At 44.1% G+C, this 947,113-nt stretch overlaps 12 protein-coding genes, 3 long non-coding RNA genes and 2 pseudogenes across 77 annotated transcripts; 9 read left to right on the top strand and 8 right to left on the bottom strand.

Annotated features, from left to right (window-relative positions):
* Positions 1 to 66,495: 66,495 nt before the first annotated feature.
* Positions 66,496 to 102,034, top strand: LOC134809951 (uncharacterized). The gene is made up of 5 exons (XR_010156849.1): positions 66,496 to 66,767; positions 76,430 to 76,548; positions 98,660 to 98,782; positions 101,662 to 101,791; positions 101,913 to 102,034. It is a non-coding gene; the product is annotated as an uncharacterized LOC134809951 (long non-coding RNA).
* On the bottom strand, positions 67,265 to 88,529 carry LOC107971932 (uncharacterized). Of its 2 annotated transcripts, XM_063810203.1 has the most exons (6): positions 87,994 to 88,529; positions 85,152 to 87,847; positions 80,823 to 80,987; positions 73,647 to 73,756; positions 72,453 to 72,584; positions 67,265 to 69,145 (listed from the first exon to the last, which is right to left on the bottom strand). In XM_063810203.1, the coding sequence occupies exons 2-6, from the start codon at positions 85,500 to 85,502 to the stop codon at positions 68,605 to 68,607; spliced, it is 1,299 nt and encodes a 432-aa protein (XP_063666273.1). In that variant the 5' UTR covers positions 85,503 to 87,847; positions 87,994 to 88,529; the 3' UTR covers positions 67,265 to 68,604. The 2 variants fall into 2 exon arrangements, with proteins under 2 accessions (XP_063666273.1, XP_054540904.2); XM_054684929.2 differs by having other exon boundaries at positions 85,152 to 88,529.
* Positions 88,868 to 92,912, bottom strand: LOC112207666 (putative uncharacterized protein FLJ46235). Of its 2 annotated transcripts, none has more exons than XM_054684952.2 (3): positions 92,803 to 92,912; positions 90,682 to 90,739; positions 88,868 to 90,588 (listed from the first exon to the last, which is right to left on the bottom strand). In XM_054684952.2, exon 3 carries the CDS (start codon positions 90,510 to 90,512, stop codon positions 89,889 to 89,891), a length of 624 nt encoding a protein of 207 aa, XP_054540927.2. In that variant the 5' UTR covers positions 90,513 to 90,588; positions 90,682 to 90,739; positions 92,803 to 92,912; the 3' UTR covers positions 88,868 to 89,888. The 2 variants fall into 2 exon arrangements, with proteins under 2 accessions (XP_054540927.2, XP_063666275.1); XM_063810205.1 differs by lacking the exon at positions 92,803 to 92,912 and adding an exon at positions 90,967 to 91,393.
* Positions 99,762 to 103,872, bottom strand: LOC134809952 (uncharacterized). The gene is made up of 2 exons (XR_010156850.1): positions 103,216 to 103,872; positions 99,762 to 102,629 (listed from the first exon to the last, which is right to left on the bottom strand). It is a non-coding gene; the product is annotated as an uncharacterized LOC134809952 (long non-coding RNA).
* Positions 103,873 to 104,008: 136 nt separating this feature from the next.
* Positions 104,009 to 128,723, top strand: LOC129144073 (spectrin beta chain, non-erythrocytic 5-like). Its single transcript, XM_054684953.2, is given in 43 exon segments — positions 104,009 to 104,632; positions 104,869 to 104,985; positions 106,018 to 106,175; positions 106,560 to 106,695; positions 106,957 to 107,102; positions 107,917 to 108,031; positions 108,124 to 108,234; positions 108,457 to 108,636; positions 109,876 to 110,079; positions 110,259 to 110,408; positions 110,837 to 110,941; positions 111,353 to 111,520; positions 111,986 to 112,135; positions 112,250 to 112,441; positions 112,576 to 112,671; positions 114,473 to 114,588; positions 114,679 to 114,793; positions 115,593 to 115,706; positions 115,846 to 115,967; positions 116,214 to 116,376; positions 116,583 to 116,771; positions 117,010 to 117,087; positions 117,748 to 117,920; positions 119,526 to 119,616; positions 119,758 to 119,904; positions 120,813 to 120,947; positions 121,026 to 121,282; positions 121,481 to 121,667; positions 121,922 to 122,134; positions 122,775 to 122,971; positions 123,092 to 123,296; positions 123,544 to 123,738; positions 124,315 to 124,470; positions 124,733 to 124,938; positions 125,073 to 125,262; positions 125,520 to 125,696; positions 125,782 to 125,883; positions 126,192 to 126,326; positions 126,664 to 126,735; positions 127,140 to 127,226; positions 127,359 to 127,450; positions 127,572 to 127,657; positions 128,552 to 128,723. Coding segments are annotated over 43 exon segments (6,486 nt in total). The 5' UTR covers positions 104,009 to 104,344; the 3' UTR covers positions 128,722 to 128,723.
* LOC129135285 (cytosolic phospholipase A2 beta-like) lies at positions 119,390 to 148,632 on the bottom strand. 12 transcript variants are annotated; one of them, XR_010156823.1, is made up of 30 exons: positions 143,232 to 143,684; positions 142,805 to 142,867; positions 142,212 to 142,307; positions 141,904 to 141,980; positions 138,221 to 138,293; positions 137,781 to 137,917; positions 137,536 to 137,691; positions 137,346 to 137,386; positions 137,168 to 137,210; positions 136,870 to 136,924; positions 136,492 to 136,622; positions 136,165 to 136,248; positions 135,850 to 135,887; positions 134,655 to 134,790; positions 133,859 to 133,995; positions 133,384 to 133,624; positions 133,134 to 133,251; positions 132,724 to 132,846; positions 132,452 to 132,556; positions 132,118 to 132,297; positions 131,673 to 131,839; positions 130,986 to 131,172; positions 130,588 to 130,860; positions 130,061 to 130,107; positions 129,711 to 129,939; positions 126,175 to 129,520; positions 125,992 to 126,067; positions 125,762 to 125,913; positions 124,187 to 124,443; positions 119,390 to 123,546 (listed from the first exon to the last, which is right to left on the bottom strand). XR_010156823.1 is itself a non-coding variant. In XM_063810201.1 (25 exons), exons 3-25 carry the CDS (start codon positions 143,404 to 143,406, stop codon positions 130,649 to 130,651), a joined length of 2,745 nt encoding a protein of 914 aa, XP_063666271.1. In that variant the 5' UTR covers positions 143,407 to 143,485; positions 143,562 to 143,715; positions 148,533 to 148,632; the 3' UTR covers positions 130,349 to 130,648. The 12 variants fall into 12 exon arrangements, 8 of the variants coding, with proteins under 8 accessions (XP_063666271.1, XP_063666266.1, XP_063666267.1 ...); XR_010156826.1 differs by lacking the exon at positions 130,986 to 131,172 and adding an exon at positions 148,533 to 148,632 and having other exon boundaries at positions 119,390 to 129,520; positions 137,536 to 137,667; positions 142,811 to 142,867; positions 143,232 to 143,485; positions 143,562 to 143,715; XR_010156825.1 differs by lacking the exon at positions 130,986 to 131,172 and having other exon boundaries at positions 119,390 to 129,520.
* A 361-nt stretch (positions 148,633 to 148,993) lies between these two features.
* On the bottom strand, positions 148,994 to 172,170 carry LOC112207432 (mitogen-activated protein kinase-binding protein 1-like; annotated as a pseudogene).
* A 1,867-nt stretch (positions 172,171 to 174,037) lies between these two features.
* LOC134810042 (EH domain-containing protein 4-like) lies at positions 174,038 to 178,727 on the top strand. Its single transcript, XM_063811023.1, has 2 exons — positions 174,038 to 174,679; positions 177,038 to 178,727. The coding sequence occupies exons 1-2, from the start codon at positions 174,038 to 174,040 to the stop codon at positions 177,047 to 177,049; spliced, it is 654 nt and encodes a 217-aa protein (XP_063667093.1). The 3' UTR covers positions 177,050 to 178,727.
* A 7,692-nt stretch (positions 178,728 to 186,419) lies between these two features.
* On the bottom strand, positions 186,420 to 684,452 carry LOC749983 (putative WAS protein family homolog 3). 22 transcript variants are annotated; one of them, XR_010156840.1, is made up of 22 exons: positions 683,780 to 684,452; positions 679,517 to 682,778; positions 675,260 to 678,515; positions 672,405 to 674,258; positions 671,559 to 671,782; positions 668,624 to 670,557; positions 571,674 to 571,793; positions 513,390 to 513,461; positions 504,566 to 513,048; positions 451,434 to 451,506; positions 447,841 to 447,884; positions 446,901 to 447,020; positions 405,675 to 407,544; positions 396,505 to 404,523; positions 282,372 to 282,530; positions 273,455 to 273,621; positions 267,603 to 267,698; positions 198,194 to 198,347; positions 194,972 to 195,162; positions 192,853 to 192,910; positions 192,505 to 192,759; positions 191,760 to 192,232 (listed from the first exon to the last, which is right to left on the bottom strand). XR_010156840.1 is itself a non-coding variant. In XM_063810206.1 (6 exons), exons 4-6 carry the CDS (start codon positions 267,610 to 267,612, stop codon positions 196,890 to 196,892), a joined length of 351 nt encoding a protein of 116 aa, XP_063666276.1. In that variant the 5' UTR covers positions 267,613 to 267,698; positions 273,455 to 273,621; positions 282,372 to 282,530; positions 396,505 to 399,299; the 3' UTR covers positions 195,687 to 196,889. The 22 variants fall into 22 exon arrangements, 2 of the variants coding, with proteins under 2 accessions (XP_063666276.1, XP_063666277.1); XR_010156842.1 differs by lacking the exons at positions 191,760 to 192,232; positions 192,505 to 192,759; positions 192,853 to 192,910; positions 194,972 to 195,162; positions 198,194 to 198,347 and adding an exon at positions 213,780 to 226,779; XR_010156844.1 differs by lacking the exons at positions 191,760 to 192,232; positions 192,505 to 192,759; positions 192,853 to 192,910; ... (1 more) ...; positions 198,194 to 198,347; positions 267,603 to 267,698 and adding an exon at positions 213,780 to 226,779.
* On the bottom strand, positions 187,986 to 189,175 carry LOC112207506 (uncharacterized). Its single transcript, XM_063811024.1, has 2 exons — positions 189,018 to 189,175; positions 187,986 to 188,805 (listed from the first exon to the last, which is right to left on the bottom strand). The coding sequence occupies exons 1-2, from the start codon at positions 189,173 to 189,175 to the stop codon at positions 187,986 to 187,988; spliced, it is 978 nt and encodes a 325-aa protein (XP_063667094.1).
* On the top strand, positions 247,024 to 255,734 carry LOC112204040 (beta-defensin 125). Its single transcript, XM_054684954.1, has 2 exons — positions 247,024 to 247,081; positions 255,319 to 255,734. The coding sequence occupies exons 1-2, from the start codon at positions 247,024 to 247,026 to the stop codon at positions 255,732 to 255,734; spliced, it is 474 nt and encodes a 157-aa protein (XP_054540929.1).
* LOC129144074 (uncharacterized) lies at positions 637,172 to 639,924 on the top strand. Its single transcript, XR_010156848.1, has 3 exons — positions 637,172 to 637,378; positions 638,760 to 638,816; positions 639,489 to 639,924. It is a non-coding gene; the product is annotated as an uncharacterized LOC129144074 (long non-coding RNA).
* A 28,262-nt stretch (positions 684,453 to 712,714) lies between the features above and the next one.
* Positions 712,715 to 869,396, top strand: PLEKHG4B (pleckstrin homology and RhoGEF domain containing G4B). 27 transcript variants are annotated; one of them, XM_054684904.2, is made up of 24 exons: positions 712,715 to 712,794; positions 714,985 to 715,088; positions 715,738 to 715,881; positions 759,743 to 759,876; positions 765,089 to 765,210; positions 793,630 to 793,827; positions 820,020 to 821,253; positions 823,809 to 824,018; positions 824,142 to 824,265; positions 825,594 to 825,687; positions 832,284 to 832,370; positions 835,656 to 835,772; positions 836,126 to 836,224; positions 836,853 to 836,992; positions 837,556 to 837,694; positions 842,522 to 842,683; positions 843,589 to 844,415; positions 848,888 to 849,140; positions 850,590 to 850,679; positions 850,761 to 850,991; positions 852,444 to 852,614; positions 853,400 to 853,580; positions 860,705 to 860,866; positions 861,195 to 869,396. In XM_054684904.2, the coding sequence occupies exons 7-24, from the start codon at positions 820,236 to 820,238 to the stop codon at positions 861,512 to 861,514; spliced, it is 4,425 nt and encodes a 1,474-aa protein (XP_054540879.1). In that variant the 5' UTR covers positions 712,715 to 712,794; positions 714,985 to 715,088; positions 715,738 to 715,881; positions 759,743 to 759,876; positions 765,089 to 765,210; positions 793,630 to 793,827; positions 820,020 to 820,235; the 3' UTR covers positions 861,515 to 869,396. The 27 variants fall into 27 exon arrangements, 17 of the variants coding, with proteins under 17 accessions (XP_054540879.1, XP_063666262.1, XP_054540878.1 ...); XM_054684903.2 differs by lacking the exon at positions 712,715 to 712,794 and adding an exon at positions 713,096 to 713,410; XM_054684906.2 differs by lacking the exon at positions 712,715 to 712,794 and adding an exon at positions 713,585 to 713,820.
* On the top strand, positions 727,994 to 734,004 carry LOC107974581 (transcription factor Spi-C-like; annotated as a pseudogene).
* Positions 869,397 to 870,904: 1,508 nt separating the features above from the next.
* Positions 870,905 to 875,618, top strand: LRRC14B (leucine rich repeat containing 14B). Its single transcript, XM_517600.8, has 2 exons — positions 870,905 to 871,803; positions 873,981 to 875,618. The coding sequence occupies exons 1-2, from the start codon at positions 870,905 to 870,907 to the stop codon at positions 874,624 to 874,626; spliced, it is 1,545 nt and encodes a 514-aa protein (XP_517600.2). The 3' UTR covers positions 874,627 to 875,618.
* A 7,350-nt stretch (positions 875,619 to 882,968) lies between these two features.
* CCDC127 (coiled-coil domain containing 127) lies at positions 882,969 to 893,692 on the bottom strand. Its single transcript, XM_001139848.7, has 3 exons — positions 893,547 to 893,692; positions 892,182 to 892,312; positions 882,969 to 883,974 (listed from the first exon to the last, which is right to left on the bottom strand). Exons 1-3 carry the CDS (start codon positions 893,651 to 893,653, stop codon positions 883,313 to 883,315), a joined length of 900 nt encoding a protein of 299 aa, XP_001139848.2. The 5' UTR covers positions 893,654 to 893,692; the 3' UTR covers positions 882,969 to 883,312.
* Positions 893,683 to 934,620, top strand: SDHA (succinate dehydrogenase complex flavoprotein subunit A). 3 transcript variants are annotated; one of them, XM_016952864.4, is made up of 15 exons: positions 893,683 to 893,892; positions 898,979 to 899,065; positions 899,853 to 900,014; positions 900,912 to 901,055; positions 901,376 to 901,540; positions 903,662 to 903,810; positions 906,719 to 906,843; positions 909,321 to 909,489; positions 910,986 to 911,181; positions 912,270 to 912,441; positions 916,204 to 916,322; positions 926,585 to 926,696; positions 926,931 to 927,061; positions 931,513 to 931,626; positions 934,274 to 934,620. In XM_016952864.4, exons 1-15 carry the CDS (start codon positions 893,830 to 893,832, stop codon positions 934,358 to 934,360), a joined length of 1,995 nt encoding a protein of 664 aa, XP_016808353.4. In that variant the 5' UTR covers positions 893,683 to 893,829; the 3' UTR covers positions 934,361 to 934,620. The 3 variants fall into 3 exon arrangements, with proteins under 3 accessions (XP_016808353.4, XP_063667097.1, XP_063667096.1); XM_063811026.1 differs by lacking the exon at positions 893,683 to 893,892 and adding an exon at positions 895,251 to 895,823; XM_063811027.1 differs by lacking the exons at positions 931,513 to 931,626; positions 934,274 to 934,620 and having other exon boundaries at positions 893,716 to 893,892; positions 926,931 to 927,289.
* Positions 934,621 to 947,113: the final 12,493 nt, after the last annotated feature.

Genomic DNA, 947,113 nt, shown 5'->3' on the forward strand with positions numbered 1-947,113 from the left:
CAAATCACTAAGCCAAGGGAAAAGTCAAGCTGGGAGCTATGTCAGGCAAACCTGCCCTCATTCTATTCCTAACTAAGATAGCTACAAAGATAAAAAGCTACATACCTCACTCACAATTTGCCCACAAAGAATTTCCTTTTGGACAAAGGACAGACAGCACTCAAAGTCATCCCTCACCTGAGACAGATGCATATCTGATTGCTTCCTCTGCCCTATTATTTATGTAAAAATGCAGATTCATTGAGCCAGACTAAATTGTGTATTCAGTGGAAGGCTGATCAAGGATTCAAAAGAATGCAACCTTTTGTCTCCAACCTACTTCTGACCTGGAAGCACCCCCACTTCCTGCTTCCAGTTGTCCCGCCTTACTGGGCCAAATGACTGTATATCTTACACGTCTCATCTATCCCTAAAATGTACAAAAGCAAGCTCTACCCTGGCCACCTTGGACACATGTCGTCAGGACCTCCTGAGGCTGTGTCAAGGGTGTGTCCTTAATCTTGGCAAAATAAGCTTTCTAAATTGACTAAGACCTGTCTCAGATATTCTGGGATCACAATCTACAATCACCATGGTGTTATAGTTGACTGCAGCATTCAGTACAGAGACATGCTGTACAGGTTCGTAGCCTGGGAGCAATAGGCTATACTATGTAACTTAGGTGTGGAGTGGGCTACACCATTTAAGTTTTATAAGGACACTCTACAGTGTTCACACAAAGATGAAATCACCTAAGGATAGATTTCTCAGAAAGTATAACATCGTTACGAGATGCCTGAGTGTACTTTAAATGGTCAAAGCCTAGGAGAAAAAAAGAAACTTAACTCTTGTTATGGGTTAATAACAAAGCTTAAGAGAGTTAACATAGTTCATCTAATCGAAGATGCCAATGATTAAAAAACATTATTTTATGCACCATCACAAATAGGTTGCCAATTAAACCGACTTTCTGAATAACACACAAATGTGAATTTACTTCTATTAATGCCAGGAAAGTAAAATGAAAAATAAATTATGGTTTTGACATGTTAAAGCAAATAAGGCGGGGGTTAGCCTGAGGCCTTCCCTAAGCAAACAGAAACCGAACTTGGAGGCATTTGAACTGACTTAAAAAAATTAACAAACCAACCACAGTCAATGCCAAAAAGCTCAGCAGCCAGTTGGCTGTATGACTAGGGACGCTGAGGGAACCATTCCCACAACAGGCGGTCGCCTGGCTGGAGCCACTGAGGAGCCTCACTTAGGGGCCACCCTAAGAGCTCAAAGCCCCAAGCCGATTTCCGTTCTGGTGCTTCCTGCGTGATTCATGAACCATTCCTTTGCTGAAATAAACTCCGCTTAAATTTATTTTACCTAAAATCCTTTTAACAGACAAAGTCCAGTATTTACACTTAAAATACGGTTGTGAAAACTCACATCTACATCTGCTCTTCAATATTTTTCAAGTACTTTAACACTCTAAGAAACACGAGCCACTGGAGCGCAAATAAAAGCAAGTCGTGGGGTGCGCGTCTCCCTGGGGCTCTCCATGTTGCCCTCAGGGTTTCTCCCTTCTCTGTCCCGGATCCACCCCAAACAAACCCAAATTGCTCAAAAATTAAAAAATGAAACAACTCAGGTATGCTGTAATAATGAATAACAAAGCCACTTAATGATGGGCCACTTTGTAAAATAAAATAAATACAACTTGAGAAAGTGGAGCGCGAGGCAGCGCGGCCTCCTCAACACTGAGCCGGGACAGAAAGCTTTTTCCTCACCTTTCCTCGGGCAGCCTCGGGGACCATGAAGCCACAGCTTCCCCAGTCGTTCCTGAGGAGCTGAGGAGAAGGAGGCTGGGTCGTCCCTGGCCACGGTCCCCAGGTGTTCCTATAGAGCCAGCGGCGTCTCCCGAGTGGGTCCTGAGGAGGAGGAGGCTGGGTCCTCTCAGGTGTCCCTGTAGGGATGGAGGCGTCTCCTGCGTAGGTCCTGAGGAGGCGGCTCGGCTCCGCCCCCTGGAGCCGCAGGGCGTCTGTGCCGGAACCCGGGCGCCTCTTGAGGTTCTGTGAGGCGGCATCGCGCCCCCTGACGGCCGTCGCAGGCGGTGCAGGATGCTCAGGTGCTCGCGGTCGAGCTGTGGCCTCGCCCCTCTGGTGAATCTCCGAAGTTCACTGTTCTGACAATTACACGCCATGGCTTTTGAAAAACCAGCTGAGGCCGGGCGCGGTGGCTCACGCCTGTAATCCCAGCACTTTGGGAGGTCGAGGCGGGCGGATCGCGAGGTCAGCAGATCAAGACCATCCTGGCTAACACGGTGAAACCCCGTCTCTACAAAAAAACAAAAAAAAAAACAAAAAAAAATTAGCCGGGAGTGGTGGCGGGCCCCTATAGTTCCAGCTACTCGGGAGGCTGAGGCAGGAGAATCGCTTGAACCCGGGAGGGGGAGGTTTCAGGGAGCCTCCTCTAAACAGAAAAGACCGACCCCCAGTCAGTGTTTTATTTTCCCTGATGACCGCAGGCCATGAACTTATGGAACAATAACGTAATTAGGCTCTTGGACCCAGGGAAGTAGCTCCATGCCACCTGCCCTCATTTGCTGAGCATTTTGGTTTCTCGGATCTGCTGCTCAGTTTCCAGTCTCTTCCTCCCTGCCAATGCTGCCAGCGTGCCTCTTCTGCAAGCAGCAACCGCCTTCCACCTTCCATTCTCTACTCTTTAGCCGTCATCTGGCTGGACTTTTCAGAACGGACTGCAAAGGAGAATAAACTGGCTGAGTCTGAGGGTGCACTCACGTGCAAAGTTGCAAGCTTTAATGTACCCATCTTGGCAGATTTTGGCTCCTTAGAGTTCTTTCTCATTTGGGGATCTCATGTGCCCTCTGATGAGGTGGGCTCACTGACTGTCTGCGCCGGTGGCATCTGGCAGCACCTTGTCACGTGCACCTAGGTAAGAACCTGGCTGCACCTGATGCTTAGCCAAACGGGGAGCCCACAGTTCTGTGTATCAGGTGATGTTTAATCTCTGGAGGTTAATGAACGTGAGGGAGCGATACTGTCTGGGACTGTCCACATATTGCGTCTGAGTCACTGAAGGAAAAGAATGTGGGGTCTGTTTGCTGGAACTGGACACCTCCATAATCACATGCTCCATGAAATGCAGGCAGGAGATCTCGCTTTCTACCTCTGGGATGGGAGTGTGCAGTTTCAGAATGAGACTAGCCCACACAACTGACTCTTTATTTGGGAAAGAGAAATGAAATCAGATGTAGCAATTTAATATACACTAAGATGATATCTTAATCACAAACACTCTTCTGGTTTTTAGAAATGTGAATGTTATTTACACTAGGTTAAAAAACCTGAATATCCAACAGCATGACACCGACTAAAGAAATACTGGCGCACTCTGGAACCTTGCACACCACTTATTGGCATGGGAACAATGGGAACACGCCTATACAAAGATGTGCATGGAAATTAGAAGAATGCAACACTGTAGAACAGATGTGACTAGGTGCATGATCAAGAGCACACAAGACCAAGCCTGCCTCTGCACACACAAGACCGCGCCTGAGTCTGCACCACGTGACGGGACCATTGTGGAGCAAGCCTGGGAGATTCTGATGTAGGCAGCAGAGGCGTCACTTAGGGACCAGACTTCCGTGGGAAACCACCATCTCCTTCCAACCCAGATGCACTTCGTGGGAAACGCGAGCAGATGAAGTTCATGTAGGAGACGAAAGAACTCGCTCCCCAAGCTCATAGGCCTTTGTCCTCCACCCATGGACCGAAGCATCTTGTTAGATGATGGCCGCCCGCAGCCAGGGCCGGCGGAGAACCTGCCATGGAGCAGAGGTCCGTAAAGAACTGCTGACTGTCACTGTCCCTACTTGGGGGCCACTGGGGGATCTGATGCATCTCACTACCCTTTGTAAAGGAATTATTGAAAATGTCAGCCCTCTAACAAGGCATAGGTTGATTAGTTACAGGATTTAACATTTCTATTTTAAAAGGCAACATTGAAGAATGTCTTTACAAAGGCTGTACAAAGCCTGCCATATTCTTTGTCACACAGATTGACTCATGTGCAATGCAGCCATTTAATGAAACACTGGCATTTACCAGATGTAAACTTATTAGCAGACGACAACTAGAAATAATGTGCTGGATGTGCCCGTTTATTTATATGAATATAACCATCTCTCTAGATGCATCGAAAGATACACAACATGAGATCCACTTTATTTCTACAAGTTTATGATCAGGTGGTCAGGACAGGGAAAGAAGAGGAAAAAACTTTAAATCATGGACCTTTATTCTTAGACACCTTTATCCTACATACACAAGGGACATGCATGGTTGAAATAATGGAAACAAGGTGGATAAAAGTGAAAGTAACTTAAACTGCTTTACCCAGGAATGCCCAATTCAGGTGCTGCAGAGAAGAGCATGAGAACCGGGTGTCTTCGGGACAGGCGTGCCTCTAGGAGCAGAGTGGCCGTTCATCAGCAGGGAGGAGCAAGGCCTGGGTCGGGGGACACTGGGGCTGCTGTCCCAGAGGCTGGCAGCGTAGCCCTGAACCCCCAAGGCTTCACTGAGTCTCCCCTCAACCACCTAAACCAGAATAAACTGATGTAGCAGGACTCCTCAAACACTGTGCAGGGTCTCCATGTCCTCGATGGCCCCTGATGAGCCACAGTACCCTCAGGTCCTGGTGAAGGAGCTGGTGCTGCCTCCTGCCTTTCCCCACGTGGGGTCCTGCAGCTCATCCCACACAGCCTCAGATTCCCTCTACAGAACCTGCCCACAGATGTCTTCCGAGACCGGCAATACTGGGAGGCCTGTGGCCCAGACCCAGGAGGAACCAGCTGAGAGGCTCCGTGGAGGTATCGCTGATGGTGTAACCAGAATGAAAATGCCCACTTCTGTTCTGCTCCCTGAGAACAACTGTCAAGCCAGCATGAGTTTCCAGTCGGAACTTTTCCTTTTCTCCCCATGTTTGTCGCTGTTTTAATGGACATTGCCTGGCTATTAAATCCCCCGATGAACTCACTTTGAAAATTATCTATTGCACTGGGCACCCTTTCAGGAATCACTGAGTGTTAATTTTCTCAGTCTGAGTGATAATTTATGAGTCAAACAAGGACAGATCTGAAGCCAGAGGCTGCTCCTGTTGGAAAATCCCTGAGGATGATGTTCCGGGGAAGCCTCCAGCCTTGGGAGTCCCGTGGAACTGAGCCAGCCCAGGTCATGAAGGGAGCTGGTGCCAGACACTGACTGGGGACCTGCTGGCCTCTGGGCAGACCGCTCTGTCCCTGCACCTGGCCTGCCAAGTATCCCTGTGCAGTCATACCAAGTCCTGTGCTCAGAAGGGCCCCAGAGTAGTTTAAAGTTCTGCTGCCGCCCCTGGAAGCTCATGATTTTGAACAACAACAACAACAAAAAACCCACGTTTTCCACTCGGCCCCACACATTATGTGGCCTGCGCAGCTGTCAGGCTGTGGCCACAGTGCTGGCATCTCTCACACAATGAAGGCTGCTGGAGTCCTGGCTGACTTGTTTTGACTCTTTTGTGAGGCCCACACCTAAGCTAAACACTCACGTGCCCCCACGCTGACTCCCCACACTCTAAAGCATGAATCTGCCCCTTCAGCTGGGAGAGGGTCCTCGTGTCATCTGGGTTTTTGGAGAGAAGGTCAAAGGAGCCTGGGTTCTAGTTCTTCAGTAATCAAGAGTAAGGGTCTTACCTGTTCACAGGTCCGCGTGGCTGCTTTACAGAAAGCAGGAAGTGGCCACTTCAGCCACATGGCTGCATTTCCAGCTCAGTCCAGGCAGAGCTGCACCCTGCCTTGCACCTCTGCAGATTCTGAGGGGAGTCCTTAACTGAGCCAGGGCGAGTCCTGGGGGCACTCTGCCCCTGTGGACACTGCCCCTGGGCAGGCCATGAATCTCCTCTGCTCCCACACTCTAGAGTTCAACAGGTCTCAGGGGCTCTGCCTGAGGACTGCCCTTCAACCAGGTATTCGTAATTTCCCCAAGACCCAGGCTTGCTGAGTCACTCAGTTACCTGAATGCCTTTTTCACAAAGGGATGACTGTGCTGCTCCGTCTTCCTTCTTTTTTGTTTGCGAGGCCACAGGGAAATCTGGATCCTCTGGTGAAAAAGCAAATCCAGTTTCTGCTGCTGCTGCTGCTGCTGCTGCCGGTTCTTGTAAATGTCCTCACTTGGTTTCTGGGCAGCAACTTCCTTGACTTGCCTGGGGAGCGGATCTGAGCTGCATTTACCAGGCCATGCCCAGGGGAAGTGATCAGTGTGGGACCGTGAAGCTGGATTTCCCCAGGAGCTCCCTCCAAGCTTCTGGGATAATGATAAGACTCGGGATGAACCAAGGATCTTGAACCATGGGACAATGTGAAGTCTAGACCCAGTGGAGGAAGAGAAAGGCTACGGGAAGGGCAGGCTTCACGTTACTGAGCATCCGCTACCTGCCACACACTTTCACGTGGCCTTATTCTGTGTGTTTCTCACAGCACCCTTGAGAAATAGAGACTACGATCACATCTTTTACATAAAAGAAAACCACCATCCAGGGAGGCGAAGTCCCTTGCTCACAGACTGTCATGTGGGAAGCTCTCTGGATGCAATGATGTCCTCCAGTTGCAGTACCAGGCAAGCTGTCCCAGAGTTCATGGAGCGGAAAGGCTCGAGAAGCAACTGAGGATGCTCGAATCACAGGTTTATAAAATCCATTCGTAAAACACAGCAAGAAGCTGAGGGAAGGAGATGGGAGGGCCGTATGACCTGATTCCTGTGCTGTCAACAATCACCGGTTCTCTTCTTTCTCTGCTAGTCAACCTCACCCCCTCAGGTGTGACCACGAGGACCAGACCTGGGCAAGAGTGCTCACAGCTGAAGGGCTTATGACACACACCGGCTCAACGGGACAGACATGGGACAAGTGTGCCTGATCATGGTGGAGTTGCCAAGAAGCAGCTGTCGCACTGTCATGGGTTCTACGTGTTTCTTGGGCAGAGGACGCATGGGACCAGAATGGGCACCAGGAATGGTGGTGAACGAAGGCCCCATGGTTCTGCATGTTTAGGTGTCTCTTGTATAAAGGCACATTGTGAATTGAACATTTAGTGCCCAGGAGCCTCATGCATATTAAGTATCTCTTGGCCCTTGTGTCTCTTCCTTCCCACATGTGACATACCTGTTCTCTGTAACTATCTATTCTGAACGTATCTAAAAACCATGTCTTGCCTGTGTTATACAAACCACATGCATACTCACGTTCTCTGATGTAGCTGAATGTTTCCTAAGGCCAGGGCACATTTCAGGGTCACATAGAGTGGAGAGAGGGACCAAAATAGCCTTGCTCTGTTTGACTCCCAGCCGAGATGTCTGCTGGGCAGCACTGCCTCTGTAGGCTCTAATAGGGGAAGGGAGTTCAGGGGAACCTCTGGGGCTGGGCAGGCTACCAGAGGGTGTGGATATTTGGGTGGACCCTGACGGATGACTTGGGTTTCCTTGGGAGGAAGTGTCAGGAAGGGCATCTGGGGCTGAGAGCACTGTGTGAGCAACAGAAGGAAGGAAACTCTGGCTGGCTGGGAAGGGATGGTATGGGGGACAGGGTGAGACTTCTGGCCCTGGGTGCTCAGATGAAGACCTGGGGTTGCCTAGTGGCTGGAAACACACACCAGCTGTGGCAACTTGACCTCTGGGATGTGAGTGTGCAGGCAGCTGCTGAGAACGGCTGTGGGTATGGAGATGTGGCTACAGGGAATGGGCAATGGATTCATCTGGGAATTCTGCAGGCAGTGGCCCATAGAGGAAACAGCCTGGAAATGAGACTGCAGATACGTGCTAAAGAGGCTGGAGGAACAGTGACCCCAGTACAAGTTTATGGATTTTATCCACAATCTAAAGAAATGGAGGCCAAATGGCTTTTGAAACTCTAAAATACATGCAGAGGAAGAGTAATGCTTCATGGGAGAGCCAGACTCTTACTGGCAGTGACGCTGCACCGTAGAGCTCCGTTCCTCCTGCCCATGTCTGTGGTTGGGGCTGGGGTAGTGCGTAAACATGACGCTGATGAGGCCCAAGCATTGTTGGAAAAGAATTCAGCAGCTGCCACAAGAATCTTGAATCCGTGGGTGAAGACCTTGACTTTCTCTGGGACCAATATGGTCAAGAACAAAGTAAAATCATGACAACAAACATTGTTCAGTTTTCCAAATATAAGCTATTTTAAATACTCTACATTTACCCTCAAAGACTGACATAACTTAGAATAACTTTTATAACAGCAAGGATGAGAACTAAAACTTAAATTGTAAATACAATTTTATTTATAAAAACAAAGTTAGCTTCAAATATTTTATGAACTAGTAGAATTTTAACCTTTTGTCACATTTCCCAACAAAGTAAATAATTCTTTTTTTCACTTCTAGTCTGTCAGAACAAAAGTCTTAGCTGAAATGGCCAGAAACTCTGAGGCACACTCCGGAGGCTGCTTCCGGGGCACCTCGGCACGGCCGCTTTTCCATCCCGGCCCTCACTTGATGCGGTCCAGCAGGGTTGACATTGTTTGACATGCTTGTTCCCAGTGCGGTAAAGAAATAGCACTTGAATGTAAATTTAATTTCCTCAGCAAGGCCATTTTTATTTTTTTTAATTTCTGCAGAAAGGGTACACTCACCAGCAGTTTTGCCACAAGAGTATACCGAGCAAAGGAGACAGGGTCATTTATAACCTGATGCATCCACCCTACTGCTGTGTCCAGTTTCCAGTGGCTGGAACGGGACCTCACATTCTGTATTTGTCCCGATTGGCTAGCAACTTAGAACTTTTTTAGAGAGGAAAAGGCAGAGGAGAACAAAGGAAGGAGGAAGTAACTTGTGGAATGCTGAAAAAAGTAAAAACACCTTCACATAAGGAAGAGGAACAGGCAATGACCTAAAGCTTGCTTGGACTAGCATAAGCATGCCAGGGCAAATATTTAGGCTAAATTGTGGGAGCTAAGAACATAAAGTACATTGATTTCTTTATTAGGGCTAGCAGATATTTAAGAATGTTAGCACAGGTCTTTGAATAAATTTTGCTTCTAAGAGAAGTTACTATTTATTTCTAATGAGATGGGAAGGAAAGTCTTTGAAGAGGAAACTCTACTTTTTACAGAAGTAGGAACTTAGACTTACAGTTTGCACATTGACAAACTTGTTTTCCTTCCGTACACGAGGGGTTTATGATCCTCTGTTGCAACTGATTTGTCTTATGTAATTTCAAGAGTTACTCGTCAACCTACTTAGTATTCTGGACTTTTTGGGAAATGGCAATTTGCCTTCCTATTTAGTGGGAGGGATACTGAGACTGCACTTTTTCTTACTCCAAGAAGTGCACAGTGTCATTGCAATGTCAACATCAGGGAGATCTCAGCCAGTGTGAAATAATTAGATCGTCCACTCAAAATTCTTAGTTACACCTTTTTAATATTTTCTTCACACTTCTTAAAAGCAGCTTAACAAGAATTGCATTAGTCAGGGTTTTCCAGAGAAACAGAAAAGAGAGGAGATGTCCAGAATTGTCTCGTGTGATTACAGAGGCTAGAATCCAAGGAAGAGTGGCTTGAGTCCAGGGGCAGAATTCCCTCTTCCCCTGGGAGGTCAGTATTTCTTCCTTTAAGGCCTTCAACTGATTGGATGAGACCCACCCACATTATGGAGCATAATCTGCTTTACTAAAAGTATACTGGCTTAAATGCTAATTTCATCTGAAAAATACCACAGAATAATGTTGACCAAGTACTGGGAGAGGCCTTTTCCTTCATCTTTTGGTAAATTGCAATCCCTGGGTATATTCACATTTGAAACTCAAATGTGGGCATTGGCTACTGCAGGCCTTTCCCGGCTCAATGGAGTGCAGACAGGGGAGGCACAGGAGTGACTCCACTGTGTGAAGAGAAGACTGATGAGGGCCCATGTGGCACCTCAGGTAGGGTCTGCACTGTCTGGACTATGGTCAGGCCCCTGCCTGAGCCAGCCCTGCTCTCCAGTGTCCCCAAGGAATCCCTGAAACTAGCATCTCATGGAGGAGATAGATGATGCAGGAGGTCCCCTGTGCCCAGAACAAATGGTACAACAAGGCCCCTCTGTTCCCCAAACTGGTCTCAGCAAACTTTCCCCACAGCTTGGATCTGGGCAGGTCACAGGGCCCAAACCTCATGACCAGCAGTGCTGGACCAGGGGGCTAGAAGGGCAGGTGGAGCTCTCTGATGACATTGTGGAGAGGAGGGCTGCCAGGCAAGGGGTGTCCAGTATACTGTCCTGAGAGCCTCTCCAGGGACAGATGCCCTTAGGGGCAGAGAAAAAGGCAACCGGGGAGACCAGAGGAGTCTGATGCAGATAAGGAGGGGCTCTGTCCACTGATGTTTCTCCACAATGAGCTCTCCCGAGGACAAGCAGCCTGCTTTATAGGCGAACCTCATTGCACAGTGAGAAGACGAAGACTTCGGAACTCAGTTCCCTAGAACCTCTTCTCTCCCTGCATAGTCCGGCCCTATTGGTCCCTTCTGGTCTTGAAGGTCTTTAATGGAAACAAACCGCAAGGCCAAGGCCAGACCTGCCTGCCCTTCATGCCCATCTCTACACAGCAGTTGAGTGTGGACTCTGCCTCCCCTGTCCCCCGAAAAGTGAGTCCCCACCAGCCCCTCCAGGGACACAGTGCCAGCTCTGCAGCCCTCCCATCCGGATCTCTGTCCATTCTTCTGCAGGCAGGATGGGCACTGTGTGGCTGGAGGAAGGCTCCTGATCCACTGCTTTGGGGGAATCTCTGATTTAGCACTCCACAGAGAACCCAACAGAGATCCAAAGCTGAGTACTGATTCAGAGAAAGAACATTTCTGCTAAGCTTAGGGCCTCAGGGAGGACAGATAATTATCTAAAGTTGACAGAACAATCAATTTTCTGGGTCTGAAGTTTACAAACAAAATCCCTCTCCTTTGAAGGCAGATTAGCCATGGAAACACCTTCTACATTGCCTGCCTAAATGGTTTGTCTCTGCAAACAATCTCTCTATTCTTTAAAACAGAATTAGGATAATTTGCATAATTGTTTCTTGTCTCAGAGAAATCTTACCGGGAGGCTGTCTCCAGATAACCAGCAGCCTGGGCTCCAGGCTGGGTTGTTTCCCCACACCAAACCCACAGGCAGCCTTGCGGTAAGGCTCCAGGCTCTAGAGCCAAAGGCTCTAGGTCAGAGGCTCCACCTGGGGCTCCTGCGCCCTCCCTGCCAGGGCGGCAGTGGGAGCCACATCCCTGAAAGCCTCTGGCTTAGGGACCTCAGAATTCCCACCTCTGATAAGGTAATGAAATGAGCCAAAGTTGGTAAAAACCTGTGAACAAACTGGCCTACAGTGGCTAAAACCAGAGGGAGAAAAATAATGTGATAAACCCCCAAAACCAGCCATCCTGGGAAGTTTCAAGGGGCTGCTGCGCTCCTGACTCCTCCCCCACCTCCTGGAGCTGCCCAGGTGAGCAGACAGAGTTTTGAGAGCTGGTACTGAGACTCTGTGCCTGGAGACAGACACTGGGCAGGAACCCTCAACTTTCCTGTCCGTTTTATGCAGTGAGTCAGAAACAGATGCTGGGGAGCAGCCAGCAAGCAGAGGGCTGCCTGTCTCAGAGGCAGGAGCATCCATCTCAGAGGATGCCAGGTGGGGAGATCCTGGACTGTGCCACCCCCAGGGAGGGCACAGGCACAGCAAGACTCTCAGCAGGAGCTCGGGGGTGGAGTAGAGACCAGGGATTCCATAAGACTCCCCACTGCTCCCCATTCCCTAAGGCGCAGCAAAACGTCTCCGCTTCTATGAGGACAGTCCAGACGTCCCCAGCTTCCCCTAGAGCAGACAGAAGGCCTGAAGCCCTGGGAAACCCACGTGCCCACTGGAAGTGGGGAGTAAAAAGACAGAAGGGACCTGTCTGGAAACAAAACCAGTCAAGAACCAGACTCACCACTGCTTCAGAAAATATGGGGAAATGTGAGCGTGAATTTCATAAAGCACAGTCAGCAAGCCACGAGGAGGGCCAGCGTCTGATGGACAGGGAGACTGCAGACCCCAGGAAGCAGCAGGAGAACAAGGATTCCCTCTATGATTTCCCACGGCTGATGCTCCCGACCTGGTTTCCCTTCACAGGTGCTCCTCCTGTGTTCCACACTGGATACTATCCTGCCAATCCACGCCCCTTGCTGGCCTTCAGTGAGGTGGAACTCACCACACTCTGGCCTCTTTCTCCACTTCTCTTGCTACTGTCCATTTGCAAAGATCTCAGATGGCTGCACCATGTGTTCTGACCAGAGAAAGACTGCAACCACCTTTGCAAAGCTTATGACAGCGAGGGAGGTCACGCATGACTGACTCCACCTTACCTCTAGCCTCACAGGCGGGCTGTCCTGCTCATGCTTGGGCACAGGCTAAACTAATCCAGGGAGAAATTTAGTTATAGAACAATACTAGTCCCTCTCTAAAACTAAAGCCCTCCTTCCTTGAGGACCAAAAACGAATGAAAGGCCACGTGATTAGGATTTCGGGAGGAGCCTGAACTCTGCTAAAATGTAGACATAGTTTCCGTAATTCCTTATTGTTCAGAAGTCATATGGCTAGAAGTCACACAATTTGTGCCTTCTCCAATTGCTTCTGTAGATAACAACACTATTGTAGAGCCTGAGTTTGGTTTTTTCAGCTGTTTTCCAGATTTTTGCATTCTGCCAACTGACTGACCCTACCCAGACTCATGGCTCATGACTCAACTGGTCCTATGCACTCCCACCTCCCCATCCAGAGGCAGACTCAGTGAGAGGATCATTTTCTACACCCTATGATTGCATCCCTAACCAATCAACCGCACCCACTCCCTGGTCCTCTGCCCACAAACAATCCTTGAAAAACCCAAACCTCCCATTCTTCTGGGAGACTGATTTGAGTAGCAGCTCCTTCTCCCACGTGGCTAGCTGCATCAATTAAACTGTTTCTTTAGTGCAGTACCACAGTCTCGGTGAATTGGTTTTGTCTGTACAGTGGGTGGGAAGAACCCATCGGGCAACTGCAAGACAGTTCAGCGTGCTTGCTCATCGTACTGGAAATAAAACCTATTTGTAGGGTCAAACGGGCAAAGTTGGCCCATGTTATTCCCTTTTGGGGAGTTATCTGTTGGGTGTTTCTAGCCTGCTGCAAGCTAGGATAAAGCAGAGGTCCTCGTGCCTCTCCTCCAGGACCCCATACAAACACCTTGTCCTCCATGAAGAACCCGGGACCTGCAGCCCTCCTCTCCTGTGACCTTCCCAGTCACTGTGCTCCATGGCCAAGGTGTTGCCTCCTACTGAACGATTCTGAGATGCCTGAACACCATGTGGTTAATCCCACAGGAAAGTTTCACCGTTGGAATCCAGGCCCTGGCAGGAACTCAGAAGGGGGCCTTTGTCAGCTGCCCTCATCTCCCTTTGGTGAGAGAGCACATTAAAGGCCGAGAGTCCATCCATGAGAGCAGCGCCGGGCGACACACGTAACTGCTAAATGAATGAGTGAACAATGAACAAACTCTGGAGGGAGAGTCCTTCGGGGTTGGCCCGGTCTCCGAATTTCCCTGTGCTGTGAGTGCTGGCCCCCAAGAGGGTTGTGCTGGGCCTTCTCGGACCTCCTCAGGCTCAGCAGCGCCGGATCATGACATCACCACTCATTCCCAGCTCTTCCTTGGATAGTCTCTCAAATGATTAGTGCCAACAATCCTTGACTCCAGCTCTGTTTCTTGTGTAATTCAAAATAAGCACAAACCTTAAAGTATATCTGATTATTGTCCCCATTTTAACAGGAGGAAACAAGCACAGATAGGTTTAGTTACCTGTCCAGGAGCACACAGTGAGCATTGGCAGAGCCAACGTATTTTTCCCCAGTCTGACTCCAGAGCTGGGCCTCTACCCAGGGTGCCACACGCGGTGCAATGCGGTGGGGACAAGGGTCTCTTGTGCAATGTGAGGATGGCTGGGGTGAGCCAGGCCCAACACACAGGCCACGTGGAGAGGCCCAATGCGAGGCCACAAGCTGGGGCATCTCCAAGGAAGATCAGCCCCAGACTCCATCCCTGTGCCTCCTGGTCTTCCAAGCCCTCCCCAGACACTCAAGGCATGGGAAGGCTGTGACTGACCATGGCAGGCTGGGTGCTGGGGGCCCAGGGCAGAGGTGGGGGCTGTACCTCCACACAGCCCCCATAGGCAGTGGCCTTGGAGATCTCTCCCTTAGCAGCGGCAGGGCTGTGTCCCTCCCTACACACCCACACTTCTCTCTGGGCACACAGTGACTGGGCAGGCAGAGGGTCTCTTCCTCTTGCTGGCCACTCCTGGTATTTCCCCAGTGCCACTCTCCAAGCCTCTCTGCCTGGGTTTCAGAAGGGAGGATGGTGTTACCGCAGTCTGGAGGCCCCTGTGCCAAGGTCTTTCAGGACCCATAGGATCATCTTGGAGAAGAATCGTCTGTGCACACACAGCCACATGGAGGCCAGATGACCCCGGGTTCAAGAGATGCCTCTAGGGATGCGTCAATCTCCAACGATTTCCCAGTCGTTTCAGAGCCAGGATGAGAATCCAAATGCTTGTTTACTGCAGTGAGCTTTCAGTTTAGTTTCTTATTAAATATAACTATGCATAATAGGCAACCCCATTCCCACACCAAAGCTGCAAGCATATTGCAAGTACCAGTTTATCTGTTGGGTAGGCAGAGGCGTTTAGCAGCATCATTTCAGAAGCGGAAGGAGAGTTTCCCCACACTATCCTGCAGGAAGCTTGGCAGAAGCCCAGATGCACATCCTGGATGCTGCCCAGCATCATGGCAGGAAAACGGGTTCAGAGCCACAGGCTGAGGCCTGGGGGACTCCACAGACAACTAGGACAGTTCTGACATTTGCTTCCCTCTTGACCACCTGCTTTGCCTGCTTTGCAAGGATGGACAGAGAACAGCACTAACATGCATGAAAATGAACCACACCCTGTGGTGGTGTCCCACTTAGCTGGTGGGGTCTACGGTGAGAGAATTGGCATGTATGTGTCCTCGACCAGCAGCTGTCCTCAGGATGGACACTGAGGTCAGGTCCAGAGCAACTAATTGATGTCAGATCTGTGAGTTGCCTCTGATCAGCCAATCTGAGTAGCATGTTTATTAGAACATTTTTGCATTTGGGGGAACCAGAAGTGAGCTGATCTGCATATAGGCCAGCCTTTCTGCATAGGGCACAGCGTATGTGCAGGCAGGCTAGCTTATGTACACACAGCCCACTATGTGCGACGTGGAACAGTCACTCTGCAAATAGAGCAGCTGTCCCCACATGGGCTACTACTTAGACCAAGCTTCTCCAACCTGCAGTCTGCGGGCTGCGTGAAGCCAGACACAGCTTCCAATGGGACCCAACACAAAATCGTAACATTTCTTAAAACTATGAGAATTTCTTCACGATTTTTTTAGCTCATCATCAGCTATCATTAGTGTTAATGTATTTTATGTGTGGCTAAAGACACTTCTTCTTCCAATGTGGCTCAGGGAAGCCACAAGATTGGACACCCCTGATCTAGATGCAAGATGCTATTTTGGAAGATGGTGTTAGTGGTAATTATTTCAATCCCTGGCAGGGGGGCCCTGAACAAGCTACTCCTCTCAGAGTTCCTGCAGTCTTTGTGGGGGTGGCACCTTCAGCTTGTTCTGTGCCCATCAGCGTTATCAGCCCAGTGCTTGGGCACCTGGAAGGCATCTCCTGTTCATTCCAGGCTGCCAGGGTGACAGAGCCTTGTGTTTTGCGATGTACCGATGGTTTATTTTAATTAGGTATGATAAGATGACAAACATGGAGACAGCTGTCTTGAAAGGAGAGTTTATTACTTAAGGTTCCCAAGAGGAGGGGGCATGGCATACCAGGCAAGGCCATGCGGGAAAGCACCAGCTCAGCCAGGAGGCAGCAGGAGTGAGGGGTGAGCAGGCCCAGAGCCTTTATCGTGGGAAGGAGCTGGGGAGGTGTGGTGATCAGCTGAGCAGGCCTAGGGCTGGGCGTTTCAGCAATTTTGGAGGGCTCTGGGCTGCAGGTGTGGCCTCTAGTTGTCTGGTTCCTGGCCCTGGGTGATTTTGGGTAGGGAAATACTGGCCTGGGAGTGCAGGAGCCCATATAGGAGGTGGTTGGAGCCAAGGGCTTGGATTGGGCGGTTTGCACATGAAAGGCACACTCACCAGGGAGTCCCTAGGAATTAGCTACCCCTGGGAGAGGCAGTTCCTTCTCTGGTCAGTGAGGCCCCAGGATGTCAGAGCATCATAAAATACAGAAATTAAAAAAATATGATTAATACAACTTGGAGGAAGCATATGGGGTTTTGGGGATGCCGTTCAGACCTCACACTGGTCCAAGCCTTCTGCCTTCCTGGGACTTCTCCACCTCTCCACGCGGTGACAATGGGCAACAGAGACTGGGCCATGCGGCACGCTTCTTCCCCCGCACCCCTGACCCCACCAGAAAACACCATTTGCCGTGTGATCTCTGGGCAGTGGAGGTCGTACTGTGGGAGGGGCAGCTCTGTTCTTGAGCTCCTTCTACCGGGAGCCCTCAGGCTCAGAGCCCACGTCCCTCCCACCTCCCATCTCCATACCTTCTCCTGTCATTATTTAAATGAGAGTATTATGCAAATGTAATGCAAAAATCGAGTTCAATAAATCTGTTCTTACCCACACAGGGGCAGCTAATTTATGGAGCTCAGACTCAGTCTAGGTTGCTTCTTCGGGTAATGCTGTTTTTGGAACCCCAGACAAAGTAACAGCAACTCCAAGATTTTCACAGAAGCTTCCTTTGATGACTCCAAGCTCCCCCAGACCTGGTGGAAACGCAGACTCCTTGGCTAACGCTGCCATGGGAGTAGAACCCACCAGAAGCCCCCTACACTCCACATGGGGAGAGCTGGGACCCATGCCCTACTGGCTAGAAAGTGGTCCATCCTGAGAGACCTGAGTCAACAAGGATGCCGGGGCTGAGCCGGGCCCTGACGGGCACCCGGGACCTCATGGGGGAGCATCTGAGCAGGGCTGGGATGAATGAGGAGACACCAGCGAAGAGGATGTTGAGAACAATTCCTGGGGAGAAAATTGTGGTCTCATTACCTCATTCGAAGTGGCCTGATCTCGAGGAAGCAGGGAGCAGAGAAACATAATCGGAACATCTCTGGGCATCAGGTTTTCGTACTGACCGTGAAGCACCAAGCGGAAGCAAGCCTCGCGCTGGGAGGACAAGGCTCTCGGCGTTTCCTTGTGGATTTATTTGCTCAGCATGAGTGCCCTGTCAAGCCACCCAAGGGACAGAGCTTCTGGCTCAGGGTCCACGGTTGGCTCAGCACAGGCAGCCTCTGGAGATGAGAGGGAACCAGTGGATACCCTTCTATCCCTGCTGGCCACGAGGAGTGGCAGTGTCCCAGGTGGAGGTACTTAATAAAGAGGTTGCTGATTTTATTTTTCTCTAAATTATTTTTTGAGGAGCTTTTGCATAAGCCCAGGCCCTGGGTTCACACCATCACTGGGGCAGAAGCCTCGTCCCTGCCTTGTCTGATGGGGTCTTTACACCTTCCTCGGTCACTGATGCCGGGTGCTGTTGTTCCTGCTCAGCCAATGTCTGGACTGAGTCCGGAGCCTCATTCCGTGGGCAGTGGCTCTGTCTCCAGGTGGGGCACATGGAGGCCAAGTCCCAGGGCAGGGCCCACGGTGGGCCTGGTCTTACGGGTGGTGAGTCAGCTGGGCCGGCTAAGAGAGAAGAAAATGTGCGGAACCAGGAGCAAGACAGGTGGAGGATGGGCAGGAGACAGGGTGGCCTCCTCAGGTGGAGAGATCTTGAGGGCCATTTCTCACGCCACCTCCCTCCACAAATCTGCCCACGGCTCTCGATAGCCACGCTCTCCAGCACCTGCCCTTTCAAACTCCAGGGCAAGCTCCAGATGTCACCACACTGACCATCTAAAGGGAGCTTGGTTAGCAGTGAATACGTACCCGTGACCCTGTGGGCTCAGGAGACCCCCATGGGGCTTTCCTGCTCCCTTGGGTAGGGGAGGCTCATGCCTGTGGGTCGGCACCAGTCTGCTTCCCATGTCCCTCCTCACCTCCCAGGCCCCTGGCCCCGGACAGGATAGGTAGAGGCATTTCCTCTTTTCTGCCTTGACTCACTTCACAGAGAGGGGCCTCCCCCACGTGCCTGGCCCCACTGCCAACCCACCATGTGCCGGCCTTGGAGTATGGGGGAATGTGCTTTGCTGCCATTTCTGAACCTGAGGGAGCTTATCTTTCTTCTGAGAGCCCTGTTCTAGGTAGGCAAGCTCCTGCATACTTTACTGCCATTTGTTCAAGTTCCAGTTATGGAAGGGACCCTTAGTGAAAAGAGCTTGGTGCTGAGGTGTAATTCTCTGAGCACACTGGGCCTGAGAGCAGCCTTGCAATGACCGGATTTTCTGGCTCGATGAGGCTGTCCCCAAGTCCTTTCCACTGGTCTTGGAAGGGAAGAGTCTGTGTCTCGGCGACAGAGGGTGTCTTTGTGGATAAATGAGGCCTCTTTGTGCATGGCCTGCCCAACAGAGGCCACAGGCCAGAGACATGCTGACCTTGGACACCTTCCATCTCTGGGGTCAGGGCTGGGACCAGAGGAGATGCCGAGGCCAAGACTAAAGCCCCCCAAAGGTCTTCTGGGCAACTCCCCGTTCAGGGCTAAAAGTCTCCCTGTGATCCCTCCCAGAGGGTTCTGCTTGCACCCCCAGGGCCAGGCACAGCCCCCACACTCTCCTCCTCCCCACACCAGTTCCTCTGCCACCCTCATGGGGCCCAACCACTCTCTGCAGCTTGGGGAGTCCAAAGCACCCCCTTCCCTGAGGGACAGGAGGGGCCCCTGAGCCAGGGCCCTCTAACAGCCATCCCGGGGCCTGGGGTCTGTGGAGGGGTCACGTCCTTGCTCTTTCCTTTCTGCATTCCCACTTCTACGAGGAAAGGGGTGGAGACTCTTTCCAGCTCTCCAGGTCTACCTCCACACAGCCTTGGAGGGGCGTCCTGGGGGTAGATTACGAATAGGATGGGGCGCTGCTGTCTTTGTGGAAGCCCAGGCCTCCTCCTCGAAGACCCTATGATCCCGTGTCTGACTTGTAGGTGTCCGTGTCCCCTTCCCCACCAGGCTGTGTACTCCTCGAGGGTAGGGGTCCCCCCTCCAGCTCCTTTCTGGGACCCAGAGCTCACTTCAGGGCTCAGCACAAAGTAGATGGCCTGAGATAAGCAGACAAGTAGATGGCACCGCTGCCAGGCCCACGGGGATCACAGGGCTGCCCACGTGCTCCACGAAACACACAGGCACTGACGTGATGGCAGGGCACCACCAGGGTCTTGCAGGAGGGGACTCAGAGTGCTGAACTACCCCATGCATGCAGTCGTGAGGAAAGAGCTGGGCCTGCTCAGCTTGTCCTACATGTGCAGAGAACACAGTGATCAGAGCTCCTGGCAGTGCCCACCTGTGGTCAGCCTGGAAGAAGGGGGGCCTTGTCCTCGATGACAGTGGTTCATGTGCACTGCTGTTTCTGGAGTCAGCAGAAACAAATCCATTCTTTAAGTAACGAACAGAGGCGCCTCTGCTACTTGACACAGAGCAATGTTAGGTGTTGGGTAGTCAGGGGCCAGGACCTGGGTCTGGGGACTGCGGTGCCCAGTCTAAGACAGAGGCCAGGCTGGCCATATCAGTGAGCAGCAGAAGGCCCCCCAGAAAGCTGTCTCTAGTCCAGTGGCGAGGAGCCCCCACAGGTAGGAACCACCAAGCGCAGTGACCGCGTGCTCTGCTCTCCAGCCCGTGTCAGATCCGAGGGGCACTTTGCAAACTCTCCGAGGCCAGGAGGCCATGCATCCTCTTTACCTCCTGCCCTGGCCATGACTTCCATCATCCCCGATCTGACCCTCACCACTATCAGGCACCCTGAAAGGGAGCGCGTTCGTGGATGGTAAATGCTAGCCCCATGGGCAGGGGCTTCATGGCCTGTGCCATGTGACCCTCCCTGACACAGCTGCCTGGACCTCAGCCAGGATTTTGGACTCGGGGAGCAGGTCATCAGTCACACCCTTGGCAGGACCTGTCCTGGGAGCCCTCTGTGTGTGCGGAGCTGCCTCATTCCCCTGTGAACACAGTAGGGCATCATGGGGTATGACGGCGAGCACTGGGGCTACCCTGGGGCCTGGGCTCAGTCCTGAGGTCAGGCCCAACCTAAGCTGGGCAGCCTGGTGTCAGCTGCAAGAACCCTCTTCACCTTCCTCATTCCTACGTGACTTTCCGACGTAGGCCATCGGGTGGGATGGGGTAAAAAAACACAGGCCCCATTCTACCCCTCTGCTGATCCGCACATGGACATGTGTACACCCAGGCCTCCCTGCTCACAACCATGGCCAGGAAGGCAGGCTCCAGCCAGGGCTCTGAGATGCCAGGAGGGTGTAGAGAAGACAGGTGGCCCTCTGCCCCTGCAGTCAGGCAGCACCTGCCCATCCCGAATGCTGCAGCCAGCTGGTTACGGTGTCTGTTACTCAGCTAGTGCGTTTGCCAGTGCTCTTCAGTGTCACCATCGTGGCAGCCTCTGTCATTGAGAACGGTTTAACACAGGAGAAAGAAGTTGCAGGGCCCTGCCCCGGTAGAGGTCTGTCTTCCCTGCCAGCTTTACCCAGCGCGGCCGTGGGAACTGCAGGAACCAGGCTCCCAGGAGGATGCAGACCGACTGACCACTGCTACCCGGGGAAGAGCCACTTTCCAGCATTTCCTTCCTCCTCCTGCAGCCCTCTCTTACCTTCCTGGGGAAGGGAAGGGATGCTGATGTGCTGAGATGGGGTTTTCTGCCTGTTAGAATTGCTGGGGAAAACAACTTACTGTTTTAGCAAGGAAACAACAGCCTTGTTGTGCAAGTAACACAACAAGTAACACATCTGTCTCATGCAGATGTGGTGCCTGCCTCACCCCATTCTCTGCCAGGACCCTGCAGGTTCGGATGCGCATCAGGGACTGTGGCTCCCACCTTCCCTGCTCCTAACTCTTCTGTCCTCCCAGGCACGCCCCACCTCCAGCCCTGGGCTCACCCCAACCATCACTTCAGGCAGGAGAGTCCCCATTTGTGGCTACTAGTTCATTCATTCATTTAGAAGGGCCCCGGCCATCAGCCACCCTCAGAGCGGAGTGCAGCTCCACCACTTCGGCCAGGTGACCCTAGTCATGTTCATGAATCTCCCAGCCTCTGATCCCACCTCTCTCAGTGGGGCAACAGCACCCGGTGCGCAGGGTGGCGGCCCAGGGTGGCCGTGGAGTGAGTCACTGGGGAGGGCTCCTGGGTCCTGGGCATCTGAACTGGCTGCACTCGGAAACCCCAGTGCAAATGGGGCAGAGCAACAGTGCGTCTGTGGCAATGGTCCTGGGAGCAACGGTACGTCTGTGGCAACGGTCCTGGGCCCACAGCACAGTCCCAGGCATTCACTGAGTTCTCAATTAAATCAAAACCCCCTTCCACAGAAAGCCCCTCTCCACACTCAGAGGAGGCGGAGAGGCTGGAAGTGTCTCTTAATGAACTGTTTACTGCGAAATGCCTTTCACCTTCCAAGCTGCAGTCTTAGAATTAAACCTGGCATTTGAATGCAATCATGAAGAGAGGGGAGCTCCTCTGTCAGCCAGCAGGACACGATGAAAATCCAATTAAGTTGTGCATGTTAATTCCCCTGCCTGCCTGGGCTCATTGCTGGATGAGGGAGTGGGAGCACGCAGTTTTCCATAGTTTATCTGCACAGCCCAGAGGCAGGTGTTTTACCCGCTGACAATAAAACCCAACAGAGCTGTGACCAAGTGGGTGAAAATAGCAAGTCATTAAAAACGAGCATCTTGAATGCCCATCTTTCAATAACGTAGACGGAAAGTGCTGGAATGAAGGGATTAGGGAATTAATTGTATTGAGGATCCTCTCACTAGCAGACCCCAGGGCAGGAAAAGTGTCTGGCCACCTGCCAGGACCATACAATGGGATTATGTGGGCCCCAAGAGAAGGAACCTGGCTGGACAGCCCTGTTGGTTCAGCAAGGAACCAGCCCAGATTTTTGGAACCTGAAAGCACTGAGGTCTTAAATCATGAAACTGAGCTTGAAAGAAAGGCACAAAAATGAGAAAATAAAAGAGAAAGAAAGAAAAGAGAAGGGAAGAAAGCCAGGGCCCTCGTAAGGTTCTTGGTCTTCCGGGGAGAACAGGAAAATCCACCTCAGTTCATTTCTTGGAACTCGATGAGAAAACAGAGGTACTGTCTTCACTTGAATTAATTTTTACATTTAAAATCTGATAGTAAGAAGGAAAGGGTACGTTAGAACTGCAAGAAAATATATGCAGTAACTACAGATTTTATCATCCAGTAACCTGGGACTCTGAGGGCAGGACATGCCTAGGACAGCAGGGTACGAGCACCCTGCAGAGCGGGCTGCCTCCTGAAGGGCCACCCACACCAGGCACGGCGGGGGTGGTCAGGATCCTGTGCCCTCACTCCTTCTCATTCCCTGGGAACTGGCAGGACCATCGCTGCTCTGGGCCGGTGCTGGCCTGGCTCCTCACGAACGCAACACTGCCAGCTCTGTGCCCCTCAGACTGCTGGAAGCATCCTGTAGATCAGAGGATTCTGATCCCTGCCTCCAGGGATGGGGTGTCCACGGCACGTCTCCAGGTATGAACACACACAATTTGGCATGAACACATGCGTTTGGCACTCTCTGGGACTAGACTGGGCAGATTAACAAGGTACCTTTAAACAGGGGTGCCCGACCCCAAGTGTGGACAGGTACTGGTCCGTGGCCTGTCAGGAACTGGGCCGCACAGCCTCCCGTTGGATCAGCGGCGGCATTCGATTCTCATAGGAGCATGAACCCTGTCGTGAGCTGTGCGTGTGAGAGGGATCCAGGTTGCGTGCTCCTTATGAGAATCTAACTAATGCCTGAGGATATGAGGTGGAACAGTTTCATCCCAAAACCATCCCCCCAACCCCACCCTCATCCCACAGTCTGTGGAAAAATTGTCTCCCATGAAACTGGTACCAAAATGGTTGGGGACGGCTGCCTTAAAACACAAGGTTGATTTATAGTAAAGGAGCAACAGGCACTGAAATTCACACCCAGGAGAGGAGCCGTGCGAGCTAAAGGAACACAGTCCGTTCCCGTCCTGCAGGAAGCAATCAGCGCTTCTCAAACATGACTCAGTTCTCACCTAGTCCAGCGGCTATTTCTCCTCCCACTTTCCTGCAGGAACACCGCTGCTAGGCCCTAGGTTTCTGACAGCTCAGCCACTTAAAAGTAGGAAATCCAGCTGCCTAGGACCCATCTTGGTCTGTCCTTCTCTCAGTGTGACCTGGAGGTTCCTTCGCCTTGTTATGTGAATGTTACGATCTCACACCCAGAATGCAGCAAACATGAAAACCTGTCGTTATGAATGTGGATTCCTCCACAAAATAGATGCCTAAATCATGGTATACGGTCTAATTAAATGGAATATTAAAATGAATGAGCTAGAATTTATAAATCAATATAGATAATCTAAGAACAAATTAAATACAGGGACACCAGCAAGATGGAGAACTAGGAAGCCCCAAGGAGTCCTCGTTCCCCCACCAAGACACTGGTTAGCAATAATCTATGGACAGAACAGCCGGTGTGAGAACCCCAGAATCCAATTAGGAGGTTGCAGCACCCCCTGTGAGTGCAAAGCCCAGAAGGGCCACATCTGAGCAGATAAGAAAAAAAGTCACAGCATTTTGTGCCCTCGTGCCTACTGCTCCCTGGCATGATAGGAACCCTCAATGCCCTCAATGCTTGGCTGCTCTCTAGAGAGGGAGAGTGAAGAGTGGAACATGCATCCAATATTCTCGCTTTTCAGGGGGCTGCCCATGGGACTGGTATCTGCCTCACCTGACTCAGAGCACTGAGGGGAACTTGCGGAGCTTGAATGTCAGGTGAGGGGCTGCTGAGAGCAAAGACAAGCACCTTCGCTCAGCACAAAGGATCCTGCGGAGCCACAGACACCAGAGGACAGAGGCCTCCTGAAAAACACGGGCAAAACTCTAACTGGGAAACTACTTACGCAAGCCCAAAGAAGATGCATCCCCAGAAAAGGCTGAGAAGTTCCAGAATCTCTACCTGGGCTGATTAGTGAAAGTACAAAGCAAGTTAACAAAGACTGCGGGAAGCACAATGTATTTGAAATGCCCAAATATCAATACAAGGTCACAAGGCATACAAAGAAACAGGAAACCAAGGCCCAGTCAAAGGAACAAAATATATCTCAGGAAATGACCGTAAAGACACAGAGATGAATTAACTGATCATTCAAGGTAACCATCTTAAAGATGCCCAGTGAGCTAAACAAGAACAGAGACAACTGAACGAATTCAGAATACGACTTATGAACAAAAATGAGATATCAACAGAGATAGAAATTATAAAAACCGAACAAAACAGAAATTCGGAAACTGAAGAATAACTGAATTTTAAAATCAATAGAGGAGTTCAACAGCAGAGTTGATCACGGAGAAAGAACCATCAAATTTGAAGAAAAATTATCTGAAATTATTGAGTGAGAGGAGGGAAAAAAAGCATAAAGAAAGTAATGAGAGCCTGTGAGACTTACGGGAAACCATCAGGCAGAACAATGGAGGTTTTTTACCCCAGAGACGCTGTGGGTTTGATCCCAGGCCACTGCCATAATGTGAATACCACAGTAAGGTGAGTCACAAAATATTTTGGTTTCCCGGCGCATATAAAAGTAATGATTATACTATACTGTAGCCTGTTAATTGTGCAATAGCATTATGTATAAAAAAGTATATACCTTAATGAAAATACTTTCTTTGGCTAAAAATGCTAATGATCATCTGAGCCTTCAACAAGTCATAATTTTTTCATGATGGGGGCTCTTACCTCAGTGTTGATGTCTGCTAACTGATCAGCGTGGCAGTTGCTGAAGACTGGGGTAACCGTGACAATTTCTTAAGACAACAATGAATTTTGCTCTTCAAGGGACTCTTTCTTTCACAAAAGACTTATCTGCGGTATGTGATGTCGTTTCACAGCATTTCACCCACAGTAGAACCTCTTTCAAATTTGGAGCCAGTCCTCTCAAACCCTGCTGCTGCTTTATGTAATATTCTGAATACCTTGCTGTCACTTCAAGAATGTTTGTCTCTACCAGGAGTAGATTCCATCTCAAAAAACAACCTTCTTTGCTCATTCGTAAGGAGAAACTCCTCATTCATTAAAGTTTTACCCTGAGATTGCAGCAATTCAGCCACATCGTCAGGCTCCTCTTCTCATTCCAGTTGTCTCACCGTTTCCACCATCTGCAGTTCCTGCCTCCATTAAAGTCTTGAACCACTCAGAGTCACCTGTGAGGGTTGGGATTAAATCCCTGCAGACTCCTGTTCATGTTGATATTTTGCCTCCTCCCATGAAACAGGAATGTTCTTAACGGCATGTAGAGTGGTGAACTACTTCCAGAAGGCATTCCATTCGCTTTGTTCGGATCCAGCAGAGCAATCACTATCTACGGCAGCTATAGCCTTAAGAAATGTATTTCTTTCTTTTTTTTTGAGACGGAGTCTTGCTCTGCCGCCCAGGCTGCAGTGCAGTGGAGCAATCTCCACTCACTGCAAGCTCTGCCTCCCGGGTTCACGCCATTCTCCTGCCTCGGCCTCCCGAGTAGCTGGGACTACAGGCACCCGCCATCACGCCCAGCTAATTTTTTGTATTTTTAGTAGAGATGGGGTTTCACCGTGTGAGCCAGGATGGTCTCGATCTCCTGACCTCGTGATCCGCCCGACTCGGCCTCCCAAAGTGCTGGGATTACAGGCGTGAGCCACTGTGCCCAGCCAGAAATGTACTTCTTAAATAATAAAACTGAAAGTAAAAATTACTCCTTGATCTATGGGCTGCAAATGGATAGTGTGTTAGCAGGCATGAAAACAATATTAATTTAGTACATCTTCATCAGAGCTCTTCGGTGACCAGCTGCATTATAAATAACCAGTAATATTTTGAAAGACATTTTTTTCCTGTGCATAGTTCTCAACAGGGGGCTTAAAATATTCAGTAAACCGTGCTATAACGAATGTGCTGTCATCAAAGCTTTATGTGCCATTTATAGAGTGCAAACAGAGTAGATGTGGCATAACTCTTAAGGGCCTTAGAATGTTCAATATGGTAAATAAGCATTGGCTTCGACTTAAAATCACCAACTGCATTAGTAATTAACAAGACAGTCAGTCTGTCCTTTGCAGAATTGATGCCAGGTATTAACGTCTCCTCTTCAGCTCTAAAAGTTCGAGATGGCATCTTATTTCAATAGAATGCCGTTTCATCTACATTGCAAATCTGTTGTTTAGTGTAGCCGCCTTCATCAAGCAGCTCAGCTAGATCTTTCGGAGAACTTGCTGAAGCCTCTACATTAGCATTTGCTGCTTCACCTTGTGCTTTTATGTTATGGAAATGGCTTCTTTTCTTAAGCATCATGAACAGCTAACTTCAAACTTTTCTCCTGTGGTTTCCTTACCTCTCTCAGCCTTCACAGAATTGAAGAGCGTTAAGACCTTGCTCTGGATTGGGCTTTGGCTTAATGGAATATTGTGGTTGATTAGATCTTCTACACAGACCACTACAACTATCTTCGTATCAGCAACAAGGCTGTTTTACTTTCTTATTTATGTGTCCACTAGAAGAGCACTTTTAATTTTCTTAAATAACTTTTCCTTTGCATTTATAACATGGCTAACTACTTGGAGCAAGAGGCCTAGCTTTCAGCCTATCTTGGTTATTGACACACCTTCCTCACTAAGCTCACTAAGGTCACTTCCAGCTTTTGACCTAAGGTGAGAGATGTGTGACTCTTGCTTTCACTTGAACACTTAGGTCATTGTAGGGCTATTAACCTAATTTCAATATTATTGTGTCTCAGGTGATAGGGAGGCTCAAGGAGAGGGAGAAAGGTGAAGGAATGGCCAGCTGGTGGAGCAGTCAGAACATACATAACATTTATCGATTCAGTTCACCATCTGATATGGTATGGGCAAGGCGCATGGCACTCCAAAACAATTGTAATAGTAACATTAAAGATCACCAATCACAGGTCACTATAACATATATAACAATAATGAAAATTAAAATTATTATTATAAATTGTACTAAAATGTGACACAGAGACAAGAAGTGAGCACATGCTGTTGGAAAAATGGCACTGGTGGACTTGCTGGATGCAGAGTTGCCACAGACTTTCCATCTGCAAAACAAAAACACAATGTCAGTTGTGCACGGTGGCTCATGCCTGTAATCCCAGCACTTTGGGAGGCCGAGGCAGGCAGATTGTGGGAGTCCAGGAGTTTGAGACCGGCCTGGGCAACATGGCAAAACACTGTCTCTACAAAAAATAAAAAAAAAATCAGCCAAGCGTGGTGGTGCACACCTGCAGTCCCAGCTACTTGGGAGGCTGAGGTGGGAGGATTTCCTGAGCCCGGTAGGTGGAGGTTACAGTGAGCCAAGATCATGCCACTGCACGCCAGCCTGGGAGACAGAGCAAGACCTCATCTCAAAAAAACAAACAAACAAAAAAACCCACAATGTCTGTGAAGTGCAATAAAGCAAAGCACAATAATAAAAGATATGCCTGTGCACACATTATGAGAGTTCCAGAATAGAGAGAGAAAGAGGTGAAGGCCTATTTGAAGAAATCATGGCTGAAAACTTCCCAAATTTGAGCAAAAGAATGGACATAAGCGTTCAAGAAATTCAACTAGAATAAATCCAAAGAGACCCATTATCATCAAACTGTCAGAAGTCAAAGACAAAATAAGAATCTTGAAAACAGCAAGAGAAAAGCAACTCATCAGTACAAGGGAGCTCCCATAAGATTATAAGTGTGTTTCTGAGCAGAAACTTTGTAGGCCAGAAGGGAGTAGAATGATATATTCAAAGTGCTACCAGAGTAAAAACTGTCAGCCAAGAACACTATATCCAGCAAAATTATCCTTCAAAAATCATCCCAAATAAACAAAAGCTGAGAGAATTCAACACTACGAGATATTTCCTACAAGAAATGCTAAAAGGAGTTCTTTGAGTTGAAATAAAAGGACACTAGACAGCAATCCCAAACTACATGAAAATATAAAACTCTCTAGAAAAGGTAAATATATAGACAAATGTAGAATCCTGTACTATCATAATGTTAGTATATAAATCACTTTTAACTCTTGTGTAGAATTTAAAAGATGAAAACATTTTAAAATAATCATAGAACTCTGTCAATGGTTACACAATATAAAAGAGATAATCTGCGACATCAATAGCCAAGTGTAGGGGAATGAAGATGTAAAAGAGTACAGTTTTTGAGTGCAATTGAGGTTAAACTGCTATCAGTTTAAAATGGATCATTATAACTTTAAGATATTTTATGTAATCCCATGGTGAATATAAAGAAAATATTTATAGAAGACATACAAAAGGAAATAAGAAATCAAAGCATGTCACTATAATTTTTTTTTTTTTGAGACAGAGTCTTGCTCTGTCACCCAGGCTGGAGCACAGTGGTGCAATCTCGGCTCACTGCAACCTCTGCTTCCCAGGTTCAAGTGATTCTCCTGCCTCAGCCTCCTGAGTAGCTGGGATTACAGGTGTGCACCAGCATGCCTGGCTAATTTTTGTATTTTTAGTAGAGATGGGTTTTCACCATGTTGGTCAGGCTGGTCTCAAACTCCTGACCTCGTGATCTGCCTGCCTCAGCCTCCCAAAGTGCTGGGATTACAGGTGTGAGCCACCACACCTGGCCTATAAAAAATTTTGAAAGTACAAAGGAAAGGAGTAAGGAGGAAAAAGGGAGACAAAATAGCTATAAAACATACAGAGAACAATTAACAAATTGGCAGTAGTAAGTCTTCCTTACCAGTAATTTCTTTAAATGTAAATTAATTAAACTCCCTAATCAAAAGACAGATTGAGTTGATTAAAAATGAAAAGAAAAAAAAAAAACAAGATCCAACTATATGCTGTCTACAAGAAATAAACAGGAACGCAACAATGGTAAGAGACCTCGATACTCGCCTTTCAACAATGGATAGAAGAAACAGATAGAAGACCAGTAAGGAAACAAAGGACTTGAACAGCACTATAGACCAATTGGACCTAACGGACGTATATAGAACACTCTACACAACAACAGCAGAATATATAATACATTCTTCCCAAGGGCACGTGGAATATCTTCCAAGAGAGACCATATGATCGGCCATGAAACAAGTCTTAACAAATGTAAGAGTTTGAAATTATAGAAAATATATGTTCTGATCACAAAGAAATGAAACTAGAAATCAACAGCAGCAGGAAAACTGGAAACTTCACAATTAGTGAATATTTAAAAACAGACTCTTAAGAAACCAAAGGATCAAGGAAGATACCACAGGGAAAAATAGAGAATATCTCAAGACAAATGAAAACAAAAATGCAACATACCAAAACTTATAGGATGCAATGAGAGCAGTATTAAGAGGGAAATTCATAGCGGTGAAAACTTACATTTAAAAAGAAGATGGATCTCAAATAAACAACCTAACTTTACATCTCAAGGAACTAGAAAAAGAAGAACAAGTTAAACACGAATTAGCAGAAAGAAGGAAATGGTAATGATTAGAACAGAGATAAACACAATAGAGAATAGAAAACAATAGAAAAATCAACAAACTGAAGAGCTGGATTTTTGAAAAGATCAACAAAATTAACAGAAACTCTTAGCTAGATTAGCTAAGAAAAAAAGAGAGAAGACTCAATTAAATCAGAAATGAAAGAGGCCCCTCACAACTGATGCCACATAAATAAAAAATATTATAAGAGAATGTCATGAACAACGGCTATACACCAACAAATTGGGTAATCTGGAAGAAATGGAAAAATTCCTAGAAATATACGACCTACCAAGATTGAATCATGAACAAACAATTATCTGAAAAGACCTATAACTAGTAAGAGATTGAATTAGTCATCAAAAATCTCCCAAAAAAGAAAAGCCCAGGACCAGATGGCTTTACTGGAGAATTCTACCAAGGATTTAAATAATTAACAGCAATCCTCCTCACATTCTTCTGAAAAGCTAAACAAGAGGAACACTTCCAACCTCAATGTATAAGGCCAGCATTATCCTGATACCAAGCCCAGACAAGAAAGCTACAGGAAAAGAAAACTACAGACCGATTTCCCCGATAACTGTTGATGCCAAATCCCCAACAAAATACTAGCAAACCATATTCCGTAGCACATTAAAGGATTACACTCACTGACCAAGTGGGATTTGAAGGATGGCTCAAAATATGAACATCAATCAAGATAATCTGCCATACTGTCATAATGAAGGACAAAAACTACAGGACTGTCTCAATTGATAGAGAAAAAGGACTTGAGAAAATTCAACACCCTGTTATGAGAAAAACTGTAACTCTGCATGGTTGTGTCCTGTTTGCACCCTGAAGTTCTCCAGACCTACTTTCCCAAAGGACCCAACAGATTCAAGCCTCATCTGCAGGAGAATCGAGTCTCTTCCATCTCCGCGGGCCTGGGCAGGTCTGTTCCCTCTCTGGGTCTGCCGTTCCCTTCTGACCAGGGATAGAGATCAGCCTAGAAAGCTGTAAGCTGCACCTGCCTGAGGAACTGAGGTGTGCCCTTTCCCTGTGACCCTTCCCTGAGGGTGTTCCAAAGGCACATGGCAAGGCTGCTTCACCCCAGTCATTCACGGGACCCTGGGCCCTAGGAAGCCAGCTCCAGGCCTCTACCAAGCATCACTGATCCAACAGGCTTGAACACACACCCTCCTTAACTTCCCTCCTTTCTCTGCATTGGAAACTAGGGGAGAGTTATTTGCCTAATTATGCAGGTTGTTTAGTGCCTTTGCGCATCAACATTTAGTGCTATGCTCCTGAGAGGCCAAGTGCTTTACAGCATTTTCTTCAGTATTATATTCCATGTTAATTGCAAGCAGGCCTATTAAAGGCAGGGCTGACTTCACAAACAGCCAGCAAAAGCACAGAGGGGCCGCACTTGGAGGCAGCAGGCCTCAGGCTCATTAAGCAGGCCCAGAAAGCTGAGGACTCCTTGCCCTTGAAAGGCCCTGTGTACAGCCAGCATGCCGGAAAGAGCCTCGGAGCTCCGTGGATTTCAAGGCAAAAGGGAGCCAAACATGCACGGATGCCTCTTTCCTGTGCCTGGGGGTTTGTTTCTTCAGGAAATTCCAAATGGGTCTCATTCCCTGGAATTTCAATTGCACCATTGCTTAGTCACTCAACAGTCATCTGTCACTCACCAAAGTCGCAGAGTGGGGCCTGAGGGTCACTGGTGTCATGGATACACTTGCTGATTTGTGACCCATGTCAGGTCTGGATTACAAAGGGCTTTGAATGAATGACTGAGGTTTTGAGGCCAGATGATAGAGAAAGGCAGCCATGGGGGATTTTGGAGAGAGGCCAGGGTGAACGGTGGGAAGACCAGGCAGGAGAGTCCAAGGGCATCCATGGAAGGGCACCTGGGGTGGAGAGGACTCGTGGTCCAGATGAGGCACCACTGAGCCGCGTTGGCAGAAGCCTGCAGATGGGAGGTCACTTGGCTGTGAGCAGATCCACACCTGGGAGGTGGCAGAAGCCAGATGGGATACCATAAAAATCCACATTTAATTTTTCCATTGGTGAGTGCGCTTCTGGAACTCCCCACACAGCAGCTTAGGAGTGGGTCCATATTCCGACTACTTCATCTCTGGTGTAATCATGACACTCTCTGGCTACCCCAGGAGGGCATGCACCAACATGGAGCTGGGCATAAATTTGAGACTGAGCTGCCTTAGGTTCGAGTCCAGCTCTGAGCCAGCCAGCTGTCCTCAGCAGTGCTCTGGACCCCTCTGCCCTTCAGTTCCTCATTTATAAGGTGGGAGTAATGGAAGCATATCTGAAGCGTGAAGCTGGGGCCTTGTCTGCTCTGAGCTCCCTCAGGATGTTCCAGGCATGTAATGGAGAGAGCAGAGGCTGAGACCTGAGAGCCAATCACATGTTTCCCATCAAGAAGTTTCGACACAGATTCTAAGTCTGAGGAAAAAGGCAAGACTACAGTTCAGCAACAAACTGGGGACTTCAATAACACACTTTCGTTATGAGTAGAACAAGTAGGCAAAAGATCAACAAAGAAATGTGAGATTGGATCAGTTGGCTGGCATCTGCAGAGCATGAGAGCATGCCATCCAGCAACCACATCCGCAGAGCACTCCACCCAGCAACCGCAGAGCACTCCACCCAGCAACCGCATCCGCAGAGCACTCCACCCAGCAACCGCATCCGCAGAGCACTCCACCCAGCAACCGCATCCGCAGAGCACTCCACCCAGCAACTGCATCTGCAGAGCACTCCACCCAGCAACCGCATCCGCAGAGCACTCCACCCAGCAACCGTATCCGCAGAACACTCCACCCAGCAACGGCATGTGCAGAGCACTCCACCCAGCAACCACAGAGCACTCCACCCAGCAACCGCATCCGCAGAGCACTCCACCCAGCAACCGCATCCACAGAGCACTCCACCCAGCAACCGCTTCCGTAGAGCACTCCACCCAGCAATGGCATCTGCAGAGCACTCCACCCAGCAACCGCATCCGTAGAGCACTCCACCCAGCAACCGCATCCGCAGAGCACTCCACCCAGCAACCGCAGAGCACTCCACCCAGCAACCACATCCGTAGAGCACTCCACCCAGCAACGGCATCTGCAGAGCACTCCACCCAGCAACCGCATCCGTAGAGCACTCCACCCAGCAACCGCATCCGCAGAGCACTCCACCCAGCAACCGCAGAGCACTCCACCCAGCAACCGCATCCGTAGAGCACACCACCCAGCAACCGCAACCGCAGAGCACACACACTTCTCAAGTGTGCTGGAGCTTGCTCCAGGAAGAACCACATGTTGGGCCACAGAGAAAGTCTCAATAAATTTCAAAGGACTGAAATCATACAAAGTGGGCTCCATAACCACAATGGAATTAAGTTAGAAATCAATAACAGAAGGAAATTTGAGAAATTCACCAAAATGTGTAAAATAAACAACACACTGTTATATAACCAACAGATCAAAGAAGAAATCACAACGGAAATTAGAAAATACTTTGAGATGAAAGACATTACAAGAAAACCACAGACCATTATCCTTAAGAATATAAATGCAAAAATCCTCCACAAAATACTAGCAAATCAAATCCAGCAACATATAAAAAGAATTATGTGCAAAACCAGATGAGATTTATCCCAGGAACACAAGGTTGATTTGATATCCAAAAGCCAATCTATGTAATACAGCATATTAATGGATTCATACAAAACCACTCTTAGAAGAAAACATAGGAGGAAATCCTTATGGCCTGAGTTTGGCAATGATTTCTTCAATATGGCACCAAAAGCACAAGTGATAAAAGAAAAAAGAGATAAATGACACTTCACTAAAATTAAAAACTTCTGTGCTACAACCAATGCCATTAAGAAAGTGCAAAGATAACCCACATAAAAGGAGAAAATATTAGCAAATCCTCTAGAGTAATCCCCTCTTATCTGCAGGCAATACATCTCAAGGCCCCCAGTAGATGGCTGAGACCACAGAGATTACCAAACACTGTATATACTGTTTTTTCCCATATATATATACCTGTGATAAAGTTTAATTTATAAATTAGGCACAGGAAGAGATTATCAAGGATAACTATAATAAAATTGAACAATGATAAAAATATGCCGTAATAAGACTTATGTGAATGTGACCTCTCTCTATCTCTCTTTCTCAATACCTTATTGTACTGTACTCACCCCTCTAAATACCTTATTGTACTGTTCTCACCCCTCTTTGTTGTGATCATGTGAGATGACGGAATTGCCTCCGGGAGGAGGTGAGGTGAGGTGAGGTGAATCACGCAGGCATTGTGACATTGTCTTAGGATGCTGTTGACATTCCAATGAATGATCGGAAGGAGGATCACCAAGCCATGATGAGCAATGGCTGGATGTCAGGAGCAGACAGTGTAACGACTAAGGAAGGAGCAGTCTATACAGTGTGGATACACTGGACAAAGGGATGGTTCACAGCTGGGAGGGATAGCTTGGGCTGGCGCAAGGTCTCACTGTGCTACTCAGAACAATGCACAGTTCCATGTCGTATTTTCAAGCCATGGCTGACCACAGGTAACTGAAACTGTGGAAACCAAGACACCAGGTAAATGGGACCTGCTGTATCTGATAAGGGACTCATATCCAGAATATGTAAGGAACACTTAAAACTCAAATAAAATAAGGGTTATTAACCCCATTTTAAAATGGGCAAAGGATTTGAATAGGCACTTCTCAAAAGAAGATGTACGAATGGCCAGTAAGTGCAAGAAAAGATGCTCAACATCATTAGTTATTAGGAAGACGCAAATCAAGACCACAGGGTGATGCTACCTCATACACTAGGAGGGTGATTCTCAAAAAGACAGAAAATAGTCTTGACAAGGACTTAAGAAATAGGAACCTTCTTTGGGAAAGAAAATAGTGCAGAAAAAGACAATGAAAAGGCGCTGAAAATGAGTTCAACATAGAGTGACCACATGGCCCAGCAATCCCCTCCTAGGTGTGCGTCCCAGATAATTAAAACCATACATCCAGCCAGGCTAAGGGGCTCATGCCTGTAATCCCAGCACTTTTGGAGGCCGAGGCAGGCAGATCACGAGGTCAGGAGTTCGAGACCAGCCTGACCAACATGAAGAAACCCCATCTCTACTAAAAATACAAAATTATCTGGGCGTGATGGCACATGCCTGCAGTCCCAGCTACTCGGGAGGCTGAGGCAGAAGAATTGCTTGAACCCGGGAGGCAGGGGTTGCAGTGAGCCGAAATCGCACCACTGCATTCCAGCCTGGGCGACAGAGCGAGACTGTCTCAAAACAAACAACCAAACAACAAAAAAGTACATCCAAATAAAAACTTGAACACAAACGTTTGTAGCAGCAACACTCATAAAGCCAAACAATGGAAACAGCCCCGATACACGTGATTGGCGAATGGCTACAGAAGATGTGGTGTATCCGTACAACAGGATGTTATTTGGCCATGAAAAAGAATGAAGTACTTATAAAAAAAAAAAAGAAAAAGAAAAAAGAAATGAAGTGCTGACACAGGCTACAAGGGGGATGAGCCTGAAAACATTATGCGAAGTGAAAGAAGCCAGTCGCAAAAGACCACTCACTATATGTTTACATTTTGAGAAACGTGCAGAACCCACAGATACAGAAAGTGGATTTGTGGTTCTTTAGGGCTGGGGATGGGGGCAGGGCTGGTGGCTGAGAGTAGCTAAAGGGTGTGGAGTTTCTTTTTGAGGTGGTGAAAATTTTCTAAAATTGACTGTAGTAATGGCTGTAGAACTCTGTGAATATACTGAAAACCATTGTACACTTTAAATGGGTGAATTGCATGGTATGTGAATTATAACCCAGTAAAGCTGTTTAAAAAATAGTGGGGGGCGGGTGGAGGGAATGAAGAGAAGGTGGTTAATGGGTACGAATAAACAGTTTGGTAGGAGGGGTGAGTTCTAGTGTTGATAGCACAGTGAGGGGATTATAGTTAACAACAACATACTGTATATTTTGAAATAGCGAGAAGAAAAGATTTGAAATGTTCCCAACATGAAGAAAGGATAGACGTTCGAAGTGATGAACGTCCTAAATACCCCAATTCCATCATTACACATGGCATGCGCGTATCCAAACATCTCGTGCACCCCATAAATATGTAAAATGTTATGCATCAATAAACAATTAAAGGTATAAGCATTGCAGAGTGTCTTCCTGCCAAATAATACAGTATGAAAAGGGAAAAAGAGCAACTTTACAGTGGAGAAAACTGGAAACCTCTGCCTCAGCCACATCGCCGAGGTTGACATCACTGGTGACAAGTCACGCAGACAGCAAGGACCTTGGTGTGATGCTGTGGGAAGGTCACTTTCCATCCTCCCCACAACCCGTGACCCCAAACTAATAACAGGAAAAAGATCAGACAAGTCCCAAATGAGGGACATTCTACAAAATACCCAACCAGTCCTCCTCAAAACTGTCAGGATCACTAAAAATAAGGAAAGTCTGAGAATCTGTCACAGCTGCGAGGGCCCTAAGGAGACATGAGGGCCAACTGTAACATCATACTTTGGATTCTGAGGTAGAAAATGGATATTAAGGGAAAACTGAGGGAATGTGAATAAAGTATGGACTTTAGTTCCTACTACTGTATCGACATGGGCTAATTCACTGTGACAAAGGTACAGTATAATGTGACAGGGTAAGAGTAGGGAAACCTGGGTGTGGAGTATACAGGAACTCTGTGCTATCATCACAATTTTTCTTTATATCTAACAATGTTCTAAAATGAAGTTTATTTTAAAAATAAAAAATAAAGACAGGGGTCCTTGATATCAATAAACCCCATGAAAACACATTCATTAATAATCAGGGAAGCACCTCCCCCAGCACATGTGCATATGACACCCATGCACACACTCAAGCACACGTGCACATGACACCCAGGCACACACTCAACCCAAGCACATGTGCACATGCACACCTGTGCACACACACTCAACCCAAGCATGCATGCATGTGTGCATCTGTGCCCACAGTCAACCCAAACACGTGTGCACCTTACACCCATGACACACCCAACCTGAGCACATGCACACATGCTCAACACAAGCACGTGCACACATGCATACCCATGCACACACAATGCAAGCACATGCACTTCTGTGCACACACATGATGCAAACACATATGCATTGCATGCCCATGCCCATGCAGTCAACCCAAACACGTGTGCACATGCACATACTCAACCTGAGCACATGCACCCATGCACACATGTGCACACACACTCAACCCAAGCACACATGCACATGATACCCATGCACAGACACTATGCAAGCACTTCTGCACATATGTGCATGTACACATGCACTCCATCCAAGCACATGTGCACATAGACACCCATGCATGCTCAACTCGAGCACATAAGCAGATACATACATGTGCACACACACTCAACCCAGGTATGCATGCACATGCACGTCCATCTGCACACTCAACCCAAGCATGTGCACACACGCACACTTGTACACACACACTCAACCCAAGCACATGTGTAGTTGCACGAATGTGCACACACACAACCCAAGCACACACTCAACCCAAGCACGTGCACACAGGCACACCCATGCATACATACTCAACCCAAGCACAGCTCACCAGGGACAGAGGCCCAGGAACAGACTCTGACAAAACAATGAAGAGAATCCAAAAAGCAATTACACTGCCAAGTATTACGCAAACACAATTATCGGAATTGCTAGTCAAAAACGGTTAATAGAATAATTAAGATAGATTGACCTAAAAGCTGATTTTAAATTAACCTGACATGTGCATATACTATCTAAATAATTACTCTTTCCTCTGATTTAGTCTCTCATTAAAATCAGATTTCATTGGGAGAAATTATACATTTGCACCATCATTGGGAAGAACAAGCCATGTTCACTCACCCACTGATGAAAATAGGAGATTATTAGAGGAAGTAAAATGGGAATATATTTTCCTGGCATTCCCTGGCACAGTGTGATCTGTCCCTGTAATAAACCACCGCTTCCTCCTAGCCTGCCACTCGGGAGGTGAGGGAAGCCAGTTAAGATGGCCTCAACTAAGGACCCCAAACCACTAGTGTCTGTGTGTGTCTGTGAAGCTCGCTCACGGGGGAAGGGCCAGTGGGGTGGGCAAGGCAAGGAAGAGAAATGAGCACTTGGAGACACCAGGCAACCAGGAAGACCCAGAGGAAACTCGGTACATCTGCATCGAACACGTCTTCATGGGTGAGAAAACTGCAGCCAAGGAAGGAGAGGGATTGTTTCCAGGCAAACAGCAAGCCCTGGCAGAGAGAGGCAGGGACAGAGGCTGTTTTCAGCATCCAGCATCTCTGTTCAGCTCATGATTTCCTGCCACACCCCAGATAAAATGAACCCCTGTGGGGGTTTGTCTGTGCATGCGTCCAGGGCCTATCCTGGTCTGTATGAACAGACTGGCCCTGCATCCCAGCACAGAAGCCTGGGCTGAGCACCAAAGGCCCCCCACTGCGGGAGGCAGGTCCTGGTCACTGCTCCCTCCACGGCCATGGCTCCAGTGTGCAGATCTCAGCTAGTGTCTAAAACATGAGGGCACTGGGTCACTACAGCTATGGGCCTCCTGGTTCATTGAAACCCTTGGAGTTACCTCGTTAACACTTTTTAAATGGATAGCCACTTCACATTTTTTAAGATAAAGAATTTCCCCATTAAAATTATTGAGATTCAGTAATAACACATTATTAGGATAAGCAGGACATGTAAGATGCTACAAAATGATCTATTACTTGGAGGATTTTAAAACCCTAATGAGAAAAACGCTCACTACCATTTATTCGTTCTCTTAGCCTTCAGCACCATTAGTCTGAGGAGCAGCATAGGGCTGGGGCTGGCTGCATCCACACTCACCCCTCTGATTGCTCCAGAACCTTTTCTTCAAAGAGAAATCTCTGCACTCTGCAGGGACGGTAAGTGGCGACCCTTAGGTAGCTGAAAGCACGGGGAAAAGAGCAGGAAGAGATGGGAACATGGAGATGGAGAACACAGGGAGCAGCACGCTCAACGCAGGTGGAGTCTGTGTCCCCTCCAGCGATAGCCAGAACCAGGACCACCAGGGATCCGACATCACTGGCCCCATCCCGTAGGGTGGGCTGTGGGCAGGGAACAGCTGAATCGCCAGGCCACTCTCAGACCCTTGGCAGACACAAGGAATAACAGCTGTGGCCGCCGCTGTGGCCGCAGTCCCGAAGTTTGGAGAGAAATAGCAGCAAGTAGCAGCACCACTGTCCGTCAGCTTGAGTGCTTCTCGGACAAAGGAAGACAGTTCTCCTGTTTCCCAAAGACTTGCAAAGGCTGTGTGTTCCTCAGGCAGCTACTGCGCCATCGGCCTCTGAGTGATAAGGAAAGGAACCAGGGCTCAAACCTACTCCTGAGTGAGTCAAAGCAACTCCGCACTCCCTGCCAGCACTGAGGGTGACCCCCGAGCCCTGCTCAGGAGCTGTGGGGCCCAAGATCTCCCCTCCGCCCCGTGGGCAGGGAAAGGGCAGCAAAGGCTCTCTGCCACGCCTGTGTTCGGGCTCCAGAACTCTTGGCCTGGTGTCTGGAAGATGGGATTGCTGCCTTGGACAAGCCTCTCCTCCTTGCTTTTCCCTTTTTCCCACAGTGGGGTTTAAGCTAAGGTCCTATTCCTAGATCACCAATAATGATAGCAGATGCCATTTATGAACACCTACTGTATCCCAGTGCTGCTCTCAGTGCTGTACCTGTATTCTCTCACCTCATTCTCTCAAGGGCCCAGTAAGGTAGCCACTTCATTAGCCATCTTTTACTAAAGAGCAGACTAGGCACAGAGACGGTAGGTCACTTTCTGAAGGTCACACAGCGAATGCAGGTGAGAACCAGGCTGTCCACGAAGGAAGTCTGACCCCTGATTGGGCTGTAATCACTGTGCTGTGCAGACACCCTCTCCATCAAGACCCTTCTGTGTTGCACCCCCCACCCCCACCCCCTTCTCTACTTGGAAATGAAGTAGCTTTCAGGGGACTCTTATGAGGCTCCCGCCTCCCCAGGCTGGCCCCACACAGCCCCAAGACAGGAGCCCCCCAGTGGCGCCTTGGTGGGCTTCTTGAGGGTTGCCTTAATCTTCCCCAGCCACCCACGGGAGACACCTGAGGTTTGTGGCTTGTGCCACGCGGCTCCAGGGCCTCCAGCACCCACCTGCAGACACGGCTTCAGCCGGCCCATGCTCCTTCTGTTTCTTTCCCTAGCTTGTTTAGGTTTCATTCACAAACAGTAAAGCCCATTCATGTGACAATTGTATACAGTCATGTAACATCTACCACAGTCAAGATGTGGAACATTTCATTCTCCTAAAAAGTGTTCTCCTGCCCCTTTAGATTCCCTCCTCCAGCTCCCAGCCCCAGGCAGACAGTGATCTGATTCCTGTCCCTGTAACTTTGCCTTTCCTGGAAGCTCATAGACATGGAACAGTACTCTATCTCTTCCACTTAACTTGATGATTTCAAGACTCATCCATGTCGTGTAGGCTTAATATTTTGTTCATTTTTTATTAATGGGTAGTATCTCATAATATGCATATACCGTAGGTTACCAACTTGCCTGTTGATGGGCATTTGGGCTGTTTGCAGTTTGGATGTATTACAAATAACATTGGTGTGAGCACTTGTGTCCACGTCTTTGTGTGGACATATGTTTTCATTTTCCTGGGGTAAATATTTAGGATTGGAATTGCTGGGTCATGTGGTAAGTGAATGTTTTACCTCTTAGACAGTGTCAGTCCATTTTCCAAAGTATTTCCATTTAAAATTCCAACCAAATTTCATGCATTCCAATTTAAATTGTATGTAAATTCCCATTGTTCTATATCCTTGTCAACACTTAGTATTGTCAATCTTTTTAACTTTAGACTGCTTTTAATGTGTACTCTTCTGATGGCAAGTGATGTTGATCATTTTTTCATGTGCCTATGGGTCATATATCTTTTTTATCATGTATTCGTCGAAGTCCTTTTCAATTTTTAACTGCAGTTTTCAAATTATTGATTTATAAGATATCTTCATATATTCTGAGTACAAGCCCATTGTCAGATGTGAATTTTGTAAAATTATTCTGCCAGTTTGTAGTCTGCTTTTGCATTCCCTTAACTCTGTTTAATTTTGAGCAACCTTTTCAATTTTGCTGAATTTGTTTTATCATTTTTTATCATCTGTGCTTTCACATCTTGTTTCTAAAAAATGTTTATTCTAGCCCAAGTCATAAAAATTATTCTGTATGTTTTCTTCTAGAACTTTAAAAGTTCTAATAATTTTCAGTCCATGATCCATCTCAAGATAATTTTGCATGTAGTGGGAGGTAAGGCTTGAAGGTTATTTTGTTTTTCCATATAGATATCAACTTATTCTGGCACCATTTATTGAAACAGCTAGTTCTGAAAGAATTAAATTTTTACCTTTACCAGCAATCAAAGGACTATATAAATGTGGGTCTTTCTGACTTCCCCTTCGGCTCAATTGGCCTCTGTGTCTTTCCTGATGCCAAAACCACACTGTTGTGATTACCATACCTGTATAGTAATTTTTGAAATCAAGTAGCGTGGGCCCCACAACCTTGTTCTTATTTTTCAAAGTTGTTTCTGGATATTTTAACACTTTTGTCTTTCCATGTAAATCTTAGCATCAGCTGTCTCATTTCTTCAAAAGGACCATAAGTGGCACAGTAGTATGTTGATGAGCAAAGACATACAATCGATTTTTCTATGAAAGTTAAATGCTGCAACTTGGCTAAACTAATTTTATTTTTACTAATAGTTTGGTTTTTATGGTGGTAAAATTCACATATTATAAAATTCATTATTTTCACAATTTTGAAGTGCACAATTCAGTGGCATCCAGTGCGTTCACCACGTTGTCGGCTCCAGGACATTCGCATCACCACGAAAGGAGACACCACATCAATCAAGGTGTCACTCTCTGTTCCTCCCTTCCCCCAGCTCCTGGCACCACTAATCCGCGTTCTGCCTCTTTAGATCTGCCCATTTCGTATAACTGGAATCACATAACATGCGGCCCTTTGTGTCCGTCTTCTTTCACTCATCATGTTTTCAATTTCAAGGTTCATCCATATTGTGGCATGTTAGGGCTTCATTCCTGTTTGTGGTTGATGAGTAGACCACACTTTCTCAGTGCCTATGCTAGTTGTTTGTAAGTTTCTTAAGATACTTCCTCATACATGATTCATGATATCTGCATAAAGAGGCAGTTCTTCTTCTCCTTTTCCAATGTTTATGCTTTAACTTTAATGTCATTTAAAGCTACCTGTGTCTCTGTTCTTCAAGTGCAATTTTGGAAGACAGCATGTGTGTGGGTCTTGTTTTCATATCTATTCTGACAACCTCTGCATTTTACCTGAAATCTTTGGTCCACTCGTATTTAAATAAGTATTGACATGGTTATGTTTGGGTCTGTAATTTTATGCCTTGCTCTCTATACATATCCTCCAGTTTCCCCTTTGTTTCTCATTTCTTAACTTTTTTTTAGGGTTATGTGAATATTTAGTGATTGATTTTTCTCCTCATTATATTTTGTGAATATACGTGAATATTTATTGATTGATTTTTCTCCTTATTAAGCTTTTTCAGCATGGTATCACCTCAGTAGTAGAGCATAATCAGTCCTAGACTAATTTAGGCCCCACCCAAAAAAGCTTAAAATCAAGCCTCAAATATATCAAATTGTTTCCAAGTAAAGTAACTTCATCCCTGAAAAGTTTTAAAATAATTTTAGGAGTGCAAAACTATCCAGGATCTAACAAGGAAAAGTACATGATGTCTAGCATACAGTAAAAAATCACCAAGTATGCAAAGAGGCAGGAAAACACATCATGTCATGAGGAATATCAACAAATTGAAACTAATTCACAAATGGCACAGATGAGGGCATTCCTAGACACAGATGAACTGTAGTTATTATCACTCTATTCCACATGATAACGTTAAGTAGAGATATGAAAGACATTAAAAAGTCCGAATTCTAACTTTTAGAGATGAAACCATTTCTGAGATAAAGAAAATTCACTGGATGAGATGATGAGATTAGACAGACACTACAAAAGGAAAGATTAATGAACTTAAAGGTATATAATAGAAACCATCCAAAGTGAAACACAGACAGAAAATAGACCCCTTCAAAAGGAGCAGAAAGCTAATTGGGGGGCAACTTCAATTGGCCTAAAATTCATACATTTAGAGTCCCAGAAAGAAAACAAAGAAAAAAAAACAGAAAAAAAAGGAAGACATAATGACTGAAATCTTTTGAAATTTGCTTTTTAAAAGCTACATATCCCAGTCCAAAAAGTATGAAGTACGAAGAAGGCACATCTTAACCAAACTGCTTAAACTGGGTAAGAACGAGACAATCTTAACAGCAGGCAGAAGAAAAGAGACGTGCTGGGTACAGAGGAACAAAGACAAGGATGACGACAGGTTTCTCCTTGAAAATGAGGCGAGCTAGAGGACAGTGGAACAAGCTCTGCAAAGTACTGCCGGGAAAAGCCTGTTGATTTGTGATTCTGTACCTGGCAACAAAGGTAGAAACAGGGTGAGATATCAAGTTTTTCAGACATATAAAAGATAAAATATTAATCATACCAGCAGATAAGCACTAAGAGATATTAAAGAAAGTCCTTTGGACAAGAGGAAAATGACATTATAGGAGACCCGATAGAAGCACAGGAAGGAAAAGCATGTTTTGCTGGGTATAGAACATGTAGAGAAATAAAATATGTGCCCACAAGGACATGAAGGAGGGCAGGGAATGGAAGTGTGCTGCTGTAAGGTTATTAAACCATCATGATGTAGTGTAATATTATTTGAAGATAGATTATGATAAGTTGAAGGTGCACACTATAAACCCGAAAATGTATACACACACACGCACACATACATATGTACAAACAGAGTTATGGGGAATAAGTCAACAGAAGTGATTAAATGGGATGATTAAAAAATACCCAGTCCAGAAGAAGGTTGGCTAAGAGGAACAGGAAACAAAAAGTAGACAGGATAAATAAAACGCAAATAGCAAGATGGTGGTTTAAGTCCAACCATTATCAACAGTGATGGTAGATGAAAATGATCTATAACCGTTGGTCTAATTCAGTGGCAGTTCATCAGACTTAATAATAAAGCAAGACCCAACTAATTGCTGCCTACCCAAAACCCACTTTAAATATAAATTCACAAATACATGAAAACTAATGGGATTTTAAAAGATACACTGTACTAACACTAGTCAAAAAAAAAGGGGGGGAACAGCTATATTAATATTGAACAATGAACACAACCAGCATTATAAAGAAGGTCATTTTGTACCAGCCTTTAGCTGGGCTTCTTTTATCTGCTTTGGGTGTGTGCAGTTCAGGGCCAGTCGGAAACATGAGTAGAGTCTGCCAAGTTTCCCCTTCTGGACGCTCCCCCCTTCCACTGGCCACAGCTTCCCCAGTTTCGTTCTGCTCCTGTTCCAGGCCATGAAGACTGTGGTCTTCCCTGAGGACCCCCAGCTCCTCATGCCCTAACTACATAGTGCCCAGGCTAACAGCCACGGTCAAAGAGAATGTGCTTCCTGCAACTCCTTTATCCCCCGTGTACACCCCAGGTCCGTCTTGCTGTTCACTCTCCAACACCCACAAGCATCCTGTTTGCATTGTGTACAGATTTTGAAGCTGTTTTCTGTAAGGGAGTGGGTTTGGTGTGATCTTACAAAATCCTTACAGGAAGCAGAACCAGCAATTACCCATCCACTTTTAGAACTGCCTTGTGCATGAACCTTTTGTCCTTTGAGTCACACTTGGAAAAAGTGTAGGCTTCGTCTGTTGCAAAGGTCATGGTGGCTTCACTCCAAGAAACTTGAGAAACAGTTATTGTTTTAAACAGGGCACAACTGCAGTGTCCTGAGGAGCCCTGCATGGCCATGGAGTTTGCTGGATGCAGGATATGGACGGGCTCCTGCAGCGAGAACAGAGACAGAGAGGGAGAGGGAGAGACAAAGAGGGACAGAGAGGGAGAGGGAGAGACAAAGAGGAGACAGAGAGGGAGAGGGAGAGACAAAGAGGAGACGGAGAGGGAGAGACAAAGAGGAGACAGAGAGGGAGAGGGAGAGACAAAGAGGAGACAGAGATACAGGCAGAGAGAAGTGGGAGAGACAGAGGAGAGAGAACATCTGGCAAACGCATTCCACTTTCGGATTCCTGCTCTGGACATGGAGGCCTGCTCTTCTCCATAAGCCCTCTCCCTTCCTTCAACGTCCTCGGGAAAAAGCGAAGCAGACCCTTTTCCCTCCCTCACCCTCCTTGCCCTCCACAGGGGCTCTTTCCCATAACCTGCTGGCTGGTCTCTGTGGCTGAGTTCTGCCCATCCAGGAATGGACTCACCAGTGTCCCAGTCCAGCCCTATCTCCCCTCCACACTCAGGAGCTCCTCGGGTGAACTCGGTGCTGGCCAGGCACTCAGCACCAGCCTCGCAGGCTTCTTCCCAAGACCTCCAGCCTGTGCCCCACCTGCACCCACACCCATCATTCTGCTCCGGGCTCTGCCCAGAGGCCCCCAGTTCCCTGAGCTCGCCCATTCTCTGGCCTTCACCCACACTATGGCCTCTGCCTGGCCTGCCTCAGCTGTGTGGATGCCTCCTCTCAGCATCTAGGATCTAGGCCCATCTCCACGCCGCCTCAAAGATGCTGGGCTGCTGCCCACTGTGAGATAGGAGCCCCCTCTCTGTTCCACACCACCCTTGACAGACACTTACCAGGCCCGTCCACCTCATCTGGTGGGTCGTGTCCGTCCTTTCATCAGATAGCAAGTCCCTCAAGGCCCAACTCCCTGAGCCCCCATCCCCCTCTTTGTCTCTCCTCCAGGGATTAGTGTCACCCCTGATCCCACTCCGGCTTGGCCTCACCCACAACAGCTGGCACCCACCTTGGCCCTCCTGGCTGTGGCCTTGACCCCTGGTGTTCATCCTGGCTCAACCCCTGGCCCTGGTTCTCTTGGTGCCACCTAAACAGTCTACACTGTCTTGTGTTCACCTTTTCTTTAATTATTTGTTTAGCAGAGCAGAGCTGATTTTACAAATATAAATCGGCCGGGCATGCTGGCTCACCCCTGTAATCCCAGCACTTCCGGAGGCCAAGATGGGTGGATCATGAGGTCAGGAGTTCGAGACCAGCCTGACCAACATGGTGAAACACTGTCTCTACTAAAAATACAAAAATTAGCCAGGCGTGGTGGCGCACGCCTATAATCCCAGCTACTCAGGAGGCTGAGGCAGGAGAATCACTTGAATCCAGGAGGCGGAGGTTGCAGTGAGCTGAGATCACGCCATTGTACTCCAGCCTGGGCCACAGAGCAAGACTCTGTCTTAAAAAAAAAAAAAAAAAAAAAAAAAAAAAAATATATATATATATATATATATATATATATATATATATATATATATATCATTGTTTGACCAAATGCAGTGATTTCTCCCAGTTTGAGAAATAACTCTTCTTTATAAAGTCATGTTTTGGTGAAGCAGGGCTGGGTAAACCTGCGCCACAATGGGTGGGAGCCCACAGGAGACAGACCCTCGTCCAGCAGTGTCCAGACAGCTGCATGGAGCAGAACACGCAGCCCTCACCCTAGAGCCCGGACTTGGGTCATGGGGGCTTAGAAAAAAAGAAAGGAAAAGACAAGACTGGATAAGAACCGGGTTTGGTCAAGGAAAGGAGGGGTGGACGTGCAAAGCCCTCCCGTGCGGGAGCCCTGGGACGGGGCACCATCCCACAGCCCCCCGGCAGCCGCCGATCCCCCCGAGACTGGCCTGCACCTGCACATCTGGGGGGCGGGGCCCCGAATTGTCCTGCCACAGTGGCCCCGCCAGCAGGGAGATCAGAGGAAGAAATAAAATTCTCAGGCCTCACCTGGGATCCAGATTCGAGGCCGGAAGAGCAGACTTTGCCGGGGGCACTCACGCAGATCCCCACGTCTCAGGGTACCGCAGTCCTATTACCATAAGTGATCATGCAAAGGTGTGATAAAAGCCATCTGTCATTCATAAAATGTGATGATGCCTTTCTGCAAAGACATAAGCCATCCCAGGGCTCAGCCAAGAAATGGCCATAAAATCCGGCATAATGACCTCAAAGCACACTTTCCAATATAAAGGTTATTCTAGGCAGCTGTTTCCTGATTATTTACGTGCAATAATTTTACACCCCCCAGACTCTGACACGCTCACAGCCTGACGCCCTCTCTCATCAGCAGCACTGAAGCGTCTGTGCGGAATTCTTACGATGTCGTGTTCCCTCAACACCCATTTGGGGCTTTGTCCTCCCAGAATCGGGGCTCAGTCACCCTTAACACAGTTTCCAGTTCTCTGCCTCCCCCCAGTATCTCAGGGTGGTCCCTCCAGACACCTGCCTTACTCAGACGTCTCCTGGTGACCACCCCACTATGGGACAGCCCACAGGACTCGCCCAGACCCCACATCCTGCAAGGACTGTGTAGCTGTCCCACAGCAGACCCCTCCCAGTTCCAGTGTGACCTCGTGGGGCTGTGGCCCACTGGCTGAGTGCACCCACCAGAGCTTCCTGTGGGAACCTGCTTGGGCAATACCCTGGACCCCAGTGAAGGCTTTGACCACAGCCCCTGTCCCTCTGGCTGTGTGCGTCCAAGACAGCGCCCCGTTCCCACCACCAGCCCTGCAAGGGGGCTGCCCTCTTCTCTCTGGATCTGTGAGTCACGCTGTTAACTCCAGCGTTTTGTGGAGTTGCCACCTGAGTCTCACCTGACTGGCACACCTCAACCCACCTCTCCTCCCGTCAGCGTGGTCCTTTGGCGTGGCTGTCTTGGTTGGAATAAACTGCATGCAGGTGTCAGCCAGTCTCCTGTGACAGGGACACTCGGTCCTGGGTCGCACACCTCGGCCTTAGGCCGTCCACCAGGACAAAGAAGGGCCGACCTCTGGAACCCCAGGTTAGTCGCCTGGAAAAGGGAGGAACGGTCACCACGACACTGCCCCTGCCCCCAGCTTAGGGACGTTTCTGAGGTAAACGAGATAATAGTTGGAGTGTTGAGCACAGTCTGGCCACAGAGAATGTGAGAAGCCATTGCCAGTGTCATCATGTGGTAATTGGGAAGTTTCCGTGAACCGCTGCAGCAGGGAGTTTAAAGAAGATCAGCAGAGGCCAAAGACTCCTTAGCGGCAGGGAGGGGAGGGCAGAGAAGAAATCAGGTGGGGGAGGTCGAAGGGAAGTGGGAACGGTGGGCACAGACGTCCCTGAGCCCGGATCCTGGTGGCCCCACGGGGGCCAGGAGGGCAGCTCGAAGGGCCATTGGGTGCCCTCACCCTAAGCCAGCAGCCCACCACCACCCAGAGGCCAGGAGGCCCCCAGAGCCCCCAGCACCCACGGCTCCCTCCAGTGGGAAGAGTAGGATCAGCCCAGAGCCCCTGCTGAGCCTGGACAAGGGGAAGGAAGGGGAAGCTCAGCGTGGTCACCCGGCAGTTTCTCCACTCTGAACCGCGTGCTGGGGGTCACGGGGCTCCCGCTGCTGACGAGGAAGCAGGGCCCACCCCGTCCGGCCTCGGCCTCTGCAGACCTGAGCGCAGCCCCATGTATCCCCACGATGGTTGCTGTCCCTGCGTGGGTTTTATTTTCTCCACTCAGCGTCCTGTGACCACAGAGATGGCGTGAGGTAGGAAGCTGTACAGCCTCAGCACAGGGCCCACGAGAGGAAGTCTCCAGCAGCAGCTAATCCTGGGCGGAGATGACAGCCGGGAGCCTTGGGCTGTTTAAACTCCAGCTGCACGGAAAGCCTCCAGCTGAGAGAGTTTCCCAGAGTCTGTCCCTGGGGTCGAGCCTTCGGGGGCCAGGCCATGGGAGCTGGGTCTTCCTGTGCCTGGAGCCTTGTCCCCTGCGGACCTGCAGTGTGGCCAGATGATGAGTCTTGCACTGAGTAGAACTCCTTGGGCCTTAGGGGGTTCTGCCACCACCCAGCCATCATTGGCAGGGCAGGGAAGGCCGGCCCACACCCAGGTCTCGCTGCCTGGACCCTCTGGGGGAGCAAGCTTTGAGCAGGAGAGGGGCCAGGAGCCCCTGAGGAGCAGGAGCGAGGGCTCAGAGCCTCAGAGAATTCCTCAGCCAGGCCTGTGACAAACACAGCTGCCACTCCTCTTCCAGCCCCACTGCCCCAGCCACATCACATTGGTCCTGGTCACTCGCAGGGAAGGGCACTCACTGTCCAGGGAGAAAACCCATTCCTTTCCTCCGGTTCTCTTCCCCAAAGACATGCAAATACTTTTTCTAGGAATTTTCTAACAGCAATGATGCACGGACCCTTAACTTTAAACTGACCTAGAGGCCCAGGAGAGCCCAATTATTTCTGGCACAGGCACCTGGGCACAGGGTCTGGCCTGGTTCACTCTGGAGTGCCTGAGTCATGGTGGAAATTCAATATTTGTTAAGTAAATTGGCAAAAGGATGAATGAAGAAAGAGAACATTGCACGGTGTGTTCAAAACGTCCGCAGCTACATTCTGCTGCAAGTTCAGGAGCTTGTTCCTAGGTGACTCCGGCACATAGGCTGGAAACACTACACTCACCGGGGGCTCAGCCCCGCACGCCTGTGTGGGGAGGGAGCGGGGAGCGTCGGGGAAGAAGGAGGGGCCCGCCCAGTGAGACTGCGGCCAGGTCCTGCCCACGTGGCTGCTCTGCTGGGATTGCAGCCAGGCCACCTCCCTGGCCCGGACCCCTCAGGGCCTCTGGACAGGGGCTGCAGGCTGCCTCTGGACTCTGCTCCTGGACTGGCCTCTGCTGGACGGCGGCGCCCTGCACCTCAACAGCCAGCCACACCAGGCACGGCCGTCACCTACAGGTGAAGCTACAAATTTAACCTCATATAAGGGAATATAACCATGGCCAAGGAGCGAGGCAAGGCTTTTTAAACAACATGTCAACAGCACAAATCAGAGGCAAGTGAGAACCAAGTTTTAAAAAGATGAATGTGGTATAATCAGCATTAAAGTTTCCTGTTCGGTCCGGGACTCCTTGGACCAAGCATTACTGGGAGGCAACCTGAATGCCCTCGGTGTGAGCGTGGAAAGATGGCAGCTTCAAGGCTGGGCTCCGCAGTGGGGCAGGCCCCGCCCTGGACGAGCACGCGGCCACACAGAGGGTCCTCTCCAGCACGGTGACTCCCGTACCCGTAACAGTCAGGCCGATTCTTCAAGAAAACATACAAACTAAAAGATGTCAAACACAGCAAATTGGCTGCCCATGGAGAAGGGTGGGAACCAAGAGAGGCACTGGCAGGAAAGGGGACCAGTCGGTGAGTGGAGAGAACCTGAGGGTCTGTGGGGCCAGCTTTCCCAGGTGCTAAGGAACAGGACCTCAGATCTCTGAAGCTAAGGGCTGGGGGAGCAGAGGAGGGAAGATGGGAAAGAGGGAGGGAGGAGTAGGGAGGGAGTGGGAGGGGGAGAGGAAGGGAGGAGGGAGGAGGGAAGGAGAGAAACGGAGGGAGGGAAGAGGGCGGAAAAGACAGGGAGGAGGGAAGGAGAGGCAGGAGGGAAGGAGGGGGGAGGAAAGGAAGGAAGGAAGGAGAAGGAGTAGGGAAGGAGAGAGGATGGAGTTAAAGGGAGGAGAAAAGGAGAAGGAGGGAGGGAAAGGGGTGGAGAGGGGCAGGGGAAGGGCAGGGAAAGGGGGTGATAAGAAAGGGCATGCGAACCTGATAAAGCCAGACCAGGGTGTCCGATGTGCATCCATTTCCTCTGATAATAGGCTCCTCCCCAATAGCACAAACAATAAAGAAGAAAAACACAATACTATTTTAGGAATGGAGGTAAGTACGTGAGTGGAGATTCCAGCATCATTTGAAGATGACCAGGCAGCCTGCAGCAGTGGGGACCTCAGTGGCCCTCTGTGAACCCAGGGTCCCAAACACACATCGGGAGACCCAGGAGTGGATCCTGACAGGTACATCACACCTGGAGTGGGAAATGCCTCTCTCTTCAAGAAGCCGTGAAACCTCTTCTTTAACTTGAACTTATGTCAAATCCCAAGAACACTTAGACCATATTCTCCAGCCAAAATCCACAAAAGGAAGAAAATAACAGCAATTGTAGAAGCAGAAACCCTAACATCCTGAATAACAAGTAAGCAAACAAAATGCCTCTTGAACAATTCTTGGGTCAAGTGGGACAACAGAGTCCAAATTTCAGAACCACCACAAATAACAATTATAGAATATGATCTATCAGAACCCGAACAATGTGACTAAAACAGTCTCAGAGAAAAATTCACAGCGATAACAATTACGTTAGCAACAACCAAATACAAACAAGTAAATTATTCATTCAACTGACAAAATTAGACTCAAGAAAATAAAAAGAACAGGAAAAATGTAAGAACCAAGAAGAAGAAAATAAGATGGTAAAAGTGTGTGATTTGAAGCAGGAGACTCAAATCATGCTCGTGTGGTGGGCCTTTGAAATTCACCAGTGAATGAGCCTGTGTCTACCCTAATTCAGGAACCATGGGGACGGCATGGACACACACATGCACACGAGTCTAACAACATGGGAAACAGTTATGACAGAAGCACACACAAGTGCATAATTTACAGATTCCATGCAAATACTTTAAATTCTAAATAATATGGGTGATTATCCCAGGCAAATATGAATTGCCCCAACTGACCAAAAGGAAACAGAAAAGTAAGCAGACTATTATTAACTGCAGAAGAAATTGAGAAATCTATTAAAACCCAGCCCACTCACCTCCGAAATTCTACGCCCAGATAAATCACAAATTCACTAATTCAAAATGCTGGTGCACCAATCTTTACAATATGATTAAAATTTCCTATTCATGAGCATAAAGAAAGAAAACCCTGTGTTCTTCTTAGGATTCCAGCATAATATTTGCACCAAAACATTGAAAAGTTGCACATACACATGAAATGAAACATACCAGCTACGGTAATAACGTCCTCACACATTACTTCATGTGGCAGATTAAAGACTCACACGTGTAACGACCACCTCTCGGCTTCAGTTGAGGTTTCCAAGCACTTTAAAACAAGCTCAATATTAGGAAATCTACCAATATAATTCAATGAAATAAAACATCACAAAACAACCACTTCACCAGGGCAGGAAAGGCAGACAGCGTGAGCCACAGAGCAGCCAGCCATGACGGAACCATGTGCCATCACACTTCTGCCCCTGGGGGACCCCAGAACCCCAGAAATAAACCCTAAACCAGGCCCACCCATCCCAGCAGCGCCCAGGGAGGCCTGGACGGTCACCACACACCCACAGCCACCATGGCAGCAGCCAGCATTCCCCTGCTGGGGGCGGGCAGTATCCGCTCCTTGGAGGGTGAGATGCCTCAGACCTGGGTGGGCCTCATCCATGCACTTCCCAGCAACCGTGCATCTCGGCTGGCAGCCTTCACTCCCAGAGGGGTGGGTACCAGGTTTGGAGGGACGGCATAGGGTGATCCGCAGCTGCCCTGAGGGTGTCCCAGCCTGGCTGTTTACCTGAGCCTGTTCCTTTCCGCAGAAGACCAAAAAATCATGAAATAAGAGCTACAAAGATGGGAAAGCGGCAAAATTCCCATATTTTGCAGATGGTTTGAGATTGATCTGGAAAACACAGAGGATCAACTGCAAGGCTGTAAGAAACAGGAGCACTTAGCATAACAAAATGAACACTAGTCAATAGTCACCGATATCCACTTAGAAAACAGGAAAATAAAGCGGGAAAAATCTCATTCATAATAGCAGAAAGACACATAAAATCCTGATGGTGGGGAATTCAGTGAGAAAGGTAGAGTTGTTGAAGGAAACGGCAAAACTCTCCTGAGGAGCATTTTAGAAGCAATAAATGGAGACTTAGATTTTAGACTAGAAAACGCACATTGCAGAGTTGGGAAGACTGGATTTTTTTTTTTCATTGAGCATCTGTATTTCTATACATGGAAAAGGACCATAAAGTTATTTTCAATGAGTTACTATTATTATCATTATTACTGTTATGAGAGGCGAAATCTTACAGCTGATGATTTCAGGCAGACTCTAGTGCCGGGCGGGCCTCAAGTCACAGGATCCTTCTCCCCCACCTCCTGGCCTGATCCTTTTCCCATCTCTGAGCCTCAGTCTCCTCCTCTGTGAAATGGACACAGTGATGGTAACTCCTTTGTGGCCTGAGGACAGGTGCACACGCATGAAGAGCCCCACCTGGCGGGCGCCAGGAAACCGCAGCTCAGGTCCCACTGTCAGGTGTGTCCTCCGGTGGGAAGGGGCAGGCGCAGGCGGGAACAGCCCCTGCTAGCTGGGGTTCAGCAGGGCCATGCTGTGCAGGGATGGGGACTCCCGGCTCAGGGACCTGCTTCCTGGGTCCTACACAGGCTTTGTGCTAGTTTATAATATGACTTGAGGCAGCCGCCCCCCTGAGGCTGGGAGGAGGCCTCAGGAGATGGGGATCACTGGTGATGCCCGGAGGAGGCAGCTTGCGAGAGAGTGGGCTCAGCAGCGTGGGAAAAGAGGGGCCAGGGTGTCCTTCAGCTAAATTAGCTGCTTTTTCCCAGGGCAGCAGTGGTGCAGCCTTTGGCACCCAGCTTCTCACTGTTGGCACCAAGAGAGCCTCTGGGCAGTGCGGGCTGGTCCAGTAAAGACAGGGGCCTCAGCTCTGGGGCTCAGCAGGCCTCCACTCTTAGCCCCATGCCTGGAATATGAGCTTCCCATGCCTGCCCCTTGAGGTCCAAGGTCAAAGTCAAGGTCAGCCTGCAGACGGTTGGGCTCAGGCTTGCTGGTGATCCTTTCTCACTGGCCACAGGGGAAATAAACGCTGAGGATAGGGCTGCTGTTCCCACTCACACACCGGGGCCATCAGGCCTCCCAGGGGAGACACTGGCAAGAGCGGATGTGATTCTGGGAGAAATCCCTCTGATATCCAGTTCTCGCCTTGCACAAAATAAGGGAAATTAAAGGTTTCAATAGTACTGATTAGACGAGAGTTCTGCACGGCTGACTGTGGTGAGAACATTCCCATGTAAGCTGGCTGCTCTGTTTTCCAGGCCTGATGCGATCATTTGTGCAGAACCGCCTTTAATATTAATACTGGCGGTGGGCCCCGTGGCCTCTCTGACTCTGCCTCCCTGGCCCCTCCACCCTGTGCTGGCATCCACCAAGGTCTGCATCCTGCATGTGTGGGCCACTGTCCCAGGGGTGGGCTTCGAAGAGACCCTGCTCCCCTCCAGGCTCCTGGCAGAGTGCATTGGTAACCCCTCTTAAAGAGACACGGTGGAAAGAGGGCCTCCACCCTCCTGGACATCAGGACGAGACGTAAAGTCTCCATGCTCCTTCAGCTGCACGCAGATCGTCACTTTGCAGATGTGAAAACTGAGGCCCAGAGGGAGAAGGGGGCTGTCAAAGATCACATGAGGAGCCTCACAGGGCCAGGACTGCAACCCTTTTCTCTAAACATACTTTTAAATTAAAGTGTGTGGCATACCCAGGGATTATAAAACACAGATATTATAAATGTAGAGCTTCATAAACTGAAAACACTGGTGTAAGCCATACTCAGATCAAGAAATAAAAAGCTACAGGCCCCTGGAAGTCCCTCAAGTGCCTCTTCTCATCACCATTCCCCAAAGAATAACCACTGTCCCCACTTCTGAGAACATGACATCATCAATTCTGACATCAGGGCTCTGGCATCATGGCTCTTGACCTCATGACATTGTAACTTCCTACATCACGACATCATAACTTCCTACATCACGACATCGTAACTTCCTACATCATAACTTCTGACATCACGACATCGTAACTTCTGACATCATGACTTCTGACATCAGGTCTTGAGGCATCATGGCTTCTGGCACCATAACCTCTGAGATCAGAGTTTTGGCATTATGACATTATAACATTTTTTTTTTTTTTTTTTTTTGAGACAGAATCTGGCTCTGTCACCCAGGCTGGAGTGCAGTGGCACAATCTTGGCTCACTGCAAGCTCCGCCTCCCAGATTCACGCCATTCTCCTGCCTCAGCCTGCCGAGTAGCTGGGACTACAGGCGCCCGCCACCGTGCCCGGCTGATTTTTTTGTATTTTTAGTAGAGATGGGGTTTCACTGTGTTAGCCAGGATGGTCTTGATCTCCTGACCTCGTGATCCGCCCATCTCGGCCTCCCAAAGTGCTGGGATTACAGGCATGAGCCACCGTGCCCGGCCTCCATGATCTGTTTTTAATGGAATCACTTGGTGTGCATTCTTTGGCGTCTGATTTCTTTCACTCAACATTGTGTTTGTGAGATTCATTCATTCTTCTCATTTACTCCCATTGTTGTATTTGATGGTGTGACCAGACCACGGTTTATCCATTGGTGGACATGTGGGTTGTTTCCAGTTTGGAGACTGTCATGAATAGTGTCACTCTGCGTATTGCACATGCCTTTTGGTGAACTTGTTTGTGGATTTTTCTTGGTTATATACCTAGGAGCAGAATTGTTGAGTCATAGGCTAGGCGTACATTTAGCTTTAACAGATATGAAGAGACAATTTTCCCAAATCATTCTACAGCCTCACAGTTCACATCCACTCTGACCAACAGAAGCAGTTTTGGTTGATCCACATCTCTGCCACCACCTGCTATTCTCAATCTTCTATCTGTAGTCATTCCGTTCATTGTGCATTATATTAATTTTCCTAGTTATTACCTGATTCACAGCAAATGTTTAGCTTACTAATTATTAGGTTTTCTGACATTCTAATTTTTGCATTGAAGTCACAAATTTCCATCCAGTTACGTCCTTACCTGTATCCCTTCTGTATCCCTGAGTGCAAGCTCTGGTCCCGGCTCTGCCTGGGAGAGCTTCCCTGGGTGCCTGGAGACCCCTGTCCCCCCAGAAACTGGGTCTTAGATCTGACAAGGAAGTGTGTCCCTCCCTGGGCCCAGCTCCCACTATAAAAGACGCAGGTGCCCATTCTGCCAGGGGCAGAGGGTTCCTCCCCGAGCCTGGGCTCCTGTGGGAGCCTGGGGACCCCTCTAACCTGCCACCATCCAGGGACACATCCCAACTCCACTGCCTGGCTCATGTGTCTGAGGAAGGGAAACACTCTCGTTTCAAGGATCGCAGGGTCCACCCTGTTCTTGCTCTAGACTGGGAGTGGGTGAACTGCCGAGGCACCGGCCCCAGCTCTGCTCCTCAGCTAATCCACCCTCCCTGGACGTGTCCACCCTCTGCTGCCAAAACGCACAATAGCAGCACAGCCTCTCTGTGGCACAGGGCTGACAAGATCCAGTGATGGGGACTCCCCCCAAGAGGAGTGGGCACCTGGGTGTGTGCCGCTGCAGGTCGTCCGTCTGGGTGGGCGCCTGGGTCTCCTCACCCAGCCCTGCTGAATCTGTGGATGTTGATCCTTTAGAAAGTGGCCGGTCCAAAGGGTAGTTGGTGACACAGCTCCAGACGCAGAGTCCCTCACACGACCCACACAGAGTGGCCCTGGGCAGAGAGGTCTTCCCTGGGGCCACCCAAGGGCACTGCCTTCATCTGGGGCTGGGGGAGACCATTCATTGGAGTTGTTTTCTGGGCACCTCCGGAGTTTGTCATATTTTAAGATGATATGAGAAGATCTAATTTATTGTACATATTTTATTTTTATCACAGATCACTGGTTGAATACATCTTTCTCTAGAGATATGTGATACCATTAACCCCTGCTGCAAACACATACAATTATTTCATAAATTCCAATTCTTTCAAGAGTAATCTATGTTTTCCCTGATATAATTGATGATTGCAGTTGTGCCACATGTTTTCAGTGATCATGGCTTCACACCGTGGTTTAATTTCTGACAGGGAATGCCCCTCCTAATATTCTTCTCTTAAAATGGCTCGTGCTTCTTCAAGCTCAGTTGCTTTCCAGATAAGCTTTTGAATCCCATTAGCATGTTTTAAGAGGGCCAAATATAATTTTGTTTCGACTTTATAAGTTCTTAAGTCAGGGGAGGATTAGTCTATTTGCTCATCAGCCTTTGTCTCCAGGGTGATGACATGTCTCTACACAGGTAAATTGTCTTAACCTCAGCAAGCCTGGGACCTTTCCCCACATGAAGCCTCTGCTTTAATACTGTTCTTAATACAGTTCCCGGCTAAGTTCATGTGTGGGTTGTTAGTATTGAGAACAGAACTAAGTTTGTCTGTATTACATTTTCTAATTTGTTACTGACTTTGTAGAGGAAATGTGTTCACTTTATGCATTTATGTTGTCATTGTTTTTACCGTGTATTTCCTTTTCCTGTCGTATTGCAGTGCGACCCGCTGGGTGCATCACTGAAGGAGATGAGACCAGCCTAGCCCTAGTGACTGCACAAGGCAAGAGGCTCCCCTCGATGTAACAGCAGGTGTTGGGAGGGTCTCCTCTCAGTCCCAGTTGGGAGGACTAGGGCTGACCGACTGTGTACGTTTGTGCAGTCCAAGCCATATTTCCAGCACTGCGCAGATTCACTGGGGTCAAAGGGCATGTCCCACCTCTCTGCCTAACCTCCTGGCTGTGTGGCCTTGTGGGAGGCAGGCATGGGTCTTTTCCAGCCACAGACACCACTCCCACTGCCCTTCTAGCCTGGCCCTGAATCCTAGGAATTTCACTCACAGCCAAGCATCAGCCTGGTGGTAAGTCTGGGATCCTTGGTCCAGGGTGAGTGCAGCAAGATGGGAAAGGGCACGGCCTGGCAGCCTCAGGAGAGAGCTGACCCGGAAAACCTGCCGGTGGCCTCGGAGGAGGGTGTTCCTCGGAGGGCAGGGTCGTCCTCTGATGCCGTGCTCAGCCCTGACCCTCCCATGACCCACCTGCTTTGTGCTCACTGGAAATTCCCCAAAATGCATCTCTGTGGGGCTCACTCAGTTAAAAGGGAGCAAGTGAGCATCACGCAGATGGAAGGCTGACACAAACACCTCCCTCCGTTGGCCGTGCTTGGCCGGGGTGAGGACAGTGCTGAAAGCTCAGGAAAGGCAGAGCCCTGGACGGCCACCCTTGCTCCTGTCTCAGGACACAGACCCCTGGATTGTCTTAGCCAGTGGCCTTTCCTTGCACAGGAAACAGGCCATGCAGAGACCCTGGCAGGCCACTGCTCCTCCCTGGCCTGGGTTGCAAGGGACAGGGGGCCCTTGAGGATGGCATTCCTCCTATGGCCCTCGGCCTCAGACCCCCAGGGAGCTGTCTCCTGGCACTTCTTGGCAAGTCCACCCCATGGCCATCTGTGTTGGCTCAAGGCTTTCTTTCCCGTCATTCTTCACATCTGGTGGCCAGGAGTTTTTCCCTGAAGATCTGGACCTGCCCATAGACCTGGGCTGGATTACAAAAAAAGAGGAAGCTGGCAAAATCCGCAGTGTGTCTTTTCCTCCAAGGACATTTTAAAAATACATGTGGGAAAAATCAGAGTTTCAAAAATGGCAAGTGTTACGAAATAAAGTGCACACGTCCTCTTTTCTGCATGAAACAGAAAGCACGTGGTTATTTTCAGCTCCCGGAGCTCCACTGGGAATAGGGTGGTAGAGTTGCCAATGTGTACACAGAAGGGTTCTTTTTTTATCAGCTGCTGAAGGCTCCAAGGATGGAGTGCGATTCTAAAGGGTGCATTAAGGCAAACATTGAGCTAACAGAGTGAAGGCTGCCAGCCAGCGGCGGAGATGGGCGTCCCTGGAACGCCTCCGCTTCCCCAGCTGCCCCGCCGCACTCCCAGGCTCCGCTGCCTCATGCACAAGGTCAGGATGCTGATGGGAAGACCCTGGGTTCCTAAGGAGGATTTGATGAGAAAACGCACAGGAGGTGCTAGCACACTGCCTGCCACACTCAACAAAGGCCACTGTTATTATTGTTGCTGCTATCATTAGTGTTCGTCTGCAGATTCCAGGGTGAAATCGCTTGACTCATTTTTTAACTGTGTATTTTGAGATAATTTTAGGCTTACAGAAAAGTTACAAAAGTTGCAAAAGTTACTTCTCCAGGGACCAACAGCCTGGAGGAGACCCTGTTCCTTGTGGAAACTGGCCGCACACCTCCTGCCTTGCACAAGATGTCAGGGAAGGGCGGTGGCTTTGGAGGCTTCAGGGAGTGAATGTCGACGGGGTCTGCAAGAGCTCCCAATGCCCAAGCTGGAGAAATTCTAGGAACAAAATAAATAATCATAGCCCAGATGCTCCTGGACTGGTGGGGCCACATCCTGACAACCCATCGTAAGTTTAATATACCCCAGGGACATGGATGAAGCTGGAAACCATCATTCTGAGCAAACTATCGCAAGGACAGAAAACCAAACACTGCATGTTCTCACTCATAGGTGGGAACTGAACAATGAGAACACTTGGACACAGGAAGGGGAACATCATACACCAGGGCCTGTTGTGGGGTGGGGAGAGGGGAGGGATAGCATTAGGAGATATACCTAATGTAAATGATGAGTTAATGGGTGCAGCACACCAACATGGCACATGTATACATATGTAACAAACCTGCACGTTGTGCACATGTACCCTAGAACTTAAAAGTATAATAATAGAAAAAAAATACCCCAGGTCAAAATGCATTTAATGCACCTCATCTTCCGGGCATCATAGCTGAGCCCTCTCACCTCAGACATGCTCAGAGCGTGGATATGAGGCTGGCATTGGTAAAATCATCTCACACAGCTCACAGCTGCCTGAAGATGCTCACTCACCAGCTGCCAGCATTTCTGGGGCGGTCCTGAGAGGGTCTGCAGCTGGCGCACGAGGTGAACACAATGCTAAGGACAAAATTACACAAGGAATGTGCAAGAGTTCCACTGTTCACAGTGGGAATCACCTAATTCACACACAACCAGCTTCACAAAGTGAGCTCCAGGCGGCCGGCTGGAGGGACGCGGAGGCCAGCAGGTGGAAGCCAGTGTTTAAAGCCACAGGTAGATGCGGCCTCAGCACCTTCCCGTTTGTGCCGGCCCAGAGGCACTGCCTGAGCACACCACCTGGGGAGGCTGCAGGTCTAACCAGCCTGAAAGTGACCCTCACCAGGCCCTGAAGCCACCACTGGGTCGGGGGCCCAGCCTTCCTTCCAGTGCAGGGGCCCCACCCCAGCCGACTGCAGACTCAGGGTGCAAGCTTCCTCTGCTTGGGTACCCCTCGAGGTCCTCCTGGGCGTCCTGAGCTCCTCTGTGTGCATTTCCTATGCTGTTCACAGTCCTACTGCATGGCCCAGGAGGGAAAGGGAGGGGAGGGGAGGAGGAGAAGGGACTCTCCTTGCTCCCAAACTGCTGAACACTCAGCATCTGCCTCCTTTCTCAGCCAAAGGAAGGCCCTCGCCAAACACTCCTGACTATTGCAGTTGCTGGTCACCTACTCCTGTCCCACTCAATGGCTGCCCCCCATCAGCCACCTGTGGCCCAGTGATCAGCTCACCTCCTGCACACACCATGTGGGCAGCTCACCAAGCCACCCTCCCCACCATTTCCAGGAAGGGCCAGGACTCACAGAAAACAGGCTTGTTTGTGAGCCACGCGGTCACTTACACTTTGCAAAGCGGCGTGGGCGCTTCTATTCTGAAGCATCCGCCGAGGCTTGGAACACACCCAGCTGGCAGCTGTCTGCTCCACTCACTCCTCTGTTTTGGGGAAGGGCCTCTGGCAGAGGGAGTATGAGGCCTGTGGTTCTGACGGGAGGAACAAGGGTGTCTGAGGGACCAGGGAGGAGGGTGGGAGACTGTCAGGGGGACTTGCAGACCACAGTATTCATTTCTTACAGCCCCCGGACAATGTGGCAGCTTGAACAACACCCATGTATTATCACAGTCAGAGAGGGTTGGCTCAGCGGGGTACTCTGCTCTCATAGGCCAAAGTCAAGGTGCCAGTGGGCCGTGCTCTTGTCTGGGGCTCGAGGAAAGAACATGCTTCAGGCTCACTGGGGGCTACAGGACTTCTCCCTGTGGCTGAGGGACAGAGGCCCCACTCCCCTGTGGGCTGTCAGCTCAAGGCTGGCTGCTTCCGCCTTCTCAAAGCCAGCAAGGGCACCCTGAGTCCTCCTCACGCCAAGTCCTCTCTGCCACCCTCTTCCGCCTGCATCCAGAGGACGCTCTCTGCTGTCAGGGCTCCCCCAGAACCCAGGATAACCTCCCTCGTTTAAGGCCAACTGTCCAGAGAACAATGTGCCTCAGGGCGGTCTCTCATCACACTCAAGCTTCTGGGGGTGAGTGCGGGACATCCCTGGGGGCCTCCATAGCCATCGTGAAGGTGGCTTTTCCTGACCTAGCTGGATGGGGACCTGCTGGAGAGACGGGAGCTGAGAGGGGTCTGAGCTGACATGTATTTTTGGAAGAAACCTCTGGCTGCTGTGTTGAGACTAGACTGGATATAGATACAGCTCATGTATATTGTTCATTCACAGAGCACTTTCACCAAACACCCACATTCCAGCATTCCTGAGTGTGGCCTGCTACCTCAGAACAGAAAGCGGGAGAAGGAGAGCTATATCATCATCTTTCTGTCTATCTATCCATCTATCATCTATCTATCATCTATCATCTATCTATCTATCTATCTACCTATCATCTATCACCTATCTATCTAACCTATCTACCTATCATCTATCTATCTATCATCTATCTGTCTCTGTCTCTATCATCTGTCTATCATCTATCATCTATCTATCTATCATCTATCTGTCTCTATCTATCTATCATCTATCTGTCTCTATCTGTCTCTATCATCTATCTATCATCTATCTATCTGTCACTATCTATCTATCACCTATCTATCTATCATCTATCACCTATCTATCTATCATCTATCATCTATCTATCTATCTGTCATCTATCTGTCTCTATCATCTATCACCTATCCTCTATCATCTATCTATCATCCATCTATTTATCTATCATCTATCTGTCTCTATCATCTATCATCTCTATCTATCTATCTATCTATCTATCTATCTATCATCTATCATCTATCTATGTGTCTCTGTCTATCTATCTATCTATCATCTATCTATCTATCTATCTATTTATCATCTATCTATGTGTCTCTGTCTATCTATCTATCCTTCTGTCTATCTATCCATGTGCCTTTCTGTCTGTAGACTGGAGGTGGGTGGGAGGGGCATGGCAGCCATACAAAACAGGTACAGAAGTCACAGGTGACAGTGGCTCCATCAGAGTGCTGATGGTGGAGGTAAGAAATGGTTGTGTCTGGAAAGATTTTCAGACCAGCGCTTCCCAAAAGCCCTCTCCCTGCATCCCCCACCCCCACCATCTCTGACACCTAGCTTTTTCTTCCATAAGAGTCTGGCTTAGCTGTAAACTTCAGGGTAATTCTGATTTACAATACGGCAAAATCCTGTAAGCAAAGATGCACAAAGACTGCAGGCCTGAAATTAGTGTGAAAAGAGAGTATAAAGGGAACACGTGCAGTAAAGTATTTCAACACATTTACTCTGTGCACACGTCTGCAGCCTCAGCCGCGCTTCTGACCTCAGGTCCAGCCACACATCTCGCCCCCGAGGGAAGGATTCAGACCTGGAGCCCTTTTTCTTGAGGAGCTGGGCAGTGGTGGGCTGGACAGCAGAAGGAAGTCCAGAAGCCAGATCTGCACAACGGGTGGGGCTCGGGGGTTGGGGTGGGGGTGAGGGTGGTGGTGGGGGTGGGGGTCGGGGGTTAGGGGTGGGGGTGAGGGTGGTGGTGGGGGTGGGGGTCGGGGGTTAGGGGTGGGGGTGAGGGTGGTGGTGGGGGTGGGGGTCGGGGGCTAGGGGTGGGGGTGAGGGTGTTGGTGGGGGTGGGGGTCGGGGGCTAGGGGTGGGGGTGAGGGTGGTGGTGGGGGTGGGGGTCGGGGGTTAGGGGTGGGGGTGAGGGTGAGGGTGGGGGTTGGGGTCGGGGGCTAGGGTTGGGGGTGAGGGTGGTGGTGGGGGTGGGGGTTGGGGGCTAGGGGTGGGGGTGAGGGTGGTGGTGGGGGTGGGGCTCGGGGGTTACGGGTGGGGGTGAGGGTGGTGGTGGGGGTGGGGGTCGGGGGTTATGGGTGGTGGTGAGGGTGGTGGTGGGGGTGGGGGTCGGGGGTTAGGGGTGGGGGTGAGGGTGAGGGTGGGGATGGGGGGTGGCCCGCAAGCCCAGGGAAGCAGGAGTGGGGTTAGGCACGGAGATAGGGAAGAAACGGGACAAATTCAGAGTGATGCTCCGTTTATGTGTTATTTATTTATGCATTTATTTTGAGCTACCACAGATCACAAAGAAAACAGCCAATGATGGCTCATGAGGGTGTCTCAGGAAGGCCGTGGGGGCCCCTGCACCTTGAGTTGGTCTAAGGTAGGGAGGAGGGAAAGCGATCAGCCTGCTGGTCCCTTTCCATTGCTCAAGACCCTGCCAAGCAGCCCCTGGCCTTTGCCCAAAGTGGAGACGATGGAGGGCTCAGGACGACGGGGCGAGGTGCTCAGTGCAGAGGAGGGAGCCTGCACCCACTGGGGTAGAGCTGATGGCCTGAGCATATGCGGCACCCACGGGACAGAATGCTCTTCCCCCATCCTTGCCCAGGTTGCTGGAGCTGACACCCAGGTGAACGCGGCTGGGACGAAACCGTGGTGAGCGGCCACTAAGTTTCTGTCCCAGTCTCCGTCAGCTGACCCCACCGAGAGCACACACTTACCCAGGAGAGAATCACACCCGGCCCTTCTGAGTGCTGTGGCGCCTTCAGACTTTATTCGTAGCAGATGCCGTGAGGACTCTGCCCACATTTCTCTGTATCCACTGACCATTTTTATGCCCCAGAGCCCCAGGTCTCTCAGTCCCAGCATCCGGCTTCTGAATCTTGCAGGCCCCGGAGCCCCAGGTCTCTCAGTCCCAGCATCTGGCTTCTGAATCTTGCAGGCCCCCGAGCCCCAGGTCTCTCAGTCCCAGCATCCGGCTTCTGAATCTTGCAGGGGCTGCCCTCTGGCCACAGGAACCTCTTCCCTGGGGTTCGCTGAGCTCCTGGAGGGCTACGCTGTCTGGGAATTTATAACCCTCAGACAGTGAATGACAGATAAGACATAGAGCACCTGAGCACCCCCCAAACCAAAGGGCACACCTGTGAGCACTGACAAGCAGCCTCCCAGTTCCTCCATGAGATGGAGCCGGAGTGACCCCCACAGCGTGCGGCCTCCTCCCCACCCAGTACCACCCCCCATTCCCACAATGGGGTTTTCCAGGGAACACATCATTTACACTGCTTCCACACAAATCCTCGTCTTGGGGTCTGCTTCTAGAACCCCAGACTGAGATACCAACCCACAATCACGCCAGTGTTCAAATTCCATTCCCACCCAGGTGCCGAGGATGGCCAGGTGAGCCGCAGAGGACGATGACAGGAATTCTGAGTCCGCCTCAGTGAACAAAGTGGCATGTGGCACACGGTCATGCCACGAGCCTGAGAGCAGATTGCAAAGCAAAGCGTGTAGTGCAATCCAACTTTTGGAAAGAAAAATAAATCCTTTATATATGACGGTGTAATAAAGAATTGAACCTTGCCCAGAGAGACCTGGCCTCTTCTCCCAGCTTCTGAGAGGTGGTCTCTAAGCCACATGGGATGGTCTTGGTTTGCCTGGGCCTTTGGACCACACCAGGAGGCCTAAAGTGTGATTCAGGTAGGGGTTGCGATGAGCTCACCCTCGAGTGAGCTGGAGACCTCCATCCGCATGGGAAGTCAACCATGGGGCCCCAGCAAAGGCTCTGGGACACTAAACTCGGGGGATCCCACCTGGATGCCCCAAGTGACACTGCCCACAGCTCTGTGGGGAAGGACCCTCTGCAGGTGGGAACTTCCTGGACTCCGGCCTGAGCGCCTTTCCCTGGGTTGATAGTCATCTGTGTCCTACCCTTGTGCTAAGTCATGACCATGAGTATATCAGCTTTCAGTGAGTTTTTCTAGCGAATTATCAAACCTGAGGGTGGTCTTGGAGACCCCTACCCTTGTAACTGGTGCAGAATTGAGGACAGTTTTGTAGATTACGGTTCCCTCTAGCCCTGCAATGATGTTGACTGTAAGTACATTAAAGTATTTGTTAGACACTGGAAACTGATATGCAAAATGTAGGAAGTGGATGCCTCTGGGCTGTAGGATCATGCATAAGAGTGTATTCTTGTGTTTTCTATTTATTTTGTGCAAGACACTGTGATTACATACAGTGGGAGCTCCCTCAACCAACCTCTGCTCCAGCAACTCACATAATCTTGGTCAAAATGGGCTGGATGACTCAGTGAGCACAGGGGGCAAGGAGGTTGCTCTCTGCTGGTTGTGGATTTCGTCAGTTGAGATATGACCAACCGGGAGACACTCAGGTTTGCTCCAAACCTGTTGATGCTACCTGTGATCCTTACTAGTGTCAGAGGCATTTGAACCAGAGCGACTCCATCTTGAATAGGGGCTGGATGAAATGAGGCTGAGACCTGTGGGCTGTAACCCCAGGAAGTTCAGTGTTCTTAGTCACAGGATAAGTAGGAGGTCTGCACAAGGTACAAGTCACAAAGGCCCTGCTGATAAAACAGAATATGGTAACGAAGCTGGCTGAAACCAAGACGGCAACGAAAGTGACCTCTAGTCACCCTCACTCCTCGCTATACACTAATTATAATGCACTAGCATGCTAAGAGACACTCCCACCAGTGCATGACAGTTTACAGATGCCATGGCAATGTCAGGAAGCTACCCCATGTGGTCTAAAAAGGGGAGGAACCCTCAGTTACAGGAATTGCCCACCCCTTTCCCGGCAAAATCTTGAATGATCCACCCCTTGTTTAGGATATCATCAAGAAATAACCATAAGTATATTCAGTCGAGCAGCCGACATCACTGCTTTTCCTACGGAGTAGCCATTCTTTCATTCCTTTACTTTCTTAACAAACTTGCTTTCACTTTATGGACTAGCCCCGAATTCTTTCTTGCACGAGGTTTAAGATCCCCTTCTTGGGGTCTGGATTGAGACCCTGTTCCAGTAACACCATGAAACGTAATTCAACATTATGTAACGTATTACATATCAGTGCAAAATGACAGAAAGTTGTTTCTACATAAACCTAGATAAGTGATTTGGGAAATCAAGATCAAGGTAACTTGAGGCTGCTGTAAAAATTGCTTTTGAATTAGGTATAGACAAGATGACTCTTAAAAATGAAAACTAATTGGTGAACGTTTGGAGAAATTCTGGTCTTAGATTGTCTTAAAATGTGCCCAACTTCTTGGTCCACTTTAAAAAATATGAAATTGGATGGCTAGGAAGGAGAGTTAAGCCTGGGGTTTATACTAAAGAAGAAGAACTTCAATCAGCAGACCAATGCTAAATACAAGCTTGTCCCTATATGGAAATATCTAGATTCATGAATGGAGCCAGAAGTGGCCAGATGGTGATGTCGACTAGAGGGAGGGTTGGAGGCCTGGGACTGGGGCGTTGGCTAGGAAGGGGTGGGAATATTCATGAATGGAGAAGTGGCCAGATGGTGAAGACGACTAGAGGGAGGGTTGGAGGCCTGGGACTGGGGCGTTGGCTAGGAAGGGGTGGGAATATTCATGAATGGAGAAGTGGCCAGATGGTGAAGACGACCAGAGGGAGGGTTGGAGGCCTGGGACTGGGGCTTTGGCTAGGAAGGGGTGGGAATATTCATGAATGGAGAAGTGGCCAGATGATGATGACAACCAGAGGGAGGGTTGGAGGCATGGGACTGGGGCGTTGGCTAGGAAGGGGTGGGAGGGCCTCTCTGGAGTCACAGAAGCCTCATGCATCTTGACCAGGACGGTGGATGCATGGCTTACATTGGTCACAACTTGTCAACTTGTATGACTGAAAACTGAACATCACATTGAATTGGACTCAAAGGCAAGACCTGAGGCAAAATTCATGTAAGGAGGGAGTTTGGGCGAAGCTTGAGGACTGCTGCCCGGAAGCGTAGATTCAAGTTGCCCTGAATACACCTCCTATTAGCAGCTGTTACAGGTGGGTTTTTCAAGGGAAAGAAGAGGCTGTTCCAAGTTGTTGACCAAGGATTTATGTTAAGGTAACATAATCTATTGCTTGGCTCTATATTGTTAAGCCGTAGGGTGTGAGTTGCAGTGTCTGCTGCTGCACTAGGTTAACCTGAGGCAACAGCCAGCATTTCAAGAGACGAATACACAGCTCCAAGGCGGGGAGTGGGAAGTCACTGCCACCTCACTTGACTGCCTCTCTGGGCCTGATCGTTTAAAAGGACTTGCATCATCCCTCAGCACAATTTCTTTCCTTTTCTCAATTGTATGAAAATTATACCTCAATAAGTTTACTATAGAAATTAATGAGTAAATATGTATAAGTTTTCAAGTTAAAAATATATGTAAAATATGTTTGCTCACTTTTTTAACCTATCTTCATTGGTTTTAAAAATTAACTAACAAACCATGATGGCTTTGGAAACATGTTCTTCCATTTGTTACTTTCATAATGAAAGAAGAAATGTATTTTAAATAACATTTAAATTTAATTTTTTCATTATCATCTGGGAAGCCCCAGCCCTTTGTGAAAGGAAAACAATGTCCACTTTAGAGTAAAACTTGCTGATGGAAAAACCAGACTCCGTAGAATATTTTAAAGAGGTTATTTCTGAGCCAACAGGGGTAACCACAGCCTGGGAGACAGGCTCCAAGGAGTCCTGAGAAAGGACCTGAGGTCGGGTTGCAGTTTTTTTTTAATTTTTTGAGATGGAGTCTCGCTGTGTCACCAGGCTGGAGTGCAGTGGCACGATCTCGGCTCACTGCAACCTCCGCCTCCCGGGTTCAAGAGATTCTCCTGCCTCAGTCTCCCGAGTAGCTGGGACTACAGGCACCCGCCACCACGCCCGGCTAATTTTTGTATTTTTAGTAGAGACAGGGTTTCACCGTGTTGGCCAGGATGGTCTCGATCTCTTGACCTGGTGATCCACCTGCCTCGGCCTCCCAAAGTGCTGGGATGAGAGGCGTGAGTCACCGCGCCCGGCCGCACTTTGGTTTTAACATTTCAGGGAGGCAGGAGTTACAGGCAAAGGCATACAGCCATGCACAGAAGGTCGGCATTGGTTTGAGCTGAAAGGGAGGGACATCTAAAAGCTGGGGCTTACAGGACATCGGTGGATTCAGAGATTCTTTAATTTGCATTTGGTTGGAGGAGGAAGGTTCTGTCTAAGACTTGGAAGCTGTGTAGCAAGATGATGACCTGCAGGTGTGACTTTACCCTTGCCTGCATGGGTCCTGTTTATAATTTGGTGTCTTATTGCCACAGAGTCTGTCTGTCAGTCTTAAGATCTCCATGACCTCTAATGCTGGTCCATGGTTGCATCTAAGCTGCAAAAGGGAAGGAGCGTAATGAAGCGTGGCGGACCTCCCTTCCCATCGAGGCTGGGAACTCAGCTTTTCAGGTTTCTCTGGGGCCCCTTTCAGTTGTTTAGGGGGCTTAGGGTTTTGTTTAGCTTACCAACTTTTCCTATTAGAAATTTAGCTGAAGTTGAGGTCACATAAGTCTTCTGGAGCATTCCCTAACACAGAAAATGCCCCGCCCTTTAGAATTCTAACAGGACAGAGAAAGTGGAGGCGAGGAGCCCACCCTCTCCAACTCCTGCTCTTACGGGGGCCCCAAGACCCAGAGGAGGGGCCTGCCTGGGCCCTGGGGAGGGCACCCAGCCTGTGCTCCCTGGAAGGGTGGGTTACTCCAGGCAGGCCACTCCTGCTGGCATGGCGATGATTCAGTTTCAGCCCTGCACCTGCAGCCTCTGGCTGCAGCCGGTCTGCAGTGTTTCTCTTTGTTCCCCCTTCCATCTTCCTCGACCTTATGTTCCCATGCTTCCCAGCAGGAGGGGAGGCCCAATTTGCGTTTCCTTTTCTGTAATAAAGCCTGCTGATGGGTGATTGCAGCTTTCTCTCACTGCCAGGGAGGAACTGGGGTAGGCTCCAGGCAGCCAGAGGCACCACTGTGCTTCCGTGGGTTTCCCCGGGGCACCTTCAAGTTCCAGTGTGAGTGCTGTTGAGATTCCGGGCGTCCAGTGCACACACGGGAGACGGCCATTGCCTCCCCTCCAGCCCCAGCCGCGGTGCACAGGGCGAAGGCTGTCTGGGTGAAGGCTATTTGTGAGTGAGGCCAGGGAATGAGGGGCAGAGCTCTGCTGTAAGAGCAGAGCAGGTGATGGAGAGGGTGGGAGGTGTAGTAACAGAAGCAGGAAACTCCAGTCATTCGAGACGGGCAGCACAAGCTGAGGAGTGCAGGCCACCTCTACGGCCAGGAAACGGATTCTCCCGCAGAGCCTCGGAAGCCACCGACCCTGCTCCCACCTTGACTCAGTAGGACTTACTGTAGAATTCTGGCCTTCAGACCTGTAAGGGAATACATTTTGGTTGTTTTAAGTCACTAAGTGTGTGGTAATTTGTTGCAGCAGCCACAGGAAACTAGTATTGTAGTGAAGCCTCAAAACCCCCCTGAAGGGGCTGGGCTCAGTGGCTCATGCCTGTAATCCCAGCACTTTGGGAGGCCGAGGTGGGTGGATCACTTGAGGTCAGGAGTTCGAGACCAGCCCAGCCAACATGGTGAAATGCCATCTATACAAAAAATACAAAAACTAGCCGGGCATGGTGGCACATGCCTGTAATCTCAGCTACTCAGGAGGCTGAGACAGGAGAATTGTTTGAACCCAGGGGGGCGGAGGTTGCAGTGAACTGAGATTCCACCACTGCACTCCAGCCTGGGTGACAGAGCGACGCTCCATCTCGAAAACAAAACAAAACAAAACAAAACAAAAAAAACCCCACCTGAAGGTTTCCAGTTCTGCCAGCAGTCTCCCACCCAAACCCCAGAAGCAGACATTCCATTGCTGTGGGCCATGGACAGGCAGAAGGAAGCACCTTCTCATGGCAGAGGCCTACCCAGGAGAAACCCAAGGGAAGGCACTGCTGGGCTGGCCCCTCTCTGCCAAGGCCATATTCTTTTTTGTTTGAGGCCAGTTTCACTCTGTCTCCCAGACTGGAGTGCAGGGGCACAATCTCAGCTCACTTCAACCTCTGCCTCCCCAGTTCAAGTGATTCTCCTGCCTCAGTCTCCTGAGTAGCTGGGATTACAGGAGTGTAGCACGCCTAGCTAATTTTTGTATTTCTAGTAGAGATGCGGTTTTGCCATGTTGCCCAGGCTGGACTCGAACTCCTTGCCTCAAGTAGTCCACCTGTCTCAGCCCCGCAAAGTGCTGGTATTACAGGAGTGAGCCACTGCACCCAGCATTTGCCAAGACCTTTGATGGCAGGCTTTTTCCAGGTGATCAGTCCTTGTCTGGTCTGGCTCTGCCCCACTCTCCTCACCTAGTTGGAATCCCTAGCTACTTTTCAGTAGAGGAGAGTGTGTACCCCAATCCCAGCTTGGTTCAGATCTGCATTTAACTCATGGAACCTGGCTGCTCCCCAGGTCCTGAAGAAAAAAAACGGTCTCTCTGTGGGTATGATAAAAGATGGGTCTGTCCCCAGGACCCTGTGAGAGGGAAGCCCAATGTCCCACCAGGTTGGCAGGGCTGGGGAAGGGAAAGTGTTATGGCAGCCCCAAGAAAAAAAAGAGGCAGCAGAGGGAGCAGGACAGCACTCACATGGAACTCATGCCACTGCCTGAGTGAGGGGAGGGAGGAGTGCATGCCAGTGACGTCAGGGGGCAGAGAGGCGCAGTTCCAGGGCGGCTTTCCCCCTCACTTCCTGCCATGTTACTCTGATCGCCTCCAGGTGAGCCTGCCCACTTTGTGCCCAGGGGCCTGTAGAAAACCACAGCTCCCCATGGTTATGGCCCCAGGAGTGGGGCAGAGCAGGGAGGAGTCCTGGACAGAGGAGAGGCAGGGGCAGGAGGGAGTGGGCCTCAAACTCCAGGAGGGGGCCCTTCTCATGGGTCCTGCTTTCTGGCTTCTCCTTCCTGACCCCTGGGCTGATCACTTGGGGAAGAACTGAGACAAAGTTTCTCACCCTCAGGACCAAGGGGTTTAATTACTGGGCCCTTAGGGAGGTGTGAGCCCCCTGAAAGGATGCAAGGTTTTGTTTTGTTTTGTTTTGTTTTTTGAGACAGAGTTTCGCTCCTGTCACCCAGGCTGGAGTGCACTGGCATGATCTCACCACACTACAACCTGCGCCTCCCAGATTCAAGTGATTCTCCTGTCTCAGCCTCTGGAGTAGCTGGGATTACAGGTGGCTGCCACCACGCCTGGCTAATTTTTTGTATTTTTAGTAGAGACAGGGTTTCGCCATGTTGGGCAGGCTGGTCTTGAACTCCTGACCTCAGGTGATCCGACTGGCTCCGCCTCCCAAAGTTCGGGGATTACATGAGCCACTGTGCTTGGCCACGATGAAAGGTTTTGTGTGGAGAGCATGTACATGCCTTTCTGGGAAAACAGTCCACAGCTCTTATTCTCAGCAGGCTTCATGGTCAAAAAAGGTTAGAACTCTTGCTACAGAGCTGTGGAAGCAGCCAGGTGAGGGGCCTGCCAAGGGCACTCTGGGCACTACCTGGGCACTCTCGAGCCCATCATCCCCTAGGCAGGCTGCACTGCTTGGTATTTGCAGAGCTGAGGGGGTGGGGCATGTGGGGACTGTGAAATCGCCCTGAGATGACCCACAGTCCTCAGCTGGGAAGTGAGCGCTGCATCTCCTGCAGTGTCCTCCATCCCTAGAGCCATGGGGCCAGGAGAACTGGCCCTTGCAGCAAGTGAAAAGCCTATTATTGATTCCCTCCCTAGCCATGTAGACAGTGAACCAAGACACTCATATCAGGTAAATGCCTTGTTCTCTGTTACCGAGGTAACCAGTAGGCATTCCCAGATACAGCGAAGGTCCTCACACCAAGATATGCACCTGGCCACCTGAGGAAAGAGAAAGGACTATCTGAGGGGATGGGGCTGAGCTGGGTGTGGAGTGGTCCTTGTGGGTCTTGGAGAGTGGGAGGGGGAGCAGCATGAGCCAGGCCTCGAGGCAGAAGGACAACCAGGAGACAGCCTGGAAAAAGTGCTGGACCCACAAGGGCTCAAGGCTGGCCAGAGGGGAGGTGGGATAGGCTGCAAAGTCCTGAGGTCTGAAGATTGGCCCTGGCAGGAAGAAACCAGGTAAGGTGGGGTGTTACCTACACCCTCGGGGCCAGATGCAGGCCAGAGCCAGCCAATTACCAGGCCCTTAGGGAGGTGTGAGCCCCTTGAAATGATGCAAGCTTTTTTGTTTTTGTTTTGGAGACGGAGTTTCGCTCTTGTCGCACAGGCTGGCACCTTTGCCCAGAGCAGGCACCAAGACTTCTGGCTCTGGGTGTGACATCAGTCTGGGTAAAAGCCCCAGCCCCCACCAGGACCACCTACCCCCTAGACTACTTCAGGTGCTGAGCCCAAGCCAGGGGCAGGAAGCTAAACTGATGCCTAGGGTAATCCCAACAAAGTCCCTGGTTCCCCGCAGCTATGGGGCTGACGGGGAATTACAGCCCAAACCCCAGATGCTGGCTCTCAAACTAACACTGAGCCCTCAGTGCCCACAGGGAGATACAATCAGCGCACTTTCCAGATGGGGAAATGGGATCAGAGAAGTGCAACAGCCTTGCCCAATGCCCCAGACCAGGGCTCCAGGCCCACAGTGTTCTTTTGTCACTGTGTTCAGAGGGCAGCAGCTGCTGTGATGTACCCACCTGAGCCTGGCAGCTTTCTCCAACTTTGGAAGCCCAGGAGCATGGCCCCTGTCCACAGATGCACCTGGCATGAGGCATGCCCAGAGGGACAGAGGCAGATGAGTTTCGTCTCCTCCACTGGATTGTGAGGGCCTAGAAGGAGACAAGGGTCTGCTTGAGAAGGCAGTGAATAGCGAGCAGCCTGAGGCAGTGCCCCTCTGGATGGATGCGCAGTGCCTGGATGGAACCTGGCTCAGACAGAGCTCAGTTCTGCAGGTCCCTGAGGCATGGAGAGTTCACAGCTACCAAGTGTAGGAGTCTGGATTCAAAGCCAACGGCGTGACTCCAAAGTCCCTGCCCTAGCCCCTGGACCACCCTTGCAGGCCCATCAGATGCCCAGGCCAGCAGCACAGCCGGCCAAGACCAGGGAAACTTGGGGAGCCTCAGAGCACCCCCAGGTATTCCAACCTAATCCTGGTACCCCGCCTCTCACCACCCTTCTTCCTGCTTTAACCTCAACCCCTACACAAAACCTGGGCCACTTAATGTGGCATCAAACAGATGCCTCAATAAATCAGTCTAATCTTGAAAAATAAAAAGACTTAACAGATATACAATTGCACGTTAGAATGCTAAAGACCATAAACATATAACAACTTAAAGTACATATAAATTCAATATATATCCAATCATTGTAACTATGACACAGTAGAATATTAAAATACTATTTTCAAAATGTATACAAGCTTAATGTTCTATGTATTCAAACTATTTATTCAAAATACAAATCATCAACATAAATTGCCACTAATATTCAGTCCCTTCACAGGACACATGATTCACTGGGAGTTAATTAGCAGCCGGCAGGCAGTGACACACAGCAAAAATGAAAACCAAGAGGTGAAATAGTTCTGAAATAAAGGTTTTAAAGCTAACAGAAATCACTGAATTACTAAGTCATTAGCACTAATTTTGAGCCAACTAACTAATTAATATGAGATGATACAATGTCCTATACTTTGGTAAATACAGACTATGTTTAAACAATGTCTGTAACGTGACTTGTAAAATGCTCCTGGCTTTACAAAGATGTGATTAAGATGTAGTAACACATGCTAAACCATTTCCCCCTGCAGAGCATGTGGTAACTTTCATCAGTCACATTGAGAGTCCAGAAGATAAAGGAAAAGGTCATGGATTTTGCTGAGAACTTACCAGAGTTGAACTCCCTCATTTTCCGTTCCCCAGCATTGGCGGGTTCTGGGACTGGTGGCTGTGGTGGCTCGTTGGTCTTTGTCTCTTAGAAGGTGGGGAATAATCATCATCTTGAAAAAGAAAAAATGGTCATTACTGAAGGAACCATCTTAGGTTACAGCCACCTCTGGGTCAATTCCCAACATTCAAAAGCTGAGCAGGGCTTTAAAGCTATCTTATTAATAATTATTTCTGTATTGCAAACTTCAGCATACTTTTTTCTAGTTACATTTGAAATGTTATTCTTTTGGGATGTGCTCAAGTGAGTACTGCTTTTTCCTCTGCCTTGCTTCATTACTTTTTAGTTTCCTTCATTTGAATCATCATTGTAAGTCTCCCCTTCTCCTCAAATAACTTTCAAATTGCTGCCAAGAACTATGTTCTATCTTAAGGCTTTTGAGAAAAAACTTTCAATGAAGATAGCCTCCTAAAGTTATACAAATATAGAAGGAACGGGATAAAATAAAGCTTAGATTGGAAAAAATATTTAAGATTATACAAAATTCACGTGTAAACAAGGGAAGCTGAGTAATTGTATGTTCAAATACTTTTAACAAGTGCAAAACATGTAGGCTTAAAGAAATAGAGCTGGCCAGGCATGGTGGTTCACGCCTGTAATTCCAACAGTTTGGGAGGCCGAGGCAGGCAGATAACTTGAGGTCAGGAATTCGAGACCAGCCTGGCCAACAGAGTGAAACCCTCTCTCTACTAAAAATACAAAAATTAGGCCAGGAGTGATGGCTCATGCCTGTGATCCCAGCACTTTGAGAGGCCGAGGCGGGTAGATCACCTGAGGTCAGGAGTTTGAGACCAGCCTAACCAACATAGGGAAACCCCATCTCTACTAAAACTACAACATTAGCCGGGTGTGGTGGCACATGCCTGTAATCCCAGCTACTCGGGAGGCTGGGCAGGAGAATCCCTTGAACCCAAAAGGCAAAGATTGTGGTGAGCCGAGATTGTGCCATTGCACTCCAGCCTGGGCAAAAACAGCGAAACTGTCTCAAAAAAAAAAAAAAGAAAGAAAAAATTAGCCAGGCGTGGTGGCACATGCCTGTAATCCCAGCTACTTGGGAGGCTGAGGCAGGAGAATCGCTTGAACCCAGGAGGCTGAAGTTGCAGTGAGCTGAGACTGCACCATTGCACTCCAGCCTGGGTAGCAGAGCAAGACCCTGTCTCAAAAAAAAAAAAAATAAAAAAAAAAAAAAAAAAAAAAAAAAAAAAAAGAGAGAGAGAGGGAGAAAGAAAGAAAGAGGGCTACATTATTTATGAAACAGATACTGTTAACTCAGTCAGCAGAAAGCCTGTGTATGAATGAGCAGTGAGATATTCAAGCACAGCACACACACACTTCTCAGGACAGCTGTCGTGAGAGTTCCATGCTCGTTTCCTTCTGGATACATCAGCAACTCACTCTGCTATGATCCTGCAATACATCTCATGTTAGAATTAGAGACATCTGGGCCAGGCACAGTGGCTGACGCCTGTAATCCTAACACTTTGGGAAGCCGAGGCAGGCAGATCACCTAAGGTCAGGAGTTCGAGACCAGCCTGGCCAACATGGTGAAATGCTGTCTCTACCAAAAATACAAAAAATTAGCTGGGCATGGTGGCGCGCGCCTGTAATCCCAGGTACTCGGGAGCCTGAGGCAGGAGAATCGCTTGAACCGGGGAGGTGGAGGTTGCAGTGAGCCGAGATCGTGCCACTGCACTCCAGCATGGGGGACAGAGCAAGGCTCTGTAAAAAAAAAAAAAAAAAAAAAAAAAAAAAAAAAAAAAAAAAAAGACAGAAAAACAGAAAAAGAAAAAGAAAAAGAAAAAAGAATTAGAGACATCTGGATCAAATAAGCTGCCAGTCTCGCAAAGTGTCGGGTAACATCCTATTAAGATTGCTGCTTACACATCATCTATAAAATACTGAAAATATCATTTTAAGAAATCTTTTTTTTATTTTGAGACAGAGTTTTGCTCGTTGCCCAGGCTGGAGTGCAATGGTGCAATGTCAGCTCACTGCAATCTCTGCCCCCTGGGTTCAAGCAATTCTCCTTCCTCAGCCTCCTGAGTAGCTGGGATTACAGGCATGCACCACCACACTTGGCTAATTTTGTATTTTCAGTTGAGACAGGGTTTCTCCATATTGGTCAGGCTGGTCTCGAACTCCTGACCTCAGGTGATCCACTGACCTTGGCCTCCCAAAGTGCTGGGATTACAGGTGTGAGCCACCATGCCTAGCCAAGAAACCCTTATTTTAAAACAAGCCAGGCGCGGTGGCTCATGCCTATAATCCCAGCACTTTGGGAAGCCAAGGCGGGTGGATCATTTGACGTCAGTAGTTTGAGACCAGCCTGGGCAACATGTTGTAACCCCATCTCTACTAAAAATATATTTAAAAAATTAGCTGGGCATGGTGGTGGGCACCTGTAATCCCAGCTTCTCAGGAGGCTGAGGCAGGAGAACCACTTGAACCTGGGAGGTGGAAGTTGCAGTGAGCGGAGATCACGCCACTGCACTCTAGCCTGGGTGACAATAGAAAGACTCCATCTCAAAACCAAAACAAAACAAAACAAAAAACCACTAAAAAAAAGACTCCATTTCAAAAACAAAACTAAAACCAGAAACACAACACAAATGTAGTACACAAATGAAAATAATTACTGTGTTAAACACAGTTTCATAGAAAATAAAAGACCAATCAAATACAATAAGCTGCTTTTTTAGATGGGTATGTTATTCTTCTTTCACAGCTAAAGAAACAGGCTCAGAGAATGTTATTTGATTGGACCGTGTTGCATTTCTGGACAGTGCATCTGAGATCAGACTTTGTGTGTAACTCCACTAGCCTACCAGGGTGCCTCTCATAAGGGTAAGAAATGTAAATTTGGCCTAATATACAAAGTTGCCAGGGCAGCACTGGGTCAATTCTACATACAGTACTTCTATGTTTATCAAGGGAAACCTTAAGGGAAAGTGAAAATGCTTCTAGAAGGCGACTGGACACCAGCGCCTTTGCTTGTTGCCTTTGGGCTCTTCTTCTAAGGCCAACAGTGACCTGAAATTATTGACTGGCTTTTCCAATCAAGTGGACAAAATGGTACCAAGGTCGCCAACATCGATGTAGAACATCGATGTTCTACAACATTGCTTAACGCAAGGGGAGACGCTCCTGACTCAGAGTGTTTAATTGCTCACCTACTTCTTTTTCTGCCCTCTTGGGCTTCTGAAATGAAAAGAACCCTGGGGTGATACAGTGAGTCAAAGGGGTGCCAGCCGCATCACAGCAAAATAGATTCCTAAAAAATCCCTGGCCTAAGATGACAGCCTTGGCTGGATCAGTTTGAATGTGCTGATAGTGGACATGGTAGAATGAAGGTGGTTGAAATGTTCATATTAAAGAACTTCCACCCAGATTGCAAGAAAACAGGGAGGAATGGAGATGGCAGCACAAGCCCCTACAATAAAAGCAGATGTTTTGAGATCAGTTATATTTCTTCTGACAAAAATTAAAGACAGAAACCAAAGTTTAGCCTGAGACTACAATTAATTGGGCAATAAGCCAGAGGCACATATGGCATAGACAGATTTAAACATTTCTCCCTGATATTAATACAAACACTAAAATTACAAATACATGGATTCCAAATAAAACAAATATTTAAAAAATTTAATGAATAAACACTGGGGTCTACAGTAGTATTTGAAGGAGATCTCACAAACAGGTTTGGTTTTTGAAGGTTAGAACTGGTGGTCTAGAGAATTCATTTCATTCCAGAGAAAGAAAGAGAGGAATTTCTTGGGTTCCTTCAGGAATGCGTCTAGCTTTGCCTCATCTTTGTTTGAACTATGGATACGGCAGAAGAAAACATGAGGATTTCACAGATTTAAGGTGCAAAAAGTCACTGGGTTCTCTAAGAAGTCTGGGATTCTTCTGCTGGAAAAATAAGTTTGTTGAGAAAAAATGAGTTGGAGGAGGCTGTTATTGAAGTGAAGCAGAATTGTTTTTACTAATCTGCTTATTACCCACTCTGTAGTGTGGAAACAAATTATTCATGCACAAGGTCCTCTTACTGTTCCTAGAATGCAGTGGAAAGAGAACAGATTAGTTTTCCTCCCTCAGAACACAACCCCTAGAAACATCCTACCTCAGATGAGATATTGCCTAATTATTTTCAAAAGACAGTGAAACATCATGGATGTAAATGTTTGCTGCAAAATAAATACATGCTAGAAACAGAAGCATCTGGGTCACAGCTATATTAGAGCTACCTGTGTTCCCCTGTCACTGACATTAAAACAAAAATGTCCAATACAATCATTCACAGCATGGGAGAGGGGAAGTTGAAGGATGGAAAGGCCAGGCATAAAAGGATTTCAGAATTTCCGTCCATAAGGAAGTGGCTTTGTGCACTGTCTGTTACTGCGTGCAAGGTGAAATTTGAAGAATGAAAACGTGCAGTAACAAGGGCTCCTTTGTCCAACTCACCTCTCCAGATACCAAGTTTCAGACATGTTGCATTTTAATTGAAAAGTTGATATAATTTTTTTTAAAGAACACTTGCGGTGTTTGAAGTGACAAAGGCTGCTGTGACCAAAAAGCAGGGAAAGGGAATTTTTTTTAAAAAAAAAGCAAACAACAACAACAACAAAAACCCCACAGAAAAGCAAACAACAAACAAACAAAAAACAGAGGAAGAAGTCGAACACCCTGGGCTGTGACTACTTCCAGGAAGGGGCTACAAGAGGCAGTTGGAAATTCTATTTGTTTTGCAACTGTGGGTTTTCCGGCCTGCTTCCTTTCCAAAGTATATTACTCTGCTTTTGATTCATGAAGTTATCCATTTCTGTTTTCTGGAACAGCTATGTATTTTCTTTATCTATCATCTATTTACCATCTATCTATCTATCTATTTACCATCTATCTATCTATCTATCTATTTACCATCTATCTATCTATCTATCTATCTATCTATTTACCATCTATCTATCTATCTCTTTACCATCTATCTTTTCTACCTTTCGCTATCAAGAGCTTGGGTCAAGCAGGATAGAATTCCAGTGTATGTTCACTCTACCATTTAAAACAAGAGCTCTTGTAGGCATTCTCCATCACATCATAAACCTGAGCTTTCTAAAACAGGGTGTGGCAAACTACCATGCACGGACCATGTCTGACACAGTCTGCGTTTGTAAGTAAAGTTGTAATGGGACACAGCCAATACATGTGTTACATAATGTCTCTGGCTACTTTCATGGTATAATGGAAGAGCTGAGTCATTGAGAGAGAGACCATATGGCTTGGAAAACTTAAAATATTTAACATTTAGCCCCCTGCAGAAAATACTTGCTGACTCTTGTTTTAAAAGATCTCTGTTTAGAATGCTACCTATTGCGTTCTGGATAGAATCACAACTCTTTACCACAATCGACACAGCTTCAGCCCTGCTTCTATATCCAGCCTCATCTATTTCTGCTCCTCCTCCTTATTTTCCTTCTGGCCATGCTGATGGATTGTCAGCTTCCCAGATGTGCGAGAATCTCTCCTCCCTTCCCAACATTCTCATGCTCTCCCTCTGCCTCTCAAGAACTTCCTGCCCCATCTCTCATGACAAATCCTTTCTACATTCTTTAAGATGCAGCCCCTTTGCTCCTTCCTTAAGGATGTCTCTCTGGCTCTATTTTGGGTGACGTGCTCCTTCTGCATCTCCCAGAGCCAGCCTGTGTGTGTCAGCTACAACATTTCTTTGCATCTCTGTGTCATATATCACCAAATCTGCCTAAGCTTGCATGAGTCACTGCATGACAACTTCAGACTCCACCAGCATTGTCCCCACTAACCACAAGGCTTAGACATTCGTCCAGTATGCTCGGGGTTGTGGGGTGGTAGCAGTAACCAGCTGGTGACCATCATTTCTTACATCAGAATCAAATCTGTAGATCTCTGCCATTCATAAGTATTTGGAGTTTAAAATTAGCATAAAGATTTTCCTTAAAATAAGAACAAATGGCTTGAGTAGGCTTTTGGAACATAGGATGTTTCCACTGGTTCATTTCTGTGTTCAATATTCCCACATGAATCTAAACATGACTCTGCTCTTAGTAGCTTTGTGACCCTGGGAAAGTCACTCAATCTCCCTCAGCTAAATTTTGTTGTGTGAGTAATGAGGAGAGAGTTGTGATTTGTATTTAGTGAATAATAGCAAACAAAAGGCACTTAGCTTTCCGGAACCTGGTATGTAGTAGAACCTCATGAAATACTAGCTCTGTTGATAAAACTAGACTGAAAGAAGCTTTCAAAGTCAACAACAGTTTGAGGCAGTGAAGGACGTAGAGGAGAAGCTGCTGCTGCAGCCTGTAGCTCCTGGAAGCCCGTTTTGTCCATGATTTAGCAGGAATGCATTACCCTTCCATGAGGAAGCACTGCCCACAGAAACCAAGGCCATTCTTTGAAGACAAACATGTCTTAATAGTCTTTACATTATGTAATAGTGTAATACAAATAATAATTTATTATTAGTAATAATGTGAAATTATTTACAGTACCCTAACCCTAACCCCTAACCCTAACCCTCACCCTCACCCTCACCCTAACCCTCACCCTCACCCTAACCCTCACCGTCACCCTCACCCTCACCCTAACCCTCACCCTCACCCTAACCCTAACCCTAACCCTCACCCTCACCCTCACCCTCACCCTAACCCTAACCCTAACCCTAACCCTAACCCAGGCTGGAGTGTAATGGTGAGATCTGTGCTCACTGCAACCTCCACCTCAAGGGTTCAAGTGATTCTCCTGCCTCAGACTCCGAAGTAGCTGGGATTACAGGTCCCAGCCACCACGCCTAGCTAATTTTTGTATTTTTAGTAGAGACAGCGTTTCATCATGTTGGTCAAGCTGGTCTCAAACTCCTAACCTCAGGTAGTCAACCCACCTCGGCCTCCCACAGTGCTGAGATTACAGGCATGAGCCACCATGCCCTGCTAGGAGTTCACGCTTTAGTTGGGGAAAATATACAATAAGCAAGCCAGTTTTTAAAATGAGAACTGCAATTAGAGTTAAGTGCTACAAAGACAAACTCACAGGAAGATGGGATGTAGAATGATAAGGCTCACAGAATAGTAGGAGAAACTATTGCTTCTTACGATGTTTTTCTTTGTATCAGTGCTCAGCTGAGTCTGCAGTGCTTCAGAGGCAGCTTTCATTTTATAAAAATCTACGATTTCTCCTTCCAGTTGTTTTTTCTCTTCCTCAAGCTTCCTTATCTCCTCCTGTTGAATCATTTCAAGATGCTCGAACTTGTCTTGCAGCTGTGAAACCAATGTGCAGTTGTGACACCAAAGCAGTGTGGCTGAACACCTAAAAGAATATGCTTTTTTCTGATTATCAAACAAACCCAAATCATCACAGTACAGCACGATCTTAATAACAATCTCAAAAACTCAGGAGTAAACACTCAGATATGGAATTTTTCTTTTCTTTCTTTTTTCCTTTTATAAGATGGAGTCTCACTCTGTTGCCCAGGCTGGAGTGCACTGGTGCGATCTCAGCTCACTGCAACCTCCATCTCCCAGTTCAAGTGATTCTCCTGCCTCAGCCTCTTGAGTAGCTGGGACTACAGGCATGCACCACCACTACAGGCGTGTGCCACCACACCTGGCAAATTTTTGTATTTTTAGTAGAGATGGGGTTTTGACATGTTGGCCAGGCTGGTCTAGAACTCCTGACCTCAGGTGATCCTCCCGCTTTGGCCTCCCAAGGACTTTTTTTTTTTTTTAATATAGAGACAAGTTCTCAGTACGTTGCCCAGGCTGGTCTCAAACTCCTGAGCTCAAGTGATCCTCCCACCTCAGCTTCCCAAAGTGCTGGGACTGACTGGATGCAGTGGCTCATGCTTGTAAACTCAGCACTTTGGGAGGCCAAGGTGGGAGGATCTCTTGAGCCCAGGAGTTCAAGACCAGACTGGGTGATATAACACAATAGTAAACTTCAACAGGAGAGAGAATCTGTAAACTTGAATATAGATCTTCTGAAATTATCCAGTCAGAGGACAAAGAAAAAAAGAATAAAAAAGAGAAAAGAAGGTTGGGTGTGGTGGCTCAAGCCTGTAATCCCAACACTTTGGGAGGCCGAGGCAGGCAGATTAAGAGGTCAGGAGTTCAAGACCAGCCTGTCCAACATGACAAAGCCCCATCTCTACTAAAAATACAAAAATTAGCTGGGTGTGGTGGCACACACCTGTAGTCCCAGCTACTTGGGAGGCTCAGGCAGGAGAATCGCTTGAACCCAGGAGGCAGAGGTTGGAGTGCAATGTGAGCCGAGACCACACATTACACTCCAGCCTGGGTGACAGAGCATGACTCTGTCTCAAAAAAAGAAAAAAAAAGAAAAAAAAAAGAGACAGAGAAAAGAAAGCCAACAAGACACCATTAGGCAAACCATTGTCAGGTTATGGGAGTTTGAGAAGGAAAGTAGAGAAAGGAGAAGAAAGCTTATTTAAAGAATGGCTGAAAACTGCCTAAATCATGGGAAAGATTTAGACATCTAAATCCATGAAGCTTAAAGATTCCTAAAGAGGTTCAAACCAAATAGATACTCACCAAGTCACAATATAATCAAATAGTCAAAAGTTAAAGAAACTTTGCAGGTCAGGACAGAATCGAATAATACATTCAAAGTGCTGAAAGAAAAAAACTGCCAGCAACTAATACTATGTCTGACAAAGCTGTCCTTCAGAAAGAAAAAAGAAATAACGTGTTTCCTCGACAAACAAAGCTGAGGGCATTCAGGACCACTAGGTCTACCTTAAAAAAATGCTTAACGGAGTTTTTCAAGTAAAAATGAATGAAGTTGGGAGCGGTGGCTCATGCCTGTAATCCCATTTTGGGAGGCTGAGGTGGGTGGATCACCTGAGGTCAGGAGGTCAAGACCAGCCTGGCCAACATGGCAAAACCCCACCTCCAGTAAAAATACAAAAAATTAGCCAGGTATGAAGGCCACTGAGATCATGCCACTGCACTCCAGCCTGGGTGACAAGAGTCAAACTACATTTCAAAAACAAAAAACAAAACAAACAAAAAAAACAAAACTTGAGGGCTGGCCTTCTGCTCCTCTCCAACCTCCCCTTCTCTGGGCCCAAGCCACCTTGGCTGAGGAGGGGGCGAGGTGTGAACCCCTGCCAGGAACCCCCTGCCCGGACCAAGTACTCGGCCCCCAGGCCTGCGTTCAGTGAGGCCTCCCGTGGCATCAGCATGTTCGTGTGGAGGAATGTGGAAGGTCACTCTGCGGCCGTGTTCCCCTGGTACTCCATCCCCTTCCTCACCCCTCCCTGCAGCCACACGAGGCCCAGCAACCTGCCAGTCACTCAGTGGCCTCCAACCAGAGAAAACAACCTGCCAAGTTGGCAGCTGTTGCTCATGAGCGTTCACCAGGTGGGACAGGGAGTGTTGACCCTGGGCGGCCCCCTGGAGCCACCTGCCCTGAAAGCCCAGGGCCCGCAACCCCACACACTTTGGGGGTGGTGGAACCTGGTAAAAGCTCACCTCCCACCATGGAGGAGGAGCCCTGGGCCCCTCAGGGGAGTCCCTGCTGGACAGTGAGACAGAGAATGACCATGATGATGCTTTCCTCTCCATCATGTCTCCTGACACCCAGTTGCCTCTACTACTCAGATGATGTCAGGCCCAGTCCCTCAGTGCCCTGCGCAAGGAACAGGACTCATCTTCTGAGAAGGATGGACGCAGCCCCAACAAATGGGACAAGGACCACATCCGGTGGCCCATGAGTGGCGGTCATGATCTTCAGCAAGCGGCACCAGGCCCTGGCGGGGCACACCAGGGTCACCCCAACCAGGATAACCGGACCATCAGCCAGATGCTGAGCGAGCGGTGGTACACCCTGGGGCCCAATGAGATGCAGAAATACGACCTGGCCTTCCAGGTGAAGGTGGCCCACTTGCAAAAAGGACCGAAAGAAGTCCAGCTCAGAGGCCAAGCCCACAAGCCAGGGGCTAGCAGGAGTGTAACAAGGGCTCGTGGGAGCGGAGCATATCAGAGACGGGCACTGCCACTGCCACTGCCACTGCCCCTGGGGTGTCCTCTGAACTCCTGTCAGTTGCAGCCCAAACACTCCAGAGCTCGGATACCAAGGAGCAGCTTCTGTGGGGCAGAACGGCTGCACACAGTCAGGGAACCTGGCTCAGCCTGGCCCAAGCCTTCTCCCACAGCGGGGTACACAGCCTGGACGGCAGGGAAATAGACCGTCAGGCACTACGGGAACTGACACAGGTGGTGTCTGGCACTGCATCATACTCTGGCCCAAAGCCTTCTACTCAGTATGGAGCTCCAGGCCACTTTGCAGCCCCTGGTGAGGGAGGTGACCGGTGGGCAGCCCTGCTGCTGCCCACCTGAGCTGCTCATTCCCAGCACATGGCCAGTGAGGACATAGTGAGTGACGAGGAGCACACGGTCATCCATGAGGAGGAGGGGGTGATGTCATTGCTGATGATGGCTTTAGCACCACTGACACCGATCTCAAGTTCAAGGAGTGGGTGACTGACTGAGAGTGGGGACAACTCTGGGGAGGAGCCAGAGGGCAACAAGGGCTTTGGTGAGAAGGTATTTGCACCTGTCATTCCTTCCTCCTTTACTCCTGCCGCCCTTGCTGGATCCTGAGCCCCCAGGGTCCCCCGATCCACCTGCAGCTTTTGGCAAAGTCTATGGTCCCACCCTGTCCTCCTCCTACACATACTCGGATGCTTCCTCCTCAACCTTGGCACCCATCTCCTTCTTACTGGGCCCAGGAGCCTTCAAAGCCCAGGAGTCTGGTCAAGGCAGCAGAGCGGGCCCCCTACGGCCCCTACCCCTGGGGATGGGGGCCCAGGGACACCTTCCAAGGTGACCTGTTTCCTCCCAATGCATCCTGCCACCTTCTGGTGCAAGAGACCTGAAAGTTTGGGCGACCTGGAGCTACCAGGCTCCTCAGTCATCAGGGTCCCTCCCAACACTAAGGCTTTCCTAGGCAGGAGCTGAGCTGAGCCACCCGGGGGGCAGAGCCTGAAGAGAAACTGACTGGGCTTTCGGGGTCAGGGCAGAGGGAACCCCACGGACATGGATCCCACACTGAAGGACCCCACCACACCCAAATGCAAGATGAGAAGATGCTCCAGCTGCAGTCCAAAGCCCGACACCCCCAACTGTGCCATGTGTGATGGGGACAGCTTCCCCTTTGCCTGTACAGGTGGAGAAGCCGAGGACAGGCTCAGGGAACCGGAGACCGAGAAGGCGCTGTCCTCTTCACTGCACGTGCCCTGGACCAGTGCCGGCCCTGATCAAGCAGCTCTTCCAGGCCCACTGCTTCTTCCTGTCCACTAGGCCACAGCCGCCCTGCAGGCCCACTATGCACACATCCTCCCCAAGGTTTGTTCTGCCCCTGCCCTGACTCCCAGCCCTGTGGGGGTCCTGATCGCACCTCACCTGGCTCAGACTCTTGACGCTGCCCTGGCTACCCCACCACTGCCTCTGCCCGAGAGTCACGTGAGGCTGAGAGTAGGGGCAGGGGCAGCAGTGGTGCCAGTTGGGGGGCGGTCCAGTGGGAGGAGCCTCAGCCTCGCGCGCTGCTCCGTGGGACTGATGACTGCAAGATCTTCTGGGCACCTCACGGATCTTCAACTGCAGGTGAAACGGATGCTGGTGGTGGGTGCAGGGCCGCTGGGAGCTGCTGCATGGTTCCCAGAGGCTGGACTGGGGCAGGTGCCAACTGAAGCTGCTGGGGCAGCATGGGCAGGATGTTCTGCACACAAACCTTGGAGAAGATGATGTGTGCATAGCAGGTCCACTGCTGCTGCCCCTGCCCTGACTCCCAGCCCTGCCTGACCCCACCTCAACCTGCTCAGGCTCTGGCGCAACCCTGGCTGCCCTGCCACTGCCTCTGCCCCAGAGTTGGGGCCTTGACAGCCTGGTTGGAAGGGGACACCCCAGCCCTGCCTCAACACCTGGGGGGTCTCCATAACTACCACAGGCAGGTGGGCAACCCCAAAGATCCCAGGACTCACAGTACCCCCTGAGAACATGGACAGTATGTGGGGGTAGCAATGGAGGGCAGGATGGTTATCTTCTCCCAGGTAAAGCCATTTAATCCTTTCAGTTTGGGACGGAGTAAGGCCTGCCTCTTTTTTTTTTTTTTTTTTTTTGAGACCGAGTCTTGCTCTGTCGCCCACGCTGGAGTGCAGTGGTGCGATCTTGGCTCACTGCAACCTCTTCCCACCGGGTTCACGCCATTCTCCTGCCTCAGCCTTCCGGGTAGCTAGGATTACAGGTGCACGCTACCACGTCCGGCTAATTTTTGTATTTTTAGTACAGACGGGGCTTCATCATCTTGGCCAGGCTGATTTCGATCCCCTGACATCGTGATCTGCCTGCCTCCCCCTCCCAAAGTGCTGGGATTACAGTCGTGAGCCACCACGCCTGGCCAAGGCCTGCTCCTCTTATCTATACCCCCTATCCCTGCAGCTGTGCCGGGGGAAAGCTGGGCAGTTTCCCTCCTCCAAGCCCCTGTACATACCATGAATTGTGGGACCTTCAGAGCTTTTCACTTTTTGGAAAATAGCTCCTGCTGGGCTACAAGATGGAGTGTGAAGAGGGCCTTGGGCCACAGGGAGGCGCCTGTGGACTAGGGGGAGTTCATGCACCCCTTCTTTCCCCAGAGGGGCTGGACTCAGGTGAGTATGGGGGTGGGGGCTCCTGCACTTCGACACAGGCAGCAGGAGGGTTTTCTCCCCATTCCCTCTGCACTCCCAACTTGAGCTATACTTTTTAAGAAAGTGATTCACCCTGCCTTTGCCCCCTTCCCCAGAACAGAACACGTTGATCATGGCCGATATTTTTCATTGTGCCAAAAAGTTGCCATGACCGTCATTAAACCTGTTTAACACCAAATAATAAGGAAAATAAAATAAAAAATTCGGGCATGGTGCAGAAACTCACTCCAAATAAATTACCTACCAAAATATATAACGGTGGAAATATTCCAAAATTCAATATTTTGGGATTTATACACAAAAGATAAACAAATTAGAGGCCAAGAGGCTGCCGGAAGGGAAAAACGGGGCCTGGAAAGGCCGTTGTGAGGAATGAGCTGGGCCTAAAGAGGCCACTGGCAGGCAGTAGCTGGACCTGCCGAAGTAGCCGAAAGGCAGGAGCTTTGGACTGGGGAGGCCGCAGTGAGGTGAGAGCTAGCTGGGCGTGGAGAGTCCGCAGTGAGGCCGAGGCCGAGGCCAGGCCCGTGCAGGCCTTTGAGAGTCAGGAGGCCGGGCCTGCAAAGGCCGACTGGAGATCAAGTTCTGCGCCTGAAGAGGCTGCCAAAAGTCAAAAGCGGGGCCTGGGAAGGCCGCCGACAGCCATGAGCTGGGCTGGGCCGAAAGAGGCCACTGGGAGGCAGAAGGAGCTGGGCCTGGAGAGGCTGACTCAAGGAAGTTTTGCACCTGGAGAGGCCGCCGAGAGGACGGAGCTGGGCCCGGGGAGGCCGACTTGCTGCTCTTCCAGGCCCACTTCCAGGCCGACTTGAGGACGACTTGGGCCTGCAGAGGCCGCCGGGAGGCCCAAGCTGGGCCTAGAGGAGCCCACCGACCGGAGGCCGTTTGGGGCCTGCAGATGCCATCGGAGGGCAGGAGCTGAGCCTGGAGAGGCCACCATGAGGCCTGAGACGTTGTTGGGACCTGGAGTCGGCCCAGAGTCCGGCCTGGAGATGCAGCCGGGAGGAAGAGCTGGGCCCGGAGAGGACGCCGGGAGGCTGCAAGTGGGTCTGAGAGGCCAACTTGAGGAGGCCTGGCCTCCGCCTCCCGCATGGCCCAGCTGTTCCTCCTGGCTGCATCTCCCACCTCCCAGCAAACAAGCTCTTTTGGCTCAGCTCCCGCCTGCGTTTGTAGACCCCGAAGTTTCTGCAACCAAGCTCTTCAGACCCACATCCCTTCTCCCAGTGACTGAACAGTCCCAGCTCCAGCGGGAGAAGGGCGTCTGCAGACCCCCACTGTTGCCTCCCAGGGGAGTCTCCAGGCCCAGCTCTCGCCCCATCGCGACCTCCCGGGCCCAAGTCCCTGCCTACCTCCCAGCAGCCCGCGTGCGACCCTGCCCCTCCCTCACGGTGGCCTGTTGAGGCAGGGGCTCAGGCTGACCTCTGTCAGCGTGGGAGGGGCCGGTGTGAGGCAAGGGGCTCACGCTGACCTCTGTCCTCGTGGGAGGGGCCGGTGTGAGGCAAGGGCTCAGGCTGACCTCTCTCAGCGTGGGAGGGGCCGGTGTGAGGCAAGGGGCTCATGCTGACCTCTGTCAGCGTGGGAGGGGCCGGTGTGAGGCAAGGGCTCCCGCGGACATGTCAGCGTGGGAGGGGCCCGTGTGAGGCAAGGGGCTCACGCTGTCCTCTCTCAGCGTGGGAGGGGCCGGTGTGAGGCAAGGGCTCACACTGACCTCTCTCAGCGTGGGAGGAGCCAGTGTGAGGCAGGGGCTCACGCCTCTGGGCAGGGTGCCAGAGGCATGAGTTGGGCATCAATAGGCCACCGTGAGGGAGGAGCTGGGCCGCACGTGGGCTGCTGGGAGGCAGGCAGGGACTTGGCCCCAGGAGGCCGCCGTGGCGGCAAGAGCTGGGCCTGGAGAGGCCCCTGGGAGGCAAGGGCGGGGCCTGCAGAGGCTGTTCTCCAAACAGTGCTAGGCCCGTACAGGCCACCAGGTGGCAGGAAGTGGGCCCTCAGAGCTTGGCTGGAGAAAGTTCGGGGCCTACAAAGGCAGTTGGGAGCTGGGCAGGAGTTGAGCCAAAAGAGCTTGCTTACTTGCTGGGAGGCAGGGCCGGGAGAGGCCGACTTCAGGACATCTTGGGCCTGTGGCGGTCGCCGGGAGGCCTGAGCTTGGCGTGGAGGAGCCCACCGACCGGAGAACATTTGGGGCCTGGAGATGCCATCGGAGGGCAGGAGCTCATCCTGGAGAGGCCACCGTGAGGCCTGGCCTGGGCCTGGGGAGCTTGGCTTGAGGAAGCTGTGGGCTGACCAAGGCCGCCAGGAGATGGATAGGCACTGAGTCCAAAGAGGTTGTTGAGAGGCAGGAGTCGGGCCTGGAGACGCAACCAGGAAGAAGAGCTGGGCCCGGAGAGGACGCCCGGAGGGTGCAAGTGGGTCTGGAGAGGCCGACTTGAGGAGGTTCTGGGCCCGGAGAGGCCGCCGGAAGGGAAAAACTGGGCCTGGAAAGGCCGTTGTGAGGAATGAGCCCCATGGGCCTGAAGAGGCCACTGGCAGGCGGGAGCTGGGCCTGCCGAAGCAGCCGAGAGGCAGGAGCTTTGGACTCGGGAGGCCGCAGTGAGGCAACAGCTAGCTGGGTGTGGAGAGTCCGCTGTGAGGCAGAGGCTGGGCCTGTGCAGGCCTTCGGGAGGCAGGAGGCTGGGCCTTGTCGAGGCCTGCAGAGGCCACCGAAAGTCAAAAGCGGGGCTTGGGAAGGCCGCCGGGAGGCATGAGCTGGGCTGGGCCGAAAGAGGCCACTGGGAGGCAGGAGGAGCCGGGCCTGGAGAGGCTGCCGAAAGGCAGGAGCTTCGCCTGAGGATGCCACAGTGAGACACCATCTGGGTCTGGAGGGTCCACTGTGAGGCAGAGGCTGGCCTGTAGAGTCCGACAGTAGACACAAGTTGGGCAAAAGGCTGATTTGAGGAAGTTTTGGGCTTCAAGAGTCAGCCACGAGGCAGGCACTAGGCCTGGAAATGGCCCGACAGTCATGAGTTGGGCCTAAATGGGCCACTGTGAGGGAGGAGCTGTGCCTGTTGAGGCTGCTGGCAGGCAGGCAGAAATTTGGCCTGGGGCAGCTGCCATGAGGCAAGAGTTGGGCCTGGAAAAAGCCCCTGGGAGGCAAGAGCAGGGCCTGCAGAGGCTGTTCTCAAGTCAAAGCTGGGCCTGTTCAGGCCACCGGGAAGCAGAAGGTGGGCCTGGAGAATTTGACTTGAGGAAGTTTTGGGCCTACATTGGCCGCCATGAGCTGGACAGGAACTGGGCCAAAAAAGGCTGTTGTGAGGCAGCAGTTGTGCCTGTAGACCCAGCCAAGAGAAAGAGGTGGGCCTGGAGAAGCCCCCATGAGGCAGAGGTTGAGCCTGTAGACGCTAAAAGGAGGCAGGAGGTGGGCCTGGAGAGGTCAACTTGAGGAGATTTTGGGCCTTCATAGGCCACCAGGAGGCAGCAGTTGGGACTAGAGAGTCTGACTTGAGGAAGTTTTGGGCCCGGAGATGACGTCCTGGGACAGGAGTTGGGCCTGGAGAGGCCACCGTGAGGCATAAGCTGGATGTGGAGAGGCCAGTGTGAGGCAAGACCTGGGCCTGTCTAGGCTGCTGGGAGACAGGCAGGAATCTGGCCAGGGAAGGTTGCCATGAGACAAAAGTTGGGCCTGGAAAGGCCCTTGTGAAGCATGAGCTTGGCCTAAAGAGGCCACTGGGTGGCAGGAGCTGGGTGTGTAGAAGCTGCTAAAAGGTTGGGAGCTTGGCTTGGGGGGTCCACAGTGAGGTAGATGCTGGGCGTGAAGAATCTGCTGTGAGGCAGATGTTGGGACTGTAGAGGCCGACGGGAGGTAGAGGCTGGGCCTGGAGGGGCCACCAAGATGCAGGAGCTGGGCCTGGAGAGGCTGCAAAGAAGCATGAGCTGGGCCTGGTGAGGTCGACTTGAGAAAGTTCAGGGCCTGGAGAGAAGGCTGGGAGGCAGGAGCTGGGTCTAAAGAGGCCATTGTAACGATGGAGCTGTGCCTGTGGAGGCTGTTGTGAGGCAGTAGCCTCATCTGCGGAGACTGCCGTGAGGTACGGTATGGGCCTAAATAGGCCATTGTGAGTCGTGAGCTTGGTCTGTAGAGACTGACTGGAGAAAGTTCTGGGCCTGGAGAGGCTGCCAGGAGGTAGGAGCTGGGCCAAAAGATGTAAGCACATTTGCATTTATTAGGCACTTTATTTCCATTATTACACTGTAATATATAATAAAATAATTATAGAACTCACCATAATGTAGAATCAGTGGGTGTGTTAAGCTTGTTTTCCTGCAACTGGATGTTCCCACCTGAGCGTGATGGGAGAAAGTGACAGATCAATAGGTATTAGATTCTCATAAGGACAGTGCAACCTAGATCCCTCACATGCACGGTTCACAACAGGGTGCGTTCTCCTATGAGAATCTAATGCTGCTGCTCATCTGAGAAGGTGGAGCTCAGGCGGGAATGTGAGCAAAGGGGAGTGGCTGTAAATACAGATGAAGCTTCCCTCACTCCCTCACTCGACACCGCTCACCTCCTGCTGTGTGGCTCCTTGCGGCTCCATGGCTCAGGGGTTGGGGACCCCTGCTCAAGTGCATCCAAAGCGACCCTTCCCAAACCAGTCTTCACAGTGGTCAAGGGCAGCAACCACTTAGCTCCCAAGGCATGTGCCTCAGCTGGCATTTCGTCACAATCAACAGTAAGTGGCAGCTTGAGTCACTGTGAGGTCACCTACTGGAAATCACCAGCATCCCATTTCCCACTGGCAAAGAGCTCAGCACTGCCCCCTGGGAAACCAAACCTATGCCCAAATCCCATCTGTGTGGGTTTACCTCCTGGGACCCTTCCTAACATATTAGTCAGAGTCCAATCAGGAAGCATAAACCACTCAAAAGTTTAAAGTGGTAAAATTTAATACAGAGAATTATTCATTATAACAGGTGAACAGCATAATGAGGGATTGGCTAGCACAAAGTAAAGAGAACTCTAGAGAATATGGGACTAGCCCAGGCCGGGCATGGTGGCTCATGCCTGAAATTCCAGCAATTTCAGAAGCTAATGCAGGAGGATTGCTTAAGGCCAGGAGCTAGAGACCGGTCTGGACAACACAGTGAGACCCTGTCTCTATCCAAAAGAAGAAAAAAGTTAGCTGGGAGTGGTGGTGCACACTTGTAGTCCCAGCTACTCGGAATACTGAAGTTTGTGCCTGGGAGATCAAGGCTGCAGTGAGGCATGATTATGCCACTACAGTCCAGCCTGGTGACAGAGCAAGACCCTGTCTCAAAGAACAAAACAACAACAACCGTTTACAGACAGAAAAGAAATAGAGCTAATAAGCTGAGGAAAGATGTTGAAATGTGACAAGTAAAGTAATATGAGGTCTTTTGTCTATGTAAAATAATCAAACAAAAAATGACTTACTAAATTATAATACCCTGTGCTGGCAAAGGTGCAGTGAAATGGGCACTTTCTTATACTATGAGGGGTGGTTAAATTGTGTATAAGCCTTCCAGGGTAAAGCCTGTCAATTTTTAAAAATACTGGAGACAGGGTCTCACCATACTTCCATACTGCCTCCTCCAACTCTTGGCCTCAAGCAATCCTCCTCTCTTAGCCTCCCAAAGTGCTAAGATTATAGCTGGGAGGCACCCAAAACCCTGTCGATTTACATCAAGGGTAATGAGAATGTCCATTCACCATGACTCACAGTAATCTTACTTCTGGGGAGACAATTCAATCTAAACAAAAGGTCATCTGTACACACACAGTAAAAATCTGGGAGTAACTGAAGACAGAGTTGGTAAGTGAAATAAGAAACAGTTATAAGAAATTAAACGATGGTATCCATAGGCACCTGGTATAAAAGGTCAGTTGATGTTAGCTGCTACTTTTTTGTTGTTTTGAGACAGGGTCTCACTCTGTCACCCAGGCTGGAGTGCAGAGGCCTGATCATGACTCACTGCAGTCTCAGCCTCCCTGGGCTCAAGTGATCCTCCCACCTCAGCTTCCCAAGTAGCTGGGACTACAGGAACATGCCACCACACTAGGCTAATTCATGTGTTTTTCTGTAGGGGTGGTGACTCCCCCTGCGTTTCCAAGGCCTATCGCAAACTCTTGGCCTCAAGCCATCCTCCTGCCTCAGCCTCCCAAAGTGTTGCGATTACCAGTGTGAGCCACCACACCTGGCCAGCTGCTACTTTTAGCAATATTATTAGTATTCCACTCAATTAAAAATTATTATTTTCAAGGCTATGCAACAGTATGTATCCTACAGCGTAATTCTAAAAACATATACAGTCATTGTCCCTCAGTATACAGAATTAGTTCCAGCCCCCCATCTCTGCATATACCAAAATCCATGCTTACTCACGTTTCACTGTCACCCCTCTGGAATCCACGTATACGAAAATTCCAAATATTAGTTGGGCATAGTGGCAAGCACCTGTAGTCTCAGCCACGTGCGAGGTTGAGGTGGGAGGATCGCTTCAGCCTGGAAGGTTGAGGCTGCAGTCAGCTGCGATAGCACTACTACACTCCAGCCTTGGACAACAGAGGGAGACCCTGTCTCAGAAAAAAAAAACAAAATAAAACAGGTTAGAAATTGTAATCTAACCCTAACCCTAACCCTAACCCCTTAACCCTAACCCTAACCCTACACTAACCCTAACCCTAATCGTAATCCCTAACACTAACTCCTAACTCATAACCCCTACCCTAACCCCTAACCCCTAATCCCTAACCCAAACCCCAAACCCTAACCCTAACCCCAAACCCCAACCCCAAACAGAACCCGAACCCTACCCCTAACCCCTAACCCCTAACCCTAACCCTAACCCCTAACCCTAACCCTAACCCCTAACCCCTAACCCTGACCCTAACCCCTAAACCCTAACCCAAACCCCTAACCCCTAACCCGAACCCTAACCCCCAATCCTAACCCTTACCCTTACCCTAACCCTACCCAAAACCTAACCCAAACCCCAACCCCAAACCACCAACCTCAAACCCCTAACCCTAACCCCAACACCAACCCCAACCGTAATCGCAAACCTCAACCCCAACCCCAACCAGAACCCCAAAACCAAGCCCTAACGCTAACCCTAACAATTAACCCTAACCCTACCCCTTAACCCTAACCCAAACCCTAACCCCTAACCCTAACCCAACCCTAACCCTAACCCTAACCCATAACCCTAACCCTAACCGCTAAACCCTAACCCAAACCCCTAACCCTAACCCAAACCCCCAATCCTAACCTTTACCCTTACCCTAACCGTACCCAAAACCTAACCCCAACCCCAACCCCAAACCCCCAACCTCAAACCACAAACCCTAACCCCAACAGCAGCCCCAACCGTAATCGCAAACCCGAACACCAACCCCAACCTGAACCCCTAAACCAAACCCTAACCTTAACCCTAAACATTAACCCTAACCCTAACCGTTAACCCTAACCCTAACACTAACCCCTAACCCCTAACCCTAACCCTAACCCAACCCTAACCCTAACCCTAAAACCCTAACCCTAACAATAACCCTAACCCTAACCCTGACTCTTATCCCAACCCCAACCCTGACCCTAACCCTGACCCTAACCCTAGACCCTAACCCTGACCCTGACCCTGACCTAACCCTGACCCTGACCCTAACCTAACCCTGACCCTGACCCTGACCCTAACCCTAACCCAACCCTAACCCTAACCCCTAACCCTGACCCTGACCCTGACCCTACCCCTAACCCTGACCCTACCTCTAACCCTGACCCTAACCCTAACCCTAACCCTACCCTAACCCTAACCCTACCCGAACCCTAACCCTAACCCCTAACCCGAACCCGAACCCGAACCCTGACCCTACCCTGACCCTGACCCTGACCCGGACCCGAACCCTCACCCTAACCCCTAACCCTAACCCCTAACCCGAACCCGAACCCTGACCCTACCCTGACCCTGACCCTAACCCTGACCCTGACCCTGACCCTAACCCTCACCTTAACCTAACCCTGACCCTGACCCTAACCCTCACCCTCACCCTAACCTAACCCTAACCCTGACCCTGACCCTAACTCTGACCCTGACCCTGACCCTAACCCTGACCCTAACCCTGACCCTGACCCTAACCCTAACCCGATTGCCTTGGTTTTCTTCTAGGGTTTTTATGGTTTTGGGTTTTACATTTAAGTCTTTAACCCATCTTGACATAATTTTTGCATTAGGTGTGAGAAAGAGGTCTAGTTTCTGTTTTCTGCATATGGCTAGCCAGTTTTCCCAGCACCACTTATTAAATAGGGAATCCTTTCCCCATTGCTTGTTTTTGTCAGGTTTGTCAAAGATCAGATGGTTGTAGATGTGTGGTATTATTCCTGAGGCCTCTGTTCTGTTCCATTGTTCTATATTTCTGTTTTGGTACCAGTACCATGCTGTTTTGGTTACTGTAGCCTTGTAGTATAGTTTGAAGTAGTGTGATGCCTCCAGCTTTGTTCTTTTGGCCTCGGGTAGTCTTGGCTATACGGGCTCTTATTTTGGTTCTATATGAAATTTAAAGTAGTTTTTTCTAATTCTTTGAAGACAGTCACTGGAAGTTTGATGGGAATAGCATTTAATCTATAAATTAGTTTGCGCAGTATGGCCATTTTCAATATATTGATTCTTCCTATCCATGAGTATGAAATGGTTTTCCATTGTTTTGTGTCCTCTCTTATTTCCTTGAACAGTGGTTTGTAGCTCTCCTTGAAGAGGTCCTTCACATCCCTTGTAAGTTGTATTCCTAGGTATTTTATTCTCTTTGTAGCAGTTGTGAATGGGAGTTCATTCATGACTTGGCTCTCTGTCTATTGTTGGTGTATATGAATGCTTGTGATTTTTGCACATTGATTTTGTATCCTGAGACTTTGCTGAAGTTGCTTATCAGCTTAAGGAGTTTTTGGGCTGAGACGATGGGGTTTTCTAAATATACAATCATGTCATCTGCAAACAGAGATAATTTGACTTCCTCTCTTCCTCTTTGAATATGCTTTATTTCTTTCTCTGATTGCCCTTGCCAGAACTTCCAGTACTATGTTAAATAGGAGTGGTGAGAGAAGGCATCCTCGTCTTGTGCCAGTTTTCAAAGGGAATGCTTCCAGCTTTGGTCCAAATTCAGTATGATATTGGCTGTGGATTTGTCATAAATAGCTCTTATTATTTTGAGATACGTTCCATCAATACCTAGTTTATGGAGAGTTTTTAGCATGAAGGGATGTTGAATAATGTTGAGTAACTGAACACCAACATGGCTTCATCTCCAACAGTGAAATTGCTCATATGAAGGTCACCAGTAAGCTCAAAAGGTCCCATCTGCCTTCATTATTTGACCTCTCGGCAACTTTTAAAGTATCAGATCATGCTCTATGATCAAGACATTTTCTTTTCTCACTTCTTGATGACACCACATAAAACTAGTTTTCCTTCTTCTTCACAAACAAACTTTTTGGGTTTCTTTTTTTGTTTGAGAGAGGGTCTCACCCTGTCACCCAGGAAATACATCCAAAATGATAGACTTGAATAGGAATAGTAATTAAAAGTCCAAGACTTCAGATCTGTCAGTAGACTCAAGCCTGGCATAGGTCACTTGCTAGCTGGGAGTCTAGGCAAGATATTTTATTTTTCTAATTCTGTTTCCCCATGAGCAAAATGTGGGCACTATAGTTATCAGTTGGTAAGGAGTTCGACATCTCTGTAACTCTTAATATAAAATATTGGACTGATGATATCGTTTGGCTCTGTTTCCCCACCCAAATCTCATATAGAATTTTAATCCCCACCCTAACCCTAACAGTCATAACCCTATGCTATCCCTAACCTAACTGAAAATGATGAGCCTAACAGTTGAGTGAATAAATGATGATTGATCCTAAAGGAATTAAGTAAATAATTCATTAGAGAATTATTAAAGAATTAAGAATTAATATTCCACAAATACTCACTGTGTCTCAATGGTGCTCCTTGATGCTCCTAGGCTTTGGTTAACCACCCCCGCTTAACCTTTGCAACCACCCCATGGCAGGTCCTAGCACCATCCCCATTTTACAGGTGAGAGGTTTGAGAACATGCCTAGGGTCACACACCTGGGCAGTATCAGGCCTAAATATGAGCAGGCACAGGTGGTGTCAGGAGAGACGCTGATGTCATAACAGTATAAGGAAAAGAAGGAGCAGCAGTGAGCACGGTGTGATGGCCAAACATGCCATGGGCTGACCCCACGTGGATCCAGCCCCACAGCTGGCCAGGATACACTTTCCCTGTCCTTACATGAAGTTTTCACTTCATCATGGGAAGAGCACAGAGCGCAGGGAGAGTGTTCAAACAGCACTGGTACGTACTAGGAACTAAAGATGTTGGCTACCACTGACTCACTGAAAAGCAATCAGACAAAATACTAGAAATAAACCACAGGGACAGCTGGCTTTCTCTTTAGGTGTCAGGCCTGCATGTGTTTCCTTCGAAGTCTGTCCCCTCATTCTGCAAAAGCTCATTCCACCGAGAGAGGGAGCGGGAGCCCAGCCGAGCCCCTGTGCGGACAGCGGGGATGGCACTCGGTGCACGGTGCCCTGGAGTCCGGAGCGAGTGCTCGGGGAGGCAGAGAGCGCTCGGCGTGGGCGGCACCCGCAGGCACTGCCTCCCCAGGCTGCCCCCATGCCCAGGCCCGCGCGGTGCCGGCAGGGCCATTTGCGCAGCCGCCCGCACACGTCCCGCCGGGCGGGCCCTTGCTCCACCCGGACAAAGCGCCCAGGGCCATCCTGAGTCCCTGCAGGGTCAGGGCCTGCGGAATCGCGCGGCCTTTGCCCCACAAAACCACTGTGTGGCGGAAGAGCGCTTCGGCCGCGTCGCCTCGAAACTGGACCCGCACATCTGAGCCTGCGTTTCCGTTTCCCCGAGAGACCCCGGGCTCCCTCCCCCAAGGACAGGAACGCAACGCACTGGCAGAGCTCGCTGATTGGATGGGGGAGAGAAGTGGGCGGAGTGAGCACTAGGAGATCCTGTCATTGGATAAGAAAGAGAAGTGGGCAGGGTGGGCACTGGTAGAGTCTCTACTGGTTGGATAGGAGCGAGAAGCGGGTGGGGCTAGCACTGAGATCCTGCAATTGGACGGGCATGAAGTAGGTGGGGCGAGCACTGAGGAGACCCTGCCAATTGGACGAGAGAAGTGGGCGGAGTAAGCATTGGTAGAGCCTGCTGATTGGGCAAGAGACAGGAGTGGTCGGAGCAAGGACTGCGGAGAAGGCTGCTATTGGATGTTAGGGAGAAGAGGGCGGAACAAGAAGGTGGCGAGCTCTGCAGATTGGACAGGAGAGATAAGCAGGAGGAGCAAGCAATGAATGGAGCCAGCGGTGAAAAGAGCCCTGATAATTAGACAGGGGAGAGCAGTGGAACCAGAATTCGGGTTACGGTCACGGTGACAGCCAGAAAGGAAATTCCAGCACGGATGCCAACCGCGCCAACCCAAAACTATGACCCGAGTCCTAACCCACCCTAACCCGGCCAAAACCGAACACCAAACCCTGACTAAATGCGAAACGCTGACCCGGACCTGGACCCTGACCCTGACCCTGAAGGGGGACATAGAGGAAAGAGATTGAGAGGTTTGCACATTCAGTGACATACATTTTCTTCGTTAGTCGATGTTAGAAAGCAAAGGCTTTTATCTCGAGAAATTTCTGACCTAAAGAATGATGTACAATAAACTGTATTCAACCATTGATCAACATTTTCTAACAAGGTGGAATGAAAATATAAAGTGTGGGGATTGCTACTAGTCCTAATACACTAATCTGTGGTTAGGAAGGTTTATTTTTTTCCCTCCAAACCTAAGCAGTACATGTCTTAAATTACCTTCTAAAATGTACGACTCTTGGAGCCTCAGACGGGCTGGAGTTAGTCAATACTCCACGGCTGTTTGTTGGATGAGTGGACAACAGCATGGCCGAGAGGTCCTGGTGCAAAAAGTCTTCGGCTACCTCAGTTTGAATCCTGCTTCTGCCATCGACCAGCCGTGTGATTCTGTAAAAGTATTTTAACCTCTCTGGGCCTTAGTTTCCCCATCTGTAACTTGAGGGCCTACCTCAAATGGGTTCCTGGTGAAGAGTAACAAGACTATATCCGGAGTAGGTTTCAGTTGCCTTTTCCTCCGTCTTTCCACCCTCCCCTCCTACCCTTCCAAATCTTTTTTTTTTTTTTTTTTTTGACAAGGTCTCCCTCTGTTGCCCAGGCTGGAGTGCAGTGGCGTGATCTCGGCTCACTGCAATCCCCACTTTCCAGGCTCAAGCGATCCTCGTCCTCCTACCTCAGCCTCCTGAATAGCTGGGGCTACAGGTGTGTGCCACCACGCTAGGCTAATTGTCATTGTGTGTGTGTCTGTGTGTGTAGAGGCGTGGTTTCTCCATGTTGACCAGGCTGGTCTCGAACTCCAGGCCTCAAGCAATTCTCCCACCTCGACCTCCAAAAGTGCTAGGACTTACAGGCGTGAGCCACCGCCCCCACCCCCTTCAAATCTATTAAAAGGTGAGAGTCTCGCCAAGGCAATGAGATCGCAATATGATGTTTCCATTTACTTTGGATTATATGTCATTATAAATATTAACAAATAAGACTTAAAAAGGACACCTTCGGGTAGGTCAGACCAAAATACAAAACTTGTCTGTGGGACTGCAGTTTGAGGACAGTGTCTGCAACAGTGTCTGCAGCCGTCACATGGCAGCAAAACGGGGTTAAGCAGTGCACGAGAGTCTGAGTCGACGACAGCCAGAGTCCATGCATCGGGAGGTTCACTCGGTTTGCGAAGGAACAACGGGCACGGCATGCACGTCCCGGGCTCGGCGGGCGGACGGGCCGGGGCGCAGTTCCCCGCGCTCGCCACTAGAGGTCAGGAGGTGACCGCTTCGGGGCTGGAAGACGGGCCCGTCGGGGATTGGCGCAGGCGGCGGGCGGGGCGGCGGGCGGGGCGGGGCTGGAGGCAGCGCCTGGTTACTGACACCTGGAATGACTTTTTTTTTTTTTTTTTTGGCATCAGATTTCCTGTCTTTGTGGGGATGATGGACCCGAGTAAAGATGCCCATTCGGGGTCAAAGGCAGAGCCGCTTCTGCAGCTTCTCAAAGCGTTTTTTGTTTTTTTTTTCTGAGACGGAGTCTTGCTCTGTCGCCCAGGCTGGAGTGCAGTGGCGCGATCTTGGCTCACTGCAGCCTTCACCTCCCGGGTTCAAGCGATTCTCGTGCCTCAGCCTCCCCGAGTAGCTGGGACTACAGGCGTGCGCCACCACGCCCGGCTAATTTTTGTATTTTTAGTAGAGACGGGGTTTCGTCGTGTTGGCCAGGCGGGTTTCGAACTCCCGACCTCAGGTGATCCGCCAGCCTCGGCCTCCCAAAGTGCTGGGATTACAGGCGTGAGCCATCGTGCCCGGCCTCAAAACGCTTTAACAGAAAGACAATCTGCACGGGATCTAGAAGGGTGCTGAGATCCTAGGAAAGGAAGGTTTCCAAACTTCCTGGGGAGTTCCTGCCCGAGTGCCCGTGCTGCCCCTGGGCTGGCTGGCCAGTAAGCCTGCCTCCCAGCCTGACTGTCCCCATCTTTCGGTCCCAGCCCCATTTGCACAGCCTGGGCAGTAGAGAGCCCTGGACTGGGGGGCTGGAGTTCTGGGTTCTTGTCCCAGCTGTGCCCCTTCAGGCCCCTTATTCCCCATGTGCCTAATAAGGAAGTCGTGGTAGGTGGGGGATACAGCCTCTTCTCGCTTTGCCATTCACTTCTGTGTCTTCAGAGAGGCTGTCAAATCTCCTCTCTGAATGAGACCCCCAAAAAAGCAAAGCTAAGAAGATACCCAGAGCTTAACTAGACACCAGGCCTTTTAGAAATAGACCACCTCTTACCTTAGGCCCCCAGAGGGTGCCCATTCTGTGTGGAGAAAAGAGGAACCCTTGCCTCAGCCCCCAGAGGCTAGGGTGGGGTGGCTGAGTTTGGGGGCCAGGTTAGACACCTCTGGGGAAGCCTGAAGTAGCATGGATGGTTTCAAAGCCAGCGGATGAGGTGGCAGGACAGTGACAAGACCCCAGGTCTCCATCATGCACCTGAGCTTACTGAGCCTTCACCTGGTGTCTCTGCTGAGTCTCCGACAGACCAGGAGGGAAGGGACTGGGGGTACCGACCCCCAGAGAGAGAAAGTGGCAGTCAGAGGACCTGGGTTTGAGTCCTGGTTCACCCCTTCCTGGCTGTGTGGCCTTGGCAAACTACTCAGACTCTGGGAACCTGTTTCACCTGCAAGATGGGGATGAGAATCAAACCCACCTTGCAGGGCTGTGAACATGCGTTCAGACCAGTGCATGCAAAAACCTTCACATAAAAACCCTTCCTAAAGATGGGGAGACAAGTCTCCATGAGCAGCAGGTAGCCAGGGACTGTGTAGGGGCTGGGGTCCTGTTTTCCCTGCAACCTGGGAAAGGCCTGATGTGTGGGGCTGGAAGGCCCTGGTCAGGTCACCTGACCTCTCTGGGCCTCTGTTTCCATCACACACTGATGGGCTGAGCACACTGGGACTCTGGCTGTGCAACTCCTTGGCTCTGCATTTGTTCACCCAGCGTTCCTGAGGGGCCCTTGGTAGGCAGAGAAAGTTTGTGGGCTTCAGGCATGGGCCCCAAGATTCAGATACTCTCAAGCCTCCTGGGGAGTCTGACTCAGGGGAGCAGACAGGCCCACCAGCCAGGGTGATTCTTGCTCAGCTCCTGGAGGGTGGAGCTGGCCCCACAGGCCTCCCCAGAGACACGGCCCTGGACTGCCACTGATTACTCCCAAAAGGGACATCTGTGGCGGTAGCGGGACCAAGATGCCACGAGCAAGCACCCGGAGGCCCCCAGTGTGAGCCAGGGAGTGGAGGGGAGGGGAAAGGGCAGAGTCAGGACGTGTAGGAATGCTTGCTTTTTTTCCAAGCACAAGAGACCCTTTTCTCCACCGCAGCTGACCTGATGCTTATGCCGGGAAGGAGGAGGGGCGGGCTCCGTCCTTGAGGTCCCTCAGGAGTAGAAAGAGATCAGAGTGGGAGACTTGGGTCTGAGGTCTGAACTTGAGCCTACACCAGTTTCTCCATGGTGTTTCCATCACGTCCCCCACCTCCTGCCTCGAGCCTCACACCTTCCTAACAAACCCTCCCCTGGAGAGGAGACCCCGGGTCCACAGCACCCCGGCCCCATTGGCTTTCTCTCTCCAGGCCGTTTTAGACCACTCCCACTGCCTGGACTGCTTTTAGAAGCCCCCACTCACCCTCCAAGGCCTTACGGAAGCACCGCCTCCTCCAGGAAGCCTTCCCTGACCTCCCGGCAGAGTCAGCAGAGCCCACGGTACTTGCAGACTGGTCAAGCTGGTCTTGGTATTTCTCACCCCAGTTGGAATGGTTTGTTCCGGCTTCCTGACTAGATGGGAACTCCCTGAGGGCAGGCCCTGTGTCTCATTCACCCCCAGGGCTTGTGGAATCATTGAGTGAAGCATGTGCCAATTTACCCGTCATCAGGAGCCTCCGGGAACTCTGGCAGACTTTCGGCTTGCAGGCCCACTTCTTCCATCTGCCCAGCAGCGAAAGAGATGAGGGATGCAGTCAGGCTTTCTTGGGCTGGAGCAGCCAGTCTTCAAGGTCCCATCCTCCACCTGTCTGTCTGCTCACCACCTCCCTCCTCCGTTCCCACTGTCCGCCAAGGTGCCCCCACACTCCTGTCCTCTCAGCCAGGGCTGGCCTCTAGAAGGGTCTTTGCTCCCAGATGGGCGTGTCCCCTTCCCCTGGGCAGGTGCTGAGGTCTCTTTCCACCACCAGCCTCTTGGGCCCCAGAGGGCTGAGAGCCCCCCACCCCAGCTCCTTGCCCTCCCCGTCCCAGAGTGGCTGAGCCCTCCACGTCCTCCGATCGGGGACTGCAGTGGCTCTGTGTCCAAGCAGGGGTTCTGGATCTCCCCCAGTGTGGGGGCCACAGGCCTTGGTGGCTGCTGGGGATGCCCGGGGCCGGCCGTGCTGGGCGCAGGTGGCGGCAGGGGTAGCAGTGGTGGGTGGGCGTCTGTCGCTGAGCACGGCCCCTGGGAGCTCGCTGGTGAGCGTGTGCCAGCGCTCGATGCGCTTGTCCTTGTTCTTCAGGCAGTCAAACCAGTGCTTCAGGCGCTCCCCCTTGGCGTGGATGCCCAGAACCACACAACCTGCAGGAGGACAGGAGGGGCAGCTGGGGCACAGGGACCCCCAACTCCCAGGCGTGGGGCCCATGCCCCCTCCCAGGTTCTGTGCTCGAAGGCCAGCCTCTCCCACTGCCCACTGGGTTCTGAGCATGAACAGGACCTGACCTCCATGCCACACTCTGGCCCCGTCAGGGCCCAGCCATCCTGTCTCTCTTCCACCAGGGCAGGGATAGGGGCAGGGTGCAGAGGCAGCATCAGGGGTCAAGGAATGGGGGCCTGAAGAGGGGAGAAAGAGCCAGGCAGCCCCACTATGCACAGCCACCAGGCCCACTTGGAATTTGGGGCCTCTAGGGCTCAGAGTCCAGCCCGAGGCACTGCCCATCATTGTCTCTTGTCTGTGCTCCACCACAGAGTGCTGTGTGACCCTCCCAGAACTCCTTCCGTCTCTGGGCCTGTCTCTTCCTGGGGCACAAGGGTCAGGCTGGAGAAGGTCTGACCTAGGGGCAGGTGGTCCGTGGCTCCAGCTTTCCCCATGGACCAGGAAAGAGGGGCTGTGGCCTGATCCAGGACAGGCACACAGTGAGACGGTGTTCCCACTATGCCCCCTTACCAATGAAATCGTTGGATTTTCCAATGTCGTAATCCCAAACGGTGACCTCCAGGGACTTCTTGGCCAGGTCCCCATGCTTGATCTCATAACAGAACTCCTGCTGGCAAGAAGGGAGTGTTAGGGCTGATGCCACGAGGCCTGGGCCTCGGCCGGGGGCCAGGAGGGGTATGAGGTGTAGGGAAAGAGGAGGGACAGGGGTGATCAGTGCTCAGAGTGGATGATGGGTGGATGCTCACATGTCTCGCCCACTTCCCCCTGAGCGCAGGACCTGCGCTCCAGCCAGAGGCTGCAGAAACGGCACCAACAGCTGGAGAGTGAGAGCCGGACCCTGGCTGCCAAGATGTCTGCCCTCGCCTCCAAGGCCCATGGCGTGGCCGCCTCCCCGGCCATCCTGGAAGAGACCTAGAAGCACCTCCAGAGGTGGGGTCTGTCCTCCCACCCACCTGTGTGTCACTCCTCCATGTGAATTTAAGGTCCCACAAGATGGCACCCACAGGACCGGGGTGTCCAGACCTCCTCCCTTATGAGTAGAGTCATTCTGGGATGGGAGGGTTGGAGACCCCATTATGCTTCCTCAGCAGGACCCCCACAGTGCGGTCAGGCGAGTCATCTAGGCCATGAGGTGGGGCCCTGGCGCCCTTCCACTGCCTCCCTTTGTCAGATGGGGCTTTGCTCTATTCCCTGGTCTTGTTCTTCACGGGCCCTGGCTTGGCCAAGGAGAGAACCAGGAGCCTTGTGCTCACTCTGTTCCCACCCTCTCCAATCTCTTCCTCCTCCTCCTAGGCTGGAGCTTCTGCAGGGGCATCTGGCCATCCGGGGCCTGCAGCTGCAGGCCTCAGTGGAGCTGCACCAGTTCTGCCACCTGAGCAACATGGAGCTCTCTTGGGTAGCCAAGCACATGCCCCATGGCAGCCCCACCAGCTATACCGAGTGCTTGAATGGTGCCCAGAGCCTTCACCACAAGCACAAGGTAATAGCCCTCTTCTTCCTACAGGATTACCGACATCCGCTTCCCAGACCTTAGAAACCCTCTGCCCCTACTCAGGTGTCCTGGCCTCTAAGCCCTCACCCCTGGGTATCCCAATTTCCAAATCTCTGCCCCAGCTATTTTGACCCTGGGGGTCTTGCCATGATTGGGTCCTGGAGCCACATCCATGGCTCTGCTCCGGACACCCCTGGGTTAAGAGCAGCAGCCTCTCAAGCCACTCTGTGGCAGGAGCTCCAGGTGGAGGTAAAAGCTCACCAGGGGCAGGTGCAACGGGTGCTGAGTTCTGGGCGGAGCCTAGCAGCCTCAGGGCACCCCCAAGCCCAACACATCGTGGAGCAGTGCCAGGAGCTGGAAGGCCACTGGGCAGAGCTGGAGAGGGCATGTGAAGCGCGGGCCCAGTGTCTGCAGCAGGCTGTCACTTTCCAGCAGGTAGGATGCAGAGAGGTGGGGTTGGGGGAAGAGGCAGAAGTCAGGGCTCCTTGAGGGGCCACCTGTGGGACTCTCAGGGAGGCGGATCAGTGGTGGGGGCTCTGGGCTGGGAGCTGATGGGTGCCCCTATGGGCACAGAAGCCCCTTTGATGCTGGAGAGCAGGGGCAGATGTCTCCAGGGCTGACGGAGGGTCCTGTCTGAGATCCTCCAGGTGAGTTGGCCCCACTCTTGGCAGTACTTTCTGGATGTGTCAGAGCTGGAGGGCTGGGTGGAGGAGAAGCGGCCGCTGGTGAGCAGTCGGGACTATGGCAGAGACGAGGCAGCCACCCTCAGGCTCATTAACAAGCACCAGGTACCACGTCCTGAGCCTCCCCTGCAGTGTGGTCTGGGTGATGATGGACCACGGGGAGAGGGCTGTCACCCTCCCTCTCTCAGAGGCACGGAGCCCTGCTCTTGCTTCCTGGAGACGCAGACAGCCCCATCCCCACTGCCCACCCAGATCCCACAGTGCCCCTTCTTCCAAGGCAACCTGGGCACTGTGATGTACACGCTTTCTCCCTTCATCTTCTTACGAGTCTTGCCTCTCCCTGTGGCCTTGGGGTTTCTCCGCCTCCTCTTGCTTCCTCTCTACCCCACCCCTGGCACTTTTCTCCTCTGTCAAGGTCACCTGCCCAGCCCGCTCCACATCTCCCACAGGTGTCTTCCTCCCAGGCTTTACCCGTCATCCTCTGAGTTAACCCAATGCCCTTCATGAAGCCGACCTCCTCCCACAAACATCCCCTGGCTGAAGGGAGGGAGGTCTCGAAGTCCCCTTCCTCACTCCTGAATTCGGACTCCCAGAACCACACAAGCTTCAAAGCCTGGAGCCCACGGCAGTCCCGGTTCCTGCTGTCACTGAACTGTCCTCCTGTCTGGGCATGTTTCCTGCACAGCCCCAGTTCCAGTGTGTTCTGCGACAGGACCTTCAGAGAAGGTCTTTCTAAAGGCCTGTAGCCTTGGCCTCACGGAGCACCCATCTCCCGGCTATACTGGACAGCTTGTTTAACTCTGCCTCTCTCTTACACATGGATGTTGGGGTCCAGTCTAATGCCTCCTGTGCCCTCCCTTCCTTGGCCCAGATTAGCCAGCATTCGCCTTTCCCTGCTAAATAATGAGCCCTCAGTGGGCACAGACCAGGTGTTCACTTTATGGAACAATAAGTACTTACTCCATCAGTAATGGGTAGATGGATGCTGGGTGGGTGGATGAATGAGTTGAGGTAGATGGATGGGCGTGTGAGTGGTGGGTGAATGGATGGGGATTGGTGACTGGATGGGTGGGGGATGGACAGGTGGGTGGATGAGTCACCCAGGCTGAGCCTGGCATGGGTCCTCATGCATCATAGGCTCTACAGGAGGAACTAGCCATTTACTGGAGCTCCATGGAGGAGCTTGACCAGACGGCCCAAACCCTCACTGGCCCCGAAGTCCCTGAGCAGCCGCGTGTGGTATGGGAGAGGCTCCGGGAGCAGCTGCGGGCACTGCAGGAGTTGGCGGCCACACGGTGAGGACACCATAACCCCTCTCATCAGTGAGTACAGGAGGCCTAGCCACAGCTGACTGTTCCCATGCCATGGCCCAAAGTCAATCAGAACCCATGACCCCAGGCTGTAGAGATGCATTGGGAGAAGGGTGTGTGTTGCTCACCTCTTTCCATAAATTCTTCAGTGAGGCCCCACAACTCCCTGCAGTCCATCTCCCCACGTCCACACCCTCCTCTGCCCCTACACCTGCACTGCTGTGTCTACTGCTCCCTGAATCGTGAGCCGCAGGCTTGGACAGAGACCATGAGTAACCCCAGTTTTCAGACTGGCCCCTCTGGCTGGCCCGACTGGCCCCCAGGGGGGTGGGCAACTGACTTCTGGGGAACCACGGACTGTCACCACAGGGACCGGGAACTGGAGGGGACCCTGAGGCTGCACGAGTTCCTGAGGGAGGCCGAGGACCTGCAGGGCTGGCTGGCAAGCCAGAAGCAGGCAGCCAAAGGAGGGGAGAGCCTGGGGGAGGACCCCGAGCACGCCCTGGTGAGAAGAGGGCCAGGGTCAAGGAGGGTGCCCTGGGGAAGAGCCTATGGGGTGGGGAAGCTGGCTCTGGCGGGGCGGAGGAAGAAGGTGGCAGCAGAGCGGTGAGCCCTGGCTGAGGTGGGGCCTCCTGAGTGGAGCGGGCAGACGCCGTGGCTGTCCAAGCCCACATCACCCAGTTGGGCACTGAGGTGCCTCAATTCCCAGGCTGCTTGACGCCTAACCAGCCGGGGGCTACCCTGTCACCCACTCCCCTCTTCTCAGCACCTCTGCACCAAGTTTGCAAAGTTTCAGCACCAAGTGGAGATGGGCAGCCAGCGGGTGGCCACCTGCCGGCTGCTGGCAGAGAGCCTGCTAGAGCGTGGGCACAGTGCTGGCCCCATGGTCCGTCAGAGGCAGTAGGATCTGCAGTGAGTGCCCAGCGGGCCAGGCCAGCATGGGGTTTGGGGGAAGGAGCTGGGCAGGCAGGGCCCAGAGTGGTAAGAGGGGATGGCATGCTGTGAGGGCCACGCTGGCCCTGGCTGCCCACAGGGCTCTGCAGGGGGCCTAGCTGCAGAGAAGCTGAGCCCGCCACAGGATCTGGTCTGTGAAGGGAGGTGAGGCTGGGTGTGCAGGTCAGAGTCCTGCTCCCAGGATTGAGAGCAGGAGCTGTGGGAAGATGGTGGGGCCAGACATCAGGGCCTTCCCCTGAGCTACCCCAGCTCCTGTGCTCACTCGGGACAGCCCATGCCTCGTGTGGTTCCTAGCTGTCCACTTGGCTGATTTGGATCCACTCCCAGCCTGTGAGCTTTGAGGCAAGGTCATGACTTGCTCATAACCCCTAGCCCAGAGCCTGGCCTGGCAGAAGCCTTAGGAGCTCAGCCAGTTGCAGAGTTAGCGAGGAACGGAGAGATGTGGCCTCTGCCCACAAAGCGTCTGTGATCATAACCTGGGTGACGCACTATGAGTCAAAGCACAGGATGTAAGGAGTATCACAGCACAGATACCATGCAGTGCCGAGCATTACAGCAGCAAAGCACTGAATTCATGGTAAAGCTAGAAGACAGGCTCCCAGGAAGAAGGTGCGTAGGCAGGGCCACAGGCGGGAGAGGTTTTAAGAAGGAGGAGCTTTGGGCAAGTCCCGATACAACTCAGAGAGGAGCGGGCTGACCAGGCCTAGCGGGAGGGAGGAATGAGACGGCCCGGCAGCTGATCCCCGGCTGGTCTTCCACACGCCGTGGGCAGGGCCGCCTGGTCGGAGCTGTGGGAGCTGATCCAGGCCCGAGGCCACGCGCTCCGAGACGCCGAGACCACCCTCAGAGTTCACAGAGATCTCTTGGAAGTCCTCACCCAGGTCCAGGTGTGAGCCGGAGGGGTGGCTAGAAGTGGATACACTCCAGGCTCAGTGCCCACCCTCCATCCCTCATCTCCTCGGCATTCTCCCTTCCTCAGGAGAAAGCCACGAGCCTCCCCAACAATGTGGCACGGGACCTGCGTGGGCTGGAGGCCCAGCTGAGAAGCCACCAGGGGCTGGAGCGAGAACTCGTGGGCACCGAGCGGCAGGTGAGCCCAGCTGGCTGCCTCTCCGACCCAGGCCCCTGCAGCCCCCTCAGGCTGGCCCGCCTGTTCCTCTAGATTTTCCACTCTCCCTCAGAGCCTCCCATGGGCCTACTGTGCATGGCAGGACGTGGCCCAAGGGGGCCAGAGTTCCCAGGTGAGGGATACATCTGCGAGATAATCAGGAGGACATGACACTTGCCTCCCTGTTCCCTGCCCCTCCCGCAGCTGCAGGAACTGCTGGAGACTGCAGGCAGGGTGCAGAAGCTGTGTCTGGGGCCTCAGGCCCATGCGGTGCAGCAGAGGCAGCAAGCTGTGACGCAGGCGTGGGCAGTGCTGCAGCGACGCATGGAGCAGCGCAGGGCCCAGCTGGAGCGGGCACGCCTCCTGGCCCGCTTCTGCACGGCGGTGAGGGCTCCTGCCCCTTGGGTGGCGTGTGTGTGCATGTGTGTGTGCTGCACCATGCATGGGCATGCACGCATGAGGCCCTCCAGCTCCGGAGGGAGAACAAGCATGGACTCGGGTGGGAGAGCACAAGCACACGGGATGTCAGTCTGGCTGGTCAGGGGCTGAGCACATGGGCGTAGCAGTGACACCTTAGGGTCTGGGTCAGTGCCAGCAAGGTGAGTGGCAGGGCAGTCATGCAGCGTCCCAGCCAGGGCTGGGAGTAAGGACTGCCGAGGAAAGCTCATAACTGGAGACCCAGATGTTAGACAGTGACCTCTGGATCTGTCAGTATCTATTTAATGTCTGTCTTCAGCTCCCTGCTGAAGCCACGGGTGGAGAGAGGAGGGCAATATAGAAGCTATGGACAGTGGAACTGCTGCCCTCATGGAGCCCTGCTTCCTGGGGAGATGAGCCCGAAACCCAGAGAATCAGACTGGGACAGTAGGTCCTGGCCACGGGATGTCCCCGGCATCCCACTGTCCTGGGACCTGGCAGACCAGGAGGCCCAAACTGACACTGCAAAAAGGCTTGAGTTTAGGGACCTAACTCTGCTGATTTGCTAGCAGTGTGAGCTTGAGCAAGGCACTTAACCCTGGGTTTGTCATGCACTTAGAGTTTACAAGACTCTTTGTGCCATTTACCCTTCCTTCCTCCGTGCAATGAGATATTTGGACAAGGGCCTGAAGTCCCTCCAGCACCAATCTTGTATAGTTGTACCCAAATCAGCAGAAGACTGTAAGGGTTAAATTAGTAATTCAGAGAACAAGGAGAGCAGTGCAATGTCAAATACCAGGGAAGGCTTTGCCAGGCAAAGGCGGCCAAGGGGCCTTTGAAGAGCAGGTGAAATTTCTTTCCCCATCAAGCAGTCTTGATGGGGCTGATCTCGCTAGCCGCCAGTCCTCTCATGGCCTCATCCAGGTGAGCTCTGTAGAGATGGGAAGGCAGGAGGAACAAAGGGCAGAGATGTGTCGTGGTGAGGGTCTGGCTCATGTAGGGGGTTCGTGGTTCTGGGAGGATCGGGTTGGATGAGAACGGAGAAACCAAGTGACAAAGGGCCACACGTGCCTCACCCAAGGCCCTGACCCAGGTCGGCTTGGGCTGTGTGAGTGGACTCAGGTGGGCTGCAGTTGCCTCAGCACCTGGTTTCCTGCTGCCCAGCCCAGCCCTCACCCGGCTCTCCCTCTGTGTCCCCGGGATCAGGTGCGTGACTACGCCTCCTGGGCAGCCCGCATGCGCCAGGACCTGCAGGTGGAGGAGAGTTCGCAAGAGCCTAGCAGCGGCCCGCTGAAGCTCAGTGCCCACCAGTGGCTCCGGGCGGAGCTGGAGGCCCGGGAGAAGCTGTGGCAGCAGGCCACCCAGCTGGGCCAGCAGGCACTTCTTGCTGCAGGGACACCCACCAAGGAGGTGGACCCCCTCCCCTGGTGCCCCCACATACCCTAGCTGACCAAGCTTGTGCCTGGCCACCTGGTGCCCCGTCCTACTGTGCCATGCTGGCCTCTCCTCAGGAGCTTCCCTCAGGATCCAGTCCTCACCTCACCCACACCACCCTCCCCAGCTGAGGCTCCTCATGTGTCCATCCCCAGGTCCAGGAAGAGCTTCGAGCCCTGCAGGACCAGCGGGACCAGGTGTATCAGGCCTGGGCACGGAAGCAAGAGAGGCTGCAGGCCGAGCAGCAGGAGCAGCTCTTCCTCAGAGAGTGCGGCCACCTGGAGGAGATCCTCGTGCCCCAGGAGGCAGGTCCCCTCCCGCCCTCACACTCCGCTCAGCCTCCTGCTCCTCCTTTCCATTCCCCTCTCTGCTCAGTCCCTTTCCTCCCGCCTCTCTGGCTTTTTCTCTAATATGAGGCAGCTGTGCACAAGTCCTTCCAGGTGGCCATGGTGAAGTGCTGAGGCCCCTGAGCGTCCACTGACATCCCCAGCCCCTATCCCAGACTGAGCCCCGAGGAAGTTGGCCAGAGGCTGGTCATGCTCCCCACATGGTGCAGAGGTTGAGGTGTCGCAGCCTCCCAACCTGGACTCCCACTCCTCACAGCTCCATGCCAAGCTCAGTGGGCACTCCTAAGGCCCTGCCATACCCAGAGTGCCCATGGGCACAGACTGCAGCTGGAGGGGCTGGCTGGCTGGAAGGCTTGGTGGCCTCTTTGACTTTTCTGTGGATCCAGGTCTCCCTGAAAACCAGTGCCTCGGGGAGCTCGGTGGAAGAGGTAGAGCAGTTGATTCGCAAGCACGAGGTCTTCCTGAAGGTTCTGACTGCCCAGGACAAGAAGGTAATGGAGTCAGGAGGCCTGGGTGTGGTCAGAATGTGGTGGTCAGGAGAGAGTCCTGAAGGGGGTCACGGGGCGCTTGGTGCGTTCCTGGAGGCAGTGCTGATAAGCCTGCGAGGCTGGGGGCCTGGTTGGGGTTGACTGAGCAAGTTGTACGTGTGGCTCAAGAAGAGGGCCCAGGGGGAGATGGGCCACACTGCAGAGACCCACACGGGGCATTCGGCTCTGTCCACACCGTGTGGTCCTTGGGGAGCAGACTGGTCTGGCTTGTGGCTGGGAGGATCAGACACCCCTCAGCCATATGGGGCTGAGGTAAGGGCTCCGGGGCCCTCGAAGAAAGGACTGTGAGCCCTGCAGGCCAGGCCCTGCCCCAGCCCAGGGTGGGAGAGCAGCAGCTGTGCCCCTGCCCCACAGGAGGCAGCCCTGCGTGAGCGGCTGAAGACGCTCCGGCGCCCCCGGGTGCGGGACCGGCTTCCCATCCTGCTGCAGCGCCGGGTGAGAGTGAAGGAGCTGGCGGAGAGCCGGGGACACGCCCTGCATGCCTCCCTGCTGATGGCCAGCTTCACCCAGGCCGCAACCCAGGTCAGAGGGCACCCCCAGCCCAGGGCCTTCCACTGGAACCACACTCGACAGTTTTCAGCCGCCTTCACACCGCAACACTGTGAGGCGGAAACAGGTTCGGGGGTGGATGGCTTTCCCAGAGGCTGTGCTGGAGCCCAGAACATGGGATCTAAGCCCCTTTGCGTGGAGACCCCACCAGTGTCCCGAGCTCTAGCAGCGCCAGGGCAAGAGAGGTGGGGAAGGGAGCAGAGCAGCCCAGGGCCCCAGGAGTAGGGGCCACACCTCCAAAACGAGAGCCCACCCAAGGCCCTGCCCGGCTGCCTCCTGCAGCAACCTTCCGGAGCTGGAACCTTCAGGGCTCATTTACCAGGTGCTGCCCGCCCCACCCCTGAGGCCAGCCTCCTGGGAATGGCTGGGGGCTAGGCCTGTGGCGTCTGGGGCCTGAGGCTGCAGAACATTGCAGCATTCATGTCCCACCCCCACCAGGCTGAGGACTGGATCCAGGCGTGGGCCCAGCAGCTGAAGGAGCCGATCCCTCCTGGGGACCTGAGAGATAAGCTGAAGCCCCTGCTGAAACACCAGGCCTTTGAGGCTGAAGTCCAGGCCCATGAGGAGGTCATGACCTCTGTTGCCAAGGTAACAACAGAGCCCTCAGCCCCATGCCTGCCCCAAAGTGTGGCCCAGGGGCCATGTCAGTCTTAGGAGGAAGTGCAGCAGGCAAGATGTCCTGTGTCCCCTCTCTCCCTCCAGAAGGGAGAGGCTCTCCTGGCACAGGGTCACCCTCGAGCCGGAGAGGTCTCCCAGCGGCTGCAGGGCCTGCGGAAGCACTGGGAGGACCTGAGGCAGGCAATGGCCCTCAGGGGCCAGGAGCTGGAGGACAGGCGGAACTTCCTGGAGTTCCTGCAGAGAGTGGACCTTGCAGAGGCCTGGATCCAGGAGAAGGTGTAGCCCCAGCTGGGTGGGGGCTGAGAGATGGGGGGAGGAGCCCTCCCTTGACAGGAGGGATCCCCAGCAGCAGGTGCCAGGAGCCTGGGCTGGTGCTCAGAGCGCTCCCTCCCCACCCTCCGCCTTCACAGGAGATGAAGATGAATGTTGGTGACCTGGGCCAGGACCTGGAGCACTGCCTGCAGCTCCGACGGCGGCTCTGCGAGTTCCGAGGAAACTCGGCCAGGGTAAGGGGACCTTGCTGGGTAGAGGTTGGCCATGCATCCCGCACTGAAAATCCAACTGAGAGCAGGGAAAGAGTGTGGGCTGTAGAGCAGGGCGTGGGCACCATGCCTGCTCCTCCTACGCCCTCGGGCAGGCTCCCTCCTCTCACCCGCCTTCACTCCTTCCTCTTTAGAATGGGGGTAGCACCCACCTCAGAGGTAAGAGAGCACGTGTGTGGTGGCAGGTACGTGAGTCTCTAGCTGTGATAAAACTGCATAGACCTATCCCCCACTGCCCCGCACAGATGCGTACTTGCAAAAACTAATAAAATCTGAATGAGGTCTGGTCTAGTTGGTAGTATTACACCAACGTCAGCTTTGTGGTTTTAATGTTATCATTATATAGGATGCTGCTGTAAGGGAAGCTGGGGAAGGGCACAGGGACCTCTCTGCAGGACTTTGGCAATTTCCTGGGCATGTATAATTATTTCAAAAAATCTTAAAATGATAGGACGTATGCCTGGATGTGGCAGATAATCAGCGCCCACCTTCAGTGTGACTATTTCAGCGTCTCTGCGTCTTCTCTTCACCCCACACCCGCCCCCTCACACATGCACACACCAAACATCTATTTCTCTTATGTGGTATACAGGGAAAAAAAATGGCAAATGTATTGACAATCAGGTGTTAAAGACCAAATGTGCTAACCTTGTCCCCCAGTACATGTATGTATTACTTTTTAAGAGGCGGCAGTGCTTACACCTAAGACATCCCTTGTTAATGGTGGAATTTCACAGACGCTGTGCCAGATGCTGCAGTAGGAAGAGAGCTAGACTCTAAAGGAGCTGGGCTTGAATCCTGGCTCTGCCACAAAGGAGCCAGGTTAGCCTCTGAGCTCTGCTCCGGCATCTATAAAAGGAGGGGAATGTCCTTCCCTGCCTACCTTGCATGAGGCACTTCATAGGAAAGTGCTTTGGAAATTTAAACAAGCTCTACAGATGCCAGAGGCAGGAGATCTGCAACCACACCCTGCGGTGGACCCCTCCCTGTGTGCCTTTAAACCCCATCCAGTGTCCAAGCAACACCAGCCTCAGCTCAGATGAGTCCTGGGGTGGGGACACCCAAACCCCAGGAAGCCAGAGCTCACTGTTCCATTCCACAACCTCCCTTTGCTTCTCTTCAACCAAGAAGCTGAATTTTCATTTTAAAAGTTTCTGTGGCTGGGCACAGTGGCTCACACTTGTAATCCCAGCAGTTTGGGAGGCCAAGGCGGGCAGATCACTTGAGGTCAGGAGTTTGAGACAAGCCTGGCCAACATGGTGAAACCCCGTCTCTACGAAAAATACAAAACTTAGCCAGGCTTGGTGGCAGGCACCTGTAGTGCCAGCTACTCGGGAGGCTGAGGTAGGAGAATCGCTTGAACCAGGGAGGTGGAGGTTGCAGTGAGCTGAGATTGTGCCACTACAACAACAGTGCAACAGAGGGAGACTAGGCAACAGAGGGAGACTCCGTCTCAAGAGTCTCTGTTAGTGAGCATGTGCCCACTCTCCCCCTCCTACATGGTACCCAGTGCAGGGATCCCATTTTCTGGCCTTAGAGATGACTCTGGGGCTGCAGGCTCCAAGCTGATCTTGCTCACTTCACCTGGACGGGGTGACCTCAGGGACCTGCTGCAGTAGAGGAGGCAGGAGGCAGTTCTTCCCACTGCCCAAATATGCAGTTCCTCGTGCTCCGGGGCCCAGGCATGCTTCCAGTGCCTGCTGAGGTGGGAAGAAGGAGCTCTGCGTGGGGGGTGCCAATGCCCTCACCCATACCTCCCCTGCAGGACACAGTGGGTGATGCCTGCATCAGGAGCATCAGTGACTTGTCACTGCAGCTCAAGAACCGGGACCCTGAGGAAGTCAAGATCATCTGCCAGCGGTGAAGCCAGCTCAACAACAGGCCAGTCCCAGGCTGGGGAGAACCAAAGGGCCGGGAAGAGGGGTAGAAGGCCACCTCAGGCTCCACATGACACCACCACCCCTTGGCCAGGTGGGCGAGTTTCCATGGCAACCTGCTCCGGTACCACCAGCAGCTCGAAGGGGCCTTGGAGATACACGTGTTGTCCCAAGAGCTGGACAATGTCACCAAGAGGATTCAGGAGAAGGTACGTGGTGGAAAGAGGTCCCGGTGGGGGCTGTGAGCAAATGCAGTCAGGGGAGGGGGCGCTGCCTAGAGTCTCCCATGCGTCTCCCCCCTCACTGGCCTCTCCTGTTCAGCTGGGTACTTGGAGGTGGGTCCCAGCAGTCTGCACCAGGGACATCTGATGGGCTGGCCCTCGGGATCAACTCAGGACCATAGAAGCACCCATTGCAAGCTCAGTGGGGGATTCCCTGTCTCCTTTCTCCCCCAGATCTGGTCCCCAGATACGTGGCAGCTCCAGAGGCCAGAAAACACACTCTCTGTTTCCTCCCATCCCTGAGGAAGCCCAAACCCTCGGGAGGTTTGCCCTGGGACTGTGTACATAACCACAGAGCTCCGGGCTGGAATCTGGCAGAGTTAGAACCCGGTCTAGGAAGCCCTTGTGTGAAACAGGTGCTGCTGCCTGTGCTGGGCATGCCTGGCTGTTTCCTCTGCTGGCTTCTGCCCTCAAATGACGGCACAGGCCTGTCTGTCCACCTTGCTCTATTTTCTTTCTCGCTCCTCAAGGGATGAGAGTTGAGTGAGACTGTACAGGGAAGCAGCACACACGTGAGGTTCTTCCCTCAGAGGAGACTCCAAATCCAGAGTTGCTCCTCAGAATCGTCCCCCTCACATAAGGAAGAGATCTCTGGCCCTCAAAGTCGGGGCCAGGAAATCACGCTGGGGACTTGCTGTGCACACAGAAGCCACTGGTTGGGCCCTTTGCCAGGAAGGAGGAGCCGAAGCAAAGGCCCAGCAGGTAACTGGCCGTGCCCCTCCTCCAGGAAGCCCTGATCCAGGCCCTGGACTGTGGGAAAGATCTGGAGAGCGTGCAGAGGCTGCTGCGGAAACACGAGGAGCTGGAGCGGGAAGTGCACCCCATCCAGGCCCAGGTGGAGGTGCGTAGCTGGCTGTAGAGCTGGGCCCAGGGCATCTCCTCAGTAGGACCCTGGGCACAAGTGGGGAGGAGGGGCTTTGGGATGCCAGGGTGGCCCAGAGCTCCCCTGCCCCAGCCTCTGACCCCGGCTTCCCCCACAGTCCCTAGAGCGTGAAGTGGGCCACCTCTGCCAAAGAAGCCCTGAGGCAGCCCGCGGCCTCAGGCACAGGCAGCAGGAGGTGGCTGAGAGCTGGTGGCAGCTCCGGAGCAGGGCCCAGAAGCGGTATGAACCCGCAGGCCTTGCCCTCGCCGACCCATCCTCCAGCATCTCAGTCCCCACAGCTCCCCTCAGCCCCTGTGTTCCCCTAGGATTCCTTCTCCACCCTTCAAATAACTGTACTTTCCTCCCAGTAACTCCCAGCCTGTGGGCCCTCCTGTGGTTGAGGGGATTAAGGGACAGAAGACACCAGTGGGCATGGGGGAGAGGGGTTTGAAGGCCTGACGACTAGCTGATGAGCGCTGTGGGCAGGAGGGAGGCGCTGGATGCCTTGCACCAAGCTCAGAAACTCCAGGCAACGCTGCAGGAATTGCTGGTCAGCGCCCAGAGGCTGCGGGCTCAGATGGACACGAGCCCCGCTCCTCGCAGCCCTGTGGAAGCCCGGCGTATGTTAGAAGAGCATCAGGAGTGCAAGGTGAATGGGCAGCTGGCCCAAGCCTTTCCCAGGCTCTCAGCTCTGCCCTGCCCTCCCCTTCCTCTCATCTCCTTGCTCTTGGGCCTCCTGAGTGTCCCGCCCTGCCTATCTCCTCCAGCCTCCCACTCCTCAGCTGCTTCCCCGCCTCTCTCCTGCCTGCTGGGCTGCTTCCAGCCCCCAGTGATCTGAGCCCAGTCCTGTTCCAGGCCGAGCTGGACTCCTGGACAGACAGCATCAGCCTGGCCGGAAGCACTGGGCAGCGACTGCTCACAGCGGGGCGCCCCTTCAGCTCTGACATTCGCCAGGTACTGGCTGGCTTAGAACAGGAGCTGAGCAGCCTGGAAGGGGCCTGGCAGGAGCATCAGCTACAGCTGCAGCAGGCCCTGGAGCTACAGGCAGGCACAGTCCCATCCCCAGCCTGCATCTTGCCCCCCCGAACAGGGCCTGCGCTGACCCCACAGCCTCTGGTCAAGGCTAAGACTGGAGGGGCTGCTGTGCCAGGGACTTCACCACCACTCAGCACTCTTGCCTTCCAGGACCCTGGTTCCCTAACCTGTGCCACTGGAACGGTCACTCCAACTGCAGTGGCTGGACCCTCCACCAACTGTCTCTTGCCTTTTCCTTTGTTCTCAGCTGTTTCTGAGCTCAGTGGAGAAGATGGAACGTTGGCTTTGCAGCAAGGAAGACTCCCTAGCCAGTGAGGGTCTATGGGTAGGTGCCCAGCAGGAATGGGCAGGAGGGGGGAATTACAAGAGCAGCATTAGGGGTCAAACCAGCCAGTGCTGCCTGAGCTCCCTAGGCCAGGGATCCTCCCCTTCTGGGCCATCTCCCCACCCTGGGCCACATCCGTCACTGGGCAGTTACTTACCCGTCATCTAGAGCAGTTCCCATGCAGCTGTGGGCAGGCCCCACCGCGAACACCAAGGAGCTTCTAGAGTGCCTGTGTGGGCCTGACCCATTCTTGCCACCTCACCCCTGCCCTCCTCGCTTCCCAAATGCCTAGAGGTTGGCTTTTCCCGCCACTGCCCCAACCCTGAAGCAGACGAGTATAACTTATAGGAGACCTCAGAGGATAACTGGGGACTAACATGGTCCTCCAGGGAGTGCAGAGGAGGGAGATTTCACCTTACATGAAAAAGCTCTGCTTGCCTCAGAGATTCTGGCTCTTGATCCCTAATCCAAATGCCTCCTCTGGCTGGGAATCACTGTCCTAAAGCTGGAAACAGCCTTGAGGGATGTGAGGGATGTGTTTGGGCGGAGCAGCCGCTCTGTGGATGAGCATTTGGTAGGATGGTTCTAGGTGGGAAGGCAGGTAGCCTGGGATGGGAGGGGGAGGCTCATGGACAGTATTGGGTTCCCCACTCCCACCAGGACCCCTTGGCCCCCATGGAGCCCCTTCTGTGGAAGCACAAGATGCTGGAGCGGGACCTGGAGGTGCAGGCGGGAAAGATCAGTGCTCTGGAGGCCACGGCCCACGGCCTGCACCAGGGTGGGCACCCCGAGGCCCAGAGTGCCCTGGGCAGGTGCCAGGCCATGCTTCTGAGGTAGTGGTGGCTCTGGGGTGAGGGGTGCTGTGGGCAGGCTGGCACAGGCATCTGGCATCCCGGTTCTTCCCTTCCCACCCTTCCACTACTTGGCCCAGGCTCACCAGCCTTGTCCAAGGACTGAGGTCAGATGCCGGGGGTCCCCACCACCCCTGGCCCTGCAATGTGTCTGCCTGTTATGGACATCAAACACCACGTGGAAAATCCCACTTCCTTCTTCATTCAGTTGAGATCAAAGGGAGTTTAAAGAGAGGCTTATGCTAGGAGACCAAGAGGAAATCATCTCACGAAACGGAAGGTCGCAGGGCACAGAGGTCAAGCATCGGCCTTCCAGGGTCACAGCCCTGAGTCCCTGTGCTGCCCACTAATGGCAGGACTCAGACAAGTTCCTCCTCACGGCAGCTGAGCCTCACATCCTGGGCTTTAACGGCTGTGATGAGGACGAAAGCACTGTGCTGGCCCCACAGGCAGGCTAGCAGAAGTCTTAGCTCATCTAACTGAAGTTCAGACACAGATGCATGTGACCTGCATGGCCCATGAGACCCCAGCTCTGCAGTTTTTTTTCCCTGTAAAAGCTCATCAGGTTTGGCTGCTTCATGCAGCTCCTCAGACTTTTAGATCAAGGCAGGTACGGTCAAAAGCCAGATCCCAGACTGGTGGAGGCTTTTGTCCTTCTCAGAGAGCCGATCAGAGAGCCAACCAGCACCCACAAATGCCATGGCTCCTTGTGCTGGTGTCCTGGCGGTGGTCGGGGCCACCCCCTCTCCATTCTTGCAGGTGGACCACACCTGGGTACCTGTGGAGGTCTTTGAATTAACAGAATGCAAACTTTGCTTTGCTGGTCTCTGTCACCACCCCCTCCCCCAGTCACCTTAGGTGGTTCCTGGCAGGCTCAGCTTCCCCCAGCACAGTGCCACCCTGACTTCTAGCCCCTGGCTTCTGCCCTCCTGCAGGAGGCAGATCGTCCCCCTGTGCTTGTGTCTGCCCCAGTTGCCTCCTCTCATAAGGTCACACTGGATTAGGACCCACCCATATGACCTCATTTTCACTTAATTACCTCTTTTAAAGACGCTGTCTCCAAAAACACTTCTGGAGTTAGGCCTTCAACATAAGAACTCAGGGGTACAGGCTGGGTGCAGTAGTTCACGCCTGTAAACCCAGCACTTTGGGAGGCCGAGGTAGGTGGATCATTTGAGGTCAGGAGTTCAAGACCAGCCTGGCCAACATGGGGAAACCCTGCCTCTACTAAAAATACAAAATTTAGCTGGGCCTGGAGGTGTGAGCCTATAGTCCTAGCTACTCGGGAGGCTGAGGCAGAAGAATTGCTTGAACCCGGGAGGTGGAGGTTGCAGTGAGCCGAGATTGTGCCACTGCACTCCAGCCTGGGTGACAGAATGAGACTCTGTCTCAAAAACAAAAACAAACTTGGGGGTACAAAATCCGGCGCATAACAGACACAAATACAGAGGGGGAGTGCAATGTACCTTTATTCCAAAGGAAACTCCAGACTCGGAGTATATTCATACCCGAGAAAGCCTAGGCTGGACGGGCACCCCACCTGGCCCCGGGGGTGGCTCCAGGCCCATAAGCCTCTCCTCCTGGCAGGAAGGAGGCGCTCTTCAGGCAAGCCAGGACCCGCCGCCATCGCCTGGAGGAGCTCCGGCAGCTGCAGGCCTTCCTGCAGGACTCCCAGGAGGTTCGCCTCACTTGGAGAGGGAGGCGGTCATGGTGGGGAAGGAGTTGACCCAGGGAAAGGCCACCCTTCCTCTAGGGTATCCCAGAGGTCAGGGGAAGGGGAAAGCCCTGGACAGCAGGCCTGTCCTCCCCACATGCCCAGGTAGCTGCGTGGCTGAGGGAGAAGAACCTGGTGGCCCTGGAGGAGGGTTTGCTGGACACAGCCATGCTGCCAGCACAGTTACAGAAGCAGCAGAATTTCCAGGCGGAGCTGGACGCGAGCATGCACCAACAGCAGGAGCTGCAGCGGGTGAGGCCCTGCAGGCAGGAGGGTGGTGGGACAGCTCTCCAGGCAGAACACAGGACAGTGCCCCAGAGCTGGTGCTGAACCACAGTAACGTTGGCCAGCGTTATCCAGTACTTTCTGTGTGCAGGCACCTGGCTAAGCGGTTGTTTAGGCAGAAGTGTAGTGAGAAGAAGTTGCTTTCCGGCAGCGGGGGCGGGGGGGGGGGTGCGGCGGGCACCTTCTCCAAAAATGGCACCTTTTCAGTAATTTTAAAGATAACATTTTGATGTGAACAGGACATAGCCACCAGTCCTGTGAGCGAAGGAGTCAAAACATAGCCACTTTGAGACAGGGTCTTGCTCTGTCACCCAGGCTGGAGTGCAGTGGCAAGATCTCAGCTCACTGCAACCTCCGCCTCCCAGGCTCAAGTGATCTTCCCAGCTCAGCCTCCCAAGTAGCTGGGATCACAGGCCCACACCACTACATCCAGCTACTTTTTTGTATTTTTGGTAGAGATGGAGTTTTGCCATGTTGTCCAGGCTGGTGTCAAACTCCTGAGCTCAGGCGATCCACCTGCCTCAGCCACCCAAAGTGCTGGGATTACAGGAATGAGCCACTGTGCCCAGCATAGCACTTTTTAAAACATTCTCTTTTCCACCTGCAAAGGCAGGTCCTGACCCCAGGCTGGCTCCCTCTGATATAAATCACCCTGCTAAGTATTTTATATGACTTATCTCATTTAAACAAAATAACCATTATTTTCTCTATGATACGGATGAGGAAAATGAGGCTTAGGTAAAGAAAGTTGCTCAAGATCATGCAGCTGGACTGCAGGGACTCTGCAGCTCTAGTGCTGGTAGTCAGAGTCAACACAAGTGCCCTGGTACTGGCAGTCCTGAGTCCACAAGGTGTGTTTCATGTTGTGGCTGCAGGAGGGACAGAGGCTGCTGCAGGGGGGCCACCCAGCCTCGGAGGCCATCCAGGAGAGACTGGAGTAGCTGGGAGCACTCTGGGGTGAGCTGCAAGACAACTTCCAGAAGGTGGCCAAGCTCCAGAAGGCCTGTGAGGTGAGGTTGTGCAGGCCGAGGGGTGGCTGGCCAGGCTCCAGGCCACTCCCCTCCTGCCTACCTCACTTTCCACCCTAGGCCCTGCGTCTGCGGCGGAGCATGGAGGAACTGGAGAACTGGCTGGAGCCCATCGAGGTTGAGCTGAGAGCCCCCACTGTGGGCCAGGCCCTGCCTGGGGTGGGCGAGCTCCTGGGCACACAGAGGGAGCTGGAGGCAGCAGTGGACAAGAAGGCCAGGCAGGCTGAGGCACTGCTGGGCCAGGCCCAGGCCTTTGTGAGGGAAGGCCACTGCCTTGCCCAAGATGTGGAAGAGCAGGCCCAGCGGCTTCTTCAGAGGTAGATCCACCCGTGCCCTCAGCTTCTCTTCCCTGCCTTCCTGGAGGGACCCCCACCCCTGCCCTCTTAACTGATGTCTTCTCACTTTCTCCCCTTGCCCATGGTGAGGGCCACAGCTGGGTGATTTGTGTCACTAGGTATCCCTAATACTGACACCCTGGTCCCTGCCTCCCTTGGTCCCACCCTCCACTGCTGCAGGTTCAAGAGCCTGAGGGAGCCCCTGCAGGAGCGCAGGACGGCCCTGGAGGCCCGGAGCCTCCTCTTGAAGTTCTTCAGGGACGCCGACGAGGAAATGGCCTGGGTGCAGGAGAAGCTGCCTCTGGCCACTGCCCAGGACTATGGCCAGAGCCTGAGTGCGGTGCGGCACCTGCAGGAGCAGCACCAGGTGTGGGCCCACCCGGGGAGGGCCGGCCTCGCACATGAGCAGGGCTTCTCAGCCAAGCAAACGGCACTTTCTGTGGCCCAGCCAGGAACTCTCTGCCTGTGGGGGCTTTTGGAATGCCCTGGATTCTTTGGGAGTCATGGGGACAGGGAACTCCTTGGGGACAACTTAGTGGGGTCCCGTGAAACTTCAAGCACAACTGTGGGAGTCCCCCAAGGGTCAGCAACATCCGCATCCTCCTGCCTCCTCCCCCACAGAACCTGGAGAGTGAGATGAGCAGCCACGAGGCTCTGACCCAGGTGGTGCTGGGCACTGGGCACAAGCTGGTGCAGGCTGGGCACTTTGCCGCCCACGAGGTGGCCGCCCGGGTGCAGCAGCTGGAGAAGGCCATGGCCCACCTGCGGGCAGAGGCGGCGCAGAGGCGGCTTCTGCTGCAGCAGGCTCAGGAGGCCCAGCAGTTTCTGACTGAGGTGAGGGGAGTGATGGGCAGGGCACAGCAGGCAGGCCTGGAACACAGGGCGAGTGCGGCCGGGAGGTCACTCCGGGGCTCCTGGCCTGGGCACCTTTCGTCTCCTCCACTCAGTGGTCTCCTGCCCCCAAGGGCTTCCTTCCACATGTTTCCCAGAACACAGCTGCTGGCTGGGTTGGCTTTTGTCTTTTTTCCCTCTAGATCAGTGGTTCTCAACCAGGGCTTTACATGAGAATCACCTGGAACCTTCACTTGGACAATTATACCTCAATTACTTCACAATGGTGAATACAATTGTAAAGGAAGAAAAACTGAAGTAAATAGGCTAATAAATGAAAGGGAGAAACACTGCAAGGAATATTTGCTAAAACTTGGTTTTAAGTGACAAAATCTATGCCTATGAACCAAGAATAAAATGTCTATTTTGCATGGAAAAAAACAATCACCTGGACCCTTTACAAAACACTGCTGCCCTGGCTGTGTTCCGGACCAGATGAGGCTGCTTAGGAGTGGGGCCAGGCCGAGGGAGCATGACAGCTCCCAGGTGATTCCCCTGTGCAGCCAGGCTGAGAATCGTGGCTGTAAATCCTGAGCCCTGGAGGGTGCCCCGGGAAAACGGATCTCCACTCTGTCACCCCCAGCTCCTGGAGGCGGGATCCTGGCTGGCTGAGCGGGGCCATGTCCTGGACAGCGAGGACATGGGCCACAGTGCTGAAGCCACACAGGCCCTTCTGCGGCGGCTGGAGGCCACCAAGAGAGACCTGGAAGCGTTCAGCCCACGCATCGAGCGGCTGCAGCAGACAGCAGCACTCCTGGAGAGCAGGAAGAACCCAGAAAGGTGGGCGGAAGCCACACCATCTGGGAAGGAGCAGAGAGAAGCCCCCTACAGAGATGGCAGGAGACTGCTCCAGCCTGGAAAGGAAGGGCTGCAGTCCAGACTGTCGCTCTCTTCCCACAGCCCCAAGGTGCTAGCCCAGCTGCAGGCAGTTCGGGAGGCCCACGCAGAGCTGCTGCGGAGGGCGGAGGCCAGGGGGCACGGCCTGCAGGAGCAGCTGCAGCTACACCAGCTGGAGCGAGAGACCCTGCTCCTCGATGCCTGGCTGACCACCAAGGCGGCCACCGCCGAGTCCCAGGACTACGGGCAGGACCTGGAGGGTGTCAAGGTGAGTTACTCCTGAGCAAACCTCACGGGGAATGGGCAGAGGCTGAGGAAGGCCTGCCTTGGGATGAAAGGGTTGCTGGGGAGTCAGCAGAAAGGAGCCTGGAGAGGGTGTCCTAGGGAGGATCCCGATGGTTCCAGAACCTGGGCTGAGGGATTTCAGAGCCATCAGAGTCTGCTGAGCTCTTCATGAGCTTTGAGAGCTCATGATACCATCTCGAGTGACCCTGCTGGGCCTCATACCTTTGCAGGTGCTGGAAGAGAAGTTTGATGCTTTCAGAAAGGAAGTGCAGAGCCTGGGCCAGGCCAAGGTGTATGCCCTGAGGAAGTTGGCAGGCACCCTGGAGCGCGGTGCACCCAGGCGCTATCCCCACATTCAAGCCCAGAGGAGCCGCATTGAGGCCGCTTGGGAGAGGTTGGACCAAGCAATAAAAGCCCGCACAGAGGTAGGTGATCACAGGCCGGGCCAAGCTAAGGGGTGTCAGAGTCTTCAAAAAATCCCTCTAAGCCCTCCTTACCACAGGCTTTGGTTCCAACAAGACACACACCCTGCTGGCCTCAAGTGAATGCGCCTTCTCCCTCACCTGCTCAGCTTTCTTCCAGGAATTGGCTGCAGCCCAGGACATTTCATCTCTGTAGGTCCTGGGCTGGGGCTGCCTCCTGAGCTGACCTGGTCCCCCAGCCCCATGAGAGGCACTGCAGGTGGTACTGCCAGGGCCAGCCAGATCCCCGAGAACCGGCCTGCTCCCTCACGTGGACCCAACACCTCGAGTCTGCCTTTCCCTGAGATGCACAAGACCCTCTCCTCTCCCCGCCCTCCCCACCCCCTGGCCTGCCGCAGACCCATATCATCACGTTCACTGAGGGCTGCAGCATGGAGGATGGTTTCTGTACCTGGGGACACATCAAGCCCCATGGTCCTCCTTGTTCAAAAGGAGGTGGCCCAGAAGGCCGTGTCTCCAGGGAGAAAGGAATCCTGGGAGCAGAGAACAGCCCTGACCAGGTCCTTTCTCCTCTCCCAGAACTTGGCTGCAGCCCATGAGGTCCACAGCTTTCAGCAGGCAGCGGCTGAGCTCCAGGGAAGGATGCAGGAGAAGACGGCCCTGATGAAGGGAGAGGACGGAGGCCACAGCCTGTCATCTGTGCGGACCCTGCAGCAACAGCACAGGCGCCTGGAGGTGAGGCCCATGCCCTGCAGCTTGCCTGTCTGAGCCCCCGCCCGAAGGCGGTGGCTGAGGGGATCTGTCTCAGCCCTCCCACCCCAGCCTGCTTCAGCCTCTTCTCCAGAAACCCAGATCCTTCCCCGAGGGGCCCTAGGACTTGGCCCAGCTTGTGCAGCAGAGTGGAGGTGGTTCCTCAGAGAGGCCTGGTGCTCCTGAATACAGAGCATGCATCGGCTCAGTTGGGGGACTGAGGCCTGATCTCATGCTCTGGTTGCAGAGAGAGCTGGAAGCTATGGAGAAGGAGGTGGCACGGGTACAGACGGAGGCCTGCCGACTGGGCCAGCTACATCCTGCAGCTCCGGGGGGCCTGGCCAAGGTGCAGGAGGCCTGGGCCACCCTGCAGGTGAAGGCCCAGGAGCGAGGCCAGTGGCTGGCGCAGGCTGCACAGGGCCATGCCTTCCTCGGGCGCTGCCAGGAACTGCTGTAGGTGTCCTACCTCAGCTGCCGGCTCAGCTCTACCCTGTGGGGTGGGGGTATCCTGGCTCTTGGGGGAGCTGGACCCTCCCTCCCCTGCTCCCCAGCCAGCCCTGACAACAGCTCCCTTCCCTGCCCCACAGAGCATGGGCACAGGAGAGGCAGGAGCTGGCGTCCTCCGAGGAGCTGGCTGAGGATGTGGCGGGGGCTGAGCAGCTCCTTGGGCAGCATGAAGAGCTGGGGCAAGAAATCAGGGAGTGCCGCCTTCAAGCCCAGGACCTGCGGCAGGAAGGACAGCAGCTGGTGGACAACAGCCACTTCATGTCTGCGGAGGTGTGAACTCAGAGGGTGGGCCTGGGGTTGGGCTGGGGATACAGCCTGATTGCCCAGGGCCTCAGGGCCCCTCACAGGCATGGAAACCAGCGGGAAAGGAAGGCTGGGCGCAGGCAGGGAGAGAGGCTGGGAAGGGGGAGGTGCGGGTCTCACAGCCTTCCCTCTGCACTTCCATTAACACTTGGCTCTCCAGCCCTGCCCTGCCCATGGTGGGAGCCCTACCCAAGCTGTCACCCATAGCAGCCCCTCCCCACCAGGTGACAGAGTGCCTGCAGGAGCTGGAAGGGCGGCTGCAGGAGCTGGAGGAGGCTTGGGCCCTGCGCTGGCAATGCTGTGCCGAGAGCTGGGGCCTGCAGAAGCTTCGGCAGAGGCTGGAGCAGGCTGAGGCCTGGCTGGCCTGCCGGGAGGGCCTCCTGCTGAAACCCGACTATGGGGTGAGTGGGGGTCCTGCCCCTTAGCTGGCTACCAGGCTCTGGGCCCCCCCTAAGCTGGGCCTCACCTGAACATGCTTCTCCCCAGCACTCAGTGTCAGATGTGGAGTTGCTGCTGCACAGACACCAGGACTTAGAAAAGCTGCTGGCAGCCCAGGAAGAGAAGTTTGCCCAAATGCAGAAGACAGAGGTGATGACTGCCTCGGCTAGGGGCTGAGGGCTGGTGGGGGAACAGTCCCTCTCAGCCTGCAAATCAGTGTCTCCCAGAGCACTGAGCCCTCACCCGGCCCTGCCTTACCTGCTCCTTTCCCTGGCCAGCTGCGGTGGTGGGAGAGGCACCATTGTGGACTGGGTGTGAGCCTCCAGAGCCAAAGCTGAAAGAGCTAGTGATGGGGAGGCAGGCCCCCTCTGACCGGGAGGGCTGGGGGAGGGGAGGTAGACGGGAACCCAAGGTGTGGCTGGTCTCCCTGACCTGGCTCACCTTGCCCACTCCCCAAGATGGAACAGGAGCTCCTGCTGCAGCCACAGGAGCTGAAGCCCGGGAGAGCTGGCAGCTCGCTGACATCCTTTCAGTGGAGGCCCTCTGGACACCAGGGGCTAGGAGCACAGCTGGCTGAGACGAGGGACCCCCAGGCAGGTGTCCCCATGGGGCTGCAGGCGCCCCCGCCGTGGTCTCCCTGGAGCATGCACTGGGGCTGGGGCTGGGGCTGTGGGGGTGAGGGCCCACACCCTGGAGCCAGTGCTGGGAGCCCGGGTACAGGAGCTGAAGGTCATTAGGAATAAAGATGGCTGTCTACAGCCATACCACCCTGAACATGCCCGATCTCATCTGATCTTAGAAGCTAAGCAGGGTCAGGCCTGGTTAGTACTTGGATGGGGGGAATAGAGAGAGCCGGGGGCAGTGGGTGCCTTGCCCACCTTCCTGAGGGTGCTGGTCCTGACATTTCTGGGCCCCATCTTGCATTTTCAGGATGCAAAGGGTACCCCCACCATGGAGGGGTCTTTGGAGTTCAAGCAGCACCTGCTGCCTGGCGGGAGGCAGGTGAGTGCCTGGAGATTCCTTCTCCAGGCAGCTCCCCACTTGCAGCAGCACTTGAGTGGCTCGAAGAGCCACCTGGGCCTGGCACCCTTGCACTGTGAACTTGGGCAGATGCCACCCCCCACCATGCTGTCCAGGCAGTTTGGCTCCTTGGGACCCTTCCCAGCTTCTGCCACCGCCCCCACCTACCCACCCCCCCAGGAGGTGCTGGGATTCCTCCTCCCCACCTGCTCTTCCCCTTCTGGTTTCCCGTCAGAGCCCCTCTGTGGCTTCCCTTTCCCCATTGGGACTTTGGTCCAATCCACCACTTTTCCTGGGAAGCTCCAGACACACGGTGAGGCGTGGACAGGCCCTAGCTCTGGCTTCCTGCGTGTGGCTCATGCAACCTTCCCGCCTCCTCTCCACAGCCTAGCTCGAGCTCCTGGGACAGCTGCCGCGGGACCTTGCAGGGCAGCTCTCTGAGCCTGTTCCTGGATGAGAGGATGGCAGCGGAGGTACCAGGCGGGGTAGGGGAGATGCAGACATCAGGGTGCTGGGAAACAAGGCAGAGGGGCCCTAGGACAGAGGGACCCCACAGGGAAAAGCTGAGATGGCCGCAGTGACCCCTGCCTCTCATCTCTCCTCAGAAAGTAGCTTCCATAGCCCTCCTTGACCTCACGGGAGCCCGGTGTGAGAGGCTGCGGGGCCGCCATGGCAGGAAACACATATTCTCCTTAAGGTGAGTGGAGAGACATGGACTCCGGCATCGCCCCCAGCAGCCACCTGGCTCAGCGGGGGCTGGAGGCGTGGGGGTCCCCAAAGGGACAGTGGAGTTTGACCTGTGACTGTGTGGGTGCCAGGCTGACCAGTGGGGCAGAGATCCTGTTTGCAGCACCGTCCGAAGAGCAGGCTGAGAGCTGGTGGCGAGCCCTGGGCAGCACTGCAGGTGGGCTTCAGGGGAAGGATGCGGGGAGGGCGGCCAACTCCCTGGGCCCCAAGCTCCTGGGCCCCTAGTGTTTTATGCATCCTAGGGAGGTTTCACAGTTAGCATCTCTAACCTCCAAGAAGTGGGACTTACTGTTTTTTCTCAAAGAATTTAGGTCTTGGAGAGGTTACGCAACTTGCCCAAGATCACACAGCTAATTAGCAGAGATGGGGCCAGTTTTGAACTCCCAGCTGTGTCCTGGTCCTGTTCTGCCCCTTTTGGAGTCTGCCACTCAGACTGCCCCAAGCCCTTCCTGCCACAATCCTCATGGACTGTGTTCCTCCAAGGGCTTTCCAGGCTCTGTTCTGTCTGATCTGGGTGCTTCTCTAACCTTCTAGTCCTCAGACAACTTTGAATGTCACCACCCTCGAGTTGTTTTGCAGACAGTAAGCAAGCCAGGTTCTACTTGGAGGAATATATAGAGACAACCCTTTGGAATTTCTTCCGTGGTCAGCGTGCTCTGCTGAGGCTCCGTGTGGACAGTGTGTTCAGGGAATGTGTCTGGGATCCTAGCTCTGTCGCTGGTTCCCCTGGACTCTCCTCCCAGGAGTCTGTCTTCCCAGAAGCCCAAAGGGATCTTGAGTTGTTCGACATTCCAGAATCCCCCACCTCCTAAGAAAGGCTCAGCCTTTCTTAACTCACCTGTGAGGAGTTTCCTAAGAGGCAGGACGCATGGGGGAAAAACCTGCCCACAAGTGCTCAGCCGGCCCCACACCCCCACGTGGGAAGGGCCTGGCATGGCCAGGCTGCCTAAGGCTGTGCTGAGCCTCCAGAAGCTGGAGGAAGGAGCAGCCAGACCTGGCGCCTGCAGATGGTCTGGGCCGGGCTAACAGTGGTTATTCCCTTGCTCTGCAGCCCAGAGTCTGAGCCCGGAACTCAAAGCCAAACCTGTCAGCTCTCTGAATGAGTGCACGACCAAGGATGCCCGGCCTGGATGTCTACTCAGGTGGGACACCTGGGTGGGGGAAGCAGGGCGGGGAGCCCTGGGCTTCAGTGGCTGGCAGGCGCTGTCCTCTGAAGCCTGAGGTTCTGGGCCTCAGACTTACTCTGTCGGGCTGTAGGGAAATGCTATTGGAACCCTCAGCTGCCCCTGCCCACTCTCAGCTGAGAGGAATCCAGGCCACAAAGCCCAGATTTCCACAGACTCAACAGTGGTCCCCTCCCAGGGCTCACTCCATGCTCTGGTGTGGGGACCCTGTAGACGAAGTTGCCCAGGCTCCCTGTGCCCTTCCTGCTCGGCTGCTTGTGGGAGGAGCAGCCAGGTTTCCCTCTGCCCAGTGCTGAGGGCCTGCCTGGGTTTGTTTCCCACGCACTCCTCACTTTCCTCCCTCCTCTCCCCTCTCCAAGGCACAGCACATTGGCAGGACGGCCAGACCCTGCCCCACCCTTGTTCCAACCCGTTCTCTACCTGGTCCTCCCCTGCTTTCCCCAATCCCCACTCCATGGCAATGGAGAGGGCCAGCACGTCCCGGCCTGCAGGCCAGGGAGGAGATGCGAAGGTGGATGTGCGGGGGCAGGAGGCTCTTACCTGGCTCCTCAGTCCCTCCTTGTAGATCCCAGCATCATTTCGATGCTCAACCCCCCTCACCCACATGTCCTTCCCTTCCAAACCAGAGGGCTTCAGGCTCTCCAGGGGGAGGGGACACCTGAGGTTAGGTGAAAGTGGAGGAGGGACTGGAGACAGGCAAATCCTCCGTGCATAGGCCCCATGCCAGGATGTGCCTAGACGTGCACACGCATATACAGCCGTGTGCCTGGAGGGCTCATACCATGAGGGGTGGCAGCCACGGCTGTGGTCTCCAGTGTAACCATCTGCTCCCAGTCCTGCAGAGCCCAATATATGATTTAGATGATGTGTTGCTGACGGGACAGGCCTTGTCCTGGACACAGGGGCTCCTGAGGCTACCAGGACAGCCATTTTTTCTGCTGTCTCTAACCCAGGGCTGGGGCCGCTAGGCCAGCTGACAGATGTAGAGTTGGGTTATGAAAGTCGAAGCAATTCCGACCCACTCACCCGTCACTGTGGTCGCTGCCGCAGCGCCTGTCAGCTCTGGAATCCACTCCCACGCTTATTCTAGGAGGCTGGCTGGTCCAGGGGAGGGCAGGGGCACCAGTGTTTGTTTGTTTGGAGAAGATTCTGGGGTGGCCATACCCTATTAAATTCATTCCGTTTTCCCAACAGGTCTGATCCGAGGTGAACCCCAGTGCAACACCAAACTTCAGGGGCACAAGCGAGGACACATCTAAGGGACCAGAATGAGACTCAGCTACAGGCAAAAGGGCTCCTTCCCGTGGCTGCTTCAACCCAGTTCCCCAGGCCCAGCTTCTGGAATACACAGTTCCTTCTGGTTAGATGGGTCTTACCATGTGGCAGGAAACAGCCATTGCCTGGCCTCCCCCTGCATTCCTGTCTGGATGAAGAGGAGACGTGTTACGGCAGAGCAGGTGGGCAAGGCCAGGGCTACCCCAGGCCCATGTGGCCTCCTCCTTGCTTGGAAGGGGTGACTCTGAGCACAGGTAGACGCAGATGTGTGCAGAGAATGTGCTCTTCGGAGGAAGAACACTGATGAGCGAGCTCTGTACCAGCCCTTGCCCTGTACAGCCAAGAGCCTAGAATGACATGGCCCTTCTCAGCAGTAATAACAGATGGTCTCAGCGCCTCACATTTGTATGAGTCTGTAACGTATCAAGTGCTCCAACTACTCAAGGTAGCGCAGAAGGGAAAACAGGCACAGGCCGGGGGGTTTTGGGTGATTACACAAATGGGCTTGGCCTCCTTACCCCACTGCAAACTGCTGAGGCGCAAGGGAGCTCCCAGCCCTCAGCCTGGACCCTGGGACAGTGCCACCTGAGCCCGAGGCTCTGAAGCACTGCGTGATGACAGTTCCCACCTGCAACTCAGCAGCCAAGGAATGAATGAGAGTTGGCCGGGGCCCCTGCCACCCTTAACTATCAGTGGGGCCTGCGCTGCCGCCTCCGCTGCACTGCCTGGCGCAGAGCCTCCAGCAGCTGCTCCTGGTTGTTGCAGACATTGTAATGTGTCAGGTGCAGGAACTTGTCCACGTCCTCCTGGCTGTAGGTCACCTTCGTGTAGTGGTAGGGAGAGTCCGATGAAGACAGGTTCACCTCCCCAGCTGCCGCCTCCTCGGGTGGCCGCCGGACCCCTGTGGAGAGAGTGCAGCCTGGCATGGGGAACACGTTGTGGGGAAGATGGGTTTGGAGAGGCACAGGGGACGGAGGAGGTGTGGGGGACTGGGGCAGCAGGATGGGGAGGTGAACAGCAGCTCACCAGGGGCCGAGTACTCCCGGAAGGAGTCGCTGACCAGAGGAAAGTGCAGCACCGCAGGGGCTCCGGGGCAGGTGGGGTCGGAGAAGGTGTGGCACTCCCGAGGCTGGAGCTGCTCTTCGGGGCTGGGCGAGATGGGTGGGAACGGGATCCCCTGCTCCTGGCAGAACCGGCCCAGGAGCTGCAACTGCTGCAGGGCAGGCAGAAGGGGCTTCAGAGGGACAGGGCCCCTGGCATCCTCAACACTGGGGCTGACGTAAGATACACAGGACCTGGGGCTCAAATGCCAAAACGGTCTCCAGTGGGGCCTATGAAGCCAGTCGTTGGAAAAAACTCTCCACACCTGACAGGCCTCGGTGGCAGCTCCTCTGGGGCTAGACGGAGCCGGGTTACTCCCAGCATTCCAGTTCTGACACTGGGAGCCAAAGCAGACTCAGCAGGTGGGCCCAGAGGCCCAGGACCACACCTCGCAGGTCAGTAAAGGGGACCCAGCTACAAGATACCAGGAGAACCTCGCCAGCTTCCCAACTTCCGGAAAAGAATGAGCTCCTCTGGTGGCAAATTAAGATTCCAGTGTCCCAGTCACAGCTCCTAAAGGAAGCTGAACCAGACACTGGACTCCAAAGCCCCTCTCTTCAGGGGACAGGGGCCACCCACCGCCTCCCTGGTGGGCTGCCCACCCTTCCCAACCTGGAAGGCTCCGTGGAGGTTGTAGTCCAATGACAGGATGAGGTCCACGTCCCGAGTGGGCTGCAGGAGGGGCAGGCAGCTGGTATTGAGGAGGTAGCCAACATCCAGCAGGCACAGGTGGGGCTCCGAGGGTGTCAGCTGGTTGGGGAGCCCATCCAGAGTGGTAGCTGGAAGGTTGGGGAGAGCAGCAATTGTCACAGATACCAAGGGTACCAGATTCCTGCTGGAAGGAGAGACTCTGGCCTCCGGTCCCTGCTCTCCTGCTGAACCAACAGCCCTGCAGGTGGGCCCTGGGTCCCCAAGACAAGGAGAAAAAGACCCCTGTTCCAAGTAGTCCAGGGAATCAAGCTCAAAGCAGGAGAATGGGAGTGGACTGTGAGGGGTATCTGGACTGGGGACTCAAGGCTCAGGTGGCCACAGGAGGACTTTGGAGAGAAGCAGGTACCTTTCCATGTAGAGAAGTGAGGATGCTGAAAGTAGTCTTTGTGGAAATGGAGGCCACGCAGGAAATTATGTGTGGCCTGGGCCAGTGGACACCACGTCAGAAGATCGGTGAAAAACTCAGCTATCCTGCCGGCTGTTGAGGGTGGTACTTCTATCTTCAGAAGGGGGACCTGCTCCTTGTCTACACAGGCAAGGTGGGGAAATGGGGACTCCTGCACCTTTATCCCCACCTTGGTGGTGACCCTGGAGGGGGAAGAGGTGTGAACCCCCCGCCCCCTGGTGCAGCCCCAGCTGGCTGCCCCTTGGCACCCTTATGAAGGGGCCGGAGCACTTACCCAGGTTGGCCTGGTTCCTGACCCAGCGGTCCCAGAACTGGCTGGGCTCCGAGGCCCAGTATAAGCTGTCCTGGAGGTTGGCTGCATACAGGTTGCTCCAGATACCTGAAAGAGCAGCCGTGAGGGAAGAGGGCCCCCGACTCTTGTCCCAACCCTACCCTTCCCCATGGCCAGTCCTGGCCCAGGAAACTCTTCTGACCGAGGCTGCCCTCTCACCCAGGACCCATTTTCCCTGCTCGGCCCAGCTTCCCCGGCCTGCCAGTGCCCCTCACCTTCTAAGAAGCAGATGCGGGACTCAGGAAGCCTCTTCATCAGCTGCCCCATAAAGAACTCGGAGGGGATGAAGGCCCCGTACTTGGGGAAGCCGACCTCGTAGGGAGAGAACTCACACCACTCTGTGAGGAGTCCACCCCTCAGCCTCATGGTGCAGAGCCCTTAGGCACCCACACCCCCACCCCGACCCAGGGTTTTGCTTTAGGGCAGCTGAGGACCAGGAGGCCCAGGTCTTGTGGCCTGGGCTTTGTGCATAGGACCTAAGGCCCCTGGTAGGGTGCCGGTCTCCAGAAAGCACGGGACCTGGCTCAGGAGAGGTGGGTGTGACATCTGCAATCTGCACACAGGCCCCGTCTCCCCTTATTCCACCAACTGCAAGGGCACAGGTCTCAGCTCTTGGGCCACTCACCACCAAATTCCAAAGTGGTCAGGCTCTGCCCTTTGGTGTTGAGGGCACAGTAGATGGGCAGAGGGTTCTGGTCATGACTCAGGGCCTCCCGTTGATCTGAGAGCTTGTGATCATGGGGCTGGGGAAAGATGCGTAGAACCTAAGCCCACAGTGGCCTGGGTGCCCAGGGCCTTTCCCACCCTGCTGTCCAGCACCGAGCCCCAGCTCCAGCCCTTGCCCTGGCTCTGCCCCCAGGCCGCAGCCCCCACACCTCATCATGCAGCAGCGCCTCGTTGATGAGGGCCCACAGGTTGGTGAAGCAGCTTGGGTAGCCCAAGCGGGCACGCTCGGCCAGCTCCTGCCGGTACCGCTGCAGCTGGCTGGGGGCCAGCACACCCAGCTTGTTCTTGGTCACCTGGGTCTTCAGCAACTCAGTGGGCCCTGCCAGGTCCTTCTGAGACCACTCTGGGTCCTCGTAAAGGTTGGCCAAGGCCCTGGGAAAAGCCAAGGCCCTGGGAAAAGCCAAAGCCAGAGGGCTGTCACTGAAGGACCCCGTCTAGACCCCACGTGCCCCGGGCTTTCTAGGACAATGGCCTGGCAGGGACCTTCCCAGGGTCCCCTTGAGCACGTTTCTCCCTGGCACATTCATTCTCCCAGCCCTTCTAGTTTTCTCAGAGGCCTAGGAGAACCCTGGCACCAGCACCCCCTGCCACACAGGGTCCAGCATCAGCCTGCCCCCAGCTCACCAGGTGGAGCCCGAGGCCCTGGTGATGCAGGAGACGCAATCCAAGAGGCCCAGTTCCTTCAGGCCAGCCAGCTGCCCATACAGGGAAGTCATTGCCCGGATCCCACCACCAGTGGCCATAATAGCTACCACTGGGATCTGGAAAAGAAGAGAGCCAGGCCTGTAGAGGCCCTAGGGATGGGGAAGGCCAAGTCACAGGAAGAAGAGGTAGCAGGTCAAGTGGCCACCCAGCCCACAGCTAAGGCCTGATCACAGGTCTTGGGACCAGTTCTGAGTCCGCCCTGGGGGCCAGAAACAGCCTTTTGAGTGCCCAGCTCCTCCAGTCCTAAGGGCTCCAGGAAAAAATGGCCCAGGCAAGTTCTGAGCCTCATCTCCTTGCCCTCAGCCCCCGAGCCTGATGCTCACTTTCTGGAAGCCCCAGGGCCCGCCTCAAAATTTTCCCAAATTGCCATCACTCCCCCAGGAGATGGCCCAGGCTAATATGAACCTCCTGAAGCACCCTGGGCCAACAGGCCTCATACCAGATATCTGTCTCCCTCCTCAGACAGGCTAGGCTGAGAACCAAGAAACAGAGTAGGAAAGCCAGCCCTATGAGGTAGCTCCCATGCAGGCTCCAGGTGCCTCAAGCAACACTCTGCCTGTACCAAGTCCCTGCTAACACCAGGTGAGAGGAAGCAGGGTGGGGACAGGCAGCTACGAACTCTGGTCTAGATCGGGGACAAGCAGCTCCAGTGTTCAGCACCAGGAGCTAGGCCCAAGCAAGCCCGGGGACACCCCGTCCAGCCCAGCCCCCAAACCTCATCCTCCTGCAGGTCTCTGTCCAGCTGCAGGGCCTGCCTCAAGGCCGCGGCCACCACCTGCTTCCTCCTGCTCAGGAAGGCCTGCTCCTCTGCACAGGGCCCGAAGCCCAGTCGCATGGCCAGCTCCCTCAGTCTGGCCGGGGAACGAAGAGACTGTGAGACAGCTCTCAACCCTCCCCAGAGAATGGAAAGCCGGGTCTGCCTACTGCCCTCCCTCTTCTCCCCAACCCTCAATGCCACTCCCGTGTCACAAGACTGAAGTTTGACACCTGGGGAGAGTGTGTCCATGTGGACATGCTTGGGAATGCAGCAAAGCAGACTGGCAGGACCCAGAATGCCGTGGCCAAAAGAGGCTGCTTGGGGTCCCAGGTGCAGACAGGCCCCCAGGCAGGCCCCATACCATAGATCCCCCGCTCCAAGTCTCGTGTTCTGTCCCTTACCCACGGAGTTCAAAGCACTTTGGGAGGCTGAGGCAGGCATATAACTTGAGGCCAGGACCAGCCTGGCCAATGTGGGGAAACCCCGTCTCCACTAAAAATACAAAAATTAGTTGGGTGTGGTGGTGGGCACCCGTAATCCCAGCTACTCGGGAGGCTGAGGCAGGAGAATCGCTTGAACCCCAGAGGCGGAGGTTGCAGTAAGCCAAGATCGTGCCATTGCACTCCAGCCTGGGCGACAGAGAGAGACTCCATCTCAAAAAAAAAAAAAAAAAAAGGGCAGGGGGCGGGGCAGAAAAGGACCAATAATCCTGTGTCTGTGAGGTGAGAAGCCACTCTCTCAAGACAGAGGGCCAGGGTGGGCGACAACTCTACGAACATCATTTAAGGTCCAGCCATAACAGCTTCCACCCAAAAGGGTGCAATTTCCCCTCTTCTCTCCCTTGGTTTTCCTGCCCTCTCTGCGCCCCAAACCATGTTACCATTTTCCAGCCTCGCCTCCCTGCGTTTTCCAGCCAAACATTTATCAAGTGCTCCCCGGGTGCCTGGCACTGGGCCGGTCACTCACCCCTCTGACCATAGGTGCTAAGACTCCTCCCGGTACTTCGTGCCCCCCCGAGCGCAAGCCTGAGCCCCTTCAGAGAGCATGAGGATGAGGGGCGGCTGTTTCTCCCCCTCACTCCTCCAGGCCTCCTCCAGCCCCGCGCCCTGGTTGTTTTCCAGGGCCTTGCCCAGTCCCCAGCCAGGCCTCTCACCCTGCTTCTTTTTTCAGCTCCACTCTCATCAGGGGCTCCTGAAAACCGTGAAGGCCCCAGTCACAAAAGGTCGGCCACCTCCACCCAGCTCTGGTCCTCTTACCCTGATCCCCGGCGCACCACCCCCGCCCCGCCACTGTCTCCACAGGCGTCAGGCCTGAAGCAGGGATGCTCAGAGGACACTCCCCAAAGAGCCTGGCCCCAGCACCTGCTCAGGGTGTGACCCACGGAGAAGCGGGAAGCAGGCCCCTCCCTTTGTGGCCTGGGTCCCAGCCCCATCCAGGCGCCTTGCTTCCTTCCCTGGGAGGCCAGTACCTGGGACGTGGGGAAGACAAGACTCACCACTTGACCAGAGGGCAGGGCACTCAGTGGCACCTTTAGTTGCTCCTCAGGGGCATCCTGCAGGGGACAAAGAATGGAGACCTAAGAATCTTTACGCTTCCACTCCTAGCAAAGACCTCACCAAACTCCCGCCGGCAGCCATAGAGGTGTGGGAGGGACGGGAAGGGGAGGCCAGCATGGGCCCACACATGCTGCCAGGGTGCCCACTCTGCCAGGTGGAGCAGAGGTCAGACTGGGAGGAGGTGCAGAGGGAGGGAGGAAGTTCTGGGGGCCCCACCTCGAGGGAGCGAGGCACACTACCTGCAGGTGAATACTCAGCTCCTGCTCCCAGCAGGCTGGGCAGTGGAAGCGGAAGGTGCCAGTGCCCACAGAGGCCTCCTGCGGACCCTCACAGGACCCAGGAACCACAAGCTGAACTCTGTGCTCTGAGGCTGGAAACAGGAACCAGAGCAGAGAGGCTGGGGACGGTATCTCTGCCCACAGAACCCATCTTGCTGCGTGGCCTGGAGGGCACCTCCCTCTCCCCGCTGAAATGGTCTGGTGGAGATGGATCCCCCACCACGGTCCCCCGAGAAGGCCTAAGGGGAAAGCTCAGGCCCCAGGGAGAATTGTCCAATGCTTAAAGGGGGAAGACAAGAGCTGAGAGCCAGGGGCTGTCCCAGTGGGTTGGGGACTCACACTTCTGGTCTCCTGTCTCCTCCAGTTGAACGTGCAAGCAGGAGAGCTCCCGGGCCTGAGTCATGAAGACAGCCCCTCAGACACTAACCCCACCCCCCATTCAGGGACCCCACCCTCGCAGCACCCTGGCTGCTGCTGGTCTGCACTTCATTACCTGGGCCCTTGAGATTGTATTCCCTTAACAAACTGAAATCCCAGGGTCCCCAGGCTGAGGCAGCAGTGGGCCTGTACCTCAAGTCGCCGGCATGAGGGAGTCCCGGGGACCCCAGACCGCCTCCCAGAGCACTGGCACACTCACCACCTGAACGCCATTGCTGACGAGCCACTCGCCACGGTCAGCCCTGGAAAGAGCCCCCAGAGCCCCCTTAGCAGGAGTCCAGGTTCCCACCCCACAGAGACCTGGGCATCCCCCAGGCACTAGTGCTGTCCTTCCCACAAGGTGCTCCCACCCAAACTGCCCCAGGCCCCTGACTCACAGACTCTGCAGGCGAAATTCAACTTCCAGGTGCCCCTCACTCTGGGAAGAGAGCCAGAAGTAAGTTAGAAAGGGTCAGAAGGAGTGCACATATGTCAGTGAGTATGAGAGACATGCGTGTGTGTGCATGTGTGCGCGTGGAGATTTCAACCCAGACACCAGCTAGGGCTGCTGTGGAAACACCGCCTTGCCTGAGGGCTCAGTGAGAAGCTCTCACGCCGGAACTCCCCAGCCCGCAGAGTCCCCGCATCAAACAGTACTGACAACACAGGGTCATCTCCGGTCACCAGGTCCTGGTCAAAGACTTTCAGTTCCATGACATTCTGGAGGGGAAACGAGTGACAGGGCTGCAGGAGGGAGGGGACAGAAAGGTTAGCAGGGCAGCGGCAGTGGCTGGCGAGGATGTGGGTAGAGTCAGCGCTGATGCCTGGCCCACCTTGAGCTGCCTGTGGATCCTGAAGTGAAAGCTCTGGTTCCAGACAGGGCTACTGCTGTTCTTGACCGAGCGTGTCTGGAGCCTGTGGCTGCAGGCCGTGGGCAGCCAGAGAGTCACGTAGCAGTCAGAGGGGGTCACTGCGGGAAGGAACAAGTGCCCAGCGGTGGACAAGAGCCCTTCCCAGCCGCCCAGACCCACTTCCTTCCATCACCTAGAGCCCCATGTGGGTTAAGACTGAGGGGGAGGGGAAGTGGGGGGAAGTGGGGGCCAGAGGCAGAGCCCCAGCTGCCACCTTCCACCCAGAAGCTCCTCTCAGCTCCCTCCTCTAGGCCCTGCCCACCGGCCCACCCGCCTCCACCAAATCCAGCCACAGCACCCTCCTCCTCAGCACCCTCCTCCTCCCTCAGCCCAGCACAGGGGCCAGGGCGGTGCGCACTCACCTAGGTCCTTAGAGGGTAGGTGATGGGCCCGCAGGACACGAACCGTGAGCAGGCAGGTCCTGGACTCCTCTGCCTGCAGAGGTGGGAGAGGGGAGACCTGCTACGGGCTGATGAAGCCAAGGGTGACAGGGGCCACAAAGGAGGCTGGAGCAGTGCCTCAAGGCCTAATCCTGAACCCCAGGCCCATCCTCCATCTCATCAGAATCCTGAATCAACAAGAGGAGACATGATATCTCCATCACGACGCCTGCCAGCACTTACACGATGCTCTGCGCCGGCTCTGGGCCAAGGGCTTTGCATACATTAACTCATTTATCGCACAACCATCTTATGCACAGATACTATTTACGATGGCCCACTCCACAAGGAAACTGAGGCACAGAGAAGCAGTCACTTGCCTGAGGTCCACAATTGGGGTTGGAGCCCGGGCAGGCTGGCTCCAGATTTATGCCTCACACAGACCTGCTTCCACCTTCTCGGGCTAGTATCCTTTAGGCTCTCCACCCCACATCCCCAGCCCACACCCCAGCTAAGCAGCTTTCCGGCTGGTCTTGGGTGGCAGGGGACATAAGCTATCGAGGGAGACTAAGTAGCACATCAGGGCCTTGGGCCCCAGGCTGAGCTGCTCTCGTACCCTCCCTCCACCCCAGTCAGAAGAGCATCCTGGAAATGGGCTCTCCCCTGGGCAGGGGAGGCGGCTCCTAGCTCAGACCCCTCACAGGCTGTCATGTCCTCCAGGTCCTGCCAGGTCAGGCTGAAGATGGTCCCCCGGTAGCTCCCTCCAAACCCATGCCCCTGGTTCTGGGAATGCAGCCTGGCAGGCACACCGGGACCAGGGAAGCCTGTGCCAACTGCTTCCTTTCGGCCTTCCACCTGCCTCCGCAAGGACCCTAACAGGTCAAGTCCAGGGAGCAACCAGGTCCAGGGCAGTGCTGGAGGGCCTCATCCACCAGGGTCAGCCCAGGGCCCTCACACTCCAGGCAACTGAGTCAGAGGAGCATGGAGGAGCCACTTGCTTCCAGGGCCTCAGGGCAGCAGCTGGGAGCCTGAGTCTCCAGGGCCCAAATCTATGGTGCCAGGGAGCTCTGCCAGGAGCCCGTTCCCAGGACAGAAAACACTCAGGACGGATCCCACATCCCCAAGCCTCCTTCTCCCCTGGCTTCTGCCCACTACCCTGGTCTTGTGGTCAATAAACTCCCCTCCCTACCCCTGGAGAAGACCACAGCTCCCATAAGAAACATATTAACTAGGCCCCAGGTAGAGACCAGGGGTCCCAGTAGGGACCCAGGGCCCTGCCAGGCCTTACCACAGCCATGAGACTGAGTCCTCAGGAGCAGGAATGATGGGGCAGTGGCCACAGGATCAAGGACTGTCAGCTTTCTAACCCAGAGCCAGGGATGTGATGTCCCAATTGGTCCCAAGTCCCTCCTACCCGCCGCCTCTGCTCCACCTAAGCTCCACACCCACTCCTGAACCAGCCACCTGTCCAGGAAATGAGGCACCCTAAGCCTATACTAGAGCTCCTGATACCTCTGTGGCACTCGCCAGCCTTTACCAGCTGGGCCTGCCCCACCCAGCCCTGCAATCCCAGCCTGGAGAGCTTGCTGCCAGGGGCTGAGCAGAAGGAAAGCAGGGGTGAGTCCCAGAACAGCAGCCAAGGGAAGAGTGGAGTTCCCTGTCACAGGCCTTTCGAAACTCTGGCACCTGTTGGACAGGAATGCCCAGTCTTGATGGCAGGGCTCCATCAATCTGAGATGAACACCCGGGCCCCCTCACGACAGGCAGGGGAGTGGCTGTCACATAAAACAGCCCTTCAAAGCTAGGGGCTGAGTGGCCAGGGATGAGGCCTGTGGGTTGGCACTCAGGGGCAGGGGGTTCTTCTGCCTCCAGGGCATGGTTTGTGGGGGGGTCAGCGTGTGGAGACCAACTCTTTCCTCAGAGGGACAGCCCCAGGAGAGGCGGGGGCTTCCGTCCCTTCCTGCCTGTGCCTGTTATGGGAGAAACAGGGGTTATCCCCAGGGCACCAGGTCCCACCTGCTGCCCCTGAACTGGGGGAGGACAGTAACCAGAGGAGAGCTAGGAATAGCTCTCAAGGTCCTGGGCCAAAGAGGTCCGGACCAGAGAGCTACAAGACTCAGGTCTGCTTGCTTGTCCCAGGGAGGGGCTGTGGTGGCTCTCATGGACAGCGGGACATGGGCAGCTGACGGCTCTTTGGGCCCAGGCTGGGATCCAGCCCTCACCCCCAGTGAAGGTCACCCTGAAGTTTTTACCTGAACCTTCAGGCCCTCCTTAGACCACAGAAGGCAACTTCAAGAGGGAGGATCAGAACATACGACTCATAAGCCAGGCGCAGCGGCTCACACCTGTAATCCCAGCACTTTTGGGAGGCCGAGGCAGGTGGATCACGAGGTCAGGAGATCAAGACCATACTGGCTAACACGGTGAAACCCCGTCTCTCCTAAAAATACAAAAAAATTAGCCGGGCATGGTGGCATGCACCTGTAGTCCCAGCTACTTGGGAGGCTGAGGCAGAATAGTGTGAACCCGGGAGGCGGAGCTTGCAGTGAGCTGACATCACACCACTGCACTCCAGCCTGGGTGACAGAGCGAGACCCCATCTTAAAAAAAAAAAAAAAAAAAAAGGACATATGACTCACAGCTACCTTTTATTCCACATGTCCTGTGTGCCAGCTCCATGCTGGTCCTCATAGACATCATCTCCAAGCCCACAACAGCCCCGCGAGGTACAGCCATTATTATCTCTTTACTGACAGGACACCAATGCCCGAGACGCAGTGACTTGCCCAACATCACAGCGCTGGGGAGAGATGCCGCTGCACCTGATCCCCACTCTGCTCACCTGTGTGGCAACTTCCTGAGAACCCTCACCCAGACCTGCCTGGCACCTTGAGTCCTTATGACCACATTCCAAGATCCTCCAAAGCTGAACTCAAGCCATGCTGGACCCGGGGCCAGCAGCCAGCATGCACACTCCAGGCTCTCTCGAGAACTGACCCGGCCAGGGAGGGGCTGGCCCCGTCCCCCGAGGCATGCTTGGTCGTGTTCACCAGTGCTCCACCAGTCAAGGCCTGAAGCCTTGGTGAGGGAGTCGAGCAGCTGGAAGTAACTATACTTGAGGTCGTATTCCATGTCATACCAGAAATTCACTGTGGGAAGAACGGGGATCTGAGCATGAAGATCCCTCTTCTGACCCAGAGCCTCCCAAGCCTCCCCCCAGAGGCCCTGCTGGACCTTGGCAGGGCCTGTCCCCAGGCGGCCTGGGCAACTCCTCACCTGCGATGCAGCCCTGGGACTGCTGGACGTGGTGGAACCACAGAGCCAGCAGATAGAGCATCTCACCGGCCCGCACCGTGCAGCGAAGGGCCTGGGCCTGACTCTAACTAGGGTACCGTGCTAGGTCTGGCGCCAAGGGGTCCAGTGGGATCCAGGGCACCTGGGAACACATCAGATGCCAGGGAGCAGCCCCCCAGACCCCCCAGGACTTCAGGCTCTGTCCCTTCCAAAGGTCAACACCACAGGCCCTGCTTGGCTCAGCACTGAAAGGCCTCAGACTCAGGGACTTTTCAGAGCAAGGTGCCACCTCCCCAGATCTTTTGTGCCTGCTCTTCAGAGCCAGGCTTCTGCCCTTCTCCCTCCCTAGAGCCCAAGAACAGGACAGACACCTTCTCCATGGCCTCTTCATCCACCACCTTAAAGGCGCCCTCTTCAGTTAGCTGGTAGGTTGCCGGCGTGTACAGCTCTGGAGCCCAAGGGAGAAGGGTGTGGGGGAATTGCAAACAGCCTGGAACTTGCCAGACCCTCCTCCACCCCAGCCAGCCCTGGGCAGGGGCAAGGGGATCAGGGGCCCTGGTGCACTGGGGATGCCACAGCCACACCTCAGGCCTGGGAACTGGCCTCCCAGGCTCTTGCTGCCTCCCTCCCCCTTGGGCCAGCTGTTCCCCAGCCCCTCCCTGCAGGCCACATCCCCTACCATAGGGGATGAAGGGCCGATCGCTGGGCGGATGGAACAGGAAATGCTTCTCTCCTGAGACCACGCAGTAGAGGTTCTCATAGTGGTCCTTGTGCACTGCCAACAGAAAGAAGGCCCGGGGGCAGGGTATGGAGGGCAGGGGCACGGGAGGAGGCAAACCATCATGCTGAGAGCCCTGCACCCCAAGACGGCCTATGACAAAAGAGAAGCACGCACAGAGCCAGTGGGCTGGAGATGCCAGGGGCTCTGATGGGCATTCTGGAACTCTGCCTACCAGGGACCTGATGCTCACCAGGCCCTGGACTCCTCTTCAACAAGAGGGTAAGTTCTCCTACACTTACCCCCTGGCCCAGCGGGCCTTCAGGGAGGTTTCTTTGGGTCTAGAAGAAACAATGCACCCGCCCCCAATGCCATGGGTCCATTCCCCGACCTCAGCTGTCAGGGGAAACCCTCTGTGGTGCCCGAGTCCTAGAAGCCAAAAGAAATCTTAGAGAACAGCCCAACCTCCACCCAGGGCCATCCCTCCACTCCTGGCCTCGTCTTCCCTCCCTCTGCCCCAACCTGCTGCTTCCCCACCTTTGTATTCCCCTTACACCTACAAGAAGTCACCGCAGCCACCTCCCCCAGCCAGAAGTTCACAGCATCGGGCATCTTTCCTGCAGGGCAGAAGGCAGAGAGCAAGTTAGGAAGGCCAGGCTGGGGAAAGCTGCCAACCAGTGATGCCAGAGCCAAAACCTGGGTGAGCACAGAAGAATCCCAAGAAAGGGGTCAGGGAGAAGAGGCAGAGGTTGGGAAATCTTGGGGAAGGGGTCCTCCCTCCCTGGGGCAGAAGGAAGGACAACAATCTTTGGCAGTTCATCTATGATTAAGTCAAGGCCTGGGAATGTATTTAGTGAGCTGCACCAGATGCTGACAGGACCAAGCCCATAGGCCAGGTCATCACCTAAGGGCAAACAGGCTGACCCCCCTCCTTCCCATATCTTCCCTGTCCAGGGCCAGGACCACCCCACCTCCACTCACCCAGGGCTTCGGAGGCCCAGGGCACATGGGATTCCAGATCAGGCAGCAGCTGGGGCAGCTCGGTGGGCAGGTTGGAGCACTGCTTCTGCACATAGAGGACTCCAGGGTGCTGGGCCCGGCCCTCCAGCACATCCAGCACGAAGCTCAGGGGCAGGCGGCGCTCAGCTGGCATCATGAAGTGATCCCCTCTCACGGCATCCGCGTAACCATCTGGGGTCACGGCCACACTCACCTCTGTGGAGCCCACTGTGGCTCTAGAGGAATGGACACTCAGCCCATGCCCAGATGCCAGTAATCACTGCTCACACCTGACCCCAGGGCAGCTCCCACCTGAAATAGGGGAGGGACCACTTCTGGAGGGCCGGCCAGTGCTGCAGAGCGTTGCGAATGATGCACGGCCTGTTGGGGCAGACCCAGTCCCGGTAGAAGTGGAGCGGAGTTGGGGGTTTGTCCAGGTAGGGCACAGCAAGAGGCACACAGAGCTCTGAGAGAAAGAAGAAGACAGGGGATGGAAGGGCAGATGTCTGCAGCACCCAGTCCCTGCCCAAGAGATGCCCTCCCTGGAAAGGCCGCGCTGTGTCACTGGGAAATGCTCGTTGGTGACCAAAGGACCCTGGACAACCAGGTAATAGAAAGATGAGGACTGAAAAATGAAAGCAGAAAGCATCACACACACACACCAGCATGGGCCATGACCGTCCACGGGGCCAGAGGCTGCTACCCAGCCCATAAGCCAAATCCCCTGTGGGGCTGTGTCTGCACAGTGGACCCTATGCCTTCCCACCCTGGAGAGGCCAGCCTCCTAGCATCTACCAGGAAAGGCCACCATGGAAGTGGCATTGGGAGCTCCAGAATGAGTAAGGCTGAGGCCCCATGGCCACGGGCTATTCTGGGTGTTGTGTGGCTCTGGGAAGCCCCCTTTAACAGTGACATTTACTGAGCACCAGGAATGTGCTCAGCACTTGGCTTGGCTAATCTGGGGCTATCAGGGATGACACAATCATCATCTTAAGAAATTTACAACCTTTTTACCCGGGAAGACAAACTACCAGATGACACCAATGGAGGAAAAGGAAGGGCTCTGCTATGGTTTGGGTCCTGCTGAACAGCATCACCATCTCCAGACACCCAGGGCCACCACGTACACTTCGGCAGGCTGCGTGGTGTGCCGCCTGCGCAGGGGTCTACAGTGGCCCTGTGTCACCTCTAATCAAAATCTTTTTGACTCAGCTTTCTCCTTCACTCCCGTCATCCTACTGGTTGGCTCTGAGTCCTGTTGATTCTGTCTATGTCTCTCAAACCCACCGTCTCCTCTCCTCCGCTGGCATCCACATTCCAGCTACCTCCTTTGGGTCCTCACTCAAATATCACATTGATAAGACTTCCTTCTCCGACTATACTTTCTAAATTTATAATCTGTCCCCCTGCCGCAAATCTTTATATCCCTTTCCGTATTTTTTCTCGTTAGCATTCATCACCATCTGACATGCTATATATTTTAGGGCTAGATGTGGTGGCTCATGTCTGTAATCCCAGCACTTTGGGAGGCAGAGGCAGGAGGATTGCTGAGGCCGGGAGGTCAAGACCAGCCTTGGCAACGTAGGGAGACCCCATCTCTACAAAAAAATTAAAAATTAACTGGACATGGTGGCATGCACCTATACTCCTAGCTACGCTAGAGGCTGAAGCCAGAGGATCACTTGAGTCCAAGAGGTAGAGGCTGCAATGAGCTATCATCGTGCCACTGCACTCCAGCCTGGGTGACAGAGCAAGACTTTATCTCAAAAAAAAAAAAAAAAAAAAAATGAGTGTGGGGTTTGGCCACTGCGCACAGCTAGGCATGTGGGCTGCGGTGGGGCAGGCAGCTTCAGGTGCCAACACAGGCGCTGGTTTCCTGCAAGGCTGCAGCTAGACCAGGTGTACCATAAGCAGCTTCCACAGCTGACACTGGGAAGCATGGTGGTGCCTGGAAGCTTGCAGATACCAGGAACCGCAGAGCCCTAAAGAGGGTGTCAGAACCCCAGCTTGGGGAGCTCCTGGGTCTGGACTCCCCAAAGGGCCGCAGCTCTTCTTTCCTTCTGGTCACCCACAATGTGGCGAGCAAGACGCATGGTTCAGCCCTCTTCATGTTACAGCTCTTTTCGCCCTGCCACTCAGCAGGTCCCAATTCTTGTCCTGCATCCAGGAAGAATGAGGTACACACAGACAAGCAGAGGGTAAACAAGACAAAGAGGAGCTTTACTGAGCCATAGAATAGCTCAGAGGAGACCCACAGTGGGCAGCTCCTCCCCGCAGCTGGTCGTCCCATCGTCTCTTCTGGTCTGGCTGAGTCAGGGGCTTTTTATGGGTCTCACAGGGGAGGACGTCCATGCCTATTGGTCCATGGGCAGCCACGGGTGGGCCGGAAAAAGCACCAAAAGTTCCCATTCCGGTCCATGGAACCGGCAGCCCAGCCCCCAGGCTTCAGGCCTTCCCTGGCTTGAAGGTCGGGCTTCACCGGGACCCGCCACCTTCCACCCAGGAACCTGTCTGCCTCTTGCCACCATTCACGGCACCCAAGCTGTTTGTGCCAAGGGGTGCCTGCAGGCCAGCACTGAGCTGCCCTCAGCCCCTCTCGGCCTCCCTCCCATGCTCGTTGGCACCCAAAGGCCAGAGGGGGCCAAGGAGGCAGGGGGCTGGTGTGTCAGCACTGCAATAGCACCCAGGCTCGGCCTCAACTTTGCTCCATGATCTGATCAGGTGCTGACAGTGGGGAGAAGCCAGACAGCAGGATCAGGCACTTCCAAGCCTGCGGCAGCAGGAAGGGGCCTTCCTGGGTCCCCAAAAGTGCAGACATGCCTGGGTCCACAGCTGCAGCTTGGGAGGCTGCAGCTGCATCTAGGAGAGTGGGGCTCCTGCCTGCTCCTGGCTCCCAAGAGCACAGGGGTGCCTGAGTTGCAGTCCTGGCTTGGGTGGCTGTAATTGCACCTAGGGAGCTCCTACTCTACCAACTTGGAAGGGGTGGGGCTCCCATTGTCCCCAGTTCCCGCCAGCTCTGTGGAACATGTGGCCCCAGCTGCCTCTCCTCTTCGCATTTTCCCCACAGCGGTGGCGGGTAAGGTGCATATGGCATGGCAGCTCTGACCACCCCAAACAAATGAGCCTAGTAGTCCTGTGTTCCGGAAACAGTGAAGAAGCCAGTTTGCAGGAGCAGGGTCTTTGTGCACATGTGTGAGTATTTTTCTACTCACAAGTACAAGTCCCTACAAGTCCCAGTTGCACCTTTGGCAGGGTGCTCGCAGGCTTCTGGGATGTGGCAGGGAGCGAGGTTCAGGCTGCAGCAGAGGGTCTGGGCTTAGGAGCAGGTCCTGCCCAGCCATGTGAGGGTGGGGGTGGTGCAGTCGGCTGCCTCGGGGATGCAGGGAACAGGGGACTCACTACCACCACTGCTGCTCCCAGAGCCGCTTCTGCTGCCCGACTTGTGCCTCCCCACTGCAGCCAGCATGATGACAGCATCTGCTTCAAACTGCCCGCCACTGTCATCAAAACTACTGGACTCAAACAATCCTCTTGCCTCAGGAGGTGGGACTACAGGCACATGCCACCACACGATGGTGTCTCACTATGTTGCCCACGCTGGTCTTGAACTCCTGGACTCAAGAGATGCCTCCCACCTTGGTCTCCTGAAGTGCTAGGATTACAGGCGTGAGTCCTGCACACAGCCTGGGATTCTGAAAATGCATGGAAACTGCCATTTTTTCACCCTTTGGACTTCTGCAATTAGGGATTTGTTTTACTTGCTCACCATTTCCTTTAGAGAATGGCTGCTTTCCTCTCCTGGGGCTTCCAAGTGAGAAAATTTCAAAAGGGATCCAAACAATTGCTTTGACCCCGTAACTCTGCTAAGAATTTAACAAGGCCGGGAGCAGTGGCTTATGTGTTCCACGGCGTTCCAAAACTTTGGAATGCTGAGGTGGAAGGATTGTTTGAGGAATCTGAGACCAGCCTTGTCTCTACTAAAATTCAAAAAAATTAGCCAGGCGTGGTGGCGCATGCCTGTAGTCTCAGCTACTCCCAGGTGCTGAAGCAGGAGGATCTCTTGAACCTGGGAGGTCGAGGTGCAGCGAGCTATGATCGTGCCACTGCACTCCAGCCTGTGTGACACAGTAAGACCCTGTCTCAAAAAATATAAAGAATTTAACCAACAAACATACTCACACATGTGCAGAAGACGCTGCTCCTGCAGACTGGCTTCTTCACTGTTTCCTAAACACATCAGGCACACTCCCACAGAGGGCTTTGCCTGCACTTACCTTCTAACCTACTTCTTCTACTCTACAATGTACTCATTCAGTACACCTGTGGTTAATTGTCCACCTTCTCACTTAGAATGTAACAGGACATAGACTGTAAAAGACAGATTTGTTTTGTTCAGTGATGTATCTCAAACACACTGAACAGAGCCTGGCACACAGAGATGCTGAATAAGTATTTGTTAAATCAATCCTCAAAGTATTCGTTGCAGCATTATTGAAAACAACGGATTGGACATGACCTAAATGACTAAGTGAATACAGCACTAGCACACAGACGTGAAAAAGACTGAGGTAGAGGAATGTGAAATGATCTCCAAGATACACGGTGCAGAAGAGTGTGTTTAGCAGGCTACTATTTGTACAAAAAAAGGGTAAAAAGTCGTGTGTGCACGGATATAAACAATCTTTCTGTAAGAATGCAAACTGGGGCTGGGAGGGAACCTTGCTTCATTTACATTGCGCACCATTGTATATTACATACCCATCACATACACATGAGCCTGTGTTGCTGTTCAGTGGTAAGAAATCATTTAAAAATAGAAAAAAGAAGGAAGGAGGGAAGAGAGAAAGAAAGAAAAGGAATAAAAACCAAGCAGGGGAAGAGCCAGGGACCATCTGGTCAGCCTGCAATCCTCCCAAAGTGCGACAAGGGAGTTGAGGTCGGAGGCGGCGCACGTGGGGGAGGAATCCGACCACCACCTGTGTGCCTTCGATGAGCTTTCAACAAGGGCAACAGCAAGCTGCTCAAGACTGTAGGAAACACAGGGCTTCGCCGCGACCACGGTCAAGACGGCACCGGGCCTTGGGAATAACGTGAACAGAATCACCCAGGAAGCCGCGGGAGCGCGCGAACACGGGAGAAGGGAAGCAGGTTGCCACAGAAGAGCAACCCGAGCGGGGCCTCAGGGCAGTCGCACACACGAGGTTCCGAGCCCCCGGTGTCAGCGGCATCCCAGGGCCCCTCCCGTGTTCGGAAATCGCCGCAGCCTGTGGGAGAGCCACTCACCCCTTGCAGCGGCCGGGTACTCTCGTAACTCGCTCCGCACGGCTTCCAAAGCCGCCTCCGCCACGGCTGCGTCAGCGCCGGCCGAGACCCCGCCTTTCCCCGACGCCCCGCCGCAGGCCACACCCCCAGCACTCGCCCCGCCCTTCCAGAGGCACCCGCCGCAGGCCACACCCCCAGCACTCGCCCCGCCCTCCCCGCCGCAGGCCACACCCCCAGACCCTCGCCCCGCCCTTCCAGAGGCACCCGCCGCAGGCCACACCCCCAGCACTCGCCCCGCCCTCCCCGCCGCAGGCCACACCCCCAGACCCTCGCCCCGCCCTTCCAGAGGCACCCGCCGCAGGCCACACCCCCAGCACCCCGCCCCGTCCTGCCCCTGGACACATACCGGGTTCTGCCACCGAAGCGGTGGAACGACTGGCAGCGCCCGCTTCGGCCTGCCCCACTGGGCCGGCATCCCAGGGTTAACAAACAATTGTGTTTATTGACAAGTTCATACATCAGTACAAACGGGCACGTTAAAAACAGCCCCCCCGCCCCATGCAGCCGAGGATGAGGCGGGAAGCGCCGCGACCTGCACAAAGTATAAAAGTTATAAATAAGGGGCTTTCAAAACAGGGCGGGGGCAAATCTGGAGTGGGGCGGCGGTTGCCAGTGGCCTCAGACACGCAGAAGGGGACGGGGCGCCGGCCGGGCCACGAGGCCCCCCACCCACATGGGGCAGAGGGCAGGAAAAGGGCGGCCACATTCTCACAAACTTCTGGCGAAGGGTAGCTCCCTCCTCGTGAAGGACCTGGCCCAGAGGGCGAACCTGAGTCCCACCTGCGGTGGGCGCGGCTGGTGTGGGAAGTCGGGGCACAGCAGGCACGGGCCCGCCCCCGGCGCCGCGGGAGTTCCAGGGCCATGCGGGTGGCGATGCTAGAGGAGTGGGGAAGGGCCAGGTTTGGAGCAGCTCAAGCGCACTCAGGCTGATGCCCCGGAGCTGGGAACCTTTTGTAACCCTTTTTCTTTCTTTCTTTCTTTCTTTTTTTGAGATGGCGTGTAGCTTTGTCACCTAGGTTGGAGTGCAATGGCGCGATCTCGGCTCACTGCAACCTCCACCTCCACCTCCAGGGTTCAAGCGATTCTCCTGCCTAAACCTCCCGAGTAGCTGGGATTACAGGCACCCACCACCACGCCCAGCTAATTTTTTTATTTTTAGTAGAGACAGGGTTTCACCATGTTGGCCAGGCTGATCTCGATCACCTGACCTCGTGATCCACCCGCCTCGGCCTCCCAAAGTGCTGGGATTACAGGCTTGAGCCACCACACCTGGCCCGGAACCCATTTCTTTATAAGCCTCTGCCTATGGCACAGCAGGGCGGGTGCAGGGGCTTTCGTGGCCTGAAGCTGTGGTAAAGCTGCTCTGACTTACCTGCAGCAGAAGGGAGCAGTAGGGCCCAGAAAAACCTTTCCTCAACTCTTCAACTGCCTCACGACATGGTCCCACTCTACCTCCTAGGGTCCCCTATCTCCTTTCCCTCACCCCTAATTACTGCCCTTTTACATTCTAACTTATCCCCTCACCTCTGCCACTTACCTGTCCCATCTACCACTTTTCTAGTGTCTCCTTTGGCCCCAGCACCTCCCTCCTCTCAAACTCCAGTATCCAGCACACCCGTGGGTGCCCAGCACTGCCTTTGAGGAGGCTCCTTCTACCTAAACCAGGTGTCCTATGGGCCATCTCGTATCAGCTAGGCTGTGGACACCAAGAATCCAGAATCTGGGTTCACTTAGTGTACTGCACCCCTTTTCTGCTCCCTGATAGGTGTTCCACATAAGCCAGGGTGGTGAAGCTGAGGCAGGATGTGAGGAAACCAGGCACACAGCAGCCAGCCAGATACTCTGGCAACCAACACTCAACGGCGTGCTGTGCAGGTAGGTGTGTGTGTGTACATGTGTGCACGTGCATGCGTGTGATCTCATCTGTGGCCGAGGTCCTCAGGAGGTAGGCCAGCGCCCTGTAAACGAGGGATGTTCCAACACAGGCTTCTGACTAAGCATCATTCAGGATGCAGGGAGAAGGTGGCCTCTGGGCTCCAGCAGCCGGCTGGGGTCCAGGGTGCAGGACAGGGAAGAACAAGGGGCTGAGGAAAGGAGGCCAGAGCTTCATGTTTGCCCAGGTGAGGGCTTACTGTTCTGCAGCAACGTCCCACAGCTGGCTCAAGTTCTGGCCAGGAGAGTAAGGGGTCACAGGGAAATACAATGCTGGGCCCCTCTTGGAGGGAGAATGGGAGTGGAATGTGCGGGCTCAGGTCCAAATACAAACTCAAGTCTCCTGATGGCTGGGGACACCCTGGAGGGCCAGATGGCTCTGCCTTTCTGAGCTGCCAGGTATTGGGGAAAACCACCCTGCTCTGGCAGCCAGGGGAGTGCAGCTGGTGTGAGAGGGGAAGTGCAGGTAGAGGTGAAGGCCCACAGTTGGCTGACGGGCACTGAATACCACATCACCTCTCACCTCGACCCCAGAGTACCCTGTGTATGCTCCACCACAGGGAGCTAATCCCTGCAGTAATTTCAAATGGCTTCTAAGAGAGGGCCAGCCCTTCCCAGATTCCTAGATGGGGTAGGCTGCCCTCCTACCTCTCACAGCACCAAGATGACAAAGACCCAAGACCTGTCCCTGCCACTGGAGGGGCTGTGGAGGCAGGAGTTCCAAGGAAGTGAGGCAACAGTCAGGGAAATAAATTAATAAATACAGGCCCCCCACGAGGAGCGGCTGGGAAGGCTGCTTTGCCTCTGAACACTGCTCCCTGCTTTCCACTCCAGGCAGCCCCGCAGGTTTTGGTGAGGGGCAGAGGGGCTGCAGTTTGGAATCGCTGGGGCATTCATTCACTTGGGACAGGCTTCCAGAACTCAGAGTTTGCATTCCATACGCCGTTCCATGGCTCGAAGCAACAGTTCCGAGTATTGCTCCAGCAGGGCCTGTGTCTGCTCGGCTCCCACAGCCCCAGGGCTGCTGCCTGGGCTGGACAGCACTGCCCCAGCCACAGCTTCCAGCTCCTGTCGCACTGAAGAGAAGGTGTCTCTGAGGAGCTGGGCAATCTGACTTTGCTCTGCTGAGGGCATCTTGCAGCCAGCCACCTGAAACAGCACCCCCAGAAGTGAGGTGGAGGAGCCTGTCAACAGACATATAAAAGGGAGGGGCCCCACCTGGGTCCAGCCTGCCTCAGAAGGGACTAGCTGGGAACTCTACCCGCCAAGATCAGCATGTATGGCCAGGGAACATGGGATGCAGGCAGACTCTGGGGGTGACGCCCAAGGAGGAACCCATTGGATTGCAGAACCGTCTACATCTTATAAGCAACTCCTTATGACAACTCCGGCAGAATCTGCTTTCTCTTTCAAAGTTTGGGCCTTCTTGGACTGTCCCCTATGTCTAAGGGGGCCAAATAATTCATGGATATGAAAAAGGATGCCATTAATAATTACACTGGGACAACGACATAAACTGGGATTGTCCTGAGCCAACTGGGAGGTGTGGTCTCTTCAGGCCTCACCTCCTGAGGGAAGTCTCCAGCTCTTAACCAGAAATGACCACAGGTGCCCGGTACAAGAGGCTAGCCTGGCCTCTAACCCCCTCACCTGTGCTGCCCAAGATGTTCTTGAGTGTGCCATCCTGTCAGCACAAGAGCCTTAGCATACTGTTCTGGACATGGTTATCCGAAACACCCAGCACTACTGACGTGCCCGCCCTCCTGCCGGGGGGCACCTAACACCCACCGAGTGGTAGAGCCGCACTGCCTGGCGCACGCTGCCGCGGAGCTCTGCCACCAGCTGCTCACACTGCTCCAGGCTCACCGCTGGCTCCGAAAGAGACGGATACAGCTCAGTGAGGCCCAGCATGTAGCCCTTTCAGGCCTCCGCACCCAAGACACTCAGAGCGGGAGAGACCTAGCCCTCAGCATTGCACCCCCCACTTGCCCTCAGTCCCTTCCTCTTGGCTTCTCTTCCAACGGCCTCCCCAACACCACACAAACAAGGTCCAGAGGAGACGGCCAGCCCCAAGTTCAGAAGCCACTGAATGGGCAAGTGAGTCACAAGGAAATCATGAAGGTTAGCAGGAGGGTCTCACCATCAGGGGTGTGACTTACGGACCTGCGACAGGAGCAGACAGGACAAGAAACACCAGAAGCTGTACCCACAGAAATGGGATAGAGCCAGACAGCGGCCAACAGAGAGGGGAGAGTAAGGATGGGGCAGGAGATGAGAGCTGGGGAGCTGTGCACACCTGAGTCCTGGCTCAGGGCTGCCCCTGGCTTGGTGCATTCCATGGGGTTGGGAGTCTTCTCAGGGGGTGGGGGCTGCAAGTTTTCAGGGCCTTGGAAGAGGCTGCTGACTGGCAGTTGCTGGGCACAGGGGCTGCTGGGCCCAGGATGAGCCTGGCACTCTGTCCTAGGCTTGGGAGTGGTGCCCTCCCCCAAACAGGCCCATCTCTCAGTTGTACTGTGAGCTTTTCCTAGGCCCACCGGGAAGCCAGGCTTTTCTGCCTCGCCAGGGGCCCGGCCTTTGGTGACAGGAGAGAATGCAGCCAGGGTAGGATGGTCAGGCAGTGGTTTGGGGATGTCCAGGACCAGGTGAGCCCAGCTGGGCAGGGCCAGGTTGCTGAGTGGTGAGACTCGGATGGGGGCATGAGCTTGAGGTTCAGCCACCAGGCCCAGGTTCTCCCCAACAGAGATACTGCGGGATATCTTGGCCATGGAACTGGTGGTGGGGTTCTGATAGGAGTGAGGCCGAGACGGACGGCCATCAGCTGGGGGCAGGGAGCCCAGACCATCCTGAGCTTCGATCTCCCGAGACAGCAGTGCGCCTGGTGAAGGGGCCTGCAGACTGGCCTCATGTCTTTCTGCAAAGGAGACAGAGGTATACACAGGTCAGGTGTTGAGGAAGGCATCCCAGGTGCCAACACCCAATCCCGAAGAGCTGCTGTTCCCCTCCACATGCCCATTAAGGGACACCTAGTGGCCAGCAGAGTGGCACATCAGGGCCACACCAGGCCCTCCCTCCTCCAGCATGTACATGTGTTCCATAGACCCTGCACCCTGGCACTGAACCCATCAGGCTCCTCACCCTGTGGCACCAGACTGTGCACAGACTGGGCCTTCTGGAGTCCAGAAAAGGGGCTGGCTGTGGCCACTCTCTTGGGAGCCCAGCTGCTGTCAGGGTTGAGACGGCATCGTGGCAACAGCACAGAGGCTGCCTGCTGGGGGCTGGGGTTGCCAGAGGATGGTTCCACCTCCGGGGGTGCTCCAGGGGGATTGGCACCATTGCCTCTCGGCTGCTCACCAGATGCCTGTGGCACCTGGGCTGGTCTCGACATCAGTGCCAGGCTTGAGGAGGACGGGGATGGTTCCCTACAGGGAGGAAATGTGGGAGAAGGCCCAGAGAAGTCTCAATGCTCCTCCCTGCCAAAATGGCGAGAAACTCATAGCACCAGGGCACTAGGAGAGAACCAGCACAAAGCCAGATAGGGCTGGGGAAAGGCCAGTTAGCCCAAAACCGGGAGTGCAAAACACCCCGCGCATGGAGAGACAGAACACTGGAGAGGAGAGGGCAGGAGCCCTGGGAGGCCAGGAGAGCCAGAGCTGCTGCTGGGGGGTAGGGGGCCTCTGTACCTGAGTGGGCGGGTCTGTACTTGCAACAGCAATCGTGAAGAGATACTCCGAGACTCTGACCTCTCTGGGACCTGCACTGGGGCCCCTACCAAGGTCAGAGAAATCATGAATTGGGGCAAAAACCAAGCCCTTGCCCCAGATTTTCCTCCTTGAGACCCCCAGCCACAGCCTATACCCTGGGACCCTCCTCTCAGGTAGGCAAGGAGGGGAGAAGGGCAAATTGCAGGCACTAAATGCTGGCCCTCTGACCACACCTGGAGCAGCTCCACTGGCCAGAGTCTCAAAGTGCTGTTTTAGAAACTGCTCCTGGTCTGGAGTCTGGGGGCTGCCCTCCTGTAGCCCATAGGGGCCCATGCCTCCCTCCTCTTCTTCCTCTTCTTCATCGCCCTCAGCTGGCTCTTCAAGGTCTGAGGAGATGCCATCCACACTGAGGGGCTCCGTGCTCTCAGAGTCTGGGTGTGGGGAGGGGAGAGAGGCATCGCACTGCACCCATCTGTTGCCAGAACCTCCCCACCCACCTCCGGGCCCCACCCCCCATGGCCCCTCCCTCCAGGCTACAGCCTCACCTTCAGTGGGGTGCTCCGGGCTGGAAAGGCAGCTGCTGCTGTAATCCACAGAGCAGGCACTGTCAGGGCTGTGCTTTTCTGAGCTCCTGCTGCCTGGGTACACTCTTCCCAGAGTTCCCCGGGCTGGAGCCTGCACTTGGAACTCACTGTTAGGATTCCAGCAGGGAGAAGAAAAGGCAGTGAGCAGGGGTAGGCAGCAGCCCCGCTGGACTCCTGCCTGTGATCAGGGTGAGGGATGAGGCAGTGGTGAGCTGGAAGGAAAGCCCTGAGTATCCTGGGGGCCAACCCTCCCTCGACTAAAGAACACTCATAGGGAGGGGAAGACGGGGGCACGAGGTCTGGCTAGGGCAGGATCCTTGCCTGGTATCCATGGTGGGGTTGTCACTCGGCTCCGGGTAGACAATACCATCTTCAATGGGTGCAGGTTCCAGATCTTGGGCAAAGACCCCTTCCTCTTGTGACAATAATCGGATAATATGGGGATAGGAACAAGGTTGGGAAGCCTGAGGCCGAGGGGGCTTTTCATTCTGGGAACACACAAAGGGATGTTAACAGAGCAGAGGTGACAGATGAGGCAGTGGTAGCTGGGGGGTAAGCCCTGAGTATCCTGGGGGCCAACCCTCCCCTTGGAGAAGAGGTGGAGGTGAGTAAGGATGTGGTGTGCACTCATTCAAGGGGAAGCTGAAGGACAGACATCGAGAAGCCAGGCTGGGCTCCAGTTGCTGATGTGAGCTTCTGGATGAACTGTATTAGCACTCTGGGCTGCCAACCTCCAGCTACCACTTAATACCAAGAGTCCTCCAAGAAACCCAGCCCAGGGCAAAGGCCACTTTTGCCTCTCCACCCCAACCCCTCCCCTGCCTATCCTGATGACCAAACCATACAGCCCAGCCACCCCCATCCTGGCTTTGCAGTTCAGGTTACCCATGTGCCACAGGGGCAGAGCAAGCATAGCTGGACCAGTGCTCAGGTCCCAGCTGGTGGCAAAGGCTGCCTAAGGCCCCTTGGAACTCTCTAGAGAGCTGGGAGAAAGCAGGCTCACCTGGCTAGTGAGTGAAGTCTCAAGGGCCTGCTGCCCATGCTTCCTGGGACCAGATGGGATGATGGCCAGCGAGTCCTGGCTAGGGTCCTGCAGGCTTGGGGCCAGTGTTTCCAGCTGCCGCAGATCCAGCATGGATCTAACGCTCAGTTCCACACCTGGCTGAACCCAGCGCCCTCTTCTTCTGGGTCCCGAGTTGGCTGCAGGAGCTGGGTCCAGGAACCCCACGGACTCCTGTGCCTGGTGGGAGGTAGGGGGTGGGGGAGGAGTAACAACAACCACACAGTCAGATCAACAAATATCCACATATCCCTTACTATGTGCCTGGCACACTACACATGCTAGCTTACTTCATCCTCACAGCAACCTTTTGAAATGGGCACTAGTATCATCCTTGTTTTACAGATGAGGAGACTGAAGCACAGGGGGCTTAAGTGACCAGTCTGCGTCCCACAGACAGTAAGTGGCCTGCAGGTTAGTCTGGCTCCAGAGTTCATGCTCTTAGCTGCATTCCGCATCCTCTGGCACAGGAACCCCTAGTCTCAGCCTTCACCTGGTATCATTGATGCCTCAGAGCTGGGGGTCTCTAAAAGTCTCCCACTCTGAGGACAGCCCCAGCAGCAACCACTTACTACAAAGAGTCCCCCAAGAAACCCAGCCCAGGGCAAAGGCCACTTCTGCCTGTCTACCCCAACCACTCCTTTTGCCTCTCTACCCTAATCACTCCAATAGCTGGGGGCCCCAAAGTCCCTTCACAGCACCAAGGACAAACCTATAGCCCAGGCCTGAAACCCCTGGCCCGGTCAGGGTGCTCCAGAGACACCACAGCATCATCACTCTGTGAAACAGTTGCTGACAACGGAAGGTACTGGTGCTTGGGAACTTGCTCTGAACACCTTGATCCCCCTTTGGCCACCCCAGGGCAGTTGCTGAGTTACGGGTCCCCTCATGGCCTTTTCCCTCTAACTATTCTGGAAGTTCTCCGCTTACCTCCTAACCGGGGTCTTTAGAACTGTTTCTCCAGATCTCCGCTCTTTGGATCCTTGATTTCCTGCATTTTAGTTCTAACTGTCTGGCTTAGGGGTCCTTTGTCCTCTCCACCTTGAGCTCTTCTCTGATGATATTTACTTCCAGGCACCAGGCAGCTGAACAAGTGCCCCACCTCCCCAGTGCTGACTAACCCTGTGCTCCATCCACCCCAACTGGTCCACAGGAAGGAAATACCTGGGCTTTCTTCACCCCGCACCCAGGACTGGCCCAGCTGCTTCAACTTCCCCGACAAGGCCTTCCTTGGACACAGGAGTGCAGCATGTGGGCAGACCCCATGCCCCAGTACCCTACCAGGCCCAGAGAGCCCTGTTCTCACAGCTCCCTTCGCCTCCTCTAACCTTGGAAGAACATTTTAACAATGGCGACTCACCCGACTCATCTCCCAGTGGGACAGGCTTCGGGGCAAGGCTGGGCTGGGGACCGAGGCTAGACAGAAACAGGCAGTCAGAGGAAGTGTCTCCTGCCCCTCCCCCACCCCCACCCAACCCTGGAGCCCTGGCCCCATCAGCCCATACCCTGTGTGGCCACAATGATGCCTCAGTTTCCTCAGCTCACACTGCTCTCACCCCACAGTCTCAGAAAAACCATATCTAGCCATCATACCAACTAGGGCCTGTCTGCCCCCACACCCAACTGCCACAGACCCAGTGCCTTCTTGGTACTCTTGGCAAGGACGGGCAGTGCTGGAAGTTCTTCTTCAGTCCCCTCATCTTCTCCCTCCTTGTCACTGTCTGATGAGAGAGCCGGTCCAGGAGACAGCATTGATGGGGCCTGGTGCCTGAGTCCGAGACAAGGAAGGGCATGGGGAGAGGAGACTCAATAGGGGGAGAGGAAGCTCAATGGGGGAAAAAGGAAGAGGAGACTCAATGAGGGGAAGATGAGACTCAATAGGGGGAGAGGAGACTCAACAGGGGGAAGAGGCTGACATCATGGATCCTTGTGTGAGAGGTAAGGTCTTGGGAGACAGAGTTGCTGAATGGCAGGCCCAAAGCATGGAGGAAGTGCAGTGAGGTCCCAGCAAGCCATCTGCACACCCACCCATCACTTGCCCACATTCTGTTCTCACCGGTTGGGTCCAGAAGCCCTTTGGGGAGAGGATGGTCCTTGCTGCTTGCCGCCCCGCTGACGCTGGCGCAACTCGGCCAGACGCTGCCTCATGCTGATGGTCATCTCAGAGCTCAGGCGCCACACAAATATGCAGCTGGGGTAAAGCCACACAGTTGGCTGAAGGAGGGGCAGGTAGAATGGCTAGCGCTATTCGTTCCCCTTATCCATGGATGGCAAGGAGACCAGAGCCACCCTCCACTTCAGGTCAAGCACAGCCAAGAGCTATCCCTGTTAACCCCACTTCCCAGAGACATCACTGAAATGGAGAGAGGGGAGGGCAGGGTGCTGTGGCAGAGTAAGAATCTGCCTCTCAGGGAAGCTGGATTCTGCTCACCTGTCCCCAGACACAGAGATGAGATGTTTACAATCATTACTAAATTTCATGCCAGTGACAATCTCTGTGAAGAACAAAGAATACGGTCTATAAGCCACCTTAAATTCCCAACCAAGTCCTCTCCATCCCCACAGTGGACACGGGGGTTGGCTGCAGGGTAGGGATAGGTAGCTCTGCGGGTCCCAAGAGACTAATAGAAGAGTGAAGTTCCAGGGGTGGAACTCACTCAGGTTTACGCAGGTATCAGCTTCTACTCGGGGATTCAGGCTACACTCACCTGAGTGGCCAAACATGGTGGCCACGCACTCGCCTGAGGAGAAGTCAAAAATGGAGAGATTCTTGTCAGAACAGCTGGTGGCAATGTAGATCCCTGAGGGGTCTGTCTGCACCTGAGGAGTAGCTGGGTGTGCAGCTGGAGGACATGGGAAGTACCAGTCCCTCCCACCCAGCACCACCCTGTCCCCGAGCCCCTGTCCAGTACCCCCTCTGGGTCCTTACCTTAATGAGTGTGCCGTCCTCACCCTGTGACCCTTTAAACAGCTTCTTCTGCTTTCCACTGCTGATGTTAAATATCCTGTAAGAAACATAGTCTCTTTCTCATGAGGAGGCGGTGAAGGTGGAACACGCCTGGGGGATGGAAATGCCAGCTTTCACTCCCAGTCTACACTCTCTGGGAGCTACCCCCAGCAGCAAACAGGCTACCACCTCTTGGGTGAAGCAAAGTACTGTAGGCTCAAGGGGGTACAAAGTCCTGTACAGAACGACAGATGTGGGAACTTAGCTGCACAGAGCTGACCCCGTAGGGCGATGAAGGAATGTGGGCAGAGTCTGAGGAGGGGATGCCCACCGAATATTTCGGTCCTGGCAGCCAATAGCCGTGTACTTCCAGCTGGGCTCCACATCCATGTCATAGAGGGTCGTCTTCCGCACCACGTGGTGTGTCCGTGTGAACTGCACTCCATCTCCAGACTGCAGGGGTGGAGCATGTGGGCAGGCCCACACCCAAATGCCTCACCAGGCCCCAAGAGCCCTACTTGCGCCTCCCTTCACCTCTTGTAACCTTAGGCAGGGAATGGCAGACCCCGCCCTGCCCCGCCCCTCTCAGGAAAGCCCAGTGCCCTCACCTTCTGCGCAGTGCGGAAGTAGATGCTCTTGTCTGCTCCACAGCTGATCATGCAGACTTGCCCAACACTGGCTATGAAGGAGGGAAGCCCAGCTGTTCCCACTGTTCTCACCACATGGGAGCAGCCTGCCTCCCACCTTCCCTCCATGAGATCCCCCATCAAGCTACTCTACATGCCAGGGAAAACCAACTAAATTAAACCTGGAAACCCAGGTTTTCCTGTCTCCTTATCCTCAGTCCAACCTGGTTGGCTCAAGTCCCAGCACTGAGAGTCTCTGTTCCACCTATCTTCCCAACCAGCTCCAGGCCTCCCAGCTGCTGTCCAACACTCCCCCACAACGGGCAGACCCTTCTCATGGAGGTGGGAGGCAGATGGCAGCAGGGGTGAGAGTGGCAGGATGTGTCTCATTCACCCTGCCCGCACCTGCAAACTTGACAGCAGTGATGGAGGATGAGTGTTCGTCCAGCGTCTGCTGTAGGCTGTACTCCCGCCTGGCATCCAGCACATGGATCAGCCGGTCCCGGCTCGCCGATGCTAGCAGTTTCAGACCTGGGGATGAAAGAACTCCATCAGCCCATGAGTGCCCTGAACAGCCCTTATCTGGGCCTGGCAAAGAGCCCCGAGGGAACTGAGCCCCATATCCCCAAGCCATGTGAACCACGGAGCAAGGACAGAGCTGTCTTCCTCTAAACCAGCAAAGACACCAATGATCCAAAGATTACCGACCCCACGTCCAAGAGCCAGGACAGATATAAGTGGCACCGGCAGGACTGGAGGAGACCTGTGCCATTCCGGGCATTCTCCTAACCTGTGTCTGGCTTAGAATACTCCAGGCACAGAATCTCAGAGTCATGGGCCTCCACCTTCAGCATCTCACTCAGGGACTGAAGTTTGTGCATCCTGCAAAGATGAGGAGAGGTGGGAAGAGGCCATGGCCAGGCCGCAGGAAGGACTCACGCCCCCTCCTCTGCTACATTTTCTCCTCCTTTTTCCTTTTTTTGAACTTTTAGGCTTAGAGAAAAGTTGCTGAAAGAACAGAGAGCGTCTATATTTCCCTTACCCAGCTTTCCCTAATGTGAGCATCTTACATAACGATAGTGCAATTATCAAAAGTAGGAAATTTATGTTGGTACAATACTATTAATTAGAGACCTTATTCAAATTTCACCAGTTTTCCTACTATGTCCTTTTTCTTGACTCTAGATCCTATCCAGAATCCAAATTGCATTTAGTTACTTCTCCTTAGACTTCTGTGGTCTGTAACAGTTCTCTGGTCTTTCCTTACTTTTCATGATCTTGATGCTTTTGAAGAGTATTGATCAGTTACTCTGTGGTATGTACCTCAATGTGAGTTTGTCGGATGTTTTCTCACGCCTATATTGAGTTTATGCATTTTTGGTAAGAATACCACAGAAACAATGTCACGTCCTTCTTAGCACGTCCTATTATGGGCTTAATGATGTTGATATGAGGATGTTAACCTTGATCACTTGGTGAAGATGATTTCTGCTAGGTTTACTCATTGTGAAGTTATTATCTTTGCCTTGTAAATAAGTATCTTGTTGCCCAATCTTTTTGAGCCAAACCCTCCCTAAAGTTCTAAATACCCAACTCGGCACCATGAGAGGCAGTCAGTACCCACCCAGGGCCTGGCATTATCTAAGTGTGCCCATACGGTCCCCTGATGCTAGATGCTGTCCATTGGGGCTGACACACACCGAGCGGATGCCCACGCAGGGATCCAACAGGGATGCATCAGCTTTGTCTCCTCCAGGCAGCTCTGTGTCCAGCAGGGCCTGGGTGTTCCCATCCACATAGATGATTTTAATGAGGTCCTAGTGGAACAGGTTAGAAAAGGTGGATGAAGCAGGCCTGACCAGTACAGCTGCAAGGGGCAAGAAAGCTGAGCACAATAAACCCTTGGACCACAGAGCACAGCCAAATGAAGGCTGGAAGGCCGAGGCCTAGGGACCCAGTTCCCAGTAACCAGGTGCAATAGCTGTGGGGATGGGGGCACTGAGGGTGAAGCAGGGCCCCACAGCCTCAGGGCTCACACTGCTGAGGATGTTTCGGTGGAGGGTGGAGCCATGCACCCCGGAGCTCTCTGTGTTCCACAGGCGGATGGTGTTGTCTGAGGAGCAGGTAATAAAGGAACTGGGGGGCAGGCAGGCCTGGTTACTGTCCTTCACCTCGGGGTAGACCTGAAGGGGCCGAGGGAACACAATCAGACCTCCATTCGGGAGCAGTCCTCTGCCTACCCAAGGAGATGGAAGGGAATGGGACGAAAAAGGGAATGGTGGCCAGGACTTAGCCCAGTGCCTGTCACAGGCCATACATAACTGGTATATACCCTTCAACATGACCAAGGGGAAGCACCCACTACATATCAGGCACTCTTCTATGTCTCCCACTTACACTATTTCATTTTATTCTTAGAACAATTAGGTGAATCAAGTACACCATTTTACAGGTGAGGAAACTGAGGCTTGGTCAAATTCAATAACTTGTCCAAGATGACTGAGGCAAAACTAAGGATGGGGCACACTGGGGAAGCCTGTAACATTCAAACTCAGTCCCCAGGATCTATCCCAGGGAAGTCACTGGAGAAACAGGGAGGCAGCAGGAATCTAAGATTATACTTGGGGATCCCTATTTTCTGTCCTCAAAATGGTATCCCAGCTAACCTGGCCAGTCTCCAGCCAGCCAGCCAGCCCACATACCTCCACACTCCAGACGCAGGAAGACTGATACAGAGCCGAGTACACCTTGCCCACTTTCTAGGGGTCCCTCACATCCCAAACATAAATGCTATGATCGTTGTACACACAAGACAGCCACTGATTAGTAGGATCAAAGGTCAAGGCAATGGTGTCTGGATACCTGGCATTCGCCACTCCAGAGAAGAGGCGACTGTAGGGAGAGGACAGGGCACACTGGTCAGACTGAAGGGAATGAAAAGAGAAGCCAATCCACAATGGAAGGAGCAGTGTGTGAGGAGCCCTCCCTGGGCCTGCAGGTTTGGAAGTAGTTGCTTGAGAGAAGAAAGGAGCCCCTACTAGCCATCAGCAGGAACCTGACCCAGCACTAGCTGCTGGGCCATGGTGTTCGGATGAACACAGCTTCACAGAACACCAACGTTAGACAAGATACTTCTATGGCTGTGATGGGGCAAAACAAAAACAAGACTACTCTGTGCACAGATAAAAACAAGATCACCATACAAACCACAACGAACCATGACAATGACCAAACACCGCCTTTCCCATCTACATGACTGCTGGCGGCTTCTTGACCAAATACAGCTTTAGCCCCATACCTTTCCTTCACCTCTTAGATAAATTAACAAGATGTTCCACTGTAGAATTGCCCCTAGTTCCGGACAGCATCCAACCAGAATACTTCAATCCCTTGAACGATTCCTAAAATCACCCAACGCAAACCCAAATCCCATATGTCCCTTCTAACACCCACTTACTGAGACTCTCCACAGTTCTCCATGGGGTGGGGTCTCCTTGGTTGCAACAAGTACCAATAAACCCAAATTCTTCTGTCTAAAGAGGTATTCCCAATAATCTTTGGGGCATCAATACACTCTTCACCTGCTCCCTGAGGCACTGACAAGAAAGACTGGGCAGGGGTAAGGCTACAAATGGAGGAAGGGGGGCCCACGTAGCTCACCTGGCCTCGGTGATGCTAGCAATGTCTGTCCCCAGAGCATGGGGTCGGGGCAAGGTGCTAAGGAAGTGCAGGTTAGAGGGGTTGAAAAGGTGCATGGTGCCATCAGCACAGCCACAGAAGATGTAGTCTTGGCTCACAGAGATGCAGTGGGCCACTGTGGTCTGTGGGCAGAGTGGCTCAGCTCAGCAAGGCCACCTGCCCACTCAGTCTTCTCTCCTCCCCACCCATCAACAGCCACCTGCCAAGAGGAGGGACCGGCCAAGGCAGGGGCAAGGGAAAAGCCACCCAGCTGCCCTGTTCTGAGCCCCTCAGCCCTGTCCAGCCAGGGATTAGGAATCGAGGATTCTTCTAGGCACCAGAGGATCCAGTAGGAAAAGCCCAGTGAAGAGAAAGAAATAGCATGAGAAAGAGAGGAAGGTGCAGGCACCACTTACTGTGAAGCTGTCTATGTTCTGAGCGGAAGAGGAAAGCAGGGGAAAGAGACAGAAAGAGCAGAGAGGAGGCAGTTATACAGATCACCAAGGGCTGGAAACGGGCCAAGCTCTAGCTCCCCCAAGCTTCGTTCTCCTGGGGTCTCCCGTATGCACAAGGGACCAGCCCCTAGTCTGAAGCCCTGGGCACTAGTTCTCCCCTGAGCTGAGACATGAGCAGACCCTACCCCTGGGGACGGAGGTACTTACCCTCAGCTCCACCCACTTGTCCAAAAGCCTTCGATCACTGAACTCACACAGCAGCCCTGAGGACGTGATGCAGAAGGTACTGTCCGCCTTCTTTCCTCTGCCACAGGCCACATCAGTGAAGAGGTTGTTCCGTAGCTCTCCCAGCAGCCCTGAGCGGCCCAGCAAGGGCACAGTGGCATTCACCTGTGGAGGCACACCACTGTTACACCCCCATCCACCCCAGAGCCTGCCCCTGGAAACTAGGCCCTAGGAGAGTACAGGGGACGCCTCCAGCACCTCCTTGCTCTTTGGGCCTACTCCTCAGCCCAGACAGCATCTGGCTCATCCAAAACTTCTGCATGACTGCTGGGAATGCAGAGAGAGGCCCAAGTGGGGCAGAGTCTGCTGGGGTGGGCTGGGCAGGCCCTGCCAGGGGCCTTGGTGGCTACTCCCAGCTTCAGCACCTCACCTCTGAGGTCTTGCTGTCATCGAGATACCAGAATTTGATGTGCCGGTTGCCTGCAGTGACAACGTAGCTGCAATCCTCAGAGAAGGACACTGCTGTCACCCGACTGGACACCTTGTTGGAGGCCACCACAATGTTTTTCTGGAGGGGATGCCAAAGGAAGAATCAAGGCTCTGTCTCTTGGAGCTAAGAAGACAGTGACTCAGAGAATGGAGGAGAATTAGAATTTGTACTTGAAAAAGTGTTTCTTTCCAGAATTTACTGGCCAGAAAAAGAGGGGTAGGGAAATAATCCCTTTCTAGAGGAGCTGAAAAGATTCGTTTCCTGCAGAAGTCCTTGAAGGCATAAAGCTAGCCCCTTCAACCAACATGCTTGGCCACACAGTTGCTCTTTTCTGCTTCAAATAACTTTCTAGAATGAGAATGGTTCAGTGGGGTGGAATGGAGCAGTGCAGGTCAGCAGTCTCTTGCCTCCCCAGCTGACACTTGACCCCTGTGAGGCTGCCAGGCCACCCCACCCAGCCACTCACCTTCCAGGCCCACACGTTGACGATCATGTCATGCTGGTAGCCCACAGAGACAATGTACTTGGCGCTAGGAGAGAAGGCCACACAAGCCACACCATACTTGTGCTCCTGCAGCTCGGCCACCTGGCTGTGCTCTGCCACGTCCCAAACCCGCACGGCAGGCATGTGCCCACTCTGCAGGGAGGCAAGAACTGGAAGTGAGTTCTTGACTTCTCCACAGGCATACAGCCCCACTTCGTCTTCCAGAGCGGGGCCCTCGCCTCCTCAGCTACTAGATACCATCACTTCCCCAGCCAAAAGTCAGGGCAGGGTACAGAGGAAATATGATAAAGATCTGAGGGCGACAGTGATTACCAGGAAGAAAGTGGCCCCCGATTTTAGTCAGCATCTCTGGGTGGCCGTCTGTACTTCAGGTTGTTCAAAGCTCCCTGAATGGTTCCGATGGGCAGCCGGCACTGAGAGCCACTAGCACTCAGGTTATTTCTGCCCCTAGTAAGACTACGCCGCCAGGACAGCAGCGTTCCTCCTGAGCCCAGCAGGGGGCCCCCGGGGGTAAGGAATAGTTAAGGTAGCGGTTTCCAAAGCACGCTTCCTTCACCAGCAGGATCAGCACTCTCTGGGAACTTGTTACAAATGCACATTTCAGACTCCCATCCCAGACCTACAGAATCAGAAACTCTGAGGACCAGCCTAGTGATGTGTGCTTCCACAAGCCCTCCAAGTGATTCTGATGTCCACTAAAGCTTGAGAACCACTATTCTAAGGTACAGCGAAAACCAGGATTTGGTGTCTGTTTCAGAAGCCAAAGTGACAGCAGGCCTAGGACCGCAGCTGTCTGCGGAGGCCGGGACACCTGCCCTCTTTACAGTACTGCCAGCCCTCTTCCTCACTCACCTCTCCAGTGACCAAGTACTTGCCATCAGGGGAGAAGGCAAGGGCAGTGATGGTTTTCCTGCAAGAGATGGGGCAGGCTCAGAGGGGCACCGGCAGCCTGGCCTAAGCCTAGCTCCCTCCCAGCCTCTCAAAAGGTGAGACCAGCAGACACCAATGGCACATGTGGCACTTCCCCATCTGGCTTTAGGACCCAACCAGGTCCCAGCCCCCAGAGCCATAGAGACTCTAGACAGTGCCCTTCTCATAGCTCCCAGAAGGAAGAGGTATCCTGAGGACCCCAGCCCATTTACCTGGAACTGTTGAGGATGTGGTGCTGTTTGTGTTTCCGGGGATTGAACAACACAACCACACACCTGAGAAGATGAGCAGACAACAGGCTCAGCAGCAAACCACAGCTCCCCCAGGAGCCCTCCAGGCCACCCAGGACTTCCAGTCACCCAGCAGAGGAAGCTGGGTAGAAAGAGCTCAGAAGGGCTCCACTGTTTTTTTCCTTTCCTTTTCTTTTCTTTTTTTTTTTTTTTTTGAGACAGGATCTTACTCTGTCATCCCAGCCAGAGTGCAGTGGTGCAAACATGGCTCAGTGCAGCCTCAACTTGAAGGTTCAAGCAATCCTCCCACCTTAGCCTCCCTAGTAGCTGGAACCACAGGCATGTGCCACCATGCAAGCTAATCTTTGTATTTTTTTTATTTTTATTTTTTTTGTAGACACGGGATCTTGCCACGTTGCCCAGGCTGGTCCCAAACTCTTGAACTCAAGTGATCTGCCTCCCAAAGTGCTGGGATTACAGGCATAAGCCACCGTGCCCAGCCTCCACTGCTTTCTCCTGGCAACCTGTTCTTGCTCCTTTTCCCCACCCAAGAGGAACTATCTCTGTAGCCCAATGAGGGTGAAAGGGTTCCCTGGAAGCCTGTCCCCCCAGCCAGGCCCCTAAATACCAGCTCTATCTCTGGCCATACCCACAAAGGGCAGCAGGGACACAGGCCATCCCGCAGCCCTTGTGCATACCCCAGGAAGGGGTGTAGGAGGGAAGAACAAATGTGATTTGGGCAAAGCAGGCCTCGGGTGCACAGCCCGTTCACAGGCTTGGGGCAACACATGTATCAAGCATGTGTGCCTTAAGATGTAAGGCCTCTCACGTGTGCACCCATGTGTGTAGTTGGCAAGAGCTGGCCCCCCACACCCTCCATGTGTTGAATAAGGAAGGAAGTGGGAGGCGAGGCAGGGGCCACACGGCAGAGAGGCTCAGTAAGATGGGGTGGGGGATAGAGATAGCCTGAGAAGGCCTGGGAAAGCCTTACAGTGCCACAGAGGTCCCAAGCCCCACCCTGAGAATCTCTGGCCCCAAGAAACCTGAGAAGAGCCCCCCAACTGCCAGAAGCAGAATCAGGGACTCTGCCTGCCTCACAGAGAAGGTGGGGGCAACCTCTCCCGCCAGGCAGCAAGGCTGCTGGATGGAATCAGGTCCTGCCTTTCCGGAGGCAGCTCTGGAGACAGAAGCTGGGTAGTAGGAATCGGGGGCAAGAAGCCAAAGGCCAGTAGCCAGGCAGCTTCTCTTTAGGCTTCCTGGCTGTCAGCAGGCCCTGGCCCATTGCCCCTTCTGCCTCAACTCTTCATTAGCACTGGAAATAGCAGACAAGAGCAAGCCTGGAGACTGCGAATAGGAAAGGCAGGGAGGAGAGAAAGAGGAGACAGCTACTTCCCCCAGACCTAATTTTCCCTCGTGGGACCCCACTGCAGCCCCCATATCTGAACGCCACTACTGGCTGGAAACTTGAAGGGAGGTAGGTGCAAGTTGCTAGTGAGGGCTAAGCATCTTGGGCTCAATAAACCACTTCGATATGCCAATTTGGGGACACTGGGACCTCCGATGTGACTAGATATGCCCAGAACTGCCAGGCTGACCAACAGCTGTGGAATTCCTGAGTCACATCATTTTCTCCTCTAACCCCTCAACTCTTCCTGTTTTTTTTTTCCTCCTTCTTTCTCCATTTCCTACTCTTTCCTTGTTCCTGTTTCTTTCTCTGTTTTTTTGAGACAAGGTCTCACTATGTTGCCCAAGCTGGTCTTGAACTCCTGGGCTCAAGTAATCCTCCTGCCTCATCCTCCCAAGTAGCTGGGATTACAGGCTCATGCCACCCTGGCTCAGCCCTTCCTTCATTTTTTTTTTTTTTTTTTGAGGCAGGGTCTCACTCTGTCACCCAGGCTGGACTGCAGTGGCACCACGGCACCATCACAGCTCCCTGCAGCCTCGACCTCCTGGGCTCAAGCAATCCTCCCACCTCAGCCTCCCAAGTAGCTGGGATTACAGGCACATGCCACCATACCCAGTCAATTTTTGTATTTTTTGTAGAGTTGGGGTTTTGCCATGTTGCCCAGGCTGGTCTTGAACTCCTTTCTCTTTTTATACCACCTTCTAGTCTCCTGCTTCCCCTTCTAGAATGTCACAGTCAGGAGGGTTTTAAAAAGTATGACAGGCCGGGCACAGTGGCTCATGCCTATCATCCCAGCACTTCGGGAGGCTGAGACAGGCAGATCACCTGAGGTCAGGAATTCGAGATCAGGCTGGCCAACATGGTAAAACCCCATCTCTACTAAAAATACAAAAAAAAGCCAGGTGTGGTGGTGGGTACCTGTAATCCCAGCTACTTGGGAGGCTGAGGCAGGAGAATTGCTTGAACCCAGGAGGTGAAGGTTGCAATGAGTTGAGATCATGCCATTGCACTCCAGCCTGGGCGACAAGAACTAGACTCTGTCTCAAAAAAAAAAAAAGTATGACAAAAGCAAGATGGCTCTGGAAACTCTGCACCCCATCGCTCTTGAGCAGGCAAACGAAAATTATAACAGAGCTGGGAGTGGTGGCTCACGCCTGTAATCCCAGCACTTTGGGAGGCTGAGGCTGGCAGATCATGAGGTCAGGAGATTGAGACCATCCTGGCCAACATGGTGAAACCCCATCTCTACTAAAAATACAAAAATTAGCCAGGCGTGGTGGCGGGCACCTGTAGTCCCAGCTACTTGGGAGGCTGAGGAAGGAGAATTGCTTAAGCCAGGGGGGGTCAAGGCTGCAGTGAGCCATAATCACCCCACTGTACTCCAGCCCACATGACAGAGTGAGACCCTGTCTTCAAACAAACAACCTGCTATGCAGACCAAACAAAACAGCAGCTGAGCACCACATTCAGTCTGAGGCCCACTGGTTTTCAACCTTGTTCTAAGTGATCGCTTCTTTCACAGGCCTACTTAGCACAGTGTAGCTAACCTCTAGTGTTCCTGGGAACCTAACCACCCTCTAATAGAACCTTTGGAAAAATGCATTATTCTCATCCTTCTGGGTACAAATGTGTGCCCTGCGTTATCCCAGCCAGCATGGGTATGTATAGGACTTTCCTGAGCTGGGGAGTGTCTGTGATTAAAATCATAGATTCAATTTAGGAGCAAGCTGGAATCTTTAAGACCTGCTGGTAGAAAAGGAAGGCCACCGGGCTTCTGTGAGTCTGCTGCTCTGTTGATCGCATATGAGCAGCGTTTTTGTTCCCTTGGTGTCTTCTGTTATCTACTTCTGAGCACTGATTCTCTCACTTGGTTCAAGCATCAGTGCACTGTCGCCTTCACCCTAAATAATTTTATTTCCTTCTATAACTGCAGACTGTGCTTCTCCCACAAATATGTCTTGCATCCCCCCTGTATGCCAGGCACTGGATACAAAGATTTTTTAAATAACCAGTAGATAGCATTTTGGACAGCTTTCTAGGTGCCAAGGTGATTCTAAATGCTTCACGTATATTAACTCTGCAGCTCCTGAGGCCTGTGGATACTATTATCAGCCCTAGGGTAGCCCCAAGACACTGTTATTACAGATGAGGAAATGAGGCATAGAGAGGTGAAGTAATTTGCCCAAGGTCGCAGAACTAGTAAGTGATGGAGCCAGGAAGGTCCCAGGCAGTCTGGGTCCAAGGCCCACATTGTCCGCCACTATCTTGTGTGACCATGATGAAGACACGGTTCCTGTGGTTAGAGAATATATAATCTAATGAAAGAGACCAGCCCATCCCTCTGATTTTAATACCCTGTGTGAAGTGGTGCCATAGGCAGCACAGGCAAGGGAACTCAGGATGGGGAGCAGTTGAGGAAACCAGAGTAACCACAGCTCAAATTTGCTGAAAGTTAACAAAGTCTCAATGCCTTATGGATAAAAGCATTTTCTCAGGTAATCACTCAACAACCCGATCTTACAGGTGAAAAAAACTGGAGCTTAAAGTTAAGTAATGTCTAACTTAATCAAAGTTGGCCCAGATATTTTGAAGAATGACTAGGGTTTGGGCTGGCTTTCTAGGCTCAGTCTAGACCATAGAGGAAGGGTTCACCAGGGCCATAGCCCAGCATGGGCAAAAGCAGGGAGCTTGGGTGAGTTTTAAAATCTGTCTTCAGATAAGCATGTTTCAGTTCTGTTTCCTCGACCTGTGGTGCACCACCTAAACATCTATTGGTAACTTTTTGGAATAAAAGGAACTAATACTACTTTAAATGTATTTGATTTGCTTTGTTGCTTGCTAACCAACAGGAACATAAACCTGTCTGTACAATTTCCCCACTCTGGTATTCAGTCTAGACAGTGATCCTCAAACTGCACCATGCATTGCAATCACCTGGGGAGCTTCCAAGTGCAGATCACCAGGCTCAGCCCCAGGGATTCTTATTCAGTGGCTCTGGGGAGGGGCCTAGGAGTCTAAACTTTAGCAAGCCCCTTATTTCATTCCAACACAGGAACAGGCTTTGAGGATCAGTGGTCTCTAGGTCCTTCTGAATCACCGTTTTCCTTTAGCAGGCAGACTAAATGACATGTTGGGAGTTAGATCCACTGGGATTTTTGGGTAGCTAGGTATTTGCCACCTGAGTCCTTCATGACACAAGAATCAAGCCGACCTATTCAGCCTTAGGAGGAGGGAGAGACTCTGACACATGCTACACCACAGATGGACCTTGAGGACGTTGTGCTGAGTGAAAGAAGCCGGGCACAAAAGGACACTTCTCTGAAGTACCTAGAGTAGTCAAATTCATAGAGACAAAAAGTAGAATGGTGGTCACCAGGGGCTAGAGAGAGGAGGGGAGAATTAGTGCTTAATGGGTTCAGAGTTTCAGTTGGATGGTGGTGGTGGTTGTACAACAATGTGACTTATTTAATGCCACTGTGCAGTACACTTAAAATGCTTAAAGTAGCAAAATAATCCTAACTTTGTAGGGGGAGGTGGTAAGCAGACCAACCTCTCCCAGCTTTGATCATTCCTTGCTCTCTTTTGGACACGGTGATTTCTACTCCTTTGATTGTGTTGCCTGATGTGTGACAGACCGTCCTCTTACACCTGCTCAGGGACAGAACAAACACAGCTCTGCCTACCTGTACTTCTCGAACTGTATTAAGCTCTCATTGTTACTTTAACACAAGAAAATATGGATATGTACCTGTTCCTCCAGACATGAGTATTGGCATCACTTATAATAAACTTAAATCTGGCAGCTCTGTTCCTAATAACTTTTGATTTCACTATAGCATTGAAATGGCATCTTTTTTAAAGATACTTAAATTAACTGTTAGGAACTCAAATTTAAGTTAAAGTTTAAACACAAGTGTTGCAATCAAAGGTAACCATTCAACCCAGGCGGCCCTGGGAGGAAGACAGCCTGCATCTGCACGGCTGGGTTGGCACAAGCACGGCAGGGTTGGCATGAGCGCAGCTAGTGGCAGCAGCTGTGTTTCAGTTTGGGTGGCAGGTTTCTTTCGGAACTGACAGTAAGAGGTACTCCGAAATCTTAAATGGGGGTGAGGGGAGGATTGTTTGCCAATTGTGGTTTTGTTTGTTTTGTTTTGTTTTGTTTTTGTGACAGGGTCTCACTCTCTCACCCAGGCTGGAGTATAGTGGTGTGTCCATGGCTCACTGCCTCAAACTCCTGGCCTCAAGTGATCTTCCTGCCTCAGCCTCCCCAGTAGCTGAGCCCACATGCATACACCACCACGCCCAGTTAATTTGTTTTTATTTTTTGTAGAGACAGGGTCTCACCATATTGCCAGGTGGTTTCAAACTCCTAGCCTCAAACAATCCTCCTGCCTCTGCCTCCCAGAGTGCTGGAATTACAGGCATTAGCCACCGTGCCCAGCCTTATCATCACTTTCAATAGCAAACCAAAGAAGCTGATTCTAACTAATTTAAGCAGAAAAGAAAATGTTTTGGAGAATTTTTCACAGGATTAATGGGAAAGTTGGAGAACTAGGCTTAGAAAAGAGTTAGGAAGCCGCCACCACCATGAGTAAATTCTTATTTTCACTGTGTCTTCGTGTCATTTCCCCAAGGTTCAGCACTCCTCTCTGGTGGAAGGAAGTGAATGTCTAACTCTAGATCACATGCTTATGCCCCAGCTTGCTAAGGAATGGGGCGAGGGACTCTCTGCCACACCTTCAGCCTCCACAACCCATAAAGGATACCTCCCGACACAACAGGAAGGGTATTCAGCAAAAGCAACTCACATTCACTCCATGTGCACAGTATTTTCTTTGATCTGTTTCTGAACCTTCAGATACCCCATCTGATCACTAGGAAGACCACGTGGGAGAGTGGTCATGTCAGCATGGTGAATCAATCATCTCTCCTGGAAAAGCAAGTCCCCATGCAGGTCCATCTATGAGTGGCTCCAAAGCATCTTCCCAGCACCCAGAAAACAGCCAGTTCATTCATCCACTAAGGACCTACAATCCTGTGGGCTAGGGCTGTCTGTGCACACGTCTGTCTCAAATGACAGTAGCACTTAGTGTTACCCTAGGAGGCAGTCTGTTCTGGCCTTTCAGGGACAGAACTCAGAGTGAAACCTTGACTATGTGTGACCCTGTCAGTAGGTCTTTGATATTCCTCTGACCTAAACTGGCTGCTGACAGCAATGAAAATAAACGCTGGCCCACATTCCGAGAACTGCCTTTGTCTTCCTTATCCCCAAGGAGTCAGGGAGTGCCGCAGTGAGACAGAACAGAGAAATGAAAAGCATGAACTGGAAGTATCCACGCGTGTGGCGGCATAAACACCACACTCAGGACAGCGGCCTCCTAGTGGGGGGAAGGGCTCAGGGAGGGGTGCACAGGGGGCTTCAACGTTACCAAGCATCTTGTTTTCTTTATGAAAAATGGACCTGAATCCAGTTTGCTTGTTCAGCTATTCCTCTAACACCTGTTCTTCAAATGCATGGAAACCTTAGTCCACAGACCCTCTTTATTTTCACCTAATAGATTATTCACCTCAGATACTTTTTCCTCTGCCTTAGATCCACACCTTCTCCACCCCCACAGCCAACCAGGGTCTCACAATCGATGCTGACATTTTTGTATTTGTGCTATAGTCTGTATCCACAGATGGTTGAGTATTTTGTATTTTAACATTTTACGTGAATGTTATCATGCTGTACATGTCCTTTTGAAACTAAGTTTTTACTCTTGTTCTTTTTTGGAGATTTACCTGTGTTGACAAGTGAAGATCTAGTTCCTTCTCACCACTGTATGGTATTTTGTTATCTAAAGAAACGATACTTGGTTTTAAAACATATCTGAAATAGCAAACAAAGCAAAGTGTCAACATTTGTTAAAATTATGTGGTAGGTACATCAGCATTCATTATATGACTTACAGATGTTTATGTATGTTTGAAAGTTTTCAAAATCTAAAAGAAGAGGGGAGACGACCCCTAGCATGGGGGTCAGGCAGGTGACATCTCAGCACTAGCTGGGCTGGATTGAGACTCTGCTTCTACAACTAGTCAGACTGAGATTAAAAGTCAACTTTGTGGGCTTGGCCTCCTCTTGTTTGCTTTTCGTGGGAATCTGCCTCCCTGGGGAAAGGCCTGAGAGCCTTGACCTTGGGCTGAAGAGTGTTTACGCAGCTGCATGATTTGTGGAGGTGGTCAGAATAGGCTGGACAGAATTTGCTGTGGGCCAGGCCATTTTAAAAAAAGAAATTGGCAAGAGACCATTTTACACAATGGCTGTGATATGTAATGTTAAAAAAATATTCACAATATACCTGAGTTATAAATAGTCCAAAGATAAATATTGATCACAACACTGGCTGGGCCAACCTTTGACCTCCTCAGCACTCTACAAACTTGGGTTAATTGAAGGCGATGCCTCTTCTGTTATGCTTACTGGATACCCCCATGGGATGCCAGGTGGCCTCTGGTTCTCTTTCTTCTCTATCTGGGGCTTTCAGAAAAGTGAGACTTTTCAGAAGTAAGATCTTTTGACCCATGGCCTGTGTTTTTATAAAACCATTGATCAATTCTGCCATCAAGCAAAAGGTCTGTATTAGGTGAAATAAAACACTCATGAGGACTAAATGAAATCGCAGATATGGAAGTCAGCAATTCCCAAAGTGACCATGAGCCCCATTCTCTTTCCTCCCTCCTCCTGTGGAAGGGCTCCCCAGGTCCTTCCCGCCTGGATTCATCCAGCCCATGATTTTCATGTCACCAGGCCTCCACTGCCTCCAGGTTGGAGACAGGGCTCTCTCCCTGGCAGCTGCTGGAGAGCGAGACTGTTCCTGAGCCCCTCATTAAACGTGTCTCCTGCAGCAGTGGCTACACTGACGTGTCCTTCTCTCCACCCAGGCTATGACTTCTGCCAGGTCCTGCAGTGGTTTGCCAAGAGGGTGGACAGGATCATCCTGCTCTTTGACGCTCACAAGCTGGACATCTCAGATGAATTCTCAGAGGCCATCAAGGCCTTCCGGTGCCAGGACGACAAGATCCGTGTCATGCTGAACAAGGCCGACCAAGTGGACATGCAGCAGCTGATGCGGGTCTACGGGGCCCTCGTGTGGTCCCTAGGCAAGGTCATCAACACGCCCGAGGTACTGCGCGTCTACATTGGCTCCTTCTGGGCGCAGCCCCTGCAGAACACAGACAACCGCCGGCTCTTCGAGGCTGAGGCCCAGGACCTCTTCAGAGACATCCAGAGCCTCCCCCAGAAGGCAGCGGTGCGCAAGCTCAACGACCTCATCAAGCGAGCGAGGCTGGCCAAGGTAAGCCAGGAGATGCCTTGCACAGAGGCCAGGGGCTGGGACTCTGCTGTCTCCTCTCCAGAGGCAAGATGGGTGGGAGGAGGCTTCGTTCCAGAAGGCTTAAGGAATGAACATGTGCTAGGTTAAGAATACAGCCTCGAGGTCAGGTGGCCCTGCTGACACCCTAGCTCCTGGCTCTGCACTCCTGGGCAGATGACTAACCCTGTTCTCCAATCTGTACCATGGAGCTAATAAGAGCACTTCACAAGAACTTGGGGTGACAGTTGGTCAGTGTGACAGAGCACTTGGCATAGTGCCTGGTGCACAGGGAGGGGGATCGATCAGTGCACTCACTACATGGTAGCTGTTAGGATGTCAGGATGATAGGAATATAACCAGCCAAACCTGAGAGAGGTGGCATTGGTGAGACCGACAGGATGCTGAGAGGCCACTGCTAGTCCCCGTGCACCAAAGGCCAGTGTTACCACCTGGATCCAGGGGAGCCCTGGGAAGAAGTATGGCTCAGTCTTAGTCTTGGAGTGTGCTGGTTCTGGGTCACCCCCGCATTCTCATTCTGGGCTGCGGGCTGTTAGCCTGCATGCCTGGGCTCCTGGCTCGCCTGCCTCATAGCTGAGCCTTTCAGCAGCCCCAGGAGCGTGTGCCCAATGGGGCAGTGAGAGGTGACCTGCTGACATCCCTCAAGTGACAGAGTCAATTCATGTCTCCAAAGAGAGAAAAGCATATCCCTCCTCCAAGAGAAAATACAGAGAAAAAAATGGCTCTTCAAAAAATATGTGCATGTTTCATAAAATCATTGTCCTCTAATGCTGGAAGTGCCTTTAGAGTTTTATCTAGTCCTAGTGAAGTTCAAACCTGGCTGATCATCAGAAGCAACATACATTCCCAGGCCCTGCCCCAGAGCCTCAGATATAGGGGTGTGCGTGCACTCATGGCTATGTGTGCATATGCATGTGTGTAAACATGCGTGTGTGTGTGTGTGTGTGTGTGTAAAGCTCCCTAGGTGATTGGCTATGTGCCAGTCATGGTGTGGATGCTGCCATGAGTGCCCTGGGAAGGGTGACTACGTGCCTGGCCAGGAGGCAGGGAGGGCTTCCCTGATGGGGACAGCCAAGATGGGGACAATTCTTCCTCCTTCTTGCTGCTCATTAGCAGCCTGTCCTCGTGCCAGTGTGCTCACTGGGCAGCCTCTTGCCTGGGTGAAAACAAACACCTTCCTGGCTGCTGCTGCCCCTCACACAGGACCTCGATGTCCTGTGTCCCTCTCTGTCACGTGTGTCCCAGTGCGTGTGCACGCATTCCTCCCATATGGCTCAGCTAACCTGCAGTGGTGTGGTGCTTGTGTGAGTCATCCTTCTTTATCCGTTCTTCCTGGTCCAAGTGGCTTCCTTTCCAGAACTACAAGCCATTTTTGCTCCAGTTCTGCAACGCAGATGTGCTAACTAGTTTGTAAATCCACTTACGTGCAGCTCTCCTGAAATGATTTTGCCCTCGCCCTTGTCCTGGGCCTAATGCTTGGTAGCAGGAAGGCTGTTTTTCTACTCGGTGATCCCTTGGTTTGTGGTGTTTCCTTTCTCCAGCAGGTACAACTGAACAATCTTCAAGGTGTGTGACACCCCACATTATTTTATAACCAAAGTTGGTGACTTATGTCATAGCCTTTGCAGATTTTGAGATTTTTTAAAACTATTTTTAAATGCTCATGGACATTCCTCATTTACCAGTTATTGGTAAATGAAAACCCAGTAACTGGAGATGCTGCTGTATTCAGTCATATAAATAAATAAGGAGGCCGGGCACGGTGGCTAACGCCTGCAATCCCAGCACTTTGGGAGGCTGAGGCGGGTGGATCACAAAGTCAGGAGTTCAAGGCCAGTCTGGCCAACATATTGAAACCCTGTCTCTACTAAAAATACAAAAATTAGCCAGGCATGGTGGCAGGCACCTGTAATCCCAGCTACTCAGGAGGCTGAGGCAGGAGAATCGCTTGAACCCAGGAGGCGGAGGTTGCAGTGAGCCAAGATCGTGCCACTGCACTCCAGCCTAGGTGACAGAGTGAGACTCTGTCTCAAATAAATAAATAAATAAATAAGGAGCAGAAAGCTCACTGGAAATGCCAAGCGCCTTAACCCATAGAGCTTCCCTGCCATCCTTGAGCCTCGGGCCCTCTGAACGGGCCAGCGCGGCCCGGGTTTGGAGGCACAGAACGCTGCTCTGTATTCTGACACTGTGAATAATGAAAACCCTTGTGTGGATGCGGGGAGTGGGGGACGGTCAAACTTGCTGAGCTTACTTGCAGGAAAAAGGCTTGTGGTTTTTTTCTTCCTAAGAATAGTATCTGGCTTGTTCCTTTTCACAAAGGAAAATGTTTGAAGTATGGGTATTTGCAGCCGGAGCTTCTCAGTGCCAGTTGCTCGTGGGCAGTGCCATGCTGAGGAGCGGGGACAGGAAGCGGGCTCACCCGGAGGAGAAGCCGGACTCAGCATGGCGGCCTTGGCCACTAACTCATGACATTGACCTCACGCCACCTGCAGTTTCATGTTCCACCGCTGAACTTGTTTCTGCTTAAATGGACAGATGCTTACCTGAGTTTTTCTTTTTGGAGTGTTTATATTTTCCAAAAGTGCTTTTATTTTGGTTTATTAACCTTTCTCTTGATCCAGTTTTCCTTTTTCACACCAACTGTTCCAAAGCTCTGTAGTCTGCATTATGTGTGTTTTTTTGTTTGATCCTGTTGACAACTACAGAGTTGGGCATTTTTGTCCTCATTTCCCACCTGAGGGAATGGAAGCTCAGAAAGGTGAAGTTATGTCCCCGAGGCTTCACAGCCTGTAAGCTGCAAAGTATACGTTCAAACCTCGGTCAGTGTGACACCTCAGTCCAGAAAGCAGTCACCTGAAATCGGGAGTGAACAGCAGCTACAGTACCTCCTCCCTTGTGTCCTTGTTTTCTGCACTGATCTGTTAATCTATTTATTCCATAAAAGTCTCCATCCACAGAAACCCTACAAAGTTTAGGTTTATCAAGCTGACACTTTGAAAACATGCAAAGGGTAAGTTTTCAGATGTCAGCTAAGAGATGTCAAGTCTGAGTTGGGTTGTGGGGTATGTTTATTTATAGAACACCATAATTAACCAGGATTCATGGCCCATCCAGATAAAGCAAGTGCGCCGTTTTAATCAAACTCGAAGTGTCATAAAGGTGACATTTTAATAATATGAAAAGTAGATAGATACTGTTCCCAAAGAGCTCTTGAAGTTTATTTCCCTTCTTTTTCTGTTTATATATTTTTTTCACATCTCTGTATTTAAGGAACAGGGAAACTTTAGAGTGGGTTTTTGGTTAGCCTCAAAGATCACTTCTTACAATCTCAGTAGACATCCTTCTTGGAAGACGGCTCACACTCTGAGATGCCAGTCAGGGTTCATTTCATGATTCTTTAAAGGAAGCTATTTTGGGAAAGCCCAAAAAAGGGTTTGGAAAATGTCATTTACTTTTATTCAGCTATAATTAAAATAGCCAAATTAAAGAAATTAGACTCATACAAATCCCAAACAATGCAAGTTCACTATCAGACCCCACCCTTTAGAAGCGTATTGCCCAAGAATAGGAAAGGCTGTCACCCATTTGGAGATCTTTGCTCAACAAAAATGAGGCAACATTTGAGGAAGAAACAAGTAAAACTGAGAAAGAAGAGGAGAGGTCAGTGATTTTCAAGGTTCACTATAGTTCTGTGGAATTTAGCTTATTTCAAATGTAGACTCTTCTCAGTCACATGTGATGTGCAGAGCCTGGCTTTCTTGTCTATAAGCTGGGCACGGTGGCTCATGCCTGTAATCCCAACACTTCAGGAAACCGAGGCGGGCAGATCACTTGAGGTCAAGAGTTCGAGACCAGCCTGGCTAACATGGTGAAACCCCGTCTCTACTAAATGTCATCAAAATGACAAAATGACAGTTTTTCTCTAGGCTAATAACTCAATGAGCAGAAAGGAAAGTCCTCCCTTTTAAATGTATATGAATGTGTATGTAGTTCACACTTACACTCTGACACAGATCTTATTGTGTCCAATGATGTGTGTGTGTGTGTGTGTGTGTGTGTCTCCAAGACTGAGACACATGTACTAAAGAGTGATACTGGCCACATCTACTCTGGGCTGGGAGGGTAACTTCAGCGAGTGCTGGATACAAAAATTACAAAAGAAATTACAAAAAAATTACAAAAAATACAAAAATTAGCTGGGCATGGAGGTGGGCACCTGTAATGCTGGCTACTCAGGAGGCTGAGGCAGGAGAATCACTTGAACCCAAGAGTTGGAGGTTGCAGTCAACCAGGATCGTGCCGCTGCATTCCAGCCTGGGCGACAAAGCAAGACTCCATCTCAAAAAAAAAAAAAAATTCTCCTATAAAGAAATGAGGCATTTTTTGTGCACCAAATGGATTCAGGCTAAAGCGTGTGAGAATCATGATATAATGGATCATGAAGATCCTGGTATTGCCTAGTCCTCGGCAGGGCTCTAAAAATAACTCAGTCAGCAGCCCTGAGCTGCTGTGGATGTGTGTGTGTCAGTGCTTGAGCCCATAAATGGAAGCCTGTCTCTTTGAAGGGTGACCTCAGAGAAGTGTGCAGCCCCCTCCAGTCCCCTTTAAGGCTGCACGGAATTACACGTGCCATTGGTGCCAGTTTTGATCTGAACAGAATAACAAACCCTTGCTCAAGTGGGAACACGTCAGCTGCCCTTCTCTGCCTCTCACAGTCTCACACTCTTGTTACCCCATGGGTTCATCTTTTGGGACTCAGGCTTATTAACTGAATTTTTTATATTATCATAAACCCACTTTATAAACGTGCTGATACCCTGGCTTTAAATACTCTATGCAGGTTTCCAGAGCTGGGCTTCCAGCTGCAGGTCTCCAGCAGGTAGCGTTAAGTTTGCAGATAAGCGTGGCACAGTGTATCACCATGCCTTCCCAGCCCGCCTTCCCCAAACTACTGCCTGATCCTCACATTCCATGAAGCTTTTCATTCCAGCACTGGTCCCTTCCAGCATCCAGCACTTGCTGAAGTTACCCTCCAAGCCCAGAGTAGATGTGGCCAGTATCACTCTTTAGTACATGTGTCTCAGTCTTGGAGACACACACACACACATCATTGGACACAATGAGATCTGTGTCAGAGTGTAAGTGTGAACTACATATACATTCATATACATTTAAAAGGAAGGACTTTCCTTTCTGCTCATTGAGTTATTAGCCTAGAGAAAAATTGTCATTTTGTCATTTTGATCCATTTGATTTCCCCCAGTCATCCCCATTAGATGCCTTAGGGCTTCTGCAAATTTACACAAGGCAAAGGATGACTTGAACAAGATACGAATGTTCAAAAGCCCCCAGGGGTCAATGTAAATTAAACACTTGGAACCCAAATTCATTATATTACTATTTAAATAGAGTTTATTAATTATTTGGTAAGGAGTAACCAGCCGGGAGCCCTCTCTCTCATTACTGTACCTCCAGCTGTTGGTCTTTGGCCATTAGTTGATAAGAAGTTACATTTGCTCCTCTTTCTAGTGAGCAGAGTGCATTCAAATACATGACCTCTTCTATTCTCATAATAACTCTGTGAGATGAATGTTGTTGTCATTTCTAATTTGTGGATGAGCACGCTGAGGCGGAGATCCCATGCCTGGCCCCAAGTTGCTCAGTGGGTAGGCAGTGGTCACGGGGCCTGAGCCTCATCTTCCAGCTCCAGGTCTAGTCCCCCTCTTCTCTTTTGTACTCCTCCTCTTCCCAGTTAGTTTTCTCTCGTTATAAAGGTCAGAAGACCCAAGTGTTTCCACCTCCTTCCCCAGGGACAACCGCCAGGTCTGGCCCTGGGTCTGGCATGTATTTGGAGACACCTTTGACACATAATTGCAGGAGTGATCTCTGGAGGCTGACTGTGGATTTTAGCCATTCAAGCTGTCCCGTCTGTTTACCAGAAGACTTTAGAAAATGACAGGATGCCATCCTGCCAGCAGCTCGCAGTCTTCACCTGCATTCCCACGTGGTGTCCCGACGTTTGTGTGCCATCATTGTGTCCATGTTTGATGTGTGGGGAAAGGGAGAATAAAGGACCCTTCCAAAGCCTCTCAGTGAATTAGGCACGAGCAGAAGTCAAACCTTAAAGTTTTCCAAACTCATTCTATGGGACGCAGTTCATTTTGAATTCCAGATTTTGAACAACTTCAGTAAGATTATTAATGCATACCCACAGGGAGTCATTAGTTCTTTAGGGACAGGAACGAGGCACTTGGATGCTAGTGCCAGCTCTGTATCTACCAACTAGCTGTGTGACCTTGAGTGAGTCACACAGATGTCCTGGAACCAGGAATTAAAGTAGATATTGGGGGGTCACTTCCAGTTTCAGTATTCCATGATGCTATGGATTATAATTTACCTTGTGACTTGATGAATTTTTTTTTCTTTTTTTGAGACGGATTCTTGCTGTGTCACCCAGGCTGGAGTGCAGTGGGGCCATCTCAGCTCATTGTGACCTCCACCTCCCGGGTTCAAGATATTCTCCTGCCTCAGCCTCCCGAGTAGCTGAGACTATAGGAGCACACCACCACACCCAGCTAATTTTTGTATTTTTAGTAGAGACAGGGTTTCACCACATTGGCCAGGCTGGTCTCGAACTCCTGACTTTAAGTGACCCACCTGCCTCAGCCTCCCAAAGTGCTGGGATTACAGGCATGAGCCACTGTGCCCGGCCAACTTGATGAACTTCTGAAAGCAGGTCTGTGCACAGAAGCTGGCCCTGGGTTATTGTTTAGGGTGCACCAGGAAGGGCAGGACGCGGGTGGACATGCAGAGGCAGCGTAACAGGAGACTTCCACAAACCTCGCTAACAGAACTTCCTAGAAGTGGAGGCTGGGACCGAGAGCAGCCGCAGTGTGAGCAGGTCACCTAAGGGTCATGACTCAGGTGACACCAAGCTGGCGGAAGGAGGAGGGAGTTGAGACCTGGCACGAGATCAGCCCCAGGTTTATCAGGGCTGTGAAGGCCTAGTGTCGGGGCCACCTCGGTCATCAGCCAGCAAACACCATGAGGCCTGAGACGAGGGAGCAGGTGACACTCAATTGGTGGAGGGTGTGGCAGGTGCACATCAGCTGAGTTCAGTGCAGGTAAAGCAGGCTCTGGGCACCAGGGAGTGTTCAGGAACAGTGTGCCCAACCTCGGGGGGTGGGCGGCAGGGAGTGGGTGGGGAGTCAGCCAGATGAGCGGGAACTAAGCCCTCCCTGAGCTGGGGCCTGGCGGCTCAGAGGTACCTTACTAATATGTGGTGAGGGGTCTTGGGAAGCCCTACAGAGGCCTAGGCAGCTGCTCCAGGGCTAGGCCCCAGAGCAGGGAAGGGGGTGGTCTCAATAAGAAGCCCTTGTGTTTGGGAGACTGAGCAGCTGTGGGGGCCTCCTGCTTCCCTTGGGGTGGCTCCAGGGTGGGGTGAGCCTGAGCACAGAAGAAAGAGGTATACATAGGTATACATAGAGAACATACTCATAAGCCCAGTCCAGAGTTGCCAGGAAGGTGGAGGCCAAGGAAATGATGCAAGGACAGCTGGTGAGCAGCTGGTTCTCCCTGATGGAACGTGGCAGCTCCTCCAGTCCAAGGGTGCTCCCTCAGCCCTGGCCCTCCCCAGCCCACCCACACCAAGCCAGGCATTCACAGTCGGAGGCAAAGGAGTTGGTATCTTACCACTTGCTCATCACAGCGGTTAAAGCCCAGGATTCTAAATAACGGATCCCAAACTTCGGGTTTCTCAAGTTATCTCTAAGAATCTTGTAAATCATTTCAATTGTCTTCATTTGAAAAATAAGTACATAAACAAGTTTGCTGGTGACAGAAAGGTTTAGCGTCATCTCTCCAAGTCCATCCTCTCAGCGGTAGCCAGGCTGCACAGTGCATGCTTCTGTTAAACGACCCTTGTGCAGATGGGAAGTTGACATTGTCTGACCTCAGCATGTCAGACCTTGCATTAGGTACTTAGGTTAGCATCCAAATCCTCGCAAAATGTTTTTGGCTGTGTCCAGCATGTGTCCACACATGGGCCCTCAGCTGAGCTATGGAATGTATCTGCTTACCCCCTTTATTTAATTTCAACTTCTACAAGATTACAGTAGAAGTCTGTTTTCTTTAATAGGATTTTCCGTTGCTACATACTCATTTTCTTTTTGTAATCACCACTCTGTTTTTCATCCTTTCTTATTTTAGTTACTTACTTGACTTCACAATTACTCTGAAGTTCAAGATATACAAAGTGGCCGGGCATGGTGGTTCATGCCTGTAATCCCAGCACTTTGGGAGGCCAAGGTGGGTGGATCACCTGAGGTCAGGAGTTCGAGACCAGCCTGGCCAACATGGTGAAACCCCATCTCTACTAAAAATACAAAAATCAGCTAGGCGTGGTGGTGCACACCTGTAATCCCAGCTACTCGGGAGGCTGAAGCAGGAAAATCTCTTGAACCAGGAGGTGGAGGTTGCAGTGAGCCAAGATCACGCTGTTCCACTCCAGCCTGGGCAACAGAGCGAGATTCCATCTCAAAAATATATATATACACACCAGGGTCACCCCAACCAGGATAACCGGACCATCAGCCAGATGCTGAGCGAGCGGTGGTACACCCTGGGGCCCAATGAGATGCAGAAATACGACCTGGCCTTCCAGGTGAAGGTGGCCCACTTGCAACAAGGACCGAAAGAAGTCCAGCTCAGAGGCCAAGCCCACAAGCCAGGGGCTAGCAGGAGTGTAACAAGGGCTCATGGGAGAAGAGCATATCAGAGACGGGCACTGCCACTGCCCCTGGGGTGTCCTCTGAACTCCTGTCAGTTGCAGCCCAAACACTCCAGAGCTCGGATACCAAGGAGCAGCTTCTGTGGGGCAGAACGGCTGCACACAGTCAGGGAACCTGGCTCAGCCTGGCCCAAGCCTTCTCCCACAGCGGGGTACACAGCCTGGACGGCATGGAAATAGACCGTCAGGCACTACGGGAACTGACACAGATGGTGTCTGGCACTGCATCATACTCTGGCCCAAAGCCTTCTACTCAGTATGGAGCTCCAGGCCACTTTGCAGCCCCTGTTGAGGGAGGTGACCAGTGGGCAGCCCTGCTGCTGCCCACCTGAGCTGCTCATTCCCAGCACATGGCCAGTGAGGACATAGTGAGTGACGAGGAGCACACGGTCATCCATGAGGAGGAGGGGGTGATGATGTCATTGCTGATGATGGCTTTAGCACCACTGACACCGATCGCAAGTTCAAGGAGTGGGTGACCGACTGAGAGTGGGGACAACTCTTGGGAGGAGCCAGAGGGCAACAAGGGCTTTGGTGGGAAGGTATTTGCACCTGTCATTCCTTCCTCCTTTACTCCTGCCGCCCCTTGCTGGATCCTGAGCCCCCAGGGTCCCCCGATCCACCTGCAGCTTTCGGCAGTCTATGGTCCCACCCTGTCCTCCTCCTACACATACTCAGATGCTTCCTCCTCAACCTTGGCACCCACCTCCTTCTTACTGGGCCCAGGAGCCTTCAAAGCCCAGGAGTCTGGTCAAGGCAGCAGAGCGGGCCCCCTACAGCCCCTACCCCTGGGGATGGGGGCCCAGGGACGCCTTCCAAGGTGACCTGTTTCCTCCCAATGGATCCTGCCACCTTCTGGTGCAAGAGACCTGAAAGTTTGGGCGACCTGGAGCTACCAGGCTCCTCAGTCATCAGGGTCCCTCCCAACACTAAGGCTTTCCCAGGCAGGAGCTGGGCTGAGCCACCCGGGGGGCAGAGTCTGAAGAGAAACTGACTGGGCTTTCGGGGTCGGGGCAGAAGGAACCCCACGGACATGGATCCCACACTGAAGGACCCCACCACACCCAAATGCAAGATGAGAAGATGCTCCAGCTGCAGTCCAAAGCCCGACACCCCCAACTGTGCCATGTGTGATGGGGACAGCTTCCCCTTTGCCTGTACAGGTGGAGAAGCCGAGGACAGGCTCAGGGAACCGGAGACCGAGAAGGCGCTGTCCTCTTCACTGCACGTGCCCTGGACCAGTGCCGGCCCTGATCAAGCAGCTCTTCCAGGCCCACTGCTTCTTCCTGTCCACTAGGCCACAGCCGCCCTGCAGGCCCACTATGCACACATCCTCCCCAAGGTTTGTTCTGCCCCTGCCCTGACTCCCAGCCCTGTGGGGGTCCTGACCGCACCTCACCTGGCTCAGACTCTTGACGCTGCCCTGGCTGCCCCACCACTGCCTCTGCCCGAGAGTCACGTGAGGCTGAGAGTAGGGGCAGGGGCAGCAGTGGTGCCAGTTGGGGGGCGGTCCAGTGGGAGGAGCCTCAGCCTCGCGGGCTGCTCCGTGGGACTGATGACTGCAAGATCTTCTGGGCACCTCACGGATCTTCAACTGCAGGTGAAACGGATGCTGGTGGTGGGTGCAGGGCCGCTGGGAGCTGCTGCATGGTTCCCAGAGGCTGGACTGGGGCAGGTGCCAACTGAAGCTGCTGGGGCAGCATGGGCAGGATGTTCTGCACACAAACCTTGGAGAAGATGATGTGTGCATAGCGGGTCCACTGCTGCTGCCCCTGCCCTGATTCCCAGCCCTGCCTGACCCCACCTCAACCTGCTCAGGCTCTGGCGCAACCCTGGCTGCCCTGCCACTGCCTCTGCCCCAGAGTTGGGGCCTTGACAGCCTGGTTGGAAGGGGACACCCCAGCCCTGCCTCAACACCTGGGGGTCTCCATAACTACCACAGGCAGGTGGGCAACCCCAAAGATCCCAGGACTCACAGTACCCCCTGAGAACATGGACAGTATGTGGGGGTAGCAATGGAGGGCAGGATGGTTATCTTATCCCAGGTAAAGCCATTTAATCCTTTCAGTTTGGGACGGAGTAAGGCCTGCCTCTTTTTTTTTTTTTTTTTTTTGAGACTGAGTCTTGCTCTGTCGCCCAGGCTGGAGTGCAGTGGTGCGATCTTGGCTCACTGCAACCTCTTCCCGCCGGGTTCACGCCATTCTCCTGCCTCAGCCTTCCGGGTAGCTAGGATTACAGGTGCACGCTACCACGTCCGGCTAATTTTTGTATTTTTAGTACAGACGGGGCTTCATCATCTTGGCCAGGCTGATTTCGATCTCCTGACATCGTGATCTGCCTGCCTCCCCCTCCCAAAGTGCTGGGATTACAGGCGTGGGCCACCACGCCTGGCCAAGGCCTGCTCCTCTTATCTATACCCCCTACCCCTGCAGCTGTGCCGGGGGAAAGCTGGGCAGTTTCCCTCCTCCGAGCCCCTGTACATACCATGAATTGTGGGACCTTCAGAGCTTTTCACTTTTCGGAAAATAGCTCCTGCTGGGGCTACAAGATGGAGTGTGAAGAGGGCCTTGGGCCACAGGGAGGCGCCTGTGGACTAGGGGGAGCTCATGCACCCCTTCTTTCCTCAGAGGGGCTGGACTCAGGTGAGTATGGGGGTGGGGGCTCCTGCACTTCAACACAGGCAGCGGGAGGGTTTTCTCCCCATTCCCTCTGCACTCCCAACTTGAGCTATACTTTTTAAGAAAGTGATTCACCCTGCCTTTGCCCCCTTCCCCAGAACAGAACACGTTGATCATGGGCGATATTTTTCATTGTGCCAAAAAGTTGCCACGACCGTCATTAAACCTGTTTAACACCAAATGATAAGGAAAATAAAATAAAAAATTCAGGCATGGTGCAGAAACTCACTCCAAATAAATTACCTACCAAAATATATAATGGTGGAAATATTCCAAAATTCAATATTTTGGGATTTATACACAAAAGATAAACAAATTAGAGGCCAAGAGGCTGCCGGAAGGGAAAAACAGGGACTGGAAAGGCCGTTGTGAGGAATGAGCTGGGCCTAAAGAGGCCACTGGCAGGCAGTAGCTGGACCTGCCGAAGTGGCCGAAAGGCAGGAGCTTTGGACTGGGGAGGTCACAGTGAGGCGAGAGCTAGCTGGGCGTGGAGAGTCCGCAGTGAGGCCGAGGCCGAGGCCGGGCCCGTGCAGGCCTTCGAGAGGCAGGAGGCCGGGCCTGCAAAGGCCGACTGGAGATCAAGTTCTGCGCCTGAAGAGGCTGCCAAAAGTCAAAAGCGGGGCCTGGGAAGGCCGCCGACAGCCATGAGCTGGGCTGGGCCGAAAGAGGCCACTGGGAGGCAGGAGGAGCTGGGCCTGGAGAGGCTGACTCGAGGAAGTTTTGCACCTGGAGAGGCCGCCGAGAGGACGGAGCTGGGCCCGGGGAGGCCGACTTGCTGCTCTTCCAGGCCCACTTCCAGGCTGACTTGAGCCTGCAGAGGCCGCCGGGAGGCCCAAGCTGGGCCTAGAGGAGCCCACCAACCGGAGGCCGTTTGGGGCCTGCAGATGCCATCAGAGGGCAGGAGCTGAGCCTGGAGAGGCCACCGCGAGGCCTGAGCTGGGCCTGGGGAGCTTGGCTTAGGGAAGTTGTGGGCCTACCAGGGCCGCTGGGAGCTGAGTCCAAAGACGTTGTTGAGACCTGGAGTCGGCCCAGAGTCCGGCCCGGAGATGCAGCCAGGAGGAAGAGCTGGGCCCGGAGAGGATGCCGGGAGGCTGCAAGTGCGTCTGAGAGGCCAATTTGAGGAGGCCTGGCCTCCGCCTCCCGCATGGCCCAGCTGTTCCTCCTGGCTGCATCTCCCACCTCCCAGCAAACAAGCTCTTTTGGCTCAGCTCCCGCCTGCGTTTGTAGACCCCAAAGTTTCTGCAACCAAGCTCTTCAGACCCACATCCCTTCTCCCAGTGACTGAACAGTCCCAGCTCCGGCTGGAGACGGGCGTCTGCAGACCCCGCTGTTGCCGCCCAGGGGAGTCTCCAGGCCCAGCTCTCGCCCCACCGCGACCTCCCGGGCCCAAGTCTCTGCCTACCTCCCAGCAGCCCGCGTGCGACCCTGCTATTCCCTCACGGTGGCCTGTTGAGGCAGGGGCTCACGCTGACCTCTCTCAGCTTGGGAGGGGCCGGTGTGAGGCAAGGGGCTCAGGCTGACCTCTCTCAGCGTGGGAGGGGCCGGTGTGAGGCAAGGGCTCACGCTGACCTCTGTCCGCGTGGGAGGGGCCGGTGTGAGGCAAGGGGCTCACGCTGACCTCTGTCCGCATGGGAGGGGCCGGTGTGAGGCAAGGGCTCACACTGACCTCTCTCAGCTTGGGAGGGGCCAGTGTGAGGCAAGGGGCTCACACTGACCTCTGTCCGCGTGGGAGGGGCCGGTGTGAGGCAAGGGCTCACACTCACCTCTCTCAGCGTGGGAGGAGCCAGTGTGAGGCAGGGACTCACGCCTCTGGGCAGGGTGCCAGAGGCATGAGTTGGGCATCAACAGGCCACCGTGAGGGAGGAGCTGGGCCGAACGCGGGCTGCTGGGAGGCAGGCAGGGACTTGGCCCCAGGAGGCCGCCGTGGCGGCAAGAGCTGGGCCTGGAGAGGCCCCTGGGAGGCAAGGGCGGGGCCTGCAGAGGCTGTTCCCCAACCAGTGCTAGGCCCGTACAGGCCACCAGGAGGCAGGAAGTGGGCCCTCAGAGCTTGGCTGGAGAAAGTTCGGGGCCTACAAAGGCGGTTGGGAGCTGGGCAGGAGTTGAGCCAAAAGAGCTTGCTTACTTGCTGGGAGGCAGGCCCGGGAGAGGCCGACTTCAGGACAACTTGGGCCTGCGGCGGTTGCCGGGAGGCCCCAGCTTGGCGTGGAGGAGCCCACCAACCGGAGACCATTTCGGGCCTGGAGATGCCATCGGAGGGCAGGAGCTCATCCTGGAGAAGCCACCGTGAGGCCTGACCTGGGCCTGGGGAGCTTGGCTTGAGGAAGCTGTGGGCCGACCAAGGCCGCCAGGAGATGGATAGGCACTGAGTCCAAAGAGGTTGTTGAGAGGCAGAAGTCGGGCCTGGAGAGGTCAACTTGAGGAGATTTTGGGCCTTCATAGGCCACCAGGAGGCAGCAGTTGGGACTAGAGAGTCTGACGTGAGTAAGTTTTGGGCCCGGAGATGACGTCCTGGAACAGGAGTTGGGCCTGGAGAGGCCACCGTGAGGCATAAGCTGGATGTAGAGAGGCCAGTGTGAGGCAAAACCTGGGCCTGTCTAGGCTGCTGGGAGACAGGCAGGAATCTGGCCAGCGAAGGTTGCCATGAGACAAAAGTTGGGCCTGGAAAGGCCCTTGTGAAGCATGAGCTTCGCCTAAAGAGGCCACTGGGTGGCAGGAGCTGGGTGTGTAGAAGCTACTGAAAGGTTGGGAGCTTGGCTTGGGGGGTCCACAGTGAGACAGATGCTGGGCGTGCAGAATCTGCTGTGAGGCAGATGTTGGGAATGTAGAGGCTGACGGGAGGCAGAGGCTGGGCCTGGAGGGGCCACCAAGATGCAGCAGCTGGGCCTGAGGAGGCTGCAAAGAAGCATGAGCTGGGCCTGGTGAGGTCGACTTGACAAAGTTCAGGGCCTGGAGAGAAGGCTGGGAGGCAGGAGCTGGGTCTAAAGAGGCCATTGTAACGATGGAGCTGTGCCTGTGGAGGCTGTTGTGAGGCAGTAGCCTCATCTGCGGAGACTGCCGTGACGTAGGGTATGGGCCTAAATAGGCCATGGTGAGTCATGAGCTTGGTCTGTAGAGGCTGACTGGAGAAAGTTCTGGGCCTGGAGAGGCTGCCGGGAGGTAGGAGCTGGGCCAAAAGATGTAAGCACATTTGCATTTATTAGGCACTTTATTTCCATTATTACACTGTAATATATAATAAAATAATTATAGAACTCACCATAATGTAGAATCACTGGGCGTGTTAATCTTGTTTTCCTGCAACTGGATGGTCCCACCTGAGCGTGATGGGAGAAAGTGACAGATCAATAGGTATTAGATTCTCATAAGGACAGCGTGACCTAGATCCCTCACATGCACGGTTCACAACAGGGTGCGTTCTCCTATGAGAATCTAATGCTGCTGCTCATCTGAGAAGGTGGAGCTCAGGCGGGAATGTGAGCAAAGGGGAGTGGCTGTAAATACAGACGAAGCTTCCCTCACTCCCTCACTCGACACCGCTCACCTCCTGCTGTGTGGCTCCTTGCGGCTCCATGGCTCAGGGGTTGGGGACCCCTGCTCAAGTGCATCCAAAGCGACCCTTCCCACACCAGTCTTCACAGTGGTCAAGGGCAGCAACCACTTAGCTCCCAAGGCAATGTGCCTCAGCTGGCATTTCGTCACAATCAACAGTAAGTGGTAGCTTGAGTCACTGTGAGGTCACCTACTGGAAATCACCAGCATCCCATTTCCCACTGGCAAAGAGCTCAGCACTGCCCCCTGGGAAACCAAACCTATGCCCAAATCCCATCTGTGTGGGTTTATCTCCTGGGACCCTTCCTAACATATTAGTCAGAGTCCAATCAGGAAGCATAAACCACTCAAAAGTTTAAAGTGGTAAAATTTAATACAGAGAATTATTCATTATAACAGGTGAACAGCATAATGAGAGATTGGCTAGCACAAAGTAAAGAGAACTCTAGAGAATATGGCACTAGCCCAGGCCAGGCATGGTGGCTCATGCCTGAAATTCCAGCCATTTGAGAAGCTAATGCAGGAGGATTGCTTAAGGCCAGGAGCTAGAGACCGGTCTGGACAACACAGTGAGACCCTGTCTCTATCCAAAAGAAGAAAAAAGTTAGCTGGGAGTGGAGGTGCACACTTGTAGTCCCAGCTACTCGGAATGCGGAAGTTTGAGCCTGGGAGGTCAAGGCTGCAGTGAGGCATGATTATGCCACTACAGTCCAGCCTGGTGACAGAGCAAGACCCTGTCTCAAAGAACAAAACAACAACAACCATTTACAGAAATAAAAGAAATAGAGCTAATTAGCTGAGGAAAGATGTTGAAATGTGACAAGTAAAGTAATATGAGGTCTTTTGTCTATGTAAAATAATCAAACAAAAAATGACTTACTAAATTATAATACCCTGTGCTGGCAAAGGTGCAGTGAAATGGGCACTTTCTTATGCTATGAGGGGTGTTTAAATTGTGTATAAGCCTTCCAGGGTAAAGCCTGTCAATTTTTAAAAATACTGGAGACAGGGTCTCACCATACTTCCATACTGCCTCCTCCAACTCTTGGCCTCAAGCAATCCTCCTCTCTCAGCCTCCCAAAGTGCTAAGACTATAGCTGGGAGGCACCCAAAACCCTGTCGATTTACATCAAGGGTAATGAGAATGTCCATTCACCATGACTCACAGTAATCTTACTTCTGGGGAGACAATTCAATCTAAACAAAAGGTCATCTGGACACACACAGTAAAAATCTGGGAGTAACTGAAGACAGAGTTGCTAAGTGAAATAAGAAACAGTTCTAAGAAATTAAACTATGGTATCAGTAGGCACCTGGTAAAAGGTCAGTTGATGTTAGCTGCTACTTTTTTGTTGTTTTGAGACAGGGTCTCACTCTGTCACCCAGGCTGGAGTGCAGAGGCCTGATCATGACTCACTGCAGTCTCAGCCTCCCTGGGCTCAAGTGATCCTCCCACCTCAGCCTCCCAAGTAGCTGGGACTACAGGAACATGCCACCACACTAGGCTAATTCATGTGTTTTTCTGTAGGGATGGTGACTCCCCCTGCGTTTCCAAGGCCTATCGCAAACTCTTGGCCTCAAGCCATCCTCCTGCCTCAGCCTCCCAAAGTGTTGCGATTACCAGTGTGAGCCACCACACCTGGCCAGCTGCTACTTTTAGCAATATTATTATTATTCCACTCAATTAAAAATTATTATTTTCAAGGCTATGCAACAGTATGTATCCTACAGCGTAATTGTAAAAACATATACAGTCGTCGTCCCTCAGTATACAGAATCAGTTCCAGCCCCCCATCTCTGCATATACCAAAATCCATGCTTACTCACGTTTCGCTGTCACCCCTCTGGAATCCACGTATACGAAAATTCCAAATATTAGTTGGGCATAGTGGCAAGCACCTGTAGTCTCAGCCACGTGGGAGGTTGAGGTGGGAGGATCGCTTCAGCCTGGAAGGTTGAGGCTGCAGTCAGCTGCGATAGCGCTACTACACTCCAGCCTTGGACAACAGAGGGAGACCCTGTCTCAGAAAAAAAATAAATAAATAAAACAGGTTAGAAACTGTAATGAGGTCTGTTGGGCAAAATTCCATATAAGCAAAGTATAAATTAATAAAGCAAATCGTGATAAATTAGTACGATTGACTTTCTGGAGTTTCTGACAATAAAAGTAAGGAAAATGCAGAACACAAAGACAGAGAGCAAAAAGAGAAATTAGGAAAGCATTCTACATGTTGAATAGGAAGACACTGGCCATGTTCGTGCAGCGGCAGTATGTCGTGACATGACATACCTTGGAGAGAAGTTAACAGATGAGGAAGTTGATAAAAATCATCAGAGAAGCAAAATACTGGTAGCGACACTCAAGTAAACCATGAAATTTCCATAACTTATGTCAGCAAAGTGGGAATACTGTACAGTGCGTGTTGAAGTTCCTATACAACATTGTTTATCTGCCTTTTGTTTGTTTGTAAGGAATGTAGATACGAAAAGTTCTTCTTGCTGTCAAAAGAATATGTGTGAATAAGTCATTTTAACTTATTCTTCTGTTTTTCTTTTATCTTCCTGCCATCATCCCACAGCCTTACTTTAGAAATTTTTTTTTTAGAAAATTGAACAAGTGCTCCTTGTGGTGGCACATGCCTCGAGGATGGGAGGCAGGGGTGGAAGGGTCACTTGAGGCCATTAGTTTGACACCAGCCTGGCCAACAAAGTGAGACCCCATGTCTACAAAACAATTTAAAAATTAGCCAAGTATCGTCATGTATACCTACCGTCCCAGCTACCTGAACTTACTGAGAAAGCTCAGGGCCTGGAGAGAAGGCTGGGAGGCAGGAGCTGGGTCTAAAGAGGCCATTGTAACGATGGAGCTGTGCCTGTGGAGGCTGTTGTGAGGCAGTAGCCTCATCTGCGGAGACTGCCGTGACGTAGGGTATGGGCCTAAATAGGCCATGGTGAGTCATGAGCTTGGTCTGTAGAGGCTGACTGGAGAAAGTTCTGGGCCTGGAGAGGCTGCCGGGAGGTAGGAGCTGGGCCAAAAGATGTAAGCACATTTGCATTTATTAGGCACTTTATTTCCATTATTACACTGTAATATATAATAAAATAATTATAGAACTCACCATAATGTAGAATCACTGGGCGTGTTAATCTTGTTTTCCTGCAACTGGATGGTCCCACCTGAGCGTGATGGGAGAAAGTGACAGATCAATAGGTATTAGATTCTCATAAGGACAGCGTGACCTAGATCCCTCACATGCACGGTTCACAACAGGGTGCGTTCTCCTATGAGAATCTAATGCTGCTGCTCATCTGAGAAGGTGGAGCTCAGGCGGGAATGTGAGCAAAGGGGAGTGGCTGTAAATACAGACGAAGCTTCCCTCACTCCCTCACTCGACACCGCTCACCTCCTGCTGTGTGGCTCCTTGCGGCTCCATGGCTCAGGGGTTGGGGACCCCTGCTCAAGTGCATCCAAAGCGACCCTTCCCACACCAGTCTTCACAGTGGTCAAGGGCAGCAACCACTTAGCTCCCAAGGCAATGTGCCTCAGCTGGCATTTCGTCACAATCAACAGTAAGTGGTAGCTTGAGTCACTGTGAGGTCACCTACTGGAAATCACCAGCATCCCATTTCCCACTGGCAAAGAGCTCAGCACTGCCCCCTGGGAAACCAAACCTATGCCCAAATCCCATCTGTGTGGGTTTATCTCCTGGGACCCTTCCTAACATATTAGTCAGAGTCCAATCAGGAAGCATAAACCACTCAAAAGTTTAAAGTGGTAAAATTTAATACAGAGAATTATTCATTATAACAGGTGAACAGCATAATGAGAGATTGGCTAGCACAAAGTAAAGAGAACTCTAGAGAATATGGCACTAGCCCAGGCCAGGCATGGTGGCTCATGCCTGAAATTCCAGCCATTTGAGAAGCTAATGCAGGAGGATTGCTTAAGGCCAGGAGCTAGAGACCGGTCTGGACAACACAGTGAGACCCTGTCTCTATCCAAAAGAAGAAAAAAGTTAGCTGGGAGTGGAGGTGCACAACTGTAGTCCCAGCTACTCGGAATGCGGAAGTTTGAGCCTGGGAGGTCAAGGCTGCAGTGAGGCATGATTATGCCACTACAGTCCAGCCTGGTGACAGAGCAAGACCCTGTCTCAAAGAACAAAACAACAACAACCATTTACAGAAATAAAAGAAATAGAGCTAATTAGCTGAGGAAAGATGTTGAAATGTGACAAGTAAAGTAATATGAGGTCTTTTGTCTATGTAAAATAATCAAACAAAAAATGACTTACTAAATTATAATACCCTGTGCTGGCAAAGGTGCAGTGAAATGGGCACTTTCTTATGCTATGAGGGGTGTTTAAATTGTGTATAAGCCTTCCAGGGTAAAGCCTGTCAATTTTTTAAAATAATGGAGACAGGGTCTCACCATACTGCCATACTGCCTCCTCCAACTCTTGGCCTCAAGCAATCCTCCTCTCTCAGCCTCCCAAAGTGCTAAGATTATAGCTGGGAGGCACCCAAAACCCTGTCGATTTACATCAAGGGTAATGAGAATGTCCATTCACCATGACTCACAGTAATCTTACTTCTGGGGAGACAATTCAATCTAAACAAAAGGTCATCTGGACACACACAGTAAAAATCTGGGAGTAACTGAAGACAGAGTTGCTAAGTGAAATAAGAAACAGTTCTAAGAAATTAAACGATGGTATCAATAGGCACCTGGTATAAAAGGTCAGTTGATGTTAGCTGCTACTTTTTTGTTGTTTTGAGACAGGGTCTCACTCTGTCACCCAGGCTGGAGTGCAGAGGCCTGATCATGACTCACTGCAGTCTCAGCCTCCCTGGGCTCAAGTGATCCTCCCACCTCAGCCTCCCAAGTAGCTGGGACTACAGGAACATGCCACCACACTAGGCTAATTCATGTGTTTTTCTGTAGGGATGGTGACTCCCCCTTTGTTTCCAAGGCCTATCGCAAACTCTTGGCCTCAAGCCATCCTCCTGCCTCAGCCTCCCAAAGTGTTGCGATTACCAGTGTGAGCCACCACACCTGGCCAGCTGCTACTTTTATCAATATTATTATTTCACTCAATTAAAAATTATTATTTTCAAGGCTATGCAACAGTATGTATCCTACAGCGTAATTGTAAAAACATATACAGTCATCGTCCCTCAGTATACAGAATTAGTTCCAGCCCCCCATCTCTGCATATACCAAAATCCATGCTTACTTACGTTTCGCTGTCACCCCTCTGGAATCCACGTATACGAAAATTCCAAATATTAGTTGGGCATAGTGGCAAGCACCTGTAGTCTCAGCCACGTGGGAGGTTGAGGTGGGAGGATCGCTTCAGCCTGGAAGGTTGAGGCTGCAGTCAGCTGCAATAGCGCTACTACACTCCAGCCTTGGACAACAGAGGGAGACCCTGTCTCAGAAAAAAAACAAAATAAAACAGGTTAGAAACTGTAATCTAACCCTAACCCAGCGCCTTAACCCTAACCCTAACCCTACCCTAACCCTAAACCTAACCCTAACCCCTAACTCCTAACCCCTACCCTAACCCTAAACCCTAACCCAAACACCAAACCCTAACCCTAAGCCTAACCCTAACCCCAAACCCCAACCCGAACGCGAACCCGAACCCTAACCCTAACCAATAACTCTAACCCTAAACCTAAACCTAACTCTAACCCCTAACCCCTAACCCTAACCCCTAACCCTAACCCCTAACCCTAGCCCTAACCCTAACCCCTAATCCTAAACCTTACTGTTACCCTAACCCTACCCTAACCCTAACCCCTAACCCTAACCATACCCTAACCCTAACCCTAACCCCTAGCCCTAGCCCTCACCCTCACCCCAACCCCAACCCCTAACCCCTACCCCCACCCCCACCCCCACCCTCACCCTCACCCTCACCCTCACCCTCTCCCTAACCCTAACCCTACCATGTGGTAGCAAATTGCTGCTACCACGACAGCATGGCCTGTCTGGGAATGCAGCCAGACCCAAAGAAGCAAACTGACATGGAAGGAAAGCAAAACCAGGCCCTGAGGACATCATTTTAGCCCTTACTCCGAAGGCTGCTCTACTGATTGGTCAATTTTTGCTTAGCTTGGTTTGGGGAGTTCTGACAGGCGTGCCACCAATTCTTACCGATTTCTCTCCACTCTAGACCCTGAGAAGCCCACGCGGTTCATGCTAGCAATTAACAATCAATCTCGCCCTATGTGTTCCCATTCCAGCCTCTAGGACACAGTGTCAGCCACATAATTGGTATCTCTTAAGGTCCAGCATGAGGTGGAGCACATGGTGGAGAGACAGATGCAGTGACCTGGAACCCAGGAGTGAGGGAGCCAGGACTCAGGCCCAACGCTCCCGAGAGGCATCCAGCCCTCCCTGGGCTGTGCCAGCAGCTTGGAGAACCCACACTCAATGAACGCAGCACTCCACTACCCAGGAAATGCCTTCCTGCCCTCTCCTCATCCCATCTCTGGGCAGGGGACATGCAACTGTCTACAAGGTGCCAAGTACCAGGACAGGAAAGAAAAGATGCCAAAAATCCAGGGCTGCCCTCAGAGAAGGGCAACCATGCAGTCCCCGTCTTAGCAAGGAAATACAATTTCCGAGGGAATGGTTTTGGCCTCCATTCTAAGTGCTGGACATGGGGTGGCCACAATCTGGAGCTGATGGCTCTTAAAGACCTGCGTCCTCTTCCCTTGGGCACATCTAGCACAACGATAAGCTCAAAAGGTGCATCCAGCACTTTCTGTTACTATTGGTGGCAGGTTCATGAATGGCAACCAAAGGCAGTGTACGGGTCAAGATTATCAACGGGGAAGAGATAGCATTTCCTGAAGGCTTTCTAGGTGCCAGGCACTGTTCCATTCCTTTGCATGTTTTGATTAATTTAATATTTACAATAATTCTACCAGGAAGCTACCATTATTACCACAACTTCACAAATGAGAACACTGAGGCTTAGAGGGGTTGGGTTGTCCAAGGTTACAGAGGAAGAAAACAGGGGAGCTGGATCTGAGCCAAGGCATCAACTCCAAGGTAACCTCTCAGTCACTTCAGTGCGTGCCCCCTGGTTACTGGGACATTCTTGACAAGCTTGGGGCAAGCCGGTGAGTCAGTGGGGCAGGACTTTCAGGAAGAGGTGGGTTCCCAGTTGGTGACAGAAGAGGAGGCTGCAAAGTGAAGGAGCAGGGGCTCCAGGTCTGACGACAACCAGGGAAGGGACAGGGCAGGGATGACTTGGACCACGAGAGGCACCCGAGTCAGGCAGTCACATACTTCCCGCTGGGGTCTACCATGTGAGGCATGGTGTGGGATCCTGGGAAGGAGACCAAGCCTCATTTCAGGTTGCTCATGGCCAAAGACAGGACCTGTGTACCCGACAACCCCTGGGACCTTTGCCAAAAAAACAGCAAACACCATTCACTCACTCATGTTAGATAAACACTGAGTGAAGTCACTGGAGCCCAAGGACTGTGCGAGGTCAGCACTGCCAATACAAGAAGCTGCACCCCTCCAGCTCGCCTCCCTCAATGGCCACTCCGTGCTCCAGCCATGCTGGCTTCCTTTTAGGTCCTCCACCTCCAGGCTGTAGTTCATGTGCTTCTTTCTGGAATGTTCTTCCCAACCTACCCACTCAACCCTCAGACTTTACCATAAATGTCATTTCCTCACATCTGCCTTCCCTGACCTGAGACCAAGCCAGGCTTCCCATGACGAGCCTCACAGTACCCCATCTCCCCTGAACAGATGCAGTAATAACCTACATAACCCGGGGCCATGATCTATGGCTTTGAATCCTGGCTCTGTCACTTGGCCAGGTCTCTCAGGCTTTCTGTGCCTCAGTTTCCTCATCTATAAAATGAGATGACGGCAGTGCCTGCTCATGAAGTGTGAGTTAATGCACTCAAATCAATGGTGGTGCACGGTTTATATGAATATTAGTGATTACAAAATATTATCAATAGACCCTGTCACAACTGTTATTGAAGAACTAATCATGTATTGCTTATTTAGGTCTTTCTCTCCTGCCAGAATGTGTGCTCCATGGAGAGGTATGTTGCCTTATCCGTGGCTGGATATATAGAGATTCCCACACTGCCTTGCACACGAGCACTGCTGGGTAAATATTTGCTGGCTGCAGGAAAACGTGAAGGAATAGGCCCTCCAGTGGGAGGAAAAGCACGAGTTGTGAGAGCAGAGCCACCACAGGAAACCAGGAGGCTAAGTGGGGTGGAAGGGAGTGAGCTCTCGGACTCCCAGGAGTAAAAGCTTCCAAGTTGGGCTCTCACTTGAGCCCCTCCCACACAGGGAAGCCAGATGGGTTCCCCAGGACCAGGATTCCCCAAGGGGGCTGCTCCCAGAGGGTGTGTTGCTGGGATATCCCAGGACAGGGATGGCCCTCTCATCAGGTGGGGGTGGGTGGCAGCACCCACCTGCCGAAGATGTCTCCAGAGACCTTCTGCAGGTACTGCAGGGCATCCGCCATCTGCTGGACGGCCTCCTCTCGCCGCAGGTCTGGCTGGATGAGGGGCACGGCATAGGTCTGACCTGCCAGGGAGTGCTGCATCCTCACAGGAGTCATGGTGCCTGTGGGTGGGAGCTGGAGCATCAGAGCCACCCACGACCACCTGCACCCACCCACCACAGGGCAGGGTGGTGTTGAGACAACACAGCCCTCATCCCAACTATGCACATAGCTTCAGCCTGCACAGATAGGGGAGGAGGGGACAGAGCATTTGCTGAGAGGCCAGGAGCGCATAGATGGGACTCTGCTGATGCCTGCTGAGTGAATGAGGGAAAGGGCAGGACCAGGGACTGGGGAATCTGTAGGGTCAATGGAGGAGTTCAGAGAAGGTGCAACATTTCTGACCCCCTAGAAGTTGCTTGCTACCTGCCAGGCACCCTTTCCATACATTGTCTCAGTTCAGCTCCCTACCTTGGATAAACAAGAAACCTTGGTTGCGGAGGAAAAAAGAGGCTGGAAACAAAGGGGTAGAAATGGGGTAGTGGGGGAGATTGCCTGATCAACTGCCAAATGGTACCCAGTTCTGGAAAAGCACAAAAAATGTGCACACACCGGTTCTTCCCACTTTAACCCCTGAGGAATTTGAGGCCTGCTCCTGAAACAGACTGGGCAGTGGCTAGTGACTCTAGGTATAGGAGTATCCAGCCCTGCTCACCCAGGCTAGAGCTTAGGGGGCCAAGAGGAAAGAGGTGCCTGTGGGAGTGGAGGACAGGAAGGAAAAACACACCTGGAATTGCAAAGTGAGGGCAGAGTCTATTTATATTGGGTTTAATTAACTCCTCTCCCTGGTGCCACTAAAGCAGCAATCACACTGCAGACAGCACTGATTTGATTGGCAAGAGATGCACCAGGCAGAATATTAAGGGACCAGGCCCCTATAAATAGGCCTAATCATAGCCCCTCGCTGGAAAATGCTAAGGAAGACATTAATCAGGCCTGGCACTATGCCCTAGACCTGCTCCCCTAGGCACTACAGTGGGGCCCTTGGTTGCAACACAAGTAGGTAGGGATGGATGAGTCTGGTATGAAGGGCCTAGGAGATTTCATTTGGGTTTAAAATGCTGTGACCTTGAGTAAGTTGCCGTCTCTGAATCTGATCCTTTCCATTTCCCATTCTCCAAACTGAGAACTAGCACTGCTGAGACATGGTTATTCCCAATAATAATTTGTATATTTTACATAACATACCACACCAACATCTTCACCCAGCTGGAGCCTATTCCTTTGCTTCCCCTGCTGGCTTCCCCAGCCCTCCCTTCTGCCCTCCTCAGGCCAGCACTTTTCAGTGAGTTCCTCCTTTGCATACAGGCTTTCCAGATCTGTACTTGCCTTGAATACTCATCAGAGCCCAGGAGTTACTCCTCACCTCCCACTTATTTTTCCTCCCATCAAATAACTAAAGCATGGCCAGCTGATGCCCAGCCAACTGAGAAACCTAACCCTCTGAGACCACCACACCCCTTTCAAGCATGTTCCTCCCTCCTCTTCTTTGTATTTATACTGACGCAAGTTTGCTGGCTGTCCTAACTTATTTCTGTGCCTCAGTTCTCCCATATGTAAGATCACAAAGGGGGTGAAGATGCAAGATATTTCCTGTGCACATCTTCAGATGAATTTCTTGTTAGTGTGTGTGTGTTTGCTCACACATATGCGTGAAAGAAGAGTACATACACAAATCTCAAAAAGGAGGCAGCAAGCCCGTTCAAGAATGGGACTGAATACACCTGATGAGTGGTTTACTTTCTGTCTGCAAACATCTACTGATCATCTATTAGGTGCAGGCCATGATCACAACAAAGACGAATAAGACACTACACTAGCCAGGGAGAGTCTCAAAAACAACTAAACTCAAATTAAATTCATTCTACTCCAGTCATGAGTACAAAGCTAAGGAGTGACAAATCCCTCTTGGAGTTAGGGGAGTCAGGAAAAAGCTCTTAGCAGAATGTGTGCCTCTCGGCCGGGCACAGCGGCTCACGCCTGTAATCCCAGCACTTTGGGAGGCGAAGGCAGGCAGATCACCTGAGGTCAGGAGTTCGAGACCAGTCTGACCAACATGGTGAAACTCCATCTCTACTAAAAATACAAAATTAGCCAGGCGTGGTGGTGCATGCCTGTAATCCCAGCTACTCGGGAGGCTGAGGAAAGAGAATCACTTGAACCGGGGAGGTGGAGGTTGCAGTGTGCTGAGATCGCGCCATTGCACTCCAGCCTGGGCAACAAGGGTGAACCAGGTCCAGGAAGAAGGTGCAAAGACAGCATTCCAGGTGAAAGAAACAGCTTGAACAAAAAGTGTGTAGGGGAACAGCAAGCGGTCTTGAGTGCTGAGGGTACAATCATCCTTGGGGAAGTACTAGAAGAAAGAATGATAAACAGAGGCCAGTTTGTTAAAAACACTCAAAATTAAAGCTAGGAGTTTGGACTTGTGGCAGGAATGAAATCCTTAGACCTGTGCTGTCCAATATGGTAGCCACCAGGCACATGCAGCCACTGAGCACTTGAAATGTGGATAGTCTGAATTGAGATGTGCCATAAGTGTAAAATATGCACCGAATTTCAAAGACTAGAAAAAAAGAATGTAAAATATCTTATTATTTTATATTGATTACATGCTAAAATAACCATATTTGGGATATACTGGATTTTAAAAATATATTACTAATTTCATCTGTTTCTTTTTACTTTTAGAAATCACATATGTGACTTAAATATTTCTTTTCTTTTTCTTTCCTCTCACTCAGCGTCCTGTGATTCCAAAGAAATGAGTCTCTGCTCTTTTTGGGCAGGAGATATCCTAGAATGGACTCTGACCTAAGCATCAAAATTAATCATCATAACGTTATCATTTTATGGCCCTTTCTTCCTATATCTGGTAGCTTTTAAATGATGACCATGTAGATAATCTTTATTGTCCCTCTTTCAGCAGACGGTATTTTCTTATGCTACAGTATGACTGCTAATAATACCTACATACGTTAGAACCATTCTGACTCCTCAAGAATCTCATTTAACTCTTATTATCAGTGAATTTATCATCATCCCCAATTTTAGATAAGGAAATGGGGTTAGAAAGACCAAATAACATTTTTTCAACATCAAAACACTAGCTTGAGATCAAGCCCAGACTTGGACCTGTTGTCTGAATTCCAAGCTTTTTGTTATTTATTGATATGTTTTGTTGTTTTCATGCAATAACGCAAATCTTAGCCCAAACATTTTGTTAGTAGTACCAACTGTAAGTCACCTTATCTTGATACTTTGTCTTTATGTAAACCTAAATTAGATCTGTTTTTGATACTGAGGGAAAAACAAGGGACTCTAACACTAACCAGCCCGTAGTGTGTGGTCAACACTTTCGTTACTTTAGTATACATCACCCCAATTGTTTGTCTTCACCACACACTTTGGAGTTAGGTAGTACTATCTATTTTTACAAATAAGAAAATCCAGGCACAAAGGGGTTGATTAGCAATTATCTTTTGAAAAGCCTGTAGTGCTCATCTGAAGAAGTGACGGACCACCTCTTATTTAGTGGACAGACAATAACTAGTTGAGAAGACGGGATTTTGTTGGCGGAAAAAAAAATTTATCAAAAGTCGTCTTCTATCGGAGTTTTATGAGAAACCCTAGCTCCTCAGTTCCACAGTGGGTAACTGCAATTCATTCTAGGTCTGCGATATTTCCTGCCTATCCATTTTGTTAACTCTTCAATGCATTCCACAAATGCCTAAGTATTCTTTAATAATGGTGGGGTTTTTTTTTTGCATCTATGAAGTTTTTTCAAATTCTTTTTAAGTGACAAAACTTGTACATGTGTATCGCACAATATTTCTAGTCGACAGCACTGCTTTCGAGAATGTAAACCGTGCACTCCCAGGAACATGCAGACACAGCACGCCTCTTTGGGACCACGGTTCATAATTTGGGAGTGCTCGGAGCCCTTCCTCCAGACCGTTCTCCCACACCCCGCTCCAGGGTCTCTCCCGGAGTTACAGGCCTCGCTGTAGGCCCCGGGAACCCAACGCGGTGTCAGAGAAGTGGGGTCCCCTACGAGGGACCAGGAGCTCCGGGCGGGCAGCAGCTGCGGAAGAGCCGCGCGAGGCTTCCCAGAACCCGGCCGGGGCGGGAAGACGCAGGAGTGGGGAGGCGGAACCGGGACCCCGCAGAGCCCGGGTCCCTGCGCCCCACAAGCCTTGGCTTCCCTGCTAGGGCCGGGCAAGGCCGGGTGCAGGGCGCGGCTCCAGGGAGGAAGCTCCGGGGCGAGCCCAAGACGCCTCCCGGGCGGTCGGGGCCCAGCGGCGGCGTTCGCAGTGGAGCCGGGCACCGGGCAGCGGCCGCGGAACACCAGCTTGGCGCAGGCTTCTCGGTCAGGAACGGTCCCGGGCCTCCCGCCCGCCTCCCTCCAGCCCCTCCGGGTCCCCTACTTCGCCCCGCCAGGCCCCCACGACCCTACTTCCCGCGGCCCCGGACGCCTCCTCACCTGCGAGCCGCCCTCCCGGAAGCTCCCGCCGCCGCTTCCGCTCTGCCGGAGCCGCTGGGTCCTAGCCCCGCCGCCCACAGTCCGCCCGCGCCTCCGGGTCCTAACGCCGCCGTTCACCCTCCGCTGCGCCCTCCCAGAGCGCGGCTCCAGGACCCCGTCGACCCGGAGCGCTGTCCTGGCGGGCCGAGTCGCGGGCCTGGGCACGGAACTCATGCTCACTCCGAGCTCCCGACGTGCACACGGCTCCCATCCGTTGTCTTCCGAGCGCAGGGCCGCCCGTGCTTTCTGCTCTGCAGACCCTCTTCCCAGACCTCCGTCCTTTGTCCCATCGCTGCCTTCCCCTCAAGCTCAGGGCCAAGCTGTCCGCCAGCCTCGGCTCCTCCGGGCAGCCCTCGCCCTGGGTGCGCCCCGGGGCAGGACCCCCAGCCCACGCCCAGGGCCCGCCCCTGCCCTCCAGCCCTACACCTTGACCCGCTTTCCTGCCTCTCTCAGCCTACCTGACCTTGTCTTTACCTCTGTGGGCAGCTCCCTTGTGATCTGCTTAGTTCCCACCCCCCTTTAAGAATTAAATAGAGAAGCCAGACGCAAAACTACAGATATCGTATGAGTCCACTTTTGTGAAGTGCCTAGAATAGTCAAAATTCACAGAGACAGAAGCAGTGGTCGCCAGGAATGGGGAAGCAAGGCGGAGTTGGGCAGCTTGTGTTCAATGGGTAGAGTTTCAGGCTGGGGTGATGGAAGGGTGCTGGAAATGAGTGGTAGCGATGGCGGCGCAACAGTGTGAATCTACTTAAACCCACTGAACTGTATGCTTAAAAATGGTTTAGACGGTGAATTTTAGGTTATGTATGTTTTACCACAATTTTTAAAAAGCTAGTGAAAAGCTGGTAAAAAGAAAGAAAAGAGGCTTTTTTAAAAAGTTAAATATATAAAAAGAGCATCATCAGTCCAAAGTCCAGCAGTTGTCCCTCCTGGAATCCGTTGGCTTGCCTCCGGCATTTTTGGCCCTTGCCTTTTAGGGTTGCCAGATTAAAATACAGGATGCCCAGTTAGTTTGAATTTTAGATAAACAACGAATAATTTTGTAGCATAAATATGTCCCAAGCTTAGTTTGGGACATACTTATGCTAAAAAACATTATTGGTTGTTTATCTGAGATTCAAAATTAAGCATTTTATATTTTATTTGCTGCCTCTGGCCACCCTACTCTCTTCCTGACACTCTCTCCCTCTCCCAGTTTTGTCCGCCTTCCTTGCCTCCTCTTCTGGGGGAGTTAGATCGAGTTGTAACAAGAACATGCCACTGTCTCACTGGCTGCAGCGTGTGGTCCCCTTACCAGAGGTAAGGAAGAGATGGATCTCCACTCATGTTGTAGACAGAATGTTTATGTCCTCTCCAAATTCTTATGTTGAAACCCTAACCCCTAATGTGATGGTATGTGGAGATGGGCCTTTGGTAGGTAATTACGGTTAGATGAGGTCATGGGGTGGGGCCCTCATTATAGATCTGGTAAGAAAAGAGAGCATTGTCTCTCTGTCTCCCTCTCTCTCTCTCTCTATGTCATTTCTCTCTCTCTCTCTCCTCTGTCTTTTCCCACCAAGTGAGGATGCGAAGAGAAGGTGGCTGTCTGCAAACCAGGAAGAGAGCCCTCACCAGGAACCCGTCCAGCTGCCACCTTGAACTTGGACTTCCAAGCCTCCAGAACTGTGAGGGATAAATGTATGATTTTAAAGTCGCCCAGTGTGTGGTATTTTGTTTTGACTAATACAACCTGAAAACATTTTCCCCTCACTCCACCTGAGGAATATCTGAGTGGCTTAATGTACTCAGGACACAACAAAGAAATGTCCCATGCACAAGGTGCACCCATGCCTGGGTAAAGCAGCCTGGCACAGAGGGAAGCACACAGGCTCAGGGCTCTGCTATTCATTCTTTGTGTGACCCTGGGCAAGCCATGAATGGAGCTTCAGTCACCCCATTTGTAATGGGATTTAATTGAGCTTGCCCTGCCTCCTTCTGAGGGCTGTAGAGAAAAGATGTCAAAGTATTTTGTAATCTGGCTGGGCGTGGTGGCTCATGCCTGTAATCCCAGCACTTTGGTAGGCTGACGCGAGAGGACTGCTTGAGCCCAAGAGTTTGAGATCAGCCTGGGCAATATTGTGAGATTCCATCTCTACAAAAATAAAATAAAATAGCCAGTCATGGTGTCACACACCTGTAGTCCCAGCTACATGGGAGGCTGAGGCGGGAGGATCACTTGAGCTTGGGAGATCGAGGCTGCAGTGAGCTATGATTGTACCACTGCACTCCAGGCTGGGCGACAGAGAGAGACCCTGTCTCAGAAAAAAGAAAAAGTACTTTGTAATCTGTAAGGTTTATTTCAACACACACAAAAAAAGTGTATATGCTCCACGATGCCTGTGAATATACACACACACCACATCATATACCAAGCCTGGCTGTGTCTTCTCACAAATGCGCTGCTGGGCACCACCCCCAGTTCTATAACCTGTGAATATACACACACACCATATCATATACCAAGCCTGGCTGTGTCTTCTCACAAACGCGCTGCTAGGCACCACCCCCAGTTCTAGAACCTGTGAATATACACACACACCACATCATACACCAAGCCTGGCTGTGTCTTCTCACAAATGCGCTGCTGGGCACCACCCCCAGTTCTAGAACCTGTGAATACACACACACACCACATCATATACCAAGCCTGGCTGTGTCTTCTCACAAATGCGCTGCTGGGCACCACCCCCAGTTCTAGAACCTGTGAATATACACACACACCACATCATATACCAAGCCTGGCTGTGTCTTCTCACAAATGCGCTGCTGGGCACCACCCCCAGTTCTAGAACCTGTGAATATACACACACACCACATCATACAGCAAGCCTGGCTGTGTCTTCTCACAAATGCGCTGCTAGTCACCACCGCCAGTTCTAGAACCTGTGAATATACACACACACCACATCATATACCAAGCCTGGCTGTGTCTTCTCACAAATGCGCTGCTAGGCACCGCCCCCAGTTCTAGAACCTGTGAATATACACACACACCACATCATACACCAAGCCTGGCTGTGTCTTCTCCCGAACGCGCTGCTAGGCGCCACCCCCAGTTCTAGAACCTGTGAATATACACACACACCACATCATACACCAAGCCTGGCTGTGTCTTCTCACAAACGCGCTGCTGGGCACCACCCCCAGTTCTAGAACCTGTGAATATACACACACACCACATCATACACCAAGCCTGGCTGTGTCTTCTCACAAACGCGCTGCTGGGCACCGCCCCCAGTTCTAGAACCTGTGAATATACACACACACCACATCATACACCAAGCCTGGCTGTGTCTTCTCACAAATGCGCTGCTAGGCACCACCCCCAGTTCTAGAACCTGTGAATACACACACACACCACATCATACACCAAGCCTGGCTGTGTCTTCCCACAAATGCGCTGCTGGGCACCACCCCAAGTTCTAGAACCTGTGAATACACACACACACCACATCATATACCAAGCCTGGCTGTGTCTTCTCACAAATGCGCTGCTGGGCACCACCCCCAGTTCTAGAACCTGTGAATACACACACACACCACATCATACACCAAGCCTGGCTGTGTCTTCTCACAAATGCGCTGCTGGGCACCACCCCCAGTTCTAGAACCTGTGAATACACACACACACCACATCATACACCAAGCCTGGCTGTGTCTTCTCACAAATGCGCTGCTGGGCACCACCCCCAGTTCTAGAACCTGTGAATACACACACATACCACATCATACACCAAGCCTGGCTGTGTCTTCTCACAAATGCGCTGCTGGGCACCACCCCCAGTTCTAGAACCTGTGAATACATACACACACCACATCATATACCAAGCCAGGCTGTGTCTTCTCACAAACGCGCTGCTGGGCACCACCCCCAGTTCTAGAACCTGTGAATATACACACACACCACATCATATACCAAGCCGGGCTGTGTCTTCTCACAAACGCGCTGCTGGGCACCACCCCCACTTCTAGAACCTGTGAATATACACACACACCACATCATACACCAAGCCTGGCTGTGTCTTCTCACAAACGCGCTGCTGGGCACCACCCCCACTTCTAGAACCTGTGAATATACACACACACCACATCATATACCAAGCCTGGCTGTGTCTTCTCACAAATGCGCTGCTGGGCACCACCCCCAGTTCTAGAACCTGTGAATATACACACACACCACATCATACACCAAGCCGGGCTGTGTCTTCTCACAAACGCGCTGCTGGGCACCACCCCCAGTTCTAGAACCTGTGAATATACACACACACCACATCATACACGAAGCCTGGCTGTGTCTTCTCACAAACACGCTGCTAGGCACCACCCCTAGTTCTAGAACCTGTGAATATACACACACACCACATCATACACCAAGCCTGGCTGTGTCTTCTCACAAATGCGCTGCTGGGCACCACCCCCAGTTCTAGAACCTGTGAATACACACACACACCACATCATACACCAAACCTGGCTGTGTCTTCTCACAAATGCGCTGCTAGGCACCGACCCCAGTTCTAGAACCTCTGAATATACACACACACCACATCATACACCAAGCCTGGCTGTGTCTTCTCACAAATGCGCTGCTAGGCACCACCCCCAGTTCTAGAACCTCTGAATAAACACACACACCACATCATACACCAAGCCTGGCTGTGTCTTCTCACAAATGCGCTGCTGGGCACCACCCCCAGTTCTAGAACCTCTGAATATACACACACACCACATCATACACCAAGCCTGGCTGTGTCTTCTCACAAATGCGCTGCTAGGCACCACCCCCAGTTCTAGAACCTGTGAATATACACACACACCACATCATACACCAAGCCTGGCTGTGTCTTCTCACAAATGCGCTGCTAGGCACCACCCCCAGTTCTAGAACCTGTGAATATACACACACACCACATCATACACCAAGCATGGCTGTGTCTTCTCACAAATGCGCTGCTGGGCACCACCCCCAGTTCTAGAACCTGTGAATATACACACACACCACATCATACACCAAGCCTGGCTGTGTCTTCTCACAAATGCGCTGCTGGGCACCACCCCCAGTTCTAGAACCTGTGAATATACACACACACCACATCATATACCAAGCCTGGCTGTGTCTTCTCACAAATGCGCTGCTGGGCACCACCCCCAGTTCTAGAACCTGTGAATATACACACACACCACATCATACACCAAGCCTGGCTGTGTCTTCTCACAAATGCGCTGCTGGGCACCACCCCCAGTTCTAGAACCTGTGAATACACACACACACCACATCATATACCAAGCCTGGCTGTGTCTTCTCACAAATGCGCTGCTGGGCACCACCCCCAGTTCTAGAACCTGTGAATATACACACACACCACATCATATACCAAGCCTGGCTGTGTTTTCTCACAAATGCGCTGCTGGGCACCACCCCCAGTTCTAGAACCTGTGAATATACACACACACCACATCACACAGCAAGCCTGGCTGTGTCTTCTCACAAATGCGCTGCTAGGCACCACCGCCAGTTCTAGAACCTGTGAATATACACACACACCACATCATATACCAAGCCGGGCTGTGTCTTCTCACAAATGCGCTGCTGGGCACCACCCCCAGTTCTAGAACCTGTGAATATACACACACACCACATCATATACCAAGCCTGGCTGTGTCTTCTCACAAACGCGCTGCTGGGCACCGCCCTCAGTTCTAGAACCTGTGAATATACACACACACCACATCATACACCAAGCCTGGCTCTGTCTTCTCACAAATGCGCTGCTAGGCACCGCCCCCAGTTCTAGAACCTGTGAATATACACACACACCACATCATACACCAAGCCTGGCTGTGTCTTCTCACAAACGCGCTGCTAGGCGCCACCCCCAGTTCTAGAACCTGTGAATATACACACACACCACATCATACACCAAGCCTGGCTGTGTCTTCTCACAAATGCGCTGCTGGGCACCACCCCCAGTTCTAGAACCTGTGAATACACACACACACCACATCATACACCAAGCCTGGCTGTGTCTTCTCACAAATGCGCTGCTGGGCACCACCCCCAGTTCTAGAACCTGTGAATACACACACACACCACATCATACACCAAGCCTGGCTGTGTCTTCTCACAAATGCGCTGCTGGGCACCACCCCCAGTTCTAGAACCTGTGAATATACACACACACCACATCATACACCAAGCCTGGCTGTGTCTTCTCACAAATGCGCTGCTGGGCACCACCCCCAGTTCTAGAACCTGTGAATATACACACACACAACATCATATACCAAGCCTGGCTGTGTCTTCTCACAAATGCGCTGCTGGGCACCACCCCCAGTTCTAGAACCTGTGAATATACACACACACCACATCATACACCAAGCCTGGCTGTGTCTTCTCCCAAATGCGCTGCTGGGCACCACCCCCAGTTCTAGAACCTGTGAATACACACACACACCACATCATATACCAAGCCTGGCTGTGTCTTCTCACAAATGCGCTGCTGGGCACCACCCCCAGTTCTAGAACCTGTGAATATACACACACACCACATCATATACCAAGCCTGGCTGTGTCTTCTCACAAATGCGCTGCTGGGCACCACCCCCAGTTCTAGAACCTGTGAATATACACACACACCACATCACACAGCAAGCCTGGCTGTGTCTTCTCACAAATGCGCTGCTAGGCACCACCGCCAGTTCTAGAACCTGTGAATATACACACACACCACATCATATACCAAGCCGGGCTGTGTCTTCTCACAAATGCGCTGCTGGGCACCACCCCCAGTTCTAGAACCTGTGAATATACACACACACCACATCATATACCAAGCCTGGCTGTGTCTTCTCACAAACGCGCTGCTGGGCACCGCCCTCAGTTCTAGAACCTGTGAATATACACACACACCACATCATACACCAAGCCTGGCTGTGTCTTCTCACAACTGCGCTGCTAGGCACCGCCCCCAGTTCTAGAACCTGTGAATATACACACACACCACATCATACACCAAGCCTGGCTGTGTCTTCTCACAAACGCGCTGCTAGGCGCCACCCCCAGTTCTAGAACCTGTGAATATACACACACACCACATCATACACCAAGCCTGGCTGTGTCTTCTCACAAATGCGCTGCTGGGCACCACCCCCAGTTCTAGAACCTGTGAATATACACACACACCACATCATATACCAAGCCTGGCTGTGTCTTCTCACAAACGCGCTGCTAGGCACCGCCCCCAGTTCTAGAACCTGTGAATATACACACACACCACATCATACACCAAGCCTGGCTGTGTCTTCTCACAAATGCGCTGCTAGGCACCACCCCCAGTTCTAGAACCTGTGAATATACACACACACCACATCATACACCAAGCCTGGCTGTGTCTTCCCACAAATGCGCTGCTGGGCACCACCCCAAGTTCTAGAACCTGTGAATACACACACACACCACATCATATACCAAGCCTGGCTGTGTCTTCTCACAAATGCGCTGCTGGGCACCACCCCCAGTTCTAGAACCTGTGAATACACACACACACCACATCATATACCAAGCCTGGCTGTGTCTTCTCACAAATGCGCTGCTGGGCACCACCCCCAGTTCTAGAACCTGTGAATACACACACACACCACATCATACACCAAGCCTGGCTGTGTCTTCTCACAAATGCGCTGCTGGGCACCACCCCCAGTTCTAGAACCTGTGAATACACACACACACCAAATCATACACCAAGCCTGGCTGTGTCTTCTCACAAATGCGCTGCTGGGCACCACCCCCAGTTCTAAAACCTGTGAATACACACACACACCACATCATACACCAAGCCTGGCTGTGTCTTCTCACAAATGCGCTGCTGGGCACCACCCCCAGTTCTAGAACCTGTGAATACACACACACACCAAATCATACACCAAGCCTGGCTGTGTCTTCTCACAAATGCGCTGCTGGGCACCACCCCCAGTTCTAGAACCTGTGAATATACACACACACCACATCATACACCAAGCCTGGCTGTGTCTTCTCACAAATGCGCTGCTGGGCACCACCCCCAGTTCTAGAACCTGTGAATACACACACACACCACATCATACACCAAGCCTGGCTGTGTCTTCTCACAAATGCGCTGCTGGGCACCACCCCCAGTTCTAGAACCTGTGAATACACACACACACCACATCATACACCAAGCCTGGCTGTGTCTTCTCACAAATGCGCTGCTGGGCACCACCCCCAGTTCTAGAACCTGTGAATACACACACACACCACATCATATACCAAGCCTGGCTGTGTCTTCTCACAAATGCGCTGCTGGGCACCACCCCCAGTTCTAGAACCTGTGAATATACCCACACACCACATCATATACCAAGCCTGGCTGTGTCTTCTCACAAATGCGCTGCTGGGCACCACCCCCAGTTCTAGAACCTGTGAATATACACACACACCACATCATACACCAAGCCTGGCTGTGTCTTCTCACAAATGCGCTGCTAGTCACCACCGCCAGTTCTAGAACCTGTGAATATACACACACACCACATCATACACCAAGCCTGGCTGTGTCTTCTCACAAACGCGCGGCTGGGCACCACCCCCAGTTCTAGAACCTGTGAATATACACACACACCACATCATACACCAAGCCTGGCTGTGTCTTCTCACAAATGCGCTGCTGGGCACCACCCCCAGTTCTAGAACCTGTGAATATACACACACACCACATCATACACCAAGCCGGGCTGTGTCTTCTCACAAACGCGCTGCTGGGCACCACCCCCAGTTCTAGAACCTGTGAATATACACACACACCACATCATATACCAAGCCTGGCTGTGTCTTCTCACAAACGCGCTGCTGGGCACCACCCCCACTTCTAGAACCTGTGAATATACACACACACCACATCATATACCAAGCCTGGCTGTGTCTTCTCACAAATGCGCTGCTGGGCACCACCCCCAGTTCTAGAACCTGTGAATATACACACACACCACATCATACACCAAGCCGGGCTGTGTCTTCTCACAAACGCGCTGCTGGGCACCACCCCCAGTTCTAGAACCTGTGAATATACACACACACCACATCATACACCAAGCCTGGCTGTGTCTTCTCACAAACGCGCTGCTGGGCACCACCCCTAGTTCTAGAACCTGTGAATATACACACACACCACATCATACACCAAGCCTGGCTGTGTCTTCTCACAAATGCGCTGCTGGGCACCACCCCCAGTTCTAGAACCTGTGAATACACACACACACCACATCATACACCAAACCTGGCTGTGTCTTCTCACAAATGCGCTGCTAGGCACCGACCCCAGTTCTAGAACCTGTGAATATACACACACACCACATCATACACCAAGCCTGGCTGTGTCTTCTCACAAATGCGCTGCTAGGCACCACCCCCAGTTCTAGAACCTGTGAATATACACACACACCACATCATACACCAAGCCTGGCTGTGTCTTCTCACAAATGCGCTGCTGGGCACCACCCCCAGTTCTAGAACCTGTGAATATACACACACACCACATCATATACCAAGCCTGGCTGTGTCTTCTCACAAATGCGCTGCTGGGCACCACCCCCAGTTCTAGAACCTGTGAATATACACACACACCACATCATATACCAAGCCTGGCTGTGTCTTCTCACAAATGCGCTGCTGGGCACCACCCCCAGTTCTAGAACCTGTGAATACACACACACACCACATCATATACCAAGCCTGGCTGTGTCTTCTCACAAATGCGCTGCTGGGCACCACCCCCAGTTCTAGAACCTGTGAATATACACACACACCACATCATATACCAAGCCTGGCTGTGTCTTCTCACAAATGCGCTGCTGGGCACCACCCCCAGTTCTAGAACCTGTGAATATACACACACACCACATCATACAGCAAGCCTGGCTGTGTCTTCTCACAAATGCGCTGCTAGTCACCACCGCCAGTTCTAGAACCTGTGAATATACACACACACCACATCATACACCAAGCCTGGCTGTGTCTTCTCACAAACGCGCTGCTGGGCACCACCCCCAGTTCTAGAACCTGTGAATATACACACACACCACATCATACACCAAGCCTGGCTGTGTCTTCTCACAAATGCGCTGCTGGGCACCACCCCCAGTTCTAGAACCTGTGAATATACACACACACCACATCATACACCAAACCTGGCTGTGTCTTCTCACAAATGCGCTGCTGGGCACCACCCCCAGTTCTAGAACCTGTGAATATACACACACACCACATCATATACCAAGCCTGGCTGTGTCTTCTCACAAATGCGCTGCTGGGCACCACCCCCAGTTCTAGAACCTGTGAATATACACACACACCACATCATACACCAAGTCTGGCTGTGTCTTCTCACAAATGCGCTGCTGGGCACCACCCCCAGTTCTAGAACCTGTGAATATACACACACACCACATCATATACGAAGCCTGGCTGTGTCTTCTCACAAATGCGCTGCTGGGCACCACCCCCAGTTCTAGAATCACACCAGCCAGTTCACCCTCCAGATGGTTCACCCTCAACTTCGTAAAAGTTCGTTACCTAATCTACTGACAGGCTCATCCGCGACGTAATTTTAAAGATTTCCTCGGAGCTGCCATGGGAATCCTGGACCTCAGCCTGGACAAAGAACAGCTGCAGGTCATTCTCATGTGTGGACACGGAAGCCCTGCCTGCCTTTGCTGGCCAGCTGGGCTGAGTGGGCCTGGGAAATTAAGGCTGCAGGGTTGGTCCCAGGCAGTCTTGCTGAAGCTTGCCACATCCCCCAGCCTCCTGGATTTGCCAGGATCCAAGAGCATGGACTTTAGGAATTCCTGGTGGAGGAGTGAAGAAAATGTGACAGGGTGTCCTAGGCCCCAATCTACAGGAAGAAAACTGGAAATAAGACTGAGGACTTAGTTTAAGATGTTCCTACTCAGCCTCTAGCTTTTGTGCTACAGTTCTGGGAACAGACTCCTCTCTCCTGAAAACCACTTCCCTCTGCAGCATTAAATTTCACCAAGATGTCTTGCTTGTGGAAAGACTTCCAAGGATGCCTGGAGAGAGGAGGATGGAAATGTCCCGCTCTCTAAACAGATAGACAGATGCAGCCAGACAGAAAATAGTTTATCTTGCTGAGGTTTCTAATTTGAAAGAGGCCTGGGTCTAGAAGTCTACCCAGAGGGCTCTGTGTTGTGCAGGCAAAGATAAGAACCTTCCCTGTGGGAGTTCCAGAGCCAGTTTTCATAAACACCCATCGGTGACTGTGTTCAGAGTGAGTTCACACCATCCTGACCTGCCCTGAGTTAGACCTTACATGGTCTTCCTCCTCTAGGAAGCCTCTGCAGCCCAGGAACCTCCCCTTATCTGAAATGAACAGCATTTGAAGCTTCACCAGACAGACCAGACAGCTTAGCCCTCGTGTTGTGCCATGTGGGTTGTTCTCTGAGAGGCAGGAGAGCATAGTGGTTACTAGGAAGGGGAGGACTTTGGGACTAGACTGCCTCGGCTGGAGTCCTCTTTCTGCTTCATAGCCACGTGATCCTAGGCATGTTACCTGTGCCTCAGTTTTCACTCTATCAATATGTAATAACTGAATCTGTCCTTGTGGTGAGGATTCAGTGAGTTAACATATTTGAAGTGCTTAAAAATGAGGCTTGTGTCCATACATTAATGAGTGAATACACACATGGTGATATGGACATACAGTGGAGTATTAGTCATAAAAAGGAAGGCAGAGCTGATCCATGGCACCATGTGACTGAACCTCAAAAGCATTAGGTTAAGTGGAAGAAGCCAGACACAGGTCACCTATTGTGTAATTCCATTTATAGGAAATATACAGAATATGTAAATCCGTGGAGAAAGAAAGCCGATTCCAGGGGCTAAGGGGAGGGGAGAATGGGAAGTGGCTGCTTCATGGGTACAAGGTTTCATTTTGAGGTGATGAAAATGTTTTGGAACTACACAGAGATAGTGTTGGCACAACATGGTGAATGTACTGAATGCCACTGATTGTTCACTTTAAAATGGTCAAACCTATGTGAATTTCACCTCCATTAAAAAAAAAAAAAAAAAGGACCAGATGTGGTTGCTCACACCCATAATCCCAACACTTTGGAAAAAGGTGAAAGATTTTTTTTTTCTTTTTTTTTATATACTTAAGTTCTAGGGTACATGTGCATAATGTGCAGGTTGGATACATAGATATGCGCGTGCCATGTTGGTTTGCTGCACCCATCAACTTGTCATTTACATTAGGTATTTCTCCTAATGCTATCCCTCCCTCAGCCCCCCACCCACTGACAGGCCCCAGTGTGTGATGTTCTCTGCCCCATGTCCAAGCGTTCTCACTGTTCAACTCCCACCTGTGAGTGAGAACATGCAGTGTTTGGTTTTCTGTCTTTGTGATAGTTTGCTCAGAATGATGGTTTCCAGCTTCATCCATGTCCCTGCAAAGGACATGAACTCATCCTTTTTAATGGCTGCATAGTATCCCATGGTATATATGTGCCACATTTTCTTAATCCAGTCTGTCATTAATGGACATTTGGGTTTGTTCAAAGTCTTTGCTATTGTGAATAGTGCCACAATAAACATACATGTGCATGTGTCTTTATAGTAGCACGATTTATAATCCTTTGGGTATATACCCAGTAATGGGATTGCTGGGTCAAATGGTATTTCTAGTTCTAGATCCTTGAGGAATCACCACACTGTCTTCCACAATGATTGAACTAATTTACACTCCCACCAACAGTGTAAAAGCGTTCCTATTTCTCCACATCCTCTCCAGCATCTGTTGTTTCCTGACTTTTTTTTTTTTTTTTTTTTGAGACAGAGTCTTGCTCTGTCACCCAGGCTGGAGTGCAGTGGCGTGATCTCACCTCACTGCAAGCTCCGCCTCCCGGGTTCACGCCATTCTCCTGCCTCAGCCTCCGGAGTAGCTGGGACTACAGGCACCCACCACCAAGCCTGGCTAATTTTGTTTCCTGACTTTTATGATTGCCATTCTAATTGGTGTGAGGTGGTATTTCACTGTGGTTTTGATTTACATTTCTCTGATGGACGAGTGATGATGAGCATTTTTTCATGTGTCTGTTGGCTGCATAAATGTCTTCTTTTGAGAAGTGTCTGTTCATATCCTTTGCCCACTTTTTGAGGGGGTTGTTTGTTTTTTTCTTGTAAATTTGTTTGAGTTCTTTGTAGATTCTGATTATTAGCCCTTTGTCAGATGGTAGATTGCAAAAATTTTCTCCCATTCTGTAGGTTGCCTATTGACTCTGCTGATAGTTTATTTTGCTGTGCAGAAGCTCTTTAGCTGAATTAGATTGCATTTGTCTGTTTTGGCTTTTGTTGCCATTGCTTTTGGTGTTTTAGTCATGAAGTCCTTGCCCATGCCTATGTCCTGAATTGTACTGCCTAGGTTTTCTTCTAGGGTTTTTATGGTCTTAGGTCTAACATTTAAGTCTTTAATCCATCTTGAATTAATTTTTGTATGAGGTGTAAGGAAGGGATCCAATTTCAGCTTCCTGCATATGGATAGCCAGTTTTCCCAGCACCATTTATTAAATAGGGAATCCTTTCCCTATTTGTTCTTTTTGTCAGGTTTGTCAAGGATCCAATGGTTGTAGATGTGTGGTGTTATTTCTGAGATCTCTGTTCTGTTCTGTTGGTCTATATCTCTGTTTTGGTACCAGTATCATGCTGTTTTGGTTACTGTAGCCTTGTAGTATAGTTTGAAGTCAGTTAGCATTATGCCTCCAGCTTTGTTCTTTTGGCTTAGGATTGTCTTGGCAATGCGGGCTCTTTTTTGGTTCCATATGAACTTTAAAGTAGTTTTTTCCAATTCTGTGAAGAAAGTCACTGGTAGTTTGATGGGGATGGCATTGAATCTATAAATTACCTTTTCATGATATTGATTCTTCCTATCCATGAGCATGGGATGTTCTTCCATTTGTTTGTGTCCTCTTTTATTTCGATGAGCAGTGGTTTGTCGTTCTCCTTGAAGAGGTCCTTCACATCCCTTGTAAGTTGGATTCCTAGATATTTTATTCTCTTTGTAGCAATTGTGAATGGGAGTTCACTCATGATTTGGCTCTCTGTTTGTCTGTTATTGGTGTATAGGAATGCTTGTGATTTTTGCACATTGATTTTGTATCCTGAGTGTTTGCTGAAGTTGCTTATCAGCTTAAGGAGATTTTGGGCTGAGACGATGGGGTTTTCTAAATATACAGTCATGTCATCTGTGAACAGGAACAATTTGACTTCCTCTTTTACTAATTGAATACCCTTTATTTCTTTCTCTTGCCTGATTGCTCTGGCCAGAACTTCCAACATTATATTGAATAGAAGTGGTGAGAGAGGGCATCCTTGTCCTGTGCTGGTTTTCCAAGAGAATGCTTCCAGTTTTTGCCCATTCAGTATGACATTGGCTGTGGGTTTGTCATAAATAGCTCTTATTATTTTGAGATACATTCCATCAATACCTAGTTTATTGAGAGTTTTTAGCATGAAGGGCTGTTGAATTTTGTAGAAGGCCTTTTCTGCATCTATTGAGATAATCATGTGGTTTTTGTCATTGGTTCTGTTTATGTGATGGATTACATTTATTGATTTGCATATGTTGAACCAGCTTTACATCCTAGGAACGAAGCTGAAGGATAAGCTTTTTGATGTGCTGCTGGATTTGGTTTGCCAGTATTTTATTGAGGATTTTCACATCAATGTTCATCATGGATATTCATCTAAAATTCTCTTTTTTGGTTGTGTCTCTGCCAGGCTTTGGTATCAGGATGATGCTGGCCTCATAAAATGAGTTAGGGAGGATTCCTTCTTTTTCTATTGATTGGAATACTTTCAGAAGGAATGGTACCAGCTCCTCTTTGTACCTCTGGTGGAATTCGGCTGTGAATCCATCTGCTCCTGTACTTTTTTTGGTTGGTAGGCTATTAATTATTGCCTCAATTTCAGAGCCTGTTATTGGTCTATACAGAGATTCAACTTCTCCCTGGTTTAGTCTTGGGAAGGTGTATGTGTCCAGGAATTTATCCATTTCTTCTAGATTTTCTAGTTTATTTGCGTAGAGGTGTTTATAGTATTCTCTGATGGTAGTTTGTATTTCTATGGGATCCGTGGTGATATCCCCTGTATCATTTTTAATTGTGTCTATTTGATTCTTCTCTCTTTTCTTCTTTATTAGTCTTGCTAGCAGTCTATCCATTTTGTTGGTCTTTTCAAAAAACCAGCTCCTGGATTCATTGATTTTTTGAAGGGTTTTTCGTGTCTCCATCTCTTTCAGTTCTGCTCTGATCTCAGTTATTTCTTGCCTTCTGTTAACCTTTGAATTTGTCTGCTCTTGCTTCTCTAGTTCTTTTAATTGTGATGTTAAGGTGTCAATTTTAGATCTTCCCTGCTTTCTCTTGTGGCAGAGTAGAAGGAAGCCCTGGGTTCCTGAAGGCATCATGGAGCCACCACGTCAGCCCCGTGCTGCTGACCTCCTTTCTCCTGTTGTGTGGAGAATACGAACCCTGGTGCTTGAGCTCGCGGTCGGGTTTCTCTTGGCCACAGCTGGAAGTAATCTTAACTGGATGAGCTCCTCAAAGTCTCACTATGTTGCTCAGGCTGGTCTTGAACTCCTGGCCTCAAGCGATCCTCCCACCTTAGCCTCCCAAAGTGTTGGGATTATAGGCATGAGCCACTGCACCTGGCCGACCTGGGAGGCATGTAAAGCAGTGTGTAAAGAGAAATTTATAGCACTAAATGCCCACAAGAGACCTCTGCCTGAGAACGTGGGTTTCAGCCTAAGAGTTGTAATATGTGTGCCCATTCACAGGTGCTGCATCAGAGTCCCAGGTGGGAAGAAGGCAAGCATACACAAAAATGGTAAAAGGCAGAAAGGAGCCCAGTCTCTTTCTTTTTAAGAAGTTTTCCTAAGAATCTCCACCCAGCGACTTGCTCTCACATCTTCTTGGCCAGCACTGGACCACACGACTCCTTCTAGATGCACAGGAGTCCTAGGATTCTATGAGAAAGAAGGGGAGGGTGGGCAAAGGGCAGCCATCTGTGCAGCATCTGCTGGAGACACCTAACCCTTGGTGGAGGGGTTGTGGTGCTGGGAGAAGGCTTTCTGGACGGTGTGACAGCAGAGATAAACTTAAAGGCCAAGTAGGAGTTACCCTGGTGAAGCAGGGCAGGGTTACAAGCATTCCAGCAACATGAAGCAGCAGGAGTGTTTTAATTAAAAGAAGGGAGTTGCTGTAACCAAGTATAAACAAATAAAGGCTTAAACACAATGGAAGTTTATTTCTCACTAAGGGAACATCAAAATCCATGATACTTTAAGTCAGGGACCCAGGATCCTCCCATCTATGGCTCTGCCATCACTAATCTGGGTCTTCCACAATTGCCGTGCTCCTTGGAAGTGGGAAGAGCAGGCGGAGGACACGTGGGAGGTTTTAGGGACAAGCCTGGAGGCAGCATGCGTCACTCCCATGCAGAGTCCATTGGCCAATGCTGGCTCCGATGGCCACATCTCACTGCAGGGGCAGCTGGGAAATACAGTCTGGCTATCTACCCAGGAGGAAGAGCAGCCAGTTTCTGCTGCTGATGATCAGGAGGTGGAGAAAATGTTCAGTTGGGCAGGGAGTGGGAATAGACAAGACCACAAGCAGCTTGGTGCCTCTGAAAGGGAGAGGGGTGGAGGGGAGACTAGAGAGGTGGGTAGGAATACTGGATTCCACTGACCACGTGCTGGATGTCATGCTTAGCCCTCCTGCTCTGTGCCAGGTTAGGCACCTGGTGTTTTACATATATTATATTACATTGTATTACAGACAACTCCATAGCAATCCTTTCCTCTCCATTCCATTTCTCTCCACTCCATCCCATCCCATTCCACTCCCTTCATTTCCATTCCAGTCCATTCCATTCCATTCCATTCCATTCCATTCCATTCCACTCCACTGCACTCCATTCCACTTCACTCCACTCCACTCCACTCTACTGCATAGCACTCCACTCCATTACATTCCACTCCACTCCACTCAAATCCATTCAATTCCATTCCACTAAACTCCTTTCAACTCCACTCCACACTATTCCATTCCCCTCCATTCCACTGCACTCCTCTCCATTACTTTCCATTCACTCCACTCCATTCCACTCCATTCCTTTCCATTCCTGTCCACTCCATTCCACTCCACTCCATTCCACTCCATTCCATTCCACTACAATCCATTCTACTCTACTCCATTCCAGTCCACAGTACTCCATTCAATTGCATTTCACTCCACTCCATTCCATCCCAATCTACTCCATTCCATTGTATTCCACTCCACACCACTCCATTAAATTCCTTTCTATTGCATTCCATTCCGTTCAACTCCATTCCATTCCACTCCGGTCCATTCCATTCCACTCCACTCCACTTCATTCCACTCCATTCCATTAAATTCCACTCCATTCCATTCAACTCCACTCCATTTCACACCACTAAATTCCGCTCTACTCCATTCCACTCCACTCTTTTTCATTCCATTCCATTCCACTCCATTCCATTCCACTCCACTCCATTACACTCCATTACACTCCATTCCACTCCATTCCATTAAACTCCACTTCATTCCACTCCACTCCATTTCAATCCACTCCACTCCATTCCATTCAATTCCTTGCCACTCCATTCCATATCACTCCACTCAATTCCATTCCACTCCACTCCATTCCAATCCACTACGCGCCATTCCATTCCACTCGATTCCATTCCATTACACTCCACTCCATTCCATTACCTTCCATTCGACTCAGTTAAGTTCCACTCCACTCCATTCCATTCCACTCCACTCCATTCTGTTCCACTCTACTCCTTTCCACTCCATTCCACTTCATTCCATTCCACTACTCTCCACTCCACTACACTCCAATCCACTCCTTTCAATTCCACTCCACTCCACTCCATTCCATTCCTCTCCAATCGGCTCCACTCCATTCCATTCCACTCCACTCCATTCCATTCCTTTCCATTCCATTCCATTCCATTCCATTTCACTCCACTCAACTCCACTCAATTCCATTCCATTCCATTCCACTCCACTCCATTCCATTCCATTCCAGTCCATTGCACTGCACGCCACTCCACTCCATTCCACTCCACTCCACTCCATTCCACTCCACTCCAGTCCACACCACGCCATTCCATTGCACTCCATTCCACTCCATTCGACTCCACTCCATTCCTTTACATTCCACTCTACTCTGCTCTGCTACACTCTTTTCCTCTCCACTCCTCTCCACTGCACTCCACTCTACTCCAATTCACACCATTCCATTCCAGTCCACCCCATTCCATTCCAGTCCATTCCACTCCACTCCATTCCATTCCACTACACTCCACTTCACTACATTCCATTCCACTCCACTCCATTCCATTCCACTCCACTCCACTCAGTTCCACTCCATTCCACTGCATTCTATGCCACTCCAGTCCATTTCACTCCACTCCATTCTATTCCACCCCACGCCACTGCACTCCACTTCATTCCACTCCACTCCACTGTACTCCACTCCACTCCATTCTATTCCATTCCACTCCATTCCTTTCCCCTCTAATCCAGTCCACTCTACTCCATTCCACTCCATTCCTTTCCATTCCACTTCACTCCATTCCACTCCACTCCACGCCATTCCATTCCACTCCATTCCATTCCTTTACACTCCACTCCATTCCATTACATTCCATTCTACTCCGTTAAGTTCCACTCCACTCCATTCCATTCCACTCCACTTCATTCCATTACACTCCTCTCCACTCCACTAAACTCCAATCCGCTCCTTTCCATTCCACTCCACTCCATTCCATTCCACTCCAATCTGCTCCACTCCATTCCATTCCACTCCACTCCATTCCATTCCACTACATGCCATTCCTTTCCATTCCATTCCATTCCAATCCATTGCATTAAATTCCATTCCATCCCATTCCATTTCACTCCACTCCACTCCATTCCACTTGACTCCACTCAGCTCCACTCAATTCCATTTGATTCCATTCCACTCCATTCCACTACACTCCATTCCATTCCACTCCACTCCATTCCATTTCACTCCCTTCCACTCCAATCCACTCCTTTCCACTCTACTCCATTCCATTCTTCTCCAGTTCAGTTCATTTGACTCCATTCCACTCCTCTCCTCTCCATTCCTCTCCACTCCATACCATTCCTCTCCACTCCATTCCGTTCAATTTTGCTCCATTCCATTCCACTCCACTCCTTTCTATTCCACTCCATTCCATTCCACTCTTTTCCATTCCACTCCACTCCATTCCATTCCACACCACTCCACTCCATTCCACTGCATAACTCTCCAGTCCATTCCATTACACTCCATTCCACTGCACTCCAATCTGCTCCACTCCACTCCATTCCATTCCACTCCACTCCATTCCATTCCACTACATTCCATTCCTTTCCATTCCATTCCAATCCATTGCATTAAATTCCATTCCATTCCATTTCACTCCACTCCTCTCCTTTCATTGACTCCACCCAACTGCACTCCATTCCATTCCACTCCATTCCACTACACTCCATTCCATTCCACTCCACTCCATTCCATTTCACTCCCTTCCACTCCACTCCTCTCCTTTACTCTCTACTCCATCCCATTCCTCTCCAGTTCATTGCATTCGACTCCATTCCACTCCTCTCGTCTCCATTCCACTACACTCCACACCAATCCTCTCCAATCCATTCCGTTCAATTTCACTCCATTCGATTCCACTCCACTCCTTTCCATTCAACTCCATTCCACTCCACTCGATTCCACTCCACTCCTTTCCATTCAACTCCATTCCACTCCACTCGATTCCATTCCACACCACTCCACTCCATTCCACTCCATTACGTTCCAGTCCATTCCATTCCACTCCATTCCACTGCACTCCAATCTACTCCACTCCACTCCATTCCATTGACTTCATTCCATTCCATTCCATACACTCCATTTTATTCCACTCCACTGCCTCCGATTCCATTCCATTTGACTCCATTCCATTCCATTTGACTCCATTGCATTCCCCTCCATTCCATTCCATTCCATTCCGCTCAACTCCATTCCATTCTAATCCACTCCATTCCATTCCCCTGCTCTCCATTACCCTGAATTCCATTCCATTCCATTTCACTCCACTCCACTCCACTTAATTCCATTCTATTCCATTCCATTCCATTCCACTCCACTCCACTCCATTCCATCCCATTCCAGTCCATTACACTGCACTCCACTCGACTTCATTCCGCTTCACTCCACCCCCTTACACTCCACTCCATTCGATTGCACTCCATTCCACTCCATTCGACTCCACTCCACTCGATTCTTTTCCATTCCACTCCATTCCACTCCACTACACTCTTTTCCTCTGCACTCCTCTCCACTCCACTCTTCTCCAATCCACACCATTCCATTCCATTCCAGTCCACTCCATTCCTTTCCAGTCCATTCCACTCAAATTCATTCCATTCCACTACACTACACTTGACTCCATTCCATTCCACTCCAGTCCACTCCACTCCATTCCACTCCAATCCATTCCATTTCACTCCAATCCTTTCTATTCCACCCCACGCCACTGCTCTCCACTTCATTCCGCTCCATTCCACTCCACTGTACTCCACTCCACTCCATTCCATTCCATTCCACTCCATTCCATTCCATTCCACTCCATTCCATTCCTCTCCAATCCATTCTACTCTACTCCATTCCACTCCATTCCATTCCACTCCACTCCACTCCATTTGACTCCACTACATTCCACTCCACTGTACTCCATACCACTCCACTCCACTGTGTTCCACTCCACTCTATTCCATTCCGCTCCAATCCATTCCACTCCATTCCTCTCTGTTCCATGCAACTCCACTCCATTCCACCCAATTCCATTCCACTCCACTCCATTCCATTCCACTCCACTCCTCTCCATTCCACTCCACTCCTCTCCATTCCACTCCAGTCCATTCCATTCCACTCAACTCCATTTTATTCCACTCCACTGCCGCCCACTCCATTTCATTTGACTCCATTCCATTCCATTAAATTTTATTCCATTCCACTCCATTCCACTCCACTACTCTCCATTCCAATCCACTCCATTCCACTCAAGTTCATTCTATTCCCTTCCATTCCACTCCATTGCATTCCAATCCACTCCGTTCCATTCCCCTGCTCTCCATTCCACTCAATTCCATTAAACTCCACTCCACTCCACTTCATTCCATTCTATTCCATTCCATTCCTCTCCATTCCAATCCATTCCATTCCATTCCACTCCTCTCAAATCCATTCCATTCCACATCAATCTACTCCACTCCATTCCATTCACTTCCACTCCACTCCACTCCAATCCACTCTACTCGACTCCTCTCCATTCCACTCCTCCATTCCACTCTATTCCTTTCCATTCCACTCAACTCCATTCCATTCCAATCCACGCCACTCTCTTCCACTCCAGTCCATTCCATTCCTCTCCACTCCATTCCATTCAATTCCACTCCATTCCATTCCACTCCACTCCATTCCATTCCACTGCATTCCATTCCACTCCACTCCATTCCCTTCCACTCCACTCCTCCCACTACATTCCACTCCATTCCATTCCATTTCACTCCACTCCACTCAATTTCACTCCATTCTATTCCATTCCACTCCATTGCATTCCAGTCCTCTCCATTGCACTACAGTTCCTTCCACTCCACTCCACACCCCTCCATTCCATTCCACCCACTGCACTCCACTCCACTCGACTCCACCTCTCTCCACTCTACAACATTCTATTCCTTTCCGCTACAGTCCATTCGATTCCACTCCACTCCACTCCATTCCATTCCACTCCATTCCATTCCACTCCACTCCTTTCTATTCCACTCCGCTCCATTCCATTCCACTCCATTCTATTCCATTGCATTTCATACCATTCCATACCATTCCTTTCCTTTTAATTCCACTGCACTCCACTGCACTCCTTTCTAAACCACTCCATTCCACTCCACTACATTCGAATCCGTTCCATTCCACTCCATTCCATTCCACTAAACTCCATTCCACTCTATTCCTCACCATTCCATTCCACTCCACTCCACTCAACTTCACTCCTATCCACTCCATTCCATTCCATTCCACTCCACTCCACACCACTCCTCTCCATTCCATTCTATTCCACTCCACTCCACTCCTTTCCACTCCACTATATTCCACTCCACTCCACTCAACTCCCCTCCACTCCATTCCACTACACTTCACTTCACTCCACTTCACTCCAGTCTTCTCCATTGAATTCCGTTCCATTCCACTCCAGTCCATTCCATTCCACACCACTTCATTCCATTACAATCCATTCGATTCCTTTCAATGCCACTCCAATCCATTCCACTCCACTCCACTCCATTCCAGTTCACCGCATTCCAATCCTCTCCACTGTACTCCACTCCATTCCACTCAATTCCATTCCTCTCCATGGCATTCCATTCCTCTCCATTCCATTCCATGCCACACATTTCAGTTCGATTCCATTCCTCTCCATTCCATTAAATTCCATTCCATTCCATTCCACTCCACTTCACTCCATTCAACTCCAATGCATTCCACTGCACTCCATTCAACTCCATTCAATTCCATTCCATTCGACCCCACTCCATTCCTATCCACTCCACTCCACACCATTCCATTCCATTAAAGTCCAGTCGATTCCATTCCATTACCCAACACTCCATTCCACTACACTCCATTCCACTCTACTCCACTGTACTCCACTCCACTCCAATCCGCTCCACTCAATGCCATTCCACTCTATTCCATTCCAATCCACTCGTCTCCAGTCCACTCCATTCTCTTCCTCTCCACTCCATTCTACTCCACTCCACTCCATTCCACTCCACTCACTCCATTCCACTCCACTCCATTCCACTCCACTCCAATCCATTCCATTCCATTCCACTCCATTCCCATCCAATCCATTCCACTCCACTCCATTCCACTCCACTCCACTCGATTCCACTCCAGTCCATTCCACTGCACTCCATTCCATGAAATTCCATTTCACCCCATTCCATTCCATATCACTCCATTCCATTCCACTCAATTCCATTCCCTTCAATTCCACTCCACTTATTTCCCCTCCTTTCCACTCCATTCCACTCCACTCCACTCCATCCCTATCCACTCCTCTCCACTCCATTGCATACCACTCCACTCCTTACCACTCCTTTCTTCTCCATTCCACTCCGCTCCCCTCCTTTCCTTTCCAATCCTCTCCAGTCAATTCCATTCCACCCCACTCCATTCCTTTCCACTCCACTCCACTCTATTCCACTGTATTAAACTCCACTCCATTCCATTCCAGTCCATTCCACTAAACTCCACTCTATTCCACTCCACTCCATTCCATTCCACTCCACTCTACTCCACTCCATTCCGCTCATCTCCACTCCACTCTACTCCTTACCACTCCATTCCACTCAACTCCACTCCATTACATTCCACTTCATTCTATTCCAATCCACTCCATTCCTCTGGACTCCACTCCATTCGACTCCACTCCATTCTGCTCCCATCCACTCCATTCCACTCCACTACATTCCATTCCTCTCCACTCCATTCCATTCCATTCCCTTCCTTTCCATTCCATGCCACTCCTTTCCGTTACACCCCACTCCACTGCATTCCACTCCTCTCCATTCCATTCCAATCCACTCCACTCCACTCCACTCCAGTGGAGTCAGAATGACAGTTTGGGTGAAGCAGTATGTCCATGTAAAACCACTTTTCCAAACCTTGCAAATCTACAGTGGTGAAATGTGATGCAGTTATGGTCAATGATATTAAGCATAATATTTTTGGTGGGGCATCTGGTAAGAACCTTAAAAGAGAGGAAAAAAGTAGTTAAGAGGCATTGTCCATTAGCCTTTGCCTTTCTGCTATCTTCTGCATGAAGCATGGTCAAAATGTTGGAGTCAATGCAGCCATCTTGCAAACATTCAGCAAAAGCACAGTCTAGGAATGTATTAAAAAAAAAAGACTAGAAATTGCCTCATACTTGATATCATTGTGAAGCTATTATAGCATTCCTTGATTTTATGTTATATAAGAATAATAAACCCTTAATTTATAAAAGGCAACATTTTTCATGTTTTATGTTTCAGCCTATTGTACTTGTGAATAGATTATGTGTTATAGATCAAATGTGATTTAGAAATATAGCCCTTTCTCCAATCTATCATTGATGGGCATTTAGGTTGATTCTGTCTTTTATATTGGGAATAGTGCTGCAATGAACATACGCGTGCATAGAGGATCAGGAAAGATAAACAATGGGTACTAGGCTTAATACCTGGGTGATGAGATAATCTGAACAAACCCCCATGACACAAGTTTAGCTATGTAACAAACCTGTACATGTACCCCTGAACTTAAAAAAAGAAATATGGTCTTTTCTTAAAGTTATAAAAGTGTTGTTTTCTTTCTTTGTTTTCATTTTCTTTAGTGTCTTCAGTTAAATATGAGGGGCTATCAATTATTTTAGGGCACCTTTATATGAAAGGTTATGATATATTATTAAGTGAAGAAATGTAACTTAATAACTTTAGAAAGAGTATCATTTCAATTTTGAGAACAAACTAAAACCAAAAATTAGATATCTAGAGTCTATTCTGTGCATATTTCTTGAGGTAACAGATCTGACGTTTTATTTTCTTGTGTGTTAAACTTCATCAACTATTTCTGTTTTTATGACTACTTTGTCTCTAGCTCCTTGACCAGAATAGGTAGAAGTAGGTACTCAATAAATACTTGTTGAAAGAATAAAAACATGAAGGTATCATTATTATCTACACACACACACACATAATACTCTATATTAGGGTGTAAACAATACTTTGGGGGAAGTTACTCAATTTCTTTTAGCTTGCCTGTCTTTTCATATTTTTTAAAATTGAACGAGGTTTATTTCTGTCAGAATAAAATAAATAAAAGAAACTTCATCATTAATGATAAATTAGAAGAAACTGGAAAAATTAGGTGATTCTTTATTCCATGTATTATTGATCTTATAAGAGAAGATTATAATAGTCACCCGCTTTCAGTTTCAGCACTTTAATTTCCTTTATCCTTTTACCAAAATTAATTTTAGATTGATTAAGAGTTAAATGTAAATAATAAAGCAGTTGAAGAGCCAAAAGATAAATGAGAAGATTTTAGAATAAAATAATTTTGTAAGATTTCTGGGTGTAACATTAATATAAAAATTAAACACTTTCTTTAATAAAAATCTAGAAAAGGTGGCGGGTAATAGTGGACTGTACATGCACTGAAGTCTTATCTTTCACTCGAGTATTCTAGAAATGACAATGAAAACATAAAAACAGGCTGGGCACAGTGGCTTATGCCTGTAATCCTAGCACTTTTGTTGGCCAAGGCAGGAGGATTGCTTGAGGCCAAGAGTTCAAGATCCACCTGGCCAACATAGCGAGAACCTGTCTCTTTTTATAAAAAACAAACAGAAAAAAACATAAATACAAGTAAATTAATATAAAACCATGCTTAAACATATTTGATAGGAATATCATTGAAGCAGAGAATGTTTTTGAAAACATAACATTGATGAGATCAGATTGAAAAGACATTCTGAAACCTAGGAGGATTATGACAGAGTGCAACTGTAGGAAGTGGAGAAGGTGCTCTATCCACAGAGATGACACGTGTTTGGAGGAGGAGATGCTGTGGGACCAACAACAGGAAATTAACTGGAATACTGAAGTCGAATGCTGCAGTTTGAAATGAGCATATCAAGCCCTCTCCATGAGACACTGCAACAGAGAAAGGGAAAGTAGCGTCTGTCTCCAAAAAGCAGCAGTGGTGCAGCTTGGATGGCTGACATGCCCAGAACAGGTCCCAAGTAACATCACTAAGCAGCCTTTATCTCTAACTTCCTCTTACTAAAAATAGTGCAGAATATAGAGAACAATAGCTCCCACTCTCTCCCTCATTAATTAGGCATGTAATTAATATATTCAAAAGGATAAGAGGATAGTACATCCATGAAATAAACCAGGTGCTCATGAAAAGGACCAGTATTGAGATATTAGTGATTAAAAACTTAACTGTTAAAGTATAAACTTTAATATGTATGTTAATTTTGTAATAAAGCCAGCTAGAGAGTAACTTATTAGGAAAAGCTGGATGGAAAAAATGCAGATTAAAAAGGAGGAAATAGAATAGAAAGTATGAAAAAATGTTAAGAACTATGAGGAACAGATCAAGAACTTTCTAAATCAATTAAATAGGAGAGTAAAGAGGGGGAAATGATAGAATGGAGTGGAAGAAATCCTTAAACAAGAAAGAAAAATTTACAGAAATAAAAAAAAATGAGTTACCAAATTGAACCTGTCCACTAAGAGTGTGATAGGAAAAACAAAAACAAAGCAAATAAAATTGACTTCCAGATCCACTAAGATGAAATAGGGCATTTTTCCTAAGTCCTCCCTTTTACCTCTCAAAAATCCTGAACATAATACAATAAACAAGCATAGGAATACTCTGAAATGTGGAAAGAATACAGTGGACTACTTATAGTCCTCAAGACTTAAGGAACTCCGTGGGTCTCAGTTCTCTGGGTTTCCTTATTGTCTTGCATATATCCAGGACAGATGCTACAAATATTCCAATGCAGAACAGAAAAGAAGCATCCTTCTGTGTCTGTTACCCCATGCAACAATATCAAAAGTTGAAATTATCCCAGTCCAGGGGGAGGGGATAGAGAGGGTTGGGCATAAGAAGTATTTGAAAAGAATGTCAGCTGAAGTAGTCCCAAATGTGGCAAAAGACAAAAACCTACAGATTCAAGAAGATGATCAAATCCAAATAGGAAAATCCAAATAAATGTATGCCAAGACACAACCTAATAAACTACTGAAACCTAAAGACAAAGAAAAAAATTTTAAAGCAAGCAGAGGGAAACAACATATTACTTATAGGGGAATGCCAATTTAAATGACAGCGGATTTTGCCTCTGAAACCATATAGACCAAAACTATTGTGGCACAACATTTATCAAGTTATTAGAGATATGACAAACCCACAGCCAACATCATACTGAATGGGCAAAAGATGAAGCATTCCCCTTGAAAACCAGCACAAGAAAAGGATGTCCTCATTCACCACTTTTATTCAACATAGTATTGGAAGTTCTGGCCAGGGCAATCAGGCAAGAGAAAAAAATAAAGTGCATCCAAATGAGAAGAGAGGAAGTCAAACTATCCCTGTTTGCAGATCACATGATCCTATATCTAGAAAACCCCATAGTCTCAGCTCAAAAGCTTCTTAAGCTGATAAACAACTTCAGCAAAGTCTCAGGATACAAAATCAAAGTGTGAAAATCACTAGCATTCCTATACACCAACAGTCAAGCCAAGAGCCAAATCAGGAATTCTCATTCACAATTGCCACAAAAAGAATAAAATACCTAGGCATACAGCTAACTAGGGAGGTGAAAGATCTCTACAGGGAGAACTGCAAACCACTGCTCAAAAAAATCAGAGATGACAAAGACCAATGGGAAAACATTCCATGCTCATGAATTCTTCCTAGAATGGATTGATTCTTCCTAGAATCAATGTCATTAAAATGGCCATACTGCCCAAAGCAATTTATAGATTCAATGCTATTCCTATTAAACTACCATTGACATTCTTCACAGAACTAGAAAAAAACTATTTTAAAATTCATATGGAACCAAAAAAGAGCCTGAATAGCCAAGGCAATCCTAAGCAGAAAGAACAATGCTGGAGGCACTATGCTACCCAACTTAAAACTATATTATAGGGCTACAGTAACCAAAACAGTATGGTAATGGTACAAAAACAGATGCATAGACCAATGGAACAGAATAGAGAACCCAGAAATAAGACCACACACCTACAACTATCTAATCTTCAACGAAGGTGACCAAAAAGAAGCAATGGAGAAAAGATTCCCTATTCAATAAATGGTGCTGGGATAACTGGCCAGCCGTATGCAGTATATTGAAACTGGATCCCTTCCAGTTTAATATACAAATATTAACTCAAGATGGATTAAAAGACTTAAATGTAAAACCAAAAAATATAAAAACCCTGGAAGACAACCTAGGCAATAGCATTCAGTACATAGGCATGGGCAAAGGATTCATAATGAAAACACCAAAAGCAATTGCAACAAAAGCAAAAATGGACAAATGGGATCTAATTAAACTGAAAAGCTAAATTAAACTAATTAAGCTAAAGTAAAAAGCTTCTGCACAGCAAAGGAAACTATCAACAGAGTAAACTGACAACCTATAGAATGGGAGTAAACTTTTGCAAACTATGCATCCAACAAAGGTCTAATATTCAGCATCTATAAGGAACTTAAACTAATTTACAAGAAAAAACCCCATAAAAAAGTGGGCAAAACACATGAACAGACACTTTTCAAAAGAAGACATACACGTGACCAACAATCATATGAAAAAACCTCAACATCACTGATCATTAGAGAAATGAAAATCAAAACCACAATGAGATACCACCTAACACCAGTCAGAATGGTTATTATTGGTTGGTGGGAGTGTAAATTCCTTCAACCATTGTGGAAGACAGTGTGGTGATTCCTCAAAGACCTAAATACAGAAATACCATTTGACTCAGCAATCCTATCACTGGGTATATAACCAAAGGAATATAAATCATTCTATTGTAAAGATACATGCATGCATATGTTCATTGCAGCATTATTCACAAAAGCAAACACACGGAATCAATCTAAATGCTCATCAATCATAGACTGGATAAAGAAAATGTTACATATACACCATGGAAAGCTATGCAGCCATTAAAAAGAACAAGATCATATCCTTTGCAGGGACATGGATGGAGCCGGAAGCCATTATTCTTACCAAGCCAACACAGGAACAGAAAACGAAATACTGCATGTTCTCATTTATAAGTGGCAGCTAAGTGATGAGAAAACTTGGACACATAGCAGGAAACAACAAACACTGGGGCCTTTCGGAGGGTGGAAGGTGGGGAAAGGGAGAGAATCAGGAAAAATAACTCATGGGTACTAGGCTTAGTACCTGGGTGATGAAATAATCTGTACAACAAACCCCCATGACACAAGTTTACCTATGTAACAAGCCTGCACTTGTACCACTGAACTTAAAAGGTTTTTTTAAAAAAAGGAAAGCTTAACTGTAAATTCTATATCTGGTGACAGAATCTTTCAGGAATGAAGGAAAAATAAAGACATTCTTATACAAAGTAAAATGAAGAATTTGTTGCCAACAAATCTATCATTAAAGAATGGGTAAATAAAGTTCTCTCATAAGACAGCTAATAATAAAGACAAAGGTGTCTACACCTTCAGACAGAAGATCAGTATAGGGAAAAATAAAATTACTACAATATAGTATACTTCCTATGAGTTTCTTACATAACATTTGATGGCTGAGGCAAAAATTATAATACCAAGTAATGAGGTGTTCAATGTGTGTACAGGAAATATTTAAAATAAATGTACCTTAAAGGTGGAGAGGTAAGAGACATAATTGTAGAAAAGTTCTACAGTTCACTTGAAGTGCTGAAATGTCTATGTCAGTAGACGATGATAAGTACCTTATAATACCTAGAGCTAACACTAAAAAAACTATACAAAGTGATATACTCAAAATCAATGGAAATAAATCTAGCCTAAGTCTAGACAAATAATAAATTGGCAGGTTTAAGCCCTGAAAAAACAATAATTACCTCAGATGTGTATGACCAAAATTCACCAATTTTAAGAAAGATACTGAAATAAATGAAAAAAACATGGTTCAAAAACATATTATCTACAAAAACTCATTTCAAATACAATGACTTAGGTAAATTAAAAGGATAAAAAAAAAAAGTAACAGGATGAAAAAAGATACATGCAAACTTTATACAAAAATCAGGAGTGGCTATATTAATACAAGATAAATAAATTTTGGAGCAAAGAACATGATTAGAGGCACAGAAGGACTCACATAATGATTTTAAAAAGTTAATCCACCAGGAAGACATAATAATCATAAATGAGTATTACCAAAAATTATAGCCGCAAAAAACACAGAAGAAAAATGTCCAGAATTGAGGCCGGGAATGGTGGCTCATGCTTATAATCCCAGCACTTTGGGAAGCCGAGGCAGGTGGATCACCTGAGGTCAGGAGTTCGAGACCAGCCTGGCCAACATGGTAAAACCCCATCTCTACTAAAAATACAAAAAATTAGCCAGGCGTGGTAGCACGTGCCTGTAGTCCCAGCTACTCGGGAGGCTGAAGCAGGAGAATTGCTTGAACCCGTGGGGCAGAGGTTGCAGTGAGCTGAGATCAGGCCACTGCACTACAACCTGAGTGACAAAGTAAGACTCCATCTCAAAACAAAAATCACAAGATAAAAATGTCCAGAATTGAAAGTAGAAATAGAAAAAATCCACAATTATACTTAGGATTTTAACATCCAACTCTCAACAGTTGATAGAAGTAGTACACAGCAAGAATACAGAAAAACTGAACAATGCTATAAACAGGAATTCTCCAAACTCTTGGGAAATCATAAAACACATTTCTACAAACAGGAGGTCTCAAAGAAAGTAAAAATACGTTTGAACCGAATAAAAAATAAAATAGACTCTACCAAAGTATGTGGGCTACAGCTAAAGAGGTAATTAGAAGAAAATTTATAGCACTAAACACTTATAATAAAAAAGAAATATTCCAATAATCTAAGATCCTATCTCAAAACTAGAAAAAAAGAGCAAAATAACCCAAAGCAAGCAGAAGAAATAAAATAATATAAGAGCGAAACAAACAAAATGAAGAACAAGAAAACAAGAAAAACATAAAAAGTTGGTTCTTTAGAAATCAATGATATTGAAAAATTCTCAATTCACCAATATCAGCAATGAAACTGTGGCTATCACTACAGACCCTGGAACCATTGAAACTCTACACATTCTCTGCTGCTATCCTCAGTTCCCTGGCTTCACTACAAACACTTGTACCTCACATATCATTACCAATGCAGCAGTCAGAATGCCAGCACCCCAGGCATCAGTGCTATTACTGCTCTGGAATACAGAGCCTTATCCCTTCCATGTGTGTCCATGCTTCAAGCCTCAGCTCTGAAGTTACTCCACAAGCACCACTTATTAGACAATGATGTCACTGCTACCATGAGCTAGACCAATGCCATGAGAGAACCCCTCAGGGACAATTTCCTGGTGGGAGTGAAAGAGATCAGGAGCAGCCATTACCACTGAAGACTCAAAACAGCCCTTGTTGCCACCGCAGATATGCACAGTATTGACTGCTGAGGGCACTTGCAATTATCATCAACACTGAACTCAGCTGACATAGTTGCACCATCACTGTTGTCAGAATCGTAGCACCTCACCCAGCAAGTAACCTCACACCCACAAAGGAAGGACTTTCCAAAGCAAATCCAGCCTATAAAATCTGCAAGGGGTGACTATTTCATTAAATGCTCAAATATCACATAAGGAAACAAGAAACATAAAAAAACAAGGAGACATATCACCATCAAAAGATTACAATAATTTACCAGTAGCTGACCACAAAGAAATGGAGATATATGAATGGCATGACAAAGAAACCGAGTGACTTCAAGAAAATACAAACAATGCAATAAAAATCAGGAAAATAATAATCAAATAAAATTAGAAATTCAACAGAGACATTGAAGTCATAAAAGAAGAAATATTTGAGCTGAAGGGTACAATGAATGAAATGGAAAATGCAATACAGAGTATCAACAGCAGACTTATTTAAACAGAAGAAAGAATCTGTGAACTTATAGTTTAATTAAAAATATACAGAGGGGAAAAATGAAAAGGAATGAAGAAAGCTTATGGAATTTGTGGGACAGCATCAAAAGAGCAAATACTCAAATTATAAGATTCAAGAAAGAGAAGACAGATAAAGGAGAAGAAAACTTATTTTAAAAAATAATAGCAGAAGACTTTCCAAATCTGGGGAAAGATATAAATATTCAGGTACAATAAGATCCAAGGTCTCCATTCAGATTCAATCGAACTACGCTGACATAATCAAACGGTCAAAAATCAAAGGGGGAAGAGAAATCAAAGACAAAAGTTTCCTGAAACCAGCAAGAAGAAAGAAGCATATCAAATATCAAATATAAGGGGATTTAAATAAGGTTATTACTAGATTTCTCAGCAGAAACCTTGCAGACCAAGAAAAAGTAGCATTTTTTTTATTCAAAGTGCTGAAAGAAAATAAAAAAACTACCAATCAAGAATACATTGCCTGGCAAAGCTATGCTTCAGAAATGAAGGAGAATAAGGATTTTCTCAGAAAAAAAAAAGCGGAGGAAGTTCATCACCACTAGACCTGCCTTACAAGAAATGGTAAGCTGAAAGAACAGGATGCTAATTATTAACATGAAAACATATGAAAGTATAAAACTCATTGGTAAGAGTAAGTACATAGCCAAATTCAAAATATTCTAATACTGAAATGGTGGTATGCAAATCACATATACTTAGTATGAAGGCTAAAAAATAAAACTATTAAAAATAATTATAGTTACAATAATTTGTTAAGGAATACACAATATAAACAGATGCAAATTGTGACATCAGCAACATAAAAAATGGGGGTGGAATAAGAGTATAGAGTCTTTAATGTGGTCAGAATTAAGTTGCTATCAGTTTAAAATAGCCTGTTATAAGTGTATTTTATATAAGCCTCATAGTAACCACAAGCAAAATCTATATCAAATACAGAAAAGATCTTTTTAAAAAAGGTTTTAGGCCAGGCGTGGTGGCTTATGCCTGAAATCCCAGCACTTTGGGAGGCCAAGGCAGGTGGATCACCTGAGGTCAGGAGTCCAAGACCAGTCTGGCCAACATGGTGAAACCCCGTCTCTACCAAAAAATACAAAAATTAGCTGGGCACGGTGGCAGGTGCCTGTATTCCCAGCTATTTGGGAGGCTGAGGCAGGAGAATCGCTTGAACCCAGGAGGTGGAAGTTGCAGTGAGCTGAGATTGCGCCATTGCACTCCAGCCTGGGTGACAAGAGTGAAACTGCATCTCAAAAAAAAAAAAAAGGCTTTAAATTATGCCCTATGGATATCAAACTACAAAGGAAGGTAGCAAAATAGCAAGAAAGGAATGAAAGATCTACAAAACAACTAGAAAACAATTAACAATGCAGCAGTAGTCCTAATCTATCAATAATTACATTGAATGTAAATGGATTAAATTATCGAATAAAATCACATAGAGTGGCTAAATGAATTTTTTTTAAAGACCCAACTATATATCTCATACAAGAGATTCACATCACCTTGAAGGGCATACATAGGTTGAAAGTGAAGAGATGGAAAAATATTCCATGCAAATGGACATCAAAAGAGAGCATGGGTAGGTATACTTACATCAGATAAAATAGATATTAAGCCACAAATTATATAAAGATACAAAGAAGGTTGTTATATAATGACAAGGGGTCAATTTATCAAGAACACATGCCAATTGAAAATATTTATGCATACAACATCAGAACAATTAGATACAGAAAGTAAATATCCATAGATCTGAAGGGAGAAATAGATGGCAATGCAATAATAGTAGGGGACGTCAATATGCCATGTTCAACAACGAACAAATCGTCCAGGCAGAAGATCAGAAAGAGAACAATGGAGTTAAACTACACTTTAGGCCAAATGGACCTAACAGACAGAACAGTAGATCCAAATGCAGCAGAATACACGTTTTTCTGAACTGCTCATGAATCATTATCCAGCATAAGTCATATGTTAGGCCACAAAACAAGTCTCAACAAATAAGAAGACTGAAATCATATCAACTATTTTTTTCTGACCACATTGGTATGAAACTAGAAATTAATGATTATAGAAATATTGTGAAAATTACATATATGTAGAAATTAAACAACATTCTCCTGAACAACTAATGCATTATAGAATAAATTACAAAGAAAATTTAAAACTATCCACAGACACACAAAAATAGAGACCCAACATACCAAAACTTATGGGGTGTAGCAAAAGCAGTTTTAAGAAGAAAGTTTATACCAACAAATTCCTTCATCCAAAAAAAAAAAGAAATCTAAATAACAAACCTGCTTTACACATCAAGGAACTAAAAAAAGAACAAACTAAGCCCAAAGTTAGTAGAAGGAAGGAAATAACAAAGATCAGAACAGAAATAAATGAAATAAACACTAGAAGAACAGTAGAAAAGATCAACAAATTAAGTATTAAGTTTTTAAAAAGATAAGTAAAATTGACAAACCTTTAGCCAGACTAAGATAAAAGAGAGAAGACTCAAATAAAATCAGAAATGAAATGGACACATTACAACTAGTACCATGGAAATACAAAGATCTTAAGAGGCTACAATAAACAATTGTACACCAACAAATTGGATAACCTAGAAGAAAAGAATGAGCTCCTAGAAACACGCAACCATCAAGACAGAATCATAAAGAAACAGAACACTTGAACAGATTGATAACAACTAAGGAGGTTGAATCAGTAATAAAAAGTTTACCATCAAAGAAAGGCCGAAAATCACATGGTTTCATGACTGGATTATCCCAGACCCTTAAAAAAGAACTAATATCAATTCTTCTTAAACTCTTACAGAAAATTGAAGAGGAGGGAATACTTCCAAACTCATTTTACAAAGCCAGCATTACCATGATACCAAAGCCAGATAAGGATACTACAAGAAAAGAAAATTACTGGCCAATATCCCTGATAAATATAAATGCAGAAATACTCAAGAAAATACCAGTGTACTGAATTCAGCAGCACATTAAAAAGATTATTCATTATGGTCAAGTGGGACTTGTCTCTGGTATGCAAGGATGGTTCAACATATGTAAGTCAATAACTGCAATGCACCACATTAACAGAATGAAGGACAAAAACCACATGATCATTTCAATAGATGCAAAAAAGTCATTTAACAAAATTCAGCATCTTTTCATGATAAAAATTCTCAACAAATAAATATAGAATGTACCTCAACACAATAAAGGCTTTATATGACAAGATCACAGATATCATACTCAAAGGTGAAAAGTTGAAAGCTTTTCCTCCAAGATCAAGAATAATACAAGAATGCTCATTCTTACCACTTATTTTCAACATAGTTCTGAAAGTCTTAGCCAGAGCAATTAGACAAAAGACAGAAAGAAAGGTCATCCAAATCAGAAAGGAAGAAGTTAATGGTCTCTGCTTCAGAACACATGATCTTGTATAAAGAAAACACTAAAGATTCCACCAAATAAACCTGTTAGAACTAATAAACAAATTCAGGAAAGTTGCAGGTTACAAAATCAACATGCAAAAATCAGCAGAATTTCAGTACAATAAAACAATCTGAAAAAGAAATCAAGAGAAACTATTTACAATTGGTACAAAAAATTATTAGAAATAATTTAACCAAGGATATAAAAGATCTGTTCACAGAAACTTTGAAAACATTGAAGAAATTGGAGACACAAATAAATGTAAAAATATTTCACATTCATGAATTGGAAGAATTAATATTGTTAAAATGTCAAAAGTGGGGGATAAGACAGCCAACCAGACACAGCTGGGAGAAGTGCCTCTCCTACCGAGAGAAACCAAATATTGAGTAAACTATCCCACTTTGAACAGATTTTTTAAGAGAAAAAACTGAAAGTTAATAGAGAGGTGACTCAGATCCAGAGGTGGAAGAGGAAGGAAGCTTGGAACCCTATAGAGTTGCTGAGTGCCAGGACCAGATCCTGGCCCTAAACAGGTGGTAAGGAAGGAGAGAGTGAAGGAACTGCCAGGTGACACACTCCCACCATGGACCTCTGGGATCCTAGCTTTAAGAGATCCCATCACCCACATGAACATTTGAATTGACAGGGCGAGCTGCCTGGAGAGTAGGCAGATACAGAGCTCAAGCCTGTGCAGAGCCCAGGTTTTGTGAGTGGGACAGTTGCAGCAAAACACAACCATAGGTGCCCATCCACCAAGGCAGGCTCTCCATCTTGCTCAGAGTGGCTCTAGCCCTTGCTGACTGCTGGGCAGGGAGAGAGCAGAGCTAACTTCCTCATGGGACCTGGGTGTGTCTGATCTGTGCACATCACTATCCAACTGATCCCGAGGCTCCACCCTGGCCACTCTTGTGTGCACACAGCACAGCCTCTACTGCTACACCTGAGTACTTTGCCAGTGGCCTGGAAGCACTTTGTCCCCCCTGGCACAAATGGTGCTGGACCACGAGGGGCCACAGAACAAAGCCTTGGGCGTGGTCCCAACTCCCAAATGTTTGAACACACAAGTTGGAATATTGGGCTGAGATCTGTGGCCAGGGCCTGAGTAGGGGAGAAGCTCCCACTCTCAGAACACTGAGAAAAGTGAGGCATGGGTTTCTGGGCTGGTACAGGAGCTCGATGTGCTTCTCTCTACAAGACTGGTGAGGGAAAGGTGTAACCTGTTTGTCAGCCACAACATCTTCCTAAGGGAGCCTTGTGTCCGGGAAAAACTGACAGACCAGTGATCTGGGTGCAGAAGGCTTGAGACAAAACTAGCTGGTTGGGCCAGCTATGGGGCAAATGCTGGAAAGAAACCTGGTCAGGGAGCCTGAGCTGAGTGGTCCCCACAGTCATCTGCTTGGCAAGAAACCCTAGGTCGCAGGTGCTAGACCAGCTGCACACCCACAGCAACACTGCCATGCCCAGGATCCTCTGCCCTTGATCCTGAATCAACAGACCACTTGCAGATATACTTCACAACCCACGCTGACTCTGCCAAGCACAGAGAACCATTGGGCCCCAGGGGAGCTGCAGGTCTCCTGGTCACCTAATCTTTTTTTTTTTTTTATACTTTAAGTTGTGGGGTACATGTGCACAACGTGCAGGTTAGTTACATATGTATACAGGTGCCATGTTCGTGTGCTGCACCCACTAACTTGTCATTTAACATTAGGTATATCTCCTAATGCTATCCCTCCCCCCTCCCCCCACCCCACAACAGGCCCTGGTGCCATGGAATACTATGCAGCCATAAAAAATGATGAGTTCATGTCCTTTGCAGGGACATGGATGAAGCTGGAAACCATCATTCTCAGCAAACCATCACAAGGACAAAAAACCAAACACTGCATGTTTTCACTCATAGGTGGGAATTGAACAATGAGAACACATGGACACAGGAAGGGGAACATCACACATCAGGACCTAATCTTAAGCTAAGTGTGGCTAAGAGCCTATCTGCTGGCCTTTACTATTAAGCACCGCCCACTGGATTGCAGCCTGAATTACACCGCCAAACAAATACTGTTTCAGCACACACTACCAGTGAAACCCAATGCAGGAACATAGTCAAAAATAAAGACCTGGCATAGAGACTTGGCCCTCTGAAAACACCCAGAAAAAAGCCAGCTATATTCAACATACATCACTGTCAAAATATCAAGGAAAATGAAGAAGAATAAATCAAAAAGTCAAAACCAAATGATAGTAACTTCAAAAAGATAAAGTAACACCAGCTGTCTTAGATGAGAAAGAATCAGCACACATTCTTGCAATTCAAAAAGTCAGAATGTCTCCTTACCTCCAAACAATCATACTAGCTCTCATCAGATTGAAATGGCTGAAATGACAGACATAGAATTCATGATCTGGAAGGTAAGGAAGCTCAACAACATTCAGGAGAAAGTTGAAACCCAGTCCAAGGAAGCCAGTAAAGCAATCCAAGAGTACAGAGATAACATAGCCATTTTAAGGAAGAACCAAAAGAAACTTCTGCAATTGACAAATTCATTATAGGAATTTTGTAATACATTCAGAAGCATTAACAACAGAATAGATCAAGTTGAGGAAAGAATCTCAGAGCTCAAAGATCAGTCCTTTGAATCAACACAGTCAGACAAAACTAAAGAAAAAAAATTAAAAATAAAACCTCTAAAAAATATGGGATTATGTAAAGATACCAAACTTACAACTTATTGGCATTCCTGAAAGAGGAGAAAGAATAAGTAACTTGGAAAACATATTTGAGGATAGTCCATGAAAATTTCCCCAATCTCCCTAGAGAGGCTGACATGCAAATTCAAGAAATGCAAATAACCCCTGTGAGATAACTACAAGATAACTATCCCCAAGACACATAGTCATAAGATTCTCCAAGGTCAACGTGAAAGAAAAAAATCTTAAGGGCAGCTAGAGAAAAGCCTGAGGTCACTTATGAAGGGAAGCTCATCAGACTAACAGCAGACTTCTCAGCAGAAACCTTACAAACCAAGCAAGATTAGGGGCCTATTTTTAGCATCCTTAAAGAAAAGAAATTTCAGTGAAGAATTCCATATCCTGCAAAACTAAGCTTCATAAAAGAAGGAGAAATAGGCTGGGCATGGTGGCTCACACCTGTAATACCAGCATTTTGGGAGGCTCAGGCAGGAGGATTGCTTGAGCTCAAGAGTTTGAGACCAGCCTGGGCAACATGGCAAAACGCTGTCTCTTCTAAAAATACAAAAATTACCTGGGCAAGACTCCATCACAAACAAACAAACAAACCAAAACTATCAGGTACTATGCTCACTACCTGGGTGACAAAATCATTTTTACACCAAACCCAGTGACAAGCAATTTACCCATGTAACAAACCTGCATGTGTATCCCCTGAACCTAAAATAAAAGTTAAAAAAAAAAGAACTTTCATCAACATTTCTTGCAGTGAAGGTATGTTAGTGATGAACATTCTCTGCTTTTATTGCCTGAAAATATCTTTATTTTATATTCATATTTGACATATATTCTCACTGGGCGTAAAAATTCTAAATTACAAGTTTTTCCCCTTTTTTCTATTAAAAATTTCATTCCAATATCTTTCATATTGCCTTATTTGTAATGATGCCTTCTATCCTTCTTATCTTTGTTCCATTTATAAGAAGTGTTCCCCAACCCCAGACTGATTAAAAACTTTTTTTAATTAAAAAAGCAAAAGAAAGAAACATTTTTATCTGAAGCTGTCTCAGACTCAGACACCACCCAATCTTCAGATTTCAAATAGCTTATACTCAAACATTTGGTAATATCAGCTCCTTAATGGTCTTCCTGGAGGGCAGATGCATTCTAGAGATGAGAACACGATCCTGATTACGAATGCTACCACCACTACGCACGCACAAAAGTCACTGGTGTGATCCTTTCTCAGAATATTGTGGTAACTTCTGGACATTCTCTGCTGTTATCATTGCTTCTTCCTTCTGGGTTTTTTTTCCCCCCTTATATGGGCAGATAATTTTCTCCATTGGAATGAAAAAGTCTTGCTTCATGCTCTTTAACTGTGTGTCCTTGGGCATATTACTTTACTTTGGGGCAAACCATTTTCCTTCTTGAGGACCAAATGTGCTCTTTTATAAAATGAGCAGTTAGAATTAGATTGTCTCTCTGGACACGGCTTATGTTGACAACCTGGATCACATTAGAGGATCACACTGAGACCTTTATGTCGGCCTCAGTTTCTCCATCTGTAAAGTAGAGGTTGGGCTTAGATTATAGATGATAAAGACACCAACTTTCCTGGAAAGGATTCTGAACTTAGGCTCAGCCTCAGTAAGAAGGAGTTCTGTGATTAAACAGGGATGCCCACACATCAGCAACAGAAATGGGCAGGTCAACCATGTATGCTGTGCCTCAGTGAAGATTTTATGCTATGCTGTGCATTCGATATCCATTCTCTATATTTGATATCCAATCTAAGATTATCTAGAAGGTCCTTTCCAAGACACTGGTGAGATACATCTGTATAAATATATAACTCAGGATAAAAGCAACTTTTAACATTTAGCGTGTGCCTCTGCTTCTGATCTGATTACAGCCCACAGAGAAATATAAACAATACACAATACAGGCTAATGAAGAAGGGTGATACGATTTTTTTTTTTTTTTTTGAGACGCAGTTTCACTCTTGTCACCCAGGCTGGAGTGCAATGGTGCAATCTTGGCTCACTGCAACCTTTGCCTCCCGGTTCAAGCGATTCTCCTGCCTCAGCCTCCTGAGAGATGGGATTGGAGGCGCCCACCACCACGCCCGGCTAATTTTTGTATTTTTTAGTAGAGACAGGGTTTCACCATGTTGTCCAGGCTGGTCTCGAACTCCTGACCTCAGGTGATCCGCCAGCCTCAGCCTCCCAAAGTGCTAGGATTACAGGTGTGAGCCACTGCGACCGGCCAAGGGTGGTAAGATTTTAAAAATTTATTTAAAATACAGAAATTTCAAAAAAAGAGAAGTGCAGTGATAGCAAAATTGATGCAAACTGTGCAAGCGTGAAATCTATTTTATAGCTGAATCTACTTTTCTTGGTCCCGAGATTCTATTTCCATTGGTTTTCAAATAGTTAATTCTATTGATTTTTCAGGGAGATTACTAAAATCACTAATAATTATTTTCTTAGTGACACAAAATCTAAAAAGCACCATATAGAACTTCTCTCTCCATCTCCCCTTATCCTTATGTCACCTTACCCTACCCCAATACTCCAATGGCAGAGTATCTACCCATGGCAGAGTAGAGAATATGTACACTAACAAAACCAGATGCACAGAGGTGGGGTATCCATCTCTGACTTGGCTGAGCTAGTCTAAGGAAGGAAGGCTCTGTGGCCATTGTCCTTGGAAGTCATTCTCACAGGTTGGTGGTATTCTCAAGTAGGTGGTGCTTGACTGGCCCAAGAGCACCCACATGCTGCTATGCATTTTTCTGACAACCTCTTTATGATCTCTGACTTTGGCAGATCATCTTGCATCTCTCAATTGGAGAGTCACTTTTCTTATCTCCACAGAAAATTCTTAATCAAGCTCCTGGTTTTCCTTTATAGCTTCTACTTTTTAAACTCACTTCTCCAACTTCACCGCTACATCTCTGACAGATGAGAACATTAGAGATTCCTTGTTTTTCAAAAACAAAACAAAACTCAGAAAAACTATAAATATACTAAGGGTAAGTCTGTATTATCTCCTGACAAAATACAGCACCCTGCATTTTTTTAAATTTTTATCTTTTGTAGGTACATAGTAGGTGTCTATATTTGTGGGGTACATGAGATGTTTTGATACAAGCATGCAATGCATAATAACCACATCATGGAAAATGGGGTATCCATCCCCTCAAGCATTTATCCTTTGTGTTACAAATAATCTAATTATACTTTTTTATTATTTTAAAATGTACAATTAAATTATTTTTGACTATAGTCACCTCGTTATGCTATTAAATACCAGGTCTTATTCATTCTTTCTAACTATTTTTTGTACCCAGTAACCATCCTCACCTTCCCACACACGCCCACCACCCTTCCCAGCCTCTGATAACCATCCTTCTACTCTCTATCTCCCTTGAATTCAATAGTTTTGATTTTTAGATTTCACAAATAAGTGAGAACATGCAATATTTGTCTTTATGTTCCTGGCTTATTTCACTTAGCATAATGGCCTCCAGTTCCATCCATGTTATTGCAAATGACAGCATCTCTTTCTTTTTTATGGCTGAATAATACTCCACTGTGTATAAGTTCCACATTTTCTTTATCCACTCATTTGTTGATCGACACTTACATTGCTTCTAAATCTTGGCTATTGTGAATAGTGCTGCAACAAGCACAGGTGTGAAGATATCTATTCAATATTCTTATTTCCTTTTGGAGGGGAGTGTGTACCTAGCAGTGGGATTGCTGGATTGTATGGTAACTCTATTTTCAGTTTTTTTAGGAACCTCCAAACTGTTCTCCATAGTGGTTGTACTATCTTACGTTCACACCAGTAGCATACAAGGGTTTCCCTTTCTCCAAATCCTTGCCAGCATTTGCTATTGCCTGTCTTTTGGATAAAAGCCATTTTAACTGGAGTGAGATGATATTTCATTGTAGCTTGATTTGCATTTCTCTGATGATCAGTGATTTTGAGCACCTTTTCATCTGCCTGTTTGCCATTTGTATGTCTTCTTTTCAGAATATCTATTCAGATACTTTGCCCATTTTTAAGTTGGATCATTAGATTTTTTTCCTATAGAATTGTTTGAGCACTTTATATTTCCTGTTATTAATCCCTTGTCAGAAGGGTCATTTGCAAATATTTTCTCCCATTCTGTGGGTTGTCTTTTCACTTTGTTGATTGTGTGCTTTGCTGTGCAGAAGCTTTTTAACTTGATGTGATCCCATTTGTCCATTTTTGCTTTGATTGCCTTTGTTTGTGGGTTGCTACTCAAGAAATTTTTGCCCAAACATCCTGGAGAGATTCCCCAGTTTCTTATAGTAGTTTCATAGTTTGAGATCTTAGCTTTAAGTCTTTAATCCATTTGATTTAATGTTTTGTATATGGTGAGAGACAGAGGTCTAGTTTCATTATTCTGCATATGGATATCCAGTTTTCCCAGCACCATTTTTTAAAGAGACTGTTTTTTCCCCAAAGTATGTTCTTGGCAACTTTGTCAAAAATGAGTTTACTGTAGATGTGTGGACTTGTTTCTGTGTTCTCTATTCTTTTCCATTGCTCTATGTGTCTGTTTTTATACTAGTACCATGCTGTTTTGGTTACTATAGCTTTGTAGTATAATTTGAAGTGAGGTAATGTGATTCCTCTAGTTTTGTTCTTTTTGCTTAGGATGGCTTTGGCCATCCTGCATTTTTAACCCTTTTCCCATTTTCACCCAGAATACTCGCTGGTGGCACTTGCAGCTGCAGGGTTTACCCTGAGATAACTTTGCCACAAAATATCTCACCTTTATTATTATTTTCACATCGTTCTAATATATCGACTTTGAAAACACAAATCATCATTCTATTTATAGCATCTTGTTGTTAGCAGTGGTATTTCCATTTACAAAATATAGAAATTCTTGATCGCTGAAAATGTCAAATTCTAGAAAGCGTAGCATTCCCACGTTAACATTGTTCTCAAACAGTTTTTGGCCAAAGAGTCATTTAATGAATCCAGTTTTTTCCAAAATAGATGATTCTGATTATTCAGATGATTCTGATGTTAGTTCTGTTTAAAAATAATTCCAAGAACAGTTTGTATATTGTATTTTCACACTGAAAATCAGTCAGCCTCCAGAGCATGTTAATGTAAAATTAAATGAACACGGGCAGTGAGCTACAGTTTTTTTTCTAAACAGTGCAGCTGTTTAGAAAATTTTTTAAAAATTTTCCTGATTTCCTTGGTATCTAGTGGTATTAAACATATGTGGGAGAAATACAGCTCAGCAAACTCTTCCAGGAGATAAAATGCTGATCACTCCTACTGGGCAATTTCACAAATGTCTCCTATATTTTTCTCCTTTGGTAGTGGGGATGGGGGGCATAATGTTACATTGGGCCTCTCTCCTCTCTCTCTTTCTCTCTCCCTCTCCTTTTAAAATGTTTCCTCTCTCTCAATATTTCATTTCTTATTTGTATTTCTGAATGAGGGAAAAGAGTTGATGGGACAGCAGAACGGGAAAAAGAAGAGCACCAATAAAACCTGTTTTCCTGTTTTCACTATTTTCATTCCAAATTCCTTCTGTCTCATAATTGATGGAATCTTATGAACTTATTAGTTAAAAAGTGTCTTTCTTGTTTCACAGGAATTCATATTGGGGTGATCACTCAGAAGAAAAGGTGAATACCGGATGTTGTAAGCTATTGGACTGCCACAAGTGATATCTTTACACACCATTCTGCTGTCATTGGGTATGTACAAAGTGCTGCATACAGACAGAGGAGAAGGACAATTGAGCCCATCTAAAGTTAACAAAAACTTCCTCTTGGGGCTGTTTCTTTCCATCAGACCTTACAGTTCTACGGGATAATAGCTTATCTCATAAGGCCTCAGCTTTCTTTAATAATTTCTAGAAGCAGACATTATTGTGTCATGCACACTCAGTGTTGCAAATTAATGGTCTGGTGATCTGGGTGGCATGGCATTTTCCCCTTCTCTGGTTCATCACCCATGATAGACCAGTAAAGGTGACCACTTAAATTCCTTGCTGTGCAGTGTTCTGTATTCCTCAGGACACAGAGCTTCCTCTCTCCCAGGAGCCATGAATATCCTGATGCTGACCTTCATTATCTGTGGGTTGCTAACTCAGGTGACCAAAGGTAATGGAACCCTATAAAGCAGAGATGATGACTAGGATGAGTTGTTGCCCTTGGGCTCCCCTGGTATCATGATGGGAAGAGAGGGAATCTGCAGGAAAAATCTGGGCCAACAAAGCAGCAGAATGCTCGTATTTTGGCAGCTCCATGCCCCTAGTCTCTGAGAATCTTTCTGTTAGGGGCATCTAGCAAGCTGGGATGTCCTCTGAGGCATTTCTCCAAAGACAAGAATTTCCTTAATGCTCTGAGCCACCCTATCTCTCTCTCTACATAACTATCCAATGTTAGTTCAGCCTCACTTCACTTCCATTTTGATTATTCTGTTGTATCTATTTCATTGTTGTGTCCTATTAGTTCTCCTAGCATCTTGAATTCTTCTTTGCCCGGAGAGTACCTTCAGAGGGAGGCCCTCACTTTCATGTTCTTAGGTACGGTGAACAAGTCCATTGACCGTTTGTAGATTCTGTAGCACTATCATATGGAAGAGACAATATATATGTTTGGGGTAGAAGTGGAAATAAGTGGAGTGAAGACAGGATAGACAGACTAGTGACCAATGGGGAGCTTCTAATTTTAGATGAATAGGAACAGTCTGTTTCCACTATTTAATAATGCTACTTTTGAAAATTGTTAACTTTTTATTAAAAAATAATACTTGCAATTGACTTATGTATCAAGCAATCGATAGATTTATAGGGTTTAAGGAAAAGAAAAATGTTTGTCTGTCCAAGAATACCAGTTCTTCAGTCTTCCCCTTCAGAATCAATCAATGTTACCAATTTCTTATATATCCTAGCAAATACAAATATATTTATATTTGCATGTGTATACCTTTTAGATTTTTAAAAAATGCAATTGCAAATGCACCATGTGAATTGTTCTGCAATGTACTAGCAATATATTAGAGACATCTTATCCATACATAAACCTAGTTCATTATTTTTAATCAATAAGTAAAACTTTGAGGAGGAGCAGATGAATTGCCTCACATTAATTACTCCGCTACTGATGAAAAATAGGTCTTTAATTATCAAAAACAATTCAGCAAGAAACATTTGTAAACAAACGTATGTCTTTTCATTTATGACTGGACACGTGGACACACACACACACACACACACAGTCAAACCACCTACCAGAAAAGCTGAACTATTCTTCTCTCCTATCACCAGTTGCGAGTGTCAGCTTCCCACACCCTCATCAGTCCTTTTTGTTTTTTCTACTACATTCAGTTTTCTACTACATTCAGTTTTACAGTCTAATATGTGAAAATGATGTCCTGATGTTTGAATTCATGACACTTTAGTTATAAATGAGTTTGAACATCCAGTCCATTAGATTTCTAAACTTTCTTAATTATCTTTATATACTAAGAAATTTGGCTTTTGTTAAATTTGGAGGTGTTATATGTTGCCTAGAAAGATGCTATTCATGTCTGTTAGATGGTTATAACTGTGCCTATGATCTGTTATGTCTTGATTCACATGTTGATGTAATGTGAGTTACAGAATTAATATCTACATTCATTTCTGATTATAAACTGCTGTATTTGTTGAAAATTTGGAAATTTTGAAATTGTAAACAAGTAAAAAAATTGTAAAGAAGTTAAAAGAGACAAAATATTTTTGATCTATTGTTCTTCCTCAGTTTTCTTATTTGAATAAAAATGTATAGCATACTTATAAATTTTCTATTATACTATTAGTATTTTCCCATTTACTAAATATTTTCAAAAACTGTATTTCCAATGACTGTATAAATTTTATAGAATGGATACTGTTTAAATTACTTAGCCAAATTGTTTTTGCATAAATAAGTGCATTTACATTTTATAGACAAGGATGGCTAGTATAACCTTTCTTATACATAAATCATTCAGCATAAAATTCCTGGAGATGTACTTTTTTCTGTCTGCTTCATGTATTATCAATTTCTGAATACTTGCCAAGTCCTAAAAATGAAATATTATATATAAATATTTAATTTTTATTTATGTCTGTGAGTAATGCGGAAGTCGAACTTCAAATACATGCTTAATGTATATTTAACTTTTCTACAAATTGTCCATGTCTCTCTTTCCCTTTTATTTTGGAGAGGTAGTTTTCATTTCTTTTGATTTAGAGATTTTCATTTTTGTGTTCTCTTATAGGTTTTGTTTTGAAATTTAGCTATTTAGTCTCTCTGGGCTTTATATTATGTGTTTTCAAGTGAGATAGCACCTGATGGCTTGTGAAGCAACTTTTTACCAAGCCAAGCTATCGGTGGACTGCTATCCATAGATATATTTTAAGTTGATGCTAGCTGATTGTATATCTGGTATGTTTTAGAAAGAACTCCACACATGGGATAATGTTTTGGCTAGATGGCTCCCCTACTTAGAAACATACAATTGCTAGTCATATTTCTAATTTTAGGATTTTGAGATACTGGTGATGAAGATCACATGTCCTAACAACATAATAGTTCCAGACTGAAGTTCTTTGAAAAAATGACTGTTGTCACTCTAGAAAAAAAATTATGAATTTTTCCCAATTGCCATCATTCTACTGCTAAAACCAAATTCTTGGAATTATCTTTGATTTTTCTATATCCTATGACACTCATATCTATCAGGAAGTCTATTACATCTGCCTGCAAATTATATCCAGAATGCAATTATTCTTGTCACCTCCATTGCTACCACTCTGATTCTAGTCACCATCATCTCTCACCTGTGTTATTGCCATAGCTTCCTCATGATATCTGTCCTTCTGCTCTTCCCTTCCACCATCTTGTGAAGACACACAGTGCATGATCCGCTTACACTGGAAGTCAGATCACGTACTTTTGCTCAAAACTCTGCTATGGCCCCCTCTATACTCAGAGCGGTAACAAGAGTCCATACAGTGGCTCACCTGGCCCTGCAGGATCTGGCCCTTATGACCTCTCTCACCTCATCTCCTACTATTATAGTCCTTGTTCACTCCACTACAGCCACACAGGCCCCAGTGCTCTTCCCCAAACATATCAGACTTACTCAGCCCATAGAGCTTTGTTTGTTTCCTCTGCCTAGAATGTACTTGCCTCAGATACTGGTGTGACTAATTCCTTTACCTCCTTCAAGCTGTTTAATCATCACCTTGTTACACAGGCTTGTGCAACTCCTGTTTATGAATCTTCTATTACCCTTAAATCTATTCTCCCTTCTTTCTGCAAACCATTTGTCACCTTTTCATCTACAAAATAATGTACTTTTTTATTAAGGTAAAATATACATTTAAAAATTACCATCCTTACCATGTTTTTACCATATTTTTATGTATACTTGTTGGCTGTTTGTATGTCTTCTGTTGAGAAATGTCTATTCAAATCTTTTGCCTGTTTTAAAATCAGATTGTTTTTGTTTGCAATGGAGTTTTTTGAGCTCCTTATATTAATAATACTTTTGGTTGTTAATTCCTCATCAGATGGATAGCTTGCAAATATTTTCTCCTACTCTGTGGGCTACATCTTCACTTTGTTGATTATTTCCTTTGCTGTGCACAAGCTTTTTAGTTTGATGTAATCCTAATTGCCTATTTTTGCTTTGGTTGCCCGTGCTTTTGAGGTCTTACCCAAGAAATCTTTGCCAAGACCAACGTCCTGAAGTGTTTCCCTAATGTTTTCTTCAGGTAGTTCCATAGTTTCAGGTCTTAGATTTAAGTCTGTAAACCATTCAGTCTAGCAGGGAGTGCATTTACTTTTTATTATCTGTCTCCCTCTGCTAGAAAGTCAGCTCCATGTGATTTTTGTCTGTTTAGTTCACAGATGTACCTCAAGGGCCCAGGATGGTGCCTGCGCCATAGTAGGGGCCCAAAACTTTGATGACTGTGTGACTACAGCCTAGTTTAAGAATGGAGGGGATAATTTAAAAGCAGTAGAAAGGAATGTAAGTGAGAAACAATTTTGAAGAATAATTGACAGAACAAGGCGATTCAAAGACAAAGGAGAAGAAGAGAGCCAAGATGACATATTTCAAGTATGGATAATGCTGGAGGAAAAAAATTAAGATATAAATCTTTGTAGATGTGAGGAACGAAGAAGCAAGGTTAGAGTCTGTCTTGCACAAAAGAAGTGGAAGGTCTAGACTTGAAACTTATAGAAAATTCCACGAAGTACAAAGTAAAATCGAGCCAGTAAAATAACAAAGATAGAATAAATGACTCTAGAAGAGTGAAGGTAGAATAAATAATTGGTGAAGTTGGACTAGAGCCAACATTTCCCAGAGGATAAAATATAAACCAAATTATTGTGAGCCTAATATATACATACATACATACATCTATATATGTTTTATATATATTATCACATTCAGTTCAAATGAGGTTGTTTAGAAAATTACTTGCTCTTCTGCACATATACCAGGCTTCCTCCTCCATAGAGCCTTATCTCTAGCGGCTTCCTCTGCCTAGAATACACTTATCTAGGTACTCCTTGGGCAATTGTCTTGAGAAAGATGATCATGCCGTTTACTGCTTGATAAATGAACATACAATGCAGCACACTAGTTTCCCTCTAGATTTATATCCTCACCCCTCAAATGAGTAGTCACACTGCTTGGAAATCCTACTGCATTTCTCTTGTAAATGAACCTTCCTTCTTTTTTTTTTTTTTTTTTTTGAGACAGAGTCTTCCTCTGTCACCAGGCTGGACTGCAGTGGCCCAATCTCGGCTCATTGCAACCGCCAACTCTCTGGTTCAAGTGATTCTCCTGCCTCAGCCTCCCGAGTAGCTGGGATCACAGGCATGTGCCACCACATCCAGCTAATTTTTATATTTTTAGTAGAGACAGGTTTTCACCAGGTTGGCCAGGATGGTCTCGATCTCCTGACCTTGTGATCCACCCGCCTCGGCTTCCCAAAGTGCTGGGATTACGGGTTTCTGCCACCACACCCAGCCATCTTCCCTCTTTTTTAGACAACTATTTTGTCCTGACCTTTATTTGTCTTTTATTGTCCTGTTCCTCTCCTCTACATGGCTCTCCCCCTCAGCTTATCCCATGCCCCATTTATTTAAACAATTCAAATAGGAAGTTTTCACTCATTTCCTCTGTCCCCTTTGCCATAAATGGAGAAACGTGTCTTCTCCATCTAAAGATCAGTCTGCTCTGTGTGAATTTGTGACTGTGCCCTTCTGTCATCTCATCACCCTATTCTATATTAATCTCTCCTTTTCTGCTTTTTTTTTTTTTTTTTTTTTTTTTGAGATGGAGTCTTGCTCTTGTTGCCCAGGCTGGAATGCAGTGGCACGATCTTGGCTTACTGCAACCTTCGCCTCCCGGGTTCAAGTGATTCTCCTGCCTCAGCATCCTGAGTAGCTGGGACTACAGGTGCTCGCCACCTTGCCCAGCTAATTTTTGTATTTTTTAGTAGAGACAGGGTTTCACCATGGCCAGGCTGGTCTTGAACTCCTGAACTCAGGTGATCTGCCCGCCTCGATCTCCCAAAGTGCTGGGATTACATGTGTGAGCCACTGGGCCCAGACTGCTTGTTTCTTTTCTCATTGCTTGCAAGCACCATTTGGTATTTCTCGTTCTTCAAAACAAACCTGAAAGCTTTCCCTTAACCTTACATTGCTCTCTAACAAGTTATTTATTTCTCTGCTTTTCTTTGGAGCTAAACTTCTTAAGAGTTTCATCTACAGGTCCTGCATTCACTTCTCTCTCATTCACATTTTGACCAACTGCAATTTGGTTTCTTTTTTCATACCACTCGGAAGCTGCTCTCCTCAGTATGAAGTTACCTTCATACTACTAAAAGCATGGACATTTTCCTGCCTTCATCTTTTTTTTTAACCTCTCAGCAGTATTTGACTACAAAATGACCACTCTGTCCTTTAAGAAACAGTCTCCTCTCCTGCTTAATGTAGTCACATCTGATACAACTTTCCCCATAACCTTTTATGCATTTTCTGTTTTCATGCATATCAGCCCGACTTGCAACTGTCAGTATCTCCAGTCTTTCAACAACTGCTTGTGAAATACCCCTGTACAGGGCAATCCAGAAATGCCAGAAAATTATCAGCTGTCTCTGGATCATCTGTCAACTACGGGGGAAGCTGGATAAATAGTCCAGGTCCTTTGAGCCTCATGTAGAATAACTTTGAGGCTTGGTAATATTTTTTTTCCTGTGGTAATTCCCTTATTTGCAGTTCAAGGCTATTATGGGAAGAAAACATAAATGGATGTTAGTTCTTCAAGGTTTTTACTGTAACTGTGCACCCTTTCATTCTTCAAGGTTTTTCTGTAACACTGCACCTTCAGGACCTGATGCCCAATTAAACATTTTTTTAAGTTTTTTGTTTTTTTTTTTTTAATAAAAACTAAATGCTATTTTTTCTTCTACTTTTAGTTGATGTGTAATAATTATTCATATTTAGAAGATGCAGAGTGATATTTTGATACATGTATACAATGTGTAATGATCAAATCAGGGTAATTAGCATATCTATCACCTCAAACATTTGTCATTTTTTTATATTGGGAACATTCAGAATCGTCTCTTCTAGCTAGTTGAAAATATACAGTAAATGATTGTTAACTACTGTCACCCTACAGTGCTATAGAACAGTGGACCCCTTTTGGCACCAGGGACCAGTTTTGTGGAATACAGTTTTTTCGACGAGGTGAAGGTGGTGGTGGGGATGGTTTCAGGATGAAACTGTTCCACCTCAGGTCATCAGGCATTAGAGTCTCACAACGAACACACATCCTAGATCCCTCACATGCACAGTTCACAATAGGGTTCATGCTCCTATGAGACTCTAATGCCTTGGCTGATCTGACAAGAGGTGGAGCTCAGGTGGTGATGCTTGCACACCTGCTGTTCACCTTTTGCTGTGCAGCCTGGTTCCTAACAGGCCATGGACCAGTACCCATTGGCTGCCCAGGGGTTGGGGACCCCTGCTATAGGATGCTGGAACTTTTTCCTCCTATCTAGGTGTAATTTTCTATCTGTTAACCAACCTCTCTCTATCCTCCTTTCCCTTCCCAGCCTCTAGTAATCATTATTCTACAGTCTACTTCTATGAACTCAACTTTTTTAGCTCCTGCTTATGAATGAAAACATGTGGTATTTATCTTTTTGTGTCTATTTCACATAACGGAATGTAACATGTCCCCCAGGCTCATCCATGAGTCTGAGGCTTATTTGTAGCCTGGCTGCTGGGCTTCCCTGTGGGATTGTCCTCTGAGCAAACAGAACACAGCCATCCTGCTGGCCATCAGTTGATAGATGATCTCATGATAATAACAGGTTATAACTCACCTTTTCTTGGATTTCTTGCTCTCCTGATTTCTACATTTCTCCACTGATTTTTTTTAAGGAGGAATTGTCTCTCAACTAAACTATTATATTCAAATCTTTGCTGGAGCTCTGCTCTGCTGGGGGTCTGCTTTAAGACTCCAGAGTCTTATTCTCCTGTTTTGATCTGACTTATCTTATTGGTCCTTTTAAGTCGTTTCCTCTTATCTGATCTCTTATCTCTTAATATTGAAACTCACTAGAATTTAATTCTAGTCCTCTTTTTTTCTCATATTATTCCAACCCACCATGGTTTACCACTTTCTGTACTTTAAATGCTATCCATAAGCAATCACATTTATTGATTTGCATACGTCGAACCAACCTTGCATTACAAGGATAAAGGCTACTTGATCGTAGTGGATAAGCTTTTTGATGTGCTGCTGGATTTAGTTTGCTACTATTTTGTTCAGGATTTTTGCACTGATGTTCATCAAGGATACTGGCCTGAAATTTTTTTTTTCTTGTGTCTCTGCTAGGTTTTGGTCTCAGGATGATGCTGGCCTCATAGAATAAGTTAAAGTTGAGTCCTGCCTTCTCAATTTTGGGTGAATAGTTTCAGTAGGAATGATACCAGCTCTTCTTTGTATATCTGGTAGAATTCAGCTGTGAATTCATCTGGTCCTGGGCTTTTCATTTTCATCCTTTCTTTCTAGGTTTCGTATCAGTCTCAGTATGCTCTCTCTCTCTCTCCGTCCCTCTCTTTTTCTACATTTCTCCTTTTCTCCATACAACTTCTTTGATGGCACATAGCACAATTTTAATATACACCTTTTGTTCTCCTGTTTGTCTCTTTCAATGGCTTTTTGTACTTGACATCATATTAGTCTAGATGTCAGTCAGTGTAAATTTTTGAATGAATGAAAAGTTGTTATGTTGATGCCAGAGTTAAAAATTTGACCTATATTTTATTCTCTACAGGTAGCTTTGAACCCCCAAAATGTTGGAAGAATAATATAGGACATTGCAGAAGACGATGTTTAGATACTGAAAGGTACATACTTCTTTGTAGGAACAAGCTATCATGCTGCATTTATATAATAATATCACATGAATATACTCGACGACCAGCATTTCCTATGATTCACCTAGAGGATATAACATTTGATTATAGTGATGTGGACTCTTTTACTGGTTCCCCAGTATCTATGTTGAATGATCTGATAACATTTGACACAACTAAATTTGGAGAAACCATGACACCTGAGACCAATACTCCTGAGACTACTATGCCACCATCTGAGACCACTACTCCCGAGACTACTATGCCACCATCTGAGACCGCTACTTCCGAGACTATGCCACCGCTTTCTCAGACAGCTCTTACTCATAATTAATTAACATTTACTTCTGGTATGGAAGAACTAGAAATACTGCTGGAAATAATACCCAAAGAGCTCATTCTACCAATCCAATTTCACCAGGAAAATTCCATCAGGGATTGGATGACCATGGGGATGGACATAATTGCTACTACCAACACAACAGCCAAGAGAGTTGCCTTACAATTAGAAATGTGTAGACAGAAATGTATAGAAGATACAAGGATTTTCTTAATTGGACTTAAATTCTTTATCTGTCTTCCTCCGATGTACTCAAATATATGAGCTAATTTTTGTCTTAAGTGAACATTTGTATGTCTATGTATTTTTCCATGCCAAAAACAAAAACGAAGACCATTGTTTGGAGCTGCCTATTATGACTAAGACATGAAGTTTTACTTTAACAGTGCCTGGCCCACTACTATCATATATAGGAGAACATATAAAAGCATATAGAAAGTTCCAGATGAATGTTCCCTTCTCTACCCTCCACCTTTTATTGTAAGTTCTGACCCTAAATACTTTTCTGTGTCATGACGTCAAATTTTGTTTAAGGTTCTAGCTGGTAACTAACAGAGTCAGAAGCTAATTCTTTCATTCAGCACAAGCACTGATCTAACTGGATAGAGATAAAAGTGGGACTTGCCTTGAGAGTACATCATATTAGATTAAAAGCTGCATCTCAAATTCTACTTATCTTTCCAATCTTCTTTCCACTTAGAATTCCAACTTCCAAGTATGGCAGCCTCATAACATGCCTCTTCAGGTCTCTGTGCTGTCCATGAATGTTAGTTGTGTGCAGTGTTTCTATGCTTTCTATGGCTGTACGCATGTGACTGCTGTTTGTATGGCAACAGGTGGGTCAGTAAGTGTCTTCTATGATACTACAGAGAAGCGGTTATTAACTATAAAGTTGATTAGGTTTTTTTTTTTTTTTTTTTTTTTTTGAGACAGAGTCTAGCTCTGTCGCCCAAGCTGGAGTGCAGTGGCATGATCTCGGCTCACTGCAAGCTCTGCCTCCTGGGTTCACGCCATTCTCCTGCCTCAGGCTCCCGAGTAACTGGGACTACAGGCACCCACTACCACACCTGGCTAATTTTTTGTATTTTTAGTAGAGAGGGGTTTCACCATGTTAGCCAGGATGGTCTTGATCTCCTGACCTCATGATCCATCTGCCTTGGCCTCCCAAAATGCTGGGATTACAGGTGTGAGCTACCGTGCCCGGCTGATTATTATTTTTTTTAAGTTCCAGGATAGAAGTGTAGAACATGTAGGTTTGTTACATAGGTATACATGTGCCATGATGGTTTGCTGCACCTATCAATGCATCATCTAGGTTTTAAGTCCCGCATGCATTAGCTATTTGTCTTAATGCTCTGCTTCCCCTTCCCCACACACCCTGACTGGCCCCCATGTGTCACGTTCCCCTCCCTGTGTCCATGTGTTCTTGTTGTTCAATTCCCACTTATGAGTGAGAACACGTGGTGTTTGGTTTTCTGTTCCTGTGTTAGTTTACTGAAGATGATGGCTTCGAGCTTCATCCATGTCCCTGCAAAGAGCATGATCTCATTCCTTTTTATGGCTGCATAGTATTCCATGGTGTATATGTACCACATTTTCTTTATGCAGTCTATCATTGATGGGCATTTGGGTTGGTTCCATGTCTTTGCTATTGTAAATAGTGCTGCAGTAAACATACGTGTGCATGTGTCTTTATAATAGAATGATTTATATTCCTTTGGATATATACCCAGTAATGGGATTGCTGGGTCAAATGGTATTTCTGGTTCTACATCCTTGAGGAATTGCCACACTGTCTTCCACAATGGTTGAACTAATTTACATTCCCACCAACAGTGTAAAAGTATTCTTATTTCTCCACAGCCTTGCCAGCATCTATTGTTTCTTGACTTTTTAATAATTGCCATTCTGACTGGCATGAGATAGTATCTCATTGTGGTTTTGATTTGCATTTCTCTAATGATCAGTGATGTTGAGCTTCCTTTCATATGTTTGTTGGCTGCATAAATGTCTTCTTTTGAGAAGTGTCTGTTCATATCCTTTGCCCACTTTTTGATGTTTTTTTTTCTTGTAAATTTAAGTTCTTGTAGATTCTGGATATTAGACCTTTGTTAGCTGGGTAGACTGCAAAGCGTTCCTCCCGTTCTGTAGGCTGCATGTTCACCCTGATGATAGTTTCTTTTGCTGTGCAGAAGCTCTTTCATTTAATTAGATCCCATTTGACAATTTTGGCTTTTGTTGCAATTGCTTTTGGTATTTTCTTCATGAAGTCTTTGCCCATGCCTATGTCCTAAATGGTATTGCCTAGGTTCTCTTCTAGGGTTTTTATGGTTTTGGGTATTACATTTAAGTCTTTAATCCATCTTGAGTTAATTTTTGTATAAGGTGTAAAGAAGGGGTCCAGATTCAGTTTTCTCCATATGGCTAGCCAGTTTTCTCAGCACCATTTATTAAATATGGATCAAATTCACACATAACACTATTAACCTTAAATGTAAATGGGCTAAATGCCCCAATTAAAAGACACAGACTGGCAAATTGGATAGAGTCAAGACCCATTGGTGTGCTGTATTCAGGAGACCCATCGCACATGCAAAGACACACATAGGCTCAAAATAAAGGGATGGAGGAAAATTTACCAAGCAGATAGAAAGAACAAAATAGCAGGGGTTGCAATCCCAGTCTCTGACAAAACAGACTTTAAACCAACAAAGATCAAAAAAGACAAGGGCATTACATAATGGTAAAGTGATCAATTCAACAACTAGAGCTAACTATCCTAATATATATGCACCCAATACAGGAGCACTCAGATTCATAAAACAAGTTCTTAGAGGCCTACAAAGAGACTTAGACTCCCACACAATAATAGTGTCACTCAGTGTCAATATTAGACAGATCAATGAGACAGAAAATTAACAAGGATATTGAGGACTTGAACTCAGCTCTGGATCAAGTGGACCTAATAGACATCTACAGAACTCTCCACCCCAAATCAACAGAATATACATTCGTCTCAGTGCCACATGACACTTATTCTAAAATCGACCACATAATTGGAAGTAAAACACTCCTCAGGAAATGCAAAAGAACTGATTAGTTATTAATAAATTGGGCTGAGGCTTGGGCGCTACTGAAAGCCACAATATCAGATGCCAGAATGTCTCAAAATCAAAAAGGTTTTTTCCTCTAATTATTTTTTATGTGATCCAAGCCAAGCTGCCAGTGACTATGGCTGTAGTTTGGATGTTGACCATCAGACCACTGACCTTTCAGTAGACCTCATATTCTAATAGGTCTTAGACCGCCAGTTAGGGTGTCCATCATTCAGATTTGACTGGGACTGAGGGGCTTCCCAGAACATGGGAATTAGAGAGCTAAAATCAAGAAAATCCAGAGTAAATTGGGACAAGTTGATCACCCTCACTTCAGTGTACTTCTGTCTAGCAAGCTATTTTTCCATTTTTCATGGCTATACCTCATCACATAGGTCATACATTGGCTTTTCACAGAAACAGTCTAGGGTGCTCTTTTTCCATATTTTTGCCTCAACTGTCATTTCCTGAAACACACTCCTTGAGCATGCAGAGCACCTTCCATTCTACTTTGTATTATTTTCTTCCCATCATTTGAACTCTGAAATCATTTTGAGTATTTACTTTCTCTCTGATTTTTTTTACTAACTTATGGCCTAACACCCCTGCTATAATGTACATATAGTCCTCATCTCTTGGTCTTGTTGACATACGTGATGGTCCATAATGGGCTGGGCATGTCTTATACTTACTGAGGGAAGCAGCTTTAATACTCCTAGATCTAATGGGCAAGAATATTTAATGCCTTGGTTTTTTCTCTCCCATAAGGCCAGCATACTGGTATGACCTAGTAAAACCTAGGTTGAGTGTCCAGAGAAGCACTGCTGGAATATATTCTGCATTGATTTAGGGATCAATGCTGAGACTTAGGAAAAGAGAGTAAGAAAAAATTTTTAAAGCAATAAATATTTAAAATGAATTTACTGAATTGATAAGAATGGATCCTACTATATGGTTAAATAGTATTACAATGAGGCAATGCGGTCTATTAATAAAACATAGGAGGTGGCACTGTTCTCTCACTTGGAGCTAGGGCACAAAAAACTCTTACAATCTAAGTATTTTTTTCTTATTGGCCCAAATGCGAATGGTGATGTGTGTGATGCCCCTGGTCCCTTTTGTACATGACTTGGCTGTGCTCTCTCTGCCAATGTCTGGCTTCCATTACAGTCAAAGTCATTAGTGTACTAGGATTGGGTGCTATCCAGGCTAAATGAACATAGTAAGATCTTCAGTTCTACCCATAACTGGCGCTACTACGTGCTAAACGATCCATCTATTGCAAGGATGTTACATAAGAAAACAGGGTCTAAAATTTCTCTGGGTCATTGACTCTCAAATCAGCTCAGAATTTATTTAGCTTCCTAAGGATTTCATGTTTGACTAAAACCAGTCCAAATTGATCTCTCAACTCATTAATTCAAGGCCTAGCATTCTAAGGCAAGCATAATGAATAGACCAACCTAGCTGTGTCCATTAAGATTCTCATCTTCCTTCTTAAAGAAGAGATCATTTGCAATATTCTTTAGGAAATTCAGAGTGCATACTTTTGGAATGAGATAAAAGAGACATATCTTAAAGTCCAGAGAAGAACAGGAAACCCAGCATTCTCTTTAAAGCAGGGCTTTTGGAATGTATTTTTTTCCCTCTTTAAAAACAGTAAGTTTTTACCATCCACTAAATACAAGTTTATGTCTGATTTTTTGTTTGTTTGTTTAACCCTCTTTGATTAATTATTTTTTATATAATATTTCATGCCACATTTATTTAAACTAAAAAAGAAGTTAAGTGAATATTGATGGTTTGGTGGTTGCTATCTTACAAAGAAAAATTAATATAAACAGGTGGTATTATCTGATTGAGGCAGGGATAATAAATGACCAAATAACAAGAAAACCCATAATACTTGTCAAAAAGAGGCAGAATTATTTAAATAGAAATGTAAACCCTGGCATATTCATTGCTAACACATATTTATTGAACAAGTACTACGTCCCAGAAATTTTGTTGGACCCTGTAGATGCAAAAAGTAAGGCATAATCCTGACCTCAGTAGTTTACATTTTAGAGTTAAAATATGCATTAGGAAAATATATGCTCATTAGGAAAAAAGAAAATTAAACCCCACCATTGTGTGTCCTATGGCATAGGTGTGCAGTTTTCACCACTGAAACATATAATAGGGACATTAAGCTCAGACTGCTATGGAAAAGGGAGAGTCTTGAGTAAAAAGCAGAATTAACTCAATAAAAAAAGATTATGGGATAGAGGAAGATTTTCTCTGTAGAGCAAAAGATAAAGACAAAATAAGGTGGAAATAGAATATATACAAATTTAAGAAACTACAAATAATAATTTAATATGGAAGATGTGAGGACAAGAGAAAAAATATGTACAAATATTTTTGTAATTTTAGGTGGAGACAAATTTCTAAAATTCTGCTACCACACCATATTAGGCACCAAAGAATGGAGGGGAAGTACATAGACCTTAGAGCCCAACTGCTGGGGTTCATATCTCAACTAACAAGTGTAACCTGGATGAATAAACTTCTTATGACATCTACACTTCTTTCTATTTCCTTATGTGAAAATTGGTAATAATAAAACAACTTTTTTTTTGCTGCATGCAATGTTGTTTTGAGGATCAAATGGTTTAATAACTAAAAGTTATCCAGAACAATATCTCATACATAAGCATTTAATAAATGTTAGGTATTACTAATATTAAAACTAGAAATCATGAAAAAATGGATATAATTGTGTATAGCACAAAATCAAATTTTATAGACATAAAACTGTACTGGCATGTATTGATTGCACAGGATGGGATAACTGAAGGGATTCAGGGCAAAAGACTGAGAAGTTGTCTCAAAACAAATTATTTTTCAGAACAGTTTTAGATTTACAGGATATTGAGCAGAAAGTACAGAGTTCCTTTAAAGCCTCTTATCTACACCCTCCCATTCCAGTTTCTGCCTGTTGTTAGTATCTTGCCTTATGTGGTACATTTGGTACAAATGATTAGCCAATACTGATACATTATTATAAATTAAAGTTCACAATTTAGATTAGGTTTCATTCTGTACCTTGTGTGAGTTTTCACACTGTACCATGACATGCATCCATCATTATGATATTATACAGAAACATTTCACTGCCCTAAAAATTATCTGTGCTCCATTTATTTATCCCTCCCTTTTCCTTCCAACCCCTTACTAACTTCTGATTTTTAAAATATTCTCCATAATTTTATCTTTTCTAGAATGTCATAAAATTAAAATAATGCAATGTGTAGACAGATTGGCTTTTCTTACTTAGCAATATGCATTTACAGTTCCCCCAAGTCTTTTTGTGACTTGATAGCTCATTGGTTTTTATCACGAAAAAATATTCCATTTTATGAGTGACCACAGTTTGTTTATCCATTCACCTGCTGAAGAACATTTTGGTGGATTCCCAATTTGGGGCATTATAAATAATAATTTATTTTTTAGGAGTGTTTTGGGCACAGAGATGATTTATTATTAAACTCTATTATATACATTATTACATAATTATTACATATTTCAGTTAACATAATAAAAATAAAATATCCAGTCATTAAAAAGGCAATATATGTCTCTGTGTTCATATATATCCTTACATATATGTGTGTATACATATTATGGATTCTTAAAAATATATAAGTATATGTACATGTGTTGTATGTATGTGTACACTTATTGGCATGTAACATTTTCTTGGCATATAGTTAGTGAAGAAAGCCTAGTCGTTACTATAAAAGAGGGTTCATAACCATTACAATTTTTGTAGATACGTAGGTAGAGATACAGGTAGATGGATATGTAGCTAATATCTGAAATTATGTTGACCCAAATGCTTATAATATTTGCCTTGCATTGTAGTTTTAAAATAAATCTTAACTTTCTTCTTTCTTCTTTTATTTGTAGGATGAATTTTCACCAGTAATTATCCTTTACATTTGCAAATAAAATGTATTTTTATTAAAAATATTGAAATGTAAGAGAATAAACTAAGAAAAGAAAGCAGAGAAGATTCCTAAATGGACAAAATATAGAGACTGAAATAATGCTTTTAAATCACAAATTGAATGTTAAATGTTGATGGAGGATGAACCTTCCAGAAAAAAAGTTACATATTAGAATAACATATATAATAACATATATTATATGTAATATGTTATTTTATATAACATATCAAATATATAATATATGATATATAAATAATACATAAAATATTAACAATATAATGAATTGTTTCCATTAGGTTCTTCTGGAAAATAGTTAAAATCTGATAAGGAGTGTAAGATGACTTGAGATAAATCCCAATTGCCAGATCTAAAGCTGATGGCTCTGCCTTCTAATAAACTGAAGAACTTTTCTTGGTTTGTGATTAAGAAGACAAAACATAACCCTGTGAATTGATTTTTAAAGGAATGTGATGTCAGATCTTCACACATTGACTTTGTCACTGATAAGAAAATTTTTATGAGATTTAGTTAATAAATAAATTTTTATAACTCATGTAATTAGGAAAGACATTATATGAAAACAAATAAAATACCTACAGAAAGAGATAAAGGGCAATGAGGTGAAACTACTTGAGCAAAGAAAAGGACAACTTAATGTCTCCCTGACTCAGCTTCTCACATCAGATAGCTTTTTATTTCAGAAAACCTTCTTCCTATACAAGACCATAGAGAAAAATCAGTGTGTCAAGCAGGAATTTTGTTCCTATTTCCATATTGAGACTATGTAGGAAATAAAACATGAATTAATTTGAAATATATTCAAAATAGCATGAACACATTAATCATTTTTAAAAAGAGTTGATGTGAAAAATTAGAATTTTGTAATAAGCCAATGTTGTGGGTTGAATTGTCATAACTCCTAGTAACTCAGAATGTGACCTTATTTGGACATAGGGTCTTTACAGAGGTTAGCAAGTTTAAATGAGGTTAGTAGGGTGACCTCTAATCTGATATAACTGGCATCTTTATACAAAGGGACAATTTGGAGACAGACACACATAGTAGGGAGATGAGAAGACACAGAGAGAAGACGCCTAACTACAAGACAAGGAGAAGGGTCTGGAACAGATCCTTCCTTCCCTCAGCCCTCAGAAGGAAACAACCCTGCCAACATCTTGATTTTTGACTTCTAGCCTGTAGCACTGTGAGACAATAAATTTTTGTTATATAAGTAACTCAGATTGTGGTACCTCATTTTGACAGCCCTAGCATATTAATACAGCCAATATAAAAATTTACCTTGAAATTTTAAAGGATATAGAGTTTTTTTTTAAAAGGCAAACAACCCCCCCCCCAAAACTTTCCACCAGTTCTGAGGCATAATCAGTTTTCAGAAATAGTCTACCAAACATTTTGATTTTTTTAGATATATTATTTTACTTTTTATGCAATTCTCTAAAATATAAAGGCCACTATCCAAGAAAAAAAGGTTAGAAACACAATTAGATAGGAAGATATGGATTATCTGTAACTAATTCCTTACAAATAGGCAAAGCATTTTGAGAAAAAAAATAGCGTTCTATAAGCTGAAGATTACAAACATAAAGAAAAAAAGTACATAACCAAGGGAAACTAACTCCAAAATGTAATATCCTCCCTAGGAAACTAGTAAAACTGTTGTCGCTTTTACATTCTTAGCACATATGTGCCTTTGAGTATTTCCACTGCCTTCCCTCAGGATATATCTCCTTAATAAACCACAACAGATAGCATTAAGTGGATACCAGAGATCTTCAGCAGGCTTCTCTGCATTTTTGAAGTTAGATAATGGCATTTCAAATACACATTGAGTTGCACATTAAATAATATTTTAAATGTCCATTGACACACACACACACACACACACACACACATCCTCAAGTAATTATGAAACAAGCATTTACTAGCTCAAGTCAAAGACAACAAAACACCTCAACTAAAAGGATACAAGGAACCCCATATTCACAGTAACTGAAATGGGAAAAACAAAGCTGAAATCATTGAACTATATAAAGTGTCATTGATAGGGTTTGGCTGTGTCCCCACCCAAAATCTCACCTTGAATTGTAATTTCCATAATTCCCACATGTCAAGGGAGAGATCAGGTGGAGGTAACTGAATCATACGGGTGGTTTCCCCCATGCTGTTACTGTGATATTGAGTGAGTTCTCACAAGGTCTGACGGTTTTATAAGTGTGTGGTAGTTCCTCCTGGGTTCATTCTACTTCCTGTCGCCTGTGAAGAAGTTGCTTTGCTTCCCCTTTGCTTTCCGCCATGATTGCAAGTTTCCCAAGGCCTCCCCAGCCATGCTCAACTGTGAGTCAATTAAACCTCTTTCCTTTATAAATTACCCAATCTTGGGCAGTTCTTTATAGCAGTGTGAAAATGGACTAATACAGTCATTTCATGAAATTATGGCTGTGGAGTCATAGCATATTTTTGGTAAAAGGTGTCCTTAATCTCATCTTAATGGGATAATATCAACTCAACATTTATTGATTCAGAAAATGCAATTTTTTGCTTAACTCCACACCACTGCCACAGATTTCCTTGTTTGAACTTAGAAATAAGTTATCTGTAGAAGAGACTAAAAGGCATTCATACAAAATCATTTTTAAGAGACTTTCATATACATATGATTGCTATGTAGAACATAAGATGTGTTACCACCAAGGCAGGAGGCTCAATTGAGCCCAGGAGTTTGAGACCAGCCTGGGAAACATGGCCAGACCCCATCTGTACAAAAAATACAAACATTAGCCGGGCATGGTGGTGACCCCCTTTAGTCCCAGCTACTTGGGAGGTTGAGGTGGGAGGATCACTCGAGCTCAGGAAGCGGAGGCTGCAGTGAGCCATGATGGTTCCACTGCACTCCAGCCTGGGTGACAGAGTGAGACCCTGTCTTAAAAAAAAAAAAAAGAGACCAGAGATCAGGAAGAGCCTAGAAGGTATGGGCCAAGAGCCTAGATTAATGTATTAGAAAGGCATTGGAGAGTTTAAACATGGGAATAATATTCTCTGATTTATGTTTTTAAGATATCGTCTTTGATGTTCTGAGGAGAATGGATTGTAAGGGGGTGAGGAATAGACATCAATTAGAACAGTGTTTTATTCACTGCTCTACGTTCAGTGGTTAGCATAGAACAGGTGCTCAGTATTTGTAAAATCACTAAATGAATGAATTCCTTGATAGCAAGTGGTTTTACGAACAATCTATGGAATTGTATGTTTAAGAACGCGTAGTATTTTTAAGCGTATCAAGCCTATCTCTATATACATTGCATAAGTACCAGGACATCTTTGGTAATGTGGAGAAGTCATTTGAGCAATGCCAATTAACTCTCCTGTTGGCAAAAATATACAAAAGAAAATAAAAACGAAAAACAGGAAGAACATGACCAAAATACAACAGCAATGTACAAGACCTATGAGTCAGAGGGAGCAGCATGTGAATTTTTAAGTGACTATTACACGTCTCTGAAATTATGAGTCTGCTATCTATGTGTCCCTGGGGATAAAACAACTTCTCTGTTAATGATGATTAAAATAGAAAGCATAATTTATCTCATTAAAATTTATTTAACAATCATTCAGCCACTAATATTTTTCAGGGCCTGTAAAAAGATGACTAAAACCCAGTCCCTATAGTCCGCATCTAGCTCAGGTTAGTGACACCTCCAGACCCGGTCACCAGGGGCTCGCCTCCTGTGTCCCAAGCCTTATAAAGTTCACAAGCTTTGAAACATAAGGACTTTAAAAGATGGTCTTGTGAGAAAGTTATGGAACCGCTTAGCAACCTATTGAACCAAAAGAAAATGCCGGAGAGCAGAAGTGTACCTCCCCCGGCAGTAGGATGGGGGGACTGGGTGAGGAAAATGAAGATGAGTGGGGAGGTGTTAAGAGTGGCCAGAGAGAGGAGGACGATGTCTTTTACATCCACCCCAAATCCCCCAGTGCAGGTATCTAAGCCGGCCATCTCCCAAGATCATCCTGTTTCTGCCCTCCCCTCAGGCCCGGTGGCAGTTGTTTGGGAGGCATTTAGAATTGCCTGGAAAACCTGTTTAAAAAGGGAAGTTGGAAGGATGGAAAAAGACCTGGCTCCCAGCCCCACATCCTGGTTCAGGCAGTTCTCACCCTAGGCCCAGGCCACCTTTATTCTACTCTGCCCCAGCCAATAATGGGTACCCTTGAGGCTCATAGGCTGCAGGGCTGGAGGGAGATGAGAGGTGGTAGAAGTTGCACTTTTAGCTTTAGCCTGAGAAGGATGAGGGTGATGCTGGTGGAGCTGTCTGCAGGGCCTCGGGCTGAACCTAGTCTGGGCATGAGAGATAATTTAGAACTTTAAATATTTCAAGTGTAAATATATGAATATCTTTCTTTGCACTCATAAACATTCAATGAGCCTACTAAGGCGACTGGAGAAAAATGATCTTAATAAAACGTAATCAGATGAAACTGCATAAAAAAGCTGCACAGGGTGCAGAATATGTCAAAAGTGATGGTGAATCATAGCTGCCCCGCTTAATAGAGCTTTTAACTTTTGGAACGCACATTGCCTTTCTGGGTGTCCATTTCTTTCACTGTATGGTGGTAGAAACAATATCTGCTTCACACAGTGTGGGGCTGAGGATTGCTATCACAAGGCTGATACCATGTATTAGTCTGTTTTCATGCTGCTGATAAAGACATACCCGAGACTGGGCAATTTACAAAAGAAAGAGGTTTATTGGACTTACTGTTCCACATGGCTGGTGAGGCCTCACAATCATGGCAGAAGGCAAAGAGGAGCAAGTCACATCTTACGTGGATGGCAGCAGGCAAAGAGAGGGCTTCTGCAGAGAAATTACCGTTTTTCAAACCATCAGATCTCATGAGACCCATTCACTGTCACAAGAACAGCAGGGGAAAGATCCGCCCTCATGATTCAGTCATCTCCCACCCGGTCCCTCCTACAACATGTGGGAATTATGGCAGCTACAGGATGAGATTTGGGTGGGGACACAGAACCAAACCCTATCATACCACTAGCCCAGATACTGTGCTTGGTGTGTATGACTATGGCCACTAGTGCCACCTCCCCTAATATTGGTGCTATGGGAAATGATGGGAGAGAAGTTCATTTTTCCCTGGGGTCTGAAGTCATGGAAGTCTTCAAAGAAAAGAGGTCACTTAATGTTGTCTTAAAAAGCTTTAGAAGAGAAATAAAATGAGCAAAACTCTGAAGTATGCAAAATGCATGTGATTAAACTTAGGGTTGATTGCGGGGCTAGTGTGGAAGTTAAAAGAATCACTGGTGTGTGAAATGACATTTTTATAACATATAACATTAAGATAATACCACGTGGGCAACTAGATATTATTAAAACTTGTAAAATAATAGTAATAATTTAACTGAGAAATTGTTTTAGAAAGATAATTTCCACCTCAGGTGGACTTCTCCAAAAATAATTGTCTAGAATCAGTCATTTTCCGAATGGTGAAACAATCACAGCACCTACATCAGAGTCCCTAAAAGGTGCCTTCCCGGCCAGGCGCGGTGGCTCACGCCTGTAATCCCAGCACTCTGGGATGCCGAGGCGGGCGGATCACGAGGTCAGGAGATCGAGACCATCCTGGCTAACACGGTGAAACCCCGTCTCTACAAAAAATACAAAAAATTAGCCGGGCGTGGTGGCGGGCGCCTGTAGTCCCAGCTACTCGGGAGGCTGAGGCAGCAGAATGGTGTGAATCCGGGAGGCAGAACTTGCAGTGAGCCGAGATCGCGCCACTGCACTCCACGCTGGGCGACAAAGCGAGGCTCCGTCTCAAAAAAAAAAAAAAAAAAAAAAAAAAAAAAAAAAAAAAGGTGCCTTCCTAAGAGAAAAAATAATGCCAATGGGTTGAAGTGGGAGTGGAACAATTATGTCCAGGTAAAACCCAAGAGTTATTTGTAGGATGTACAGCTGAGTGCGATATTTACATTTGGTTCCTTTGGTTTACAATTATGGTCACAGTTAATTTCCATATAATTTGTGTTTTAGACCTGATACCAATAAGTTTTCTATTTTAGACTCTTTACAACAGTAAAATTAAAATATTAGAAACTCAAAAGCAAGTAATTTTACTGTGATTGCAGTAGATATGTAAACAGCAAAATATCTAAAATTGCCAAGAACACGTGTGTGGTTTGGTTCCTAGAGCATTTCAGTTGGATTGGATTTCAGAGATTTGTAAATACTCTAGATTTTAATGACAGCAGTTTTGTTGCCTTTTGCTCCTCTGGTGGAAGTAAGTTGCTTCCTATTTTATTTACTTTTCCTTTTCACATTCCATTTTACATAGTTTAAGCCCTAGGTTTCGAGTGTAGAAAGAAAGTAGCAAAGAGAAAGAGAGGGAAGAAAGAATACTTAGGACTTCAGTGCTTAAGTGTTACAACCCACTGGTTTTGAATAATTTATTGTCTATAATATAAGACCCTTGGCTGTTTTCTAAGCACTGGATGCCAAACAGCAGATACGAATAACAAAATCCAACTCATTTTTATTACAACTTTATTGCCCCTCTGTGGCACTTTTCTTGGCATTTTATTGCTTTTCCACTTTTGTCCAAGCTAATAAAAGGGTCTGATACTTCTTTCCTAGCTAAACAGTCCAGCAGCAACTGTGAGGATAATAAAAAAGATGATTTATCATGCATTTGGATAATTTCTTGAAGCAGATTTAGAATTGTCTCATAAGTCTCATGCTAATGTGAAATAACATAATTCATACAATCTTAACACTGGAGTCGAATTGAGATAGAAGTCTAGCACAAAAGTACCCTGTTAGATCCAGGTGGAGTGATGCCTAAATCATTCTAAAGGAAATTATTCTCTATCTTTTGCAAAATAAAATGAAAGGAAAATATTTTAGAAAGTTTTGCCAATATGTGAACAGATATTAGAAAGACAAGGAAATGTACTATCCAACATAGGAAATATTTTTTCTGGGACAACATGATATGTCATGGTAAATCTTAACAAAACAGTACTTGCCATTCTAACTGATATGCATTTCCAAATATGTAACTATAGTTCTCCTTTCCCCTCTTGTGCCCATATAGTTCCTTCTGCACATATCATTTTCCTACTTAAAATTCCTCAGTGGCATCTTATTGTAATTGGAATTTATATCCAATATTCAACCACGTCTATAAAACCTACGTGATCCATTTTGTTTGTGCTTTCCTTCCCTTGACTGTTGTCGCTAAGACTGTTCTAGCTATTGTGGCCTTTTTCTGTTCCTTGAATTAGTCAAGCTGATATTTGCCACAGTTCTTTGTATTATTTCTGTGTGAATTACAGTTCTTCCGGGACTTTGCATGACCCCTTTCTTTTTCTTATTCAAGACCCTCTCAAATATGAGGACTCTGACCACCCAGAAGTCTTCCTGCCCCCTCAGTTCTCAGGCTCTTTCTATCTCATTGCTTTGTTTACTTTTTTTTGGTCATACTTAACACTAAATGAACTTTTCTCATTCATTTACTTGTTTGGATTAAAATATCCACTAAATTAGGGCCATTGTCTACATGGTCTTCTGCTGAATCACAGGCACCCCTAATCTGAACCACAGGCACCCCTAATCTGAACCACCGCATCATGTTTACTTGCCAAAGAATGGCTACATTAGTGAGTCAGTGGGTGGATATTATATTGCTCTGCTCAGCAGGGTCTATAAAAACCTCTACACAAACTTAAAACTACAATGAGGTGATGGGAAAATGAAGATCATATTCAAATGTGGCAACCAATTTAATTTGTAAGCGCTAAAATACTAGAGTCAAAAACAAGGAATTTTAAGATGAGTGCATTCTATGAGCTAGTATTTTCTTTCATTCATTCGTTTACGTATACATACATAGAATGATATTCATTAAAAGTATACTAAAATGTTATAAAAGGGGGTGGACAAGAAGCATAGCTTTGAATTATTTCATACTCTGTGAAGTGCATTTCATACTTTATGAAGTGTATTTCAAACTCTATGAAGTGTATTCCCTAAAATGGTAGCAGATAGTAATAAAAGATTTGCATAGATAAATGTAAAATTAAAACCTTGTAAACATGACAAAAAAGAGCTACATGAAACTATGAGATTATATAACATGTGGAATTGATCTATACCATAATATAAATTAATATAATAGCAATCTATTAATATAATTTAATAGATTGCTAAAGACTTATTTTTTATTAAATATTGAGTAGATGCACACTGATATTTGTAACATATAAAGAGAATGTGAGGTACGATAGTAATAAATACGTGTATGCTCACTATTTAGGAAGTCTTCTATTGTGCTTCCCTAAAACCAATAAATCTTCTGTTCCCTTGAAGGGACCCCTATCATGAATTTGATGTTTACAATTTTATTGCTTTAATTTATAATTTTGCAACATATATTTGTAACCTGAATGTTTCTGTTGTTTAGTTTGTGAAGTTTATTAATCACATCTAAATAGGAACTATTCTAAGACTTCTATGAGATTTGCTTTTCTTCCTCAATATTATGTTCCTAAGAATCATCTATATTGCTTCTTATAACTGTACTTCATTCATTGTGTGCTGATTGTTATTTCATTGTAGAAATTTGCCACAAATTAATTTATCCATTCTACTCTTAATGAGCATTTGGATTATTTCCAGTTTGGAACTATTATTCACAGAGGCAACTACAAACATTCCTGTATTTGAAGTGCAAATATTTCCTTACAGTATATAACTAGATATGGCTTGCAGAGTGATAGTATATGCCCATCTTCATATTTGTAAAATAATCCAGAATAGTTTTCTTAGGAGTTTATTTTTATTCCTATCAACAGTGCACAGTTTTATATGTTGTTTTTTACATATTTGGAATGCTTGATGGTGACAGATTTTAAAAATCAAAAATCAAAAGAAGTTCTTTGTTAAAAACACCATTTGGCTTTAATTTGCATTTTCTTGGGAGTTGCTCTTCTCAAGTCCGTGTTACTACAGCTTCTGTCATTTTGCAGTTGCTATCTTATTTAATGTAGTAGCATTTGACAGAGCTGATTTTTACCCTTTTTGAGACACTTCCTTCACAAGACACCATATCACCTGGCTTTCCTCCTACCTTTCTGGTTATTCATATTGAGACGCCTTTGCTATTTTACTAATCATGTGTCAGCCTTTACATTCGGTATAACTATGATCTAAACTACTGACCTCTTTCCTTTTCTATCCACACTTACTCCCTAGGTATTCCATTTAATCTCATTGCTTTAAATATCATCTAGAACCTGAGCATTCCTACATTTGTATCTCAAGTCCACATGTCCTCCTGAACTTCAGTACCGTATGTCCAATAATCATCTACAATAGTTGATATATCTACATGGATGTCTAACAGCCATCTTCAATTTAACAGATACTCCCATTCCTTTCCAGAAACTGCTCTACTCTCTACTGTCCATCTCTTAATAATGGCAATTCAATTTTTTCTATTTCTGATGCTAAGAACTTCGTAGCCACCTTTGGCTCCCTCTTTCCCTTCAAAAGCCCCACTTATTCCATCAGCAAGTCCTGTAAGCTCTATCTTAAATTCACAATTCTAACACCCCTCACTAACCCAACAGGCACCACTCTGATCCCAGCCCAGTGTTCCCTCTCTTCATTTTTTAAAATAAGCTCCCGACTTCCGCTCTTGTCTCTCAAGAGTATTCATAACACCTCAGTCACAGTAACTGTGTTAAAAGGTAAGTCTTTGCATGTCACTCCTCTACTCAAAATCCTCTAGTGTCTTCCTGTCTCAGAGTAAAAGGTAAATTCTCTACCACAGTCCACTAGAATGTGCGTGTTCTGCACCTCATTGTCTATCTGATCTGATTTTACTTTTCTTTCTATCCAGCCACATTAGCTTCCTATCTGTTGGTAGAAAAATCAGACACATTCCCTCTTCAGGGTCTTTGTACATAAACTTTCCTCCATCTAAGATGCTCTTCACCAATACCCACAAGACAGCGCTCTTGTTTCCTTCAAGTCTTTACTCAAAAGCCACTTTCTCAGTGAGGCATTTCCCCAGTCTCCATTGGCATTTTTGATTGCTCCTCTTTGATTGTGGTGATAAATGCTATCAGGACAAATAAAACAGAATCAAAGAACACTTGAAAATGCCAATGGAAATTGTTGCATCCATAGGCACGCTATCTATTTGCCCACCTCCATTTTACTCTGCAGTCAGTCTGACTTCTGTTTACACCACTCACATATAAAGGTTGCTGGTTAAGGTCACCAATGAGCTACATACAGACAATCCCCATTCTAGAGTTTCCAGCCTTATTCTATTGATAGTTTTAGAATATTTCACACAGTTTACCACTTCTAACACTTTCCTTGGCTTCTGTGACACTATATTCTCCATGCTTCCAATCAACAATTCTGGCCTACATTTCTTAGTTTCCTTTGCCATTTTATTTCTTACCTGATGTATCAATTTTCAGGTTTCTCAAGCATCTTTCATGATTTTCTTTGTATAAACCCTCTGCATGTTATATATCACACATTTCAATTGCGTGAAATTCCATCTATATGATAAAATGTACACTTACATCTGTAGGCAATGAACTCCTCAGGAATGGCAAGAGCAAAATGCCATTGGGCTCTTCTGGTTTTTACAGCACCATATGTATTTCATCTTTCCATGGTAGTTGCCATTATTCTGCAATATCACAGGTGATTGAAAGATATGTTAACTTGGTTGGAGGCACCAAATTCCCTAGGGAAAAAAATTAAGCTATATTATTTTCTCAGTTGTGCCTTTTAGTCTTATAGAGAGTAACAAGAAATTCTGTGTGTTGAGTCAAAGACATTATGACAAATGTCCAACGGGAATATAAATATACACCTGAAAAGCTGTCTCTGAGTTTTGACACTGGAAGACTATTTGAGACAAGATACTGTATGTGACCATTCTGTATCATGGATGTTGTTTTAAAAGAGCATAAACTTATTCAGAGGTGGTCTCCCATTTTTTCACTAACTCAATACTATGTGATGGATGACTACAAACAATATATTTTTTAATTTCCTTAATATTCTAAAAGGCATTACATATTTATTTTACCATCAGATAGATTCAACTTATATGCTATTTAATTCCATCCCTTAGAGAAATATATCATGTATTTTTATTAAGCTGTTTATTTTACCAAGACACAATGTATGTTGCAAAACTAATATCTTCAGAAGTTTGGAAAATTAAAGAGGAAAGAGGATTCCTGAAATCTCTAGAGAAGCTTGTAAATAATTGACTTTCTCTTAGATAATTTTCAACGGGTCTCCCTTTTCATTTTTTTTGTTTTTTGTTTTTTTTTTCCCAACATGGAACTGAAAAAAAAAACTCAGACAAATAGAAAAAAGTAAAATTAGTGCGTATATTATTGTACATGAAATCAATATGACATTCTCATTAAATGTAAGTTTAATTTTCCCAAATAGGTGCATTAGAAATCTAGACACTTTCCTTCATTCTTGCCTTATATATGCTATTTCATCTATCTTGATCGAAGCAGAGCATAATCTAAACAAAAGTTCAAGTATTTCTCTGCTCCAAGAAGAAACAGGCAACTTGTAATTTCCTGAGTAGATAATGGGGTTTATGTGAACTATAAACTGACACTGTGGTATTATGACAGTTGTCAGCACAGTTAGCTTAGACACTTTTGGAAACCTAATTCTAATGGAAGGTGGGCCAGTGGAAAGTGGCCAATGTAGAAACGTTGCTTTATAATGATCATTGCAGAACCGATTTCTGTTAGTCCACAGTGTACTATTAAGTTTTCCACAATATCAGCCACAGGAACATGGAAGGATGGAACATAGAAAAAGAGGACTAGGCAAGGAAATGCATAAAGAAATTAGTCTTTTTCAGTGCAGTCATTCATCTAGGGCTCAATGGTCCACAGGGGTCTTGGTCTTCTGCATTTAAGCCAATAGGTGTGGTATTATAAATGGATTTTGCTGCCTAACGAATGGAAACAGAATACTCTTCATTTGTCCTCATGCTTAAACACAGATAGGTATTAGAAATATCTCCAATGAGCTTGGCCTGCCTCCTCCAAAAGATACATAAAATAGGAAATAAACTATAAGCCAAACCTGGATTTGGTGGTGGTGAGAAACAAGGAAGGTGGAGAATAAAGTTTGCCTGACAGCAAATGCTCCTTATGATGTTCCAATTCAAAACTGAACCTTGGGCCAGTGGAGCAAGGTATGGGAACTAAACTTGAGAGTTTACATCATGCTATGGCTTGAAGAATGATAAAGAGCTGCCGTTTTCTTCCTTCAAACATGCTGACTTGAAGTACCCCAACCTCTAGCAAGAGTGGACATGCAACTTTTCTGGAAACAACATGCCCAATATAGCAACTCAAGAGCACATAGATGGAGAATCAGCAGATATGAGTTCACAAGTATCACCAAAAACATGGCAGGCAAGTCACAAGACTGAACATCAGCACAAACAATAAACAGCTGAGCGGGCCCACAAAGAAATTTTGGGGATCAAACTGTTAGCTAGACACTGGAGAATTGCAATATAGAATAATTATGCATAACATGATTAAAGAAATGTGAGGTAGCATTTAGAGATTATCAAGAAAGACCAGGCAGATATAGATATAGATATAAATATAGATATAGATATAGATACATAGATATATATAAAATATATAACTAAAAAAATATATAAATATATATACACACACATATATATGTATACATATATGTGTATATGTATACATACATACATATATATACACATATATGTTAGTATATGTATACATACGTATATATACACACCCACATATATGTGTGTATATGAATATATATGTATACATACATAAAATAGAACTTCCAGGCTGGGTGCGGTAGCACTTTGGGAGGCCAAGGTAGGTGGATTGCCTGAGCTCAGGAGTTTGAGATCAGCCTGGGCAACACGGTAAACCTCCGTCTCTATTAAAAATACAAAAAGTTAGCCGGGCATGGTGGCGTGTGCCTGCAATCCCAGCTACTTGGAAGGCTGAGGGAGGAGAATTGCTTGAACCCGGGAGCTGGAGGCTGCAGCGAACTGAGATCGCGCCATTGCACTCCAGCCTGGGTGACAGAGTGAGTCTCCAACTCAAAAACAAACAACAACAACAAAAAAATAGAACTTCCAAAAATGAAAAGTATAATTGTTTAAGAATTTTTAAAAAGCCTCAGTGGGAAGATTAAACAGAAGATGAAACTGAAGAGGGAATTATTGAACGTAAAGTTGTATCTGAAGAAATTAAGCAGAATGCAGTATGAGCGCAGAGTGAGAAAAAAGAGGAAACCAGGTCATGATTACTTAAAATGTCTAATATCCATCATATTGGAGTTTCAGAAGAAAGAGGCAATATTTAAACAGAAAATGATGGTTCAAAACCATTGAAATTTCTCTTTATATTGTTTAGACTAATTTCATTTGGGAATCTAAAATATGAACCTACTGAGTTAAACACAAAAAGGCAATGGAAAAATTATTCATCAATTTAAGGATGGCAGTATTTTTCTCAAAAAATTACTTGCCCACAGTATGAAGATTAATATGTAAGTAGTTTTTAAAAATAAACAGTGGTTAGCAAGGAAGATCACTGTGAATGCTTTAATTAATATTACTATATTATTTTTAATAGAAATAATTCTGGAGGAATTACTGTCTAGCATTTCATTGCTGGTACTCTAAAGAAAAGGCATCTATCACAGTCAAATTGTTGGAATGATTTTTTTGTCCATTAGAGAGCACTACACTTACTCATTAAAAATGTTCTCTATTTTTATGATCTCTCTTTGTGGTATTATACTTTTTCATTCCACATAAACAGACATTTGGTTCAATATTATTTACCAAAGTGTTTGATGCTGTCAGCAGAACTGGGATTTATAAGGAAACATGAAGCTCCTCTACATTCTAATACAACTTAAAGTTATTCTCCATTCAAATTCACTCACATGTGGTTCATTCTTTGTTTCCAACAAAATAAATCAGAATGGTAGAAACTCAGATTATTTCAGTCATGCACTTTTCTAAAATAAAGATATTTTAGATCCTAAATAATTTAAGTCCTGCTGATGACTGATAATTATGCAAAGTTTTCAATAGTCTTTTAACCTTTCTTGTAAGGTGACAATTGTTGCTGATATGACCAGTGTAACATTTACTTAACGAGGTATTATCAAAATTACACACAATTCTCTAGATACAATGGGGTTAATTACAGTGAAAATAAGCCACATCATATGGGGAAATATAGAGCAAATACATTTTTTAGAAAAAAATCTGTACTTAAGCTTTAAGTCTTTATCATAGGCACTCAAAAGTATCTACCAAACTAATAAATTAGTGAAAAGTAATTAGTAATTAATACCACTTAAAATATATTACTTAGAGCAAATTATGATTAGTGTTTTTTAGATATCTCAAAGATAACTGTATCATTGTAGCTCTGACCTTTCAACTAAATGAGCAAAAAACCCAACAATTACTGAATGTTTATTATTTACTATGTACCAGGAAATATTATAAACATATTAAATATATGAATTCTTTTGTCTTTTACAAACCCATGAAGAAAATACTACCATTATATGCACCTTAAAAAAAGAAAATTGTGATGTAGTGAAGTGAAATATTTGGTTCCATTAGTAATTTTTTATTTGTATTTCTAACAACTCTAAAAGGTCACTTACCAGTCTTCCGTAGTTTTGACTCACATGCTTACCCATTTTTGTAACTCCAAGAAAGATACTTATGTGTTCTAATTATGAATTTCCTCATCATACCTCTCTCACTTTTTATATTTTTTCATAAGGAAGATTATGGTATGAGCTGATTCTGGTAATGCCTTAGTTCAGTGCCTTCCCTCTAAAAAGCAATTGCTCCATTGGTGTCTGTGATGTTGATGATAATGAGGATGACGATGGCAAAAATTAGGATAACATAGAAGTGTTTTTTAAGCCCTAAGTAAGGCTTTATATATATATATATATATATAAAGCTTTATATATATATATATAAGGCCTTATATATATATATATTTTTTTTTTTTTTTTCGAGGCCTGGTCTCACCCTGTCACTCAGTCCGGAGTGCAGTGGCGTGATCTTTGCAGCTTTGATCTCCTGGGCTAAAGCAATGCTCCTGACTCAGCCTCCCAAGTAGCTGGGACTACAAGCATGTATCACCATGGCCAGCTAATTTTTTATTCTTTGGTAGAAACAGGATCTAGCTGTGTTGCCCAAGTTGGTCTCAAACTCCTGGTTTCAAGCAATCCTGATGCCTTGGCTTCCCAAAGCACTGGGATTACAGGCATGAGCCACCATGCCTGGCCACAGTTCTAATAACTTTTAAGCTTCAGGTAGACTCTCTACAAATGAATTCCCAGAATTCTATTAGCAGTGAGTCACGTTTTTATTCCCTTGAGTACAGAATGTGTGCTAATGTGTGCAGGATGGGTGAGTAAAGAATACATAAACAGCTGCCGTACTGCAGGTAAAATAAAATTACTTTAGACAGGGTAGCCAAAAGAAGCCCCAGAATGCTACAAGGCAAGACACATTGTCAGCTTTCATAAGAACCCAAATTTAATGGATGCAAAGAAGCTGGGGCCAAACAGTAGCAGGAAGAACAACATGGCCCATAACCACTAGAGAACTCCATGGTTCACTGTAGGTAAACCTTGGAGAGGAAGAGAAGGGTGACTGTCATTATGAGTTTAGAGACAAAGTAAAATCAGTTGTCATTTGTATGCAACTGGACACAACTGCCTGTCATCTTTGTGGGCCTTTTAAATTCTCCCTGCACATACTGATAGCAACATTATCTGTAGGATGCTATCTGAAAATGAAGGACAATGGTATGTATATCAGTCCTTCTATGTTTATGCCATCGTTTAGGACTTTTTTCAAAAATTATTAAACTCACCAATATTCTTCAAGTGCTGAGAAGATAAGGGAAGCCACTGTAGCCTGTACGACACTGGAAAGATAAGACTATTCTTGATTATATAACAGAGTGTAATGACAGACAAGAGACTTAACTGTTTAAGGAAGAATATAAATTACATTTGCAACTATAATAAGATTGTGGTCACATTCATACCATAGTAAAAGATGACATCTCACTTTGCCCAAAGTTTTCGTTGTGCTTGTGAACAGTTGTTAAAATCAACTTATTTCTATGCAAATGTACAACTGCATTCTGACAGGGACTGTTTCTCCTTGAACTGGGAAATAACATCCTTGCTAAATTTAAGGCCCCACAATGAGAGAAGACTAAAATGCAAATGATTATGACTGAGGAGAGGTGATCGACTCTGCCTTAATTTTCAAAGCATCAAAGGAAAAGATATGCCCAGCTATAGAGGAATCCCTAAATCATGCTGATAGTTAAGTCACCAGTAGTAGTACACGTACATCCAATGTCATCCATTTGTTCTGTGGCAAATTTTACAAGAGAGAAGACAAAATTAAATGATGTGGATAATGTGACAATAATGCCTATTCATTTTTTATGAGTTTTTCCCTTCAGTGGGAAAGGTCTTCATTTATATGACACAGAAGGTCCCTGTTTTCCTCTGACTGCAGGGTCTGGCCCATTCGCTGCTCAAGGGCTTTTAACTCCTGATTAATTGGCAATTGGACAAACTTATACTTTTAATTGTACTCTAGGCTCTCTATATCAATTTAAGATGAATTGTCTTCAAAACAAACAGAACATTAGTTGAAAGTAACACACAACAAAGTGCTTTATGTTATATAAAAGCTCTTTTTCTCCGTAAATGTAACAACCGTATTAACAATAAAAAGGAAACACAAGGACTGTAACAAATTGTCCTGCAATGGTCTATTCAAAATTCCACCGAAAGCCAGATGAAGATGTCTGTAGTTTCAGGCCCCGGGAGGCAATGGCATGTTTCATGATGACACTTGCCAGCAGCTCATCGTTTGTGCTGAGGAAGTGGTGGCCTCTCATCAAGCCAAAGGAATTTGTTGCCTTTTTGGCTTTTCAGTTCTCCACCCTCTGGTCATGCATCTCTCTTTTACCAAAATTGATATAGTAACAAATCTTCACATTTTATAAAAGCCTCAGACTAACAAAACTAGAAATAAATATCCTAAGATTTTCTTGATTACCAAGGATTGCTTAAAATATATTGAATACACTTGAATGGAAACACACATGATTAAAGCATTTTTAAAATTAGGAAGTAGTTAGGTATTAACAATTCATTCATGCATTCAGACATAATTCTGAAGTTATATTTTATTTATTTTACGAAAATTGTAGGGGCAAATGATGATGATCTTCTGATTTTAGGTATGTATGTAACCATGGGCAAATAAATATCCATACTTTAATTATTAATTTTTAAGATGAATATATTTAAATCATCACAACGTCTCTATCCAGTTCTACAAAAACCAGCTCTGTGCTATTGTTCTTCTCATTTTTTTAAAAAAATACAGCCAAATACATAAGCCAAAGTGATGAGTTAGAAACGCTAAGCCTAATGATTCTATTCATGATAGTAAGATAATTAAACAATTTAAAAATTAATGCTAAACTTGCAAGAAATATTTTGGAAAAAATATGGAAAGATAAAACTCTTCAAGTAGAGACTGCATTATTAGAGATGTATCCCATGTGCTTAAATGAGATTAAATATTGCCAAGATGCCAATACATGTAATGTTTTTCTAATCAGATTAGAAATGAGACGTTTTGTGTGTTTTGTTTTCATTAAGCCTTTACGACATTATCATACAGTTATCTAGCATAACTATAAACTATTCAAAAATACTCTTAAAAAATAATGAGAAAAGACTTTACTTACTTGATATTATTTGCTCAGAAATAGACAAGAAATACAATGGTTTAAAACAGAAATCTAGAAACTATTTGAGGAAGAATTTGGTATATGATACAAGACACATAAAATCACTGGGGAAAAGAATGAATGCTTTATAAATGGCATTGTAATAGTTGGCTAACCAGTACCTTAACTAGGTAACTACAAATAAAATATATTTTCTAAAATATTATATAATTCTGTCAATTTTACTTTGCAATATTTTTATAAATCTAAGTAATCACTTTTAATAGTTCATTGAATCTTGAATGCTCTAGCCTTTAACCATAGATCTTTTTCTGGGTATTTATTTTTTACATAGCTAAAGCTTCAATTTCAGAAAAACCTATATAAAGTACTGCTACGCAGAAAAAAGGAAAATATCTGTTTATAATTTAAATTTAAATCTATAATGTATTCTCTGTTTAAACACACTAGCCACATAGAGTTCTATCTTTTTAATTTGTTTATTTAATACTGTTTTGCTTTTTCTTAGAAAATTTTATTATTCTATAGTTAAATCTACATGCAAGAATGTCTTTTAAAAAATCATGAGTTAATTCCTCAATATTTTCACATTTTCACAAAAAAATGTATTCACTGAGATGACAAATATTTTTCATATATTCTAATTACAATGTTGTTTTGTTCAATGATATATTTTAGATTCTTTTTTTTTTTTTTTTTTTTTTGCACAAGATGTTTGGTTTGAATTATGTCTGTAAACCAAAAACTATCTGAGGCAGGCCTCAGTCAATTTAGAAGTTTATTTTGTCAAGGTTAAGGACATTCCTGGAATTAAAAAACACAGATTCACAGAAACAGTCTGTCATCTGTGCCTTTCTCCAAAGATAATTTACAGAGGTTCAATATTTAAAGGGAAAAAACGGGCTAGAGAGGAAAGCTGGGGGTGGATAGGGTTACACACAAGTTGCAAGAGAAAATGAGCAGGTAAAGGAATAGTCATTTATGCATTCCTCTCCTGCTCAGTAAATCTACACTTTACATAAGACAGAAGTGAACACAGAGTGGAGATATTTAATATTTTATCTGTAGCTATCTGCTTAAGGAACAAAAGGAAAGGCAGATTCTTTCATGACTCAGCTTTCAGCTTCATTTTTTCTTTTGGTAAAGTGAATTGGGGTCCTGAGTTTTATTTTCTCTTCACAATACTTGTTTACTGGATTCAAGCAGCTGTGGCTGATATTTGAGTTTTGTCATAAAAGTGAACTCAGTGGTTATACAAATAAATGATGACATTTCTAGAAAACTTTTTAAAAATGGGTGGAATCCAATCCCCCAAGCATGTAAACTAAGCCCTGCTCAGTTTGCAGTTAGATCTGGATACGTTTTCCAGGACACATCATCAACTCACTGACTAGGTTCCAGTTCTATTTGGAGTTCTAGTTTTGATAACCAATAAGCTGAAAGGTTTTTTGCTTTTAGTCTTGGAAGATTCCCCTCAAATATTTGCAACTGAGATTTTGTCATGTCTGCAAATCTGACATTCCACATACTCTAATCCTTTCCTTTTATCTTAGCCCAGAAGCTGGAGTTTTGCTATATATTATACTTAAAATAAAAGAAAAAGTCTCACCCTGATGTTCCCGCTTGCAGCAAATGCATTTTCACATAGCCCTTTGGGGTTCACTACATTCCTGTAAGGATACCTGGTTCTTCATTTTGGGGCTGCCTTCTATTGCTTTTCCTTGATTTGGTGGCACATACCTTTGGAGAACAGGTGACTTTCAGCATTCTGGTCAGAAAGGGAGAATGAGGATTTCAGAATAAGTCTTAATCAGGAATTCATTTCTTCAGTTGTAACCAACTCCAATGGGTTAAGTCATTAATTAATCGAATATGTGCTGTAGCCAGGTCCCAAGTATCATGTTCTAAGTGTTGTAATAGTTTTTCCTTCGCGAAAAACAATACATCCAATTCTATTCAGGCTCTGCCAGTCTCTAGTGGATAATCCAGATGTAGGGTGTGGTGATTCCCAGACTGGCCTGCTATTATATTTAAAATGACCATCACTGGAGAGGCTTAAACATGACAATAAAAGTGCAAATGCAAGTAAATATGTCTTACTTCAATTAGAATGACATTCTACACTTTTAAAATGCAAAGTCATTTTACTTCAAATTCTGCCAGTAAGATACAATGATCATGATTAAAGATTAAGACTGGATAAACATACTGTATCTGAATCTTCAGAAGTACATGTACGTGAGCAACAGAGACAAACACTGGAAAGATCTAAGCCTTTTCTAAGGGAGAAGAAACTTTGGCAGTAAGATTTGGGGTACTTACAGCCCCAATAGCAAGACTATCTCTTGTATAGAGACACACATAGGGTATAATCCACTTTGACTATGGCCTGTCCTGCTGGTCATGTCATTCTGTTAACTAGGGAATCTGTTTAATGAGATGCCGTTTATCACTTGATCAATTTAATGTCCCTTGTTCTGAATCTGTTTCACCAAGGGATTTCTATAACCTTCTGGTATAGAGAAAATGTACTGCTCATGCTGACTCAATTATTTCGATCTTTGTGATGATTGCATTTGTCATTATGAATTAGTGAAATGGCTTTAGGCTGTTCAACAAATCAACTATGTTAGTCCTAACTATTGCAAATCATTGCATTGCTCTGTGCCTTATTTTCTACTCCTTTAAAAAGGTAACTACTAGTGGTATCTTCTTCCTACAAATGTGGTAAAGATTAAATGAAACCATTTGCTGTCACAAGGTTTTCAAAATTTTGTACTCCAAGACAGAAATAAGCCTTGTTAGTGAAGACTTCTATAAATGTGTATTGCTTAATCCCTCTAGGCATTGGATTCCTGTCTGCAGTATTCAGGTATGATCCATCATGTCTATCAATATTGAATAATAATATTTCAAAGCTTTGCAATTACCATAACAAGAGAAACAAGACTGAATATATGTTTTTTATAGTCTATACAACACAGTGATAACTCTCTCCAATAATGTTAGTTTACTTCTTTTCCAGTCATTACATTTGATTTTTTTCTTGTTTTACTGCATTTGTGAAGATCTCAGAGACAATGAATAGAAGAAATAAGAACATGCATTCTTGTATTATTCCCATTCTCAGCAGGCAGCTTTCCGTATTTCATTTCAAATGTGTTATCTGCTGATAATTTTTTGTTGATATTATCTACTGTGTTAATAAAGCTATCATTTATTCCCAATTGAACCATGGACCCATTTTTGTTCTTTACAGATTTGGGCCAGATTATATATATACTTTTGTTCTTTACAGATTTGGGACAGATATAGGAAAATGCCTTTTTACCTAAATAAACTTATATTATCCATTAATAGGAGGTAAACAACATTTTGTTTTACAGCCTTCCTCTATAAGGCATGGAATTAAACTTCTAAATTCACCAAAAAGTCTTGTCCATACCATGGTTGCCTTATAATTACTTTTGCCAAATAGCAAGTGAGCACAGGACACGCTTTCAAAATATTTCATTTATGATATCATGCAATGTTTCACACATCAGTACTTTCCTTAAAATCTTAGACTTTTCAATAAAATGTTGAGGTATTTTGTGTTTATTAAAAAAAAAAAAAGGATCAAAAACAGTTGTGCCCATTATATCTTCTGAAGATCTTCCCTACCAATAAGGACCCCTATCTTCTATAGAGATGATGGTATTGGTATATAGAAAGAACTGAACTGCCGGGCTATTGGCATGCTCAGAGAGTAAGTTTCCCAAAAATAATCAGCTCTGAGGGTAAGACCTGTATAGAGGCATCTAAGAAGAATGATCTCTTGCTTTCAGGCAATGGTATTAGTTATTACTTTTATAAATACATTTTAAGTGACTTTTTAAAAAGGAGATAAAAACTGGTGTTATATGTACAGTAAGAGAAATCAAAACGAAGAATCCACCAATTGATAATGTTTTAGCCCTTATTCTTTCCTCCTAACTGAAAGCAATCAATGATATTGAAGAAAATAGTTATTATATTTTCAACAAGAGATGAGATAATTTGATCTAAATGTATTTAGAATGCATAGATTTTATTTTTTGCTTTAATTTGAAAATATCTAAGAACATTTGTAGTCATTGTTAATGATCTGGTTAATTATAGTTTTACTACCTGTATAACTGGTGATTAGAGGAGTCTCAGCTCCTTAGATATAAAAGAACAGGTTTTATTATTTCTCAGGCACTGCATTTAAATGTACAATGTTGAAACTCACTTTGTTGTTGGGTAGTAGGTCTCTTAACAGCATATAGTTTCAATTTTGTAATTATTCCATAGTTTTATGTTCCTTAGCTTGAATTCTAGAAATCTCATATCATAAGCCTTATTGTTTCCCCTATACAGGCTGGATTTGTGACTCTAGGGGCTTGGAGCAGGAAGCTGGCCACGTTCTCACACTCCTCCTCCTCTAATACACGAGGGACATGGTCCAAGGGAACCAGAACTGAGAATGAGGACTCGACAGAAGGAATATGCTTGTGGCCAAGACACCCTTGCTCTATTAGAGAGCTGGAGGGGCAATTATACTGAATCCCAGCCGGAGTTGCCAACTCACCTGGAGACAGGCTTAGGGAGCCAGGAAGGAACCCTACTGTTTGTTATCAAAGGTGGTTGATTTAGAGACCCAGAGGTGGCAGCTGTGTGATTTGGCCTTTTGGTCTTTTTATTCCTTTTCATCTAGGAATAAAAAGTTTGGCAGATACTACTATATATTCCACTTATTTTGTCTTCAGCATATCTTACAAGCTACTAAATTACTCTCTATATAATATATCTCATGAATCCTTTCCATATTCACATGGCAGTTTATTTACTTACCATCTATACATAATATTTTATTTCATCCTGGTTTGTTTTCCTGTTTTCTGTAGTAGAATTGCATTTTCTCAAATAACATAGAAAACTCATATTAATGATATGAAGGCAAAAAGGAAGAGGATTGATATAAACCATAACTTAATATTTATCAAGTTCCAAACACTGTTAATAGGCACATTGTGTCTGCTAGCTCAGTTCTGTCTTGCCAGTAGGGACATAGGGGTATTCCCATTGTAGGGATGAAGCTTAATGATCAGAGAAGGTAGGTAATTTGTTCAATGTCATGCAGCTATGCTGTTGTGGAACCTGGATGAGATCCAAATCTCTCTGCATCATAGTCTCAACAAGCTGCTGCTTGAAACACTACTTACTGGATAGGAATTTGTGTGTGTCTGTGTTTTGTTTTTGTTTTGCCTAGAATAGCAAAAAGTGATTAAGTAAGGGTAAAAACATCTCAGAATTATACAATGTTGCTCCAGGTCCTTCAAAGAACATTTAATGTATAAATGTTTTATTGTATCCCATGAAAAGTAAAATAAACAATTCTCTTTCTCACTCTCTTCATAATGTTATTGTATAATTACATATACTTGGTTAGATTTATTTCTAGATATTTAGATTTTCTGAATACTCTTGTAAGTAGTGCTCCTTGAAAAAATTATATAAATATATAAGACAGATATATTTATTGTAAAAATAAATATGTATAGACATATATATAACAGCTCTTGGTTTCTGGCATATCCATGAGGTTTTTAATGAGAAATTTAAAATATCACTCTCTAATACCCTTTGCCATCTTCTAAGAATTTCTCCTGTAAAATATATTTTGAATTTGAACTCTCCTAATTAGATGTCAAAAATTTATTCAACGGGTATTTACTACTGAATGTTATATTAAATATTATAAGATGATTACATACATTTAAATTAGAGAACAATTTATTAACTTAGATCTTTTAAGTTAAGACAATATTTAATCAAATGTTTCCCCCATGATTATAATTAACACCATCAAATGCAATAGCAGTTGACAACTGTATGCTGGAATTACAACATTAGCTATCATTTACTATGATGCTCTTCACAATGAAACGTATAACCAGTACTAAACTATTTGACACATTGTTTTCATTATTCTATCAATGTCATATGAAATCTCAACAAAATATATATTTGAATATGCTTAAATTCCAAGGACAAGTAAAATATTGGAAGAGCAATAAAATTTGATTTTATTATACTGGGAATGGAAAATAGGTCAATAAACATTTTTTGCTTCCTTATAAAAAATTACCAATTTATTGCTAGTTATTCTTACTGTTTCCTTTCAACATAGCCTTGCTAGGGAAAGGCAGTGAACTTAACTGCCTGTTATTGGCTCTGGAAATACATAACTTAGTCATTGGGTTGCAGAATGATCCATGTTTTTCCCAAGGCATAACCTATATAACTTGGGAGTGAATGTGTCAGTTTTGGAAGCTCTTTTAACTCATTTAGAAGGCTAGAGATTATGAGTGCACAGTTGCAGAATTTATTAATTGACAATTACATGCTTGAAAAATCAAGCTCAATTATTAGTTTGAAAAACATTTTGAAGCAAGTATATACCTATAATTTAGTGAAGAGTATTTCAGCAACTTTCAAATTTCTCATGTATTTTCTATTATATATAGGCTGACATATCTATAGCTAAACTAAGTTATTAATAACATATAATATAAAATTGATTCTAACACTTCATTTGTATGCAGTTATTTCGGAGGTAGAATAGATTAGAATACCTTAAGTGTACTTTATATTGAGTTTGATTATTTTTATATGCATCGAAGACTCTTGCAGAGTTAAATCTATTTTATAACATAATGGTTTAAGGAAAATGAGAATAACACTTGATTAATTGAATGTTCAGCCTAATGATGAAGGGTATTTATAATTCTATAATATCGAGAACACTTCAAATTGTTCATGGTGACCAGAAAGCCTATTCTGTGAAATAATTTAAGTATCCAGGCAATAATATGTTGCCTCCACTTCACAATTATTCAGAGAGAAAGCAAGGAATTTGATAGAATATGTAATCTTATGAATATGTGTCCAGGTCCTACTTTCATAAAGAATTTCTAGCTTCTACAGAATCACAAAGCAGATATCATTGAAAATTATTTTTTACAACTTGATATGTTCAGTTGTTCTCCTACCTCTTATTTATGATATAATTAAATCATGTATACTTAAATCATTTTCATAGTTTCAAGTGAATTTTTAAAAAATAAAATGAAACACTTATGCTTTTGACAAGTGATTGAAAAAGACTCCAATTGCGAAACATAATTGCATTTGCTGGTTTAACCAAAAGCTATCATGTGTCAGACTGGGTTTTGACATAGTTCAATTATACATGTAAATGAGATATTATAAATGCAACTATTAATATTTGACATTCACATTGCAAACAGATGAAACTGGCTTTTGTAAATAAAATAAAAATTTTTTGTGTGTGTTGGATTCACCCAGAAAACATGGAATCCAATGCATCCTTTCTCTTTTAGTCTCCTTCTCTACATTTCCCAGGTTTTGGACATCTTCACCATCCCATTGTTTACTGTGGAGGCCTTTTACAAGTAAATATACAACCATGTTGGTTATTAGAATTTAATGACTACTGTTTTTACATATTCATATCCTCTTCACAATCTATTGAGTATGGACAAACATTATTCCCTTCCTTCTTCAAGGCTTGGTTAGCCTGCTATGATTTAATGTACTCTTAGAAGTCAAAATCTTCTGATTTCAAGATTATTTTCTGTGCTATACATTTCACCAATCTATTTTGGCACTGAAAGACAAGTATATGATTCATCCTCAAAGTGTCTCAACTTAAAGGTCTACTTTGATTGGAAGAAGAAGGGCCAAGGTATTAACCAAAAACAAAAAACAGCAATTTAAATGAATTCATTAGTATAACAATATGTTATTATATTAAACATTAATTGAGGAAGAATTGAATGTGATAAGAAATAAAATAAAAAGCTAAGAGCAAAACATTATTAGTGGAGAAATAGATCTTTCCTCTTTCTCTTCACTTTCCGTGTGTGTGTGTGTGTGTGTGTGTGTGTGTGTGAGATGTAACTACTTGATCTGCTTGAATAGTCTATTAAAACATAATTTACTTAAAATTGTCATTGACATCATCTCCCCAATATTTACAACATATAAAACTTCAATTATTTCTTATGTTTTTCAACCATCATTGTTTAGAAGGAATCAAAGGAATTGTTGGAGGAGGAAATACACAGATTCTATAGTCTACGAAAGAAGCTCCAAGTTTCACCTAAAGAAGCGCCAAGTTTCACCTTTTCTTTCACAGTTGTTGTGATAAATAATTTGCCCTACTAGTTTTCCAAACGATATTAAACTGAGAGAAATTGCTTTCGATGAATGAGATATCACCTTAATTTCCCTAGGTTACACTGTATGTTTTTTTAAGCCAAGCCACCTGAACTTCACATTTCCCCAACATAATATCTGATCAGCCGCTATGTTATTCTTATGCTTCTCAGAAGAATGTAACTTCATGCAAGAAATCTCTTGTCAAATCTTTTCTTTGAAAATAAAAATGAGTCTAGGTTTTCAAAACTATGTTTCCATTTTTTTCCCATTTATTAAAACCAAGTAAATTAGAAAGATGTTTTAAGGGGGAAGAAAATATTATCTTGCTGCCAAAGAAGTCATGATAAATGGCTTTCAAGTGATTAAATAACTTATCCTCTGAAACTCGAGGAAGGAAGTTATAAACAGATATGAATACATATCCTATGTGTACTCATACCATATATAGTGGCAGAGGGAGTGTGAGTAAGACATTACTTCACAATATTAGTGTGTGGATTAAGCAGTAGATAAGCACATTTTTTGAAAATGAAGAAGGCAATGGAACTTGATGAGACTGTGCATAATATTGATATTTCAATGAATATTATTAATATAATCCACTTAAAATTTCAAAGAATAGTAAACTTACATCTAATTCTGATATATTAACATATTTATAAAGTTTTAAATATTTTACCATAAAAAGTAAAATCATAGAAATGTAATACTACATATAAGGGTGTATATATATATATATGGATACAATGTATACATTACGTATACACACACATACATATAATGGTCCCCCAATGTAGAAATAATGATGGAAAAATAAATTCCACAATACAAAAATTTAAAACACTATATAGTTTCAAACTTTTTAAACACTATAAAGGCACTTGATATACTGTACAAAACATTCTACAAATGAATGTAGAAAAGTGTCTGGAAATTTACGAACCAAATTATTAGAAGTGATTACCCCAAGTGGAGGCATTATAAATAAACTTTCTCTATTTTAAAAAATAATTTTAAAATAGTTACATTGACATAAATCTAATTATATTATTAATGTATTTAATTAAATACATAAATAGTACTCATAAACCTGGATATGAAGGTGAACAGAGAAGCAATTTGTTATGTGTATCTTGCCTTCGAGAATTTGATAAACAGAGGTGCAAACAAGCCTGATCTTTAAGCATTTCCCTAAGTGTATAGGTCTAGAAAACAATCTGAAAGTCCCTTTTGTTAAAGTTTTATTCATATTAATGAAAGTGTGATTAAAACATAATTATGCATTATTTAACAATGGGGACACATTCTGAGAAATGTGTTGTTAGACAATGTCATCATGTGACCATCCTAGAGTGTATTCACACAAACCTAGATGAGATAGCCTACTACACATCTAGGTCATATGGCATAGCCTAGTGCTCCTAGGCTGCAAGTCTGAATAGCATGTTACTGTCCGGATAATGTGGACAATTGTAATACAATGGTGTTTGTGTATCTAAACACATTTAAACATAGAAAAGGTACAGTAAAAATATGATATGATAATTTTATGGGGCCACCAACATATACGCAGTTCATCATTGACCAAAAAGTCATTACACAATGCATGACTATAAAAATTAAAGAGCATTACAGTTTCTCTCAGGTTTTGAGTCTGAATGTAGATCTAAGGTTATTAATATGCACAGAAATTTCATTTATAACATTGCTCATGCTCTTTGCACAAAAAAAAGCCATCAATAGTTTTTTTTATGAAGAGTGAGCCTTGGTTAAAAATAAAAGCTCTTTTCATAAGGAGAAAAAGTCAACCAACCTAGAAATATTTTTGCATCAAATTTTTCTTTTCAAAATCAAAAGAGAAAATTATCATTTCATCCTACTAAATAAAGATCATGTATAGAATATGATGAAATATTTTCCAGTTGTGTTTGAGAACATACACATATTTGAAAACTTATATTTTAAACAAGAATAGGTGCTGAATAGATTTTCATTTAGTTTTGTTCACTTAAAATATGTTTTCAATTCAATACATTCTTTTATTCTTTTCATTTATGAATCAAAATTGATTTAGTCCACTCCCATCTGTTGGACTTTTGCCTCCCCCCGATTCCTATTTAACGTTACCATTAAAATACAAATCTTTGCACACAGTTTCACAGGAAAAATTCCAAGAAGTGGAATTATTGGCTAAAGGAGAACATAATGTTAAGGGTTTTCATACTAGCAACTTTTCGCATTTTGTAAAAAGCAGAAATGAGAACATATCATTGTGTTGAATTGATTTCTGAATTCCACTATTTTCAGAGAATATACTCTTAATTATTTCAATTCTTTGGAGACTTATGAGATTTCTTTAGGGTGGTTAATCACTTTCACCACCTATGTTCCACGGGTATTTGAAGGGATTTGTAGTTACTACATTGGTGGTTACAGTATTCCAGGTTTGTCAATTAGGTCATCATTCTTATGTGCATGGACAGACTTTCTATAGCTTTTCTATCTTTATCATCTATCAAAACTTCCCCCATGATTTCCCTTTATAGTTCTGTATAATTTTTATTTATATCATTTGAAATTATATTTTTGGGGACATGAGGATTTTAAATTATGCCATCTTCCTTGTGAACTGACCCTCATTATTAAGAAATACCTCTTTTTCTCTATAAACACTGCCTGCCTTAAAGTTTCTTTCGTCTGTTGGTTAGTATAGTGACAACTTTTCTAGTCATTAGTGTTTTGTGATATATCTTCTTCTACATTTATTTTCTAGTGTTTTCTGTCCTCATATGTAAAATGTGTCTTACAAACAGTATAAACGTCTTTTTTCCCCCCAGTCTACATTTTTACTTGATGATAGGGTATTTAGGCAGCATCAAGTCAGGACCACCTCCAACACTTCTGTCTTTTATTTGCTGTATTCCCAGGGTTTCTCCCTTGGAGGTTCTTTGTCTCCTAATCACTGCCAGACTGAGAAATTTTGCTCTGCTTTTCAGAATGATTTTATCTTAACTCATTAGTTGCTTACCCCACACAGCTTTAGAACTTAGCACAAATCTTGAGGGACATACTGTCTCTTTGCTTGAGGCCCACATTTTTGGAACTGTGCCCCTTCATGTCTTTGTGCTCACTAGAAGCTCCAGGTAGCAATCTTCTGTCTTGGATAAATCCAAATGCTGAGCCTACAACAAATGCCTGGAATTGACAGAAGCCCCAGAAGAACAGCAGCAGCAGATTCTTGTCTCATTTCTTAAAGATTCGCCCATGTTTACAATCTTGGTCTCCCATTGTCTTCTGTGATTCTCTGATGATAGCTTGTGATATATTTGTAGGTTTTCCTAGATTTTCTACCTATTGTCAGTGGTAGTCTTCTGCTTGTTACAATCTAGTTTGCCTACCCAAATAAGACAGGGTATTATTTTTTAAGTGAGAGTCAAGCATATTTGCATATTAAGAAGAACAATCCTGTCGAGGAGAATGGATGTCATGGTTGGTAGAGCAGAAAATAGCTTTATCTGTATTCTTCTTTAATAAGTGAGATAGAGAATTCATCTAATGTCCAAGGGGAGCAAATAGCCCTAAATAGCAGTAGTGAGAGCTTATTTATAATAACAGAAAAATCAGAGCTATTCTTTGACCACTGCAGGTCAGATGGTGGCGGTATATGTGGTAATGGGAACTTATGAAATTTTTCTTCTGATTATTTCTGTTTCTGTCAGTAAACAGGAAGTAAGGTTGTAAGTTGAGAATGATGAATTGAAAGGAGTGAAGGGATGAAGATGTGGAATAACCCTCTAAATGAGTGACAGAGAAGTGTATTTGTAAGACTCTTAGCTCACTTGGTATAATTAATCATGCATTTAAAGTCAATTCAATCACCATGCGTATGTGTTTATTTCTAACCAAGTTCAGTGACTTCGAGCAGGAACAGAGTAAATGGAGAAATACATTTAATTAGAGTTAGTATTTCACTAGGAGAATATGATGGAAGCAGAAATGAGCAAAAGAGTGAATATGGGAGTTATTAAATGATTATTTGTGCAATTTAAAGTAACAGATGAAATTAGGGATATGAAGCAATGAGAGACAGTGATAAGAAGATAGTATGAATGGAAATTACATCTAGCAGTGTAAAAAAATTCCTGGAGTCAGTGAACGAGGGGAATTGAACTGAGAAGTAAGATGTAATAGTTGGAGATTGAAATCCTTGAAATTTTGATTGTAGAGATGGTGAATTTCTGTGTAATGACAAGTTTTAGAGTGTGATAGGGCTGGGTAATTGAAGTCAATGACTGGATATGAGGAGAGGAGACCAAATTATTAAGAAGTCAAATTATTAGAAGAGTCATCAACAAATAAAAGTGTCACGAGAGAGAGAGTAGCCCTGGTGCTGAAATCTTAAGGAGTGATAGAAATGGGAGAAGATTTTGACAATAGGGTTAGTGGATTGTACAATTTGAAGGAATTACCTTAGGAAATGATGATGTTAGACAAATATTTTTTAATGTCTCTCATTGAAATATCACGATTTCCTCCATAAAGATCTTTCACATTCATTAATTCATTCGGTAATTATTTACTAGGAGCCTAAGCCCCGTTCCGGACATTAGAAATCTAGCCACTTAACTTTGTCACCGCCTTACTAAAATATTGCTCTCATATTTAAATAATCTGGAGGAATTTTTTAAAATGTTAAGCAAAACACCACATTCTTCAGCTCAAACTCATCCAATATTGACTCATTACATGCAAAAGAAAATAAAATTATTTTACCATGTCCTAGAAAATCTCTCTTGTTGGGAAAGGCAGTCATATGCATGCAGTCTTTTGATGACGCTGGGCTGCACAAGAATGGTCCTGGAGATGGAGACATTTTCTTACCAAGACAGAAAGAGCAGTCACAGTCTGTGTCGGCCTTATGGCCATGTATGGGAATGTCTTACTTTCTACTGATCTCAATATGTGTTCCTTTGCTCTACTTAAGCGTATGTGTCATATAGCACCTCGCCAACCCCACTAGTACCTGTGTACTATGAAGTCCTTCTCCTGCAACACAAGAGGAAAGGTAGGCTGTAGAAGGAGCTTGTTCTGGCCATGGGGGACCCACAGCCACAATGGAAGCTGATCTGGCCCTGCCTCTGTATGTGATGTGAGCAAAGCATTGCTCCACACCATGCCTGCAGGTTGTGTCTTCCTTGGATACTCTGAACCATGGAGTGAGTTGGATGTCCTGGGACTGCTGTTCCTGCTGGCAGCATTATGCTATTTGCTATTCTCCATGAAATGGACTCCCCTGCTATCACCAACAGAGGTGGAAAAAGGTGTGTCACTTGCCCCACAGTTACACACACAAGATCTGGCTCCTGTCTTCCTCTCCAACGGTTTTCTTATACCAATCATCTCCTTCCACACTTCCAAACTGTTTTGAATGGCCAAGCGTCTATCCTTCAGTGAGACATTATATTTGTTGTTCGTTCTGCCTGGAATTCACTCTCACCACATCTGTATAAGGCTGCTAAACACTTGGGTTATTCACATGCCATCTTTCCAAGGAGGTCCCCTCCAAAACACTCAATTAAAAATAGTCACCAGTCATCATTCTTGGTCCTAAACTTGGCTCCATTTTCTTGATAACACTAATGGTCTATGAAATTCAACATTTAAAATTGTATAAAATTATATTTATCACTTGTATATTGTGTGTCTCACACACATATGAATTTTTTCAGGAGAGCAGACCCTTATTTTGTTAACCACTTAATCTTTAATTACTAGAATAGTTCACAGAACACAGGAGGTGTGTAGAAACACTGTGAAAGGAAAGGGGAAGAAGGAAGTAAGAAGGGGGCAGGAGATGAAGAAATTTTGAGAATGTCTGCTTACTGCCTTTGAACTCGAATACAAAATGCACTTTATTTAGACTGTGCAGGTCCACTTATATATGGATTTTCTTCAACTTCTTCCCCCTCCTCCTCAGTCTGCTCAGTGTGAAGATGATGAGGATGAAGACATTTAAAAAGATCTATTTGCACTTAAATATATTTTATTTTCCTTATTATTTTATTAATATCATTATTTTTTCTCTAGCTTACTTTATTGTAAGAATGCAGTATACAATACATGTAACATGCAAAATATGTGTGTTGATGTTATCAGTAAGTCTTCTAGTCAACTTTTAGTAGTTAAGTGTCTGGGGAGTCAAAAGTTGCAGTGGATTTTTTACTGAGGAGGGGATTGACACCCCCAATTCCCATGTTGTTCAAGGGTCACCTGTTCTGCTTAACAGATTTAGGCAATAATTTCTTTCCCTCAGAATGTCTAGATACTACTTGATTATTCATAACTCTGAAAGATACTATGAAAAAATCATGTAAACTTGACTTTTTTCCTTTTGTATATGACTTATTTTATTTCTGCGTGGTTACTTGAAGGATTCTTTCTTTATCCCTGCATGTTACTAATAATCCAGATGTATCTTAATATAAAATTGTATTATGGTGTCCTATATATATATTCTTCCTCCAATTTATTTTTCATTCTGCAGATAAAGTTATTTAAATAGTGTTTTGTCTCTAATATATATGACAATAATTTTTGTTCCATTTGTTAGATTCCCTAGTTTAGAAATAAATATTTGCTTTTTACAGCAGATATATTCTTTCTGCTGTTCTTATCTAACAGCTTCTCTGTAATTATGTTAATTATGCATCTATTGCCTCTCTCTATCCCAGGCATTTTTATCATGCTTATATTCACTTTTCAGCTGTGCTCAAAACCCTTCCATTCTGACTGGTTCTAAGTTACTTACTTGATATTCAATTATGTGAATTGTGGTCTCAGGGTTTCTTATCTCAGAAATTTCTTTTTCCATATTAAACTCTGATTTTATCAGTTTACTTCCTCACCTCTTAGATGTGAATTTGTATTTTTTAAATTTTTAATGTTTGTGGGTACCTAATAGATATACATATTTATGGGGTACATGAAATGTTTTGATACAGGCATGCAATAGGTAATAATCACATCATGGAGAAAGAGGTATCTATCCCCTCAAGCTTTTATTCTTGTGTTAAAGATGATCCTATTATACTCTTTTAGTTATTTTAAAATGTACAATTAATTATCTATTGACTATAGCCATCCTGTTGTGCTATCAAATAGTAGGTCTTACTCATTTTTCTATTTTTCTATTTTTGTTGCACCCACTAGCCATCTCTAACTTCCTTCCACTCCCCCACTACTCTTCCCAGCCTCTGGTAACCATCCTTCTACTCTCTATGTCCATAAGTTCAATTGTTTTGATTTTTAGATCACACAAACAAATGAGAACATGCAATGTTTGCCTTTCTATAGCTGGCTTAACTCATTTAACATAACGATCTTTAGTTCCATCCACGTTGTTGGAAATGACAGGATCTCATTCTTTTTTATGGCTGAATAGTACTCCATTGTGTATATGTACCAAATTTTCTTTATTCATTCATCTGTTGATGAACATGTAGGTTGCTTCCAAATCTTGGCTATTGCTAACAGTGCAGCAACAAACATGGGAGTTTTTGATATCCTTGTGATAAACTGATTTCCTTTCTTTTCAGTATACGCCTAGCAGTGGGATTGCTAGACCATATGATAGCTCTACTTTTAGTTTACTGAGGCACCTCCAAACTGTTCTCCAAAGTGGCTGTACTAATTTGCATTCCAACCAACAGTGTACAAGGGTTCCCTTTTTTCAACATGCTTGCCAGCATTTGTTATTGCTTATCTTTTGGATAAAAGCCATTTTAACGGGGGAGAGTTTGTACTTTTATTAATGCCTTCTCCAATGATATATCCTTGCAGGGAATGAGATGCCCTTGTTAGAAGAGTTTTGTTCTTCTGGACAGGGGTATGACATGTTTTGTGCACTCTCCTCTCCTCCATCATTTTTTGGTACTATGTATTGCTACTGTTTGTTATTATCCTATTCAAGGTAGCAGCTCTAACAGGTTGTTTATTTTGTCTATTATTTCTTTCTGGAACTTCTTTAAAACATATCGTGGGGTGCGTGTGTACGTGTGTGTGTGTACGTGTGTGTGTGTACATTTAATACCGCTGAACTTTTTTCTTCACACTTGCTCCCTCTTTATCTCCCATTGTTCTGTCTTCAGGAACATCTCCTACCTAGTTTGTTTTGTCTTGATTTAGTACTAGCTCATTTATTTAGCCCACCTTAATACGTAATTTAATTTCAAAAACTTAGGTTTTATATTTCTGAATTTTCTACATTTTACCACTAATTTCTGCACTTCGCTGAACTAAAATGTGTTCTTGTTAGACAATAGATCTGATTCGCCCCCTGCCTCTACTAGGGTATTAAATATACTTGCTTTACTGTCCATTATTATCTCTATTTCTTCCATGAGGGTTTCTCCCATTTGCAGAGTCTGTTGGCTCTCATGATATTGGCCTTTGTCAGACGTTTTGTGATTCCTGCTTGTACATCCATGGGGATGTTCTCCCACATGTCTTTTCGGTTATGATGGCCACTTGGCTGGTTCCCTATCACAGGCACTCCATGCTTGAGGTGAGCCCTGTTGCAGCAATCTCTGGTTAGAGCATTGCCTCATCACCTGCTTTCCTTTCTAAGACAAACCATTCTTTAATTTAGTTTTATTGTCATAGGTTATATTTTTACTCATCTTTAATGTTTACATTTCACTTTCTTTCTCTTTTTTGCTTCCACTTGGGGTCATATTTTTGAGGTAGACTTCAATGTTTTGAATAATTTGCTTTTACTGTATTAAGTACTTTTGGCATGTTTACAAAAACATACACAAAGGAAGGGAGGATATCTATTTATTCATTTTCTTATTATTTCTTATCTAACGACTTCCCTGTACATGTTCATAGATTCTAGAGACTTGATGACTATTTTTTAAATGACAATATTTGGTTGAAATATCAATTTTTAACATTTGTATTCAACTATTGTAACTATACTAACAATAGCATAGCTATCTATATTGTTGCTTATTTGATTTGGGTGCTTAGAGCCAGGTATTCTATGGTATAAGTTTTGTTTTCTTAGATTCTTAATTTTGTTCAACATCTCAGTTTGCTGGTCATCAAATTTAAGTACTTTAAAAAAAGAACATGCATATTTTTAAGTTCCTATATAAACAAAAATGTTTTCCTACTGTCTTTATCAAGAAAGATGTCATTTTTTCTTTTAAAACTTTTCATATAGTTCTCCATTGTCTTGACAGTTAGAGCTGTTGAGAAGTGTGCAGTCAGCTTAATTTTTGTCTCTTTTGTAGATTAATTACTTTTTCTTTCCTGCCCGGAAACTTACAGATTTTGTCCTAACCCTTCTTCCTGGGCTTTCTTTGCCTGAGGAAAGTTTTACAATTTTTAATGTTTGACTATTATTTCTGTCACATTTTCTATGTATCCTTCACAATTCTATTGACTCTCATTTTTCTGTCACTATTACTCAAAAATAATTTCATCATATTACTTTCATTTATTTGTTCACAATGTTGCGTTCTTGGAAAATTTGTCAAAAATATTACTCAAATTATCAACTTAGTTGTCCAGGACACTAATTAAGCTGATTTTTTGATATAAAGCAGACTAAAAAATAGAATTAGAATTTTTAACACAAATAGACTAGAAGTTTATACTTACAAAGTTCAAAAGATCTGCTCAAATAAAAGAATGGTGAAATATAATGATTATTGAAAAACTTCCATACTAAGATTTATAAAAAAAAAACTGAAAAGTAAATTGTGGAATAAATGTGTGTCTGTTTATTTGAATATCAATTCAGAAAGATGCTGTGTCATTTTTAAAATTAAGTAAGATAAAATAATTTATAGAAGAGTGAAGAGTATATTGAACCCATACAGTAATGCTGTAAGTATGGTATTTACAAGTCCATTCCATCTTAGCATACATTGTTCAATATCGTCCTGCACATTCCATGGTTGAAATTGCAAACTTGAAACAAGTTCCAGCATTATACTGAATGGGCAAAAGCTGGGGGCATTCCCTTTGAAAACCTGCACAAGACAAGGATGCCCTCTCTCAACACTCCTCAGGGAGGAAATGACTGGCCTCTTGGAACTTCAGCTTCCTCATCTGTGTCCTATTCAACATAGTACTAGAAGTCCTAGCCAGAGCAATTGGGCAAGAGAATGAAATAAAAGCCATCCAAATAGGAAGAAAGGAAGTTACAATGTCTCTTCAGATAACATGATTCTGTATCTAGAAAACCCCATGATCTCAGCCCAAAAGCTTCTTTAGCTGATAAACAACTTCAGCAAAGTCTCAGGATACAAAATCAATGACGTGGAATCAACCTAAATGCCCATCAAAGATACATTGGATAAATAAAATATGATATCTATACATCATGGAATACTACGTGGCCATAAAAAAGAATCCAAGATTATGTCTTTTGTGGGAACATGAATGGAGCTGGAGGCTATTACTCTTAGAAAACTGGTGCAAGAACAGAAAACCAAATACCACGTGTTCTCACTTATAAGTGGGAGCTAAATGATGAGAACTTAGGAACACAAAGAGAGAAACAACAGTGAGGTCTACTTGAGACTAAAGAGAGGGAGGAGGGAGAGGAGCAGAAAAGATAACTATTGGGTAATTGGCTTAATACCTGGGTGATGAAATAGCCTGTACAACGAATGTCATGACACAAGCTTACTTATGTAACAAACTTTCACATGTACCCTTGAACCTAAACTAAAAATGTTTAAAAAAGAAGTTCACAGGAAAAATACAGGGTGTATAACAAAAATAAAAGGAAAGGAAGAAAGGAAATACATAATACAGATGACTAAATAAAATTATTTTGTAAAAATTTCAGAACACTAAAGTTATAAAAAGTATTAAAAGTTGAGTCAATTAACTTACTCGTCAACATGAGAGAGGGAAGGAGGGTCTACATCATACATGAACTTCTAATTTAAGCTCCTGGAGTTCAATTATGCTTAAATTGGTTGGGCTCATGAAGGCTGAAAATTAAAAGACTGTGATACAGTAGAGAACATCATTAAGAGCAGTGTAAAGTAAGAGCATATATATGGACTGAAACAATCTTAGGAATGACTTTGAATTTAAGATGAAAAAGTTTTACTCAATTTTTTATGCACTAAAGTGCACAGAGTTTTTGGAGGAGGGATGTGATTCAAATACAGCTGCATATTTACAAAATTAAACTGACCATTTCTGATTTTGAGAAGGAGAGATAGGGAAACCAGATAGAAATCCATTTTAATAACCCAAACAGGCATTTGCACTAACTAGATTGGAATGGAAAATCTTGTAATATTTCAGGAGATGTTATAAAGTTAATTTAGCTGAACCTCAGAATAGAAGAGGATCGATACCAAGCAGACACTATGTATTAGTTAGCAGTACATAGTTATGAGTGACCAGATTTTCTCTTGTGTGCTTTAAGACAAATGTGACAGGGAAAATAGTAGGTGGCAACAGGATTAAATTTTTGCACTCTCTTTGAAACTTTTATATCTAGGCTGTTGATTCTTAAGTCCAAAGATATTTATTTTTCCTAAAAATTATTTCCCTTATTATCGGAAAGCAAGTGTATTCTTCCAGCCTCTTGTTTTAGCACAACTCAGAATGATCTGCCAACAAAACTGAATGTTCACTATTTATTTAATTTTTAAAGGGCATTATGTACATTCAAGGTGGAAATCTTATAAAACAGATTTGGACTTTGTGACCCAAGATATGGTTTGCTTTAAGGAGGGTTCGGAAACAGTGTTAAGAATGTGGGAAGAACACTTGTAGCAAAGACAAAGGCAAATTTTTTTTTTTTTTTTTTTTTTGAGATGGAGTCTCACTCTGTCACCCAGACTGGAGTGCAGTGGCGCAATCTTGGCCCACTGGAAGTTCTGCCTCCTGGGTTCATGCCATTCTCCTGCCTCAGCTTCCCAAGTAGCTGGGACTACAGCACCTCCCCCCACAACAACGCCCGGCTAATTTTTTGTATTTTTAGTAGAGATGGGGTTTCATCGTGTTAGCCAGGATGGTCCAATCTCCTGACCTCATGATCCGCCCGCCTCAGCCTCCCAAAGTGCTGGGATTACAGGCATGAGCCACCGCGCCCGGCTGCAAAATGCTTTTTAACGTCATGATGATATGCTCAGGCTTCCACATTCTGTCCTAAGTAGCATTTCCACAGGACTACATGCATGTTCCCACTCTCTCTCTCTCACTCTCTCTCTCTCTCTCACACACACACACACACACACATATTTCTTCACATTCTAAAAAGCATATTAGATGAGGATGATGGCATCATTTACAGGATTTAGTCGTTTTTAGTAGAAATAACCCCATATTCACATTCTCTAATTCAGTGAACACAAGTCACCATGGAGGTGAAGCAATGTTCAGTTATGTGGTGTTCCAAGAAGATTAATAAGGGAAGTAAAAACAAAAACAGAAACCAGATTCTTTTGCTATTATGCAATAAATACAACTGTAAATTTTTTTCATAGCTTGTATGAATTCCTATTAATAGTGCATAGCCAGCAAAAATATGGTTGAAAACACTTCTCAAAATTATCCTATGAATCTTTCCTTGTGGGCACACTGTGATGTGTTACTCAGATGCCCCGGCAAATAAGAACTCACTGCTGCAGTTATTGAGAAGACTCTGAGCAGATGTCTGTCAGCCATTAGCTCCTTCAAGGATTGCCTTAGCTAAGGAAGGTTATCTCCCCAAGACTGTGCCTCTTCTCAGGGTCCCTCACGTCGAATGACTGAGCTTTGAGAGATTATAATGGCCTAAAGATTTTGTCCCAACTAAAGACAACTCTGACGGGTCATTCTACCTCCAGAACTTTCCATGGGATTAACCAAGACCATCTTGGGTCTACATCACAGTTAAGTAGCTTTCTCTGCCCAATCCTGCTGTCTCTCCCATCTTCCTGGAATGCTGATCCCAAGGGAACTCCCCAATAAACATACTGCATAGTAAATGTCATTAAAGAGTGAGTTTCCCAGGATCCCAAATTGTGGCATTATCTTTCATTAGAGGACTCGGGGGGCGGAGGCAGGAGAATCGCTTGAACCCGAGTGGCAGAGGTTACAGTGAGCCAAGATTGCGCCACTGCACTCCAGCCTGGACAACAGAGTGAGACTCAGTCTCAAAAAAAAAAAAAAAATTAGAAGATGTTAATCAAAACAGATCTTCCTCATTTATTTCTTAATAAAAGTTGCGTGCAAGGTTCACTGCAATATAAAAGTTAAGTTTCTCTTTTGAAATACCCAATAAGGAAGTGCTAAAACTTAGAAAATGCAATCGTTTGCTAGTACTGACAGAGTAACAACGGAACAGCTGCTAATCCAGGGCTATGCTTCTCTGGCAAGGAGAGGACAAAGGTAATTTTTCCACAAACAGCATTTGATAGATCAAATGTGCTTTTTTGCTTTCTTGGAATCTCCAATCATCCAGGAACACAGGTGGGATAAGGCAGTAGACACCCAAAATGTAAGAAAAACATTGGTTTATGAAAGTATTTAAAAACCACATAAGGTGAACAACAGCAATTTATGTTCAGCAAAATTCTTAGGCAAAAGTAATTTATGTACCTTCCTTTAAATAGGGACTTACATAAAGCAACTATTAGAATTTGATTCTAATAAATCATTATTATATGATTCTGTCACATTTTGCCTCAAACCATGCCTATGAAGCAAAGTCGGGTCTAATAAATCTTTTTGCTATTATCAGACAAAATTCCAATATTTCACAAAAAGAAGAAATGCCATTTCAACGGAATTTGATAATACTATGTGTCATAAAAAGATAAAACGTATAGGCTTTTAAGGGGAAATCCTGAATTTTTTCCAAATTAAAGTAAAAATCCTTATATCCCATTATGTGCTAAATTGTGTCCTCCCCTAAAAAAGATATATTGCCTATATTCTAACCCACAGTCCCTCACAATGTGAACTTATAGGGAGATAGAGTCTTCACAGAGACAATCAAGTTAAATGAAGTCATCATGGTGGGTCATAATCCAATATGACAGGTGTCCTTACAAAGAGGGGCACAGGGACAGACATGCACGGAGGGAACACAGTGTGAAAGACGTAGGAGGAAGACCATTGCTAGCTGGAGTGATGCTGCCACAAGCCAAGGAACACCTGGGGCTGACAGCAGCTGAAAAATGCAAGAAAAGATCCATGCCCTACAGGTCCCAGAGAGAGGAGAGCCTGCCAACACCTTCATTTCAGATTTTTAGCATCCAGAACAGTTGTTCTAAGCCACTCTGTGTTTCTCTGTTATGGCACCCCCAGGAAACTAATAGGTAACCCAAAACTTTTAAAAATTGATTTTGGTATTTTCTTATTTTTTAAGATTCTCTTGACCATTCAGTTATGTGATTTGACACCATATTACACACATACACACACACACACACACACACATTTATGTCTACTTGTGAGAATCCATTTGTATGGTATTGGTTTCAAAAGCCATACTTGCCATATCATTACTATTTTATAATATTCTACATTTTTATTCTTAAAAAATGCACATTATGTTAAGCGGAAGCACTGAACTTTATATAAGAACATGCGCTTGAAGGAAGTTTGGTACAACATCACTTTGAGTAACTGCAAATTTCAGCCTGGGTTTAGGAAGCTAAATTTGAATAAAGAAACTGATCATTTGTACCAGTTCTAAACAACAATGACTTGTCAGTTAATACAATTTGGTAACTCAAGCATAATATTAATAAAATGCATTTATTTCACCCAAACTCTGTCTTCTTTTTAGCTACACTGATATCATAAGTTTCTAACTGCGCAAGTTAATGGCCCCAATTATTAGGTTAAGCAATTTTGGAGGAAGAAATCAGAGTGATGCTTTTATTTTTAAAAAGAATTAAGAAATTTTTAAAAGGCATTCTCAGCTTGTAGTAATAATGACTAAGTTTTAAAATACATTCCTCAAGCATAGTTTAGGTCCTCAGTAAAATATTGGATGTTACACAGTGTTAGTTATTTCAAGATGATCTCATATCCTCCTGCAGACATCACATTCTGCCTTTGTCATCACATCATAATCTAAAGGAAAATGATGATTCCCTCAATGGTCATAATATCAAGCTAGGAAATAAGAAGAATAGGAAGTTATCAGTGAAGAGATACTGAGATATATGTAAACATATCTCTAGTAATAATCCTCTCTGGCTGGGAAGGCTGAAAGTCCATTAGGAACAGTTATACCTCGTACAAAATGCTATCATTGGAATTCCTAGCCAAAGCAATGAAACTAGAGAAAATAAATAAAAAGCATCCAAATTAGAAATGAAGAAATAAAACTATCTCTCTTTGATTATATAATTATATAACTAGAAACTCCTAAAGACTTCTCCAAAAGACTTCTAGATTTAATACATTAATTAAATGAAGTCTCAGGTTACAAAATCAATGTACACAAATCAGTAGCACTGCTATACAGCAACAATGACCAAGCTGAGAATCAAATTAAGAACTCAATCCCTTTTATGATAGCTGCAAAACATAAAATAAAATACCTAGGAATCTACTTAACCAACAGATGAACAATCTCTACAAGAAGAACTACAAAGCACTGCTGAAAGAAATCACTGATGAAACAATCAAATGGAAATATATCCCAAGCTTATGGGTTGGAAGAATCAGTATTATGAAAATGACCATACTGCCTCAAAGCAATCTACAGATTCAACACAATTCCTATCAAAATACCAACAACATTTTTGAAAGAATTAGAAAAAACAATCCTAAATTTCATGTAGAACCAAATAAAGAGCCTCAATAGCCAAAATAATCCTAAGCAAACAGAAAAAATCTGGAGGTATCACATTATCCAACTTCAAAATATACTATAAGGCTATAATAACCAAAAAAGCATGGCACTAGTATAAAAGTAGATACATAGACCAATGAAACAGAATAGAGAACCCTGAAATAAAACTGAATACCACTAACTGATCTTCAACAAAACATACAAAAACATAAATTGCAGAAAGGACACCCTGTTCAATAAATGGTGCTGGGAAAACTGGATAGCCACATGTGGAAGAATGAAGCTGGATCCCTATCTCTCACCATATAAAAACCAACCCAAGATTAATTAAATTTATCTTAAATATAAGACCTGAAATCATAAAAATCCTAGAAGAAAACCTAGAAAGAGCTCTTCTGGACAATGTCCTACACAAAGAATTTATGACTGAGACCCCAAAAGAAAAACACAAGCAAATATAAATAAATGGGACCTAATTAAAGTAAAAGGCTTCTACACAGCAAAAGAAATAATAATCAGAGTAAATAGATAACCCACAGAATGGAAGAAAGTATTTGCTAACTACGCATCCAACAAAGGACTAACATCCACAACCTATAAGGCACTCAAACAAATCAGCGAGAAAAGAAAAAAACAAGTAATCCCACAAAAAAGGGAGCAAATGACACGAATACACATTTCTCAAAAGAAGATATACAAATGGCCAACAAATAGGAAAAAAATGCTCAATATCACTAATCATTAGGGAAATGCAAATTAAAACCACAATGAAATACCACCTTATTCATGCTAGAATAGTCATTATTAAAAAGTCAAAAAGCAATAGATGTTGGCATAGATATGGTGGAAAGGCAATGTTTATACACTGCTAGTATGAACTTAAATTAGAACAATCTCTATGGAGATTTCTCAAAAAACACTAAAAGTAGATCTACCATTTGATCCAGCAATTCCAATCTGGGTTTCTACCCAAAGGAAAAGAAGTCATTGTATCAAAAAGACACCTGCACACGTATGTTTACTGCAGCTCTCAATTCACAATTGCAAGGATATAGAACTAACCTAAGTGCCCATCAACCAATGAGTGAATAAAATGTGGTAAGCATACACCACATTGAAATACTACTCATGGAATACTACTGAGCTATAAAAAAGAATGAAATAATGTATTTTGCAGCAACTTGGATGGAGCTGGAAGCCACTATTCTAATTGAAATAACTCGGGAACGGAAAACAAAACACCTTATGTTCTTACACATAAGTGGCAGGTAAGCTATTTATGTATTCACAAAAGCATACAGAGTGGTATAATTGACAATTGAGACGTGGAAGAGGGGAGAGTGGGAAGAGGGTGAAGGATAAAAACTACATATTAGGTACAACGTACAGTCCTCAGGTGATGGTGCACTAAAATCTCAGAGTTTACAACTCTGCAATTCATCCATGTAACCAAAATCACTTGTACACATAAAGCTATTGAATATTTTTTAATTATTGGAAAAAAGCTACTGCTTGTTAATAAGAGTAACCACAACCATTTTAAACAATCAAAATACTGCCTTTTGCAGAAAATGGTCCCAGAATAATCTGAGAAATAGACCTATTTTATCAGATCTTCGCTTCTGCAGATTGCTGTGGTCTAATCATTCACAGTTTGGATTCAACAACAGCACCCACACATAGCTGATGTCCCAAAGATGTCAGGGTATTCACCCAGGTAACCATGAGTCAGGAAAACACAACACTTCAAAGACAATGCATTGCTTTCTGACTCAATCACAAGACTATTACCCCAGGATAAGAGGGACAAACAACATATTTTCATTGTATTTTAATTAGCATTGTTTTATTTTATGTATTAATACAACTTAACATGTTCCAGCTTTCTGTGTTAAATTGATCTTAGAGCCAGGCATACTCACCAAGGTGCTCAGTGCTGCCCATCACAGGAAACCATCCCAATGACACCATTTCAGTGGTGAGCAAAGTGATTTCCTAATAGCCTTAGGTTGCCTAATAAGTTAATTACATTAATTGGTTTATACTTCCAATCTTGAAATTTTACTGGTAGATGTAGTTACTACAACTACAATATGTTGTTTTTTGTGCGTTATTGGGGTAGAATACGCAGAAAAGAATATGCTGAAAACAATTTTCTTAGGAAAGCAGCTATCTCTGGGAGAGAGGTTTGGGTGGGGAAGGCAGGGAGAAGTGGCACTGCTATTAGAGTCAGCACATTGAGAGAGAAGCAAATTGAATAAAGTGATGTGTAAATTGGGGAATTCTCAATAGAGTCAGAACAATGAGCAATTTCAGAAATCAAAACTACCTATCTGGACATTCATTGTGTTACTACATCCATTTTGATGCCTGCAAATCCGTCGAAATCATTAAAGGTGTTCAAAGTTCTTTGTTAAGGAGTGTTTAGCTATTCTCATTCTAGTTATAAATTGCACATCATAGGTAATCCTGTACTTACCAGTTCATGAAGAACTTTTTGCCATCAAATAACTCTCTCAGCTATATAAAAGCTTAAAATTAAACAACCTTTTAATGTTCTCTACAGATCAGAAAAGGATGATGCATTAGACTGTGTCTGGAATAGTCAGAGAAACATTCTGATGGGAAATGACCTTTGATCTGAGTCTTAATGAACTAGCATTTCCAGGTGGACAGACTGGGTAAACAAGGAAGGGAGTAAAAGTGAGAAGTTATCAAGGTTGTTGTTAAAAGCATGCACTGGTGTCACAGGCAGGTGTTCCAATTCCAATTTTCCTGTGTCCTGGATGTATTACCAAGGCAAGGACTCTAATTTTCCTTGACTCCCATTTTCCCATATATTAAACAAAGGCTATAAAATACGGACCTCCTCAGGTTGCTGAAAGACATAAATGAAATAATGCATGTGATCATAAAGCCTGTGTACCTGAAATATAGTAAGCATTCAATAAGTGTTAGCCATCATTATTACCCTCACATCAAACTGTGGGCATTCAATTTACCATGTTTTTTTTTCTAAGAGAAATTAGAACAAAAAGAATATAGATATTAAAATAATAGAGCTCTGAATTGATATAAAATTTGGAATATTTCTAAAATACTTTTTTTAAAGTAATTATTACATACATTAAAGAATCACTATACTACATATATCAATCAATAACCACAGTTATTTAAGTCACTTTCAGCTCTAATCTATAGGAATTTAATGAGATTTTAAACTCTGATTATTGTCAGTACTTGTAGAAAATTTGATTATCCTCAATTCATTTTTATTCTTATTTTGTTCTCCTTGCTAGATCAACCTAGACTTTTATAGTGATTGTAGCCTCACAAAATAAAATCTAATTTTCAAAACTGAAGTGTTACATATTAAAGGATAATAGAAAGTCTAAATCAGTTTTTCCAATTTTCTCCCAGCACAATAATGATACAGTTCTCATATTTATTTATTCTTGACCTGTCAGGTCGGACTTTATGTTATTGAATTGGCTTTATATTTATTGCATTAACAGAGGGGATAGAAGCAGAGGACAATGAACTAGACTTAGTAATTTTCTAACTTAGCCTCAGCGATGACTCAATTACTCTCAGCCAACAATCCTTGAAAACCTACTGTGTGTAAAATTCTCACGAGCTCACAGAAGCTTCTTCAAGTGATGTTCTGATATTTATGCAGTTGTAATTGAAATGATTCAAGTAGATTATAAGTCGCTTGAAAAAGTAATTATTTCACTCATTTATTATGCATTTGCATACTATCTAATTTTGTGCTACAAATTGGTGCCCTTAAATGAAGACTTACTGAATTAAATTGAATAATAACATACTATCGGTGGCTCTTATTAGGAAAAATTATTAGGCAATGAGAAATATAAAGAAATGTTTTGCCAACTCAGACTCACAAGAAGCAGAGACTTTACACAGTATTGCGCTTCATTATCAGTTCAATTTCATATACGTAACTATGAAGCAGAGAGGAAGCATGAAGTCTTGACTCTCCAATACAGCTCTTGACATGCTTACTTGCTGCATGTGGAAGTACCTTAGCCCTGATTTAGCAAAAGAGCTCTCTCTAAGGATTGCAAGCACCATCACTTATACAAACAAAGCCATTTTGATGATGAATGTTATTATAGATGCTATAACAGGTCACCCCAATGAATAGAGAATATTTCGTGCAAAATGGGCCCAGGACTTTTAAGAGCAAGAGCTATGTAATGACCTTGAGCTCTACTCCTTTAGAGGATTATGGATATGATTCTATCTAAGGACACATACCTTAAGTGAGTCTATTTCTACGTAAGTATATTTGAGGGAGCATCATTTGTTACTTTGTGTCAAAATCCCTTAGGCTATATTTGACATGACAACTTATTAAAAGCAATTTCTTGTTTTAAGGTATAAGGAATTATCACTCACTTAAGAACAATGTGTCTTTGATGCAAACAACTTCCTAATATAAATTTTCTTCCCTGGAAAAAAAAATCCATACCTAAGTATTTACTTTTCTTCCTTCCTCATTTAATTCAAGCCTGTACAAATGTCACTTACTGCAGAGATATGTCCCCATCTAAAATAGTAATCCATCATTCATTATCAGTTCCCTTACTTTATCTTCTGTCTTATAGCACTTCTCAAGACCTGAAAGTGTAGCATTTATTTATTTGTTTACTTGTTATAGTCTCCCTCCTCAGCTAGTGTGCATGAAGGAGAAACCTAAAAAGTGCTTATAAATTAGCAGATGTTTCATAAATATTTCCAGAAGAAATAAATGGATTCTCATCAAAAGAACATAGCAGGTGCACTAAGTCTGTGGGTTTCTTCTGTCGGCTTTTCTGGAGGCATAGTTTTGAGAGACCAACTTTTTTAAGTTTAAGATTTAATTGACATTTAGAGCAATATACTTTGCAGATAATATTTATTGGTGTGGTAGACTGCATAAGGGCCCTCCAAAAATCTACATCCTAATCCTCAGAATCTATGAATATGTTACTTTACATGGCAAAAGAGGCTTTGCAGTATGATTAAGTTAAGGATCTTGAGATGTAGAAATTATTCTGTATTATCTGGGTGGGCCCCATGTAGTTTCAAGGGTCCTTATGAGAGAAAGGTAGGAGGATCTGTCAACAAAGCGAGTCAAACTCTGTAAAATATTTAAAGAGGCTTATTCTGAGCCAAATATGATTGACTAAGGCCCATGACACAGCCTCAGGAGGTCCTGAGAACATGTGTCCAACATGATTGCACTATAGTTTGGTTTTATACATTTTAGGGAGACATAACATAGCCATCGACACATGTAAGGTATACATTGGTTTGTTCTAGAAAGGTGGGACAACTCGAAGGTTGGGGGGGCGGGGGTCATGGGGGAGGGTGGGCTCCAGTCAGAGGTGGATTCAAAGATTTTCTGACTGGCAATTAGTTGAGAGAGTTAAGTTATTATCTAAAGACTTGGAATCAATAGAAAGGAGTGTCTGGGTTAAGATGAGGAGCTGTGGAGACCAAGGTGCTTATTATGCAAATGAAATCTCCAAGTATTAGGCTTCAGAGAGAATACGTGGGAAATGTTTCCAATCAGATCTAAAAAGGTACCAAACACTTAATCTCTCCTGGATCAGGAAACATCCTGTAAAGGGTCTACATGTAGAGAATCTACATTCTCTGCTGAATGTAGATTTTTCCCAGAAAAGACAGCTTAACAGGACCATTTCAAAGTATGTAAAAGAAATATATTTGGGGGTAAAATACTTTGATTTCTTTCAGGGCCTGCTATGTGTCATGTGATGCTGTACCAGAGTCAGGTTGGATTTTGGTATCTTATTGCTAGAGAGTCTGTTTAGTCAGTCTTAAGATCTCTGTTTTAATGTTAATGATCAGTTGTCCCCGAACTCCAAAGACAGGAGAGTATAATGAGACACATCTGACCTCTCCTTCCCATCATGGCCAGAACTAGTTTTTCAGGTTTTCTTTGGAATGCCCTTGGCCAAGAGGAGAGGTTCATTCAGTTGACTGGGGGGCTTAGAATCCTATTTTTGGCTTACAGTTCAAAGACAGTAAATGTAATCTGACAATAGAAGCAAAGAGAGAGGACAGAGAGATTAGAAGTTGATACGCTGCTATGTTTAAATGTGGACTAAGAAGCCACCTACTGAAAACTATGGATAGGAAGGTGGCAAAGGCAAGGAAGCTGAGTCTCCCCTAGAGCCTCCAGAGCAATCAATTCTGCTTACACCTGGACTTTAGCCCACTGACTGATTTTAGACCTCTGACTTTCAGAACTGTAAAATAATAAATGTGTATTATTGTCATCCACTAAGTTTATGGTAATTTGTTGGAACAGTTACAGAAAACTAATACAATTGATAAATTCTGTTGATCACATACAACATTCCCAAGAATTTCTGGACAGATTTTTTTTTCTTCTTAATTTAAAGTCCTAGATACTTGGGGAGGTGAAAACAAACTGTGTGAGAAAACAACCCTCATGAAATCTACATATAGCAAATTTGCTTTATGGCAACTTCACATTTAGTGCTAGCTGGTTGTTGATGAGAAACAGGGAAAAATCCTAAAGATTCTTGTTCTTTCTGCTTGTGGTAGGAAAGGAATCTAAAATTCTCAATTCTTGTTTAAACGTGATCTTAAGTCCAATATTAGTTTGATAGGACAGCTATAACAAAGTCCCATAAACTGGGTGATTTAGAACACAAAAATTTATTGTCTCACAGTTCTGAAGGTTAGATGTCCAAAGTCAAGGTATCTGCAGGGCACATTTCCTGTGAAAGATCCCAGTAAGGGTCTTTTTCAGGCCCCTCTCCCAGCTTTTGGTAGCACCAAGTATTCTTTGGTTTGTAGATGAATCACTCCAGTCACAAGGCTGTTCAATTCTTGTGTCTTCAGTTTTTTTCCTCTGTATGCCTGTCTCTGTATCCCAATTTCCTCTTTTATAAGGACCAATTATTCATTTTCAAAGAGCTATGGTATATCAGTATAACTTGACATCTAAATAAAGAAACATTTAATGCATACCATAAGGCATTATGCATTTATTTATGCACCACAAAGGCATATATATTTATTTCTAACTCTCATTCTATTCCAGGACATGATGTAAACAATATTTAAACATAGAAACGTTTTTTATTTCACATTTTAGTATCTCAATTTAGTTTCTGAAATGAGGAAAAGAAAAAAATGAGATGAATTTCATTTAACTTCATTCAATAAAAATTGTGTCATTCCTTCTTTTAAATGCACAGACTCAAATTTTATTTTCAGAGATAATGAGTAAGCCACAATTGCAAAGGTGATTATAATCAATTTGGATTGGTAACAAAATCAGGTGGTCAGAGAGAAGCTGAACTCATTTACAATAATGAATCAACTCAATGATGATCATTTCTGAATAACTGCATTCCGGTATCCAACACTTGAAAGGGAATATAAATTACTATCATGTGCTTACTATAACAGGCTTCTATCAGCATTATTGCCTCTACATTAGAGACCATTAAAATGCTTATTTTAAACTCAGGAAACTGACGCGGAGGAAAATTAGTTAACCTGTCCAACCCACATAGATTGTAAGAGCTGAAGGGAAGATTTGAACCCATATGTGATGCTAGAGTTTGTATTCTTAACCACTATAACATACTGGCTCCCATATATCCCATAGCTAGATAAAGTATTATTATATACCTGAATATCTTCTCTGTAAGCTTTGGGCAGAGTCAGAGTTAATATGCTTTGCACACAGACTCACATAGGCTCCCAGACTCTCCAAGCCCTTTCTTACCCATCCTCCTTCTTTTCTTTCTCACTCACTGACAATGGAATATAATAATTGCAGTGGATTCCTGGGGGGATTCAAGTGGTCCTGAACTAAGAAAAAAACAAAAATATAAACCACCCATTTCCAATGATAAAGATTTAAAACTTAATTTACATTTCATACAAATCAATAATTTTAGTCTTATTACACTAATGTGTAGCATAAGCTTATCCAACTAAATCACAGTAGAAAATCTATGGACAGAATATGTGCTAATGTGATCTTTGCAAACTCCATCTTCTTGGAAGTACATGTCTTCTGTCTGAGTAGAGTTGAACTATCACTTCACTCTTAATAAAATCAGTTCAATATCAGATAATAATTTGGAGAATTTGGAGAAAACCTGTGAAAAACAAGGTTTGTTCTATGTTGTATCACAGCTCTAGTTCTTATAACTTGGCAGGTTAGTTTTTTTTATACTAAAGATCACAATTTTTGGTGTTAAAAATATAAGCTAAAAAATTAATATCTCCTTATATATTATGATTGTACAACATTTTAAAAGACTAAATCATCAAATACTGAAATTCAAATTAATAAATACAAAATAAGTTGTGAAATCCAAAGGTCTTTGTTTATATAACTAAAATATATATGTATATATGTATGTGTGTGTGTACATATATATATGTCAGGACAATAGTGCCATTGCTGTATATTTTTCTAATTAAAAATCTAGCAGTTGCCCTTTATTTATCTGTGTTGAGTTTCCTGGCTATGAAGCTACGTTAACACTGACCTAGATCAATACACCTCAGCAAAACCCTGTAAGCAACAAGCTTAGAAAGGAATTGTGTTTTTACTATTGACTTCAGAATAAATCTCCTAATTTCTTAGCTGAAGCAAACACTTATTTAACAAAAGCTGGAATACAGTTGTGTTGTTTCTTAAAACAATGCAACCAAATAGAAGTATTTTTACTATAAAATTCTCCAATTCTATTTTAATAAATATATGCCAGACTTAAAACAAAGTAATCCAGTGGGTCAAGATTATATGTATGAAGTATTTAAATAATGCAACTATTTTTCTAATTATAAAAGCAAATCATGTTTTGACAGGGTTTGAAAATATTAAAATTATAAATAAGACAGTCATCTAGAAAAAGTTTTATATAGTCACAATATTTGGCATTACAAAACAGAAACAACTTTGCATAAATTTATTTTAATAGCTTTGGCCTCAGTGAAAAATGTCTTAGAGCCCAAGGCCAGAACAGGGCAACATCCATGTTCTGGGCTGCACTGCTGGACTGGAGAGCCAGTATCCAGTCTGGCTATTCACCATATAGCTGAGACAGGTTCAGGGGTCTCCAGATTACCCCAGGTTTGTAGAGTATATGGATGAATACCAATTTGTGGAATGTCTATTATTCCCTACCAGCGTCTTAATGCCCCCAAAGCATGAACATTAGCTCAGTCTTAGTAACTGGCAGCCTCTCAAAGACCCCCATCCAACCTGCCCTACTTAGTGCAGCACTCTCAGATATACAACATCCCTGTCTACAACTGGTCGGGAACGCGGAGGACCATATTTGGGCCCCGCAGAAGAATGTGGAAGATTTTCTGAGTCCACTGCTGGCAAAGACATGCATTACCCAGGCCAAAGAGTTGACAGGTACCCTGCAGGTCAAGGGCTACTTTGACCAGCAGCGCAAAGCCTGGCTCCTGAAGAAGGGCTACTGAGGTCCAGCAGAGCAGCTTGCATGACAACATCCCTACAAGCTGCACTCCAAGGAACCTCAGGAGGAATAAGGTGGGTTTTGGAGCCTTGAGACAGGCAATCCAGAGACTAGGGCTAAGGGATTTGGTGGGGCAGAGTGAAGGCTAAAAGGATTCTTTGTTAGGTATTAGTTGCATAAAGTGGGAAACAAGACCCTATGTACAGGTGGCAGCACTAGGTGAGCACTACCTGCCAGGAACAGCCAAGCTAGTGGGGGCTATTAGCTCTTGTCCCTCCCCATCACCTTGGCCCATCCCTGCTTTCCCTTCATTGGTGCTCCTTGGGTGCAGCTATTAAAATTCTAGGGGTTGTCACCTGGTGAAAGCAATATCCTAACTCCATTTAGGAGACTGTAGCAGAGGGCAGATTCATTGGGTACATTCCTTCCTTGGTCCTCTGGCCTTCCAGAGCTCACTGCCACAAATTTACCTGAGCCCTTGCCCTAGTTCAGACCTGGCTTGGCAGAGGCTATGGAGAACACAGATGATTCAGGCATGGGTCTTGGGGGTCTTCTGTTCCAAGTGCAGTGCTGAGCATGAGACACAGAGTTCCTCTGTTAGCCACTGAATTATTTCTACCTGATGGAGGAGTAAGAGGCCCAGACTGGGTGCCTGTTCCATTCCAGACCAGACTTGGGCCTAACCGGGTTTCCAGCTCCAGGAGATTAAGTGATTCGCTTTGGCAGGGCTGGCCACAAGCAGTGCCTGGGAGCTCCAAGTAGTCCAGTATAGGGCTATCTTCCCCAGCCTGCTGACCTGGAATCAAGGCTGGATGGGGGTTTGCAGGCAGGAAGATGCTGGCCTTTAAACCCGGCCACCCCATCCCATCCCACCCCCAGTCAGCTAGCCATCACACCCAGGCCATACTTGGAATCACAGGGGCCAAGGGCCTGAGTTCTCACCCCCATCCCATCCTAGCATCAAACTGGCTAAGACATGGTTCAGATACTAGCTCTCCTCCATGGTCTCTGACCTAAGGTAGGGTACTGAATTTCTTTGGGACTCAGTTTCTTTATATGTAAAATGGGCACATCTTTGTAAGGATATTCCTGGCTTACATGTTAAACCCTCACTCCTGGAGACTCCAGGACCCTCTCAAGTCTAAAGCCTCTGCAAAGAAAAGGAGCTCAATACATTGATTTAATGACATAAGCCCCATCAATCATTAATGCAAATTTTTAGTTAGCTGTATATACGATTCAAGCTATTAAAATTTTTACAATATTTACAAATTAGTCTTCCGAAAAAAAATGCCTTACAAGGAACTAGTACTGACAATAATGACAAGTCAAGATTATTTGAATTGCATCAAATATTTCCATAACACTTATAAATATAAAATAAGACATAAAAATAAGAATAAAAATATGAAATGATAACATAATTTAAAATAAGAATAAGCATATGCATCAAAGATTACTTGCACAGCTAGAAGCCCGCTCAGAACTCTAGTCAGTTAAGGAGCAAAATACATATTTAATAGAGTTTCAAATAAAAAGTTATTTCTGGAATGTATGGGAAAGTGACTATGTTCCCAAATAATTTAAAAGTTGAATGCAATCTTTTAGATTTCAGAGTGAAAGTGACTCTTGATTGTATAATTTATTAAAATTAGAATCAGAGTTGTGTTTGGGCCAGGTGTCAGTAAACAAAAATGAGTGACTCTATCTCTAGTAACTCCAAATTCCTCCGTATCACTTACTGCCTTGAGCTTCTCTCCTCAGTTATTTCGTGTCCAATGACAAGGTTCACCTGATAGACTGGTGTGGCCTTAGGGAAAATTACCGCCAGGGTCCCCTCAGGCTGGCCAGTATTCATGACAAACTGTTAATGATTTTGAAAATCACTACCTCCAGTGTTTCCAGAGTCTTTAACTGATGCCCATTTACAAAAGCTATTCATAGAAATATAAGCCTGATATCTAAATGAAACATAAGGTTGCTCTGTTACATCTCCTACAATGTTTGCATTTTAATATTGGCCATGCCTAGTTTAAGCCAAAGGGAGCCTCATTCTCTCTGCTTCATGTTTCCATAAAGAGGCCCCCCACACCTCGACTTCCGCTAGCCTCTGGTTTCTCTCCATGATTCCTGTTCACTCTTGTTGGAAATGGAGGACTGGTTCCTCTAATTGGTGGATTTGGAACAAAAAATTCAGATGTGCTCACCTCAGCCTCTCCTCTTCTGCTTTTTATGGAGCTAATCTATTTAGCTCACTGGTATCAACCCACGTATCTGGAAATTTGCCTGGATTATAGGATGGGCTTCAGAAGTGTTTACCAAACACTTACAAACATTTAACAAATGAATAATAATGAATCTGTTGAGTCAGTAACTGAATGGATAAATTTCATATAATGTGTCAAATATCAGCATGTCCATTTGGTCAAAGATCTGAATCTGCATTCTTCACATGGTTTGTCAGTATTTGAGTAAATAATTTTAAGTGCATCTATGTGTCTTTGATCCAACTCTAATAGTCTCAGAATTCAGTCATGGACAAGGGGTATATTACTTGTTGTTTGTTCTGAAACCACTTAATAGAATTGAAAGGAAAATACAGTGAAGAAGAGTTAAAGTTAATATAATAGAAAACTTTTTTAAATGGAAGCTTTTGAAAAAACAGGATGTACTGTCACAAGTGTAACATTCACCTCAATAGGTGAATATTAGTAGAGAATAGATACTTGTTAGAGAAGATGTAGAAGAGATGATCCCAGCACCAGAGAGAGAATTGGTCAGTGTCAAGTAATAAAAACAGGAACCACTCCAGATACTGCAAGAGAAGAGGGGCCAAAAGCAGGGTTACTACAAAATTGTTGGAAGGGCAAAAATCAAACAACCAAAAAAAAAAAAAAAAAAAAAGAAGAAGAAGAAAAGGAATATTGGAAGAGTGAAAGGGAGAAGGGAATGAAGGGAATGTTACCTAGTTATCAGGGCTGTCTTTTCAATTCAAGACTAAACACACCAGCCATCCCTCCAGCTGATCTGCTAATGATGTTGCAGAAACAAAGGAACATGGATTCCATGGATGCTACTGAAACCCCTACTGACATGTTGGTGACCCTGTCACCTGAAGTTGCTCTCAGAGCCCACAGTCACCTCCCCATGTTATCACTGCAACCAGAGACACCACAGAAACAGAAAATAAATAATTCTTTCTTTCTCCTTAAAAAAAATGTCCTGCAAGGGCTTCGCATTGGCCAAATCTTACTGGAATCTTGTTAGCAAGGGAGCCTGGGAAAACTGCTTGGCATTCTTCCAGCTCCCTGCCATAGAAAAGCAAAGAAGGGTTTGAATGAAGCTGAGAGCCAGGAAGCAAGCAACCAGAATACCAGATAATGTATTCTTTCACATTTTTCAAGATCCAACAGAAATTTGTTAGAGGAGGAACACTATTCACTATTAACCTCTCTAGAAATTACAGCAACAGACCATTAAAGACATTTAGAATAAATAACTAGCAGCTACCCACAGTCACAAAAATATTTGTACTGAATTACAGCTGTCAAAGTATATATGACAGCTTACACTGTACATGGAGAGAATGAATTATAGAACTAAGAAATGCCAAATCTACCGACTATATTTATACTCATAATGCAGAGTGAGGAAAAAACGGTGTGGGCAACTTTAGAAAGCCTTCAAGAGGAGATCAAAGGTAACGTGCCCTGGTAGGGGAGGTAGGATTTCAATGAAAGGAAGTTATTTTATACTCATAGAGAACATAAGCAAGGGAACTGAGGCTAAATGGAAGTAACAAGTATATGGAGAATATGGAAGAAGGAGTAAGGTAAGAAAAATCAGTCTCACTCAAGGATTTGAACATTAAAATAGGGTCCAATATGGCGGATATAAAGTTATACTTAAGGTGTGGAAAACTACAGAGTATTGAGGAAATGATGAAAATAGATTCCTTTGGAGTTCACTTTGTTAGATTTTATTTCACCATCTTCTATCTGAGGAAGGCTGATATTCCATTCTTGATTACCATCTATAAATGGTGATTAGCCTAAAATATATGGAAGTTTCTTTGGGGGGTCTTCCAAATCTGACTTGAGGTGTTATTTTGAGTGGTATCTGCAGCAACCTTCCACTTTTTCTGACTTCCTTTTCCTTTCCATACTAATTTGACCCCCATTTCTTATCCTACTATATGAATATTTATACGACATTAATATCAGCAATAGGAACAAACCACTCTGAGAATGAACGTAGTCTAACAGTTAAGAGAATGAACTCTGGAGCCAAACTACATAAATTCAAAACCCAACTCCACAAGTACTACTTATATGACCTTTGATTTACTTAAAATTTTCTTAGCTTCATCTTTAAAATGGGGTGATGGAAGAATTTATCATCTAACATTGTTGTCAGCATTAAAGGCAATGATAATGTTAAGCACTGGCCTTAGGGCCTGACATATACAACATCATGTAAGGGTTAGCTTTATTTTTTCTGTTATCCCCAGCATGTGGTTTTAACTTGTGTATAAGTTCTCCATTTTGACAAAGGCATCATTATCCCCTGTGGCAACTCATTTCATTTTGGACCACTGAAATCATGAAGTCTTCTCTATACGTTTCTTCATAATGAATTTGTTATAATTTCCAGCCATTGTTTCTATTTCTACCTTTGACGCTACCTAGAATTCATGCACCACATTCTCTCTTGAGTAGGGCAGGCTTTCCTAGATTGAGAGAGAAATAATTACCCTCTTCCAAATTCTCCTATTTTGCTCATATTAATAGCACTGTTCTTATATTAATACTTCATATTGTATATTTCTTAGATCTACATGAACTTGATTATTTGCCTTTGGATCTCCATTTGCCAATATCATTCTCAAACATCCTAGTAACATCTGCCATCTCATGTCCAAAGATATGCACACTGGGGAACTCTCAAATGGCCAGTGGGACGGACATAAGTAAACTGGGGGCCTTCTACTCCCCCATTGATCACCTGTGTATGAAACTGTCCCTGTCACCTGCAAACTGTGACTTCTTTAGACACAGTGTTCAAAATAATCTCCCTTACTTGGACTAATAAACTGAATAGAGATAATCCCAGAAGAGAGAGACAAAGATACACTATCAGGGCTCCCCCTTCACATTTGTGTTCAGCAAATTTAAGCTGTAAAAATGAAACACTTATGCTGCTTTCAAATGATCAATATTCACAGAAGTGTGTCATAGTAACCATGGATTAAAAATTATAATAATATGTATTAAAGTAACATAACATCTTAACAGGGTCAAATATTTTTAATGATTTTTACAGACAAATGGTTCCTCTAAGAATGCTAACCTATTATTTAATGAAACTGTGTTAAAAATTAAAATCAATTAACCAAGTTTTTTCCTCAGCCATTGTATTTTATATTAGCAATGTGTTTTTCATATATGTTTCATATGTGTATATGTGTGTTTCTCATATATATAGCACATATATAGCAATGTGTTTCATGTATATGTTTTATATACATACACACATACAAGGTAGTGAAGAACCATTGTGTGTGTGTGTATGTATGCGTATATGTGTGTGTGTGTGTGTGTGTGTGTGTATGTATATATATATATATATATATATATATATATATATATATATATATGCTGTATACCAACATTGCCCAGTGCTAAAACTATATCTCACTTCAAGGAAATATTATAAAAATAGAATTAAGAAAATTCCAAAAGACAAACCTTTTCTAATAGTTGTACCATATGTCACCATATCTTATAAAATTATATATTAACTTGAGAAAATTCAGATAAAAATATTTTACTAACGATAAAACCAATGTCCATTTTGTAGAACTCATAATCTGCTTTGTATTATTCAAATGCAAGGGCAGGTCAGTGCAATTAACTTTGGGTGAGAGTTGTTCTTCTCCACCTGTGGTCCTTGGAGAGCTCATCCTTCTAGGCTTCCGGGTAAGCTGTCAGGTGCACTGCCAACCAAGATTCAGGCTTAGATTAAACCTTCAGGGCCCACATAACAATTTATACCCTTGACAATTTTTTTCTGCTGATTGAATAATGGTATTTTATGGCCTATTTAAAAAACAATGTATTTGAGCACATTTTATTTGTACTACCCTAAGTTGCTGATCCTATAAAAAACTGTAAGCCAACTATAGTGTGCTGTCACATTTTTGGAGTTACATATTTCCCTAATTGAATTTGTTGATTTATTGCTAACAAAGATAAAATTTTCTATTTCAGCCAATTTTCTGGGATGTGAAATTGCTTCAACATGGAAGCAAATTCTATGACTTTGAAAAAAGTGCTTGAAATCCATTTAGTCACCAAAATATTAACTTGATAGAAGTGAAACAACCAAGGAAAATGATCCTGTAAAGTCTTCTTTCAACTCTAAAATAAAATTATTGAAAGTACAGCTGCTTGAGCAGAAAAGTAGATTGTGACAACTTCTGCCACTTAAATTTTCTGAGTATAGAGTAAGTTTCATAATATTCCAGAGGAATATTATAATTAATGATTATCAATTTCTTAAACTTTTATGAAATTTCATTATGTAATTAATATTTCATAACTAATTAATATTTAAATAGGAAATAAAATATTTCCAAAAGTCCATTACAAATACAAAATCTCATAGCAGGCAATTGGAAATGCTGTACTTTTTCGATCTTTCTAAAATGGAAAAGGCATGTTCTCAATTTTTTTCTGAAATTTTATTCTATAATTGCTAGCTTAGATTAGAAAACAAAAATGTTTGATTGAATTTCCTAAAAGGTTTCTATTAGGTGGTAGGTATTATGCATACACTATTACCTTATTTAATAAAATATCTGTTGTTTCATTAGAAATTTTCTACTTATGATGTTTGATATAAACCCCCATTTGGAAATATAAATCTATCTTTCTCAGAGCAAATAGAAGGACATTGTCATGTTTGGAAATCTCCAGGTGTGTCTTTGTATCTTAGAAAGCTTAATGTAATACCATCATCCCCAAATTTGCACTAAGCTTGGCAAAAAGAACAGCAAATCCCAAGAAACAATTAATCTTTTCTATCCTACTGAAGACAATAGCTGAAGTTTTAGAATTCAATATTCAGTCAGCATACAGAAACAACACTTTGAAGTTATATAAAATAAAACGTGATGACTCTTTAAAAATAGTTTTAAAATTTGGCTGTACTCCACAAACATGAATCTATGCTGTGCCTTCTAAGTACACTCTCGCATTTCTTCCATACAGACAATGCAATGCAATGACATCATTTCATTATTTGGAATGTTGGAAATATGCAAATAGAAAGGTCAGCAGAAGAAACCACTGCAGAAAGAAGCTTGGTCAGGACAGCACAGCAGGAAACAGATTCAACATCCTTGTCTCCGACCTGTGTTTGCCTATGAACCCATCCTATTCACCATATTGAGGTCTGATCCTACCAGCACCAAAAGAGTGAAGTAAGTTATACAGAGAATGGAGAAGTGTATTATTATAAAGTGCCAGAAATTGTTGCTGCAGGATTACTACGGAGGATTAATCTAGTAGGTAGCCTAATGTTTTCCCTTCATAGGTTAAGTTGTAAAGGATGTTAAGATACCAGGTCAAGCATGCCAAATTACTTCCCCAAATTGTAGTAGGGCTGGCAAAGGATATTTTGAGCTCCTATTTTCCAAATTCTAACTAACACCAATAGGGAATTATGCTTAGGTGGGAAAAAGATGAAATGGAAAGCATTTTGGAAATGAGGGGACAAGAGAAAAGAGGAAGAGATTCATTCAACACACAGCTACCAATATCCATAATTTGGCTATTCAAGCCACACTGATCCTACCTGAATTTCAGAACCAATATATTTGGCTTAGGAAGAAAGCAGCTAATCTGATGAATGTTTACAGTGTTGAATGAGGTGATTGATGCTTTTTTGTAAAGCCACATGCACACGGAATACTGACGTTTCAGAAAAAAATTCAACTGTTGAAATTCTAACACATTGGAGTTGGCAATAAAGATTGTAACATAGTCCAAATTAGTAAGATTCTTAGCTCTCCTTTTTCAGAAACAACACAAATGATTGTCTAGCAGGAGAATCTCTGCCAGAAAGCTGACAAAATGCTGCTTTTGCTTCATTTTTGGAATTTTCAAATTTATAATAGTAAAAGAAGAATTTGGCCACAAATTACTGACCTCTTTGTTTTGGCAACATAAATCAATAGTGAGAAGTAAAATAGGCAATCTGCGAAAACAACAAAGAAAACCAAGTTAAAACAAATATCGATTGTAAGTGGAGAAATGCAATGGAGAAATCAATCACTATTATAATTCATCATTCATAGAAAAATACAAAAATAGAAAAATTAAAATTTAAGCCCTGAAATACAAGATAAGCCCTGAAATACAAGGTAAACCCTAGTCAATGAATTCTGAAAACCACATAGAAAATACTCTTTCCAAACGGTCCCTTCTTCCTTTATTTACTGCTTCACTGCCAGCATTTCTTCCATTTACATTTTAGGGAAATTATTAAGTTTCAAAAGATCCACTTCTTTTGGTAATATCCAGTTGTTAACCCTGAAACTCTGTGTCTGACTGGGTCTATGTGGCAAATGTCAATGGAGGTAACCAAGATGCTTGTAATTTTCTAATTCTCTAATCTTCTAAGAATAAGAAAGCTATTTATCTCATGCTTTTTTATGAAAGTCTTTCTCCCAGCTATTTCTGACACATGGAAGATCCCAACTCTCTAATTAGGACCCATGTCTGTTATGAAAACTTCTCTTATTTACTCAGCCTTTTCTCCTCCTGACAACATTCCTTGCACCAAAACACGTGTTTAGGTAATTTACTACATTCCTGCCATTCGTTTTCACTTTATCTTGTTTACACAAATATCTATTAGCAAAAGGGGAACAGATATTAGTTATAAGGTTGAATCTCACACTTAGCTGTTCCATTTTAGTACCTTTTTCACATGACCATACAATGTTATCACACGTGTAGTATTCATCTTCTGTCCTCTTCATTCTTTATGCAAAGTTTATAATGAAGACTCTGAGGCCTATGTATGCCCAATCAGTTATTTGGGGGTAACAGAAGACATCTTCATTTGTAAAATTTTGTTTTTTTTTTTAATAGAAAGAACACTTAACATAAGAACTACCCTCATAACAAATTTTTAAGTGTACAATACCACATTATGAAACATAGGCTCAGATGGGCACCATAGCTAACGCCTGCAATCCCAGCACTTTGGCAGGCCGAGGCAGGTGGATCACCTGCAGTTAGAAGTTCGAGACCAGCCTGGCCAACATGGTGAAACCCTGTCTCTACTAAAAAAAAAAATATATATATATATATATATAAAAAATTAGCCGGGCATGGTGGGAGGCGCCTGGAATTCCAGCTACTCATGATGCTGAAGCAGGAGAATCGCTTGAACCCGGTAGGCAGAGGCTGCAGTGAGCCAAGATCACGCCATTGCATGCCAGCCTTGGTAACGAGTGAAACTTCGTCTCAAAATAAATAAATAAATACAGACACTAGGATTATAGCAGATCTCTAGAACTTACTCGTCCTGCATAACCAAAACTTCACGCTTGTTGATTCACAACTCCCATTTCTTCCTCTTCCTAACCCCTGGCAACCCCAATTCTGCAATTTGGTTCTATAGGTTTAACTGTTTTAGATACCTCATGTATGTAGAATCATGAAGCACTTGTATGTCTGTAACTAGCTTATTTCGCTTAGCATAATGTCCTCCTCCTGGTTCATCAATGTTGTTGCAAGTGACAGATTTTCCTATTTTAAGTCTAATATTTCATTGTATGTACATGTTAAACTTTGTTCATTTCTTGACGAAGATTACAGTTTTTTTACATCTTAGCTACTGTGAAGAGTGCTGCAATGAACATAGGAGTGCTAATGTTTCTTTGAGACCCTGATTTTAATTCTTTTGGATAAATGTTGAGAGTGGGACTGCTGGATCATATGGTGGTTCTATTTTAATTTTTGGAGGAACCTCCATACTGTTTTCCACAGTGGCTGTACCATTTTGAATCCTATCCACAGTGTGCAAGGTTTTCCAATTTCTCCACATCCTCACTAATAAGCTTGACTTTTTTTTTTTGATATGTCATCCAGACAAGTATGAGATAATATCTCATTACACTTTTGAATTACATTTCTGTGATGATTAGCAATACTGAGCACTTTTTCATATGCCTGGTGGTCATTTGTATGACTTCTTTAGAGAGCTGTCTATTTAACTCCATCTCATTTTAAAATCTGGTTATTAGGTTTTTTTTTGGTTTTCAGTTGTAAGATTTCCTTATATATTTTGGAAATTAACCGTTTATCATATATATGGTTTGTAAAGACGTTCTCCCATTCTGTGGATTGTTTTTTTCACTCTGTGGATTGTTTTCTTTATTGTGCAGAAGGTTTTTAATTTGATGTAGTCCCATTCATCTTTTTTTTTCTTCTGTTGCCTATGCTTCCGGTGTCATAGGCATGAAGTCATTGACAAAACCAAAGTCCTAAAGCTTTTCCCTGATGTTTTCTTCCAGGGATTTTATAGTTTCTGGTCTTACACTTAAGCCTTAAATCCATTTTGAGTTGATTTTCATGTATGGTATAAGACAAGGGTCCAACTGTGTTCATCTGCATGTGGATATCTAGTTTCTCAACATCTTTTCTGAAAGACTACCCTGTCCCCCTTGTGTATTCTTTGCAATCTTGTCTAAGTTTAGTTGACCATTTTTGTGTGTGAATTTATTTCTGGGCTCTCAAGTTTGTTCCATTGGTCTATATATGTTTTTATGCCAGTACCATACTGTTCAAATTACTTTAACTTTATCTGCATGTGGATATCTAGTTTCTCAACATCTTTGCTGAAAGACTATGCTATCCCCATTGTGTATTCTTTGCAACCCTAAGGTTGTCTAAGATTAGTTCACTATTTATGTGTGTGAATTTATTTCTGGGCTCTCAATTTTGTTCCATTGGTCTACATATGTTTTTATGCTAGTACCATACTGTTTAAATTACTGTAACTTGGTTATACTTTTTGAAATCAGGAAGTATAATGCTTTCAGCTTTGTTCTTTCTCAAGATTGATTTGTCCATTCAAGGTCTTTTATGACTCCATATGTATTTTAGATAGTACTCTTTTCTATTTCTATGAAAAATGACATCAGAATTTTAATAGGGATTGCGTTACATCTGCAAGTCTTTTTGGGAATATGGATATCATAAAAATAGTATGTCTTCCAATCCATAAATACAAATGTCTTTTCATTTGTTTGCATCTCAATGTATTTCATTAAAGTTTTGCAGTTTTCAGTGTATAAACCTTCCCCTTCTTTTATTCCTAATTATTTTATTATTTCATTCTATTGTATGTGAGATTTTCCTAATTTTTTTCAGAGAGTATGTTTTTAGTATATGGAAATGTAATTGATTTTTGTAACTTCACTGATTCATTATTAGTTCTAACAGTTTTTTAATAGAGTCTTTAGGGTTTTCTATATATAAGATCATGTCCTCTGGAAACAGAAACAATTTCCTTCTTTTCCAATTTGGATGCCTTTTTTTTTCTTGCCTAACTAATTTTGCAAACACTTCCAGTACTATGTTAAATAGAATTGAGGACAGAGGGCATCCATGCCTTGTTCCTAATCTTAGAGAAAAGTTTTCAGTTTTTACCATTGATTTAACAACTAGGCTTTTCACATGTTTTTTATTATGTTGAGCTACTTTGCTTCTATTTCTATTTTTATCAGAGTTTTTATTTACAAAAAGGTGTTTACTTTTATCACATGCTTTTACTGTGCCTGTTGAAGTAATTTTTTTCATCAATTAGTGTATCACATTGATTGATTTTTAGATTACCCATCCTTTTATTCCAGGGATAAATCTGACTTGGTCATAGTGTATGGTCCTTGTAATGTGTTGGTTTGCTTGTATTTTATTGAGGATTTTTTGCATCTATATTTATCAATAATATTGGCCTGTAGTTCTCCTGTGTTTTGTTTTGTTTTGTTTTTTGTTTTTTGTTTTTTTTGAGACGGAGTCTCGCTGTGTCGCCCAGGCTGGAGTGTAGTGGCAAGATCTTCGCTCACTGCAAGCTCCACCTCCTGGGTTCACGCCATTCTCCTGCCTCAGCCTCCCGAGTAGCTGGGACTAAAGGCCCCACCACCATGCCCGACTAATTTTTTTGTATTTTTAGTGGAGATGGGGTTTCACCGTGTTAGCCAGGATGGTCTCCATCTCCTGACCACGTGATCCGCCCACCTTGGCCTCCCAAAGTGCTGGGATTACAGGCGTGAGCCACCGCGCCTGGCCTCTTGTGGCATCTTTGTCTGGCTGTTATCTGGGTTATGCTCGCTTCATAAAATTAATTTAAAAGTGTTTCTTCCTCTTCAATAGTTTTGGAAAAGTTTGAAAATGATTGATGTTCATTCTTCTTCACATGTTGGACAGAAGTTACCCATGAAGCCATCAAGTCCTGGGCTTTTTTTTTTTGGGGGAGATTTTGCTTACTGATATCATCTCTATACAGCTCTGTTCAGACTTTGTAGTACTTCATAATAAAGTCTTGGTATGTTTTATGTTTCTAGGAATTTATCAGTTTCTTCCAGGTTATTCAATTTGTTTGTGTATAATTGTTCATAGTAGTTTATTATGATTTTTCTTATTCCTGTGGCATCAGCTGTAATGTCTCCTCTTTCATTTACAATTTTATTTATTTGAGAAATGGATCTTTGCCATGTTGACCAGACTGGTCTTCAACTTCTGGCTTCAAGCAATCCTCCTGCCTCAGCCTCTCAAACTGTTAAGATTACAGGCGTGAGTTTCATTTTATTTATTTGAATCTTATGTCTTTTTTTCTTAAATAGCGCAGCTAAAGATTTGTCAATTTTGTTTATCTTTCATAAATCAAAGATGCTTGGGGGAAAGGAAATCACATGGGGAATTCTTAATGAATCTACTAAGGTCTCTCTATTTCTGAATTAAATTCCAGATTGTCTAACCTATATTTAAACTCTAAATCCAGCTCTCCCTCCCCACTTTCAGTTTTCAGCATGATGATCTAGTAACTTCTTTCCCCTTGTCCTTGTTCTTACTGACAGCTCATATTCCTCTTGTTATACTCATCATTCTTCAATATGGTTTTTGTTGGAATGTTAAATTTATTAATTTTTTCAAGAAGGATTGTTGGAGGACCTACTATATGGTAGGCCCCACAATAGTCATTAGGAATATGTCTATCAAAACAGCCCTAATCTCTGTGGTGCTTTTCATATAGTAGGGGTGAGAAAGATTAATGAGATAATCACATATCTGAGTATATGGTTACAGGTTTCAGTGAGTGGTATTAAAGGAAACATACGAGTGTTGAATGAGTAGAGAGATCAGACTTAATCAGGAGGACAGAGAAAGCTCTCCTGGAAGAATATTGGGCTGTTGTCTGAAGGATTAATGGAGTGAGCTAGGCAGTTGTAGTGATGCAGAGAAGAAGAGGACTAAAAGGAGAGAGAAATGCAGATATAAAGGCCCTAAGTTAGATATAAAGCTTAGCATGGTGCAAGAACAGAGAGAGTACATGTATAACTCAGTGCATGAAGCAAAGAGGAAATTGGTAGGATTTGCAATTGGGGAGACTAGCAGGGCAGATTCATGTATCACGTTACAAGTGACATCAAAGATCATGGTCTTCTCCCAGCAGTGAGAAGCCACTGAAGGGGAATTACTCTGATCTGATCTGAATCTTCAAAATATCACATTGGTTTCAGTGAAGAGAGAAGCATGAAAGGGGTAAAAGAAAAACTGGGGAAAGATTTCTTTTGTCCAAATAAGAGATAATAGTTTGAACTAGAATGGTACAGCTGATAGGATAAATTGAATATTGGAGAGAGCGTTAGAATGAAATAAATTGTACTCAGGAATAGATTACGTATGAAGGAGTGAAAGAAGGAGGTCATACGATGGGTGTTGCCGAGAGTACGAGTTAAAGCAGATGTCTCAGGTTCGATTGCTTCTAATGAAGTAGACACAATGTGGACTACTGAGTATCTGACCACCAGATATTAGCTTCAGAGAGCATTGTAATTCTTAGTCCTCTGTTTGAGGTTGGAAGGAGAATAGATGTACTTTCTACTTCACCCATTTTACTAAATTCGTACATTACACTTCCTCATGCTAAATGGTTGGACATAGCTCTGGGTCCAATCAGGAAAGGGATAGCAAATGAGTCTGTAATTACAGCACATGAGTGTAAATCCTGTGATGGGCCACCCACAGAGGGAGATGTTGGCTCTGTCTGGTAGGTCCAGGAAGGCTTACTGGAGGAGGTGGCATGCTAGCTGAGTATGCAGGATGATCCGTGGGAATTTGTTACATATTTGTGCAAATCATTTCTCCAATCAGATTATAAGCATGCTTTGGGGAGAATCATAATATATACATTTCTCTGCTACAGACTAGCCCTGCTGTGAGCTCACCATAAATGCTTCCTAATAATTATTTATTGGAAAACAGAAGTAAAGTTTCTTGGGAAAAATACCTCATTCAAACTAAATCTACCACTGAAACTTCCTTTTTAGACTATGAGTTTTGTACACATTACTCCACAGCTTGATTAGTATGGGTAATTGAAATTCTTTAAATTTTCAAATGTAAGACGAAAGTGAAAATTTTAAGTTGGTAACTGTGCAAATTATAACTGTTAGTTCACTTACTTGAGGAAGCAAACTAGACTGTATAGTCCTAAATGAATATTCACATGTGTTCTCTTTCATTGGCAGGGAAATGCCTATTTTTAAACTCACAGAAAAGACTTTCAATTTAGACTTCATTTCATATTAACTTCCTCTGTTTCCTTCCCTGTAGTTTTTACTTTGTTCTATTCAGTGTGACAAATTTATGCTTAGACTGTATTTTTAAAAATTAAGGATCTGCTTAACTTTTAAGATTTTTATAGTATAGAGATTATGGACCTTATGGAATAGTTTGACAAGTGACTGAATTGCCAGATGTAAAAACCTAAACTGTATCTCAGTTTTGAAATGCCTAAAAGTCTGCGACAAAATCCACCTAGTGTATTTTGAATGTGTTTTTATTGTTTGGATTTGTCACGTAATATGTATGCATGACACGAGGATATTATAACTTAAATAACTAGAGGGGTGGACCCAATAATTCAAATGTGGATCTTTAAACATGGGTCTGCACCTCTAAGGACTACATATTGGCTGGACTGCTGACTTGCTGCTTACAGTTTCTGCTATGACCTTATATAATCTATGCATTTTTGCTCCCTATTTGCATCTAGTAATCATCTTTAATCAGCTTACTTCCCTGTAGGGAAGGATTTACTTCTGTTTCTGTCTTGCTGTTTGCAACTTAAATTGTTTTGCCTTTAAGTTCTTGTAACTCTTCTATCATTTAACCTTAAAGGCATTATTTAACATATAGCAATGGTGATTTTTAAAAAATCAAACTATCTCATATGTCAAGGTCAAAAAGTACAAACAAAAAACAACAAAAATGCTTCTCTGACATTTTCTCATAGTGTGTATACTACCTATATCTTCATATGTGATAGCACAGATCCACTTCAATAAAAGTAAACTGATTTTTCCTATTAAAAAATACACTCAATTTTTAATATTTGAACATAGCTCTCAAGAAACATTTCCCTTGGAATTGAGGAAACAGCAATCAGAGCAACAGCAGCAATGAATGAAGGAAGAACCAGTGCCCAGACTATGCCAGAAAACCAAACAGATGGCTCTCAGCAAAAGAGCCAAAGCATGTCCTGCAATTTATATTTTATGTGTGGGCAGGGACAATTTCAGGCACATTTACCTTGCATCCTGAGTGCCTGGCACAGAGTAAGTGCTTATATTTATATTTATGTGGAATTAACTAGTAGGCAACTCAACACTAACTTGATTTACTTAAAAAGTATATTCATGGCCTTTATGAATAAGAAATTAATACCATTGGTACTAGCAGTTATTTTGGGGATGTTGCTGAATGACTATTTGAAATGATTCTGTATGGTTGGTTGATGGAATTTACTATACTTAACAGAATATCATTTTCTAGAACTAGATATTTTCTGTTGCAGATTACAAATGTCATTCTTGAAGAATCTATGCTTATCCAACACAGGTCATTTCCATACCTTTCATTGTTTTTTGGGGGGAGGAAATAAAACAAATTTCTTTATGACTTGTAATAAAAATTTTAAGCCCAAATAACTGAAATTGGGGGACATAGACCATTTTTTGATGCAATATATTCAATTCCTCAAAAAGAATTGCAAAGTCAAATCTACATTAAAGCATATAGAAAAGTGAAGTAGGACCCTTATAAGGTACCCTCATAAAAGTAATATGGACATGACATAAATATGATCAAATCAATTCTGGAAAACAGAAGTTGACTGCAAAATCAAACTTATGTTTACTTTAAGTTTGTAAGATAAAAGAGCCTCATGTCCTGATTTGTTCAGAATTCTTTAATAATCAAAATATAGGCAGTATTTGACAATCTGCCAGCTTTTGGTTTTCACAAAAATAAGTTAACGTACACCAACTCAGTTACTTTTTCCTTCAGCTTCTCTCTTGAGAATCATGCTTAGATCTAAAAGAGGAACCGCAGAAGAGTGTCAGTGATAATGAAAGGATGATGAACCATATGAAATTCCTGAATTATTAAAAGCAGACAAGCAAGATTTTCAAATAAATGAGATGCCCTATGATTGAGTTCATCTGTTTTCATTTAGCAGAACAACAATAAGTGAACACATAATGGGATAGAAAATTATGACAGTTTTTACATACATTTACATATCACATTCCAAAACATTTCCAGAAAGGAAATATTTGTACCACCTTATGATGGTTAATTTTATGTGTCAACTTGACTCGGTCATGAGTTATATATTTGATAAAACATTATTCTAGGTGTTTCCATGAGGGAGTTTTTGCATGAGATTAACATTTATTTATTTATTAATTTGAGTCAGGGTCTTGCTCTGTCACCCAGTCTGCAGTGCAGTGGTGCAATCTCAGCTCACTGAAGTATCAACTTTTAGGACTTAAGTGATCCTCCCGCCTCAGCCTCCCAAGTAGAAGGGATGACAGGGATAAGCCATCCACACCTGGCTAATTTTTTTTAATATTTATTTTCAGTACAGATGGGGTCTCAATATGTTGCCCAGGCTGATCTGAAACCCCTAGGCTCAAGCGATCCTCCTGCCTCAGCCTCTCAAAGTGCTGGGAATACAAGTATGAGCCACCGTGCCCTGCTGAGATTAACATTTAAATCAGTAGACTGAGTAAAACAGAGTACCCTTCATAATGTGAGTGGGCCTCATTCAAGGAGCTGAAGACCACAGGAGAGCAAAAGGCTGACCCTCCTCCAAGTAAGAGGGAGATCCTCTTGCCCTAAAACGGCCTACACTGGGGCATCAGCTCTTCTTGGTTCCACAGCAGCTTCCAGTCCTTGGATTCAAACTGGACATTGGCTCTGCAGATTTTGGACTTGCAAGTCTCTGTAATTGCTTCAGTCAACTCCTTAAAATCTGTCTCTCTCCTATTGGTTCTATTTTTCTGGAGAGCCCTGACAAATACACACCATGTAACCATATTCTTCCATACAGTTGAGCCCTCACAGCCACCTGTAATACTCTGTGTTCTCCTAGTCAGTAACTTCAGCCATTCTTCACAACTATTGTAGTTTTTCCTGAACAATTCTTAAGCATTCTACTCCATCTCTTCTTTTTACTTTCAGCAGCCTCCTATCATGTAGGTAAAATAAATGCCATATGATAAGAAATCACTAAACTTTAAAATCCCCAAACCTCCACTCTCCTCTATGATTTCCTCATTTCTTTCTGTTCAAATAAAGAAAATAACTTGTCTCTTGCCCAAGAGTAATCCAACCAGTTGTTTTCTGTGTCCAATTCCTTCTTCCATGTTTAGATACTTGCTGGGTTTATCATTTTTTTCTCTCTCCTCTTTGTTTGTAATTTCTTTTTATATATCACAACCTTTTATGAAATCTAAGCGTGTTCACTTCTCTCCTATCACAAAAATTAACAAAAAACACAAAAAACCCTCTTCTTTGGCAGCACCTTCTGCTCTGCTCACTATTTCTCCCCTCCTGATAGCCATGTTTTTTAGGTCATTATTTGCAATTGTACTCTGGCCCTCTTTATCTGAATGCCAAAATAAATGTTTAAGGTGCCAAGGCAAGAATTCAAAAAATTACAAAAATAAAATAAAAGCTTCAGACGGAGTAGGGACCCCTCTTAGCTTCTTCTGGGCTGCTGAAACATGGCAATTTTTTAAAAATCTTGAGTCCCTTCAAGGGAAGTTCCAGGCACCTAGCCGGCCTTGAAAAGTAAATGCCCATTAATCAACAAGCAGATAAAGAAAATGTGGTATATATGTACCATAGAATACTACTCAGCCATAAAAAGGAATGAATTAATGACATTCACAGCAACCTGGATGGAGGTGGAGACCATTATTCGAAGTGAAGTAACTCAAGAATGGAAAACCAAACGTCGTATGTTCTCACTCATAAATGGAAGCTAAGCTATGAGGACGCAAAGGGATAAAATGATACAATGAAATTTGGGGACTCAAAGGGTGGGAGGGAGGAGAGGGTAAAAGAGTACACAATGGGTAATGTGTACACTGCTCAGGTGATGGGTGCAACAGAATCTCAGATTTCATCACTGAAGAACTTATTCATGTAACCAGACACCACCTGTTCCCCCAAAACCTATTGAAATTTCAGACAAATAAGCAACCTGATAAACAAGATAATAACAACAGTCTCCAGCAAGCCAGAGTTGCAAGGTATTTTGGTGGTGGCACCTTTATTCTTTAGGGTCTTAGGGCCACAAAAATTCCTCAACCAGACTTTCTATGCCTCATTCTTTCTAGAACCCACTGCACTCTGAATTATCCCTTCAGTTCTGCTGAAATTGCTCTTACTAATATCATTAATAGATACTCATGTCAGTATCATACTTAGTTTCTTATTATCATCTTCCTTGAAACATTTTCTTCCCTTGGCTTCTCTGATGCTTCAGTGTTCCATCTTTGGGGCTGCTGGTCTCTTCCATTTTGTTCTCAGGCGTTTCCTCTCATGGAATAATCTCAGTCCATGTGATCTGATTCCCGCTACTCCAATTTCAAGTCCTTTTATTTACTGATGGCTCCCAAAATGAACACTTCAGCCTATATCTCTCTTAAACTGCAACCTTTATCTCTCTCTTAAACGGCAGATTTATACACCCAACTATTATATTTCTCCTTCAGGATATTTCAATGGAAGTTCAAACTCATCTTCTACAAAAATGGCTTTCTATGCTAATCTTTGTCTCTGCTCTGGCTCCCACGTTCTGTAGCTCAGTAAATGGCACTGATGTCTTCACTGAGGTTCACGACTGAATCCTCAACACAGGACTTAACCTCTCCTGTCCTATACCATACAACAAATAAACCATCAGTTCCTACAGATTCTACAATCCTAAAATCTCTAGAATCCTACCAATTTCACCTGATAGCTAGGCTATTGCCTTTTAAATAAGTTTGAGTTTCTTGTCTTCTTTTTTCTCTTTTCCAATCCTTTCTTTATGATGCAACCTGAAACATAAATTAAATGTAAATTACAATCGTTTGCTCTTTAGCATAAGAATTTCAGTGGCTCCTTGTGGCCTTCAGGATAATGTCTAAGCTCCTTCATGTGTCTTAGAACAACCAGCTTGACGTGACTTGTTTTTACTGCTTCAGTATATCCTCTCATCTCCTTTGTAACCGCAGGATGTAGATAGGGTTTCCATTCTTCACGTGTGCAGTTCCTCTTGTATTTGAGGGCTTTTGCCACATAGTTTTGTTTTCTTTTTGTTTTCTCATTCAACTAAATCTTGTTTTAGATCTCAACTTAGACATTTACCCCATATGAAAAGCTTCTCCTAACCTCTAAATAGTGGTTAGGAACTCATATCACATGCTGCTTCAGACAGTTATTTTATCCAAACCACAATTTTTCCATTGTAAAATAAATAGGATTATATCACCTACTCTACAGGGTTGTTGTAAAAATTAAAGGAGAAAATGTAAAGTGTTAGCAGAGTGCCATAGCTCAGAGTAAATAAATTAATTAAATATCAGTAAATATTAGCTCTGATGATCTTTATGTTTATTATGATTACTAAGAAAGATTCTTTTATGGATTCTTATCCAGTATTAACAAAAACACTCAAGTTCCTTGTGCATAATTGAAATGTAAATTTCTGATCTACTCGAAACTTTCTTGAAAAAAAAGGAAAAGCACAAAATGAATAGATACATCAATTTTTAAATCTTGTTACTATCAAACCAAACATCTTCCCAAAGAAAATTATTATGGGCTCATGATTTTTTTTGTGATAGAGAATGAACAGATAAACTCTACTGTCTAAAATAGTACAGGGTTTGTTGTTAGCTTTCAGAAGGATATTTTATATTGGATAGATCTTATTGCTGCTTACATTTCATCCTCAAAATAAAAGGACACGTTTAGCCACTTCAGAATCTAGATACAGATTTGCCTGATTCTGTCAGCCAATCTTTCTGCCCTGTATGCCATATTGCCTCTCTAGGGAGCAGCTTCTGGGTAGGGGGAAGGAGTGGCTGGAAGCAATGTATGAGACAGTTACAACAAATTTTCACCCAACAGGGTTCTGTAAATTGTATCTTTAAGATTAGGAGAGGATTTATTTTTCAATAATAGCTTAAAGCACAGCTCCCACTCATTTTCTGCAATTCCAAAATCCAAGGAATCCTGAAAAAACAACAAGTATTCTCCTAGGTTTGGTGTCAAAGCTCAATTGAATACAAAACTGACCTGAACTGACAATAGGACATTTATTACTCCTTTTAACCCCATTTAGTGTTGTGACTATTGATTCATGTTACTACAAAAATCTTAATAGGTTTGACTCCAGAGTGCTACCCTGACATTTCTGTTCTTTTACATGAAATACTCAAATTCTGAACCATATCCGGCCCCAAGGATTTGGAATAATATATTGTGGATGTGTCATTTTTTTCACATCCTGACTGTCATGGCAGATATGTAATAGGTAATACTTGTAGGTTTCAACTTCTAAAGAAACAGCCCAGCCTAGTTTAAGTAAAAGGGGGGATTCGTGGAAGGATACTACAATTGCATGTAGAAATATAAATGCACAAATCTGGTGATTCTTTCTTAATATAATATCCATCAGGAAGTTTTAGCAGTCAGGGAAAATTGTTGGCTACCTTCTCTCAGATTCCACTGCATGAAGAAAACAAGGCCTTCAGCAGCTCTAAGCTCTGACACTTACATCACATAAAACACAGGTCTTTCTCTGTTAGATAAGTTTGGTCATGGAATGGGACCAGGCCTGTGGCATATGCCCAACTTTGGGGTAGTGTGGCAGAGTTTGTTAATGGCAAACTCCAACTTAACCTCACAGGTGGTTGTGGAGGTGGAACAACCACTGCCCCCCGCCCCCGCCCCACCAAGGAAATTTTAGCTAGTAGATGAAAAATCAGATGTCCTCCAAAATATGACTGACCATAGGAAAGAAAAACATGCATAGTATTCATCAACCACTCTGGTAAAACTAGGAACAGATAAACGGTTTTTTTCATTTGTTTGTTTTCTACATATCAAGATTTACAGTTCTTACATTATAACTCAACATATCATTACATTTTATGGCAAACCAACCTACTGAATCCTATTTTTTTAATACTTCAAATCAGAATGGTCAGGCATTTTATTGTATAATTGACTCATACTTTACTCTTTCTAAAAATAATCTTTCTCCACATCCACTGATAAACGAATATGCCATCTGTAATGTTAAAGGTTTGTTTGAGAAACAAATTATTTTCTGATGTGACACTAATATGGTATTTCATCGATTAATAGTTTCAGTGGCTTTGAAATATTTCAAGTCTATGCCTAGCTAATGAATTTAATAAAACTAAATTTGGATATTAGTGCTTCAATGGTGTTGATGAATATATTTCAACTGTAAAAAGATGAAAGGGAGTAATTCAAAAAACAAATGTAGGCACTTGAATTACATTTTGATGATAATTATTTCTGCTCTTTGTGAGCTAAAGGAAACCTAACCCCAACATTTTATTTGTTAATAAATAATTCCGTATCAGTAGACTGCAGAAAAACTTAATGTAATCACTTAGAAATAATGAAACAGTAATAACCACGAAAAAAAAAAACATAGAAATCTGGGAAGAGCCTAAGATTTCTTTACTTCATGATGTTTTCTGCAACTATTCCATTCCATACTGGTCTGTTGAGCTTTCACAATACCTTCTGTCCAACCATTATCTGCCCTTCATTATATGCAATGTGATATTATCATTGAGTCTAATATTGAATGCATATTATGCTTTCCATTCAACTTGAAAACTCATTTAGGTAAACATATTACACTTCATTTATATTCCCTCTTCAGTGCCTATTATGAAATGTACACTAGGCATTAAACAAAACTTGAAAATTGAATTGTTAAACCTTGTGAGAGTTAACAGAGAATCATTGGCTAATCAGTTTCAGGAGACCTAGGGTTAATTCGTTTAACAATTTATACATGAGATTTTTTGCCATTTATGACAAGCTATCAAATTTCCAAAATATTTCACTCATCTATATTCTAATGACATATCTATTAAATCAAGTAGAGGAAGTGTTTACCTAGAAACGATGTCTTTTCCAGAATTAAGTTGACCCACTATCAAACATCATAGTAAGTTTACAGTACTATTACCAATTTATATGTGTGATATAAATACAGTGTAATATTCTATTCTTTAACGTGGACTAGGGTGATATTTTCTGAAATAATTGTTTCCTCCACTATATTCTTTAGCTGCTGTCAAGAATTTAGACATAAATCACATTTCTGATTATGTTTCTTTCTCATTTACTGACTTTTACAATGGTCCAGTGCAAAATGAAGAACTCAAATTTCTTGGCAGAAAAGATTCTTTTCATCTTGTCTTGCTATGTTTCCTCATCATGTTCTCTGATTAGTCTATTGTACCTATAAAAGCAATATCAAAAATTTACTCTTCTCTAAGTATTCTAATTATTTTTTCACTGGAGAATTCCTTTTAAAATATTTTTCTCATCTACCAACCTGTGCTCAAATATTAAGTTTTAACATCTGCAAATTTCCTCTAGCTCACTTGCAAAAAAAAATAAGAAAAACTTAAAACTGTTCAAAAGTCCATTTAACAATAACCCTTTTTAAGCAAAAGGTAACCATCCACCCAAATGTCATTCTTTGAAGATGTACCAGCCCCTTGCACATTAGTTCTCAGATCTATTCTCTGACTTTCCCTGCATATTTTAGGAAACCTTTATCACTGAGTTCTGGCTAAAGTTAGCTACTGTGAGAAAATGACAGGACCCTAAAGACTGGGACACAGACATAGAGTTAATCCACCTCTTCCATTTATGCTTAGAGCTGCTTTTCTGGAAGCAGCTGTATCTCCCCATGGCCCCAGCTCACCCTGGGCAGCCCCTTTATCTGCGGTTCTGGTCACTGCCATACAGCTTTCTTGGAGACTGAGTAACCTCACCCCAATCTGGCAACCACAGCTCTGGGTTGGGGTACCACCACTTCTATCTTCTCACCCTCCAGGCATAGAGCTAGCATCAACTAATTGATGTTGTTAATCTAGGAATGACCTTAATAGTGCCTGCTTGCCTTCAGCAAGCACCTGTGCAACTAGTCCCCAGAACTCAAGTCCTTCTTTTGGACTACGTGGAATGAGGTCTGTTTTTTGGCCTAGACCCTGACTCAGACACATTATCAATCAGTACATAAAAAGGCAATTTTTAAACTGTGATTATATACTTTACGCTATTTAAATAATATTAAATTAATTTGTTGAAATTTAATAAAACGAAATCAAGTAGAAGTGAAAATCTCAGTGAAACTCCACTGAAAATCAAACATTTATATCCTTATTATAAGAGATATTATTCTCTTAGAATATCCTTGTGAAGATAGGAATGAATTGTAATTAAGACAAGAGACTTCAGTTTAAAACTATATGTTTTATTTCTTTATTTATTTTTGGTTGTTAGAGACAGGGTCTCACTCTGTCATCAAGGCTGGAGTGCAGTGGCACGATCATAGCTCACTATAACCTCAAACTCCTGGGTTCAGGCAATCTTCCCATCTCAGCCTCCTGAGTAACTGGGACTACAGGCATGCACCACAATACCTGGCTAATTGTTTAAATTTTTAGTAGAGATGGGACCTATATTGCTCAGGCTAATCACAAACCCCTAGGCTCAAGCCATGCTCCCACATTGGCCTGTCAAAGCACTGAGATTACAGGAATTAGCCACCGCGCCCAGGCTTACTATATGTTTTAATTGTAGATATTACCTGATCCATAGACAAAAACCTTCGCTCTCTTGTAGGCTCACTTCCTTTCCAGTCACCTTCCATTTCAATCACCTCCTTTTTCTTTTGTAAATTTGTCAATAATTTGACATGGCAAAAATTGTAACTTTTTTATTCTTTCCTGCCACCAGTTTAACATCCTTTATTATAATTCTAGATTTAAGGGGAGTCAGTGATAATTGTCACCAGTTTAACAGGGTTTCTTATAGCAATTCTACATTTAACTGGAGTCACAGATAATCACTACTCCCATACCAAGGCACCATTTGTGAGTTCTTTATAAGGTTGCATTGCATTATATGTTGAATTGTCATGATGAGGATTGTTATCAGTTAAATTTTAATAGGCAGTTTGTTTCTGTTTTTCTTACCAGTGGTTAACAGGTGACATATTATATAAGTTCTTTCATATTTGAGAAGGCCTGACTATTGCTCTGTCCATGAAATACTTGGTCCAATAGTTTGGGTATTTGTCCTCAACAAATCTCATGTTGAAAGGTAACCCACACTGTTGGAGGTAGGATCTGGTGGCAAGTGTTTTGGCGCAGATCTCTCATGACCTGGGCGCAGATCTCTCATGACTTGGTGCTGCCCTTGTGACAGTGAGTGAGTTCTTATAAAATATGATTGTTTAAAAGTGTGTGGCACCTCCCTGGTATTGCTCCTCCTCTCACTGGATGAGACATCTGCTCCTCCTTCACCTTCTGCCATGAGTAAAAGCTACCTGAGGCCTCACTAGAAGCTGAGCAGATGCCAGAACAATGCTTCTACAGCTTATAGAACCATTTAGAGTCAATTAAATTCCTTTTCTTTATAATTACCTAACTTCAGGTATTTCTTTATAGCAATGTAAGAACTGTCTAGCACACTTGTGTTATGATACTCTCTAGTAACATTTCTGCAAAACATTGCAGAATTTTATCTATTGTCTTCTGGCATTGGATGTTGCTATGAAAAAACTAATGTCCGGCTAATGCTTTTCTTTTGTAGTTTAAGTTCTCTCTGAATGGAACTCTACATATATATTTGCATATATATGGCACACACATGCACCCACACAGACACACACACACACCTGTTGTGCTGTTTTGTTCCGAAGATTCTACTCTCTTTAGTTCAAATTGTCTTTTGTTGTATCTGTATTTCACTGACTGAATTCTTTAAATCACAGACATTATTTATTCTATGCTGAATTGTCTTGAAAAACCCTTATATTGGTTGGAATTATCTAATAATTTAAATTTTCTTACCATTTTATTGATTATTTCAAGCATTTTTCTAAACCCAAGGCTCAGTTTTTTGTTCTCTCAAATTCGTTTCTTGCTGTTTCTAATTTATTAGTTTTGAAAAGCTACTGTACATGTTTCCTGATGTTGGTGATAGCTTTACATCTCATTTTAAAATTTTATAATTTGTGTTTGAGCTCTTGTCTCATTCTATTCAAGCTTCTTAAACTTGTTATATAGCTCAGAATATTTATCAGGCATTTGCTTTAGTTCCCTGCATTCTTCCATGCTCAGTTTTTCATTGTCTATTCTATTCTGTGTTCCTTTTCTTTACTGTCGTTATGTTTTATGTTTTATATTTTGGGGTATTACTGCCAATTATTGGGACTTTTCAGTCTTCTTGCTTTTGAGATACAGGGATAGGGTTAGGACTCTTGTCACTCTACTACAGAATACTTTTATGGTTCTTAGTTAACTAGTGTGTGTATGTGTGTGTATCTTTATTAATATCACTATTTTATGTTATTTTTGTAATTGTTGGCATGTTATTTTTATTGTTTGTCAGGCTTTAGGTATTGGAATGGGAATTTCTGTATGGTAGCTTTATACTGCCCTCTCTGCCTGGAATTCTCACTTCTATAATTTTTAATGTGGATATTTTTCCATTTTGCTACAAATTTATCAAGACTTGAACCATTTATAATTCACAATTATAGGCCATAACCCCTGCTATATAACAGGTATATAACAGATTATCAATACATGGTTGATGTATAAAATAAAATGAATACATAAACATAATATGTAGCCTCTAGAAAAGTAGAAAATTTTCAGTTCAACAACGTTTATGCATGAATGACAGTAAATCAATCAGAAACTTAAAATATCTCTCTCTATAGTTGGATTAAATGAATACTCTCTTGCTGTTTTACAGAGTGGTGAGAAGAAACTATATCCCTCATGTGTATGTTTAATTGTTATCATGATGGCTGCATGGAGTAATTAAATCTTAAGTCTTCCTTGTTTAAAATAAAATGTAAATTCCCTTGGGCAAAATAAAATTCTAGCTTCATTTTGTGTGAGATAATATCATTTTTTAACATTCAGTTTTGCTGACAAAAGGAAGATAATATCCAAGGAACTAAATATGTGATGTGGGCTAAATATTGCTAATATACAGTGAAAATGTTACAATATAAAAAGATTTATTTTCTTCTTTTGCTTCACAATATTACTATTACTATCAATATTTCCCATTTATATACTTTAACGACATCTAATTAGTGATTGTCATTGAAGTCTGCCACACTTCAAGTTCCTGGAACATACCATCTACATCGTGAACTAACATTTTTTATTTCTTAACCTATTTCCCGTTTGCCCCAAGAATACGCTTGTCTCTAATCCTAATGTAACATCATATACATTCCTGTTACATTAAGATTAGAGAAAAGTTCTGTTAAGAAATAACTACAAGAACTGTTTATATTTTGTTTTCACACTGAAAATCAGTCAGATTTGCTTCAGTCTCAAAGAACATGTTTATGTAAAATTAAATGAGCACTGGCCCCAAGCTGCACTTTTTTTTTCTAAATGGGAAATGAGTTAAAATTCTCAAAATAATTCAAAGCTGTATTTTGAGGGTTAAAAATCTACTTATAGCACTTAGCATAATAAATGGTAATAATTCAAAATATGCTATATGTTTATATAACCATCATTACTGTTGTCATAATTTAATTGCCCCCTTACATCAGGATAAAATCCAAACTACTGAGCTCTCTTTGAAGAACTCCCTAGATTTGTACATTCCTAAATCTCAGGTATGAATCTGATAATATCCTCTGCCAGGCCCATTCACAGTGAGTTGATTTCCGTTTTCTATGTAAGCTATGTGTCTCTCACTTCTGGGCCCTTGAATGTGTTGTGGTTTTACTTTGAATATATTATTTTTCTGTCTTCATGCAAGAGGAAGACAAGAAAGGAGAAAAAATTTTTCCATATAGGAAACTTTCCTTACCCTCCCCTCACAGCAGAGTTCTCCATATAAAATATGAATAAGAATAGATATCACAATGGATGAGAGAGAACTTCTATTCCTAGAAGTAGGGCAGACTATATACTCTGACAGACTCTTCCATAGAAAAAAAAATCTAAAAATGCCAGACAAAAAATAGAAAAAGAGTAATTTAAAATAAAACTCTAGAAGGTGGTAACTCGATAAAATCAGCAGTCATTTAAAATTTCATTCTGAATGTGGAAGAAAACCAACACAATTTTACAGGTGAGCTTTATCAAACATTAAAGGAACAAATAATTTTAATTTTAAACAAACAGTCCTGGGTATATAAGGAAACAACATTCTCCCAAGTCATTTTACAAGACTAGTAAATTTAGTTTGATATCTGTATCTAACAAAGACTGTACAAAACATGGAAAACGTCAGGTCAGTCACCCTCACAAACAGATGCAAACATACTAAACCAAGTATTAGCAAATAGATTCAGGTATGCATAAAACATGAGTAAATCTATCTTCAAAATGAGAAACTGATTTCAATGTTAGAAAAAAAAAGTTTATTTCATTAAAAAGTTTGGAAAGAGCCTTTTTTCATCTTGAAGATTAAGGAAAGCACTCCTTTAGGAAAAAAAATTCTTAACGATAAACAGAATTAAACTTCTGTAAACTGGTAAGTCTCCAGTAAACAGAATACTTAGTGGAAAAAAGAAGCTAGCACGTCACTATGAGGGACAATACAAAGTTGTCTGCTATAAGCAATTTTATTTAACACTGTACTAAATGTTCTAGCTAGCTCAGTCAGGTAAGAAAAATAAGTACAGGTTTGTAGTAACTGGAAAGGAACTACCAGTTTTTATTATTTTCACAGTATGATTATGGAAAAATTACATAATGACATCTCCCAATACATTTTTATAACATCAGGTCTCTATATATGAAATCAATATATAAAAATAATTTGCGTTTTATTCAGTAGCAATAAAATCTATGCAAGTACTTAACAGGGAAATCACAAGAAAACCTTTGTATGGATCATTCCCAGCTGATTAAATTATAAAATATCATACTACAGTTGTGACATTCAGTAGACATTCTGATTTCTACTTCTTTGCTTCAATTTTTAGCTTACAATTGATACAATGAATGAAATTCACTTATGGTTCTACTTCTCCACCACGAATTCTACTCAAAGCTGCTATTCCAATGTCTGTTTTGCCTACACAAGTTTTCTGCCTAAAACATTGTTTTTATTTACTTAACAAGTTTTTACTTTTGAGATCAAATTTTCTTCGAAACACCTTTGCTTTAGGGGCAGAGATAAAAAGGAGTTCTTCGAGTATTTCGTTATTGAAACAGAACCTACCAAATGCCATTATTTAAGCTGCAGTTTCAGCTGTATAACAAACAATGTGGACTGTAATTTGTTTCAGTACTAGTTTCTTCAAATCTTCAACAATATATTTGTTGATAAAATGCTAGCTTCTCACCATATAGCTTCTTACATTATTATTTTAACAGGAAGAATGTATTTCCCAAAATGGCATTCTGTTTCTTGGTTATTTAGAAAGAAATCTCAAAAGGGTATTTTAGTTTTTATCATTACGTTTAGTTAAATTTTGTAAAGTACGAATTGAGCATTAAACGGCTTTAAATATAACTTAAAAATTATAGAGGTTTATCTTCATTTTATGAATGCTGAATTAAAACTCATCTGAATACTTATTTCATATTTCACTTGCTAATACCTCAAAGCATCATGTAAAGCTGAGTTTATATTAATCAGGTAGTCGTAAATAAATATTTCAAGTAGTCATTATTTGACATGTTATATGTTACTCAATATTTTCAAGTTTTTTATTTTGAGTACTTAATGGGTCATTGTTTTTTTTACGTCTTAGTTTGATTGAGAGCTCATACTCCATGGAGGTGAAATGAGAACTCCACTATTTGATCCTTTGCTTGCTTTTAAAAGATTAGCATTATCTTTAATCTGTTTATTGTTTGGAGCAATCCTTGTGAAACTTTTGTTCATTTTCTGTGAGTTAGTTGTCTTCCAACTGCTCAGTAAGAGTGGTAGGACAAAGAAACAACCACTGAACTTGAAGCATAAAAAAAAAAAAAGAAAAAGAAAGAAACAACCACTGGATTAGTCCTAGTAATGGAACTAGATAACATGTTAGCCTGACTGTATGCATGCAAGTGTAACTCACAGTCGCATCCAGCACTGGTTGTATTTGGAATTAAAAATTCAAACAAAAACATTTCTCCATGAACATTTCTCCATGATTGTCATGTATTGTGACAATCCCCAGATGGTAGGGATAATCTCAACAGGGCAGAGTAGAGCTGGATTGTATGATTCCTACAACAATCATCTGGCTTGTCTAGGCAAACATTTCAAAATTAAATGAATAAAGAAATAAGTAAAGAAAATGAATACACAATGGAATACTATTCAGCCATAAAAATGAAATTACGTCATTTGCAGACACAGGGATAGAACTGGAGGTCATTATGTTAAAGTGAAATAAGCCAGACCCAGAAAGAAAGACAAATATTGGATGTTCTCACTACTATGTGGGAGCTAGAAGAGATAATCTCATGGAGGCAGAGAGTAGAATGACAGACATCAGAGGCTTGGAAGGATGTGTGGGTGAGTGGGAGGGGAGGGAAGAGAGATTGGTTAATAGGTAAAAACATAGAATTAGATAAAAGGAATAAGTTTTAATGTTCAATACCAAACTAGGGTGACTGGTTAACAAAAATGTATATTTCAAAGTAGCTAGAAAAGAAGATTTGGAATGTTTCTAACAGATAGAAATGATAAAGAGAAAGATACACTAAATACCCTGGTTTGATCATTACACATTGTATGTTTGTAGCAAAATATCACATATACCCCATATATATGTACAAATATTATGTATCAATTAAAAAGTTTAAATAAAAAATATATAAATTGCTTCTATGGAGCCTAATAGGCATATACTTTCCAAATCTATATTATAGGTCTGCTTTTCTAATGAGTTGTAAGAAGGCATCTCTTTGTGAGACCAGATTTCCTCATCAACACTTGTTTGGGTACGTTATCCTCTCAATATCCAAGTAATCAATAGTTTGTGTTCTGCTGAATAACAAGTAATATTGGAATATAGCACCAATTTTTATTTCCTTCAATACTGGGGGCATGGATGATGGCCAAAAAATATTACTGCTGTGTAGTATTCATTCTTCCATATCCTGAATACTCTGACTTGCAAACTTTTCAGGTATAGTTGTACATGACTGGGAAATGTTTTAGAAATTGCCATTTATTATTTCGCAAATATTCATTAGCTATAAATACAATTAACCACAAATCAGTACACAGTTCAGGACAAAAATTTTAGATTTGAAGTCATATTGGGCAGATTTTGGAATTATGGCTTCACCACCTCTATCTGTAAGCAGGTATTTTATGTCTTCCAGCTTGCTCCTTCATCTGGAAAATGCTTCTCAGTGTCTGACCCTTAGCAGACAGTCACTAAATAAAGCTTTCCTTTCTTTTTCTTTTAAAAACTCTTCATAGACACTGGAGGTAAGGTACATTTTTACTCCTTGCCCATCCATTTCTCTCTCCTACTGACTCTGTGGTTGTCATTTGTGGTTTTTTGATTTCTCATCCAGATGGACATATTTCTGGATGGGTGGTTATGTGGACACTCTGGATGGAGATGGAACTCTTCCATGTGCCTGAAGGAGCATCTTCACTTTACACTCCATATGCGCTAGCAGGATGGAGTTTATTAACGTATACTGTGGATTGATGGCATTATGTCTTCAGGAATTAGAAAATATCATCAGATGCAAAGTTACTCAATTAAAGAAAACGTATCTGCGTACATATTAGACTAAACGTTAGGAATAAATAAAACATTTGGTAAAAACAATTCCGTCTATAAAAAGAAAAGGGATTAAATCTGTTTGACGGGGTAGCTGATGTTATGTTTTAAATATGAGATATTTAAGATAGAGTAAGAAATTACTAAGATATATATATATATATATATACAGCTTTGACTTAGTTTGGGTTATATAAAATTTCTCTTTTCTAACGATCACGATTGAATATTGGCAAATTTGTGGTGTAAATGTCACAGTTCTGGTGATAGTCTTCCTTGGAAAAAGAAATTTCAATTATATGAAAAACTTGAAAGGAATAAATCTCAAAAATATTTCTTCGCTCACAAAAATGTGGGTTACATTCCATAATTTGATATTTTGGAATGGGTTCTATTTCCTTGGGCAAATGAGACAGCATCAAGACTACCTTTTGTGTTTGTTATCCACCCGTTATATTTCCTTAGAATAAGTATAATCATGTATCTTCCAAAATGGGATGCTTTTGAGAGTAAAAGAAGAACTATTAGTTGTCAAGGTGGATTTAAAAATGTAAAACTGGAACTGTACAGATCAAAGCTGGTCCATGATAATTTTCCTTACTAATAACCCAGGTGCCTCTCTACAGTGCTTTGTTTCTAAAACACTGGAACAAAATTGGGTTGATTCTAACTTTATCACACTGGATTAACACAGTCAGGCTCCAACTGATTCACCCAAGGATCATTTCTCTGTTTTATGGAATGAATCCAGTATGCCTAGATCAGAAGACTCATTCCTTCATATGACATATTAGTTTTTGCCCTCCCTGATGCTTCAACAACAGAAATGTGACTGTCAGAATTAACTTTAATTAAATATTAAAACTAGTAAAATCTATTTCTTGCTGCTTCCATTTCAACAATAAAATCTATTTTAAAACAGTGTACTCATTTAAATACAGCAGTTGCATCTTCCTTTATTATTGTATCAGTAAATCATCAGTAATTTTTAAATGTGTCAGAGATACCAAAGCCAAAATAAGCATAAATATATTTTGTTCAGTGAATTTAACAATTTGCATATCATGTTATTTTCATCATCTATATTGAATTCTTACTCCATAATGTTCTTGTTTTCTGTCTACCTATTCTGACCACTTTATAGTCGGTTTCCTTTATTGTTTCTGATTCATTTCCCTAATTTTTAAATATTGGGAGGCCTCAGAAATTAACCTTCAAAAATCTTTCTTTTTTTTTCTCTCCACACTAAGTCCCTGCAGCATCTAATACATTTTCATAGCTTCACGTACCACCTAATGACCTAATGACAATTTCCTGGACTCCAGAATCATATATCCATCTGCCTCTATGATACATCCACTTGGAATTGACATCTTGAAATTTTTAAGTCCCAACTGAGTCACTGCTATTAAATCTCCCCTTTCAAGTTGAAGATTTATAATCTCACAGATTTATCCTTTCTAGTGGTGGTTACTGCTGGTCTACACTGCTCAGGCTAAAATACATGGTGTTTGATTTCTCTCTCTCTTTCATACTCTGTTTCCAGTGCATTAGACAATCCTATTGACTCCAATTTTAAAATGTATCCAGAGCACTGTTCAAAATAGTCAAAACGTAGAAACAATATATTGTCCATCAACTGACGAAAAGATAAATGTCTTGTATCCAAACAATGGAATATCATTCCGTTATTAAAAGGAATTAATTACTGATATATGCTGCAATATGGATGAACCTAGAAACATTATTCTAAGCAAAGGAAGCCAGTCACAAAGGCCACATATTTTATATTTGGATTAAATTAGCAGAAAGTCATTGACCTGAGACTGTCCCATATTTTGAGTTTCTAAGGAATACTCCAAAATCTATCTTAGGAATATGTACATTTCTGCAAAAAAAAAAAAAAAAACAGCCAAAAGTCAGCCAAGGACAAATAGCGGGTCACAGTCAGTCCATGCCCAAATAAGGCAAACACCTAGCTGTAGCTAATCCGATGATTTCATTAGTTTGTTTTTGTGAGCTTGCTGCTCATGCTGCTGGGTGGAGCTCTCTCAACCTCTCTTAGTTCTGAGTGCTGTCTGATTCATGAATTGTTCATTGTTCAAATAAATGCTGTTGAATATAATTTGTGCAACATTTTTCTTTTAGCTGTGTAATTCCATTTATATGAAATGTCCAGAATAGGCAAATTCAGAGAGGCAGACAGCAGATTAGTGGTACCAGGGGAAGGAGAGGAGGAGGGTATGGGACATTACTGCTTAAAGGGCATGGGGTTTTCTTTTGGAATGTGTAAAGTGTCTTGAAACTAGAGAGAGATGGATGTACTAAACGTCAATAAATGTCACATTTTAGAATGATTAATTTTATGCTATGTGAATTTTACCTCAATAAACAAAAGCAAAAAATGTGTGTCCAGAAATAAATCACTTCTTATTACCTCCAACTGTAATCACCCAATGGGTTCTTCTTCCTCGCTGCACAAATAAAACAATTTGGTAAGACTGGGATATTGCAGTAGAGAAAGAGTTTAATGAAAGCAGAGCTAGCCAAGTAGAACTAGAGTTATTACTAAAACCAATCTCCTGTGAACTCAGAAGCTAGAGTTTTATTACAATTTTGTGGGCAGAGAGCTAGGAAATGGGTGCTGCTGATCAGTTGAGATGAAATCATAGCAACATGGAAAACAGTTACTGTGCATTGTCTGCCTGTGGGTGGAGACCACAGGACTAGTTGAGTCATGAGTCATGTGTCCAGGTTGGGTCAGTCAATTGCCAGAATACAAAAGTCTGAAACACCACACCTACATCTTAGCAGACCTCAAGCCCCTTCCATAATCCTATTCTCATGGCCTTTCATTAGTCATACAAAGGTGGTTTTGGTCCCAAGCAAAAAGGGCATTAGTTTAAGGGAGGGACTATTATTCTTACTTCAAATTTAAACTCTAAACTTAATTCTTTCCTTGGTTAGCTTGGTCTACATCCAGGAATGAGCAAGGAAAGCCAGCTGGTGAGGCTAGACGCAAAGTGGAGTCAGCCATGCTAGATTTTTCTTACCATTGTAATCTTTGCAAAGGTGGCTACAAACCCAGGATCCTGTTTCAAGATACTCTCTTCTCTCCACTAAATTACAGTGATAACTTTCGAACTTATTTCTTAGTAAGACTGATACTATAAAATTATGAGATCATTTCACTCTTGAGTTCAAAACTTTCCAGTAGCTTTTGTACCTTTCAGAATGAATATCAACATCTTTATGTGACTATCAAGACCCAGGAAGATCAGCCCTCTCTGTTGCTTCACTGATCTCACCTCTTAACTTTGCCCCTGACCTCTGATATCTTATTTCCTCTCCTCCAGTCAGAAAGGTTGACCACCTTTCTACTCCTTCAAATATGAGACAATAAACCATCTCAGGGGATTTGCAGCTGCTGTTTCCACTGCCTAGAATTCTTGCTCTGCCCAGATATATTCATTTTTAATCCTTAGCTTCCTTCTGAAACAATCTTTTCAGTAAGGCTACTCCAGGAAGAATCACAACCCCTGTTCTCCTGCCCACACAACCATTTCCCTATTTGACTTTATCTCTCAACATTTGTCAATAATGTGTTATAAATTTTTATGTATTTATCTTATTGCTTGTACACCTTTCTCTATAATAATGCTCCATGCATTTAAAAAAAATCCACAGATTTTTACCTCTTTTTATCTCTGATGTAAATAACATCACATTGATAACATTACATTGACATCTCTGATGTAAAAAACATCACATTGATAGATGTCAAGGTGTTACTTAAAAATTAATAATATATGAGGCATTTAAAATATATTGCAATACTGAACAAAATTATTTAAGGAGACCAGACTTACTGATTATTAAATCTAGCAAAAAATTACTTTTACTTTTAAATGCTGGTTTTGTAAATTTTGCTCTAAATCATATGAAAAGATATTCTAATACATACAGCTAATTCATTCTGTGCCTCACAATCCTGTTTTCATAGCAGTGTCAGCAGAAAAGAACTGATTGCTGTAGATTTTGTTGAAACTCATTTCCAATTTCTGATTAAATTGCTTTTATTGAATTTAATTGTAATGTATATATGAATTAGCTGAGAACAATAACATGGCCAGACTTGATCAAAAATTCTTCAGAAGACCATGCTAAAATATAAATTGCATGGACTCAAAGCATGTGCATTAAGACAAACATTAGATCGAAAAACCACTGTTGTAAGATTTTCTAAATTCAGGGTTGATTTAATGCAACTCCGAAGCAGACTATGGAGGAAATTTATAAGGAAAACTGATTTTAATTAAGAGTTTAAATGGTCTCAAGATAAACAGTATGTGTTCCGGACCTTTTGAGTTGGAAGAAAGGGTTTTGAATCTCGTTTTATCCCAGATAAGGAACGATCCACATTTCCAGCTTTCTAAATTATTGCACACATTTTATAAAGGACCAGTCATAGAAATCCAAATTATATAAGCATGACAGATGGCTATGTCTTTGAACATTATAAACTTTATTTAAAATATGCAAAAATACTACTTGGAATGCCATAAGCAGTGCACAGGCATCTCATAAGACTGCAGGACGGGGAGACTGATTGAGGTCCACAAATCATCAAATCTCATTTGTATCATATTTGTAAACTACTACTTCATCAAATCCTATACTGGACTAGCCTATATTTAAAAAATCTGATATTATACCTTCCGTCTGAGGGCTGTGGTACTCATATAAAGGCTTAGGAAGAGAAATAACTCAGATCATCTACAGACTGTAGAATCGACAGGAAAGGCTGGTAGTGTGCTCTGTCGACGGTGCTTGTCTGGGATTCCCTCAGCTGCCTTTCAGTGACAACATTTCAGTGACAGGACTATAAACATGCCATTGTGTTTTCAATAAAGCTAGTTATTAGCCTTCAGAGCAGCATGACAAATACAATAGATTTGAGGTTTCGATGAAACTATAGCTAAAGGATTTAGATTTTTAAAACATGTTGTACATGTTCTCTAGTCAATATATTAAAAGTTGGAGATATAATTTTTCATTCAACATTAGTTTACACTCATCCAAATGTAATTTTCTCTTCTCAGCAATTTAGTAGTGCCTTATGGAACTGGCCATGTAATGTGTTATGCATGAGGAGTTGACACTGTTATAAAATCCATATTCTGTATCTTTTATAAGAAATAAACATTTACTTGCGGTTAAGGGACTGAAGCAGAAAAAGCAGCCAGGCAAATAATCAAAACACAGATATTTCTTTATCAATTATTTGAGGGGATTACAACAGGCAAATGAACCAGATATGTAAAAACATATCTATTTTTCACAGTATCAAGTTTCTTCTTCTTAGGGCTCATCGCTGTTTGTCAAAAATGTGTTTAACAAAAGAGATGTGTTTAACAACAACAGCAACAAACTATGTTTAAACAAAACTATATCTTCCTCTTTGCTCCACTTGAGGCTTTGTTCTTTTCAGAGTTCAAAAGCAAAATGAAGTTGATGGTCAAAATTGAATGAAATGTGCTCAAATACTGAGGAAGTCATAAAAAAAATTTTGTTGCAGACTTCCTGTGGTTGGAATGGCTTCGAAAAACATTGAAGGCAACTGACATTATATTTATTACAGCAATATTCTGCTCAAAATTTACATAGTTCTTTGTCAATTCTATATTAAAACTTAAATTACACAACTGAGAATGAAGCCTTGTTTGGGATGCCCCTAACACAAAGACGGTAATAGTTGTCATCTCTTGGATTGGCTATAATCTATTGATAGGCAATGGCATTTTGGTGTGCCAATTCCTGAGATTTTTGAAGTTAAGTCTGAACTCAGCGGGGAAAGAGGATCTTAATCCATTTATCATGCCTTCCAAGGGCAGAAGATAGAAGCAACCTCCCAGTTCTAATGTTGGAAGTCCAAGGCAGCCATGCACTTAAACATACTGTCCCCTGTATAAACAGTCAATGTTCAAAAAAGTTAATGTTTTTCTTCCAATTTCTTCCACTGGGAAATTAATTAAAGATAACTCCTTTCATAGGTGGTATTGAGGTAATAAATACATTCAAAATATTGTTTTGAAATAGTCACTCTAACATGTCTCTAATTTTCTGAAGTCCTACATTTGTCCCATATATTTACCCTATTATTTGCCTTCAACATGGGTAGGACTCCTATTTGTTAAACTGTTCAGGTATTCTCCCAGGGCAATTCATTTCAGAATGTGGCCACAATGTAGTATTCCTTCCTACTTGCCAAACTTTTGTGGTATCTGAAATGTAAAACAAGAACTCTTAACCTAAAGACATATAAAGATACATTTTAATTGTTATGAAGCAGAATAATATAGTGGTTAACAGTATTTAAGACCATTTAATAGCCACAAAGTTCCAGGCTTCAGTTTCTTTATCTATGAAACAGAGAAAATATCACAGGTGATACGACTGTTACGTACATTAAGTAAAATAAGCTTTACTAAGCAATTTGCACATACCTGGTACAAAGTGAGTTCTTAAATATTATTTTTTTAATCAAAAAGTAAATTAGTTGAGCATATTTGCACCATCTGAGAATACAAATCAAGTTACCTCACCCATATATACCACTCTCTCACTAGCATTCTTTTTTTTTTTTCTAGACTACTCCTGCTAGAAGGTGGTGTGACTGGCCTTCCAAGTTCAGGCTACAAGTTCCTCAGGACTCATCACATCTCCTGCACCATAAAAGCTTCCAGCATTCTCTTTCCACCTGGCCTCTCTCCACTCTAGTCTTTCTGGAACTATCTTCCCAACAAATTTGATATTATTTTCAAAAACTTGACTGCCTTGGGGAAATCATAGTCTAAGAAGCACTTAATTCTTGTATAGCCTACTTCCTACTCAAGGGACACAAGATGCCGAGACCTTCTCAGTAGAGTGAAGGATAAGTTAATTATTTTTGCTGGTAATCACTATTTTTGGCTTTTTCCCCCCTCCCTTGACTATATAGTCTTGTTTCCCCTCCTTATATGCCTCTTCTCTAATGTCATGCTCCTCCATTCATCTACATCTATTACAACTCTATGTTATTGCGTAGTCATTTGATTCTCCTCTTTCCCCACACCCACTGGGTTTATAAAGAAAAGTATAGGGGGTAGTGGGAGTTATGATTAGTGTCTGCTGGGAGGGGAGTAGTAACTTCTTCTAGAGATCTTTGCAGACACAATCTATACAACTATTTCTTGTTTCTTTTCATTTCAAAGCTGAATTTCATTTTGGTTTAGCTTTGATCCCACCCAAATCTCATCTTGAATTGTAGTTCCCATAATCTCCATGTGTCATGGGAGGAACCTGGTGCGAAGTGATTGGATCATGGGGACAATTTCCCCCATGCTGTTTTCATGATAGTGAGTGAGTTCTCACAAGATCTGGTAGCTTTTTAAAAGGCTTCCACCTTCGCTTGGCACTCATTCTCTCTCCCACCACCCTGTGAGGAGGTGCCTTCTGCCATGATTGTAAACTTCCTGAGACCTCCCCAGCCATGTGGAACTGTGAGTCAATTAACCGTGAGTCACTCTTTTATATATAAATTACCCAGTCTTGGGTAGTTCTTCATAGCAGTGTGAGAATGGACTAATACACATTTTACAGGTATTTGTATTTTCATTACTCACTAATCTCATGTAAGATTAGAATGGATATAACTCTGTTCCTTAGGGTAGACCTTCTCGAAGTATTTGTAATAGAGAATCAGTTTTTCCCCTAACCTATTATACACTAATATTTTATTAAAATCAAAAAATAAATAACTAAAAGAATAAAATAAAAACAGACATGCAAAGTAATAGTTGCAAATTTTTTTAAAACAATACAGGAAAAAGAAAATGACAAAATCTGTATATGTTGTAGTTTTTACTATCTCATCAGTAGCTAGTTACCATAGTTTATCCTATAAAGTTATAGCTACATTTCAATTGTCTTCTGTTGAAATAAATTGGTTCTGGAATTTTAGTACTTTTGGGTTACAGGTGACAAAACAGCTTTAAGACATTGTGTAACATGACAGTCTGCTACTCACTCCAACATCAACTGACCTTGTGGGGTCTACAATATACAAATTGGTCATGCTCTGTCCAGCAAATCCAATGAACTAAATAGTTTTCCTCAATTTCTGCACTTATTTCATCAGGGACCAGTGACAAACTTTACATAATACATCACTGTCTGTAGATTCAGTTTATACAGTGCTACTGAATAGCTTTTTTTTTTTTTTTTGATAGCTTTTAGCAGGGCCAAATTTTATGACCAGGCCTTGGATTTTTTATATCTAAGAATGGAACCATAACTCCAAGTTACTTCAAATTTTACACTTACTAAATTTGGCAAATTCACCTCCGCAGTGCCAATAACCCCTCTCCAAAAGGAAGGGTAGTGAGGAAAATACAGGAAAAATTTATCAAATTATGTGAATTTTCGGTAGTATATCCTAAAACACTGTTAAATCAAAACAATAAATTATCCCAAATAACTAAAAATGCACAAAATAATCCAAGGAATTTGATAAAAAACAGCCCGGTTTTATTTTTTAAGTACTATAAGATGCCATTTTTTTTAAGAATTGGAAGTTCAAAAACGAATTTTTAAGTATTGGAAGTTCAAAAAGTTTAAACTTTTACATTTCAAGGTGAAAGACAAAGATAAACTATCAATGGCCAGGTGCAGTGGCTCACACCTGTAATCCCAGCAATTTGGGAGGCCAAGGTGGGTAGGTCACCTGAGGTGAGGAGTTCGAGACCAGCCTGGCCAACATGGTGAAACCCCATCTCTACAAAAAATACAAAAAATTAGCTTGGCGTGGTGGTGGGCGCCTGTAATCCCAGCTACTCAGGAGGCTGAGGCACAAGAATCACTTGAACCCAGGAGGCGGAGGTTGCAGTCAGCTGAGATCACACCATTGCACTCCAGCCTGGGTGACAGGAGTGAAACTCCGTCTCAAAAAAAAAAAAAAAAGAAAAGAACAACATCTGTTTATACATGAAATTGTAAGTAAAAACATAAAGCAGAGAGGTATGAGATTCATAGAGACTATATCAGACAAAAATATAAGGAAAGCAGTAATTGAAATAAATGTATTTATAAGGCCCCAAACCAAAAAGTAAAAGATAACATAACCACTAGAGAATAACAGCATGTTATTTCTAAACAGGCAAAGATACAGGCTGGGAATGGTGGCTCACATCTGCAATCCAAGCACTTTGAAAGGCCAAGGGGGGAGGATGGCTTGAGCCCAGGAGTTCAAGACGATCCTAGGCAACATAGTGAGACCCCGTCTCTACACAAAATAAAAAACCATCTGGGCATCATGGCATGCATCTGTAATCCCAGCAACTGGAGAGGTTGAGGTGGGAGGATCGTTTGAGCTTGGGAGGTTGAGGTTGCAGTCAGCCAATGTCTGTACCACTGTACTACAGCCTGGGTGACAGAGTGAGATCCTGCCTCGAAAAAGGGTAAAGAGAGTATCAGTGTACCACTTCTAAAAAGCTCAAATTAAGATACCTTTTTCTACATGTAGGCTTTATGCTATACAAATGACATTCTGCAATGGTTGCTGTGATTCCATTTTCAATCTCCTTCCATGGCAGCTGAAATCTCTTTGCAGTGAATGGTTTAGGGAAGGTCAAATGACTTAGTTCTTTTTAATAGGAAGTGAGGAGGGTTTGCTATAAAAGAATTCCTCAGAAACATTCCTTGCCTATGAGACACAGAATAACTGACCTCTGTTGTTTCCAGGACATTGGCATTGCTGTATACAATGTCTGGAACTGCTTAATTTCCACCAAGCTAGCACTGAAGCTGAGCAATGAAAGTAAAACTAACAGAATTATGACAACCAGGAGAGCCAGAGAGCTTATGTACTGTACCTGGAGTCTCCCCTATCTTTAGACTTCTTGTAGAAGGAGGTAATAAATTTTCTTATCATTAAGCATATTTGAATCACGCATCCCCATCCCTTGAAGACGAAGGTACCCAATATGATATCTTTGCTTGAGACTGATGATTTGCCAGGTACCCTTCAAGTTTATGGGCTCACTCACATGAAGTATTGCGATTTATTTACATGCTAATTTACTAGTAATCAGCTATTCCTCAGAAAAAGGCATGCTTGCAGAACTGAATTGGATATACCAATCTTAGACTATTATGAGATTGTTTAAATTTCAAGAGACCTGAGTGCTAATCTTTCTTTACCTGTAAATATGTAACTTAGAGAAGATCAATGAAATTAACTGAATCAATTACTTTTTTGAAGTTCTACAATTTACGATGTATTTTGTTTTGTCTTTAAGTATTTTCTGCTTTCAATACTGCAAATACCAGATCAATTGCAAATTGCAAATACCACATCAGCTTCATTAGAAGACAGACTATCATATAAAATTGTAAAGCATCGATAGCTATCTGCCTGATACTTCATTCTCGTAATTCAATTTTTGTATTTGGTCAGAATCAAGAATGTAGTTTCAGGTTGCAATAGGATAAAAATGGTGCATACAGAGGTAGAGCTTGCTTTTAGTCAATAAACATCCTTTATTATTTTGATCAGCTTTAATCTACATTAATATTACACCTAATAATGGGAGACTTTAACACCCCACTGTCAACATTAGACAGATCAACGAGACAGAAAGTTAACAAGGATATCCAGGAATTGAACTCAGGTCTGCACCAAGTGGACCTAATAGACATCTACAGAACTCTCCACCCCAAATCAACAGAATATACATGCTTCTCAGCACCACACCCCACTTATTCCAAAATTGACCACTTATTTAGAAGTAAAGCACTCCTCAGCAAATGTAAAAGAACAGAAATTATAACACACTGTCTCTCAGACCACAGTGCAATCAAACTAGAACTCAGGATTAAGAAATTCACTCAAAACCGCTCAACTACATGGAAACTGAACAACCTGCTCCTGAATGACTACTGGGTACATAATGAAATGAAGGCAGAAATAAAGATGTTCTTTGAAACCAATGAGAACAAAGACACAACATACCAGAATCTCTGAGACACATTCAAAGCAGTGTGTAGAGGGAAATTTATAGCACTAAATGCCCACAAGAGAAAGCAGGAAAGATCTAAAATTGACACCCTAACATCACAATTAAAAGAACTAGAGAAGCAAGGGCAAATACATTCAAAAGCTAGCAGAAGGCAAGAAATAACTAAGATCAGAGCAGAACTGATGGAAATAGAGACACAAAAAACCCTTCAAAAAACCAGTGAATCCAGGAGCTGGTATTTTGAAAAGATCAACAAAACTGATAGACGGCTAGCAAGACAAAGAAGAAAAGGGAGAAGAATCAAATAGATGCAATAAAAAATGATAAAGGGGATATCACCACTGATCCCACAGAAATACAAACTACCATCAGAGAATACTATAAACACCTCTACGCAAATAAACTAGAAAATCTAGAAGAAATGGATAAATTCTTCAACACATACACCCTCCCAAGACTAAACCAGGAAGAAGTTGAATCTCTGAATAGACCAATAACAGGCTCTGAAATTGAGGCAATAATTAATAGCTTACCAACCAAACGAAATCCATGACCAGATGGATTCAAAGCTGAATTCTACCAGAGGTACAAGGAGGAGCTGGTACCATTCCTTCTGAAACTATTCCAATCAATAGCAAAAGAGAGAATCCTCCCTAACTCATTTTATGAGGCCAGAATCATCCTGATACCAAAGCCTGGCAGAGACACAACAAAAAAAGAGAATTTTAGACCAATATCCCTGATGAACATCGATGCAAAAATCCTGTATAAAATACTGGCAAACCGAATCCAGAAGCACATCAAAAAGCTTATCCACCATGATCAAGTTGGCTTCATCCCTGGGATGCAAGGCTGGTTCAGCATACGCAAATCAATAAACGTAATCCAGCACATAAACAGAACCAAAGATAAAAACCATATGATTATCTCAATAGATGCAGAAAAGTCTTTGACAAAATTGAACAATGGTTCAGGCTAAAAACTCTCAATAAATTAGGTATTGATGAGATGTATCTCAAAATAATAAGAGCTATCTATGACAAACCCACAGCCAATATCATACTGAATGGACAAAAACTGGAAGCATGTCCTTTACAAACTGGCACAAGACAGGGATGTCCTCTCTCACCACTTCTATTCAACATAGTGTTGCAAGTTCTGGCCAGGGCAATCAGGCAGGAGAAGGAAATAAAGGGTATTCAATTAGGAAAAGAGGAAGTCAATCTGTCCCTGTTTCCAGATGACATGATTGTATATCTAGAAAACCCCATTGTCTCAGCACCAAAATCTCCTTAAGCTGATAAGCAACTTCAGCAAAGTCTCAGGATACAAAATCAATGTGCAAAAATCACAGGCATTCTTATACACCAATAACAGACAAACAGAGAGCCAAATCATGAGTGAACTCCCATTCACAATTGCTTCAAAGAGAATAAAATACCTGGGAATCCAACTTACAAGGGACATGAAGGACCTCTTCAAGGAGAACTACAAACCACTGCTCAATGAAATAAAAGAGGATAGAAACAAATGGAAGAACATTCCATGGATAGGAATAATCAATATCGTGAAAATGGCCATACTGCCCAAGGTAATTTATAGATTCAATGCCATCCCCATCAAGCTACCAATGAATTTCTTCATAGAATTGGAAAAAACTACTTTAAAGTTCATATGGAACCAAAAAACAGCCCACATTGCCAAGACAATCCTAAGCCGAAAGAACAAAGCTGGAGGCATCATGCTACCTGACTTCAAACTATACTACAAGGCTACAGTCACCAAAACAGCATGGTACTGGTACCAAAACAGAGATATGGACCAAAGAAACAGAACAGAGCCCTCAGAAGTAATGCCCCATATCAACAACCATCTGATCTTTGACAAACCTGACAAAAACAAGAAATGGGGAAAGGATTCCCTATTTAATAAATGGTGCTGGGAAAACTGGCTAGCCATATGTAGAAAGCTGAAACTGGATCCCTTCCTTGTACCTTATACAAAAATTAATTCAAGATGGATTAAAGACTTACATGTTAGACCTGAAACCATAAAAACCCTAGAAGAAAACCTAGGCAATACTATTCAGGACATAGGCATTGGCAAGGACTTCATGACTAAAACACCAAAAGCAATGGCAACAAAAGCCAAAATTGACAAATGGGATCTAATTAAACCCAAGAGCTTCTGCACAGCAAAAGAAACTACCATCAGAGTGAACAGGCAACCTACAGAATGGGAGAAAATTTTTGCAACCTACTCATCTGACAAAGGGCTAATATCTAGAATCTACAATGAACTCAAACAAATTTACAAGAAAAAAACAACCCCATCAAAAAGTGGGCAAAGGATATGAACAGACACTTCTCAAAAGAAGACATTTATGCAGCCAAAAAACACATGAAAAAATGCTCATCATCACTGGCCACCAGAGAAATGCAAATCAAAACCACAATGAGATACCATCTCACACCAGTTAGAATGGTGATCATTAAAAAGTCAGGAAACAACAGGTGCTGGAGAGGATGTGGAGAAATAGGAACACTTTTACACTGTTGGTGGGACCGTAAACTAGTTCAACCATTGTGGAAGTCAGTGTGGCGATTCCTCAGGGATCTTGAACTAGAAATTCCATTTGACTCAGCCATCCCATTACTGGGTATATACCCAAAGGATTATAAATCATGCTGCTATAAAGATACATGCACATGTATGTTTACTGTGGCACTATTCACAATAGCAAAGACTTAGAACCAACCTAAATGTCCAACAATGATAGACTGGATTAAGAAAATGTGGCACATATATACCATGAAATACAATGCAGCCATAAAAAATGATGAGTTCATGTCCTTTGTAGGGACATAGATGAAGCTGGAAACCATCATTCTCAGCAAACTATCACAAGGACAGAAAACCAAACACTTCATGTTGTCACTCATAGGTGGGAACTGAACAATGAGAACACATGGACACAGGAAGGGGAACATCACACACCAGGGCCTGTTGTGGGGTGGGGGGAGGGGGAGGGATAGCATTAGGAGATCTTCCTAATGTTAAATGACGAGTTAATGGGTGCAGCACACCAATATGGCACATGTATACATATGTAACTCACCTGCACGTCATATACACATACCCTAAAACTTAAAGTATAATAATAAATAAAAAAATAAAAATATTATACCTAATTCATGACTGTCAAGTCACGTGTATAGATTAGAGAATTACCTCCAGAATCTGACTGTCTTAGGATACACTAGGTAAGTTACTGAATTTCTGAACTAAAATGGATGCTATAGCCCACTTGAAACTATAACTGAGTGTTTACAGCAACAATGAAACAGACCAAGATTATCTGGAATGCTTTGAAATACAAATGACTTTGTATCTGGGTCAGATAGCTTATTCTGTTCAACCCAGTTTTAACGGAATTCACTTAGAGTTCAATCCTATAATGCTATACTGCATATATCAAAATCATATCTTTTAGTTAATACTCTGGCATGTCAATCACACATTTAGCAAGATTCTAATCTCTATGCAAACATAAGGTCAGGATTTTATGGGCAGAAATGAATTTTAATACAAAGTTTGTTAAAACTTTATCGTATTTTTTTTCTCCTTTGGTTTATCTGACAGTGAGGGTTAACTTTTGAGACTATTTAAAATTGGAATTATCCATGAAGATATAAGCCTGCTGAGAAGAGATAACATCTACTTCTCTGTTCCAAACAGAAAATGATTCTTAGCACTCAATAAATGTTAAATTATGAATAATAAATGCACATAAAGTCTGAATGAAAAATGTTGCTGAATGCGTATCTATTTATTGATTCAATCTCCTTAGTACTTCCTTGTTGAAGAATGCTTTATAAACTTAAACCAAGATTATACCAGAAAGATAAAATGATAGAAAAGGTGGAAGATTATACAAACGAAAGGAAATACAGCCCCTGAATGTGCAAAGCAGGAAACTGCTTTTGGTAAAATTTTATGTGTATCCTAAAACTACACAGTAAATTTGTTAGCAAATTTGAAAAGAATCTCTAGTAAGTTTAAACTCACTTATTATAGATAAGTGCTATAAAATGGCTCAATTCAGCAGAAGTCTTTTACACAAAACAAATGAAATTATTAAGACTAACTTCGAAGCGGGTATATAAAAGCAACCGGGAGAAAGTTCCCAGGAGCCTTTTTCAGTAGATTAAACATATGTCATGGTCACGGAGCTTTAAAGCAGAGCTTTACTTCTACTGGAGAAATCAAATCAGTGATACTGAAGGTCACTCCTAATCAGAAAAAAAAGAAAAGAAAAAACATGAGTGAGACATAAGACAGGCTGGTGATCCAAACTATTTAACTGGGAAAGCAAGATAACAAAAGGAAATAAAAGAATCTCTTGTAGAAGAGAACTATTCTGAGCTGAATAAATCTATGTGATTACTCATTATCAACAAAATTATATTTGAAATGGACTAATATCTTTAAATATCATGGTGACAGTTTTAGTTTCAGGAACAAAAAAAACCTAGGAATACCCAATTTGAAAAATCAAAATAGTTTGAAATAAAAATATTGTACACTAATTAAAAAAACCAGAATGACTTCAAAATTCTTTCTTTCATAAAAAAAAGTTGAAGAAAATATTGTTCAGAAGTAAAAGCACTTGCATCTGGTTTGTTTTCTCCTTTCCAAGAGCAGATAAGATTGCAGTTTTACACCTGCCTAAATGTTGTTCAAGCGAGTTGTGATAAAATAAAATATTAATATATATATAAAGATATAGATGACAGAGATATAGATATCTCCCTTAAAGTGATGCTAGTGGAAATGCAATGCACACAGCACTGCTGGTCTGGGACAAGACAAGTATAGAAACCGAGTATAAATTGAGAATATGCATTCAGACCTTTAATAGCATTGCCATGACATCCAAGCACACAATTGTATGTTTTAACAAAAATGAGTGCAATAAAATGGAAAATAGAAATAAATTTACTCTTTACTGCAGAGGAACTCTACCATAAAAGATAGAGTGGGTCTTATAATGCAAATCTAAAGACATTCCAAATATGCAAAAATATGAGGGAGATATATGTTGACTGAGGACCTCGTATTAAAACAAATGATATAACATTGAGAATTCTGTCAGAATAGTATAATTATAAGAACTTGAAAATCCAAATAACTTTAACTCAAATAAAAAACAGCTTTCTCCCACCCACCTACCAATCTCTCTCTCTTTCAAGAAATCTGAAAAGGTCGGCCATCCAGGGCTGGAAGAGAGATTCCTCAGTCATCACAGATCAGGTCTCGCTGTGTCTTTCTTCTTTATTATCCTTAGAATAAGGCCTCCATTCCTCCATTCTTAAGGAGGATGATGGGAAGGGCAAAATGTTGCCTGCCTCCCAGCTGAGTCAGCCCCTTTAAAAATAACTTTCTGGAATCATTACCTCGAAGATTTTCTTAGCCAGATGTGTCTTGATTTATGGGCTTATGTTCAGATAAACTCATCATAAATTCAAAATATCATTAAGTAGAAAATGTATTAAATATACCTGTATATTGAATCGAATCAATTCTCACCCCAGCTTCCTGTTTTCAGCCTCACCTTTGTCCCCACTTACAGCAGTACCTGGTGAATTCTAATTCTAGTGCCTCTTTATCTGCTGGTGCAAATTAGCTTGTTTCTTGGCTCTCTTACTTGCTTTATTAAAACCTCTTGTTCATCTACTTTCCAACTCTCAGAAGTCTGTTGCAATCCCATTCAATGTTTCGTGTGTGTGTGTGTGTGTGTGTGACAGAGACAGATACAGAGAGAGCTGTTTCAGGAGAAAGTGGAAGTAAAACCGTTTCCTATATAGTCCTTAACAATTCTTTCACAATTCTGCAGCTAACTTATATTCATAGCTTAGGTCACACTTTAAGACATTTTTGTTTTTAGATAGGCACGCCCTGGCCTCCCATTCTGACCTAGACTCCCACATACTATTTTTTTGTCTCACAGAAATCTGCTCCTTCCGTTCCTTACACTTAACCACAGTTATTAATATTTTATTCTGTTTTGTTTAGCCTTTATAAGCTGTAAACTTGGTAGTAGGAGAATTCCAGCTAAGATTTGGTGACTGCAGGATCCTCTCCATCCCAGCCCGAAGGAGGTGGTTAATACTGTTTTATTTATTTAATATTGAGAAGAATCAACTAAATGAGAGTGGTTACAGAAACTTTTAGGAATGAAAACAAATCAGCAGACACTTTTCTCTGCCTACACTAATCAAATGTCTATAAATTAAGATATGTGCAATGAAGAAGTATAAAATTATTCAGACATGTATTTAAAGTATTATTTCTTTATTGTGCCTTGAAAATTATAATACTTGCTTTCATTTCTTCATCAAACATACAATGTAAGTTGGGTGCGGTGGCTCATGCCTGTAATCCCAGCACTTTGGGAGGCCAAGGCAGGTGGATCACCCGAGGTCAGGAGTTGTAGACCAGCCTGGCCAACATAGTGAAACCCTGTCTCTACGAAAAATAAAAAAATTAGCCGGGAATGGTGGCACACACCTGTAATCCCAGCTACTCTGGAGGCTGAAGCAGGAAAATCAATTGAACCCAGGAGGCGGAGGTTGCAGTGAGCCGAGATCCTGCCATTGCACTCCAGCCTGGGTGACAAGTGTGAAACACCGTCTTAAAAAAAAAAATACAATGTATGCACATAGTAAAATTTTAGCAAACCCAACAGTACAAAATGTAGAGTGCAATGTAAAAGTCCTGCTTTTCCATACATCTCTATCCCTAGAAACAGATTCTGTTTAGAGTTTCTTAATCAGTTTTGCAGGACTTTCTGTTTACACACTATGACTGCCTCTCCCTGTGGTCTCATTGGCACTATTCTCTTAGGTATTTTTGGACTTAATCCTAGAATTAGAAGGATTTTTTGATAAGTAGCATTAAAGTAGAAAAGGTCCTTGACTGGAAATAAAAAGCAAGAGTCTCTCCTAATTTTCTGTGTCCTGAGTCTACTGGCGGACACAGGAATCATGCTACCTTTTCCCACCCCAGCCACAAATATCTCAGTGTTTGTTAAAATGATTTCAGCAGATTTTGTATTTCCTTCCTTCCTTCTTTACTTCCTCCTCCCCTTCAACCTTTCCCTCCTCTTCATCCTCTCCCCCCCTTCCTCCTCCTCTTCTTCCTCTTCTCTTTCTTCAATAAATACGTTAACCATTTTTTAAGAAAGTCATAGTTTAATAGTTTGGCATGGAAGGACAGCATGAGAATCTGACAATGTACTTTCTGTAAAAGGTCTTCATATCGACGCATACAGGGCTCTGATCTGGTATGTAAAACTTACATTTCTATGAAAATTGATACTCTTGCAGAATATGACATCCAAGCACACAACTGTATGCTTTAACAAAATACTACAAGCACTCCCTTATTCACTCCAGCTGGTTTCTCATTAGGTCATGTGCCCACTATGTCCATTGGCAATGAGCTCAGCATAGGCCTAGGAGTTGCCTAGGAGTGGCAGTCCTTATGGCCTAAACTGCCTTTCAAGTTTACCTAAGAACCAAGAGCACTTTAGTTTATGTGGCAAGTCTTGTTGGAACTCAAGTTCCAACCACTGTGATGGCTGGCTACCCTCTTGGTAGCGCTGGTCCAAATGCACCCTCCATGAGTGGGTAACTCATAGAAGAAATTTCTAAGCAGCAAAGCATTCAAGAGGTGACTTGGGTGCTGTTCAAGGCATTCAGTTTTAAAAGGCAAACAGAGCATATAAGTTTGGAAAATTTGCAGCCTGTAAATATGATAGAAAAGAAAATCCCATTTTATGAGGAGAAATTCAAGGTGGCTGCAGAAATTAGCATAAGTAATGACAAGCCAAATGTTAATCCCTAAGACAATGGGGAAAATATCTCCAGGGCATGTAAGAGGTCTTCACCGCAGCCCCTCCCATCACAGGCCTGGAGGTTTAGGAGGAAAACATGGTTTCTTGGACTAGGCCCAGGGTCCCTATGCTGTGTGCAGCCTACAGACTTCGTGCCCTGCATCATTGCTGCTCCAGATGTGGCTCAAAGGGGCCAACAAAGACGTTGGGCTGTGGCTTCAGAGGGTACAAGCCTCAAGCCTTGGCAGCTTTCAGGTGGTGTTGAGCCTCAGTGCACACAGAAATCAAGAATTGGGGTTTGGGAACCTACAAGTAGATTTCAGAGGCGTATGAAAATGCCTGGATGTCCAGGCAGAAGTTTGCTGCACGGGCAAGGCCCTCATGGAGAACCTCTGCTAGGGCATTATAGAAGGGAAATGTGGGGTACAAGCCCCCACACAGAGTCCCTACAGGGGCACCACTTAGTGGAGCTGTGAGAAGAGGGCCACTGTCCTCCAGACCCAGAATGGTGGATCCACTGAAAGCTTGCACCATGCACCTGGAAAAGCTGCAGACACTCAATGCCAGCCCATGAAAGCACCCAGGAAGGAGGCTGTACCCTGAAAAGCCATAGGGGCAGAGCTGCCCAAGACCATGGGAACCCACCTCTTGCATCAGTGTGACTTGGATTTGAGGTTTGGACTCACAGGAGATCATAGTGGCTGCCTTAAGATTTGACTTTTCTACTGGATTTCAGACTTGCATGGGGCCTGTAGCCCCTTTGTTTTGGTAAATTTCTCCCATTTGGAACAGCTGTATGCTGTACCCCTATACCCCTATTGTATCTAGGAAGTAACTAACTTGCTTTTAATTTTACAGGCTCAAAGGCAGAAGGGGCTTGCCTTGTCTCAAATGAGACTTTGGACTGTGGACTTCTGAGTTAATACTGAGTTTTGGGGTACTGATGGGAAGTCATGATTGGTTTTGCAATGTGAGGACATGAGATTTGGGAGGGGCCAAGGCAGAATGATATGGTTTGTCTGTGTCCCCACCAAAATCTTATCTTGAATTCCCATGTGTTGTAAGACGGAGGTAACTGAACCAACTGAAAGACCTGGGGGCAGGTCTTTCCCATGCTGTTCTCATGATAGTTAATAAGTCTCACAAAATCTGATGGTGTTATAAGGGGGGTTTCCCTGCACAAGCTCTTTTCTCTTGTCTGCCACCATGTGAGATGTGCCTTTCACCTTCTGTCATGATTGTGATGCCTCCCCAGCCATGTGAAATTTTAAGTCCATTAAATCTCTTTCTTTTGTAAACTGTCCAGTCTCAGGTATGTCTTTATCAAAATCATGAAAGCAGAGTAATAAAGACGTGAGGGTTACATGTGCACATAATTAGAAATACAATTGAAAATTCAAAAGATAACAAAATAACATTTTAGTAAAATAAGTAACATTTTAGCATAATCTTCAAAATAATAAGAATAATCTGTGTCTCTTTTTTCCAGAAAAAAATCTTAATGAAGTACTAGTCTTTAAATAATCAAGGAACAGACAAATTTTATAAAAAGATAATTATACTAATATTCATAATTTATGTAACATTTTTTATTTTCTTTACTTCTAACTCAAATTTATATTTTTAAAAATTACACTTTAAAATGATAAACAAGTTAAGGTTGTAAAAATCTGTAGACTGTGTGGTTAGTTGTGACTGACTTTAATTTTTGTCTTTCTATCTGGAAGATTTTGGGAACTTGTGAAGCTTTTGGGGGCTACTATAGATCTTCAAGATGATGCACTAGTGCTTATAGCACAATAAAGGCCCGTATTAGACTGTCAGGAAAGGGGAGTTACCACTGTTATTATTGTTGTTATTGTTTTGGTTGTTATGATGATTATTATTAGGTTAGTTAGGGCCCCAGAAATTAGGAAAAGGAGGGGTAATGAGGAGAAGACATGAAAGAGTAGAAAATCCTTTCATGGAGAAGAGTGTTGTAAAAGAACTACACTTGAAGCCATAAAAATTTAACTCTAATTTGAGAGCCAACAGTTTGAATTATAATAAATGTTATTTTGAGAATATAAACATGATCTCTAATGCATATGCTCTTTCAAAGTAGATACAGATATGATTAGTAGTTCTATAATCATCAGTTGCTTTGATCTATACATCTACTGTATCAAGGCAGAATAGTGGCCCCCTATAGACATCTATGCCCTAATCCTTACAAGGAAAAAGAACTTTGCAGATGTAATTAAGACTATGACCTTGAGATGGAAAAAGTATCCTGGATTATTTCAGTGGGCCCAATTAAATAACATAAGTCCTTAAAAGCAAAAGATGGGAGCCAAAGTATCAACTAGAGAGATGTACATAAGGACTCAATCCATCACTTGGAAAATGGAGGCTTGGAAGACAGAGGAAGCAGGCCAAAGCAGGAATGACCTCTAGAAACCAGGAAAAGCCCTTGGCCAACAGCCATCCAGAAAACAAGACTTTCTCTGTGCAAGAAACTGAATTCTGCCAATAACAAAAAGATTAAATTAACAGATTCTCTTCTGGAGCCCCCAGAAAGAAATGCAAACTTGCCAGCACCTTCATTTTAGTTCACTAAGACCTATGTCTGACTTCTGATTAAAAGAAGCATAGGACAGTGAACTGTGTGTCTTAAATTGCTAAGTTTGTGGTAATTTGTTATGGAAGAAATAGAAAAGTAATACATCTATGATTGGAAAAAATTACATAGATACCTAAACACTGCTGTACTTTAATACCATATTAAAATCACTGATCCAGAACTTCAGGTTATATTTATTGGAGGACAAATCTTGGCAGTGTTAATATGCTTATACCAAAATAAAAATTGTACTGGACACGTTTCAACATTTGGCATACAAAAATGCTAACATGTTTATAAGCAATAATGCAAAAAGTTATAGCATCTTCACAATTTATTCTATGAAACCATAATTGTCATTCTTTTAAAATAGTCAAACACTTTTTAAGATTTAATGTACATATGTCTTTAAAGGTTGACAGTTGAACAGTTATGGAAGGCACTAAATATTATGGAGAATATAATATTTTGAAATATACCATTCCTTAAAACCACATTCAGATTAATAAATGACTGAATTTTCAAAGATCAGATGGTTGTAGATATGCAGCATTACTGCTCAGGGCTCTGTTCTGTTCCATTGGTCTATATCTCTTTTGGTACCAGTACCATGCTGTTTTGGTTACTGTAGCCATGCAGTATAGTTTGAAGTCAGGTAGCGTGATGCCTCCAGCTTTGTTCTTTTGGCTTAGGATGGACTTGGCGATGTGGGCTCTTTTTTGGTTCTATATGAACTTTAAAGTAGTTTTTTCCAATTCAGTGAAGAAAGTCATTAGTAGCTTGATGGGGATTGCATTGAATCTATAAGTTACCTTGGGCAGTTGGCCATTTTCACGATATTGATTATTCCTACCCATGAGCATGGAATGTTCTTCCATTTGTTTCTATCCTCTTTTATTTCATTGAGCAGTGGTTTGTAGTTCTCCTTGAAGAGGTCCTTCACGTCCCTTGTAAGTTGGATTCCTAGGTATTTTATTCTCTTTGAAGCAATTGTGAACGGGAGTTCACTCATGATTTGGCGCTCTGTTTGTCTGTTATTGGTGTATAAGAATGCTTGTGATTTTTGTACATTGATTTTGTATCCTGAGACTTTGCTGAAGTTGCTTATCAGCTTAAGGAGATTTTGGGCTGAGACAATGGGGTTTTCTAGATATACAATCATGTCATCTGCAAACAGGGACAATTTGACTTCCTCTTTTCCTAATTGAATACCCTTTATTTCCTTCTCCTGCCTGATTGCCCTCGCCAGAACTTCCAACACTATGTTGAATAGGAGTGGTGAGTGAGGGCATCCCTGTCTTGTGCCAGTTTTCAAAGGGAATGCTTCCAGTTTTTGCCCATTCAGTGTGATATTGGCTGTGGGTTTCCCATAGATAGCTCTTATTATTTTGAAATATGTCCCATCAATACCTAATTTATTGAGTTTTTAGCATGAAGCATTGTTGAATTTTGTCAAAGGCCTTTTCTGCATCTATTGAGATAATCATGTGGTTTTTGTCTTTGGTTCTGTTTATATGCTCGATTACATTTATTGATTTATGTATGTTAAACCAGCCGTGCATCCCAGGGATGAAGCCCACTTGATCATGGTGGATAAGCTTTTTGATGTGCTTCTGGATTCGGTTTGCCAGTATTTTATTGAGGATTTTTGCATTAATGTTCATGAAGGATATTGGTCTAAAATTCTCTTTTTTTGTTGTGTCTCTGCCAGGCTTTGGTATCAGGATGATGCTGGCCTCATAAAATGAGTTAGGGAGAATCCCTCTTTTTCTATTGATTGGAATAGTTTCAGAAGGAATGGTACCAGCTCCTCCTTGCACCTCTGGTAGAATTCGGCTGTAGATCCATCTGGTCGTGGACTTTTTTTGGTTGGTAAGCTACTGATTATTGCCACAATTTCAGAGCCTGTTATTGGTCTATTCAGAGATTCAACTTCTTCCTGGTTTAATCTTGGGAGGGTGTATGTGTCGAGGAATTTATCCATTTCTTCTAGATTTTCTAGTTTATTTGCACAGAGGTGTTTGTAGTATTCTCTGATGGTAGTTTGTATTTCTGTGGGATCAGTGGTGATATCCCCTTTATCATTTTTTATTGCATCTATTTGATTAAACCTGACAAAAACAAGCAATGGGGAAAGGATTCCCTATTTAATAAATGGTGCTGGGAAAACTGGCTAGCCATATGTAGAAAGCTGAAACTGGATCCCTTCCTTACACCTTATACAAAAATTAATTCAAGATGGATTAAAGACTTACATGTTAGATCTAAAGCCATAAAAACTCTAGAAGAAAACCTAGGCAAACCATTCAGGACATAGGCATGGGCAAGGACTTCATGTCTATAACACCAAAAGCAATGGCAACGAAAGCCAAAATTGACAAATGGGATCTAATTAAACTCAAGAGCTTCTGCATAGCAAAAGAAACTACCATCAGAGTGAACAGGCAACCTACAAAATGAGAGAAAATTTTCGCAACCTACTCCTCTGAGAAAGGGCTAATATACAGAATCTACAATGAACTCAAACAAATTTACAAGGAAAAATCAAACGACCCCATCAAAAAGTTGGCAAAGGATATGAACAGACACTTCTCAAAAGAAGACATTTATGCAGCCAAAAGACACATGAAAAAATGCTCATCATCACTGGCCACTAGAGAAATGCAAATCAAAACCACAATGAGATACCATCTCACACCAGTTAGAATGGCAATCATTAAAAAGTCAGGGAACAACAGCTGCTGGAGAGGATGTGGAGAAATAGGAACACTTTTACACTGTTGGTGGGACTGTAAACTAGTTCAACCATTGCGGAAGTCAGTGTGGCAATTCCTCAGGGATCTAGAACTAGAAATACCATTTGACCCAACCATCCCATTACTGGGTATATACCCAAAGGATTATAAAACATGCTGCTATAAAGACACATGCACACGTATGTTTATTGCGGCACTATTCACAATAGCAAAGACTTGGAACCAACCCAAATGTCCAACAACAACAGACTGGATTAAGAAAATGTGGCACATATACACCATGGAATACCATGCGGCCATAAAATTATGATGAGTTCATGTCCTTTGTAGGGACATGGATGAAACTGGAAACAATCATTCTCAGCAAACTATCATAAGGACAAAAAACCAAACACTGCATGTTCTCACTCATAGGTGGGAATTGAACAATGAGAACACATGGACACAGGAAGGGGAACATCACACTATCACACTCTGGGGACTGTTGTGGGGTGGGGGGAGGGGGGAGGGATGGCATTAGGAGATATACCTAATGCTAAATGATGAGTTAATGGGTGCAGCACACCAACATGGCACATGTATACATATGTAATAAACCTGCACGTTGTGCACATGTACCCTAAGACTTAAAGTATAATAATAATAAAATTTAAAAAAAAATAAAAATAAAAGAATAAATGACTGAATTTTCTCCTGATCCAGTTAATTTCCAAATTTAAGTGCATATATATATGTATATATAAATATATATGCACACAAACACACACACACACACATACATGTATGAAGTAAGATGAAATTCATGTGAATCATTTGGCTTCATTTTAGACATTTAAAGCAAGAGTTATTATCATTGAAGAATTTAGTGCTTCTTAACTAAAATTTCAAAGACTCAAAGAATAAACTCTAATTTTACTAACAATTTGTGTTTGTTTTTTAAGAAAATGTTTAAAATTTAACCTAAAAATTAAGCGTAACAAAAAAATTATAAATATTTCCAAAGTATTTTCATGTCATCAAAATATTTTGGCTGGGCTCTGTGGCTTACACCTGTAACATCAGCACTTTGGGAGGCCAAGGTGGGAGGATAACTTGAGCCTAGGAGTTGAAGACCAGATTGGGCAAGATAGTGACATTTTGTCTCTACAAAAAATAAATTAAAAAAATAGCCAGGCATGGTGGTGAGCACCTGTTATCCCAGCTGCTGAAGAGGCTGAGTTGGGAGGATTGCTTGAGCCTGGGAATTAGGTTGCAGTGAAGTGTGATTGCACCACTGCACTCCAGTCTTGACAATAGAGTGAAACCCTGTCCTCTCAACCACGAAAAGAAAAAGAAAAAAGAATCTGGAGTTTAAATGTATCTTAAAAGTCACCAGGTCTAACATTTTCCTTATACAATGCCTGCAATAGATGGTCTCTAACCTCTGACTGAATACCTCCAGCAAAGGTCAAATGTTATGCAAAAGTATATGTTGTTTTTTAATAATTGTAATTATTTGAAAGTACAAACTAATACAGCATCAAAACCTGATGATTGGCTCTACATTCATTTTTTAAAATCTATGCAAATATGCGAATATGCTACTAAAGAGTTAATTTTGGCCAAGTCCAAATAACCCATTTGATTTCCAAATACTGATGAGGGAGAACATAATGTAACAACTTCTTTTTGACTCTGTCCATTTCCAGACACTAAGCTAGGCTTTTACCATATTTTAATTCATTAAATAGTCTTGCAAATCATTAGATGAAATCAATCAGTAAATTCTTTCATGAAACGTTAGTGGACTTCCAGAATCAATGCCTCCCAAAGAATTGAGCCCTTAATTGTTACTGGTTTACTGGCAGGATCTGGCTGATAATATTTTTCCAAGCAGTCCTAAACTTCAGTCTTATTGTTCATCATTTCACATTGCTTACTTATGATTCAGATATTACTGATTGGCAAATTTTGTTTTATTTTATAGACAATGGTCCCTATAAAGTATATAAAAGTAAACGCTACATGAAAGGGTACAATTAGACGTTTTTATGATGATTTCTTTTTTTGGAAGAAAGCTTTTGAAGCATCTGTTAACCAGACTTTCTTGGTTAACATTACAAGATGGCAGAGAGATCACAGGTACTCTCCTTATTCAATCTCCACTGAACTGGCACAACTATTTAAATCCCTAACAAAGCACAAGTTACACTGAGTAAACATCGGTATCGATGAGCTTTTTAAAGACAGGCAGTGGGTGACTTATGTTGATGTATTCATCAACACAATAGTCACCAGGCTGAACACATGCATGAAAGAAGGTGCCTCAGAGCCAGAAGTCTTTTTTCTCTGTAAAGCACAGACAAGTTTCTAGGTCAGAGCCAAGTCAGTAAACACACACAACAGAATAGCTTGCAACAGTAAAGGAGAGTAGTACTGAAATCTTCCTTAACGAGTGAAAAACACCACAGACATAGTGGCTAAACAGACCCCAACACAGTAATCATTTTCCTATTCTTACGGATTCTGACAGTGAGTTAAAAATTTGGAGAGTGTTACCTTGTCTCTGCTCTGCAATATCTGGGGCCTTAGCTGAAAAGATTCTAAATTTGAAGCTAACTCAATGACTGGGGTAACTCAAAAAATAGAAGGGATTCCACAGTCAGGGGCTGGCATTATGCAAAGCCTCACTTACATGACTGATGGTTGATACCAGCTATCAACTGGGAGCTCAGTTGTTACTGCTGGCTGTAACACCTATACATAGGCTCTCCATGTGGTTACGTGGGCTTCCTCACAGCATGGTGGTGAAGTTCCAAGAATGAGTGTCTCAAGAAGAAACAGATTGCACTCCAGCCTCGGCAACAAGAGCCAAACTCCGCCTCAAAATAAAAAAAAAAAAAAAAAAAAAGAATTTGTACAACTTCTTATGACCTAGCCTAAGAAGTCATATCTGCCACCCAGATTCAAGAGAAGGAATCATAGAATCCATTTTTAGTGAAAAGAGTTAAAATCACATTATATGAAGAATGGGAGATATTGTTATTGTTGTATTTATAAAATAAAGTCTGCTACAGGTAATTTATTAAAGAACTATGTAAGATTAGCTGTCAGTTTAAGTCTCTCTCTACTCCAGCCACACAGCAAAATCTGCTGAAAAAATGAAAGGAAGCTTGTTCTGTCCAGAAGCAAAAGGAGCATTCAAGTCAAAATATTCAGCTCATTAACCCGGATCTCACACTCAGACCTCTCTTTGAGGAGAATGAATGAGTGTGAGATCAGATCTACACACTCAAAGTGGAAACCTATTCCAGAGGATGTAACAATCAGCCTGAAACTCTATTCCTAAATATAGTTATCAGACATTTGGGGAAAATACAATACCATGAAGAGAGAAATCAAAATAAAAAGAGATGAGGAATGACTTAATAGAAAACTGATAATTTAAAAAATGAAAGAGAACTTGAAGAAAAAAAGGAAAATCTGAAATTCCAGAGTCAAGTTAATATGGCATATATTAAATAGAAATAAGATGCAATGAACAAGCAGTGGTCCAAAAACAAGATGGAATAATTCAAAATTTTAAAATAACTTATAAAAGTAACAAATATAAAAAATAATTTGAATAATAAGACATACATAGGTCTAAGATAATAAGGATGTTTTCTAAGGTCATACAGCTAAAAACTCTAGTTGGTGAAGCAGATTTAAATGCAAGTCTAATGGAATCAACCCAAATGCCCATCAATGATAGACTGGATTATGAAAATGTGGGACATATACATCATGGAATACTATGCAGCCATAAAAAGGAATGAGATCATGTTCTTCGCAGGGACATGGATGAAGCTCTAAGCCATCAACCTCAGCAAACTAACACCAGAACAGAAAAACAAACACCACATGTTCTCACTCGTAAGTGGGAGCTGCACAATGGGAACACGTGGACATGGGGTGATGGAACAAAACACACCAGGGCCTGTCAGAGGTTGGGGGGCTGGAGAGCATCAGGATAAATAGCTAATATATGTGGGGCTTAATACCTAGGTGGTGGGTTGATAGGTGCAGGAAGCCACCATGACACAAGTTACCTGCAAAACAATCTTGCATGTTCTGCCCATGTATCCTGAAACCTCAAATAGAATAAAATTTAAAAAATAAAAAATTCAAAAAAATAAGAATGCAAGTCTAACTGTACCCCTTTACCTACATATACTGGGATGAAATTTAAATCAAATTTATATATTGTGTATAGTAGTGTTATATGTATACTTTACAGTACATTAAAAGCATATGTATTACATACAAAAAAGGCAGGAAATTCATCCTTTATAAGAACTGCTGTATAATTTCACCATTTTAAATTATCTCTCCATTTGGTAGGGCTGCAACTTTGCTTTTCTTATGTATTATTGGTTTAAACTATGAATTACTTTTCCTTTGTCATCTGTTAAGAATACAACCTTCATTTATATTTTTCTCACTGCATAGTGAAATTATCTTCTTTATAAGTTTCTGTATGACATTGTCCACAATTATACTACTGACAAATAATTATCAACACATAACGCTGAGCACTAAAGTTACTGTGAAGAATGCATATGGGAGAAGCTGTCTCAGAGCTTGTCCTACGTATTCTGACTTCTTTGTTCTTTTCATATTAAAATACAGTTCAAATTTTGATACTGTTATAGGAAACTGTCAAATTCACTTTCTGAAATGAAAATACTTTTTGTAAACATTGAATATATACAAAATCTTTGGCAATTATCATTTTTATGTTTTGCCTCTCTTCTAGCTTTTATGTTTTAAGAACACTTTATGTCTTAACTGCAATTATATTAATTATAAAATAAGTTTTGAAGATGACTTTCTATTGTTTCATCTTATTTTATCTCCATGTTGTATGTGGATTATTTGTGCTTTTTTTTTACCTTTAAGAGATCAGTGAATACTGACATTCCAGATATTTTTCATACATACATGCTTTTGAGATGTTTCTAGAAGCATTTAAATATTGACAAGTTCCCCTTCTCAACTTATGGCGGACCCATTTTCAACCACAACCTTACTCTCTTACAACTATCTGTAGATTGACATTAACCTTCACATTTTGTTTATGTGACTTTAAAGTTCATAGTAACTTTTATATCCATTCTCAGTTGATTTTCATACCAGTCATTTAAGATGGGCAGAGCTGAGTATCCCTGTTTAAGAAGTGAGTGAGAAGGTTAGAGATGTGAGATAAATTCTTCAGATTTGTGCTTTTAGTTGAACTCCAACATGATATGTGACTATAATATTATTCTCTATATAAGCCAGTGTTCTTAATTTCAGACATTTCACATTTATTTTTAAATAAAAAATAGGCTTAATAGGGAACATGACTTATTCACAGAATTGTTTGTAAGGTGCAGAAACAGAATCTAGGCAGCACTGGGGTACCAAGGTAACTGCTGATTCCAGCACACTTAAAAAGCAACAAAATCCGAAATTGTCAACATGGCTACTGGGGCCAGAGCCATACCACCTCTCAAGACAAAGTTCAGCAAAGTGGATACTTGCCTTTCTCTCAATGTAACTCAGCTCTGAACCAAAGCTTTGTTCCAGTGGAAACTAAATCACCTTTGGATCCTAGCTTTGGGTGCTAGAATAAATACTGACCAAGACAATCTACACTACTGACCCTTGGCTACTCCACACTTACACACAGGTTTCTTCCCATGTTTAAACTCCCAACTGCAACAACAGCATGCTCCCACATAAACAGCACAGTAAGACCTCAGACAAATTAAAGTGTGCTCATTGTTTCCATGAAAGGGAAGACCAAAAGTCATATCAGTTATTACATTTAACTCTAGGTAATGTTAATTCTCTTCTCTTCCAGTTTCGATGCCATCTTTATTTTTGTAAATTATAGACCAATTATAAAAGGTAACCACGACAAAAAAATTCAGTATAAAATACTACAGAAATGAAAAAGAAGTATATGATTAATAATTAGTTACTACTAAGTATGATCATGCAAGAAGAATATGAGGAGCTATTACTGTTCTCATTTCTGCAACTGTTCACCAGGGTTTCATCAGTATTTATAATGTTATTCCCCCTGATCCAATCGATATTCACTTTTTATTCTGCCTTCACCTCAGTGGGCCAGGTTTCATCCCTTATGAGGTGATCAAGTCTATATTCCTGAGGTCTGATCTCTGTGGATAAGTCTGCATAGGTTTCTTTGTTTTCTCCTAATTTGTGTTCCTTGACAGAAGATGCTCAGGATTCCAGAGCTTCAATGTCCTTTCCTCACTGTGTGGAAAGCACTATATTTCACCTTGATCATCAGAATCTAGCACCCTGGCCATCATCTTGCCATTGGCTACAGTGCAAGTGGTATTATGGAGTACTTGAGAAACAAAAACCCACAACTGTGTCGTGAGCCCCTGGGCTGGCTGTGAGATAGAATTGGGACAGAGCTCCACTTGTCAACTGATGCCTATAAGACACAACCCTGCCTGGAAGACAACAATGGTGTTATGTACCCCCAAGTACCAGCGTCATCTCAGAGCCAGTGGTCAACATCCTCCAAATATCAGCGGGCACGCTGACTCTCACAAAAGGTTCTTGGTGTCTTAAGGAAAAGATAGCAGGAAAATCTATAATAAAAACTAATGATGTTTCCACAAGAGTCTTTTTCAGAAGTACCCACATTTCCATTCACTCAAAAAGATGGGTGGAGGCTATGCAATGACTCTGATGTAAGAATTGCGTGAGGGCTCCTGACTTCCCAAGGTGGTAACTCAGTGTTAATTCTGACTTTTTTTCCCATTACACCTAGAGTTTGTACAGTTAAAAAGAATCAGAATTCAGTGAGCTTCCCATCTTTTGAGTTCTACAGACATTATGATCAATTGGCCTATAACAACGATTTTCAAAGGTCTAATCATTTCGTTCGGCACCAGAGCTGTTAACTATTACAACTACTCCCACTTTGCCTGTTGTGCTGCTACTAGCTTCCTGAAGTCAGGGAGCTTGTCCCAATGGATCATCTCCTTCCTGCATCGCTGGTTTACAAAGGACAGTCACTGAAGTGCACTGAAGGATGCTAATGTTCCTGACACCAGTGTATCTTTCAGTGTCTGGTGGATGAGAACAACCTCTAGGGATAAGGTCTGTAGCAGAAAGGAGGGATGGCAATAAATGACTGTCACACATAATAAATCTCTTCCAACATACTTACTTCTCTATGTCTTTAGATGCCTCCTTTCACAATACTAAGAATTTCTGGATCCTCCAAATCCTTTATCACAGTGTACCCCTGAGATAAGTTTCAGTTAGCCAGCAAAGCAAACAATCTGAAATATCTTCTAGCTCCCTGAGCTAGGAATTTAAATCCCATGGGATCCAGAATCTCAGGAAGAAGTGGTCAGGGTACAGCATTGAGACTAGACGCTAAAGAGGGCAGCAATTGATTCCATCATTGTTTTATAAAACATAGAGCATTAAATAATTTAACATATGTCTTAACCTAGACGGAAGGTCCAAAGAGTCAATTGTATTCCTTCATATAAACAATGAAAATATCCCTAACCCTAAGAGATACGGTTTGAGGCACAAAGAAAAATACGATAGAGATTATGTCTGCTTATTTTTCCCAGCACTTCCAAATATCACCTTTGAAATGAGAATCTGGGAGGAAAATCCCAATAACCAAAACAATTGTGAAATACATTATCTCTCTCTATATATTTGTCTGTTAGCAGGCAGCAGTAAGTCTGACAATTTTATAATTTTTATTTATTCAAAAATCTTTTTATAGAAAAGCATTGAAATTATAGACTTAAATGGGATACAAAAAGTCCATTCACTTATTCATTTTATTTTTATTTAACAAATGTTCATTATAGGCCTACTACGCACCAAACAGTACATTAACTCACAATGATCTATAGTCCTTATAGACACATTTGATAACACAGTCAATGCATAAATAATATAAAATTACAAATATAAAAGTAAAAATTGATTAGCATACAGACTAATAGAAGGAAGCCTAATTTAGGAGATACTCAAGAAAGCTTTCTCTGGGGAAATGTCATTTAATTTGAGAATTAAATGTTAGGATGAGTAAGGTTTAGCCAAGTCATGAGTTAGAGTTGTGGAAAGGGTAATTTGATTCTTTTTTAAAAAAAATTCTAGTTTTGCAAGCGCAGACAGACACAATGTTTTATCAGAGGTTTATTGTCTATAGTGAGAGAAAAGAATAAACAAAAGTGGAATTAGGTTGTTAAGGAGAAAGGAGATAAAACTGAGGTGTCATTTAAGTGACCATAATAATAAAAACATCATTCTCAAAACAACTGTTTATTTCATTTGAAAACTGTGTGTGTGCTACGGAAGACAGTGCAGAAAAATTTTGCCTGAACAAACAACATATCATATGAAATAAAAAAACAGTACCCATAACAGAAAAAAAAGGGCTTAATTTTGGTTCAGACCTCAGCAGCACCAACCTTTCTATTTCAGTATTCACTCAGTACATTGCATTATAAACAAAGGTGACATGTCCTCTTCTTACTTGTGATCTCTCTGCTATTTTCTGATGGATCAGATTCCTAGTAGTTTGTAGTAGTGTATCTTGCAAAAATAAAAGCATGGCAATAACACTTGCTATTCTAATAATTCTATAAACAGAATTGCTTAGAAAATTCATAATAAAATGCAAAACGAGTACTTTAATTCCATATTTCTACCTCACAAATATTAAATCTATGAGCATAGCCTTGACACCATAATCTATGCCCTGTGAAAATAAAGAGGTCATATGCCTTTCTTGCTAGTATATAGTTTTACTCAAATTGTGTAATAAAGAATTGTAGTGAGAAGTTTCAAGTTTTTAATTTTGAAGCATAAAGTGTATTATCATCAATCCTTTCTTGAATTTCCCTGCAGTTGGGAATGTATTATACGTATAAAGTGTACACCTAGCAATGCCTTGTTTAAACTTTACATAATAAATACCAATGTTATTTCAAATTTGATTTTTCATTTGCTTTAAATCTCCAGATATTATGTAACCATCAAATTTGTCGAGATTGAAAAGCTGTTTGTATAGCTAGATGCATGATTACACACATAAAACTGTAGAATTTATTCATGATGATCCTAAGTGATCATCTTTATAGCTCTGTTTGGTTACAATAAAATAGCCATTAAAAATTATACCTGAGGTGAGTAAAATGTTCAGGGTTTCCAAAAGCCTCTGCTCTTTTCTGAACAACTTTTGCTCCTTCCATAGAATTCAATAGTACATATGCAAATAAACCATTATGGCGTGCTGCTGCATTAGAAATTTATATACTACTATTTCCTTTCAATTCATGTAGTACTTATCTCCAAAAACTGGAACCATTAACTTTTTTTCTTTTAAAAAATCTTTTTTTTAATCATTAATTTGAGATCTTTCTAGCTTTTCAAGGTCAGTGTTTAGTGCTATAAACTTTCTTTCTAACACTGTTTTCACTGCATCCCAGTGATTTTGGTATGCTATGTCTCTGTTTTCATTTATTTCAATGAATTTTTTTTTTCTAAGTGCCTATCATGTATAGCAGATACAGTGCTAGCTGCAAAACCACTTAATTGCAACTTGACTCATACAGGACTCTTTCTAGAGAAAATTTACAAAGATTTAAACTGTTCTTGCTCTAGCCAGTGCAGCTAAGCATCAGAAACTTTATGATGGGACTCACTTGTGATCTTACTATCCCCCCATTCTACTTCTAAAATTATGATATTTTTGAGATCTAGTCTGTACCTTCTGTACAGTTTAAATACTAAGTAATTTAGTTTTCCCTGAGATTTCACCTTGGAAACTTTCCTACAATTCAGTTTCTTTATAACACTAAGCATTGCTTTACTCCCATTAGTCCTATCCTGGAAGCTTCCATCATGGTCAATGGTGTCATGGTAGAGGCATTTCCATTTGCCAGAATTTCTAAATTTCACTTGGCTGTGTGATTGGCTCTACATTATTGCCTCTGATCCTCTCCTATTGAACTTTAATTGTCTCATGTTTCATCTCCATTATGGTATTTCCATATCAAATATCCTAATTTTTATTGACATTAGTCTTCACATTCTATCTCTCACCCAACCTTCTGGCAACACTCTCTGCAGGTGATCTTTTTATCTCTCTATTCTATCTCTGATCATCTTTATCAAAAAAAATTCTTCCATTAGTTCTAAAGAGAAATGTGTTTATTTCTTTAGTACTAGTTAATAAAATACAGCTCTAACTTTGTGCATAATTTTCTTAAGGTACATATCAAATCTTATGAGATGTGGTCACAGCAATACATAAATAAGAATCGATAGGATTAATTAATAGAAATGGAGAAAAATACTGATAAAGAAGCATTGTTGTAAGTTGAATTGCATCTCCTCAAAAAAGATATGTTAAACTTCTAAACCCCAGTACCTTACAATATGACCTCATTTGGAAATAAGTCACTGCAGATGTAATTTGATAAGATGAGATCCCACTGAAATGCGGTAGGTCTGTAACCAAATATGACTGGTGTCTTATAAGAAGATGCCCGTGTGAAGACAGAGTCAGACAGGATGAACATCATTTAACAATGAAGTCAGGGATTGGGGTTGTGCACCTCTAGGCCAATGAATGCCAAAGACTGGCAGTAAAGCAACAGGAGCTAAGAAGACACAAGGATTCTCCTCCAAACTGTGAGATAATAAATTTCTGATGTTTTAAGCCACACAGTTTGTATACTTTTTTACGGTTGCCCTAGGAAACAAATACAGCCCTCAACTAGAGAAATTAGAAAAAAAAAATCCAAACGATATGGAAATAAATGAAAAAAATAAAGGTCATTAACTTTAAGATGAATATAAATGCAAGTCAACAAAGAGCATATTGATAATAAACATCAAAAATTGGTTCTGAAAGGGTAATACAGATGTGTACACTATTAGAAATTTAATCTAAAAACAGAAAATAAAGAATAATAGAAAAGGAAATAATATCAATTGCTAAGTAAGGACTTTTTTAATAAAGAAGGAAAATAATATGTAGCTTGGCAATTAGTATAATGAGGTCTACATGTAACATTTGGGGTCCGTTTCAGGTTTTTAAAAATTCTAGTTTGTATAATTTCCAAAATGCAATAAAGTGTATCTATGAGAAACATACAAAAATTAACACTTTATGTTCAACAACTATTAATAGAAATGTTTCCATTAAGTCAAGAATCAACCAATCCAAAACAATGAGAAAAGAATAAAATAAAGAAAAAGCTGTTTTTATTTGCAGAGATCATGATATCCTACATAAAAATCAACATACATCACTGTAAACTAAGTATTATTAAGAAGAAACTTTAGCAAGATTACTCAATATATCACGACAATGACATAATGCATTGCTAAACACTATCCATAAGCAATTAAAATGTAATGAATCCAAAATATCTCATTCACAAAGCAAATTTATAAAACACAAATAATCAAAATTATAATTGTATGACATAGCTAGTAATTTACTAAATATAATTGAAAAATGATAATATTTAATCTCAATTAATGGAAACCTCTACCAAGATACTGGATGGAAAAATAACATCAACCCTTGAACAGCACAAGTTTGATCTGTGCAGTTCCACTTATATGTAAGTTTTCTTCAACCTCTGCCACCCCTGAGGCAACAAGACCAACCACTCCTCTTCCTCCTTCTCCTCAACCTACTCAGCATGAAGACAACAAGGATGACCACCTTTGTGAAAATCCACTTGTAGATAATCAATAGAAAAGATATTTTCTCTTATGACTTTCTTGAAGTTTCTTTTCTCTTTCTTTGATGTAAGAATACAATATATAATACATATATGAAATAGGTGTTCACCATCCACTATATCATTCCCAAAAGACCAAAATAGGCATTAATCAATTGTTTCTGTTATGAACTTCTGGTCAACAGTACGTTATTAGTAGTTAAGTTTTTGGGGAGTCAAAAGTTATATGCAGATTTTTGACCTAACAGGGGGTTGGTGTCCCTAATTCCCACATTGTTTAAAGATCAACTGTACATTTTTGAAGTGTCATATTTTCCTCATAAATTTCTAAATTCAGCAAAAATTCAAAAAAAGTATGAAATTTGACAACTAACTTAAGTTACTGGAAAGAGAGAAAGCATGGAGAATTAAGTTTATGTTCTGCTTTGTAACCTAACAAGTTACAAGCATTTTCAAGCACATGAAACTTTCAAGCACATGAAAAAATCTGCTACATTAACTCACGGCTGGTGAGGGTCTAAATTTACAGTCTTTTTGGAAGGAACAACAATATTCATTTAAGTGTTACAATGTGTATACCATAGGAATTAACAGTTCATTTTATTTTGGCAAGTCTAAGGAAATAAAAGAGAAACGTACAAGGGAGGTCACTGCAATATTATATGTCTGAGTGAAAAACTGAAAATGATTGAACTATCCATCAATAGGAACTGGTTAAATAAACTTACATATAAACAAATACGCTTTAACAGTTAAAAGGAATGACATAGAATGATAAACACTGCTATTGTTTGAATACGTCATAAATTCATGTTAGACACTTAATTCCCAGTGCAACAGTATTGGGATGTGGTGCCTAACAAGAGGTGATTAGATCATGAAACCTCTACCCTCATGAACACATTAATGTTGTTATCACAGAGTGGATTTATTATCATGATAGTGGACTTATTCTAAAAGTGAATATAGCCCCCTCTTGATCTTGTTCTCTCTTGCCCTTCTGCCTTCTGCCATGGGATGATGTAACACAAAGGCCCTCACCAGATGCCAGCACCATACTCTTTGACTGCCCAGCCTGCAGAACTGTAAGCCAAATAAACTTCTATTGTTTATAAATTACCCAGTCTCAGGTATTCTGTTATAACAGCACAACATGAACTAAGACAAGCACTAATATGAAAAGTATCTAAGACACTGTCAAGAGAAGTAAGCAAGCAGCACAATAAATATATTTTATTAGAACTATATTTTACATGAGGATGTTTTCGTGTCTATTCTTCTTATACTTAAGTGCACTAATGAAGGATTCAAATAATAATAGATTGCTCATAAAATTTTTCCATGTTGGAGGGTAAAAGGGTGGAGAGGAAGGAGTTGAAAAGTAATTTTCACCTTTTTCTCTGTATCCTTATTTATTTTTTAAAATTGTTTTATTAATGACATGAAATAACTTTAAGAGAAAGCAATAAGGCAGACTAGTGTTTTAAAGTTATATTTCTACCATGATGTATTCTTAATACTTCAATTCACATACTTAACCTCTTTATCAGCTTTAGAGATTTTTAACTTGTCAAAAGAATATAAAAACAACTTAGAAGAAATTGCTTTATTATTAGCGTGATCCTCCCTCACTTCTTGCCCACGAAAATTATTCCCTGTGCATTGAGTGTGCACAGGGCTGTGCGTGAGCACTCCACAGTTCATTTCTTTATTTAATGTCAACTTTCAGCCCTGAACACGCCTAAGTATAGGTATAAAGTAATAGAAAATAAACCCTAAGTGAAAGGCATTAGAAATTACAGATTTAGGATATTCTTTTCACCGAGAAATTGGCATTGTACATAACTAGCGGCTTTTCAGTTTCTGAAATATATTTGGCTTACCTGGATTTCAGTTCAATCAGTTATACCTGCCTAATATCCTTCATTTTCCTTATTGCAGAAATTGGTTGCTCAATAATGAGCAACAACTATGCACATGAAATTAAAGAAGTCATCACTTAGAGTTAGATAAATAGTAGAACTAATAAAACTAATGAAAAAAGATTCTTTTAAATCTGCTAGTGAATTACTTGATATGTCAAACTCAATTTTAAAGCCTAGCGAAAGTGAATTTGAAAAGCTGATCAAAGTCAGTCTGAAGTTGTTTAGCGTAACTGAAAGGAGAACATGCTATTTAAGAACATTCTTTAAAATTTGTTGGAAATTTAGATATAGTCTAAGAGTAACTCAGGGCTTCTTCGGTTGTATGCAATGGTAAACACTTTAGCTGGGAATAAGTACTTGTATTCCAAGCCACTTTCGTTCTACAAAATGGGTGAAGAAGAAACTCCAGTCACCCACCCCTTTCTGTCCCTCATCTTACATCCTGGCCAACTCTAGTCACCCCAAGTCCACTACATGTAATTTTATGCCCTCCCTCTTCTTTATGTCATTCCCATAGATTCAATTGATCCCTTCCCCCAAATAAGTTAAAGTCGTAACTTCCAGTACCTCATAATGTGATCTCATTTGGAAACAGTCTTTACATAGATGTTCATTAAGGTGAGATTATTAGGTTGGACTGTAATATGACTGCTGTCCTTATAAAAGGGAGAAATGTGGACACAAGGACAGAAACACACAGAGGAAAAACAATGTGAATACACACGGGGAGAAGACTGCAGCGATGCATCTACAAGCCAAGGATCACCAAGTGTTGCCAGCAAGACAGTAGCTAGAAAAGGCAAGTAATGATTTCCCCCTAGAGTTGCCAGAGGGAGCATGACCCTGCTGACATCTTGATTTAGGACTTCTAGCCTCCAGAACTGTGGTTCAGTAAATTTCTGTTGTTTTAACCCACCTCATTGTTGGTACTTTAAGGCAGCTCTAACAAACTAAGACATCCATATCCATGAGAAGTTCCAGACATCTCAGTCTTACCTAAGCCACTATCCTCTAATCCTCAGGAGACTCTTCACATCCATTATTCTGCCCCTCTATTCACCCCTCCCAAGCGCTGGAAGATTCCACTGTGCACTGTGGACTTATTGGTCCATTGTCAGCAAAATCTCTTTACCCTGAATCTCTTCTCCATACATTGAGTTGATTTTCTGGATCTAACAGAAACCAAGCTCTTCTGAGGACACTGCTTTCCTTACAACCCCTCCAATTTCCCTCTCACACTCCTTGTACTTACCTTTGAGTGTGTAGGTGAATGGTAAAACCACTATGCTCCTCATTGTCAGTCCCAGATTGTTTTCCCTCTTGCCTAACTAAAACTTCCATTAGGACTCTATGTCAATAGACTCTGTTACGTGACATGTACTGTCATGACTATTCATTTCTGCTGTTACCCACTCATTCTTAGGTCAATCCATCACTTTTCTGTGATTTGGCTCCTGACTCCCTGATTTCTATTTCTTCATTTCAAAAATGAAGAATATACATTCTCATGATCCTTCAATCAACATGGGTTCTCAGTTTCCTGAACTCCTCTATTCCAAAGGTATTTTATCAGTTTGTTTTTCTCAGTTTGTTTTCTGCAGTACACCAACTCCTACACCAGGCTCATCAACCCATGAATCCTCCCATCTTTATACTGTCTCTCATCCACATGTTGCCCCTCTGCCCTCTTTATATTTAAGACAAATTTCCATGAGGGCAAACTTATTATCACTACCTAGCATGCAACCTCAATTCTCCTGCCTCTTTCTCACTACCATATTCACTTGGAGAAAAAAACATAATCCTGATAAATTCCTATTCTTTGCCTACAGAGTCTGTACCTTTGCAGTTAAATGTGGCTGGAGAAAAACTAGAAACAATGTCTGTGGTTTCACTTTGAATTCATGACAATTAATTTCAAGGGGGCCTGTAATGCTTGCTTTTATGCAAGCATGGTATACTTCCTAGTCCAATCACTCCTCCTGTATTCTGTATTACAGTTTACACTTCTCTGATTTCTTCAAACCTTGATTATCTTTTTCCCCACCTTCCTTCTAAGCTGATAACCTCGATTTCTTCATTGAGAAAAATGAAGTGACCACAAGTAAAATTTCAAAGAATGCCACCACCACATATGCCCTCACTCCAAGTATCTGTATATACATCCCTGCCATCTGTTTCTGGGAATCAACTACATGTCTTCTGCCTAAAGTCAGCCCCTTCAGGGGTAACTGATCCTATTTCTTATTGCTTGCTTATACTACAGAATTTCTCCCTTCTCTCAGGTATAACCACACATTTTTTCCTTTCTCCCAAATCAGTCTTCTGTGTACATCAACTTGATGATATTTTCTATTATAAAAACACAATAAACCAAAATGTAAAAAAGCTCTTAACTCCACTTCTTGCCAGTCACTGTGCAATTTCTCTGTGCCCCTTTACAGAAAAATCCTCAAAATAGTATTCCATACTCACTGTCTCCTCTTTCCATTGTCTTCCCTCTCTTTCCATTCTCTTTAATTTCTCTGCAATCATTATGAATTGAATTGTGTCCTTCTACAAATCCATATGTTGAAGTCTTAACCCTCAGTATCTCAGAATGTGACCTTATTTGGAAACATGGCTGTTGAAGATGTAGTTACTTAAGATGAGGTTATCCTGGAGTAGAGTGAGTCCCTAATCCAATATGACTCTTGTTCTTATAAAAAGTGGAAATTTGGAGAGAGACGCACACACACACGCACACACACACACACACACACACACACACACACACACTCTTCAAGCACCTCGTCAAGATAAAAGTATATAGATCAGGGTACTGCTTCTACAAGTGACAGAGTACCAAAGATTGCGGAAAAACCATTAGGACTTCCATTAAGACCCTAAGTCAATAAACTCTGTTACATGACATGTACCATCATGACTACTCATTTCCCATGACTACTCATTTCTTCTGTTACCCACTCATTCTTAGGTCAATCCATCACTTTCGTATGATTTGGCTCCTAATTCCCTGCTTTATATTTCTTCATTTCTAAAATTAAATCCTTTCACTTTCATATACACCCGCATGATCCATCAATCAACTTGCATTCTCAGTTTCTTGAACTTCACTATTCCACAGATATTTTATCTTTGCCTTCATGTAGCAACTCACTTGCATAATCACCCTCTAGACCTAGTCATTACCAACAACATCCTTAGCTTCTCTGTTACCTTAATTGCAGGAACAGATTCTTCCTCATAGCCCTTGAAAGGAACCAACCCTGCTAACACCTTGATTTCCCATTTCTCACTTCCAGAGTTGTGAGGCAATCAACTTCTGTTGTTTATGCCACTTTGTTCATGTTTCTTGGCTAAAGCAGTCTTACCAAACCAATACGCTAATCAAGCATTTAGTCTACCACTTAAGTGCAACTGGTCTAACCTATGTTCCTATGATCTTCACATTGCTAAAGCCTAAGTAATTATCAGTCCAGATTTGTGCTTGATTGGTCAGCATCATTTGACTGTCTTCATGTGACTTCTCAGGTACAACACCTGCCAAATTTTGCTTCTGTCACTCTGAGAGGTCCCTCTCGGTCTCCTTTACCTGGTTCTATTTCTCCACCTCTTAACTTAGGAGGGCTTTCAGGGCTGAATTTCTGGCCCTCTTCATTACTTAAATGTACTCACCTATGATGTCATTGTAAATACCATCTATCTGCTGAGGCCTCTCAAATTTACATCCCCATCCTAAAACTATTCCCTGAAATTCAGACTTGTACACCTAAGCTCTCCTTAAAATTCTGCATTTGGATATTAACAGATGTCTCAACCCTAACATGTTCAAAATGTAACCTGTGATCTTCTCTCATGATTGTCCTCCCACAGTCTTTCCCTTCAGCTGATGATACTCTGTCCTGCCTGTTGTTTAGTCCAGAAACCTTGGTGAAATCTTCAACCCTTCTCTTTCTTTCACAAACCCTATGTAATCCTTCAGATGATCCAGTTGCAACTAGTTACCAAATATATCCATAATTCTCAACTTTCCCAACCTCCTCCACTACCACCCTTATCTGAGTCATCATGCCACATGACACTTCCCCTGAATTACTGCTGTAGTCCCCTGCATGCTCTCGGCATACATGACTGCCCTTTGTCTTAGTTCATTTGTGTTGCTATCACAAAATACCACAGAAGGGGTAATTTATATAGAACACAAATTTGTTTCAAATAATTCTGGAAGCTGAGAAGTCTAAGATCAAGGTGCGGGCATCTGGTGTATGGTGAATGCCTGCTTGATGTGGCCTCACATGGAAGAAAGTAGAAGGGCAAAAGGGGACAAACTCCTTCCATCAAGCCCTTTTATAACAGCATTAATCTATTCATGAGGGCAGAATCCTCATGACCTAAACACTTCCCAAAAGGCCTCACCTCCCAACACTGTTGCATTGGGGATTAAGTTTCCAACACATGAATTCGGGGGGACAGAATAAGAACATAGCATCCTCTATGGTCTATTCAAAGCACAGCAGCTAAGATGTCCTTCAGAAATGTAAATCAGACCATGGCTCCCCTCTGCTCAAAATCCTGCAGTGATTCCATATTTGCTTCATAGGAAAAGCCAAAGTCCTAAACATGTACACTAGGGCACTCAGCTTCCCATTAGTGTCCAACTACTTCCCTTGCCTCTTCTTCCCTGCCTTCTCCTCTAGCACAGGACATTCTTGCCACTCCACAAGTAAGACAGGCACTCAGTCACTTCAGGACCTTTGCACTGACTGCTCCTTCACCTTTTAATTCCCTTATCCAAGAAATCTACTTGGCTATCTCTTTCACCATTTTATATACCTTTGCCCAAATGTTACTTTCACATAGATTACTCAGAGCACTGCATTTAAAATAGAAATAGTTGGAGTGTAAATCAGTTCAACCACTGTAGAAGACAGTGTGGTGATTCCTCAAGGATCTGGAACCAGAAATACCATTTGACCCAGCAATCCCATTACTGGGTATATACCAAAAGGATTATAAATCATTCTACTCTAAAGACACATGCACACGTATGTTTATTGCGGCACTATTCACAACAGCAAAGACTTGGAACAAACCCAAATGCCCATCAATGAAAGACTGGATAAAGAAAACATGGCACATATTCACCATGGAATACTATGCAGCCAAAAAAAGGATGAGTTCATGTCCTTTGCAGGGACATGGATGAAGATGGAAACCATCATTCTCAGCAAACTAACACAGGAACAGAAAACCAAATGCCACATGTTCTCATTCATAAGTGGGAGGTAAACAATGAGAACACATGGACACAGGGAGGGGAACATCTTACACAGGGGCCTGTCGGGGTTGGGGGTTAGGGTAGGGATAGCGTTAGGAGAAGTACCTAATGTAGGCGATGGGTTGATGCGTGCAGCAAACCACCATGGCATGTGTATACCTATGTAACAAACCTGCACGTTCTACACAAGTATCCCAGAACTTAAAGTATAATAATAATAATAACAATAATAATAATAAACAGGAATCTCTACTCCATCCCAGCATGTCTGACTCTAACTTTGCCTTATTCTTTTCCATTCTAACAATTATATGATTTATTTATTTTCTTATTTAGTATTTCCTTTCTACCCAGTTTTCGCTAGAATGTAGGCTGAAACAAGTCAAGACTATTTATTATATTCACAGATGCAACCAAGACAGGTATGCTCAATAAACATTTGCTAGCTGATGAAAACAACCAGTCCACCTACCAACATGTCTTATTAATTCAAATAATTTATTCCAAATTTTCTTCAATGTTTAATGTACAAGGCATGCCATCTGTAAATAGCAGATTTGTTTTTCTAATATTTATATACTTTATCAATAGTCTTTATTTTTATACTCTAGGAAATCAACAGAATGTGACACCACAGGTTGATTAAGAATACCATTGTGGAAGACCGTGTGGCGATTCCCGAAGGATGTAAAACTAGAAATACCATTTGACCCAGCAATCCCATTACTGGGTATATACCAAAAGGATTATAAATCATTCTACTATAAAGACACACACTCACGTATGTTTATTGCAGCACTATTCACAATAGCAAAGACTTGGAACAAACCCAAATGTCCATCAATAATACACTGGATAAAGAAAATGTGACACATATACACCAGAGAACATTATGCAGCCATAAAAAAGGATGAGTGTATTCCTTTGCAGGGACATGGATGAAGCTGGAAACCATCATACTCAGCAAACTATCACAGGAACAGAAAACCAAACACTGCATGTTCTCACTCATAAGTGGGAGCCGAACAATGAGAACACATGGACACAGGGAGGGGAACATCACACACTGGGGAATATGGAGGGGTGGAGGGCTAGGGGAGGGATAGCATTAGGAGAAATACCTAATGTAGGTAATGGGTTGATGGGTGCAGGAAACCACTATGGCATGTGTATACCTATGCAACAAACCTGCACGTTCTGCACATGTAACCCATAACTTAAAGTATAATAAAAAATAAAAATAAAAAAATGAAATAAAACAAAAAGGAATACTAGTGCAGATACATGTTTTTGTATATAAAAGATCTTACAATATGCAATATAGGGGAAAATCTAGTTACCACGTATTAACATAAAGTAGGACAGTTTTTATTTTAAAAGTAATAGGTAAATATATACAGACACTCACAAATGTGTACATACACCCATATATAGCACGTACTGTGTCTGATACTCTCAGAATTACTCAAAGCATGTATTATTAAGCATACTTTCCAGATAAGAAATCTAAGTCCCAAGTTTGTACAGGGGGTATGTAGAAAAGTAAGAATTAAAATCCTATGTCTATCCTTCCAAAACTCCCTATGCTCTATTGCATTCGACACTGGAATTTGAAATGGATCATGAAAATTTTTCAATTCCCCAGTACACGACAGAATAAATCTGATCTTTTGGGTTTTTTATTGTAAATATAAAGTTCACTTAGCAATAATTCAACAGATGAATGCACATACTTCTTCTTGTGTCTAGGTAAATCCTCATTAATCCAAGTCAGAAGATTATTCCTGGGTTAAATCTGTGGAAAAACTCAGCAATTGGAAATATAGACTACTCAATCTTTAATTTGCAAGGGTTTTTGGTGACAGATTGAATTGATGAAGTCATGAAAGACACTCAAAAGAATGAGGATAATTGATTAGAACAACTTGATGGAAACTTGTTTTCAAGTTATCTACCAAAACATGCCTTTATATCCTTTTATAGTTAGAAAATTTAGATGAGCACAGCCTTCCAGAATAAAGACTGTATGTGTTTTCCAGACTTCCCTGTGATTCAGTGGGGGCCCTGTCACTAACTTCTGGCTAATGAGATAGAGTCTAAAATGAGCTCTGCAACTTCTGGAATGGGTTTTTTAAGAGAGTGCATATAACTTCTACCTTTCTGTCTTTCTTGCTGGAACCTGGATGCCTTTTGTTTTTTGTTTTTTTTTTTGTTTGTTTGTTTGTTTTTGTCCTAAAGAAACCATTTGGGACCCTGTGCAAATCTTGGCTCTCTGATCCTGAATAATTTATTCAGCTTCTCTGTGCTTCAGTTTCCAAATTTATAAAAGTAAATAATATAATGTATTTTCTGGGAATGCTAAGAGTTGAAAGTAACATGGAAAAATTTTAGCAAAGTAGCCAGTCCTCAGAAACATTTATTATTTTGATAGCCTGAAAGAGGGAGTAGAGGTAAATATCCTTTTCTATTCTTCATATTCTAAAAACACTCATATGGAATTTTATGATATACTAATAGATACTTAAAATGTGAAAAGGAGGAGGTCTGATTTCTCTACCCCCGCAATATAAGTAAGGGACATTCATACACAAGACATTGATCAGACTCCAGAAAAAACAGGCCTCCACTGCATTCTCCCTAATATCTAACATTCATTTCTAAGGAGGGTTAATGCCTCTAACTAAACTCTTCCCATTGGCAGAAATTTCCTCTGAGCACAGAGTCTCAACAAGCATACACATTTTCAGCGTGAACTGTTTAACTGTAACAAGACCATCTTTATAATTCTGGAAAATGTTTAAGTTCCTACCACGCTAAGAAACATACGTATACATACACACACACACACACACACATAACTCATCTATGCACATGAATTATTAATGACATCTGACTTTTATTGGGCCATAAATAATCTCACCAAGAAGTAGTCAAACTCTTAACAGTGTATATGCTACTTATTTAATTTCTTGAATATAAATATTTCCAAATAATAGAAACCTTATTGAATGTATAGCTTTTGAGATTTATAACAAAAAAGAAACATTGATGTCAATGTTGCTTTACATTCATTATATTTAAATGACTGCTACTTTTACACTACCACACTTACTGTATGCTAAGTATTTTCAATTTCAAATACATAGTGAGAAACATTTCCCAGTGGGAATGCATTTCCACAGTTTTATATCAATTATACATAATTTTATTTCTTCCTGGATATGATATACTTTGTTTCATTTTTATAAGTAATTGTTATATACCCCAGACCAGTTATATATTCTTCTTAAGTAACAGGAAATGAGTTTATTCACAACTTGATGAATTACAGAATGCCTGTGCTTTTGTAAAAGTCTTAAAGAGCTTACTAATTCCAAGGTAATACTTCCTTTAAAACTCTAATTGGTACAACTATTAGATTAATACATGATTTTCCTAAATATTAACAGATTTGATCATCAGCTACTTGATCTGCCAAATTTACTCTAAGTTCTGCAGGCATTAAAAGATGGAAAAGGACACTGACAGTATCTGTACCCATCTCAAGTGATACCCTGCCAGTCTCAACTGACATTTATGGTAAGCCAAAGAAAAATATACATGTGTAGATATACTTCGAAGCCTTTAAATACTTAAATAAATAGGGTGAAAGTTTTTACATACTACCTCAAATTTTGCAGCAATTTTTCAAGAAAAAGAAGTGACCCCAAAACAACATTGCTCTAAAGTATTTATGTATAATTCTATAAACATAAAAGAATAAACAATAATAATAGTAATTGATATATTACTAGGTGGCCTGTCTCCGTAATACAAGATTCACATAATTTAGACATGTAATAACTCTAGGAAGAAAGTTCTGAGATTTTCCACAGAGCTAAGAAGTGGCAAAGCTGAGAGCTTTTTCTGACAGTGAAATATGTATTTTAGCAGCAATTGTATTCCCAAGAAGTTACACATTTGCAGCCTAGGAAACAAAGTTGATCATTTGTTTGCTTAGTTAATTTTATTTAAATTTCAGTACAGTACCGGGGTGGGGTGGGATGGAGTTTATTATGTTTTGCTTTAGATGCACAAGAGGATTAAAAATGACTTTATCTTTGAGAACCAGGCATTGTGTTAGGGGACAGAGATAGAGATGAAGACAATCATGTATTTTCTCATTATAAAATCCTCTTAGTTTTTTTTTGTGATCAAATTAATATAATTACAAAAGGAGTAATCTTAAAGAGACTGTGACTATGTGAGGATTATTTGGATAAGATGTAGTTTCAAGAGAATAAAATTTCAAGCTAAATTACAGGATTTAAGTTAATGTATGACATTTTAAGTAAAGTTTTAACTATTTAAATTTGAATATCTAAAACCTTAATGCCATCACATTATTATAACCTGAATCTCATTAGCTATTTTTAAATAAAATGATTACTGTCCTTTAAAATTGTTTTTAATTTTCTTCAACGAAATAAGACGCATTTTGATTTAAATGTCTTGGTACATACTCAAATATTTATATGACATTCACATTATATAAAAAAATTGAAAAAATAAAAGTATACAGTAAAAACAGAAAGCTAAAGTAGACTCAGAAAGTAATGAACTTCTGTTTCATGAACTTTTCCATTGTTGAAAAGAATTGCTATTTCTTTGCTGAGAGGTAGTATACAAACCTTATGTTACCATAAATGTAACATTGTAAGTTACCTCAGTAAGTGACCCTCAGGAAGACTATCAATTTACAGTATTATTATATCTGAGATAGTTAAGTCTGTGACAGCCACAAAATTATTTCTAGCAGTAAACAAATTAAACTTGTATTTTTAAACTATCACAAAGCTGGAAAATATCTAAATACAAGCACTTTTTATACCAGTTACTGGATTTCTTTACTACTGAAAATAATAAAGCATATTGTAGAAAATCTAGAAAATGCAGCAAAATGTCAAAATAAAATTATTAAACATCTATAATTCCCTGACCTACAGATACACTTTTTGGTATTTTGGTGAAATAGAACATTGCAAAGTGGACCATGTATATTTTAAACTTGTTTATACATATTTTCTCATGAGCATTTCCTCAAGGAAGTCGATTTACCTTAATATTTTATCTTAATAAGTTGTAAATTTAAATTTCTCAATGTTTGTAATTTAAAATATACATTAAATAAACCTCAGGTCATTTCCATTACTCTGTTCTGTGTCTATATATTTTATTAATTTATGTTACAGGAATTACAAAGTCATTATCTTGATATTAATTCTCCAAATGACAAAAATTTATTATAATCATTACATGACATTACATGTGCATAATTATTCAAATACACATGATTTTTAATTTTTATTTGGGAGGTAAATCCTGAAAATGACTTTATAACACCACATATCCAGTAGAAATTTCATGGATAATGCTATATATATGCACAATTATATCACTTAGATATAATTTTTTATTTTATAATCCTACTTCCTTGTTCATCCTACTTTTGTTAGGAGTTGTATGTATTAATATGTGCAATAATAATTTATGTGTAAGCTTTAACTGACTTAGGAGACAATTTTGTTATCCCCTACATCCTTAAATATTCCAACCCAGCCAAACAACAGTGATTATTCTCGCAAATGAACACAACATCATGCTCTAAAGTCAACATAGCAACATAAATAACCTGAAAATGTTCCCACAGTAAATACCTTAAAATCAAAGTGATAATATAACAAACGATCTTTTCTCAATGCACAACTGAACTCTCTGGAAAATAAGGGAAGCCACCTGACTCTCAAATCAAGAGGAGACTAACAGAATAGAGTGAGAAGCATGTAGCTGGATTCTCTGGGAAGTAAGAGTCTTAGTTGAGATTTTTGGCATAAAGTCAGGTCCTTTGACCCTGGGTTGGGAGGCGGGTCGGAGGAGGTAAGGTAGAGAGAAGAATCTCCTGAAAATGAAAGCCGCTTGTGCTTTCTGAGAGCCCCAGGTGAGAGAGGAACACAAAAACTGACTCCTTTTAACTGAAGTAAAAATTTATCTGCTATAGTGGGAACATTCTCTAACAGATCTTGGTGCATTCCCATACATAACCTCCCCAGGTATAAAGCTACGGAAACAACAACAACAACAACAACAACAAACCCTTAAACTCCAAGCTAATATATACATGAAGAAACACGGTAGGTAAAACAGTCTGCAGAAGTAACAACAAAATTAGCTATTTGAGTACTTCGGTTAATGGAATCTTAATAGACATTTTTTAATAAAAATATAAAAGGAATAATATGAAAAAAGTCAGGTAACTTTGAAAGAAAAAATTCAATTTTGGAAATATAATATCCAGTAAGTTATTATGAAAGGATACTAAAAACAGTTGAAGAAGGAATTCATGCATTCAAAGGTGAATCTGAAGAAACCACAAAGAAAGCAGTAAAGGGAGATAAAGATACGGGAAATGGGGCCTGGGCGCGGTGGCTCACGCCTGTAATCCCAGCACTTTGGAAGGCCAAGGCGGGCGGATCACAAAATCAGGAGTTCCAGACCAGCCTGGCCAATATGGCGAAACCCCGTCTCTACTAAAAACACAAAAAATTAGCCGGGCGTGGCGGCGTGCGCCTGTAGTCTCAGCTACTCAGAGGCTGCGGCAGGAGAATCACTTCAACCCGGGAGGCGGAAGTTGCAGTGAGCCAAGACCGCGCCACTGCACTCCAGCCTGGGCGACAGAGCAAGACCGGAGGAAAGGAGGAAAGGCGGAAGGGAGGAAGGGAGGAAGGGAGGAAGGGAGGAAGGGAGGAAGGGACGGAGGGAAGAGACGGGGGAAGAGAGGGAGGAAGGGAAGGGAGGGGGGAAGGGAGGGGGGAAGGGAGGGGGGAAGGGAGGGGGGAAGGGAGGGGGGAAGGGAGGGGGGAAGGGAGGGGGGAAGGGGGGAAGGGAGGGGGGAAGGGAGGGGGGAAGGGGGGAAGGGAGGAAGGAAAGAAGGGAAATGCTGACGTCTGAGAGAAAAGCATGAGAGAAAGTGTGATAACATCATACCAATATCTAATTAGAATTCTAAAAGTAAAGGAAGAGAATAGCAGAGAGGCGATGTATTAGTCCATTCTTACACTGCTATTAAGAAATACCCAAGACTCGGTAATTTATTTAAAAAAAAAAAAAAGAGGTTTAACTGACTCACCGTTCGGCATGGCTGAGGTTTAACTGACTCACCGTTCGGCATGGCTGGGGAGGCCTCAGGAACTTAAAATCATGGCGGAAAGCCTCTCTTCACAGGGTGGCAGGAGAAAGAAAGAGCGGAGAGGATGGGGAAGCCCCTTATAAAACCATCACATCTCGTGAGAACTCACTCACTATTACAAGAACAGCTTAGGGAAAAACGCCCCCATGATCCAATTATCTCCACCTGATCTTACTCTTGCCATGTGGGAATTATTACAATTCAAGCTGAAATTTGGGTGGGGATGCAGAGCCAAACTATATCAGATAATATTTGAAGAGGTTAATTTTCCATGACATAAATTTTCCAAGACATAAATCTTCATATTCAAAAAGCACAGTATTTCCTTAACATGATAAAAAGAAATCTCACGTGGATGCATGTATTAAACTACAGAACTTCAAAAACAAGAGAATCTATTTGAAACAAGCTTAGAGAAAAGACATTAGCAACATAGAAATGACAGTGATGCTAACAAGTAGACTGGTCGATGGCTTAAAAAAGAAGCCAAAAGACATTTGAGAAATGTCTTCTGGTGTTGAGAGGAAACACCTGGTTTCCTCTGGCATTCTAACAGCAGCTAAGACACTATTCAAGAGTTAGGAAAAAATACAGGTGTTTTGATGAGAAGACCGAAAGTTATTAGCACTAATATTTCCTTGAAAAGACTTTCTTCAAGAATAAGGATATTTAACCCTAAAGGAAAGGAGTATGAAAAATATAAACCATGGTTAAAACTAAACCAGCACTGATTGTATGAAACAATTTAAAAAGGGACTATCTTTAGTCGTTTTACAAAAGTTAGAACTTTAATAATGGAGCCAGAAATTAAGAATAAGAGAGGAAATATGAACAGATTTAAAGCTACCTAAGATCTTAGGAAGGAGGTTAGAGATACTGAGTAGTTAAATGGGGATATTATGAATTTAAGAATTTAAAAATAAAGGGAAATATAAGACAAAACAGCAAAATATTTTGAAAGTGTTATTTAATAAAAATAGAGAAAACATCATCAAATAATTTGGAATAAAATGGACATAATTACTAATTGTTGATACATTCGTTTTTAAAAATTACATTGCAATAACATTAATAACTAAGTTTTATATGGCCCTTATGATGTTCCAAACATTTTTCTAAGCATGACACATATATTACTTCATTTAGTAGTTAATCATTAAAGACAGTATGTATTGTGTTACACCATTAAATTAGAAAAATATTTATTTCACTCTTTTCTAGAAAGATACAAGTTAGTAAAACAATGTCAAGAAATAAAAACAACCTGAATAAATCCATATATGTTAAATACATTTAGTTTTGAGAGGCTGAGAGTGGAAGAAGATAATCTTCTTGCAGGATGGTTAAAGACGATATCTGGAGAAAAATAAGGTACTTCTGTTTCATACCCTTAATAAATTCCTGTTTAATAAATTAGGGTCTGCATGTGTATACAGTCAAGCATAGCTGGAAATTATAAATCCAAATACAGAATAATGACTAACTATTTAAAGGGACGGAATAAGGGCTGCCTTAGGCTGTGAAGGATGTGTTCTGCATCGTCCGCGAGCATGATTTCCCTTAGAGTTCAGGGTATGTGAGCACTGCACACACAATCTGAAATATCAGACACAAAGGCCCCAGAGAGCAAAACCGTGATGTTTTATTCCAAAAATATGCATAATTTGAAATAAATGGAGATGAATTTTAACTTCAGCACATGGGTGTTGAATATAAAATTCTCTATTTATTTTACATGCTTGATATACTATATGAATTTTAAATATAAAACAATATACAGATGCAGTGTCTTTGACACAAAGATGATGTACCCACTACCGATGTTAGAAGTGTGACTTTTCATTTTTAAAGATGTGACACTCTTAATCAAGAACTTCTAAAATGTAAATAACACTGAAATGCTCTATTAATGAAGCAAATAAATAAGAGTTCCTTCTTAAGCCTTTATTTAAGCTATTAATTTTATTATTCCACTATAAACAGTACCCTTAAGTTTCCCTGTAGTTAAATTCAAAGGATTGACTATTTGATCTTTCACATACTATTTAAAATAAACTTTGTATAGTTTTATGATTTGCAGTTCTAAACTTCTGACTTCACTTGAGCTATATAAATATAGGATTCATTTCTTAAGCAAGAGTCTTAAATTATATTAGCATTATATGTTACTAAGCAAATTAACCAGGTATATCAATTCCTTTTGTAAACATCTTACCAATAAAACAAATAGAAATTTGATAATTCATTTTGGGAATATATTCTAATCAATATTCTTATCATATTCTGAGAACTCAGCATGACACTTTCGATTACAAATCTTATAGTTCTAACTGATATATTTTCTATTAGGTCATTCTGTTTAACCTCAAATGCCATTAAGTTCCTTTGTAAAGAGGAATAAAAGTTATTTTATTTTAAAGTGAACTGAAAACTGATGGAAAAAGTTGTTCTTTTATCAAACTATAATCTATTGTTTCAGCTACAGAGAAATTATACACAGAAAAGGGTATAAAGAACTCCATAAATTATTATGACAAAAAGAAATGCCAAAGCAATAGCTTTAAAAGTGTTTTTTTCTATGCCCTGGCAAGCAGTAAATTGATAAAACTAATAAAAATTGAAAGTGAGACAGAAAAAAGTGTCCAATAGTGTAGGAATTCTGAATTTCCTCTATTTTATATCTGAAGTATCAAAAATGCATCATTTGCAACTAATAACTCTAGTATAATTAAGAAAATATTAAGAAATATAATTAATAAAATTAGGTAAAGGAAACTATGAATTATACTAATTTCATCAATGATCATGATAGGAAATTTATAAATATTACATTAAAATATGGAAGTTAAGTATTATATGAACATAAGCAAAAAAGTTTAGCTTAAAAGGGAAGTTCTAAAAAATATTACAATTCTCCCTAATTATTAAAAGAAATAAATTAAAAAGACACAAAGGAAATAAAATAAATCATATAACTATTAAAGAGTGAAAACAACACAAACGGATGCCAAAAGAAAGACTAAATTTGATAATTATTGTAAATTGGCTAAATTTGCCCACTAAAAGATAAATATAATTAAATTGAATGCCAAAGCAAAACCCAATACTTTCATGTAAATAAAATAAAGTAGTTCCAAAGGCAGGAATAGAAAGGAGGGTATAATATAAACAAAAATACCACAAAATAATAATACAAGTAACTAAAATACTAATACAAACAAAATGAAAGCAGGGGTCACATTCTAAATAAAAAACAAATTGAGTGCCTGCTTGTGAAGTGTGACAGAATTGGCACTTTGTTATGATGATACAATAGTTATTAATATCTATGCTCCAATAACTGAGCATAAATTGTCATAAACCAAAACAACATGTAAATCAGTTCCTACAAATAAAAAAAGAGAGACAAATATTCTGAAGATGTACACAACACACAAAAAGGAAATATAAGTAGTTTTTAAATATAAATCTTTCAAAATTTTAAATACCCATACAATTTGACTCAGAAATTTCATTTCCAGAAGTGTATCATACTAACATGCTTGTATTTGTTCACAAAGGACATTCACTGCAGCATTGTTATAGTGGCAAACAGTTAGAGACAATCTAGTGCAGGATTAGATAAGTAAAATTTGGAATTTTCATATAATGTGACATTATTAAGCTTTAAAATAAGAGTTGCATATACTAACAAATAACAAGCTCTAGAAGGTGGGGGAGGTAGTCAGGCAGATAGATAGATAGATAGATAGATAGATAGATAGATAGAAAAAGATAGATGATAGATAAAGATATGATAGATATAGATAGATAGATGATAGAAAAAAGATGTTAGATTGATAAATAAAGATAGATGATAGATGATAGATAGGAGATAGATAGTGGACATAGATGATAGATAATAGATGATATATAATAGCTAGATGATATAGATGATAGATAATAGCTAGCTAGCTAGTTTTTAAATAAAAATGCAAGATGCGGATGATAAACTCATGCTTAATATATTTTATTTTCTGGGCACATAGAAGGCTATGATTTTCAGGAAGGCCATATTACCCAGCCTTTTTCCTGCAGCAGCATCATGTGACCAGTTATAGCCGAAAGGTTGTGAGCAAAAGAGACTTATGCTCCTTAATTGCTTCTGATTGACTTAACTGAAGCATTTAATTGCTCCTGAATGACACCCTCTCCCACTCTTTTGCTCTGCAGGGGAGGAGGGAGACAAAAAGAAAGTTGGAGACTGGCAACCCAGCTCCCTGAGTGACAGAATAGAGCAGACCACTGGGGTACTCTCACTCCTGGCTGTCAACCCAGGCTGGTTATAAACTGCAATCAAGAAATAACTGTTTGACATTGACATTCCAGGATTAATTCCTTAATGCAGCTTACTCTAGAGTATCTTACTATGGTACAGAACAATATATGAAGTGCAATCGTTTGTATAACAGAGGAATAAGTTTTATAAACATATATGTACGTTTTTATAAACATGTATATATGTTTTTATAAACATATATGTATGACCTGAGAAAAGTGTCAACAGTGGCAATAGAAAGGGAAACAGAAAGCTAGAAAACAGAGGACACAAGAGTCCATACATGAATTCTTTCTGTTTCAATTATTTTTAACAATGTCATATATATGTGTATTATATATGTTTCTTGCATGTATATATATATATGCACTACACACACGTGCACTCGCGCGCGCACACACACACACACGTTTCTTCCCAAAAGAGAAAAAGCAGGAGAATCTATTAATCTGTTTACTGGATAAAATTAGTATGAATTATAAAAGAGCAATGTATCTGTGTCTGCGTGTGGTTCACCCAAGTGCTGAATGTAAAATTACTACTAAGGACTACGCTATTGATATTCAAACTGGGGAGAAGTTTGAGGTTTCACAGGATGCATCACAGTTTCCTGGTTTGTATCCAATGACAGGAAACTTTCATGTGACACTGCAGCCATTAGAGAATTTTTTGATCAAAATTATTGTCAAGCCTTTTTCATAGCCAGAGAATCCAAAATATTGGCTCTTGGAAACAATACATGAAAAGTAAATATAGGCTTGTAATATTAAAGCAAAAATGATGGAGAAGGTATAGCAAAGAGTAAGTCCGTAAGTATTGAGCTCACAGCTATTTATTATTTTACTGATTATATTAGGAATACAAACATCCTTAACATGACCAAGAGTTGACATCACAGAGAATTACAGGCAAAAATGAAAAATCAAAACAGTAATACAAAAAGTAATCAATCCTGGTGAAGAAAATGAGAGTTGAGAATTAACATTGTGCAATCAATGAAGATCAGGAAAATCTGACAAATATGAAAAGATAAATGTAGAGAAAGCCAGAACAAAGACAGGTTTTCTTCATAAAAATATCACTACCTGAAATGTAATTATACAACTATTTGTGTGTGTATACATACATATGTATTTACACATTACCTCAATGAAATATAAGGTCCAAAACTTCAGGACTGGAGTTTGTAATTTTCCTAGAACAGCATCTGACACATAAAAGCCACTGAATTAAAATTTTCAGATTAAATAAACAAAACATCATTATCTTAATGGTTTTCTCCAGTTACTTGGTAAATGAATTAGAAGCTTAAAATAGACCCACTCGACTACTGAGCAATTAAACTTACTGATTGTACATAAATGCCCATAAGTGCAAAATATTATAGATTATATTAAAATTATATAAAAATATATATGTATATATATGCATACACATATGTATATGTATGAGTGTGTGTGTGTGCATATATGTGACTTCCTAGGAAAAGTTTTATATTCCATTTCTCAATAGTAATCAGGTCACTGATTCATTCTTCAGTGGTTTGAATCATCTCAGTATGTTTTCTAGTTATTTGATTTATTAATTCTGTAATTTATAGAACTTTATAGGATTTGAATGGACCACTTCTGAGCATGAGAATTAACGTTGTGGGTTCCCAAAGGGATACAAACAGATTTTAAGAATTTGACATATGCTCTAATACATCCAAGAGGAGACTAAAGTCATGACTTGGCCAAGGTAAAAGATAGGTCCAATAATTGTTTCTTTAATTTTGTGTAGAATTTGAAAAATTAGAAAGATGAAGACACGCTGAGATCCTAAGAAAATGAAAGATCCTAAGTTATGAGAAAGACTCCCAGTTGAACTTGAGATGTTACCTATATGATAAATTACTACCTTACCCAAATATATACATAACTAATATAAATATGTCTAAAAATATTTGCAGTGAAAACCACTGGCTCCCTACCACTCACACTACGATAAAAACCACCATTTTATAAGTTCTGTTTATGCTCACAAATTTTTTTCATGCTTCTTTCTTACATATGAAGGGATAGTCTATGATCACCTGATAGCTCAAGAATATCTTTATTACAAAACAAAGGCACAAAATGAACAAATAGTGAAAACAAACTGGAAGAAATGAAATCAATACAAGAAGAGAAAATGTAAACATTATTGAATTTAATATATTCATAGAAAAACATTTCCTCTCTAAGCTTATGCAGCCATGAAGTCAAGACAAGGTACAGAAAGCCATAGTTTGTAGTTTGTTACAAAGAATAATTAGAGGACCAAAAGCAGCATTCAGATATTTAAAATAAAATACCAATAAGCACACAAATAATGTAAGTTTGGGGCAATAAAACAAAAATTCTCATGAAGCTGAATTCATATACCCATATTTAGTTAAGAGAAGAGAGACAAATTCTGGATCCAAAAAGCAAGTGAAAATTAGACAAAGGGTGGGAAAAGAACCCTGTGGTGGTTCCCACCTCCTTTCCCTCTTCTTCAGCCTGTAGATACTGTAGAGTTTATTTATCTACAAGTTATAATACTCTAGTGTGTCAGCTATGATCTCCTCAGTTCCCAGAATTCAAAATTATTAGCTTTGGGTGACAACTTAGGGATAACTACACCCTCAAATTTTGGAAACTGAATGATTGATACGGGAGCTAAAAATTAGGCAGTTAGTGAGGGTAAGAGAGTCATCGGTAAGGTTTCCCTTTTAATAAAATGCAGCCCCCAAATCATTTCTTTTCTAACAAAGGGCAGCCTGAAAAATCAAGCTGCAGACATAGAAGAGCAAGCTAGAAGCTGGCACAGGTGAATGCCAACAGCTGTGCCAATAGAAAAGGGATACCTGGAAGTCAGATATGTTCAACATGGAGGCTCCTTCTTTCTTTTTCTTTGCTGCCACATGTGCAGTAAAGAAGCAGGCAACAAGCCAGGTGTGATAGCTCACGCCTGTAATCCCAGCACTTTGGGAGGCCGAGGCAGGCGGATCACCTGAGGTCAGCAGTTCGAGACCAGCCTGAACAATATGGAGAAAACCCTTCTCTACTGAAAACACAAAATTAGTCAGGCGGGGTGACACAGCCTGTAGTCCCAGCTACTCAGGAGGCTGAGGCAGGAGAATTGCTTGAACCCAGGAGGCTGAGGTTGCGATGATCACAGATTGTGCCATTGCACTCTGGCCTGGGCAACAAGAGGGCAACTCCGTCTCAAAAAAAAAAAAAAAAAAGCCGACATGGCCACTGGCCAAGGAAAGAACCCATCAGCATAATAAAAGATAAGGGTGGGGTGACCAGCTTCTTCTTGCATTATGTAAATGACATATTGGGTCCAACCAATCTTTTGGGCCCTATGTTAATCAGACACCACCTCCTCAAGCTTGTCTATAAAACCCCATGTATTTCACCAGGGAACCAGAAGACCCACTTGGGAGCCTCTCTCTCTCTCTGCAGGAGAGAGAGCTTTTCTCTTTTTCTCACCTATTAAATCTCCACTCTTAACGTCACTCCTTGTGGGTCCACATCTTTGATTTTCTTGGTGTGAGGCAAGAAACCTCAGTTATTACCCCAGATGAATGATGCCGCTTCATGAAGAGTGCCCTAAACAGCATGACAGCCAAAATTCCAAATGGTCCCCACTTCAAATGTGTCACCTAGGTTTGGTGAAGTGAAAGAAGGGGTAGTCAGTTTGGTCAAGTGTTTGCTGACTCATTCTGGTGGCTAAATATTTACAGTGTCAACTGTAGAAGATGCCAAACTATATTTGAATTAGAAGCTGAGGTATTTAGGAGAAATTACTAAGATGGAGTAGTGTGATTTTAGTCAAATTAATTAACTTATGTCATTCCAAGTTTCCTGAAGCAAAATGCATTTAAACATTACCATCACAGCACTTTAATAAGGCTTAGCATTTTAATGAGGTAACATATGTGAGAACTTCTAGAATAAATTCTGAAACATAATAAAAGCCCGCAATCACAATGTCTCCTCTCTTTTCTAGTTTTCCTGATCCTAGTATATACTAACTTATCAAAGTCCTTCAAGGACATGCCCAGAACAAAACTAGATGCAATTTTCCAACTGAAATCACATCCTTGGTCCAAAATAGATACAATATTTATTATATGTAATACATATAATTTTTAATACATTCTAAGATTTTCAGTGGCTCCTGTATTATTTGTTTGTAATGATCATGTAACTGTTAAGTCTTTTCCAACTGGGCTGAATGCAGACCAGGTACTTCTCTCCAGCTGTGGTTGTCTCACTTAAGAGAATCACAACATGGCTCTCATTAAGACGCTCAAATATTTTCAGATTAAAAAATGATCATAAGTACACAGAATTGAATACCAAAAATAAAGAGATGTAGATGGGCTTTCTATAATCCAAATAAAATTAACTTGTTGGATGCACTTGTAAAAACTGAATGACAGTTTAAAACTCTAAATTTTTGGTTGACTTCCCTTCTCTCGATGTGTGTTAGACTCTCTGATGACTTAATAGAATTTATATGTGCAGAGATAGAGTAGCAAGGCAAAACAGTAAAAACAGGATGACATATCATTATAACAACCCTGTCATATAGTTAATATCAAGGAAAGTATCTGATTTTATATTCAATATACTTCCTGGCACATGAATGACATGTCATGAATATAGAAAATAATGGTTTGTTTGATATATCTTAAATTGAAAAGTTGTGTGGCAAAACTTGAACATTATACTATTTCAGAAAAGTTATATTTTTCAGCCAGCTCAATTTTAATTTTTTTAAAAGTTTATAAGCATGCTTTTTTATTACCCTTTCACATCTTCTGTAAGATGCAGTGTACCCATGCATCCACCAAACACCACCTGATCAAAAACAGTACATTTCTTCGTTTTCATTTGCTAGTAGCCTTTCAATTAGGAGTTGCTTCTCTAAAAGAAAATAATTAGTTGGTCATTTATACCATCTATCTTCTCCATGAAAATGTTTCAGAGTATGTAATGGAATTGTAATTATACATCAGTCATCTTTAATTATTTATAATTTTTAACCTTAAAAGCTTGCCATTTTAAAAGTGACTTAATACAAGATTTATGTTACATTTAAGGACTCATTAGAAAAGTCCTTTCTCTGTTTCCTAAAACTCAGATAATAAACATTTCTGTTTTTTTCTGTTTTTATGCTTACAACACCTCTAGCTGCTAAGCTACTCCTTGAAAAAAAAAAAAACTGCAAAACTCGGGAAGCTGAAGAAAATAAAAAATATATATATAAGAGAACAAAGAGATGACAAGCTAATTTACTTCCCAAAAACAAAGAATGTGAGAGTTACACTGAACAAATTAAAAACATTAAAATTTCACTATGATCTTTCTATTCACATATATTAAAGGATACATTTGTTTATATAAATTAATCATGTAAGTTTGAAGTCTTCAAGGACTCAGATACAAAGAGAATCAGGAATTTGGCAAATTGACATCTTCCTATAGAAATCATAAAGAAAACTTTTTCTAAATTACTTTAAAAAATATTCTGTGGTGTCTATGATTCACTTCCTATTTTATGTTTTGCAGTATGTTTATTAATGTGTAAAAACTGAAGATAAAAAAGAGAAATGTAGGGCTATTTTATTTGTTAACAATAGAAAGAGAGAATTCAGAAATAAGGGAAAAGGGGAAAATGTTACCAGAGTCTTGGGAAAGATGAAGGAATGGATAAAATATCACTTTTTGATAACACAAGGACAGGACAGAAATGGTTGGCAGAGCCAGGCCTGAGTCTCCTGCCTTGTGTTTCTGTGCTCGGATGTGAGGTTACCTTAAAGGGGCTTCCGTTCACCAGTCTGTTTATTGGCGAGAGTCTTAAAGAAACCATCCAAGCCACAAAGTACGCAAATTACCCTTCTTAGCTATAAGGAAGCAAAATGCGTATAAAACTTTCCTAAGTGTTTTTCCATTTACAGTATTCACATTTCTTCTCATTTCTCAAGTACAAGAGAAGATGAATGTTAACCCAATGGGAACTCACAAGACCTATGGAATCTCTCTCTTACTCCCCGACCCCTCCCCATAAAACTGCTAAGTCTTGGTGCTTCCTAAGATCCAATCCTACAAATCATGTAGGATTTTAAATGGGTACTCAGTAGAGTCTCTTCGCCTCTCCTCACTGAAAAGATTTAAACTAAATTTAATTATCTGCGCCCTGCCTAGAATATTCATCAACTAGATCTTTGTATTATGTCTGGCTTCTCAAACTTCAGATCCATTAACAAATAGTAACTTCGTTTTCCCGGATTATTATATCAAACATAACACGCACCAGTCATCCTCTATCCCAGGACATTGCTTTATGTTTTTTGGTACGCTTAAGACTTTCTTAACTTTTATTTCTTTATTATCTATTTGGCCCGATGTTGATGTCTTTTCCTACTGGAACGGTGGACTAAGATCAGGAACTTTGTCTATAAAGTTTACTGTGTACCTGGATTCCCAGGAACAGTGCTTGAAAAATAGTATACACTCAGACACTATTTTCAAATGGTATTGGATGAATGGAGGAAATTAGAAGTAAAGTCATTTCACTTTTTGGAAGAAGTTAGGTGTTACGATCCTGAGAGCTGTAAAGTCCAACTGTGTTTAGATCCTGACTCAATATCTACCCTCTGGGTAGGCTTCAGTTTCTAAAATCCAAACAGAAGGAAAAGAAATGTCACTGTGGTATAGGATTATGGTGAATTCAAGTGAAGTAGTTGTCATTGCACATAGCACAAAACACCTCAACAAATGTTTTGCTATTAACCACACACAAAAAATAATTTTATCAATAAGTTAATATATGAAGTATATTCTAGATTGTCAGTAAAATCAAAAGCAAAATAATTGAGATTATTATTATTTCATTCACTAAAGACATTAGAAATGACACATTGTAAATTAATTATATAAAAGGCAAAGCATATCTAAAAAAATCAATCAATCAATCTGTATTGCCCTTGAATTTCAGAAAACAAAAGAATAATGCAAAACAAAGCTGGGAATCCAGCCAACCATCTAAATACAGCATTTATCATTTACTTGTGAAATTACACTGTAAAGGCTCAGTAAAGAAAGCAAGATTATGCATATTCATACGATGCTTCAGTGGAGATGATAAATGAAACATAGCCACAAAATCATTCATTGAATATGACATGATTACATTTCTTTCCATGCTCACCCAACAACCAAGATTACAATGTAAAATTTCTATATATTTTTAGGAGAATAAAAGGTCTAAATATCTGAATGAAGGCAAAATCAGCATATACATTTTATGCATTGTCAAATATTATATGATTACAATGTGCATTCTGTTTTTTTAAGAAAACCAGAACAAAACACAAACTCCTTACAAGAAGGTAAGAGGTTATCCTGATTCACTAAAGGTTTCAAGAACTTCGCTTTGACATTGTTTAATAATAAAAAATAAGTATCTCTTCTTATATTTTTAGTGACTTTAAAGTTTAGTGAGTTTTATTTATTTTCTTTCTTAGTCTTTAAGCATGTTTTGTTTACCTTTTTGAACAGCTTTTAAACAGTAGAATAGCATTATTTTAATAAATCATCAAACTTCTTTTGTTCAAAAAACATGTTAGTGTACTATATCAAAGCCATTAGGCTTTGATGATACATTATAGTAATAACTCATCAAAAGACAACAGTTTGATTATGCTGTACATTAAATACATCACCAAAACTCATCTTTCCAATAGCAAAATAAAACAGCACCTAGCACAAACTCCTTTTTGGTTAGATGACTTTTCTTTAACACTAGAAATTCATGTTCATATGTACACACATACACACACACACACATCTGTTCCTAACTAGGGATGTATTTATGCATAGTACTGAAAAGGAATTCAACTTAATAGGAAAACAAATTCAGGTGGATGGATTTGACAAGAATAAGTAAACCAAGAGGAAAATGAAAGGTCACTTAAATATATGATTGTATATGGTTTTACAAATAATAAAAATAATTTATGACAACTGTAGAAAGATGCAAAAGTACAGATAATCACAAAGGAGAAAATAAGTCATCCATATCACCACTAGACATAAACACCAAAACATTATGATATATCACTCAAGTCTTTTCCTCTCCCAAAGTATTTTCTATGAAGTATTCTAGAATATATATGATGTGTATATATGATGGATATATATGTGTGCATATATATGATATATGTGTATATATATGATATATTTATGATATATATTTATGATATATTATGATAGATATAGATATAGATATTTTATGCAGAGTCTCACTCCGTCACCCAGGCTGGAGTGCAGTGGCACAATCTCATCTCACTGCAACCTCCGCCTCCTGGGTTCTAGTGATTCTCCTGCTTCCGCCTCCTGAGTAGCTGGGATTACAGGAGTGCGCCTCCATGCTCGAGTAATTTTTGTATTCTTGGTAGACACAGGGTTTCACCGACATGTTGGCCAGGCTGGTCTCAAGCTCCTTGCTTGAGATCGGCCTGCTCAGCCTCCCAAAGTGCTGGGATTACACTACCAGCTGATTGCTATATATGAGCTTCATTCTCTTATATACTTGTATAACGTTTTAAGAATTTGATTTTCAATTACATTTTTTAACTTTTCTATATGAATTATATTATTCTGTTATTGTTGAATTTCTGTAATGGGCTATAGACATTTCATTCTATTTTTTTATTCTACTATAAGTTATATTCAACTTTTTTTTATTATTACACTTAAGTTCTGGGATACATGTGCAGAAGGTGCAGTTTTGTTACATAGGTATACACATGCCGTGGTGTTTTGCTGCACCCGTCAACACACCATCTACATTAGGTATTTCTCCTAATGCTGTCCCTCCCCTAGTCCTCCACCCCCCAATAGGCCCCAGTGTGTGATGTTTTCCTCTCTGTGCCCATGTGTTCTCATTGTTCAGCTTCCACTTATGAATAAGAACATGCGGTGTTTGGTTTTCTGTTCCTGTGTTAGTTTGCTGAGAATGATTTCTAGCTTCATCCATGTCCTTGCAAAGGACGTGAACTCATCCTTTTTTATGGCTGCATGGTATTCCATGATGTATATGTGCCACATTTTTCTTTATCCAGTCTATCATTGATGAAGAAAACGTATCTCTTTATTTCTCTAATCATTCATTTTAATATCTAAATGATTCTTACAGGCCCTCATCTTTATGTAAAATATAGTTATTAGCTATTACTTGTTGATTGTTTATCATGCACCAGAATGCTGCTAACTATTTTGTGAGTAGGTCACTTGATTTTCCCTAGAAATTTATTAAATATATATCACTTTTGTTTCTACTTATCAGAGAAAGTAACTTGTCAAAATATTAACTAAGGAAACTGAGGTTCAAATTTCATTCTTCAAACTCCTCACTACAAGTTCTTAACCACTATATCCTAATGCTATAAATCATACTTCTTCCCAGGCATGGTGGACCTGCCTGTAATCCCAGCTCCTCTAGAGGCTGAGATTTGAGGATTGCTCAAGCCCAGGAGCTCAAGGCCAGCCTGAGCACCACAGGGAGATCCATCTCTTTTAAAAAACTTATTTCTTCGAGTCTACAATTTCATTGTTCACCTTAAAAATATGTCATGCACATGGACTAAGTTCACACATTGCCCCCCCACCTCCACTGAACACTCAATGAGACACACTGTGAATTTTTCTCTGACTTCCAAAACATACTTGATCATTCCGTTTTCATGCTTCCACATCACTTGTTACCTAAGTCTGTGAGTATTTGGCACGATGTTTTATAACTAGTGGCTGTCCTGCCTGCTGTCTAATGATAAGTTTAGTCCTGTGTACTCCTCTGCATTCTAAGTCCCTGCCATGATAATTTATCATAATAGTTTATGGGTGAGTCTTACGAAATGAACAAATAAATGGTTGAATATATTGTATAAGGAACAGTGCAACTACACATCCAAGAACGGTCTTGAATATGCCTGTGTTATAAAATAACTATGTTTTGTAAGTATTTAATCCATTTAATTAAAGGACATTCAGACTGAACCCAATTTATATCGCTAATTATTTGTTGTAGATAGCATAGGAATGTCATTATTTCTATGCTTGGGGAGATTCTTTTTGGTGTTGAGGTTGTTGAAAATGTGTTAGAATGTGGAGAAGTAAAGTGGAACAGAGTATCGAAACATTCAGATCGCTGAGCTGTCAGGGTCTCGGTGGAGAGGGTCCTAGGAAAAGCTGTCAATATCAGTAGGAGTAAAGAAGAAGAATCAAGTACCTAATTCCAAAACCAAAAAGTCTTGATTTTCATTTCACACACCATTAACAGCAGGCAGTGGCTCCCCTGGAGGTATAAAAAGTAAAGTCCCTTGACACAGGTGGAGGTATTGTAGGGCTCTTGATGGGGAACAGAAGCTTTCTGTCTTCTATGAAATCTTACTAGGGAAGACCATTACCAATTAACACTACAGGCTTTGCTGTATTGACCAGAATGCTTATAATTATAATATGTAGATGTATATAACCAGCATATATGGTGTTCATAATTATAATATCTATAATTTAGAGAACACATAACCCAAAATCGTTTTCACTGAAATTACTATATATTAAGGTAGAAGGTCTTATTCAAAAATTAACTTGTATAAAAATGTAAACAAAGAACAGTTAAAGAATTGCTCATTATTCACCTCAACTTCAGATAATATCCCATTCAAAAAGCACTCCAAATTTGATGCACACTATAATCATGGGTAATAAACCAGATTGGCTGTGTTTAAGTTCACCACATAAATGATAAGCTACTGAAAACAATAATTCTATTATGTTACTATATAAATTTTACTTTGTTGAAATTATTATCCCATAGTCATGAGATCAATGAGATCTCAAATTTTCGGTTTACAACAAGAAAAAAAGAATGCAATTAACATACAGCCAATAAATAAACTGTGTCATATTTTTGCCTGCCGCAACAAATAATATTTTATATCCATGTTATTAACATATATATATATATATAAAACTAATAATAGCCTGATTGGCAAATAAAAAGTACTGCTATTTAAAACGTTTTCAAATTAATTAGTAATTCTGCAATTAAGAAAGTAGTAGTAAACTATGAATAGAATAATTTCATATGCAATTGAAGATTATAAATGTTCTTACATATGTAAAGCTTCCACATTTTTGTTGATCATCACTGCCTTTTCCTTATGAGATACAGTTTTATAAAATCTTGGTTAGTTGTGACATAGGAACCCAAATGCTCTTTCTTTAAATTAAATTATTATGTCATATAAAGCACTTTTTAGTAAGCCTTTTATAGTTTATTATAGTCTTCTGACATAAACCATACGTATTTTTGCATGGTTTATTTTTAATACAAATTTTAACAAATAATTATGTTTGTTATTTAAAAGTAGAAAACTATAATGGATGAAAAGCAGTACCCCTTGTAGTCTTAGCACAGAGTGATAAACACCACTAACTTTTTTTTTACTGAATTGTTAAATTTAAAATATAATTAAATCAAGAATTTTTCACAATGTCAGGAACATTGATTTCGAAATGAGCACGTATTTTTAAAGTGTAATTGAAGTTCCCAAAATTCTCACTTTCATTTACTGTTTGATTGTAGATTGTCATTTATAACTTTGGTTTTTAAAATTTTTAAATACCATATTCGATTTCATTTTTTCATATTTATTTATTTATTTATTACACTTTAAGTTCTGAGATACATGTACAGAACATGCAGGTTTGTTCATATTTAATCTCTTAATTATTAAAGCAATAAATACTTATTTGGAAAAAAAAAGAAAACCTTAAGAGGCAAATTGAAATTTCTGATTGCTATTTGATATTCAAAACTTTGACTAAAAAATAATTCTAAGTTTTTAATAGCAACATCTCCATTTCTGTATTCCAAAGGACAAAGAGAATAATGCAGTAAAAATTACTGAATGAAAATTGAGATACTAAAAGTAACAAATGCAAACCTATAGATATAACACATGTAAAGGTAAACATTTGAATGGGAAATACAATATTCAAATCTGTCTGTATAGTGTTTTCTCTATTGAGTCACTATGGTTTGCTTTTAACGCATGTCTGAATATGTTCAATCAGCCTTTTGCTAAATGTCCAAGGGGGAAGAAATGATCTTTTATAGGCATTGCCTCATGGTAGATAATTCTGACTTCCCTAATCTACCTAGGTGTATTTATATATTTTGACTTCCCTTATCTACCTGGTTACATTCCTACAAAACAAAAATGCCAAGTGATATCTTGGAATATCAACTTATTTCTAAATATATCAATAATCAAATGAACAGCATTTGTTCATTAAAGACTGATAGACACGTGCATACATTATGCATACATACATGTATGTATACATACATTATACAATCCTTACAACCTCCCTCAGTAAATCATTCAGAGACTTAATTCTTTGTTAAAAACTTTTTCTTTCTTTTTACAAACTGAAAGTTTGTATATTTTAATTTTGGCATTGTTCTTTATTTACTTTCCAAAAATATTTATCTTCTATACATTAAGACAAGGGTTGGTTATAGATAAAATCACAAGGAAGCAATCTTATCTTGAATCTTGTTCAACCACATCTTTGATTTACTTTTTTCCCTCCTATTCAAAAAGTCTTCAAAGCCTTTTCCTCACAGCCCATGCATTAATGTGAAACACAGGGACGGGTATCCATTGTCGAGGCTCTGCTAGCTCAGAAGAGCTATGCCAGGTGTCTTAGCACATCCCAGTGAGCCTCAAAACAACTTTTTAAGCTTCAATTTACAAACTAAAATAAATAAATAAATAAAGCTCAAAGCATCTTAACAGCCAAAGTCACACAGATAATTAGTAAATATTGAAACTTATATTTGAACCCTGGTCTCTGAGACTCCAGATCTGTGCTTATAATAATCACTCTATCACAGTGATCTTTTAATTATTTTCAAGGTGTTAATGTTTTATTATGAAATATTTTAGACAGACAAGAAGCATAAATATAATATGGCATATATCGCTGCTTTTATCTATCACCTTAAAAAACAAATCCTCACTTTCTTCCTGCAAAGGGATCCACTATTTTGAATCTGCTGCTTCTTATTCCAATGCAACTATAGACCTCTGTTTGGTTCTCAAATAATGAGTTTTTATTTTCCATGCTTTAAACTTTATGCAATATACATGTACGCTACATAGTATGCATTTGTCTACAACTTTTCCACCTCAAACATGCTGATTATGGTAACTCTAGCTCATTCATTTCCACAGTTGCTCAATATTCTACAGCTGGATAATGCCACAGTTTAATTATTCCTCTATACATTACAATTATGTAGTTTGTCTTATTTTCTATTACAAAAAATTCTGCTAGGAATTTTATTTTTACTTCTGTTTTTAACAACTTTACTGGGGTTTAACTGATATACCAAAAGACTGAACATGTTTAATGGATACAATTTGATGAGTTTGGACATATGCATTACTCATGATATTCGAGGTAATAAATATATCATCAGGTCTAAAGTTTACTTGTGTCCCCCCCTTTTTTTTGTTTTTTGGTATGGTAAGAATGCCTATCATGACATCTATTCTTTTAATGAATTTCTAACTGCACAATATCATGTTGTTCACTATAGGTGCTACATTGTACAACAGATCTCTAGATTCTGTTGTTTATCTCACATAACTGAAACTTTACACGCATCAACAACTCCCCATTTGCTCCTCATCCAGGCCCTTGGCAGCCAGCATTCTATTATCTGCTTTCATGAGAATGACCAGTTTAGATAACTCATATGAATAGAATCATACAATATTTGTCTTTCTGAGACTGGCTTATTTTAACATAACGGACTGTCCTTCTGGTTCATCCACATTGTCACAAATGGCAGAGATCTCTTTTAAGGCTAAACTATATTCTATTGTACGTATTATATGCTGCCTTTTAATCCAGTCATCTTTGGATAGACACGTGGGCTGCTTTCATACACTGGATATTATGAACAATGCAGCAATGAATATAGCAGTGCAGACAGCTCTTCAAAATATTGATTTCAGTTTTTTAAATGTATATACTCAGAAGTGGGATTTCCAGATTATATGGTATTTCTTTTTATTTGATAATTTCAACATTTATTTTAGATTCAAGGGGTAAAATGTGCAGGTTTGTTGCGTGGTTATATTGTGTGATGCTGAGGTTTGGGGTAGGAATGTTCCCACCACCCAGATAGTGAGCATAGCACCCAATAGACAGTTTTTCAACCCTTTGCCCCCACCTCCCCTCCCCAATAGTTCCCACTGGACTATATAGTATTTTTATCTTTAATTTTTTTGAGGACTTTTCATACTGTTTCCCATAGTAGCTGCATAATTTTAAATTCCCACCAATAGTGTACAAGCGTTCACATTTCGCCACATCGTCATTAAACGTGTCATCTTTTGTTTGAAACTAGCCATCCCATACAGCTGTGAGGTGATATCTCATTGTGGTTTTGACTCGTATTTCCCTGATGATCAGTGATACTGAGCACCTTTTCATATACCTAATGCCCACGTGTATGCCCTCTTTGGAGAAATGTCTATTTAACTCTTTTGCCCATTTGTAGTCATGTTATTCTTTTTTTTTTTTTTTTTTTTTTTTGCTGTTAAATTGTAGGAGTTTTTTACATAGTTTGAATATTAACCCATCATCAGATAAATGGTTTGCAAATACTTTCTCCCATTACATAGGCTCCTTTTTACTCTGCTACTTGTTTGCTTTGCTATGCAGAAGCTTTTTAGTTTGAGGTAGTCCCATTTCTCTGTTTTTGCTTTGTTGCCTGTGCTTTTTGTATCATATCCAGGAAATCATTGTCAAACCCAGTATCATAAAGCTTTTCCCTTATGTTTCCTCCTAAGAGTTTTATGATTTTAGATCTTATCTTTAAGTCTTTAATCCACTTTGATTTTTCTAAATCGTGTAAGGTAGTAGCCCAATTTCATTCTTTCGTATGTAGATACCTAGTATTCTCAAAATTGTTGAAGAGACTGTCATTTCCCCATTGCATATTCTTGGTACCCTGTTGATAAATAATAAGTGATTTTTCTCTAGCTGCTTGCAAAATTCTCTGTGCCCTTGACTTTTGACAATTTGATTATAATATGTGTCTTCTTTTGGTGTTCATATCTTTAGATTCATCTGATTTGGGATAGTTTGAGCTTAATGAATCTAGGTGTCCATTTCTCTCCCCAGATTTGAGATGTTTTCAGCCATTATTTCTTTAAATGAGCTTTCTTCCCTTTTCCCTCTTCTTATTCTGGAACTTTCATAATGTGCTTATTTGTTGTACTAATGATGTCCCAGAGGGCCCGTGGGCTTTCTCCACTCTTCCCCTTTTTTTTCTTTTTGTTCCTCTAACTTGATAATTCCAAATTACTTGTCTTCAAGTTTGGAGATTATTTCTTCTCCTTGATCAGGTCTCCTGCTGAATATCTATATTTTTCAGCTCAGTTATTGTATGTACTCTTCAGCTCCAGAGTTTCTGTTTCTTTAAGATAATTATTTAGAATTTTTTGTCAGTCAGTTCATAGGTCTCCATTTCCTTAAGGTCAGTTACCAGATATTTACTGTGGGTTTTTTTTTTTTTTTTGTAGTGTCATGTTTCCCTGATTCTTCGTTTTACTTCAGATTTGAGTAGCTATTTGTGCATTTGAAGTATATCCACCTTGTCCAGACTTCACAGGCCTTGCTTTGGTAGGGAAAGACCTCCTCAATTAACCCTGCTAGTGTATCTGGAAGTTTCCAAAATCTTTTGTATGTATTTGCACACTTTACCCTTCTCCCTACCTGATGGGGAAAAAACTCAAGATTGTGCATCTTCTCCTAATCCCTCAGATCCATGCCAGGTGCCGAAAGCCACAGGCTCCTTTTCCCTGGGGCAGCTCAATAAAATGTTGGGACACTGAGTATAAGTTACACTTCTTTCCCTCCTGCCTAAACAAGAAGTTTCAGAATTATGTACCTTCTCCCAATCCCACTGAACTAAGCCAGCTTCTGAGGTCTACACATCCAGCTGAGAGCTCCATGTGCTGGCTGCTAAGATCCATGCCATCTGCTAAGATCTGTGCCATCAGCTTGAGAGCTGCATATGCTATGGATATTTGCCCCATCAGATAAGATCCACTCTGTTAATTGAGATTTAAGTCAGCTGCTGAGAGCCACAATGGCTGTTAACATCTGCACCAGCTGCTGAGAGCCACTTACCCCTTTTCTTTGTTCTCAGCTTCCCCCAGGCATTCTAACTATGCTAGATTCCCTTAGCACTCTGAGTGTGATAAGACAAAAGCAGGTCTTTTGAGCAGTGCCCCAAAAGCCTGCAGATGTTAGATGCCCACTGATTCCCTTTCCCTGATGGGAGAAATCACAGGTTGAGGGAATCTCCCTCAGTACTAGGGTGTGCTGGCTTGAGGGAGTGGGTGATTAGAAACTGCTCTTCTTATCATTTTAATGTGATTATTCTTGGTTTTGTGCAATCCCGGAGCATTGTAACCTCTTATCTGGATTCCTGAGTTCTCATAAAGCTATTTTGGTCCATATGTGGCACGAAATCAGTCTATTTGTTTTTATGAGAAGATAAAGAAATATGGACCTTGACATAAAAAAAAAAAACATGTATTCCACTTGTTTCCTCAATTTTATTGGGTTTGGCAGGAACCTTCTAACTCAGAACGAAGGTAGCCACTTCAGCCTAAAGACACAGAAAATGATGTTCGTCCAGTTGAGAAAGCAAGAAATGTACATGAATGTTTACCAAATTCCTCAGTCACTCATAAGTTTCAGAATGGCATCAGATGTCAGTTCAATTGGAAATAATTCTACATCTGTTTTTCATATACTAGTAACTCAAAGAGTCAATCATAAACAAGCACCTCCTCCAGAATGCTAAATGTATAGGTGAGTTTCTGAATTATTTTCTAAAATATACATTCTAGTAATTTAAAAAACCCCAAAGTAATCATATGATGCTGCTGAAGCTACAGAACATTATGGAATGTTATTGTCTTCGTATTCATTCAGTCGTTTAACTAAATATGTTATACAAAGTGATTATAATGTTTATAGATATCAGATATTGCACTTTTTATATTTAGAATCATTTATTGAAATCTCGTGTTATTTGATGATTCAACAAATGTCTTGCACATAATCAATTACAATCTCAGCTCCCATATCATATCTATTATTGGTTTGATAGAGTAGATGTCACAATTTAGCACTTGTTTTAAATTTATATCTGAAATTTTCTGCACTCAAGACATCCAGCATTCTACAAGAAAATTCAATTTGAATAATAGTAGCTTACAAATGCAATTTTTTCTGCATCACTAAAACGTAAATAACATCATTTGACTTCAATTAAATAAAGTGACACAAATCTTTGTAAGCAAAAATATAACAATGGAAATACATTAGCATGGAAATTTATAGGCACACCATAAATTAGGCTTTAGAATGTACTGTAATGAGTGTCAGCTGCTGCAATTTTATTCCTTAAAATGCAAAACAAACTTTACTTGCTAAATTCATGACAGAAAGGAATTATGAAAAATTACATTTCTTTACTATATCCAATTCCAGTGTACTTTCAATTAGATAAGAGTTTGATTCACATGAGGATCCGGAAAATATATAATGCCTGAAAAATAGATACATTTATAGCCACAGGGCATTGTTATATGAGAATGAAGTAATTAGATCTCTAAATTACTCCATTGTTTAATTCAATTCAATTAAATATATCCTCTAAATATCTCTGGTATTTTCAGCAATTTTCCTTATCATTATAAGAAACAGAAAGTCAAGAAAGAGTTATCATTATGGGCAGGCCCAATCTTATTTTTTTACACTCTTTAGGTGGGGTTGGGAGAGAGGTCTATCCCTTCCTCAGAATCTGTGCTTCTATTTTAGAATCCTGTACAGTTCTGAGGCAGACACCTTACAGTACAAGAGTCATTTATCCTGACAGGCACTGTCCTTCTTCTCATCATCATGACCCTGAGGACCGGGATGAGATTGAATGGGTCCAAGTTCTACATGGGGTTCTGAGATCTTCCTTGAGGTCACCAGTTGTTCTGCTTGCTTAAATCACTTTTTTTTTTTTTCTTGAGATAGAGTCTCACTGTTGCCCAGGCTGGAGTGCAGTGGCGTGATCTCCGCTCACTGCAACCTCCGCCTCCTGGGTTCAAGCGATTCTCCTGCCTCAGCTTCTCGAGTGGCTAGAATCACAGGTGCACACCACCACACCCAGCTAATTTTTTTTTTTTTGACAGAGGTTCGCTCTTGTCACCCAGACTGGAGTACAGTAGTGTGATGTTGGCTCACTGCAACCTCCGCCTCCCCGGTTCAAGTGATTCTCCTGTCTCAGCCTCCCAAGTAGTTGAAATTACAGGTGTTCACCACAAGTCCTGGCTAATTTTTGTATTTTTAGTAGAGATGGGGTTTCATCATGTTAGCCAGGCTGGTCTCGAACTCCTGACCTGAAGTGATCCGCCTGCCTCTTCCTCTCAAAGTGCTGGGATTACAGGCATGAGCCACCACACCCACCCTTAAATGACTCTTGTAACCATTTCCCCTCTGGAATATCGCTGGCCTTTTGGCTTCTCTCCTGGAAGCTGAGGACATGTCACTTGTGCTTTGAAACCCCCATCTCCAATGTCACCATCTCCCTTCATGCCAAGCTGGGAAAACTTTCTAGTTTCAGTGAAATCCTTCTGCCTTTGTGTTTATCATTAAGATATTTTATCTATGTCTCAATCTTCTCATGTCTCTAGAGTTTAAAAAGACTTGGAAGAGCCTTCTGCATTCTACCTTGTTTCAAAACTCACTCAAAACAAGCATAAGTCTGACCATTTACTCATATGAAATGGGAGGATTGGGAAGTGGGAGTGGAGGGGGAGAATACACAGACTTTAAAACATGATAATGCCTCAAAATATACCACTCAAAACACCTAACTTGCAGGGTTGTAGTAATACTTAGAATTTCTGCATGTAAAATTTGTTGCATATTCTAGAGTTTTTCCGTAATGATAGTTATTATTTTTATTATCATATAGGACCCTATAAAATTACTCCCATGATTTAGATTTCTGATATTCCTGCAACAATTATTTGAACAAATTATATATAACAGATGGAAGATATTGAATGGAGTCCCAAGGACTAGCCAGAGACAGAGCTCAAAGTTAAGCCCCTGACACTTTGAAAATTTAAAGAAGATTTAAATTCTAAAAACTACAAATCAAATTTAGACCTAAACAATGAGCATGGTTTCTGACACATATATCCAATAAGCAATCTTCCTACATTTCTACTGACATTTTCTTAACATCTTCAGTTCTCAGGTTTATCCCCAAAAGACATGTTGATAATTTGGCAAAGATAGCATACATGTGGTGCCTAATATTTTCAAGGATACAGTTTATTTGAGAGTGGCTACCGTGAGGCTGATTCGAGGGCTACTACTATAAGAGAACGAAGAGGCAATATGAATTAGATCAAAGTAGTAATAGTGAGGAAAGAAAGAATTAGATGAATTCTATTTTACATAGATGCCTTCATGATTAATCGGCTCAGGTCCTACACTAGGTAACAGAAATTTAAAAACTAGAATACAACCTCTAGTTTCCAGAATCAGTGGCTAAGTAGATAGTGAAGGCATTTGCTAAGATAGGAAGAGCTGGAACTTCAGAAGGTCGCAGAGAATTTTTTTGTAGTTTGATTAACGATATGCTTACCAGTTATTTCCATTTACATGTTTCAATGACATTTCAAGTTCACCATATCTTTAATCACTGTCTATACATTATCAATATGCCAATAATTCCCAAATAAATATATCAAGCCTAGACTTTTCTTGAGATTTCACTTTGTTCTTAGTCTTGATACAGGCTCTGGAATTGTTAGCATATAGACAATAATAAAATTTATATCAGTGGATAAAATTATCTAAGGAGAGTGTGGAGTAAATAGGTAGAGAAAAAGGAAATTTAAAAAAATCCTGGAAAACAGTAATTATAAGATGTCAGCAATATGTCACTGTAGAGCTGACAAGTATTGACTGCTTTCCTTTTTCCAGAACTGGGCTAAGAATATTTTATACGTTATTTCATGTAACCCCTATAGCAGGGATATCTGTAATAATGCCATGTGGACACAGAATATATTCTAATATTTAATAAGAAATGATGTCTGAAATCAGCAGGAAACTTCAAACGGTCACCTCTGTATTATTCTCTGTATTATTTTCTTTAGATTTGAGTAGAGGCACAAAGGAAGAAAAACTGGTTAAATATTCGCACTCTTTTTAGAAGTTTTTTATGTGTTCTGGAAGTCAGAAATTTTTACATGTATAAAAAATCCTGGGGGCCAGGCCAAGTGACATTCAGGTTGATAACAGCGCTTTTCAGGTTTTAAATGTCAGTACTTTTAAGCCAGTCCTAATCTTTCTTGAATCAAATAAATGAATAATAAATGTTTGCAAGCTTTTTCCATGCATACCCTTATTGAAATCATGCATTCATTTAACAGTACTATGCATTTATAAAGCTGGCTATTTATCAGAGGGGGTATTGTGATCATTCTTCTTTCTCTGCATTCTATCAAAGGTGCTTAAGATGTTCTGGTAATTCCTTTACATGTCTGTCTTACCCATCAGGCTATGGGCTCATTGATGGTTGGGGCATATTTTACTTATCTTGTATATCAAGAAGTTAGAAATGAACATAAAATATATTATAAACTTATATTAAAATATATTATAAACTTAATAAGTTACGCTTTGAACACTTCACATTTATAAAACTACATTTTTAATAATTTGTGAAGGGCTAAAACACAAAGATCGTCAGTAGATACTTTCTTTGTGGCCATGGTTAATGGCAGAAAAAACATGGGTCTGGGAGGTAAATACAAGTTTGAGTGCTCACTGTATATTATCTTCCTCATTTTTCACTTTTATCCTTTTCATCTTAATTGCCCTAGTCCATTTCTATAACCACTTGCTCACAAAGGACCTCAGCTTCCTTGCCTATCCCTCTGTCCTTGGTACTTAACTGGTAAGACTCTAGCTCTAGATAAACCAAATAGCTCTCTCCTCCATGCCTTAATCCATGAAACATGCTAGAGGGAAATCACCCAACCAGGCTCCCTGGTTTTAACTCTGAATTAATAATCAAAAACCTCAAAGGTACGCTAAAGATTTGCAGGAACTTTACTATTTTTATCTAGCAAACTTGAGATGCCATTCACTAATATTATTTCACAACATCTTCTCTCTCTTCAAACCGAGAAAAATCATCAGATGCTAAATACATTTTCTTCACATCATCAAATTTGTAATGAGCCAGCACATGAAAACCTTACAAATGGTCTTCAGCGGGACATGGTGTAAGAATAATAATTCAACTTTAAAAATGTCAGTTTATCCATCTACATTCACTTAAAAATTTCAGACCTGCTAATACCTGCAGAACTTTTGGGTAAATCTTACTACATACATCAGTAGGGTGCAAGAATTTAAGTTAGCTTATGTTTTCATTGCAAGTCTTGGAATCATGGCCCTAATCTTCTAGCTAGTGTGGTCTACTAACTCTGTGTTCTATCTTCCACCCACATTATGCTTCAAGTACTTCAACTGGATTATTTCATCTATGTATTAAAAGAAAGTTTATTGAGTGTCATCTATGTGCAAAGCACCATTATAGAAGCTGGTGTAATAGCAGCGAAAATACAAAGTTCCCATACTCATGAAGACGATATTCTGGTAGGAAGAGTTAGAAAAAACAAACACACATATAAATGGGTAATAGAGTGATAAGTGTTATGAAGAGGAATAAAGCAATACAGGAAATAACAAGGTCCACGCTATTAAGATTTCATTTTATAAGATTGGTAGAGAAGACTTTTTAAATAAAATAATATTTGAGCAGAGTCTCAAAAGCAGAGTCTCAAAAGTTTTTCACCATGTGCATGTGAGAAAAACACATGAGGAGGGGACAGCAAGCACAGTGGTCCTGAATTGGTGCAGGAGAGAAACAAAAAGCCAGTATGACTAGGTACAGAGTGATCAAAAAGAAGAGTGTTGAGGCTGAGTGCAGTGGTTCACACCTGTAATACCAGCACTTTGAGAGGCCAAAGCAGCCACATGGCTTGAGCCCAGGAGTTCTAAACCAGCCCATCTCTCAATAAAAATTTTTTAAAAACATTATCCAGGCATGGCGGCACATCTGTAAAGTCCCAGCTACTCCAGAGGCTGAGGTGGGAGGATCACCTGAGCTCAGGGAGTTTGAGGCTGCAGTGAGCTGTGATCGCACCACTGCACTCCAGCCTGGGCGACAGAGAGAGTCCCTGTCTCAACAAAGAAGAAGAAGGAGAATAAAAGGAGAAGGAGAATAAGGAGAAGGAGAAGAAGAGGAAGAGGAAGAGGAGGAGGAGGAAGAGGAGGGGGAGGATGCTGGGGAAGGAGAAGAAGAGAAAGAGGAAGAGGAGGAGGAGGATGGTGGGGAAGAAGAAGAAAAGGAAGAGGAAGGAGGAGGAGAAGGAGAAGGGGAAGAAAAAGAAGTTGAATAAGGAAGAAGAGGAGGAGGCGAAGGAGAAGAAGGAGAAGGAGAAGAAGAAAGGGTGGGGAGAAGAAGAGTGCAAAGTTGTGAGTTTAAAGGACTTTGTGTCCATTGTAAGGATTTTCTTACTATTTTTTTCCAGAGGAGCAAAATAATCTGGTGTGTTTTTAAAACAGTAGTGATTACCAGATAGAAAACCAAAGCAATAATTCAAGCACCAGATTATAGTGGCTTGGCTGGGATTGGTAAAAGTGAGGTCATAAAATAGGTTAGATCCTGAATATGCTTTGGTCCTTCATCTCCTGGGACCCTAACCCTCATATAACTGGGCAGGTTGACTTTCCTTCCACCTTCTGACACTCCTCATCTCCTCAACTCTTCCACTCTGCACTCTGGAATTTCAGTTCCATCAATAGCAAAATCTGTTGTGGCCTCAAATTCTTTTGTGAAAGCTTCCTTTGCTTTCTTGTCCAAAAAAGTCCAAATCTTCCCTAAAACATTGCTCCTGCTGCAGGCATAGGTAGTGGCTGTTTTCTCTCCCATGCCCCTCACAACACCAAGGTTAGAAGACATGGTTCACATCCTCACTGTTCCTCATATTCTCTTCCAGATGATTCTTGCTCTCAAATCCCACAAACACCCACTTTTGTTTATTGTGTCATCAGACCCTACTACACACTATTCCTCCTTACAACACTCATCTATCACTTCTTAGAACACTCATTTCATTCCCTTTGGCTCCTGACCAAAGTCTCTTTCCTCAACACTACCTCTGTCACATGTTTTACTGTTTTCCATACTAATGTACATGATCCTTTTAATCCTTCTTCCCAGGCCCTCCCATGGCAAAGACAAAGAAATGGCAACTAAAACCCATTCTGTCCTTCCATGAATAAAATTTCAAGCTAAATGAAGACCGCATGTCACAGAATCTTTCTCCAATATTTTATTAAGGTATAGTCACGTTACTAGTTCTCACTAATAAAATGTGATCAAAGCTGATCTGTGCCACTTTAGGATCAAGGCTTTTAAAAGTTAGTTGGCCTCCTCTATGCCCTCTTCACTCTCCTGCCTATAGGATGTAAGAAAAATAAGGGTTTGAAAAAATTTAAAAGGCGGTGGAGTCTGGGTTCCTGAATCATTTATTGGAAGAAAATTGGCCACCAACTAGAAACACAGTTTGGTAACAGAGACATGATGTAGTTTTTTGGTTGTGTTTACAGCCACAGCCTAGCATATCTAACTAATAAGACATCTCTCATCCGACAACTTGCCTAGGACCCCACCTCATCCACCATTTCCATGGTAACACCCAAGACCTGACATTGCCAATAGCTGCACACTTTCTGTGAGCAATATTTCAAATATTCCTTTTTGATGCCAGTTGCATTGTTTTAGCTCCTTCCCGTTAGTGGTTACTTACCAAATTTTCAAAACACTATTCCATTGATGCTCACATTATTTTATGGTTCCTCATGTCTGTAATACCCTGATTTCTGACTTCTCTTCTTACATAGGTTAAATATAATAGAAACGGATATACAGGCATATCTTGGAAATATTGTGGGTATAGTTCCAGACCACCACAATTCAGCAAAGATCACAATAAAGTGAGTCACACAAATTTTCTGGTTTCCCAATGCTTACAGTATGTGTTCAACATACTGTAATCTAAGTGTGCAATAGTATTATTTCTAAAAAAAAAAAAAAAAAGTACCTTAATTTTAAAATACTTTGTTGCTAAAAAATACGAACAATCACATAAGACTTCATTGAGTAATAATCCTTTTGCTAGTGGATGGTCTTGCCTCTATGTTGATGGCTACTGACTAATCAGGATGATGTTTGCTGAAGGTTGGGGTGGTTGTGTCAATCTTTAAAAATAAGACAACAATGAAGCTTGCCACATCTATTGACTCTTTCTTTCAAGGAAAATTTCTCAGGCCAGGTGTGGTGGCTCATGCCTGTAAGCCCAGCACTTTGGGAGGTCGAGGCGGGTGGATCACGAGGTCAGGAGTTCAAGACTAGCCTGGCCAATATGGTGAAACCCTGTCTGTACTAAAAATGTAAACGTTAGCCAGGTGTGGTGGCATGCGCCTGTAGTCCCAGCTACTTGGGAGGCTGAGGCTTAAGAATCGCTTGAGCCCAGGAGGTGGAGGTTGCCATAAGCCGAGATCAGGCCACTGCACTCCAGCCTGGGGGACAGAGTGAGACTCTGTCAAAAAAAAAAAAAAAAAAAAAAAAGAAAGAAAGAAAAACTTCTCTGTAGCATTTAACACTGTTGGATAGCATTTACCCACAGTACTTCTGTCAAGACTGAAGTCAATCCTCTCAACCCTTGCCATTGCTTTATCAACTACATTTATTGAATATTTGTTTGTTGTCATCTCAACAATGTCTACAGCATCTTCATCGTGAGTAGATTCCCTCTCAAGAAACCACTTTCTTTGTTCATCTATAGGAAGCAACTCCTCATCCATTCAAGTTTTGTCATGAGGTTACAGCAACTCAGTCACATCTTCAGGCTGCACTTCTAATTCTAGTTCTCTTGCTATTTCCATCACATCTGCAGTTATTTCCTCCGCTGAAGTCTTGAACCTCACAAAGTCATCCACTGAGGGTTGGAATCAACTTCTTCCAAACTCCTATTAATGTTGATATTTTAATCTCCTCCCATGAATCAGAAATGTTCTTAATGGTTTCTAGAATGGTAAATTATCTTCAAAAGCCTTTCAATTTACTCTGACCAAATCCATCAGAATCACCATATAAATGGCAGCTATATCCTTACAAAGTGTATTTCAAAAATAAAAAGACTTGAAAGTTGAAATTACTCTTTCATCCATGAGCTACATAATAGATATTGTGTTGTCACTTACGTAACAGCACACATTTCCTTGTACATCTCCATCTGAGCTCTTGGGTTACCAGGTGCATTGTTAATGAGCAGTAATATTTTGAAAGGAACTTTTTTTTCCATAGTGGTCATAAAATAGTCAGTATACCATGCCATAAACAGATGTGCTGACATCTAGGCTTTGTTGTTCCATTTATTGAGCACAGGCAGAATAGATTTAGCTTAATTCCTAAGGGCGATACGATTTTCAGAATGATAAATGAGCATCGGCTTCAACTTATAATCACCAGCTGCACTAGCCCCTAACAAGAGAGTCAGGCTGTCCTTTGAAGTTTGGAAGACATAGGCTTCCAAAGTTTGAGAAGTTTGGAGAAGCATAGGCTTCTCCTCTGTAGCAATGAAAGTCCTAGATTGCATCTTCTTCCAAGAGAAGGCTGTTTTGTCTACATTGAAATTCTGTTGGTGACTGTAGCCACTCTCATCAATGATCTTAGCTAGATCTTCTGGATAACTTGCTGCAGCTTCTTCATCAGCACTTACTCCTTAACCTTGCACCTTTATGTTATAGACATGTCTTCTTTCCTTAAAGCTTATGAACCAACCTCAGCTAGCTTCCAACTTTTTTACTGCAGCTTCCTCACCTCTCTCAGCCTTCATAGAATTTAAGAGTTAGGGCCTTGCTCTGGATTAGGCTTGGGCTTAAGAAAATGTAGTGACTGTTTTGATCTATCCAGACCACTGAAACTTTCTCAATATCAGCAATAAGGTTACTTTGCTTTCTTATCATTCCTGTGTTCACTTGAATAGCACTTCTAATTTTCTTCAAGAACTTTTTCTTTGCATTCACAGCTTGGCTAACCAACTCATACAAGAGTTGTAGCTTAGCCTTCAACATGCCTTTCTCACTAAGCTTAATCATTTCTAACTTTTGATTTAAAGTGAGGTATGTGTGACTTTTTCTTTCACTTGAACCCTTAGAGCCTATATTGTATGGTTGTTCATTGGCCTAATTTTATTATTGGTGTGTGTCAGGGAATAGGGAGGCCTAAAGTGAGGGAGAGAGCTGAGGAAATGGCCAGTTGGTGGAGCAGTCAGAACTCACACATTTACTAAGTCTGCTGTCTTATATGGGTACAGTTCATGGTTCCCCAAAACAATTACAACAGTAGCATTAAAATTGCTGATCACAGGCCAACATACAGATAAAATAATAATGAAAAAGTTTGAAATATTGTGAGAATTACCAAAATGTGACAAAGAGACACAAAGTGACCACATGTTGGCGGGAAAAAAAAAATGGTGCTGAAAGAATTGCTCAACACAGGGTTGCCATAAACCTTCAATGTGTGAAAAACGCAGGCCGGGCGTGGTGGCTCATACCTGTAATTCCAGCTCTTTGGGAGGCTGAGGCGGGCGGATCACTTGAGGTCAGGAATAGCTGAGATCAGCCTGACCAACATGGCAAAATCACATGTCTACTAAAAATACAAAAATTAGCTGGGCATGGTGTTGCAAGCCTGTAATTCCAGCTACTTGGGAGGCTGAGGCATGAGAATCACTTGAACCCGGGAGGCGGAGGATGCAGTGAGCCGACATTGTGCCACTGCACAACAGCCTGGGTGACAGAGCGAGGCCCTCTCTCAAAAAAAGAACAAAGAAACAAACAAATAAACAAAAAACTTCAAGATCTGTGAAGCACTATAAAGTGAACAACAATGAAACCAGGTCTGCCTGTACTCCAAATCCCTTGTCCCTGTCACTTGATCAGTTACTTGCTTAAAGCACAACCCTGATTAAATTTGGTCCCCCCCAGTATTGTATCTCTGAACTGATAGAGCTGAATGGGGATGGAAAAAAAGCAGAGAACCACGATAACTAGTTTCTCCTAAATTCCCTGACACTAACTTCAGTTAAACCCATAATGGTGACACAAAGTTTTTCTATATTTCTTAAATCATCTATTCTCTCACTGCCTTTTATCTTCAAACGTACACCACCAAAAACTCATTCTCTATATGAGCTGGTGTTGTGTTTTGTGTCACTGAAAATACTGAGACCACCCCAAAAATCCTCCGTAAGATCACCACCACTTAGAGTTTCAGCATCTGTGCACACATACTTTGCCTTCTTTTTTCTACCTATCGATAAATTTCATCTTCTACTAGCCAAGGTCAAGATGTCTGCACTAGAATTCATTCCTCTCCCGCTTACACTCAGGAATATTCTTCTAGCAATTCTCCCTTTTTTCATGTCTGAAATTTTCGTCTCCAGTAACTCACTCTCCACAATAAATGCTACTTCTCTTATCTTAGAGTGTTACATTTACCCCATTCCTCCTTCACTTACTATGTAAATTTTTATAGCAAAATGTGTACAAAGCATTTCATGTGCACAAAGAAAAATGTATACAAAGTTTTATTTGTTGTCTCTCATTTTCTTCCCTCAGTGTGCTATTCACCCCAATCACAGTTTTGCCTCCCACTGCAGCTGTGCCCATCAACAAAACCCCTTGACATCACTAAATCTAGTGGTCATTCTTTGCCATCTGCTTGCTTGACACAACAGCATGATAGAGTAATTGTGATTCTTGGAACCATTTTCTCCTCTAGGCTCTCAGGACTCTATTCATCGTGGTCTTGTCCAACTTCTCTTTCTTGTCTCTCAATGTTCTTTCCTGGTTCCTCTTCCTTCTCCTCACTTCCATTTGGTGTGTCCCAGTGTTTAGTCTTTAGACTCTTTTATTTCTTATCTATAGTCTTGGGTGACTACCCCAATCAATTTCATGGCTTTGAAAAACATACACAATCTTTCACTTATTACAATTTATATATTCTCTGAACTCTAGGCTCATCTATTCAGCTATTTGCTATCTTAATTTGGATGTCTCACAGCCATCTTAAGCTTTACATGTTCAAGATTAACTCCTAATATTATCTTCCACCAAAAATCCACTGTTGCTGAGCAATGGTGACACATGCCTGTAGTTTCAGCTACTTGGGAGGATGAGCCAGGAAAATTGTTTGAGCCCAGGAGTTTAGGGCTGCAGTAAGACTTTTACAAACAGAGTGACTCTGTTTCTGAAAAACAAATCAAGTAAAATCATAGTGTTCTTCTTATAATCTTACCTGTCTCAGTAAAAGGCAAATGAGTTTTTCCAAATGTGAAAGCCAACTACTTTGGAGAGTCCCTTAACTACTTTTATTTACACTACAGCTGTAAACCTCCAGCAAATCTTGCCAGCTCTACTTTTGACATATACCCAGAATCCAGCTGCTTCTCACTTCTTACTGCTACTACTGCTGGGCCCTGGCCCCCCTCACCTTCTATACAGATTCTTGTTGTACCTTTGGGTTGGTCTTCTCTAGATGCTGCCTTTGACCATCAACAAGCTTCCAGGATTATCTTTTTTAAATCTTTGGCAGAATGTTACCTTTCTTGCTTAAAATCCTATAGGGATTTTTATCTCACTTAGTGCAGAAGTCAGTTTTTTGTTTTGTTTTGCTACAAGACACTATTTGACCTCCAAATTTTGCCATTAACTCTTTGAACTCCTCTCCTATTGCTCATGTTCTTATCCTGAGCTCTTTATGTCAGCACACAATTTCTGGAAGGCCTAGGCAAATCCCTGCTTCAGAGCCCTTGCAGCAGGAGTTACATTTTCCTGCCATCTTTACTCAAATGTGAGTGAGGCTTTTATTGGCTATCCTTATCTCCTTTTCTTGTATATTCATTATAGGCAGAATAAAAGATGGCCATATCCTAATCCCCCAAACCTGTGAATATGTTAGGTTACACGGCAAAGGGAAATTAAAGTTGTAAATAGAATTAAGGTTGCTAGTTAGTCGACTTTACAATAAGGACATCATCTTGGATTATCCCCGTGGGCTCCACAGAGTTCCAAGAGTACTTCGAAGTAGAAGAGCAAGGCAGAAGAGGAGAGCCAGAGTAAAACGTGACTACGGAAGAAACACACAGAGACAGGCAGCTTTGCTAGTGTTGAAGATGCAGGAAGAAAGCCATGAGCCAACATGAATGTGGATGGTCCATAGAAGCAAGAAAAGGCCAAAAAATGAACTTACCCCTAGAGCAACCTGATGGGAATGCAGCCCTGCCAATATCCTGATTTTAGCCCAGCGTGACCCATTACACACTGGGTCTATATGACCTTACACAACCAAAAGGTAGTAAGTTTCTGTTGTTTTAAACTCTTAAATGTGTGGCAATTTGTTACAGCAGCAATAAAAAGCTAACACCTACCTAAAGTTTAACCAACTTCTCAACATTCCTTTCCCCTCTCTGCTGTTTTATTTTTGCCATAGCATTAATTTCTTACTAATGTACATTATGGTTTGTTCATTTTTCTTATTAATGCTGTGTCTCATTGGAATGCAAGTTCTGTGAAGGATGTAAGAACAGATATTTTTGCCTTTTTTGCTGATCGCTGTATCCCCATCACCCACAAGTGTGCCTAGAGCATGATATTTATTAAAATTGTTGAATGAATACATTGAATATATATATGTGTGTGTGTGTGTGTGTGTGTGTGTGTGTGCTGATTGGTTATATTTAATTTAGATTCTCTCCATTGCTTTATCTTGTGCTTGTTAAGGACCTTTCTTATTTACTTACTGAGTTATTCAATAATTACTACTTCTGCCCTCCAGTAAATCATCTTGCAGCCCTGAGTTCTCACTTTCTTAACTCCAGTTTACTTGATCCTTCTCCCTATAATTCCATACAACATTTGAAGCAAAAATTGCCCTTTTTAGAGCACTTTTTAAAACACCTGCTCACTCAGAAAATATATCAGGAACAGAGGCATTTAGTGATTGTTGATATGCACTTGTTAAACATTGCTGAGGGTCAGCACTGTGAACATAACGGATTATCTTGTAAAATCTTTTATGATATATTTAATCTTAATTTGTTTTTGACGAATAACAACGAAACATATTAATCTTATAATTAGCAATAAATGAAAAACATAAGTTTATAATATTAATTTTGTAAAGTAATGACTATATATGTTGCAGAGACAAGAAGGTCATACATATACAGATGCCGTTATATGTTTTTACCCTAGAAAACTTAAAAATTCATCCATTTTCCTACCTAGATTTTATTTTGCTTTTGATCACTTTTCTTACCTTAATTTATATTTCAATATGGTATTTCATCTTCAATATTATACTTTTAAAAGTACTAGCTTCTAAGGAAAATAAAATCGAATGTACTCTTGAAATCACTTTTCATATGTATAATGTGATATCTACTTTATTCATATTATGTTAGATAGTACGCAATAGTTTGGAGTGGCTGATTGCCCTGTTTATACTATTGCAAGCAATATCTAAAGACAAATGCACTGAACAAACTGAGTTAAACTTTATCTGCTGAAATCTGCAGCTTATTTAGTGGCTTATGAGAAGAAACACACACACAGATTGAATAGAAAAGGATTTTTCCCCATTAAAACATCCTTATGTATTCTGATTGTGATTACATGGAGGTCATTTTTCAAAATGCCAAATGGTTTATTATCAGAATAAGAATGACACAAGCTGTGGTCTGACTTACATGACATTGAATCACAAAATGAGTCAGTAAAGTAAATTAAAAAGTGAGAGTTTTGCAGTAAGTTAGCACTCCCTCCTGAATCCTGCCTTGTAGAGTGTCATGATATATTGAACTATCAAGAGCATACTATACAAAACACACACACAGTTAGTATTTGCTCCAGAATTACGTTATTGTAAAATCAATGAGTTGACATCATGTATGAAATTTTCCATGCAAGGCTTCAGGGAAAATTTTGTGTGGTCAAACTCAGCATTAGTCCATCCCATTGGGTAATTACAGCATTCAAAACTCATGCCGATTATTACGGCCATTTATGTCCATAATAACATCTGTCAATCTTCCAGCTATATTTATCTTATGAAGGTAATAGTGCTGTCTCACGTAGAAATGAAGAATATGTTAATTAAAGCAAATTGAAATTCTTATTTCCCATAATTTGAATGACTACCCAAAGAATTGGAAAATAAGTGATTAAAATAAAAACAGATATCTAAGATTTTAAAATAAAGTTTGCTCTAATTTTTAGATCATTTTAATTAGTTCTCAAATAGAGTCCAAACAAAATAGCATACCACTTCCTTTACTATGGTTTTGCAAATACAGTTGTGATAATTGGTCAATATTGTTTGGCAGAGGACAATTTCATCTGAAAGTTTATGAGTTTGGCTTGTATTAGTTCTGTAAAGATTGGCTTTAATTCCAAAAATCACCTATAAGCCATCGATCAAATGCTTTCTGTTTTGTTTTGCAATATGAGTAATAATACTCATCATAGAGGTTTTAAAAAGCATCCTTAGAAACCAGTTACCTTCATCCAAAGTTGTATTTAAATCTACAGGTGAAGAAACCTAAAGTAGAATGGTAAACTTCATCCACGACCCAAACTGGCAAATAAAGATAACCCAAAATATTTTTTGTAGGCCAGCACAATGTTTTGTAGTAGTTGTTATACCTGTTTCTGTTTTTTCCATGATGTGAGGATGAAATGAACAGAATCTGAAAACATCTCTGTTTAGAAGCTTCATTCCACTTTGGATAATAATTCCCTCTAATAACTTTTTTTTTTAACTTTCTGCCTTCCTTACCAATTGGCTATTCAATATCATATGGTACAGTTTACTTCAGAGCCAGAGCTTTTCCTCAAATTGTTATTATAATTTTTACAACTAAAATGCAAAACATCTATTTGTGTTATTATTAATCCAGATTTATTTATTTATTAAAGCATACTAAACAACCTGAGCACATAAATAAAATACACTTTTTAAAGGAGAGTGAAAAACAATCCTTTCATCATGATTTTTATCTTCTGTATTCAATGGTTTTAACTGTCAGTTTGTCTGTTTGTTTGTTTATTCTTCAACCAATTTAAAAAAGAAAAACTATCCTGAGAAGGACATCTATATGCTATGAGCTAATTATCGCTGGTGCTTTTCTAATCAGATGACGTAGCCAAGTCAAGTAAATGTTCTTGAATTTGTTAATCTATAGAACTAGATTGTAATAATATATGTTTCACAGGATTTTTGTTAAAATTAAGTGGAATAATTTGAGAAATGTTATACCCAACATCTGGCAAACAGTAGGCTGAGTTGGTTCAGGGAGCAGGTGAGTTTTGTTAATCTATCGATTACCTTCATGCTTAGGACAATGCCTGGGACACTGCAGGAACTCAATTATAATTGTTCATTGAATCAGTGAATATATGAATAAAACCTACTTTCTATTTTTGACATCTAATCAGGGTTTATCAGTGCAAAGACACAGAATTGGGGATGGAGATAAGTCAATGAAAATGAAAGAAGAGTCATTATATAGAAATATCAAGAACAGTAAACATACACTAGTTAAAGTAATATTTGTTTGGAGGACATACATAATTTAAAGAGAAATTCTGTCTTTAAACATTAGGTTTATATATTACTAAAAATAGTAATTATCTATCTTTAAAAAATGTTGACTGCCTAACGTTCTAGAACATAGAGGGAGAACTGTAATTTTGTTTTCATTTTTAGTTTGTATGTGTTAACAAAATACTACTGCTAAAATGTCCTTCTCCACTGACTTTAACTGATATCCAGTAAATGTGTAATACTAGCAATTGGAGTCAACCCTAGATTTAAAAGTGACATATGATTAGAAAAAGGGAAGTAGAGATACACATTAAATATAATAATCTGTTACCTAATACATAGAAAAAATAAAAAATACTTTTCATGGTAAGAAAAGGACCACTTCTCAGACAATGCTCCTTCCCTTATACTTAAAAACATCAGCAGTGATAGACGATCTTAAGAGGCTATCTGTATTCACTTTCTAGTCATCCTGAAGGCCTTTTGTATGTTTCTTAAAATAGTTAATGAAGAAAAGCCTTGAAAAATATTTTAGCAATATCCACGGTCATAAGTTCAGAAATCAATTGTATCTAATGAAAGAAACCTGACAATCTGGCTTAATATTCAATATATGAGCTTGTTTTCCCACTGGCTCACATTTAAGGCATGTAAAATGTGCTTTTCAGGGAATGATATATTTGTGGAGTAAAGATGATACACTTTGCAAATATTCTTCAGGGCAGATCATTCAAATGTATGTCCTGTTTAGAACTTTGCTGCAACTTGAGTATGTGGATGCTGTTAAGGACTGAATATCTGTGTCCCCCTAAAATCATATGTTGAAATCTTAACCCTCATTGTAATGATATTAGGAGGTGGGGCCTTTGGAAGATGATTAGGTCATGAAGGCGGAGCCTCATAAATGGAATTAACAACCTTATAAAAGAAACCCCAGAGAGCTCTCTTGCCTCTTTGCTTGCCATGGTGAGTACACAGCAAGAAGACGGCCTCTATGAAACAGAAAGTGGACCCCTACCAGACAATGAATCTGCTGACACCTTGCTCTTGGACTTCCCAGCCTCCAGAACTGTGAGAAATAAATACTTGTTGCTTAAGCCAGCCAACTTATGGTATTTCTGTTACAGCAGCCAAACTGACTGAGACAGATGCTGAGCTAGTCATTCCAATTTTTGATCACACAAAAAACCTAAAGCACATTTCCACGCCTGTTAAAATAGTTCCAGAAGTTATTATGATCATTTCCAAGAAAAACTAATCCAGACTATTTAAATCTATATGGTATTTCTAAAGAGTATGTTAAACATTAATCATTTTTTTGAAGTTACTTTCTTCTTTTTCAGAATTGAGCTGGTCTTTATTTAAATCATTTATCTATTTATTACCACTAAAACTAAATTGACTTATCTTTTGAGAAACAGAAGCAGGGCCCAGAGAGATTTCTTTCCTTGTTTTGCTTTCACTACCAATTTTCTTTTGCTACTAAAGTGTGCTGTTCACCTTCAAGAGCAGACGGAGTAAGTTTTATGGACTCCTGCACTCCTTTATATATGGCGGCAACCTGAGTAAATACAGTAAAGATGCAACTAGAAACCTTGCACTTTGGAAGATGACTTTAGTTTACAGAATCTGACTATCTATAGCTCTTAAAACTCTCGGCAGTAAAAATTTATAGCATCAGGAACAATTTTCTGTACCCCAGCACTGAGTCCTGCTTCAGGAAGAACATTCTTCCATCTGTATGAAAAATTGTTGCTAAGAGAAAATATTTTTATACCGATACATGTCTTGTGTTTTTGCTCCTTATCTAATATTCTAGATTTTCTCTTTAAAGACATTTTTCTTTCTGTTACTTGGGATTTATCTAGATCTCAGTTAAATCACTTATAGCTAAAGGCACTTTTAGAGATTTATAAGGTTAAGGATTTTCGATGATGTAGATATTGTATTCAGTTTCTAAAAGTTATTGTCCCTATAAGTCAAGTATATTAAGTCAAACTTTTAAAACAACCTGGTATTTATATTAAATAATACATCAGAATAAATTCGGAAGATTTAGAAATAGACTATATATTTACATTCTGTATTTTGTAGTTGAATTTATCTTGTTTGGTTCTGGAGCAAAGTGAGACATAATCTTCCCTACATTAAGCATAAATGGCATTCTAAATTCATACCAAACTTATACATGTACTAGTAGCAATCAAGGAAATATTCCCAACCATATTACACAAAAATTTGTATAAGCTTCTAGATTAATTATGGATTTCTGATATACAAAGCATGATGTATTTTTGAGTAAGAATACAGATGGAAGTTCCATTTTAGCTCAGTTTTACATTTTTCAAATTTACTTTCTCTCTGATAGCTAACTTAACTTTTCAACAAACAAGCACTGATCGTAAACATGAAAATAGCTGGGAAAATTGATTACACTGATTTCTGTGGAACTAACAAAGACTCTCTCTTTGACCAAACTCCAGCCAGGCTCCTCTGGGCCTCCTGTTCCACTAGGCTTTAACTTTGGCCCACAAAGACTTCAACAAACACTAACATCATTTCTAACACCTCCAGGCCACATCCTTAAGGTGACCCTAGGCCGCCTTATAGCACTTGTTTGAGAAAATTCAAGGCTGCCAACATTTTTTCTATTTGTTTCATCCAACACCTGAGGACAGAGCTTCTGTCTCCCAGTCTCTCTGGGATGATAAATATCTCCTATAATCTCCAGCTAGCAAGCACAGCTGGCCTGACCACAGTCACACTAACTAACCCTTTGTATTTTTTCACATCCTTGACTCTACCAAACTCATGCTCACCTCCTTTCCTATTTACTCCCTTGTTCTCTCTTTAGAATTTCCTGTACCTCTGTACAAATCAAAGTTGAGTTCAGTCCACAATGGACCCTTTTTTTCTATTGCAATAATTATTCCTGATTGAAATAAGTCCTTACCATTTTCACTAGTGTCTGGCTTTATCATTGGCAAAATTATTTATTTATGTAGGATCCAGCACAATGGGAGAAATGAGCCAAATAGCTACCCACAAAGATAATGTTTTTCAATAATGATTGTATCTAGATGCCATGAAACAATTGGCGTCACTTATGGGTTCACCCTTTCCAACCTTGGCAATCCATTTTACATTGCCCTGGCTCTGTCTCATTATTGACAGGGAGCTTTTCAAACTCCTGAGCCTCTGTTTGTGTTTCAGATGGAGTTTAAGTTAATTCAGCCTTCCTAACTTTCCACAAAAAATATCATAGCCTTATGTTTACACAAACCTACACACAGAGACATGTATGTACACACACATACACTTTCATGAAATACTTCACAAATTAAGATGACCAGCACTCCTAGCCTTCCTATGGGCAAAGTCCAGAAGAAATCTCTCATATTGCATATAACAGCAACAATATTAATGGATAATGCATATTTTTCAGGAGAGGATAGAAAATCTGTGAATCATTAAGAAAGCAATGTTAGGTCCAGGCGCAGTGGCTCATGCCTGTAATCCCAGCACTTTGAGAGGCCGAGGCGGGCAGATCACGAGGTCAGGAGATCGGGACCATCCTGGCTGACACGGTGAAACCCCATCTCTACTGAAAACACACAAAAAATTAGCCGGGTGTAGTGGCGCCTGTAGTTCCAGCTACTCGGGAGGCTAACGCAGGAGAATGGCGTGAACCCGGGAGGCGGAGCTTGCAGTGAGCAGAGATCACGCCACTGCACTACAGCCTGGGTGACAGAGCAAGACTCTGTCTCAAAAAAAAAAAAAAAAAGAAAAGAAACAAAAAAACAAACAAAAAAAAAACAGCTATGTTAGAAACATTGTGGTTTGGCACCACAATACATTGATTAAGAATAACAGATGTTGTCAAGAAGTTTATTTTTACCCTTATATTTATAAGATTAATTCAATGCCAAATGAAATTACTAGTGGGATTTACTTTTCAATTTAAAAAAAATGATGTCACAGTTTATTTACAACACTGGTTCTTGAACAGGAACTATTTACCCCCAGGAGACACTGGACAATGTCTAGAGACATTTTTAGTTGTCACAACCATGGTTATTCCTAATGGTATCAGGCTGGTAGAGGCCAGAGATCCTACTAAACATTCTCTACTAAATAGTGCCTACAAGAAAGAATTATCTGGTCCAACATGTTAACAGTTGCCAAGGTTGAGGAATCTTGATTAGAATATGAAGGTCAGAAAAATGACAACACATTTTTTAACAAAGAGTAAAAACATGATGCTCAAATCTAAAAATATTATATTGTTCTAATAATTGAGTGGTATTGATGTAAGAATTGACAGAAAATTCATTGAATAATATTGATAAAACTGAAACTAATACGTTGTAAACTAATGTAATTTGGTCCAATGTTTCTAGTTTGACTGCAAGCACCAGAAACCTTTTAAAAAACAATGCATCTAGGGCATGATCAAAGGAAAATAACAAAGATGTAAATAATAACTTGTGAACAGCAATACTAATAGTATTAACATAAAAAGAGCAGAGGATGTCCCTAAATAACCATATAAAATTCAAGGTGAGCATAGCCTTAAAAGTTTAAAAATAAATGAAATGCACCTTGCATCTATTTATACCTCCTTATTTTCAGTAATTCCTGATCCTCTCACTTTCTTGTCCTCATGGCAAACAATAAGTATAATGAAGGACCAGGTGCCATGTCCGCCCAGGCTCTTCCCCAGAGAGTGCTATCTTTACTTAATCACTTACCCTCTGTACATCCTCCCATCTCCCTATCTACCTCTAATCCATTAATGTTTGACCATTTGCTAACTCTTCATGTATTAAGACCTTCCACAAAAAGCTTTTTATTTTATTTATTTATTTATTTATCTGTATTTGACAGATAATAACTGTGTGTATTTATAAGGTAAAACATGATATTTTGATTCATGTATACATTGTAGAAAGTTTCAACTGTTGGGAAAAGCGGAGTGTTTGGAGAAGCTGAGGCAGGGCTTGCGTGTCGACATAATATAAAAGAGTCTTGGAACATGTCCGGGGTCCAGGGTCTAAAATCCCTTGTGGCCTTTGGAACACCAAGCTCTGTGCTAAACGGTTGGAAGGCTACCCTGACACACCATAATCTAAGCCCAGGGCATAAAATCCCTTGTGGCTTGGATAGAATCCAGGGCTCGTGGTTCTGGAATGTGTCTAGACTTGCTGGCTCCCAGCTCTTTGCTCTCCCAGGATTGATTGTGTCTTGAGTTAAAAGAACCTGCTCTCCATTATCTCAAGTAGCAGAGCAAATGCTAAACCATCACAGCTGTAAATCATGTGCTTAATGCAACGTGCCCTTTTAACCTCCACATTCTCACTACCTGTTTCTCTGTTGGATTACCAATAAATAGATTGGGCTCCCAGAGCTCGGGGCCTTTGCAGCTTTCATGATTGCGATGGCCCCCTGGTCCCACCTTTCTCTCTCAAACTGTCTTTTCTCAATCCTTTGACTCCACCGAACTTCATCGCCCCCATGACCTGGTGTTGGGTCTGATCACCCCAACATTCAACCAAGCAAATTAACATATCTATTACCTCATCCTCTTACCATTTTTTTTTGTAGTGAGAATGTTAAACATTTATTTTTCTGGCAATTTTGAAATACGCAATACGTTATTAACTGTGGTCACCACGCAGTGCAATAGATTATTGCACTAAAAATTATTCAACCAGTCTAAATGAACATTCGTACCCTCTGATCAATATCTCCCTTGTCCCTATCCCTTCTCCTCCCCCGCACTTCTCAATCTCTGGTAATCACCGTCCTACTCTCTGTTTCAAGGAGATTGACATATTTAGATTCCACATATAAGTGAGATTATATAGTATTTGTCCTTTTGTCTTACTCCACTTAGCATAATGTTCTCCAGTTTCATCTGTGTTATCACAAATGAGAGAATTTCCTTTTTTAAGGCTGTATAATATTTCATTGTTTAAAATGGAATGCCACATTTTTAAAATTTATTTATCTGTTGATGGACACTTAAGTTGCTTCCATACCTTAACTATTGTTAATAATTCTGAAATAAACATGTGAGTACAGGTATCTGTTCCACATACCAATTTCAAGTCTTTTGGATATATACCCTGTAGTAGGATTGCTGAATCATATAGTAATTCTATTTTTAGTTTTTTGGGGAAACTCCAAACTATTTTCCAAAACGGCTGTACTAATTTACATTCCCAATGACAATGTACAAGGGATTCCTTTTCTCCCTTGTTAACACATGTTACCATTCATTTTTTTTTATTACAGCCATTCTAACAGGAGTGAGATGATATTTCCATTTAGTTTGCATTTCTCTGATGACTACAGATGTTGAGCATTTTTCATATTCCTGTTGGCCATTTGTATCTCTTCTCTTCAATATGTATGGGCCAAGCACAGTGGATCACACCTGTAATCCCAGCACTTTGGGAAGCCAAGGCAGGTGGATTGCTTGAGCTCAGAGGTTCAAGACTAACCTGGGCAACATGGCAAAATCCCATCTCTACCAATAAATAAATACAAAAAATTAGTCAGGCATGAATGGTGGCATGCACCTGTGGCCCCAGCTACTCAGGAGACTGAGGTGAGAGGATGGATCACTTGAGCCCAGGAGGCAGAGGTTGCAGTGAACCAAGATCACAGCACTGCACTCCAGCTTGGGCAACAGAGTGAGATCCCATCTAAAAAAAAAAAAAAAAAGAAAGAAAAAAAAGAAAAGAATAAAGAGAAAATGTCCTTTCAGATTTTGCCTATTTTTTAATAGTTTGTAGACATGACTAGAGACACTTTCTTGGCAAAGGCAGTACTAGAATTGGACCTAAAGTAGTTAGAAATTTTAGAGACAGTTTTTTGGGAAAGGGTGTACCATGTAGAAGATTCATGTTTGCCATATAAAATGGGTTTGTTAAATGACCAGTGGTGGAATTTGGGGAGGAAGGGGTTGTATTTGTGATGTGTGGTAAAAAAAATTTCAAATGGTTAATTAAAACAAGGTCACTTTGAACGATCTAGCATATGTTGATATTTTCTTTCTTCATTTGAAGCCTTGCTTAGGAATTTGGATGTTGAAACCATTTAAGATGTGAGTAAGCTTGACCTGATAGAACACACAAAATAGTTACTTGTTACACAGAAATTTCATAATGTCAATAGGTGAATATGTCAGAATAAGAAATGAAAGAATCTTTAAGTTGCTTTTAGATTGATTTATTGCCACGTTTAAACTAGTTTTACCAGAGAGAATTGTTTTTGCCTCATCAGTGTGGCTGAATCAGTGGGCTGGAAAATAAAATTTCTGAGTTCCATTTTTACTATGTGCCAGCAAGGAATTTGAACAAGAAACTTTGTCTAACTCCTTTTATACATACAAAAAATTAAATTGTAAAATGTCTAGCTTTCTGTAGTGATTAATGTTTCACTAACTGACCAAATCTACTGGTTAAAACATAGAGCTGTAATTCATTGAAAACTTCATGAAGATTACATGTCATTTTATAACTGCATTTTAAGTTTCATTTATTTTGCTTTATTTTAGGCATTATAGAAACATGGCAAATGGAGTACCATTTCAATATGTTTTAGTTTACCAAGGAATGCATCATGCATTTTGTCATTGAAGCCTTGTAGAATACCTGTAAACTCAGCAGCCATCTCTTCTAAATGTCTTTAATAAACTCACTCTGCTACTCTCTGGAAGGTGAAAAGTCTGATCCAAACTCTAAATTCTGATTCTCCTACAAACCTATTAAGTGAATTTATGACTTTGTTTTCACTTGAATGATATATTAAAATGAGAAGCTTCACCAGAAGGTAATTCCCTTAATTTCCTGTGATCTGCCTGAATTCCACACATCCTCTGCCCCATTCTCCTCTGAATCCCATCTGCCCCTGAATTCTCCTCTTAGCCTTCATCATTAATGTATTTGTCCATGAATGGCTGTTTCTCACTACTATTCATACATATTCTTTCACATTAAAACATATGTAAAAATACACTTTTCTCCAACCTACCACCCCATGACACTCAAACTTGCCTAAAACATTGTCCTGACTCACACCTTTGTTTTACCCCACTCATTTCTGGAGGTCAAACCACAAAGTGATGAACAAAACCAAGCACAATGGCAGTACAGGTCCAAGCGTTAAGATCTCAGTATGTGGACACACACTGAATGCTGGAAGACTACCCTGTTGTTTTTCACATCTTCAATCACAGAATGCAGAATGAGCTATCTGAACAGGCTTCAGAATTTTAACCTCATCTCTCCTCCCTTTATGCCATGAGATAATACCCCTTATTGCAAATCATCACCCTTCAGGAATACAGAAATGTACATATAAGTATTTAAAGAAATGATAGAAGAAGAAAATGGATTTTGTGGGTAAGTAGAAAGACAGGCTCTGAATCCACAGTTCTTGCACATTATTTCTCCAATGACACCTTCACTCCCATTTTTAAAAAAACTGCTCAGAATAACAGTAATATCTTACTGTAAAAAGCAGCTGTATAAATAAATTACAATAATTATATTCCATAACTGTAATCTTATTATTACAGAAAGTATTGTAAATAAACTATACATACAGCCATAATATTACAGAGCAAACACTGTGTTATTGAAATGTTAGATATAATGCGCTTCTCAATACAAACTAAAATGTAACTGCATTTCAATGCTGTAGCACTTATTAAGAATTATGGAAACTCAGTAGATGAAATACTGTTTTAATATACCATTTAAAATGTTAATAGTATTTCATTTTAAATGATGGAATCATTACTTATGAGCATAATAATCAGAATTATCTCCAGAAATGTATTTTAGACAAGTTTTAATGATGTGTTTTAAAAAATTTACTGAATATAGAACAACTTTGTTCTCAGCACTTTCAATAATTTACTAGTGATGTAATTTTTCAAGTTTGTTTACTCATAATAAATTCAAGTACATATGCAAGAAATGCATTTATATGAAAATCACATGATACAAGAAAAAGAAGAACATGACAAATGTTTGAAATTATGATTCTAACCTAATACAAAACATCACAAACCCTTTGCACTTTACAAAAACACAGATCATAGTTTTATGAGCTATGGAACCATAAAAATGTCAGTAGTATTAGAAAGTTTTTTCCCATGTACTGCATATGTTTTAATACTTAATTTTTTTACACAATCTTTATCTCTGAGTTTTTATTTGTGGACACATAGCTTCCAAACAATAGGGGTTGCATTCCATCAAATTAGAACATTTAGTTTATTTTCAATATCTTTGATGAATCTACATGTGTGGAAATATTTTTATCAATTTAATTGAGGTATAATTTATGTCCAGTAAATTGAGTTCTCTTAATTGGCAATTCAATTAATTTTCACACTTGATGCACTGCAGAAGGCACTGCTATAATCAAGCTACAGAACATTTTCTTTGCCCGCAAAGCCTCCTCCCACTTCCTTGCAGGGCCTCTGTGCCTCCATCACCCTGATCCATCCTAGATGACTACCAATCTCTTCTCTGTTGCTATAGACTAATTGTATTTTTTTAGAATTGTGTATAAAGAAAATCATATAGTAAGTTTTGTATCTGGTTCAGTGATTTTGAGACAGACGAATGTTGTTTTCTGATTCAGTATTACATTTCCTCTTACTGATTAGTGTTATTCTATTGTTAAAATCTACAAAATATTTTTATGCATTCTTTTGATGGACATTTGGGCTGCTACCAAATTTTGGCTATTACAAATAAAGCTTCCGTGAATATTCTTGTAGAAATCCATCTTTAGACATAAACTTTCATTTAATGCATTTATATTAATAGAAGTGCAGTTCTTACCTCAAAAAGTATGTGTATAATTGACTGTGTACGAAATTGCTAAAGCACTTCCAGAGTTTTAGTAATCTTTTATACAATCACCAGCAATCATTGAGAGTTCTATTTGTAACTTTTCACACATTTACTCTTGTCAATATTTCTAATTTTAGTCCTAGTGGGTGTTAGATGACATGTAACTATGACTTTAATTTACATTTTCTGGTAACTCACATGCTTTTTTTTGGCCATTTGTGTATCTTCTTTTGTGAGAATGCTAACTCAAAGTCTAAAATAATTGCTCATTTCATATTGACTTATATGATAGTTTGGGCCTTCCAAAAAGCAAATGCTAAAATGAGATTAGACATGCAAGAGATTTATTGGGGAAACAACTGTGAAAAAAAATAGAGCCAAAGAAAGCAGGGCGATCTTTAGGCCACAATGCTGGTCTGACACCTGTGAAGGAAAGGAAAGGGGAAGGAAAGTGAATTGGGTAGGAAGAATGTCAGACCACTGCAGCACCATATGGAAAAGACTCAGAAGAGTTGATGGGGAGTCCTGAAACCAAAGTAATCCGCTAAGGAGTCCCCCATCTCATGGGAACAGGCCTGCATTAGCACAGCTGGTGTGCTCCATCACGGGTAGACACAGCAGTGACCAGCATAGCCTCAGGGAAAATGTGAGACAGCAGCAGGGGCCTGCAGTCAGTTGCACCTTCTCAGAAAGAGATTAGAGCCCCCACTTCCCACTCCACCCCACAAACCTTCTTTCTGCAGGTTCTAGCAATACTCCTGTGTGGTGCAAGTGCCTCTCCCTCTCTCTCTGAGGGGAAATGTAGAAGAGGAAAGTCGGTGGAACTAACTGCTGACCTGTTTGAAAATTTATGCTCAGGGCCACACTGCTACTCCTTCTATTTCTCCTCCATTATCCATTTTAAAGTCTTATCCTCGCTCTCACCTTGGCAGGTCTTACTGGCTTATCTGGTGTGACCCAAACCATTTTCTCTGCAGTATCTGAGCCCTGGAAATCACACTCTTATCAGGCCAGTATTGCTATATGTATTTAGTACCCAGAGCCACCTAGTACATCACCTGGGTTCAGCACATCTACAGCCCCCTGCGCTCACTGATTGGAAGCAGTGTTACGTCTTCTTGTCTACCAGAGTCAATTGCCTCTGATTTATGGTGACTCCTCTTCTTCTCACCTGCTGGTTTCTCTGATTTATGGTGACTCCTCTTCTCACCTGCTGGTTCCTGGTCACAAAAAGTCCAAAGAGCCCTGGCAGTTGCCATAACTTGTGGCCCAGTGGAATTCTTTATTTGACTCTGGCAAGAGTGTGCCACACTGGGAACCATGACCTTCAGTTCAATGGAAATCGGAGTTGTCGGAATGCATAACACAAACCATCTCAGTCTTAGAGACTGATTGTATATCACTTTTCATTCCTTGGCATCCTTTTTTATTGAGGACAATGAACCATATAAATCTTTAATTTAATGCATGTAATGCACCCAGAAGGATAACACCCATTCTTTCAGAGTGTTGCCTCTAAACTGGCATTTTAACTGTGCTTTTAGAAGGCTGTGTCAGAGCTCTGTGGGGCCAGCTGCTTCAGGATAATGCATTATGTATTACAACCATTGCATTTCATGATCATGGACTACTTGAGGTCTTAGGCTGTGCAGTAAAGAAGAGAAAGCAATAATAGGCATAAAAATTAAAAAGGAAGATGTAAAAGTGTCTGTATAGAATGAATATGCTATCTTCTTAGTAGAATACGTTAAATAATCTGCTTAAAGAAACCAATTGAAACTATTAAGTTAGTTTAGCAGAGCAACAGGGCATAACAGCAATATACAAAAATCGATTGTAATTCTATATAGTGATAATAAACAAATGGCAATTTAAATTAAAATTACAACATAATCACATGAAAAAACATGAAATACTTAAAATATGCAACAAAATATGTGCAATGATATCAGCCAGCACAGTATTGACATAAGGCTATACATATAGAACAATGAAACAGGATGGAAGCAGTGATATGCAAAAAATTAACTTGAAAGAGATCATAGGCCTGTTCAGAAAACCTAAAACTATAAATCTTCCATAAGAAAACACAGGAGAAGAGAATTGTCCTCAGCTTAGGCAAAGATTTATTAGGCAAAAAAAGCATTAAGTTAGAAAGTTAAAAAGCATTAATCATAAAAGAAAAAATTATAAATTACACTCCTTCAAAATTTAAAGCTCCTGCTTTTGAAAGATTCTAAACATGAAAAAGCAAAAGATATATCAGAGAAAATATATGTAATTATCTGTTAAAAAGCTCTAATCCAGAATAAAGACTTCTTTCTAACTCATTAACATGACAAATAATTTAAGAAAGAACTGGAGACAGAAAGAAGCAGAGATAACCAAGAAAGATATATAAATGGCAAAAAAAAAAATCACACAAAACCCTGATCAACTTCATTAGTTGAAATACAAGTTGAAACCTCAGTGAGACACCACTACACATGCTACAGAATGATTAAAATTAAAAAGACTGGTCAAGGCAAACATTGATAAGGATGACTTCTGGTGGGAATGCAACATGGCACAGTCACTTTGGAAACTATTTTGTTAATTCCTTGGATAGTTAAACATATACTTGTCAAATGATTTACCAATACCACTTTTAGACATTTACCCAAGAAAAATGAACACACATATGCTCCCTAATGCATGTGAATGTTCATAGAACTAGAAAGTGGTGTGGGCATACCACAACTGGTCTATCACACATGAATAAGCAAAAAAAATGACACATCCATACAATGTAATACTGCTTAGCAATGAAAAGGAAGGGAATATTGATACGCACAATAGCAATATCTTTTTGTGAAAGAAGCCTGACACATGAGACATTGCATTGTATAATTCCACTTATACAAAATTCTAGAAAAAGTAAAACTATAGTGAAGAAAGGTCATCAATTATTGCAAGAGATGGGAGTAGGACATTGACTAATGCAGAAACTAATGCAGAAACTAAGGGGTGATGGTAATTTCCCACATCTTTGATTCTGATGATATTTAACTGATGATATATATGTCACAAATCATCTAAACATATACATAAAATCGGTGAATATTTCTATGTATGTCAAACCACAGGAATGGTGATTTAAAACAAAAGCACATTATCAACACTGTCATAATGAACCTCCAGAGGGCTTCAGTTTAGCTAGAACTAATGAAAGCATACAAAATACCTTCCAGAATTACTGCCTAAGGACAGGTGACCAGAGCACTTCTCCAGCAGCTTTCAGCCCTTGTGTGGTTTGTTACTTAATCTTGTCCATCATAGCTACGTAGGTTCTTGGGACAAGGCCCTGGAGCAGAAAGAAGAAAGACATCTGCTGTCCAGGGAGGCTAGATTCTTGTCTTCATGTTTGTCCTAATTAAAAAATATTATTTTCTTTCTTCCTGTTCAGAAAGTTGGCCCTTACCTAGATGAAGTCAGAGTCTTGGTTTACAGCCAAAATAAAAGAGGGTTAAAAATCAGGAGTTTTGCCACAATGAGATATCATCTCACACCAGTTAGAATGGCAATTAGTAAAGTCAGGAAACAATAGATGCTGACCAGGCTGTGAAGAAATAGGAACGCTTTTACCCTGTTGATGGGAATGTAAATTAGTTCAACCACTGTGGAAGACCGTATGGCAATTCCTCATGGATCTAGAACCAGAAATACCACTTTACCCAGCAATCCCATTACTGGGCATATACCCAAAGGAATATAAATCATTCTACTATAAAGACACATGCACACATATGTTTATTGCAGCACTATTTACAATAGCAAAGACATGGAACCAACCCAAATGCCCATCAATGATAGACTGGACAAAGAAAATATGGTACATATACACCATTCAATACTATGCAACCATAAAAGGGAATGAGATAATGTCCTCGGCTGGGACATGCACGAAACAGGAAACCATCATCCTCACAAACTAACACAGGAACAGAAAACTAAATACCTCATGTTCTCACTCATAAGTGGGAGTTTAACAATGAGAAAACATGGACACAGAGAGAGGAACAACACACACCAGGGTCTGTTGAGGGGTACGGGGCGAGGGGAGGGAACTCAGAGGATGAGTCAATAGGTGCAGCAAACCACCATGGCACACGTATGTAACTAACCTGCATGTTCCGCACACGTATCCCGTTTTCTGTTGTTCTTGTTGCTTTTTTTTTAGAAGAAATAAAAAAAAGAATCAGAAGTTTTGGTTGTAATATCAAATTTGCCACTAACTGGCTATATGTGTTGCAAGAAGTCAGTTTTATTTCTGTGTCAAATTTTTCTCATTTGTAAATACAGGGGTTGAGTAGTTGTTTTCAACATTTTTTAAAAAACTAATATTGGTGTGTTGCTCATCCAACCGAATTTACTCAACAATAATTTATTTGACCACCACTATTCAGGTGTGTGTTTGTGTGTGTATGTTTGTGTGTGTATATATATACACACACACAAATATATATACACATACATACATATATATTCACATATATACACACATGTGCAAATATATGCTAATGAGAACTTCAGATACGTGACAATTTTCATATTTCAGTGATATAACTACAGAAAAAAGCAAATAAACTAATCATTTAGTCTATACAGTTTTATCATGGCTAAATGTTCATTTTCCATTAGCGATTTTGAAATATTAAAAACCAGCTACTGAGCTCTTTCCATTAGTAATTAATGCCTTTCAGTAAGATCTTTCCACTTATAGAAACAAATATATTTGTAATCCCTAAAGACCCTTCCTCACATTTCTGATTATCTGCTTCTATGTCTCTTGATTGCTCTCCAAAGATAGATAAAAACAAAGTAAACTATGGATCTTATAAAATACAGCATTTGTAATACAACAGTATTAGTAAATTCATGTAAAGAGGAAAACCATGAACCAATTCAATTGCATTTAATACAAAATGTCAACTATATTTCCAGTTTAGACACCCTCTGAAGAATAGATCAGAACTGTTTTGACTTGGACCGTTTGCTGTTACCTATAGGCTTTTGAGCATAGCATTATTTTCCCTCCACTGTGACAAATTTCACAAGAGAAATGGAATGTGGATGGGATTTTGTGTCATCTTCCATGCATTTGTTAAGTATAGATTTCCCATATTCTGCAACACCTTTGTGTTTTCAATTTCCTTATTTTCCTAAATAAAAAAGTGCTGCAGCTTATAATAATAAATACAGACAACTAAAAACTTGAGAACAAATCGGAGGATTATGCAGTGAGCTACGAAACCATTAACTGGGATTTTGGAGTGTGTGAATGGTTTTTCAAAAAACTAAAACATGAAGCCAGATTGTAGTAGGTAACTTCCATTACGACCCTCAGTGATCCCCACCCACTTCCTAGTATTCCCCTCTTTGTCACACCTCCTCCCTTTGAGTGTGGGCTAGACCTAGTGACTTGCATCTAAGGAGCAGGATTCAGCGTAAATGATTGGATGGCACTTCTGAGGTTAGACTTTTGCTTCTCTCTTAGATGATCTCTCTTCTTCTCTTAATTGCTTGCTTGGAGGGAAGCCAGTTACCATATTTTCACCTGCCCTACGGAGGGAAGCCAGTTACCATATTTTCACCTGCCCTATGGAAAGGCCACACAGCAGGAAATGAACTCAGAGAGATCTCCAGCTAATAACCAGCAAAATCCTGGTGTTTGACAGTAAGCATGTGAGTGAGCCTGGAAATGGGTCCTCTGAGGCCTGACAATGATCAGGTGAATAACCTTCAAAGCAGATCCTTCTTCTCCCAGGTGAGCCTTGAAAGGACTGTGGCCCTGGCCACCACCTTGATTTCGGCCTTGTGAGAGACACTGAACCACAAACACACAACTAAGCCACACACAGATCCCTGACCCAAAGAAATCATGAAACAATAACTGTTTATTATTTTAAGTTGCTAAGTTCAGGGATTATTTGTTCCACAGAAATAGGCAATGAATACACCTTGCTTCTCACAGCAAAAAAAAAAAATCACTCACACAAGATACATAGTTCCTGATGATAGCATCAGATACTGAAGTCTATTTCTGTATTAAAGAGACTGAAGCTTCAGCATTTTTATTCAGCCATTTGGGGCCAAGCAAAGAGAAAATGGCATTTAAGGCAGATTACTTTTTCTGTAAGTCTTAGCTCATTTGCTTTAACTGAGAGTTTGGCTAATCTCAACCATTTTAGACCAATCTTAATTATTATAGTATTCTGTCAATAATACTTTGGTTCATTTATTGTAAATCTGAAGAAAGAAGCTATTTTTTGAAGATTCGTGTAGTTTCTCATAATTAGATAAATTAAACAGTCACCTGGAAAATAACTTGAGAATTTCTGCCTTTTAGCTTTCTTTTCCTAATAGATAAGGATAAATAATAATATTCCTTGCAATATTTTGGTGATCAGATATTCTATTTTATATAGAATGATTTAGACAAGTACTGGAAGTACATTGGAAGCTTCTGACCTTTTACAAGTACTCCCTGATCACCTAACTAGTGTGTATCTCTTGCAAAGTGTTTGTGTTGATTTGAGAATTAGCAAAGCTTAAATGACCTGCCCAGCTCTTACCATCACACTTTTCTGATTTTTAGCAGCTATGCTTTCTAACAATCAATGTTCACACTCATTCCCATTTGCGGCTCTATCATCATACCTGACCCTAGGAAAGCTAGTGGCAGGACACACACACACATACACACACATAAAGGAACATACAATCTTGTGCATTGCCTACAATCTCTACATTGAATCATTCTCCTATCTTGTCCCTTCTGACCTTGGGCACTAATTTCTAATTCTTCATTTCCTACTTTGTGTCCACATTACTTCTCCAAACTCTTCTCAATTATCAAGAGGTAGCATAAACATCACATGTTTTACTTGGCCTTTTAAAAATCTCCCACCCTCACACATAAAAAGAATTACTAAATTCTCAGTACCCAGACATGTTTTTAAACTTTATTGTAGTATTTATAACATCTTGTCTTATTTTATAGATATTTACACATCTGTGTGTGTGTATATGTGTGTGTGTATGTGCACGTGCACATGTGTCCTGCATTAACCTATGAACCCCTTGAGGACAGGAACAATTTCTGAATCACTTTGTTTGTATTTGTATAGGTCAATTGTGGAGAGTTCCTTCTGATCACTCTTTTCTGTTCTATTTCTCCCCTTGAGGACAGGAACAATTTCTGAATCACTTTGTTTGTATTTGTATAGGTCAATTGTGGAGAGTTCCTTCTGATCACTCTTTTCTGTTCTATTTCTCCCTTTACTATGACATTGCATATCCTTCCATTTACGTTTGTTCTTTTTGATTTTTTTCTAAACAACTTTGTGATTTTGTGTAAGAATTGTATAAAATGGCCTTCTTTTAGAAAAATACATCAGCTTGTGTTTTCAGTGCTCATAATTTGGGACCCATCTGATCCACAATTTTTTTGTGCCATCTGTGATTCTTCAGCAACCAAAGTGCCTGCGTGTGTGGGTTAACCACAGATAATTCTTTGTCTTTTCCTATCAACTGCCACAAACTGCCTAATTACTGGGCCTGATCCTGTTACTATTGTCACAAGGCTGTCTTCAGCAATGTTGTCTTTATCTGCTTAGTAACTCCCTGTGACCAGCTGAATGTCCTTTTTGCTATGCACTGATTACGATTTCTGGCTTCCCATAGGCACTGAACCAGCACAAATTCTAAAAATTACCTTACAGGCCTGTGTAGACTGTGTATGTCTCCTCATACTCTTCTGGGGTTATCTTTCAGAGCATCAATATGTTCTGCAAAAATAAGGGGTTAAGTAAATATATACATTTTTATTAAGAATAATCAATGTGACACAAAAACATGTCTTAGCCATTCTTAAAATTGGCACATTATAAATGCCAAGTGCCTTCCAATTCAGCGATTGGGTTATGAAAATTAAATCATGAATCTTATATTTTACATCAATTTCATTCTCAGTAGGGAATATTGCAATTGACATTAAAGCAAAATAGGAAAGAGTACACGGGGCATGGGAAGCACAAAGGAACAATTTATTAACAAGCACGTTACATTTTGCTGTTCTCTAATGTAAAATTGAAACATCATTTACAAAAAGAAATATGAAGTGAGGGATTTTACATGCTAGAATAAAGTAGTAGGGAACAAAGATTATGAAATCATACACACACGCATACATGTATATACATATATGTATATGTGTATAGCTATATAGATGATAAATAGGCAGATAGATACAAAATAATAAATAGATATTAAAGTAGGAGAGAGACACATCTGTCCCTGGCCTCCAGAGAGGATTGAAAATGAATAGATTAAGTTTCATAAATCTGAAGTCAGGGAAACGTGCCTGATGATTTGTTCTTGAACAATGTTCCTGCAGAAGAAACTTCTCCATCTAACATGTTCATCCCTCTAGGGCAGGAGGCAACTGCATGAAATGGCAAGGATGGAGGGCAGAGATGGCAGACGGGGTGTGGTGAGAGAAAACTCAGACTCCACGCTCCAATTCCTGACAGCCAGAAGCATCTAATGAAGGCTCTGTTTGCCTTGTTTGGGACCTTCTCGTCCATTACGTTTCTATTATAAGATGACATAAGCTTAGTTTTTGTTTTGTTTTGTTTTGTTTTTGTTTTTGTTTTTTGAGACAGAGTCTTGCTCTGTCACCCAGGCTGGAGTGCCGTGGCGTGATCTCGGCTCACTGCAACCTCCACCTCCTGGGTTCAAGCAATTCTCCTGCCTTAGCCTCCTGAGTAGCTGGGATTACAGGAGCCCGCCACCACGCCCAGCTAATTTTTTTGTATTTTTAGTAGAGACGGGGTTTCATCATTTTAGTCAGGCTGGTCTCGAACCCCTGACCTGGTGATCCACCCACCTCGGCCTCCCAAAGTGCTAGGATTATAGGCGTGAGCCACCATGCCTGGCCGACATAAGCTTAGTTTCTGAATAAGAGCAAGGTCTGGCCTGGGGATGCTCAACAGTAACACTCTGTAAAACTCTCTGGCAATGGCCATGCAATGATGAAAACAACTCATTGTATCCCTTTGCTGAAATCAAAGAAACCCCAGAATTCCCTTCAATATTTGAATGGCTCAAGCCATGCCAGTAGAACAACGGGGATTCTACTCCACAAAGCAATCTTGTAGTAGTATTAATAGTGAACATTATGAGTGCTCCTTTTTAGTATTATAGCCACGTCTCTATTATAATACAACACTTTATTGAAATTATTTGTGTATCTCAGGTAAGAGACTGCAAATTCTCAGGTATAGACCACTTCTAACTTATTTTCCTATTGTTGAAACCTAGTCTCTTCCATACATACAGTAGGGACTCAGTATTTCTGTTAAATGAATGAATAAAGGCTAGCTATGGAAGACAGGCATACCTCTCCCTGTAGATAAATATATACTCATATGTTTGCAGACCTTGCCCATATTGATGTTTCTACAATTGATAAGAGTTTTATATTTGTAGTGTGTCTTTTTCTCTCAAAAAGTTGTTTTTAGATGGGTGGTAGCTTAGAGCCAGTATAATTAATATAGATATAAATAAATGAGGGAAAGAGATCATATGACTAATGAATATATCCATTTTTAGATTTTGTAAATATGAAAGTATTTACACAAATTTTTGTACATTTGTTTACTGGAAAATGACAGCACATTCTATACCATCAAATCCCACAAAATGCAGAATTAGAAAGATTTACAATTCATCTACCGCTAAAGTTAGATATAGTATGAACCTGATCAATTTGAAGAAATTGTTTCAGGCCAAAGAAAGTACCAATAGATGACTAAATAAACAAAAATTATAGGCAAAAAGAGTCTCAAATTTATAGACATACATACATATTTTTAAAGTTTCAGGAACAATATTGTAAATGATCTAAGAATTTTCCACTGAGTCCTTTATTCAATGTTTAAGATATATTGTGTATAAATTATTCAAATATGTACTTTTATAATTTGTTATATATTTTACCTTATGGCATTTCCTTATTAGTGTGAACAAATAAATAGTATTTTCTGCTTCCCTTCCTACTAAATTTCTTTGTTCAATAAATACTTTCTTATTCCAACAATTTGCTCCTAGAATATTTATTATTAATGTGTTTCATTATAATGCCATAAAGCTGATATAAAACTTTTAATTTTTCATATACACATATAAGTCTAACAATATTTATAAAAATATGTATGTATATGCACCAGAATTATACGTTATGCAACTCATGTATAAATTATTCCTAAACAATAAACATGGAGAGCGTATTAGAAGAAAAACTTAAAATTTATGAAAGTCTCTAAAGGACAAAGTAAAATGCAAATTAAATGCAGAGTTAATGTATTTTGAAAGTAATAAAAAGTATAGCAAGACAGAATATTAAGAAAAATTTTCCATTTAGTTTTTACTGTGTCAACAAAAAACAAATTTTTCATACTTAATTACTTTTCAGGCATTCTAACTCACTGGATTTTTTTAAATTATGGGAAATAAATAGTATTAATTACAGAGTAATAACATGTTTTTACAGTCTTTTTATGCGCAGTGTGTTTCAAAATCCTGATTCCTTTTCTCTTGTAGAATTTAACTATATTCCTACCTAGAGACACTGTTGTCTACAGACGACAATGCTATGAACTCCCGGATTCTTACTGATTAATAGCTTTTTATTTTGTTCCAGAAATAACAACAAAAGTAACCTGGAAAAAAAAATAAAGAGAAATGTTTTCCTCCTCCAATCTGGATAGCTCATTCTTTCTTATCCCCCTCTGGAAATTTTATTCTTCTCTATTTTTGCCAAAAATTCAGCTGACATTCAGCTTGATTTTTTTTATTTTAGGGAGCCCTTCTTCTACATGTATACATCATGTAATTGGACTTTCATTTAGCATTTTCCTTTCTTCTTTGTAATATGATTTCTATATCTTTTTATTCTTGGATTGCAAAGTCCAAAATGTCAGGCTGAACTCTTTTCCCTATCCTTCCACATTTACTACACTGTGCTCCAAAGAGTTCATGCAATACAGATCTGCTGCATTCTTATTGCTATTTTATTTTTCCATCAGCATTGATGTGGAAAACATAAATTGTGCAAATGATTTTAAGTACCATGAAAGAAAATTAAAGCAAAGCTCTTGCTTGAGAAGTTTACATTTTTCTTGGGTGACAAAGATACAAGAAAGAGTAGACAATATCGGTGCAATGTTCATTTAAAATAAAAACAGTATTATGATGTTAATTACAGGTTAATTGAATTGACCGGCATATCAAACTCTATACATGCTATGGTTAAATCTATAAAATAGACATATGCATTTTAAATGTTTGTGATATAAAATTGAAGACATGAGGCCGGGCGCGGTGGTTCACGCCTGTAATCCCAGCACTTTGGGAGGCCGAGGCAGGCGGATCACGAGGTCAGGAGATCGAGACCATCCTGGCTAACATGGTGAAACCCCGTCTGTACTAAAAATACAAAAATTAGCCGGGCGTGGTGGCAGGTGCCTGTAGTCCCAGCTACTCGGGAGGCTGAGGCAGAAGAATGGCGTGAACCCGGGAGGCGGAGCTTGCAGTGAGCAGAGATCGCGCCACTGCACTCCAGCCTGGGTGAAAGAGCGAGACTCCGTCTCAAAAAAAAAAAAAAAAAAAAATTGAAGACATGAGGCACTATATTAGCTGTTGACTTTTTCTTTACTGTTAAAATGCATGTATATTTTAAAGTGTATTTACAGTTCATTAAATCAGTGTGCAGCGGGTTCAAAGAATCCAGGGAAGCCAGTCTCCATAGAGCATTATCTTTGGACTTAACAATTTGGAAATCCAAGATTCACTTGCAAAAACTATAAAAAACTACATTATTTTTCCCTGACATTTCTGGGTCCTCACAGGTTACAGTGCCAGGACATTTTTTTTCCTGATTGCAAAACCCTCTCTAATCCAGCCAAATTCTTGAAAAACCCAGCCAGCATACGATGAATGGAAAACAATTGTGATAGATTCCCTATCAATGAGATCCTAACTTTGACTTTCCCTGCTAGGGTAGATCCTCTAAATACCAATTATCTTGCTCTTGAGATAAAATACTTGATATGTGACCAAGGCTTTGTATGAACATCTTGTTATTGCACAATTGTGTTTCAAATATAATAATCTCAAATTCAAAATCTGATCTCTTGCAGTGAAACAATTAAGCCCCTTCTATCAACTAATATACCAAGATAACAACAAAATATAAATCTCAAAAATCATGTCTTTTTGTGGGCATACAGTTATATATTAGAAACATTTGAAAGAAAACAAGGAAGAGACTAGAAAAAGTATATTTGGGCCATTGAACACAACTAAAATAAGAATTTTATAAAAGTTCCACCAAGTAGAACAAATGAGATTAATCCCATATGTAGATATCAAAATTAACTAAAGTTGGAAGCTCTAAGTCTTAATCAATAGTATAGATTTCTTCATTTAGAAAAGAAGTATAGCATAGTATCAAAACACACTTAGTAATAATAATTTAAAAAAAACATTTGGCTGCTTATATAGTAAAAAATTAAAGCTGTGTTTCAGCATACGGTTATCTCTAATTGGTGTGGTGTTTTATTTTTCCAAAGTTGTTATCACAAAACACTGATGTACCAAGATGTCTTCACAGCAGTGGTAGATACACTGCTATTTATTTCACCACCAGGGTAAAGTTCAAATAACTTAGTGAAATTGATTTAGGGCTCTGTCTGGGTCAAGTAACCTCTGTGATTGGTAAATTTACAGGTAAAAGGGGAACCATAAAACATAAATTTCATGTGGCTACAGTGTCAATAAAGTTGTCACGTAGCCGAGTGGGTGATATTCTTTTTAAAAATAGTACAGAGAGTGTTTCAAACCATCTATCCACATCCAAGAAAATGTTTCAGTGACTTTCCTCACCTATCAAATGGGAATTGGAAAGCTTATCATATAGATGTGCCGAGAGGAATAATAAGCCATCGGAATCTGTAAGATTACTTCATGTCTGTTATTCAAAATAGGTAACTGGGAAAAAATATGGACTCTTCTTGAAAGCATGTTAATCTTGGTAACAAGTTCACAAGGTTGGCTTTATGCAAAGTCAAACTGAGACCTTTCCATTCAAGACGTTATATTCTATTCACAACAGAATATTTGGTTATACAGGGGCTCTAAACTAAGTTCTAACTCTGAGGATGACCTCTGTTTTCTTGAAACGTTTTGCATGCCTGTCTGATGGCAAACACTGTAACTTTCTCATTTTCCCATCCGGGATCTCACTGTTAATCTCTCTCTTTCTCTGCCATGGCAGGTTTTTGATCAATTAAAGCATTAAGCATTCAGTAATTATTTCAATCCACAAGTGTTTACTGATTGTCACTTGCCAGCAACAGTGGCAAACAAAGCCAACTCATGAAGCTTACAGTCAAATGTGGAGACGGGTTTAAACAAAAATCACCAAAAAAAGTGACTAGTGCAATAAAATAGCAGTAAAGGGCATCATATGTTAAGAGCTCTACACTGCTGCCCGCAACTTTGGAGCATTCCCTTCGCACTCAAATAGCTTTATTTGACTATACAACATGAGCATAGTTTAGCAGTTATCAACAGAGATATTACTTTCCCCGAGGGGCATTCAGAAATGTGGGGACCAGCTTTCAGTTGTCGTAATGATTAGGATACAATTATTTTGTCACTCGGTGGGAAAATCCACTAATAAAATTGTACTGTAATGTGCAGAATTAACAAAGATGTGAAACAAAGGAAAATTTTATCCTTGCTAGTGGAAATATGGATTAGTTAATCCACTTTGGAAAAGTACTTGCCAGTATTTACTAATCTGAAAATGTTGCCGGTGGGCCGGTTCAGGTTCTTGACTTCATTCACCACACAAAGAATTTGATACCAAGTCCAAAGTAAGAGTAGGCAAAGAAGTTTACTGCAAAGCAAAAGTACACTCTGAGAGGCAGAGTGGGCTGCTCAAAGGGAGAGATAACAGCTAGTATCCTAAGAGGAATTCCTTTCATGGGAGTTGTACACAAACATTCATAAAATACTGGTGAGGTCAAGTATGCAAAGGCAGACTTGTGGTTGGTGAATGCGCTCAGCATCTAAATGCTCTCACATGCATTGCACGTATCATTAGCAGACAAAAATCTCCATGTAGGAGTGTGTTTTTTACCATTAAAATGAGGGAAAGGTCACTATAAGCTAAACCTTGAGCCTAGCTGCACATGTGGGATCCCGGAGACAACCCTACCCCCCAAGGCAGGAATTGGTAGCTAATAGTTTCCTGGGCTTTTAGTGCTGACTGGCTGGAGATTGTGGGAGCTACATCAGGAGTAAGGGACTTTTGTTCTCTTTCCCAGGACATACCAGGTATCAGGAACTTGTAACCATTTGGTAATCTGCTGGTATACTGTAGGACTGGTTATCTTGCAAAAGAGTTACTTGCTGACGCAGGAAGGTGAAAGAGATGCAAAGCTTCCTCCAAAAGGGGTCCGTGGGGCATTACACAAGGGGACAAGTCAGCATGGCTCTGTAATCTTACTTATCCTGCCCCAAAAATACACGTAGCCAGTGAACCATCATTTTTCCTCCTATGTACATGCCTGACTAAAATGCATTAATTTGAAACCTCCACATACACAGGGTGAAACTCCAAGAAACTCAATGGAAAATAGCATCTGGGAGGCTGAGCAGGGATTGCAGCAGCCACATGATCTGAAAAGAAAGAGATTAGTCCAAGCCTTGTAAAGATGACGATATCTTTATAAATACAATGAGATTTTACGTGAATCTCGAGAAGGACCATGACCCTGGAGATAGGGTCATCATCTATGATTATGACCCATGACTTAAAAGTAAGAGGAAATTTATAGGAACAACTCTAACAAAGTCTAAAATCAAACTTTGACAGAAGCAAGGTGACACACTGCTACTTTATCTCCTTGTTACAAAAAATTTTTCACATTCTCAAGTAAAAATCTAATGCCATGCACAGATGCTACAGTTTCTTATTCTCAATGTCTGAAATCCAATAAAAATGTATGAGGCATGCTAGAATCCAAAATAACTAAAAACCAAGAGGAAAAAGCACATATTTTTGGGTATGTAATGGACTGAATGGTCCTGTCATGCTCAAAATTTATAGGTTGAAATCCAAACCACCAAGGTGATGATGGTAGGAGATGGGGCCTTTGGGACACCTCCCAAAGATTAAGGTCATGAGGGTGAAGCCTACAGGAACGGGATTAGTACCCTTATAAAAGAGACTCCAGAGAGTGTATGGGCCTCTTCCATTATGTGAGGACACAGCAAGAAGGCAATGTCTGTGAGCCAGAAAGCAAACCCTCAACAAACACAGAATCTCCCTTGATCTTGGGCTTCCCAGCTCCTAGAACTGTGAGAAATCAATTTTATTGTTTATAAGCTACTCAGTTTATGGTATTTTTTATAGTAGACTGAACAGACTTATGGTACAACATAATGAAGAGATCAAGAATGTCAATGGAAAATTGGAATCTACATAAAAGCAATCTAATGAGTATTACATAAGCAAAAAATAAAATATCTGCAATAAATACACAATGGATGGGTTAAAAACAGTTTGAACACAGTTGAAGATAAGAGTAGTAAACTAAGAAAGTTCAGTAGCAAATAATCCAATTGAGGTACAGAGATAAAGAATAAAGGTACAGAAAAAAAGAAAAAATAACAGAATGAGAGAAACATATGGAATGCTGTCAAAAGTTTTGTCAAAAATGTAATTGGATCTCAGAAAGAAAAAAGTAAATAGGCAAGAACAATATTAAAGACACAAAAACAATCTTAAAAGTACCCAGAGAAAATAGAAATGTTTTCTTCAAAGGAAAAGCAGTAAAACTTATGGCTCATTTTTCATCTGAAAAAGTAAAAAAAAAAAAAAAAGGGAATAATATCTCAAAGTGATAAAAGAAAAATAATCTTCTATATTTGAATCAACTACCCAGAGAAAATATCTTTCAAAACAAGAAAAGGTATGTTAATGTATTGCTAACAGATCCACTACAATAATACTAATAATAATAATACTAAAGGACTTGCTTCAGATGAAGATAAATGATCCCAGATAGAAGTATGAACACGCAGGAAGGAAGAAAGTGTGAACACACAGGAAGGAAGAAAAGAACACTAAAAAGATTTTTTTAAATGAGTAAATATAAACAATTTTTAACAAGATGAAACAAACACAATAATAATGTCTCATGGGCTTTACAACATGCAGATGAAAAAGAAATGACAAGGACAATGAGAGTGCAAAGGGTGAAAAGGAATAAACAATTGACTTAAACTATTGTAAGATATTTACATGTTTCAGTGAGTAGTAAATGTACCAATTTAATTAGACCATACTAAGACAAGAATCCACACTGAAATCTCCAGGATGACCACTCAAAATAATATAAATGTGCCTAACTTACAAGATTATGGAAAAAATTGAATAATAGAAACATATTTGATTAATCTGAAAGAAGGCAAGAAAGGAGAAGTAAAGGAACAAGGAATGGACACTACAAATAGAAAACAAATAGCTAATTTTCAGGCTTAACCATATTTCTGTCAGTAACTTTATTAAGTGTAAATAAAGTAAATGTCCCAAATAAAAGACTGTCAGACAAGATTTTAAAAAATGATTCCAATATATGCTGTATACGAGAGACATACTTTATAAATACAGCCATGGAAAAAGTTGAAAGAAAAAGGATGGAAAATGATGATAAGTTATATCTTGAAAAACATAAACAAGTGTGTATACCTATTCTGATATCATGTAAACTAGAATTTAAGGCAATAAGTATCACTGGAGTTTAAGAGAGTCATTTTTAATAATAAAACTTTCAATGCCACAGCAAGACATACTAATACTAACATTGTATACATGTGATGATGCCACAGCCTTAAATTAGATAAAGCAAAAGTTGACAGAACTAAACATAGAAATAGATAAGTTCAATGTCACAGGTGGATATTTTCATACGTTACACTCATAACGATATAAACAAGTAAGTAAAAGATCAGTAAGGGTACAAAATATTTAAACACAAAGTTGGACAAATTTCCATATGTAGAACCTTATATTCAACATTTACCCAATACACATTCTTTATAAGTACACGTGTGACCTTTGCTGATGCGGACCATTTACCAAATTGACTATTCACCAATACTCTGCGATGCTCCAAGACATATAGAGATCTTATACTTTACCATACACTAAGTTTCAACAAATTTTAACAGACTGAAATCATGTAGAGCATGTTATGTGACCACAGTGGAATTAAACAAGAAATCAATACTAGAAAGATAACTAGATCTTTAACAAAGGATTTCTATTTTGATAGTAGCCACACACTACCAAATAATTAATTAATTTGTTAAAGGGAAAATCAGCCCTGGTTGTTGTTATAATTTATATGACTTCAATAAGAGTTTCTGTTGTTCTGCTTTCTTAATATTAATACTGTGAGAAATTTTAGCTTTTAATAATCCAATAGAGTTTAAATTATCAATATGGCTTTAATGGGCATTTAGTGATTAAGCAAAAATTAATATATTTATGCACTGAAAACTGTAAGTTTCCCTCTAAGCTCTGTTTTTTAGATGCATACTACACATTTTGATATCTTGTCTTTTCATTTAGTTCAAAAATATACATAATTTCATTTATGATTTTTTATGATTTTCCCTTTAACACATGAATTTTGCTCTATTTTCAACATATTGTGTTAAGAAAGTGACAATATCCTTGCAAAATGAAGTAAAAATGTTTTCACATTTTTCTAATATTAAGTAAATATTTATACAATATTTTATAACAGATGAATATTCATTCTGAGAATTATTTTTTAATTCAGATTTTAGTAGTCCTTTTGTGCACAAATTTAAATTTATCATACAATTGGTTCATGATACATTCTCATCGTTGATAATAAGTATGTCCCTCATTTTCATTCGTTGATCAACAATAAATAAACCTCATTTATCACCCATCACTCAGGATGAAAAACTTAACAAGAATTTATATCCACTTCTCTGCCCATTCCTCAAACTAGCCATCCTCCCAACCTAGTCATTCTTCTGTAGCCTGTGTTTGTGATTTGGTTTTAGATTACGATTTTCAAAGTCATGTCACTTTGCTTCTAAAAAATTTGCTGCTCAGTTTTAGTTTTTTTTTTCTCTTTACAAAAAAAAGTTTCGCATTTTAAATAACTCTCTGTTACTTTCTTCAATCAGTAAAAGGAAAATAGTCACTTGTATTCTTTAATGTAGTTATATTCATTCATTTTGACTGCCATGTAACATTCAACTGTGTGAGCATACTAGGTTGTATTTACTCAGTTGCTTACCAATTGCATTGGAGTGATTTACTTTTTATATTTAAAGAAAATAAACTTGAAAAGCTATCTGCTCCCTATGTTAGCTTTGATAATATGTCTCAGATAATTGTTAAGACGATTTATGCTCATGAACCTACTTTGACTCATATTTATTACTAAGTCCATCAAAATATGCATTAGTTTCATTCAAATGTGCACAATGGTCTTACAGAACATTGGTTCACATACATTACTTTTTGAAAATTTAAAAACAGGCCAGATGCAGTGGTTCATGCCTGTAATCCCAGCACTTTGGAAAGCCGAGACGGGTGGATTGCTTGACGTCAGGAGCTCGAGACCAACCTGGCCAAATTGGTGAAACCCCATCTCAGCATGGTGGCGCACACCTGTAGTCCCAGCTACTTAGGAGGCCGAGGCAGAGAATCGCTTGAGCCTGGGAGGCAGAGGTTGCAGTGGGCCAAGATGGTGCCACTGCACCCCAGCCTGGGCTACAGAGCAAGACTCCATCTCAAAATAAAAAAAGATAATAATAAGGAAATTGAAAAAATATTGTCAAGCGCAAAAACAAAAACAGCCATAATCATCTCATTTGGAGTTTCATCCTCCAAATTCATTAAGAAACATGTTGTTTCATATCTTTCCTGGCCTTTCTCTATGCATACATGTTTTTTTGTCGAAAAACTAAGTAGTAGAAAAAATATAGTTTTAAAAAATAATATTTACTCCTTTAAAGAATAAAACTCCTGATTTAATTTTTCTTTGCTAATATCAGTGCAGTTTGTAATATTCATGACATTGTAGGATTTAACTGTATGGATACAGCATAGCAAGGGAAATGTTATCAGACTTAGCTAGTTCTTTGATTACTAAAGCAGCTGAACATGTTTTTGTTATTTGTATTTATTTTGTGAATAGCTTTGTCATACACATTACTCATTTCCTTTTGTTATTACTTTTTAAATATTTAATGACTTTATATTTGAAGATATTATAGCTTCATATGTGTGGAAAATATTTACAGACTTTCCATTTGTTAATTTTCTGTAACTATTTATTTTTGTGATAGTTAAATATCTAGCTTTGTGTAGCAATACACAAATAATTTTAGTTATAATTTTGGATTTTGGTATCTGATTTACAATAATTATCAATACATTTGCTTGTAGTAATTATGTATGCAGGCTAAGAGAGGGATATGTCTCATTTAAGTCTGGATTCCATCAGCAGCTCAACCTCCATTCCAAGTGTGACTCTGCCCCTCTCTGAAGTCTGCCGTCTGGTGTGTCAAAGAGTCATTGCCAGATCCATAGGTACAGCTGCAGCCCCTCTCCTGGGGCCTCAGTGCTGTTGCTCTTAAATGCCACTCTAAGATGACAAAAACATGCCAACAGTGGGTTCCCAATTTTGCCACAGTCTGCCCTAATCTGTAGCTCACATCTCCAGCTCCAGATTTTGAAGAATTAAAGACTTTCTGCCATACCCTTTAATATATTTCCCCCTGAATCTAGCACTTCAGCCGTTAGTACTAAATTCATCCTCCAAGTACATTGTATCTAACAGGAATTCTTTTTCAATCCTCTCCTCTGGATAGCATTTAAGCTGATATATATGACACAGAAATATCCGACGCTTAAATTCCTACAGTTATTTCTATAGTTATATTTCTATCGAAATGATATATTTCTATTGATACATGTCATGTAAAACGTATTTGCCCTGCCTCCTTTTTCTCTTATTATATGCAAATGTGAAAATGGAAACTTTAAAATCTCATACTGAAATGCTAAGAGAGATTAGAAATTGGAAGAGTATTTTATAGATCAAGGGAAAAGTTCTACAAAGATATAAAAATGAGCTCATTTAGTCTCAGAATAAGAATTTTTCAAAAACACTATAGTGAAAGGAAAGGAGAGGAGAAAATATAGAAGGGTGAAATCATTGTTTTACAAAGATCTTGATGTATTATTGACTGTTAATTTATATACATTGATGCAAAGGATAAAAAACAGCCAAACATATATAGTAATTGTTTTGATTCCGTAACTAATTTATGTACATGTGCTATGGTTAAGGGACATAGATTTATATAAGAAGGCCCAAAATGGAGTTTTTTAAATTGAATCTGAGCTAAGGGAAAAAAATTAAATTTCCACATGTCTATTCTCTCTATCATTTTTCCACAACAAGACAATGTCCTTTTCAACAAATTTCTGCCCAATTTATCTAAAAGTAATGTGTGAGATATTTGTCCATATTGAAAAGAAAATCTCAGGCTGTTTCAGTTTTCACAGCTCCTGAATCTATAGAGATATCTTTGAGAGTCATGTAATGGTGGGACTGAAATGGTTCATAGAGGTGACAGTTTGCCTGAGCTCACATGGAAAGTAGGTAATCTTGCTAAGACATAAATCCAGATCCTCTGCCCTGAGTCATATCTAACTGGTCAGCTGGTATTCACCTTTCTCCGTATAGATTCTAATTTAATTGTTCATAACACATTTTCTAAAGTATGCATCAGAAAATTTGAATTCTGTAATTTCAAATGAGAGTTCTGCAGATGGTGTTTTGCAATTAAGTTTGTAACCACTTGTATAAAGTTAAATATTCTTTCCCATAGAGATATTCAGCAAGTCTCTAGGGATGAGCACTATGAAATCATTTAAGAGGTGCATGCACCATATTATGTTTTTGATATTTTGCTACTACAGAGGACTATTTCCGCCAAAGGACCACTTAACCTAAGGTACGTCTGGTCATATTGATGCTCAGTAGAACACTCTTGGGATGTTGTCCAGTAGATCATGTGCACACTCCGATTAAAAGAGGATTCATCATACCATCTCAAAGGAACCTGTTTACTAAATTTTGAATTCAGATCTTCGACAAAGGACATTTTGTAAGTGCTTCTGACACAGGAGAAATTTTGAAAGTGAAAGAGGCTACTTAGGATATAACTATGAATAAATCACACACAGTTTCAGCCCTCATGGAGCAAATCGTTTAGCAAAGGACACAGACAGGAAACAATCTCACAAATCAGCATTTCCACAGAAAAATGCACAGATTAGTTGCACCATGAAAGGCTTGAAATATTCAGGTGCTATGATTCCAGTATATCTCAATTTACTTCCAACACTTTAGCCCATGATGCAGAGTATACATTTGGGAAATTGCTAGTGGATTCTTATAATTTGAGTCAGCTGGGGACACTACTTACAGCTCTTGCTTTAGATGTTGTAGATTTTTTGGAGGATATTAATACAATCCCTCATAGCTGATATGCAGCTATTAACCTGACCCATGCATTTTTGTGCATTTTAATAAACAGAGGTCATAAAAATCAGTTTGCTTTAACTGATAGGAACAGCCATATACCATTAACATCTGATCCTGAGGGTAGCAACCCTAAGGTTCTGTGCTACATCATAATCTGCGGGACTTTAGAAACACATCACCACACAAGGCATGATGTTGATGCAACCTATTAATAACATCATGCTGATAGAATCTGGAGAGGAGAGTAGAAACCATCCTAAACGGCCTTGGTAAGTTGTATGCATACTGAAGAGGGAAAATAGATTCTCTGAAAATAGAAGAATCTGCCTTATCACTTAAGTTTCAACTGAGAATCAATAACCATAGGATATTCACTTCAGTGTGAGGAAAAATTTGCTGCATGCTGTAGTCTTAAGGAGATTTGCTTCCTCATATATACTGACGTGTTTAAATTTTGAAAGCAACTTATACCAATTTGGACCCATATACCAAAGTGGCCAGAAAAGGATTTTAGACGGATCTAAAGCAATAAATGCTCCTAGCAGGACCTGGCTGCAGTACCGGCATCCCATATGTGTTGCTGTTTTTCCCATAGCCTAGAACCCACTGAAGCAGTGGTTAATGACTCAGTAGCAAAACATTTTATTCTGGTTTTCACCATGGTTTTGATATTTTTGTACTCAAGAGCACTATTTCCACCAATGGACAAAAAAAAATGTTTCCACTGGATTGGAAACTATGATAGCAGTTAGATAAATATAGAGAAAAGGATGATTTGGATTCAGAATAAGTGATGGACCCACGCTAACAGGAAAAAGAGGATTGCTACTCTATAATTGGATCAAAGATGTATACTAATGGACCCTGGTACCTGCTTACTCCACCATGCCCAGAAATGAAGATTTATTACTACTCTTAGAATATGTACAATTGTAATTGTACATAATCTGCCTGCTTTGTGACTACTACTCTTCCTCCTTCATATAAATATATATGTATATATACACACACACCCCTTTTTTGAATTACGAAAATAACTCTCTCTAAAAGCAGAACTGCCAAGTGCTTAGAACACCCCATTGGAAAAATAACTCCATCTAGCTACATTGTTCTGCCAGAGTTAATTGGTAATGTATATATTTTAGCATTTGATCATCTCTTCATACTGGGAGATTCAGATTTTTGTAATGTAGTTTCTTTGTAGCCAGTGGCATGATTATAATGTTCCAGACAACTATAAGCCCAGGAAAGTAGAATTTGGCATGCCAAGATGAAGAAAACTATGATATTCAGATTCAATCATTCACAAAAATAGGATTGCACAGTTCTATAAGCTAAGCAATTGTATAGAAAAAAGATGTTCCAAATTCTATCTTAATGCAGTTTGGAGGACTCAGCTCATAGGTTATCCCATAATTTAATTACAGTAATTAATTAGAATATCTGTATTTTCCATTAAGGCTTAGATATCCATCTATTGGAGCTAGGAAGAAGGAGATGTTATTAATATTATGATGAATGGAAAGCTCTTTCACAAAAAGGCAATTGTAGGATCATGAAATCAAGGAAAAGGACTATAAATACATCTCCTGATTTTTCTTCTTTGGAATCAGGTTCACAGAGCAGGGGAGTGCATTCGACAAATGGAGGGCAACAAGAAACAAAGAAGTTACTGTGCAACGATTTAGCATGCCTACATCCAGTGTGCTCATGCGCAGTGAGGCAGGCACTGGAGTTTAGCTCTCCTGGGCTGTGTTCAGTACACTGTGAATCAGGGAGCTGTTTGAAGACCCAGTGGGCTTGCCACCAGCTCTGTCAGAGTAACGGGAGGTGGCTTCTTAGCTGATGCTGGAATCAGGCTCTCACAGATTGGAAGACACGCAGAGCCTCAGTGTCTGCCATCAGTGAGAGCCGAGCTGAGGCCCATTTAGCTAATATATGCTGAAAGGTTAGCAATGGACCAGGAGAAACACGATCGCTAGTTACACACTTCAAGACCAGAAACACTCAGAAGGACAGAAATTTATTCAGGAGAAGCATAAAAACCACTGTGTACCTTCCACACCAGCATGAGGCCAGGGTGCTGCTCCTTACCTCATTCCCCAAGCCAGAAGCCCGCAATTCTCCTTCAATCCTTATCCACTTGAACAGAAGGAGAGAAGCAGGGGAAGGAGAGGGATCTGAGAAACTGAGCATTTTTATCCGCATGAAAGATGAAGCACAATCTAAAAAAACTCTTGATTACCAGTTCAGACTAAACTTAATCTTGTTTGACATTCAGCTAATCACTTTCCTGCTAATCAGAATGTCAGAGCACAGGAGAAAGACTATAGGTGTTTTGCAATCTATTTTTTCTGGATATCTAACTTGTAATATGAGCTATTTGTGACTACTACTCTTCCTCCTTCATATATATATAATATATACATATATTTTTAATTAAGAACTTAATTTTTTTCTTTCCCGAATTTAATTTTTTAATTGACACATAATAATTGTACATATTCATAGGGTGCATAGTGATGTTTCTATCATATGGTGATCAAATTAGGGTAATTAGCATATTCATAATTTCAAACATGTGTCATATCTTTGTGTTGGGAACATTCAATATCCTCCTTCTAGCTATTTGAAATTATACAACATATTATTGAAGCAGCGTCACTGTCTGGGGTAAATACGGGAGGTTCATTGCCTCATGCCAAGGAAATCAAGGACTCAGACACATATGGATTGAGGTTAAGAGCAGAGGTTTAACAGGCAAAAGAAAAAGAAAAAAGAATAACTCTCTCTCCCTTGAGAGAGAGGAGTGACTGAATGGGAATTCCAGCCCACATGGGAGTGCACTAGATTTTATAGACAGGCTTGAGGAAGTGGTAGGCCCACAGATTGGTTGGACCAGGCATGATGCTTACATAGCAGGAGAGGAAGTTGGCCACTCCATCCTAATCCTCTTACTATGCAAATGGTGTCTTTGCTTGGCCATGGCCATCTTGTTTGCTCCTTACTATACACGGGGCTGGCAAAGAGAAGAGAAGATGGAGCCGCCATTTTAAACGTGCATAGTTCCCGGGTAGCTTCTTTCCTATCGGCGCAACTGCCAGCATTCCCCCGTGCAAGCTTCTAGCATTCCTTTCTATGTCTGCAACTCGATTTTACAGCCTGCTCTTTGTTAGAAAAGAAAATTATTTCGGGGCTGCTTTTCATTAAAAGGAAAGCCTTACTGAGGGCTTCCTTGCCCTATGTGCCTAAATAATTTCTTTTTAACTTCTATATCATTATTGTTAACTATAGACCCTCCAGTGCTATAGGAGAGATTTTTTAAAGAATACAAAATTACAGCTAAATAGAAGGAATAAGTTCTAGCGTTCTATATATATTTCAAATTTCCCTTTGACTTTCTTTTCCTCACTATTGCATATAACTTCACCATTTGCCAGTGATATATTTAGCCAATATACCAGAACAAGATCATGGTGGAAATTAAGGACAATGAATACCACTTAGAAATCTTGGAATTGAAGCTGGAAAATGTTCTTAGGGGTAGGATGACGATTTTATTTTTACATGGAATGTTTGCATTATGTCAGGTGGGAAGTTTTTTGAAAACATACTTTTAGGACTAAAGATGAGGATAGATGTAGGGGTAAACCTTCATGAATTTCTTCTCCACTATATGTACCCTTCCTAGGACTGTTTAACTTCTGGTTACAGTGTGTTCTCATGACCGAAGAAAGCTAGGCCTACTGGGTTCTCTCTCTTCTAGGAACTTAAATCTTAAGCAGAATAATGTAAAGACTGAAAGACAGTTAGAGCCTATTAATTGCATTTTTGTATTTTGATGGTGTTCTCATGAATTGAATCATTGTGCTTCCTGGAGTCAAGAGGTTCCAAGTTATGTGGGACCACAGCTTATACAGTTTGGAGGGTCCACTTGAAAACAAAAGAATGCAAAATAACAAAAATTACTTGGAAGTAATTGGAAGAATTACTTGGAAGAACTTGAAACTTCAGTTTCATTACTGCATAGTAAATGCACCTCCTACCCTTTTCTACGATCTATTCTTTCCTGAGAATTCCCATAGATTATCTGAACTGAACGTTCAGAAAACTTAAATTTCTACTTAAGTTAATCAGAGTCAATTTCAGTTGCCATAACCAAAACTCTTTAACTGATGAAAATAGTCACCATTTTATTGTTTTAATGAAAGTAGTGCTATAGACCGAATTGAATAACAATTACAGCTACTTGGGCCCCTTTTTCTTATTTTTTAATCCATTCATCTGGAATATATACATTATTTTCCAATGTTTCTGATTTCACTGTTGAATATTATTAAAAATGGTCGATGAATATACCCATTTATTTTATTGTAAAGCTTTTGAGACTTGCATCATTGGTATAGTTACACTGATATTTCTCCCTCTACAATTCTTTTGCAAAATTTTTGATCATGTATGCAGTTTTTATTTTTTTAATTCCACATTTTTATTCTATTATCTAAACTCTGTTCTAAGACTACACAGGTACTCCAGCTTATTTTTATAGCAAATGCCCATGTAAATATTAAGTTACTACAAACATTAATTAAATGATTGCACTGTATTAGTTTCATTATATTGCCTAGAACTTTTTCTTTTTTTCTGTGAACTCTGCAGAGAAGTAGAACATTTTTATAACAGAAATACATCATTTAAAATATATGAATAAAGTACAAAGTAAAAATACTGAGACTTTTTTTAAATTTGAAACTAAATTTTAGAAAAGGTTCAACATATAGCTTTAATATTCTGAATTGATTTTCTTACAAAGATCAGTTTTGTATTTTTGCTTATATGTTTATTATTATATCCCATACCTTGACAGAAATCTGCAATCAAAGCACTTTTGGAGATAATGTCCTACTGAGTTCAGAACACCTTTACAGTCTCCAAAATATAAGCTATAGGAATAACTTCAAATTTGCCTTGGAAAATAACATTTTCCTTAGATTATATGCAAGATAGGAGAAACACCAAGTGTATTTTGGGGGAAAATAACTAAAAATATCTAAAAGAGCTTCACACTAAAGTCAAGAACCTTTAATTTTGTAGACTGCTATTTTTGAAGTTAATATGATGGATAGAAAAGATAATAAACTTTGGCATAATATAAATCTAAGTTTAAATTGTGGGTCTAACACTTATTGTACTTCATAGAGTATTATGATGTACAATTCTTCCACATTTTATAATCCTTGAACTCAATAAACACCCAACAATGGCTGTTGGCCTGGCATGATGGAATTGTCATTGCCTATATATGCGCAAGCAACAAAAGTTTCAGGGTCAAAACTAGTAGGATAGAAGTCAATGCTTGGATAGAAAACTTGGATTCGATAGTGCAATAAACACATTTTATCCCTAGGAAAAAGTGATTGTGAGGAAGAGGTTGGGCTCTGTGGTGGCTTGATATGTTTCGCAACAGTCTTAGAGAAGCAGAAAATGTAGACCAGCTCTACATACTCACAAAGCCAGTTTTAGAGTTCAGCATAAAAAGCTTTGAATTATTTTACAGACTCCTTAAGAAATGCTGTTCCCCTAAATCTCTGGTGTTACAGAGTATTACAGAGCCAGGGAGGACCATAATGTGTGTGAAAACATGTACCTGGATTACACTGCATCAAAAGTCGATTCAGAACAGTCAGGCTCCAAATATAAAGAAATTTTAGGAATATTTTACCTAATTTGTTTCACTTCATTTTTCTTTTATATACATGAAACATAAATAAATGAACATTTATGTGGTAAATTAAGCCTAAAAGAGATCCTTCAGTAAGTATACAATTCTAAGATAGAAAAAAAGTATTATATCATGGTACAAAATTAACAGTATTGTTTTTAGTGGTATATAAGACAATAGTGCACCTTACAATAATGCACGTTAGCTTGGATACAATGCAGTACTGTTTTTACTTTGCTCAAATCTTTTCTAATGCTACTTAATTAAGCTTTTGTTTTTTTATTCATAGTATTAGGTTGGTGCAAAAGTAACTGTGGTTTTTGCCATTAGAAGTATTGCTATTTAAAGTATTTAAAGTATTACTAAAGTATTAATATTTATGTAAAAATTAGAAGTTCTATATCCTAAAAAATCCTGTTCTATAATATACCTTCAATGCATCATTATTAGTATTATTTGTCAAAATGCCCACATTTCTTATTGAGTAAATAGCTGATACCAAAACAATGAAAAAAATCAATAATGATTCATATGCTTTTTTCACTTATACAATTATATATGTATATTGCTTATTATTCTTAGGATATTTTCTTATATTTAAAACCATGTTGGACAAACTCTAAAATGATCACCAGTTATCCCGCCTCCTGATATGTGTGTCTTATATAATTTTGAGTGTGGGCAGGACCTGTGACCTTCTTAAAACCAGTAAAAGAAGCCAAATGTTATGGGATGTTAATTCCATTATTGCATTACATAAGATTGTAACTTCTGTATGGCCAGCAGACCCTCTGTATTGTGTCATTCCCTTGCTGGGTCTGACGAAATAAGCTGAAATGTGGAGAGTCTCATGTGGTGGCAAAGGACTGACTATACCCTCTGGCTCATGGCCAGAAAATATCTGAGGCCCTCAATTCAGCAGTTCACAAAGAACTGAATGTTGTCAACCACATGAACCTGCAGGCAGATCCTTCCCCAGTTGAGCCTCAAATGAGACCACAACTTTGCTGTCACTTTGATTGCAGCTTATGAAACATTGACAGGTTTCAGTCCAGGACCCTCCTAATCTATGCTCTGATTCCTGACCCAAGAAACTGTGATATAATAAGTGTTTGTTGTTTTAAGCCATTAAGTTTGTCATAATTTGTTACACAGCAATAGCTAATGAAAAGAAATGCATGAAGACATTTAAAATAATTTCTTTAAAATTGCAGTTTATATCCAATCATTTAAATTTTAGAGTCTTTTTTAAAAAAATTACAAGCTGAGGGTGGTGGCTCAAGCCTGTAATGCCAATACTTTGGGAGGCCAAGGTGAGCTGATCACTTGAGGTCAGGAGTTCAAGACTAACCTGGCAACATGGTTAAACCCTGTCTCCATAAAAAATACAAAAATTAGCCAGATGTAGTGGCAGGAACCTGTAATCCCAGTTACTCAGGAGGCTGAGGCAAGAGAATTGCATGAACCTAGGAGGTGGAGGTTGTGATGAGCTGAGATTGCACCACTGCACTCCAGTCTGGGTGACAGAGCAAGACTCCATCTCAAAAAAAAAAAATTTACAAGTATTAGTCCCCCTATATGGTTGAATATCTATCTCTACTTCAAGAAAAATGATAGCACTATCACAAACTACCTATAAGTAGTAACTTTTGGGGGGATAAACTATAATTTTAGTGTCAATTTTTTAATGTATTAAGGCATTATTTTTGTCTGTTCCTTAAAATAATAGCATTTTTCTTTGAAATAGTACTTATTTTCAAATATGCAATTGTTTAATTATAAGCTGAATCTTTTCTTATAAAGATGAATTTCAAGTTTTGTTTTATATCACATTTTGGTCTTCTTGGTCACTAATTTCACCCTTGTGCAATAAACATTAGACAATCAAAATTCAATGGCCAAGTGTGATTCTTGGAAATCATGTTCATTGTTGAAGACAAATATGTTATTATACAGAACAGCATCCACAAAAGGTAATAACTGGCAACATAACAACAGTATACATGAAAACATTCTTGAAAAATCAATTGCAAAATTATTCTAGAAGAATTAAGTGGCAAAAGTAGAGAAGATAATTATACATCATAGGATTATCTACATTTTCCTGTTTTTGCCCACTGGTTTAGCTAGCTAGGGATGGAAAGGATGAGGCAAGCACATATAGGACCCAACAAAGGCTAATATATTATTCTATAGTAATCTCTAGATGGCCATTTTATTTTCATCTATTAATATTTTTCCAAGAATACTTTAATTCAGTCAGACACGTGTCATAAGGACACACCTTGGAGATGCTCAGAATTATGTGGAGACTAAGGGTTAAATGGTCAAGTTATCACTTAGTGTAGACGTCAGTAAAAGTCAGTAAAATTGAGGCTCTTATTAATATTATATCATTTATACTCAATAGCTGGCAAGTGCTAAAATATTTAAATCATGTATATATCAAAGAATTATGAATCATCAAACTTTACACAGGTGAAGTAATTTTAAAAATTATGAGAATTTGCAACAGCAAACTCTACTGGTATAAAGCAGTACCTGTCACCCCTTGCCCCCCATTCATCTGTGTAAATATGAATCTATATTCCCATTGTGCAGAGAGTATGAATACAAATAACCCAGGTGGTCTTTGACACATTTCAAGTTAGAAAAGAGAATATGCTGCCTTAGTAAGGAAGGGATGAAAGGAAATGATAATAGACTTTTTTAAACTGACATATCCATGCCATTCTTTCATTTTCTTCTTTAAATTGATATTTAGTGTTTCATATAGAAGAAAAAAATACATAACAGAGAAAATAGAAGAACAAAAAACCACTATCTTTTATAATCTTTTTTACATTTATTACTTTTTTAAAAGCTAGATGAGGTCACAGAATGAATTATATATTTCATTTTATCCTAATATTTATGTCAAAGAATTTTTCATGTAGCCATCTTTATAACCATTAATTTAGGCATGCAAAACAACTCATCAAAAGTATATCCCATACTTTATTTATATTTTTCTTTCTTTTATTTATAAATGGTGTTACGATAATACACAAGATTTGATTTTTTAAAAAAATAAATGTATACTCTTTAATAAAAATATTACATGATTTTTTATTTTGCCTTAATAACATCCTAAGTGAGACTGAATTTGCCCCCATATATGTGTAGGGAAGGACTGTGGCTTCTCTATTGTTATCAAACTATAAATACGGGCAAGTTACTGAATCTCCCTTAGTTTCAGCCTCTTTACCAAATAGATAGAAATATGTTTGTACTTCAAGCCTTTTTTGTGACATTTAGTCAGCTCATATCCAGAACCCAACAAGAATCTAGAAGCTGATTCTTCTTTGTTTCCTTTGTTCTTCTCCATAAAGAATTGTTCCTTCTAAGACCAGACTAATCTAAGGAAAATGTTTTGTTTACTTCTATGAGATTTTTGTATCTGATAATAACATTAATCTTATGTCACACCTGTGGCAATTCTTTTTCACTGTTAAACTTTTTATGATTCTAAATATAGACTATTTAAAATATATTTGATTTTTCATCATTTTAAACAGTAGGAAATATCCTTCATTTGATGTCTTCACAGAAATTTATTTTTTTCTAATCTTTCCAAAGATATTTTAAAACTATAACTCTTTGATATTATGAAATTTAAATACATTTGTAATGTCAAGGTGACAGTTTAAATTGCTCTGTTTTCATCAAACTTGTTAAACACGTATCTCACAGAATTTACTAAATAGGAATTCTCTTCTCCAGTAATGACTTTTTTTTAATGCTCTGGGCTTTCTGTTGATCCATCTCTTTCATTTTTTGCTGGTAGCAACTTGTTTTATTTTAAAAAGGCTAATCTGGCCTTACCAACATGAGAAGAGTGTTAGTTGTTTCTGTTAGAGGCTGTATATACTGTTTATTCATCTTATAGGTATCAGCAAAGGCTTACATAAAACCAATCATCCTTATTGTCATTTACCTAAACCATAGCAATAGTGGCCCATTTGTCAGTTAAAATTTTTATGTGATTAGAAAGAGCCTTCATAAGAGATTATGGTAAGAGATTGATAGGATCAATTCTATGGCTGCGTCCGGATTTTTCTTTATTAACAATGAACTGATATTTATTGAGGGGTTACTATGGGCAGCCCAAGTATTATTCTAAGTGTTCCATATGCATTATCAAACTTTAAAGTATCCCCTAGTGACCCGCAAGGATGTTCAAAAAATGAAAGGACATCATGGGCAAGGAATTAAAGGAAACCAAGAGAATTACGATAGTGATTACACAGACAATATGAATAAAAAGATAGAAATTACAAAACAGAACCAAGTATAAGTGTTGGAGCTAAAGAATACAATAATTGGAATGTCCTACGAGAAAACTGATGCACAAAGAGCCGAAGTCACACATCAGCTAGGAGATAGAGTCAGGATTCGAACCCACACTGGGGCTGTGGTCTACGCATCCTCTCAAGCTGACTGCCCGCTGGCTGTCAGGTGCCCTCTGCTCCCATGGCCTCTACTGCCCAACCCCAAGGCTGGAAGTTCACATTGTCAAATAATCCTGGTAAAGCTCTGGGCATGGATGCAGCTGGAGGCCATTATCTTCAGTGAAGCAATGCAGAAACAGAAAACCAAATATCATACATTCTCACGTATAAGTGGGAGCTCAACATAGGTTATACGTGGATATAAATATGGGAACAACAGGCACTGGGGAGCACTAGAGGAGGGAGAGAGGGAAGGAGGCAAGGGTTGAAAAACCACCTGTTAGGTACCGTGTTCACTACAGGGGCGATGGGTTCAATTATATCCCAAACCTCAGCACCATGCAATACACCCATGTAACAAGCCTTCCCAAGTACCCCCTGATACTATAATAAGAGTTGAAAAAGAAGAAAAAAACAGAATTGTCCTAGCAAACAATTCTAATGCCTGCTTAAGATATGGGAAAAGGTTTAAGCAGACTAAAAGTAAATAAGTGAAAGTTAGTAGACAAAAATGATATCATTTTGTGTAAAATATCCTGATGTTTCACAGCTTAGTGTTAGTAATAATAATTCAGGGCTGCAAATCTAACAGACATTACTTTTATGAGTTTAAATTAAGAACATTCTAAAAAGCCATTAGACGGCCAGGCACAGTGGCTCACGCCTGTAATCCCAGCACTTTGGGAGGCAGAGGTGAATGGATCACTTGAGGTCAGGAGTTCCAGACCAGCCTGGCCAACATGGTGAAACCCTGTCTCTACTAAAAATACAAAAATTAGCTCGGTGTGGTGACACACGTCTGTAGTCCCAGCTACTCGGCAGGCTGAGGCAGGAGAATCGCTTGAACCCAGGAGGCGGAGGTTGCAGTGAGCTGAGATCCTGCCACTGCACTGCGACACTCCTTCCTGAATGACACAGCAAGACCCAGTCAAAGAAAACAAAAAAGCCATTAGAGAGTGTATACTCTACCCACTGAAAATGCTTAGATTCATTAGCATGAATATACTCCAGTTCAACAAATCTATCATTTGGAAATTCAGAACTATGGACCAACATATATAAGCAAACAGCTGTATCTCACAGCTTTATAAATATTACTAACCTCAGTTAGGGAAATGAACTACCAAATACTTATGATTTAAAAAATAAAGACATTAACATTTCTACATGTCAAATTACTATAATAATTAAATTACTATAATATATATGTATAAAAAATACATCAAAATATTATAGTAATAAACTTGGGATGGTCACATTGTACCTAGTGGCTTTTTTCTTCTTTGTGCTTTTATATATTTTTAATCACTTCATAGTTGGTATTAAATAACTTAATAATTATTCAAAGTGTAATGTAAAAATGAAATAAACAGCAAAGAGCATTCCCAGTATTGTCTTAATTTGAGGGACAAAATGTGAGCCTAGAAATGTTAACACTACATAATTATATAATTGGTCATGTTTTTATTTTTCATTTCCTAGCATGTCTTCAGGAAGCACATGTTGTTTTTATAATCAGAATAAACTTATAGAACATTGTGTTCTACATAAAGACAAAAACTTGCCAAGATGCTTTTGAAAAAGAAATGTAATGTGAAAACGTGTTGATTTATTTCTGACTGGAGAGCCAAACCTTGTTTGACAACACCCAAATCTGGTACTGATTGGCTTAGGTCTCCAAGTATGAGAGCATGTTTTTTTTTTTTTTTCCGTCTTGTTTACTGCTATATTTTCAACATTTAGCACACTATCTGTTTTATAAGAGCTCTTCAAGATGATTTGTTAAATAATTCCACATATTCAGTCTATGTCAATAGAATGTCCTGTCCTTACCAATCACCAGCAGTATCACATTCACATGATAATAGAGCTTCTTCCCCTTCAGGCAGAGTACAGATTGTAAAAAACATGAGGCTTTTTCATTAACTTCAAGTACCTACTTTTTAAGCCTCTCACTTGCTATTGTATAGCCTTGGGAAAACTACTTAACATTATGTGGTTATTTCTTTCGTTTGTAAAATGAGGATGTAGTATCTAATTTTTAAGGTTACTATATTAATTAGGTAAATGTTAATGTAACTAACCCACAGTTCACCTAAAAATATGATAAACCAAATTGGGTTCAACCATATTGTACACTTTCATAACCCATTGATATTTTTTTCCATGACTGTATCTTTTAAATTTCAAAGGAATTGTCTGCTTTATTCACATTTTTATCTGAAAATCTTTTTTCAACTTTTAAGTTCCCGGTTGCATGTGCAGGATGTGCAAGTTTGTTACATAGGTAAATGTGTGCCATGGTGGTTTGCTGCACTTATCAACCCATCCCCTAGGTATTAAGCCCTGGGTCCATTAGCTATTCTTCCTGATACCCTCCCTCCCCACCTCTAATATGCCCCAGTGTGTGTTGTCTACCCCCGTGTATCCATGTGTTCTCTCGTTTGCCTTCCACTTATAAGTGAGAACATGTGGTGTTTGGTTTTCTGTTCCTGCATTACTTTGCTGAGGATAATGGCTTCCAACTTCATCCATGTTCTTGCAAAGGACATAATCTCATTCCTTTGTATGGCTGCACAGTATTCCATGGTGTATATGTACCACATTGTTTTTTATCCAGTCTATCACTGATGGGTATTTGGGTTGATTCCATGTCTTTGCTATTGCGGTTAGTGCTGCAATGAACATATGTGTGCATGTACCTTTATAACAGAATGATTTATATCCCTCTGGGTATGTATCCAGTAATGAGATTGCTGGCCAAATGGTATTTCTGCTTCTAGATCTTTGAGGAATTGCCACACTGTCTTCCACAATGGTTGAACTAATTTACACTCCTACCAACAGTGTAAAATCGTTCCTTTTTCTCATCCTTACCAGCATCTGTTGTTTTTTAAAGGATGGAGGAAAATTACAAATTTTTAAATAACTTGCCAACTCCTTATTGTCTTTTTTCGTGTTTTGGTGAATTATACAAGGGGAGTCATCCAAATTATTTTTATACCTTCTCCATTTAATCATATTCTTCCAGGCAGAAACTGTTAACAAGATTATGAAATGCAATAGATTTTCAATATCTAAACATGTTAAAATGCTGTAATTAGGTTCCTTTAGTACATGTACGTTCCTTTGTAAAATAGAATTATAAGTAATATGCCATCTGCTTTAACCTATTTCTAATTATAGCATTGCATATGAATTTTAATAGGTATCATAATTTGAATCACTATCATGAGAAAATATAGAGATATAGGTTATTGTATCTGTTTATTTTCACAACAAATCTGTAATAGTAAAGAATATTTTATGAAATGCTAAAGTATAAAGAGAAATTGTTTTTTACTGCAATGAAAAAATTGATTAAGTCATTCAAAGGGTGATAAAATTTAATTTCAAAATAGATACTCCAGAAGTTGAACAAAAATGGTTTTGATTATAATAATAGTATACATAGATATTATACAAAAAATGAAAACCTGTATAAGCGCAGCAGGAATCATCCTCTGATTGTATGTGGCTGTTACCATTCAAAATTAGTTATAAGAAAAATCATAGTCACTTGGTGAGGGTCAATTATTGTGTCAGATACTCTACAAAGCTGTCCAATGTCCATGTTTTTTCTACTTCATTATGCCCCAGCCTTTTTTTTTTTTTTTTTTTTGAGACGGAGTCTCGCTCTTGCTGCCCAGGCTGGAGTCCAGTGGCGCAATCTCAGGTCACTGCAACCTCCCCCTCACGGGTTCAAGCAATTCTCCTGCCTCAGCCTCCCGAGTAGGTGGGATTACAGGCATGCGCCACCACACCTGGCTAATTTTTGAATTCTTTTTTTTTTAGTAGAGAATCTCACAATAATGATTTGGGTTTTTTGACATGCCAAAAAGATTAAAAAGTGCAAAGAAGAAGGAACAAAAATATCCATATAAGATGATAATAGGTAGCATTCACCACTTAATAACTTTTTATTTGGGGTAGATAATTTAATTCTTTGAGTCTTAGTTTTCTTATTTGTAACATTTAAAAAAATTCGCGTCAAAGTGTTATTGTGAAGCCTAGGTGAAAGCATGCATATAATTCTCTTAACACTAAATTCACAATAAGTAATATATATTATTTTGAAGAACTCTGTATGAATTTTTGTTTAAGAAATGTATTAGTACTTCTATCTAAGGAGATAAAAAATGTAGAAGGCAAATAGATTTATGACATAATTAAAATACTTTGAAAAGAATTATAATTTTTTCTAGAATTAACCAGCAGGAATGGAGATGATAATGTTAAAAATGAAGAGAGTTGGGGAAGTCTTAACCTAAGACATATTAAATGTTATATTAAAAATAATATTTCTCAAAGTTGCTATTTTCTAAAGAAAGAAGAGGCATTTAAATGAAAGACACAGTAACATATGTAAAACACATCCTAAAGCAATAAGGAAGTAATTCTGTCAAGAAAATTAGCTAACAATTTATAACAGCTTCAAATGAGATTCTTATCTTATAGACTATATCAGCTAAATTATTTTTATTAATAATGTTAGTATTAATAACAATATTTTTACTTACTATGAGACAATTATTAAGCCATTTATCAGAGTAAGAAACTGAAAAATTTGCAAAGGTTGGTTAAATAACTTACCCGAAGTCAAGAACTAAAAGGAGAGCTAGAATTAAATAAATATCTTAATATAAATAGGCAAATAAATTGACAAAAGGTAAAAAAATAGTGTGGATAAGAATGTTTTAAGCATTAAGGAAAGAGATTGCTATCAAATGAAAATATTTGTAGATTTAATTCCAGAAGAATTTAAAATTTCTGACAGTGAAAATTTATAACCAAAAGCAGCCACTTCTGAAAGTATGGCAAACAAGCTATTGTGAAAAGTTGTGTACATTACTCCAAGCTGCTAATTGCACTGCTAAACTCATAAAGCTAGGAAGGAAGAAAGGGAGGAAGGGAGGAGGAGAGGCAGGGAGGGAGGGAAGAAGGAAAGCCAAAGACTAATGTGTAGGCAGAGGATGCTCTGCCAACAGCAAAAAGAGTAAACACAGTTCTCTCTGGGAGAAACATCCCAAAATGAGATAGATATTTTAGAGTTTCCATCTTGTAAACTTAGTAAAAAACGAAGTCAATGTGAAAATATTACCAGACTTTAACAATGAAATTTTCACAAGCCAACGCAAACATAAAGAAGTTAAAAAGAATAATGAGCAGAGTAAGCACATTAGATCTAGAAATGATTATATATTAAAAGGTAAAAACTAATGAAATGCTTAATAAAAGATGGTATCAGAGATATTAACAAGAAAAAAATCCTGTAAACCATCACGAGACAATTTTGAAAGAGAATTATAGAACTTATAAAATTAAAACTAAAATCATTGAAAATAAAACTTAAATCCAGCTAAATAGTAACTTAAATACAACGAAAAGATGTGAACTGTAAGAAGGTAAATGGATTAATCTACTAGGCAATATATCAATCCAAAATGTATATGCAACCAATACCATAGTTTCAAAATATATAAAGCATGTATTGATAAGATTAAAAGGAGAAATAAGTAAATCTAAAAACTTACTGGGAGATTTTAACATGTATAACTCAGTAATATTTGGAAGAACCAACAAAAGAAATTAGTATAGATACAGATGCTTTGATAACAAACTTGATGTGATATGTATAGAACACTAAACCACAAAACTTCAGAATATGTATTATTCTTAAACACACGAGACATTTGCTGAAATTAACCACCGTAATAAAGCAAGCCTCAACAAATTTTAATAGATGGAATTCAGATACCATATGTTCTATGACCTCAATGGAAGTAAGTTGAAAATTAGCAACAAATAGATACCTTAGAATATTGTCCAATGTTTAGGAATTAAATTAAATTATGCACTTCTTAGGAATCCATGAGTCAAAGGAAAATAGAAAATATTTTGTACTGAATGATGACAACATACCATATCCAAATCTGTGTGATATAATTAACATTGAATTATTGGAAAATAAAACAGAAGAAGTTAAAAAAAAAAGCAACAGACTCTAAAAAGAAGGATATGATAAATATAAGAGGATGATTATGGAAGAAAAGGAAAAAATTAAATAAAAGGTACGCAGTCAAAAAATGATTGAGACCAATAAAAGCGATTCAAAAAAAAAACTTTGACAAGATGGATAAAAAAAAAGGAGACAGGGAGAAAGCAAAATGTACCAGTGTTAGGAAAAAAGTATTCTGATATTTAAAAGATTTTAATAGGAGAAATATCATTTGAAAATTAAATAATATGCTATATTCCTAAAATAAAAACAAAAATGCAAGAAGCAATAGATATTTTAATAAAATTTGCATTTGTTAAAACATCTAAGCCCATAAGCAAAATTTTCCATAGAAATAATCTAGGCCCAAATGGCTCACTAGTGTATTCTTCCAAACATTTAAAGAAGAAATAATGGCAATCTTAACGAACTCTTCAGCATACGGAAAGAGTGGGAATAATTCCTGACTGATCTTATAAGCTCGACCTGACTTGTTACATCAACAAAGGAATTATGAGAAAGTAAAATTATAGGCCAATCCCTCTCGTTAACATGGATGCAAACTCTGAAATAAAACACTTAGAAATGAATACATATATTGGCCATTTTGTATTTATTCCAGACTTTTATTGTACAAAATACCCAAAATCCAGTGTCATTCCACACATGAAGAGAATAAAGGAGAAAAATTATATGATAATTTCAACTGATACAGAAACACTTTTTTTTTTTTGAGACGGAGGCTCGCTCTGTCGCCCAGGCTGGAGTTCAGTGGCGCGATCTCACTGCAAGCTCCACCTGCTGGGTTCACGCCATTCTCCTGCCTCAGCCTCCCGAGTAGCTGGGACTACAGGCGCCCGCCACCACGCCCGGCTAACTTTTTTTGTATTTTCAGTAGAGACGGAGTTTCACCATGTTAGCCAGAATGGTCTTGATCTCCTGACCTCACGATCCACCCGCCTCGGACCCCCAAAGTGAGAAACACTTTTAATATTACTCTACACAGATTCGTGGTTGAATTCTTTTATCAAACTAGGAATAGAGGTAACTTGGTGTGATGGAAGATATGTAGAGTAAATCTACAGTAAACATCAAGCACATGATGAAATATGAATGTTTTCTCTCTAATATGGAGATAAGACAAAGATGCCTGTTTTATATTTTTTATGTAAGATTGTATTAAATTGAGAAAATGAACTTGGACTTTGACCTTACACTATACACAAAAATTAATTCAAAATGGTTTAAAGACCTATAGGTAACAGCTGAAACTACAAAACTCCAAGGAAAACAAACAACAACAACAACAACAAAAAAAAAAAACAAAAAAACTGGAGAAATTCTTCATGACATTGTATTTGGCAATTTTTTTTTTTTTGGATGACACCAAAAGCGCAGGCAACAAAAGCAAAAAGAGATAAATGGGACTACATCAATTTTAAAAAACTTCTGTGCAGCAAAGGAAAACACCAACAGAAGGAAAAGGCAACATACAGAGTGGGAGAAAATATTTGCAAACCACATATTTGATAAGGGGTTCATATCCCAATATAAAAGAAAAAACACCTACAACTGAACAACAACATCAAAAAACAATTTAAAAATGGGCAAATAGGCCAGGCAAGGTGGCTCACGCCTGTAATATCAGCACTTTGGGAGGCCGAGGCGGGCGGATCACGAGGTCGGGAGATCGAGACCATCCTGGCTAACATGGTGAAACCCCGTCTCTACTAAAAATACAAAAAATTAGCCGGGCGTGGTGGCGGGCACCTGTAGTCCCAGCTACTTGGGAGGCTGAGGCAGGAGAATGGTGTGAACCTGGAAGGCAGAGCTTGCAGTGAGCTGAGATTGCGCCACTGCACTCTGGCCTGGACGAAAGAGCGAGACCCCGTCTCAAAAAAAAGAGGACAAATAGCTTGAATAGACATTTCTCCAAAAAGACATAGAAATTACCAGAAAGCCTATGAAAATATGCTCAACATCACTAGTAACTAGGGAAATGCAAATCAAAACCAGAATGTAATATCACACCCAGTAAGATGGTGATAATTAAAAAATAATAACAAGTGTTATTGAAGACGTGGAAAAATACTAACCCTTGGGCCTTTTGGTGGGCATGTAAAATGGTTCAGCCACTATAGAAAATAGTATGGAGGTTGCTCGAAAAATAAAAATAGAACTACTATATGATTGAGCACTTCCACATCTGAATATATATCCAAAGGAAACGAAAACAGGATCACAAAGTGCTATTTGCACACCCATGTTCACAGCAGCTTTATTCACAATATGCAAGAGGTAGAAGGAACCTAACTGTCCATCAACAGGTGAATGGATAAAGAAAATGTGACGTATGTAAATACAATGGAATAATATTCAATCTTAAAGAAGAAGGGAATCCTGCTGTATGCGACAACATAGTCGAACCTTAAGGACATTATGCTAAATGAAATAAACCAGTTTCTGAAAGACAAATACTACATGATTCTACTTATAGGAGGTCTCTAAAATAGTGAACTTCATGGAAACAGAAAACAGAATAGTGACTGCCAGTGACTAGGAGAGGGCAAAAGAGAAATTGTTCAATGAGTATAAAACTTCAGCTGTAAAAAATGAACGATTTCTAAAGATCTGTTGCATAACAACGTGCATATGGTTAACACTGAAGCAGCATTTTTCATCTGGGGTAATACCTGAGGTTTGTTGCCTCATGCCAAGGAAATCAAGAACGTGGACACACAAGGAGTGAGTTCAAGAACCAAGGTTTAATAGGTGAGAGAAGGAGAAAAGGTCTCTCTCCTGTGGAGAGAGAGGGGCTCCCAAGTGGGTTTTCCGGTTTCTTAGTGGAACGCATGGGGTTTTATAGATGAGAAGAAACTGGTGGCCCCACCCTAATCTTTTATTATGAAGATGGGTTCTCTGTCTGGCCACCTCCATGTTGCCTGTTCCTTTACCATACACGTGGTTGACAAAGAAAAGGGAAAAGGGAGCCTCAATGTTGAACATGCCTGGCCCCCAGGTAGCCTTATCCTATTGGCACAGCTGCCAGCATTCACCCGTGCAAGCATCCAGCTTGCCTTATCTACGTCTGCAGTTCGATTTTACAGGCTGCTCTTTGTTAGAGAAGGAATGATATGGGGGCTGCCTTTTTGTAAAAAGGGAAGCCTTACTGAGGACTCTCTTACCCTCACTAACTGCCTAAATAATTTCTTTTTAAGCTCCTTGTCAACACTGCTGTACTCTTAAAAATGGTAAAATGGTAAATCCTGTTTTTTATCACAATAAAAAAATTAAGAAAAAAGATTGTACTAAAGGCTCTAGACAGTGTAATGAGGCCAGAAAAATAAAAGATTTAATAATTGGAAAGAAAAAAAGACTATCATTATTTGCAGATGCATGATTGTATAATATAAATATACCAAAGGTCGAGAAACTATGGTAAGAATATTTAATCAATTCATACTTTTATTATTAGATACAGTCAATTTTAGCAAAAAGCATCTATTTGCCACCTAGAAATAAACCCACATAAAGTTGGACAAGAACTTTATACCAACAAATGATAAAATTTTGTATATTAAAGCAGACTATAATAAATGGAGAGATACTCTATGTGTAAAGACAGGACAATTAGTTCAACCCAAACTGGCTTATGAATTTAATACAATTCCAATGGAAACTACATTTCTTTAGTTAACTGATATTATGATTTGAAATTTTATTTGAAAATCTCGTGGGCAGTGACAGCTAAAGCACTCACCAAGAAATATTATCAAGTTTTATTACAAAGCTAGAGTAATTTGTATAGAACCCCAAAACAGAACCAACCTATACAGAAACTTGTTACATATAAATACTGTGTATTAGAGAGAAAGACAGGACTTAGTAATTAGTGCTGAGACAATGTGTTATCCATATGGGGCAAACAATAGTAATAGAACTCTTATCTCACAGCATGCTTTAGAACAGGAGAGAAAGAAAGAAATGTGTAAAACTTAACAATTGTTTATGGCCTAATATACAGAATGATGTCCTAAACAAAATACCAAAAAGTAATTATATTAAGAACTCTTGGGGGTAGGGAGGAAATGGGGATATGTAGTTCCAAGGCTGCTAAGTTGCAATTAGTAGAATGAATAAGTTTAGAAATTTAATGTACAGCACGAGGATAATAGCTAATAATATTGTTTTGTATACTGGAAGTGTGCTGAGAGAGTAGATTTTAGGTGACCTCACACACACACACACAAACACACACACACACACACATGCACTCCAAGGGATAACTGTAAGATGATAGATATGTTAATTTGCCTGAATATAGGAACTATTTCATTATGTATATTAAAAAATTATCTTGTATAACTTAAATATAAACTATAAAATATTTCTTAAAATCTCTTAAAATTTCATTATCATTAAATTTAATAAGAAATTTGTTCATTAAGGGGAACCTTTTAAAAACATAAAAAACAAACCACAAATTGGGAAAAGATACTTGAAAATGATAAATCAACAGAAAATTAATAACATGAATTTATAAAGTTCTTCTTCACATTGACAAATAGAAGACCACCCAATAGAAAGATAGGGCAAGGGATGTGAATAGGCAGTTCCACAAAAGAAACCCAAGTGGTCAGTAAGCACATGGTAATATATTCAATCCATCACGAATGAGAAAAGTACAAGTTAAAACCAATCAAAATGAGATATAATTTTACAGTGACCATCATAGCAAAAATGTAAAAACAAAGTTGGACAAAAACAAATATTGGTGAGAATGGGAAGCCCAATAGGAATTCTTATATACAGTTTGTGGTCATGTAAATTTATATGGCAATTGCTGTATGCAGTTGGGTGAATTTGTATTTGTCAGTTTAGCTAGACCAAGTTATGTTTCCCAGCACTGCTGTCTTGCTTAGTTCTAAGTTAATGCAAGCCACAAGAGATATTCTGTGCAAGAGCTGGCAGGTGAAAGTGAAACAGCAGCTATGTACCTATGCTTGAAACAAGAATTGAGAACACCACGTACGAATTCAGCTTACACGTATTGTCAGTTGCTGCTGGCTCACTGGGGCTCTGTGGGGCACCATTTGGCCCACAGCACTTACACATCGGGTGGCTTCTGCAGGATCCTAGTTGGGACAGCATCTCTGCCCCAGGGATATTTCATTCTTTCTGGTGGCATCTATTTTTTTCTAGGAGGAAGCACCTGGTATTACTAAGAATTATGCTTCCTGTCAATGATACCGACCTGACTTCAGCAGAAAGAAAGCGCACTGACATTATATAACCATACGTTGTAAAAGAGAGGGGAATTTAATTCTGTGATGAAGGATATCATGTTCTCCTAGAAGGTATTCTTATGGTCAAAATTGAAGTCTCAGAGGCAGAGGGAGAAATATGAAGGTTTCAATTTGCCATCATGGATTCCAGCTTATCCATCCTCTGTTCTACTTAGTATCATCTTGCCTTCCTGACTACCTGCTCTACTGATGTTAGGCTCCAACCCCAAGCACAAAACAGCTTTATACAGACTTTAACCAGCTGCTGCAAATATATAAGGTCAAATTCTTATCATAAGTTTCTTATCACATATATAAGTAGGATTCTGTTTCTTCGATTTAATCTCAACTGTTTCAACTAATTATGACATAGACATAATAAGACAAATTGCAGCAAGTAATGGCTTGACATTTTATTAACCATGAAAAAATACCAACTTTTCATTTATTTAAAGACAAAAACAACACATAAAATTCACCTCTCTTAAAACTTATGGTCTGTGTACTTTCTTTCTCCTGAACTCAGGTCAGTATCACTGACAGGAAGTATAACTCCTAGTAATACCAGGTGCTTCCTCCCAGAAAAAAGTAGACGCCACGAAAAATGATGAAATATCCCTGGGGCAGATTTAGGTGTCACCTGACACACATAGAGCATTTGTGCAGAGACTAAAAGATTGATCTGAGAAACCACTTCCTGGGATGAAATGAAAGCCAGGCAGAGAATCCCATACCCAAATATAATCTAAAGGGGTTAAACTGAGAAAAAGAACACCGGTGAGACAAAGGGATTTAAACTGGAGGAACAAGAAAAGAAAAAGTGAGTATATATTTGAAGGTGAGAGGTAGAGCCTAGAGGAATCCATTGAGGCAAAGGAAGCCAGCTCTAGCTAGTTGTTTTTCTAATGGTCCCTGGTGACTAAAAAGCAAGTCACAACCATGATTTTACTATTTTTTTATATTTTTTTCACAAAGCATCCTTAAAGACACTGCAGAAATCTGGGGGAAACTTCAACAACATGTTGATCCAAAGAAAGAACTATAAACGTACTACCTGTCAATTGCAACACTAAAATATAGATCAGTTAAACTAGTCATAATGACATGTAAACCTCATATATCTGGACTTCAGTATTTTGATCAATATCTTGAATGCCCTAATATTCTGGCTATAGATTGACATCTGGCAATAAATGATTAACTTGTAATGTATGAAAATACTGTTTAGCTTTGATAAAATGAGTAGTAGTAATTTGAATGTATGATTTCAATGGATTTTAAAATATTTCTAAAGAAAGAAAAATAATGACTCCAACTCTTTAGCAAAAATACCATGAGACATATAACCAAAACAAAAATGTCTTGACTCTGAATACAAATTTTTTTTTTCAATTTTCAGCTATTTCTTTCAAATTTGTGTCTCCATATTCACTGTGCTTTCTGTTTTGGTACAAAAATATTTTCTTAAAATTGGATGTAATAATCATCAAAATTTTGCATTGTATTTTAAATTTAATGTAGAGTTACTTGACTTAATTCTGTGGCAACTTTTTGTGAAGTGGGGTATCTTTATTTATGTTCCTAATTTTAGCAAATTTTTGTCATTACAAGCAACCTCAATAAGTATTATATACAAAAGTATGTAAAGTTTCAATAATATGCATTCTAAAACATATCATTTCTAATGATAAAATTTTATATTCTCCGATTTATAATTTCACAGTCACTACTAAAAAAAGTTTGAATATTAGAAAAAACTACATTGCTCATTTTGGTGAATGAACTTAGCCAGAAACTCAATTTGCAAATAATGAAATCTAAAATAAGTGTAAATTTTGTTAAATATCATGGGGAAAGAATTTGAGGTAACTGGGAAGTAAATGTCTACTAATCTTATTTTTGGGTCTAAACAATGGTAACCTAGAGGTTTGCATTCTCAAAGGCATTTATGTCCAATAGATTTACATAATCCCAAAGGTTCTTTAAATAAAAATTTGTGGGTTCTGGCTCTACTATAACATTAATCAAGATCAAATTAAGGATTTATGGCTTATAATAAAGTAGTTCCAGTGTCTATCACCTATTTTTCTAAATAGTTCATCAACTGGCTTTTACACTAGATTAAATTCCTTCCCTGTAGAAGAAAACAGCTCAAGTCTTAACTCCTACAATTTATATGACAAATAAAAATCAATACAAGTGTTCTTGTTAATGGTCTTATAAGAAAAAGCCAGAATATCTGGAACAGGAGACAAAACAACTCCAGGGTCAAGTCTACTCATCTTTGGATTCCAGCATCTTAGACTTCCCAAGAATAATGGCTCTCATATTACCCTCTTACCTTCTGAACTGCAATCTTTCTTGAATTATGAGCCTAACTGTGCATGGCAGAAATGTTTCTTTAACAATCCTAACTTTATCACACTGAAACACTACGAGACAGTGCAATAAACCCATCTTCATAGCTTTAAATATTACTATAATTTAAGAAGTACAAATGTTATGGAATTTCATAGATATTGGAAATGAATCATCTGTTTAAACCCTATCACTTTTTATTTGAGGAAATTAAAGATCTTCAAAACATAAATACTGAGCCCAAAGTCATAAGCCTAAAGAGAAAATTTAAACTAGAACATAGATACGTGATTTGTAGCTAATATTATCATCCTGTTGGACGTAGGAGCATAGGAATTTAGAGCAGAAAGACAGTCTAATTCTATCCCTTTATTTTATAGACAAGCAAACTGGGCTATAATGATTTCAAATTTGCTTAACGGAGTGAAATTATCCATAGGGTTTGTGAAATCAAATGCTGAAAGCCCAAAAAATGCTTCCTTCTGTTTTGATATATAAGCAGAAAGCACTGCCTTAATCTATATTCTTTCAGAATCTTTTTTTCTGGCGGTAGTTATGACTTTTCTGTACTTTGAGGCCCAAATAGCTTTGTTTCAAAACAAAGTGCATTTTCAAAAGCAATTTTCTAATATCAAAATAATAATACAATCAGCCAAAACACTCACTAAATCAGGCACTCTACCAGGTTCTCTTCTAGGTACAGGACAAGACAAACAACTAAAGCAGTTCCATTCTAGAAAGACAGACAGACAAGCTGAGACCTAGTACCAAGCAGGCAAGCAGATAAATAAGTATAAGATTATTTTAAGTATTAATAAATGCGATGGCCAAAATTCAAAACTCAACATTGAGTGAGACTATGTCCTAATCAGAATGATTCAATAACTAAAAAAAATAGTTTATTCCTAGCAAGTGTCTTGTAAAGAGGGAGTTTCAGGAAGAGAAATTTCTGTGCCAATTCATACAGACTACTAAAAATCGCTAGAGGAGCTATATTGCTTTGGTTTATTTCTTAAAGTACCAAAGTGTTTTCAACAGCGTGGGAACCAATGAAGTAAGAGTGAATAAAACACTTTAATTTGAAGCAAAACATTCTCTCTCTCTCTCTCTCTCTCTCTCTCTCTCCCTCTCCCTCTCTCTCTCTCACACACACACACACACACACACATACACACACAACTCACAAACAAGCACAGAAAACCAAATATTTTAGATCATTGTGGCTGCTATAATAAAATACCATAAACTGGGTGGCTTGTAAACCACAGAAAATTATTTCTTAACTGCTCTGAGGCTGGGAAGTCCAAGATCAAAGAGCCACAAATTCAGTTTCTGGCGAGATTCACTTTCTGATTCAGTGAGGGCTCCTTCTTTCTGTGTCCTCACATGGCTAAGGTTTGGGGGGTGGAGTTAGCACTCTGGGGTCTTTTTTAGAAAGGCTCAATTCCTAATTCCCTCCCAAAGATCCACCTCATAATACCATCACCTTGAGCGTTAGGATTTTTACACATGAATTTGGAGGGTGGCACAAGCACAACTGGATCATAGTAGCAAATGTTAAGAAAGTGAGGAGGGTGAGGAACCTCATCCCACAAGAAATGCTACAAGAAACTCTGAGTTTCATTAAATCAGTGACTAATAAGAATATCTAACGATCTAATAATTGGTCTTATTCCTTCACCAGATTCTAGGGAAGACATCTAGGATATCGCACCATTTTCCTGTTTCCTAATTTCTAAGGCATATTTTCATTTTTTTTACTTAAATCTACAAATTATTCAAATCTAAACATTTTTATTAAAAGTAACATAGGTCTACTTTAGAAATTTTTTAAAAATACGAAGATGTATAGGAAATGAAATATTTAAAAAGCATGACTATCTCGTCTAATTACTAGAGCTGTCTCCTAATTGATTTTCTTACTTGTCATTGTTGCCTTCTCCTCCAGCTTAGGATCCACTGCACAGTGATGCTGACCACTCTAAAATGCAGAAATGATGACGGTACTCCTTCACTTAAAATATTTACATGACCCAACTCCTTATTCCCACTGTGTTCAAGGAATCCAGATTTGCAGTAGTTTAGAAGGCCGTGCATGTTCCTACCCCTGCTCAACTCTCCCACTTCATTTGTTTTGACTCATTCTGGGCCCTCTGAGGCTTTATGCCACCCATTTCTCCAAGGAAACATTTTCTTTAATTGCAAGACTCATGAGCATTCTGTGTCCTATACCTAAAGTACATAGAGGCAGGCACCACCCTTTTCACTAAACAAATCAGACACCCTTCCATGACCAAATGAGACATAGCTTCAGCCAATATGAGTTTGATGTTTGTCTTATATTCCTTTGAAAGACTCTGTTGGTTTTCTCCACTTCATTGCTGTATATTATGATTATTTGTAAGTACCTTCTACATGCCAGTCATTGCTCTAGAGGGAAAAGAAGTAAGCAAAACACACAAAACAGCCACTCAGTAGCATTCTACATTCTAATAAGGAGAAGCAGACAATAAATAATACAATTTATAGATATCACATGAACAGATGTTAAAAAGTCCAATAAAGACTGGTTAGGGGAAAAAGATTTCTAGGGAATTCTCGTTTATATCAAGTGATCAAAGAGAAACCCAATGAGATAGGACATCAGAACAGAGATTGGAAAAAGTAAAGGAGCAAACCATGTGAATTTCTAGAAGGAATATATTCCAGGCTGAGGGAAAACAGAGTGAAAAGACTGCGAGGTTTCCACAATCCCTGTGTTTTCAAAGGTCAAGAATGCCAGTGTTGGAGTTGAGAGAAAAAGGAGAACATTTGAAAATGAGGCTTTCCATCTGGGATTCTCAAATGCTATTTTAAATCCAATATTTCTTTGATGTAAGGGGGTAACCTGGACATTCTAGGATATTTAGCAACATCCGTGGACTCCATTCACTGGATGGTAGCAACATCCACAGCCCCCCAACTCCCTACCCCCATTTCCACCCAGTAATGATCATCAAAAATTATCACATTTTCCCTGGGGGAGCAAAATCAGCCAGCAATTGAAAACTGCTGTTCTAGAGGTAGCAAAAACAAGATTGTGCGAAGTGTTATGCGCCATATTCAAATATTTGCCTTTACCTTGAGTAAAACGTATGCCAATGTAAGACACTCAGCACAGAATCAACATTAACTTCAGTTATGAAAATCATTCCTGCTTTTGTGTTGAGAATAGGCTACAGGATAACAAGACAGAAATAGCACAGTAATCCAAGCAGGAGATAAAAGTTGTTCAGATCTGTACGACAGAAGTGGAAGTGATGAGAAGTGGTCACATTCTGGAAAGTCACCAGATTTCCCAGCATATTGTAATGGGTGTGAGCAAAAGATAGCAATCAAGGATAATTCCAATGTTTTGGGAACATTAGACTTGCTATGAACTGAGATACAGAAGACTAAAATTGGAATGGGCTCTGAGAGAAAGAAAAAAGGAAAAAACAGTCATTAAGACTAAAAAGGTGTTGACATGGATGTGTTTAAAAGGGAACACTTCCACATTGCTGGTGGGAATGTAAACTAGGACAGTTACTATGGAAAACAGGGCAGAAATTCCTTAAAGAACTAAAAGTAGAAATACCGTTTGATCCAGCAATCCCACCACTGGTTATCCACCCAGAGGAAAGTAAGTCATTATACGAAAAAGATAATTGCACACGCATGTTTAGAGCAGCACAACTTGAAATTGCAAAAATATGGAAACAGCCCAAATGTCCATCAATCAACAAGTGGATAAAGAAACTATGGTGTATATATAATACTACTCAGCCATAAAAATGAATGAATTAATAGCATTTGCAGCAACCTGGATGGAATTGGAGACCATTATTCTAAGTGAAGTAACACAGGAATGGAAAACCAAACATCGTATGTTCTTACTCATAAGTGGAAGCTAAGTTATGAGGATACAAAGGCATAAGAATGATACAATGTACTTTGGGGATTTAGGGGGAAGTGTGGGAGGGGAGTGAGGGATAAAAGGCTATAAATTGGGTTCAGTGTATACTGCTCAGGTGAGGGTTGCACCAAAATCTCACAAATCACCCTTAAAGAACGTACTCACGCAACCATATACCACTTGTTATTCAAAAACCTATGGAAATAAAAAATTTAAAAATTAAAATTAAAAAGGTGTGCTACAGAGAAGGAGGAAAACCAAATGAGTGTTGTATGCAGGGAGGCAAACGATGAAAGAGTATTAGGGAGTAGAGAATAAATAACTCCACCAAATCCTTCTGACAAATAAGAGAAAAACTGGGAATGGCATTGGACTTAACAATATGAAGGTTACTTTTGTCAATGCTAAGAGGATTTTTGATGGAGCGATGGGCGCAAAAGCCAAAATGGAGTGCATTAAAACTGACTTTCCCCTAGTGTTCTATTATTGGAATGCTAAGGATGTGGGAGTTATTCATATCCTACTGCTCAAGATCATCGCTGAGGTCTGGGAAGGGGAGGGGAGTGGAGGGGAGGGAAGGAGAGGAGAGTGGAGGGGAGGGGAGAGGAGAGGGGAGGGAGGAGAGATGAGAGGAGGGGAGGGGAGGGGAGGGGAGGGGAGGGGAGAGGAGAGGAGAGGAGAGGAGAGGAGAGGAGAGGAGAGGAGAGGAGCTATATTTGACAAATTACCTAACTACACCCTAAGCAAATGTTTTGAATCCTTGAAGGCAGAGATGTTCATTGGCATTTTTTCCTTTGTAACTATACAATAATGCTTGGAAGAGAGTAGGTGCTCCGTAAATAAGTATAGCCTTTGAAGATATCCCATAATTCCTATTTTATAAAAATATATGCCATAGAAATAGTCACAGAAATGTTTACAGTTGTACGTTGAATTCTCAGTGTTTTACAATTTTAGTATTTTGGCAACAAGGCCAGCCACAAATTATATCAAGATCATTTAATTGGTGTCATATCATCTTAAATAAGAGCACAAAAAATAGAGAAATTATTTTCTAATCAGTTGTAACTTGGTAAACTATTTCGAAATTATTATTCAGAAAGATGAGAAAAAGACCAGGAAACCCAAGGAAACAAAAGTGAGAATACACAGAGACTAACGGGAAAGAATAAACATGTAAAAGATGAAAAAAATGAACTAAAGGATGGAAAACAAATGAGTTATTTAGAAGAAAGTTATGGCAAAATCAGAATAACTGAAGCCGTGAATAAATTTAAGACAAGTAGAGTGACAGCAGGAATACTTCCAATATATCTAATAATCAGGAACACATTGAAAATGAAGGAACAGTTGCCTTGGACAAAAAAAAAAAAAAAAAAAAGCTTACCTTTGAAGATGTGGCCATCTTAGAATCATATGTCTGGATTACTGAAGTGGAGGAACTAGCATGCTAGAAGTATACTGCAGGATAATTCATATCCCCTTATATTTAGTCATGATATATACTTGAATCTGAACCTGAGTATAAGATTTTTTTAAACAACTTAAGACTAAAATAATAAAGTAATGCTGTTATGCATATAAAAAATGAAATATTATAGCAATTGCATTTAGTTTGTTGGTTTCTCAGGGAACTATAGACAAGTACAGAAAAATGCTTTGATTCTTAATTTGTAATATGTGCTGATTATTATTTTATTCAATTTTACTAATATGCTGTAATTAAACCAAAAGCAAACCTAAGTATACTATTTATGATTCCACCTTTTTGGAAGAGGGCTTAGTCATGTGGACTTAGGATAAGTCATGGAAAAGAAATGGAATTGTGCCACACAGTTGTATCATCAAATGCAATTTTCAAAGTACACAGCAAATCACATACCTGAATTTTGTTCTCAAATACTGGGCAGAACAGCACTATCAAACACAAGAGTCACAGAAACAACTCCACACAGTCCACAGATGTAAATAGGAATAAGAGTCACATTAAAATCTCATGCCCTATTCAGGCCTTTGGCTATGAAGTTAACCCCCAAATCACCTACTATTTGTATCTCAATATGGCCATACTATTCTTACTTTCTATTCTATATGCACTAACACTTATAAAAATAATTTTTAATTAAAAATAGCTGTCCTTGTGAAAGGCATCTATTTCTGTTTTAAAAAATCAACTCCTAGTGCTGATGACTGAAGTAAGAAAATAGTTAAATCTGAGAAAGTGATGATGTTTAGGTGGAAAACATCGTAGGGTTAAAACAATACAATGAAATATTATATTCTACAGTGGTTTCAATTAATAATCTAAATGAACTCATTTTTTCTGACCTATACAGAGACAAACAAGAAAGTTTATAAAACATCAGTACTTTTGGGGAGAACTTTATGCTACATGAATTCTTGTTTGTTTGTTTGTTTTGAGATGGAGTCTCACTCTGTTGCCCAAGCTGGAGTCCAGTAGCGTGATCTCAGCTCACTGCAACCTCTACCTCCCAGGTTCCAGCAGTTCTCCTGCCTCAGCCTCCTGAGTAGCTGGGATTACAGGTGCACACCACCACCCCCAGCTGATTTTTTTTTTTTTTTTTTGTATTTTTAGTAGAGACAGGATTTCACCATGTTGGCCAGACTGGTCTCAAACTTCTAACCTCAAGTGATCTGCCCACCACATGAATTCTTAAAGGTGTGTCTTAAGAAACTGTCAGAGTTCTACTGTACCAACAATTTCCAAGGAGTATTAATCATTGAGGTTAAAGAATGTGCCTACATATTCAATTGAGCTTATTTAGAAACGCCTGTTTTCAGAACAATGATCTCCACATGCTATAAGGACTGTGTGGAATTGTTTCTGAGAATCCCGTGTTTGATTAGTGCTCTTCTGCCCAATATGTGAGAACACAATTCAGGTATGTGATTTGCTGACTACTTGGAAAATTACATTTTGATGGTGCAACTCTGCAGGCAATCCCATTTCTTTTCTAGAGTGCTTCCACAATAAATATGTTCTGGTGTTTCACTAACTCTCATAGGTGTCATTTCTATCACTACATTTGTGTTTCTAAGATTGAGCTATTGAAGTAGTGTTTACACTACTTCTTCTACATGGTTTCCTATCTAATATGAATGATAACTGAAGTAGCTATGTCTACAATAGATCATTGACATTTTTTCTCCCAAAGGATTATCTCTTTGAGTTTTTCAAAATGATGTTTCCTGAATCCACACCTGATACTGCCTGGGTAACAACTTAATTCACAGTACACCAAGAGAATGTCTCCCTTTTTGTATCTCCAACTGTATTTGCTTCACTTTAAAGTAGTATCGTGTTTTGTATTATTATTATTTTAATTTAACGAAAGAATAAGAAATCATTAAAGTTTGAATAAATTAAAATATTCAGGTGCCATACACTTATATTGCTCCTGGATAAGAAAAATAATGTTTAAAGTTTTTATGCCAATGCAAAGAAAGAAAAGGAAAGTTACATTTTAGGAGAATCTATTCTGTCTGTGGTTGTTAACCCTCTCAATAAAGCTACAAGGTAGCATTTGTTTCTCCATTTCACCAAAAGTCACAAGGCTAAGTACCTAGTATATGGAAAATTTCAAACTCAAAGTGGAATTTGAAATAATGTTCCTATGGTTCCAAAGGCTGTCACTTTTTTAGTATGCTGTATTCTTTTCTATACAACTATTTCACTTTCATTATAAGAAAATTCAGCCTGAAGTACATACGTTAACTTACCCATTTAAACACATTATCACATAATTTTTTGTATCTGAAAAAAAAATGTAGCCCATATAATACTGAGAATGAAGATTTAAAGAATGCCTTTCTGAATCCAATAACCAGAATATTGAATATTCACTAAAAATCCCAGTAAGCCTGTTTTATAGGTGAAAACTCTTGCAGCATGTTGGCATGCTTTACTTTCAGAACTATTCTTCACAAGGAATGCTTGAATGGCACAAATAATACTAATATTAGTACACAGGTATTAATACTATTAATAATGTTAATATATCATTTATTAAGTTTTACATTAATAATATTAGTACTGATGCACTAATGTTAATAATATAACAAGTGGTTAAGTACAAACAATCTCAAATGATCTTGAACTCTTGCTACAGAGGTAACATGATAAATTCTGGCCTTTACCATGTTGTCATGGGGAACTTACTGGCTTTCAATATGAAGCAACTCTGAGTTTTTAATTATCTCATTTACAAAGGAAGATTTACAATGAAGTTATGATCATATATTTGTGGACACTTTCTAAAACTAAGATATATTAAATTCCATGAAGATTACTGTCACTTTCTATGCCAATCTCTATCTCTACCACCACCCGACAAAAATACAAACAATTATTCTATAATATCGAGGCTACAGGCATGTTGGATAATTGGGTTAAGGTACAACTGTATTGGTGATATATTTTGTTTGGGTGAGTGAATCAGGCTAGGGGCAGAATATAGATTTCTGATACATAGGACAAACATCTTTTTTCTATTCTATCTCACTTTTCAAACATGTTTGGTAAATTTTATCAAAATTATACTGGTAGGTCAAGTAGGAAATAGCAGTCAGACAATATATACTTATCTTTTTAAATAGTTCCCCCATGTTAGAGCTTCCCATTCTCTATATTTTATGGAAAGTTTTTGTTATTCCCAACGGTGATGAGGTGAGCAGTGTTTGTATTTTGAAATATGAGGTTAGAGTAGGCAAAGAGATTAGGTCAGTGGTAGTTTTACTGAAGGCAGAAAAAAATCTAAAAAATTATAAATATGTATTCAGCTGAGACCTCATCAGAATGATATATTGTTAGTTGTAAAGATATGATACTTTATAAAAAAGATATTGATCATCTTGTGAAACAAATGAACTTAAATTGCCATCTAGTTTATTGCTGGAGAGATAATTTCTTTGACATTAGTTTAACTTTCATGCTCCATTTATACTTATAAAAGCTTTTAAGAGACCAAAACAGATTCTCATTGTCTACCTAAACGCGGTGATATTGGCAACAATTATTCTCTTCTAAAATGAACAGTCAAAAAGATATGCAATTAATATGGATTTTAACAAAGATATTGGCAAATGTATTTTTTAAAAACAAAAATCTCATTACCTTAACGATTGTATTGAGCAATTCACTTTCCAAGATGTCATATATTTGAGATTACCTATTCTTAGCACAGTTCTTCCAGTCTACCTCAGAAATAAAATAAAAACTTTTTATCTTATTTTCTAAAATCTGTATTATTCTTGTGACAGTTATCTGCTCAAGATTACATCATTTTTTCTGCATAAAAGCCAGTTTCCAGTAAGTATATGGAACTTAGTATTAAAGCTAGTCATTTCACATTACATTTGAATTATGCTTAATTTCTAAAGTATTTCAACATATTATCTCTCTTGATATTATAAATACACCAAGGGTTAGATCAGATTGTTATCACTCTACAATGGCAGAATCACGACTCCAAGTTTTTATTGTCTGGTCATGTTTACCATTTTCACAATTGCAAATAATGCCTAAAATACTAGTAGATTTGCACATACATTACAGAAACAACTATGATAAAGAATGGGATGAATTGGAATAATTCTAATGCTGTAAGTTTTAAATAATAAAATTTGTTATTTTATTATAAAAACAAAGGAGTCCTTCTTACATATAGAGTATTGTTATGAACACAGACTGATACACAATTAAAATATGCAATTTTATAACTAAATAGGTACATCATCAAGGCAACTGTAGTGTTCCCTTTGAGTGAAGAGAAAAAGAAGGAAAAACACATTTGAAACATTGCCTGTAGGTGTCTTTGTTACTTAAAAGTTTCAAGAGCCTTCCTAATAGCATGCTTCCAAGATACTCAAAGAATTTCTTAATTAAAATTGTATTGATGTATTGTATCTGCAGAGATAATTAAATACAACACTAGTTTTCTCTTGCAAAAACACATTTGTCTTGCCAAGAAAGTAATTGAGAAATAGAGTTGAGTGACTCAACCTTGATACAGAAACTTTTGCCAGAAAAGTTTCTTCTGTTAAGAAAAGTCTGAGGATTAGCCACTGCTATGTAGTTTGATCTAATTTCTTTTTGTCTTAATTGAATGTGAAAAATAATGGCATAATAAAACAAATGCATATTTCTCCCCATTAGTTCACGACATACAAAAAAAGTTAAGCCAAGTCAGATTTTCAAGTCAACTGAGAGCCGATGCCTTATTCACTTGGTAGCATTCATCTGTTTCATCATGATGCTCTCTTTCTCTGTTTTTCTGTTTCATCATGATGCTCTCTTTCTCTGTTTTGAACAGTCACTGATCTATTAAGTTGGACTTTTTCATTTTAAAATACAAGTTACTCTCGCATGCCTGCATCCCAATGATAATTATTGCTCTGAAAGAGCAGTTCCAATGAAAAGATTTGCTGTTCATTCATTATCGCTGAGTTACTGTGATAACATCCCAGTTACTGGAGCTTACAGTTGCAAGGTTACAATAGAAAACAGTGGAAAGGAAATTCTAGGGAACCCATCAGCCCAGACTTACACAAAAAAATGTATTTATTGCTACGCAATATATAATATCCTTTAAATCCTTAAACCCAAACAAAGATTTAGAAAAAAAAATGATTTTGTTAGAGAGCACAGCACATTGACTCAAATTTTCAAAAGCCTTACTATCTCAGCACCAAATAACGTCAGATGAAGTTAAAGAAGGCTATCTAAGAGCAAATATGATCCAAAGGCTTCATTCTGACGTCTTAGTGAGAAAAAAAGCAGGAACTCAACCTCTACCCAGGCCGTAAGCACTTCAGAATACTGACAGTGGTTGAGGTATTTGAGGATAGAGGTCCAAGAAAGAACCATCCAGTCGTGAGCAAGATGACCTCCAGTAAGTGAGCAAATTCCCACCTCCAAGAGTTTACAGGTTCAGCACTTGTGCCATGTCCCAGTGGAAACGTGAAAAATATAAAGTTGTGAAACATTCTTACAGTGCAGTGACTTTCAGAATGACAATTAGGACCTCAAAAATCTGCTTATCTGTAATGCAATGATACAGCACTTGCAAAAACTGTCTAAATTACCTTTTTTTGAAATTCCAGAAGTTAACCCAAAACTTCCATCACTCTGCAGGGAACTTCTTCAAGGAAAATAGCTGAACCTCAGTAAAAAACAGAAAGGCTTGTACCGTTTTATTTTATTTTATTTTATTTTGTTTATTTTTATTTTTTATTTATTTATTTTTTTGAGACGGAGTTTCACTCTTGCTGCCCAGGCTGGAGTGCAATGGCACAATCTCTGGTTCACTGCAACCTCTGCCTCCTGGGTTCAAACAATTCTCCTGCCTCAGCCTCCCAAACAGCTGGGATTACAGGCATGTGCCACCACACCCAGCTAATTTTGTATTTTTGGTAGAGACGGGGTTTCTCCATGTTGGTCAGGGTGGTCTCGAACTCCCAACCTCAGGTGATCCGCCCGCTTCGGTCTCCCAAAGTGCTGGGATTACAGGCATGAGCCACCGCCCCCCGCTGGCTTGTACCATTTTAACCTGCCCTATTCTCATCTCATTTTCGTCGGTTCCACAATAACCTTGAACACCAGCAGCTTCACCGCCATGGTAGTGAAACCAAGCAGCCCAGTAGCTACTAGAAACAGTTAACTGGATTTGGATCTCCTCAGAATGCTTGTCCCCACATATGTAATCTGTCTGGCAGCTCCTTGGGAAATCTCCATTAGCAAGGCTTTTCTTTATTTCACCTAAACCAGTGTTCAACAGGAAAAGTCTTGTCTCCAGAACATTTGTTGAAACTAATTGGTTAACATGGCAACTGCCTGAGGCCAAGATAACAATTGAGGCAAACAAGAGGTTGGGCAAAAAGGAAGATGAGAATGAGATGTTCCTAGTGGGCTTGGAAAAGCTTCAATGTATTACTGGGGATCTAGAAGGCCCCATGCATGTGCAAAGCTGTGCATGTGCCCAGGAAAACCCAGAAATGTCCTAATCTCTAAGCAGAAAGTAAACGCTGTGGCACAGCTTTAAACTGCTTGAATGCTAAAGCCATGCCCTAATACATACAGAGCTCCTCTGCAAAGCGTAGGATACATTGTTTGAAGGAAAAATCAATTTAAGAAAATCTCTGTCCTATCATTAGCTGACCAGTAAACTAACCAAGCCATGACTTCAGTGCTGTTCATGACAGAAAATAGAGACTTTGCAGAATTCATACAGCAAAGCTGCTACATGAAGAGGAACAAAAATATCAGATGACAAAAACAACATCCCTGGGGAAGGTAGAGAATCTGATTTCCACAATTATTATATTATAGAATGTCCAGTTTTCAACAAGGTTATAAGACACAAAGGGAAAAAATGTAGTCAGTAAAAACTGTCGCTAAGGAAGCCTAGATATTGTATTTACTAAACAAACACTTTAACTCAGTTATTGTAAAAATGTTGAAAGAACTAAAAGAATCCTTGTCTAAATAACTAAAGTATGAATTGTGTCTTAGCGAATAGAGACTATCATTAAAGAGACAGAAATTATATTTTAAAAATAGCTACACAGAAATACTGGAGTTGAAAATTAAAATAACTAAAATGAAAAATTCATTGGAAGAAGTCACATCAGATTTGCATTGGCAAAAGAAATGATTTGCGAAGTTAAAGGTAGTTCGTTGAAATTGCCCAGTCTGAAGAAGAGAAAGAGAAAAGAATGAAGGAAAATGAACACAATTTCAGAGATCTGTGAGATAACACCAGGTATATCAACATATGCATAACAGGAGCCCCAGAAAAGAAGGGAAAGAGAAAGAGGCAGAAATAATATTTTAAGAAATAATGACTGAAAACTTCCCAAATTTGATGAAAATGCTTGTAAGTTAAAATGATAATTGCAAGTATTCACTTCATTGATATTTGTCCTACTGCATTTCTAAAATCTTCTAAAACACAAAGTAGACATTCCTCAGCTTTAGTATGCCTACTTGCCATTTTTAGTGCAATGAAAAAAAAAAGAATATACAGCAGTAAAACATTTTCATTCACTGTTAAATCAATCCTATTTAATCTTAATTCACTTTTTAATTGAATATATCTTAGTGTATAATTGTCAATTTATTAACAAAAAATCTATCAAAAGTATTTTAATGTATATGTTATTAATTTTATTGAAAACGACTTACTTTAAATATATTTTTATTTGATAGATTTTCACACATATAAAATTTTAATTTTCTGCCTTATAGCCCTTTAAAAACATGGAATGGGATTGCCTATTTTAGAGGGATAGTCTAAGTGACATATTAATTCATTAATTTGGCCTCCCCAAGACTTCAAAACTATATCAATTCTGAATTGGGTTACTTCACAATGGGAATAATTGCTCATTCCACAGTCATTTATTGCATATATACTATGTACTCTGTACTAGGTACTGGGATTGTAATAAAACATCCAGTATCTATAAAGCACTTTCTATGTCCTAAACACTGTAATAAGCAATATATATTGACATATTTAAACTTTCCAAGCCCCCTAAGAAGTAAACACTATTATTATCTCCATTCCACGGATGGTAATAATGAGTCATAGAAAGAGTAAGTAACTTGCTCAAAATCATACAGCACTTAAGAGTTAAGTCAGGATATTAATCTGGGCAGTCTGGCTCAGAGTCCAAGACCTTCCTTATTCCACTAGACACTAGGAGAAGACTGGCATCAATGTGTTAGTTGCAATTAAGTCCAGTTAATTCATCTGTGGAGGTAAGTACTTCGCACTAGAAGAGCACATGGGTGGGACCTCCTAACTTACCTTCTAACATGAAGTTAGGTTTCTCTACAAATTGGTATCTAGACTAATATACTTGATGACTATTAATATTAATATTAAAGGATAAAGTATCCTTGGCACTTGCAAGTAAACAAATAACTATATTAGAATTAATTACACTATTACCTACTTAATTTCATTATTCACTAAATGGCTCTAAGGCTGAAAGTGTTTCTGATCCTTTATCTTGATAAAGGCCGCTTTAAGAGGCTGCGGAGGTATCACAGGCAGAGGAAATACAATGGCAAATATCCGGATGCAAGGGAGAAGATTAGAGCCATGAGAAGTCATGAAGAACTTCTAAGAAGTATAGTAAATTAGATTGCATTCTATACTCAAAATTGGGAGAAATGAAGCCATCAGATTTAGAGACAAAAGACTGAGGGTACTTTGCCAACAGGTTTATGAAAAAATGCTCAACATCACTAATCATCAGGGAAGTCCAAATTAAATCCACAATGAAATGTCACCTCACACCTGTTAGAATGGCTGTCATCAAAAAGACGAAAGATAAGCATTAGCAAGGATATGGAGAGAAGCTGTTGATGGGAGTGTAAGTTACTACAGACATTATGGAAAACACTTTTAAGAAGCATGTTCTCACTCATAGGTGGGAATTGAACAATGAGAACACATGGACACAGGAAGGGGAACATCACACACCGGGGACTGTTGTGGGGTGGGGGGAGGGAGAGGGATAGCATTAGGAGATATACCTAATGCTAAATGACGAGTTAATGGGTGCAGCACACCAACATGGCACATGTATTCATATGTAACAAACCTGCACGTTGTGCACATGTATCCTAAAACTTAAAGTATAATAAAAAAAAGAACTAATGAACAGGTGACATGTCATAAAAAAAAAGAAACAGAAGTTTTTCAAAAGCCAGAAATGGATTACTATATGATCCAGCAATCTCAATTCTTGGAATATGTGTAAAGAAATTTAAATCAGTGTGAAAGAAATATTTGTACTCCTATGCTCATTGCAACATTATTCAGAGTTGCAAAATACAGAATCAACCCAAATGTCCATAGAATACTTTTCCATAGAATAGATAAAGAAAATGTGGTACATATATACAATGGAATACTATTCAGCCTTAAAAAGGAAATTTTTGTCATTTGCAGCAATATGCATGAAACTGGAGGACATTATGATAAGCAAAATCAGCCCAGCACAGAAAGACAAACTATGTGATCTCATTTATAAGTGAAATGTAACCAAGTCAAAGTTACAGAAGTAAAGAGTATAATCGTGGTTACTAGAGTCTAGGGGTGGGAGGGTGGTGAGGATGGGAAATGAGGAGATGCTGGTTAAAAGGTATAAAATTTCAGGTGGACAAGAGGAATAATTTTTTGAAATCTATTACACAATAGAGTGACCACAATTGGTAATAATGTATCATATAGTTCACAATTGCTAAAACAGTGATTTTAAGTGTTCTCACTACAAAAAAATTTGTGAGGTGATGGATATATTAATTACCTTGATATGATAATTCCACGAGGCACACATATATCAGAACTTCACATTCTACCCTGTAAATGTATATGATCATTATTTGACAATTTATTTTTTGAAAGGCAGAAAGTCTTTTGTATGTTAGCTTAATAAGTTTAAATTTGTGCTAAGCGCAGTAAGTAATGAACGAGGTATAAGGGAAGCAATTTTCAGATTTGGATTTTAAGATAACTCACTCTGATTGCAATGTGAAGAATAACTTGGAGAGGAACAAACGGAAGAGAGAAAACACTTAGGAGCCTGTTATATGTGACATAGACAATGACAATTTGAAAGATGATGCAACACTGTGAAATGTGAAAGATGGTGTCACAGATGTGAAATGTGAAAGATGATGATGTAAAATGGTGATTTGGGACATTTTTGGAAGACTATTTGGTTAAGTGATGTGGAGCATGGAAGCACAGGAAGGAATCAGGCATAATTCCCAAGTTTCCTTAACTAATCTCAGAAATCCTTTTTATAAATGTGCTTCAACATTTCACTATGCTGTTGCAAATGGTCAATATATATGAGGGATACAATTATAGAAGAAAAAACAAACTCATGCAATAAATCCCTTTCAGAAATCTATATCAAAGTAACACTTTCTTACCTTTTGAACCAGTATTTTCCATTTTATTACCTAATAAGAGCAAGTCAAATGCAAGTCATGTATCCCTTGTTGCACTGGAAGTCAAAAGCCTCCAGGACAAGTTTTGCTTTCAATTCTATTAATGTTTTTTTTTTTTTTGGCTTAGTTGTCTTGTATAACTAACTTCTCCCATCCCTTAGGCTTTGTCATGTACCCATAATTTTTTGATTTTGTTTTTGTGATATGTAAATGTTAAATGGGTGTTATAAATGAACTAATACTAATGCATTTTTGACAATCTAATTAGGACAGAGAAGATTAATGTACTTAGAATACTGTACTAATAAAATTAATGCAAAGTGTGTATAAAATTAAAGAAGAATTAGAAGTTAGAAAATCACTCAAACAAGGTAGGGAATTAAGACAAAGTTCTTTCACATAAGTCCATTAATTAATTTGTAATATTTATTCAGTCCGAGCTAAATAAATTTAATTGAAACCTAGTATTTAATAACTATGAAAAAGAAAAAAATAAACACCACTAGGCATACAAACAAATAATTATAAAACAACTCAAGCTTTTTAGATTGCTAACAGATAGAGAATGTTTGGTCAAAATATAGTCAATCTTTTGAACATTTATTAGGAATGACTTATTTTTCAAATTATATCTTAAAATCATTATATGCTTGCACAAATTGAACGGACTTGGGAGGTATTTACAGCTTGAGATTCCTAGCCTTTTTCACTATAAATCTACAATATTAAAACCACTTAAAAATCCAGAATTATATAACATTTATCTTTATATCAATTTAATACAAGTTGTAAGTAGATATGCATATTCGAACACATATTTCACATTCTTGGAATTGTCTACTTTAATATTTGTTGACATCCCAGAGGTACCACAATTTATTATAGTCAGTTGTATATTGGCACTTGGAAGTAAACAAATAACTATATTAGAATTAATTACACTATTACCTACTTAATTTCATTATTCACTAAACAGCTCTAAGGCTGAAAGTGTTTCTGTGTGATTAAGGAACTGATTTTCAAAAACCTATATTTCATTCATTTTAGCATAAGTTCACTTACATCAGCAGAAAAGTCACCCATAGCCAAGTATGTAAAACAATGCAAACTGATCTCTGGTAAAGGAATTATCTCCAATTACAATACCACTTCTATGCTAACATATGTAGTTATGGTCATTTTCAAGGTGCATTCCTACTTACCTCAAGGGTTCTGTGCAATGAAGTAGAAAAAGAACAGAAAGAATTTCAGAGAGACTCATCAGCATCATCACAGGGATCCTTGATGAAGCAGATGGAAAATACAGCATGGACCCTAATAAAAATGCTTCCTGTGCCAATCCTGAGACCACAGTGACTGTGGAAGCTGAATTAACATATGTCATGAGAGGAAAGGGAGCTGAACAAAGAGCACAGTGAAGTGACTTGGCCTGACCTCATTTCCTTACCTCATGAGGACTTCGTCTGAAAGGTGAGCCCAGCGCAGCTGTGCATAGTCAATCCTTGAGAAACACAGAAAAAGGAAGGAGCCACATTCCACACAAGCCCAGTGACACTAGACTCTCAGGAATTTCTTGAGTCAAATCAACTGTTCCCTCACTTTAAGGAAAAGGTGATTTGGGAAGATGAGAAGGCTCTCTGATACTGCCTTTCTCTTTGTGTGACTTCCTTTGGTCAGTCTTCAGCCTGATCCAGCAATACCTTCCGGACATGTCAGATTGGGCTCACTGGCCTTTGATACAGTTCAATACTACTATTCCATTTTCTATAAATTAACAGGAAGAAGGTGAAGGAGTACAAGAGCCCGGCTTATCTGCAGAAGATGTGTTCTAAGATCCCCAGTGGGATGCCTGAAACTGCAGATAGTATTGAATCCTGTGTACAGTGTTTTTTTCTATACTATATACCTATAATAAAGTTTAATTTATACATTAGACATAGTACTCTTGCACTTTGGGGCTATCATTAAGTAAAATAAGGGCTACTTGAACACTATAACAGTCCATGTGATAACTGAGATGACTCTTAGTGGCTAACGGATGGGTAGCATAGACAGTGCGGATGCACTGCACAAAGCGTGTTGAAGCACCCAAATGAGATTTCATCAAGCTACTCCGATCAGTACACAATTTAAAACTTATGAATCGTTTATTTATAAAATTTTTCACTTAATATTTTTGGATCATGATGGTCCATGGATAACTGAAACTGCAGAAAGCAAAACCGTGGATAAAGGGGGACTACTGTAATTTAAAATAAAATGCAAGCTTTCTGCTTAGGAAGTGTGAGCAGGATATTCCTGCCCTTTATAGGTGACGTGAGTGGGTGTTCTTTAGAATACTGCTGTAAGAGTACGTGGACCTTAATTTTCACTTCCTAAATATCCTTTCTCCTGTCCTACAAATTACAACCAGAGCCACTAAAAGAAGTAATACAATTGGAGAGGTATAATCTATAGTAATCAGTGTCAACAGAAGCAGTGAGAAAAAATAATAATAATCTACAGTAATACAGTTAGCTCTTGCCAGGAAATGAATCAGAAGTTATTTATATTTCTATGGTTTTGGAAAACAAATTCGCTCATTAGAGAAAGTGAAGACATTATTCACACTGTCCTCAAACAAAATGAAGTTTCACTTGATTCTTACTTGTTTTTTAATGTGTTTCCATAAACTCTCATGTTTCATATTTTTTTGTTGCTAATATATTACTGATTTTTTCCTCTTAGAAATAAGAAAGTATTGCTCTGTGATGTGGGGGTGGAGGGGGAGATATTTTCATACCTCAGCCCCACCTCCACACCTACCTTGGTGCAAGCCCAGGGAGTTAGCCAGGTCTGGAGAAGCTATTAATCATGTTAATATCATTTTGGGATGATTTCACCATGGAAAAAGATATACTTCAGGCCTAAAGAAAGATTAATGTAACATAAGAAATTTAATATTAGCATAACAAATATGTATTCAAATTCTCTTTGTCCTGCATTATTGAGCCTCGTATCTGTGTTACTGCTCTAAATGACACAGCAGTCAACCTGCTATTCCCTCTAGCACCCAAACCTCTCTGTCATATGCTCTGGTGGGATTTTTCTGATATAATACAATTGTAATACTGAAAGTAAAAAACTACCTTTGCTTTCTCCCTCCCTCTCCTTGACCTTAGCCAAAAGAATTCCTAAATAGTTCTGTTCTGCACAAATCCAACCCTATGATTACTTCTTAACTGGCTAACAAGTACAGTTATAAGGCATGGAGATGGTGTCAATAAATAATTGGAAAGGAAAGCAGAATTACCTCCTCTCATAATCACATTCATGAAATTTTATACTTTGTCCTACTAAGCCATAAACCAAATAACTAAGAGGCTGTCACATTAATTGTTCTATATGAAACTATTAAAATTCCAATCTTAATATTCTTACTTTATATGAGAAAAAAACAAAAAATGTGCAAAGAAGTAGAAATAGTGAGAAATAAAATGCTCAATTGAATAGTACATCAAAATCATTCATAGAACACTACATCCATACAGGTAGCAGAAGGCAGTGAAAGAATTTTTAAATGAAGAGTATATAAAGCTCATTTGTCTAATATAAAAAGAGTTCATGGTTTCTCAAATAAGTTTATAAATGTCTGTCACAGAAGTGACTGGATGTTGTTTCTCAGATGAATTTGCTACCACTGCTGTGATTACACAGTGATTTTTTTTTTTAAGCAGGCTGCAGTTCTTATTATGCCAATTCATTACGAATGAAAGGATAAGAAAACCATTACCATCATGAGTTTACCAAATAACAAAGCAGCAGGTAAAAATAATCTCTCTACCTATCATTTCCATATCGTTCCTAACAGCATTGTCTAGCTTTTCAAGCTGCTTGACAAACAAACAATATTGCAACTTCTCATTGAGGCAGACAAGACAGTATTTAGAATGAATGCATTTTCTAACCCTCACAGCAATACACTCAGAAAATCATTAGATTCCTAAGTTGTATTGTATTTTGTAATGATTTCAAGGTTATCGAAATTTTGTAAGACCTGGAGAAATGTTTTCAACCAATTATACGCTTGCAAATAACTTTAAATAACAGTTTCACATTTAAATTTTTGAGTTTATAGAAATATGACTATTTAAAAAGCTGTACATGCTTTCCCCTTTCTAAACTAAACAAGTGTGGGTTTTTTGGAAGTTTTTCTATAACTTCAAAACATAAAATCTCTGCCCATGAAAACCATCCTTTACTATCATCAGAGGAATCAATGAACTACAACAGATACTGTTGCATTGACAAGCTCAAATTAACTGCAGATTCTTATTTGTAAAAAGAGATGAGACTTATACAAGTACAAAATGACATCAATTTTATTGACTAAAACATTCCATCCCCCAATTTACTAGCTCTCTTATTTAGTGCATACCACAAGAAAGCTCTGGATCTTTGTTTTGAAGATTTCATTACACCACCATAACCCATGTTTTCTATTTGTTTTTCAAGAGAATTCTAATTAGCATATAAATCATCTGAAATCCTTCCTAGCTCCAATTTAACTCATGGGTAATGAGGTAAGGTATTCAGCGCCTGAATATGCTGCAACAGTTCTGTACAATCTTCATAGGGTGAGAGAAAAGTACCAAAAGAAACATCAAAATTCTTTCAGGAAAAACTACATAGACCCATATTTTAAAAGAATTCAACTTGGCTTCTTTTTCCCAAATCCTTGGATTATGAAACTTCAGCTAGTCACTCAACAAGGGAAGATGTAATTCAAATTAGTTTCAAAAAGTTGCATTCTTATTATCCAAATTTTATATTCAGATAAACTTACGTTCTAACTGAAAGGACCATTCTGAGTATGTCCTCAAAAAAACACATACTATATCAATTGTGCAGGCGGAAATGACATATTTAGAAACTACAGGCCCATATCCCATTTCCATAGACATTTGGCTCTGAAATATTGTGGCTTTACATATACAGAGAATGGATTTCAAATATTCTTCCTTTGTTTTCCATAGCTCTTTGATATATAGCTTTCAAGTTTTCCTCTTCAAAGAATGGTTTTATAGAAAACAGTGTGGAGTATTAATTTTACAGTCTATCTCTATTAATTTTACAGTCTATCTCTACAATGTCACGTATTTCTAACTGGACCAATGAATTGGGACTCAAAATATGCCTTCCATCCACAATCTTTTTATTGACATTCTACAACCACCGAAATAAGGTGGTTTGTACTAAGGACACTACTTAAGAAAAGTCCCTTAAACTGAGACTTTAAAGCCCTTTAACCCTCTTTCTTTCTTTCTCTTACTTTCTTTTTTTTCTTTTTTTTTCTTTCTTTCTTTTCTTTCTCTCTCTCTCCTTCTCTCTTTCTCTCTCTTTTTCTTTTTCCCTCTCAGGCTGGAGTGCAGTGGTACAATCTCAGCTCACTGCAACCTCTGCTCCCTGGGTTCAATCGATTCTCCTGCCTCAGCCTCCCAAGTAGCTGGGATTACAGATGCCTGCCACCAAGCCCAGCTAATTTTTTATTTTTAGTAGAGACAGGGTTTCACCATATCGGCCAGGCTGATTTCGAACTCCTGACCTCAGGGGATCCACCCGCCTCAGCCTCCCAAAGTGCTGGGATTACAGGCATGAGCCACCACACAGGGCCCCTTTCACCCTTTTCTATAAGTTTCTGAAACTGCGAATGTGACTTCAGTTTGTTATTAACCTCTTTCCATTAACGCTTCTAATCTCCATGAACTCAAATCTCGGATATCATTCCACAGAAATCAGAACTTTGCCTGAGACCTCTACTTTGCATGTTGGAAATTTTTAAGCTGGTAAAACAACAACAGAAAACCTGAGACAAAATGTAAAGATCTAGTGGTTAGTTCCTTCAGTAAGAGTTCTTTCTACCATTTAGATAAGGACAATTTAATTTAAATAAATAAATAAATAAAAATAAAGGTTTTCAATTTTAGAGCTGGAAGGGAATTTTCTTATTTGTTTCTTGCTAATTTTATAAATGACAAAAATTAAGGCCCAGGGAGTTGAAACAATATCTCCAATGTCACCAAAAAAGGTTAAAGAAATAGGTGGTATATAATCCAGGCCCTCTGTCACCTTGTTAACTACTACTCGGACCCTATTCAATGACCAAGATGTGGCCATTAACATCTTTACATAACATTGTGAAGAAGAAAATTATTTTAGAGCAGCAACTTGTACTTGAGGCATTAGGGAAATTTCTTGAGTAAAAAGAGGAAAATGCAGGTGAGGTCCCTTTATTAATGGAAAGTTGTAAAAAATAAATAAAGTGACTAGCAGTCTAGCTAATCAGCCTTTCTTTTTCTATAGTCATCAGCTTAATTTTATGCTAAACTATGACTCTTAGACTACCAACAGAAAACCGACTACACAGTGAATTTCTTTATTCATTTATTATTTTAGGATGTTCCCAAATGGCCATGATTTGAAAGAAGATCCCTTCTGATGATTTTCTTCATAATCTTTTATTTTTAAGGAGAAATAATTTAAAATTGTTCTTTGTACAGCTTTTTGCCTAAAATGAATTTCCTCTGATATACAAAAATACAACAAAATGAATACTTACAATTAGAAAAGTATCTTTATTCTTATTAGTCTAATAAGAAGAGTAGAATAAAAATGTTCTCTCATCACTGCTGTGTATTAGAACTGGAAAGATTTGGGGTTCATCAGATGGAACACTTGATTGGTTTCTAGAGAATTCAATAGGAAGGCTGCATCCAGCTTCGAGTGTGCTATGACACTCATGTCACCTTGATTGTACAGTCACCATGGTAATAGTTTCATTAGCTATGCAGTAGCCTGTTTGTACTCAACTTGAATTTGTTCTGCATTATGCCACCTTTTATCAAAGCTAAACATTAGATAAATGAGTCCACATTTTCAATCCTGATTCTAATGTTGGCAAGCCTAAAATGTTCCAAATTAGTTAGTAATTTAAAAACTCAATAATCTTCAAAGTAGGAATACTTGAAGATAAGTTGATTGGTTTATTGTTGAAGTTAAGGTACCATCAGAAACAGGAGTAAAATCTGAAACATTTGTAAATCTTTTTTTTTTCATTGTATTCAAATATCTTCATTGTTTGTAACAATATCTAGAAGTATTTCCAATTCTTATTTGCATTACAGGGCTATTTATGTTATTAAATATATTTTTAAAATATTATGTGTAATTATTTTGTTCAGATTTGTGGATATTGGGATATTAATTGTACCCAAGTAAAATCTCTGATGCCTTTCTTCAGGATCATACATCTAAACTGTATCAGAGAGAAAGCACAGACTCTCAAAGTTTCTAATATACCCTTTATACTTTCTTGGTTTATTTAACTAAGAGATATTTTTTCCAGTTTTATAATTTCCTGGATAATTCAGTGAGGCATTTTGACTGGGGAGAATTAAATGTCTGTACTTAAATAACTATATTACCAAAAAACAAAATTCATATAGTGCGTATGTATACATAAAAGAAAGTAACCAGTTAGTAATTGTGAATTTTTGCTGTAGATTAATGGTTGGTATCTGTGTAGATATGGTTCAAAATACAGCTTACATATAAATAACTGAAAAGCTTCTAGTCTTGTCAACACTTGTACATTAACAGGAATATCAGTTTACAGAGCTCATACCTACTTAGTTTCAGAAAGATTAACCCTTAAGCAGAATATTGAGCAAACTTACTCCATGGATATCAACATTCTACAGCAATGGGAATAAAATAAATCATCACTCCAAGTTATGTGTGGCCTGTATTCTTATATTTTTCCTGGGCACGGGAGTTACATATCATGTTTTCATTTCTGAAAGAGATTCACAACAAAATTATTATAGCACACTCTAGCATAAAAAAACATGGGATTCTAACTAGTAAGAATTTGTGTCATCCTAGGATGCATTAAATATTATGGAACTTAAGCAGCATCTCAAAAGTTTACTATTTTTCTCTCAAAAAAATTATAAATCGTAATACTAAAACTAATGGTTGCAATTGCAATAATGACTCTCACTTTTGTAGTGATGACATTTACCAGACTGTGTACTAAGCCCTTTCCATGTATTAATTCATTTGACCTTTACATTCTATTATTACTTCCATTTTACAGATATGGTAACTGAAGTACAAATTGATTAATTGTCTTACCCAAGGCCACATATATGACATGTGGTAAAATCAGTCTTCAAAGCCTGTTAGAATGCCTCTAGAATTCAAGCTCTAGAAATGGAAGCATATTTGTTTTTGATGGGTTAAATTAAAAAAAAAAAACTGTACAAAAAAGCAAAAATAAATACTTATTATTTCAGCTCCAGAAATGATAATATAGAACAAAAGCTTATTTATGTTCCTACCATATAATATGTAAAAAGGAATTCAACTCGTTCCCTTGCCTGAGTAACCTACATTCTCATAGTCCAGCAGCTTTGAACATAGTTAAGTCCATTATTAAGGTGATTCAGATGTAGGAAAAAATTACACACTGTAGAATTTTTAACCTTTAAAAAACATGTTTAAGTAGACTAGAAACACTCTGATGAATCTCAGATGATATTCAACTAACACTGCTATATGAAACAACAAGAATATCTGAGTTCTAGTACTGATTTGTAATATTTTAAACTGTGTAACCTATACCGATAAGGAACTCATTTTCTTCATTTACAAAATAGTGGGGTTGAACAAGATGATCTCTAATGCCCTTAAAACCAAACGTGAATTTATCACAGCTTTGTGAAATGACAAATCCTTAAAAATAGGTGTGCTTGTGGTCAAGACACTGAAGCCATTAGAGAATTATTGGCAGAATAAAGACAGAGTTGTGGCCTTACCAGGGTGGCATAAGGCCTGAGTCCACTCAAAGTCCCAAGTTATTAATTTACCAATAAAAGCAACCTCGTTAATGTAACACCATCTGTTCAGTGCTGCTTTGTTTCTAGTTTCTGCTTTGTGGTTTTCACATACAGCTTCTAGTTCTGACTTGTCTCTTTACCTTTGGATTTGAACTTTACCCCTTTCGATCCCTTGTGAAATGACCCTGACCAGAAGCAATCCCAACTCCTGCATCATTATTTGGCCTGAAGGAATCACTTAGCTTTACATACAGGCACAGCTTCCTTGCTACTGGATCAATAACCTAATTTCAATATCTTCTCTCTGGTATTCCGGGATTAGAAATACCACTGCTTGTTTCGGCGGATTTATTTGGCTTTCTTCTAATACAACTATTTATATTTTCATGTACAGCCATTTCAATGACTGTCTTTCCATCATGCTTGTTTAATCTGATTGCATTGTAATTATAACAGTTGGAATAAAACAAGTTGAACAAAAAAGACTAGTATAATCTGAAGAGACTTATATCCATGAATTCTTTGTCAAAAATATTAAAGAAAGTAAACTCCCCTACTGTTTTTTTTCATTTAGGTAATCCCCACATATCTTCCCTTCTCTCGGACCCTTTCATGGGATCTCTGATATCAAGACTGTTTTTATAATGATATCAAAAAATGAATTGCCTTCTTAAACATGTTTCCATTTGCACTGATGATGCAAAATAATAGTAAGTAAAACTGTTGGAGCTTCAGCAACATCCAGGTTGAAGCAGGGCATTAAGCTGTTGTAGTAATCATTTATTCTTCACGTCCACACACAGAAAAAAAGAAAAAAGTCAATTTCACTCAAGAATATCGATGGTGATATTCATCAGTAAGATATTAGTGTTTTATTAAGTCTCAACACTTAAGCACACATCTTTTTAACATTCAGTGGGATAAAATGGGAAGCAGGTATAAAGCATTTCTGCTGCATCTGATGTTCAAGTACGATGATTGTCTCCAGGAAAACACTCAGATAACATTAAGTTGCAAACTGAAACTGCCACTTTTTCATAGAAAAATATTTTTACTTGCAAAAAAACACTCACCAATACAAACTGTGGTTATTCAAATTGCATATCTAGCAGACATTTTCTTGAAAACAAAGTAAGCCTGTCACTCATATCAGTCACCTGAGTTTGACAGCTTCCCAATACTTAAAAGACCCTTCTGATGAGATGGATAGTGATTTAAAAGATGTGGCTTAAAAATGATATATTATATAATAAAATGTGTCAACATTTAGAAGATGCATAGCTCCATGGACCAATACTTTCCAAATGTTTCATGCATGATGTTACAAAATCATCCAGGGGTAAAAAGAGCCATTCAAAGTGCAAGATGAACCGATAGATTTTAACGTAAGAAAATACAACAATATCATTGATGTGCTTTCTTATTTCACATTACAACAAATCTTCAAGAAACTACCATGTGCAGAATTGTGAAGTAGTATCAAATAACAATATCCAGAGTTAATTTAAAAGTCTATAGAAATATTTTTCCTTTAGTTTCATATCTCTGTGAAGGCAAATTTTCTTCATATATTTCAACCAAAACAACATATTTCAACAGACTGAATACAGAAACAGATATGAGAATTCCACTAACTTCTATCAAGCTTTATATTAAAGAGATTTTTCACACATGCAAAGCAATGTCACTGTTCTCACTATTTTTTGTTTTGGAAATACAGTTATTTTCATTGAAAGCATGTTATTTACAGTAACATTTAATATATTTTTCATTAATTTTACTTGAATTAATAAAGTGCTCAGTTTAAATTTCTGATTATTTATTTTTTAAAGTACTTAGGTTATGTTTCTGAGTGTTTACTGATAGATATTACCCACATGACTGAGAGTTCTTTGGGATCCTCATTCTTTTTTTTAAGAATGTAAAGATTCCTGAGATTTAAAACAAAATAATGTTTTAAATTTTTAAAACATTAAATTTTTAAAACAAAATTCCTATCCCTTACAATCTCACCTCCTAATGCCTTTCTTCCCCGGTTGTCAAGACTTGGTGATCCAAGTATTCCAAATAGATTTCCACTGCAAGACCTTTGCACTTGCTGTTCTGTCTTCATAGAGTCTCCTACTTGCAGATAGTCCTATATCTGCCCGGCTCATGACTTCTCTCATGCAAAGCTCTGCTTAAATACCTCCTCATCCAAAAGGCTTTTACTAACTACCACTTTTAAAACAGAACCTCCCACTCCATGACTCTCTACTCCTTACCTAGTATTATTTGAGGTCATGTACTAATCCCATCCAGAAATTTTATTATATTGTTATTTATCTATTGTCTGTCTTTCCCACTAGAATGTAAGCACCATCAGAGCAATCTGCTTTATTTTTTCACTGCTTCCTACCTGGAACATAATTTGTGCTCTATCAATAGTAATTTAAACAATGCAAAAATATGGTGTCTGTATTTATTTAATTTGAAGGATGAGGATGCTAAATAGGTTTCTTTTAACCGAGAAAGTCTGGAAATCTATATTTAAATATGAGAGTGGCAACTATAGAATGCTCCCTCCCAAAGGGGCTTGTGTCTGTCACAAGAAACAGCAAAACTTGGGGCACGATGAACCTTCCTAGGTTGCAGAAAAGTTTCCAAGTCAAGTCTTGACTTTCTCACTACAAAAACAGTGCTTACTCATGCTTACTGGGGCCAATAATAACGGATTGAAAATAATACATTTCTATACTGTAGCACGGTATATAGTACAAAAAAAAAAAGAAAAACTTTAAACCTTCAAGTTAGGTAGAAGCAGGTATGTATTCTAGCTCTGACTCACCTCTTTGTAACTTTGAGAGGAGTGCTTAACCTTACAGGGAAATATGCTTCAATTGATATGCAGTTTCAAATATCCATTGGAAGTTTGTACTCATGAAAGCAAAGTACTCCTACTTAGCTCAGATATACACTTTTACTTTAGTGACAGTGATACAAACGAAGAAAATCACTTTCTTTTATTGGTCCAATTTTGCATTTCTGAAAAACTTCCTATTGACTATTTTCATTATTTTCTTAATGTATGAATGAGTTTTATTGTCTAATATGTCTTTGAACACTTTCTGTCAATGGTAAATAACTATATAATATTGGATTAAAGGTTTTTTGTTTTCTCTTAATCATTTTAACCACAGCCTGACATAAATTAGGTGCTATTGGAATTTCAAAGCATTTTATTCTGTTTAAAGTTGATTTTACCTTCCCAGTTTATATTTCTAGGAGGGATGGATATCTTGGTCTTTGTGTTAAAATTTAAACAGTTTTAAAGTTCGGAATGGAAATACATAAGACTATGTAAGTCAAAAAATATAAAGGATAGAGCTTCCCTCTGATTAATTCCTCACTAACTGGCATGTTTGTTCTTTATGTATAGGAGTAATTGCTGTCACTGGAAGATTTTTTCTTCTTAAGAGGGAAAGATACAACTTCAAGTTGGTGGATGGAAGATCTATGAATAATGCCAAACACATCTGCACCTTCTTTCTTCCACAGCAGTTTCAATAGGCATGAAGAAAAACAGCAAAACAGCACTTCCTTCCTGAGTTTGTAAAATTCCCTACCTCCTATCTATTGCTCAATATGGCTCAGTCCCACAGTCTATGAGTCACAACCACTGAGTAGGGAAAATGATTGAAATAATTATTTAAAACTAATTCTTCCATTCAGCCAGCTAAGATCTTACTTTAAAATGCTAATGGCACCAAGAAAAAAAGTAATATGACCTACTTTTTAATATATCTACACTATTGTTAGCAGGCAAGAATAAAATCACCCTCTTTCAAGGAAAAGTAACCAATAAAAACCATAAGAACATGGGAACTATAAAATATTCTGCAGTATACACTAATAACAGTATGTTAGAACTGAAATATTAGTTTACTTAAACTTGTCAAGATATAATCAGGAATAATGAAGTAATGACCCCCAAAGATTCTTTCCTCCAAAAATACAAGGAGAAGACTCAGAAAAATTCTCCAAATCAACTTTTTCAAAACTCTAGAAATTAACCAAAAGCTTATACCCATATTTGGGGCATTTCTTCAAGAAAAGAGACTAAATCTTGGAAAGAACAGATAATTTTGTGATATTTTAAAATATGCTCTTCCCATTCCCTCTTCCCAGTCTGTGGTAGCCTGGAAAATCCACAGCCATCAATTTTTGTGAAAACCAGTACCGTAGTAGCCGCTACGGGTCAGAACAGGGCTGATGCTCTTTCAAATCCCTATTCTCAAACAATTTCAATTATTTTACCTGTCTGGCAGGTACATAAAAACCTACTCACAAGTCTTGTCTTTATTTTACCTCACTCAGAGTTCACCAGCTGGAAACAGTCTGTTCCCCAAGAGCATTTGCTGAAAATGGTCAGTGGCAATTGTTTAACATTGCCTTACACAGTGAAAACAGTTGGGACAAAAAACAAATAAACCAAAAAAACAAAATTATAAAAAGGAAGATCTGGAAAATTAAATGTTCATTGGAGGATTTGAAAAGTTCTTAAATATTCTTGAAAATCCAGAAGGCCACACACTATGTATGGCTGTGTAAACACTCAGAAAAGACCTGAGAAGACCCTCAGTTCTTGTCTCTGAACTTGAAGTTCTGCACAAGGAGGAAGTGATGGGAAAGACAAAATTATAAATTGCCTGGCTGAATGTTAACAGCATTCTGTAACACTCACAGAAAGCCCTTCGCCAAGATTAGGAGAAAACGTTTCTAGAGATTTAAGGAAATCTGTCTTGTCACTAGCTCACAAGTAAGCTAATTGAGCAGAGACTTAAGAGGTGATACATGACAAGGAATATAGACATTAAAGAATTAGTTCAAGATAGTCATTAACAAAAAAGTGGGAATAGTAACAACAAACACCTAAGACAAACCCTAGGGAAGGGAGAAAAATCTGATTTCCAGAGTTTTCAAATTGCATTATAAAGATGTACAGTTTTCAAAAAATAAATTATTAGACATTCCAAGAAACAATTGAGTATGGCCCATATGGAAGTAATAAAAAATCAGTCGATAGAAACTGTCCCTGAAGAAATCCCATCATTAAACATACTAAACAAATACTTTAAATCAACTATTTAAAACATGTTCAAAGAACTAAAATAAACCATGTATAAAACACTAAAACAACCCATAGAAATAAGGTCTCAACAAATAAAGAACATCAATAAGAAGATATAAATGATTAAAATGAATAATTTTGGAGTGAAAAAGTTACCAAATTGGCTCAACAGCATATTTTAAGAGGTAAAAGAACCAACAAACTTACAAAGTAGTCAGTCTAAGGAAAAAAGGAAAAAGATTGGAGAAAAGTGAACAGAGCCTTACAGACCTGTGAGATACCATCAAGCTCACCTAATAAGCCTAATGAGAGTCCCAGAAGCAGAAGAGAGATAGAAAGAGGCAGAAAGAATATTTGAAGAAATAATTGTAGAAAAATTCTCATATTTCTGAAACACATGAATCTCTATATCCAAGAAGCTCAAAAAACATTAAAGTGGGAGAATAAACTCAAGAAATCCACACTGAGATACATTATAATCAAACTGTTGGAAGCCAAAGACAATGGGAGAATTTTGAAAACAATAAAAGAAAAGTGACTCATTATATTCCAAGATCCTCAGTAAGATTAACAATTAATTTTTTATCATAAACCACTGGGACAGAAGGAAGTGATATGCTATATTCAAAGGTTAACCAATTATTCTATATTTAGCAAAAGTATGTGCATTTCAAGATTTACATATACGGAGAAAATTTGTTAAGAGCAGATTTCCCTATAAGAAATCTTCAAGAGAGTCCTTTGAAGTGCAATGGAAGTACACTAGACAATAACTCAAATTCACATAAAGCAATAAACAGCATTGGTAAAGGTAAATACAGAACACAGGTAAATACAAAAGATATTATAACTGTATATTTTGTTTGCAACAATTTTTTCTCCTATCTGACTTAAAAGAGAGTTGAACAAAACAATCGTCATAAATTTGAATTGATTTTAATACAATGCATAAATACATAATTTGCATAACAATAAAGTACAGAGGAAGAGGAGGAAATACAAGCATACAGGAGCAAAATTTGTATATGTTACTGAAATTAAGTTGGTATTAATCTAAACTAGATTATTATAAGTAAAAATTTGAATTGTAATTCCCAGGGCACCACTAAGAAAATAACTCAAAAATATTATAAAATATAACAAGAGAATTAAAATGGCAAACTAGAAAATATGAATTTAACACAAAAGAAAGAATTTAGAAAGAATACAGAAACCAAAACAACATAAGAAATACAAAGAAGAAGTAGCAAAATGAGTGGCGTAAGTCCTATCAGTAATTACATTAAATGTAAATGGATTAAACACTCAAATCAAAAGGCTGAGATTAGCAAAACGGATAAAATAAACACAATGGTCTCATATACTGTATATACAGATAAACTGGATTCAAAGTCACAAATAACTTGAAAGTAAAAGAATGAGGAAAAAAAATAAAATATGCAAAAAGTAAGCATAAAAGGCCTGAAGTTGATGTACTAATAGCAAAACAATGCACTTTAAATCAAAAAGTCATTGATTTACAAAAACAAAGGACAGTATACATTGATAAAAGCGTCAATTCTTCAAGAAAATACAACAATTTTAACATGTACATCCACTAAAAACAGAGCTTCAAAATACATGAATCAAATACTAAAAAATTGAAGGAAGAAATAGACGACTCAAAAATAATAGTTGGAAATTTCAATACCCTACCTTGAATAACGGATAGAACAACTAGAGAGGAAAACAACAAGGAAATAGAAAACTTGAGCAACACCATAACTAGACCCACTAGACCTAATAGGATCTACATAATACTTCCTCCAATACCAGAATATACATTATTTGTAATTGCACGTAGAACAGAATAGACTATATGTTAGGCCATAAAATATGTTATTCTCAATAAATTAAAAAGGATTAAAATTATATAATGTACATTCTCTAACCATAACTGAATGAAATTTTAAATTCATAAAACATGGAAATTTGGGACATTCACAAATATAGGGAAATTAAGCAACACTGCTAAATAATCAATAAGCCAAAGAATAAATTAAAAGATAATTTAGAAAATATTTTGAAATTAATAAATGCAAGATATCAAACTTACAGAATGCATCTAAAATTGTGCATAGAAGAAAATTTATATGTCAATACCTGTACTAAAAAAAAAAAAGGTGAAAGATCTGAAATCAATAACTTAACTTTTCACCTTCAGAAACTAGAAGCATGAAGAATAGCTTAAGCCCAAAGCAGGCATAAAAAGGAGATGATAAAGATTAGAGTGTAGATAAATTAAGTAGAATATTTAAAAAATAGACAAAAATCAATAAAACAAAAATTAATTTATTTGTATAGATCAACAAAATCAGCAAATTTAGCTAAACCTATGAAAGAAAAAGAGGGAACTCAAAATATTGAAATCAGGAATGAATAAGCAGTATTACTTCTGACCTTACATAAATAAAAGGGATTATAAGTGAATACTATTAAACAATTATTTTCCAAGTAAATAGTAAATGTAGATGAAATTAATATATTCCTAAAAACAAACTACTGAAAATGACCCAAGAATAAATGGAAGTTATGAATAGACATAACAAGAAAAAAATTAGTTACTAATCAAAAAAAAAAAAAAAAAACCATCCCAGAAAGAGCATCCCAGAACCAAATGGTGAATACTACTAAATTTTTAAGGAGGAATTAACCCAAACCCCAACCTTTCAAAAAATAGAATTAGTCCTCACACATTCTGAGGCCTGCATTACCCTGATACCAAAAAAAAAAGATCCCTAGAAAACTACAGACCAATATATCTCATTAATATAAAAGCAAAAATCCTTGACAAATACTAGCAAAACATTTTTCACAACATCGAATAAAGGATTATACAACATGAACAAATTTATAAGGAATATGATTACTGCTAAAAGTTCATCTTTAAAAACTTAGCTCCATAATTAAACAGTCACTTGCCAATATAAAATTTCTTTCATTTACATGCTCAGCTCAAAGTAAGTTTCTCAGTAATTATTTTTCTTATTTCATGTCTCTAAGATAGAATTGATTTGATAAGTAGATAAGATCTTAAAGGTAAGTTTTAAAGTGGTATTGATACAAAGACTGACAGGTTTAACTTACCCAAAATGCGCGTGTAGCACTAAAATTTTATATCACTCAAACTTTTTCTTTGAGAAAGAAAGCTGATGATAACTAATACTGAAAATGGTGAGACATTCTGTTTGTCCTATTTCACTTAAATACCTTCTGATTTATGAAAAGTGAAGAAAGTAAAGAGTTTTCATGTCTTTCATCTTAAGTAGGGCAGCCTTTCTAGTTTCTTTAATTGCACTAAGAACTAAAGATAAATGTTCACAAAATCAACATGACTGATTTGCTTTTTCACGAAGAGAGAGCTTATTCAGTTCCTGGAAGCAATTTTTGTGTAACAGAGTGGAGATGCCATTTCTTCAAATGAGTTATTTAATGAGTCTTTGTCTCTCAATTTAATCGTACTTTTTACTTTATTTTCCAAGATGTTCTTGTGTCTTTTGTGCAAAATGCTACAAACACCATGTCTACCAGGAGAAATTCTAAGATGGCCACCTTCAATAATAAAAGAGGGTACATCTATTTTTAAATATTATTCATTAAAAAACTGCCTTTTCAGTATTCAAAGAACACTCAATTTGTTTTCAAGGATAAGACTTTATCTATTGAGTACATTATTTATTGACTTTTGTAATTTCACTCAATGTTCTTAAAACCTATGAAAGCAATAGCTTTTCATTTTTTCCCAGACAAGTGAGTACAGATTATTTATAAAGTTTAACCATACTTTAAACTCATTTTACTTTTAGGTAACTACAGATTGTTAAATACAGTTGACTTAAAGAGATATTGATATTCAAATACCTGAAAGGAAGCATAATCATAGGTCAGGGGATGTGTCTCATACTATTAAGATGTGGGAAGGTGCCACAGGAAACAGAGGCTGTCAGAATAATATACTTCATTGAAAAATTGCTCCTGGCAGTTTTCAATAAAACCAGTTCAGAAAGTAATGCTTCATGCTGATGTCTGAAGTGCAAATGAAATCTGGTTTCATTTATTTATATTAAGTAGTCATTTCCCTGTATTGCACTTAATTGAGCTATTGTTCCCTTCATTAAGTATGCCTCTTGAATTTTTTCATTTTGAAAAATGCTGTTCTTCCAGTCACAGTAAATGTGAGATGGAGAAATCAAGTATCATTTTCAGGGAATTCAAGATACATGAATGTTTGTTGATGCTTTATGCTTAAGAAAATAAGGAGAAATGGCCAGGCATGGTGGCTCACACCTGTAATCCCCGCACTTTGGAAGGCCAAGGTGGGCGGATCTCCTGAGGTCAGGAGTTCAAGACCAGCCTGGCCAATGTGGTGAAACCCCGTCTCTACTAAAAATACAAAAATTAGCCAGGTGTGGTGGTGGGTGCCTGTAATCCCAGCTACTTGGGAGGCTGAGGCAGGAGAATCTCTTGAACCTGGAGGCAGAGGTTGCTGTGAGCTGAGATCACACCATTGCACTCTAGCCCGGGCAACAGGAGTGAACCTCCATCTTAACAAAAAGAAAATAAGGAGAAATACTAAATATTAATAATTTGTATTTGTAGAACTCCCTTAAATTTCTCCCAAGTTCTCCATATTAAAAGCATAATCAGTTTATTAGAGAATCTTGACTCTTAAAGGCATAAGGCTTCATTACTTCACATGTCATTTTCATCCCCATCCTAATCATCTCCTGCTCGGTGGAAGGTCCCATGACAACGTAAGGCATTGTTCTTTGAGAATTTTGTTCTATTTGTTAGTTTTCAGTTACTAGGTTCTCTTTCCCAACATGCAACCAAGTCTTAACAAAATTCTACCAATTTGTTTAAGTTCCTTATAGATGCTGGATATTAGACTTTTGTCAGATGCACGGTTTACAAATATTTACTCCCATTTTGTAGGTTGTCTGTTTACCCTATCAATAGTTTATTTTGCTGTGCAGAAGCTCTTTAGTTTAATTAGATTCCATTTGTCAATTTTCGTTTCTGTTGCAATTGCTTTTGACATCTTTGACATGAAATCTTTGCTAGTTCCTATGTCCAGAATGGTATTTACTAGGTTACCTTCCAGAGTTTTTATAGTTTGGGGGTTTATGTTTATGTCTTTAATCCATCTTGAGTTGAATTTTGTATATGGTGCAAGGAAAAGGTTAATTTTCCATCTTCTGCATATGACTAGCCAATTATCCCAGCACCTCTTATTGAATAGGGAGTCCTTTCCCTATTGTTTGTTTTTGTCAGCATTGTCAAAGATCAGATGGAGGTGTGCAGCATTATTTCTAGGCTTTCTATTCTGTTCCACCGGTCTATGTGTCTGTTTTTGTACCAGTACCATGATGTTTTGGTAGTCCTGCAGTACAGTTTGAAGTCGGGTAATGTGATGCATCCAGCTTTGTTCTTTTTGCTTAGGATTGCCTTGGCTGTTCGGTCTCTTTTTTGGTTCCACATGAATTTTAAAATAATTTTTTCTAGTTCTTTTTTTTTTCAGTATCCAGAACTGTGAGATGTTTTTCCTAGTTCTGAGAAGAATGTCATTGGTAATTTCATAGGAATAACATTGAATGTATAAATTGCTTTGGGCAGTATGGACAATTTAATGATACTGATTCTTCCCATCCATGAACATGAAATGTTTTTCCATTTGCTAGTGTCAACTCTGATTTCTTTGAGCAGTATTTTGTAATTCTCATTGCAGAGATCTTTCACGTCCCTGGTTAGCCGTATTCCTAAGTATTTCATTTGTTTTGTGGCAAACCCATTAAAAAGGGGGCAAAGGACATGAATAGATATTTTTCAAAAGAAGGCATGCATACGGCCAGCAAGTATATGGAAAAAAAGATCAATATTACTAATCATTAGATAAATGCAAATTGAAGCCAAAATGAGACAACATCTCATAGTCAGAATGGCTGTTATCAAAACATCAAAAAACAACAGATGCTGGCAAGGTTACAGAGAAAAAAAATTACTTATACACTGTTGGTGGGAGTGTTAATTAGTTCAACCATGTTGGAAAGTGGTGTGGCTAAAAACAGAACTACCATTCAACCCAGCAATCTCATTCCTGGGTATATAACCAAAGCAGTATAAATCGTTCTGCATAAAGACAAAAGCATGCATATGTTCATAGCAACACTATTCACAATAGCAAACGTATGGAATCAACCTAAATACTCATGAATATCAGACTGGATAAAGAAAATGTGGTACATATACACACTGGAATACTATGCAGCCATGAAAAGAATGAGATCATGTCCTTTGCAGCAATAAGGATGGAGCTGGAAGCCATTATTCTTGGGGAGCTAATATGGGAATGGAAAACCAAATACTACATTTTCTTCCTGATAAATGGGAGATAAAAGATTGGAACACATGGACACAAAAAGGGGAACAACAGACACTGGGGCCTATTAGAGGGTGGATACTTGGGGAAGGAAGAGGATGATCAGTAAAAATAACTAAGCTTAGTACCCGGGTGACATAATAATCTGTGCACCAATCCCCTGAGTCATGAGTTTACCTATATAACAAATCTGCATATGTACCCATAAACCTAAAATAGAGTTAAAAAATAGAAAAAAATAAAATTCTAAAAATTATAGCAAACCCTATTGTCCCCACCAAAAAAAAAAAAAAAAAAAGTTAAAGAAATATTGAACAATCTTTATCAAGAGGCTAGGAAATGGAAAATTAAAATGTAATTGTAGAACTTATTGCTATTGTTATCCAGCAATTTTTTTTTCAAAGTTGTCAACTGTAATTACCATAGATTCCATGGAAAAACCATATCATTCTTGAATATTGCCAAAATTATATGCAAAGAGTAAGCCTCTTTCCCAAGTAAATAAGTAAGTGAAAATATTTTAACAGCTATAAAACTAACATCACTGTGGTCAGTCAGGGATCTTGGGGTAGACAAAACTTGCAAACCTTGGCTGACATATGAAGGGAAGTTGTTCATTTAAAAGCTATCCAACCCTGGCACCAGAAACCACTCTCATATCATAGATTCACAGACAAATGACCTAGGCTCAGCCAACTGCATATCCAACAGTTTGAATTTTTCAGGAACAATGCAGTTACAAAGCCAATTGGAACTATTTACACTAGTCATGATAGAATGTAAAACCCTGCATCAATATTGAGCCCTCTCAGAGGAACAGCCAGTGGTGGGAGTTCTACTGGCTGCATCCTGAAGCTTCCCTTGGTTCTTAAGCATGATGAGCTAATCTTTTTGTGTATTATATGAGTACCAAATATGCTTTAAATACATTTCATTTCCATGTAAAATCTCAAAATTTGATTTGTATTGATTTCCCACAATCAATGTCCCTGACTGATACAATGGTGCTAGCATTCCAGGGTCAGACAGCTTTTTAACATCTTCATGTGCTTACAGGCCAGGCATAAACTGTTTCATCTCCAATTCTTGGTGCTTTGAAATACATTTTGGCATGGTTGTTGAGGCACTAAAATTTGCTACAGAATGATGTGGCTCTTTCCTGTAATCTGTAATGTTTCCAGCAGAGTCTCTTCAAAAACTCCCGTATTCATTATACCAATGAATACTGACATTCCTATCTATAAACTACTCCTTCTCAGGAGTTTTACAAATACAGTCCCCTTTGTCAATGACAGTACAAATACCAAGTGTAGTCTTACTGGCATGAAAAGTTTTCTGATGCTTTAGTAAGCTTCTAATTTACTATGAACTAACCTAAGACCAGAAACAAATGCTTATTGTTTAGAAATTTAAAATTAGGTGTTTTTAGACTATTTCCAGAAGTGCGCCGAGGAGTTATCATTCTATTGCTCAAAAATTTAGGTGGACTAATAGAAACTATTTTGATATTAGAAGTTTTAATAGCATGTTTATGTGATCTAGAATTAAAATCCCAAACCACTAAGATTCCTTCTACCCTAACACTATTAAGATGTAGTATAAAACATAATTATTATGGAGTCCTTAGGGTATTCAAGCAGTTTAATAATATCACATATATTCTTAAATAAATTCAGCATATTCCAAAGACCTGAGAAGAAATTGGGATGGTCATGTCCATGAGATGTTAAATCAGAGGATATCTTCTTTTTATTTTTATGCATACATAAAAGTTTTACATATTTATGAAATACATGTGGTATTTCGATGCAAGCATACAATGTGTCATGATAAAATCTGGGCTACTGGAATATCCATCACATCAAACATGTATTTCTTGGCCTTAGGAACATTGCAAATCTACTCCTGTAGTTATTTTGAAATATATAATAAATTATTATCTGTTATTGCCCTATTGTGCTACCAAACATTAGATCTTATTTCTTCCATCGAACTCTGTTTTTGCACCCATTAACCAACCCTCTTTATCCCCACCCCACTACCCTTCTCAGCCTTTTCTGGTAACCATCATTCTACTCTCTACCTCCAGAAAATCAAAATTTTAGCTCCCACATATGACTGAAAAAATACAACATGTGTCTCTCTGTTCTTGGCTTATTTCTTTTAACATAATGTTCAACAGCATCCATGTTGCTGCAAATAACAGGATTTCATTCTTCTTTGTGGCTGAAAAATATTCCATTATGTATATGTACCACATTTGCTTTATCCATTCATTGACGGACATTTAGGTTGATTCCATATCTTGGCTATTGTGAATAGAGTTGCAATAAACATGGGAGTGCAGATATGTCTTTGATATACTGATTTCCTTTCTTTTGAATATATACTCAGCAGTATGATACTAGCTGTGCATCTGCTGTATAAGGTCTTTATCATGCTGAGGTATGTTTCTTCTGTACCCAGTTTGTTGAGAGTTTTTATGATGAAGGGATGTTGAAAGAAAAGCTGTTGTTGAGGCCTCGCTCTGCCATTTTCTAGTGATATTACTCTGGGTTAGTCATATCATCTTTTACGATCTATTTCACCTGCTGCTTATAGCAAGCTCAAGTTTTTGCCTGAGGTTCAATGACACAGGGCATCTAAAAACACTTTGCAATCTCTACCATACTATACAAATGCTAACTATGGTTATGTTCTGAATGTGGTAAAAATAGATTTTGTGTACAGTAAAGTATACCATTATGGTAATGGGGGAGATATTTTACTTATATTGTGCTCTTTCTCTCCCTCCAACTACTTTTTATCTTTTTCTTTCAATAAAAGAATTATATAAAATAATGGTGAGATCGATGGGGACATTCTTTTCAATGAAAAAATTAGGCTGGAGTTAGAAAAGGTAAATATTATAGCATTTAACACTAATCTCAATATATTTACTGGGAAATAAGCAATGTGAATGTTTAGTGCATTTTTTCATCCTCTGAACACTTATTCTTATGCCTCTACCACTGAGTGCCATATTCAAAGTCCTGTGGTACCATAAAATATTTCCTTCTTATCCCCATCATAATAAAAATATCCACCTTTCTTTCTGATTAAACTAAAGAGCTTCTGCACAGCAGAAGAAACTATCAAAAGACAACCTACTGAATGGTAGAAAATGTTTACAAACTATGAATCTGACAAAGATCTAATATCCAGCCTCTATAAGGAACTTAAACAAATTTACAAGAAAAAATACAACCTCATTAAAAAGTGGACAAAGTTTATGAACAGACACTTTTAAGAGAAAACATACATGAAGCCAACAAGCATATGAAGAAAAGGTCAACATTACTGACCATTAGAGAAACGCAAATCAAAACCACAATGAGATACTATCTCACCACCTCAGTCAGAATGGCTATATATCAAAATGTCAAAAAATAGAAGGTACCGGTGAGGTTACAGAGGAAAGGGAACACTTTCTACTACTGGTGGGAGTGTAAATTAGTTCAATCATGGTGTAGTACAGTGCAGCAATTCCTCAAAGACCTAAAAACAGAACTACCATTTCACCTAGCAATTCCATTACTGGGTATATACCCAAAGGAATGTAAATTGTTCTACTATAAAGATATATGCACGTGTATATTCATTGTAGCACTATTCACAATAGCAAAGACATGGAATCAACCTAAATGCCCATTGATGATAAACTGGATAAAGTAAATTTGGCACATATACATCATGGAATAATCTGCAGCCATGAAAAAGAATGAGATCATGTCCTTTGCAGGAACATGGATGGAGCTGGAGGCCGTTATCCTTAGCAAACTAACACAGGAACAAAAAACTAAATACCACATGTCCTCACTTATAAGTAAGAGCTTAATGATGAGAACTCTTGGACACAGAGAGGGAAACCACAGACACTGGGGCCTATTGGAGGATGGAGGGTGGGAGGAGGGAGAGGATCAGTAATAACAACCAACGGGTACTAGGCTTAATACTCCGACGATGAAATATTCTGTACAACAAATGCCCATGACACAAGTTTACATATATAACGAACCTACGCATGTACCCCTGAACTTAAAATAAAAGTTAAAAACCAAAATCAAAATCTTCATCCTTGAGTGCTTTGTAGCAGTCATCTTGGTGAAAATTTAATATCTGATTTAATTAATTCCAGAGTCGAGGTATCCCAGGAAACATATTCTTGCCTTTTCTTTTCTTCTATTATTCCCGTCTCTTTTTTTCAGGAGCTCATTTAACTAAACCAATTACTCAAAACCATAAGAATTGTGAGGACAAACCCAATTTTTTGAGTGAGGAAAGAAGGAACATCCTAAACTAGGAACCATACACCTATTCTCTAACTAGGAACCTTCACAATCCTTTAAAGAGGAATTCCTGGAGTAAACTACATTGCACAGTTGAAACTATCAGACAGGGACGTTAAAGTAACTGTATTTAATATATTAAAGGTCTAGTGGTAAAGGTAAAAAGAAATGGATGAATAGATGGGGTATTTCAACCAAAAGTAAGAAATTATTTTAAGAACAGCCAAATGGAAATATACCTAATATCACAATGTCAGAGATTAATAATTCCTTAGATGGAATTATCAGGGCATTACACACACCTAAAGAAACAATCATAGACCTAGAGGGCAGGCAATAGAAATTATCTGAGCTGAAACACAAAGAGGGAAAACAAAGAAAGAAAACAAAAGGAGAATCCAAGATATGTGAAACAATACCACACAGTCTATCACATGTGCAACAGGTGACTCAAAAGGAGAAAAGAGAGAGAGCGAGGCAAATAAATACTTGAAGGGATAATAGCCAAGAATTTTCTTCAGAAAATTAGTGAACAATGTTAAATCATAGATCCAAGAAGCTTACAGAACTTGAAAAATCAGATGAACTTTTTAAAAACCTAGATGAATCATGATTACATTGCTAAAAAAAAAAAAGAAAAAAGAAAAAGAAAGAAAGAAAAAAGGAAGCTTTTGAAGGCAGCTAGGAAAAAAAAAAAGAAATGTTATGTGGAAATGAAAAAGATAGAAATGATATCAGACTCCTTTTTCAAAAATATGCAAGCCCAAACATAAAAGAAGGCTTTAAAGCACTAAAATAAAACCTGTCAACTCAAAATTCTATACCTGGCAAAAATATCATTAAAAAATGGTAGTGAGATAAAGGACTTTTCAGACAATAGTTCAAAGACCTCATTACCATTTAAACTGCACTACAAGAAATGTTAGATTAAATATTATCTTTTTCATGCAGAAGGAATGTGGATCTACACAAAGGAATTAAGACTGTCAGTAATCGTTAAAATAAAGGTAGATGTAAATGTCCTTTTTTCCCAAAAAAATGTTAGTTTAAAAGAATTTGACTTTCTGAAGAGTAACTATATATTGTGAGGTTTATAATATATGTATTAATTAACTATATGGCAACAGTAGCCCAGAGGATAAAATAAGGAAACTGAGGTATACGGTTACAATATTCATATATTATATGTGAGGTGGCACAATATTATTTGAAAGTAAACTGTGGTAAATTAAAGACGTACAGGCATACCTTGTTTTATAGCTTTGTTTTATCATGCTTTGCAGACACTGTGTTCTTTACATATTGAAGGTTTGTGGCAAAACGGCATCAAGAAAGTCCATCAGTGAAGCCATTTTTCCAACAGCATGTACTGTCTCTTTCTCAGTATTTTTTAATGAAAGCATTTATAATTAAGTATTTTTAAATTTAGGTGTACACATCTTTTAGACATAATGCCATTGCACATTATAGTATAAACATAACTTTAATATGCACTGGGAAACAAAAACATTTGTGTGGCACTCTTTATTGTAAAATTTTTATGATTTTGATGAACCAGAACAAATAATGCAATAGCTCCAAGGTATGCCTGTATATTATCAACCTTTAGCAACCTTTATATTGTCAATATTCATATATATAGAATGGTAATAAAGCTATGTAATTAATAAGCCAATGGTAGAAATAAAAAGGGATTATACATACTACTCACTATTTTTTAAAAGGTCTGAAAGGGAAAAAAAGACCAAAGTCCTAGATGAGGTGAAAAGACACAATTATTAAAATGGCAGACTGAAATCCAGCTATGTCAATTATTACATTAAGAGTAAATGGTCTAAACAGGCTGAATGAAAGGCAGAGATTGCTGGATTGTATAAAACAGCAGATCCAACTACATGTTGTAAGGGTAAAAACTTTATGAAGACATAAATAAAAGTATTGGAGAGGAAAAAATGTGTGTATGCATATATATGTGTATATATATACATGTGTGTATATGTATATTTGTGTGTATACACACATATATACACACACACAAATATACATATACCCACAAATATATATGCATATTCATATATATGTACATATACACAAATATGTACACAGAAATAATATACGCAAACACACAAATACACACACATATATATACACATATACATATATATCTATATATACACACAAATATACATATACACACATACCCAACACTAATCAAATGAAGACTGGAGTAGTGCCATGAACATCATACTAAGTAATCTTTTGAAGAGAAAAGATATACTGGGGATATCTTTTGAAAAGAAAATGTTATCAGGGATAAAGAAGAACATTGTCTAATGATAAAGAAATCAATTTATCAAAAAAATTAATGGTAAGTATATGTACATTACACACTCCAATGTACGTAAAACAAAAACTGATGGAACTGAAATGAAAGGATAAAGAGAGAAATCTACAATTCTAGTTGGAGACTTAAACTATCATCTCTCAGTAATTGACAGACTACATGGATATAAGATCAGTAACAGTATAGAAACTTTCAATAATACTATCAGCCATATTGACCTAGTTGAGATATACAGAATCCTCTACCCAAGAACAACAGCAAATACTTTACTTTCAAGTATTCATGAAACATTCAACCCAAATGAAAAATATGCTAGGCCATAAAACAAATCTCATTCCATAACAAAAGGATTGAAATCATATCCTCTCTTGCCACAGTGGAATCTGATCAATAGCTGAATGTGTTTTACTTGGGAAACTAGTATATTCCACTATATTCTGCCGAGAAATTTGGGGATATCAGGAAGAAGGACATACAGACACTAATAAATATGAAATAAAGTTTATTACTCAGATAGTAAACGGCAAAAGTATTCTCCAAGAAAAGGGATCAGATTCCTTCTGTAGTAAAACAACCATGAGAAGAATAGATGACCCCAGCTTATTTTGGATTAAGAGGTGAAACCAGGTAGGGATCTACATGGTTTGAACTTCTCCGCCAATGCCAAGGGAGGGAGCTCCTGAGCTTTTTTGTAAATCAGTTTTCCAGATGTGAGGCAAAAGGTAAAGAAGGAGGGGTGGAGCTTTAAAGCTGTCAGTGATCAAACATCAAAATAGGAATCAGTCTTTATTATAGAAAGATATTTGGATAATTCTTACATATTTATAAGCTGAACAATATGATAGTTCAATGTGAACTATCTAAACAGTTCATAATATAACTAATGTGTTATAATTTACTTGAGAAGATAGAGGATGAGGTGAGGTCCTTCAAGTAAGTTAAGTCTTAACCTAACACAAATACTACTTATAAGATATAGTCTAAAATCGATAAATCATAATACATTATAGATAATTATAATTTGTATCATAATACATATAACACTATATACATATGAAACTATATACACATATATACTAGAGATTGCCACCAGAAGATACAGCTAGCAAGGTTACAAAGTGATCTCAGTTGTCAAGTGGGACTGAGCACTTTAGGATTTTCACCTTAATAGAGCTGTATTTTTTAACAAAAAAACAACTAGGCCAAATTAAAAGAAAAACAAAAACCAAACCAAATAATAAGCAAACTTTCTTTCCTTGCTCTACTCTTCACTATGAGATGTTAAGAGATTCACTTTAACTCTGAGTCACATGCTCTTACCTTAGTAAGAACAAAATTGAGTTGAATAATGTTCCCCAAGGGATGTCCCTGGGTCACAACTGTTATACACAAAAAGGGTTCTGATGTGGAGCTTCGACTTCAGTTTTAGCTAAATTAAACAATTAAAACAATTTTGTTTTTTACTTTAGGATGTCTTCAAGTCACCCAAGCAGTTTCTACTGTGAATCTTTGGGAGGGAGATTGCAAGGGGCCATCAAAAGTCATTCCAAGTCAAACCAAGGTAAAACCTGATGACAGTGATGAGATTTTTCTCAGCAAATGGTCTTGGATCTGCTAGAATATACAAATGAATAAACATTCAAGGTCCAAAAGTTTCTTTTACATTTGGCTATAGGTTGAAAGCATGAGATGTTTATGAAGTAAACACCCAACATGGCCAAAGTGAAATGTCAGTAAGACAACTACAGAAATGTGATCTTTGAGATAACTTTCTAATTCACCCTCTAAGCTATTCATAAAATGTATAGCTAAAACATGTATACTAGGATTTGAGTTTTTCTCATTCGTAAGACCTCTTGCATCTGTTGCATGATATCTTCCATTAATTTTAATAAGTATCAGCAAAGCAAAACATTTCTTCAAATCTTGAATTCATCTGGTTTTTCTCAACTCTAACTACAAAACTTAGGGTTTCTTATCTTTTCATTCACATGTGATACCTTTTATATATTTTTTCTTCATGAATTTTTCTTCATTTGCATTTCTTCTTCTCATAAAAACTATCCTTGAGCTCGGTGCAGTGGCTCATGCCTCTAATCCTAACACTTTGAGAGGCCAAGGTGGGAGGATCACTTGAGCCCAGGAGTTTGAAATCAGCCTGGGTGGGCAACACGGAAAGAGCCCATCCTACAAAAAATTTAAAAAATTAGCCAGGCATCATGGTATGCACCTGTGGTCCCAGTTACCACGAAGGCTGAGGTGGGAGGATTGCTTGAGCCCAGAAGGTCGAGGCTGCAGTGAGCTATGATCACACCACTGCACTACAGCCTGGGTGACAGAGTGAGGTCCCATCTCAAAAAAAAAAAAAGAAAAGAAAAAAAATTCTTTGATATTTTCAGTAACAATATTGTAGTTTTCAGTTACAATTCTTTTAAGTTTTTCTCAAAAAATTCTCAATCGCTTATTTTCTCTTTTAGGAGATAAGCTGTTATTTTAACTCTGTCTTTATTATCTAAGGCACTTCTGAATCTGTTTCTTTTGTCTGCTTTTCACTGTCATCCAGGATGTCTTGTATTCTTTGTACCTGATTCCTTTCTTTGTACCCGACATTATATTTGCAAAATTGTTGTAGAAAATTATTTGAGAGCTACCACATCACCTTCCTTTAGAGAGGAATTAGGCTGCTTTTGTCAGGTACTTGGATGCACTAACAATCTGGGATCACTTCAATTCAATTCCAAAGATTAAAATGATTCATAGCTGAGCTGTAGTCCTTGAAAAGGTCTATGTATTCCTAGTTCTTTTTTTTCTTTTTCCAAAGGTGTAATTTTCGGCCCCTCACTAAAGGTAAAGGATGCTTAGCAGAACCACTGCTTTTGATGGGACCTAGACTCTAAACCCTATTACCCTAGTTCTGTGAGACTATCAATAGCAAAATTCAGCTGCCTGTCAACTGCCCCAGGATTATCAATAATCTAGGGGGAAAATAGCCAAGTGCTAGAATTTGCCAATCTTGGTTTTGTTCTGTTCTTGAATCCTGGGCTGGTATTTCTTCATTAACACTCTGATGCCTTTTTAAATAGAAGGCTTTTGTTTGTATTGTTTAATCCAGTTTTTCAAGTTGTCCTCAGCAGAGGACTGTCTTTTATCCAGTGTTTTGTTATTTACAAATATTAGAAATAATACAAATATTACAATTACAATAATACTAATATTACAAAGAATATTTATGTTACTTATAAACATTATTTATGTTACTTATAAATATTATTTATGTTATTATTACTACCACTGTAATTCATGCATTAATCATCTACTGAACTAAGTCTCTAACTGGCTTTCAAGGCTTCTGGGCTCTATTATTACTCCCTTGCATCAAACCTGTCTCCACACTGCTCCCAGGGTGATATTCTAACACAAAAATCCAATAATGTCACTTAGATGTTTTAAATTATTTAAAAACTTCACTGCATACAGATAACATTATGTAGAAAAAATAAAGTGGATATGAACTTTATAGCAAAATAAACCTCATTTCGAATCCTCACTCTAACAACAGCTGCATGAGTTTGGACAAGCTACTTAAGTTCTAAGCTTCAATTGTCTAATCTCTAAAGCGAGCATGGTATTAACACCTAACATAAAAAAGTGTTTTGAAGATTAAGTAAGAAGTAAAGTACTAACTATGGAGAGTATTAAGAAGATAATTCTCTTCTTGTTATAGCGTTGCAAGAGTTCAATAGACATTACAAGCTTTCTTTTCTCTGAACTACCTCTGACAGTGCAAACATTCCATAATTTTTCTTCCTTCCATTCCTTTCCACATATTATTTTATCCTTTAACTAGGAGAGAATCCAGAGGAAAAATAGAAATCCTGTGGAATATGGGAGAAACCACAAAGAAGCTATTCAGAGGGCCTCTACCCATGACCACTTCTTTAGATTACAGATGGAGAATCGATCCACAGAAAATATGATAATACCTGAAATTTGCTTGATTATTCTTCATGGGAATCCATATTCCACATGGTTAAATGGGATTAAGTAAATATAAGCTACTCTCCAACAAAAAAGTAGTGGTTACAATAAGACAGAGCAAGAATTCGAGTTTAGATCAAGAAAAAAATGTCTGAGGCCTCTATCAAGGGAGAAACATACTGAAGGCATTGTAACAAAAGAGGAAAAACTCAAAGTAGGATGCAAATGATATACAAGGGAGACACAAATTAACTGTTTGAATTAATTTTAACTACTTTAGAAGGAATAAAATTGCCCTCTTAGTTCTGATAATTTTCTGTCACCCTAGAGAAAAATAAAATGTGATTTCCAAAATAGCAGAAAGAGCAACTCTCCTTCTAAAAACAGAAAAATAGAAATGATCAGCTGGCTGCCAATTATATGTTGTTAAATTAAATTATATTATAAATGTATATATTTTCTATGTAACATGATATTTACAACCAAAAAAGGAACTATTAAAATTTACATCTAAAGTAATGTGATCTCTTAGAAAATTTTTATCAAATGCACAACTTCCTAAAGTGTCTACATGATTAGCATCATGTTAACTCTCTTTATTTTTCAGATTTTCGGGACCCCTTTGTTATCTGATTCTTCAAATGAGTCATGCTTCTTTACCCCATTTACAATCAGGGTATATTTGGAATTTAAATAACTGTAAAAATAAGAGAATAAGATATAAAGGACACATAAAGATATAAAGGTGACCTTTAAACTTAATTTTACCATATTGAAGTTGACAAAGTAGTTGATGATTTTTAAATGTGGCAATATAGCCTAAACATGTTAAATACAATTTTCCAAAAAATGACTATTACAAATACATTAGATAGCCTAGGAAGAAAGCTGTAGTTGTTTGATGCTGTGAGTACCATACACTGACTGAGACAGATATGCACTTACTTGGCTAATGAGTTCACCTTCAAACTCTGAACGCTCAAATTGAAATAAATCACCAGGCAACTACATCAGCAGCCACAGAAAAGTAAAATGAATTAATAAATTACAAACCAAAAACATATTACACACTAACAAAATACCGTATTTCATCTTATCTAAAGATGCCATCAGTTATAAGATGCACTGTTATCTGATTTACCATCAACAATTTTTTTTTAAACACTGGCAATTCACATGGAACATACTATTGATTCCAAGATACATCCTGATGTGAGATATTAAATGTAAAAAAAATCATATCTTTGAAAATTAAAATGTAGCATTCTTTTATTTATTGGCTCTTACTCTTGCCTGTTGTAACAAAAGGAATTCTCATTCTCAATCCTAGAATGCCTGATATCTTCAAAATCCATTTAGGCACAAGCTGACTTTCCAAATGCAGACACACAATTCCACAGTGCCTTGGTCTTCATAGCAAAGTTGGGGGCACGGGGGATACAGTTAAAAAGCAGAAAAATAAAAATTAAAAAAATTTTTGACCTTTGGAAACCTGTGTGCCTGTGTGTGTGTGTGTGTGTGTGTGTTATACCTACTTAATTCTGGCAGTAAACTTTCATCTTCTCTGTGTTCCTATGGTAACTTTAACTCTTGTAAATTGTGCTGATTGCTAATGTCATTGAAGATCATTTTTCCTATTGTCTTTCCTTCTTCCCACTTCACACCCCATAGAGTATATATGTCTGATCCACATCTGAAAGGACTGAACTATCAATCCTCCAGAGAGAAAAAAGCGGTTACAAAGCTTCCAGCCATGCATTTTCCTGTAAAAATCAGAACAAAGGAGTGATCTCTTCTATTTCACTAAGTTCCAGTAATATCACATCAAGATTTAGAAGGGATCACTCCACTGATTGCAGCCACCAAAACTGTGCTCTAGCAAAAACATATTACTGAACAAATACTATTTTCATACCCATTCACAGCTCCTTTGCTCCCAGAAGAGACAAAATGTCCTATTAAAAGCTGTAAGATGTCTCTTTGAGTGCAGTAATTATCTAATCGCAAAGCATTTCTGAAGGACAAACTGTACATATTGTTCTTAGAAATAACTAAGACATAGCCACTTCCAGTAGTCAGTGGCAGAAATAGGTTTAGTAAATAAGAGGGGCTTACAGTGATTGCCTGGTTTTTGTGTTGGGCAGCCTATAGAGACTTTTCTTGAATCTACATCTTGGTGACCCTTTACAGAAGACTGAAAATCTATTTGTTTTACATCAAAGAATTTGAAGTCAGTGGTATAAGTCATGGAGATCATGTGGGGAAGTGAAGACTAGCCCAAACTTTACCTCAGGACTCACCACTCTCTAGACTGATAATGATATCAAAAAATACATCTTGAACTCTCAGCACAGACACAGCAAAGCACATTTCATTTCTGTAGCACCCATGGAGTCCAATGTATTCCTATGAAGATGTACACATCCAGATAGATTTGGATAAAATTTAGTAATATATTTTCCCTGGAGAAAAAAAAAATATTCAAGAAAAATCTTCTCTCACAAATTCTAAAACCCAAATTATTAAATATATGATTTTATTTCTAAAACTTTAGTTCTTCTTATTCATTTTTCCTTTAAAGTGCCTTTTGAGTACCCAAAGGTCAATATTTTTTAATTTACTTTTAATTTAAAATTAATCAATCATATAGGTCTGCAGGGCAACACAACAGTAATTTCAGCATGAATAACAGTATTATACATATGTGACATATATTTTACTCCTAAATGATATTAATAATGATAAATTTTATATCACATTGATTTTTCACCTCTACACAGCAGAAACAGCATCATAGATCATGATTCTATTGTTGCTGCAGGGATTCGGCCTTGCAGAGTGGGCAAAAACTAGAACACACTGCAGGTGGGAAATTGTAAGGAAAAAGTTCTGCATATATTAAATATAATACGGAGCTCTTGACTCTGCTCAATTATATCTTGCTGGAAGTCAAAAAAGTTAGTACTCATGCCAAGTACTTAGACTGTGATGCTAAATAATCGAGTAACATGATAACTATGACTTTTCCATTTCCTTTGTTATAGGTACCACAGTGGAATATTAACAGTAGCCTTACATGTGTTCACGTTTTTACATTGCCTAGCACATTAACCAATTTCTAGGTAAAAAAATAATAAAACCAAAATTAAGGCCATTGTTTCTTTTTCTCAAAACTATAAAAGTTACTGATTTGTGCCCCTTAGTTTTACAAATGAATTTATTTGGAATTTTTCATAGGTAATCCAAAGAAATCCAATTTACACATTCCCTGAAAGGTAAAGTTCCCATATGACTAGAATCCTTTCTATTAATGCAAAGGACAAGTGTGTAGAGATGTCTCATTAATTGATTTTTCCTGGAATGTTAAGAATTCATCAATTTATATATACAGATCTTGCTTCAAATCAGAAGAAATGAAATGTTCTGTTTAGTATTTGAAAATTGCTTCTATTTGTAACTTTTGGCCTACTGTAGAAATATCATTATTTGGTTTTGTTAGTTCTTTGTTTTGTCTTCCACATCCTTTTACTCCTTCTCAGTTTTACACTATTTATGGTTTTTCTACACCTTCTTAAAGAGCTGTGTAGATTTTTGCCACTGTGTAGATTAAAGAAGTATCAATTCTGCTTCTTATGACAGAAAATGCCCATTTCAATCTTGTTATTTTTAAGAGTATCTTAACATTTTTAAACCTTAATAATATTCATGGTAAAATGTAGAAGTGCAGAATGTGATAAAGTGAAATATTATTTTCTCTGAAATCTAATTTGCATTCACAAGAAGTACACCCTGTTAACATTTTCCTTCATACAATGTTTACTATGCCTATATGACATGAATGTCTATTAGTGTGCATATACAGATGAATTTAAAATTTATAGCCTTGGGTTTGTAGAATGGCTTTCTTCATTTTCCTATTCCTAAACTAAATTTAGTCCTAGAATAAAAAGCCAGCAGGATACTTACTGCTGAAAACTGGAAACGTTTCCATTTTAGTGTGGGACAAAAAAAAATATTATTTGTCATCAGATTATTTGATTGTGAGATACTTAAAAACTTTAAGGTTGTTTCCAAACTTTTTCTATCATAATATTGCTTCCAGGAGTGCTGTTTCACATATGCCATTTTGTAAACATGGGAATGAAATTTCTCTTCCTTTTGATATGAGGTCTTTTGCTCTAAAATATTATTTGTACATATATAAAAATGATACTATATATAGGTGTATATATATACGTGTATATGATTATATTATATATAATGTATACACTTAAATTCTATATGCACATTATTGTGTATATGATATTATACACACATATATAAGTTGCATTATATATGTATTTATGTATTGTAATGATACGGGAGGTGAGCAGGGAAGTGCTGGATAGAGAAAGGCAGGGTCCCTGGTGAAGGCTCCACCCTCAGGCCTGTGCCCATGGACCTATGTGAGGAGAGGCACTCCTGTTTTCACACCCAACTGTTGCATTTTTCAAGACCACTCTGGCCAGCCACCCTGCATCCCCACCCTGCGACCCTAGCGGGCACACACACACACACAGCTGGACATTGAGAGGAACACGCCAGCAGAAGAATGCTTGCGTAAGTACCAGGAGATCTGGAACATCTATTAATTATTTTCACCATCCTGCCATTTCCAGGACTCAAAGTCAGCAGAATTGACTGAAATAGTCTCCTAAGTCCAATCCAAATATGTCTAATAATGAAAGGCTTTGTAAGGATATGGCTAAGGTGATGCCAATCTAGGGATGGATTTCATGAACATGAGTCCGAGAACTGATCAGGAAATGAAAGATTAACCACAGGTTAAAATGTGCACATAGAACGATTATCTGGGATGTCAATCCAGATGGCTATCAAGCAAAAAGTTCCAAAAATTGACAGTAATAGAGTTGCAAAGAGACAATTTATTAGCATCAGGAATCTGGGGTTTCAACACAGGGAGGTGGATAACCAGAGTGCACACCAGGAATCAAGAAACCAGAGCATCAGAGGTAGAGGGGCTTCAACACAATTCTGATTCCAGGCTCTTTCAGAGAGCAATTTATCTGGGATCAAAATTGATCTAGATGAAGGGGTTGTACTATATTTACAGGTGAAGGCTAATGTGGCATTTAGAAAAATATGGAAGTCAGCAGCCAGAGTCAATAAACATCCTCATCTTTCAACTATTAACCACCTCTACTGAGTGACTACATAATATATTTTCAAATTCTTGCACAGGCATTGCCCAGTACTTAGTTCTGATACATTGATCTTTTGAGATATTACATTTTATTTTGCTTTGTAAATTTATCTCATACCTGTCTACTCTTTTCAGTTCAATTAGGTAGCCAGACTTCTTAAATTTCTTGAATCAGAGATTTTGGAAGCAATAAGATTAAGAAAAGATCAAATAAGCCTTTCTTTCACAAAAGCCTAACCAAAATGAAGAGACTGATAGGAGACCTGGGCAGAAGGGAGCAGAGAGAATATCTTTGCAGCAGATACCAGTTTCCACCAAATAGGGAAAAGAGAGAGTCTTCAATCTTTGGACCAGAGGCTGGTGCACTAACTAGTCCAAGGCAGTGTCTGATGAGGTATTCAGACCTCAGAGAGATGTTTCTTAGTTTACCAGGAATGCAGGAACCCCAAAATGATACACAAGCAGAACTGTAAAAGCTCAAGAAACCACTACATTATGAACAGTGCAGCTGCATTAGGGTTCACCAGAGAAAGAGAACCAATAGGATATCTGCATATATAATAGGACATTAATTATAGGAACTGGCTCAAGTGATTATGGAGCCAAGAAGTCCCATGATCTACCATCTGCAAACTGGAAAACCAGGAAAGCTTGTGGTGTAATTCAGCCTGGATCCAGAGGGTGGAGAAGCAGGAGCTCCTATCCCATGTCCAAGGGCAGGAGAATATGGACACTGCAGCTCAAACAGAAAAAGCGAATTCTCCCTTCCTTTGCCTTTTTCTTCTATTCAGGTTCTCAGTGGATTGGGTGATTCTGAATACCTCAATGATTTATTAAAGGAAATCTATTTTGAAAGATACTGAGAAGCTTACAATATCAAAGAAAAACTGGAATGATCAGGCCTTTAAAAAAATATGGAATCAGCCAGGCATGGTAGCTCACACCTTTAATCCCAGCTCTTTGGGAGGCCGATGCAGGAGGATTGCTTGAGCCCAGGAGTTCGAGACCAGCCTGGACAATATAGCAAGACCCTATCTCTATAAAAATAAAATTTAAAAATAAAAAATAAAATCTAGAATCAAGGCCAGCTCTTCTCTCTATAGCAGGAACTCATGAACCTTGAGTATTCTCAAGATAGCATAGCACCCAACAGATTCATATGCTTTGTAATCTCTGTCTATCACTCATAACTTCAGGAGAAAGTCTGATAGGTTCCACTGAGACCATATTCCCACCTATGTCTAAGACTGGAAGGTGGGCTTACTGGCAGGCACTACCAGTAATGCTCATTGTATCTCCTTTGGCTTGGCTCCTTAGTTGACATATATCTTGTGCTCAAAGAATTAATGTTGAATTTAAATATTCTAAATGGCCAGTTTTTAATGAAGGCACATGCTGGTAAGCAGTACAGCTATTCTTATAATCCTAGACTTTTGTTCTTTCCTATTTATTTTCGCATTTTTCTATGCTCCCGTTTTTGTCAGAAATCTGTTGGAACAGTTATTATCTCTATTTCTTCCATGGTGTCTAAGACTAGAGAGCTATTTTTCCCTCTGCAATGTCTTTTTTTTCTCTGTTTGCCATGCTTCAGTGTAACTTGTCTGTCCTTCATGTTATGTACTAGAGGAATTGCTGTCTCGCCCGAAAAAGTCGCTGAAAGAAACTGCTTCTGAGCTTGAACACAAATCAATTCCTTTCATCTCATTCTTGCCAAGTTGAATATTGATCTGTGTCAAAGCAATATGCATGACTTTTTCATTAATATTTAATTGTTATTTTATATGACTTCAAGCAAAGAGACATCTCCATGGTTCATTGATTCATCCATTCTTTTGGCCAAATGCCAAATAGCCTGTCTCCAAGAAAATGTATCTGCCCTTTTCAAATGAGACTCTTTGAAGACCAATTCAATTCAATCAAATAATTAGGCTATCACATCATGTTATTATCCTACTAAAAAGTATAGTTGAGAGCAGTACATATTCTAAAGTAGCAGTGATAGAAAACATTATGTTACATGTAAAAATTACACATGAGTGAATTTTTGGCGAATACAAAACGGAAAAATGGAACAGAATATAAATATAACAAATCTGCATATAAAATTCAGAATTAATGCGATAGTTACACCCAGATTAAAATGAATTACTTTTATGTACAATTTCATTGTAAAAGGAACCAACGCTCCATGGTTGACTGGGAGACTGGAACAGAGATTGTACAAGGTACACTTGTGCAATGAGCCTGGAACATCTTGTGGTACCAAAAAAAAAGAAGTGCTAAAATTTTTAAATAGAAATAAAAAGGATAAGAGCACATCAAAGTGACACAGTTGCCAAATCTTCCCATAGTCAGAGCTGGACCAATCAAACAATAAAAGAAATAACACATTATGGATTATAAGTGTCACACTGGATTGAAGTATCCATAAGCCCTTAATAATAAAAAATAGCTAAAAAGAAAGAGGCAACTCTTCTTTATGGAATAATTCCAATTAATAACTGTAGAAGAAATGTGGGAAATAGAAAACCAACTTTAAAACACCACAGTAATAATTTCTGCTGGCAAGATTCAATGCTGTATGCTACAGTGGGTAGCAAAATTTTAAGAACAGGATAGTGGCCTAGATTCAAATATCGTCCTTTTTTTTAAATTCTTGTTGTGATTTTAATATACACTCATGAAATTTTTGGTAATTCTCTCTTTAGGGGGGTGGAACTTAATTTGTCTCTCCTTGAGTGTGGAATTACTTTTCTTAATGACTCACTTTCAACAAAGAGAGTATAGAAAGGGAACAACAGTAACTTCACAGTAGAGAAACTGGCAGACATCACTGCAATAAAGTGATTTTAAGGTTAGCATCACCAACAATAAGTCATGTTGATATCATGCTACTCTTGAAATTATAAGGACACATCACCTTTATAGCATTCTCCCAAAATATATAAACTTAACTAATTATGAGAAAACATCAGACAAGCCCCAAATGAAGGACATTCTACAAAATTTCTGACCAGTACTCTTCAAAAAGATCAAGATTATAAAAAAACACATAAAGACTGAGAAAGATTGGGAGAGACAAAATAGACGTGACAACTAAATGCAGAGTGGTGTCCCAGATTGGATCCTTAAACAAAAAAGAGACATTGATGTAAACATTTATGAAATCCACACAAAGTCTATAGTTTAGCCAATAGTATCATATTATTTAGTTTTGAAAATTATACCATGATTACATAACATGCTAACATTAGAGAAAACTGAGTGAAGGGCATATAGGAATAATCAGTACTATCTTTGGAACTTTCCTGTAAGTCACAAAACAAAGAGTTCCAACAATTAAGGTGAGGTCAAGACAAGAACATTTGTCATAAGTAGTCTCACACCAGAGAAAAAGGACAAAACTTTAGAAAGGACTAAAGAGAACCAGAAAGGTCAAATATGAGAGTAAATATAAAATAATCTTAAGTGCTTAGACCAGCAGTATAAATGTCTTGGAGGTTGATAAGATATATTGAAGTACCATATATGAAAATAGCTCAAAGGTAGGGGTACAGGTAAAAGAAATTACTGTTTGAAGTTTCTTGTATGGAAAGTTGTAAAATCATTAAGGCAAATTATAAAAAGAAAAAATGCATATTGTAATCTCTAGGCGACCAATAAATGAATTTTTAAAACATACTGATAAAATGCTGATAAAAGAGGTAAGTCGTTTTTTTCTTTATCTTAATGAACCCAAAAGAAGGAATGGAAAAGTAACAACAGGACCAAAGAAAAGATTGTAAAATTGGAAACAAAAAGAAAGGTGGCAGAACTAAGCTCAAATGCATCTGTAATTGGAATAAATGTAAATGAATTACACACCTCAATTAAAAGGTGTGTAAATTTTCAAAAGAGTTCTGAAAAAGGCCCAATCTATGCTGTTTACACTTTAGATATAAGGACACAGAAAGTCCTTACGTTGGAAGAAAAAGTATGGGAAAAGGAATACCTAACGTATTCCTTTAGGTAACGTGAAAACGTTACCTAAACATGGTGTGGCTACATTAATATCAGACAAAATAGGTTTAAAGAGGAAAAATATGATTAGAGAAAGTGAATTTCATAATGATTAAGGTCCAATTCATCATGAAGAAATAATAATCCTGAATCTGTACATATTTAATAACATGGGCTTCAAAATAGAAACTGATGGACCTAAGAGGAGTAATTTAAAAATTCTTAACCTGAGTTTGGAGTTTGAACGCATCTCTGTCAGTAACTAACAGAACAACAAAATAAAACATTAGTGAAGCTATGAAATATTTAAACATTTTTTGCTAACCCTTTCTCATTCATATTTATAGAGCACTACCCCTTTAATGGGACATAGAACATTTACAAAAGAAAAGAAACAGAAGGAAGAGGAGGGAAAAAAATTGGAAGAAAGATAAGAAGAAAAAAAGAAGGGAGAGAAGAAAGAGAAAAGGGGGAAAGCAAGCAGAGAATTAAGTCAGAGGAGTATTAAAAACATTAACTTTATCACTGATAAAATTAGTCTACAGAACATACCTTGAACTGTGGCTAGAAATAAGCTTCCAAATAATTTATCCCCACAAGTAAATTTACCCTGTGGTCACAATCAGAATACATGGGCAATGGTATATTGTCACCTTGGAGAGATAGAGACGCCTCAGTGTTGTAGGAAGGAGTGAGGAACACAGTGTGCTCCAGACAGGGTGCTCCACAATAAGGGAGAAAGAATTTGTGTCACGTGTATATAAACCAACCACTTTTCCTAGTTTCAGATCGATGGGTAAAAAGAAGCGTGGACCCTTCTCTCCAAAGATACAAACAATAGACATTTGTATTTAAGAGTCGCAGGGCGTGGTGCACTGGCTCATACCTGTATTCCCAGCACTTTGGGAGGCCAAGGTAGGTGAACCACTTGAGCCCAGGAGTTTGAGACCAGCCTGGGCATCATAGTGAGACCCCATCACTACAAAAAATTAAAAAACAGGTGGGCATGGTGGTGTGTGCCTATAGTCCCAGCCACTCAGGAGGCTGAGGCTGGACCTGAACCCAGGAGGTTGAGACTGCATTGAACCAGAAACTCATAAAACTCATGAAAAACAAAAGAGTGATTACTACTGATCACATGAAAGAAAGAGTATCTGATTTCAAGCATTAGAGTTTGATAGTTCCTCCGCAGATTCCATCAAAGAAGTAATCACTGGAATTAAGAGAGAATCCACTAAAGGTTTGCAACTCTGCAGTATGTTGGTTTATGAAGCGCTCATATTATGGCAGGATGCGGTGGCTCATGCCTGTAATCCCAGCACTTTGGGAGGCCTAGGTGGGTGGATCACCTAAGGTCGGGAGTTTGAGACCAGCCTGACCAACATGGAGAAACCCCGTCTCTACTGAAAATACAAAATTAGGCGGGTATGGTGGCACATGCCTGTAATCCCAGCCACTCGGGAGGCTGAGGCAAGAAAATCACTTCAACCCAGGAGGCAGGGTTGCAGTGAGTTGAGATCGTGCCATTGCACTCCAGCCTGGGCAACAACAGCGAAAGTCTGTTTCAAAAAAAAAAAAGCGCTCATATTCAAACTCCGTTCAGCCATAAACAGGAAAAAGGATTCAGCCAGCTCATGAGCTAAGTGAACAAGTCAAGTGTGATCTACAAATTTTCTAAAACCTCAACAGCAAATTTGGGGCCCAATAAAATCTCTCCTGTCCCTAAGAGAAGTGAGCATTTGTATCTACTTTTTAAAGTATATAAAGGAGTCATATTGAAAAGCAGACATAAAAATGCTTTAACATAAAATAAAAAGAAACTTAAAATAAAATGTCAGCTTGCTCTCCTGTGAGAAGATGCAAAAGACATGCTAATAGACAAGAACAGAAAAGCATGTAGAGGAATAAAGCTTGTTTATTATTTTTTTAAGTGAAAATAACAGTTAAGGTCGCAAGATAGCCTAAGGTATTTTTATGGCAATTTATAAATTCAATTCCCCCTACAGCTCTATGAAATTGTTATTACTCCTCTCCCAGTTTTGCAGATATGGAAACTGAGAAACAAAAGATTTAGGTAACTTGTCCTTAATTGTACAAAAGTGAATTCGTAGAACTGGGATTTGAACCAAGAGATTCTGGCTCCAGAAGCCTCATACTGAACACCAGAGCACTGTTTCCATCAGGGAAATACAAACACAAATAGACATAATTATGGAGTTGAGGTTCATGAAAGATTTCCAAGAAACTAAAATGTCCAAAGCAAAATTAAAATTCACAATAGAGTTAGTTTAAAACTGAAACTCCATACAATTAAGGAACCAGTAACCTTTTTCAGCATTTACTAAGTGTCAAGCATTGTTCTATTTGCTTTGATTCATTAATTTATATGATCCTCCCAATACAATAGTAGATATTACTATTATCCTTATTTTATGTAGAGGATCACCATGTTATGCATAAATACGAGGTAAATATTATTGAATTTCTGGAATGTGACAGATAAGATTTTCTCATTTCATGATCATGAATTGGATTTGCTTAATTTTCTCAAAATATTGTTTTATATTTCAATTATATTTCTAGCTTTTTAGCTTATTTTCACATTATTTTGCCCTATTACTCCAAATCACAGTCTCAAGAAAAACATATGTATAGAATATATTTATAAATGGAATATTCTTTAAAATCAAACTATTCTGACATTTCTTCAAAAATGGAGGGGAGGTTCATGGTTGCAACATCAATTTCACATCCTGTAAAAATTGAGTAAGTTATTGAATTCAATCTAAACAAGGTTGAAACAATCACTCATTTTTGGTACAAGAAATACTGTTTTGTGATTTTTCTAAGAAGAGTTAACTACTCTTTAGCATAATAAATAAATGTATGAATAATTGGTGGCCAAATTTCCTGTGATTTAGGATCCATTTATCAGGAGACCAAGGCTACAGTGAGTATATTTCTAAAGGTATTTTCCATCCAAATCCCTCCAAATAATTTGCTCAAGTATTTTTTTTTGAGGGGGGAACGGGGGGATTTATTTGATTATTCTCTAAAAACTTACTTTTATTTTGAGACTGTGATTATTGGAAAATTCCAACAAATATGCAATTTGTACAAAAGTAGGTAATTCATTCCCTTAAATGGAAAGCTATAAAAAATTACAAATATTTATTATGAGGTAACCAACTCCAGACAGGGGAACCCAAGAAAATATTCTGATGTTTCCAAGGAAAGCCATGTTTGAAAACCAGAAGCTTTAGCTCCCTTATTCGAAGACACTATCCTGAAAAGTTTATGTTTAATCCTACATTGTTTATTTTTTCAGTAAATGATCTACATTTTTGTCAAAATACGGTTAAGAAATGTGCATTTATTATATGTCTGTCTGTCAATAAAAATTGTCTATTTCAAAACAAAGCCAAAATTGAAAATGATGTGTAGCTTACTCTGTTTCAGGCATTTGTCTGAATAGTTTCCTAATATTTATCCCTTTTATTTAGCAAAACTCTTTTGAAAATTAGGAGTATATCTATTGTTACAGACAATACAAAAGCAAGTTAACTTGCTTAAAATTCATATAGATAAATGACAAAACATAGTGTTCTTTGTACCTATTTATGTATTCATTACTTCCTTTACTACTTGATTAAAATGTCCACATTGGGTCCTGTTTAGCTGTCTCTCTGGCATGCAGAGGATTAGAATGAATCTCAACCAAAGCAGATTTCTGATCATAAAAACCATATGTAGCTTTGGCCTTAATTAAATTAATTATAAACAATTTCATTTTCCTTTTCAGGACAAGATAGTTATGGAGTAATCCTCACAACTGCTATCTCAATAATTGATTAACATGAGGAATTTTTTTCGAATCCACATTCTATTGTTTGCCACTTAAGAGTGCTGTGTTCACATATAAACATGAAATACCTCCTTCACTGGCCATAGAAATGACATTGTAACCACACCTGAAGGAAATATTCTTTTTTCCATGTGAAATCCTACCTCAAATATTAATTAATGTTGATGCATTCTTCACATTTATTTTGCCACTTAATTTATACTTTAGCTTTTTGAAAGTCTTGAATAGAAATTTTGTTGTTGTTTTGCCTTATGCATTAGGTTTTATTTCCACTAAAGTTCTATTAACAGGAGGCAAGCCACTGAATGGCTTTAGAAGTAGCTTTGTGAAAGCTAACTTTTCAGCTGAGAGAAATCTCCCTGGGGATATTACAGAGACACAGAAACTTTAATAGTATTTTGTTTTCCTCAGCACATCCCCAGATTTTAACGTGTCTGAATTTAATGCATTAGAAACAAGCATATGTGGTCTTAGCTAAAATCTCTTCTTGTATCTAGAAAATCTATCACAAAAATACTAGCTACTGAATATATTTATACATGAGGAGAAAATACTAAAACAATGAACAAAGGACACAATTACAGTATAATCTGCAAAGCAGAGGCTCTTGCTCCTTGAGGGTAAGTAATAGCTCATAGGTATTTCCCAACATCTATCTTCCCCCCTTAGTTTGCCTTTGCAGATCAGATTCTATCTGACCACACATGGTCTGTTCAAAATGATAAACAGTGTTACTCAATGTATCTTCTCTGAAATGCTAATGCATTGTCAAAATGCTATAATAGCCCTTATTACATCTTTTTGTGAAAATAGACCATTCAAGGAAAAGTTAATTTAAATCATCTTGTACTCTAAAATGTCAGTAACAGTAATCATGAATGGTCAGCAACAACAATTTATGCTGTAAATGTTTTTAGACTTTTTCTCTACCAAACCAGTTCACTACATCAATGCTTATCTAAATTATACATTCTCTGGAAGTTTCTATAATACAGATTGAAAAAAATGTTATGTTTTTAAATTTTCTTTTCGGTGCTATTAGACTTTAAGTAAATCCTCAAAATGGGGTGTAATTTGGGAGCAGATATAAATCAGCACACATAAATAATATGCTTAATTTGCTATACCATTTGATATTAAAAACATCCTACTTAGCTGGTGAGGGAATAAAATGTATTATTTTTAATTTAACCTCTTTTTTGATGCAGAAATGCACCTAAAGTTTCTGCTTTTGAGCATATATTAATTGAATTCTAACTACATGATATATGTAAGACACTTTTAAAACACAGAAAATATAACAGTCCATATTTCTCTACTCAAGTCACTCAGTCTTTTGAGGGTGATAGTATAACCACAAACAACATAAGACACATTTGATGTACTGTATTATGAGAACCATACAACTTTCATGCAAGATAGCTGACTGAGCACATACAAGGTCCTGTCCTCCATTTTCAATTTAAATAATTTAGTGATATATTCATACAATGGGCTACTACATTGCAGTTTTAAAAAGAAAGATAAAAACTATTGATAGATGCACCAGAAAGGATGAAGCTCACAAGCATTATGTTGAGTGGAAGAAGCTAGTCACCAAAAAATGACACAAACTATGATTTCACATACACAAAATTCATGAACAGACAAAACTTATCTATAGTAATAAAAGTCAGAATAGAGGTTACCTCATTGGTGGGAGTGAAGAAAGGTAGTTAATGGCATGGAAGTAGCAGAAGAGAACATTAGAGGGTGATGGAGTTATATAAGCTTATGTATGTGTAAAAATGCCCTGAGGTTTAAATTAATGACTTGCGTATTTACAACCAGTATACTTTCTTCCCTTTACTATATGTATATGTGTTAAGCTTCAATTACGGGGTTAAGAAAAGTAAAGTTTTATGTAATACAATAAAGCTGTGATGGAAGAGTGTGTTAGCCTAAATCAAACTACTTTATATGTGAACAGGTTTCTGCAAGACATAAAGAGGATACAATTGAGCTGATGAATAAATTAGAGGAGAGGAAGTTGCCATCCAGAATATGCACAAAATAAATGTATGCTATACCTGAAAAGGAAGCTATTCAAGACAGAGTTCTAACTGTAAGTTAGTTCTAAGTTACGTTTTTCTAATGGAAAAATCAGTCAAACTTCAGTCCTTCTTCCTGTATTTTTCTCCCTGACAGAGCCGGGGCTGTGTCCTCAGGAAAAAAAAAAAAAAAAAATGGAGGCATATAGACAATAAAAGATCCAATTTCTTATATTTTGACTTTCAAAAGTGATGATTCAGAAACAAGAAAAGGTCTCGAAGAATGCTTGACTTATCACAAGTAATGTTCTCTTGCCCAGAATATATGAAAGAGAAGTAGAGAGTAGAAAGGAAAGGAAAGAGAACTGAAATAGGTATTTTAAAAAGCGTTGAAAAAATATTCTTTTAATAATACAAAAATAGTTTTCAATGAAATACCTGAACATTCAGAGTCTAGGATATTTAAATATCAAGCATGAAATTATTCTATAGATATAGCCTAGAATAAGACTGTCCAATAGACCTTTCTATAATGATGGAACAGCCCTAGATCTGTGCTGTCCAATAGGGTACCCCTTAGCCACATTGGCTATAAAGCATTTTGAAACTGATTTTATAACTAATTTTAATTAAGTTAATGTAAATTTAAATAGTTACCTATGACTAAGGGCTATTTTTTGGACAGTGAAGGAATAGAAAATAAATCTGAGATCTAGAATATAGAATGAGATCAAAATATAAAATATATGAAAGAAACAAGAAACAGAAAGGATGTATTGAATACTTTCAGTATTTATCTAATGAGAGTTACATAAAGTGAAAGTGAGAAAATGTATAAGAGAAAATAAAGCATAAAATGAACCAGAAAAGAAAAGAGAGACACTGGTTATCAAGCAGTGATAGCCCTTAAATAAAAGTTCTTAACCAAAAAAAAGGCGGGGCTCATACTTTCATATGTTTCTTAAAATTTATTTTAAAATTTAAAATTTACAGCTTTATTGTATTGTATAAAACTTTACTTTTCTTAACCCCTTAATTGAAGCTTAACACATATACATATAGTAAAGGGAAGAAAGTATACTGGTTGTAAATACACAAGTCATTAATTTAAACCTCAGGGCATTTTTACACATATGCAAGCATGCCTAAAATTTCCAAGAAAAAAAATCAAATTGACTACAATTGAATGAAAATAAGACCATTGTCATATTTCTCAGCTGTAACACTTTCTCCTAGAATAAAAAGCAGCAATGGATTCAAACAAATGAGAGAAAACAAACAAGCCAAAAACCAACAACAACAAAACAAAAAGCATTCTGAATTCTATATACCCAGATATATTATAAATGAATCATGGGCATAATAAAAAATTTTCCAGACAAGCAAGAACTCAAAGTTGACCTCCTATGAACTCCTTTTGAAATAATTACCTCAGAACATATTCTAACAGGCTTTGGAAGGTATATGGAAAGGAAGAGGCTATGAGGCTACTCTTCAATCATTTCATTACCATATCTGGAGGACAATTTGAGAAAGAAAGAAGGCAAATGATCTGGTCACATTGTATTGTAAACGTGTAAACAAGAGACTTTATGGTAAATAAACTAATGGTACTTACTAGGAGAAAAATCCTAATCTCAGAAATCTTTTGACTAAAATGTTTCTAGTTAGTATTGTTTATGGTAAAGAAACCTAGAGTCTGTGGATTTATAAGAAATGGCTCCCTGGAAAAAATCACATATATTTTCTAACTCCATGGATATAAAATGAAACAATTAAAATACTTGTTACTTAAAACAGATGATAAAGAGATTTAGGGTTTGTTACTAAGTTAAAAAAGTTATTGCATACGGATGTGAAATTATTCCAGCACAATTTTTGAAAAGACTATTTATTTGCCTCTGCACATAATGATGTTCCATTTATTTGCCTCTGCACTTTGGCAAATGTCAATTACTGTATACGTGTGAGTCTGTTTCTGGACTCTCATTTCAGTTACACTCTATATGCCTATTCATTGGCCAATTCCATACTGAGTTACTATCTCTAGCTTTATAAAAAGTCTTGAAATAAGGTAGCATGTGAATGTCAAGTTTGTTTTTCTAGGCAAAACAATTTTGGTTATTCTTGTTCATTTGCCATTCCACATAAATTTTATAATCTCTTGTGCATTTCTATGACAAATATTGCCATGACATTGATTTGGATTGTATTTACTGATTTGATCAATTTGGAATTTGGACATATTTGGCATCTTAACACTACTGAGTCTTTCAATACATGAATATAATATGCCTCTCCATTTATTTCAGCCTTTTTGATTTCTTTCTTCACTGTTTTGTAGCTTTTACCATACACATCTTTTAAATATTTTATTACATTTATACCTAAGTAGCTCATCTTTTTCCACCATCAATGGTGGTATTCCCGTTTCTTACTGTTCATTGTCAGTACCTAAAAATACCATTAAATTTTTAAATTGTGATCTTGTATCTTCCGTAACTTTGTTTTGTACATTCTTTGAAATCTTCTTCAAATACAATCATGTTGAAAGTGAATAATAACAATTCCACATTTTTTTTTCTATTTGTATGTCTAGTTCCTTTTCTTTTCTTATTACACTGCCTAGAAACTCCAGTATAATGTTAAATGTGGGTGGTAAGAACATTTTTCTTTTGCCTTAGAGTGAGGGTTCAGTCTTTTATCAGTAAGTATGATGTTTGCTGTAGGTTTTCTGTAGCTGTTTCTTATCATGTTGGGTAAATTCCATTCTACCTAAAATTTAGAGTTTATCATGAATGGATATTGAATTTTGTAAAATTATTTTTCTATATCTATAGAGAATATAATTTTTTTCTATATCTATAGAGAATATAATGTATGTAGGGTCTGCAACAATGCCCTCTTTTTAATTTGTGATATAATAATTTGTGTCTTCTTCCTTGTTGGTGAGTCTCATCATAGGCTTTGGGTTTCATTGATTTTTCTCTGCTGTTCCATTTCCAATTTTATTTATGTTCTTTATTATTACTTTGCAGCTGCTTACTTTGGTTTAATTTACTTTTTTCAAGTTTCTTAAGGAGGAATTTTAAATCACTGATTTAAGACTTTTTTCATATAAACATGAAATGCTATACATTTCTCTTTAAATTGTGCTTTATTTGCATCCCGCAAATTTTGCATGATAGAGAGATTATTTTCTTTTATTGAATTCAAATTATTTTCAGATGTCCCCTCTGATTTTCTCTTTGACCTGTAAGTTACTAGGTTGGTAAAAAATTAATTGTGGTTTTTGCCACTTAAAGTGATATTTAGATGTGTGTTCATCAGTAAAAATATTTGGCAATTATTCCAGATACCTGTTTGTGATTTCTATTTTAATTCCATTATGATCAAAGAATATACTATGTACATGTTTTTAAATGTATTGAGGTTTGAATTATGGCCAGAACCATGATATATAGACTATACAATATGTTCTACATGCACTTGAAAATAATGTATATTCTGCTTATATTTAGTGTTCAATAAAAGTCGATTTGGTTGGTGAAGGCTTTGATGATATTGTTCACATCTGCAAATTCATTATTGACTTCTAGTCAATCAATTACTATCCAATCAATTACTTTGGGTTCTCTGAAGTTATTATATCTGTAGTTTGATAAATTATTCTTTAAAATTTTGTAACCACTATCTCTTCAAATATTTCATCTGCCTCACATTCTCTCTCTGTTTTCTCTAGGATTTCAATGCCACATATATCACACTAATGATATTTTCTTACGGCATTTGCGTGTTTTGTTTCCTTTTTTCTTCACTCTTTTATCATTTGACAGTTTAGGTAATTACTATTAACTGACTTTCACTTCCTCTATCACTTTCCTTAGCTGTGTCAAGTCTACTGGTGAGCCCATCCAAGGCATTCTTCATATTTCTTACGGAGGTTCTCATTTCTGGCACTTTCATGTGGCTCCTTCTTGTCGTTTTCATTTCTCTGCTGAAATCTTTATCCATGCACGTTGTACATCTTTGTGTTACAACCTTTAACCTATTAACCATAGTTATTTTCAATTACCTGTCTGATTGTTGCAACATCTGGATCATCTCTAAGTCTTGTTCAGTTGATTACTTTGTCTCTTGACAGTAAGGGTTGTGTGTTTTGTTTTTAACTTGATTTTTGTGTCTGTTAATTTTTTTATTAATTTCCAGACATAGTGTTCAGAGTGGTAGAGACTGATAAAAGTAGTATTTATGTATTAGGTAAATGTCATTTGTCTTCTGCTAGGCTATTATTGTGGGAAGGTGAGTAAATTTAACTCAAGAGTTGAGCCCAGTTTGGATTTTGTTGTTGCAATATTCAGTTTTGTTCACCACTGTCTTTAAATTCCTGTTTGTTCTTAGGTTGGAGATAGTTTGCTGGTGGGTTTTCACAATGTTTCTGCTCCACTCATTAGGGCTTCCCTGTTCAACTGCCCCTCAAAGGGAAACTTCTCTAGTCGTCTCCAGTGTTAATCTGTTGCTTCTGTCTTGGAGGTTGAGGTGTTATGGTTGTGGACGAGGTTCTCTGTCATCCTGATTCAGCCTCAATTTAAGCAGTCATTGTCTCCCTTAGTCTTAGAATATGGATTTTCACAGTGATCTTCTTCCAAACTCAATGGAAGGAGACCTTTACTGGTCTGGGCTCTTCTGAGCACATTTCTTGCTCCTACCTATGGATAAAGTATTTCTTTTTTTTTTTTCCCCCTTCCCCTACCTACAATGGAGACATCTTCTCCTTGCACTGGGCCAAGAGCTTTCTGCTATTCCCCAGCATCTTAAAAGTCTTTTTTCCTTATGTGAGAAGAAACCAAAGATGGGTTCCTGTGTTTCCTACAGCAGTGGATGCACCTCTTCTTCATGCTGCATCTCCAAAGTAGTCTATATTAGTACCTGCCCTGCCAATAAACTTTTTTCATCAGCACATAGTGAAGTCTATGGAGAAAAGCCTGCAACTGGCTGTCTTCATAGGTTCCATACTCTCACAGTATCAGAGAAGCAGTCTTTGAAAATTAATTAAAAGTCACTGTGACTTCTTTTTATTCACTTGTATGGTGGCCTTCTCTTCCTCTTGTGATCTTACACAGGTGAATCCATGCTTGTTCTCTATCTGTCTGCAGAGGCACCTGTCTTTCCTCAGATTCCAGGCTACTTGTTGTCCTGCAGCATTAGCTCTCCAATAGATTCCAGAAAAATTAGGATTTTGAGGACCATCTATCTTTCTCTTGCTAGAAGGCAGATGGGTACTCCTTCTAGATGTCTACATTCTTAGGCAGAAGTCAGAAGACCTGGGATTTGTGTTGTTATTGTGGGCAGGTATTAAAGTCAATCACTTTAATGTTTCCAGTAAGCTTCCAGATATGTCCACACAAGAAACCACGCAGATACGTTCTTCATTGTTCATTCATTTAGGGCCCATTTCCCCAGATCATACAGCAGGACCTTTGGTTAAAGTACAAGGGTCTGTAAATATCCAAACACTCGCCTGTGAAAGTCTAACAAGTCTTCTTCTGCTAATTCCACTGCTATTGCCCTTGTGCAAACCCGAACTTGCTTTTTTCTTCAAGGCTTTACAAAACGGCCCTGTGGCCCTTATTCTGTATTCTCACTCTAGAGGATCCTTTCAGTGGACTAAGAAGCCACCTTTTCCATGACTGGGAGAGAATGGTAAGACCCAGACTACACAGTATCCTTAGTGGGCTCTATTTTTGGTTCTATAGTCAGCGAAGCAACTGCTAATATAAACTGTAGGCTCCCCTGAAGTTACCCTCTTAGCATCTTTCTAATATACTGTCTCTACCTTGTGAACAAGCTTTGCTATGCTGCACTCCTCCTATCTGAATGTCTCTCTGATATCACCCATGGCGCAATCAGTATTTCTGTCCTCAGAATTTTCTGATGCCCTTCAGTAGTGGGAGTGGTTTGAACCAACCCTCAGTAACAATCTCACTTTTCTCTCCTGAGTTATATATGCTAAACAACTCAGCAGTTTTAGCCAAACTTCAAGAGAACTCACTGAATAGCCCTATTCAATTTCTGCAAATTCCTGCAATCTGCATATGTACTGGTTACAACAACTTCAAATATTATCTGAGTAGATGGATCGTAAGTGTCCAGTGAAAATATCTGTGCCAACACCCTTGGTATATCTTTAACACTTGTTTCAGCAAAAGCCCCACTCAAATTCAGATTTATTTTTGGAGACATTATGGTTCAGGCCAACAGGATTAATAGATAAATATGATTCAACCAAAACCCCAAAAGCCCTGCTAGTCTCTAAGTTTCCTGCCTATTTCCAGTATATGAGAGAACCAGTAATTTATTTCTCAAAGTAGAAGAACTATCTCTGGTTTCTGCTGTCTATATACATCCTTCAGAATTTCATGGGTTGGAATAAATAAATTAAATTTTATTTAATTTAATAAATCCCACTTAAATGTTAGCAGCATTTATCAGCCAGCCTCTGTTTTTCATTTAGGTGCCTCTCATCTTTAGCTCAACCTGATCTTTCTCTGAAGAGGCAATTCTCATACTGTCAGTGTAGTAAACTGACTTTCTATTAGTGATTTTTAACTCCAAATCCTTCGTGAGAATATGGCAAAATGCTAGTAAATTTTAAAATCCCCATATCAATGCATGAAATAAATACTGATTCACTTTCTACAAGAATGCAAATTGTTACTGGCTGGATTCCCAAATTGGAATGGCTAAAATAGTGCTAAATTAAATTAAATTTGGCCTGAAGCAACCTTCATACATTGAGTCCCTAAGAATGAACTGCAACCTAAGAGTTTATTTTTGTAACAAATAGTTGAGTCTCAGCCAATCACAGCCACTGAGCTCCAAACGAACACAGGCTGCCAACTGATCAGACCATGTCTATACAGGGCCAATGCCTCATCACAACATGCAAATTAGGCAAACACTCAACGGTAACCAATAAAGCTGTTTCTGTATGTTAATTCCTTTTCCTGTCTATAAAAACTGCTTGCCACATGGCTGGACGAAGTTCCCTGAACCTCCCCTGGTTCTGGGTGCTGTCCAATTTGTGAATCATTCTCTGCTCAAATAAAGTCTACTAAATTTAATTTGTCTATAAAGTTTTTCTTAACAATAGCATACCGTCCCCCATGATCTGAGGCACTTCCTTTATAGCCTTTACAATATCAGTTACAATGAAGGTAATCAGAAATACCAACCTGTTTAATCCTTCATACTGTTAACCTCCAGGATTCATCTGTCTTAAGTACTGACCAGACAAGAATTTGGAAAAGAGAGTTAGAGGGAACCAAAACTTCTACTTCAACAATTTCCTTAATCAGAACAACAATCTCTCATTACTTCAAGAGAGTCTGCATTTATTGTATACCACCAAAGATGTCTCCAGTCACATTTTCCCATTAGCAAATTTACCCCTACCCTGCTTTCAAGTGCCTTTCAGAGTATCATCTGTATACCCCACAGGGATTACTGGACAACTAGCATCCATATCTGGTGACCCTAAGAAGTTTGCATATCACCTCTACATCACTTCATCCAAAAAAGCCATTGCAAAAAGCCTAAGGCTTTTTTTTGTTTTATACTGTAAGGGATATTTTAATTTTATGGACTTTTGAATTTTAATTCCTAGAAATTACCTTTACTATTATTTTCTGTCTAGAACTTCTATATCTGGATATTTGCACTTCTGTGGATATTTCTCAGCTGTTCGATCATATTTGTTTCCTTCTAGGAATGTGCTGGTATCCCACCTTACAAATGATGAATTCTTTCTTCAGCTATATTCATTCTCATATGCAATCTATTACGCTTTTTATTCAGCTGTTAACTTCTTTGCACCTAGTGTTTCTATTTGATTATTTTTCATTACATCTTATTCTTGTTTCCTATTGATAATATCCTTCCCTTGTTGCATATTTTCTCTATTTCAAATTCTCACTCTTCCATTTTAATACTTCTGATATGTTGTCCAATTTACATTTTTTAATTTAAGGAAGATATATTTCTGAAATGTTCAATTTAAATAAGTTATATCTTAGTATTTTGGCATTTAATAATATTATTAATTTGGCTTATCCCTGAAAAGATAGATACGTTGCCTGTTAGTATGAACTGGGGAGGGGCAGAAGAAGGAATCTAGGTCAATCCTTAGAGGTCAAAGGTTTATGAAGGGATGGGCTTTCAGGTGAAGAACTCAAGTTACCACAAACCAGAATTAACCACTCCTATTCGGTTTCACCGCACCAAGTAACTTTTCAAGTCAACACTCTACATTCAAACACCAAGGAAATGGAAGACTGCCTAAATTGTCATCCGTCAGCCCTGGAAGTTTGGAGGAAACTGAATGAAAGAGAGAAAGCCAAGTCTGGTGAGTCCTCATCCATTAGTTTTCCTCAATTCTCCACCCTGTCAAGGATTTTGCATTCCCTTGATTTTATCCCTGCAGAAGGATGGGCCATTGGAAGTACTGGCCTTCAAAGGTATGGGCAACCATTGCCAAATCCTGCAACAAAAAAGAAGGCAAAGGGGAAGTCAAGACACTATTTCAACTGCTCTTTTCTAATTTCTGCTTTAACAGCTGAGCCAAAAGCCCTTTGCTGTCAGCTGCACCCATCTACCTGCCTTGCCACATACCAGTTCAAAGTAGCTGTCTTTTTTCCTAAGGATTTCTCACATTTTTATGAGTCTGCATCGAGTTTTCCTTCTCCCCCACCAGTTTCCCTCGGGTTGATTTGCTGGAGAGCAGCAGCAGCTTGTGCTAATTTGCAGTCTTGGCATAAATTGGAAACTCTCCTCCAAGCAGGTTTATGAACAGGAAACAGAAGACAACATCGCTGTAATAGAATCAAAGTAGACTACTGAATAGTCTTCTGAGATATACAAGATCCAAATTCTGGAAGAAACCTCAAACATCTAATTGTACATTTGACTACCCTGCTGGAATATTTAACTGTTAATTCCTTTAACAATATGGTCTCAAGTGAATGGACTAGATAGACAATTTTAAAGTGTAGAATAAATTGAAGAAAAGTTTTACATTTAAAGTTTAAATTATTTTAAATTTTGACTTAAAACTTGATTTGAAATTATCTTAATTTTAATAAAGAATGAAAAACAAATTTGAGAAATCTTCAAACTGCTTTCCACAGTGGCTGAACTAATTTACATACCCACCAACAGTGGATAAGCATTAACTTTTCTCAACAGCCTTACCAGCATCTTTTCTTTCTCTTTTTAACTTTTTAATAACAGACATTCTGACTGGTGTGAGACAGTATCTCATTGCAGTTTTGATTTGTATTTCTCTGATGATTAGTGATGATGAGTATGTTTTCATGTCTGTTGGCCACTTGTGTGTCTTCTTTTGAGAAGTGTGTGTCCATGTCCTTTGCCTATTTTTTTAATGGAATTATTTGTTTCTTGCTTGCTGAATTGAGTTCCTTATAGATTCTGGATATTAGACCTTTGTTATATGCAGAGTTTGTACATATTTTTCCCCATGCTGTAGGTTGTCTGTTTATCAATAGTTTGTTTCTTTTGCTGTGTAGAAGCTCTTTAGTTTAATCAGGTCTTACTTGTCAATTTTTCGTTTTGTTGCAATTGCTTCTGGGGACTTAGCCAAAAATTCTTTGCCAAGAAAGCCTCTGAGAAAGGTATTTCAGAGGCTTTCTTCTAAAAGTTTAAGAGTTTGAGGTCTTACATTTAAATCTTAAATCCATCTTGAGTTAATATCTGTATAGAGTGAGCTACCATTTGACCCAGTAATCCCATTGTTGTGTATATCCCCAAATGAAAAGAAGTTATTATACCAAAAGGCACATGCACTCATATGTTCATCTCTGTGCCAATCACAATAGCAAAGACATGGAATCAACCTAGATGCCCATCAATGGTGGACTGAATTTTTAAAATGTAGTATATATATACTATGAACTACAACATAGCCATAGAAAAGAATGAAATCCTGTCCTTTGCAGCAACATGAGTGGAGCTGGAGGTCATAATCCTAAGTGAATTATCACAGAAACAGAAACCTAAATATGGCATGTTTTCACTTACAAGTGGGAGCTAAATATGGAGCACACAAGGACAGAAACATGGGAACAACAGACACTTCAGATTACTAGAGAGGGGAGGGAGAGAGGGGGACATGGGTTGATAAAATTATTTGGGTATTATGCTCACTACCTGGGTGCAATATACCCATGTGACAAACCTAAACATGTACCCCCATATCTAAAATAAAAGTTGAATTTTATAAAAATAAAAATAATAAAATATGTTAAAAAAGAAAAAATAGATATCAATACTGGTAAACCTTAAACTACAGATAAATTGCAAAGTTCTAGGTAAAGTGTCTAAATCCCTACTTTTAGCTGGGACATCTATTTGAGAAAACCTGTATCCAGCTCTTTAAATATAATTTGCATTGCCGTTGCTTCAATTCACAATTTTGAAGCAATCATCATATAATGCTCCTGGCATTGGTGGTGAAAATAAGTCAAAGCATATTTAAGCCTGTATTTTTGAAGCACGTTAACTGTCCTAATGCCCATCTCCTAATGTCCTCATAACGGGAATATTTTATTTTTACATTTTGGTTTCTCTTATATTCCCAAATATAGAGCCCACATTAAATGAAAGCTAACTAAACAACTATTTGTGAGTTCCTGGAACCTACTCTTTTCCAGCCGTCTCTCTGAGTGGACTACCCTTGTTCCTCAGATTCCACCACATCAGGTCTTTTAAAGTTAATCATGAGTGCTCTACATTAAAATGCAAAATATCCTAGAAAGAAAGACATTTTTACCTACTGGTATATAATTGTGTATTATTTTATCAGATCGTTGGTATGGTATTGACCATACCATAGTCAATGAATTAGTATTGAATACCAGGATTTAAAGCAGGCTTCAAAAGACACTGAGGAACGTAGATCAAAGAGAGCTGGTGAAAAGTTTCAGGATACCAGGTGGGACATGGAAACTAGCAGCACCTTTAGGCCATTTGCCAAAGTGGGGAAAGGAGAAAATATTTTAAAGCAGGTGGGAGTATGCTGATGTAACTACCTTCTTCACGCTTTCATTTAGAGCCACTGTGCCCAAGAGACTGAAAATACTTCTGAAATTATTACACATATCCCAAAGTCAGGGCTATAAATTGTGATGCAACAAAAGATCCGACTTTCCCAGGCTGACCACCCAGCTTGCTTACACCTCCCTGCACAGCAACATACACAAGTTCCAATTTGAGGCCCTGCTTTAGAAATTTCTCACCTGTCCAAAAGAAATTCACCTGAATCTTCCTCTCTACTCCACCTAAAACTGATGAATCATCGTTACTTCTGGTTGTAGAAAGAATGAATGAATTCATTTCTCAGAAAAGAAAGTTAACACTGAGATGATGGGGGAAATGTTGGCAGATATTCATATATGGACAACTTTTCCTCATCTCTAAAATCATACTATGCCTAAAGCCAATGTTCAAGTTACACCTATTTTAATTATTTTGCAATATTTAGATACCTAAGTCAGAGACGTCAAAGCAAGGGCTTTCCTTCGCAATTATAACCCCTCTAATCCTATCCCAAATTCCCAGCCATCTGCAAAACAAAGCCAGTGGATTTCTGTGCATAATTAACACCCAGACTAGACCATTCTTAACTGGCTCCTCACCTGTAACACCAAATTAATGTCAGGAAATGCAACTACACCTATCATTAGCTGCGTTCCATATTCCAAAAGAGAAAAAGATATTGCTTTGAATATATCTTCCTCTTACTTTTTCAAATATTTCCTTATTTGAATTCCTTTGGGTAAATGTCATTTCCTGTTAGGACCCCAAATTCGAATTCCTTTTTGAGATTCAAAATAACAACCAGTTGTTGGTTTCACAATAGCACTGCAAAAGACTGAAAGTTCTTATAAATCCCTGAAGGAACAAAAAACCATGAGAGTTTTTATCTACCTAACATTTTGAGTTTTGATCCTTTGGTTTTAGTTTGATATTCTAATATTTAAGCAAGTAATTAATAACAACTAATTTTAATAAACTCAGAACATCTGTAGAAGGTACAATTTAGGCAACTACTAAATCATGCACCTCTTTCCTGGATTCATTCTGTAGTTTTAAAACAAATTAGTGTCCATTAAATACAACATATTTCCATTTTAAAGAAATTATTAAAATTCCACATAATACTTTATGCATGCATGAATATTTGAACATGTAAAACAAAAACAAAAATGTTAGAACTTGTAGTTAGCACTCTGTTCAATGTTCTAGTTCAATTTCTATTCTTTTCATCTATCCTATAATTGTTTATCTTGATTCTATTATTAAATGAGTATGCTGGGTTTATAAGATGAAATTAATTCCCATCTAGCAATTTCTAAATTCACAATTTTATAAGTCTTAGCTATGTGAAAATAAATAGAAACAGACCTCTTTGCTGATTTTATAACTAAAGAAACCTGAATTGAATAATTAGGACATAAAAACATGTGATAGTAAAGTTTACTGAGAAATGGCTACCAAAAACAAGATTCATTTTCAAGTAAACAATGCAAAAATTCACTAAGCTGTTCGCCAAGTAGTTTTTCTCTTTCTACATTTATACTTGCACTAGCTCTGCTAAAAGAAGCCTAATATATCTATGATTGAGACCATGTCTTTATTGGAAATAGTGAAAATAGGATAATACATTCAATATTGGTTCACTTAAGGTAAGCCTAAACTACAGGAGATAAAGAATGCCATTAGCCAAATAGAAACTGTCTTAAAGATACAACATCTAAGAAGATGATGACAACAGCATAATATGAAACTCCAGTTAGTTAGCAACCTGCTTTGGTGATAAGACTTGAGCTCATAGGGGTATGCGTCCCAATAAAATAATTCAAAATGTGGAAGAAAAAACAGAGTGTGACATCAGAAAATTGCTGAAATTATTTCTATTTGAATACTTTTTTTCTGACCCAGAGAGGTACAATTTATCATGGAATGAATGGAACAATATGTGACAATAAGAGGAACCAATGAGAATAAATTAGGCTAGATTGCTGTGATACAGTGTTTTGCTTACTTGAACTGGCTACAAGTTTCTTTGCTAAATTCAAGTTGTTTCCTATACTGCTTAACATGCCAAATTTGTTTTGATTTAAAATGCAGTAATGAAAAGAAAAAATTACATTGGCATTACTTTATACGGCAAAGTTATTTTTAGATATTAATATATTCCACAAACAAATTTATTATACTCATTCTAGTTGACCTTAAAATTCTGTTATTCTGCTATTTTCCTAAAGAATATAAAGATCCAGTATGAATATTAGTGTAAAAAAATCTTACAAAGGTCTACCTGGCTTTGATGACCCGTCATTACACAGGAAGATCCCTGCTGCTACTGGCGCTGAATTCTCAGTCATGATAGAGCTGCTCCACAATCATGGAAAGATTTGTTAATTTTTGCATCCACACCCCTTCACTCTAGTTTGACCACACGCTAGGTTGCCTCTTTAATGCCAGGTTCCACCACGTGACTTGAATTAGCCAATGAAATGTAAACAGAAGTTACACGCGCCTCTTCCATGCACCAGGTGCAAATCTTGTCTCATTTTCTTCTATCTCTTTCCTCCCCCGCACTGCCACACGTGAAGCTGCTGATTGCCTGGGTTCTGGACTGAAGATCTTATGGAGATGAGCACCAGCTGTGGAGAAAGCCAGTGGTGTCCCAGACTTTAGGACTATTTCAGGAGAAAAAAAAAGTACTTTGGACCATAGAACTTTTGCAGGTGAGAGCTGAGCTGTGTCACGGAATCCTTCATCTTATAGATGGCTAATTTTTTATTTTGGTAGAAGATGAGGTTTTGCCATGTTGCCAAAGCTGATCTTAAACTCCTGGGCTTAAGTGATCTGCCCACCTCAGCCTCCCAAAGTAATGGGATTATAGGCGTGAGCCACCACACTTGGCCTTTTCTTTTTTTCATATTTATTTAATTATTTTATTTTATTGAGACAGAGTCTCACTCTGACACCTGGGCTGGAATGCAGTGGCTATCATGGCTCTCTGCAGTCGTGAACTCCTGGACTCAAGTGATCCTCCCATCTCAGCCTCCTGAGTAGCTGGGACTACAGGCTTGCACCCATGCCTGGCTAATTTTTTTATTTTTACTTTTTTGTAGTGACAGGCTCTCGCTACGTTGCTCAGGCTCGTCTTGAACTCCTGGCCTCAAGTGATTCTCCTACTTGGCCTCTCAAAGTGCTGGGATTATAAGCCTGAGCCACTGAACCCAGCAAAATTTGCCTTTCTTATACTAATTTATCTCTGTTGGGTCCAAGAGCTTACAAGTTGGTTGTCATTTAATATGTTAAACACTAGAATATTTTTTAGTTGAAATTTTATTTTTTCCCTTTACATATTGTATCCTTTAGTGCTTTATTTCACTAATAAGAATTATAGTTTGCAATCATTTCCCACCTCTATATTCAGTATATCAATTTTTGTTTTTCCTTTCTATTTCTGTCTTTTGCTATAATTTGCTGTAATACAGGTACTTTCATCAAGGCATCCAGTTCTTTATATCATTCTATATTTTTACTTGGGAGAAATAGAAATGTTGCTAATTCCATCTTACTGACAATACCTAAATTATTGTTTGTTATAGAACATAATGATTTAAATATACAAAACACTAAACTGTTTGAGATTTTTTACATTTTATGCGTGCAGAATTTACATTTTATGTGTGCAGAGACAAAAATTGTTATAAGATTACAAGTTAATGTGCAAGATGATTTCCGATTCATGAGTTTCAGGTTTTGATAGCATATCCTTATCCACTAGATTAGTCTTTTAAAAATGTGTATGATAGGGAAAAAATCGAGGGCATGAAATTCTGAGACTTATGGGAACTAAACTTAAATGTTCGTTGTTAGATTTTTTTTTTTTTTGCTGCATATGAAGTTTCAGGCAGTCATTGTCCAACAACATTAAATACTGAACATATGGGAAAAGCATATGATTTTTCGAACTGTTTTTCTAAAGTAATCTCATTCTACATACACTTAAGAGCAGTTATAATGCTTTAGTGACACTTGAAGTAGCTATTTAATGTGATCTCACCACTATAGGGAAGGCCGTTGCATGACTTTTTTGTGTGTGCTTAACTGCTAAACAGGAGAACCTTTTCCTGAGCAACCAGCTGGGAAGGATTTAATTTGACATTCTCCCTACTAGGACCCCCCAAAGAGACTGGCATGTGTGCCCAGCCCATTATGACAAGAGAACAAGGGGAATGGTGCTATCCCCTGATATCTGACCAGCACTTTATGTTTTAAAAAGTGTTTTTACAGCTATTATTTTCTTCCCCACACAACCACCTTGTGAAGAAGGTAGGATAGCTATTATTATCTTTCTTTCACAAATAAGCCACTTGTTACTTGGCTTCTAAAGCATATCTAAGCTCTAATTAAAGTTTCACAACATTAGTGTTTAGAGAGGTATCAATCAGTGCATCCAGTTTACAACATGATTCAGAAACTTGGGGAAAAAGCAGACTGCCTCATCCCTACACCCCAAAGAAACACAGCTATTTTCCTAACCAACAATCACCATTTACTTCCTAGCTGGCTATGAGAGAACAGTCAAGAGCAATTTATGATGCTCTTACCTCCTTAACAAAAGACACTGCAGTACTGTTAGCAGTACCATAATAAAATGTTTTTGGTTTTTTGCTTTAGAGATAGGGTCTGGCTCTGTCACCCAGGCTGGAGTGCAGTGGTACCATCATAACTCACTGCAGCCTCAAACTACTGGGCTCAAGCAATCCTCCCACCTCAGCCTCCTGAGTAGCTGGGACTACAGGTGCATACCACTATGCCTGGCTAATTTAAAAAAAATTTTTTTTGTAGAGATGGAGTCTGGCTATGTTGCCCACACCGGTCTTGAACTCCTGGCCTCAAGCAATCCTCCCTCCTCGGCCTTCCAAAGTGTTGGGATTACAGGTCTGAGCCACCCCATCTGGCCTAAAATGTTTTGAATTAATGAAAACAATACTGTACCAATCAAGAGAAGTAGGATGGAGGATCTGGTGAAAAAGAGATAACACTACGAGGAATGATTGATTTTGATGGGCTGGTGGTAAGGAAGGGCAGGGGGTGCAATCTGGAAGGGGTACACAGGTAGGGCTGCACACAAAAGTAGAGCACCATTAAAATGAATTTTAGATAAACAATGAACACTTTTTTAGTATTTTTTTTTCTGGCAACCGTGTACACAGGAGACTTTAACTTTCCCTAGAATGTACAATCCTTGAGGGCAGAAATTTTTGCCTCTTTGGTTCACTGCTGTATCCCCAGTACCTAAAACAGCACATAGTAGGTGCTCATGTATATCTGGCCTATATTAATAAGGTTTATTTCTTAAGCTAAGTAGTGCGTACAAAGGTGCTTGTTATATAACTTTCACACATTTTGTATGTCTGAAGTGTGGCATAATACATTTTACAAATTACAGCATTAATGAATAGCTCGTTTTAAAAGCAGTTTCTTTTACCCAGCCTCCGAGAGGGACTCCAAGGGGGAAGTCAGAGTATAAAAGGTTGTGAATCACCCCTTATCCCATTTAAATGTTACATGGGGATGTCAACTTGAGATGATCAGTCGTCGCATGTATTTTGTGCCAAGGGCATGGTTTGCCCTTTCCCAGAGGCTCCTCTTTTGCTTGTTTTATTACTAAGACTATGGAAAGTGCTTCTTTTGCCACTGCCCTGACTCCATCGTCACATGAAATTTCCCCTCATGCTCTACGAAGCCCAAGAAGCAATTTTTGGAAATTGAAGAAACATATAATTTACTCCACATCGGCCGGGCGCGGTGGCTCACGCCTGTAATCCCAGCACTTTGGGAGGCCGAGGCGGGCGGATCACGAGGTCAGGAGATCGAGACCATCCTGGCTAACACGGTGAAACCCCGTCTCTACTAAAAATACAAAAAATTAGCCGGGCGTGGTAGCGGGCGCCTGTAGTCCCAGCTACTCGGGAGGCTGAGGCAGGAGAATGGCGTGAACCCGGGAGGCGGAGCTTGCAGTGAGCCGAGATTGCGCCACTGCACTCCAGCCTGGGCGACAGAGTGAGACTCCGCCTCAAAAAAAAAAAAAAAAAAAAAAAAAAAATTTACTCCACATCTGAAACTCCTACTAAACCCAAATAGCTTATCCTTTTCTCATAGGAGACCAGTAATTGGCCCTCACTAGCTGCCATGAAGCCCTCTTTATCTCATCTTCATCTAGGTTCTCTAAATGTTATTTACACGCATAGAAGTGTATTTATAACCCGCATCTCTTACATGGAGTATTTTTTTAAACATTGGAGAGGTGTTTCTTTTGTAATACAAAGTGGGAAAAGGTAAAGGAATGATTTTTATTAACATATTCTCAACCCTGTGAAATATATAACATTTGACAACTATATAAAAAATAGGAAAACATTTATTTCTAGGTGGTATTATCACCAGTAATTCTTGCTTTTGTTTTGGTTTTCAGACAATACAACACGCATCTATACTTTTAAATTTTCAGCTGGGTGCGGTGGCTCATGCCTGTAATCCCAAAGTGCCGAGGTAGGCAGATCACCTGAAGTCATGAGTTCAACCCCAGCCTGGTTAACATGGTGAAACCTCATCTCTACTAAAAATACAAAAATTGGCCAGGCGTGATGGCATGGGCCTGTAATCCCAGCTACGTGGGAGGCTGAGGCACAAGAATCACTTGAACCCAGGAGGCAGAGGTTGCAGTGAGCCGATATCGTGCCACTGCACTCCAGCCTGGGTGACAGAGCAAGACTCCATCTCAAAAAAAAATTTTTTTTTCTATGAGTGTCATATATATGGTGTACACACATTTGTGTTTGTATATACATATATGTATGTATATATTACTATGTGTGTATATACATATACAGACACATACACATATATGTATGCTTGCATATATATTACTGTTTATGGTTGAGTCTCTAATTAGATTTGCTTATAGATGTACATGGGTCATGGTGACTAGAATAAGTAAAAAATCTTCCCCTGCACAGTCCAGATAACTGTCTGCAGTAACAATTCATACTCTGACACCCTGAAAGTCACAAATCAGAGAGCTTTCTTTTGCTTTCAACCTCAATGCCCAGACCTGTTAGGCAGGATACCAGGTGGGAAGGAAAAGTTACAGCTTGCTTATTAGATCTCAGGAACAAAGCAAAAAGGTAAGTACAGAACAAACCAAGTTGGAAAGGAATTAGTGGGGTAGGTATCTAAACCCATGAAGAAAGGATTTTGCCCAAGGCACCAGAAGAAGGTTGAGGTCTTGAGGTACCAACAATCTTAAACACCCCTTCCCCTGAGCATGTGAATGGAAGCAAATGCAGGGCAAGGGAGGAGACCACATCATCAGAGGGAATTAAAACCCACCCACTACACTTGAAATTTCATAATGTTTCAATCTCCTCTCTCACCAAATATTTTACTGGAGAAAGTCATCATAATTCTGATTTATTTTATTTTTTGATATGGAGTCTCACTCTGTCACTCAGGCTGGAGGGCAGTAGTGCAATCTGGGCCCACTGCAACCTCTGCCTCCCAGGTTCCAGCCATTCCTGTCTTAGCCTCCTAAGTAGCTGGGATTACAGGCATGCGCCACCATGCCTGGCTAATTTTTGTATTTTTGTAGAGATGGGGTTTCGTCATGTTGGCCAGGCTGGTCTTGAACTACCGACCTTGGGTGATCCATCCCCCTCGGCCTCCCAAAATGCTGGGATTACAGGTGTGAGCCACTGCCCATAATTCTGATTTTTCTTACTTCATTTACAGTAAGTCCTCGAACTTCTCTGTGACATTACATAGGGATGAGGATGACAGTAAAATAATAGCTTAATCTCATTAGATTATTGTGAGGATTAAGTATGAAAATGCAGGCAAAGCATTTTAGGCACCATGGTGCATTTAAGTGTTCAGTGAATGTTAGATATTCTCATTCATGTCTTTACTATTGATAGCAGTCCCACAGCAGAATCTATAAAAGTCTCAAGAAGCTGGGCAGTAAAAAGGTCAAAAATGGAATGGACAGGGAAAGATCAGTGATCCCAGAACAAATATCTGAGTTTATCTGGGTTTGGGTTATAGTGTTCTACCCAGAGGAGATACTTGCAGCTGAGACCACTAGAATAAAAAGTCACATTCATGGGCTGGGAATGCCCACTTTAGAGGTCACTTCCTGCTGTTGTCTTCAAAAGTGCTTTATGGCTTACATAGCTCCTGTAAGTATGTTTCTGGTGCGCTCACTGGTCCTAAACCGGCAGGTGGATATACTTACCGATGGTTTACATGTGGAGAAATAGCCCTGCCCAATATTTCACGGTTAGTGATGGAACTAGGACTCAAATTCAGGTTTCCTGGCTCCAATTCTACACTTGCTCCAGTACATAATGTTGTCATTTGAAGGTGTTCAGAGCCAGCAGACGTAGGACTCTGGACTCAGACGCTCAGAAAAAATTTCTGCATAGACAATTACTATTCTCACTCATTCAGCTATTTGGTACATAACTCAAAAAAGAAATGAACACTTGGCATGCCATTTTGGGCAGGTTGTCCCCATGGTGATGTGTCTCTTAGGAGGATCTTCTCTGCATTTCGTGTACAGATTTCTCCCAAATCTCACAGAAGCAATATTGGAACAGAAAGTGAAACTATGTAAGTCTCTAATATAACCAAAATAAGAATTCAAATACAGGTCTTTATGATTCATAATATGGCTTGTCGCATATTCCTAAGAGAATCATTTTACAGAATATATACTTCTCTTCCCTCCTTTCTCTTTGTTTAGCAACATCAAACAAAAGCTGCTTGGGAGTGGCTACTAGGAATTGGTTTTAAGCATCCAAACTAATTTCCTCTCTCCTCATTCAATCCCTCAGAAAGAAGTGCAAGAGGAGTATACATTACATTTGCATCAGCATTCAGCATTTACATTTGTCTTTCAACACTTCAACAGAATTGACTTAGGTAATAATTTACTCAACTTATTTCAGTGCAAGACTCTAAGATAAAAGCAAATTTTCTGAGAGTAAAACAAAACAAACCCAGACTTCAATGGACAGAAAATTGCTTTGAAATCCTAGTTATCTAGGCAACTTGCTATTATCCATTCATTATTAAAGAGAATAAAAAATTAGTTTGAGAAAAGACATACATTTAACACACAAACTCCAGAGCACAGGGTTACCTGAGGCACTGCCGTTAACCTTTGTGGTGTGAGCCATGCTGGCTTGAGTCCAATGAGAGATCCAGAAAGGAGTGAGGAGTCATGCAAATTTTATGCATCAAGTTCTCAAAGGCATTCAACCTGAAACAATAAAGAGAGCCCCATCAAAATGGATCATTTAAAAAATGTACAACACTAAATCTTAGACTTCCGTTTACAAAGATGGCTGCTAACAGAGAAAGGAAATCGGAATGGGGGGAGAAAGACTATAGATCCAGGAGGTGACTGCATTGGACCTGGCAGTATGGAGATAACACCCACGGATGTACCAGTGGCTACATACTGAAAGGGGGTCTCTACACATAATAATCTATGGGAAACAAAATTGGTTCTCTAGAAATGAGACTATTTTAGGAAAGTGGTCACCAAATACAAATGACTTCCTAATGTGTAGCACTCTACAAAATATTTTTGGTTTTTAAGCATATCTTCCTTTCCAAATTCTGGTTCAAAAAGTTCATTTATTCAACTGCAATTTCAAAGCAATTATTGCACCAAATGTTTACATTTTTAAAAAGATTAACTTCATGGAAATTCTTTTGAGATATCTGAAGTCTTTCTACCAACGCCTCTTTCTTACATGCAACCACCTTTCTAAAGCACAAATCTGATCCAGTCAGTCCTCCTCCTCTTAAACAAAAATTCATTATCTCCCACTGTGCCGTTGGATAAACTTCAAATTATTAGAGGTATTCGGACCAGAGCAACTCCATCTTGAATAGGGGCTAGATAAAATAAGGCTGAGACCTTTATTTTAAGTCTGAATTCCCAGGAGGTTAGGCATTCTTAGTCACAGGATGAGACAGGTCAGCACAAGATACAGGTCACAAAGACCTTGCTGATAAAACAGGTTGTGGTAAAGAAGCCGTCCAACACCCACCAAAACCAAGATGGAGATGAAAGTGATCTCTGGTCATTCTCACTGCTCATTATATGCTAATTATAATGCATTAGCATGCTAAAAAACATTCCCACCAGCAGCAGGACAGTTTACAAATGCCATGGCAATGTCAGGAAGTTATCCTATATGGTCTAAAAAGGGGAGGACCCCTCACTTCCAGGAACTGCCCACCCCTTTCCTGCAAAACACAAGAATAATCCACCTCTTGTTTAGCATCAAGAAGTAACTGTGTGTACAATCAGTTGAGCAGCCTACGCTCCTGCTCTGCCTATGGAGTAGCCATTCTTTATTCCTTTATTTTCTTAATAAACTTGCTTTTACTTTACTCTATGGATTCACCTCTAATTCCTTCTTGTGAGAGATCCAAGATCTTGGGGTCTGGATCAAGACCCCTTTCCAGTAACAAAATGATAGAACACGGCACATAGTTCTGAAACACCGGGGTCCACATTGGGCAATATATTCATTTTACATTGATATTTCTATTTAAAAGTTACCTGAGATTACCATAATAAGACTTATATTTCAATCACAAAATTTAAAACAAAAAAAGAAAAAAAATACAAAAAAGTACACTGTTTCCCCTTTGGTTTTTGCAAATACCTTCCGAAAAATACTAGCAAACAGTAAACAACAGTACATATAGAAATTCCATTTCCATTGTGCCCAAACTCTGACTCTAGACCCATGAAATCAGAAGAAGTTGGGAGAAATAAATTCTAAGTTGAGAATTAAAGTGTCAATTCAGAAACCCACATGACCTCTTAACAACAGAATGCCAAAATAATATCTGTATACACTAATTCTAATGCAGCCATTGAAATCATATAAGTTTTTAATAAGGCAAAATATTCAAAGTATGTTGGTTAAAAGAAAAACAAAACTGTATACTATCCTAAACCTAATTTTATTAAAAATATGTATGTGTATATGTACACATTTAAACGATGAGAAGTAAATGTACCAAAATGTTCACTGTGGTGGTTGCCTCTGGGTGATGAAATCATGGATTTTAGCTCTTTTCTTACTTTTGTAATAATAATTATTAAAAATAAATATTTAGGCCGGGCGCGGTGGCTCACACCTGTAATCCCAGCACTGTGGGAGGCTGAGGCGGGCAGATCACCTGAGGTCAGGAGTTTCAGACCAGCCTGGACAACATGGCAAAACCTCGTCTCTACTAAAAAATACAAAAATTAGCCAGGGCTGGTGGTGCACACCTGTAATCCCAGCTACTCGGGAGGCTGAGGCACCAGAACCACTTGAACCTGGGAGACGGAGATTGCAGTGAGCTGAGATTGCTCCACTGCACCCCAGCCTGGGCGACAGAACGAGACTGTCTCAAAAAATAAAACTAAAAATTTAGACCCCTTCTGTCTTATTTGCTTTAAAACCCTCAGGGAAAAGAAAAGGTATTTTTTAAAATGCTATTCAAAAAAGGAAACTATCAGGCTACAATCATGAAGATTATAAGGGGTCAGAAATATAAGTAAATAAAAAGGAAGGAAAAGGAAATGGCTGATTGCTTTGATCACATAGGGTGAGAATTTCTTGCCACTTAGTGAAATTTCCCTCATTGTTTAAATGGGTTTGCACCACAGTTCAAAGCTAACTACTGTGAAAGCAACTCAGTGTAAACTCAAAAGGACCCTTTTTTCTCTCTCTTTTTTTTTTTTTTTTAAACAGATTGCTTCTGACAAGCCTGCCCGCTGCGTGGCTTTTCCAGCTACACTGACTAGCATTGTGTTCACCTGGAGAGAGGAGATTCTAAACCATCCACTCCCTGCTGATCCTTAGTTTCTGGCTGGTGACACACCAGAAGGATAGGATGGCTCCAATCTCCCTGATGAAGGGGTAATCACCTGACTTTCTCTTGGAAACAGAGGCACTGGTTCAGGTCCACAACATTGAACTTGGAGAGCAATAACCTTTGTGTGCACAGTCATTGCTGGCTGAATCAAAAGGCAGGCATTAGGGATAAACACTGTCTTTTAAGAATAGGAGTGAATGTCTATACATTTCTGACAAACGCAGTTTTATTTAAAAAAAAAAAAAAAGTGGAGACTGGGAAGACCAGAGAGGGAGGGGCAAATGAAGGGGCAAAGGAAAGAAGCCCAGTTTCTGGAATTATTCAACTAAGTATGCTTTTAAAAGCTAACAACCACAAAACCCTAAGCCAAACCCTGTTTACTGGCCCCTTGCTAGCCTTGTGTGTTTGCACTCTTGCTCCATAACGGCTTGTAAATACCACCATGTAAAACCTTGAAGGCAAACAGAAGACAAGAAGGGACAAGCTGCATGTGCTAGGGGTGAATGAAGTATGCGTCAAGGTATTTGGATGGAGATGTGCCCAGAATCTTCCTAGTCAAGCTTAATAAACTTTGGCCCAAGGTCCTCTCCTGTTATTGAAACTCTTTCATCTGGCAGATCTTTTTCTCAGATCCAAATTGGTGCCTCCCACCCTTCCCCAAACTGAACAATAAAACCAAAATAAGGAGGAAGCCTAAAATTAGGAACTATAAGCATATCACTGGTAAAATAACAAGACACTGTTGGCCGGGCACGGTGGCTCACGCCTATAATCCCAGCATTTTGGGAGGCCGAGGTGGGTGGATCACTTGAGGCCAGGAGTTCAAGACCAGGCTGGCCAACATGGCAAAATCCCATCTCCACTACAACTACAAAAATTAGCTGGGTAGGGTGGTACACGCCTGTGATCCCAGCTACTTGGGAGGCTGAGGCACAAGAATCACTTGAACAGGGAGGCAGAGGTTGCGGTGAGCCGAGATCACGCCACTGCATTCCAGCCTGCACAGCAGAGTGAGAGACCCTGTCTCAAAAAAAAAAAAGAAGACACTGTCACTGGGTGTGAATCCTGGCAGTGTCTGTGCAAAGAGAACAGTTGTATATTGTGTATTGATTTTTCTCAGTTATTATTCATGCTGACAGGCGGCCTCAAATTGTGAGTGCTCATTCTTCTTAATGCTATGCAGATTCTTATGTTGGTGCATTGTATAAACCAGAAAAGGTTTGGCCACAGTCCATTCCTATGTCACAGATCAATAAATTGCTTCTTTTCTCCCTCAGAGGACAGTGCAAACCAGTAAATCTTAAGTGGTACAATGGTGGCTTAGTTCTCCTAGCTAAGAAAGAAACCACTCCTGCGAAAGGATTTAGGAAAATACATCAACAGAGAAAATAAAGAATTTGTCTTTGTCTCTATTTATTTCGGGAGACTGAAGGATGCTGATGCATGTTTTAGTAGATCGCCAAGTAAGGTACAATGAATGACGGAAACATTGCATGAGCTGACCCCATAAATACTTTACATTAGCTAAAATGATACAAATATGAAAAACAGCACACTAGAACTTTGATAAAAATACACCAATGCAAACAAGTAGTTAGATAAAATTGAGATTTGATATATACTCTAGCACTGCTAAACTATCAAATGCCACTATCTCAGTTAGAAACAAGATAATGCTGATGATAATATTGATGGTAATGTTGATGGCAGCTAATGTTAATAGACCTCTTACTATTAGTTATTGAAATATAAAATGTCACCCAAAGTGTAACATTAAGTACTACTAATAAAAAAAGATGTCACTAAATGATAAAATGCTTATTAAGAAATTACATTCATTATAAGACACATCCTCATTTCAGAGGCCATATGAGAAAAATGCATACCTTACCACTGATGCAATTGTTACATTCAAGGGACTTTTAAAAACACTTAACAGTTATTACCTTGTTTAAACTTCACAACAACCCTACAAAGTACTACCCCTTCTCTCCATTGTATACATAAGAAACAAGCACAGGGAGTTTTAGAACTTGCTCACATCACACAGCTAGTATGACAGCACTGACATTTAAAGCTGAGCAATTCAGCCCTAGGGCTCTTGTGATTATGTGATTTAGAGTAAGGGCACTATTGTTTCAACAAATGAGAACTTAGGGCATAAATGAGTGATGCATATACGTAAGGTAGTCACCTTAGTTACCTATATGCTTACTGCAAGGAGGCTTTGCGCAAATCCTTCTTAGATAAGAAAGCTGCATCTCGGAATTTTATGTAATTTTTTTTCTTTTTTGAGACGGAGTCTCGCTCTGTCGCCCAGGCTGGAGTGCAGTGGCGCAATCTCAGCTCACTGCAACCTCTGCCTCCCAGGTTCAGGTGATTCTCCTGACTCAGCCTCCCAAGCAGCTGGGATTACAGGTGTGTACCACCATGCCCAGCTAATTTTTGCATTTTTAGTAGAGATGGGGTTTCACCATGTTGTCCAGGCTGGTATAATATGTTTTTAGAGCAACTGTATTTGCAACCTTATTCCTTGGAGTAACACATTTAAGAGCCTGAAGTACTTACATGACACACAGGAAATGCTTCTCAGTACTTAACCAGTACACTCTTTTCTTCTTCTTCTTTTTTTTTTTTTTTTGAGACAGAGTTTTGCTCTGTCACCCAGGCTGGAGCACAGTGGCGCCATCTCGGCACACTGCAAGCTCCGCCTCCCAGGTTCACGCCATTCTCCTGCCTCAGCCTCCCGATTAGCTGGGACTACAGGCACAGACCACCACGTCCAGCTAATTTTTTGTATTTTCAGTAGAGACGCGGTTTCACCATGTTAGCCAGGATGGTCTTGATCTCCTGACCTTGTGATCTGCATGCCTCGGCCTCCCAAAGTGCTGGGATTACAGGTGTGAGCCACCGTGCCCAGTCCCAGTACACTCTTTTCTAGACTGCACAGAATTAGTAGAGCAGGCTTGATTATCAACCTTGTTCTTTATATGAATGTCAACTGTTTCAAAAAATCAAATACTTCCAGAACTGAAAAACAAACAAAAAAAAAACTCCACCAGGTAGAAGGTTCTAAATGCAATGGTAGGAGTTTCAAAAATGCATAAAAACTAAGGCAGGGTACTGGAATCAGATTCTTGCCACTCAAAGTAAGAATTATACTTTAAAAATGTAGATGAAAGCTGGCTTCACTTCTCCCCACAGAATAACCAAAATAAATATACATCAACGAGATTATCACCAGCAATCTCCCAGAACTCATGAAAGAGAATCGGTCAGTTCCTGGGGCCACTGAGAAGTAAAAACAAAACAAAACAAAACAAAAAACAAAACAAAACTCCAGCAGACAGTAAGAGAATCAGATTTTCATATCTGTGACACCCTTCCCCCAGTCTGCTTGGTATCAAGCACATGTAAAACTTCCCCCAACTCAGATTCTACACTGGAAAAAGTGAGATTAAGTTGGACACACAACTTGCCTACCATCTTGGCTTCTTTGGCAGGAGACCTATCCATGCCTCAACCCATGACAAGCATCAGGAGTGCCTGAAGGGAGATACCACCCTGTGGACAGCCGGACACAAAGGAAGGAGGCAGGATTACCATCTCCAGCCCTGGAAGCTCCGCTCTGTAACTCAACCAAAGGAGATGCCAAATCAGAGTGGCTGTTCGGCAGCACTACGCTGTAGGAGGTAGATTCCACAGGTCTCTTGGGCATGAACTCCTAGCCAGCCTTTCCATACCACAGGGATAGCTCTTTTGGAACCTCCCCCATTCCAGCCAGGCAATCCTCTGATCCTTTGCTAGAAGAACAGAGGCAAACCTGGGTTTTAAGTACCACTTAGTGCTGAAAAAGAGGCAGTGACCTAGCGGGAAAAATGTGTAAGAAATTCAACAGCTAAATTACAAATAATCTCTAAGCAAACATACCAGTAAAAACCAAAACAGACTAGACAGAGAAGATTGGAATAAATAATAAATCCTTTAATGCAAAGACACAGACATATATCCATAAGAACATGGAACCATGACCTCCCCAAATGTATAAAGCAAGGAACCAGTGACTGACCCTAATGAGATGGTGATTCATGAGCTCTCTGACCAAGAATTCAAAATAGCAGTTTTACAGAAACTCAGGGATCTCCAAGACAACAAAGAAAAGCAACTCAGAAACGTATCAGAGGAATTTAACAGAGATCGAAGTGATAAAAAATCAAACGAATCTTGAAATTGAAAAATATATTTGCTAACTGAAAAATTTATTGGAGGCTCTCAACAGCAGAATGCATCAAGCAGAGGAAAGAATCAGTCAGCCCAAAGACAGGCTCTTTGAAATTACATACAGGAGAAAAAGTAAAATGAATGGAAATATATTATACAAAGATTGCCTACAAGATACAGAAAATTACCTTAAAAGACCAAATCTAAGAATTATTGGTGTTCAAGAGAAAGTTGAGCAAGAGTGAGGGGTAGAAAAAAGCTTACTCAATAAATAATAACAGAAAACTTTCCAAAATATGAGAAAAATATCCAGGTAGAGGAAGGTCAGGAAACACTAAACAGATTTGACCCAAATAAAACTACACCCAAGGCATATAATAATAAAACTCTCAAAGGTCAAGGACAAAAAGAGGATACTAAAAGCAGCAAGAAAAAAGGAGGATATAACATACAAAGAAACTCCACTTCAGTTGGCAACACACTTCTCAATGGAAACCGTAAGTCAGGAGGAAGTGGAATGATATTTTCAAAGTGCTGAAAGAAAAAACCCCAAAAAACCCTGCTATCCTCAAATACTTTATCCAGCAAACAGCAGAAATATCCTTCAAGTATGAAGGAGAGATAGTCTTTTTCTGACAAACAAAAGCTAAGAGAATTTACCACTACTAGATCTGTCTTACAAGAAATGTTAAAGATGGTTCTTCAATCTGAAATGAAAAAACATTAATGTGCAAAAAGAAAACATTTGAAGGTATAAAACCTACGGGTAACATCAAGTATAGAAACCCCCAGAATATTCAAATACTGTAATTGTCATGTGCAGTCCACCCATAAGTTACCCATAATTCTAGTATGACACCTAGAAGACAAATCTATCAAAAACCCTAACAGCTACAGCAACCTGTTAAGAGATAGGCAATATCAAAATACGTAAATTCAGACCAACAAAAGTCAAAATGTCAGGGGATGGAATTAAAGATGGAGGGTTGTTTTAAAGTTTTTTATTTATTCTTTTTTTGTGTGTGTGATCTAAGACAGGGATCTCCAACTCCTGAGCCATGGACCAGTACTGGTCCGTGGCATGTTAGGAACCAGGTCACACAGCACTGCCTGCTCCACCTCCTGTCAGATCATTAGCAGCATAGAGTCTCATAAGAGTGCAAAGCCTATTGTGAACTGCAAGTGCGAAGGATCTAGGTTGAGCGTTCCTTATGAGGATCTAATGCCTGATGATCTGAGGTAGAACAGTTTCATCCTAAAACCATCCCCACTGCCCGATCTATGGAAAAATTGTCTTCCATGAAACTGGTCCCTGGTGCCAAAACAGACTGGGGACTGCTTATCTAAGATAAGCTGTCATCTCTTTAAAATAACTTGTTATATCTATAAGATGTTTTCTATAAGCCTCATGGTAACCACAATGTAAAAACCTATAATAAACACACTAAAAAGAACCCCAACAAATTAAAACATAGTTCCAAAGAAAGTCACTTAACCATAAAGGATGACAGGAAGAAAGGAGGAGAAGAGTTACAAAACAACCAGAAAACAAGAAACAAAACGGTAATTCTCCATTCAGAAATTTATCAGAGAAATTTAACAAAGAGACATTATTCAAAAAATCAAACAGAAATCTTAGAACTGATTAATACATTTGATGGACTGAAATTCAGCTCCCAAGTATATAAAGCAAACATTAATAGATACAAAGAGAGAGAGAGAGATTGTAATACAATAATAGTGGAGGACATCAAATACCCCACTTTCACCAATGAACAGATCATCTAGACAGAAAATTAACAAAGAAACCATTGTATCAAACTACACATCGGACCAAATAGGTCCAACTGATATTTATAAAACAGTTCACTCAACTATTCAGAATACACGTTTCATCAGTACATGGAACATTCCCCAGAATAAACCATATTTTAGGCCACAAAACAAGTCTCAACAAATTTTTAAAAGTAGAAATCATATCAAGTATCCTTTCTGACCACAATGGAATAAAACTAGATATCAATAACACGAGGAATTTTGGGCTGGGTGTGGTGGCTCATGCCTGTAATCCCAGTACTTTGGGAGGCTGAGGTGGGTGGATCATCTGATGTCAGGAGTTCGGGACCAGCCTGACCAACATGGCAAAACCCTGTCTCATTAAAAATACAAAAATTAGCTGGGTGTGGTGGTGTACACCTGTAATCCCAGCTACTTGGGAGGCTGAGGCAGGAGAATCACTTGAACCCAGGAGGTGGAGGTTGCAGCTTGCACCACTGCACTCCAGCCTGGATGACAGAGGGAGACTCCATCTCAAAAAAAAAAAAAAAACACACCTTTGGAAATTAAACAAAAACATGGAAATTAAACAACATGCTCCTGAATAAACAATGAGTTGATGAAGAAATAAGAACATTTAAAAATTTCTCAAAACAAATAAAAATGGAAACACAACATATCAAAATCTATGGGATACAGTAAACACAGTACTAAGAGGGAGGTTTATAGCAATAAACATCCACATCAAAAAAGTTGAAAGACTTCCAAAAGACAACCTAATAATGGAGCATCTCAAGGAACTAGAAAAGCAAGACCAAGCCAAACCCAAATTTACTAGGAGAAAGGAAATAATAAAGATCAGAGCAAAAATAAATGAAATTGAGATTAAAACATTACTGAAGATCAACAAAACACGTTTAGTTAAAAAAAACTGACAAAACTTTAGCAAGACTAACTAAAAAGAGAGGACCCAAATAAATAAAATCAGAAACAAAAAGGATACAAAACAACAGAGACCATAGGAGTACAAAGAATCATTAGAGACAATTGCCAACAAATTGAAAAATCTAGAAGACAAAGATACATTCCTGGAAATATACAACCAAAATTGAACCACGAAGAAAGCGAAAACCTCGACAAACCAATAGCAAGTAATAAGATCGAAGCTATAAATAAAAGTCTCCTATCAAAGAGAAGTCCAGGATCTGATGAATTCTATTAAACATTTCAAGAAAAACTATAATAATTCTACTCAAACTCTTCAAAAAAAAAAAAATTGCAGAGGAAGGAATGCTCAAACTCATCCTGCAAGGCAGGCATTACCCTGATACCAAAACGAGATAAGGCCACAAAAAAAAAAAAAAAGACAACAATAGGCTAATTTCACTGAGGAACACAGATAGAAAAATCCTCAACAAAAAATATTAACAAACTGAATTCAGCAAGATATTAAAAAGATCATTCAACATTATCAAGTGGGATTCATCCCAGGGATGCAAAGATGGTTCAGCATATGCAAATCAATAAATGTGATACACATTAACAGAACCAATAACAAAAACCATATGATCATTTCAATAAGTGCTGAAAAGTATTCAATAAAATTCAATATCCCTTTTGATAAAAACCCTCAGCAAACCAGGTACAGAGGAAACATACCTCAAAATAATAAAGGCTATATATGACAAATCCACAGCCGACATCATACCAAACAGGGAAAAACTAAAAGGCTTTCCACTAAGATCTGGAACAAGACAAGGGTGTGCACTTTCACTACTTTCATTCAACATAAAGTGGAAGTCCTGGCCAGTTGGTCAAGAAAAATAAATAAAGGTGTTCATACTGGAAAGAAAGAAGTCAAATTCGCTTTGAATGTAGATGACAGGATCTTCTATTTTTAAAAACCAAAAAACTATTAGAAGTAATAAGTGAATTCAGTAAAGTTGCAGGATACAAAGCCAACATACAAAATTCAGTAGCATTTATATACACCAATAGTGAACAATCTGAAAAAGAAAGAAAGCAATCTAATTTATCGTATCTACACAGAATGTAAAATACTCAGGAATATTTTGTTTTTTTTTTTTTGAGACAGGGTTTTGCTCTGTCACCCAGGTTCGCACTCTGTCACCAGTGCAGTGAGCACTGCAGTCTCGATTTCTTGGTCTCAAGCTTTGCACTCTGTCACCAGTGCAGTGAGCACTGCAGTCTCGATTTCTTGGTCTCAAGCTTTGCACTCTGTCACCAGTGCAGTGAGCACTGCAGTCTCGATTTCTTGGTCTCAAGCGATCCTCTGACTTCAGCCTCCCAAGTAGCTGCAACCACAGGCACATGCCACCACGTCTGGCTAATATTTTGATTTTTTTTTAAGAGATGAGGTCACACTATGCTGCCCAGGCTGGCCTCAAACTCCTGGGCTCAAGCAATTCTCCCGCTTTGGCCTCTCGAAGTGTTGGGATTGCAGGTGTCAGCCACTGTGCCTGGCCCCTGAGAATCAATTTAACCAAAGCTGTGAAAGATCTTTACAAGGATCACTATAAAAACTGATTAAATAAATAGAAGATGAATCAAAAAATGGAAAAGATATTATTCCATGCTCATGGATTGAAAGAATATTGTTAAAATGACAATCCTACCCAAAGCAGTTTACTGATTCAATGTAATCCCTATCAAAATACCAACAATATTCCCCATAGAAATAGAGCAGACAATCCTAAATTTTATATGGAACCACAAATAACCAAAGCAATCTTGAGCAAAAAGAGTGAAGCTGGAGGCCTCACACTACTTGACTTAAAAATATACTACAAGGCTATAGTAGCCAGATCAGCACGGTACTGGCATAAAAAACAGACACAGACACCGACTGAACAGAATAGTGAACCCAGATATAAATCCATGCCATTTGCAGCCAACTAATTTTTGACAGAGGTGCCAACAATATGCAACAGGGAAAGGACAGTCTCTTCAATAAATGGCACTGGGAAAACTGGACAACTATATGTAGAAGAATGAAACTAGACCTCTATCTCTCACCATGTACGAATATCAAATACAAATGGATTTAGACTTAAATCTAACACCTGAAATTATAAAACTACTAAAAGAAAACATTGGGGAAATGCTCCAGGACATTGGTCAGGGCAAAAATTTTTTGTTGAAGTTCTCAAAAGCATAGGCAACAAAAACAAAAATGGACAAATGGGATTACATCAAGCTGAAAAGCTTCTGCACAGCAAAGGAAACAGTCAAACAAGGTGAAGAAACAACCCATAGAATAAGAGAAAGTATTTGCAAACTACCCATCTGACAAGATAAATAACCAGAATATATAAGGAGCTCAAACAACTCAATAGCAAAAAGTCATTAATCTGATTTTTAAAAGGGCAAAAGGCCTGAACAGGTATTTCTCAACAGAGGACAAATGAACAAAGGGTATAAGAAATGCTCAACATCAGTAATTATCCAGAAAATGCAAATCAAAACCACAATGAGATATAATCTCACCCCAATTAGAATAGCTTTTATCAAAAAAGACAGGGAATAACATGCTGGTGAGGATGCACAGAAAGAAAAATCCTCACACATTGTTGGGGGGAATGTAAATTAGTACAGCCACTATAGAAAACAGTTCAGAGGTTCCTCAAAAATGTAAAAGTAGAATACTATATGATCCAGCAATTCCACTACTGAGTATTTATCTAAAAGAAAGAAAACCAATATATTGAAGAGAGATTTGTACTTGCATGTTTATTGCAGCACTATTCATAATAGACAAAATATGGAATCAACCTAAGTGTCCATCAATGGATGAATAAAGAAAATGTGGAGGCCAAGGCAGGTGGATCGCTTGAGTCCAGGAGTTTGAGACTAGCCTGGACAACATAGCAGGACTCTGTCTCTACAAAATAATAATAAATATTTAAAAAGAAAGTGTGGTAAAAACACACAATAGAATATTATCCAGCCATAAAAAGAATTAAATCCTGTCATTTGGAGCAAGATGGATGAAACTGGGGGTCATTATGTTCAGTGAAACAAGCAAAGCACAGAAAGACAATGTCACATGTTCTCACTCATATGTGGGAGCTACAAAAGTGAATCTCATGAAGATAGAGAGTAGACTAGTGGTTACCGGAGGCTGGGAAGGGTAGCAGGGATGGGGAATGAAGAGCAGTAGATTAATGGGTACAAATACACTTAGAAGAAATAAGACTTGGTGTTCGATAGATCAGTAGGACAACTACAGTTAACATTAATCAAGTGTAAAGATCTCATGAAAACTCACTATTACAAGAACAGAATCAGGGTAACTGCCCCCATGATTCAATTACCTCCCATCGAGTCCCTCCCACAACACACGAGATTATGGGAACTACAATTCAAGAAGAGATCTGGGTGAGGATACAGCCAAACCATATGACCTTATTTGAAGAGTTCCCATGATAGCATCTGCCTCCTTGTGTCCCAAAGTGGGCATGAGTGTGTTCAACCTTCCTAGAAACCTTCACTGCTCATCCATTCTACATCATGAAAGTAAACATTAGTATCTTTCCAAGAGTGTACACAAGGGCTGCACTGCCAAGGAACAGGTTAAAACCATCTCAGAGCCTGCAAATGCTTTCAGAATCCCGTGCTGGCTCTGCTCCAGCTGGGTCTGAGACCCACACAGCTTCCTGAACATTTAAAGATAACTGACACTTGCAAAGTTTCTTTCCAAGAAACTGTCTATGGTGAAGGTTTATCAGATCATGAAAACCTAGGCCGAAAATCAGCTGTTCTGCTACAAAAGAAAGCAGCAATAGATAGTCTAAAGAAGAGCATCAGAATGAAAATCAGAATGATTAAACTTTCTCTTTTTCAGTTAACCAACTTTATGTTTCTTCCTGACTTGGGAGGAAAATAATTTTATGACTCGGTATAGGTACATTAAAACAGTATTTACTGATTTGCTTTCATTTGTTTGTAATAGATTTAGGGAAAACAGACCCTGGCAGACACCTAAACCTTGACTTTATAAATATGACTGTGTTAGTGGGGTCTTGCTCTTACTGAGCAAGCATTCCTACTGCTGGTAGTTTCAACTAAAACATCAGTGCTTTTACCTATTTAAGCATTAAAGAACAACAATGTAGTAGCCACAGATATAAGTTAGTTTAGTATGATTTGAAAGGCTTTCTGTTCATTTATTTATTTTAAATGTACAGTTCTCATTTATTTTCTGCTTAGCAAAAATTTTTCCTTTAATTCCACTGAGATTGGATTCTTGTATGACCTTCTCTGATCAACTCTTAAATTGATGAATATTGTTAATGACAAGCTCAAGTGTGCCTGGGACTGTCACTAAGTAAAAGGGGGACATGTAACACATCCTCAGATTCATTTTTTTCTGAAAATAAGTTTTACTTAAATAAGGGTTTAGGCCTGGCGTGGTGGCTCACGCCTGTAATCCTAGGACTTTGGGAGGCCAAGGTGGGTGGATCACCTGAGGTCAGGAGTTTGAGACCAACCTGGCCAACAAGATGAAACCCCATCTCTACTAAAAATACAAAAATTAGCCAGGCGTGGTGGCGGGTGCCTGTAATCCCAGCTACTCGGGAGACTGAGGCAGGAGAATCACTTGAACCCAGGAGGCGGAGATTGCAGTGACCTGAGATCGCACCACTGCACTCCAGCCTGGGCGACAGAGCAAGACCCCGTCTCAAAAAAAAAAAAAAAAATTAATTTTTGTATAAGGTGTAAGGAAGGGATGCAGTTTCAGCTTTCTAAATAAAGCTAGCCAGTTTTCCCAGCCCCACTTATTAAACAGGGAATGCTTTCTTCATTTCTTGTGTTTGTCAGGTTTGTCAAAGATCAGATGGTTGTAGATGTGTGGTGTTATTTCTGAGGCCTCTGTTCCATTCCATTAGTGTCTATCTCTGTTTTGGTACCAGTACCATGCTGTTTTGGTTACTGAAGCCTTGTAGCATAGTTTAAAGTCAGGTAGCATGATGCCTCCAGCTTTGTTCTTTTTGCTTAGGACTGTCTTGGCGATGCGGGCTCTTTTTTGGTTCCATATGAACTTTAAAGCAGTTTTCCCCAATTCTGTGAAGAAAGTCATTGGTAGCTTGATGGGGATGGCACTGAATCTATAAATTACCTTGGGCAGTATGGTCATTTTCACAATATTGATTCTTCCTATTCATAAGCATGGAATGTTCTTCCATTTGTCTGTGTCCTCTTTTATTTTGTTGAGCAGTGGTTTGTACTTCTCCTTGAAGAGGTCCTTCACATCCCTTGTAAGTTGAATTCCTAGGTATTTTATTCTCTTTGAAGCAATTGTGAATGGGAGTTCACTCATGATTTGGCTTCTACCCATCTGACAAAGGGCTAATATCCAGATTCTACAAAGAACTTAAACAAATTTACAAGAAAAAATCAAACAACCCCATCAAAAAGTGGGCGAAGGATATGAACAGACACTTCTCAAAAGAAGACATTTATGCTTTGTTCTAAAGCATCTGCTTGAGCTCTTCCTCGAGTCAGCCCACCTTGGCTCAATGGCATGCCTACCTGCAGCCACACCCCAGCCTCTGCTCTGTGATCTCCTCTAGGAGTTGGCCCTTGATGGAAATTTCCTCTTTAAATCCAAACGACCTTATCCAAATCTCACATTTCACATTTCTTCACGCTCACATTTCTCAGGCTCCTAACACCCACCTGATTTGATAAGAGTCATGTAAAGAAACCCCATATGGGGGGAAATGTCCACCTTTCACTTCCCAAGTCTCTCCCTAGAGTACCAGTGAAATTGACTAATGGCTTTGCCGATAAAGGGACTCCAGATGATGTTATGAATTTTTCTGAAGTCATTATGAAAGCAAAAAAACAGCCACAATAATGATAAATTGGGGTTGAGATGTTAATTGTTAAAGAAAGTAGCCGGTGTTATATTAATAACAAAGGAGTCCACTTTCACAAATCTCTCCTCTGTCCTCTCATGCCAGTGCACAGGTATATCAAAGAGCAATTCTTTTTGCTCAGGATGTTTCTCTTATTTCACTTTTGTTGCTTTTGGCTGAACTACTAAACAGGTTATAAAATGAACAAATGCTCACAATATGTGCACAAATCACATTATATGTTTTAATGGGATGTGTGGGCAATACAAAGTCAAACCCCTATTATCAGAAGTAGTGGTAGGGATAAACATTTCAGGTCTGTTCGGGGGTTTGAGGCTTTTGGCCAGCATACAGAGACACAGATGTGTTACAAAAGAAACTCTGTATTTTCCCAGAAAGATAATTTTTCTAAAGAGACGGGACTTCTAGGGTCCTATATGTGTTCTATGGAAGCACCTAACAGAGGGAACAATGAATTTTCATGTGTTTTAGAGGATATTAATCAAAAAGTATGGATCAAAAGGCAATAGGGGCTGGGCATGGTGGCTCACGCCTATAATCCCAGCACTTTGAGAGGCAGAGGCAGGAGGATTGCTTGAGTCCAGGAGTTTGAGACCAGCCTAGGCAGCATAGTGAGACCTTGTCTCTACAAAAAATAAAAATAAAAAATTAGCCAGGTAGGGTGGTGCATGTCTGTGTTCCCAGCTACTTGGGAGGCTGAGATGGGAGGATCACTTGAGCCTGGAAGTTCATTGTAGTGAGCTGTGATTGTGCCACTGCCCTCCAGCCTAGGCAACAGACGGACCCCTTCCCCACCCCAAAAAAACGTAGGTCTATTCCTAGGTCATAACTGAAAGGCTCAATATATTAATACATATTTTTAAAAAGCTAAAGAAAATTAACAATAATTATTTACAAAGTAATCTGAAAAACTATCAAATAGAGATATGTGAGGTTCACACAGCAGAGTCCTCTGGAAGCTCTGAGGGACTCTGAAATGTGAATATACACAGCAAGAAAGCACCCCTGCCTCACTAGCATCCACATGTGGAAGACGGGGCCTGAGCACAGCCACTGGCCAACATTTAGTCCTTAATGTGGAAGCACAGGAGACTACTCATGAGAATCCACTGCCTATGCTTCACTCTCTTATCCATAAAGCCCCATCGCCATGACAATAATAGCTAACTTCATTGAACGCATACTGTGGACTGGCACTGCTCTAAGCACTATATATATATATATATAACCTAATTTAATCCTCAGTACGAGACCCCGTGCTATGGTTTGAATGTTTATCCCCTTCAAAATTTCTGTTGAAACTTCATCCCTAGTGTGGCAGTATCGAGAGGTGGGGGCTTTAAGAAGGGATTTGATCATGGGGACTGTGACCTCATGAATGGATTAACTCATTCATGGATTAGTGGATTAATGAGTTACCATGGGAGTGGGTCTGGTGGCTTTATAAGAGGAGGAAGAGAGACCTGAGCTAGCATGCTCAGCCCCCTCACCCCCTGTACTACCTTGGGACTCTGCAGAGTCCTCGACAGTAAGAAGGCTCTCACCTGTTATGCCCCTGGACCTTGGACTTCTCAGCCTCCATAACTGTAAGAAATGAATTCCTTTTCTTCATAAATTACCAAGTTTCAGGTATTCTGTTATAGAAACCAAAAATAGACTAAGACACCCTGAGAAGTTAGGTAAACAGCCCAAGGTCATAAAGTCAGAAGGCAGAGGAGTTAGAATTCAACCCCAGGTAGTCTGAATGCAGAGGCCAATAAAGGTCAGCGAGTTCCATGTCCCACTTCGTACATGAGCTCATTTGAGTACACTGGCAGACATAAATGCTTGCTTTTCTTAAACTACATTCCCTGTCTCTCCCTCCCACCCCAAAATATAGGTAGTAGAATCTGTGTGAGACAATCTTTATGAACAATGTCATCATGATTTAAAAGCACTCCCCAGCTCTATCCTTGAGATTCACGCTGAAGCCACGGACCTCCCTGAATCTAGCAGAACACCTTACACAGAGAATATTAACACATTTTGTTGGCACTGAAGTTTGCTAAAGGAAAAGGGAACATGGAAGGGAAGATGAGCTCCATCAGGAATATCCAGTACCATGCAGTGTGCTTGGCACACAAAAGGGGCTAAAAAAGGTTTTTTGGAAAATGGAAATGTGAGAGGTAGGCAAGGTGGGGAGGAAGGGAAGATAAGAAAAGAAGGAAGGAAGGAAGGAAGGAGGGAGAAGGGAAGGAGAAGGGAAGGAGAAGCGAAGGGAAGGAGGGAGGAATAGAGATGGAGGGAAAGGGTGGGAAGAAGGAAGAAAGGGATAAAGAGGAGAGGATGAGAAAGAAGGACAGATGACTACTTGAGCACATGCAAAGGTCAGAGGCAAGAACCACTGTTCCAATTTGAATACCACTGTCAGTTATTAGTGAGTCTCAGAGTATTTGCAGGGGTAGGAGGAGGTAAGAAGAAGGTCCTGAATTCCCCCTCCAGAACTGCACCCCAATGGACTCACCTAGATCATACCTCTTTGCCATCAATTGGGTCCTAATTACTGCAGTTACTCTTTCTGGAAGGAAAAAAGAAAGATCTTGCTTTGGAGGACAAATGTATCCATTCTTAGTCATTTAGTTTGGGAAGGAATGACCCTCCTCCTAGCTCTACCTAATGAGGGGAAGGAGGCTTAAGACTGTCAGTCTATCCCATCATCTATAGCCCCAGAGAATCAATGAGTCAGAGAAAGTACAAACCCCAACAAAAGTCAAGACTTGAGTTGATGTTTTCAGTTTCTTCTTGGAAAGAAAAGCTTTGTCTTCCATCTTCATAGACAAGCTGGTGTAAGAGCATGGGGTCTAGAAATCCTGCAGACACTTGCTATCTGGACCAGACAGTCAGAGGCTCAGAGCCTAGGGATAAGAGTGATACCATCTAAGGCAAAGCAGACAAGAGGGAATACCAGGTCAAATGGTAGTATCACGTGAGCTGCTGGATCACGGTTCACCTGAGGCCAATCTACTTCAGTTATGTGGGCCAACACATTCCTTTTGCTATTTAGGCCCCATTTCAGCTAGTTTTCTCTAATTTGCTGCACAAAGATCCCAAGTGATATGATCTCTCTGTGAGTCCTGGTGGATCTTGCATTCTTAAATACAGGCATCAACTTACAAGGAGTTTTCCCTCATGCCAGAATATAAACCACCAATGCCATCAGGGACTCTAAAAGAACTTGGAACTCCAAATGACAAATTTAATCGTCAGGCAGCAACTTGATCAGAGATGAGATGACTGGATTCCCAGGTCTGGATTCCACCCTCACCTGTGTAGGGCATATAGATAGGGCTGACAAGATTTGTTTTCATTTTTTCCTAGGCTCGGGCATCTCATATCCAACTGCTAACACATTATTTACTAGAGGATCTCATTGTACTTAATCGATATCTTTTATGTTTCTGGTCATCAGTGTTGTCTATCTCAGATTTAAAACTTAGGCTGGGTGCAGTAGCTCACACCTCTAATCCCAGCACTTTGGGAGGCCAAGGTGGGTGGATCACTTGAGGCCAGGAGTTAAAAACCAGCCTGGCCAACATGGCAAAACCCTGTCTCTAGTAAAAATACAAAAAAATTAGCCAGGCATTTTGTCACATGCCTGTAATCCCAGCTACTCGGGAGGCTGAGGCATGAGAATTGCTTGAACCTAGGAGGCAGAGGTTGCAGTGAGCCGAGACTGCACCACTGCACTCCAGCCTGGGCAACACAGCAAGACTTCATCAACAAAACAAAACAAAACAAAACAACCTCTAGAAGGAATCATACCTGCTTAACCCACTTTACCCAGAATATCAGGGAGAAAAGCTGCTGAAGCCTAATAAATACTTTTTAATGCAGCTGCTGCTGATGATCTTCAAGCAGATCCTGAGGCAAAGATGTAAATTTCCAACCTTACCTTGAACTACGGTCAACATTTTCCTGGAAGTCTTAAGTTAAAGCCAGGACTGCTTCTTTCAGAGTTTTAATAAACAGTAGTGATATTCAACGTCAAAATTACAGACATATTGGGTTGAAATTAATTCTGCTTATCTGATGTTATCTACCACCTTGGGGGTAATACAGGTCTCTCTCCCTACCCCCACTCCTACCCCCACACCAACCCACACGAATGACTTTCACTCAGAGTATAATCAGAACTTTTCCTGCCCTCACAAATAAGGAATAGTGAAGAGATTATGAGGCTTGAGCCAGATAATCTGGTACCAATATTGACTAATTTATTCTGTGTGACCTTGGGCAATTACTTAATGTCTCATCATCATATTTTTCTGTAAATACAATGTCAATAATAGAGCCTGCCTCAAATACTTCTGAAGGTTTGTATGACAATCAAACAACATACTATGTAACATAGTGGTCCCCAACCTTTTTGGCACCAGGGACCGGTTTCGTGGAAGACAATTTTTCCACAGACTGGGGGAGGGGGATGATTTGGGGATGATTCGAGAACATTCCATTTATTGTGCACTTTATTTCTATTATTATTACGTTGTAATATATACTGAAATAATTATACAACACACCATAATGTAGAATCAGTGGGAGCCCTGAGCTTGTTTTCCTGAAACTAGATGGTTCCCATCTGGAGATGATGGGAGACAGTGACAGATCATCAGGCATTAGATTCTCATAAGGAGCATGCAACCTAGCCTCCTCACATGCACAGTTCACAGTAGGATTTGCTCTCCTATGAGAATCTAATTCTGCCACTGATCTGACAGGAGGTGGCACTCATGCAGTAATGCTCACTCACCTGCTATGTGGCCTGGGGTTGGGGATCTCTGCTGTAATAGAGTTCACTTGTAAATAAAAATGCTTTCCTGAGCACACAAAACTTTCAGGCAGCATCTTGATTCACCCTGCACATCTATCTTAGATACTATCTTTCCCTCAGCATGACAGGTAAAGTGAAATCAGTGATATTTAGCAAGCATTTAAGCAGTATTTCAATAGACCCAGCTCAACACTACCCTAGAAAGTTGAAGCTGAAATCCATTTTGAAACTTTTTTGGTGGGGAGAGCTACAAAATACATTTTGAAATATAAAGCACACACAAGAACTGCAATGCTCTTTCACTCCAGAAGTACCTTCAGGCCTAAGATGACTTAACATTATCCTCCTTCATTTTAAAACGTTGTCAAGCACCAAACTTCTCTAGTGGCTTGACAGAGCATATGATTGAGAGGCCGGGCTAAACTACCTTCCTTATATCTTTTATATCACCAATAAATTTGACTAATGACTGATATCTGAGAACCTCCAACTCTGTAAGTTATGTCTTTTCCAAAGACAAGATTGCAGGCCATATATTTATGTCCTGGTTCAAACAAGAAGGAAAGCAGTAAACAGTGATTCCAGAGACAATTCAACTCACCTGAACCTAACCAATGTTTATTGGTGGTCTAGTAAATACAAACTTCTATGCTGGGAACTAGAGTCATTCAAAGAGAGCAATGATTCTTACCCCTAGTCAGAAAAGAAGTTCCAAGAGAGATGCTTTGTTTTATTTTTAAATAAATAGAGTTTGATTATTTTTATCACCTTTATCAAGGTATAGTTTATATAAAATAAAATTCATTACTTTTTTTTTTTTTTTTTTTTGAGAAGGAGTCTCACTCTGTTGCCCAGGCTGGAGTGCAGTGGCAGGATCTCAGCTCACTGCAAGCTCTGCCTCCCAGGTTTAAGTGATTCTCATGCCTCAGCCTCCCAAGTAGCTGGGATTACAAGCCTGCGCCACCACACCCAGCTAATTTTTGCATTTTTAGTAGAGACAGGGGCTTCGCCATGTTAGCCAGGCTGGTCTTGAACTCCTGACCTCAAGTGATCCTCCTGCCTCAGCCTCCCAAAGTGCTGGGATTACAGGCGTGAGCCACCGTGCCCAGCCAAAATTCATCACTTCTAAGTGTACAGTTTCATGAGCCTTGACAAATACACACACACACACACACATATATATAGCTGTGTAACTACCACTGTAATCAAGATATGGAACATTTTTATCAGCTCAAAACATATACCTCATGCCTCTTTGCAGTAATCAATGGGATTGATTTTTAAATTGAATAAATATTTTAAGTCACAAGGAATAAAAGAGAGAGGTTATTTAACCAAATGTAGCCTCGGAAGACCAAAATTGAGATTACAAAGGCAGGCCATGAAGTTAATGTTCCTGTTGGAGAACAACAGCATGCCACATGTTTGAGACTGGGTGGCACTGAGACTGGATGGCATTGAAACCCCGGTTTAAAGTAGCCTTGAATCCCTAATCAGACAGGGCGATTCTAAGGAGCTTCTTTCAGTATTGGATCCATCCACCACTGGTCAAACTGACTTGTTTAGACCAAGAAGGGCCACATCGGTGGGAGGGCTGAAAATAGGCTGCTGGACACCCTAAATAATGACAATGCCCTTCCCGAGACAGAATCTGAGTATCAAAGAGTCCTCACAAATACAGCAGATAAAAGAGAGCTGACTTCCAAAAAAGGTTCGTCTTTCAGTTCTCATGGGAGAGTGATGACGACTATATATTTTAGCACTTGGGTTACTTAACATTCATCTAAGTGTTTTTCTGACTAACTCAGATAGCAGAAACCCAAGATGGCTCAGAAAAATTGAATAAAAGATGATGCATCCAGCATTTCCAAGAGGATTTAACCACTATCTCCAAATCTCCTACAGTTTATAGTCTTAAGTGTTAACAATTTATTCCTCTCACTCTAGCCAGTTAATACATAAATGCTTTTTACTAACTACAGGCCTGAGATCAGTTTCCCATTAGACACCAACTCTTAGAAACACACAATTACAGACTTGAACCAGTCTCAGCATCCTTTCCAGTAGGTCAACACACAAACCATAAAGGAAGGCCATCTTATGCGTCTTGTAAATGCCTTGGTAATGAATCCAGTCCTCATTCAATTTGCCAGGGCAAGGAATAAACAACCTTGCGCTTAAGTTCAGGCTGTGGGGAGTTTTACATTATCGACTAGGAAATAACTACAATGCAGTTGCTTCCTTTCATCTCACATTGATTAAGCTGTATTTGCTAAGAGCGTCAGTACCCACATATCATTACTAAAAATCCAACTCATTACAAACTCACCTAAATGTAAATGAAAACCACAAATCAGGCATAGTTTTATTATATCCAAAGGAGATTGGGTCATTATGCACCATTCATTTTCTTCTTATTAGTCGGGTATATTTTTCTTTGCAATCAACAGATAGTATCACCAGATGTCTCTTTGTACAAAAGTCAAAAGAAGCATGTTGATAGCTCATAGTAGTTAACTTTTTGAAATATCTGTTGGGGTGGAGGGAACATGGTATCAAAGGACTTACTGAGAAGGGGATGCTTGACTCAAGCCATAAAAGATAAAGAAGAACAAAGTGGAATGAGGTGGGGCAAAGGGAATACATTTCAGGGACAGAAGTGCATGCAAAGGCACAGAAATGTGAGGGCATCGAATTTGGGGAACTGTAAGCAGCATGACATGTTTAGAATGTAGGATAAGAATGTCTGCAGGAGTGAAGTGTTCATAATCAGGAGATTATGCGTGTTCTATAATCAGGAGATTATGCATGTTGTATAATCAAGAGACAGAATCTCCTGCAGGCATTCAAAGCCCACCAGCCCATTTTAAACAAGGGAAGAAAATGCACGACTTTCTGCTTTAGAACAACTGCCCTTGGGACAGTACAGAAGAGGAAATGAAGAAGAGGAAGTCTAGAGGAAGTGGGAACAGTTTATTGACTATTACAATAGTCCAAGCAAAAGATAATGAGAACGTAAAGTAGAAAAGGAAATGTAGGAATGGAGAAGAAATAACGATTTAAAAACATTTAAGGGATCCTTCTAACAAAACCCAGTGATTAGTGGTACATCTGGAATGAGGGATTATTCCAAGGTTTATTATTTAGATAATAGGTGACTCATGCAGAGACTAAACACAGGAAAAACAATTTTCAGGAAAAATTAGAAAAGTTGCTATTTATACATTTTAAATTTGAGTTGTCTATAACAGATCTGTCTACTGATATCAATTTGGCTATCGAACTCAGGAGTAAAATTTTGTCTAAAGATAAAAGATGAAAATTAGAAGTGCCTAAAACTGACAACAGGTCTAGTATCTAGATCATCCAAGGAACTTCTGCAAATTCGTCAGACTAAAAGGAAGAACCCTAAATAGAAAAAAAAAAAAATGGTCAAAGGACAGGAATAGGCAATTAATAGAAAAGGAAACTCCCAAATTTCTCAAGCATATGAAGAGATGCTTAAGCTCATTAGTAATGTGAGACATGAAAAATTAAAATTGCAATGGTATGTTACTCTCTATCTAGTCTACTGGATAAAAATTAGAAAGTTAGACAACATGAAGTGTTGGCCTGGATTTGAAGATGCAGGAACTTAGAGACTGGTTGAAGAAGCAGGCAAGAGATGGGCATTCTGGAGTGCAATCTGACAGTATTTGGTTAAAATTGACTAAATTAAGTATAGACACCCCCTCTGGTCCAATAATTCTGCTTCTGAATACACGTGTTGAAGAGATTCTCACACATATCCACAGGGTGCCTGTGCAGCAGTATTCACTGTGATAGGAAGTGAGAAGCAGTCTGAGTGTTCATTGCTGAGGGAATCAAGGGCAAAATATCATGGATGCACTCATGGACAAATAAGCAGCAGTTTGAAGCAACACCCTAGATGGATGTACAGCCATCAAGAGGATCTTAAAGTGTGGTCTTTAGTGGAAAAAAAGGTAAGAAATCAAATACAATCTCTTATATAGTACTAGTCACATTAAGTAAAAATATATGCAAAAAATATATACACAAAACCCAACAAACACATTTTTTGTGGTTGTCTATGGTGGGGCAGTCAAACAGACAGAAAAGAAATGCATTATCATTTTTAAAGTAATAAGAAATGAGCCTTCAATCAGACCAATTATTAAAGGATTGTTCAATGATGAGTATGATTAACTCGACTCTCTATGCCTGAAGTCCAAAAAAGAGGGAAGAGGATGAGACTAGGAGATAAGCAAGTAGAAATAAGCAAAAAGATGGGCCATTGTGCCATTTATGCTGGTGGCTTTTTGTCCCCTTCTACCCCAAAGTCCCCACTTCATCAAATGCCCTGTTCTCTTCCCCAGGAGGCGGAACTCCATAGGCTGCCCTCTGGCTTCCAGTGCGGTTTGGTTATAGGAGGCACCAGCAGGAGGTTGGAGGGTGAGAAGAGACAAGTTGGGGCATTTCTCCCCCCTGCCAAGTTCAGCTCTTGTCTGACCACCCACTTTTCACAACTCCAGACCTCACTAGGCTGTGGTCACCCTGACCTCTCCCCTGGACCCTTCTTAGTCCTAGGGGTGTTAACAGCTTCCTGCTATTGCTGATGCTAAGGTACCTCCCCATTCCTTCTTGTGTTTTTTGGTTTCCTTAACCTCATCCGTTCCTTAGACCAGGTTATTAAGTTACAATTACTAAATTCTCTTTAGTAAGACCTTTTTGAGGGTGCCATCTCTTTCCTGCCTTGATCCTAACTGAATCAGCTATACAGAGTTTCAGGGCAATAACTTACAGGATAAAGGGCTTTCTTCTTTTTTTCTTTTATGTTAATATAGGTTACATTTGAACATATTTATCTGCTAAAGCAAAATAATTCCCATCATTCTATAGCAGAAGCAATGTATGGGAGACTGAGTAATTACATATGAGCTCACATCACTATCTCTTCCACCACTGTCATCCATCATGACTGATCTGGGAGATGAAACAGCACAGATCTAAAGGACGTGGTAAGAATCGAGATCACCAGAGATCAGTAGATACTTGCATACTTGCAGGATTAACACTGTCTGGATTCCAACGATCAGCTGAGTATGTTCAAGATAAAGCTATAGTACATATTTTAGATTGGGGATTGGCAACAAATAGCTGTAGGCTACCTTCTGAGGAATAAGTGTTTTCACATGTGTGGGTGTCATTTCTAATCCCAGCATCACAGTCAGGTCCAGATACCTGTTTCTGATCTTTGGTCCTATGCCTAATCTCCTCCAAGAGTCCTTCCCTGGATCTCCTATCTAAGCAAGATGCTCAATGCCCACCAATGAGTACTGCACCAAGTTCATTTCCACTAGCCTGTGTTACAATTTGTGTTTCTGTATGTTTCCCTTACTTGTTATTCTTTGTCTTCCCCATTAGACTGAAAGCACCGCCATGGGGACCATGTCTAGGACATAGGAGGTCCTTAATAAATATTTCTTGAGTGGATAAATGGTGAACCATAGGGGTGGCATAAGAGCAAATAGAGGGTAGATGAGCACTAATCCATTCACCACCCTGCTTATGGGTGGTGGACCTTGGATGGCCTTTTTCATAGTCAAAACATACTTTTTAGATCTGGCTTCTTGGGATGTATTCAAGGATGCTAGCCGTGTTTGAGACTGTAAATATGTCTAGTGAATAGGGCTTCAGGCTGTGTGTGTTTGCCTTGTTTTCCACAGAATTCGGCACAGCCCCAAGCACAGATGGGTGCTTCATAAATACTGTTGAAGGATGATGGCACAAAGGATTATTTAATACCTCTACACGGGGTGGAGACGGACCTCAGGCCACAAACATACTTTCAATGTGTTTTACTTCTGAAATCATTTGAACCAAAATGTTTCAGCAACACAGATTCATCTGCAACCACAAATCAGACACATTCAGAATGACAAAGCCCCAAAAGAATGCCATTTTCAAGGCTGAAACTGTATTATTCTGGGCTAAATGGAATCCTTGTTTTAGTGACACTGTAAGAGTAGAAATTAAAGACACTGAAAATCTTCCCTTGGGGAACCACAATTATCTGTGAACAATGAAAGTTTGTCTGAATAATTCATCAGCCTCAAGGGTACAGGCCTCCCCTTATTCTGGAATCCCAGGAGTTTAGGCAAGTGTGTCATTTAATGGGTCTCAACTGTGTCCTCAGTTGTTATTATTCCAGGGCCTGGCATTTATGGGCACATTCCTATAATTTTACTAATTAAAAAAAAATAAGCTATATGGGAAACCACTGTCAAGGTTGAAATTTTGAAGCTGCTTTGATTTTACCCAGGAAGAAAGAAGCTTATAAAGTGTCCATCATGAGAATCCACCTGGGACCTACACAACAGATCAAATACCCAGAACAAATCACCACGTCAGAGCCCCACAGAATTCTGATTCCCAACCAGCAAGCATGAATAATCCTTTTAAATGGTCACTTACATATCAGAACAGGTCCTTTGTGAAATTTCTAAGCAAGGCCTCTGGTTTCTGACTGAAACAGAGATTTATTGAGAAGGAGGGGTAAAGTGAAATCAAGAACTGCTGGGAAATTTCCACAAAAAACAAGGACAAATGGTTTTTGTTGTCAGAGTAAAACCAGCCTCCCCTAGCCATGGTTTGGAAAGTTATTTGCTAGCCCACAGGGGACAATATTCTCAGCTGGTTTATCAGGGACCCTTTTGATCCAATTATAGTTATTGGGCAGATACAGTAGTACCCTATTATCAGAAGACCTAGTTTCAAATCCTGAGTCAATTTCTAATTCACTGTGTGACCTTGTGCAAGTCACTTAAGCTCTCTGATCATTGGTTCAACATCTTTAATATGAGGAGAGTAATGCCTATCTCAATTACCTCATAAAATTATTGCAAAGATCAAGTGAGTTGATATGTTACAAATTATTTCTAAATTATAAGATTCTGTATAAGTGGAAGGGTTAAATATACTCCCATATTATTAAATACCCTACATATCACTCAGGATCCTATATGACTCTGAGTTCTCAATTTCTAGAAATGGTCCCATTTTTGCTTTGTTCCCTACAATTCTACGGAGTCTTTTTTTTTTTAAGGGAAGGGTGTAGGCAAAGGTAAATGGGAGAAAACATGGAATCACATACCACTCTTTGGTGCTGCTAGGCAAGAATTTTAAACTGAGTTTAGTTCACCATCATGGACTTAAGGTCCATATCACCTCAGGGAAACAAGTAGAGTGGGAGGCATCCAAAAGGTAGGTGATTCTTCTCCCCTCTAGTGAAGAATACAAGGTCAATTTACAAAAAAGCACCAGCAGCAAATAATTGGAAAATTAAATTCATAAAACATTTATAATAGCATCAAAATAAAGAAAATACTCAGAAATAAATTTAACAAAAATTGTATAAGATCTCTACATTAAAAATTTTGAAATACATGTAAGAGAAATTAAAGAAAACCTAAATAGAGAGATATACCACATTCATGGATTGGAAGATTCAAGATTATTAAAATACTATTCTCCCCAAATGGCTCTATAGATTCAACATAATCCCAATCAAAATCCCAGTAGGCTTTGGTAGAAATTGAGATGTTGGTTCTAAAATGAAATAAAATGCAGAGGACCTAGAATATATAATTTCCCTTTAATTTGACAAAGAAGAAAAACATGTTGGGAAGCTCACCTAATTTCAGTGTAATATTTACATACGAATCAACAAATGGATCAGTGGTATAGAATAGAGAATCCTGAAATAGATCTACATATATATGGTCAACAGATTTTTAATAATGGTGCCAAGGCTGTTCAGGGGAAAGAAAATTCTTTTTCAAAAATGGGATTGGAAAAACTGGATAAGGGAAATAAGTGAACCTCGACCCCTACCTTATACTGTCCTCAAAAATTAATTCAAAATCATTCTAGACATAAATGTAAAAGTTGAAACTGCAATGACTCTAGAAGAAAATATAGAGAAAATATCTCTCTGACCTTGGAGGAAGCAAAAATTTCTTGTAGTTGACAAAGACATATATAATAATCATATAATCCATTAATTATAAGAAAAATAAACTAGACCATCAAAATTTAAAACTTCTGCTCATCAAAAGATACTAATAAGAAGATTAAAAGTAGCCAGGTTCAGTGGCTCATACCCATAATCCCAGCACTTTGGGAGGCTGAAGCAGGGGTATCACTTGAGGCCAGGAGTTTGAGACCAGCCTAGGCAACATAGCAAGATCTCATTTCTACAAAAAATGTTTTTAAAATTAACTGGGTATGATGGCGCATGTGTAGTCCTAGCTACTCAGGAGGCTGAGTTGGGAGGATTGCTTGAGCCCAGCAGTTGAAGGTTACAGTGAACTATGATCGTACCACTGCACTCCAGCCTGGGCAACAGAGTGAGACCCTTTCTCTAAAATAAACAAATAAATAATTTTTATGTCATCTGAAACTAAGATCATACTGAAATTTTCCCTCAGTGTCTCCAGAATGTCTTTTTTGAATGGTTTGCCCAATGTAGTATCTCATTTAGAACCACGTGTTATGGCCCTTCAGTATTTTTGTTGTTGTTGTTGAGACAGAGTTTCACTCTTGTTCTCCTGTTGCCCAGGCTGGAGTGCAATGGCATGGTATCGGCTCACTGCCACCTCTGTCTCCTGGGTTCAAGCGATTTTCCTGCCTCAGCCTCCCAAGTAGCTGGGATTACAGGCGTGCGCCATCACACCCGGCTAATTTGTCCCGTAGAATCTCATCTTCTGGATTTCATGGCTATTTTTTCATGGTGTTGATTCATTCATAAGGTAAAATTTATATACAGTGAAATGCATCTTATGGGGACAATTCAATGAGTTTTGAAAAGTGTGCACATCCATGTAACCACCACCCAGATTAAGACACAGAACATTCCCGTCACCTCAGAATGTTTCCCGGTGCCTTCTTCCTACCCCTCATACAGTAACATTGTAATAATTTCTATTGCCACATATATGTTTACCTGTTCTGAAACTTCACAGAAATGGAATTATATATTATGTATTTGTTTGTTACTGGCTTTTTATCATTTAATTTTTTTTTATTCATCCACACCCACTGCATGTGTCAGTATTTCATTCCTTCTTGTTATTGTGTAGTATACGAAAATATAAATATATCACAATTTATTTTTGCAATCTCCTGTTGATGGACATTTGTATTGTTTCCAGTTATTAGCTATTATGAATCATGCAACTATGTATATTATTATACAGGTCTTTTGTGGACACATCTCCATTATTTTTGGGTAAATATTTAGGAATGGAATGTTGGTCAGCTGTAGGCTCCATTTTACAAGAAACTGCCAAACTGTCTTCCATTCTACACTTTTGTTTGCAATGTATGAAAGTTCTGGTTGCTTCCTATCCTAATCAACATTTGGTGTGGGACTACAGGAACATGCCACTACACCTGGTTGATTAAAGAAAATTTTTTGTAGACACAGGGTTTTGCTCTATTGCCCAGGCTGGTCTTGAATTCCTGGCCTCAAGTGATCCTCCCACCTCAGCCACTCAAAGCTCTAGGATTACAGGTGTGAGTCGCCACACCCGGCCAAAATTTATTAATTGGTAGTTGGCAATTGTTGATGGAAAAGAAAAAGCAGGTTACAAGCAATGTACTTTTTGATGTCTTTGGTATTATCACAGGCAAATAAATTATATATGTATATATATTATGTATATTATATTATGTATTTTAATTGTATGTGTATAACATATATGTATAGAAAGAGATACAGTAAGGAATATAAGTTTTTCTATTAACATAGGTAACCCAAGGTAGGGGATATGATGTTTACATTCTCTTATTTGTGTTTTCTAACTTTCCACCAGGCACATACACTGTTTCTATAATAACACGTGCTGGTTGAAAATGTCAGACTCTGAAATTCAATGTTTTATAATATAGGGTGATAGACAAGAGGGATGGATAGAGCAAGAAGAATGAAACCTAATAGGGTTAGTTAGAACCCTACTGAGTGAACCTCTTGTTGGGTATTTTCCATGCACTGTCTCGTTTCATTCTTACAATAAACCTATGAAGTATCATTTTTCTATTTGTACAGCACTAATAAGGCTATAAGTTAGCATTTGAACATAATATAATCTGACCTCAAAACCCATGCTTTTTTCCCCTCACTTATACATACATACTTTCAGGTTAATAAGTCCTGTTGCTAAACATTTATGTAGTATTTACTATGTACCAGGCACCATGTTAAATGTTCTACATGAAGCACCTCATTTGTACTTCATGACAATCCATATAAAGATACCACTATTATTATCCACATTTTACAGATAAGAAAACTGAGGCACAGAGACTAAATAAGTCTAAATTCCCACAGCTAGTAAGTGGCAGAACCAAGAGTTAAGCTCAGGCCACCTGATTCTCCAGCTTCTACCCAGTACACTATACCGTGTTCCCATGCTTTCAACGCATTCCCAAATGGAGCAGGGGAGAATAAGTGCCAGCAACCAACAAAGGAGACATCGACGCCAAAGGTCTACCATAAAGTTTTTCACGGTGACATCCTTGCTTACCTGTCCAGGGCCATGCTGGTTGGCATACTCCTCCCAAACCCGCGGACCCCCATCTGACAGAAACATGGAATGCAAGAGAGGTTGGCAGCAATGATGGCCAGGGAGTCAGAAGGGCTCACAAAGAAGCCATTTTGGCCTAGGATCATATAACGGTCCTGTAGGAAGGAATGCGTAAAAATGATCGGACATCTGCTAGCAGCCCGTTCCCATAATCATCACGATCCACTTTACTGCCGTCTTATATTTAACAATCTAACAACTTGAATGAGGCCAAAGAGAACATGGGAAACATTCTTCGAAATCTCTGAGTACCAAGGGCCCAGAATCTTGACACACCAGGAATATGTTCCACCTGTTGAAATGTGGCTCAAGCTTTAGAAGCCCCCAAATACCTAATTCTTTCTTTCTCCCAAACATAATAGAGAACACTGCTTCTTGCAGAAATAGCTGATTTCTTAACTTGGTGCTTTCAACAACACCAGCCATAAATAAAGATTTATTGAATAATATATATTTTTAAATAAACAACCTTTGTATGCCATAATGTAAATCTGGAACTAAGAAAAGTAATCGCTATTTAATTGCAATACTTAGTCATTAAACAGAAGGGCAGATGCAGAGGCAGTTAGGGCACACATGCCCCATACATGTTAGCTCCAGATGTGTTCATTAATTCTCTGCTTTCCAGTGCATGGCTCATTATATGATCAAAGGGTCAGCAGACAGAGAGCTTTCCTACTTACCCCATCAGCATCAAATGCAGCTCCAAATCCATATTCTCCTCCTTTCATTGCTTCCAGAAGAGTCATTGCATATGTCAGGTTTGGGTCAGGGTGCTGCCCTCCAAAGTCTTCCAGGGGAACACAGTTTATTGCAGAATTGGCTGGGGCCCCCAGCTCATCACACAGAACTTTTCTCACATAAGGTCCCATAACTAAAAATAGATACACAGCAATATTAAATATTTGCAGAACCTTCTCCCCAGAGTATTTTGTTCTGAATAGTACAGGAAACACCATTTAATAACCCAGAAGAAAAATATAAATTTACAATCGTTTTAAAGATACAATATAGAACAATATTTGCTTGAACTACTATTTATTGAGCATCTACTATGTGCCAGTTACTGTGGTAGGAATACAGAAGATGTATTCAATCATCTAGTTACATACATTTTTTCACCTGAAATTTTTCTAAAAGGTTGCCAGAAAGAAATCAGCTACATAATAATGATTCATTGCCTGTTGCTTTTCATGTATTAAAAGCTTTAGCTGAATATATGCAAAAGCATTAAAGGGCTCTAGCAATGTTCTTTGTCTCTGCAATCATTTGGACTCTGCCAAGTATATAATTAAACACTATAAACCACTGAAGCATATAAAAACAAGCACATTTTACCAAAATACATGCCAAGGAATAGTATTTTCCAGTTCAATGAACATTATGGAGTATGCAACATGGAGCTGCTCTGCTAGGAAATGAAGGGATCATATTGAAGGGATGCAAAGCACATAGTTTCTACATTCCTGGGCTTGTAATCTAGTAGTGGGATGAGTCAAAGCTGCAAATGAATGACTGCAGTGGTAAGACTAAACAATGCACATTGATGAAATAATTATATCCAATGGCTTCAGAGAAGCAATAACCACACATAAGGCTTCAAGGAAGAAGCAGCGTTTCTGGTGGAACTTGACGGAATAATATAAAGTTGGCAAGTGTTTGGGTTTGGAGTGGGAAGCCCATCTAAATCGAAGGAACATTATGAGCAAGGGAACAGAGCCTGAGGTAGAACATAAGGCACATTTGTGGAACAGCATGTAATCCTCCTAGCTGAAATATCTGAAAGATATTGCTTTCCACTTATTTTCCACCAATACAACACACAATCCTCCAATAGTGAACATCTCTTGATTGTGCCTGCCCAGCACACATTTCCTCTTCCTCTGGATACAGCATTTGGGATTTCTATTGGAGAAAAACTCCCTTCCCCATCTCAGTTCATGGGGTCTGGGTATGGCTAAATCCCACCTCCCCAAGGCTAAGGAGGTGACCTAGGTCTGCGCAGTCAGCGTCCTCCATCTTCTAGCCAGAGCAATTGATTCAAAGATGGACATACAGTATAAACCAGGCAATGAGGCTGAAACCCAGAAACATTGCTCATACTATTTGGAAAAAAAGCAAAGCTGTCTTCCCTGTAGGCCAGATAATGCTAAGGCAAGAACCTGAAAGTTCTTTTCCTGAGGAATATGATCAGCCCAACAAGAAAGAACAGAACAGCCTAGCCAGAAGCCCTTAGAGTAAGGCCCATGGAGAAGACCCACAGCAGGCTCAGAGCTCCCAGCAGATTTTTAGTGCCTCATTCTTAAATATGCCAGAAAGCCAAGGATCACCAAAATTTTGAGGAATGTATTTGAGATGAGGTGAAAATAAACAAAAAGTAAAGAGAAACCTGGAGGAAACAAAAATTATACAGGGAGAAGAAAACTTTTTAAAATATATCAGTAATATCCTAATAGACATTAACAAGATAGAGTAGAATGGCTAAAATGGAAAAGACTGACAGTACCAAGTATTGGTGAAGATACAGATAAACTGGAGCCCTCATGCATTGCCAGTGGTGCAAATGGAACAGGCATTTTGGAAAATGATTTGGCCATTTCTTATAAAGCTAAACATACACGTATCATATGACTCAGCAATCCCATTCCTAGCTGTTTACCCAAGACAAATGAAAACATACAGACTTGTTCACGAATGTTCACAGTATCTTTCTTTACAATAGCCAACAATTAGAAGAAAAAGAAATCTAATTTTCATTAACCAGTGAATGGATAAACAAATGGTGGTATATCGACAACACAATAAAATTGTACTCAGCAGTAAAAGGAACAACTACTGATACATGCAACACCAAGAATGTATATCAAAATTATTATGCTGAGTGAAAGAAGCTTGAAGCAAAAGGTGACATATTGTATGCTTCCATTTATATGACTTTCTGGAAAATGCAAAACTATGGGAGCAGAAAGCAGATGAGAGGTTGCCAGGGGCTGGGGATAAGGGGAGAGGTTTGACTACAAAGGGCAGCAAAAAACTCTTTGGGGTGATGGAAATATTCAATCTTGATTGTGATATTTGTCAAATCTTATCAAACTGTATATCTACCAGGAGTGAGTTTTACTGTGTATAAATTATACCTCAGTAAACCTAAGTTTAAAAAGATATGGTATCCATGAAACATAACTAGGATGTGTTTTTACAAGAGAGAATCTTTGGAAAATACAAACAAAAGTTTTAGGAAATTAAAAATATAATGGTAGAACTAAAGGACTGGAAGATAAAGTCAAGGAAATTTCCCAGAAAGTAGAACAAAATAAAGAGATGAAAAACTGGGGAAGAGAAGGGGAAATAGAATAATTAAAGGATCAATTCAGTAGTAAAAATAACCAGAATGGTTACTAGATAGTAATTCAAAAACTTTTCCAGAATTAAAGGACACAAGTGTTCAGACTGAAAGGTTCCATCAGGTGTCCGATATAATAAAGATAGAGTCCCACACTAAGATCCATTATTGTAAAACAGAGGAACACTGAAGGTAAGTCAAAGGTCCTAAAAGCTTCCAGAAAAGAAAAAGGAAAGACAATGGATTAAAAATCAAAATAGCACTGGATTTCTCAAGTTTAATATAATAGCTATAACACAGTAGAGCAATGCCCTCAAACTTCTGAAGAAAAATAATATCCAACTTAGATTTCCATATCAGTCAAATATTAATCAAGGGCAAGTGTAGAATAAAAGGCCTTTTCAGATACACAATACACAAAATATTTACCTACCATGAGCTTTCTCTCACTGAGTTCCTGGAGAATGTGTTCCTCCAAAATGTACGAGTAAATCAAGGTGTCAGACAAAGAAACCAGGGGGCAGGACATTTAACATAAGAGATGTGTAAAAAGAATTACTACCATGGTGATAAAGGGAGATTTCATGATGACAGCATGCTCAGAGGGCAACCAGGGCAGAGTGGGGCAGATCAAAGTCTCCAGGAAAATGAAGTGAAGGAAGATTTAGACACTAGCGGAGAGCTTGAGGATTAAGAGTGGTAAATATACTTGATTAAAAGCAAGCAACGGGAAAACAAGATAATTGCTGTTTCCAAGGAAATCAAAAAGTTGTACTGTAAAGGAAATATAATTATAGCATATTGCATGGCTCAGCAGTGTTGTGGTAATGTAAACACTAGACAATGATCTTACCAAACTGGTGATATAATTAGGGAAGCATGCTAGGATTCCCTAACTGGTGGGTGGAAAGGGTGGGTGGAGAGGTGGGTGGTGGGTGGAGAGGGTGAAAAAGAGCTGCAGCTCCAGTTCCTGTAGTACGAATTCAGTAATGCTCAAAACTGAAAAATCAGCAAGGGTCTGTATATTCATAATATTTAATGATAGGGAGATAAATACAAAAAGAAACAGCTGAAAAAATGGAAAAATTTAACTCTGGAAGGTAACAAATTGGGGGAAGATAGGAGTTGGGTACAGAATTTTTTCACAATAAATCTTGAACTATTTATTTGACTGTTTAAACTATGCCATGCATATGATCAAATAAATAACAGTTTTACTATACTCCACACTTGAACATGCATAGCCTCAAACTCATTTGTTCAACTTTTGTTTTCATTTACATCCAAAGACAGAAATAAGGGTCCTGAAGTTTTCCAGAGCATTCCAAATATCTGAACATACACATGTTGTGTGAATATCTATGAATCCAACTTTCCTCTTAACCTCTGAAACCCAACAGGTGTAGAGGTCTCAATATTTCCTGCCCAATCATTTGGAGAAAATCACAAGCTTACCTCCATGCATTGCGTCAACGCGAATCTTCAGTTGGCTGGGCCCAGTCAGCAAACTCTTGATGGCATGAAAGTCAAAGATGGTCCAAAGGAGGTTAAAATAGATATCCACTGGGTCCACTATCTCCACTAAAGATAGAAAAACAAAGGAAAATGTCATTGACTGTACCCATGAAAGATACTTGGAAGCATAAAAAGAATCACTACCTTAACAGCATGAAATTCTGGTCACAAGCCCATCATATCCCTACACATGATGTGGGAAGCGAAGTGCACATTTGTTGACAAAAATCACAAATCAGGGCACAATCAAGATACTACAAGCTTTTCAGGTGCTCAATGGGTATAAATGATACCAAGTTATAAATTCTTCTTTGCAAGGAAAATATCAACCACAAGAATAAATTAAGATAAAAATGTGCCCTGTGACTCCTGCTCCCACTTCCCCTCCCAAAACAACGCCCACAGCCCACATCTCAATGTGTAGAGGCATTTTGGCATATCTGGTTGCCTTTCTTGTGGGGACTGGCCAAAGACTGACTCAGCTGGTATGAAACCAATCAGCAAGTGACCTCAGTAGTGACCCCTATTTTCCAAATGCCATTGTGCCTACCAGATTCGAGTGCAGAATTGGTGATGAATATATTCCTGGGTTTGCGTGAAATCTCATTCATGCCCAATCTAGCACCCAATTTCCAAGTGAATGGCAAATATCTAGAAGTTCTCATTAAACACAAATGCTTTCCAGTATCTAGCACCACCCAGTAACCAAGAATCCAAAAAGTTTTATTCATTTATGTGACATACCAAAAAGCTCAGAATACATTTTTCATACTTGTCAATCAGTGTTTAATTAATGCTCAGAAAGTACTTTTCCAAGAAGTAGTAAATCGATTCTTTAGGTGCTAAAATTTGTCCAGAAGCCCTGCTTTTTTAAATTCTTAGCTAAATTTTGAAACTTATGTATATTGTTTTCAGATTTTTCAAATACATACTACTTTGAAACCCTGAAATACTTTTAAACTTGCACTGAAGATATTACCAACCCACTTTCAATAATTTTTAGTAAATCCAGGTGTGATATTTAATGGATGAGATCTTAATATGCCATATAATATTATCCCTTCATCTGATCAAATACATATCTAAAAATATTTTTTCTTACACTTAAGTCAATGTAATCTATGTGTTCATTCAAATATAATTATATTTGTAACATGGATACTTTTAAATTATCTTTTTACATGAGGAGCATAATAATCTACGAAGTAATTAAAAATTAACCTGTATAAAGTGTACACCTGACAATGGTTAAAATGGTAAATTTTGTTATGTATATTTTACCACCATAAAAAAATTAATCTCTAAGACAAAAGGTTATGCCCTGAGTACTTTGGAAGTTTTACTCACTCTACATTATAGGATAATGTTTTTGACAATTTCATTCTGGCTCTTCAATTCTTGAACCACTTGCCTAAATACATTTGGTATTTACAATGGGTAACACACAGTACCAAACAAATGTGAAAAACGAGGGAACAAGAAGTCAGTAAAAATTGAAAGTTCACATCATATAGTTCATGCTCTTGACACTTTAAAGTGAAATGCAAAGGAATTATTTGTTCCTAATTAACTCAAGCTTTGCTCAACACTTGAACCAGCAAGAATACAGCACATAAATTATCCCAAACGATTATCTCCAAATTCTTGGAAGCCAGGGAATCCCTCTACCTATCTCCTGGTATCAGTAACATTTTTAGAAAACTCATTCAACTAGCAATGTGGCTGCAGCAATGAGCCTGAATGAGAGCCCACGAAGATTCGGGTCTCTTGGACAACTATAAAAATTGTGAAGATGCCAAAAATAAGCCTAGTCCTTCCAACCATATGTAATCAGCGTATTGAAATCATTTTGCTTAATATAATGTACCCCTTGCCTTTAATTGTCCAGCCATCCCATGCGTGTGCACACATATGCCTATGCATTCTCCCAGCTAGATTAGCAAAAGCAGGCACTGTTGCTTCCAGTGAGTATCATGGCTCTCTGTAAATTTCTGCTCATTACCTAAGCAAACAACTGACTCAAAACTTCTCAAGAAAGATTTGGTAACATTGGGCAAATACTGTGACCCCCACACAATCCATTTTAATCTTTTCTCTATCCCTAAAATATCACATGGACACAAACCAGGTATTTCCTCTTTTGGGCTAAGTTAAATTACTTCTAAAATGAGGATACCATCTTAACACAAACTGCATTCAAGCTTATAGAAGCACTAAAAAAGTAAAACATGTTAGATCTATTGCTATTCTATGCCTTCTAGGAAAAAGCAATATGATAAAATATAGGGAGAAAATGTTGTATACATACATGTTATTAATGTTGTTGTCATATGGTCTAAAATTAATCTATAAAACAAAAAGCTATCTTCTGAATACTGTAGAAGTTATATTTGCTTTACAATATAAGATAATATTTTTGACAATCTCATTTTGGTTCTTTAATTTTTGAATCACTTGCCTAAATATATTTGGTAGTTACTGAATTCCTTTGTAAAATCTCCTAACATGGTGCTTGGTATAGGGCAGGTGATCAATAATTATGCATTCAATAAGCTGATGCGTAATTATTCCAAGCTTGGTTATGGCTTGGAAAAGAAACTCCTACCTTTCATGAGAAATTTAATAACCCATTGACTTGTTAGGTTTCTTCTTAACTAAGGCATTCCAGCATCTTCACCTTAATTGCTTAGACAAGTTTTGGCAATTCACAGCCTATTTTTGGAATGCTATAATGAAGTCAACCATAAAACTTTTCCTATGTTGAAAATGATATCGAGTTTGGGAAGTGGTTTTTGAAAGTTTCCAGTTCTGAATATCTTGGCTGCTCTCATGTCTTCTCTCTACACCATATTAAGTTTACACACATTTCTCGAGTCACCCCTGAGATTAACAATGCAATAATTTTCATGAGTTTACTTCCCTACAGAAACCAGTCAGCCCCACCCACATAGTTACTCTGACTTCTTCAAAATAAAATCTCTGTTACCTCTGAATGGTTTGAATTTGTTCTCTAGGTCAAATTCTTGTCTTCCTAGTCGAGATAGGTCGATTCGGAGATCGGGACATATAGCATATTCCTCAATCGTTTTGCTGATTTGGTAGATTTTGTCTGAGACAACATCGGGTGCAGGACCTAAAATTTGAACACCAAAAATACATGTTTTTAAAAGTCTCGTGAGTTTCAAGCAGTGAAGTGTTACCATCCTCCTCCACCAGGCAGAGAAAGATTCATTTGTTCTCTAAACAATGATCAATGGTTCACAGTTCAATTAGCCTTGATATTTCTTATACTGTACTCATCCACTATGGGGGAAATTTGATCAGCCTCACCTGTTCTATGTAGACTAACAACCCATAGGTTGTTTGTTTGTTTTAATCCACTTCTAAGCAATGACACATCTTTCCTAAAAATAGTTTCACACCTGCCAGGGAAACCTGGTTACGTAATCAGCTTTATTCAGGTTATGAGACACAAACAGGATATGCATTTGACAGAAGTGAGGGATTCCAGATTTCCATGCAGCTTCCCCAGTGCATCTAGAAGAGGAAACTATGCTTTCTATTCCCAGCTCTGCTACCTAATTGATGTGTGAGCTTAGCAGGGTAAGTTAATTATTTTCCCCAACTCACAATCTCTAGTCACTTCTAAAATGAAGCTCAACTAAAAATATATGATGCATTTCCTCGGAAGGCCAAATTGACAAGTAGTATTAGACTTTAAATAAATTGAACATGAAATCAATACTTGTTCACCTTTTGGGGTTTTGCTTTTTTTTTTTTTTTTTTTACCTTGTATATCTTAATGCAAGCCATTTCAGATTTTTTTTTTTTGCAACAACGTTGAGAAACAAATAAGTAGATTGAAAGATCTAAAGTATAAATGATTGCTAGATGTATAGATATCTTTCTGTATGAATCTTACTTGTCAACTATACTGTAACTTTCTACTGAACAAAAATTGTTTCTTGATTTTTAAAATATCTCAATGCTTAGAACTGCATTGTCCAATACAATTGTTACTAGTCACATTTAGCTGTTGAGCACTTAAAATGTGGCTAGTCAAGTTGAGGTGTGCTGCAATTGTAAACGCACACCAAATTTTGAAGAGTTAGTAGAAAATGCAATCGATTGCATTAATAATTTTTATATTGATGACATGGTATAATATTTTAGATATAGTAGTTTAAATAAAACACAATGTGAATTTCACTTGTTTCTTTTCACTTTTTTAATGTGGCTACTAAAAATGTACAGTATGTATGTGACTCACAATATTTTTCTGTTGGACAACGCTGCCTTAGAGTGTAGCACCATCACCGTATTCCAATAAATGCTCATAAAAAAGAATAGCAATAGTCCTATTCTAGTAAGTGGGAGAGAAGACAGCCCTGAAGATTTTACCAACAATTTTCTTGTTGTGTGGGAAAAGTGAAGACCTCAAAGAAGTAAACATAGCCCTTTGCTTCACTCCTTACCATTTTCTACCCTTCACAAAACTTAAAGAATAGGTAGTCTTGTTTCGTTTTTGCATTATTTTATGCTTGCCAGATTATAGAATGCATGAATATCTCCCTCCACTCCCTACACCCCAGGCACTATACTATATTCTTTGGCTGTGTCCATCATTTTCAAGTCCCTGAGTTTTAATGCCAGCACACTGATTTCCAAAAGTAAAGCAAGTACTGTCTCTCTAGATAGTTGTCTATGATGCCATTCAACCATCCATGCTGATAATTTCAGAGTTCATCAACAACTTCTGAATTCCTTTTCAATTTCCAAGCTCCTTGATATCTTCCACTCCAATGACTTTCACCATATGCACACCGAAAATATGTACAATTATAATATATATTAAAATAATTGTTTTTTAAAGGATACGGCAAATCTACAGGCACTCATATAAAAATAAATTTTAAGATGCTAAAAAAGAATACCCAGAGATTTTAAAGTGTATAAAATAAATAAATGAAAAATGGAAAAGCTAAAAAGCTTTTTAATTTGAGGTAGTCCCATTTATTTGTTTTTGCTTTTGTAGCCCGAGCTTTAGATGTGATATCCAAGAAATCATTGCCAAGGCCAATGTCAAATAACTTTTTCCCTATGTTCTCTTCTAGGATTTTTATGGTTTCAGATCTTATATTTAGTTCTTTATTCATTTTATTTCTGTGTATAGTGTAAGATAAGGGTCCAATTTCATTCTTTTACATTTTTGTTTTCCCAGGCACCATTTATTGAAGAGGTTTTTTTCTTTCTCCATTATGTCCTCTTGGTGCCCTGCTCCAAAATTAGTTGACTATATATGTCTTGATTTATTTCTGGGCTCTCTATTCTGTTCCATTGGTCTACGTTTGTGTTTTTATGCCAGTGTCATACTGTTTTGGTTTTACTTTAGCTTTGTAATATAATTTTAAATCAGCAAGTGTGGTACCTCCAACTTTTTTTTCCTCAACATTGCTTTGGTTTTTTGTGGCTCCATACAAATTTTAGTATTGCTTTTCTATTTCCATGAAGAATGTTATTGAAATTTTGATAGGGGTTGTGTTAAATCTGTATATTGTTTTTGGTAGTATGAATGTTTTAATAATATTAATGTTTTTGATCCATGATCAGTGAGCACAGGATATCTATTTATTTGTGTCTTATTCAATCAATGTTTTATAGTTTTCAGTATACTTTCACCCCTTGGTTAAATTTATTCCTAAGTATTTTTTTGATGCTATCATAAATGGCATTGTTTTCTTGATTATTTTCAGCTGGGTCATTATTTATGTATAGAAATGCTACTGATGTTTGTATGTTGATTTTGTATCCTGCAACTTATTGAATTCATTTATTAGTTCTAAAAATTTGTGTGTGTGTTTGTGTGTGTGTGTGTGTGCATGTGTAGAATCTTTAGAATTTTCTATATATAGGATCATATCATCTGTAAATAGAGTTTATTTTACTTTCTCCTTTCCAATTTGGATGACTTTTATTTATTTTTCTTGTCTGATTGCTCTTGCTAGTACTTCCAAAACTATGTTGAATAGAAATAGCAAGAGTGAGCATCCCTGCCATACACTAAATTGCGGAAAAGTTTTCAGTTGTCCCCAATGGATTATGATGTTAGCTGTGGGTTTCTTATAAACAGCCTTTATTATGTTGAGAAACTTTCCTTCTATACCTAAAGTGTTAAGAGTTTTTGTTAAGAAAGAATGCTGAACTTTGTAAAATGCCTTTCCTGCACCAATTGAGATGATCATGTGGTTTTTATCTTTCATTCTGTTTAGCCAGTCTTGCATGTCAGGGATAAATCCCACTTGGCCATGATTCATAATTTCTTTAATGTGTTGTTGAATTTGGTTTTTGTCAATATTTATCAGAGATATTGGCCTGTGGTTTTATTTTCTTACAATATGTTTGTCTGGCTTTAGGTATCAAGGTGATGCTGGCCTCACAAAATGTGTTTGGAAGTATTCCCTGTAGCTCTAATTTTTGGAAGAGTCTAAGAAGTGTTGGTAATAATTATTCTTTGAATGTTTGATAAAATTCAGCCATGAAGCCATTTGGTCCTAGGCTTTTCTATTTTGGAAAGTTTTTAATCACTTCTTCAATTTCTTAATTTGTTGTTGGAGTGTTCAAACTTTTTGTTTCTTCCCAATTCAATATTGATGGGTTAGTTTTTCTAGAAATTTATCCATTTCTTCTAGGTCCTCCAATTTGTTGGCATAAAATTTTTCATAATAATCCCTTATGACCATTTTTATTTCTGAGGTATCTATTGCAATGTCTCCACTTTCATTTCTGATTTTATTTATTTGAGTCCGCTTTTTTTAGTGAATCTAGCTAGGAGTTTGTAGATTTTATTTTTTCAAAGAACCAACTTTTGATTTTATTTATATTTTCTATAGTTTTACTATACTACATTTTATTTGCTTCTGTTCTGATCTTCATTATTTCCTTCCTTTTGCTCACTTTGGGTTTAGTTTGTTCTTTCTTTAGCTCCTTGGGGCATAGTGTTAGTCTACTTATTTAGATCTTTTTCCTTTTTTAATCTAAGCATTTATTGCTATAAACTTCTCTCTTAGAACTGACTTTGCTGCATACTGTAGGTTTTGATACATTGTGTTTCCATTGTCATTAATCTCAAAATATTTTTTAATTTCCCTCTTGATTTCTTCTTTGACCCATTAGTTCATCATAAGCATGTTGTTTAATTTCCACATATTTGTAAATTTTCCAAGATTCCTCCTGTTATTGATTTTTAGCTTCACACCATTGTGGTTGGAAACAATACTAGACATGATTTCAATCTTTTTGAATTTGTTAAGGTTTATTTTGTGGCCTAACATATGGTCTATCCTGGAGAATGTTCTATGTATGCTAGAGAAGAATGTATATTCTGCTGTTGTTGGATGAATGTAGGTCTGGTAGGTCCATTTGGTCTGAAGTATAGTTCAAATTTAGTGTTGTCTTGTTAATTTTTTGTCTGGTTGATCTCTCCATTGTTGCAAGTGGAGTACTGAAGTCCCCTATTAGTGTTATATTGCTGTATATTTCTTCCTTCATGTCCACTAATACTTGCTTTACATATTTAAGTGCTTCAATTTTGGATGCATATATGTTTACAATTGTTATGTCCTCTTGATAAGATGACCTCTTTATCATTAAATCATGACCTTCTTTGTCTCTTGGAATAGCTTTTTACTGGAAGTCTGTTTTATCTGATATAAGTATAAGCATCCCTGCTCTCTTTTGGTAACTGTCTGTTTTCATGGAATATCTCCTTCTATCCCTTTTCAGTATATGCCTATTCTTAAAGTTTAAAAATGGGTCTCTTGCAGGCAGCATCTAGTTGGATCTTGTTGTTGATCCACTCAGCCATTCTATATCTTTTGATTGGACAGTTTAACCCATGTACCAGCAAGGTTATTATTGATAGTAAAAGACTTACTCCTGCCATTTTGCTAATTGTTTTCTGGTTACTTTGTAGATAATTTGTTCTCTTCTTCCTCTATTGTTGTCTACCTTTGTGGTTTGGTGGTTTAGTTTTCTGCTTTGTGGTTACAATATTGTTTTTTAAATATTCAACATGAATACACTTTCTTGTTTGGATAACGTGTAAAACGTCTACAAGGAGGGATAGATAATAAGTTTTCCCTTCAGAATGCACTGCTTTGCCTGGGATGAGGAATAATTTATAATGGTAACTGTTGCTGGTTAAAATTTGGCTCCTACCCACATTCATGCAAACTCAGTGTTCTAGATTAAAAGAGATTTAAGAGACTTGCCAAGCAAATGCATGGCATCCTTAGATGTATCCTGATTTGAATAAAACAGCTATAAATAATAATATTTTGGGGATTATTGAAAAATTTGACTATAGATTAGTTTTCAGGTGATATTGGAGAATTAATGTTATTATTGTTAGGTATGTTAGCACGGTCATGCAGCAATGTGTCTTTCTTTTTAAGAGATGCATACAAAAATATTTGGGTGTGAAATGTTCTTGTGCTATAATTTGCTTTAAAATTCTTCAGAAAAAAAAGATAAGCAAAATAGAAAAACAAGATAATGGGTACATGTTATCTATTTCTTATTCTCCCTATTTTTTTGTGTGTTCAATTTTTAAAAGAAATTTACTCCATACATATATCCCACCCCCTCCACTAAGGACCCCCAACTATAAAGTGCTGTGAATATAAGAAAAAGTGAAACAATTCTATGATTTTGAGAGAAAGTCAACACTGTAGGTAAAAGAGAGCCCAGGATTTGGGCTAAAAATCAGTAATCTGACCCTGATCAACCCTGTGGCCTTCAGCAGTAACTCAGCCTCTCAGGCCTTTGATTTGTTCATGTGTAAAATGAGGGTCATTGTCATTTAGACAGCGACCTTCAGGGTATGTTTTAATGTTAAAATTCAGAGTCCTTCCATATCAGGTAAGCATCAATTATTCAATAGTTTATGCTGAAGAGTACAGGGGACCAAGAGACCACCCAAATGGGTTCATGAGCCCATCATGCCACTTCTTTGTTGGATCACTTTGGGCACCTCACTAAATTTTTCTGAGCTAGGTCCTCTGCACCTTGCTTGTCTATCATCAAAGGGTCACTGTGAGACTATAATAATATAAGAGGAAAGAAATCGTGATTATTAAGGCATATACTGAACCACATACCTCCATTGGCAACATTAAACTTCACTCCAAACTCTCCCCCTGCTCCTCCAGGGCAGTGGCTGGCTGTTAGAATGATTCCACCAGCTGCCTTGATCTTCCTGATAATGCAGGAGACCGCAGGTGTCGACAAGATGCCATTCTGTCCAATAATCAGTCGTCCAATCTAAACCATCCAAAAAAAAAAAAAATCAATCCAGTTGCTTGGGATTAAAGGCATTTCAACAGGAAAGTGCCCCAGGCTCTGTTAACATACAGCCAATCACTTGATAAAAGACACAGAGTAGGCTTTAGATTAGGGGAGGCAGGGTAGGGGGAGCACTGACATTGTCTCTCCTATCTAATGTCTCTAAGACCATTTGGTGCACCTGCATCTAGTAGTCAATTATTAACCTGTAAATAGGATATGCCTCATTGATCTTCAGTCGTTTGAAACATCTGCTTCTGATAATTGAGGGGTTAGCTTGAATCACATAAGAAGTTCTTAGTTTGCTACTGACTCAGAAACTATGCATGTGAACATGCTAGAGATTACAAGAAAAAAGAAATGGAGTGCTTCTCTGCTTCTTCTGCTTCCTGTAACTTAGAACAAGCTCAGAGAGCAAGGGGACTGATTTACTACAACCTCATCATCTGTGGGCATATTTTAACTGTAATCTTCAGGAATGACTTTTCTCCTGAAAGTAGGAATTCTCTTTCTGCTGTTAAGTGACAGCATGTGCTGGAGACATTGGAGAAATTACCCAGTCATGCTAAGCAGAGATCTGGAGGTCATCCATGGATGCAGCCAGATTCTTTCTAGAGCTACAAAACTGACTTTCTAAAAAGTCAGCAACACAGCGCTGAAGAACATTTATTGCTACACCTTGTTTTAAAATTGGATTCAATATCATCCAATCTAGTAGTTCTCAATATTTCTACAAAATAGAATCACTTACGAAGCTTTTTAAAACCCTAGTACTCAAACTGTATTCTGGACTGATTATATTGCAATCTCTGGGGTTGAGAGCCCAGCATTAGTAGTTTTAAAGCTCCACAGATGATTCCAATGTTCAGCCAAACTCAGTAATAAAGCCCCCTTGTTACTCAAAGGGCTGGCAGCATGGGCATCACCTGCAAGCTTGATAGAAATGCAGAACCTCAGCTGGGCATGGTGGCTCCACCTGAAATCCCAGCACTTTGGGAGGCTGAGGTGGGCAGATCACTTGAGCTCCAGAGTTCGAGACCAGCCTGGCCAAAGTGGTGAAACCCTATTTCTACTAAAAATACAAAAATTAGCTGAGCATGGTGGTGCACGCCTGTAGTCCCAGCTACTCCAGGGGCTGAGGTGGGAGAATTGCTTGAACCTGGGAGGCAGAGGGTGCAGTGAGCTAAGATGGCATCACAGCACTCCAGCCTTGGCTACAGAGTGAGACTCTGTCTGAAGGAAAGAAAGAAAGAAGAAAGAAAAAGAAAGAAAGAAAGAGAGAGAAAGAAAGAAAAAAAGAAAGAAAGAGAAAGAAAAAAGAAAGAAAGAAATAGAAAGAAAGAAAGAAATGCAGAACCTCAAGACCCACCCAAGGCCTACCGAATAAGAACCTGTATTTTAATAAGATCCTCTCCTCTCTTCCCAGATAATTCATTTGATAAGTACTGATATAACCGACAAGCCAAAACAAACTTTAACATACAGTTCAACAACAAAGTTGCCCTGGCACCATCATTGCTAGAGGTCAGTCACTGACCAAATATAACAATCAGCGAGATCAGGGGAAAAAAAGATACAGAAGAGATCAAAACACACACACACACACACACACACACACACACACACACACACAGCTCAAAAGCAAAGTGGCCTTGGGATGATTTAGTATGGAAATCCACAAGATCCCCAGGCTACATATTTTCAAGTAGAGGAGACAGATTATAAACAAATAAGCAATAATAATAATAGTTACTAGTGAGGTACATATTAGGAAGGAATTAGACTGCTATAATAGAGAATAAAGGATGTCAATTTTAATAATAATATAATAATAATAGCTAAGGGAGCTTAGATTTTATTCTAAGTACAACCAGAATCCATTGAAAGGTTTTAAACAGTGGAAGTGACCTGATTGCATTTTTAAACATCATGGGCTGAGCAGCCCAAATGGTCCTATTAAAAAGTAAGTCACATCAAGTCACTAAAACATTCCAATAGCTTTCCTTGTCCCCCACCAACCCAAAACAAAGCCAAAGTCTTCATTGTAGTCTACAAGGCCCTACATAATCTGACCTCCATCATGTACCATTCTCCATCGCCCTCCCGCCCTCCTTCTTCTGTTCCAGCCACAATGGAACAGAACAGCTATTCCCCAAACATACCAAACAGGATCCGGCCTCAGGGCCCTTGCATTTTCTTTTTCCTCTGCTTAGAATACTTGCCCAGATATTAACATACCTGCCCTCTACTGTCTTTTGTGTTTCTGTTTCAATGTAAGCTAATCAGAGATAGCACCCTTGACAGCCCTATATAATACTATAGCCAGAAGTCCCTAACTTTTCTATTGTTTCCTATTTCCTTCACCCTGCTATAATTTTCTGGATCACATATGTTGCCTTTAACATTTTCCATATTATTTATTTTCCCACTGTATATAAAGCCCAACGACTTTTTTTCACTGCTATATCCCAAGAACCTAAAATAAATCTGGCATGTGGTAAGCGTACAATAAATATTTGTTGAATTAATGAATGGAGAATAATGAATGTATGATGAATGAATTCTCTGGGAGAAATACCTTGAAGGGGGGTAAGAGCAGAAAGAGGAATATCAGATGGGAGACTCTTCGAGTCGAATGTTGATAGAGTCTTGGACTAGGCTAGAGCCAACAGAAATGAAAATTAGTCATTTGGTTTGAGATACATTTTTGGAAGGAGGATGAACAGAATATGCAGGTGGACTGGAATATGGAAGAGAGGGGCTGTGGTAAATAGCCTCCAAAATGGCCCCAATGGTCCTTGCCTTTTGGCATTTTTGCCTTTTTGTGGTCCCCTCCCACACTGAACGATGCAGATCTGGGTAATCAGTATATATTGCAGAAGTGATTGTGTGTGACTTCCATGGTGAGGCCATAAATGGCATGGACACTTCTCCCCTGCTCTCTTGGACAACTTATTTTGGGAGAGACCAGCCGCCATGTCATGAAGACACTCAAGAAGCCCTGTGAAGAGGAAGCAAAGCCTGCCAGCAACAGCCAGCACCAACTTTCCAGCCAAGGGATTGAGCCATCTCACAGTGGATCCTCCAGCCCCCACCAAGACTTCATATGACCAAACCAATACCAACATGTAACTGTGACCTCATGTGAGTCCCCAAGCCAGAATACCCATCTCCTGTCTCATAGAAATGATGAGAAATAATAAATATATGTGCTCACACATATTACCATCTAATTTTCTACATTATATGTTTATTTCCCCACTGTATATAAGATCCAAGGACTGTTTTTTTTTTTTCACTGCTATATTCCAAGAACCTAGAACAAATCTGGCATATGGTAAGTATACAATAAATATCTGTTGAATTAATTAATGGGAAAAAATAAATGAATGATGAATGGCTGCTCTGGAAAAAATACCTTGAAGAGTGGCAGGAGCAGAAAGAGGAGGATCAGATGGGAGGCTAACAGCCAGCACCACCTTGCCAGCCAAGTGACTGAGCCATCTTGCAGTGAATCCTCCAGCCCCCATCAAGCCCCAACTAAGCCACTAAGTTTCATGGTAATTTCTTACACTGCAATAAATAACTAATACTGGACCAGTGAGAAAAGGAGTCAAGAATAATCTCAGCTTTCTACCTTTAATAACTTAATGGATAGTGGTGCTATTAATCAAGCCAGGAAAGAGAAAGGACAATAATTACACCTATAGTATTACCCAAAGTCATGATAAATTATTTTCCATATGCTCTTGCTAAAATTTATGTAGTCATTCAACTCATTTTATTGAGTATCTACCATGAAACCGGCAATATGGAAGAACCTTCTGATATAGAACTGAATATAATTTAGTCACTGCCCTCAAGTAATAAGTCTGGAGAATCAAGAATCTGAAAAATGTTTGTAGCTTTTGTTCAAAATTTTCTCTCAGCCATTTAAAGGGAAAATTATGAAGATTGTATAGTGGTGACAGACTGGGATAGCAGTCCACAAAAACTTAGGAAGCCCTTCCATAGCACAGAGTCAATGCTGAGGAACAGCTGCCCAGCCAGGGGCTACATTTTCCAACCCACCCTTGCATCTAGGTGTGGCCACATGGTGCATTTGGACAATGGGTGATAAACTAGTATGAGAATGAGAACAGAAGTAATGTGTGTTTCTTCTAGGCTGAGGATATCAGAAAACAAACATATCATCTCTACACTGCTTATTTCTCTTTCTACAGATTCAGTAAAGGTAAATCATGTGGCTCTAGGCAATGCCAGAGTCACAAGAGGGAAGGAAACTGGGTCCCCATCCCATTTGGTAGACAAGAGTCTTTGCCCACCAGGGACATCCTCATTGGACTATGGTGTGAGTGAGAAATAACATTCTATTGTTTTTAAGGCAATAAAAATTGCCTACATTTCAGGTTTATTTATTACAACCACCCACATTTTCTTAAGCAGTAGCGAAAGAAACATAAATGATAGTTTAATGCCAAATCAAAAATGTCAAATGCAAAATTATTTTATGCTATTACAGTATAAAACTATGTCCACTTTGGGGCAAGGACTTGGAAAAATGCAGAAATAAACATGTAAAGTTATTAAGTAGGAATGATTATAGATACATTTTTATCTTATTAAATTTCAGTTATTTTTGAAAAGGTAATATACGTTCTGTTTAAGAAGGTTAAAGTGAGTAATTACACTTGAATAAAGTTTCAACCTGAAATACTTTAGTTATAATTGGAGAATTAACAGAACATTAAATTCTAGATATCTGGAAATTTTACCTATGTGAGATCTGCTCATTAACCCATCAATACCAGAGAGAAGAGGTATTGCTGGACATGGTCCTATCATCTGGGGGATAAGTACTGGAGGAGATGGGAAAGAGAGGGTGATGGGGCTTCTGAGGTAAGACATGGAAAATTGTGAAGATATTTGTGTCCCTTATGGACACTCACCAAATGGTGACCTAGGCAGAGGAGGATTTTAATAATAGGATGACCAGTTCTGTGGATGTCAATGAGTGGCTTTCCCCCAGCCATTCCTGTCATTGTCCAATGGGCTCATGAGCCAAGTGGCTGTTATGGTTTAGATGTTTGTCTCCTCCAAATCTCATATTGAAATGTAATCCTCAGTGTTAGAGGAGGGGCCCAGTAAGAGGTGTTTGGATCATGGGGGTGAGTCCCTCATGAATGGTTTAGCACCATGCCCTTGATGACAAGTGTGTTCTCGCTCTGAGTTTACATGAGATCTGCTTGTTTAAAAGTATGTGGCACCTTCTCTTTTGTTCTCTTGCTCCCACTCTTACTGTGTGATATGCCTGCTCCCACTTTGTCATCCACCATGTGTAAAAGCTCCTGAGGCCTCACCAGAAGCAAAGGAGATGCCGGCACCAGGCTTGTACAGCCTTCAGAACCATGAGCTAAGGAAACTTCTTTTCTTTGTAAATTACCCAGCCTCAGGTATTTCTTTATAGCAATGCAAGAATGCTGTAATACCATGGCCGTGATGGCAGGGATGAAGGCTATGCATGGGCTCAACAACATGGACATTCACTCACCAAGGCTGACCTGGCTATGGCCACTGCAGAGTGCCTACTCTACCAGCAGCAGGGACCAACACTGAGTCTCCTTATGGTACCATTCCCCAAATGATCAGCCAGCTACCTGGTGGTAGATTGGTTAATTTGGGCCACTTCCATCACGGAAGATGCAGCACTTTGTACTTACTAGAATAGACACAAAGAAGAGGAGATATGAAGACAGATGCAAAGATTGGAGTGATGCAGCCACACCCGGGAAGCCAAGGAATGTATTCTGCTGCCAGAAGCTGGAAGAGGCAGGGAGCAGATTCTCCCTAGAGCATCTACAGAGTGTGGCCAAGCTGATACCTTGATTTTGACTTCTGGCCTCCAGAACTGTGAGAGAATAAATTTCTGTGATTTTAAACCACCAAATATGTGGTAATTTGTTATGGGAGTCCTAGGAAATGAATACAAAGTTTGTAATCTAATACAAAGTTTGTATTAGCTTCACAAGGCTGCTATAACAAATTGCCATAAACTTGGTGGCTAAAAGCAATTAAAATTTATTCCCTTACAGTTCTGGAGGCCAGAAGTTCAAAATCAAGGTGTCAGTGGGGGTCTGCCTCATCGAAAGGCTCTAGGGGAGGATCCTCCCTTGCCTCTTCCAGTTTCTGTTGCCTCCACATATTTCCGAGCTTGTGTTCACATCACTCCAATCTCTGCCTCTGTTTTCACGTCACTTTCTTCTCTGCGTGTCTATGTCTTCTCTTCTGTTCACCCTCTCTCTACCAATTAGCCCAGGATAAATGCCATCAGAAAAGGTATGGCTTTCAAGATCTAGTCATTGATAAAAAGAAATATAACTTTTGGAAGCCCTTTTGTATAAAGAAAAAGCACTCAACTTGAAGTTAAAAGGCATAGGTATGAGTCTTGACTCTACCCCCTGACGTAGGATCAATCATTTAACTTCTCTGAGGCTCTGCGTCTTTATCTGAAAAGCCAAGGAAGAAGAGGGTTGTTAAAATCCACTGAAGATCAGATTCTATAAACAAAAACTCTTTGTTAAATTAACCATGACACAAATTATTCTATTGTCTTCCCCGAATCCCACAACCCCCTCCAACATTTAAAATTCATCTTTAGATAGCAGATTATCCCTTAAAGTACCATTTTACTCTCTGAAAAAGTCCTAGAAATACTACCCTCTGTCAATGCAGCAGACCGCTACTTTGCAAGGAAAAGATGGTCTACTTACATAATTATCCTTAGTTATGTTTACAGCATTGAAGCAGGCAATATCTGACTTTCATTCCTGAGTGAAATCCAGACCACAGCCCAGGGAGGACCAAGCCATGGCATTCTGTTGCTCCCCGCTGAACGTCCCACACCATAGGGTCTGGCTTTGGCTGGAAGAAGGGCAACCTCACCCAGTCCTCCAGAAGGTGCACACACCCAAGTGGATGCTACTGCCATTAAGGGGCATTTCCTTCAACTCCCACACGGAAAAGGGGGCAAAGTGGACCCTAGTCCACTGTCACTCACACACATGTACAGATCCCAGGGTCCACACAGATACAGATCCCAGGGTCCACATCTATCACATATATGAACATTATCACACAGACCCCTGCAGACACATCTGTGAGGCATATGCATTCCCAAACACACAGACAGACTCATGATAAATTTGTTCCTACCCAGCCGTGACTTCTAAATGCTTGGGGAAACCAAGACATAGTAGAAAGGAGTGTGCAATTATCATTTCCCATGATGCCGTTACTTAAGAACTCTTTGTGTCTGTCCTTCTAATGGCACCAATGCCTCCTATCAAGCCTTAAACCTCACCAAAATTATGTCATTGGGCTTTTTCATCCATAAATGAGCATACCAGGTGCCAAGGGAATCAATATGCCCTTTCACATGCCTTAGACCAGTGTCCAAAGAAAGATAAAATGTTATTCTATAAAAGCTTTCTCTCAGCATTTCTATTCCTTTACATTTTGTGCCATATACAACTATGGTTTTTTAATGATCTTATTTCTGACAGCTGTTTTTCTTCAGAACATCAACAGCTTCTTTCCTAAATTAGTTTTAGTGTGAGTTCCATTTCTAATTAGCTCAAATTAAAGTCCTAGAGAGCAGCGAGGTAATATTTAAACCCTCAGGCTAAAATTTCGGAGTAGGTGCAGAATGTTGACTCTAAATGAGTTTTTCCTGTGACATAACACGCATGAAAGCAGGATTTCTTTCATGTGTGAAATGTCTTAAATCAGACTTACCCTTTGTGAGTCTCTTTTAGCTTTAAATGTCATTTAAGAAAAAAAAAAGAAAAGAAAATTAAGCATGACATTCCCCAATATCCTCTGCTCACTGTGTTGTAATCCGTATCACTCCCCAAGTGAATTGGAGAGAGTGAAGACACAATGAACAGAAACTTCCCTGATGCTTCACAGAGGAAGTGTTCTCCAGGACCACACAGCCTCCACCATGTCCATCTATGAAGGGCTGTGGCAAGCCATATACACAAAGATGCCTGTTTCCTGTCTTCTCGGTTAAAAACAAAAACAAAACACTGGAAAGAACCCCAAAGCCAAGCTGCCATGGGTTGCAGAGTGCCAGCCCTTAAGTAGTGTTGTCCATGGGTAAACAGGAGATGGATAAGGGCAATTTCAAGAAATAACAAACTCAAGGCATGAATGTGGTTATCCAAACATCAAGGGACTCCTTCATTTGCATTTGGATAATTGTGCAGTTATATGATTTGTTACATGGAGACCAGATGGAAGTAAGAGAGCTCATCCTCAACTTCCTGTACCTCTGGAAGTCTTTACACACATGCTGGAGAGATAGATGAGAGTTCATTAGCGTCAAACCACCATGGATTTCATAATCAATTCCTAATATCTGAATAAGTGCAGAAAAGTCCCAGGCATCTAGAAGTGTGGCCCAAGTCCTGTTCTTCAATCGGCCCACCCATTTCTCAAGATTTCATTGAGAAGATCAAGAAATCTAATCGTCCTTGGATGCAAAATGGAGGTGGTGAAAATTGGAAGTATGTCCTTCCTGGTAATGAGGCAATTTCAGTACATAGGAAGTGCTCTGAAATCTTTAAGGTATACAGTCTGACTCACTAGAACAAGAAAGGGCCCCACTTGTTGCCATTTTATGAGGTGACCACCCCAGCTGGATAAGAACTACAAGTGTCCATTGGGTCTACCTGGGTGTGGGTCAAGAAAGCAGAGTTGAGTGCCCTGAGGTAAGCTGAGATTTTGGTGTTCAATGGGAAAGAATGTAAGAATTGACTTTGCCACCTACTGCCTGAGTGACTTTGCGCAAGATCCCAAATCCCTATGTATCTCGATTTTGTTATCTAAAAGATCACATGATGGAGGATGTAAGCAAGTAACACAGCCAAGACCCAGTTTACAGTGTCTAGTACCTAACAGACTCTTGACACGTTTCACTTGCCCTTGAGTCAATCTTTCCATGTCACTGAATATTCTTCCACAACACGATTTTAATGGATATAGTCGTCCATTGTTTAAATGTACCATTATTGACCAATGTAAAAATGTTCTTTTACCTCAAATTTTTATATGTAAAACAAAAACATGTTTGAGGACTAAACCCACACTGTAGTATAAATTAAACTGGATGTAGGCCAGGCATGGTGAGTCACACCTATAGTCCCAGCACTTTGGGAAACCAAGACAGGAGGATGGCTTGAAGCCAGGAGCTCAAGAGCAGCCTGGGCAATACAGCAAGACCTCATCTCTACAAAAAAATAAGAAAAATTAGCTGGCCATGGTGGCGTGCACCTGTAGTCCCAGCTTCTTGGGAGGCTGAGGTGGGAGGATCCACGGAGCCCAGGAGTTTAAGGCTGCAGTGAGCTTGGATAACGACTGCACTCCAGCCTGGATGACAGAATAAGAACGTGTTTCAAAAAAGAAAAAAGAAAAAAAAAACCTAAAAACTAAAAACTTGATGTAGTTTGCTAATAACTAAACAGCAAATTAATTGTAACATGCTTACATATCAACGATGTCTTTCTTCTTTAATCATAAACCTGCTCACTAAGAAGCTGCTGAAATCCATGGTAGTGACAGGTACATGTCTGCATCCTTGTCCTGACCTGCATCTTCTTTGATTGTCCCCATCTGTGTCTCCGACTGGCACTGCAGAACCAGCTTGCTACCTGATCAATGTTGTACTGAACCGGACTGCTAACTGATCAATGTTGTTGAGCTCACTGCACAAAGCTGTGCTTACAAGGTAGATTTCTGCCTGGAATAGCCATACTTACACTGTTTATATTCCTTACTCCTGACCCATCCAACGCAGCACAAGTTCTATTTATTGCCATAGAAACATAGGTCATTTGGAAACACCTCCTTCATTTCTATGGAATGTTCAAACATTTCTGACATTTTGGACTCTGTTCTAGCCTCTTGTTAAATATATCCAGAAAAGAGACAAAGCTTTATGGGGGGGCTATATGCACACATATGCTATAGAATAAGCTATCTAAATGCTTAAAAATACTTTCCATCTGGCACCGCACCTTAATAGGTAGACAGAAATTAAGTATGTGTATATCTATCTGTATAGATACGTATAAATATATATCCCCAAAACAAAAACTCATTCTCTTACTTATACATAGGTAGAATATAGGTGAATATACATATACATTTATAGGTAGAACAAAAAAACCCTCAGCCTCTTTAGGGCCATGTGTTTTCTCTGAGTAATTGTCACAATTAATTAAAATACATGTGTATGCCTTTTTAGATAAATTCCATCAGACCAGTTTCTGTCTGGTTGGAAAATAATAACTGCCTATTTGCTAAGTGCCCCTGCCCCCATACTATGTTCCAGTGAACTAAAGACCTCTGGCAATCATAGATTTACATACAGCTCAGCAAGATTAAACAATTTATTGTTATTTATGACATCCAAGCTGGATCTTCTGTATTATATTCCACATTAGCATCTATCACTTTACATTTGGGAGATCCTGTCCAAAAAAAGATTATGCCTCCTAACCAAACATTCAGCAGGGCTGCAGGAACAGGCCCCCTGAACAAACATCCTGCCAAAGTACTTTAAAGCACTGTGAGCTCCCACAGCTGTGCATTTTCAGACGACTCAGCAGATTAGCGTGGAGTCTCTTAGCCTCTGCTTGGTCTGTTCCTTTCAGTGATCTCTCACATGGCCCAGTCCATTCGGTTTGAAAATCCTCATGAAATGAGCAGATTAAGATCTGGCTTCAGTAGAGGGCCATGGGGTGGGCATAGAGGGGAGAAGGTTTGCTCTTAACACAGCCTGAGCCTCAGAAAGGTTTCACATGGAAAAGCATGGCACTGACTCAGCTCATGCTTAACAGGAAATAACGCACAGACCACACCAAAAAAGCCCTTTATGTTGTGTGAAAGTCTATGCCGGAGCAGCTGCTGCCACCTCATATACTGTGATAGAGTGTGCATGTGTGTGTTTGTGTGTGCATGAGTGTGAGTACGCACACAAATGTGTGCTGGGAGGGGGAGGAGATCACACCTTCAACAGTCGCCACCTCAGCCTTAGCTAGCAGCATGGAGAAATGCCAAAAGTCAAGAGGAAGCTGCACCAAAGCAACTGTGATCACCACATCAGCAGGGGCTTTGTGGTTAGTAAAGCTACTGGGACTGAAAAACACACATGATCTCGTCCTTCTTTTATTTTAATCAGAGCAAAATATTTTTATAATAATTGTGTTATATGAATAAATAATTCATAATGCTGTAACCCATTATCACATTCAATCCTCCCAACAACCCTAGAAGATATGTAGACAAGTATTATTACTTTCCCTATTTTTATAAATGAGGAAATAAACCCCAGGAGGCTAGGCAACTTCCCCACGGTCATAGAAGTTGCAAACAGTAGTATCATGATTCAAATCCAAAGCTTCTCCTTTTGTCTTTATCATTTTAATTTTGAAGGTAATGCATATGCATGTATGATCTTTTAAATCCAGAGATGTATATGGAATAGATAGGAAAAGGGACTCTCCTTCCCCATTATACAGCCCCTCCACCCAAGCTATATACACTGTTGACTAGAGTATGTCCTTTCAATCCTATTTTCTATGCCTACATTATATACAGAAAAGCAGGATTACGTTACACACAATATTCCAGTCATTGCTGTTTTTCACCAACAAGTTATCATTCACATCTTTTTCATACTATATATAAATTTATATCCTTTATTTTAGTGGTGTATATTGTGCAGTTGTGTCATAAATTATGTACCTGTTCTCTGTTGAACATATAGATTTTTTCTGAGTTTTTCCTTAGCAAAATGCTGCAGTGAGTACCCTTGTACATAGATGTTTGTACATTTGTTCTAGAAAAATCTGCAGTAAAGATTCTTAGATTAAGAGATTCCCAGGTTATTAGAAAACTACTCTATTAATTTAGATATATACTTCCAAATTGCCTGACCAAAAAGTTATGTCAATTTGACTTCTATGAACAGTATACAAACATGACAATTTTCCATCACCTACACCAACTCTGAGTAATTTCATCTTTTTTATAAGTTGATGGATTGTTTTAATTTATATTTCTCTGGTTATTAATAAGGTTGGCCACCTGTTCATTTGTTATTATTGATGATATTTGTATTGAATTGTTTGAATTTTCTTGATTTGGAAAACCTTTTTACATGTCATAGATATTAAATATTTGTTTTAAAACTCTCCTTCCAGTATTTTGTATGTGTTTGGTCAAGTAGAATAAACTCTTGTCCTCTGATTTCAGATTCCTTTCTCTTTCCATTAGAAATCCCTAAATGTAAAACTACATATTGATAGCTAAAAACCAGGATGTTTACTAGAGAAAAAGAATACAAAGGCAATAACTAAATATTATATTTATATAAAATACCTACTAGTACAAACTTAAAAAGAGAAAGTAAAAGTCAAACGCTTCTATGACTTCAGACTAAGAAAAAGAACTTTTAAGGTTGAATGTTCCTGAAATTTTTCTTTTCGTACAACTACGGACATGACTTCAAAAGTTGATGTTTCTAAAAATGTAAGATATGAAAGATATTTGAAGACTCAGAGAAGGTGGATTTTCATTTTAACAAGTCACATATATATTCTAGATATCCTCTTATTCGTAACTAAGAGAGTCAAATCAGATGAAAGAATCTAAAAATTTCCCTTTGACTGTGTTAAGTAGAAGTAGTAGAGGCATATTGGCCAAATCTTGAGTGTTTGCAAATTGACTCTTAAGGCTATAGGCTGGCACAGGTCATTGAAGCCCTAGCTTTTTATCTTTAATTTTAAAATTCCCAAACAATTTATACTAATTTTTCTTGTCCATTATTTCCAAATAATCTTGTTTAAATGTTATTACAGTGCTTGCTCATGTTACTGTTGTCTAACAGAAGGGTATCCGGGGCCTTAAAACTGAGAGGGTTAGGATTAATGATTCCAATACCTATGCTTGGACATCTCCAAAAGTGGGTTCCAACTTCTTGTCCTCAAGTCTGTATAGAAACTAGCAAACTTCCAGAGTTCACAAAAGGCTCAAAGAGAACAGATGTTTTATAGAAAATTCTTAGAGCAAGTTTCACGCATAACGTTGCTGATGTGTGTCTGCCTTTTCAATAAACATCACTATGCTTTATCACAAGATTTAATAAAGCAGCTTAGTTTAAAATGCCATCTGGGTCTCTGGACACATTAAACAAAGCTTAAAATAACCACCCCAGCAACTGGGAGGACCCAGCTGTTCTCATAATCTGTCCCACTCCTTTTACTTCCCCATAAAAAGAGTGAATGAAGACCACAGACTAAAAGCATCCAGAATGAACTGACACAAACAGGGAGATAGATGGAGCCAAGGGCTCCTGTAAGTTTGCTATTGCTCACATAATAGATTTGCTAATTCCACAACCTGGGGATGGTGATTCAGAAAGGGAAGCAGAAAGAGGGAAGAGAGAATCATAGAAGGGCTCATTCAAGTTTTCTAATGTATCACAAACCTGTCCTCCCTAATGTCTGGATCATAGCAGCCCATTCCATTCACCTATTCTGTAGTGAACTCCAGTAGAAAATACAAAGCCATCACCACCCAGTTCTTTCTCCCTTCTAGAGATGAGATATTAGCCACCCCAGATTCTCAGATCCATTCCAGGAAAGAAGCCCTAGGTATTGAAGCACAGCTTTCCCTCCCTCCCTTCTTTCTTCCACCCCAAGATTTGTTCCCCAGATAGTTCTAGTAAATGCAAAACCAAGCATATTCTCATTCTTTAGAGCAACCAGCTTTTCATGGCCAACTGGAATCAAATACAACCTGCACAAACATCTATCTGGAGGACACTCCCAAGGCTCCTACTGAGCCAGCCTTCTGCATACCACTGCATTTCAGCTTCCTAGTTCAGAAGACACTGAGGCATTCTTGAATTCTGCAAGGTGCACTGTGTGTTAATATCATTGCTGCTCATCATGTGGCCAATAAAGGGCATGACTAGTCAACAAATAAATTTTCTCTTGGCTAAAACTTGCAACAAAACTGTAAGCTGTTTACCAAGGGGCCCACTACAGGTTATATTCAATATATACAGTCAAATCATAATTATCTGAGATATATTCAGTTGACCATACACCTTTATATTTCAGTAAAAGGTCTTTACATTTCCCAGTGCTATCGATGTTACAAAGTGCTTTCATATGCAGTGCTTCATCTGATTTCCAGGATAATTAAATGATCCTGTCATACCTGATTTTTAGATGAGGAAACAAGTGGTTTCTGGGTATTTCAAGAGGCTAATGCATCTGCCGTCCAACTTGTATGTGAAAACCAAAAACAAAATTCCAAGGCCCCTCAACCATCTGAATGGACTTTGACTCTTTTGGTCAATATATGGCAGAGCTAGGAAAAGAAGGTGAGTCTTCCAGCTGCTGATACAGGGTTTTTTCTGCCATACTCCATTACCTCCAAGGCTAAAGTCAAAAGAGGGTGTGGTTATCACATGAAAAAATCTGGTTTGGATTTCCCAAATGTGTATGTAGTATTTGGTGATTTACCTTAATTTAACCTACAGTTCTTTTGGGTTGTAACAGTCTGACTCCATTTTTGAAAACAAAACAAAATCGATTTTAAATGCTGAATTGTAGATCTTCGCTGTCCAGTATGGTAGCTACTAACCACTTATGGTTATTTGCATTTCTATTTTAATTAATTAAAATTAAGTAAAATGCAAAATTCAGTTCTTCAGTTGCTCTAGCCACATTTCAAGTGTTACAGTAGTCACATATGGCTAGTGGCTGGGACAATGCAGATTATAGAACAGTTCCATCATCAAAGAAACTTCTATTGAACAGTGCTATTATATAATGTCATCTCCAGAGAAAGAAGAGTTTAGAAAAAGTCAGAAACGGCCGGGCGCAGTGGCTCACACGTGTAATCCCAGCACTTTGGGAGGCCAAGGCAGGCAGATCCCTTGAGGTCAGGAGTTCAAGACCAGCCTGGCCGACATGGTGAAACCCCGTCTCTAGTAAAAATACAAAAAATTAGCTAGGCATGGTGGTGCATGACTGTAACCCCAGCTACTCAGGAGGCTGAGTTGGGAGAATCACTGGAACCCAGGAGGTGGAAGTTGTAGTGAGCCAAGATTGTGCCACTGCACTCTAGCCTGGGTGACAGAGCAAGACTCCATCTCAAAAAAAAAAAAAGAAAAGAAAAAGAAAAAGTCAGAAACATCTTGAGGCAGGCATAGTGCTGTCATCTGTCCAATATTGAAGATGATTTAAGAATAAGAAAGAAGAAGAGAACAAAGAAGAGAAAAAGAAGTTGCCTTAGGTGTACCTACCCAGAAAAGGACAAAGGCATTCTTGTAGTCATTGTGTTGTATTTTAGCTCTTAAACTTTTAAAGAGATTAGAATAATTTGACACATAGAAGATCTAAACCACTGAAGAGGCTCTGAAGCAGATAAAAGTAGAAAGAAAATAAAAAACTAATTAGTTACAAACTAAGCTTAACCGCAATTCGTTTAAACGATACTATTTACTCTTCACATGATTGGTTTTTCTTTTGCTTTATAGTATGACTAGTTTGTATCTTTAAAGGAGAATTAAAATATTTCTGGGAATTTTTAAAAGTAAGTTCACACAGCCACATAAAAACTACAGAAACAGATAAAACCTATCTTCTCATTTATTCCCTAATCCATTCAAATTAAATATAAAAATCCAAGCATCCACAGTGATATTCAAAAAAGCAAAAGTGAGACAAAACAAAATTCATTTGTCACCTGTGGAGGTAGTTAACTCACCTAATCTTCACTCCAAACACCAGTAATTTTTAAAAGACAGAAATAAACATATGTTCTGCCTTCCCGGAAGGAACTATGTTTCAGGGTAGCCAAATAACCCAGTTGTGAAGAATATGGTCTGCTTATAGAAAAATGCCAGCTAAAACATGTAGATAGAATTAGAGAATTAGAAATTCACCATTTTGAAACCCCTAATGAAATAATCAACTCAAGCAAGGATCATTAATAAATGCTAAAACAATCAAGTAACTATTGATACAGAATATAACTGAATATACACATGGTACAAAGTTCACGTCACAGACTACTGGCTTGACCCAAGGGGGAATATAGCAGAGGAGATAGGCAGTGATCACCCTAACCTTGCGATCATCTCACCATCACTAATGATGGGATGTGAATACACATTATTGCCTATGAAATAGTCTTTAAAAAAAGAAGTCGAACCTGAACCTAACTAAACCTTGCAATGGGCTGAACGTGTATGTCTTCCCAAAATTAATATGTTGACATCCTAACCCCAAAGGTGCTGGTATTAAAAGGTGGGGCCTTTAGGGGGTCATTAGATCATAAGGACAGAGCCTTCATGATTGGAATTAGTGCCCTTATAAAAGAGGCCCCAGAGAGCTAGCTAGTCTCTCCCACTATGTGAGGGCCCAGCAAGAAGGCCAATCTATGAACCAGAAAGTTGGTCCTAACCAGATATCAAAACCGCATGCTCCTTGATCTTAAACTTGCTAGTCTCTAGAACTGTGAGAAATAAATTTCTGTTCTTTATAAGTCATCCAGTTTTTGGTATTTTGTAATAGCAGGCCTAAAAGCCTTTAGAACTAACTTCCAGTTAACCAGGAAAAAACAGAGTGAAAAGTTAAATGACACCATAAAAAGCAACCAGAAAATTCCAGAAGGGGAAATATTCTACAGGACAACTGACTAGTTTTTCAACAAGTCAATTTCACTAAATAAATACATAAACAAAAAGTAAGGGTATTTTCCAGGTTAAAAAAGTCTTGAGCTAAATAATCAAATGCAACGTGTGTCCCTTGATTAGAAGAAACTAATTTGAACAAACCAGCCACAAAAGATATTTCAGGGAGACCAAGCTGGAAGGATCACTTGAGGCCAGGAGTTTGAGACCAGCCTGGGCAACGTAGTAAGACCTCCATCTCTACAAAAACAACAAATTAGCTGGGCATGGTGGTGTGCACCTATAGTCCTAGCTACTCAGGAAGCTGAGGCAGGAAGATCACTTGAGCCCAGGAGTTTGAGGCTGCAATGAGCTATGATTGTTTCACTGCACTTCAGGCTGTGTGAAAGAGCAAGACTTTGTCTCAAAAAATAAAAGGACATTTCATAATAATTGAGGAAATCTGAATGTGGACTGGGTAATAAATGATATAAAAAAGCCATTTTTTATTTTGTTTGAAAAGATGATTTTGTAACTATACAGGAAAATGTTCTTATTTTTTAGAAATCTGTACTAAAGAACTTAGGGGTAAAATATCATTTTCTTTAATATACTTTCAAACACAAGCAAAAAATAATCATGACACAAATATAGCAAAATGTTTACAATCTATGTTCTATGTTTGCCTATGAGTGCCATTAATCTCATCTCTCTGCCTTTCTGAAAGTTTGAAAATTTCAAAGTTTTATAATAAATTTTTTTACATCCCATAATTTTATAATAAATTTTTTAAAGTTTGAAGCAAATCAACAACTATAGCTTCAAAAATATCCTGACCCACAATAAACATTGAACAGGGTATATTTCTCCCATTTCCTAAAAAAGTTGGCCCAGGAAGGAGTATGAGAGCTGCCATAGCTCTCCCAAGGCTCATTATTCTCCATCACTCCATGGGAAATCCCAAAATAAATTTTTTAAAAAGTTGTTTAAATTTATAATGTTTTTGATTCTATAATAATTTTATAATAAAATAATTTTAAAATGTTTTTGATTTTATATTTTTAATTTATAAAAATTTTTATACATGTTTATGTTTGAAATGTCTATTTCAAACTTTATGAGATATTAAAATATAAGTAATATAGTTCATCATTTTAGAAATGCCATGTTTTTCTTCTCCAGCAATTACATAATCAAAGAGTAACTGTAGTTTTTCCTAGAACATTGCTTTGTAGGCTGGGCATGGTGGTTCATGACACTTTAGGAGGCCAAGGCAGGCAGATCTCTTGAGATCAGGAGTTTGAGACTAGACTGGGCAACACAGAGAAACCCTATGAGTAGTAAAAACACAAAAATCAGCTGTGCGTAGTGGCGTGCACCTATAGCCCCAGCTACTCAGGAGGCTGAGGTGGGAAGATCACCTGAATCTGGGGAGGTCAAGGCTACAGTGAGCCAAGACTGTGCCACTGCACTCCAGCCTGGGCAACAAAGTGAGACCCTGTCTCAAAAAAAAAATGAAATTTAATTTAAAAAATGAAAATTGCTTTTTAAAATTAACTTTTTCCATCAAAACCAAGATTTTTCAGATATAGAGAATGCAGCCCACTGGTCAGATTTGTCAGTTCAAAAAGAATAAATTCTAGTTTTCTATTTTTCTAGCCTGCTTATGATTACCCAATAGGATATCAAAAAAGACCAAAGCCTTTGGGATCCAAGTTCAGTATTCCTGAGTCTAACTCAGGATGCCAAATCAGGAGACAAGCACATTCTCATCAATTTTCAATCACTCAAGACCAATTTTGCTTATAATTATCCAGTTCTTTTAGACCGCCTTTCTCCTGAAGCCAGCCTTATGGCTATTCACTTCACTTTAGCATAAGCCCCCAAGAAGGTGAACAAAATGAGGAAAAGATTGGTTAAAGTTGGCTGTTTGAAATTCTGAAACATGTCCACCATTCCCTTCACCCATGCCCATCCCTCTTAGAAGTAGTACTTTCAGATTATTTAAGAGTCGATGCTTCTATGTGGATTTTGTCATCTGTCCTTTATAACAGCTAGTAGGTTTAATTTGACTCTATTTTAAGCATATATTGACCTATGCTAATTATCTGTTAAAATAAATTCCACTCTTAGAGTTAATAAAGTGTGTTTGTCATGGAAGACCCATTGAAGTAAGAAGCTGAGGAGCCCTTATGGTAAAGTGGGACAAGAAATAATAAAACATAATAATTTTCCCATGCAAATCAACAACCGTAGCTTCAAAAATATCCTGACCCACAACAAGTATTGGACAGGCCATGTTTCTCTCACTCCCTAAAAAATTGGCTCGGGAAGGAGTATGAGAGCTCCCATAGCTCTCCCAAGGCTCATTATTCTCCATCACTCCACAGGAACAGCCTGTCAGAGAAGAGTGAAAGACCATTTGTCAACCTCTCTTCAACTCTCTGATTCTAGCCAAACTTCATCAATCCCAAGTGAGGAGCCAGAGAGAAATCAAACCCCATATATCCAGCATCATTGTCTACTGGAGTCAAAAATCACAATTCCACTACCCACCCCAACACCACTGGCCCTGCTTCTCCCAATTGCTTTTTATTGTGTTTTTTAAAAAATCCTCTTTCCCCATCCCTGCAACACCGAGAAGGAGGAATTATAGTAGATAAATATGAAGCATGGAGATCCTTTAAAAATGTTTTTAATAATAAATGAGAAAATGAAAAGGAGAGGGTTGGGAAGGAAGGAGGGAATTCAAATGCCAGGGAATTGTTCAGTTTCGCTTTTAAAGATGTTAACACTCATTTATACATCTGCAAGACACTCCCCTTAAAGAAAAGTTCTATGAGTGTGGGTCTGGTTGCATGAATAAGGATAAAATTACTTTTTTAGACGATGTTTCCCACATATCATTCAGAGACCCCTGAAATTAGGTATCCCTCTTGTAGATGTCCTTGAGTTGCTGCTGGACCTGGGAAAGAGGAAACTGGGATACGGGTCTATGCCAAAAGGTGCTTCTAGTTATAGGACAGAGAGGAAAGGGGCAGAGGGAGAAAAACCCGAAGTCTGAGAATCTGGATTGCAGAAGACTACCGAGGTCGTGGGAGAAGGGAGAGAAAACAAGGATGAAAAGCGAAAGGGGAAGAGGCATGAAATGTTGTCAAATGTCAAAAGGCATTTGGAGAGAAGTTGGGAATTGCATTAAGAAAACCACTGCAAATCTCATTTCAGACCATTTAGAGATATGCCCCCTGGGAACTGCGAGCTCAGGCTGTTTAGCATCAAACAAATGGATCCACTCCATCCCTACCCTAACTAAATAAAACATTCAGTAATTCCACTGGGTTAAAGAACCAAAATATTAAAAACCTTCAGGGCCTACTCTTGCCAAATATGTCAGGGATCGTGTGTGCGTGTGTGTGTGTGTGTGTGTGTGTGTGTGTGTATGTGTGTGTGTGTGTGTTCTGAGACACCACTACTGTTAAATAGGCAGAGCTAAGACTTAGGGGACTGGCAGATTATTGCAAAAAGGGCACGGGGCAGAGGGACTATGTTGTGAGCCTGCGAAAGAAGTTTGTGTGGGGACTGTGGGCAGTGAACGCGTTGGGAACAGTATGGAAAACTGGGAGCTGCCTTGGAATCTACAGGGCCGGGTAAGAGAATGTCCGAAAGAAAAATGAGCAGGTGCGGGATGTGTGCAGAGTCGGAGAAGAGTCCAGGGCGCCCGGAGTGGCTCCAGGAACGACGGACACCCCTCAAGGCTTTTGGGGGCGGTGGGTACTAATAGAACCCAGTGTCCGGGGTGCACCGGGGAGGCTGCGAGCGCGGCGGGAGTGGGGCGCTGGAGGGTGAGGACGCAGGAGTGAGGAAGCAAAGCCGGGGCCGGGCAGGGGCCTCCCAGCTGGGCCTGGAGGCAGCAGGGGGACAAGGACTAGGAGAGGGCATGGCAGCAGCGCGGCGGGAAGCGAGGGGCATCTGGACACTCACCCCGTTGGCCAGCGGCAATCAGCACCACGATCTCGATGGCCGTCCTGCTAAAGCACCTGCCGTCGCTGCCCACCACCGTGGTGCAGCCCCGGCGGTCGCGCAGGTCGATGGACGATAGAACGCTCTGGATGAATTTGGGCAGGTAGTTGCGCTGGCCCTCGAAGAGGCCGGTAGGTCGCCGCAGACCCCCGCCGCCGGCCGGCCGCCGGTCCTCGTAGGGCGCGGTGGGCACTGTCAGCACCGGGATGGGGCTCCCCTCCGTGGCGCCTCCTGGCCGGTCCTGCTGAGGCTCCCGGGGCCGGAGGGAATCTGCAGCCTGCGAGGGGCCTCCGCCAGCCTGGCCGCGCGCCGGGACTCCGCCTCGCGCCCGGGCCCCCTCTCCGGCAGGTCGGCACCCTGCGCCCGCCTGCCTGGGGACCGCCCGCCCCTCCTCTCCGCGCGGCTGCTCGCTGACTCCCTCGGCGGAGATTGCTTCTGCCTTCCTGTAAAGTTTTCTCCCGCCCACCTTCTCCGCGGCCAGACCGCCCGAGGTGCCCTCAGTTTCTCCCCAAGTTGGACTCACTTTCGGGGTGTCCCAAAAGCCTGATTCCAGGGCCTGCTAGCCCGACCCCGGTGACGCCTCCACCCGCGCCTGGCCCCAGCCTTCACCCGCGATCGCCGCCCTCCGGGGCACACCCTCCGCCAGAAAACAGCCGGCGGGCGGCGAGACTTTGGGCAGAGTCCGTGTTCCTCTCCGGCGCCAGGCCCGTCTCCCTGTCTCCCTGGGAGTGCGCAGCCTACACGCACCAGTTTCTCTTTAGAACAAGGACGGGGAGGGATTTGGGAGGGGGCTGAAACCTTTTGCCATCAGCAAACAGCCTCAGCCAAAAATAACCCTGGAAAGGCGAGCTAAGAATGGTTATCTCCTGCAAGCGCTGAAATCGGAGGCTGGGCGCTGCGTGTGGGGTGTGTGTGTGTGTGTGTGTGTGTGTGTGTGTGTGTGTGTGTACCCTCCCACCCCGACCATTTGTTGAAGGGAATCACCACTGTCAGACTTCAATCCAACAGGACCCATTCGAGCCATCCACACTTGCCCCAGCCTCCTCCAAAACAGCACACTTTCCGGTATGGACAATTCTTTTTTTTTTTTCCACTTGTTTGTTTGTTGTGGTGGTTGCAACAGCAGCAACACAGACACATATTTCCCTATTCTTCTCGCCCTTCTCACCCTCCCTACCCAGCTCCTGCCTTAGAAACAGGCTTGGCCTACACTGTATCTGTCCACACTGTCTGAACTCTTCCCTGAATTAATCGTTTTCAATAGGAGGGGGCTAAATCCCTTATTAATGCCCTACCAGGAGTGAATGAATAAAGCCAAGTTAAAGGGGAACTGGGTACCACATACTGTGCTAGTTTCCTTTGCATGTATCCTATCATTCTGCTGGAGCTAAATATTTTCTGCCTCCTCTCCATAAAACACACCCAAACTCCAAAACCAGGAAATTCTCCATAGAAAATAGGAGTGAAGAGAGAAAAGACTAACAGGATAAAACCCAAAGCAGGAAGAAAGTTCTGTCTCCCATTTCTCTCAAGGAATTTTTGGACCCACCAAGGCTACTGTCCTGAAATATCATGCTGCTTCTCCTTCCCCAAATATTGTCCACTTCCTGAGAGTGAGGCTGACTTGCCGCAGGCTTATAAAGTGTTTGGTCACAGTAAGACAACTGTGAGTAATAACACACATTGTATACTGTTTTGCAATTGATAAAAGGCTTTGCATCTGTTTTTTCTTTGGAGGCTGAAGAAAAGAAGAATGGTATTCACGCAGTTCCCATTTTACAGATGAAAACAAGAGGACTTTTTCTGTGAAGTCAAGAAAGTGGTTACAATGGTACTTTCCGCCTGTCCGAATTATGTATTGCCCCTCCCCTTTCTATTAATAACATTGAAGTGTGATGGGAAAACCAGTGAAGCCGTCAGTTGAAACCTGCTGGGACTTTTTAGCCATTCTCTTCAACATAAAGAATGGGTGTTTTTGGAGGGGGTGAGAGGAATGGGGAAATGTTGTCAAAGAGTACAATGTTTTAGTTGAGACGGGAAGAATACATTTTGTTGAGATCTACAGCACAGCATGGTGACTGTAGTTAACAATGAAGTATTGTGTATTTCAAAATTGCTAAGACAATAAATTTCAAATGTTCTCACCACAAAAAAGATAGGTTTTGAGGTGATGAATCTATTAATTCTCTGGATTTAATTATTCCACAATGTATACATATATCATAACATCACATTATACCTCCATAAATACATAGAATTTTAATTTGTCAATTAACATTTTTTTAAAAGAATAGTGTGGCCAGTCGGGGAGGTAGTTTTTTTTTTTTTTTCCTCTAGTCTCTACTCAGTCTCCAAGATCCCATTCCCCATAAAGTTCCTGTCACCCAGGTGGAGTGCAGTGGCACAATCATGGCTCACTGCACCCTCTCCCTCTTGGGCTCAAGCGATCCTCCCGCCTACAGGTACATACCACCACACCCAGCTAATTTTTGTAGTTTTTGTAGACATGGGGTTTCACCATGTTGCCTAGGCTGGTCTCGATCTCCTCAGCTCAATCAATCTGCCCACTTTAGCCTCCCACAGTGCTGGGATTACAGGTGGGAGCCACCAAGCCCAACCCATAAAGTTCCTAACTTTTTATCTCCCTGGGAGTGCACAGCCTACACACACCAGTTTCTCTTTAGAACATACTTAAGAGTCTTGGCTTAGCATCCAACAGACAGAACTTTAACACTTCTAGGGATCTGTGCACCTGTCTATGGTGTGGGGTTTTTAAGATCTCTTTCTAATGACACTTCATTTTGCAAAGCAGGACAGTTTCATTCCCAGAAGAGCAGGTATGGTAAATCCTTTGTTCCAGTAACGAAGACAATGATCCAAACCCTAAGCCTCAGAGAAGCCCAGAAACCCTCCAGGCCCCCATCTCTCTGCTCCTAGCACCTGCCTCTCTCTTGACATCAACATCATTCTCCCCTCTCACAGCCCAGCTCCTTCCACAGACCCAGGGATTAGGCACCAGCACCTCAGACTAGATTTTAGAGAATTACCATTCAAGAGGCAATCCTCTTCCCTTGGTTCCAATTTCAAGGTTCTCAAAGACTGGAACAGGGCTAGTTTGAGGCAATGTGCCCTACCACATAGCCAGAAAGAACCTTACAGTGAAAAGGAAAACAATTCTTCCAAAGTAAGGGGGTGCTGATCCCCAGAGGGAGGACAGATGGGCAACCAAACAGTAACCGGGCCACCACATGCTTCACACTCACTGATCAAGGATTTCTAAAACCACTTTTCTTTTCTCTGAATTTATATAGGACTTTGTATCACTCATAAAGGAATGTCTTATAGGCTGATAACACCTTTCTATTCATGCTTATACTTAACATTTAGGCTAGGATAATTTCCTAACCTCAGTGTCCTCACTATAAGATGGGAATTGTTATAATCCCTACCTCATAAATTGTTGGGAGGATTAAAATACTTAGTAAAGTGCCTGACTAATAGAAAGGCATTCAATAAATGTTAGCTATTCATGGTGTCATCATCATTATATTTACCATTATTACTAATCTTCTGTATTGCAAGAATTACAGTTTATATTTTTGTAGACCATCACTGTAGCTAAAGGGTCTTTGGGCCATAGGTGATATTCCATAAAGGTTGGTTAAATTGATCTGTGGTTTTTGACTATGGAAACTCAGAACTCCCTCAAAATGTACAAAACAGATTTACCTGCTAAATAAATCTCTTCAAAGCTGACCCCAGGTTTAATTGAATTAATTCCAATGAATTTGTCACAATGATGGAGAAAGGAAACTTAGAGGGCCCCACAGTTGTTTGCTGGTAAAATGAGAAGTTTGGATTAGATCAATGTTTCCCAAAATATTTTCCTCAGAATGTTAGTGCCCCTCGAATCCTACACAAAGCAAGAGTTTCATGACCAAGTAGCTTTTAAAACTCCTGTACACTCTACTCCCATTCTTCACAATGCACACTTTCATATTAAAAGTTCTGAGAGGTCCTCAAGAGAAGACATCACTTAACTTTTTTTTTTTTTTAAGACAGATTCTCACTCTGTCACCCAGGCTGGAGTACAGTGGCCACCACTCCTGGCCTAAAAGTTTTTTAACCTGGTGCTTCCCAATCTAAACTCACAGGGACCAGTTTTCTTAATGAAAGAGAATCAGACTAGCTTGTAACCATAGCTGGTGACACTCCCCTGCCCCATTCCTTGTATGTCCTCAGTGGACTAGGTCAGGAATAAATAAATTTTCCTGATTCTCAAGGGCTGGTCACTCCTTTGCACTGAGCTCAAAGCTTCTCTGTAGCATGGGTCACAATGAATGGTAGCCCTGATAGCCTAGAGTAGCCTTTCAGCCTTCTCTGAGCCTCTAAAGACTGAGGATCCTTGGCATGAAATAGGAGCAACTGATATACCCTTGCTTCCCCTGGGGACTCTCTTGCTCTCAAAAAGGCATCAGCCATCATCTCCATCTAGAGAATATACTAGCTGACTCAGCTCGACCAGCGTGTCCCAAGATGAGAATCTGGGTAAAATAAGTATTGAAACACTTCATTCCTTGTAGATTCACAAAACACATTAGCATATTAAAGACTATGAAGTTCTGCAGGAAAAAAAACCTATTTAACTTTAATCCAACATTGCCAAGTTTTATTTGACCATGGAAGATTTTTCCAAAACACTTACAAACAGATCAAGGACATTAATCTTTCATGAAACACTTTAGATCCCCAGGGTCCTCTCCAGCTACATCATTCTGTGATTTTCTTTTTTATTTATGATGCATTAAAAGATTAATCTCTATCAGACTTCCATTTAGAAATTCACCAGAATGTGCAAAGGCAGCAGGTAAAATTGCCGAAGGGTATTATAAAAATACCCTCCAGTGATTTTTGAAACTTAAACTGAAATATTTATATAACTATATATTTCAGTTTGTATATTATATATATATGTATATACACACATATATATTTGTGTATATATATTTGTGTATGTCCATCTATATCTATGTATATATGGCATTATATCCGTTTTACAGATGCGGAAACTGAGCTTTAGAGGGGGTGAGCAATTGGTCCAAAGCCACACAGCACACAGGTAGTCATTGATAAAGGTAAAAACAAGAGTTGAAGCCTGAGGTGTAAGGACACAGAGACAAGTACACAAATGTCTACAAGTTACACATATGACATGTGCCTTTAACATGAATTTCTTGAACATTCATTTAGAGGCCTTACAATGAAGACATCAGAGTGGCAGCAAGTTCTGTTGGAATCAGGGGATCGTGTTCTTCTATAATCCCCTGGCTGACAGGAAAGCACACTGATTTGGCCCATGGTAGTTATACACTCACATTGAGTCAGGGGCCACTTCTATGCACACAGGAGGTGCTAAAAATATGCTGTTGACTCATTGCCTCTAAGAGCAGAAGAAATGCCAAAAGTATAGGACAAGAGGCAGAAAAGCACACGGAAAAATGTCGTAGGGCAGTCCTCTAAGGAAGTGTTAGATCCCTTTGAAATCTGTCCAAACACTTTCTTGTGCTGGGGAAAGTCAATTACATATTTCAAGCAACCCCACATGTCATACGAGTATCTTGTACATGTTTGCGTACTCGTGTCTGTGAACTTACATCTCAGACTTCAACTTCTCGCTTCCCACCCTTATCAATGACTGCCTGCATGGCCTTGGGCAAGTTGCTTTCCCTCTTCAAAGCTCAGTTTCTGCATCTATAAAATGGACATAATGCTACCTACCTCATGGGGTCAGTGATCACATTTAAGGAGCTAATATGTGGAGATTGCTTACACAGTACCTGTCACATAATAAGGGTTTAATAAGTGTTTGATGTAATTGTTTTGATTATTACTACTATTACTAAAATAATAATTACTACAATAATAATGATTCTTATTCTCTATATTAGTATTATCTTTGAAAACGGGCATGGGTTATGTCTATGTAACACTTTTGGCACAATATCTAGCGTTATATCACACACAAATTAGAGAATTCATGTTATTAAGGATGAAAAAATATTTTTACTGACCCTTAAATTCTTCGTAAGTAACTGCAAAAGAAGCCATTATCCCAACACATGAAATAAAAAAAAAATTCAGTTCCTCTGGAGTTTGTTTTTGGAGGTAGCCACAGGATACCTAAATTTTTTTTTCTTTTCAGAGAGACCGAGGGGCTCACTAGGTTGACCAGGCTGGTCTTGAACTCCTGGCCTCAAGCCATCCTCCCACCTCAGCCTCCCAAAGTGCTGGGATTACATGCATGAGCCACCACATCCAGCCTACCTAAAATATTGAATGCTGTTAATAAATCTCCTGAGGCCAGCATAAGAAGGTGATGGGCAAAACTAATGCAGGTATGGTGTTCTGGCTTTTTCATGTATTGGGCCAAACTTTGAAAAGCACTTACTATTAATGGCTAACTTGCAAAATTTGTGATTTATTAAAAGCAGATATTAATTGTTTTACCTAAAAATAATAGGCCTCTGATCTGCCAAAGATGAAGATTTAATTTCTAGGTGTTCCCCACAATACCTAGAAACATCAGTGTAATCGATTATTAAACACTTTAGAACTATTCTCATCAAAGTTCTTTGTTATATAATACAGCAAAAGAAAAGTTTCTTTTCTAAAGGCTTCTCTATACCTTTTTTAATAGTTGAATTTCATTTCTGAAGGCTCCTTAAAAGAATAGAATTTAGATCTTTATTAAAGAGGAAATATATTTTCCATGTTTAATTTAAATTACATTCCATCAGTCATTTGCAATCTTAGCCTACACGGAATTTTTTTTTTTTTTTTGGTAGTTTTTATGTTTGGGCTTTAGGAGGGGATTCCCAATAATCTCTATATAAATATTTCTAATCTCTATATAAATATTTTAACATTTCAATGTAAATTAGTTTTTAAAGCTATTTTATCCATAAAAATAATGAATTTGCATGGCTGAGGGTGAAATAATGTGTTATCAGGACCCCTCAGTTTTGGGGGTTGTGAGTAGATCCCATCTTCATGTTCCTCCAGCCCAGCCCAAGCCTGGCTCAGGTCCTCCTCCCCCTTTTGTCAGGAACCACCATCCCCAGGGATTCTATGTGCCCTGCCTGACCAGTGTTCTCCATCAGAGTTTACCAATCTTTTGTTCATTCCCTCAGAGCACAGCTAAGCAAGAGTACACTAATTTGAAAATTAACTCAAGCAAATAGAGGAACAATATCCCCAACACATTGCATTTTAACATAGGGTTTCCTGGACACACTGTTTCAACCCAAGAGTTGGGCTAATAGTAGGAGTTCCATCTGCTAAAATATGGCTGTCAGCTTCAGAGGGAAATTCATGAACGTCTTCGTAGTTTGTTTTTACGTTTCACTTGGCACTGTTTCTAAAATTTCCTCTGAAGCCAAAAAATAAGTTATTTCCCAGCACACTGGTCACTTTTCATTTATCTTTGGATTGATTTTTCTAACTTGCAGTAGGAGCTAAATCGACCAGGGGGTTCTTATCTAACAGACAGCAGCAAAACTCTTTGTGTATCTGCGTTCCTTTCAACAAGTGTGACTTCCTCAATGGCATCATTCGTGAGCATAACACAGAGCTCAGCAATAACGTTTCTTCACTAACCCTACCAGGTACCCAACATAGGATGTTACTTCCTTTCACTGTTTTCCGACTCCTGGCAGATATTAATCATTGGGATTTGGGAACAAGGAAATAGAATTTCTGAGAATGCTTGGGAATTCCCAAATTCATATGATTTTCATAACACTTCACTTCCAAGTTTTTGAAAAATAATAAGTGACTATAATAACAAGCAAATAGTCGTTTTTTTCTGTAACAGGATTATATGAAAAGTTTTAGTAGTCTTCTGTTTTAAAAAGATATGATAACAAATGATGATTTATTATTATTATGAGCCAACATATTGTAACAAGATTATAAAATCCAATAGCATTAATAGAGAAAACATTAAAAAGAAATGAATATTATCACAAAATAAATGCTAAAGAAAAGTCCTTTAAAGATTGAAAGGTAACACCACAAATACTTAATGCTTTAATCATTGTTTACATGACATTGTTAAACAAGGCATCAATCATCCCCTCCAATACCATTTAAATAACATAACATTCTGATCTCCTGGCAAGATGAATAGCACTAGAAAGAAGCAACTGTCAAAATTGCCGATTTAAGGGCATATTTTGTTTCTAAAACTTGGCATTTCTTAGAAAACCTCTCATAGGATTTGTAAAACATATACTATGCCTATGAACACATTAATATTTATTTGCAGAAATGGTTCACTGTTAGCCGTGGACAAGGCCATGAACACACACTTGTAACACAGCAACAGATACAAGAAAGTCTGACTGAGGCTCCTTTACTGCTCCTGTCCTGTTCACCTTAACTTTCATCTCCACATGTCAGTGCTTCCTCATCTTGCTTGACTTGAAGTCAGTGCATTTCTTCAAGCCAGTAAGTTCTCTATACTGACTATTAAGCTGTAATTTTCACAGGAAAATTAGAATGTTCCTTCCCATTTTCCTAATTTCTCAACTGATTTTTCTCAGAATTCAGAATCCATAAATATTGAAATGCCAGGAGAGAATTTCCAAATGGAAATGCTATTCCCTTCGTCCATTTTCAGAAGAAACTGTAGCATAGTGTTATCCTTCTCTTCTCCAATTTTTTTTTTCCTGCAAACTTATGGTTATCACCTCTTTAAGTGCGTAGCTCACAATTGTGCCTCCCCTGCAAATGGTCCCAAAACAGTGAAGTGGGTCCTCTTTAGCTGTGTCTTTAGTACATAATCCTGCATTTCTGACCATATGCAGGGAGTGTGACCCAGGGAAGGATCCCTGACTCAATGGGATTTCTCTTGCTGTCTCTAGAATTTGAACACCGGAACCCAGACGTACAGAGGCTGGGAGCCATTGTGGTGTGCTATATTGATGACGGCAGCAGTGGGTGGTGTGGGGGCAGTTAATTGACAGCTACCTGTTGCTGATGTCCCAGGAACTGCCTGAACCTCCTCTTTCCCAGTCATAAGATATCTAAGATTCTGTAGTATTCTTCATTAAATCCTAGCATGGTTTAAGCTAACCAGAATTAGGATCTGTTGCTTTCAATCAACAGAACCTTAGCTAATACATTGTTATTTCCTGGTCTTTGTTCCTTTAATTTTCCAGGAAAAGAAGGGAAAATGGCTTACTGGTTTTAAAAAGAGACAAGGGACAACATACCATTTATGCAAAATTTAGAAGCACTCAAAGGAAACTCTGGAAAGTTCCTGAGACATATATAGGTAGGATCAGCATAAAACTTGAACAGTGTATCTAGATCATGGTTGCCATGGTTGCCTTGACACAATGAACATCTGTATCAAGATCATATTTTCTTGGTGGGACAGAGAGAAGCACAAGGCGGGACTCACATTTACAGTAATCCTTGTTTTCCAGGGACTATACAACCCAGTTTGTCCAGAGCTGTTCATCTTAAGTTTGTTATCCCACCATAATTATAAATAGAACCTCCTTTTTCTCTCAAGAATATCCCACTTTGGATGATAATTTCTGTGACTACCCATTAAGAATATTTAATAACTATAGAAAACTGCTTCTCTATATTTTTTGTATGTTTGAAACATTTTATAACAAAAATATCTTTTAAGTAATCACCTACACAGAATATAGCTGCCAAATGCTCCTACTCTGCTATTCTAACCATGAATCCCTCTGGGGCCCCTTCCTCCTATGGCACTTGTGAGGATGAAATGAAATAAACTCTATGAAGTGCCCAACAGTGACCAACACTGAATAAAATACAGCCACCATAGGCGGCCTTCCCTTATGTTCACCAAACTCCTGATAAGTTATTTGGTGATGTTTTAATATTAATATTTTATGTAGATTATACATTCATCTGATTCAAAATGCAAAAGGTACAAAAGCATATACAGTTAAAAGTTTCCCAACCCACTACCATTTATCTCCCTGGAGGCAACTGTTTCCAGATTTTTGAATATCTTTAAAGAATATCATATGTATGGAAAATAAAGATTATATATTTATATGCATCTGTGTATGCATTTTCCTATGAGAGGCTCACAAAGTCTCCTTGAAGAGATATCATTATTACAAATACCCCTCTATTTACAGTGGGGTTATATTCCAATAAACTTATGAAAATATTGTAAGCTGAAAATGCATTTAATACACTTAACCTACTAAACATCATAGCTTAGCTCGGCCTACCTTAAACACTCACATTAACCTACGGTTAGGCAAAATCATCTAACAGAAAGCCCATTTTATAATAAAGTGGGCTTTGAATATCTCATGTAATATAATGAATACTGTACTGAAAGTGGAAAACAGAATGGTTGTATGGGTACTCAAAGTACAGCTTCTGCTGAATGTGTATTGCTTTCAAACTATCTGAAAGTTGAAAAATCATAAGTCAAAATATTGTAAGTCAGGGATTGTTTGTACTTCCACTTTACATGATGAAATTGAGCCTTGAAAAGATTAAGCGACCCACCCAAGGTCACACTGGCAGTTAAATAGTGAAACTTGGATCCAAATTGTTCAGTCACTACATGTATTGTCTTGAAATTTGAAAAAGAGGAAGAGGAATTAAACTACTAAATTGAAGGAATATTTTAGGCATAGAAGAAGCAGATGCCTTCATGTCCAAGTGATTGTGAAAAGCCCACTTGCCCCAAAATATGTCTCCTGGTCATATGAAATTCCACCATTTCAGATTTTTACCTGGGGATTTAGAGTAATCTGCTGTTTTCCTAGAGCTCCCCTAAAATAGAAATAGAAATTTTGGAAGGCTAAATATATGCTAACATTGGAAAACTCATTTTCTCCCCTTCGTAAGGCAAGGTACTGAAGGAGGGCGCCCTACGGGCTGTGCAGGAACATCCTGGAGGCATGGGGAGAAGAAACTGAAAGGCAAGGTTGTATGGAACAATGAATACCGATCTCAGGATTCTCCCTTGAACCTGCCCTAACTTTGTTCAAATAGACTTAGCCACTGACCTGCTGTCAAAAGACCACAGCCAATCTGACTTGTTTTCAATATAATGATGAATATTGATTTGGTCCCTTCATCCAACATTCTCAGCTGGATCTTTTTTTGACCAAGGATATACATTACTAGGTGAGTACAGGCAGTTAATTCTTCCACACGGGACTTCGGAGTTTCTGAGTTAACCAGAATCACCTACCTTAACAACTGCCAGTTTATACCCCAAGTCCTGACCAGTGCCCCCTACCTGCTATGCCTCATGTTTTCAATATAGCATAAAATCAGAAATGAAAGATGAAACATCATAGCCAATATCACAGAAATACAAAGGATCCTAAGAAACTGCTAGGTATAATTACACACTAATTGGATCATCTAGAAGAAATGGATAAATTCCCAGACACATAAAACCTACCAAGATTGACTCATGAAGAAATTAAAAAATCTGAACAGACTAATAGCAAGCAAGGAGGTTGAATCAGTAAGAAAACGTCTCCTATCAATGAAAAACCCAAAACCAGATGGCTTCCCAGATTAATTCTACCAAATATTTTAAGAAGAACTAATACCAGTCCTTCTCAAACTCTTCCAAAAGCTGAAGTGGAGGGAATACTTCCAAACTCATCTTACAGGGCCAGCATTACCCTGATTCCAAAGCCAGACAAGAACACTACAAGAAAGGAAAATGACAGGCCAATATCCTTGATCTACATAGATGCAAAAATCCTCAACAAAATCCTAGCAAACCAAATTCAATAGCACATTGAAAGAATCATTCACCATGATCATGTCATGGGTCAACATAAGCAAATCAATACATATAATATACCATATTAGAAAAATAAAGGATAGAAACTATATGGCCATCTCAATAGATATAGAAAAAGCTTTTGACAAAATTCGAAACCCTTTCATGGTTAAAAAAAAAAAACACCCAACAGATCACGCATTGAGGGACTGTATCCCAACAAAATAAAGGCCATATATGACAAACCCACAGCTAACACCATAATCAGTGGTGAAAAGTTGAAACTTTTCCTCTACCATCAGGAACAAGACAAGGATGCCCACGGACACCACTTCTCAGGGTAATTAGGCAAAAGAAAGAAATAAAAGGCATCCTAATAGGAAAGGAAGAAGTGAAACTGTCTCTACTGACAGCGTGATCTTGTTATATATAGAAAACCCTACAAACTTCACTAAAAAAAGGTTAGAACTCAACACAAAGAAGGGAACAATAGACACTGGGGGACTCCAAAGGTGGGAGGGAAGGATGGTGGGAGCAAGGGTTGAAAAACTACCTATCGATTACTATGCTCACTGCTTGGGTGGTGGGATCATTAGAAGCCCAGACCTCAGCACCATGCAATATACCTGTGTAAGAAACCTGTACATCTACCCTCCTGACTCTAAAATGAAACATACAATATTTAAAAAACAAAAACAAATAAATAAAATTTGAAAACTGTTAGAACTGAACTGATAGGTGAAATCAGTAAAGTTGTAGGATACAAAATCAACATATAGAGCCTTGAACACAGCAACATCCAGCTGTCTGACACGAAAGTCTCAGGGGCAAGAAAACCTCTATATGAACTCAGAAACAATGAGCTAAGTTGTGTTTATGTCTGAAAGGATGTTAAGAACTGCATTCATGTTACATCAGAGCCAAAAGAAAGAACCAACAGGAAACCTGTACCCAACAAACAGAAATGACAAGATGAAGGGAAAGCAGAGGTAAGGGCTTACCTTAGAAAGGGCAAGTGATTAGCTCAATATGCAATACAGTGTTTGCTCCTGAGCCAAAAATTTGTACAATAATTTGGATATTACTTGCACAACCAGAAAAATCAGCCACTCATTAGGAAAATGTGTTTCTGTATAAGTCTTAGGACTCAGCTATCTATAATAACATGAAAAGACAATATTTTCATCCAAAATGAGTATTTTTGTTTGTCTTGGCTTGTTATTCTAACGTCAACAGCCTCTAAATAAACTGTTGAAGTACATGATATAACCACCTCTTTCTCCATCTTTCCCATTGCTCCCATAGGGTTTCAGTTGTGCAATTTCACCATTAGCAAAGCTTTTTGCTGAAATCTGGCTTTTCAAAGGGAGAGTATCCAGAAACAGAAGATGCTGATCTGGGTAGGCTCTTCCTAATAGAACTGCTGCTTCAGTTTAGCTTGAAAAAGCCCACACCCAGTTCCTAATGACAAACATCTGAACACCGGGTCTTCCCACGAGCAAGACCATGCTATGCCTCCTGCTCGCTCTGTTCTATAAGCAACCCACAGATTGCTCCCTGTGAAGAGGAGCCTGCCAGGGGAGCAGCATTCCACCAGACCCTGATTTAGCAAGATATTTCTGTATCATTCCCCCAACCAGCTGGAAGTCCTCCACTGCTCTTGTGTAAAAATCTAACTCATCTCGCTGAATTTCCTGATTTAAAAGTCTAATTCATTTCACCAAAAGTGTGACAGAAGGAAACCAAGTACACCATCTCTCTCTTACCAAACCAAAGCTATTGCATGTGCATTCTGGGGGAAAAAAATGGTCCAAATATGTTATGGAGGGGGTGCCAGCCCAGTGTCATCCTCTTACTATTGCCATAGGATCTTGGCTGATGGCATCAGAGGAAAAACAAGTTTATCGATTACTTTCAACCATGAAGCTCACTCCTCCATGAAAAATAAGTCACAAGTCCAATGTCTCTTATTAAAATAAGCACTGCAAAATATAAAGGAGTCACAGTTTTAAAATGGGACACACGTTCTCTAAGCGGTGAACCACGTTAGAGGTGCACTGTTTACATTGTATAAAGTTCCCTGGAGCCAGGGTTAGGAAGCGCATCTGTTCTTTGGTGTTCTGGGATGAAGGAGAAAGGAAAATGTGCTGCCAGAAGTGAGTGGGAAGGAGCCCATGAGATAAAGGAAGTAAATCCATTTGCTGATTGCAATAATAATGGTAATACACGAAGCTATACATACATACATACATACATACATGCAAACTTTCACATTTTTTTAAAAAAAGAACTTAAGGCTTCCACTCATGTAATCAGCCCTTATGAACTCTCCTGATTAGCTGCAAGGAAAATCTTCCTTTCTCCTTTTTCCTGCACCATCCTGGGCTCCCTTTTGACTTTTTTTTTTTTTTTTTTAACTTATAAACGATCAGCTCATATTCTGAAGTTTGTAGTCCCCTCCCGCCCCCTCTCTCTCTATACGGCTCATTTACATTGGCAGCTGTCGTGCTGCTGGGCATCCTCAAACCCACCAGTTTCCCTTTAATGTTTGAGCAGACAAACATGATCATGCACTAGGCATCACTGTGCCACTCAAAATGCTTTTTTGTTTTTTTTATTGCATCTGAGAGATATCTCAAGGTTGCAAACCTGGAGTCAGAATTGTCTCCATGTGTCTCAGTGGGAAGAGTATCGTGTGAAGAAACAAGTTGATTCTACTAATCAAAAGGAATTTTTTTTGATATCAGGTCATCCTCCGAATGAATTTATATTACCGAGTGGAGGGTCACATGAAGAAAATGGTCAAACAGCACCACCTACAGCAAGAGCGGAGAAGTGCAGCGGAGCCGGGCTGTGTCAGGAAACAAAAGCAAGCTGGGGCCTGGCTCAGCGCTCTCCCCTCTGCTCCTGTCTGCACGGAAAGATTAGGATGACAGTGGCAGGAAGCTTGTGCACCTAGTATGCATCACTTGAAGGGAACACACAGATTCCAGTAAACAGTTGGAAGGAAATGTTAATACCAGGCTCCGCTAAACAATATGAAATGACTCCTAGGTGAGACAAGCGACTTTCATGAAAGTTTCCTGATACCTGAAAAGACAGCCCAGGGGATCCTGCACTACATGTGGTGTATGTAAATTAAGCGGGTTTTTTTCCCCTTTGTAATCAAGGCTCATACACAAACAAAATCACACTTTAGAAATGGCCTATTTCAACTTGTAACTAGCTTGCTTTCAGGGGCTCCAGGTCAAAAAGAAATAGAGCACAAAGACGCTTTCTCCTTAGGGATCATACACAAATTCACTCTGTCCGTTTCTTTCCCACATGGAGCAACAAAGCCATCAGACCTCTCCATCCACCCATCAGGTCCTTCCTGATTAAAGTGAGATAAATCACAGCCCTCTCTCTCCAGATGGCAGGCGACAAGAGGGGGATGCTTGCCTCAAGAAGTCCTCCCCATCCCTCTGCATTCATGCAAGCCCGAGCGGAGAGATGCAAGAAATTATGGATGCATTTTAATTCCCCAGACCCTGCAATTAAAAATGGAAATTTTTTGGCCACGCGTGTTGGCTCACGCCTGTAATCCCAGCACTTTCAGAGGCCGAGGTCGGCGGATCACCTGGGGTCAGGAGTTCGAGACCAGCCTGGCCAACATGGTGAAACCCTGTCTCTACTAAAAATACAAAAATTAGCTAGGAATGGTGGTGGGCGCCTGTAGTCCCAGCTACTCGGGAGGATGAGGCAGGAGAATCACTTGAACCCGGGAGGCAAAGTTTGCAGTGAGCCAAGATCGCACCACTGCACTCCACTCTGGGTGACAAAGCAAGACTTCATCTCAAAAAATGTTTTTAAAAAATGGAAGTGTTGTTCTTTCATTTGTAAATGTGTTTTGGTAAAAGAGGGGCAGTTTAAGCAACCCTTTCTATTGTCTACATTGTTAAAATTCATCAGACATGGACTCTTGACTCCGTTTTGCCTGGGCAGACCCAATTCAAGCATTTACAACAGCTATAACCTCCTCAAATCAAAAAGAGGAATCAGCATTATTGCTAAGTTCAAATAAGGTGTTGTTTTATTTCATTTTTATTTTTGAATGCAGCCATTCCTCCAGGTGCTGTCATCAGGTAAGATTGTCAGTCCTGATTAGGTAAAGGTATTATTACAAAATGCAATTCTTAAAAATTCAGTGTCTAACTACACTTTTAATAAGCCTTTCCCCCTCCCCTATGTATTCTCCCTTAGACACCCCTTCTCAAATTTAAAATCACAGAAACTAAAATATGATGCCTAAAAAGAGCCTAGCGACTGCCCAGTCCTCTAATTTGATGAGTGGGAGTACTGAAGCCCAGAGGAGGTCAAGTAATTTGTTCCCAATGTCTTAGATAAGAAGAAAATGACCAGCTGGGAAATCCCACTCATGTCAAGGCAGAGGCACAGGGCCACAGACTGTGGTTGAATTGTGCCACACTCCTACATCCTTCTTTAGGAATCACAGAACATTCCTGTGTTGAGTCGGAGTCACTGACTTCCTTTTCAGGCTGATTGAGTTCTGTCCTTACGGGCTGCGACAAGAAGTTTTGGTATTATGCTACACCAAGACCATTTATCTAGTTCAAGAAATGAGCACAGTCCTTAGAGCCCAGCAACTTTCCCCATGTCCAGTAAATGTAGCTTCTCCATTAGAAGCTGTCAGAATGGAGCCTTCTGGCTCATTTTGATTTTGATTTGTGCAAGAATGAATGGTTGTGCTAAGACAGCTTTCCTAGCTGATAGTGAGCAAAACTTTTTTCTCATAATCTATAAAAAAATTAAATTAGAACTTTTTTCTCATAATCTGTAAAAAAATATTAAATTAAATCTGGCTCATCTTGATTTTGATTTGTGCAAGAATGAATGGTTGTGCTAAGACAGCTTTCCTAGCTGATAGTGAGCAAAACTTTTTCCTCATAATCTATAAAAAAATATTAAATTAGAAGCACAGAGTTTATTTCATGACTTTTATCTTCCTGCAATTTTCTTGTGGGCATAAATGATTTGTTTTTATCCTGCCTGCCCCCCCAATCCCTTTTCCAAGAGACTAAAAGAGTATCTAGTGCAAAGTAGAGACTCAAATATTTTTTAATAAACAGTGATCCCAGCCACCCAGTGCATGTTGCCAAATGCCAACCCCATAAATGATCAAACACATCATCTCATTCAGCCAATCAAAATCAAGTGCTACCTATTTTTTTAAGTTTTCATAGCCCTTGGGCATCTGCTTTCTCAGCATTTCCCAAACTTGAGTCATTCTCATCCTGCCTTCATAATTTTGCTCTGTCAATTACCTCTACTATTATTTATTTCATATATTTTTAAATAGCCCCACTTTTGAAACTTAAATACATGCCTTTTAAAAGGAAGCTTTCTTACTACTATACATCAAAAGCCATTATTACTTGATCTAAGTACTCATAACAACATGTTCACAACTATTAAAATTTAGTAATGTGCATCCACATACTCTCTAAATTCATGGAGCATCTGCACACACTTTAAGAAACAATTCTGCATTACTCACTCAATTTTCTTGACATCCTTCTGAGGCAGGACAAACCTTGGGCCCAAAGAATTGAGGTAGGAGTCCAAGCAAGTTGCCAGCCACATAAAGGCAAACCTTGGCTCAGAAGTCAGGACTACCAGCCCCTAGGTTATGGTTCATGCTCTTTCCTCTGCTCTCCAGAACCTCCTATCTCCAAGTGTAGTTAGCAGCCCAGATGCAGCAGCATCCTCTAGAGACTTGTTAAAAATGCAGAAGCTCAGGTTCCACCCCAGGCCTATGCAGACTGAATCTGCATTTTAACAAGGTCCAGGCAATTCACGTGCACATTAAGTTTGAAAAGGCCTGGTCTAGATCAGCAGTTCTCTTACTTAGCAGCACATTAGAACCATCTGTAGAGACTTTAAAAATACCAGTGCCTGGGCTTCACCTCCCAGAGAATCTGATTTAAGTGTCTGGGGTTTGCCCTGAGTCTAGGTATTTTTAAAAACTCCTCAGCTTATACAAAGCTGGCAGGGCCGGGCACAGTGGCTCATGCCTATAATCCCAGCACTTCGTGGGCCAAAGTGGGCAGATTGCTTGAGTCCAGGAGTTTGAGACTAGCCTGGGCTAAAACCCCATCCCTAGAAAAAAAAAATACAAAAAGTAGTTGGGCATGGTGGTGGCACATACCTGTAGTCCCGGCTACTCAGGAGGCTGAGTCCTCGCTTGAACCCAGGAGGTCACGGTCTGGTCAACAGAGCAAGACCCTGTATCAAAACAAACAAACAAACAAAAAATGCTAGCAGCTTACTAGCTAGGGAGGCCTGTACAGCCAAGTTTTCCAAATGGGGCTACATTAGTTGTTCCAGAACTTTAGCTGCATCAAAACCACCTGGATGGCTTGTTCAGCTACAGAGGGTCTGGCCATGCCCCTAGAGTTTCCAGCTGAGGGTCTGGAATGACGCCCGATGATTTGCATTTCTAACAATCTCCAGGTGATGCTGATGCTGTGGGTCCAGGGACCACATTTTGAGAATCTATGCTAAATGAACCGGACAAGATCAAAGCTCAAACTTATTCCAAGAACTTTCCAAGGCCCACCTGCAAGTTGTAGTGGAAGTAAGCATCTAAGGGTGCAAAAAAGTTTTACTGTAAACTAAGGCCTTTTACCTGACCTCTCAAATGTTCACATTTCTCTTATCAACCTAAATAACAAACAGAGAGAGGCTCTCCACAAGAAAAAGATATTCGTTTGGAAACAGAGCCTTGCAATAGAAATAGGCAAGCCAGAGTAAACTATATGCATATTCACGGAGGTAAAGGAAGACAAAAAAAAATATGAGGAAGATTATATGATCATTTGGAAATGATTATCCTTGGCTACAAAGATCAATAACAAAGGTGATGCCAGGCCCAGGTTGGACAGGCAGTTGTTGGGCAAATATCCTTCAGAAGCATTGTTGTGTGCAAAGTTGCAATGGGCTTTGTGCAAGATTGTGTTTTTTGCAGTCTTCTGTGATAAGTTTTTGTTATCAGGCATACAAGCCCAAGAATCCTTTTTTGCATGGCCTTCCCTGGCTCTATTTGTCAGGGTTTTGGTTAGGGGAGGGGTATTTTTAACACTCTCAATGTAAAAAATGCCATAAGGTAGGTACCCCAATTGCTTGTTTCATCTTCATAAAATAACTTTTCCACCCGAACAAAGTCTACACATAAATTGTAAAAATACCCTGGCATGCAGTCCCTGGAAAAGTCTGGAGTCATTCTCGGGGTTCCCACCCAGGTGGGCAAGCATAGCCACCACAGATAAACACAAAGTAGGGGTGCCCGCTGGGGTTTGGTGGCAGGCAGTGGCCCTGGTTCTGATATTTGGCTGAAAACACAGCTCCTCTTTGTCACCCTCAGGAAGCCATCCCAAACCGCTCGAGGAGTCCTTGAAGCCAATGTTACCACTAGGACAGCAAGTGTGCCTGAAAGCTATTTGCCTTTGCAGCAGATTCATTAAGCCAGAACAAAGAGAAGACCAATGACTAAAAGATTTCTCTCCTTTTAAAAATCATGCTCTTTAACTCATAGCACATTTTCATTGTCCATCTGGGCAAAGCCGCTGTCTCATTTTGCTTTTTCCCTCGTCTGTGATGCTCACACTCATCCTCCCTATCCCATCAGCAACCTCTCTAGTATGTTTGATATGTGTCCTTAAACTTTCTATCTTGGCCGGGGGCGCGGTGGCTGTAATCTCAGCACTTTGGGAGATGGAGGTGGGTCTATCACTTGAGCCCAGGAGTTTGAGATCAGCCTGGGCAACATAGTAAGATTTCATCTTTACTAAAAATAAAAAACAAAAAAATTTAGCCAGGTATGGTGGCCTGTGCCTGTAATCCTAGCTACTCGGGAGGCTGAGGCGGGAGGATCACTTGGGGAGGTCAAGACTGCAGTAAGCTGAGATGGCGCCACTGCACTCCAGGCTGGGCAACAGAGTGAGACCCTGTCACAAGAAAAGAAAAAAAAAAGAAAAAACAACTATCTCTGTAGAAATAGGCAAGGTTGTTTGATATGCAAATGTGGCTTTAAATTACATAATAACATTATATCAGTAAGCCCATTTTTTTCTTATAGTTGCACTCAACATCATGATTTTAAGACCTAGGCATGTTGCTTTATATTTTACCTCATGAGAAGTCACCTTTACACATCTGTTTCTCACACTGAAATCAACATGCTTTTGAGTCAGTATTTAGGACTGAGTGAGGCTGTTCGCTGGAGTTAATCTGACACCAGATGCATTTATCCCTCTTTAGGACTGTAACGAATTCCTTTCCGCTCTGTTCGCCCATGCTCACTAGTTGGCATCACAGGTGTCATCTTTGAAAAAGAAAAACATCTCATCCCTTGGTTTCCTGACAACCACCCCCACCCCCTGCCTTGGCTCTTTTTCATGGAATTTGCACCAAAGAGCACAGAGACAAACGTATCTCTAACGTCTATGATTTATCCTTGCTTACACAAGATCACTCCAGCCTATAAAAAAGTATTTTTAAAAAATATGAAAAGTTACCCCAGTCTTGGATTACAGAGTTTCAGATAAAAATGAAAACATAGTAAAATTGCTTATCAGAGAGTTTCCTGTTCTTATTCGCCCTTACTCCTTTCGCAGATGTGAGTCATAAATCCACAACCAAATCCTCCCTCCTTCGAGGTCAACTCCTACTAACACCCATGAGGAGGGAATTTGGCTCATATAATAACACTGAATTAAAATGTATAATGTCCACATGTACATGAGAGATAAAAAGAATGCTTCTTCGGGTATGTTTCCAGCCCAATCTTTCAAAATACGTGAAGTATTTCTTAATCTACTATACCCTATAAATGATAAATATAAGATACTAAGATTTAAAATACTTTCAATAACACTTTCCTAGGCCTCCAGATGAGCACTACATAAGTTTATAATCAAATGTTTAAAATAGCTACCATGTATTATGTGTTTATAATGTGCCAGGCACTGGAGTAATGTGTTTTCACATTTTAATCCTCATAAGCCAAAGACATAGATTTTTTATCTTCGTTTTAAAGTTGAAAGACCTAAGGCTCAGAGATAAATTTTTAAAAAAATCTTTAATCCCTTTATACAAGATTAGCTCATTCTCACAAGCCAAAAATAAAACCCAAAACTCCCATATCTTCCCATATAAAAAAATACTCTTTAACTTCTTTCTCCCTCCAGAACCCCTCCTCCCTCTCCTTTCTATCTTCAGCCAACATCTGGAAGGTTCTGTCTACATTCACTCCTCCATGTTAACGCCTCCCTCTTCCCCTCCTTTCCTTGCAACCTGGTTGCCTCTCACAGCAGTGAAACAGAAAGCTGTTTCCTCAGCCCATAACCAACTGTAACTTTGAATCACTCTGCACCCTTGGCCGCGGCCGCCTCCTCCTTCAATTTAACTCCCTGCCTTGATCTGCCATCTCTGGCATGCTCTACTTACATTCACTCCTCCTCTTCATGTGTTTCTGGGCTGCTTTGCCAACTCTTCTTCCTCTTCTGCCCTCATACATCCAGGCAGAGGAGCACAGCTTCTGCCTTGGCCTCCTGCCTTAGTTCTAACTGGTGTCCCCTGAGCATCTCAAGCCCCCAGACTGGAGCCTGTGTCCTGGGGTTAATTCCCTTCCCCACCTATGGAGGCTTAGCTCCTGCCCACCAGTGGGGTTATCACAAGTGCCTGCCTTTTCCTCACACTCTGCCTCTTACAGGGTTTCCGTAGGCTGGCCATTTGTGAGTTGTGTGACCCTGGACCTCAGTGTCCTCCCATAGAAAACAAGGAGCATGAACTAGATTTATCTCTAGTGTCCTTTCTAGGTGTTTCTTTCTTTATTTTTAAACAAGATCTCACTCTCTCACCCAGGCTGGAGTGCAATGGCACTAACATGGCTCACTGCAGCCTCAACCTCCTGGGCTCAAATGATTCTCCTGCCTCAGCCTCCCAAGTAGCTGGGACCACCACTCCCAGCTAATTTTTTTATTCTTTGTAGAGATGGGGTTGCAATGTTTCCCAGGCTAGTCTCGAACTCCTGGGCTCCTAAGAATTTTAACATTTGAGTTTTCTTCCAACAAAGAGGTGGAGGAAAATATAACTTTATATAAACATGTATAAACCCTGCTTCCCACTTTAATTAAGCCATAAATTCCTGTGGCAGCTAGGGATGTGAAGAGGCAAGTGAGAAGAGGAAATGTGCATAAGACTCCCAGCAGCTTGGAAGTAAACAGGGAGGACTGAAGTGACCCTGTTGCTCCGAAGGTGGCTGTTCATTAGCCTCCTTCTGTCCTTAGACCCAGCTGGAGCATTGCATGCACTGGCTCCCAGGTTGCAGGGGATGTCAGCAGCTCCAGCTCATCCGATTGAAGGAGGCCATGTGGCTTTCCCTGGACTTTCTGCTTGAACAGTGAATCCCTGTAGGGCCTGGATCCATTGCCCTCTTCTCCTCCCACCCCACCCAAGCACTCTTCTTCATGAGTTTGCTTTCTCCTATCTTTTTTCCTCCACTTTTCCTTCAAAAATTGTTGATTAAGCACCTGCTATGGGCCAGACATTTTTCTAGAGTAACACCTCAATGAGCAGACAGGTTCTTGTTCTCATAGATCTTCCATTTTAGAGAGAAAGCTGAAAGATAAACAAATAATACAGCAGGTGGTGAGGGGTGCTATAAAGAAGGATGAGCAGGGTAAGTGGGTGAGAAAATGTGCTACTTTGTCCTCTAGAGGCCAGGGAAAGCCTCTCTGTTTAGGTGATATTTGACAGAGATTTGAAGACACTGAAGGAGTGAGCCATTTGGATCTCTAGGGAAAGAGCATTCTTCCCCAGACAGAGAACAGCAAGTGCAAAGGCCATGATGAAGAAGGGAGCTTGGCCAGAGTGAGGGACACAAACGGCAGCCTACGGTGCATGCACGTCTTAAGAGATGAGGTTCCTGGTGCCCTTTGACTGCCTCAGAGATCCCGTGCTCACAACACACAGCCCCAGTCATCCTAAAATACATCTATGCTATAGAAACTTGTCCCAAAATATCCTTGCATAATGATTTACCTTCTGGTATCCCACCCATGAAAGCAGAAATTTCCTGCTTTCTCCTAATAATTACTAATAATTCTCCTAATAATTACTAATCTGTCTCCTCCCCCAAAATGTAAGGCCAAGAAGAGCAGGGACTTGGCCTATTCATTCACTGCTCTATGTTCGGCTCCTATTTCAGTGCTAAAAACCAAGTGGGCCCTCAATAAATATTTTTGTGAATTTATTTATTTATTTATTTTATTTTTTGAGACGGAATCTCTCTCTTCCGCCCAGGCTGGAGTGCAGTGGTGCGATCTTGGCTCGCTGCAACCTCCGTCTCCTGGGTTCAAGGGATTTCTGGCTAATTTTTGTATTTTTAGTAGAAACAGGGTTTCACCATGTTGGCCAGGCTTGTCTCGAACTCCTGACCTCAAATGATCCATCCACCTTGGCCTCCCAAAATGCGGGGATTACAGGCGTGAGCCACCGCACTTGACCAGCCCTCAATAAATATTTATTTTCTAGGTGAAATGGGGAATCTAACTATGCTACATGGTAATGAGGCAGCTGACTTTCTTGGAAGCAGAAGACCTAATTCTAGATGTGGTGACATAAAAGCAATAAAGGAAGGACCTCTATAAATCACTCGTGGAGCTGAGCCTCAGCTCTCAAAGTGTTAGATTAGAACTAGGGATGGCAAAATCCTGTTACAGGCACAACAACTCACCCCCTCCCTTCCATGCCCACTAGACTCTCTAATGAAGCGTGGCGGTCTCTCTCTGGAAAAAACTACAGAATTCTTCCCACCCAGTGCTCCTAGCAGCCACAACCAAAGGGTCAGAGGTGACCCTTACAATGAACCCAATTTGCCATCCCTCAATTAGATGTTTAAGATTCCTTTCCACTTTAATATCCTGTGGTGCAAATCTAAGCAAGCCTGCTTGTTTGGCCACATGGAGGTACATGTTCCTGCAAAATCAACCCCAAGAAATCCTATTGCTCACAGGTAAGCAGGTAACCCCTGCTTCCATAGCAGAGGCAGTCACTAGTAGTACTTGCTTCAATTGGGACAAATATTTTTCACCCGGAAACTAATTCAAGGCTACCTTTTTCAGACTCCTTCGAAGGCTGCTAGAATTGGTCCCTTGAGTAAGCTGAGTGTTGTGGTGCCCCTCAGTTCCCATGCCATAGAAGCTCGAACCTCATTCATTAATACACTAGCCCTAAGGCTTGAAACCAGTCTGGCCTGGCTTGGAGACTTTAGATCACTCTCTAGCTTCTAGCCAATAAGAATGAGCTTCTAGGCCAGGCATGGCAGCTCACGCCTGTAATCCCAGCACTTTGGGAGGCCGAGGCAAGTGGATCACTTGCATCCAGGAGTTCAAGACCAGTCTAGGCAACATAGTGAAACCCCATCTCTACAAAAAAATACAAAAAATTAACCGGGCGTGGTGGCACGGGCCTGTAGTCTCAACTATTCAGGAGGCTGAAGTGGGAGGATCACTTGTGTGGGGAGGTCAAGGCTGCAATAAGCTGTGATGACACCACTGTACTCCAGCCTGCATGACAGACTAAGGCTGGAGTGCAGTCTCCAAAAACAAAACAAAACAAAACAAGACAAAACCAAAAACCTGCAGCCTGCACCACTCCTACTGGTAGGCTTGCTCTGATATCAGCACTTCAAGCAGGTGATAACACTATGAGGTTTATTTTTAATTGCTAGGTGTGGTGGTTGTATTTCCTCAGAGTAAAAATGCACTTCCTTCCTCCCTTTGAAGTGAGATGTGGACCTGTGATTTGATCTGGCCAAGAAAGTGTGACCGAAAATGACCTGGACACTTCCAATGGGAGCTTTAAAAGCCAGTGCACAATTTATCACTGATCCTTGTTCTGTTTCAGTCATCGTAGAAGCCCAGGTCAGGATGGAACTCCCACCAGCCTGGATTGCTGATTAAGGATGCTCCATGTTAGAGCAAAAATATAAGTTGTTTTAAACCACAGAAATTTGGAGGTGGTTTCTTATTGCAACATAACTAGTCTCTATTGACTGATACTCCATGGTGTAAGATTACTCATGGGATTTTTCTAGCTCAGAGTTTCTCAATTTTGGTAGAATTGACGTTTGGGGTTAGTTATTGCTTTCTTGTGGGGACCATCCTGTGCATTGCAGGATGTTAAGTGGCCTCCCTAGCCTTTACCCACTAGACACCAGCAGCACCCCATCCCAAGTTGTGACCATCAAAAATCCCTCAACAGTATGATTCCACTTATTTGAGGTACCTAGAGTAGTCAAAATCATGGAGACAGAAAGTCAAATGATGGTTGTCAGGGGCTGGGAGAAGAGGGAAATGGCGAGTTAGTGTTTAATGGGTACAGAGTTACAGTTTTGCAAAATGAAAAGAGTTCTATGGATGGATGGTGGTGATGGTTGCACATCAGTGTGAAGGTGCTTAGTGCCACTGAACTATACACACGAAAATGGTTCAAATGGCTAATTTTATGTTATGTGCTTTGCCACAATTTTTGAAAATGGAAAAAAAAATGTCTCCAGACATTGCCAATGTCCCCTGGAAAGCAAAATCGCCCCTGGTTGAGAACTAGTGTTCTAGCGGTAGTGCAACACATTCAATTGTAAAATATGTGTAAAAACGTGGGCTTAGGGCTCAGCCCTGCTTTTTGCCATTGAGGGTTAGAATCTCATCTCTCCTAAAATATTTTTTATCCACTCAGATTTTAGGCCAGGATCAACAGGACAATTGAACGGTTTGATCTAGAAAAAGCCCCTGTCTATGGACCCAAAACTGGTGTGATATGAATACACTCTGTAAAAACTCTTACACTATTTTAAGCTTTACATCTGATAAACAGAGCACAGTAGAGACTCCACTTGGGATAATTTTTCCTGAAACCTACTTGTTTTTCATGCTGTTTCTGCAGTTAAGGTGCCCGGTCTTGAAATGTGTTGAAGCAAAAGAATGGGAAGAGCCAAGGGACACATCAGGGAGTTCCCAAATGACAGAACTGCAAACCTGCAGGGCAGTCCTCTGCTGAGGAAGAGGTAGCTTACACTCTGAATGCATCTTGAGGAGTATTCTCCATACCTGAGGAATAAATTAAGGCTAACAAGGGGGCCTAAATGGTGATTGCCTCTGCTCTTGACCAATTGAATTCCATGCTCGAACTGAGGCAGCAGAGGGCTTCTTACACCCACCTCCACCACCATCACCCTGCCTAAGTCATCTCAGAGAATCCTCTTTCTATCTCAGTATTGGGCCTACATTCTTATGCTTCAGCCCTTTTCCATAATGACCCCTCCAGATTGCCACACTCTAGAACCACTACAGAGGGTGGCGTTACTGCTGTATGGACACTTCATCTCAAAGTGAGGGGCCAGCTCACATGATTTGCAGGGTTCCTTTCTCTGGCCTTCTAAAACATTCTCCAGATTGAGGCTGAAACTGCTCCCCCAAAGCCCCATAATAGGCATGAACAGATTATCCTCCTCTTCTTGGTTCTCATGGCTAGAATCCTTAACCAATCCTCTCCCCACAAAGTAGGGTTGATTTCACAAGCTGTTATTTCAGCTGCTCGTTCTGCCATCTGCTCTTGAGTTGCTTGGTGAACACCTCCAGCGGGCTTGGAGCTGCACTGTCACGCTTCATCCCACTCAGCTTCTGGCCCCCCACACTCAAACACATCTGCATCGGCACACCCCTCCCACGCCCCAGTTCTGCCCACAGTGGATCCATCCATCTGCGCTCCAGGCCCCAGCCCCTTGGGAGCTTGCGCTATCAATTACTTGCACTTAGTTCAGAATCTTTAGCCACTCCATGTTCATGGTTATTTCATTTATTCAATGTAGTAACATGTTTAAACCTCTCCCGTCCTGGAAAAAAAAAAAAGTCCTACATTTAACCCTATCTCCCTCTTTAGCTTAAAGTCATCTGTAATCTTCCTTGCCATTTATTTACTCCATGTCCCAGGTTGAACAGTATCCACACACCCCCAAAAATTCATGTTCTCCCTAGGAATCTTAGAATGTGACTTTATTTGGAAATACGGTTGTTGCAGATGTAATTAGTTAGGAGTGGACCCTTAATCCACTATGACTGGTGTCGGTGTCCTTAGAAGAAGAATAGAGGGAACGCAGAGGCACACGCAGAGAGGAGGCCACGTGATGATGGGGGCAGAAACTGGGGTGATGCATCTACAAGCCAAGGAATGTCAGGGCTTGCAGGAAACCCCAGAAGCGAATGGAAAGGCATGGAGCAGATTCTTCCTAGCATCTTCAGAGAGAGCATGGTGCTGCCAACACCTCATTTTGAACTTCTAGCTTCCAAAACTGTGAGACAAAAAAATTCTGTTGTTTTAACAAGACACCCAGTTTCTGGTATTTTGTGACAGCAGACCTAGAAACTGAATATACCCTTTAAACCACCACCGTTTTCCTTTTGGTTCCAAGATTCTTTCGTGTATGACCTGCGAGAGCCAAATCCAGTCTTTATTTGGCCTCTCTGGAGCACGTGCAACTCATTTATTCCTTATTGATGCTTCTCCCCCACATCCTTCTTGGCCTCCTTCATTGCTTCCTAATCTCACAGCCAGCTACCGCATACTGGAGTCCCTGGGTTCATCACCACCTTTTCCCACTCTGTTCATGCTCCACTGCAATCTCATCCAAATACCAGCTCTCCTCCCACCCCCATGCTGATGATTCCCCAAGCCCTCTGGCCTAAGCCTCTCTCCTGAGATCTACTTTGAGTTCCCCACTGCCTCCTGGACATTTCCACCTAGAACTTGTACAAGCACTTCAAAAACTACATGGCTAAAATGGAAGTCATGGTCTAGAAGCCTCCTTCCCAAATAAACCTGCTTTTCCTCCTGTAACCTGCATGTCAATGAGAGGCTTCACGTTCACACAGGGGCATAAGCCAGACACCTGGCATCTTCTTGGGCTTCTCCTCTGCATCCTTGGCCGTGGTCACTGAAGCCAAAGGACTCTGCCCATAAGGGTTTGGGGAATGTACCCTCTGCATCCCTGCTGCAGCTGCTTCAGCTCAGCCTCTTACCACCTCTTGTGGCTAGCGGAGACGTCCACTACACCAGACTTTCATGCTGTTCTGGGAGCACTTTCTTATACCACCTTGTTTTAAGCCATTCCCCTGCTTTGAATGCTTCAGGGTTTCCTGGTCACCTGCAGGATGCTGTCCTTAGCATTCCTCCACTTGGAATAACAACGCCTTGTAGCATCTGGCTTTCAGGAGTTTAGAGTGGAGGGGCTCTGCATTCAACTCCAGGACCTACCACATACTTGGTGCGTGGCCCTGGGCAACATACTTACTCTCTCTGTGCCTCAGATTCCTCACCTGAAAATGGGGATAATAATAGTACCTACCTCATAGGGTTGTTGTAAAGATTAAATGAGCGAATATGTTCAGAGTACCCGGAACTGTGTCCAGCATGTCGTAAGTGGGCACTAAATATTAACTGCTATTGCTGTTAAATATTAACTTTCCCCACTCATTTCTGTACAGCTTCCCATGTGCGTTGTTTTCCAGCCGATCAGAACACTCTTCCATCTTAGAAGAAAAAAAAAGAAGCCCCACCTGTGTTCCCCTGGCTCTTGGCCTTGACACACACTGTCTGGAACACCTTTCCCACCACCTCTCCTCCCATGCTCCCTATGAACATACTTCGATTCATCTTTTCTAACCTAAGTACCCTCCCCTGCAGTCAAGCATGCTCTTCATTGAGCCTTCGTAAGGCCCTTGTGCTCACCTCTATTGCAGCACAGATCACACTGAATTATAAAGGACGATCTCCTGTCTCTCTGTCCATCTTTCAGAGTTTGCTGTATTGATCTTAGTGATGTCAGCACGTGGCATTCAGCTAGACAAAGAAAGCAGGCTCAATAAAGGCTGGTAGAATTAAGTAAAGAATTGTATAAAGGCATTAAATAGAGATGGGGTACAAATATGTCCCAGGCTGCCTGGGATAGTCCTGGTTTAGGCCATGGTCCTGATATAATTACTAACAACACCCTCTTTCACTGTCAAAAATATCTCCTTTGGACAATACATTATAAGGTCACTCTAGGTATTAGAGCTGTGATTCTCACCCTATCAGGCCCAATTTTCTCTCTGCTTAACAGCTATTTTAGAATACCCTATGCACTATCTTTAAATGGGATTGATAGGCAATAGAAACTGCCAATAACAGAATTTCAAAAAAACCAATGTAATACCCTAAATAGAATGCTAAATGGAAAATGAAGGAGATTTTTTAAAAAGTAGCTTAAACTAAAATTACGTGTGCAGTATTTTGATGTGTAAATGCTTAGGTCTTACACTTCTGGCCAAGATGGAGTAACAGAGACCAAAATTCCTTTCTGACCTAAAACAACAAAAATACTGGACAAAATATATGAAACTATGGCCCTCAAGCAACAAAGGGAATCAATCACTGGAATCAAGCATCAAAAGGCAGTGATCCTCAAGAAATGAGAAACCAATGAGGCTAGCCCCACAATTGACCTCCCAAACACCTTAGAAAACTTTCCAGGCCACAGCACAGGAAGAAAGAATGCAGATGGAGCTCAGAGATCTTCCTGAGTTGAGAGGACAGAACTGTGAGTCTGGGAAGGCCAATGTGGCTAGAATTCATAGGGCAGAACATTGAGGAGGAGAGGGCTGTACAGAGACAGAGCTCTGGAAATCTGAAGATAATACTTACCCTCCTTGACTGTTTAACAGAGTAGTGATCAGAGTATGCAGGTATGAAAATCGCCTGAAAGGCTGGACCCGGTGGCTCGCACCTGCAATCCCAGCACGTTGGGAGGCTGAGGTGGGTGGATCACAAGGTCAGGAGATAGAGACCATCCTGGCAAACATGGTGAAACCCCATCTCTACTAAGAATACAAAAATTAGCTGGGTGTGGTGACACACGCCTCTAGTCGCAGCTACTCAGGAGGCTGAGGCAGGAGAATCTCTTGAACCTGGGAGGCAGTGGTTGCAGTCACCTGAGATCCAGCAAAGCATGGGCAACAGAACAAGACTCAGTCTCAAAAAAAAAAAGAAAGAAAGAAAAAAGAAAACTGCCTGAGAATGGAAAAAGAATCATCCACAAAGAGAGCCAGCCCCTCTTCCCCCCTGGCTCTTGGAACTCCGATCGCAAGGTGGGGAGGCACCTCGCGAGGCGTGGGCTCAGAGCCAGCCCCTCTAAGCCTTCTGGCTCTTAGGACCCCCACCACAGGGGGCGGAGGCACCCCCCGCGAGGCGGGTACAGAGAGCCAGCCCCTCTTCTGCTCCTGGATCTTAGGACTCCCATCGCAGGGGGAGGAGGCACCCCCGGTGAGGCGGGGACTGAGAGCCAACCCCTCTTCCCCCCCTGGCTCTTACGAACAGCATCGCAGGGGGAGGAGGCACGACCGGCGAGGCGGGGTCTCAGAGCCAGCCCCTCTTCCCCACTGGCTTTTAGGACCCCCGTCGCAGGGGGAGCAGGCACCCCCCGGGAGGCAGGTACAGAGAGCCAGCCCCTCTTCCGCTCCTGGCTCTTAGGACCCCCATCACGGGGGGGGGGAGACACCCCATGAGAGGCGGGTACAGAGAGCCAACCCCTCTTCCCCCACTGGCCCTTAGGACTCCCATCACAGGGGGGGGAGGCACCCCAAGCGAGGCGGGGACTGAGAGCCAGCCCCTCTTCCCTCCATTTCTCTTAGGACCCCCATCGCAGGGGGGGAGGCACCCCCCGCGCCGCGGGGACTGAGAGCCAGCCCCTCTTCCCTCCATTTCTCTTAGGACCCCCATCGCAGGGGGGGAGGCACCCCCCACGAGGCGGTGACTGAGAGCCAGCCCTTCTTCCTCGCCCAACTGAGGATCCCCATCACACGGGGGAGGCACACCCCGCGAGGCGGGGACTGAGAGCCAGTCTCTCTTCCCCACCTGGCTTATGACCCCCATCGAGGATTCTAAGATCCTTAGGACCGACCTGGAGGGCTGTGGGTATTAGGTGTCCAAGAAGAAAACTCAGATCTGCCGACGACCGCAGGTAGCTTACTTGGGATTTACTATTCGACAGGTGTCCGAAAGCAGCCCGGGATCCGAAAGAAAGCAGGTCATTTCCAATCTTCCGGAGCCTAAGGGCAGAAGGCTGGTGAGACAATTCCTAGGAGCTGTGTGGTTTTGTAGACTGGGGAGCCCAACTTTGCAGTATTAGCCACGCCTTTGTATGACGTCACAAAGGGGGCGGGGACCGGGAACATTTGGAATGGGGATTCCAACAACAGCAAGTCTTTCATGACTTACAGGAAAAACTTCTGAAAGCCCCAGCCCAGGGGCTAGCGGATCTCACAAAGCCTTTTCCACTGTATGCGTCAGAGAAAAGATGGCAGCTGGACTTTAAACCCAAACTGTGGGGCCCTGGCTGAGGCCGGTGGCCTACCTCTCTAAACAGCTAGACAGGGTTTCTAAAGGATGGCCCCCCTGTTTGAGGGCCTTGGCAGCAACTGCCCTGCTAGTACAAGAAGCAAATCAGCTGACTCTTCGGTAAAACCAGAACATAAAGGCCCCGCAAGCTGTGGTGACTGAAAGCCAGCCCCTCTTCCCCTCCTGGCTCTTAGGACCCCCATCGCAGGAAGGGGAGGCACTCCCCGCGAGGCGGGGACTGAGAGCCAGCCCCTCTTCCCCCCCGGCTCTTAGGACCCCCATCGCAGGGGGAGGAGGCACCCCCAGCGAGGCGGGGTCTCAGAGCCAGCCCCTCTTCCCCCACTGGCCCTTAGGACCCCCATCGCAGTGAGGGGAGGCACCCCCAGCGAGGCGGGGTCTCAGAGCCAGCCCCTCTTCCCCCACTGGCCTTTAGGACCCCCGTCGCAGGGGGAGGAGGCACCCCCCACGAGGCGGGGACTGAGAGCCAGCCCCTCTAAGCCTTCTGGCTCTTAGGACCCCCATCACGGGGGGGGAGGCACCCCCCGCGAGGGGGGTACAGAGAGCCAGCCCCTCTTCTGCTCCTGGCTCTTAGGACCCCCATCACGGGGGGGGAGGCACCCCCCGCGAGGCGGGTACAGAGAGCCAGCCCCTCTTCCCCCACTGGCCCTTAGGAACCCCATCGCAGGGGGGGGAGGCACCCCCCGTGAGGCGGGTTCTCAGAGCCAGCCCCTCTTCCCCCACTGGCCCTTAGGACTCCCATCGTAGGGGAGCGAGGCACCCCCCGTGAGGCGGGTTCTCAGAGCCAGCCCCTCTTCCCCCACTGTCTCTTAGGACCCCCATCGCAGTGGGGGGAGGCACCCCCAGCGAGGCGGGGTCTCAGAGCCAGCCCCTCTTCCCCCACTGTCTCTTAGGACCCCCATCGCAGTGGGGGGAGGCACCCCCAGCGAGGCGGGGTCTCAGAGCCAGCCCCTCTTCCCCCACTGGCCCTTAGGACTCCCATCGGAGGGGGGGGAGGCACCCCCAGCGAGGCGGGGTCTCAGAGCCAGCCCCTCTTCCCCCACTGGCCTTTAGGACCCCCATCGCAGGGGGGGGAGGCACCCCCAGCGAGGCGGGGTCTCAGAGCCAGCCCCTCTTCCCCCACTGTCTCTTAGGACCCCCATCGCAGTGGGGGGAGGCTCCCCCAGCGAGGCGGGGTCTCAGAGCCAGCCCCTCTTCCCCCGCTGGCTCTGAGGATCCTCCGTGGACTCACAGCCTCTTTACCATATTGTGAGTAATATCATCTCCCCCTCTGGAGATTACGAACTCTTTCACAGACGGGTGTACACCCTCGGTGTACAGAGGGTGTACACCCGTCTGTATTGGGAGTAATATCATCCTCTTCCTCCCTGAATATGAAGAACAGTATCACAGTGGTGTTTCTGCTCCCTGCGATATCGCGTGTCATATCCTCCTCTCCCACGTTGCAATTAGAAGGAATATCAGTGGGGGCGTGTCCACCTGTAGGGAAAAGAAAGAGAGATCAGACTGTCACTGTGTCCATGTAGAAAGGAAAGACATAAGAGACTCCATTTTCAAAAAGACCTGTCCTTTAAACAATTGCTTTGCTGAGATGTTGTTAATTTGTAGCTTTGCCCTAGCCGCTTGGCCCCAGCCACTTTGACCCAACCTGGAGCTCACAAAAACATGTGTTGTATAAAATCAAAGTTTAAGGGATGTAGGGCTGTGCAGGACGTGCCTTGTTAACAAAATGTTTACCAGCAGTGTACTTGGTAAAAGTCATCGCCATTCTCTAGTCTCAATAAACCGGGGACACAATGCACTGTGGAAAGCCGCAGGGACCTCTGCCCTTGAAAGCAGGGTATTGTCCAAGCTTTCTCCCCATGTGGTAGTCTGAAATATAGCCTCATGGGATGAGAAAGACCTGACTGTCCCCCAGCCCGACACCCGTAATGGGTCTGTGCTGAGGTGGATTAGTAAAAGAGGAAAGCCTCTTGCAGCTGAGATGGAGGAAGGCCACTATCTCCTGCTTGCCCCTGGGAACTGAATGTCTCGGTGTAAAACCCGATTGTACATTCGTTCAACTCTGAGATAGGAGAAAAGCTACCCTGTGGCGGGAGGCGAGACATGTTTGCAGTAACACTGCCTTGTTCTTCTTTACTCCACTGAGATGTTTGGGTGCAGAGAAACAAACCTGGCTTACGTGCACGTCCAGTCATAGTACCTTCCCTTGAACCTAATTATGACATAGATTCTTTTGCTCACATGTCTTCTGCTGACTCTCTCCTTATCATCACCCTGCTCTCCTACTACATTCCTTTCTGCTAAAATAATGAAAATCATAATCAATAGAAACTGAGGGAACTCAGAGGCTGGTGCCGGTGCAGGTACTTGGTGTGCTGAGCGCCGGTCCCCTGGACCCACTGTTGTATCTTTACACTTTCTCTCTGTGTCTTATTTCTTTTCTCAGTCTCTCGTCCCACCCAACTAGAAATACTCACAGGTGTGGAGGGGCAGTCCACCACTTCATCCACCTTCTGTCATATTGAAAGTAACATCATCTTCTTCCCTCCAGGATCGTGGGAATAATATCCCTGGGGGGTTTCCACTTTCTGCCATGTATGTAGTCATATCACCCCCTCCGCCGTGGAATATCATTAAGGAACATCTCACATGGGGGTGTATACTTCCTCCGATATTGGGAGTGACATCAACCTCTCGGTCTCTGAATATGAGGAAGAAAATCACAGGGCGGGTGTAGACCTCGTGCTCTACGATGGGGAGTCATATCTGTCTGTTATGGGGAGTAATATCATCCTCTCCCTTTCAGGATACTAATAACAATTTAACAGGCTGGGTGATCACAGCCTGCGATGCTGAAATTATCATCCTCTCCCCCTCTTCCTCCCCTGGCTCTTAGGATGCCCATCTCAGCGGAGTGAGCCACCCCCCGCGAGGCGGGGACTGAGCCAGCCCCTGTTCCCCCCCTGGCTCTTAGGATCCGCATCGCGAGGGGGGGAGGCACCCCCCGCGCGGCGGGGACTGAGAGCCAGCCCCTCTTCCCTCCATTTCTCTTAGGACTCCCATCGCAGGGGGGGAGGCACCCCCCGCGAGGCGGGGACTGAGAGCCAGCCCCTCTTCCCTCCATTTCTCTTAGGACCCCCATCGCAGGGGGGGAGGCACCCCCCACGAGGCGGTGACTGAGAGCCAGCCCTTCTTCCTCGCCCAACTGAGGATCCCCATCACACGGGGGAGGCACACCCCGCGAGGCGGGGACTGAGAGCCAGTCTCTCTTCCCCACCTGGCTTATGACCCCCATCGAGGATTCTAAGATCCTTAGGACCGACCTGGAGGGCTGTGGGTATTAGGTGTCCAAGAAGAAAACTCAGATCTGCCGACGACCGCAGGTAGCTTACTTGGGATTTACTATTCGACAGGTGTCCGAAAGCAGCCCGGGATCCGAAAGAAAGCAGGTCATTTCCAATCTTCCGGAGCCTAAGGGCAGAAGGCTGGTGAGAGAATTCCTAGGAGCTGTGTGGTTTTGTAGACTGGGGAGCCCAACTTTGCAGTATTAGCCACGCCTTTGTATGACGTCACAAAGGGGGCGGGGACCGGGAACATTTGGAATGGGGATTCCAACAACAGCAAGTCTTTCATGACTTACAGGAAAAACTTCTGAAAGCCCCAGCCCAGGGGCTAGCGGATCTCACAAAGCCTTTTCCACTGTATGCGTCAGAGAAAAGATGGCAGCTGGACTTTAAACCCAAACTGTGGGGCCCTGGCTGAGGCCGGTGGCCTACCTCTCTAAACAGCTAGACAGGGTTTCTAAAGGATGGCCCCCCTGTTTGAGGGCCTTGGCAGCAACTGCCCTGCTAGTATAAGAAGCAAATCAGCTGACTCTTGGGTAAAACCAGAACATAAAGGCCCCGCCAGCTGTGGTGACTGAGAGCCAGCCCCTCTTCCCCCCCGGCTCTTAGGACCCCCATCGCAGGGGGAGGAGGCACCCCCAGTGAGGCGGGGTCTCAGAGCCAGCCCCTCTTCCCCCACTGGCCCTTAGGACCCCCATCGCAGTGAGGGGAGGCACCCCCAGCGAGGCGGGGTCTCAGAGCCAGCCCCTCTTCCCCCACTGGCCTTTAGGACCCCCGTCGCAGGGGGAGGAGGCACCCCCCACGAGGCGGGGACTGAGAGCCAGCCCCTCTAAGCCTTCTGGCTCTTAGGACCCCCATCACGGGGGGGGAGGCACCCCCCGCGAGGGGGGTACAGAGAGCCAGCCCCTCTTCTGCTCCTGGCTCTTAGGACCCCCATCACGGGGGGGGAGGCACCCCCCGCGAGGCGGGTACAGAGAGCCAGCCCCTCTTCCCCCACTGGCCCTTAGGAACCCCATCGCAGGGGGGGGAGGCACCCCCCGTGAGGCGGGTTCTCAGAGCCAGCCCCTCTTCCCCCACTGGCCCTTAGGACTCCCATCGTAGGGGAGCGAGGCACCCCCCGTGAGGCGGGTTCTCAGAGCCAGCCCCTCTTCCCCCACTGTCTCTTAGGACCCCCATCGCAGTGGGGGGAGGCACCCCCAGCGAGGCGGGGTCTCAGAGCCAGCCCCTCTTCCCCCACTGTCTCTTAGGACCCCCATCGCAGTGGGGGGAGGCACCCCCAGCGAGGCGGGGTCTCAGAGCCAGCCCCTCTTCCCCCACTGGCCCTTAGGACTCCCATCGGAGGGGGGGGAGGCACCCCCAGCGAGGCGGGGTCTCAGAGCCAGCCCCTCTTCCCCCACTGGCCTTTAGGACCCCCATCGCAGGGGGGGGAGGCACCCCCAGCGAGGCGGGGTCTCAGAGCCAGCCCCTCTTCCCCCACTGTCTCTTAGGACCCCCATCGCAGTGGGGGGAGGCTCCCCCAGCGAGGCGGGGTCTCAGAGCCAGCCCCTCTTCCCCCGCTGGCTCTGAGGATCCTCCGTGGACTCACAGCCTCTTTACCATATTGTGAGTAATATCATCTCCCCCTCTGGAGATTACGAACTCTTTCACAGACGGGTGTACACCCTCGGTGTACAGAGGGTGTACACCCGTCTGTATTGGGAGTAATATCATCCTCTTCCTCCCTGAATATGAAGAACAGTATCACAGTGGTGTTTCTGCTCCCTGCGATATCGCGTGTCATATCCTCCTCTCCCACGTTGCAATTAGAAGGAATATCAGTGGGGGCGTGTCCACCTGTAGGGAAAAGAAAGAGAGATCAGACTGTCACTGTGTCCATGTAGAAAGGAAAGACATAAGAGACTCCATTTTCAAAAAGACCTGTCCTTTAAACAATTGCTTTGCTGAGATGTTGTTAATTTGTAGCTTTGCCCTAGCCGCTTGGCCCCAGCCACTTTGACCCAACCTGGAGCTCACAAAAACATGTGTTGTATAAAATCAAAGTTTAAGGGATGTAGGGCTGTGCAGGACGTGCCTTGTTAACAAAATGTTTACCAGCAGTGTACTTGGTAAAAGTCATCGCCATTCTCTAGTCTCAATAAACCGGGGACACAATGCACTGTGGAAAGCCGCAGGGACCTCTGCCCTTGAAAGCAGGGTATTGTCCAAGCTTTCTCCCCATGTGGTAGTCTGAAATATAGCCTCATGGGATGAGAAAGACCTGACTGTCCCCCAGCCCGACACCCGTAATGGGTCTGTGCTGAGGTGGATTAGTAAAAGAGGAAAGCCTCTTGCAGCTGAGATGGAGGAAGGCCACTATCTCCTGCTTGCCCCTGGGAACTGAATGTCTCGGTGTAAAACCCGATTGTACATTCGTTCAACTCTGAGATAGGAGAAAAGCTGCCCTGTGGCGGGAGGCGAGACATGTTTGCAGTAACACTGCCTTGTTCTTCTTTACTCCACTGAGATGTTTGGGTGCAGAGAAACAAACCTGGCTTACGTGCACGTCCAGTCATAGTACCTTCCCTTGAACCTAATTATGACATAGATTCTTTTGCTCACATGTCTTCTGCTGACTCTCTCCTTATCATCACCCTGCTCTCCTACTACATTCCTTTCTGCTAAAATAATGAAAATCATAATCAATAGAAACTGAGGGAACTCAGAGGCTGGTGCCGGTGCAGGTACTTGGTGTGCTGAGCGCTGGTCCCCTGGACCCACTGTTGTATCTTTACACTTTCTCTCTGTGTCTTATTTCTTTTCTCAGTCTCTCGTCCCACCCAACTAGAAATACTCACAGGTGTGGAGGGGCAGTCCACCACTTCATCCACCTTCTGTCATATTGAAAGTAACATCATCTTCTTCCCTCCAGGATCGTGGGAATAATATCCCTGGGGGGTTTCCACTTTCTGCCATGTATGTAGTCATATCACCCCCTCCGCCGTGGAATATCATTAAGGAACATCTCACATGGGGGTGTATACTTCCTCCGATATTGGGAGTGACATCAACCTCTCGGTCTCTGAATATGAGGAAGAAAATCACAGGGCGGGTGTAGACCTCGTGCTCTACGATGGGGAGTCATATCTGTCTGTTATGGGGAGTAATATCATCCTCTCCCTTTCAGGATACTAATAACAATTTAACAGGCTGGGTGATCACAGCCTGCGATGCTGAAATTATCATCCTCTCCCCCTCTTCCTCCCCTGGCTCTTAGGATGCCCATCTCAGCGGAGTGAGCCACCCCCCGCGAGGCGGGGACTGAGCCAGCCCCTGTTCCCCCCCTGGCTCTTAGGATCCGCATCGCGAGGGTGGGAGGCACCCCCCGCGCGGCGGGGACTGAGAGCCAGCCCCTCTTCCCTCCATTTCTCTTAGGACTCCCATCGCAGGGGGGGAGGCACCCCCCGCGAGGCGGGGACTGAGAGCCAGCCCCTCTTCCCTCCATTTCTCTTAGGACCCCCATCGCAGGGGGGGAGGCACCCCCCGCGCCGCGGGGACTGAGAGCCAGCCCCTCTTCCCTCCATTTCTCTTAGGACCCCCATCGCAGGGGGGGAGGCACCCCCCGCGAGGCGGGGACTGAGAGCCAGCCGCTCTTTCCCCCCTGGCTCCTAGGACCCCCATTGCAGGGAGGGGAGTCACCCCCCGCGCGGCGGGGACTGGGAGCCAACCCCTCTTCCCTGCCTGGCTCTTAGGACCCCCATCGCAGGGTAGCAAGGCACCCCCGCGAGCCGGGGACTGAGAGTCAGCCCTTCTTCCTCCCCTGGCTCTTAGGACCCCCATCGCAGTGGGGGGATGCACCCCTGGCGAGGCGCGGACTTAGAGCCAGCCGCTCTTCCCCCCCTGGCTCTCGGGACCCCCATCGCAGGGGGGGAGGCACCCCCCGCGAGGCGGGGACTGAGAGCCAGCCGCTCTTTCCCCCCTGGCTCTTAGGACCCCAATCGCAGGGAGGGGAGGCACCCCCCGCGAGGCGGTGACTGAGAGCCAGCCCTTCTTCCTCGCCCAACTGAGGATCCCCATCACACGGGGGAGGCACACCCCGCGAGGCGGGGACTGAGAGCCAGTCTCTCTTCCCCACCTGGCTTATGACCCCCATCGAGGATTCTAAGATCCTTAGGACCGACCTGGAGGGCTGTGGGTATTAGGTGTCCAAGAAGAAAACTCAGATCTGCCGACGACCGCAGGTAGCTTACTTGGGATTTACTATTCGACAGGTGTCCGAAAGCAGCCCGGGATCCGAAAGAAAGCAGGTCATTTCCAATCTTCCGGAGCCTAAGGGCAGAAGGCTGGTGAGAGAATTCCTAGGAGCTGTGTGGTTTTGTAGACTGGGGAGCCCAACTTTGCAGTATTAGCCACGCCTTTGTATGACGTCACAAAGGGGGCGGGGACCGGGAACATTTGGAATGGGGATTCCAACAACAGCAAGTCTTTCATGACTTACAGGAAAAACTTCTGAAAGCCCCAGCCCAGGGGCTAGCGGATCTCACAAAGCCTTTTCCACTGTATGCGTCAGAGAAAAGATGGCAGCTGGACTTTAAACCCAAACTGTGGGGCCCTGGCTGAGGCCGGTGGCCTACCTCTCTAAACAGCTAGACAGGGTTTCTAAAGGATGGCCCCCCTGTTTGAGGGCCTTGGCAGCAACTGCCCTGCTAGTACAAGAAGCAAATCAGCTGACTCTTGGGTAAAACCAGAACATAAAGGCCCCGCCAGCTGTGGTGACTGAGAGCCAGCCCCTCTTCCCCCCCGGCTCTTAGGACCCCCATCGCAGGGGGAGGAGGCACCCCCAGCGAGGCGGGGTCTCAGAGCCAGCCCCTCTTCCCCCACTGGCCCTTAGGACCCCCATCGCAGTGAGGGGAGGCACCCCCAGCGAGGCGGGGTCTCAGAGCCAGCCCCTCTTCCCCCACTGGCCTTTAGGACCCCCGTCGCAGGGGGAGGAGGCACCCCCCACGAGGCGGGGACTGAGAGCCAGCCCCTCTAAGCCTTCTGGCTCTTAGGACCCCCATCACGGGGGGGGAGGCACCCCCGCGAGGGGGGTACAGAGAGCCAGCCCCTCTTCTGCTCCTGGCTCTTAGGACCCCCATCACGGGGGGGGAGGCACCCCCCGCGAGGCGGGTACAGAGAGCCAGCCCCTCTTCCCCCACTGGCCCTTAGGAACCCCATCGCAGGGGGGGGAGGCACCCCCCGCGAGGCGGGGTCTCAGAGCCAGCCCCTCTTCCCCCACTGGCCCTTAGGACTCCCATCGTAGGGGAGCGAGGCACCCCCCGTGAGGCGGGTTCTCAGAGCCAGCCCCTCTTCCCCCACTGGCCCTTAGGACTCCCATCGGAGGGGGGGGAGGCACCCCCAGCGAGGCGGGGTCTCAGAGCCAGCCCCTCTTCCCCCACTGGCCTTTAGGACCCCCATCGCAAGGGGGGTAGGCACCCCCAGCGAGGCGGGGTCTCAGAGCCAGCCCCTCTTCCCCCACTGTCTCTTAGGACCCCCATCGCAGTGGGGGGAGGCACCCCCAGCGAGGCGGGGTCTCAGAGCCAGCCCCTCTTCCCCCACTGGCCCTTAGGACTCCCATCGGAGGGGGGGGAGGCACCCCCAGCGAGGCGGGGTCTCAGAGCCAGCCCCTCTTCCCCCACTGGCCTTTAGGACCCCCATCGCAGGGGGGGGAGGCACCCCCAGCGAGGCGGGGTCTCAGAGCCAGCCCCTCTTCCCCCACTGTCTCTTAGGACCCCCATCGCAGTGGGGGGAGGCTCCCCCAGCGAGGCGGGGTCTCAGAGCCAGCCCCTCTTCCCCCGCTGGCTCTGAGGATCCTCCGTGGACTCACAGCCTCTTTACCATATTGTGAGTAATATCATCTCCCCCTCTGGAGATTACGAACTCTTTCACAGACGGGTGTACACCCTCGGTGTACAGAGGGTGTACACCCGTCTGTATTGGGAGTAATATCATCCTCTTCCTCCCTGAATATGAAGAACAGTATCACAGGGGTGTTTCTGCTCCCTGCGATATCGCGTGTCATATCCTCCTCTCCCACGTTGCAATTAGAAGGAATATCAGTGGGGGCGTGTCCACCTGTAGGGAAAAGAAAGAGAGATCAGACTGTCACTGTGTCCATGTAGAAAGGAAAGACATAAGAGACTCCATTTTCAAAAAGACCTGTCCTTTAAACAATTGCTTTGCTGAGATGTTGTTAATTTGTAGCTTTGCCCTAGCCGCTTGGCCCCAGCCACTTTGACCCAACCTGGAGCTCACAAAAACATGTGTTGTATAAAATCAAAGTTTAAGGGATGTAGGGCTGTGCAGGACGTGCCTTGTTAACAAAATGTTTACCAGCAGTGTACTTGGTAAAAGTCATCGCCATTCTCTAGTCTCAATAAACCGGGGACACAATGCACTGTGGAAAGCCGCAGGGACCTCTGCCCTTGAAAGCAGGGTATTGTCCAAGCTTTCTCCCCATGTGGTAGTCTGAAATATAGCCTCATGGGATGAGAAAGACCTGACTGTCCCCCAGCCCGACACCCGTAATGGGTCTGTGCTGAGGTGGATTAGTAAAAGAGGAAAGCCTCTTGCAGCTGAGATGGAGGAAGGCCACTATCTCCTGCTTGCCCCTGGGAACTGAATGTCTCGGTGTAAAACCCGATTGTACATTCGTTCAACTCTGAGATAGGAGAAAAGCTGCCCTGTGGCGGGAGGCGAGACATGTTTGCAGTAACACTGCCTTGTTCTTCTTTACTCCACTGAGATGTTTGGGTGCAGAGAAACAAATCTGGCTTACGTGCACGTCCAGTCATAGTACCTTCCCTTGAACCTAATTATGACATAGATTCTTTTGCTCACATGTCTTCTGCTGACTCTCTCCTTATCATCACCCTGCTCTCCTACTACATTCCTTTCTGCTAAAATAATGAAAATCATAATCAATAGAAACTGAGGGAACTCAGAGGCTGGTGCCGGTGCAGGTACTTGGTGTGCTGAGCGCCGGTCCCCTGGACCCACTGTTGTATCTTTACACTTTCTCTCTGTGTCTTATTTCTTTTCTCAGTCTCTCGTCCCACCCAACTAGAAATACTCACAGGTGTGGAGGGGCAGTCCACCACTTCATCCACCTTCTGTCATATTGAAAGTAACATCATCTTCTTCCCTCCAGGATCGTGGGAATAATATCCCTGGGGGGTTTCCACTTTCTGCCATGTATGTAGTCATATCACCCCCTCCGCCGTGGAATATCATTAAGGAACATCTCACATGGGGGTGTATACTTCCTCCGATATTGGGAGTGACATCAACCTCTCGGTCTCTGAATATGAGGAAGAAAATCACAGGGCGGGTGTAGACCTCGTGCTCTACGATGGGGAGTCATATCTGTCTGTTATGGGGAGTAATATCATCCTCTCCCTTTCAGGATACTAATAACAGTTTAACAGGCTGGGTGATCACAGCCTGCGATGCTGAAATTATCATCCTCTCCCCCTCTTCCTCCCCTGGCTCTTAGGATGCCCATCTCAGCGGAGTGAGCCACCCCCCGCGAGGCGGGGACTGAGCCAGCCCCTTTTCCCCCCCTGGCTCTTAGGATCCGCATCGCGAGGGGGGGAGGCACCCCCCGCGCGGCGGGGACTGAGAGCCAGCCCCTCTTCCCTCCATTTCTCTTAGGACTCCCATCGCAGGGGGGGAGGCACCCCCCGCGAGGCGGGGACTGAGAGCCAGCCCCTCTTCCCTCCATTTCTCTTAGGACTCCCATCGCAGGGGGGGAGGCACCCCCCGCGAGGCGGGGACTGAGAGCCAGCCCCTCTTCCCTCCATTTCTCTTAGGACCCCCATCGCAGGGGGGGAGGCACCCCCCGCGCCGCGGGGACTGAGAGCCAGCCCCTCTTCCCTCCATTTCTCTTAGGACCCCCATCGCAGGGGGGGGAGGCACCCCCGCGAGGCGGGGACTGAGAGCCAGCCGCTCTTTCCCCCCTGGCTCCTAGGACCCCCATTGCAGGGAGGGGAGTCACCCCCCGCGCGGCGGGGACTGGGAGCCAACCCCTCTTCCCTGCCTGGCTCTTAGGACCCCCATCGCAGGGTAGCAAGGCACCCCCGCGAGCCGGGGACTGAGAGTCAGCCCTTCTTCCTCCCCTGGCTCTTAGGACCCCCATCGCAGTGGGGGGATGCACCCCTGGCGAGGCGCGGACTTAGAGCCAGCCGCTCTTCCCCCCCTGGCTCTCGGGACCCCCATCGCAGGGGGGGAGGCACCCCCCGCGAGGCGGGGACTGTGAGCCAGCCACTCTTTCCCCCCTGGCTCTTAGGACCCCAATCGCAGGGAGGGGAGGCACCCCCCGCGAGGCGGTGACTGAGAGCCAGCCCTTCTTCCTCGCCCAACTGAGGATCCCCATCACACGGGGGAGGCACACCCCGCGAGGCGGGGACTGAGAGCCAGTCTCTCTTCCCCACCTGGCTTATGACCCCCATCGAGGATTCTAAGATCCTTAGGACCGACCTGGAGGGCTGTGGGTATTAGGTGTCCAAGAAGAAAACTCAGATCTGCCGACGACCGCAGGTAGCTTACTTGGGATTTACTATTCGACAGGTGTCCGAAAGCAGCCCGGGATCCGAAAGAAAGCAGGTCATTTCCAATCTTCCGGAGCCTAAGGGCAGAAGGCTGGTGAGAGAATTCCTAGGAGCTGTGTGGTTTTGTAGACTGGGGAGCCCAACTTTGCAGTATTAGCCACGCCTTTGTATGACGTCACAAAGGGGGCGGGGACCGGGAACATTTGGAATGGGGATTCCAACAACAGCAAGTCTTTCATGACTTAAAGGAAAAACTTCTGAAAGCCCCAGCCCAGGGGCTAGCGGATCTCACAAAGCCTTTTCCACTGTATGCGTCAGAGAAAAGATGGCAGCTGGACTTTAAACCCAAACTGTGGGGCCCTGGCTGAGGCCGGTGGCCTACCTCTCTAAACAGCTAGACAGGGTTTCTAAAGGATGGCCCCCCTGTTTGAGGGCCTTGGCAGCAACTGCCCTGCTAGTACAAGAAGCAAATCAGCTGACTCTTGGGTAAAACCAGAACATAAAGGCCCCGCAAGCTGTGGTGACTGAAAGCCAGCCCCTCTTCCCCTCCTGGCTCTTAGGACCCCCATCGCAGGAAGGGGAGGCACTCCCCGCGAGGCGGGGACTGAGAGCCAGCCCCTCTTCCCCCCCGGCTCTTAGGACCCCCATCGCAGGGGGAGGAGGCACCCCCAGCGAGGCGGGGTCTCAGAGCCAGCCCCTCTTCCCCCACTGGCCCTTAGGACCCCCATCGCAGTGAGGGGAGGCACCCCCAGTGAGGCGGGGTCTCAGAGCCAGCCCCTCTTCCCCCACTGGCCTTTAGGACCCCCGTCGCAGGGGGAGGAGGCACCCCCCACGAGGCGGGGACTGAGAGCCAGCCCCTCTAAGCCTTCTGCCTCTTAGGACCCCCATCACGGGGGGGGAGGCACCCCCCGCGAGGGGGGTACAGAGAGCCAGCCCCTCTTCTGCTCCTGGCTCTTAGGACCCCCATCACGGGGGGGGGGGGGGAGGCACCCCCCGCGAGGCGGGTACAGAGAGCCAGCCCCTCTTCCCCCACTGGCCCTTAGGAACCCCATCGCAGGGGGGGGAGGCACCCCCCGTGAGGCGGGTTCTCAGAGCCAGCCCCTCTTCCCCCACTGGCCCTTAGGACTCCCATCGTAGGGGAGCGAGGCACCCCCCGTGAGGCGGGGTCTCAGAGCCAGCCCCTCTTCCCCCACTGTCTCTTAGGACCCCCATCGCAGTGGGGGGAGGCACCCCCAGCGAGGCGGGGTCTCAGAGCCAGCCCCTCTTCCCCCACTGGCCCTTAGGACTCCCATCGGAGGGGGGGGAGGCACCCCCAGCGAGGCGGGGTCTCAGAGCCAGCCCCTCTTCCCCCACTGGCCTTTAGGACCCCCATCGCAGGGGGGGGAGGCACCCCCAGCGAGGCGGGGTCTCAGAGCCAGCCCCTCTTCCCCCACTGTCTCTTAGGACCCCCATCGCAGTGGGGGGAGGCTCCCCCAGCGAGGCGGGGTCTCAGAGCCAGCCCCTCTTCCCCCGCTGGCTCTGAGGATCCTCCGTGGACTCACAGCCTCTTTACCATATTGTGAGTAATATCATCTCCCCCTCTGGAGATTACGAACTCTTTCACAGACGGGTGTACACCCTCGGTGTACAGAGGGTGTACACCCGTCTGTATTGGGAGTAATATCATCCTCTTCCTCCCTGAATATGAAGAACAGTATCACAGGGGTGTTTCTGCTCCCTGCGATATCGCGTGTCATATCCTCCTCTCCCACGTTGCAATTAGAAGGAATATCAGTGGGGGCGTGTCCACCTGTAGGGAAAAGAAAGAGAGATCAGACTGTCACTGTGTCCATGTAGAAAGGAAAGACATAAGAGACTCCATTTTCAAAAAGACCTGTCCTTTAAACAATTGCTTTGCTGAGATGTTGTTAATTTGTAGCTTTGCCCTAGCCGCTTGGCCCCAGCCACTTTGACCCAACCTGGAGCTCACAAAAACATGTGTTGTATAAAATCAAAGTTTAAGGGATGTAGGGCTGTGCAGGACGTGCCTTGTTAACAAAATGTTTACCAGCAGTGTACTTGGTAAAAGTCATCGCCATTCTCTAGTCTCAATAAACCGGGGACACAATGCACTGTGGAAAGCCGCAGGGACCTCTGCCCTTGAAAGCAGGGTATTGTCCAAGCTTTCTCCCCATGTGGTAGTCTGAAATATAGCCTCATGGGATGAGAAAGACCTGACTGTCCCCCAGCCCGACACCCGTAATGGGTCTGTGCTGAGGTGGATTAGTAAAAGAGGAAAGCCTCTTGCAGCTGAGATGGAGGAAGGCCACTATCTCCTGCTTGCCCCTGGGAACTGAATGTCTCGGTGTAAAACCCGATTGTACATTCGTTCAACTCTGAGATAGGAGAAAAGCTGCCCTGTGGCGGGAGGCGAGACATGTTTGCAGTAACACTGCCTTGTTCTTCTTTACTCCACTGAGATGTTTGGGTGCAGAGAAACAAACCTGGCTTACGTGCACGTCCAGTCATAGTACCTTCCCTTGAACCTAATTATGACATAGATTCTTTTGCTCACATGTCTTCTGCTGACTCTCTCCTTATCATCACCCTGCTCTCCTACTACATTCCTTTCTGCTAAAATAATGAAAATCATAATCAATAGAAACTGAGGGAACTCAGAGGCTGGTGCCGGTGCAGGTACTTGGTGTGCTGAGCGCCGGTCCCCTGGACCCACTGTTGTATCTTTACACTTTCTCTCTGTGTCTTATTTCTTTTCTCAGTCTCTCGTCCCACCCAACTAGAAATACTCACAGGTGTGGAGGGGCAGTCCACCACTTCATCCACCTTCTGTCATATTGAAAGTAACATCATCTTCTTCCCTCCAGGATCGTGGGAATAATATCCCTGGGGGGTTTCCACTTTCTGCCATGTATGTAGTCATATCACCCCCTCCGCCGTGGAATATCATTAAGGAACATCTCACATGGGGGTGTATACTTCCTCCGATATTGGGAGTGACATCAACCTCTCGGTCTCTGAATATGAGGAAGAAAATCACAGGGCGGGTGTAGACCTCGTGCTCTACGATGGGGAGTCATATCTGTCTGTTATGGGGAGTAATATCATCCTCTCCCTTTCAGGATACTAATAACAATTTAACAGGCTGGGTGAACACAGCCTGCGATGCTGAAATTATCATCCTCTCCCCCTCTTCCTCCCCTGGCTCTTAGGATGCCCATCTCAGCGGAGTGAGCCACCCCCCGCGAGGCGGGGACTGAGCCAGCCCCTGTTCCCCCCCTGGCTCTTAGGATCCGCATCGCGAGGGTGGGAGGCACCCCCCGCGCGGCGGGGACTGAGAGCCAGCCCCTCTTCCCTCCATTTCTCTTAGGACTCCCATCGCAGGGGGGGAGGCACCCCCCGCGAGGCGGGGACTGAGAGCCAGCCCCTCTTCCCTCCATTTCTCTTAGGACCCCCATCGCAGGGGGGAGGCACCCCCCGCGAGGCGGGGACTGAGAGCCAGCCGCTCTTTCCCCCCTGGCTCCTAGGAACCCCATTGCAGGGAGGGGAGTCACCCCCCGCGCGGCGGGGACTGGGAGCCAACCCCTCTTCCCTGCCTGGCTCTTAGGACCCCCATCGCAGGGTAGCAAGGCACCCCCGCGAGTCGGGGACTGAGAGTCAGCCCTTCTTCCTCCCCTGGCTCTTAGGACCCCCATCGCAGTGGGGGGATGCACCCCTGGCGAGGCGCGGACTTAGAGCCAGCCGCTCTTCCCCCCCTGGCTCTTGGGACCCCCATCGCAGGGGGGAAGGCACCCCCCGCGAAGCGGGGACTGAGAGCCAGCCGCTCTTTCCCCCCTGGCTCTTAGGACCCCAATCGCAGGGAGGGGAGGCACCCCCCGCGAGGCGGTGACTGAGAGCCAGCCCTTCTTCCTCGCCCAACTCTGAGGATCCCCATCACACGGGGGAGGCACACCCCGCGAGGTGGGGACTGAGAGCCAGTCTCTCTTCCCCACCTGGCTTATGACCCCCATCGAGGATTCTAAGATCCTTAGGACCGACCTGGAGGGCTGTGGGTATTAGGTGTCCAAGAAGAAAACTCAGATCTGCCGACGACCGCAGGTAGCTTACTTGGGATTTACTATTCGACAGGTGTCCGAAAGCAGCCCGGGATCCGAAAGAAAGCAGGTCATTTCCAATCTTCCGGAGCCTAAGGGCAGAAGGCTGGTGAGAGAATTCCTAGGAGCTGTGTGGTTTTGTAGACTGGGGAGCCCAACTTTGCAGTATTAGCCACGCCTTTGTATGACGTCACAAAGGGGGCGGGGACCGGGAACATTTGGAATGGGGATTCCAACAACAGCAAGTCTTTCATGACTTAAAGGAAAATCTTCTGAGAGCCCCAGCCCAGGGGCTAGCGGATCTCACAAAGCCTTTTCCACTGTATGCGTCAGAGAAAAGATGGCAGCTGGACTTTAAACCCAAACTGTGGGGCCCTGGCTGAGGCCGGTGGCCTACCTCTCTAAACAGCTAGACAGGGTTTCTAAAGGATGGCCACCCTGTTTGAGGGCCTTGGCAGCAACTGCCCTGCTAGTACAAGAAGCAAATCAGCTGACTCTTGGGTAAAACCAGAACATAAAGGCCCCCCAAGCTGTGGTGCCTGAAAGCCAGCCCCTCTTCCCCTCCTGGCTCTTAGGACCCCCATCGCAGGAAGGGGAGGCACTCCCCGCGAGGCGTGGACTGAGAGACAGCCCCTCTTCCTCCTGGGCCCTTAGGACCCCCATCGCAGGGGGAGGAGGCACCCCCGGCGAAGCGGGGACTGAGAGCCAACCCCTCTTCCCCCACTGGCCCTTAGGACCCCCATCGCAGGAAGGGGAGGCACTCCCCGCGAGGCGGGGACTGAGAGACAGCCCCTCTTCCTCCTGGGCCCTTAGGACCCCCATCGCAGGGTGAGGAGGCACCCCCGGCGAGGCGGGGACTGAGAGCCAACCCCTCTTCCCCCCCTGCCTCTTAGGAACCCCATGACAGCGGGCGGAGGCACCCCCCCGCGAGGCGGTGAGTGAGAGCCAGCCCCTATTCCCCCACTGGCTCTTAGGACCCGCATCACAGGGGGAGGAGGCACACCCCGAGAGGCGGGGACTGAGAGCCAGCCCCTCTAAGCCTTCTCGCTCTTAGGACCCCCATCACAGGGCGGGAAGGCACCCCCCGCTAGGCGAGTAGAGAGAGCGAGCCCCTCTTCCGCTCCTGGCTCTTAGGACCCCCATCGAAAGGGGGGGAGGCACCCCCCGCGAGGCGGGGACTGAGAGCCAGCTCCTCTCCCCCCCCCCCGGCTCTTAGGACCCCCATCGCAGGAAGGGGAAGCACCCCCCACGAGGCCGGGACTGATAGGCTGCCCCTCTTCCCCCACCGTGTGTTGGGACCCCCATCGCAGAGGGGGGAGGCACTCCCCGCGAGGCGGGGACTCATAGCCCCTCTTCCCCCACTGGCTCTTAGGACCCCCATCACAAGTGGGGGAGGCACCCCCCGCGAGGTGTTGACTGAGAGCCAGCTCCTCTTCCCCTCCTGGCTCTTAGGACCTTCATCGCAGGAGGGGGAGGCACGCCCAGCGAGGTGGGGACTGAGAGCCAGCCCCTCTTCCCCACCTGGCTCTTAGGATCCCCATCGCAGGGGGTGAGGCACCCCCCGCGAGGCAGGGACTGAGAGTCAGCCCTTCTTCCCTTCCTGGCTCTTAGGACCCCCATCGCAGTGGGGGGATGCACCCCTTGCGAGGTGTGGACTTAGAACCAGCCGCTCTTCCCCCCCTGGCTCTTGGGACCCCCATCGCAGGGGGAGCGGCACCCTAGTTGAAAGTAGAATTAGTTTTTAAGGGCATGGCTAAGGCAAAATTAGAAATATATATATAAGGCTGGGTGTGGTGGCCTACACATGTAATCCCAGCACTTTGGGAGGCTGAGGCATGAGGATCACTTGAGCCCAGGAGTTTGAGACCTGCCTAGGCAACATAGCAAGACCCCACGCTTACAGAAAATTTAAAAAAAAATTAGGCATGATGACACATGCCTGTGGTCCCAGCTTCTTGGGAGGCTGAGATAGGAGGATCACTTGATCCCAGGAAGTTGAGGATGCAGTAAGCCATGTTTGTGCCACTGCACTCCAGCCTGAGTGACAGAGAACCCCACCTCAAAAAAATAAATAAAAAGAAAAGAAATATATATAGGAATGGGAATTAGAACTCTCAAGTATAGAGCCACCCACTATGCCTACCCTTAAGCAAAACTGCCCCACCAATTCAAAATACCCAGAGACATGTCCATTTTCATGATCTTCTATGGACATATACGAGACTTATGAGATATTCATTGCAGCATTATTTGCAATAGCCAAGCTGTGAGAACAAGTTAAATGTCCACTAACAGAAAAAGGGATAAAGTAAATGTGGTATATGTAGAAAATGGAATGTTATTCAGACTTAAAAAGGAAACCTTGCCATATGCAAAAACATGGATGAACCTTGATGACTTTATGCTACGTGAAATAAACTAGTCACAGAAAGACAAATAATGCATGATTCCACTTGTGTCAGGTAATTAAAATAGTCAACCCCACAGAAAGAGTGTAGAATGGTGGATGCCAGGGGCTATGAAGACAGGGAAATGGGAAGCTGCTATTCAAGGGGTATAAAGCTTCAGTTATAAAGAGTGAAATGTTCCAGAGATCTGCTGCACATCCTCATGCCTATAGTTAGCAATACTGTATTGTACACTTAAAAAATTGTTAAGAGGGTAGATCTCATGTTAGATGTTCTTACTACAATAAAAAAAGAAAAAGATACTGATGCACAAGAATAACTAATCTTTCTTCCCTCCCTTACCAAAAAGATTCCCCACAGGAGAAGGCAGAAAACTAATCCATTATTAAAGTGAAGAGAGGAGAGAGGAGCCAAGATGGCCGAATAGGAACAGCTCCGGTCTACAGCTCCCAGCGTGCGAGACGCAGAAGACAGGCGATTTCTCCATTTCCATCTGAGGTACCGGGTTCATCTCACTAGGGAGTGCCAGACAGTGGGCGCAGGTCAGTGGGTGCGTGCACCATCCGCGAGCCGAAGCAGGGCGAGGCATTGCCTCACTTGGGAAGCGCAGGGGGTCAGGAAGTTCCCTTTCCTAGTCAAAGAAAGCGGTGACAGATGGCACCTGGAAGATCGGGTCACTCCCACCCGAATACTGCGCTTTTCCGACGGGCTTAAAAAACGGCGCACCAGGAGATTGTGTCCCGCACGTGGCTCGGAGGGTCCCACGCCCACGGAGTCTCGCTGATTGCTAGCACAGCAGTCTGAGATCAAACTGCAAGGCGGCAGCGAGGCTGGGGGATGGGCGTCCGCCATTGCCCAGGCTTGCTTAGGTAAACAAAGCAGCCAGGAAGCTCCAACTGGGTGGAGCCCACCACAGCTCAAGGAAGCCTGCCTGCCTCTGTAGGCTCCACCTCTGGGGGCAGGGCACAGACACACAAAAAGACAGCAGTAACCTCTGCAGACTTAAGTGTCCCTGTCTGACAGCTTTGAAGAGAGCAGTGGTTCTCCCAGCACGCAGCTGGAGACCTAAGAACAGGCAGACTGCCTCCTCAAGTGGGTCCCTGACCCCTGACCCCCGAGCAGCCTAACTGGGAGGCACCCCCTAGCAGAGGCAGGCTGACACCTCACACGGCCGGGTACTCCAACAGACCTGCAGCTGAAGGTCCTGTCTGTTAGAAGGAAAACTAACAAACAGAAAGGACATCCACACCAAAAACCCATCTGTACATCACCATCATCAAAGACCAAAAGTAGATAAAAACCACAAAGATGGGGAAAAAACAGAGCAGAAAAACTGGAAACTCTAAAAAGCAGAGCGCCTCTCCTCCTCCAAAGGAACGCAGCGCCTCTCCTCCTCCAAAGGAACGTAGCTCCTCACCAGCAACGGAACAAAGCTGGATGGAGAATGACTTTGACGAGCTGAGAGAAGAAGGCTTCAGACGATCAAATTACTCCGAGCTACAGGAGGACATTCAAATCAAAGGCAAAGAAGCTGAAAACTTTGAAAAAATTTTAGAAGAATGTATAACTAGAATAACCAATACAGAGAAGTGCTTAAAGGAGCTGATGGAGCTGAAAACAAAGGCTCGAGAACTACGTGAAGAATGCAGAAGCCTCAGGAGCCGATGCGATCAACTGGAAGAAAGGGTATCAGCGATGGAAGATGAAATGAATGAAATGAAGCAAGAAGGGAAGTTTAGAGAAAAAAGAATAAAAAGAAACAAACAAAGCCTCCAAGAAATATGGGACTATGTGAAAAGACCAAATCTACGTCTGATTGGTGTACCTGAAAGTGACGGGGAGAATGGAACCAAGTTGGAAAACACTCTGCAGGATATTATCAAGGAGAACTTCCCCAATCTAGCAAGGCAGGCCAACATTCAGACTCAGGAAATACAGAGAATGCCACAAAGATACTCCTCGAGAAGAGCAACTCCAAGACACATAATTGTCAGATTCACCAAAGTTGAAATGAAGGAAAAAATGTTAAGGGCAGCCAGAGAGAAAGGTCGGGTTACCCTCAAAGGGAAGCCCATCAGACTAACAGCGGATCTCTTGGCAGAAACTCTACAAGCCAGAAGAGAGTGGGGGCCAATATTCAACATTCTTAAAGAGAAGAATTTTCAACCCAGAATTTCATATCCAGCCAAACTAAGCTTCATAAGTGAAGGAGAAATAAAATACTTTATAGACAAGCAAATGCTGAGAGATTTTGTCACCACCAGGCCTGCCCTAAAAGAGCTCCTGAAGGAAGCGCTAAACATGGAAAGGAACAACCGGTACCAGCCGCTGCAAAATCATGACAAAATGTAAAGACCATCGAGACTAGGAAGAAACTGCCTCAACTAACGAGCAAAATAACCAGCTAACATCATAATGACAGGATCAAATTCACACATAACGATATTAACTTTAAATGTAAATGGACTAAATGCTCCAATTAAAAGACACAGACTGGCAAATTGGATAAAGAGTCAAGACCCATCAGTGTGCTGTATTCAGGAAACCCATCTCACGTGCAGAGACACACATAGGCTCAAAATAAAGGGATGGAGGAAAATCTACCAAGCAAATGGAAAACAAAAAAAAAAGGCAGGGGTTGCAATCCTAGTCTCTGATAAAACAGACTTTCAACCAACAAAGATCAAAAGAGACAAAGAAGGCCATTACATAATGGTAAAGGGATCAATTCAACAAGAAGAGCTAACTATCCTAAATATATATGCACCCAATACAGGAGCACCCAGATTCATAAAGCAAGTCCTGAGTGACCTACAAAGAGACTTAGACTCCCACACAATAATAATGGGAGACTTTAACACCCCACTGTCAACATTAGACAGATCAATGAGACAGAAAGTCAACAAGGATACCCAGGAATTGAACTCAGCTCTGCACCAAGCAGACCTAATAGACATCTACAGAACTCTCCACCCCAAATCAACAGAATATACATTCTTTTCAGCACCACACCACACCTATTCCAAAATTGACCACATACTTGGAAGTAAAGCTCTCCTCAGCAAATGTAAAAGAACAGAAATTATAACAAACTATCTCTCAGACCACAGTACAATCAAACTAGAACTCAGGATTAAGAATCTCACTCAAAGCCGCTCAACTACATGGAAACTGAACAACCTGCTCCTGAATGACTACTGGGTACATAACGAAATGAAGGCAGAAATAAAGATGTTCTTTGAAACCAATGAGAACAAAGACACAACATACCAGAATCTCTGGGACGCATTCAAAGCAGTGTGTAGAGGGAAATTTATAGCACTAAATGCCCACAAGAGAAAGCAGGAAAGATCCAAAATTGACACCCTAACATCACAATTAAAAGAACTAGAAAAGCAAGAGCAAACACATTCAAAAGCTAGCAGAAGGCAAGAAATGACTAAAATCAGAGCAGAACTGAAGGAAATAGAGACATAAAAAACCCTTCAAAAAATTAATGAATCCAGGAGCTGGTTTTTTGAAAGGATCAACAAAATTGATAGACCGCTAGCAAGACTAATAAAGAAAAAAAGAGAGAAGAATCAAATAGACACAATAAAAAATGATAAAGGGGATATCACCACCGATCCCACAGAAATACAAACTACCATCAGAGAATACTAAAAACACCTCTACACAAATAAACTAGAAAATCTAGAAGAAATGGATAAATTCCTCAACACATACACCCTCCAAAGACTAAACCAAGAAGAAGTTGAATCTCTGAATAGACCAATAACAGGATCTGAAATTGTGGCAATAATCAATAGCTTACCAACCAAAAAGAGTCCAGGACCAGATAGATTCACAGCCGAATTCTACCAGAGGTACAAGGAGGAACTGGTACCATTCCTTCTGAAACTATTCCAATCAATAGAAAAAGAGGGAATCCTCCCTTACTCATTTGATGAGGCCAGCATCATCCTGATACCAAAGCCGGGCAGAGACACAACCAAAAAAGAGAATTTTAGACCAATATCCTTGATGAACATTGATGCAAAAATCCTCAATAAAATACTGGCAAACTGAATCCAGCAGCACATCAAAAAGCTTATCCACCATGATCAAGTGGGCTTCATCCCTGGGATGCAAGGCTGGTTCAATATATGCAAATCAATACATGTAATCCAGCATATAAACAGAACCAAAGACAAAAACCACATGATTATCTCAATAGATGCAGAAAAGGCCTTTGACAAAATTCAACAACGCTTCATGCTAAAAACTCTCAATAAATTAGGTATTGATGGGACGTATTTCAAAATAATAAGAGATCTATGAAAAACCCACAGCCAATATCATACTGAATGGGCAAAAACTGGAAGCATTCCCTTTGAAAACGGGCACAAGACAGGGATGCCCTCTCTCACCACTCCTATTCAACATAGTGTTGGAAGTTCTGGCCAGGGCAATTAGGCAGGAGAAGGAAATAAAGGGTATTCAATTAGGAAAAGAGGAAGTCAAATTGTCCCTGTTTGTAGACAATATGATTGTATATCTAGAAAACCCCATCGTCTCAGCCCAAAATCTCCTTAAGCTGATAAGCAACTTCAGCAAAGTCTCAGGATACAAAATCAATGTACAAAAATCACAAGCATTCTTATACACCAACAACAGACAAACAGAGAGCCAAATCATGAGTGAACTCCCATTCACAACTGCTTCAAAGAGAATAAAATACCTAGGAATCCAACTTACAAGGGATGTGAAGGACCTCTTCAAGGAGAACTACAAACCACTGCTCAAGGAAATAAAAGAGGATACAAACAAATGGAAGAACATTCCATGCTCATGGGTAGGAAGAATCAATATCCTGAAAATGGCCATACTACCCAAGGTAATTTACAGATTCAATGCCATCCGCATCAAGCTACCAATGACTTTCTTCACAGAATTGGAAAAAACTACTTTAAAGTTCATATGGAACCAAAAAAGAGCCCGCATCGCCAAGTCAATCCTAAGCCAAAAGAACAAAGCTGGAGGCATCACGCTACCTGACTTCAAACTATACTACAAGGCTACAGTCACCAAAACAGCATGGTACTGGTACCAAAACAGAGATATAGATCAATGGAACAGAACAGAGCCCTCAGAAATAACGCCGCATATCTACAACTATCTGATCTTTGACAAACCTGAGAAAAACAAGCAGTGGCGAAAGTATTCCCTATTTAACAAATGGTGCTGGGAAAACTGGCTAGCCATATGTAGAAAGCTGAAACTGGATCCCTTCCTTACACCTTATACAAAAATCAATTCAAGATGGATTAAAGACTTAAACGTTAGACCTAAAACCATAAAAACCCTAGAAGAAAACCTAGGCATTACCATTCAGGACATAGGCATGGGCAAGGACTTCATGTCTAAAACACCAAAAGCAATGGCAACAAAAGCCAAAATTGACAAATGGGATCTAATTAAACTAAACAGCTTCTGCACAGCAAAAGAAACTACCATCAGAATGAACAGGCAACCTACAAAATGGGAGAAAATTTTCGCAACCTACTCATCTGACAAAGGGCTAATATCCAGAATCTACAATGAACTCAAACAAATTTACAAGAAAAAAACAAACAACCCCATCAAAAAGTGGGCGAAGGACATGAACAGACACTTCTCAAAAGAAGACATTTATGCAGCCAAAAAACACATGAAAAAATGCTCACCATCACTGGCCATCAGAGAAATGCAAATCAAAACTACAATGAGATACTATCTCACACCAGTTAGAATGGCAATCATTAAAAAGTCAGGAAACAACAGGTGCTGGAGAGGATGTGGAGAAATAGGAACACTTTTACACTGTTGGTGGGACTGTAAACTAGTTCAACCATTGTGGAAGTCAGTGTGGCGATTCCTCAGGGATCTAGAACTGGAAATACCATTTGACCCAGCCATCCCATTACTGGGTATATACCCTAAAGGACTATAAATCATGCTGCTATAAAGACACATGCACATGTATGTTTATTGCGGCATTATTCACAATAGCAAAGACTTGGAACCAACCCAAATGTCCAACAATGATAGACTGGATTAAGAAAATGTGGCACATATACACCATGGAATACTATGCAGCCATAAAAAAGGATGAGTTCATGTCCTTTGTAGGGACATGGATGAAATTGGAGATCATCATTCTCAGTAAACTATTGGAAGAACAAAAAACCAAACACCGCATATTCTCACTCATAGGTGGGAATTGAACAATGAGAACACATGGACACAGGAAGGGGAACATCACACTCTGGGGACTGTTGTGGGTTGGGGGGAGGGGGGAGGGATAGCACTGGGAGATATAACTAATGCTAGATGACGAGTTAGTGGGTGCAACGCACCAGCATGGCACACGTATACATATGTAACTAACCTGCACATTGTGCACATGTACCCTAAAACTTAAAGTATAATAATAATAAATAAATAAATTTTAAAAAAAACTCAAGAAAAATAAAAAATAAAAAAATTAAGAGAGTTATTTGTGTGAAAACGCTAAGCTAAAATTTTCTATGTATTTCATGCATTTTCTCATAGAAAGAGTATTAGACATAGTGTTTGGTGTAGAAGTGTTAACGATTAGCCTCTAAAGTTATCTATCATTTACACTATAATTTCTACAGGAAAATGCAATATGATTTCCAAACAACCAATTAGTAAAACTTCCAAGAATATACCTCATTAAGAATGGTCTTGTATGCCAAAGGAATGGCAGGAAGCTTAAATCATGGATGCAATTGTGCAAATCATTCCTGTTAACTATGGGGAAAAAAGGTACATAACAATAAAAGTAACCAAATTATACAAAACATACCTTATTCCAGAGAGACTATCAAAGGCATGAAGATCTAATACATTAGAGAGATCAACTCTAAAAGGAAGGAAACTAACGTGAGCAGTTGGAAATTCTGTGAAATACATCCAATTAATCAAGAAAAAAAAACTCTGACTCTTAAAAAATTTTATACATAAAATTCATAGAAGTGGGCAAATGGTGTAAGATTTGAATCACAGTTGAATCAAGATTGAAAATTATTTGGTTATTACTTCAATGAATTAGGTTTTTTTTAAACTTTCAATTATCTTTTCAATCCTGAAATTTATGAGCTTTTCAAATACATTTTTATTGCTAAAAAATCAGCTAAAGAACAGAAACTTTTCCAAGCAGCTTATTACTCAAAAGATGAAACAAAAGAAATGACAAATAGAATTAACAAATAGGTACATTCCAGATACCTCTGCAATTTTTGTATTTCTTTTATACCCCCTCCCTTGATATAACATGTAATATAAAAATGAGGAGTCAAATAACCAATGTACAAAATATTAAGTTACTCTAGGACCCTGATCTTCACGTGATTTGATTTCATTCATTCAGAATGGGGCTGCATGTAGAAAGAAAATTCCCACCATCCGAATAGACATTATTTCTCTTAGAATTATTTAATGATCATTAAACTCATTTAATTGAATCCAATGATTCAAATCAGCTGAGAATAAATAACATATCACAATTAGCATTAAGTTTGGTTTAAATATAAAAAAGCAAATTTATAAAGACTGGTGATTGAGTTATAATTTTAACATAAGCCCAGAAAACCACAGAGGACAGGCCGGGCGCGGTGGCTCATGCCTGCAATCCCAGCACTTTGGGAGGCCGAGGCGGGCGGATCACAAGGTCAAGATCAAGACCATCCTGGCCATGGACAACGTGGTGAAACCCTGTCTCTACCAAAAATACAAAAATTAGCTGGGTGTGGTGGCACGCACCTGTAGTCCCAGCTACTCGGGAGGCTGCGGCAGGAGAATCATTTGAACCCAGGAAGTGGAGGTTGCAGTGAGCCGAGATTGCACCACTGCACTCCAGCCTGGCACAGAGTGAGACTCCGCCTCAAAAGAAAAAAAAAAAAAAAGAACAGCAGAGGACAGTGATTTCTCATAATCAAAGCTAAGGTGAAGAAATATTTAAAGAAAATGACAAATGTATAATTTCAAATTTAGATTCCAGAAGCTTGCCAAACATTTCTTAAATTTTCTTACAAGGAAAAAAAACATCATTGGTCAGATTCAAGATTTTTTTTTCTTTAATGCACAAACATATAAGAAAAAACATCTCCTTTATCTTAGGACTGACCAACTGTGCCTGCTTTCTTTATTCTCAACAGTCTATCACATACTCATACTCGTGGCAACAATACTGTGTTAGATTACGAATGCTTGTCTTGGCAAAAGAGAGACAAATTCCCATCTTATTACTCCAAAGTTCTATGTTAGTAGACTATAACAGCAACTCAAATTCTGGGTATTTTAGATGTACAGAATTAGAAAAATGATCAAGCAAAGAAGCAAATGTTCTATGAAGAAATTTTTGAATATCAGTTTACACTAAAAGGCCAAAGTCTTAATATTAAACATATTTCCTTTTTCACCCCCCACCCCTCCCCCCACTACTGAGCATATTTATATTGACAGGTCACAAACAAGGGGCATGGGGGCTCCGCTTTGGGAGGCCAAGGTGGGCGGATCACTTTGAGGCCAGGAGTTTGACACCAACCTGGCCAATGTGGCGAAATCGTCTCTACTAAAAATACAAAAATTAGCTGGGTGTGGTGGTGCACACCTGTAATCCCAGCTACTCGGAGGGTGAAGCAGGAGAATCGCTTGAACCCAGGAGGCAGAGGTTTCAGTGAGCCGAGATCGCACCACCGCACTCCAACTTGGGGAACAGAGTGAGATTCTGTCTCAAACCAGAGTGAGATTCTGTCTCAAAAAGATAAAAATAAATAAAAATAAAAATAAAAATAAAATAAAAATAAAAATAAAAATAAACCAGCCTCCCGGATGGGGCGGCTGGCCGGGCAGAGGGGCTCCTCACTTCCCAGTAGGGGCGGCCGGGCAGAGGCACCCCTCACCTCCCGGATGGGGTGGCTGGCCGGGTGGGGGGCTGAGCCCCCCACCTCCCTCCCGGACGGGGCGGCTGGCCGGGCGGGGGGCTGACCCCCCACCTCCCTCCCGGACGGGGCGGCTGGCCAGGCAGGGGGCTGACCCCCCCACCTCCCTCCCGGATGGGGCAGCTGGCCGGGCAGAGGGGCTCCTCACTTCCCAGTAGGGGTGGCCGGGCAGAGGCGCCCCTCACCTCCCGGACGGGGCGGCTGGCCGGGCGGGGGGCTGACCCCCCCACCTCCCTCCCGGACGGGGCGGCTGGCCGGGCAGAGGGGCTCCTCACTTCCCAGTAGGGGCGGCCGGGCAGAGGCGCCCCTCACCTCCCGGATGGGGTGGCTGGCCGGGTGGGGGGGCTGAGCCCCCCACCTCCCTCCCGGACGGGGCGGCTGGCCGGGCGGGGGGCTGACCCCCCCACCTCCCTCCCGGATGGGGCGGCTGGCCGGGCAGGGGGCTGACCCCCCCACCTCCCTCCCGGACGGGGCGGCTGGCCGGGCAGAGGGGCTCCTCACTTCCCAGTAGGGGCGGCCGGCAGAGGCGCCCCTCACCTCCCGGATGGGGCGGCTGGCTGGGCGGGGGGCTGAGCCCCCCACCTCCCTCCCGGACGGGGCGCTGGCCTGGCGGGGGCTGACCCCCACCTCCCTCCCGGACGGGGTGGCTGCCGGGCGGAGACGCTCCTCACTTCCCAGACAGGGTGGCAGCCGGACGGTGGGGCTCCTCACTTCTCAGACGGGGCGGTTGCCAGGCGGAAGGTCTCCTCACTTCTCAGACGGGGCGGCCGGGCAGAGACGCTCTTCACCTCCCAGACGGGGTCGCGGCCTGGCCGAGGCGCTCCTCACATCCCAGACGGGGCGTCAGGGCTGAGGCGCTCCCCACATCTCAGATGATGGGCGGCCGGGCAGAGACGCTCCTCACTTCCTAGATGGGATGGCGGCCGGGAAGAGGCGCTCCTCACTTCCCAGATCCACCCTGTCTACACAACCTGCTTACCCAGCAGGTCCATCCTCTATACACTACGTGCCTGCTCAGCAGAACCGCCATGTCTATACTACCTCCCTGGCCATCAGATCCGCCCTGTCTATACTACCTGCCTGTCCAGCAGATCCACCCTGTCCAGCACGTCCACCCTGTCTACACTACCTGCCTGCCCAGCAGATCCACCCTTTCTACACTACCGGCCTACCCAGTAGATCCACGCTATCTACACTACCTGCCTGCACAGCAGATCCATCATGTCTACGCTACCTGCCTGGCCACTAGCTCCACGCTATCTACACTACCTGCCTGGCCAGCAGATACACCCTGTCTATACTACCTGCCAGTCCAGCAGATACACCCTGTCTATACTACCTGCCAGTCCAGCAGATACACCCTGTCTATACTACCTCCCTGGCCAGCTGATTCAACCTCTCTATGCTACCTGCCTGGCCAGCAGATCCACCGTGTCTATGCTAAATGCCTGTCCAGCAGACCACCCTGTCTACACTACCTGCCTGCCCAGCAGATCCGCCCTGTCTACACTACCTGCCTGGACAGTAGATCCACGCAACCTACACTACCTGCCTGGCCAGGCAATCCGCACTGACTACACTACTTGCTTGTCCAGCAGGTCCACCCTGTCTACACTACCTGCCTGCCCAGCAGATCCGCCATGTCTATACTACCTGCCTACACAGCAGATCCGCCCTGTCTACACAACCTGCTTGTCCAGCAGACCCACCCTGTCTACACTACCTGCCTGCTCAGCAGATCCACCCTGTCTATACTACCTGCCTGACCACTAGATCCACGCAATCTACACTACCTGCCTGGCCAGCAGATCCGCACTGTCTACACTACTTGCTTGTCCAGCAGGTCCACCCTGTCTACACTACCTGCCTGCCCAGCAGATCCACCCTCTCTACACTACCTGCTTGTCCAGCAGGTCCACCCTGTATACACTACCTGCCTTCCCAGCAGATCCACCCTGTCTACACTACCTGCCTGGGCAGTAGTTCCACGCTATCTCCCCTACTTGCCTGTCCAGCAGAACCGCACTGTCTATACTACTTGCCTGTCCAGCAGATCCACTCTGTCTACACTACCTGCCTGTGCAGCAGATCCGCCCTGTCTATGCTACCTGCCTCTCCAGCACATCCACACTGTCTATACTACCTGCCTGTCCAGCAGGTCCACCCTGTCTACACTACCTGCCTGCCCAGCAGATCCACCCTGTCTATACTACCTGCCAGGCCAATAGATCTATGCTATCTCCACTACCTGCCTGTCCAGCAGACCCGCCCTCTCTATACTACTTACCTGTCCAGCAGATCCATTCTGTCTACACTACCTGCCTCTCCAGCAGATCCGCTCTGTCTATGCTACCTGCCTCTCCAGCACATCCACACTGTCTATACTACCTACCTGTCCAGCAGATCCCCCCTGTCTACACTAACTGCCTGGCCAGTAGATCCACCCTATCTACACTACCTGCCTGCCCAGCAGATCCACCCTATCTATACTACCTGCCTGGCCAGTAGATCCACGCTATCTACACTGCCTGTCTGCCCAGCAGATCCACCCTGTCTATACTACCTGCTTGTCCAGCAGGTTCACCCTGTCTATATTACCTGCCTGGCCAGTAGATCCACGCTATCTACACTGCCTGCCTGGCCAGCAGATCCACCCTGTCTATACTACCTGCTTGTTCAGCAGGTCCACCCTGTCTACACTACCTGCCTGCAAAGCAGATCCACCCTGTCCACACTACCTGGCTTGCCAGTAGACCCATGCTATCTACACTACCTTCCTGTCCAGCAGATGCAACCTGTCTATACTATCTGCCTCTCGAGCAGATCCACCCTGTCTATACTACCTGCCTGTCCAGCAGGTCCACCCTGTCTACACTACTTGCTTGTCCAGCAGGTCCACCCTGTCTACACTACGTGCCTGCCAGCAGATCCAAGCTGTCTACACTACCTGCCTGGCCAGTAGATCCACCCTCTCTTTACTACCTTCCTGTCCAGCAGATTCACCCTCTCTCCACTACCTGCCTGGCCAGCAGATCCACACTATCTACACTACCTGCCTTACCAGCAGATCCACCCTGACTACACTACATGCCTGTCTAGCAGGTCCAGCCTCTCTACACTACCTGCCTGTCCAGCAGGTGCACCCTAACTACACTACCTGCCTTTCCAGCAGATCCACCCTGTATACACTACCTGCCTGCCCAGCAGATCCACCCTGTCTATACTACCTGCCTATCCAGCATATCTACCCTGTATAAACTACCTGCCTGCCCAGCAGATCCACCCTGTCTTCACTACCTACCTGGCGAGCAGATCCACCCTGTCTACTCTACCTGCTTGTCTAGCAGGTCCACCCTGCCTACACTACCTGCCTGTCCAGCAGATCCACTCTGTCTATACTACCTGCCTGGCCAGCAGATCCACGCTATGTACACTAACTGCCTGCCCAGCAGATACATGCTATCTACACTACCTGCCTGCCCAGCAGATCCACCATGTCTACACTACCTGCCTGGCCATTAGCTCCACGCTATCTACACTACCTGCCTGGCCAGCAGATACACCCTGTCTATACTACCTGCCTGTCCAGCAGATCCACCCTGTCTATACTACCTGCCTGGCCATTAGCTCCACGCTATCTCCACTACCTGCCTGTCCAGCAGACCCGCCCTCTCTATACTACTTACCTGTCCAGCAGATCCACTCTGTCTACACTACCTGCCTGTCCAGCAGATCCGCCCTGTCTGTACTACCTGCCTCTCCAGCATATCCACCATGTCTATACTACCTGCCTGTCCAGCAGATCCGTCCTGTCTACACTACCTGCCTGGCCAGTAGATCCACCCTATCTACACTACAGGCCTGGCCAGCAGATCCGCCCTGTCTATACTACCTACCTGACCAGCAGATCTGCCCTGTCTACACTACCTGCCTGGAGAATAGATCCACGCTATCTACACTACCTGCCTGGCCAGCAGAACCACCCTGTATACACTACCTATTTGTCCAGCAGGTACACCCTGTCTACACTAGCTGCCCGTCCAGCAGGTCCACCCTATCTACACTACCTGTCTGTCCAGCAGATCCACCCTGTCTACACTACCTGCCTGTCCAGCAGATCCACCCTGTCTATACTACCTGCCTATCCAGTAGATCTACCCTGTCTACACTACCTGCCTGCCCAGCAGATCCACCCTGTCTCTTCTACCTGCCTGGCCAGTAGATCCACGCTACCTACACTACGTGCGCCTGTCCAGCAGATCCGCCACGTCTATACTACCTCCCTGGCCATCAGATCAGCCCTGTCTGTACTACCTGCCTGTCCAGCAGATCCACCCTGTCCATACTACCTGCCTGTCCAGCAGATCCACCCTGTCTACGCTACCTGCCTGCCCAGCAGATCCACCCTTTCTACACTACCTGCCTCCCCAGCAGATCCACCCTGTCCATACTACCTGCCTGTCCAGCAGATCCACCCTGTCTACGCTACCTGCCTGCCCAGCAGATCCACCCTTTCTACACTACCTGCCTCCCCAGTAGATCCATGCTATCTACACTACCTGCCTGCCCAGCAGATCCACCATGTCTACACTACCTGCTTGGCCATTAGCTCCACGCTATCTACACTACCTGCCTGGCCAGCAGATACACCCTGTCTATACTACCTGCCTGTTCAGCCGATCCACCCTGTCTCTACGACCTCCCTGGCCAGCTGATCCAACCTGTTTATGCTACCTGCCTGGCCAGCAGATCCACCGTCTCTATGCTAAATGCCTGTCCAGCAGACCACCCTGTCTACACTACCTGCCTTCCCAGCAGATCTGCCCTGTCTATACTACTTGCCTACACAGCAGATCCGCCCTGTCTACACAACCTGCTTGTCCAACAGATCCACCCTGTCTACACTACCTGCCTCCTCAGCAGATCCACCCTGACTATACTACCTGCCTGGCCAGTAGATCCACGCAATCTACACTATCTGCCGGGCCAGCAGATCCGCACTGTCTACACTACTTGCTTGTCCAGCAGGTCCACCCTGTCTACACTACCTGCCTGCCGAGCAGATCCACCCTCTCTACACTACCTGCTTCTCCAGCAGATCCACCCTGTATACACTACCTCCCTTCCCAGCAGATCCACCCTGTCTACACTACCTCCCTGGGCAGTAGTTCCACAGTATCCCCTGTCCTGCCTGTCCAGCAGACCGGCCCTGTCTATACTACTTGCCTGTCCAGCAGATCCACCCTGTCTACACTACCTGCCTGGGCAGTAGTTCCACGCAATCTCCCCTACCTGCCTCTCCAGCAGACCCGCCCTGTCTATACTACTTGCCTGTCCAGCAGATCCACTCTGCCTACACTACCTGCCTGTCCAGCAGAACCGCCCTGTCTATGCTCCCTGTCTCTTGAGCACCTCCACACTGTCTATACTACCTGCCTGTCCAGCAGAACCCCCTGTCTACACTACCTGCCTGGCCAGTAGATTCACCCTATCTACACAACCTGCCTGCCCAGCAGATCCACCCTATCTATACTACCTGCCTGGACAGTAGATCCACACTATCTACACTGCCTGCGTGCCCAGCAGATCCACCCTGTCTACACCACCTGCTTGTCCAGCAGGTCCACCCTATCTATACTACCTGCCTGGCCAGTAGATCCACGCTATCTACACTGCCTGCCTAGCCAGCAGATCCACCCTGTCTACACTACCAGCTTGTCCAGCAGGTCCACCCTGTCTACACTACCTGCCTGCAAAGCAGATCCGCCCTGTCTACACTACCTGGCTAGACAGTAGACCCACACTATCTACACTACCTTCCTGTCCAGCAGATCCAACCTGTCTATACTACCTGCCTGTCGAGCAGATTCACCATGTCTATACTACCTGCCTGTCCAGCAGGTCCACCCTGTCTACACTACCTGCCTGCCCAGCAGATCCACCCTGTCTACACTACCTGCTTATCCAGCAGATCCGCCCCGTCTACACTACCTGCCTGCCCAACAGATCCGCCGTCTATACTCCTACCTGGCCAGTAGATCCACGCTATCTACACTACCTGCCTGTCCAGCAGATGCACACTGTCTACACTACTTGCTTATCCAGCAGGTCCACCCTGTCTACACTACCTGCCTGCCCAGCAGATCCACCCTGTCTATACTACCTGCCTGGCCAGTAGATCCATGCTATCTATATTCCCTTCCTGTCCAGCAGAGCTACCCTGTCCATACTACCTGCCTTTCGAGCCAATCCACCCTGTCTATACAACCTGCCTATCCAGCAGGTCCACCCTGTCTACACTACCTGCTTGCCCAGAAGATCCACCCTGTCTACACTACCTGCCTGGCCAGTAGATCCACGGTATCTACACTACCTCCCTGGCCAGCAGATCCACCCAGTCTACACTACCTGCTTGTCCAGCAGGTCCACCCTGTCTACACTTCGTGCCTACCAGCAGACCCAAGCTGTCTACACTACCTGCCTGGCCAGTAGATCCATGCTATCTCCACTACCTGCCTGTCCAGCAGATCTACCCTCTCTTTACTACCTTCCTGTCCAGCAGATCCACCCTGTCTATTCTACCTGCGTGGCCAGTAGATCCACGCTATCTACACTACAAGCCTGGCCAGCAGATCCACCCTGTCTACACTACCTGCTTGTCCAGCAGGTCCACCCTCTGTACACTACGTGCCTGTCCAGCAGATCCTCCATGTCTAGACTACCTCCCTGGCCAGCAGATCCGCCCTGTCTATACTACCTGCCTGTCCAGCAGATCCACCCTGTCCATACTACCTGCCTGTCCAGCAGATCCACCCTGTCTACACTACCTGCATGCCCAACAGATCCACCCTTTCCACACTACCTGCCTGCCCAGCAGATCCACCATGTCTACACTACCTGCCTGGCCATTAGCTCCACGCTATCTACACTACCTGCCTGGCCAGCAGACACACCCTGTCTATACTACCTGCCTGTCCAGCAGATCCACCCTCTCTATACTACCTCCCAGGCCAGCTGATCCAACCTGTCTATGCTACCTACCTGGCCAGCAGATCCACAGTGTCTATGCTACCTGCCTGTCCAGCAGACCACCCTGTCTACACTACCTGCCTGCCCAGCAGATCCGCCGTGTCTATACTACATGCCTACACAGCAGATCCGCCCTGTCTACACAACCTGTTTGTCCATCAGATCCACCCTGTCTACACTACCTGCCTGCTCAGCAGATCCACCCTGTCTATACTACCTGCCTGGCCAGTAGATCCACGGAATCTACACTACCTGCCTGGCCAGCAGATCCGCACTGTCTACATTACTTGCTTGTCCAGCAGGTCCACCCTGTCTACACTACCTGCCTGCCAAGTAGATCCGCCGTGTCTATACTACCTGCCTACACAGCAGATCCACCCTCTCTACACTACCTGCTTGTCCAGCAGGTCCACCCTGCTTACACTACCTGCCTGCTCAGCAGATCCACCCTGTCTATACTACCTGCCTGGCCAGTAGATCCACGCAATCTACACTGCCTGCCTGGCCAGCAGATCCGCACTGTCTACACTACTTGCTTGTCCAGCAGGTCCACCCTGTATACACTACCTGCCTGCCCAGCAGATCCACCCTGTCTACACTACCTGCCTGGGCAGTAGTTCCACTCTATCACTCCTACCTGCCTGTCCAGCAGAACCGCCCTGTCTATACTACTTGCCTGGGCAGCAGATCCACTCTGTCTACACTACCTGCCTGTCCAGCAGATCCGCCCTGTCTATGCTACCTGCCTCTCCAGCACATCCACACTGTCTAAACTACCTGCCTCTCCAGCATATCTCCCCTGTCTACACTACGTACCTGGCCAGTAGATCCACCCTATCTACACTACCTGCCTGCCCAGCATATCCACCCTGTCTATACTGCCTGCCTGGACAGTAGATCCACGCTTTCTACACTGCCTGTCTGCCCAAAAGATCCACCCTGTCTAGACTATCTGCTTGTCCAGCAGGTCCACCCTGTCTATACTACCTGCCTGGCCAGCAGATCCACTGTGTCTACGCTACCTACCTGTCCAGCAGACCACCCTGTCTACACTACCTGCCTGCCCAGCAGATCCGCCCTGTCTATACTACATGCCTACACACCAGATCCGCCCTGTCTACACTACCTGCTTGTCCAGCAGATCCACCCTGTCTACACTACCTGCCTGCTCAGCAGATCCACCCTGTCTATACTACCTGCCTGGCCAGTAGATGCACGCAATCTACACTACCTGCCTGGCCAGCAGATCCGCACTGTCTACACTACTTGCTTGTCCAGCAGGTCCACCCTGTCTACACTACCTGCCTTCCCAGCAGATACACCCTGTCTACACTACCTGCCTGGCCAGTAGATCCACGGTATCTACACTACCTCCATGGCCAGCAGATTCACCCAGTCTACACTACCTGCTTCTCCAGCAGGTCCACACTGTCTACACTACGTGCCTGCCAGCAGATCCACCCTGTCTTCACTACCTACCTGGCGAGCAGATCCACCCTGTCTACTCTACCTGCTTGTCCAGCACGTCCACCCTGTCTACACTACCTGCTTGTCCAGCAGGTCCACCCTGTCTACACTAACTTCCTGTCCAGCAGGTCCACCCTACCTATACTACCTGCCTATCCCGCAGATCTACCCTGTCTACACTACCTGCCTGCCCAGCAGATCCACCCTGTCTATACTACCTGCCTGGGCAGTAGATCCACGCTATCTACACTACGTGCCTGGCCAGCAGATCCACCCTGTCTACAATACCTGCTTCTCCAGCACTTCCATCCTGTATACACTACCTGCCTGTCCAGCATATCCGCCCTGTCTATACTACCTCCCTGGCCAGCAGATCCACCCTGTCTACACTACCTGCCTGTCCAGTAGATCCACGCTATCTACACTACCTGCCTGGCCAGCAGATCCAACCTCTCTACACTACCTGGGTGGCCATTATCTCCACGCCATCTACACTACCTACCTGGCCAGCAGATACACCCTGTCTATACTACCTGCCTGTCCAGCAGATCCACCCTGTCTATACTACCGCCCTGGACAGCTGATTCACCCTGTCTATACTACATGCCGGGCCAGCAGATCCACCGTGTTTATACTACCTGCCTGTCCAGCAGACCACCCTGTCTACGCTACCTGCCTACCCAGCAGGTCCGCCCTGTCTACACTACCTGCCTGCCCAGCAGATCCGCGCTGTTTACACTACCTTCTTGTCCAGTAGATCCACCCTGTCTACACTACCTGCCTTCCCAGCACATCCACCCTGTCTATACTACCTGCCTGGCCAGTAGATCCACGATATTTACACTACCGGCTGGGCCAGCAGATTCGCCCTGCCCACACTACTTGCTTGTCCAGCAGGTCCACCCAGTCTACACTACCTGCCTGGCCATTAGATCCATGCTATCTACACTCCCTGCCTGTCCCGCAGATCCACCCTGTCTATACTACCTGTCTTTCGAGCAGATTCACCCTGTCTATACTACCTGCCTATCCAGAATGTCCACCCTGTCTACACTACCTGCCTGCCCAGCAGATCCACCCTGTCTACACTACCTGCCTGGCCAGTAGATCCACGCTATCTAAACTACCTGTCTGGCCAGCAGATCCACCCTCTCTACACTACCTGCTCGTCCAGCACGTCCACCCTGTCTACACTACCTGCCTGCCAGCACATCCACCCCGTCTACACTACCTGCCTGGCCAGTAGATCCACGCTATCTCCACTTCCTGCCTATCCAGCAGTTCTACCCTCTCTATACTACCTGCCTGTCCAGCAGATCGACCCTGTCTACACTACCTGCCTGGCCAGTAGATCCAAGCTATCTACAAATACATGCCTTGCCAGCAGATGCACCCTGTCTACACTACCTGCTTGTCCAGCAGGTCCACCCTGTCTACACTGCCAGCCTGTCCAGCACCTGTACCCTATCTACACTACCTGCCTGTCGAGCAGATCCACCCTGTCTACACTGCCTGCCTGTCCAGCAGATCCACCCTCTGTATTCTACCTGCCTATCCAGCAGATCTACCCTGTTTACACTACCTGCCTACCCAGCAGATCCAACCTGTCTACACTACCTGCCTGGCCAGTAGACCCATGCTATCTCCACTACCTGCCTGCCCAGCAGATCCACGCCATCTACACTACCTGCCTTACCAGCAGATCCACCCTGTCTACACTACATGCTTGTCCAGCAGGTCCACCCTGTCTACACTACCTGCCTGTCCAGCAGGTGCACCCTGTCTACACTACCTGCCTGTCCAGCAGATCTACCCTGTCTATACTACCTGCCTATCCAGCATATCTACCCTGTCTACATTACCTGCCTGCCCAGCAGATCCACCCTGTCTATACTACCTGCCTATCCAGCATATCTACCCTGTCTACACTACCTGCCTGCCCAGCAGATCCACCCTGTCTTCATTACGTACCTGGCGAGCAGATCCACCCAGTCTACTCTACCTGCCTGTCCAGCAGGTCCACCCTGTCTACACTACCTGCCTGCCCAGCAGATCCACCCTGTCTTCATTACGTACCTGGCGAGCAGATCCACCCAGTCTACACTACCTGCCTGTCCAGCAGGTCCACCCTGTCTACACTACCTGCCTGGCCAGCAGATCCACCCTCTCTACACTACCTGCTTGTCCAGCACGTCGACCCTGTCTACACTACGTGCCTACCAGCAGATTCACCCCGTCTACACTACCTGCCTGGCCAGTAGATCCACGCTATCTCCACTACCTGCCTGTCCAGCAGATTCACCCTCTCTATACTACCTGCCTGCCCAGGAGGTCCACCCTTTCTACACTACCTACCTATCCAGCAGGTCCACCCTGTCTACGCTGCCTCCCTGCCCAGCAGATCCACCCTGTCTACATTACCTGCCTGTCCAGTAGATCCACCCTGTCTATACTACCTCCCTGGCCAGCAGATCAACCCTGTGTATACTACCTGCCTGGCCAGCAGATCCACCCTGTCTATACTACCTGCCTTGCCAGCAGATCCAGCCTGTCTACACTACCTGCCTGTCCAGCAGATCCACCCTGTCTACACTACCTGCCTGTCCAGCTGATCTACCGTGTCTACACTACGTGCCTGTCCAGCAGGTCCACCCTGTCTACACAACCTGCCTCGCCAGTAGATCCACGCTATCTACAGTACCTGCCTGGCCAGCAGATCTACGGTATCTACACTAGGTGCCTGGCCAGCAGATCCACCCTGTCTACACTACCCGCCTGTCCAGCAGGTCCACCCAGTCTACACTACCTGCCTGCCCCGCAGATCCACCCTGTCTACAGTACCTGCCTCCCCAGCAGATCCACCCTGTCTACACTACCTGCCTGGCCAGTACATCCACGCTATCTACACTACCTGCCTGGCCAGCAGATCCACCCTGCCTATACTACCTGCCTGTCCAATAGATCCACCCTGTCTATACTACCTGCCTGGCCAGCAGATCCGCCCTGTCTACACTACCTGCCTGTCCAGCATATCCACGCAATCTACAATACCTGCCTGGCCAGCAGATCCACCCTGTCTACACTACCTGCTTGTCCAGCAAGTCCACCCTGTCTACACTACCTGCCTGCCCCGCAGATCCTACCTGTCTACAGTGCCTGCCTCCACAGCAGATCCACCCTGTCTACACTACCTGCCTCCCCAGCAGATCCACCCTGTCTACACTACCTGCCTGGCCAGTAGATCCACCCTTTCTATACTACCTCCCAGTCCAATAGATCCACCCTGTCTATACCACCTCCCTGGCCAGCAGATCCACCCTGTCTATACCACCTGCCTGGCCAGCAGATCCACCCTGTCTACACTACCTGCCTGGCCAGCAGATCCATCCTATCTACACTACCTGCCTGGCCAGCAGATCCATCCTATCTACACTACCTGCCTGGCCAGCAGATCCACCCAGTCTACACTACCTGCCTAGCCAGTAGATCCACGCTATCTACACTACCTGCCTGGCCAGCAGATCCACGCTGTGTACACTACCTGCCTGGCCAGCAGGTCCACCCTGTCTACACTACCTGCCTGCCCAGCAGATCCACCCTGTCTACACTACCGGCCTGGCCAGTAGATCCACGCTATCTACACTACCTGCCTGTCCAGCGTATCCACCCTGTCTATACTACCTGCCTGTTGAGCGGATCCACCCTGTCTATACTACCTGCCTATCCAGCAGGTCCACCCTGTCTACACTACCTGCCTGTCCTGCAGATCCACCCTGTCTACACTACCTGCCTGTCCAGCAGATCCACCCTGCCTACACTACGTGCCTGTCCAGCAGATCCACCGTGTCTACACTACGTGCCTGTCCAGCAGGTCCACCCTGTCAACATTACCTGCCTTTCCAGCAGGTCCACCCTGTCTACACTACCTGCCTGTCCAGCAGGTGCACCCTGTCTACACTACCTGCCTGTCCAGCAGATCCGCCCTGTCTACACTACCTGCCTGTGCAGCAGATCCACCCTTTGTATACTACCTGCCTGGCCAGCACATCCGCCCTGTCTATACTACCGGCCTGTCCAGCAGATCCACTCTGTGTATACTACCTGCCTGTCCAGCAGATCCATCCTGTCTACACTACCTGGCTACCCAACAGATCCACCCTGTCTACACTACCTGCCTGGCCAGTAGGTCCACGCTATCTACACTTCCTGGCCGGCAGATCCACCCTGTCTACACTGCCTGCTTCTCCAGCAGGTCCACCCTGTCTACACTACCTGCCTGCCCAGCAGATCCACCGTGTCTACAGTACCTTCCTCCCCAGCAGATCCACCCTGTGTACACTACCTGCCTGGCCAGTAGATCCAAGCTATCTACAGTACCTGCCTGCCCAGCAGATCCATCCTGTCTACACTACCTGCCTACCCAACAGATCTACCCTGTCTACACTACCTGCCTGGCCGGTAGATCCACGCTATCAACACTACCTTGCTGGCCAGCAGATCCACCCTGTCTCTAATACCTGCCTGTCCAGCAGATCCACCCTGTCCCTAATACCTGCCTGTCCAGCAACATTAGTCCTTAAAAAAAGCAAACACACAAAATCAGTGTCTATTTACAACAGCCAAATATTATGACTACGATTTGAAATAAATTTGTAGACCCATGTAAATAAATTTTAAAACTTAATGAGGATATAAAAATGACATGAATAAGCCTGAAAATCATATTATTAGAACGGAGGACATAGTGACATAAAACCTCCGTGACTGTAGACTCAGGGCAACCTAGACTTAAAAGTCCCATGTGGTCTTTTACATGTAAAAAATGAGAATTAGTCTAAAAGTCAATTTTGTCTAAATTTTGATTTTTGGTGAGTGTACAGTCAAAATAGTTGTGAAAAGAAAAAAATAAAGTTGTCAAATTTCATGTAACCTATGTTATTTGGAAATTTAAAATAAGTTATATAAATATTTATAACAATGTTAAACAATTTCATAAGTGGACTGAATAAAACATAATATTTTATCATATACAATAACTCCTGCCTTCCTGAGGAAAACATAAAATCAAAGGGCGTGAAGGAAGGATTTTGGTTTGACTGCAGAAACATAATAAGACACCGAAGTGTGTGTTTGTGTGTGCGTACATATAATTAAACTACAGAATATAAAATAGCATCTAATATACATCAAAAATGAGTTTCATAGAAAAATTCATTTTACATATATGTCCATAAAATAATAAAATTTATTCAGCCTCACAATTACTTTGTGAACTGGAAATAACAATGAGTTGTCATTTTATCCAAATCTAAAAAAAAACATACATACAGTATCAAGTTCTGGTTAAAGTAGTAGATGAACTTTACGTGGTACATAAGAGTATCTATACAGTTTGTGGGCTGCATCTTGCTAGAATATATTACATTATAAAATGCACCATTTATTTACTCTGCGATCAAACCCCCAACTTGCCCCAAGTGGAGGAACCCTCAGACATTTGCAGAGGAGTCAGTGTGCTAGTAAACAGCATTCTTTACAAATCTATGAACATCAAGGTCTCCTTGGAACAGATGCTCTGTGAACAATTTATAAAACTCCCTCCTGTTAGACACTTAGGTTGATTCCATTTTTAAATCAATTACTGAACAAAACACACTCCATCGTGTGGATGAAATGCTACCTTAATTTGTCAAAGCTATCATTTTCTAAACTTTTCTTTTTAATTCAAATCATTAATATTTTGTGACCAGATCAATACTGATTCATTGTTTTAAGCTTCAAATGCATTATACAGTTGGGCAGAACACATTTCCTCTCATCAATCTTCTTTTCCAGGATTTGTCAGGTATTCCTGACATTAATTCACTACTAATATGCACAGTTTCTCTAATCATGGTCAACAAAGTTCTGACAGTGCATTGTCCCTAAACGATCCATACTTGCCTCACTGACACCATGTGGCCCACTTCCCATCTATAATCTATGTCTGGGTGTGAAGCCCTTCCCATATGACCCCCCGAATGGAACTTCGCAAGTTCGAATTCACTGGGTCACAGTGTGATAGTGTGAAGATGGGAGGACGTTAAGGGAAGGCTATGGGTGAGTTGGGAAATGTGTTAGGCAGGGTCAGAGATTACCACATCCTAAAAACAACACTTAAGGAGGGAGATGACAAAACAATCAATGAATAACATGACTTTTTCCAGTGAAAGTGCCATATCTAATCCTTTTCCATTTTTGTTCTCTGAGCTTCTTTCTTACGGAAGATCCTTCTTGAGAAGCCCCTGCTAAGTATTAGGAAAATGCATTTCAGGACCTCTCATCAACACATCCTCTTTCTTTACCACAACCACATATATGGGGGCATAACTCAACATGTGTAAAAGACAATCTTCTGCTTTTCACTGAACCTCCAGGAATTCAGGACAATAAACGTCTACATGGAGACCAACAGGTGAGTTTTTCTGCCCCTTCTTTCATAACACCGTTCTTCCCTAGTGAAGTCCACACACATCCTTACATGGCAGCTGTGGGTATATCAACTGGTCTGACCCCTTTTAGTCACAGAGCCTGAAGTCTCTGCTAGTACCTGCTGAGCACAGGGTCATGGGTGAGAATGGGCAAGTCTTTTTCTTTCTCTGGTTCCTGAACTTCCCAGGCTCTCTCACTTCTGGATCCTGAATACCCAAATCCCAAGCTTCCTTCCCAGAACCAACACCTCCTCCTCATTAGAAAGATACCTTTGTTCTGTGCTTACTTTATAAAGTCTTGCTCTTTCCCTGTCCACTGCCTTGTGTCACTATGTGTGTGTCCTGGGGCCGGTGGAAAGGTGAACAGAAGCCAGTAGAGAGTAACCAGCACCAGCTTCACAGGAATGGCATGACCTTGATACGATAGCGGCAAGTTTTCCCTTAACATCCCTGCCCCCTAAAGATTTCAGATCATATGTCACACTCTTAAGTAACAGCGATTTGTCTTTCACGGTTTTAATATTGATTAAAAGCATTTGTCTTCTCCAGAACATCACATTAAGTCATCAAAAAATATAAACCTTAAAAAGATGTAATTATTGGAACTGAAAAACATAAAAGGTGAGCTTTGGAAATATCTTTGAGCAATTTATTCATTATGAACACATGTAATCTGTTGGAACAAAGTTCTAGGACAATCCAGGTCATCCTTCAATATTTGCAGAAAACAGCACAAAGAAAACTTGATACTTACACTTAGTTGGAAACTTTATGCCACAGCCATTAAATACAGAGATCATATAAAGGAATAGAGGAAGCTGTTGAATACTAAACTAACTCAAATCATCAATATCCTTACGAAGTGCACACTGAATTAACGTAAAAAGTATTTAGTAAACAAAAAGTATTTTCAATATACAATTAAGACTGAAAAGTATTGAGGCCTCATAAGCTGAACCTGACACAATAATTTTAAAGGGAAACTAATTTGGAAATCAGAAAACCACCTAAGGAATTTGGGAATTAGGCTTCTGCTGCCCTCTCTGCTACTGACGGTCAAGGCCTCCTCCTTGTATTCTGTCCTCCATATCTCTGCTGATTCCCATTTTGTCTATTTCCATTTACCCCACTACTACTTGCTCAGGTCACTCTCCTTCATTGTCAGTGTTTGTTCAAATTCCTCAGACCCATCCACTTCCCATCTAAACTTCCCTCCCCTTTTCCCGCTCGTTGGCTCTACCTCCCTCCTCTCTGTTTTCTCCTCACTCTCCTGCCCCACCTCGACATCCACAGCGAGGCAATGAAGAAGCCCCCGCCAAGGAAGAGCCCGCTTCTCAGTGGGACACCGGGAAGGTAAACACCCAACACTCACCGCTAGTGGGAGGCGATTGTGCAGAAGCACGAGGGTTGTTACAGGATCGGGCAGTCTCGGACTCAGGGTCCTGTCTGAGGCGGCCACCCCGAAGCGTGGGGTTTGCGGAGACGTAGGGCCTGGCGGAGGGAAGGATGGGGAAGCATCTCAGGGAGGACTGGCGTCTGCCGAATCCCAGGGCTGCCCTGAGGGGCCAAGAGGGGCGAGGGTGGGGACGACGGAAGACAAGCCACATGCCGAATGGGGACCTGACGCGGCGCGCGACAGGATGGGCGGACGGTGAAGAGACCTAGGGAGGAAGGGCCGGACAGGGGCGACCTCAGTGACGGAACCGGACACAGACGCAGATCTGGCAGCTGAGCGACAGGCTCCGGAGCATTTCCGGGCGTCGCGGGACTCCCCGCCCACAGGAGGGCGGTTGCCGAGCCTGTGACATCCGCGGAGACCAGCAGGCCCCGGGTGTGGAGGATGCCGCAGGAAGGGGACTGCGTGGCTGGGTTTGGCCACAAAAAGCGGAGGGCACTCACCCGAGCGGACCTTGGCTCCGGAGAACCCGTTTCCCGGTCAACAAAACACGTCGCGCGAGGGGCGGGGCCCGTACGTGCAGGGAGGGGAGGCAGAGAAAAAGGCGGGGCCGGGCCGGGGCGTGGTCTCGGGCAGGGGCGGGGCCGGGGCGTGGTCTCGGGCAGGGGCGGGGCCGGGCAGGGGCGGGGTCTCGGGCAGGGGCGGGGTCTCGGGCCGGGGCGGGGCCGGGGCGGGGCGGGGCCTCGGGCAGGGGCGGGGCGCTTACCGACCTCCGGCCGCCGCTGCGCGCGTTTCTGGCCCTGCCGGTGTCTCCGCCGGTTGAAAGCGCGTGTCTGCGTCGGGTTCTGTTGGAGTGCGTTCGGTGCGCCGTGGGTCCGCGCTGCTTCCACCCAACTTCCTGTTAGGTAAGAGGCGCGTGAGGCTCCTGTGCCGGGGGCGGTGCTGCTCCCGAGTCGGCGCGCGGCGGGGACGCGAGTCCGTAGGTGCTGGCGGGAGCGAGAGTGGGGTGGGGACCCTCGCGAGCCCGCACTCTGCCTCTGGGTAGCAGCCTCTTCGGCCCCACACGGAGTGACGCGCGCTCGGGCTCCGCGTTCGCGTCGAGGCAGAGGCGTAGGAGGGGTCGGGCCCAGGGCTGGAGGGGCCGGGACCGGGCGGGGTGCTGCCCTGGACACCGCGCCGGCAGCTGTTCCGCGCGGGTTCATGTCATTGCTATTTTCAACCTGTCCTGCTCCGCACCTGAGATGATTTATAAATTCGGTACCTTTGGGACAGGCGTGGATGACATCCCATAATTTACTTCGTTATTAATTTCTAAATGTAATACATACCACTCTCTAAAAGTATTTTTTAATTTGAAATATATTTGTATATATGTACATATATATTTATTTATTTCTGAATTTTGTCTCCAGTACATATAATGAGGCTTGTAAAGTGGATAGTGTTCAGGACACAGGTGGATTTTGCTTTTAAGTAGTTCAGGACATAGGTGGATTTTGACTTAATTGGTGACTTACTGGGGCTATTTGATAAGAATTTTTTTTTTTAATGAACATTAAAAACAGTGAAATTGTATTTCCGGATTTCATTAGCTTCATTTATATCTTAATTGGTGAAAACTGTAAGTTAATAACTCATTTTTATTTCCTTTGGAGATTCTTAAGTTTGTGCTACCAATGATTATTTCCAAAAAAGGCACACTTCTGGTTTTCCCAGAACTAATGCTAGCTTCTCAATCTTTTGAGTGTACTTGATATTAATGTTTGACCTCAAATCATGTCACATTTTTGAAGAAAACTTTCTCTTAGCCAGTGGAACATAAACCACCCTGGAGTTCATATAGAGGAGGGGTTCAAATGCCTCTGATAGTGTCGTGTTAAAACTCATGGCCAAACCCAAGGTCACATAGCTTTCTTTCCATGTTTTCCTCTAGAATTTGTATAGTTTTGTCATTATAAAATGGGTCTTGTCCTAGACCCCAAGAACAGGTTTTTCGATTTCACATGGGAAAGACCTTTTGGCAAGTCACAGAGTATAGTGAAGTTAAGATAGTTTATTAGCGACTACTCAGCTACATAGCAGGGCGTCTTCAGAAAGCAAGAGGAGGAATGCACCTGTTGTAAACATATAACTTTTTTTTGAGACAGAGTTTCTCTCCTGTCACAATGGCATGATCTCGGCTTACTGCGACCTCTGCTTCCTGGGTTCAAGGATTCTCCTGCCTCAGCCTCCCAAGTAGCTGGGATTACAGGTGCGTGCCAATATACCCGGCTAATTTTTTGTATTTTTGGTAGAGACTGGGCTTCACCATGTTGGTCAGGCTGGTTTGGAACTCCTGGCCTCAAGTGATCTGCCTGCCTCGGCTTCCCAAAGTGCTGGGATAACAGGCATGAGCCACCCGGCGCCCGGGCTTAATGTTTGTTTATAAAGGTTATTAAGAATCAGTTTGTGACAGGCTATTAGTATTGGTACTTCTCTTTGTTACTGTCGATTTTAACAACAATTTATGTGTGTACTATTACCTTTAAAGTAAAACTTATTTTTAAACTAATAATGCTTTTTGTTCTTAAAGTTCTGGGACATTTAAATAAGCTTCGTGTCTTTATTAACTTGTTCCCACAATCACAAATATTTTATAACCAAAAGTGCTCAACCCCCTATATAATCCAACAAATTTAACGTGTGTGTGTGTGTGTGTGTGTGTGTGAGAGAGAGAGAGAGAGAGAGAGAGACAGGGTCTCACTCTGTCACCCAGGCTGGAGTGCAGTGGTGCGATCATGGCTGGCTCATTGCAGCCTCAAACTTCTGGACTCAAGCAATCCTCCCACTTCAGCCTCCTGGGTAGCTGGGACTACAGGTACGTGCAAGCATGCCATCTAATTTTTTTTTTTTTTTTGTAGACATAAGGGTCTTGCTATTTGTCCAAGCTGGTCTTGAACTCCTGATCTCAAGTGATCCACCCGCCTTGGCCCTTCATGTGGAAAATTAGAAACCAAAATCCCCTGTGAATCCAGCGCACTCGAGGTTCATTCTCCACACCCAAGGTGAGGCAGCCACAGGGCCAAGCTGCGGTCTTGGAACAGAAATGTAGCATCAGGAAAGCAACTAGAACACCCGCCACACTGATAATAACCGCCGTAGTACTAATAACACTGCATCTGTGATGCTAGTGTTAGCACCCGTTGTATACAGAGAGCACACCCGTCGGGGTAACTCGGAAGCTGCCATCCACATCCAACCCCGGGAACATGGATGTGTCCCTCAGTGCGCACATAACGCTTGGAACGCGGAGGTGACATCGTCACCTAACGCTACACCCGTCACACTCATATAATCCCCGGAACACCCATGTGTCCCTCAGAGCACACACGTAACCCCTGGAACGCCCGTGACACAGTCAGACTCACGCCACACCCGTCACACTCATATAACCCCCGGAACACGCATGTATCTCTCAGAGCGTACATACCGCCCGGGATGCAGACATGGCCTTTGCAGCCCACACGAGAGGGTCTGCAGCTCTGAGGATGGAACCTTCCGGCTCTCGCTGGGGCGCTGAGTTGACAGCCTCTGCTGGCCTGGGTTTGGGCTGCATTTGGCCTCTGTCATGAGACTTCGTGTTGTTGTCTCTGCCTTACTGATGTGGTATTGCCACGGTTGTTTTAAAAAGTAGTTTACTTCCCAATAATGTCATACTTCTGGGAAACTTGCAACAGCACTTAGTATGCCTTCTCCTTTATCTCCAGTTCCCCAGCTGTTATTGCTGTGCCAGATTTGCAGCTCCACAAAAAATACCCCCGTGTGTTTCACCAAAAGCAGGAATACTCCTCCAGGTGATCCCCAAATAACCCCCAATTTAGGAAATACACAGTTTCTATGTGAAAGTCCAGTCTACAGACCTATTTCACTTCACTCCCTGCCCTAGGTGGGAGAAAAATGTCTATTTCCATGCGGGCCCAATTTTCCTTTTCGGGAACTGTTCCTGAGACTCAGTTTTCTGGGGTTTTTTTTGTTTGTTTGTTTGTTTTGACGGAGTCTCCCTCTGTCACCCAGGCTGGAGTGCAATGGCGCCATCTCTGCTCATTGCAACCTCTGCCTCCCATGTTCAAGATATTCTTCTGCGTCAGCTTCCCGATTAGCTGTAATTACAGGCACCTACCACCACACCCGGCTAATTTTCTGTATTTTTAGTAGAGATGGGGTTTCACCATGTTGGCCAGGCTAGTCTTGAACTCCTGACCTCAGGTGATCCATTCGCCTCAGCATCCCAGAGTGCTGGGATTACAGGCGTGAGCCACTGCATCCGGCCGACTCTCAGTTTTCACAGCCTTAACAGATGTAAAGAGCAGAGATGACTCCAAGCTGGGTCTGCCCGGCGTTTCCTCCTAAACGTGTGCAGATCCTGTGTTCCTGGCAGGAACATCCTGGCCTGGGGCTGCGCTCTCCTCACTGCAGCCCACTTGGAGGAGCACCCATCCATCCCACCACCACTGGCGATCTCACTTGGAAATGGCAAATATTCATTTACAATCACAAATTTCATCCTGTCAAGCTCCGCATTTCACTTTGCCAATGGTTTTCCCTGGCCTTAGAACCGTGGACTCCAGACCCCGAGTTCTCCTGCCTGCTGTCCTCTCCCATCCAGTCTGCTACAGCTGCCTGCAGTCCCACTCATGGGGACATGGATTCCCAGGCGTCTTGGGGATTTTATGTGGGTTCCCCCAACCCATTCACCCAGTGCTGACCGTACTTTTTTAAGGCTTTTTCTAGATAAGTCCTTCAAGTCACAGCAGTTACGATATCTAAAAGTAGAAAAGTTAATGTTGATTTTCTAAAGACAAAAAAATAATTCATTATTAGATCGTCTGTGAGACGACCCTCAATTTTTTTATTTTTTTTTTTTTGAGGATAGAGTCTCCCTATGTTACCCAGGCTGGAGTGCAGTGGCACGACCTTGGCTCACCACAGTCTCCACCTCTCGGGTTCAAGCAATTCTCCTGTCTCAGTCTCCTGAGTAGCTGGGACTACAGGCACCTGCCACCATGGCTGGCTATTTTTTGCAGTTTTAGTGGAGATGGGGTTTCGCCATGTTTGCCAGGCTGGTCTTGATCCCCTGACCTCCAGTGATCTGCCTGCCTTGGCCTCCCAAAGTGCTGGGATTACAGGCGTGAGCTACCATGCCCAGCTGCCCTCAATTTATAAATCAAGGAAATACTAGTTCTCTGGAACCAAAGTTCATGTTTGAAATAATTAGGAAAGAAAAATAAAATCTCATTGCTGATAGAAAGGCAAATAGCACAATTGATTATTGAAATTGCAGAAGAGGGCTGGGTGCAGTGGCTCACTCCTGTAATCCCAGCACTTTGGGAGGCTGAGGCAGGCAGATCACCTGAGGTCAGGAGTTCGAGACCAGCCTGGATAAGATGGTGAAATCCTATCTGTACTAAAAATACAAAAATTAGCCTGGTGTGGTGGCACGCACCTGTAGTCCCAGCTGCTCGGGAGGCTGAGGCAGGAGAATCGCTTGAACCCAGGAGGTGGAGGCTGCATTGAGCCGAGATCGTGCTACTGCACTCCAGCCTGTGTGACAGAGTGAGACTCCGTGTATTAAAAAAAAAAAAAAAAAAGGAAATTTCAGAAGAATTTACTGGACAGACTGTTACCTTGCTGTATTCTCTAGCCCTGTGTTAGCAGTTACAAGGTATTTTAGGTTTAAACACTTATATTTTAGTCATTCGGTATAGTTAACTATCAAAAAGTCCTGTCCACATCATGACAACCTATATAAAATTTGGAAACCTCTTCATCTATGCAATGGAAAATTGGTAAAGTAAGTGTAGATATTTAAGTTGATGAATTATTAATATTTAGGTACTGAAATGAGTGAGGGAATGTAATTATGTCATAGTTCTGGCATGGGACTTGGGGGGGCTCCCTCTGTTGCCTCTTGCTGGATGACAAATTCGTGACCTGTGGAGACTGAAGGATAAACTGTCACCTTCATCGGAAACCCTAGTCCAGAAGGAAAGTCCTCATTTCAGGATATACCACTTTGTCCCATGCATTTCCTTTTTCTTGTTCTGTTTTTTGGAGACAAGTCTTGCTCTTTCGCCCAGGCTGGAGTGAAGTGGCCTGATATCGGCTCACTGCAACCTCCATCGCCCAGGTTCAGGCAATTTTCCTTCCTCAGCCTCCTGAGTAGCTGGGATTACAGGTCTGCACCACCACACTGGCTGATTATTTTTTTCCTTTTAGGCGGAGTTTCGCTTTTGTTGTTAAGGCTAGAGTATGATGGCGCGATCTCGGCTCACCACAACCTCTGCTTCCCAGCTTCAAGCGATTCTCCTGCCTAGGCCTCCTGAGTAGCTGAGATTACAGGCATGTGCCACCACGCCCAGCCAATTTTGTATTTTTAGTAGAGATGGGGTTTGTCCATGTTGGTCAGGCTAGTCTCGAACTCCCAACCTCAGGTGATCCGCCTGCCTCAGCCACCCAAAGTGCTGGGATTACAGGTGTGAGCCACAGAGCCTGGCCCTAATTGTTTTATTATTTCCTAGAGAAAAGGTTTCACCATGTTGGCCAGGCTGGTCTCCAGCTCCTGACCTCAAGTGATCCATCTGCCTCAGCCACCCACAGTGCTGGGATTACAGGCGTGAGCCATCTTACCTGGCCCTTTTTATTTTTATTTTTATTTTTGAGACAGGGTGTTGCACTGTTGCCCAGGCTGGAATGTAATAGTGCGATCTCAGCTTACTGCAACCTCCACATTATGGGGTCAAGCAGTCCTTCTTCCTCAGCCTCCCAAGTAGCTGGGACTGCAGCTGTGTGCCACCATGTCTGGCTAATTTTTGTATTAGTAGACATGGGGTTTGGCTGTGTCGTACTGGCTGGTCTTGAGCTCCTGGGCTCAAGTGATCTGCCTGATTCACCCTCCTAAAGTGCTGGGATTACAGGCGTGAGCCAGCTTGCCCAGCCTATTTTTAACTTTTTGAGGAAATACCAAACTATGTTACAAATAAGCTGCACCATTTTATATTCCGCATACAGTATTTAAGGGTTGTGATTTCTCTCTGACCTTGCCAACACTTGTTATTTTACATTTGTTGGATTATAGCCTTTCTAGTGTGTGTGAAGGAGTATGTGGTTGTGGTTTCAGTTTCGATGGCCATAATGATAATGATATTGATCATCTTTTCATGTGCTTGTTTTCCATTTGCATGTCTTTTTGGCGAAGTGTGTGTTCAGCTCTTTCTCCATTTGTAATTTGGTTGTTGTTGAGTTATACAAATTTTTTATATATTGTAGTTAACAGACTGTTGTTGGATATATAATGCACAAATATTTTCTTCTTTTCTGTGGGTTGTCTTTTCAGCCTCTCTTTTTTTCTTTGGAGACCAAGTCTTGCTCTTTTGCCCAGGCTGGAGTGCAGTGGTGCGGTCTTGGCTCACTGCAACCTCCGCCTCCCGGGTTCATGTGATTTTCCTGCCTCAGCCTCCTGAGCAGCAGCGATTACAGGCACGGGCCACCATACCCGGCTAATTTTTGTATTTTTAGTAGATACGTGGTTTTGCTATGTCATCTTGGCTGGTCTTGAACTCCTGGACTCTAGTGATCCACCTGCTTCGGCCTCTGAAAGTGCTGGGATTACAGGCGTGAGCCACCATGGCAGGTCTTTTTTGTTTGTTTGCTTTGAGACAGGGTCTTGCACTGTTGCCCAGGCTGGAGTGCAGTGGTGCAACCTCAGCTTACTGCAGCCTCCACATTCTGGGCTCAAGCAGTCCTCCTGCCTCAGCCTCCCTAGTAGCTGGGACTACAGGTGTGTGACACCATGCTTGGCTGTTTTTTGTATTTTTAGTAGAGATGGGGTTTTTCTATGTCGTTCTTGCTGGTCTTGAGCTCCCGGATTCAAGGGATCCACCTGCCTCTGCCTCCCAAAGTGCTGGGATTACAGGCATGAGCCACCATGCCTGGCCTATTTTTAACTTTTTGAGGAAATACCAAACTATGTTACAAATAGTCTGTACTGTTTATATTCCATATACAGTATTTAAGGGTTGTGATTTCCCTCTGACCTTGCCAACACTTGTTATTTTACATTTGTTGGATTATAGCCTTTCTAGTGTGTGTGAAGGAGTATGTGGTTGTGGTTTCAGTTTTGATGGCCATAATGATAATGATATTGATCACCTTCTCATGTGCTTGTTTTCCATTTGCATGTTTTTTGGCAAAGTGTGTGTTCAACTCTTTCTCCTTTTTTAATTTCGTTTTTGTTGTTGAGTTATACAAATTCTTTGTTTATTGTGGTTAACAGGCTGCTAGATATATAACATGCAAGCAAATATTTTCTTCCTTTCTGTGGGTTGTCTTTTCACTTTCTTTTTTTTTTTTTTTGAGACGGAGTCTTGCCCTGTTGCGCAGGGTGGAGTGCAGTGCTGTGCTCTTGGCTCACCACAACCTCTGCCTCCTGGGTTCAAGCAATTCTCCTCCCTCAGCTTCCCGAGTAGCTGGGATTACAGGCATGCGCCACTATGCCCGGCTACTTTTGTATTTTTAGTTGAAATGGTTTTGCTGTAATAAAGAATTACACTATTTATCAAAATATTACTTTGGAGATTACTGGTTCACATAGTTCATTTTCAAGTTTTCTTAAACTATCAGGCCCATAGCTAATGCCAGTGGCTCCAAGGATGAGAAAGTAAAAAGCCGTTTTTTTTTTTTTTTTTTTTTTTTTTTGGCCAAGACCAAAAAACACCACATTTCAAACTTTACTGTCTCATGCTAGTCCCTGGAAAATTAGAAGTGAACACACTCCCCTCACAGCCCAATCACAGCTAATGAATAACCAAGCTCTCCTGCAGGTGCTTTTGCCTTGGCTTTGTGAGCCTGGAGTTGCTGGCTGGCACTGGGCAGCAGGCAGCAGAGCTGGTCCCATTTCTCCATGCTTTCCCCACTCTGTGGGGGACACAGGCACATTGAACAACCTGGGGCCTGGCCTGGCGCTGGCTGGGAAGCTATTTGATGTCAGGCTCGATGTGGACTTCTGAGTTGAAAAGAGAGTATGGGTCACCCAGCCCCACTTACTCATTTTACCAAGAATGAAAATGGGGATCTATTCCAGACATGAGAGTACACATTGTAAGGCTGTGCAAGCTTGCTGCACTTGTATCCACTCAGCACACACTTTCTGAGTGCCGAGTGTCTCCAGCATGAGAAGGGCTGTAGTTCCCAGGGTCCCACCCTCCACAAAGGACAGCAGCACCTCGAGGGACAGAGGTGCAAAGAGCAAGGTGGGGGCCCTTCTGCTGGAGAGGTGGCTGGGGAGGTCCTTAGAGGAAGTGACAGCTGAGCTCTGCTCTGAAGGGTGAAGCTGAATTACTTGAAGCTTAGCGTGAAGGGGTGTCCAGGGAAGTGGGGCCTGTGAGCCGAAAGCATAATGACTTGTCCAGAGAAGTGTAACAATTTCATATTGTTTCAGTGCCAAATCTGCACAGGAGTCACCAAACGAAAGAGCAGGATCCTGGAGCCAGGGCCTGGGATTTCACCCGCTGGCAATGGGACTGTTCACTGGGAATTTTGGGGGGCAAAACCTGAAAATGTTTCCTCTTAGCTCCAATTCTCTGTCTCTCTGTGTCTTTCTGTCCTTCTCTCTCTTCCTTATCTTTAATTTTTGTATTATCATAAAAAACACAGATGTCCCAGATGTGGGGATTAGCAGCCTGCCTCTCTCTGGATGATTTCAGGGGAGCACTTTGGCCTCTGCGAGCTTATTTACAACAATTCACGAATCTTGCAAAAAAAAAAGTCATGGTAGCAGAGGTTAGAAAATCTCCTAGTATTTCTTGTGATACTTTGAATTTATGATTAATATGTTTAATCTTCATCTTCTGAAAAGTCACCAGTTACACAGTGAGGACCATAAAGGGAGTCTGTTTCTGTGGTTTTTGGCTTCAACAGTCAGCGGTTTTGCAGCAATAGCATTGCATGTGGGTTTTAGGCTGATGGTGCTCAACAGTGGACAATTCTCTTCACCTGCCTGGGCCCCACTGCCTGCCCTTCCATACAGTGCGGGGTCACAGCTGAGCTCTCCGAGACACCTCACAGGATCTCGGCTTCTGAACTATCAAGTGTCTTCCAGGTGAGGTCTTGGTCTCATAGCCTTTGTGGCTTCCTCCAGGTAACACTTGCATTTCAGAGTTCTTTCTTCTCATGCATCTATTTAAAAGGTGATCATTTGTGCACACTTTCTATCCTGCACTGCAGCTATTTTAAGTATTCCTAACTAAACTGTGAGCAATTTAAGAGCAGATGTCTTCTTGCACACATGTTTATAGCAGTAAAATTCACAATTACAAAAATATGGAACCAGCCTAAATGCCCATCAACCAATGAGTGGATAAATCAAATATTATATATATACACACACCATCGAATTCTACTCAGCCATAAAAGGTTAAAAAATAATGGCATTCACAGCAACCTGGAAGGAGTTGGAGACCATTATTCTAAGTGAAGTAACTCAGAAATGGAAAAACAAATACTGTATGTTCTCACTTATCAGTGGGACCTAAGCTATGAGAATTCAAAGGCATAAGAATGACAAAATGGACTTTGGGGACTTAGGGGAAAGGTGAGAGGGAGGTGAGGGATAAAACACTACACATTGGGTACAGCGTACACTGCTTGGGTTATGGGTGAATCAAAATCTCAGAAACCATCACTAAAGAACTTACACATGTAACCAAAAACCACCTGTTCCCCAAAACTATTGAAATAAAATAAAATAAAAACAGCAGATATCTTATTCCTTTGGTAGTCCCCAGGGCCTAGCTCAAGAATTTACTAAATGCTTGTAAAATATAAGAATAAATGGAATTGGGTAAAAGCAGCTCGTACAGAGACGTCCAGCCATTTCAGAAGTGTGAAGGTTCAGAGCAGCAGGCCCTGAGCAGACCCTGGGGTACAGCATTTCCGGGTTAGGGTCAGGGTCAGGGTACACCATTTCCAGCGCTGCCAGCGGCCTCCTTGCTTATGGTGCATGTTCTAACCCTCACAAACCACAAGCTTGTCTTTAAAAACATCAAGTTGAAATAAACCACATATTAATCGAGGTAAAATAAGTGGCCAGAGAACCCACATAATTTAGTTGTAGTAAACTTCTGCTGCATATTTAAAGGAAAATAAACGAAATAATAGTTTTCAAAACGTACAAATTATTCCACTCTTTCTGAAAACACACTGCTAATCTAAGCCTAACCAAAAAGCTAACCCTAACCCTACCACTAACCCTAATGCTACCACTAGCCTCTAACCCTACTGCTAACTCTAACACCTAACCCTAATCCCAAACCCCTAAACCAAACCCTAGTCCTGAACCCTAACCCTAACCCCAACCCAAACCCCAATACCGACACTACACTAATCATAACCCCAACCCTAACTCTAACCGCAAAACCCTAACCCCTAACACTAAACCCAACCCCAACCCAAAACCTAACTCTAACCCCTAAACCAAACCCTAAAACCCCACAAACCCCAAAAAAATTCCAAACCGAACCTCACCCTAACCATAAATCCCAACCCTAACCCTAAACCTAAAACCAATCCCCTAACCCCAACTTTAACCCTAATCCCTAATCCATAAACCTAACCCTTAACCCCAACCCCGCCCAAACCACAACCCCAACCCCAAGCCTAGCGCCAGCCATAACCCTAACCCCTAACCCGAACCCCTACCCTAACTCTAACTTTAACCCTAACCCCATACCCCTGCCCCTAAACCCTAACCCTAACCCCAATTCCAACCCCAACCCTAACTGTAACCCTAACACTTACCCGTGACCCTAACTTCAACCCTAACCCTTACCCTAACCCTAACTTTAACGCTAACCTCAAACCCTAACTCGCCCGGGTGCTCATTTCCACACCCACTCCGGTGCCGGGTCTCGCCTCTATCCACCTTGTCCCTCGTCCGTGCCCCCGCTCACTCTGGCGCCCGGCTGCTGCCCCACCCGCTTCGGTGCTTGTGCCCTCACCCACCCTGGCGCCAGGACCGCCTCTGCTGACTGCGCGCTGAGACCCACGCTGTCTCCGGGTCCCCGGAACTCCGCGGAGTCCGGCTAACTCCAACACCTAATCCTAATCCCAAACCTGGGGATGCCTGGGGCCCGGCATCTTCATCCCGCTGGGCACTGGGCCAGGGAAGCTGACCCGGCGACCTCAGCTGCCCGGTTCCCGGGGACCTGCCCGGTCCAGGGCCCCCGCGGCGAGAGATGGGCGGTGGCGGCGCGGCGCGGCGCTGCAGGACGCAGTCTCCTCCGGCCTCGCCCTCTCCGTCCCGGCGGGGCCGTAGTATCCCCGCGGAGGCTCGGAGGGGCCGGCCTGGGTGGGGCATCTCCCTGGTCTGCAGTTCTGGTTGTTTTTTTGTGGCTCCATGGTAAGCACACCACTGATCTTATATCTTTCCCCCTTTTCCTGAAAGTCTGTTTTTTCATCCTTCATTCCTTTTCATCATCTCCCGTTTTCAAAATGGCTCTTAAACCATGTGCAATGCGTTAATGTTAAGTCATCATTTCCATCTACTCAATGACAACGTTTTATCACGTGTTGTTCTGACTTCCATTTTTGTTGTGTATTTGGCCCCTTGTTCTTTTTCTTTTCTTCCTGGGCTGGTTCCTCGTTCACTCTTTCTAGGTATGAGTGAGCGGTTCCTTCTGGCTTGTCTAAATCTTCCATCTTTCGGGGTGGGTGGTGCTGAGCGGGCTCCAGGTGTGCGCCCTGCTCCTGCGAGGCGTGTGAGCGCTCATCGCACCCATGGCCCCTGCGCGCCTCTGTCCTGCCGGGTTCCCGCAGAGGCGCCTGGTCCACACGCTGTTTCTCCCTCTTCGCCTCCTCTCTAGCCCAGACTCTGGAGCAGGTCCCGGCTGCGTCTCCCACGTCTGGGTGTAGACCCGCGGTGTGGGCAGCCCTTCCTTTCGCTGCAGCCGAGTCTCCGCTATTACCGTTCAAGTTGTCCCTGGGTGGATTCTGAAAGGACAAGGGGGAAACGGCCCGCTCTACTCCATGGCGGGTCACTGACCTTCTGTTACATTTTATTTTACGTTGCCTTTGGCAGTTTTGAAACTGACCAATCCTTTTTGGAAATAAGAGAAGGTATAAAACCAAAAATGTTTTTTCAGTTCCTTTCTGAAAATGTGCTCGTTTTGGAGCCACTTGTGAGGACAAAGAGTTTGGAAAATTTAAGTGTCTCTACTTCTTCACTGTGTTTTGCTAACAAGAATGAAAAAAAAAGCATTAAAAATGGCCTTAATAAACGTCTTTCAACCTCAAACAGGACTATGTTATCAGGTAAACTATGTTATTTTCAACAAATCTTAAGTTCCTACCGCAATGGAGAGACTTTAGGTCCGTAAAGAGCAGTTGAGGCCGGGCTCGGTGGCTCACACCTGTAATCCCAGCACTTTGGGAGGCCGAGGTGGGCGGATCACCTGAGGTCAGGAGTTCAAGACCAGCCCGACCAACATAGTGAAACCCCGTCTCTACTAAGAATACAAAAATTAGCTGGACTTGGTGGCACACGCCTGTAATCCCAGTTACTCAGGAGGCTGAGGCAGGAGCATCGCTTGAACCAGGAGGCACAGGTTGCAGTGAGTGGAGACGGCGCCACCGCACTCCAGCCTGGGCAACAGAATGAGACTCCGTCTCAAAAAAAAAAAAAAAAAAAAAAAAGCAGGCAGTTGAAACGCTTCCTCGGCAAGAAATTGACCTTTATGCGTGGCGGGGGAGAGTCAGGGCGACAGGGGCTTCCCGAAGCTCACTGCCCAGAGGAGCAGAGTTTCAAGTTTGTTCTCCTTTCTTTTTTAGAGACAGGGTCTCGCCCTGTCGCCCAGGCTGGAGGGCAGTGGCGCGATCTCGGCTCACTGCAGCCTACGCCTCCCAGGCTCAAGCAATCCTCCCGCCTCAGCCTCCGGAGTAGCTGGGACCACAGGTGCGCCAGGCTAATTTTATTTTTACTTTTTGTAGAGAAGGGGGTCTCACTATGTTGCCCAGGCTGGAAGTTTATTTTTAAGGAAATGGCGTTTACCTAAACTCCAGGAAGCCTGGCCCTAGCACTACTGCGCCTCCACCTCAGCCCCCACTCCACCCGCACAGGTGAGGGTGCTCCGGAAAGGCTCCTGGGGCCCGGCTTCTTCATCTCCAGCCTCCGCACCTGGCGGAGGGAAGGGCTCGCCCCTCCTGAGGTCAGAACTTGTTCGGGACCGCCGGGTGGAGACAAGGACGCGGGAACAAAACGTATGTGTGTGTTGGGGAGTGTTGCTGCGAGAAGGGGCAAGGGCGGGGACGCCGCGCTGACCCGGTCCTGGATCCCACCCGCGCTGGGCTCAGGGCCGCGGGTTCGGGTCCTGCTGGGCGTCCCACGCACCGGGGACGGGCACGAAACCGTCCACCTGCTTCAGACCTCGGCTGACCTCTGGGCCGCGGGAGGGCCCGAGGGTCTTTTCCGCCTCTGCTCGCTGTTGTGTCCCCAAGGTCAGAATCCCTGCGGCCGGGGCTGCGCAAAACGCCCCCCACCCCCGCCTCGCTGCCGCCCCCGAGTCCCCTTCCCAGGCAGGCTGTGGGGGTTGGGGTTGGGCTTCGCGAGCCCAAGCGGACGCCGCAAAGAGAATGAGAACCTCGGAGCGCTCGGGGCGGGCGGGCCCAGCCCAGGCTCTTCCTACCCCTGCGGGGGTCCGAGGGCCAGCGGCATCGGCGGCGGGAGGAGGGGGCGGGGGCGGGGAATTAGGGGGAGGCGGGTGTTAAAGAGGAGAAGGGCGGGGGCGGAGGGTGAGGAGGAGACGGGGCGGGGAGGTCCCCCAGGTTTCCGAGTCTCCGCCCCGGCTTTCATTCCCGGCTGTGTGGCCCCGCGCGGTTCCCGAGCAGCTCCAGGAACTGAAACGTGAAGGGGACCTCGGTGCCCGGAGCTGCTGCCCAGGTAACCGCGCTGCGCCCGGCGAGCAGATGGGGGGTAGTCGCCCCAGTCCTGGACTCCGCGAGGGGGTGCGGGGAGTCCACGCTGCGGCCGCGCAGACGGGCGGGGCGGTTCGTTCCTGCGAGCGCCGGAACCGGGGAGGAGGCTGGGGAAGAGAAAGGGGCAGAGGGGCGGGGCCGGGGCCGAGGGGGCGGAGCGCGAAGTTTCCAGAGGGAGGATTTGAGCTGCTGAGACCGGGGGCGGCGCCTGGGGACGCCGGAGATCCGCTGCTCCCCGGGACACTCACCTGCTGCCCGGCGCTGCGGGAGGAGAGCGCGGAACCGGGAGCCCTGGAACCCTGGCCCGACTGCTGAGCGCCCCGTGGGTCCTACGCTCCCGCGCCTTCTAGGGAAGCCCCTAAAGTTGGTGAGTCCCCTAGAAAGCAATTCCTTTGTGGCTACGTCCAGGACGAACAACCAAAAACCGCCCCAGCCCCCAAACCCCAATTGCCTTATTCTGTTTCCACTTGCTTCAGCCCCCACGCTCCTGTGTGCGAGAGGGTCCTGGTCAGACTGCAGACCCCACCCAGGAGGAGGAAGAGGAAGGGGCCGCCGTGGCCCGGGCACCCTCAGGGTAATGGAAGTCAGGTCCATATGAATATTGCGGAATGTGAAGGGCCAGGCAGCGCCCCCCCACCGCCGGGCCCACGGGCAGCCCCTCATATGCAACCCCTCATATTCATAGGCAGCCCCTCGTGTTCACAGGCACGCCCCTCATATGCAGTCCTTCATAGCCTGACATTTGTGGGGAAGTCTCTGCCCACACCTAACACCTAAGCCTCTCAGGTAGGAGGGGCAACTTGTGGGGGGGTCGCTGGGAGGTGGGGGGCATCAACTCTGGAAGAGACCACAGCTCTGGCCAGGACCAGGGTCGCCTCCCGGCCACTTCCGGCTTCTGGGAGATTTCCTTTTCCTTGCAACTGGGGTGGGAGTGGACAGATGACCGTCCCTAGGCCTGTGCTTCAAACCGGAAGCCGTGCTTCTGTGGAAATGAGGCTCCTGGGCCACATGAACTCCTGTGCAAAGGCCTGGAAAATTAACACTTTGAACAAAGTCAGACATGTTTGAGCATTTGTGGCGCGTTTCAGTTGCCAGGGGCCCCAGGGAAGGCTGGACTGCGGCTTGTCTGGCCTCCCCCGCCTCCCTATGGCTTCTGTAGGCGATGTGACTGAATCACAAAACGTAGGCATCTTGCAGTGCCGTGTAAGGAAATGTAAGTACCGTGAACAGTTTCCAGCATGTAATGCGCGAAAAGCCGGGCGTCCACGCCGGTGTTACCGGGGAAGGGTCAGTCACTGCAACCCCGGCATTGCGCCCGCTGTTCCCAGGACGGCCACGTCAGCCCGAGGACCTGCGTCCGCACTGGCTGTTGGTTGGGGCTGTGAGGGGCCTAAGGTTGCCTGGGGATTGGAAACGCAAGGGCGTTTTGGAGGCTTGGCAGACTGGGGGCCTGGAGTCGGGGCAGAGGCTCTCCAGGAGCTCCCTGTGGCTCCGGAGCAGCAAGTGGCCTGGTCATCTGCCAGGCACAGTTGGGCATTCCCAGCCTGCCCACGTGGACTCAATCTTTCTTCTTGTATTTGCTTTCTTCTGAGCTGTGTATCCTGAGTTTTCGTTGTTTTTGCTTTACCTGCATTCGTTTTCTGTTCTTTCTAATTCTGCATGCTTTTTGCACACTGGTGCTTTCTGCAGAAGGGGATGGGGGTGAGAGGTTTTGTGTGGATTGCGTCTGAGGCAAGGTGCCCACAGAGCATGCAGATCAGGAGAGATCTGTGAGGAGGGCCAGGGTCAGAGCGTGGGGTGTGGAGCTCTTGACCCTGGGGACTGCCAGTGTTTGTGTGGGTTGTGTGAGAGTGTGCTTGTGGGGCAGTGTATCTTATGGGGTGTGTTGCAGTGTGAGGTGAGTGAGGTCAGAGGGGGTGTTGCAGTGTGAGGTGAGTGAGGTCAGAGGGGGTTGGGGGTGACGCTTTTGAATCTTGAGACCTTCTCTCAACCCAGAGCTAACAATTTTATCACCGAAAGATAATCTCCTGATGACACTGTGTATTTGTGAGTGATGTCACATGGGGGAAATGGCACCTGCCGCTCTGCGCCCTGCCTCTCTCCGGAAACGGCGCGTCAGGGGTGTCATTTCCATGACAGTAAATGTAGATATACGTTGTTGTTTTTCATGTTTACATAGACGAATTTGGGTATTTACTAAAAATGATTAACACCTACTTCCCTCTGTTGGTGGAAATTTAGGGTGTTTTATTTTACATTCAATGGAATTTCTAAGGAATATTAGTATATCTTATAAAGAAAAGATATAAATAATTTTAGGACAAGTGATAACAGGCAGTCCAAAAGCCAACAGGATGACAGATTGTCTCTGGTTCAGTTCCTCTATGTAAGTGTTAGAAGCAAAGACTGTGCATTTCACCCTTAATTCTAAATATGATAAAAGGAGAGAATTTGCAATGATTTAATTATTACAATAACACGTACTGAAGTGACAGTTGACAAGCAAAAGGGGACCAACCACTCTGTATTGCCCAGACAAATTCCAGTTAGACTCGACACACATACACAGAGACACACACACTTCCCCATGGAAAACAGGTCCCCTTAGAAACAATAAACTACAAGAGGGCCTGGGACTTCCAGGATGACTGAGTGAGGAACTTGGCAAATTCTCTTCCCCAAAAGCAACCACAAAGCTGAAAAGAATTTTCAAAAACAGTCATTTCAGAATTCTGGAAATGGACTAAAGGCTTGCAAGAAACTGAGAGGCATTGAAACCATTGGCAAGAACAGTGGGAGCCTCTGGCATTTCAGCGGGGACTGCTCCTGTCTCCCCAGGTCCATGGCATGGTAGCACTAGAGGGGAAGACAAGCCACCAGGAGAGCTGACTTGATTTGGGGGAGAGTGTGGAAAAGTCCATGGCCAGCTGTTGTCAGAAACAGGAGAGTATCGGTGGCAGACCGCCAAGGAAGGTCAGCGTCAAGGCTGCTTGAGGTCATGCTGCTCTGTCGGGCAAGCAACAGACCAGTAGATCAGGTAGAAATTCAAAGCAGCAGCAACCCTGTTCTCCAGTGGTTCTGGGAAGCTGGGAAAAAGCACAAGGCTTCATGCAGCCTCAGGGGAAAGCGATATTTTGTTATGGTGGCCCTAGATAACTAACATTATGTTTCAGCATGACCTCTGACTCACCACTGGCATGGGCAGATTCAGAAGAAGACTCAGACTGAATAGGGCTTCCCCTAGACTGTAAGCAGAACAGAGGTGGGGGCTGGGTCTGAGCTGTTTCTCTCTGTATACGCAACACCCTCACAGAATCCAGCACACAGAAGCTGTCCTGTAAATATCAGATGGACAGACAAACAGGTGAGGCACGGACTAGCTGGAGGATCTGCCCACATCAGGACCTTGGAGAGCTCCAGTCCTCAAGATGGGAACTCTCTCTGCTCAGGACTCCAGTGGCTTAAAGGTCTTTCTCAGATCAGCTTTGCCCTCTTTTTTGACTGAGCCTGAAATTCGATACTTTTACCTAAGGTAGAGGTCACAAGGAGCTTAGTTTCAGGAGTCGTGAAAAGATGGTAGGCCCAGAACGTGTAAGTATATGGCAGGACTTTGGGATCCCCATGGATAATCTCAATGCCTCAGACTCCAATAGCGTTTGATATTTATGGCATCCATATTGATATTTCTCCCATGTAGGAGCCCTCAAGCTGTTTCAAAACAGATGGATAGATGCAACATTTGTGCATGTAAGGGCATCATGATAAACTAAATTATGACATGGTTTGAAATAGGTAGGAAATGGACAATTTTGTGAATAACTTATTAAAAATAAAATGATGATTCCAATACCATTGGATAAGAATCTCTAAAACATAACTAAGTTATATAAACTGCTAGCCAGATGGTGGAGCCAGGAGGGGCAAGCGCCGGCACCTTCATGTCTTTTGAACAAGGAAGGTGGTGCCTGCCAGGTAGGAGAGCCCTGCCTCCTCCCAGAAACCCCCACAGCCTTCATCCCACTTGGTCCTGCTGTTCTTACCTGTTGCCCTCTCCATATCTCTTCTTGTTCAGCTTGGTCCATCTCTCTCTGGACTTGCTCCCCATCTCTGTCTCCCTAGTAACTCTTTCCTGTCCGTGTCTGAGAGTCCCTTGGAGAGAAGGCAGCTCCACCTTCTACAAGTGGTCCCTGAAATGCCCTCATCCCTACCTGCCCCAGTTCCCTTGTCGGTATATAAAAATATCTTTACAGTAAAGAACAGAGCACACTCAGCCCCCTGGTTGTTTGATGTCCTGCACAGCCTCAGGACTCTGCAGGGAGTCTCCACCAAGAAGAAGGCCCTCACCAGATTTGGTCTCTCAACGTTGGACTTCTCAGCCTCCACAACTAATTGTACTAATCATCAATTTATTCATGAAGCATGACTTGGATTGAACAAGATAAGCTGGGTCAAGCATTTGAAGACGCTTTTGAGGTACTGAGGCAACATCCAACTTTAGATCCTCAGAACTCCCCTGATGATAAAAATTACGTGTCTTTCATTAACTGTTGTCTTCATATCAGAGGAAATTCCAGCTGCTATGAGTGTTGCCTACAGAGGAACCTGTCTACAATTGGAGAACTGTAATAGCAGGACTGTGGACTTCTATTTTGAAGGAAATATTCATCAGCCTCTGCAGAGCATAACTGAAAACCAGCTGGTACAACCTGCTCTTCTCCAGCAAGAGGAAGAAAAGGCAGGAAGAAGCTCTGGCTATTGAATACCTTCACAAATCCCTGTGTAATTCTGAGATGGCATCTTGTATTCACTGGGAAGATAAAACCAAAGACACCTTTCAGTTTGTAACAAAAACCCAGGAAACTTCTGAACTTTGGGGGAAGAGAAAAAGCAACCAGAGTACCATGACTTTCCAGAAATGGCCAGGGCACTGAGGAGCTGTGGAAGAACTGGGGAAATCACCGAAACCCAGTACCATTTCAGTGAGGCCATTCTCCAAAAACTCCATCTTATTTCTTGGGGAAAGAGTTCTTCTACTTACAATATGATCAACCTGATTAAGAATATATTGGTTTCTATAACTGTGATGCAGATTATAACTATACAAATGCCAATTACCAGAAGCTAAGCCACCCTGATTCCAAAATATAGTCTCACATTTCATGGTTTCCTGGTATCAGAAATCCCTATGAGCCTGAGATTTTTTTCCCTTAAAGCAAATACTGAAGATGAGAAACCAATTAATTTCATTGTTGCTATCTTGTATCCAATGGCATAAAATCTATACTAACTTGATTAGAAATTCTGCCAATGAACAACTTTATTGTTTTGAGTGATGAAGCCCCATTTGAGAATATAGGCTCAATGGCCTTGCTCTTAACTGTTCTCTATGCAGTCACTTTCTTCTGCACTGAAGTGCCAATACAGATACTGAATACATTGATTTAAATACATAGATATATAAATAGATATTTAAATATGCAATATATATGGATACTTTATATATTGATTTAAACATTTTCCTCTCATAGATGAAAAATCACTCTAACATGTATTGATGGCTTCATAAGAAATCATTTACAGAAAATAATTGCATATGATACAGTGTTTGTGCCAAAATGTATTCATGGCTTTAAAAACTTCAGTGGAAATGTCCATTCAGATCCCTAGCCCATTGTTAAATTGGTTTCTGTTTTCTTGCTAAGTTTGAGCTGCTTATAGATGATGGATATTTACCCCTTATAGATGTTGGATATTGACCCCTTGTGGATGTATGGCCGGTGCTTTTCCCAGTATTTAGGTCATCTCTGCACACTGTTGATTGTTTCCTTTGCTGGGTAGAAGTTTTTTGGTTTGATGTAATCCTATTTGTTTAGTTTTACTTTTGTTGCTTGCACTTTTGGTGTTAAGTCCAAAAGAAAATTGCAAACACCAATGTCGTGTAACTTTTACTCTCTGTTTTCTTCTGGTAGTTTTAGAGCAAGTTTATCCAACCTGTGGTCTGTGGGCTGCATGCAGCCCACGACAGCTTTGAATGTGGCTCAACACAAATATGTAAACTTTCTTAAACATTATGAGATTTTTTTGGTGATTTTTTTTTAGCTTATCAGCTATTAGTGTGTGTGTGTGTGTGTGTGTGTGTGTGTGTGTGTATTTTTTTTTTTTTTTTTTTGAGACAGATCCTTGGTCTGTTGCCCAGGCTGGAGTGCAGTGGTGTGATCTTGGCTCACTGCAACCTCTGCCTCCCGGTTCCAGCGATTCTCCTGTCTCAGCCGCCCAAGTAGCTGGGATTACAGGCCCGTGCCACCACACATGGCTAATTTTTGTATTTTTAGTAGAGAAGGGGCTTTTTTTTAAATATACTTTACATTCTAGGGTACATCTGCACAATGTGCACGTTTGTTACATATGTATGCATGTGCCATGTTGGTTTGCTGCAACCATTAACTCATCATTTACATTAGGTATTTCTCTTAATACCATCCTTCCCCCAGCTACAGGCCCCAGTGTGTGATGTTCCCCGCTGTGTGCCCAAGTGTTCTCATTGTTCAACTCCCACCTATGAGTGAGAACATGTGGTTGGTTTTGTGTCCTTCTGATAGTTTGCTGAGAATGATGGTTTCCAGCTTCATCCATGTCCCTGCAAAGGACATGAACTCATCCTTTTTTATGGCTGCATAGTATTCCATGGTGTGTATGTGCCACATTTTCTTAATCCAGTCTATCATTGATGGACATTTGGGTTGATTCCAAGTCTTTGCTATTGTGAATAGTGCCACAGTAAACATACATGTGCATGTGTCTTTTATAGTAGCATGATTTATAATCCTTTGGGTATATACCCAGTAATGGGATGGCTGGGTCAAACGGTATTTCTAGTTCCAAATCCTTGAGGAACTGCCACACTGTCTTCCACAATGGTTAAACTAGATTACACTCCCACCAACAGTGTAAAAGCATTCCTATTTCTCCACATCCTCTCCAGCACCTGTTGTTTCCTGACTTTTTAATGATCGCCATTCTAACTGGTGTGAGATGGTATCTCATTGTGGTTTTGATTTGCATTTCTCTGATGGCCAGTGATGATGAGCATTTTTTCATGTGTCTGTTGGCTGCATAAATGTCTTCTTTTGAGAAGTGTCTGTTCATATCTTTCACCCACTTTTTGATGGGGTTGTTTGACTTTTTCTTATAAATTTAAGTTCTTTGCAGATTCTTGATATTAGCCCTTTGTAAGATGGGTAGATTGCAAAAATTTTCTCCCATCCTGTAGGTTGCCTGTTCACTCTGATGATAGTTTCTTTTGCTGTGCAGAAGCTCTTTAGTTTAATGAGATCCCATTTGTCAATTTTGGCTTTTGTTGCCATTGCTTTTGGTGTTTTAGTTATGAAGTCCTTGCCCATGCATATGTCCTGAATGGTATTGCCCAGGTTTTCTTCTAGGGTTTTTATGGTTTTAGATCTAACATTTAAGTCTTTAATCCATCTTGAGTTAATTTTTGTATAAGGTGTAAGGAAGGGATCCAGTTTCAGCTTTCTACATATGGCTGGCCAGTTTTCCCAGCACCGTTTATTAAATAGGAAATCCTTTCCCCATTGTTTGTTGTTGTCAGGTTTGTCAAAGATCAGATGGTTGTAGATGTGTGGTATTATTTCTGAGGGCTCTGATCTGTTCCATTCATCTGTATCTCTGTGTTGGTACCAGTACCATGCTGTTTTAGTTACTGTAGCCTTGTAGTATAGTTTGAAGTCAGGCAGCGTGATGCCTCCAGCTTTGTTCTTTTTGCTTAGGATTGTCTTGGCAATGCGGGATCTTCTTTGGTTCCATATGAACTTTAAAGTAGTTTTTTCCAATTCTGTGAAGAAAGTCATTGGTAGCTTGATGGGGATGGCATTGAATCTATAAATTACCTTTGGCAGTATGGCCATTTTCACGATATTGATTCTTCCTATCCATGAGCATGGAATGTTCTTCCATTTGTTTGTATCCTCTTTTATTTCATTGAGCAGTGGTTTGTAGTTCTCCTTGAAGAGGTCCTTCACATCCCTTGTAAGTCGGATTCCTAGGTATTTTATTCTCTTTGAAGCAATTGTGAATGGGAGTTCACTCGTGATTTGGCTCTCTGTTTGTCTGTTATTGGTGTATAAGAATGCTTGTGATTTTTGCACATTGATTTTGTATCCTGAGACTTTGCTGAAGTTGCTTATTAGCTTAAGGAGATTTTGGGCTGAGACGATGGGGTTTTCTAAATATACAATCATGTCATCTGCAAACAGGGACAGTTTGACTTCCTCTTTTCCTAATTGAATACCCTTTATTTCTTTCTCCTGCCTGATTGCCCTGGCCAGAACTTCCAATACTATGTTGAATAGGAGTGGTGAGAGAGGGCATCCCTGTCTTGTGCCAGTTTTTAAAGGGAATGCTTCCAGTTTTTGCCCATTCATTATGATATTAGCTGTGGGTTTGTCATGAATTGCTCTTATTATTTTGAGATACATCCCATCAATACCTAGTTTATTGAGAGTTTTTAGCACGAAGAGCTATTGAATTTTGTCTAAGGCCTTTTCTGCATCTATTGAGATAATCATGTGGTTTTTGTCTTTGGTTCTGTTTATATGATGGATTACATTTATTGATTTGTGTATGTTGAATCAGCCTTGCATCCCAGGGATGAAGCCAACTTGATCGTGGTGGATAAGCTTTTTGATATGCTGCTGGATTCGGTTTGCCAGTATTTTATTGAGGATTTTTACTTCGATGTTCATCAGGGATATTGGTCTAAAATTCTTTTTTTTTGTTGTGTCTCTGCCAGGCTTTGGTATCAGGATGATGCTGGCCTCATAAAATGAGTTATGAAGGATTCCCTCTTTTTCTGTTGATTGGAATAGTTTCAGAAGGAATGATACTAGCTCTTCTTTATACCTCTGGTAGAATTCAGCTGTGAATCTGTCTGGTCCTGGACTTTTTTTTGTTGGTAGGCTATTAATTATTGCCTCAATTTCAGAGCCTGTTATTGGTCTATTCAGGGATTCAACTTCTTCCTGGTTTAGTCTTAGGAGAGTGTATGTGTCCAGGAATTTATCCATTTCTTCTAGATTTTCTAGTTTATTTGCATAGAGGTGTTTATAGTATTCTCTGATGGTAGTTTATATTTCTGTGGGATTGGTGATGATATCCCCTTTATCATTTTTATTGCTTCTATTTGATTCTTCTCTCTTTTGTTTATTAGTCTTGATAGCAGTCTACCAAGTTTGTTAATGTTTTCACAAAACCAGCTCCTGGATTCACTTATTTTTTGAAGGGTTTTTCTGTCTCTATCTCCTTCAGTTCTGCTCTGATCTTAGTTATTTCTTGCCTCCTGCTAGCTTTTGACTGTGTTTGCTCTTGCTTCTCTAGTTCTTTTAATTGTGATGTTAGGGTGTTGATTTTAGATCTTTCCTGGTTTCTCTTGTGGGCATGTAGTGCTATAAATTTCCCTCTACACACTGCTTTAAATGTGTCCTAAATCTCTAGGTATGTGTCTTTGTTCTCATTGGTCTCAAAGAACATCTTTATTTCTGCCTTCATTTTATTATTTACCCAGTAGTCATTCAGGAGCAGGTTGTTCAGTTTCCACATAGTTGTGCGGTTTTGAGTGAGTTTCTTAATCCTGAGTTCTAATTTGATTGCACTGTGGTCTGAGAGACAGTTTGTTATAATTTCTGTTCTTTTACATTGCTGAGGGGTGCTTTACTTGCAACTATGTGGTCAATTTTGGAATAAATGCGATGTGGTGCTGAGGAGAATGTATATTCTGTTGATTTGGGATGGAGAGTTCTGTAGATGTCTATTAGGTCCACTTGGTGCAGAGCTGAGTTCTAGTCCTGGATATCCTTGTTAACTTTCTGTCTCATTGATCTGTCTAATGTTGACAGTGGGGTGTTAAAGTCTCCCATTATTATTGTATGGGAGTCTAAGTCTCTTTTTAGGTGTCTAAGGACTTTCTTTATGAATCTGGGTGCTCCTGTATTGGGTGCATATATATTTAGGAGAGTTAGCTCTTCTTGCTGAATTGATCCCTTTACCATTATGTAATGGCCTTCTTTGTCTCTTTTGATCTTTGTTGGTTTAAAGTCTGTTTTATCAGAGATTAGGATTGCAACCCCTGCTTGTTTTTGTTTTCCATTTGCTTGGTAGATCTTTCTCCATCCCTTTATTTTGAGCCTATGTGTGCCTCTGCACGTGAGATGGGTCTCCTGAATACAACACACTGATGGGTCTTGACTCTTTATCCAATTTGCCAGTCTGTGTCTTTTAATTGGGGCATTTAGCCCATTTACATGTAAGGTTAATATTGTTATGTGTGAATTTGATCCTGTCATTATGATGTTAGCTGGTTATTTTGCTCATTAGTTGAAACAGTTGCTTGATGCAGTTTCTTCCTAGCATTGATGGTCTTTACAATTTGGCATGTTTTTGCAGTGGCTGGTACTGGTTGTTCTTTTCCATGTTTAGTGCTTCCTTCAGGAGCTCTTGTAAGGCAGGCCTGGTGGTGACAAAATCTCTCAGCATTTGCTTGTCTGTAAAGGATTGTATTTCTCCTTCACTTATGAAGCTTAGTTTGGCTGGATATGAAATTCTGGGTTGAAAGTTCTTTCCTTTAAGAATGTTGAATATTGGCCCCCACTCTCTTCTAGCTTGTAGAGTTTCTGCTGAGAGATCAGCTGTTAGTCTGATGGGCTTCCCTTTGTGGGTAACCTGACCTTTCTCTCTGGCTGCCCTTAACGTTTTTTCCTTCATTTCAACGTTGGTAAATCTGACTTATGTGTCTTGGGGTTGCTCTTCTCGAGGAGTATCTTTGTGGCTTTCTCTGTATTTCCTGAATTTGAATGTTGGCCTGCCTTGCTAGGTTGGGGAAGTTCTCCTGGATAATATCCTGAAGAGTATTTTCCAACTTGGTTCCATTCTCCCCATCACTTTCAGGTACACCAATCAGATGTAAATTTGGTCTTTTCACATAGTCCCATATTTCTTGGAGACTTTGTTCATTTCTTTTTACTCTTTTTTTCTCTAAACTTCTCTTCTTGCATCATTTCATTCATTTGATCTTCAATCACTGATACCCTTTCTTCCACTTGATCGAATTGGCTACTGAAGCTTGTGCACGCGTCACATAGTTCTTGTGCCATGGCTTTCAGCTCCATCAGGTCATTTAAGGTCTTCTCTACACTGTTTATTCTAATTAGCCATTCGTCTAATCTTTTTTCAAGGTTTTTAGATTCTTTGTGATAGGTTCGAACATCCTCCTTTAGCTTGGAGAAGTTTGTTATTACTGATCTTCTGAAGCCTACTTCTGTCAACTCGTCAAAGTCATTCTCTGTCCACCTTTGTTCCATTGCTGGTGAGGAGCTGTGTTCCTTTGGAGGAGAAGAGGTGCTCTGATTTTAGAATTTGCAGCTTTTCTGCTCTGGTTTCTCCCCATCTTTGTGGTTTTATCTACCTTTGGTCTTTGATGATGGTGACCTACAGATGAGGCTTTGGTGTGGATGTCCTTTTTGTTGATGTTGATGCTATTCCTTTCTAATTGTTAGTTTTCCTTGTAACAGTCAGAACCCTCAGCTGCAGGTCTGTTGGAGTTTGCTGGAGGTCCACTGCAGACCCTGTTTGTGTCACCAGTGGAGGCTGCAGAACAGCAAATATTGCAGAACACAAAATGTTGCTGCCTGATCCTTCCTCTGGAAGCTTCGTCTCAGAGGGGCACCTGGCTGTATGAGGTGTCAGTCGGCCCCTACTAGGAGATGTCTCCCAGTTAGGCTACTCAGGGGTGAGGGACCCACTTGAGGAGGCAGTTCTGTCCGTTCTCAGATCTCAAACTCCATGCTGGGAGAACCACTCCTCTCTTCAAAGCTGTCAGACAGGGACATTTAAGTCTGCAGAAGTTTCTGCTGCCTTTTGTTCGGCTATGCCCTGCCCCCAGAGGTGGAGTCTACAGAGGCAGGCAGGCCTCCTTGAGCTGTGGTGGGCTCCACCCAGTTCGAGCTTCCCAGCCACTTTGTTTACCTACTCAAGCCTCAGCAATGGCAGGTGCCCCTCCCCCAGCCTCGCTGCTGCCTTGCAGTTTGATCTCAGACTGCTGTGCTAGCAGTGAGCAAGGCTCCATGGGCGTGGGACCCTCCCGGCCAGGGGCGGGATATAATCTCCTGGTGTGCCGTTTGCTAAGACCATTGGAAAAGCACAGTATTAGGGTGGGAGTGTCCCGATTTTCCAGGTACCGTCTGTCACGGCTTCCCTTGGCTAGGAAAGGGAATTCCCCGATCCCTTGCACTTCTTGGGTGAGACGATGCCCCACCCTGCTTTGGCTCACACTCCGTGGCCGCACCCACTGTCCAACAAGTCCCAGTGAGATGAACCCAGTACCTCAGTTGGAAATGCAGAAATCATCCATCTTCTGCGTCGTTCATGCTGGGAGCCATAGACTGGAGCTGTTCCTATTCGGTCGTCTTGGATCTCTGCCTCGAGAAGGGGTTTCATTATGTTGGCCAGACTGGTCTCGAACTCCTGACCTCATGATCTGCCTGCCTTGGCCTCCCAAAATGCTGGGATTACAGGCATGAGCCACCGTGCTCAGCCTGTTAGTATATTTTACGTGTGGCCCAAGACAATTCTTCTTCCAATGTGGCTCAGAGAAGCCAAACAAGTGGACACCCGTTTTAGAGTTTCTAGTGTTATGTTACAGTCTTTGGTCCATTTTAAGTTGATTTTTGAATACAGTGTGAGATAGGGGTCCACTTTCATTCTTCTGCATGTTTTCCCGGCATCATTTATTGAAGAGACTGTCCTTGTCTTCTTGGCACCGTTGTTGAAATCAGTTAACTCTACATGCATGAGTTCATTTCTAGGCTCTCTGTTCAGTTCCACTGGTTAACGTGTCTGTTTTTTCTTCTTTTTTTTTGGTCAATTTTATGCTATTTTAATTACTATGGCTTTGGAGTGTACTTTGAGGTCAGGTGGTGTGATACTTAACAGCTTTGTTCTTATTGCTCATGGTTGTCCTGGCTATTCATGGTTTTATGAGGTTCTATATGAATTTTTTGATTACTATTTTTTATTTCTATGAAACAGACATTGGGATCTTGTTAAGGATTACATTGAAAGTGTTGGTTGCTTTGGGTACTATGGACTTCTTAACCATATTAAGTATCCAATCCATGAATATGGGATATCTTTCTATTTATTTGTGTCATCTTCAGTTTATTTCCCCAATGTTTTATAGTTTTCATTGGCAGGTCTTTCACATCCTGGGTTAAATTTATTCCTAGGTAATTTGTTAAAGCTATTATGAGTGGGATTGTTCTCTTGATTTCTTTTTCAGATAGTTCATTGTCAGTATATAGAGAGACTACTGATTTTTGTGTGTTGATTTTGAGTCCTTCAGCTTTACTGTACTTGTTTATAAGTTCTGAGAGTGTTTTTGTGATGATATAGTGTGGCTATGTCCCCACCCAAATCTCATCTTGAATTATAGTTCCCATAATCCTCATATGTCTTGGGAGGGACCTGCTGGGAGGTAATTTAATCATGGGGGTGATTACCCTCATGCTGTTCTCGAGATAGTAAGTTCTCATGAGATCTGATGTTTGTTTGTTTGTTTGTTTTTGAGACAGAGTCTTGCTCTGTCACCCAGGCTGGAGTGCAGTGGTGCAGTCTCGGCTCACTGCAACCTCCGCCTCATGGGTTCAAGCGATTCTCCTGCCTCAGCCTCCCCAGTAGCTGGGATTATATTGCCTTGGCCTCCCAAAGCGCTGTGATTACAGGCATGAGCCAGCACACTCGGCCCTGAGATCTGATGGTTTTATAAGGAGCTTTTCCCCCTTTTGCTCTGCACTTCTCCTTGCTGCTGCCATGTCAAGAAGGATGTGTTTACTTCCCTTCCAACTGATTGTAAGCTTCCTGAGGCCTCCCCAGCCATGCTGAACTGTGAGTCAATTAAATCTCTTTCCTTTATAAATTACCCAGTCTCAGGTATATCTTTATTAGCAGGGTGAGAATGGACTAATACAGTAAGTTGGTACCACAGAGAGTGGGGCACTGCTGTAAAGATACCCAAAAATGTGGAAGCAACTTTGGAACTGGGTAACAGGCAGAGAGTGGAACTGTTTGGAGAACTCAGAAGAGGACAGGAAAGTGTGGGCAAGTTAGGAACTTCCTAGAGACTTGTTGAATGGCTTTGGCCAAAATGCTGATAGCGATATGGACAATGAAGTCCAGGCTGAGGTGGTCTTAGATGGAGATGAGGAGCTTTTTGGGAACTGCAGTAAAGGTCACTCTTGCTATGCAAAGAGGCTGGTGGCATTTTTCCCCTGCCCTAGAGATCTGTGAAACTTCGAACTTGAGAGAGATAATTTAGGGTATCTGGCAGAAGAAATTTCTAAATGGCAAAGCATTCAAGAGGAAGCAGAATATAAAAGTTTAGAAAATTTGCAGCCGGAAGATGTGATAGAAAAGAAAACCCCATTTTCTGGGGAGAAATTCAAGCCAGCTCCGGACGTTTGCATAAGTAACAAGGAGCCAAAATTTAATCACCAAAACAATGGGGAAAATGTCTCTAAGGCATGTCAGAGACTTTCACAGCAACTCCTCCCATCACAGTCATGGAGGCCTAGGAGGGAAAAATGGTTTCACTGGCTGGGCCCAAGGCCCCCCTGCTATGTGCAGCCTAGGGACTTGGTGCTTTGTGTCCCAGTCACTCCAGCCGTGGCTAAAAGGGACCAAGGTACAGCTTCAGAGGGTGCAAGGCCCAAGCCAAGAATTGAAGTTTGGGAACCTCTGCCTAGATTTCAGAGGATGTATGGAAACACCTGGGTGTCCAAGCAGAAGCTTGCTGCAGGGGCAGAGCCCTCATGGAGAACCTTTGCTAGGGCCATGTGGAAGAGAAATGTGGGGTTGGAAGCCCCATACAGAGTCCCCACTGGGGCACTGCTTGGTGGAACTGTGAGAAGAGGGTCACCATCCTCCAGACCCCAGAATGGTAGATCCCTGACAGCTTGCACCATGCACCTGGAAAAGCTGCAGACATTCAATGCCAGCCCATGAAAACAGCCAGGAGGGGGGCTGTACCCTGCAAAGACACAGGGGTGGAGCTGCCCAAGGCCATGGGAGCCCACCTCTTGCGTCAGCATGCCCTGGATGTGAGAAATGGAGTCAAAGGAGATCATTTTGGAACTTTAAGGTTTAATGACTGCCCTATTGGATTTTGGACTTGCATGGGGCCTGTAGCCCCTTGGTTTTGGCCAATTTCTACCATTTGGAATGGGTGTATTTAGCCAATGCCTGTACCCCCATTGTATTTAGGAACTAACTAACTTGCTTTTGATATTACAGGCTCACAGGCAGAAGGGACTTGCCTTGTCTCAGATGAGACTTTGGACTTGGACTTTTGAGTTAATGGTGGAATGAGCTAAGACTTTGGAGGACAGTTGGAAGGGCATGATTGTGTTTTGAAATGTGAGGACATGAGATTTGAGAGGGGCCAGGGGTGGAATGTGTCCCCACCCAAATCTCATCTGGAGTTGTAGTTCCCATAATCCCCACGTGTCTTGGGAGGGACCCAGTGGGAGGTAATTTAATTGTGGGGGCAGTTACCCTTATGCTGTTCTCATGATAATGAGTCCGTTCTCATGAGATCTGATGGTTTTATAAGGGGCTTTTCCCCCTTTTGCTCTGCACTTCTCCTTGCTGCCACCAAGTGAAGAAAGACGCGTTTGCTTCCCCTTCCACCATGATTATAAGCTTCCTGAGGCCTCCCCAGCCATGCTGAACTGTAAGTCAGTTAAACCACTGTCTTTTACAAATTACCCAGTCTCGGGTATGTCTTTATTAGCAGTATGAGAACAGACTAATACAGGTGGAGTCTGAGTTTTCCACATACAGGATCACTTTGTCAGTAAACAATGGCAGTTTCACTCACTCTTTTCTTATGTGGATGTCTTCTGGTTTTTTCCATGCCTGATTACCCCAGCAAGGACTTCCATTTATATTCATACATTGCATGGATGTAGCAAGAGTGGGCATCCTTGTCTTGTTTCAGATCTTTGAGGAAAGGCTTTCAGTTTTTCAACACTGAATATAATGTTGGCTCTGGACTTCTTATAAATGGTCTTTATTGTGTTGAGGTACATTCTTTCTATTTTTAATTTGGTGAGTTTTTAACAGGAGGGAATGTTCAGCTTTATCAAATGCCTTTTCTGTGTCTGATGGGGAAATCATATGATTTTTGTTTTTCATTCTATTGGTGTAATATCTCATATTTGCTGATTTGCATATGTTGAACCATCCTTGCATCCCAAGGATAAAGACATTTCTCAAAAGAAGACATAAAAATGGCCAACAGATATGAGAAGAAAATGCTTGACACGACTGTCATTAGAAAATGCAAATTCAGACTACAATGAGATATCATATCTCATCTGTCAGAATGCCTTTTATCAAGAAGATGAAAGACAAGTGTTGGCAAGGATGTGGAGAAAAGGGAACTCTTACACATTTGGTGGAAATATAACTTAGTACAGCCATTATGGAAAATAGTATGGAGGTTCCTCAAAAAACTAAAAATAAGCCATTGCACTCCAGTCTGGGCAACAGAGAGAGACCTCGTCTCAACAACAACAAAACCTAAAAACAGAATTACCCTATGATCCAGCAGTCCCACTTCTGGTTATTTACCCAAAAGATGTGAAATCAGTTTGTCAAACAGATGTCTGCACTCCAGTGTTTACTGAAGCACTATTCAAAATAGCCAAGTCATAGAATCAAAAATAGCAGCAGATGAAATGGATAATGAAAATGTGCATATACATCATTGAAGACTTTTCTCCCTTAAAAAAGAAGAAAATTCTTACATTTATGATGACACGGATGTAACTGGAGAACATTATGTCAAATGAAATGAGCCAGGAATGGAAAGAGAAATACCACATGTTCTCACTTACATGTGGAATCTGAAACAATTGGACTTATAGAGGCAAAGAGCAGACTGATGGTTACAATGGTTTGGGGGATGGGAAGATGATTGTCAAAGTACAAAATCTCAGAAAGAATACATATGTTTTTCTTTTTTGATTTAGATAGCATAGTGTGGTGAATCTAGTTAATAACAGAGTATTACACATTTAAAAATTGCTAAGAAAGTAAATTTCAAGTGTGCTTAACAAAAAATGTTAAGTATTTGAGGTGCTGGATATGTTAACCAGCTTGATGTAATTATGTCACATTGTATTCATAAATTACAACATCATTTTACACCTCATACATTTACACCGTTTTTTAAATAAAAAAAAATAACAAAAGGACAAAGATCACAGTTGCAAAGAGGTAAAAAGGCATAAAACCAAGTCACAAAAGTAGCAGAAACATCCAGCAATTATATGAATTGAGTGTTCCGAGGACTTCAGATAGGTGGCTTTTTCTTTCCTTCCCAGGGCCTGGCTCCTTTCAGAGTTCCAGCCTCTCGAGTGATTTCTCCAGAGCCCACTCAGTGACACCTCTTATTTGACACATGCCTCTGCCTGTATATTCTGTGACCAAACAGGGTTTTACTTGTGTTTGGTTTATTTCAGATGCAAAAGAGAGCTTGGCATATATGCCTGGGAAGTGGAAATGTTGGAAATTCTGGGCCTCTGAAATAAGGATTGCTCAGAAAGTCAGTATTTTTTCCCACAACCAGGGGAACCACAGCTAACAGGCCCTTCTCTATCCAGACAGGACTGGTCCTATGTGGATTTTAGTGGCTGTTTTGGACCCCTCTGAGTCAAGGGCAGGAGGCCCTTCCCCCGGTCACATTGGCCTTTCCAGGCCCTTCTCCTGCCCTGTGTCCTGTGGTGTGACAGTGATGACCATGTCCCTTTTGGAGCAAGTGTTGTGAGCTCAGGGATGGATTCAGGCTCAGCTTTGAGATACTCAGCACAGGCTTTTAAAACCCACTCTGTCCTGGTAACATCACTTATGTATTCGGGCCTGGAGGAGCCTCAAGATTGCAGAGGTGAAATGTTTTGTATTTTTTGTGTAATTTGTGCCATAAAGAACCACCAGGGTCTGAACGTCATAAAGCAAGAGGCAGAGTTCCTGATTCTCTGGGAATGTTGTTCTTAGGATGGTTTACAGAAACACTTGCTGGAGGCAGGTAATTTCGTCTGGCTATTTCAATGTGGTGAAGGACACAGCATTATTTTTAGACAACACCAGGTGCCATTAGCAAACTGTATTTGCGTTAATCTTTTCCGCAGTGGGTGGGGATGGCCAGATGCACCCGGCTTCTGACTTACTCTTATGTCAGACTCACTTGGGGGGCTCTGATGCTTGGGAACAGAGATGGGCCTGGGACATAGGAGCCACTCCTTGTCCAGAATATTAAGTTCCCACCTTCAAGGGACTTTCTGAATTGGTAAATATGAAGCACCATGAAAAAAACGAATAGAAACATTTTCACATCTACTTAAGCTATAACTGGGAGCCACAGTGATGTGCTGCTGAGGCGAATCACCCCTTTGATTGCAGTGCAGCCGTCTTTACAGCAGCCGACCGTGTCCGGACACCCAGTGTCTCTGTGCTCCGAGGCTAGGGAAAATAGGGTGCACCCAGCAAGTCCAAGTGGAGTCCACCTTTGCCTCTCCACCAGGCATTGCAGAAAACCTGCCGTGAGGCTGCTGCGCTGCCTGCCTGCATGGCCTAGTTCTCCCCCCGACTGAGCAGATTCCTTCAGTGCCATGTGCAGCAGAGAGGGAAGGTGGTGAGACGCGGGCTATGAAGCTGCTCAGTGCAGATCTCGAGTCTCGTCCCACCCCACAGCTGCTGTCTGGTGGTGCGGCTCCAGCATGAGGGGCTGGTGTGAATCCCATGTCTCCATCAAGTTGAGTCCCAACCCCCATTCCCCAGGAGGCCCTGAAACATAAGCGGCTGGGTCCCACTCACTGTCCACTACCTGGAGGCCCTGAAACACAGGCAGCCGGGTCTCGCTCACTATCCACTCCCCGGAGGCCCTGGAACACAGCAGGCCGGGTCTCACTCACTGTCCACTCCCCGGAGGCCCTGAAACACAGCAGGCCGGGTCTCACTCACTGTCCACTCCCCGGAGGCCCTGGAACACAGCAGGCCGGGTCCCACTCACTGTCCTCTCCCCGGAGGCCCTGGAACACAGCAGGCCGGGTCTCACTCACTGTCCACTCCCCGGAGGCCCTGGAACACAGCAGGCCGGGTCCCACTCACTGTCCACTCCCTGGAGGCCCTGAAACACAGCAGGCCGGGTCCCACTCACTGTCCACTCCCGGAGGCCCTGGAACACAGCAGGCCGGGTCCCACTCACTGTCCACTCCCGGTGGCCCTGGAACACAGCAGGCCGGGTCTCAACTCCCTCGATCCTCTGCTTTCAGGGCCAGAGCCCGGAGTGAGGCCTCACCTCGCCCACAGATCAACCTGCCTGGCCCTGCCCCAGGAGACCTGCAGGGTCAGGGCCACAGCCTGCCCATCCCTTCCTAAATGGCTTGTCACGGACTCCTTACCTTCCCTGGGTCTTCCCCGGGCCAGAGGCCCTTTAGGCTTGTCCTTTTATGGTCCAGTGTCTCTGAGTAGTGCCAAGGGCTGCTGAGATTGGACCTGAGGCAGCTTGGCATTTCAGAAGGAGTGTGACACCTGGAGTGGGGGACACCGGGGCTCCCTCCACACACGGACAGATGACCGTGAGGCATTCTCATAGTGGGGCCTCAGTGTCCTCATCTCTCAGAAGAGGGATTGATGACAAAGTCTCTAAGTCATTCCAGCCCCAATCTCCCTCAGTGCTTTCCCAGGCCAGGGTCTTTGCTGGGGAACTGGGGAGCTGTGGGAAGGTGAGGAGCTGTGAAGAGAGGAGGCTGGGCTGGGGAGAGCTGCTGCAGGGAGAGGCTGAGCACAGGCCCCAGGAACAGCTTGACCTGACCTGATCCCAGCTCCACCACCCGCTCCGTCTTGGGCCTCACCTGTGTAACGTGCGGTGCTGAGAGTCAGTTCTCTTGAGTGCTGTTGTGAGAGTTAACTGAGGTGATGCGGGAGAGGAGCTCAACATACGACCTCCATGGGGGAGCCCTTGATAACGTTATGGCTGTCATCAGGGAAAATCCATGTTTCCACTGAGGGGAGCAGAAAAGACGCCTCCAGGACACAAGGTGAGAAGAGATGCAAAGCAGGGGCCCCAGGATGTGCATCCAGAGGTCGGGAGGGTGGTTTGTGGAGTCTGCCCCCCACGTTCCAGGCCACCCCAGGCAGAAGGCAGAGTGTGTGTGTACACGCGTGTTTGTGTCTTGTGTGCACAAGTGTGTTTGTGGGTGTGTGCACACTGTCTGTGGGGGCAGGGCAGGCCTGGGGAGTCGGGAAACCGATCCAGTTCCCATCCCACCTGTCCCGCTGCATGGCTGCAGCCTCAGCCCTCAAACTGCAGAAAGTCTCCTGGCAGGTTTTTGTTCTTCTTTCTTTTTCCTTTGGCCCCATTTTTTTTCCTTCTTTTTTGCTTTTCTTATCTTCTTCCCCATCATTTTAACGATTTAGTCTCTCTCATATTTGTCTCCTTTTATAATAAGAATACCTATTTGTAAAATACCACATAGGTTTTCCGAGGATGGCCCTGCCCAGTGTTCCAGTTCCCAAGACAAGAGTTCTTTTTCCTCTACCCTAGCCGCCGTGCCCTCTTCCTTCATGGCAACACTGGCACCACCATATTGGTAGTAAAAACTTCCACAAGTGCTTCCTCGTTTGATCTTCCCAAAATCTGGGGACAGGACTGGTAGACAGTGGTGGTCACACCATCCTGCTGCACTGGGGGGTCCTGGGCCCATCTGTCCCCTCCTTCAGACCTGCACAGGGCCTCTTCCTCTTCCACCTCATCCTCAGGTGCACTGGGGTCTGCAGAAAACCCTGGCTGCAGAGCGCGGGGTGAGGGGGCGGCTGAGGGCGAGGTGAGGGGCGGCTGAGCGCGAGGTGAGGGGCGGCTGAGGGCGAGGTGAGGGGCGGCAGAGCGCGGGGTGAGGGGCGGCTGAGGGCGAGGTGAGGGGCGGCTGAGCGCGAGGTGAGGGGCGGCAGAGCGCGGGGTGAGGGGCGGCTGAGGGCGAGGTGAGGGGCGGCTGAGCGCGAGGTGAGGGGGCGGCTGAGGGCGAGGTGAGGGGGCGGCTGAGGGCGAGGTGAGGGGGCGGCTGAGGGCGAGGTGAGGGGCGGCTGAGGGCGAGGTGAGGGGCGGCAGAGCGCGGGGTGAGGGGGCGGCTGAGGGCGAGGTGAGGGGGCGGCTGAGGGCGAGGTGAGGGGCGGCTGAGGGCGAGGTGAGGGGCGGCAGAGCGCGGGGTGAGGGGCGGCTGAGGGCGAGGTGAGGGGCGGCTGAGCGCGAGGTGAGGGGGCGGCTGAGGGCGAGGTGAGGGGCGGCAGAGCGCGGGGTGAGGGGGCGGCTGAGGGCGAGGTGAGGGGCGGCAGAGGGCGGGGTGAGGGGCGGCAGAGGGCGGGGTGAGGGGCGGCAGAGGGCGGGGTGAGGGGCGGCAGAGCGCGGGGTGAGGGGGCGGCTGAGGGCGAGGTGAGGGGCGGCAGAGGGCGGGGTGAGGGGCGGCAGAGCGCGGGGTGAGGGGCGGCAGAGGGCGGGGTGAGGGGCGGCAGAGGGCGGGGTGAGGGGCGGCAGAGCGCGGGGTGAGGGGGCGGCTGAGGGCGAGGTGAGGGGGCGGCTGAGCGCGAGGTGAGGGGCGGCAGAGGGCGGGGTGAGGGGCGGCAGAGGGCGGGGTGAGGGGCGGCAGAGCGCGGGGTGAGGGGCGGCAGAGCGCGGGGTGAGGGGCGGCAGAGCGCGGGGTGAGGGGGCGGCTGAGGGCGGGGTGAGGGGGCGGCTGAGGGCGAGGTGAGGGGGCGGCTGAGCGCGGGGTGAGGGGCGGCAGAGGGCGGGGTGAGGGGGCGGCAGAGGGCGGGGTGAGGGGCGGCTGAGCGCGGGGTGAGGGGCGGCAGAGGGCGGGGTGAGGGGCGGCAGAGGGCGGGGTGAGGGGCGGCAGAGCGCGGGGTGAGGGGCGGCAGAGGGCGGGGTGAGGGGGCGGCTGAGGGCGGGGTGAGGGGCGGCAGAGGGCGGGGTGAGGGGCGGCAGAGGGCGGGGTGAGGGGGCGGCTGAGCGCGGGGTGAGGGGCGGCAGAGGGCGGGGTGAGGGGCGGCAGAGGGCGGGGTGAGGGGGCGGCAGAGGGCGGGGTGAGGGGCGGCAGAGGGCGGGGTGAGGGGCGGCAGAGGGCGGGGTGAGGGGCGGCAGAGGGCGGGGTGAGGGGCGGCAGAGCGCGGGGTGAGGGGCGGCAGAGGGCGGGGTGAGGGGGCGGCTGAGGGCGGGGTGAGGGGCGGCTGAGGGCGGGGTGAGGGGGCGGCAGAGGGCGGGGTGAGGGGGCGGCAGAGGGCGGGGTGAGGGGGCGGCAGAGGGCGGGGTGAGGGGGCGGCAGAGGGCGGGGTGAGGGGGCGGCAGAGGGCGGGGTGAGGGGGCGGCAGAGGGCGGGGTGAGGGGGCGGCAGAGGGCGGGGTGAGGGGGCGGCAGAGGGCGGGGTGAGGGGGCGGCAGAGGGCGGGGTGAGGGGCGGCAGAGGGCGGGGTGAGGGGCGGCAGAGGGCGGGGTGAGGGGCGGCAGAGGGCGGGGTGAGGGGCGGCAGAGGGCGGGGTGAGGGGCGGCAGAGGGCGGGGTGAGGGGCGGCAGAGGGCGGGGTGAGGGGCGGCAGAGGGCGGGGTGAGGGGGCGGCAGAGCGCGGGGTGAGGGGGCGGCAGAGCGCGGGGTGAGGGGGCGGCAGAGCGCGGGGTGAGGGGGCGGCAGAGCGCGGGGTGAGGGGGCGGCAGAGCGCGGGGTGAGGGGCGGCTGAGGGCGGGGTGAGGGGGCGGCTGCGCGCGGGGTGAGGGGGCGGCTGCGCGCGGGGTGAGGGGGCGGCTGCGCGCGGGGTGAGGGGCGGCAGAGCGCGGGGTGAGGGGGCGGCTGAGGGCGGGGTGAGGGGGCGGCTGAGGGCGGGGTGAGGGGGCGGCTGAGGGCGGGGTGAGGGGGCGGCTGAGGGCGGGGTGAGGGGGCGGCTGAGGGCGGGGTGAGGGGCGGCAGAGGGCGGGGTGAGGGGCGGCAGAGCGCGGGGTGAGGGGGCGGCAGAGCGCGGGGTGAGGGGGCGGCAGAGCGCGGGGTGAGGGGGCGGCAGAGCGCGGGGTGAGGGGGCGGCAGAGCGCGGGGTGAGGGGCGGCTGAGGGCGGGGTGAGGGGGCGGCTGCGCGCGGGGTGAGGGGGCGGCTGAGGGCGGGGTGAGGGGGCGGCTGAGGGCGGGGTGAGGGGCGGCAGAGCGCGGGGTGAGGGGCGGCAGAGGGCGGGGTGAGGGGCGGCAGAGGGCGGGGTGAGGGGCGGCAGAGGGCGGGGTGAGGGGCGGCAGAGGGCGGGGTGAGGGGGGCAGAGGGCGGGGTGAGGGGGGCAGAGGGCGGGGTGAGGGGCGGCAGAGGGCGGGGTGAGGGGCGGCAGAGGGCGGGGTGAGGGGCGGCAGAGGGCGGGGTGAGGGGCGGCAGAGGGCGGGGTGAGGGGCGGCAGAGGGCGGGGTGAGGGGCGGCAGAGGGCGGGGTGAGGGGGCGGCAGAGCGCGGGGTGGGGGCGGCAGAGCGCGGGGTGAGGGGCGGCAGAGGGCGGGGTGAGGGGCGGCAGAGGGCGGGGTGAGGGGCGGCAGAGGGCGGGGTGAGGGGGCGGCAGAGGGCGGGGTGAGGGGGCGGCAGAGGGCGGGGTGAGGGGCGGCAGAGGGCGGGGTGAGGGGGCGGCAGAGGGCGGGGTGAGGGGGCGGCAGAGGGCGGGGTGAGGGGCGGCAGAGGGCGGGGTGAGGGGCGCAGAGGGCGGGGTGAGGGGCGGCTGAGGGCGGGGTGAGGGGCGGCTGAGGGCGGGGTGAGGGGCGGCAGAGGGCGGGGTGAGGGGCGGCAGAGGGCGGGGTGAGGGGCGGCAGAACGCGGGGTGAGGGGCGGCAGAACGCGGGGTGAGGGGCGGCAGAACGCGGGGTGAGGGGCGGCAGAACGCGGGGTGAGGGGCGGCAGAGGGCGAGGGGAGGGGCGGCAGAGGGCGAGGGGAGGGGCGGCTGAGCGCGAGGGGAGGGGCGGCTGAGTGGCGGCAGAGGGCGAGGCGACTGCCGCAGAGGGCGAGGCGGGAAGCGGCAGAGGGTGAAGGCATCTTCCTGGTGCTGAGCCTTCTCTGTGGCTTCTTAGTCTGCATTCCGCCCTCCCGGGAGAGAGACAAACCTCACCGGGTTTGCTGTGAAAACACCGGGTGGATGGTGGCCAGACCTCACACGGAGATAAAGGGCCCGAGAAAAGGAGCACATTTTGGACAAGGGAGAACTCTAGTGCTTGCAAACGACTGAAACCCTGGCGTGGCAAAGTGTTCTCTGGGCAGTGGACAGCGGCGTGGTGGCCATTTAAGCTGGTGTCAACCTGAAACCTGGATCAGTTTCACTGTTAGGACATCTGTTACGTGGCACGCAGGCACCTCTATGAGCCCAGAGAGGGCACTTGGAACATCCTGCTTCCAACTCATGATTATCCATAGAAGGGCTTTCTGCAGCGTAGGCGAATCTTGATTTTCTCATTTCCAGACTTTGCTTGCTCCTCTGTCATTGAAGCTTGATTTTCTCATTTCCAGCCTTTGCTTGCTCCTCTGTCTTTGTAACCCAGTGTGGCCTCATTTTGCACCACGGGGATGTATAATGAGTATTCAGCCCACAGGAACATTGACAACATACCCACGCTCTCTGCTGCTCTTGTGGCTTTCATTCAAACAAGAACCAGTGGAGAAACCCTGAGGTAAGTGGTGGCCTCCCATAATTACAGGTGTGTTTCACGCTGCGGCATGTGGACCTTAAGTATTAACAGAAGTTGAAGATAAAGCCTAAAAGCCAACTCTGCTGAGAGGTGGAGGTCAGGGGCGGGTCTGGGTATGAGCCCACCCGTCACGCTCATCTGCAGTCTCCAGGCTTCATTCTCTGCCATGCCGCCTTCAACAGTATTTTTAAGAGTTTTCATTCTCATCAAAGGGGTGGAGATTAAATGGTGTCCTCACCCCAAAAGGTGCCCTGCCCTTACTGTTTGACCACAGAGGGCTGCTGGGAGTAAGGAGGTCTGGCGTCGGCCATGGCAGTGGGTCAGAAGACACGGGGTCCCCGCTGGCTTTCCGAGTATCGGCTGCGACCCACTGAACTCAGCCATTGAGCAGCTCCTCTGTCCTGAGTGCAGGCATCGCACCCAGTGCTGCTGTGGAAACCTCTGTGCTAGGGACAGAAATAGGAGGAGGAAGAGGTGGGGACTGGCTGGGAGACTCCATGGGAGAGGAGGCCTAGGAGGGACAGGGGTCAGGAGGTCTCCTCAGCAGAGCCTGCTGGCAGCGGGGGAATTAGCCTACACCAGAAGTGGCAGGGCGCCACACAGAGAGGTGGTGGATGGAGGATGCACTGGGCAATGTCTTAAAGCCCCAGTTAGCTGGGGGTGCAGCGAGGCGCTGTGGAGGGTTGCCCCAGATGCAGAGTCGACACCGTCCTTCTGTATCTGTTCCCCTGTGCTTAGCGTCCTGTGTGACCCGGAGTGGATGCCCCATGTGCATGACGATGCTGGGTAGGTCAGCCTCATGTGCTGCAGGGTGAGTTGACTGGCAGCTCCTCCCGCAGGTGTCTGGGCAAGAGGGGACAGGGCTGATCTAATTAGGGCCAGGACCATTCATCACTGTCCCAGCATACCGCAGCCCCTGGGGATGCAGAGGGGAGGAAGAGGGCAGGAGAGAGGGTCAGAGGCTGTTGGTGTTACGGACAGAAGTGTGTGGCCCCAGCAGGTTGGGTCTGGCTCAGGGGAGCAGTAACAGCTGGAAAGAATAACAGCCCCTTTGAAACTGCCATCTGCAGACCTCCCTGGCTGGCTTGGGATGAGGCTGTGCAGGCAGGAAAGATGAGAGTCCGAGGAGGGCTTTTCCTTTTTGTCCAGTGGGGGCAGACACTGAGGGAACTTCTTGTTCATAAGGAAGCGGCCGCAATCCAGTGACCAACTTTAAGGAGGATGCACACAGAAAGCTGTCAGCATAACTTGCTTTACTCTGAAGGGTGGAAGTTCGTTAGAGTGACTTGTGGTGGATTCAGCAGCATTAAAATGCCAATGAATTAAGGTAATAGCATGACACAGTTATTCATTTCTTGTTCACACAGTCGTGGCAGGTGTGCGGCCTGCAGGTGGCTCCTTCCTGTGGGCCATTTAGAGACCCAGGTCTCTTCCCGCCTGTGGCTCTGCCTTCCCCAGAGCCATGGCTTCTGTGTCCAGGTGAAAAGGGGAAGAGGGCATGGAGGAGGCACACCTGGGCCTCCCAAAGGAGAGACCTGCGTCCCACAGCCGCATGACAGCAGGGGAGGCCACAGGCCTGGCTGGACAACTCGCCGTTGCTGCCCAGCTGCCTTGCCGTGAAGTTCCCAAATCTGAAAGCCGTTCATCAAAAGTGCAGAATAATGTTCTGTACTTAAATGTGACTTTAGTTAATAATCTTTGCTTGTCTACTATTTAACTATCAGTAGATTAGAAAGATGTTTTTGGTCAAAAGTAGAAATCTAACCTGGTATTTTGCATTACACATTAGCGTTCCTGTCTCATTTGTGTTGCTGTGGGGTGCTGGGATCTGCATCACTGTGTCTCTGTGTCTGGGGGCGTGGAGACTGCTGGCCCCAGGACTTCTTTGCCATTGCTCTATTAAAAATGCCTGACATTCCCAGAACACCACAGGGGTTTCTCACCCCTGTCATGGGTTTTCTAAAGGCTGATTCCAGGCTGGGTCCAGGCACTTTTGTCCAGAGGCAAAGAGGCAGAAACTGCCAAGCCTCCCATGGCCCCATGGAGGCAGGAGGCCCCTCCCCGGGAGGCTCCAAGTGCCTCCCTGCCACCACTACCATTATGCAGCCTGAAGTGGGGACAGAGTCCCTGGTGTCGTCGGCCAGGCCCCCCAACTCTGGGCGCCTCAGAGAAGCCCCTCCAACCTAAGGGAGGAAGAAGGAGAACATCTGTGCGTCTCTGGTCTCTTGGCAGAGTCTTGCTTGTGTAAGACGCATCAGATCGGGAAACTCCAGACACATCTTCCACGGCAGCTCAGGTGGCCTGGGAGCCTCCTCTGCCAACCCATTTCCTCTTGTCCTGTTGGCTGCCCTCAGGTTCTGTGAGTGGACCCACCTCACATGTGCTGGGAATTGGCATTCTGTCCCTCTGCATCTAGGGCTGCCCTGAGGTGGCTCTGTTCACCCTGGAGGAGGCCAATGCTTGGAGCTTTGTGTGAAGCCAGCAGCCTTGGGTGCTGCCCACTAGGGGGTGCATGGGGGCTGAAAAGATGCCATCTCCAGGCTGCCTTCTGCGACTGCTTTACCCCTAGCTGCCCTCCTTAGGCTGCCCTCCTTGACCCTCCTCTGCTGATCACCATTTCTTGCAGGGCAAAAGGTGGCAAAGCTGTGATGCCAGTCCCAGCAGGTTCCTGTTAGGAATCAGGGTTCCCAACTCAAATGCCAGCGTGGAGGCCCTGCCTCACGTCTGCCTGCTCAGCACCTCTCTTCTCCTCCATGACTTGCGTTAATTAGGGATTGAACTTATATTCTAAAGCAGTTCTAAAGTTTTGGGTGCAATTTTTCCTAGTATATCTGGAATAGGTTACAGGGGGTTGCAGTTAGGTGTTGAATACATGCCATTTTTTAAAAGATGACAGTGTAGGAGATGCCTAATGTATCAAAAGGTAGGTCCATCCAAATAATGAAGATGAGATGGTTTATGGCAGAGAGGAGAGTGTGGATTAGGTGTGAAAAGAGTGAGGGTAAACCTGGATGGACTGGCCTCGGGTTAGTAAAGAAAGAAGGAAATGCAGCAGCCTATGACCAAGACCAGCAGCAAACCTGGGGTCCTGCCACCCCAACAAGAGAACAGCAGGCCCTTGTAGTCTCAGGTGTGCCCACAGGGGTGGGCAGGGAGCCATACTGAGCAGGATTAAGGGTAGGGAGAGCCCTGGTTTCCGGGTGACCATCTCTCCCGTAATGCTGTGCACCATGTGTGTTCTTTGCCCAGTGTCTAGATCCTTCTGAGTGTAGGTGCAGCCGTGAGTGTAGGTGCAGCTGTGAGTGTAGGTGCAGCCGGCCTCACAGTGCAGAAGGCCCTTTCCTTTCAAGGCTGCTTCCTTCTGAGTGTAGGTACAGCCGTGAGTGTAGGTGCGGCCGTGAGTGTAGGTGCGGCTGGTCTCACAGTGCAGAAGGCCCTTTCCTTTCAAGGCCACACAGCCCTGGCTGCTGCATCTGGTGAGTCTTCAGCCCCGTGAAAGGGATGCCTGAGGAGAAGAACCAGTTGGGTGGCTGCCAGAGCCTGCCCCTGCCCAACCCTTCTGACATTTAGGACATGGTGATGATTCCAGACCAGAGAGCCTGGCCCACAGGAGCCCCATGTGTCCTTCCCACGGGGGCCATGGTGCAGGGCACCCTGCCGCTTCCATTTGTGCTCAGTAATCCTGAGAAACGGTGGTTCCTTTGTGTCTTTTTATATTTCCAAAATAGAAACCTTCGAGAAGTTGGAGGGGGCCATTTTGGAAGGAAGCAATGGCAGAGGAAGGAGCGTTATCGTAGGTAGCATGGGATGCAATTACCGAACACTACTGGTTTTCATGAAATTAATTAGATCATCTTGCAAATAAAACTCCCTAGGGTAGAAATGCTCACTCTGACCTGAGTGGCTGTTAAACTGTGCCTTGGTTCTGAGTGGGGGACAGGAGCTCCTTTCTCTGACAGGTTCACAGTGTGTAGCTGCCTGTGAGCCTGGCTCATCAGTGCCTACCTGGGATCCAGGAGGCTGGCAGCAGAGGGGCTGGGACGTGGCTGGGAAAGGAGGGTAGTTGGGGCTGGACTTGTCCCCAGGTCAGGGTTCAGGGTGGGATCCTGACCACCCCAGCAGACCACAGAGTGGGAAAGGCTGGAGGAATCTGGCCTGAGGGCCCCTCTGTGGCTCCTGCCTTCTGGGCCGAAGGCAGTGGACGAGCTGTCAGCCTGCAGCATCTAGGATGAGTCTGTTGAGCAGTGTGGCCGCTCTATGGTGAGATGCACCAGGAGTGTAACGGACAGACAACGCTTCCAAGATCAGCATGAAAGAGTGCAAAATAGCTCAATAATTTATGTATCGATCAGGTGTTGATATGACAGTATTTTCGTTATGTTGGGTTACATAAAATATATTTTTCAAGTTAATTTAACCGATTTATGTTTGCCTCTGTTTATCTTTTTAAGATGAGGCTGATAGAAACTTTCAGTGAGGTGCTTTGGATTCTCTATCTAGACCCACGCTCTTGGGGGAACGGGCTGCCCTGGCCAATCAGTCCAGATTGTATACTTGGAGCTAGGTTGATTCCAGTGGTGACTTGGATGCTTTGTGCACACAGGACAGGTTTACTGCTCCTTATACAAAGCTGGAGACATCCGCGGGGGCGGCCCAGGAAGAACCCTACAGGATGTGATCCGGGGTTGCCATCCTGGCCCTAACACCCATGACCCACCACAGCCTGGACCCCTGCAGCAGAAAATAAGTGAACACTGGGCTCCCCGACCCCATCCTGTAATAGTGAACACTGGGCCACCACGTCCTGTAGTAGAGGATATGGGGGGCACTGGGCTTTCACCCCGTTCTCTAAGAGGATATGAGGGCACTGGGCTTTCACCCCATTCTCTAAGAGGATATGGGGGGCACTGGGCTTTTACCCCGTTCTCTAATAGGATATGGGGGGCACTGGGCTTTCACCCCTTCCTGCAGTGCGTATGAGGGGACATTCGCTGGAATCGGTGGACCTTCCTTACCTCCTGCATCCCAGTGGCTCTATTCCTGGAGGGTTTTTTTCAACTTGATAAATAATTCACATTTGTCCATACAACAAAATTACACCATGGCTGTGTTGTGGGATGGCATACCTGGGTCCTGTGGATCTCCTCATGCTCCATTGAGCTTCTTTCTGTGGTGACAGCTGCCAGGTCAATGTGCAAGTCAATTCCAGTATGTCTGCCTTTCTTCTCCATCCAGCCCCTTGTCCCCGTTCCTCATCCATCTTTCCTCCCCATCATTTGCCTCATTTTGCTTCCTCCATTTTTCGCCTGCCACCACCTTTGCCCACTAGGGAACCTCTGTAGAGGCATCCCAAATCCACTAACAACCATTTTGTTCTTGTGGAAGAACATACAGGACGCTTTACTTTCTATTCCTTACCTGGGTTCTCAGCTCATGGGTCCCAAGGAGGGCCCCTGTGTCCTGTGTATCCGACTCCCATCTCTAGTGTGTTGCAGTGAAGTTTCTGTCACTGTGTGTGAAGGCAGCTGTAGGTTCCCAGTATTCTCCAGGGACCTTGTTTTATGTCATATCCAATCTTTCCCTGTCACATGCTCCCGCTGATATGTGTGCCCAGGGAGGAGGAGCACTGGGTCTTGGTGAGTGCTGAAGACCCCACAGACCCTCGGTGTTGGCATGCTCTTCCCCCAGAGACCTACACATCCACTCTGTTTTCTTTCAGGACTTAGCACCTCCCGCCTCCAGCCTCCCTTTCTTGCATCCCACTCCTCAGATGCCTTCCTATCCCCCCTTTCTGCTCTTGGCCAAGCCCATCTTCCTGGAAAAAGCTGGTCATGCCCAGCTGCACAGATGCGAGAACAAATGTGGCGGGTGCCCAGGCCTGCATCCGCGGCCGCACCAGGGTAACACGTAGGGCAGCCCCTACCCCTCATTCCGGGCTTCGTGGGCCACTGCTGACCACAGCTGGCTGTCCACCTGGGACGTGGCACTGCGGCTTTCCCAACTAGGGCCTCCTTTTACCTCGTTAACCCCCAGCAGGTCCCTTGGACCATGGCTCGCTCTCTCAGAAGATGGTCAACTGGCTTCCCCGCTGAGCGCAGCCGCACACTGTGTTGGTCATGGGTCACCGTGAAGCAGCTCTGTTTGCATCTCCACTGACTGCACTGTCAGCACTGCGGACACAGCAGTGTCCTGCCCTCCGGAGCTTAAGCCCTAGTGGAGAAGCCAGATGCTACCCAGACAACCACAGTATTCACATGCACTTACACCGTGACAAGTGCTCCCCACCCACAGCCTGTTGCAGCACGTGCCTGGTCACAGAGCCCAGGGGAGGCTTCCCGGGGAAGGCTCTGGCTGAGTTCTGCAGGGAGCCGGAGCTGGATGGGGCAAGAGGGAACAGCCAGTGCCCAGGGTGAGGCTGGTCTCGCAGTTCCTTGACCTGCAGAACGGGGAGCATGGCCCTTCATTCATGTCCATCCAGTGCGTCTTTCCCTTGCACTCCACTGAAGGCAGGGCTGGTGGCTTGGACTTTAGGATGGCGAGGAAACATGTGTGGAAGTGAGAGATGGCTTACGGGGCCTCTTTCTGGTTTTTGAGTCTTCAGGCGTGTTGAAGCCCAAACCACACAGCATCTGCCAGGCTGAGTGCAGGGTTGTTGTGCACTGCAGTGTCTGACCCTCCCCGTCTGTCACTGGCCGGCTTGATGTGTGGAGCCACAGAGAGGCTGCCCCGAAATAACTCACATTCCAGGGCAGGGTGGAATGTTTGCCTCCCTGTGCGGGTCTGCGTCTTGCTTTGTGCTGGGCTGCAACCCTGTGCATAATGAAATGAATATGAGCAGACTGTGCCCCAGGCTCCCACTGAGCTCCCTGGAGGGGTGATGGGTCTGCAGGATAAGAACAGGTAGATTTTTGCTGGCACTGTCTGGTTTTAACTGTTTTTGCCTGAGAAAAAACTTCAATTCACGTGCTTCATGATGATGGGGCTAGTGATCAAGGGGTTTGTTCCTACGTGTATCTCAGAAGAGGTGGGAAATTCACCTTAGAAACTTTTATTTTAACATGTTTAATTTTTTTTATCTTACTGCTCTTGCAGTTTTCACGTTTGTTTAAATTGGAAATGCCAGTGGTTTGAGGAAAAACACGTTAAGCCTGGAAGCAGAACTTCAGCAGATGCGGCTCTTTTCCTGTCTGTCTTTAGTGAGGCTTTGAGCTGCCTCGCACAAGCAGGTCAGTGATCCGGTCCTCGCCCAGGTTAACAAGGGTCCTTGTGCGTTGCATGTGAGTTCCCCTCTCCAGTGTTGCTGGAGGGGATTTGCCGAATACTAAGTGTCATTCTTAAGCATTATATGAATTATTTAGTAATGCACAGTGTTTCTCAGTAACCGTGTGCAACTAATACTGTATGAATTCATGAGTATTTCTGGAACCAGGAGACTTTTTAAAATCATATATTCATTCATTCAACAAATCTTTATTGGGTGTCCATTGTGTGCTGGGCACCATTCTAGGGGCTAATATTCCAGTGGGAGAGAGAGATGCTAAACATGAAACTATAAACTGGGTATCAGCATAAGTTAGTCACAGGGTATGTTACTGGGAAGCCTCGATGAGAGGCAGGGCGGTCGGGGAAGCCTCGATGAGAGGCCGGGTGGTTGGGGAAGGCTCGATGAGAGGCCGGGTGGTCAGAGAAGCCTTGATGAGAGGGAGGGTGGTCGGGGAAGCCTCCATGAGAGGCCAGGTGGTTGGGGAAGCTTTGATGAGAGGCCGGGTGGTCGGGGAAGCCTCGATGAGAGGCAGGGTGGTCCGGGAAGCTTCGATGAGAGGCAGGGTGGTCAGGGAAGCCTCGATGAGAGGCAGGGTGGTCAGGGAAGGCTCGATGAGAGGCCGGGTGGTCAGAGAAGCCTCAATGAGAGGCAGCGAGCAGACATACGCAGGAGGGAGGGGTCGGGCCAGGCAGAGATCGGGGGGTGTGTGTGGGGCAGAGGGAACTGTGGGTGAAGTTCTGTGTCTGAGGTGTGCCTGGCATGTGGGGAGGCCTGTGGCTGGAGGAGAGGCATTGGGGCCTGGCCCCACCTCTCACACTCACACACACCTCCTGCTCCAACCACCGTCCCTGGGTTATGGATGCAGTGGCATTCAAGACACTGCAGAGTCCACACCCTGGAGCCCTGGTTCTGTTTGTCCCCAGAGAAAAACAGGCTGGCCCTGAACCACTCCTTTTTCTTCCACGGCTGATGCTGGCGAGCACACCTGCAGTGTCTGTGAGGGTGCTGCCATCTGTCACTGAGGGCCAGGCCGGGGCAGGTGCCACACGTGCAATGTGAGGGCTCAACACACAGCCATTTCCAAGGCTGTGCTGACTCCACGGGAGCGTGGAGGTCTCTGAGCTCAGGCATCCTGTGGATGGCCACAGCATCCTGGGATGGACCAGTGCTGCAAGAGCCGGTCTGCCAGAATGTTTATGCAAACTCAGAAAGACGTTTTTGCTCTTTTTCATGAAATTAAAAATTTTAAAAGATCTAGTCCACACATATTCAAGAAAAGTATAACTAACAATTCCTCAGTATAGGACAAACAGACTTTCCACTCCTGATGGCTCAAGAAGGGGGCGTTTGATACCCCCACTTCCTTCTCCAGATGTTGCAATGTTTACTCCTTTTGTAGAAAGTCTCTTCCTGTCTTTCTCTGTCTGCCCGTCTCCCCACTTTCCTCCCCCTCCCCCTCTCGCTCCCTCTCCCATGATCCCCCCTCTCTCCCCCACACTCTCTCCCCCTCCCTCTCCCCTCTCTACTCCTCCCCCCTCCCCCTCTCCCCTCCATCCCCTTCTCACCTCCCCTTTCTGATTGACTCTGTCCCCTTCACATTGAGCTGCTGTCCCCACCACTCTGTGGATGCTGCTCTGAGGTCACCAGTGATCTATCTGTTGCTAAATCTAATGATCAGTTCTCAGTTCCCATCTTGATGGACCAATAGCATTTAGCCAAGATTTGTCATTTTCCCCCTTTTAAAACACTTTCTTCCTTGGACCTGGGACATGAAACCTTTCTTCCTACCTCACTGGCTGCTCCTTTGCAACAGCCTTTGTTGGTTCATCCATATTTTGGACTTTTGCAACCAAAAGTTTTTATCTAGAAATCTGTCATAATAACACATTATTTTTTATAATCAGTTATAATTCATGATTGAGTGGTTATAGTACTGCTATTATTTTGTATTGTGGTAGAGTATATGCAATAATTACAATTTTAACCATTTGTTGAGTGTAGCTTCTAGTGGCATTTAAATATGTTCACAATTTGTATAACTATCGTCACTATCTATACCCAACACTTTCCCTATCCCAGACATCAACTCTGTACCCGGGTGAGAACTCCCCGTTTCTCTCTTCCTCAGGCTGTGGTAATGTCTACATTTTCTCCTTATGAATCTGCCTGTTCAAGTTCCCTTATAGAAGTGGGATCATACAGTATCGGTCCTTTCATGTCTGCATGGACACTTGGTTTGTTTCTATCTTTTGGCAGTAGTGATTAATGCCATGAATGTTGGTGTACAGATATCTGTTCAAGTCCCTACTTTCAGTTCTTTTGGATCTGCCAACTAGGAGTGGAATGCCTGGGTCCTATGGTACATCTATGTTTCACTCTTTGAGGCACCACCAGCCTTTTCTGCAGTGGCTACACAATCTTACATTCCCCCTAACCTGTGGGTACCAACTTCTCCACATCCTAGCCAACACTCACTTTGCATGAAAAAAGTATATTATTAGAGCCATTCTAGTAGGCATGAAGTAGTATCATTATGGCTTTGATTTGTAGTTCTGTAATAACTAATGTTGAGCATCATTTCATGTGCTTATTTGTCTATCTTCTTTGCAGAAATGTCTATTCAACTTACTTGCCCATTTTTAAATTGGGTTGTTTTGTTGTTGAGTTTTAGTTCTTCATATATTCTGGAAATTAGGCCCTTATCAGATATGTGATTTGCAGATATTTTCTCCACTTGGCAGATTGTCTTTTTGCTTTCTTGAGAGTGTGCTTCAATGTAAAAAAAGGTCTTATTTTGATGAAACTCATTATCTAACTTCATTTCCAATGCTTTTGCTTTAATATCCATGAAATTGTTGCCAAATCCAATGCCATGAAGATTTAGTTCAGTGTTTTCTTTGAGAGTTTTATAGTTTTAGCTCTTAAGTTTAGGTCTTTGATTCATTTTGAGTTAATTGTTTACAGGTGTAAGGTGAGCTTTAACTTCATTCTTCTGCATATGGATATCCAGTTTTCCCAGTGCCATTTGATGAAAAGACTGTCCTTTACACAGTGAATGTTCTTGGCACCCTTGCCAAAAATCATTTGACTGTCTATGTTAAGCATTTATTTCCAGGCTCTCTTTTCTATTCTGTTGGTCTGTCCTGATGGTAATACTGTACTGTTTTAATTACTGTAGCTTTGGGGTAAATTTCAAATTCAGGAAGTATGTATGAGTCTTCTAATTTTGTTATTCTTTTTCCAAGATTGTTTTTGCTATTTGGGGCCCCTTGCAATTTCACGTGAATTTGGGGACCTCCTTTTTCATTTCTGCAAAAAAAAGCCATTGCAATGTTGACAGAGATTGCATTGAATCTGTAGATCATTTTGATGAGTATTTACGTCCTAGCAATGTTGTTTTTCTATCTATGAACATGACATTGGCTTTCCATATATTTGTTTCTTGAACTTCTTCCTCAATATTTTGTAGTTTTTAGCATACAAATCTTTCACTTCCTTGGTTAAACTTATTTCTAGGTATTTAATTCTTTTGGATGCTATTGTAAATATAATTGCTTTCTTAATTTTCTTTTCATATTGTTCATTGCTGTTGTATAGAAATACAAATACCGATTTTCACATGTTAATCTTGTACCCTGTAACTGTTGAATTTTTGTATTAGCTCTAGTAGCTTTTTGTGTATTCTTTGGAATTTTCTCTATATAGGAACATGTTACCTGTGAATAGAGTTTTACCTCATCCTTTTCAATTTGAAAGTCTTTCATTTATTTATTTTTTGTTGGTTGTCTCTGTTGCTGTCGCTGGAACTTGCAGCAGAGTGTTGACTGGACATGGCAGCAGTGCGCACTTGTCTTCTTCCTGATCTTGGGGAAAATGTTCAGTCTTGCCATTGAGTATGATGTTAGCTGTGGGTTTTTCATAAATACTTTGTATTACTTGAGGAATTTTCTCCCATCTTTGTTTTCCAAGAACTTTTTTTCTGAAAGGGTATTGCATTTTCAGAAGCCCTTTCTGCATTGATTGAGATGATTGCGTGGGTTTTCTCCCTTCGTGCTGCTACTGCAGTGCATGACACTTGACTGATTTTCTTATATTGAACCACCCCTGTGTTCTTGGGATAAATCCCACTCGGTCATGGTGAATAGTCCTTTTAACATACTATTCCCTGACTTTCTTTTGAGGCTTTTTGCATCTGTAGTCATAAGGGATATTGGTGTGTAGTTTTCTTTACTCGCAATGTCTTCATCTGGCTTTGGTATCTGAGAAGGGCTGGCCTCCTACCATATGTTAGGAAGCGTTCCCTCCATTCCAGTTTTTAAAAAGAGTTTGTGAAAGAGATCTATCTACTCTTGTGACTTCTAAGCATGGACACATTTCCTGGCCCAGTCCTGGTTCCTCCTCCCCTCTGTCCACACACTTAGTTCCACCTGTTTAGACACAACTGTGTGGTAGATGGTTCTAGAACCACATCTCTAACCCAACCGCTACTCCAAGCACCAAACTCATACAGCAGTCAGTCCACTCAGTATGTTCAATAGGCATCTCAATCTTAATATGGCATTTCCCCCCAGACATGCTTCTCCAGTCTCTCCCATCTCAGTCAGTGGAAACACCTTCCACCTGCTGGTCAGGCCCCAAATCCTTGAATTGCTGTGTTGGTGCTGACTCTTGACTGCAGACAGCAGAATCCGCTATAGCTAATTTAAGCAGTGAGGATATGTGTGAAGCCATTGGGTAGATCATAGCATCCATGGGAGAGTCAGGAAACCAGAACAGCGAGAAACAACCACAACCCTGGAGAAACACCCAGCCACGCTGTAGGACTGTGTTAGGGAAACCCCCTTCCCCGTCCCCTGCTGCTCAGCACCAACAATGCCAGGGACAGGACCCAGAAGAACCAAACACCTCAACATCCATCTGCTGTGTCCAGCCCGATTCCTGTGTTCCTTCCACATCTCATGTGGTGCATCTCCTGGCAAAACCAGGCACATCTGCACACCAGCTGCAAGGGATCCCGGAGCATGGCATTATGGCCTCCAGCTTCTGCACACTGGAGGGCACACCGGGGGTGGGGGGCGGTGGCAGGGTCACTAATTCAGTGTCTGCCTCTGTGCTTTTTGGGTTCTGTCTCCGCAGCCAGCTTTTCAGCAGTCCTGCCCCCTCTGCCTTTACAGGTCCTGCTTTGACCATTTCCCACGACCTCTGTCACTCCCCCGGAACCCAACCTCATCACTTTCACCAAGATCAGGCATCCACTTCCTGATCTCCTGCCTCCACCTGCTGAGCTCTCTGAAATGTAAGTCGGAACAGGTCGCTTCCTTTCTAACTCCATCCCCCCTGAGTGTCCCCACTTTCGCTGTGTTTGTGAGCTCACCAGATCTGCCCCCCCACCACCCCATAGGGCCTTTGCACAGGTGGCTCCTTTGCCTAGAAGTCCCAGGTAGCTTCCTCTCAGTGTCTGCTCAGCCTGCCCCATCAGAGAGGCCTTCCTTGACCGGATTTGTGTTCTGTCCACTGGTTTATTTCCCTCCACTGGAATGTCAGCTTCCCAAAGATGGGGGCTGTGCTGTGACTACCAGTAATAGTTGATCAGTAAGTACTTTTTGAATAAACCAAGCTATGTTAATAGTCCATGTTTTGGAAAAACTCCCTAGAAAACATCCCTAATTCCATGGATCCATGGCAAAGAAGGAACCAGATCTGTAGAAACGGGCTGGAGAAGCTCACAAAGGACTCCTGGGCTGAGAAAGCCCCACGCGGTCCCACTTTCTTTCTGTATAGTGGAGGTGTGGCAGGGGTGAGCTCCTACCACGGGCCCCAGAGTCTCCAGTAAGAGTGAGATTCCGGGCTGCACCCTGACCAGGCGCCACTGGGTCACTGCTGACCGTCCTGGAGGTGCGGAACAGGGATGAAGCCGTTTATTCTGGAGGCATGCCAGCATTCTTGGGTCCTGCTCTGGCAGGAGCTGTCGGGCCACACAGACTTAGAAAAGTGGCTCCCATCCTGGACAGCACCGTGGGCAGTACTGTCACGGGGACGGGCTGGGAGGAGGGTGTGGCAGGGGTGTTGGGGGCCTCAGGTAGGGGCCAGCACAGAGGGACACCCAGATGCCCAGCACAGAGGGCAGGAACAGGTCAGCTCCCTGCCTGGGCTCACGGATGGGGCTGGAAGTTCTAGGAAGCAGAGCAAGTAAGCAGGACAGGGAACAGTGAGAACACAGGTGTAGATGGAGAATCAAGGCGGGGCGCAGCCAGGGATTCCAGGGAGGAGTAGACAGAAACTCAAGGGAGGGAGGCCTCGATGGGGATCCCAGGGAGGTGTGGACAGGGATTCTAGGAAGGAGTACACAGAGACTCAAGGAGGCCTCGACAGAGATCCCAGGGAGACTGCCTGCTGCATAGGAGGGAGGCTCCTAGCTGTGTCCCTGACCTTCATCCACTCTGTAACCTGTGACAAAACGGAGCATTATCTGTAAATGAGCACATCTGTGCCGCAGTTTTGGGGATGGTGCCAGGGTAGGGGTGAGGGACAAGTTGAAGGGACAGGTTGAGGTGGGGTCCCTGTGAGGCCCTCCTGGACAGAGTGGACCTTATGAGACCCTCCCTAGCTGAATTCCCAGCAGGAAGCTGGTGCCCAGAGCACCCTGGACTAACGGGCGGGAGAGGGACTTTGTTTTGGGAGGCTCTTTGTAGATCAAGGCATTAAAATTGCACCTTTGGGGAAAGCATGTTCCAGAGCACCAGACACCCCGAGGCACCCTGAGTGGGGGGGGTGGGGGGTGATGGAATTTGGGGCCCTCGCTGAAGCCCTTCATTATCCAGGCCAGGCGCGGGGTGGCACGTAGTTCCCACAGCGGCCCCTGGACGGAGGAGAGGGCCTGGGCCGTCCACACCTGCAGAAATCTGGAGCTGGTCCGCCTAGACCAGGGGAAATCGGTGTCCCGTCCGGGTACACTGGCAGAACTCAGGGGTCAGATCCTCTGCCCTGGAGCATTCAGATTTGTGCTTCTACGTTATGGAAACCAGGGGCCCGTCCGGGTGCAGCGTGGCATCCACAAAATGGCAGGTCCCCGAGCTCCGGGCTCCGAGAGAACAAAAGCAGAAGCCACTGCCGCCCGCGCTCGGGGAGGAGCCGCCCAGGTGGGCGCGTCCGGGGCTAGGCGGGAGCTGCGCAGCCCGGTCCAGGGGAGACGCCCCGCCCAGGCCGGACCCTCGGAGCCTCCTAGGGGAGACCCCGGCCCCGCCCCTCTCTCGCCCGGATCGGGCGGGGCCCCGGGAACGCGCGCGGCGAAGGCGGCCTCGGCCCAGTGCACAGCGGGACCAGGCAGAGTTCGGGGAAAGCGTCGGAGTTCGGGAGACCAGGGGCCAGCATGGGTTTCAGCACAGCAGACGGCGGGGGCGGCCCAGGCGCCCGGGTAAGAGGGGGCACGAGGACTGCGGCGGGTAGGGGCGCAAGCTGGCGCCGGAGTAGGGGCGGGTAGGGGCGCGAGCGGGCGCCGGAGTAGGGGCGGGGTGGGGGCGCGGGGGTAGGGGCGGGGTGGGGGCGCCGGAATAGGGGCGGGATGGGGGCGCCAGGGTAGGGGCGGGGTGAAGGCGCGAGCATCAAGGCGGGCGGGCGCGGGGATTGGGGTGGGAGGGGGCGCGGGTACCCAGACGTGCTGGGGGTCCTGGCGTGGGTCCTGGGACCTGCCGGCGGCTGCTGCGGGAACGGGAGGGAGCTTCTTCAGGCACCCTTTTCCTTGTAACCTCATGAATACTCGGGAGAAGAAATAACGCTTTCTGGACAGATTTGCCCTCTCGGTGCCTGAAGGGGAGCCAGGGGAGGGGAGTCTGAAATCTCATCGCCAAAACTGAGAGTTGCTAAGTTACTCTTTAGCTCAAACCGGTGGGACAGAACAGTGATCTGTGGTGGCCCGGAACAAAGAGAATTTTTACTTAAAAATACCAAGATTGACTTTTGTGTTGGAGTGCTAGTTGATTTGAGTAAGAAACATTTGCTAGTAAAACAAGACAGTTATTTCAGCTTTGGTGAAAGAGTGATAAAGCTGTTTTCAGGTTTTTCATGTGAGTTGCAAAAAGTATATTGGGTTTGCTTTTCCCTGTTTCGTGTGAAACTAAAGAGTGGTTGAGGTGAGGTAATTACACTCTACTCCTGTTACCCAACAGCACTTTTGCCTAAAAAGTTTAGTTGGTACGTCTAGGTGTCTAATTAAGAATTGAAACATATAATTTAAAAATTAAGTTAAATGTCATTGAAACGGTGCATAATTGATACTTTTGGCTGAGCCTTAGGCAGCTGGGTGGGTCCTGAATCAAGATTCCTGGGAAGGTAGGTTTCTCAGCTTCCCGAAGAGATTTACTGTAAATCTTCATGTAATGTGGACAAAGGTGAGTTTTAGCTTTCAATTTCCCTGAGCCTGCCTCGAATTCACAAAATTCCAGGCTCTCTGGGTCAGAAGGAACTTCGGAGATCTTGAGGAGGCCGCCGTTTCCGAGATTCTGTGATATATTCAGCATTTACATTCCCTATGGGATCACAACCCACTGGGCAGCAGTGCTTGGTGACCCCCCCCACCGAGAAGTGGGTTCATATTCCTGCTTCTGAGGAGATACCAGGTTTTTATTTCACTGTGCGGCATCCGGTGTGCAAATGCAGGTGTGGCCTGGGCTGGGAGCACACAGGCTTGACCCCGCAGGCAGCCGGTAGGCCAGGGTGTCAGGTCCCCTGTGTTAGCCGGAGCCTTCTCATCTTTTATCCTGGTAGAGGGGCGCTGCTGGCCTTTCTGGGGGGTGGGTCTAGTCTGAAATCGCCTTTGTGGGATCTGTGGCACTGGCTAGCTCTCAAGCTGGCCGGTGGTCTCAAAGGAACTCTTCGTTACATGTAAAGTAGCCCAGAAATGCTGGGCTGAGGAAGTAATTTGCCCCAAGGCTCCCTGAGACCTGTATTCACAGGTTGTATCATCCAGCCAAACACAGGAGGCCCCAGATCCCCAGATCTCAGAGATTTTTGTGGGAAATCATCTGAGTCTAGCTCAGACACCACTGCCTCCCTCCTTCCAAACAGAATGAGTTTGTCCTCTCTTTGCGTTTGAACAAAAGTCAGGCCATCTAGAGCCACCTAACTCTCACCTCAGACCTCCAAGGTGGGGCTACTCATTCTATAGATAGTGGAAATTGAGGCTTCAACACCTGCCCAGCATCTCACTGCCAAGAAGCAGCAAAGCTAGGTTTGAGCCAAACTCCTGGTTCTCCTTCTCCCCTCAAGGGCCCTGAAATTTTGGTGCCTCTCCTGGCTGATACAGCATCAGTGCTTCTGTGCTCTGGGGCAGCGGTTCTGTTCCCCACCTGGGTCGCCCCACACCTGGCAGGGCAGGTGCTCCCTGTGGACAGGCCAGTGCTGTTGGGTCCAGCCAAGACCTCAGGTGCCACGTGTGTGGTGAGGGGCTCCCTTCTTCCACCATGCTGTTGAAGACAGAGCCTCAGACTTTGTCTGACCCGAGACCCCAACGTGCTTCTGAGCAGGGGGAGAGTGAAGAGGGGTAGGCTGGGATGAGTGGGTGGCGGGGCTGGAGGGGGTTGAGAGGTGGCAGGTTCCATCCTGAAGGTGTTGGTCCTGGGCCTGGGAATCTGGACTCTGGTAAGCAGAAGGCACCCAACATTTCCCTTTACCTTATGGGGGGCTCTCGGGGAGGTGTCTGTGAAGTGGGTAACAGGCTCCAGACTCCGATCATTTGTCCAAAGAACAGGCCTGGAATCTTGGAAACCAGCACATCCACCCTCCATGAGCTGTTGTCCTTCGGGCCAGTAGCTCAGCCTCTCTGAGCTTCAGTCTGTTCATTGTTTGCAGGAATCATCTGTGCCTCACCTACCTCTCCGAGTACCCTAGAGTCAAACTTGAAAAGAGATGTACACAAGCTTTTAACAAGGAAACACAGTTGCATTCTTCACTTATGTTACTGTCCTTTAACAGAATGTTCCTAAATTGAAAGCTGCCTATGTCGTTCTGATATCTGGGACACTTTTCTGGGCCGCAGTTCACACCTGGGCCCAGGTTCTCAAAGACAAAGCTTTTGAATTCTTTTTGATTGATCTTACAAAATTTCCCCTGACAGAAAATCACATTGTGCAAAAGAGATACTTTGTGGTGAATTTGAATTTCTTTCACATGTTAAAACTGCTTACCTTTCTGAGGCTGACACAGCCTGGACGTGGGTTCTGCACTGGAGTCGCTACGTCAGCCAGGTAACAAGAATATGCCTCCCCTGGAGAAGCTGAGCCTGCCCACATCCACCCTGTGCCCGCCCACATCCACCCTGTGCCCCTCAACTCTGGTACGCCTCACCTAGAGAGGGCTTTCTGGGTCACCCTGCCTTCATCATCAGCCCAAAGCCTCTCCGGCCCTGGGGAGGGTCTGCATACGATGGTCAGAGCCGACTTCGCCATGCCCTGTCTCTTGCCAGATCTCGTTTACCCGGGCAGCACTGCCAGTTGCTTCATTCCCCGACTTCTGTAGTGCTCAGCAATCTGTCCTTCCTCTCTGGTAAAGCCCAGATTCCCTCCCTTCCCAGCCTTATTCTAAGACAAATTTGCCTTTGGTGGCTATGCAGATGGGCAGAGCCTGCCCTGTGGGACTCTCCTTCCGGGCTTGCCACCTGAACATCATTCCTGAGACTTTCAAGAATAAAAATGACCCTCCCCTCCAGTGTCTAGTGGAGGGAATGACCCACCTCTAGTGTCCAATGGAGGGGACTAGCAACCCTTCTAGTGTCTAGTGGAGGGGACCACCAACCCCTCTGGTGTCTGCTGGAGGGGGATGACCCACCTCTCTAGTGTCCATTGGAGGAGACCACCCACCTCTTCAGTGTCTGCTGGTGGTGATGACCCCACTCCTCAAGGTCTAGTGCAGGAGGTATAGTTTGGTGGAAACTTTTGCCTGAAGTTCTCACTTGCCTTCAGGTAGTGACATATTTCCCTGCATTCACTGGGACATCGGGGGATTGGAATGAGTTTCTGAAAGCTCTTGATCCCTAACTTTTGGTATAATAGACTGAGACAAAGGACATTTGGTGTGGGTGGTGGTGTTACAGTGGTTTGGGATTCAGGCTGTGCACACACTGGCCCAGGTCAACTTTTGGTTTTCGCAGTGAGAGGGAGGGGAAGGCCCTGGTCCTCACCTTAATCACCTTTAGTCTTGAGTGATAATAGCTTTGCAGTGTACTTTGCAGTGTGTGGAGCACAGGAACTGCTCAGTAAATGTTAGTTATCATTCTATGATTCTGAAATGAGAGAGATGGAGATTTTTCTAGAAGTAAGGAAAAAAGAATGAGTTCCAATTTTTTGTCAAATTTCTTAGGGAAAAATATTCAATGAAATTATTTTCAAGTTGTTTATACTCAAAGATATCACCAAGAAATAGGAATTACAACTATAATATGTAGGATTTTAGCAAAACAATCATGTAATATTTTAAAGAAGTGTTTTGTAGAAGTGCCCAAATTATTAGGCAGTGAACCCTTCTGAGTTCAAGGGTTCCTGAGTTTTCTTTATGGATTGTTGAGAAAGATTAAAGAAGACCTCACTGGAACAAGCATTTAGTCAGCCTGTAGGACCACATTGGGCATAGGAGTGAATATTCATGTGTCTGGAGGCTGGAGCATTCCATGGCAGCAACCCAGAGAATCACAGTGACCACTCATACCTCCAAGACAAAGATACCTTCTCCCCAAAAGACAGTATTTAAAAAGAAAAGCATAGGGAAGGGGGTTGTTTGGGAAAGATTACAGCTAGGGTGGGAGTAATAAATACAAGGAGAGCAACAGTTCCAACAAATGAGAAAAAAAAATTAGCACAATTTCCACAAGGTACTAGGACTAACTTTCTGAAAAGAATTTAGCAAAGTGAAATTTACATAACGTAAAATCAACCATTTTAAAGTAAACAGTTCAGTGGCGGTCAGTACATTCACAATGTTAGGCAACCACCACCTCTTTCTAGCTCCAGACCATTTTCCTTATTCCAAAGTCAAACCCCTTACCTGTCATTCAGGCTCCAGATGATTTTCCTCATTCCAAAGTCAAAACCCCTTACCTGTCATTCAGGCTCCAGATCGTTTTCCTCATTCCGAAGTCAAAACCCCTTACCTGTCATTCAGGCTCCAGATCGTTTTCCTCATTCCAAAGTAAAAACCCCTTACCTATCTAGCTGTTTGTCCACATTCCGTCCTCCCCAGCCCCAGGCAACTCATCTGCTTTCTTTCTCTATGGATTTATCTATTCCGGACATTTCATATCAACGGAATCGCACAATATGTAGGGTTGTGTGTCTGATTTCTTTCCCTTAGCACGACGTTTGTGAACCTCATCTGTTGCAGCATGTGTCAGTATTTCATATCTTTTCATGGCTGTATAACTCTCCACTGTGTGGATAGACCACAGCTTGTCCATTCATCTGTTGATGGACATTTGGACTTTTTCTTTTGGCTTTTGTGGATAGCGCTGCTGTGAACATGTGTTTACAAGTTTTGTGTGTGTATGTATATTTGCATTTCTCTTGCAGATATACCTCAGAATGGAATTTCAAGATTCTGTCACAGTTCTGTGTAACTTTTTGACAGACCACCAGACTCGCTCCATAGCAGCTGCACCGTTTCCATTCCCACCAGCAAGTGCACAGGTGCAGTTTCCCCACATCCGCACCAACACTTGTTCTTTTATATTTTTTACATTATTATTATGGCCATCCTGGTAGGTCTGAACCATTATCTCAGTGTAGTTTTAATTTTCATTATATCTATATATCTTTTGATCCATTATCTATTATTATTCAGTTTATCTATATTTTCTTTTGTTGCTCATGCTTTCAGTGACATATTTAAGAATCCATTGCCACATGCAAAGGCATGAAGGTTTACCCCAATGTTTTCTTCTAAGAATTTTATGGTTTTAGGTCTTGTGTTTAGGTTGCTGATCCATTTTTAGTTAACTTTTGTATGTGGTGTGGGGTAGGGGTCTAACTTCATTCTTCTGTATGTGGTTATTCAGTTGTGTCAGCATTCATTCGTTGAATGAATTATTTTTTCCCCATTTTCAGCCAGGGTCTTTGAACCCTGGGTTTGTTTCCAGACCTCAATTCTATACCCTCAATGTCAATTCTTCTTTTGTCAGTTCCACATTGTTTACTGTAGCTTTTTTTTTTTTTTTTTTTTTTGAGATGGAGTCTCACTCTGTCGCCAGGCTGGAGTGCAGTGGCACGATCTTGGCTCACTGCAAATTCTGCCTCCCAGGTTCAAGCGATTCTCCTGGCTCCGCCTCCCAAGTAGCTGGGACTACAGGCATGTGCCACCATGCCTGGCTAATGTGTGTGTGTGTGTGTGTGTGTGTGTGTGTGTGTGTGTGTGTTAGTTTTAGTAGAGAAGGGGTTTCACCGTGTTAGCCAGGATGGTCTTGATCTCCTGACCCTCATGATCCACCCGCCTCAGCCTCCCAAAGTGCTGGGATTACAGGCGTGAGCCACCCCGCCCGGCCGATTACTGTAGCTTTGTAATAAGTTTTGAAATCAGGAAGTCTGAGTATTCCAAATTGAATTTTCCTTTTTTTTTTTTTTTTTCAAAAAAAATTTTTTGGGGACTGGGTGTGGTGTCTCATGCTTGTAATCCCAGCACTTTGGGAGGCTGAGGCGGGTGGATCATGAGGTCAGGAGTTTGAGACCAGCCTGGCCAACAGAGTGAAACCCCGTCTCTACTAAAAATACAAAAAATTAGCTGGGTGTGGTGCTGTGCACCTGTAATCCCAGCTACTCGGGAGGCTGAGGCAGGAGAATTGCATGAATCTGGGAGGCGGAGGTTGCAGTGAGCCGAGATCGCGCCATTGCACTCTAGCCCAGGTGACAGTGCGAGAGTCTGTCTCAAAAAAAAAAAGTGTATATATATATATGTGTATATATATATATATGTATATATATGTGTGTATATATGTGTATATATATGTATATATGTGTATATATATGTATATATATGTGTATATATATATGTGTGTATATATATATATGTGTATATATATATATTTATTTATTTTGCGATTTTGGGGCCCTTGCAATTCTATGCGAATTTGAGGATCATCTTTTTCATTTCTGCAAGAAAGACAGTTGCAGTTTTGATAGGGATTGCACTGAATTTATAGGTCACTTTAGGTAGTGTGGACGTCTTACATGTTAAGCCTCCCAATTCATGAATACACAATGTCTTCCATTTACTTGTGTTTTCTTTAATTTCTTAAATTAAAGAAATTTAATTTAAGAATGCAATGCTTTGTAGTTTTCAGCAAGCAAGTCTTTTACCTTTACGTTTAAATTTATTCCTAGGTATTTAATTCTTTTAGATGCTATTGTGAATGGAATCATTTTCTTAATTTCCTTTTCGAAGTATTCATTGCTGGTGTATAGAAACATAACTAATTTTTGTGTGTTGTTCTTGTACCCTGCAACTTGGCAGAATTTATTTATTAGCCATCTAGCTTTTTGTGGATGTTTTATATTGAGGATTGTGTCATCTGAACACAGAAATGGTTTTCCTTCTTCCTTTCCAATTTGGATGCCTTTTATTTCTTTTTCTTGTTTGATTACTCAGACTAAAACTTTCAGGACAATGTTGAATAGAGGTGTAGAAAGCAGGCATCCCTATTTTGTTCTTGATCTTGGGGAAAACTTTGAGTTTTTCACCATTGAGTATATTAGCTGTGTGTTTTTCATAAATACCTTTTATCATATGGAGGAAGTTTCTTTCTATTCTTGGTTTTCTGGGTCTGTTATCTTGAAAGGGTGTTGGAGTTTGTCAGATGCCTGTTCTGTGTCACTTGAGATGATCATGTGAGCTTTTTCCTTTGTTCTGTTAATGTGGTGTATTACATTGATTGGTTTTCTTACGTTGAAGAACGCTTGCATTCCAGGAATAATTACCACTTGGTCACAGTGAATAATCCTTTTAATATGCTGTTAGATTTGGTTTACTAGTGTTTTGTGGAAGATTTAGAACTAATTTTTTGACTCTGCTCTTAAATCTCATTACGTTATATGAAAATATATCTTAAAAATGTAAATTTTGAAATAAGAAATGACCTCTTTGAGAAACAAGTTTGTGCCAAAGCCCAAAATATAAAATTACTAGAAAGTCTGCAGAAGTTAGTAAAACTAATGCATAAGACTTCAAAATGTAGGTAACTGGAAAAAAGTCTGTAGGGGAAAGACTGTTGTGAGATTAATCCATATAAAGCCCTGGAAAAAGTCTGTAGGGGAGAGACTGTTGTTAGGTAAATCCATATAAAGCACTGGAAAAAGTCTGTAGGGGAGAGACTGTTGTGAGGTAAATCCATATAAAGCACTGGAAAAAGCCTGTAGGGGAGAGACTGTTGTGAAGTAAATCCATATAAAACCCAGGAAAAAGTCTGTAGGGGAGAGACTGTTGTGAGGTTAATCCATATAAAGCCCTGGAAAAAGTCTGTAGGGGAGACACTGTTGTGAGGTAAATCCATATAAAGCCCTGGAAAAAGCCTGTAGGGGAGAGACTGTTGTGAGGTTAATCCATATAAAGCTCTGGAAAAAGTCTGTAGGGGAGAGACTGTTGTGAGGTAAATCCATAAAAAACCCTGGAAAAAGTCTGTAGAGGAGAGACTGTTGTGAGGTAAATCCATATAAAACCCTGGAAAAAGTCTGTAGGGAAAGACTGTTGTGAGGTAAATCCATACAAAGCCCTGGAAAAAGTCTATAGGGGAGAGACTGTTGTGAGGTAAATCCATATAAAACCCTGGAAAAAGTCTGTAGGGGAGAGACTGTTGTGAGGTAAATCCATATAAAACCCAGGAAAAAGTCTGTAGGGAAAGACTGTTGTGAGGTAAATCCATATAAAACCCTGGAAAAAGTCTGTAGGGGAGACACTGTTGTGAGGTAAATCCATATAAAGCCCTGGAAAAAGTCTGTAAGGGAGAGACTGTTGTGAGGTAAATCCATATAAAACCCTGGAAAAAGTCTATAGGGGAGAGACTGTTGTGAGGTAAATCCATATAAAACCCTGGAAAAAGTCTATAGGGGAGAGACTGTTGTGAGGTAAATCCATATAAAGCCCTGGAAAAAGTCTGTAGGGGAGAGACTGTTGTGAGGTAAATCCATATAAAACCCTGGAAAAAGTCTGTAGGGGAGACACTGTTGTGAGGTAAATCCATATAAAACCCTGGAAAAAGTCTGTAGGGAAAGACTGTTGTGAGGTAAATCCATACAAAGCCCTGGAAAAAGTCTATAGGGGAGAGACTGTTGTGAGGTAAATCCATATAAAACCCTGGAAAAGTCTGTAGGGGAGAGACTGTTGTGAGGTAAATCCATATAAAACCCTGGAAAAAGTCTGTAGGGAAAGACTGTTGTGAGGTAAATCCATATAAAACCCTGGAAAAAGTCTGTAGGGGAGAGACTGTTGTGAGGTAAATCCATATAAAGCCCTGGAAAAAGTCTGTAAGGGAGAGACTGTTGTGAGGTAAATCCATATAAAGCCCTGGAAAAAGTCTATAGGGGAGAGACTGTTGTGAGGTAAATCCATATAAAGCCCTGGAAAAAGTCTGTAGGGGAGAGACTGTTGTGAGGTAAATCCATATAAAGCCCTGGAAAAAGTCTATAGGGGAGAGACTGTTGTGAGGTAAATCCATATAAAGCCCTGGAAAAAGTCTGTAGGGGAGAGACTGTTGTGAGGTTAATCCATATAAAACCCTGGAAAAAGTCTGTAGGGGAGAGACTGTTGTGAGGTAAATCCATATAAAGCCCTGGAAAAAGTCTATAGGGGAGAGACTGTTGTGAGGTAAATCCATATAAAGCTCTGGAAAAAGTCTATAGGGGAGAGACTGTTGTGAGGTAAATCCATATAAAGCTCTGGAGAAAGTCTGTAGGGGAGAGACTGTTGTGAGGTTAATCCATATAAAACCCTGGAAAAAGTCTATAGGGGAGAGACTGTTGTGAGGTAAATCCATATAAAGCCCTGGAAAAAGTCTGTAGGGGAGAGACTGTTGTGAGGTTAATCCATATAAAGCCCTGGAAAAAGTCTGTAGGGGAGAGACTGTTGTGAGGTAAATCCATATAAAACCCTGGAAAAAGTCTATAGGGGAGAGACTGTTGTGAGGTAAATCCATAAAAAACCCTGGAAAAAGTCTGTAGGGGAGAGACTGTTGTGAGGTAAATCCATATAAAACCCTGGAAAAAGTCTGTAGGGGAGAGACTGTTGTGAGGTAAATCCATATAAAACCCAGGAAAAAGTCTGTAGGGAAAGACTGTTGTGAGGTAAATCCATATAAAACCCTGGAAAAAGTCTGTAGGGGAGACACTGTTGTGAGGTAAATCCATATAAAGCCCTGGAAAAAGTCTGTAAGGGAGAGACTGTTGTGAGGTAAATCCATATAAAACCCTGGAAAAAGTCTATAGGGGAGAGACTGTTGTGAGGTAAATCCATATAAAACCCTGGAAAAAGTCTATAGGGGAGAGACTGTTGTGAGGTAAATCCATATAAAGCCCTGGAAAAAGTCTGTAGGGGAGAGACTGTTGTGAGGTAAATCCATATAAAACCCTGGAAAAAGTCTGTAGGGGAGACACTGTTGTGAGGTAAATCCATATAAAACCCTGGAAAAAGTCTGTAGGGAAAGACTGTTGTGAGGTAAATCCATACAAAGCCCTGGAAAAAGTCTATAGGGGAGAGACTGTTGTGAGGTTAATCCATATAAAACCCTGGAAAAGTCTGTAGGGGAGAGACTGTTGTGAGGTAAATCCATATAAAGCCCTGGAAAAAGTCTGTAGGGGAGAGACTGTTGTGAGGTTAATCCATATAAAACCCTGGAAAAAGTCTATAGGGGAGAGACTGTTGTGAGGTAAATCCATATAAAACCCTGGAAAAAGTCTATAGGGGAGAGACTGTTGTGAGGTAAATTCATATAAAACCCTGGAAAAAGTCTATAGGGGAGAGACTGTTGTGAGGTAAATCCATATAAAGCCCTGGAAAAAGTCTGTAGGGGAGAGACTGTTGTGAGGTAAATCCATATAAAGCCCTGGAAAAAGTCTGTAGGGAGAGACTGTTGTGAGGTAAATCCATATAAAGCCCTGGAAAAAGTCTATAGGGGAGAGACTGTTGTGAGGTAAATCCATATAAAGCCCTGGAAAAAGTCTATAGGGGAGAGACTGTTGTGAGGTAAATCCATATAAAGCCCTGGAAAAAGTCTATAGGGGAGAGACTGTTGTGAGGTTAATCCATATAAAGCTCTGGAAAAAGCCTGTAGGGGAGAGACTGTTGTGAGGTAAATCCATATAAAGCACTGGAAAAAGTCTGCAGGGGAGAGACTGTTGTGAGGTAAATCCATATAAAGCCCTGGAGAAGGTCTGTAGGGGAGAGACTGTTGTGAGGTAAATCCATATAAAACCCTGGAAAAAGTCTATAGGGGAGAGACTGTTGTGAGGTTAATCCATATAAAGCTCTGGAAAAAGCCTGTAGGGGAGAGACTGTTGTGAGGTAAATCCATATAAAGCCCTGGAAAAAGTCTATAGGGGAGAGACTGTTGTGAGGTAAATCCATATAAAACCCTGGAAAAAGTCTATAGGGGAGAGACTGTTGTGAGGTAAATCCATATAAAACCCTGGAAAAAGTCTATAGGGGAGAGACTGTTGTGAGGTAAATCCATACAAAGCCCTGGAAAAAGTCTGTAGGGGAGAGACTGTTGTGAGGTTAATCCATATAAAACCCTGGAAAAAGTCTATAGGGGAGAGACTGTTGTGAGGTAAATCCATATAAAACCCTGGAAAAAGTCTATAGGGGAGAGACAGTTGTGAGGTAAATCCATATAAAACCCTGGAAAAAGTCTATAGGGGAGAGACTGTTGTGAGGTAAATCCATATAAAACCCTGGAAAAAGTCTGTAGGGAAAGACTGTTGTGAGGTAAATCCATACAAAGCCCTGGAAAAAGTCTATAGGGGAGAGACTGTTGTGAGGTAAATCCATATAAAACCCTGGAAAAAGTCTGTAGGGGAGAGACTGTTGTGAGGTAAATCCATATAAAACCCTGGAAAAAGTCTGTAGGGAAAGACTGTTGTGAGGTAAATCCATATAAAACCCTGGAAAAAGTCTGTAGGGGAGAGACTGTTGTGAGGTAAATCCATATAAAACCCTGGAAAAAGTCTGTAGGGGAGACACTGTTGTGAGGTAAATCCATATAAAGCCCTGGAAAAAGTCTATAGGGGAGAGACTGTTGTGAGGTAAATCCATATAAAGCCCTGGAAAAGGTCTGTAGGGGAGAGACTGTTGTGAGGTTAATCCATATAAAACCCTGGAAAAAGTCTATAGGGGAGAGACTGTTGTGAGGTAAATCCATATAAAGCCCTGGAAAAAGTCTATAGGGGAGAGACTGTTGTGAGGTAAATCCATATAAAGCTCTGGAAAAAGTCTATAGGGGAGAGACTGTTGTGAGGTAAATCCATATAAAGCTCTGGAGAAAGTCTGTAGGGGAGAGACTGTTGTGAGGTTAATCCATATAAAACCCTGGAGAAAGTCTGTAGGGGAGAGATTGTTGTGAGGTAAATCCATATAAAGCCCTGGAAAAAGTCTGTAGGGGAGAGACTGTTGTGAGGTTAATCCATATAAAACCCTGGAAAAAGTCTATAGGGGAGAGACTGTTGTGAGGTTAATCCATATAAAGCCCTGGAAAAAGTCTGTAGGGGAGAGACTGTTGTGAGGTAAATCCATATAAAACCCTGGAAAAAGTCTATAGGGGAGAGACTGTTGTGAGGTAAATCCATATGAAGCCCTGGAAAAAGTCTGTAGGGGAGAGACTGTTGTGAGGTTAATCCATATAAAACCCTGGAAAAAGTCTGTATGGGAGAGACTGTTGTGAGGTAAATCCATATAAAGCCCTGGAAAAAGTCTGTAGGGGAGAGACTGTTGTGAGGTTAATCCATATAAAACCCTGGAAAAAGTCTATAGGGGAGAGACTGTTGTGAGGTTAATCCATATAAAACCCTGGAAAAAGTCTGTATGGGAGAGACTGTTGTGAGGTAAATCCATATAAAGCCCTGGAAAAAGTCTGTAGGGGAGAGACTGTTGTGAGGTTAATCCATATAAAACCCTGGAAAAAGTCTATAGGGGAGAGACTGTTGTGAGGTAAATCCATATAAAGCCCTGGAAAAAGTCTGTAGGGGAGAGACTGTTGTGAGGTTAATCCATATAAAACCCTGGAAAAAGTCTGTATGGGAGAGACTGTTGTGAGGTAAATCCATATAAAGCCCTGGAAAAAGTCTGTAGGGGAGAGACTGTTGTGAGGTTAATCCATATAAAACCCTGGAAAAAGTCTATAGGGGAGAGACTGTTGTGAGGTAAATCCATATAAAGCCCTGGAAAAAGTCTGTAGGGGAGAGACTGTTGTGAGGTTAATCCATATAAAACCCTGGAAAAAGTCTATAGGGGAGAGACTGTTGTGAGGTAAATCCATACAAAGCCCTGGAAAAAGTCTGTAGGGGAGAGACTGTTGTGAGGTTAATCCATATAAAACCCTGGAAAAAGTCTATAGGGGAGAGACTGTTGTGAGGTAAATCCATATAAAACCCTGGAAAAAGTCTATAGGGGAGAGACTGTTGTGAGGTAAATCCATATAAAACCCTGGAAAAAGTCTATAGGGGAGAGACTGTTGTGAGGTAAATCCATATAAAGCCCTGGAAAAAGTCTATAGGGGAGAGACTGTTGTGAGGTAAATCCATATAAAGCCCTGGAAAAAGTCTGTAGGGGAGAGACTGTTGTGAGGTTAATCCATATAAAACCCTGGAAAAAGTCTGTAGGGGAGAGACTGTTGTGAGGTAAATCCATATAAAGCCCTGGAAAAAGTCTGTAGGGGAGAGACTGTTGTGAGGTTAATCCATATAAAACCCTGGAAAAAGTCTATAGGGGAGAGACTGTTGTGAGGTAAATCCATATAAAGCCCTGGAAAAAGTCTGTAGGGGAGAGACTGTTGTGAGGTTAATCCATATAAAACCCTGGAAAAAGTCTATAGGGGAGAGACTGTTGTGAGGTAAATCCATACAAAGCCCTGGAAAAAGTCTGTAGGGGAGAGACTGTTGTGAGGTTAATCCATATAAAACCCTGGAAAAAGTCTATAGGGGAGAGACTGTTGTGAGGTAAATCCATATAAAACCCTGGAAAAAGTCTATAGGGGAGAGACTGTTGTGAGGTAAATCCATATAAAACCCTGGAAAAAGTCTATAGGGGAGAGACTGTTGTGAGGTAAATCCATATAAAGCCCTGGAAAAAGTCTATAGGGGAGAGACTGTTGTGAGGTAAATCCATATAAAGCTCTGGAAAAAGTCTGTAGGGGAGAGACTGTTGTGAGGTTAATCCATATAAAGCCCTGGAAAAAGTCTGTAGGGAGAGACTGTTGTGAGGTAAATCCATATAAAGCCCTGGAAAAAGTCTATAGGGGAGAGACTGTTGTGAGGTAAATCCATATAAAGCCCTGGAAAAAGTCTATAGGGGAGAGACTGTTGTGAGGTAAATCCATATAAAGCCCTGGAAAAAGTCTATAGGGGAGAGACTGTTGTGAGGTTAATCCATATAAAGCTCTGGAAAAAGCCTGTAGGGGAGAGAGTGTTGTGAGGTAAATCCATATAAAGCACTGGAAAAAGTCTGTAGGGGAGAGACTGTTGTGAGGTAAATCCATATAAAACCCTGGAAAAAGTCTGTAGGGGAGAGACTGTTGTGAGGTTAATCCATATAAAGCTCTGGAGAAAGCCTGTAGGGGAGAGACTGTTGTGAGGTAAATCCATATAAAGCCCTGGAAAAAGTCTATAGGGGAGAGACTGTTGTGAGGTTAATCCATATAAAGCTCTGGAAAAAGTCTGTAGGGGAGAGACTGTTGTGAGGTTAATCCATATAAAGCTCTGGAAAAAGCCTGTAGGGGAGAGACTGTTGTGAGGTAAATCCATATAAAGCTGTGGAAAAAGTCTGTAGGGGAGAGACTGTTGTGAGGTTAATCCATATAAAACCCTGGAAAAAGTCTATAGGGAGAGACTGTTGTGAGGTAAATCCATATACAGCTCTGGAGAAAGTCTGTAGGGAGAGACTGTTGTGAGGTTAATCCATATAAAGCTCTGGAGAAAGTCTATAGGGGAGAGACTGTTGTGAGGTTAATCCATATAAAGCTCTGGAGAAAGTCTGTAGGGAGAGACTGTTGTGAGGTTAATCCATATAAAACCCTCTAGTAGTGCCTGACATATACTAGAACTCACATCAGTTTCTGTCATTTTATTATTGTTATGAGTATAATTAAGCTTTTTTTTTTTAGGATTTGACTATATTTTGTAAGTGGAAATACCGCTACCAAAACCAGAATGCTATAAATAGAATGATGTCTTTTGTTTCCAAAGTTAACCTACTAGAGCAATGTAAATAAAAATAATAATAAAAGCAAGATATTTTGGTGGGAAAGTTATCTCAGGGTAAACACTGCAACCGCCAGTGCTGTGGGTGAGTATACTTAGGGCAAAGGGGTTAAAAGTGTGTGGCACCTGCCCCGTCTCTGCCCGTGCTTCCGCCTGTAAGACACGGGTTCCCCTTTGCCTTCTTCCATGAGTCAAAGCTCCCTGAAGCCTCCCCAGAGGCAGAGGCTGCCATGCTTCCTGTACGGCCTGCAGAACGCTGAGCCAATTAAGCATCTTTTCTTTATAAATTATTAGTCTCGAGTATCTCTTTATAGCAGTGTGAGAACAGACTAATACAGACAGCACCAACACTAACACTAGCACTAACACTCCACCAATGGCTTGGGCCCCCTTGGAACTCCTAGGGTGCTCACGGATTTGGGGCCCTGCCTGGGCGACATCTGTGTGACACATGGCTTTTTTCTGCTGAGTCTGATGCTGGCTGTGTCTGACCCTCGAGTCTTGGAGCAGGTGGTTATGGTAAGCAAATCTGGTAGAGGCTTCTTGCTAGCACATCTGGCTGAGGCTCCGGGTGAGGCATCAGGAAGTTTGCACCCCTCCATTGCAGAGTTACCGCTCTGTTCCCTCCCTGGGCCCGATCCTTCCCTGGCCCAGGACAGGAGCCTTGCCCTGGGATGGCTGCAGTGTTGTCTGTCTTCAACCTTGTGAACTTGCAGCCAGTGCATGGGGTGGGGACAGACAACACTTGCTGTGTGTGAAGTCAGATGTTCCCACCCAGGTCCCATCGCTCCCACCAGGTGCATCCTGTGAAGTTCAGTGCTGTTGTGAGTGGGTTTTCCCGGGTGCTTTATTCTCATTTTTCCTTTCCCATCTTTGTTCCTGGGCTGACACAGTTTTCAGGGCTCATTTTATTTTTTCTGCTTGGATTCAAACACTGAGAAATTGAGGAGGGGGTATAGCGACCCCCACTCTGGGAGAAGAGGAGATTCAGCCCAGCAATGATCAGAGAATGCACCGCACGCAGCGGTTTCCCCAGTTTTCCCTGCATTTGTCTTTACACAGCTGTGTACATTGCCCCACCCTCAACTCTGGATATACTGCCATTTTCTGGATATACTGCCACTTTGCAGAATTCCTGCCAGATCCTTTTCTATTCCTTCTTAAAAATTGATGTGTAATAGTTGTACATATTTTGGGGTACATGTGATATTTTGATACATGTATACAAAGTGCTGTGATCAGATCAGGGTAGTTGGGATATTCATCACCTCAAACATTTTTCTTTTGTGTTGGGAACATAATGATTCTCTTCTAGCTATATACAGTAATCTATACAACAAATTATTAACTGTAATTTGCCTACTGTGTTGTAGACTACTAGAACTTATTCCTTCTATCTGACTGTATTTTTGTACCTCTTAACTAACTTCTTTCCTGTCTTCCTTTCCTTTCCCAGCCTCTGGTAACCACTAGTCTACTCTCTACCTTCATGAGATCCACTTTTTAGCTCCCACGTATGAGTGAAAACTTAGAAGTTTGTGTTTCTGTGCCTGGCTTATTTCACCAAACCACAGCCTAGTCCCAGCACCGATTCCTAAACAACCTCAGCCCAATCCCAGCACTGATTCCTAAACAACCTCAGCCCAGTCCCAGCACTGATTCACTCATAGATGTGCATGTGCCAGTAACTTAATTGCCAGAAAAAACTCAACACTCTTAAGACGACAAAATCCAGCTCTTAACATGTAGTGTCCACCGTATCCAGCATATAATAAACATTTCTAAAATACGGATCCTTCAAGGAAGAAAATTATTATAAAGGGGTATAAATGTTCCAATATTAATTAAGTTGACAACCAGTAACCCAATTTAAAGTGGTATTAAAATAATTTTCTTCATCGCAATAGATAATAAAGCTCATTTTTTTTACACAATTTTGAAAAGAGGAAGAGGGCTGTATTAGTCACCGTACAGTATACAAGGTAATTTTGATAATCATTTTTCTGGTGAACAAGGCCCCATGGTGGCCTTGCCTGGCCTCAGGCAGAGTCTCTGATAAGTTGTTTGACATCCTTTGAGCTGCATTTCAACCACCATTGCTGCTCAACTCAGATTAAAAGGTGAAAGATGCTTTAGGAAAAGCACAACAATCATGCGTAATTTAAATCATATCTGTGGTTTTTCACTAACACCATAAATTACAACCTTCCTGCTGTAAGACTTCAAATCAAATCAGAACAAGGTGCCAGCTCCCTCCATGGTGGAGAAACACTGCACAGTGGGTGAGGGCTGTTCCAGTTCTGGTGTTCCCGTCCTGAAGGTGGAGAAACACTCCACAGCGGCTGAGGGGTGTTCTGGGTTCTCGTGTTCCCGTCCTGAAGGTGGAAAAACAGTGCACAGTGGGTGAGGGCTGTTCTGGTTCTGGTGTTCCCGTCCTGAAGGTGGAGAAACACTCCACAGCGGGTGAGTGGTGTTCTGGGTTCTCGTGTTCCCGTCCTGAAGGTGGAAGAACAGTGCACAGTGGGTGAGGGCTGTTCTGGGTTCTGGTGTTCCCGTCCTGAAGGTGGAAGAACAGTGCACAGTGGGTGAGGGCTATTCTGGTTCTGGTGTTCCCGTCCTGAAGGTGGAAGAACAGTGCACAGTGGGTGAGGGCTGTTCTGGTTCTGGTGTTCCCATCCTGAAGGTGGAGAAACACTCCACAGTGGGTGAGGGCTGTTCTGGTTCTGGTGTTCCCGTCCTAAAGGTGGAGAAACACTCCACAGCGGGTGAGGGGTGTTCTGGGTTCTCGTGTTCCCGTCCTGAAGGTGGAAGAACAGTGCACAGTGGGTGAGGGCTGTTCTGGGTTCTGGTGTTCCCGTCCTGAAGGTGGAGAAACACTGCACAGTCGGTGAGGGCTGTTCTGGTTCTCATGTTTCCATCCTGAAGGTGGAGAAACACTCCACAGCGGGTGAGGGCTGTTCTGGGTTCTGGTGTTCCCGTCCTGAAGGTGGAAAAACACTCCACAGCGGGTGAGGGCTGTTCTGGGTTCTGGTGTTCCCGTCCTGAAGGTGGAGAAACAGTGCACAGTGGGTGAGGGCTGTTCTGGTTCTCATGTTCCCATCCTGAAGGTGGAGAAACACTCCACAGTGGGTGAGGGCTGTTCTGGGTTCTCATGCTCCTGTCTTGAAGACTTCTCCATGAGGCTGATTCCCGTCATGGCTGTGGATTCACAGCTGTGGCTGGGGGCCCTGCTCAGAAGCTGCTTTGGAAGGGTGTTAGGTGAAATTTCAAATCCAGTTATGCAAATACACAGTATAGCTCCACTTACCACTTTTGTACCTACTCCTATTTATATTGTTAAATGGAATCTGAAGGTGTTTGAAAGAAACCATATTGATGATTTACGTGGAATCTGCTGTCAGATCTACAATTTAGAAAAATTAGTTTCAATCATCTTGTCAATGATATCCAGAATTAGTTATTTCTCTTTGGAAACATGCATGGCAGTGGTTTGGGGAGGCCAGGTGTACTGTTTAAAACAGGATCCCAGACAGACCTGGCAAAGCAGCTGGCCTCAGACAAAAGGGAATTCGCTTTTCGTTTGAAGTTGGTTTATTCTGGTTTCATTCAGCCGTGCTGCTAGCAGCAAAGCCAGCAGACCCTTGGAGGAACAAGAATGCATTTTTCCCTTTGAGACCTGAGAAGCTGTACATCTAATTAAGCCGACACATTTTGAGGACTTTTTTTTTCTACCTAATGGTTTTCAAGACGACGTAAGCAGGAAAGAATGGTTGTTGTCAACTGCTCTCCTGCAGAACTGTAACATACGGCAGCTGTAGAAGCTGGGGGGGCCCATGAGCCGAGCACGCACCCGCCGCCTCTCTGTCCTGCTCTGTCGTGGGACCAGGTATTGATGGAAGGCAGCAATTTCCCTAATTGGACGCAGTGGTAGAAAAGTTAGATTTGGTACAATTAAGACTATAGGAAATTTTCTTTTAGATTGGCGTAATCTTTTCTGCCTAGCCATAGTTTGGAATGAACAAACCCTTACTTCCAGCTAAGGTCATATTCAGCATAAAGAACCCAGCTCAGGACCGATTGTGGTTAACATCAGTCTTGCACACTTTTTGTTGAGGACCTTCACCACTGTAGAAATTCTGAGGACCCTTGTTTTGAGTGTGAAAGAACTGGGCATAGCATATTGTGGTTCTCCTCCTAGTTATTTTCAGTTCCTTGAGGAAAGCACGAGTACTGCTGCTCCAGGAAAGGCATCTGGGCAGGTTGGGGTCTGTCTCCAGGGGCCTGACAGCTCCCCCATCCAGCCCTTTGTTTTGCAGAAGAAGGTTCCAGTCCTCAGATTAAAATTTTACTGTTTAGATTTCATGATAGAAATTACCTTCCTAAATGCAGAGTTATATTAAAATACTTGCATATTTATTTATTTCAAGGTATTTTGTTCTTAGTTTGGCAGAAAAATCTGCCAACAGTACTTGGTGGCCGATTTAATGAACATGTAGAACTGCACTTTGTAATTATCCACAGCGTGCTCACATTTCAAAACCTGAAACAAATTTAAGTTAGAGGTTTTTGTCAGGACCCCACTCTGCAAGCTCCATGCATCGCTGGATTTACGAGTGGCTCCCCCTGCAGCAGGGTGAGGGCTGAGAGCAGATGTAGGTGTTGACGTGAGAGCCGGAGCCCAGGGTGGCTGCACAGGCAGGGACAGGAGGAGTGTAGCTGCAGTTTCTGAGTTCTGTGTGCACGTGTGTGCCCACAGGGAGACTGAGGTGCCACGTACAGCTTCTGTGTGTATGTGCATGTTTGTGTCTACAGGGATATTGAGGTGCCGCGTGCAGCTCCTGGAGTGTGTGTGTGTGTGCATGTTTGTGTCCACAGGGATACCGAGGTGCCACATGTAGCTCCTGTGTGTGTGTGCACGTTTGTGCCCACAGGGATATTGAGGTGCCACGTGCAGCTTCTGTGTGTGTGTGTGCACGTGCGTGTGGTGAGAGATGAGGTGCAGGGCACAGTTCTCGTGTATGTACGTGTGTGTGCACGCCAGCAGGTGTCTAGGTACTGTATGTGTGCCCACATGTGGAGACTCATATGCAGGATGCAGTTCTTATCCGATTCTTTTCCCGGCAAGGCCTGCTCAGTGCAGACATGGGAAGAGGCTGGAATGTGCAGCTTCAGGGGCCGCCCCAGCAGGACTTGTGGATGTAGACCCACCTCTCTCGGGCTTTAGGGTTAGGCATAATGGCTCATTATTAATGCTCAGCCAACTGTAAAGCTGCTCCAGGTCCTGCCCATCTCTGCCTGCTGGAGGAGGTGCCAGCCCTGCTGAGGCGGGCACATGTACCCATCAGGCACAGCCCCTGGGGCTCACTGGACAGGGCCTACTTGATGTTTGCTGTCAGGGACCCTGGACCCCAGAGACCCCATGCTTGGCCCTTCTGGGATCCACTGCTCTCCTCTGCTCTGGGCCCCATCCTGGGCACCCAGGCCCTGGCTCCACCCTGTCCTGCCATTGTAAGTTGCACGACGTTGCCCCTGAGGCCTCCAGCAAGCCTGGACAGCCCTGGCCTTCCTAGGAGGAAGAAGGGGCTGCCAGGCCTGAAGGTTCACCTGGGAGAGTCTTGGGTGCTCCCTTACCCATCTGCTCATGCAGCGAGACCTTCTTACCCTCAGGCCCTGCTCAGATGCCCCTTCTTCCGGGAAGCTGGCCTAGACTCAGGGCGCTGCTGAGGGCTCACTCTGGTATCCCACCTGCCCATCCCCGCCCTGGGTCTGGCCTCACCCTGAACTGTGAGTCCTTGGAGGACGGGGGTTGCCCTGGGCCGGGGCTTGGTAGGCATGTGTCAGTGAGGAGGGGAACTGAGCCAAGGGTTTCTCTGCACTTGCCCTGGTGTGGCCAGGAGCTCTGGCTGGACCTCGGTGGGGCTCATCAGAGAGCAGCTAGCATCACCACCTGGCCCAGTAGCTCCCAATGCAGTGATCCGGGTGGGGCTGGGGCACCAGCTTGGGTCCAGGTGTGCCAGGTTTGTATACCTGGGCTTCAGGGATATAGGAATTAGAGTGTGGTGGAGTGGAGCAGCACCTTTCTGGCACAGTAACCACATAGGCTCAGGGAATTAGAAGGGAAGAGGCCTCGAAACAGAGACTACCAGCTTGACCCCAGACTCTGGAGCACTCAGCCATCCCCTGCCACCAGGCCCTGCGTCTCCAATGGGCTTCCCTTGTGGATTGGGTTGGTTATGGGAATCGGAAAACCATTTCAGGGGAGTAAGACATTTGCTGGGTGAAGCTTTTCACCAGGACCTGGGAATCTTTCTAAATCTACTCAGGTGATAAAGTCAGTGCATTAGGAACCAGGGATGATGTGGCTTTTGGTGATTGCTGAACTCTTCAAAGAACGTAGAACAGAAACCCAGAGAGGCAAGGCACGCTCCCTTCCTTCCCCCTTGCCATCCTTCCTTCCTGGCACCCTGTTGTACCAACTTTGGGCCAACGGAACTTTTAGCCTTAGAAGCGTCTTCAGCATCTCCAGCGGAGAGGGTCAAGAATCCAAAATACACAGAAGCCTGAGTGGAAAGCAGGGCTGGTGTAGACAGACTGGGTGCAGATGGCTGGGTGTAGACAGACCGACCTGCACACCAAGCCCTGTTTGGGACCAGGCTTCCTAGACAGGTTTTGATTCAATGGTGGTTTCTGACTGCACAGACAGGAAACCAGAGATGCGCATGGGTACCTGGGCCAGACGCCAGGAGCCATCACTGGGTCCTGATGGGCCTCAGTGGCTGTGACCAGGTGGCAACCCAGAGCGAGCCTCCTGGGGGTGTGGGTTTCACCCTGGCCTTCTCATTCACCACCCTGCTGTGCTAAGAAAGTGGCCATTGATGGGAACTGGGGCAGAGCAGGGGCAGTGTGGGTGCCCCCGCTGTCCCCAGGGCCCTGCTTGAAGGAGCCACGGGCGTCTGCTGCCCACGGATGTCCTGCTTTTTGCGGGGAGATCAGGAGGTCAGGAGTTTGAGACCAGCCTGGCCAACATGGTGAAACCCCATCTCTACTGAAAATAGCAAAATTAGCCAGGCGCGGTTAGTGGTGGTACACACCTGTAGTCCCAGCTACTCGGAAGGCTGAGAGAGGAGAATCACTTGAACCCGGGAGGCGGAGGTTGCAGTGAGCCTAGATCACACCACTGCACTCCAGCCTGGGTGACAGGGCAAGACTCTGTCTCCAAAAAAAAAAAAAAAAAACAATCCGGCCAGAGGCAAAGGCCACAGCAGTGAATTAAAAGTACCTCCCATACCCCCCTCCAGGTGCCACACCCTGGGCTACAGCATTGTGGGTATCACCATGTGTTGGTGCCAGAGGGACCTGCTAACCCACGGGTGACACAGAAGCTGGGCTGAGCTGGGCTGTGTCCCCTGTGGGCATGGAGCTGCAAGCCAGGGAGTGCAGATAGGGTGAGAAACAAGCATCTTAACTTTAAAATGTTACCCTCGTTTCAATAAAATTTTAAAGTTAATTGGGAAAATAAATCCTTCATTGAAGAGTGAAGCTTTAAAATGGGTTTTCGGACACTGTCTTCCATTCCTGCTCTACCGCCACCGCCCCATTGGCTAAGTGATTGCACAGAGTTCAGGGCAAAGCTCAGCGAAGTGCCAAGGGACTGGCAGGCACCGGAACTGTACCAGCTGCTCTGCAGCACACGTGCACACACTGGTTGCTCTGCAACACACATGCACACATCCACACAATCTGCAACACACGTGCACACACCCACACAATCTGCAACACACGTGCACACACCGGTTGCTCTGCAACACACATGCACACACCCACAAAATCTGTAACACACGTGCACACACCCAGTCTGCAAGACACGTGCACACACCCACACAATCTGCAACACACATGCACACACACACAATCTGCAACACACGTGCACGCACCCACACAGTCTGCAACACACGTGCACACATCCACACAGTCTGCAACACGTGCACACACTGGCCACTCTGCAACACACATGCACACATCCATACTATCGGCAACACATGCACACACTGGCCACTCTGCAACACACATGCACACATCCACACAATCTGCAACACACATGCACACACCCACATAATCTGCAACACACGTGCATGCACCCACAGTCTGCAACACGTGCACACACTGGCCACTCTGCAACATACATGCACACATCCACACAATCTGCAACACACGTGCACACACCCACACAATCTGCAACACACGTGCACACATCCACACAATCTGCAACACATGTGCACACACCGGCCACTCTGCAACACACGTGCACACATCCACACAATCTGCAACACACGTGCACGCACCTACACAATCTGCAACACACGCGCACACATCCACACAATCTGCAACACGTGTGCACACACTGGCCACTCTGCAACACACGTGCACACATCCACACAATCTGCAACACACGTGCACGCACCCACACAATCTGCAACACACGTGCACACATACAAAATGCAACACGTGTGCACACACCGGCCACTGTGCAACAAACGTGCACACATCCACACAATCTGCAACACATGTGCACACACCCGCACCGTCTGTCCCTCAGTGAGGCTCATGATCTCGTAAACTGAAAGGCCCTCGGGTTTGAAGTCAGCACATGTTTGTACATTTGGCAGAAACAAGAATCCTGAGTTCTACAAAGACAAGAAATTGGGCTGAGCTGGTGGACCTGTGCTTGCAGGTCCCCTGCTCTGTGTCTGCTCCCTCTCCTGGCCCCGAGGCCTGGACACAGCTGGCAGGGGTTCCTCTGTCCATACACTGCGACTGGCCAGGCTTACACTCCTTCAGAGTCCTGCACACACACTGCAGCTCCCTCATCACAAGCAGTCACCTAGTGGCACCCCCAAAGGTGCTCCCCAGAATCGGGGTGCTGCAAACACATCAGGCCAGGAGACAGCACACACTCAGCCCTCAAAGGACACAGGACTCAGGAGCAATCGAAGGCTGCTGTGAATAAACCTGGTTCATAGCTCACTTGGGTTACTCAGCACCTCAACCTACCCAATTCTCGGTCTGCAGGCAGCTTCCCTGGGGCAGTTCTGGCCTGGCCCAGGCCCTGAGTGGCCCCAGTGGGAGCCATCCTGGGGAGGTGGTGCAGGTGGGACCCACTGAGTGGAGCATGAGGCCTGCCCCAGTCACCATGGAATCAGGCAGAGGTAGGGCCAGGGCTTGACAGCGCAGTGCACCAGCCATCTCCTTCCTTATATCGGGTGGTTGAGACGGTGGCCCTGGAGAAGGTGGCCCTGGACAGAGCTCTGGGCTGCTGACCACATCTGGACTTGAGGGTGGGGGAGGAATGGGCCTGGATTTGGGAATCAGAGAAGTAGGAGGACGCCTCTCCTGGGGACGGCCCAGTGTCGACATTTCATCTCCTGCAGAATACGTCTCTTCCGGGGATGGCCCAGTGTTGGCATTTCAGCTCCTGCAGAACAGGCCTCTCCCGGGGATGGCCCAGTGTTGGCATTTCATCTCCTGCGGAACAGGCCTCTCCCGGGGATGGCCCAGTGTCGGCATTTCATCTCCTGTAGAACACATCTCTCCTGGGGATGGTCCAGTGTTGGCATTTGAGCTCCTGCAGAACAGGCCTCTCCCGGGGATGGCCCAGTGTCGGCATTTCATCTCCTGTAGAACACATCTCTCCTGGGGATGGTCCAGTGTTGGCATTTGAGCTCCTGCAGAACAGGCCTCTCCCAGGGATGGCCCAGTGTCGGCATTTCATCTCCTGCAGAACAGGCCTCTTCCGGGGATGGCCCAGTGTCGGCATTTCAGCTCCTGCAGAACAGGCCATTCGAGATGCCTCTCCTAGATCATGTTCCTCTTCCTTCCTGCCCATTTCTCCTGTGTCAATTGAGCATTTGCCCCAAATCCCAAAGCACAGCCATCCTGGTGCCCGATGTGGGTGATTCTGTCCCCGGCCTGAGACAGGCCCACTCATTCTCATGGACTGTGTGACCCTGGCCTGAGACGGGCCCACTCATTCTCATGGACTATGTGTTTGCTGTGTGGCTCAGGTGTGATTTGAGTTTTTGGAAATTAGATCACATAGCATTTCTGCATGAACTCAGACTGTATTTAGATCATTCCTGTCAACAAGTGAGTGGCCCTGTCGGGTGGGTGAGAACGAGCCAGTGTGTGCAGGGAAGGGAGCTGACCCATGGGGTGTCAGGGCCGGCAGGAGGCTCTACTGTGGGACACAGGACTCAGGAACCCAGCCCTGAGCTTCCCTGAGTCACGCGGTTTCCAGAAGCTGAGCTCTGCTACAGGTACCTCCAGTCACAGGCCCAGCTGACAAGACAGACCCTTCTTCCACTGCAGGCCAGAGGAGTCCCTGTTTTATTTTCAATTTCCTTAGGAAATTATCTGTGTGATTAGCTATTCAGAGGTGTTTCTCATGTAACTGTTGTGCCATTATAAAAACTGACTTCACAATTTTTAGCTTCTTTGGCTTTCACTGCCTTGCAGTTCTTTTCTACACACGTGAGCCTTGTGGTATTTCCTCAGGGATTGTTACTCTAAAAACAGCATTACAAATTTTTAAACAAGAATCATTGCCTCTTCATAAAAGCATGTTGCACCAAAATACCAAGCAGAAATCAGTGGCCAATGATCCTGTTTTTAGGGTGCCAAATGGGCACAATTCAGCAACCTTGAGGAGGGCACCCTAAGGTTTTCACCATCAGTACTGTTTAAATGAAAACAAAATCATCGACACAATTAAAATGTATTTGCTGTGGATGAGCTTGTTTTCTGAGAACAAAGTGGCGCGTGGGCCAGCTCTGTCCTCCCCACAAGTGGTTGTCCCCTCCTCCCTGTACAAACCCAGGAGAGCCGGGAGGAGCAGCTCCTGCAGGACTCACAGCCCCACCCCAAAGACCCTATGCTGTTCAGGTGCAGGGGATGAAACTTACCCTAAATCTAGGCTTGGTTGTGCCTCAGTGTGAGTGTTATAGGAATGGCAGCCCACATTTATAGAGCCCCTGCCCCAGGACAGGGCCACGGGTCTGCCTAATGCACCTGCCCCTCTGCTGTGTGACAGCACAAGGAGAACCACCAGGAGCTCGCCCTGCACCATGGATTCGCCTGCACATTTTGTCTTTCTCAGTTAACTCACATCATGCCAGACACAGGACAAGGGACTTCTGTGTGGATCCTTCAGTGCCAGCCTTGGACTGTGGTGTGCACCTGTCTTGAGTTATGTCCCTAAAGTTTCTGAATTCTCTCTTTCATTTCAGGATCTGGAATCTCTTGATGCCTGTATCCAGAGGACACTCTCTGCCTTGTACCCACCGTTTGAAGCCACGGCAGCCACGGTGCTCTGGCAGCTGTTCAGCGTGGCCGAGAGGTGCCACGGTGGGGACGGGCTGCACTGCCTCACCAGCTTCCTCCTCCCAGCCAAGAAGGCCCTGCAGCACCTGCAGCAGGAAGCCTGTGTGAGTACCTCCCCTGTAGCTCTGAGACCATGGCCAACCTGGAGGAACCTGCCCTTTCCCTGGGCAGGGCAGGAATTGGGCCCATCAGGGCACTGGCTCAGTTCTTTCCTTTGGCTTCTGGCTCCTCCCACCCTCATCCCAAATGAAGGGTCAAACAAGGCTGCATGTCCCAGCAACAAGGGTTTCTCAGGCTTCCCAGGAGTGTGGAGCCCTCTTTGTCCCCCACCCCCAATAAACTTGCACTGCACTCTTTGAAGGAAGTAAATAAGTCATTCTTCAGAGCAGGCATCTCAGAACTAAGTTACTACAGCAGTCACAATGCCGGCCCACCTGGAAGGGACTGTACTGAGCACTTCAGAGCTAAGTTACTGCAGCAGTAACAATGAAGGCCCACCTGGAAGGGGTAGTAGTGAGAACCTCAGAGCTAAGTCAGTGCAGCAGTCACGATGCAGGCCCACCTGGAAAGGATTGTAGTGAGCACCTCAGAGCTAGGTCACTGGAGCAGTCACTGTGCAGGCCCACGTGGAAGGGATTGTAGTGAGCACCCAGAGCTAAGTCACTGCAGCAGTCACGATGCAGGCCCACCTGGAAGGGATTGTAGTGAGCACCTCGGAGGTAGGTCACTGCAGCAGTCACTGTGCAGGCCCACCTGGAAGGGATTGTGGTCTCAGTTCCAGACCAGCAAAGTAAGGCTGATACCATGCTAATGCCAGACACACGAAGTTTTTGGTTTCCCAGCGCATATACAAGTTATGTTTACACTATAGTCTAAGTGTGCAGTAGCATTAGGTCTAAAAACAGCATACATACCTTAATTTTAAAATATTGATTAAAAATGCTAATGATTATCTGAGCCTTTGGTGAGTCATAATCTCTTTATTGGTGGAAGGTCTTGCCTTAATGTTGATGGCTGCTGACTGATCATGGAAGTGGTTGCGGAAGGCTGGGGTGGCTGTGGCAGCTTCTTAAAATGAGACCACAATGAAGTTTTCCACATTGACTCTTCCTTTTATGAACGATTACTCCAACAGACAATACTGTTTGACAGCATTTTACCCACCATAGAACTTCTTTCAGAATTGGAGTCGATCCTCTCACATCCTTCTGTTTATCAACTAAGTTTATGGAATACTCTAAATCCTTTGTTGTCATTTCAACAGTGTTCACAGCATCTTCATCAGGAGCAGATTCCATCTTTTGGTGTTTGTTTGTTTTTTTGAGATGGAGTCTTGCTCTGTCACCCAGGCTGGAGTACAGTGGTGCAATCTCAGCTCACTGCGACCTCCGCCACCCGGGTTCAAGCAATTCTCCTGCCTCAGCCTCCTGAGTAGCTGGGATTACAGGCACCCACCACCATGCCTGGCTGATTTTTGTGTTTTTAGTAGAGGTGGGTTTCACCATGTTGGCCAGGCTGGTTTTAAACTCCTGACCTCAGGTGATCCACCCACCCCAGCCTCGCAACAGATTCCATCTTAATAAACCATGTTCTTTGCTCATCCATAAGAAGCAATTCCTCATCCATTCAAGTTTTATCCTGAGATTGCAGCAGTTCAGTTACATCTTCAGGCTCCACTTCTAATCCTAGTTCTCTTGGTATTTTCCCCACATCTGCAGTTCCTTCCTCCATGGGAGGCTTGAACCCCTGAATGTCATCCATGAGGGTTGGAATCAACCTCTTCTAAACTCCCCTTCATGTTGATATTTTGACCTCCTCTCATGAATCTTAAATATTCATAATAGCATCCAGAATGGTGAATCCTTTCCAGAGGTTTACAATGTGCTTTGCCGAGATCCATCAGAGGAATCACTCTCTATGGCAGCTATAGTCTTACAAAATGTATTTCTTAAAAAGACTTGAAAGTCAAAATTACTCTTGAGCCATAGGCTGCAGAATGGATTTTGTGTTACCACAGATGGAAACATTTATCTGCTTGTACATCTTCATCAGAGCTCTTGGGTGACCACATGTACTGTTGGTGAGCAGTAATATTTTGAAAGGAATCTTTTTTTCTGAGCAGTGGGTCTCAACAGTGGGCTTAAAATATCAAGTAAACCATGCTGTAAACAGACGTGCTGTCATCCAGGCTTTGTTGTTCTATTTATAGAGCAAGGCCAAGTAGACTGAGCATGATTCTTAGGGGCCCTGGGAGGTTCAGAATGGTCCATAAGCATCAGCTTCAACTGAAAGTCCCCAGCTGCACCAGCTCCTAACAAGAGAGTCAGCCTGTCCTTTGAAACTTTGAAGGCAGGCATTGACTTTGCCTCTCTAGCTAGGAAAGTCCTAGACAGCATTTTCTTCCAATAGAAGGCTGTTTTGTCTACATTGAAAATCTGTTGTTAAGCACAGCCACCTTCATCAATGGTCTTAGCCAGATCTTCTGGATTACTTGCTGCAGCTTCTCCATCAGCACCTGCTGCTTCACCTTGCATTTTTATGTTAAGGAGATGGCTTCTTTCCTTAAACCTCATGAACTCACCTCTGTTAGCTTCAAGCTTTTCTTCTGCAGCTTCCTCACCTCTCTCAGCCTTCATAGAACTGAAGAAAGTTAGGGGCTTCATCTGGGTTAGGCTTTGGCTTAAGGGAATGTTGTATCTAGGGTTTGCTCTTCTATCCAGACCACAAAGACTTTCTCCATATCAGCAATAAGGCTGTTTCCCTTTCATATCATTTGTGTGTTCCTTAGAGTGGACTTTTAATTTCCTTCAGTAGCTTTTCTTTAGTGTTTACAGCTTAGCTGGCTTCTAGGTGCAGGAGGCCTAGCTTTTGGCCTGGCTGGGGCATTCAGCATGCCTTTCTCACAAAGCTTAATCATTTTTAGCTTTTGATTTAACGTGAGAGATGTCCAACTCTTCCTTTGACTTGAACGCTTAGATGCCATTGCAGGGTTGTTACTTAGCCTAATTTCAATATTATTGTGTCTTAGGGAATAGGGAGGCCCAAGGAAAGGGAGAGAGATGGAGGAATGGCCAAGTCAGTGGAGCAGACTTCGGAACACACACAATGTTTATTGATTAAGTTTGCTGTCTTATATTGGCATGGTTCATGGCACACCAAAACAATTACAATAGTAACATCAAAGGACTCTGATGATAGATCATCATAACAGATATAATAATAATGAAGGAGTTTGAAATATTGTGAGAATTACCAAAATGTGACACAGAGACACAGGGTTGCCACAAATCTTCAGTACATGAAAAATGCATTATCTGCAGAGCTCAATCAGCTGGAACACAGTAAAACAAGATATGTCTGTACATACAGATAAGTCCCGCTTAATGAATTTATTGTATGTTTAGTCTGTTTCTTGGGATATTTATGCTGTAGGTTGTTCTTGAGGCCGGGGTAAAACTGTAGTGATAGCCGGGTTGTGGGTGTGTTGCAGCGAGCTGCTGGAAGGCACCTGGCTAGGTCCTAAAAAGCACAGCCTTTCTTAACAGCACAACTTAGCACTCCACTGAAATTGAATTAGGGCGTTGTTTTGAAACTACCACTGGGCCACTTTGGTTTATTAGACTCGTTGAATGTCTTTTGGTTAGAATGACAGGGCTAGGGGAGGGGCCAGGCACAGCCTAGATTTGATTCCTTATGTGAGGTGGTCTGTTGAGAAGACGTTTTCCTTTGTGAGGATGTACCTTTTGCACATTGCAAGGATGTTGACTGATGTGGGGAAGAAACAGAGAGGTGCCTGCTGGAGCCCCACTGCTTTCGCTGCGTCTGAAAACGCCTGGCTGCTTTCAAAGGCCTGCCTGTTTCACCTTCTTTCTGTGAAGTTTCTTTTTCCTCTCATTTTAATCAAAAACCATCCCTCTCCCAACCTACGAAATTGCTTGTCTTCTGGAAACGTCATGTGAATTATGGTACTTTAATATGGATGCATATTTACTAGTACTTAATAAGCACAACACAAAACTTAGGGACAGTCTACTTGATTTTATATTAATTTTTGCTTTTGAATGATAAAATTTGTTCATCTCTATAACAGGAGAAAAATGCATTTACCTTGACTGCTATGAATAGATGAATATAAACAGTTGATATAAATTCAATTCTGTTTTTATTCATTTATCCACTGTTGTCAATATGTGGTTGGGAAATCATTATTAATAATATTAATATTGAGATAAATGGTCATGTGAAGCTAAGACTTCAGTGATTACTGTTGCCTGTCTCCCATCCCTCAGCCAATAAATGACATGCTTAATCATTTATCAGGTTGTCACTTTGTTTCATCACAGTTTGAGAAATGTGATGGAGAAGACACATATCCAGAAATGTGTCTGGAGAAGTTTAGAGAAAAGGGCCCGGTGCGGTGGCTCACACCTGTAATCCCAGCACTTTGGGAGGCCGAGGAGGGTGGATCACCTGAGGTCAGGAATTCCAGACCAGCCTGGCCAACATGGCAAAACCCCATCTCTACTAAAAACACAAAAGTTAGCCGGGCGTGGTGGCAGGTGCCTGTAGTCCCAGCTACTCAGGAGGCTGAGGCAGGAGAATCTCTTGAACCCAGGAGATAGAAGTTGCAGTGAGCTAAGATTGTGCCACTGCACTCCATCCTGGGCAACAGAGTGAGACTGTCTGAAAAAGAACAAAAAACGTTTAGGGAAAAGTAATCAGAAAAATGTAGAAACAGGATATTTCCATAAAAGAGAGACAGAAGTGAGCTGGGAATTAGAATAAAATAAATGAAATCAATCAAATAGAAATCAGAAAAGGAGGAGGGAGTTAACAGAATAAAGCCATGGGAAGTAAAAAGCACAATGTCTGTGACACGAGTCCAAAAAATAATAGACCAGCAACATTCAAAGGATTACTGGTGTAGCAATGTTCATAACAAACTAATTATCATAAAAGGCAAAGTGCATTGTTGGGTCTAAAGAAGATCATTCAGTAATAATACTAGTAACAAAAAGCCAGGAAGACATAATCTGTGAACCCCTAACAACATAGTCCAAAAATGTGTGAAATATAAATGGACAGAATTGCCAGGAGAAATCCAGAATTACCGTAGGAGATTTCACCTCTCTCAAAAGCAGACGGGGTAAGCAGACCACACACTGCTTGGGATATACATTAAACACACTGACTCTCTTCCATTATGGGGCATACGTAGAGTGCTGAGCCCAGCAACTTTAGAATCCATATCCTTCCCAAGTACACATGGATCACTTTCCAAAGATAACCAAAATCTGATAAAATTCTTGTCCATTTAGAAACATTTATCTCAAGGGTGTATGATCTCTTTGTGTTATTTTTGCTCTCAAGATTACAATATGCATCTTTAACTCACTACAGCCTAACTTCAATTAATATTTTAAAGTTCATGAGGGTTGGAGTCAACCTCTTCTAAACTCCCCTTCATGTTGGTATTTTGACTTCCTCTCATGAATCTTAAATGTTCATAATAGCATCCAGAATGGTGAATCCTTTCCAGAGGTTTACAATGTACTTTGCCCAGATCTAGGGTAATAATACCTCTCAGTAGTGTAATTTCATTTGCTCCCCAACACTTTGTGCTTTTGTTGTCATATATTATATATATATATATGATTAGAGGATATTGGAGAGCCCACATTCTTCTCCTCCTCCTCCTTTTTTTTTTTTGAGACAGGGTCTCACTCTGTCACCCAGGCTGGAGTGCAGTGGCGCGATCATGGCTCACTGCAGCCTTGACCTCCTGGGCTGAAGCGATCCTCCCACCTCAGCTTCCAAACTAGCTAGGACTACAGGTGTGTGCCACCACACCTGGCTAATTATTTTATTTTTAAAATTTTTTGTAGAGATGGGCTTTCACTATGTTTCCCAGGCTGGTCTCAAACTCCTGGGCTTAAGTGATCCTCCTGCCTCAGCCTCCCAAACCACTGGGATTACAGGTGTGCGCCACCATGCCCAGCCTTCTTAAGTGTACATGTAGCTTACCAGGATTGACCATTGTCTGTAAAGTGTCAACAAATACCAAAGAATTCATATCTAAAGGCCACAGTGCAATAAAACTAGAAATCAACAACAAGAAACCCTTACATTTGGAAAATGTTTTTACCCATTTATGTCTACTGTTGCATTATTGGAACACTAAGCTTGTGGGAGTTATTTATATCCTACTGCTGAATGTCATCGCCAAGGTCTGATTTTTCACACACAAAAAATTTGCAACCTCCAGCATAAATGGGTTAATGTACTGCTAAATAAAGGATGACAAAACCACCAAGGAAATTGTCAAAATATTTAGAGCCAAAGAACAGATGTGTCCAGTTACAATGTGGAGGAACATGAAGACCTTTACCACCAAAACAATAAGAAACCCCTGGAGAAGCCTACACAATTGCATCGTCCTTCAAAGCCACCCAAGAGGTATGGATATGGAAGACACCTAAAAGGACCAAACTGTGGAGAGACAGTGCCGTCCTAAATGAGTAAATAACAGAAGCCACTGTCATGCCTGGGGCCAGTCACTGAGGCTGGAGGAGGATGGAGAGGGGAGCAAGCCCACTAGAGAAGGACCTTCTTTGCTGAGACAAGGAGAAATCAGCAAAATTTAGGAAACCTCTGGGCTGACAGATTAGAATCTGAAGGAGCCTTGAATGCAGGTGGATCTTCTCTACCAAGTAATTCTCTTATAGGGAATTTTGCTGAGTAAGTGGAAATGGAAGGGTGGGACTAGAAAGCAAAAAGAAATCTCAGAATCTCACAGTCACATGGGCTGGGTGCACTGGCATTATCACGCCTGTAATCCCAGCACTTTGCAAGGCTGAGGGGGAGAATCGCTTGATCCCAGGAGTTCAGTAGCATCCTGGGCAACATGTGAGAGCACAGCTCTACAAGAATTTTTCTAAAACTTAACCAATCATGGTGGGTGGTGCATGCCTGTGGTCCCAGCTACTTGGGAGGCCGAGGTAAGAGGATTACTTGAGCCTGGGAGATCGAGGCTGCAGTGAGCTCTGATAGTACCACTGCACTTGGCCTGGGCAACATAGCAAGACCCTGCCTCAAAAGCTAAATTATAGTCATACAGTTCCAAAGAGTTGTAATCTCCAACTCTTACAGTCTCATGGTCTCAAAATCTCATCGTCTAACAGTCTTAAAATTTCAGTCCCATGGTTTCAACATCTCTCAGTTCTTATTCCAGGCTCCCCCTGGAGGGAGAGAGATGGACTCACCATCAAAGGATTTGAAACTAGAGATAGGCTGAAATTAATCAACCTTAAAACCAAACTCCACCCAATTAAAATCTGATAAGAAGGTCCTGGTGGCCAGTGAGGTCTGAGGCTGGGCTGAAAGGTGGAGAGAGATCTCATTGCACTCCTGTAGCTTTAATTCCAAGGCTTTCATAGAGGAATTAAAGCCACAACCCTGCCCCAAATTGGCTCTGTTTCCAAATGCATTACACTGATAAGCCCCTCACCTAACTGCCTAACAGAAGAAAGAACATTTCCTCTTGAAACATGCCTGCATTAGACAAAATCTCTGAGATAAAATTTAAGAATTGGGGATTTGCAAAGGTACCACATTTCATCAGTTCATAAATAACAGCAAAATTCTCAATAGAAACAGACCACCCAGGTGTTGGAATTATCAGACAGAGACTTCTTAAAAACTATAATAAATATATTAAATAACCTATAAGTAATATGGCAGATGAAGTAGATGAAGAGGTGGAGAGTTTCAGATTTCGAAAGTATTTTAAAAGAAGAAAATGGGCCAGGTGTGGTGGCTCACGCCTGTAATCTCCCCACTTTGGGAGGCTGAGGCAGGCGGATCACGAGGTCAGGAGATCGAGACCATCCTGGCTAACACGGTGAAACCCCATCTCTACTAAAAATACAAAAAAATTAGCCAGTCATGGTGGCGGGTGCCTGTAGTCCCAGCTACTCGGGAGGCTGAGGCAGGAGAATGGCGTGAACCCGGGAGGCGGAGCTTGCAGTGAGCAGAGATGGCACCACTGCACTCCAGCCTGGGTGACAGAGTGAGACTCTGTCTAAAAAAAAAAAAAAAAAGAAAATGGAAATCTCCAAACTAAAAAATACAAGATCTGTAATTAAAATGCTTAGTGAATGGGATTAATGCAGATTGGACACAACAAAGAAAGGATACATGAATTTGAAGACTTGCCAAAGAAAGTCATCCAAATGGAAGCACAGAGAGAAAGGAGAATGAGGAAAAAATGAATAAAACCTCAGTAACTGGTGTCATTATCAAGCAGTCGAAATGTGTATAATTGCATTCACAGAAGGGGAGGAAAGTGAGAAAAGGGCAGGACAAATAAAGAAGTATTGTTAGAATTTTTTTCAATTTGTTTAAAACCAGAAACACCTGGATCCAGGAAGCTCATCATCACCTGACAGAGGAAGGAGGCAAACTGCATGCATCAGGGAACAGTAAGAATGACCGATGACTTCCTCAGAAGCACTGGGCTTCAGAAGACAATGGAAAAACATCTTTTAAGTGTTGAAAGAAAAAATTCTATATCCATCAAAAATAAATGTCTACATCCAGCAAAAATATCTTTCAAACATGAAGGCAAAACAATGACACTTTTAGGTTAATAAAAGAGTAGACCAGCAGAGGTGCAATAAAAGAAATGCCAAAGGGTGGTCTTTAGGTTGAAGGGAAATGATACTAGATAGGTGAAGGGTACAAGAAAGGCTAAATACGTGAGTAAATATGAATGTCTTTAAAAGATTATTAACTACTTAGATCAGTGTATCATGGGGTTTTTAATCAATGTAAAAGTAAAATATATGACAACAAAAGCACAAAGTGTTGGGGAAAGTAAATGAAATTATACTACTGAAAGGTTATTACATTGTTTCGAATTTTAAAATATTAATTGAAGTTAGGCTGTAGTGAGTTAAAGATGCATATTGTAATCTTGAGATCAAAAATAACACAAAGAGATCAACGAAATATTCAAGAGATAAAATGGAATCCAAAAAATAGAGGATGAAAGGAAGAACAAAAGAACAAAGAATAGATTGGACAAATAGAAATTATATAACAAGATGATAGATTTGATTCAACCATACCAATAATTATTTTAAATGTAAACCAAACACTCCATGTAAAAGGCAGAAATGGACAGACTCAAAAAAAGGCAAGAGCAACTAAACGTTCGTTGTATAAAATGCCCTTTATTTTTATGTATTTATTTATTTATTTTTAGATGGAGTCTTGCACTGTCGCCTGGGCTGGAGTGTGGTGGTGCGATCTTAGCTCCCTGCAACCTCTGCCTCCCAGGTTCAAGCAATTCTCCTGCCTCAGCCTCCCGAATAGCTGGGATTACAGGCATCCACCACCACACCCAGCTAATTTTTTGTATTTTTAGTAGAGATGGGGTTTCACTCCTGACATCAGGTGATCCACCTGCCTCGGCCTCCCAAAGTGCTGGGATTACAGACATGAGCCACCGCACCTGGCCAAAATGCCCTTTAAATATAAAGACACACAAAAATGGAACCTCAAAGAATGGGAAAATACCACTAAGCGTAAGAAAGTATGTGGTGGATTAATATCAGATAAGTAAGATTCCAAGACAATGAGTATCACCAGAGACAGATAGGGACAATTTGTAGCAACAAAAGGCTCAATTTATCAACACAGTGCCTAATAATAGAGCTTCAAAATACATAAAACCAAACAATTGTCAGCAGTAAATGTAGATTTTTTACCCTCTCCTCTCAGCAATTCATAGAACAATTGGAAAAAAAATCGTTAAGAATATCAAAAACCTGAACAGCGTTAATAATAAACTTGACCTATTTGACATTTATAGAACATTGCACACAACAAATGCAGAATACACATTCTTTTGAAGGTCACATTGAACCACTTCACAAAATAAACTACATACTGTAGATGATTTTTTTCAAAGTATCAATAATTTTCTAAGGACAGAGATCAGAGTTTTTTTTTTTTCTGACTACAGTGTTATTAAACCAAAGCTCAATAACATAAAAGAGATAACTAGAACTCACAAAATACTTGGAAATTATGTATTTCTAAATAATCCATGGGTAGAAAAGATTACAATGTCCATAAGGGATATTGGTCTATATTTTTCTTTTGTCTGATATCTTGGTAATGCTTCTTAGAATGAGTTAGGAAGTATTCCCTCCTCTTTAATTTTTTGGAAAAATTAGAGAAGGGGTGGTATTCTTCTTTAAATGTTTGGTAAAATTCACCAATGCAACCATGAGTTCCAGGCTTTTCTTTGTTAAAAGATTTTTAAATTACTGATTCAATCTACTTAGCAGTCATAGGTATATGCACATTTTAAATTTCTTCCTGATTTAATCTTGGTAGGCTTTGTGTCTCTAGGAATTAATCTAGATTATCCAATTTATTGATGTACAGCTAATAATAATTTTTCATAATCCTTTTTATTTCTGTAGAACCAGTAGTAAGTAATATCCCCTCTTTAATCTGATTTTAGTAACATGAATCTTCTTTTTTCAGTCCACTTAGCTAAAGGTTTGTCAACTTTTTTTATCTTTCCAAAGAACCAATTGTTGGTTTCATCCATTTTGTCTCTCGTTTTTCTATTCTTTCATGTATCTCTGTTCTAATCTTTATTGTTTCCTTTCATCTGCTAGCTTTGGGTTTAGTTTTTTTCTTCTTTTTCTAGTTCCTTAAGTTGTAAAGTTAGGTTGTTGATTTGCTATCTTTACTTTTTAAAAATGTAAGCATTTATAGCTATAAATTTCCCCCTTAACACTGCTTTTGCTGCCTCCCGTAAGTTGTAATATGTTGTGTTTTTGTTTTCATTTCATTTCAAACATCTTCTCATTTTTCTTGTGATTTCCTTTTTGATCCATTGTTGATTAATTTCCACAATTTTGTGAATTTTTCAGTCTTATTTCTGTTATTGACTTCTAACTTCATCCCTTTGTGATCGGCGAAGATAATTTGTATGATATCTATCTTTTTAAGTTTACCCAGACTTAATTTGTGGCCTAACATATGTTCTACCCTGGAAGTTGTCTCACGTGTGCACTTGAGAAGCATGTGTATGTCCAGCAAAAATACCTTTCAAACATGAAGGCAGAATAATGACACTGCTGGCTAGAGTGTTCTGCATATGTCTGTTAGATGGAGTTGATTTATGGTATTGTTAAAGTCCTCCATTTTTAAAAGTACATCTTCTGTCTGGTTCTTCTGTCCATTGACAGTGAAACAGTGAGGTATTGAAGTCTCCAACAATTATTGTAGAGCTGTCTGTGTCTGTCTTCAATTCTGTTAGTTTTTGCTGCATACATTTTGATGGTCTGTCATTTGGTCTGTAAATGTCTATAATTGTTATATCTTCTTGCTGTATTTAACCTTTTCTTAATATATAAGGTTCTTCATGGTATCTTGTAACATTTTATGATTTAATGTCTATTTTATCTGATATTAGTATAGTCATTCCTGCTGTCTCTTGGTTACTATTTGTGTGGATGTATTTTTCCATCTTTTCAGTTTGGATCTGTTCATGTCTTTGAATCTCAAGTGAGTCTTTTGTGGACACCATATAGTTGGATCATGTGGGATTTTTTCAAAAATCCATTTTGCAGGCTGGGTGTGGTGGCTCACACCTGTAATCCCAGCAGTTTGGGAGGCCAAGGTGGGTGGATCACCTGAGGTCAGGAGTTTGAGACCAGCCTGGCCAACATGGTGAAACCCCGTCTCTACTAAAAATACAAAAATTAGCTGGGTGTGGTGGTGTGTGACTGTAATCCCAGCTACTTGGGAGGCTGAGGCACGAGAATCACTTGAACCCAGGAGGCAGAGGTTGCAGTGAGCTGAGATCACACCACTCAACTCCAGCCTGAGTGACAGAGCGAGACTTAAAAAAAAATCAATTTTGCCAGTTTCTGTCTCTTGATTGGGTAACACATTTATGTTTAAAGTAGTTACTGATAAACAGGGGCTCCTGTCGTTTGTCCATTTGTTTTCTATGTATGTGCTGTATAGCTTTTTTGTCCATTTCCTGCCTTACTGTCTTCTTCAGTGTTTAGTTGATTTTTTGTAGTAAAAGGCTTAAATTCTTTCCTTGTTTCCTTTTGTGTACATTCTATAGCTATTTTCCTTTTGATTACCATGGGGATTACACTTATTATCCTAAAGTTATAACACTAATTTGAATTTATACAAGCTTAACATTAATAACATAAAAAAATTCTGTTCCTTTACAGCTCTGTCTCACCCCTTTTGGTTGCTGATGTCAGAAAATTACATCTTTATACTTTATTAGTATGAAGTATTACTAATTATTACTAGTAGTATGAAGTATTAAACATGAACTAATAATTCTTATAAATATATTAGTGTCTTAAATCATGTAGAAAACCAAAAGACAGTTACAAGCCATTGTTACAGTAATACTAGCTTTCATAATTTGCATATATTTACCTGTATTGAAATCTTTATTTCTTCATAGTCCTTCAAGTTACTGTCTAATGTCCTTTGAGTTCACCCTGCTGGACTCCGTTGTTTCTGCAGGGTGGGTCTAGTGGTAACAAATCCCCCCAGCTTTTGTTTATCTGGGAATGTCTTAATTTCACTCTCACTTTTGAAGCATAGTTTTGCTAGATATAAGAGTCCTTGTCAACAGGATTTTTTTCTTTTATCATTTTGAATGTTTTGTCCCACTGCCTTCTGGACTTGCAAGATTCTGATGCAAAATATGACGACAATCTTATTAGGGATTCTTGTATGTGATGAGTCACTTCTCTCTTGCTGCTTTCAGGATTCTTTGTCTTTGTCATTCAAAAGTTGGATTATAATGTGTTTTGGTGTGGGTCTCTTTGAGTTCCTCTTACTTGGAGCTTATCAGGCTTCTTGGATGTTTGTATTGATGTCTTTCCTCAAATTTGGGAAGTTTTCACACATTATTTCTTCAAATATTCTATGCCTTTTTACTCTCCTTCTGGAACTCCCATTTTACATATGCTGGCTGCTTGATGGTATCCCACAGGTCTTTTAGGCTTTGTTCACTTTTCTTTCTTCTGCCTGCTCAAATCCACCTTTGAACCCCTTTAGTGAATTTTTCATTTCAGTTATTATACTTTTCAGCTCCAGAATTTGTTTGGCTTCTTTTTAGGATTTTTAATATCTTTGTTGATATTTTCACTTTTTCATACATCACTTTATTTTCTTCACATCTTTCTTTAGTTTTTTGAGCATCTTTAAGACTGTTGTTTTAAAGTCTTTTCCTAGTAGGTCTACTATCAAGTCTTTTCCAGGGACAGTTTCTAATTATTTTTTCCATTGAATGGAACATACTTTCCTGTTTCTTTGAAGGCCTCATGATATTTTGTTGAAAATTGGACATTTGAATCTAATTATGTGACAACTCTGCAAAGCAGACTTTCCCCCTCCCTTGGGGTTTGCTTTTTATGTTGTTGAAGCGGCACTGTTTTCTGGGGTAAATACCCGGGGTTCATCATCTCACACCAAGAAGATTAAGGACATGGACACACATGAGGAGTGAGTTTAGGAGTGGAGGTTTAATAGGCAAAAGAAAGAGAAAGGAGAAGAGCTCTTACTCTCAAGACAGAGAGGGGTGCCCAAAAGGGAAATCTGGCCTGCGGCAGAGAGCACCAGATTTTATAGGCAGGCTTGAGGAGGTGGTATCCCATTTACATGGGGCCCACAGATTGGTTGGACCAGGTGTGACATTTACATAGTGTGCGGGTCGGGGAGGCTGGCCACCCCACCCTAATCTTATGCAAATGTCCTTTCCACTTGGCCAGTGCCATCTTGCCTGCTCCTTACTATACACGTGGCTGGCAAAAGAAGGGAAGACGGAGCTGCCATTTTGAACATGCCTAGTCCCAGGTAGCCTTTTCTTATTGGCGCAACTGCCAGCATTCACCTGTATGAGCTTCCAGCTTGCTTGTCTATGTCTGCAGCTCGATTTTAAAGGCTGCTCTTTGTTAGAAAAGAAAGTGATTTGGGGGCTGATTTTCATTAAAAGGAAACGTTACTACAGACTTTCTTTCCCTCACTATCTGCCTAATTTCTTCTTAACTCCTATATCATTGTTTCTGCTTATTGTTGGTTTTTTTATTATTATTATTATTATTATTATAGGCTGCCTCTGTGCCAAGGCCCAGCCTGAGGTGTAACCTTAAGGTCATTTCAGTTCCTTCTGAGCCTGGTCCTTTCTTTGAGCATACATGGTCATTTTCTAATTTTCCTTATATACATTTTTTTTTAATGTCCTAGTGTTTAATGTCTGGCTCACAAAAGGGGAAAAGACAAAAAAATGAAAGGAGTGGCAAAAGGGCACCACCTCTTTAAATCCCCTGGAAGTCACTTCAGTGGCAGTGGTAGGTGGCGGCCGAACAGTGAGAAAGGTGCAACAATATTGAACTTGCACCTCTTTGTCTGCACCTCTGTGGTCACCAGCCACAGTGATTAGAGCACTGTTAATGAAAAGAGTCAAACTCTGTAAAATGTTTGAAGGGATTTATTCTGAGCCAAACATGAGTGACTATGGCCCCTGATACAGCCCTCAGGAGGTCCTGAGAACATGTGCCTGAGGTGGTCAGGGTACAGCTTGGTTTTATACATTTTAGGGATATTGAGACATCAATCAAATAAATTTAAGAAATACATTGGTTTGGTCCAGAAAGGCAGGACAACTAGGGGATTTGGTGAATTTAAACATTTTCTGGCTGACAATTGGTTGAGTTCTTCTAAAGACCTGGAGTCAATAGAAAGGGAGTGTTCAGGTAAAGATAAAAGATTGTGGAGACAAAGTTTCTTTTGAATCTTATGGTGGCTGCCCTTAGGGACAATAGATGACAAATGTGTCCTATTCAGACCTTTAAAAGGTACTAGATTTTAGTTAATCTCTTCAGGACTGGGAGGGCCCGGAAGAAAAAGATCTAGCTATGTTAATAGAGAGTCTTTACAGATACAAATTTTCCCCCACCAAGGACAGCTTTGCAGGGCCATTTCAAAATATGGCAAAGAAACGTATTTTGCAGTAAAATATTTTAACTTTCTTCTTTGTCACATGATGTTATGCCAGAGTCAGATTGGAAAGTCATGATCTGTATGGCTAAATAAAAACCACATGATGAGAATTTATGGTTTGTAGGGCATGAACTTCCCCAGACCCCTCAGATAGGCATTTAGGCAAGATTTAAAAAATCAGAGCTTAGTCCTCAGCACTGATCCACTGTATTTGGATGACAGGGGTTTTCTTTTTTGTTTCTTGGGGTTTTTTGGCCACTTTGGCTCTTGCAAGCCACTCCAGGAACACAGGCACAGCTGCCTGCGGGGCTGGAGGTGGGGCTGCCAGCGGGGCCAAGAGCTGAAATTGACCACAATCAACCACAATTTGCCCTTCATGCTTTTGGTAGACTCCAGAGTTCCAAAATAGTTATGGCAGACAGATTCTGCCAGTGCAGGTGTTGTCCAGATGGGGAGACAGACTGCTGGTGCCTCCTACTCCACCATCTTCCCAGAATCCTCCTCACAACTGGGATAACCATAAAGAGTGTAAACCAGAAATGAAATTCTAAGTCCCCCACCAACTGAACAGACTCCCTCTCCCTTGGCCAAGGAGATCCCAAAGAAACTGGAAGAACGAGTTCAGGCCGTGACAGGGAGGGGTCGGACAGGCCTTTGGAGTTTAGGCACAACTGACCAGCATTAGTATTAAAATAGAGACCAAAAGACTGACGAAACAGATTCCGTAGCAATAAGATACCAAATCTGAACCTGTGGCGTCACATGACAACAGGCCCTGAGGAAATGAAATTATTTGACTCCAAAATAGATTTCTTTGCCGTATTCTGAAGCAGCCTTGCAAAATTGTCTCTTGTGGAGGACATTTGCATTCTGTAGAGAATCTCCTTCCCTTTCTAGGTCTTCTCCTGACCCGGGAGAGGGGTTTAACCAAGAGTCTGACACCTTTTAAGGTACAAGAGGAGACATTTGCCATCATTCTCACTGAAGCCTGCTACTTAGAAGCTTCATCTACAGAACAAGAACCTTGGCTTTATCCCCCTTTATCTTAACTGGAGTGTTTCTTTCTGCTGACGTCAGTTCTTTAGGCAGAGCTTACCTCTTCCAACCAACTGCCAATCAGAAAAATTCTGAGTCCATCACCCCTGCCCTCCAAATTTGAGATGTCCTGCCTTTCTGGGCGAATCCAGTATATACCTTACATGTATTGATGTATGTCTTTGCCTGTAACTTCAGTCTCCCTAAAATGTATAAAACCAAACTGTAACTAGACCAACTCAGGCACACATTCTCAGGATCTCTTGAGGGTGTACCCCAGGTGGTGGTCACTTACATTTTGCTCAGAGTAAGCCTCTTTAAATATTTCATAGAGCTTGGCTTTCTTCATCAACAAGGGTCAATGAGAGCTACGAAGTATTCCCTAGGACTGAGGGAGAGCTCCCAAAGAGGAAATAAGCCTTCCCTAGCCCCCATCAAGATAGTGGTGGGTGAATGTGCATTAATGTATTTAAAGCTAAAATAAAATATTTAGGGTATGTATGACCTTTTTTTTTTTTTGTCATTGCCTGCCTTAGCAAACTAATTTCCAGTCCTGACCACTCACAGCTGGAGGCATCAAAGGAATGTACAACTTAGAATGTTGCAAAGTAGGCAGTAAAATCAGTGGGCAAGAGGACAGGCTTCACCCAGAATGTGCTTAAGAGTCACACATGCTCATAGGTCACTCAGGAAAATGTCTGTATAGGTTTTCCCACCCAAGACCACATTAAATCCAGATGAGTCAGAGTGAATATGAAGAGAGAGTGAGAGAGAGAGAGAGAAAGGAACATGCTTTCTCATCAGAAAAAGACAGACTGACTTGGCTGAAGCAAAGAGTGACACCACAAAGAGAAGGAAATTGATGGCAGAAACATCTAGAAAATTTACAATTCAAAAACATCAGCAGAAAAAACACACAAAACAAAAGCTATTCTTTACAATGTCTTTGCTGAGGGCTTATAAAAATAAGTGAAACACTAAGAGCCAATAGAAAAATTGGCAGACTTGAAGAGATAATTTACAGAAGAGATGTTACAATTTAGCATTTAAAAAATACATAAGGAAATGGTAATAACTAATATTAAGCCAAAAAAGGAGTGTAAATTGGTTTCATACCACAGTAGAGGGAAGCTCATCCCTTAACGCCCCCTCATGCCCTGGGAGGTTACCTGTCCCATTGCCCAGAATGAAGCTGAACTTTTAGGAATATTGAGATTCATGGCGTGATATGCCTTTGTTATGATCAAAACCTGTTAATTGTCTCAGGAATTTCAGGCTCCTGGACAGCTTTGTGAAAGCTCATTATAAAGCGGGACTCTGCTTATTTTTAGCAGCTGAGCTGCAGCACTTAAACAGTGAAGTCGAGTGCCCTCATTTTAAATAAGAAAACTCTGGTTCTGACACTCTCCTTGACACTGTGTTGAAACAACTTGACTGCACCGCTTAGAGAAGACATCAAAATGAGAGAAAGATTTACCCTGTGTGATCTGCAGCTTTCTCAGGACTGGAACTATTCAGAACATGACTACAAGATTTATAGCATCTGGTCTAATTTGGTAGCAATCCCAGGGTAGCCAAAAGATTTACAATCTAAACCATGGCTAGTTTGGCCAAGGAGAATCACAGAATTGTGAATTGTATTGAGGCAAAGAAGAATGGTGTTCTTTCTCTATTTGTTTCCTTTTCAAAGCCTTGATGTACATTCCACTTGGAATAGTCTTGTCATAGTTCAGCTGTTCGTGTCATGTACATTATTATGAAATCACAGCTGATGCCCCACCCCTCTGCAAGTTCCCCTTGAAGAAGCTGCTTCCTTTTTTTTTTTTTTTTTTTACTTTAAATTCTAGGGTACATGTGCACAACGTGCAGGTTTGTTACATAAGTATACATGTGCCATGTTAGTTTGCTGCACCCATCAACTCGTCATTTACATTAAGTATTTCTCCTAATGCTATCCCTCCCCCAGAACCCCAGCCCCCAACAGGCCCTGGTGTGTGATGTTCTCTGCCCTGTGTCCAAGTGTTCTCATTGTTCAATTCCCACCTATGACAGGGAACATGCGGTGTTTGGTTTTCTGTCTTTGTGATAGTTTGCTGAGAATGATGGTTTCCAGCTTCATCCATATCCCTGCAAAGGACATGAACTCATGCTTTTTTTTATGGCTACATAGTATTCCATGGTGTATATGTGCCACATTTTCTTAATCAAGTCTGTCATTGACAGACATTTGGGTTGGTTCCAAGTATTTGCTGTTGTGAATAGTGCCGCAGTAAACATACGTGTGCATGTGTCTTTATAGTAGCATGATTTATAATCCTTTGGGTATATACCCAGTAATGGGATCACTGGGTCAAATGGTATTTGTAGTTCTAGATCCTTGAGGAATTGCCACACTGTCTTCCATGATGGTTGAACTAATTTACACTCCCACCAACAGTGTAAAAGTGTTCCTATTTCTCCACATCTTCTCCAGCACCTGTTGTTTCCTGACTTTTTAATGATTGCCATTCTAACTGGTGTGAGATGGTATCTCATTGTGGTTTTGATTAGCATTTCTCTGATGACCAGTGATGATGAGCATAGTTTCATGTGTCTGTTGGCTGCATAAATGGAAGAAGCTTCTTCTGATCATCTCAATTGATGCAGAAAAAAGCATTTGACAAAATTAACACTCTTTCATGATAAAAACAAAATACCCTAGGAATAAAAGGAAACTATCTCAACATAATAAAAGCCATATATGTAAAATCCACAAACAATATCGTCCTCGGTGGGAGACTGAAAGCTTTTCCTCTGATACCAGGAACAAGACAAGGATACGCACTTTCACCACTTCTGTTCAACATGGTATTTGAAGTTCTTCCTAGAGGAGTTACGCAAGGAGAAAAAAAAGTGAAAGGCATCCAAACTGGAAATTAAGAAGCAAAATTATCCGTTTGTAGATGACATGATCTTGTATTTGGAAAACCCTAAAGATTTTATAAAAACTTTAGCTGTTAGTCCTTTGTTGGATGTATAGATTGCAAAGATTTTCTCCCACTCTGTGGGTCATCCGTTTGCTGATTATTTCTTTTGTTGTGCAGAAGCTTTTTACTTTAATAAAGTCCCATCTATTTATCTTTGTTTTTGTTGCATTTGCTTTTGGGTTCTTGGTCATGAAGTTTTTGCCTAAGCCAATGTCTAAAAGGGTTTTTTCTGATATTATCTTTTAGAATGTTTATGGTTTCTGGTCTTAGATTTAAGTCTTTAATCCATCTTGAGTTGATTTTTGTATAAGGTGAGAGATGAGGATCTGGTTTTGTTCTTCTACATGTGGCTAGCCGATTATCCCAGCACTATCTGTTGAATAGGGTGTCCTTTCCCCACTTTATGTTTTTGTTTGCTTTGAGGAAGATCAGTTAGCTGCAAATATTTGGGTGTATTTCTGGGTTCTCTATTCTGTTCCATTGGTTTATACACCTATTTTTATACCAGCACCATGCTGTTTTGGTGACTCTGGCCTTATAGTATAGTTTGAAGTCGGGTGATGTGATGCCTCCAGATTTGTTCTTTTTGCTTAGTCTTGCTTTGGCTGTGTGGGGTCTTTTTTGGTTCCATATGAATGTAGGATTGTTTTTTTTACTTCTGTCAGTAATGATGGTGGTATTTTGATGGGAATTGCATTGAATTTGTAAATTGCTTTTGGCAGTTTGGTCATTTCACAGTATTGATTCTACCCATTCATGAACATGGGATGTGTTTCCATTTGTTTGTGTCATCTATGATTTCTTTCAGCGGTGTTTTCTAGTTTTCCTTGTAGAGGTCTTTCACCTCCTTGGTTAGGTATATTCCTAATTATTTTAATTTTTTGCAGCTATTATAAAAGGGGTTGAGTTCTTAATTCGATTCTCAGCTTTGTCATTGTTAGTGTATAGTAGAGCTACTGATTTGTGTACATTAATTTTGTATCCTGAAACTTTGCTGAATTCATTTGCCAGTTCATGGAGCTTTTTGGAGGAATCTTTAGAGTTTTCTAGGTATATGACCATATCACCAACCAAAAACGACAGTTCGACTTCCTCTGTACTGATTTGGATGCACTTTATTTTTTTCTCATCTGACTAATATCCAGAATCTACAAGAAACTCAAACAAATCAGCAAGAAAAAAAAAAAAACAATCCCATCAAAAAGTGGGCTAAGGACATGAATAGACAATTCTCAAAAGAAGATATACAGATGACCAACAAATATATGAAAAATGTTCAACATCACTAATTATCAGGGAAATACACATCAGAACCACAATGTGATACCACCTTATCATGCAGGAATGGCCATAATGAAAAAATAAAAAAATAATAGATGTTGGCATGGATGTGGTAAAGAGGGAACACTTTTACAGTTGGTGGGAATGTAAACTAATACAACCACCATGGAAAACAGTGTGGAGATTCCTTAAAGAACTAAAAGTAGATCTACCATTTAATCCAGCAAATCCCACTCTTGGGTATCTACCCAGAGTAAAAGAAGTCATTATACAAAAAAGACACTTGCACACACATGTTTATAGCAGTACAATTTGCAACTGCAAAAATATGAACCCAGCTCAAATGCCCACCAGTCAATGAGTGGATAAAGAAAATGTGACACACACACACACACACACATACATATATATAGTGGAATATATATATATATATGGTGGAATATATATATATGGTGGAATATATATATATGAGATGGACTATATATGATGGAATATATATATATACGAGATGGACTACATATATGATGGAATATATATAGATAGAATATATATATGATAGAATATATATATATATATATATATATATATATGTGATGGAATACTACTCAGCCATAAAAAGGAACAAAATAATGGCATTTGCAGCAACCTGGATGGAAGTAGAGACCATTATTTTAAGTGAAATAACCAAGAATGGAAAACCAGACATTGTATGTTCTCATTCATAAGTGGCAGCTAAGCTATGAGAATGCAAAGGCATAAGAATAATACAATAGACTTTGGGGATTCATGGGAAAGGGTGGGAGGCAGGTGAGTGATAAAAGACTACACATTGGGTGCACCCTCCACTGTGATGGGTGCGCCAAAATCTCAGAAATCACCACTAAAGAAATTATTCGTGTAACTAAACACCACCTGTTCTCCGAAACACCTATTGAAATTTAAAAAAATGAAGGCCAGGCATGGTGGGTCATGCCTGTGATCCCAGCATTTTGGGAGGCTGAGGCAGGTGGATCACTTGAGGTCAGGAGTTCAAGACCAGCCTAGCCGACATGGTGAAACCTTCTCTACTAAAAATACAAAAATTAGCCGGGTATGGTGGCGTGTGCCTGTAATCCGAGCTACTTGGATGGCTGAGACACGAGAATCACTCGAACCTGGGAGGCGGAGGTTGCAGTCAGCTGAGATCGTACCACTGCACTCCAGCCTGGGCAAAAGAGTGAGACTCTGTCTCAAAAAAAAAAAAAAGAAAAGTAAAACCTGTTAGAAATAATAATTCATCAAAGTTGGAGGATACAAAATCAACACAAATCAGTTGTGTTTCTATACACTAACAATGAGCAACCCAAAGATTAAGATAACAATTTGTGGCCGGGCGCGGTGGCTCACGCCTATAATCCCAGCACTTTGGGAGGCCAAGGCAGGCGGATCACCAGGTCAGGAGATCGAGACCATCCTGACTAACTTGGTGAAACCCCATCTCTACTAAAAATACAAAAACTTAGCTGGGCATGGTGGCGGGCGCCTGTAGTCCCAGCTACTGGGAGGCTGAGGCAGGAGAATGGCGTGAACCCAGGAGGTGGAGCTTGCAGTGAGCCGAGATCACACCACTGCACTCCAGCCTGGCTGACAGAGCGAGACTCCATCTCAAAAAAAAAAAAAAACCAGTTTGATTTATAATAGTATTAAAAAGAATGAAATACCTAGGAATAAATATAACTAAAAAGGTAAAAGACTTGTTCACTGAAAATACAAAACATTGCTGAAAGAAATTAAAGAAGATGTAAATAATTGTAAACATATCTCATGTTCATGGATTGGAAGACTTAATATTGTAAAATGGGCCGGGTGTGGTGGCTCACGCTTGCAATCCCAGTACTTTGGGAGGCCGAGGTGGCGGATCATGAGGTCAGCAGATCGAGACCATCCTGGCTAACACAGTGAAACCCTGTCTCTACTGAAAATCCAAAAAAATTAGCCTGGCATGGTGGCAGGTACCTGTAGGCCCAGCTACTGGGGAGGCTGAGGCAGGAGAATGGCATGAACCCTGGAGGCAGAGCTTGTAGTGAGCCGAGATTACGTCACTGCACTCCAGCCTGGGCGACAAAGCGAGACTCCATCTCAAAAAAAAAAAAAAAAAAAAAAAAAAAAAAAAAATATATATATATATATATATATATATATATATATCAGTACTACCCAAAGTGATCTACAGATTCGTGCAATCCTATTAAAGTCTCAATGGTGTTTTTTGCAGAAATAGAAAAGCCCATCTTAAAACTCAAGTGGAATCTCAGGAGACCCCCAAATAGCCAAAACAATCTTGAAGAAGAGCTAAAAAGTTGGAGGACTCACACTTCCTGATTTTAAAACTTAGTACAAAACTACAGTAATCAAAGCAGTGTGACACTGGCATAAAAACAGACACACAGACCAGTGGAGTGGAATAGAGAGCCCAGTAATGAACCCTCACGTATATGGCTAAGTGATGTTCTACAGGGGTGCCAAGACTATTCACTGGGGAAAAGACAGTCTTTTCAATCAATGGTGCTTAGAAAACTGGATATCCACATGCAAAAGAATGAAGTAGGACCCTTACCTAAACCCCATTTACAAAAACTCACTCAAAATGGATCAAAGACCTAAATGTCAAAACTAAAATTATAAAACTCTTAGAATAAAACATAGACGAAAAGCTTCATGACATCCAATTTGGCAAAGATTTTTTAGATATGACACCAAAAGCACAACCATCAAAAGTGAAAAATAGGCTTCATCCAATGTTTTAAAAGGGTACTATTGCATAAAAAGGGCCTTATTGATACAGTATAAAAGCAGCCCTCAAAATGAGGGAAATATTTGCACATTGTGTATCTCATAAGGGATTAATATCCAGAATGAATGAAAAACTCCAAAAGCTCAACAACAAAAATAACGCAAATCAAAAATGGATAGAAGACTGAACAGGTATTTCTCCAAAGAAAATATACAAGTGTCCAATAAGCACATGAAGAGATGCACAACATCATTAATCAGGAGGGAAACACAAATCAAAACCTCAATTAGATACCACCTCCCACCCATTTTGATAGCTTTTAAAGGAAAAACACCATTAAAGGAAAACACCATTAATAGGAAAACACTATTAAAGGAAAAACACCACTGGGAAACAAGTGCTTGCAACGATGTGGAGAAATTGGGGTCCTCGTGCGTGGTTGGTGATGACGTAAAATGGTGCAGCTGCTGTGGAAACAGTTCTTCAAAAGAGTGAACACAGAATCACCCTATGATCCAGCAGTTCCACTTCTGGGCACCTACCCAAAAGAATTGAAATCAGGGATTTAAACAGATATTTGTATACCCATGTTGATAGCAGCATTATTCACAGCAGACAAAAGGTGGAAACAACCCCAGTGTTCATGGATGGATGAACAAAATGTAGTCTATACACATAATGGAATATTATGCAACCCTGTGGATGGATGAATGGATAGCAAAATATAGTATGTACACGCAATGGAAGATTATGCAACCCTCAAAAGGAGTGCAGTTCCAACACGTGCCACATGTGGCATGGATAGACCTTGAGGATACTGTGCCAATGGATAGGAGCCAGTACTGGAAGGACAAATGTTGGATGATTCCACTTGTATGAAGTAGTCAAATTCATCAAGACAGGAAGTGGAATGGTGGGTACCAGGGGCTCAGGGGCAGGGGAATGGTGAGCTGGTGTTTAATGGGTTCACCGTTTCAGTTTGGGAAGATGGAAAGTTCTGGAGATGGTGGTGATGGTTACATAACCGTGTGAATGTACTTAATGCCACTGAACTGTACCCCGTAAACATAGTTATGCTGGTGAACTTCACATTATATCTGTTTACACACACACACACACACACACACACACCCTCCTCCCCACAGTCTCTGACTTCCCTCCTGCTCTGGGCTGTGCCACTGCCTTAACCCGGACCAGTTCCCTTCTACAGTGAAGAAACCCTATGCATATTGGAAATAGGGTTTGGAAATAGGTTTTGTCTCATCAAATATTTGATATGTAGAGACCTGCAGACCCCTGTGGGAGGGCAAAAGGCATGAAAGGCTCCAACACCCTCCCATTTCTGTTTTCTGGAAAAAGTCTGGTGGTGTGATTACAAGGACAAGTCACAACGATTTTTTCAACAGTCACTTGTGCATTTTACGTCAAATCACCACTTCACAGGAACATGCCCTGGGCACCAATATGGCTGTGCTGGGCAATAGGATCGGGGACGGACTCTGGGGGCCAGGCTCGGGGAGGCCCTTATGGACCGGCAGGTACTTGTGTCTTCTGGGGTGAAACCTGTGGAGGGGATGGAGGTGGCCCCACCAGGCATCCAGCCCAGGACACAGCTCCTCAGGCTGCCTCGCAGCGTCTGGGGAGGGTGTCAAGGAGCCGCTTCTTGAACGGCTTGCTCACCGGTGTGAGGAACACGCACAGACGTTTCTGAAAACTGGGTGGGCCAATGTCTGTATGGACTGTGGGTCTGGACTGGAGCAGCTCCAGGGCCCACCCTGACATCAGACGATTAAATGACCACTTGGATTTGCCAGTGGCCCACAGAAGACCCTGGGACCCGCCTCCCACCGGCAGCTAATTTCTTCCCTCTGAAATAGATGAATATTTTCTAGTTTTCTGCATTACATTACTTTCATCTGTTCAGGTTATTTTCTGAAATGAGGGTGTAACTTTACATTCTTTAAGTCAAATTTGCCATATCAATGATAGTTCCGTTTTATGCCTCCTGTTCAGTATATCCTCCCCTTGCGTGAAGTTCGAGCTTAAATTCTGATAAAAGTTGAGGAACTTGTTTTCACTTCCCTCAGCCACCTAGGGATGCTCATACTCGATTTTACATTCTGGGAGTTCAAGCCCAGTAAGGTGAAAATGATTAGAAAAAGGCTTTTGAGAATAACCTTTCACCATCTGCATATGTGTCTCTTTCAGTGGCAAATGCCCTTTTAAGTTTTTAGCGCATTTTTATTGCCATTCTGGAAAGCTGGGGTTGTGACTTCCATCTGAGTCCCTGAGGCCAGCATAGTAAAGCTGAGCTGAGAATGGGCCTCGTGCTTGAGAAAAGGCACCAACACCTAAGGCATGTTTGTTACCAGTGCAAAACATGATCGGTGGGTGGGTTGAACTTGAACTTGGTGTAAGATTCTGCAGAAGCAACTGAAACCCAGGCGGGGCTCTAGGCCCCAAGATGTTTACTGTATTTTAGTTTGTCAGAGCAACATTTGGGGAAAATAAACACTCAACAGTTAAGTGATCTGTGTGCAGTTTCTAATAGCACAGGAAATGCTAATGAAATCACATTGGGTGAAAATAGTTAAAGTACACAATTGTAAATGGAGTGGGATCTCAACTATTTAAAGGGAACAGAGAAAATACTGAAGTGAAATTCACCAGCATCCCGGCACCCGCACCCCTCGCTGAGGAGGTCGAGGTAGCGCCTGCAGCAGCCGGGAGCCACAGGGAGCACTGGGAGTGCAGAGGAGGGAGCCCCCCATAGGGTGGCCCTGACCAGGGCTGGCAGGGGCAAGTGTGGATGCCCGGCTCCTTGCCCAGGCTGGGACCACTCTGAGGGACAACTCACCCTTCGGAGCGCCTGGTGGGCTGTGGCTGTGGCCCTCGAGCGGCCTCCTCTCCCCTGTCCTGCCCACCTACCCCCAGCCTCCAGGAAGAGCTATACAATTGCTTTTTTAACTGACCCCTGAACCAAAGAGCAGCCCGTGTTTTCTAGTCCTAATGACCTGCTTTATGTTCCAAGGGACAGGACACCCCAGCCCCCATGAGACCCCTTCCTTGTGGGAGCTCAGTCACTGACCTTCCCCTGAGGGGTGGAGACCCAGGGCACGGAGGGGCCCAGGCCATGGCCGTGCCCACCACTAACCTCCCTCCTCTCTTGTCTCAGGCCAGGTACAGGGGTCTGGTCTTCCTGCACCCAGGCTGGCCGCTGTGCGCCCATGAGAAGGTGGTGGTGCAGCTGGCGTCCCTGCACGGAGTCAGGCTCCAGCCCGGGGACTTCTACCTGCAGGTCACGTCGGCGGGGAAGCAGTCAGCTAGACTGGTCTTGAAATGCCTGTCCCGGCTGGGAAGAGGCACAGAGGAAGTCACCGTCCCTGAGGCCATGTATGGCTGTGTCTTCACGGGGGCATTCCTGGAGTGGGTGAACCGGGAGCGGCGCCATGTCCCCCTGCAAACCTGCTTGCTGACCTCAGGCTTGGCCGTCCACCGAGCCCCGTGGAGCGACGTCACTGACCCTGTCTTTGTCCCCAGCCCTAGAGCCATCCTGCAGAGCTACTCCAGCTGCACAGGTCCTGAGCGGCTGCGCAGCAGCCCCTCAAAGGCCCCAGTCCCCACCCAAGCCACAGCAGGCCCCCATTTCCAGGGAAGCACCTCTTGCCCCGACACCCTGACCTCACCCTGCTGCCGAGGGCGTACGGGCAGCGACCAGCTCAGGCCCCTTCCTTATCCAGAAAGAGCCGAGCTGGGAAGCCCCAGGACCCTGTCTGGAAGCTCAGACAGGGACTTCGAAAAGGTCAGCCCCTCAGAGCAGGGCCCACGGATGCCCTCTGAGAACTGTGGGGGGTCAGGGGAGAGGCCGGACCCCATGGACCAGGAGGACGGACCCAAGGCCCTCACCTTCCACACAGACCTGGGCATCCCGAGCAGCAGGAGGCGGCCGCCGGGGGACCCCGCTTGTGTGCAGCCTAGACGCTGGTTCAGGGAGTCGTACATGGAGGCCTTGCGGAACCCCATGCCCCTGGGCAGCTCTGAGGAGGCCCTCGGGGACCTGACCTGCAGCTCCCTGGCTGGAGCCAGCAGGGACCTGGGGACTGGGGCAGCAGCCAGTGGGACCCAGGAGGAAACCTCCGGCCCCCGGGGAGACCCCCAACAGACCCCAAGTCTAGAGAAGGAGAGGCACACACCCAGCCAGACAGGTCCAGGAGCTGCAGGGCGGACCCTTCCCAGGAGATCTCGGTCCTGGGAAAGGGCACCCAGAAGCTCCAGAGGGGCCCAGGCTGCAGCCTGCCACACCTCCCACCACTCAGCAGGCTCCAGGCCTGGGGGCCACCTAGGAGGACAAGCTGTGGGGACCCCAAACTGTGTCCCAGTAGAGGGTCCCGGCTGCACCAAAGAGGAAGGTAAATGCTCCCCACGCCCTCCCCTGCGCACCCCCACAACCTCCCCTGCACACCCCCACCGCTCCCCTGCACACCCCCACCCTCTACCCTGCACACCTCCACAACCTCCCCTGCACACCCCCACCCCCTCCCCTACACATCCCACAATCTCCCCCTGCACACCCCACCCCCTTCCCTACACACCCCCACAACCTCCCCCTGCACACCCCGACAACCTCCCCTGCACACCCCGACAACCTCCCCTGCATACCCCACAACCTCCCCTGCACACCCCACAACCTCCCCTGCACACCCCCACCGCCTCCCCTGCACACCTCACAACCTCCCCCTGCACATCCCCACCCCCTCCCCTGCACACCCCACAACCTCCCCTGCACACCCAACCTCCCCTGCACACCCCCACCCTCTCCCCTGCACACCCCCACCCCTTCCGCTGCACACCCCACCCACTCCCCTGCACACCCCCACCCCCTCCCCTGCACACCCAACCTCCCCTGCACACCCCACCCCCTCCCCTGCACACCCCGCCCCCTCCCCTGCACACCCCCACCCACTCCCCTGCATACCCCACCCCCTCCCCTGCACACCCCACAACCTCCCCCTGCACACCCCACAACCTCCCCTGCACACCCCCACCCCCTCCCCGCACACCCCCACCTCCTCCCCTGCACACCCCCATCCCCTCCCCTGCACACCCCACCCCCTTCCCTGCATACCCCACCCCCTCTCCTGCACACCCCACAACCTCCCCCTGCACTGTCCCCCTCCCACCCTGTCACAGTTTTGTTTGGTCACTTGATCCACAAGAAGCCTGTCTCCATGTTCATATTGGCGCTCACATTCTGGAGACCACAAGTCCAACATCAAGCTGTGGGCAGAGTGTGTTCCCCTCCGAGGACCGGGGGCACCCATCCCGCCTCTTCCAGCTTCTGGGGCTCCAGGTGTCCCGGGCTGTGGCTGCAGCCCTCTAACCGTCCTCCGTGGCCTCCTCCCCAGTGCTTCTCTGACTCGAATCTCCCTCTCCTTGCTCTTGGGCACCCATCGCTGGATTCGGGGCCCCTCTAAACCCAGGACGACCTCACATCCAGATCCGTAGACTCAGTTTCCAACTGGAGGCCACATTCACAGTTTCCAAGGGTTAGGAGAGAAAATGTGATGATTTAAAAGACTAAGTTTGCAAGACATAAAGTAAGAAAATAATGACAACATATTTCTTAAATATTTCAATTTTTTTTTTTTTTTTTTTTTTTTTGAGTAAAGAAATATCCTGTGAGTAACACAACCAATGATTTTGGAAAGAAGGAAAAAATGTGAACATACTGATGTAGGCTCCAGCAAGTAGGGCCACCCAACCTGGGGAAAGTGACGGGCTGAGCCCTCCTCTCCGTGGCCCCCCCCCCCCCCCCCGCAGTGCCTGGAGACAGCCACGCCTGGCCTGCCAACCCCTCCTACCTGCCTGGCCTGACCAGGGGCTCGGAGGCAATGGCACCACAGCCCTTGGAAACAGAAGTGTGGCCCAGCCCATTCCAGCCACCTCATGAGAGCCTTTCGCCTTCAAAGTTAGGCTGCTGTGCCTGGAACTTCTGACAGGTCCCAGAGAGTGCCGCACACACACAGGACCTACCGCAGAAAGAGCTTTGTAACAGAAGTACTCACTTGGAGGCAACACTACCTGAGAGTATTCTGTCACCTCACTGCAATTCAGCTAAAGTGAAAAGAAGTCCTAACCCCTCCCCGTGGTTTCCAGCCCCTCACCTTTCCTTTGTATTGATTTTCTTCCCTGTTGTACTGGGCAGAAAAGACACACACAATCTTGCAGCACCCCTCGCAGTCACACACACGCCATAACAACCACACACAGTCACATGCCTCACATGATCACATGCTCGAGTTCCACATACGACACACATGCACACAGAATCACACAACACACACAGTCACATGCCTCACACGATACACGTGCGCACAGTCACACCAGTCACATGCTTCACACGATCACATGCTCCAGAGTTACACATATCACACACACAGTCACACCACACGCAGACACATGCCTCCCACGATCACACTCCAGAGTTCCAAATACCACACAGTCACACCACACACAGTCATATGCCTCACATGATCACACTCTCCAGATTTACGCAGTCACACACCACACGCAGTCACCTGCCTCACACAGTCACACGTGCCAGAGTTAAACATACCACACATGCACGCGCAATCACACACCACATGCAGTCACGCATGCTGCACTTTGAGCAGATGAGTAGGGATGAGATGACCTGTCCCTCCTGAGGCGTCTGCAGGTAGTGAGCGTGTCTGTGAGCTGGAGACTCCGTCTCCGTGATGACACCGTGTGTCTGTGATGACGCCGCGTGCCCTGTGCAGTGGGACGTGCTTTCACTTCCCATGTGAACTGGGACAACTTTTCATGGAACCCCCTACTTTCATGCGTGTTTTTGTCCCATGGTTCATAGCAAGCTGAGCATAGCAGCTGCTTTCAACGCGCAGGAAAACCTTCATCTTTGACACAGCCTCTTTCCTTTGTCCAGACGTTCTTGGATCCTCAGCCTGTGTCAGCACAGACGGCGGCAGCCTCCATTGCCACAACCCCAGCGGGCCTTCCGATGTGCCTGCCCAGCAGCCACACCCCGAGCAAGAAGGGTGGCCACCCGGCACAGGAGACTTCCCCAGCCAGGTGCCCAAGCAGGTGCTGGACGTCAGTCAGGAGCTGCTGCAGTCCGGGGTCGTCACCCTCCCAGGTGAGAGCACATGCCAGGCTCTCCTGTCAGGGTGGATCTGACATCTAAGCCGACAGCACAGACCCAGCTCACCACCTTGTAGGAGTGAAGCCCTTGGCAGCTGCCCTGTCTCTGTCTCTGCAGGGACCCGAGACCGTCATGGCAGAGCAGTGGTGCAGGTCCGCACCAGGAGCCTGCTCTGGACCAGGGAACACTCGTCCTGTGCTGAGCTGACCCGCCTGCTGCTGTACTTCCATAGCATCCCCAGGTGGGACGGGGGGCAAGGCCCCACCCTGCAGACCCATGGGACCCCAGCTGCATGTGTGTGGCAAAGCGGGGGGGAAGGGGAGGTGCCAGCTTCCATGGCCAGACTCTGCCTCTCCTAACCTCATCTTTCAGAGCAGTCAGCACCCATGTGCTTCCAGCCTTGATTTCTACACACCATTTCTTGCCTTCTGTACACATCCTTTCCAGTGACACCCACAATTAAACACACCTGGCTACGGGGCAGACAGGGCACACTCACTCTTTGGACCAGGATTCAGCCATCCGTGTGATATGCAGCTTCTGCCGGCTTTGAGTCAGGGTTCTCTTATGTCCTTGGCTCACAAGAGTGCTGTAAGATCAGTGTCCAGACACACAACTTAATTAGAATGTCAGTTAATCCTGGAGTTAGAGCTAAAGAAGTTTCTCAAAGAACACACACACACACACACAAATTTTTTTTTTTTGAGACAGGGTCTTGCTCTGTCGCCCAGGCTAGAGCACAGTGGTGCAATCACAGCTCACTGTAGCCTCAATCTCCTGGGCTAAAGCGATCCTCCTCCCGCCTCAGCCTCGCCAGGCTATATATTTTTTAAGACTAGTCAAGTGTAGTAGTGAGAAGGGGGAAAGAATAGAATAAGGTGTTTGATCTGTAATGTGTGTGAACAATCAAATGAGATAACTCACTACCTTCAGACCAGCTGAACACTAAAATTTTCTGAAATGAATATATCAACTCACCCCACCTACCATTCTCTCCTATTAAATTTTGAACTGAAGTTTCTAATCACAATCACAGAGACAAAGCTTTTAAATTGGAGTTTTCAAAACCACATGATGGTATTTTTAGTTTTAAAAGATGTTCTAACAGTCTTAGCTTGGCTCTGGATAAGTAAGGACCCTCCTGACTGATCTCAAGCTTCCATCTTGGGAACAGGCCATCCACATCCCATCAGAATCACCTTCTGTGCTTATGTTAAAGCCCAAATAAATGAGGGCAAGAAGGCCCTGAAGTCCTTGCTCCCTTGATGGAGCAGGGCCCATTTCGTCCATCCAGGAGCATTGGTGGGTGTTTAGGAGAAAGTAGCCCCAGCCCCATGTGCCCAGAGACGCTGTCTGACATCAGTAGCAGGTTCCACGAGAGGAACAACGTCAGTGCCTCCAGCCGATGGGCCTGCACCTTCGGGAAGTGGAAGGTTGATGTGTATAGAGAACCCCTAACTTCTAGAGCTGAAAGGAAACCAGTAACAACTAGCCTCAGAGGTGGAGAAACTCGTTCTTGTAAGAGATTTAAACTTCAGTGGTTAAGATGGGCTGTCTTTCCCTCCCCAGGAAGGAGGTCCGGGACCTGGGGCTGGTTGTCCTGGTGGATGCACGCAGGAGTCCAGCTGCCCCTGCCGTCTCCCAGGCCCTCTCAGGATTGCAGGTACGGCAAGGTTGTCCTGTCCCTTGGGTGTGCAGAGCATCGCAGGGCCGTGTGTTGCTGGGGCTGCCCGCATCGTGGTTCTGGAGTAGCCAGTCCACAGGCTTAGTGTGAAGATTCGAGATGGGGGCCCCTGTGCAGAGCCACCTCCTTCTTGGGGTCTTCCCAGTGAGTCCAGCTCTTGCTCTCCGGGGCCAGGCACAGACACTGGGGAAGGTGGGCTTGGCCCATCCGCTGGGGACTTGGGGAAGCTTCATGCTCAGGGCAACTGCAAACCTAAAATGCAAAGCCAGCCAGGCCCAGGTGGTGGGCACCTGTCCCAGGAGGGCAGCGCAGCCCCATCCCTGCCTAGTGCAGCTGCCCCCGCTATGCCCCTCTGTCAGGATGGAGGGCACAGCATCACCCTTCAGACAAAGGACAGAGGCAGGAAGGGGCAGCCATAGCTCACTGCAAGGACGAACCAGGGTGGGGACGAACCTGGCAGCCCCAGACAGGGTCAATGCCATTGCCACAGGTCCCTGCAGCCTCGAATTCCCAGGCTCAAGCCATGCTACTGCCTCAGCCTCCAGAGTAGCTAGGACTACAGGCGCATGCCACCATGCCTGGCTAATTTTTTGTATGTTTACTAGAGATGGGGTTTTGCCACATTGCCTAGGCTGGTCTTGAACTCCTGGACTCAAGCGCACCCACCTCAGCCTCCCAGAGTGCTGGGCTCACAGGCATGAGCCACTGTGTGTGGCCTAGGGGCCCTGCACTGAACCATAAGCAACATCCAGAGATGGGAAGCACTGGGGATGGGAAGATGCTGCTGCCTGAGCAGGGGCAGATGGAAGCTCAGAGATGGGGAGAGACCAGGGACGGGGGTCCAGGGACAGGGACAGGGAGGGGATGGGGACAGACCCAGGGTGCCCTCTCCCATGCCCCACCTGCACTCCACGAAGCTAAACCCATTTCGCCCTTGCTGTCCCTGCTGAAGACGGAGGCAGAGGCTCCTATACTCACTGAGGAATCTCAAGTTTAGGGACACCAGGTGGCAGGTTGTGCCAGGAAAGACGTCAGTCAGGGACAGCACTGGCAGAGCTCACCCCACCATGGAGTCCTCCTTCCACTCCCCTTCCATGGTCCTCCCTCCTCTCCCCCTCCATGGTCCTCACTCCTCTCCCCACTTGGAGTCCTCCCTCCTCTCCCTACTTGCAGTCCTCCCTCCTCTCTCCCAACCTGTGGTCCTCCCTCCTCTCCCCCATTCTGCAGCCCTCCCTCCTCTTCCTTTCCATGGTACTTCTTTTTCTCCCCCTCCACTGTCCTCCCTCCTTTCCACCCCCACAGTCGTTCCTCTTCTCCCACCCTGCCCCCCTCCCTCCTTTCCTACACCCTGTGACCCTCCCTCCTCCCCACTATGGTCCTCCATCCTCTCCTCCTCCATGGTCCTCCCTCCTCTCCACCCCCACGGTGGTTCCTCCTCTCTCACAAACTGTAGCCCTCCCACCTCTCCCCACTATGGTCCTCCCTCCTCTTCCCTAACCCTGCAGCCATCTCTCCTCTTCACCCCTGCGATCCTCTCTCCTCCCCTCCACACAGTCCTCCCTCCTATCCCCACTGTGGCCCTCCTTCCTCTTCCCCAACCTAAAGTCCTCCCTCCTCTTTCCCCTGCAGTCCTCCCTCCTCTCCTCCCCCAGAGTCCTCCCTCCTCTCCCCCAACCCTGCAGTTCTCCTTCCTCTTCCCTAACTCTGGAGTCCTCCCTCATCTCCCCCCCCTCTCCTCCCCCACAGTCCTCCCTTCTCTCCCCTGACCCTGCGGCCCTCCCTTCCTCTCCCCTGACCCCACAGTCCTCCCTCCTCTCTCTCCACCCTGCTGCCACCACTTCTCTCCCCCACACTTTCCCCCTTGCATCGAGCCTGCCTCCCCTTGCCTTAGAGTGAACCTGCCTCTTGTCCCCCTCCTCACTGTCAGTCCCGCCTGTGGTTTCTTCTTACTTTTGCAGTACGTGGCGCTTCTTAGAAAATCTCAGTGTCCTACCTGAGACTTGGAGGAGACAGGCTCAGTCATGACCCCCCTTACAGAGTGGGATCCACTCACATTGAGCCCTGCAGTGGCATCCTCCAGAACTGCCTGACAGGGTGGCTGGGCCAGCAGAAACTGGCTGGCCTGGGAGCAAGTGACAGGGACCTTGGGCTGGACAAGGGGCTGAGGTGACTCCCTGAGGTCAGGAAGGAGTCACCGGGAGGAGAGAGCACAGGCCGAGGTCCAGACAAGAAGTGCCATGAGTTGGGTTGCACCAGCTAGGCTAGACAGGAGTCCCCAGTGCACAGACACTGTCAGGAAAGCCTCAGGGAGGCCTGGAGCCAGGGGAGGCACTGATCAGAGAGGTTCTGAGAGATTCTCAAGGCCTCCAAGAAAGGAACATGAGGCCCTGCACCACAGCATGAGCATGAGCTGTCCCTGGTTGGGTACCTGGGCAGTGGTCTGTGCTTCACCTAGACAAAGAAATGACAGTCAAGGAACAGATGCTAGGGGAGGAAACAGAGCTGACCAGAGGTTACCTGGGCACAAGAGGAATCTGGAAGAGCCCACACCTGCTGAGCAAGCCTAAGGCAGTGACATCAGGGTGGAAAAAAGAATACATATGCTTATTGTTAGTGTTCACCAAAAAAGGTTCACAGTGCGTTGCTCTAAAGCTCAGTTAGCTTCTCTAACACAAGGTAGATACAGTGTGAAGTGCCAAAACTCAGTTTCCATAAAACTTTTTACAAGCATGTAAGTTCCTTATTGACTTTTTCAAAAGAAATTCATGTAGGAAATGCATCCTAACTCATTCTATGATGCCAGCATTACCCTGATACTAAAGCCAGCCAAAGACACTAAAGTAAAGAAAACTGTAGAGCAATATCCCTTATGAAGGTTGATGCCAAAATCATCAACAAAATACTAGCAAATCAAATTCAGTAGCAGGCTGAAAGGATTATACACCCTGACCAAGTACAGTTTGTTCCTGGAATGCAAGGATGGTTCGACACATGAAAACTGATCAGTGTAAACAGAATGAAGGGGGAAAAACACATGATCATCTCAATTGATGCCAAAAAAAAAAGCATTTGACAAAATTCAACATCTTTCATGATGAAAGCACTCAATATACTAGAAATAGAAGGAAACTACCTCAACATAATAAAAGTTATATGAAAAATCTACAGCAAATATCATACTCAATGGCAAAAAAACTGAAATCTTCTCATCTAAAATCAGGAACAAGGCAATAATGCCCACTTCTATTCAACATATTACTGGAAGTTCTAGCTAGAGCAATTGGACAAGAAAAAGTGGGGGTGGGGGAGAAGAGGCATCCAAACTGGAAAGGAAGAAGTAAAATTATCTCTATTCCCAGATGATGTGATCTTATATGCAGAAAACCCTAACAGTTCCACAAAAAAAAAAAACAAAAAACAAAAAAAAACAATAAGTTAATTGAGCAAAGTAGCAGGATGCAAAGTCAACACACAAATATCAGTCACACTTCTCTATGCTAACAGTGAGCAATCTGAAAAGGAAATTAAGAAAACAGTTCATTTACAATAGCATCAAAAAGAATGAAGTACTTAGGAATTAACCAAAGAAGTGAAAGACTTTTTCACTGAAAACTACAAGACAGCTGAAAGAAATTAAAGAAGACATAAATAGAAAGATATCTCATGTTCAAGGATTGGAAGACTTAATATTGTATTGAAATATCAATACTACACAAAGTGATGTATAGATTCAGTGCAATCCCTATCAAAATTAAACTGTTGTTTCTTGCCGAAATAGGAAAACCTATCCTGAAATTCATAGGGAATCTCAAAGGACTCCACATAGCCAAAACAATTGTAAAAAATAAAAACAAAGCTGGAGGACTCACAGTTTCTGATTTCAAAACTTAACAAAGCAACAGTAATCAAAAAAGTATGGCACTGGCATAAAAACAGACGTATAGAACAATGGAATAGAGTAGAAAGCCATGAAACTAACAATCATATACATAAATGATTTTTGAAAAGGGTACCAAGACCATTCAATGGAGAAAGGACAGTCTTTTTTAACAAATGGTGCTTAAAAAACTAGATATTCACATGCAAAAGAATGAACTTAGATTCTTACCTAAACACTATATAAAAAATTAACTCAAATGGATCAAAAACCTAATTGTAAGACCTAAAACTATAAAACGTTTAGAAGACAACATAGGGCAAAAGCTTTCCAACATTGGATTTGGCAATTATTTATTAGATATAACATCAGAGGCACCAGCAACAAAAGAAAAAATAGACAAATCAGACTTTTCAAAAATTAAAAAATGTGCATCAAAAGACTACCAGACAGATGTGGTAGCTCATTCCTGTAATCCCAGCACTTTGGGAGGCTGAGGCAGGAGGATTGCTTGATCCCAGGAGTTCAGGACCAGCCTGGGCAATATAGTAAGACTCTGTCTCTATGAAAAAAAAAATTAGCTGAGCATGGTGGTGCATGTTTGTAGTCCTAGCTACTTAAGGGTCTGAGGTGGGAGGATTGCTTGAGCCCAGGAGGTCAAGGCTGCAGTGAGCCATGATCATGCCACTGCACTCCAGTATGGATGACAGAGAGAGACCCCGTCTCAAAAAAAGTAAATAAGAAGACGCTATCAACAGAATAAAAAGGCAGCCCACAGAATGGGGGGAAATTTTGGCAAATTATGTATCTGATAGGAGGTTAATATCCAGAATATATAGAGAACTCCTAAAATTCAACAACAACAAAAACCAAACTGCCCAATTCAAAAATGAACAAAAGACTTGAATAGACATTTCTCCAAAGAAGATATATATGTGGCTAATGAGCACATGAAAAGATGTTCAATGTCATTAATGATTAGAGAAATTCAAATCAAAACCTCAATTAAATACCACTTCCCCATCCATTAGGGTGGCTATTGTAAAAAAACAACAAGTGTTGGCAAAGATACGGAGAAACTGGAACCCTTGTGCACGGTTGATGGGAACAGTAAATAGTGACTCATTGTGGAAAACAATTTGGCAGTTCCTCAAAAAAGTAAATATAGGATTACCATATGATCCAGCAATACTGTGTCTGGGTATATACCCAAGAAATTGAAAGCAGAGTTTCAGAGATTTATACAGCTGTGTTCATAGCAGCATTATCCATAACAGCTAAAACACAGAAGCAACCTTAGTGCCCATCAACAGATGAATGGATAAGCAAAATGTGGCCTATCTTTACGATGGAATATTATCCAGCCTTAAAAAGGAAGGAAATTCTGACATATGCCACAGCATGTATGAATCTTGAGAACATGCTGAGTGAAATAAGCCAATCACAAAAAGACAAACATTCCACTTCTATGAGTACTCAGAGTAGCCCAGATCCCAGAGACAGAAAGTAGAATTATGGTTGCCTGGCGCCAGGAGCAGGGGGTAATGGAGAGTTTTTCTTTTACGGGTGCAGGGTTTTGCTCTTACAAGATGAAAAGAGTTATGGAGACGAATGGTGGTGGTGGTTGCACTACATTATGAATGTACCTAAGACTGCTGAACTGTACACTGAAAAATGATGATGATAGTGTTTCACCACAATGAAACAATTGAAAATGCACATCTGATAAAGGGCTTGTATATAGAATATATACGGTCTCAAAACTCAGTAATAAGAAAACAACCCAATAAAATATGGGAAAGGATTTGAGTACTCTTCACTGAAGATGATACACAGATGGCAAATAACCACATAAAAATATGCCCAACGTCATTAATCACTGGGGAAATGCAACTGAAAACCAAAATGAAACACACAAAAACAGTAACAAAGCTTGACAGTAACAAATGCCTGGTATTGCTGATGGAAATGCAAAATGGTACAGCCACTCTGGAAAATACTTACTTATCACATGAGCCAGAAATCCCACTCCTAGATATTTATCCAAGAGAAATGAAAACTTGTGTTCACACAATATTTATAGTGACTTTACCCGTGATTGCCAAAAACTGGAAACAACCCAGTTATCCTTCAGCTGGTGAATGGATGAACAGATTGTGGTGAGGCATACCATGGAATACTGCTCAGCAAAACAGAGGAACAAACCGTTGATCTCCACAACAGGGACGAGTTCCCAATGCACAATGCTAAGTGAGAGAGGCCACTCCTGCCTGAGTCTATTTATGTCTAGAAAAGGCAAGTCGGTGGAGACGAAAGCAGGTCAGTGGTTGCCAGGGGCTGGGCATAGGAGAGGGCTTGGCTACGAAGAGGCACAAGAGAATTTTGGGGTTGCTTAACAGTTCTTTGTCTTGATGGTGGTGATGGTTACATGACTATGCTTTCGTCAAAACTTATAGAACTATTCACTAAAAAGGGTGAATTTTATTGTATGTAAATTATACCTCAATAAACCTGATTACATTAAAAATTCATAAGGGCAAATAATTTACATTTCAGGGCAAAGTCAACTATGTTTTATGCACTGTAGGCACTCTGGGAAACTATGACAGAAGTAGTACCACTCAAAATTGGGCAATTCTATTAATGAAGTTAAAAATTAGAAAGCTAATCAGTAATATTTATTTCTTATTTATTTCAGAACAACACATCTCCTATAATTCATAGTATCTTGCTGTTGGTAGATAAAGAATCTGCATTTAGGCCTGACAAGGATGCAATAATTCAGGTAATGGTTTAGACTGTGGGATCCTGAGTGATGGACAAAATTAAACATTAAGGCACCTGGATGAGATGAAACACATGAAGGAATTTAGATAAGTTCTAATTGCATCCATGTGGGAGCCTGGAAACCTACTTCCTACCCCGTAAGTTCTTGCAGGAGTCCTGCAGAGTATGCCATGAAAAACTAAAAAATGTGACCTTTCTTCTCCACCTCATATGGTTTCTTTCCTTCTCTTTCTTTGTATCTTCCTCTTTTATCTGAAAACATCTTCATTTGGCCTCATTCTGAAAGGGTATTTTTGTTACATCTAGAATTCTGGTCTGAGAGGAGTTCTGCTTTTCCCCTCAGCACTTTAAAGATACTGCTCTGTTGCCTTCTGGCCTCCATAATTTTAGAAGAAAAGTTCATCATAATTCAGATCATTGTTCATCTCTATGAAGTGTGTTAATTTTCCTTTGGCTGTTTCCAAGGTACTTCCTCTCTTTTGAGCAAATTGCAATGCGAGCGGGCTTGGTTTTCTTCATTATCCAGTTTAGGCTTGAACTGTTAAATTTGTGAATTCATGTCTATCACCACATTTAGGACCTTTTTAGCCATTCTTTCTTTCTTTTTTTTTTTTTTTTTCCTTTCCTGAGACAGCATCTAGCTCTGTCACCCAGGCTGCAGTGTGGTTGTGCCATCAGAGCTTACTGTAATCTCAAACTCCTGGGCTCAAGAGATTCTCCCACCTCAGCCTCCTGAGTAACTGGGACTGAAGGTGTGCACCCCCATGCCAAGCTACTTTTTTTTTTTTTAAGAGACAGGGTCTTGCTATGTTGCCTAGGCTGGAATCGAAGTCCCGGCCTTAGGCAGTCCTCCCACCTTGGCCTCCCAAAGCTCTGGGATTGTAGGCCTGAGCCACAGTACCTGGCCTAGTTCTTAAAAACTTTTTTCCTGCTTTATTCTCTCTCTCTTTCTAGTACTTCAATTGCGTATACCAGTATTGTCCCGCAGATCTCTAAGAATCTGTCTTTTTTAACTTTTTTCCTCTCTAGTCTTCATATCAGGTTGTTCCCATTGATCCTGTCCTTAGGGTCACTGGCTCCTTACTCTGTCATCTCTTCAGCTGTTAAACTCACTAATGTGGCTTGGCTCTGTATCCCCACACAAATCTCCTCTCAAATTTTAATCCCCACGTGTGGAGGGAGAGACCTGGTGGGAGGTGACCAGATCATGGGGGCAGATGCTGTTCTTCTGATACTGAGTGAGTTCTCATGAGAGCTGATGGTTTTAAAGTGTGGCCCTTCCTTACTCTGTCTCTTGCCTGTACCGTGTAAGATGTGTCTTGCTTCTCCTTTGCCTTCTGCCATGATTGTAAGTTTCCTAAGGCCTCCCCAGCCATGCAAAACTGTGAGTCAATTAAACCTCTTTCCTTTATAAATTACCCAGTCTCAGGTAGTATCTTTACAGCAGTGTGAAAACAGACTAATACATTCACCCAGTGAATGTTTTAGTTCAAATATTGTATTTTTCAGCTATAAGATTTCCAATGGATTTTAAAATATATTTTCTACATCTCTCCTGAGTTTTCCTCTCGTTTCATAAATTGCAAGCATTTTTCCTTTACCTCATTGAGCACAGTTTTAATGGCTGCTTTGAAGTCCTTGTCTAATAATTCCAACATCTGGGTCATCTCTGGGTTGGCCTCTGCTGATTGTCTTTCCCTGGAGAATAGGTCCCATTTTCTGATTCATGATGTGTCACATAATCCTGGACATTGTGAATATTCTGCTGGGGAGACTGGATTCTGGTATAGACTCACAGTGTTGTTCTAGTGTGCACGTAACGTGGTTAGACTCCAGCCGGCAGCTCTGTGTCACCCACAGTGGGTTCAGTTTAATTCTGAGTCTTCCCCCATGTATGCACGGTTCAGGGTCAGCCAGAGACCTGGGCAGAGTTTACACACATACCGCGGGGCTTCTTCCACAGCTGCCCCCTTCTGGGAATCCACTTTCACTTTCCAGTGGTGTGGCCACCCCACCCCATCCTCTGTTTCTTCTTTCCTCAGGCGAGAAAGATGCCCATTTTCTTATTGTTTTTATATTTTATTTATGTTTTTATTTTTTGAGACAAGATCAAGCTGTATTGCTGAGACTGGAGTGCAGTGGTGTGATCACGGCTGCTTGCAGCCTTGACCTCCCCAGGCTTAGGTGATCCTCCCACCTCAGCCTCCTCAGTAGCTGGATCTACAGGTATACGCTAGCACACTCCACTAATTTTTGTATTTTGTTTTGTACAGATGGGGGTTTTGTCCTATTGCACAGGCTGGTCTTGAACTCTTGGGCTCAAGTGATCCACCTGCCTTGGCCTCCCAAAGTGCTGGGATCACAGGTGTCAGCCACCACGCCGGCCAGATGCCCCTCTCGTTTCCTTTATTTTTTTTTTTTTTGAGACAGAGTCTCGTTCTATGTCGCCAGGCTGGAGTGCAGTGGCATGATCTCGGCCCACAGCAACCTCCACCTCCTGGGTTCAAGCGATTCTCCTGCCTCAGCCTCCTGAGTAGCTGGGACCACAGGTGCACACCACCATGCCCAGCTAATTTTTGCATTTTTAGTAGAGACGGGGTTTTACCGTGTTGGCCAGGATATCCTCGATCTCCTGACCTCATTATCCGCCTGCCTCGGCCTCCCAAAGTGCTTGGATTACAGGCATGAGCCACCGTGCCCAGCCCCTTTCCTTTCTTTTTCTTTTTCTTTTTTTACAAAGCCACCTGCTGTCAAAAGGATGCCTGTTTTCTGTTGGAGCTCAGCCACTCCCACACGCGGGCAGCGGCCCTGAGGACGGAGCCACCGTGGGAACTCGCCCCTGCTGGCCCCGCATGCATCAGGTGCCCCAGCAATGAGCCTGACTTGGCTCGGCTGCCAGGGCTTTCAGGAAACTCTCCTTATATTTTGTCCAGAGTTTGTGGGTTTTATCTGAGAAGGGCCACCTCTGCCACACCAGAAGGAGAAGAGCCTTGACTCATTCTTTCCCTTTTCCTTCCTGCTCTTCCTCCCTTTTTTTTTTTTTTTTTTTTGGTTTTTCTTCACTGAGGCCTTTCCTTCATTTCTCTTAGCTCCCTTCTTTCCCATCTTCTCACTTTCATTACTGCACCCAGACCCGTGCTGTTATCAGTGCTTCCAGCAAAGCAGGGGCGATACTCCTTGAGCCAGCCTCTCCATCCTCTGAACCCAGGAATGAGCCATTTACAGTGTTTGCCCCCAAGAGATGCATCTGGAGCCATGACCAACGAGTGCCTCTTCTTGGCAGTGTGAGGTCGTGAGCTCCCTGAAGGCCGTGCACAAATTTGTTGACAGCTGCCAGCTGACCGCAGACCTCGACGGCTCCTTTCCCTACAGCCATGGTGACTGGATCTGCTTCCGTCAGGTAGGTTCAGCCTGCAGCTGCTGCACATGCGACAGTCTCTGGGGACTTTCTGTTATGTGGATGTTTTTACTCGAATTTGAAAAGGGCATCACCGTCCCTGATCTGATGCTTGTTACAGTCGCCGTTCAGGTCTTCGTGTCTGCACAACCACGCCGTGGTGCATCTGAGAATGCCGAGCCCGGGTGGGAAGGGCACTGCTGCCCCGGAAGTGTCTGTAGATCTCAGGGATCTTCACATATGGAAGCTTCCCAACCCGAGATCGGTTTAAATGCAGAAACTGGAACTCACAGCTGCTTACTTTAGCATTTGACAGACTGTGTCCTTATAATCTCCTCCCTCTCAACTCACAACAGAGGCTGGAACACTTCGCTGCAAACTGTGAAGAAGCCATCATTTTCCTACAGAATTCATTCTGCTCCCTGAACACCCACAGAACCCCAAGAACAGCCCAGGTGAGTCCTCAGACTTGCAGGTAAGTTCATTTCATGTGACAGGTAGGTGGGGGCATAAAGGTTTAGCCAAACTTGAAAATAAATATTTGGTTCACTATCATCTGTAGCAGAGATTTTCAAATCCTTTTTCATTTGTAGATCCCTCTTAATTCAGAAAAGGCCATTTCCTCCCCTTTGTCACCAAAAACATCCCACCCTACCCAGAAGGAAAACCGTGCCACAGCATTTGATGATATGCAACAGGTGTGAGCGGCAACTGCTGCTCGGAACGAGTCATTCCAACAAGACACAGAGGCGAACTGGCCACAGGGCTCTTGACAGCCCAGCCGCCAGGTCTAGGGGCCCAGAGTCTGTGAGTGAGGTCTGCATGTCTGTCCCTGGTCTAAATGGCAGGTTCACCTCCTACAGCTGACCTTTGAGCCCCCTTCTTCTCCCTCCCAGGGATCTTATCCTGGGGCCCACCCTCCCTGGGACAGTCCGGACCATCAGCTTGAGGAGTGGGCACTGTCATGCCACCAGGCCTGCAGCTTGATTTATGGAAACAGGACATTCCTGCCACTGTCACACTTGGGAGGACCTGCCCCTTGGAGGAGGGAGTTAAAGGCGTATTCCTCCCCACCCCATGCAGGAAGTCGCCGAGTTAATTGACCAGCATGAGACGATGATGAAGCTTGTCCTGGAAGACCCACTGCTTGTGTCTCTCAGGCTGGAGGGGGGCACCATCCTGGCGCGGCTGAGGAGAGAAGAGCTTGGCACAGAAGACAGCCGGTGAGCGCTCACAGGGGTCATGCTGGGCCCTGGCCCGTCGAGGGAGCTGCTCGGGGGAGTTTGCAGCCAGGAGGCGTAGCGCTCTGCTCCAAGGAGAGCCCCCTCTGTGCTTGGTCCAGACCTCCATTCTGACAGCCACGCTTTGCCTGGGTCAGAGCTTTTCCACATTTACAGGCTCCAAAGATCAAGGAGCCAGCTTCTGGGGACGCTCGGCAGGAGGTGGTCAGAGTGCATCAGAATGAGCTCATTCTTGACCAGTGCTGCCTGGGGAGCTGTGCCCACCCCCAGCAGTCCCTGTCCATCTCAGCTGCACACAGCCAGTCCCGCCTAAGCTGCCCCACCTGGGTCCCCTCCAGGCACCTGCAACCCAGGCCGGCCAGGATGTTGGCAGAACGCATGCAGCACATCTGTGTCCCGCCTCGGCTGTGGGCCTCCTCCTGGGGCTCCCGTTGCCTTGTGGCATGAGGGAATGGAAAGAGCAGGGTTTTTATATGGGGTTGTCACCAAGAGCAGATTCCTCAAGGGGCCACCTGGAAGCCTGAGGACTGCCTTCTCTTCCTCAGGGACACCCTGGAGGCCGCCACAAGCCTGTACGACCGAGTGGATGAGGAGGTGCACAGGCTGGTCCTCACCTCGAACAATCGTCTCCAGCAGCTGGAGCACCTCCGGGAGCTGGCGTCACTCCTGGAAGGGAATGACCAGGTCAGAGCTGCAGGAGGAAGGCGGCCCGGCCAGCATCCCCTCCAGGCCAGGCTGGCCAAGGCAACCCTCTCACCTTCACACTGTGTCTTTAGGGCCTTGATCTGATTTCCATTTGGAATGAAATTATGTCAGGATAGGGCATGCCTTGCTGCTTGTGTAAAAAGAAATAAATTTTATTTTTTACATGAGAGATACTGGATCAGTGGAGAAAAAAAATTTGTTTAATCCAGAGGAGGCCAGGGAGAAAAATAATTTCACACTGTGCCTTCTGATGCTACCGGTGTGAATAGCTGGGTGTATCTTCCGGACGCTTTCTCCATGTGCATGCGTACACGGTGACTGAGAAGCCGAGGTGAAACCGACACAGGTAGAGAGAGTCTGGGCCAAGGCTGAGGACGGCAGCCTGGGAAACACCTCCAGATGACCTCAAGAAGTGGCTCCGGAGGCCAGGGAGAGGCTCAAGGTTTTAAAGAAAGGAGGACAAATCGGGAGGGGGTGATGACGGAAGTGGCTTTTCATGAATTCTCTGGGTCACAGAAATGGCATTGGTGGGGGTTGGCCACACGCTGCTGGACTACAGGGTGTGAGTTGTGCACAGTGTGTGGCGTGGCTGGGGTTATTGATGGCCCTTGGTGGACACACCGCAGAATCTGGGGTCCATATAGCAGTGACTCTGAAATGATTGCTTAGCTCGGGGGGCACCAGCGAAATGATTGCTTAGCTCAGGGGCGCAGATGATGCTGCTGCCTCATTTTGATGCCCCTCTGGGCCTGACAGTTTAAGGGGTGCACACTCAGATAAAAAGTTTCTTTCTTTTCTCACATATAAACTCTTCAAAACTTGCACATTTTTATATAAATCCTTATTATTTTATCAACAACTATTGCTGCGATGAATGTGCGGGTGAAAGAGCCAGCAGCATGGAGAGGCAGCAGTGGGGTGGAGGCATCCCCAGCCCTCCTGTCTGCTGGCAAAGCTCCCCCGGCCTTCAGGTCCATACGCGTGCCCTCACGGGGGCCTCCAGACAAAGACGTGCAGCAGGGACACGAGGCACTGTGCATGCTCCTGGCCTCCCCACAACTGACCCCAGCTCCCAAATATTGGCCAGGGGCCCAGCTGGTCCAATCCCTGGGGCAGGAACAGGAACCCCACACCAGGCAAGTGGAGTCCAGGCCAAGCTGCAGCCACCAGCCAGTCCAGGCTGTCTCCAGTCTGTGCCCTCTGTCCTGGGGGTCTCCTCCATCTCCCCTTCTCCCTCTGCTCTATCCTGGCTCCATCTCCCCTCCTCCCCCTGCCCATCCTGGGGGTCTCCCCCATCTTCCCCTCCTCCCCCTGCCCATCCTGGGGGTCTCCTCCATCTCCTCTCCTCCCTCTGCCCATCCTGGGGGTCTCCTCCATCTCCTGTCCTCCCTCTGCCCATCCTGGGGGTCTCCTCCATCTCCTGTCCTCCCTCTGCCCATCCTGGGGGTCTCCTCCATCTCCTCTCCTCTCTCTGCCCATCCTGGGGGTCTCCTCCTTCTCCTCTCCTCCCTCTGCCCGTCCTGGGAGTCTCCCCCATCTCTCCTCCCACTGCCTATTCTGGGGGTTTCCCCTATCTCCCCTCCTCCCTCTGCCCATCCCAAGGGGTCTCCCCCGTCTCCCCCTCCTCCCTCTGCCCATCCTGGGAGTCTCCTTCATCTTCCCCTCCTCGTTCTACTCCATCCTTGGGGGGGGTCTCTCCCATCTCCCCTCCTCCCTCTGCCCATCTGGGGGGATCTCCCCCATCTCCCCTTCCTCCCTCTGCCTGTCCTGGGGGGTCTCCTTCATCTTCCCTTCCTCGTTCTACTCCTTCCTGGGGTGTCTCCCCCATCTCCCCTCCTCCCTCTGCTCTTCCTGGGGTCTCCTCCATCTCCCTCCCCACTCTGCCCCATCCTGTGGTCTCCTATTTCCTGTATCCAAGTCTTCCTCTTTTTTCATTTACTTTGGCATTTTATGCAGAATAACTTCCAGGACTTCCCAGAGAAAGGGATCTTGGGGTGAGCATTTTTGAGGCCGTGGTATCTAAAAGCATCTCTACTCCACCTTCATGGCCAGCAGTCACTTTAGTTTCCCTTCGCCAGCTGGAAGGCCCTGCGCCTGTGCTTAGCTTCCATCCCACTCCCAGCCTTCTGCCTGTGCCCTGCTTCTCGGTGGAAGCCACAGACTTTCCTGTCGTCCTCGGGGCTCTGGAATCTGAGGGTTGCCCAGGTGCGCTGAGGGCAGGTGTGCCCGAGGGTCACCCAGGTGCACTGAGAGCAGGTGTGCCTGAGGGTGGCCCAGGTGTGCCTGAGGGTCGCCCAGGTGCACTGAGGGCAGGTGTGCCTGAGGGTCGCCCAGGTGCACCGAGGGCAGGTGTGCTCTTTGTGTCTGCACTGCGCCCCTCTGTTCTGGGAATTCTGTGACATCCTTCGTGGCGCTCGCATTTCCCACAGCTCCACACTTCCATCTGGTTCTGGAGTTTTCTGTCCTGTTGCCTTAATTTTCCCCACCCCTGGCTGTGTGCTGTCCTTGTAAGGTAGATTTTTCTCAGCTTTACCCTCTAACTCTATTATTGAGTTTTTTGTTTCTGCTCTTGCTTTTTAACTCCATGGGCTTATTTTCTGAACGGTCCCCTCTCCATACTAATCATGATGAGTCTGCACAGTCTGTGGCTTCTGCGGGTTTGTTCTGGCGCCAGAGGCTTTCCTGGCGACCCCTGGCTAGGAAGCCTGTGGCCCACGCATCTTTAGCATTTTCTCCCTGGCGGTCTGATTCTTTTCCTCTAATCCCGGCCTGAAAGGAGAGCCTGGCCGTAGCTCAGTGTTCACCTGCCAGGGAACAGACCCTGGGCCCTGTGGAGCAGGGTGCCCAGCTCCTTCCCTCCGACACTCCCTCACCCTGTCCTGTGGAGTCTCGGGACTTGGCCTCTGCTCTCCTCAGGCCCTGCCACTCCCGCTTCCTTCCCGGCCTCCAGGTTTGTGCCCTGGCTGCTCTCTGCCCACCGTGCTGAGTGTTACGCCTTGGAAGATGCTTGCAGGGCTTTAGTGGTGTCTCAAGAGGACACGTCTCACTCTGCAGTCTTCACCCAGAAACTCCACGTTGTGACCGGACAGGCGATCCTGCTATGTATAGGTGCACGTCTGTCTCTATATATTTAACCTAAAAAGTGCATGCACACTGTGGGAAAATTAGAAACAAATAGATTTTTACACACGGGATGCCGCGTGTGGCGGCCTCGGCACCCTGTGTGTGGGTGTGCGCTGCAAGCTCAGTCCCCAAGCCGTGTTCACACGGCTCCCATACTGAAGGCCCTGGGCTCCTCCCCTCTCTGCTGTTAGAAACTCCCCATGTTGAACATCTCTGTGTCTCTGCTTCCTTCACAGCCTGTGGGTGTTGACTCTGGATACATTCCTAGGCTCGGATGGCTGGGGTCAGACCATTTGTTTTTGGAGGTTTCCACGCATAAGCCGTGGCACTCCAGCCACGCCTGCCTCCTGCCGGCTGCCCCGTGGGGAAATGGAGCCCCTAAACAGTTTTCTATGCGACAGCTGGACATTCTCTTCACATGTTTATTATTATTTTTATTTCTGTAGTGAATTACTTGTTCATGCTTTAGACAGTTTTTCTAGGGTCGATCATCACTTCTGCCTATGTTATATGGATCCTTCATGTTCTGCTTGCTTTCCTAGTTTGTCATTTGCCCTCTAGCTTTGCTTATCTTTTAAACAGCCCTTTCTACCTTAAGTTATAGAATTATTAGTGTATTTCATCATAGAACCTTTATGACTTGAATTTTTGTATTTAAATCTTGAAACCAATGACAGCCGATTTTTCCACAAAGTTGGAGGCCAGGCTCCAGCTCTGCGCCACCCCCACTCTGCTCTGCCGAAGCCGCACCTGCCCCTTGCCTGGCAGTTCCAAGACTCTGCCCGTGCTCCTAAGAATCAAGATGCCGTGATTTTCTTCTTGACTCTGGCTCTGTTTACAGACAGCGTATGTGCTGGTCTGTCTCTCCTCTGCTGCATGTCTGGGGTCATTCGGTACCTTCTGATGGTCATGGATCCAGGCAGCTGTTCTCTTCTTCACAACAGGCCTCTCATCTCTGGGCATCTGACCCCTAGTCGCCCCTGGTGTTGCTGTTTAATGACAACATGCAGGGCTTACCTCTGACATTTCCACTGAATCCAGCAGTAAATGCCTCCAAAATAAGAACCTTGGTCTTGTCACCAGGGCGCGTAGCCACAGGCGCTCCGTCCAGCAGGGCTCAGCCAGGGGCTCCCCCATCTTTCCCAGGCAGCCTCAAGGGGCCAAGCAGCCACTGGCCTGAAGAATATTTCTGGAATATGCTTACCATATTAACCAGTTTCAAAATGGAAAGTCCTGGATCTATTGTTCGATGATTTTAATGTCCTTTTCCAAACAATGAAAATAGTTTGGAGCTTGAGCCTCAGAGGCCCGTGCCACCTCTCATCAGTCGTGTTCATTCACGGGTGGTTACGCAGCCAGGCTGTCAGCCCTGTGCAGCGTGTACTCAGGACATGACCAAGACGCATCCCTCCCTTGGTCCTGCTAAATCCTAGAGTGTGACTTCTTCGCATGTTTAAATATAAAATGTTCTTCCCCTGTGTAGATCAAATCATAGTTTGGAAAAGAACTAGAGAAATTCCTCGGTCCTTTGGTGCCTGCTCTCGAGAATGAGAGGCAGCAGCAGGCAGCACTGTGGGCCGTCCAAGCCTTGGTGTCAGTGGCTACACGCAGACCCAGCCCACACCTGGAGACATGAACGTGGAAGCACCAGGCTTGTACTGATGCTTTGTTCCTTGGGTACAGCAATCCTGCCAGAAAGGACTACAGCTGGCGAAGGAGAACCCGCAACGTACAGAGGAAATGGTCCAGGATTTCAGAAGGGGCCTGAGCGCCGTGGTCAGCCAGGCTGAGTGCAGGGAGGGAGAGCTGGCCAGGTGGACCCGCTCATCCGAGTTGTGCGAGACGGTAAGAGACCCAGTGGGCGTGCGTCCCAGGGATCCCGGCTCCTTAGGCTGTGGACATCTAGCAAGTGCCTCCCCTCACAAGCTGGAGTGGGCCAGGCTGTGGGACAGAGGCCGGGCACCTGCGATGGAGCCCCCCTGGCCACTGCGCCCACGGCTCTCTGGAGAAGGCTCTGAGCCGACCTGTGAAGCATTTGATATTGTACCAAACAGACCAGCCAAACGAACACACACATTTCTCTGTGTGTTTACTGGCTCAGTTAGAAAATTCCACTGATTGCCCAAAACCCTAAACAAGTGCTGCAGCAGACTGCTCGCCTGCGAGCTCCCCCGTGCCCCGGACCGCAGGCCTGCGAGCTCCCCCGTGCCCCGGACCGCACGCCTGCGAGCTCCCCCGTGCCCCGGACCGCACGCCTGCGAGCTCCCCCGTGCCCCGGACCGCACGCCTGTGAGCTCCCCCGTGCCCCGGACCGCATGCCTGCGAGCTCCCCCGCGCTGGGGACTGCCTGCCATTAGGAGCCCAAGCCAGAGGCCTTGGAGCTCACCTGTCAGGACAGCATTTGAGGGGTCATGGGGTGGCCAGAGCAGGGTAGAGCCATCTGCCCCGTCACGCCTCTCTCAGCTCACAGGATGTGGCATAACTGATCTACACAATGTCTTCACGTGGTCCTAGGACATCCCCCATGGTGCCCTCTGGCATGGTGAACAGACCCCATGGGGTCAGACACAGCCCACCTGCCCTTCCGTTGAACCCGGCCACAGCCCCCACTGGGTGGCGGGACTGCCTCTCGCTCTGCTTTCTGGTCCCGTGGTCCCTGACTAGGCTGACCTGGGGAACAGCAGGGCCTGAGCTGGCTCCAGGGCAGCCCCTCCTCCACTGCACTGAGCAGAGCCCTCCTTGTCCCACAGGTGAGCAGCTGGATGGGGCCCCTGGACACGGAGGCTTGTCCCTCCTCACCCGTGGCTGAGTGTTTGAGGAGCTGTCACCAGGAGGCTACCTCGGTGGCTGCAGAGGCCTTCCCCGGGGCAGGTGTGGCAGTGCTGAAGCCTCATGCCCTGGGGAAACCGTGGGCATCACAGCAAGACCTGTGGCTGCAGTACACCCAGACCCGGCTCCGTCTGGAAGAGGCCCTTTCTGAGGCTGCCCCAGATCCCAGCTTACCGCCCCTTGCCCAGAGCCCCCCAAAGCATGAGCGTGCCCAGGAGGCCATGAGGAGGCACCATAAGCCACCCTCATTCCCCAGCACGGATAGTGAGGGTGGTGCCTGGGAACCTGCCGAACCACTGTCCGGCCTCCCTGGACCAGCGCTTCTGTGTGGACAGGACGGAGAGCCCCTGGGCCCAGGGCTGTGTGCTCCGTGGGACCCACTGTCCCTCCTCAGGGGCCTTCCAGGGGCAGGGGCCACCACGGCCCACCTGGAGGACAGCTCTGCCTGTTCCTCTGAGCCCACCCAGACCCTGGCCAGCCGCCCCAGGAAACATCCCCAGAAGAAAATGATAAAGAAAACGCAAAGTTTCGAGATACCTCAGCCCGACAGTGGCCCCAGGGACTCCTGCCAGCCAGACCATACTAGTGTCTTCAGCAAGGGCCTGGAGGTAACCAGCACTGTAGCCACAGAGAAGAAGCTCCCGCTGCGGCAGCGTGCCAGGAGCCCCCCGATCACTCGGAGCCGGAGTCTGTCCTCCCCCTCGGGGCTCCACCCTGCTGAGGAGGATGGGAGGCAGCAGGTGGGCAGGTGAGGTGGACGTCCCCCTCCTCTCGTCCTAGCAGTCCTTGGGGATCTAGAAACCCAAAGCCATTTAGGCAGTAAACTCTCTTCTGCAAAGTAGAAAGTAAATCCACAGACATCCCTCTGGGTCCACCTGTCCGGTCCAAGAAGAAACACAATTTTAAACTAGATATGAGTTACCTGCCCCCATGTCCGGAAGGGACCACTGAAAACTGCCTGGATGGTGTGTGGTAACCTGCACACACTCACTCTGACGGTTAAGTAACTGTGCCACCAACTCTAGTTATTTTCAGCCCACTTACAGAAAATTACAAGCAGCAAATCAACCCCCGATACCAAGAAGAGTTACCTTAAAAATAACTTTTTAAAAGTCTCTAAGTGTTAGGGGTTAGAAGGCGCACCCATGCGCCCATTGCCCCACTGAAGAGGCCCCTTCTCACTTGTCGAGCCTGCAAAGGACGCGTCCACTCATTGGTAAGGGTGGGCGCACTCGGCCCCTGCCTAGGCCGGATGCCGTCTGAACCTCCATCTTCCACCCATGTGGTACTGGTCATGAGGGCTAGAAGTGGAGAATTTCGTGAGATGCTTTGCTCATTTGGTTGGCTTCTGTGTCTTGGGCCAGCAATCCCCATCCTTTTTGCCACCACGGACAGGATTCATGGAAGACAATTTTTCCACAGACCGCAGGGGTTGGGGTATGGTTTTGGGATGAAACTGCTCCACTTCAGCTCACTAGGCATTAGTTAGATTCTCATAAGGAGCACGAAACCTAGATCCCTCACATGTGCAGTAGTGTTCGTGCTTCTCCGAGACTCTAATGCTGCCACTGATCTGACAGGAGGCGGAGCTCACACAGTAATGATGTGACTGGGGGCGGAGTTCACCCAGTAATGCTGTGACAGAGGGCGGGGCTCACAGTAATGCTGTGACGGGGTGGAGCTCACACTAATGCTCTGACAGGGGCGGAGCTCACACTAATGCTCTGACGGGGCGGGGCTCACACTAATGCTCTGACAGGGGGCGGGGCTCACAGTAATGCTCTGACAGGGGGCGGGGCTCACAGTAATGCTCTGACGGGGCGGAGCTCACACTAATGCTGTGACGGGGCGGGGCTCACAGTAATGCTGTGACAGGGGGCGGGGCTCACAGTAATGCTGTGACGGGGTGGAGCTCACACAGTAATGCTCTGACGGGGCGGAGCTCACACTAATGCTCTGACAGGGGGCGGGGCTCACAGTAATGCTCTGATGGGGTGGAGCTCACACTAATGCTGTGACGGGGCAGGGCTCACAGTAATGCTCTGATGAGGCGGAGCTCACACTAATGCTCTGACAGGGGGCGGGGCTCACAGTAATGCTCTGACAGGGGGCGGGGCTCACAGTAATGCTCTGACGGGGCGGAGCTCACACTAATGCTGTGACGGGGCGGGGCTCACAGTAATGCTGTGACAGGGGGCGGGGCTCACAGTAATGCTGTGACGGGGTGGAGCTCACACAGTAATGCTCTGACGGGGCGGAGCTCACACTAATGCTGTGACAGGGGGCGGGGCTCACAGTAATGCTCTGACGGGGCGGAGCTCACACTAATGCTGTGACGGGGGCGGGGCTCACAGTAATGCTGTGACGGGGCGGAGCTCACACTAATGCTGTGACAGGGGGCGGGGCTCACAGTAATGCTCTGACGGGGCGGAGCTCACACTAATGCTCTGACGGGGCGGAGCTCACACTAATGCTCTGGCAGGAGGCGGAGCTCAGGTGGTAACACTCCCTCGCCTGCCACTCACCTCCTGCTGGGCGGCCTGGTTCCTAATAGGCCACAGATGGGTACCAGTCGGTGGCCCTGGGGGTTGGAGGCCTCTGCCTTAAGCTCCATAGAAGCGGTTTCCTCCTCACACCCTGATCATAGGCTTAATCTGAACGGAGAAGGCCCCAGAACACTCTTCTGAAACACACCTTTAGGTTGCCAAACCTCAGTGTTTACCTTGTTAAAGGCAAAGCTCCAGGTAGAACATCAAGTTCTGGTTTTTACCATTGGTGTGAGTGATCCAGAGTGTATCTGCTGGCTGAGCCCTTCCGAATCCATAAGAGGAATGCCAAGCGCTGTCCCTGAGTCTCAGCAAGTGGCTGCACTGACGCTTCTGTCTCCACTGAGCCCATGTTTCAGGTTTGGGGGGCAGCAGAACACAGGAAGGGGGGACTCCTGCCAACCCCCGTGTGATTTCCAGCCTTTGCTTCCTAGTGAGTACATTGTCCATTTACTTTGATCAAGACCAAATTAAGACTGTCCTCATTCTGATTTTGTTTCTGGATATTTACTGAGGAGGCTTTTGTGTGGGTCATGACACTGGGCCTCGGCCTTCCCGCCAGTGCTGTGAGGGCCAGTTCCTGACCAGCCAGGAGGTGCTGTGTTCTCAGAAACAGTGAGAATCTGTCAAATCTGTTATGCAGGAGTGAAGGGGACAAGTTCTGCAGCTCTGCTGTGAATGGGATGTACGTTCAGCAGCATTTCTGCCCACAGCTGTGCTTCCCATCATTAGCTGCTTTTTAGTTTTTCCAACTTAAAAAACAAGTAAATACAAATAATGGTAGAAAAAAAATCTGCCAACTCCCATTGGTATCATTAGGATCGAGTTATTTAAGGAGGTTGGGGGTAAGATGCCATCAAGTAGAGGAGAAAAGCAACACACCTCACTGTTCATTAGGGCAGGGCCCCCGGGTCACCATGGCCCTGGGAAATCTCCTTTGAAAGTGCAGTGGATGGTGCTGTCTGAGGTGCAGAGCTGTGGGACACGCCCAGATCCCACCCCAGCAGAACCCAGAGAACCTTCTCCTGGGGAGTCCCGCCGCCCAGGCCAGGCTTTGGCATTCATGCTGCCGGAGTGTGGGCCCTGCCCTCCAGGCTCACATGCTGGCTGGCCACTGCTCAGTTGCTGAGAGTGACCAGGTGGCCCCACTCCAGCCAGCTCATGAAACCAAGCCACCAGCCTAAGTGTCCTGCATTTGTTTATGGTGTAAAAGTACTTTTGGATGCTTAGCATGTTTTTTAGTGGTAATAAAAAAATTAAAAAATACCACCTGATTTGGGAAGCCCAGTTTGGGCCTCTATGATCACAGCACCGCAGTTTTGCACGGGAGGTACCATCTGGCCAAGCTAACCACACTGGCCAGCCCACCTCTCCACTCTCTCAGGGCAACACGAGTGGATCCTCTGGGTCCTGCCCTGCCCTGGGGATACGGAGGTAGTGAGACTTCGGGCAGCCACAGAGGAGCCCACATCTCCTACAGATGTGTGTGTTGTCAGGAAGGGCTCTTCAAAGACTCAGAAGTGCTTCAGAGGCTCACCCCTCACGGGAACAGTGCTCCTACAAACCCTGCTTGGCAGCCCCTCCTCAGGACGCTCATTCAAGGCAGGGAGACCCCAGCCAAGGGTGGGGCTGAGGGTTCCGTGGAGGGCCATCCCTGGGGCCTAGCCTGCTGTTGTCCACCTCTGGGCCGTCCTGCGCCCCCGGCCTTGCTCTCCGGCCACTGCAGCCCCCGAGTCCCCCTGAAGCTGCTCCTTAAGGTGCTGAGCCCCTTGAGTCAGGAGTAACTACCATGGAAGCTGACCCTCGAGAAAACCTCCTGGTCAGTCAGCAGTGGGCAAGGATCCAAAAGCCGTTTTCTCACGAAATTTCCACCACAGCCTTCCTTAGCAGAAGCGTCGCTGCTGGAAGTGGTTGAGTCATCTCACCGCTAGAATGAAACCAGCTGGGAACGAGAAACCTTATGTTCAGAGTTTCAGTTAGGAAGCCTGGGAATCTGTCTGTCTTGGTTTCCAAAGGGATCTTTCCTCTGAAAAGGCCATGATCAATAATGTGGAAATGTTTCACCTGACAAGTTTCTTTTTGAAATATAGTCCTTATCTTTTCAAGTTACTGTGTATCAAGAGAGCAGCTCCAGGTAACAGGGAGAGAATGAGTGGAGGTGCAGGTGAGTCGCTCCTTGCTGAGGATGTGCAGTAGACTGGAAGATTATTCTTTTTTTTTTTTTTTTTTGAGACGGAGTCTCACTCTGTCACCAGGCTGGAGTGCAGTGGCGTGATCTCGCCTCACTGCAGCATCCGCCTCCCAGGTTCAAGTGATTCTCCTGCCTCAGCTTCCCAAGTGGCTGGGACTATAGGTGCCTGCCACTACCCCCAGCTAATTTTTGTATTTTGAGTAGAGACATGGTTTCACCATGTTGGCCAGGCTGGTCTCGATCTCTTGACCTCGTGATCTACCCGCCTCAGCCTCCCAAAGTCCTGGGATTACAGGCATGAGCCCCCACGGCTGGCCGGAAGCTTTTTTATCGTGCATCCCACATGTGCCCATGTGCCTCCAGTCCACATGTGACCCTGCTCATCCCTCCGGGTTTTCATGTGTTTCTGTCTCAGGCATGAATTGCTTTTAATTAAGTGTCCGTGGGGGGCCGTGTGCCCCCCGGGATCTCTGTGTCTTCCAGCAGCCGACTGAGGCACATCATGGCCGAGATGATCGCCACAGAGAGGGAGTACATTCGGTGCTTAGGATACGTCATTGACAACTATTTTCCAGAAATGGAAAGAATGGACTTGCCCCAGGGCCTTCGAGGGAAGCACCACGTTATTTTCGGCAACTTGGAGAAGCTCCACGACTTCCACCAGCAGCACTTCCTCCGGGAGCTGGAGCGCTGCCAGCACTGCCCCTTGGCCGTGGGCCGCAGTTTCCTGAGACACGTAAGTGCAGGCCATGGCGTGGGCGCCAGGCAACATGGTGGGTGAAGCCGGTGTCAGAGAGGCGGGGCCTACAGGGCCCACGTGTCAGGCGGTTGGAATAGCTTCAGTCCAGGTCTAGGAGCTGGTCCTGACAGGATGTTAAGACCAGCCGAAAAACAGATGCCCCACACGGATAACCTGTGGGTCTCCAGTGCCCGGTGCTTTGCGCGTGGTGTGACCGACTGCGTCCCTGCTGCCCCTGGAGGCGGAGGCTCACAGACACCATCACACCCGTTCTGCCAGCAGCCCTTCTCCTTTACCACTTCCAGCTGATAGGCCAGAAGCAGCTCCCAGAATCACCTTCCGGGGAGAGGCCAGGCCTCACCTCTTCACACGCCCCCTGCCCCTGGGTGCCCCATTACCTGCCAGAGGGACCAGCCTGTCCCGTTCTGAGAATTCCCTGTGAGGCTTTCAACTGGAAGCACGTTGAATGTACAGACCCAGTGGTCTCTCCTCGTAAGTTGCTTCTCAGTGATGAATGTGGAATCTCTCTGTTTGAATGTCTTTAATAAAGTTTTTAATTTACTCTGGAAAGAAACTGACAGGCTTTCAATAGGCATTCAGTGAGTGCTGTGGGCAGATGGGATGTGTGTCCCAGACCACTGAGCACAGATTATCACAACGAAAACAGCCGTGGACAAAAGAAGCGCATGTTACATCTTTTCAGTGTTTCCTTTTTTTTTTCTTTGAGACGAAGTCTCGCTCTGTTGCCCAGACTGGAGTGCAGTGGCACAATCACAGCTCACAGCAGACTCCGCCTCCCGAGTTCAAGTGATTCTCCTGCCTCAGCCTCTTGAGTAGCTGGGACTACAGGCGCCGCCACCACGCCCGGCTAATTTTTGTATTTTTAGTAGAGATGGGGTTTCACCATGCTGGCCAGGCTGGTCTTGAACTCCCAACCTCCTGATCCGCCCGCTTCAGCCTCCCAAAGTGCTGGGATTACAGGTGTGAGCCACCGTGCCCGGCCTCAGCGTTTTCTTAAAAGGTGCTTTTAGACATAAAGTGCAGATTCATATTGACCGTGATTGTGGCAATTTTAAATGTCTTGACAGCTTTAGCTCTTGGCCATGGACCAAATCATTCCAATGCCCCCCACGCCCTCCCAGGCCCACTGCCAGCTGCATCCTCTTCCCCCCTCAACCCCCTGGAGTCTGTGTTTTAAAGACAAATTACAGAATTCTCAGCATTGAGGCTTCAGCTGGTAAACTGGTCGCCCCTGGAGCCCTGGTGTTGGGGATACTCTGATAGTCTTTAATGAAGGGCCGAGTCTCCCTTTCACCTGATCATGGTACAAACTGCACCTGGGGGGTCTTGGGACGGGAGCAGTTCCAAGTCTGACCCGGGCTGCAGGAGCCTGCTGTCTCTGGGCCTGTCACTCCCACAGCCAAGCAGTCGCCTCTGCTTTTCCAGGAAGAGCAGTTTGGGATGTACGTGATCTACAGCAAAAACAAGCCGCAGTCGGATGCCCTGCTCAGCAGCCACGGCAACGCCTTCTTCAAGGTCATCCCCCTCGGCCCGCCCCCCACAGCCTGCCCGGCCCTCAGCCAGGCCGGAGCTGACCCTCTCACCCGGCCCTTGCAGGACAAGCAGCGGGAGCTAGGTGACAAGATGGACCTGGCCTCCTACCTGCTGCGGCCCGTGCAGCGTGTGGCCAAGTACGCGCTGCTACTCCAGGACCTGCTCAAGGAGGCCAGCTGTGGCCTGGCCCAGGGGCAGGAGCTGGGCGAGCTCCGAGCCGCCGAGGTCGTGGTCTGCTTCCAGCTGCGTCACGGCAATGACCTGCTGGCCATGGACGCCATCCGCGGCTGTGACGTAAGTGCCCCAGACGCTGGCAGCTCAGGCAAGCTGGGGGAATTTGAGGCTGCTGGTGAGAAAGTCTTGGCCCCAGCAGCACAGTTTTCTTGGTGATGTGCTGGCAGATTTGCCCCGGAGAAGTCCCTCAAAGCACAGCCTTCTGAAGGCCGCAGCGGGGGCCACCGGGAGGAGGGTCTTACCTGTCTGGGCAATGTCAGGGAGCAGCCAGGCTCGAGGCCCCTGGAGCCCCGGGGTTTGACAATGGCTGGCAGATGTTGGCTGCCGTTCTACAGGACATGCAAAGCAGGCTGGCTCTGAATAACTGGAAGTCTGCTTACCTGGGCTGTATTTAAAACAGGTGGACGTGGGCGCTGCACCCCAGCCCTCTGTGAGAAGGCACTAGGGCCAAGGCGTGGGGCTGACCTTGGCTCGTTCATATGGGCCCGCGGCAGCTCACCCATATGCTGCTGCCCACGACCGGCCGCATGGGTCTTATCAGGCCCCTCTGCGGGGGTTCTGCAGCTCAGTGTAGTGAAGGCTGCCCTGGCTGCCCCAAACCCCAGATGCCCAAAAGGCCACGGGTGAGCTGAGCAATGGCCGGTGCGTGGGGGCGCTGGCTCCACTCTCGCCTGGGATGGGTGACACCCCAATGGCAGAGCAGGGCCATGGAGGGTGGGACCCCACATGAGCTGGAAAAGGCAGGCCCATCTCGGGCCCCCAACACCGATGGAATCAGGGCTGCTTCTAGGAAGTGGTATAGTCAGTCTTCCTGGTCACTAGTGTGGAGGCGCCTCAGGCTGTCCCAGCATCCTCAGCCAAGGAGCCCTAGGGGCGTCCATGGGATGGAGGTCATGGGAGAGGCTCTGCCAACCGTGCCCATCATGTGGGTAAATTCCACTAGGGGAGGGACAGCCTGGTGGGCACGGTGGCTCCATCTCTGGGGGCTGCTGTCTCCCCTGACCCAGCTTGAAGGGATTTCTGTGGGGAGGAGGGAGGAGCTGTCGGATTCCCAGGGGCTATTTAGTGAGGGGGACTCTAGCACCACCTCAGCAGGGGGTTCCATCAAAATGGACGCAAGGGCTTTGAAGTAGAAAGTTCCATAAATTGCAACAAGGTTTACCTTGTGATCTCTGCACGTATGACCCGGGAACGGGGGCCGGGGTGGGGGTGTGGGACGCTCACCCCCTGAGCAGGGCTCCTCCCCTGTGTGTGGGCCCAGAGGGTCAAACGGGAGGGTTAGGGGGAACTGGGTGAGTTCCTGAGCTTTTAGATGTGATGCTGCAGTTTCTATCCTGATGCTCTTTGAAACCTTTAGCAGCTAACATTAAGGCGGATTTGCCAGATTTTATGGCAGTTTGGCTGCTGTTCCGTCTTGTCACGAAGCTAACACATTTAGACGGAGACAGTGACTTGTGCCACCACAGACGCCGGATTTTCTTGGATGAAATCCACCTGTGTATTCCTCTGCAGGTGAATTTGAAGGAACAGGGGCAGCTGAGATGCCGGGATGAGTTTATCGTTTGCTGCAGGAGGAAGAAGTATCTGAGGCACGTGTTCCTCTTTGAAGACCTCATCCTGTTTAGCAAGACCCAGAAGGTGGAGGGCAGCCACGACGTCTACCTGTACAAGCAGTCCTTCAAGGTAGCGCCCGCCCGGTCCGATCGGGTGCAGGCCGAGCCAGGCCCTCCAAGGGGGTCTTGGACCCTTGTCTCACCTGAGGCCAGCAGAGGAACTGGGAGGGAGTGAAGCGGGGAGGAGCCGCACTGCGATGTTTGTTTTCTGCGGTTCTTGGGTAAATTCTTGAAAACGTTAGCCTTCCAAAAGCTGCAAGGAGAAGTGTGTCTTCTCCAGTCCCATGTCCAGTCGAGGGGCTGAGAAACAAGTGCCTACTCAGTCAGTAACTGCATTTTGGATCCTGTGCAGAGGTGAACACAGGGACAGGCCTTCCCCTGGCTCTCGGAGGTGCACACGGAGGGCTTTGCTGATGCGCCACGGTGGGCAGGTTCCCACTTGTGACTCGGCTGTGCTGAGGGAGGGGAGGTCCCTCCCTTCTTGATAGAGGCCATGAGGGTGCATGGGCTCACACACAAGCAGCCTCACAGACTCGTGCATAGCCTTGCACACTCATGGACAGCTGTCCTTCACATTCAAGCACTCTCCCTTGCACACTCATAAGCAGCCTCACACACCCATGAGCAGCGTTGCACACAGGGACAGCTATCCTGCACACAGGCACTCTCCCTGGCATGGTCACAAGCAGCCTCACACACTCGTGAGCAGTGTGGTCTCGCTCACCCTGACCCATCCCACACATTTGTCATTTGGTGTCTGGGTGAAGTGACCTCCAGCACTGAGGAATTTGGGTAGCCAGTTGTTCAGAGATCTGTGTTCCTGATGGTGCTGCAACGGGTGTTTGCTGACTGCAGACGGCCGAGATCGGGATGACAGAGAACGTCGGGGACAGTGGCTTGAGGTTTGAGATTTGGTTTCGCAGGCGGCGGAAATCTCAGGACACCTACATTCTCCAAGCAAGCTCGGCAGAGGTCAAGAGTGCATGGACCGATGTCATAGGGAGGATCCTGTGGCGGCAGGCACTAAAGAGCAGAGGTGGGAAGATGGGGGCCGCAGGGCCTGCCAGGCTCAGGGGCACAGCTAGGGGCGGGGGTCGGGGCTGGGACTGGGGTGAGAGCCAGGGGCTGAGTCCAGGGGCCAGGGGGCTGGGGGCCAGGGCTAAAGCTGGGGCTGGAGCTGTGGTCGGGGACTGAGTCTAGGGGCTGGGGAATGGGGGCTGGGGCTGGGGTGGGGGCTGGAGACTGAATCCAGGGGCCGGGGGGCCAGCAGGGCCGGGGTGGGGGCTGGAGACTGAATCCAGGGGCCGGGGGGCCAGCAGGGCCGGGGTGGGGGCTGGAGACTGAATCCAGGGGCCGGGGGGCCAGCAGGGCCGGGGTGGGGGCTGGAGACTGAGTCCAGGGGTCGGGGGCTACGGCTGGGAGTGGGGCTGGGGTGGGGACTGGAGACTGAGTCCAGGGGCCGGGGGCCAAGGCTAGGAGTGGGGCTGGGGTGGGGACTGGAGACTGAGTCCAGGGGCCGGGGGCCAAGGCTAGGAGTGGGGCTGGGGTGGAGGCTAGAGACTGAGTCCAGGGGTCAGGGGCCAAGGCTAGGAGTGGGGCTGGGGTGGAGGCGTGGGTTGGGAGCTGGGCTATCAACCTTAATGCTGAGATTCAGGCGGTATGATTAAATATTGAGTTCACTTGAGCACAAAGTCTGAGGATGGCCAACTGGGAGGACACAGACTTCAAAGGGATGGGGTCATTGCCCCGAAGTGGGGAGGTTTAAGGGCCATTTGTATAGGCACGGTCTGGGGAAACAACAGGATCACATCATTTTCTATACAGGGTTGGTGCACAGTTATAGCAGTTTGGTTGGCTGCAGTCAGCGTTTCTTTTTTGGTAAGGGTGAGGGGTATATTTCGCATTCCACGTTAGGGACAGAACAGCCAAGGGTCTTCTGTCTCAGGGCTCTCTGGTCTGAGCCAGGAACAGGGAGGCAAGGAAATCTCTAACAAAAGGTCAGAAATGAAGGGGCTGAGCTCCGTGACTCGATCTCCAAAGTCAGTCTCTCTAAGGGCCTAATCACTCTCAGGAGCCTCCAGTAGCCGGACTGTCCATTTTCTTCCTCATGGGCACCCAAGAGGCCCACCCGGTCTGGGGCACCTGGGGGCTCCTCGGTCAGCACTTGACAAGAAAGTTCTTGGACTGGACCCGACAGCACTCACACACGTGTCTCTCATGTCCACAAGCGAACATAAGGCACTGCGGCAACCCGAGAGTCCCCCGCAGGTCTGGATCCATGTTTAACCCTCTGGTTGACTTCCTGCCCCTGCCCTGCTGGTCTGGCCCCCGTGGCCCTGGGAGGCTGAGCTCATGGTCAGCCCTCAGTCTTCCTGCAGGTGAGAGGGCCCTCCCCAGAGCACTCATTCCCCACCCTAGGATCCCTTCCCCAGGCCTCCTCCCTCAATGTCCACCCTCGTTTGCTCCCCCCACCGACTTCTTCACTGAGGGTGACTCTCTGTGCTTATTCCTCCAGCCTGGCGGCTGCGAACACCACCTTCACAGCAACCACCCCCCACCCCAGACCTTCTCCCATACTGAGCTCCAACTCCAGGTCCTGCCCCAGCACCTAATAGCCAAAGCCACTGTAAACCCAGCTGTCCCTCTCTACCCTACAAGCCCACCCTGGCAGCTCTGGCCTCTCAGACCTAAAACCCAGGCACCCAAGCTACAGACACGACCAGGACTCCTGCACGGCTGCACCCCGCCTGAGCCCTGACCCCTCCAGGCAGACACGACCAGGGCTCCTGCACGGCTGCACCCCGCCTGAGCCCTGACCCGTCCAGGCAGACACGACCAGGGCTCCTGCACGGCTGCACCCCACCTGAGCCCTGACCCCCTCCAGGTGAAACCACCACCTCCCCACCGGCCCGTGAAACACTCCGGAGCCAGCTCTGTCAGACACAGGGGGCCCCATGGCGTCGCCACAGGCTCCCCCTCTGGCCCCCAGCCTCCTGGCTACTCCACACCCCCGTGGGCTTCACCCCTGTGCAGCCCCCAACAGCAGTTACTTGGCCAGAGGCCTCACCTCTGAGATGCCACCATCCTGAAGAGCCTTCCTGGCCTTTTTCCTTCCTTTGTAACCCACGGTCCTGCTTCCTGTAGGGGTCTGCCTGACTGTAGTGCACAAAGTCTCCCTGGGGTCGATCTGTCCATTTCAACCTCTCTGGTGTTCCAAGCACCTGGAGCCTGCAGGAAGTAGGCCCTGCCAGCCTTGAATAATCAGATTCAGAAAATAGAACTAAGTTGATTCAAGCGCAAAGCATGAGAATGGGCCACCCCAGAATGCAGCCTCCAAAGGGACGGGGTCCGTGCTCCCAAGTGGGGAAGCTGAGGCTTCACTTACAGAGACAGAAACGGTTGCAGCCAACTTGACAGCAACTTGATTAGTACAGGTTGCTGCATTCCAAGGAAGATTGCTTTAACATTCTGTGAGGAGGCGGAGGCTTGTTCTGAGAGATTCTTATCTCTAGTGCTTCCCGGTCATCCCTGACCATTTACCAGAAAAAGCAGAAGGTGCAGCTGATGCTCAGAGACTCGGCATTGCTGGGTTCCTCTCAGGGTTTCAGAATAACTTACAGTTCCCACAGCGTTGAGTTCAAATTATTTAGTTTCACAGCCTTCCTCAAACAGGGTCAGGTGGGCAGCTGAGCACAGGGTACGCACACAGGACTCTGCCTGGGCCTGGGGCTGTGGGGCCTGGGCCTGGGGCTGTGGGGCCTGGGCCACAGAGCTGACCAACCTCTGCAGGTACAGCTGGGTCACCTGGAAAGTGGAGCCTAATGCTTTTCAGGTGTGTCTAGGACCTGGCACCCCCTCCCCATTGCCTCATTGGTCACTTGAGGCCTCTTGACTTCTCCAGTTTTGCCAGGGATTTGCCAAATTAGTCTTCTCAGAAAACAGAATTTTGGTTTAATTGATTATCTACACACTTATTTTCTATTTAATTAATTTCTACTCTTTGTTATTTTCTTGTGTCTACCTTTTTCAGTGTTTCATTTGCTTTTCCTTTCTACCTAATTTCTTGAGGTGGATGCTTGTATCATTGAGTTGAGCCTTTGTTTTGTTCTAGTTTTTGTGCCGTATTTAGGACTACAGGCTTTCCCCTAAGCCTGGCTTTAGCTGCATCCCACAAGTTTGTATATGTCATGTGTCTATTCACAGTCAGTTCAGTATATTTTCTAACTTCCACTTTAATTTCTTCTCGGACTCATCATGGGTTATTTAGAAATGTATTACCGAATTTCCAAGATTTTCTAGTTAACTTTGTGATACCAGTTTTGAGTTTAAGACCACTTTGGTCAAATAATATACACTAGAGTTTGTTGTCTGTGGAAGGTATCCGAGTGACCGGCGGCAAATCTGTACAGGTCTGCAGCAACCTCAGTTCTTACCTCCTCCGAAGAAAGAATTTGACTGAGGGATGTAAGGCAGAAAAAGAGACCCAGGCAAGTTTCAGAGCAGGAGTGGAAGTTTATTTAAAAAGGCTTTTAGAGCGGGAAAGAAACGAAAGCACACTTGGAAGAGACCCAAGCAGGCACCGAGATCGAGTGCCCCATTTATCCTTGATCCTAAGACTTTCTGGGCCGGCCCCTTTCCCTTGATTCTCCCCTTAGGCTGGGCTGCCCGTGTGCACAGTGCGCACCTTTCCCTTGGGATGTGAGGATGCACCGTGTGCTTAGGAAGTTGTAGGCATCCCCATCTGAGGCTTTCTTCCCTTTTCTGGTGGGGTTCCCCCTAAAGGTCACATTCTACCATTTTGTCTCTTAATGCACAAAGTTGCTTCTCCTGGCACCTGCCTTCAATTAACACTTTAGTGCAGCAGGTGTGGACCATCAGGAAACGCCCTCTCCCTGGCACTGGCTCCCAAGGTGCCACTTTTAGAGAGACAGTGCAAATATACCGAGCCATCACCCGACATTCCCAATGGGTGGGGGAGCCTCTCCTGCCCCACTCATGCCTAACTACCTGTAACAGCTTCGATTATTTGAAATGTTGTATATCCTAGCATTTTGGTAAATTTTCCATGTGCACGTGAAGAGAAAGTGTGCTTTGTAGTTGTTATTGCAGAGTTCTGATCATGTTTTGAAAATTGTGTTTTTCAGATTTTTTATATCCTTATTGGCTTTTTGGCTGCTTATCACTTACTAGGAAAATTATGTAAAAATCTCCCATGATGATGTAAATTTGAATTTGTCTATTTTTCTTTTTGTTATGTCAATTTTTGCTTCCTATGTTTTGAAGCTAAATTAGTAGGTGCATAGTAATATAGAATTGCTATATCTTCCTAGAAACAGAGCCTCTTTGATCATAATGAAATGCATCTCTTTATTTTTAGCAGTGCCTTTTGCCTTAGATCTACAGTTGTCCCTCTATGTCCATGGGGATGCGGTCCAGGACTCCCCCACGGATACCCAAATCTGCAGTTGTTCAAGTCGCTGATATAAAATGGAACAGTAGTTGCATAGAACCTACACACATGCTCCTATATACTTTAAATCATCTGTAGATTACTTATAATCCATAGTACAATGAAAATGCTTATAAATAGCTGTTATATTGGTTTTTTATTTGTATTTTTAACTTTTATTGTTAATTGCTTTTTGTTCAAATATTTTTGATCCTTGGTGGAACCTGTGGATATGGAACCCACTGATACAGAAGGCCAGCTGTGCTTCCTATTAATATAGCTATTCCAGTTTCCTTTTGCAAAGTTAGTGTTTACATGACACATACTTCTCCATCTTCTTACTTGGAACTTTTGGTGTTCTTATATTTGAGATACGTCTCTTGTAAAAGGCACATGTTTGATTTCACTTTTATCTTTTTATCTAGTTTGACTAACCTTGTCTTTAAATTGGAGTAGTGTGTTTACATTTAATGTAATTTGGGTATAAATTGAGTATCTTACTCTTTGTTTTCTACCTATTTGGTGAGAACAGGGGAGTGAGAGAGGAGGGGAAGGCCATGGAGGGTGATTGATGGGCAGGTCCTTGCACACACCCTCTGGAAGACAGGCACACTGAGGCACTGTCCCACATGCTGAGGGACCCCCACATACTGAAGGACCTGGGTGTTTTTCTGCCAACTCCTGTCCCTCATTGTTGAGGCTCCTCCTGGTGTGTGAACCACCTGATGCTTCTGTCCCATCCACAGGAAGGCGGGGAACACCCCCCAGGCAGAGAGACCTGGGCAGCCACCGCCATGAATGAGAGCTCTCTGGCTGCCCCCAGGCCAGCTATGCTCTGACGGCCAAGCATGGTGGTCCTTGCCTGTGTCCGAGCGTGGGGTTAGTTCTGGAACATTTGATCACTTCTCCTGCTCCACTCTCTGCACTCCACCTGGAACTCCCGATTACACGTATGACCTTTTTACATGTTCCTATGTTTCTCGTGTGATTTCTGTGTTTCGATCACGTCTTCCCTGCTTCTGTGTGTTTTCCACTCATCTTAAAGTTCATTGATCTGCTTTGCTATTAAACTCACTTATTTCATTATTGGTTTATTTTTGATATGTAGGTTTGTGTTTGATTCCTTTTATTTGATGGATTTCGGTTTCCTTTTGAGACTCTCTATCCTGTGATCTACTTCCTGCCACATTAATCCTGGTTACCTCCACGGCCTGTCTGAGACGTCCAAACCTTTATCTCGGGGATGTTTAATTATCTGGGGTTTTCCTCAGCCTTTCCTCATTTTGTCCTTTCTCCAGGTGTGCCTGATAATTTTTTTATTAAGTAGTAGATATGATGTAGGAAATGTGTAAGGATCATTTGAGGCCCGGGCTGGTGTCTTCACCTCCAGAGGATTTATTTTTGTGGGAAGAGCAGGGGTGGTTCATCTGAACGCACTCCGGGGAGGGACTGCATGAAGTCTGCCTCAGACCTTTGGGCAGCTGATCCAGCTTCCGTTTGTCCCACTCCTGGCAAAGTCTATGCTCCCTTTTCAGGTCCCCACTGAATGTCTGGGAGTTTCCCAGGCCCTTCCTCCCAGTGGTCCTTGAATTCCAGATTTTATCTCCCCACCCTGTGCGTTTTCAGAAGCTCTCAGCCTCCAAGCTCCAAGATGAGCTCTCTGCTCATCGGCCACCAGCAGTGCCCTAAGGGGTAGAAAGGTGTTAAGTTTCCAGTGGCCTGTGAGCACCACATCTGCCCAGGACATTGGCCCTTTGAGGCTAGATTGCCTTGTCACCTCCAGAAAACCTTCAAAAAGTGTGTCTAGCTTTTCTGGTTGTTCTTGGCCGTGGGCTTGGATGTAAGGTACACGAGCAAACCCACTGCAGCCAGAGGAGGAAGCTGTCCTGCGTCCACGTGCACAGCTCTAACCCTAAAATAGCGCTTCGGAGTTAGGGGAAGAGCAATGTCCTGTTCACTGCCCAACTCCAAGCCCTGTGTCCCAGGCAGCCACACTCAGCCCTTTCCCTGCAAGAGGGGACACTCGTTCTTGATAAACCAGCTTTGCACGTTACCTATTGGTGAAGATGATCAGTAACTCTGTGACTGTAGCACACACACACCGCACTTCTTCCCGTTCTCCCAAGACCTCTGGAAAACAATTCTTACTATAATATTCTTCAGCATAGGCATTAGGACTACATACATGCAGTTATGTTTTCTATCCTCATACATTTTCCTTACAATTAATATCATCTTTTTTCTTTGCTTAATTTGACCAAGAATAAGTTCATTCCCAAACTCTCACCTTATGCTTAGCTCTCCTCTCAATATTCAAACTCCTAGAAACCTGTTGTTTTGTCTTTCCCATGGACACGGCTCCCAGGCCTCTGACCCCTGCTCTAATTGGGACCTGCTGTGTGCCCCTCCCTTGCTTACCAGGCTGACAGGAACCCTTCCTCACCCCCAGGTTGGACACGCCGTTTCCAAGGCCTCATGGCTTCCTTTTTCTTGGTTACTGCCTTGGGCTCCCTGGGAGAGATCTCTTTGGTGCCGAAAACCGGAACGGGAAGCCTCAGTACCCTGGCCCCCCAGGCCCCTCGTGGGGCAGGGTGGGTATACCCTGTACACCCTCCTGGTTTGGGCTGAGGGCATTAGGGGTACCGGGCATCTTTGGGGTGGCATTAGCCCCCGAGTTGCTTTGGAAACTGTCATACTTTCTTCTGTCTTAGAACTCAGAATCCAAGAAATGGCATCCATGGGGATAGGCAACCAGCCATTCATGGATGTCAAGCCCAGAGACCGGACCCCTGACTGTGCAGTGATAAGCGACCGGGCTCCCAAATGTGCAGTGATGAGCGACCGGGTCCCCGACAGCATCGTCAAGGGCACAGGTACGGTGGCTCGGTCCCGCCCTCACTCACCCTGCAGAGGGCGCTGGGCCTGTCATCAAGGGCATGGGTACGGTGGCATCGGCCCCACCCTCACTCGCCCACAGAGTGCACCAGGCCTGTCGTCAAGGACACGGGTACGGTGGCCTCGGCTCCGCCCTCACTCATCCTGCAGAGGGCACTGGGCCAGTGGCCGACATGGTGGGTTGGATGGGCATGACTGCAGTGGCAAAGCCTGGTCGGCCTTTCAGACGGCTCTGATCCCATTCCCGAACCTGGGCTGCACTTCTGGAGCGGAAGCCAGCCTGACGTGCTTTCTGTCCCTTTCCAGAGTCACAAATGAGAGGGTCCACAGCGGTGTCCTCCTCTGACCACGCCGCCCCCTTCAAGCGACCACACTCCACCATCTCAGACAGCAGCACCTCCTCTTCTAGCAGCCAGTCCTCCTCCATCCTGGGGTCGCTGGGCCTGCTTGTGTCCTCCAGCCCAGCCCACCCGGGCCTATGGAGCCCTGCCCACAGCCCCTGGTCATCTGATATCAGAGCCTGTGTCGAGGAAGATGAGCCAGAGCCAGAACTGGAGACGGGCACCCAGGCTGCAGTGTGTGAGGGGGCTCCTGCTGTGCTGCTGAGCCGCACACGCCAGGCCTGATGACTGTCAGGGTGGCAGTGCCCATCATGTGGCTAGAACGATACAGAGGGAGCAGCACGCCAGGCCTGATGACTCTGGGGGTGGCGGTGCCCATCGCGTGGCTGGAACGATCCAGAGGGAATAGCACAGCAGGTGTCCAGGTATTTCCCAGGATTTTAGACATTCCCTAACATTTTCAAACAAATTTATAATTTTGTCTTATTTAAAAAACAAACCTTCCACTTCCACCCAAGACAACAGCATAGGAAACAGACCTAAAACAAGACAAAAAAAGACTAAACATGAAACAAAAGATGTCAAGACACAAGACATTTGGCAACAAAGGACCGCAATCCCTGAGAGACAGGAAAACAGGAGGTGAGCCCGGTGATGGCCTCAGACCTCCCTCCGCCTTGAGAGTTTGCAGGCCTCAGTGCAGGGAGGGGCCCAGGAAGAGCCCAGCAGCCTCCGTGAGTTAAAGAGACCAAGTCAGCAGGAGTTGGCAGGTCAGAGTGCCAGAGAGAGATGCCTGCATGGGGAAAGACTCACCAGATCAGCCCCTCCAGCACCTAGTGGGTTGCTACCCATTCGCACACTCAAACAGGGAGGCTACCAAGGCTGGGAGCAACCTTTGAAAAGACCAGAGATCAATTCCTGGTACTCATGTGGGCTGGGGACAGGACCCGTTCCCACCAGCCAGACTAGGGAAACTCTCAATAGATCAATTCCTGATACTCATGTGGGCTGGGGACAGGACCCACTCCCACCAGCCAGACTAGGAAAACTCCCAATCTGTGAGCATTAGGTGGAGTTCTCAGAAAATCTTGCCTCAGGAATGGGGATAATTAGCCCTAGACTGAGCACTGCTCCTGACTCACCTACAAAATCATAAAAGCAAGACCTAAAATGATCAAACCATTCCCAGATAATTCACTCTATCCCAGAACAAAGCTCCAGATGATCTAGGGGTTACCAAAGTGTCCGCACCCTGCAAGGTAAACTCACAGTGCCTGACCTCGGAGTGCCAGGCGTGCAGAGGAGCAGCCAAGGGCAAACACACCAAGGAGAGTCGCCTGGCAAAGCCAACCACCCAGAGCCGGCGTCTGTGCTAGAATCACAGAATTCAAACTGTGGCTGAAATCGCAGCCCAGGCGTCCAGAAAGTTAAAGCTAAGAACCTATAATCCCAGCACTTTGGGAGGCCGAGGCAGGCGGATCACGAGGTCAGGAGATCAAGACCATCCTGGCTAACATGGTGAAACCCCGCCTACTAAAAATACAAAAAATTAGCCGGGCATGGTGTTGGCCGCCTGTAGTCCCAGCTACTTGGGAGGCTGAGGCAGGAGAATGGCATGAACCCGGGAGGCGGAGTTTGCAGTGAGCTGAGATCACGCCACTGCACTCCAGCCTGGGCGACAGAGCAAGACTCTGTCTCAAAAAAAAGGTTAAGAAATGACTTAATGGAAGAGATTCAGAAGACCCAGACCGACCTTACAGGGATGAGAAACTACAATATTGACAGTGGAAACTATCCTGGATGGGGTAACAGATTGGATTTCACAGAAGAGACCACGAGGCACCTTGAAGACACATCAGTGGAAACTATTTGCATTTGTTGGGCCTCCAGAGAGACAGAACCAATAGGAGATAGCTAGATATATATACAGACGATAGATGATAGATAGATAGATAGATAGATAGATAGATAGATAGAATAGATAGATAGATAGATGATAGACTGACAGACAGATGAGAGGGGCCTTAGGGGCATTGGCTGACACAATTTTGGCAGGTCAAGAGCCCCACAATAGGCCATCCACAAGCTGGAGACCCAAGGAAGCTGCTAGTGTGCCCAGTCCGAGTCCTAAAGCCTCAGAGCCAGGGAAGCCAGTGGTGTAATTCTCAGAGGCCAAAGGCCTGAGAACCTGGGGGCCACTGGTATAAGTCTGGAGTCCATAGACCCAGTGAACTCCAAACACAAGAGATATGAGTGCACATCATAATCAAATTGCATATAACCAGTGATAAACAGAAAATCCTAAAACCAGTCAGAGGACAAGGGCATGTTCTGTTGGGAGGCACAAAGCTGATGAGGATGGCTGACTCCTCAGGAGCAGCATGGGTGAGAGGCAGTGGAATGTACTAAGGAGAAAACTGCCAAATTCACATTCTGTACCTGACAAAATCTTTCCGAAGCAATGGTGACATAAAGACATTTTCATACACACAGAAACTAAGAGTTTCATCCCCAGCAGACCTGCACTACAAGAAATGTTAAATGATGTGCTTCAGGGAAAAGAAAAATGAAGAGCATGTGCACCATTCAAGATTTTCCTCGTTATTTAAATCCCTTTAGCCCGTCTCCCATTTGCCCCAAGAAATGAGTGCTGGCAGTGAGCTGCACTTTTTTTTTCTCTAAACGGGAAATGGGTTAAAAGATGAGTGGCTTGGCCGGGTGCGGTGGCTCATGTCTCTAATCCCAGCACTTTGGGAGGCTGAGGCCAGAGGATCACTTGACCCCAGGAATTGGGGGGTCATCCTGGGAAACATGGCAAGACCGCATCTCTATTAAAAATAAATAAAAGTTAACTGACTGTTTAAACAAAAGTATTAATGTATCTGTGGTTTGTACTGTACGCATAGGTGAACTGTGTGACCACAGCAGCGTGATGGCTGGGAGACGTTGGATGTGATATGTGAAGTGAGGTGTATCACTTGAAGGTAGATTGTGGTAAGCTAAAGATGTACTTATAAACCCTTGAAACACCCACTAACAAAGAATTACAGCTAATAGACCAACAGAGGAGATAAAATGGAATTTTTAAAAATCCAGTCCAAAAATACGTAGAGAAAGAGGGAAAGGGAAGAATGGACTTGGGGGCGACACAGAAGACAAGTGGAGAGAGACTGAAGCAGCCACCGGCCATCACAGCAAACACAAGCAGGGCGCAGGACGCCGGCGAGCCACAGACAGGCCTGCTCTCTGAATTGGTGACCACATGAGTAACTTCACGGGTCTGTTCTATGTCCAGAGTTGTCAAACTGCATGCTTTAAAGATGTGCAGTGGATCGTATGTCGCTTAAATCCCAACAAAGCAGTATTTTTTTAAAGTACAATCATGCATACAGCACTTCCCCTGGGAGGCAGGGGCTGTGCCCACAGAAGTCGTTACCTCTGCGTCCTGAGTATGGACAGCCACCATCACACAGCCCCAGAGGCCGCCCAGGCTCTAGCCACACTCTGGCACTGCCTGGGACAGGTGCCCTCAGGAACCCAAATGCCACTGCCCCCGTGAAAGCCACTTCAAGCGTGTTGCTTCAAATCAGAAGGCATCTACGCCTGTGGAAGAGGAGGCTGCTGGGGGCCCAGGTGTGCAGGGGGCAGGGCCAGGTGCAGGGGCACAGCTTATGCCTGTGGCCAACCCACTGGGGAGCAAGGCTGGGGATATGCCCAGGCCAGCAGGGCCAGCAGGAGTGACTGTGCCATCCTGAACACGTCCTTGGGCCTCCCAGGACCTTGGTGCCTCCCATCTGGGCTGGCACAAGCCTCCAGTCAAAAGATGGGTCTCTCTCTCCTGATAGCATGGAGCCTGGATGTGGGAATGGAGCCACACCAGCCTGGGTCTCTCTCTCCTGACAGCATGGAGCCTGGATGTGGGTATGGAGCCACACCAGCCTGGGTCTCTCTCTCCTGACAGCATGGAGCCGGGATGTGGGAATGGAGCCATACCAGCCTGGGTCTCTCTCCTGACAGCATGGAGCCGGGATGTGGGAATGGAGCCACACCAGCCCCACGGGAGCCCCACGACCCATCAGGCTGTGGGATGCATCCCCACGGCCGGGACCCCTCAGCCTGCGACTTGGTCTGGGCAGATGCAAAGGCCACCCTGCAGGGCTGAGGTGTCTGTGGGGAAGGAGGTGCCCAGCCCTGGGAGGCCATCTTGCTCCTGCTTTTTATTTAACCCATGGGGCTCTTTGGCCTCATTTTCTGTTTTTTGAGTTTCTCGTGCACTCCAAACTGTCCTGGAGTCAGCCCTGGTGTGAAACAGAGGCTTCCTGCTGGCAGAAGAGGCCCGCCGAGTTACTTCCACACCAGCTGGCCCTGCACACCTCTCTCTGGCCTTCTGTCCACACTGGGATTTGGCTCTGATTTCCAGAAGGCAGGGTTAGGAAACACCTGTTTCCAGGCAGAGTAATGCTTCTGTCTGAATCAGGCCTCATGGGCTTCACCAGCAGACACGAAGGTTTCATTTAGATGGCGAACACGTGTTCTCATTTCTCCAGGGTTCCGGGCCCGTGAGCTGAAGCAGGTGCTGAGAAGTGGGAGAGGCGGCCACTGTGTCCCTCAGGGTCACTCGCCCCGCCACGTGAGGCCACTTCCGCCCAGCACTGGGGGCGCTGGGAGCTGAGGGGCCCACAGGGGACGTGGGAGACAGCCCCGATGCGTCCCGATCTGCAGTGACGCTAGCGCGGAGTCATCGCCAAGCACGTGGAGGGACAGCCCTGGAGCCCTGGCCTGGCCCAGCATCTCCCAGAGTCACTTCCTGATGCCTCCCCAGCCCTGCCCAGGAAGGGTTTGCGGCCACAGCCCCACAGCGGCCCCCTCGCCTCGACCACCAGTGCCTCCTTCCAAGCTGCCTGAGCAATCCTGTGTGGTGAGCTCCACCGCTCCCACCCACGCCTCAGCACTGGGACCCCCCCCCCCCAGGGAGGGTGTGGATCCTCCCCGCCCCCCCCATCCACGCCTCACCACTGGGACCCCCCAGGGATGGTGTGGGGATTCCTGCCCCCCGTCCATGCCTCAGCACTGGGAGCTGGGAAGGTGTGTGATTTCCTCCCCCACCTCAGTACTGGGACCCCCAGGAAGGGTGTGTGGCCCCACCATCCTGAATGCTCAGGGCTGGTGGTCAGCGAGGTGGCTTCTAAACCAAGCCCTGGGAGGAGCCATCCTGGGACTGTGCTTGGACAAGGTTGGGGCTCCCGCAGTGAGCTCTAGCCCTCCCCAGGACCCTCCCACGGCCCCAGGGTGCCGGCCTTCAGATTGACCCCATTCGTGGATGAGTCTACAAGGCTCCCCAGTGCCCAGCAAGAGTGTTTTTACATTCAGAGGTGAGGAAGGGGTGCCAGCATCTGCCCCAGACACAACCGGGCAGGTACAGATGTCATCCCCTTGAGGACAGCAGGGAGGCGACTCAGGAGAGGCTGATCAGACGGGAGCCGCATCCCCATCACCTTCCAGAGAGACCTCTTCTTTTGCCAGGTGTCGTGAGGGCTGTGGCTTAGCTGGGCCTGCGTCCATCCCCGGTTCTGGGGAGATGCCCAGGCCCCTCCTGGATGGCAGCAGCAGTGGAGGTTTGGGTTTTGAGGGAGCCCTAAGAACCTGAGAGACTTAGATGGAGCACGGCACGCCCTGGAGAGTCCACGTCCCCAGACCCCTCATGCCAACACCATTCCACCCAGCAGTTTCTTCCCTGTGGTCAGAACAAAACCCCCAAGACTCAGGCCTCAGGCTGGTTTTCTGACAGGCAAAATGCTCCTTACATAAGGAAAGACCTTTCCTTGGCTGACCCTAAAGTAGCCAAGGGGAGCTCACATCGCCTGGCCTGCCGCCACCACCAGGCTGCCTGACCAGCTCACCGCCTTGTTCTAGATGCTTCTGAAGCAACAGCTCGCCTGGCCCCACCCCCATCAAGCATCTGCTGGGCAACCTCACTCCCCGGCCCGCCTGTGGCTCCCAAAGGTCTCAAGCCTCAACATCCTGGTAACCAAGTGCACCCAGAGGGCTGGCAGGGTCACATGGAGGCAGGGCACCCTTGGCCCCAGGGTGGTCATCTTCCCAGGAGGTCCGCCTGTCAGGTCAGAGGGCAGCAGGAGGCCACCCCACCTCCCCGGGTTCCCTCGAGCATTCCTTTGTCAGGAGCAGCTCCTCCAGGATCCAGGCATCCCTGGCCCCCCTTTGCCCCCGCCCTGCTCTCAGGAGCCCCCTGCCAGGTGCTCTGACCACAGGAAACAGGAACCCTCAGGGCCACTGCCAGAGGACGGATTCTGCTGCCAACCAGAGGTCCTGGGGCTGGCGGCGCTGGTGTGCCTGCCCTGGGCCTTCAGCAGCCCCCAAAAGGAGAAAGCTCCAGCCTCCCGTTCAGACAAGGCTCCGTCCTGGGGACACGCCTCTCCCAAGGTCACCCACGTGGGGGCTTTGTTACTCATGCTTCCCAGACTGCGTGCTGTGTCAGAGTTTTCACACCTGCCTGATGTCCTGGGGGGCTCAGAGAGGACCAACCCTGCAGGGAGATGCTGACCCACCCTGAGACTCAGGAGAAGAAAACGGCCAGGGTCCAGGCTGCTCCCACCATCCCTGGGGGATCAGCACCTTGGCTGAGCCCAAACTGACCACCTGGGGTGTAGGTCCAAGATTCAATTACAAAACGATAGGTGAATGTGGGTTCTGTGTGCCTGTGACATAGAGAATGTTTTCCACACCGCGTGTGAAATGACGAAAGCTTCTGTGTCACACGTGTAGCTGCTACGAGACAGACGCTCTTGTTCCGGATCAGAGCAGCAGACAGAACTGGCACTTTTAGGGTCCAAACCCTGTTGCCCACAGAACGCCCATGACACCAGCTGGGTGGAGCTGCCGCCAAGTCCACGCCCCCTCTGGCTGGGACCTGGAGCTCCCCTCAAGCTGCAGATCCACTCTGCACCACAAGGTGGCCTCGCAGAGGAGCCTCCCAAGCTTTGGAACCAGAGGCAGGCTCAGCGATGCTCTCCATCCGGCCTGGCCCCACCGTGTGTATCAGGTGTCAGAGGCCTTGCTGGGTGCCAGGCCACGTCTGTGCTGTCACAGCTTTGAGGGGCCAGCGGGTCCTAGGGAGAGGCCCATGCGACGTGAGTAACAGCAGTTTTTCTTCCGACAGCTGGGATGGAGGTGGGTCCTCCAGGGAGTGCCCCGGTCCTCGAGAGCCAGACTTGTGCCCGGGCCTGGAAATGAAGGTCTCAGGCAGGGGCTGCACACACCAATGGTCAGCACTGCCGTTGGGGGCCTGCAGTCGCCCATAATGGGCCCTGCCCCCTAGGCCTGGCCTCTTTTGCTTTCCTCCTGGATGGTTCCTCTACCCTGGTCCAGCAGGGACTCAGCAGTGCCTGCCAGCTGCAGACCCCCATGTTCCTGCAGCCTGGAACTCTCCTGCCCTCCAAAGGTCATGGGGTGACCCAGGGTGGGAACACCAGACCCCCTCACCCCGTGTCCACCGCCCATGGCCGGGCTCACAGTGTCTCAGAGCCGTGGTGAGCCATCCTAGGACCAGTGTACCTCACAACCTTTCAGACCAGTTGAAGGCCAGTGGGCTGGGTGGTCCAGGCATGTCCCCAACGCAGGTCCGGCCATCTCTGCACAGAACTGGAATCTCGGTTCATTTCGGTTTCAGCAGGTCCCATGTAGTTAGCAGGACAGCACTTGAGTTAGGTCTGAGAAAGAACGCCCGTTTGTCATGGCATTTCCTGTAAGGAGCCCAGAGCCGTGGCCCCAGGTTGGGACGGCGGCACCAGAGCTGGGCCTGAGTCTGACCCAAGCTGTGCTGAGTGGTCCTGCTGGAATGGGAACCCCAAGAGGACCACCCCTCTCCAAAAGAAGGGAAAACAGTAAGAGAGAGGGAGGCTGCAGGGGCCCAGACCTTGGCCGACCTTCCCAGCCATGGTCTCCACCCTCCGAGACCCAGGGGCCCCGCAGTGACAGCAGGGTGTTGGGCCACACAGAGCCCGAGTAGGTAAAGGAAGGTTCTGGAAACCACTTTTCAGAACCCAAAAGGTGTCTGGGAAATGGCGTTACCTGCCACTGGTGTAAAGTGTTTACTTTGTATCAATACTGAATTGTTAAAAATTTTAATCATAAAAATCAATGGAACATGTTTTTCTACTGTGTCCTTCGAGATTCTCTTATCTGGTCCTGGAAAGGGGCTGTGTGTCTGGGGGAACCTCTTGTGCACCTCATGAGGGGAGCCCGGGGGCCCACATCGGCTGGCCGAGGGCGGCCACCCCTGAAGGGTGGGGTCGGGGCCCACCCACCTCTTCACACACACCTCCGCCTGCTGGACAGTGCCTGGGCCCCACAACGGAGCACAGTCCCTTCTGCATGGGTCGCCTCCCGGGGAGAGGCATTGCTCAGGCTCAGGGAACAAACTGGGGAGGGTCAGACAGGGAGGCTGGTGGGGCACCCATGACCAGCACCCTCCAAGCTTGCTCAGCAGCCTTCCCCCTCCCACTGCTGTTTCTCTGTCTCCCCCTGTCTGTCTTTCTCAGTCTCTGTCTCTGCCTACCAGTCTCTCTCTCTCTCTCTTAGTCTCTGTCTCTCCCTTTCTGTCTCTCTCTCAGTCTGTCTCTTTCTGTTTCCCTTTCTCTCTCCCTCAGTCTCTGTCTCTCTCCCTTAGTTTCTGTCCCTCTGTCTCTGTCTCTGTCTCAGTCTCTGTCACTCACTTCTCTCAGTCTCCCTCAGCCTCTGTCTCATGGCCGTGACCCTCCAAAGCCCATGGACACGTGGTGCCCTGTAGTGATGTGTGCAGTGATGTGTGCAGCGATGTGTGCTGACCCTGCCCTGAGTGGCAGTGTCACGGGGAGAGGTGAGTGCAGCACCCATCAGCTGTCCAACACGGTCAGTGCTGGGAGTGAACCATCAGGCACCGCCCCCCAACACAGGTGTATCCCATTCCCTGCAGCTTTCCCTGCCGCACAGGCGGCAGGGTTGCAGACAGGACACTGCAGCTCAGAGAGAGCTGGGGGCTCATCCAAGGCCATCAGGGAGGCTCCACCTCTCCCAGCCACTCTCTCCCATGGAAAGTAGGGAAGCCACCCCCGCCGGGTCCTTGGGGAGAAGGAAAGGCACAGGGAAGGGGCAAAACAGCAGCTCCATTCCTGGCCACTCGTCTCACCCCAGATGCGAGGCGAAGTGTGGGAGTGGCCCCAGAGGCCACTGTGGAAAGGGAACTGGTTACCGAGTGAGGCGCAGGGGCCTGGCCTGTTCTCTGCCCCGTTGACTGGTGGGGGAGGTGCCCAGAGCTGGGCAGTAGCCCCGCTTGGATGGTAAACAGGACCTGCCCGCTGGCCTCACCGGCCGCCAGCACGAACGCCTGCCAAGACTGGCTTTCTGCAGCATGGAGCACAGGCTTCTCTGCCCAGCCCTGCCATGGGCACGGGCTGCCCTTCTGTGTCGGCTGGGTGCCTGAGCCAAGCAACTCCCAACGGCTGGGTGCCCCGAGGCCGGGCAGACGCAGGCGTCCCAGGACCAAAATAGCAGTCAGATGATCACAAGGCCCCGTGGCAGGGCCCCCAGGGCAGGCTGCTCACAGCTGCTGCAGCTAAAGATAGGCGTGAAGGGCACACGCCTTGGGGAAAGTCGTGGGGAGCGGTCCTGTCTCGGGCCATGGACACAATGAGGTCACTCCGCTTCATTTCTGCAGAAGCTCTGGTGTCCCACCCCCAGGTGGCCCGGCAGAGCCTGGACAGTGTGGCCCACAACCTCTACCCACTCCTGTTCAAAGCCAGCTACCTGCTGGAGCAGGCGGAGGTGACGCGCGCGGTGCTGGGGCGCTGGCCCCTGGAGGAGTTCCGGCTGGGAGCGCTGCTGGGTCCTAGTGCCGACCACCCCCAGGACCTGCGCGACAGAACCTGCAGGGCCTGCCTGGAGGCGCTGGTGCGCGGCCTCGCGGACCACGTGCTGCAGGACCGGAGCCGCCGGCGGCTGCGGGTGGCTGACCTCACGGGCATCCGAGATGTGCAGGTGCAGCGGTGCCCATGCGGGAGGGCGCTGGGCAGGTGGGGCCGCACCCAGCTGCTGGCCAGGACCTGCTGTGAGCTGCAGGCAGAGCCCCTCGCAGCCGGGCGCCCCGTCGAGGTCCTCGCCGACCTCTTCGTCACTGAGGGCAACTTCGAGGCGGTGGTGCAGGCTCTGAGGCCAGCGGGCCCGACCCCTCTGCGGGTGCACTGCCCCTCGTTCCGGGCGGACAGCCTGAGCCCCAGCCAGCTCCTGCACGTGCTGCGTCTGGCTGGCCCGGGTGCCCTGCGCAAGCTGGAGGTGGTGCACAACGTGCGGCTGCATGCGGGCCACGTGCAGCAGCTTCTGGCCCAGGTGGGCTTCCCCCGGCTGGCCTCGCTCACCCTGCCCACCAAGGCCTTTGATGCACCCCCCACCTACGCCTCCACTCCCGACGGCGAGGACCCCCTACTCGCCTCCATCGCCCGGGAGCTCAGCAAGATGGCGCAGCTCACTGAGCTCAGTGTGGCCTTCTCCACGCTGACCGGGAAGATCCCGACGCTGCTTGGGTGAGTCTTGGGGAGGGGACTGAGGGCGGGCTGGTGGCTGCAGAGGCAAGGAGAGATAGTCCAGGGGCCTGCTCACGTCCAAGGCCATGAGGCTACACGGCCTCCAGCCTCTCACTCCGGGTGTGGCCACAGCCACAGGACAGCGGCCCCGCCAAGGGGCAAGAGCACCGAAAGTCAGAGCCACCAGGAAAGAAGCGGGCTGCCGTGTGTGACTTAGGGATGTGGAGAGAATGCCAGTTAAAAAAAGAGAATACGGAAATTACCAAACAGACGAAACAGAAGTGCCTACATGGTGTGAGGAGTTGTCTATTGTTGATGAACGAGTCACCCCAACACTTGGGGGCTTCAAACAGCAAACACGATTTCAGCTCAGAAATCTGAGCCTGTCGGTGCCTTTGGCTCAGGGCTGCTGTTGGCCAAGGGTGCCATCTCATCCGAAGGCCTGACAGGGCGGGATCCTCCCAGTCTCCCTCGAGGGAGGCCTGGGCTCCATGCTGCATGGACCTCCCCATGGTGGGACAGGAGGCTCATGCAGGATCCTCTCAGCAGATCTGCGTGAAGGAGGCAGAGAGGGCAGCAGCTAGGAAGGGGCCAGGCCAAGGCAGCCTCAGGCAGTGGTGAGGGGGATGCCCGGTGGTGGGTCCAAGGGGGGTGCCCAGTGATGGGTCCTGGGGAACAGGGTTCCTGGCAATGGGTGCTGGGAGGGAGCCTGGTGGTGGGTCCTGAAGGAGGAGCAGCTGGCGGTGGGTATTGGGGTCACCGGGTGATGGGTCCTGGTGGGGCAACCTAGCGGTGGGTCCGGGGGGCACCCAGTTTTGGGTCCTGGGGGTGGGACCTGGCAGTGGGTCTAGGGGGAAGGGGTGCCTGGTAGGTACTGGGGAAGCACTTAGAGGTGGGTCCTCAGGTGCTGGGGGATGCCTGGCGGTGGGTTCTGGGGGCTGGGGGCACATGGCAGTGGGTCCTGGTGGGGCGCTTGGCAGTGGGTTTTGGGGGGAAGTGCCTGGTGGTGGTGGGGGTGCCTGGTGGTGGGTCCTGAAGTGGGGGCACCTGGTGGTGAGTCCTGGGGTGGGGGGTGGCTGGCTGTGGGTCCTGGGGTGGTACCAGGCAGTAGATCCTGGTGGGGGATGCCTGGCGGTGGGTCCTGAGGGATGGGGGTGCCCTGCGGTGGGTCCTGAGGGATAGAGGTGCCCTGCGGTGGGGCCTCGGGCAGGGGGCGTGCCTGGCGTGGCTTCTCAGGTGGGACAGGGGCACCTGGCAGTGGTCCCAGTCCTGGGTGGGGAGGGACATGTCCTGGGCGGGACATGCAGGTGGGTGCAGGTGCAGGTGCAGGTGGGTGGAGAGTGAGGCAGCCTCCTAAGGAGACGGTGGGGATGGGGCAGACCCCAGCTGTGTCCCCCGGCTCAGCGAGGACAGTGAGGCCATGTCCCGATGCAGTTCTGCTCTGGAGATCTCCCTTAGAGAGCTCAGGACCAGAGTAGGTCTCACTCCAACTGCCCCTGTATTAGAGCTAGGCTGCCCTACACCAACCAAGTCAGAATATGGGATGTGGGGCAAGTTGGGGGGTCTTTAGGGTTCCCAGGTGAGTCAAAGGCTGTACTGGAAGCCTCCATGGCCCTTCCCAGCTCTGAAACCATGTGGGATTCATCTTTGTCAGAGTGGAGCGGCACTGTTCTGTGGTCTCACTGCCCCCCGCCGTCTGCTTTCTGAGCAGACATTCTGTCCTGTGGTCTCACTGCCCCACCCCGTCCACTTTCTGAGTGGACGTTCTCATGGCCACATGCATCACTTTTCTCAGACAACACAAAAGCAGCTGTTGACAAAACAAACTTACCATTTAGGTGCTGAGGACAAAAGCCAGACCTCTGGGTATAGCTGACTTCACCACGTGGCGGCCGGCAGTCATGGCCAACACTAAGCGAATGCACGTGGTTGTGCTCTGGTAAAATGTTATTTATGGACACCGAGTTTGAATATCATGTAACTTTTCACGTTTCACAAACTATTATATAAATATAACAACCACTCCTAGCTCATAGGCTGTATGAAATTAGGCGGTGGTTGGACGTGACTGTGTGTTGACCCCATGATGGACAAATGGGTTGTTCCCATTCGCCTGAGCCCTCGGCTCCTTCCTGGGACCCTCCTCTCACCTGTGCTCTTTCCCCCGTGTCCTGCAGCCCCCTACAGACCCCGCTGCGAGTGCTGGACCTGGCCAACTGTGCCCTGAACCACACGGACATGGCCTTCTTAGCAGACTGTGCCCACGCTGCCCACCTGGAGGTGCTGGACCTCAGTGGACACAACCTGGTCAGCCTATACCCCTCGACCTTCTTCAGGCTGCTCAGCCAGGCTTCCCGGACGCTGAGGATCCTGACACTGGAGGAGTGTGGCATCGTAGACAGCCACGTTGGCATGCTGATCCTGGGCCTGAGCCCCTGCCACCGGCTGCGCCAGCTCAAGTTCCTCGGGAACCCGCTGTCGGCCCGCGCCCTCCGGCGCCTCTTCACCGCACTCTGTGAGCTCCCCGAGCTGCGCTGCATTGAGTTCCCGGTGCCCAAGGACTGCTACCCCGAGGGTGCCGCCTACCCCCAGGACGAGCTGGCCATGTCCAAGTTCGACCAGCAGAAATACGACGAGATTGCCGAGGAGCTGCGTGCCGTGCTGCTGCGGGCCGACCGAGAGGACATCCAGGTCTCCACACCTCTCTTTGGAAGTTTCGACCCAGACATTCAAGAAACAAGCAATGAGCTTGGCGCTTTCTTGCTGCAAGCTTTCAAAACTGCTCTAGAAAACTTCTCCAGAGCACTCAAACAAATAGAGTAGTTCCTTCACTCGCACCAGTGACAGGTCTTGCATTTCAGCCTGCAGGTGCCCCGGGCTTTAGTCCTGGATCTGAGGCTTGGGCCCGGCATTCATCCCCACCAGCACCACCACCAAAAGCAGTTCTTAGTGAAAATTGTAGGCGAGCCTGTTAAGCGCTGTAGAAGAGGAAGCCTTCCAGGAGAGGTGCCATGCGGTGCCCTTTAGTGGCAGCATGGCAAGGTTCTGGAGGTGGGGGAAGCCACCAAGAGACAGTGACTGAGGGTCAGCGGGGGCAGACGCCACATGGCAAAGAGCAGAGAAGCCCGGGAGGTGTGAGGAGTGGCCGACCTGGCCTCGGCACATCTGGGCACTGGGCGCAAGATGAAGCTTCAGGGGGCAGATGTGACTGGGCTCCACAGCAGCGGGGCGGGGGGAGGGGAAGAGAGAACGCATCACAGAAACTGCACAAAATAAGCAGCCCATGAAAAACAACCGAGAAAAAGAGGCGAAAAATGAACAGCAAACCGGACCCTGCTTCCTCCAGCAGGAGGCTCCCACCCACTGCTGGTCACAACCCGCTGTCTGGACCTGCCGCTTATGGGATGAGGTGGGCCTGCGGGGAACGCGGGGCTTTTGGTTGCTGTTAGTGGCGGCTTTTCTTCTCACTTTGTGTAGCCCCCAGAACCGTGAGGGGCATCCGAGTGGGTGAGCACAGGCGTCCGCTGAAGAGCCGCCTGGACCAGGGCGGTCAGCGCTGTGGGGAGGCCTTTGCCCGACCGCGCCACTGTTTCTCACCAACATTCACTGTGTCCTGCGGGGCTTGAGGCTTAGACTGACGGGAGCTGTTCCGGGTGTTTAATTGAAGGTCTAGCACTTGACCAGCCCCTGGAGAAGCTGACAACCACCTAAGACACATTTGGACTTGGTGTCCACCAAGAGTGACTTTGTGCAAAGAAATGGCTGAGCACTAGAATAACTAAATGCAAATAAAATGCGTCTTTCAGTGCAGTTCAGACAGGTCAGTGCTTGGTGTGGTTAAGTCGTTCTCAGACCCAAAACCAGGGATCTGAGTCACTGTGTGTCCATGGCTCCGCTCAAAAGTCACACCCCATGACAGCGCCCACCACGGGTGTGTCCCCACCCCAGGGGCCCCATGTCATCCCCTCCTCAGGTGTCACCCCCTCCCCAAGTGTGTCCCCACCCCAGGGGCCCCCGTGTCACCCCCTCCCCAGGTGTGCCCCCACCCCTGCTGCCCCGTGTCACCCCCTCCCCAGGTGTGCCCCCACCCCTGCTGCCCCGTGTCACCCCCTCCCGGAGTGTGTCCCCACCCCAATGGTCCCCGTGTCACCCCACCCCAGCTGCCCCCAGGTCACCCCCACCCAGGTTTGTCTCCATCCCCTTTCTCCTTCTGACCCTGGTGTGTCCAGGCCCTTCTCTGCCCAGGGTAGGGGTTTGCCTGGGTTGTAGGGGTTGGGTACCCAGCATGAGTGCCGTACAGGAGCCTGCCTCCCGGGGGCGTCTCAGGAATGGACGGCCTCCTGCCGAGTGGGCAGATATGGTGACTTCCACTCCCCACATTCGTCTCTGCCTGCTCTGCAACCACCTAAGTGCTCTCTGCACACTGCAGGCAGTGCCTTACTGGAGCCTCGTCCAGGGACATGAACTTGATATTGCAGCCAGCTTTTGGAAACAGGCAGGGAAGGTGCTGGGCCAACATTTTTAATGACTTACTTCTAACTCTAAAGCACAGAGTGGCTGCCACTGCTTTGTGTCTGAATTTTTATTGTAAGACTCAGCCGCTGGGCGGCATGATGACCAACCTTAAGGCCTGTGGCAGTGGAGAAGGGCCCAGGGTGCTGGGTGTCCTGAGGCCTGGGATTGGGCAGGGCACACAGGAGCCCACTGGTGTCAGTGGGCGGTGCTGAGGGCACAAGCTCCCAACATCTCCAGCTCCACAGACGCCCAGGGGCTTCCCAAGGAACAGCCCATTCTGATAAGGCCAGCAGAGGCTGGGGACCAACGCCTCCCTCGCCCGTCCTGTGCAGGTCTCGCACTTGCTCCCACTGAACTGATCGGCCCCATCCTGCATGGCCGTTCACCATTCGCTGGGTCTTTGTCCTCGCCCAATCTTGTGACTCCAGTCCTGGGTCGCATGGCGTCTGTGGCCACACATCCGGCATCTGCCGGGCCCAGGAGCACGCCTGCTGGGTTTTTATGGAGAGCACTTCTCTACCGCAGAAAACACGGCCTCCCACACAAGGCAAGCTAGTGGGAATCAGGCAAAACCATTCAGCAGGTGAGAGTGCTGATCCAACCCAGCAAACATCCATGGCGGCTGTAACTGGGGCTGCTCCTGGCGGAGCCTCAGGGTTCACCTTCCCAGGCCCACCCTGGCTTTCCAGGGCCAGTGGGTGAAGTGAGCAGGGTCCCAATGGGGGCCGCCATCTGGAGCCACCGTCTTTGCCTCCCTTGGGTCTTCCACAGCAGCATGGGCTGGTGCAGCTCCTTCAGAACATGGCACTGCTTCCTGTCCACCATCCTGGCAAGAAGTGGGGGCTGTTTTAGGGGCTCCAACTCAAGTCCTTCCTGGCTTAATGACTTGTTCCACAGGTCAGGAAATGATGATACCCTCGCAGGCCAAGGAGATATACGCAGGCCCAGTGGCCCCTGTGTGGTGGATGTGGCCCCTCTGTGTGGACGTGGCCCCTCTGTGTGGTGGACGTGGCCAAGGGCCCAGGAACATCAGGGTTGCTCTCGTCCACCAGCGCTCTCCTGCTCTTCCTCTTCTGAGTTGAGCAAGGCTCCATCATCTGCTGCATGCTGGAGTCCCACTATCCATCAGCCCCACACGGCCCCATGGGTGGGGGCACCGTGCTTGTCCCCCCCCATCTTGATGCCTGCCAGTCACCCCCCCGCCCCACCTCTGCCAGCCCAGAGCCCCTCAGCCCAGATCCCATTTTCTGGCACCACCAGCCCTGGCCCACGGGGAGCAGCCACCTCGGAGCTATGGCACAGTGCTGTCAAGAGCAGGGCCCCAGCACCCCCACCTCCCGAGGAGGCCCCAGCACCCCACTCCCTGCCTGTCAGCCACCAACCAGCTTCGAGAAGCTCTCCCGGCAGGGATGGGCTCGGTCTCAGTGTCCCTGCTGGAATATTAAACAGAGCCACCTGAGTGCCCCAATGTGGCACTTTCTGCCCATCTGCCTTTCTTCGTTACTCCTCCCTCCTCACCCCACTCTCGGCACCCAGGCCAGGCCCTGCACCTGCTCCTGGAGCAGGACTTGACTCCTCTACCTGGACCAGGCAGGTCATGAAAGACGGGGCACTGCCTGAGGTCTCTGCCAGATTCCCAGGTGAGGGAGATCTGCTTTCCCCACGGGGTTGGGGTGGCCATGCTGGCACAAAGGGCTCCCGTGAATCTGGAGCTCACCCAGCAAACACCCAGGCGGCGGCAGCAGCTCTCAAGGTACACTTGTCCTGTGAGACGCAGAGCCGCATTCAGGCTCATCTGGTCCCGCTACCCGACAGCAAGACCCTCAGCCTGTCAGGGGGTCCGCAGCAGATGAGAGACCTGCGAAGCTGCCACAGAAGCCCTCCGCCTTCCACCGCATGCCTGCTGTCCATGGGTGGCTGACTGAAGCCCTTCGTTTTCTCTTTTCAAGATTTCCCATGAAGCTAGCAAAGGCCACAGGCTCTGCAACCCCGATCTTCACTGTTCCCACTCCTTTAGAACACCGCGGTATGGTGGAGCCCAGCGCTTCCCTAACTCGGCCGCTCGCTGGAGCAGGCCAGGCAGGGGGCAGGCTCAGGAGCTGTGGGAACCGCCTTGTCCCACCGTGTGGCCAGAGAAGCTGGTTTGGGGATTGGCGCGGCTATGCAGAGATATGACACAGAGTGACAAGTACTCCGAGGCCCCTGAGAGTCCCTTATTTGTCTTTCTGGTTCTTCTCTGACATCTAACCTGTGTTCTCCATTCTTGACCTGAAGTTTCACGAGACAGCCTTAAATCCCTCTTTAACTGTCTAGGCTAGCACAAATCCATCTCTGCTGCTTGCAAACAGAATCCTAAATTAATAGAGAAATACAGCAACTGTTTTGTCAAACCCAGCATAAAAAGAGGAGCCTTTTCAGCCTCAACCTATAAAACCCAGCGCAGTTACTCACACAAGTCAAGGCAGACGGAGCAAGCCCAGCACTTTCTACACAGCAGGCTGCCCCCATCACAGCCAGCCAGCGTCTACACAGCAGGCTGCCCCCATCACAGCTAGCCAGTGTCTACATAGCAGGCTGCCCCCATCACAGCCAGCGTCTACACAGCAGGCTGCCCCCATCACAGCCAGCGTCTACACAGCAGGCTGCCCCCATCACAGCCAGCCAGTGTCTACACAGCAGGCTGCTCCCCATCACAGCCAGCCAGTGTCTAGGGCAGCTGCCCCCATCACAGCCAACCAGTGTCTACACAGCAGGCTGCCCCCATCACAGCCAGCCAGTGTCTACACAGCAGGCTGCCCCCATCACAGCCAGCCAGTGTCTAGGGCAGCTGCCCCCCCAAACACCCTGGCTCCTCCCAACATTGCACGGGCTGTCCTCATGCTGGAACAAGACACCTCGAGGAGGAAGCAGCTGCCACTCATGGCTGCACACACTGCAGTTTGGTCTCTGCAATGTCACAGGTGTAGTCTTCAGACTTGCTTTTATGTAGCAAACCTAATATGTGAAAGTAACTAGAAAGCTGTTTTCTCCCTTCTGCTTAAAGAGATGATCTTAGTACACTATGAAGCAATCACTTTTTAAACAATCCAACACAGAAATAGTCCGTTACACATTTTAATTAGACATAACTTCTCTTTGAACGAACACACAGATCATTTGGTGAAGTTTTTCCGTTGAAACACCCCATAATTGGTGCAAGGTTTGCAGAACAATTTTGTCCTTATGAAATCAACACCTGCCAGTTCACACATACACACACATATGCACGCATATGAAATATATATGCAAATTATATATCCTTATGGATGAATGGTAGCAAAGGAGGAAAAAGCGCATCTACCAAATGAGCTGACTGGACTACGGAAGAGAAATGCTGCCTCTTCAGTTTTGTTTTTGGAACGTCCAGGTCAATTGTGATGCCTTCGAACTTCATTCCAAAGTCAAGCCTGAAGCAAGCGAAATTAGAAAGTACAATCTCAACCCCTCCCCGCAAAAGTCCTTCCTTTTTAAGCCACTGCAACCTCATATACAATGTTCACTCCAGACAAGGATTACAGTGGCTGCCCCTCCTCCGCCCTGCAGCAAGCCCTCCTCTCCCCAAGGAAACTGGACCTGCTTCCAAAACCTAGGATCTCCCAGAGCTCCACTCCTTACCCCAAAGGGTCCTCTCTGCCTTGCTGGCTCACGGTTTTATAGTTACTGTGACCTCCAAGAAAGCAGCAGGACAAATAATGCTTGACTCTGATGTCGCTACAAATTCAGCACACACACCAACCAGCACAATTACCCTTTTTTGCAACTTTAAACCACTTTGGTTGAGGAGCGTTCCACTGTGGGCTCACCTTTCGGTACATGTGTGGAGTTACCAAATGGCACAGCACTGTGTAACTATTCCAAACCGACCACAATCCATTTCAAAAGAGGGTGGCCTCACATCAACACTCAAACTTGCTGATGGAAGGCAGCCACGCCACACAAACACGAACTAATATCAACCCTGTGGAAAGAGCATCTTCCGGCCAGGCACGGTGGCTCACGCCCCTAATCCCAGCACTTTGGGAGGCTGAGGCAGGTGGATCACCTGAGATCAGAAGTTTGAGGCCATCCTGGCCAACATGGTAAAACCCTGTCTCTACTAAACATACAAAAATTAGCCAGGCATGGTGGCAGGCACCTGTAGTCCCAGCTACTCGGGAGGCTGAGGCAGGCAAATTACTCGAACCCGGGAGGCAGAGCTTGCAGTGAGGCGAGATTGTGCCACTGCACTCCTGCCTGGCGACAGAACGAGACTGTCTCAAAAAAAAATGCTCGTCTTCCTAACTCTGCAGGACCGGGTCAGCGGGTCAGTGTCCACATCAGCTTGAAGGCTCTGAATGTTATCTATCTCACTATAGAAGGAAGCTAGGCTGACAGCACACTGGACATTAGAAACAGGATGAGGATTAACAATTTGCCTCGAAAATCATTCACCTACAAAGCAGCTGACTGTGTTTTCTTCATTTAAGCACAAACGCGGAGTGGTTCACACAGGGACACCCAGCAGACCGGATTGCCGCGGGAATGGAGCCTGCACTGCTCTTTAGGCAGGGGTCTGACGCATCAGGAAGTACAAACAACGAGAGGAAGAGTTTCGTCCAGATTTACCGAAAAAATGACTTTTTAGGGGCCGGGTGCCGTGGCCCACACCTGTAATCCCAGCGCTGTGGGAGGCCGAGGTGGGGGCGGTGGATCACCTGAGGTCAGCAGTTCGAGACCAGCCTGGCCAACATGGTGAAACCCCGTCTCTACTAACAAAACAAAAATTAGCTGGGTGTGGTAGCGCACGCCTGTAATCCCAGCTACCCAGGAGGCTGAGGCAGGAGAATCGCTTGAACCCAGGAGGCGGAGGCTGTAGTGAGCTGAGATCACACCACTGCACTCCTGCCTGGGTGACAGAGATTCCCTCTCAAAAAAATAAAAAATGAAAATAAAAGTGACTTTTTCTCAGATAAAGCGATGGTGGTAGAGCAGAGAGGCACGCTAGCAGCCACTGAAGAAGAGAAGCATCTGAGCACCCTTAGCGATCACACCACTGCACTCCTGCCTGGGTGAAGCATCTGAGCACCCTTAGCAGGGCGTGGGTGCCGAGAGCAGAGCATGGCAGGGGGCCCGTGTCTGTTGCAGGCAGCGCATGTTGGCTCTGAGCCCGCCTCCGCCGCGCTCAAGGGATTCCACGGATTTCAAACAACGCATGCGTGTAAAGCGTGTACAGCTCAGGGTGGAACATGCACTCCATGAATAGTGGCTCTCATACTGCCACGTGGGCTCTATAAGCTTAGGATTTTTAACAGTTTCTCCTATTCCCGTACAGACGGGCAGGAGGGGAGAACATGGCCCTTGAAAGCAGATGGACAACCTGCTCCCGCTCCTGCCTGGCCACACACTATCAAATCACTGCACACGGTTACTCGCGGTTCTGGAGAAAAGGTGCCTGGGCTCAGACTGGCTCCAACACTACTACCTGCGTGACCTCAGGCAGGTTAGCTCTTCCACATCTCCGTAAAGTGAGGTGCGTGGTGACGAATTCACACAGCAGGCCCAAGGCTGTGTCCTACCAGGGCCTGTGTGCAAGGCTGGCCCTTGACTGACATCTGGGAACTCGGATTCTGGGAGACTTCCCAGCACCATTAACTCCTACGAGCGGCTCTGTGACCACAGTACTTGTGCTCACGGCACAGACCACACCAAACCCACCCTCCTTCTGGACAAGTCGGGAATTCCCACACAGGCCAGGCAGGGGGTACCACATGACCAGCCCTTAGCAAAAGCCCCGGGTGCTGAGTCTCCAGTGAGCTTATTCTTAACAGTTAGGTGTGTCCTGTATGACTCCAGGGAGTGGATCCTGGGGTGTCCACACGTGGCTCCTCTGAGCGCCACCCACACACCCTCTCCCTTTGCTGATTCTGCTCTATGCTGAGTCCAACCCTGTGCTGAGTCCAACCCTGTGCTGAGTCCTGTGAGATCTCCCAGCAGGTCACGCACCTGGGGGCTGGCCTTGGGGCACCTCCGCAAAGAGTAATAGTAATACTCACTTCACAGGATTCGACTGAGGATTCCATGAGTGAACAGGTATACAGGCTCAATTCCCAGTAGCTATGTGTGATACGGGGTGATAAGTGCCTGCCTACCTTGTTGGCTGCGGTAAACAATGAGATAACACATATAAAAATATTTTGTAAAGAGTGAAGAATTACACAAAAAGTGGCATTATTACTCATAAATGGCAAGTATTTTGAGTATATATCATTGCTAATAAGTATCTGCTTGCTGAATACAGACACAAGCCAAATTCCAAACACACATTAGGTAACAACTGGATACAACACACACACATTAGGTAACAACTGCATACAACACACACACATTAGGTAACAACTGCATACAACAAACACACATTAGGTAACAACTGGATACAAGAAACACTTGGTAGTTCCCCTTTATGGAGTGAGAGAGATCTTTAAAATATAAACCCTTGATAATATAATATTACTACTTTCTATTACCTGTTATGCAGTTCTACACATTATCTGACAAATTCTTAATGTAATCTGGTGACAGAGAAAAATAATTTGAGGAGAAAGTATTTAGGGAGTGATGAAACAGACAGAAAATTACTTGTGGTAAGGACCAGTATTGTATTTGACTTTTTAAAAAACCATTTTTACCCTGGAGCTAAAATACGAGGTTACACTGTTCTGCTTAATACAATACTGGCAGCCTAAAAATGCTTCAAGAAACCATATCCCCAACAGCGGCAGAGCATCGGGAGGAGACCCTCTGTCTCTGAGGCTTCGGTGCACTTCTGCTCAGAGGGTGGCGGGAGTGGAGGTCGCTGCTGAAGGGTGACGGTGTGGCCATGACACGGGCAGCACGGGAACGGAAGACGCCGGAGACCCAGAAGGCGCATGACTGCCTGGCCTCGAGTCACTAAAAGCAGTTTGATTTCACTCTTGTCTTACTTTTCTAGGATGGCTTCCTCTACTCTCTTAAACTTCTTCAGTTCGACAACGAGTTCCCAGTATTTGAGATAGAGCCACATGAGTCTGCCATTCTGGCGTTTGTTCGTGTTCCAGACATCACCACAGTATGTATCATGCTGAAATATGTCGGTGAGACCGGCTGCCATCTCTAGGTCAGCGGCGACGGGGTCGACGGACGCTCGCACCAGTAAGCTCTTCTCCATCTCCAGCCGCTTGCTGCGAGGAAGAAACAGACTGCAGTAGATATTCTGTCTTTCTGTGAGAACAGCTTCAAATTCTTTCAGCAAAAGCCTGGCTCTCCTTTGCCAGTTTTCTTCCCTTTGCAGGCAGCTCAAATATGCACTTCTCAAAGGCTGCACCTGTCTTTTTTCTTGCATCACCTGGGCCCGTTCCTGTTCCAGAAGCTTCTTTTCTTCTACCAACTTGCGTCCCTGAGAGATAAGGGCTTCTCGGTAACTAGCAGTTCTGTTTTGTTCCTTTTCGAGTTCCAAGGACAACTGAGCGACAGCACGCCGATTTTCTGAGATCATGGCGTGGTACTTGGCTTCCAGATCCTGTTGAAAAGCAGCAGTTCTCCGACGGTAGGCTTCTCTCTCTTTTTCTACTTCTTTCTGGGACTCCCTAGACCAAATCCAACCTGACATGAATGCAGAAAAATACACATAATGAAAAAGTTAGGGCTGAAGTTCTATAATCCTCACTTAAATCATAAGGCAGCTGAGGATAGTGTTTCAGTAAAAGCTTAAGACCTCGGCTGTACCAAGAAGATCACTTCTACGTGAAAATGTGTAACAGGCCAAGTTCTTATCTGAAAACCAGGTAAGGGCTGGGTGACCAAAAGACCCTAACCCTAACCCTTTCCGTCTTCTAACTGTTTGTTGCTAAGAAGATCTACCACTGCTTTTCTTCTCCTCGCAAACCCACCACCATTTGCCTGCTCCGGCTCTAGTACAATTGGCAAAGTTTAAAATGTTTGGGTCGACTTCAACTACCGTTGGCCAGGTTCTTATAAAAGTTGTATTTAGCTTTGCCCGGTGGCAACTAGTAAACGGCCTGAGTTTGAGACACTGCTTATGTTCTGATAAGGACACATAAAAATAAAGTGGGTTAAGAAGTTCAGCCTCAAGACACAGTGGCCTCTTTCCTCAAACTGGAGACTGCTGGAATCTCACGAAAACAGGACGAAGATTGCTGGGAGGCTGGAGAGGGCACTGCCCGGCTCTGCCCGGCTCTGCCCCCCACGCCAAGGAGCAGCAGGGCTGGCCTGCGCTGCAGAGAAATCCAGCGCCTCTAAGACCTGATGACTCACACAGCCTGCTGGCCAGCAGGCACCTGGCTCCGGATGGAGCCACCAACCCTTTGTCCATCCCACAAGTAAGAGTTGGATGTGTTTCAACAATAAAAAAAGACCGTGTGATAACAGTTCCATCCACACTCCGAACTGATGCTACTGCTCAATAATTTCATACATGTTGGAGCAACTACATGCAAAGTCTTAGTTTTTCCAAACAGCGACGTGTTCTGCTTGCACATTCTAAAAGCAGCACGGAGTTGAGTCTTCTGGAAAACAGGATTGTTAGGCAAATTTTCAAAGCCCAAGGCCCCAAAAGCCACTGAGAGCAGCAGTCTGGGTTCCCTCGTGTGCTTCTATCCTGTAACCCCTCCCCTACTAACCGTGGGACTCCCTCGTCTGCAGCCCCTTCTAGAACCACTGGAGTTTCTATCAACTTTAATGGTTCTCTTCCTCCTCCTGCTGCCTCCCCCAACCCAGGTGGTGTCCTTGACATTCAGTTATTTTCTCCCGGGTCATTAATGGTCACCTTTTTCTTCCAGGTCATTAATGGTCACCTTTGTTTTTCTCCCGGGTCATGAATGACCTTTGTGGGCGCAATTCCATAACAGCAAGATTTCCATTAGCCTGAAAGCCAGTCCCCCTTGGATATGCTGTTGACACTTCACTGCGTAAGCACAAAACCAAACTCATCCTTCCTCAACCAAAAATAGCTGCTAGTCCTACTTCAGATGACAACTCAAACTCACGTCACCTTTATCTCCTCCCTTTGACGAGAGCTCACAGGCAGGGGCCTGACCAGGAAAGAAGCTGTTACAACGTCACTTGATAAGCACTGAGGGGTTTGCAAAGGTATGTGAGGAGAGAGAAGGGAAGGCTCGTCTGGTTTCGGTGAAGTCAAGAACGGCTTCCTAAAAAGGTGAATGAACAAAGTCTAGAAGGCTGAAGGCTGAGCAGAAGCTGCAAGGAAAAGTCACCCGAAATTAAACGAGCAAGGCAGGCGAGAGCATCGGAGAGTGAGAGCTTCCAGGAGCCGGATGTGCCTGGGGACGGGGCTTATGTCAAGGACAAGCTGGAGCTGCCTCTGGAAAGTCACAGGTGGCAAATGAGAGGGGCCCCCAGGAGACCCGGACAAGGAGCACGGGATATGTTCTGCAGCCACGAGGAGTCAAAGGGATTAACGTGACTTAAGAGCATCCAGGAGGTGTGGAGGGCTGGAGGTGGGGCTGGGAGGGATGGGGCTGCGAGGGGTGGCGCCGAATCGAGAGGAGACAGGGAGCTGCTCCCTGATACAATCTGGGGACGATCTCAGTCAAGTCACATCATTGACACACCAAACCACTGGAAAACTAACACAGACAATGACGCACACGGTTAAACGTCAGACCCCACCATACAGGCTGTGGTTACTGGGAAGTTTTTGGCTGGACGGGGAGCCAGGCAGGGGAGGCTACAGGCAGCTTTGCAGAGGAAAGTGGCAGGACAGGCTGGGTGTCAGGAAAACCTGAATTCCGAGTCTGACCTGACAGACTTTGGGCACACGCAACTTTTCAAAGCCTCAGTTTCCGGTGAGACTCCTGCTTCTGGGAAGACGGAGTAGGCGTCCTCCCTATTCTTCTTCTAAGTAAACTAAAAATCCTGGACATCATCTGTAAAACAAGACGACTCTGAAAGATGGAGAGAAGGCAGACTGGCTTGGGTCCTTGGGACCCCAGGAACAACACGGGGGCAAGTCCTCTAGATTTTCATTTTGCCTCATAGATCCCATACTTGGAGCTGAAGACACAGTCAATTGGAAATCTCAACGGGTGCAGACAAAAAAAAGAAACTCCAACAAAGCCTGCTGTCTCTGCCCAAAGGACCACGATAGAGGCCTGGCAAGAGAGAAAACGTTCCGACAGTAATCACTCTACATCAGCCAAATAACACAGAAAAAACTGCGGCCCCACCTCCACCCACATGGGCAAAGGCTGGATGGAGCTGAGGCTCCCACTCCCACCCAGCAGCAAACACAGGGTGGGGTCGGGGGGAGCCACGTGGGGAGCAGTGCTGAGGCCTTCCCAGCCGGGGGGCACCAGTAGAGGCCAGGGGGCTGGAACTCCCATCCTTTCCTCGGGGGCCCATGGGGGCCAGAGGCTGAGTGGGGAGCCTGGACTTCCATCCCCACCTGGCAGTAAGGAGGCTGCGTGGCCCTTCCCCTGCCAGGGCGCCATTCAAGAAAGCCAGCTAAGACCAAAGGTTTAAATAAAAACCAGTGTTTCATCACGTAATGCCCCAAATGCCCAGGTTCAAACAGAAAATCACTCCTAGTACCAAGGGCCAGGACGGGTCACACTAAATGAGCAAAGATGATCAACAGATGCCAATACCTGGATGAGAGATGGCAGTATCATCTGACAAGGACTTTAGAGCAGCTGCCATGACAGAGAGTCTAAGAAAATAAACAGAAGACGTAAAGAAGAACCAAATGAAAATTCTGGAACTGAAAAACAGAACAACTCGAAGAAAAACTGGAATGACGGAATCAGGACTCCCCCACAAACACAGAAACAATCCTTTGCAGCCTGGTCACACACATCATTCCACAACACATAGGGCTCCCCCACAAACATCATTCCACAACACATAGGACTCCTCCACAAACACAGAAACAACCCTTCGCAGCCTGGCCACACACATCATTCCACAACACATAGGACTCCCCCACAAACACAGAAACAACCCTTCGCAGCCTGGCCACACACATCATTCCACAACACATAGGACTCCCCCACAAACACAGAAACAACCCTTCGCAGCCTGGCCACACACATCATTCCACAACACATAGCACTCCCCCACAAACACAGAAACAACCCTTCGCAGCCTGGCCACACACATCATTCCACAACACATAGGACTCCCCCACAAACACAGAAACAATCCTTTGCAGCCTGGCCACACACATCATTCCACAACACATAGGACTCCCCCACAAACACAGAAACAATCCTTTGCAGCCTGGCCACACACATCATTCCACAACACATAGCACTCCCCCACAAACACAGAAACAACCCTTCGCAGCCTGGCCACACACATCATTCCACAACACATAGGACTCCCCCACAAACACAGAAACAATCCTTTGCAGCCTGGTCACAAACATCATTCCATAATACATAAAACTAATTCTACAGCACGGCCACGTGGGGATTGCTCCAGAGACAAAAGACGGGTTCAATATTCAAAAATCAATGCAATCTAACACATTACTAAGCTGATGAAGAAAAATCACGATTCCATCAATTGAAACCAAAAAAAAAAAACGGACCAAATTCAACACCTATTCATGAAAAACAGGAATACAGGGGAGCTTCCTTGACTTGATAAACAGCATCTACGGAAAACCTGCAGCTGACACTGTACTTAGCTGGGAGAGGCTGAGTGTGTTCTCTCTCAGGTCAGGGACCGTCCAACAGAGTCCCAGAAGCTCCAGCTAGTGCCGGAAGGCAAGACAAGAAATCAAAGGCAAACAGGCTGGAAAGAAGAAATACAACTAAAGTCTTACTCCTTATTAACAAAATTAACTCAAATGGGTAAGGGCTTAAATGTAAAATGTAAAACTAAAACTTTAGGAAGAAAAAACCTTCAGGATCTAGAGCTAGGCAGAATTCTTAGACTTTCCACAAAAAGCATGGTTCATAAAAGGAAACGATGATAAGCTGCTCTTCATCAAAATTACAACTTTTACACTGCAAATGCCCCTATGAAGAGAATGAAAAGACAGGCTACAGACTGGGAGAGGATACTTGCAAGCCACATATGCAACTAAGGACTAGAATCTAAGACATATTAACAACTCTCAAAACTCAACATTAAAAAACAAACAGTCCTATTAAGAAACGGCTGAAAGGCAAGAATACTCATTTCATCAGGAGGATACGCTGATGGCAATGAGCACGTGAAGAGGTGCTCGACATCACACCCTGGAGCCACGATGAGAAAAGATGCTCAACACTGCACAGTAGAGCCACGATGAGACAGCACCACACACCCATCAGGATGGGGCAGACGGGACAGCAGTGTGAGCACACTGAGATGCTGGACATCGCACACTGCAGCCACGACGAGACAGCACCACTCACCCATCACGATGGGGCAGACGGGACAGCAGTGTGAGCACACTGATGCTCGACATCGCACACTGCAGCCACGACGAGACAGCACCACACACCCATCAGGATGGGGCAGACGGGACAGCAGTGTGAGCACGCTGATGCTTGACATCGCACACTGCAGCCACGACGAGACAGCACCACACACCCATCAGGATGGGGCAGACGGGACAGCAGTGTGAGCACGCTGATGCTTGACATCGCACACTGCAGCCACGACGAGACAGCACCACACACCCATCAGGATGGGGCAGACGGGACAGCAGTGTGAGCACGCTGATGCTCGACATCGCACACTGCAGCCACGACGAGACAGCACCACACACCCATCAGGATGGGGCAGACGGGACAGCAGTGAAACACCAAATACTGACCAGGTGGAGAAACCGATCGGCTCTGCATTGCTGGTGAGAACCTAAAACGGTGCAGCAACTCGGGAAACATTTCAGCCCTTTCTTTAAAAACTAAACGTGCAACCTCCATAAAACCCAGTAATTTCACTTCTGGCCCTTTATCCGAGAGAAATGAAAACTTACATCGACACAAAAACCTACACAAGAATGTTTATAAGAGCTTTATTCATAACAGCTGAAAACTGGAAAGGACCCAGATGTCTTTCAGTGGTTAAACACACTGTGGTACGTCCATGTCATAAAACACGACTCAGCAATGAAACTATCTGTGAATTACTGATACAGCAACAATCTGCATGGACCTCAGGGGGTTATGCTGAATGAAAAAAGTCAACCCGAAAGGTTATATACTGTTTGATTCCATTTACATAACATTCTTGAAATGACAAAGTTCTGGAGATGAAGAACAGATCAGTAGCTGCCAGGGGCTATGGAGGGAGGGGCGGTACACAGGGCAGCACGTGAGGCCCCAGGGATTGGGGTATCTTGACCGCATCCTGGCAGATGTCTTGGTTGTGACACTGCACTATCGTTTTGCAGATGCTTCTATTGGGGAAAGCTGGGTAGAGGGTACATGGGCTCTCTGCATTACTGATGACAACTGCATGTGATTTACATGACCCCAAAATAAAATATTTAATTAAAAGAAACTGAGTTGGGCCCAGTGAACTCAACCAGTCCCTTTCAGCTCTAAAACTATGTTTTCTAGGTCAGGGGAGGAAACAGGAGGTACAGGAACGCTACAGGGGAGAAAGCACGGAGAGATGGGAAAAGCACGGAGAGAGAGACGGGGAAAGGGCAATCAGGAAGACCGAGAGAAAAGGGGGGAAGCAGAATGACAGAGGAGGTGTGAAGAGAGAGAAGCCCTCTGGAGCGCTGAAATACTGAATATTCTCCCCTGGGAGCTACTCAGGATAAGAATTTCTCCAGGGACTGCTCTTTCGGGCAAGCACAATTACACACATTTCTATGTTATGTTAAGTAAAAATCTAGTAAACGGGCTGGGCGCGGTGGCTCACACCTGTAATCCCAGCACTTTGGGAGGCCGAGGCGGGCAGATCACGAGGTCAGGAGATCGAGACCATCCTGGCCCATATGGTGAAACCCCGTCTCTACTAAAAATACAAAAATTAGCTGGGCGTGGTGGTGGGTGCCTGTAATCCCAGCTACTCAGGAGGCTGAGGCAGGAGAATCACTTGAACCAGAGAGTTGGAGGTTGTAGCAAGCCGAGATCGCGCCACTGCACTCCAGCCTGGCGACAGGGCAAGACTCTGTCTCAAAAAAAAAAAAAAAACAAACTAATAAATGAAGCGAGTGATCAGGACAAAACTAGCCTGTCATCAATCAATCAATCAATAGCGCTTATCAAGTATTCATATGTCTGCCTCTTCTTCTAGACTACACTGAGGGCTGGTTACGCTCTTATGTGCAATAGAACCTCAAACACATCGTAACACACCTTTGGAGAATCCTTACAAGAACACCAAGTTAACAGTTCTCTCTGACCACACTACCTCAGCAAAAAACCAGGAAGAAAAAATATTCTTCAACCCTTTTCAGGGACAGAAAGCATCATTTCAAAAGTCCAAGAAGGGAAGGTAAGAATTTCAGAAGTGAAAGTTATCATGAAAGGCTATAAAAGCTGGAGATGAGTCTGAAAAACAAATGGAAAATGAGTCACTTCAGGGCCTCTCCCAGCCTCAAAGCCAATTAATTATTACATTAGTCAGAGTAATTTTAAGCCTTCCAATCCACTCACCCTAGCCACAGGCAACAGTAGCCTCTCCAAGTGTTAAGGGTTTTTTTTCCCAAGCCTGCAGGCGGATGAGCTTTTTACATGGCAGCCCCTTAGGATTGGATGTGGACCTGCCCTGTCTTTCACCAAGAAGCAAGCACTGCGCAGATCACTGAATCATAAAAACCACCTGCTCTTACCAGCCTCCTCTTCCTCTACAGCAAAACTTCTGACCTGAGACATCGAAGCAGATAAAAAGCCACTACACAAAATGTATCGCTACAACTAGAGGGCGGTCTTGCCTCTCTTCCATTCAATTATTCAGTTTCTCATGTTCCTAAGTGCCAGCCCAGAAGCATGGAATGTGAAGAAACACAAAACTCACTCCTCTGCATCAGTGAATTGATTGTGTGGTGGGGATGTAAGTCTGCATGTGACTGACAGTTCCCCAAAGTGGTGCCAAGTCAATCTAAACTAGAGAGAATTTCTGGCCAGGCCAAGCAGAGATTTCATGGATGAAGTCTCCCAAAGCCTGATTTCCTAAACATTAAACATCACTGGTTTTCCAAAACTGGTTTTCTTTTTTTTTTTTTTTTTTTAACCCTGTTGCTCAGGCTGGAGGGCAAGTGGTGCCATCTCCACTCACTGCAGCCTCGACCTCCCAGGCTCCACTGATCTTCCCACCTCAGCCTCCTGAGTAGCTGGGACTACAGGTGTGCACCGCCACGACTCGCTAATTTTTGTATTTTTTGTAGAGACGGGGTTTTGCTGTGTTGCTCAGGCTGGTCACTCGATCTGCCCACCTGGGCCTCGCAGAGTGCTGGGGTTACAGGTGTGAGCCACCACGCCCAGCCCACTGGTTTCCTTTACACCCGTTTTGTTCCCCCAGCAGTCCTTATGAGGGCACCTGAAATAAGGAACCTCCTCCCCGACTTGAGAGCAGCAAAGCCTTGAGAGGGAACTAAGTTATTAAAACCCACCCCACACAAAATGCTTCTAAACGCCTTGGCTGACTTAATCCTTGCAATGTGCTGAGGTTAAGTATGATTATCCATCTCCTGTGAACAGGAAGACTGAGGCTCAGAGGTTAAGTGATTTGCCCACAGTTCACTGCAGGGGATAAAACTCGGCTGTCCCTGGCAGGTCCCAAAGTCACGGCCTTCAGGCTCCCACACCATGCTGCCTCCCTCACCGGGGCTCCACCCTCTCAGCCTGGAAAACACGAATTTTAAGAAAACCATGACTTACGAAAAGCAGCCAATCCCAGCATTGGAACCAACAGGGCATAATTCCACCTGCTTCCATCACCACCATCCGCCCTGGAATTAGGCCGGATATTCCAGTTTGGGGGATCATTTAGGTTATTCATGGAGATATACCTTGAAGTAAAGAATAAAAACGTTAACTACTTTTATTCAAGAAATTTTTCTTCAGTTTTAACTATGTGCTTGCTGCACAGCACTGAGGCCCTACGGGATTCAAAGAAGAAAAAAACTAGACCAGAGCCGGGCATGGTGGCGCGCACCTGTAGTCCCAGCTACTCGGGAGGCTGAGGCAGGAGAATCGCTTGAACCTGGGAGGTGGAGGTTGCAGTGAGTCGAGGTCGCGCCACTGCACTCCAGCCTGGTGACAGAACGAGACTCCGTCCCAAAAAAAAAAAAAAAGAAAAAGAAAAAGGAAAAAAACACCAAGAACTTAGATGAAAGCGACTCACAATCTGGTTGGGGAAAGTGGAGAAAACAGACATGTCTTAAGCATCTGAAGTGCAGGTAGAATCAGGTAAGTTCTCTGGTACAAATATGTTTAAATGTATGGCTGCTGCGATGGTTAATTTTGTTTGTCAACTTGACGGCACCATGAGGTGCTCAGATACGTGGTTAAGCATTATTTCTGGGCGTGTCTGTAAGGGTGTTTTTGGATGAGATTAGCAATTGAACCTTTAAACCAATTCCTCACGTCTCCCTTCTATTGGTTGTGTCTCTGGAGAACCCTCATACAGTTGTATCAAAGATACAGAATCAACGCGATAAAAGTGGGCTCACACCGGACACTTTCATATGAGCCAGGGTTTGAAGAGTGAGCAGCATTTCGACAGGCAGAGAAAGAAGGAAAGGGTCTTCTGATCAGAAGGAAGACTGTGAGGAAGGCAGGGAGGGGTGATGTGGGGAAGGTGCAAACAGTGCTAGAAGCTTCTCAGGCCTCCTCGTGGTGGTGATGAATGCGGAGATTACAGAGCTCTCTGCTTCGGGCTCAGCATGCACCCTCCATAGCTAGGCTGGGGGCTAACGTTAGTAAGAATTTACTAATTTACTGAGTACCTACACGAAGTTTCACATTTTCACAAAGTAGAGTCACTTTAAGTTTGTTTACATGTGACCTCCACAAACACACACGATGACAAAATAGTTTAGTTAATCAAGGGATGTATAATAAACAAGAGGCCGGAGGCCCCGGGCCGCTCCCGCCCACCTCCGCGGACAAGCGCCCCCCTCCAACCCCATTCCCTGCGGTCTGGACGTTCAGGCTCTTCGGTCTGGGAGATCCCGGAGAACCACCCACGGGGCTTTAAAAATGTTGGTGCCCACCACCTCCCCGGAACAGGGCCCGCTCTACCTCGGTGGGGGAGCGCGGGACCTCAGCGTTCCCCTAACGCCACCGTCCGCGGGTCCGCTTTGCGCAGGCGCGGCGCCCCCACTCAGTACCCGCTTCGGGCGTGGCATGGTGCGCAGGCGCGATGTCCCCCACTGCAGCCCCGCTCGACCCCGGCGTGGTGCGCAGGCGCGGTATCCCCCCTCCCCCGCCAGCTCGACCCCGGTGTGGTGCGCAGGCGCAGTCTGCGCAGGGACTGGCGGGACTGCGCGGCGGCTGGCGGGACTGCGCGGCGGCAACAGCAGACATGTCGCGGGTCCGGGGCCTGTCGCGGCTGCTGAGCGCTCGGCGCCTGGCGCTGGCCAAGGCGGTGAGTCCGTGCCGCGGACCGGGGCGGGGCAGGCGGGGGCCGAGGCGGCGGTAGGAGCGGGACGGTCCCCAGCGGGTCCGAGCGGAGCGGGCGCCGGGTCCCCGCGCCCTCTGTCCCGGGATCGGGAAGGGGCTGGGAGAGCCCTGGGCCGGTGCGAGGGGAAGCCGCGGGGCGGACTCGGGGGCCCGGGGAGCTCGGTCCTTAGTAGGTAGTCCGCGTCCGGGTGAAGGTCACAACCCCGCGGGCTTGCTGGGCGTCCCCTCCGCCGCCTTGGTCCGGGCCTGGGGTCCTGGGACCCCGCGGGCTGAGGTAGCCCCTCGCCTCAGTGCCTGGCAGGTGGACTCGGGGAGGAGTCGTGTCTGCCCAAGGTCACCCGGGCGGATAGCGGCCGGTGGCCGCCCTGGCTGGGCTGGGCCTCTGCCGCCCTCTGTGCGGGTTGTCCTGAGGGGCAGCCCGCAGCCCGTGGGTGGGGCCAGCGGGGCGGGTGAAACCGCCCGGGTGGGTGCGAGGAGTGGCCGGGCTTGGCCCGGTGGGCGTCCGGTGGGCGTCCGGTGGGAAGCATGGCGCGCCCGAGCTTAGGCTTGCAGTTCGCCTTTCCAGAAAGCGCAAATCTGTGCATGTCCACTTCGAGACCTTGTAAGTTAAGGGCTTCTACTTTGGGTCGTGTTTGGTGGTCCTTATGCCACCAAAAATGTGCCAGTTTTAAAAGCAGCTGTGCCAGTTTTTAAAACTCAGGCGGAGAGCTCAGCGCACTGACCGGGCGAGGACGCCGGGACCTGAGCTTGCCTGTGCGCTGAGTGCCTCGAGGGCCGGGCTCGGCTTAGTCCAGGATGGTGGTCAGGGTTATACTTCCCTGAGCCCTTGCTCTCTGAGTTTGTCTGAATGTGCCCTCTACGATTGCATCTTAAGAATCGGCCTTCTAGGGTTTTATTTAATCAAGCTAAATTGGATAGGTTTAGTTGTTTGGTTCTTTTAAATGAACTTACCCACCCACCTCCTTAATTACAAAGTAATTTTAAATTGCAGAGTAAAAATCTCAATAGGAACCAAGGTATTCAGCAATATTGATTTGAATTATGCCTGTAATTGTGCAATTTTCTCCTTTTTGAAATACTTATTAAAAATCTCTTTGAGTTAAATGTGAGGATTAGTCATACAGCCATCCCGTCAACATCAGAAAGCATGTAAACGTTCTAGTGTGTTGCTGTGGTTGGTACTGACTGAGCAGAGACCCCTGCCGCATCTTGGGCTTTTAAGAGCTGCTAGGAGGGCGTCCACAAGCAGGAAGGAAAGCCCATGGTCAGTGGGGCTTTTTAGGGGAAATGGTAGCTTGTGATTGGAGAAAAGCTAGAGCTAGTGCCTTTGTCCTCAACCCAGATGGTGCCCGGTGTTCCTTCTGCAGACTAAGACCCTGCCAGCGGCGGAGGCACCTCAGACGGGATGGCAAGATAGCAAAATTGAACCAAAATTTAGTCTTGGGTTTTGTAAAAGTCTTTTTATCTTGATGAAGTTAGCTTTTCCTACAGAAATTCTGCCTGCAAGCAGCATATTTATCGGCATTTCAGATAGGCTTTTTTTCCTGAAGAATTGGAGTTTACGAAGGAACAGCATAATCAAAAAATTAGCAGAAAAAAGAAAGAAATTCGTGATAGCCAACTGAGAAATGTGTTTGGAAAATAGATGCTGAGGATAATTTCAGTAAAGTCCAGAGAGAATTTTTTAATCTCATTTTGGCCAGTTCTGTGGTGTTTTGATCATTCTGTATTTACAACTGCTTTCAAGTGACGAACTTATCAGCCTTATTTTGCTTTTGGTTTCTTTTTATGGCCCAGTGCACTGACACAGCTTGCAAACTGTTCGAAAGCAGTTTAATCAGAGGAAAAAGAAAACCAAGAAACTTCAATAGTTACTGGGTTAACTGCTTACTTCAGGTGAAGTTTTTCAAATCCCTTAACATGAACATCCAATGTATTGTTCTAGGACAAATTGATTTCTTTTCTTTGAATGGATTGTTCTGAATATGTTTAATGGTGTTCTTGAAATACATTATTTAGGCCATTATAGTAGTAAACTTTTGCTTTGCTTCTTGGGATAATTGTAACAACAATGGCATTCCATTCTGCATTCTTCATGAGTTTTTCCTGATTTATTTGAAAAATTGTGACTTGTTTTTTGATATGAAACCTGGATATTAATATTAGTTGGGAGTCCCAGAGATTTTTCCCAAGGGTCTTTAGATAGGGGCAAGTCCAGGATCCAGAGCCAGGCCGGCCGACTTGAATCCTCTCTGAGCTTCCGTCTTTCCGTGGGGTTAGTGAGGATTCTGTGGGTAATGTTTGAAACCTTTGGTGATGCTCTTGAGAACCAGGGCTCACAGCCTATGCACAGTAACCATGTGTGAACTGAATTTTTTTTTTTTTTTTTTTTTTTTTTTTTTGAGACAGAGTCTCACTCTGTCACCCAGGCTGGAGTGCAGTGGCGCAATCTCGGCTCACTGCAAGCTCTGCCTCCCGGGTTCACGCCATTCTCCGCCTCAGCCTCCTGAGTAGCTGGGACTACAGGCACCTGCCATCATGCCCGGCTAATTTTTTTGTATTTTTAGTAGAGACGGGGTTTCACCATGTTAGCCAGAATGGTCTCCATCTCCTGACCTCGTGATCCGCCCGCCTCGGTCTCCCAAAGGGCTGGGATTACAGGTGTGAGCCACCACGCCCGGCCGAACTGTATTTTAAGTATCCCTGTTTTTAAAATAATAAACACTAAAATTCTAGTGAGAATAATTACACGCAGTTGTAAAAGAATCAATGAGTATACCCTCCCTCACCCAGTTCATTTTCCATGAAAGCAATTCCTGTTTCTGATACTGACTCCTGGCATTTGTAATACCTCTGTTTCTTTAGCGGATATGCAGGTGCATTTTTATCAGTTTTAGACTTCTTGCCTAGAGAGGGGATTTAGTTCACTTAAACTACCCTGCTTCCGCTTCTTCCTGATACAGTCGTGCATTTTTAGGTTCTTCGTTGGCTGCTTTTGTGATTGTGTAGGTTGTACATGCAGATTAGTTTCTTGCTCATGATTTATAGGTGCGTTTTATTAGATTAGGACCCCTTTGCTAGATTTCGGATATGAATGTCTCTGCACTTCTTACTTTTCCCCTCCACCTCCTAATTCAGTCATCTGAAATTCTGTATTGTTAAGCAAGGTCTAAGTATTCCTTTTAGTTATGTGTTCCCCATTTTTTTTCTTAGAGGAAATGTTTGATAGTTTCTCCTAAAAAAATTAACAATTGGCACAAAAGACTAGTTTTGTGTCAAAACTAGTTTTGAGTTTTATCTAAAGACTGAAATTGGCTTAAAGTTGGGCTTTCCAAATTCAAAAATCTGCCCCAGATTAGATTTAGATGCAGAGGGTTAGTGTCCTTTTCCCCAGGGGGATGGCGTGATGATTTGTTCAAGATTGTGTTATAGTAGCTGCCCGTTTTAAGCCAGCTGTGTGTGTGTGTGGTAGGGGGTGGGCAGTGGGTCTTCCACATCAACATCCTAGAAAGAACGAATAAACATTGAGTGATCTCACTGTTTCTACTTACATATGGTATAATATACTGTTCTTATTGGTGCTATTACTATGTTAATGGGGCACTTTACAACATTTTCAAGAACATTTGTATTAAAATTATTTCAAAGACTTCTTTCTTAAAATATGATTTTACCATGCAAAAATTATACTAAGGTAGAAGAATATTTGTTCTTTCTCATTCATTTTCTGAAAAAAGAAAAAAGCTGAATTAGCTTATACCAATAAAAACAGAGACTAGAAATTGGAGAAATGAAGAATAATTTTTTATCCCACATAATAAGTAATTTCTGAATTGCAAGTATTTCTAAATATTTGAAGACATCCCTCACATCCCCTCTTCTGATTGCATTTATTTCCTAAAGCTTTTTTTTCTTTTCTTTTTTTTTTTTTTTTGGAGACGTTGTCTCGCTCTGTTGCCGAGGCCGGAGTGCAGTGGCACAGTCTAGGCTCACTGCAGCCTCTGCCTCCTGGGTTCAAGCGATTCTCCTGCCTCAGCCTCCCAAGTAGCTGGGATTACAGGTGCCCGCCACGACGCCCAGCTAATTGTTAGTAGAGATGGGGTTTTGCCATGTTGGCCAGACTGGTCTTGAACTCCTGACTTCAGGTGATCCACCCACCTTGGCCTCCCAAAATGCTGGGATTACAGGCATGAGCCACCGTGCCCAGCCCCTAAAACTATTCTTTATGATATTTCTGAGACTATTCAGTGGTCTTCTCAAATGTAGCCAGCAGAATGGAAAACGTATCCCCTAAATGGCTGGCCAACCTTAGCATATGGACAGTGTCACCTCTCTCACACAGAGCCACTAAAAACTAAACACCAAAACCAGTTTTCTTGGGTAAAGGTTTCTAAGATGGAAAATTTAAGCAGCAAGATGTGTCAAGTTGTAGATGTTGGCCAGGAAAAAGCCAGCAGCAGCCAGGCAGGGGAGAGTGTGCATCCGACATCCTCCTGTGTGATGAAGGGATGACACCTTGTCCCTCTGGGCTGTCAGCTTTTACTGTTCCAGGATACAGATCTCCTGATTCAGTGTTGAGTGCCTTTTGAACTGGCTGCAAGCCCTCCTGGATGATTGGAACTGTAATGTGGAAAGGGCTCTGATGGAGCCAGTTAAAATGCTTCATTATTTGCAAAATACCACATACAGTAATACAATATACACGTCTTTCCCCTTCTCCACTAAGTAGCATACATTAAGACTTCACAGAGGAAGTGTGCCTTTTTCATTTCGTATCTGAGTCAGTGAGTATCCTGTTTGGAAACAAGCTTCATCCTGGTTTTCTAGAGTGCCAAGTCAGGGTGGAAACGAGGACCTGGGGGCTCAGTCTTTCCTTGCCCCTTGGGCTGCCTTCAGGGTTAAGTGGAGGGTCCCAGCTGAGCTCTCTGGATGCACAGGAGCACCTGGGTACATAAGAAGGTGAACAGTTTGCAAGGGGAAATTACTATCCCCCACAGCATTTGTTCCTTCAGGACACTAACCCTCTGGATCTGTGTCTTCTGTGTCTCCAGTGGCCAGCAGTGTTGCAAACAGGAACCCGAGGTTTTCACTTCACTGTTGATGGGAACAAGAGGGCATCTGCTAAAGTTTCAGATTCCGTAAGTTCATGCTTTTTGTTCCATTATAAATGATTTTTTTGGCTTAGGGGGTAAGGATCTATACCAGTTTGTTTTCATATGAGTCATAGACATAAGGGAAAAATTTCTCATAGGTATCCAATGCATGCTGAAATTATTTTCAGTGTAATAATACTTAATTGCAAGTACAAATATAAACATAGATGTTTACATTTTTACTTGTATCTCTTATGTATCTATAAACTAGATTTAAATTTAGATCAAGTAAAGCAATAAAATAAAATGAACAGTGTCTGCTGTGATAGATGATAAAATTCCTACTGAAAATAGGACGGTGGGGCCAGTGAACAGTATCTGCTGTGATAGATGATAAAATCCTACTGAAAATAGGATGGTGGGGCCCCTCGGGTGTGGGTTGCTTTGTATTTAGTGAGCCTATTCTCTGTTGAGAAACTGAAACTTGCTGAGAAGTTGTTTTCTTATAAGCCCACAATAGCGACTGAATACTCCTTGGCACCTTCTCAGGCATTAGCATAGGCATGGCCCTGAAGTAGAGTTGTGGTCCTCAGTCTGACCCCATGGGATAGACCCTCTACCATTCATAGAATCTGATTGTCAGTCCCTTCTCCAGGTGCGAATGTGCCCACCTCTCCCCGAACTGTTCAGGGCTCAGCCCCAGGACAGGATGGAGGCCCTGTGTGCCCAGCAGTTGCTCCTTTTATCTTTGTCAAGCTCTTTCACTGTCACAAGAGTCTTCATGTTTGGCATAGTGGAACATGTGATTGACAGGTGAATTTTTCTTTTCCAGATTTCTGCTCAGTATCCAGTAGTGGATCATGAATTTGATGCAGTGGTGGTAGGCGCTGGAGGGGCAGGCTTGCGAGCTGCATTTGGCCTTTCTGAGGCAGGGTTTAATACAGCATGTGTTACCAAGCTGTTTCCTACCAGGTCACACACTGTTGCAGCGCAGGTAAGAGAAAGGTGCCCCACTGTGCTCCCACTCCGTGCAGGTCCCGCGCAGCCTCGCACTTTCTACCTGGGCAGCCCCCTGCCTCCTCCCCCTGCTCCAGCCACATGGCCTCTTGCTGTGCCTTACTCAGCTCACCCTCTCAGGGGTCTCTCCCTGGAGCCTCTTCCCTGGGGACTTTGAAGGGCGGGAGACTTGTTGTCACTCCTAATTCAGACTCCAGTCACACTTGGGTTTTCTCTGACCATCTTGCCTACTACCTTCCCCACCCACCCCCGCCACCCCAACACCTTAAGAAAAGGAGATCCCCTAAAGAGGAGGAATCAGAATTTAGGTTGGGGAAGAAAAGGGCAAGGGTTTCATTTGTCCCTGTGCTTCTGTCTTCTGGGACTCTCTGAGGGGTAAGACAGTGGTGGGCACACACAGCCAAAGGAAGCTGGGGTACAGGGGAGTGCGACTCTGAGTGTGGAGTTTATTACTTGGCAGGAAGCACTTCTAGTCTTTAACACATGCCCGTAAATGCCATTGGGAAGATTTGTTAATAAAATTATCTGGAAAGATTTGTTGAGTACCTTTTCTGTGCCAGATAGGTTAGGTTATAAGCATATTACAGGTAGCCTTTCACTCACTGCTCCAGTCAGCCCTTCCTGGAGTTCCCTGTGTCTCCACCACGCAGATGAGGAGACTGAGGCTAAGGGATGGAATCACTGGGCGAGTCGGGGAGGGGTTGTGATCTGGAATCTGTCGGGTCTCGCTGCTCCTCTGCTGAGGTCAGCCCTCACTGGGAGTCACTGTGTGAGTAGTTGGCTTTCTCTGAATCCCCCAGCGGGTGGATTTGGGCCTGGAAGACAAAGTTGGCGCTCTTGTTTGTGGCTTGTAAGGAGTGGTTGGTGTTTCCAGGGAGGAATCAATGCTGCTCTGGGGAACATGGAGGAGGACAACTGGAGGTGGCATTTCTACGACACCGTGAAGGGCTCCGACTGGCTGGGGGACCAGGATGCCATCCACTACATGACGGAGCAGGCCCCCGCCGCCGTGGTCGAGGTGAAGGGCAGGAGGCTCTGGGTGTTCTCGTGGTCTGTTTCTAGTACAAAAGAGTCCTGGAAAAAAATGTAAGCAACTGAGGCGGATGTGGCAGCCGAAAGAATGGTGATGAGCAAAGCTCACAAGAAGAGTCTTTTTCCGTTATGAAGTATGCATTATATGTAACAAGAAAACTTCTCTTTGATGAAGTGTTGACATTTTCGTAAAATAGGTTACTTTGGGTTTGCAGATTTGTGTTAAACTTGTTTAGTGTAGATTAGCTGTGAATATCTTGACTCCTTTAAGGTATTAAGGTTTTTGTTTGTTTTTATCTTTCACAGCTAGAAAATTATGGCATGCCGTTTAGCAGAACTGAAGATGGGAAGATTTATCAGCGTGCATTTGGTGGACAGAGCCTCAAGTTTGGAAAGGGCGGGCAGGCCCATCGGTGCTGCTGTGTGGCTGATCGGACTGGCCACTCGCTATTGCACACCTTATATGGAAGGGTAAGGCCGCCCCCGTCCACCTGAGACAGGACACGTAGTGCTGGGGCTTATGGTGACAGCGGGGAATGGGTTAGCGTGCCCAGTGAGTCAGCCAGAGATTACGTAAAAAGCAACAGAGAACAGCAGCGTGGGGCGCATGCAGCGACTGTGGATGTGACAGGACCAGACGTGTGCCTTGAGCTGTCCCTAAGGCAGTGTGTGACTTCTTGCATCTATGTCAGAAAGTTGAATCGATAATCTTATATACCAGGTTTTAACTTGGGATATGTGCCACTCAACATACAACAACAGAGCAAGCAGGCCAGGCACAGTGGCTCAGGTCTGTAATCCCAGCACTTTAGGAGGCCAAGGCAGGAGGATCACTTGAGACCAGAAGTTTGAGACCAGCCTGGACAACATAGCAAGACCCTGTCTCTACAAAAAGTTTAAAAATTAGCTGGGCATGGTGGTACATGCTTGTAATCCCAGTTACTCAGGAGGCTGAGGCTCCTGGATCACTTGAGACCAGGAGGTTGAGGCTACAGTGAGCCATGTTCGTACCACTGCACTCCAGCCTGGGCAACAGGAGACCCTGTCTCAAAAAAAGAAAAAGAACAGGCTGGGTGCGGTGGCTCACGCCTGTAATCCCAGCACTTTGTGAGGCCGAGGCGGGCAGATCACAAGGTCAGGAGTTTGAGGCCATCTTGCCTAACACTGTGAAACCCCGTCTCTACTAAAAATACAAAAAAATTAGCCAGGCATGGTGGCAGGCACCTGTAGTCCCAGCTGCTTGGGAGGCTGAGGCAGGAGAATGGCGTGAACCCAGGAGGCGGAACTTGCAGTGAGCCGAGATCGCACCCCTGCACTCCAGCCTGGGCAACAGAACGAGACTCCATCTCAAAAAAAGAACAAGTATTTTAAGTCTCTTTTACCACCTCTGAGTTCCTGAATGGATTGGTTTTGTTTGTTTTGTTTTGTTTTGTTTTGTTTTTGAGACGGAGTCTCACTCTGTCACCCAGGCTGGAGTGCAGTAGCACGATCTCAGCTCACTGCTACTTCCACCTCCTGGATTCAAGTGATTCTCCTGCCTCAGCCTCCCAAGTAGCTGGGACTACAGGCGCACGCCACCATGCCTGGCTAATTTTTTGTATTTTAGTAGAGACAGGGTTTCCCATGTTGCCCAGGCTGGTCCCGAACTCCTGAGCTCAGGCAGTCCACCTGCCTTGGCCTCCCAAACTGCTGGGATTGCAGGCGTGAGCCACCACACCCGGCCATGGATTGTTTTAATATTAACTGTTAACACTGAACAAAGACTTGAGGTGACAATAGTTACTGGGTAATCAGGGTCAACTTTGGCATGGCCAAATAATATTCTGAACGGTATTGATTCAGAGTAATCAATATTCTGAACTTTGTTGTTTTCTGATGCATGGGGACGGATCATTAATTTGCAGGTTGTTAGAACACCAGTGACTTCTCTGTGGCTGAGTGCATTGACAAGTGTGTGGTGGGAGGAGACGGCGGCTCCGTCCAGAGCAGGAGCTGTCATGTGGGGAGCTGGCCCAGGCTTACGAGAGCAACTTGCGCTGGCTGAGGGAACGGCAGGTCCAGGCGGGCAGCGCTGTCCGGCGCCTACCTTTCTGCGGTGCCGGAATCTGCTCGTCTGCAACCGTCCGCTTTGGTAGCTGCCAGCCACATGGGGCTGTTGCTAATGTGGCTGGTGTAGCTAAAGAGATGAACGTTTTGATTTATTTTAATTAATTAAGTGGTTATGTGTTGCCAGTAGCTCCCATCTGGGCTGTGACTGCATGGTCTGCGGACCTCACTCTGGCACCAGACTCTGAGTGGAGCTGCATGCGGCCACCAGACAGTGTGGAGTGCCTCTTCGGGTTGTGTAGAAGTAGGAAATGTGTCACCAAAATAGGAGCTGTTGCTGCTGCGTTCTCTAGCGCACCTGCCTTGTCTGTACTGCTCGGCGTGGAATGCCTCTCGGGCTCTGTTCACTGACACTGTTGCTGATCTCCTTGGATTTCCCTGGTCCATTTGGATCAAGTTCTTTCACCCGTTCACATGAGCAGATACCACCTTAAAACCTTAAAGTTTGGCTTAACACTTCTTGCCCTTTTTTTTCCTTTCTTTTAGTCTCTGCGATATGATACCAGCTATTTTGTGGAGTATTTTGCCTTGGATCTCCTGATGGAGAACGGGGAGTGCCGTGGTGTCATCGCACTGTGCATAGAGGACGGGTCCATCCATCGCATAAGAGCAAAGAACACTGTTGTTGCCACAGGGTAGGAATCTCATTTCTACTTTATTTTGTTTGTAAAAATGAATAAATTTCATTTAGAGTTTCTTTATTTTAATGAAAATAGAGGCATTGTAGAATAACGGTTTAGACACAGGCCTTGATATAACCGTGTGAGGGTGATGGCCTTTCCCAGCCGTGGTTCCTCACCTATAAAGGGTGAGGACAGGAGCACCTGCCTCAGGGTGAGAAAGCATGGTCCTCAGTAGACGGTAGTGGCTGCCATCAGGTTCACAGCTTACCTCTCCCAATTTTAGATGAGGGAACTGTGGCCCAAAGAGTCACATGGGGTTTTCTGGCAAAATCTCTCTTGTTTTAGTGGGTACTGTATTGATACTGATTCCTCGGGTGGATAAGTCCTTCTTCTCCACATAATGAAAATAAGTAACTTTAATTTTATACACTGTCAGTTACTTTAACCATTTTAAAAGTTAAAAAGTGTCAGTACAGCCAAACAAAAAATCAGCAAAACTACAGGTTGGGAAAAAATATTTTCCAAACCATATGTGTAATAATATCTTACTATCTAAAATAGCAAAAAAAAAAAAAACCCCTACTAAAAACAACCTACTAAACCCTACTAAAAAACAACCCTACTAAAAATGGGCAAAGGACTTGAATAGATATTTTTCTAGAGAAGACATACAAATGGCCAATTGATGTATGAAAAAATGCTCAACGTCACTAAGCACCAGAGAAATGCAAATTAAAACCCCAATGAGATATCATCTCATCTCGCTCCAGTTAGAATGACTATTACCAAGAGGACAAAAGAGACCAAGTGTTGGTGAGGATGTGGAGAAAAGGGAACCCTGTGTGCTGTTGGTGGGAATGTAAATTAGTACAACTATTACGGAAAACTCTGGAGGTTCCTCAAAATTCATAGGACTACCATGTGCTCCAGCAACCCCATTTCTGGGTGTATATCCAAAGGGCATGAAATCAGAAGCTCAAAGAGACACCTGGACCCTATGTTCATTGCAGCATTATTCACAATACCCGAGATATGGAAACAACCTAAATATGTGTTGGTGTTTAATGACAATGTGGTGTGTATACACAACTGAATATTATTCGGCTATGAAAACGAAGGAAATCCTGTCATGTGTGACAACGTGGATGAACCCAAAGTCATTATGTTAAGTGAAACGAGCCAGGCACAGAAAGACAGATACTGCATGTCACTCATGTGGAATCTAAAACAGTCACAACTCACAGAAACAGAGTAGGACAGTGGTTGCCAGGGGCTGGGGGAATGCAGACTGTGGCGATGCTGATTAAAGGTGTAACTTCCCGTTACAAGGTGAAGTTCTGAAGGTCTAATATACAACATGGTGGCTATAGTTAACATTATACAGCATGGTGGCCAGAGTTAACATTATACAGCATGGTGGCCAGAGTTAACATTATACAGCATGGTGGCCAGAGTTAACATTATACAGCATGGTGGCTAGAGTTAATATTATACAGCATGGTGGCTAGAGTTAACATTATACAGCATGGTGGCTAGAGTTAATATTATACAGCATGGTGGCTAGAGTTAACATTATACAACACGGTGGCTAGAGTTAATATACAGCATGGTGGCTATCGTTAATATTATACAGCATGGTGGCTAGAGTTAACATTATACAGCATGGTGGCCAGAGTTAACATTATACAGCATGGTGGCTAGAGTTAACATTATACAGCATGGTGGCCAGAGTTAACATTATACAGCATGGTGGCCAGAGTTAACATTATACAGCCCGGTGGCTAGAGTTAATATACAGCATGGTGGCTATTGTTAATATTATACAGCATGGTGGCTAGAGTTAATATACAGCATGGTGGCTATCGTTAATATTATACAGCATGGTGGCTAGAGTTAACGTTATACAGCATGGTGGCTAGAGTTAACATTATACAGCATGGTGGCCAGAGTTAACATTATACAGCACGGTGGCCAGAGTTAATATACAGCATGGTGGCTATCGTTAATATTATACAGCATGGTGGCTAGAGTTAACATTATACAGCATGGTGGCTAGAGTTAATATTATACAGCATGGTGGCTATCGTTAATATTATAACTTGAAATTTGCGAAGATAGTAGAGTTAGGCGTCTGTATCTCCAAAAAAATGATAATTGTATGAGGTGATAGATGTGTATTAACTTGATTGTGTCATCATTTCACAAAATAAATCATCACGCTGTACACCATAAATATATACAGTTTTTTTTTTAATTCATCAATCATACCTCAGTAAATCTGGGGGAGAAAAAATCCATAAAAATTTTAAAATTTTCATTATAAAAGTAGTATATGCTTATTGGGGAAACCTTTTGAACAGCACAAAGCTAAAATACAAATAGGGCCAGGTGCGCAGTGGCTCATGCCTGTAATCCCAGCACTTTGGGAGGCCAAAGTGGGAGGATCACTTGAGGTCAGGAGTTCGAGACCAGCCTGGCCAACATGGTGAAACCCCATCTCTACTAAAAATACAAAAATTGACTGGGCGTGGTGGTGCACACTGTAATCCCAGCTACTCAGGAGGCTGAGGCGGAAGAATCACTTGAACCTGGGAGCTGGAGGTTGCTGTGAGCCGAGATCGCACCACTGTACTCCAGCCTGGGCAACAGAGTTAGATCCTATCTCAAAATAAATAAATAAAATAAAATACAAATGGAAGTCCTTTCTCTGATCCCAGGCTTCTATCCTACCTGTGCAGGGTAGCAGCACCACTGGCGTGGCCCCTAGTGATATGTGTGGAGTGTGTGTGAGTAGGGGGTTGTGTGTGCACAGCACTGAGAAGACGGTGCTGGGGGCTGCCGTGTCCATTCTGTGATCTCACCAGATAGGAGGTCCAGATGTGGGCCGCTGTGTGCAGTCACTGCTCTCTGTTGTTTCCAGAGGCTACGGGCGCACCTACTTCAGCTGCACGTCTGCCCACACCAGCACTGGCGACGGCACGGCCATGATCACCAGGGCAGGCCTTCCTTGCCAGGACCTCGAGTTTGTTCAGTTCCACCCCACAGGTAGGGCAGGACGCCTTGCCCGGCAGGCGTTTGGCTCGTGTGTGTCTTGTAAGCATGTGATGCCTACTCATTGCTCTTCCATAGTTTTATGTAATAACATGGTTTTGAAGATCAGCTTCCTCAGCTCTCAGGTCCTAACTTCAATGTCATTTACTTAAGGAGACTTTTCCCACACTCCCCTTTCCCTAAGGCAGTTGGGCCACCGTCTCATGTATTTCTCAAGAGCGCTAAACCCTGCCTTGGTGATACTTAAGCCAGCAGTAAAGCAGGGATTGAGGCCGAGCACAGTGGCTCACTCCTGTAGTCCCAGCACTTTAGGAGGCCAAGGCGGGCGGATCACCTGAGGTCAGGAGTTCGAGACCAGCCTGACCAATATGGTGACACCTCGTCTCTACTAAAAATACAAAAATCAGCTGGGCGTGATGGCGTGTACCTGTAATCCCAGGTACTTGGGAGGCTGGGGTGGGAGGAATGCTTGAACCTGGGAGGCAGAGGTTGCAGTGAGCCGAGATCGCGCCACTGCACTCCAGCCTGGGCAACAGAGTAAGACTCCGTCTCAAAAAAAAAAAAAAAGTAAAGCAGGGATTGTTCAGTGTCCCTCTTCGCAACGAGGTCGTCAGCTCCTCGGGCAGGCAGGTCTTCTCATTAGCTGTGGTGCTCCATGCCCAGCACATGGTAGGGTCTCCACCAGGGTTTACTGAGTGAACATTCTGAGAGCTGGGAGAATGCCGTGGAACCGAGAAGCAGCACAGGCAGACTTCAGCTTTGTAGGAGAACATGGAGCTTCCGTGACAATGGGATGTAAAGTTAGGACGCAGCCGTGACAGAACCCCATGTGACGTTGGGCGCTGGGCTCAGCCCACGTGACCACTGAGGGAGCTTGTCGTGGGGAAGATGAGCTCGTCTTGGGGACGTCTGACGGTTGAGGTTACGAATGTGCAATTCGGAGACATTAACTGAGAAATGACAGTTGAAGTCTTGAGTTTGGAGGAGGTTCTTCAAAATGAGTCAGAGACAGACACACACACATGTGCCTCTTGTTTGAGGTGACTCGTCCTGGACTTTTCTGGGTTGCTTTTCTGACCTGTGTACGATGGAGACCCCTGAAGTGGTGCCAAAGAACCAGACCTGTGTCTTCTCTTTCTCTGTCAGTGTCAGCTTTCTGATCCCTGGAAGGGATGAAAATAAGAAATGAATTTGTTGTAGGTTTTTTTTTTTTATTTGTTTAGAGATGGGGTCTTGCTCTGTTGCCCAGGCTGGAGTGCAGTGGAGCAATCTTGACTCACTGCAGCCTTTGTCTCCCAGGCTCAAACGATCCTTCCACCTCAGCCTCCCAAACAGCTGGGACTACAGGCATGTGTTACCATGCCCAGCTAATTTTCGAGGGTTTTTTCGTTTTTGGTAGAGACGGGATGTCACCGTTTTGCCCAGGCTGGTCTCAAACTCCAGGGCTTAGGCCATCCTCCTGCCTCGGCCCCTCAGGGTCCTGGGATTATAGCCATGAGCCACTGCACCCGGCCTGTTGTATTTTTTATTACTGTTTTTAATGAATAAAATGTCACTGAGCCCCTGAATTCCCTCTGTAATTTGCTTAGAGCTCCACTTCTCATGCTTTGTCTTCAGTATGTGAGAAGTAACCACAGAAAAAAGAGCATTGAAACTTAGAAAATCAAAAGACAGGCAAGAATCACATTCTTTTTTTAAAAGCAAGATTGCCCTTTTTGTATACTAATAAAAATTGTAGCTTTCGAAATACATTTAGTTTAGGGTTTTTGATCTCCTTTGTTAAAATTCGAGAGCTTGGCATGCCCTGTTTCTCATCGCGCTGAGGAGTCACAGAGCCGCTGTTTGGAGCACAGACCACCGGACTACCCAGGTTTGGGTTTGAGCTCTGTCCTCAGCTGCATGACTGGATGTTACCAAGTGTTAATTTGCTTGTCACTGAGAAAGGGGGTCGTACTACCCAGAGTTGTTGTAAGACTTAAATGAGTTTAATATGTGGAAAGCAGCTAGAACTGCCCATAGCAAGTGCAGTGTAAAGATTAACTAAAATAATCATTATTACTGTCCTTGCCACTGTTTGGATAATTTAGATATGAATTCTTCAAGCTAGTATTCTTAACTAGTCACCACAGTATCATAGTGCAAAAGAATGTTCAAAAATTAAAACAAAATTTGAGGCATCCAATGTACGCTGGGCTGTAATCAGAATATTGGCCAGAGGTCTGTGGGCCGGCCTTTCTCCTCGCTGGGGACGCCGCTCTGCCCCAGCCTCTGCTGCAGCTGTCAGCCTTGTCAGTGCTTTTTGTTATCCAGACTTTCTACTGTATCTTAACTGTCTTGCTGTGCAGTTTTGCATATAATGCCTTCTGCTTATCTTTTTCCTCTTTCCCCCAAAAAATATCTTGAAAAAAATAATGCATTTGAAATAGAGATCTAGCAATTGTTAGGTAGTAAATATGTGTGGTTTTTGGCAGGCATATATGGTGCTGGTTGTCTCATTACGGAAGGATGTCGTGGAGAGGGAGGCATTCTCATTAACAGTCAAGGCGAAAGGTTTATGGAGCGATACGCCCCTGTCGCGAAGGACCTGGCGTCTAGAGATGTGGTGTCTCGGTCGATGACTCTGGAGATCCGAGAAGGAAGGTGCGTGTGATTTACCACCAGCACTGTCTGAGCGGGCACACGGGCCGGGATTGCTTCTGTGAGTTTTAGCACCGCTCGCCCTCACCTTCGTGTGCAGGTGCATGTGCACAGCCACCTCTCTCAGCTGCCGGCAGGCGTCTGTTAGTCTGTGATATTTTTCTAAAGACCTACATTTTGAAAATTTTAGCCAGTTTCTTTCTCAAATCTGTGAAACAGAGTTTCTCTTAGTGTGTGTGAGTATGTGATGGAGTATGGGAGAGAGAGACACACACCCAACCTGAAGTCAGCATGTGAGCCTTGGGTGTTGTGTCTGATACCCACAGATGTTTTTTGGCAGCTTTCAAAGTGTGTGGGTTATTTGGCTTTCAGTAAAACAATTTGCAGCTCTTTCATTGCCTGACCGTATTCTTTAATGTAATGACACTTGCTAAATATCTGCTGGTATGGCCTTTAGAGGTTTTACATTTTTAAATTTAAAAAAACAGAGAAGTCAGGTGGGGCGCAGTGGCTCACGCCTGTAATCCCAGCACTTTGGGAGGCTGAAGCGGGTGGATCAGGAGGTCAGGAGATCGAGACCATCCTGGCTAACACGGTGAAACCCTGTCTCTACTAAAAATACAAAAAATTAGCCGGGCATGGGGGCAGGTGCCTGTAGTCCCAGCTACTCGGGAGGCTGAGGCAGGAGAATGGCGTGAACCTGGGAGGCGGAGCTTGCAGTGAGCTGAGATCACACCACTGCACTCCAGCCTGGGCGACAGAGCAACACTCTGTCTCAAAAAAAAAAAAAAAAAACAAAACAGAGAAGTCAAATGGTTTTTTGGAATATGGTGGCCCTCCGTACCCATCGGTTCCACATGTGTGGTTTCAGCCAACTATGTATTGAAAATAAAATTGCATCCTTACAAATATGCAGACTTTTTTTCCTTGTCATTGTTCCCTTAACAATACAGTGTAACAGCTATTTACGTAGCATTTACATTGTATTAGGTACTATGAGTCATCCTGGAGTTGCCGTAAAACTTAAACGTAAAACTTGAAATGAGGATGATTTAAAGTATAGAGGAGGATGTGCATAGGTTATATGCAAATACTCTCCCATTTTATATTAGGGACTTGAGCATCCACGGATTTTGGTATCCGTGGGGGTCCTGGACCCAACCTGCCACGGATACGCAGGGACGACTGTATTTGGCATAGAGGCCTTTCTAATGCACTTACCAAGGACAGCTGCAGCAGGCTGTGATCCCTGAGACGAGCGTGAGTTTAGTGAGGGCAGAGTTTTTGTTCTGGTTCTCAGCTGTGTCCCAGCACCTGGGATTGTCCCTGGCACACAGTAGATGCTTAGAAAAGATTTGATGAGAGGGTGACCATACATGAGGGGAGATTTTCCTCAGTATCAAAACATGTTGAAACTCACACACTTCCAAGATGATGTATTCTCAGGTCTCCTGCCGTTGCCGTTCTCTGCCGTATGTGATGGTGTTCTGTCTTACCAGAGGCTGTGGCCCTGAGAAAGATCACGTCTACCTGCAGCTGCACCACCTACCTCCAGAGCAGCTGGCCACGCGCCTGCCTGGCATTTCAGAGACAGCCATGATCTTCGCTGGCGTGGACGTCACGAAGGAGCCGATCCCTGTCCTCCCCACCGTGCATTATAACATGGGCGGCATTCCCACCAACTACAAGGGGCAGGTGATGGTGCTGGCTCCTCCCCCACAGCTGGAAAGAAGGCTGGGATGACGGGGCCCACCTCGCAGTTGTCTCTTTAGATCTTACAGGAAAAGACAGATGTTTCCTTCAAGAAAGTACTGTATTGTTTTCTAGATTGCACTTTAAATTTCTATTACCGGAGGATGGAGGGGGCTTAATAATTTATTCCTCCTCAGTAAATTGTCAGAGATACATCATTTGCAGCTTTTTCCATTTTGTAATTACTTTCCTATATGATCTTGTGTTATTTCTAATGATCTTACACATCGAGGGATCTTTATAATTCATTCCTTTGAGTGGTTTGTGGTTCACACAGAGCTTGTCAGTCACTTAGGCTCCTTGTTGGGCGAGGTGGGTGGAAGCTGTTGCTCTCCCTGCATAGACGAAGAGGTGAACGGGGTAGAACAGTCTGGAACATCAGTCTCCCCTGCTGATGTTTCTCCACCTGCCGTGCTCCTGGGTCTGAGCCGGAGCACAGGTGGTGAGGGCCCCGGGAACATGGGACACGGGGGACAGTCGCAGATGCTGACATTGGAGGTCCTCTGACCTGCTTGTAACAGCAGGTGCTCAGGGGCAGAGGGGAAACTGGGGGATACCTTCGGAAGCTTCCCTCTGAAGAAGAGTAGCTATGGTCCTTACTTCCCTCTTAGATACGGTCTTTACTTCCCTCTTTTTTTTTCTTGGAGATGCAGTCTCACTCTGTTGCTTCGGCTGGAGAGCAGTGGTGCGATCTCGGCTCACTGCAACCTCTGCCTCCCAGGTTCAAGTGATTTTTCCGCCTCAGCCTCCCTAGTAGTTGGGATTACAGGCACCCGCCATTATGCCCTGCTAATTTTTGTATTTTTAGTAGAGATGGGGTTTCACCATGTTAGCCAGACAGGTCTTGAACCCCTGACCTCAGGTGATCACCCGCCTCAGCCTCCCAAAGTGCTGAGATTACAGGCGTGAGCCACCACGCCGGGCCTACTTCCCTCTCTCTCTGACCTGCAGCACAGACACCCTGTTGGGGAAGGTGGGCTGGTGGAGGCATGGGCACCTTGACATTTCACCTGAAATCTTCCTTTCCACAGGTCCTGAGGCACGTGAATGGCCAGGATCAGATTGTGCCCGGCCTGTACGCCTGTGGGGAGGCCGCCTGTGCCTCGGTACATGGTGCCAACCGCCTTGGGGCAAACTCGCTCTTGGACCTGGTTGTCTTTGGTCGGGCATGTGCCCTGAGCATCGAAGAGTCATGCAGGCCTGGTAAGTGTTTTCTTCAGGAGCCAGACTATTTGAGAAGGCGCAGGAAGTTAGAAAGTCTTTTTTCTTTTTTTTGAGAAAGGGTCAGCCCAGGCTGGAGTGCAGTGGCACAGTCATAGCAGCCTCAACCTCCCGGGCTCAAGCGGTCTTCAACACCTCAACCTTCAGAGTCCCAAGTAGCTGGGACTACAGATGTGCACCACCACACCCGGCTAATTTAACAAAAATTTATTTTGTAGAGACAGGGTCTCACAATATTGTCCAGGCTGGTCTTGAACTCCTAGACTCAAACAGTCCTGCCTCAGCTTCCCAAAGTATCGGGATTACAGGCATGAGCCACTGCACCCAGCCAGGTTACAAAGCCTTGACTTGTTACTGGAAATTTGCTTAGTTAGTGATCATATAGAGGTAGTCTGGGTTTTTCCCCCAGAAGTGATTAAACTGAGAAATCCAGAAATTATATGGTGGTAATGTTGAGAATAGATAGAGGCTGGTTGGGGATCTTAACAGTTAAGGTGACATTTTTGGGGTTACATTTTTTTTAAATTATTTTGCAGTCATTATGTTCTGTTTAGAAAAAGCACTATTAGAAAGTTGTTATTTTTAGGGGAATCATTACATATTACTTGCCTGATAAAAATCACTTATTTGCAGTGAAATATTTTAAGTAGTTGGCATGAATGAATATGTAACTTCTTGGTACTTAGAAAAGTAGTTTAGGCCATTCTAAAAACAAAGTACAGCTAGCCTCTATTAGAGGAGACGGGATGACTTACAGTGAACAGGATTCCCACCCTTTACGGACAGATTGGATTTCACTTGCTGGTTTTCTTTTCATGATAGCGTCAAATAATGTGCAGTAAAGGAAATACCACGTGTGGGAGTGTGAGTCTTACGTGCACTAAGAACGGGGCAGTGAGCATCGCTCCCACCTCCAGAGATCTTCACGGTGGTTATCCAGCCTCGTGTGCTCAGAACAGTGTGAGGTGGATGAGGCACTGGTGGATGTTTGCGTGGCAAGGATGGTGGGACCCCAGGCCCACGTTCTTCCCGTTAGCTTTCTCTGGTGTTAACTGTTAGCATCATTTCTGCTGTTTTTATAAAACAGGTGCTTTTTGTATGGACTCAAGTGAAATAAAAACTAGCATGGCCATAACTTATAAACATGCCCCCTTTTGTATCTGTAGTTAGAAAGGTGCAGATAGTATTAAAAGGGTAGCTTACTTCAGACACTCTGTCTCTGGATCTCACCACCGCTCGGGAGGCCAGCACACGCAGAGCTGGCGTCTCATCCCCAGCCGTTGCTGATCATCGGCAAAGGCGGAGTTCAGGTCCATCGTTCCTGACGCCACAGGTTGTGTTGTCTCACTCCATAGCCCTGCACTTCATCGCAGTGAGGACTGATACCACTTCTCTCAGAGCAATGTAGAAATTTTGAGCTGCTCTTTCTTTGAAAATGCAAAAAAGAACATTTTGTAAGAATACCCTATACTTTACATCTGAGAAACCACTCACGCATGCAGCATCTCACCAGAATGCTGTGGAGTCAGACTCAAAAGGCTGCACGCCTGTGGTTCTGTTGATACGACATTCTGGAAAAGGCACATCTAGGGAAGAAAAGGGATTGCTGGTTGCCAGAGGCTGTTTCCTGATTGTGCTGATACAGACACAACTCTGTGTGTCAAAATTTGAAAAACCCTACACTAAAAATGATGAGTTTATTTTACTGTATCTTTATGCTTTAGTTTTCAAAAATGAAAAGGAAAGAAAAAATGCTTGTAGCATCACTATTCTCCCCCAAACCCCCTGCAAAAAAATATACATATATATACACATGTATTTTTTTTTTTTTTTTTTAAGAGATAGTCTCCCTCTGTCGCCCAGGCTGGAGTGCAGTGGTACGATCAGGTGCACACCACCACACCTGGCTAATTTTTAAAAATGTTTTGTAGGGACAGGGTCTCCCTGTGTTGCCCAGGATGGGCTTGAACTCCTGGCCTCAAGTGTTCCTCCTGTCTCAGCCTCCCGAAGTGGTTACATGCGCCTATACATGTGTTAAAATTGGTAGAACTGAGGCTGGGTGCGGTGGCTCACGCCTATAATCCCACCGCTTTGGGAGGCCGAGGCAGGCAGATTGCTTGAGCTCAGGAGTTTGAGACCAGCTTGGGCAACGTGGTGAAACCCCGTCTCTACCAAAAATACAAAAATTAGCTGGGCATGGTGGCTCACACCTGTGTAGTAGTCCCAGCTACTTGGGAGGCTGAGGTTGGAGGATTGCTGGAGCCTGGAAGGCAGAGGTTGCAGTGAGCCGAGATCACACCACTGTACTCGAGCCTGGGCAAGAGAGGGAGGAGATACCGTCTCAAAAAAAAGAAAAAGTAAATTGTAGAACTGTCCACCTAAAGAAAAAAGTCAATTTTACTGAATGATCAATTTTTAAAGCATTATTATCAAAAGGAAAAGAAACACCAGCAAGCCTAGAAGCATTTGAGCAGACCCTCAAGAGACCCACAGCCTGGGCCCGGGGAGAGGTGGTGGGCGGGGTGGGGCCTGTTTGACTCCTGCATTTCATACATCCTACCTCCTGCATGTATTACCTGTTGAAGAAAATATATATAACGTTATAAAAAAAAACTTAAAAACTTTTTTCAAGACATCATAGAAACACAAGAGTTGCAAATCTTGGCTGTGTGCAGTGGCTCACACATGTGATCCCAGCACTTTGGGAATCCAAGGCAGGTGGCTCACCTGAGGTCAGGAGTTCTAGACTGGCCAACATGGTGAAACCTATCTCTACTGAAAATACAAAAAATTAGCCAGGTATGGTGGCATACTCCTGTAGTCCCAGCTACTCTGGAGGCTGAGGCAGGAGGCTTGCTTGAACCCGGAGATGGAGGTTGCAGTGAGCTGAGATGGTGCCACTGACTGCACTCCAACCTGGGCTACAGAACAAAATTCCATCTCAAAAAAAAAAAAAAATTGCTAATCTTGAAGTATAGGTGAGAGCACATAAGAGTCCAAATCAACAGGTGACTTTCAAGCACACAGCAGCCACCTTCCCCCCGCTGATGTGAAGGGTGGCCGGCCCCTTGGGACCACCATCTGGAAGGTGTCTCTTTTTTCCGTTAGTGGAGTGACATTTATATACACTTAATATATATAAATTTGTATACATTTAATTTTTTTTTTTTTTTTAAGACAGGGTCTCGCTCTGTTGCCCAGGCTGGAGTGCAGTGGCGCGATCTCGGCTCACTGCAACCTCCACCTTTAGGGTTCAAGCAGTTCTCATGCCTCAGCCTCCCGAGTAGCTGGGATTATAGACGCGTGCCACCATACCCAGATAATTTTTGTGTTTTTAGTGAAACGAGGTTTTGCCACGTTGGCCAGGCTGCTCTTGAATTCCTGACCTCAAGTGATCCACCTACCTTGGCCTCGTAAAGTGCTGGGATTACAGGCGTGAGCCACCGCACCCGGCCTACATTTAATTTTTTAATTTTAGAGATGATTTCTAGTTTATTCACTCTAAGATCCCTTAATAGATATCTACTGTGTGCCAACAATTTTGCCTTTATGTTCTTTAAAATTGGCCCCAACTCAACAGATGGCCTCAGCTGTAGGGTGGGCTGGCAGTGTGTTAGCTCAGGAGACTTACACAGTTTCCAAGCTCCTTGAGTGGCTGTGCTACATGTTTGTGTGTCATTCTAAATCCATTTGGTTTTTTAAAACGGTTTTCAAAAGTTAAATTCTAGCTTTTTTTTGTTTTAGGAGATAAAGTCCCTCCAATTAAACCAAACGCTGGGGAAGAATCTGTCATGAATCTTGACAAATTGAGATTTGCTGATGGAAGCATAAGAACATCGGAACTGCGACTCAGCATGCAGAAGGTAAGAGCCTGGACTCGCTCTGGAGTGAGCAGGAAGGCTGCATACCTGGCCCTGCACTGGTTTTGTTTTCTTAAAACTAGATCTAGGGGGATGCAGGTGCAGTTTTGTGTGGATGTACTGGGAGGTGGTGGAGTCTGGGCTTTTCATGTACCTGTCACCCAAGTCGTGTGTGTTGTACCCAGTAGATAATTGTTCAACCCCACCCCTCCTGCTTTTTGGAGCCCCCAGTCTCTGCTACTCCACTCCATGTGTCCATGTGTACTCACCGTTCAGCTCCTGTTTCCAAGTGAGAATGTGTGACACTTGACCTTCTGAGTCACTTCACTTAGGATAGTGACCTCCTGTTCCATCCGTGTGGCTGCAGAAGACATGATTGCGTTCTTTTTTTATGGCCGAGTAGTATTTCATGGTATATATGTACCAAATTTTCTTCATCCAGTCGTCCGTTGATGGGCACTTAGGTTGATTCCATGACTTTGCTGTTGTGACTAGTGCTGCGATAAATACACAAGGCTGCACCAGTATCTGGAGGTAAACAGCGGTAAGACGTACTCCTCACCGTATCAAGAATATGAAAGAGACCAGGAGGCCTGAACTATACAGAAGTGCACTTCTTTTCCACATAGAAGGTCAGCAGGCTAGGGCAGAATTAGTGACTGCTTGGCATCCAGGACAGCCTTCTGTGGTTCACTCGTGTGTGCTTGGGTGTGACCTCCGTGACCTGACCATTGCTGGCTGTCATGGATGAGTCACAGCGTGGAGGAGAGGGAACTGCAGGACCGCCAGAGAAACTCAGTCCCCAGGAGGGCAGCTTTCTCTTAACAGGTTTCCTGGAGTTCAACACAACACTGGTGCTTACATCTCAGGCCCAGATATTGATCATGTCATGATGCCTGGCTTCCAGCAGCTCGGAAATGTCTTTAACCTGGACCTGTTGCTGGCCCTAAATATACTCGGAAGAGAGGGAGAGTGGGCGGCGGGTGGAAACTGATCTGTGGCCTGTGCTGCTGGGAGTCGGTCCAGTAGGACCATCTGTGATGATGGAAATGTTCCGAGTGTTTGCCATCCAGTATGGCAGCCATTAGCCACGGGGCCGTGGAGAACCTGATACATGGTCAGTCTAAGAAACTGAATTCCTCTAATAACAAGGATTCTTGTCCATGAATGAGATCTCTTGCCTACTATTTGCAAGAATTTCTGTGTATTTTCTAAAAAGTCCATTGCTTTAGTCCTATTCTGAAATAGGTGTCTAACACCTGTGTGGTGTTAGACACAGGAGAACAGGTTCCCTGCTGACATTTTCAGAGGCCTGTGCCCTTCAGTCTTCAAGTGAAGCTGGGCTTCAGGGAGGCTTTGTGGAATGGTGAGAAGAACAGCGTGACTAAGGCACAGAAGGCTGAGTGATGCCCTGCAGTACTATTGTAGCGTTGGAGGCCAGCTGGGAAAGAAGGAACCATTGCATTAGAGAATGGGAACATGCCTTCGGATATAGAAATGGCAAATCCATGAGATAGTTTAAAGTGAGAATACTAGAAGCATTCCCACCAAACATGGTGTGTCTTGGTGCCTGCTGTATCCCAGGCTCCATGAGATGCTGGAGTCAGCACTGAACAAACAGAGCTTCCTCTGCTCATGGAAATGCGTTCCGTTGGGGAAGGGATTTTTCTGCTGACTCTGGCTATTAATAGTAAGAAGCAAAAAAAAGAAATGAGGTAAATTTTTGGGAACAGGCCCCCAAATGTGGCCCAAAACTGACCATAAACAAAATCTCTGCAGCACTGTGACATGCTCTTGATGGCCATGACGCCCACGCTAGAAGGCTGTTGGTTTACCAGAATGAGGGCAAGGGACACCTGGCCCACCCAGGGTGGAAAACCACTTAAGGCATTCTTAAACCACAAACAATAGCATGAGCGATCTGTGCCTTAAGGACATGTTCCTGCTGCAGATAACTAGCCAGAGCCCATACCTTTGTTTCCCGTAAGGAATACTTTTAGTAAATCTTATGACTGGCTTGCTCTCAATAAATATGTGGGTAAATCTCTGTTCAAGGCTCTCAACTCGGAAGGCTGTGAGACCCCTGATTTCCCACTCCACACACTATATTTCTGTGTGTGTGTCTTTAATTCCTCTAGCACCACTGGGTTAGGGTCTCCATGACCGAGCTGGTCTCGGCAAATGGCACCCATATATGGGGGCTCGAATCCAGGTCGAAGGGTCACCGGAGCGATGGAGAACATGGAACTAAGCTGGAGGACACCTGAGTACTCTTACGCAGTCCCTGTGGTGAGTAAGACGGGTAGCTCAGAAGCATCAGGGTAACAATGGGACACGTGTGGGCTCTGGTTCGTTCCACCTTGGAACCTTTTCACGCTAATAATAAGGGGGAAGGAGATTATAATGAAGTAACAGAAGAAATTACAGAGCAGGTTTGTTTGCCAACTAAAGCTAAAGCGGCAAAGGAGGGAGAGGTTCATCCCTACCCTTCTGCACCCCCTCCTTATTTTGAAGAAAAAGAGTGGCCTGACCCTCCAGATCTTTCATTTCCAGAGGACAGTGGGCAAAAAGTAGTTGCTCCAGTGACTGTCCGAGCAGCACCTTGAGCGACCCCTCTCAGTTCTATTCAGGCAGGAATTCAGCAAGCTAGACGAGAGGGTGATTTAGAGGCTTGGCAGTTCCCTGTTAGAATACACCCCACAGATCAACAGGGAAATATTACAGCTACATTTGAGCCTTTTCCCTTTAAATTACTTAAGGAGTTTAAACACGCTATCAATCAGTATGGACCAGGTTCTCCTTTTGTAACAGGACTGTTAAAGAATGTTGTTGTTTCCAGTCGGATGATTCCTACTGACTTGGACGCTCTTACTTGAGCTTGTCTAACTCCTGCTCAGTTCTTACAATTTAAAACTTGGTGGGCAGTTGTAGCTTCCATTCAGCCTACTTGCAGCGCCCAGGCCCAACCTCAAATTAATATAACTGCAGACCAGCTTTTGGGGGTCAGCAGCTGGACTGGTTTAGATGCACAAGTGGTCGTGCAGGATGATGCTGGAGAACAGCTTAGAGGAGTGTGCATTAGAGCTTGGGAAAAAATCACTTCAGGTGGAGAACAATACCCTTCCTTTAGTGCAGTAAAACAGGGACCAAAAGAACCGTACGCTGATTTTATAGCTCGGTTACAGGAGTCTCTTAAAAAGGTGATCGCAGATTCGGCTGCTCAGGATATAGTGCTGCAGTTATCAGCTTTCGACAATGCTAATCCCGATTGCCAGGCTGCTCTGTGACCTATCAGAGGGAAAGCACACTTAGTTGATTATATCAAGGCCTGTGATGGTATCGGAGGTACTCTGCATAAAGTGACTTTGTTGGCACAAGCTATGGCAGGACTGAAAGTGAGTAAAGGAAATACTCCGTTTCCTGGAGGTTGTTTTAACTGTGGGAAGCATGGTCATACTAAAAAAGAATGTAGAAAAAAATCAGCAAGTGAGGGTGCCAGATGGGGGAAGAAAGAAAACTGCTAAGCCTGAAATATGTCCAAAATGTAAAAAAGGAAAACTTTGGGATAATCAGTGTCACTCTAAGTTTGATAAAGATGGGAGCCCCATTTTGGGAAATGCCATGAGGGGCCCGTCCTGGGTCCCGTTCCAAACCGGGGCATTTCCGGCTCAGGCCACTCCCTCACCCCTGTACAATGTCTGTTCCCCGCCACAGCCAGTAGTGCCACAGTAGATTTATGCTGCACAGTAGCTGTGAGTCTTCTGCTTGGGGAACCCCCGCGAAAGGTCCCAACAGGAGTCTGTGGACCCTTGCAAGCAGGGACGATAGGATTACTCCTAGGCAGGTCTAGTTTAAATTTAAAAAGGGTACAAATACATAGAGGAGTCATTGATTCAGATTACAATGGGGAAATTCAAATTGTTATATCTACTTCTGTTCCCTGGAAAGCAGAGCCAGGAGAGCACATAGCACAGGTCCTGAGTGTGCCGTATGTGGAAATGGGAAAAAGTGAAATTAAACGAACAAAAGGATATGGAAGCACAAATAAACAAGGCAAAGCAGCTTATTGGGTGAATCAAATTACTGATAAATGTCCTACCTGTGAAATAACTATTCAGGGAAAGAAATTTAAAGGTTTGGTAGATGCAGGAGCAGACATTTTAGTCATTTCTCTACAGCACTGGCCGTCCGTGTGGCCAATTCAACCTGCTCAATTTAACATAGTTGGAGTTGGTAAAGCCCCTGAAGTATATCAAAGTGTTATATTTCCATTGTGAAGGGCCCAATGGACAACCTGGGACTATTCAATGATAACTTCTGTACCTATAAATTTATGGGGAAGAGATTTATTACAACGATGGGGAGCACAAGTTCTAATTCCAGAGCAATTATATAGCCCTCAAAGTCAACATATGCATGAAATGGGGTATGTTCCTGGTATGGGACTAGGAAAAAATTTGCAGGGTTTGAAAGAAGTGCTTCAAGTGGAAAGACAAAAGTTCCTGCCAAGGTTTAGAATATTATTTTTGATGGTGGCCATTGTTAAGCTTCCAGAACCTATACCTTTAAAATGGTTAGTTAACATATAAGCCAATTTGGATGGAACAATGGCCGCTGAGTAAAGAGAAACTGGAGGCTTTAGAGGACTTAGTTAATGAACAATTAGAAAAGGGACACATAGCTCCAACATTTTCCCCTTGTAATTCTTCGGTTTTCTTACTTAAGAAAAAATCAGGTAAATGGAGAATGTTAACTGACTTAGGAGCCGTTAATTCAGTTATACAACCTACGGGGACATTACAGCCAGGATTGCCTTCTCCTATGATTCCAAAAAATTGGCCTTTAATAGTCATAGATTTAAAAGACTGTTTCTTTACTATCCCCTTAGCTGAGCAAGACTGTGAATGGTTTGCATTTACAATTCCTGCAGTAAACAACCTGCAGCCTGCTAAGCGTTTTCATTGGAAAGTGTTGCGACAAGGCATGTTAAACAGTCCAATGATTTGCCAGACTTGTGTAGGGCAAGCAATTGAACCTACTCATAAAACGTTTTCACAGTGTTACATTATTCATTATATGGATGATATACTTTGTGCTGCCCCTACTTGAGAAATATTACTCCAATGTTATGATCATTTGCAAAATTCAGTTTCTGGTGCTGGTTTAATTATAGCTCCTAACAAAATCCAGATTACTACTCTTTACTCCTACTTGGGTACCTTAGTAAATGACATTACCATTGTTCTACAGAAAGTAGCCATACGTAGGGATCAATTGAAAACATTAAATGAGACTTTCAAAAATTACTAGGGACATTAACTGGATACACCCTGCTCTAGGCATTCCTACCTATGCCATGAGTAATCTATTTTCTATCCTTAGAGGAGATCCTGGTCTCACTAGCCCTCAGCAATTAACAAAAGAAACTAAGGGAGCGCCTCAGCTGATCGAAAAGCAAGTCCATAAAGCCCAAATAAATAGAACAGATCCAGAGAAGACTCGAGCTGCAGCCGATCGAAAAGCAAGGCCATAAAGCCCAAATAAATGGAACAGATCCAGAAAAGACTCAAGCTGCAGCCAATCGAAAAGCAAGGCCATAAAGCCCAAATAAATAGAATCGATGCAGAGAAGACTCAAGCTGCAGCTGATCGAAAAGCAAGGCCGTAAAGCCCAAGTAAATAGAATCGATCCAGAGAAGACTCGAGCTGCAGCTGATCGAAACGCAAGGCCGTAAAGCTCAAATCAATAGAATAGATCCAGAGAAGACTCGAGCTGCAGCTGATCGAAAAGCAAGGCCATAAAGCCCAAGTAAATAGAATAGTTCCAGAGAAGGCTCTAGATTTGCTAATTTTTCCAACTCCACATTCACCTACTGGTGTTATTGTTCAAGAGCAAGATTTTGTAGAATGGCTTTTTCTTCCACATACTAATTCATGGACTCTAGAGAAGGCTCTAGATTTGCTAATTTTTCCAACTCCACATTCAGCTACTGGTGTTATTGTTCAAGAGCAAGATCTTGTAGAATGGCTTTTTCTTCCACATACTAATTCATGGACTCTAACTCCTTATTTGGATCAAATTGCTACTATGATAGGAAATGGGAGAACTCGGATTGTTAAATTACATGGATATGATCCTGAAAAAATTGTCCCTCTCACGAAGGCACAAATACAGCAAGATTTTTTAAATAGTCTTACTTGGCAAACCCATTTAGCTGACTTTGTGGGTATTCTTGATAATCATTTTCCTAAAATGAAACTGTTTCAATTTTTGAAATTAACTAATTGGATTCTTCCTAAAATAACTAAATTTAAACCAAATGAAGGTGCAGAGAATGTTTTTACAGATGGGTCTAGTAATGGTAAAGCTTCTTACTCTGGCTCGAAAGGTAAAGTTTTCTAGACACCCTATGCTTCAGCTCAAAAAGCGGAGCTTGTAGCTGTAATTGAGGTATTGACTGCTTTTAATATGCCTATTAATGTGATTTCTGGTTCTTCATACGTGGTTCATTCCACACAATTAATTGAAAATGCTGAGTTACGATTTCATACAGATGAACAACTGATGACTTTATTTCTGCAATTGCAAACAGCAGTTAGGAGTAGAATGCACCCTTTTTACATCACTCACATTAGGGCTCATACACCTCTTCCAGGACCTTTGACTGCAGGGAATCAAATGGCTGATCGCCTAGTTGCTACTGCAATATCTAATGCTAGACACTTTCACAATTTAACCCGTGTTAATGCCTCTGGTCTCAAACGCAGATACAGCAGTACCCAGAAAGAAGCTAAAGCTATTATCCAGCGATGCCCAACTTGCCAAATGGTGCATTCCTCATCTTTTACAGGAGGAGTTAATCCTCGAGGATTGGAACCTAATTCTCTTTGGGAAATGGATGTCACACATGTTCCCTCGTTTGGGAGACTAGCTTATGTACATGCATGTGTGGACACCTTTTCACTTTGGGCTACATGCCAATCAGGAGAGTCTTCTGCCTACGTTAAACGTCACCTTTTGCAGTGTTTTGTGGTAATTGGCATTCTAGCTTCTATTAAAACAGATAACACCCCAGGCTATACTAGCCAAGCTCTAGCTACATTTTTCTCTATACGGAATATTAAACACATTACTGGTATCCCTTATAATTCTCAAGGACAAGCCATAGTGGAAAGAATGAATCTTTCCCTGAAACAGCAGCTGTAAAAGCAAAAGGGGGAAAACAGGGACTACGGGACACCCCATATGCAATTGAATTGCATTATTAACTTTAAATTTTTTGAGCCTGCCTAAAGGCCAGATCTTATCAGCAGCTGAACAGCATCTACAGAAACCAGCTGCAAAGACAGAAGCAGAACAACTGGTTTGGTGGAGAGACCTGATAACAAAAAGTTGGGAAATAGGTAAAATAATAACTTGGGGTAGAGGTTATTCTTATGTTTCTCCAGGACCGAACCATCAAGACACCTGAAACCTTATGAGCTGACACTGAGGAAGAGATTCTGGGAGGATCCCGAGGACCCCTCGGTTGCAGCCATGTCAAGACTGATGCTGAGGAGGACCCCAACTGTCATGAGCAACACCCGTCGAACACAGCCACCCACCTGAGGTCAGATCAAGAAGCTGTCACAGATAGCAGAAGAAAACCTGAGGAAAGCGGGACAACCAGTCACAATGAGTAATTTAATGGTAGCTGTGATAGCAGTGATCACCATTGCCATGAGTATTCCTTCAACAAGGGCTGACACAGAACAATTATACTTACTGGGCATATTTATCAATCTTGGCTGGCAAGAATGCCTGGATGTAATCACTCTATGATGCAGTTACACATGCTTTCTGATCTCAGTATTTACCATGATAAATCTGCTCCTATAATTGAGGCATACCGCCCTCAAAAACCTATCTGTAAACAGGATTGGACCCAGTCAGAGAAAATGAACGTACATGTTTGGGAAGATTGCATTGCAGAACAGGCAGGGGTGCTGGTAACGATTCCTATGGAATCGTTATTGATTGATCCCCTAAGGGGATGTTTAGCTTGAATTGCACCTCTCTGTCTGCGTGCCACGGCCACACTATGTTCAGCTGGTCTGAACAAAATGGTCAGATGGTAGAAATGATAAAAAATACGGCAAGGGTTCCTATTATCTGGAACCATGGCGGTGTAGTGGCACCTCAACCTCAAATGGTATGGCCCTTTGTAGGAGCTAAACATAAGGATTTGTGGAAACTGTTAATAGCTCTTAATAAGATCAAAATTTGGGAAAGAATAAAAAAGCATCGAGAAGGACACCGTACAAACTTGTCTTTGGATATTGCAAAATTGAAAGAACAGATATTTGAAGCATCCCAGCACACCTGACCTTAATGCCAGGAACTGGAGTGCTTGAAGGAGCTGCAGACAGATTAGCAGCTGGTAATCCATTAAAATGGATAAAAACACTTGGAAGCTCTGTGATTTCAATGAAGATTGTGCTTTTAATCTGTGTTATTTGTATAGTCTGCAGATGTGGATCCTGACTCTGCAAGAAGTAGCTCACCGTAACAAAGCTGCCTTTGCTTTTATCACTTTGCAAAACAAATAAAGGGGACACGTTGGGAACAGGCCCCCCAATGTGGCCATAAACTGTCCCCAAAACTGGCCATAAACAAAATCTCTGCAGCACTCTGACATGCTCTTGATGGCCATGATGCCCACGCTGGAAGGTTGTCGGTTTACTGGAATGAGGGCAAGGGACACCTGGCCCACCCAGGGTGGAAAACTGTTTAAGGCATTCTTAAACCACAAACAATAGCATGAGCGATCTGTGCCTTAAGGACATTTTCCTGCTGCAGATAACTAGCCAGAGCCCATCCCTTTGTTTCCCCGTAAGGAATACTTTTAGTAAATCTTATCACTGGCTTGCTGTCAATAAATATGTGGGTAAATCTCTGTTCGAGGCTCTCAGCTCTGAAGGCTGTGAGACCCCTGACTTCCCACTTCACATGCTGTATTTCTGTGTGTGTGTCTTTAATTCCTCTAGCACCACTGGGTTAGGGTCTCCACAACCGAGCTGGTCTTGGCAGTAAATACTGAAAAGGAATAGATACAATTGCCATTATTTACAGATAGAATTTCCAAACAATTCCCAGGGAATAAACTGAAAAACTAACAGAAACAAAACAAGAATGTAGTAAGGTGTCTGGATAAGAGATTTGTATCTAAAAATCAGTAGCTTTACAATGTGCCAGCAGTAGTCTGCTCAGACATCAGTAAATATCTCATTCACATTTCAAAAAAAATTGAAAATGCCCTGAAATAATGTAACCAGAAATACGAAAAAAAGGATATGAAAACATGGCTGCTAATGGACATGAAAAAATGTAATACTAGATTCTGAGATGCAATTTTTTTCATTTGTTCTTCCTGAAAAATCATTAGGTTGATGTGCATTACAGTGTTACGATTATGTATGAGTCTAAGGAAAATCAGATGAAATTTCCAAATTAAACCATGAAGGTGCATTGGTAGAGGAAGAGACAATTAGGGTCAGTGGAGCAAAGCACAGTTAGAGGGAGAAGCAAGGAGGAGGAGGGATCACTGAGGTGGTGCCTCTCTGTCCCACAGGAAGCAAAAGCTGACGCCTAGTTCCCAGCATACCTAAGTAAACTTCAGGTCCACTGCATAGCACGTGTCTCATCACAGTAAAACTATGAAGGAACTCAGTGTACAAGGAGCTTCTACAAGATAGGCAGAAGACAGTAGCCAGATGGGCCAAGGGCCCCAGCCACCCACGCCCCTCCCTCTCCTTGAAGACGTGCGGCTCCAACACCACCATCACCAGGGCTCTGCTCAGCTCCTCCTAGTGTGTATCACCACAGGGCTGCTGGCTTGTGTCACGTTCACCACCAGACCCCGCGTCAGGAGTCCCGCCAGGGGTGTGGGGAGGCAGCGCTGCCTGGTTGGCCGCAGAGCTGTATGGAACATGGTGCCTCACAGGCAGTCTGCTTGGCGTCCTGGACCCTGGCTGTATCCCGCTGGAAAGGATGTGTGTGGGTCTAAGATGTGTATGTAATAGAAACATTTATTTATTCAGAAGCTTTAGTCACAACTTCATTTTTAAGTTTGGAGTAATAAACTCATAGTCTGAATTTCCTAATTTTTCTGTTTAATTTATGTAACTTTTAAGTGAAATGCAAAACAACAGGTCTAAAAGTTAAGCAGTTCTTGGTATGGCTGCTTCTATGGATTAAAAGTTTACAAATAATATTTTGTGCCACAGTCAATGCAAAATCATGCTGCCGTGTTCCGTGTGGGAAGCGTGTTGCAAGAAGGTTGTGGGAAAATCAGCAAGCTCTATGGAGACCTAAAGCACCTGAAGACGTTCGACCGGGGTGAGCAGACAGTGGGCTCTGTGCACACTGTTGGGCCCTTCCTTCTGCAGGGTGGGCTGGTGTCTGTCCCGTCAGTGCTGACTTAGTTCCGTGCTTGCTGTCTGGATGGGTCCTGGCCCACAGCTATAAAGCCACAACCAGTGACTCCATGGACTAGCAGGCCCAGGCTGACAGCTCGGAGGGCCCATGTGACTGGGTCCCGCCTGCCCCTGATGGAACTTTTTGTGTCCCCAGGAATGGTCTGGAACACGGACCTGGTGGAGACCCTGGAGCTGCAGAACCTGATGCTGTGTGCGCTGCAGACCATCTACGGAGCAGAGGCGCGGAAGGAGTCACGGGGCGCGCATGCCAGGGAAGACTACAAGGTGGGCCTTCTCACCACACCCACCTGCACCTGCCTTTTCCTGCCACCTGGTGGGACTCAGCCCCACCCCTGCATTTTCTCTGCATTTTCTTTCGTTGCCCCAAAAGTAAATCCAAAAAATGCCTTTTTCCCCCCTGGTAACTTTGATCCCTGGGTTCTCGCCATCTTCTGGATCACTGTGACCTTTTCCTTGCTTTGGGTCTGCATCCACTGATGCCAGCAGTGGCATCTCCAAGCCAATGTGCTTTGCTGTTAGAAGGCCAAGGTTAGAAGTGCAGCTAGAGTGGCAAGACCAGGAAATAAATACCAGTTTATTAAATAACGAGTAAGCCACCATTTCAAGCCTGCCCTGTGGAGGAAATGCCAGTTTATTAAATAACGAGTAAGCCACCGTTTCAAACGTGCCCTGTGGAGGAAATGCCAGTTTATTAAATAACGAGTAAGTCACCGTTTCAAGCCTGCCCTGTGGAGGAAATGCCAGTTTATTAAATAACAAGTAAGTCACCGTTTCAAGCCTGCCCTGTGGAGGAAATGCCAGTTTATTAAATAACGAGTAAGCCACCGTTTCAAGCCTGCCCTGTGGAGGAAATGCCAGTTTATTAAATAACGAGTAAGCCAGCGTTTCAGACCTGCCCTGTGGAGGAAATGCCAGTTTATTAAATAACGAGTAAGCCACCGTTTCAAGCCTGCCCTGTGGAGGAAATGCCAGTTTATTAAATAACGAGTAAGCCACCGTTTCAGACCTGCCCTGTGGAGGAAATGCCAGTTTATTAAATAACAAGTAAGTCACCGTTTCAAGCCTGTCCTGTGGAGGAAATGCCAGTTTATTAACGAGTAAGCCACCATTTCATACCTGCCCTGTGGAGGAAATGCCAGTTTATTAAATAACGAGTAAGCCACCGTTTCATACCTGCCCTGTAGAGGAAATGCCAGTTTATTAACGAGTAAGCCACCGTTTCATACCTGCCCTGTGGAGGAAATGCCAGTTTATTAACGAGTAAGCCACCATTTCATACCTGCCCTGTGGAGGAAATGCCAGTTTATTAAATAACGAGTAAGCCACCGTTTCAAGCCTGCCCTGTGGAGGAAATGCCAGTTTATTAACGAGTAAGTCACTGTTTCAGACCTGCCCTGTGGAGGAAATGCCAGTTTATTAAATAACAAGTAAGTCACCATTTCAAGCCTGCCCTGTGGAGGAAATGCCAGTTTATTAACGAGTAAGTCACCGTTTCAAGCCTGTCCTGTGGAGGAAATGCCAGTTTATCAACGAGTAAGCCACCGTTTCATACCTGCCCTGTGGAGGAAATGCCAGTTTATTAAATAACGAGTAAGCCACCGTTTCATACCTGCCCTGTGGAGGAAATGCCAGTTTATTAACGAGTAAGCCACCGTTTCAAACCTGCCCTGTGGAGGAAATGCCAGTTTATTAAATAACGAGTAAGCCACCGTTTCATACCTGCCCTGTGGAGGAAATGCCAGTTTATTAACGAGTAAGCCACCGTTTCAAGCCTGTCCTGTGGAGGAAATGCCAGTTTATTAAATAACGAGTAAGCCACCGTTTCATACCTGCCCTGTGGAGGAAATGCCAGTTTATTAACGAGTAAGCCACCGTTTCAAGCCTGTCCTGTGGAGGAAATGCCAGTTTATCAACGAGTAAGCCACCGTTTCATACCTGCCCTGTGGAGGAAATGCCAGTTTATTAAATAACGAGTAAGCCACCGTTTCATACCTGCCCTGTGGAGGAAATGCCAGTTTATCAACGAGTAAGCCACCGTTTCATACCTGCCCTGTGGAGGAAATGCCAGTTTATTAAATAACGAGTAAGCCACCGTTTCATACCTGCCCTGTGGAGGAAATGCCAGTTTATTAACTTGTAAGTCACCGTTTCATACCTGCCCTGTGGAGGAAATGCCAGTTTATTAAATAACGAGTAAGCCACCGTTTCAAGCCTGTCCTGTGGAGGAAATGCCAGTTTATTAAATAACGAGTAAGTCACCATTTCATACCTGCCCTGTGGAGGAAATGCCAGTTTATTAAATAACGAGTAAGCCACCGTTTCAAACCTGCCCTGTGGAGGAAATGCCAGTTTATTAACGAGTAAGCCACCGTTTCAAGCCTGCCCTGTGGAGGAAATGCCAGTTTATTAACTTGTAAGTCACCGTTTCATACCTGCCCTGTGGAGGAAATGCCAGTTTATTAAATAACGAGTAAGTCACCGTTTCAAGCCTGCCCTGTGGAGGAAATGCCAGTTTATTAACGAGTAAGCCACCGTTTCAAACCTGCCCTGTGGAGGAAATGCCAGTTTATTAACTTGTAAGTCACCGTTTCATACCTGCCCTGTGGAGGAAATGCCAGTTTATTAAATAACGAGTAAGCCACCGTTTCAAGCCTGCCCTGTGGAGGAAATGCCAGTTTATTAACGAGTAAGCCACCGTTTCAAACCTGCCCTGTGGAGGAAATGCCAGTTTATTAACTTGTAAGTCACCGTTTCATACCTGCCCTGTGGAGGAAATGCCAGTTTATTAAATAACGAGTAAGCCACCGTTTCAAACCTGCCCTGTGGAGGAAATGCCAGTTTATTAACGAGTAAGCCACCGTTTCAAACCTGCCCTGTGGAGGAAATGCCAGTTTATTAACTTGTAAGTCACCGTTTCAAACCTGCCCTGTGGAGGAAATGCCAGTTTATTAACGAGTAAGTCACCGTTTCAAGCCTGCCCTGTGGAGGAAATGCCAGTTTATTAACGAGTAAGCCACCGTTTCAAACCTGCCCTGTGGAGGAAATGCCAGTTTATTAACTTGTAAGTCACCGTTTCATACCTGCCCTGTGGAGGAAATGCCAGTTTATTAAATAACGAGTAAGCCACCGTTTCAGACCTGCCCTGTGGAGGAAAATGCCAGTTTATTAATGAGTAAGTCACTGTTTCAGACCTGCCCTGTGGAGTAAATGCCAGTTTATTAATCAGTAAGTCACCATTTCAGACCTGCGCTGTGGAGGAAATGCCAGTTTATTAAATAACGAGTAAGCCACCATTTCAGTCCTGTCCTGTGGTTTGGAAAAGGTATTATAGAGCCTGCCCTGTGGTCACTTGTTCTTCAGATGAACTGATTTTTGTGCAGAGCACACGTGTTGGATTCTGCCTGGTAAGAGTTTTTCCCATATGATAGCAAAAAACAACAGAAAGGGAAGCTTGGGGTGCAAATGCAAGTTCAGGATAAACCACATCAGCAAAAGGACAAAGGCTCCACAAGGCAGGCGCACAGGCTGGTTCAGGACCGTGTGTAGGCAGCTAGTGGCAGCCTTTCCAGTCAGCTGAACATGGTGAATGGGAAAATCATTTTTATTCACCATGAAATTTTACTGATTTACCCTCCACTAGAATATGCTGATGGCTGTGATCACTGCTCAGAACTTGCCCTTGTCTCCTTGTACATATTAAGAGTTTCCTGCAAAGTATATGAATCCGTGTTTGCCAGAATACAGAATAATAGTAAATTTATTATTTTTATTTTTATTTTTTTGAGATGGAATCTCACTGTCCCCCAGGCTGGAGTGCAGTGGCACGATCTCAGCTCACTGCAACCTCTGCCTCCCGGGTTCAAGTGATTCTCCTGCCTCAGCCTCCCAAGCAGCTGGGATTACAGACACATGACACCATGCCTAATTTTGTATTTTCAGTAGAGATGGGGTTTCACCATATTGGCCGGGCTGGTCTCGAACTCCTGACCTCAAGTGAACCACCCACCTCGGCCTCCCAAAGTGCTAGGGTTACAGGCATGAGCCACTGTGCCTGGCCAGTGCATAAATTTAGTTGGTCACAGTCAGTTTTCATTAGAATAGAAGCCAGGTGCAGTGCCTCACACCTGTAATCCCAGCATTTGGGAGGCTGAGGCAGGCCGATGACTTGAGCCCCAGAGTTCTAGACCAGCGTGGGCAACATGGCGAAACGTGTCTCTACAAAAACATAAAAAATGAGCCAGGCGTGGTGGTAGCACAGGAGGCTGAGGCAGGAGGATTGATTGAGCCTGGGAAGTCAAGGCTCCGGCAAGCTGTGATCACACCACTGCACTCCAGCCCAGGTGACATAGCCAGACCCTGTCTCAAAAAAAAATTTCTTTTTTAATAAAAACAGGCTGAAAGAAAAGATTGAGGTAGTCTCCCAGCACGTGGAGCAAAAAGACAAAGTATTTGATAAACTCTTAGGTACATAAAGGATGCTTAAGGGAACATGCAGACATGGATTACTGTGGACTCACTGCTGGCTGCGCACCCCCTGGCCAGCCATGCGGCCTCCGTGGGTTCTGAACATGTTGATGGTGCCAACCTCCTGGGCTGAAGTGGAAATGGAATGAGTTCTAGGGCATCTGTCTCTTAGATCATGTTAATGTTTGCTGTGTTTTTTCTGTATTGCTCTGTTAGAGTAATAAGAAACGTGATGGTGTTTCTGGCCTCAGGTGCGGATTGATGAGTACGATTACTCCAAGCCCATCCAGGGGCAACAGAAGAAGCCCTTTGAGGAGCACTGGAGAAAGCACACCCTGTCGTATGTGGACGTTGGCACTGGGAAGGTCAGTGTGGAGCTCGTTCTCACCACAGCCCAGCACCCACACGGCCCCGCCCAGGCCTGCGGGCTGGCCTTGCTGATGGTGAACAGGGAGGAGCAGGCCAGATTTAAATCAACTCCCGACAGATTCGAGGCACCGCTGAAAAAGGCACTCCGACAGCAGTCAGGCTTCGGGCTGGAAACAGAATCCAGTTCCTGCAGGTGGTTCAGAGGAGCCTTAAGGAAGGGTTGCTCTGTGGTGTGGGCCAGATGGACGTCACTGGGCAGGAGCAAGTGTCCAAGGCCTGGTGATAGGGGAGGAGATGATGATTGTGGACCTAGCGAGAAAGCATCTGTGGGGTGGGGACACACAGCCATTACCAGAAACCAGTCCCACGTCAAGGGAGCCCAGAAGAGACACCTCCCCTCTCCTCCCACGGGCTGGGCCAACTGGAGGCGTCTGCAGGGGAGCTGAGGGGATGTGGTGCAGCCTTTAGCATCCCCTGGGCACTGAGCAAGCAGAAGGGCAGAAATGGAGGTGGGGTTGGGGTGAGCAGCGTCCTGGGAACAGCCAGCCGAGGGTGTGGTAGGGGGTCGCAGCCTTGTTCCACACAAGCACAGTGTTCTGGGAACAGCCAGCCGAGGGTGTGGTAGGGGGGTCGCAGCCTTGTTCCACACAAGCACAGCGTCCTGGGAACAGCCAGCCGAGGGTGTGGTAGGGGGGTCGCAGCCTTGTTCCACACAAGCACAGCGTCCTGGGAACAGCCAGCCGAGGGTGTGGTATGGGTCGCAGCCTTGTTCCACACAAGCACAGCGTCCTGGGAACAGCCAGCCGAGGGTGTGGTAGGGGGTCGCAGCCTTGTTCCACACAAGCACAGCGTCCTGGGAACAGCCAGCCGAGGGTGTGGTAGGGGGGTCGCAGCCTTGTTCCACACAAGCACAGCGTCCTGGGAACAGCCAGCCGAGGGTGTGGTAGGGGGGTCGCAGCCTTGTTCCACACAAGCACAGCGTCCTGGGAACAGCCAGCCGAGGGTGTGCTAGGGGTCGCAGCCTTGTTCCACACAAGCACAGCGTCCTGGGAACAGCCAGCCGAGGGTGTGCTAGGGGTCGCAGCCTTGTTCCACACAAGCACAGCGTCCTGGGAACAGCCAGCCGAGGGTGTGGTAGGGGTCGCAGCCTTGTTCCACACAAGCACAGCGTCCTGGGAACAGCCAGCCGAGGGTGTGGTAGGGGTCGCAGCCTTGTTCCACACAAGCACAGCGTCCTGGGAACAGCCAGCCGAGGGTGTGGTAGGAGTTGCAGCCTTGTTCCACACAAGCACAGCGTCCTGGGAACAGCCAGCCGAGGGTGTGGTAGGGGTCGCAGCCTTGTTCCACACAAGCACAGCGTCCTGGGAACAGCCAGCCGAGGGTGTGGTAGGGGGTCGCAGCCTTGTTCCACACAAGCACAGCGTCCTGGGAACAGCCAGCCGAGGGTGTGGTAGGGGTCGCAGCCTTGTTCCACACAAGCACAGTTCACCTGTGTGGCATTTCCGCTGGGCATTAAGATTCAGAAATAATGAAGATAGAAAGCTTTTACCCTTAAACATTTCATAGCTTGTAAGAGTCGTATAATCACTTAGCTGTGTCTGTGGAAGTTACCTTTGGACTCTCACTATCATCTAGTGTGTCTGTGATTCAGGCAGTAGGTCATTTTCAGGACTTCTCATGAAGGCCATTTCCTGATAGTGTATAGAAATCACACTTCACTCGCTTAGCACAAGTCTATTTTTAATGTTTCCGGGTTCGGGTTTTTTGTTTTGTTTTTGTTTTTCTGAGATAGAGTCTCATCTGTTGCCCAGGCTGAAATGTTGTGGCTTGATCTCGTCTCACTGCAGCCTCAACCTCCCCCAGGCTCAGGTGATCCTCCCACCTCAGCTTCCTGGGCACATGGCACCATGCCTGGCTAATTTTTATATGTTTTGTAGAGATGGGGTTTCTCCACGTTGCCCAGGCTAGTCTTGAACTCCTGCGCTCAAGTGATCCACCTGTCTTGGCCTCCCAACAGGCATGAACCAACACCCCCAGCCAGTTTTAGTGATTTTTCAAGAAATACATACTCATTTTAGAAAGTACAAAGAGATTGAAATAAGAGCTCACTAACCAGAGACGACCCATTATGGTTTAAATTTCTTTGTATATGTGCCTACCTTTTCCTGTGTGTGCATATTTAATACACAGCTTGAGTATTCCTTCTCTGAAATCCTTGGGACCAGAAGCGTTTTGGATTTCAGGCTTGTTCAGACTTTGGAATATTTGCATTATACTTACTGTCTGAGCATCCCTAATCGGAAGATCTGACTCCATAGCACATTTCTTTTGAATGTCGTGCTGGTGCTCAGAAAGTTTCAGATTTTAGAGAATTTCAGATTTTTGGATTAGGGATGTTCAACCTATATAAATATTTACTTTGAAGTAGAAAAACTGGAAGTAGATGGTTTAAACATAAAGTGTCTTGGTATAGACAAGGGTTCTCCCACTTTACATGATGGGAGCATTTTTGTAAAGCACTGAGAATCTTAAAGTTCACATGCCATAAATCTACTTTTATAGTTAAAATTTTTCAAAAGGAACACAAGAGATGGCTTTTTGTACATTTTTGTGCTTAACTTACCACTGACTCTTCTTTTCAAGGTCACTCTGGAATATAGACCCGTAATCGACAAAACTTTGAACGAGGCTGACTGTGCCACCGTCCCGCCAGCCATTCGCTCCTACTGATGAGACAAGATGTGGTGATGACAGAATCAGCTTTTGTAATTATGTATAATAGCTCATGCATGTGTCCATGTCATAACTGTCTTCATACGCGTCTGCACTCTGGGGAAGAAGGAGTACATTGAAGGGAGATTGGCACCCAGGCTGGGAGCTTGCCAGGAACCCAGTGGCCAGGGAGCGTGGCACTTACCTTTGTCCCTTGCTTCATTCTTGTGAGATGATAAAACTGGGCACAGCTCTTAAATAAAATATAAATGAACAAACTTTCTTTTATTTCCAAATCCATTTGAAATATTTTACTGTTGTGACTTTACTCATATTTGTTGACCTAAAAATCAAATGTAATCTTTGTATTGTGTTACATCAAAATCCAGATATTTTGTATAGTTTCTTTTTTCTTTTTCTTTTTCTTTTTTTTTTTTTGAGACAGGATCGGTGCAGTAGTACAATCACAGCTCACTGCAGCCTCAAACTCCTGGGCAGCTCAGGTGATCTTCCTGACTCAGCCTTCTGAGTAGTTGGGGCTACAGGTGTGCACCACCATGCCCAGCTCATTTATTTTGTAATTGTAGGGACAGGGTCTCACTGTGTTGCCTAGGCTGGTCTCAAACTCCTGGGCTCAAGTGATCCTCCCTCCTTGGCCTCCCAAGGTGCTGGAATTATAGGTGTGAACCACCATGCCTGGCCTTGTAGTTTATTTCTAAGTTCAAATTAATGTTGGTGCCTGAGAACAAATGGAGAAAACTAACATTTCCTCCTTTTTCTTGGCAGACGGTTTACTAGGTGAGTGTGTCCTCGATTATTCAAATCAGGGGTCCCCAATTCCCAGGCCACAGATTGTTACCAGTCCATGGCCTGTTAGGAACCAGGCCGCACAGTAGGAGGTGAGCAGTGGGCCGGTGAGCTACTGTGTGAGCTCCACCCCCTGCCAGAGCATTACTGTGAACTCCGCCACCTGTCAGAGCATTACCGTGTGAGCTCCGCCCCCTGTTAGAGCATTACTTTGTGAGCTCCGCGCCCTGTTAGAGCATTACCTTGTGAGCTCCGCCCCCTGCCAGAGCATTACCTTGTGAGCTCCGCCCCCTGCCAGAGCATTACTGGGTGAGCTCCACCCCCTGCCAGAGCATTACTGGGTGAGCTCCACCCCTGCCAGAGCATTACTGTGAGCTCCACCCCCTGCCAGAGCATTACTGTGTGAGCTCCGCCTCCTGCCATAGCATTACTGTGAGCTCTGCCCCCTGTCAGAGCATTACTGTGTGAGCTCCGCCCCCTGCCAGAGCATTACTGTGTGAGCTCCGCCCCTGCCAGAGCATTACCTTGTGAGCTCCACCCCCTGCCAGAGCATTACTGTGTGAGCTCCGCCCCTGCCAGAGCATTACCTTGTGAGCTCCACCCCCTGCCAGAGCATTACTGTGTGAGCTCCGCGCCCTGCCAGAGCATTACTGTGTGAGCTCCGCCTCCTGCCATAGCATTACTGTGAGCTCCGCCCCCTGTCAGAGCATTACTGTGTCACCTCCGCCCCCTGCCAGAGCATTACCGTGTCACCTCCGCCCCCTGCCAGAGCATTACTGTGTGAGCTCCGCCCCTCTGTTAGAGCATTACTGTGTGAGCTCCGCCCCCTGCCAGAGCATTACTGTGTGAGCTCCGCCCCCTGCCAGAGCATTACTGTGTGAGCTCCACCCCCTGCCAGAGCATTACTGGGTGAGCTCCACCCCCTGCCAGAGCATTACTGTGTGAGCTCCGCCTCCTGCCATAGCATTACTATGAGCTCCGCCCCCTGTCAGAGCATTACTGTGTCACCTCTGCCCCCTGCCAGAGCATTACCGTGTGAGCTCCGCCCCTCTGTTAGAGCATTACTGTGTGAGCTCCGCCCCCTGCCAGAGCATTACCTTGTGAGCTCCACCCCCTGCCAGAGCATTACTGTGTGAGCTCCGCCCCCTGCCAGAGCATTACCGTGTGAGCTCCGCCTCCTGTCCGAGCATTACCGTGTGAGCTCCGCCTCCCGTCACAGCCTTACCGTGTGAGCTCCGCCTCCCGCCAGAGCTTTACCGTGTGAGCTCCGCCTCCCGTCACAGCATTACCGTGTGAGCTCCGCCTCCCGTCACAGCATTACTGTGTGAACTCCGCCTCCCGTCCAAACATTACTGTGTGAGCTCCGCCTCCCGTCAGATCATTACTGTGTGAGCTCCGCCTCCCGTCACAGCATTACTGTGTGAGCTCCGCCTCCCGTCACAGCATTACTGTGTGAGCTCCGCCTCCCGTCCGAACATTACTGTGTGAGCTCCGCCTCCCGTCAGATCATTACTGTGTGAGCTCCGCCTCCCGTCACAGCATTACTGTGTGAGCTCCGCCTCCCGTCACAGCATTACTGTGTGAGCTCCGCCTCCCGTCACAGCATTACTGTGTGAGCTCCGCCTCCCGCCAGAGCATTACTGTGTGAGCTCCGCCTCCCGTCACAGCATTACTGTGTGAGCTCCGCCTCCCGTCACAGCATTACTGTGTGAGCTCCGCCTCCCGCCAGAGCATTACTGTGTGAGCTCCGCCTCCTGTCCGAGCATTACTGTGTGAGCTCCGCCTCCTGCCAGAGCATTACTGTGTGAGCTCCGCCTCCTGTCCGAGCATTACTGTGTGAGCTCCGCCTCCTGCCAGAGCATTACTGTGTGAGCTCCGCCTCCTGTCCGAGCATTACTGTGTGAGCTCCGCCTCCCGTCACAGCATTACTGTGTGAGCTCCGCCTCCCGTCAGAGCATTACTGTGTGAGCTCCGCCTCCCGTCACAGCATTGCCGTGTGAGCTCCGCCTCCCGTCACAGCATTGCCGTGTGAGCTCCGCCTCCCGTCACAGCATTACCGTGTGAGCTCCGCCTCCCGTCACAGCATGACCGTGTGAGCTCTGCCTCCCGTCACAGCATTGCCGTGTGAGCTCCGCCTCCCGTCACAGCATGACCGTGTGAGCTCTGCCTCCCGTCACAGCATTGCCGTGTGAGCTCCGCCTCCCGTCACAGCATTGCCGTGTGAGCTCCGCCTCCCGTCACAGCATTACCGTGTGAGCTCCGCCTCCCATCCGAACATTACCGTGTGAGCTCCGCCTCCCGTCAGATCATTACCGTGTGAGCTCCGCCTCCCGTCACAGCATTGCCGTGTGAGCTCCGCCTCCCGTCACAGCATTACTGTGTGAGCTCCGCCTCCCGTCACAGCATTACTGTGTGAGCTCCGCCTCCTGCCAGAGCATTACTGTGTGAGCTCCGCCTCCTGTCCGAGCATTACTGTGTGAGCTCCGCCTCCTGCCAGAGCATTACTGTGTGAGCTCCGCCTCCTGTCCGAGCATTACTGTGTGAGCTCCGCCTCCTGCCAGAGCATTACTGTGTGAGCTCCGCCTCCTGTCCGAGCATTACTGTGTGAGCTCCGCCTCCCGTCACAGCATGACCGTGTGAGCTCCGCCTCCCGTCACAGCATGACCGTGTGAGCTCTGCCTCCCGTCACAGCATTGCCGTGTGAGCTCCGCCTCCCGTCACAGCATTGCCGTGTGAGCTCCGCCTCCCGTCACAGCATTACTGTGTGAGCTCCGCCTCCCATCCGAACATTACCGTGTGAGCTCCGCCTCCCGTCAGATCATTACCGTGTGAACTCCGCCTCCCGTCACAGCATGACCGTGTGAGCTCCGCCTCCCGTCACAGCATTGCCGTGTGAGCTCTGCCTCCCGTCACAGCATTACCGTGTGAGCTCCGCCTCCCGTCACAGCATGACCGTGTGAGCTCTGCCTCCCGTCACAGCATTGCCGTGTGAGCTCCGCCTCCCGTCACAGCATTGCCGTGTGAGCTCCGCCTCCCGTCACAGCATTACTGTGTGAGCTCCGCCTCCCGCCAGAGCATTACCGTGTGAGCTCCGCCTCCCGTCAGATCATTACCGTGTGAACTCCGCCTCCCGTCACAGCATTACTGTGTGAGCTCCGCCTCCTGTCAGAGCATTACTGTGTGAGCTCCGCCTCCCGTCAGATCATTACTGTGTGAGCTCCGCCTCCTGTCCGAGCATTACTGTGTGAGCTCCGCCTCCTGTCCGAGCATTACTGTGTGAGCTCCGCCTCCTGCCAGAGCATTACTGTGTGAGCTCCGCCTCCTGTCCGAGCATTACTGTGTGAGCTCCGCCTCCTGCCAGAGCATTACTGTGTGAGCTCCGCCTCCCATCCGAACATTACTGTGTGAGCTCCGCCTCCCGTCAGATCATTACTGTGTGAACTCCGCCTCCCGTCACAGCATTACCGTGTGAGCTCCGCCTCCCGTCACAGCATTACCGTGTGAGCTCCGCCTCCCGTCACAGCATTACCGTGTGAGCTCCGCCTCCCGTCACAGCATTACCGTGTGAGCTCCGCCTCCCGTCACAGCATTACCGTGTGAGCTCCGCCTCCTGCCAGAGCATTACTGTGTGAGCTCCGCCTCCCGCCAGAGCATTACTGTGTGAGCTCCGCCTCCTGTCCGAGCATTACCGTGTGAGCTCCGCCTCCCGTCACAGCCTTACCGTGTGAGCTCCGCCTCCCGCCAGAGCTTTACCGTGTGAGCTCCGCCTCCCGTCACAGCCTTACCGTGTGAGCTCCGCCTCCCGTCACAGCATTACTGTGTGAACTCCGCCTCCCGTCCGAACATTACTGTGTGAGCTCCGCCTCCCGTCACAGCATTACTGTGTGAGCTCCGCCTCCCGTCACAGCATTACTGTGTGAGCTCCGCCTCCCGTCCGAACATTACTGTGTGAGCTCCGCCTCCCGTCAGATCATTACTGTGTGAGCTCCGCCTCCCGTCACAGCATTACTGTGTGAGCTCCGCCTCCCGTCACAGCATTACTGTGTGAGCTCCGCCTCCCGTCACAGCATTACTGTGTGAGCTCCGCCTCCCGCCAGAGCATTACTGTGTGAGCTCCGCCTCCCGTCACAGCATTACTGTGTGAGCTCCGCCTCCCGTCACAGCATTACTGTGTGAGCTCCGCCTCCTGCCAGAGCATTACTGTGTGAGCTCCGCCTCCTGTCCGAGCATTACTGTGTGAGCTCCGCCTCCTGCCAGAGCATTACTGTGTGAGCTCCGCCTCCTGTCCGAGCATTACTGTGTGAGCTCCGCCTCCCGTCACAGCATTACTGTGTGAGCTCCGCCTCCCGTCACAGCATTACTGTGTGAGCTCCGCCTCCTGTCACAGCATTACTGTGTGAGCTCCGCCTCCTGCCAGAGCATTACTGTGTGAGCTCCGCCTCCTGTCCAAGCATTACTGTGTGAGCTCCGCCCCCTGTCATCATTACTGTGTGAGCTCCGCCTCCTGTCCAAGCATTACTGTGTGAGCTCCGCCCCCTGTCATCATTATTGGGTGAGCTCCGCCCCCTGTCATCATTACTGTGTGAGCTCTGCCTCCTGTCCAAGTATTACTGTGTGAGCTTCGCCCCCTGTCATCATTACTGGGTGAGCTCCGCCTCCTGTCCAAGCATTACTGTGTGAGCTCCGCCCCCTGTCATCATTACTGGGTGAGCTCCGCCTCCCGTCACAGCATTACTGGGTGAGCTCTGCCTCCTGCCAGAGCATTACTGTGTGAGCTCCGCCTCCTGTCCAAGCATTACTGTGAGCTCCGCCCCCTGTCATCATTACTGGGTGAGCTCCGCCCCCTGTCATCATTACTGGGTGAGCTCCGCCTTCTGTCAGATCAGTGGTGGCATTAGATTCTCATAGGAGTGGAACCCTGTTGTGAACTGCACATGCGAAGGATCTAGGTTATGCACCGCTTATGAAAATCTAATGCTGATGATCGGAGGTGGAACCGTTTCATCTCCAAACCATCCCCACCATCCCCACACTTGTCCGTGGAAAAAGTGTCTTCCATGAAAGCAGTCCCTGGTGCCAACAAGGTTAGGGACCACCAGTTTAAATAACCAAATACTAAAAGAACTGGCATAGAAGTAAATGGGCTGCTTCTTTATTTTTAGGCTGTTCTTTTTAGAGAACAATGACAATTATTTCCAAGTTTGTCATTAGAAAGTAATATTAGGTTGGCGCAAAAGTAATTGCAGTTTTTGCCATTACTTTCAATGGTAAAAGCCACGATTACTTTTGCACCAACTTAATATGATAAATTTGTTCCTTAAAGTGTATTTTTGGTAAGAAAAACCTTTTGTTTTTCCTTATATTAATTTTTTGTTTTTTTCCTTGGTAGAGACAGAGTCTTGCCATGCTGCCCAGGCTGGAGTGCAGTGCTGTGATCTCGGCTCACTGCAACCTCCACCTCCGGGGCTCCAGCAATCCTCCCACCTCAGCCTCCCAAGGAGCTGAGACTACAGGTGTGAGCCACCATGCCTGGCTAATTTTTATATTTTTTACAGAGACAGGGTTTCACTATCTTGCCCAGGCTGGTCTCAAACTCCTGGGCTCAAGCAGTCCTCCTGCCTCAGCCTCCCGGAGTATTGGGATTATAGGTGTGAGCCACTGCCAGAAAAACTTTTCCTAAGACAAGGCAGGTTTTACATTATATTTAGATTTTTTTTTTTAATGATGTCTTTTTTGGCAGTGCACAGCCAGAGAACAACACATCACACACAGGAAACAGTTGTGCTCATGTGATGGGGGCCTCAGCACTAGGAAGGAGTGGACTATTGGCACACGCAGCAGCTTGAATAAATCTGAAAGTCACTACGCTGCATAAGAGAAGCCAAATTTTAAAAGTGCATACTGTGTACAGAGGGTGTCGAGAATGCCTCCTACGTGACGGAAAGCAGATCTGTGGTTCCCTGCAGACTGGCAGGAGCAGATTCCAAAGGCACAGGAAGAAGCTTGTGGGTAGAGTGTGTTCATTATCTTCTGTGCATTACACCATAAAAAAGCTGGTCATAAAAATGCGAACCAAAAACAAAGGTGAAACTAGGATAAAATTTCTCACCTGTGTGATTGGTAAATGTGCAGGTTTGACATCATGCTTTGTTTATGAAGCTGTGGGATACAAGGACTCTCATACGTCACTGTGGAATGCAGAACATTGCAACCTCATGGAAGAGGATTTGGCAGCATCTAACAAAAGTATGTGGCATTTGCCCTTTGACTCAGCAATTCTAGACTCTGCCTCAAAAAAAACTCTGGCAAAAAACTGAAAGGACTTTACTCACAGAATTCTTTTCACGCCTAAATGTGTTTGCAACCAAGTTCTTCACTGTGGCATTTGTAAAACTGGAAACAATCAAAATGTCCATCAGTAGGGGATTAGGAACATTAATTCGTACAGTGGGGAACTCAGTACCAGAAGAAGGGATGAGGAAGACCTATCGATAAGGGGCAGAGTACATATCATATGATGCAAATATATATTTGCTTTTCCTTAAAACAGTACAAAGATAAAAACTAAAGTGGTTGCTGTGGAGGACAGGGGTCAGTGGTGGAAGTGAGACTGAAATAGACTCTGAAGTAATATCTGGACTTTGAAATTGTAAGTGTTTTACATATTACCAAACTAAGTTTTAAGATAGTCCCTAAAATTGAAAGAATAGTATCTGAAATGAATGAATCTAAATTCCTTGGATTGCGTTCTGCAGGTGCCAACCCTGAGACCAAAATTTGGAAGGTGGCCCTGAGCAGCAGCTGAAGGGAAGCAGGAGGTGAGACAGGAAAGAGGTGAGGGCACGGGGTGTCTGGGAGCCGGGTCCCACGTGGGCAGCTGGGCCCGTGCTCATTGTGGGAGCTGGTGCATTCCTTCACCAGCCCACGCTCCACAGGGTCAGGATGGTCAATTCCGGGCACCCCCGGCCTAATCCAGGACGTGCTCCTGCCACCAGAGAAAGCCCCTAGGCAGCGTCCCGGGTGCTGGTGGTGTCAGAATCAAGTTTGAGTCTGAGGAGTGACCTGGGGCTGGCTGGGCTAGGCAGCATCACAGGGTTCTGCAGCCCAACTGCACATCAGGCTGGTGACAGTCACACAGCCTATTACTTCGTGTGTCATCAGAGCATCGCCAGAACGCAGCACTTCAAGTATGCAGATTTAGTGAGCCATAATTTAAAGACAAATAGAGCCACTGAAATCCTAAATTTCAATCAATCATCTCCTTGTTACTTGTCTTATTGGTATTAAGCCTTTGAAATTATCTGGGGTGGGAGTTAAAACTATAACTAATTATGTTAATGCTAAAACTAAGATTTTTCTGGCCAGGTGCGGTGGCTCACACCTGTAATCCCAGCACTTTGGGAGGCCGAGGTGGGCAGATCACCTGAGGCCAGGAGTTTAAGACCAGCCTTGCCAACATGGTGAAACCCCATCTCTACTAAAATTCAAAAATTAGCTGGGCATGGTGGCAGGTGCCTGTAATCCCAGCTATTCAGGAGGCTGAGGCAGGAGAATCGCTTGAACCAGGAGGCGGAGGTTGCAGTGAGCCTAGATTGTGCCACTGCACTCTAGCCTGGGCAACAGGAACAAAACTCCATCTCAAAAAATAAAAAAAGATTTTTCTGAGAAAAAGGTGTAAAACCATATACTAAATTTGAAATAGAAATATAAGCATGAACTCTCTTGTTCCTTTCACGTAGACACATTTCCTAGCTCTGCCCCAGGAGCAGTAGGCACATGAAGCATCTAGACTTGGTCTCTAATACATGAAAACCATGAATTCATAGTGATGGTTTCAAAGCCAAAACCAACCAAACACATGTAATTGGTCACTCTTGGAGGTACCTAGGGCACTAACTCCTAACACTGGGAGTGGACACTTGAGGGAAGATCAGCGATTATCCCACCTTCTGTCTACAAATTGCAATCAGGGAAACCTTGTTGATTAGGAAAAGTTCTTTACAGAAGAATTCCTGCAAATAAGTGAGTAAAGAATGACAGTTTAAGAATTGTCCCAGCCTGGCCAACATAGTGAAACCCCATCTCTAAAAATATAAAATATTAGCCAGGCATGTTGGTGGGTGCATGTAATCCCAGTTACTCAGGAGGCTGAGGCAGGAGAGTTGCTTGAACCCGGGAGGTGGAGGTCGCAGTGAGCCAAGAGTGCGCCATTGCACTCCAGCCTGGGCAACAAGAGCGAGATTCTGTCTCAAAAAAAAAAAAAAGAGTTGTCAAATTGCCACCCCTAATGCTGTGGTTCTCTAACCTGTGTAACAGGATCACCTGGAGGGACCCTACCCCAGACCTTCCGATTCAGTCCTGGGGGACCCTACCCCAGATCTTCCGATTCAGTCCTGGGGGAACCCCACCCCAGACCTTCCGATTCAGTCCTGGAGGGACCCTACCCCAGATCTTCCGATTCAGTCCTGGAGGGACCCTACCCCAGACCTTCCGATTCAGTCCTGGAGGGACCCTACCCCAGACCTTCCGATTCAGTCCTGGAGGGACCCTACCCCAGACCTTCCGATTCAGTCCTGGAGGGACCCTACCCCAGACCTTCCGATTCAGTCCTGGGGGACCCCCACCCCAGATCTTCCGATTCAGTCCTGGGGGAACCCCACCCCAGACCTTCCGATTCAGTCCTGGAGGGACCCTACCCCAGATCTTCCGATTCAGTCCTGGAGGGACCCTACCCCAGATCTTCCGATTCAGTCCTGGAGGGACCCTACCCCAGATCTTCCGATTCAGTCCTGGAGGGACCCTACCCCAGATCTTCCGATTCAGTCCTGGGGGACCCCACCCCAGATCTTCCGATTCAGTCCTGGTTCGGCCTGAGAATTTGCATTTCTAACATGTCCAGGGACCACAGTTTGAAAACCTCCATGGCTGACATGTAATGAGATGACATGGTCCAATAAATGAAGGAAAAGTAGCAGGTTGGAACCTCAGGCAGCTTCATCCCAACCAGTAAGAAAGTAAATCCTTTTGTAAACTCAGAGGAAGTATTAATATGGGCGTTTGAGCAAACATTTCAGTGTTAGGACAAAGAATTAAAAACCAGCACAGGCACCCCTGAAGCATGATAGGATGGCAACAGAAGGGCTGATTTAGTTTCCAAGAAATAACTGACAGGCAGTGTTGTGTGTGTGTCTACTGCTTAGGAACCCAAAACAAACCTTCAGACCGTTTTCATGAGTACTGAGACCAAGAAAACCACTGGGCAGTGGGTGGTCTGGAAGTGTAAATGTTTATAGTACTCCACTAATGAGTCATGGAACGATGTTTCCTATTGAAAATGTTTTGTAAATGTGGGTTTCAAGGTTTTAAAGTGAACCCATGTGTTAGGAGAAAGGACACACCAAAGAAGTAAAATAATTGGGTCAATATAAAAAGAAAGTAGAATATTGCCCAGAGAGGAGATGTGGATAATTCCTAACACGGATCAAAGGTGAGCTGTGTCTAAGACAGTCAGACCTGCACCGTCCCGTGCAGTAGACACAGTGGCCGCTGCATCTAAGATATTCAGACCCACGCCATCCCATGCAGTAGACACAGTGGCCTCTGCGTGTGAGATATTCAGACCCGCGCCGTCCCGTGCAGTAGACACGGTGGCCTCTGCGTGTAAGATATTCAGACCCGCGCCGTCCCGTGCAGTAGACACGGTGGCCTCTGCGTGTAAGATATTCAGACCCGCGCCGTCCCGTGCAGTAGACACGGTGGCCTCTGCGTGTAAGATATTCAGACCCTCGCCGTCCCGTGCAGTAGACACGGTGGCCGCTGTGTCTAAGATATTCAGACCCGCGCCGTCCCGTGCAGTAGACACGGTGGCCGCTGTGTCTAAGATATTCAGACCTGCACCATCCTGAGCAGTAGCCACAGTGGCAAGTAGCCTCTGCACTGGACAGTGCAGCTACAGAACGATGCTATCACTAGAAAGTTCCATCAGCCAGCACTGATGCAGACCTTTGCAAATGCCCCCACACTGAATAGCACCTAGCTGATAGATTGTCCACTACTCAGTGAAAAGCCTGTGTTAAAAGCAGTATTTGGTAGAAAAGCAAAAAAGGGGAAAAAATTAAAAGTGGTAAGTCATTGTCTTCCTTACTGAATTCTAGCAGAAGAATGTTGGAAGGAAGATGGGAGTCACGGGAGAAAGTATCATTGTCCCAAGACAGGAGGGGGTGCCAGGCATGGTTGGCTCTGTCCCTGGAATTCTATGGCGGGAATCTGGAAAAAGGAAAAGTGACTGGAGAAGAAAAGATTCTGTGTGCAAATGTCATGATGCAGCCATCAGTCATCCTGAGAAAATAAGTGAACAAAGTGGCTTCAGATGGATGCTGTTGGATACATGTGCAGATACAATGTACACTTGCATATGCTTGTTCGCACAAAGGACAGGATGGTTATCTGTTCATTTAACAAATACTTGTTCATTTAACAAATACTTGTTGAGGGCCTATATGTGCCAAAGACATCAGATGCATAAGAGGGTGCACTATGGAAAGCCTCAGGAACACAAGTGCCCAGAAACATTTAGAAAAATTCTAAGGAAAACAGAAAAGGCATTTTCAAATTAGCTGAGAGAAACGAGACCAAAGGAAAGACTGACCCAGTATTTGGATACATTATGTGATGAACCTTAATGCAGGGAGGAAAGTGTTATCTTTCAGTTAATTTCTCAACTTCTGGAAAGCTTAGAACAGACCTGGCTAGGAGGAAATTGAATCCGAGGCAGGTGAGGACATAGTGGTGCCTCGATGCTTCCAGTGATTGGGTCAGCAGAACCAGGGGTGGGAGATGATCTCTCTTTTTGTTGGCAGATGGTGGTCTCCGCTGTAGCTTTGTCCCCTGGTGACGGGACTCGGCAGCATCCCCCATCAATGGCAATACCCCCACCTCTGAGAATGTGGAGAGGACTTGTGAAGACAATGTTGTCCCAAGCAGCACAGCCCAGGTACTGACAGGATTCAGAGCTAGAGGTTTCTTAGAGGTCAGGGTTGTGGAAGAAGCAGGGACTGCAGCTGCATAGTTTGTGTATGTAACAGGCTAGTATCTCTTGTTCTAGACTCATCCATTTGTACATTCATATGAGTATGCATGCAGGGTGTTTTTTCTTTCTTTCTTTCTTTCTTTTGAGACGGAGTCTCACTCTGTTGCCCAGGCTGGAGTGCCTGGTGCAATCTCGGCTCACTGCAAGCTCCGCCTCCCGGGTTCATGCCATTCTCCTGCCTCAGCCTCCCAAGTAGCTGGGATTACAGGCACCTGCCACCACGTCCGGCTAATTTTTTGTATTTTTAGTAGAGACGAGGTTTCACCATGTTAGCCAGGATGGTCTTGATCTACCCGCCTCAGCCTCCCAAAGTGCTGGAATTACAGCTGTGAGCCACCGCGCCTGGCCAGGGTGTTTTTTCTTTAAACCTTAATTTCATAGTAATTAACCTCCCTTTCAAGAGTCAGCCTTGCTGCCCCTGAGATGACGCAGAAAAAGCACAAAAGGATCTGGGCTTGAATCTCCTCTTACTGCCTGCTTGGCTTTAGGCAAGTTACCTTCTCTGAACTCTAGTTTTGTCTTCAGTAAAATGTGGATATGGTGCCTTGGCATGGGGAGGATTAAACAAAGCCACATATTTAAATATTATAAGGGTGGATTATATTTAAATATTAAAAGGGTGGATTCTAGCTGGTTGCATTCATTAAGTGTGTCCTCTCTTGAATGAAGGCATTTTCTACCCCTAGAACTAAAGGGAAAGCATCACGGAGCACTCCTGGGTGCCATGGGTGATGATGGCTGTGGTACTCCAGGTTGGAGACTCGGCCAACAGTTGGTAGAGCCCAACTAACTGTTGGGAGTGGAGGCTGAGGCCTGCTGCAGTCACTGAGATGCTCCCCCTTTTAAAAAATTTTAAAATAGCCCAAGCTAGTCTT

The sequence above is a fragment of the Pan troglodytes genome, chromosome 4, assembly GCF_028858775.2.
Source record: "Pan troglodytes isolate AG18354 chromosome 4, NHGRI_mPanTro3-v2.0_pri, whole genome shotgun sequence".
Classification (NCBI taxonomy): Eukaryota; Metazoa; Chordata; class Mammalia; order Primates; family Hominidae; genus Pan; species Pan troglodytes.

What these genes read in the sequence shown, in the direction of transcription:
- LOC107971932 (XM_063810203.1), bottom strand. Translation starts at nt 85,502, where the DNA reads ATGCACACATCATCTTCTCCAAGGTTTGTGTGCAGAACATCCTGCCCA. An exon ending in GCGTCAAGAGTCTGAGCCAG is followed by an intron (nt 80,988 to 85,151) that starts GTGAGGTGCGAT and finishes TTGGTTTCACAG; the next exon opens with CTGCAAGACAAGTTCGAGCA. An exon ending in GAGAAAGCTGCCAGGCTCAG is followed by an intron (nt 69,146 to 72,452) that starts GTGGGTACATCA and finishes ATTCCCTTACAG; the next exon opens with GTCTGAAGGCCAGAATTCTA.
- LOC112207666 (XM_063810205.1), bottom strand. Translation starts at nt 91,030, where the DNA reads ATGCACTTGAGCAGGGGTCCCCAACCCCTGAGCCATGGAGCCGCAAGG. An exon ending in AAGGAGCCACACAGCAGGAG is followed by an intron (nt 90,740 to 90,966) that starts GTGAGCGGTGTC and finishes CATCACGCTCAG; the next exon opens with GTGGGAACATCCAGTTGCAG. An exon ending in CCCACTGATTCTACATTATG is followed by an intron (nt 90,589 to 90,681) that starts GTGAGTTCTATA and finishes CTTTTGGCCCAG; the next exon opens with CTCCTACCTCCTGGCAGCCT.
- LOC129135285 (XM_063810196.1), bottom strand. Translation starts at nt 143,406, where the DNA reads ATGATGCCAGCTGAGCGCCGCCTGCCCCTGAGCTTCGTGCTGGATGTG. An exon ending in CCTACCCTCTAAGGACCTAG is followed by an intron (nt 137,918 to 138,220) that starts GTGAGTGCGCAC and finishes TCCTTCCCGCAG; the next exon opens with TGACCCCCTCTGACTGCTAC. An exon ending in CCGCATCTGCTTCTTAGAAG is followed by an intron (nt 132,557 to 132,723) that starts GTGAGGGGCACT and finishes CTGCTCTTTCAG; the next exon opens with GTATCTGGAGCAACCTGTAT.
- LOC134810042 (XM_063811023.1), top strand. Translation starts at nt 174,038, where the DNA reads ATGAGCCCCATTCTCTTTCCTCCCTCCTCCTGTGGAAGGGCTCCCCAG.
- LOC112207506 (XM_063811024.1), bottom strand. Translation starts at nt 189,175, where the DNA reads ATGGCCTCTTTAGACCCAGCTCCTGCCTCCCAGCCTTCTCTCCAGGCC. An exon ending in AGGCCCAGCCTCTGCCTCCC is followed by an intron (nt 188,806 to 189,017) that starts GTCAGCCTCTAC and finishes TTCGCTGGCCAG; the next exon opens with ATTCCTGCCTGTCTCCCAGC.
- LOC112204040 (XM_054684954.1), top strand. Translation starts at nt 247,024, where the DNA reads ATGAATATCCTGATGCTGACCTTCATTATCTGTGGGTTGCTAACTCAG. An exon ending in GCTAACTCAGGTGACCAAAG is followed by an intron (nt 247,082 to 255,318) that starts GTAATGGAACCC and finishes TATTCTCTACAG; the next exon opens with GTAGCTTTGAACCCCCAAAA.
- LOC749983 (XM_063810206.1), bottom strand. An exon ending in TCTGGAGACATCTTCGGCAG is followed by an intron (nt 197,077 to 198,193) that starts GTGGGTGCTGCC and finishes TCTCCTTCCCAG; the next exon opens with GATCCCACACCATGCCTCAC.
- PLEKHG4B (XM_063810191.1), top strand. Translation starts at nt 767,284, where the DNA reads ATGGGTTTCAGCACAGCAGACGGCGGGGGCGGCCCAGGCGCCCGG. An exon ending in TACTTCCATAGCATCCCCAG is followed by an intron (nt 824,266 to 825,593) that starts GTGGGACGGGGG and finishes TTCCCTCCCCAG; the next exon opens with GAAGGAGGTCCGGGACCTGG. An exon ending in ACGCCATCCGCGGCTGTGAC is followed by an intron (nt 850,992 to 852,443) that starts GTAAGTGCCCCA and finishes ATTCCTCTGCAG; the next exon opens with GTGAATTTGAAGGAACAGGG.
- LRRC14B (XM_517600.8), top strand. Translation starts at nt 870,905, where the DNA reads ATGGACACAATGAGGTCACTCCGCTTCATTTCTGCAGAAGCTCTGGTG. An exon ending in AAGATCCCGACGCTGCTTGG is followed by an intron (nt 871,804 to 873,980) that starts GTGAGTCTTGGG and finishes CGTGTCCTGCAG; the next exon opens with CCCCCTACAGACCCCGCTGC.
- CCDC127 (XM_001139848.7), bottom strand. Translation starts at nt 893,653, where the DNA reads ATGCCACGCCCGAAGCGGGTACTGAGTGGGGGCGCCGCGCCTGCGCAA. An exon ending in TCCCGCGCTCCCCCACCGAG is followed by an intron (nt 892,313 to 893,546) that starts GTAGAGCGGGCC and finishes CTTTACTTCAAG; the next exon opens with GTATATCTCCATGAATAACC. An exon ending in GCTGGGATTGGCTGCTTTTC is followed by an intron (nt 883,975 to 892,181) that starts GTAAGTCATGGT and finishes CATTCATGTCAG; the next exon opens with GTTGGATTTGGTCTAGGGAG.
- SDHA (XM_063811026.1), top strand. Translation starts at nt 895,716, where the DNA reads ATGGCCCAGTGCACTGACACAGCTTGCAAACTGTTCGAAAGCAGTTTA. An exon ending in CCACCAACTACAAGGGGCAG is followed by an intron (nt 911,182 to 912,269) that starts GTGATGGTGCTG and finishes TCCTTTCCACAG; the next exon opens with GTCCTGAGGCACGTGAATGG. An exon ending in TGCGACTCAGCATGCAGAAG is followed by an intron (nt 916,323 to 926,584) that starts GTAAGAGCCTGG and finishes TTTGTGCCACAG; the next exon opens with TCAATGCAAAATCATGCTGC.